The 995,623-nt window shown below is 46.5% G+C and overlaps 1 protein-coding gene across 2 annotated transcripts; it reads right to left on the bottom strand.

The window, feature by feature from the left end:
* Positions 1–243,701: 243,701 nt before the first annotated feature.
* Positions 243,702–789,167, bottom strand: BAP1 (BRCA1 associated deubiquitinase 1). Of its 2 annotated transcripts, XM_069644004.1 has the most exons (17): positions 789,010–789,167; positions 717,514–717,543; positions 595,707–595,761; positions 594,406–594,538; positions 553,664–553,783; positions 503,272–503,333; positions 470,847–470,989; positions 425,525–425,603; positions 402,208–402,331; positions 401,847–401,985; positions 401,486–401,670; positions 339,220–339,353; positions 337,186–337,661; positions 280,928–281,091; positions 280,364–280,456; positions 246,525–246,597; positions 243,702–246,075 (listed from the first exon to the last, which is right to left on the bottom strand). In XM_069644004.1, the coding sequence occupies exons 1-17, from the start codon at positions 789,044–789,046 to the stop codon at positions 245,942–245,944; spliced, it is 2,181 nt and encodes a 726-aa protein (XP_069500105.1). In that variant the 5' UTR covers positions 789,047–789,167; the 3' UTR covers positions 243,702–245,941. The 2 variants fall into 2 exon arrangements, with proteins under 2 accessions (XP_069500105.1, XP_069500106.1); XM_069644005.1 differs by lacking the exons at positions 594,406–594,538; positions 595,707–595,761 and having other exon boundaries at positions 789,010–789,113.
* Between the last annotated feature and the right edge of the window lie 206,456 nt (positions 789,168–995,623).

Genomic DNA, 995,623 nt, shown 5'->3' with positions numbered 1-995,623 from the left:
ACCGGTCGCCACATCTCTGCGCCTAGGGGAGAGAAGAAGAGACAAAAGGTGAGCAGAAGGAACATATGAGGAAAGCCTAATTTTCCGCCATACCACTTACCGGTCTTCTGTTGGTGGATGATTCATCATTTCGGGTCGGCGCTGCTTCATTGGCAAGTACCGCACCCCGGCCCCTATGGGGAAAGGACAAAAGACATTACTGGAGGAATATAAAGACATTAAGAGGGATCGCCCCCATCGCTAACTCACCTGAGTTTACCATCGGTAATTCAATCCCTCAACGCATCGCCTTCATTCTGCACCTGAAATAAAGGACAGATCACAGGTTAGGAAGGCAACAGAAAAGGAGGCTCAACACTTGAACTTTTGTAATCTTCATATTTACGGCGTTCCGCTTGGAAAAGTCAAGTGGATTTTGCCAGCGCCATTCTGAAAACCAGTGAAGTAACTGGACAAACACGCGCCCCTGCACCAGAAGCAGGATGGAGAGTTCATCTTTTCAAACCATAAGGTGAGCTTCAATCAGGGATTTCGGAGGAAGTTAGAGAAGAACGAAGGGGGGAAGGGGGGAGCAAGCACACTATTCTGCAGACTGTTAATCACCTTTCTCATCTGCAGAAGGATATTCCTACAGGCCAGACTAGCAAGATTTGAGGGTCCTGTTCAGTCGGTGTTCCGAGTTCTGCGCATCACGCTCGAAGAGGCCACAGCAACCCAGACTAGACCAGCGCCTCCGTGGGAGTCAGGTGAGCGTTACAGAACGCGAATCCTTCCTACAAATTCCCACCCAGGCGCTATGGAAACTTCTGAGACTGATCAGTTGGCCCAACTACTGGGGGAATTACGGGCCGAAGTACACGCCGCTCGTCAAGAGACTAATGCTCTCAGGAGGGAAGTGATTGTATCAAAGGAAAGAACTGATGACCTGGCTAGACAGTTTTTGCAAGGTCAAGCTGGACACACTCCTCTACCCGGTTCCGGGGGGGAACCCCGCTCCTGTGGTTCCCAGTAACCCTGTGCAGATTAATCTACCTGGAAACATGCCGCTGACCCCACCCGAACGCTTTGCTGGGGACCCCAAACGATTCCCCGTATTTATGAATCAGTGTCGTTTGCACTTCCTATGCAGACCTCGGGCCTTCCCTAATGACCAGACCAAGGTAGCCTTTGTATTGTCATATCTCAGCGGCTGTGCTGCCGATTGGTCAGTTCCACTGGTTACTCAAGATGACCCGATTCTCCATGATTTTCAAGGATTTCAAGCAAGCATGGAAAGGTTATTTGCTCGACACTCTCAGGGGAAGGCTCTGGATGACGAACTCCTATCCCTGCGAGACAGGGCAATCAGGACCTCCTATCCTACATTGCAACCTTTAATAGATTAATTGTGGAAACTGGGTGGCCAGAGGATAAAAGAATCACGTTATTTTATCGAGTTCTACGTGGAGAACTTAAAGATGTCCTGGCCCAAGTTGTAAATCCGCCCCAAGAATGCACAGAATATATAGACTTAGTGGTCCAATTGGATCACAGACTTCAAAACAGAAAAGCAGATCGGTCCAAGTTTGAGACCTGGGTGTTGGTCAAGACCCACGCTAACCCCAAGGGTGCTGATGTCTCTGAGCCTATGCAAATCGGAGGGGTTTAAGGACCTTTAACTCAAAAAGAACGTGAAAGAAGACGGCAGATGCAATTATATCTTTATTGTGGGTCCTCTGGACACTTTCTACGAGATTGCCTAGCAAAACCGCCCAAGAAGGTGGTAGGAGACGCTGATAAAAACCATGAAAACTCTGTTTCGGGAAACGACCACGCCCGACAAGCGTAGGGGTCCACTTGCCGAGCTTGAAAACGAACTCTCAGACCTCGCATTTCATTGTGCCAATGGTCCTCGTAGATCCGGAACAGCCTAAGCGGTTGCATGCAATAAAGGCATACATCGATAGTGGGGCTATAGGAAATTATGTGGATCGTGAATTGGTCTCTAGGATTAACCTCCCTCTGCGTCCTAAAACCAGCAAAGATGTCATCACCACAGTCGATGGAACCGAAATTGCCTCTGGACCGGTAACACATTCCACTGCTGAGGTGACACTTATAGGGCCAGACGGCCATCGGGAGGCAGTTGTGTTTGATGTAATCAAGGCTCCACAGTTTCAGGTTATTCTCGGAATCCTTTGGTTAGAGACACATCGTCCTCGAATTGATTGGCGAGTGAAGAGAATAACCTTCCCGGATTGTGCACAAACCTGCTACCCAGAAAATCTGAAGATTAGTCTAGCGTCTGTAACCTCTGTCTCCATGCAACTACCTCCGGAATACCAAGACTTTCAGGACGTCTTCCAAAAGGAACAGGCCAAAACGTTACCTCCCCACAGATCGTACGATTGCCAAATCGATCTGGTGCCCTGTGCACAACCCCCTTGTAGCAGGATTTATGCTCTTACTGAACCTGAGAATCTGCATTTGAGACAATATTTAGATCAATACCTAGCCAATGGTTTCATTCGCCCGTCAAAGTCTCCGGCATCCTCGGCTTTGTTCTTCGTGCCCAAAAAAGAAGGCAACCTTAGAACTTGTATCGACTACCGCGCATTGAACCAGATAACTGTTAAAAACCGTTACCCTCTGCCTCTGATCCCTGAACCCCTTGACCAGGTGAAGGACGCTTGCGTATACACCAAGTTAGATCTCCGGGGGGCTTATCATCTGGTGCGAGTAAAAGAAGGCGACGAATGGAAAATGGCCTTCCGTACAAAATATGGATTATTCGAATACCAGGTGATGCCTTTCGGGTTGTGCAACGCGCCTGCTGCCTTCCAATTCTTCATGAACGATGTCCTTCGGAAACTCATCGATGTTTGTGTTGTCATATATATCGAAGACATTCTTGTGTACTCCTCTTCAGAATCTGATCACAGAAAGCATGTCAGGGCCGTCCTTGAAAAATTGCGCCAGCACAAACTGTTTGCAAAGCTGGAAAAGTGCGTTTTCCATACCACCCGGGTTGAGTTTCTTGGATTCATCCTGATACCTAAAGGGGTCCGAATGGACTCACGAAAAGTGGATGCCATCCTCAAATGGCCATCACCTAGTTCGGTGAAAGGTGTCCAAAGCATGCTTGGTTTTGCCAATTTTTATCACAGATTTATCCCGGAATTTTCACGTGTGGTACAACCCATCACTGCACTCTTGCGGAAAAATAAACGCTTCGAATGGACCGAGGAAGCCGAACAGGCCTTTCAGGAATTGAAAGCTAAATTCACGTCCGCACCTATTTTGAAGCACCCGCGTCCCGATCTCCCATATATAGTCGAAGCCGACCCGTCCAGCTTAGCCATGGGAGCTGTCCTGTCTCAGAGAGACCCTGAAACCAACCAACTGCACCCCGTAGCATTTTGGTCCAGAAAGTTCTCGCCGCCTGAGGTAAATTATGCAATCACCGACAAGGAATTATTAGCCATTAAGTCCGCCTTTAAGGCTTGGCGGCATTATCTTCTTGGCGCCAGGCATACCATCACCGTGATCACTGATCACCAAAACTTACAATATTTAAAAACTGACAAGGCTCAATCGTCACATCAGCTCCGATGGGCTTTGTTCTTTGCTGTGTTCGATTTTGTAATCACTTACCGCCCCGGCTGTAAGAATGGCAAAGCGGACGCGCTATCTCGAATAGGAATGGGAGAAATAGACACAAACTTAGAACCTGTGCCGATAATTCCCAAACAAAGAATTTTGGGGAAAACCTCTTTACAAACCCTTGAAGACATTCACGCATGGGTAAACCAACTCCTGGACTCTACAGCCTTGCAGGATTGGATCCAAAGGGGGTCTTACTTTTCGGTCAACGATGGCCTACCTTACTTCCAAGGATGCTTATTTCTGCCAGAAAAGGAATTGCAAGAACTGGTTATTTCCCGTCATCATGATACCCTGTTGGAAGGACATCCTGGCATTGCCAAAACTGAGGAAAAAATTAAATGACAATTCTGGTGGCCTTCCTGGCGAAAGGATATTAAATCTTTCGTAATGTCCTGTGGAGTTTGCGCCCAAATCAAAGGCCAAAAGATAAAACCCGCCGGTCTTCTTCAGCCTTTAGACATTCCACCAGCACCTTGGCACACCTTGTCACTAGATTTTATCACGGACCTGCCCCCTTGTAATGGATACAATACTATTCTGGTTGTGGTGGATTTATTTTCCAAGATGGCCCATTTTATTCCGTTGAAGGGATTACCTTCAGCTTCTGTCCTAGACAAGGAATTCCTCGAAAATATCATCAGTTTGCATGGATTCCCGTCCATACTAGTCTCCGACCGGGGAAGCCAGTTTATTTCTCATTTTTGGAGAAAGTGTTGTCAACTTGCACAAATCGACGTAAGACTCTCAACCAGCCACCACCCACAGACCGATGGTCAGACAGAGAGAACGAACCAGACCCTTGAACAATACCTACGATGTATGTTGCACCAATCGGAGGGTAATTGGAAGGATATTTTATGGGTGGACGAATATGCATACAATAACTCGGTACACTCTGGAACTGGACAAAGCCCCTTTTATACCCCATATGGACATCACCCTCGTACTTCAGACCTGAACTCACCTCTGAGCCTTGAAATGCCCGCAGTGGACCATTTGCATTCCACGATAACTCAAGCCTTCAAGGATGCAACTGCACATTTGCAACAAGCGAAAGGGAAATACAAAAAGAATGCGGATCTGCATCGGAGTGAGGCACCTCCAGACCAAATAGGGGATCAAGTATGGTTGGCTACCAAACACTTATTGCTCAAGGGACCTCAAACTTTTAATCCAAGGTATTTGGGCCCTTACTCGATCAAAGCTATAATTAACCCAGTGGCAGTCAAGCTCGATCTACCAGCTAACATGCGGATTCACCCCGTTTTTCATGTGTCACTTTTGAAACCAGTGCAACCAGGAACCAGATTAATAAAGCCACCAGAACCAATCCAGAGAGATGGGGACCCTGAATTCGAGGTGAAGAATATTTTGGATTCTAAGATCTCAAAATCAAAACTTTTCTATCTAATTGATTGGAAAGGGTACGGGCCTCAAGAAAGGTCTTGGGGACCCAGCGACCACGTACATGCACCTCAGCTGGTAAAAAGGTTCCATCGGAATTTCCCAAACAAACCGAAACCTCCAGAGGGAACGACCTTGGGAGGGGCCTTGGGGCGGAGTGCTGTCATGATGCCTACCCCCGGAGCACCAGGCCAGGCCCAGCACCCCCGGGAGCAGGCATCATGCCCCCGGGTAAAAGCCCAGCGGCCCCTTATAGGGGCTCTTTTGACTCTGTCCTGGCGCCTTTGGCGCCAGGCGCATGTTGGACATCAGTCCTGGCGCCATAGGCGCCAGGCTCATAAAGGAAGGTGTTTTGTGCACTTACTTGATGCAGACCATGCTGCAAGATTCAGGCCTCCCTGAGACCTGAAAGGGACTATTTTTTCATTGGGACTATTTTGCCACTCGGGCGTGGCTAGGGAAGGATACTTACCTGGAACTATTTTGGGGGCTATCTAAGCCACGCCCAGACAGTAGCTCACGCTTCATGTTGTTCTGCATCCAAGCAGCTGAACGCTCACCGTGTCTGCTCCTGCATCTGGTCTCCATCCACGCCTGCCTCGATCCTGGAAAACCTGTAAGGAAAGAAGAGAAGAGAAAGGTGAAAACCAAGAATTTTATCAAACTTCTTACCTGCATCCGGAACCTTCACGCCAGCGTTCCTGAGAAAAGACTTTCATTTAAAAGCACCGCGTTGCTCGCTGCAGCACCGCGCTTCACTCACCTGTCCTCGGGAGTTCTTCTGGCTCCACCGCGACTGTCTGCACCGGTCGCCACATCTCTGCGCCTAGGGGAGAGAAGAAGAGACAAAAGGTGAGCAGAAGGAACATATGAGGAAAGCCTAATTTTCCGCCATAACACTTACCGGTCTTCTGTTGGTGGATCATTCCTCATTTCGGGTCGGCACCGCTTCGTTGGCAGGTACCGCACCCCGGCCACTATGGGGAAAGGACAAAAGACATTACTGGAGGAATATAAAGACATTAAGAGGGATCGCCCCCATCGCTAACTCACCTGAGTTTACCATCAGTAATTCAATCCCTCCACGCATCGCCTTCATTCTGCACCTGAAATAAAGGACAAATCACAGGTTAGGAATACAACAGAAAAGGAGGCTCAACACTTGAACTTTTGTAATCTTCATACTTACGGTGTTCCGCTCGGAAAGGTCAAGTGGATTTTGCCAGCGCCTTTCTGAAAACCAGTGAAGTAATGATATGATATGGCATTTGTAACTGGACAAACACGCGCCCCTGCACCAGAAGCAGGATGGAGAGTTCATCCGTTCAAACCATAAGGTGAGCTTCAATCGGGGATTTCGGAGGAAGTTAGAGAAGAACGAAGGGGGGAAGGGGAGAGCAAGCACACTATTCTGCAGACAGTTAATCCCCTTTCTCATCTGCAGAAGGATATTCCTACGGGCCAGACAAGCAAGATTTGAGGGTCCTGTTCAGTCGGTGTTCCGAGTTCTGCGCCTCACGCTCGAAGAGGCCACAGCAACCCACACTAGACCAGCGCCTCCGTGGGAGTCAGGTGAGCGTTACAATTACAGGGAAACCTCCCATTGAAGCAAACAAGCACATTGAATAGCGAACTCCAAAAATGCTTTAACCTTGAAACAGCATGAGTGAGTCTTAAAACTTGAATCTAATTAAGCAAGATAAGAACACTTTTGAACCCTGAACTGAAACTCAAATCAAGGAAAACCTATGTTGCACAACAAATTGCATCTAACCTTACAGTTGACTACATTAAAGGCTCAAGAAAGCATGAACAATGAACTTTGATGAGTGAATGCAGTGTGGCAAGGCAGCAGGTTGGTGAAGGGAGTGTGACACATGATGACAAGGCCACAAGTCAGTCAAGGAGAAGACAAAGAAATATAAGTTTTCACCCTAAAGCCAGGAGGTCAGTACAGAGGAGTCAAGTAAGGGTGACTTGACGCACATGAGCAAACACCAAGGAACTTGTGTTTGGGGCTGGGAAGTCCAGGGACCCTGGTTGTGTGACCTGTGGTGGGTTGTCCGTGTGGTCTGACACCTGTGCCTAGACCAGAGGACCCTAAATGGAGAAAGCTAAGGACACCCCGAAACAAGCCCCAGTGAGATTCCAGCTATTCTGGTTGCGCAACCTGCGATGGGTGGACAGTATGGTCTGCCAACTGTGCCTAGACCAGAGAATCCTAAATGGTGAAAGCTAAAGACATCTTTTTATTTTTGAATGTTTTTATTTGGTGCTTATGGCTATAAATAACAAACCAGTTTCAATTAAAACCTTATTAAAAGGAGAAATACAGTACTATTAAAATAGAATAAAATAAAGTGCATAGAAAAGTAAGCATTTAAAATATATAAATTACTATATACGAAAAGACGATGCCGATAAGACACAATCACATAAAAGGATCAAGTAATAAAGTTATCAGTTTGACAAATCTCTTTCCATATGTAATATGCGGCTGCATAAATCACAATTGATTGGGCTCCATATATTTTGCTCCAGAACTGGTCAGCAGTGATAAAATCCATATTAGTAACCAGGCACCGATAACTTTTCTCATAGAAGGTTGTTAATTTGGGACATTGGGTTAGAAGATGACGTGTAGTCTCAATGGATAAGGAACATGTACGACAGATGGGTTTTTCATAGGGCTTATTGATCCATCAGCCTGTATGTTCTAGTGTGGGCAAGATGTTCATGAGTAAATATATAATGAATCTGCGTATATGGAGTGAGAATAATTTAGTTAAACAAAAACATGGTGCATTTCTATGAAAGCTCTGAGTATAATACATTTTTTGCGAGATAGTCAATATTAGATATACTATCCAAGTTTCTCGATTTCCTTTTTAAAATGTCTATTGCATTTCTCCTTGTGAAAGATAGTGAGATAAAGACTCTGGGTAAGTCTCTCATAATCGGGACTAATGTCCGGCAGAGGGACTCCCATGACCCACCCCTTGTTTTTTTGCATATTTAAGTAACTTTGGGTCTCATCCTAAGTTACTAGAGGAATCCAGGCGTGGATCCCTTGCTCACAATTTTTAGAGAGGCACAGCTCCACCCTACTGATGAGGCCCAACCAGACCGAAATACATGTCTGGGGTTGCTATTGGCACTCTTGTTCAGAGGAGAATTGGTTAGCATTTCGGTGCTGGACTGCCCTAAGGCAGGACAAAGACTGATATGTTTTAGCTATTTCTCCTCTGTGAATTATAGTGAGCTAAAGACTCTGGGTAAGTCTATCATAACCGGGACTAATGTCCAGCAGAGGGACTCCCAGGACCCCCCTTGTTTTGTGGCTTATGAACAAAGCTTGAGCTGTTGACCCAGCTGCTGTGTCAGCGATATTAGAAACTCCAAGGGACTCAATGGAGATATGTTCCTTGCTGTTCACATACCTATCAGACCCAACCCAGCAGGGGTTTTTTAAATTGAAGCTCCTCGGCTGTGGCCAGCACCATGTGGCTCTTCATTTCTGGAGTGTCTGGCTTTCTTGTTCCAGACTCTTAAAAAAGACTGGGGGTTCCACAAGTGTAACATTTGGAGCAGGAATAACAAATATTTTGTCTTTCTGGAATTCTATACGATAATTGTTAGACTCATTAAAGGTTTATTTCAGGCACACTTCAGGGGGTGAGTTACCGATTTAGTCTGTTCTTAAACGACTCATATTCACAATGCAGACAAAAACGTTGAAAAAGCATTTATACTAGAATAAGCATCCATTTCAGACTCTGGGCCTCATCACGAGTTGGGCGGTATTACTGGCGGGCTATTAGCGTTACTGCCAAATCCCCTAGTGCTCTTAGTGCCGAATCACGGGTTTGGCGGAACAGTAAATCCCCAATTCCCCATTGGGCCCATTCAGGAATTCCCCATTCCCCATTGGGCCCAATGGTGAATTTTCGGTGCTAATACCGCTGGCGGTATTAACGTGGCAGTAATAGCACCAAAAAAGCGGCAAAATTGCAGCTGATTTGCCCCAGCGCAAAGCTGGGGGTAAATCCTGCCAAGCCTGTGATTTGGCAGACCCTTAAATGCAGCACTAATGGCATTACCACCGCATTTAAGGGTTATCGCCAAACTCGTGATGAGGCAGTATGGGCCTCATCACGAGTAGGGCGGTATCCCTGGCAATAAGTGTTACCGCCAAATCCCCCGTTGCTATTAGCGCCGGATCACGGGTTTGCCGGAACGGTATGTCCCCATTACCCATTGGGCCCATTCGGAAATTCCCCATTCCCCATTGGACCCAATGGGGAATTTTCGGCGCTATTACCACTGGCAGTATTAGCGCGGCTGTAATAGTGCCAAAAATCAGCTAAATCGCTGCACATTTGCCTCCAGCTCAGAGCTGGGGTAAATCCTGCCAAACCTGTGATTTGGCGGACCCTTAAATGTGGCTGTAATAGCGTTACCGCCGCACTTAAGGGTTAATGCCAAACTCGTGATGAGGCAGGATGTATTTTGCTTTTCGCAAGTTTCAGTTATAGCATGTTTTCTTCTGCCGTTGTCTCTGTTACGATCATCACAATACATTCCATCTCTGTGTCCTCGGTCACTTGACACAATCCTTGTGCATAAAAGCTTATGTACAGTCTAGAAATAGTTGCCCATAGCACGTAAAGTGGTCATTGATTTAATTGTGCCACAAGTAATGTGTTGTTGTAATGTGTCTATCTTTCCTATCTCAATGGCATGCTGTTCAGGATATTTGTTTGCATGTATGAGGTAACAAGTGCCCAGAGTACGGGATGCCGTGTGAGTGTGCTGCTTTCAACTGCGCTAATTCAAATTGATTAATTAACAGTTAGGAACCCTCTCAATGGTATGTATTTTGCCAAGCTCTGAAGGCTTTAAAGTAGATCCACGCAGGTATGACATATGGCCAACTTTGCACCAGACCTGCAGATAAACTGGCCTGCTGTTAAATCTGTTACCAGTTTAATTGAATCAACTACAGAGTTTAATTTGCTTTCTGACTTTGAGAACATTCAGACACGCAATTGCTCATTTTACTGTAGCCGGTAAGATAGCTATAGCCGGTAAGATAGCTCAGTGGGTTGAGCGCTCACTGCTGCAATGTGTGTGTGATCTGCAGGTTTCCGGTTTGAATCCAGCAAATCCAACTCAGTCTCTCATCCTTCTGAGGTTGCTAAATGAGTACCAACACAGGTTGGGTAATACTGTATGCATATTTGTTCTATATAAAGCGCTTAAGTGCTATATAATAACACATCATTATCATTTGGCCTTGGACGTCTGCTTGCATTCACAGTAATTTGGTAATATGGGCCTATACACACTGATATTAATGATAAATATGGTGAACCATTCATGTATGAAATGTATATCACATTACAGTGATATAGTAACCATATCTTTCGTAGTGTACTTAGGAACAATGCTATGAGATGCCATTTCCGGTTTGGTCAAGGGGTGAAAGGTTGTGTTCCATCACTTCCCTTGATGTCACTTTGGGGTAGAGTCAAATGACATCACTTCCGGAGATGTCATCAGAGTTCAAGAGTCGTGTGATGTCACTCCTCTACCCCTGAAATTTTGGTGAAATTACATCCCTGCTACTCAGATACTCATCGTAGCCGTGCCAACAACAGAATGAGCCTGATACAATGAAGGTTTGTCTTAGTTTGAACCTAGAAATTAATATAATGAATGATTAATCATATTAAAATGTTTGTTAAGACAGAAGGCACATTTGGGTTGGAAAGCTCTTCTGTGCATTAAATCGGGCGTAAGGGCTGCATTTTGTCATATGTTCCTGTGTACATATCTGCTTGCGATTTACCTGTAATAGAGGGTCTATGTACGGGGGGCGTGGCTTGGAGCCGATGAGAGTGGTCGCCTGAATTCACCGCTCTGCTCAGACTAGGGAATTCCTACTATAATTACAATTTAAATGCACCTTTTTCTGGATGGTGGGTAACCTCTGTGATGCCATTCTGTAACGCCATAAATCTGAGGAGGGCTGTGTGAAGATGACTACAGCTGCATACTGGTTCTAGGAACCTCCGGAGGGCCGCAGAGAGACCACATCATCCCGTAAGGCAGGCAGCCAACTTTTCCTGTCAGCTGGTCGTCTGCCGCGACGTGGAGAGTGCGCCCTGCAGGGGATCAACGTTTTCTGCATAACACAGGTCTTCTTTTCTTCTCTTTTAACCGTTTTAACCCTATATAATATAAACAAACTATTATTTCTCCTTTTTCTTTGCTTTTGTTGCTTTTTTCAATACTTATTTAGTATTTTGGACTGCCTCTTCTTCAAGTGAATATATTTCTTATATAACAAGGGGTATTTTCTATCTTTTTTCTTATATTCACTTCAGTTTAATGTAATATCTTAAGATAAATGACATTATAAGCTCTTAAAACAATTTTTGAATGGAGTTTGTTGATTTCGCTGGACTTTGGTGATTTTTAAAGCTAAAAATGCATCCTAGAGCAAAATCTTATCATTTACGTCCAGTGTTCATGCTTCACATCCCGACTCATATTGTTTGTGCTCCTGATTTAGGTTTTAACCCTTAAACTCAGTACCAGGTTTTGTTCAGGCTGCCCAAGGACTGCCTAGTAATAGTGTTATGAGGATAGAAAGGATAGGGGAGAACGAAAACAAAAGACCCAAGTTATTGAAGAGGAGAGATCTATTTTTCTGTTGAACTAATTTGTTCCCATATCCCCAAATATATATAACATGGCTACTAAAAAAGGACAAACTAAAGAGGCGTGTGTGGCGTCTCCCACCACCCTAAAGAGACAGAAAAGTGAGTCTCTGATACCCAAAGAAGACATAGCAGACCCAGTCATGCAAACCATCTTATCAGAGATTAGAGTTTTAAAGCCCTTCATGCAGAAACAAATACTAAGTTGCAACTACTTGACAACACATGGTCTGCTTTTGAATCTCGCATGAATGAAGTTTAAAAACGAGTTAGCAATGCAGAAGATATTTCTGATAAGGTGACTAACTTAGAAACACAAGTTGCCCTCCTACAACAACAGACTGAAAGCCTTGAAAACAGGAATAGAACAAATAACCTGCATATTGTTGGCCTTTCGTAGGGAATTGAAAGAGAATATCCTATTGACTTTCTATATTTGTTTCTTCCTCAAATTCCTAACCTACCACCCTCTGTGCAACTCAACAACCAGAGAGCTTATCGAATTGGCCCCAGTAACTCATCCTCCAATTCTCGCAATCCTTTTAGAACTCTGATTTTTGCCCTTCTTGACTTTACGCACATTACCCTCATCATGCAAAAAGTCAAACAACTTAAACAGCTGACATGGGATGGAAACAAAGTTTTTATCACACAAGATGTTTCCAAGATAACAGCTGCAAGAAGAAGAGATCTTCTAAACTTCCGACCAGCTCTGAGACAATTAAATGGCAGGTATGGCATTATCCATCCTGCTATCCTGAAATTTACCTTAAATGAGCATACCTCAACCTTCCAAAACACAACGGACCTAAGACATTATATTCAATCTCATAAAAGGTCTAATATGGATATGTCTAACCCCATTACATAAACAAAATTCTATGACTATGTGCGTTCTTCACTGTGAAACTCAATAACCTTCGTCGGAGTGGAGAATGTCGGACCGTCCTTTTTTCTCTTCCTCGGCTCTCCGTCCCCCACTTCTTCATTTTTGGACATGGATTGGTCTGGCTGGTTGCTGTTCGCCACTTTTTCTTTGATCTTCATTAATTATAATGTTTTTTGCCAATGTTCATGTCTTTTTTGTGTGTTTTACCCCCTGCCTTATGTTTCATCCCTTTTATGCTGTCCCTTGCCATGTCAGATACTTGTTTATTTTTATATGCTAGCAGGTTTTCATGCTTTAAAGTTACTGTTTTATTCCTATTACAGATTATTTCATTACATATTTACCCTTTTTCTTAAATAATGCCTATCAACATTATTTCTTGGCATGTTAAGGGATTACAAAATCCCATTAAGGAACAAAAAGTACTTTCACATTTCAATAGATTAAAGCCCTATATAGCTTGTATACAAGAATCACATCTTTCCGTGGAAGAAGCAGCAAAGCTCAAACGACATTGGGTGGGACAGGTCTTTTCAAGCGCAGCCAACGGGTAAAGAATGGTGTAATCAGACTTATCAACAAAACCCTTAAGTGTAAAGTTATATCTATGGAATCTGACCAGTTGGGAAGATGGGTTATTCTTAATATATCAGTAGATTCCACAACATATACAATTCTTAATGTGTATGGACCTACCTCTGCAGATTCTTCCTTTTGGAAACAACTTAGAAATCATATACTTCTCAGTAATCCCCTCAATTTGATTGTATGTGGAGATTGTAATCAAGTCGTAGACCCGTTTATGGACAGAAAGTCTGATGTGTGATACACTAATACTACATCCCATACACAATTTATTAACTTTATTTCTGAAACTGGCCTTAGTGATGCTTGATATATTCTGTAAGTGATTTCTATCCGGCACTTCACCTAAGTCAATGCCTAGCGTGTAATGCCCAACTGAAATCCTTATTTATTTATTTATTTGTGTCTAAAGTTCTTTTATTCTGAACGATGTACCACTTATATCACGCCCCTCTCTTGGAACCCCTTCCCACCGGTCACACTGAACCAGGAATCAGGCTGGTTTGCAAAGTTAAAATATTTATTTATATATTCACAATATAATCACACTATTTTCAATGGGGATACAATAATCACCAATGGGGTGATGTCACACTAAGCAATCTCTTTAATCACAAGGAGTAATAAGGAGCAAAAACAATGCAGCACAGCAATAATACTTTTGTGGGTATGTGTTCAAATCAAATAGCAATATTGTTACTATTTCCCCCTGCACACCCCTCAACCCCCAGATATGCAATGTAGAGAGATAGTTGGAGAGAGAACAGGTTTCAGTAATGTAGAATTCAAATACAATGTCAAACCCAATTTCCCCCAGCAAACAAAAGGGAGAAACAGAATTGATTGGCAAACTGTCAAAATGGTTTTAAAGTTGGCTTTGAATGGAATAGGTAAAACACTAACTATGGTTTAAATGACTGAAATTGTTTAAATTCTAATGGGAGCCACTTTATCTGGTTGCAGACAAACACTAGCAATGATTTGATAGCAAGAAGCAATGTTCAAACTGAAAATTGGGGTGGGGTGCAATTAAAAGCTGTTTTTGACCTGTGATATTTTGCCAAAACGAAAATTCATGGCAAACTTTTACATGCGCAATAATTGCGAATGCGGGAAAACTATAAGGATTTGAGATGGATCAGGTTTTTGCCTGCCGAGGAGCTTGCTTTCTTCAGATGAAATATATCAGCACAAAGATATGTTTAACAATACTATTACAGAAGGAAGATAGTAGGGATGAGATAGAGAGTTCAGGCAATTCAAAAAGATTTCTAACAATGCAGTTCTGGATATAAAATAGGATGGATCTAGATAGGTATGGACAATGGATAGTACATAGGCTAGTGACAGTCCTATAATATGGATACTCACTATATAGGTTTGAACAGAACCATCAGGAATTCTGGTCTGTCAAGATCAGGGATTCTGCTCAGAAATTCTGCTGGGCACACCGGACTGGACAGGCTGCTGGGCACACCGGACTGGACTGGGTCTGCAATGGCTCTGGTCACAGCTATCTGGTCACAGCGTGGCACAGCACAGCACAACTGGATTGGGTCTAATCTGCCCTTCTGGGTTCTGGAGATAATTATTTAGCAGGCAAGCAGTTACACGACAGCCTGGGTGTTTCTATGGTTTTGTGGGATTCTTTCTGGAAATTCAAGGCCTAGTTGAAAATGGTTCAACTAATAGAGTGGGCCTTTCTGCTTGCCAGGTTTCTGGAGTCTGGATCAAGGAAGGTGTCTGGTCCTCTCGCAGGGTGCTCTGCCAGAAATTGGTTAGTGGGTGAATCTGTGTGTCTTTCTAACTCCTCAGCTGTCTCTTTTTATGCATATGGTAAAGGGGTGTGTGTGCTGGCTTTTCCTAAGCACACCCCCTTGGCTGGCTATTGGCTAAAGTCTCCTCTCTCCCTTGATTGGAGGGGAAAACAGGGAGTCACCAAGATGATGTGTTTTTCTGAGTCAGATAATCCTCCCCTTGTCCCTTTGAACATGAAATCTACTTTTAGTATTATACATATTTACAATTGTGCAACCTTCATAACAATAACATATCTAGATCACATATTTTGTGTGGCAATTGCTCTTACAAGCCGCGTCGCTGTAGGATCTTGTGTCGGCGTTTGACAGAATTCTGCTCTTTTGGGCGGAACACAATATCTAGTTTGTCCAAAAATGTGTACAACTGTGCGCATTGCATATGGGCATAAGCGTGTGAAGTTTCATGCTTTGACATAAATACATTTGCCGCAAAGCCATAATTTTCACAGTTACTTCCCAGAACATAGCAGAGTTCTGGCTCTTCTTAAAATGTACAGCCAAAAACTAGGTTCAGAAGTCCAGGGTTTACATATTTTTTACAATTGTACACAGTAAATGATCAGTCTTTTTAGAAATGTGCTTTTTGTCCATTGTGAAACAACAAAAGGTTGTCTGTCCCCGCCTCCTTCTCCTTCTCCTGGTCTAGAGAGCAGAACCAACCAATTTGTTATTGAAAACAGACAAGTAGGATAGCATCAATACATACTGAAACAGAAGCAATACTTGTCTCCAATCTGACCAAAGTAGTCTGACTACAAAATGGTTGGTTTGATTAGGGGACAACCTTCTTTACCCCGCAGAAAATATTGATCATCCTGGTCTGCGTGGGCGGGTTGCCCTCTATATTTCTTTTGCCTTTTTTTCTCTTAAAAATCTTTTGTATACTTTTTCTATTTTCCCTTTTCCCTTTTTCTGCCTTAAATTTGGATATAAAAACTTTTTTGGAATATAAATTGGGCACCAATTTGGGATTTTAGCTGTCCTCGGATGCTATGTACTTTTGAACTATGTTATGCCCAGTGTACTCATTCTTACATCTTAGGATGGCTACTAAAATATTATGCACTTTAATCGGATATGTTCAGCATTGATTATATGTTTTTATGCTGTTTTTATCATGGGTATGGTAATTGAATATGTGTTTATTAAAGATTGATTGAACAACTTTTTATGCTCCCTGACCGGATCTATCCCCACATTTAGCTCCTTTACAGTAAGCAGTTCATTCCATTGATCTATTCTATGGTTTCATTCAGGTGAACCCTCTTCCCCCCTGTTTGGTGTGCTTTGCATCAATTCAAACAGTGACATTTTTGTTGCAGAAGAAGGGGTAGATCTGATGGCCATCAGGACAAGAGGTAATTGAATGTCCCAACTTGGCCCAGAATCTGCCACAAACTTTTTTAATATGCTCACAATTGTCTTGTTGTAACTCTCAACCCCACCACTACAGGCTGCCGGTAGGCAATGTGTAGTTTCCTTTTGACCCCAAGTATTTCCCACATCTTTGTCATCACTTCGCTAGTGAAGTGACTGCCTCGGTCTAACTCGATCCTTTGGGGTAGTCCTAAACGTGAGAAGATGTGGTTGATCATCAGGGCAGCTGCTGTTTCTGCCTTGCAATTTAGGGCCGGGAGACATTCCACCCATTTAGTGAACAAGCATGTCACGGTCAACATATACTTGTTCCCCCTAGAGGAGCGAATCACGGGCCCGATAAAATCGACTTGTAAATCTGACCAAGGCAGTGTCATCCCCCTCTTTTGGAGAGGCACACGGTGTGTGAGTGACATTGGCTAAAATTGTGCACACACAAGAGACCCCTTCAAGTATTGGTCGAGGTCCTGCCCCATGTGTGGCCAGTATGCAACCTCTCTCAAGATTTCTAGTGTCATATGAAACCCCTGATGACTGGCTGTGGCCGTATCATGGGCGTGACTTAGCATCAGGGTTCGGAATGAGGTGGGGACCACCCACTGGTCATGGCCTGCTATGGATCTCCTCACCAACAAACCATCTTGGATTCGGAACATTTTTGGACATTTCATCAACACTCTGAGGTCCTCTTTCCCTATGTAATCGGTATCCGTCAGGGGAAAGTTCTCAGGGTCCTCAATGTGTCGATAAAACTTACCAATTATTGGATCCCCTTTTTGAGCCATAACCAAATCAGCATCTGGGGTCTCCTTACTCCATTGTGCAGTTGAGAGTTCATTGTGAGCATTCGTCTAGGACCTAGTGATAGCAGTGACCTGGATTTCCCCCAACAGGGACTCAATCTCAAGTAGATCCCCTTGGATGGCTCTGGTTTTGGCCAGCTGGTCAGCTAGGTCATTTCCAGTTTTGTTTGGTCCCTCTACTTTAGAATGACCCTTGATCTTTTTCCAGTAGATGTTCGTCCCTTTTGAGGTGACCAGATCATCAATATTTTGGATTAATTTCCCATGTTTCAATGGTTTGTTATTAGCACATAGCATGCCTCTGGTTTTCCAGTTAACCAGGTGCTCCACGAACCCGTTCCATACATAATATGAATCTGTGATTATGACCAGTTTGATGTTGGACAGCAGTGAGGATGGCTTGATGCACAGCCATCAGCTCTGCCACTTGGCTACTTCGGGGACCGATTTTGTACCCAGCGGAGGGTTCTGGGGCATCATTCACCCATGCATTCCCTACGCCGGCCACAAGTTCTTTTTCCCGGTTGTTGTCAACATGGTAGGAGCACCCATCCACATAGACAGTGGGCATTCCCTCACACTGGTCTTCTTCATAGACTTGTGTGGGGAATTAAGGTATGCCTCCATGTTGTCCTTGATTTTAAGACTTTCATCCTCGAGACAGTTTTCTCTGGCACAATCATGCAAGTCAGCCAGACCTTGCGCAAGGGGACTCTTCTTGTTTTGGCCATATCTGACCTCCACAGGAAAGCCTTGCATTGACAGAATCCAGGAAGTAATTCGGGAATGTATGTATTCTGTCACTTTGGAGATATTGCAGAGGCTGGTGTGGAGTCTCCACTATGATGTATTCCCCCTGGATAAACGGGAAGTAATTCTTCAATGCCCACACCGTTGCCAGCAGTGCCTTCTCACAATCATTGAATTTTTCCTCCACAAGGATAAAGTCTTACTCACATAGGAGATTACTTTATTGACCTTTTCATGCTTTTAATATAATACTGCAGTTAAGCATGTATTTGAGAACCCTGTCTCCAAGAAGAACTCCTTGTTTTTGACAGGGTAAACTAGGCAAGGCTCTTGTGAGAGGCTTCTTTTGAGTTGTCTTACTGCCTCAGCTCGTTCTTGACCCCACCCTTCAAAAGATGGATCAGGGGTCTTGTGATCTCTGCGTAGTCCTCAATGAACTTTCTGCTGTAATTAGTTAGTCCAAGGAGGCTCCTTAGTTCCTGCAGAGTTGTGGGGTCTTTTAATTTCTGGAGTGCTTCCACTTTCTTTTCCAGGGGACAGTGGCCCTGAGGAGTAATCTCATGCCCCAAGAAATGTACACAGGTTCTGCACCACTGTGCCTTTTGAAAGGAGAGTTTTGCTCCGGCAGCCATCAACTGTGTCAGAACATAATGGATCTCCGCTATGTGTTCCTCCACAGTTGAGCTTTTGACTAAAACCACACCTACATAGGCCAGGTTACCCTTTTCACCCACATCGGGCATGGCCTTGTGTAAAAAAATGTTTAATTCATTGCCGGAGTTGATGTATCCGAAGGGAGTCCGGGTCCATGTGTACTGCTGCCCCCCGAAGGTGAAAGTCAGCTTGTATTGGTCCTCCCTACTGACAGGTACAGTCCAGTACCCATTGGTCAGGTCTATTGCAGTGAATATCTGTGACCCCTGGATCTGGGTCAGTGTTACGTTCACCTGGATTCCACAGGGGTGCCGAACGAAGCTGGACTGCAGCGGTCTCCACCAATGTGACTCGTAGTGTAGTGATGAGTGACTGCACCTGCCCACTCAGTTTCGTCTGTCTGGCACGTAGGAGGATTTTCCTAAAGTAATAAAATGGTAATTAGTTGACCGTGGTAAAAGGGGTTAACTTTGTCTTTTCCGAAACCACCTTATGTTCCCCTGATCATGTCTCACCTTATTTTTAGGAAGGATGGGCTCTCCATCCTGCGTCGGGGTGCGTAGAAACCAGTTAACTTCACTGGTCCGTATGGCAGAGTTTTCAGACAATGATGAGTCCGAGGTAAGTTTTATGCCAATCCAAAGTATAATGCAAGTTTTAGAGTTCGATTGTCTTATAGTTCACTCTTGCTCCTTTATATATTTCTTCCCTTGCAGAATGTCCCAACATGAACGTTCCGTCTCCGAAAGGATTGAGGTAGCGCCAAGGTAAGAGTCAGTTTTGCACCAAGCACTAATCTTAGCAAGCAATATTGTTCATTAAGAGATTAACCAATTGTCCTCTCTATATTTTGCAGGTGTGGCGCTTCTCTGGAATGAGGGATGTAGGATGATGACTAGCGACACCTCGAGCGGTAATGTAGCAAGTAAGTATCTTGCAGTATGAATTTGAATGTTTTTTGCAGAGCCCAGCTCACCTGTTGTTTTTCTTTCTTTTGCAGATGCAGATGCTCCGAGCGGCGATTTTAACAGAGCGCCTCGCGGGATTGTGTGGATGAAAGGAGCCTGTAGGATGTAGCTGTAGACTGGATGCTAAGCTGCAGGCACAGCGAGTGTTACGCTGCAGAGATGCAGAATAACGTGAAGCGTGTGCTGCTCTGCGGGCGTGGTTTAAATAGCCACCATAAAGTAGTTCCCAGGTAAAATAGTTCCAGTATCACACCCAAGAAAAATAGTCCCTGGAAGAAAGTAATCCCTTCAGGCCTTACGGTGGCCTGTACATGATTTCTCTACAGGATGCCCTGCTTAGTTTTAAAAAAGGCAATATGAGCCTGGTGCCAACGGCGCCAGGACTGAGTCCATAAAGCCCCTAGGCGGTCCCTTGAGCCTCCCTGAGTCCTCATGGGTGCCTGTACTCTGGGCAGATGGGTCTGCTCCTGATGTCTGGGGGCAGGCATCGTGACAGCACTTCCCCCCAAGGCCCCTCCCAAGGTGGTCTTTCTCGCTGGTCCCGGTTTGTCTGGGATGTCTGGGATGTCTGTGGAACCGTCTTACCAGTCGAGGTGCATGAATATAGTCACTTGGTTCCCATGATCTCTCTTGTGGACCATAGCCTTTCCAATCAACTAGATAAAAACGTTTTGATTTGACTAATTTTGAGTCCAAAATGTTTTTTACTTCAAATTCTGGTTCCCCATCTACTAGGATGGGACTTTGTGGTTTTGTTAGTCTTGTTCCTGGCTGTAGTGATTTTAAAAGTGAAACATGAAAAACCGGATGGACTCGCATATTCGGCGGTAACTCCAATTTCACAGCCACGGGTTGATAATGGCCTTAATGGCGTAAGGTCCCAAATACCTGGCGTTAAATGTGTGAGTCCTCTTTAATGGTATATATCTTGAAGGTAGCCAAACTTGGTCTCCAATCTGGTATTTTGGAGCCTTGCTCCGATGTTAATCAGCGGTTTTCTTGTACCTCTCTTTTGCTTGTTTTAAATGTTCAGTTGCCTTTTTGAAGGGCTGTGTTATAGCGGGGTGTAAGTTACTTACGGCGGGCATCTCCAAGTGTTGAGGTGGGTCGAGTTCAGAGGTTCGAGGATGCCGTCCATATATGGTGAAAAATTGACTTTGTCCTGTCCCAGAGTGCAACGAATTGTTGAAGGCATACTCGGTTATCCATAAAATATCTTTCCAGTTGCTTTCAGTTTGGTGTAACATGCACTGTAGGTATTGCTCTAACGTTTGGTTGGTCGTCTCGGTGTGACCATCGGTTTGTGGATGGTGGCTGGTTGAAAGTCTTACATCAATTTGGGCCAATTGACAGCATTTTTTCCAAAATTGGGAAATAAACTGACTACCCCGATCTGAAACTAGCACAGAGGGAAATCCATGTATTCGGATGATGTGTTCAAGAAACTCTTTGGCCAGGGTCGAGGCTGAAGGTAAGCCTTTTAATGGGATGAAGTGGGCCATTTTGGAAAAAAGATCCACTATTACTAAAATAGTGTTGTACCCATTACATGGGGGAAGATCTGTGATAAAGTCAAGAGATAAGGTATGCCAAGGTGTAGGTGGAATGTCCAAAGGTCGTAATAGCCCCCCTGGTTTTCTTTTCTGGGTCTTGTTTTGGACACAAATGCCAAAAGATAATACAAATAACTTAATGTCTTTTCGCCAAGTAGGCCACCAGAAATGTCTCTTTATTTTGGCTTCGGTTTTAGTGATTCCAGGATGCCCTTCTACCAAAGACTCATGATAATTGGAGATCACTTGTTCTTGTAGTTCTTTACTTGGTAGATAAAGACGTCCTTAGTAGTACGGTAGATGATCAATGACCGAATAATCTTTGCCTTTGTTTGACCCGTCTTGTAAGGCTGCTGGATCGAAAAGCTGCTGGATTTTCTCATGGACATCGTTTAGAGTTAACAGAGTAGTTATTCCTAGAATTCTTCTTTCTGGAATTATGGGTACTGGTTCTGGATTTGTATACGCTTCTCCCATTCCAATGCAGGATAGAGCATCAGCTTTGCTGTTTCGACACCAGGTCGGTAAGTGATCACGAAATCATATTCCGCAAAAAATAAAGCCCATCTAAGTTGACGTGATGATTGAGCCTTGGCTGTCTTCAAATATTGTAAGTTCCTATGATCCGTGATTACTGTGATGGTGTGTCGGGCTCCGAGAAGATAGTGCCGCCAGGCTTTGAATGCCGACTTGATAGCCAGGAGTTCTTTGTCGGTAACAGCATAGTTTAGCTCAGGTGCTGAAAACTTTCGTGACCAAAATGCCACTGGATGAAGTTGACCTGTTTCAGGATCTTTTTGGGAAAGAACTGCCCCCATAGCCAAACTGGATGCATCAGTTTCTACCACGTACAGGAGTTCTGGGCGTGGGTGCTTCAAAACAGGAGCTGAAGTGAATTTCTGCTTTAGATGTTGGAAGGCCTTTTCTTCTTCTTCTGACCACTGGAACCGTTTATTCTTCCGCAATAAAGATGTGATGGAGTGCACCAGATGTGAAAAATCGGGAATGAACCTGCAGTAGAAATCTGCAAATCAAAGCATGCTCTGTACCCTTTTTATTGAAGTAGGAGAGGGCCACTTGAGGATAGCATCTACCTTCCATGAATCCATTTGAACTCCATTCGGGGTCAGGACAAACCCAAGAAATTCGACCTCAGAAGTGTGAAAAAAGCATTTATCTAATTTTGCATATAATTTATGCTGGCGTAGTTTTTCTAATACTGCACGAACATGTTTCACATGGTCTAGTTCAGAAGAGGAGTATACCAGGATATCGTCAATATACACGACGACACAGACATCAATGAGTTCGCGAAGGACATCGTTCATAAAATACTGGAACGCTGCCAGGGCGTTGCAAAGCCCGAAGGGCATCACCTGGTATTCGAATAATCCGTATTTGGTACGAAAGGCGGTCTTTCACTCGTCACCTTTTTTCACACGTACCAGATGATACGCCCCTCGGAGGTCCAGTTTAGTGTAGATACAAGCATCTTTTACTTGGTCCAATAATTCTGGAATTAAGGGCAAAGGGTACCGGTTTTTTACAGTTACTTGATTTAATGCGCGATAGTCAATACAAGTTCTTAAGTCCCCTTCTTTTTTTGGGACGAAGAACAAAGGCGATGCCTCCGGAGACTTTGACAGGCAAATGAAGCCATTAGCCAGGTATTGATCTAAGTATTGCCGTAAATGAAGATTCTCGGGTTCAGTGAGGGCATAGATCCTACTGCATGGAATTTGTGCGCCAGGTATGAGGTCAATTTGGCAATCATATGATCTGTGGGGGGGGTAAAGTGTTGGCTTGATTATTCTGAAATACATCCTGAAAATCCTGGCATTCATGGGGTAACAGAGTTGTCGGGTTTGTGACTTTGGCTAGCTTCTTGGTCGAGGGTTCTTCTGGATAACAAGTGTGCACACACTCCGAGAAGGTCAGTCTTTTTTCACGCCAGTTTTGACAAGGATTATGCATTTGTAACCATGGCATTCCCAGAATTATTTGGAACTGTGGGGCCTTGATTAAATCAAACACAATGTTCTCTCGATGTCCATCTTGGCCCAACAGCGTCATCTCCATCGTTGAATGAGTCACTGGGCCGGAGGCTATTTCGATCCCATCCACGGTGGTGATTACACCAGTTGTGGTTTTTTCACAAAGAGATAGATTCATCCTTGTAGCCAATTCTTGATCCATATAATTACCTATGGCTCCACTATCGATGTATGCTCTAACTGCATGCATACGAGATGGCTGTCGGTGATCAATAAGGATCATTGGTATGGTTAAGTGTGAGGTCTGAGTGTCCTTCTTCTCGCTCGGCAAGCGGACCTCTACGCTTGTCGGGCGGGGTCGTTTCCCGGCTCTGATTCAGTATTGATCTTGTCGGCAGCTCCTACTGCCTTCTTAGGTGGTTTCACCGGACAATCCTGTAAAAAATGCCCTGAGGTTCAACAATATAAGCAGAATTGCAGCTTTCGTCTCTTGTCTCTTTCGGTTTTGGAGAAGGGTCCTCTAACCCCCCCCAATTTGCATGGGTTCATATACGTCTGTTCCTTTGGGGGTGTTGTCCTTGGGTCTTACCAGTACTCGATTCTCGACGCTAGCCCAATCAGCCTTTCCATTTTGAAGTTTGTGGTCTTGTTGGACCACCAGGTCTATATTTTCTGCACAGTCTTGAGGTGGGTTCACTACCTGTGCGAAAACGTCTTTTAGCTTGCCTCATAACCCACGATGGAATAACGTAGTTCGCTTGTCTTCAGGCCATCCGGTTTCTACCACCAACCTATTGAAAGTTGCGATGTAGGTTAACAGATCCTGGTTACCCTGACGTAAGGACAAAAGTTTGTTATCTAATGGTTTGCCATGAGAATGTCGGGCGAATAACTTATCCATGTTTTGTTATAAGCCCTGGAAATCCCGAAGGAGGGGGTCAACCTGGTTGACCAGTCGAATAGACCAATCGCCTGCACTGCCGCTGAGATATGACAGTACGAAGGCCACCTTCGATTGATCATTCGGAAATGCTCCGGGCCTACATAAGAAGTGCAGGCGGCACTGGTTCATAAACACTGCAAACCTTTTTGGGTACCCCGCAAAGCGTTCTGGTGGTGCTAAAGGGACAGCCCCGGTAATACCACTTGTACAGGATTGCTGTATTGTGTTTGGACTGAAGCTCCCCCCGTTCCAGGTAGTGGTGCATGCCCAGCTTGGGCTTGAAGAAATTGCCTGGCGAGATCATCTGTACGTTCCTTCGCCACAATCAGTTCTCTTCTGAGAGCATTGGTTTCTTGGCGGGCAGAATGCACTTCAGCCCTGAGCTCCCGCAGGAGCTGGGCTAATTGGTCAGTCTCTGAGGTTTCCATGACGCCCGGGTGGAAATTTGTGGTAAGGCTTCTCGTTCTGTTATGCTCACCTGGATTCCACAGGGGCGCGGAACGAAGATGGACTGCAGCGGTCTCCACCAATGTGACTCGTAGTGTAGTGATGAGTGACTGCACCTGACCACTCAGTTTCGTCTGTCTGGCACGTAGGAGGATTTTCCTAAAGTAGTAAAATGGTAATTAGCTGACCGTGGTAAAAGGGGTTAACTTTGTCTTTTCCAAAACCACCTTATGTTCCCCTGATCATGTCTCACCTTATTTTTAGGAAGGGTGGGCTCTCCATCCTGCGTCGATGTGCAGGGGTGCGTAGAAACCAGTTAACTTCATTGTTCCGTAAGCTTATGGCAGAGTTTTCAGACAACGATGACTCTGAGGTAAGTTTTATGCCAATCCAAAGTATAATGCAAGTTTTAGAGTTCGATTGTCTTATAGTTCACTCTTGCTCCTTTATATATTTCTTCCCTTGCAGAATGTCCCAAGGTGAACATTCCGTCTCCGAAAGGATTGAGGTAGCGCCAAGGTAAGAGTCAGTTTTGCACCAAGCACTAATCTTAGCAAGCGATATTGTTCATTAAGAGATTAACCAATTGTCCTCTCTATATTTTGTAGGTGTGGCGCTTCTCCGGAATGCGGGACGTAGGATGATGACTAGCGACTCCTCGAGCGGTAATGTACCAAGTAAGTATCTTGCGGCATGAATTTGAATGTTTTTTGCAGAGCGCAGCTCACCTGTGGTTTTTCTTTCTTTTGCAGATGCAGATGCTCCGAGCAGCGATTTTGACAGAACGCCTCGCGGGATCGTGTGGATGAAAGGAGCCTTGGTGAGTATGCGGCAGCGCTGCTGCTGATAGTGCAGCGCTGTAACAGATGTTTTCTTTTCCTCACAGTTGCGGCGACTCCCCGATAAAAGCGACGACTAATGGTGTGGCTCCTGTTTTAATCTGCTTTTCCTTTTCTCTTTTTTAGGTTCGGTTCACGGAGAACGAGACGGATGTAGCTGTAGACTGGATGCTGAGCTGCAGGCATAGCAAGCGTTACGCTGCAGAGATGCAGAATAACGCGAAGCGTGTGCTGCTCTGTGGGCGTGGTTTAAATAGCCACCATAAAATAGTTCCCAGGTAAAATAGTTCCAGTACCACACCCAAGAAAAATAGTCACTGGAAGAAAGTAATCCCTTCAAGGCCTTACAGTGGCCTATACATGATTTCTCTACAGGATGTCCTGCCTAGTTTTTAAAAAAAGGCAATATGAGCCTGGCGCCAACGGCGCCAGGACTGAGTCCATAAAGCCCCTAGGGCGGTCCCTTTAGCCTCCCTGAGTCCTCATGGGTGCCTGTACTCTGGGCAGATGGGTCTGCTCCTGATGTCTGGGGGCAGGCATCGTGACAGCCAGCCCTTGGTCAATGTAGGGAAGAGGCAATCGGTAAGTATGGACCCGTTTGTTGAGCTCCCTAAGGTCAGCACAGAGTCTCCACTAGCCGTTTGGTTTCAAAATCCCCAGCACCGGATTATTGAAGGTGCTCTGGACTGGACGAATTATCCCACGGAACTCAAGGTTTTTAATGATTTCAGTAAGGGACTCCATTGATGCGAGAGGCAAGCGATATTGCTTCACAAACACTGGAGTCATGCCACGGTCTGTGGGAATTGTTGTTGTGTGGATGTCAGTGCGACACAGTCATATGAGTCCACCGCAAAGAGATCTTGAAAATCTAAGAAAACTTGCTTCAATTTTTGCTTTTGCTCCAGAGTCTCACCGTCATCAGCTAGGTTGACTCTCTCTTCAACCATCTGCATGAAGCCTGGAAAGACTTCTGGTTTTGCTATCTCAGCGGCCTCCTCCAGCTGGGTGGAGAAGTCCCTGGCAGTGGCGTAACACAAGATGTGGGGGCCCCCCTGCGAGCCATGCTGAGGGGGCCCCCCAAATCAGCAACAAATCAAGGGTCGCGCCACACTCTGGGCCAGCCTAGATTATCACACTTGCGCAATACGCACAAACGTGCTGCTGAATGGATATGCCGCACACTGCACTAGGAGAAAGATATACATATGGGTTTTAATATAACATACAGCACACTGTCTGAGAGAAATTGGCTAAAAAGCCAGAGTGGTTGCAATTGTTTTTTATGGTAACACCAATCCAATAGATGCAAGTCACCAACAGAGCACAAGAACATTAAAGCTTTGATATTAAAAATGCCATGCCACAATGAAAACATGTCCAACTGGCTGCACAAGGTAGACCAGTGTCGACATGTAATAACAATATAGTAAAGCTTGCCAGGCCACATTTAGACATATCTAGACTGGTTGCACCAAAATGGCAGTCGAAGCAATAACACTCATCAAGAATAGAACACACATTTAAGCCTGTGTCTCTGTGGCCTCTAACAACACGGCCAAACTCTTTAAAATCTGAAAAGAACGGGTCAATCGTGTTGAGGTCTTTACATCTCCTGTTCCCTCCCAGGCCCTCTGTATGGCTCTGTCATCTCACTTCTCCGCTAAAACTCAGGACATCCTGTCCTCCCTCTCCTCTTCCTCTCCCTCTTCCTCTCTCGGCCCCCCTTTGGCCATCTCTACCTCTCTTCCTCCTTTCTCCTCTTTCTCTCTGACAACACCTGACGAGGTTTCTAGACAAGTCCGATCTATGAAAGTGTCATCCAAACAGGTGCTCTCCTGCTCCACCAGAACCATCAACAACCATATTGACACCCTCGCTCCACCCTCGCTCCAGCCTTGACCGATTTCTGTAATCACTCTTTCGCCTCTCCCGTTAAGCACTCCCTTATGCACCCACTCCTCAAGAAGCTTTCTGCTGATCCTGCCTGCCCGGCAAACTATCTCCCAATCTCCATCACCCCTTTCCTGGGCAAACTGTTGAAAAAGCTGGCCTTCTCCCAGCTTACTCTCCACACGGAATCTGTTGGTTGTCTCCATGACCATCAGTCTGGCTTCAGTGCCAGAGACACGGAAACTGCTGTCCTGAACACCTGTGAAGTTCTGTTCTCTAACCTTAATTCCAGCATTCCTTCTGTCCTCATCCTCCTTGATCTTTCCTGTGCTTTCGACACGGTCAACCATGCCATCCTGATCAATCCTGATCAATCGACTCCATGAGAACCTGGGCATCACGGATCAGGCCCTTGAGTGGCTGACCTTCTTCCTCTTGGACTGCCCCTCCCAGGTCCAACTTGGTCCCTTTCTCCCCACTCCATCCTCTCACTCTGGTTTTTCAACCTCTAAGTGGCCCGTTTGACCCACCTGATCTCTACATTGTCCTCTAACTTTCAGTGTTATGCGGATGACACTCCGCTTTCCTTCAGGCTCTCCTCTCACTCCTCTCATCTCTTGCTCATTCCCGACTGTCTATCCACGATTCAGGATTGGTGTGCCCACCAACTATCTCTGCCTTAATGTCAGTAAGATAGAGATCCTTCTCATTTGGACTCCTGCCCCTGCTTTCCCTCTCTCACTCTGGCCACCCGCCTTGGACCCTCTTCCTTCGCCTTCCTGTGAGGCAAACAACCTTGGTGTCATCTTTGGCTCCACTCTCTTTCTCTCCTCACATCTCAGACGTTGCCAACAAGTCCAACTACCAGCTGCTCCTCCTCAAAGGGACTCTTCCCTTTCTCACTTTCCCCCAGAATCTCACTGTCTGCAGAGCCCTGGATCTCTCTAGGCTGGACTACTGCAACAGCCTCTTTCTCAATCTGCCTTTCTCTACTATCCAGCCCCTGCACCTAATCCAGAAAAGGACTGCAAGACTTATCCTTGGCCTCAAGCACAGGGATCGTATCTCTCCAGCCCTGAAATCTCTCCAATGGCTCCCAGTTGCTGCAAGTATCAAGTTCAAGACCATTTGCATTGTCCACAAGGCTTTCTGGGCTCAGGGCCTGCACTACATCCAACGCTCTCTTCCAAAATATCTTCCTTCTCAAGCTCTTCGCTCAGCTACCTACAATTCTCTAAGGGTTAGACACTTCTCCAGGAAGAGAGTGGGGGGTCGATCTCTCTCCTCTACAGGTGCCTCCCTCTGTAATAGCCTCCCTGCCCCTCTCAAGCTTTATCAGACCACCTGAAGTCCTGGAAGCAGCTCAAAAGTTTCCTCTTCTGCTCTGCTTTCTCTCACTCCCTCCCCGACTGGCCTAACTGACCTACCTGTCTGCTGTACCGACTGGTTGCTTGGCTACCCTCAGAGTCTCACTGAGTCAAGACTCTTTCTTGATCAGTCACCCTTGCACTGCCTCTGGTCCTACCATGCACTTAGGGGCTGTAACTGTAACCCTACAGTCCCTTGTTCTCCTTGCACTACCCAGAGCTGTGCTGCCCTGACAGCACTTGCTCAGAGCATTGCTGCCCTGTTTTCCTCTCCCCTCTCCCTTGCACTTCCCCCGTCCCTTTCCCCTTGCGCTTCTCGTTATCGCACTTGCACGATCTGAATGACACAAGACCTAGTAAGATCCTTTGTCTTGTCCTCCCTCTATCTTCCATCCCTTGTCTTGTCGCGCCTAGAAACACTTGTGTGCAGGTGCGTTATAAATGACTTATATCATATCATTTGATCACAGATGCCCAGAAAAATATACAATGCTGCAGTAAGAAATGGCTGACTGGCAGCACCCAAATGGCAGTCTAGCCAGGTAATTCACTTAGCAGGACTGCTTTTTCATAAATGCCCCATTAAAAAAAAGTCATACTAAACTGAGGAATGACTAGACTGGCTGCACCAAAATGCCTCTCTAGCCACTAATACCACATATCATGCCTGCTTAGCCTGGACATGGACAGCCATTATAATTGTCGTATAATCCTGCCCCCCGACACATCCCCACTCCCTCCCACCCCAACCTCAAAAATCAGCTCCTTGGCCCAGAATTACCTCTACGTCCCTCTTCCTTGCCCCAGAGCTTACGGTTGAGGCTCCTTGCCTCATAGGTAAGTACTGGGATGAGGAAGAGTGGGACTAGGAGTAATGAAGATTGCAGGTACCTAAATCAAGCATTACTTCCATGTACCTCTTCCTCATCCCAGTACTTGTCTATGAGGCAGAGTGCCTTATACACAAGTACTGTCTCATAAACACTGGGACGAGGAAGAATAGGGCCAGGAATAATGAAGATTACCAATAAGTAATCCATGCATTAAACACAAGTATTGGTGCAACATCATTGAGTTGACTGGGATTCAGCACTCCCCCCCTGAAATGTTGAGCTATGTTGACCGGACCTGGCTGACCTTCAGAGTAGTTGCCATATAGAAAAGGACACAGATGTTAAACGGCACCTGGGTTTCTCTGTTAACAAGAACCCACCAATTACTAAAATAAAGCAATTCACTTAGTACCTGCATTCAAATGCCAATTTTTTTAGGCAATTGAAATCGTGATGTGGGTTTAATACTTGCATGCCAGGGGAGTGATTGGAAGGGTAGAGAGGGAACAGGAGACCACTCATTCTCACAGCAGTCCATAAGTGGGTGCTTTAAACCTTAAAGGAGAGAGTTAACTGCTTGTACCATTGAAGCTGCACTAGAATAGTCTCATAAAAATGCATAAAGAAATTAGATGACCCAAACAAATAAGTTTGCCCCTCCCCCATCGCCCATGAAGTTGGCACCCCTCCCAATATTTGAAGGGTTAGCCCCCGAAATGTAGGTTTTGTTGCGCCCCTGAACGCAAGCACACACACCATTCACCATATACACACACGCACACCCAGCCATCCATACATTTAAGTGTGCATTCTTTCACCATACTGGCACACACAGGCAGCCATCCATACTTTTAAGTGTGCACCCTTTCACCATCCCGGCACACCCAGGCAGCCACCCATAAAATTACGTGTGCACCCTTTCACCATACAGGCACACACACCCAAGCACCCACCCATACATTTAAGTGTGCACCCTTTCACCATACACTCGCACAGGCAGCCACCTTTACATTTAAGTGTGAACCCTTTCAACATACACTCACACACGCACACATCCTGGGGTTGAGGGGAACCCTAACACTTAAAAAAGAAATTGGGCCTCATTACAACTATGCCGGACTGTAAACAACGGTGCTGGCAAGCTCACCGGCACTGTTGTTTCCGGGCCGGCATATTACAGCTCTGCGGGCGGTTGCCGTCCTGCCCGGCAGGTCATACCTGCCGGGCAGAACAGCACCCACCCGCATAGTTTTCACAGAAGCACTGGCACCGTTATTAATGGTGCCGGTGCTTCTATGGTCCCCATTCCCATAGAGTCTGATAGGACTTTATGGAAATGGGAACTTACCATTTGCCGGCACCTGACTTCCCAGACCGCCGGGGTTGTAATCCCCCGCTGTTACTGGGAAGTCGGGCACCGGTAAATCGTTACGGTCTGGCGGCAACCTGCTGGTAGCAATGGCACGGTTGCCGCCAAACCCGTAATGAGGCCCATCGTTTCTTTTTGAAGTCACTCTGACTTCATAGAGAAATTATTTCTATTACAGAAATAATTTCTTTATAAATGCAGAGGCAATTCAAAAAAAAAAAAAAAGATTTTTTTTGTGCAAAAAATAAAATAAAAAATTGTTTTCAAGTGGGGGCCCCTCCCAGGACATGTGCTGGTGGGGCCCCCAGCCCCGCAGGGGCTGCGGGGGCCCCTGTTACGCCAGTGGTCCCTGGTCAAAGTGCTGATTTGGACTGGTGGCTTCAGGTGGGGAAGGCAGTCCTTGTGGACTTGGAAGATCACATCATCCCTCCTGAAGTCACAGGTCACATCTTATTGTAAATAAGGGCAGGAAGAGTACACCAGGAAATTCCCCCCATGCCAGGTGAAGATCCTGTCTGGTGTTGCGTCATCGTCACTATCACTGTCAAAACAGTCCTTGGGATTGGTCCTAACATACCTACTGCTCCTACTAGACCTCTCAGCTGCCTTTGACCTGGTGGATCACAGAGTCCTGTGCAATCACTTGGACTCTGCGGCCCATTTCTCAGGCAAGGCCGTAGTCTGGATACAGTCTTTCCTCAGTGACAGGACCATGAGGGTGTTCTCCGCCTCAGCGGCAGCAGACCCGATACCCATTACTTGTGGAGTGCCCCAGGGATCTTGTGTCTCGCCCACACTCTATAATATCTTCACCAAGCCACTCTTTGACGATCATGATAATCTGGGTATCACCTATACCAATTACGCAGACGATACCCAGATTCTCCTACCACTTACCGGGGATTATGGTGAAGATCTGGCTCTGGTGAACAGAGTCCATAGCATCGTTCAGGCATGGATGGCCAACCAGGGCCTATGCCTGAACGATGACAAAACGGAGCTCATCATCATGGGCACCGCTGCTTGCGTTTCTAAACTCAACCCAAATTACTCAGCATTCATCATCAATGAGAACACTATCAAGGTCGCCAGAGAAGTAAAAATGTTAGGTTTCTACCTCGACTCGACCCTATCTCTCACCAAACAGGTAAACTCACTGGCCTCATCCACGGCCTATACATGTAAATTAATACGAGCCTGGAAACAATTTCTGTCAGATGACAGCTGCCTAATCCTATCCAGAGCCCTTATCCTATCAAAATTAGATTATTGTAATTCCCTCTACAAATAGGGCAACTAAACAAACCATTAACAGAATACAAGTGCTCCAAAATAATGCACTTAGAGTGTCCCTAAGTATTCCCAGAAGAGCACATATTTCTGAAATAAGACGGAAACACAAATGGCTCTCTACCCAAGAAAATAATCAACCTCAAATCTACCTCCCTCATCCACAAATGTCTAAATAAGAAAGCCCCTTGTTACCTAACAGAACGCTTTACTAGAAAAAACCCCAGTAGATCAACAGGAACAGTCAGTCCCAACTGCCTGTTAGTGCCCAGATTTAAACTGACCACTAGAACGAACACAATAAAATGGCTCACCGAGAATGCTATGTAACCCTCCCCATTCTCCCCACGCTCCTACTGTATGCACTGTACCTGATATAGATCTGCTATTATGTAAACGTCAGCTATATGAAGACTTGCTGTGTACTCACCGCTTCTTATATGTACTCTACTGCCTTACCTTCACCCTGTGGAGCTGAGAAAATTGTTTTTACCATGCTCTGTATATTTGTAACCTCTGTAACCAAGCTGTAAGCCCTCTACCACATGCGCCCTGCTACCTCAGGGTCAGGTGCGCACAATAAATAAATAAACAAACAAACAAACAGTTCATTACCTAAATCTATGGAAAAATGTCGGTCATCAACCGCCATTCCAATAATGGTGCCTGCAGCTAGGTTGATACTCTTTAAGTCACTGTTATCCACCTCTATTGGAATGGTGTCATGTTCTATGTTGACTAGTGGTGTTGGGTTTACCCCCAACCCTTGCTGTTGGAAGTGAGCATTCAGATGAATATAGGCGTCAGGGTTTTTCAGTTTCTGTCCTCTTTTATTTTCACTTCCAGTGAGAATTGTCGGGTCCTTTCTGGGATGGTGACTTCCTCTCCAATCTGAATTTCAAGTGCATATGGCAGCAGTTGAGCTGACCTAAATGCTTTCTCTGGGTCATCAAAGTCCATGGGATTACCCGCTAATCAGGACCATGCTTTGCAGTTTATTAGGTCCGAACTAATGGCAAAGCGATTGAGAATGTCACTGCCTAAGCAAAATGCAGCAGGGACATCTCGCACGACCCAACAATTATGGACTATGCTCTTGTTGCCTATGGAAATTCTGAGCATACACCTGCTAGGCAGGGGATGTTTAGAATTGGGTGTTTCCAGGTCCATTTCCCATTTGTCTATCAGTTTAAATGTGGGAATGGCTGGATCTTTTAGGAGTTTGCGGAACATGGCTTCGCTGATGAAGCTCTTACCGTTGTTCACACACACTCGGGCGAGAACAGAGTCCTTCCCTTCATTTAACTGTATAGGGATGAACAACTGCTCTCCAATTTTCTGAATATCAGCCAAGCTTTGAGCTGATTTCTCATCTTTTTGGACTATAGGAATGGGATTTTCTGATTGTGAATTTGTAAAGAATTTCAGAGTGTTTCCCTCCAGTGTGGAATGCCACCTTAAACTGGAAGGAAGGTTGATTTTCAGAAATAGAGAGGACTCCCCATCACCAGTTTATTGTCCTACTGCAATTACTGTCACGTCTGGGATTTGATTATTCTGGAAGTGAAATTCTATTTGGCAGGTTTTTGTTCAACCATGTGGCATGTGCCATTTAAACTAACATGGTTGACACTATGTTTCAATTTTATTGGTCGGTTAGTCTGGGTCCAGAGGACCTTGTTTACACAATCTATGAGGGGAGACAACCTATGCAGGATGTCATTCCCTAGTAAATAAGGGGTGCCCTCTGGAGTCACAACTATAACCGGGTGCTTCACCTTGTGTCGCCCAATTTTAATGTCCAAATCCGCAGTGCCCTCGACGGGAATTTCCTTCCCATCGAAGTTCTGAAGTTGTCCAGGAAGAGGTGTGAGAGGAATTTGGTACTTCTCCCCCCTTCCTGAATTCAGTTGATCAAAGGCCCTTTTTGACAGAAGGGTAGCTTGGGATCCAGTGTCCATCAGTGCCAAAATTGTACATTGCCCCTGTATTTGGATCGGAGCATAGAATCTTCCCTCCTTCTCCTCAAGGGGGCAAAGATAATGCACATTTTTGGACAACTGGTGGGTTAGTTTCTTGGTTTTGGACACTGACAGGAAGGTGATTTGGGCAGGATTCTGTTTGTGTCTTTTTGAATCTGGAAGAAAAAGGTGACAGCTAGATATGGGGATGTTTTGGGTTCCCCTGGTTCTGATTCTGGGCTGCTCCCCCCCTTTTGGAGGCAGTCACCAGGATGGGTTTGAACCAGGGGATTTTCGTGCTGGTGATTCTGGGGTTTGATGATGGGCGGTGCTAACTCAGTCCCCACATCTACCCAGTCTGGATTTGGATCCTTTGGGACCCATTTTTCTTTGGGAGGAGTTTGCCCATCCCTGAAGGAGAAGATCCTTTTCCCAGAATCCTCTGAGGACGCCTCTCCTTCAAACTGGAAGATTTGTACCTCCTCTACAAAATGGCTCTTTTTGAGGTCTTTATTTCTCCTACCCCCTCTCTGCTCCTTGGGTTGCAGACTTTCGGGGGTAGGTGATTTTGGTTCCCGTTCCTGGGTTTCCAGGGGCTTTTTACAAGTGGGGAAGGAAGCTTCCTCCAAGGTTTTAGACCGCCCTTCCCCTTGTGCCTCCTCCCTGGGAACCGGTGGGTTGTCGGGGTTCTTCCCCCGTCATTGCTCTGGAGCACCAGGTCCTGGATTTGAGGCATTCTGAGCTGCCATGCTCATCTGAGGGTTCTGTTGAGCCCTCAGCATGCGACCCAGATCCTGTCCCATGTTCTGGACCTGGCGATCTAGTTGGGACACCCGCTCTGGCTGGTACGGTGTCCTCATGTCTCCCCTGGGTTGATCCCGGGAAGGGTAGCTATCCCTTCTCACAAAATACCCTGGGCATGGAAAGTTTGGAGACCCCTCCACCCGTGGCCTCCCATCTCCAGGATTGGGCTGTCTGGGCTCAGGAAAGTGGGGAAAGAAGAATGGATTGTTTTGGGGGTTGAAAGTTTGCGGGTACCTAGGAAAGTAATTCTGTCCGGTATTTGGGGGATTACTGCCCTCCTGGGGGAAGTGAGGAGGGAAGTTCCCTGGGTTTCCTGTTGTCTGGTTGAGTCCCCCCCTTGGGCTGGAGGAATCCACACATAACCCAGGATGGGTCTACTGCCCTTGTAGCGTGGGCTGACGTAGTCAGGGGAGTTAGGGGTCCCATTGGTGGGATTATCTCCCTGGCTCCCTGTTTGTGATTGGCCCAAGGGCCTTCTGGGTTTGTGGTTGTTTTGATTCTGTGCGGGCTAGTTTTTAGGCCCCCCCATCTCTAAGTCTAAAATGGGGGCAACCTTCACCTCCGCCACTTTAGCAGCAGCAGGGGTGTTGGTTGTTTTGGGGCTTTTGCTATTGTTTTTATTTTCCACTGGCTTTTGCACCTCGTAAATGCGCGTGGCTTGTTTAATGACCCAGTCTAGTGATCTTTTCTCGTGAAAGTCCCTCACTAGCTGGGTCATGATATACTTAGGGAGAGCATGAAAGAAAGTGTTTACAAATTCTTTGCTGTCAGTCCGCACCCTTCTAGTGGTCTGCGCAAAGGCATGTTTTAACTCTTGAACAAATTCTTGTGCGGCCTGATCTTCCCCACATTGTAAGTTATAGGCTGCCTTGCGAGCCGCTTGAGGATTCCTGTGAATGGAAAAATGTTTCAGGATGGCCGCCCTATAGGTGGACCATCTGGAATGATTCTGATCCTCCAGCCCCGCAAAGAAGCTGGAGTACTCGGGAGAAAATGTCCACTTTACATATTGAATACAGCTTTGGCTGTCCTTCAAATGGAAAGTTTCCATCATTTGTTCAAGTAGCTCAAGGTGCTCGCAAACCAAATATTTTGCATTCTTGTGATAGGGCGTGATGACGCTCCTAATGGCTTTTATTTGTTTCAGGGGATCCTTGAGCAAGGCCCTCTTGACCTTGTTGACTTTTTTAGTTCGGGTGACCCTGGTCCACTCATCCTCTGACTCAGAGGCACTGCTACCAGAAGTGCCTGTCTGGTCTTCTAGGCTCTGCTGGATTCTGCAAGCTTGGGAATGGCTGGCAGAAGGTGGGGGCCTAGTTTCTTGAGTCCTGTGGTGCTCAGAGGAGTCTTCTGATTCTTCCTTGCTCCCAGGATTGGCTCAGTACCCCCCCAACCCCACTGTCCTAGCTGGGAAGAGGTTTTCAGGATGCACCTACTCTCATGGAGTTCCCCACCAAATTTTACCATCTGATCTCTGAGTAAATTATATTTGTGAGGATCCATTTCTATGACCCTCCCCTCATTGGAGTCTCCCTGATCAGAGAAGATGGCCCTAGCACTTGGGAACCCATTCACAGAGGCCCGCATATCCATTCTTGGGAGGCGCTGATCTATGAGGCTCATATTCCTCATGGGGTTGAAGTCTGCCATCCCCATGGCCCTTGGCTCATGTGCGCCAGTGGACATTGGGGTGGCAGAGTCCATGGAGTTGAAGAGATGAAAGTCTCCGATACCAGGGCTCCTGAGGTTATGCTCAGGTGTTTCCCTCTCCCAGCAGACCTCATCTCTCTCAACCCCTGCTCCCTGTTGATATGCCAGAACCTGACCCTCTTGTTCTTCTATCAAGGCCTTACTAGCCTCTATTAGTTATTCCAGCATAGCTACCTGTCTGTGGAGCCTGTCATTTTTCTCACAGAGAGCCTCATTGTCTCTCTGTGCTTCCTGTGTAATTTTGGAGTACTGGGCCAATTTTTGCTGCAGGAGGGTTACCTCCTGAGTCCTGTCCTGACAGGCTTGGCCATTCTTTGCCAGAGCATCTTCCACCCTCCTGGCGTGCTGTAACAGTTTTTCGTAGTCTTTTTGGAGCTCACCCAGTCCCTGAAGGGCCAGGTTATTTTCTTCCATCTTGGTTTTTAAATAACTGACCTCCTGGCCTAAGGTGTCCCTTTCCTGAATTAGAGTACCCCTCTGTGCGGCCAAGTCGTCCCTTTGTTTTTTGAGTGCACCAGCTTTCTGGCGCTCTTCATCAAATTCTGATTGGATGTCAAGGTCCTTGAGGATTAATGTATTATTTTCTTCTTTTACTTGGTTTAGGCGGTTTTGCAGGGTGACCACCTGCTCTGCGCAGGCTCTATTAAAATTGTATTACTGTTCCAGCTTTTGTTGGCTCTGTAGTAGAGAGTCCAAACTTTCTTGCCACTCTTTTTGCAGCGCCAGTACTTTGGTATCCTGCTCTACCTTCTCCTGCTGCAGGATATCCAGAGCTCCTTTTACTTTTATTAGGCACTGTCTGGTTTCATTTTCTGATTCTTGGCTCTTTTGTAGCCTTTGCTCTGCAGAGTTCAGATCAGTTTGGGCTTTTTCTAGTGATTGTACTCGCCTATTTGCCAGATCTAGGTTTTCGGCATATTTTTCCTGTATTGCTCCAATGTGGAGGTGTTAGGCAGAATACTGTACAGTTCCCTTAGGGAGCACTACAGAAGATTAAGACTACAGGTATGAGCAATAAAATCCCCTTTGGTATCAGAACGTACCACAAAGATTTAGTTGGTAGCTGTGACTAAGCAGTCAGACTTATCTGAAGAGGGAGATGAGCAGTATTCAGGGTTTACACAATAGGGCCTCAGTATTATGGCACAAGGAAACACTGACCAAAGCTTTATATTAAAAAGAATATACATATTTATTTTACACACTTCTAGTTCAACACATAAATCACAGTTATAAAAGCAAGTTAAAATCAGTCAAGAAAAGTATACACAACTCCCTGGTTAAATTGTAGACAAGTTTGAGCAAGAGTGAAAACTGAGCAAAACGGCACAGTGAAAACCAAACACAAATGGCACTGTATCAATTTCTCACAAGGGAGGGAAAGAACAAGTTATGCAGGAATATACTCTTAGGCACCCTAGTAACACTTTCCAATAAGACTGTGAACAAGTTTTAGGCAAGGCTGTACTTTAGCATGTATAATACTGAGGTGAAAACCGAGCAAAGTGGCACTTCACAAGTTTAACAAGATGGAAGGGAAGGTGGTTATAAGAGTTAGGTGCACCAACACATTTCTAGGTGAGAAGCAATCTAGAGAAGGCAGTTGTAACAGATTTAGCCAGAGTCAATAGGCCTGTGCCAGAGTCTGTGGTACAGTGCGCAGAGCCCAGGAGCAAAATGTTCTTGTAGCTGCAGTCAAGTCTTTGTTAAACAATTCCAAAAGGTGGTTGCAGGAGGTGAAAGACAAAGTTAGAGGATAGGGGCGGCCAACCCAACAGGTAGGTAAAGAATTGAAAACACTTTTAGCGCTACCAAACGAAAAGGGAGGCCTGGCGGAACAAAGTACCTTAAAATGTAGAAGAGGCTCCTGCGGTGGCGGTTGTTCCTGGCAGTTCCTGCAGTTCGAGAGATGCAGCAGAGGAAGAGAGTCTCTCGTCATGGGGAAAGGTTCGAGTTACTGCACTGCCCAGGGATGAAACCAGCCGTGGTGCTGCCAAACGAAAGAAAAGGTACGCTCCTTTAAATCGTGATCCGGGTGGACGGGTGCCTGGCTATATGGTCTCCGAGTGCAGGGCACTGGTGATTCGAGCAGGGCAGGTCCGGGAAGGCGATTGGCAAACTGGTTGGCCCCACCAGCTCAAGGGAAGAAGGCTCTTGTAGATGAAGATCTTCTCTCGTTGTGTGGAGAAAAGTGGTGAGACGCTGCAGCAGGGCTTCACCGGTGGTTCAGTTGATGCAGATGTCTTTGGCTTCTCTCCTCTTTGGCTTCTTAGTTCCAGTGGCAACGTCTTGCTCTTCCAGTCCTCAGGACCCTGCTTTTATGCAAAAAGATCCCCATTCATACAGCCTAGCTGTCACACACACAGTGGAGTGGTCATCCTGGTGGGGGACCCTCCAGCCTATCAGGGCAGAGTACGACATGGGTTGCTGAGGCAACCCTGTCCAGGGGTCCTACTCCCCCTCCCACACAATGGGTCCACCCCAGACTCAGTGGCACTGAAAGGAGGGCTTCTTGGCAGAAGCCTGCCAATAGGACGAACAAAGGATCCCCAACCTGGGTTAGGATCTTAGAGAAAGACACGAGAAAGAATTTATATAAAGGTTCTGGCAAATAAAACCTACCGGAGTAAAGTTAATATAAAAATAAACCAGCGGTATGTTAGAGGCTGTCAGTAAATATGGCTGCCTCGAACGATGGGAAAAGCCCATAGGGAAATATTTGCGGTCGAATATTTTTGGTAGTAATCACTGCCACTAGCCAGAAACTTTTGAGAGAGGGACTGTACGGTACCCTCTCGAAAATGAACATAAGGGAAAAACTATTAACCCTTGCCAGTACCTCCATAGTAAGATGGATTGTACTGCTTTTGTTCATAAAGATTGACTAGTAAAGTCAATGGGGACTTTACATGCACTGGGAGACACTAGTGAGTCCAAGGGTATGGAGTCTATGTTTGGGGGTTGCTACGACACCCCTGTGTTACTGCACGGAGCGTGCTGTGTAACACATGTATATAAAGATGGTTCCTATGAGAGTGAGAAAAACCCCATAGAAACTAAACACAAAAAATAGCCTAGAACACACATAGCAAACATGTCTAAGAGTGGGAAAAAGAGTCTCACTCTTATCAGGAGAAAAAAACAAACCCTTCAAATCCAGCAAAGCTGCTGGGAGTCTCTATAGGTAAGGGAAATTAGCCATAGAATGAGAATTCTCCCTAACAGGAGGTACAGATATGCCGCTATTTTGGCAATGTTACTTTGCTCTTCTTTTACCCTAGGAGCCATGTACAGTTCACTAAGTGCCATGTGTAATGGACCCTGATCCTGCCATATATCCAATCCGGTGGCAGTGGCTTGTTCTTTGATTTCCTGCAACCAAACATTCTGATCCTGCTGGTCCATTTACCCCTGACAAATAAATTGTGCTGTAGATGTTCTTTTGCCATATTAATTTCTACTGGGGTCGCCATTCCGGAAATATTAATTTCCTTTCTGACTTACAGGAGTTATTTTATTTTTACAAAACAGGTCAACTCCTTAGAGCGTTCCCATTGAAGGGTGTTTTTACAGTGTAACACAGTGTGGTGCCCCAACAGGGTTTATGTACCCTGTCAGTTAGCACGCTGTATTAAGCTGTCACAAGTGGTATGTGTAATTCAGAAATCTCGTGACGATTCCCTAATCTGTAAGTGATTTCAATCCGGCACTTCACCTAAATCAATGCATAGCGTGTAATGCACAACTGAAATCCTTATTTATTTGTGTCCAAAGTTCTTTTATTCTAAACGATGTACCACTTATATCAGGCCCCTCTCTTGGAACCCCCCCGCCCAGTCACACTGAATCAGGCTGGTTTGCAAAGTTAAAATATTTATTTATATATTCACAATATAATCACACTATTTTCAATGGCGATACAATAATCACCAATGGGTGATGTCACACTAAGCAATCTATTTAATCACAAAGAGCAATATGGAGCAAAAACAATGCAGCACAGCAATAATACTTTTGTGGGTGTGTGTTCAAATCAAATAGCAATATGGTTACTATTTCCCCCTGCACACCCCTCAACCCCCCAATATGCAATGTAGAGAGATAGGAGGAGAGAGAACATGTTTCAGGAATGCAGAATTCAAATACAATGTCAATCCCAATTTACCCCAGCAAACACAAGAGAGAAACAGAATTGATTGGCACACTGTCAAAATGGTTTTAAAGTTGGCTTTGAATGGAATAGGTAAAACACTAACTATGGTTTAAATGACTGAAATTGTTTATATTCTAATGGGAGCCGCTTTATCAGGTTGCAGACAAACACTAGCAATGATTTGATAGCAGGAAGCAATGTTCAAACTGAAAATTGAGGTCGGGTGCAATTGAAAGCTTTTTTACACTTGTGATATTTTGCCAAAACGAACATTCGCAGCAAACTTTTCCATGTGGGGATATCGCGATTGCGGGAGAACTATAAGGATTTGAGATGCGTTTTTGGTTCTCTGGAAAGCTGACATTTAAAGTTTGTTCCTAGCATATAATTTGAGGAAGTTACGGACATTTTTGTGGAGGTCATTTTTTTCAAATGGGCGTAAAATGAGAAAAGAGGGATGCGCTTTCAAAAGACAAACAGGATTTCTTTACTCTTGGGGGTAACTATGAAGAAGCAAATACCACACGGGAGCACAGCCACTAGACCAGGGCACCTCTGGATCAGGTTTTTGCCTGCTAAGGAGCTTGCCTTCTTCAGATGAAATATATCAGCGCAAAGATATGTTTAACAATACTATTACAGAAGGAAGATAGTAGGGATGAGATAGAGAGTTCAGGCAATTCAAAAAGATTTCTAAAAATGCAGTTCTGGATATGAGATAGGATTGATCTAGATAGGGATAGACTATGGATAGTACATAGGCTAGTGACAGTCCTATACTATGGATACTCACTATATAGGTTTGAACAGAACCGTCAGGAATTCTGGTCTGTCAAGATCAGGGATTCTGCTCAGAAATTCGGCTGGGCACACCGGACTGGACAGGCTGCTGGGCACACAGGACTGGACTGGGTCTGCAATGGCTCTGGTCACAGCTGTCTGGTCACAGCGTGGCACAGCACGGCACAACTGGATTAGGTCTAATCTGCCCTTCTGGGTTCTGAAGAGAATTATTTAGCAGGCAAGCAGTTACAGCACAGCCCGGCTATTTCTTTGGTTTTGTGGGATTCTTTCTGGAAATTCAAGGCCTAGTTGAAAATGGTTCAACTAATAGAGTGGGCCTTTCTGCTTGTCAAGTTTCTGGAGTCTGGATCAAGGAAGATGTCTGGTCCTCTTGCAGGGTGCTCCGCCAGCAATAGGTTAGTGGGTGAATCTGTGTGTCTTTCTAAGTCCTCAGCTGTCTCTTTTTATGCATATAGTAAAGGGGTGTGTGTGTTGGCTTTTCCTAAGCGCACCCCTTGGCTGGCTATTGGCTAAAGTCTCCTCTCTCCCTTGATTGGAGGGGAAAATAGGGAGTCACCATGATGATGTGGTTTTATGAGTCAGAGAATCCTCCCCTTGTCCCTTTGAACATGAAATCTACTTTTAGTATAATACATATTTACAATTGTGCAACGTTCATAACAATAACATATCTAGATCACATATTTTGTGTGGCAATTGCTCTTCCAAGCCCCGTCGCTGTAGGATCTTGTGTCAGCTTTTGACAGAATTCTGCCCTTTTGGCCCGGAACACAATATCTAGTTTATCCAAAAATGTGTACAACTGTGCGCATTGCATATGGGCATAAGCATGTGAAGTTTCATGCTTTGACATAAATACATTTGCTGCAAAGCCATCATTTTCACAGTCACTTCCCAGAACATTGCACAGAGTTCTGGCTCCTCTCAAAATGTTCAGCAAAAATTAGTTTCAGAAGTCCGGGGTTTACATATTTTTTACAATTGTACACAGTAAATTATCAGTCTTTTTAGAAATGTGCTTTTTGTCCATTGTGAATCAACAAAAGGTTGTCTGTCCCGCCTTCTTCTCCTTCTTGCAACTCAGAAGAATTCTCTGCCTCCTTCCTTCTGGCAGAGGCCATTTACGATCCTTCCTGATTAGCATCTCTTTGCCTTGAAGGAAGTCCATTGAGCTCTTCCCACAGCAGCCCAAGTTCTCCTCCCCTCTTAATCATCACCTGGGTGTGAGTTCCTGGTCTGGAGAGCACAAGGGAGGTGCCTGGCCCCTTTGGGGGAAGTTGTTTGTGGTTTTGGCTTGGAGTCAGGATTAATTTAAATGTCATTTGTTACATTTTTTTCTTGGTTTAAATAAACTTGTAGTTTTAAAAACAAGCAGCTAGAACACTGATTCCAGACTCTAAACCATGAAGTTTAAATAGTTACAACCTAGGTTACTCTTAATAACAGGTCACTTAGATTTCATACATTACATTTCAATGGTACAAGTTTGCAGTTTTAATGCAGGCTTTTGAAACAGTTGTTCAGGGGGGCGCTGGTATTGCGCCCAGATTTTGACAGATCCCACAGGTAGGCAAACTTGTGCCGTGGGCGTTATGATGACCAATTCAGCTTTCCAGGATATTGCAATTTCACAATGATTTTTTGAAATCAGTAAAATGTGACACCCAGCAAGAATATTGGATGTTTGTGGTTGTTTTGTACCATTACTTTGCATTTTCAGCAACCAAGAAAAGATTTTAAAACATGATTCCGGATTTCTTTCAGCAGGCACTGCTTTTCATGCGGTCTCCAGTTTTACTTGTCGGGCAACCCAGTGACATGTTTCAGGAGTGCGATCTCCGTTCCACCACTGACCACATGCATTGTGGATTTGGCAGCCATCTTTTTGTGCTTTCTAGAGCGCAATTTCCATAGGTTTTGGCACGCATGGGGGTTTTGCGGCCATTTTGATGATTCTGGTACCACCAGGACAGAGGGATGCCGCAGGGCAGAGCATAAGTGGGTTAGTACATCCCACAATTCTACATCCCATTGACTCGGAATTCACCTTTAATTCTACACGCCATAACTCCCGGTTAGCCTTCTACTTGATGCCCAGATAGAAACCATCACAATTTCCGATCATGCTCCAGTGTACATTAAAATAGCTTCCCCAACAACCTCTTATTACTCCTGCAAATGGAGATTTAACACTAACCTATTAAATGATGCATCTTTTACACAATTTATCACAGAACAACATATACATTTTTTCTATGAAAATAAAGATCAAGACACTTCTATCCCCAATAATTAGGACTGCTATAAAGCAGTCCTTAGAGGTCATATTATATCTTACGTAGCGAACAAGAAGAAAAACCTTAAAGCTGAATCTGAGTCCATTCACAAATGGCTTAAACCTTTAGAAATTCAATTTGCCCATACTAACTCTCCCGTAGTCCGCAGGGATATTTTGAAACTAAGATTTCAGAGCAATAAACTTATTACACAATACTCTTGTTCTAATCTGCTTAAATATAAAGCCGAAATATACTGATTTCCCAATAAAACCAGTAAAACTTTGGCTTTGTACCTTAAACTTAAGAAGGAGAGATCCAAAATTGTTGTTATTAAAGATTATTTGGGAAACAGAAAATTGTCGGATAAAGAAATTGTGCATGTCTTTAAGGAATTTTATTCCAAATTATATACTTCTGAAGCTCCTCCTAATAACCCTGCTATTAATGATTTCGTATATAACACTCCTCACGACTCCTATCCTCAAATTGACCTTTCTTCTCTTAATGTTCCCATTACACCCCTAGAAATACTTTCATCAATCAAAATCTTTAAAAAAGGTAAAGCCCCAGAACCGGACAGCTTCCCTATTGATTTCTTTGCCCATTTTTCCAAACTTTTAGTCCCTAGGATAAGTAAACTTTTCTTGCATTTTATTTTAAATAATATGGCCCAAGGTTCTTTTTCAGAAGCTATGCTAATAGTATTCCCCAAACCAGATAAAGATTCCGAACTCCCCCAAAACTAGCATCCAATTTCCCTTATTAATACTGACTGTAAGATTTATGTGAAAATTCTCGCCAATAGAATCCTCCCTTTCCTACCCAATCTCCTTAAGCAAGACCAAGTAGGTTATGTAAAGGGCAGTGTCCTCATCCCATATCAGACTTTTTTTGGACATCATTGACATTCTAAACAAATCAAATGTCCCATTTACTGCGATAGCTCTTGATGCTGAAAAAGCTTTCGATAGAGTTGAATGAGACTATGTTCCAAGCACTCAAATGGCATGGTTTTGGTCCCCCTTTTCTATCTATGATTAAGGTCCTATATTCTAACCCCAAAACTGCAATCTTTGTTAATGGGCAATTATCCTCCTCCTTTCCCTTATCTAGAGGAACATGTCAAGGTTGCCCATTATCACCTATCCTGTTTATTCTCGCATTAGAACCCTTTCTTGAAACCATAAAACAAAGTGATTTCAGTTTGGGAATTCCATTTGACAACTCACATATTAAAATAGCAGCTTATGCCGATGATCTACTTGTATTCTTAAAAAACCATCAGCCGGGCGCCCAGCATTCACTTAATATTGTATCTAGATTTTCAGATGCGTCAAGTTACAAACTTAATACCGACAAATCAGAGATTCTTCCACTCAATGTACATTGCACCCCGTTTCACACTAGTACTCTAGGCATGAAATGGTGTCCCCTATTCAAATATTTAGGTATCCACATGTCTGCCTCCATCAATGGTATTCGCAAACTTAACTCAGATAGTACATTAGCCAGAGTCAAAGAGTTAGTATCTTCTTGGTCCTCCCCCGTATCTCTCCTGGTGGGGCAGACTGGAATCAATCAAGATGATAATCTCCCCTATATTACTCGATATTCTATATATGTTGCCTATTCCTCTTTCTCCTTCCTTTTTAAATCTATAGATTCATGTTTTATGAAATTTGTATGGGGGAGAAAAAAACATAAATTTCGCTGAGTAAGCTTAAAAGATACCATTCCCATGGAGGGGTAGGTTTCCCCGATTTCAAAAAATATTATTTAGCCTTTACTGTTATGCAAACAAAGTGGTGGTTTGTTGAAGATATATCATTTCAAGTGCCTAACTGGGTTCGCTTGGAGAGAGCTATGGCTTCCCCAATATCCCTTGCGGACATCTACCTAATTAAAAGGGAAAATACATTTACTAAATGCTCCTGTATTTTCCAATCTACTCTTTCCCTTAAGATGTTTATGTTCCCATCTATAGTTAAGCAATCCTCATTCATATCCCCTTTCATTTGGCATAACCCCTTGATTAAAATCAAAGGCAAATCCATTTTCTGGAGGCCATGGCTTTCTAATGGAATCCAATTCTGTCACCAGCTATTTAAATGTGGTATTCCCTTTACATTTGATGAATTTAGTGTCAAATTTCATATGACTGGCTCTTCCCTGAAGCAATTTCTTACAATTACTGCAGCAATAGTAGACATTTTGAGACACTGATGTATTGTTCCAACAATATTGATGCACCAAGACTGCTTCATATGCTCAACTCCAATACAACAACCTCTCTCTACTATAACATCTTATTAAATTCTTCACCTACCCCAAGGATTGAATGTCTTCATAATGACTGGAGAAGAGAGTGCGTACTATTGGATCATCAGTTTGTCCAGCCTCCTCTATGGCAAAATATTTCTAAAATTACCACCTCTACAAGTCTTATCCAAACCTTATACTTTTTCCACCATAGAGCCTTTATCACCCCTGTATCCCTTTTCAAATGTGGTTTGTCACTTAATGATAAATGCTGGAGTTGCTTACGAGTTCAAGGTTCTTTTAAACATATGTTTATAGACTGCCAATATGTTAAATCATTCTGGAGCTCGGTGTGGAATACCATCAAATGCATTTTTAACATTACTATGGATTTTTGTTTTGATACTCTTATCTTATGTAGCTCCAGACTTCATAACAACTTAGTCAATAAACATGCTAGATATTTGTTTGATTTATGCTTAATGGAGGCAATCCAAAATATCACGACCAATTGGAAAAACGTACATCAAATCCATTATATACTTTGGGGAATTCTATTTGTAATATTCCCAGATTGGAAGGATGTAATGCTTCTACCCCTGGATTACAAACTAAGTTTCAGTTGAAATGGCAACCATTTCAACATATCAAATGGCAACCATTTAATAACTTCTTATCTGTGTAAATCTGTATCAGTAACCTGTGAATCACTGTTCTGTAAAAATGCATGATATCTTTGTACCCTAACCTTCATCCGTATCCCCTTTTTCCTCCTCTTGTGTATTCTGTCCAGTCAGTGTTTTGTCTTGAAGTTTGTTAATGTTTGTTCTCCCCCATTATTCAAAATTCTCTAACACAGTTTGATACTATATGACATAAGGATACTTGGCTTACTTGTATTAATCCTCACTGTATCCTGCTTACCTGGTTTTACGTCCGCTACTATTTTTGACATTTGATGTTTGTATTATCTGCCTTGTACAGCTAATTCATCCAATAAAATCTTTAAACACAAAAAAAAGCCAAGAAAGGTCTATGTACAAAGCTTTGGTGGCCTTGACAAAATATAGAAATAGTGGATAGAAGCCCACCTCCTCAGGTGTCACTGACATATTTCAACCTCAGAAGATTGGCCAGGGCTGGAGTGGCAGAACTGAGAGGGTGGACAGACAAAGACACATCATTAGGGACACATCGGAAAAGGTGTAAGCTGCTCCTAAAGAGTGCGTTGCTCTAAAGGCTGGAAACATCAAGTTCTCTAATTCTCATGATCGGAAACATAGCTCAGTGGGTTAAGTATCTTTTGAAAAGAGCTCTGTATAGACTGCAAGAACAAGGTTTACATTCTGGCATGGGGATTCTGCTTTTCTTCCTTCCGGGTGCAAACAATGGGTATCATTCAGTTGAGCAATGCAACACACGTCATCTGCTATTTACAGCACTGCAAATTATCAATATCTGTGCTAGTAAGTGCTTCATAAATCCAACCACTGACAAAGGCAATGGGTTTTGGCTCTCTGACATTGTGTCAGTTGCAGCCTCAAATACCCTATATTGTCATCATAAGCCTGGTATATTCGCCACAGGCTAAGGCATGGTTTTGCAACCTGTGGTTTTCCAGGTATTTTGGACTACTATGGTTCCTGATGCACCAGAGGGCTCCTCTGGCCTTGGAATTATTCGGCATTGTGGATGATTTGGTTAGGGGCAAGAGAGGTGACTAGATTCAAATCCAATTGGGCTACATGCAAAATGTGGCCACCTTGCAGAATTTGCCTTAATGCAGAATATGGCTACTTTACACAAAAAATCGGCTAAATGTAAGATATGATTGACTAACACAAGCAGGATGAATGCAAGATAAGGCTACCTTACACTATTAGGCTAAATGCCAAGTATGGCTATGTCACACGAATACACTAAGCGCAAAAGTGGCTATCTTGCACAAATAGGCTAAATGCAAGATAAGGCTACCTTACACAAAATAGGCTAAATACAAGACAAGGCTACTTTAGACAAAAAGGCTAAATGCAAGATAAGACTACCTTACACAAATAGGCTATGAGTAAAATATTGCTGACTAACACAGATGAGCTAAAAGAAAGGTAAGGCTACTGTATAAAAGTAGGCTAAATGTAAGATGTGGCTACTTTACACAAAAGGGCTAAATGGAAAATATGGCTACCACAGATGGGCTAAATGCATGTGGCTATTTGAAATTAGGTAATAAGAGTGGAGGGGTTGTACTTGAGTACAGAAAGGGCTGTACCTCCGCCCACACCACACTTGCCTTATCCATAACTGCAGGTGAACACGGGCAAATACGGTGTGGAGCTGCTTGGTGAGTAGCTGCCCTTTGCCTTGTGGCCCTTAGCCAAGGGCTGCCCTGGGAAGTTGTTCTAAAATGAGCCTCAAGGACCAATCGGAGTGCGGTGGGTGGATGGGGAGATGGAAGGCAGCTGGAATCAGGAAACAGGCAGGGAGGCGAGTGGGTTGAAAGAGACAAGGTCCTGAAAAGCGCTAAACAAACTACTTATAGTGCCAAATTAACAAAAAGGGGGTTGCAGCCTCCGGGACTCAAGTCTTCTAGCACTCACCCTGCACAATGCTGCTGGAAAGTGGCGAGGAGTGACGGTTGAGGGACCTAGACCTTCGCTTTACTTCCTGTGGGTGCAAGCCAATGGTGAAAGGTGCTATACAAATGCCCATAACTTTACTTTACATGACACATCTTAACAAGATAACAAATTGCATGGTATATCAATAAAGGACAGGACTGCACAGAGCATGGTGATTATGTCCTCATAAAATAGGATTCCACAGAGCAACATGCTTGATATACCATCATAATATAGTACTCCACAGAGCATGGTTATTGGTATTTCCTCATTACATAGGCCTCCATAGAGCATGGTGCTTGGCATATCCTCAAAAGATAGGACTCCACGGAGATGGTGCTTGGTATATCCTCACAAGATAGCACTCGACAGAACATGGTGCTTGGTATTACCTCATAAGACAAGACTCCTCATACCACAGTGATTTGTATCCTCTCATAAGGTAGGGCGCCAGAGAGAACAGTGTTTGGAATACCCTCGTAAGGTAGGACTTTATGGAGCATGGTGCTTGATATAGCCCTATAGGATAAGACTTCACAGAGCATGGTGCTTGGTATAACCCCATGACACAATAGGACTCCACAGGCACAGTGCTTGGTATACCCTCATAAGATAGGACTCACATAGCAAGGTGGTTGGTATAACCTAGTAAAATAGGACCCCACAGAGCACAGTGCTTGGTATAGTCTCATAGGACTCTACAGAACACGGTGCTTGGTATAGCCACATATTTTATTTATTTATTGTGTCATGGTTCATAATAAACCTTTCACAATTCAATATACGTTAACAGTGCTTGGTATAGCCACATAGGAAAGGACTCCACAGAGCCCACTGGTTAGTATATCTTCACAAGATATGATCCACAGAGTATGGTGCTTGGTGTGCACTCATATGAAAGGACTCCACAGAGCACAGATATGCCAAGCACCTCATATAATAGGATCATGGCTAGGAATGAGGACAAGTGGTAATACCTTTTGAGTCCACCTCTTTTTCATCACTGCTCTGTTAATGAGATACTCAGCCTTCACGTCTTCTGGAGTGCTTGCTAGCTGTTCAAGGGGTCTGTTACTGGCGTTAGGGCTCTTTATGACTTATGTGGGAGGAGATCTTCATTGATTTAATCAGAGCGGTTTCCAATAGCTATGTGCTTTGAATATATGTCTCTGGACGCGAGGACTGCTCATATGTTAGAACTGTTACGAGAAAGAGCAGGACCCGGTGTAATTAATATTACTAGCAAGTAATCAGAACACTACATGGCCTTTTCCAGTGGCCAAAGGACCCAAAATAATGTACATATGTTTTGCTTAGCCCTGACTTCTACAGAGAACATTTGAACTCTAGCAGCTCAGGCAGAAGGGGTACTCATGGATCTAATGGGTGGGTGTCTGGCTGGCTCAGAATGTAACGGGGAGGGGAGTCGTGCAACTAGCAGACTTCTAGGCAGCACAGAACCTTTCATTTGTACATACATACACTTATATTTGGGCACCTGGATATAGATTCAGGGCCAGCGCAAGGTGTGTGGTGCATGTGCGGCTGTACTTGGCCCCGCGCCTGCTCGGGCCCCGTGCCGAGGGAGCCGTTGACTCCCTCTTGCAGGCTGCAGCGTGGGCCACGTGCTCAGAGTCCATAAGCTTGCTGCAGTCCACTCTGAGCACACAAGCGGCACATGCTGCAGCCTGCACGATGACAGGGAAGATTGCCAGAAAATATTTTTCAAAAGCTGCTGTCCCTCGAGGTTTCTTTTGTTTCTTCTGGTGAGGTAACTTGTCACCTATCAGCCTCCTGCTGTGATTCTGGGGAGACAAAGGTAACCCCCCCCCCCCTTCCCAGAAGGCCAATAGGAGCTGGGGGCCACATAAACACAGCTGATCACTTTCTTTCTTAACGCAGAGCGTTTAAAGTGGGTGCAATTTACTATTGATAGCCTATTTAAGAGACCACTGTGTTAAGAACTGCAAGGGGGAATTTTTATTTTTAAATCACATGCAAAGCAACGGTTAGCTGCCTACAATCTGTGCCTTCCTCCAGCACAATTAAACATATTGCAGAAAACCGTGTTACCTATTTGCCTTATTTCCACATGTTTATATTTACCAAGCAATACAGTGCTTAAGTAGAATGCAACATTTTCCTCGCATTATACAGGAAGTATGCAAGTGAGCCATGAATATTTACCAAGGATGTGACAAGAGAGGTTGTCATCCAGGAGACTGGATGGAATATTTTCTCTGGTTCTGGCCCTGTACTGATCTTCAGGGCACAAGCGATACATGTGGGTGAACAGCGTCCGCCCACTTTTTTCAATGGGTGGATGCAACCGCTGTTGTGTGTTTTTGAGGCTAGCATTAAAAAAAATATTTCATTATAAATTGTTGGGTTTAAAAGGTGGGCACCTTTTATACTTTGCTAATGTAGTTATTGGAAATTCTCCTCTCGGATTAACATGTTTTCGCTGCTGCCTACATACGTAGTGGTTATTATCTTGTGATGTCACATCCTGTGATGTCAGTTCCTGTTATATTATCAAATGCAAATTGAAAGCTCAGCACTTAATTTGCTGTACTTGACCCCGCAAATCCTAGGGCCGGCACTGGATAGATTATTTGTATTTGCCTAGAATCACACGACTTTAAGGAAGGTTCAAAGTCGGATCTAAGACCTAGGTCTCCAGGTTCCAAAATTACCAGTCTAGTCACTAGAAGACATCACGTCTCCATATAAGTGCATAACATAAATTAAACGAATTGGTATATATCCAGCACTCCTTCTTGTATGCTTTAGAGATCATGTGACTTAGGCTAAGACTTCAATTCACGTATCTGAACTACGACCGTGCTTTCATTAAAATTCTTTTTCCCCCTCGCGGGGCGTTTGTATACCATGTAAACATCATTTGTGAGCCCTCGTGCTTCAAACAAAAGCTTGTCCATCTTGGGGATGCTGGAATGCGTCGTCTGTGCCCGGCCGCTGGTCCGTGTGCATTGGCACGCATTGTTTGCCGCGGAGACAAGTCCGTGTGGCGGGAATGGCAACGTGATGACAGCGGAGCTCCATTCAATCATGTGTTAAGCCGGCAATATCCTGCCGCCCCCGCAACCCCCACCTCTCTTGTCACAGCTGTGTAAAGACACAATTGGCCTTGTGGTTGAAATCACAGAGGGCCCGCCCAGCATTGTGGCTTTGTTCGCGTCTTCCTGTTTTCTTTAATTACCTCCAAATCGTGTATCACGGGAAGTAAGTGTTTGTGTGGCAGCGACTGCATTCAGACTAAACACGGCACTGGTCTCGCTCTTCTCGCCCCGCCCCCTTTCTGGTAATATCTTTGTGCTAGCGTAGTTGTGGAGGGCCCGCTACCCTCCCTCCATTTCTTTCTGGATCTCTGTACTCACACGCAGCCAGAAACTCTTCGAAGTTGGGATCGTTTTGTCTATAGCTCTGCCAGCCGATTGATGAGAGCTATAGCCTTCTCTGCTCCCAAGTGTGATTGTAGTTATTTAAGAAGGGGGTGTCATTTTGAACAGAAATGACGTATAAAGTTGGCAAGAGAGAGCAGAGGAAATCCTGGGCTAAGGTGTCTGTACATGGGAGCATTGTTTTTGCGCCTAGAAACACTTGTGTACAGGTGCACTAATCATATCAGATCATTGTTGGATTAAAGGATGTATGCCAGTGGTGAAGGGTTAAGAATGGAATCATAAAGCAGGAGCAGGAAGTAGAGGACATTACATCACTTTTACCATTGAGAGCCTGGAACCGATATTAACATCGTTACAAATTACAGAGGTGGGGGAAGGGGGGGCAGAATTTTCGTCCAAATAGACCTAAACCCAAGGTATTAGCCATACCCAACATGTTGCATGATCTACTTTCCTGTACAGTAGGCTTTTAATGACGCATAGTGAGGTACTCTACCGAGCTTAAGCGCATGTTCTATTGTGCAGCTTTCAAGAGCATGGCAGTGGTAGCATAGAGGTTTGAAGACTCATGCAAAAGGGAGCGGCCATGAGAACTGGGGTTCTTCCCCTGTGTTAATGCTTGTTTTTTTTATTGTAAACGGCCCTGGTGCAAAATGGCTAATAATCTTTTTTTTCTTTTGCATCAAAATTGCACAAACAATGTTTTTTTTTTTTTAGCAAAACATGATTTAAAAAGAGAAAATTCCACATCACTTATGCACTGAAAAGAAAAATAAATAAATAAACAATACAGTCAGAATTTTCTAGACATGGCTAGTAATGACATACAATGAAAATAAATATGATCATTTGTACAAAGCATCATTTTACAGCTGAACCAAGCAATGCTCATCGTAGTGTCACACTCCGATGGTCTTCAAATAAACAGACTACTTGATAGACATGTGTGCTACTGTTGGTAGTGCAAATCTAGAGGGCAGTGCTTCAAGATAGCGACCAATGCAAGGCTTATCTCCAGCTCTCTTGCGTGAAGATCACTTCGGCTAACAAAGCCCCTTTTTATGCTGTTAAATACATGCCACCACTCCCACTCAGATCCGAAATGCACAGAGACCCTCCGAGGTGGCAAGCAGTGATTTTTATACAGGCCGCTGATGTTCAACAGCTACTCCTCCGCCAAGGCAACTGGAACACAATTGAAGCACATTTAGAAAAGGTTTATGGGTCAAGGGGAAGGCGGAGAACTGGAGGTGATGTTTTACGGCACTAGTGCAAATCACCTGCCAAGTAGTGGCATGGATTTGGGGTGATTTTTCCGATGTAGAAATGTTCAAGGGAGAAATGACCGAAGAAAATTTGTTCGAAATAATCTTTGGCCATTTCTTGCCTGAATATTCCTGATGTGCCCAAACCCTACCCCCAGACCCCCACTCACACTCCTAACCCCACCCTCACCCCTTTACTTACCTTGCCTTCCATCTTGCTGGTCCCTGCGACGTCAGTTCCCTTTCACTTCTGTGATTGGGAACTGGTGCCGCAGGGTTCTTTTCTTTTCTTTTTTTTTTCTCGAGCAGTCAACTCCGCTCACTATACTGTATAGTACGGTGAGCTTGGTGTTGCGGGGGACACCCCCGCAGCCTTTTTATTTCTTTTTTTTTGTCCGGAAGCTGGTGGGTTGTCCCCCGCAACCCCTGCTCACTATACTCTGTGCCTAGAGCCTTTTTTTCCTTTTTTTTACCTACCCCACCAAAAGACCTAATATACATACCCCAGTCGAAATTCTGTTAGTTTGAACTTTTTGTGGTATGTATGTTCGGTCTTTCAGTGGGGTACGTAAATTGGATTCGGTCATTTTGGCCGAATCAGTGGCATGTACGCTACAGGGAAGGGTCCATGTTTAAGATGTGGATTGATCCCTTTCAGGGCTGTCAGGGCACTAGAATGCAAGTGACTGGTGTATGGACAGAAATCAAACCAAGAGATTTGCAGAGTTACTGTGAAGAAATCAATAAAAGGACACATCTTGTTGGAACCTAGGGGAGTGTCATGGAACTCATTAATTGGCTTAACCCAAAGCTATATTTTGTAATATAATCTGAAGTTACAATCAATTCACAATCCTTCCCGGGGCGTTCCCTCCCTGTGCTGCTGCTCCCCATTCCAGCCACCATCTTGAGCTCCACTGTCAATATCCACATCTCCACACCAGGCTCCCTGCCCCAACCCCATTCAGGAACCATATGTGTGACACAAATCAACTTCCGGGGCATGAGTGGTCCAGGGATGAATATCGGTTTCTAAACCATCAATCAACCCCACACCTCTAGTACACCAGAAGGGATCCGAACAGATTGGAATATAAGTGAATTATAAGACCTCCTTGACCAATTTTGGTAACGTGCACGGAACAACAGGCTTATCTCAACAACGTCATGGATTGTTGGTTAGTTGCAACACAGCGAAAATACAATTATTACCCAATGATAAAGGGACTGTCCAGTCAAGGTTGTATAAAAATATCTGCTTTATTATTACTACAACAGACAGTTCTATCACACTACAAATACGACCCATGCTGTAAAGAAACACAGAGGACAGACAGTTTCATGAAGGAAAGGGATGCACTCTGGATACCGACAGGAGGGTAGTTGGTAAAGTGATCAGTCTTACTGTTCAAGATTATTTGGTTCCTGCACCAAAGGGGCAAAGGGTCGTAACTGTCTCTAGGGGCCTTCGGAGAAGGACCAGTGCGGCAGAACCACAATGTACGTGGTGCTGAAGAAGTTCTTGGTGCTCGACAGTGTTGAGGCAGTTCCAAAGCGCTTCGCAGCCCTTTTGACAGAGTTAGTGGCGGGAGACAGCTGCGGGTACCAGGTGGCAGGCAGTTCGGCAAGCAAGGCTGGATGGACATCTACAGATTGTCCGGCATGGCGGCTCAGGGCCAAGAATTGTTGTCTCTGTGCTGGTTAGCGGATCTGGAATGCTGGTCGAAGCGTCTTGGATGGATCTTGTGACTGCGGTGTGACAACAGGCAGTGGTGCAGCGGGATGCGGTTCGAGAACTCAACTGTCTCGAAGATGTCCTTAAAAGATGGCTACTGGATGATGCTTGTGTGGCACTCCTCCTAGCTTCTTTGCAGGGCTCATGTCCTTTCAAGGCAGATGGCCCAAAGCTCAGGTGAGTGATTGCAGGTGATGGCCTTGTCCTTTGTCCAGAGACTCTCTGGCACTTCCCACCTAGGAATCTTGCTAGTAGAACTTAGCAGGGATGGCTGGGCACCGTTTCTGGAGCTGCTGGATGGGTCCTCTGAGTCTAGTAACTCCCTCTGTTCCCTGGGAGATGTTTAGGGGAGGGATCTTGCTTCCCTCTTGGAACTCCTGGCCTTCCTTCAGTGGCAGAAGATGTAAGGTAGACTGTACCATCAGCTCGGGCCCAAATGAGTCCTTCTTCTTACTCCTTTCAAGGTCTTCAGATGATCTCTCAAGTGAGGGGTTCAGTCCTCTCTTAAAGCCAAATAGGCCCCAGTCATTGGTGCAGGCTAAGCCTGCCTTAAAGAATCAATCCTCGGTTCCCACCAACAATCTTCTGTTATGCATGAGGTCAGGACCAGAGTGCTCTGGGAAAGGTAAGGAGTGAAAACATATACCTAAGTCCCACCCATGTTCTTGGCCGTTGTAGACCAAAGTGTCTCTTTGGTTAACTGAGCCCTCTGTGATTGTTCATTAAAGCGCAGGCTTCCCTTGAAGTATGCGCTGGGAGCATACTTCCTGTCCCTCCCAAATCACATCCTTCGTCCCTCTGAAACGGGTCTGCTCTTCAGGAACAGCTACGGTAACTGCTGGACCCAGACAGGCCATTCACTGCCTTTCCTACAGAGCGGTGGGAACTAGCTTAAAGTTGACACATTGCATACCAAAGGATTGTTAGTCGCACCTTCCTGTTGTCTCTTCCAGCAATCAAGACTCTCCTCTAGGCTTGCTTCAATTATCTCAGTAGTATGCACTGCCAATAGCCGGAGTAGCCAAAAGGAATGGAGATCCATGGAACCTTTGATATTTAAATCAGGCTGCTAATGGATAGAGAAAGGTGTGCCTTCCCCCTTCTGGAGATGCTTTGATGTACCTGGGGCTGCCACATTCCAACTGAATATGACAGGGGAAGATGGTGCCTGTATGCTGTGTCTTCCCAAAGTACATGTGACTATGCGTTTTGTGCGGGAAGCAGATGGACTGTGTGTGGAAGGGCCTCACACAGTCCTCGGAGGTTGATTTACCATTATTCATTTTCATTTATCAGAAAATCAAAAAAGCCAAGGCGAGTGCACTCTCCCTGTGCGGATGGTCGAATTCCTCAAAATGTGACCCCTAGATATGGTACCCCAACAACCTCCTCTTCTTACATGTCAATAGCTCTTCTTGCCCCACCTTAGACTCACTGTTTAGCCTTGCCTCTGCTCCCATGCTCCATCAGCCAGCTCACCATTGGTAGCCCTACCCTGCTGAAGCACATGCAGCCTACCTCAGGGGTACTACTAGCTTCATGGCACTTCTCTGTGGGTTAAATTGGCTCAAACTGTCCCTGAGCAGACGTTAACATCCTTGCTTTACTTGGACATTAACGTTTCTAGGTCATTACAGGCCCGTCCAGCCCTGGAGAAGGATTAGAAAGCTTAATTAGAACATCCAACTGTTGGCAGTTTCATTGCAGATAATGCAGTGGGAGAGGGCTTTAATGATTGGTGTAAGTCTTCTGTCCCAACATTCCAATATTTCTCCTTTGCTTTTCCTTGTTTTAAACAGAGCATTTTATCCTCATTGGATGGTATTTTACAAGAGCCTTAAAGACCCCCCACAGCAAGGGCCTTAGTGGGTGTCGTGCTTCCTCATATTTCATTAAAAGGCACACACATACGTTTTTGTAGGCCCATAATGCCTGGAATGGCCCTCACTCTAGGTCCCAAAAGCTAATGCCTGAATTTCTAAATTTCAATTTCTTTATTATTTTATTTCTTGCATTGATGGTGTGCTAGGGAGATTTGTTTTGGAATTAATAACATAGCTTTGTAGCCCCACATTAAAGGACTTTAACTCTTGCAGGTCCTTAATTCGTACACAAATAAGTCAATGGCTGGAATGTAGCATGTTTATTGTTGATGATCTGACTTGTGGACAGAACAAGTAAACTGCCAAAATAAAATAAAAGGGGCGCAAATGAAAATAAACAACCCACACTATACCTACGGTCATGTTGATATTTGGTTAAAAGCTTCGGTGAGGAGGATAAAGTCTAGAGATCCTGGTAGTTGCCAGGCGCGGATCCTAATCTCTGGTGTACCAGAGCTCTGGCAATGATGAGTGCCTGCCTGCTGCTATGCCCTCATATCAGCACACGCACCATCTGCAGTAAAAGCCATGGAAGTCTCAATGCATTTGCCATTACGGGGGAGGCAGTGATGACACTGACATGAGGGCATAGCAGCAGGCAGGCACACATCATTGCCAGAGCTCTGCTACACCAAACCGACACTTGCAAGCGTGAGGGCTACGGCTAGCCACACATTCAGGAAGTGGATTTGTATTCGAGCAAGTTACTGCAGATGAATGAACCATGAAACAAAGTCACCATATGCTGGAGAAGCGGGAAAAAAAGTATTCAGTGTGTATAGACTCAACTGAAAATATCCGTTTTTTATTAGAAGTAAACTGTTCAGTGAAAGCATTCAAAGTGTTCTTTCCCAAGATCAACCTATACATCACTGACGCTCACCTATATTAATGTTTTAGTCCAGTCAATTAACTGATTCAGCCCGTGCAAAAGTGATGTCATTATCATTTAATGCAAGTTAAATTGCTGAAATAAAAGAAAAGCAGGCGCATTGGTGAAGAGGTAAGTGTTCTAACCATTTATCCACCAACTCTCTTGCTACTACACAGTTCAGAATCCTTATGGGCCTTAGAGCGGTGTGCCTGTGTGAGTGGTGGACTGAGCATGTATGTGGGCGCGTCAACCACTGTTGAATGGCAAAGAGACACCTAAAAGTGAAATGATAAGAGTGTCTGGCAGATGTATTAGCCACCTATCACAGATATTTGGCAGCTGAAACAGTAGCTTTATGTTATGTTATGTCTTATACCACACACCGTCACCACTGGGGTGGTCTCCTGGTGCTCACATGGTTCTGCAACAAAGAGGGTGGGATGCGTTACTGAACCAGGAGAAATTGGCATCTGGCTTGCGTGCAAGTTGCTTGTAAGCATTGGCGTACTGTATACGTAAGGGTAAGACTCAATGCCTTGGTTGTTTGTTATGTACTAACGTTATGTTGGGTGTGTGTTTTTGTGTATCATTTTGTGTATCATGTGCGATTTGGCTGGTAGTTTAATCATGCGCACTGGCTTGTTGTGTCCGTAAGGGAAGGTCCAGTGTCTGTGGTTGTTAGCTGTGTGCTGATGTTAGTTAAGTTTGGTTTGTTTTCGTGTAGTTTGGCTCGTTCATAGGCGTGTATAGTACTAATAAGGTATGTTGGAGAGGAGCAGGGTGGTTAGTACGTTGGTTACTCACAAAATTCTTCCAATTATGCCCTCGGAGTTAATCCAGCTGCATTTCAAATGTACCCTCCAAGTCTTCCAGCTGTGGTACACTGGCTGTCCCCTAACCCCTCTAAGCTCAGAGCATTAGTTGCTCCCACAAGTTCCTCCAAGTGCAACACATTGGGCCTCATTACACAGAATGCGGTGAGGGTTTACTGGTACCGGTAAGGGCACCGGTACCGGTAAACCCTTACCGCCTTACTACGAGGTCCCTTTGCGGGACCCGACCTCAACGGCTGGTTTTACCAGCCGTTAAGGAACGGGCCCGCAAAGGAACCTTGGTGCAAATTACAGTACCGCAATTTGCAGTACCGTAATTAGCTCCTTCCCCATTCCCATTGAGACCTATGGGGGCAAAAATGGGAATGGGGAAGTGCCTTGGTGAATGGGGAATTACCACCCCCGCTCACCTTGGAGTAGGGCGGTAATTCCGCCATCCACCAAGGCGGACCGGTAAAATACCGGCGGCAACCATGGCGCTAATAGCACCATGGTTACCGCATACCGTGTAATGAGGCCCATTGACTACTCCCATTAGCCCCTATATGTACAGCAATAGTTATTACATACAATTGTGCTTCTGGGTGTTGTAAGATTAACAGCTAAAGTGGTGCATGGCTAATCTTCATGAAACTTTCTAGAAGTTATGCGTCGCTAAGCTACCCAAATATATCTAAAGTGACGGATAGTTAGTCTTCATCATTCGATCTAATGTGGTGCATGACTAAATCTTCCCAGATCTATTTAAAAGTGGTGCATGGCCTGTCTTCACAGATCTGTCTAAATGTGTGGCATGGTTGGTCTTCACACGTCTAAGTGCGACACATTGGCTAGGAAACGAGGAGTGGGAAGAGGTGGGTTGGTGGATTTCCTTTTTTCCCCATTGGTATTGCTGGTATAGTCCTTTTGTGCTGGTGTGATGTGGTCTCTGTTTAATCTCAGGAGTATCCTTGCTGTAGAGTTCTAGATGCGTTGCCATTTTCTGGTGAGCATTTCAGGCATTCTGAGGTAAAGGCTATTTTCATAGTCCATTCTTGACAATATCAGGGAAATGATTGCAAGGGTTATATGTGGAAAAGAGAAGTAGGGGACATCCCCCTGAGAAGTCTCAGGAGGTAGAAGCTTTTCGTTGTGATAGCCTTGATATGTGGTTCCAGAGATAGTAGTCTGTTGTCCATGAGCATTCCTAGGTTGTTTATCACACTTGAAGTTTCCGTTTGGGTTCCCATGCCTGGCGGCCAGTCCAGTTGTGAGTTGGTTCCATTTCCCTTTGGGGGTGAGATCATTATTTCTGTTTTGGTCGGGTTCAGTTTGAAGTTGTTCATTGTCATCCAGTTGTATATATCTGTGAGACAATTGTTGAGGGTGTTGTTTGGGTCTTGGGTCGTGGCTAACTTGACAATGAATTGTGGGTCATCTGCGTAGTTGTAGGTGGTCAGTCCGTGAGTTCCGATGCATTTCATTAAGGGGGCCATGTAGATGTTGAACAAGAGGGGGAGATACTGGAGCCTTGTGGCACTCCGCAGGAGATATCTTTGGTGTTTGAGGTGAAAGGCTGTAGGTAGGTACTTCAGTTCGATCTGCGAGGAAGGATTTTAACTATTTTAAGGGGGAGTGTATTTATACTGCATTACACCAGGTTTTATATTAGTGTTGTGTGACTTATTATGTCGAATGCTGAAGATATGTCCAGTCATATGAGAGCAGATTTACATTTATTTTTGGGTCATCTGATATGGATAGGAATGCTGATTCCATCCTTCTCATCGGTCTGATGCCAACTTGCGAGTGGTCCAGTATTCCATTTGTTTCTACGTAGCTAAGTAGGATTATGTATGCATGGTTCTCCAGTATTTTCTCTGGGAAGGGCAGGTTGGATACATGTCTGTAGTTGCTGGGATCTTCCGCACTTTCCATTTAGTTCTTTATCAGTGGTTTGATGTGTGCCAATTTGAAAGACTTCTGTACCATTCCTGTGTGTAGGGATAGGTTCATTAGAGGCTGAAAGTGTGATGCTGGAGTGCTGCGGTTGAGGACTTCTTTGTAAATGTCGTGGGGGGGCAAGGGTCACTTGGAGATCATGCGAAGTTGGTGTCCTTTATTAGTGTGGAGAAAGTTTCTTCGTCTATTGGTTCAAAGTGTACCAGTCTTGCAGTGGTTGGTGTATTGCCAGTTATCCGTGGTTGTGTTTTAATTTGCGCAGTTTGTATCGATTGTCTGTTGGCTTGTTTACATTTTTGTTCTAAGGTATTTGGTGATGTTGTCACAAAGTGCTTGTGTTGGAATGCCACCTTTGTTGCAAGATATAGTTTTTTTTATCTCTTTGATGATTCTGAAGAGTTCTTTTTGTGGGTTGGTTTCCGATTGGATTCTTGTAGCATAGTATTTATTTTTTGCTTTGAGGACTGCCAATTTGTATAATCAGAGTTGTCTTTGGTATTTTATTTTGTCCGGTTGGTTGTAATATTTTCTCCATATTTTTTCCAATTTGCAATTTCTTTTTTTGAGTTGTCTCAGTTCTTCAGTTAACCACCTTGCTGCCAACATTTGCACTGTGGCTTTGAATGGTCTTGCTGGTGCTAGTGGGTTTAGGGCCTCAGATATCCAGGTGTTGAGTATTGTTGCGCGGCGTCTGGCATCATTCTGTTCAGCTCAGCACTGTTTGGTTGAGTCAATTCCAGCAGATCTGTTAAGTATTCCAAATCAAGACTCTTCTAGTTTCTTTTCTTAGTGGCGTATAATATTGCATTTTCGGACAGTATACAGTTTTGAAGTTTGATGTAGAATGGTATTAGGTAGTGGTCCCTCCATAGCATTGGTGTTGGTGTGGTGGATGCACAGAGTTCTTCTTTGCACAAGATTGCGTCCAAGGTGTGTCCAGCATTGTGGGTGGATCCGTTTTCTATTTGCTTGAAGTGGAGTGTTTCCAGGAGGGTGCAGAGTGTGTTCACTGTGGTTTCATTCTCTTTTTCAAACCAGACGTTGAAATCCCCCAGGACGATAAGGTCGTCATGGTCGATCAATAGGTTGCCAATAAAGTCTGAAGTCCCAAGTACGGGTTGTGGGATGGCAGTCTGTAGATCAGAAGCAAATATTGGCTTGGTCGTTGAGTTTGATCTTGATGAGGAGGGAATTGCAGTCTTCTAAGTCATTTGAGGGGAGTGGTGTGGCACAGATGTGCTCTTTGTGTCCCATTATGATTCAGCCTCCTCTTTGGTTTTCTTTGGTTTTCTCTGTTGACCTGTATTAGTTTGAAATTGTCTGGTATGGCTTTGTGCGCCATGTTTCATTGAGCAAAGGCACATCCATGCCTCCCTCATTCAAGAGTTTGTGTATTACTGTCTTGTGTTTAGCCATAAATCTTACATTGAGTAGGCTGCAGTGTAATTTGTCTATTTTCCCTTGTGTGTTGCTGTCTGTTCTTTCATGTGTCCCAATCAGTGTGGTGTTTGTTGGGTTTTCCTTACTGGGGATTCTCTCCTGGTTGCGCTTGCTAGGTGGGATTGTCCTTGGGTGTGCCATCTCTTCATTGAGTAGTCTAATTAGGTTGATGGCAGGGTTGCTTAGTTTGGTTTGTGCGGGTTGGTGGGTTGTTTGGTGTGGGCGCTTTATTCCAGTCTGTAAGGGATTTCAATCAGACACACACCCAAGTCCCGCCTAGCATGAGTGCGCAAATGAAACCCTTATTTATTTTTGTCTATAAGTTCAATATTCCGAATGATATACCACTCATATCACGCCCTTCTCAAAATACCCCCCATCACACTGAACCAGGAATCAGGCTAGTTGTGAATAAATTCCAGTCTGAAACAACTGTGGCGAGTTTCCTGTTCTGATAGTGATTTGATCAGATGATATAGTATGCAGCACCTGTCTCTGTTCCACTGCGACTGACCAGTGTGAGAGTTAAGTACATGAAAAAATAACAGAGACAGTGGTGCGCTCCAATATATTAATTTTGTATTTTATTTGATTATTTTGAGTTATTTTTTGAGACGTAAGTTTCAAAGGTCATCTGTATTATATTCATACATGAATAATGGTTTCCACACAATTTCTTCAATTTCAAATAAAAGTTTCAACATGTCATTTTTGAGTTAGTCATTGAAATCATAAATGCTGTCGCAAAAACAAAGAAGTCCCCTCAACACGTGTTTCTCCATCCAATTTGGATGGTTCATCAGGAGGGTTTAGAGATTTACAATTGTTGTTAGCACAAAACCTTATTTTTCAATTTTGAATTTAAGCCTATAAAAGAAAAGAAAAACGGAACAAGAAGCAAAATATTAATATTCTTGAGGTCCCAATAGCCTTTTTGAATGTAAAGAATTAATGTAAAGGATTGACTCACTTGTGTTAGTAAGCTGAATATAAATATTCTGATTTGTATATGGCCCTTGGGTCCATTAGTGTAAACCGTTAGGTTTGTCTCCCATTTCCTGTGTCTAAACCTGGTAGAGAATGTCCCACTGTTTAAAGAGAAAATATGAAGAGAAAAAAGAGATAAAAGGTTTGTAGACACAGGGGGAAGGATACACTGAATTACATTATAGATTGTTTAAGCCCATATGGGGTTTAAACATGACCTAATGTTGGCCCATTATGTCTGTTTACCTGGATATTCCGCTTTCGCCTGCTTTTGCTTGTGTTCTTTGGGCCCCATGGGAGATCCGATCGACATCCTCGATTCGGATCTCTCAAAATGGCCGCTATTTATATACGTCATCACGTAATAGCGTGATGACGTCATCGCGTGCTCAAACGTGTACGCGGGTTTGTGCGTAATTAGATCACAACTTGCTGTGCACTGTCTGTATTCTAATTGGCTGATATGGGCCATGGGACGATCAAACAGACTGGTAGGGCTGTATTTTTATTACGGGATGATTGTGTATGCAGAGAGTCTCTTCATGATATATGCTGAAAAGGCATGGATAGTTGGCAATTGCAGAAAAAGGCATGCTAACCTGTTCTTATTATCGATTTGTGTTACATGTGATTTCACCTCGTTTTATTCATAGTTTCATTTTCTCCTTGTTTGTTGACATACAAGTTGCAGGTATTAAAGATTACAAGTTCTTATGCATTATATATTAATGTACAAGTATTGCAAATTGCAGGTTCTAATACGTTAGGTCCCAATATTTTATAGGAAATGTCCAAGTTCATAGTCAAAATTCAAACCACTATAACAACAGTCCAGATTGCAGATCCAATACGCTTCTCTCTGGCGCAGTCTTTTCTCTCTATTTCCACCCCTGGGTGGTGATTTAACAATTTCCAATCCAAAAAACGATATGCCTTCCAAATTGTCCTGATTGTGTTCCATGACAATATGTTTGCCTAGTGGATATCTGATGTCACAATTTTTTATGGCTCTTAGATGTTCTGATATCCTGTTTTTGAGTGCTCTAATTGTGCTCCCCACAGAGTTTCCTACAGATGCATGTGATGACATAAATCACATATTTTGAATTGCAATTTATGAAATCATTAATTACATGTTTCTTGCCATTAGGTAAGGTTATGCTTTTTTTGGCATTTTCTGAGAATTTACAAACATTGCATGTACTGCATTTGTAGTTGCCCTTTATTGTTTCTTGTGACCAAATCTTCTGTCTTCCTGTCTGTGGTAGTTCACGTACAAAATGTGAAGGGCAAAGCACCTGTTTTAAATTTTTGGCTTTTCTGTAAGTGATGCTTGGTTTGTCTTCTATATGATTCCTGAGATCGTTGTCTAGTTTGAGTAGGTGTCAGTGTTTCCTTACGATTCTTTTCAATGTTATGTGGTCTGAGCTGTATGATGTGATGAACCTCGTTTTATTTTGTGTTGGTTGTTGATTTCTTTTAGGTCTATTTTGTAACAAATCGTTCCTTGAGGATTTCTGGATTTTAGAGTATGGAATCAGGCTAGTTTGGAATGGTAAATATTTGTTTATTTATTTAGAATTTAAATCACAATATATTTTTAAAATTTTTAAAAGGTAACAACAATCACCAATGGGGTGACAAGGACAATGAATAATCTCTTTAATGCACTGGGAATCAGGTAATGAACACAAAAAGAATGCAGCAGAGAAACAAATACTTTTGGGTTGGTTTGGAACAGATAGCACTATGGTTAGCGGTTCCCCCTGCAACACCCCTCAACCCACCAATAGGCAAATTAAATAGATGTGAGGAGAGAGCAGGTACTCAGGAATACTACAGATCAAACAGAATATCACTCCCACCTTCCCCCCTTAAACACAAGAAAAACGGATTTAACTTTTCAACTGTCAGGATGGCTTTGAAACTGGCTGAGCAAAAACACTAAGGGGCCGATTCATGGAAGTCCCTGCGCGTGTTTTCCTCTGGATGTGCGCCAAACCCGTGCATGGCGCACACATCACTGCAACATCCCGAACAGCGTGCGCGACGCGCACAGTGAAAGCGCACAACCTCGGCGCATACACCAGAAAGTGGGCGGAACACGGGGCGTAACGCGCGGAATGGGGAACAACGCGCGAAAATAAGGGCGTAACTGGGGATGTACTGCAGGGAAGCAGACGGAACGCCCACACGCACTCGAACCACACGTATTCATGGAATCGAATAGGGCAAAGCCGCACACAGCCAAAGACACGCACAAGCCGAAACACGTCCGCCACACAAAGGCAGGCGGTAGCGTCCCTGCGCATTACAAAAGTGGCAATATACAGCAATGATGAATGTCCCATACTGCGATTGGGCCTATGCGAGCGGGGTACGTGTATTTCGGGGGTGCGCAGGAAGTTTCACATGCGATTGAGCGGGGTACGTGTATTTCGTGGGTGCGCGGGAAGTTTCACACGCGATTGAGCAGGGTACGTGTATTTCGGGGGTGCACGGGAAGTTTCACACGCGACTGAGCGGGGTACGTGTATTTCGGGGGTGCGTAGGAAGTTTCACATGCGATAGGCCTTGGGCGAGCGGGGTACCACTCACTGTCTGCGTGTAGTAGAACGCGTAGCCAACACCCACCCGCTGTGAAGTAATAGCGTGTGAACCCCAACGCCTGGAAAACACACGCACCGCACCCCACGGAAAGCACGTACAGAGCAATGGAAATCCACGTGGGATCTTCAAGCTCTGCCAGGGCAACGCCCGTGCACGATACGTCACAGACGCGCTTACGCGCTAAGGGCCATTGGTCCAATGAAATTGCGTATGTGTGCAGACGCGCTTACGCGCTAAGGGCCTTTCCTCGAATTACACGCTGACATGCAATTTTTTCACGTGCCAAATCACTCCGTATCAAGCTGGCCATGCGAAAACACACGGAAGACCACGCTCCTGCCCAAAAGGCCAAATCACTGCCCCCCAGAGCCCCGAGCATGCTCCCACCTGCCATCTGCTGCTGCCTGACTGCCTGCTGCCCTCGTGCCCTACCATTTGGTGCCTTCACATCAGCCATCTGCAGGGGTCCAGTTGCGATGCCCACCCCTGCTGGAACAAAAGACTCCCGACTGGGATACCATCACTCCACAGCCCAGCCCCAGGACCCAGTTGCCCACCCACGCCTGCCTCGGGGGTCGCCATGTCGGGGAAAACACCATCTGAGACCACTGGCGACCCACAGCCAGAGGGGCAGAGGGCCACCAGCTTCAGTTAGAAGGAAGTTGGTGTCCTGGTGGAGCTTGTCCTGGGGCATTATGATGCCCTCTTTGGATCATCACGCGCCGACAAGGAAGGACGGGACAGGATCTGGGACGACTTTGTGGTTGCAATCAACGCGGAGGGGGTGGCAACCCGCAACATCAAGCAAGTCAAGAAGCGCTGGGAGGACTTGAGGTCCAGGACCCTCATAAAGGCCCGGCGCCTCGTGGAGGGGGGCCGGGGCAGCATGAGTACCATCCAGATGAGGGTCCTGGTACGCGTACGCCCAGCGCTCCATTCCCAGATCCTTGAGAGGCAGACCCGTCTGGAGTCGAGCGGTAAGTGGCCAAGCATTGCTGTGTGAGACAGGGCATGTTGCAGTGTGCTGGTTGTCTGATACTTGCCTGTATGTGTGACATAGGCCATGTACGCATGTGTGTGTGCAGGGACATCATGGTCATGCATGTGAGACCAGTAATGTGTGAACCACACGGTTGGTGCATGTGTTTAAATACAACATGGGGAGCCCTATGCGGAAAGGACACATGAGAGCATGCCAGTCTCTGTTCCTGGACATGGGTGGGGGTGGGGGATGGGTGCTGATGCCATGTACATGTATGGTGTCCATGTTTGTGTGTCTGACCTGCGTGTCTGTGACTTGTGAATGCCATGGATGCATGACACATGTCTGTGACAATGTTCAGATTCACTGATGCAGCCTAGTTATCCTTGCATCCACTGTGTCTGTGGTGTACGAGGCCAGATGGATGAAACTATGGTGAAGTGTGTGCATGTGATAGGCATGACCAATGATGCATGTGAGTTCCAAATCAACATTGTATGTTTCAAGAGTCCCTTGGACATGTATGCTAATGTCCATAGCATGCGCCATGCCTGTTACTGCATGTGTTTTGCCTGCACTGACCCATGTGTTGTGGAGGGACATGATGGAAGTGATCTTTGACAGTGCCACTCATCTGCTATTGCTTCCTGTCTAGGGGACTATTGTACAGTACCCTGATGCTTGTGTTCTATGTCTCCCTCTACACAGCGCCAAGTGAAGAAGAGGGCGGAGACGGCGCTGTGGAGCAAAGCGGCAGGATGCCCCCACGGCTGCAGCGGAAGGGGTGGGTGAGCCCCACAGGGGCTTGCAACGGCGGAAGACGGTGTGGAGCCATCCAGGTTGGTGGTTTCCACAGAGGAGGAGGAGGCCGCTACTGAGCCGCACATGGGGCCTGGTGGGGGCATCCCTGTTGGTGCAAGTGCTGCAGTCCAGGGGCATGGGCAGGAGGCAGCACAGGTCGCCGTGGAGGGGCCTGTGCATGTCACTGTCCCTGACACTGACTGCACCACCATGCACCAGCAGGGATGCCCCATCCCAGGCCCATCCGCAGGTAGGGGGGATGTCCATGTCATCTGACTCCCCTCCACCTGCGGACGAGGGGACCCCTGGCCGTATGGAGAAGGTCCTGATTGGTGTCGCGTTGCGCACGCGTGACATTCGTGATGACGTGCGTGCTTCCCGGGGGGAGCACGCACGTCATCACGAAGAGCACAGTGTCAACGTGGCCCAGTTGGGAGCGGCCATGGTCGGGGGTTTCGTACATGTGTCGGCCACTCTGGCGACCCTCTCCTCCTCTGTGGAGGCTATGCGCCAGTCGTTCTCCATGCCGTCTTCCAGCCCAGATGCCACCAGGGCCCCCTGTGGACCTGCCCCGACCAACGCAGCCAACTCGGTGGGGATCCCATCCCTGCCACAGTCGGGAGTCAGAGGTCCAGCAGGGGTGGACACACCAGCAACTGGACCCCAGCAGATGGAGGATGTGACGGCATCATCGGGCAGGGCACGTGCACGACGGCGTTGGTGGATTCCATCAGCCTGGATGCCGTCGTGCTGGCACAGGCAGTTGCATCAGAGGCAGCGGCAGGCTCGACGTGGGAGGCATCATGGCTCGGGGCCATCAACATCAGGGGGGTGTCATGATGCCCGCTCCCGGGGAGCCGGTTCAAGGCCTGCGTCCCCGAAAGCAGACATCCAGTACCCCAAGGAAGGACCCAGCAACCCCATATATGGGCCCTTTGGACAGTGTCCTGGCGCCTATGGCGCCAGGCTCCTAAAAGACATCAGTCCTGGCGCCATAGGCGCCAGGCTCATTATGGAAGTGCTTGGGTGCACTTACCTGATGCAGACCATGCTGCAGGATCCCAGCCTCCTTGAGGCCTGAAAGGAACTACTTTACCTGTGGGACTAATTTACCATCCGGGCGTGGTCGGGGAAGGATACATACCTGATTGGCGGAAGGATACATACCTGGAACTTCTTCCAAGGCTATTTAAACCCCGAAAAGCCACACGTGCTTTGCGTTGTTCTGCATCTAGCAGCTGGACGCTCACCGTGTCTGCTCCTGCATCCTGACTTCTGCCACGCCTGCCAGCATCCTGGATCACCTGCAAAGGAAGAGAAGAAGAGAACAGAAGAAGGAAAAGTCCTTACCTGCTAAATCCGCATCCCGGAGACATCTCGCCGACAATCCTGAAAAGGAAGACTTATTTAAAAGCTCATTGCGTCGATCGCCGCAGCGCCGCATTCCACTCACCTTTACAGGGCGCCTCCATGTTCAGCAGCGATCATCCGGATTCGCAGTCACACCCCAGCGCCTAGGGAGAAAAAGACCAGAACAAAAGGTGAGAGAGAGAAGGGAACAAGGAAAGCTAAATCTCCATGTTAAGACTTACCTGTTGATTCATTCCCTCTTCATTTCGGGTCCGCGCCGCATCCTGGCATTTCCGGACCCCGGCCCCTAAGGGGAAAAAAAGACATCAGCGTTAATGAGCGAATGAAAAGACATTACCAAAAAACGCTCATTAAAGACTTACCTGATTTCTACAAGGATTTCACCTCTCATCTCGGGTCGGTGCCTGTTCCCAGGCATTCCGTACCCCGGCCCCTATGGGGAAAAAGACACTAGCATTAGTACATTAATGCATGGACACAAGGGGAACCTCTTATCAAAAAACTTACCTGGAAGCCAAGCAAGTTTGGTTCTCACCAATCCGAAAATCCAGTGAAGTAACTGGATTCCAACGCGCCCCTTCATCAGAAGCAGGATGGAGAGCTTGTCCTTCCAGACCCTAAGATGAGACACTACGAGGAATCACAGAAGGGGTTACGAGGAGGGTGAGAGGGGAAAGTGGGAGGCTGATTGCATTACCCCGCAGACAGTTAATCGCCTATTTTCACCTACAGAAGGATACTTCTGCGAGCCAGATTTGGGGGCCCGGTCCAGTCCGTCTTCCGAACCCTGCGCATCACCTTAGAAGAGGTCACAGCAGCGCGAACCAGGCCAGCGCCTCCGTGGGAGTCAGGTGAGCGTTACAGGGGGCAGGCATCGGCCGGAGGGCAGGAGAACTCTGGAATGGGAGTGTCTTCCGTGTGGGAGTGGTTGGGCCAGCAGATACGTGCGAAGCGGCGGCGGGCGGAGGAGGAACGGCTCACAATGGTCAGGGCGGAGAACTCCATGCGGAGGGCGCTGAGGCGGGCTGAGTGCCTCGAGGGTCTTCGCAGGGAGTTGGAGCTGGACACCGCATTATCCCTGCGAGACCTCGGGGCCAGGAAACATGCCCGCCTCCAAGCCATTGAACAGGAGTTCGATGATGCCCTGGCCCATGACAACAACCAGTGAGCCGTCGGACTAGCCCGCTGCCCTTGTAAATAGTTATGTAGTTAGTGTTAGGTTTCCTTTGCTTTTTTTATTTATTTTGGACCTTTTGGACAATGGACCACATTTTTGTATATAGTTTTTTTATTAGGTAGTATTTTTAGATAGGTTTCATTTCTTCAGTTGGGATCATGGACCCTGGATTGTTTATCTGTATATAGTTGACTGTTGGATTATAGTTTTTTTTTTTGGATTTACCCATGGAGCAATGGTTTTCGGTTTTGTTTTTCCCTTGGATTTACTTTTTTGAACTGTGACTTTGGACACCTTTCCTTTGGATTATGATTTGTGTTTTTTCATTATTTTACGGACATGCTGCTTTTGGTTTTTAATTCCCATTGTCGTTTGTTTATTTTTAATTCCATTTATGTTGCTTTTAATACATTTTTTTCGGTTTATAGTCATAATTTCGAAAAAAAAATGTCGACAAACAAAAATGTCGAAAACAATAATGTCGACATCCTATACTTATAATGTAAAAAGTCATTTTTTAGAAAAAAAAATGTCAACAAAAAAAATTTCACTTAGAACTATCAACACCTCACCCAACACCCCCCTGCAACCCCCCCCCACACCCCCCACCACCACCCTCCCACCCCTCATACTCAACACATTATATTTATATATTTATTTATTTATTTTTTCAATAAATAAATAACCAAAAACAGTATCATTTACTATGGGGGGGTCCCCCCCAACCCCCCCTCACCCAATACATTATTGTTTGTCGACATTATTTTTTTCTACATTATTTTTCGAAATTTTGACTGTCGACATTTTTACTGTCGACATTATGACTGCCCACCATTTTTTTCATCAAACTTCAATGTGTAGTATCATCTCATTGGTTTCATGCATATCATGATATGGGTTTTGACATTCACTTACACCCAGGCTGGCAGGTGCCCCGCAATGCTGGGGGGTGGGGGTGCAGGGGGACATGAGTGGGGGCCTTCGGGCAGGTGCCCCGCAATGCTGGGGGGTGGGGGTGCAGGGGGACATGAGTTGGTGATCAGTAGTGCAAGGAGACATGTGCCTTTGCTGGGGGGCATGCCCATGTTGGGTGGGCTGCCTGCGGGACATGACCAGGGATGCAGGGTAGTCCCCTGTGGTGTGGGCTGACTGCAGGGGCCGTGGAGGGTGTACAGGGAACACCTGGGAGGACCAACACTGGCAAATCACGTGTAGGACTCCATGGCACCCCCGAAATACACATACCTTGCTGAAATCGCGTGTGAAACTTCCCGCGCACCCCAGTAATACACGTACCCTGCTGAAATTGCATGTGAAACTTCCCGCGCACCCCAGTAATACACGTACCCTGCTGAAATCGCGTGTGAAACTTCCCGCGCACCCCAGTAATACACGTACCGTGCTGAAATCGCGTGTGAAACTTCCCGTGCACCCCAGTAATACACGTACCCTGCTAAAATCGCGTGTGAAACTTCCCACGCACCCCAGTAATACACATACCCTGCTGAAATCGCGTGTGAAACTTCCCACGCACCCCAGTAATACACGTACCCCGCTCGCACAGGGAAAGTCGCGTGTGAAACTTCCCGCGATCCCCAGTGATACACGTTCCCCGCTTGCTGTGCTGGTACAGGGTTAGCACATCCCTTTGCGCTGGATTGGGGATTTTGATGGCTTTGCCCTGCGCAAGGGGCGTTATTGGGGGCGTAACTGGCACTGCTGCAGGGTCGCTGCGCCACTGTGCGCCACGGCTGGTTTTGGTAGCTGGAATCCATGAATACGCTGTGCGCGGAAATGGATTTTAACGCACGCGGCTGGCGCAGGGATTCGTACGCGCACACTGTGCGCCAGCCGCGTGCTCCACTTGTGCGCTACATTCTATGAATTACCCCCCAAATGTGTCCAAAAATGCTTAAATTAGTATACATTTCTACGGGAGCTGCTTTGAACAGATGCAAGCGAGCAAAATCAATTATTTAATCAAAACAAAACATTTGAAATCTCAAAGGCAAAGTGGGAAATAATTTAAAGACAATTCACACGTGTAAAACTTTTGCAATATGTAAATTTGCAGTAAACTTTTACTATGCGATTATGGATAAAAAACAGGTCAAATACACTGTTCCGCGATGCTGAGGGAATTATGGAGGTTTTAGTGAGGGGTGTTTTCAGAAAAAAAGACACGAGTTTGGACAAAAACCTCACTTCAAAATCAGAAAATATGGCTTATGCTTTTACTCAAGACTAGAGCATGCAGAGTAGACAACCAGGTCGGGTCGAAGTAAGCTCTGAGACTGATTCATGACTTCAAAAACAGTTCCCCAGCACCTTCCCCTGCGGAACCAGTCCAAACACTCGAAGTAGGTTTTATGGATAAGAGTTACACAAATAAAATGACTATGAAAATGATGCTTTAACCAATAGACAGAATGAGATAGCACTAAGGATTTGGACACTGTTACTGGTTATGAAAGTGAGGATAGTTCAGAGATTAGGGTGGAACAAGATAAAGCAAGGTATACAATAATTCTCTAGCATCCTATTAATACTCACAATCCACTGGGATTTAAGATTTTTGGCCGGTCAATGGATCAGTCTATCAGGGAAGGACAACACATCAGGCGCGGGACAGGATCAGCTAGGCCGGTCACAGGAACTGCACGGGATCTGCCCTTCTTGTTTCTGGATATTTCAGATCAGCGGGATTGCCAGTTCAGCAGGCAAGCATTATGGTAGCAAGCAAGATAGTTTTAGGATGCTTCCCCACACCACAGTGCTCCACTGGGTTGTAAGGATTAGTTAAGGATTAATTGATGAAAGGCCTAGCTGAAAATGGTTCAGCTACTGCTACGCCCACGTTTACTCCGGATGACTGCATAGGACGGAACGAGGAGCTACTTTCACAGTCCCGAACACGTGACAGACACAGTTGCCGCGTTCACTCGACCAGCAAGATCTGTTGCTGTTGTAAAAGTATGACTTTCCGCCGCCTAATGTTCTTCGCACAGCGACGCCCCGAGCAATACTACGGCAATGTCTAACTTCAGTTAGCACAATAGGTTACTGGGTACATGACTGAACCCAATTTTGCAGTACCTAACTGTGAAGACTCTATTCTCTACACAACTATTCTCAAGATAGTGTCCCGCAGTGAAGTGCAGGAAGTGTGTACTTAGACCATCAACTAGATGGTAACACGTGGACTGACAAATTGCTTTCTCTTAGATGCATTTCCAGTAAAGAATACCTCTAGCAATTCATTTTATGCTATTGTTTGTATTTTATTGTTGAGAGTATGGAACTCTAAGCACCCATTTGAGGGGCTTGGCTTTTTCCTAATTTTTCGTATGCTCTCAGCGTTTCAGGTGCTACACAGTGTGTAATTTGTTGAACTAGACTTGACTACTTTGGACAGTACCCTGACGAATTTCCCCACACTTGGTTTACACTCTTTTTGTTTGTTGGAAAGAAAAATGTTGGATGAGTTTGTGTTGAGAAGGGTGTGTATGTAGCATTTTGAGTGAGAGTATGAAATGTTGTATGTAAAACCTTGTTTGTATTTTTAAACAATTGCGTATTTGCACAAGCATACAACACTTTCAGTAGATACCACAGCCCCTAGAAGGTAGTGACATTGTTCTAGCCTCCTACACCTACAAGACTTACTGTCTACTCTATGTTTTGTACTGTTGTTTGTCTATTGTTGAAGCTATATAACAGGAGGGACTTAGTACAGTGGAAGTAAATCACACTGCCCTATTTCCAGATCTATTGCCTGACAGTACAACATGATCTGTGTATTGTGCTTTTTTTGATTACATGTGTTTGACTTTTGTGCATGAATAAAACTATATATTTTTTTAGACCGTTGATACTGCTTGTTAATTTAATGAAATAAGAGGCAGACCACCATATATTGACTTTGTCTGGTCCTTGTGTTACCTGTGAGAAATGGAATTTAGAGGCCCGTTTTGACCCTAATGTTGCGTACTTAAGGTTGTTGACCTTTCTGAGGGATGGTTACAATACGGGGTTGCATTTCCCTTTTGCTTCCTTTTTGTGTTATTGATCAGCTACTGCTTGGCCTGGTGATTGGTATCTGGATTTGGAAGGATGTTAAAGGCTGGATAATGAATGCTGGATCGCCTAGAATCTGAAGAGAGAGTCCTGTGTGTTGTCAACTGTCTCTATTTATCCTTTCCCATGACATTACAAAAATGGGTGTATGGGCCGGCTTAACTAAGCCTGCCCCTGTCAGCTGGGATTGGATCAGAGCCTCATCTCTGCATTGCATCCGAGTCATTGGATCAAGGACAGATGTCAAGTTTTATGGTTTGGTTTTTACAATCCTTAGAAACCTCCCCTAGCCACTAGTATCACAATCGAATTTTGTCCTAAATACATATTTACACATTTGTAACCTCTATGAAAATCACATACAAGGATTATATATATCATGGAGTATCTGTTCCTCAAAATCCCACAGCTGTGAGATTTTGTTTTGCCATTTTTCAGCATTTTGTCCATTTCTCCATGAAAAGATTTTCCGAATGTTCTCCAAATTTACACAAATATACGTGTTTACCATAGGAATGTGTGTGCAAAGTGTAACAATTCTAGCATAAATACAGTTCCCATAAAACCACATATATTGCCGTTCCTGTTCAGAACATGCTAATAGTTCCACCACATTTTGAAATGTAGGGCCAAAAATTATAGTAACAACTTTGCCCTTTTTATATTTTTCACCACTTCTGATAGCGAGTTATAAGTCTCTAAAAAATGTTAATTACATATTCTTAGCAGCAAATGGTCCGCCTTTTGTCTGTCACTGGAGGCAAGGAGCAGCCCCCACCTTTGGAATTTCCTTCTGCAAGCCTAGTTTACGACCTTTTCACACGTCCATTTCCTGGCCTGGAGAATCTGCCCTTGTTCAGTCCTTGGGAGCAGACACTAGTCTGTCCTACCCCACAATTATCATATGCCAGTGAGCATCTGCTGAGAGGAATGCCCTCCCCTTGGGTGGAAACCTGTTTTTCAACTTCTTGCAGGCCCAGCCAGCCTCAGTTAATCTTTAATTTAATTTCTTGCCTTGAAATCCAGCATAAAACCAACTTGTTGCATCAGATGACATAGATGAATTACATTTTTAGATTTAAATCTGTGGGATCAAAACAACTGAGATCCGTGTTACTTTCAGTAACAGTCCTTTTATATTTGTCATGGCTACTGGGCAAGGTCCCAGTACTTCACTTCCTGCAGGGTTCCAATGGGCCCAGTCTTGGCGCCTACGGCACCAAGCTCATTACAAAGTGTGCTTTGCACACAGAACACAGAAGTCACATGCAACAAGGCCGAGCGGTGCCCTATGAGTACAAGGCAAGGCACGTGCAGAAGACAGGAAGAGGAGGAGCAAGGTGGGGCCACAAGGCGGGGCTTAAGGGGAGTGGCTGGGGCCAGGATATATAAGCCGGCCGCACCCGCATACTGGTGCTTCGCGTTAGTCTGCTAAGAGCAGCGTAATGCTTACCGCTGTCCAGAAGACCCTTACCTGGTTCAGCATGTGCATCTTCAGTCTCCAGATCCCTCCAACATCTTACCTGGTCCAGCACGTGCATCTTCAGAAACCTCCAGTATATTACCTGGATTCAGCCACACCATTGCTGGAAGCACTGCCATCAGCTTGCTGCTCTGCAGTCGCTGCGCGCATCTTACCTGGATTCAGCCACGCCACAGCTCGAAGAAGCACCGCTATCGCTTCTGACTCTGCAGCAGATGCATTCATTTTACCTGTCTTCTTGAATCCTCTTTGGGCACCGCCCAACATCCTTACCTGTCCTGAACTCCCATCAATGTGGGGCCATCTTCGGGTGCATCATCCACGTAGATCTTCATCTCCGGCAGCCTGCAGGAGTTTGGAAACCGCTCATAAGGGAACACCTATCAGCCGCACCTGCAAAGGGAATAAGAAACACAAGGTGACCAATCACATAGACTTTAACACGTTAAAGCAGCGCAACTCACGAACTTGGCGCAATGTCTGGAACTGTCTACTTACCACCAGTGGGTCATCCAGAATAGACTTTTTCACCATTACACACTCCTGAGCCATCTTCATCACTAAGGGGGAGAGAGAACAATATATGGTTACGAACAATAATCATTGGGGAATAATTAACACAAAGAATATGGACAATAAGCATAGTTATAAACACTAACCTTCGAGACGGAATGGTCGCAGCCGGCCTGGACCTCCACAATCTGGACCAGTGACGCAACTAGGTCCATCCACAGCACCCCTGCTGAAGGAAAGCAGGACAGAAAGCTCATCCTTACATAAAAACAGGCGAGCTTGCATGGGCAAACTCCGGCATACTACATTTTGGCATGCAAGGGTCTGGAGGAACCGCGACACCACCACGCTACCCTCACTGCCTCTCATCTTCTCTCAGGAACATTTCCAGTATTCCGGGTCCACGAAAAAGCAGCTGTTGGGGGAGAGAAGCGATCCGAGGGAGTCAACTCCGGGGAGGGCTACAACCGTGCCCCAACGGCCCCGCAGAGACCAGGTGAGCGTAACAATATTCGCTAATCCGGCAGATCTTTAGTTTTAGACAACTTTAAAATTTCATCAGGAGAGCCCATTTGACAGGGGCTGTCACTCACAGGTAGCCCAGTGTGGCTGCACACAGATTTTTGACAGGAACTGTCATTCACAGGCAATCCGGTTTTGCTGAGAAAATGTTTTGCTTTTAACATTTCAGGACCTTGCACATTCACAGTGCTTCATTAGATTAAATGGATTTTTGCGCCAAGCAAGATTTTGAGTGTTGGACAGTGTTATTTACAGGTATTTTGAAGTTTCAGCAATAAAGTAAATGTCATTTACAGGCAAATTTTGGAGTTTCACTTGCAAAGCGTTGTTGCTCCCTCTGTACTCTAGGTTTACTTGTCATGGAGCCCACTGGTACTTTTTCTGCAGCATGTGCTCTGTTCCACCACACATGCACCCTGGGTGGCAGGTTGTGCAGCCTTCTTTTTGTGTGTTGAAAACGCGGTTTTGGAGGTTTTGGCACACACAAGGGTTTTGCCGCCATTTAGCTGTTCTCGCACCATAGATAGCAGAGTGAGGCCGCATATATTGACCCATAGCAGAGTGGGTCAATATATCCCACAAGTCTTTGGTAATGTACAGCATGTTAATGGTTATGGGCTTCAGTTTGCCCTTGATTCTTGTTGTTTTTTTCAAAGGTGTTATCCGGGTTATGATGTTTTGCTTGTTGGTGTGTTTGGTTTGGGTTCCTGGTGGGACCCACGTGTTGTTTGGGTTCTTGCATTTTGGTTGATTGCTGGTGTGTATTATCCATTGCGATGAAGTCACAGCTGGAGAGGTAGATCAAGAGGTATTACGTGTTTGCTCATCTCATGGTCTGTATCCTTTGTGCATTTAGCAGTGTTGCCATGAGGTTTCTAGGTGTTGTGAATTCTGGGGGTAAGATTCCATCTTGTTAGATTTTAGTTTTCCTCCTGTTTCTGTTTTCCTTTCTTGATTCTTTGTCTTTCTTGTGGCGAGGCATGGCAGGGTGTGTATTTCTTTTGTGTTGAGTTTGTGAGGTTTACCGGAACAGGTGTTCTCTGGGCTAGTTTTCTGGTCCCCAGTAATAATTCCTTGGCTTTTGTGGTTTCCTTTTTGTGTAGGTTTCATGTTAGTTGTATATAGTTTATTGTTTGTCAGGGGTGTGAGTCCTCCTGGCTAGGTTGTTTCCTGGTTTCCAGTTATATTTCGCAGTGGTACTGATTTACTTTAGGGTTGGTGATGTTCGAGTATGTAGTGCTGTGACGAGCTTTGCTTTGCGGATGATGCTGGTATCGCTATATTTTGGGTTTTGTGCTGAAGTCAGGTTCACAGTGGCAATGGCCTCCCTGTGGTGTCCCTGTATTGTTTCACATTGGTAAGGGCCTCCCTGTGCTCTCCCGGTATTGCTTAAGAGTGGCAGAACCTTGCATGCAGCGGGATCTACAGTAGTTATGGTGTGGTGTTAGAGTGTAGCTAGATTTGATCTGTGGTTTTGACCGACTGCAGCAAAACCTTTGCATGCAGCAAGTAATAACTAGTCTCAACGTGTTACTGAGTGCAGCAAGATTAATAGTGGGTGGAATCAGTGCCCTGTTAGATAAGGGCGCAGCAGCTTTTAGAGCAGGCACTGTGGGGGGTATGGGAGTGTATCAAGGTTCAAACAGTGGCTGGAGCTAATGGGGACCAACAGTCACAGATGTGTACTTCTGCGTGCAGTGTGTGACCTATACTACATGTAGTTCAATAACGCAGTTCCTATTGTACATGCAGTACCTACAATGGTTCTAGTTCTAGATCATATGCAGTAATTATAATACTGCTTGCTTCAAGATGTGTGTATTAGCCTACAATGCAGCTAGTTTCGAAACATTTCCCCAGCGCAATAGTTAAGTATGGAGCTCAGCACAATGGCCAACTATAGAGTGCAGCAAAGTTCAACCCAATGGCAACTGTGGAGTGCAGCACAGTTCAACCTAATAGCTAAGTATGGAGAACAGCACAATTCAGCATAATGGCTAACTATAGAGCACAGTACAGCTCAACATAAGCTACCTATTGAGTGCAGCACAGTTCAACACAATAGATAAGCATGGGGCACAGCACAGTTCAACACAAGCTAACTATGGAGAGCAGCACAATTCAATACAGTAGGTAAGTATGGAGCGCAGCACAATTGCTAACTATGGAGTGCAGTACAGGTCCACCCAAAAGCTAACTGTGGAGCGCAGCACAGTTCAACCTAATAGCTAAGTATGGAGAACAGCACAATTCAGCATAATGGCTAACTATAGAGCACAGTACAGCTCAACATAAGCTACCTATTGAGTGCAGCACAGTTCAACACAATAGATAAGCATGGGGCACAGCACAGTTCAACACAAGCTAACTATGGAGAGCAGCACAATTCAATACAGTAGGTAAGTATGGAGCGCAGCACAATTGCTAACTATGGAGTGCAGTACAGGTCCACCCAAAAGCTAACTGTGGAGCGCAGCACAGTTCCACACAATAGCTAAGTATCATGCACCACACAATGCAGCACAATGGCTAAATATAGGGTGCAGCACAATTGCTAACTATAGGGCGGAGCATAGCTCAACACAATAACTAACCATAGGGTGCAGCACAACAGCTAACTATTATGATGAATCAGAAATGATTCCCCAGAAAATGTGGTCTGGGCCCCTTCTCATGTGGCCAGGGAAAGAGAGACACTTTCTGATCCCGACCCTAGGTGTGGTGTTCTACGGAAGGATCACATGAGGGTGGATGCAGGTCAGTAGGAATGGGAAACCCACTTGTTCAACTTTTCCCGAAGACCTACTCTTTTAATGGCTTAGTGTAAAACAACAGAAATAAGAAAACCTAATTTTTTCATTAGGGGCTTCAATTCCCATAATTCCCTAGGTATTCGGATGAAGAAGAGGGATGAAATACTACAAGGTTGTAGGAGTAGTCAGCTCATTCATGAAGATGGCCCACACCTGAGGGTGACAGAGGCTTAAAAGGCCCCCTCAGGTTCAGGCCATAGAGTTGTCGCTGTGGGAGAAGAGCAGAGGAAGCAAGAAGCAGTGTAGCGCGTGCTGGCAGAGGAGGCAGAAGCTGGAGGAGAGAGAAGAATCCAGGACCGCTGAGTGGCAGATATCAGCTGCCATTCCTGAGAGGGTCTGTGTCTCCAGAAATCTGAAGTGTAGAGGTCACATGGCAGAAAGCGTGCAGGAGGAAATCTTACCCCCTGATGACCTGTTTTGCAGAAGGAGGAACAGCGGGAAGCGTGCAGGAGGCTGTCTCCAGTGGCTGGCGTGCACCATAGGCCCTCAGGAGAAAGAGGAGCTCCAATTGTAGTTGATGTGGACGCAGGCAGACTAACAAACAGTTCACTGTGTGGAGAGGAGCCACATCAGAAGAGAAGAGCTGCGAAGGGAATGGATGCGCACGTCTTACCCGGTGAGTTCACAAGCGAGTAGTGAACCCAGAGAGCTCCTTTACTGCTTGCATGTCAGAAGCAGGCGTTTGGCGAGTAAGCAACACTTGCATAGAAATAAAAGTAGTTCAGAAACTTATTTTTAACATCGAACTATTGAGAAGCAGCAGAAGCAGCGCTTGCGTATGACTGAAAGTGATTTCCAAGTTAATTCTGAATACCGAACTATTACAAAGCAGCAGAAGCAGCACTCACGTATGAGTGAAAGTGATACCCAAGCTAATTTTGAATACCAAACTACTGCAAAGCAGGAGAAGCAGCACTCATGTATGAGTGAAAGTGATTCCCATATTCATTGTGAATACCAAAACTAGGTAAAAGCAGGAAAAAAACCTATTATAGCAAATCCAAATGGTTATAACATTAGAGATCGAATGCTGTGGAAGGGCCAGCCACCCGAGGGGGGACTTTGTTGTGAGTTAACATCTGCAAGCATTGCCCAAGCCAAGAGAGATTAAGACCAAGGAAAATACAATATAGCAAATATTGCCACCAGCAGAAGGGCGCTAATTCAAGGTCTATAAGCTCTGAAACCTGTTGCCCATACCTTGTACAACATATGCCAAGCGCTGGCATAAACACACCTTGCCAAAACCCAAGGAGAAGCAGAAAGAGACCCTATCCCTGTCAGTATTTGGTTGCTGGTGTATTGGGGAAACAAGAGTGGCAAAAAGGCTACCCTTCTGGGAAGAGATATCCAGCAGCAGAGGAGCATCATTTTGCAGAAGAGTATTAAAGAGCACCATTGTGAATCTTGTTTTCCCTGAAGAGTTGTCAAAAGTTTTGAAGCTGCAATTTGTTGAAAACTGTGAAGCTGTTGTGAACCTTTTGCGAGTTGATCCTAATCACAAAGGCACTTGTTGTTGTGAAATGCTGTTCAGGCAGGTGAGTGTACCCAGATGGCAAACCTTTGAAGAGGTTGGCCAGGCATGGGAGTAAACCAGGTGGGAACTGAGGTTGTGGGCCTGGCATGGAAGTAGACCAGGTGGAGGTTGAAGAAGTGCTTCTTACCAGAGCTCATTTATGTTGTTTGTGATGCTAAATGAAGAGCTTTGTGAAGCAGTTTCAAAGAAGCTATATTTGTTTAGAAGTTATCAATGGTGGCAAATCATCCTGACCAAGACAAATATTGTTGCTATTGATGAACTGAGAACCTGTTCAAGGAAGAGGAAGGGCCTTATATCTTCTGTTTTGGAACTTTCTGTTGACAAATTGAAGTGGCATTAAACTGTGATGGAACTTAGTTACAAACTAGTATTTTCTTGTTTTCTTTTCTTGAACTGTGAAGCAGAACCATGTTTCAACCTGGGGAAGGGTAATTAGCACAAGTTATGAAGAGTGGCTGTGGTTACATTGTGAACTCAATCATTATTGTTTTGAATTGCATGCATTTCCTTGCTTATCTGTTGCATGTAACAGTGTGAGGTACAGATATTCTTTTGTTAGAGGGTTTCGTTTAGTTTATTTTAGGCAGAGAAATCCTTGTCAGGGTAGGCCTAGTGAGGTGTTCATCCAACCTTTGAATATAATAAAATGGCATTTGTTGAGCAAATCTCACTAAGTGGTCTGCCTCACATTTCTGACCCCCTCACATAATGGAGCACAGCAGAGTTCAACACAATGGCTAACTATAGGGTGCAACACAAAGGCTAACTATGGAGGGCATGTTAAGGTCGTCTCAACATCCCAAATAGGCTAAAAGTATCTGATGGCTCCATCTAGTACCACCCCTATATTGATAAAGGGTAAAATGCATCACTTCTACGACAAATGACCGGTTGGCATACTCCTTAATGGGCGGCAGGACAACAAGGATTATGATAGGTTGGCTCTCTGATAACCAACCTTGGACACTTGACAAGTCGTCAAGATATGAGCCATACACAGAGTATGGGCCGAGAGGCCCATGGACTTTTCATCTTCTAAGTAAAAAAGTTACCATCCCTCATTCTCAGGCCATGTGACCAGGCAACCCTGGTTGTACTTGGTTTGTGCATTTAGGGAGTACGGCAGGTATCCTATCTGTGTTTGCTTCTAATGAATTGCCCGAGTTCTCTGTGTAATGCGCACATGCTATGAGACAGTGTATGAAATTTAATTACTTCCTATTTATTGAAATGTTAGCTAATTTTAATGCATGTGTCATATTTCTGTTGCCACTGGATGCTTCATAAAGTTTTTTGGCTTTCTGCTCTACTGCACTTGACCTTCAAGGGTTGCTTGTGCCCTTCTGAAACTTTAATCTGGGAGTATACTGCTTACGTCTTGGGAATTGCTATCTCGTGCCTTCGTTACACCATTGCAATCCTCCCTTATTTCACTCTAACCTTGGCACTAGTTGCCAGCCACTGTCCGAGCTCTGCACGGATATGTATTTCTGTGGATCCAGCCTTTTGAGTTTTCCAAAGGCATTGAGGCCTGTGCTCATTCAGAGACATGCTGCGGCTTCCATTCTTAATACAATGTCTGCCCCACTATTCTCTTGCTTCTTTGTTAGCAAGCTATATTTGTGTGTCGTTCATGTTGCATTCACCTTATACATTGGTCATTTTAGTGTTATTCATGTCAGTGGATGCTACGTTCGTTTTCTTCATGTCTAAATGCATATATTACCTATTGTACGCCTTCTTCATGTGGAATGCATGTTCGCTTCATGTGTAAAGCATGCTTTTTTACTCTTGCAACGCTAGTTTGAATGCTTTTGCCATCTTCAGCTCACATTGTCCCCAAGCCCTGCTGTACCTCTGGGGGATAAGGGTGCAACAGTTGTCTCAGTGAGTAACATCTCTCACCTTTGCTATATTGGTGCAGGGAAGGGGCAGATGCTATGGATGGCGTATTCACCTGCGTCCCAACAGCAGCATAGTTCACAATGGTAGTAGTAAAAGAGTGGCAGGGTTTTATGGCAAACAGTTATGGCTGTGCTCCCTGCCCATAACTCCTTACCTGGTTTTCACCAATGTAATGTGTCAATGAAATTATGGCTTTGGGTGACAAAAAAGAGAACTATGTCTTAATGTCACTGTCAAATACAGCATCTGCCGACAGGATACATTTATGAAGCTAACTCATATTGGTGGATGCTTTCATTCAAGAGCACATAGGCTACGTGGCTATAAAACAACTCAAAACAAATCCTTCCCTTATAAAGAAGAATTCTTCCTATCCATATAAGAGGTGTAAAAGGCAAAGGAAGTGGCATAAATGCCCCTAAAAGCTAGAAACCCAAAAGAAATAATAATTGCCTCATGAAACTATCATGGCTTTGAAATAAAAGAGCACCCGTGGAAGGGTTTGCCTATTGCACCGCTCCTATATGTGTCTCACTCTGAGATCTGTAGTGCTGGGACCCCTTACTCAGCACTGTTTTACCTAAACTGACAGTCTTCTAAGGAGAAATCCATATTTAGTTAAACTGTTCCCACTTCTATATTTACCAGCCTGCATGACTGAATACGGGGCCATTATTGAGAAACTACTAGTAGAAGACATGATATATCATGGGCAGAACCTGGGCAATTGCACATTGGTCCTTCGAGAGCACTCTCAACACAAGAAAGCTTGCACCTCCCTGAATCGAACCAAGGCAATTCTGCTTATGCCAACCCAAGCAACCTCACCCTACCACATCAATATAGACTCCACATACTGTCCTACCAACTGAGTGCACCCAAGCAATGACACTATGCACCCGAACATCAAACACATGGCATCTAGTCTTACCAAACCGAGTGCAGAAATTTCAAGTCTTACTCACTGCCTGTGAGTTTTGCACTTTGGAGGCAGTCTCATTCCTGGCCTTGGGTGATGGTTGTACATGATTTGAGTGAGTCAGAGACCAGGACAACATACATTTCTATTAAAATATGTTTTACATTCAAAGTATGAAATCCCACAACTATGGGCCTTGCAACCTCACTGTGCACGCAAATAATAGCTTCTTGCTGCACGCAAAATTAAACTCATAGAAATAATGCACCTGGCGTGAAGAGCTTCACAAAGTGGACTCACTTTTATCCATCTGAGACTGATGACATGATCGGTTCAGTATAAGTGATAATGTTGTGTCTGAATTTCTTCTACTCAAATCTTTTTAGAACGTCCAACACCTAGAGGTTGAACTAGAAACTAGTTTCAACAGATGATGCTAAATTGAACAAAGTGTGCTGCGCATGCCCCCCCAGCCCCCCCCCCCCCCCCCTTAGGCAGAATTATATTATAAACAGTACCCTTTGGGAACACTACACACAATTAAGACTACAAGTGACAGTACAATTTCACCTTTGCTACAAGCCTGTATTACACAGTTATAGTGGTAGTGGTAGCAGTAGCGGAGCAGCCAGACTTATCTCAAGAGTAAGTCAGCAGTACAAATAGTTACACAAAGGACAGCAAATACTATGATTCAGGCAAACACTGACTCAAGGTTTCTAAGTAAAAGAATATATATTTATTTACTCAACAGTTGTATAACATTTCACTATTCTAAGCAAGTTAAAAATCACAATCATAAATACACCACACCACTTCCCTTAAATTGCAGACAAGTTAAGCTCACAAAATGAAGTGGGAGCAAAATGGCACTCCAGCAATTTAAAAGGGAGGGAAAGCCAAAGTTATTAGAAATTAGGCAAAGCCAACAGGTAAGTACTAAGGGCAATTGAACAAGAGAGACTACAGTGAAGAGATCAGATAGAAAAGGCTTAGGGCAAAAGTCAATGGGTAAAGTCTTTTGCTCAAGATCACACAGTTCAGGGTAGTTTGTGGTAAAGTTCATGGCACAGATTCCGGACGAGGTTGGTGGTAGAAAAGTTAGTTCAAAGAGAGGAGAAGGACAAGCCCCGGATTGGAGAAAGATTTCAAACACTTTCACCGCGATTGAACGAAACGGACAACTGGATTTGCATAGTACCTTAAAACATAGAGGGAGCTGTAGCTGGAGCAGACGTTCCTAGTGGTTCCTGGAGGCTCACGGTTCCTGAAGCGACTGTCGGACTGATCAGAAGTGGGAAGACTGGAGGGTCCTGCACCACCCAGGGAAGAAGCCAGCAACAGAGCAAAACAACGAATAAAAGGTGCGCTCCTTAAAACCCAAGCAGGGTCCGACCTTCCTGGCTATCCGGCCCACTGTAGCTCTGTACAGAAAATTCGATCAGGGGAGGGGTCCTGGCTTGTAGTTTGGGCGAACTGGTTGGTCCCACCAGCTCAAGGGAAGAAGTTTCCTGGAGGATCTTCTCTGTCGTCGGATTCGGAGATTCGGACCTGCAGCAGGTCTTCACCGGGCGGTTCAGTCGTGGTAGGGGTCCTCCTTCCCATTGTAAGTCATGCCGTGGCATGCTGGGTCACCCTAAGGCAGAATAGATGCATCACATGAATGCCGGAGAGGGGGCAATTCCCACATCTATCTGGTGGAATAGTTACCAGGCCCCTTGGCTATGGTTTTAAGTCCTTGGGTGGAAGGAAGGTTGTTATCTTCCCTAGGAGGGTTAGCTGGTATAAGGTGGTTTAGACCTTTTTCTTGATATGCTGATCAAAGGAGCATGTGGGGTCTATAGTGCACTCAAGTGATTTGGCAGTCATGGTCAGGTGAGGTGTGAAGCCATCGAGATGCATGTCGTTTAGTCACCCATGAATGGTATCCTGCTAAGATGGGTGACAGTGTAGAACTATTGGGTCTTTGTGAAATTTAGCTTCAGATATGTGGTTGTCATTGAGGCTTGAATGAAGGTGAGACCGCGTCTGCAGCCATAGATGTCCTGGGTACCACTGACGTTTAGGTATATTTGGGTATCATCTGCATATTGGTGTAGTGCGATGTCAGGGCCATTGAGACGTGATCTCAATGGTTCCATGTACAGATTAAAGATAATTTGAGATGGTGTTTAGCTGTATGGGGCTCCATAGGTGACTGGGCAGCAGTATGACCTGAAGCAGCCGATCTGGACTGCTTCGTCTCTCTCTGAGGGTTAAGATGAAAACCAGTTGAGAAATGTTCTCAAGGAGCCCTTTTTGTTCACCAGAAGGCTTGCCAGCGTGAGGTGGCCAAGGCTGTGCAAAGTGGCAGAGAAATCGAGGCGGACCAGAAGGCATGAGTTGCCTCTGTCCATGATTTGAAGAGCGTCTTCTATGACCTGGATGGTGGCTGTTTCAGTGCCACTCTTTGGTCTGAACCCAAATTGGTAATCGTGCAGTGGCAGCAGGCCGTATCGGTTAATCCAAACATGGAGTTGGTTGGAAGATAATAATCTGTCAGTAATTTGCCAAATCGTCTGGGTCCAAGCTGGTTTCCTGATGAGAGTGCAGATTAGTCCCGTTTTTAAGGTGCTTGGGAACATGCCTTCTTTAAGTGAAGCATTTTCCCGTTTTGGGGAGAGTGCGAGGACAGCCCCCTTGATCTGCTTTTGAATGGCATCATATTGTGAGCGGGACCACTGTATAGATCTTAGGCTGCCAGACACCCACCAGACATGGGTTAGAAGGACCCAGTACAGGGTACACTAGTGAAGTCTATAAAAGCTCTTGGTATGGGTTGCAGGATCTCCCCTAAACTCTAGAGGCCGTGTCCTGGTTGTAGAGGCTGTAATTCATGCATGTACCCATGAGTGAGGGTATTTCCTACCAGGTCAATGTCAACAATGCACTGAAAGCACTGACTGCTTGATCTACTGCAAAGGCTCAAGAGAATATAAGTTTTGCTACCAGTGACATCATTTGGAGGTTGCCAGGGGTTGCAGCCGCGACACCTGTGGTCTCCCTTGCTACCTCTGTATTCTATTTTTAAATGGAAGCTCCTGGGTAATGGAGTAGCGGAGGCCCCACCACACCAGGTCTGGGGGGGCCCCTGCCCAGTCCTCACCCATTAGGGTGAATGCTGGGCCGGGGCTTGCAGCGCGAGAAGGAAACGCTCAGCAGGGTGAGCTGACCATGACATGTGGCACGTGTCACATGCCATGTTCAGCTCCAACCCCTTCTCCTCCTGCTTCCTCATGGCTGATATACAGGAACCAGGAAGTTCATCCTAGTTCCTGTTTGTGAGCAGCACAAAGGAGCCGAGGGTGGCCTGTAGTGATGGACCGAAACTGGAAAAACAGGTAAGAAGGCTTTTTTTTAAAATGGGATGTGTATTTTGCATGTGAAGTGCGTGTCAGATGTATGTATGTGTTATGGGTCAGTGAGTGGTGGGTGAATGAGAAGAAATGTGATAGTGTGTGTGTTTGAATGTTTTGGGTGGGTGGGTGCCTGTGTGGAGAATGCAGTGAGAGTGGATGTAAGAGAAGGTGTATGAGTGACTGGTGAGTGAATGAGCAGGAATGTGATAGTGTGTCTTAGAATGTTCTGGGTGGATACAAGGGTCTTAGATGCATCTGAAGGTCGTGTGCCATCACTTCTTGTGATGTCACTTGGGGTGGGGTCAAATGCCATCACTTCCTGTGATGTCATCAGAAGTCAAGGGTCATGTGATGTCACTTCTGCTACCCCTGACATTTTGGTGAAATTACATCCCTGATAGCTACAGCAGCTGCCCCCCTCCACACCATTCACACTGCTGGTCAATAATGCTTTGGTTGCATAGGCAGTTCAAGTTCTCTAGTCTAGATCCAGACGTGCCGATGTTCTCTGCAATAGGCTTTATCTCTTCAGTCTCTATACCACCATTTTGATTTCCATGTCAGAGACTTGCATAGCCAGGTTGGAAAACTTACATTTTAGGATGGTTTACATGTTCTCTTTTGGTCATTCTAATTTCCTCCAATATGAGCTGTGCAGGAGCCTGTTCCACAATACTTGGGTTCGCACTAGCCGGAGCGGGAGTGGTCCCTTCATACCGGAGGTGGATTCAGTTTCCTTATAGTGGGGGTCTTCTAGGTCTGTGAAAGGCAAGGATTGTGCTATGTGTTAAAAGGTTCCTAAAGATAAACAAGAGTGATTTTATGATGCACTCATTTCAGGAGTGCTGTAAGAGCACAAGTAAGTCGCACCGGTTAGGGCCACAAGGCCAGAGTCTGAAAGAGTAACATGCAATACTATGGCAGTACATCTGACTGAGTGGCAGATCTGAATCGTATAATGGCTGATATTAGCTGATGAGAAGCATGAAATAATAGTTCAAAAGGGAAGGGAGGCAATAAGAAAGGAAAGAACTGCAGTTTCCAATCCTTCAAGAGGAATGTTGTGGGATCAATGCGCGGGAAAGCATTTGGGGCTTGCTGAGTAGGGAGCCACACGCACAAAGACCTTGCCAGGCAGCTGATCATTGAGTAGGCAGTCCATTCCAACCGCCCCAAAAAGGCAGCTGTGACGTTAGTCGGTGTAGAGATCATTCGTTATTCTGCTTCCCAAGTGGTTATCAGCAAGACATTGAAAGTGGGAGGGGGCATTTTGGAGTTGTTCCACTTCAGGGGGAGTAGCTCAAGCAGCACCTCACAAAGACTGTGTTATCAACTATCCCCGATAACTGACGCTACTTCACTGTTAGGTGTGATAGGGGCACCCCCTATCACAACATTACACCACCTTTCACAAGCCACTGCCTGCGTCTTCCAATCCAGGCAGAGATTAGGCGCCAATCATTGAACCGTTGCACCGCCCTAATGGTTCTCGCATGCTGGGTGTGTTCTGGACTTTTCTGTTGCTTCAAATTGTGAATCCGCTACAATCTTCAGCAGGACGTCAAAAGGGTGTTCTCGGTCGCAATCATCCAATGATCCGGATTCCAAATGGGCATCGTAACTGATGCCTTGGTGTAAGATAAGCAGAGCACCAAAGAAGAGATGGCAGCCATATTGTGTTGCACACACTCTGGAAGAGGAGATTTTTTTACAGTTAGACAAATCTTCAGAATCTGTTTCATTTCTTAGTTAAGGTGGGACGGCATTCCAGATGGTTTATCCCTCCATGTAGATGTAACCCCAGACCTACTCAGAGCCATCTTAGGAAGGGGTTACCGGATTCTGTGGATTTAGAACGGGGGAAACAAAGACAACACTTCTTTGGCTGTTCAAATGCTGTTTATTTAAGTATATATGTTTTTCTCAAGTATTATTGTTTCTCTTTCAGTGTTGATGGAATTGTTTGGGGCCTAACTGAACCAATGCCTCCACTAGTCGGTGGGCCTTTGGAATGTTGTCTCAGGGGGATAGCTCAGCAGCAACGTGCTTGCCTTGGAAGCAAGACGACACAGAGCAACACTGGTTCGATCCCCGGGTCCGCGCTTAGAAACCTCTGGGTATTAAGCGTGTTATAAATAACCTATCATGTCATATCATGTCAATGTTCAGCTGAGATATGATAGGCCAGTCACCCCCTGGTGGCCAGAGGAACGGATTCAGTCCAGAGCAAATGTGGGGAGAATTAAGGACAGAAAGAAGGAAAAGGGTTAAGGAAAAAAAGAAGACATGAAGAGAGTGGTCTCCTGTGGGGCTGCTGCCACCTCAGGTGGCCCTCAGGGTAAGATGCAGAGAGAGGCACCCGAACTCCTCCCGGTGACTTGCCTCCTCAGGACTCCTTTGGTGTCATGAGGCAGCTACTCAGGAGTGCGAAGATGGAAAGGCCCACAGCCACTGTGGCGCTAACAGGGACCTGAAGTGAGGGCCAGCTCAAGGAAAAGGATGTTGAAAGCACCAGGGTCCCCTGCGCGTGTCCGGCAGCTTGAGACTCACCCAGATGATGAGCAGGTGCAGACTATTATGCACAGGTGAGGCAAGCACGGTGCCCTGTGTAGGCGGGGTGTGGGCTCTGCACCGGAACTGCAGTGGAGTAAATGGCAGCGTAAATGGCAGCAGGCTGGGTCCACCCACCGGTAAGAATTAGATCATTCCTTGTGCCACAGAGGAGGCAGGGTGGGCTGGGCAATGGCTTAGAGCAGAGTTAGACGCTGTGTGGAGGCAGAGCTATGACACAGGCTGCAGTGCGCTCTAGAAGTAAAGGTGGGTAGGTCCTACACACGGCTCTCTGGATAAGAGCGTCGGGGGATTTGGGGAATCTCCCTGGTGCCAAGCCCACCAGGACCCACTAAGCCCCTGAGAACACAGGAAGGTTCTGAAAGCAGTAGGACCCCCCCTAGTAGGCTCCTGAGGGAGTGAACTCATTATAATTAGTCACTTAAAATAATGGTGAGCTGTCACTGCAGGAATTTGAACCCGCACATGGGATTATTATTCCTGGACTAGCGCAAAGATTGCTTTACCCTGTACACAACAGAGTCGTTGTGTGAACGGCACCAAGTCTGTTGGTAGTGGTAACCCGCCTAGAGTGATTCATGGGCGGAGTTGTCCACCCACCTGATCCCCAGTCCGCTCTCCGAATCCCAAGCATGAGATCTGTGCTTTGCTGTGAGGAGCTGACCTGAGTGTTTTCCCCCTTTATGATCTTTGAGTACATTCTATAACTGCAAGGGGGGGGTCCCTTAAGGACTTAACCGCTCAATTGGATGCCAACCCTAATTGCAGTCTGGGATCAAGTCCTAAGAAAAAGTGGGGGAACTCTGACATGCGCAATGGAACGTGATGTCACAGGAAGTGAATTATGCACATTTAATTCAATTTGTCTTTCCCAATTGAAGAAAGGACACACAACATTTGCCAAGAGAAGAGATGTTCCCATAACATTGTGCCGCTAAGTGTGAAAGTTGAGTACCATTTTATACCCAAGAATATCTATCAAACCATGTCCTGTATGTCAGAAGGTCAATATGAGATATTTGATAGTGATGAGAGTCGTCCGACTTTGTGGCTAATATTTGACCTCACAATCGCAGGACATGCGTTTGAATCCCTACCACAGCACTGGTTACTACAAGTGGGGGAAGAATTTAAATTTGTTTTTAAAATTCATTGAAAACACACAGGGGAGAAGGCGCTCATACTCTGAAAAAAGTGGGCGGATGCATGTAGAGAAACTCCTCAATGCTCACACCTGAAAAAATGCAGCCCACTTGCAAAAAAGGCCCAGCACACCTCTTGTAAAGAGAACAAGTTTTATTTCCACAAAAAGATAAAGATGCGCCAGCAAAGGACTCTGCTGCCACGGAGCGCTCCGACAGAATCAGGACAAGCGGCACGTTAAAAGGTCCCACAGCGTCATCAGTGATGTAAGTTACCTAGGTTACAAATCTGAACGGCTGTTTGGTGTGTCCCTATACATATGCTACCTGTGCCATAATAAATGCCAGGCCATTGGTCCAGTCCTCTTCTGTCCGTCTTCTTCCACTCAGGCTCCTCCTGGTGCGACATCGGGTGCAAAGCTACAGTTAATTGTTAATTATGAGCAGAAAAACAATGCATTCCCTATCTATACTATAATGAGCACCTGTTACTGCAGACATGGGCTCGGAGGATACTTTTGAGGTCACTGTGATTTGCAACCCCAGCTTGATCCCAGACATGTCCGCTCCCTTCCAAAGCTCCCCACCCTGGGTTTTAGATTTGTTGCTTTGCCTCTCCCGGCACCACGCAGCACAAATCACATGGCCTAGTGGTGGGGACAGCCGTCCTGCTTTCTGAATTTTTCTGATTGATTGGTAATCTAACAGTTTTATGTTCGGTGGTCTGGGACTGGCTAATACCCTGGAATGCTGGGGTTGTGGGGCAGAGACACCTGAGCACTATATTTTATCATTGGGACTGGAGAAAGGTATGAGGCTCCTGCCCTCCTTCTCATGGGATGATTTTTCGTGGGGAGCTATCAGTCGCCTCATGACCTTGCAGGGCACTTTCCTCCTGGGATAGGAATGCTGGCAGTATGAGGCAATGACAGGGTTAATGAATCTCTGTGCCTCTGGCCTTTCTCTCCGCTGCCCATGTTACAACCTATTCCCACATGCACACACATAATTCCACGTTTGTGGCCTGGGCCTACTGCCCTGGCTGCGGTGCACTGCTACGCCTCGATTTCAATATTTCTAAGAGGGCGTTTCACTCCCAACACACCCTATACCTCCACAGGCACTAACCCGTACATGGTGGAGCTTCTAATGACACCCCCCATCCCCTATGGCCTGACCCAGCATCTACAGCTCATTTCGAGACCCCTGCCTCACCCTGAACCTCTCGTGAGCCTGGGATGATCGCCTCCGCATCCCAACATGGAGTCCACCTGTGTGTTCCCTCGACTTGTGCACTGTCTGTCATTCCCTCTTCTGGTGAGGAGGGTGTTGCTATTCGAAGATTGAGCATACATCCTCTGGGATTTCATGTGCCTTAGTTTGCTCCAGCAAGCACAGTTTTATATTTCAGGGAATACTGGGCTGTTCTCAAGCTTCTCTTATAGGAACTCAGATGATATCCCATCTCCTGTTTACCTCATTCTTTCCACTGAAAGGTGTCTAATACTTAGCCATTAGTAGATTGATATCCTGGAACATAGCAGGTGTGGCCATGCACCTATCCAATGATGAATGGTGTGATTATATAAGGCAATTAAAAATAATCTGTCTCCAGGAATCCTGGGCGTTAACCGACCATCATCTCCAAGGGCACAAATCCATCCATGTGTTGGCAAAGAAGGTTCTGAGAGGTAGGCCTTACTGTATGGGTTGATTGCAATCTCCACTCGATACCATAATCATGGCGACATATTACGACGATTTACAGGAAATCCATTTCAACAATGGCTTGATCAAGCTATAGACAAGGTAATTATTCTATTGAACTTATATGACCGTCCAACTACCATCAAGGATAAGAATACAATTGTCATTTTGAAGTCTAGCGTCAGGTTGGCCAGAGCAAGTTACCAGACAGAGCATTGCATTATTCATGTGGCTGGCATTAACATGCTAATATAGCCCTAAGACCTTTAGACAACAGGTTGGAGGAGGAAGACATCACCTGGAACGTTCTGAAGCTGATAGCGGACAATCCCCAGAAAAATGCATAAACTAGCTCTTAGCACTATCTGCAAATTAATTAACCTTGTACTCAGGGCGTGTATTAGTGATCAGCCTGCCAAGTCGGCTGTTGCGAAAGGCATCAAAACATCCTGCATCAACCTCGCCCTACTGAATGTTAGGAATTGGGCGTTGCTTAAGGACATGGCGGTCATGGACAGGTCAGACAGCAACCGCCAACCGCTTTGACCATAATTAACTTTAAGGAATAGGCTTGCAAGTTCTCTGCTTTGAACCAAACTGTGCCCCACCATAGCACTCTCAGGTGATGCCAGACAGAAGATCAAATGGCAAGACACGGTCGACAAAAATCTTGAACCCTACATTTACGAGAATATTTTGCCCGAACTGGAAATAATATTGTTCAGTTGTCCCTCAAATTTCCAAGTCATAACCACTTTTCAAAATGTGGCAACAAAGATAGGCTCCCTTGTCACAAAACCCAATAAACAGGTTCTATCATCCTTGATCCGCTGCCATGCATGGTACGATACAGACTGCTGCCTAGCGAAACAAACTAATTACATCGGCAATCAAGGAGGGAGATTATCTTGATGTATTTGCTCTCCGTCTAGCATGGCCACACTATAAGGATCTCATTAAGACTAAGAGGCAAACCTATATAGAACACCTGCGGCAGGGGCTACTGGGAGCAGCAGCAATCAAAGACCGTTCATCATTTTGGTGAAGTGTGTCCCTTGCAAAGACCGATGAATAAAACCGGTTCGAGGGGAGCGTCATAGAGAAATCGTGGACTACCCATTTCTCCAATCTTTATTCAGCACCTGATGGCCCTAGAGAGTCAGGCAGTGTTGATCTATGGCCCAAGACCCCTGGTAATTTACCCGTGTTTAAGTTCTCCATGAAGGACATCCACAATGCGTGGAACAAAAATGGGTTTAAGCCACTGGCACTGACTCAATACCAGTTGACATTTTTAGGAATGCTATTACTATCTGTGTTCTGGGTTCCTACTGACTGTTTAATTGCATTTTGAAATCTGGCATTACTCTGGACTCCTGGATGAGGGTGATAATCACACCCCTATACAAGAAATGAGGCTGGATGGTATAATTAGCCATCTTCAGGTTGCCTTACAGGCTGGCCTAAGCGGAGTGGACCAATCCTTCAGATTTTATGTTAGCACAAAGATATGTCACCCTGAGACAGATTAGACTGTATACTGCTTTCATCGACCTGAAAGGCGCATTCGACGAGGTGAACAGGGCGAAGGTATGGAAAGCACTCAGCGACTTAGACATCCTACCCCAACTACTACCTGGGTTTATGGGCCTGTACAATCATAATACAGCAAGAGTTTGGTGGAATGCAGCCGGAGATGTAACTGCCCCATTAAATGTGAATGTGGGGGCGAGACAGGGCTGCTGCGTCCTTGCACCGACCCTTTTCTGTGTTTTTATCAATAAGATAATTTCTACTCTCATGAGTCTGCAAACGGACACCCCCAAATTGTAGAGAATTCTGCTACTCCTGCTTGCAGACAATGCAGTCCCCATTTCTCTGACTCTAAGTGGACTGCAAAGGCAGGCTGAGAACTGCATCAATAGCAGACTACTTATGAACTATGGAAAAACTAAAACTATGGTGCTATTAGCACCTTGGTCCATGCCGGTAAAATACCGGCACCGCCTTGGTGGAAAGGGGAATTACCGCCTATTCCAAGGTTGGTGGGGCGGTAATTCCCCCTCCCCCCCATTGCCCTTCCCCATTCCCATTTTTGCCCCATAGGGCATAATGGGAATGGGGAAGGTGCTAATTACGGCATCGCAAATTGCGGTACTGTAATTAGCTCCCTGGTCCCTTTGCGGGTTGGTTTTTAACGCCTGCAAAAAGCAGGCATTAAATTCTCCAACCCGCAAAGGGACCTCGTAGTAAGGCAGTAAGGTTTTACCGGTACCGGTAAACCCTTACCGCAATCCGTGTAATGAGGCCCAAAGGCACAGTCGATACTGTTTAGATGAACAAGAGCTTGAATCTTTGCAACATATTGTGGTAACATGCCCTGGCCTCTCCTCAACTCGGAAACAGTTTTTTCAGCATTTTTTTTAATTGAATACTCAGTTAAATCAACATGAAATATGGCAATTGATCTTTTCATGCCCTAGATTTGCGGTGAAAGTGGCAATTGTCCACTTTCTAGAATCAACAGAGCAGGATTGTAATTTGTTTAAACATTGAGAAACATTTAAATGGAGTAATGTGACATCTGTCTTTTGGCGATCTAAATCTATCTGAATGTGAAAATGTGACATTTGTTTTAGTGAATTTTAAGTTACGTTTTAAATTTGAATGAATTGTATTTTAATTTTGTATTGGTGTATAATATTTGAAAAGTTGTGTCTTACAACTAAAAAATAAAAAAATAAAAAATGTTTTCTTTTTTTCTGCACCTATTACAGAGGAGTAAGAGCTTGATTTCAGAAGCACTCTGCTCAACATCTCAGGATAGACCTTTATGTAAGTCCACCTCGAGGGACCTAGTTGTCCGCACTGTCTCCTCATACATACACAAGGCTAGGACGATTAGGAAAAAAAAACATTTCATCCTCGATTCGGTCCGTCTCCGTCGAGGTCATATAGCCATAGCCCATCCACATTATCGCAAATATGAATGTCATCGAAGGACATTCTCGGATCGGAAATGGCTCTCCCGCGTATATCTTATCAATGGTTTTACCAGTTTTGTGTGTGTTTTATTGAACATCATTACTAAAGTATTTTGCTCTTCCACATTGTCCATTTTAAATTGACCTCACCGTAGCGGGTGAACTCGGTTATTTATGGAAATTCATCAAGCATGATCAATGGCTGCTGTTGCCATCCTTGCACTTTAAGCACTTGCACTTTACAAGAACCATTTATGCATCATTGAAAATTGATTCAGTTTGCTATTGAGCGCCAGGGGACCACTCTGGTGGTGATAGTGCACCGTACAAATATCCTTTAACATAAACATTCCACACATCATTGCATTCTATTTTGCCATTGCTGTTATTTAAGGAGTCCCTTGATTGTTGCATGTGGGTGGGTTTTATAAGAAAGAGAGTGTCTTAATTGCCATGTTGGCTCAAGCAGTAGTCCTCGCAATAGAACATTTGAGTGATTCATGTTTTAACGATTATCTACTTCTATGACCGATGGCCCAATAAAGCTATTATTGACTAATAAATATTTATATTCCACAGCTGGACAAGGGTAGCAGGAAGCATAGTGGTCCCCCTCGGGCCCGGTGAGAAAGGGTACCCCCAGCCGGCCAACGTAAGAATACCCTGGGATAACTTTGGATGCATATGACCTCTTTATGTCAACATCTTTGAAATTAATGGGCTTCTTCAAATAACTTATTTTCATACACACTTTTCATGCAATGATCATCAAGTGAAACACTTTTCCTGGCAAAAGAGCAACCGCATAGTATGGAACAATGTTTTGCCAGGGCAAGTTTAAAAAGGTGCAAAGCGTGTTACACACTGGCAAGAAAATATAAGTTTATTTTTCTCATTCCAAAAGGGGGCTAGGAGGATGGAAGGAGAAATGGGAAAAGGCTAATTTACACAGAAAGCGCAAAACCTAGGCCAGTGCGAGCATTGCGGCATGTGCAAAGGTCTGTTGAGGAAGGGAGCAAGCCATAACAGAATGAGTATATAAATGAGGTCCTCCATACCAACCAATTCAGTAGCCTTGAAAAAGGCCATTCGTCTCGAAACACGTGTTGGCTAGGCTAGGAACAATTCTTGAAATATTCTATCAGGCGAAACCACAAACGAGTTCATACCAGAATTTATGTGTCAAAACAACTGGTCACATATTCTGAAATGGTCCGGTTACAAACTCTCTCTATATTAAATATCAAGAATGCTTTGGATTTTTCTGATTTCTTCGATTCTTTTGTTGAATTAATTCAACAAAAAGCTGCGCATGATTTTCAGGAAACACCACAATGTGTTTATTCACTTACATTTCGGCTAGTGCATAAACCCCAGTGTGCATGATTCTCACAGCAGCTACTTATTAGATGACACTGGGCCTCATTATGAGGTTGCTGGTCCGGAACTGGAAACAACGGTACCGGTAAGCTTTCCGGTACCGTTGTTTCCGGCCGGCAAACTACGAGTTCTGCGAGCAGGTGCCTTTCCGCCCGCCAGGTCTGACCTTGACGGATGCACCGGCACCATTCATGAATGGTGCCGGTGCATCCGTCCTCCCCATTCCCATTGAGTCCAATGAGACTCAAATGGGAATGGGGAGTAATATTTTTCCGGCACCCGGCAATGGGGAATTACCATGTCTCCGGCGGCAGCCGTGCTATTTTTACCGTATATGAACACCACTTACTTTTGGTGCAAATTACAGTAATAAATGGCCAAATTCTCTTGATTTAAAATCTGACCGATTAAACATTTTACAACTTGAATTTCACGTGTTTTCATTGTCCCATGAAATACATCAGAGTGCATATTTTCGGTGGGTTTTAGACCTTCACTCAGAATTCAGACCCGCACACGTGTCGCCACCTTCACAGGTGTATTGATCAGGCCCGAATCAAATGGTAGGTTTAAAAAAAATGGCACAGAAGAGACCAGTAGCAGGAGGCAGTAGGGCAGACACGTGTTTCATTCATTTTGAGATTGGGGGAGTTGTGCCCTGCATGTCGCACACAACCCCTTGGCGGGCACATTAACCCCTTGAGCTATTCTGCAGGGATTGGCGCCCCTCTTTTGCACCTTCATGTCTTCCCCTCCCCCCTCAACCTGGCTGCTCTGAGGGGTAAGGGGGCCAAGGAGCAGTATTCATCGCCTGCTTTTGTTTCACTTCTCTCACTGAACATGAAGCGCCAGACACATGCTCCGTTTTCCGAATTCTGCTTTATCAAGATAAAGTCACCCTCCGTTTCCCGCCTCCTTGACAGCAGCGCCGCGTGAGTAAAGGTTTGCTTTTAGAGGGTTTAAACATGCGCTCTCCCTTTGTTTATTGAGAGACGCTTGAACTGAATACATTCATTTCCCTAAATAACAGTGAATTACAGTAGTCACCAGTGGGGAAAAAATCGCATTTATCTAGATACACGCCTGTCTCACTCTCTGCCCGCTTTAGCTTCCCAACACGAAATGAAAGGGAGGGGTGGAAGATGCTTACAGTACCATCACAGGCTGTTGGCATACGGGAAACCGCAGCCTATTGCCGCATGGAGCGGGCACTCACAGTGCAGCTCCTTGTGCTGAGCGGCTACGGCAAGACATAAATAACTCATCTTCCAGGTCCCTGTGACCTTGTGGCCTCGGCCAACAGGGCCCGCCTAAAAGGGACCTGCGTCAAAAGCCTCCTCCCGAAAAAGTGGTGGCGACTGTGGAACTGGCCACAGGGGAAACGTGAAGATATGCCGCCACCTGGTGCCTAGATAACGGATGACATGCAAAAACACGGCATAGACACGATTCGGTACTCAAACCATAGCACAGTTAGCTCTTGATTAAGCAGCTGTGCCGGAATTGGTCTGGGTTCCACAGAACTGTGACCTAGGAAAAACAATTCCCTGGTTCCGTTTTCCTAGGAAACAAAACGTTCTTGCCGCTGGTGGACGGTGGGGAGGGGGCGAAGGTCTCATCAGGGGGCACCGAACTGGTCGTGTCAGAGAGGAGTCCGGTTGGGTCACTACCCTTTCCTTACTTTTTGCGGGTATATCTAGGAACTGTTGATTGGGAGGCATACATTTTCTTGCATTATGTCTGTATGGTGCAGCATTTATTTTGTGTTCAATTATAAATTAAAGCAATTACTATAATGTGTATGTCTCAGCATTATTTTTCTTCTTCACCGTCTGCAAACTGGGATGCTTAATATTCAAGGCAAAACTGGCAGGGTTTTCTACCCGATGTATACCCATAGAATACAGCTTAGTCCCATGAAACATTCGTCCAAGTTTTAAAAAGTAGCTGACCTAGCATGCATTACTGCACCTGAACACAAGGAGCTGCATGATTTTCAAAATGTTTTAAACTAGTCTCTGGCTCTGCTAGTAATTGAATAGTCACTGAATTCTAATGACTATTCACATGCAATCAATGTAAAGCTCTTTTTATTTTCATGGTTGCACAGACTACGGTCTTCCAAAGGGCCATCATTTACCAAAGCGCTTCTAAGCCATACCAATGGCAGCAGGCACCCTACAAATATCAAATAACATAACTATTATTTCCAGTGTGCCAAACCAATACTGCAGTCACATTTAATATCTTGGTTGAATAAGCTCAATGTAAGGATGTAAAATTGTAAGTGCCTGATGCACGAAGTTAAGGATTTACAAGCACAATTTACACAATTATTAACTTCAGCTAGTTGTAAATTAAAACTGGACAAACTCATGTCTAATATGCAGAAATGAAACATAGAATTGTTAAAAATTCCCACAACCTGTGCATATGCATGTGGAAAATGTATGACAATTTTTGCCAATATCCCTGTTAATTACAACTGGATGTTCAAAAACATTTGCAATGCCTGTACTCGTAGGTCTTTCATACCAGTCCTTTTATGCACCGATGTTAATATGCACGTGTAAGTTGAACTTACTCCTGAAGGGATTCACCTTTTGTCACTATTGCAGATCTCACGGTGCAATGTACTACCTCACTTGGTTTAACTCACACTCACACTCTCACACATAGAAGACACTTTCAAAATCTGACCCTTAAAGTAAAAGGCAGTCATTTTATCAACTACAGTCAAGTGCAGCGCCGCAGACTTGATTCTTTCTTAGTGACCCCATAGCAATCCAGCTTCTTACTTTAGCCTCTCTGAAGGCTGTGCAGTGTCTAATCTAAATGTGGGCCACCATAAGGAAAGTTGCTGCTGCTGCTCCTGGTGCCAAGCCAGCTATGCATTGCTGGTGCACATCATAACCTGCCTGCTGTTTGCTAAAATAGACATAGAATCATCCCTCCTTCTCTGAAAGCGGGTCTGTTGTCCTCAGAGATGGAAGTGTAATCTAAATCATTGGTACGCTGTACAACCAGTTCTTTTAATTGTTACAGAGTTTACCGTGAGCTCAAAGGCTCAAGAAATGCAGTTGGAAGCTTTTTCTTTCTCCGGAGACAGTTATAGAATTGGCTCAGGCCAGACATTCAAGCATTGCCAGTTTCCCAGGTCTCAGCTAAACAGACACACACACTGTGTCTGTGGCTCTGCAGGTCACTAAGGTGCACAGGTTACAAACAGTTTTATTTTAAATCAGTGGCAAAGCCTTTCATATGCACACTGGAACATTTGCAACTCAAGGATATCGCAAAGAACAGTTACCATGCAAATCTGTGATAGTTAAAGTGAGCAACACAAAGCACCCATTTAAAGATTTGTTTATATCCATGATGCCTACTATCTTGAAAGGCAAAAAAATTAAGGTTGCTTTAACTCACTAATCAAATGTTTTCAACATCATGAATAACAATGAGGTGGAAGTTTGTGACAAAGAATCTGCAGATCTATCTGTTTATTACATAACTTCTTTAATTGCATGTCATAAATCACTGAAAGTACAGTGGGTGTAACTAGAGTTTTCAGGTTGGCATTATCTTGCACTCTGGGACTTCTATTTTACCATTCAGGATGTGAAAATTAAACCGACAATGATATTCTTTTGGCTTGACATGTTGTTCTAGAGATTTACATTTTGTCATGTTCTTTAATGCAATTTCTGCTTTTTGTAAGTAAACTCTATAAGACATGTTTACTGTAGACCTTGAAATCCAACAATTTGAGCCAACGTTTGTTATCCTGGTCCTCCCCTCCCCTCACTCAACACCCGTACCGTGCCCTCCTCCTTGATCTCACCCCTGTCATCTCTCTGAGCATCCCACTCCCTGCTTTTTTGATGCAGCCACAGTACTACTAGTACCTTTATTCCACTTCTACCAGTGGTTGTCCTCCCCGGCTTTTGCCTGCTCGAGTGGAGTGATAAGCTGCCTGGGACACAGTGGGAGGAGGAAAGTTGTGGAGGCTGTACAAGCACCTTTACAGTGTAATGTACCTGTGTCAACACCAGCCAGTTCAGATTCTGGTGCCAACAGCCCGTCATGAAGGTAAAGAGACTCAGAGGGCAAAGTACAGTGAGCGCAGGAAAGTCGCTAACAGAGTTTATCTATCGTACTTTAGTACACACGCTGAGCCTGCCAGTGACATAACTCTTCTTCAAGTTTGGACATGAAGAATATTTTGGAAGATTATCAGCTGGCTGCGTGGTTCAACTTCACACATAGGCAATGTGAATGTAAAATTGTTTTAAATACTGTTGTGTCAGTGACTGGGCCTGGGCCACTTGGAACGCAATAGTCAATTAGACGGTGCAGTCCGTAACAGCCATGCTTCACCAACTGCCTAGTTGATGGACCATGCCTATATTCAGCGGCATTATAGTTACCAACTAAAGCACCCTTTCATTCACCTTCTACATTACAGGATCGCCGCATTTAATGTTATAGCAAATACAATATGACCCCAGTCAATTACCGGAGTCTTCAGGTGAGCTACAAGAGGACGTGTCCTCTACCATGTACAGAAGCGAATGGCAGGCGCTCAATCTCCTTTTCTTTCTCCTCTCCTGCGCAGCTACCCCGGAGTGCAAGCACTACTCAAGTGTCATATCAGTGAGCTACATAGGTAGCTACTGTGGTGATTAATCAAGGCCCCAAAATAAACAAAACTGAAGGGCCCACTGAAAAAAATTAACTGCCATCATTTATAATAAAAGCTTCTTACTGAAAATGGTCCTATTAAGGTTGACTGTGGGGTTTCTTCAAGTGATGCAAGGAAGGGCCATGTGAAAAAGGCCTACCTGTCATTACAAAAGGAAAAGCAGCATTTTAATTCACAAAGGTAGAAATTCAAAGGTCCCTTTCACACGAAAAACAGGATTTTTAAACACTGACACCAAAATGACTTTGCATGGATGTTTGCAAGTTAAAGCAAGACATGAGAAAAATGTTCCCATGCCAACACAAAGATGTCAGGGTAAAGACCTAGTGTTGACAAAAGGTAATGTGTATTAAGCTTCACATGTAAAATACAGGCAAACATTTGAATAGAAAAGCCCACTTTTTTGCCATTAAAAGTTCCTGTAGGACCAAGGCAGACTAGGTGGGTGTCTATCTGCAGTGGGAATCCAGAGAAAGCTATAACAAAGATGTAATCCAGGTGCAGATTGGGAACGCACATCACATTTCTGGCTGAGAAATAAATGCAGCATTTTCACTGAAACTGCCACCCATCAAAAGTGGTGCACTGTGCCAATTCAAACACACTTTTCAGCAGACAAATGAACAGCAGATAATTTAAAGTGGATTTTATTATTGACTGAAAGAAAAATCCCTGTATTTTCAGCCCAAAAGCAAATTGAGCCTGGATCAGTAAAACACACAGTATGTAAAAGACTCAAGGTTGATGTTAGAAAATGCAATATGTGAGTTCCTTACAGACAAGGACAAATGGTGGGTCTCCGGGAAAAATTCACAATGAACTCCACCACTGAAAGCCTGGCTTTTATCACAACTGCTTACAACTGCAATAAAATGTGTCCCGAAGGGTGTTGAAAACCAAGTTTCCCTAGACATGCTGTCTCTGAGAGCAGTTCTAAGCAAGCATGTGCTTTAATCTGTGCATGACAGGAATGTGAGGTGGGGATCTCTGTATTGCCAAGGCCCTAGGTTTTATGACTGGCAACTACCAACTTCAAAATAAAGAGGATAATATAAGAAAAGAAACCCTTGTCACAGGCTGGCCAAGGGTGGCAAATTCCCCGGAGGAATGGAAGCTCATTTTTTTCACATATGAAGATTCCCCTTAGTTTTAATGGACTGTCACAATTTTTGCTGTTTCTCAGAAACTACAAATCACAATTTATCCATGTATGCTTTATGTTTTAGATAATTTCAAGGTGATTTTTGTGATATAAAATTCCTCTACCTGCGACTTAGGGAAATGTAATGACCAGCTAAAAGGTGTTCCTGGCTGTTGTGAACATGTTGTGAATTTGAAGTTGGCTAACAGGTGGAGGGTAAAATTAGGAATATGGGGTAATAAATGGCATGTTCCTAACTATTATGCTTTTTTGAAAAAACAGCAGAAAATTGCCTAACGGCTGTGCAAAATAGTGTATTCCTGGCTGTCATTTTATTAAATTCCCCTTGATTAGCTCAAGCAGAATATATATAAATTATGGTAGTTACTAGTAAATCAGAGCGGTTTTGACACATAACTGGCAATTGCCTTATGTCTGCTCCAGACTCCTAAACCAATCCTTAGAGAAGGCCTGGATTTTGAGGAGAGAGAAGGGTAACTGTCCAATACTATTTGTGAGAACTCTTGCAGGGAACTGTCCAATGTTGTAAACTGGATGGTGTCATCACTAGTATATAAAGTGAATGCACTATGAGGAAGGGGAAGAGCTGCTAAAATTACAATCAAGAGAGCTGATAAAACCTATCATCTTGACAGTCACAAGGAAACACCAAAAAGGATATTTGGCTGAGATGTTTAAGCAGAATCGAACATTTGCAACCAAAAGATGGTGGCCTTAAGTCCTTTCCCTTTAGAGGGGTGGAGGGGGGGGGAGGACACTGTGTCAATCCTTAGCCTATTTAACAAAATAAATATTAAAGTTAATTCCCCTTGGCGGAACACTACAGGGTGAGTTTTGTTAAAATTCGAAATTAAAAAGCTCATTAACAGTGTGCGCTGAAAACTATAGCTTCTAATTTAATTGGGTTATCCTTCTGTTCAGCTTCCCAACACAGGCCTTTAAGTTGGGGGTGGGGGGGTCTGAAATGCAAATTTCTCAATCATCCCAATTTTTACCATCCAGCTTTCCTAACTCAGTCCGTTAAGCCGAGGGAGGGGTCTGAAATCCAAAATTCTTCTATAATCCCAATTTATCTGTCCTACTTCCCCAGCACAGCCGAAAGTAGGGGGGTGAGGCATCTGAAAAAGCCACTGCTAAATCACCCTGTGTTTTGTTTTAGTAAAGGTGTGGGTGAAATAGTATTTGCCATATGCATTTGTCCAAAATGTAAGCCAAACTGCTAGTCTTTTAAGCGCACAGTAAAATTGACATTTTACAGCACTACATCTGTAACTTGATTGTGTTCACTCACCAGCGCTAATTATTTCTTGAAGTGAAATCTGTAGAAAGAAAAGTATTGTAATTTGTATTTTTACCAACCCATTAGTTGGATTTATTTGTATAACAAGAAGTTAATTGTGAGCCACAAAGAATGTGGCGTGTGTAGTTTAGTGCGATTTATATTACCTATAGTACAAATAAATACAAACATATTTCCTGTTCACTGGCCTGGTTCTTGGCTCATTGCAAGCTCAGGGAGAGGGATCCAGGGGGCATGATATGCGGCTGGAATAGGGCGGAAAAAAGAACCAACATTAACCATTTATTGTAAGCCACTTAGCTTGGGGACGGAAGGAACTCTGTGTTGAGGGCGGCCTCTCAATGACCCGTTATAAATTGGGGGCTCCTGGCCAGGATTTTGCTGCTATTTTTGACTGACAGACTATTCATTTTGATGCAATTGCATTAAGGTGGAGGGAAAGTCATTGTTGCCTTGTTAAAATGCCATGAAGACTTGACCCCTGAGTTCTAAGGAGGTGTATAGGTATTAAAGTTAGAGTAAGAGCTGGAGACGACTACATGGACGGAATCGACTAAAAGCACCAAGAAGCCATGCCTCAGGCTGTTAGAGACATCACAACGACATAGCTACGTTAGAAAGGAAGCACACGTGCATTCCGCACATTTGGGACATTCACACACCCAATCTAGATGAAGAACACGTGCGTACAGCCCTATGAGTTAGAGGACAGTGACAAATACATACTGTCAGCACGTTTATTATTTTGCCATTAGGCTCGCTACAGCACCGCAGAAACGCAAGAAGCCAGAAGAGCTTGTGTACATGCTTGCAAATGCTTACATGCATTTAACCTTATGGAAGAACAGGAGCACTTGAGGGACCCGTTCAACCATGATACACACTAACCTATGGATACTATGAAGAACACATAATAAAATCCAGGGCAGGCCTTGGGAAAAGTACACTAGGCCATGATCATCTTGTAGAAGTCTCAAGCCATAAAATGCTGTGCAAGCAGAACAGCTTTGGCCAGGGTTAAGGCAGCCAAGGCCACGATGTTGCAAACAGCATTCCACACACAGAGCCAAGGTGACACCGGCTGCAGCAAAGAATATTCCCTACAAAATATAAACTAATTCGAAGCAATTAAGCCTGCAAGAGTGGTCTCCAACCACATAACTTGGCCGAGCTGATATTGGGCCAAGACTTGGAGGCTGGGAAAGAGCAGCTGTCCCACGACTAGACAACAGTTCGCAACATACTTGCTACACTCCTGTTACCTTGTACAATGGAAATGGAACACTTTCATGGCATTAGTCTTCTACACACTATTGTATAACGCAACTGAAAACAGGTGTCTCGTGGGCTAGGAACAGAGTTTGTCCCAGGCTTGGGGGCCTGCGGCCTGACCAATAAGGACACTGGGGCCTGGGGTTAGATGGCGGGGCTATCGACCAACCACAGAGCTTACCCAACGTAACAGTTTTAGAGTGTCAAGTTTCAGGGATGATCCAAGTACACCACCTGAGACAGCAGCATCCACTAATATTGGTTCTCTACAGGTTCCTATACTGGAACTACCACTCAGTGAACAATCCTGAGTACTGTTAGGTTTTCGGAGCGAGCCTGCTGAGTGACACATGCTATGACATCACACGTATACAAAACTGGCCTGCAAGCCAGAATGCGGCGAGATGTGCCTGGACTTCCCTCTATGCATATGAGCCCTGTGTGTTTTGTTGCCTGTAATAAAACTACAGTAACCTTTGCTCCTTGTGTCGACCTCGACTTCTTTGGCACAAGGGAAGGAGTTAGGGCCTTCAGTGAGCTGGGAGTCCGCGGACCCCTGGCATGGCTTTGCCTGCCTAGAAATTCCCCTAACACCACACTACAAGTATCTCATTAAGACTAAGAAACAAACCTATGTAGAACACCTGCGGCAGGAGCTACTGGGAGCGGCAGCAATCAAAAACAGTTCATAATTTTGGAGAAGGGTGTCCCTTGCAAAGACTGATGATAAATAACGGTGTGAAGGGAGCATCACAGAGAAATCATGGGCTACCCATTTCTCCAATCTTCATTCGGCACCTGATGGCCCTAGAGAGTCAGGCAGTGTTGATCTATGGCCCAAGACCCCTGGTCATTTACCTGTGTTTAAGTTCACCATGAAGGACATCCACAATGCGGTGGAACAACAAAAATGGGCTAAAGCCCCTGGCACTGACTCAATCCCAGTTGACATTTTTAGACTCAATCCCAGTTGACATTTTTAGGAATGATATTACTATCTGTGTTCTGGTTTCCTACTGACTGTTTAATTGCATTTTGAAATCTGGCATTATCCCCAACTCCTGGATGAGGGGGATAATCAAACACCTATACAAGAAAGGAGGCTGGGAGAACCCTGCGAATTACAGACCAATCTCGCTCCTCAAAGCTGTTAGTAAAGTGTATGCGAAAGCCCTGCTTACACACCCCTCAGGTGGGTGCGCAAGGATGGTATAATTAGTCATCTTCAGGTTGCCTCACAGCCTGGCCTAAGCAGAGTGGACCAATCCTTCATATTTTATATGTTAGCACAAAAATACGTCACCCTAAAACTGATTAGATTGTATACTGCTTTCATCGACCTGAAATGCGCATTCGACGAGGTGAACAGGGCGAAGCTATGGAAAGCACTCAGCGACTTAGACATCCTACCCCAACTACTACCTGGGATTATGGGCCTGTGCAATCATAATACAGCAAGAGTTTGGTGGAATGCAGCCGGAGATGTAACTGCCCCATTAAATGTGAATGTGGGGGAGAGACAGGGCTGCTGTGTCCTTGCACCGACCCTTTTCCGTGTTTTTATCAATAAGATCATTTCTACTCTCATGAGTCGGCAAACGGACACCCCCAAATTGGAAGGAATTCTGCTACTTCTGCTTGCAGATGATGCGGTCCAAATTTCTGTGACTCCAAGTGGACTGCAAAGGCAGGCTGAGAGCTGCATCGATAGCAGACTACTTATGAACTATGGAAAAACTAAAACTATGGTAGTCCACCCTCCACATACAAGAGGCTAGTCTAAACTTAATGTAGTGATGATCGAGTAAGTGTAGTGCTTTGACTACCTTGGCATCGGAATTGCAAGCAATGGCCGCTGGGCGAGCCTGGTGGACAAAGCCCTTCTAACTCTGAACGACACAGTAATGTAATATTGAAGCTCGCCCATGATCATGGAAAAGGTGCTTCCCTGTACTACAGCTCTACAATTTGGAGACTGGAAGGTCTGCAATGTTCAGCGCAGAGATATGGGCCAACTCAAACACCACAAGGATGGTCACCATTGAAAATACATTTTAGAAAGAAAACACTGTCCTTGCCCCAAAGCACACCTAATACCACCTTGCATCTTGAAATGAGCCAGAGGCAAATAACCCAGCTCGCTACTGGCTATGGCCATCCCCCATCTAAGTGAATCTAGAGAGGAGATGTCAGATCTTAGAACACAAACTGGAGGGCGCGATCTCAAACGGTGCAGACATGTACGGTCTCCATTGACTTTATTGGGCCTTGAAGATCTTTGGCAGAATCCTCATCTAATAAACAGGCAGTCGAAATCTATCCTCTCTCAGGCACTTGGCATCGCATTACGTAGGAAGGAAAGTATTGCCTGTGGTCAGTCTAACTTGGCATCTGTTTCTTGGAACACAAAACCGGTTTATGGGAATTAAAATTATTTACACCTCATTTCCGCAAGTTACCCTCCGTCCCTTTAAATACAATTCCGTTTAGGCACCCTGCCATTGTGTGCCTTACAGTTGGCTTGGCACCTCAGGCTTGTGCCCATTATGCTTGGAAGCCAAAGACGATAGAACGTATTTGCTTTTTTTCTGCACCTATTACAGAGGAGTAAGAGCTTGATTTCAGAAGCACTCTGCTCAACATCTCAGGATAGACCTTTATGTAAGTCCACCTCAAGGGACCTAGTTGTCCGCACTGTCTCCTCATACATACACAAGGCTTGGCAGATTAGGAGAAAAAACCCTTTCATCCTCGATTCAGTCTGTCGACGCCAAGGTCATATAGCCATAGCCCATCCACGTCACGAAAATATGAATGTCCTCTGAGGGCACTGTGGATAGTTCTTACTGACTAATAAATATTTATATTCCACATCTGGACAAGGGTAGCGGGAAGCATAGTGGTCACGCTTGGGCCCGGTGAGAAAGGATACCACCAGCAGGCCAGACTAAAAATACCCAGGGCTACCTATGGATCCATATGACCTCTTCATGTCAACATCGTTTTTCTTTTCTTTTCTTTTCTTTATTAGCACTTTGGTTTACACAAAAAAACGAAAAAGCTTTGGCTATACAGAATAAAACAAATATATATAAATTTCAAAATTAATATCCTCAGCTAACAGTCCTGTTATTTTCAAAACTGTATGACATAATGTTCTCATCAAAGTTTTTTCTCTGTTTCCAGATTGCCCCGTAATAGCTGTCTTTGCCCTTTCCCCAACACGGCCGAAGCCGATCATGTACTCGGACATTTTCGCTCTATTTTCCCAAAAATGATCAGTACAAATTTTATTGCCGCCAGATTGGTTGACATCTTTTCCCCTTCCAGTAAATGTCTCCACCAAAGATCAATTTCTTTCGACCGATAATCCTTCCAGATAGGGCCCAGTTAAATCTGTCTTTCATCTCTAAGGATCGGACATTCCAACAACAAGTGTTTCAAGGATTCGAACACCTTTGCACCTTTGTGTTTTGGCATAATATACAATACTTTGATTCGTCTTTAGTTCTCTTCCTGTAGTTGTTGTCTCTACATGGCCATAAATTAAGACAGTCTTAGAAAACCAGATCTCAGGTACCAATTTGGAAATACCAACAAATATTTTGGAAGTCTGTTCAGTTTTCGGGGGACTGCCCAAAAGTCTTCATATCCCTGGTATTTATAGAGGTCTTCGATTGTTTCAATCGAGTCGAGCCTGTACATTTTCTTTTTACCTGATCTGGGTTGTTTAACAGCGATTCTTCTGATTGATTCAAATTACGTAAGATTGCTGACATGTTTTAGCCCATTGCGATAGGATCGTCTCAGTGCAGTTGTCCATTGCTTTTTTCAGGTCTGAAAATCCACCTGTTAAGGTTGCTTCCAGACATTTCCGGAAAAAAGACATTATCTTCCACTCCGAAATAACTTTCAAAGAGGACAATGAATGCTAGTTCTCTTCATATTATTTGAATGGGGTATGATTTCGGTAGTCGCAAGGTTGTTCTCCAAAATATCCCTTCTAATATTGGCTATATCTTAACATCCAATAGAAGCGAGGTTTGTGCTCCGTACGTGAGGATAGCCACCACTTTCGCCCTGTAAATGTCCACCAAAGGTTTTAGGGAGAATCTGCAGAATCGTGTCATCAGGATCTTTGCTTGTCCTATCAGGTTTCTTACTTTGTTTCTCAAGTCCGTGCATCTGGGTAATTCCCTTTTGACGTTGTTAACACAGACCCCTAAATATGTAAAGGCAGAAACCTCTGTGATTTTTTTGCTATTTAGGAACCATTGTTCTCTTGTCGAGTTTTTTCCCCTCTTTGAATTATTTAACCTTAGAATGCTAGATTTTTCCGGGTTGATAATCATTTTGTTGTTGGCCACGTATCTCTCGAGGGCACTCAGTTGGTGTTGGAGGCCTATTGGAGTTTGATCAATTAGGACTATGTCGTCTGCGTAAAGTAATCTGCCAATTGTCACATTTGCTATTTTTGCCAGAAAAATTCTTAAATTAAGAAAGGCATCTTCCATATCTGAGCAATAGAGGTTGTATAGTTCTGGCACCAATGGGCAGCCTTGCATTAACCCGATGGTTGTGGGAATTGACTCAGACAATAGTCCTGCTTGGTTTAGCCTCACTCTTATTGAAGTATCTGAATGAAGATCTTTTACATTGTCAAGAATCACTTCCGGACAGTTCCACTTTTTTAGTTTTTTCCACAAGTCAGATCTGTCAACCATGTCAAAAGCCTTTGATAGGTCAATAAGGGCCACATAAAATTCCACATCCTTATTTCTTAGTGTTCTTGTTTTTAGAAGATTTAGGATGAATATATTGAGAGCGGTGCCTCGTCCCTTCACAAACCCTGATTGCCATTCGTCTCTGTGACCTGTTTGTACTACCCATTTGGACAGAGCTCTTAGCAGGATGGTGGCGAACATTTTCCCTGCTACATCCAATAAGGTGATTGGCCTATAGTTCTCTGGGTCAGTTCTTAGGCCCTTTTTAAATATGGGGACCACTACACTCGTCTTCCATGAGTTTGGAACTCTTCCAGATTCCAGGATGTATTTGTAAAGTTGATGTAAAATTTTTGCCCACTCCGCTGGGTCGCTTTTCAGATCCTCATTGGTCAGACCATCAGGGCCCGGTGCTCTTGAGCTCTTCAGTTTTCTGATGATCTCTACCAAAGTATATATATCAATATCGAGCAGATCTTCATCCACTCTCTCTGGAAGTGATCTAGTTAGGCAGGACTCTAATGGAAGCTGCCTTTGTCTGTAGTATTGTTGGCATTGGCTTTCTGGAATTGGATTGGCTGTTAGGGCATCTTGAAGTGTGTCCTTTCCATTTATCAGGGCCCACGTGTTTGCCGTATTTCTCTTACAAATGGTAGATATCATTTCCTGAGAGTCATGATTTAGCATAGTTTTCTTGTGCATAATTATCCAGTTATGATATTTTTGTTTTATTTTTCCGGGTTTCTATACCTTTGTCTGGCCCGTTAGATTCCTTTAGATGTTTTAGTTGTTTCCTTAGGGTTCTTTTCTTCATGACCACTGCTCTATCATATACGTGGCGCTTTGTCATTATTGGTTTAGTGCTGCCCTGTTTGTTAGTGACATGGAAGATGTTAAGTAGCGGGACATGGTCAATTGTCTGCAAAATTGTCTGTGACTGAAGCTCAGTAATCATCGCCGTCAAATTGCTGTTCAACTTCGGCAGCTTAGTTGGTTGCATTTTAATATATTTCTGCCAGAGTTAATTTCCAAGGTAAATGGATACATTTTCAATTGCCTTTCGGCAGATAAATTGGTACATGTCAGCTTAACCGGATTATAATCGGTTGATTGCGTGTTGCCTACTTCTAGTTTTTGGATATGTTTTGACAAGTTGGATGAAACTGTGAACTATCGAGCATCGCCTCTGATTTGTGGCCCCGCCAGGTCGGCTTACCAGGGATGTCTCCCGGCGTTAGTCCGTTTAGAATTGTGCAATCCTGCGATTGTAGAGCCATCCTCCAAATTGTTCCTCTTTTTTGTTTCATGGTGGCCGTTATTGGTTCATCTCTAATTGTGTTGTTACTTTCATCTAGACATGTGCAATTCAGATCTCCAACTATAATTATCCAGGGGTTTTGCCATTTCCCTTGTATGTCGTCAATTATGGTTAGAATGTCCTTTGGGAGGGATTTGTTTGTTTTTGCTCCCGGTGGCCAATATATGTTAAGTAGAATTAAACACTGGGGACATAAGTCACTAAGCTCTTTTAGTGCTTCCACCACTACAATTTGGATGTAAGGTGAAGGGTTTGCAGAGTGGATCACGTTCCAGTTTAGTTCATCATTTATTGCTATGAGAAGTCCCGCCATTGGTCTTCCTTTTTGCCCTTTCAGGGCTGGATTGATAAATACAGAGTATCCTTCCATCAGCAGGGTTTCTCTCAGCCACGTTTCTTGCAAACACAATACTTCAGGTGGATCTTTGACAAATTAATTTTTTGTTAATAAGTGGCTAAATCCCCTTGTATTCCAAGTTACTAGAGCCCATGTTTCAAGTTGGCATTGCTTTAGACATTATTGGGGTTTCATTTTTTCCGCTGCCAGTTTAGCCAACTATTCCCATCTCGCCTGATCTCCATCCACGGACTGGGGCACCTGGGATTGTTTCATGGCTTTTTTATGTGTGTCGTACGCCTCTTGGTATTGTGCTTTCTTTGTTAAAATTCCCTGATCTTTTTCAGGGTGGACCACTGGTTCATTGTTTTTTCCATTAGCTTAAAGCCCATTCCCAACAATGCCCTCTCTTCCGTTAGTAGTAGTTGATGAATTAATTGTGAGCAAGTAGAGACCCTCACTCGGTCCATGTATTTTTTGTCTGGAAATTCAATTAGGGCTAAATCGGTGGAGCTTATTAGTCTTAATGCTGGAACATGATGCAGCAATCGTAACACATTCGCCCGATTTAGGATTAGACCATCGTTTGTGTGTAGAGTTCTTTCCAAATGAAGTCCTCTACACTTTTGTTCCAGATATTGCTTCAGTTTTGGTAATCTCAATGGGCTTATCAACGCATTTTTGTCTCCAGTGTTTTGGTAGCGACTGCTTTATTGTGATCTTGGTATTTAAGCGTGTACAATGAGATCTTCCGTTTGTGAGCTCCCAACTCCAACACCGGGATCATCACAGGGATTCTCTGCCCTTCGTCCACATGTGTTTTACATTTTTTCGTTAGCTCCTCTTCAGGATGTTTGATGGTATTTTTGCTTTTAATGCCAGTTTCGGCTTTATTAGACATCTTTTTATTAGTTATTTGTTTATGAGTCGTATTTCCGTTGTTATTTGCTATTTCAGCCAGTTGATCCATTTCTATGACTTCTGACAACTCATCTTTTTCTAGGTCGGTGTCATCTTCTTCCGAGTTGGAGAGGGAGCTAACTGATGACGTTGATCTCTCTTTGTCCAAAATTGAATACGTAGATAGTTCCATCTGATCCGATTCCGGGATATCTTTTATTATTTCCTCTTCTCCCACTCCATTTGTTTTGGCCAGGTCATCATCTTTGTTTACTCTATGAATACTTTGGCTGTCCATTACATCCCTTATGACTTTTGGCATTGTCAGGCATTTCAAAAATGTTCTGCTTTGATTAGATTTACGTGGCCTCAGGTTGGGTTGATTTTTGGATTTTTTAGCTGTCTGTAGCAGATGGGCCGCTTTTGATTTCTATTCAGCTGTAGTGTTTTTACCTTTTGTCCACGTGGCAGATACCACCAGCGCCACGCTGACTTTTTTCTTGAAGATTTCACATATTTTGGTTCTATTTTGTTAAGTATAGGTGGAACAGTTTCTCTTCGAGGTTGCTGAGGTGTGGGCGTCATTTGCTTTAGGTTTTTACTTTTCCTGGTTACTTGTTTCACTTCAACTTGAGAGGCATTATTAGGCTGCTTTTTTAGTAGTGGCTCCTGAGTTTTGTTCTGTGAATCAAGTTCCTGTTGTTCCGGCGGACATTGGCCCGCAGATGTTTGTTGCAATTCCGGAATACCCTCTTCCTCTTTCTCCCTAACCGTCCCTGTTGGGGTTACCAACTCGGGGTTAGGGCCATCTGTGGGAAGGGTTATGGGGTCCAGATTAGAGTTTCCTAATTCCTCTGTAGTCTTTTCTTGTACTGGTGTTGGCATGGGCCCCTCTAGTGACCCTTCTTGAACTGTGTTCTCTTTGTTCGGTTGTTCCCGTCACCTGGAACCAGGGATTGTCACATCCTCCTACTGACTCTCTTCGAGCGCTCTTCCATCGGTCTCGCTTTTCTTTCATAAGAGGTTCCAGGATGGTATGTAAAATTTGTGAGATTCTATGTTCGACATTGCGGATGTTATTTTGTAGCGCTGTGATAAATCCTTCAATAAAGGTAGTCTTTGAATGGACCATAGCCAGGAGAGTAGTTTGATCCTTTAAGGTGTCCGTGGCTTCTTCGTGCAGTTTCATATAAGGAGGCAAAATTGCAGCCATTGTTGTAACCATCAGGAAGTTGCCTTTCTCTGGCTTTTTTACAGTTAAACGCTCACTTGAGCATGCACCTATAGGTCTTTTCTGGGGCTCTGTTGTTTTTGGCAGCTCAGTCAATTGGGGATCTTCTAAGAGATTTGTTTGTATTAGTTGTTTTTTCTTTCCCCACGTCGTTGTTTGTGTGGCTACCTCGGTGGTCAAAATATTTGTTTCCATAAGTGAGGATTTTTCTGACATTGTATCATCAGAAATTTCGTTTGTTTGTGAAGTTTTTTGAAGATCTTTTTTAAAGGATGAGTTTCCTTCGCCCCATCCTAAATTTTGTAGCGATTGTTTCCCAAAAAAGTAATTATTTCCATCCTGAGCATCCACTATAGATAATGGGCGGGTTGCCATGTCTTTTTTCAGAACCCGTGTATCTTATGTGATTCGTTTTGGAGTATTTAGAACTTGGTCTTCTTCCGTTTAACGGGGACGGTTTCCAAGTAGGTAATTGGTCAAACTGGGTGATATAGATTTCAAAAAAGGTAGCAGGCGCTCCTCTCCAGAAAGAACATGGCATGATAACCTGTTCTGAGATGAGAGTTTGCAGCACACGCTTTTTGCTCACTGTATTTTTCACAGATGGGAAATATCCATTTGCATATCAGTCTTTGTCCTGCCCACATGGGCAGTCCAGCACAGAAATGCTATGGCAATTCCTCTCTGAACAAGAGTACCTACAGCAACCCCATACACGTGTTTAAGCCTTGTTGGGCCTCATCAGTGAGGTGAAGCTGTGCCTCTCTCAGCGCTGTGAGCAGGGAGTCCACGTCTGGATGCCCCCAGGTAACTCAGGGTGACCAACCCCAAGTTCCTTGCATATAGTTAAAAAAAAGGTAGCAGGTGCTCCTCTCCAGAAAGAACATGGCCCAACAAGGCTGAAACACGTGTATGGGGTTGCTGTTGGTACTCTTGTTCAGAGAGGAATTGCCATAGCATTTCGGTGCTGGACTGCCCATTTGGGTGGGACAAAGACTGATATGCAAATGGATATTTCCCATCTGTGAAAGTTACAGTGAGCAAAAAGCGTGTGCTGCAAACTCTCTTCTCAGAACAGGTTATCATGTCATGTTCTTTCTGGAGAGGAGCGCCTGCTACCTTTTTTGAAATGGGTAATATAGATGTTTGATTGCCCCCCCATCTTTGTCAAGTGCGTTGCCTTCTGTATAGTTTCCCTATTCGTTGTTTCTGTTGGCGTGATTGGCACTATGTCCAGAATATGTGACCTGGGAGTGCCAGCTTCTTTCCCGCTCTCTCGCTACCAGATTTACTGGGTCGGGAAATTGATTATTGTTGGTCGTGGTTTCTTTGTCGTGTTCATCAAACATGTCACTTTTCCTTTCATCGTTAGGATGCTCACTATGATGTAGCTGTAAGTTGTTTCGATTGGGTTGCTCCATTAAAATAAGTTTGTTGTTCCACTCCAGTATATCTTTGTTATCTTGGATTCCAAGGGAATCCTCTGCGTAAGTCGTGTTACATGTGGAATTAGCTGTTTTGGCGGTCGAACTGGACTCTGACCCTTAAGCTTCTTCTCTAAGCTGTGAGGGAGTAACTTCCATATTCTGCTCCGTTTGTTTCCCGATGTGTACTTCAATCGTGAAAGGGCATGTTTTCCCAGTGTAATTTAAATCTTCATTCATAACGATGGAAGATGGTGGTTGGACGCTCTCACCACCGTGCGGCGCTTCCCCTGCCTTATTAGTCTCTGTGGTTTCAGTGAGGTCCCCTAGAATTATGGCTCCTATTATCTGCTGGGGGTCGGCGATTCCCTCGCTCCGCCCCCACCAGTGGGGCTTCAAACGGTACCTCCACCAATAGTGTGCCTGTGTGGTTTAAGCCCAGTTGCCACTACAGTCCCCCACGTTTGTCCTTGTGTATTCCCTCCCAAGGCTCCACGAGAGCAGCAAGTAGTCAATCAGCTCCCTAATAGTAGCACTTGAGCGAGGTCAATATGGGCCAGAGTAAGATGGTTGTTTTGGTGATAGGCGGCATCAAAGAGGACTAAGCCCCCACAGTCTCCGTCTTCCGACCTATTTAGTTTGAGAGTGGTGGAACCTTGCCACCCTGTGTTAACCGGCGCTTTTCACCTTTCGCCTCGCTCCGTCTTGCTAATATATCTAGTTTAGTTGTGTTGGAGCCTTCTATGTGCTATCAGTTGTGGTTCAATGTTGACTCTTTGGGTTCCAGATTCCACCGGGAAGATGTCTTATATGTTTTTGGTGTTTGTCATATTTAACTCAACAGTTAATACTGAGAGGCGTAAAAGAGTGCGTTACCATGCGATACTCACGTTTGTTCCTCGTCCTGGAGAGTGTGTTCCTGGCAGTGTTTTCCGCCTTATCGCCAGAGTCCAGACCAACAGAGAAACAGAAAGCAGCAGCCCTTTTCGTGGCATGGCTTAACCAACATCTTTGAAATTAATGGGCTTCTTCAAATAACCTTTTTTTCATACACACTTTTCATGCAATGATCATCAAGTGAAACACTTTGCCTGGCAAAAGAGCAACCGCATAGTATGGAACAATGATTTGCCATGTCAAGTTTCAAAAGGTGCAAAGAGTGTCTGTCACACACCGGCAAGAAAATGCAACATTATTTTTCTTATTCCAAAAGGGGGTTAGGAGGATGGACGGAGAAAAGGCTAATTTATACAGAAAGCGCAAAACCTAGGCCAGTGCGAGCATTGCGGCATGTGCAAAGGTCTGTTGAGGAAGGGAGCAAGCCATAACAGAATGATTATATAAATGAGGTCCTCCATACCAACCAATTCAGTAGCCTTGAAAAAGGCCATTCGGGTCGAAACGCGTGTTGGCTAGGCTAGGAACAATTCTTGAAATATTCTATCAGGCGAAACCACAAACGAGTTCAAACCAGCATGTATGTATCAATTCAACTGGTTATATTTTCTGAAATAGTCCAGTTACAAACTCTCTTTATTAAATATCAAGAACGCTTTTGGATTTTTCCGATTTCTTTGATTCTTTTGTTGAATTAATTCAACAACAAGCTGCGCATGATTTTCAGGAAACACCACAATGTGTTTATTCACTTACATTTCGGCTAGTGCATAAACCCCAGTGTGCATGACGCACACAGCAGCTACTTATTAGATGACACTGGCTTTTTTGGTGCAAATTACAGTAATAAATGGCCAAATACTCTTGATTTAAAAACGGACCGATTAAACGTTTTACAACTTGAATCCCACGTGTTTTCATTGTGCCACGCCATACACCAGACTGCATATTTTCGGTGGGTTTTACACCTTCCGCTCAGAATTCGGACCCGCACACGTGTCGCCACCTTCACAGGTGTATTGATCAGGGCCGAAACAAATGATAGGTTTAAAAAAATGGCGCAGAGAGAGGAGGCCAGTAGCAGGAGGCAGTAGGGCACACACGTGGTTCATTCAGTTTAAGGTTAGGGGAGCTGTGCCCTACATGTCACACACAGATAGCTGCAGCGGTCGGGCACATTAACCCCTTGAGCTATCCTACAGGGATTGGCGCCCCTCTATTGCACCTTCATGTCTTCCCCTCCCCCCAACCTTGCTGCTGGGTGGGGGGGAGGGGGGGGGCAAGGAGCAGTATTCATCGCCTGCTTTTGTGTCACTTCTCTCACTGAACATAAAGCGCCAGACACATGCTCCGTTTTCCGAATTCTGCTTTATCAAGATAAAGTCACCCTCCGTTTCCCGCCTCCTTGACAGCAGCGCCGCGTGAGTAAAGGTTTGCTTTTAGAGGGTTTAAACATGCGCTCTCCCTTTGTTTACTGAGAGACGCTTGAACTGAATACATTCATTTCCCTAAATAACAGTGAATTACAGTAGTCACCAGTGGGGAAAAAATCGCATTTATCTAGATACACGCCTGTCTCACTCTCTGCCCGCTTTAGCTTCCCAACACGAAATGAAAGGGAGGGGTGGAAGATGCTTACAGTACCATCACAGGCTGTTGGCATACGGGAAACCGCAGCCTATTGCCGCATGGAGCGGGCACTCACAGTGCAGCTCCTTGTGCTGAGCGGCTACGGCAAGACATAAATAACTCATCTTCCAGGTCCCTGTGACCTTGTGGCCTCGGCCAACAGGGCCCGCCTAAAAGGGACCTGCGTCAAAAGCCTCCTCCCGAAAAAGTGGTAGCGACTGTGGAACTGGCCACAGGGGAAATGTGAAGATATGCCGCCACCTGGTGCCTAGATAACGGATGACATGCAAAAACACGGCATAGACACGATTCGGTACTCAAACCATAGCACAGTTAGCTCTTGATTAAGCAGCTGTGCCGGAATTGGTCTGGGTTCCACAGAACTGTGACCTAGGAAAAACAATTCCCCAGTTCCGTTTTCCAGGGAACAAAAAGCTCCTGCCACTGGTGGAGGGTGGGAAGGGGGCGAAGGTCTCCTCCGTCCCCAGGCGTGAATGCGCCAGCGCGAACGGATCTAGCGGGTCTGTGCGGGTCCGTGCTGGGACGCGCAGACGTGCCACAAAATCTCCCCCCTGGTGATTCACACATATGGCATCCCCAGGTAAGGACTCATACCTTGCAGGACCATAACACTGATATTCATGCTCCCAGTGTTCCCCACAATCAGGGGTCCGAGTCTCTACTAGCTCTACTTAACACTCGCTCAGTACCCAAACACTTTTTGGACATACATGACTATATATTAGAACACAAATTAGATATTATGTGCCTTACTGAGACTTGGCTCACTGACTCCCATGGACCTAGTATTGAACAGATGACCCCCCCAGACTACGTTTTTTTCGGGAAACATAGAGAAGGGGCAGTGGGAGGTGGAGTGGCCATTATATGCAATAAGTCACTACGATTTTATGAAGCTCAAATCGAATGTTGTGGGACTGATATGATACATATCAAGATGACATCCAATCCCAATTACACCTTGAATCTGGTTCTTCTTTACACACCCCATGAGGATTCTGACAGATTTAACGAAGATTTTGTTAACCTTGTCTCTCCTATGCTGACCTCTAATACTGGGTTGGTCATCCTGGGGGATTTCAATTGTTGGAAAGGTGATAAGAGAGATAAGAAAGCTTTATCATTAGAAAAAATGCTGGCTACTCACCAGATCATAATTCATAATGTTGACCCAACACATAACAAGGGTCATATCTTAGACTGGGTTGGTAGTAGTAACATACCTGTTGAAGACATCCTGACCACTCCATGTATTTGGTCCGACCATTTCTTTGTCACTTGTGTTTTGCGACTTCCTGCTCTTGCACGTAGAGTACATGTTCCCACGCACCCTGTCAGAGTTCGAAATTTGAAGAACATTACTACACCTGTTTTGATCAACTATCTGTCGTCTCTGATGACCTTAACCAAGGACTCTGATGATCCAGAGTCACTTATAGATAATTATAACAATTTGACTACTGATATGCTGGATAAATTCGCCCCTTTGAAAGATAAATTGGTCAGAGACTTACCAAATCGTCATAGATGGTTCTCTCCTTCCTTGGTTGATCTCAGAGCTAGTAAAAGGCAGGCTGAACACATTTGGCGTAAAGACAGCTCTATGACCAATCTATTGGATTGGAAGCGTAAAGAAATGCAGTACAAATTAGAAATCCTCGAGGCTAAGAAAACTCATTACAACAATCAAATTAGTTCTGCAGGAGACCAGACTAAGGAACTTTTTCGTCTTTTTAGATCCTGGGAAAAACCCACTGCCTGTGGCTCCTCCATCAAACCCACAGTTGAGGACTGTGACCGAGTACAAAAAGCATTTGAAGACAAATTACGCAGGAGACCCTGATCTCCCCATCTGTCACAGTTAATTCCACACAGCTGTCAAGAAAAACTCTACTACTTGACGCCAAGCTAACTGATACTGAACAAGACTCCACGTTAATTACTGTCACTCAAACTGAACCCGCCATTGGTTTTAGCTTGAAGGAAACCACCGTAGTGGAAATGATAAACATTCTGATATCCATGCACCCTACAAATTGTCCTGGTGAACTTCTTCCATCAAAAATTATTTTGGAGCACAAAGAGCAGTTTGCGCCTTTCCTATGTAGATTCGCAAATGTTTCCTTTCGGTCAGGCAAAATTCCCCAACCATTAAAAAATGTTGCAGTTTCTCCATTATTAAAAAAGGTTGGATTAAACCCCTCCGACGCGGCTAATTTAAGGCCTATTATGAACACCTTGTTCCTACTTAAACTTGTAGACAAGGTAGCAACCATCCAACTGCAGAACCATGTGCAGACGGCTGATATACTTCATACAAAGCAGTCAGGCTTTAGAAGCCACCATGGCACTGAAAGTGCCCTTTTGGACCTACAGACGTTTATGCTTTCCAAGCTGGAAAAAAGTAGGTCGGGGCTGCTGATGCTGCTGGACTTATCAGCAGCCTTCGACCTGCTTGATCATGAAATCCTTCTCGATAGAATGCAATCAGTCGGGGGCCTTTCTGCAAATGCCGTAGATTGGTTGAGATCGTTTTTGGAGGGTCGACGATCCCAAGTACATTGGGGAGACTGCATTCCCGAACCACAATTACTGACTTATGGAGTCCCACAGGGGGCATGCCTTTCTCCGTTAATATTTACATCCTCCCTCTCTGTAACGAATTGGAACTCTTTCAGATCTTTTTTTGTAATTATGCCGATGAATTCCAATTGGTCCTTGACATTACCGGTAATCATGATACTGACCAAAATTTGGTGGACACAGTGTATCAATTGATAAAAAAGTGGATGTCTACCAACTGGCTCTGCCTAAATGCCTCAAAGACTGAGCTTATGCTCTTTGGACCCCGTCAGGTATTAACTAAACTGGACCAGGTGTACTCAAGCTTCAGGATTGATGGCAGCGACATAAAAGTTGTGCAAAAAGTCAAAACGTTAGGCACGTACATGCAGAGTAGTTTAGACTGTGAGGCCCATGTCACAGCTATTTCAAAGAGCACTAATTACCATCTTAAAGTGCCCAGACAGGTTGCCCCACTCGTTTCCATTGAAAATCGAACTAAATTGGTGAGAGCTGTCATTCTACCACGTGTGGATTACTGTAATGCACTCCTATGCGGGGCACGCCAAGCTGATATCTATGAACTCCCAAAAATTCAAAACCAAGCCATCCGTAATGCTCTGAACCAATTACTGCAGCACGACAAAAATTACACTGGCTCCCTGTTGAGGCCGGCATTCGGTTCAAGCTACTTACCATCTGTCATAAATGCGACTTCGGGACTGCACCTATCTATCTGAAAGATGTTATAAGCACTTACCAACCCACAAGAAGACTTAGATCAGCGGAAGATCTTTTACTAGCCCAGCACCGTGTGAAGCGTTCCCGCGGACTTGGCAGAGCTTTCCATTTCCAAGGCGCCAAAGCCTGCAATGCGTTAACAGCTGCTCTGCGCAAGACCGGGGATCTTTTCATGTTTCGGAAACAATTCAATTGAAGACTCATCTCTTCTATTAGCACCCTACCTTTCACTGGTAGCCTGCCGCCTCTGTCTCTCGGCGCCTGGATGCCTACGGGCTTTGGCGCGGTATAAGAAAAATAACATAACATAACAAAACACCGAACTGGTCGTGTCAAAGAGGAATCGGGTTGAGTCACTACCATTTCCTTACTTTTTGCGGGTATAACTAGGAACTGTTGATAGGGAGGCATACATTTTCTTGCATTATGTCTGCATGTTGCAGCATTTATTTTGTGTTCAATTATAAATTAAAGCAATTACTATAATGTGTATGTCTCAGCATTATTTTTCTTCTTCACTGTCTGCAAACTGCTAATTGGGGTGCTTAATATTCAAGGCAAAACTGGCAGTGTTTTCTACCCGATGTATACCCATAGAATACAGCTGAGTCCCATGAAAAATTCGGCCCAGCTTTAAAAAGTAGCGGACCTAGCATGCATTGCTGCACCTGAACACAATGAGCTGCATGATTTTCAAAATGTTTTAAAATAGTATCTGGCTCTGCTAGTAATTGAATAGTCACCGAATCCTAATGACTATTCACATGCAATCAATGTAATGCTCTTTTTATTTTCATGTTTGCACAGACTACGGTCTTCCAAAGGGCCTTCATTTACCAAAGCGCTTCTAAGTCATACCAATGACAGCAGGCGCTCTACAAATATCAAATAACATAACTATTATTTCCAGGGTGCTAAACCAATACTGCAGTCACGTTACAAGTTTATTGGTTGAATAAGCTCAACGTAAGGATGTAAAATTGTAAGTGCCTGATGCACGAAGTTAATGATTTACAAGCACAATTTACACAACTATTAACTTAAGCTAGTTGTAAATAAAAACTGGACAAACTCATGTCTAATATGCAGAAATGAAACATAGAATTGATAAAAATTCCCACAACCTGTGCATATGCATGTGGAAAATGTATTCGACAATTTTTGCCAATATCCCTGTTAATTACAACTGGATGTTCAAAAACATTTGTAATGCCTGTACTCGTAGGTCTTTCATACCAGTCCTTTTATGCACCGATGTTAATATGCACGTGTAAGTTGAACTTACTCCTGAAGGGATTCACCTTTTGTCACTATTGCAGATCTCACGGTGCAATGTACTACCTCACTTGGTTTAACTCACACTCACAGTCTCATACATAGAATACACTTTCAAAATCTGACCCTAAAAGTAAAAGGCAGTCATTTTATCAACTACAGTCAAGTGCAGCGCCGCAGACTTGATTCTTTCTTAGTGACCCCATAGCAATCCAGCTTCTTACTTTAGCCTCTCTGAAGGCTGTGCAGTGTCTAATCTAAATGTGGGCCACCATAAGGAAAGTTGCTGCTGCTGCTCCTGGTGCCAAGCCAGCTATGCATTGCTGGTGCACATCATAACCTGCCTGCTGGTTGCTAAAATAGACATAGAATCAGCCCTCCTTCTCTGAAAGCGGATCTGTTGTCCTCAGAGATGGAAGTGTAATCTAAATCATTGGTACGCAGTACAACCAGTTCTTTTAATTGTTACAGAGCTTACTGTTCGCTCAAAGGCTCAAGAAATGCAGTTGGAAGCTTTTTCTTTCTCCCCAGCCAGTTATAGAATTGGCTCAGGCCAGATATTCAAGCATTACCAGTTTCCCAGGTCTCAGCTAAACAGACACACACACCGCGTCTGTGGCTCTGCAGGTCGTTAAGGTGCACAGGTTGCAAACATTGTTTTTTAAATCAGTGGCAAAGCCTTTCATATGCACACTAGAACATTTTCATCTCAAAGAACTCGCAAATTACAGTTACCATGCAAATCTGTGATAGTTAAAGTGAGCAACACAAAGCACCCATTTAAAGATTTGTTTAAATCCATGATGCCTACTATCTTGACAGACAAAACAAAGTTGCTTTAAGTCAATAATCAAATGTTTTCAACATCATGAATAACAACGAGCTGGAAGTTTGTGACAAAGAATCTGCAAATCTATCTTTATTTATTACATAACTTCTTTAATTGCATGTCTTAAATCACTAAAAGTACAGTGGGTTTAACTAGATTTTTCAAGTTGGCATTATCTTGCATTCTGGGACTTATAGTTTACCATTCAGGATGTGAAAATTAAACCTACAATGATATTCTTGTGGCTTGGCATTTTGTTATAAGGATTTACATTTTGTCATGTGGCTTTATTATGCAATTTCTGTTTTTTGTAAGTAAACTCTATAAGACATTTTTAATGTAGACTTTGAAATCCAACAATTTGAGCCAAAGTTTGAGATCCTGGTCCTCCCCTCGCCTCACTGAACACCCGTTCCGGGCCCCCCTCCTCGCCCCACCCCCACCATCTGCCCGACCATCGCACTCCCTGCTTTTTCTATGCAGCCAGATTCCACTTCTACCAGTGGCTGTCCTCCCCGGCCTTTGCCTGCTGGAGTGGAGTGTTAAGCTGCCTGGGACACAGTGGGAGGAGGAAAGTTGTGGAGGCTGTACGAGCACCTGTACAGTGTAATGTACCTGTGTCAACACCAGCCAGTTCAAATTCTGGTGCCAACAGCCCGTCATGAAGGCAAAGAGACTCAGAGGGCAAAGTACAGTGAGCGCAGTAAAGTCTCCAACAGAGTTTATCGTACTTTAGTACACACGCTGAGCCTGACAGTGACATAACTCTCTGCAGTGCAAACAAGTTTGGGCATGAAGAATATTTTGGAAGATTATCATCTGGCTGTGTGGTTTTCACATAGGCGATGTGAATGTAAAATAGTTTTACATACTGTTGTGTCAGTGACTGGGCCTGGACGGTGCAATCTGCGACAGCCATGCTTCACCCACTGCCTAGTTGACGGGCCATGCCCAAATCCAGCGGCATTCCAGTTACAGACTAAAGCTCCCTTTCATTCACCTTCTACATTAGAGGATCGCCGGATTACATGTTATAGTAAATACAATATGACCCCAGTCGTCTTACCGAAGTCTTTAGGTGGGCTACAAGAGGACGTGTCCTCTACCATGTACAGAAGCGAAGGGCAGGCCCCCGTCTACTTTTCTTTCTCCTCTCCTGAGCAGCTACCCGGGAGTGCAAGCACTACTTAAGTGTCATATCAGTGAGCTCGATAGGTAGCCACTGTGGCGGTTAATCAAGGCCCCCCAAATAAACAAAACTGAAGGGCCCACTGAAAAATTGACCTGCCAGCATTTATAATAAAACCTTCTTACTGAAAACAGGCCTATTAAGGTTGACTGTGGGGTTTCTGCAAGTAGCACAAGGAAGGGCCCTGTAAAAAAGGCCTAAGTGAAGTGGCGGTCAAGTGTTACAACGCAGTCTGCAGTCACCGGGACTCTTATTGTGTCTGTTGCTGCTTTGAAAAAGCATCTGTTATACTGTTTTGAGCACCGTGCCCCGTGGTGGAGCTCTGTGCGTTGTACCTTTAATTTCGAGTGAACCCGAGGCTCCACCCCATTGCATCACCGTGACCACCACTTGCTTAAAAACCGGCAGTAGAGCGAAGTGGTGGCCAAATGTTACAACGCAGTCTGCAGACAAGCAGCAAGCCGCCTCAAATTCCTCAGTAACCTACGCATTGTGCTACGGAAAGCGAGCGGGAGCGTTACAACCAGGTAAGAAATGGTTAGTCTTATTGCGATTATACGACACACTTCACACTCAAGACCTGGGAGAGAGAAAGGTGGTAATGACGATGGTAATTGACCTCAGAGCACAAATGAAGATCCCAGAGATGAAGGGTCGACTAAAAATCAAGATAAATGTACACTAACAATCAATAATTCCAAATCATCCTGTGCCACCCGGGGGCCCCAGGCTAATAAGGATGGGGACAATTGGGATTGGATAGACAGTACACTGGCTCGAAAATCATAATGCCAGGGTTCGGGAAGTAACAATACCACGCCTCATGTTTTTCTGGGTTGCTGGACCATGCAGGGCTTTAAACCGTTGCTGGGAGAATGGAGCATCCGATTTGCAGATTTTGATGTTATTTGTCTTCAGGAGACGTGGTTGCGTGTTCAGCCCATCCTTGAAGGTTTTGTTGTCATCATTAATCCGGCAATAAAAAGGCCAAGGGGTAGACCGATGGCGGGCCTATTAACTGTAATTAAGGAAAGTTGTGGACTAAGAGTAATATGGACAAACAATATTTCACCTCTAATTCAGGTCCTTTTGTTAAAATACCAGACTGTTGAGGTTGATGTCATGAGGAAAATGTTATTATGCAATCTAAACTGGAACTGTAAGGATCCGGCAGCCAAGAGTTTCATGGAGCAGCTGTTGGAAGAGGTTGACGCCGCAATGATTGCTAATTCTAATATGAATGTGATTTTATGTGGTGATTTAAACATTCATTGCTTTAATAATTTTAGGAGCCTCATAAATCACCGCATGAGCAACCTGCAAGAATCTGAAACACAAGGCTTGTCATTTAGGAAAGAGTTTCAATTGAGGAACATCTCACTACTAAATGGCATAATAACAGGGGACATACTGCCAAACCCAACTTGGAAGAGAGGGAACGAATCCAATATATTGGACTATTTCTTTGCTTCCAAAAATGTCCATTCTAGTGTAGTCGCCATGACGGTTATGAAAACCCCACAAAGCGACCATACTATGCTGAAATAATGCCTCTTCTTGGGTGCTAAGTCAAATTCTGTTTTAAGATATTCTAGAATTACAGCCTGGAAGGAATAGATTGAGATTATTTTGTGATCATGTAATTAAATTATCAAGAGATTTAAGAGATAATGGAAGGCCGGATGACATAGATTATACGAAGTATTTGGCCATTTATAACGAGAAAAACATCCCATGGAGATCTAGAAGATTTTGCCATAAGTATAACTTCGACCATGAAGTTGATACACGGAAAAAGGATTTAAGGCGAAAACAAAGAGCACAGAAAAAAAATCCTTCTCTGGTATCATATGCAGCTGTCAAGAAGACCAAGACAGCGCATAATAATTGGTTGGAGCAATACAGATAATCACTAATGCAATCGAATGCAGAACATATGCTGCAACTTGTTCCATCTAAAAACTCAAGGGAAATTTGGCAAATCTTTAACATGCTGGATGGTCCTCAGCAGAGTCTCATCACTAATTCAATTTCAGCGAAGGATTGGATGGACCACTTTTCTTCGCTTTTCTCAAAGCCTAATGCACATGTTATAGAGGTTATAGAGAATTCTTGTCTGATGTGGGCGTTTGAGACTGAGAGGGAGGATATTCTTGCCTTAATTAGAACCTCCAGTAATTCCAGAGCTGCAGGCCCTGATGGCCTAACGAATTTGACACTAAAAAATAACCCTGAGGAATGGGACATTTTTTTACATCGCCTATTTTTACTGGTGAAAGCAAGACGTACTATTCCGGCCACATGGACAAAATCTATTATCGTACCAATTTTCAAGAAGGAAGATAGGTCTGTGGCAACAAACTACACACCTATCCCTCTCTTGGGGTTATGGGAAAGCTTTTCACAGCCTTAATCTTGAATCACCTTACTGACTGGAGCCGGAACTCTAAACATCGAGATAGCTGGCAAGCTGGGTTCGAAAAAGGAATTGGAACATCATTGAAGTTATTCCTAATTAACTATTTGAAATTAAGAACTGTAAAAAAGAATAGTAGAAATATATACCTGGCATCAGTGGACTTGTCACAAGCCTTTGATTCAGTCAATAGACAGAAGCTTTGGCTGAAGTTAAGGGACTGGGGTTGTCCTGCTGATTTATGTGAGGCAATTGAAGTTCTACACTCCAATACTAGCATTCAGATCAAGCTAAATCAAAGGGGGGACATGACAAACCCCATTAAAACAGGAGTGGGCCTCAAGCAAGGGTGTCGCCTAGCACCAGCTATCTTTAAATTGTACATTTCCGATATGGGCAATGCATTTAAGGACATTAGGTGCTTTCTACCGTCCATTTCTGGTACTCCAGTCAATAAATTGTTGTGTGCAGATGATGTTATCCTTCTGGATGAAACTCCGATTGGACTTCAGCACAAATTGGATGCTCTGGCATGTTTTCTATCCTCTAATAATCTGAGAGTTAATGCTGCCAAATCAGCGGTGCTTATCTTTGGGAATTTAAGACGTCAGACCTCTAAATTTAAGGGTTGGTATACAAATGGAGATCAATTTCGAGAGACAACGGAAATGCTCTATTTAGGAATACCAATCAATGCAAGCAATAGCGAGGCCCCGAGAGAAGTAAGGCTGAGACGCAAATTGAAGATGCTTACAGCTCAGGCAAGACTGATTAAATCTAGATACTGTAGATTTTCATTGCCCCCTTGATAAGTTTCTACAGCATGTAGGTCGTTCCCATCTTGACCTTTGGGGCTGAATGTTCCCTTCAGTTGAGTTGGAAGATATGGCAAATCCTTTGGAGATCTGTACTTGAGCTTCCACATTGCATCCCGATAGCAGTGATAAGGAAAGAGTTATGGTTGACCTCTCTCATTACTTATGTGAGTTGGAAAACACTATCCTCCTATCATAAATGGTGGTCGGTCATTTTTTTGAAAAAATAATGTCGAATGACAATTTTTTCGAAAAAATGTCGAAAAAAATGTCAAATTCTGTTTTTTTTAAATTATATATTTATTTTGGGGTTCGGGATTAAAAAAAAAATGGGTAAAACAAAAACAATTTAAAAAAGAGGGTTGGGGATCCCCCCCCCATTTAAAAATAAATGCATTAAAAAAAAAATTCGGCATTTTTTTTTCCACATTTATTTTTCGAAAAAATGACTTTCAACATTATTGGTTTCTACATTATGACTATAAACCATCGTAAATGTATAGTGCCTCCACCTGGACTCAATTGATACTACAGAGAAATGACTCATTGAAAATCCAGACTATGTGAAAAATAGTCTGTATGAATATGCCTGGATTGAATCTTCTGAGGCAGCTCAGTCATCCAAACTTTATGGAAAGTATTGTGTAGCTCTGAACAAGCACAGAACAATTCCACCGTATTTGAGTAGGTTCCCTTCGGCAGTACTGCAACAACAATTCCTAAGATTGTGATTCAATGTTTTTCCAACTAAAGAAATTCTTGAAGATAGAAAGCCAAAAAGTGTTAGAGACTATACATGCAGGCTTTGTGGTCATGAAATGGAATCACTTCTTCATCTTATTATGAGTTTCCAGGGTGTGATTGTCACTCGACGTAACCTCTTATGTAGATTCTTTGCGAACAATCGAACCTTAACCAAGAAAGACATTTGGTCATATTTGGTGCAGGGTTCTAGGTTATCTGGGACCTTTGCTTTATTAGAGCTGGTCTCAATTATTTTTATCAAGCTAGAAGGAAAGGAGTGAACTTACATTGCTGAATTACTTTATTTTATGTGTTTGTTTTATCTTGTTGCAAGGACGTAGTTTATTATGATTTTTGTTTTAGTAAGAGTTGTTATTCCTTTTTGTTTTCTTTGCTCTTTTCTTTTTCCTTTCATTTTTGCTAAAGTGTTTGTATCATGTATTTTATATTGTTATTGGATTCTAATTTAAACTATAAATGGTAAAAAGCTTCTATTGAAGTAGAAGTATTATGTTTTGTATAATTATTAAATAAAGTTGATTAAAAAAAAGAAAAAAAAAGGCCTACCTGTCATGACAAAAGGAAAAGCGGAATTTTAATTCACAAAGGTAGAAGAAATTCAAAGGTCCCTTTCACGTGAAAAACAGGATTTTTAAACACTGACACCAAAATTACTTTGCATGGACGTTTGCAAGTTAAAGCAAGACGTGAGAAAAATGTTCCCCTGCCAACACAAAGATGTCAGAGAAAAGACCGGGTGTTGACAAAAGGTAATGTATATTAAGCTTTACATGCAAAATACCGGCAAACATTTGAAAAGAAAAGGCCACTTTTTTGCCATGAAAAGTTCCTGTGGGCCCGAGGCAGACTAGGTGGGTGTCTTTCTGCAGTGGGAATCCAGATAAAGCAATAACAAAGATGTAATGCAGGTGCAGATTGAGAAAGCACATCACATTTCTGGCTAAGAAATAAATGCAGCATTTTCACTGAAACTGCCACCCATGTACAATGGTGCACTGTGACAATTCAGACACACTTTTCAGCAGAAAAACAAACAGCAGATAATTAAAAGTGGATTTTATTATTGACTGAAAGAAAAAGCCCTGTATTTTCAGTGCAAAAGCAAAGTGAACCTGGATCAGTAAAACACACATTATGTCAAATAATCAAGGCTGATGTTAGAAAATGCAATATGTGAGTTCCTTACAGCCAAGGACAAATGGTGGGTCTCTTAGAAATATTCACAATGAACTCCACCACTGAAAGCCTGGCTTGTATCACAACTGCTTACAACTGCAATACAATGTGTTCCAAAGGGTGTTGAAAACCAAGTTTCCCTAGACCTGCTGTCTCTGAGAGCAGTTCTAAGCAGGCATGTGTTTTAGCCTGTGCATGACAGGAATGTGGGGAGAGGGATCTCTGTGTTGCCAAGGCCGTAGGTTTTACGACCAGCAGCTACAAACTTCAAACAATAAAGAGGATAATAAAAGAAAAGAAACCCTTGTCACAGACTGGCCAAGGGTGGCAAATGGCACGGAGGAAGGGAAACTCATATTTGCACATATGAATATTCCCCTGAGTTTTAATAGGCTGTCACAATTTTTGCTGTTTCTCAGAAACTACAAATCACACTGTATCCATGTATGCTTTATGTTTTAGATAATTTTAAGGCGATTTAGGGAATTATAATAACCAGCTAAAAGGTGTTCCTGGCTGTTCTGAACATGTTCCCGAATTTGAGAGTTGGCGAACAGGTGGAGGGTAAAATTAGGACTATTGGGTAATAAATGACATGTTCCTAACTATTAGTGCTTTTTTGAAAAAACTGTAGAAAATTGCCAAACGGCCGTGCAAAATAGTGTAGACCTGGCTGTCATTTTATTAAATTCCCATATATATTAATTAGGGTAGTTACTAGTAAATCAGAGAGTTTTTGACGCATAACTATATTTTTGCCAGAATGTAATAACACAACAAAAGGGGATTGCAAATGGGAATTGCCATATGTCTGCACCAGACTGCCAAACCAATCCTTAGAGCAGGCCTGGACTTTAAGGAGAGAGAGAAGGGTAACTGTCCAATCGTATTTGCGAGAACTCTTGCTGGTAACTGCCCAATGTTGTAAACCTGATGGTGTCATCACTGGTATATAAAGTGAATGCACTATGAGGAAAGGGGATAGCTGCTAAAATTACCAGCAAGAGAGCTGCTAAAACTGATCATCTTGACAGTCACAAGGAAACACCAATAGGATTTTGGCTGAGATCTGAGTGGATCTGTTTTTTGTTTTGCGAAGGCCAAAAAGCTGGCTGGGCCTATGGTAGAGAGCTGGCGGCCATCCTTGAGAGTGGAGTGACCAGACCCCTGCCCTGTCCTTTCAGAGGGTCCTAAACAAAAAGTTAGCACCATGCACACCTAAATGCATCTTGCCCTTTATATGTGGTTTAGTGTTGTATTTTTGTGATTATTTATCTGAGGTCAAGGTGCGGGGGAGAAAAATAACAATAATAAAATAATATAAATAAACAAAACAGTGGAACCTCACATGATGACTATTGTTTCAAATTTTTCAAAAAATATATTTATTTTGTTCGAGGAACAAATGTTGGTCTAATCTAGAATATTGTTTAATTTTCTTTACCAGATTTAAAGTTTTGAATTGCATAAATACAGCCCCTGAAGAAGAGAACAATTCTCAAAACGCGTTGGCCAATCTTGTTTGGATCAATACATCCTGAACTAAAGATCAAGTCATTTGATCTTGTCTTTTGTACATAAGTGAAAAAATCAATCAATGATTGTTATTACAGTATATTGTCTAACTATGTTATGCAAAAAATCTTATTCAAGTAATGTATTGTTTAAAAGTCTAAGAATTATAATGAATATCTAAATGACACATTCTGAAAGCCTTGGCTTTATAGCCCCAGACAGTGTGCAGGGGACGGGAGTTCCCTAACAGGGAACTTACTTTGTTCTTTCAGAGGGTCCTGACATGCAGTTGTCTTGGCAGAACTTTAAACAGAGGTTTTCTGTGTAAGCAGAATTGAACCTTTGCAACCAAAAGGTGGGGGAATCTGCTGGCCTTAAAATCCTTTCCCTTTATAGGGGGCGGGGTGGGAGAGGGGCAAAACTGTGTAGATCCTTAGCCTATTTAACCAAAAAAATATTAAATGAATTCCCCTTGGCGGAACACCATATAGCTTTCCTAACACAGTCCATTTAGTGGAGGGAGGGGGATCTGAAATCCAAAATTCTATCATCCCAATTTTTCTGTCAGATTTCCCCAGCACAGACAAAAGTAGGGGGGGTGAGGCATCTGAAAACCCCACTCCTAAATCACCCCATGTTTATTTTGAGCAAACGTGTAGGTGGATTAGTATTCTCATATGCATATGTCCAAATATGTCAGCCAAACTGCTAGCCTTTTAAACGCGCAAGAAAATCAAAATTTTACAGCACTACATCTGTAAATTGATTGTGTTCACTGATCAGCGCTAATTATTTCTTGAAGTGAAATCTGTAGTAATAAAGGTATTGTAATTTGTGTTTTTCCCAACCCATTAGTGGGATTTATTTATATAACAAGAAGTTAATTGTGAGCCACAAAGAAGGTGGCGTGTGTAGTTTAGTATGATTTATATTACCTATAGTTCAAATAAATACAAATATATTTCCTGTACACTAGCCTGGTTCTTGGCTCATTGCAAGCTCAAGGAGAGGAATCCAAGGGGCATGAAATGCAGCTGAAATAGGGCGGAAAAAAGAACCAACATTAACCGTTTATTGTGCGACACTTAGCTTGGGGAGGGAAGGAACTCTGTGTTGAGGGTGCCCTCTCAATACACCGTTACAAATTGGAGGCTCCTGGCTTGGATTTTGCTGGCTATTTCTGACCGACAGACTATTCATTTTAATGCAATTTCATTAAGGTGGAGGGAAAGTCATTGTTGCCTTGTTAAAGTGCCATGAAGACTTGACCAGGGAGGTGTATAGGTTATAAAGTAAGATTGAGTAAGAATTGACCCTTGGTTTGGCATTGTGACCAGAAATTAAGTGGGAACAGATTGATTTTTGTGCCCATGCAAAGGAAATTCTACAAAAATTGCAAAAAGGCATTTTTTAAAAATGAAAACAATTGAATTAGATAATGCCAGGAGACACTTCCTTACCAAGAGTTCATTTGTGGTGGGTGGACAGAGGCAATTTAAGGGAGCTGGCAAAATAAAATGATGCAAGATGTTACTTCAGAAGGAATTGCCATCTGGTGTGCAGGTGGCAAATGGCACAAAGCATTAGAGGCATTTTATATGACCCGAAATGCTCAGGAAGAACTCAGTCAAATGGCTCAGCTCACTGCTTGTCTATACTTGCACTTGAAGATAGTGGAGAATGAGTGCAGAAGAGTGAGGTTTGTACGTGCAGTCAGACAGATTCTAAGTGAGGCGCAGAAAGAACTTAAACAGTTAGAGGATCAAGCACAATAGAGCCATTGAGTTTGAGTTAAAACAAGAAAGCTGCATGTAACAACTCAAAAATAAGTTAAAAACCCAGCAGCAAGAGAGTGCAGAACATTAAACACAGTTTTCTGAACTGCAAGATGCACATAAAGAGTGTGAGGAAAACATGACTACACTGCAACATGAGGTCAATGACAAGACTAGTTATAATAGAGGGCTGTTAGAGACCTTATGGCCTTTCAATTGTTGATTCCCAAATTACTTTAATGAGATATCAGAAGGTACATAGATTTAAACCACAGAAAATTCAACTGGCGAAGGAAAAAGACCTCAAACCAGGAGAATAGTGTCCTTTCAGAGGAGGTGCATCAGTTGAAAATGAATGTAGAAAAGAGCCAGTCAGGTTCTCAGAAACGGACTGGAAATAGGCAAGAAAATGTAGAACTCATGGAGCGTGTGAGGCAAGCGGAAGCTGACCTGTTACAGGTAGCGCAGTGTAGAAATGTGCTAGCAAAAGAGATTGGTATTTTGAAAGCAAACCGCTTTAATATGCGCCCACAATGCAGGCCGCACAAAATGAAAATGAGTCAAGTTGGAAATAAATCAGGGAATTGATAGATCGATCAATGGCCAAGAATAAAGTGCTCAAAGCCAATCAGGCCCTGGTCTCAGAATTAAAAAGCCAGCTCTCTGAACACCATAAGGAAATAAGAACAGAGAGAAGCAGGTGTGAGAGTTTGGCAAATGAAATTAAAAATTAAAAACAGGCAGTGAGGCACCCTGACCAATAAGGATATGGAAAAGGGCCGTCTTATCCAGGGGTGAGGCCCTTCCCATCAGGAACCTCATGCCAGTTAACCACAATGTCATATGGGCCACCTGGGACTGACCCCACGCTTTCCACCTACCAAGCCCAAGGAAAGATGAGGCCCCTAAACCTACCCAGGCCAAGCAAAAGTGATCCAGAAGGAAAGTCCTTACCTGAAATTGAGCGCTACTCACCTCTATCACACAAAAGGGAAGGTGGCCGGACCAGTGTGTCCTGTGAAGTATGGAATAATCCAGCAAGTACTTCAGACCATGAAAACTCCCTTACTCCCTTAATGAGAAAATGAGGGAGTTGGGCTTAAAAAAATGAGATTGCAGCGAGACCACCTAGCTCGCTTCCCTAGAGAAGAACATCCAAATCTTCAGCCCAAGAGTGGCAGCTTAAAGATCTCCTTACATTCAGGGGAAGGGGGGAATTTCCCCAGACTGGCTGGAAAGGGGAAGACTACACACTTGAGTCAGCACGAGGAAAAGACTGAGTATTATCCTGTTCCAAACGTTCCTACAGGGGAAATTACCCTGAGGATTCATGGCAACACAGGCAAGAGGAGTCCAGACCCAATGGTCCTGGGAGATATTCTCAGTCTCATAGAGATAGGAGTGGATAGAAGAGAGGGAATGGAGTACCAATAGCAGCTCTGAATCAGAAGGGGAATGGACTCGGGTACAGAGAAAAAGTAAGACAGGGAAACAAAGAAAGGGTTTTGTCAAACACCCAGTCAGACAGATCAAGGCCATAAAGAGCTTCATGACGAAATACCATAAAAACACAATGTATCTGGTGTGAGAACATCTAGAATTGTATGAAATGATGATATCATTTGGAATTAAAAATGACAAATTATAAGGAGTTTGTGAAATGAACGTTCTCTCCTGACTACTTCAGTTTCTTTTCGGGACTGGAGGACCAGCATTATTATAAATGGCCTACCTATAAGGTGGACATTTTGAAAAGATTTACCACATATAGGTACCCACAAGAGGCCCATAAGGCTACATATAATTTGCTATGTGAGAAGGATCTGGTGCCTAGGGAGTTTGTGCAGGAGTTGAAGCAGGCATTTGTTCAGACTTCCCGGCGGGTGAACACAAATGGTAGGGAGTTCATAACTACATATTTCCATGCTCTCCCCAAATACATAATGACTCAGTTGGGGCGTGAATGTCACAAGAACAGGAGCCTGGATTTTGTGATTGAACAGGCCAGCAGGATCTATAAGTTCCAGAAGCCCACTCAGACTAAAAACACCCACAAACCATCTAACATCAAAGCTGCTGGAAAGGTGGCAGCGGTAGAAACAACCCCTCCATTGGATCTGCAGGCAGGGGGCCTAAAAATGCTCCTTCTACCAACAAGCAGAATGAAAGGCAGAGGAGACCCTTGGACCCAGGAAACTCCCAAAAGATCAAGCCATTCCCACATTTAAATTGATTGATAAATGGGAAGTAGGTCCGGAAACCCCAAAATCCAAACATCTCCTGCCTTACAGGTGTATGGTAAAAATGTCCATTGGCGACAAAAGTATAGAACATAATTGTTGGGTCGTGAGAGATGTCCCTTCTGCTTTTTATTTAGACCGTGACATTCTCAATCGATTCACAATCAATTTGGAGCTAATTAATAATAAAACCTAGTAACGACTGGGGGTTAACGCCATGGGCTTTGACAACACAGAAAAAGCATTTTGGTCAGCTCAATTGCTGCCTTATGCCACTGAAGTTCAAGTGCGAGAAGAGGTTACCATCCCAGGACAGGTGCGAAAATTCACTATTCCCCTCAAAATTAAGCGAGGACAGAACCTCAAACATCAGGACGCCTAAATAAATTTAAATTCCCATCTCCACGACAAGGTTTGTATTTAAATCTGACACCTCTAGTAGACCTAGAATGCAACACCATTAAAATATTGGTGGTAAACAGCGACCCACGAAGTATCACTTTGGTAGCAGACACCTTTATTGGAATGGCGGTTGATGCCTAACATTATTCTTTTGATTTAGGTAATGAAGTCATGGGACCAATCCCAAATGACTGTTTTGACATCAGCAATGGTATTTCGTCAAGAAAATTTTTTTACTAGGCATGGGGAGAATTTCCCTATGGGTGTGGAAGAGGTGACCTGTGACATTAGGAGGGTGCAGGAAGTGTTCAGAGTCAAGGACCACTACACCTCAAATTCCTGGAAGGAACTGTCCAGGCCAACACCATCAAAATAGATGTCTCCACCCAACTGGAGAATACCGCTGAAATTGCCATGCCTGAGATCTTTCCAGGTTTCAAGCATATTGTCGAGGAAAGGATCAATATTACTAATGCCTGGGAGACCTAGGAGCAAAAACAAAAGCTAAATCAGGTCTTCCTGGAATTCCAAGATACCTTTTCAGTGGACTCATACGAATGTGGACGCACATCCATTCGTTCAACCACAATACCCACGGACCCCGAGATGGCTCTAGTATTTGTCAAACAATACTGGTTACCTCTCACGTCCATACAGTCACTCATGGACATTAAGAACTTCGATTCCTGTGGAATAATTAGTCCGATCCACTCTACCTTCAACAATCCGGTACTGGGGATACTCAAACCCAATGGCCAATGGAGACTATGTGCAGACATGAGGGAGTTGAGCACACGGTTCCACATGTCAAGATGGCCACTTCCCTACATTGATCAACGCCTGGTCCAGATCCAAGGGCCAAAGGTGCACACTGCCATTGACCTGACCAACAGCTACTGGATAGTGCCTGTGAGGAGGGAAGACCAGCACATGCATGCCTATACCTTCGGGGCAGCAGTACAAACGGACCCAAACCCCCTTTCGATACATAACTCTGGCAATGAGTTCAACATCTTTCTACATAAGGCCATGCCCGACTTGGGCAAAAGGGGAGCCTGGCCTACGTCTATGATGTTCAAATCAAGAGCTCAAATGTGGAGGAACATACAGCAGAAATCTGCTATGTTCCAACACAGTTGCAAAAAGCATGTGTGCGCTCTAGCACTTTGAAGCATCTGTTAGTGCTAGATGGAATTACAATGATGATCTCAGACCAAATAATCAGGCAGACACAAAGAATATGGCAAAATACTACTTTATTATCAATTGAATAAAGAAAGGTCAACCGGCAGACATGCATGCACACTCACAATCAAACTTGATTAGATGGAGGTCTTATATCCCAATATGCATCATCTGTGACGTCATTCTATGTTGCAAAATACTTAAGCTATCAAGGGAAGAGATTGGTGAAGGGAATAAATCTACCTATAGAAAATATAAGGATTAGTGCATCATTGACTACCCCTTATCTGTAGGGCACACCTTGACTACCTCCTTGAACTACCTCTAAATACTATAGTACTGATTATAGTGGACACAAGAGCAGATTGGCTTCTGCAACATTGTGTCTGAAGTTGTCCCCCAACCTCACTGATTGGTTGGCATACTATCCCAACCTTGGACTTTCAGCTCCTTAGCAGCACGTATGTGAAGAGAAACCTAGGTGTTTGAATCCTATTAGACTACTCCCCATTTTCCCAATTTGTCCATCATCTCTCATTGGTAGGCCACAAGCCAAAGTCTTCAGTTTGTAGTGGTCCTTGTGCCTGCTCACTGTTCTGGAACTTTCAAGGGAGTGTGAGCACACCACTAATCTTACCTTGAGGTTCTAATGAATAGCCTTTGTTTTCAACTTCTGAGTCACATGTGAAGAGACCATGAATATGTCCTTTTCAGCCTTTTATTTACTGCTATTTGATTTAATTATGCAGGGTGCTGTTGCTTCTCTTGACCTCTATAGACTTGCTCACTCTATCTCACATGAACTTTGTATGCTTTTAACTTACCAGAAGTTTGGCTCCCACAGAAGTTTTCATCTTCCTTCATCTACGAAGGATGTCCCATATTCAGAGCTTATCCATGTACTCCCTTTGTGCTCTGTGCTTATCCCTCAAAATAGCATCTTCGCTCAGGATCAACCATGACTCATCGTGGATGTGCACACTGAGCTGGTTTCATGTGTCTCCTGATTCCTACATCATCAGCTAATCTCTGAGGTAGCTTGGTTTAAGTTAAACGGAGCCAGCATCTATTTTCCTAATATGGCCGTCCTCTATAGCAAGCTTCTATATGTTTTCCTTCTACCTTGTGTTACTGCGTATTTACAGTTATTGGTCAGTAAGTTACTTTATCTTCTTTAGATCCATGATTACTTTAGCTTTAGGTACATATTACTCTTAGTGCTTCAGTTACACCGTTACTTAGTATTTTCATATCGTTTCGGCGTAGGTTCATATATTATCTTTATTACATCACTCTGTCCTCTTCAGATTTCACTTTAACGTCCGTTCATGAAATACATAAATGCATTCTGACATCTTGGCAGGTGACATCCTTCCATATAGCATTCTTTCATGTGACAGACTTCCACACTTTCAGTGCAAGGGTACATTCTGTATGGCTGTCTGAGTGCATAACTTGTCTCATACACTTGATACAGGGGGTCCAATTTATTGCTTTGCTCTGACTGTTCCAGTATGATGGGAGTGAGGGGGTGGGAAAAGGCATGATTGCGTCTACCTGCTTCACTAGAGGAGCAAAACTGTCCTTTCAGAAGGCACCGTGGTGTAAGACCCCAGGCGAAGAAGGTGGAAGCCTTATTGAAGTTAAAATACCCTACAACTCTGCGAGAATTAAGAAGCCTTCTTGGACTCACTAATTATAGTCAGAAGTTTATTGAAGACTATCCAGAGGTCACTCGACCGTGGGTCCTTTTATTAAAGGCCAGGGTCAAGTGGGAGTTTGGTCATCTGAACATGAAGCTCCAAGGGAACAAATTGGGGAAGCAGGGCACAGCATCCAGTAAGAGGCAGCACCGAGGGTACAACAGAAACAACTGTGCAGCCGGTGACCGACAACGGTAACAGCCAACTGGCAAATGAACTGGATAGCCGGGGGAGCCCAGAAACAAGATAGTAAGGGAGGCTGCCAGTAACACTATACCACCGGTACTGTCGGCTAGGAGAGAAGAGGTGGTGCAGCCGCACCGAGAGCCTGTGCAAGGGTTCACTAGAACTACCAGTCCCAGCATGCCCTACTCCACTAAGAGCGTATCGATCCAAAAACTGACAACCCGCAAAACCCTAAACATCAATGAAACTCAACACTTATCTTATATCAAGGTGGGGGCCATGCATGCGATACAGGGAGGATAAAAGGGGGGGTCAGCAAACGGGGATAGAAAGGGAAAGAACGGGGAACAAAGAGGAACGGGTGAAAAGGTAGGAGGGATTATGGCCAGCATGGAGAGAAGTGAGAACACCTGGGGATGAAAGGGGAGGTAAATGTTTAAAAACTTCACTAACCTCTTCCTGGGCGTTCTCTCTTTCCCGGCCTGACGGCAGACCGAGGAGTGGATCAACGACATTGTTGGAGGACAGTGGGCATATTAGTGCTGTGAAGACAAGCAGACAGAGGTGCCCGCATTCTCGACCCACACAGCGAAGTGCTTGAGATACGTCCTGAGAAGCAACGGGACGTGCAATCCAGCAGGGTTTGCCATTTGAAATTCTTTTTACGTTTTCTGAACTGGCATGCTACCGAACGCCAAGGGGCTTGAGACTCGCTCTGAGAAGCAATGGGATGTGCAATCCAGCAGAGGCTGCCGGTTGACTGCTTCTTCCCAACCCATTCCAAGAAGGTGAGCTCCTGAAGCTGGAGGGGGTTTACCTTGCATCCACAGAGGCAGTGGGACATTTAGCCTGGCGTGGTTGTTTTCTTTGTTTGTTTTGGACATTTGGCTGTGAGTTACAGCAAACAGCCTGCTACAGAAGGGCGGCATACTCAACCAGAAGAAGCGAGGTGAACTTTAACCAACGTTGTGTTCATGGTTTACTTTAATTGGAAGGAGGCGTAAAAATAAAGGTGCTTACTTTACTCTCGTGTCCGCCTGGTACTTAACAGGTCCGTAACAAGCCGAAGCAGTTAAACAACTGAAAAGAAGCCTTTCCCAGCCTCTTTGTTTGGCTTACACCATTTGTTGTGCTAGATGGAATTACCAAGAAAATACACCAGACTCAATAACTGGACAGACTCAAAGGAGATGGTAAAATACTGCTTTAATCTCAAGAAGTAAAGCAGGGCACATAAACGCTCATCAATTCGACTCATGCAAGATCACACTGTCTTTTCACTTATTTCTAGCTTTTATAATTCTAGTTGCGTCATCTATGACATCATCCTATGTGGAAAACATTACAAACCTATCGATGGGTGGGATTGGAAAAGGGGATCATCTCTACATATAATAAATGTGCATATAAGTCCCTCATTGGTGGTCTCTTTTCTGTGAGACACATCCTGAGCAACGTCTAATTACATGGTGTAAGGTAATCGTCACAGTAGAAAATGTGCCAGCAGACTAATATTTTGCAACATTGTATGAAAAAGTTCATGGCATGTTCTTCTAATTGTTTGGCAACCCAAATCCAACCTTGGACATTAGGTATGTTAGCAGCATGTACATAGAAACAAAACCGAGGTGGTTGGAGATACGTCAGCTCTTCCGTTGTTTCCCAATTAGGCCACCCTCTCTCATCGGTAGGCCTCATGCCAGTGTCTTCTGTTTGAAGGTTGGCCTTGCCAGTCTGCAGTGTCTCGGGGCATCCAATGGAGTGTAGGTACACAGCTATCTTAGCTCTGGGCCTAATGACTAGCCCTAGTTTGCGAGATCTTCATCACGTGTTGCAAGACCATGAATTTGTCCAGATCAACAGTGCTTTTAACCTTATTTCATTCAGCTTTTGCAGGTTGCAGTTCTCCTTTTGGCCTTTAGGGACTTGCTCACTCTATCCCAGATTGACTTTATGACTTTTAATCATCCAATATTTGGCATCAGTAAATGTCCATGTTCCTTCCAATCTTTGGAAAATATGCCTTGCGCATGGTCTGCTCGTAGACTCCCTTTGTGCTTTTTCTTCATCTCTCGAAATATCATCCTCGGTTCAAAGGCTACGCACTCCCCTTTTTTGCAAGGAAAACAGCTTCTTCATCGTCTTTCCATATTAAAACTCTGGGCTCGCATTTGGAGGTAACTGGGTTGATTGACATGAGCCGCCGTCCATTTTGCTCTGATGACAGTCCTAAACATTGAATATATAACTCTCATAAGCAAGCTTCCATGTATTCTTTCTACCTTGCACTTCAGCGTATTTACAGTTATTGACCAAGGGGTCACTTCACTCTTCTTTGTATTCGTAGATATTGCATCGAGCCTGTTTCAGGAAGGAGTCGAACAAAGATGCCAGGTGGGGGGCCAGGATGTGTTCGTATTTCTTATAGAATGGTGCGGGCAAGCTGTCCGAGCCCGGAGCTGTATTCTTCATGGAACGGATCACCTCGGCAACCTCCTCCGGGGATATGGGATCTTCCAGGGAGTCCATCCGTGGGTGGCGAGGCGGCTTCGGAGCCACTTGCTGATACTCAGCGTGTATTTCCGCCCATGCAGGCTCCCCTGACATCACTCCCCTGTGGGTCTCAGTCAGGATGGCCAGCTTTTCGGCATCCAGGCAGCGGGGTGTCCCATCTCGGTCCCGTAGGACTGTGATATTGTTCCTGGTGTGAAGTTTCTTCAGCTTAGGCACGAGCAGCCGGTTGGCCTTGTTGCTGTTCAGGTAGTAATACTGCTTCATGTATGTTAAGGCTCGGGCAGTCCTGTCTGCTAGGTGCATTTCGAGGACTACTTTAGCTTTACGTAATTTGTTCCATGACTTGGCTGCTAGGCGCTTTTTTGTGTATTGCTTCTTTCTCTGCCACCACTGCTTCTAGTTCCCCAAGCCTGAGCTGGTGTTTGTGCCTGTGTGCTGCCGAACAGTTCATGGCCACTCCACGGATAACTGGCTTCATAGCGTCCCATACCATCGCCTCTGTGGGACCTTTACCCACAAATCATGGTTTAAGGAATATTAACTAGGTATTTGTTAGATTTGCTGGTAATCTCTGTTTTTAGAGTAACGGAAGTGTTGCTGCATTCAAACCAACAACTTATTTTTTTAATATATGCAGTATAGTGACCTGCATTGGTTGTGGCACCAGTGTGGTAGATTATACCCACTGTTATGAAGGATTTCTTGCCAAGAGATTCTTGCCAGTGTGTGAAGCTAGTAAGCTTGCAGTTATTTTTGGTACAATCTCTGTTGTACCTTAAAATAATTAGTATATGATATTGGCTATGTGAGTTTATGTGCATGGTGGAAAGATTGTCTGAATTGCAAAAAGTGCATAATATGGCATGATTTGCATTTTTGCAACAGCTGATGAAATGGAATGGAATCATGATTTTCTATAGATACATATACACATCGTTCATTAGGGATGTGCTCTTGTGGAAAAATGGTTGCAGAGAGTGCATGTATGTTTCCACGTGTATGAAATCTGGAAGATTTTATTTATAGGTATGTTTTGGTTACTTGCAGTAGGCACATTAGAAATTCTTGTGGATCGTCCTGTGTGTTTATGGAGAATGTTATTGTTCCTGTACAATAGTCCAAATTCTTGCCTTATTCCTGAGACACTAAGTGTTTTCAGGACTATTTGTGGCATTTCTATGAAGGACGAGCATTTGCAAACACAACTGGTTTGAGCCGTACAAGTAAATGTTTTGAACAATTGGTGGCAATTGGAAGAGAATATGGATTGCTACATTTGCATAGCAATTCCACACCAGTTGTGTTGGAAACTTTAAATGGACCAAAGAGTTCTGTCTCCGATATTTGCTGGACCTCCACTTGCTTTTATAGAAGAAATATTTCTCTATCTTCTGATGGATGTGCAGTTCTGTTTGCACTAAACAGTTTTGTGGTTGAACTGCTTGATGGAGTAGCAGTTGTTTGTTGTTTCTTTGGTGGTATCTTTTACAAGTTCTGTTTGCATTAATTTTGTTTTTAAAACTTTAGCTTTATGAGGAACAGAGTACATATCTAGATGGGGTGTGTAGAGTGCATGTACTCTGTTGTACTCAAGGAAGGTCAGCCTTGAATTTGTTTACATCAAAATTGACTAGGAATTGTCTGAGTGCACGTAGACGTGAAAGTGCTACATAACTCATACCTTTGTTAAAGACTGTGCTGCCAATGTCAATCAATGCCTGATCTAGGGCTAGACCTTGTGATTTGTGCATAGTGACAGCATATGCAAGAGACAGAGAGAATTGTTCTCTGTGTACATACATGCCTTTGAAAAAAAGGAATCGTGCTTTTGAGTGCCCTATTCTTTTAATTTCTGCAAGTTTGTCAAAGTGGATGTTGACAAACTGAATGTTGTTGTCATGTAGCTATGTCTGGAAGCCAGTCATGTAGCTATGCCTGGAAGCCACAAATTGTACCAAAACCTTGTTCTACGCCAAGGATACGTTTAAGAATTACTCTGCAGTTTAGACACAACATTAACATTTTCTCTAATCCAGCTGTGTTGAGGATCGATTTTTCTAAGCTATGTAGTCATATCATGCTGTTGCATGTTCACACATAGGGAGTGTCATGCCGTGCACTTCCAGTTTGTCTGTGGAGTTAATATGCAGTATGGGTTGCATTTCCTTTTTTAACATTGTCTCATTGAATTGACTACAGCTTGCTAGGGTTGGCATTAAGACATGCATTTTAGATTTTGTTGAGTTAATTGTTCCATGACATCAGGAGAAGATGTGTTATGCCCATATAGCTCATGGATTAGTCTACTATTTCAGATGAATTTTGCATCTTTAGTAAGCAGACCAGTTGCTTTTATAAGCATAGGTGAGGTCTGCAGACTGACATGTTTTGAGTTAGTTCTCTGTTGCGGTTTATTAGGCGGCCACACTCAACTCGTAGATCTCCATTCCCCCAATGAATGTTGCGCACAATAAACCACTCTTCATTTTGTTAGGTTCAGGTTGGTAAGGCCTCCAACATTCTTGCACACAACCCCCAACAAATACCTGGTGCCACAATGGACTAGGAACCAGGCCGGTGTGTATTAAGAATATAGATTTATTAATTTATGTAAACCAAATTTGACAAACAAACTAACATCAGCCACCAATACTGTGGCAATGCAAGAACAAAAATGACTTCCGTAAAGGCACCAACACAGAAAGAGATAACACTGAGATATGCAGTCACAATTATTTCTTTTTAAATCACACACCAATACAGAAAAAGAACAATTCAAGACACACAATGATTTCTGATTTGGTTAAATAATTTTCTCCCAGCAACCCCCAACTCCAAACATCAATTAGACATGACCACTCTGAATTGAAGGCCAGTAGCAGAGAGTGGGAACACAATGGGAAAATCGTTTTAGGATTTTAATAAAATGCACTCTTTGGAAAAAGGGGATTCAAGGGGCAAAATCATTTTTCGTTTTCTACTTGTTACCACAGATGCAATATGAGGGACAGAAAAGCAGTGGGAATTTCGTTTTGCCACACCTAAAAAGAACATGCAGGCTGTGTGGTTTTGGTCAGAGCACAATGGGGACAATGAGGCAATTTTGTTTTGCACCCTGCACATGCAAACGCACGACCAGGCTTCACAGTTTGGTTTAAAATGAAGAGGATCAATGGGGAATTTCATTTTACACATTGCACACTCACGTGGAAAAAGGGTTTTGGGATTCATTCTTTTTGCAGATCTTTATGTCTATACTGGCTCACAACACACTGGGAAGAGCTTGTTGGTTTCAAATTCCAACAAACACATCCCATGAATTCAATAGGAGAATTCATTGATTTACTTTAATTAAAGATGCTAAGGATCTACACAGACAAACAGGATATTTTGCTATGGGGAAATAACTACAACAATGCTTGAAAAATGCAGGGTCTACACAAACTATGGCTTGGGGGATAGTTTAACTTACAGGAGAGGCCTGGAACTGAGCATCAGGGCACCTCTGGGACAGCAATTGTGTCCGCCAAGGAGTGTCTGCTTTGAATCCTGCAAGGGGTCCCAGTCAGCTTCTATGTCTCCTGGTTCCTGTCTCCAATGCTAAATTTAGTCCTCTTTGGTGGGATGTTTCTCGCAAGATTTCAGCAGCAGGTTACCTCCCGGAATAAGTGAGAAAAAGCCCAGTTCTAATGCAAACTGGTTTACTTGTAGGGAAAATTTGTCACAAATTTGTCATGAGTCCCGCAAAAGGATAGGTTGATTTTCTCTACCCACATGTGTGCTAATAGGACAAGGAGATGGGGGAGTGAGTCAAGAAAGCTGTGGGAAGAGAAAGCTTTGTCATCCCAATTTGACAGGCGGCTCGGAAGGGTTTAAAACTAAACAAAAATCTATCAACATGGCAAGTACCCTACATTTTCAAATCTTTACATCTATGAATATATTTTTTAGAACTACATTTTTAGCCAACATCAGATGACGGTAATATGAAGTTGGCACACCCTTTCTATGCAGAGACACAGTTTCTCTTCCTTTACTCAGAAGCCGTATCAGTGAAAAATATGCCACTTCATTATTTTCATGTTAATTATTTCCTTCACCCCCACACCAACTTTCAAATCTCTCAGAATCAAGGGAAGGCCCAGATCAAATTTTCATTAATAACTTTGACTGTCACCTTTAATAAAAGTCTGGAATGATCGTTGTGGTATCTACGCGGCCCCTTTTATGCAATTATATGTATTTTCCTATTAATTCAACTGCAGCCTTAACATGCCTCGTTTACTCTAGCCTCCACCCTTGTTCCTTTAAGTTTCATTTATCCTTAAACATGTGACTAGTCAGAGGCTGGCTCATGTTTATCTTAGCCTATCCCTCTTCAAGGCCTGTGAGGCCCTGATGGCAACTTTAATGGACTTTTTATGGGAATTTTGGCCTCAAGGTCACTTCTGCTGCAAGAACAGGCATGGCCTTATCAGTCCCCACCATGGTTTCAATCTGTACATCTTCTATATATTTAAGACCCCTGTCTTCAGGGCAGCAGAGAATATGTCTTGTAGGTTAAGAAATGACCGGCGCATGTACCCTGCAAGCAAATGGCTTTTAAACTCATACACAATTGCATTTTACATGTCATATTATAAGGCACCTGGGCCTTATCCATACGTAATATTTTAAGTTCACAGTTTCAAAATACACGAGTATCACTTCTAAATTGTCCATATGTATAGGGCAGTTTCATGAGGAAACTGATCAAACGTTGAAAGTCTAGTGAGCATTTCTCTTTGCATACTGTCATTTGGATGAGGGAAAAACGAAAAGGAATTTATTTTATTTCTTGTGAATCTAATGAGCTCCGTTTTACTTGAGATGACTGGAGCACAATCTGGTATTATATCGAAGATCATGTACGCACAGCTGTCTCTTTAAATAAAAGTGCAGCTCTCCGTGGATTGTCCGCCACATGTCTTTTTTTTCCTTGCTGAAATGCATTGCGGTTATCTTTGCACTTTTGAAATTCACCCACTTTCTTTCCTTAGGACTATTTTTGGTTCAATAGGCCTCATGTCTGACATCACCATTTCTGTGCTAGCCTTATACTTCAATGGGCATTTACAAATCACTCTGGCCTCTTTATTTCTGGCATCCAGGGGCTATATTTCACTCCACATCTCTGTACTGAAAATGTTTCCAGAGATGTACATTTCCTATGCTGCCAAGTATGTTGCGGCATTGTGTCCTAATGTTTTGAAAATAAGTTCACCTTCTACTGGTGTTAACTATAGGAGGTCTCCGAAAACAAAAATGTGTTTTCCTCTTTAGTAGTCTGTTTTTAGGACTTCTTGCACTCTGAGGTGAATTCAAGCCAACATGAGGTTGGAAAGGAAACCATGCTTACCTCATCTGTAAGGAGGACTTTAATTTGTTTCAGAATTCTGCGTACTTCAGTAGCAGCTTCTGCTGATAATTTGTGTTCTACTGGAAGGAGCAGTAGTCGGTGTAAAGTTACACCTCCTATGTTGTAGGAAGCTATACCTGTGGGGGCTGTTACAACAGCCGTAAGGTTGCTGTTAAGTTTTGCAGAAATGTGCTGATGATTTTAATTAAGAATGTTTTTTCCAGAACCAGCTTCACCACTAACAGAGGAGCAGAGGTTTATCATTTTTACAGCTACTCATATTAGTTTCATGTTTAAAATCATGTTCAATTTCTTCAGTGACTGGTAGATAATTGGCAAGTTGCTCAACATTTAGCTGTGATTTCAGCACTGACAAGTCTTCCGATTGTTTATATTGATACATGGAATTTTCTACTTCAATCATGGCCATTTCTGCTTCATTTAGAAAGAGTGATTCTCCAAGTGGTTCTTGGATTCCTGTAAGGGAAGGTTGACTGCCTTCAGAAGTGTCCTTATCCAGTTGAGCTTCAATGTCTTCCTCTTATTGGTGTTCATTGTCCAACATTTCTTTTTATTGTTTGAAATTGAAATTTGTTATACTGCTTTTATTTGCATTGAATGCAGTTTCAAATGGGTCATGGTCACCTAATAATTCTTTGTTTCTCCATGGTTTAAAAAGTTGTAGTAGGGCCATGTAATAAAGTTCACTATGTTGTGGAGTTTGAAATGATCATTTTATGTGAATAATTAGGCTCGGTTGGTAAGTTAGACTAGGCTTCCTTCACAAGTTGAGACTACATATTTGCCAGTTGTCTCATCTGGTTTGACATTTTGTAGGAGTAGTTTTGGCCTATGTGGTACAGGCACATGTTTTCCAAAGCAGTACTTCTGTTTGGATAGTATGTGTCGAGTAAATTGTTTTATTTAATGTACTGGCAGTTGGGATCATTTATGGCTATTGTTTCTAATCTCTTGGTAGGATTTGAGTACTCTTTTTCTGGATGAAGCTGGACCAAGGATTAGCCAGACAATGTGTTCAGATTTGCCATATGAGGATGTAACTGTTAAACGGTCTGCAGCTGCGTAGCACCCACATTCTTTATGGGAGAGCATTTTATACCGAAGCTGTTCAATTTTTGTGACAGTGTTCTATCAGATGATATGTCATCCCAGAGGTCTTTTAGCTTTGTTTTCTCAGCTTTGGTGAGGTAGGATGTGGCTTATCATGCAACAACAGTGGAATTGTCTGCAATGTATTGTATGTCTATATTTGCATTACACAAGAGGGCAATCATAGCATGGTAATCATTGATCTACTTGCATGCTGTGTCCTTTTTAAAGTTGTAAATGTTTTTAGGCGATTTGCCTTTTACACTGTGTCTAACAGAGGACATGAAGCTATTTACTTGTCCTTTTGCACAAACTGGTCTATGAAGCCATAGCAACATTTGATATAGTATTTCCCTTTGTTTTTATATCTGTGGAGGCAGTATTTGCCACACTTTTGTTTTTGAAGCATAAGATTTGTGTTCGTAGGTCACTATGTGTAGTTTCTGAAGGGACTTCAGGTTATGTATTTTTCAATAAACTGTAAAATGGTGGAATCACTGTAATGGGCACATTTTGGGGCATCTTTAATCCACAAAAGCATGTGGATGTGTGGTGCTCCTCTAGATTGATATTCTTTTCTCCAAAAGTATTGTTCTACTCCTCCGAGAAGAGGGGTACCTTTATTGCAGATGAAGTGCAGCATGGCAATAAAGCGATGGTGAAAGTACCTTCACACATTGACAGGGTCAAGAGAACAGAGTTCTCCTGGTGTTTTTATATCTATTCCTTCTTTATTTTGGTTTGCTATGCGTAAGAAGTCGTGCAAGTCATCCCATGCATATTCTGCACAACTTAATGTAACAAACCATGCAGCTCGGCCTAGGTTCCTTGGCAGACAACATACATCAGCGTGACGTCGGAACCAGTATTCTTTTGTACCATGCATGTTCGCCAAGAGATTTGCGATACTTGGCTGCAAAACCTCATCTTTGTCTTATCTTTTGAAGCAGTTGGGTAGCGGATATGTAAAAAAAATTGGAGCCTGTTTTTAACGTGTGTGCAACTCTCTAATATAGAGTTGCTAGTTCACTTTCAAACAGGAGGTGGAAAAATGTAGTTACTCACCATAGTGACTAAAATACTCTGAGTCCATAGTCCGCATTCCTCCATACTGCATGGGGGAATCCCGCGCTAGGGACGGGAGATGGAACCTTTTTCACCAGAAAAAACCACCTTCCCCATTAAATTTAGAGATGCGCGGGTGGCCGCGGCCCTGGGAGCATGCGCTCTTCTGACTTCGCCCACCGGCACCACTCCTCAGTCCCCATTGACACGTCAATAATATTTACCATTGCCTAATGACACCATTATTAGGGGGGATGATGGGACATATGGAGGAAAGGGGACTATGGACTAAGAGTATGCTAGTCACCACAGTGAGTAACAATTACTCTTACGTCCCGTCCCCTTTCCTCCGTACTGCCTGGGAGATTACAACTGAATGGAGCCCCAGGGTGGAGAGGAGATCCTCCTTAAGAAAATAGATTCCTTAGAACTGCCAGTCTGACAGCCGCCTGTGACTTAAAGCGGGCGTCAAAACGGTAATGCTTAAAGAAATGCTGACGGGGTAGCCCATGTGGCCGCCCTGCTGATGACCTGCCATGGTACGTGCCGTTGGAATGCAGTGGCCGTGGCCTTGACTCTGACAGTGTGGGCATGCATGTTGGCTGACAATGGCCTTTGTTTCCCCTCGTAGGCCTCCCTGATGGCGGAGACCATCCACCGTACAATAAATGCTTTGGATGCCCGATACCCACGCCTTGACACCCCCCGAAGGTAACAAACAGTGTGTCTGACTTGCGGAAGCCCTTGGTCCTGTCATTGCAGAGCCCATCTGACATCCAGACAGTACAAGACCCTGTGAGCCTCGTCCTAGGGTCAGCAAAAAAAAGTAGGTAAGACTATTTCCTACTTTAAATGGAAAGCGGAGGATACCCTATGTAGGACCGCGGGGTGAGTCCGCAGGACCACCTTATCTCTATGAAAAGTGGTAAAGGGTTCTGAGGCCACCAGAGCCTTGATCTCGCTGGTTCTGTGAGCAGAGGTGTGTCCCTCTAATAAAGCAGTCTTAATGGTGACCAGCCTGATGTCCGCAGACGCCATTGGCCCGGCGGGCTTGTGCGCCAAGGTGCCCAGCACTACATTGAGATCCCACATGGGGTGCGGTTTCTTGATGAGCGGGCAGATTCTGGAAAGGCCTGCCAAATGTCTTCTGACTATCAGGTTGGAGGAGGAAAATGTCTCCTCCTCAGAATTTCTGCAGGCCCCTATGGCTGCCAAATAGGTGCAACATGTGTCCACCTGCACACCCGAATGCGCAAGAGCGCAGAGAAGGAGAGCACATCATCCAGTGTGCACGTAAGGTCGTCAATCTCTTTAGAGTTCGCCCAAAGACAGAACCTAGTCCATTTACTTAGTACTGGCTCCTGGTAGCTTTGCTCCTGGCCCCCTGAATGAGCTCTAAATTAGCCTGCAAGAGGTTCAGGTGCTTGAGCGTGACCTGTTCAGGAACCACGCTGCAAGGGCTAACTTATGTGGAGTGGAGTGGATGACCCTGTCCCCTTGCTGCGCCACAAAAGGAGCCGACCCCCTCGGAATGTGAATGGGTGGTCTGTCCGTGAGGCTAAAGAGTTCGGAGAAGCCCAGTCTCGCCGGCCACCATGGAGCTATCAGAATGACGCTGAGGTGACAAGATTCCTTTATCTGGAGATCACCCTGTGGACCAGGCGTATGGGAGGGAAGGCATATGCTGTAATCCATCCCACTGTATCTTGAATGCATCGCCCTGGGAGCCGGGGCCCTGCCCCTGCCAGGACGCAAACTGCTGGCACCTACGGTTGCTGAAGATCTCCAGCAGTACCTGGTTATTCAATTGCCACACATAATTGTCCGATCCCAGTCTGCTGAGCCTGTCCACCTCCAGGTGGGACTAGCCCAGGAGGTGGATGGCCATAAGATAGCTATCGTTCTCAAGGGAAAGACTCTCTCTGCGCTCATGTCTCAGAAGAGGCCCAAGAAGGATAGCTTCTGCATAGGTTGCAGCTGAGACTTTCTGAGGCTGATCGTAAATCCCAGGTCATGGAGTGTGTTCATAGGTGCAGAGGAAGTGTGGTGTACCGCCTCTGGAGGTCTCACACTGACGAGCCAGTCATCCGGTACGGGTTGCTGTGGTGGCCCTGGGCCCTGAGGAGGGCTGCAAGGTGCATTTATGCACCTGGTAAATACCCTGGGGGCTGAGTTGAGGACAAAGGGTAGCACCTTGTATTGAAAATGGTAGCCCATCACCCTGAAGCGCAGGAAGGAGCGATGTTGTTGCCAAATCGGGACATGTAGATACGCGTCCTTCAGATCTGGGGAGCACATCCAGTCTCCCTTGACTAATGTCTCCTCAATGAGTGCTGGCATAACCATCTTGAATTATTGAAGAGGGAGGGAGACATTGAGGATGGATAGGTCCAACACAACTCTCATGCCAGTCCAGTTGTTCTTTTGGATGGTGGAAAACCTCTGGGACTTCTTCCACTGCCTGGCTCTCGACAAGGAACCGAATTTCCGCCAACAGATTTGCCATCCCAATCTGTGGCAGTAGAGGGGAGGAGGGAGCAGAGGGAGGGACCAGTAGGCGGTGCCCCAAGGATACAACAGAGGATCCACAGGTCAGAAAAGTTCTCACACCAAAATTGCACGTGAAAGGCAAACCTGCCCTGCACTGCACTGGAGACATGTGGAACGAAGGGATCGTCATGCTTTCTTTCCCTCTGCGGCTGCTGCAGAGGAGGGAGACTAGAAAAAGCTGTTGCCCCCCCTTTTGTTGTTTGCACCGGTGCTGACTTGGAACATGGTCAGGCTGCCTCAACCTCTGTTCCTGGAAGCCCCAGAACACATCCACACACCCGTCCCTTGTAGGAGCGTTGATGCGACTGGGTGTACGCCTTGAGCGTGACCTTCATCAAGATAAAGACTTTTCAGTTTGCAAGCTGTTCTTATTTTTATCTAATTCCTCATCGGTCGTAGAGTGAAAGAAGTCACTACCCTCGAATTGAAGGTCCAATATGCTTTCTTGGACATCAGGGTTAAACGTAGTAGCCCAAAAACCAGGCAGTCCTCATGTCCGTGGCGATGCACATGGCCCAGCCAGAGGTATTGATGTGGGCCATGGTGGACTCCATGATCTCCTGCGCTACCAGCTTGGCTTCTCCTAGCCTCACCTTGAAGCGTGCTTGGCTCTGCACTGGAGGTTCTGGAAGGAAGTCGGCTATTTCCCGCCTAAGCCTCAGGTTAACGGCTGCCAGCATGGCATCCGCGTTGGATTGACGCAGGTGTAGCAAGGCATTGGAGTACAGCTTCTTCCTGTACGCCTCCAAGATCTTCTCTTACTTGCCTAGCAGCACAGAGGACGAGGTGGCCGAGGATGACAGAAGCTTAGAATAGAGTGACGCTGAAGCGATCACTGAAGAGTGTGGTTGAGGGTGCGCCGACAGCAAGAGTGGATCCCTCTCCATCTGTCTATTCTTGGCGTCGAGGCGCTGATTGACAGGTTGGGCAGAGTGTGGCTTTGGTGACCCCTTCTTGGTCAAGGCAACAACCTCTTTCTGTATTAGGATACCCGTTCTGGTAGGGGGTCATAGGGTGAAGACTTCTGCCAATACCCCCTCCTCTGGCCGCTCAACCTCTGGTTGAGGAAGGCCCAAATATTCTGCCAAACCTGCAAGCTGTTCATGGAAGGCTTTTGCTGACAACGGCGTGTCAGGGTCCTCCTCCTCGTCTGTGTCCATCAGAGTGTCTGGCTGGTCCGGAGCAGGTGGAGGAGTGCTGGGCGCTGTGGGCTGCAGTGTGGAGACCGGAGCCGGAGGCTGCTGCAGAGGCTGGTGTGGGTCCGCCTGTAGTGTGGGAGGCAGGGGAGCCAGAATAGAAGGAGCTGGCAGGAGCTGCAGGGGCTGCTCTGGGGCCTGTGGTGCCAGAGCCATAGGAGGAAGGACTAAGGGTGCCGGAGCAGTGACAGGAGGGAGCAAGTCCCTGACTGCACTGTTTACATTTTGGGAGTTGTAATCCACGATGTGTAATGGCATTACAAGTCACTGAATGCAGAGAAAAAATACACGATTTCATAATCACCTATAGATTGGAATGAGTTATGTTGGTTGGTATGAATGTACTGCCAACATATCAAACTTGCACTTAGCAAGTGCCATTTTATAATGTTGTAGAAATCTTTTCAAGCTGATTTTCCTTTTTTTTTTTTTTAAAGTAGCACACAGTGCTGCTATAAACGCACACATGCATTTTGTACGTTTAATGGAAATGCTTTTAAAAAGAAAGATTTTTAAATGTACAGCATCGTAAGTGGGCTGAATGATGCAATACATGGCATTTGGTAGAGTGGTTGCAAAAGAGACTATGTTGATTGAGAAGCTTATTGCCTGGGTAAGTAGCAGGAACCCATTATAAATATATATATTTGTGAAAGAGTTGAGGAAAACATTTTTTTAAATATAAGCAAACCTGTACTATGTTTTGTTAGATGCACATCTTGTTGAATCTGGAAATACAAATCTTGGACAGTTGCACAGTGGTTTTGGTGCAGAGGTCTTTCATTAACAGGAGATATGTACCCTGAGAGTTCAAGTGTACATCTGAAGTATTGAAGTGAGATGACAGGGTTAGGTGTAGAGGTTTTGGATGTGATAGGCGGATGGATGTATGACTCTTTGAAAGCAGCCAATTGGGGAGCGGTGAGAACATGAAAGTGGAAAGGGTAGAAGAGCTGCCCCTGTGTTCCGGGGTCCGCTGACACAGCGGTAGTCTGCGGACAGAACATGCCACACCCAGGTCTTTTGAAGGTTGCCTAGCATGGAAAGCAGACTGCGGAGGCCGCGGACGGTCGAGGTGTCCGCGGACATCGGAGGATCAGCCAATCAGGTTTCCTGGGTGTGGTGTAAAGGAAGAGAGGGTAGCAGGAGTTTTGGTAGTAGGAGTTGAGTGGACTGAAAATGGCCATGTCTTTTAGAAGGCAGACCGTGTGGATTTGGGGGGACTCGTGAGTCCATTGGTCGAAGGTGTATGCTGAGCACTGTGGAATAGCCCAAAATCTTGGATTCTCTGAATTGGAAGTGTTGTGGTATGAAGTGCGAGCATGGAGTGGGTGGACTTGCTCCCATTTTGTGAAAATGTGGTCAAATGAAAACATCTGGACATTATCATTGTTCATTGTGGAGGGAACAGTTTAGGGTATGTGACTGGAATTTGAAGGAGACATTTGGAAAGTGAAATGTTGCCCAATTCAAGATTATTTTTTTCTTACATTGCCCAGAGACCGATGTGGAGTGCTCAAGTTCAATGGTCCGCAAATGGAAAATGTGAGGCACAACGTCAATAAGGCTGTGTGTTCATTTTTGGGAGATGTTGGCATGACGTCTTTCCATTAGGAGAATATTACATTTGACAGTGCCAACATTTTCCAGAGAGATGGAGTACATATTACTGATGTCGGTAATGAGATTTAGCATTCAGAATGCTTTGAATGAGTTTGTGTAAATATGCAAAGCTTTCTTCAGTAGGTGCAAAAAAAAGAAATTGAAATAACGGGAAAAAATGCCTACTTTTTGTGAAAGGTTAAATAGTTACGTTCAGTGAAATGTTTTTTAGTTTACTTAAAAAATTAAAAAAATACAAAAAAAGGTTATTTTAAGAGCCACAATTTTCCCATGCAAAAAGAATTGCAATGGTTTTGATGCCACCACCCCATGCCTGGAATCTTTCCGATGTCTGTGGACTACTGTGCTGTCCGTGGACTCTATAAGCTGTGTAGGGGGCCTGTAACTTTTTTTCAACTGTGAAATGTGGCCCCTAAAGGAACCATTTTTCAGTATGTTTTTGATTTTGTATTTTTTTGGGGTTTTTGGGCAAGGTAGGGGAGGGCAGTAAGCAAGGGGCACCAACACAGGGACAGAGGGGCAGGTGGAGATAGGAAGATGTTGGACAGGCTTTAATCAGGAAGGGGGCAGTGTTTCTCATGCTCCTTGACCACGGCCTCAAAAGCACTCGGAAACTGCTCCCCCCTACAGAGCGGGGTGTCACAGTACACACATAGTACTGCGAGCCTTGAAAGGCAAGGGTCAACAGTGTTTTGTATGGCCTGCAAGGTGCCCACTGGGATCCTTTGCCCGACAGGAGTACCTCTTGTGGTGACAGGAGTAGACAAAGCTAGGGTAGAGGGCGTCAGCCTACTCCTCCCTTTGAAATTTGTAATTTGTAATTAATTTTATTTGTAAAGCGCAACCAGGCCTTCGGGCAACCGGGCGCATCATCTTGAAGGCAAGTACATACATTCTATACAAAAATACAATGCAGAAGGTATTTACAATATATATACAACGGTACAGAGATATATACATGGTTACAATGTGTTCCTAGACAGGGCCCTGTCTAAGGTGCAGAGTTCAAGCAGTCTGCAGGAACATAAGATGGTACCACCTTTCTCAATGCCCCCTTGTGGTTAGACTTGGCATGGCGCTGCATGGAGGTGGTCCGGTAGGAGTACAAACCCAGTTTTCCGTGACTTAGTACAAGCTTGCACTCAGTGCATTGAACCCTCTTGCGCCTGAGCCTTTGGTACACCTCCTAGGGTGGTGAAAAGTTGCTACACCCAGGACTCTCGACGGGGGTGGGTGAGAGGGACTTCCTGTACCTCATCTTCATTTTCCTCTTGTGTCTCTTTCATATCTACACACCTACTCCCCACCACCACCATCTGGAAGGCCTGGAGAGGGGGTGGTTGGGAAGCACAGATGGCCATAGTGAATGCCATTAGGATGAAGTTTTTAAAGTTCTTCAGAGCAGGTGCTTCACAAATGCTCTCTCCTGGACAGCCAGATTGAGAATGAGGAAAAGTAATGGGTGGGTCCTTTCAGGGTTGCTGTCTGGGGACTATGCGACTGTCCGCAGACTATTGAGCCACAAATATGGCTTTAAAAGTTGCCAGATCAACTAAGACACAGTCTAGGAGCTCTGCAAGGGTAAAGTTTCAGCTTGAAACACCCTAGATTGGACAAAAATGCAGTTTCAAACTGTCCCGGGCTATGGACACTGTTCGCAAACATTTACGTCATGCCACATGGACACGGTCACATGGTGATGTACCCGGACGTCCGGGGGCGACGAAGTGCGCATGTGCGGCAGTGTTCGCCGGACAGGGGTGGTGTCCCTGGACTAATTAAAAGTGTGCCACATGAGAGCGAACATGTCCGAACAGGCGCAATGTCAGGGAGCACAGGGAGACAAGTTATGCATGCGTGCCAGTGTTCGCAGGACAGGAGTGGTGTCGCCGAACTAATTAAAAGTGGGCCACACAAGAGAAGACATACGGACATATCCAGACTGGCACAGTGTCCGGAGACTAACTAAAGGTGTGTCATGCAAAAACGGACATGTGCGGACATCGCTCGTGTCCGGGGGCACCTCCATTTTGAATGCGGACACTCTGGACCATCTCACTGTCCGCGAACCCATGACTGGGCTTTTAAAAAAGAAATGGTGACTGAACTATACCCACATTTATTTACAGTAAAAAACATACGTTCATTTAATAAAGTGATGGGGAATCGGAATGAGAATCATATCAGAGAATTGGGAATTTCTGTACAATGTTCATGAGGGTAGGAAGAGAGTGAGGTTTTTCATAGCGTTTTATTTAAATTGAGGGAATTTGATGGGATGATTAGTTGGGAGAAGGTGAACAGGTACAGGTAGGGCAGTAATCGCAAACATTTTCCTTGACATGATTTTTAAAAAAGGTTAGGAGGTGAATAAAATTATTATTCAGTTTTTCCATTTTTGCTGATAATTTAATTAGTTCATTATGTACATTTGGGGTTGGGGCTCTTCTTCAGATTCTCTGAAATGGAATTGGACCGTGGTTTCTTCATTACAAATATGTACTGTTAAAAAGAAAAGAATGTTATAGTGAGATTTCAACAAATTACATTAGGTATTGGTTTAAATTTTTTTACTGCATACCATTAGATATGTCTTCATCTGTCGTTTCTTCTTTAGGGAAATGTTCTTCTAACCATTCCAGTGTGCTGGCCATCTCTGTTAATGAAACAATTTTGGTTTGTCCTTATAAGGTATGTATATATAACAAATGGTAATAATAGACAAATGAATACAGTTTACTTACTATTTTATAAGGGCTTCTTTTGAAATAAGCGCCAGGTGTCTCTCAGTCAGTAAGAAGAGTTGTACTGAGATACTGTGAGGTGTACAGTTATGCTTTGTGGTTGGCGTATTACATTATATTGTGCACTAAATGAAAACTTAGTTGTACATTTTGAAGTGAAGATTTTCTATGCACACTTATTTTGGGTGTAGAACATATACCTATGGCTGTTTTATGTATATGTGTTTGTCGGTTGAAGGTTACAACAGTGCAAGATAGTGCATGGTCACGTGGCACTGTCCAGAAGGTCTGCGATGATGTCAGACGTCCGTAGATGTTGAGACACAAAAACAGTGGAAAAAGTTGCGAAAAGTGTAGTGTTAAAATTGATGCTAGAAAGTGGGAAGCAGAGTTTTAAGATGACACTTACAGATTTTAGACCTAGATACAAATGTTTTTGTAAAGTTTGGTGGGATTTTGTCAAGAGGGGGCTAAATTAGTGGGGGTCTCAACATTTTTAAATAGCTTATAACTTTGTTGCAGTTTGACGAATGTGGACAAATGTTTTCAGAAAGATTATAAACCTGAATGGATTTTGTCAAGTTGGGGCTAAGTTATATGACTATTGTATGCACATACATTTTGACACTTTTGATCAAATAAAACATGGGCACATTTCAAGCAAACTCGTGTAAGGAGCACCGGCAAGGACGTTAAAGCATGGTTTTGCAAATGTGCCCATGTTTTATTTTTTGACATGTCTCATAATGTAGGTACAACAAAGAGTGATGTACATTTGGTGACTGATGAATAGCCTTTGGCCATGGGCAGTGGCCAGATGGTCCGGGTCATGGTATAAGGTCATGACCCAGACAATCTGGCTACTGGCCATGACCGCGAGGGATGAAAAATGGGGTTAAAGTGGCCACGTCCACCTTGGACGGCTATGTGGTAAAGTTATTCAAAAAGTGGGATAGGATTGAAAGGGAATAAAAAAATGTGCTTGTTGTAATATGTTCATAGGGTTCTGCCTTCGCTTTCTGCAGGCTTCCATGGAAAAGGGAAAAGGGGCTCTGTACGGAGCCCTGCCTTCCCTTTCCATGGTCGCCATCTTGGAAAAGGATTTTCCTTCCTACAGCGGGACACCAGAGGCCAGAGGCCTCTGGTGTCCCGCTGTAGGAAAAACGTATTGAGTCTATGTATTTTACTGAGAAATGTAAAGTAGATGGAGTCTATAAGATTTATTTTTTTAGTTCTATTTTTTAACTGTGAAAGGTGGTTCCTAAAACTAACACCCAGGACATCAAAGATGACATCACAAAAGTCAGTGATGACATCACTGATGACATCACATATCTGGTCCACTTCTTTTTGTTCACTGACATGAAGAGAAACTTTAATGCTATTAACATTTTCTGATTATGCGGTTTCTTTCTTCCTTACTTTAGTTTCCACGTATGTGCCTCTGATTTGTATGCCTTGTGGGTCTTCATATGTATTGTTTGTACTAGCACAAGTGTGTAGTAAGTCTTGAAATGTTAGCTAGTTATTACATGTTTAACATAACTCAAAACTCTGATAAGGTAGCATTCATTATTGTACTATCCAAAATTACAAGATTATAAACATTGTACTTCTATGGTGCATGCTGCAGCCATTGCCTATGTTTATGTATGATTAGGTTTCTTGTATTAACAACAACACTCCAATACAATGTTGTTTAGATGAGTAGATTCTTTAATAGATTAAGTAGTTCATGATAGATCTCCCAATCACCTCTGATATCTTGTTACCAACATTATAAACACGTTATGTTATGTAAACACATTTATACCTCGCCAAAGCCCGAAGGCAAACAGGTGCTTTTGACAGAGGAAGGCAGGATGATTCTTATTACTTGAACAAGATGGTCTTCAGCTGTTTTCTGAACAGCAGATGGTTTTCCTCTCTACGCAGATGTTCAGGTAAGGCGTTCCAAGCCCGTGCTGCCTGCACATGGAAGGCACGACCGTTTTCCACAAGCACTCAATGCGGTCTACTACGAGAGGAAGGCCTCAGCAGATCGAAGATTTCTTTTAGGGCTGTAGATATTCAACGCCTTGTAGGGACTTCATCAAAATTAATTTCACATGTGATTTCATCAGTGATGTCATCAATGAAATGTGTGATATCATCTTTGATATCTTGGGTGTTAGTCTTGCCAGTGCACAGTGGTGGCGCGCATTATGGTTGCTTAGCTTACCATAACTGGCGAATTTCTGAGGTTTTTCGGTTTTACTTGTAACCATAACGTCACTTTAAAAAAGCTTTTTTAGTGAATTCCATGGGTTTTTACCAGTGCATGCTAATTACCTACAACTTACTAATATCATTTACCCCAATATAGCAAAATTTGCATCCAATTTACAAAGTTTCACCATAATGCTCTGTCATTTCCCACCTTCTACCATCATTTTTAACACTTCTATACACTTGTATCAACTTTTTTTGCATCCGTCGACATCATCGCAGACCTTCCGGACAGTGCCACATGACCATGCGCTCGCACGCAGCATGATGACGTGTCCGCGAATGTGTCCTCACTTCACAATCAGGTCCGTGCTTTGAGGACAGTCAGAACTGCATTTTCTACTCATCTAGGAACTTTCAAGCTCAAAATATGCCCTTGCACAGCTCCTACACCTTTTCTTACTCATTATCCATTAACATTCTAGTACAAAGAACATACTTGGAAGAATATTAACAAAACTGCTATTTATCTTAAAAATGGCATCCGCTATGGCCATCCCTCCTCCCCAAGAGTCACCACCACCAGCCGGAGGACCTACCCAACAAAAAAGCATAGTACTTCTAAAGACAATGAAGAGGAACAAGAAGATGAGGTAGAGCAAGTGCCTACCTCTAACACCCAGAGAAAATCATGGGTGGGGCAGTTATTTTCCACTGTTGGGAATGTACCAAAGGCTAAAGCTACCAAAGCGAAATGCACCGAGTGCAACTTTGTAATCAGTCGCAGACTACCTGGACAGTACTCCTATGGCACCACCTCCAGGCCCTGCCACACCAAATCCAACCACCACAATGCTCTCAGAAAGGATGTTCCTTTCTTAGCAAGTAGTAGGCTGTCGTCCTCCACCTCATCTTCCTCAGCCAATACTGTAACCACACAGCCTACTTCTGTGGGACACAAAATCCCACCAGCTACCTAGCAAGCAATAGAAGAGGCTGTTGATCCATATCTTTTGAAGACAACAGTCCTTTGTATATATTGCAACCCAGCACTCTGCAGAGGGAAGCAATTTCGAAGTGCTTTTGAAGCTGTAATCAAGGAGCATGAGAAACACTGCCCCCTACCTTAGAAGTAACACACATGCAACATCTTCCCCTGTCCACCTGCCCCTCCATATTAGTGCTCGGTGCCTCTTCCCTCATTTCCCTCCAAAACCTTATGTTCTAACCGCTCCTGCAAAAATAAAATACATCATAAAAAAACAAAAGAAAGGTGTGTAACGCTCACCTGACTCCCACGGAGGCGCTGGCCTGGTTCGCGCTGCTGTGACCTCTTCTAAGGTGATGCGCAGGGTTTGGAAGACGGACTGGACCGGGCCCCCAAATCTGGCTTGTCTGGCTCGCAGAAGTATCCTTCTGTAGGCGAAAATAGGGGATTAACTGTCTGCGGGGTAATGCAATCAGCCTCCCACTTTCCCCTCTCACCCTCCTCGAAACCCTTCTGTGATTCCTCATAGCGTCTCACCTTAGGGTCTGGAAGGACGAGCTCTCCATCCTGCTTCTGATGCAGGGGCGCGTTGGTTGGTATCCAGTTACTTCACTGGATTTTCGGATTGGTGAGAACCAAACTTGCTTGGCTTCCAGGTAAGTTTTTTGATAAGAGGTTCCCCTTGTGTCCATGCATTAATGTACTAATGCTAGTGTCTTTTTCCCCATAGGGGCCGGGGTACGGAATGCCGGGGAGCAGGCACCGACCCGAGATGAGAGGTGAAATCCTTGTAGAAATCAGGTAAGTCTTTAATAAGCGTTTTTTTGGTAATGTCTTTTCATTTGCTCATTAACGCTGATGTCTTTTTTTCCCCTTAGGGGCCGGGGTCCGGAAATGCCAGGATGCGGCGCGGACCCGAAATGAAGAGGGAATGAATCAACAGGTAAGTCTTAACATGGAGATTTAGCTATCCTTATTCCCTTCTCTCTCTCACCTTTTGTTCTGGTGTTTTTATCCCTAGGCGCTGGGGCGTGACTGCGAATCCGGATGATCGCTGCTGAACATGGAGGCGCCCTGTGAAGGTGAGTGGAATGCGGCACTGCAGCGATCGACGCAATGAGCTTTTAAATTAAAGTCTTCCTTTTCAGGATTGTCGGCGAGATGTCTCCAGGATGCGGATTTAGCAGGTAAGGACTTTTCCAACTTCTGTTCTCTTCTTCTCTTCCTTTGCAGGTGACCCAGGATGCTGGCAGGCGTGGCAGAAGTCAGGATGCATGAGCAGACATGGTGAGCGTCCAGCTGCTCGATGCAGAACAACGCAAAGCACGTGTGGCTGTTCGGGTGGGGTTTAAATAGCCTTGGAAGAAGTTCCAGGTATGTATCCTTCCTCCAATCAGGTATGTATCCTTCCCCGACCACGCCCGGATGGTAAATTAGTCCCACAGGTAAAGTAGTTCCTTTCAGGCCTCAAGGAGGCCGGGATCCTGCAGCATGGTCTGCATCAGGTAAGTGCACCCAAGCATTCCCATAATGAGCCTGGCGCCAGAGGCGCCAGGACACTGTCCAAAGGGCCCCTATATGGGGTTGCTGGGTCCTTCCTTGGGGACTGGATGTCCGCTTTCGGGGACGCCGGGCTTGAACCGGCTCCCCGGGAGCGGGCATCATGACAAAAGGTTCCTTTAGGAACCACCTTTCACAGTTAAAAAATAAAAATCTTATAGACGCCATCTACTTTACATTTCTTAGTAAAGTACATAGACTCAATAAGATTTTCCAACATTTACATTAGCATTTTGTTTTATGCTAATGATGTGGCGTTCATCCCCCATTCCAGGGACAGGGAGAAAAAAAAAAAAAGGTTTTTGTTCCTACACTGGGGCCCCTGCAGTGTACCACTGTAGGAAGAAAAATCCTTTTCCAAGATGGCCACCATGGAAAGGGAAGGCAGGGCTCCGTACAGAGCCCATCTTCCCTTTCCATGGCAGCCTGCAGAAGGCAAAGATAGCACCCTATGACCATATTACCAAAAGCACATTTTTTCCCCTTTCAATCCTATCCCACTTTCAAATACGTTTACCACATAGCCGGTCCCAGGTGGACATGGCCACTTTAACCCCATTTGCCATGCCTCGTCGTCATGGGCAGTAGCCACATTGTCCGGGTCATGATCTTATGCCATGACCCAGACAATCTGGCAACTGCCCATGGACGCAGGCTATACCTCAGTCACCAAAGGAATATAACTAATTTTTGTACCTACATTATGACACTTGTCAAAAAATAAAACACGTGCACATTTGCAAAAACATGCTTTAAGGTCCTTGCCAATGAACCTTACATGAGTTTGCTGCAAACCCGCCCATGTTTTTTTTTTTTTTAAAAGTGTCAAAATGTATGTACATACAATAGTCATATAACTTAGCCCCCCACTTGAAAAAATGCTTTCGGATATTACACAAACATTCAAGGTTGGGTCTATAATCTTTCTGAAAACATTTGTCCACATTCCTCAAACGGCAACAAAGTTATAAGCCATCTAAAAATGTTGAGACCCCCCTCTAATTTAGCCCCCTCTAGACAAAATCCCACCAAACTTTACAAATACATGTATATCTAGATCTAAAATCTTTTTGCAAAACTTTGTGTAGATTCGTCAAATGGCACCACATTTATAATCCTTTACAATATCTTCGGACCTCCTCTTATTTTCCCCCTCTTTAAAGAATCCGACCAAACTTTGCAAGAACATCAAATAGCGCTCTAGAATCGGCTCTAGAATAAAATTCCATACTTTCATGCAGTTTCATTGAGTGGCGCCAAAGTTATAAGCCATACAAAAACTGCTTTTCACCAACCCAGTAGTGCAGAAATAGGCACAAATGTCCCCTAACATCTGATGCATTCGCGAATATCAAAGGACTGTACCCGAACATCCGGACTGTTTGTGGACTTCGGGGATGAAAAACACCAATTTTTTGGCTTCTTACAGCCATATCCCATCCCATCCTCATCACCCCACACCTCCCCAGAGATTGTTTGATGAGTTTGACAAGTGCAATGTTGTGTTTTTCAATAGGTTTTTACCGAGATGTTCGTGGACACTGGTGGATATCTGCGAATCCAACTGGGCGGGTGTTTCCAAAAATCTGACACACTTGATGCTTTCACCATCCAATCAGTGGGCATGTCGTATGTCCGCTGACATCACACCACCACATTGGCCAATCAGAGGCCCGTCCATGGACTGAACGCAGATAGCAAACATTTTCTTTTAACTACTTTTTGGCTGTTTAAAAAAAAAAAAAATACTGGACGGATTTACACCAAAATTTACAAAAGCACACTTTTGGCAGCCGCCACTCCTGCTGCAAATTCGGTGAAAATCCATCCAGCAGTTTGGACTGTAGACTTAAGCAAAAAAAATAATTTGTGTATAGTTTATTACATACTTTTAAAAAATCAAGAAAGTGACTAATTACATTATGTTCACCATTTCATGCAATGGCAAATCCTTCCATCTCATAATACTAATTTTCTTAGCAACCCAATTACTTATACAACTGACTTATAGCATCATTCGTTATCAAAAGGTTAATTTGATCTAAGTAGGAAGTTGGTGCATAAGACAGTTTTTTTTGTTTGGTTCTGTTGCAAATTTGTTTTTCTCCATTGAGTCTATAAAAAAACAGACATTTTAACCCCCCCTAAACCCCCTACAACTGTGCTACCCCTTGACAAAACCTCAAGAAACTTCCCAGAAAAATTCTGATGGGACCATATACTTTTTTTGCAATGTTTGGCAAGGATTCGTCCAGGGTAGGCAAAGTTATAAGCTGCCCAAAAAGTGCTGTTCCCATGGGTTGAACAACTTAGCCATAACTACAGGGCCTGTAAAATATATGATACATTACTCATGTAAGCGTATTTCTGATGCTTGTATCTGCTTAGATTCACATGCCATGCATAGACCGACATCTAGCGGCAGTAACGAAGTATTACATTATTTGTTTTCGAAACTCGAAAAGGGACTGTAACGCTCACCTGGTTCCCACGGAGGCGCGGCGTCGAAGGCGCAGAACTCTGAAGATGGACAGGAAGGGCCCCTCTATTCTGGCTTCCCTGGCTCGTTGGATACCCTCCTGTGCGTGAAAAGGGAGTATTACCAACTGTGGAACAATGCTCAAGCCTCCCACTCCCTTCCAACCCTCCACGATACCTCCTCCACGATTCCCCGTGAAGCCTCACCTTACGGTTTAGAAGGATGAGCTCTCCATCCTGCTTCTGATGCAGGGGCGCGTTGAAACCCAGTTACTTCACTGGATTGAGGATTGATGGGAGTTCAGGTAAGCTTGACTGTTCAGGTAAGGCGCTGTAAAAGTTCTGTTCAAAAGTTCAAGCTTAATAATAATGTTCGTTGTCTAATTGCAGCAAGTGCTAATGCTCATGTCTTTTTCCCCTTAGGGGCCGGGGTTCGGAGTGCCGGAGATATGGCGCCGACCCGAAGTGAAACAGTTCTGGATGAGCGCTCAGGTAATGTCTTTGCATTCGCTCATTCAATGTCTTTGTCTTTTTTCCCCATAGGGGCCGGGGTCCAGAGATGCCAGGAAGCGGCAGGACCCGAAATGCAGTGGGAATAATCCAACAGGTACGACTTAAAAGGAAACTGAGCTTTCCTTATTCCTTTTCTCCCTCTCACCTTTGTTCTTGTCTTTTTTCCTCTAGGCGCCGGGGCGTAGCTGAATCCGGAAGATCGCTGCTGAAGATGGAAGCGCCTTGCAAAGGTGAGTAAAATGCAGCGCTGCAGCGATCGAAACGAAATGCCTTTAAAATGATGTCTTCCTTTTCAGGGCCGTTGGAGAAATGACTCCGGGATGCAGATTTAGCAGGTAAGGGCTTTTCTTCTCCTATTCTCTTCCTTTCTCCCCTTGCAGGTGTTCCAGGGTGCTGGCAGGCGTGGCTGAAGTCAGGATGCAGGAGCTGACACGGTGAGCATCCAGCTGCTAGGTGCAGAACAACGCGAAGCATGTGTGGCTGTTCGGGTGGGGTTTAAATAGCCTTGGAAGAAGTCCCTGGTATGTATCCTTCCACCAATCAGGTATGTATCCTTCCCCGACCACACCCGGGTGGTGAAGTAGTCCTACAGGTTAAGTAGTCCCATTCAGGCCTCAAGAGGGCCTGGATGAAGCAGCAAGGTCTGCATCAGGTAAGTGTGCACCCAAGCACTTAAACACATATCCTCTTCTATGAGCCTGGCGCCTAAGGCGCCAGGACTGGGGTCCGCTATGAGCCTGGCGCCTAAGGCGCCAGGACTGGGGTCCGCTATGAGCCTGGCGCCTAAGGCGCCTGGACTGAGTCCAAAGGGCCCCGACTTGGGCCCGCTGAGACTTCCCTGGGGAAAATGATGTCTGCCTCTGGGGTTGCTGGGCCCGGCCTGGCTCCTTAGAGGTAGGCATCATGACAGGGACGTTGACTGGGCATGTCAGTAATACTATCTCTAGTGCGACATCTACTGTACCCATGGTTCTTCACGCATAGAGGTCCCTCAGATTTTTTTGTTTCTGACATGAGGATGCATGAAGTATAGCTTAAGTACAGATGTAATAAAGCAGATGGAGCTAAAGCCAGAAAAGACATCTATGCACCTTTGACTCCAGGAGGGGACAAAGGGTGGGTGCATTTGAATCTAAAATATAAGCATCAGTAATACAAATAAGGGGAGTAATGTATCCCTCCTGATGCTGGTGGAATCTGCTTAGATCACATGCTATGCATAGACCAGCGAGCCGTTTCTGGAGAAGGTGGGTTTTGAGAAGGTATAGCAGCAAATAGATGTCTTAGCGCTGCTTGTTCCACCTGTGAATCTGCTTTAGAATGTGGGTCAATGCACTAATGCTGAGTAAAGATATATATGGAACTCCATGTAGCTGCCTTGCAAATAGCATCTAGATGGACGTTTGCAGTAAATGCTAAAGTAGCTTCTGTACCTCTGGTCGATTGAGCTCCTGGTGTAAAAGGCAGTGTCTTTTTTGATAGAGAACAGCAAAGTTGTATGCACTTAGCTATCCATTTGGATATGGTATTTTTAGAAACAGGTTTGCCCTCCCTGACAGGTGCTGTGGAGACAAAAAGCTGATCTGTTTTTCTTAGAGGCTTTGTTACATCTAGTGCATTAAGGCTTCTTTCAGCCGAGTTTAATGGATCTTTGAAAAAAGTGGGTACTTCGATGGACTGGTTAACATGGAACTTGGATATGAATTTAGGTGAAAACCTAGGATGTGTTTGGAGTACTACCTTGTCCTTGTGGATAACAATGATAGGGTCTTGTACTGACACTGCTTATAGCTCACTGACCCGTTTTATGGAGGTGATGGCTACTAAGAAAGCGGTTTTATAAGTTAGGTGTTTGAGGCTGGATCTATGCATGGGCTCAAAGGGTGGACCCATGAGCTTTGAGAGTACCACATAAAGATCCCAACCTGGTGAATGGTTGGAAATGGGAGTGTAAAAGTTCTTTACTCCCTCCATGAAAGCCTTGATAACAGAACATTTCCACCAAGACAACTTGTTTTGCGAAGTGGTGTACACAGACAAAGCTGCTAGGTTAACCTTGATTGAGTTAAATACTAGGCCCGAGTCTAGTAAGAAAAGCATGTAGTGAAGAATGTTTGCTGGAGAACATTCAATTGGATTTAATGCTTTTGATCGGCACCATATCACAATTCTCTTCCACTTAATGAAGTAGCATTGCCTGGTGTTGGGTTTGCGTGGCTCCTTTATGATTATTCATACACCTTTGAGGTAGTTTTAAAAGTGCAAACTCTATGACTTCAGGAGCCAGGCTGCCAAGTTCCTACACTGAGGATGTGGATGCAGTATCGCCCGCCTCGTGCTGGGAAAGCATGTTGTAGGAGCACAGAAGTTTGATAGGTTCACACATCGCCAGTTTGAGTAGATGTGGAAACCATGGTTGTCTTGCCCATATAGGGGCTATCAGGATAAGTGTGGCTTGTTCCTGGTGCATCTTGTGTACTATCCTGCTGAGGTGTGGTGTCAGAGGGGTTGGGGGTGGTTAGTGTAGGCACATTTCCCCTGACCAGCTCATCCACAGGGCATTCCTTGGATTGAGCTTTGAGAAACCTGGTTGCGAAGTCTGGGCATTGTGCGTTTTGGCTTGTGGCGAACAAGTCTACATGAGGATAACCCCATAGGGAGAAGATTTTGTTTGGAATCTCTTTGTCGAGTTGCCTCTCGTGGTCCTCAGGTAGAGGGCTTCTGCTTAGAGTGTCTGCTAGTGCATTGAGTTCCCCAGGAACATGTTGAGAGACTAGGAATATGTTCCACTTGAGTGCCCACTTACATATTTTTTGGGATAGCTTGGACAAACCTGGCGAGTGTGTGGCTCCCTGCTTGTTTATGTAAAACATGGCAGTGGTGCTGTCTGTGAGGACTTGTTCTGTCTGACCTACTAGATGCAGTTGAAAAGCTTGTAGGGCCTTGAGCACTGCTAGTAGTTCCAGGAGGTTGATGTGGTTTTGGGCTGTGGTGTGAGTCAACTGTCCGTGAGCTGTGTGGTGAAGGTAATGGGCTCCCCATCCGCAGAGTGAGGCGTCAGTATGGAATATAACTTGAACTGGTGGATTCTGAAAGGGTTTTCCTTTTAACAAATTATCCTTAGACCACCAGTGGAGAGCCTGCACTAGGGTTAGCGAAACAACCACTAGATCGTCTCACTGACCGCTTGTCTGAAACCATCGTTTCGCTAACCACTCTTGCATTGGGCGCATGCGCAGCTCGTTTTTTGGCAACCAGCTAACTAGAGAGGTATTTGCAGCATCATGTTCTGAACTCTTTCATTTGAGGGGGAAGACTAGCCCCTCCCTTGATTTTATGTAAGCTCCCAGAAATTTTGTTGGTTTGTCTAGGGACAACATTTTATTTTTTCTCGTTGATGGAAAACCCCTTTTGGAATAGAAGGTTTATAGTGCTTTGGGTGTTGTGCCTGCCAATTGAGGGGATTCCCCCATTACCAGCCAGTCATCCAGATATGGGTACACTGGGATTGATTTTCTACGTAGGTGTGCCACCACTACTGCTAGTACTTTGGTGAATACCCTCAGAGATTAGGCTATGCCAAAGGGGAGACCCTTGAACAAGTAGTGTTGTTCCACTATTTTGAAGTGCAGGTATTTTCTGTGTGCTGGGAACGTTGACATATGAAAGTATGCATCTATCATGTCCAATGTTGACATTTAGTCCCCTTGTTTTAGTAGGGGGATTTGCCTGCAGCGATGTCATGCAGAACTTTTGTGGCTTGACATAAGTGTTTGCTGGTCGAAGGTTTAGGACTGGGTATATTGTTAGATCTTTCTTTGACACAAGGGAGTACGTTGAATAGATAACCTTGTTTATCTAGTTTGCTGGACGATTTCTATGGCGTTCTTTTCCAGCAGTGCTTTGACCTCCTCTAGCAGTATGCATTGTTTTTCCTGCATTGTTGTTCTTTGCCTTGGTGGGTGGTTGGATGGTCCTTGAACCAGTTCCATACAATAACCACCCGCCACAGTGGATAATTCCCACTTGTTTGAGGGGATGCCCTCCCATGCGTGGGTAAATTGTGAAATACAACCTCTTACTGGAGTGGCATGCGAGGGAACCTGTAGCAGGGCGTCATTGCTTTGGAGGAATATAGCATCTGACTGAGGAGGCCCTACCTCTGCTTCTAGACCTTTGCAACCCCTTTGAAAGTTTTGAGAGGAGGACTGTCTCTGTGAGGAACTGCATGGCGACGATTGGCCACCTTGACTATAATTAGATGAGCATTTTGAGTTATGCCCGTGAAACCGACTTGTATTAAAAGCGCCTCTTTGCACAAAAGGCTTGTTAGTTGGCCGAGTGATTTAAGGGTATAGTACACCTCCTTTGCACTCTTAAGGGTGTCCTCGACCACTTTACCAAACAGGGCATTAGGTTTAATCGGCATGTTTAGCAAGGTGGCTTGAGTCTCAAGCTGGAAGCCTGATTGCCTTAACTAGCCATGGCATTTGATTAGAGTGCCTTCAGCTATAACTTGGCCTGCGTTATTGGCAGCATCCAAGTTGTTCTTTAGGATGCAGTTGACCAATTGCTTACCCTCAGACACTGTTTAGGAGCTGTGATTTATGCGGCTCTGGAACGGTTTTGATTAGTTGCATTATTTCGTCCCACTTATGGCAATTGTAACTAGCTAAAAGGGTAATATTTTTGGCAATCCTTGCCTGGTAGTTAGCTGAGGAAGCCACTTTCCTACCTAAGTGTAAATTATTTTCCTCTCCTTATCAGGAGGTGCCTCCACTGAGGCTACCGGTGTGACTGCCCTCTTTCTTGTGGTGCTAACCACAACAGAGTCAAGTTTTAACGGACGCCTGATGTATAGGGGATGCGAGGGGGCTGGCCTGAACATCATCTTGATGCAGAGGTTAACTGCTCGTGTAAGGTCACATAATCCTCTAATATTGTAAAAAGGGTAATTGTCCATGTGATGAATTCTAAATATTATAGACAAGTGCAAAATGCAGTGCAAAAACTAAAAAATATGTCTTAAAATCAATTCTGAGATTACTAGTAAAAGTTGAAATCTAAGCAGGAAATTCTTGAAACAGGATTAAAAGATAAGAATGTTGTACTAATAATCATGAAACCGCATAAATTGTCAAAACTGAGCTTTTGTCCTGAAGTTATTTCATGAGAAGCTTTGCAGGCTTTGAAACTCCCTTCAGTGACATTAGTCTCACATAAAGTTCTTCATCTTGGTTATGACTTCCAGGAAACTTTGCATTGAAATCTACTATGCATCTCGATTCTGTTTGTCTTCGAAGTCTGTCCCCTCCTCTTGGATCTGCTGGCACAGTGTCAATTACAAAGTAATGATGTTACCTTGATGTAGATATTCAAAATGTTTAGCAAGGGGATAGGACGTGTCCTGATTTTTTGTTGGCCGTAAGTGTTGACGTCACACTAGGGATCCTACTGCTGACACGCACAGTCGACGTCCCTTTTCGAGTTTCAAAAACAAATAATGTAATTCTCTGCGACTACCACTAGATGTCAGCCTATGCAGAGCATGTTATCTAAGCGGATTCACAAACCTCAGAAAATATATATATATATATATATATTACACGGCCCACGGTAGTGGGCGTGTAGTTATGGTTAAGTTGCTAAACTAATAGGAAGAGCACTTTTTCAGCGGCTTGTAACTTTGCTCCCCCTCGATGATTCCTCATCAAACTTTGCAAAATAAATATATGGCCGGCTCTGATTTTTTCGGCCAAAGTTATAGGGGGTTCCCACATTTTTCTTTGTTTTTTCCATAGACTGAATGGGGAAAATCTTTGCACACGGCTATAGGCCGAACGGCTGGACAGATTGTGACCAAATTTGTGACCGGAGTGGGGGCTTAGGTCAGAAAGCGTGCTTTTGTGTGTTTGGTGGAAATCCGACCAGTAGTTTTGTTGCAAAGAACTGAAATGTACGTCCCAAAAAATGAGTGATATCTGGGTCCGCTCCATGGACCCATTTCCCTGTTCGCTCCGCAGACAGAAGTGTCATTGGCTCGTGGTACGGCGTGCTGTCGGAGAAGTTTGGACACAGCCGGTGGTTGGCTGGAGGGAAGCGGGGTGTACGTCAACATTTTTGGGGAAAACCACCATGGTGTATCAGAGGATAGTGCGGCGGCAGAAGGGTCTGGAAAATGTAACATATGTAGGTGAGTACTGTGTGTGGTGATTGGATGCAGCTATCGTAATGGCCCCATAGCTTCTGCCGTGACCTGTTTGTGGCTACCTGTTTTTCGTGGCGAGTGGTGGCAGGTGAATTGCAGAAGGGGAGTGATTTGCACATGACATAGGGTGGGGGGGAGCGTGGGTGGCTGTGCACTGCAGATGGAATGTGGTAGTTGGCGACATTCATGGGTGAATGAAGGTGCGGTGGGACTGTGGAAGGATTGGACTATTGGGTGCATGGGCGACTCTGCATTCGGTACAGGGTGGTGCTTGTATATTGTGGTATGTGCGGATTAGTTGCAGCAGGGCTAGTGTTGCGACCAGATTGTGGGTAGGTTGGCAGCGACACAGTACTTTGTGAATGGAAGTGGGGACGCCCATAGTAAGTGAATGAAGGTGCACAGGGGTGCAGGAGAGAGTGTTTTCTTTGCGCATTATGTTCACTGTTGCAGTTTGTTGCTGCATAGCTGCAAGCGTTGCACAGGTTAGGTAGGAGTGCTAGTGGCAGTGGTGTGTATGTGGATGGTCATAGTAGGTGACATGGTGACATGCATGGTGGCATTACGCTGCTGTGGGTGTGTTCACGGCCTATGCAGTGTGCAGATTTCTTTACGTAGGCCCAATGTTGTGAACATTTGTGGTTACTGACCACAATACTTTGTGAATGGCTGTGGGTAACGGTGGCAGAGGCTGTGGTGTGTTTGTGGATTCTGGTAAGTGCAACCTGTTTCCATGCATGGGTGTTTTGTTTGTGCTTAATGTTAGCTGCCCACATGGGCATTATGTTAACTGGTGCAATTTGGTGTTGCATAGCACCATGGCGCTGTACAGGTTGGGTAGGAGTGGTGGTGGCAGTGGTGTGTATGTGGATTGTCGTACTTGCTGACAGGGTGACATGCATGGTCGCATTACATTGCTGTGGGTGTGTTCAAGGCCTAGACTATTGGGTGCATGGCCGAAGGCCGTAGGCCATGCACTCAAGAGCCCAGGCCTTGAGGACACCCATGGCAGCAATGCATTTTTGAATGTGCATCATCAGTTAGAGGGTGGTGACCTGTAAGGAATGGTTGTGGAGCACATTTCAGCTGTTATAGCCCAGTGTTGCAAACAGATTGTGGGTAGGTTGGAAGTGGCACAATACTTTGTGAATGGGGGTGGGTACGCCCATAGTATGTGATTGAAAATGCACTGGGATGCAGGGTGGGCTCTGGGTGCAGTGTTTGCATACTGTCAATATGGTAGAGGGTATGGGTGAAGGGCAGTTTATATGTGCTTGGATAGTGTGCTGAGTGCACAATGCCTGCAGTATGGGAAATGTTGTAAACATTTTGTGGTTATGTTGGCAGTGACAATACCTTCTGAGTGGAATTCAGTAAAACAATAGTATGTGAATGAAGGGCGTAGGGGGTGCCGAAAACAGTGTAATGTTTATAAATTATGTTAACTGGTGCATGTAACACTGTGCATGGCCATTGCAGTGTGGAGGTTGGTTAGGAGTGCTGGTGCCAGTGTTGTGTATGTGCATAGTGGTAGTTGGTGACATGCTGACATGCATGATTGCATTATGGTGCAGGGAATGTGTGCAAGGAGCACACCCACTGGAGCAATGCAGGTTTGATAGTGCATGAGGCAAAGGGTGGTGATCTTTGGAGAATGGGTGTGGAGCACATTGTTGATGTGCTATAAGTGAGTTGTGAAGCGTGTATTGTGCATTCCATGGTTGTGGTGATAGTTGCAACATGCTACTTTGTGAATGGCAGTGCGTAGGGGTGATGCAGGCTGTGGTATGTTTGTGGATTCTGCTGTGACAGGTTTTCGTGAATGGGCGTTTTATGGTGTTGGGGGAGTTGGGTAGAAGGGGTGCTACGTATGCACTTGGTTACATGTCGTGTGGACGATTAATCTGTCACCTGAAGAGGTTGCTGACTGCAGTGGTGCGTATTTTTCCTACTGCAAAAGTCTTTTACTCATGCATAACACCAAGAGGAGTTGGGGTCCATGACAGTGTAATTTGTCGCAGTCAGGGGTCGGAAGGTGTGCTATAAACAGAATTATGCATGAGTTTGCTGGCATGTTCTCCACCCACTATGAGATCATGAGGTCGCAAAATGCGCAGTTATTCCGTAGAAATGGCATTTATTTGAGCACCATTGGCAATGCCGTTTTCTTTTACACTGTGCAAGAAGCATTGACCAGAATGAGGTAAAAATGTGACAAGAGGCAAACAAACGCATATAAAAGAGAACATTTTAAAAAAAAGTTGCTGGCACGCACGTCACAAAATAAATAAATAAATCACCTTAATACATCTATGATGGAAGACTGAATCCCCTACCCAGTTTGATATTGTTTACCCCCACCCCACACTATCACAAAAAGGTAGTGCATTACACAGTACTTTCAGGATTACACGTGCCACATCCAGGGTGGCTATGTAGATGTATATGGATGGAGAAATTGTGCATACTTCCATTGAACTTTGTAGTGGACGTGCTTCGGAATGGCACAACATTTGTACTGTAAATGTGTAACAGTACATTTCAAGTGTTGTACAAGAGTGGCAGTGTTGGATGATGGAGGCTTCGATGCGACTGGTGGATGCGTGTGTGCCTATTTATGTGTAACCCAATAAAGTAGAACTGCAGAGAACATATTGCAAAGGGAAGAAGGACTGCTCCAGCATTACAGGGGTGTGGCCCACACGCTACTTTGGGAGGCGTACGTGCCAAAATGTGCCCTTTACACCACCTTGCCCAATTGCCATGGCAGTGTGGGGATTAACCAATCAGGTAGTGTGGTTGTGGTTAACAGGAAGGGGAGGTGTAACTGTTGCATATTATATTCTGCGTACTGAGGGTGGCTGACATGTCGAAACGCATTGTGTTGACTGTAGGGGATCCCTTTGTTATAGATCTGCACAACTATGCCCTGCAAAGACACTTTGAAGGAGTGGACGCATCGTGGAATGCGGTGTATGAGTGCAATTTCGCCGATATGCATGCACTTTGCAAAGACCTGGCCACTTTTTCAGTAGTAGATGTCATCGTCATCCATTACGGTGGTATGCATATGGGTTACCTGCCTTGGTTAGATTTGTTCCGTAGACTGAGGAGATTGCTGAATGACTGAGGACGCTTTTTCCCACCGCCAAGATGCTTTTCTCATCCATAATATCACGAAAAGTATGGCCTACTGCTCATGGATGTTTTTCCGAGCCAGACGCTAGAAGGTGTCTCATCAACAGAAGCATGTATACTTTTTTTGTCCACTCGTGGAATGTTCTTCTGCAACAATTGCCTCATTAGTTGTGGAAATGCGAAGTGTTTCCAAGAAACTGGCATTTGTTGTCACCAATTGGCAATGCAGTTTTGTTTGCTCGTCTACAGGCTGCGGTGAAGAGTTTACTATACTAATGTGAGCAGAACTAAACTAATAAAAACCGAAAAAGGAGTTTCTGTAAAAGCATGTAAACAAAATTTTTAAAAAACAACCGGCTGCTTGAAGCGTCGCCCCTTACCACAACTACCCCCACTGTGGTTGCAAGTTATTACCCCATGCCCGCACGGCGAAAGCTACATCCAGGGATTTTGCGAGTGGCAGCCACAAAAATGGAACTATGGGGATTGTCCAATCACATGCTTAGGGTGTGCGCCGATAGGAAGAGGGACTCCTGCTTCACTCGGGCCCGGCCCTCGACGTACTTGGGAACCCACGTGTGCCACATTCAGCGCTTCTCACCATGCTGGCCTAAGGAAATGAGACTGCAGCGAATGTCCCATCAGTGGTGCTCAGGGTGTGCGTCACAGGAAAGCGCACCAATACGAAGGACTCCTTATGCTGTTCTGGGCATTCACAGGCGCATTCAGTTTCCTATTACTTTGTATACTACGGCTGGCAAACATGGCTTGATGCACAGTTTTTGTCGTGGATGATGCCTTTGTGGAAGATCTGTGCGTGTATGCCCTCCAAGAAGACCTGTCTGGCAAGTTCGGTTTGGAGGGAGTGGGCTCTTTGTGGTTCAGTGTTGAATCATGCTGCTTCGGCGGACTGCTTGCAGAATGTCAACGCGTGGCCTTTTCGGCAACTGTACATTTTGTGATTGTGCACTTTGGAGCCTTCTTTCTGGGTTACATGCCTTGTTTCCGTGCGTTTAGTCAACTGAAGATTATAATGAAAGCAGTGCAGTGCATTTTTCCTACTGCCAAGGTGCTTTTCTCATGTATACCCCCGAGAATAGTGTGGACATATTCTAATGATTCCTGTCGCCAGCCAGAGGTCGGAAGATGTCTCATCAACTGAAGCATGTGTGACTTCTTGAGTGCTGCTGGGATGTTCTCTTGTGAGAATGAGAACATTGGTTCGCGATACATACACATTTTCAAGGCAAAGGGCATTTCTTTGTTGCACAGTGGCAATGAAATGTTTCACAATCTACACACTGCAATGAAGACCCTATTATAAAAATGTGAGCTGATGTTGAAAACACACATTTACGTATGAAGACCGCAAAAAACGTTTCGACGGAGGCAGCTTTACAAAAAAACACAACAAAAAAAAACACAAAAAGGTTATTTTAAGAGCCACTAACGACGTTCGCTCCCCTGGTTGAAAGTTATTTCCCCACTACCGCGCGCACCCAGCAGAAAAGGTCTTCGAATATCACGATAGTTGTAGGGTGCCACATGTTCCATATGCCCCTTTTTCAGATGACGGCCATACAAATGGACCTGCAGAAGCTACGGTATTGGGCAATAAAGTTTGTGGGTGTGGTGTGTAAGGACAGACTGTGGTACACAGTGTATTTTTCGACAGAAATGCAGAGGGTGCGGTTATGGCTGTGTGTAACACGAGGCACAGCGTGCAGGTTTTAGGGGATTCCGACATACATTGAGTGAAAGTGAATGGAAAACACTGGAGTGGCTACTCCTTTTGCAATATATCATGTGTATGTGCAGTGCTATGGAGTAGCTACAAGGAAGTGCTAGATTTTGGGTTCTCTTTGTGACACTTTGGTGACACGCAATCATGCCGATATTGATGTACAATGTGCAGGGAAAATGGCGCAGCATGTTACACAACCTTAAGTGTCGTTTGCGATAAAGGAGACACTTGTCCAGTTCATGCCTTTGTTTCAGATCTCTTGCATACGTTTCTATCGCGTTATGCAACCACCGATGTGGCGGCATAATTTTCTATTTGGTCCGTGAATGCAGACAGCACAGTACATTGCAAAGAAGAGTATTTGTGGCTTTGTTCGACATGTGCCAATGGCATCCTTCGCCCATGGGACTATGACGTCTCACAGCACGAATACTTTTCCCCAGCTATAACGTTTTTCTTACTGTGCCAGCCATCCGGATTTTTGCACACCCAAATTGGCTTGGTGCCCTTCTTGAAAGTAGTGACTTTTTTTTGTACTTAGTGTTGCGCTGTGGCTCTCTTGAAAAGCTCTGGAACACCTAAAAAAACCTCTTTGTACAGCGACCCCCTTTGTAACCATTTGAACTACACTGTTTACCACATTGCCACGCCACCCGCCCTGCATGCGTGCATTGGCAATTCTGTTGTTGATCTGTGAAAGGTGCTTTCTTTATTTACCTTTTTCCCTTCCACACTTCATTTTCATTTATTATGGTGTTCTCACACACGCCACAGAAGGAAAGACCGGAAAGGTCCGATACAGAAGGGGCAGCACCAGTCTGGATACTCTAGGGGACGTGCTGGGAGATGGAATTATTGGGTGGTCCTCACCTACATAGGTGCCAGTCATTGTAATGCTCCCGTAAGGACCGTTCCCAAGCCCTTTCAAGTACCTTCCCTCTGTACAGTAGCGGATTGCAGTACATGCACAATACAATGCCCTTTGCCAGTAAGGGTCTGTAGCGCGGCATATGGTTTGCAAAGGTTGTTTCACAGCTCCGCTGCCCTACAGGAGTGCCCCTCTTGTTGCACCCAGCAGATGTGCAAAATGCTGTACATGAAAGTACCCTATGTAATTGCTGGAAGGGCAGTAGCCTGCCCACTGGTTCCTTGTGCTTTATTTTCAGTTGTCCCATGCAGTAGAAACACTTTATGCTACGCCATTAGTGTTAGGGGTAGCATTCCCGGATATACATACATTGTGGTATACAAGAATGTTTACAAAGACAAGCAACACAGCTTCATTACGTGCAGCAGGAAGCCATTTATTCTGTGCGACCCATGCAGCTACAGTGCTTTTCTAACCGGCACAAAGGTTGTTTGCACTATGCATATTTAGCGGTTTCCTTACTTGCCTTTACATGCACTAGTATGTGCATGAGTAAGGTGCAGCAGCTATGCCATTTTGCAGACTAAGTACAAACGGTCCCACCTGCAGTTGCACGTTTTCTTCAAATGTATGTCCGGCAGGTGACCTCTTGATACTTTCCGTCACACCGTTGAGTGCAGACACAATGCATTTGTTTCACGGGTCATGGAAAGGCAAGCAGCAGATAAATGAAAGTAATGCAACATTTAACAGGGCCATGTGACAATGCAGGTTGCTGTTCCTTGTTTAACAGTGGCCGTTATACAGTTAGCAGTACTGTAGCCACACATTGGTAGGTTTGCAGAGCCACCCATGAAGTCGGCAGCAGTACTTTAAATGCGGTAGCCTACTGCATGCTTCCATAGGGCTGGCGACAGGGGCGGTGTTACCAGCATACAGTGGATGGCCTATGCATGGATATAGGTGTGGAACAGAAACCTGTGCGCTTCCACAACTATTAAAAGTGCATTCAAAGATGCAGCCATGCAGCCACTAATGGAGTCCTACGGATACTTGCACTGTGATTGCACATACGCCAACCAGGTGCAGTGTCCCTAGGAAACGTCCATATTGCTCTTTTGTAGTCATCTCAGCCAGTACTGTGCGGCAAAAATGTATCATGCCCTGTTAACACAAAAAGAGTGCCTACTGCCACACTACACAACATTTACTATGTACATCTATAATAGGTATGATACGCAACTTAATTCGGAAAAGTAAGGGGTAGCGCAAATGGATACATACACCAGACAATTTTCCCTTTCCACACGTTTATCATGAGGGCAGCCAAGGAATTAGTAACAAACCATTGCTAACCTCTTTACAGGAAACGCTATGCTAAAGCAACGTTCTGCTTACAGTGCCCTACTAAAAACCAAATAGACTAACAAAAACATTGTTAAATTTTGAATTTGTGTTTCAGTTTTACCTGTACCCATAACGTCCCTGTAACAACGTTTTTCAATAGAATTTCATAGGTTTTTGCTAGTGCAACTTAACCAGAACATCAATGTTTTTGTTAGTGAATATATATATATATATATATATATATATATATATATATATATATGATACATTGTTTACCGTAATCGTAATTCTGATGCTTGTATCTGCTTAGATTCACATGCTGTGCATAGGCCGTCGTCTAGTGGAAGCTGGTGAGTATTACATTTGCTGTTTTCGAAGCTTGAAAGGGGACGTCAACGGGATGTGCCAGAAATACTAACCCTAGTGTGACGTCCCCTGTACTCATGGTCCTTCATGCGTTGAGGTCCCTTAGATTGTTATTTTTCTGACATGAGGTAGCATGAAGTCTAGCGTGAGCACAGTGGTATCCAAGCAGATGCATATCAGGCAAGCTCATAAGCATCCATGCGCCTTCTCTCTGAGGAGAGGAAGGGTGGGCACATGTGAATCTAAGCAGATACAAGCATCAGATATACGATTATGGTAAGTAATGTTTCCCTTCTGAGGCTTGTGGAATCTGCTTAGATCACATGCTGTGCATAGATTAGCGATCAGTTTTAAGAGAAGGTGGTGTGTTATGAGAAGGTTCATGGGCAAAGAGGTGTCTTAGAATCGCTTGTCCCACCTGTGTATCTGTCTTGGAATGAGTGTCAATGCAGTAATGCTGAGTGAAAGTGTATACGGAGCTCCATGTAGCTGCTTTGCAAATGCAATCTAGAGAGACATTTGCAATGAAAGCCAGAGTGGCTCCTGTGCTCCTTGTGGAGTGAGCTCTGGGCGTGAAAGGCAGTGTCTTGTTTGATAGGGAATAACACAATTCTATACATCTGACTATCCACCTGGAGATGGCATTTTTTGAAATGTGGTCTCCTTCTCTGCCTAGTGCTATGGGGACAAACAGTTGGTCCATTTTCCTTAGCGGTCTGTTCTTGTTTACATAGTAAAGGACCGCCCTCCTTACAACTAGTGTGTGGAGTTTTAACTCAGCTGAGCTGGTGGGGTTCTGAAAGAAAGCAGGTAGTTCAATGAAATTTAGTGATGAACTTAGGGGAGAACCCACGGTGAGTACGTACAACCAGCTTGTCCTTTTGTATGATAAAGAAAGGATCCTGCACTGACAATGCTTGTATTTCACTAACTCTTCTTATGGAGGTAATAGCCATTAAGAAGGCAGTTTTGTAAGTCAGGTGTTTAAGATTAGACTTATGCATCGGCTCGAAAGGGGGTCACATGAGTTTAGCGAGTACAACATTGAGATCCCATCTTGGCGGGTTTGAAATTGGAGGGTGGAGTCTTTTAACTCCCTTCATGAATGCTTTGATGACAGGTACCTTCCACCATGAGGCTTTATTGTGAAAGGTGGTATAGGCTGACAAGACCTTAGACTTTTAAGGTGGACCTTTAAAGAGTTGAATACTAACCCTGAATCTAGCAAGTGGAGCATATACATTATAATGTGGGAAGAAGTACATTCTAAGGGGCTAATTTGTTTAGACTGGCACCAAATTACAAATCTCCACTTGTTGAAAATAATAGTGCCTAGTGTTAGGCTTTCTTGCTTCCTTCAAGATATCCATACACCTCTGTGGTAGGTTAAGATGTCCGAACTCTGACTTCAGGAGCCATGCTTCCAAGTTCATTAAGTGAGGTTGCAGGTGCACTGTTAGTCCCGCGTGCTGAGTGAGCACATTGTACGGACACAGGAGCTTGATAGGATCGTACATCGCCAGCTTGCACAGATGAGGATACCAAGGTTGTCTTGTACACATAGGAGCAACTAGGAGGAGCGTCATGAGATGTGTTAGGGGAAAAGCGTAAGCAAATTTCTCTGACCAGTTCATCAATAGGGCATTCCCTTTGGAGCCTGGCTGGGGGAACCTGGATGGGAAGTCTGGGCATTGACTGTTTGCGCTTGTAGCAAACAAGTTGATTGTGGGGAAACCCCATTGAGAGAAGAGGTGCTCTACGACCCCTGTGTGTAGTCGCCATTTGTGTTCCTCTGGTAGGGGATCTCTGCTCAGTGAGTCTGCCAGAGAATGGAGTTCCTCTGGTGTAGCCCAATTGATGAAGGTTGATAGTTCCTTGAATGTTTTACCTGCAAATTAGGGGAGACTGCCCTGTAATCAGCCAGTCCGGGTAAGTTTACACTGGGGTTGCCTCCCTGTGCAGGTGTGCTGCGACCACCGCCAGTACCTTTGTGAATACCCTTGGAGTAGAAGCTATTCTGAAGGGCAGCACCTTAGTAGTAGTGTTGGTTCGCTATCTTGAAACACAAGAATCTTCTGTGCGTGGAACATTTAAATATGAAAATAGGTATCTTTCATATCCAGTGTTGCCATTTAATCCCCCTTTTTTAGCAGAGGATTACCTCATGTAGCGTAATCATGCAGAACTTTTGTTGCTTGACATATTTGTCTGCAGGTCGTACATTTAATACTGGGAGCATTGTTAGATCTTTCTTTGGCACAAGGAAGTAAGTTGAATAAATACCCTTGTTAACCTAGTGGGCCGGGACGATTTCTATGGCATCCTTTTGGAGCAGCATGGTGATTTCCTCGAGGAGAATGCGCTGGTCTTCTGTGGAGGGTGGTTCCGAGGTGGCTCAAGGAGCTCCATACAATATCCGCCCACAACGGTGGACAGCACCCATCTGTCCGAGGTGATTCCTTCCCATGCTTGGGTGAAGTTGGAATTGCGCCCTCCTACTGGAGAGGCATGGGAGGGCACCTGAAGTGGGATGTCACTGTTTCTTAGGTGGGGTACCACCTCTGGAGGAGGGACCCCTTCCCCGACCGCAAGTTCTGCACGGTCCTCTTTGGTAATTCTGAGAGGCTTGGCCTTGAATGTTCCCCCATGCTGTGCCTTGACTTTGGTTATAGCTGGAACCCCTCTGGGAAAATTGTCAGTGTGAGTGATGAAAATTGCCATTTCCCCTCTGGCCAGGAGGTTTATTGGTCAATTGATCCAATGATTTCAGTGTATTATATTCTTCCATGGCCGTTTACAAGGCGTCCTTGACGGCCTTGCCAAAGAGTACAGTCAGTTCGATGGGCATGTTAATGAGAGTGGCCTGCGTCTCTGGCTTAAACCCGGATTGGCGTAACCAAGCGTGACGCTTAATAATGGTCCCCTCAGCTATGATTCTGCCAGCACTATCTGTGGCGTCAAGACTGCTTTTTAGCAAGCAGTTTATAACTCCCCTTCCTTCTGAAGCCACCAGTGCTAATTGAGTCTAGAGGGGTTCCGGGGCTGAGGCTAAAGCTGAGACCCCATCCCATTTATGGCAGTTGTAACTGACTAATAAACTAGAGTTATTAGCTATCCTGGTCTGGAATGCAGCGGAAGAGCCAACCTTCCTGCCCATTGTGTATGGCCTTTTACTTTCTTTGTCTGGAGGAGCCTCAGAAGAGGCTAGGGGAGTACCTGCTCTTTTTCTTGTCCCAGTAACAACTAGCAAGTCAGGCTTTAGCTGCCCCCTGATGTAGAGCAGGTCTGATGGAGCAGGTTTGAAATGTTTTTCTATGAGGGGGTTCACCGCTTGTGTCTGATTCAGTTTTTCTAGCAAAGGTTGTACCTTTCACTGGACAGACTTTAATAGGGGAATACATTCAGATACAGCCCTTTTTATCTCCCAAGATCTCATCAACGAAATCCTTGTCCTGTGGAACTTCCTGGGTAGATATTTGGAAGTGATGAGCCACTTTGATGAGTACTTCGTTTAGAAGGCGCTGATTATCTATGGGTGAGTCTACAACAGGGGGGTCCTTATCAACTGGGGAGTCGATGTTGTACATGTCTGTATCTGGATCACCCTCATCGTTCTCATTATCCCCATAATAAGGGACTGCAGCTTCTTGACTATAGAGGTCTTCATGATCAGTGTCCGGGTCAAATCGTTCAATGATAGTGGGATCTTGCACTGGTTCACCGGGGCAAACGCTTTTAGCAGGGGATTCAACAGGGTTTTGAGACCCAGAGGCCACTGTTGTGGGAGGGGTGGAGTGAAAACGTGTGAAGTAGCTAGGGTCTTTCTCATAAAAATTTGCTGTGAAAGTCATTCTTCTCATGACCCTATCTATATCTTCAGCTGACCATTGGGCAGAACTAGGAATGACCATAGGTTGAGGTGGGAGACCTAAATCTTCTGGAGCGGGTGGGACTACAGTAGAAGGTGTAGCCTTTTTCTTTAAGGCTACAGACAGGGAATCCTGTATCGGAGGATCCTTACTCTTGTGAGGGGACCTATCCTTCTGTGTTTTATCCCTATGAGGTGTCTTAGAAGAGCTCTTCTTAGACTCCTGTGACCTAACAAGGCCTTCTGGGACGTGCGTTTTAACTAAATGGGCTAGTCCGGCCTGTATTGGTTGTTTTACCGCTATCGACGCAGAATGTCAAATCTCGACTACGGTGCGATCCGGAGTGTAATCAGCTGAGTCACGACCTTCGGGAATGTTTTTATCCACAACGTCTGTTCCGTCTTTCGACAGTCGGGTTCTCTCATTGACGATGTCGATCTGGAGTGCCCAAAGGACGGCGATTCAGCAGACCTCTCCCTAGACGTCGTGCGTTGCCGTTTGCTCGACACGTGTGTTGAGTCCCGGCCGTGGGTTGTGCGTTTGGTGGAGGGGGTAGTAAGAGCACTTCCGCCACTAGGTGTTGTCCCCATAACAAGGCCACCGGCCTGTCTGTTGGGGTCAGGGGCATGCGCTTGGGAAACCAGAGTAAACCGGTCACCTTCGCCGTCGGATACCACAGCGTTGCTGCCGTCGCTGAAGGCACCCTCTACTTACATGGCCTCGAGCTGCCTGGCGTGGTGGGCCCAGCATTTAGCTAAGCAGTCCTTCAATGTCTTGGGTTTGAAGAGTCTATACGCTCGACAGGAACCCTTGACGTGTCTCGGGGGAGACACAGGTTACACACAAGGTGTTTAGCGACCCACAGGAAGTTTTTGTTGCACTTAGAGAACAGTTTAAAGGGGGTCCTATCCATAACAGAATGACACAGCAGCTAGGCGAACGTGGTGTACGAAAAGGGGTGTATACATTCTAAAATGTCCTCCCCCTCACTCCCTACTGTGTGGGCCAAAGCCCAGAGCAGCCCTCCAAGGCCGGAACAGATCAGTCGATGGGAGTCTTTGACGGTCGTTTCTTATTCTTCACCGCCGGCGGATGGTCTTGATAGTCGGTGAATATAAAGGATAGTAAGAAAAACTATCAGTAATTGGTAGTAATAATAAATGCTGATGAGCCGAAAGGAGAACTCTGCTTTAGCGTCCATCTATGATGGCAGAAAAAAACAATCTAAGGGACCTGGACGCGTGAAGGACATGGGTACAGTGGACGTCACACTAGGGGATAGTATTACTGGCATGCCCTGTCGACATCCTTTGAGTTTCAAAAACAACTGTAATACTCTGCAGTTTCCACTAGATGTCGGTCTATGCTCAGCATGTGATCTAAGTAGATTCCACAAGCCTCAAATATATATACATATACATACAAGGAAAAAAACATTTGTTGAGGTGCAGTTAGGGTGAGTAAACCTAACAGAACAAAACCCTCGGAACTAGGCACAGGCCAGTGGGAACAGCAACTATTTTAGAACACTACCAGACACCTAGCCATGGCCTTTGCCACAGTACAGGTTCCCCCGGTATGTCTCGTTTGCACCCACTTGCTGGCTGGCATTCATCCGTGACCACTATACATGTCTTTTGAGCCCACTAGCCAGGGCCTTCGGCTCTGGCCAGTGAGAACAGCCTTCAGCCATGCACACTGTACATTTAAAAATACTGCCAGGACACTAGTCTTCGGCCGTGTCCAATGTTCTTTTGGACCCAATAGGAGGCGATGACCTTTGGCAGTGACCACTATATACAGGTCTTTTGGGCCCACTAGCCAGCCTGCAAACAAAAATAGCACAAAAGGCGGTAGAACACGTCCACTGCCACCAGCCATAACTGTAGAGATGTTACTGTAACAGAGCTGTTACAGGAGCAGAGGGAAAGGGGATACTAGGTAACCCCTCAGCACTCCACATAGGGTGGCATGTGCCAATCTCTCAAATGGAAAAGCTAAGAAAGATAAAAAATATCCCTCAAACCTTGAGAACAGTCGTTCTTAAGGAAGCGTAAGAGAATACAAAAAGGAAAGCCCCAGGGGTCCCAGCGACACTGCACATAGGGTGCTGTGTGCTGCACAAGTTAAACACAGATGCCTTTAAAAAGGCACGGAGGAGAGCAGGACTCCATCAAATGAAGTAAAACCTAATTACTAGGGTTCCCCTGGTCAAAGCAAAAACAATGAATGAGGACAAGAAAAAGGTTCAGAAGTCCATCAAAAAGTGCTGGGAGTCTGACAAGGAGAGGGGATTAAGCATACAACTGTTAAATCTCCTCAACATGGAGCACCCTGTTCACAGTAAAATATTTAACTATTGGATGGATTTACCCCAAAACAGTCAAGGAAATTAAGTCAACACTTTGTGCCCAAATAGTTTCTTATTTGGACCATATCTGCCAAGCGGTACTCAAGCTGCAGCTGTTCAAAAACAGCACTTTTTCTCTATGGGAAAATGAATACGAGTAGGCGGAAAATGAGAAATTACCTACCGGAATGTTCTTCCTATCGATTCTTCTCCCACAGATTCCTCATCTGATAACTATCCCATCCCGCTTCGCTGCATCGGAAAAGTTTTCGACACGAGCGCAGTGGACGTCAACTCGGCCGTCAATCCGTCCCGCTCGGTGCTCGATCGTTGGCTCCAGACGTAAGATCAGGCGTTTTATATATATATATATATATATATATATATATTCACACTCCGTCACTACTCCCCACATCTCAGTTTCCCTCTCTCCCCCCCCCCCCCCGAGCTCACCACGCTGCATAGGAAAACGGAGATAACAGGCTAATAAGCCCATAAGGAGTTAGAACAATAAGCTTCCAACAGAAGGGAACACCTTGTGGAGACACCACAATAAGTAGTGTCAGAAAAGATTTTTTTGTTTTTAGAAAACATGCAGCATGAAAGACAAACATTGTCAGCCAGGGACCATCACCAAGTCTCAAGCCAGGAGAAGATGTGCACCAACCGTCAACTTTCTGTGCAGGGACGGACAGGAGGAGAGATGAGGAATCCGCGCGAGAAGAATCAGTAGAAAGAACATTACGGTAAGTAATTTCTCCTTCAATGGATTGCCTTTCTCCCGCAGATCTCATCTAATAGATGCCCAAAGCAGTATGTTCAAGGAGACGGGCAGAAAGTTATAGCAACAGATTTTGCTGCACCACCCTGCGAAAGCACGCATCAGCTACACGGGTAAATCTAAACTATAGTGTTTATTAAAGGTATGAAGTGAAGACCATGTTGCAGCTAGACAAATATCCCTAACGGAGACCCCCCCCCCCCTCCCTTTGAAGGGCAGTTGACGTAGGAACTCCTCTAGTCGAGTGCACCCTGATTCCTGCCAGCAGCTCCCTGCCTGCGAATTGGTAACACTCTGCTATGCAGAATAAGATCCAATGGGACAATGTTTGTTTTGTTATTGCCAAACCTTTACGAGCTAAAGAGAAGGCTACGAAGAGTTGGTCAGTTTTCCTGAATTAAGAAATGCTTGCAACATAGAAGCTTAGGGTCCTCTTGGGATCTAGCCGATGGAAACGCTCCTCTTCCTTACAAGGGTGGGGTGGCGGATAGAAGACTGGGAGGTCTATGGACGCAGACAGATAAAATTCGGACACTACCTTTGGGAGAAATCCTGGTCTTACTCTAAGAGAGACTGTCTCCCAAAAAAACGCAGATGTTATTTCGACTAAAAAAGCACTCTTTAAAGAAAGTAGTCGCAAATAGCACGTGTACATGGGCTCGAAAGGAGCCAACATCAAAAATGTCAAAACCAGATTAAGATCCCAATCTGGGACAACAAAGGGAGTTGGCGGAAACTTATTTACACGGCCCTTCAGGAATTGTGTCATTACTGGGATCGTAAAATAGGAACCTTGATCCGGGGACCTCTTGGACACACAGAAGGCCACCAAATATCCTTTGAATGTGGTGACCTGAAGGTCTGCTGTGGCCAGGGACGGCAAGAACTCCATCGTTGTAGTGGTGGGGCAAGAGATAGGGTCAATCTCGCACTCCTTCCACCACGCCTCAAATCTTCTTCACCTTCATGCATACAAAGCTCTTGTAGATGGTCTGCATGCAGCCAGCAACACCTTGAGCACCTCCTCAGAGAGGTCCAGTCATATCTCATCTCAAGAGCCACTCATGTAGGTTGAGGTACTGTAGCCATGCGTGAAGCACCCAGCCCTCTGACTGGGTTAGGAGATCCATCCGCCAAGGCAAACTTAGAGGTGGGCAGATGGTTAGATCCAGGAGAGAGTACCATGTCGTCCTCACCCAGTCCGGGCCGATCAGGATCCTCGAACCTCCTAAGAACCCAATGGATGACGGGAAGCGGAGGGAAGGCATAGTGGAGAGGAAAGTTCCAATCCACAAGAAACGCGTCCCCTAGCGCGCCCCTTAGAAGGGACTTCCCTCGAGCAAAACTGTATTTCCTGTTGGCCATTTTGGCAAACAGATTCCCTGTTGGGGTACCCCAGTGAGAGAAGACCTCCTCTAGGACTTCCTGGCACACTTCCTACTCAGGTGAGACCATGCTCGGCCTGCTCAGAGCAACTGTTCTCTGTCCCCACCAGATGAACTGCCGAGACTGAGATCCAGTTCTCCAATGACCAGAACCGCAACTGCATCACCTCTCTGCAGAGAGGGTGCAAGTGCACGCCGCCTTGCTTGTTCAAGTAGTGCATGGCCACCATGTTGTCCGTCAGAATCAGGACATGCTTCTCCTCCCGAAGACGGAGAAAACACCCTCAGGGCTAACCTGATGGCTCGCAACTCCAGCACGTTGTGTGTCAACTGGCTTCCATTGCATACCAAAGGCTGTTCACCTACAAGTCCTCGCAGTGAGCGCCCTAACCCTTCGAGATGCATCCATGAGCACTTTGGTGTGAAGCCAAAAGGTTACCCTGCCATGAGATTCCTGCAGTCTACCCACCAATCGAGGTTGTTGACCACTTGGCTGAAATCCTTTAGGGGATCCTAAAGGGCCCTGAGGTACTGTGACCAATGATCCATTAAGAGCCACTTAGGGATCTCATGCGCAGCATAGCCTCTGTCAGGAATAGGGTTCCTGACACCAAGCTGACATTCCAAAACACTAGGCTACTGCCAGGACGTACCTGGCAACCACAATGGACCAGGCGATATGATCTCTATTAGATGTAATGCATCCAGTGCTGGGTATAACAAACATTCCAAAATGGCCACTGCAGCGGTTGTCCTTTTTCCCTTTCTAGCAGACCCTGTGGGCGGTAACACCTAAATGTCTATTTAATTACACGTCGGACATCGCTGCGTGTCTTGCAAACCAAAAACTATAATTTATCTCTTCTAAAGAAGAGACACAGAACCGCCACAGCTATAATAGGCAATTAGCCCAATCCAGGAATCTTTACTCATAACGTATGCGTGGGTTTTGCATACAGAAACCGTCATCCGCACCTCCATGAACATAACTTCTGTTTCCCTGATTTCCAGCAAACACTGGTGTTGCTTTGTGAGTCCGACAGAAGGGTTCTCAATGCCATGCTTTGCATTCTATGACATTCACTCATTGTTTATGGGCTCCCCTTGACCGCCTGTTCCAAGATCCCCAAGCCGACAGAACATTGATGTCTATTTCTTTCCTCCACTCTTACCTGCTGCAGGGCCTAGTGCAAGCACACCCTCATTTCTGTAAACACGGTTGGAACTCCAGAACGCCTATTTAACGTCCAATCCAAACCACTAAACACAACAAATCCTCCAGCACCGGTTCGGTATTGCCAGGGATTGTGAATACAACAAACCTTGGGGTGTTCTCTTTGATTGGAATAACAATCCAAATCAGTTATGTTTATTTCTTGTGGGACCCTGTATTGAAAAGGAAGAAGCTTGCTCACATTATTAATACCTTTCCCTATCTTCTTCCCCCCCTGATTAGATCTTTTGCCACAAGAAGACTAGACCTTATCCTGAGGGGTGTCCAGGAAGTTTCGTTTACAGGCAGGCGGGGTCCTGGGAGAAGGGATTCTGGTTTGTCTTAAATATCAGAGCCTTGTTTTCCATAGATCCCCTTGCATGTGTAAGCTGCATGGTTCCTGAGAGTTTGGTGAGTCCTTGTTCCTGACACTCTGGCACTAGAAAAATATAGGAGGCCATGAGACCTAAGAGGCATAGGAAGTATGCCACTGGTAATGTGACATGGTATCGGAACAAGTTGACCATCTCTGCCAAGCGGTTGACTCTCTCCTAGGGAGGGAAGGCCTTCCCTACCTGGGTATATAGGACTGCTCCGATGAACTAGAGCATTTGGACTGGCGTCACATGGGACTTCAAGTTCAGGTAGAAGTCCAGCCTGTGCATTAGCAAGCAGGTGCCCTCCACTTGAGACAAAACCTGCCCCACCGACTTGCCTCGGAACAACCAGTCGTCCAGGTATGGGAATACGTGGACCCCAGATCTCCTGATGTGAGCAGCGACAATCGCCATGAGCTTGGTGAAGACCCTTGGAGTGGAGGCCAGCCCAAAGACAAGCACCTTGAACTGGTAGTGCTTGTCCCTTATAAGAAACCTCAGGAACTTCCTGGGCTTCTGATGAATCGGCACATGGAAATAAGCGTCCTGCAGATCTATTGACACCAGCCAATCCTGAAATTCCAGAAAGTGGACAATTTCTCCCAAAATCACTATCCTAAATTTGTCCTTCCTCAAGAACTTATTCAAGGCCTGAGGTCCTGAATGGGACATAGACCTCCTCCCTTCTTGGGCACCAGGAAGTACCTGGAATACCAACCACATCCCCTCTGTAGTACCTCTACCCTTCAATAGGTCTGTCAGTTCTTCCTGGAGCTCCTGTCCCGGTTGGATTGGTGGAGATGGGAGTCTGTCTAGTGGTTTTCTTAAGAAGGGCAGACAACCTCACCGAACTAGCTGTAGGGCCCAGGCATCGGAGGTGATCTCCTACAACTGGGGCCAATGCTCTGACAACCGTCCACCAACCGGTAAGTTGTGGGAGGGGAAATCAAAGCAGCTAAGGGAGCTGGGTTGCCCCTGCCGCTGATTGTTGGCCCTTATAAGCCCCGGGGTGCAAGAAACGCTTCTGCCCTTGCCTGGCCGGTGGGAGCTGCACTTTTCTGCAATAAGGTGCATATCGCCTATAGCCTCTGGCCCTGGAGGCAGAGCTGAAGGCAGGTTTGGCTGGCTACGCCAGGCCTAATGTTCTTGCAGCGATCTTTGATACCTTACATTTCTTGAAGGATTCATCGGCTTTCTGGCCGAATAGGAATTCTCCTTCGAAGGGCATGTCCAGTAACTTGTTTTGGACATTAGGCGAAAAGCCTGAAAACCTCAAATAGGCCTGCCTCCTTAGCGTTATAGCTGATGCCATTGAATGGCCAATGCAGTCGGCCATGTCCAGGCCTGTTAGCAGTGACTGCCTGGCCACCTCTTTCCCATCCTTCACCAGCTGTATGAAGCCCTTGCGCATCTCCCCCTCAGGGATGTACTGCGCAGCATTCGCCACTGCCGTCCAGAGTACATAGGTGTATTTGGCAAAACCACTAGCTACGTTTGTGACTTTGCCATGCTGCCTGATGTAAAAATCTTTTTGGCCATGGCATCAATTTTCTTAACTTGTTTGTCGGGCGGTACATTGGAAGTGGAAGAAGCTGATCTTAATGAGACTGTAGCAGCTTGAATGACAAGCCCTTCCGGCCTATATTTCCCCAGTCATGATGGCGCTGACTGGGGGAATAGAGCAGGGATGCTGCCACAGAGAGGTTACAGGATCAGCAATTGGCAGATTCAAAGTCATGCTGCTTTGAGTTACTGGACCTTTGTCCAATATATCTGTCAGGTCATATCCTGGTACTGCTGGAGATTTCAAACCCAAAGTGTTAATTATTCTTTCCACCAATTCCCTGAACTTGGCACGGTTATGTGTATAGTGCTGGCTTTGCTTGAACAACAGGTCTGAAGTGTCCACACTGCTGGCCTTGTGATTCCCCTGTGCTAGTTCCAGAAGTTGAGCCTGGTTGTGGAAATAGTCTACGCCACCTGTTCCCATGAAAACGTGGTCAACATCTCCCTGGTCAGCTACAGCAAAAAATTGTCGACATAATGCCGAGAAAATTAGGGCGTGAGAGAGGGGCGAAAGATTTGTCGCCGAGTGTTGGCGCAGAGGGTTTGTCCTTCGGGACCGATAGCGTGGCTGTCAAGTTCGACAGAGCCTGCAATGCTAACATCTTGAAATGCACGGGAAAGACCAGGCATCGAGGGTCTCTATGACATCTTCGGCATCTAGCCCAAAGGTTTTCCTGATGTCAATTGTGTCGCAACTGGGGCTTGTCTGCGCGCCACTCTTGGCTCCGAGGCCTGCTGCTTGGGCAGCGTCAGCCACGCATGCAGCAGCACGGTTTCTAAACATGTTTAGCTTGGGGGTTTTGTAATCCTCCCACTTCTGTCGAGTGGTAGGCCCAACCAATGGCTTAGCTCCTTCTGTCGACAAATCGGTCTCGATGATGGTGGTGGCGCATCTTCTTCTTGCAGGACGAGGAAGAGTAGCTCCTCAAATGGGACCGTTTCTTTTTTTGCCAATTTTTTTTGGGGAGAACCCCCTCTGTCTCAGCATCCGATGACAGGACTGTCGACCACGCCAAAGATTTAGAAGGAGGTTGGCCTGGAGAGAGCTTTGTAGCCCGATCGCGCAAAGATTTCCGTTGCATTTTGGCATATGACGCACACCCCTCCTTGTCATAACCTGTGCCAAGGCACCCGATGCATAACTCATGAAGGTAGGCAACAGACATTTTGTTGTGGCAGTCGGTACACCGCTTGAATTCCGAAACCCGGGTTACTAACATCTTGCATCGAGGAAAAAGATTTTCTGATGAAAACATTGATTAGACAGTCGAAGACTCAGCCGTGTTCCTAAAGCAGCATGTCAAGCGTGCAGAATAAAGGAACAGAGGTGTGGGGCGTAGTGACAGTGTGTATATATATGACGCCAGACAACACGTCCAGAGCAGACCATCAGGCACAGAGCAGGACTGACCGATTGACTGCCGAGTCGAGGTCCACTACGCCCCCGGTCGAAAATGTTTCCAAAGCAGCAAAGCTGGATGGTATATCTATCAGAGGAGGAATCTGCAGAAGAATGGCAAACCATTGAACAGCATTTTTATATTTTCATATTAACTTTTTCATTTTCTAACAAATTGTTCCAAAAATGTCCAGTTTAGTGAGGCTCTTGACAAACCCTTTGTATGGAAAATGTCATTCTAATACATCCAGCAAGACCTCACCGATATTAGGGTTTTAAGAAGTAGGCAGCACCCCATTCTCTGTCAAATATTCTACTGGATGGATTTAACCCAAACCAGTCAAGAAATGTAAGCCCACGCTTTATGCTCAAGTTGTTTCTTATTCGGTCCAAATCTGCCCAGCAGTTTTCATGCTACAGCTGTTAAAAAATTGTACTTCTCTATGGAAAAATGAGTGGGCTGAAAACTGTGGTGTTTTCAGTTGAAAACGGTTTGGGTGGGCCCTTGACAAACTCTTGGTTTACAGAATTTCATCCACATCCATCCAGCAAGTCAAATGTTATCAGCAATAGCATTTTGGGAGAAAATGGCTGCTTTTTTCATTTCTGAAATGCCTCTCAGCCTCTCTGCTGCAAAGCACCATGGGTGATATAGCTATATTTTTGGGAGAAGAGGGCACCCCGTTCTCCGTCAAATATTGTAAAAACTACTGGGAATAACAGCCCGATACTACAAAAGGATTGAGAGTTAATGCTTCATGCCCAAGTTGTTTAAAAAATCTGTCCAGTGGTTTTGGCTGGGAGGGCGAGCAGAAATTGAAATTTTTTGTATAGTGAAAAATGAATGGGGACTAGGATGAAAGAGTTTTCTTAATAAACTTTTGATTTTTTTTAAAGAATCTTTGCCAAACTTTCCATCCTGAAGGCAAAATTGCCTACAATATTTCAGCAAAATTCATTACACGAGTTAAAAGCTATTAACAATTATTTTTCTTCCATTTCCAATGTAAATCCGACTCACCTGAACTATAGGGCGGCAACTGTAATATATATGGGATACATTACTCACCGTAATTGTATTTCTGATGCTGTATTGGCTTAGATTGACATGCTATTAATAGGCCAACATCTAGTGGAAGCTGCAGAGTATTGCAATTGTTTTTCGAAACTCCAAAAGGGACGTCGACATGGCGTTCAAGTAATACTATCCCTAGTGTGACGTCCACTGTACCCATGGTCCTTCACGCATCGAGGTCCCTCTGTTGTCATGAACTTCAGATCACGCCACTTTTGGACCTCATGGTCCTTGTCTCAGCAGGGCTTGCATTCCGTGCTACTTCTAACATGGCCGTCCAGAGCTGAAGCCCTTGCTCGCTCCATGCGCTGAACGCGGCGTGGTCTATTTATAGACTGCGGCTCCGCGCGTCTCAATGCTATTGCAGAGTAGCCCAGACGTGTGTTCGTAGCTCGCGGTATTGTTTCCCTTGTCCCACTGCTATTACCCATTCCTTTTCCTTTCCCCCTTCCTGGTTCCGAGCTTTTCTAGCCTTTTCCAGTCTCCCGAATTCCTGGACTCTGTGATGCCGGAACTAAACGCAACCTGGAACCAGACGAATCTCGAGCAGCGCTGTGCAAGACCAGGAGCGTTCGCAAGAAGGCAGCGATCGAAGTCACCGGCAAACATTGGACCCAGGTGAGAAGGGGGGGGGACTCCTTGACATCTGTTGTGTTTCTGACATGAGGTAGCATGAAGTGTAGCGCAAGTACAGGTGTATCCAAGCAGATTTAAACATTCATGCAACTTCTCTCCAAGGGGAAGAAGGGTGGGCGCATGTGAATCTAATCGGATACAAGCATCAGAAATACAATTACGGTGAGTAGAACAAGTTACTCTTACCTGGTAACGTTCTTTCAATGGGATGGTCCGACGACGTATTCCATATCTATGACAGTAATCACCACAGCTGTGCTGCTTCGGAAAATCTTTCGGCGTCTGCGTCCTGCGTCGATCACGTTGATACGCCGTCCGAGGGCCTCCATCGAGCTGACGTCACCGGATGTTATAAGTAGGATGCACGACGCCCGTAGCCTCAGTTGTAGTTTTTTCCCCAGAACGTGTGGCACCAATCTACTGCCAGTATGACCACAGAAAGCCTTGTGGAAATGTAAGCTGCAATCGCATAAGAAATTCTGTAGTGGGGTAGGCAGGGAGGGAGCGATATGGAATAAGTCGTCGGACCATCCCATCGAAAGAACGATACCAGGTAAGAGAGTAACTTGCTCTTCAAGGGGATTGGGTCCTCCGACGTATTCCATATCTATGACAGACTCCCAAAGCAGTACCAACGTAAGGAGGTGGGAAAAGAATTAAGAATATACAAATTTAGAATGTCCAATTAAATTGCAGAGTAAAAGACCGCCTTGCCAAAGGCCAGATCCTGCCCATGGGAAGAATCTAGGGAGTAGTAACGTACAAAAGTATGAACCGAAGCCCAAGTGGCGGCATCACAGATGTTACGACTAGGAACACCCCTCTGCAGAGCAGTAGAGGCAGTCATACCCCTAGTCGAATGGGCCCGTAAGAGTACTGGAGGGTCCTTACCCGCCAGGCGGTAACACTCAGAAATTGCCAAGATAATCCAACTAGACAAAGTCTGCTTAGTCACAGCTTGTCCCAAACGCCTTCCAGCATAACCAATAAAGAGCTGATCGTCCACTCTGACCCGGGACATGCGTGAAATGTAGAAACTTAATGCTCTCCTAGGATCCAGCCTATGGAGCCTCTCCTCTTCCTTACCAGGATGCGAAGGAGGATAAAATGCCAGAAGAATAACCTTCTGGCTTAAATGAAATCCGACAACACCTTTGGAAGAAAGGAAGGACGAACTAAAAGGACAACCCTGTCCTTGTGAAACACAGTGAAGGGTGGATTAACTGAAAGTGCCTGTAACTCACTCACTCCGCGAGAGGGCGGAAGTGACCACAACTAAAAATACAGTTTTAAGGGTTACCAGTCTCAAAGGACAAGAATGTAAAGGCTCAAATGGAGCACCCATTAGAAACTTGAGGTTCAAATCCCAACCGGGCACCTGGAAAGGTGATGGAGGGAACACATTAGTGAGCCGTTTCAGAAACTGAGAAATTAAAGGAATTTTAAAATAAGAACACTCCTCAGACGAGCGCTTAAATATGGACAGCGCCATCAGGTAAACTTTAACGGTACCCACTTGCAAGCCCCTGCGGGCTAAAGAAAGCAAAAAAGACAGAACCATAGGAATGTCACATGAAAAAGGACCACATTCTGAACCCTGCACCAGTCGCAGAACTTTCTCCAATGGCAATGGTACAAGGACTGTTGCCGGCCGTCTGGCTGAAAGCAACACCTCCATCACGACTTCAGGGAGGTCCCAATCCTTATACCTCAACCTTTCAGAAGCCAAGCGTGAAGGTTGAGGTATCTGACCTCTGGATGGAGAACCTGGCCCCCCTCCTCCTGTGAGAGCAGATCGTCTTTGTAGGGAAGACAACGTGGCGAGCAGATGGACAAGTCGAGAAGGTCCGGGTACCACGTCCTCCGGGCCTATGCCGGAGCAATGAGGATCAACCGGGAACTGAACCTTCGTAACCTCCGCCCTTCGCAACACTTGCGGGAAGACGGGGACTGGAGGAAACGTGTACAGCAGTGGGAAGTACCACTCCACTACGAACGTGTCTCCTAAGGCTCCTCTTGGAGGAAATTCTCGCGAGCAGAACCCTTCACACTTCCAGTTGACACTGGAGGCGAAGAGATCCACTTGAGGGGTCCTCCAAAGGGCGAAGATCTCCAGCAGGAGAATCTCCTGAGCCAACTCCCACTCGTGAGAGATCACGCTTTGCCTGCTCAGAGTGTCCGCCGTCTCGTTTACGTCTCCGGCCAGATGAACTGCCGAGATCGAAATTTCCTGCTGGATGGTCCAGAACCCTCCCTGCACAGAGGAAGTGACCCTGCCCCCCCTTTTTGTTGAGGTAGTGCAGGGCCACTGTTGTCTGTCAGAATCAGGATATTCTTTCCTCGCACAGTCGGCAGAAAAGCCTTCAGGGCAAGCCTGACGGCCCTCAGCTCCAACAGATTGATATGGAGACCGGACTCCGACGGAGACCAAGGACCACTGACTGTCAGCTTTTTGGCATGAGCTCCCCATCCCGTGAGGGACGCGTCCGTCGCAATCGTCACCTACCCTTACCAGGGTAGCCAAACCGGAGCCCCCCTCATCAGATTCCCTTCGAAGGCCCACCACAGAAGGTCCTGGGTGACCAAGGTCGGCACCTGAACGGGGTCTGACATCCTGCCGGAGGACTGTGACCACTGGAGCTTGAGAGCCCATTGCAAAGATCTCATCCGCAACTTGGCCTCTGGCACCAGAAGAATGCAGGATGCCATGAGGCCGAGCAAACACAAGAACTCGAACGCTGGGAGACTCTGGGCATGCTGAAACTTGTGCATCTGCTGAATGTGTTGAGCCCTCACCTGGGGAGGAAAACACTGCCCCAGGGACGTGTCGAGCACTGCTCCGATGTACTGGAGCCGCTGTGTTGGTGTCAAGTGGGACTTCTTTAAGTTGAGGGAGAAGCCCAGCTTGTGAAGGGAGTGGCAGGTGACAGACAGATGATCCAGGACTTGCTCGGGAGAGCGCGCCCTGATCAACCAATCGTCCAGGTAGGGGTAGACGTGAATCCCGCCTTTCCCGAGATACGCTGCCACCACCACCATGAGTTTGGTGAAAACCCTTGGGGCGGAGGTCAATCCGAATGGCAGGAACCGAAACTGAACGTGCGAGTCGCCAACCGCGAACCTCAGGTACTTCTTGTGCTTGGGATGGATCGGCACGTGAAAATAAGCATCCTTGAGGTCCAGAGACACCAACCAGTCCTGAAGTTGAAGGGCTTGGAGGACTTGAGAAAGAGTAACCATCTTGAACTTGTCCTTCCTGAGGAGCTTGTTCAACCCGCGCAAGTCCATTATGGGTCTCAACCCCCGTCTTTCTTCGAAATCAAAAAATAAGAGGAATACCATCCCTTGTTCCTCTCCGCTACAGGCACCAGTTCTATGGTGCCATTCTCCAGCAGGGATTGAATTTCCTGCGCAAGGAGCGGATCCGGACTCTTCAAAGAGAGATTCCCTTGTGGATTGTCGTGAGGCCTCTGCCGGAAAGGAAGACAGTAGCCGTGGGCAATGATCTCCAGAACCCACACATCTGAAGTAATGGCACGTCATTCTACAAGATGCTGCGCCAGCCTTCCCCCCAACCGGAGAAGCATGGGCCTCATGACTGAGCTGAAGCAGCTGCGGCAGTGCCTGAGGGCAAAGAGGCAACTTCTCGCGCGGCCTTGGCACCTCGAGTACCTTGTTTTCCACCTCTGGCACTCCTACAGTTGCCCCTTTGACTTGCAGCTCCTCTCGATTTACTAAAGGACGAGTAATATCGAAAGGAACCTCCCCTCCATTGTTTTCCCTAGGGCGACAAGGCGGAGGTTGGCGAACTGCAGCACCCAACGACTTTGCTGCAGCTTTGGAGGTCTGCAACCTCTCAAGACTCTCGTCAGCCTTGCTGCCAAAAAGATGTTCACCATCAAAAGGCATGTTGAGGAGCCGGGCTTGCACATCAGGAGCAAAACCCGACTTCCGCAACCACGCAAACCTGCGTATTACGGTGCTCAACGACATGGACCGGCTGACGCAATCAACCATGTCCAGACCCGACTGAACGGATTCACACATGGCATCCTTGCCATCCTGCACAACAACAAGGAAACCATCCCGTTCCTCCCCTTCGGGAATATGATCAGCCGCTAAGGAAATACAGTTCCACAGAGTGTGCGTGAAACGAGACAAGGCACAAACGGAGTTGGCCACCTGAAGCGCCATACCCCCAGAAGAAAATACCTTCTTCGCCCAGCCGTCAAAATGTCCAAGCCGCAGCCACCCTTCTCTACAAGGCCATATGGAATGGCAGCACCGGGTCAGTTGGAGGACCTTGGTCCAGGATATCAGTCACGTCATCCTGCTGAAAATCCCCAGGGGGGGGCAGACCACCCCAGGTAATCCGTGACCCTTGTCATGAGAAGCCAGTATGAGGATTCGGCATGCGTGCCAGGCTCCGGCCTACCAAACTCCACCTCCGGAGAGGTGTCTAGACCACTGGCGTCATGCAGCGACTGACACAGGTCCACAAGTTGACTATGACCAGAAACAATGTCATCAGGCACCCCTGCAGGAACCTCACCTTCCTCAGACCCCTCATCCACCTCAGAAATATAATCCAGAGGCTGGAAAGAGGGAACTGAAAAAGGAACAAAGACATGTTTTGCCTTAGCCAGAGCCTTTCTTGGGGTTCCCTCATACCACGAGGCATCCCCGACAAAGCCACCTCGAAAGGCGTCGGGGGCATCGGCGTCAACGTTGAGCGTGGCGCCGTCAGCTTCGAAGGCGGAGCTCAGAGTGTGTCTCTCGACAGCCTTGGCGCCGATGGAGTGGACGACTTCCTCGGAGGCGGGGCCTCGAGAGAGTCCGTCGAAGACCTCGGCGCCGCCACGTCGAAGTCTTCCTCGAAGACTGCACAGGTTCCCGCGGTCTCGAGGGCGTCAAGGACCGGGTCCTGGAACGGGCATGCCTAGAGCGACCATCCTTGTCCGACTGGGACCCCGAAGGCGCCCGATGGTCGCGACGACTGCTAGAGCCCGAAGGCGGACGAGCGGTGTCTCTAGCACGGCCACGACCGGCGTCCTCAGATGGCGCAGACGACCAAAGCCCTGCGATTGAAAAATCGCCAACATCTCCTTTCGGAAGGAATCCCATTCCTCAGGAGTGGAGTGCTTGTTGGGACAAGCAACCCGCCGAAGGGCAGAGTCCTCGGAAGAGGACAAGGAAGGCGACCTGTGATAGCGCTTCCAGGAGTGCCTCGACGAGGCAGAGGAATGGCGGGACCGATTCCCAGGCCGAGAACCCCGGACTCACGACGACGATGCAGAGTCACCCCTCGAATTATCCGTCGAAAGACCAGTGGAACCTGACTTCCGGGTCTTGGCCACCTTACCGACCGACAGCTTCTTCTTACGCTTCCACAAGGCCTTCGATGTGAGCGATTGGCAGTCGACACAGTCGTCCGTATCATGGTCATCCCCGAGGCACCAGAGGCAAGCGTTGTGCCTATCCGTTAGCAACATCTTTGACCCGCACACCCGACACTTCTTAAACCCGGACCGCGGGGTGGAAGAAGCTGAAGACATTATACAAACTCAATGAAGAAACAGGTTCAAAGAACCGAAAGAACAGGATTCAGTAGAATCGAGGCGCGCCGAGATCTCCGAAGCGAACACGTTCGCGGAAAAAACGGAACTGAGGCTACGGGCGTCGTGCGTCCTACTTATAACATCGGCTCGACGGAGGCCCTCGAGGACGGCGTATCGACACAGGAAGATTTTCCAAAGCAGCACAGCTGTGGGGATTACTGTCATAGATATGGAATACGTCAGAGGACCCAATCCCTTCGAAATGCATCCCTTCTGAGGCTTGAGGAATCTGCTTACATCACATGCTATGCATGGATTAGCAAGCAGTATTAGGAGGAGGTGGGTTGTGAGAAGATCCAGCGGCAAAAATTTGTTTTAGAACCGCTTGTCCCACCTGTGTATCTGCTTTGGAACGAGTGTCAATGCAGTAGTGCTGAGTGAAAGTGTGTACTGAGCTCCATGTAGCTGCTTTGCAAATTATGTCTAAAGGGACATTTGCAATACATGCCAGAGTAGCTCCTGTGCCCTTTGTGGAGTGAGCTCTTGGTGGGAAAAGCAGTGTTTTGCTTGATAATTAATTGCATAGTTGTATGCATCTTGAGATGGCGTTTCTCCTTCCCTGTAGGGTGCAATGGTGACAAACATTTGGTCTGTATTCCTAAGTGGTCTGGTCTTGTTTACATAGTAAAGGACTACCCTCCATACATCTAGTGTATGGAGTTTTTTTCTTAGCTGAGCTTGTGGGGTTCTGGAAGATAGCCGGTAGTTCAATGGATTGGTTTACGTGTAATTTGTAAAACCTAGGGTGTGTACGTAAAACCAATTTGTCCTTGTGTATGATAAAGAAAAGATCTTGCACTGACAATGCTTGCAATTCACTAACTCTTCTTATGGAAGTAATAGCCACTAAGAAGGCAATTTTGTATGTCAGGTGTTTAAGAATGGACTTCCGCATAGGCTCAAATGGGGGCCCATGAGCTTTGCGAGTATTGCGTTGAGATCCCAGCCTGGCGGTGGGTTAGAAATTGGAGGGTGGAGTCTCTTTACTCCCTCCATGAATGCTTTAATGACTGGAACGTTCCACCGCAATACCTTACTTTGAGAGGTAGTGTACGCTGATAAAGCTGCCAGGTGGATCTTCATGGAGTTGAATACTAACCCAGACTTCAACAAGTCGAGCATAGAATTTAGAATGTGGGATGGAGTACATTCTATAGGGTTTATTTGTTTAGACAGGCACCAAATTACAAATCTCCTCCACTTGTCGAAATAACAGTGTCTGGTGTTTGGTTTACGTGCCTCCTTGAGGATATCCATACACCTTTGTGGTAGTTTAAGATGTCCAAACTATGACCTCAGGAGCAATGCTGCCAAGTTCATTGAGTGAGGCTGAGGGTGAACTGTTATTACCCTGTGTTGGGTTAGCAGATTGTTCGATTGTTCTGACATGGGAGTTTGATGGGATCGCACATCACCAGTTTGCACAGATGTGGATACCATGGTCGTCTTGCCCACATGGGAGCAACTAGGATGAGTGTCATCTGTTCTATGTGAATCTTTTTCACCAGTCTGCTCATTAGAGGAGTTGGTGGAAAAGCATAAGCACATTTCCCTGACCAGTTTATCCATAGTGTCTCCCCCTTGGAGTCTGGTTGGGGAAATGCAAAGTCTGGGCATTGCTTGTTTTCTCTTCTAGCGAACAAGTCTAGCATTGGGTAAACCCCATGCGAAAAGATGTGGTCTACGACATTTGAGTCTAGTTGCCACTCGTGTTCTTCTGGTAGGGGATCTCTGCTCAGAGAGTCTGCTAGAGTGTTGAGTAACCAGGGAACATGTTGAGAGGATAGGAACATCCTCCCACTGAGTGCCCATCTACATACTTTCTGTGGCAGCGTGGACAGATTTGGAGAGTGTGCCCCCCTGCTCCTTACCGACTGATTTGTTAGCTGCGCTTCGAATGCTTGGAGTGCTTTGAATACTGCTAGGAGTTCCAGCAGGTTGATGTGGTTCTTTGCTGTGATGCGAGTTCAAGGACCATGTGCTGTGTGGTGAGGGGTTTTCCCTTTAAGAGGCTTCCCTTTGTCCGCCAGCGTAGGTTTTCTACTAGTTTTCTACTAGTGTTGGTGAAACGATCACTAGATCATCCCACTGATCGCTTGCCCGAGACCATTGTTTCGCCAACCACTCCTGCATGGGACGCATGCGCCAATGGGTATGTGGGACCAGGTAAATGCACGATGCCTAGTAAACGCATTGCTTTGCGTACGATCTGGCGACCAACTTGATACAGAGGTATTTGCCATAGATGGAAAGACTAACAATGCTTCTGTGTTCAAGACAGCTCCTAGGGACGGTTTTGTTGTGCTTGGCACCAGGCTTGATTTTTTATCGTTTAGTGATAAGCCCAATTGGAAGAGAAGGTTTATGTTTCTTTGCGTGTGTAGTTTGCAAAGATGGGGTGATTCCCCTATAATCAGCCAGTCCAGGTAGAGGTACACTGGGATCGCTTCCCTGCGCAGGTGTGCTGCCACCACCGCCAGTACCTTGGTGAATACCCTTGGAGCAGACGAAATTCTGAAGGGCAGCACACTGAATTGGTAGTGCTGGTTTGCTATCTTGAAACACGAGTTTTCTGTGCGCTGGGAACATTAAAGTATGAAAATAGGCATCTTTCATATCCAGTGTTGCCATGTATTCCCCCCGCTTTAGCAGAGGGATTTCTTCCTGTAGCGTTGTCATACGGAATTTTTGTGGCTTTACATAAGTGTTTGCCGGGTGCAAGTCTAACACTGGGTGCATAGTTCGATCTTTCTTTGGCACAAGGAAGTTAAATAAATACCCTGGTTTACCATTCGTTCGCTGGTACGATCTCTATCGCGTCCTTGTGCAACAGCGCTGCAACTTCATCGAGAGTTCTTTCTTCATGGTTGAACTTTGTCGCGGGGGGATGGTTGGAGGGTCGCTGGATTAGCTCCACGCAATAACCTCCCGCCACGGTCGATAGCACCCACTTGTCTGTGGCGATTCCCTCCCTGTTTGGGTGAAGTGTGAAAAACGCCCTCCTACTGGAGAGGCATAGGAGGGGACCTGGTGCAGTTTGTCATTGTTTAGGAGGTATAGCCCAATCTCTGGATGTGGAGGACCACCCCCGGCCACAAGATCAACGGTGGCCTCTCTGGAATCCCTGTGAGGCTTGTACTTGGTTGTTATACCAGGAAGAGCTCTGACATTGTCCATAACCCAAACCCCTTTTGTGAGCTCTGACCACGAAATCGCCGAAAATTGCTTTCACCTCTTTGGCCTGGTGGCTTGTTCCTTAGCTGGCCTAGAGATTTTAAGGTATCATACTCCTCCTTAGCGGATTTTAATGCATCTTAAACGGCTTTCCCAAATAAGACGTTGGGTTCCACTGGCATGTTAAGGAGTGTTGCCTGTGTTTCATGTTTGAAGCCGGACAGGCGCAGCCATGCGTGGCGTTTGATGATGGTACCTTCGGCAATTATCCTGCCAGCATTGTCTGAGGCATCTAGGTTGCAGCTGGATACTGCCATGCCATCTGCTGCTACTAGGGCCAGTTGCAATTTGAGAGGTTCAGGAGCAGAAGCTATTAGTGTTGTCACCTTGTCCCAATTGTGGCAGTTGAAGCTTGCCAGTAGTGTCGAGTTATTCAGAATCCTTGTTTGGAAAACTGATGAAGTGGCCACCCTTCTCCCCATAGTGTAGAATTTTTTACTTTCCTTATATGGGGTGCCTCCGATGAGGCTAAAGATGTTCTGTCCCTTTTTCTAGATGTGGTTACCACAAGCAGTTTTAGCTGGCCCCTGTTGTAAAGTGGGTCCGATGGTTGCGGACTGAAGAGTTCTTCAACATGCGGTTGACTGTCCGTGTTTGGTTTGGGGTCTCCAGAGAAGGTTGAATCCTTCTTTGGATGGATTGAAGGATAGGAATGAATTGGGTGGCGGCTTTCCTGTCCCTCAATATATCGTCCACAAAATCTTTATCCAGCTGAGCCTCTAGGGTTTGAATTCCAAAGTGCTCAGCTGCCTTTATAAGCATATTGGCATAGAGTCGTCCATTGTCGACTGGTGAACAGGCCACTGGTGAGTCTTAGAGAATTGGTGAGGCTAGGTTGTACACCACCTCTTCCTCATCATAATAATGGTCTGTCTCTTGTAAGGTTCAATTGTCCTCAGTGCCTGTATTTACATCATACAGATCACTATGGACTGGGTCGACTTGAGGCAAAATAGGAAGGGTGTTAAAACGTGGCCTCTTAACTGGGGGCTGGGAGGTCGAAGCCTCAGTTGTTGGTGGAGTGGTCTGGAAATGTTGGTATGCCTGTGGATTCTTCTCAAAGAGGTTAGCCATAAAAGTCATCCTTGTCATAACCGTGTCAATGTCTTTAGCAGTCCGTGTGGCTGACTTGGAATGACTCTAGGGTACTAAGGAGGAATAGACTGCCCCTGAGGTGTAGACTGGGCCCTTGTTTTTTAAGGCTTCTGTTAAGGTCCCTTCCTCCTGGGAAACAGTGTTTCCCTGTGTGAGCTATGGTAGACTTGTCCTTGCTAGACTTCTCCTTGTGAGAGCGACTCTTGGGGGAGTGTTTATGTGAACCTTTTGTTTTCAGCAGGCGTTCAGGGTCATGCTTTTGCACCAAGTTATCTAATACTGAGCTCTTGGTGCTTACAGCTGTTTTCGATGTGGTGTATCAACTTTTGGCGGTGTGGTGGGCCGAAGCCTAGTCTTCCAACGTTCAGCAGAGGGTTTGGACACAGCGTCTGGTTTGTCTTTCGACTTACGTGGCTTGTCGTGAGGCGATTGGGACCTCGAGTGCTTAGAGGACAGGGATTCGGCGGGTTTCTCACTTGACGCTGTGTGTGGGCGTTTGGTCGGGATGGCGTCAATTCCCTGCCCTTGGCTATGTGCTTAGTGCTGGGAGTAGTGCGAGTGTTTCCGCCGCCGGGTGTCGTCCCCGTAAAAGAGCTGCCGGCCTATCTCTTGGGGTCGGGGGCTTGCATTTGGGAATCTAACGGTTCCCCTTCGCCTTCGCTGACTGTAAAGAGTGCAACGCTGGCATCACTGGAGGCTCCCTCTACGTCCAGGGCGGCCTTGGCCTAAATGGTGTGATGGGCCTAGCACTTTATTTTCCGGTCCCGAAGTGTCTTTGGCTTGAACAGCTTTCAGGCTCAACAATGCCTCTCGTCGTGATCCCGTGCTAGACACAGATTGAAAACCCGGTGCTTATCTAACCAGGGGAATTTTTTGTTACAACTGGGCAGAACTTAAATTGAGTGTTTTCCATATTTAAGCGAAATGGCAGCCAGGCCAGAAAAGAGTGTAAAGGGGAAAATGCATTCTCCAATGTCCACCCTCCACCCCCCCACTCTCCCTACTGTTAGGGCCGAGGCCCGGTGCAGTCTTTCCCGTTTGGGACTTTGTTCGACAGTCGTCCTTTCACCGCCAAAGATGTAGTCAAAGTCGGTTTTGAGAAAGGACAGAAAGAGTATCTAGCTTTAATTTTTCAATATTAAATGGCGTCATCAGAAATGAATTCCGTGTTTAAGAGTCTGTCACAATGGCGGAAAAAAACTATCTGAGGGACCTCGACGAATGAAGGACCATGGGTACAGTGAACGTCAGACTAGGGATAGTATTACTGGCACGCCCGGTCGACGTCCCTTTTTTGAAATCAACTAATACTCTGCAGCTTCCACTAGATGTCGGCCTATGCATAGCATGTTATCTAAGCATATTCAACAAGAGATATATATGGAATACATTACTCACCGTAATCGTATTTCTGATGCTTGTATCTGCTTAGATTCACATGCTGTGCATAGGCCGACATCTAGTGGAAGCTGCGGAGTATTACAGTTTGTTTTTCGAAACTCGAAAATGGGCATCGACACAGGGCGTGCCAGTAATACTATCCCTAGTGTGACGTCCACTGTACCCATGATCCCTCACGGGTCTAGGACCCTCAGATTGTATTTTTTCTGACATGGGTAGCATGAGGAGTAGCGCGAGTACAGATAATCCAAGCAGATAGATAGAAAAGTAAGACTACAAGCATCCATGCACCTTCTCTCAGAGGGGAGGAAGGGTGGGTCGCATGTGAATCTAAGCAGATACAAGCATCAGAAATACGATTACGGTGAGTAATGTATCCCTTCTGAGGCTTGTGGAATCTGCTTAGATCACATGCTGTGCATAGATTAGCGAGCAGTACCTGAAGAAGGAGGTGGGATGTGAGAAGGGTCATGAGCAAATAAATGTCTTAGAACCGCTTGTCCCACTTGTGTATCTGTCTTGGAATGGCTGTCAATGCAGTAGTGCTGAGTAAAAGTGTGAATAGAGCTCCAAGTAGCTGCTTTGCAATTGATGTCAAGTGTTACATTTGCAATGAAAGCCAGAGTGGCCCCCAATGCCTCTTGTAGAGTGGGCTCTCAGCGTGAAAGGCAGAGTTTTTTCAGAAAGGGAGTAACACAGCTGGATACAGTTAATAATCCCCTTAGAGATGGCACCTTTAGAGACGCGATCCCCCTCTCTGCCTGTAGCTACGGAGACAAACAGCTGATCTGTTTTCCTTAGCGGTCTGGTCTTGTTTACATAGTAGAGGACCGCCCTACGCACATCTAGGGTGTGTAGTTTCACCTCAGCCGAGCTTTGTGGATTTTGGAAGAAAGCCGGAAGCTCGATGGACTGGTTCACGTGGAATTTGGAAATAAACTTAGGTGAGAACCTAGGGTGTGTGCGTAAAACCAGTTTATCTTTATGGACAGTAAAGAAGGGATCTTGCACTGACAGACTGAATTTCACTGACCCTTCTTATAGATGTAATTGCTACTAAGAAGGCCGTCTTATAAGTCAGGTGTTTGAGACTGCTTTTATGCATGGGCTCGAATAGGGGGGCCCATGAGTTTAGCTAGCACCACGTTAAGGTCCCATCCTGGTGGTGGGTTTGAAATAGGAGGGTGAAGTCTCTTTACTCCTTCCATGAAGGCTTTAACTACTGGTACTTTCCACCACGACACCTTGTTATGGGAAGTGGTGTATGCCGACAGAGCTGCCAGGTGTACCTTCAGTGAGTTAAAAACCAGTCCTGCATCCAGCAGGTGGAACATGTATGTAACAATAGTGGAATGAGTGCAATCAACTTGGTTGATTTGTTTATTCTGGCATCAGATAACGAATCTCTTCCATTTGTCAAAGTAGCAGTGCCTCGTGTTTGGCTTCCTAGATTCTTTTAGGATGTCCATACACCTCTGTGGTAAATTGAGATGTCCGAACTCTATGACCTCAGGAGCCATGCTGCCAGGTTCATTGAGCTGGGTTGAGGATGCACTGTTTGACCTTGGTGCTGGGACAGTAGGTTGTACCAGGCTGGAAGTTTGATGGGTTCGCACACCGCTAATCTGCGTAAGTGTGGGAACCATGGTTGCACATGGGAGCAACCAGGACGAGCGTCATTAATTCTCTGTTCATCTTGTTGACCACCTTCCTGATGAGGAGTTGGTGGAAAAGCGTACGCAAACATTCCTGACCAGTTCATCCACAGGGCGTTCCCCTGGGAGTCTGGTTGGGGGAACCTGGATGCAAATCCTGGGCATTGTCTGTTTTCGCTTGTGGCAAATAGGTCTATAGTGGGGAAACCCCACTGAGAGAAGATATATTCTGCGACTTCTCTGTGTAGACACCATTCATTTTCCTCTGGGAGGGGGTCTCTGCTCAGAGCATCCGCTAGAGAATTGAGATCCCCTGAAACATGTTGCGATGACAGGAAGATGTGCCGCCTGAGTGCCCATATCCAAATTTTCTGGGCAAGCTTGGACAGATTTGGCGAACAAGTCCCTCCTTGCTTGTTCAGGTAAAACATGGCTGTAGTGCTGTCAGTCCGGATTTGCACTGACAGGTTTAGCAGGTAGGGCTCGAACGCTTGAAGCGCTCTGAATACTCCCAGAAGCTCTAGCAGGTTGATGTGATTATTTGCCACTGAGTGAGACCAGAGACCCTGAGCTGTGTGGTGGAGATGGGGAGCTCCCCACCCTGTCAGGCATGCATCGTTTGTGACTACCGCCTGTATCTCGGGATCGTAAAAGGGTTTCCCCTTGGACAGATTTTCTCTTGTCCACCAGTGAAGGCTTTGTACAAGTGTTGGCGAAACGACCACTAGATCGTCCCACTGACCACTTGCCTGAGACCACTGTTTCGCCAACCATTCCTGCATGGGACGCATGCGCAGGCGCGCGTGGGGGGACCAGGTAAATACATGACGCCATCATGCCCAGCAAACGCATCGCTTTGCGTACCGTTATCTGGCGACCGGACTGATTTTGCGGAATTTGCAGCAGTATATTCCGAATTCTTTCCTCAAAAGGAAAGGTCAACCCCTCTTGAGTGTCTAGGATAGCTTCTAGGAACTGTTTGGAGGTGCGTGGCACCAGACTTGACTTTTTCTAGTTTATTGAGAAGCCCAATTCGAAGAGGAGGTCGATTGTCCTTTGAATGTTTGTTCTGCAAATTACTGGGGTCTCCCCCGTGATGAGCCAGTCATCCAGGTAAGGGTACACCGGGATTGCCTCCCTGCGTAGGTGTTCTGCCGCCACCGCCAGTACCTTGGTGAATACCCTTGGAGCCGAAGCTATCCCGAAGGGCAGTACCTTGAACTGGTAGTGCCGACTGTCCACCTTGAAGTGCAAGTACTTTTTGTGCCCTGGTAACGTGGAAATATGAAAATAGGCATCTTTCATGTCCAATGTTGCCATGTAATCCCCCTTTTTTACGAGGGGGATTACCTCCTGGAGAGTAGTCATGCGAAACATTTGGGGCTTGACATACCTGTTTGCAGGCCGTAAATCCAATACTGGGTGCATTGTTAAATCTTTTTTTGGCACAAGGAAGTAAGTTGAATAAATACCCTTGTTTACCTGGTGTCGCAAGACGAGTTCGATCGCGTCCTTTGCCAGCAGATTGACGATCTCCTCGGAGGATCTTCTGGTGGTCCAAAGAATGTATTTTTTGTCATGGAGGATGGTTTCGGGGACGCTCTAACAGTTCTATGCAGTACCCTGCGGATACTGTGGACAGCACCCATCTGTCTGATGTGATCCCTTCCCAAGCTTGGGTGAAGTTGGAAATGAGTCCCCCTACTGGGGTTGCGTGAGAAGGGACCCTGAACGGAGCGTCACTGTTTTGGTGGAGGCGTGCCACCTCCTCTACTGGGGCTGCCTCTACCTTTACCACGTCTTCTTTTATTACCCCTGGCGTAACCCTGGGTAGACTGTTGGTTATTATTGTTCCACGGTGTACCGTGCCCCTGGGAATAGTTAGATCCTCTCTGGGAATTTTGGCCGCGTGGGTGACGAAAATTGCCATTCCCTCTCTGATTACGGGGTTTATTGGTTAGTTGGCCTAGGGATTTGAGTGTCTCATACTCGTCCTTGGCATTTTTCAGCACGTCCTCGACCGCCTTAAACAACAGATCCGGCTCCACCAGTTTATCTAACAATGATGCTTGGGCTTCAGTCTTGAATCCAGACCGCCGTAACCAAGCGTGTCTCTTGATAACAGTTCCTTCTGCTATCAATCTGCGGCATTATCCACGGCATCAAAGGTTGCTTTTAAAATGCAACCGGACACGGCTCTTCCCTGTGCCAAAACATGTGCCAACTGGCTCTTTAAGGGTTCTGGGGCGGAGTCTATGAGTGCCGCGACTTCTTCCCACTGATGGCAGTTGTAGCTGGCCAACAGGGGGGTGGAGTTGGCAATCCTTGCCTGGTAGGCTGAAGTGGAGGCTACTTTCCTGCCCAACCCATACAGTTTCTTGCTCTCCTTGTCGAGAGGGGCCTCGGACGATGACAAGGGTGTTCCAGCCCTCTTACGGGTGTTTGTTAACAACCAGGGAGTCCGGCTTCAGATGTCCCCTTATATACAGTGGGTCTGATTGGGCTGCCCTGAAAAGTTTCTCAATCCTGGGGTTCACTGCCCTGGTGAGGTTAGGATTTACAAGTGAAGGGTCCATTCTTCTCTGAATAGACTTAAGGATAGGGATGGCCTAAGCAACAGGCCTCCTTTCTCCCACTAACTCCTCGGCGAAGTCCCTCTCCTCTTGAGCACCCTGGGTATCAATGTGGAAATGTTCTGCTGCTCGAGACAGAACTTCATTCAGGAGAGGTTGGTTGTCGACAGGGGAGTCGGTAACCGGGGGTTCCTTCTCTACCAGGGAATCTACTCTGTAGGTTTCAGGGTCTTCCTCTTCTTGGTCCTTATCCCCATAGTAGCCGTACCAGTTTGCTCTTCCAACATGCCCAAATCTGGCTCCTCACAAAAGGATGTCTCTCCTTGATACTGAGAGTAGGGCTGTAAATAGAAGGGGCCCGAAGACCGTGTTGGTGTTTCAAACCGGGACTTTTTACTTGGAGGTATTGGATCCTTAGAGCCTGAGGGTGCTGACCCGTCGGGAGTATAGGAGAGAAAGTGTTACGGGTTTTTTGTGTAAAAATCTGCCAATGATGACATCCTTGACATAACCCTGTCTATGTCATCACTAGACCATTCTCTAGAACTGGGAATGACCCTTTCTGGGACTTTCTCCGCCTTATCCTGCTTACTGGTTTTAGCAGGGGTCCTTGGGATAACAGAAGACTGGGACTTGTCTGTCTGTTTATGTGGAGTGGACATTTTTTGAGGTGTGTAAGGAGGCTGAGACTGCTTCCTTTGTTGTTTTCCCCCCACCCCGTGGGCGGAAGAGTGCTTTCCCTGCCTTTTCGCCCCTACGGAGCCTTCCGACGCCTGGCGTCGAGGTTCGGGGGTAGTGTCCCTATCCTTAGAATGTGGAGGTAGGGACTCGGGAGCCGCCGTTACGCGGTCTGCGGGCGCCAACTCCTGGAGTGCGGTCTGGGGATGGAAGTCTGCTTCGTCTTCCGACGATCAAACTTCCGTTACCTTGGGGAGTGAGGCACTCTTGGCAACAGTGGATGATTGCCTGGAGTCATGCGGCGATCTAGATCGAGAACGCCCAGAGGACACCGATTCGGACCGTTCTCTATGTGCCTCTTTCCGAGAACTCGACGTGCGCGTCGAGTCTCGGTTGGACTTCATGTGCTTTGTGGAAGTGCTGTGGGTAGAGCTTGTGTCGCCGGGGGTCTTCCCCATAGCCGCCCTGCCGGACGACCTTCCGAGGTCGGGGACTTGTGCTCGGCTGTCTCTTGACGCCACGTTGCCCTCGCCGTCTGAAAGCACGGCATTGCTGCCATCGCTGAAGGCGCCCTCTGCTGCCATGGCCTCCTGACTCCTGGCGTGGTGGGCCCAACGCTTGATCGAACGGTCCTTAAGTGTTTTCGGTTTAAACCTACTACACGCTCTGCAGTTCGCCTCGGGGTGGTCCCTCGGCAAGCAGAGACTGCACGTGGCGTGTCTGTCAACCCAAGAGTACTTGCGGTTGCACTTGGGGCAGAATTGGAAAGGCGTACCCTCATTACGCACCTTGTGGCAGCGGGCTGATAAGTGTAGGAATATATAAGAATGTACCTATATACCAAAAGAGTGTAGAGTATGTCCACCCCCCACTCTCCCTACTTGCAGGGCCGAGGCCAGAGGCCTTCCGAGGCCCGGGCCGAGGCCAGAGGCCTTCCGAGGCCCAAATCCGTCGTGCAGCTCTCGACGGTGGATTTCTTCTCCGGGCCGGCGTTGAGTGTGGAAGTTCGGTGACTCGACGCTGGGGTGGAGAAAGGGGAAAATATAACTATATTTTGCAAAAGTATGACTAAGGCTAGGGATCTCTGCGGAATGCTTCCGACCAGTATGGCGGAAAAAAACAACAATCTGAGGGTCCGAAACGCGTGAGGGATCATAGGTACAGTGGACGTCACACTAGGGATAGTATTACTGGCATGCCCTGTGTCGACGCCCATTTTCGAGTTTAGAAAAACAAACTGTAATACTCTGCAGCTTCCACTAGATGTCGGCCTATGCACAGCATGTGATCTAAGCAGATTCCACAAGCCTCAGAAATAAATAAATTATATATATATATATATATATATATATATATATATATACTCTCTCACACTAGGGAGGGAGGCGAGGTTCCCAGCTTAAAGTACCTAAATATACATATTTTGCAAAATGTGTTAATGTACAAATATTTCTAACGCCACCAAAGCCTCTCAGGATGTTTTGGACTACATCTATCAGTCAAACAGCACACTTAATTGTGAGGGATAATGGGAGCCATATACCAAAACATCTGATAAGCCTTAGACTACAGATCCTCAATGGTAAAGATGCTATGCATATGAGGAACTAAGCAGCATTTTGTTTGCATAGACAGCAGCAACTGGGCACGAGGTTCCACATTACATGCAATGGCATTAATTGGTATTTGAGGTTGCACAACCCATGATAAAGATAACATGAATATATGGAACTATGTCTCAATTGATCATTTGAGGTTGAGCCTGGTACATGATGGAATCAATTACACATGAGGCTACACGTATGGTACCTTATACGTATGGAACATTGAATGGCATTACTGGGCACTTGAGGCTGCACTTAGCATATGATGGCAGCAATTAGACATATGATGACTGTACCAGGTGTATGACGCATTAACTGCCATGGGATGGCCTTACTGGACATTGAAGGATACACTTGGCATACAATAAGCAACTGGATATATAAAGCTGTTACCAGCATCGATTGTTTTAGCCTTGCAGCCTAGGTACAGACTTAAGATAGCCTCAAATAAAGGCTACATTTGGCTCAATTTATTATGGCAGCACCTGACATTCAGCTATAAATGGTATAAAATGGCGGTACATGGCCACATGAGGCTGTAGTTGTGTATGCAGGCAGTGCCCTGGGCTCATGTTGGTTCTACTGGGTCGCACCTGTTAGAACATGACCTCCTTCATGACATATCAAGGCAGCACCCTAGTTAAAATGTGGTGGGTAATGGGAAGGCATCATGAAGCAAGACTAAGACAACAGATTCAAAGTTCAAATAAAAAACTTGTATTAACTTAAATGGCAGGATGGTATAAGGCCTAACTTGCCCTATACTAAGATGGGAGTTCCCTACCTAAAGAAATTAAGGATTGACTGTGGGCTAGAGTTCAACTTAAATGTCTGTCTATATAAAATAACCTATTCTTGCCCTCACATCCGAAGATAAATAATGTGAAGGGATGTCAGTAACTACAGAAATAGTATTCAAAACAAAGTTCTGAACCTTTACTAGTTCCTTGGCTTGTAGTACAGCCTCTTCCTCAAGTTCAAAACAATTGCACAAAAAGGAACTTGGTGTTCCTTTCCCCAAGGATAACAGTCTCAACAAGAGCCTTGGGGCTCCATTCCCCAAGTTCAATACAGTTCCAAAACAAGGGTTGGGGTTCCCTTCCCAAAGTTCAAAACCTTAAGCTTCAAAATTAGTCAGTTCTCTTGACTTTCAGTAAGTTTTCCAAACCAACGTTGCACTCCAAGTAGGGTTACTCGGTCAAGGCACATTTGTCGGTCCAAACTGTCAACCCACTACAGGACACGCAACCGAAAACCCTTGGCACCTTGTTACAGCTACTTGTTCTGAGACTTCCTTGTAGACACAAGCTCCCCTCTTTGAACCTGCATCAATTGTCTACTTGCAGACATTTTTCCGCTTTGGCAGTTTCCTTGACTCTGCCAAAACTGCCACGTGACTCACCATTCACTTTGGGGAATGCTTTCCTTGTACCCAACATGCGTTCACACTTCACAATAGTGTTTTATCCCTTTTGCTTTTCACTTGCTTTCAAAAACCCTTATTGCTGGTTTTCCTTTGATTCATCTATTTCTTGACCTCTTGGATCGGCTTTCACAATTCTCAAAATTGCATTTCACTTTCATTTCATTCCTACTGTGTTTTTCATGCGTTTCAAATAACGTTTCTTTAGTTCGGTATTCAAGATTGCAGGCAATATTTGGCAGCTTGTTCAGGTTTCTTAAAACTTTCCTTTGGTCTCCTGACCCAATAAACATAAGCATGTCTCTGATCAGCACATCTGCATGCTCGAACCCAAGCCCCTGGAGTGCTTCTGCGTGACTTTACCTCACAGTCACTCACCGGTATCTCGCAACTCCTCTGGGTGCCTTTGGTTCTCTCCTCTGCGTTTGCGTGCTGCCTTTAACCTCATCGGGAGCCTCAGCGAGCCCTGCTCGCCTAGTTCCAACCTTCCTGCTTTGTGCTGCGCGCTCCCTAGAGTCTTCAGTGTCCACCAGGAATACGCGGCTATAGATTTTGCAGGACTTCTGCCCCTCTCGCAGCCCGGTCAGGCTGCAGCCTCGCTCTGATTTTCCTGCAAAGCAGAGCAACTTTTTCACAGAGCGGGCTCCTTTACCCACATGGGATGCCGTCTCCTGCAAGCTGGGGTGTCTCTCCCATTTGGACTCCAGAAACCTGGGCTCTCTCCGAGCTGGATTCCTAAAACCTGGGCTCTCTCTCCCAGCTGGATTCCCCCTCCTTCAGACTTCTTTCTTCTTAAATACACCTGTAGCCTGTCAACAGGCTGCAGGAATAAATCCTTTGCCGACTCCAATCAGTGCGACTTGCTTGACTAGTATAATTGTGTTTCAGTCCTCTTCCTCGTCTCAGTACCAGAGTGGTGTGACTGGGAGAAAATGATAGACTGGGATTGGCAATAGCCTATGAAAGCAGGAGGGTAAGGTTGGTGTCATGATGCATACCCCCGGGCATCCAGACAACGTCCATCAGCCCCAGGAGCAGGCATCATGTTGCCTTGAGAAAACCTAGCAACCCCTGTTAAGGGCTGTCTGGGTTTAGTCCTGGCGCCTATGGCGCCAGGCTCATATGGGACATCAGTTATGGCGCCATAGATGCCAGGCTCATAGGTGCACACTTACCTGATGCAGACCATGCTGCAAGAAGATCCAAACCCATGTGAGGCTTAGAAGGGACTACTTTACCTTAGGGACTATTTTGTTACTCGGGTGTGGTTGGGGAGGAATACCTACCTGGGACTACTTTGGAGGCTATTTAAACCACACCCGAAGAGCAGCACACGCTTCGTGTTATTCTGCATCCAGCAGCGTAACGTTCACTGTGCCAGCAGCAGCATCCAGCCTTCTGCCACGCCCGCCTCGAACCTGGAGCACCTAGAAAGAAGGAAAGAAGCAAAGGTTAGAACAAGAGTATTAACCGATTTCTTACCTGATTCCGGATTCATTGCATCTTCAAACAAGAGGAAAGACTTTTTTTTAAACGCGTCGCATCGCAGCAGCAGCGCCATACTCACCGTTCCACGCAGCATTTCTTCGATCCGGCGCTGTCTCCATCTTTACATCGCAAAATCCCGGCACCTAAGGGGGACAAGAAACAACAAGGTGAGCAGAGAGCACAGACAGAGAAAATCTCTTTAGCCGCCATATGCTTACTCGATTTTACCGCCAGAGGTATTACTCATCAGCACGCCACATCTTTTTATGCCGCACCTGTAAGAAAAGGAGAAAGCAGCAAGTTTAACCCTTGGCATTATTTACCGGACAGTGTTGGGTAACACAGACTTTTACCGGAGCGCTTTCAGCAGTCAATCTTCTTATTGGGTCAAAGTGGCAGGATAAACGAGGAACTGGGCAGGAGTGAATTCCAGACATTTTAAACTCTTCCGAACTATATACTTATGGCTCTTCGCCAGGACCTTTTGGAGTCAGGATTCGTCTACAACTCTTCCAATATCTTCAGGCCAGTGAAGTAACTGGTCATCAACGCGCCCCTGCGTGCTTCGCAGGATGGAGGGCTCATCCTTCAAGAATATAAGGTGAGATTGCTGAGAGGGCACATAGGTGATTAGTGGGGAGGAAGTGGGGGAGCCATCACTTGAATCCACAAGTGGCTAAATCCATCTCTCCACTTGTAGGAGAATATTTCTACGGGTCAAGCAGACAAGATTAGGAGGGCAGATCCAGTCAGACATCGCTGCACTACGCATCACGTGGGTGGAGGCCACAGCAGTTCGGGTCCGACCGACGCCCCTGTGGGAGCCAGGTGAGCATAACAGAATGCGAAGCCTACCAAAAAAAAAAACACCTGGGCGTTATGGAAACCTCTGAAACCGATCAACTAGCCCAACTGTTAGGGGAACTTAGGGCAGAGGTGCACTCTGCACGCCAAGAGACTAATGCCCTCAGGAGAGAACTTATTTTGTCAAAGGAACGCATTGATGATCTTGCTAGACAACTGCTGCAAAGCCAAGCTGGCCAAACACCACTACCTGGACTCGGAGGGAATCCAACTCCTGTCTCTTCGAGCAATCCTGTGCAAGTGGTTCTACCAGGGGGCATTCCTTAAGCTCCACCCGAACGTTTTGCTGGGGACCCGAAAAGGTTCGCCGTGTTCATGAACCAGTGCCGCTTGCACTTTCTATGCAGACCAGGAGCTTTCCCAAACGACCAAGCCAAAGTAGCCTTTGTACTATCGTACCTTAGTGGCAGCGCAGCAGATTGGTCAATCCCACTGGTCAACCAGGATGACCCTCTTCTTCGGGATTTTCAAGGTTTTCAATTGAGCATGGAAAAACTATTTGCCAGACATTCACAGGGTCAGGCCCTGGATAACGAACTTTTATCCCTACGACAAGGCACTCAGGATCTGCTAACCTATATCGCAACCTTCAATAGGTTAGTGGTGGAAACCGGCTGGCCAGAGGAGAAAAGAATTAATTTATTTCATCGTGGGCTTCGGGGTGAACTCAAAGATGTTTTGGCCCAAGTGGTGTACCCACCCCAGGATTGCACAGAATATATAGACTTAGTAGTCCAGTTAGACCACCGACTCCAGAATCGAAAGGCTGATCGAGCTAAATTTGAGAATAGAGTACTGGTCAAACCACATGTTACCTCCAAAGGAACTGACATCAGAACCCATGCAGATCAGGGGGGGTAAAGGGACCCTTAACTCAAAAAGAGAGAAAGAAGACGACAAATGCAATTGTTCCTTTATTGTGGAGCTTCAGGACATTTTCTAAGGGATTGCCCTATTAAACAATCCAAGAAAGTAGCCGGAGTAGCAGTTAGAAATCAAACAGAGCCTGAATCGGGAAACGACCACGCCCGACAAGCGAAGAGGTCCGCTTGCCGAGCTTGAAGGACACTCAGACCTCGCATCTAATCATACCAATGGTCTTCATTGATCCAAGACTCCCATCACGTATGCACGCAGCAAGGGCATATATCGATAGCGGGGCCGTAGGAAACTATATGGACCATAAATTGGCTTCTAGGATGAATCTATCTCTCTGCAAAAAGACTGCTCCGGATGTAGTCACCACAGTCGATGGAACTGAAATTGCCTCAGGGCCTGTAACTCATTCCATTACAGAGCTGACATTGCTGGGTCAGGACGGGCATCGAGAGACTGTGTTTGACTTAATCAAAGCCCCACAGTTCCAAATAATACTGGGGATACCTTGGTTAGAAACACATAATCCTTGTATTGATTGGCGAGAGAAGAGAATAACCTTCCCGGATTGTGCACACACCTGCTACCCGGAAAAACCCTTGAATAAAGGCCTGGCCACAGTCACTATTCCAGTAATGCAGTTAACTCGGGAAAACCAAGAATTCCAGGACGTTTTCCAAAAAGAACAGGCAAATACCTTACCGCCACACAGATCATACGATTGTCAAATCGACCTCATCCCCGGTGCACAACCCCCATGTAGCAGAATCTATGCCCTCACGGAACCCGAAAACCTGCACCTACGACAATATTTAGACCAATACCTTGCTAATGGTTTTATTCGTCCATCCAAGTCCCCTGTTTCCTCAGCTTTGTTCTTTGTGCCAAAAAAGGAAGGTGACCTTAGAACGTGCACAGACTACCATGCACTAAATCAGATTACGGTAAAAAACCGGTACCCATTGCCTCTGATCCCCGAATTACTAGACCAAGTAAAGGATGCTTGTATCTACACTAAGTTAGATCTCCGAGGGGCATATCATCTGGTACAAGTAAAGAAAGGCGACAAATGGAAGACGGCCTTTCGCACCAAGTATGGATTATTAGAGTATCAGGTGATGCCCTTCGGGTTGTGCAATGCACCTGCAGCCTTCCAGTATTTTATGAACGATGTCTTTCGTGAACTCATTGACGTCTGTGTTGTCATATACATAGACAATATCCTTGTGTACTCCTCCTCAGAATCAGATCATGTTAACCACGTACGTGCAGTCCTTGAGAAACTACGCCAGCACAAGTTATATGTAAAATTGGAAAAATGTGTTTTTCATGTTACAGAAGTTGAATTACTTGGATTTATCTGGACTCCAAAAGGAGTCTGAATGGACTCACGAAAGGTGGACACAATTCTCAAGTGGCCATCACCTAGTTCAGTTAAAGGTGTACAAAGCATGCTTGGGTTTGCCAATTTCTACCGCAGATTAATTCCGGACTTCTCACATGTTGTACATCCCATCACAGCACTTTTGCGAAAGAACAAACGTTTCTTGTGGACCGAAGAGGCTGAAAAGGCCCTTCCAAGAGCTGAAAGCGAAATTCACGTCTGCCCCTGTCTTAAAGCATCCACGCCCAGAGCTTCCATACATAGTGGAAACTGATGCATCCAGTTTAGCCATGGGAGCTGTCCTGTCCCAGAAGGATCCTGAAACTGGTCAACTTCACCCTGTGGCATTTTGGTCCAGAAAGTTCTCGGCAGCAGTTAAACTATGCGGTTACCGATAAAGAGTTATTACCATCAAATCTGCCTTTAAGGCTTGGCGACACTATCTTCTCGGTGCCAGGCATACCATTACTGTAATCACCAATCACCGGAACTTGCAGTATCTAAAAACAGCCAAAGCCCAGTCATCGCGCCAACTTCGATGGGCATTGTTCTTTGCCGAATTCGATTTTGTGATTACTTATCAACCAGGCTGCAAAAATGGCAAGGCAGATGCCTTATCCCGAATAGGAATGGAAGAAGCATATGCCAACCCGGAGCCAGTGCCTATAATTTCTGAACAAAGAATTCTTGGCATAACTACTTTACAGACACTAGAAGAAATTCATTTAAAAATCCAACAACTCTTCGATCCAGCAGCCCTGCAGGACTGGGTAAAGAAAGGCCCGGATTACTCAGTCATCAATGATCTACCCTACTATCAAGGACGACTATTTTTACGACACAAGGAATTACAGGAACTTGTCATCTCCAATTATCATGATACCCTGATGGAAGGTCACCCAGGTATCACAAAAACCGAAGCTAAAATTAAAAGACAATTCTGGTGGCCCACCTGGCGAAAAGATATAAAGTCATTTGTGATGTCTTGCGGCATTTGCACCCAAAACAAAAGTCAGAAGAAAAAAACAGCTGGCCTTTTACAACCTTTGGATATTCCACCTACACCATGGCACACCTTATCTTTAGACTTTATTACTGATCTGCCTCCATGTAATGGATTTAACACCATTCTAGTTATCGTGGATCTTTTTTCCAAGATGGCCCACTTTATTCCTTTGAAGGGATTACCTTCTGCTTCAATTCTGGCCAAGGAGTTCCTCGAAAACATTGTTCGAATACACGGGTTTCCTTCCGTATTGGTCTCTGACCGAGGTAGTCAATTCATTTCACATTTTTGGAAGAAATGTTGCCAATTGGCGCAAATCAACATAAGGTTATCAACCAGTCACCATCCCCAGACTGATGGTCAGACGGAAAGGACCAACCAGACCCTTGAACAGTACCTACGTTGCATGCTTCACCAGAACGAAAGTAATTGGAAAGATATTTTATGGATTTCCGAATATGCATACAATAACTCCATACATTCAGGAACCGGACAAAGCCCCTTTTACACCATATATGGACACCACCCTCAAACCTCAGAACTCGATTCGCCTCAGCACTTAGAAATGCCTGCAGTTAGTCATTTACATTCTACTAGTACACAAGCCTTCAAGAATGCAACAGAACATTTAAAGCAAGGAAAAGAGAAATACAAGAAAAATGCTGATCTACAGAGAAGTGAAACTCCACAGTACCAAATTGGAGATCAGGTTTGGCTAGCTACAAAACACATACCTCTGAAAGGAACTCGGACTTTTAATCCTAGATATTTGGGACCTTACACCATTAAGGCCATTATCAACCCGTTGGCAGTCGAACTGGAACTCCAATATGCGAATTCATCCTGTCTTTCATGTTTCACTTTTAAAACCAGTTCAACCAGGAACAAGACTAACCAAACCACCAGATCCTATCTTGATAGATGGAGAATCTGAATTCGAGGTGAAAACATCCTGGACTCCAAGGTGGTTAAATCAAAACTTTTTTACTTAATCGATTGGAAAGGTTACGGGCCACAGGAAAGGTCATGAGAGCCTAGTGACCACGTTCATGCAGCACGATTAGTGAAGAGATTCCACCGGGACTTCCCAGACAAACCAAGACCAAGGGAAGGAACGACTTTAGGAGGGGCCTTGAGGGGGAGTGCCGTCATGATGCATACCCCCGGGCATCCAGACCACGTCTATCAGCCCTGGGAGCAGGCATCATGTTGCCTTGAGAAAACCCAGCAACCCCTATTAGGGGCTGTCTGGGTTCAGTCCTGGCGCCTATGGCGCCAGGCTAATATGGGACATCAGTCCTGGCGCCACAGGCGCCAGGCTCATAGGTGCACACTTACCTGATGCAGACCATGCTGCAAGAAGATCCAAACCCATGTGAGGTCTAGAAGGGACTACTTTACCTTAGGGACTATTTTATTACTCGGGTGTGGTCGGGGAGGAATACCTACCTGGGACTACTGTGGATTGCTATTTAAACCACGCCCGAAGAGCAGCACACGCTTCGCGTTATTCTGCATCCAGCAGCGTAACGTTCACTGTGCCAGCAGCAGCATCCAGCCTTCTGCCACGCCCGCCTCGAACCTGGAGCACCTAAAGAAGCAAAGGTTAGAACAAGAGTATTACATGATTTCTTACCTGATTCCGGATTCATCACATCTTCAAACCAGAGGAAAGACTTTGTTTTAAACTCGTCGCATCCCAGCAGCAGCGCCACGCCATACTCACCGTTCCACGCAGCATTTCTTCGATCCGGCGCTGTCTCCATCTTTACATCGCTGAATCCCGGCACCCAAGGGGGACAAGAAACAACAAGGTGAGCAGAGAGAACAGACAGAGACAATCTCTTTAGCCGCCATATGCTTACCTGATTTTACCGCTGGAGGTATTACTCATCAGCACGCCACATCTTATGCCGCACCTGTAAGAAAAGGAGAAAGCAGCAAGTTTAACCCTTGGCATTATTTACCGGACAGTGTTGGGTAAAACAGACTTTTACCGGAGCGCTTTCAGCAGTCAATCTTCTTATTGGGTCAAAGTTGCAGGATAAAAGAGGAACTGGGCAGGAGTGAATTCCAGACATTTTAAACTCTTACGAACTATATACTTACGGCTCTTCCCCAGGACCTTTTGGAGTCAGGATTCGTCTACAACTCTTCCAATATCTTCAGGCCAGTGAAGTAACTGGTCATCAACGCGCCCCTGCGTGCTTCGCAGGATGGAGGGCTCATCCTTCAAGAATATAAGGTGAGATTGCTGAGAGGGCACAGAGGTGATTAGTGGGGAGGACAGTGGGGGAGCTATCACTTGAATCCACAAGTGGCTAAATCCATCTCTCCACTTGTAGGAGAATATTTCTACAGGTCAAGCAGATTAGGAGGGCAGATCCAGTCAGTCATCGCTGCATATGCATCACATGGGTGGAGGCCGCAGCAGTCCGGGTCCAACCGACACCCCTGTGGGAGCCAGGTGAGCACAACAGTTGGTTAGCACCAGGAAAAGGGGATACCATGTCTCACTTGCAGACATCCTCTCCCCAGTCCCCTAGGACCTTCCACCCATGTGATCCCTCCTCGCATCTCCGTCCTCAGGGTCAGGATCCAAAAACGATGGCCTTTCTCTGGCCACCTGAGACGAGTATCCACAGGGAGTAGGTGTGAGGAAGCCCTCAGATTTCTCAAATCCCCACCCTCTATGCAGGGTGGACTGGGCTACTTCACATGGAAACCAGGAGAGAAAGTCCACGTTGCCTTGCTCTTGGTCCTTCCAGTGTTCCACTGTGAAGCAATAGGGTTGAAGGTCCAGGAACCACCACCTAACTGTAGGATTGGAATCCACACCAAAGGGGAGTGGTGTGTATTTAATCAAAATCTATGGCCTACAAGGTTATATTTGAGATGTATTACCATCCATTTGATTGCCAGTGCCTCTAACTCGATGACCGAGTGGTAGTTCTCTCTGGGAAACAGCTTCCGACTTATGTACAATATCGGGTGCTCCAATCTATTGTGGTTTTGAGATAAGACAGCACCCAGTCCCATTAAGGAAGCATCAGTCTGGAGGATACATTCATTTGAGAAGTCTGCTACTTTCAAAACGAGGCTCTGGCATAAAGTTTGCTTTAACAGATTCAGTTTGTCAGTTAATCATGAGGTTCTACTTGCAATGAACCGGTGGTAATAACCGATCAACCCATAAAAGGCTTTCAGATCTTTCTTGGTTTTTGGTGTGGGGGTATCGCGAACAGGTCTAACTTTCTCCTTCTGGGGTTGGACAGTACCGTTACCTACAAAAAAACAGATATTTAACCTCAGAATCGGCCAGTTTGCATTTTCTGGGGTTAGCAGTTAGCTCAGCTGTTCTTAATCTCATGCCTGTGTAAGGGTGGTCCAAACGAGCATCCCATGTCCTGCTATGTATCACAATGTCATCTAGTTAGGCTACGCAAAAGTCCAAGTAAGGCTGTAGGATTTTTTCAATCAGTCTCTGAAATGTTGCAGGAGCGCCATGCAGAACAAATAGCAAGACTTTGAACGGAAACAGTTCGAGGGGAGTAGCAAAGGCAGTTTTCTCTTTGTATGACCCATATAGTGGAACCTGCCAATAACCTTTCTTGAGATCCATTGTTGAAAGGTAGACAGCATTACTCAGCCGGTCAATAAGGTCAACAATATGCAGCATTGGGTAGGCATCAAAGGCAGAGCTGGCATTCACCTTTCAGAAATCTATACAAAACCTCCAGCTTCCATTGGGTTTTGCCACTAACACGATAGGGGAGGACCAGGGGCTATTAGAAAGTTCAATGATGTTGGCCTCAAGCATTTGCTTTACTTCTTGGATGATGGTATCTTTTTCGGGACTCGGGTAATTGGTATGGTTTTAAATGTACTACTTGGCCTTCTGAAGTGCAGATATGATGATCAATATCCTTCACTCTTCAGGGCTCCTCTTTAAACATGTCAGTAAACTGTCTTATAAGATCAGGTCTTGCTTTTGGTTATTACTAAGATCAGGGGAGATTAAGGCATTATTATCCACATCCTCTGGTCACAGATAGGATAATATGACAGCATTGGACTCAAAAGAAGGAAGAGAAAACTCTTCTAACACATTTATATGGTAGACTTTGGTTTTTAGATGACGGTACAGTTGTGAGATTTTATAATTGCACAGACCCATTTGTTCCAGCACATCATATGGTCCATGCCACCAAGATATACGTTTATTTTCAGAAGTGGGTAATAGCACTAACACCTTTTAAACCAATTGAAAAGGACCTCAAAGATACCTTTTTGTCATAATAGGTGTAACGCTCACCTGATTCCCACGGAGGCGCTGGTCTAGTCTGGGTTGATGTGGCCTCTTCGAGCGAGATGCGCAGAACTCGGAACACCGACTGAACAGGACCCTCAAATCTTGCTTGTCTGGCCCGTAGGAATATCCTTCTGCAGATGAGAAAGGGGATTAACAGTCTGCAGAATAGTGTTTGCGCTCCCCCCTACACCCCTTCGTTCTTCTCTAACTTCCTCCGAAATCCCCGGTTGAAGCTCACCTTATGGTTTGAAAGGATGAACTCTCCATCCTGCTTCTGGTGCAGGGGCGCGTGTTAGTCCAGTTACTTCACTGGTTTTCAGAATGGCGCTGGCAAAATCCACTTGACTTTTCCGAGCGGAACGCCGTAAGTATGAAGATTACAAAAGTTCAAGTGTTGAGCCTCCTTTTCTGTTGCCTCCCTAACCTATGATCTGTCCTTTATTTCAGGTGCAGAATGAAGGCGATGCGTTGAGGGATTGAATTGCCGATGGTAAACTCAGGTGAGTTAGCGATGGGGGCGATCCCTCTTAATGTGTTTATATTCCTCCAGTAATGTCTTTTGTCCTTTCCCCATAGGGGTCGGGGTGCGGTACCTGCCAACGAAGCAGCGCCGACCCGAAATGAGGAATGGTCCACCAACAGAAGACTGGTAAGTGTTATGGCGGAAAATTAGGCTTTCCTCATATGTTCCTTCTGCTCACCTTTTGTCTCTTCTTCTCTCCCCTAGGCGCAGAGATGTGGCGACCGGTGCAGACAGTCGCGGTGGAGCCAGAACAACTCCCGAGGACAGGTGAGTGAAGCGCCGCGCTGCAGCGAGCAACGCGGTGCTTTTAAATGAAAGTCTTTTCTCTGGAACGCTGGCGTGGAGGTTCCGGATGCAGGTAAGAAGTTTGGTAAAATTCTTGGTTTTCACCTTTCTCTTCTCTTCTTTCCTTACAGATGTTCCAGGATCGAGGCGGGCGTGGCTGGAGACCAGATGCAGGAGCAGACACGGTGAGCGTTCAGCTGCTTGGATGCAGAACAACGCGAAGCGTGAGCTACTGTCTGGGCTTGGCTTAAATAGCCCCCAAAGTAGTTCCAGGTAAGTATCCTTCCCTGGCCACGCCCGAGTGGCAAAATAGTCCCAATGAAAAAATAGTCCCTTTCAGGTCTCAGGGAGGCCTGAATCTTGCAGCATGGTCTGCATCAGGTAAGTGCACAAAACACCTTCCTTTATGAGCCTGGCGCCTATTGTGCCAGGACTGATGTCCAACATGAGCCTGGCGCCAACGGCACCAGGACAGAGTCCAAAAAGCCCCTATAAGGGGCCGCTGGGCTTTTACCCGGGGGCATGATGCCTGCTCCCGGGGGTGCTGGGCCTGGCCTGGTGCTCCGGGGGTAGGCATCATGACAATAGGGTTTCTGCTGTTCCTCTGCTTTGACCATGGGAGTTTGGACCAAAGATCTAACAGCCGTCATATGTTTTGTTTGGGAGAGTGGTATTGTGGCATCTTCTCTCTCCTCCCAAGATTCCCTCAACATATCTAGGACATCCCGGGGTTCCCACCCATAAAGCAATTCAAACTGTGGAAGCCCGAGGGGTCTTCCTAACTGCAAACAAAGCCCATGGAATCATTTGACCCCAGTTTCTACCATCCTGTTCCACCAACTTCCATAAGATGGTCCTGAGGGTCTTATTAAATCTTTCTACAAGGCCATCTGTCTGGGGATGATATACTGATGTTCATAGTGTAGTGATATGTAATATTTGTTTAACCTCCTTCATGAGTTTACTCATGAAAGTCAAGGCTTCGTCAGTTAATATTTCCTTTTTGAAACCCAACTCGAGAAAAGAAAGGGAGCAGGTGCTTCAGAATTTGCTCTGTAGTATTGGCTCTCTGGGGAAAGGCTTCTTGGTACTGTGTCACAATCCATAATTACCAGAATATATTGGTTTCCCAATTTGGTAGTTTCTAGGGGTCCCACAATATTCATAACAATCCTCGAGAATGCAATGTCGATGATGGGTAATGGGTTTAACCCCTTAACTGAGGGATTTTGCTCCCAGTGTTGAACCCTTTTTTGGACATTTTGGTATGTCATATTCAATAACTTGTAATGTTTTTGTTACAAGTGATATCCTGGCCAAATTTGAACCCTTTTCTTCCCACATGTGGGTGGTCATAACACCACCAAGGATTCCTAGTTTGCTGTAAGGGGGTTTGAGAAAGTAATAAAAAAGTGACCACATTATGTGTTTTTTTCAGAAAATGCCATTAAAATGAGGTACAAAGAAGCCTGTGTTTTTTCCTTGTAAGAGCTAGGAACAAATGGTTTGCTGTTCTGGATTAACCATTTCCAAGCTTTCAAGAAACACATTTTTTTTATAAGGTTACCATCAGTTTTGAGAGAGGAAGGCGATTTTAAAATTTTCATTCAATAGGTCATGCTTGGATGAAATGGACGCGGAGGCTAAGATAGCTGAATGGGAAGACAGAAAGGCACACATTTCTGAAAAGCAGACAAAATTGTCACAGTACTTGCCCCCAGACATCAGGAACAGACCACCCTCCCCAGGGTACTGGCACACATGGGGACCTTCAAGGCCCCAAAGGATTCCATTAGGGCTTCCTGGACTCGGTCCTGGCGCCGTTGGCACCAGGCTCATGCTGCCATCACAAGTAAAGCAGGTTTCAAAGGAAGAGAACCACGTGCAGATCAGTCTGAGGCAGGCTGAAGGGACTACTTTACCTGAGGAACTACTTGCTAGGGTGTGTTGGAGGGACTACTTTACCTGGGAACTACTTCTTGAAAGCTATATTAACCATGCCCTCAGAACAGAACACACTTAGCGTTATTCTGCACTCCTGCAGCGTAACGCTCACCGTGTCTGTTAACCTCAGGCCTGTCTTCAGCCACGCCCGTCCAGTTCTTCACGAGCTACCTGCATAGGAAAAGATATCAGGTCAGCCGCGCAAACCATGTAAACCACATCGTTATCCTGCGCAAAGCTAATACTCACCAGAGGGCTGCTCATCCCAACGATCCATCGAAGCACCATCACTTGATCACCACCATCACTCGTTCGCCGCTCCGGAGCTGCCGCACCTGTTGAACACAAAGAAAACATCAGGTTAGCTGCGCATTGGGGAAAGGCCTCATTGGACATTTAACTCTTTCGCAACGCTACTGCTCTTCTGAAGGCTGCATTTCCTAGCGGTCCCGCAAGGCATCACCACGCGATCTCCATCCCGGAGATACAGCACCTGCAGAATACAAAAGAACAGCAGGTTAGTTGCGCAGAAGAACAATACCGCATGTAAAGACTATTGCATAACGCTGGTGTGAAACTTACCTTGGAATCCAGCTCAACATTCCTGGAAGAAGTCCCCTCATCTTTTCGCACCAAGGGGAAACCTGTAAGACAAACGCACAGGAGTGAACTTTTGGCAACTTGAAATCTAAAGCAATCCATACCATTGGTATAAAGACTTACCCCATTGAGTCACAGTTGTCAGGAACTCTACAGGATCAGTGAAGTAACTAGATCCTTGAACTACTACACACCCCGCCATACAGTCGCAGGATGGAGAGTCTGCCATTCATAATGCTAAGGTGAGCCATAGCAGAGGGGTGCACAAGAAGGCCACGGGAGGCGGCCCTCCTCCTTATGGTTGGGTAACATTTCATTTAACCTTTTAGGGAAACCTGTTTCCGTGACGGAAGAGGGAATCAGAGGGGGCACGAGAAGCCATTCAACATCGGACTGTCCAGTTCCGTTCGGCACCCCTGTGGAGACCAGGTGAGCGTAACAAAAATTCAAGTTCATGAAGGGGTCATTTGTGCAGGTCAGGCAACAACAATGTAGCTAAAATTCCCATAGTTCAGGGAAAAATTGGAAACATGACACAGAAAAAAGGTATGTATTGGACATGTTTGGACTTTTAAGGTAATGACTTCTGTGAATATTGAGAAAAGCAATGCACCGCTACATTCCCCCCAACTCTTCCAATTAGGAATTCACACATTTTTCGTAATGTTTGACAAAACAAGCAATTCCACAAGCTAAAAACCGAGCCATGGCACACAGGATTTTTATGCTGACGGCCTAAACAGACGAATTTAGCATTTGAAAATAAGGAAAACAAATGCGGTGCAGAATGGCAAGCATACATTTTTTGAAAGAGCAGAGGCAGACCTTTTGAAGGATAGGTGCTTTGTACAGGTTACAAGAGTGTACAGTGCCTAAAGAAGTGACTATATGTAGGTCCCGTTTGGGAAATGAAAGGGTTGTGTAACAAAGTGCAGTAGGAAATGTATGAAAATTATATCAAAACCAAGCAAAAACAACAAATGTGCTACCTTCCCACATGTGCCCCGATAAAATGGTACCTCATATGTGTCGGTGCACTGACCTGGGCGCGAAGGGAAAAGGCAAAACCACTGGCACATGAAACGGCAGGGGAAATACTGGATTTGGCTGTCTGGACAACCCACAGATTTGTGCCTGGCGTGTCGCAGCGACCAGGGAAAACAGGGAACTCCATGCATTTCTGAAAAGACATCTGTGGGAATCCAAAGAGGTCTGACTTCGCACATCGCCCTAGAATTATTACCCACAAGGCTGGGAAAAGTCAAAAATGTAGGGAAAAAACACAATTTTCAGGCATTTGCCAACAGGAAACCACCAAAACAGGCTGGCAACACCACATGTCCAACCTTCCCACATTCCACAGGTGTCCCGACGAAAACGTACCGCAGATGTGTGGGTACTCTTACCTTGGTGGAAAGGAAAAAGTGTTGACCGCCCCCAATTCCAGCAGCAGTCCTAGTGAGCCCCAGCAAGGTCCACATCCCTCCCCAGAGTGAAAAGCTCAAATGCAGCACAGCCAGAGCTCCACGACAGTCGGGGGTGATGTTCCTGGCCATTGGCACCTGTCTCCCAGGTGAGTCGATCGTCCCAAAGTCCAGCAGCAGTCCCAAGGAGTCCTGGCAGGGTCCCCATCCCTACCCAAAGGGGAACAGCTGAAACGTAGCCCAGCCAGAGGTCTAGGACGGGCGGGGGTGATGTCCCCGGCCTTGGGTGCCTGTCTCCCATTTGGGTGTATGGCCCCCAAGTCCAACGGATGTCCTGGGGAGCCCCGGCAAGGCGTCCGTCCCTCCCAAGAGGGAACAGCTGTTATGGGCCTGGGATAGGGATGCCGCCAGGGCTCCCTGGGACCACTGCTGGACCTGGCGACGGTCGGCCCACATGGGAGAAAGATGCCCAAGGCTGGGGACATCACCCCCTTCCGTCCTGGAGCTCTGGCTAGGCTCTGTTACAGCTCTTCCCTCCGAGTAGGAATGGGGACCTTGCCGGGGCTGCCTGGGACCACTGCTTAACTTGGGGACGGTCAGCCAACCTGGGAGACAGGCGCCCAAGGCCGGGGACATCACCGACGGCTGTCCTGGAGCCCTGTCTGTGCCGCGTTACATCTTTTCTCTCTGGGGAGGGATTGGCACACTGCCAGGGATCCCTGGGACCACCGCTGGATTTGGGGATGGTCAACCCACATGGGAAACAGGTGCCCAAGGCCAGAGGCAGCACCCCCGACCGTCCCGGAGCTCTGCCTGGCCTGCATTGCAGCTTTTTCCTCTGGGGAGGGATGGGCACTCTGCTGGGGCTCCTTAGGACCGTCGCTGGATTTGGGACAATCCACCCACATGGGAGACAGGCGCCCAAGGCTGGGTCCATCACCCCCGACCATGCTAGAGCTCTGGGTGGGCTGGCGTACAGCTTTTCCCACCGGGAAGGGATGCAGACCCTGCCGGGGATTCACTGGGACAGCTGCTGGACTTGCGGATGGTCGACCCACATGGGAGACAGGCGCCCCAGGCCGGGGCCATCACCCCGACAGTCCTGAAGCTCTGGCTAGGCTGCGTTACAGCTCTTCCCTTCGGAGAGGGATGTGGACCCTGCCGGGGCTCCCTGGGACTGCCACTGAACTTGGGGATGGTCGACCAACCAGGGAGACAGGCGCCCAAGACCGGGGCCATCACCCCCAACCATCCTAGAGATTTGTCTGGGTTGAATTACAGCTTTTCCCTGTGGGAAGGTAAAGGGACCCTGCCGGGAGTTCACTGGGACCCTTCTGGACTTTGGGAGGGTCGACCCACATGGGAGACGGGCACCAAAGGCCGAGGACATAACCCCCAACCTTCCTGGAGTTCAGGCTGGCCGCCGTTACAGGTTTTCCCTCCAGGGACGGATGGGGCCCCTGCTGGGGCTCCCTGAGACCGCCACTGAACTTGCGGACGGATAGGGTAGACAGGCAACCAAGCGCAGAGGCAGCCCCCCCAGAAGTCCCGGAGCTCTGGCTGGGCTGCATTACAGCTCTTCCCTCTGTGGTAGGGATGGGGACCTGCTGGGTCTTCTTGGGAACGCAGCTTGGCATGGGGATGGTTGCCCAACATGGGAGACAGGCGCCCAAGGCCAGGGACATCACCCCCGGCAGTCCTGGAGCATTGGCCGTGCCCCGCTACAGTTTCTCTCTTCAGGGAGGGATTGGCCCACTGCTGGGGTTCCGTGGAACAACTGCTGGACTTGTGGACGGTCGCCCCACATGGGAAACAGGCACCCAAGGCCGCGGACATCACCCCTGACTTGGCCGCCGTTACAGCTTTTCCCTCTGGGAAGGGATGGGCTCCATACCGGGGTCACTGGGACCGCCGCTGGACTTGGGGATCGTCGCCCAACATGGGAGACAGGCACAAAAGGCCAGAGGCAGCACCCCCCACCATCCCAGAGCTCTGGCTGGGGTGCCTTACACCAGGAAGTGATGGGTCTCCTGCTGGGGCTCCCTAGGACAGCTGCAGGACCTGGGGACCGTCGACCCACATGAGAGACAGGTGCCCAAGGTGGAGGCCATCACCCCAACCATCCTATAGCTCTGGCTGGGCTGAATTACAGCTTTTCCCACCAAGAAGGGATGGGGACACGGACGGGGGTTCACTGGGACAGCTGCTGTACTTGAGGACAGTCGACCCACATAGGAGACAGGCTATCACCCCCGACTGTCCTGAAGCTCTGGCCAAAATCCTTTCCCTGGTGGCCCAGTGCTCCTTTTGGCTTCCCAGGCATGGTAAAATGGGCCAGACCCTCAATTTTGCCACCCTAAGGGAAGCAGAAAGGATAGGCCCCCCTGGGGTGGGAATTCCTAAGAGGGCTGGCCCCCAGGGACTGGCCAGCCCCCTGATGCCCCCAAGTGTGCCACTAACAATGTAATGGAATGTTTTACCTTACTCAGGAGCAAATGGGTGCAAAGCAGCACCCATCTGCCCACAAAGAAGGCAAAAGAGTGAGCCCATTTTTTATTTATTTTTTATTTGGTGGGGGTGGGGGCCTATTTGGCTTGTGGATGCACCCCTAAAATCAATTCCCTGGTGGTCTAGTGGGGATTGCTGTTCAAGGATTGTGCGGGCTCGTGGAAAGGGGAGTCTGTCCCCTTTTAAACGAGTCCTCATATAGCCAAATAGGGCAATAAAAAATGCCCTTTGGCTTCTGCATGTACATTTATTTTGCTGATGCCGTCAACACATGTAGCATGCATCAACGTCATCATGGCATCCCCCATGGTCCCCAAGCACGGTAGGAGAAGTCCACCCCTTCACTGCCTGTGGGTCGGGGAGATCGAGGGAGCAGCAGGGGAGGGGGGCGATCCACCACCTTCCCACCCTCCAAGGGTAAGCAATGCCGAGGACAAGGTATCTAATCCCCCGCACGGGAAACAGTGAGGAGGATGAGATACCTCATCTTCTGCACTTAAGGGGTTAAAGGAACTGGCGATGGGATAGGAGTACTAGTCTTCTGGCAGATCTCACAAGCCTGAATAAAGGTTTTAATATCTGCATATATTCCGGGGCAGTAAAATGTATGAATTATTTGGGCCTTGGACTGTCCCAGATGGCCTTCCGTCAGTTGTGAATGGGCTATCTCTAGGACCTCCTTCTTGTTACTTTTAGGGACAACCAACTGTGTTTTTGCTAAGCCCTCTGAAGTGGTGTCTCCTATATATAAAAGTCCCTGTTTCAAAAAGAGAAAGAATTCCTCTGGCTCAGATGGGACTTGTAAAAATGCTTCAGCCAATAAGGGGTCATTCCTTTGCGTAAAGGTCTTCTGGGTTCAGGGGATATTCATTTTATTTTTTGCATTTATAGCAGCGCACCAATCCCTCAGGTTTTAGGGCACTAGTTACAGTAAGTCCAGAGAAGCATTCTTTCTTAAAAAAGGAGGATAACATATGCAGGTTGCATCAGGAGGTTCTTACTAGCATAATCTGATGAAGCCACGCCTTGTGGTGTGGTGGGGCTACATACAAGTACATGAGACAAAATTAGAGTAAATACACAAAATTGGCAAAACCCCGCCTCATGGTGTCGGGGGCTACATCCGGTATACAAATACAAGAGACAAAACTAGAGCAAATGCACAAACTGGCAAAGCTACGCCGCATGGTGTCGGGGGCTACATCAGGTATACAAATACATGCGAGACTAGATCATAAATGCTCAGTTAGAACAGTGTGAACAGACATAAGTTAGAACACGACCACAGGACTGCTGTGTGAGAATAGTGGGCTACATGTGGGGGCTACAAAACGTAGTGCACAAGCGTGCGACAAAATAGGTGCCGGTGCACAATGCTGGAGGTCCTTGCTACAAGGTAAAGGGCTTGCTGAAGAGTGCAGACTGACATAAGTGATAAGAGGCTAGAGTAAGTAGTAGATTAGGGGGCATAGCTTTGTCATAAGGGGGGGTGTGGTTGTTGAAACGAAAACGGGTAAGCAAGATTGTATAGATTGGAGGTTGAGGTGTGGGGAGCAGTAAGGAGACTAGCTAACTAGGATTGCAAATATATGGAGGGCGGTGGGTACAGTCTATTTGCAAGGTATCAGGAAGGGAAGGGGCTACATCAGACAATACTCTGTTACGTTCAAGAAACAGTAAAGGGGGTGCGCTAATGGTCTGGTGTCGGAGCAAGTTACAGCCGATATTAGAGCGAGCAGAGTAATAGCCGGACGTTAGGTAGGCCGCAGCGTTAGTAGGAGTGCTATTAACTTAGTAGTGAGCTTACACCAGCAGGGTTTGCAGCAGTACGGTAGCATTATCTGTTAGCATAGACAAAAATGTTTGCACATGAGATGTAAAAACAGGTAAATCATGCATCACAGCAGTATTTGCAGAGTCTAAAGCAGAGGCAGTGCATGCAGTACAAACCTAGCAATGAGATACACCATCAGGCAGTTCATGCGCATTAGAAGGAATATCACAACGGGGTTATAGGTGAAAGGATCGACTCAAAAGGATCGAATGACAAAAGGGTTGAATCAAAAGGACCGAAAACAAAAGGGTCGAAAACATTGTTTTTTTTAAAAAAAATGTTTAACTTTTATTGGGGTGGCGGGGGGGTTTGGGAGTCTCCCCCCCCCCCAAACTCCTGTTTTTGTGGCAAAAAAACTTTTTTTTACCTATACCAAAACCCAAAAGAAAATGTATAATTTAAAAAAAAATGTGATCCTTTTGTTTTTGGTCCTATTGCGTCTCGACCCTATTGCATTCGATCCTTTTGTAGTCGAAACTTTAACCGGACACCTCACAACAGTACATTTCAGCACATATTAATGTGGCGGTGTGAGTAGAAGTGCTTTGGCCGTGAGATGTAACAGCAGCAGAATAATGTATATTAGAGGGAACATCGCAACAGCACTTTACCGCACCTAATACAGAGGCGGTGCAAGAGGGTGAAATCGGCCCATGCGAGAGTACAGGAGGCATTGGATATACAGTGGGAGTAGCAACGGTATAGTGCGCCGTAGCACAAAGCATTATACTGCAGGCAAACCCTTAGGGGCTGTGAGTGGGCAATAGAGGCGTAGCGTGCCTTAGGCTGGGCAGTAGTCTGGAACAGAGTAATGTATGGACAGTCGTTATAGTTTGTAATGGTTTTGTGTGTGGGCTCACAAGAGACGGCAAAGGCAATGAAAGCATATTTTGCCCATTACAAGTGTTCAAACTAGCATACGTCGCAAGATCCGGCAGGTGATTTCCACACACGGGAGGAGTTGAATTAGAACAAGTTACCTGTGCCAACGTTCTTTCGATTGGATGTTCCTCCCACGTAGTCCTCATCTTATGTTCCAGCTTCAGTTTCTTTGGAAATGTGTTTTCTTCTCAGCAGAGGGTGTTGTGCGTCAACCCGATGTCATTTGAGGGCTTCCATCTCAGTTGACATCATTGTCGGGTATATATACCACGCACAGCGCCCGTTGGCTTTAGTTCTGTTTTTTACGCCACCCATATGAAGAATTACCGACATTAAGTGCCTTTAATTCATCAGACTTCAAAAGAGTGCAAAGTTTAATGACTGGAAATTCTACAGCGGGGTAGATTGGGAGGGTTGATGAGGAATACGTGGGAGGCACATCCAATCGAAAGAACGTTAGCACAGGTAACTTGTTATTCTAATTCAACTCCTCCCGTGTGTGGAAATCACCTGCCGGATCTTGCGACGTACGCATAGAATTGCCTTCCCAAATTTTCCCTCATTGTTAGAAGTACTGAAACAATGTTTTGTAAACGTGTAGATGGTAGACCACGCAGCTGCCTCGCAGAAATCCTTTACCGGAACTCCCCAATGAAGGGCAGAGTAAGTTGACATTCCCCTAGTAGAATGAGCCCTTATGCCTACTGGGGAATCTTTTCCAGCTAGCCTGTAACACTCCGAAATAGCTGGTATTACCCATCAGAATAGGGTTTGTTTGGTATCTGAAAGACCTAGTTTATGTCCTGTATACCCAATGAAGAGTTGGTCATGCTGGTGTAACTTAGCCATTCTTAAAACATAAATGCTTCGAGCTCTCCTTGGGTCGAGTCTATGAAATCTTTCCTCTCCCTTGCCAGGATGAGGTGGGTGGATAGAAGGTTGGAAGCACAAATGTCTGTGCTAAATGGTTATCTGATACAATTTTAGGTAGGAATGCGGGCTTGACTTTAAGGACAACCATATCCTTGTAAAATGTAATAATCTAAGATTTACAGGATAAGGCCTGCAACTCACTCACCCTGCATGCAGGCTGATGTTATTGCTACCAACAAAATAGTTTAAGAGCACATTAAGGTCCCAAGTTGGGACTTGGAAAGGTGTAGGAGGAAACACATTTGTGAGTCCCTTAAGTTATTAAAAGGTATGTTGACGTATGATGGCTCCTCCGAGGTGTGCTTGAATATGTAAAGCGCTGCCAGATAACCCTTAATTGTTCCAATTTGGAGCCCCAGATGTGCTAAATGTAACAAAAAAGATAACACTGTAGGTGTATCGCATTGAAAAGGGTCAACATCCTTTTCCCTACATCAGCTGCAGAACTTGTTCCAACGAAAGTGGTATAAAGATTTTGTTGCTGGCCTTCTGGCAGAAAACAAAATCTCCATTACATCATCCGGGAGGCTCCAATCCTTGTATGTGAACCTCTCAGAAACCATGCGTAAAGATTGAGAGGCTTGACCTCTGGATGGAGTACCTGACCCTCTCGTGAGAGAAGGTCCTCTCTTTGTGGAAGACGCATTGGATGGCAGATGGACATGTCCAGAAGGTCCCGGGACCACGCCGTCCTGGCCCAATCCGGGGCAATTAGGATCATGGATTTCCCAAACGTTCTCAACCTCCCGATCACGTGAGGAATGACAGGGACTGGAGGAAACGTGTACATTGGTGGGAAGTCCCAGTCCAGTATGAACGCATCCCCTAGAGCTCCTCTTGGGGGAAATTCCCCGGAACAAAACAGTTCACACTTTCCAGTTGACACTGGTTGTGAACAGATCTACCTGAGGGGTTCTCCAAAGGGGAAGATCTCGTCAAGTACTTCCTGAGCTAGTTCCCACTCGTGGGAGACTGTGCTCTGCCTGCTCAAAGCGTCAGCTGCTGTGTTCTCCTCGCCGGCTAGGTGAATATTCCTTCTTGAATGGCCCAGAACGAGAGCTGCATTGCCCCTCTGCACAGTGGTAGTGACCCTATACCTCCTCTTTTGTTGAGGTAGTATCAGGACATTCTTTCCCCATATAGAGGGTAGAAAGACAATCAGACTATTGCTAGTCTGATTGCCCTCAGCTCCAAAAGGTTGATGTGTAGTTTGGACTCCGATGGAGACCAACGAACGCTGACTGTCAGACTGTTGGCGTGGGCTACCCACCCCAGGAGTGAGGTGTTCTTAACTACTGTTATCTACGGTCATGGTTGCCAAAAAGATTCTCCCTCCAGGATGTTGTCCTCGCAGGCCCACCACAGAAGATCCTGTGCGACCTTGCTCGGAACCTGCAGTAATTCTGATATTCTGCCTGAAAATGAAGACAATTGTGTTCTGAGAGCCATCATTCTCAGGCGAGCCTCTGGCACCAGGAAAATGCAGGATGCCATGAAGCCAAGCAACCTCAAAAAGTCAAAGGTCAGAAGACGCTGGGGACTCTGGAATTTGGTGACCATCTGCAGAATGTGTTGAGCCCTTACCTCGGGTGCATCCAGGACCGCTTCGATGAACTGGAGCTTTTGAGATGTATCGCTGAATGCAGCCGAGTGCTTCTGCTGCCGTTTGTATGCAAGCAGGGTGTAGAGGCTCTGCGGCGGCCATCTTGTAAGTGGGTCTCGATGCACTTGCAGTCAATGCAGGTCTTCTTGCACAAGTGGGAGCCTGGATGTTTGGAGGCTCATCTTGCTGTGTCGATGTTGCAGAGGATTGGGAGGGGCATCAGGTGTTTCAACTGCCTCTCCGAAACATCAAGTACCTCTGTTTTTTCTTTCCCAGACTCCTCTTTAATTCAAGGGAACATTGCCCTCTCAAGCACCCCTTTAGCAACTTTAACCCCTTGATGAATTTGAAAGGGATACTTCCCGTGGTTTTGTAATAAAACTTTACTATCACGCTGAAAGTCTGGGTCTATTACTCCAGCTAATACATACATCCTAAACCTCATGATAGCCTGGATTTGTGCACTTGTCTAATTTAGGTATGTGTGAGTGCAATTAGAATCACATCTGTGCGTATCAGTCTTCTTTCATCTGGGGCAATAATCTCCTCCCTACTACTACAAATATCAAATCCAATAGAGCCTTCTGCGGTTACTGATGGATTGGATGCGCTGGCACTTCATTTCTCAAATATCAGTGTTTCCCAACTTGTATCGGTTGAGCCCCATCCCAATCCCTGACACCATTTGTGAATTCAAATAAAACACTTAATAACAAATGTCAGGATGGTGTAAGGCCTAACCTGCCCCATACGAAGGTGGGAATTACTAAGGATTATCTGTGTCCTCGAGTTCAACTTAAAAAAATCAGTGTGTCCAAAGCCTAAGCTTGCCCTCACATGTAAAGTTACATAATGTATAGGGATGTCATTAACTACAGAAATAGCGTTCAAAACAAAGTTCCGAGCCCTTTCCAACTCCTTGGCTTGTATTACAGCCTCCTTCTCAAGTTCAAAAGCAATTCCAGAAAAAGGACCTTGGGGTTCCTTTCCCCAAGGAGAACAGTCTCAACAAGGGTCTTCTAGTTTCCTTCGCCAAGTTCAACGCAGTTCCAAAGTGAGGCCTCAGCTTCAGAATTATAATCCCTTCTCTTCGTTTTCAGTACGTTTTCCAAACCAACTTTGCACTCCAATTAGGGTTACTCGGTCTAGGCGGAGTTGTGAGACCACACAGTCCCCCCAGTACAGGTCACGTAACCGATATCCCTTGGCACCTTGTTATAGTTACTTGTTCTCCAACGTCCTTGTAGACAAAGACTCCTCTCTTTAAACCTGCATCAATTGTCTACTTGCAGCCTTTTCCCTCTTTGGCAGTTTCCTCGACTCTGCCACAGCGTGACTTTCACCATTCACTTCGGAGAATGGTTTCCTTGTCCCCAACTTGCTTTCACACTTTACAATAGTGTTTTATACCTTTTGCATTTCACTTGCTTTCAAAAGCCCTTATTGCTGGCTTTCCATAGTTTATTATGCATTGACCTCTTGGATTGGCTTGCACAATTCTCAAAATTGCATTTCACTTTCATTTCATCCGTAGTGTTTTTCATCCACTTCACATAACTTTTCTTTAGTTCAGTATTCAAAATTGCAGGTAATATTTGGCAGCTTTTTCGGGTTTCATAAAACTCTCCTTTGGTCTCGTAACTCAAGAAGCATTAGCGTTTCTCCGATAGGCACCTCCGCATGCCCGAAACCAAGCCCCTGGAGTACCCCGGGATGACATTCCCTCACTGTCACTCACCGGTATCTGGCAACTCCTCCGGGTGCCTTTGGTTCTCTAATCTGCATTTGCTCGCTCCCTTTCACCTAGTCGGGAGCCTTGTTAGAATCTTCCTGCTATCACCCCCTGGAGTCTTCAGTATTCCCCCAGCTCCAGCGGGGGACACTTGCCCACAGACTTTGCTGGGCTCCTGCCTCTTTCACAGCCCATCAAGCTGTGGCATCTCTGATTTTCCTGCAATGCTCTGCGTCCTTTTCACTAAGCCGACTCCTTTCTACACACGGGATGCAGTCCCTGCAAGCTGGGTTCTCTCCCCAAGCTGGACTCCGGCAACCTGGGCTTTCCCTCCCAGCTGCAATCTCACAACCAAGGGCTCTCTCCCAGCTGGATTCCCCTTCCGACTTCTTTCTCCCAATATACACATGTAGCCTGTCAACTGGCTGCATGTCTAAGTCCTTTGCCTGACCCTAATTTGTGGGACTTGGCGGCCTAGTATACTGGTGTTTCACAGTCCTCTTCCTATGAGAGTGGTTAAATTACATTGTTAGTGTGCACTGCTCTTCATCGCCTCTTCCTCGTACCAGTACTATTGTGGTGTGACTGGGGGAAAATTATAGATTGACAATAGTCTATAATGGCAGGGGGAGGGTAAGGTTGGTTAGCACCAGGAAAAGGGGGATACCATGTCTCAACTGCAGACATCCTCTCCCCAATTGCCAAAGACCCTCCACCCAGGTGATCCTCCCTTGCATCGCCACCCCCAGGGTCAGGATCTAAAAGCAATGGCCTTTCCCTGGCCACCTAAGAGGATCCAAGGGGATTAGGTGAGGATTCCCTCGGGTTTCTCACAGTAGCCAAAAGTGTCTTATGTCTGCTTTAGTACCAGTTTGCTATTTTCTCAAATGTAAACTTATGTACCTTTTTTATACCCGTCAGTCACTTCAAGTGATGACATCAGGGTTCAACGTGATGTAATTCATTTAATCAGAATCAAAGGTCATATGACATATCTTGATATGATGTTATCGGGTGTGTGATGTCACTTCTGCTACCCCTGCCATTTTGGCGAACTGTCATGCCTGTGCTTAACGTGGCTCAGACTTGTGCTGTGGAACTAGTGGAACTATTTGAAGCATAGATCGATTTTCGGTGTTAGGGAGAATTCTCATAAATGTGCTAATTCACTCACCTTAGAGACCCCCAGCAACTTTGTTGGATTTTGAGGACTTGATTATTTTACCTGGAAAAGTCTGAGCCTTTTCTCCCCACGCTCATGTATTTTGATGTGTGTTTTACTCTTGTGTTCTTTGATTAAGGAGTTTTAAGATCACTCACTAGGCATCCTTTCATGTGTGTTACACAGCAGCCTCAGTGCAGTGACACAGGGATGTCTTTTTAGACTTCCCAAAGGTTTAAATACCTTCTCTGGGATAAACTACTGTTTCCCAGAGAATGTAAGGTTAAATTGACTTTAACTAGTCTTTTTAAATTCCTAGACCCAGCACACACCATCTTCCTATAGAGTGTTGGAGGGGTTACATAGTATCCCCCCGTGTCTAGAAACTCATGTAGCGGTCAAATGCTACCCTTTTCTATCAAAAAAGCTGGTGGCAGTGGTTTTACAACGAAGTACCATGATTTTTCCCGACCGCGAACAGCAGTAGCTAAAAATCGTGGAAGCCATGTTTTTCAAGATGGCGCCTTAAGCCCCTCTCTTTAAACAGGTCCCGGTCTTCTTTTCTGCCATTTCTTTTGGAAAGGCCCTTCTACAGTTTGTCTCTTGTGCCAAACTAGGTTTAGTCCCTTTGTTTCTATGCCTTTGGCGGGCTTGAGGACTGAAGACCGCCTCTGGCGTCGTGTCTGGGGTGGGCAGGAAGTGAGGGAGGAGCCCGAAACTCCCTGTGCTTAGACTCCTTGGAGACCCAAATGCACTCTGGCGTAATTTGCTGGCTGACTGTCCGGCAAGGACAGTCACCCTGCAGGTTGAGTGGCAGCTAGGCTGGAATGAAAGGGAGAAAACTGTTTAAAATGCGATTCTCTTTGTTTGGAAAGCAGAGTCAACAGCTGGAACGAAAGAACCGAAGACGAGCTGGAAGAGGACGGCTGCTGCAACTCTGAACCGTTGGTTTGCCCGGGGAAGCCCTGCTGCAGGTCCAAATTGCCAAGTTGACCTCGACAGAGAAGCCCCTTCAAGGACGACTTCTTCCTTTGAGTTGGTGGGACCAATCAACTCGTAAGCCACCTGCATACCATTCTCAAAGCTGGTTAGGATTAACCAGGGGGAAGGACACCAGCTTGTGTGCTTGATGACAGCTACTCGAACTGAAGAGACTCATTTTGTCTGCGTTTTTCGACGATCCCGTGCAGTGCAGGAGTCCCTCGACGTCCTCCCACTTGTCCCCACGACTGAGGCTCAGGAACAGCGAGATCTGCAGGAACCAACGTCTTCTGCTGCCTCTTGTTCTTCATATTAAGGTACTGTGTCAACCCGATTGAGAGAACTTACCTCTTGCGGTGAAAGTTCGTGGAACTTTCCCAACTTGCAGGCCTAATCAGCTTGTGACCAAACATATGATTCTTTTTCATACAAACTACTTCTGAGAACATTGGCAAAGACTTTACCGTTTACTACAAGAACTGCTCTTTACTATCCAAGACACCAGTCCATTGACTTTGGCCTAGCCGTATTGAACTGAATCGAGTCCTCTAGTGAACTGAAACTATTTGCACTGTCTAAGAAAGTATTTGTGATCTATTCTATTAACTTGTGCCTTTTTACTCCCAGTCAAAGTAACAAATGCCATTTTGCTCCCATTTCAGGGGAGCCTAATTTACTCAGAAACGCATTGGTTTGGTATTGAAGTATATTTGTGTATACTATTAAGTTGCCTCCTTCTAGTGAATGTGTTCTAAATGATTGTGCAATAAATGAATAAGTGTTTTACCAAGAAACCTTGAGTGTAAGTGTCTACTTGAACCACTGTGATTGTAAGACCTCTGTGTAATCTCTTGTACTGCTCACATTCCCTCTTTAAGTAAGCCTGGCTGCTCAGCTCTCTACCACAAACTGTGTAGTACAGACTTATACCAAAGGTTGGATTTTGCGTACACGTGTAGTCCTAATTGTATGTGGTGGTCCCAGAGGGTATTGCATGCAATTCTGCCTACCAAGCGTCAGCCCACCTCTCCCAACCTGTTGCTCAACATCTAATCTGTCTACAAATCAATCCAGTGTAAACAGCAATAATTGCTCAACCTGTGGGAAATGTATCCAAGATTTTAAAGCTGATATTGTAACTCCGAAAACGCAGGTACATAATATTGTTAGTTTGTTAACATGATGTGACTGGAAAGACTAATGAAAAAATGGGAATTAAGACTCCTCCCTTTTCCAATTCTAACTGTTCCTTAGGATACCATCCATTATGCTGCTCAGCCAGGATCCGAGCAACCAGCTCTATAGGCAGATTGGGGAACCTAAGGCAACTAACTCCTGTACTGCTTCCATACAGTGGCCTTGTTATGCTATTCAGAACCCTGGGTCTGCAAAGAAAATGGTAGAGCAACATAAGAATAAAACTACGAACAATCAACGACTGAGCTATTTAACCCGTTAGGTTTGCCACCCAATCAATCAAACACTCACAAATAAAGATAACAATGATGCTCCTTTGTTACCTCCCTCAGGAACAAGTCAGTCTTTATAATGGGATCCCTGAAACGCCCCCCCATGTACAAAATATAGGGACTCCAGAGTAAATAAATGCATGCATTTAGTTTCGTCATAAAATGCAATATTTGGCCATTCTAAGATCAGATATAGTACAAGCTAAACCCTATCCAGATAACACATTGTGCTTACCGATTCACATATAGTGGATGGTCTACTTTCCATCGAGTTTAGGGCATTACCATTTGAAGGTTCTTATATCCAATTGCGACAATTCTATCCATTTGACAGCCTTACCAGTAAAACCAAGAATGGACCATCATATCCTACACATACAAATTAATCATGCAACAACAGTTAGATGTCCAGAGTTCTATGGACCCCTCCCCCAACCCACATTTTAGAACTTTTGGACACTACCTGAAAAGGTTTTTCCCAATTTGAAAAGCCTACTATTTCACACTTGTTTTATTGAACACCTACTTCAGACAATCACATAGTGCACTTAAACCATTTGAAACCACAATTGATGATATCTATAGCCTTTTCAATCTGTCACATTCTGGCTTTGATGTTGTTCTGGTTGATCCAAACTGCCAGTTTCAGTGGAACTCAACTATCCTATGTGATCTTGCTTCATAATATCAAGTATGGGGAGATTCCCAACTTACAGACCAAGGAATATCTGCAACCAAACAGTTCAGGTGGACATATAGCGAGTACTGTATTCTCGCTTGGATTTAGGGCCTGTAATGGCCGTGTTCGGGAGATCCGTCAGAGGTGCCTAGTGAATTAATCGATCTACAAAGAACCACGTGTTAATCTTTGTCACACTATTATGCCTACAAATACCAATTTGTTTATGACTATTTTGCTTCAATTCGATGGGGCATGCTCAGTGAGGACACTGAACTAATTCTGATAAAGGGGTTGGACAGGGACATGTCTTGGTGCCCCTAATATTTTTATTTGACATCAATGACCTTGCAGAACAGTTTTAATCTATCAAACACACTGTGCTTTGGTTTGTAACAACTGAATACATTCACTGACAAATGCAAGGAACTAGATCTTATGATCAATATTACCAAAACTAAATAAATGGTAAGTTCTGCTATTCGAGTCCCCAGATCATCTTCCTTCTTGTATGCTTTTAATAATGTATTGATGCTAAAGGTTGATACCTTTAATTATTTTGTAACTCATTCGGAAAAACGATTGGCTTTATCATCTCAAATCAAGAAGAGCATCTTAATGTTGGCCGGAAGAGGAGGAGCTAATAATAACTTTGCATTGTGCAATGAAGGAAAGACACTCAACTATGCCTTCGAAGTTTACAAGGATCAGGACTTCCCAGTAACAACCTATAGGCTTGAGCCTTGCGGCTATTGTAACTTGTATATTGCAGAGAAAAGAAGATTTTAAAACTGTGTTTTTACCATAAAGTGCTTACTCTGCTCTGGTGGGGCTTAAACTGGGCATTATAGGAATTTCATATTCAATCAAAATGAAACATCTTTACTGGTGAAGGTTCTGGACTACTCCTGAAATGTACAAGTACCCAGAGGCTTTGTGTGATGTTTTAGTGGCACAAGGAGCTTTAAAATCATATGCCACAAACATATCAAGGAAATCTTTAGCATAAAATTGTGCTTATACATCTTTCGGATTAATGTAAATATGTTAATAAATACAAATCAGCATTGAGCGCAGCATTTAATGAGTGGGTTTTGAAAGATCAAATGGACATATGCTGTGGCAAGAGGCTATAGTTAAAGTAACTTTTGTGCAAACATTCATGGGGTCCAAACACATTTTCTGGAACACATTTCACAAACCTTTGCTTACAAAATCCTACCTAGGTAGTTTACCACTCATCAATTTGACTACATGTTTGGGAATGGAATTGTCATCCAATTGCCACTTATGCATTTGTAGGGATGAAGATTATTTTCAATGTATTTCCTTATACCCTCTATATCAACACCATAGAAGGCTGTGGCTAAAAACATTAGTTAATAGATCTGGGTTAAGATCTATGAGTGACGCAAATCTTTTCTGTAAAGCAATCGAGTCGCAAGTTACTTTAAATCTTGCGCCTTTTCTACTTGGAGCTTGTTTATATTGGAACATGTTCCTTACCAGTCTATATTGACTTAAAAATTATAGCAATCGCCACAACTGAAAGGGGAACAGGTGCAAAATATAACAACTTTCAATAATAACCCAAACCTACCACATATTACTTGTAAGAAATAAACGGTGCAGCAGGGGGAACAACTTAATATGTATACAAGCCTCCCTAGCCCTCTCCCCTCTTGCACTTCCAGAATGGGCTAGAAATCATTCATTTTTACAACTTCTGAGACTACTGGATGGGATGGCAAGAAAGAAGGTAGAGGGAATAGAGAAGTGAACAGGTCCTGTATTCTGAAAAAGAGCCCATCCATGGTGCTCACCTATCTCCAAGCACACAAGGGTGCTTGTAAACTAATAATTTACCGCTACATGACAACTCATGTAATCTACTGAGAGACCGCAGATGATCTCAATTTGGCTAACACAAGTTCTCACCCTGGGTCCTACCCCTAACTTTGTGTGACTGCTTTGCCTCACCTATCTTTACTCCATCTCTCTATGCTCAGAATAACATGCAGCCCATGATGAGAAAAGGAGGTAAAGGAAGTTTCTAACCCCCCCCCCCCCGAGCCCCAAGACCTAGTACCTTAAGTCACAACCCTCCTCTAAACTTCCCCCCGTCAGCTCCTGGCAAAACCGGCCAAGCACGATGATGTGATCGTTTTTAACCTCGCAGTCTGCCTTTCCTGCTCGCCACCCTATTGCCAAGAGCTAGCTCGAGACCAGAAATGAGGGCCAATTTTCCCCACCGCTCACTCAACACGTAAGCAACCCTGGCTTGCAGCACACAGACAAAGAACCCCATTGGCCGGTGCTCAGCAAATCCTATAAAAGCAGTTAGCCGTTCAAAGAACTGCACAGGTATGGTCACCCAACAAAGCAGCTTGGAATGTATGGTCCTGAGTTAGCTTTGTGAAATGGGATTCTGTATTATTAATAGCGCTTATTGTAGTGTGTCTTATTCCCTTTTCTCCCTAACCCTTGTCACTAACAATATTGTGTCTATCAATGGATATTGGGCTTTTATTTTGGTATAGGGGTGAGTAGTATTTGACATTTACTGTTTTTTATTCATACACTGAAACTTTACTTAGCGTTAGGTCTACCTGATTACTTATTTGAACAGATGTTTATGTGCAATTTAATAAAGGTGTATATGTTTCAATATATCAGTGTGGTGTGGTTTATTTGTTTGTGTGTGGACTAGTGCCTTCATGACCGCCACTCCTGAAGTTAAGCCTGATTGCTGTGCCATTGCTATTATCCCCTCAAGAGTTTGACTTCACTTTTTGTTGGATTTGTTGTTTTACCATTAGGTTAGACGACTGTATGACCTGCCCCATAAATCTGTAGAAATATCTCCATAACAAAAGGTTATCCTGAAGGCTACTAGCAGCATACATAGCGTACAATCAAAACAAAAGAGACATCAATAAAATACGATCACTGTGTCAGTTCTGAGCAAGGTTTATTCCTTTTAGCAATAAGACATTGCATGGATTTGCAATACTTGTACGCTAACATGATCTCGGAAGCTCAGATATTCAAGAAACATTACAGGTTTGTCTTTTTTCAGAGAATCCATGTCGACAAAGAATCTGAGCTCCTACTTCCACTCAGGAATAGGTTCTTTAGTATGAAGTATTGTATCCTCCATCCAATCCAGAATAGTGTCAACCACAGGAAATCGTCTTGAATCCTTCTCCATTTGCCTTGTTCCCAAGGAATGAAAGCACCATCAAGCCTGTTCATAGTTTCTCCTTGAAAAGTTCAGTCTTTTCCACCCAAACGGTTGGTGCCTTCATGCAACACAGGCATTTATCCTGCCATGGGGCCCAAAACTTTCTCTGTTTAAGTCGGGCAATACTCACCCTAATGTCATCACAGGGATGCAACGCATTGGGCCATTGATTGGGTCTTGACTAAATGATCCAAGCTCACTCTATCAGGTCTCAAAGTAATCGTTTTAAACCTATAGCCTTTTCCTGAGGGATTCAGCGCATTTACCACCTCACCTTCTTGAGGTGAACATTTATAATGAGTCCAATTTCAAGAGGAAAGTTTAGTACGGCTGGCATAACCATCACCAAATAGACCCTTTAATCACCTGGACATAGCATTCAGGTCATGCCAACTACTACCCAAAGAACGGCAGTACAAATTGAAAGTTCTGGAAAATAACCCTCATGCCATCCAACGTCAGCAAAGATAGACATAGCCCAAACAATCCCAACTGGAACATTGTGTTGACAGAATATCATAGCTGAAATATCAAGAGTATCAAACAATATCCCAGCGATGTGAACACTACCTGCCATTAGATGGAGCATTGCAACAGCAAAATCAACAAGGAAAGCATTAAACAGGAACACAATATCCTAACTGCTGAAAGAGACAGCAAAATGCAATCCCAGCAGAGATGGAACAGTACAATCCCAGCAGCGAAATCACTGTCACACCTGAAATATGAACAGACCTCTGTCGGTAAACATTATCATGCAGCAATGGCTTTACCTCAACAGTACCACAGGGGGTAGCACAGTGCTGGTATGTACCCAAAATCTAGAAGGGACTTCATGTGAATAAAACAGGACTCAAGAAACCCAAAACAAAACAGTTAAGGGTGAACATATTGTCCCAGAAACACAAAATAAAAAACTTGCATCACAGGGGAAAATTCCCTTCTAAACAAAGCTAACAGACAAGAATGGGGATAGAACAAACTTAACACCATCAACTTAAACTTTAAAGAACAATAGTTGACCACAGTGATGCTGCATAAAGAATGTAAATATCCATGGCATGGGGCACCATGAAGGAAATCTGTTGCCGCTAGAGTGTTGAATGCTCCCGTTACCTCGTTAGTAGAGCTTGCCACTCAATGTTAAGGAATGTGGGTATTGTTTGAGATCAGTGATGCAGTCAGGTGCCCCTAAACCACCTTGGACCAAACTCCTGTATATCCCTGAAAGCAAAATGACTGTAGTCATGACAATATCAAGCACGGTGACCTGCACCACTTAAATGATACTTAAGAAAGACAAGAGCAAGGTTATCACTGTAGTTGCACCATGACTATTTGTTCAGTTTATAGGCTTACACACCTTTACTTTTAGCGCAGGTTTTAATAACCGCAGATGGAAAGGTAACATGAAAGTTCTTTCTTCAAGACATCTTCAGCACAAGAACAGTGGGTGCTCAGAAGACTGAACAAAGATGCTAGAGGTGGAATCCCCATACTTTACAGAGCATACTGTTGCAGAAAGCGGCACAGTAATCAGTCGTACGTTGCTTCGCCACTAACCAATGGCCATCAACATTGCAAATACTAGGTATTGCAATCAACGCAGTAAGCCAATGACAACTTACTGCTAGGTGACCAACACTGCAATGATGAATCTGAAGGATGAAGTAACAACTTCTGTCAGAATTCAAAGAGCTCTAGCACTACATTAGATTTTGATTCAAAACCTCTGCTTGGAAGTGCCGTACACATGGAGAGAACAGAACTGCCCTTGCATAAATTGTCCAGGGAATCAAGCCATGACACACCTGCCTGTGACAAAATCCCTTACAAGGCCACCTTTTCGTCAGTCTAACGGGTGATCTCTGTTTGGGCAGAAGCATGGGAGCTTCTGTGCACACCTTGGTATCCTGACGCTGTACTGAAAGACTGTGGTGATCCTGCCGTTTACTGGCGCTTTGCTTTGTAAGGACGGGCACGCTTGCGACGGTCGGGTTTCCGCTGTTTATGAAGCCGGCCAATGCTGACTCCCTGACGCCTTCGCACAGAGATGTTCTGTTCCACAAGACTGGCCAACATTCCTGAAAAGGCAGACGGATGGATTTAAAAGACACAAAAGTCAAATCAAGATTAATGGGTAATCAGCAGAGAAACAAGTTGGGTAAGAAGAAAAGAAAGGAGGGAGACAAATGGCATGAAAAGAGAAATGAAAATAAAAATACATGAAATCAAAACGAAGGTTAAAAAATGAAGAGAAAGAGTTTAACATCTAAAGCATATTATAAAAACACATCTCTGCAAAATACCCATCCAACATTCGAGAGGTACAAAGCATCTGGTTAAGAATCCACAGCCAGTGTCAAAATTAAGAGCCTCAATGCTAACGTCAACAATGCTGTTTTAAGAATGTCTGAGTTCTGCTCACAAATAGACAAAACACTTTGGAAACTTTTTTTTCTTTTTAACAATCTCGTGGCCTTTACCCGTGCATTTTACTGCACTACCAAATCCCACAAACAAAAGCACTCACCTTCTTGAGCTAGCATGGAGATAAATGCACAGATGAATTCATCGTAGTTATGTGTTCTCCGCTGATCATCAATCTACGGTAGAGATGGGAACATGAAATTAGATTGTTTTTTTCAGCAGTATTCTTGCAAAGGTGCAGAAAAGTTTAACCTATTCTATCAAGTTTACAACATTTATCAAGAAAGACCAACAAAGTGCCAGTAAAAGATCAATTTAACCTGCATGCCACCTGAAATCAACAGAATACAGGATCAGATTGATAAAATCCCCTACAATTCTTCACCCGATACTTGTGTTGCAGTTGGTTCTCAATAGTTTCAATAGTCGTAATGATATGAGTGCAATCTAGATCAAATATAAAATTGATGCCACCAAAGTGGTGGATAAGGAACAAGTTACTTACCTGTAACTGTTGTTCTTCAGCATGGGTCTGGCATGGATTCACATGCTCATGAATATTCCCCGTCGTCGGGCTGGGAATCCTCGGTAAAGAAAAAACCAGTATCAGTTTCGTTTCTGATCTGTCTTTCGTAGTAATAACCAATCACGGGTCTCTGCGTCATACTGACCACAGCCAATGACTGCCCTCTACCTAAGCACCGCCTCTGGCAGCCATCTTCAGATTTGGAAGCATGTGAAGTGGCAGTATGACCAAGTGAAGAGCCGCAGAGGGGTAGGCGGGAGGGTTCGCATGTGAATCCATGCCAGACCCATGCTGGAGAACAACAGTTGTAAGTAACTTGTTCCTTCTCCAGCATGGGGTCTGGCATGGATTCACATGCTCATGAATAAAGAATACATAGCAGTACACACATGCACAACCACGGGAGGTGGCAAAGGCTCAACATTAAGCATTACATCAAACCCAACATTAAGCATCTTACCTCCTCACCAGGCTCACCTCAGGCGAACAGGTTGCGCAGCACTGCTTGGCCGACCCTGGACTCCTCCCTGGAATCCCGATCGACGCAGTAGAATTTCGTGAAGGTGTGCGTCGACCTCCACGTAGCAGCCCTGCATATGTCCAGCAGGGGCACACCAGAAAGGAACGCCGTGGTGGTTGCGATCGCTCTGGTGGAATGGGCTCTCGGACGGCCAGGCAGCGGTCGGTTTGCCAACCGATGACAGTACATGATACAGCCGGAGAGCCATCTGGAAATGGAAGCCTTCGAGAGAGCCTTCCCCTGATTGACAGGTCCAAAATTCACAAAGAGTTGTGACGTCTTCCGAAAACACTTTGTGCGGTCCACGTAGAACTTCAGCGCTCTAGCCACATCCAGCGAGTGCAAAGTCCTCTCAGCCGGCGACGAAGGCGACGGGAAGAACACAGGCAACACCAAGGGTTTGTTGAGATGGAAGTCCGACGGTACCTTGGGCATGAAGGAGGGGTGCATCCTGAGCACTACCCTCGTGTCGTGAAAAGTCAAGTACGGGGCCTTGCAGGAAAGGGCCTGGATCTCTCCCACCCGTCGTGCGGAGGTGATGGCCACAGAAACTTCAACGGGGCCGAGTGCAGAGGCTCGAACGGAGGTCCCATGAGCTTGGTCAGCACCACGTTGAGCTCCCACGCCGGGGCCGGAGCCTTCACCGGCGGGAACGATCTGAACAGTCCCTTCATGAACTCTTTCACCAGACGATGAGACCACAAGGACGTCCGGCCCGTGGTTCTGGTGTATCGGGAGATCGCAGCAAGATGAATCTTGATGGACGCGTGTGCCAATCCAGCTTTGGCCAGCGTCAGCAGGTACGGCAGTACCTGGGGAGCCGTAATCCGTAGAGGGTTAATCTTCTGTGCGTGGCACCAGACAGAGAACCTCTTCCATTTGTATCCATAGCATTTAAGAGTCGAGGACGCCCTGGCCTTTGCAAGAACCTCTCTGCAGTCGGCCGGTATGTCGTATCCTCCAAACTCTAGCGCTGCAGGAGCCAGGCCTGCAAGTTCAGCGATTTCGGGTCGTGGTGGCGGATGGCGCCTCCTTCCCTGGAGAGTAGATCCGCGTCCACCGGCAGCTTGATTGGCGGGGACGCTGATAAGTCCAGAAGGTCCGGGAACCATATCTGCCTCGGCCACGCCGGTGCAACGAGGATCATCCTGCACCGTGACCTCTTGAGTTGGTTGACGAGCCGGATTAGCAGTGGCAAAGGAGGGAACGCGTAGAGGAACAGGCCCTCCCAGGGGAACGAGAAAGCATCGCCCATGCTCCTCGCCTGGGGAAACCTGCTGGCGAACCTCCGGCACTTGGAGTTCGTCGCCGTCGCGAACAGGTCGATCTGGGGTGTGCCCCACCGTCGGAAGAGGCGATCCACTAGATCCTGCCGTAGTTCCCACTCGTGGCACGAGCGCAACTCCCTGCTGAGAGAGTCGGCGATGGTGTTTTTTATCCCTGCCAGATGAAACGGTACCAGAAACATCCTTTGGGCGACGGCCCAATGCCACAGGTCCTGTGCCTCCTTGGACAGTGCTGGCGACCTGGTTCCGCCGTGTTTCCTGATGTAAAACATGGTGGTGGTGTTGTCGGTGAAGATCCTCACCACCTTGCCCTTGAGGGACGGAAGGAAGGACCTGAGGGCCCAGAACACTGCACGGAGCTCCAGGACGTTGATATGGAGGGACTTCTCCGTCGGGAGCCAAAGGCCTCTCGCGTGCAGATTTTCGGTGTGCGCTCCCCACCCTTCCAGGGAGGCATCCGTGGTCACTGTCTCCTGGTGGTCTGGGGTCTGGAAGTCCATGCCCGCCGTCAGATGCGCGCGGGTGCCCCACCACCGGACCGCTCGGCGGAAACTCTCGTCGAGTGTGATCCTCTCCTCGAAGCCGCCCGTCGTTTGGATCCAGCGCACGTCCAGGAACTCCTGTAACGGGCGCATCCAGAGCCTGCACATGGGAATGAGGTAGATGCAAGAAGACATCATTCCGAGGAGGGACTTGATGGACCTCACCTTGGCCGCGTCGGAAACCAACATCCGCTGTACCTTGCCCAGGATGGACCTGGTCCTTTCCTCCGACGGGGAGGCCAGAAGGGACACTGTGTCGAGCTTCGCTCCCAGAAACAGTGCGTTTTGCGCGGGTACCAGGTGGGACTTGGCGTAGTTCACGGAGAATCCCAGGTCCGTGAGAAGTTGGACGGTCCTTGCCGTGTGCTCCATGGCGAGCTCCCTCGTCTTGGCTCGGATGAGCCCGTCGTCTAGGTAGGGGTAGACGTGGATCCCCTCGCGGCGCAGCTGCGCCGCCACCGGTGCAAGGCACTTGGTAAATACCCTGGGTGCCGACCGTAGTCCGAAGGGGAGGGCTTTGAACTGGTAGTGACGCCCTTGGACCACAAACCTGAGGAATTTTCGGTGCCCCTTTAGGATGGGAATATGGAAGTAGGCATCCTCCAAATCCAACGACGACAGGAAGTCTCCTTCCTCCAGCTGACCCAGGACGTGCTGGAGGGTGACCACCCGGAACTTCTGCGCCTTGATGAACTTGTTCAGACGTCGCAGGTCTAGGATGGGGCGCCATCCTCCCGTCTTCTTCTTCACGAGGAAGTATCTCGAGTAAACTCTGGAGCCCCGAAGCCTCTTTGGGACGAGTTCGATGGCGCCCTTCCTGAGCATTGCCTTTACCTCCAGGAGAAGCTGAGGGACGTGAAGCTCTTTCCTGGCCACGGGGGGGACGCGCGGGCACCTTCTTTGAAACTCGAGCGCGTGGCCCCGGGCTAAGGCGTCCAGCACCCAACGGTCGGTGGAGATGGACTCCCACACGCTGACGAAGCTCGCCAGCCGGCCTCCCACCGGGGTGCTTCGGTGGGGGCCCGACCCCACGGCCGGTTCAATCCTGTTTCGACGAGGCTTTGCCGCCTTGATCTCCTTGGCGACGACGGCGGGGTCCGCCAGACTTGCCTCGTCCTCTGTAGGCCTCCTGAGACGACGAGCGGGCCGCTTGACGGTAGGTGGAGAAACCGCCGCCGGAACCTTTGGAGGCGCCCTTGCCTCCGCTGCTCCGAAAGGGCGTCCGTCGTTGCTGTAGAACCCCAAGGGCCCGGGCCGTCTCAGTGTCCGCTTTAATGGCCTGAAGGGAATCGTCCACTGTTTTCCCAAACAGGTTGTTCCCATCGAACGGCATGTCCAGGACTCTGGTCTGTACGTCTTGACGGAAGTCCGTAGCCTTGAGCCATCCATGCCGCCTAAGGCACACGCCGTTGCCCAACTGGCGAAACCCAGTGTCGGCGATGTCCGTCGCAATAGTGATGGTGTGGTCCGACGCCACCTCACCTTCCTGTAGGATCTCCAGGGCATCCGCCCTCTTGTCGTCCGGTAGGAAGTCAAGCAGGGGAGCCAGTTTGTACCATAGCTCCCTGTCGTAGCGGGCCACGATAGCCAAGGCGTTGGCCGCTTTAATCGTCGTCGCTGCAGACGAGATGACCCTGCGTCCCATAGCGTCCAATTTCTTTCCCTCGCCGTCTGGTGGGGAAGTCGATGTGGAGGCCGCACCCCCCCCGCTTTCTTCCTGGCCGCCACGGAGACGACGGAGTCCGGGGTAGGCTGCGCCCGGAGGCACAGGGGGGCCGCGTCCGGGACCCGGTACTTCTTCTCGTACCGGTCTCTTCTAGCTGGCGTCGTGGAAGGGTTCTTGAGGAGGGCGAGGCCCTCATCCCAAATGTCGTCCAGTAGAGGCACCGCGAGGACCGTCTTCCTCTTGGCCTCGCGCCGTTGATAAAGGAATCCTTCCTTTTTCTTCTCCTCAGGGCAGAGTTGGAAAAGCTCGGATGCCCTGGCGATCATGGAGTGGAACGATCCAATCTCGTCGGGCGGAGAAGCCCTGGTGGGAGGTGACGACGGGAGATCCTCGTCGTATACCTCGTCGTCCGTACACGTCGCTGCCGTGTCAGTCCCCGTATCATCCCCTCGGGTGGACGGGGAAGAGGGCTGGACGGGTCGCGACGGCTGAAAAGGAGGTGGAGGGTGAATCCTTCTTTTCTTGGGTGGGGGAACACCAGAAGGTCCCGGTTCAGGATCCCCCGACGGGAGAGGTTCCTCCGTCGGCAACGGTAGTCTCGTCCTTATCTCCGAGCATAAGGACTGTATAGCCAACAAAATGGCCGCTGAGTTGTCTTGCAGCGCTGGCAGAGGGGAATCCGACGGGCGATCAGGGGCCCCGTCGGCACCCTCGACGATGTCGTCGTCACCTGCGTCGGGATCCATCCCGACGGGCCGGTCTTCATCCACGCCAAGGCCGTGGCTTAAGACCTCGATAAGCTCTTCCTCCGAGGTTGAAGCCGAATCTACGACGACGCCCTGCCCCCCCTTTTTCTTCCCCGCCGGGGATTTCACGGGGGTCCTATCGATAGGCACAAAAGAGGACTCCCTCCGAGGTGGCAGGGAGACTCTGAGCCCCGAGGTCGCCACCACTGGTGTAGCCTCCACAGGCTGAGCCAAGGCCGCCGTGACAGTATCGATAGAGGGCTTGGCCGGATGGATTAAGGCCTTCACCACCTTAGGTGCGCTCACCGCCTTATCCTTGAGGGGGGGGACACTGCCTCGCTCCCCCTCCGATGGGGCCTTCGAGCTCGACCGGGGCCTCTCCAGGAGCTTCGCCGGGTGCTCGCCCTTCCTCTTACCCGACCCAGAGCGTTGGCTCGTGGCTGAAGGTGCCGGGGAGGGTGCGCCCTGCCTGGCGCCCGTAGAGCCCGACCGTTCGGCGCTCCCGGTGCCAGCGGACTCGCGGTGCTTGGCCTTGTGTTGGACCCCCGTCGCAGGGGCGTCCTCAAAGGTCTTAGAAGACCGCTCGGATTTCTTCCTCTTCTTCTCGCCTGACGGGCTCTTCTCATGTAAGCAGTAGAGACAAAAGGAGTGTTCGTCCTCCTTAAAGACGTTCTGCAGCTGGCATCCAGGGCAGATCCTGAACAGCTTTCCGGGCGTCGAGCTTCCCTTCTCCTGGGCCATGTCCGGGCCTGAGAAGCTTCTGGAGTCCTCCAAAACGTAGCTCGACGAAATCTTCACCCTTGAGGGGCGCAGATGAATCGGACACGGGTCCCCGTTGATCGGATGGAGAGTCGGTGGAGCTTGAGGCTCTTTTGATCGGAAAAAACGAAGTTTTTGAGAAAAAAAAGTGAAAAAATAGCACTAACGCTCGAGAGCAATAGCACGAGGATCCCAACACATGAACGTGCGGTAAAAATCTGAAGAGGGCTGCCAGAGGCGGTGCTTAGGTAGAGGGCAGTCATTGGCTGTGGTCAGTATGACGCAGAGACCAGTGATTGGTTATTACTACGAAAGACAGATCAGAAACTAAACTGATACTGGTTTTTTCTTTACCGAGGATTCTCAGCCTGACGACGGGGAATATTCATGAGCATGTGAATCCATGCCAGACCCCATGCTGGAGAATGAAAACATAACCTTTGAAATAATCATAACCACTGGAAACTCCTCCAGGTAGCTTCCACTACATAGTTTTTAGCTTGTCTGAACCATAATTACAGAAGAGGACCAACCATATGAAAATTAGTCTTGCGGTTTCACTCGTTGGAACATGCGACGTCAAACTGCTAGACCACATCTGCTCAACCCAAGCAATCAGGCATGCTTTAAGGATTTGATGAGCCTGGTCAACGAGAGTTTGCCATTTTATATTAAAGGATAGTAGTTCATGACTAGCAGAAAAATAATATAGACACATGTAGGACTACAGATATAATTTTAAGGTGGGGGTATTTCACTCCCTATTTTTGAAGTTGAGAGTAACAAAAAGAACACCCCCTAATGGTCCGAGGGATTATTTTTGGGTGAGTAAAACAGACAACATTTAGTAATCTATACGTCCTTGCATCTTGTGATTCATGCATATTAGAAGGCACATTCTTCCTCTAAAGTTGCAAATCAGTTCAGACGATGATAACAGTTAATAGTAGAAGTCCTTCCTTTGGATCCGTGATACCAGCAGAGTGATACCAAATATATCCATAATGCTCTACTAACCTCTGGTAATTTCTTTCTGACGAGTTCTGCTGCAACAGATTTCTCATCTTTCGGTATTTAATCGGCAGCTGTCATAAGAAAATTGTCACAGCAGCAGGCATAGCATAGCTCAGCATCGACCTACTGCAAAAGCCCAACTCTGTGGCTCAGGAAATTGCACCTTAAGTGCATAATATAGAGCACACCACGCCCTGGAACCCTGGTCTCCCCTCCCCTCAGTGGCGCCACTAGGGTTGGTGACAACCGTTGCGGTAACTCGGTGTCACCCCCTCCCAGGGGTGGGGTGACACCATGAGTTACCACATCGGGTGTCACCCTTCCCCTAGTAACGCAACTGATTAAATGTAAAAACCATTTTTAGGCAATTGAACGGTTAGGTCTTCCTCCACACCTATAACAAGCCTTGCTGCTTCTTTGCCGTTACCCAAAATTAATCATTGCCCATTAAATAGGTGGCAGTAACAACTCTCCAACTACCTTCTCCCCAAAAGAAAGGGAACCGCTCTTACTCAAAAAGCATATTTGAACTCCAGCCGGGTCTTCCTGGCTTCTGCAAGCAGCAACATGTGCTGCTCTCGTACACACAACAGGTGTAACTCAAAGTCTTTTTTGTTTTGTTTTGTCAGCATCCATGTTGCACGGAATTGAGAAGCAATAACACTGGGCTGTGCAAGTGCCGCCGCTGCCAGAGCGGGCTTGGAAATGGTTGCTGCTGAGCTAAGTTGTCAGATGAGCTCACGAGCCGCACGTGCACACGAGACCTCAGAGAGTACTCTTTCCTTCACAGAGGCAGACTTGTGAAGCAGAGGGACCCACAACCACACAGAAATACAAAATACGAGCTTTAAGCACCAGGGCCGTGTGCAATGTGCACCCTAACTTCACTCATCTCTCTGGTAGTCTGCAGGAGCTGGGGTGCAACAAGCAGGCAGCGTTATCACCGCCTTCTCGTCCCTCGTCACTACAAGGATGGCACAACTTGCTACATTCACCCGGCAGGAAATAAATGTAGCAAATGTTAACTGCAAACCAGTAGCTTGCTGAGTGCCTACTAAGTCATGATAAATGCACTGATAGCTGAACAGCAATGCTTGTCCTTTTTAACTTTCTTTTTAACAGTTCCAGTGAGTCCAGAACCTTTCTCACAACTGCCGAGAAAAAGTCACTGTGGCTGTGAAATGTTCTCGACAGAGCTCGGCAGCTGTGTTAGAATCGATAATAGGCTGCATTATGAGTTGCTATTGCTGAAAGGTGAGAGGGACTGACAAGCCCCCTACATGTAAGGCAAGCTAGTAGGGTAAATAGCAACCTGGTTTGTGGAATGGCTTGCATCCTAGATATCGAAGATGAGGCATCCCAGAGATGCCTCATCTTTGATATCCTCCCACAGCAGCATGTTGTTTCTGGGGGAGCGAGGAAAACTATGCTATACCAAGACATTTTGAAGGACTACAATACTAAAGTGGCAATAGTGTTTTGCAAAGGTATGAAGCAAAGCCAAGAACTCTACCTGGCAAATGTCCAAGGCTGGCATGCCCTCTGCAACACTGTGATAGCCCTAAGATCCCACGGCATGAGAGCATTTCCAGACACAGCATAACATTATAGATGTGGGATTACTTGGTTGATGTTTCGATTATAAACAATACAGACTCTGTCTTCATTCCACACTTGGTTCAGAAATTCGTTATCAATTTATATCTGGTACCAACTCCTTGACAAGCTGCTTTTGCGCTCTCCAGCAGTTCCTAACCCACAATGTCCTTCCAGTGGCTTTGTCTAAGCTTTGTGTGTGCTCACAGATCATGGTACAAAGCATCAAATGTGATCCGTAATTTAAACTAGCGCACAGTTCAAACACTGTAATGCTTCCAAGGATGGGTCTCTAGAAAAATAGTGTTAGGTAGATTATTTCTATGCCAAAATCTATTCACCCGTGAGTCCCCCAGCACTTTTTGCTGGACTTCAGTATTTTTTGGTCAGTCTCCTGAGTGAGTAGGAATCTTTTTTCCCCCCCTCTCACTTATTCTTTCACTGTCTATGGGAACCTTTTGTACCCCTTTTTATAAGTTTCCATTGGGGTAATACTTTCTCTCCAAGTGTCTATGGCATCTGTAGTTTGCTTTTGCAGCACACAGCACTTTCTGTGCAGTGTTGCTGGGGAGCCCATTGGGCTTCCCTTTTTACTGCATTTTCCTTGTGTGAACAAGTTCCCAAGGGTAGAGGGATACTTTTTAACCTTCCTACATTTTATATTTTGAGATCAGCACACACCACCTTATGTGGAATGCTGAGGGGTTACATTGTATCGCCTTTCTCACTGCTCCTGTAACATTTCTGTTACAGTGACAAGCATACCTGAATGGCTGGTGGCAGTGAACGTGTTCTACTGACTTTTTTGTAATTTGTACTCGCGGGCTGCGCCCAAAGTCCCGGTAAGGCACAGAAGGGTTACCATTGACCCGAATTGGTTACTGTATTCTTATACGCTATTTCTTATGTGCTTGTCCTTTCTTGGTCTTTCTGCTGTGAAGAGTGGGGGAGGTCCTGGTTTGACTTGTCTTTGGCAGGAGTCTTTTGTGAAGCCCGCCAAAGCTCCAGAGTGTCTGTAAGGGCAGAGGAGGATCTCGAAACTCTGCTGCTCTTTGTCTCCTGGCATGCCTGCCTGGAACCAGCTCCAACTGGGAGGATGGCTGTCCTGGGAGGACTGCCACCGGCCAAAGTTTGAATGTGGCATGAGTGCCGATTGGCTGGGTTCGTGGATAAGAGGCTGGATTCCTGGTGCACAGACAAAGTCAACCACTGGAACTGAATCCGATGAGGAGGAAGAGAAGATGGTGCCTCTAGCTACTTCCAGCTACTGGGAGATGCCTGCTGAGTGACCGCTGATGTGCTGACCCGGTCTTCTACGTCTCCTTCCCTTGGACTGGTGGTACCAATCTGTCGTAAGGCATGGAAATGAGCATATCCCACTCTAAGTGCTTTCAGGTGAGGCGAATCCCCTACGAGATATTGTAGTATATAAGGGGGGAAGAGAAGCACACAATGAAACTCAGTGCGAAAGCAATATTGCGCGAACAGCAGGTGCAAGGCATCAGGAGACGCATAGAAAGAAACGCCATTTTGTAGTTATGGTGAATACACAGTCTTGTGCGACTGCGATACACCAGCCGAGCTCCATGGAAGGATTTCACTAGGCCCAAAACCCTCATGGCAGAATGAATGCAAAACGCCAGTTCCCATGGAAGACCACTTCCCCCATGTCCGATTACTGTTGCAATAATTTAGTATCTTTCAGAGGAATTCGCCCTGCAAGAGCGTGAGACAACACCAGGCTACCTACGCGCAGTGTCCATTCATCACCACTAAGCTGCCAGCAGGCCTCAAACCCCCAGCCAGCCCAGAGCCAGCCCCAAACTACTGACCCGACCCCCACACCTCTGCATTCCATGATTAGCACCTTCTGTCCCAACACAAAACAAGTGCCCATAAAAGCTCTAAGCATGTGCAACTGTATTTCTTCCAACATAAAATACATCCTTTGTAACACAAGGTACAGGGAGGGATAAATTAAAGATCAAACTCAGGGTGGAGACCTTGAGTGCGGTAGGTGCGGTATCAACAAAGCCATGAATGTGTGGTTCAGCGTGACTGTATTTTATCCTCCCATTCCCCTGGCACTAATTCCCAAAGCTGCATAGGTGCATGCCACAGTGATATAGTACGAAGGCTTAGCATACTAGTTTAGAAACAGCATTTTACTTTGCGAGTGCCCGGACCTTCACCAGCCTCAAAGATGAGCCCAGCTGACCCACGAGGAGCCTGACTGACGGCGAAGGCGAAGGACTTACCAATGATAGCCTGGCATCCCCTAAGGAGTAGGCCCATAAATATAGTATCGCCGATCAGTGATGCTGATTTTTACTGTATGTGATGATGCCACCAGGCTTTTTAAGCTCTTGTTTGTACCAGGACTAACCAAAACATTGTCTAGCAGCAGAGTCCTTTGCTGATATTTTGTGTTCTGTAATATTAAACCTTGTTATCCTTGCATAGCTATCCCCTGGCTCATCTCCCTGGGTTGTATTCACTCTGGAATGTGCGAAAAAGGGACTTGCCTTCATTTTGGTGACCCTTGCAACGCGATTCCATCGTCCCCATACCTGCAGAGGTATCCAGGCGGCCTCTCAGAAAGGGCCGTGCCCACCTACGGTGACCAGTCCCAAAACACGTACGCTGAGTGGCCTTGTGAGTGTCGTGTTTGCATTCTGCAGAATTTAGCTTGGATGTTGGGTGCAAACCATGCAGTCTTATGCCAGGAATTGTGTCTAGTAAATGCAGTCACACCCCTAGAACAGGCAACACAATCAACCTTGTCAATGCCAGACTATTTGTCAGGCCACCTGCATGCCATCAGGAACCACAGCTCTAAGCCTGCCCTGAACTTCCAGTGGAATGTTACATAGAAATATGGGAATATTTGGCTAGGGCACATTAAGTGCTTACGGTCTTAATGGCCACACTCCGGCCCCCAAAAATGTTCTTTCCCATGTTTTCCTTATCTGAAGAAAAAGTGGACAAAAGCGGTTGAAACATGGACCACCAATCTCTCTAGGTTGGGATGTTTAGAGAGACTTCACTCTATGGCACTGCATTGTATTTCTTTGTCAAATCTTTGTCCACCCATGCTGCCGAGCATGGGTGCTGCCAAATTAATTTCAAGCACCAGATCTGCAATGGTAACATTAAATGGGGGTAAAGTCTCACCCTTGTCGAAGATATTAGCAGATTTACATTGAGCTACTGCTCTTGAAGCAATGCCTACTCCTAATGCCTCCACCACAGTCCCACAAAACGCTGATTTAGTACCCATAATGGATGGACTGCATAATATCTAGGTCTGTCAAAGTGTCCTACGCTGGCATCCTCTGTAGCCAACTCTACCAGTAGTACATCATTGGAGATAATCTCCTCTGGATTATTTCCAAGGGTTGCCTTAGTGGCCTCTAACCCAAACTGGATTATATGCCCTTCATTATCATACATTTCCCTCATTGCTTCCAAATATTTTGCTCTCGACACCAGAGCATAATATTTGGTGTCCTTCGAAAGCACATGAAATTCCTCTTTCCGCAGTGATGAAGATTTTGGCAAGTCGATGCTCATGGCTTGGTGCTGCTGCCTTTTGGTACCAAGCAGTGTTAAAATGGGTTTCTAAAATGAACCCTGATGGTGAAGATTTTGGGATGCTACCCTAGTTATGGTGAACAGGGAGTATCTGAGAGTTTAACAAAAACACAGTCAAGGTATGTGGAAGAGAAGTCAAGGCTTAGTCTCAGGAGTGAGTGAAAGTGGTATAGTTCACAAACAAAACACTAATTCAGCTTAAACAGACAATGTGTAAAAATACAATTATTTATTAGGCCTTAAGAACACGCTAAGAAATGGAACCCACAGGTAAGTATTATCACTCAAAACCATGTATCACAAATATATACATGAATTAATCTTTTAATGTTTATAACAGGCTTAATACCGCAGACCAGTCTCAGAGCACAGGTCCGGGATTCGAACATGTGTTCTGCGTGGTCTTGACCCAAAACAAACGTGCTGCCCCTGAGCTATGATCCCAACCCAGGCCAGTAAACCTACATTCACCAGTAGGCTTACTTACAACGCATGAATACATAATTAAGCAATTAAGTAGTCCGATGCAGATAAAATAGAACCAATACAATCCCAATTCCTGTTTCCTTAAGAAGTCCATCCCTGAGATGTATTGGGCCTAGTGCCCATAAGTCACATGTTCCAGTACAGGCTTCTCCCGGAAAGGTATTATGCAATGGGCTTTACAGTGCCAAACGTTTGAAAAGTTAAATAAGTATTTGTACAAAGACAGGTAAGTTCTCTCTATCCTATTCCTAAGGCTAGATCGTTTACTTGTCCCAGGTTCGACAACTAGTGGTAAGCAGATAGGGGGGTTAGCTTTGCACACAACGTTACCCTATGGAGCACTAGTGAGGGAGGGCAGTAACAGTTATGTTTACTTACCCCTCTCCAGACTCTGACGAACACACCAAGAATTTAAACAAGTAGGTAGTATCACACAAAACCATATACATGATACATTACCGTACCGTAATCGTATTTCTGATGCTTGAATCTGCTTAGATTCACATGCTGTGCATAGGCCGACATCTAGTGGAAGCTGCAGAGTATTACAGTTTTCGAAAAGGGACGTTCCAGTAATATATGATATGACACGGCTCTTATAACACGCCTATACACGTGTTTCGATCCCTAGTGTGATGTCCATTGTACCCATGGTCCTTCACACGTCGAGGTCCCTCAGATTGTTATTTTTCTGACATGAGGCAGCATGAAGTGTAGCTTGAGTAAAGAAATATCCAAGCAGCTCTGTACAAGACAAGCTCATAAGCATCCATGCGCCTTCTCCCAGAGGGGAGGCAGGGTGGGGGCATGTGAATCTAAGCAGATACAAGCATCAGAAATACGATCACGGTGAGTAATGTATCCCTTTTTAGGCTTGGGGAATCTGCTTAGATCACATGCTGTGCATAGATTAGCGAACAGTGTTAGGAGAAGGTGGTGGGTTCGGAGTAGGTTCATGGGCGAACAGATGTCCTGGAACAGTTTGTCCCACCTGTGCATCTGTCTTGGAATGTGTGTCAATGCAGTAGTGCTGCGTGAAAATGTGTACTGAGCTCCATGTAGCTGCTTTGCAAATGCTGTCTAGGGGGACATTTCCAATAAATGCCAGAGTAGCTCCTCTGCTCCTTGTGGAGTGAGCCCTTGGCGTGAAAGGCAGTGTCTTGTCCGACAGCGAATCGCACAGTTGTAGGCACCTAACTATCCATCTGGAGATGGCATTCTTGGAAATGCGATCCCCCTTCTCTGCCTGGGGTTACAGAGACAAACAGTTGGTCTGTTTTCCTTAGCGGTCTGGTCTTGTTTACATAGTAAAGGACTGCCCTCCTTACATCTAGTGTATGGAGTTTTACCTCAGCTGAGCTTTTTGGGTTCTGGAAGAAAGCCGAAAGTCAATGGACTGGTTCACATGAAATTTTGAGATGAATTTAGGAGAGACCATAGGATGAGTACGTAAAACCAGTTTGTCTTTGTGTATGACAAAGAAAAGATCCTGCACTGACAATGCTTGTAATTCACTAACTCTTCTTATGGAAGTAATAGCCACTAAGAAGGCATTCTTGTAAGTCAGGTGTTAAAGACTTGACTTGTGCATCGGCTCGAAAGGGTGTCCCACGAGTTTAGCGAGTACTACATTGAGACCCCATCCTGGCGGCGGGTTTGAAATCGGAGGGTGGAGTCTCTTTACCCCCTCCATGAATGCCTTGATGACCAGCACCTTCCGCCATGATACCTTATTGTGGGAGGTGGTGTAGGCTGACATGGCCGCCAGGTGGACCTTTAAAGAGTTAAATATTAACCCTGAGTCTAACAAATGGAGCATATCATTTAGAATTTGGGATGGGGTACATTCTATGGGGTTAGTTTAGACTGGCACCAAATTGCAAATCTCCACTTGTCGAAATAATAGTGTCTAGTGTTAGGCTTTACATGTTATCCATACACCTTTGCGGTAGGTTAAGGTGTCCGAACTCTAGGACTTCAAGAGCCATGCTGCCAAGTTCAATGAGTGAGGTTGAGTGTGCACTGTTAATCCCCCTTGCTGAGTGAGTAGATTGGTCAGGCACGGGAGCTTGACATCGCCAGTTTGCAAAGACGTGGATACCAAGGTTGTCTTACCCACATAGGAGCAACTACAATGAGCGTCACTTGTTCCTTGTGGATCTTGTTCACCACCTTGTTCATGAGAGGAGTAGGGGGAAAACCATAAGCAAATTTCCCTGACCGGTTCATCCATAGGGTGTTCCCCTTAGAGCCTGGCTGGGGGGAACCTGGACACCAAAGTCTGGGCATTGACTGTTTCCTCTTGTAGCAAACAAGTCTATTGTGGGGAAACCCCATAAAGAGAAGAGGTGCTCTACGACCCCTGTGTCTAGTTGCCATTCGTGTTCCTCTGGTAGGGGAATCTCTGCTCATGGGTGCTGGACTCTTGGATGCATGTCTGCCTATGACATGTCAGGACTCGTGCAAATCGGGTCACTGAGGCGCTCCTCGCGGCAACGGAATCCATTGCCGCGAGGAGCGCATTCGCCTGCCACTGCAATCGCTCCTTGAAAACAAAGGCTATATTAAGTAGCCTCAGTGACCCGATTTGCACGAGTCCTGACATGTCATAGGCAGACATGCATCCAAGAGTCCAGCACCATAACAGGACTCCCAGCACAGCGTCCCCGCTGCACCACTGCAGACGATACCTGTACAGACAGCACCGCTATCAAGCAACCATCCTGATGAAGGCCACCACCACCTCTGGCTCTTACGCAGCCCAGTCTGGTCGAAACACTTCCGTGTCGATGTCTTGTGGCACAACCCCTGTATATATGTTCTTGTAGATAGTGTGGTGTACACTTTTTGTGTTTAGCACCCCCGGATCTACCACAGTCCTGGGTCGCACCTTGTTCAATCCTATGTCACTATTCACTTGTATTGCATACTTGTGCACCACTGTGGAAACGGCTCCTCAACAAACAATGAGGACGATACTCACCGGTATCTCCCTCTGAAAAGAAATGTATGTCCAAATAAACTTTCCTGCTTAGCGAAAGTCATGTAAATGTTTAAATATATTCACCTGTGCAAAATCGTTTTGAAGACAAAATAAAATGGCTTCAAAACCTGACAGCTGTCTGAGGATCTCTCACCCTGATTAAAAGTGTTTTACATACAGGTACCCTCCTGGTCATATCAGGACTCCGCCAGGCGCCTTTTATATTTTCTTGAATTTCTTGACAGCCACATCAGTTAGGCCAAGAGATATTTGTGTTTTGTAATAAATACACATTGTGATTTTCCAGTGGCATAAAACATATATTTTCTTCTGCACAGAAGTATGTTTGCAAGGTACTGTGGCAGATGTTGAAGTCTTGTACTGGTTGAATTTTCTCTATAATCACATATGACATTTTATTTTAGCCTATGTGTTTGGAAAAAGTGTAAGATTTGTAAAGAGTTACAGTGGCTTGTAAGAGTAAATTCCTTTCCAAACTCTCTTCTGCAATGGTAGCTCACAAAGTGGCTTACCTCATTTGTCTGCTGCGCACATGGAAAAAAATGTGCGCACAACAGCCAACCAGTTCCACACATAGAAAAAAATAATTAGAGGGACCATTGCTCCTCACCCCCCAGAATGGTAAAAGAAGGGTTAACAAAGGATAACCACAATATAGTGAAAAAAGAAAGGGGGTACCATGTTACACTACAGGTGACTCCTGACAGTCTGCGGTAGAAAATAGCACAAACGTTGGTAGGACACGTCCACCATCACCAGCCATAACTTTAGAGTTGTCACTGTGACCAAGTCACTGGAGCAGAGAGCAAGGGGGTACTAGGTAGCCGCTTAGCACTCCATATAAGGTGGGGTGTGCTAATCTCTCAAATTAAAGTTTTAGGAAGGATACAAAGTATCCCTCCTTCCTTAAGAGTAGTTCTTAGGGAAAATTAAAGCATATAAAATAAGAGCCCAAAGGGTTCCCAGCAAAACTACACATAGGGTGCTGTGTGCTGCAAACATGTAACACAGATGCCTTTAAAGGAAACAGAGGAAAGCAATACTCCATGAAATAAGGTAGAACAAAAAGAACAGTCTCCATGGTTAGTGCAAGTAAGGGCCAGAAGTCCAGCAAATTGTGCTGGGGGTCTCACTAGGAGAGGGGATTAAACATAAAACTGAAATCTCCCTAACACAATTAATAGAACCAACACAATCACATTTCCCTTTCAGTTAGGAGGTCCAGCCCTAAGATGAATGGGGCCTAGTGCCCAAATATCACAGGTTCCATAAAGGTTTCTCCAGTATTATCTAAAAGGATGCATTGGTCATCAGTTCAAAACTATTGAAAGTGAAATAAATATTTCTCCAAAGACAGGTAGGTTCTAATCGCTCTTCCAGTCCCAAAGATAGGCCAGGGGTAGGAGAGACTTGACGTAGGTTTGACGTTCAAAGATAAGTTCTTTACTTGCACCCAAAGTTATCCTATGGAGGACAGGAGGGGACAGGAACAGTTACGTTTACTTACCTCCATTGACTCAGATTTTCCCAGGTCACAATGTATAACGCCCAGGAATCGCAGGGGACATAGGCTTCCATCCTTTTTTTTCTGATGAGGAGTGCCCAGGGGTTACAGGTTTGGGTCCAACTTCAAGATGCAACACCAGTTGATGAACAATCCAGACAAATTGACAGGCGATCTTCCAGGCGCGGTCACAGAAGCATCTCCAGCTCGGCCATCTTTGATGCTAGGACACTGACATTTCGGGAGAAGGAGACTTCATGGCACAAGCTGGCGACCGCCAGAGTTTCGAACTTGAACGCGGAACGGCAAGATTTCTGGTGAGGTAGACCACGAGTGAGATGGTCAGTCCACCGGGCAGTCAAGAGACCCTTCCGAAGGTTCTTGGGGCATGCAACTCATGTAAGTGTTGATACTAGTTGGTGCCACTACTACAAGAGTCATAGCACCAACAAGGGCGTTAGGAACGATTTTCAATGTTCTTTTTGCAACTTCCCCTCCATTGTTTTCTATGGAACCCTATTATTTTAGCTCCATTTTTCATCCTGTCCTGACTTTTGGAAAGTAAGGAAAGCCTTCAGCTTCACTTCCCTTCCCTTCCCTTGCCTTTTGCTCACTTGTTATTGGGCAACAAATCAGTTCTTCAGACTACCGGTACTGGAAGTTTGTTTCCCTTTTTAATTTTTGTATTTTTACATTGCACACAGCACCTTACAGTGCAGTAGAATGCAAGGGATACTTTTTTTTTAATCACCCTAGCTTTTTACATATGGGATTTTTGGTTACTTTTATATCTGCCTAAAGACAAGCTGGTGGCAAAAGTTACATTTTGACTGTTTTGCCATTATTTCTAGTGTGCACATTCACGTTTACCGCATAGTTAATAAACGTGGCTAGTGCCCAAAAATGGGAGCGCCATGATATTTTTGTTTGCGTCTGGCCATATGGATGGAGGAAGGCAAGTTACAGCAATGATCACAGTTTGCAGGCGATGACGGGAGTCCTTACAGGCGCGGTCACAGATGCTGCTCCAGGACAGATTCCCTTGAAGATAGGAAGCTTGAATTCCGGGAGAAGGCATCATGTGGCAAAAAGCTGGCAACCACCAAGGTTCCAGGCTTGAATGTGGAACGGCGCTGGTAGTGGCAAGATATCCAATGAGGGAATTGGTCAGTCGACCGAGCAGTCTTGGTACATTTCTGAAGGCTCTCACGGGCAGGATCTTCGAGAAGGCGTTGAGAGTAGTTGGTTCCTCTAGTCCTAGGTCTGATGCACCGATGAGGGTCTTCGGAGATCAGGCAGAGGAGTAGCGCTTGTAAGGAACTCATGGTGGCAAAAGTAAAGACAGACAAGTGATCACAGTTCAAGGGTGTTTATTGAACAATGAATGCAGGATGGAAACATTCCTAATCTAATCCTAAATCTAAAATGGGAGCAAACGTGGACCATCAAATGAAAAATAAGGCAGTCCTTGTGGCGTCGTGTCAAATAAAAAGGGCCTATACTAAGAAACCTATTGCCAAACCTTACAACTAATACAATATGGGTGTGGGATAGTTTTCAGAAGAAAGAAGTGTTCTCAAATAATATGTCGGGATGTGGAAACATGGGTCTCCCTTCCCCACGTTTTGAGCATGGGGTAAGGTGGGATATTGGCGCACAGTACTCTCTCTCGAGCTTACCCCAGCACGAGGTGACAGTTCCGTTCCAGCTATCAGGGCCGTCGATGGCCAAGTCTTGTTTACTTTGAAAGTCTCTTACCTTAGAGGACCTGACTTATTCAAATAAAACAAAAAGTGCAGTTCCAAACATTCATTGGGTGATGGTCTCACCCGTGGGTCCTTGTTCGGGAGAATTCTCATTTTTCTGCTATTTCCCTTCAACCTTATAGACACCCAGCTCTTTTGCTAGACTTCAGTTAGGACATTTTAAATTCAACCCTGGAGAGCGAGAGAGCGAGAGAGAGCGAGAGAGAGCGAGAGAGAGCGAGAGAGAGCGAGAGACCTTTTCCTCACTCACTCATGTATTTTGATCAGATTTGGATTATGTCTCTCCTTTGTTTTTGGAATCTGACAAACTCTCCTTTTTGTATGGTAACACACAGCACCTTCAGTGCAGTTTCACAAATCATTTAGATTTCTTATAAGGTTTAAATACCTTTTCTTGGGTAAACTACAGTTCCCAGAATAGTAAAGTGAAATTGACTTTACTTCCCTTTTCTATATATAGATCCAGCACACCCCATCTTATGTGGAGTGGTGGGGGGTTACTTAGTAGCCACTTTTCCTACTTCCTCCTGTAACATTTTTTATGTTCTCCTCACTACTTTAAATGGCTGGTAGCAGTGGTTTAATGTTCCTACCATTGTGCCTTTTTACCGCAGGCTGAATCCTCAGCTGCAGTATAGCACCCACGGGGTGACCATTGTATCAAAATGGCCCCCGGTCTTCTTTTTTCGCCATTTCTTTTTTGTGAGGTCTTCCTTGGGTTTTACTCTGCGCTTCAAACCAGGTTTGAGCCTCTGGCTCCAGTGTGTCTGCAATGGCAGGAAGTGAGGGAGGTGCTCGAAACTCCCCTGTTCTTTGTCTCCAAGGAAACCAGAATGCGCCCAGTCCTGAATGGCTGACTGGCTGTCTTTGCAGGACAGCTACCTTGCTGTGTGAGTGACTGCTAGGCTGTGCATGAATGGGAGAAACCTGCTTAAAAGGCGCGGCTTCTTGGACTGAAGACCGAGTCGTCCACAAGCCGACTAAGGAAACATGAACAAAGCTTGCTGCATCCTCCTGGATCGTTGAACTGCCCGGTGATGCCCTGCTGCTGTGCTGAAACTCCTTTTTCTAATCGACAAGAGAAGCTCCGGAGAGGACGACTTCTTCCCTTGGGTTAGTGGGACCAACTAACCCCGAGACAAACCTTGCTGGAAGACCTTCCCTGACTGGCTGTAATGGCTGCTGCAGGAACCGAGTGCCAGGGGTCGAGAAATCCGTCGTCTAGTACAACCTCTGTAAGCCGGCCAAAAGCTCCAGGAGTCGGAGGACCCTCCTGAAGCAGGACGACCCAAGCTCGAGTCACCTCGCCAGAGTGCAGGACTCAAGGAGTGAAGGAAGCCCAAAAGGTGACCAAGATCTGCGGTGGTGCTGTTTACCAAGTGCTGAAAAGAGCCCTTAGCTGCCGCCAACCATCAAATTGCTGCCGCAGGAGTCCCCAGACATCCTCCCTCTTGTCCCCACGAAGGAGGCCCAGGAACACAGGATCTGCATCACTGCAACTAGACAGAAGCCAGCTGGACTCTTTTCTTCTAACCAAAAGGTACTGTTCTGACTTTGAGGTACTTACCTCATTGTCTGTAGCTTACTCTTCTCAGTTGAGATTTGCAGTAGCTGCTTTTCTAGAGTTGATCTCAGCTCTAACTATCACAAGTGTAAGAGCTTGTGACCCTTCAGTGATTTTTCTTCAACAAACCCTCTAACTTTGTGCAAGACATTTACTATCTAAGAAGTGCTTCAGCTCCATAGACTTTGCTCCAATTGACTTTGGCTGTCCTGGATCCCTGCAGACTTCTATTCCATTGACTGATTCTTACGGTCCCTCATAGTTGATCCATTGGTTTTAAACGAATACTGTTGGGAATTTTTTTTTATCTAGACTTCATTGGAAGATTTAAAGTGCTCACATGCTCTGAGAACCTATTTAAACTTTCTCCTTCCGCTAATCTTTCATTTCTACCAACCTCAGAATTTACAAAGTACAAAAGTGACATATAAATGCCATGACTGTCCTAGTTAGTGAAAATACCTCAGGGTGTAGAAAGTGTGTATGAAGTATCTCTAAAGAGCATCCAAGTGTTGTGTATTAATTCTGAGAAAGTATTTTGAAGTGTATTTTTATTGTTGCACATTGCCCTTTATAAAGACTGCTTATTTAAAAACAACCGTCAAAAAAATAAATAATTATGTACAAACCTTGAGTGTGAGTGTTCTTTGGATAGTTGTATTGGTGGATTTCATTGCTACAGCTCACATTTCCCCCTCTAGAGATAAGTCTGGCAGCTCAGTCACACTACCAACTTGTGTAGTACAGACCTATACCAATAAGTGCGCTACCTAATACGAAGGGTTAATACATCAATTCTTGCCTAACATTCTCCCTCTTCTGGGCGCAGACCCTTCCCGAATCTCAGCCTCTGTCCACTGGGTTCAATATGGATTTTTTACTGTTCAGAACGTCCATGTCTTTTTCAAACAGTTCACCGTGGACATCTCTCTTGCGGTTCATGTTTGTCAACACACTGTTTCTCAGGACCTTAGACTTTGCCCTTCCTTACTAGCATCCCAATTCGGGTTTTACTTTCTGCAGTCTTTGGGTGACAACTTTTCACTCTTGGAGCCCACTGGGGCGGGCTCCGACCCCTTCTTGACTGTTAGCCTCCCTCCACCAGGTTCACTGTGGCTCTCGATTAGGGCGGTAGTGGTTCACCCCGGGGTACCCCTCTTCTGGGCGCTGACCCCTCTTTACTTTCAATTGTGGTGGGATTCACTTCCCTTACTTCCCTTTACTGTTCGTAGATCAAAGTCTTTCGCTTGTACAGGGATTTTACTTGACCTGCTCTATGACCACTTTGACCGGTCTTGGCGACTCTCCTAAGTACTTCTGGTATTTGCTGTTTCAATTCAATATGGGGTTTGACCACAGTCTCTCGAGCTAGCACCCACATAGTGCTCGTTCCCTCTGCAGCTGATATTCCCCTTCACAATTTCACAGTTCACTTTAACGTCTTTCAACTTTACGACTTTCAAATCAATACAGCCCGGTTGTTATCGGTTCTCCCTTAAACTCACTGGCTGTGATGCACCGCTGGGATTTCCTTCCACCTGGAGTCAAGGCCGGTACCACAGTAGCAGGAATCTTCCTCGTTCCTGCTTATCGGCATAGGTTTGCCCTACGTACCGGTGACATCTGCTGCAAGAATTATTGTTCGCAGTCTTTTGCTATCTTCCACAAAGATTCCACGGGCATGGGATGAAAAGGGCAAGGGCAATTCTGTCCTCGCCAGCCTCTCGTTTCCTGCTGCCTTTCTCCTTCTCTTGACAGCCGTGCCGGTTTTGCTGTCTCGCTGTGCTGTCTGCCGTGCTCCTATTGTGCTCTCTTGCTTCACCTTTTATCCCTGTGGGTAAGGGAAAGAGGCATCAGGTGTGTGTGATTCTGGTTAATTGCCGGACGCTGGGGTTTGGGACATGTTAGGTAAACGGCTTTGGGATTAGTCTGTCTTTCATGGGGTAACAGTGTTAATGTCGGAAATGGGAGGGGCTGGAGTGTTGAATTGTCCTACGGGTAGGGAAGGGGGTCGGTTGGTAAATTCAGAAGGGTGAGATTGGTAAAGTTTGTAAAGTAAACTAGAATGACCGGGATTACTATCTTGAAATAAACCAGGGGGTTTGTAGGAACAGTATTGTTCTGTCCTATTGGGTGTTCGGAAAAGAATAACCAAAGGAACTTGGAAACGAAGGATGGCGAGTATTCGGGTGGAGACAGGGATTCTGGGAGTTGTGGTTTATTTAAGGTAAGAGGGTTCGGGCTCCTAGCTGTTATATCAGATTTGCAGGGGTGGTAGGATTTTGCTAAGGGAGCTTCTTCAAGTGGAAGGGAGGTAGATGTGGAATAGCCAAGGAAAATCTCAGGGACTTTGTCTCCCTGACCTTCCTCCTTGGTATAATACTGCATATTACCTGGGGCATTCCCCTGAGCGTAACCCCAGTTTTCCCTAGACAGGTGATCCTCCCTCGTTCGTTAACCTTTAGGGTTGGGATAGAAGAGGGTCAAGTCTTTTGTGGCCACCTGAATAAGGGGTTCCCGGGATCTACTTAGTAGAACACCCTCAGGTTTCACACAGGCTTCACCAGGCCGGTCACTGGACAGTTTGCTGGGCCACTGCAGAAGTCGTCAGTCACCGCATAATGGCTCGAGGTTCCAGGGTATTGCAGCAACGCAAGGTTGCAGCAACGCGTGGCATGGCTCTAAATGCAGGTCTTCTTGAGACTAGTGGGTCTCACCAGGCTCGGGGTCTGGGTCATCGTTTCAGAGTCCCCAGGTCGATTGGAAGGAAGGGCTACAGCAGGCTCTGGTTACCCAGCAGGCTCTCCGGTCGCTGGACATCGTTTCAGCCGCTTTTCCTTCATCATGCTCTTCGGGTTTCAGTTCCAGTGGTCAACTTGTCTTCAGCTTTCAGGCTTGCAGTATTTAACAGACACTACAGCACAACTTCTGCATTCTCTCCCTGCTTTTTACAACAAGGGGCGGTGGTTGTCCAATCCCGCCGAAGATAAAAATCACACAAAGGAATTTCCCGCCCTGGATGTCAGGGGAAGGAACAAGAAAGGACAAGCAACACTAGAATGGTGAAAAAAAGACAGGGGGGCATTTTGGTAAAATGAGCACCCTTGGGCGCCTTTACTGCAGCTGTGAACACAGCCAGCGGTAAAGGTGCACCAAATTAATACAAGGTATCACTGCCACCAGCCATTGAAGGTAAGCCTGCCCGTGTGAAAGGGAATACACTATCTCCCCAGCACTCCACATAAGTTGGGGTGCGCGGGTTTCACCTGATAAAATGTAAAAGGGATCCAAAGATCCTTTCTACCCTGGGAACTGTAGTTCTCTCAAGGGTAGCCAGAGAAAGATTAAAAGGAGAGCCCCCAGGGCAACCCAGAAACAGGCACGTATTGCCAAAAAGTTGTTAAAGAGGATAACTTTGAAAAGACACTATATAGAGTCTAAAAAATGACGCCCATAAAAAGAGTAACAGATTCCGTGGGTGGGGAAAAAGGTTCCCACTCACAGAGGTATTAAGGAGGTTTCCTCTCACAGAGGTATTAAGGAAAGATATTCCACTAGTAAAGCAAAAAGTTCTGGGGTTTACCCAGGTCAGGAAGTTTTACCATTTCTATGAAAATCTTACCTAACACATATAAAAGGGTTCTTATCCCTGCACCAGCTGCAGAACTTGTTCCAACAGCAGCAGTAGAGGGATTTCGTTGCTGGCCTTCGGGCCGAAAGCAAAATCTCTTACATTTTCTGGAAGGTCCCAATCCTTATATCTCAGCCTCTCAGAAACCATGCGTGAAGGTTGAGTGTCTTGACCTCTGGATGGAGAACCAAACCCTCAGCTCGCAAGAGACAGTCCTCTCTTTGTGGAAGACGTCTTGAAAGGCAGATTGAAATGTCCAGAAGGTCCGGATAGCCCATCCTCCTGACCCAATGCGGAGCAATTAGGATCATGGATTTAACTAACTTTCTCAACCTCCAGATCACTTTAGGAATGACGGGCACTGGAAAAAATGCGTACCGGAGCGGAAACTTCTAGTCCACTACGAATTCGTCACCTAGAACTCCTCTTGGGGGAAATTATATGGTTCAGTACAGTTTGCACTTCCAGTTGACACTGGTTGCGAACAGATCAACTTAAGGGGTTGCCCAAAAGGTGAAGATCTCTTGAAGGACTTCCTAAGCTAGTTCCCATTCGTGGGAGACTGCTCTGCCTACTCAGATTGTCCGCCGCCGTGTTCTCCTCTCCGGCTAGGTGAACTGCTGATAGGGAGATTCCTTCTTGCATTGCCCAGAACCAGAGCTGCATTGCCTCGCTGCACAGTGATAGTGACCCTACACTGTTAGGACAGTTTTTCCGAAGTCCAACTAAGGGCTTAGTTAAACCATTCAACTGAGGCCATACAAGACTCCACCCTTAGTACAGGGCTGTACTACCTGAGTTCATGGTAGCGTAGACCGAGCAGCCAGGCTCATCTTAGGAGGGAGAGAGGGCTGTAGAATCCGTACAGAGAAATTGTATTATACACATGGTACAAAGAAACAACAACACACTATGCATTGTAAAAATAAAGGGTTTATTGTATTACAAGCAGACCAAGCAATTAATGGGTAACTAAGTACTATCATAAAGCATATACACACATTATAAAAACAACACTATGCTTTAAATACACAGATCAAAGCACAGACCTTATTTTGAACACCAAGCAGTATTACTAGGGGGGGAAACACCATACATTACTTTCCGATTACTTTCAGTAATACAAGGGTAGTAGACCCTGTCAGTTATGCAGTGACACTCAACAAGGAAATCACACAGTCAACCAACTTGCAAATATACTTTTCTGAATAGTGGAACACAGATTCAAGGAACAGTATATACCTCTACTACCTTTGTGATAACACACAGTTATGCTAAATGAGTAAGACCTTTTTGGTGGAATAAACAATTACAGCTGCTTTTCAGATCAGTGGGACACAGGCTAAGATAAGCAAGACCTCTTTACAGTCATTTTGTATTCACCAGGCAGACCAAGGTCAGCTACACCTAAAGGAACACTCTTCAGGAATGGAACACAGCTATTCTAGGCAGGTAAGACCTAATGTGGTAATATTCAATTACAGTTGTTTTTTAAGATCAGTGGAACACAAATTGAGATAAGCATTAACTCTTTAACATGTTTTAGGATGGCACATAGCTAACACAAGGTAAGTAAAACCTATGTACTTTTTAAAGGAGCTATCAGCAACTTAAAAGGTAAGTATAACCTTTGCCAGACTTATTCTGGAGAGGTTTACAACAAGTCAGGGGAAGCCAGACCCAATTGGGGACACTCCTACATCTATCCTAACAGGAATAGCAAAGTGAAACCAACAGCATTACTTTTGGGGAAGAGGCACAACCAATCCACAGGTGTATAACCTAACCTTACTTATACATTTCAGAATAGTGCAACACACATTCAAGGTAAGTAAGAACATTTGTAACTGTTCACTCTCAGAGTTACAGTTACCAACCAACTTCTTTTACAATTAAGTACGTTTGGAACTGTTAGGCAGAAACCTGTGCAGTTCCCTTAGGGACCACTGCAAAAGATTTAAGACTACAGGTGTTTGGCAGTAAACCCACTTGGTAGAAGTCTGTACCACACAGATTCACTTGGTAGCTGTGGCTGAGCAGTCAGACTTCCCTCAAGAAGAGTTAGGCAGTATGCAGAGTATACACAATAGGGACAGAGACACAGTAGTACAAACACTGACCAGAGCTTTGGTGTAAAAGTATAATTATTTATTTAAAAACACACTTGTAATTTACACTAGCAAAAACGAGGTGAGTACATTCAGCACACAGTCACTATCCTATATATACAACCCTATTCACTTATTAGACAAGTCTTAGTGAGAAACACCACTTATTTTCAGACAAAGATGAGCGCTTAACATAAGATGACACTCTAATAAGTTGTAAAGAAAGGGAGGAAGAAGGCAGAGTTAAGGAAGCACACAGTTTCAATACTTTTACAAAGAACCACAGTCGGGCAGGATAGGCAGAGTTCTACTGGAGAGCAAGGAAGTCAATCGCAGGGCCCACTCTTGGAGAGAGCACACACTAGGGGTCCAGGTTCACACAGTGGGGTTATGCCCAAAGAGTCTTGCAGGTAGTTTGTGCAAAAAGGATGAAATTAAAGTCAGGCAAAGTTAGCTAGGTTGTCCCAGGCCAGCCCAGGTTAGAAAGTCGAGGCTTTACTGTCACCCCGAACGATCTGTCGTAAGGGAAGCCAGGCAGGACACAGTACCTTAAGTGTGAAGGAAGCTCCAGCGGGGGCAGTTCTTCCTGGCAGCAGGTGCAAGTCGGTGTTTCGTCCAGAGGAAGAAGAGGTCTCGCCGTGAAGGAAAGATCAAGGTCGTTGCACTGCCAGGAAATGTAAAAAAGGCAAAACTGGTTATCCCCACCAGTCAAAGGAAGAAGACTCTCCGGACTGGAGATCTCTGTCGTCGGGAAAAGTGGTGAGACGGTTCAGCAGGACTCCACCGGTGGTGTTGTCATTGCAGGTCGGCTCAGCTTCTCCCTCCTCGGATTCTTAGGTCCTGTGGCGACTTCTGAAGTTCCAGTCCCCATAGCCCTGCTTTTATGCAGCACACCCCCATTCACTCAGCCTAGCTGTCAATCAAACATGCTAAGTGGTGAGCCGGCCGGCTCACCACTTGGGCCAATCACACAAGAGTGCGACTTCAGTTACCAAGGTAACTCAGTCCAGGGTGCCTAAACCCCCTCCCACACACCCTGTGGTACCCAGACAGAGTGGCACCACTTTTGGAGGCTTCTGTGGAGAAGCCCGCCAAAAAGTGGAACAAAGGGCTCGACTTGGGTTGGAGTCACAGAAGAGAACACAAACGCCATTTTAGAATCGAGTTCTGGCAAAAAATACCAACCGGTGAATATTAAATAAATAAACCGGCGGTATGTTCGAGGCTATAAGAATTAAATAATTAAAGTTGGTAGCCACGAACAATGGGAAAATCCCATAGAGATATATTCGCGGTCGAATATAAAAAGTAGTATCCACTGCCACCAGCCAAAACTCGATCAGGGGGGACGGAGACGTGCCCCTCAAACAACAGACCCCGGGGCAATCGAATTGCCCCGACTAGTACATCCACAATATGTTGGTTTGTACTGGTTTCTGTTCATAATTTGGGACTAGCAAAGCCAATGGTGACTTTACATGCCCTGGGAGACAGTAGTCAGTCCCAGGGTATGGAGTCTATGTTGGGGGTCACTACGACACCCCTGGGTTACAGCACGGAGGGTGCTGTGTAAGCCACATAAAATAAAACCCATGAGACCCTATGGAGTAAAAGACCCCATAGCCCATAAAACACATGGAAAGTTAAAGGAACACCTCAAATTATGTCTAAGAGTGTGAGCAAAGGAATATCACTCTTAGCAGGAGAGAAAAAAATAAACCCCAAAAATCCAGCAAAGCTGCTGGGGGACTCGCTAGGTTCGGGAAATTAGCCTTACAGAGAATTCTCCCTAACAGGAACACTTGTTATTCTTTGCAAGGCAGAACCCTTTTCTTATCCAGTCCTTCCCTTATTCTATAGCATGAGTTCACTCAGAGGCAGTAGAGGGATCCTAGTGGTCTAGGTGCCAGCTGTAGGCATGGTGAGATAGCAGGACAGCCAATTGAATGCGTCTAAATGGGAGTAAGACAGTGTTAATGATCTTTGGATCACGACAGGCACGTGCCAAACTAGGCAAGGAACACGAGACCTTTCAGATCAGAAACTCTCCCATACGGGTTCTTGAAAAAGTGAAGACATCTGGAGGCATCACTGAACGCAGAATACCATGTAATTAACATAATCAGAAGCGGTCAATACTACTAAGGACTGCTAAACCATATTAGACAATCTTTTTATGAAAAGAACAGCGCAACTATAGCTAGGGCCACGATTCTATCTAGGCTGGATTACGGAAACCCTCTAATATTGGGAGCAAATAAGGGGTGCATTGCTAGATGTCAGACTTTTCAGAACAGTGCAGTAAGAATTGTCAAGAAGAAAACCCAAAAGGGATCATATATCCTCAGACAGAAAATTCTTGCACTGGTCGACACTCAATGAACGGATCACGTTCAAGGCCATGACCGTAGTCCATCAATGTCTCTATGGACAGTCCCCTGCCTATCTGAGGGAACAGATATCCCACTACACACCTGGGCGCTCGTTGAGATCTGAAGCTTTGGGGCAGATCGTCTGCCCATCTTTCAGGCACTCAAACGGGCTAGGAAGATCATTTCCAATAAAAGATGCCCAAATATGGAATGGACTACCAAAGACAATTGGACTAGAGAGCAACTATCTATTCTTTAGGAAAGCGCTGAAGACTGCTATCTTTAAATAGCTATTGTAGATCCTTAGGATAATAAATTGCACCAGTTGTCATGTATATTACTATGTTGTCCTTGTCTAAATCTATGCGCCCTGATGACTGCAGGCTTTGGCGCAATATACATTAATAAATCAATAAATCCAGCCCTAGAGCTCTTGTAGACAGCTTTCCAGCATTGTTTTCTTCCTGTGTGTCTTGTATTTTGTAGACTATTTGTGTGTTGTCAGCGTAGTTGTAGCATGTGAGGCCGTGTCTTTTAATGAGCTTAATTAGTGGAGCCAGGTATATGTTGAAAAGCAATGGAGAAAAAGATCTTTGTGGTACTCCACAGGTGGATTCCCTTGAGTGGATCCCATGTTCTGAAGGGTTTCTGTTCTGTTTGTTAGGAAGGATTTAATCCATAGTAAGGCTATGTTAGTGATTCCCAATTCTTCCAATCTCCCGCCGGGGATGTTGTGGTTGGCTGTCAAATGCTGCAGAGAGATCCAGAAGTATTAGAGCTGTGCTTTTGTCTGAGGCTGCATTCACCTTTTGATTGTCCCAGATTGAAAACAGTGAAGTTTCTGTTCCTCTCATCGGTCTGAAGTCTACTTGTGCCTGATCCAGCAGTTGGTGCTCTTCTATGAATTGTGTTATTCTATAGAGTTATATTTCAAGTAGTTTCACTGGGTACAGGATGTTGGGGATGGGTCTGTAGTTGGAGGTCCTCCACGTTGCCTGATGTGTCCTTGAGGAGCGGCTTGATGTATGTGGATTTGAAGGATCGTGGTACTTTCCCTGTTGAAATTGATTGGTTTAAAAGGTTTCTGTAGTATCACATAGGTGTTCCTTGTGTGAGGATTGATTTGTGTATTTCTGCGGGGCAGGGATCCATGGGGGAGCCTGCTTTGTTGCTATTCCTCACCAGCTTGACTAATGTCTCTGCTGATATTTGGGGGAAGCTTCAGAGTTTGTTCTGGCAAACCTCGAGTGGGTTGCATGTTGAGGTTGCTTGATCTACTTTGTATGATCTGCTGGATGTGCAGATTTTGTTTTTGAAGTGATCTGCCAACGGCAAACCTCAGGTACCTTCTGTGCTTGTGATGGATTGACACACGAAAGTAAGCATCCTGAAGGTCCAATGATACAATCCAGTCCTGAAGTTTGAGGGCCTGAAGGATCTGAGAAATGGTAACCATCTTGAACTTGTCCTTCCTGAGGAACTTGTTCAAGCATCATAAGTCCAAGATGGGTCTCAATCCTCCCTCCTTCTTGGGAATTAGAAAGAAAGGGGAGTACCAACCCTTGTTCCTTTCCGCTAAAGCTACTGGTTCCATAGCACCTTTCGCCAGCAGGGTCAAAATGTCCTGCACAAAGGGCGGATCTGGAACTTTGAAAGTTTCCAATGCGCATGCATCTGAAGTAATACACCGCCATTCTTGCATATGCTGTGAGAGTCTGCCTCCCACCGGGGTTTCGTGGACTAATGCCTCAGAGATTTTGAGTAAGCTGATGCAGTGGCTGAGGCTAAAGCAGCCATTGCCTGGGCGGTCTTGGCACCTCTTCCCCATCCACCACAGCGGAATCTTCTGACCTCTTTGATTCGGCAGTCTTCTCCCTCGTCCAACTGAGGAGTAACAGCAAAAGGACCTGCCCCTTCCAGCTGTTCCAGTGGAGCGAGTTTGTGGCTGTCTGATTGCAACACCAAGGGATTTGGCTGCCACTTTAGAGGTCTGCAGCTTCTCCAGGCTCTCGGCAGCCTTGCTGCCAAACAAATTGTGCCGTCAACGGGCATGTTAAGAAGTCTCTATTATATATCTGGAGCAAAACCAGACTTTAACAAGGAAAATCTATGCATTACAGTGCTAGCCGCCATATCTCTGCTGATACTGTCAGCAGAGTCGAGACCAGTCTGAAGAGATTTGCACATTGCGTCCTTCCCATCCTTAACAATATTTGGGAATCAGTCTCTTTCTTCCCCTTCGGGGATAGGTTCAGCCGCCATCGATATTCCCATATGGTAAATATGAATTTAGCCAGGTTAGCCAGTGCACACGTGGCATTTGCAGACATAAGGGCCATTCTTCCTGCAGAGAAAACCTTTTTTGCCATTGCATCACAGCGTTTGTTATCCCTGTCTGGGGTCGGAGGGGGCGGAATTGTTGGGTATGCAGTCTGTTTAGATGTGGAGGACTGCACCACCAGACATACTGGAGTAGGATTTTAACTTCGGTAAAAGGGGTCACTGCTTGAAGCTCTGTATTAGTTTGTAAATTTTTGAATTTACTGCTGGAATTAATTCCAGCGTCTCCCAGTTGGCATTGAGCCGCCTTTGTAAGTTACATGAAAGAGAAGAATAGGGTCCTCTTGGGGTCCCTTATCTAAAATATCTGTAAGATCACCCTGCTCAAAATTTGGGCAGGTCTACTCCCATCCCAGATATTCAATGACTCTAGACATTAGTTGTTTGCATGACCCATCAGCATGGTCTGAAGCATTTGGTCTTCCAAATTCAATTTCGGGAGAAGTATCTATCCCACTTGCAGTTTGTAGAGTCATGTAGATCTTTTATCCTTGACTCCTCTGATATCAGAGCCTCTGGAACACCTTGTGTCCCATATTGCAACCCAAAAGAAGGTCATTCATCAGAAGAGGGTTCATGTTCCTCATAAATGGAACAAAGTGACTTAAAAAAGTCTTTCCTTGGTAGTGGGAGAAAATAATAGTTTTTTTCATCCTCCTTCGTGGATTTTGTCACATGCGTCGATAATGGCGTCTAAGTCTTCGTCAAGGGTTTCGAAAACGGAGGTGTCGAAGATGTTTTCAACAATGATGTTGACTCTTTTCGGTGTCAAAGATTTTCCCTTCAAAGGAGTTTTTTCTCGACTCGATGGAACCGCCTAAGGTTCTCGAGTAGTTTTCTCCTGGACACCCGTGCCCAAGGGGTGCACAGGTTTTGTCTTTTGCCTTCTCCTTGGTGGGTTTCTCGACATGGGCATGACTCTTGCTCTTCAAGGGGTACGAGCCGTATTCTGCAAAACTTGAAGCATTTTCAGTCTGAATCTCTCCCATTCAGCCAGTGAGGGCGATTTGGTCGGGCAAGCAACACGTTCAGGGGAGGAACTAGACGACAAAGATGCCGATCTGTGGTGCCTTTTCTTCAAACGTCGTGAAGACTATGATGAGTGGTGAGACCCCACTCCTAGATCAAGATCTTTCAGCTTTCTTGCGACGAGGATCGCTTTTTTTTCAACTGAGTCATCGAAGGGGATTTATGTGACCTACCTGCAGCTAATTTCCCTCTAAGTTCTTTCAGGGCTTCACTGTCATCGTTAGGCAGGATCCACACTCCAATGTCTTATGATCGTATCCCAAGTACCACAAACACATCCGATGGGGGTCAGTGAGGCCATTTTCACCCCGCAATCATGGCATTTTTTAAACCTTGAGTCGATGATGCCGAACAAAGATGCTATTATTTCTCACAAAACTCAATAGGTTTCTTGTAGGAGCTGATCTTCCGAAGCGATAGCTCTCACGGAAAAACAGAACTGAAGCCAACGGTCACTGCGCACGCTATATACCAGTGATGCTGTTTACATCGAGACGGAGGCCCTCGAGGGACATCAAGTCAACAGGCATCCACGCGCAGCACACCCTGCTGGAAACTATTGCCAAAGCAGCTAAAACTGGATATGGATCTATCATAAGATGAGGAATATGTGGGAGGATACAATCCATTCAAATGGTATGGGACCCTAAAGAAAATCAAGAGGGCATCCGTGATATGATATGGCATTTATAACGCACCTATACACAGGTTTTTCAAGGAACGATGAGGCAAAGGAGGGGGAACAGAGGGACTACTAAGACAACGATCTTACCAGGCCAGGTGACATTGATATCGCGCAAGTGCAGGGGAGTGGGAAAAGGGAAAAGTGTGGGTGGGCAAGGGGCGAGGCGGCAGTGCAATACATAGGATCAACAGTAAAATACATTATAAAAGATAAGAACAGTAGTTAAAAAGTGCAGACAGCTTGTGGCAAGTGCAGGGGTAGGTGCAGACATCAGGTGTCAAGAGCTGGTAGGGGACTATAGGGATACAGAAACATTCCCCAAGTGCAGGTGTTTCCCAGGAAGCAGTGCAGGTGTGCAACTGGCAGGGGGAGGGGACCTGGGGCCGAGATCGGAGGGTAGCCAGGTGACCAGTGCAGTTTCAGTCGGGAACTCCCTGTCTCAGTTGGGAGACCACTGATCACCAGAGAAGGGTCTGGAACTCTAAATTCCCCCTGGCCTTGTAATGAACCGTATAAAGCAACACCTGAGGATGGGAGTCATTCCCCTGGGTCTTATTGGAAACTAAAACTGTGCAAACTCAGGAGAAGGTAGTCATTCTCCTGGACATTTGATAAACGACCAGATAAAACCTGTGAGCCAGGGCAGGGGAGTCATTCATTCCCCCTGGCCTTGTGTTGATTTGTATAGAATAACACCACAGTAAAGGAGTCACTCCCACTCGTCCTGGTGGAAACTGCAAAAAGTCTCCCCCAGGAGAAGAGAGTCATTCTCTTGGGTATTGAATAAAGGACTGGGTGAAACCCAGGAGCCAGGGGAAGGAAGTCATTGCCCCTGGTATTTTCTATTGAGAAACAACAATTGTTGGACAATATTGAAAAACCAGGAGAAGAGGACGCTCCCCTGAAGGAAGAATGTTTTGTTTGTTTATTCTTTAGTTCTAGTGTAAGGGTTAGAATAGGATTTTGACACAGGACAGTGGAACTTTGAACTGACAAACGTTCTGACAATTCCTTTAGTTTTAGTTTGAGGCATGGAAACCCCTCATAGAAATGGGGACAATGAGGTTTTCTACCCAAGAAATAAAAGTCTATAACCAAAACCATGCCACCTTTGTGTCAGTCTCAACATTAAGAGCAATTCTGCATTATAAACAAAAAAACAACTCAAAGCTCAAAATTGTAAAGTCAATTAGTAAAAACTCACCTTAAACTTCTTCCTCTTTTCCACCTCCTCCTTTAGACCGGCTTCGTAATTGACGATTTCAGCTTCCACACATTTTAGCAGTGCTAATAGCTCCTAAAAATGGGACGTTTAAAGAGTATAGTTTATTGTCCAATTAACATACTTTACTTACGACACAAATCACAAATTCCCTCATCTCTTTGCCATGTCCTTTCTGATTGACTTCTAGCTTACAACTTCTAACTTCCCTGATGGTAGACTTTACCCTTGATTCCTAAATACCAATGTTACATTTGCTCTCATAAACCATGCACAGCAATAATATGCTTGGCACGTTTTATAACTCTCCTGTCCACATGCAGATGCACATATCAACCCCATAGCAATCTAATTTCTCAAATCATTATCAGTTATTTCCAAGACACAATGGCATCCCCAGTCACTTGCTCCCATAACTCTTGGGTTTCTCAGTACAACACCCTCATTTTTCTATATGCTTCTTGCAAACAGCAGCACCATACCATTTCTTATTAACTGCTTACCAAGAACAGCTGAACTACTGTACCCACTTTCATGTAGACTCACCTTAGGGGAGTACTTCTCCCCCGCAGCCAGCTCGCAGATCCTGTTACCATGCCCACTCCTCTCACCCCTGGATGCTGGCACAGATGCACTTTTCTCTTCAATCTTAATGTTCGGGTGGAAGCCTTCACTCTGCTTCAGGGCAAAGGCGGTTGCTTTCCCCCCATCTGTATGCCATGGTTATCACATGAAAAGAGCAATTTAGGTAAAACTGTTCTGTGATAGCAGGTTAACTTAACTCAAAGTAGGCATTTTAACTTGAGAGCATAAAGTGACAACACGACAGAATAATTATAGGAAGGGTGCAATTAACGTTCACAATGTACATCATTTTGGATTCTTGCACTTCAAGCCATTACTGTCATTAAGGACATGTGCATAATGCCTTATGATACCAACAAAATGTTTGCCAGAGTGGGAACAGTACTCTGATTTTCCAGTACAGTTAGGATATCATGGAACAAGCCGTTTGGACATTCTGTCATTCATCTAAAGTAAAGGAGAATGGCTTGAAAGCCCCATGTCACAAGTCTTGACAATGCAATCTAATCACTTAACCAGGATTCCCAATCATGGGATACAAAATCTGTGTTGGAGATTGGCCACTAAACAAAAGGGTTAATCAATCAGTTCAGATTAAGGCATGCGTTAAATGATTTATGTTAGGGTTTTTTGCAAAAGTCACTGTCTGTGACAGGACTTAGGAAAGCCCACCTTGGACGAACAGGGTTTACAACTCTTAGGATCAGCTTGAACTACCCAAAGGATTGGTCGAGTGGCGAGCAGCCAGGCAAAGTTTAAGGAGGGAGGGAGGAAGGAGGGCTGTAGTTAGGAACAAAGACCTCAGAGCATACCCCGGTTCAAGAAAACACAAAATTAGAAGTTATATAAAAAAAAGATATTATATACGCTAAGGCACACTGTTGTAATTCAAAGATCAGGTAAGTACTTTAAAAACAAACAGTATAATAACACTTGTAATACTCTTAGAATAGTAACCCACAGGTTTAATCACATTAGAATAGCTTTTTCAGTAGCAAATCACTTAGTAAACCAACTGGAAACGTATATGCACACTAATACCCTTTTGTAACTTCGACGCGACCCATTCCCATCTTAACAGTCCAAACCTATGTAGTTTGAGTCTCTCAAAGTTCAGATGGGCCACCAGTAGCTGCAGGTTGAGTGGGAAATGGCTGGAAGGAGCAAAATACAGTGTTCTGAGGGCTAGGATGCCAATGGATTGCCTAATGTTACAGGTAATTAAAGTCACTGGTTACAATTTGGTTCAGGGAGGTTAGGATGAGCCCCGGAAAAGGTGCCCTAAGGACCAGTGTCCTAGGGCAGGCGGTTTTACCGCTAGAGTGCTATGGGGACCCGAGAGGAAGCAGGATACAAGCCATCTGCAGCCCCCAGAATCACAGGATTGTACAAGCACCCCCCGGAAGAGTACCTTAGATTGAAGGTGGTGTTGCTGTGCGATGTTTCCAGCAGCGAGGTGACAAAGATCTGGTCTCCTGGTCTTCGGCCCTGGAGATGGGGTGACCGTGACCTCTGTGGATCTGTCCAGCAACAGATCTTTTTGGTTCTGGCTCATTGGCGCCTTTGGCAGCCTGGGAAGGCAGACTGTTGGCAATGGTCGGTCAACTCTTCTCCGTTTCTCGGTTTTTCCCTCTGGTGAGGGGACTTTCTAGAGCCGACTCGAGTTGCTGCAAGCTTAGAAAGATGCCCAAACAGTTTCAGGTGAAAGTGCATTTCCAGAGACTATGCACAGCGTTTTGGCATAGGAACCAGGGTACTGGGAGATGTCAGGTCCTTGGGTTCGAAGTTCTTCAAGGGATAGTGCACATTGGAGATCATCTCAAGACTGGTTAGGCCCACCAGTCTATGGAAGGAAGTTCTCTTCTTCTGATCTTCCCTGTCGATTGGCCATGTGAGGTCAGGACAGTCGCAGTGACAACATGCTGTGGCAGTCCCTGGAAGGGCTGGCAATATTTTGATTCATTCTCCTGTTCCGATACTTCTGTCGACTCTTGCTTTCTGCTCTAGGAGAACACTGCTCAGTCCACCAATCATGCCCCATGCAGCATTCAAACTTGGAGATGGCTGTCCAATGGAGACCGGAAGCCTCCCAGTCTGAACTGGTTTCAGTCAAGCATACTGCAGAGTGAGGCAGGGTCCCACTTCCTGCCCTGCCTCGCTCTCAAAGGGAAGCCCAGCAAAGACAAGGGGACCCTCCCCCACCTAGCATGGTAGACAAAGGGATCAGAAAGAACAAGACCTCTTGTTCAAGGCTTAATAAAGTAGGGCCTCCATTTTGGGAAGGTGGCCCCTTAGGTACCTTCATTGGAGCAGTACTGCAGCCTCCAGTGAAAAGTCCAGAAAAAGTTGTGTAAAAGGTACACTACCACTAGCCCGAACAGATGGGTGTGACACAGTAACATAAGGTTACTGGACAGGTGAGAAAAGGAACACCCTGTATCCCCCTCAGGACCCCACATACGGTGGGGTGTGCTGATCTCGCCAAAAGAAAAACAGGTAGAATAAAAAGTATCCCCCTGCCCTGGTAACTGCAAGAGTTAGCCAGAAAAGAAAAAGAAAAAACAGGGCAGGAGAAGCTTTAGGGGCTTCTCACAATACTGCACAGACATGGGTGCTGTGTGTTGCTTCAGTAAAAGGTAGATGCCTACAAAGTTGGAGGAAAGTAGGACTCCAAAAAAAAGAAAATCTGTAGAAGGAGTTAAAAAGGCTCCCATAATCAGAGTAAAAAGAGAGGAGTGTGGAAAAAGGTTCACACTCAGCCAGCAGAATTAGCAAACAAATCCATGTGTCCAGCAAAAGGTGCAGAGGTGCTCACTGTGAGTGGGGATTTCACACAGAGGGAAATCTAACAAGTCCAATTTAGGGGAAAAAACTCAAATGAGGTCTCATAGAATGCTCTTCAGTACTGTGATGAAGAACAATTTACGCACCTCTGGGTAAGGTTTTTTCTGATGGATGTTCCTTCTACGGATTCCTCATCTATGATATCCCTATGCCAGAGCAGCTGTTATCCGGAAACATTACCGCCACCAGTAGGCACAGCGTGACTCTGTCGGCTCCGTCCGATGCCTCTACGCACCTTGCACCGGACAGGATGTCAGTATATATAACAGCACCACGCCGCGTGACCTCAGTTCTACCCTTTTATTCTAGCACTCTGAAGCTGAGGGACTGTAGAACCAGTGGTGTACTTGCTTCCTGCAAAGAGGGGCAGGTAGGGATGTACCTGTTTGGGCAAGTTGCTATACCACGGCCCCGAGTTTATATCTCTCAGGGGCTGGTTCCTCAGCAGCGAAGATTCCACAACCTCGCACTAGAATCAAAGTGCTGGGGCATACTCGGAGCAGCCAGGTCTCCGCCACGCGACGGATGAAAGACAAGAAGTGGAAGCGTTTCAAGGTGTGGTGCGCAGGTTTGAGCACAGATCCATTTTCAGCATCTATTGAGCAGGTCTTACCCTATCTCCTTCAATTGGCAAAGAGTGGATTAGCGCTTTCATCCACCAAGGTACACCTTTCAGCCATTTCCGCTTACACCACAAAGCCTCATCAAGAGTCTCAGGTCTCCGACCCGGCAGTTAAAGCTTGCCTGAAAGAGTTGGTGCGCACCTTCCCCAGGGAACGGAAAACTTTCCCTTCCTGGAGTCTTAACACTGTTCTGACATCGCTGATGTGAGCACTGTAGGAGCCTAGTCATAGGTGCCGTCTAAAATGTCTTTCTTGGAAGATAGCCTTTTTGGTGGCCACCATGTCAGCCAGACGCATTAGGGAACTACAAGCACTTTCCGTTGAACCACCCTTTACCATCTTCCAGAAGGATAAAGTAATTGTTCAACCTCACCCGTGGTTCATCCCTAAGGTTTTGTCTGAGACCACATTGTCACAGCGGATAGTGTTACCTACATACCTTCAGCAATCAAAAGACTGCAGCTGAACAGACACTGCATTCACTGGACGTTTCTAGAACACTAAAATTCCACTTAAAAAGGACTTCAGAACTTCCAATAGATTTTTCATCGCATTTGCATGTCTCGGCAAGGGACAATGTATCTCCAAACAGGAACTGGATCGCTGGGTCTCGAGCTGTATCACCCACTGCCACCAGATGATAGGCGATCCAGCATCATCTCTGACAGCACACTCCACCAGGGTAAGAGAAGCTTTGGCAGTCTTCCAAGCGGGAGTGACATTAAGAGATATGTCATGTGACCACACGGAGCACGCTCCACTTGTTCGCCGGCCATTACTGCCTGGAGGAAGATATCAGAAGTGAAACAGCAGTAAGACAGGCAGCGCTTCAACACCTATTTGCTGAAGGCAGGAGCAGCCTAAGTATGCTTGTGATATTTATCTGTATCCCTCCTTCCCGATACGATTTGTTCTACACTTGCGTGTTCTGTGCATTGCTCACTTCTACAGAGTGAGTCTCAGATATGTGTATCATATTGCTCAAAGACAAATGTCTTTGTTGTTTTTTCTTTTGAATGCTTGGTATTCCATTCAAGCATGTGAATCTTTGAAAGCTCCAATGGTGGAGAAGTCTTTGTTACTTACCTGTATTTCTCCAGCATTGGTATCTTTCATAGATTCATGTGCGCCCGTCCTCCTCCCTTGGGGAGTGGCTGCTCTGTATCCAGTCAGTCATCACCTTTCAGCCTATACGGTTCAAAATCTGAAGATGGTTGCCTGGGGTGAAGCTTAAGCTCTGCCACCTCATTGGCTAGGGTCAAAAAGGACCAACGGAGGTGGAGGGACTGCACAAGTGAAGGGCTGCACAGGCCCATTTGGCCTGCTGTGTAGAATTTTCCTCTGGAAAAAGTTTAATTACTGAGGATTCCATGTGAATCTATGAAATATCCAATTCTGGAGAAAAAACATTACAGAGAGGTAAGTAATTTGTTCTTCTAATGGATTTTTTGTCCTCGCACGGATTCCTCATCCATGAAAGACTTCCAAAGTAGTACGCAATGAGGGCGGAAGCAAAGACATCACCTAAACCAGAAAACTCTAGAGGCCTGCCCAACCAAAATGGGCATCCTGGCCTGCAAGGGAATCCAAGTACTAATGCTTAGCAAACGTGTGCATAGATGCCCACAGTGGGGCCTGACAAATGTCCAGAAGAGGAACTCTCGCTCTTCAGGGAACATGCGACAGCCACTCTTCTGGTGGAATGAGGTCCGAGACTCTCAGGTACATCCTTCCCAGCCATATCATAGCATTCTGTCATGCAGTGAATGATCCACCTGGACAGGGTCTATTTGGTCATAGCCCTGCCAGCACTCACACCAGCTTAGCCAATGAAAAGTTGGTCATACTTTGTAACCTCTCTAGTTAGTATGAGGGACTTAGAACTTAAGGGCCTGTATCGGGTCCAGTCAATGGAAGGGTGAGCAGAGGAAAAACACAGGAAGATGAATCTTCTGAGAGAGATGGAAAACCGAGACCACCTTCAGCAGAAATGGGGCAGCGGGGCTGGTCTCACTCAACATCTCCTTGGAAAAAGACAAAATGGGAGATAAAACAATGCCTTGAACTGACTCACCCGCCTCGTGGACGTGATGGCTGCCAGGAAATTACTTTAAAGGTGAGTAACCTAATAGAACAGGAATGACTCAAACGGAGCACCCATAAGAAACATTAAAACTAAAGTCAAATCCCATACCAGGCTCACAAATCGGCGGGGGGAGGAAACTGGTTTTAAAAACCCCTCAAGAACCGCATAACAGTGGGAATTGTGAAGAACGAGCCTTGGTCTGTGGACCTCTAGAAAACCGAAATATCAGCAAGGTTACCATTTGCATTACCAATCTGCAGGCCTGCTTGGGCCAAGGAAAGCAGAAAACCCAACACAGGGAATAGAGGACAGGATAAAGGATCCAAGTCCCTCTCCAACCGAAAATGTATGTCACTTGCAGGCATAAATTCAATTCGTAGCAGGCCTTCGAGCTAAAAAAGCACATTGAGAACGTCATCCGACAAGTCCCACTCCTTGTACCTCAGTCTCTCAGTAACCAAGCATGAAGGTTCTGGATGTTGAGGTTCACGGGTAGGACCCCGCCCTTACGATCGGTAGAGCAAGTCTATTCTCATCAGAAGGCACCACAGAGGGCAGATGGACACGTCCAGTAACTCCGGATACCATGTTCTCTGGGCCCAGTCCGGAGCAATCGGTTCATAATGGTTCAGAGCAGGTGCAACCTCCTGAGAAGCAGTGGATTGACCGGGATTGTCAAGAATGCATAAAGGAGGTCGAATGTCCACTTGACGGCCAGCATGTCCCCCAAGAGCGCCCTGAGGAAATGTCCCTGGAGCAGAACACCACATACTTCCTTGTTGATACTGGAAGCAGAGAGGTCCACTTGAGGAGTCCCCCAAAAGGAGAAGATGTTGGGGTAGACGTTTTAACAGGGGAAAAAGAGGTTCACACTATGTAAATTGTACTAGGCCATGGTGCGGCTGGGTTAGAGGCAATGCTGCAACGAAATAAGTGTTCGATGTAGTTAGAAGAATTGAAATAAGTTACTTTGTATTTTAGTTGGATACATTTTTAGAGTCACAGTAGGCACCAACAGGAGTAGCAGTGGCATGGATACAATGTATTGTGCAATGTACAATTTTTAGCGCTGAGAAGTATTCAAAAATAATGTGTATGCCCAAAAAAAAAAGATGTATTGCCACGACTCCTTCGTGAACTACATTGAATCTGTAATCAGAGGTGAAGCGGGAATAAAGAAAAACAGAGTAAAGAAAGGCATAAGCACGCATACTCGCAGAGGCGGAAGCTTGGGAATTTCACGCAATAAAAAACAAATGGAAAAATAAGCTAAGGTCCCTGCGTGTGAAGCTTTATCAGGGAGATGCAGAGGATATGTTAAGATCGTTGTGTGATGTAAATACTCGTAGATTTTGGGCTTTGGTTAATAATGGAGGGCAAGACCAAACTAAAGCCCAAACATATATAAACTCAGAGAGAAATGGGAAGGACACTTTAGTAGCCTCTATTGCCCCTCAAGTGTGGTGTGGATTCCGTCGTTAGATATCGAGAACGCCACATGGACTATCCCATTTTGTGTAAAAGAAATTGAAGACATTATTGTGAAAAGTTCTCCATCCAGGGCACTCGGGCCGAATCTGCTCTGCAACAGGGTTATGAAGGGGAACGCTAACTTATGGGCCAAAATACTATTTCTTCTCTTCAAAGACATAGTAAAGGTACATCTCTTTCCGAATAGTTGGAGAATGTCTTATATAGTACCAATCTATAAGAAAAGGGATATGGCTCTACCTACTAGCTACAGACTAATAGCCCTGTTGGACGATGATTCCAAAATATTCGCTAGTCTTGTTCTAGAGCATACTCGGAGCTGGATGGATCAATGTAATATACCGTCGCCTTTTCAGTTTGGTTTTAGAAAGAACGTGGGCAGGAGGATTATTAACATCATGCAAAAGCGGCATGGACCCCTGGAAATCTTCCCATCTACTTAGCGTCAATTGATCTTACATCTGCTTGCGATTTAGTGGATAGATCAATATTGTGGACCAAATTTGCAAACCTCGGGATGGCTGCTCCTCTGCTGTCAATTGTATATAACATGCACCAAGACTCTAGATTAAAGGTCCGACTCAGTGTGGAGGGAAAGAAATCAGGGTTAAAAATGGTCTCCGGTAAGGGTGCATATACGCCCGACAATATTTAATATATACTTTTCTGACATGGGAGAGTGCTTCAAAAAGTAGGTTATAAATTCACCTAAAGTTGAGGGCACCAAGATTCAGTGGACCGCTTATGCAGATGACGTGACTATTTACGACCATACTCCTATAGGTCTCCAACGCCTTTAAAGAATACATCCTCACAAATGCACCTAAAATCAAATATTCCAAAACAGTGATTGTATGTTTGTCGCATAAGAAAAAGCAAAAAACGAATGCACTGTTCCCAAATCATGAGAAATTACCAACAAGGACAGCAATAAGATATCTAGGCTACCCAGTGTTTGGAAATAAGAATAAGGCAAATTTCCGGGCACTATTGGAAGCGAAAATCAGCCCCATGATAGCCCAACTATGTAAAATTGACGCAAAATATGGTAAATTTACGTTAATACTGTGTATCCGCTTGTACAAAAATAGAATAGTGCCTCAACTATGCTATGGACTAGAATTAGCCCGGTAATGGTGTAGGAAGGAGGTTGCAGTGTATGAATCCAAAATTGTAAAGTGTATGGTAAGATGCTTGCCGAAATATGTGCCATTGGTGGCAATAAAATATGAGCTCGGTCTGCACTCGATCAGAAGCACCATAGAATGGCATAGAATGGCCCTATACAGGAAATTGATAACCAGTAAGGATACAACCTTATATGACATTATGGGTAGGGGCATCGGGAGTGGTGCTCCCACATCAAAGTATCTCAGGGACATGTTGGAGGAAGCAAATGAAGTTCTAGACAAACTGGGGGTCCCTAGAGATATGCTCATCACGAACCCTATGAAAGTAAAAAAAAAAAGTTTGCTTCACTCCGACTGGAATCTAACAGTTCAAGAGGCTAAGTTAACCAAGTTACATTATCATATTGTTTCTGACTGTAAAAAGATGGGGGAGCTGGCACCATACCCAATCAAATTTCCGGTTAGAGCCTGCAGGCAGGAATATATGAGATTCCGCTTCAACGTGTTGTGTACGGGACAAATAGTAGATTTTAGAAGTGGGCAGAGTAAGGGATTCTCCTTCTGTAGATTTTGTAAGCAAAAGGAGAACCGGGAGACTTTGGAGCATTTACTGACTGAGTGCAACGGACTAAGGAATGAATGCATTAGCCACTTCAGTAAATATGTACCAAATGCTGAATGCGTGGATCTGGATCTGCTGTAGCTGGACATGTTGCTTTGTAAACAAGTCAAAATACAGATTGCTGTTGTCAGGTTCTTGAAGAACTATTGTTGTCTCTAAATATAGGGGGAAATGGACCATCTATGAGGTAAAATGATTAAGTATTAAGTGCTATCTTCAGAAATTCGGAGCATCTAGATGCTTTGTGAGGGAGAATCAGAACCTGGGTAAATGAATTTTATATTCTCTTCTTTTAAAATGTATATTGATGTAATTGAAACTGAATTGAAAATGAACTGAAAATGTATGTGGTAAATGTGAATTCTGTATTGAGAAAGTATGTTTTATATATATTTAGTAGTACTCTGATGTTTTAAATCACAAAGAAATCTTTGTAAAAGTTACTATGTAACTATAAACAAATAAACAAAAGTATGTAGTGGGGAGAATTTTGCACGCGAGAGAGGAGTTCATTGAAGGGCAGACTAACATGTGGGAATTCAATAATGGTTTAAATTGCAGACACATTTAGGGCATTGGGAAATATGGGGTTTATTGTGGATACACGGAGGCATAGCAGAATGCAGACTTCACCTATTTGGGGTTTTAACAGGCTGCAGAGTTGCTGGATTGGCAGGAATGTATTTTTTGACCTGGTTTGGAGAGCTGAATGACCTAGGTCAATGAAGGGTGTAGAAAGTGAACCGCATATGGGCAGTTGTGATAACATTGCAAGGGGCTGAAGGCAGAAACTGAACGGAAAGTTATTTGTTAGGTTTTTATAGCTGGATTAGGTTCTTAGATGCAAAGTGTAATTTATCTGGGCGCACAAAAGCTTGTTTTTTTAATCAACAGACAGGTCTTGTTACATGAAGCGTTAAATTGAGCGCTGAGGGTTTATGGGGTTGCAGGGAAAAGGGTAGAATGTATGCCGAAGGCTATGACTTGAAATGGTAGTAGAAAATAGGATTACGTACAAGAATGCAGGAAAAATGGTATTAGACGCCTGGAGCATCTGGGAGGATAAGGATTTGTACTGCTGCTTCAAAGGAATGTTTATATATATTTTTCTACCTCCCCATGCCTAAAAGAGTTTATGGAAAGCCTTGTCCAATCACCATTTTGGGTTAAATGGTTTTCTGTCACATGGTCCGAATAATTAACAGAGTTAGTCATAAATGATAAATGTATTATGTGGAGTACGCCATAACTGACGAGGGAAGAAGATCACCAGCCAAAAGGGTTGTACTTTGTGAATGTATCCAATGGGATTTTAGAGGTTGGGGGATTAAATTACTTTGTAACAAGAGTTAGCCAATGGAGGGTTGGAAGATGACAAAATATTTGGGATTATGTAAATTGTATAACTGGGTATATAAACTGTAACTTTGTTGTCATTTGGGGAGAATCAGGTTAGTTTTCAGCTCTAAGTACGGACTAGCCGCTCCTGATGGTTAGCATGCAATGAACTTGTTTTTTTCTGACAAAATGCATTAGTTTCTTTGCGGAAACCAGTCTTTCGTATTTGAATGCTCAAGTTAATTCCTTTCAAAGATCTCCTCCAGAACATCCTGGCAGAGCTCCCACTCGTGGGTGGCCGAAGTCTGTCTGCTCAAGGCAGCTGTAACATTCTCTCATCCGGACAGATGAGCCACTCTGAGACACTGTTCTCCAGCGCCCAGAACCAGTCAAATTGCTTCCCTGCACAGAGGCAAGGATCCCACAACCACCTTGTTTGTTGAAGTAGTGCATGGCCACTGTGTTGTCGGTCAGGATCATTAGGATCAAATGCAGGATCTTGCATTTCACAGGAGGGGAGGAGAGGAAAACGCCAGGGCCAGCCTGACGGTCAAGTTGCTGTGTTCCCATGCCCACTCACCCCTAGGTCTGACAGGTGAGCGCCCCAACCAGTCAGATGCGTTAGTGACCACTGTCACCTGAGGCCAACGTTGGCAGAACAACGTGCCTCTCATCAAGTTGTCTCGAATACCACCACATGGGATTGCGAGCCAATTGGTGCGAGACCCATATAAAGTCTGGTATGTGGCTGTGAAACCGCGCCATTGGCAACGAAGAAACCACTAAAGTGATCTCATGCTCAGCCTTGCCCCCGGCCCAACAAGAATGCAGGTGGCCTTGAGGTGCAGCAAGCCGAGGCCAGTACTAGTTCCTGGGATTTGACCATCAGAAGGATGTTTGCCACTCGATCCTTGGGCGGTAAGCCCTGCCCAGACGAGTGTCCAATACTGCCCAGATGAACCAGACTGGGACAGTGAAACCTGAGACTTTTTAAAGTTCAGAGAAAAGCCTGGGCTGTGAAATAAATGGACTAACGTACTCTTACTTCATAGACCCCTTTCCTCCATACTGTATGGGCGTCCCTCGCGAGGGACGGCAGACAGAACCTTTTTCACCAGAAAAATCTTCTTCCCCTTTAAATTTAGAGACGCACAGGGCGCGGCCCAGGGAGCATACGCTTGCCTGACTCCACCCCCTGGCGTCACTCCTCAGTTCCCATTGACGCATCAACAATGGTAGGCATTGCCTAATGACATGTATTATTTGGGGGGGAATGGTAGGACGTATGGCGGAAAGGAGACTATGGACTAAGAGTATGTTAGTCACTACGGTGAGTAACTTAATTACTCTTACGTCCAGTCCCCCTTCCTCCATACTGTATGAGCGATTATAACTGAATGTAGCCCCAGGGTGGACAGGAGCCCCTCCTTAAGAACACAGGTTTCCTAGAACCGTCGCCCGAATGCCACGTCTGACCTAGAGGCGGTGTCCAAACAGTAGTGTTTGCGGAAAAAACCGAAGGGGTGACCAGGAAGCCGCCTTGCCACAGCACAGTCGTTGGAACGCGATGGCCGTGGCCTTGGCTCTCACCGCATGGGCATGTAAGTTAGCTGGCACTGGTTTGTGCTGCCCCTCATAGGCCTCCTTGATGGCCGCAATCATCCACTTGCTAATGAGGCCTGGGATAACCTGGCCTTGACCCACCGAAAGTGACAAAGCGTCCACTATTTCCTCGTTGAGATGGAAGCAAGATGTCACCTTGGGTAGGAAAGCAGGGTGCGTCCGCAGGAGGACAACCTTGTCCCTGTGAAAAGTGGTGTTGGGTTCTGATGCCACCAGAGCCTGGATCTCGCCGGCTGTCTTTATGGTGACCAGCCTGATGTCAGCGGGTGCTCTAGGCTCAAAAGGTTTGTGTGCCGAGGCGCCAAACACAACATTAAGGTCCCACACAGGGTGTGACTTCTTTATAGGCGTGTAAAGCCTGTGTAGGCCCAGCAGATGCAGCATTTACTCTTATATTGGCTCCTAGTAACCTTGCTTCTAGCGCCCTGGATGATCTCTAGGTTAGCCTGAGATAGGCTTAAGTGTTTCAGCGGGACATACTCCGTAGCGACGCTGCGAGGGCTAGCTTGTGAGGAGCAGTGTGGAGTACCCTGCCCCCCTGATGGGCCAGGAGAGGAGCTGGGCCCAGCAGTAGGTGAATGGGTGGTCTGTCCGAAAGGCTGAGGAGCTTGGAGAAACACGGTCTGGCCGGCCAACAGGGAGCTATCAAAATGATGCTGAGGTGCCGGGATTCACCCTGTGGACTAGAGGTGTGGGCTGGAAGGCATATGCCGTCATGTTGTTCCATCGGTCCTGAAATGCGTCCAGGGAGCCGGAGCCCCAGCCAGGAGGCGCACTGTTGCCATTTCCTGTTGTCCCAGGAGGCAAAAAGTGGGACACCTGTGGATGCCTCCAGCTGAGGAAGAACTCCTTTAGTACCAGATCGTTCAATAACTCGTAATTGTAAGCCCCAAGCCTGTTCAGCCTGTCCGCTTCCAGGTTGGATTTCCCCGGGAGGTGGACAGCCCTGAGGTAAATGTCATTCTCCAGAGCCCATTCCCTCATGCCGACTGCGAAGTTGCACAGCGGAGGGGTTCTGGTGCCCCCCTCCGCCCCGCTTGTTGACATAGTACATGCTGGTGGAGTTGTCTGTCTGGATAAGAACTGACTTGCCCTAGTTAAGAGGGAGAAAGGCCTTGAGAGCCAACCATATGGCCTTTAAGTCCGTAGTAACTGACCTGAGAGGACCGCTGCCAGAAGGGGTTGCCCTGCCTCAGGTGGAAGTCTGCAGACCCCCAGTGGAGGTCGGAGAGGGAAGAGGGCAGAATATTGACTGGCTCCTCTCAGGAGCCCTTCTCCCGATTCCATGAGGCTGCGAGGTGCAGCTGTAATCTCAGCCTCCTGTGTTCTGTGAAGGGCATGGCCAAAAGGGCTGCTGCCATAACCCCAGTAGGTGTTGGGCCTGGAGAGGAAGTGAGCTGTAGCTCTCTTGATGGCCGCAATCGTGTCCTCCGAGGGAAAGACTCTCACATAGCTTGTGTCCCAGATGAGGCCCAAGAAGGTAAGGATCTGCGTGGGCTGCAGCTGAGACCTCTTGAGATTGATAGTGAACCCCAGGTCGTGGAGTGTGTTCCTCAGTACGAACCGCTTCTGGCGAGGTGGCCAGGACGAGCCAGTCGTCCAGGTATGGGTAGACGTGGTGGCCCTGGGCCCTGAGGAGGGCTGCCACTGCATTCATCAACCTGGTAAATATCCCTGGGAGCAGAGTTGAGGCCGAAGGTTAGCACCTTGTATTGGAAATGGAAACCCCTGATCCTAAAGTGCAGTAAGGAACGATGTGGCTGCCAAAATCAGGACGTGTAAGTAAGCGTCCTTCAGATCCAGGGAGCAAATCCAGCCTCCCCTGTCCAGTGTTTCCACAATAAGTGATGGCGTAACCATCTTTAATTTTTGCAGAGGGAGGGAGAGATTGAGGGTGGAAAGGTCCAACCCAACTCTCCCGCCAGCCTGGTGGTTCTTCTGTGTGGCGAAAATCCCGGAATAAAAGCCCAAGCCTCGCTGGGAGGTTGGGACTTCTTCCACAGCCTGGCTCTCGCCGAGCGACCGAATCTCCACCAGCAGAGTTGTTGTCCCAATCTGTGAGAGAGGAGGGGACGAGGGAGGAGAGGAAGCTACCAGTAGACGGTACCCCATGGAGACTACAGAGGATCCAGGGGTCCAAACATTTCTGGCACCAAAATTACATGTAAAAGGGAAGCATGTCCCCCACCGGAGACACGTGGACCCGAAGGGACGTGTCATACCATTTTTCCCTCTGAGGCTGATGCGGAGGAAGGGGGGATTGGAAAAACAACTTGGTGCGCCCCCCCCACTCCCTTTGTTGTTTCCTCCGATGCTGACTCCGAGAACAGTCCGGTTGTCTGCACCTCCGTTCTTGGAGGCCTCGGAACCCGTCAAACGCCCACCCATTGTCAGAGCGTTGCTGCGACTGGGTGTAGGCCTTGGGCGTGGCCTTTGTAAGAATAGTTGAAGACTTTAAGGTTTGTGAGCTGTTCCTCTTTTTATCCAATTCCTCATCCATGGTGGAGTGGAAGAGGTCGCTGCCCTCGAAGGGAAGGTCCAATATGCATTCCTGGACATCAGGATTAAACTTAGTAGCCGAGAGCCAGGCCGTCGTCCTCATGTTAATGTTAAAGGTATTTATATAGCGCACCGTCACCAACGGCACTCAGGCGGACCTGTAAAGCAAGGTGGACGGGGTGGGTTAGTTGGTGAAGAGGGCATAGGAAAGTGAGAGATGGTGTACTGTTGGCAGCTTCAGTTCGGTTTTCACCGTGCGCTGAGCTTGGGTGTGCAAATAGGATGGAAGCAGGACCTTGTGTGCTGTTGCAATTTATGTGTTGGTAGTTTGTTGTTGCTGTGTGGTGAAGTCCATGCAGTTTGCTGTGAGAGAGGTGGTTGTGTTGGTTTTGTGTGAAGTAAGCAGAACAACAAGTTACTCTTACCTGGTAACATTCTTTCGATGGGATGGTCCGACGACGTATTCCACATCTATGACAGTAATCACCACAGCTGTGCTGCTTCGGAAAATCTTTCTGCGTCGATGACGTTGATACGCTGTCCTCGAGGGCCTCCGATGAGCCGACTTCACCGGATGGTATAAGTAGCACGCATGACGCCCGTAGCTTCAGTTGTAGTTTTTTCCCCCAGAACGTGCGGCACCAATCTTCTGCCAGTATGACCACATAAGGCCTTGCGGAAACGTAAGCTGCAATGCAATCGCATAAGAAATTCTACAGCGGGGCCGGCATCGGAGGGAGCGATATGGAATACGTCGTCGGACCATCCCATCGAAAGAACGTTACCATGTAAGAGAGTAACTTGTTCTTCGAGGGGATTGGGTCCTCCGACGTATTCCATATCTATGACAGACTCCCAAAGCAGTACCAACGTATGGAGGAGGGAAAAAATTTAGAATATAGAAATTTAGAATGCCCAATCAAATTGCAGAGTAAAGGAGCGCCTTGCCAAAGGCCAGATCCTGCCCATGGATAGAATCTATGGAGCAGTGTCGTACAACAGTATGGACCGAAGTCCAAGTGGCTGCTTCACAGATGTTACGAATAGGAACACCCCTCTGCAGGGCAGTAGAGGCAGCCATACACCAAGTAGAATGGGCTTGTAAGCCTCCCGGAGGGTCCTTACCCGCCAAGCGGTAACATTCAGAAATTGCCAAGATAATCCATCTAGACAAAGTCTGCTTAGTAACAGCTCGTCCCAAACGCCTTCCATCACAACCTATAAAGAGCTGATCATCCACTCTGACCCGGGACATGTGTGAAACGTAGAAACTTAAAGCTCTCCTAGGATCTAACCTATGGAGCCTCTCCTCTTCCTTACCAGGATGCGGAGGAAGATAAATGCCAGAAAAATGACCTTCTGGCTTAAATGAAATTCTGACACCACTTTCGGAAGAAAGGAAGAACGAACTCTAAGGACAACCCTGTCCTTATGAAACATAGTGAAGGGTGTTTTAACGGAAAGTACCTGTAACTCACTCACTCTACGAGCGGAAGTGACCGCAACTAAAAATACAGTTTTAAGGGTCAACAGTCTCAAAGGACTAGAAAGTAAAGGCTCAAATGGAGCACCCATTAGGAACTTTAGAACAAGGTTCAAATCCCAACCGAGCACCTGGAAAGGTGACGATGGGAACACATTAGTGAGCCCTTTCAGAAACTGAGAAATTGAAGGAATTTTGAAATAAGAACACTCCTTAGACGAGCGCTTAAATATGGACAGCGCTGCCAGGTAACCTTTAATGGTACCCACTTGCAGGCCCTTGTGGGCTAACGAAAGCAAAAAGGACTGAACCACAGGAATGCATGTGAAAAAGGAGCCACATTCTTAACCCTGCACCAGTCGCAGGACTTCCTCCAACTGCAACGGTACAGGGACTTTGTTGCCGGCCGTCTGGCCGAAAGCAACACCTCCATCAGGTCTTCAGGGAGGTCCCAATCCTTATACCTCAACTTTTCAGAAGCCAAGCGTTAAGGTTGAGGGATCTGACCTCTGGATGGAGAACCTGACCCCTCTCCCGTGAGAGCAGATCGTCTCGGTAGGGAAGACGACGTGGAGGGCAGATGGACAAGTCGAGAAGGTCCGGTTACCACGTCCTCCGGGCCCATGCCGGAGCAATGAGGATCATCCGGGAACCGAACCTCTGTAACCGCTGCAGCACTTGCGGGATGACAGGGACTGGAGGAAACGCGTACAGCAGTGGGAAGGACCACCTCCAAACTAACGTGTCCCCGAAGGCTCTTCGTTGAGGATATTCCCGCGAGCAGAACCTTCGCACTTCCGGTTGACACTGGAGACGAAGAGGCCCACTTGTGGGGTCCACCAAAGGGCGAAGATCTCCAGGAGAATCTCCTGAGCCAGCTCCCACTCGTGAGAGATCGCGCTCTGCCTGCTCAGAGCGTCCGCCGCCTCGTTTTAGTCTCCGGCCAGATGAACTGCAGAGATCGAAATTTCCTGCTGGATGGCCCAGAACCAGAGCAGCATCGCCTCCCTGCACAGAGGAAGTGACCCTGCCCCCCCCTTTTTGTTGAGGTAGTGCATGGCCGCTGTGTTGTCGGTCAGAATCAGGACAGACTTTCCTCGCACAGTCGGCAGAAAAACCTTCAGGGCTAGCCAGACGGCCCTCAGCTCCAACAGATCGATATGGAGTCTGGACTCTGACGGAGACCAACAACCGCTGACTGTCAACTCGTTGGCATGAGCTCCCCATCCCGTGAGGGATCCGTCCGTCACGATCGTCACCTCCGGCCAGGGTAGCCAAAATGGAGCCCCCTTCATCAGATTGCCTTCGACGGCCCACCAAAGAAGGTCCTGGACGACCGAGGGCAGCACCTGAACGGGGTCCGACATCCTGCCGGAGGACTGGGACCACTGCATCTTGAGAGCCCATTGCAGATATCTCATCTGCAACCTGGCCTCTGGCACCAAAAGAATGCAGGATGCCATGAGGCCGAGCAACCTCAAGAACTCGAACGCCGGGAGACTCTGGGCATGTTGAAACTTGTGCACCATCTGCTGGATGTGATGAGCCCTCACCTGGGGAGGAAAACACTGCCCCAGGGATGTGTCGAGCACTGCTCCAATTTACTGGAGCCGCTGAGGTGGCGTCAAGTGGGACTTCTTTAAGATGAGGGAGAAGCCCAGCTTGTGAAGGACAGATGATCCAGGACTTGCTCGGAAGAGCGCGCCCTGATCAACCAATCGTCCAGGTATGGGTAGATGTGAATGCCCCAATCCTGAGATACTCTGCCACCACCACATGAGCTTGGTGAAGACCTTCAGGGCGGAGGTCAATCCTAACGGCAGGACCCGAAACTGAAAGTGCGAGTCGCCAACCGCGAACCTCAGGTACTTCTTGTGCTTGGGATGGATCAGCACATGAAAGTAAGCGTCCTTGAGGTTGAGAGACACCAACCAGTCCTAAATTTGAAGGGCCTGGAAGACTTGAGAAAGAGTAACCATCTTTAACTTGTCCTTCCTGAGGAGCTTGTTCAAACCGCGCAAGTCCATGATGGGTCTCAATCCCCTGTCTTTCTTCGAAATCAAAAAATAAGGGGAATACCATCCCTTGTTCCTCTCCGCTGCAGGCACCAGTTCTATGGAGCCTTTCTCCAGCAGGGATTGTATTTCCTGCGCAAGGAGCGGATCCGCACTCTTCAAAGAGATTCCTTGGTGGATTGTCGTGAGGCCTCTGCCAGAAAGGAAGACAGTAGCCGTGGGCTATGATCTCCAGAACCCACACATCTAAAGTAATGGCACGCCACTCTACAAGATGCTGAGGCAGCCTTCCCCCAACCGGCGAACAATGGGAAATGGCCTCATGACTGAGCTGAAGCGGCTGCAGCAGTGCCTGAGGGCAAAGAGGCAACTGCCCGAGCGGCCTTGGCACCTCAAGTACCCCGTTTTCCACCTCTGCTACTCCTACGGTGGCCCCTTTGACTTGCAGCTCATCTCGATTTACCAAAGGATGAGTAATATTGAAAGGAACCTCCTCTCCATTGCTGTCCCCAGGACGAAAAGGCAGAGGTTGGAGAACTGCAGCGCTCAACGACTTTGCTGCAGCTTTGGAGGTCTGCAACCTCTCAAGGCTCTCATCAGCCTTACTGCCAAAAAGATGTTCACCATCAAAGGGCATGTTGAGGAGCCGGGCTTGCACATCAGGAGTAAACCCCGACTTCCGCAACCACGCAAACCTGCGTATTATGGTGCTCGCTGCCATGGACCGGCTGACCTAATCTGCCATGTCCAGACCCGACTGAACGGACTCACACATGGCATCCTTGCCATCCTGTACAATAGCAAGAAAACCATCCCGTTCCTCCCCTTCGGGAATATGAGCAGCCGCTAACGAAATACAGTTCCACAGAGTGTGTGTGAAACGTGACAAGGCACACACGGAGTTGGCTGCCTGTAAAGCCATACCCCCTGAAGAAAACACTTTCTTCGCCCAGCCATCAAAACGCTTGTCGTCCCTATCAGGATGGATTGTAGGGTATGACGCCTGCTTTGCTGCGGCCGTAGCCACCTGCACCACCAAACTCTCCGGAGTGGGGTGCGTGGTCAAGTATCAGGGGTCGCTACAGGCTGGGCGGTATTTTCGCGGCAAAGACTTGCTCACTGCCGGGAGATTCTCCAGAGCAGTCCAAGCCGCTGCCACCCTTCTTTGCAAGGCCATATGGAATGGCAGTACCGGGTTAGTTGGTGGACCTTGGTCGAGGATATCCGTCAGGTCATCCTGCACAAAAACCACTGGTGGCGCCGACCAGCCCAAGTATTCAGTTACCCTCGACATAAGCGCCGGTACGAGGACTCGGCATGGGTGACAGGCTCAGACCTACAGAACTCCACCTCTGGTGAGGTGTCCAGACCACTGGCGTCGTGCAACGACTGACGCAGGTCTTCAATCTGGCTATGACCAGACAAAATCTCGTCAGGTACCGCATCAGGAACCATCCCTTCCTCAGATCCTTCATCCACCTCAGAAATATAATCCAGAGGCTGGAATGAGGGCACAGAAAAAGGGACAAAGACATTTTTAGCCTTGGCCAGAGCCTTTCTAGGGGGTTCCACCATGCCACGGGGTACCTCCGACAAAACATCCTCGAAAGGCGTCAAGGGCGTCGATGGAATCTGTGTCAATGTCGAGCGTGGCGCCGACGGCTTCGACGCAGTCCTCGAGGGCGGAGCCCCGAGCGTGTCCTTCGACAGCCTGGGCGCCGATGGCGTCGACGGCTTCCTCGGAGGCGGAGTCTCGAGAGAGTCCCTCGACGACCTGAAGGCAAGCGTCCCCAACCAGCACGATCCTCCCTGCAATGAGAGACAATGAAGGACTCTCCCAGGATGGGAATAAGGCCAAGACAGAGTGCGGGTGAGCGTAAATGGGAGTTTATCAATCAGAATAGGGCATGCAAAGAACTCTGCAAACTCCGAGAGCGCTCTGTCTGACAATAGCAAAGACAGGCGTATATATTTACAAAACACGTCATCAGAACCTACATACTATAAGGGGCACAAGTTCAATGGGATTGGGTGGCGATGACTAGCTATAGGTGCTGCTGCGATGTGGTTGGCCTTGGCTGGAGGACGTCACTGGTCAGCCTCGTGGGTTGGGCTGGGCCTGGCATGGCAGCCGAGTTCATCCGGGCGGTGTTGTTGTGCCAGTGTGGCCCGCGTCAGAGATGAATGTCTTTTCCTGACTTATTTGCCCTATGCCATGCACACCGCAGTCATTCAGTCATTGTAATGTTATCTTCTTTAGTAAATCTATCAATAGGTTATTCTACAGGTTAATGCAACACAGGAGGAATGCACCTTGTGAGGGTTTTGATGGTGATTCATCAGTGCATGGTTACCAGTGTCCTGTTTGACCGGTACCATAGGTCGTGGGGCTAAGTCTCTAGGCATGGGACGGGCGGTACATGTCTTCCTGTCTCGTTAGAAGTGATTATGAATGGGCCGCTGTATGTTACTACAGTATTGGGTGTCTTCATTGCACAGGGTCATAAGTCTAAGGTGATCTGGTGGGTTATGGGGTTTACGAGGGGGCGCCTTTGGATCTGTGTATTCAAGCGGAGGTTTACTGCTGGGTTGTAAATAATGCAGGTGGCAGGCCGTGGCCTTGGGTGCTGCAGAGGGGACTACAAATCTTTGAAGCGGCTCCAGCCTAGTTGAGGGAGGTGGAGCAGCGCGGCGCAGGCCTCAGCTCTCTGGTTTGGCAGACTTTGCAGGGTGGGAGGGGAAATGGCCTTGCACATATTCACAAAGGTATTTTTATCGTGTGTTGCCGACTTTTAGGTGAGAATATTATACATATTTAAACATTCTTATAATAGTCATTTGGATCACTTGAAAGCATACATTTCAACTTTAACTACATATCTCTCGAATATAGCCAGTCGGAGCACCTTACTAGTACATTACATGTTAACAACTACAGCATTTAGTTATATACATATACATTTGCGTTAAGTGAGGTAGTAGTGTAGTTCGGGGAGCATAAAGATTGAGACCAGCCACCGTGCGTGGCGGTAATGACATATAAGGGCTTAGACATATACACATGATGGGCGCATTTGCACGCGTCTTTCACACGAGCCTTATGTATAGTTGCATTCATTCTCCCTTGCATTCTAGCAGCATTAGTTCAGTTATGGCGCGGGACCGCGGGGTGTGGGTCCTTATATTGCTGTTGTTATGTGAGCATGCGTTTCCACAATCATTACACAATTTTACAGGTTTCTTTAATAGCAGTAGTTTTGTGGAGAGGGGCCGCGTATTACCAGTAGTTTTTTGGCATTCATACTTGGGTATTTTTCTGCTTTCATTGGACGGCCGTTCTACAGTTCTCCCCATCGCCCAGGCCTCGCTGACCGGGTCATGCTGGGAGCAGTAATACATTGTGGAAGGCGAAATGTTACAGTGTTAGTATTTTATGCTAGCTCATGTCCGTCTTGTTCGTGGGAACGCGCTCACAGCGGATCTGCCAGGGTGCTGCGGCGACAGGGATAATTGAAACTCTCCGAGGGTGGGGGCCGCGCTACAGTGCGCTGAGCTCACACCATCTTTGATAGACAAAATGGTTTCTGGGCCTAGCTAAATTCAATACATGTGGGCAATCAATACGTGTGGGCAATCAATACGTGTGGGCAATCAATACGTGTGGGCAATGTCTTCAGCAGGTGAACCCTCCACCACCTGGGCCCAGGTGGCATGAGGGGACGCCCAATGAGCCATAGCCCTCACCTGGGGAGAAGATGTAGGCGAGGGGGGTCTCTTGGACCAGTCCTCCCCTACAGACCTCGGTGCCGAAGGCGTCGATGTCTTCTTCGAAGACCTCACAGGCTCTGACGGTCTTGGGGCGTAGAGGACCTCGAAGGCGCCCGGTGATCGCGACGACCGCTCTAGCCCGAAGGCGTGCGAGTGGCGTCTCTAGCATGGTCACGGCCGGCATCTTTCGACGGTGCGGACGGAACGGAGCCCTGCGACTGAAAAATCGCCATCTCCTGCCGAAATGAATCCCATTTGGCAGCAGTGGACTGCTTGTTGGGACAAGCAACCCGCCGACGGGCGGAGTCCTCGGACGAGGAAGGCGACCGGTGACGGCGCTTCCATGAGTGCCTCGAAGAGGCAGAGGAATGGTGGGATCTACTCCTGGACCAAGACCCCCCCCCCCGGTTTTACGCCGATGATGCAGAGAGTCGCCCCTCGAATCGTCAGTCGAAAGCCCAGGGGATCTCGACATCCAGGGCTTGGCCGACCTTACCTACAGAAAGCTTCTTCTTACGCTCCCGCAAGGCCTTCGATGTAAGCGACTGGCAATCTACACAGTCATCCATGTCGTGTCCTCACCGAGGCACCATAGACAGGTGTTGTGCGAGTCCGTCAACGACATCTTGGACCCGCAGTCCCGACACTTCTTAAAACACAGCCGCGGATTAGAAGACGATGAAGACGTCATGGATCTTCACAAACGAACAGGTTCGAGGAACCGAAAGAAGAGAACTCAGAAGAACCGAGGTGCACCGAGATCTCTGAAGCGAACACGTTCGCAGAAAAAACGGAACCGAGGATACGGGCGTCGTGCGTCCTACTTATAACATCCAGTGACATTGGCTCGACGGAGGCCCTCGAGGACAGTATCGATTGTCATCGACGCAGAAAGATTTTCCAAAGCAGCACAGCTGTGGTGATTACTGTCAGATATGGAATACGTCGGAGGACCTAATCCCCTCAAAATTAGAGGTTTTGGTTGGTGGGTTGTACGTCTCATAATCCTTGTAGTTTAGTTTGTGTATCAGGTAGCCAAAGTGGGTTGGCATATTTCTCTCTAGGTATAATGATTGTCTAGTTTCTGTGGTGTTACTGACTGTGGCTATTTCAGCAGATAAATTGGCATAGTACCCCAGGTTCGGTGAGCACTGTCCCTAAAACGACAGTGGGGTTTTCTTATCATTACCCACCTTCTTTCTATCTATTTACTGTTGGTAGCCCATGGGTGGTATAAACTTCATGTATGTGGCAATGCAGATGGCCCGGACAGAGGTATCGATGTGGATCACAGTGGACTCCATAATGTCCTGTGCTACCAGCCTGGATTCTCTTAGTCCCGCCTTGAAGCACGCTTGGCTCTGTGCTGGAAGTTCTGGGAGGAAGTCCGCCATTTCTCGCCATAGCCCTTGGTTAGTGGCTGCCAACATAGCATATGCGTTGGCTTGCCGCAGGTGCAAGGAGGCGTGGAGTACAGCTTCTTCCCATACGCCTCCAAGATCTTCTCCTCCTTGCCTAGCAGCGTCGAGGACGAGGTGGCCGAGGACAGCTGCGGCTTGGAATAGAGTGACGCCGCAGCTATCACATAAGAATGTGGTTGAGGATGCGCTGAAAGCAAGAGTGTGTCCCCCACCATCTGCCTGTACTTGGCATCGAGGCGCCGATTGACAGGCTGGGCTGAGTGTGGCTTGAGCCAGCCCTTCTTGGCCAGGGCAACTACGTCTTTCTGCATCAGAATCCCTGTTTTGGTAGGGCGTCTTAGGGTGAGGATCCCTCCTCGGGCTGTTCTACCTTGGGCTGAGGAAGGCCCAAATACTCTGCCAAACCTGCAAGGCGTTCCCGGAAGGCCCTGGCTGAAGATGGCGCGCCGGGGTCCTCCTCCTCGTCTGCCAGGCTCTGAGGGTCCAGAGCTGGTGGAGGAGTGCTGGGCGCCGTGGGCTCCGGAGTGGAGACCGGATCCGGTGACTGATGCGGAGGCTGGTGTGGAACCGCTGGTGAATTCAGCCCATTCCCGTTGATGCAAAAAAGGAGACTGAGGTGTGGCACCGGGGGGTTGGGGGTGGAGTCAGGTGAGCGCATGCTCCCAGGGCCGCGACCCTGCGCGCCTCTAAATTTAAAGGGGAAGAAGATTTGTTTCTGGTGAAAAAGGTTCCGTCTCCCGTCCCTCACGAGGGACGCCTATGTTAGGGAGAATTCTCTGTTTAGGCTGAATTTCCAAACCTAGCGAGTCCCCCAGCAGCTTTGCTGGATTTTTGGGGTTTATTTTTTTCTCCTGCCAAGAGTGAGACTCTTCTACCCTCACTCTTGGGCATGATTTGAGTGTGTTTCTTTGACTCTAGATGTGGTTAATGGGCTATGGGGTCTTTTACTCCATAGGCCTTCATGTGTTTTTGTGATGTGTTTTACACAGCACCCTCAGTGCAGTAACACAGGGGTGTCATAGTGACCCCCCATTATAGACTCCATACCCTCGGACGGACTACTGTCTCCCAGGGCATGTAAAGTCACCATTGACTTTACTAGTCTCAAATTCTGAACAGAACTAGTACAAGCCATCATACTGTGGACGTACTGGCTGGGGCAATTCAATTGCCCCGGGGTCTGTTAGTGGAGGGGGCACGTCTCCGTCCCCCCTGATCGAGTTTTGGCTGGTGGCAGTGGATACTACTTTTTATATTCAACCGCGAATAGATCTCTATGGGATTTCCCACTGTTCGAGGCTACCAACTTTAATTATTTAATTCCTATAGCCTCGAACATACCGCCGGTTTATTTATTTAATATTAATTCTCCGGTTGGTATTTTTTGCCAGAACTCGGTTCTAAAATGGCATTTGTGTTCGCTTCTGTGACTCCAACCCAAGTTGAGCCCTTTGTTCCACTTTTTGGCGGGCTTCTCCACAGAAGCCCTCCAAAGTGGTGCCACTCTGTCCTAGGTACTTAGGAGGGGTGGAGGGGATTTTGGCACCCTGGACTGAGTTGCCTAGGCAACTCAAGTCGCACTCCGACCTGATTGGCCCAAGTGCTGAGCCGGCCGGCTCACCACTTAGCATGTTTGAGTGATAGCTAGGCTGAGTGAATGGGGGTTTTCTGCATAAAAGCAGGGCTTTGGGGACTGGAACTTTAGAAGTCGCCACAGGACCTAAGAATCCGACGAGGGAGAAGCTGAGCCGACCTGCTACGATCACACCACCGGTGGAGCCCTGCTGAACCGTCTCACCACTTTTCCCAACGACAGAGGAGATCTCCAGCCCGGAGAGTCTTCTTCCTTCGACTGGTGGGGATAACCAGTCTGCTTCCTTTATTGCTTCCTGGAGCATCTCGTGGCCGCCTTGCCCCTGCCAAGCACCCCGGTAACCGGGATACCACGTTTTACCACTAACGCGAATCAAAGGGTAGTACCTTTAACCCGAAAACTCTGCGGCTGGTTTCTTCCCTGGCAGTGCAACGACCTTCATCTTACCTCCACGTTGAGATCTTCTCTTCCTCTGGACGATGCCGCGACTTGCACCCCCTGCCAGGAACAACTTCCCCCACTGGAGGATCCTTTCCACATAAGGTACTGTGTTCCGCCCGGCTTCCCTTGCAACCGACTGTACGGGGTAGATTTAGACCCCGTCTTTCGAACCTGGGTTAGCCTGGGACACCCTGGCTAAACTTTTCTGAGCTTAACTAAAACCTTTCTGAACTCCCTGCAAGACCTTTTAAGCCTGTTGTCATTGTGTGCATTTGTGCCCTGCTCTCTCCAAGCGTGGGCCCGGCCTATTGACTTTGGTTCACAAGTAACTTGACTTTCCTGCCTTGCTTAAGAGTTCCTAAGTATTAGTGTGGTGTATTTTCCTACATTCTGCCCCCCCCCTTTTTTCGTTAACTTATTGGAGTGCCATCTATAGTTAAGTGCTCACCTCTGTCTGGAAATAAGTGGTGTTAACTAAGACTTGTCTGATAAGGAATAAGGGATGTATATATAATAATAGTAACTGTGTTTAGAGTGATTTACAATAATAGTGCTTGAGTGTTTCAATAAGTGTGTTTTTAAATAAATAAATAATTATATACCTTGATACCAAAGCTATTGTGCTATTGTGTCTGGGTGCCTATTTTGTATACTTTACATACTGCCTAACTCTTCTTGAGGGAAGTCTGATTGCTCAACCACAGCTACCAGGTAAATCTGGTTGGTACAGACTGCTACCAAGTGGGTTTACTGCCAATACCTGTAGTCCTAAATCTTTTGCAGTGGTCCCCAAGGGATCTGCACAGGTTTCTGCCTAACAGCCTATACAGTATGGATGAGAGGGGATGGGACGTAAGAGTAAGTGCATGTTTGGAGTAGATGTTCCGACACACGATCTGGGGAGCGAGCTCGGATGAGACAGTCCAGGCATGGAAAGACATGAGGTAAGCCGCTACCACTGCTAGCAGCTTGGTGAAAACCCTGAGAGTCTGTAGTGCAGATACTGTGGGGGCAATTGGTGCCTCGGATACCTTGATTACTTGTTAGGGTCCCTGTAGTAGGCATCTAGTTCATCTCAAGTCCAAGCTTTCTCTGCTGCTTTGTTGCCCCCATGACTTTTGTTTCCTACCTCCTGTTCCCATCATCTATACACCTGTGTACATACTCCCCGTAGCCCTCTTTTCTCCTGTCCTAAGAATTTGCTAGCTTGGGTTTGGGTTGAGGTTTTTGGGGGAGGTGGGATACCAGGGGTGACTGAGTAATTGCTCTTGAGCCGCTCGTGCAACCATGTTTCCTGGCTCGTCCCCCCATCCCCTTGGAGTGGCAATGTCAGCCTTTTCGCCTACTTCTCTGGAGGTAGTCGACATCATTAGTGACCTGCAGTTCTTAGGATCTCAGCGAAAGTGTGCTCGTTACCCTCTGCTGTCTTAACCTGGACTTCTGCCTAGGGCGCCAGAACTACCCTCTTCTACTGCCTCCACGTTACCATCCTCTCTTTTGTGCCTTTCCTTGGACTGGTACTTGCGTTGTTCTCATGTGTCACCTGCTGCCAACATTGCGCCATTGTTCCTGGACCTCCAAACTGACTTCCTCATGGCCATTTCATCGCCACTGCAGCAGGCTTCACAATCTTATCCCGCCCCCCCATGATTGGTGACTGGCACCCTTGTACATCTGACCCCCAACCCCTTGAAAGGATTTCATTATTTCGGTTTGTGGCAGATCATGTGCAGACTAATAATTTGTCTAGTTTTTTCCTTCCCATTCTTCTTTGTTTTTATGCCTCGTCCTATCCCATCTAGAATAACTTATCACACTCCTTTGGTGCTACATTCTGCTTGTCCACGTAATGCATCTAATCTATCCTGTCCTTTCATTTCATTTCTTCCAAAGCTCTTCAGCAATTCCACTTTGGTCTCTTAAATGCTTGCTCTGTATGTAATAAATCACATTCTATTATTCACCTCTTCCTTCATTCTAATTTCCACTATCTTTTTTTAACTGAAACTTGGATCACTCCTGATAACTAACTCCTGCTTTTCTTCACACTGCCTCTACTTTTTCACACAACCCGTACCCAGTTGGGCGTGGGGTGGCACTGAAATCCTCTTCAATTCCTCTTGGACTCCTATGTCCTCGTTCGAATCTTCGAAACGTTCCTTCCTTTGAATACCACTTTTCCTCTTTTTCTATCCCTTTCCCGGTGTTGCTTCTTGTTGTTCATCGTTCCCCTGGCCCAGCCACTGATTCTCAAACATCTTCATCTTCCTTTTATGCCATCTTCTTCCGTCTTTCTCCCCTTTCTTTCTTCTTGGGGATTTTAATCTTCCCACCACTAAATCTTCACTCCCACTGCTGCTTTCACTTGCCGACGCTTATCACTTGCACTTCCTTCATTCTCAGCAGTCTGGCTCCTTCCTAGAGTGAATCTTCTCTTTCCCTCTTCCCCCTTTTCTGCTTCCGATCATTTACTTCTCCCAGTTTCTCTTTCTGTCCCCCCCCCTGTCCCTCCTTCGACTATCTATATGCGTCATAATCTTTCTTCTTTTGATTCTTCATCTTTCCTCTCGTCATTGAACTCTTCCCAATTTCGCTTTTCTCTTCCCCTTTTCCTGACTTAGCTGCCAGTACTCTACACTTCCTCTGAACTATCTGTCCTTGACTTAACTTTCTCTGTACATCCCTTCTACTCGTAAAACTTCACTGCCTTGGCTTACTCCAAGTCTTCTTTCGCTTTGCCGTAGCCTGCGCAAAGCCCAGCGGCTTTGGATAAACGTGCACTTCCCTTCCCGTCTTGCTCCGCTTTCAATGCTGCACTCTACTTTTGACTATGCTTTACTTATTGCTAATAAATCCAACTTCACTGAGCGCTGCCTCGCCCTATCTCACCAACCTCATCGTCTCTTCTACACATTATCCTCTCCCAAAGCCCCTGATCCGTCTGCTTTTTCATCCCTTTATTCCTCCGATTTTGATGCTACTTTACATCTAAAGTAGCTAATCGTCCAGCCTTCAATCCCCTCTCCTTCTCCTCCTCCATTACTTTACTCCTTTTCGTCACTCTCTCTGCTTACAGACCTGGACACTTCTGCCCTCAACTCATGCTCATCCTACTGCCTCTCCTTCTGACCCTCTCCCTTCTTCTCTCATCCCCCCCCCCCCCCCCCCCCCAAGTATATCCCATCTTCTTACACACCTTGCTTATTTCATTAACTCCTCCCTTGTACATTTGTGTTTCCCTGCGGCTTTCAAGCATGCGCTTATTCTCCCTATCCTGAAAAAACCTTCTCCTGATCTGTCTTCCCCAGCTAATGTTGCACACTATTTCCCTTCTACCCTTTCTCTCAAATTCTTGAACGGGCCGCCTATACCCAGGTAACTCGGTATCGGACTCTTCACTCTCTTCCTCCCTTGCAGTCTGGTTTTCGCCCGTCTCACTCCACTGAAACTGCCCTTCATGTTTCAAATCCTCTCCGCACAGCCAGCCACTCCAAGCTTTCTTCTATTCTTAGTCTTCTCGACTTGTCTGCAGCGTTCAACACAGTGGACCACTATCCTCATCTCCCGTCTTTCCACTTTGGGTATCTCTGGGTCTGCTCTCAAATGGTTTCGCTCTTACCTTTCAAAACTGACCTATTCCGTTCTGGACACTCTTCTCCGTCACTCCCTCCCTCTTCTCTATGGTGTCCCTCAAGGCTCGGTACTCGGCCCCCTTTTCTCTTTCTACACCACTCCTCTCTCTGCCCTCATTTCCTCCCTTCACCTTTCCACTGATGACACGCAGATCTTTCTCTTGCTTCGATTATGCTCTGCACTCCAGAGTTTCAAACTGTCTTTCAGCTGTCAAGAAATGGATGTCTTCCCACTTTCTACACATTAATGCCTCAAAAACTGAGTTTATGGTCTTTCCCCCCGCTATTATTTTTCCTTTTCACCTTTAGCCTGCAACCTGGTTGTTATCTTTGATCCTTCCTGTTAGGGAAGATTGTATGCAGTACCTTTAGGGGCCCTACAACAACCCTGACCTCCAGGCAAAAGGAACTCAACCTTTGGTATAAGTCTACTACACAGGTTGGTAGCGTGTTGAGCAGCAAGGCCTATCTCAAGAGGGGTCAATGTGAGCAGTAGGGGAGATACAGAGATTCACAGTGACAAGTATACAAATAAACACTTACACACAAGGTTTCTTGATTAAACAATTATTAATTTAACAGTCAGTTTGAGTAAGGCTTCTTCAGAAGGGGCAATATAATAGTAACACACATACACTCCAAAATACACACTCTTAAGTTTCTCTAAATCAGCAAGTACCCATTTGGGATGGCACACAAACACTTCCTACACCCTCAGGTGACAAATAGCTAGGACACTGTGGACATTAATATATCACTGTTGCATTTAGGGCAATACTTAGGAGTATGTCAAAGAAGAACAAGTTACTCTCTTACCTGGTAACCTTCTTTCGATGGGATGGTCCGACGACGTATTCCATATCTATGACAGTAATCACCACAGCTGTGCTGCTTTGGAAAATTTTCGGCGTCTGCGTCGATGAAGTCGATACGCCGTCCCAGAGGACCTCCTCCGACGGCTGACGTCACCCGATGTGATAAATAGGACGCACGACGCCCGTAGCCTCAGTTGTAGTTTTTTCCCCCAGAACGTGTGACACCAGTTTTCTGCCAGTCAGACACACAAGGCCTTGCAGAACGCAAGCAGCAATCGCATAAGAAATTCTGCAGCGGGGAAGGTAGGGAGGGAGCGATATGGAATACGTCGTCGGATCATCCCATCGAAAGAACGTTACCAGGTAAGAGAGTAACTTGTTCTTCGAAGGGATTGGGTCCTCCGACGTATTCCATATCTATGACAGACTCCCAAAGCAGTACCAAGCAAGGAGTTGGGAAAAGAATTTAGAACACAAATTTAGCATGCACAATCAAATTGCGGAATAAAGGACTGCCTTGCCAAAGGCCAGATCCTGCCCTCGGATGGAATCGAGGGAGTAGTGACGTACAAAAGTATGTACCGAAGCCCAGGTGGCTGCATCACAGATGTGACGAATAGGAACACCCCTCTGCAGGTCAGTAGATGCAGCCGCTCCCCTGGTGGAATGGGCCCGCAAGCCAGCCGGAGGGTCCTTACCGGCCAAGCGGTAACACTCGGAGATAGCTAAAATAATCCAACGAGACAAAGTCTGTTTCGTCACAGCTTGTCCCAAATGCTTTCCAGCGTAACCAATGAAAAGTTGATCGTCCACTCAGACCCGGGACATGCGCGAAATATAAAAGCTCAATGCTCTCCTAGGATCAAGCCTATGGAGCCTCTCCTCTTCCTTACCAGGATGTGGAGGAGGATAGAACGCCGGAAGAACCACCTTCTGGCTCAAAAGAATTCCGAAACCACCTTCGGAAGAAAGGAAGGACGAACTCGAAGGACAACCCTGAAACACAGTGAAGGGTGGCTTAACTGAAAGTGCCTGTAATACACTCACTCTGCGAGCGGAAGGAACCGCAACCAAAAGAACAAGTTACTTCTTACCTTGTAACGTTCTTTCGACGGGATGTTCCTCCGATGTATTCCTCATCTTAGATATCTCCTTCCAGCTCTGCTGGCCTCGGAAATTTTTTTCTCTAGAGGGCGCTGCGCGTCGACGTCCTCCGAGTCGATGTCCCTCGACAGCCGCCGTATCAACGTCGACATCATCCTGCCTATAAAGGCCGCGCGCAGCGTCCGTTGCTCAGTTCCGTTTTGTAGCCCACAATAATACTTTCTGGACTAGAGTAATCACCCTGAAGGAGCGTAAGCTGCAACAAGTGAAGTAGAACTGCGGGGATGGATGGGAGGGTCGATGAGGAATACGTCGGAGGAACATCCAGTCGAAAGAACGTTACAAGGTAAGAAGTAACTTGTTCTTCGAAGGGATTGTGCCCTCCGACGTATTCCTCATCTTAGATAGGCTCCCATAGCAGTATTCTATTATTGGAGGAGGGAGTACTGACTTCACACTGTCTTCTATTGATGAATAGAATGCAGTACAGCCCTTCCAAACCTAGTCTCTTGACTGGAGGAGGAATCCAAATTGTAAAATCATGTAAAGGTATGGACAGACGACCATGTAGCGGCCGCACAGATGTCTTTAACCGGCACGCCTCTTTTGAGGGCCGATTAAGCTGCAATACCTCTGGTCGAATGAGCCCTAAGGTTTTGAGGGGGCTCTTTCCCTGCCAGTTTATAACATTCCAGAATGGCTAGAATGATCCATCTGGAAATGGTCTGCTTAGTTATTGGTAACCCCAGCTTGTGACCTGTGTAACCTACAAGCAGCTGGTCTGCCTGTCTTATCCTGGCTAGTCTACTGATGTAAAAACTTAAAGCCCTTCTAGGGTCTAGCCTGTGTAACCTCTCTTCCTCTTTCCCCGGATGAGGAGGAGGATAGAAAGATGGTAGGGTAATCTTCTGAGTGATATGGAATTCAGAAACCACCTTTGGGAGGAAATTAAGCTTCACTTGCAGGACAACTTTGTCCTTGTGAAATATTGTGTGAGGGGGTTTACAAGAAAGAGCTTGTAATTCGCTCACCCTTCTAGCAGATGTAAGTGCTATTAATAAAACAGTTTTAAGGGTAAGGAATCTTAACGAACAAGAATGGAGTGGTTCGAAAGGTGTGCCCATCAGGAAAGTTAGTACTAAGTTTAAATCCCATAGGGGAACTTGGAATGGTCTTGGGGGATAAACATTGGTTAACCCCTTTAGAAACTATTACCAAGGGTAACTTGAAATAGGATGGTTCTTCCGCAGTGCGCTTAAAGATGGATAGCGCTGCGAGATAGTCCTTAATGGTGCCAACTTGAAGGCCAAATATAGAAGGAAGGACAAAACCATTGGTGTACCACATGAAAAAGGGTCGATATTCTGTTCTCTACACCAGCTGCAAAATCTGTTCCAACGGCAGCGGTATAAAGACTTTGTTGCTGGCCTCCTTGCCGAAAGCAACACCTCCATAACATCATCAGGGAGGTCCCAATTCTTGTACCTCAACCTTTCAGAAGCCAAGCGTGAAGGTTGAGGGTTTTGATGTCTGGATGGAGAACCTGACCTCCCTTCTGTGAGAGTAGGTTCTCTCTGAGTGGAAGTCGAATTGGAGGGCAGATGGACAAGTCTAGAAGGTCCGGGTACCACGTTCTCCTGGCCCAATCCGGGGCAATTAGGATCATGGTTCTCCGGAATCTTCTCAACCTCCTGATCATTTGAGGAATGACCGGGACCGGTGGGAACGCGTACAGAAGCGGAAACTCCCAGTCCACTACGAACGCGTCTCCCAGAGCTCCTCTCGGGGGAAATTCCCTTGAGCAGAACAGATCGCATTTCCTGTTGACGCTGGTGGCGAACAGATCCACCTGAGGGGTTCCCCAAAGGGGAAGATCTCTTGAAGGACTTCCTGAGCTAGTTCCCACTCGTGGGAGACTGTGCTCTGCCTGCTCAGAGCGTCCGCTGTCAAGTTCTTCTCTCCGGCTAGCTGAACTGCCGATAGAGAGATTCCTTCTTGGATTGCCCAGAACCAGAGCTGCATCACCTCTCCGCACAGGGGTAGTGATCCTACGCCTCCTCTTTTGTTGAGGTAATGCATGGCCACTGTGTTGTCCGTCATTATCAGGATGTTTTTCCCTTGTACAGCTGGCAGGAACGCCTTCAGCGCAAGTCTGATGGCTCTCAGCTCTAACAGGTTGATATGTAGTCTGGACTCCGATGGAGAACAACGACCGGTGATGGTCAAGTCGTTGGCGTGGGCTCCCCACCCCGTGAGTGAGGCATCCGTGACTACTGTTATCTCCGGCCAGGGTTGTCAAAAATGTTCTCCTTTCAGAATGTTCTCCTGACAGGCCCACCACTGAAGGTCTCGAGCCACCCTGTCGGGAACCTGAAGAAGATCTGTCATTCTCCCTGAGAATTGTGACCACTGAGTCCTCAGTGACCACTGGAGGGATCTCATTCTCAGGCTAGCCTCTGGCACTAGGAAAATGCAGGATGCCATGAGGCCTAGCAACCTCAAAAAGTTGAAGTCTGGGAGACGTTGGGCATCTTGGAACTTGGTAACCATCTGTAGAATATCTTGAGCCCTCACCTCTGGTGGCGAGGCTTTTCCCAGGGAAGTGTCCAGGATCGCTCCTATGAACTGGAGTCTCTGCAATGGCATCATTTGTGACTTCTTTAAATTGAGGGAGAAGCCCAGTCTGTGAAGGGAGTGGCACACGTGATTTAGCTGGATCTGAGCTTGTTCCGAAGAGACAGCCCTGATCAACCAATCGTCCAGGTAGGGGTAGACGTGAATCCCTTCCCTCCTTAGACTTGCCGCCACTACCGACATTAACTTGGTGAAGACCCTCGGGGCAGAAATTGATAGTGAGAGTTGCCAATTGCGAACCTCAGGTATTTCCTGTGTTTGAGATGGATAGGCACATGGAAATAAGCATCCTGAAGGTCCAGAGATACCAACCAGTCCTGGAACTGAAGGGCCTGGAGGATCTGAGAAAGAGTGACCATCTTGAATTTGTCTTTCCTGAGGAATTTGTTCAATTCTCGCAAGTCCAAGATGGGTCTCAGTCCTCTGTCTTTCTTTGGAATGAGAAAATAAGGGGAGTACCAGCCCTTGTTCCTCTCCGCTACAGGTACCGGTTCTATGGCACCTTTCTCTAGCAGGTCCAAAATTTTCTGCAAGAGGAGCGGATCTGGAGCTTTCTGAGAGCTGATCCCCGGTGGATGACTCAGAGGTATGCGTAGGAGAGGCAGGCAGTAACCTTGGGCAACTGTTTCCAATGCCCAAGCATCCGATGTGATAGCCTGCCATTCCGCCAGATGTTGAGTCAACCTGCCTCCTACAGGTGTCCTGTGAGGGAAGTCCTCAGAGTGGTTTTGGGGCGGCTGATGCGGATGCCGATGGTAAAGAGGCACCTGCAGTTGCTGCGGCTTTTGAATATCTACCCCCGTCCACCTCGGGTAGTTCTTCTTTGTCCCCTTTGAGCCGGTCGTCCTCTACCTCATCCGAATGCGGAGTAGAAGCGAAAGGACTTGCTCCTCGCAGAGGTTCCTGTGGGACGAAAAGGTGTCTGACGGATTGCAGCGCCTAGGGATTTTGCTGCTGCTTTTGAAGTTTGCATTTTCTCTAAACTGTCGTCCGCCTTTTTCCCGAACAAAGAAGAGCCAGGCTTGCACATCAGGGGCAAAACCAGACTTTCTCAACCAAGCGAATCTCCTGGTTGTTGTACTTGCCGCCATTGCTCTGCTGATACTGTCAGCCGAATCAATGCCCATCTGGAGGGATTCGCACATAGCGTCTTTACCGTCCTGTATGATATTCAGGAACGCCTCCCTTTCTTCTCCCTCCGGGATGCAGTCAGCCGCTGTAGAAGCACACTCCCAAAGTGTATGGCTGAATCTAGCAAGGGTGCAAGTAGCATTAACAGATTTTAACGCCATGCTACATGCCGAAAAAACTTTCTTTGCCATAGCATCATATTTTTTATCGTCCCTGTCCTGTGGGACGGTAGGATAAGCCATCTTGACATCGGTAGAAGATGCTGCCTGTACCACCAGACTTTCTGGGGATGGGTGTTTTGACAAAAACTCCGGGTCTGTAGAGGATACCCTGTATTTTGTAGACAGTTTTTTATTTACTGCCGGGACGACATCTGGGGTTTCCCAGTTAGTCATAATCTTCCTCTGAAGAGCTTTATGAAAAGGCACCACAGGATCCTCCTGTGGGCCTTTGTCAAGAATATCCGTGAGGTCATCTTGTTGGAAAGATTGTGAAGGTGCAGACCACCCCATAAACTCTGTGATTCTGGCCATTAAGGCTCTATAGGGGGTTTCAGCATGCTCCCCCGGGTCTGGCCTAGCAAACTCCACCTCAGGGGAAGTGTCTAACCCACTTGCCTCATGTAAGGAATCATGAAGATCCTTTAACCTGCGTTCTTCAGAGGAAAATTCCTCTCTAATTGGGGTTACAGGTCCCTGCAACTCAAATATGTCTTCCTGTTCAGACAATTCACCCTCTTCCATAATTGAGGACAGTTCTCAATTGTTCTGAACTCAAAGGGTGTAAATCCCATTTCCAAGGCAGAGGGTGCCGAACTTGTCAAAATCGGCCTCGAAAACGTCGATGTCGTCGACAGAATAGGGATTCTACTCGACAATCTCGAAGCCATCGTCATCGAGGACCTGGGGATAGTCACTGGGTGTGTCGTGACCGTGACTTTTCTTGGCGTCGATGCCAGTGCCGAAGCTAGCGTCGAGTCGACAGACCCATGTGTCGAAGGTCCCTTCGACAACGGCGTCGAAGACACCGACCTCAGCGTCGACGGAACCTTCGAGGAAGGTTTGGAGGTCATAGACCTACTCGAGGGTTCGAGACGCGCTCGAGAGGTTTCCTTCGCCGGGTACTGCGACTCGCAGCGTTTTTGACCTTCGGGTCCTTTGACCAGAGCATCGCTCTCGGCAGTCTTCGAGGGGGTCGATGTCGCTTTCTCGAAGACACATCATATTTTTGCGGAATTCCTCCCATTCAGCCCGGGAACTATGTTTCGTGGGGCAAGGGATTCTTTTCGGCAAAACAGAGGAAGAGGAAGACGGAGAAGGGGATCTCCGACGTCTCTTCTTCGAGTGCTTCGATCTCGAGGAGTGATGGGACCCACTCCGAGACCTGGAGCACGAATGGTGACGAGGAGACGAATGTCTCGACTTTGTCGACGAAGAAGCAGCTTTAAAAGTCTTACCTTTCTCCAGCTTCCCCCTACGCTCCTTCAGGGCCTTAGCTGTCATGGACATACAGTCCTCGCACTCCGAACAATGGTGTTCAGCTCCCAAACACCACAGACAAACTCTGTGAGGGTCAGTCAGCGACATCTTTTTCCCAAAATCTCGGCATTTTTTGAAGCCGGATCGAGGAGTTGTCGGTTCCGACGAAGAAGCCATCGAGTACGGATCGAATAACTCGAGGCAAATAGGTTTAACCTGACAAAACGGTATTCCGAGGCACTGAGTAAGCGCGGAAAAACAGAACTGAGCAACGGACGCTGCGTGCGGCCTTTATAGGCAGGATGACGTCGATATGGCGGCTGTCGAGGGACATCGACTCGGAGGACGTCAACGCGCAGCGCCCTCTAGAGAAAAATGTTTCCGAGGCCAGCAGAGCTGGAAGGAGATATCCAAGATGAGGAATACATCAGAGGACACAATCCCTTCGAAACACAGTTTTCAGAGTTAACAGTCTCAAAGGGCAAGAATGCAAAGGCACAAACGGAGCACCCATAAGAAACTTAAGAACAAGATTCAAATCCCAACCTGGCACCAGAAAAGGTGATGGAGGAAACACATTAGTGAGCCCTTTCAAAAACAGAAATTAAAGGAATCTTAAAATAGGAACATTCTTCGGACGAGCGCTTAAATATGGAGAGCACCGCCAGGTAACCTTTAATGATCCCCACTTGCAAGCACCTGTGGGCCAAAGAAAGCAAAAAAGACAGAACCATGGGAATGTCACATTCAAAAGGATCCACATTCTTAACTCTGCATCAGTCGCAGACGCCAACGGTACAGAGACTTTGTTGCCGGCCGTCTGGCCGAGAGCAACACCTCCAACACGTCTTCAGGGAGGTCCCAATCCTTACACCTCAACCTTTCAGAAGCCAAGCATGAAGGTTGAGGGATCTGACCTCAAGATGGAGAATCTGAACCCCTCCTGTGAGAGCAGATCGTCTCGGTAGGGAAGACGACGTGGAGGGCAGATGGACAAGTCGAGAAGGTCCGGGTACCACGTCCTCCGGGCCCACGCCGGAGAAATGAGGATCATCCGGGAACCGAACCTCGGTAACCTCTGCAGTACTTGCGGGATGACGGGGACTGAAGGAAACGCATACAGCAGTGAGAATGACCACTCCACCACGAACGCGTCTCCTAAGGCTCCTTTTTGGAGGAAATTCTCGCGAGCAGAACCTTTCGCACTTCCGGTTGACACTGGAGGCGAAGAGATCCACTTGAGGGGTCCCCCAAAGGGCGAAGATCTCCAAGAGAATCTCCTGAGCCAGCTCCCACTCGTGAGAGATCGTGCTCTGCCTGCTCAGAGCGTCTGCCGTCTCGTTGTCTCCAGCCAGATGAACAGCCGAGATCGAAACTTCCTGCTGGATGGCCCAGAACTCAAGCTGCATCACCTCCCTGCACAGAGGAAGTGACCCGCCCCCCCTTTTTGTTGAGGTAGTGCATGGCCACCGTGTTGTCCGTTATAATCAGGACACTCTTTCCTCGCACAGTCGGCAGAAAAGCATTCAGGGCTAGCCCGGCGGCCCTCAGCTCCAACAGATTGATATGGAGTCTGGACTCCGACGGAGACCAACGACCGCTGTCAACTCGTTGGCTTGAGCTCCCCATCCCGTGAGGGATGCGTCCGTCACGATCGTCAGCTTCAGCCAGGGCAGCCAAAATGGGGCCCCCTTCATCAGATTGCCTTCGACGGTCCACCACAGAAGGTCCTGGGCGACTGGGGGCGGCACCTGAACAGGGTCCGACTTCCTGCCGGAGGACAGACCACTGGAGCTTGAGTGCCCATTGCAAAGATCTCATCCGCAACCTGGCCTCTGGCACCAGAAGAATGCAGAATGCCATGAGGCTGAGCAGTCTCAAGAACTCGGACGCTGGCAGAGTCTGGCAAATTGAAACTTGTGCGCCATCTGCTGAATCTGAAGAGCCCTCACCTGAGGAGGAAAACACAGCCCCAGGGATGTGTCGAGCAATGCTCTGATGTACTGGAGCCGCTGTGTTGGCGTCAAATGGGACTTCTTTAAATTGAGGGAGAAGCCCAGCTTGTGAAGGGAGTGGCAGGTGACGGACAGGTGATCCCGGACTTGCTCGGGAGAGCTCCCTCTGATCAACCAATCGTCCAGGTAGGGGTAGAGGTGAATCCCCCTTTCTTGAGATGCGCTGCCACCACCACCATGCGATTGGTGAAAACCCTCGGGGCGGAGGTCAATCCGAACGGCAGGACCCGAAACTGAAAGTGCGAGTCGCCAACCGCGAACCTCAGGTACTTCTTGTGCTTGGGATGATCGGCACATGAAAGTAAGCATCCTTGAGGTCTAGAGACACCAAACAGTCCTGGAGTTGAAGGGCCTGGAGGACTTGAGAGAGAGTAACCATCTTGAACTTGTCCTTCCTGAGGAGTTTGTTCAAACCGTGCATGTCCATGATGGGTCTCAATCCCCCGGCTTTCTTCGAAATCAAAAAATAAGGGGAATGCCATCCCTTGTTGCTCTCCGCTACAGGCACCAGTTCTATGGTGCCTTTCTCCAGCAGGGCTTGAATTTCCTGCGCAAGGAGCGGATCCGGACTCTTCAAAGAGGTTCCCAGGTGGATTGGCGTGAGGCCTCTGCCGAAAGGGAAGACAGTAGCCGTGGGTTATGATCTCCAGAACCCACACATCTGAAGTAATGGCACGCCACTCTACAAGATGCTGCGCAAGCCTTCCCCCAACCGGCGAACCATGGGACCTGGCCTCATGACTGAGTGGTAGCAGCTGCGGCGTTGTCTGAGGGCAAAGAGACAAGTGCTTGAGCGGCCTTGGCACCTAGAGTACCCTTTTTTCCACCTCCGGCACTCTTACGGTGGCCTCTTTGACGGACAGCTCCTCTCGCTTTACTGAAGGGCGAGCAATAGCGAAAGGAACCTCCCCTCCATTGGTGTCCCCTAAGACGAAAAGACGGAGGTTGTTGAACTGCAGCACCCAACGACTTCGCTGCAGCTTTGGAGGTCTGCAACCTCTCAAGTCTCTCGTCAGCCTTTCTGCCAAAAAGATGTTCACCGTCAAAGGGCATGTTGAGGAGCCGGGACTGCACATCAGGAGTGAACCCCGACTTCCACAACCACGCAAACCTGCGCATTACGATGCTCACCGCCATGCACCGGCTGACACAATCTGCCATGTCCAAACCCGACTGAACGGCCTCAGACATGGCATCCGTGCCATCCTGAACCATAGCAAGGAAACCATCCCGTTCGTCCCCTTCGGGAATATGTTCAGCCGCTAATGCAACACAGTTCCACAGTGTGTGTGTGAAACGAGACAAGGCACATACGGAGTTGGCCGCCTGAAGCGCCATACCCCCTGAAGAAAACACTTTCTTTGCCCAGCCATCAAAATGTTTGTCGTCCCTATCCGGAGGGATGGTAGGATACGCCGCCTGCTTTGCCGGGGCCGTAGCCGCCTGCACCACCAAACTCTCCGCAGTGGGGTGCCTGGACAAGTAGCAGGGGTCGCTACTGGCTGGACGGTATTTTCGCGACAAAGACTTGCCCACTGGCGGGAGACTCTTCGGAGCAGTCCAAGCCTCTGCCACCCTTCTCTGCAGAGGCATATGAAACGGCAGTACCGGGTCAGTGGGGGGACCAAGATCGAGGATGTCCGCGAGATCATCCTGAACAAACTCCCCTGGGGGAGCCGACCATCCCAAGTACTCGATGACCCGAGACATAAGGCGCCGGTACGAAGAATCGGCATGAGTGCCAGGCTCCGGCCTACAAAACTCCACCTCCGGAGAGGTGTCCAGTCCACTGGCATCATGCAGTGACTGCCTCAGGTCATCAAATTGGCTATGGCTCGAGAGAAGCTCATCCGGCACCGTAACCGGGACCAAGCCCTCATCACCCTCTGAAATGTACTCCATGCGGTGAGAGGAAGACACCTGGGGACCAAAGCTATGCCCGACCTTAGCCAGAGCTTTTCTAGGGGCTACCCCCGTGCCACGGGGCCCCTCCGACACCACCTCCTCGAAAGGCGTCGAGGGTGCCGAACGAGTCGGCACCGGGAGAATCGGCGTCTAACAAATCGGCATCGACGTCAGCCGCAGCGCCGCCAGCATCGGCGGCGTCGACACAGGCCTCAAAGCCAGAGCTACGAGCGCTTCCTTCGACAACCTTGGCGCCAACAGCGTCAACGACCCCCTTGGAGGCGGAGCCTCGAGAGAGGTCCTTGATGACCTCAGCGCCACAGGCGTCGACGTCTTCCTCGAAGACTGCACAGGATCACGCGGTCTCGAGCGCGTCGAGGACCGGGACCTGGAACGGGCATGGCGAGAACGGTTACCCTTATCTGAGCGGGACATCTCCCGCAAACCGTGCCGACCACTCGAGCCAGAAGGCGTGCGAGCGGTGTCTCTCGACCGATCACGACTGACCCCACTCGGAGGCGCGGACGGACCGGTGCCCTGCGATTCAAAAATCGCCAACATCTTCTTCCCGAAGGAAGCCCATTCTCCGGTGTCGCATGCTTGGTGCGGTAAGCGACCCGCTGATGGGCGGAGTCCTCGAAAGAGGAAGGCGATCGATGCCAGCGCTTCCGGGAATGCCTCGAAGAGGCAGAAGAGTGGCGAGACCGACTCCTGGAAGGAGACCGATCGGACCTCCTACGATGACGCGGAGAGTCGCCTCTCGAATCATCCGTCGAAAGCCCCGCAGACCTCGACTTCCTGGGCTTAGACACCCTACCTACTGACAACAACTTCTTGCGCTCCCGCAAGGCCTGTCCGTGTCGTGGGCCTCCCTGAGGCACCAGATGCAGGCGTCGTGCGAGTCCGTTACCGACTTCTTGGACCCACAGTCCCCGCATTACTTGAAGCCCGGGCGCGGAGTTGAAGACGAGGTAGACATCGTCACAAACGGGTTTTCACAAAAATCGAACAGGTTCAAAGAACCGAGAAGAATACAACAAACTCCAAAGTGTCGAGGTGTACCGAGATTCACGACGCAAACAAGTTCGTGGAAAAAACGGAACCGAGGCTACGGGCATCGTGCGTCCTACTTATCACATCGGGTGACGTCAGCCGTCTGAGGAGGTCCTCAGGGACGGCGCATCGAAAAGGGTTATCAGAATAAAACAAGTGCTCTCACAAATATTCTGAAGCAGGCAAGTACTTTTGGTAACCCCCAATGCAGAGTAAATTAACCCTTTCCTGGAAGGAAGACAAAACATACAGTCGGAGGGAAGAAGAGTCATTCAGGGAGCCAGGCCAGGCCAAAGTCAATTGAACAAAAGTCTAGGTGAGCTGAAGCAAGGTAGGTAAAAGTTTGCACAATGTTTTAGAAGTGTTTGTAGAAAAGAAGAAATCAAAGTAGGGCCACAAGCTGATTAGGCTTGTGAGGTAACGAAGCTGTTAGCAACTCTACAGCAGCAACCAAGACAAGTCTCCACTGAGAACAAGTGTGGTTACACAACAAAAGGTAAGTTCTCTTAGACAGTACAGTACCTTTGGTTGGAAGAAATGGTTCCAGCTGGCTTATGTTCCTGTGCAGCTCTGCAGATCCTGTGTTCCCGGGCCTCAGTCGTGGGGACAAGAGGGAGGACGTCTGGAGGACTCCCGCACTGCAACAGGACGATAGGCGACAGAAAAGGACTAACTTCTATTCAGCAGCACTTCGCAGTTTCAGCTGCCCGCTTCTCAGCAAATAGCACCACTGCGCACTCTTGGCTGTTGAGATGAGCTTTCTTTGCATCTGTGGTCCAGCACTCTGTTGAGGTGGCTCAGGCTCGGTCAGTCCTGCTTCCCGGGAGTCCGGAGGATCTTCCTGGAGCTCTTGGCCCACTTAAAAGCAACGCACATGATCTGGTTTTCATCTCCCTTGCTCTTTGGTTCCAGCAACTGTGGAAATACACACAGCTTCGAGAGGATGTCCAGGTGGCTTACTTTGGAGTTGATTGGTCCCACCAACTCAAGGGGAGACATCGTCCTTGCAGTGCTTCTCTAGTCGAGATGAATTTGGAGCTTCAGCACAGCAGCAGGGCTTCACCGGGCAAACCAATGGTCTAGGAGTTGCAGCAGGCATCTCTTCCAAGTACTTCTTCGGATTCCTTTGTCCAGTGGCCGACTCTGCCTTCCAAGCAAAAAAGTCACCTTTTATGCAGGTTTCTGCCATTAATTCCAGCCTCGCTGCCAGTCAAACAGCAGGGTGGCTGTCCTTGATGGACAGCTAGCCGGCCAATCACCTTTGGGTGCATTCCTGTAACCAAGGGGATTTAGCACAGGGAGTTTCGGGCACCTCCCACACTTCCTGCCCCCCCAGACATACTGGCGCCAGAGGTGAGCTTCACTCGTGAATCCCACCAAAGACAAAATGAACAAAGGGAACAAACAAGGTTTGGTGCGCACAGTAAATCTCAAGAAGGACCTTTCCACAAAGAAAAGGCAAAAAAAGAAGACCGGCCATTTTGACAAAAATGGCACCCTTGGGTGCTTTACTGCAGCTGCGAATACAGCCTGCGGTAAAAACACACCATGGTAGTTAAAAGTAAACCACTGCCCCCAGCCATTCATCAAGGAAAGGGTAACATAAAAAGGTTACACGAGAAGCTAGACAAAGGGGATACTAAATAACCCCTCCAGCACCTATTGTAAGATAGTGTATATTGGGTCTATAAAGTTACAAAGTAAGTAAAGTCAATTTCCCTTTACTGCTCTTGGAAACAATTTATCCAAGAGAAGGTATTTAACCCTTTGGGGAAATCTGAAAGACTTCCCTGTGCCACTGCACTGAAGGTGCACTGAAGGTGCTGTGTGGTACAATGTAAAAGATGATGCCTATGGAGTTTGTCAGACTCCACAACCAAAAAACAGTGCTCAAGTCATAGCAAAAATACATGAGAGAGTGGGAAAAAGGGCCTCACTCTCTCCAGGTAAAAAAATTAGTAAAAAGTCCTCAAAATTCAGCAAATGTGCGGGGGGTCTCTAAGGTAGAGCTGAATTAGCAAATTTCTGAGAATTCTCCCTAACACTTCCCTTTCCTTCTCTCTTCATATTGAACATGTTACTTACCTGTCACTGTTGTTCTCCAGCATGGGTCTGGCATGGATTCACATGCTCATGAATATTCCCCATAAGGCTGGGAATCCTCGGTAAAAGAAAAACAATTTCAGTTTCGTTTCTAAACTGTCTTTCTCCTATAAACCAGTCACTGAGCTCTGGGTCTTACTGCCCCTAGGCCAATGACTGCCCTCTACCCAAGTCCATCCTCTGGCAGCCATCTTCACTTTTGGTAGCACGTAAAGTGGCAGTAGGACCAAGAAGAACTGGAGAGGTGCAGGAGGGAGGGCTTGCATGTGAATCCATGCCAGACATGCAGGAGAACAATAGTTACAGGTAAGTAATGTGTTCCTTCTCCAGCATGGGGTCTGGCAAGGATTCACATGCTCATGAATAAAGAATACATAGCACTACAACATTACCCAACCAGGGGAGGAGGCAAGGCTCAACAGAAGCAAATACTCTTACCAGGCTCACCATCAAGCGAACAGGATGCGCAGCATTGCTTGGCTGACCCTGAACTCCTCTCTGGAATCCCTGTTGACACAGGAGAATCTTGTGAAGGTGTGCGTGGGCAGGGGCACACCAGACAGGAACGCCGTTGTCGCATCGATCACTCTGGTGGAATGGACTCTCGGACGACCGGGCAGCGGTCGGTTTGCCAACAAGTGACAGTGTGTGATGCAGGCGGAGAGCCACCTGGAGATGGAAGCCTTGGGACAAGGCCTTCCCATGGTTCACAGGACCAAAGTTCACGAATAGTTGAGATGACTTACGGAAACTCTTCATGCAAGCCACATAGAAAGTCAGCGCAAAACCCACATCCAGCAAGTGCAAAGTCCTTTCAGCCGGCGACAAAGGCTTTGGACAAAACACAGGCAACACAGAGGCTTGTTGAGGTGGAATTCTGATGGAACCTTTGGCATGAAGGATGGGTGGGGCCACAACAGCACCCTGCACACAACATTGAAGTACAAAAGACTCGAGACTCTTTGCTTCCCCTTCCAGGAAGACGCACTTAAGAACTCACTAGATCACAGAGACCGGTCTTGGCCCCAGGTGAAGGCTTACAGACCCACCTGCCGAAACGTCACGGACAGAACATCTCTGGTGTTTGAGCACTCCCCACTTAGACCTACCTACAGTTGATTTATATCGAGACGTTGATCGTTGACTAGGTCACCCACAGGCTGGCTACATTGACCATTTAATGGCACCTTGAGAAAGAGACATATTAATACAAGCCTCAGATACATTTGCTTGACATTCTTTCTTCTTCTTGCTGAATTGACCATAAGAATGATGTATTGAAAATGGTCACACTTCTATATATGTATTATTGTATGTTTTTGTTACTGCACCAGTTCTGAATAACATGCATTACTTGCCGTAATAGCATTTCTGATGATTGTATCTGCTTAGATTCACGTGCTGTGACTATGGTCCGACATCCAGTGTTAACAGCGGAGTATTGAATCTTGTCTTTCGGGGACCAAAAGGGGACGTCGGCATAGGCGTGTCTGTAACATTATCCCTATAGTGACGTGTGTAGTACCTAAAATCCCTCACGCGCCGAGGTCCCTCTGATTGTATTTTTTCTGCCATGAGGGAGCCCAAGGCTATAGTGAGTGAGTACATAAAGAGAGAAAGTAGTAAGAAGTCTGTGTTCCTTCCACCCTGAGCGGGGCGATAGGGAGGGTGCATGTGAATCTAAGCAGATACAATCATCTGCAATGCTATTATGGTAAGTAATGCATGTCTTCTGATGCTTGTTAATCTGCTTAGAATCACACGCTGTGCATAGACTAGCGAGCAGTACCCGGAGTTGGAGGTGGGTTGCGAGCAGGAACAGTAGAGAAAAGATGTCTTAGTACTGCTTGTCCCACCTGAGAATCAGACCTAGAATGAGTGTCCAGGCAATAGTGTTTTGTAAAGGGGTGTACAGAACTTCAAGAGGAACATTTGCAATGAATGCTATGGATGCCCCAGTGCCTCGAGTAGAATGTGTTCTAAGCTTGAAGGGCAGTTCTCTCTTCGTAAGAGAGAAACATAGTGTGATGCATTTGACAATCCACCTTGAGATAGCTGATTTAGAGATAGGATCCCCTTCTCTACCAGCTGCCACTGAAACAAAGAACTGTTTAGTCTTTATCAGTGGTTTAGTTTTCTCCAGGTAAAACATGACTGCCCGGCGCACGTCTAGTGGGTGAAGGCTTCTTTCGGCCATGTTAGTAGGGTTCTGGAAGAAAGTGGGTAGTTCGACTGACTGTTCACATGGAACTTTGAAATAAATTTAGGCGCAAACCTGGGATGTGCGCGCAGAACTACCTTATCTTTGTGGACTGTAACAAAGGGGTCTAAAACGGAAAGAGTCTGTAGTTCGCCAACCCTTCTGATAGAAGTGATAGCCACTAGGAAGGCTTTATGCATAGGCTCGAAGGGAGCTCCCATGAGCCTGGTTAAAACCACATTCAGATCCCACCCAGGAGCAGGGTTAGAGATGGGAGGATAAATCCTCTTAACTCCTTCCATAAAGGCTTTAATCACCGGTATCTTCCACCACAATACCTTTTGCTGTAATGTGGTGTAGGCTGATAAAGCAGCCAGATGAACCTTTAGGGAACTAAAAACAAACCCAGAGTCCAACAGGTGGGTTAGATACAACACAATGTGTGAGGGTGAGCAATCGATAGGATCGACACCCTTGGAATTGCACCAGAGAACGAAACGTTTCCACTTGCTAGCATAGCAATAACGTGTATTAGGTTTCCTCGCTTCCCCGAGTATGTTCATGCACCTCTGAGGGAGTTGCAGGTGTCCAAACTCTATGATCTCAGGAGCCAGGCTGCTAAATTCAGGGTTTGGGGGCACGGGTGTAGGGTTTCCCTCCTGTCCTGAGACAACATGTTGTACAGGCAGGACAGCTTGACTGGTGGCGAGAGGGACATTTCCATCAGGTGAGCGAACCAGGGTTGGCGGGCCCACACGGGGGCCACTAGTATTATGGTAACTTTTTCCTGGTGCATCTTGTACACTATCTTGTTGAGAAGGGGAGTCGGGCGCTGGGGGGGAAGCATAGACAAAATTCCCCGACCAAGTTATCCAGAGACCGTTCCCCCTTGGACCGGTTCTGGGGGTACCTGGAGGCATAGTCTTGGCATTGGGCGTTCTCCCGAGTAGCGAACAGGTCGATCTCTGGGAACCCCCATTCTGCAAAGACGCTGGCTACAATGTCTTTGTGCAGTCGCCATTCGTATTCTTCTGGCAGAGGAACATCTCTGCTGAGTACATCTGCTAGAAGATTGAGTTCCCCTGGAACATGTTGGGACAACAAGAACATGCTGTGTTTGAGAGCCCATATCAAAATGTTTTGGGACAGCTTGGATAGCCCTGGAGAGTGAGTGCCCCCCTTGTTTGTTCAAGTAATGCATTGCTGTAGTGCTGTCGGTTAAGATCAGCACCGTCTTCCCTTGCAGTTGTACCTGAAAGGCTTTCAATACTTTGAACACTGCTAATCGCTCCAAAGTTTATATGATTAGACGCTACTTGAGGGGACCACACTCCGTGTGCTGTCTGCTGAAGCAGGTGAGCCCCCCACCCTGTGAGAGATGTGTCTGTCGTGAGAGTGGCTTCCACTGCAGGGGTGGTGAAGGTTTTCCCCTTCAGGAGGTTTTTCCCTCGACCACCACTGCAGAGAGAGAGAACGAGGGCTAGCGAGACAATTACCAGATCTTCCCATTGTCCGCTGGCCTGACACCACTGGCTGTTGAGCTATTCTTGCATGGGACGCATGCGCAGCCGCGCGTGGGGAACCAAGTATATACATGACGCCATCATCCCAAGCAACCGCATGGCTTTGCGTACCGTCACCTCTCGACTGGCTACATATTGAGGAATCAGAGAGCATGTTCTGAATCCTCTCGCTGGAGGGGAAGACGAGGCCGTCTTCCGTCCGAATTAGTGCCCCCAGTAATTGTTTCACTTGGCTGGGGACTAGGCTGGACTTCTTTTCGTTGATTGAAAAGCCCAGGCTGAAGAGGAGATCTATTGTTTTTTGGGTGTTCAAAAAACAAGCGTCGAACGAGTCCCCCGTAATGAGCCAGTCGTCGAGGTAAGGGTAAACTGGGACTGATAGTCTGTGCAGGTGTGCTGCTGCCACTGCTAGGACTTTGGTAAACACCCTTGGCGCCGAGGTAATGCCGAGGCGATGCCGAAGGGGAGTACTTTGAACTGGTAGTGTTTGTCCTGGATCATGAACCTTAGGTATTTTCTGTGCGCTGGCAACATTGAAATATGAAAGTATGCATCTTTCATATCCAATGTTGCCATGAAGTCCCCCCCGTTTCAGCAATGGGATCACTTCTTGTAGTGTTACCATGCGAAACTTCTGGGGTTTTATGACTTGTTCGCTGGGTGCAGATCTTGAACAGGACGCATGCTGAGATCCTTTTTGTGTACAAGGAAGTACACTGAATAAATACCCTCGATTACCTGAAGAATAGGGACGGCTTCTATGGCGTCCTTTCCCAGCATTGCTTCCACCTCTTGAATCAGGATCTTTAGATGGTCTGGTGAAAGGCGCCGTGAGCGTGGCGGTCTGAACTGTGGAGGTCGGGAGAATTCACGGAATAGCCGTGGGCGACCGTCTAAGACCCACTGGTCAAAGTTATCCCCTCCCATGCCTTGAGGAAAGATGTTAATTGCCCCCCGACTGGGGAGGCATGGGAGGGTTCCTGGACTTGGTTGTCATTTCTGACCCGAGGCCGTGGCTCCTCTGGGATTGGGGCCTCTGCCTCTACCCGTGCCGTGTTTCTGACCCCCTTGAGGGATAGTAAGCGGGGCTTCCAGGTGTTTGGTTATTGTTGAAGCTGCCCGTTGTTTTGCCCAGCACGAGTTTGTCCTCGAAAGGACCGCCGAGAGTAATTACCCCTCTGGGACGAGGGTTTTTGTGTAATTTGTTGCAGAAACTTTAAGGTCTCATGCTGCTTCATCCACTGCCTTCCCAAAGAGGTTAGACTCTTCGATGGGCATATTAATGAGGGAGGGCTGAGTTTCAGGTCTAAACCCCAATGTACGCAGCCATGCGTGTCTCTTCAGAAGAGTCCCTTGTGCAAGGGATCTGCCAGATGTTTCTGCAGTATCTAGGATGTTTTTGACCACATTCTGGTTAACCAGTTTTCCTTCTGCAACAATGGCAGGAAGCTTGGTCCTGGCCGGCTCTGGGACCACCTGAAGGCCTTCTTGGAGCAGGTTCCACTGGGCATCGGCATAGCTAATAGTGTAGTATTATTAGCAATCCGAATGGTATATGCCGCTGACAACGTGACCCGTTTGCCTAGGGCATACAATCTTTTAGACTCCTTGCCCGGAGGTGATTCTCCAGTGGCAAGGGGTACCCCTGCCCTCTTACGAGTAGTGGTCACCACCAGCGAGTCCGGGATGGCATGCGCCTTGATATATAGGGGGTTGGAAGGAGAAGGCCGAAATAATTTTGACTCTCGGGTTCACGGCCCTTGTCTGGGCAGGTGTGACTAAAGATGGAGCTATCTGCCTCTTAACAGAGTTAAGGAGGGGAATGGATTAACTTGCGGGAGGTTTTTACTTAATGTCTTCCACAAAATCCTGCTACGGCAAAGCCTCTTGAGTGATAATTTTGAAGAATTCTGCTGATTTTTTCAACATGGTGTTGAAAGCTACCTGGTCATCCACAGGGGAGGCCTGGCGAGCCTGAGTGGAAGGAGGAGAATAGACGCACAACATAGCAGAGTCCTGATCTTGATGTGACCAAGGATCCTGTCCTCCTTGCTGGGTTTCCTCCCAGTTCTCTGTAGTCTCTTGTTGATCTCCATAATTATCCAGAAAAGAGGATTCCTCTTCAGTATAAATGTCCCTGTATGTGTCCATGTGAGCCACGTCTTGGAAAGCCTGAGGCTGCACATCTTGTATTTGAAGGTTAGGGTCTACCCGAGCCTTTTTTCGGTGGACGCTGGTCAGCAGAACTGATAATCTGCTCCAGCCGGTCCATGCATCACTCGAATTATTCAGTAGTCCATTTTGAGGACCTAAAAGGGCCTAGGTGAGGAGAAACAATGTTCTCCGTCCTTTGTCGTCGAGAGGAGCTTCTCAGGGTGTCTTAGAGAGGCTCTCGACTATCCACGTATGAGTCATCAGAATCGCGGCCCAGGTCCCTCGAAAATCTTTCTGCCGCCTGGCCCATAACTTTCTGCTGGACCGGGTAAGGCCCACCGCCGCTGTGATCCTACCGATGCTCTTCCTGATAGTAACCGAATCGTTGTGGGACAAAGCCTCGAAGATGTAGCAGTAGCCTAAACGCAGTCCGCGGCGCCAGAAGGCCCAGGGATCGGATTTCCGGGTAGAGGCCTAGTCGTAACTTTTGGGCCTATAGAGGCCTTGTAAATGGTCGAAGTTTCAAAATCCAAAACTTCGGCATGTGTAGATTGGGGTGTAGCGTCCTTATTAATTTTTAGTTTGCCCAGTCGTCATGCGCTGTTGCGGATGCGGGGAAGGCTTTGGCTCTACATGATCCAAGGGAACCGTCGAATCTTTCCACGGACCCATTGGCGCTTTTGCCTTCTTCGACGAAGGCGTCAAAGATGGCGTAGGGGTTGTGTGTTTAGTGCAATGTTTATGTACGCCCTTGTCGCCGGGTGTAGTCCCTGCAAGACCAGAGTCGAGCCTGAAAGGGTCGTGGACGGGCCTGGCGGACCTAGAAGTGTCCACCTCAAGGTCTATAACATCCGCATTGGACGTTTGGTCATCCGAAGTACCCCCGTCACTTTCGGCTGGTGTTGCAGTAGGGGAGGCAGGCTCCACGCGTGACATGCCGTACGCGGCCCACCGCTTTACACAGCGATCCTTAAGTGTCTTAGGCTTAAGGAGCTTGCACGCCGAACACCGCTTTTCGTCGTGCTCTAGGGGGAGACAGGCGTTACATGTCCTGTGCTCGTCCTTCCAAGGATATCTGACCCTAGACTTAGGCCAGAATCTAAAAGGAGTCCTTTCCATAGCCAAAGGGAAGGATGACCAGACCGAAAGGGAAAGAAGTGGAAAGGAGGATAGACATAATAACATATGGCCACCCCGAACCCACTCTCCCTACTGTATAGGTCGGACAGAAGGCCCGACCATGTGGAAATCCGGCCGCCGCCGGGTCTTAGGCACCGAGACCACAGCCGTAGACGATTCCTCCGTAGTCTTCGTCGAAGATGTTCTTATTAGGCGAAGTGACTTAACAGAGGATAAACCAAAACTTCGGTAAAGATAAACAATGTCTCTAGTAAGAGCTCTGCTGTAGGGCGACCAGTTATCTGGGCGGAAAAAAACAATCTGAGGGACCTCAGCGCGTGAGGGATTTTGGGTACTACACACGTCACTATAAGGATAGTGTTACAGACACGCCTATGCCGACGTCCCCTTTCGGTCCCCGAAAGACAAGATGCAATACTCTGCGGTTGCCACCGGATGTCGGACCATATGCACAGCATGTGATTCTAAGCAGATTAACAAGCATCAGAAATGATATGCACTGAAGATGTTTTGTATACAATTGAAAAAGGCAAGAACTAATCTTAAAAATACAGATGCTCTGAATGAACATTGCACTGTTTCACAAGCTAAATGATTAAAGGTTATGTGAGATTAGTTTGGTTGCTCCTCTATCTTTTCACTCTTAATTGATAGTGGGAAAATTAAAAGCATGATAAAGGAAGGACCATTTACAATAAAAGGCTTGTAAATACCCAAAACTTGTGAGTGATGGGCAGCGTTTTGAAGGTTATCCTTTCTTGAATGGGGAGAAGGTGTGCAGCTATTCTGGGCGATGAGATGTGATCATGTCTCAGAATGTTAAGGGCTCAGAGGGCATTGTTTTAGATCAGTTGCATTTTGTGAATGTTTCTCTTGGAGGTGCCAGCGAATAGAACCTTGCAATAGTCTTGCCTGGAACCAATCAAGGCTCGAGCGATGGTGAGGCAGCTATCTGGGGTTAAGGTTTTCCTGCAGGCATTGATGATTTTAGACGTGTAGGCTGCAGAGGATGCAACGGCATGGACCTGCCGAGTTGAGGAGAGTGATGCGTCCAGATGCACTCCCGAGGTTTTTACCGACTTGAAGACTGGGATTCCATCGATATTGAAGGAGCTGTAGCGGTTTCCGAGGCCTTGGATGACTGGACAGGAGCCTTCAAGGAAGATATCCGTTTTGTCATTGTTCAGACACAGCAAGTGGGATGCCATCCATTACTGAAAGGTGTGGTAGACTGAGTAGCGTGACAGAGTCATTTGCTTAGTTGCCAGAAAGGGGGACGAGGATTTGAGCATCATCTGCATAGTTTGTGTAGGAGACGCCGCAAGAGTCAAGAATTTCGAACAGAGGGTTGGTGAAAATGTTGTATAGGTTGGCAGAGACAGGATCCTTGGGGAACTCTGCATGAGATGGAGGGGTGCTTGCCGTTTTCAGAGAATACCCTAACGGTTCTGTTATCCAGAAAAGAGGAGATCAAGCAAGTGGCATCTGCAGAAAAGTTTGCAGCTGAGATGAGATGCTGGCATAGGATCTTGTGGTCTACCAGGTCAAATGAGAGGCCCAGGAGGAGCAGGAGGGCAGCCTTTCCATTGCCTTTGATTTCGTCAAGCTGATTCTTTAAGTCTAACAAGGCTGATACAGTGCTGTAGCGAAAGCAGAAACCAGATTGGCGGATGGCCAGGATGATATGGGTCTCCAGGTAATGCTGGATTTGGATGTAGGTTTACCAGTCTAAGATATTAAGGAGGAAGGGAACTGAGGTGATCGGTCTGTAATTGTTATTGTGGGGCCCAGGGTGGGATTCATTGGGCGATGGAGGACCCAAGCTTCCTTCAGTCTGGCAGAAACTACACAGGATGCAAATGAGGCATTGACGAATGACCTGATAAAAGGAATTGGGGATTTTGCACAGTCTTTAATGATAAATGCGCGAGACGTGTCACCCTTTCACCTTGTGGGTTTCAAACCTTTCATGATGGAGGTAGCTTCCTCTTCAGAGATGGGCTTGAATAGGGAGTAAGGGTAGGCAAATGTGGTGGGAGGTGGTAATATGTGGGTTATGGATAAAGTTTTCTTGCTGATGGAGTTCTGCTTCAGTGTTATTTTATCTTGCTGGGAGGTTATTTTGCCTACGAGAGCTTTCTATATGTTTGAGCACCATACCTCATCTTTGATGAAGTTTGGAGGAGAGGGTGGGGGGATTTCCAACTCCCTGAAAATGTTGGACTTTGCATAAGTGATTCTGGTGTTATATGTGGTGGTTTCTGCTGACAGGATGGATAGTTTTTACTCCTTGGAGATGGTAGTGAACAGGGATTTGAGGTGCTCGGGAGGTGCTTTCCTCCATTTGGTTTCAGCTTCACGCTTCCTAGCTCTGAGTGCTTGTAGATCTGGTGTGAACCATGCATTACGGTGGGTTTCGTTTTGCATGGTGTGAATGGGGTAATAGTCTCGACTGCACTTGTAATCGTTTTGTGGTATAGGTTTGCCAAGTCTGTTGGGTTCATATTGTCAGGTGGGGGTCGATAGGATGTCGCCCAGCAGAGGTAGGATTTTATCTTTAGTTAAGTTCCTAGAGCTTCTTGCAGTGGTCGGGGGTAAGGGTAGGGGATGGTGAATGCTATGGTGTGGTGATTTGTCCAAGGGCATGGTAGGTTAGAGTTGAAAGATCTGACAATTCAGATCTGCTAGCCAGTCTAGGGTGCAGCCTTTGACATGTGTAGGTGTCTGTATTCTTTGAACAAAGCCAAGTGAATTCAGTGTTGGCAACTGATGCTGCTTTAGTGTCGTTATGAGCTACGAGACCTAGGTTAAAGTTTCCTAAAAAGATTATTTTGGATGTGGGTTTAAGGTTGCTGTTAAGTAGGTGAGAAAGGTCTCCTTCGAAAGATGGATGTGGGCCTGGCAGAAGGTAGAAGTGCATGGTGATGGTGGATGTGTGTGATAGAGGTAGTTTGAGTGAGAGAATATCACAGCTGGAAATCCTGGGTAGGTCCAGCTGCCTTAGGGTGATCCTGTCCTTAATAATCAGTGCTACACCGTCCCCTCTAGTTGGTTCTATCCCTCCTGTAGATGGTGAAGGCCAGTGGGATGGCAATTGAGAGTATTGGACCTGAGGCTTCTGGAAGCCAGTTTACGGTAATTGGCAATAGGTCCAGGCTATTGGAAACAATGAGCTTGTGGATTTCCAGTGACATGACATGAAGGAGTCCCATTGATTGGGATGTATTCCAGTGGAGCTGCAGTTTCTACAATGCCGGTTGACGCCGACAACGCTGGTGCCGCCGCTCCCGAACATTGTGCCTGTTGGCGCCGGGAGACCTCTGTCTCTGTCTGGTCCAGGCCCAAGCCCTTAGCCGGGTGGTAGTGGTCCCCAAAGGGTACTCTGCCGGTCACAACAGACGTAGTGGGACCTTGTGGTGTCACAGCTGAAGCGGACGACAGCGCTGCCTGCACCAAAGGTGCCAAGGCCAGAGCCACCTTGGCAAAGATGTCCAGCATCTTCAGGCAAAGGCTTCCCCATTCCTCTGGTGTGTAGGGTTGGGTCGGAAAAGGTACCTGTGGCGGCCGCTCCGGGGTCTCCGTGGAGCAGTGGTTCCTCTTCTTCCAATAGGAAGACAAATGTTGCTGTGAGGATTCACTCAGGGAGCAGGACTGCTTCCGATGCTGCTTCTTTTCCTTGCGCGGAGGCGCTTGTTCTTAAGAGTCGTTCTGCATCGTGTGACCTCAACCGCAGAGCCTCTTCGCCATTGTGGACAAATGTGAAGATCTTCGCCACCCTCTCCCCCGAGAGCCTTCACGTGCATGGACTGGCATGGCCCACAATGTTGGGTGTCTGGGTCCTCACCAAAGCAAGAGAGGAAAATACGGTGCAGATCCAAGACTGACATCTGCTGGCTTGTGTCTGAACACGGCTTGAAGCCTAAGGCCTTCGACAGCGTAGGCATATCGTTACATTAGAAAAATAGAAAGCTCGACAAGCGTGTTCCCAAGTGGTGAACAGAGTATTGTTAAGCAGAAACCTGTGCAGTTCTCTCTGGGACCACTGCAAAAGATTTAAGACTACAGGTGTTTGGCAGTAAACCCACTTGGTAGCAGTCTGTACCACACAGATTCACTTGGTAGCTGTGGCTGAGCAGTCAGACTTCCCTCAAGAAGAGTTAGGCAGTATACAGAGTATTCACAATAGGTCAAGAGCACACAATAGAACAAGTAAACACTGACCAGGGCTTGGTGTAAAAGAGATATTATTTATTTAAAACCACATCTAGAAAAACACACAGGCACTAATAGTAAGCAATTCAAAAACACGGTCACTAAAAGATATACACTCCCTTAAAAGAATATTAGACAAGTCTCAAGTAAAGCCCCACTTATTTTCAGACAGCGGTGAGCGCTTAACGTAGATGGCACTCTAATAGTTCGTTTTAAAAAGGGAAAGAAAAGCAGAGAACAAATTGGAACAGATCCCAACACTTTTACAAGAACATAACAAGAGAGGAAGGCAAAGTAAAACCGTGAATTCAGAGTCAGTAGGCTGGATCCGCTTTAAGAGGATCGAAACAAAATTTGTCCAAGGTCACACGGTTGCAGTGCACAAAAAGTCTTGTAATGGTTCAAAAAGGAGTTTGACCAAAGAAAGGGACCAGTTAGAGGGTCAAGGCGGCCAGCCCAGTCCAGAAAGTTAAGGGGTCATTATTACCTTGTAGCAATCTTTAGAAAGGGAGGCCTGGCGGACACAGTACTTTAAAGTGGTGCGAACACTCCAGCGGGGGCAGTTGTTCCTGGATGCGGATGCAAGTCGGTACTTCGTCCGGGGGAAGAGAGGATCTCGTCGTGGAGGAAGACAGGGGTCCGTTGCTGCACTGCCAGGGAAGAAACCAGCCGCGGTGTTCAGTGGTGAGTGGCTATCCGGCAGCCGGAATGTGCTTGGCACGGGCAGTTCGACTACAAACCGGTCTGGGGTGCGAAGAAGGAAGGTAAAACTGGTTGTTCCCACCAGTCAGGGGAAGAAGCCTCTCCAGCTGGGAGATCTTCTCTGTCGTCGGGAAGTGGTTAGTCGGTTCCGCAGGGCTCCACCGGTGGTGTCGTCGTGGTAGGTCGGCTCAGCTTCTCCCTCGTCGGATTCTCAGGTCCTGTGGCGACTTCTGAAGTTCCAGTCCCCAAAGCCCTGCTTTTATGCAGCATACCCTCATTCACTCAGCCTAGCTGTCAATCAAAAAGTGGAACAAAGGGCTCGACTTGGGTTGGAGTCACAGAAGAGAACACAGACGCCATTTTAGAATCGAGTCCTGGCAAAAAATACCAACCGGCGAATTAATATTAAATAAACCGGCGGTATGTTTGAGGCTATGAGAATTAAATAATTAAAGTTGGTAGCCTCGAACAATGGGAAAGTCCCATAGGAAAATATTCGCGGTCGAATATAACAATTAGTTTCCACTGCCACCAGCCAAAACTCGATCAGGGGGGACGGAGACGTGCCCCCTCGATTAACAGACCCCGGGGCAATCGAATTGCCCTGACCAGTATGTCCACAATATGATGGTTTGTACTGGTTTCTGTTAATCATTTGAGACTAGTAAAGCCAATGGTGACTTTACATGCCCTGGGAGACAGTAGTCAGTCCCAGGGTATGGAGTCTATGGTGGGGCATCACTATGACACCCCTGTGTTACTGCACGGAGGGTGTTGTGTAACACACACAGTAAAAACACATGAGACCCTATGTAGTAAAGGACCCCATAGCCCATAAAACACATTACCAGTCAAAGGAACACCATAAATCATGTCCAAGAGTGGGAGAAAAAGATTCTCACTCTTGGCAGGAGGAAAAAACAAAACTCCAGCAAAGCTGCTGGGGGACTCACTAGGTTAGGCAATTCAGCCTAAATTGAGAATTCTCCCTAACAAGTATACAGACAAAAAAGGAACCAAGCTCATGGGGCGCGGCGCCGCTCTATGTACTGACCCCAACGTTATGTCAGGGGGGTGGGGGCGCTGATGTGGAACCGCACCCCAGGCAGCAAAATATTTCCCCCCCAAGAATAGCTGCGCTGGGATCTCACATATGAGGAACCTGTGGGAGGAAAGAATTCCATTAGAAGTATATAAATTGATTTGTCCCAAATGCATCCTTCTAGATAAAGTGTTGGGAGTTTACACTGCTTTTGCCTGTGTATTTTCAAATACATGTTCAAATACACAATGTGCTTAGACAAACAAGAACAAGTAAAGGGGGTGATAGACTTTTATAATATTCTAGGTCATACCAAGTGGAAATTCAAAATTGTAAGACAAAGACTTATTAAAGCCTACCCCCCCGTCACTGTTCCCGTCTAAAAAGAGTGCACATACCTGCAGTCAATTGAGGGCAAAGTACCCCTTCTTCTGTTAAGTGCAGCATACCAAGACTGATGAGAGGCCCGAGGTCCCGGACAGCCCTGTTGTAACGCATACAGTCCACACGGAGTAGGCTCTCCTCCTCACCAAAAAGCACCTTAGAGATGTGTGAAGCTACTGGGCTGGATGGTCGGGTTGGATTAGCTGAACGAATGGGTGACCGCAAAGGAGAGTTAAAAGCACTGCCAATCTCAGAGGCTGTGTCCGTGCTCTCATTACTCGGTGTTGGGGAAGGCTGGGAGTGGGCTGGGGTCAATGCAGTGCTTGCCCCAGGTCCTGTCTTTATACAAAGAGGAATGGACATGTCCTTCTGGGTTTCCTTGAGTTTTTCTGCCAACATGTTAATGGTGTTTGGTAAAAGAACAGAGTGCTTGACACTGTCCGAAACTCCAGCCAATAGGTTCTGCTTCCCCAAGGTTCTCTTCTTATACCTGTTTAAGAAAATGCAAGCTTCAGTTAGTTCATGAATTAGCAAAGAACTCAGAACATAGAACTTCTGCTACTCTCCCACCTAGAAAGAAAAACTTGTGGGGTGCTTAGAACCCATTAAAGGAAGACGAGTCATTGTTTGCCCTACTATTTCCAGAGGCTGCTCCAAAATACAATTCATTACAATCAGCAGTGATATAAATAATGCAATGTTCATTTTGAACTAATTAGTACTGAGAGACTGACATGAGAGAGTATGGACATAACAGCAATGTTGGCGAACCATTGCAAGGTGATTTCTAACACATGAATGAAGATGCTCTCTTGTACAGGAATAGCAGGGAGCTGTGGATAGGATTGAGAGGTTTTTAAAAATGGATCGAGAGCACAGCTGATCAAGCCGGTTTATTGAACCACTGCTAAAACAGGAGTAAGTGTGGTCAGGGGGGACAGAAGAATGCAGGGGTACCTGTGTCAGAAAAGAAAAACTGAAAAGTGAAGGCCTGTGCAAACCTTTAGGCAATCAACACAGACAACACGTTTACCTCATCAAGGAAACTGTAGCATACCAACCTTTGCCAAGTATTTAGAAAGAAAACGGTATCCAAGAGTTTCAACAAAATGATACACAACTTTCACAGTTTCACAAATGCGGAGAGGAAGACGGCTTGTAAAGTTGTCAGCACAACAGAAAGGATAAGTAGAACAAAGAATACACAGGACAATATTGTATCATGGGAGAGTATGGAACTATGGTAATTGGAGGTGTGATTATAATTGTGATCTCGTTTGATGTCCACATTAAATGAGAAGAGAATATGGGCAGGAGGAGTTTGAATTCCCAGTGTTAGGGCGGGTATGTATGCAGTATCTATTATGTGAAATGACCAAATGATTTAGCGGGGGTTTGCTAGTAGTAAGTTGGGTACCAGACGTATTTGCCACTAGCCCTAGTCCAAAGGAGGTGCCCATTTCCTTGTCTATATATGATTTCTGCCCCGCCCACAATTGTGAGTTTGTACACTTTATAAAAGACAGTGATCCCAGAACCCCATGAGTGAACAATGATTGTATTAGCATTTTCTAATGTTTTGATACTAACGGAAAGCATCAGATTGAGTAGTTTACCTACCTACGCAAACTTACACCAAATAATAGACTATTTGCACACGATCAAGAGGATGGATATGTTACTTTGTAATGGAAGGATCCATCCCATGGCATTCCCAAATTCAAGACCAGAAGGAATTAATTTTAGAACTAAAACATTTGTTCTACATCTCCACCGGAGTCATAGCACTGCCAGCAATTGGAGGAAGAAAACGTTTGGTGGAAAAAGAAGAAACTGGTGTGCAACAGCCATGTCAAACAATTTCTGTGTGGTTGGCTTCCCACAGAGGCTCCAATTCTTTAACTTGGATGATATTCTTAATATGCTAAAACACCATAAAGGATTTTTTGCCAACTCATTTGAATTACTGTAGCTATTAAAAGAAACAAATTATGGTCAAGCAATCGCCCAATGATGGATTGAGGAGCTCATGCTGCTAGGGATTTTACCTCATGGCGGGGGTAGGGTTCTGCACATCCTCCTCATCTTCATCCTCATAATCTTCCTCATCGTCTGAGTACTGCTGGCATGTGGCTAGAGAAACCCTGGAACGTCCGACTCCTGCTGCAATGTCTTCATCCTCCTGTTAATTGCATAGTTGGTTTTAGTAAGTGAAGCCTGTGTCAGATGCAATGGCAAAAGACATCATTTGGGAGAATAGAACTAGTAAGGTTTAAAACGTCCTGGAAAAGAGTTACATGACATGAGGCAAATTGTTTTAAGAAGAAGATACTTACTCAATGGCAAAAAAGTTTCTCATTATCTTTATATTTTGTGTACATTCTCTACTTTTCTCAAAATTTTGATACTCCCTAGAAACGTTAACCAATTTTAGATTCAAGAAAACACCCCAGACATTCATAGTCACACTAGTGACAGAGATGGTAAAGGATACAACCCAATAATAAGTGGCATTCTGCAAGAGTAAGGCAGTCAGTGCACCAAATAAACTCCATCTGTCACACAATATTCAGGTAATAGCCCCAAAACAGAAGATGGGTAGTAGAAAATAATCCAAGCATACGAAATGATTTACAATAAACACTTAATCAAAACAGCAATCCCTCACAAATAATATTCCATTACAGATGATTCACTTCTTGAAAGATTCCCTTTATAATTACCTACCAATACTATACTCAAGAAACTGCACAAACAAAACTGAGCAGTGAAGACTATGGCGGGGTGAAAAATAAACAGCCTTATCTCAAAGTCTTGGGCATGGTGCTCGATATATGATATTCTATTTTATTTATATCGCGCTCATACACAGGTGTTTGAGCGCAACGAGGCAAAGGGAGGCGAACAGGGGAGAAACAAAAAAACAACGATCTTACTAGGCCCAGTGACATTGAGAATGCGCAAGTGCATGGGGAATGTAAAAGGGGGAAGTGCATGGAAGGGGGAGAAATTGGAAAGTGCGCAGCATAGGAGAGAACAAAATAAATAATGAATACAAATAAATAAAGTTGATAAACAGTGGTAGTGCTGCCGGTAAGTGGCAAAGTGCTAGGTTAGTCAGATACAGTGTATCTGATAAGTGCAGAAGGAGAGTGGGTGGGGGACTGTATGGTTACAGATACAGGCCCAAGTGCATGGGGTGGCCAGGTGGCAGTGCGCGAGGGTGGCAGGGTGAGCTGGTACCTGGGCCCGAAGGACAGAGGGTGGCCAGGTGCACAGTGCCGAGAGAGAAAGCAGATCAGTAGGGGAGCTGAGGGGCACAGGCAGAAGCAAAGAGGAAGGTCTTGAGGAGCTTCCAGAACCATAGATGGTTCTCCTCAAGTTTCAAGGTGGCATGGAGGCAGCTCCCAGCCGAAGAGAGGGATCTACCCCCTCTCCCCCTTGTTTCTTTGAAAAACGACTCACCTTGAGGGATTTAGGGGTAGAGGAGTGAAGGGATCTAGAGGGGAGGTATTTACGGAGGGATAGTTCAAGGTATTTTGGACCCAGGCCCCAGAAAGCCTTGTGGACAGTGCAGAGTGTTTTAAATGTAATCCTTGCATCCGCTGGGAGCAAATGAAGGGATTTCAGAGCTGAAGAGATACAATCCCAGGGCTTGAGGCTAAGGACAAGTCTCGCAGTCCTGTTCTGGATAAGTTGCAAAGGGCGGAGAGTGGAGGCAGGTAGATTTAGAAAGAGGCTGTTACAGTAGTCCAACCTAGAGAGAACCAGGGCTTGGGAGACAGTGAGCTTCTGAGGGAAGGAGAAGAAAGGAAGAGTGCCTATAAGGAGGTGCAGTAAGAAGTTTGATTTCTTTTTTTCAGAGATGTGTGCGGAGAAGGAAAGTGTGGAGTCAAAGATGACCCGGAGGTTCTTAGCCTCGCAAGTAGGGGCAGGAGGAGGGCCAAGGTAGGCCGGCCAGAATGAGAGGGAAGGATGGAGAAGGTGTGCCAAAGAGGAGGATCTCCATCTTGTTGGCATTTAAACAAAGATCATTGGCGGCACATCAGTTTTGAATGGCGATTAGGCAGTCAGAGATGAGGGGAAGAGAGGAGGTGGCTGAAGGAAGCCTGAAAATGAGTTGGGTGTCGTAAGCATAGCACTGGAAATTTGAGCAGAAAATGGAAATGCACTAGACAAGAGTTGCTAGGTATTGGTTGAAAAGCCAGGGCAAGAGGTTAGACCCCTGGGGAACGCCACAGGTAGAGAGTGAGATAAAGATAGGAAGGACCCAAGTTGTACCTGGCAGGGTCGATCAGAGAGCAAAGAGGTCAGCCAGGCCAGAGCCTGATCGGTGATACCCAGGTTGTCAGGTAGACGATTGAGCAGGGTGGTATGGCTGACCGTGTCAAAAGCAGAGGAGAGATCAAGTAGGATGAGGACAGAGGGAATGTTAGAGTCAAGGTTGGAGTTGGAGAGCAGATCTTCACAGATGTTCAGGAGAGTAGTTTCCGTGCTTCTGGCAGCTCTGAAGCCAGATTGGTGGTCATGGAGAGAGCCAACAGTCAGAATGAAGGTTAAGCTGAGAGATGGCAAGCTTTTCCAGGAACTTACCCAAAAAGGGAGTAATGGAAAGTGGGCGATAGTTGGCCGTACAGGAAGGATCAGCTGTGGGTTTCTTGAGGAGAGGATGCACAAGGGAGTGCTTCAGAGGGGAGGGGAAAGATCCAGAGGCAAAGGAGAGGTTGCAGAAATCGGCAAGGGCCAAAGCGAGGGTATCAATGTGGTCCTTAATGATTTTAGAGGAACAGGGATGGACCCGTTTTGATGAGGCTTTCATAGATCGCACTTATCTAGTGACCTCATCAGGGGAGAAAAGAGGAAAGGAGGAGAAAGAGGGAGGGGGGATAGCTGAAGGTGGGTCAGCAAGCAGAGAAGGAGAGGGCAAAAAAGGGGGAGTGGAGGAGAGTGTGGACAAGATGTCCCGGGTTTTAGAGATAAAGTGTGAGGCAAGGGCATTGCAAAGAGCCTGGGAGGCGAGAGGAGGGGTGGATACTGTGGCAGGGTTGGCCAGTTCCTTGCAGATTTTAAAGAATTTGGCAGAGTTTTTAGATGCCGCAGTGACACAGACTTGAATGTGGACTTGCTTCTTGGTGCGTACAGAGAGTAGGTATTGCCTTTGGAGCATGTGGCGGCCTGTTTGTCAGAGGATGAGCAAGAAGCACTCCATTTCCTCTCGGCCACCTTGCACTTACGTTTAAGTGTGGCGAGGTCAGAGTCATACCAAGAATTACACTGGATTTTGGACTGCAAACGGATCCTCATGACAGGGGATAGAGCATCAAGAGTAGCAGAAATAGCGGAGTAGAGCAGAGACAGGGCTGTGTCAGGGTGCGAGTCAGCCTGAAGTTGGGGGGGGGGGGAGAAGGTTGCAGTGAAAGCCTCAACTGACACACGCTTCATGGGACAGATGTCCGAGAAGGTGGGTGGCAATCTTGGGGTAGGCTTGGCTTGAGGGGAGGAGATGGAAAAGTGAGAGGAGAGGAGGCAGTGATCACTCCAGGATAGAGGAGTGGTTAGGGGAGTAGATAGGGGGAGGCCAGAGGAGATCAAGACATCAAGTGTGTGACTAGCAGAGTGAGTTGGGCCGGAATCGAGAATAGAGTAAATCACAGAGGTCACAAAAGAGCACAGATGAGGAACAGGGAGAATCAAGATGGATGTTGATGTCACCAAGGAGGAGGAGTTGAGTGGTAGAGGCCAGGAGGGAGGAGAGGTCTGCCCACTCAGAGAAAAAAGATGATTGGACCAGAGGGCTGGTAGAGAGTAGCAACAGTAAGAGTGGCTAGGAGAAAGAGAGCCTACAGACAAGGCATTTGAAAGAGGAGTAAGGGGCGGAGAGGATCTTGTAGCCATCAGGGAGGAGAGTGTCAAAGCTCGTGACAGAGCTGGCCGTGAACCATGTCTCCGTAAGACCAAGGTGGCAGATGTCAGAGGAGTGTTTGACAGCAGAGCGAGAGTTGAATGTGGCAAGATGAAGAAGGTTGCCAGTCTTTAAGAACTTCCAGGGAGGGGTACAAATCAGAGGTACGCCCTGCGGAGGTGTGGAGTGAGCATGAGAAGGGGCAGGGGAGGAAGGTGAAATGGGTAAAGTAGCTAAGGGAGGAGAGAAGAAGACAGCTGGAGACGAGAGGAAGTTGATGAGGCGAAGGAACCGCCTATCAAAGAGAAGGAGATTGGCCTGAGGGCCTTGCACCATAACAGTGCCATTTAGGTAGACATTAATGATGACTCTGGAGGAGTCAAAGGAATCCATACAGACTGCCCAGCGGGTGCCACCATTAATGCGAGAGGAGGAGATAGGACAGAGCACAGAGATCATATGCGTGGTCCAAATATCTGGTGAAGGAACGACAAAGAGGATGTCAGTGAGGGTTTGTCTGGCAGAAGCGCTGGAATAGGTATCAGCAATGGCGAGACCTGGGTTGGAGGCCAAGATAACCTTTTTACATTTCTTCTTGCCAGATTTAGTGAGAAGGGATGGATAGTTGATAGTGAAGCAGCTTAAGTAGATAGGAGAAACAGAAAAAACCATGGGCAGGGAGAGAGAGAGAGAGAGAGAGAGAGAGAGAGAGAGAGAGAGAGAGGCGGCAGTGGGAGAAATTAGCAAGTGCAGCGGTATGGAACAGTCACTGGGCTAGCATGTTACAATTGAGGACTGAAGTGAAATGAAAAAACACATCCAAATTTGCTTACAAAATACACACCCAAATTTGCTTACAAAAAAACCCAAATTTGACTTCGCTAAAACACACCCAAATTTGACTTCCCTAAAACACACGCAAATTTGACTTAGCTAAAACACACGCAAATTTGACTGAGCTAAAACACACGCAAATTTGCTCAAACACACCCAAATGTGCTTGCAAAAACACACCCAAATTTGACTTGGCTAACACACCTAAATTTGCTTACAGAAACACACCAAATGGCAAAATTTCAAATATTTGCTTCCAAGGAAGCGAGTTTATTCTCTCCCACCAGAAGTACTTATAAAGGTACTTCTGCATGTGGAAACAGAAGGGAATCAGATGTCCCACATGTTTACAACATCCATTAGAAGATCCCAAGTCAAAACAAAGAGGATTGCTAGGAGTGAATGGAGGGGTTCTCAGGGTGTCTTTTGTAAATCTTGGGAATGGTGCACAAGATTTACATTTCTCTTGTGTGTATGGGACGCTCAGTGCAGAAGAGAAAAGGTATTCCTGGCCTCAGTCTTCAAAGACTCTGATGAACAGCTTTCTTAAATTTAGAGCGACTTGGGATAATTCATAAAAGGGTGCAGGTCGAATGAGTGACTATAACTAGACCCAGGCTCAGCAGCAGGACACATGCCACGTGGCAGGAGAGTGACTGTGGGTGCCTCCAGGGAAGTTCAAAAATGGTCATGTGTTTGCCAGGTGTTTATATGTAGTTTGTTTGTATATGCAGCACATTGGTTACTTTAGGCCCCTTATTAAGTGACCTGCAGGCAGGTTTTCTAACCTGTAGAAAATAATATTATGTAGATATTGAAGTTAAAGGTCAATTGCCTACAATACCTACGAGGTAAATACATTGTTTGGGTAGAATTCCATTTTGGGGGATTCTACAGTCATTTTATGAGATTCAACTCTTTTATTCAAATTTACTTTAGCGGCCAGAGGGGCTTCTGCAGAAGCCCCTTCCTACGAAATCCCATTATGTGGCCCTTGGTCACGCATACAGCTCACAGGCCAAGAGGTGCTCCTTAAGCACGTCCTTTGTGCCCTAGGGTAATTATACCTCCCTACATTGGTTTTAAGTATAGGCTGTTGGCAGCTAATATTTAGTTTAGTCACCAGGGCGGCGTGGCTTTACGGTAGCCATTGGTGTACTAATGTTTTTCTTTTTAAGTATTACTCTAGTCTATTTTGTTTTTAACTTCCTGTGGGGGTGGGCTTTGGTGTTAGGCGATTCCTGGGGCCATCTGATAGGCTGAATGGCAAAACCTTTGTTTTAAAATCCCTACTAGGATTGGTGGACCAGAAGGGGAATCCTTAACCCTGAACTTAATTATCCCAGATATTTAGAAGTCAACCAGATTGGTCTACCCCCTGGATGATTCTGCCCACAAACACAGTTGTAGCTGATTCTCTGACCCAGCCTGGACATACTGGTGGGACTTTGGTCTCTTGTTTGTGCCTCAGGTTTGCAATTTTCACTGCTGGCCTTCCTTCCTCGGTCTTACTTTTCCTGCTGCTGGTGGGCTTAATCTGCTTGGACGAGGCTTTCCATACTGAGACAATTTTCCAGGCATCCTTTCAGTTTACCGCCAGGGTCTCCTGCTTTGGTTTTGAAAGCTGAAACTAAGTGGAAGGGACTTAGGACCCAAACAACCCACCAAATCGCGTTTTCTGTGCTGACCTTGTTTGCCACTCTTAAGATGGATTTTCAGAATCTGCCCTACGGACAGATTCTGAGAGACTACCCTATTCTGATGAACAGGTACAAACACTAATGTCTGGCCAAACTCCATCTGGGTAGTGTGACTGAACAGCAAGGCGCGAGAGTGGTTAAGCAACAGAGCCCTTTTAATAATACAAGTTAGGCTAAATGTATAAAAATACAGTTATTTATTTAGGCCTTATACAGCTCATATCAATGAAACACCACAGGCAAGTAACACAATAAAACATTGACTAATATATACACATTCACCTTGTACTCCATTAAGAACACCAACACTTCACTTTTAAATACAGTTGGAATCACATTTCAATATACTGCAAGCATAGTAATGCAAGTTAATTGTTAAGAAAGATTATTTTTTCCCTTTTCCCTCCATAGATTCGAATGGGACCCCAGGTCTTTTTGCTTATTTTGAACGCTGTCCTTATTTTCGGAGGTCAGTAAAACTTCTGCTTTACTTCCCTTGCCCGTTTTTCTCATTCTAATGGAGAAACAGACTAGTCCCTCAGACTGCCAGTACAGGCAGACTGTCTCTCTTTCAGAATTCTTGTATTTTTACAATGGCCCACATCACCTTACAGTGAAGTGCAGTTAGGATACTTTGTATCCTTCTAACTTTGTACCTAATAACTTTTGGTTACTCTTGACAACATGCCCAAGTCAAGCAAGAGGCAGCTGTGTGACTTTTACTGTTTGCAATATATTCCTTGTGCACTTTGGCACTTACCACGAATGACTACTAAAAGATGGGCAGCACCATATTCACAGACCCCCAGGTCTTCTCAACACCTTTACTGAGGATCTAACATCCATCCTTTTAGAGAAAACAAAGACCAACTCACAAATCATTGTACTAGGGGACCTTAACCTTGGACTCCTTGACCCTTGACCCTAATTACTAGCCTGCATTGGAAATCGCCAGCACTCTCTCCAACCTTGGCTTTACACACCGCATATGTGAACCTACTCACAAAGGCCGAACACTCGACACCCCTTGTGCATGGTCTGAAAACCGCCTTATCGCCTTCAACATCCAGGCCAATAACTCTCGTACCAAACAGAACATCGCGCCTGCCATATCTACAAAAACAAAAAGGACATTACACGGAATAAACTCCTCCCCATCATTCTGCCCACGCTTAACAAAATCGCACATGTACAGACCCCACCACCCTTGTGGATGCCTACAACTGTACCATTCTCAAGGTTATTAATACTATAGCCCCACCAAATTTAGGAAACCTAAACAGCATGCACACCTCAACTCCTGGTTTACCCCGCATCCGAGAGCGTTACGCAAAGAAAAACACACGGCTGAAAACCATTGGAAAAGTCTCCCCTGCCCCGCCAACAAAGACTACATCATAGTTGCTACTCTCAATTACAAGGAAGCTATCCTCCAAGCTAAAAAAATCCTACAACACACGCATAACTCACACTGAATCTAATACTAAGGAGCGCTTCAAAATCCTGAAGGAATGAGAATCAGCCTCCTCCCCCCTGACACTTGCAGTAAAGACAGCGCGTGGTGATCCAACATCCAAAAAGCTCCCCTAGACAAGATAGCTATGCTCCAGTCGAAAATGAATAATAAAAATAAAACTGCATTCACAACACTGCAAAACCCAATCCTGCAACAACCCCATTGGTTCACACGCTCAGGCTCCTTTTAACTTCACACCACTTACTATCGCAGAAATTGAAAGTATCATTTGCAAACTCAAAACTTCCAATTGTCAGGGTGACACATGCCCTGCCTCCATCATCAAGGAAGCTGCTCACGAGCTAGCCCCTTTCATGACAGCCTTCATTAGTGCCTCCTTCATTACTGGTACTGTCCCTGACAACCTCAAGAATGCCTGGGTCATTCCCCTTTTAAAGAAAACCCACACTGGACGCAAACATACCAACCAACTACAGGCCCATCACCACTGTCCCTTTCATACTCAAGATCCTAGATTGTGCGGCTTATCTGCAGATACAGGACTACCTTAACAATCTTCTTGGCCTAAGACAATCCGGTTTCCGCCGTAGGCATGGAACTGAGACTGCGCTTATCGACCTTAAGACACAAATTGAGGACTTTAAAAGATAACAGCAAATTAGCCTTGCTACTTGGCATTTGACCTTGTCAATCACCACATCCTTTGTCAACAACTTGTATCCGCTGCCCACTTCTCTGACAAAGCTACCAGTTGGATCAGATTATTCCTGAACAGATCCATGAGGGTCTTCTCCCCTTCCGCCGCGGCTGAACCATCACATGTCCTCTGTGAGGTTCCCCCAAGGATCCTGTGTGTCTCCCACACTCTATAATGTGTTCACCAAGCCTCTATTTGACATGCTTGACTATCTGGGTGTCACATACACCAACTATGCTGATGACACCCAGATAATCATTCCTATCACGGGTGACCACACTATAGACACTAAGGCACTGAATGAGGTCTATCAAGTCATACAGGCCTGGATGGCCCAACATTAGCTCTGTCTTAATGATGACAAGACAGAGCTCCTCATCCTCGGCTCACAGAATCGAATCAACAAATTGGACCTGGCCTTCAAAGCCTTTATCATCGATGGCAACACTATCCAAGTCTTTAATAATACCAAAACTCTCGGAATCTACCTCGATTGCACACTTTTGCTTAACAGGCAAACTAATGCCGTCTTCGCTGCCTCTGCATACACCTGCAAACTGATTTCAGCCTGTCGCCCTTTCCTTACCACCCCCAATTGCATTACTCTCACCAGGACATTGATTATGTCTAAATTAGATTACTGCAATGCACTATATCTAGGGACTAGTCAACGCAATTTAAACAAACTCCAGGTTACTCAAAACAATGCCATTAGGGCTGCCCTCATCTTTCCTAGATCCTTACACATTTCAGACACTAGACCAAGCCTTCTCCGGTTATCAGTCACCCAAAGAATATCACTTAAAACACTTGTCCTCACAGATAAATGTGTGTACAATCAGGTCCCTACCTATCCTGGCAAACCGTCTTGTTCACCACTCCTCAACAAGTCCACTGAGATCTGCCCAAACGCTAAGCCTCAATGTACCAAGAGACAAACTTCAAAAAGTGGGCTGGGTGAGCTTCCCTGTACTTGCTTCCAAACTATGGAATTCATTGCCTAACTCCATTAGGATCGAGCCCTCATTCCCTTGTTTTAACCACAAAGCCAAGACATGGCTGATGTCCCAAGATGTCTAAGCTGTCCTACTGTACATTGATTTCTTCTTGTACAATTGTGCAACTGTACGTTCTTGCAAAATTGTGTAACCGTACATTTGCTTTTCTTCAGTAATTGTAATATAAGATCCGTGCTCATGCTGTTTGTAAATATGTGTAACGGTCTATATGTAACTGTAACATAAGATATGCGCCCAGATGCCTTGTGGCCAGGCGCGCTCTACAAATATAACAAATAAAAATAAATAACATAAAATGTCTGTGCCACAAGATTATCACTTGTTCTGCATTGTTTCCTGCCTTCTCGGGTCAGGAAATGCCATCTATATTAACCCCTTTCACAGGGAAAGCTGCTGCTTTCGCAGGCAAGTGGGCTTAGTGTGTGTGAGCCAGAGAAGGGGGCTGGGTCTGTCTGTTCCCAGTCCACATCCCCTGGAGCAAGAAAGTCTGTTGCTGGACCGATGTGATGATCAGTGGTGGTCAAGCATTGGACAATCCTGGGTGGTTTTAATGTTGCAGATCATTACAATTGGTGGGCTTCGGCTTGCTCCCAGCCTGAATCTTGGATAAAAGGAGGGCTCCTACAGCTAATCGAGAGCTCAATGTTGGAAAAAAGACTTCTACGAAGAGCAGCCCGGACCAGAGGACGACCTCTGCAGCTTACGAGCATCGACTCCAGTGATTTGCCGGTGAAGCCCTGCTCCTCTGCTTGTTCACAGAAGACCCTTGTTGGTGCTTTGGCCATTGGACCAGTGGGAACAATAAGTCTCTACACCTGCTCGAGGATCTGTGCTATGGGAGCCTGCTTTCGGAAGTGTCCCTGGGCCGCCTTGTGGATTGACCAGCTCTCGCCAGGGCTGCCTTGCTGCAGCTGTCGTTCCGAGTTGTGCTTCAGAATTTGGGAGACCTTCAGTTTATGCCACAAGTTGCCTGTCTGCAAATTCAGCCGCCTCACTACAAGAGAAGCAGTGCTGGGGCTGCTTCTGTGTTTGCCGCTGTACGATCACCTGTCGTCGCCTGACCGTGATGATCTTCGTTGGAACAATTCTTCAATCCCGTGGGTTGTCCTGAAGAGTCTGCTCTGCAGATATCTGCATATTTTCTTCATTTGGGATTTTGTCAGGAAGAGGAGTGGAACCGTTTGCTGTAGAACGCCAATTCCTGATCCGAAAAGCGACCTTCTGCACCACGACCCCTGTGCCTTCCTCACGCGAACCAAGTGTTAGGCAGAAACCTGTGCAGTTCCCTCTGGGACCACTGCAAAAGATTTAAGACTACATGTGTTTGGCAGTAAACCCACTTGGTAGCAGTCTGTACCACCCAGATTTACCTGGTAGCTGTGGCTGAGCAGTCAGACTTCCCTCAAGAAGAGTTAGGCAGTATATAGAGCATACATAATAGGTACAGAGGCACAGTAGTACAAGCAAACACTGACCAGAGCTAGGTGTAAAAGTATATAATTATTTTATTTAAAAGACACACTAGCACAGAAAAGGTAAGTAAGTCAAAACACAGTCACTATTACTTATATGTACATCCCTAGTTATTTGTTGGACAAGTCTAAGTTAACACCACTTATTTCCAAACAGAGGTGAGCGCTTAACGTTAGATGGCACTCCAACAAGTTAGTTAAAAAGGGAGGGAAAAGGCAGAAGTAATGAAAACAGCAAGGTAAAACACTTTTCAGAGATTCACAGTAAGTTTAGAAAGGCAGTCTATTGCGGAGCAAGGAAGTTCGGTTGCCAGGGCCACTCTAGGGAAAGCCAGGCGAAAAGATGTCCAAGATCACACAATGTCACAAGTCTTTACAGGTGATTAGGAAAGGTTTTACTAAGTTTAGAAAAGTTTAGTTAGGGTGTCCCAGGCTTACCCAGGTTCGAGAGCCGAGGGCTAAATCTACCCCGTACAATCGGTGGCAAGGGAAGCCGGGCGGAACACGGTACCTTTAAAATGGAAAGGATCCTCCAGCGGTGGCAGTTGTTCCTGGTAGTGGGTGCAAGTCGCGTCGTCCAGAGGAAGAGAAGATCTCGACGTGGAGGAAAGCTGAAGGTCGTTGCACTACCAGGGAAGAAACCAGCCGTGGATTTTTCCGGTTAAAAGGATGTTACCCCTCTTTCGCGGTTGAGGTCAAAAGTGGTATCCCGGTTGCTGGGGTGCTTGGCACAGGCAAGGCGGCCACGAGATGCTTCAGGGAGGCGAAAAGAAGGCAGAAACTGGTTGTCCCCACCAGTCGAGGGAAGAAGACTCTCCCGGCTGGAGATCTCCTCTGTCGTTGGGAAAAGTGGTGAGACGGTTCCGCAGGGCTCCACCGGTGGCGTCGTCTTGGCAGGTCGGCTCGGCTTCTCCCTCTTCGGCTTCTTAGGTCCGGTGGCGACTTCTGAAGAACCAGTCCCAAAAACCCTGCTTTTATGCAGCAAACCCCCATTCATACAGCCTAGCTGTCACTCAAACATGCTAAGTGGTGAGCGGGGCGGCTCACCACTTGGGCCAATCACACCAGAGTGCGACATGAGTTGGCAAGGCAACTCAGTCCAGGGGGCCTAAACCCCCTCCCACACTCCCTGTGGTACCCAGACAGAATGGCACCACTTTGGAGGGCTTCGGTGCAGAAGCCCGCCAAAAGTGGAACAAAGGCTCGACTCGGGTTCAGGGTTACTGAAGTGAACCTAGACGCCATTTTGGCGGCGAGTTCTGGCAAAAAATCCCAACCGGTGAATTTATATTAAATAAATAAACCGGCGGTATCTTTAACATTGCACCAAAAAGTGGTGCATTAAAATCAATGGGAAATCCCATCGGGGAAATATTCCGGTGGAATATTTCTGTGGTATCCACTGCCACGAGCCAGAAACTCGGCGAGGGGGGACAGGACAGTACCCCCTCGACAACAGACCCAGGGGCAATCTAATTGCCCCTACCAGTACTTCCACAGTATGATGGTTTGTACTGGTTAAGTTCCTAAGTTAAGACTAGTAAAGTCAATGGTGACTTTACAGACCCAGGGAGACAGTAGTCAGTCCCAGGGTGTGGAGTCTATGTTTGGGGGTCACTATGACACCCCTGTGTTACTGCACTGAGGGTGCTGTGTAACACACATTCAAAAACCAATGATAGCCTATGGGGAAAAAATACCCCATAGCCCATAAGCACATAGCAAGTCACAGAAACACTCTCAACTCATGTCCAAGAGTGAGGGTAAAAGAGTCTCACTCTTGACAGGAGAACAAAATAAACCCCAAAAATCTAAACAGAGAATTCTCCCTAACACCAAGCACAAAAGTTTGTGTTCCCAATGGATTCAGGAACACCTGCAGTGCACTTTCTAGAATAATCTGCGTATGGGGGGGTAAGTTAATATACATGTTTCTAGATCATCATGACCCCCCGGTCCTCCATAGGGTAACATTGGGTGCAGAATCCTTGTCCCAAACTCCCTCTGGCCTGGCCTCTGGTCGTCGAACCTGGGCTAATGATCCTTTCCTAGGTCTCTCCTAGTGAATAGGACAGAGTCTAGTACTTACCTGATTTTGGGAAAATACGAATCCAACTTTTAAAAACTTTACTATGCACTACCACCAGCCCACTGCATCATTTTGACAGACTCCCCTAAAGAAGTTACAATCTGGAAATTGTGACTTTTGGGCATAAGGCCCCATATCAATTTAGGGTTGGATTTATTATAAGTGAGGGAAGCTGTTCTTGTGTTAGTTCCACCTATTTTCACTACAGTGAATAACTTATAACTACTCCTACGTCCCTTCCCCTTTCCTCCGTACTGTATGGGCAATTATAAATGAATGTAGCCCCAGGGTGGAGAAGTGACCCTCCTTAAAAAAAACAAGTTCCTTAATACTGCCTGCCCAAATGCTGCATTTGACCTGGAGCCGGCATCCAAACAGTAGTGCTTGCAGAAGGCCGAAGGAGTGGAACATGTGGACGCCCTGCTGAGGACCTGCCATGGATTGTGTCTCTTGAACGCGACTGCCGCAGCCTTGGCTCTAATAGCGTGGGCATGCAAGTTCGCCGGAAGTGGTTTGTGCTGCCCTTCATAAGCCTTCTTGATGGCCGAAACCTTCCACCTCAAAGCCTCAAATTTGCTGAAGCTCCTGTCCAGATAGAATTTCAGTGCACTCTTGACATCTAGACAGTGCAAGAACTGCTGAGCATCGTCCTTAGGGTCCGCGAAGAAAGTAGATAAGACCATCTCCTCATTTAGGTGAAACTAAGACTACCGGGATGCATTCTAAGGAGCACCTTGTCCCTATGAAAGGCAGGTTCTGAAGCCACTAGTGCTTGGATTTCTCTGACCCTGGTGCAGATGGAAGACCCACCAATAGGGCTGTTTTAATGGAGACTAGCCGGATGTCCGCAGACGCCATTGGTTCGAAAGATTTGTTCGCCAAGGTGCCCAACATTAAGTTGAGGTCCCACAATAGGTGTGGCTTCTTGATAGATGGGTAGAGCATGGTGAGGCCCGCCAGATGTAGCTTAACCACCAAGTTGGAGGATGAGAAAACGTACTGCTCCGAGTTCCTGTAGGCTCCGATGGCTGACAGATCGGTGCGGCATGCGTCTATATGCACCCCTGAGTGTGCGAGGCGTGCCGAGAAGGATAGCATTTCGTCCAACGTGTCAGTAAGAGGATCAACCTCCTTTGATTCCGCCCAGTGGCAAAACCTAGTCCATTTGCTCATGTACTGCCTCCTAGTAGCAGAGCTCCTAGCGCCCTGTATGATGTCTAGGTTAGACTGCCAAAGACACAGATGCTTTAGTGTGACCTGCTCAGAAACCACACTGCGATGGCTAACGTCTGCGGGGGCAGGGAGTTCGGGGGGTGGATGACCATGCCTCCCTGCTGTGATAGAAGTTGAGCTGGACCCAGCGGAAGGTGAATCGGCAGCTGGCCCGAAAGGCTGAGCAGTTCCGAGAATCATGGTCTCGCAGGCCATCACGGAGCTATCAGAATGATGCTGAGGTGTTGTGCAGATCACCTTGTGGACCAGGGGAGTGGGAGGAAAAGCATATGCTTTCATGCTGTTCCACTGTAACTGTAAGGCGCACCCAGGGAGCCTAGGCACTGTCCCTGCCAGGACGCAAACTGAGGGCACTTCCTGTTGTGCCAGGTGGCAAAAAGATCCACCTGGGGCTGCCCTCATCTCCTGAAGATCCCCTGAAGGACCCGATTGTTCAATTGCCATTTGTAATTGGCGGCACCCAACCTGCTGAGCCTGTCCGCCTCCAGATTGGACACCCCCGGGAGGTGGATCACCGTCAAGTGTATGTTGTTCACCAGAACCCATTCCCAAATGCTGACTGCCAGGGTGCATAGAGGACACCTGGTGCCACCATGCTTGTTGATGTAATACATGCTGGTGGAGCAGTCTGTTTGAATGAGGATCGTCTTACCGCTAATGCTCGGAAGGAAGGCTTTGAGCCTTCAACTCTAGCCAATTGATATGGGCCTCCTGTTCGTGAAGAGACAAAACTCAGTGGACCCTGTAGTTGTCCAGGGTCGCTCTCCAGCCTTCCAGGGAAGAGTCCGTGGTGATGGTAACCTGTGGTGCTGGTTGACGGACTGGTCTGCCTATCTGCAAATTGCAGCCCGTGCTCCACCAGACAAGGTCCTGGTGGAGAAAGGGAGGAATGCTGACGAGTTCTGCCTGGGAACCCCACTCCTGACTCCATGAGACTGCGAAGTGCAGCTGTAATCTTCTCATTTTGAGCCTTGTGTAAGGCACTGCAAATAGACATGCCGCCATGATACCCAGGAGGTGCTGGTACCACCATGCAGAGGACACCGCTCTGCTGAGAAAATAACCAGTGGCCCTCTTGATGGCTCCGATCTTGTCCTCCGAGGGAAAAACGCTCTCTGAGCTGGTGTCCCAGCTGAGGCCCAGGAACGCCAGATTCTGTGTCAGCTGCAGCGGTTACTTTTTGAGATTGATGGAAAAACCCAATTCGTGTAGAGTATTCATGAGGGCGGGGGATGTGCGACAGATCGTCTCCAGGATGCTCGCCCATTCGAGCCAGTCGTCTAGCTATGGGTAGACATGGTGGCCTTGAGACCTGAGGAGGGCTGCCACAGCATTCATCAGCCTGGTAAAGACCCTGGGGGCTGAATTGAGGGTAGAACCTTGTATTGGAAATGGAAGACCATGATCCTGAACCTCAGGAAAGACCGATGAGGCTGCCAAATTGGGACGTGTAGGTATGCATCCTTCAGATCCAGGGAGCACATCCAGTCTCCTCTGCACAGTGTCTCCGCAATAAGTGCTGGCGTAACCATCTTGAACTTTTGAAGAGGGAGGGAAAGGTTCAGGGTAGAAAGGTCCAACACAACTCTCAGGCCAGTCTGGTTCTTCTTGTGTATGGTGAAAATCCTGGAGTAGAAGCCATGGCCCGTTCGGAGGCTGGAACCTCTTCCACTGCCTGGCTCTCTACGAGTGATCGAATTTACGCCAACAGAGTTGTTGTCCCAATCTGTGGGAGTCGAGGGGAGGGGAGAGGAGAGGGAGGAACTGGTAGGCAAAAACCTGTGGACACTACAGATAGGATCCCAGGGTCTTCGAACCTCATGTGCCAATGATGTGCGTGAAGGGCAAGCCTGCCCCCACACCGGAGACACGTGGATCCAGAGGGGAATGTCATGCGTTCTTTCCCTCTGAGGCTGGGGCTGAGGAGGGCGACTGGAAGAAACCCATATATTCTCAGAGAGCAGTCAGGCTGCCTGGACCTGCGGTCCTGGAAGCCCAAGAACCCACCGAAAGCCCACCCTTTGTTGGAGGGCTGATGCGTCTGGCTGTACGTCTTGGGCATGGACTTCACGAGGATAGATAAGGACTTTGCAGTTTGGAAACTGTTTTTCTTCTTATCCGGCTCCTCATCGGTGGTGGAATGAACGAGGTCGCCACCCTCAAATGAAGGTCCAATATGCGTTCCTGGACGTCCGGGTTGAACTTGGTCGCCCGTAGCCAGGCCTTCCTTGTCATGTCTGTGGTGATGCAGATAGCACGGCCTGAGGTGTCTATATATTAATGTAAAAGGATATTTGTACAGCGCACTATCACCACCAGAGTGGTCCCCTGGCGCTTTGGCGCATCTGAAACAAACAGGGGGGTAGGTTAGGAGTGTTAGTAGGATAAAGTTTGGAGAAGAGCATGAGAGCTGTGAAGTACTGTTGGCAGCTTCAGTTCGGTAAACACCATTCGCCGTGCATATTGGTGTGGTGATTCAGTTCTGAGTCTGTTGTGTGGTGGTCTGTGTGGTGCGTTTGTTGTTGCGGTGTGGTGAAGTATGTGCTGGTTGCTGAAGTTTTAAGAGATGTGGTTGTGTTTGGTTAGAGTGTGAGAGGTGTGCGAGGAGTGGTGAGGTTTTTAGTAATTTATTTGGCCGTTGGTTAGTAGCCTTGTTAGGAAAAAAATTCACACTCCTATTGTCTCTCCTTCATGGTCTAGAGAAGGTTGTCTTCCGTTTAGTGATCAGTTTTAGCCTGAAAAAGTGGTCTCATTTCTCTGTCATTATGTTAGCTACTCTTTGTGTTTCCATTTTTTATATTTGGCCACCCCTTTTATCCTAGTTTTTCGTTGCTGCAACCTAGTGCTTTTGCAGTGATTTACTTGCGAACTACGCCTGTTCCCTACGCTCTTTCTGAGTGGGTAATCCTCTTTCTCCCACCTAGCCGCAAAAACCTGGAACAACCTCCCGAAAGAAATAAGAAACACCAAACACCACCTGAAATTTAGAGAACTTCACTCGAATAGTGTTTTTGAAAATGATAAAGGGTGTGCATGTTTTAAACTCCAAGAACCAATCCAAATGCTTTCCCTGGACTTGCAATAACGAAATGTGTTATTTCACCTTAAGTTGCTTGTTATTTTTCATCGGGTAATATAGTGCAGTGGTGAAGTGTCCGGCCTACAAACCTGATAACTGCGGTTTGATCCTCGAGGTCATCTTTAATTCATAAATTCAAAGAGGTCATTTAATGCTTCTCATTTTAGCTGAGGGAACTGAGTCCACACTCAGAATGATAAAGTGGGTGGACTCTGTCCACCCGCTTGTACCCTTGAATTGAGCCCTGGTGGGGGGGGGGTCAGAAATGTGAGGCTGACATCTTTGTAAAGGTTTTTCAAAAATAACCATTTTATTGAATTAAAAGGGTGTGACAAAGCTTCTCCATTCCTAACCTAAAGAGGTTTTCCCTACCTATCAAAAGAACTAAAGGGGTAATTCCAATATGGCTGCTGCCTAAATAAGACGTTCAAGAGCTTGCTCCGTCCTAAAAACATGACCAAGTCAAGCAGCAACGGGTGAAGAAGCCCCCCCTAACGCATATATTCCTGTGAATGCATCGACAGTATCCCCCCTTACCCCATCTTTAATATGCTCTAATATAAGAGTACAAAATCTTCCAGAATCAGTGTCGGAGGCAGAATTGAAAAAAACAATACTGGAATATTCACAGACCTTATAACTGAAAGCGATCATGCCAACAATTTCCTGGATAGGGTACACAGAACAGGCCCTAAGAGCACACAGCCAGGCACCCGCCCCAGGGACGTATTAGCTGCCTGCGCGCTATATCCTCAAAAGGAGCAAGTAAAGGAAGCGAACACTGCAGCCTCGATCACACATAACGGGTTAAAGATTGAATTTTAGCAAGATTTATCTAGGTTGACTCATCAAAAACGCAGAGCTATGTACCCCATAGTAAACATTTTGCAGACACAGGGCATAAAATACAAGTGGACTTTCCGCTTCGGACTTCGCTTCAATCTGGATGGCAGGCAACAAAGGATCACTTCTAGAGAATTAGGCATGGCGCTACTCACATTGAGGAAGATATTCAGGCAGGGCTCCAAGAAAGGGCACACATTTCTGTGGAACAACAGGTGGCGCTTTCGAAAAAAGAGGAATGTCTTCCAAGGATCGACAAAAGAGGATTCACAGGGGTCCATTAAAAGAAGACTGAAGAGTTCGACTAAGAGGCCCAATCTAGAAGTCTGGCACATCATAGGAAGACAAATCCATGGCATAATATGATTTCATAAGAAACAAAGAGTTGGACAAAAAACAGTACAACAGCGGCATCTTGGTTTCTGTGTGTTCAGGTAACAGATGGGGGAGTTAGGGGTCTCCGCACATAATCCTGGGACAGCGGATGAGTCACAATCGGGACCGAGGATCCGGGGATACCATAGGCACTGTGTCTCATAACAGAGAAAAGTTTTAGGGAAGGGTAATGGGATGCATTAGGCAAGACTGTATGTAGTAACCCTGTGGGTGACTACACTAGCCTTGTCTTCTGGGCAATAGGTAACCCAACCTTTGGTATAGGCCTGTACTACACATGTTGGTAGTGTGACTTAGCAGCCAAGCCTATCTCAAGAAGGATCAATGCGAGCTGTAGGGTAGCAAGACAGAGTTTCACAGTGACAAGTATTCAAATAACACTTATACTCAAGGTTTCCTGATTGACTAATTATTGATGAATTTAACAGTCTGTTTTAAAATTAGCCTTCTTTACAAGGGAGCAATCGGCGACAGCAAAAATACACTTCAAAATACACTCCTTCAGTTCAATAAAGTAAGTAGATATCCTTTTGGGATGGCACACAGATATTTTTACACCCAGAGGTAACTTCAATTGCTAGGACACTGTGGACATTCATATATCACTTTTCACACTTAAATGGAACTATACTGAAGTTGTTGCAAAAAGGAAAAGGTTAGGGACGGAAACAATGGTTAACAAGTTTCTGAAACAGGTAAGCACTTTTGAACTCCCTAATGCAATGTAGATTAACCCTTTCCCAGCTATACAAGTAAGGTATGTAGGACTTTTGGAGGGATAGTTGAACACAAAGTCAGAGGTTAAGAAGAGTCTTTCAGAGAGCCAGGACAGCCAATAGCTGAGGCACTTCTTGAAGGTAGGTAAAAGTCTTGCACAATGTTAAAGAGTTTTGTTGTAAAAGAAATCACTGTTGGGCCACAAGCTGGGAGGCTTGTGAAGGGCAAAGCTACAAGCAAATCTGCAAAGGGCAGCCAATGTAAATCTCAACTGAGAGCAAACAAGCTACACACACAAGAGTTAAGTACCCCTCAGTTCACAGTACCTTGGGTCTAAAGAAATGGTTCCAGCTGGCTTCTGTTCCTGTTGTAGTTCCTGCAGATCCTGTTCCTGGGCATCAGTCGTGAGGACAAGAGGAAAGCCATCTGGGGACTCCTGCACTACTATTCGAAGGTCAGCGGCAGCAATGGGTGCAATTCAGATCAGCGGCACTTCGCGGTCTCAGATACTCGCAAATAGCACCACTGCGGTTCTTGGACACCAAATGGACTTTCCTTGCTTCTGGGGTCCAGCACTCTGTTGAGGTGGCTCAGGCTTGGTCAGCCCTGCTTCGAGCGAGTGCAGAGGATCTTCCTGGAGCTCAGGTCCGGCTTAAAACGATGCACTCGATTCTGGTGTTCCTGTCCCCTGGAGCCCAGTTCCTGCAGCAGCAATGGAAGTACAGCCAGCAGAGAAGGGGTTTCAGTTGAGTTAATCTTGGGTTCGATTGGTCCCACCAACCCAAGGAGAGAAGTCATCCATTCCGGGTTTCTCTAGTCGATGTCGAAATAGGAGCTTCAGCACTGCAGCAGAGCCTCACAGGGGAAACCAACGGTCCAGGAGTTGCAGCAAGAGTCTCTTCCAGTTTCTTCCTTCGTCCAGTGGTCGACTCTGCCTTCCTTGAAAAAGACAACGCCTTTTTATGCAAGTCGTTCCCATTCATTCGCAGCCTAGCTGTCACTCACACAGCATGGTGGCTGACCTCCAAGAACAGCCAAGCAGCCAATCACCTCTGGGTGCATTCCTATAACCAAGGAGACTAAGCACAGGGAGTTTGGGGCACCACCCTTGCTTTCTGCCCTGCCAGATATGCTGGAGCCAGAGGCAGTCTTCACCAGTGAATCCTGCCAAAGACAAAACGAACAAAGGGACCAAACCTGGTTTGGCATGCAGAGTAAATCTCAAGAAGGACCTTTCCAACAAGAAATGGCTAAAAAAGAAGACCAGGCCATTTTGAAAAAATGGGCACAAATGGGTGCAATAATGCAGCTGCGAACGCAGCCTGTGGTAAAAACACACAATGGCAGGAAAAATTAAACCACTACCACCAGTTAGTGTGTGCTGGGTCTATAAAGATGTAAGTAAAGTCAATTTGACTTCACTACTCTTGGAAGCAGAAGTTTATCCAAGAGAAGGTATTCAACCTTAGCAGAGATCCAAAGGATCTGTATGTGACACTGCACTGAAGGTGTTGTATGTCACAATGTAAAAGGCTGATGCCCATGGTGTTTGTCAGACTCCAAAACCAAAAGAAACCGTGTTCAAATCAAATAAAAATGCCTGAGAGAGTGGGAAAAAGGTCTCGCTCTCTTCAGGATAAAAATGTAGAGTCCTAAAGTCCACCAGAAGAGCTAGGGGTGTGGGGGGGTCTATCGTAGAAGGGAATTAGCACATTTCTGAGATTTCTCCCTAACCGGATATGTGGGCAGAAGGGAAATGTAATAACAACCCTATTGCACGTTTACTAATAAATGGTCATACATCCTCCCCTATGTATCTACAACGGGGAACCAAACAAGGATGTCCCATGTCACCCCTGCTGCCAAAACCAAGATTTTTACTTCTCTCACACCATTCAAAATTCAGGACCTCCGGGAAAACACACAACTAGGTTGGGCACACACTGGAATAAAACTCCTTGGGGTAGTAATAACTCCCACACTGAAGGGGTTATATGCAGCAAACTACCCCACACTACTGTGAGAAATAGGAACACAACAAAAATGTGGATCCTCTTACTATCTATTGGCTGGGCAGAATACATTCAGTGAAGAAGGTAACCCTCCCCAAAGCTCTATATATTTTCCAAGCACTACCAAATTACAGTTACCCCAACATTATTTCACAAAATACACAAGGCTATTTCAGCATTTATATGGCAAAATAAAATCTAAACACGTTAATGATTGCAACAGAGCAAGGTGGGCTAGGTTCACCCCAATTTTGTGAAATATTATCGGGCAGCCCAATTGAGAGTAATTAAAGAGTGGTCTATGGGAGAATCGGGAAGAAGATCAATTGGCGAGTCAGGAAAAGATGGATACAAATTGAACAGGCGATGGGGGTAAAAATATATTTGTTTTAAAAATTAAAAAAAACGAGGCTCCATGGAGTACTGTGGCTACCAAGACAAGATCGCCCAGCAAACATACATGCAAGCAATATAATGGCGCTAGTTGAAGACACCTGGGACGCTACAGTTAAAAAGCACAACTGGACGGCATAATCCTCACCACTTACACCGTTGCTCTTTAATCACCAGTTCTCCCCAGATTAAGACCCCAATGCATTTAAAGAATGGAAACAGGCAAGATCTGAAAAGCTCATGGACATGTTCCAAGGGGAAGAGGTCAAAGCTTTTATACAATGTAAACAAGAGTTTGGTCTGTCCGAAAAATCCAGATGTCAATACTTTCAAGTGAGACAATGGTTCCTGGCCACACCAATAAAATCAGCCACGGTCAGAGAACTTGCACCCTTAGAAAATGTAACCCACGATCCGGCTGTTAGGCAGAATTGCAGGCAGTACCCTATGGGACCACTACACACAATTAGGACTACAGGTGTTAGCCAAACCAACCTTTGGTAGAAGTTTGTAGAATACAGTTTTCGGTAGCGATCTGGGCAGCAAGGCTTATCTCAAGATAGAATGTGAGCAATACAAGTAGCTACACAGAGGACTTTCAATCACAGTGGTTCAAGTAAACACTTCTACTCAAGGTTTCTTGGTAAAAACACAAATTTATTACACAATCATTTAGAAAACATTTCACTAGGAGAGGGCAAATTAATAATATAAACAAATGCACTCCAATACGAAACTAAGCTTTTGAGACAGTTTGAGCTCCCCTGAAATAGGAGCAAAATGGCAGTTCAATTACTTAGCAGTGAGCAAAAAGGACAAAAGTAAGTAGAATAGATCACATATACTTTCTAGGCAGTGCAAATAGCTTCAGTTCACCAGAAGAGTTTAATTCAAGTCAATAGGACAGGCCAAAGTCAAAGGGCTAGTGTGCTGGATAGGAAGAGCAATTTTGGTATCAAACGGTGAAGTCTTTGCAAAAGTTCTCAAAAATAGTTTAGGCGAAAAAGGATCATACAATGGGTCACAAACTGATGAGGCCTGTAAGTTGGGAAAGTTTCACAAACTTTCACCGCGAGAGTGGCGTTCTCTCAATCGGGTTGGCACAGTACCTTTGTATGAAGAAAACGCATGTTGCTGAAGTCATGGTTCCTGGCAGGTCCTGCAGATCTCGCTGTTCCTGAGCCACAGTCGTGGGGACAAGAGGGAGGACGTCGGGGGACTCCTGCACTGCTCGGCATCGTCGAAGAAAGCAAACAAAATGGAATCACTTCAGTTCCAGTAGCTTTAGAATCAAGAACACAAATTGGTGTCCCTCTTCCTGGTTAATCGTAACCAGCCTTGAGAATGGTATCCATGTGTCTTATGAGTTGATTGGTCCCACAAATTCAAAGGAAGAAGCCGTCCTTGAAGGAGCTTCTCTGTCGAATGGAGTTTGGCAATTCGGACCTGCAGCAGGGCTTCACCAGGCAAACCAACGGTCCAGGAGTTGCAGCAGCCATTCTCTTCCAGCTAGTCTTCGGTTCTTTCATTCCAGTGGTCGACTCTGCTTTCCAGTCCTAGAGACTCACCTTTTAAACAGTTTTCTCCCATTCATTCCAGCCTAGCTGTCACTCACCTAGCAGGATGGCTTGTCCTTGCCGGACAGTCAGCCAGCAATCACGCCAGAGTGCATTTGGGGATCCTAGCAGACCAAGGACAGGGAGTTTCAGGGCACCTTCCTAACTTCCAGCCCACCCCAGACACTTGGACGCTAGAGGCAGTCTTCAGTCCTGAAGCCCGTCAAAGGCACACAAACATAGGGACCAAACCTGGTTTGACACGCAGAGAAACACTAGAGGGACCTTTCCAAAAAAGAAACGTCATAAAAAGAAGACTGGGACCTGTTTAAACAAAAGGGCTTAAGGCACTAACTTGAAAAATATGGCTCCCGCGATTTCTAGCTACTGGTGTTCGCGGTCGGGAAAAATCATGGTAGTTCGTTGTAAAACCACTGCCACCAGCTTTTTCAATAGGAAAGGGTAGCATTTGACTGATACATGAGAATTTTAGACACAGGGGATACTATGTAACCCATCCAGCACTGCCCGAGGAAAAGACTTTTCTGGCCCATGTGTCAATTCTTTTGTCATCCCTATCAGGGGGAATGGAAGGGTAAGCAGAATGCCTAGTAGAAGTCGCTGCCTGCACCACTAAGCTTTCAGGTGAGGGATGATATGAAAGGTATTCTGGGTCAGATGAGGAAGGCCTGTATTTCCCCACAAATTTCTTGTTTGTAGCTGAGCCAGAATCTGGGGTTTCCCCATGTGGCTTATGTGAAGAATGGAGGGGGGGGGATGTCTGTACTTCTGCTCTCTATATGGTAGAGGAGAGGCACAGAGGACCCCAGCCAAGATTCTCTATGCGGTAGCTATGGTCGAGCAATCAAGGCCTAGCTTCTCAGGAGGTGATGCAGGCTGGTTCTTAAATACAGTGTAGTCCCCAAGCCCCCCCAAAGGAATGTCCACACACTGTATTACTGAAAACACAGTCTTTATATAAATATTCAAAGGTATGTACACTATCACAATAACGCACTTTGTACTCGGAAATCAACAATGGTAAATATATACAATTCTAAAGTGGTACCACCAATATTATCAGATCTCAAAGTGCATCAACTATACTGTTAGAATGTCACACAGATCAATAACAAAGAAGACAGCAATAGAGATAGGAGGGAAAGCAAGATGGTTGACAATTGGCAGAATACTGGCCCCTACCCCTGGACACAGTTCTGTGTGGAGATCCCCCCCACCTGGGCAACCTGTAAAATAAAGATATAGCACAAGCCCAGTCCATATATTGATCAATAGTCTTATTCTCTCCTATAATGTTTTACCCCCCCCACTCCAATGTACCTGGTGGAGTAGAGTTCTTCGAAGAAGCGTCGACGGATCCTTCTGGAGCGACTCCCTTTAAAGCAGAAGTCACGGATCGTCGAGAGGCGTCGAAGAAGGTGAACTTGGCGTCGATGAGCAGTTTGAGGGTGCTGAGACCATGGCGTCGATCCAGGCGGTGCTCGTCGGCGACGTCCTGCGAGGATGAGGTGTGCGGGGCACCTTGGCGATTGATTGTTCAGGACCGCAAAGAGTTTCTGAAGAACTGTGGCCCAGCTGAGTCGTCAAAGTCTTTGTGGCCTTCAGGTGGCGGGAAACCCACCGGTGGATTCTCCTCGGCACGTCGGCGGCCTTGACTCTCTCCGGCAGGATAAAGCGGTCGGCGGTGCGGACAAGAGAGTCCTTCGATTCAAATGTTATTAGGCAAAGGAGTGGGTGGCTCCGGTCGTCGGCGGCACGGCGTCAAGCAGTCCCCTCTTCTGGGGCAGCACGACTTCGACGGGCCTCCAGCGGTTACACAAACCTGCAAACCCTGGTTGACGGCAATGGACTTCGACAGCGGTGAAGTCCTGGTTCTTCACTTCGTTCTCCTCAGCGGTCCCCGTCTCCGGTCGGCAGCCTTTCGAGGGTCTGACTTCCAGGGAGCTTCGGCGAAGGTTAGCGGTGCTCGATGGTCCCTCGGAGCACGGGAAGAAGGCACCTTACCAGGTCCTCTTTCGGATCAGTCTTCGACGAATTCGGCAGCTTTCAGATCAGGTCGAAGCAAATGCAACAGCAAGTCGTCTTCTTCCAGCTGGGCGTCGAGGATCAGCAGTTCCAGTTACTCTTCAAGTGTAGACACAGCTTCTGAACAATTTCCAGTGGTGAGAGGTCCCCAGATATACTATCCTGTCTCTCATCCACACTGCTGGGTCACTCTCAGCAGCCAATCATACAGAAGGGCATTCATGCAGTCAATCAGCCAATCAGGCATACAGGGCATTCAGGCCATCCTCCTCCCTCTCAGACACTCACAACAAGGAATGTGGATTGGGACAAGTACCCAGCCATTCAACACTACACACTGCATTCAGGCCAGTTTCGGGCAGGGCCGTCTCAGTCTTTGTCTCTCATACCAGAAACCAGACAGCCACAACAAGAAGTGCATATTGGTCTCACACTCCATTCACCCAGGTCCCACCCACAGGGTGTACCCACAACATACAGTCACTGGGAAGGCTCCAGCCAGTCTGGACTGGACTTCACAACAACACCATACATGGAACTTCCACCTAACAGCCAGTCAGGGGGAAGGGACAGAGTCAGGGCTTCCCTGGACTTTGGGAAAACAAGGTAACGGGCAATATAAAGCAAGAGGCCACAGGGGCCATCTTGTTTCCTATCAGGAATCAACTGATTCCAGTGGCAGGGCCTGGGTATCCCAAAATGGAGGATACGCAGAGCATCTGTCAAATTCAGCATGGAGCGATCACCCGCCCATACCCTGCACTGTGGGCCAACCACAGGTGCCCAAAAACATACCATGGGTCTGTTCACCAAACCAAAAGAGAGCTGTACCGTCAGGAGTCCCACATGAACTCCTGCGCGGAAAAACACGAAAGAACACACGATAAAAAGGCAGTAAAGGACAAGGATACAGAGGCCCTGTCCCTCCGATGAATTTCCAGCATCACAGTGTAGACCCTTTTTTGTAATGCTTTGTGAAAAGGGAGGACAGAGTCCTTTTGAGGGCCTTCATTAAGGATATCCATCACATCATCTTGGTCAAAATTAGGGGGATTTGACTTCCATCCCGTAAATTCAATAACTTTGTTCATTAATCTTCTGTACCCTGGGTCTGCATGATCTGCAGGGACGGGTCTGTCAAAGTCTACCTCAGGGGAAGTATCCAGGCCACTGGCTGTCTGAAGACATTCATACAGATTACTTAATCTGGAGCTAGGATCTGCAAATTGCTCAGGGACATCTCTAGTCCCAAATTTTACTCCAGCAGGAGTAATTTCCTCTTCAGAAGATTGCACCTCGAAGACAGAGGACATAAACCTGAAAAAAACTTGTCTAGGTTGTGGTTGGTATGCCTTTCTGAGTGGAACAACCGGTTCTGATCTCGGCTTCGACAAAGGTGTCAATTTCGGCGCCATAATTAGAGATGGTCTCGACAATGGGGTTGAATGTGTCAATGTAATCGACGTTGGCTTCGAAAGCATCGAATGAGGCTTCAAAACTGTCAAGGAAGGCATCAACGTCATCTTCAAGAGTGGCATCGAGGACGCCTTCGATAGATGCATCAATGTGATCTTCGACATCGGCTTCGACGACGGGTGTATTCCAGACGCCATTTTGTCAGCCTTCACTTCCGATTTATGCACCGGCAGGTTTGATTTTAGGTGTCGGGGAATTTTCCTCCTCCGACACCCTCTGCAACTTGCTGCCGGATCTCGTGTGTCTGGTCTTTGACCTCCCTCTGTCACTTTTGGGGTGAGCTGGTGTATGGGCTTCACACGGCTTTTTCGAGGGGGTCTGGGCCGTGTTCTCGAAAATGTTTAACATTGAGGCTCTGAAGGCCTCCCATGTTTGGGGGGAATCATGTTTGGGGGGAATCATGTTTAGAAGGGTAAGAGATGACCCTTGTGTCAGCCGACAAGGAAGAGGAAGAAGGAGATCAATGACATCTTTTCCTCGGTTTCTTTGATGAGGAGGAGGAGGAGGAGGAGGAGGATTTCCTCGATCGACTTCTTGATCTCTATTTCCTTGACAAATGTCGAGATTTCCCACTCGATTCTCTCAAATTCTTCTGTTTTCTCGAAGATTGAAGATTCCTCCCCCACCGCTAGTTTACCTTTCCATTCCTTACGAGCCTTGTTAGTCATAGCCTGACAGGAACCGAATTCGTCGACCCGATGGTCAGGGCCTAAACACCAGAGGCAAACTCGATTGGGATCGGTGATCAACATCATCTTCCCGCACTTTTGACATTTTTTAAAACCGGTCTTGGGTGTGGAAGGAGTCGAAGGCGAGGATATTTTTGTCGAAAACTGAAGCGCCGCCTTTGTCACACGAAGCAAAGTTATCCGAAAAACGGATCAGAGGCTAATGGGTGCAGCTCAAGCCCTTTATACTGCAGATGACGTCAACACTCGACGGCACCCCTTGAGGGACATCGACGCCACAGCCTCGAGCATAGCGCCCTCTAGTGGAAAAAGAATTCCAAAGCAGCAGGCTTGAAGATAAGAATATCTAAGATGAGGAATACGTGGGAGGACATAAGCCATTCAAAATAACAGTTACATTCCATTTAAACCTAATAACTGTATATCCTTGTAACCTGGGTTGGACCACCTTTCCCAAGTTCCTTTTGTGACCAATTTTAATCAAAGTTAGTCTTACTCCAACAGTCTTCCACTTGGACGTCTTAACCAAAAGTTCAATCAGATGAAAAGTTCTTATCTCTTCAAACAGACAAGCTCTACAACTTCTTATTTAATAGAACACAAATAACTTCACAATTGTGCTGCATCAACAACAATGTTCTATCAGGATGATTCAAACACATTTTATGAAACACTTTAGTGGTCTCGCCACTTTTCTTCTCCACGGCCTTCAACCACAATGTAGTACTTCAATCATTTCTTCTTGATACACTAACCTGCCAGGAAATCCACTACAAGGTCCCTATCCTGGTTCACTCTTCTGCCCAGACAAAAGCTCCTAACACTACAAGTACTCTGTGGTGAGGTATACTTAAAATCTTTTTATAAAACTATTTCACCTTCAATCAACATCAAAATTCACAACAGCGTATGGGAAGACATGAGACAAACTGGTGCTGTTGATTGCATGGTTTTATTTGCCACATGCAATGCAGGTTAATCTCCTCTCCTCCTTGATAATTTGCTTTTCTCCTGCCATTCATTTTCCCACTTCTATATCAAACAACTGTTGACAATGTTCCTTTATTACAAGTGCCCCTCTTTAGCTTTCGCAATGCATGTTAATGTCCTGCTCAAATACTGCCTCTTCCTGCCTCTGGCAATAATGGTTATAATTATTTGTTTTCAGTATTGACCTTTGTTAGGCAAGATTGTATGCAATACCCTTTGGGTGCACTACAACAACCCTGACCTCCTGGCAATAGGAACCCAACCTTTGGTATAAGTCTGTGGTACACATTTTGGTAGTGTGTTGAGCAGCCAGGCTTATATCAAGAGGGGTGAATGTGAGCTGTAGGGGAGTTCCACAGAGATTCACAGTGATAAGTATTAAAATAAACTACAGATAAGGTTTCTTGATTAAACAATTATTAATGTAACAGTCAGTTTGAGTAAGCCTTCTTCAGAAGGGGCAATAATAGTAACACAAATACACTCCAAAATACACACTTAGTTTCATTAAATCAGTAAGTACCCATTTGGGATGTCACACAGATACTTCCTACACCCTCAGGTGACTTAAATAACTAGGACATTGTGGACATTAATATATCACTGTTGCATTTAGGGCAATACTTAGGAGTATGTTAAAGAAAAAGATTATTAGAATAAAACAAGAGATCTCACAAATATTCTGAAGCAGGCAAGTACTTTTGGTAACCCTCCAACCCCCTCCCCTGACCCCCTCCCCCCAAGGCAAAGTTAGTTAACACCGCCCTGGAAGGAAGACAAAACAATATCAGAGGGAAGAAGAGTCATTCAGGGAGCTAGACCAGGCCAAAGTCTATTGGGAAAAAGTCTAGCTGAGCTGAAGCAATTCTTGCAGGTAAGTAAAAGTCTTGCACAATGTTTTAAGTCTTTGTAGAAGAGAAGAAATCAAAGCAGGGCCACAAGCTGGTTTAGCTTGTGAGGTAAAGAAGCTGATAGCAACTCTACAAAAGCAACCAAGACAAAGTCTCAACTGAGAACATGTGATGTTACACAACAAGAGGTAAGTTCTCTTAGAGTTTACAGTACCTTTGGTTAGAATAAAAACGGTTCTAGCCGGCTTCTGTTCCTGTGCAGTTTCTGCAGATCCTGTGTTCCTGGGCCTCAGTCATGGGGACAAGAGGGAGGACGTCTGGAGGACTCCTGCACTGCAACGGGACGGTCAGTGACAGAAAAGGACCATCTTCTACCCAGTGGCACTTCGCGGTTTCAGCTCCCCCATCTCAGCAAATAGCAACACTGCGGACTATTGGCTGTCGAGATGGGCTTTCCTTGCATCTGGGGTCCAGCACTCTGTTGAGGTGGCTCAGGCTCATTCAGTCCTGCCTTCCTGGCAGTCCGGAGGATCTTCCTGGAGCTCTTGGCCTACTTAAAAGCAACGCACACAATCTGGTGTTTCTCTCCCTGGCTCTAAGGTTTCCAGCAGCGACGGCAGTGGAAATTCAACCAGCTTCCAGCGGATGTCCAGGTGACTTACTTTGGAGTTGATTGGTCCCACCAACTCAAGGGTAGAAGTCGTCCTTGCAGGGCTTCTCTTGGCGAGGCGAATTCGGAGCTTCAGCACAGCAGCAGGGCTTCACCGGGCAAACCAATGGTCCAGGAGTTGCAGCAGGCGTCTCTTCCAAGTTCTTCTTCGGATTCCTTCGTCCAGTGGTCGACTCTGCCTTCCAAGCCAGGAAACCTTGCCTTTTATACAGGTTTCTCCCAGTCATTGCAGCCTAGGTGTCAGTCACCCAGCAGGGTGGCTGTCCTTGTTGGACAGCCATCCGGCCAATCACCTAAGAGTGCATTCCTGTCTCAAAATTGTTACTTGTAGCCAGAGGTTGTTTAAGAGCGTACCGGGATAACCAAACAATGGTAAACTCACCGGTGTAAGCACACACATCTGATCGACACGCTGCCACAGCTCACTCAGCTTCCTCTGTTGCCTCCTACACAGCAATCTGCTTTGGTTGGTATTCCGTGTGGCCCGTGCCGGCCGGGAAAGGAGACGTCCTCACTGCTGATGTACTACGATGCTCGCCGGCTACCAGAGTTTAACACGCAATAAGGAGAGCCTTTCTCTCCAGGGGGAAAGCTTCTTACAACCTTGCTTCCCGCTGCGCAATCTCTGAAATTTAAGTCAGCATGATTGGGGACCCTCTCAGGACAGTTACCCGCACTGGATATAGCGGCAGCTCTGGCGTCTGTTTGCCATCTCCTCCTACTGCTGCGGCGAACGGCAGCCTATACACCTACTCAGCCTCCAGATTCTGCGTCCAATGGCCTGCCCCTGAGGGGGCCTTATCTATTCAAAAGACCTGATGAGAAGGGTTCCAGGCTAGGGTTTCTGGGATAATCACATCTGATTCATCACAATAGGCATATAACAGTTCTAGCACTGGGATGTAGAGCACAGGGGAACACAGTGTCCAACACGGCCAAGAGGGCTATCAAAGTTCAGGATACAGTTAAGAAAATCCCTGGGACTAGAAGGGCATACTACACTATAAGGAGAAAAACAGCAGCAACACAGAGTGATACAATGTATATTCTAGGCAGGAGTGTAATGTACAGGTTTAAAAGTCCCTAACAAATCAGAGGAAGTCTACAGGGTTAAATGGCTTGGTGTGGAACTCTTCGGACTCTAGTGGGACCCTAGAAAATGTCACAGTTCAGGCATTATCTTTGTCATTTGTAGTAGTTGGGTTGGGCACAGTGCCCCAATGAAAACAATAGAAAAACCTAGTTAACTCACATTCTTTCCAAAGGTATCACACCAGGAAGAAGGCAAGGGGACACCAGTGGGGAGACAGAAGAAGAGAGGGGTTTGAGACCCAGAAGCCCAAGGAGCAGAAAAGCAGCAGGATTCACCCTGTATGTTATCCAATGGAGAAATGCAGTAGAAGAACAAGTTACTCCTTACCTTGTAACGTTCTTTCGATGGGATGGTCCCCCGCGTATTCCTTATCTTAGATATCTCTTTCCAGCTTTGCTGACCTGGCCTCAGAAATTTTTTCTCTAGAGGGCGCTGCGCGTCGACGTCCACCGAGTCGATGTCCCTGGACAGCCGCCGTATCAACGTCGACGTCATCCTGCCTATAAAGGCTGCGCGCAGCGTCCGTTGCTCAGTTCCGTTTTGTAGCCCACAATAATTCTTTCTGGACTAGACTAATCACCCTGAAGGAGCGTAAGATGCAACAACAAGGGAAGTAGTACTGCGGGGATGGATGGGAGGGTCGATAAGGAATATGTCGGACGAACATCCCATCGAAAGAACGTTACAAGGTAAGAAGTAACTTGTTCTTCGAAGGGATTGTGTCCTCCAACGTATTCCTCATCTTAGATAGGCTCCCATAACAGTATTCTGTTATTGGAGGTGGGAGTACTGACTTCATGCTTCCTCTTATTGATGAATAGAGTGCAATACTGCCCTTCCAAACCTAGTCTCTTGACTGGAGGAGGCATCCAAGTTGTAAAACCATGTAAAGGTATGGACGGACGACCATGTGGCAGCCGCACATATGTCTCTAACCGGCACTCCTCTTTTGAGGGCCAATGAAGCTGCAATACCTCTGGTCCAATGAGCCCTAAGATTTTGAGGGGGCTCTTTTCCTGCCAGTTTAGAACATTCCAAAATGGCTAAAATGATCCATCTGGAAATGGTCTGCTTAGTTATCGGTAACCCCAGCTTGTGACCTGCGTAGCCTACAAACAGCTGGTCTGCTTGTCTTATCCTAGCCAGTCTACTAATGTAAAAACTTAAAGCCCTTCTTGGGTCCAGCCTGTGTAAACTCTCTTCCTCTTTTTCCGGATGAGGAGGAGGAGGATATAAAGATGGAAGGGTAATCTTCTGAGAAATATGAAATTCAGAAACCAACCTTTGGGAGGAAATTAGGCTTCACTTGCAGAACAACTTTGTCTTTGTGAAAGATTGTATGAGGGGGTTTACAAGAAAGAGCTTGTAACTCGCTCACCCTTCTAGCAGATGTAAGTGCTATTAATAAAACAGTCTTAAGGGTAAGGAATCTTAACAAACAAGAGTGGAGTGGTTCGAAAGGTGTGCCCATCAGGAAAGTTAGGGATAAGTTTAAATCCCATAGGGGAACCTGGAATGATCTTGGGGGATAAACATTAGTTAACCCCTTTAGAGACTGTATTACCAAGGGTAACTTGAAATAGGATGGTTCTTCCGCAGTGCACTTAAAGATGGATAGCGCTGCGAGATAGCCCTTGATGGTGCCAACTTGAAGGCCTGAATTCGCTAAATAAAGTAGTAAGGACAAAACCATTGGTGTACCACATGAAAAGGGATCCATATTCTTTTCTCTACACCAGCTGCAAAATCTGTTCCAACGGCAGCGGTATAAAGATTTTGTTGCTGGCCTTCTTACCGAAAGCAACACCTCCATAACATCATCAGGGAGGTCCCAATCCTTGTACCTCAGCCTTTCAGAAGCCAAGCATGAAGGTTGAGGATTTTGATGTCTGGATGGAGAACCGGACCTCCCTTCTGTGAGAGCAGATTCTCTCTGAGTGGAAGTCGAATTGGAGGGCAGATTGACAAGTCTAGAAGGTCCGGGTACCACGTTCTCCTGGCCCAATCCGGGGCAATTAGGATCATGGTTTTCCGGAATCTTCTCACCCTCCTGATCATTTGAGGAATGACAGGGACCGGTGGGAACGCGTACAGAAGTGGAAACTCCCAGTCCACTATGAACGCGTCTCACAGAGCTCCTCTCGGGGGAAATTCCCTTGAGCAGAACAGGTCGCACTTCCGTTTGACACTGGTGGCGAACAGATCCACCTGAGGGGTTCCCTAAAGGGCGAAGATCTCTTGAAGGACTTCCTGAGCTAGTTCCCACTCGTGGGAGACTGTGCTCTCCCTGATCAGAGCGTCCGCTGTCAAGTTCTTCTCTCCGGCTAGGTGAACTGCCGATAGAGAGATTCCTTCTTGGATTGCCCAAAACCAGAGCTGCATCGCCTCTCTGCACAGAGGTAGTGATCCTACGCCTCCTCTTTTGTTGAGGTAATGCATGGCCACTGTGTTGTCCGTCATTATCAGGACATTCTTTCCTTGTACAGATGGCAGAAAAGCCTTCAGCGCAAGTCTGATGGCCCTCAGCTCTAACAGGTTGATATGTAGTCTGGACTCCGATGGAGACCAACGACCGCTGATGGTCAAGTCGTTGCCGTGGGCTCCCCACCCCGTGAGTGAGGCATCCGTGACTACTGTTATCTCCGGCCAGGGTTGCCAAAACTGCTCTCCTTTCAGAATGTTCTCCTGACAGGCCCACCACTGAAGGTCTCGAGCCACCCTGTCGGGAACCTGAAGATGATCTGTCATTCTCCCTGAGAATTGTGACCACTGAGTTCTCAGTGCCCACTGGAGGGATCTCATTCTCAGGCGAGCCTCTGGCACTAGGAAAATGCAGGATGCCATGAGGCCTAGCAACCTCAAAAAGTCGAAGGCTGGGAGACGTTGGGCATTTTGAAACTTGGTAACCATCTGTAGAACATCTTGATCCCTCACCTCTGGTGGCGAGGCTTTTCCCAGGGAAGTGTCAAGGATCGCTCCGATGAACTGGAGTCTCTGCGATGGTATCATTTGTGACTTCTTTAAATTGAGGGAGAAGCCCAGTCTGTGAAGGGAGTGGCACACGTGATCTAGCTGGATCTGAGCTTGTTCCGAAGATACAGCTCTGATCAACCAATCGTCCAGGTAGGGGTAGACGTGAATCCCTTCCCTCCTTAGACTTGCAGCCACTACCAACATTAACTTGGTGAAGACCCTCGGGGCGGAGGTCAGCCCAAATGGCAGCACTCGAAATTGATAATGAGAGTTGCCAATTGCGAACCTCAGGTATTTCCTGTGTTTGAGATGGATTGGCACATGGAAATAAGCGTCCTGAAGGTCCAGAGATACCAACCAGCCCTGGAACTGAAGGGCCTGAAGGATCTGAGAAAGAGTTACCATCTTGAATTTGTCTTTCCTGAGGAATTTGTTTAATTCTCGCAAATCCAAGATGGGTTTCAGTCCTCCGTCTTTCTTTGGAATGAGAAAGTAAGGGGAGTACCAGCCCCTGTTCCTCTCCGCTACAGGTACCGGTTCTATGGCACCTTTCTCTAGCAGGTCTAAAATTTCCTGCAAGAGGAGCGGATCTGGAGCTTTTTGAGAGCTGGTCCCCGGTGGATGACTCTGAGGTATGCGTAGGAGAGGCAGGCAGTAACCTTGTGCAACTGTCTCCAATGCCCAAGCATCTGACGTGATAGCCTGCCATTCTGCCAGATGTTGAGTTAACCTGCCTCCTACAGGTGTCTTGTGAGGGAAGTCCTCAGAGTAGTTTTGGGGATGCAGATGCCGATGGTAAAGAGGCACCTGCTGTTGCTGCGGCTTTTGAATATCTACCCCGTTCACCTCGGGTAGTTCTTCTTTGTCCCCTTTGAGCCGGTCGTCCTCTACCTCTTCCGAATGCGGAGTACAAGTGAAAGGACTTGCCTCTCGCAGAGGTTCCTGTGGGACGAAAAGGTGTCCGACGGATTGCAGCGCCTAGGGATTTTGCCGCTGCCTTTGATGTTTGCAGTTTTTCTAAACTGTCATCCGCCTTTTTCCCAAACAAAGAAGAGCCATCAAATGGCATGTTCAAGAGCCTGGCTTGCACATCTGGGGCAAAACCAGACTTTCTCAACCAAGCAAATCTCCTGGTTGTTGTACTTGCCGCCATTGCTCTGCTGATACTGTCAGCCGAATCAATGCCCGTCTGGAGGGATTCGCACATAGCGTCTTTACCGTCCTGTATGATATTTAGGAACGCCTCCCTTTCTTCTCCCTCCGGGATGCAGTCAGCCGCTGTATAAGCACACTCCCAAAGTGTATGGCTAAATCTAGCAAGGGTGCAAGTAGCATTAATAGATTTTAACGCCATTCTACATGCCGAAAAGACTTTCTTAGCCATAGCATCATATTTTTTATCGTCCCTGTCCTGTGGGACGGTAGGGTAAGCAGTCTTGATGTCAGTAGAAGATGCTGCCTGTACCACCCGACTTTCTGGGGATGGGTGTTTGGACAAAAACTCCGGGTCTGCAGAAGATACCCTGTATTTAGTAGACAGTTTTTTATTTACTGCTGGGACGACATCTGGGGTTTCCCAGTTCGTCATGATTTTCCTTTCAAGAGCTTTATGAAAAGGTACTACAGGATCCTCCTGTGGACCTTTATCAAGAATATCCGTGAGGTCATCCTGTTGGAAAGCCTGTAACAGTGTTGACCACCCCATAAATTCTGTGATCCTGGCCATTAAGGCTCTATAAGGGGTTTCAGCATGCTCCCCCGGGTCTGGCCTAGCAAACACCACCTCAGGGGAAGTGTCTTAACCACTTGCCTCATGTAAGGAATCATGGAGTTCCTTTAATCTGCGTTCCTCTGAGGATAACTCCTCTTGAACTGGGGTTGCAGGTCCCTGCAACTCAAATGTCTCTTCTTGGTCAGATAGTTCTCCCTCTTCCATAATTGAGGACATTGTTCTCAATTGGTCTGAACTCACAAAGGGTGTGAAACCCATCTCCAAGGCAGAGGGTGCCAAACTTGTTGTAATCTGCCTCGAAAACGTCGATGTCGTCGACGTCGAAGGCTTCGAACATGGCGTCGAAAACAAAGGCAGAGGCCTCAAGATCCTCGATAGAATTGGAATTCTGCTTGAGGATGTCGACAATCTCGACGACATCGAAGACCTGGGAAAAGCCACTGGGTGCGCCGCAACCGTGACTTTCCTTGGCGTCGACGCCGGTGTTGAGGATGGCGTCGAGTCGACAGACCCGTGTGTCGAAGGTCCCTTCGACAACGGCGTCGAAGACACCGACCTCGGCGTCGACGGAACCTTTGAAGAAGGATTCGAGGTCTTAGCTTTACTCGAGGGTTCGTGACGCGCTCGAGAAGCTTCCTTCGCCGGGTACTGCGACTCGCGGCGTTTTGGACCTTCGGGTCTTTCGACCAGAGCATCGCTCTCGGCAGTCTTCGAGGGGGTCGAGGCCGCTTTCTCGAAGACGCTCATCATTTTTTTTCGGAATTCCTCCCATTCAGCCCAGGAACTACGTTTCGTGGGGCAAGGGATTCTCTTAGGTGAAACAGAGGAAGAGGAGGACGAAGAAGGGGATCTTCGACATCTCCTCTTCGAGTGCTTCGATCTCGAGGAGTGATGGGACCCGCTTCGAGACCTGGAGCGCGAATGGTGATGAGGAGACGAATGTCTCGACTTCGTCGAGGAAGAAGAAGCTTTAGAAGTCTTACCTTTTTCCAGCTTCCCCCTACGCTCCTTCAGGGCCTTAGCGGTCATGGACATACAGTCCTCGCACTCCGAACAATGGTGTTCAGCTCCCAAACACCACAGACAAACTCTGTGAGGGTCAGTCAGCGACATCTTTTTTCCACAGTCTCGGCATTTTTTAAAGCCGAACCGAGGGGTCGTCGGTTCCGACGAGGAAGCCATTGAGTATGGATCGAATATCTCGAGGAAATTGGATTAATTCTCTACGAAACTGAGCAACGATATTCCGAGGCACTGAGTAAGCGCGGAAAAACGGAACTGAGCAACGGACGCTGCGCGCGGCCTTTATAGGCAGGATGATGTCGATACGGTGGCTGCCGAGGAACATCGACTCGGCGGATGTCGACGCGCAGCGCCCTCTAGAGAAAAAATTTCCGAGGCCAGGCCAGCAAAGCTGGAAAGAGATATCTAAGATAAGGAATACGTCGGAGGACACAATCCCTTCGAAAGGGGCATGCACAACTCAATGACCACAGACGACGGGGACCCTGGATAGGTAGTAACTGGAATAATACACCAACCAGGGGCCCAGAGATAAGTACTATCAGTGGTAGCCTGAAGAAATGGGATCCCAGAAGGATAAACTATGCAGTAAGGATCAGCTTTTTCAAAGGGAGAATTGAAGGATTCAGTCACCAAGGGATTGGCACCCTGAGCCAACTAGGACCCTGATGACCAAAAGAAGAACAATCCTCCTTCAGTGGAGGGGGCCCCGCCATCCAGAATTGAAATTCACAGCCATGACGGTTCCTGGAGGACTGAGGAACCTGCACATGGCAGACCCCGGTGACTCTGTAGGCAAACAGGTTCAGCACACCAACAAAAACGGCCCATGCAGCAGGAAAACAGTGGGGATGACCCAGGAAAGTAGATTTGGAAGGGGGAGCAGGAGGGGCAGTCAGGGTGCATCCCAACACCTTTCTGGGGGGACACTTCCAAAATCAAAGTAGTATGCCTTAGAGAGAAACAGAAATGCAGTGAAACAGTCCAGAAAATGGCCCCAGGGTGGAAGGCCTGGTCACAGCAGGTGAGCAGGACCAAAATCTGGGCGATTAAATCTTGGCAAAGGTGCCCTGCAACCGAGAATCCAAACCAGTGCTATGCCCAGGTCACTGCATCCATCCAGTATGGCCAGAAAAGGGCCTAGAAATGAAGCAACTGCAGGAAAAAGCTGACAATCCTTCAGCAGGTAAGCAGACCTGCATGTCCGCTAAAAAAATTAACTGGGTTTCCCCAATATATTCCTTCACTCAAAAGGGTCTGGTTTCTGCCAGTCCACCAATCCCATTATGGGATTAAAAACAAAGGTTTTGTTTGCCAGCCAATCAGGTTGGCCTTAAAAATTGCCAAACATTCAGTCCCAAAGGTGCTCTTGCCAAATGAGTGGGACCAAATGGAGTGACAACACTGTGCCACAAAAGTTGGTGGAGTGGGGGGGCTGGGGGGGTGGATTAACACCCATGCACAAAGAGTCCAAAAGGGCAGAATGGTCATTTTAAGGCCAGTCTCGTGGTTTCCCATGCGAAACATAAGTAGTGATGGCTGGGAGGTTTAAAATTAATCTTAACCTATGGCATTGCTCTGGTCAACCCTCCAGACCATTGTTCTTTGCCTGCCAAGTCATTACAGAAGGGGAAAGACCATATGCAAATCACGCTTGGTCCAACCACAAAAGGGGTAGTCCAGCCCGAACCTTTAGATCACATCCTCATAAGTGAGGAGTAGCTTGTGTCTCTAGGCCCAGTAGGCACGGGATCCATGTCTGGGCATCCCTGAACCAAGAAAGCCCCTTAAACAAAATGGCCCATTAGTACCCCAATGGCTACCATAAAGGTACATAGGGGTACTAATGAAGTTGTTTGGCTTGCACCCCTGATGAAGTCAAAACCAAATATTAGCTGCCACCAGCCTACCCGCTAAAACCAATGTAGGGTTATAAAATCACTCTAGAGCAAAAATGGCGTGCCTGGGACTCTGCATCTTATGGGTCACCCAATACCATATACCTTAAGTATTAGAAAAAAGGTATGTAGGTAGTGGCAGGGGGACGTCTAAAAGAAGCCCATCTGACCAAAGTAAATTAAAAACCTAACAAAAAAAAAGAAGAGAAAAAGAAAAAGAGTAGGGGACCCATAAAATGAGAAAACAGAACCCCAATATGACATTTTGCCCTAACAATGGGCAGCTGTGGTGGCCAGTGACTATCCATGATTGGCTAGCCACTGCTTGTTTGAATGGTGCAGATCCTTGCCACTGGTGTGCTTGGGAATGCGCTCAGCCCAAATCTTGGATAAAGGGAAAGCACATTTAGCTATTTAACAGATCATCGTTGGAGCCAAGTCCTCTATGATGAAGAGCAGCCAGTTGCCAACCTGACGAAGACCCCTGCAGCCTACCAGCATAATCCATAGCTGTCCCAGTCAAGCCCTGCTCCTCTACTTGATCTCAAGAAGACCCTAGTCAGTGCTTCGACCTCCAGACTGGTGGGAACAACCAGCATCAACACTGCGCAAGGGTCCACGCCTTATGAAGTGTCCCTGGACCACCTGCTGGACTACCCAGCAGTCTACTGGGCTAACTCGCTGCAGCCATCACCGTTCCAAGTTTAACCATGGAAATTGGAGGATCTTCAACTTTTGTCACAAGGTGCTTGCTCCTGCATGTTCAGCCTTCTTCCAACGGAAGCTATGCTGGTCCTGCTCCTGTGTTCATCTCATGAAGATTGCATGTCGCCGCATGTCGGTGTAGACTTCCGTTGCAAGCCATCTTCTTCGCTCCCTGGAAGTCTGGGTGTTCTACTAAAATCTGTCTGGAACAAATTCTCAAGCACTGCAAACGACAAACTAAATCCTGCGTCAGTCCATGATAGGGTTAAAAAGGGCATAAAGTCCTGTCCCTAAATCACTCTTTCCAGACTCTAGTCAGTGGATGCCTAGTCAAGGATCCTTTCCTAGCACTATCCTAGTCACTGGGATTGAGTGAGCTTACTTACCTGAACTATAACTTCATGACTCATATTAATCATAACCACTGGCGTTGGCAATCTCTTAATAAACATACCTGTGAAGTATCTACTCTGGAACTGGTATCTTACGGTTCGACTTTCTAAGTGCTAGGGAAGCTGTTCTACGATTACCCCGAAGTGTCTTTTACAATTCCAACGCATCTGAGTACTTACCCGTGTTGCACACCTGTGTTGCACTGGTTTCTGAATCAAAGGCTTTCCTACATCCTTTAAAGGTGATGCATATATCCTTTTTATACGGGTTGGTTATTTGACAAGAGGTTATATTCAGTTAGTGTTAGTGTGCATTTTAAAGGCCTAATACATTATTGGATTTGTTATACTTGCCTGTCTAAATGGAATTATCTGTGTTGCTCTGTGTGGACTCATTGTAGCCCTGTACCACTCTCACACCTTCTGAGACTAAGCCTTTGCAGCTCTGCTGACTTAACTTAATTGGGTTCGGCTAAACTCTCAGTATCTCCCTGTTCTCCCACAATCACCCCCTCCACCCCTTGGCTCGTTTTGGAAATCCATCTTAATTAACATCTATCAATGGTAAGGATCTGCACCATTCAACCTGGCAGTGGCTATAAAATTATTGATAGCAACTGGCCACAACAGCTGCCCAGCAACAGGCATTAGGGCACCGGGATTTACAGTGGGACCAGATAATGCCAGCACATGCATCCAGGCTCTCACACAGTCTCTTTGCAACACAGTATATTCTTGTCCAAATTAATTTTGCCAAGTGTAACACAATAGACATGCCATATAAAAATGGGTGCATAATTCAACCATATGTCTTAATTGTTAAGTATCGCTAGGCCTCCTCTCAATGTTAAACAAAATAGAGCACTTCTTCAAAACCATAGAAAGTATTTTGCAGCCAAAATCAAGTGAAAGATCACGCCATGTTGAACTAACAATCCAATTACTGCAAACCATATCGGCTTTAGATGAACAAGTTACTCCCTTACCTGGTAACGTTCTTTCGATGGGATGGATCGATGACGTATTCCATATCTATGACAGTAATCACCACAGCTGTGCTGCTTCGGAAAACTTTCGGCGTCTGCGTCGATGACGTCGATGCGGCATCCTCGAGGACCTCCTCCGACGGCCGACGTCATCCGATGTGATAAGTAGGACGCACGACGCCCGTAGCCTCAGTTGTAGTTTTTTCTCAGAACGTGTGCCACTAGTCTTCTGCCAGTCTGAGATACAAAGCCTTGCGGAAACGTAAGCTGCAATCGCATAAGAAATTCTGTAGCGGGAAGGTAGGGAGGGAGCGATATGGAATACATCGTCAGACCATCCCATCGAAAGAAGGTTACCAGTTAAGAGAGTAACTTGTTCTTCGAGGGGATTGGGTCCTCCGACGTATTCAATATCTATGACAGACTCCCAAAGCAGTACCAATGCAAGGAGGTGGGAAAAGAATTTAGAAAACAGAAATTTAGAATGCCCAATCAAATTGCGGAGTAAAGGACCACCTTGCCAAAGGCCAGATCCTGCCCCCGGATAGAATCGAGGGAATAGTGACGTACAAAAGTAAGTACCGAAGCCCAGGTGGCTGCATCACAGATGTTGCGAATAGGAACACCCCTCTGCAGGGCAGTAGAGGCAGCCATACCCCTGGTAGAATGGGCCTGTAAGCCGACCGGTGGGTCCTTACCCGCCAAGCGGTAACACTCAGATAGCCAAAATAATCCAGCGAGACAAAGTCTGTTTCGTCACAGCCTGTCCCAAACGCTTTCCAGCGTAACCAATGAAGAGCTGATCGTCCACTCTGACCCAGGAGATGCGCGAACTATAAAAGCTTAACGCTCTCCTAGGATCAAGCCTATGGAGCCTCTCCTCTTCCTTACCAGGATGTGGAGGAGGATAAAATGCTGGAAGAACAACCTTCTGGCCTAAATGAAATTCTGACACCACCTTCGGAAGAAAAGAAGGACGAACTCTAAGAACAACCCTGTCCTATGAAACACAGTGAAGGGTGGCTTAACTGAAAGTGCCTGTAACTCACTCACTCTGCTAGCGGAAGTGACCGCAACCAAAAATACAGTTTTCAGAGTTAACAGTCTCAAAGGGCAGGAATGCAAAGGCTCAAACGGAGCACCCATCAGAAACTTGAGAACAAGGTTCAAATCCCAACCGGGCACCTGGAAAGGAGGGAACGCATTAGTGAACCCTTTCAAAAACTGAGAAATTAAAGGAATTTTAAGATAGAAACACTCTTCAGACGAGCGCTTAAATATAGACAGCGCCGCCAGGTAACCTTTAAAGGTACCCACTTGAAGGCCCCTGTGGGCCAAAGAAAGCAAAAAAGACAGAACCATGGGAATTTCACATGCAAAAGGATACACATTCTTAACACTGCACCAGTCGTGGAACTTCCTCCAACGGCAATGGTACAGGGACTTTGTTGCGAGCCTTCTGGCCGAAAGCAACACCTCCATCACGTCTTCAGGGAGGTCCCAATCCTTACACCTCAACCTTTCAGAAACCAAGCATGAAGGTTGAGGGACCTGAGCTCTGGATGGAGAACTTGACACCCCCACTCCCGTGAGAGCAGATCGTCTCGGTAGGGAAGACGACGTGGAGGGCAGATGGACAAGTCGAGAAGGTCCGGGTACCACGTCCTCCGGGCCCATGCCAGAGCAATGAGGATCATCCGGGAACCGACCCTCCGTAACCTCCGCAGTACTTACGGGATGACGGGGACTGGAGGAAACGTGTACAGCAATGGGAAGGACCACTCCGCCACAAACGTGTCTCCTAAGGCTCCATTTGGAGGAAATTCCCGCAAGCAGAACCTCTCGCACTTCCGATAGACACTGGAGGCAAAGAGATCCACTTGAGGGGTCCCCCAAAGGGCAAAGATCTCCAGGAGAATCTCCTGAGCTAACTCCCACTCGTGAGAGATCGCGCTCTTCCTGCTCAGAAAGTCCGCCGTCTCGTTTTCGTCTCCTGGCAGATGAACTGCCCAGATCGAAACTTTCTGCTGGATTGCCCAGAACCAGAGCTGCATCAACTCCCTCCTGCACAGAGGAAGTGACCCTGCCCCCCCCTTTTTGTTGAGGTACTGCATGGACACTGTGTTGTCCATCAGGATCAGGACATTCTTTCCTCGCACAGTCAGCAGAAAAGCCTTGAGGGCTAGCCTGGCGGCCCTCAGCTCCAACAGATTGATATGGAGTCTGGACTCCGACGGAGACCAACGACCGCTGACTGTCAACTCGTTGGCATGAGCTCCCCATCCCGTGAGGAATGCGTCCGTCACGTTCGTCACCTCCGGCCAGGGCAGCCAAAATGGAGCCCCCCCTCACCAGATTGCCTTTGTCGGCCCACCACAGAAGGTCCTGGGCGACCGAAGACGGCACCTGAACAGGGTCCGACATCCTGCCGGAGGACTGAGACCACTGGGGCTTGAGTGCCCATTGCAAAGATCTCATCCGCAACCTGGCCTCTGGCACCAGAAGAATGCAGGATCCCATGAGGCCGAGCAGTCTCAAGAACTCGAACTCTGGGAGAGTCTGGGCACGTTGAAACTTGTGCACCATCTGCTGAATGTGATAAGCCCTCACCTGGGGAGGAAAACACTGCCCCAGGGACGTGACGAGCACTGCTCCAATGTACTGGAGCCTCTGAGTTGGTGTCAAATGGGACTTCTTTAAGTTGAGGGAGAAGCCCAGCTTGTGGAGGGAGTGGCAGGTGACTGACAGATGATCCAGGACTTGCTCGGGAGAGCGCGCCCTGATCAACCAATCGTCCAGGTAGGGGTAGACGTGAATCCCCCCTTTCCTGAGGTGCGCTGCCACCACTACCATGAGCTTGGTGAAGACCCTCGGGCGGAGGACAAACCGAACGGCAGGACCCGAAACTGAAAGTGCGAGTCGCCAACCGCGAACCTCAGGTACTTCTTGTGCTTTGGATGGATAGGCACATGAAAATAAGCGTCCTTGAGGTCGAGAGACACCAACCAGTCCTGAAGTTGAAGGGCCTGGAGGACTTGAGAGAGGGTAACCATCTTGAACTTGTCCTTCCTGAGGAGTTTGTTCAAACCGCGGAAGTCCATGATGGATCTCAATCCCCAGTCTTTCTTGGAAATCAAAAAAGAAGGGGAATACCATCCCTTGTTCCTCTCCGCTACAGGCACCAGTTCTATGGCGCCTTTCTCCAGCAGGGATTGAATTTCCTGCGCAAGGAGCGGATCCGGACTCTTCAAAGAGAGATTCCCTGGTGGATTGTCTTGAGGCCTCTGCCGGAAAGGAAGACAGTGGCCGTGGGTTATGATCTCCAGAACCCACACATCTGAAGTAATGGCGCGCCACTCTGCAAGATGCTGCACCAGCCTTCCCCCAAACGGCGAACCATCGGACATGGCCTCATGACTGAGCTGAAGCGGCTGCGGCGGTGCCTGAGTGCAAAGAGGCAACAGCCCGAGCGGCCTTGGCACCTCGAGTACCTTGTTTTCCACCTCTGGCACTCCTACGGTGGCCCCTTTGACTGGCAGCTCCTCTCGCTTTACCAAAGGAGGAGTAATAACGAAAGGAACCTCCCCTCCATTGCTGTCCCCTCGGACGAAAAGGCGGTGGTTGTCGAACTGCAGCGCCCAACGACTTCGCTGCAGCTTTGGAGGTCTGCAACCTCTCAAGGCTCTCGTCAGCCTTGCTGCCAAAAAGATGGTCCCCGTCAAAGGGCATCTTGAGGAGTCGGGCCTGCACAACAGGAGCAAACCCCGACTTCCGCAACCACGCAAACCTGCGTATCATGGTGCTCGCCGCCATAGACCGGCAGACGCAATGTGCCATGTCCAAACCCGACTGAACGGCCTCACACATAGCATCCTTGCCATCCTGAACCATGGCAAGGAAACCATCCCGTTCATCCCCTTCGGGAATATGTTCAGCCGCCAAGGAAACACAGTTCCACAGAGTGTGCGTGAAACGAGACAAGGCACAAATGGAGTTGGCCGCCTGAAGCGCCATACCCCCTGCAGAAAACACTTTCTTCACCCAGCCGTCAAAACACTCGTCGTCCCCATCAGGAGGGATGGTAGGGTACGACGCCTGCTTTGCCGGGGCCGTAGCCGCCTGCACCACCAAACTCTCCGGAGTAGGGTGCTTGGACAAGTAGCAGGGGTCACTACTGGCTGGGCGGTATTTTCGCGGCAAAGACTTGCTCACTGCCGGGAGACTCTCCGGAGCAGTCCAAGCCGCTGCCACCCTTCTTTGCAGAGCCATATGGAATGGCAGTACAGGGTCAGTTGGTGGACCGATGTCGAGGATATCCGTAAGGTCATCCTGAACAAACTTCCCTGGGGGAGCAGACCAACCCAAGTACTCAGTGACCCATGACACAAGTCGCCGGTACGAAGAATCGGCATGAGTGCCAGGCTCAGGCCTACAAAACTCCACCTCCGGAGAGGTGTCCAGTCCACTAGCATCAAGCAGTGATTGCAGCAGGTCCTCAAACTGGCTATAGCCCGAGAGAATCTCGTCAGGCACCGTGTCAGGCACCATGCCATCATCAGAGCCCTCATCCACCTCTGAAATGAATTCCAGATGGCTGTAAGAAGGCACAGAACTGGAACCAAAGCCAAGCTTGACCTTGGCCAGAGCCTTCCTGGGTGGTTCCCCCGAGCCACGGGGTACCCCCGTCAACACAGCCCCGAAAGGCGTCGAGTGAATCGGCATCGACGACAGACGCGGCGCCGACAGCATCAACGGCGTCAACACAGGCCTCGAGGGCGGAGCCCCGAGCGTGTCCCTCGACATCCTGGGTCCCGACGACGTCGACGACTTCCTTGGATGCGGAGCCTCGAGCGAGTCCGTCGATGACCTCGGCGCCACAGGCATCGATGTCTCCCTCGAAGACTTCACAGGTTCATGCAGTCTCAAGCGCGTCGAGGACCGGGACCGGGCATGCCGAGAACGATTCCCCTTGTCTGAGCGGGACCTTTCCCGCGAATCGCGATGACCACCCGAGCCCGAAGGCGTGCGAGCGGCGTCTCTCGGCTGATCACGACCGACCCCACTCAGTGGCGTGGATGGACCAGTGCCCTGCGATTCGAGAATCGCCAACATTTTCTTCCCGAAGGACACCCATTCCTCCAGTGTCGCATGCTTGGTGGGGTAAGCGACCCGCCGACGGGCAGAGTCCTCGGATGAGGACGGGGAAGGCGACCGATGACTGCGCTTCCGGGAGTGCCTCGAAGAGGCAGAGGAGTGGCGAGGCCGACTCTGGGACCGAGACCCACTGGACTTCAGATGACGATGTGGAGCGTCGACCTTCGAGTCGTCTGTCGAAAGCCCCGCAGACCTCGACTTCCGGGGCTTGGACACCTTACCTACCGATAACTTCTTCTTGCGCTCCCGCAAGGCTTTCGACGTGAGCGACTGGCAGTCGACACAGTCATCCGTGTCATGGGCCTCCCCGAGGCACCAGAGGCAGGTGTCGTGCGAGTCCGTGACCGACATCTCGGACCAACAGTCCCCGCACTTTTTAAAGCCCGAACGCGGTGTGGAAGACGAGGTAGACATCTGCACGAAGAATAACTTGACAAACGAACAGGTTCGAAGAACCGAGATGAACAACAGAAACTCCAAAGAGTTGAGGCGTACCGAGATTCACGAAGCGAACACGTTTGCGGAAAAAACGGCTACGGGCGTCGTGCATCCTACTGATCACATCGGATGATGTCGGCCGTCGAAGGAGGTCCTCGAAGACGGTGCATCGACATCATCGACGCAGGATGCAGACACCGAAAATGTCCGAAGCAGCACAGCTGTGGTGATTACTGGTATAGATATGGAATACGTCGGAGGACCCAATCCCCTCGAAAAGTATATTTTTACTCCTGCACTGCTGCATGCCACATAATGCGAAGCCAAATACATTTTGAGGATGACATGACTTTGAATTCTGTCAGTGATCCGGAGCTGGATGCAGATTGTAGCCACCCGAACTCTAATGCCGCAGGAGCCAGGCCTCCAGGTTCAGAGATCCTGGGTCATGGTGCAGAATTGTGCCCCCTTCACTGGCTAGAAGATCCGCAAACACTGGCAGCTTGACTGGAGGGGATGCTGACAAGGCCGGGTACCAGATCTGCCTCGGCCACACTGGTGCGACGAGCATCATCCTGCACCGGTACCGTCTGAGTTGACGGATGACTCGAAGTAGAAGCGGCAACAAAGGAAACGCATACAGAAACAGGCCATCTCAAGGGAAAGAGAATCCGTCCCCCATGCACCCCGGCTGGGGGAACCTGCTGGCGAACCTCTGGTTTTTGGTGTTCGTCGCCTTCACAAACAGATCGATCTGGGCACTGGCCCATTTGAGGAAAAGGTTGTCCACTTGATCCTGCTGAAGCTCCCACTCGTGGCAAGAGCGCTGTGCCCTCAGAGAATCGGCGACGGTGTTCTTTACTCCTGCCAGGTTTAACGGTGGCAGGATGAGGAACACCCTCTGGGCAACAGCCCAGTGCCACAAGTCCTGTTCCTCTTTGGGATCGGGTGCCCCCCTGCTTCCGGATGTAAAACATTGTGGTGGTATTGTCCGTGAACACCCTCACCACTTTGCCCTTGAGGGACGGCAGAAATGACGTGAGGGCCCAAAACGCTGCCCGTAGTTCTAGGACATTGATGTGTAGCGTCTCCTTTTCAGGCAGCCATAGGCCTCTGCCGTGAAGACGTCTGATGTGGGCTCCCCATCCTTCCATGGAAGCGTCTGCTGTGACCGTCTCCTGGTACGGTGGGATCTGGAATTCCGTGCCTCTGCCGATTTTGGCACGTACGCTCCACCACCTTATTGCTCGACGGAACTCCTCGTCGAGTGAGATTTTGTCCTGGAATCCTCCAGACACCTGGAACCAACGGGCGTCGAGAAAGTCCTGTAGAGGGCCCATAGGCAATCTGCAGAGCCGAATCAGGTATACACATGATATCATTACGAGTAGCGACTTGATGGTCCTCACTGTGGCGACCCTCAGTGCCAACAGTCGTTGAACTTTGCCCAAGATGGCAGATATCCCCTCCTCAGACTGTGAGGCCAGGCAGGACACTGTCAAGCCTGGATCCCAGGAACAGAGCGTCCTGCGATGGAGTCGAGCAGAACTTTGCATAATTCACCAAGAACCCCAGTTCCGTCAACAGTCGGACGGTCTTAGCCATGTGGTCGGTGATGTCTCACGACTTGGCCTGCATGTGCAGTCGTCCAGGTAAGGATACACATGATTCCTTGCAGTCGTAGATGGACCGCCACCAGAGCCAGGCACTTGGTGAAAACTCTGGGCGCCGACTTCAGTTCAAAGGGGAGAGCCCTGAACTGGTAATGCTTCCCTTGAACGACAAAGTGCAGAAACTTGCGATATCCTGTGTGTATGGGGACGTGGAAGTACGCATCCTCTAGATCCAAAGATGACAGAAAGTCTCCCTCCTCCAGCTGGTCGATCACATGCTGTAGCATGACCATGCTGAACGTCTGGGACTTTATGTACTTGTTGAGTCGTCGTAGGTCGAGAATGGACCTACAGTCTTTTCTTACGAGAAAGTACCTTGGGTAAACTCCGGAGCCCGGAGTCACTGTGGAACCAGCTCCATCGCCCCTTGTTTTAACATGGCCCAAACTTCCAGCAGCAGCTGAGGGATGTTGTTCCTGTCAGGTCACCGGTGGTATTCGCAGACACTTCTGTTGAAACTAAACTAAAGTGTGTCAGTGGGAAAGAGCATCCAGCACCCATCGGTGGGTGAAGATTGTCTCCCACACGCTGATAAAATTTGCCAGCCAGCCTCCCACCGGGGTGCAGGGGTGGGGGCCCCGACATCTTGGCCGGTTCAGTCCTGCCCTGGGAGCCTTGACGATGACGGCCACCTCCGAATGCCTTGGAGCGACCTCTTAACTTCCTTGGTCGAGGAAAGGGAGGGTTGGCGGTAAGAGGCAGAGCCCCCGCCGAAACCCTTCGAATACCTGCTAGACTTCCCTCCTGAGGAACGAATGGACGGCCGTTGTTGCATGGTGCCCAAGGCAAGGCATGGGCAGTCTGTCGATCTTGATGGCCTGGAGGGATTCATCGACGGCCTTCCTGAACAGGTGGTCTCCGTCAAACGGCATGTCCAGAACCCTCGTCTGGACCTCTTGCCTAAAGTTGGTGGCCTTGAGCCAGCCATGGCAGCGAAAGCAAACTCTGTTACCCATCTGGCGGAACCCGTGTGTGCAATGTCCAGGGCCACCATGATAGCGTGGTCCGACGCCATCTCGCCTTCCTGCAGGATCTCCAAAGCCTCGACCCGTTTGTCATCAGGTAGGAAATCCAGAAGTGGAGCCATCTTGTACCAAAGCTCCCGGTCGTATCTTGTAACGATCGCTAAGGCATTGGCCGCCTGGACCGTCGTCGTCGCCGAGTAGATGACCTTTCGACCCATGGAATCCAATTTCTTCCCCTCATTGTCCGGATGTGCAGATGAACAAGATGACAAACTCGACAACTTATTCCTAGGGGCCGCCGAGACGACACAGTCCGCCGACAGCTGTGACCGTAGACACTTGGGTGCAGACTCCGGCACTGGGTACTTCTTTTTTTCAGGACTGTCTCTTCGCTGGGGCCGAGGCGGGGTTTCTCAGCAGAGCCAGCCCTTCATCTCCGACGTCGTCCAGGAGCGGGACAGACAGGGTGGTCTTCCTCTTCACCTCCCGGCGCTGGTACAGGAAGCCCTCCTCCTCCCTGGCGTGAGCTGGAAAAGCTCTGACGCGCGGGTGATCATGGAATTAAAGGATCCCACTTCGTCCCGTGGAGAAGCTCTCGGCGGCAGTGATGCAGGGTCTCCCATCCCTGCGTCGTCCGTGTCCGTAGTCGTCGTGTCCCCCTAGGGGGTAGGGCAGCGACAGTTGGAATGTAGGTGAAGGATGCCTCCTCTTCTTCACCGGTGGTTGCCCCAGTGTCAACGAGGTCATCACAGGTGGTCCCGCAAGTGGCGCCGTCAGCATCCTCCTCTGAATCTTCGACACCAGTGTGTGGAGGGTCGAGAGGATGTCCTGCGATAGGTCTCTCGGAAGCACCTGGGGGACACGGTCACTGGGCCCAGCGCCCATGTCGTCCCCGTCGACGTGGTCATCATCGCCGCCTCTGGGGGGTGGGGGGCTGCCCCTCCTCCCAATGTTTCCATCATCGTAGTCGTCGCCACCACCCTGGATGGTGTGGACGTAAAGTATCTCCTCCTCGTTTGACGAAGAAATGTCCGTGCCTTGGAGTTCTTCATACACCCCCCAGCCCCCCTTCTTCGCATCCTTAGGGGTTGGTACCGGGCAAAGCTCCGGTATCCTTCTTTTGAGTCTTCTACACTGGCTTAGCCGAAGCCTCCCCTCCTGAAAGGAAGGGCCACTCTCGATGGATGGCGTCTTGGTCAGGACCGCCTGGGCCTTAGTTGAAAGACCTGACACCTTGTCCTGCTTGGCCTCCTCTGGTTTCTCCCGCAGCTTCCCCGGGGTAGCTGACTGTTAGGGAGAATTCTCTGTTTAGGCTGAATTTCCTAACCTAGTGAGTCCCCCATCAGCTTTGCTGGATTTTTGGGGTTTATTTTTTTCTCCTGCCAAGAGTGAGACTCTTTTACCCTCACTCTTGGGCATGATTTGAGTGCGTTTCTTTGAATCTAGATGTGTTTAATGGGCTCTGGGGTCTTTTACTCCATAGGGCTTCATGTGTTTTTGTGATGTGTGTTACACAGCACCCTCAGTGCAGTGACGCAGGGGTGTCATAGTGACCCCCCAGTATAGACTCCATACCCTGGGACTGACTACTGTCTCCCAGGGCATGTAAAGTCACCATTGACTTTACTAGTCTTAAATTCTGAACAGAACCAGTACAAACCATCATATTGTGGACGTACTGGCTGGGGCAATTCAATTGCCCCAGGGTCTGTTAGTTGAGGGGGCACGTCTCCGTCCCCCCTGATCGAGTTTTGGCTGGTGGCAGTGGATACTACTTTTTATATTCAACCGCAAATAGTTTCCTATGGGATTTCCCATTGTTTTAGGCTACTATCTTTATTTAATTATTTATGGTAGCCTCGAACATACCGCCGGTTTATTTAATTAATATTAATTCTCCAGTTGGTATTTTTTGCCAAAACTTGATTCTAAAATGGCATTTGTGTTCTCTTCTGTGACTCCAACCCAAGTCGAGCCCTTTGTTCCATTTTTTGGCGGGCTTCTCCACAGAAGCCCTCCAAAGTGGTGCCTCTCTGTCTGGGGTACTTAGGAGGGGTGGAGGGGGATTTAGGCACCCTGGACTGAGTTGCCTAGGCAACTCAAGTCGCACTCCGTCCTGATTGGCCCAAGTGGTGAGCCGGCCGGCTAACCACCTAGCATGTTTGAGTGACAGCTAGGCTGAGTGAATGGGGGTTTTCTGCATAAAAGCAGGGCTTTGGGGACTGGAACTTCATAAGTCGCCACAGGACCTAAGAATCTGACGAGGGAGAAGCTGAGCCGACCTGCCACGACACCACCACCGGTGGAGCCCTGCTGGACCGTCTCACCACTTTTCCCAACGACAGAGGAGATCTCCCGCCAGAGAGTCTTCTTCCTTTGACTGGTGGGGATAACCAGTTTCACCATCTTTTCGCCTTCCCGACGTACCTCGTGGCCGCCTTGCCTGTGCCAAGCACCCCGGCAACCGGGATACCACGTTTTACCACGACCGCGAAACAAAGGTACCACCTTTAACCGGAAAACTCTGCGGCTGGTTTCTTCCCTGGTAGTGCAACGACCTTCATCTTTCCTCCAAGTCGAGATCTTCTCTTCCCCTGGACGACGACGCAACTTGCACCCACTACCAGGAACAACTGCCACCGCTGGAGGATCCTTCCCACTTAAGGTACCGTGTCCCGCCTGGCTTCCCTTGCTGCCGACTGTACAGGGTAGATTTAGCCCCCGGCTTTCGAACCTGGGTTAGCCTGGGACACCCGGGCTAAACTTTCCTAAGCCTCCACTCTTTTTGAACTCTCTGCAAGACTTTCTAAGCCTAGTGTAACTGTGTGATCTTGGGCGCATTTGTGCTCTGCTCTCTCTAAGAGTGGGCCCAGCCTTTGGACTTAGGCTCACCAGTGACTTTTGCTCTTCTGCCTTGCTAACAGTGTTCCTGAACCTTAGAGTGGTGTACCTTTCCATATTCTGTCTCTTTCCCTCCCTTTCTCACAACCTTATTGGAGTGCTATCTAGTTAAGCGCTCACCTCTGTATGAAAATAAGTGGTGTTTTACTGTGACTTATCTGATAAGAAAAAAAGGGGGGTACATATTACAATAGTAACTGTGTTTAGAATATTTTACAACAAGAGCGCTGGAGTGTTTCAAACCGTGTGTTTTTAAATAAATAATTATATACTTTGATACCAAAGCTCTGGTCAGTGTTTGCTTGTATTATTGTGTCTGAGTGCCTATTGTGTATACTTTGCATACTGCCTAACTCTTCTTGTGGGAAGTCTGACTGCTCAGCCACAGCTACCAGGTAAATCTGGGTGTTACAGACTGCTACCAAGTGGATTTACTGCCAACACCTGTAGTCTTAAATCTTTTGCAGTGTTCCCTAAGGGAACTGCACAGGTTTCTGCCTAACACTGACTTTCTCTTGGACGAAGAGCTGGAGCAGTGGCTGGAGATCGAGGCACACAGAAACTATGAATGTGCACTGACCGCCGCGGGACCCGGTGACATGGCGACCCCAACGGAAGCGGACTCGCAGTGCTTGGCCTTGTGTTGGGCCTCCACGGATGGAGCACCCTCAAAGGAGCACTGTGGGCTTATTTTGGTGTCTGAAGACCCTGGGCCTCTCCCTCTGATCCCTCCCTCTCCTCCTCCTGCAGAGCAAACAGCCAAATGATGCATGCACAGTGAGGGGCTGTATTTGAGCTTGAAGGGCTCATGGCAGTGCTCCAACAGGCCATTGTCACCAAGAGGGGCAAATTATGGCTGATTAAAAAGGGAAGGGGTGCATAAATCTACATGCCATGTGAAAAAAAGCTGGGGCTGTGATTGTTTCAGTCTCATTGTGCTTTAGATTTATTTCGGTTAGCATTACTTTGCATGCTGGTTAATGTAGGCTTTCAATTAGAATGAGGAACATAACGCCACAACTGTAACTGCTTTTTGTTCAGTGTGTGTGCGCTTGTGTAGAAAGTAGACAATCTGCGAGTCCCAGCTTGCAAGAAAAAAGTTAGCCAGCCAATCACCTTTGGGTGCATTCCTGTAACCAAGGAGACTAAGCACAGGGAGTTTCGGGAACCTCCCTAGCTTCCTGCCCTGCCAGACACGCTGGAGCCAGAGGCGGGCTTCACCCGTGAATCCCAGCAAAGAAAACGAACAAAGGGACCAAACCTGGTTTGGCGCACAGAGTAAATCTGCGGAAGGACCTTACAAACAAGAAATGGCGAAAAATGAAGACCGGGGCCTTTTTGACAAAATGGGCACCCATGGGTGCAATACTGCAGCTGAGGATTCAGTCTGCGGTAAAAATGCAGAATGGTAGGAAAATAAAACCACTGCCACCAGCCTTTAATTGTAGTACGGGTAACATAAAAAATGTTGCATGAGAAGGTAGACAAAGGGGACACTAAGTAATCCCCCAGCACGCCACAATGGTGTATGTTGGGTCTACATAGAGAAAAAGGGTATGTAAAGTCAATTTCACTTTACTACTATTGAAAACAGTAGTTTATCCAAGAGAAGGTATTTAAACCTTGCCAAAAATCCAAAGGACATCTCTGTGACACTGCATTGAAGGTGCTATGTGTCACAATAAAAAAAGATGATGCCTATGGAGTTTCTCAAATTCCAAAACCAAAAGTAACACAGGGTTCACATCAAAGAAAAATACACGAGAGAGTGGGGAAAAAGGTCTCGCTCTCTCCAGGATAAAAATGTAAAGTCCTAAAGTCCAGCAAAAGAGCTGGGGGTCTCCAAGGAAGAAGGGAATAAGCAAAAAAAAATTGAATTCTCCATAACAATTACCATGTGTAATTTGTATTAACCAAAGTATGAGAGTTGAAACATTTCAAAACCATAGTTAAAGACCTATAAGAATTGAAAATACATTTTAGAAACAGTTACCTTTGCAATATGTATCAGGGCAAAATATTTAGTCATGGAAATTAGCAACAGTGTTAAAATGCATTCACAAACAGAAGTGCAGAGTAGGACTTTAAAAATACATTTAAAACATCAGAGGCAAGTCTATAAAAATCGAGTTCTCTTGTGGGTACACAAAACTGTCCAGGAGTAACTTAAGCAGGGTTTCAGGGCAGGTAGACAGATCCTTTAATAGGAAAAAGCAGTCAAGTATGTTTTACACCACAGGTGTGGATTCCGCGGCGAACAACCCACAGTGGAGGACCCCAGGAGACTCCCAATGAAGAGATCTAGAAGTCAGAAGACGAAACAGAAGCCCCAGAGGAAGATGCAGTAGAGCAAATGGACCCCTCACTGTAAGTCAACAGCAAATGCTGTTGAGGCTCCTCCAGAGAATTTCGATCTCTCAGGGTGAGTACCAGTGGTCCAAGTGAGCGTGAGCGGTGCGCCTCTACTTTTTTTAAAAATTAAGCTTTACTGTTCCTATACTTTTATTTGAAAAAGAAACCATTCCCGAATGGGTTTGCATTAAAATAAAAGTGTAGTAAGAATTTCAAACTTGCACTTTTAGTGCACTGCACTGAGCATTCCCTTAAACAGCAGGTGCATGTGTTTGGGGTTTTGTTTTGTGTGTGATTGGGGACGTGGTTATGGGGTTTGTGGGTAGTGGGTGTAGGCCAGCAGGGAACATAGTTTCACTACTTTTTGTAGACTTCGACCACTGGTGAGTACCTTTAACAAACGCCCACCTCAGGACCGAGAGACAGGTACTTGCATCGGCGGTATAGGAGGCAACTGCTCCAGTTCCGCCAAACAACCTGGGTAAGTACAGACTTCTTCTATTAGGAGTGGTTTACAGGATCCGGTGCCCCGGGATTTGAACGCGGAGCCAACGATGAACCCCATGGCGAAGGAAAGGATCATTGAGCCTTCCCACAACATCGACCTTCAAGCTTGAAGTAATGAATCCGCTGAGGAAGACTTTGGGAAAACAGCAGAACCTGTGTAGATTGCTCCCCACAGCTTGGTGGACAGAGAAGAGGAAGCCACGCGCAAAATGATCCCTGAACGGGGTTAACTGGAGGCACTTTCAGATGGCTCAAGCAGCAGACCAGATTGGGTGGTGTCCCAAGCACCCTTATAGGTCACAGCAGCAACCCACAGCCAAGATGAATATCCTGGTGGTAAACAGCAGGAAGCAGCTGTAACCAGCCCAGTAAATTGCCCCAGCACAGAAAGCTCAAATCAACAGGGAGGGGAGGCAGTAGGAGGATTCAAAAAGCCTGGACTGGCCCTCCAGTGGCAGAAAAACCAAACCAGGAAATGCCAAAACCACAAAAAACTGTGGTATAAGTAGGAAAACAGCTTCAGCAAGTTGGCACTCCTGCTTCTTCCAATTAGCAAAACAGAACAGCAAGAGAGCGAAGCAGGTACCAGGCATGATGTTCAGTACCACTAGAAAAAGGGGCTGGTCAAAGGCCACCTATCAATCACTAGATGGGTTGGGGGCAAAGTGTCAGATGATTGATCAGTAGTGCTGTCACTCAGCCGAGACCACTCCTACAGGAAGTGAGAGGGACAACCCAGGGACTACACCAGTTTAAGCCTATATGTACGTTTCCATGTGAGCCCACATAGTCAGAATGGCCATTTTAAGGACATTTTGAGGTTGCCCTCAACAAAGGGAGCCCTAAAATACAAAATGGCCAAGAGCCAGAGAAAAAAAACATTACTCCCTGAATGGCCACCAAAAAGGTAGATTGGGCTACCACTAAGGCACAATTGCTTGCACACCTGGTGAAGTAAAATCTAAAATACAGCTACAACTAACCTACACCCTAAAACCATTGAAGGGAGATGCAATCAACTTAGTGCAAAAACTCAGGGCCAGAAAGGCACCCTTTGGACTGGGAACCTTGGGGTGACCCACTGCCCCATAATATAGTATAGTAAAAAGGTTTATAATGGCAGGAGGGCTCCAGAAGGCTCACTACTCACCAGAAAGTAGTAAGTGATCCAAAAAAGAAAGAGGAAAAAGCAAAAAGCAGATGGGCTGTAGAAGGTGGGCCTAGAACCCCCATAAATAGGAATTCTAACTCAGTCTGACTAGGCCCTTTAGTTCTTTATTAGATTACACTAGGCAATTACTAAGAAAGAATTACCTTGAGTCCCACAGTACCTTAAGGAAGGATGAAGATGATGAAGTTGAATGTATTTACGCTGTAGACGCGGTCTCCTGTTCCTTTGTCATAGTGACGAAAGGGGGGAACTCTGGATGGGATTTCACAGCAGCAGTCGAGAAAAGGGACTCCCAGCAATAGAATTATTCGTGCTCCAATGCAGATCTGCAGTTTTGGTGCCTTTTCAGAGACACCAGGGAAGAACGGTTCATGTCCGATCGATTTGCCTCGCTTGCTCGGTCCTGCACTCTGGTGCTGGGACTTTGAGGAGGGTAATCTTGCTTCTTAAGGTCCAGCTGGAGTCCACCAACGTTTCGGGAGAGTTTGTTCATGGGAAGACTATGCACTGCAGGATGGTTGCAGGTCCCAGGGTATTGGTAGTTTGCAGCCCAGGAAGGTCGCAGCATGTCGTGGGATGGCTCAGATTGCAGGTTGTCCTGGAACTGATTATGCCCACAAGTCCGTGGGAGGAAGTTGTCCACTTCAGGGCTTCCCTGTCGATTCAGAAACGGTGTCAGTACAGCAGCTATCACTTCAGGAGGCTACAATGGTTACGGGAAGGGGCTGCACGCGTCGTGGTCATCTTCTGTTCTTCTGTTCCAGTGGTTGACTTGTCTGCAGCTTCAGGATCTGAGCCATTTATCAAGGAACCCAGCCATTCGGCACTCATGCTACATTCAAATTGGGGGGAGGGGGGGAAGTAGGGCTGTCCTTTTAGGACAGCCAACCTCCCCAGCTGGGACAGGTACCACGCAGGCATGCCAGAAGACGAAGGACTGCAGAGTTTGACTCGTCCCTCGTTTCCGGTCTTCACAGACACTCTAGAGCCTTGGCAGGCTTGCCAAAGGATTCCTGCCCAAGACAAAAAAGTCAAACCAGGACCTCTCCCACCCAAAATGGCAGAAGAAGAACTAAGAAAGGACAAGCACACAGAAAATGGTGAAATAAATACAGCCATCATTTTGGGTCAATGGTAACCCTTCATGCATTACTGGGGCTGTGAACACAGCCTGCGGGTAAAAACAACACAAAAGTCAGTAGAACATGTTCACTCCCACCAGCCATTCAGGTATGTTTGTCACTGAAACAGAAATGTTGTTACAGAAGCAGTGAGAAAAGGGATACTATGTAACCTGGCAGCAGTCCACAAAGGGGGTTTTGGGGGAGTTTTCTTAATATCCACTTGAGGTAAGACTTCATAACACTATCCCTTGGCCTACAGGTCCCCAACTCTTAGTAAAAGTTGTACTACCCAAAGGATCTTGGTAGAATGACAGAGCAGTCAGGCTCATCTCAGAAGGAAGATGTGAGCTGTTTGCAAGTACACTGAACCCAGTAAATGCAGTAGTCCAAAGAAACACACTTTAAATGTTTTATTAAAAATATACATTGATTATTTACACACGAAAGGTAGATAAATACTTAATTCACTAACACACAGGAATTCTTAATATTTTGCAAATGCCATTGCTTCAATTGCAGTTGCTTGCGGTTACTATTGTTACAGATTTTGACACGAATGACAGTCCTACCGTATTATCAGTACTACCGCGCACTCGCGTTACTTCACAGATATATGGTAATTGTACTTAGCAAAACCACATCAGATAGTCTTTTTAGGAAGGATCAAGGTTGGTTACACAGCAGCGCTTGACATTCTACAGACACTTTTCCGGCTAACTAATGCTTTTAAAGACCAAGACACAACTACACGAAAAAGTCAGTGTAGGAGTGGTGCCAAAGTCTTAAGAACTAGCAGAACAGCAAAGGTTCTTCATGATGGACCAGTCTCTAGGATAAGTTACTTAGCAATTTAACACAACAAGGGGGACGCTGCAAAAGGACTCCCTAAAGGGACACAAGCTGGCAAGCTTGGGTCAGAGGTAGAGTGGATGCCCTGTACACCACCTCACACACTCAGTCACTCTGGAGGGACTTCTCGGATCAAGGTAAGTTGTACATTTCACCCCACAGTACCTTAGGTTAGAAGAAATGCGCATAGCTGGATTCTTCGCTGTGCAGTGGCAACAGACCCAATCTCCCGATTCCTCGGGCGGATGACAAAAGTACTCTATATTGGATGTCTCAGCAGCAGCCTTGAGAGAGAGGACCCTTGGCACGGATGTCTTCAGTCTCCTTTGTCTGTCTGCACTTTTGGCTCCTTTTTCTCAGCACCAGCAAAGGGCCGTATTCGCCCAGTCAATCTTCAAGTCCTGCACTCTGGTGATAGGACTTTGATGAATGGGATTGTGCCTCTGGCAGTCCAACTGGAGCTCTCCAAAGTTCTGGACAGATTCAGCCTCGCAAAGATGTTGGACTGCAAAAGGGTCAGAGGTCTCCTGGTATTCACGGTCTGCAGCTCTGGAAAAGCACAGCACCTTGGGAGATCGATCAATTTTTAGTTTGTCTCAGGACTGGTTGGTTCAACCAGCCAAATGGAAGGACACCTCTTTGTAACTCCTCTGTTATTAGAAAACAGGGTCAGAGCAGCAGTGGTTGCTTCAGTGATTGGAATGGTCTGCAGGCGTCTCGGGTTGACTTCAGCTTCGGTTCTTCTGTTACAGTGGTTGACTTCCCCTTCACCTCAGGAACCTCACCTTTTATTTGGTTTTCCCCACACACTCCTCTGCAAACTCTAAGCATTTTACAGAAAGGGGCGGTTGGCTGTCCAATCAGGATAGCCAGCCCCCCCAGTGGGAACAGATTCCATTCAGGCACTCTGGCAGACAAAGGGCAGGGGAGAGAATAACTCTTCCCCACTTCCTGCCAGCCCAGACAAAATGGAGCAAAGGCCGTGACACACAAGGGTTCCTGCCAAAAGCAACACACACAGACATCTCCCTCCCAGAATGGTAGAAGGGCTAACAAAGAACAACCACAATAGAAATGGTTAATAAAGAAAGGAGCCACCATGTTAGAACATAAGTGACCCTACTGCGCAAAACTGAGACTGTGAATAAAGTCTCTGGTATAAAATAGCCCAATAGTTGCTAGAACAAGTCCACTGCCACCAGCCATAACTATTGGGTTGACTATGTGACTAAAAAGTCACAGGAGCAGAGAGAAGGGGGATAATGGGTATCCCCCTACCACTTCACATAAGGTGGTGTGTGCTAATCTCTAATCGTATTAAGTTCTAGGAAGGATACAAAGTATCTGTTTATCCGTAAGAACTGTAGTAAGGATAAAGAATGTCAAAGGGGAACCCAACGCAACACTGCACATAAGGTGCTTTGTGCTACAAAAGTAAATTACAGATGACTTTAAAATATGGAGGAAAACATGAAATAAGTACAAAAATACTGAACAAGTGTTCCAATAGACAGAGCAAAAGATGAGTGGGGAAAAAGATTAATTTACTCAGGAGAACAGACCAGAAAATCCATGAGTCCAGCAAAAAGTGCTGGGGGGTCAAACAGGTGTAGGAGATGTGGCATTGAAATGAAAAATCTACCCAACACCCTATTACTATGAAAAATGACCTTCATGGTGATTCAGGTTCTCTTAGTCCAGGCTCTCCCACCTGAATCACCATGAAGGTCATTTGCATTTCTCTTTCGTCCTAGCTCCCCCCCTCCTTCCCAACTGGTTGGGACCAGACTAAAAAGCCTTAGAATAAGTAAGGGTTGAGGAGACAGCATGTACAGAAACAAGTTGAGGAGCACATCTTGGCCAACTTTTGCATAATGTCTATGCATCTATAGCATAGTGCTTGCAAAAGGCAAGAGGGGTAGCCCAGGTAGCAGCTCTACAGATTTCTACAATGGGGCCATGCCTGGTGAAGGCTACATATGCTACCTTGGCTCTTGTGGAATAAGCCGAAATACTCTGCAGAGTCACAAGCCCTTTCATATCATAAGCCTTGGAGATACAGGAGACAACCCATCTGGCGATGGAAGCCTTAGCTGCTTTATTGCAAGGATATGGACCAGCGTAAATAATGAAGAGATGGTCTGCTTTTTGGAACGGTTTGGTCCTTTCTAAATAACATTTTAAAGTTCATACGTCTAGGTTATGTAATGTATCCTCGGACACTGAAGCATGCAGCGTAGGAAGAAATACAGGAAGACATATTTCTTGATTTAAATGAAACTCAGAAACCACCTTTGGTAGAAAGGAGAGGGCCATACAGAGGAAAACTATATAAGGTTCATTTTAGAGAGCTTGGAGTTCTCCAATTTTTCCAGCTGAAATAATGTCTACTAAAAATGCTATTTTCCAGGTTAGGAGTTCTAATTCACCTGATGCCATAGGCTCGAATGGTTTTTGCATTAGAGCTGACAAAATTACGTTGAGATTCCATTGAGGTGGAGGTTAACGAACATGGGGAAGTAGAAGTAAAAGGCCATCAATGTGCATACGAATGGGTTTGTTTGAAAGAGAGAAAGATGTATGTTCTCCGTTTAGGTATGCTCCAATAGCCGATAAGTAGTGTTTGCAAATGTCTACTTTGACACCTGTGAAAACTAGATAAGACATGAAGGACATGACATTGTCAATAGAAGCCTCTAGAGTTTTGGTTGCGGTCTAAGGCACAGTGACAGAACCGTAACCATTTGCTACGATATTGCTTCTTAGTAGAAGTTTCTATGGAAGCTGACATGATGGTTGGAGTTTGCTCTGACAATTCTAAGTGGGAGAAGGCTAGTTTTTCAGGAACCAGGGCTTCAAGTTCAGCAATTGAGGGGAGGAATTAAGAACCTGTCCTTTCTGTTGAGTCAACAGATCTCTCGATGATGGGAGATCTAATTTGGAAGTCCCTGCTAACCCCAGGAGGTCTGGAAACCAAATCTGGCGAGGCCAGAACATAGCTTTAAGAATCATTGTTAGATTCTGTGACATTTTTTAATTTGAGCAATGTTTTGTGTATCAATGGGAGAGGTGGAAAAGCGTAAAGTGCTAGGTTCGCCCAATCCAGGTGTAGAGCATCTCCCAGGGACTGAAGATCATGACCTTGCCTTAACAAAAACTGAGGACAGAGTGTTTTGTTGCTGTCAAAGAGGTCTACTGATGGATGGCCCAATGTCTGAAATATCATCTTTGCTACCGACGGTTTCAGCTCCCACTTATGCTGAGCATACTGTAACCGACTCAGTTTGTCTTCTAGGATGTTCTTCTTTCCCTTCAGATGGGACGCCAACAAGAAAACGTGGTTTTGAATGGCCCAATACAGCTCTGCAAGGAGACACAGGGAGAGGAAGCGAGTACCCCACCACCCCCTGCTTGTTGAACATTGCAGTGGTATTGTCCGTGAGAACTTTCACCACCTTTCCTTCAAGTGAGGGAAGAAATTATTTTAGAGCGAGAAATATGGCTCTTAGTTCCAGGACATTTATGTGGTCCCTTTTTTCTTGAGAAGACCAAAGGCCATGTGCTGTTAGACTTAGTCAATGGGCTCCCCAACTGTACTCAAATGAGTCTTGTAATAACTATTTGGTGAAGGGGAGGCTGAAAAGAAGACCCAATTAATAGGTTCTCTGGTGAGTTCCACCAGATTTGGGAGTCCTGAATTTGCTTTGGAATTTGAATTTCCTAGAAATTGGATTGTTTGCGAAGGGAGAAATTTGGATTTCTGAGATGTCTAGAATTGTCTGGATCCCACCTGTTTTCTTTGGGATCAGAAAGTAACGGGAATAAAAATCCTGACCTAATTCCTCTTGAGGAACCAATTCTTTCGCTCTTAAGAAAGGAGTTTTTGGATCTCTTCCAGGAGCTCCGATGAAGATTTTTGGAGCTTCGGGGTAGAGGATGGGAGAAAAGTTCAGAGTAATAAGGAATTTTAGTAGGGGGTAAAATAAAGGTACCTCACATTTTCAGCTAAATCAAAAAAATACATTTGTCATTTTAAAACACATTTTTGTAATCCAAATGTTCCTTTAATTGATTTACAGAACTCCTCTTTCTGGGATGTTCTATGTGGCCTGAATACAACAATTGGGGCAACAGCAGTTACAAGGGGTCGTCCTCTTCGGAGCTCCTCTGTCAAAAACAAACACAAAACAAACATTTTAATTTGGCACTAACATATGGGTTGAACAGGCTCACTCACCTGCATTGGAGATTTGGCATAATTGTGGTTGTCCAGAAAGGCAGGCAGCCGTGGGACAACGGAACCTGGGGTACTTGGAGCTCCATTAACACCACTCAGTCCAGGCTTCCCAGATACCTTCGGCTTGTTAGGAGTACTAGCTGTGTTAATGGGGTGAGATGGGCCTGCATGCTCTTCACTGCCATCTGTGAAGCATAGACAACAATATGCAAAAGTGAGTAATCATTTAAAAAGCATTCTATGGCGTAAACGCTCACTAATCAGGTGCTACTTTAAATCAGGGAGGAGGAAGGCGGCTGCTTGTCACGAACACATGTCAGAAATCTAGTGGTCCCACATTAGAAATACCCATAGACTGTACCAGTGTGTGTAGTGCCTGGTCCTGCCTGGGTCTTGCTAATATCCAAGGCCAGCGACGACTTGTGACTTAAGGACTTTGAATCGTCTGGGATCTGGGAATCTTGTGCCTTGATCAGTTCAGGCTGTGTTAATCGAATCAGCTGCAAAGAAAATGACAAGAAATAATGAGCAGAGCTACAAATAAAGATACGTTCAGTATAGAATACATTGGGGGATGGTTGAAAGATTTTCTAGGAGGGTTTCACAGATTACACAAATATGCTCCCAAATACGTTGGGTTGAAAGGTAATTTATTAAAACAGGTATTCCTTGGTTGTTGAAGAGTTCCAATGGTAGTATACATGCATGACTACTCAAATTACCTGCTGCAGTGCCTCTAAAACAGTTTGACGATTCATTTTCAGAACATGCAGCTTGCATTCATACTTCAGCCTTCGGTCCGGCACCACCGCCATAAGGTTAAAGCGGATATCATGATACGGCTCTCTGAAATAAAACGTTATACTTTGACCTTTGCCTTAGTTCTGGGGAAATCACACTTCGACAAAGCTACACTAGTACGACATATTCAAACTGGTAACCATTTCACTGCTGTAGTGATTGCCTGATGCACTTCCACATCTGTGATTATAGCAGGTTTAGCAAGAATATTGCTGCCAATGTTCTGGGCAACACAGGGCAAGCAAATGGATGCCTACGACTAGAGCCATAGATTAAAGATGGCTTAATGAAATGACTGCTGCTCTTCTGTAGTGTAGGGATGAAGGGAGACTAAAGAGCCAAATCCTGTCCAACACTACCACTAAACCAGCTATGATCTGAATTGTTAAGATGGATTTCCAAAATCAATCCTGGGTGGATTTTGGGAGGCCAACCTATTATGGCGAACAGAAAGACACTAAAGTCTAGACAAACCCAATCAAGGTAGTTAGAGCAGTAAGGCTTAGACTTGGGAGGGTGTGTGAGAATGGTTTAGGGCTACAATGAGTACACACAGAACAACACTGATAATTCGAGTTAGACGGATAAAGTACAAAAATAGACACGTAAAGTACAAAAATATACAATTATTTCTTAGTCCTTTAAAAAAGCACACTATGCAAATAAAACCTTGAGGCAAATATTGTCACACACCGATTATAAAAACATATTTATTCACCATTTAAGATAAAAATCATTTGATTGAATAACCAATGTAAAAACAAGATAAGTACTCAAATGCATAAAGTTCAGTAGAAACACTTTAGAGCAACCACAAAATATTGAACACTTACTAAGTCCAGTCTTAAAATGAGTCGGCGCTTGTGAAGGCATCATGAAGTAGACACAGACAACTGAATAAAGTTTGGGCAATAAAGCTTTATTAAATCAAATGTAAGGTTGGAAAAAGGCCTAACGTGCCCTATGCTAGGGTTGGATTTTCCTACCAAAAAGAAACTAAGGATAGTCTGTGTCAGAAAGTCTGAAACAAATATCTGTCCGTGTTCAAAACATATACTTGCTCTCACCTCCAATTGTATACAACATGTAGGGATGTGAACAGCAAAATAAGAAGTGTTCAAATAAAAGTTCAAAGCTTCTTCAAGCTCTTGGTTTGTAAAGGAGTAGTTCGGTTAGAAATGGTATTGGCCCAATCGTTCGTGCATGTATTTTAGATCATACATCGATCGTTCTAAAAAAAAATCCAATGCAATTTACCAGAGTTTCTCTCACATTGACATGCATGTGTAAACGACAGGTCGGGTATCGCCATCCTGTGCTAATCTTATCCTTTGATCCATCGCCCTAAGTTCAAGTGCCCTCAAGGCACTAATTCAGATCATCCCGCCCATAACGCTGACGTACCTTTATGCTCACACCCCATTTCACAACACCAATGACCTTCTCATGTCAATGTGCTCTGTGCGCAATCTACCGACGGGATCTCCATTGACATCGATACTCAAGAAGTGTAAACAAACCCTTTCTGATCACACAGCGTGGAGTTTTTTCCTTCGCATCAGTGTATTTAATTTCGAGCTTCCCTGGCTTGTTTCTGCTCTGTTCAGCTATCTGCCAGGTACGACACACTGAAAACAGGTACTTTTACTGCCTCAAATGAATTAACTCAGTAGTCGCTTTTCATTTCTTATATTATGGACACATGTCTTTACCAAACCATATTTAAACATGTGATCTTGCAAACTTTTAAAGTTTGAGCCCATTAATCTCATCTATACACGTGTGTTTGTAACATGGCTGTTTCTTTGCTGGTCTTTCTTCAACATTCAATGTTAATGAGAAACCCCTTTTCTTTACTGTATACAAACAAAAAAGTTTATTTACCTCGCTGTTGATTCTGTGCTTCTTCACTATTCAGTAACTATGGCAACAAGTCGGCCCTACCTATACAAGCCCGAATATTCAGAAGAGGAAAACAGTGACAGAGAAAAAAGTTGAGATGATGTAGAATCAGATGAAAGTCATGAGGATCAATCACTGCAGCCCTGAACCCCGTTGCATGGAACACATTTCCAACTAGTGTACCTGCCATCGTTGTGAGCTTGTTAGAGGGAATTGGCACATTTCTGGGAATTCTCCCTACCGCAGAGACCCCCAGCAACTTTGCTGGATTTTGAGGACTTGATTTTTTTTAACCTGGAGAGAGCGAGACCCTTTTTCCCCACTCACTCATGTATTTTAATGTGATTTTATACTCTGTAATTCTTTTGGTGGTGGAGTCTGACAAACTCTATAGGCATCTTTTACATTGGGTCACACAGCACCTTCAGTGCAGTGACACAGGGAAGTCTTCCAGATTTCCCAAAGGTTTAAATACCTTCTGTGGGACAAACTACTGTTTCCCAGAGCAGTAAAGTGAAAATGACTTTACTTACATTTGTAACTTTCTGGACGCAGCACATGCTATCTTACAATACGGTGCTGGAGGGGTTACCTAGTATCCCCTTTGTCTAGTTTTTCATGCGACATTATTATGATACCCTTTCCTCACTGAATGGCTGGTGGCAGTGGTTTACGTTTTCCTACCATTATGGGATGTTACCGCTGGCTGCTTCACAGCCATGGTAAAGCACCCATGGGTGCCATTTTTGTCAAAATGGCCCGGCCTTCTTTTTTCCCCCATTTCTTTGTGGAAAGGTCCTTCTTGAGATTTACTCTGCGCGCCAAACCAGGTTTGGTCCCTTTGTTTGTTTGGGCTTTGGCGGGCTTCACGAGTGAAACCCGCTTCTGGCTCCAGGGTGTCTGACGGGGGCAGGAAGTGAGGCAGGTGCTCGAAACTCCCTGTGCTTAGTCTCCTAGGAGACCCAAAAGCGCTCTGTAGTGATTGGCCGGCTGACTGTCCGGCAAGGACAGCCACCCTGCTGGGTGACTGACAGCTAGGCTGGAATGAATGGGAGCAAGCTGTATTTTCGTATCGACAGAGAAGCCCCTACAAAGAGGACTTCTCCCTTTGAGTTGGTAGGACCAATCAACTCCAAAGTAAACCACCTGGACATATTCTCGGAGCAGGTTGAACTTCCACAGAGTTGTTGCTGGAAACCGAAACACCAGTTTGTGTGCGTTGCTTTTAAGCTTGCCAAGAGCTCCAGGAAGATCCCCGGGACTCCTAGGAAGCAGGACTGACCGAGCCTGTGCCCCCTCAACAGAGTGCGGGACCCCAGAAGCAAGGAAAGCCCATCTCGACATCCAGGAACCGCAGTGTTGCCATTTGTGGTAGATGCCGGGAGCTGAAACACCGAACAGCCACTTGTTCGTAAATTGCTGGTTGCGAGCGGTGACCGTCCCATTGCAGTGCAGTAGTCCCCAGAAGTCCTCCCTGTTGTCCCCATGACTTAAGCATAGGAACAGTGAGATCTGCACAGCTGCTCAGGAACAGAAGTCATTTGCTGCACTTTTTCTTCAATACAAAGGTACTGTAAAAGTCTGAGAGAACTTACCTCCTCTTGCTGTGGAATTGCTTGCATCTTCTACTACTCACAAGTCTAACGGCTTGTAGCCCTTCATTGATACTTCTTTTTCTTCAAAGACTTCTAAAACATTGTGCAAAGATCTTTCTTACTTACCTGCAAAGAAGTGCTTAAGCCCATATAGACTTTTGCCCATTGACTTTGGCTTAGCCTGTTACCCTGAATGACAGTGGTGGATCCAAAAGTATTTGCCTGCTTGAGAATATTTATGGTCTCTTGTATGTTCTAATAACCTTTTCCTTTGACACCCTAAGAATATTCTAAATGCAAGAGTGATATATTAATGTCCCCAGTACCTTAGCTATTGAAGTCAACTGAGAGTGTAGTTTGTGTGTGTGGCCCATCCCAAAAGGGTACTTACTGATTTAGAAATATTAGGAGTGTGTATTTTGTGGACTATATTTGAGTGTTACTCTTATTTTGCTCCCTTCCGAAGGTTTATTCTAACTGACAAATAAATTAATAATTGTTTATTCAAGAAACCCTGTGTGTAAGAGTTTATTTGAATACTTGTCACTGTGAATCTCTGTGCAACTCCCCTGCAGCTCACATTGACTGACACATAGCTGTTCATCACGCTACCAACCTGTGTAGTACAAACTTACACCAAAGGTTGGGTTCCTATTGCCAGGAGGCCAATGTTGTTGTAATACAACCAGAGGGTACTGCGTACAATCTTGCCTAACAGAGCTTATGCCTGCTCTGGTGGAGAACTGCTGTTGCAGAGAACTCTGGATGCTTGGCCTACATTTCCGAAGAAGACACCACTGCTTGGCGTTACCGAGCTGCATGACTTCAGGCACGCCTGCCTTACAAGATCCGTATTGCGAATAATGATGGCCCTTATGCATGAACGTTGAGCTAGAATTCGGCCATCGTAATCCAAGTAACAAGTAAGTCCTCTCTATTTATGATGTGCGTTTGACAACCGATACGGCTAATATAATATGTTGTTCCCCTACAACAATATAACTTTGATGGATCACCAACGAAAGATTTTTTCTGTACATTGGTTTCAGATTAGAATGAGAAATGTATTCAAAGTGTTCATCTTTAGATTTATCATCTGAACAATGACGTTTCTTTCACTGTTATTGCTGGAAAGTGCATTCTCATTTCTAATTGATCCCTACTTGAAATCACAAGTAGTGTAAGTACTTTGCACGAAAGGGTACTTTTTAAAGCATAACAATGCCTTACATTTTACAAAGTAGGGCAAACTAAAAAAAAGCAATAATTGGGTTCGTTCAAGTAAACAATGTCTGTATCTCTTACACAGATGGACCAGACTTTTGGCATATCTTGCCTTTAAATGGTGGATTCATGGAAGACTGGGATTTCACGCTCAATACCTGCATGTGTGGTTGGAGCCATTTGTGATGAATTCCCCAGTGACCACGGACAATACCGTGCATTTATACAGACAGTACCTCGAACGCAGCAGTATAATATGCAGTGTTATTGTCATCCACTTTACCAATCTAAACAAAAAAAATAGTTAATCGGAACAGTTGTTTGCCATTTTTTTGTAAGTCCACAACAAGTCCAACATCAAAGAGTATCGTAAAAGATTGGTGTGTTTTAACAAGTTAACTGGTCTATCATGCTCCCCTCATCCACATCCATGCCCTCTCAGCTATCAATGACAGTTTGCGCCTGTGAGTGCGCGCTCGCAAGGGGTCTGGGAGGATTGGAATGCTCAAGGTGCTGAATACCATGTACACCACAAAGGGTTCTTTGGCATGGGGACCCATATCCACATGGCGACCCCAGACCAGGTATCTCCAGACTCCCCTTTGAAGACCCCGTCGCTGCAATCAACATAGGTCTGTGTCCTTTGACTGTGTTCAGGCCCTATTACGCTCGCCTCATCCACATTCATGCCCCTCCGCTATTAATGACAGTTCGTACCTGTGGGGGCAAGGCGCTGATCTGGCAGGATTGAGGTGGTCAAACATTGTAATAGCGGCCTGGTGGGTGAGAGTGAACATGTCAGACATTCACATACACACCCACTTCTGTAATTCTTTATAAACACTGTGGGAATGAACAAGAAAACATCTGTGAGATCAACTACGGATATCGCCAGCTCTCCGCTTTTTACCTTGTTTGCTGAGTCGGCTCATCTGTTCTTCTAAATAATGGTTAGTCAACTTTTACTATTCTTTTCGGTAGTATCACCGTTCTCTGCTAAGCCACTTTCTATAGCTTTATACTCAATGTACACCCTATTCTCATTTTATTTTATTAAAAAAGTCTACACTATTATCCACCGTCCTAAGCATTTTTATCTCTGTAATTAGCTCAGGGTATTGTTTCCAAAATGTATCTTTCGTAGTGGATATTTTCAATGCATGTTTGCTTTAGGTGCCATTTTTTTTATGAAGTAGTTTTTTTATTATCAAAGGAATATGATGTTTGATTTACTCACTGGGATACTGTTTTAATTATGTATATTTCTTTAAAAGATCAAAGGGACAACCCAACAATGCCTTCTTGTGTCATTTTGGGTTGCACTAATCAACAGCCATGCTAAAACAGTCCTACATGTATATCTTGAGCTGTGGATTTCCAGTGTTCGCAATTGAAAGCAGAGCCAAGGATGTCTTGGATAACTTGAGGGTCAATCGCTTCTGTGTCATCACAATTCTCAGAAGAGGAGTACAAACAAACACAGTACACTAAAAGGCATTGCCCCAGACTCCTTTGAAAATTATGGCCCAATGCAATTCTAACTGAAATTCAGCACATGCTGACCCAGGTCAGTAGTGGACGCTGAATTTTTAAATGTATTTTACTATTTTCTAAATTTGCCTGTATAATTTGTCTTATAAATTACCACTAAATATAATGACATAGTCTGAACAGGTAACATAATGAATGGTTTTAAGTTTTTAAGGAATATTTCCATCGATATTTTATTACACAAGTTTCCTTCGCGAAACAATGTCCTGTGGTTTGTACATTTTGAAGTTAAGATTACTTTGTGTATACCTACTTTAGAGAAACTCAAATCGCTCAGTGCAATGGGAGCCTTTCCAAACACACACTTGCATAATGTCCTTTAAAAAATAGGTCATTTTTAAAAGGAATTGACACGTCTCTTTACGTAGACTGCACTGATGGAATTACAGACCGTTACCATGGAGGAAACCACAGACACGTCCAACTTCCTAATGGTGAGGCCAAGCAACTGGCACACAAACTTATTTAATCGTTTTTGATGTGGTCTTAATTATAATACTAATGTCGATATACTATTGAACAATGTTATGAATATATACATTGATTAAACGACTGTGATGCTACATCGACCACTATTCGGGAGTCAACAGCAACCACACTCACCTTTCAAGTTATTTTTTTTAGAATATTTCTTCAGATGCGACTATACAAAATATGTATTTGTTCAATTTCAACTTAAAATATATTGATTATTGCTATGCATAATAACTTTTGATACAAACTTGCTTGTGGGCTACTTTGTCAATATCGACCATCTTTTACGTGTAATTTTTATTTTGTTGAGTTTACATCTTTATTATTAAAATTCCTGTAATGTGGGTGGAGCTTAGAACTTCAACAACATACTAGGGTCCTTCCCTGGCTTTAGGATCCGATGTGGTGGATAGACCCATGCCCTGCTTTCCATGATTCTTTTTAAAAAGCTGCATCAGTAGCTGTATTAACTGGCCCCTGAAAGCTTTTTAGTAACCATTCTGAAACCATCTGGGCCTGGCGTTTTATTGGTCAGCAAGGAGCTCATGGCATTGCCTACCTCTTCCTCCGTGATGGGCTATCCTCGTCAGAAATATGTGGTTACTTCACCCCCTCAATGTATGCAATTTGGAGGGGCCGATCCATTTCCTTCCTTTTCAGTAATACCACGTGGAATGATTCCATTACTGCTAACTTGTCCTGCTGAGCGCGTTGCATCCCTTAACTGCGTGATCTAGTTGTGTGTCCTTTATTTTCTTAGTTTAGCCGCTAACAAGCGGTTGGCCTTACCCCCTTTTTACATAGCCTGCGCCGTATCTAGATAGGTTTGTGATTGTTAGCATCTGCCACACTTCGATGGAACTTGAATATTAGCATGTGCCACACTTAGAATTGAGAACATTAGCCTGCGCCGTATCTAGACAGGATTGTGAATGTTCGCATGTGCTACACTTAAACGGAACTATGTTCAGCATGTTAAATGTCATATAACCCACCAAACAATATAAGATCAAACTCTCTGCATACTTATATCACTGAAAAAACTCACCATCTCTAGCACACCAAGCTGCACACACTTCACCGCAACACATAAACCGCACCAAAAGCACATGCGGATTTGACACCGATCCAATACTTGCAAAGCTCAGCACCCAGTGTCCACCGAATTGAAGCTGCCAACAGTATACCACCCCTCCCATTATCCTACTCCCTCTTTACCTTACTAACCCTTCCCACCTTCTCGTTTACAGATCCGCCAGAGCGCCTGGGGACCAATTCCATTGGTGCCAGTGCGCTATATAAATACCATTAACATAAAATAACTATTCTTCTACTGCAACCGGTCTGGAGCATGAGGTATGAGAAGTGATGATTTATTGATTTATGCTAAAAGCTGTTAATATATTTTTTACTTTTAAGATAACTTATTCTTTTGATAATTTACGACACTGTCAGCAAATTGCAAAGCATTAGATCAACAACCTTTATGTATTTATCGCAGAAACACATACAATTAAAATAAACCTTGGGAGAATTGTACTTCGTGTGTCTGAATAACAGACTGTTTCACTATATGAATGGTATATGTTTTTGTTTATAAACTTTAGCTTCTTAGCGAAAAATGTAATTGGTGAAACAAAACACATTACAACGCATTAATGGGGCCAGAATGTAATCAATATGTTTTGCAGGATGATCTCGCACCAACTCCCTGCGACATCTCTGAAGGTTATCGGGTACAGTTTTCAAATATGTATTTTTAAAATGTTATATATACACACTGTTCGACTTTATGTCAATACTAATTCTACATAGTTTTAAATGATATTGTAAGGTTGACAATCATTAAATCAACTTTCTCAAGATGTGCTTTGTGAGTTCAAAGATTTTAATATTAAATTGTTTAACAATTTTATCAAAGTTCTTTGAATGGCTTAGGTACAAGGAATGTAGTACTGAAACGGTCCAAATTTAAGAAACACATGGATTAGAAGAGGTAGAAGAGATTATAAAATATCAGATTTTATCAATTTTAACTGATGTAATATTTAATATATTTCAATGGTTTCCATAGTAACATTTTGTTATATATGTATATATGATTAAGTGGAAGAGCACATTTCAATGTTTATACAATTTCAAAATGCTGTTTTTCATCTTGGGCTGGTGGTCGGAAAATCCAATTTGACTGTTCAAAGGAAAATTCGGAAAACAAGGGTGCATAAAGGTTGTTTTTTAAAATATATTTGCGCGCATTTGCAAGTGTGCCTTTGTCGACTGCAGTTGGCAGCAAGAAGGGCCTTTACCACTTAGTGGTACGTTGTAAGTATTACTACGTTTCTACAACCTTCATCACATTGGAAAAGGCGATACACAATCATCGCATTTCTTTTTCTTATTACAATGCTCTTACAGAACAATATCTGCTGAACATAACCCATCGTTTACTCACTTGCTCAGCCCCCAACTTCCTGCCGACTACTTAAGCACGGGCTGCGCGCATTTGCAAGAGTGCCTTTGTTCAGTGCAGTGGAGTTGTTGAGCTTTCTATCATACTATTTTTTTATAGTCGTTGTTGCTTTGTCTCATCTAGCACTGTTAACTTTGTCATAGCACTGTTAGCTTTAACACTATTCAGCTGCAAGCCCCGGGTGTGTGTGTATGAACGTTCCTCCTGAATGAGCTAGTACAGATTTGACCCGTGAATAACGGGGTGTTTAAATCATGATGTCAATTACCATCACGCTCTCAAACAGCCGAAACTACGGACTTCGGGTATACAAGAGTTTCGTAAAGTAAAAATGTATTTGGCCGCGACTGTGGCCGAGCTGACCCATGGTAGGGAAGAGCTAGCCGAGAGGCATCTGACCACAGACATCTCTGATAATGTATTCATCGAATTTGCAGACACTATGGGTGCAGAGACGGCACTGGGATTTCAGTCGTATGTATCGAATCCACTTTTGATCCCTGCACAGGCCTCTTCCGCCAACCTCTCTACTGCCGTCCAGATAGGGCCGTTGCTCAACTTGGAATGTGCGGCGCAACTTCTGATGTCTGGTTCAGAGTCTACTTTATCAGTTGTACGTTCTATGTGTTCATCTAATACAATGGGCCTTATGCAGGAGCACAACCATGGATTGTCTCGGACTATTGTTGCGCAGGTCGTTTACTATAACACTAAAGACATACACGGGAGCGACATATCTGGTACAACTGTTGTGCAGGTCTTGAATCCCAATAACAGAGAGGAGTGAGGGAACCTAAGCTGACTTAACAGGAGAGCGAATTAAGTTAAACAGGGCTGCCGTAATACAATCTGAGGCATCAGTCTGTGGTCATGTGTGAGAATATGCAGAATCAAGCTGCCCCCGTGCAATGCCTTCATCCTCGCCTATGGAATGTGAAATTCCAATGTATTCCCCTTGAGTGCCAAGACCACTTCCTGCCTTATCGCAGTCTCCAATCATGTGCTCAAACTATTCCTCACCATTGTGGATTTCTTTTGCCAATTCTACACCCCGCAGAGTACCGATTTTGGTTGGATCGAGCATTGTAGAGCAAATCAGGTATATTGGAATCATGATGGCAAATTGAATCCACATTTCTCCAACATTAAGATCAAATGTTGGAACTTATTATGCAAAATGCAATCATATTTGCGAAACTGTTGCTAAGAGATTTTGCTGTTTGGGTCAAAGAAGAAAAATACTTTGATGCATACCAAACAGGATTTGTTCAGGGCTTGGAAACTACAGTCAATTTGTTGCCAATATATACTCTCAAAAGTCATGGATTGCAAACCAGTCAACCTGTGTGCATGGCTTTTGTTGATTTCCGAGCTGCTTTTGATTCTGTATCGAGGAACATATTTCACAAATTGCGAAGAGTCCATCATACTTACGACCTTAGTCTCTCAACTCCATACAAATACATTGGTGCAAGTGCGACTGTCTGTAGATGGCAATCTATATAAGCCCATACCTACTCATCGAGGGCTTGAGCAAGGCTACATTCTTGCGTCCTCTTTGTTTAATTTTTTCATAGCGTATATTGGAGACTACAAGTCAGTCATCTCTCACCCTCTAAAACTCTGACAACATGCATTGCCGTGGCTACTGTATGCTGACAACTTGGTCTTATTCTCCAAAGCTCCCAAAGGTTTACAACATGTACTATCTGCATTGGCATCCTATGCCAAAGATAATGCCTTGACCATCAATTTGGAAAAAAACAAAATGCTGATCTGCGCCTCCAAACAGCAGATTAAAAAGACCAAACGCAACTGGCTGCTCTATGGCTCTAAAGAAGAGGTAATTAAGGAGTACTGTGATCTTGGCCCTAGCACAAATAACCACCCTACAGACCTTCCTTACATCGAAGAAAGAAAAAGAAAGCTCAGACAGTAGCTGCACAAGCCACAATTATTCACAAAAGATATGGTAAATTTACCTTGAAATCTGTAATTAAATTTTACAAACAAAAGGTGATACCGGTGCTCATGTATGGAGCAGAAGCTAGGGCTCATCAAGAGATGGCTTATTGGACAAAACTAGAGGGTTACTTCTGGAAGAGGGTTCTGGCCTTGCTTTCCAGTATATTATCGCTCAGCGGCGGGCTAATACCGCCCACGGTAATGCCCCAGGGGCTTCGTTAAGGCCCACGCTATGCTCGGGCCTGTAACTACGGCCCCGGGGGCATTACCTGGGGCGGTATTGGCCCGCCGCCTCGGGTCTTATTGCCACAATAATGTATTTTTAATTAATCACTGTTTGCGAAGTAATGTTACTAGATGGGCCTTAACATTTCTATTTTTCTTCGATTTGTGTATTTATTACCATTAACATAATTGATTTATATTAGAACAATACATATCAGTCTGATTATTTCAAGTATCAAATTAAATGTAGAAGAGACTGGTGAGCTTAAAACCAACAGTCAGAAGGAGCTACTTTTGGCTCCCCAGGCCAACTACTGTAACGCTATGAACTAGCGCCTTGTTCCATAGTGGTAGCTCCTGGTGACCGGTTACTGCTGGATACAAAAGCACCGCTTCTAATTCCAGTTTATCCAATCCTAATTTAGAGCCCCGTTTGTAATAAACTCACAATAGTTAAAGAATCCAAGTAGAAAATTGGAGCAGCAGACATACAGAAACTCAAAGTCTACAGAGCTCTGGTCCTCTCCAGGCTGAACTACTGCAACAGCCTCTTCCTCAACCTGCCTAAATCCTCCCTTCACCCGTTCAAGTAAACCAGAATAAGACAGATTTTTCTTTGGCCTCAAGCCCAGGGACCGTGTCTCTCAAGCCCAAATCAATCTCTACTGGCTCAAGGATCTAGTTCAAGACCCTCTGCATCACCCACAAGGTTTTCTATGGCCAGGAATTCCACTCTCTCCCTAAATACCTCCCTCTTAGAGACCTTGGTTATCTAGCTACAATTCTCTGCAGATCAGACGCTATTTCAAGCAGAGAGTGTGGGGTAGAGCCCTTTCCTCTGCAGCAGAATCCCTCTGTAATGGCCTCCCTGCCCCTCTCATGCTTCTGCCCGATCGCCTTAAGTTCCGGAAGATTCTCAAGACCCAACTTTTCTCTTCTTCATTCATCGCCCCTGCTAATGCCCCCCTCCGTCTCATTGACTGGCTGCCTGGTCCGTTCAGAGCTCCACATGGTACAAGGCCCTCCTCGCCCAGTATAACCCAGCACCCAGTCTTCCTGCCTCTCACTCCCCCACAACCTGCACTTGCCCTTCCAAGCCTCTTTCCCCTGACAAGCCTGGCGGGGTGTGCATCCCTACCAAGCCTGGTCCTCGTGCTTTGCATGTGGTCCTCACTCCCTGCTTCACCAGGCCTCCCCTTAGCACTCGCCTAGCCCCATGGGCCCTCTTCCCCCTTCTCCTCTTCTCCCAGCACTTGTATACCTCCTCTTGCCCCGCACTTCCCTCCCACCCTAGTATTTTCCCTTCTGCCCAGACCTACACCTCCTCCTCCTTCCGTCACCCCCCCCCCCCCCCCCGCAGTTCTTGTTACTGCTCTTGCATGATTCGAGTGTCAAGGCCTGGTACGACCGTTTTTGATTTGTCTTCCCTGCCCCCCGCCCCATTATCTTGTGGTGCCTTGAACACAATTTCTTGAATAGGCGCATTACAAATAACCAATAAATAAATAAAATAAATTAAGTCTAACCTTGCTGGAAAGTAGGAATCCAGATACGTGGCTGCAGATAGCAATAGACCAAAGGTTTATGTGACACAGTGTTAGCCAACATTGAAATAACGAGCGATGGAATATGGCTTGCCAATGTGCACTATGAACACATGTCTTTGGACATTTACATTGTACTGTCGAGGACCACAACCAGGCTCCTCTGATTTGTTGCATTGTTAGGCAAGAATTGGAGTAGTATCCCTGTGGGAGACACCCCCCGCCCCTTGTCCTCTTGGTATTAGGTAACCCACCTATTGGTATAGGTCTGTACTACACAAGTAGGTAGTGTGACTGAACAGCCAGACGTATCATAAGATGGATAAACGTGAACTGTAGCATCGAAATTCACGAATACATGTATCCAAACAACACTTGCACTCAAGGTTTTCTAATAAAATAATGATTTATTTCACGGTCAGTTTTAAATAAGCATCCTTTAAGAAGGGCAATGTGCAACAATAAAAATACACTTCAAATACTTTCTCGGAATCAAGGTCAAGCAAGTAGATAGATGCTTCATACACACTTCCTACACCCTGAGGGGACTTCACCAACTAGGACAGTAATCGCATTTATATATTACTTTTGCACTTGGTAAATTCTCAGGTTGGTAGAAAGGAGAGGTTAGAGGAAGGAAAAAGGTTAAACAGGTTCTCTGAGCATGTGAGCACTTTAAAACTTCATTTGAAGTATAGATAAAAACCTTTCCCAGCAATATTAGTTAATAAACAATGCATCACCTATGAGGGACAGTAAGAATCAAAGTCAATGGAATAGAACAGTCTGCAGAGAGCCAGGACAGCCAAAGTCAATTGGAGCAAAGTCTATGGAGCTGAGGCACTTATATAGCAAAAGGTATTGCACAAAGTTAGAGAGTTTGTTGTAGAGAATCACTGTTGGGCAACAAGCCGGTACACTTGTGAAGGTTAGAGCTGGAAGCAACCCTAGAAAAAAGCAGCTACTGCAAGTTTCGACTGAGAAAAGCAAGCTATTGATAGAGAGCTAAGTAGCCCTTTGTCAGAACAGTGCCTCAGGTTAGAAGAAGAGGATCCAGCCGGCTTCCGTCTTGGTTGCAGTGTTGCAGATCCTGAGTTCCTGGGCCTCAGTCGTGGCGACAAGACGGAAGACGTCTGGAGGACTCCTAGACAGCAGTTCGGAGGTCGGCGGCAGCTACGGGCTCTTTTCAATTCAGTGGCACTTTGCGGTTTCAGCACATGGTAAACAGCACCACTGCCAATCTTGGACACCGGTTGGGCTTCATTCACTCCTCGAGTCCAGCACTCCTGCTTCGGGATGGTCCTCAGGAGACTCCTGGATTTTTTGGCCGGCTTACAGACGTTGCACTCGACTACAGATTTCTGGACCCCTGGCACGGTTCCAGCAGCAGAAAATAAGTTCTGCCAGTTGGGGGAAGGTCTTCCAGCAAAGTTTGTCCCGGGGTTAGTTGGTCCCACTAACCCAAGGGAAGAAGTCATCCTTTCCGGAGCTTCTCTTGTCGATCAGAAGAACAAGTTACTTCTTACCTTGTAACGTTCTTTCGATGGGATGTTCCTCCGACGTATTCCTTATCTTAGATATCTCCTTCCAGCTCTGCTGGCCTCGGAAAATTTTTCTCTAGAGGGCGCTGCGCGTCGACGTCCGCCGAGTCGATGTCTCTCGACAGCCGCCGTATCGACGTCATCCTGCCTATAAAGGCCGCGCGCAGCGTCCGTTGCTCAGTTCCGTTTTGTAGCCCACAGTATTTCTGTCTGGACTAGACTAATCACCCTGAAGGAGCGTAAGCTGTAACAACAAGGGAAGTAGAACTGCAGGGATGGATGGGAGGGTCGATAAGGAATACGTCGGAGGAACATCCCATCGAAAGAACGTTACAAGGTAAGAAGTAACTTGTTCTTCGAAGGGATTGTGTCCTCCGACGTATTCCTTATCTTAGATAGGCGCCCATAGCAGTATTCTATTATTGGAGGTGGGAGTACTGACATCATGCTGCCTTCTATTGATAAATAGAGTGCAATACTGCCCTTCCAAACCTAGTCTCTTGACTGGAGGAGGAATCCAAGTTGTAAAATCGTGTAAAGGTATGGACGGACGGCCATGTGGCGGCCGCACAAATGTCTTTAACCGGCACTCCTCTTTTGAGGGCCGATGAAGCTGCAATACCTCTGGTCGAATGAGCCCTAAGGTTTTGAGGGGGCTCTTTTCCTGCCAGTTTATAACATTCCAAAATGGCCAGAATGATCCATCTGGAAATGGTCTGCTTAGTTATCGGTAACCCCAGCTTGTGACCTGTGTAGCCTACAAACAGCTGATCTGCTTGTCTTATCCTGGCCAGTCTACTGATGTAAAAACTTAAAGCCCTTCTACGGTCCAGCTTGTGTAACCTCTCTTCCTCTTTCCCCAGATGAGGAGGAGGATAGAAAGATGGCAGGGTAATCTTCTGAGTGATATGGAATTCAGAAACCACCTTTGGGAGGAAATTAGGCTTCACTTGCAGGACAACTTTGTCTTTGTGAAAGATTGTATGAGGGGGTTTACAAGAAAGAGCTTGTAACTCGCTCACCCTTCTAGCAGATGTAAGTGCTATTAATAAAACAGTTTTAAGGGTAAGAAATCTTAACGAACAAGAATGGAGTGGTTCGAAAGGTGTGCCCATCAGGAAAGTTAAGACTAAGTTTAAATCCCATAGGGGAACCTGGAATGGTCTTGGGGGATAAACGTTGGTTAACCCCTTTAGAAACTGTATTACCAAGGGTAACTTGAAATAGGATGGTTCTTCCGCAGTGCGCTTAAAGATGGATAGCGCTGCAAGATAGCCCTTAATGGTGCCAACTTGAAGCCCTGAAGTAGGAAGGACAAAACCATTGGTGTACCACATGAAAAAGGGTCGATATTCTTTTCTCTACACCAGCTGCAAAATCTGTTCCAACGGCAGTGGTATCAAGACTTTGTTGCTGGCCTCCTTGCCGAAAAGAACACCTCCATAACATCATCAGGGAGGTCCCAATCCTTGTACCTCAGCCTTTCAGAAGCCAAGCGTGAAGGTTGAGGGTTTTGATGTCTGGATGGAGAACCTGACCTCCCTTCTGTGAGAGTAGGTTCTCTCCGAGTGGAAGTCGAATTGGAGGGCAGATGGATATGTCTAGAAGGTCCGGGTACCACGTTCTCCTGGCCCAATCAGGGGCAATTAGGATCATGGTTTTCCGGAACCTTCTCAACCTCCTGATCATTTGAGGAATGACAGGGACCGGTGGGAACGCGTACAGAAGTGGAAACTCCCAGTCCACTATGAACGCGTCTCCCAGAGCTCCTCTCGGGGGAAATTCCCTTGAGCAGAACAGGTCGCACTTCCTGTTGACACTGGTGGCGAACAGATCCACCTGAGGGGTTCCCCAAAGGGCGAAGATCTCTTGAAGGACTTCCTGAGCTAGTTCCCACTCGTGGGAGACTGTACTCTGCCAACTCCGAGTTCTTCTCTCCGGCTAGGTGAACTGCCGATAGAGAGATTCCTTCTTGGATTGCCCAAAACCAGAGCTGCATCGCCTATCTGCACAGAGGTAGTGATCCTACGCCTCCTTTTTTGTTGAGGTAATGCATGGCCACTGTGTTATCCGTCATTATCAGGACATTCTTTCCTTGTACAGATGGCAGAAAAGCCTTCAGCGCAAGTCTGATGGCCCTCAGCTCTAACAGGTTGATGTGTAGTCTGGACTCCGATGGAGACCAATGACCGCTGATGGTCAAGTCGTTGGCATGGGCTCCCCACCCCGTGAGTGAGGCATCCGTGACCACTGTTATCTCCGGCCAAGGTTGCCAAAACTGCTCTCCTTTCAGAATGTTCTCCTGACAGGCCCACCACTGAAGGTCTTGAGCCACCCTGCCGGGAACCTGAAGAAGATCTGTCATTCTTCCTGAGAATTGTGCCCACTGGAGAGATCTCATTCTCAGGCGAGCCTCTGGTACTAGGAAAATGCAGGATGCCATGTGGCTAGCAACCTCAAAAAGTCGAAGGCTGGGAGACGTTGGGCATTTTGGAACTTGGTAACTATCTGTAAAATATCTTGAGCCCTCACCTCTGGTGACGAGGCTTTTCCCAGGGAAGAGTCCAGGATCACTCTGATGAACAGGAGTCTCTGTGATGGTATCATTTGTGACTTCTTTAAACTGAGGGAGAAGCCCAGTCTGTGAAGGGAGTGGCAAACGTGATTTAGCTGGATCTGAGCTTGTTCCGAAGATACAGCCCTGATCAACCAATAGTCCAGGTAGGGGTAGACGTGAATCCCTTCCCTCCTTAGACTTGCCGCCACTACTGACATTAACTTGGTGAAGACCCTCGGGCGGAGGTCATCCCAAATGGCAGTACCCAAAATTGATAATGAGAGTTGCCAATTGCGAACCTCAGGTATTTCCTGTGTTTGAGATGGATAGGCACATGGAAATAAGCGTCCTGGAGGTCCAGAGATACCAACCAGTCCTGGAACTGAAGGGCCTGAAGGATCTGAGAAAGAGTTACCATCTTGAATTTGTCTTTCCTGAGGAATTTGTTCAATTCTCGCAAGTCCAAGATGGGTCTCAGTCCTCCGTCTTTCTTTGGAATGAGAAAGTAAGGGGAGTACCAGCCCTTGTTCCTCTCCGCTACAGGTACCGGTTCTATGGCACCTTTCTCTAGCAGGTCTAAAATTTCCTGCAAGAGGAGCGGATCTGGAGCTTTCTGAGAGCTGATCCCCGGTGGATGACTGAGGTATGTGTAGGAGAGGCAGGCAGTAACCTTGGGCAACTGTTTCCAATGCCCAAGCATCTGACGTGATAGCCTGCTATTCTGCCAGATGTTGAGTTAACCTGCATCCTACAGGTGTCCTGTGAGGGAAGTCCTCAGAGTGGTTTTGGGGCGGCTGATGCAGATGCCGATGGTAAAGAGGCACCTGCTGTTGCTGCGGCTTTTGAATATCTACCCCGTTCACCTCGGGTAGTTCTTCTTTGTCCCCTTTGAGCCGGTCGTCCTCTACCTCTTCCGAATGCGGAGTAGAAGCGAAAGGACTTGCCCCTCGCAGAGGTTCCTGTGGGACGAAAAGGTGTCCGACGGATTGCAGCGCCTAGGGATTTTGCTGCTGCTTTTGATGTCTGCAGTTTTTCTAAACTGTCATCCGCCTTTTTCCCCAAACAAAGAAGAGCCATCGAATGGCATGTTCAAGAGCCTGGCTTGCACATCTGGGGCAAAACCAGACTTTCTCAACCAAGCGAATCTCCTGGTTGTTGTACTTGCCGCCATTGCTCTGCTGATACTGTCAGCCGAATCAATGCCCGTCTGGAGGGATTCGCACACAGCGTCTTTACCGTCCTGTATGATATTTAGGAACGCCTCCCTTTCTTCTCCTTCCGGGATGCAGTCAGCCGCTGTAGAAGCACACTCCCAAAGTGTATGGCTGAATCTAGCAAGGGTGCAAGTAGCATTTACAGATTTTAACGCCATGCTACATGCCGAAAAAACTTTCTTTGCCATAGCATCATATTTCTTATCGTCCCTGTCCTGTGGGACGGTAGGGTAAGCAGGCTTGACGTCAGTAGAAGATGCTGCCTGTACCACCAGACTTTCTGGGGATGGGTGTTTTGACAAAAACTCCGGGTCTGCAGAAGATACCCTGTATTTTGTAGACAGCTTTTTATTTACTGCCGGGACGACATCTGGGATTTCCCAGTTCGTCATAATCTTCCTCTGAAGAGCTTTATGAAAGGGCACTACAGGATCCTCCTGTGGACCTTTGTCAAGAATATCCGTGAGGTCATCTTGTTGGAAAGCCTGTGAAGGTGTTGCCCACCCCATAAATTTTGTGATCCTGGCCATTAAGGCTCTATAGGGGGTTTCAGCATGCTCCCCACCTCAGGGGAAGTGTCTAACCCACTTGCCTCATGTAAGGAATCATGAAGATCCTTCAACCTGCGTTCTTCTGAGGATAACTCCTCCCTAACTGGGGTTGCAGGTCCCTGCAACTCAAATGTGTCTTCCTGTTCAGATAGTTCTCCCTCTTCCAAAATTGAGGACATAGTTCTCAATTGTTCTGAACTCACAAAGGGTGTAAAACCCATCTCCAAGGCACAGGGTGCCAAACTTGTCATAATCGGCCTCGAAAACCTCGATGTCGTCGATGAAGGCTTCGGGCGTGGCGTCGAAAACAAAGGCGGAGGCCTCGAGGTCCTCGATAGAATAGGGATTCTGCTCGAGGAAGTCAACAATCTCGACGCCATCGTCATCGAGGACCTGGGGATAGTCACTGGGTGCGCCGTAACCGTGACCTTCCTTGGCGTCGACGCCGGTGTCGAAGATGGTGTCGAGTCGACAGACCCGTGTGTCGAAAGTCCCTTCGACAACGGCGTCGAAGACACCTACCTCGGCGTCGACGGAACCTTCGAAGAAGGTTGCGAGGTCATAGCTTTACTCGAGGGTTCGTGGCGCACTCGAGAAGCTTCCTTCGCCGGGTACTGCGACCAGAGCATCGCTCTCGGCAGTCTTCGAGGGGGTCGAGGCCGCTTTCTCGAAGACGCTCATCATATTTTTGCGGAATTCCTCCCATTCAGCCCGGGAACTATGTTTCGTGGGGCAAGGGATTCTCTTAGGAGAAACAGGGGAAGAGGAGGACGGAGAAAGGGATCTTCAACGTCTCCTCTTCGAGTGCTTCGATCTCGAGGAGTGATGGGACCCACTCCGAGACCTGGAGCGCGAATGGTGACAAGGAGACGAATGTCTCCACTTCGTCGAGGAAGAAGCTTTTGAAGTCTTACCTTTCTCCAGCTTCCCCCTACGCTCCTTCAGGGCCTTAGCTGTCATGGACATACAGTCCTCGCACTCCGAACAATGGTGTTCAGCTCCCAAACACCACAGACAAACTCTGTGAGGGTCAGTCAGCGACAACTTTTTCCCAGAATCTCAGCATTTTTTGAAGCCGGACCGGGGGGTCGTCGGTTCCGACGAGGAAGCCATCGAGTACGGATCGAATATCTCGAGGTAAATAGGATAAATTGTCTACGAAACTGAGCAACAGTATTCCGAGGCACTGAGTAAGCGCGGAAAAACGGAACTGAGCAACGGACGCTGCGCGCGGCCTTTATAGGCAGGATGACGACGTCGATACCGTGGCTGTCGAGGGACATCGACTCGGCGGACGTCGACGCGCAGCGCCCTCTAGAGAAATATTTTCCGAGGCCAGGCCAGCAAAGCTGGAAAGAGATATCTAAGATAAGGAATACGTCAGAGGACACAATCCCTTCGAAAGAGGAGTTTCAGCACAGCAGCAGGGCTTCACCGGGCAGTTCAACATTCCAGGAGGATGCAGCAAGCTTCGTTCACGGTTTCTTTGTCGGGGTGTCCATTCCAGTGGTCGAATGTCTACAGTCCAAGAAGCGTCGCCTTACATGCAGGTTTCTCCCATTCATGCACAGCCTAGCTGTCACTAACACAGCTAGGCTGTGTTGAAAGGACAGCCAGGCAGCCATTCCGGACTGGGTGCATTCAGGTAACCAAGGAGACAAAGGACAGGGGAGTTCCAGCACCTCCCTCAATTCCTACCCTGCCAGACACACTTGAGCCAGAGGCAGGTTTTCAGTACTGAAGCCCACCAAAGGCAAAACGAACAAAGGGTTCAAATCTGGTTTGGCGCATAGAGTAAAACCCAAGAAAGACCTCACAGACAAGAAATGGTGAAAAAAAGACCGGGGACGTTTTGACACAATGGTCACCCATCGGTACAATACTGCAGCTGAGGATTCAGCCTGCGGCAGAAAAGCAGAATGGTAGGAAAATTAAACCACTGCCACCAGCCATTTAAAGTTGTTAGAGTAACATAAAAAATGTTACATGTGTAAGTAGGAAAAGTGGCTGGCTACTAAGTAACCCCCCCAGCACTCCACATAAGATGGGGTGTGCTGGACCTACAAAGATAAAAGGCAAGTAAGGTCAATTTCACTTTACTATTCTTGGGAACAGTAGTTCAAACAAGAAAAGGTATTTAGACCTTATAAGAAATCTAAAGGATTTCTCTGCGACACTGCACTGAAGGTGCTGTGTGTCACCATACAAAAAGTAAATGCCTATGGATTTTGTCAGACCCAAAAAATAAAGGAAACACATAGGGTTAAAATTAAAAAGTCCTAAAGTCAGGAAAAAGAGCTGGGAGTCTCTAAGGTGGGAGGAATTAAGCACTAAAATGAAAATTCTGCCCAACATGCATCAATGCAGAAATCAATATGATTGCTGGGATAGATATACACAGAAGCCAGTAAGCCTTTCAAAACTGAACTCATTCGAGGCATGCTGGAATTTCAGTGATGTACACTTCTTTTCTTTTTATTGTTGCTCATTGCACATGTTTCCCTGGCTGCAACAGTTCACCCAGCCTGGTGCAAAATCGGCCCCCAACCCCCCCTTCCTGGTCCATTTGTACCATCTATATATTAACCCACTGCTTTTGTATTCAAATTCTGTTTAATTCGGAAAAGTGGCCTACTTTGGCCCATACAACTGCCCCACACAATTGTTTGGGGTGTGGGGAGGTTTGGGCACTGCCCTATTGAAGTATAGGGAAATCTGAGCCTGTCTGCATCTCGCCTAGGGTCATCTTTGAAAGAATACATACATCTTGTGGGACCAGGTGCATTAATACCATAATATTTCATATGTGTACCATAATATTTTCATACGTGGGACACTTGAAACATTTAGTTGTTTTTTTACTGCACAGCTTGCCATTCATTTTGTTCAATTTTGTGGCATGTGTTCCCAAAATTAAACTCCCTCCGACACCCTGTGAACGCTGGATCGCATTGTTATGCGTCCTTGAATCCACTGCATTAACAATTTGAAAGCCAAAATGTGTCGAATATCCACAAAGAAGTGATAAGATTCACTATATTGAAAGCTTAAGTAGGAATGTAACGTTTCTAATACTGAGAGCTGTTGGTCATCAGTCACATAGGGAGAATGGAACCACAGGACACAATGTTAAGCAAAGTTTTAAATAGTTCTTATGCATCGAGGATGGCAAGTGTGCTGTATGATACATGATTTAACTTGTGATGGATGAATGTTCAATTTGACGCAAAAATATATTGTATGTGTTAATTGTAACTTTAATTGATAAAATGTACTGTGTATATACCATTATAAATTGGGTACTGAAATATATTTTTGCATTCTTGATTTTACATAATTATATTATACCGATGTGCGCCTGTCATGGGTACAGTTTACTGGTTAACGGCTTCTTCAACCGTAATTGGACAATCATCAACAAGGCATCTGGCGCCTCTTAACACTTGTGTACAGGCGCGTTATAAATTCCATATCTTATCTGCGATAACCATTATCTGGGACAATCACCAGACACCAATCTGTCCTTTTGCGGTTGCAGTGATAAGGAGCAACTGAAAACTTGCGGATGTGTAAGTGTTGCATTTGAAATTGAAACCACAAATTTCTTCTCTGTAATAGAATGTCTTGTGCGTCGATCAGAAATCGACGATGGTAGATAACTTTCTTTGAAGAATGCAAAGACTGGGATTGATCGATCGATGAACGGAATCAGCATTCCAAGATCACCGTAGGTAGAACCATGTGATGTTCACTAGCTATAACCTCTATTGGAAAAAGTCACCCATGGTTTCGTGGAGTTAATTACCTCTTGTCAGCGTTATGTCAAAATTAAAAGTACTAGTTACGCTCCTGACTATCGCTGCTGTCTTCAAAATAAACCTTTAATCATTTCGGTGAAAAGAAACAAATGTTTTGCATCGGTTTGTGGATATGAGTGTTTATGTTCCTGGTTCTGCCTTACATGACGTTGGTGATGACAGGGTACTTTTGGCGATGCTGCCCACTAACATCTTTAAAATAGGTGGAGCTCATGGTGAGCGTGTAGCGATGTCAGCGGTAGGGGCGGGGGATCTGAATTAGTGCCACAAGGGCACTTGAACTTAGGTCGATGGATCAACGTATAAGATTAGCACAAGATGGCGATAACCGACCTGTTGCTTTTGCATGTGTTAAAGTAAGAACAATTTGCGTTAATTGCATTGGATTTTTTTTAAGAGCGATCAATGTATGCTCTAAAATACATACCCGATCGTTTGGGCCAATAACATTTCTGACCGAACTACCCCTTTAACTACAGCCTGAACACGCCAAACAAGAAACACTGTAAATGATCCAGTATAGCACCCAGTAGCAAACCCTTCAAGCTGTAATAACATTCTACCATCACTTCACTCACTCAAGCTCATCAATGGCTTTTTCACTTACCCTGCTGTGGCTAGTCCAATCCTCTCCATGATAACTCTACGAGCTTTGTCTGTCCACTCTTCATCTTCTGCCCATGGACCTTCAAAATAGACAACACAGTGCCCAGTGTCAGCTTAATAGGTAAAATATGTATATTTATTTCTCCCTCATTTAAGCAAGAGCAAAGTGCAACAAATCATTAGACCAAATCCCTGCTGCTTTCAAAGCATTGGTGTTACTACACACACAGTCTTATTTCTATAAATCTGACATTCACTCATTCTCAAGAACAAATGTACAAGTTTCTGAACTTACTTTTGCTAAAAGAAATCAACTACTCTCCACGTGTATATCAAATAATGAACCTAGTCTTATCAGGATCAGGGTACCTTGGGTACTGATTAAAGTAGCTAACAAATTAGGTCTCAAATTTGCCATACATAGTTAGAAAAATGTATGCCGAGTGACTTGCCAATTACTCTAGTTGGATACCTTCTGTGTAGCTATCATTTGAAATACATAGAACTAATATACAACATTAATATTTTAAAAGCTGTGGAGTATAATAACGGCTTTATTGTCAGAAAATTGCATCAGATTACATTAAGCAATTTATCAGACAAGCTAGTATTGGTTATAACTTCGAGGTCCTGGGAAACGGGTGTGAGCTATCTGTAATCTGACTATTGCAACGAGTAGTAAATATTTATATACTATTTCCATTCAGATGGGGCCGTCACATGCTTTCATGATATTTGTTGAACAGTGAGAACACAAAAACCTTATCTGGTACTAAGTACAACATTGCTCTCTAAATTGTAACTTGCCTGGCATGAGAAAATATTTACACCTTTGGGAAAACACACATGGAAAGTCAAAATGAAAGTATAGTTTTGAAGTGGCAGAAGGAACACCATTTAGAATTAAGCGTAGGCACAAGAGACTGCTGGACAAATATTCAGTACTATCCAAAACAATTGTTAAAGATCACAATAATGAAATATCAGTTCACCAACACAGGAAAGCATGAACAGTGGGGAAATGTTCATTTTCTTTAATTGTTAGAAGTGCAGACCTAGCTCGAGAGCAGCAAAGTGCTTTACAAAGTGTAGGTAGCCAGCATTTAGGCTGCCATCATTAACAGTAGGGCAGTACTGTGAGGTCTGTGCATCGGTATGTGTGTACATGGGAATTGGTCATTGGTCTGGTGTTGTTGAAAGAACCATGTTTTAAGAGATTTGCAAAATTGGAGAATTGTGGGGGCATTCCAAGCCGACAGCGGGATAGAGTTCCAGAGGGTGGGTGTATGACAAGCGAAGGATTGTTTGCAGATGAGATGTTGGTGGATTTGCTGTGCGAGGAGTATGTGCCACCAGATATGTGGGGTTTAGCGGCCAGGTACGCTAGTGTGCAACTCAGGACTGGCTTCCACTCCAAGCCAGGATATATTTCAAGACTGCATGCATCTACAAATCAACATAGTTCGAATAGGCTAATTCTGTCAAATTTCCATGCTCCTTTAATAAGACGTGCTGCAGGGTGGGGGACTGCTTTTAGGGGAGCCAAGTGAGCAGCTGGGAGCCCTGTCAGGAGAGCATTTCTCCCCTTGCTCCCCCCACCCAATGTGCGGGAACAGAAGGACCCGCAATATGGTCTGGAAGTCCTGCGGCAGCATGAAGGGTTTGATTTTTGATGTTTCTGGAAGGACAGGCTGCTGTCAATGGTGAAGTCTAAGGATTCTGCTGAGTCAGAGTTGTGGATCAAATTCTTCTAGGTGCATACCATTGAGCCATTGTTGGGCAAGCTGTTTTTTACCGGGTGGACCGATGAAGACGAATTCGGTCCTGGATGGGTTTAGACCGAGGTAGGCAGTCGACATCCAGGACTGGATGATGGCTAGGTAATCGTAGAGACGAATGATGTCCTGCACGCTATTTGCTCTCATGTACAACGGAGCATCATCTGCGTATTGGTGGAGGGCTAAGGCCAAAGGCTCCATGTAAATGTCAAAAAGGATTGGTGAGAGGATGTATCCTTCGGGGACTCTGCAGGAGACCTGGAGTCTGTTAGAATGCCACAAGTTCATTTGAACAGCCTGGTGTCTGCCTGAGAGGTAGGATGTAAACCAGTTTAGAAAAGTGACAGAGAATCCCATGCTGTCAGCAAGGAGGGAGAAGAACACGGTGGTCGACTGTGTCGAATGCGACAAGGAAGCATGAGATGCCCTTATCTATGATTTGGAGGGCATCATCCACCACCTGGATGATGGCTGCCTTGATGCTACACTTTGGGCGGAACCCTGTCTGATAGTCATTTAGGAGGTGGATTTGTTCAATTCTAGCGAGTAGTTGGGTAGAAACTACTGCTTCCAAGATGTTGCCAATAAACGGGAGGTTCGTAATGGGATGGTAGTTGGCTAGGGCATCTGGCTCTATGGTTGCTTTTTTCAAAAGAGGTTGTACCAGACCAGTTTATAGGCTGTCCGGAAATGTTCCTTCTGCAAGGGAGGCATTGATGATGCTGCAGAACACATTGAGCACTGGGTCCCTTAATTGTTTAATGATGGAGGCTGGAATTATATCGTCAGAGTAAGAGGTAGGTTTGAGGGAAGCAATCATTTTTAGGAGATCCGTGGGAAAGAGGAGAGAATTTGGTCCATAGGGGCAATGTGTGCGTCAGGGTGCAGGGGATGCTAATGCTGTGAGAGGTTGATTCGATGTTCTCTCAGACTTTGTCTATTCTTTCAATAAAAAATGTTTGATTCCATTGCATTTTTCCTGATTTGCTGTTACCTCGGGGTTGGGTGAGGGTTTCGTACAATGCTTTACTACTTTGAGGGCTTTGCTCCTGTTGGCGGCTGCCGCAATGGTGATGGAGTAGTAAGCAGCCTTGGCCTCAGTAATTAGAATCCTATGGTTTGCGCTGAGAGCTTTGAGGTTGGCTTGGTCTCCAGAGTTATGTTTTTTTGCGCCACTGTTTCTTTGGGCTCTAATTGAGCGTCTGTTGGAGGCTATCTCCTGGGTGTACCATGGGGCGGATGGTTTGATCTTTGGAAGTTTGGATTTTAAGGGGCATGAGTGTCCACCAGTTTCATAGCAGAGTTGCTGAATAATTCCAGGAGGCCCGAGGCCTTCCCTGTGGTGGGGAAGTCTGCAAAGTTTGCTTCCAGCTCATTGACAGGGAATATTTTGAATGAGCGGCGTTGAGTGAGGGGGGAGTTTAGAATGACCTTTGTGTGCTGTAGTCAAGAGGCTGACTGATTATGGGATGGCGGTGTGGTCAGACCAGTCAAGCGGTATAGGGTATGCACAGGTGAAGTCTAGGGTGTTGCCTATGTTGTGCTTGGGTGACAGCACAATTCACTTAAGGTCCATGGAAGCAGTCAGTGCGAAAAGCGTGCTTAGAGTGTGGTTGTCAGCCTGTGACTCGGGACATTAAAATCACCAAGAAAGACACTACAAGAATGTGCTAATATGGCAGAGGAGAGTGCGTTGGAGATGTCTGCAATGAAAGTCACTCTTGTGAGGTGGTCTGTAGATGAGGTGGAAGGTGATTTATTCCATGTGCAATAGAGGGAACCGGCAGGTGAGTAGCCGGTTGGATGCAATAGCCTTGCGGTAGGAGGACATTGAAAACATGTGGGAAGGATGGGAAACCCCATATTTCTGTGATGAACAGGGCATCAATATTGTTGTACGAGAGGAGATCAGCCTTTAGCAACTACTGAGCAAGCAGTGATCAACATGAGAGGGCGTGTGCATGTGGTCCGTGGGTGTTGGATGGGGGCAAGGGCAATATTGATGAGGTTCACTAGGGTAGCTTGCCGTGGCTGCCCAAGGCACTTGGCCATTCGAACCCTAGTGAGAGTGGGGGTTGACTGTGGAGGGAGGGGACCAACTGATGTCTTTTGTTGAGTAGCAGTAGTAACAATAATTTTGTAGGTGGAATGCAGTTTAGCGGGCCAGGCTCTTGGCCCCATCAGGCACAAACATGTGAAGTCCTGGTCTTTGCCCGGCCAGCGATGAAGAAGCCCAAGGAGGACTGAATAAATAGATGGTGGGCGGAGGCACTGAGTGTCAGGGCCTGGTCACATGACCAGCAGCCAATTCAATGCGGTCTGCATAACCTGACAAAGCAGAGTTGTAACAACTTAGGTAGGAGAGTATTCGGGTACATTTAAGTCAAAAGAGAACATCCAGTAGAGTCCAACAGCCAGGCATTGTTCCAAAATGTTAGTTGGAAAGAGATGGGAAATGGCTACTGTCATGTTGAAAACGGTAATATTTTTAAGAGTAACTACTGCAACAAACTGAGCACAGACTAAAGGAAGACGCGTCCAGATAAAATTGATAAGACATCAAACCTGCGCATCTGTCAATCTTGCAGGCCCCTGCACCCGATTTTGATAATGCCATTTTTGGATCCAACGACTCATCCTCCAGTTCATCCTCATAAATAATTGTTACGATAGGATTTCAGAATCGGCAATGTCAACAGATTCTGAGAGGCCACCTGTGAAGATGGATTTCCAAAATCAACCCTGGGGGTGTATTTTGAGAGGCCACCATATTATAGTGAACAGGGAGACACTGAGATTAACCAAACCCAATCAAGGTAAGGTGGCAGAGAGGTAAGGCTTAGTCTCACAAGGGCTCAGAGAGTGGTTGAAAGCTACAAGGAGCCATACAGAACACAGCCAATAATTGCAGTTAGGAAGGTAAGTACACAAAGATGCAATGATTTGTTAGGCTTTTAAAATACACACCAAGGAGATAAAACGTCTAGTCAAAATATCATCACACATTTACTATAAAACATATGTACATTTCCCTTTGGCAGAAGAAAAAGCATATGATTTAATAACCAGTAAAAATACAGGTAAGTACTTAGATGTTTGAAATTCAGTAAATGCATTTTAGAATAAGCACAGAACAGTTATCCCGACACCTAATGAGTCCAGCCCTAAAGTGGTCTGGGGCCTTGAGGTCTAAAGCCATTGAGTGCTAAAATTATACTTTTCAGGTAGGTCTTTCCTAACCACGCTTCATTCTAGGGTGATGTGCGCAATTATAACAATACAAGAAATTCGCTAAGAGACCTAGTTTCAGTCTTTACTTACTTCCAGGTCAGGCATCAAAACATAGCAAAGAGAAATGGTTTCCCCCAAAAGAAAAGGTGTCCCATAGAAGTCTATGGGTGGAAAGCAGCAAAAAGAAAATCTCTCAACATACCCCAGGAAAAGTGGAGTTTACGCCTACACATTCTAAATTATTCATAAAAAAGGAAACCATCGAGAAGATTTCTTTTCCTGCCAACACTTGAAAATTCAGACATTGACTGAGGGATAGATCAGCTTCAATTTTTGTAATGCAAAACACCACACAAACATCTTTGGAAGAGTTAGTAAAAATGTCTGAGGCCACTGTACTAGACCAATGGCCATGTCTTTTGTTCACACGCACACATGAAGACACAAAGTTGGGGGGTGTGGCCTGCGCGCATGCTGTGAAGACAGGCTCCTGCGGAGCCCCGTCCGTGATCCTTCCATATGACAAGAATATCGCTGTAATGGGTCGGTAATCCAGGAACGGACCGGACGAAACGGAAGGGGAACCACTTCCCGACACTCGTCCTGACTCCCGGTCCGAATCAGAGAAGCAAAGTCAGAAAACGTGAAGCCCAAATTCGAGCCCCTGGGGCCCGCAAGATGGCAGCACCCCTTTGCGCGCCAAGACTAGAGCTGCGACCAAGTGCGACGTACTGCAGGGCGAGACGTACGCCAGCACCGAGGCTGTTGGGGCTAACTGATCGTGCTCCGGTTCCGCCTCAACCCCCGGAAACGAGTGAGGGATGTTTGTGAAACTGCAACTGGGCCACCAGATACAGAGCTGCTAAGGGCTAGTTGATATCTAAAACACATTAGCCAATAAAAGGGGCCGCTAGGCCAACCTGCACACTGCGCAGAAACGAACCCGCAGCCCCAAAAACAAGAGATGTCTCCCCCCAAGGGCAAGCTGAAATTGGTCACGATGGATTCCTTCACGACAGTTAGACCCCAGAGACAGTCACAACAAGAACCAGAACCTGTCGACGAACTGCCCCAGCAAGGGGAGGATCTCAAACATGCGCAAGTCCTACAAGCAATAGCTGCCCTCCGTACATCACTCGAAGGAAGACTGGAAGAGGTGAAATCGGACATTCAGTTCATGCATCAGGATGCCCGCAACCTAACTCAAAGGGTCACGGTGGCAGAGACTACACTCCAGGAAAACATAGAGGACACCTGAGACCTGAAGAGGACGGTCCAGGATCTGGAACAGAAAGTGGTTAGGCTGGAGGCCCCCTCTGAGGAGACCGAAGGGCGAGCCCGCCGAAACAATATTCGCATACTAGGGGTCCCTGGGGACTTGGAGGGCCCAGACCCAACAGACTTCATCGAAACACTGTTGCTACAGGAAATTGGACCGGGTAACCTCTCCCAAGGGTTCTCCGTGGAAAGGGCCCATAGATCCCTTCAGAAACGTCCTCCGCCCGGATCCCATCCACGCCCAATTATAGCCAAGATCTTAAATTTCCGAGATCGAGAAACCATATTGAGATACTCCAGAGAAGGAGGGGAGATAAAAAGGAAAGATTCAACAATAGTTACATACCCCGACTATACCCCTGCAGTGCAACGAACTCCTTTATCCCAATAAAAGCCTGGCTAAGGAATCTCAACTTAAAATACATGCTGCTCTACCCATCACGCCTCAAGGTTCTCTATGACGGAAAAGCGATATTCCTAGAGACTCCAGCCACGGCCAACATGTGGCTTGAACATAACAACCTGGCACATGATGGAACAGGACTATCAAAGTCGGATCGGGGCTGAATAGGAACCTGCCAGAAAGAGAAGGAAACGGGTACTCCCCACATAATGACCGACCCCAGCCAAGCAAAATCCAATGCAAGTCTTCAGTAAAGTAAGCTATACCGGACGAGAGCTCAAAGGACCACATGAGCGAAGTTAGGCAAACCACCCCACTGAAAAAAGTGTGAGCAGTCTGCCCACACACAACCTGATCCGGAAGGCCAGGAGTGGCCTGGAAGGCTCGGAACCCCCTGAGCATTGCAAGTTGGGAGCAACTGCTAGGGACTGTGCAACTTGTTTTGTTTGTTTTTCCCCATTCAAGGCAATGGGAGTTACTCAAGTTACTGAATCTCCTACGAGTGAAACGAGAGACGCTGGAGAAGGTGGACGGGAGGGGAGATGGCAGGGACCAGGGGACCCTGCAGAAGACACTGGTAGGTGCCGGACTGATTCAGAGACAATTCGATTGATTTGACATGGCATCTAACACTAAAATAAAGATAATGACTTGGAATGTGAGGGGCCTGGGAACCTACTTACGCCGAAACAGAATCAAGTCCTACTTGAACAGAAAAAGAGTGCAAATAGCGCTGCTGCAGGAGACACACTGCACGGCGGACTACCTGGCTAGACTGGGAGAACATTGGGGGGACAGGGCGTGGGCACAACCTACTCCAAATACGCAAGAGGTGTGTACACTTGGATCCATCCCCAATTCTCATTCCACTTAATCAGGTATGAGACAGACCCTGAGGGCAGGTTTGTAATTCTCTGGGGCCGATTGGAACAGGAAGAAGTATGCATAGTAAACTCTTACCTCCCCAATACTAACATTCAAAACACACTTTAACTCCATGTATGCTAAAATCGCACCTTATAGACATGGTATTTTTTTCTGGGGGCGGGAGACTTTAATTGTGTCCATGATGTGAACCTTGACAGGTTCCTGCCCCACCCGAAAGGACCCTCGGCGGCAACCACAGCCTTGTCCTTATTATCAGATAGATTGAACCTAGCCGACATTTGGAGAGAGCGTCATCCTGACTCTCGGGGGTACTCGTACTTCTCCTCCCCTCATGATCTTCACACGAGGATAGACTACATCTTCATAGGCAAATAACACCTGTCACAAATAGAAGAAGTGCAATATTTGGGAAGAACCATTTCTGACCACTCGCCGCTCTTAATAGAATGGAATCAAACTGGCCCCCGACCCCCTATCCCTATGTGGAGAATGCCGATAGACGCCCTAAGTGACCCGGTGTTCAGGGAAGAACTGCATGAATTTATAGATAGTTTTTGTAACGCTCACCTGATTCCCGTAGAGGCGCCGGTCTTGACTGGGCGTATACCGTATCTTCAAAGGTGATGTGTAACACACGGCTGGCTCTTTGGGCTGGACCTCTGTGCACTGTATGTCTGACTTGAAGGGTAAGATGTCTGCAGATAGAAAATATGGGATTAAGGAACTGGGTTATTGAATGTCTCTTCTTCCCTTTCTCTTCTCCTGTAGAACCCCAAAGGTTAACGCTCTCACCTTAGGTAAGTGAACGCCGTGCTCTCCATCTGCCTCGGGGCAGGGTGCTGTAACCAGTTTCTTCACTGGATAAGGGGAGCAGGCCTCTTGACTTCAGAGGACTGCTGTCCGTCGTTTACTGCACGAACGGTAAGTTTCGAGTAATTCTAATGTCTTTAAAGTCTTTAGTAATGATGTTTCTTGTTTTGCAGGGTTCCGGCGATGGCGGATGACGGGCTGAAGTGAGTTGAAGATGGAGCTCGTGTGATGAATAGAAGCGCCTGGAAGCACGTAAGTAAGCGATTGTTGCCTGCTTCACGATGCGCTCTAACTGTCTTTTTATTTTGCAGGTACAAGTTCGGAGCGGCTGCAGGGTGCCGGAATACCCACTGGGTTAGATGTGGAAAGGAGTAATGGCACGTGAGTATTAAAGTTCCCCAATGTCTTTAAACACACCTTGTTTTGTCTTTCAGATGCGGGATGCAGCGCCGAAGGCCTCCGGAGCGTGCGAAGAGTTGGTAAGCTTTTGTCTTCCAGATGCCGGAATGCAGTGTGAAGACCTCCGGAGCGCACGAAGAGTAGGTAAGCCTTTGTCTTTCAGATGCCGGAATGCAGCGCGAGGCGTTGGTGACAGCCGATGGACCAGGTAAGTGAAGAGCTGTCACTGAAGACCGTAATGCTAACCTGTTCTTTCTTGTCTTTATAGGTGTTGCTGAAGACTGGATTCAGGATGGTAAGCCTTTTTCCTTAGGCCCAGGATCAGATGCAGAAGACACGATGAGCGTTCTGCTGCAGAGGATGCAGAATAACGCAAAGCAAGATTCATCCATCGGGTGTGGTTTAAATAGCCTCCTGTAGTGCTTAGGTGTCTCCTTCCACAGCCACGCCTAGGTAAGAAAAGAGTTCCTGCTTTCCAGAAGAGTTCCAGTGTTCTGAATCTAGGGAGTGGCTCCCAACAGAAAAGTAGTTCCAAACAGAAGAGGATCAGAGGCTCAACTGGCAGGCAAGTAAGCAGCATGGTCTGCTGCAGGTAAGTCCACCCAAGCATTATGAGCCCGGCGCTTCCAGCGCTGGGACTGGGCATATTTATGAGCCTGGTGCCACTGGCGCCAGGACTGGGTCCAAAAGGTCCCAATTGGGACTGGTTGGCACTCGGAACCTGGGTTATGGATCTGCTTCCAAGGGAGTTGGGAAAACCCTGACCTTTTGGAAGCAGAGATCATGACAGTTTTATTGAGAGGAACACGGGAAGCATTACCCACCTGAGCACGATATGGGACGCTCTTAAAGTAGTGGCGAGGGGAGAAATCATCGCGAAAGCATGGGGCATCAGGAAACAATTGAGGGGTGAATTGGATCTGTGGGAACGACAGGTTGAGCAACTTGAAGCTACCCCGGTGAACACTCACCAAAGAGAAGATAACCTTAAGGAACTTAGAGTTAAATGTGCCCTGGCATGGGAAAGACTAGCCAAATTTGATTATGCCACTAAAAAACAAACAGAACGCACAGAGAAGCCGATAGACCTAGCAGAATGCTGGCCTGGTTATGTAGGAAAGAACACCCCAAACACACGATCACCATGATACATACTGAAGAAGGTAAGGTCGTACAGACACAGCAAGATATAAACGAAACCTTCAAGGCCTTTTACGAACACCTTTACTCTCACAGGGATCAGGTTCCCCGAGAGCAAATCATAGACAACCTGGAGGAAATAGGGCTCCCCAAAATGACCCCTGAACAGGCTGAAGCTCTTGACGCAGATATCACAGCAGAGGATATAACGGAGGCAATCAAGTCACTGGCCACCGCTAAGACCCCCGGGAGTGACGGACTGCCCACTGAGTTTTATAAGGCATATGAGACCTCCCTAACACCCTTGTTACATGAGGTCTTTCAGGAGGCACATGAGAGAGGGATACTTCCTGATAGCATGAGGGAAACCTTGTTAATTCCAATCATCAATGCTAATAAGCCTGCCGACAAGTGTGACTCGTACCACCCAATTGCCATGCTTAACTATGATGTGAAAATATTGACCACGGTATTAGCAGATAGACTGGCCAAAATCATAGGGGATGTAGTGCACGAGGATCAGTGTGGCTTCATACCAGGCCGGAACACGACCATGAACCTACGTAGAGTACAACAGGTTATTGCTCAGACGGAGGCTAATACAGAGACATATGCACTGCTGTCCCTTGATGCCATTAAGGCGTTCGATTCTATATTTTGGGAGTGGCTAGTAGCGGTTCTTGTGGGTTTCGGCTTTGGCCCAGGGTTCATTAGATGGATCAAGATACTTTATACCAAACCTACGGCCAGAGTATAAACAGGAAAATACATATCAGAGGCCTGGGACATATGCAGGGGCACTAGGCAGGGATGCCCGCTCTCCCCCATGCTTTACGTACTAGGACTGGAACCCATTGCTATATACTTCCGAAGACAATTCTTTGACGCTGGGATACGGCTGGGGGGTTATTGACCATATTATCTCTCTTTACGCAGACGACGTACTACTGTACGTCAGAGACCCACAAAACAACGTGCCCACAATGTTAGACGTCTTGGACAACTTTGCAAGGTTTTCTGGTATACAATTTAGTAGGGCGAAATCCTGCCTGTCCCCCCTGGCAGGCCTCAAGGGGAAAGACATAACAGAACTTCCTGCAGTAGGAATACACTGGGAGCTGACCTCATTCAAGTATTTAGGGATACACATAATGCATACCCCTACATTAATGCATGAGCACAATACGAAGACTGCGATCCCAGCCCTGAGAAAATCCATGCAATTCTGGGCGAAACTCCCCCTATCCATGATGGGAAGAGCTGCCATAATTAAAATGATTGTCCTTCCCAGATTCTTGTACGGGTTCCAGAATATACATGTTTACATCAATGCGCCTTTTTTAGCCTGCTAGAAAGGATAACCCGGGATTTCTTGTGGGGGTCAGGGAGACGCAAAATAGCACTTTCTACCCTGATGCTACCGTACACCCAAGGGGGAATCCAATTCCCAAACTTTGAGAAGTACTACCTGGCAGCACAGCTTAGTTTTGTCACCAAATGGCTAGCAGATGAAGCCACATCTGAGACCCCCCTGCTCCAGACCCTAGTATCCCTGTTGCATATGAAAGAACTCATCTGGGCCCCCTCCCACCTGATGCGAAATGCCCCTTTCATGGCCATCCTGGGACAAAAAATCTGGCGCAGGACAGTAACCCTTAACTGCACTAAGCGCCACTTCTCCCCGGACATACCCTTACTCTCGGACCTATGCGGCTCCGTCGCAGATTTGCACCACCTCAGACACTGGAAAAGGAATGGGATATACTCATGGGGGGACCTGTTTGTGGATGGGGCTTTTAAAGACTTTGAAACACTTCAGGAAGTAGATGGAGTCCATACGGGGCAGTTCCTATGGTATCAGAAGATGAGAACCACAGCACGAACCAAGTGGACGTCATGGCCGGAAGAACCGGAATCAAACCCTCTGATTACACTACTTTATGCCCTGGGCGAAGGCTGGGAGCCAGTGTCCCAGATCTACGGCCACCTAGGTGACGCCCCCAACCCACACAGTGCCATTCTGAGAGCCAAATGGGAAGCGGACATGGGCCGGGAACTGTCAGATGGAGAATGGGAAAGGGCCTTGACATTTCCCAAGTCTGTCTCCAGGAACCACAGATTCAGACAAGTACAACTCAACCTGCTACACTGAACATACTTAACCCCATCCAGGCTGGCAAAAATCAATAATATGTCGCCCTCCAATTGCACCTGGTGTGGACAGAGCAATGCGGACTTGATCCACATGTTCTGGAAGTGCATTAAGACACAATCCCTGTGGACCGCCATACAGCAGACAAGCGATAGTCTGGGGGTGACTAGATACAAATGGACCCTGGAGGAATGCCTATTGGGCACATACACTAGACCGGCCAAACTCAAGCACCTCACCAGACTAATGGACATTATGTGTACACTGGCAAAGATGACTATGGCAATGTCTTGGAAGAAAACGACCAGGCCCCAACAGAAAAGCTGGCACTCTGAGCTGAAACGCTGGATACGAGCAGAAACAACGGCTTGGGAGGACAGTGTAGCCAGATCCACAGATGACGCTAGTATGACCCTGGAGGCCTGGAAAGAACTCACAGACTCCCTGTTTTACCCCCTCAGATGACAAGCCCCCATGAACTGGTATGAACCCATTGAAAACAGAACCATGAACTGAGTTGGCAAGACCTGTGACCATTTCACCGCTACCTCACTGGGCTCTCACAGACATGGGCTCCCCCCCTTTCCTCCCCTCCAGACCATCTGGAACCCCCCCTGCTCCACCAAGCGACATCAACTTTACAGGAAAACACTGGGAGATAGGTAATGTTAATTTGTTAAATGTTTTATTCTGAAATGCTCATTATCCTCGAAATACGGACATGCTTGGTGTCCTGTAAATGTACTAAATAATAAATGCCAATAAACAAATTTGAAAATAAAATGAAGACACAAAGTTGATTCAGGGAGCAGAAGCCTGGTTTCCGTCTTTAAGTGCTTTAAGTGTAGCAGCTCATTCAATCAGTTATCAAGGACCCAGGGCAGGCTCCTTCTGAACGGCAGTCACATAGTAGTGGCAGCCCAGTTTCTGCAGTCAATCTGGCATCTAAGGGTCATCAAGAGATTATCACCAAGAAACGCATGAAGAGACATACGTTGTTGTTTCTAACACTGGACAAACTGGTGCACAGGATCTGAGCACCTTTAAATGTTCACACTCCCTGAGGAAATAAGGGAGGCTGTTATGATTTAATCATGGTAACTGGCAACAGGGTCATACATTTCAGTGGCAAGTTATGAATGCTCCAGAAATCCGGACATTCAGGCCCAACCAGTCTATTTTTGCTGCCTCAGTCCTATCGGCAGTCAGCAAAATATTCTCAATCTATGGGGTGGACAGCACTGAAATCTAAAAATGTCCTTCCATTCAATGGATGTAAACGCAAGCTTTTTTCAGAGACTACCTTGGATTTTGTCGTCAGAAGTTCAGCCTTCTGTGGCCTCAGGCAAATGGCCTTGTGGAGAAATATATGGGAAACCTAAACATAATGACAAATTTGACATCTTACTCTCAAATCGCTTGCTCAAGGACTCATTTACTGAGAGGCTACAAAAGCATACCACGTGGCACAGTTATCTGTTGTCCTTCAGAGCTCATGTTTGAATTTATTGTGAGAACTTCCATCCCACACCTGCCACATCGCTCACAAATTCAAAGAAAGAATTAACAATTGCAGAGACATAATGTACATCAGAAAATGAAGATTAAAATATATTGTCATCATTGGTGACATGGCATTTGCTTTGCCATCATGGTTGTAGACCTTGTACCAGTGAAACAACACAGGCCACACAAAGCTGTGCCACAATTTGATCCTCGCCCCTCCAAAAACTGAAGGGATTGATGGTTTAAGCCAAAGCCAGAAAGACATACAAGGGAATTGTTAGGGAGAATTCTCATAAATGTGCTAATTCCCTTCACCTTAGAGACCCCCAGCAACTTTGCTTGATTTTCTTCCTGGAGAGAGTGTGAGCCTTTTTTTCTACTCTCTCGTGTATTTTGATGTGATTTTTACTCTTGTGTTCTTTGATTATGGAGTTTTAGACAACTCCATAGGCATCGTCTTTTCATGTGTGTCACACAGAACCCTCAGTGCAGTGACACAGGGAAGCTTTTCAGGCTGTACCAAGGTTCAAATACCTTATCTGGGATAAACTACTGTTTCGCAGAGAAAGTAAAGTGAAATTGACTTTACTAGTCTTTTCAAATTCCTAAACCCAGCACACACTATCTTCAGACCCTCCAGAAAATTGCAGCATGAAATGGAAAATTTTGCGGCACAAAAAAGAAAAAATTGCGGCACACAACTGCGTTTTTTGCGGCATTTTCTAACGTTGAAAAACATATCATTTAACATCTTTTTTAGCCTAAAACCAAGTAATTGCAAGGCTTTTGTTAGTGAGGAACAAAATGTTGTGTTCTGTCTGGCCTCTGTAGGGCAGCCAGGTCGAGTCACCACAGCCTAACATTTTGGATTGAGGTGGGGGAGGGGGGATATTGCCTGATCAGCTCCATGGAAATGGTGCTGCGCCACTACTTCCAGCAGACAAGTGGAAAGCAAATAAACAGATAGGCTTGAATTCAAAAGTGTAACCCTGGTTGAAGCCCATAGGTTTGCTTTTCGCTTGTCCTATGACCCCAGGAGAGAGGGGTGGGGGGAACAACTCTACACTTCTCCATGGAAGGAATCCATGAGGCCCAAGACACAGGGGCAATCCAGTGGCAATAACTGCAAGCCCATAATACCTAGCCAAACCATGAACTCTCTTGGGTGGTCATCATTCCTTGGTTATGCCACCCACACATGGTGACTTAATACACCCACAAACAGAAATGAAACATCACAACACCAGGGGTCAAGTCCTACAAATTAAAGTGGGGGGACTCTTCATGGCATGTGATGTCATCAGTACTAGCATATCAAGGTGAAATATGCATATATCATTAAATTGGCTTTGCATAACCGCCAGAAATTGCACAGGACGAATGGCATTTGCCTTTCATAAATTTAAACGCCCAATTCTGTGCGTAATTGGTGTCATACAGCCCAGCCTTGATTGAAGGCTGGGCTGCATGATACAAACGCTCGTAGCTGTATTCATTTCAAATTGCTTTACAATAATTGTAAAGCAATTTGAAATACAGCTACGAGAGTCCTTGAGGCTGGGCTGCATGATACCAATTGTAGACAAGCGTCAGAAAGCATTAGGTTTATGCTTTCTTTTCCGGCACTCGCAGTCCAGTGGCCTCTTTGGGTGCTCTGAGTTGGGGGCAGATGAGCGGACAGGCCAGTGCTTACCTGGCTACGCTTCACCAACTCTGTCAGCTCGGCAGGGCGGGCACTCAAAGAGCCTTGGAGGTGCCTGGGGTCACAGCCAAATGCTGTGCATCTCCCAGGCCTGCGCGACCCTCCCCCAATCCTGGGCCTGCAACGCAGAGCCAGAGGTGTTAACCCTCAAGCTGCTGCAATCAGCAGTCAGCTGTGTTCGCTATCATTAAATGAGCGCGAAAAAAGACACACTAAGCTAACGTGTCTTTCACGCTCATTTAATGATTTATAGCGGCAATTGCGGGAAGTGGCAAATTTTGCGATTTTTTTGCAAATCGCCAAATCGCGATATGGTGGATGGTCTGTATCTTACAATAGAGTGCTGGAGGGGTTACTTAGTATCCCCTTCGTCTAGAAACTCATGTAGCAGTCACATGCTGCCCTTTCCTCACAAAATGGCTGGTGGCAGTGGTTTTACAACGAACTACAATGATTTTTCGCGACTGCGAACACCAGGAGCGTTAAATTGCGGGAGCCATGTTTTTCAAGATGGCATCTGAGCCTCCTTTGTTTAAACAGGTCCTGGTCTTTTTTTGCCATTTCTTTTTGGAAAGGTCCTTCTAGAGTTTGTCTCTGCGCGCCAAACCAGGTTTGGTACCTTTGTTCCTACGCCTTTGGCGGGCTTCAGGACTGAAGACCGCCTCTGGCGCCCAAGTGTCTGGGGTGGGCAGAAAGTGAGGGAGGTGCCCGAAACTCCCTGTGCTTAGTCTCCTAGGAGACCCGAATGCACTCTGGCGTGATGGGCTGGCTGACTGTCCAGCAAGGACAGCCACCCTGCTGGGTGAGTGGCAGCTTGGCTGGAATGAATGGGAGAAAACTGTTTAAAAAGGAGAGTCTCTTGGCTTGGAAGGCAGAGTTAACCACTGGAACAAAAGAACCGAAGACGAGCTGGAAGATGACGGCTGCTGCAACTCCTGGACCGTTGGTTTGCCTGGTGAAGCCCTGCTGCAGGTCCGAATCGCCAAGTTCATCTCAACAGAGAAGCCCTTCAAAGACAACATCTCCCTTTGAGTTGGTGGGACCAATCAACTCGTAAGCCACCTGGATACCATTCTCAGAGCTGGTTGCATTTTCCTCAGAGTGCTGCACGAAACCGAATAGCCAGGGAGAAGGACACCATTTGCTTTTGGCAGCTTTTTGACCAGTCTCCATGCAGTGCAAGAGTCCCCAGATGTCCTACCTCTTATCCCCATGACTGAGGCTCGGGAACAGCGAGGTCTGCAGGAACTGCCAGGAACAGAAGTCTTCAGCTGCATCTTTTTCTTCAGCATAAGATACTGTGAAAACCTGACCAAGAGAACTTACCTCTCACTGTGAAAGTGCGTGAAACTTTGCCAACTTGCAGGCCTAGTCAGCTTGTGACCCGACATATGAATCTTTCTTCTATGAACTACTTCTGAGAACCGTGGCAAAGACTTTTCCGTTTTACCACCAGAACCGTTTTTACCTATACAAGACTCTAGCCCATTGACTTTGGCTTACCTATTGCATTGAATCAACTCCTCTGGTGAACTCAAACTATTTGCACTGTTTAAGAGTAACAGTAATATTCGGTTTATTAACTTATGCCTTTTTGCTCCTACTTCAAATGCTCTGAATGCCATTTTGATACTCCTTCAAAGCAGTTTAAATGTCACAGAACCGGATAGTGTGAAGTACTGTAGTATATTTTTGTGCGATATTGATTGCCTCCTTTTAGTGAATGTTTTCTAACTGACTGTGTAATAAATTAATAAGTGTTTTACCAAGAACCTTGAGTATAAGTGTCTATCTGAATACTTGTGATTTTAGACCTCTGTGTAACACCCTTACAGCTCACATTCCCTCTTGAGATAAGCCTGGCTGCTCAGCTCGCTACCAATGTGTGGTACAGACTTATACCAAAGGTTGGTTTTGCTTACACCTGTAGTCATATGTCATGATCTCATCCCCACCGAGGGCTCACGGGGCCCTGAGGACCTTATTCGGCCCTCCTTGGATTCCTTGGAGTCAGTCCTGGCGCTGTTGGCATCGGAGACACATGCTGGGACGGGGTTTCAATGGGCAAGTATGGCCTCCCCCATGTGGAATACTGGGGAACTGCATTCAGCGGTCTAGCATCCAGGGCGGGGCCCGCCCCAAAGGCACCTGGGATACCACCTGGCTATTTAAACGACGCCCAATCAGAAGCACGCGCTTCGCGTTATTCTGCTTTTGCAGCGTGACATTCACCGGGTCCTGCTCTGCATCCAAACCTCAAGTGCCATCGCCATCCTTACCAGCTCTGCAGCATCTCTGGCACTCGAAATCGCCCGAGGCAAGAACCATAGCCATCCTTACCTGCTCTGCAGCATCTTTCGGCGATTGAGTCGCCCAACGCTCGTTGTCCTTTTCCACCATCTTCAAGACATCTTTCATCTCAGGATTCCTGGGAACCATTCACCTTCGGATCTTCTCGACCTGTAGGACGAACAATAGCAGAGGTTAGCCATTTGCAAGGACGCTATCAGCGCCACTTGGAATTCCATCTTACCTTCTCAAACTCGGCACCGGCTTCCATCGCATCTCTTAGCACCTGCAAGAAGAAGCGAGAAGGTTACTAGTGCAAAGCCAAACTAAGACCTTGTTTTCCCCAAATAAAACTTACCTGAAAAGGAGTCGTAGCTGGTCTGGACTCCGGCCCTCCCCAGTGAAGAAACTCGGCGGTACGGAGCCATTAATGACGCGCCCCTGCCCAGCGCGGCAGGACGGAGAGCGCACCCTTATAGAACGCAAGGTGAGAAACATCTCCTGGGGAAACTGCAAGGGAACTCGGGAGGTGGGTTGTCACAGAGAGGACAGCCTGAACTCCAAGAAGGGTGGAGAGGTCCCGAAAAGCTCACCGGCTTGTCGTGAGGCGTCCCCGTGGAAACAAGGTGAGCGTTACATCATAGTTGTGTGTAGTGGTCCCAGAGGGTACTGGATGCAAACTTTGCCTAAGAGTAATCACCAGAAATTCATCAGATTTCAAGTTATTGATGGAAGATCAAGGCTCTCAGGTCATGACCACAATTGCAGTAATGGAGTCTTTACCCAACAGCAAGCACTGTGGTTTCAGGCTCAATCAACTATAGTTGTGGATTCTGTGTCACAAAGATCTCAACAGTGCATGTGGCTTTTACGACGACTCAGAAAGATGCACTTACAAAGGGTGTTCTGTTTTAAGTTTCATGTTGACGTCACCTCATAAGCGGTTGTCACTCATGTTGTAGTTCGAGGCACCATAAAGGAGAAGGGCAGAAAAAGGAGGGGCAGAAAGGCCAAGCAGACTGAGCTGCAGCATGGACCAGCGAAAGAACAAATTACTAACCCCTGCTAAATGTTCTTTAGATTGGACGATTCCTCATCTTTGAAATCTTCCAACCAGCGTCAGCTGCTTCGGAAACCTTTTCCTCAGCAGAGGGGGCCGAGGAGAGATGCCCCTCAATGGCCTCTGTCCGCTCTTTACTGTCGTTGATGATGCCCAAGAATCCATCAGTTTCCTCCCCTTCAGGGATCCGGTCCGCAGCCATAGCTTTGACATCCCATAGCCTGAACGAAGATTTAGCGATGCACAAGTAGCTTTAATGAATTTTAAAGTCATGCTACTGGCAGTGACAACTCAGCCAAAGTAGCAAACCTTTTATCATCCCTCTCAGGGGAAATATTCGGGTAGTCAGCGGCCCTGGTTGATTAGGTGGCTGCCACCACCAAACTTTCAGGAGATGGGTGTCTGGACAAAATGTCTGGATCCATGCTTGAAGGTTTATACTTTCTAGTGAGATCTTTACTAACTGCAGGATTGGTATCAGGGGTTTCCCAAATGACCATTGCTCTACTCTTTAGAGCATTATGGAAGGGCAAGATGAACGATGGGATGTTCCTCCGACGTATTCCACATCTCTGACAGGTAATGACCACAGCTGTGCTGCTTTGGAAACACTTTCAGCAGAGGACGTCCTACGTCGATGCGTTGTCCCTCGAGGGCCTCCGTCACGTCGACGTCACCAGATGTTATATATAGGACGCATGGCGCCCATAGCCTCAGTTGTAGTTTTTTACCCAGAACGTGTGGCACCAATCTCCTGCCAGTATGACTGCAGAAAGCCTTGCGGAAATGTAAGCTGCAATCGCATAAGAAATTCTGAAGAGGGGCAGGCTGGGAGGGTTTGATGTGGAATACGTCGGAACAACATCCCATCGAAAGAACGTTACCAGATAAAGTAACTTGTTCTTCGAGGGGATTGTTTCCCCCGATGTATTCCACATCTCTGACAGACTCCCAAAGCAGTACCAACGTATGGAGGTGGGACAAGAATTTGCAATTTATAATTTTAGAATGCCCAAACAAATGGCTGAATAGAGGACTGCCTTACCAAAGGCAAAATCCTGCCCATGGATGGAGTCCAAGAAATAGTGTCTCACAAAAGTATGGACATAGGCCCATGTAGCTACTTTGCAAATATTGTGAATAGGAACGCCCTTCTGTAGAGCAGTGAAGGCAGCCACACCCCTAGTAGAGTGAGCTTGTAAGCCTACTGGAGGGTCCTTTCCCACCAAACAGTAACACTCAGATCGTCAAAATGATCCATCTGGACAAGGTCTGCTTGGAAAACAGCCTGACCCAATCGCCTTCCAGCATAACCAACAAAGAGCTGATCGTCCACTCTGACCCGGGACATCCGTGAGAGATAGAAACTCAAAGCACTCCTAGGATCCAACCTATGGAGCCTCTCATCTTTCTTACCAGGATGTGGAGGAGGAAAAAACGCCCGAAGAATCACCTTCTGGCTCAAATGGAATTCCGACAACCTTCAGAAGAAAAGTACCCAACCCTGTCCTTATGGAACACAGTAAAGGGTGGCTTGGCAGAAAGTGCCTGCAACTCACTCTGTGTGCAGAAGTAACTGCAACTAAAATTTTTAAAGGACAACAGTCGCAACGGACAAGAATGTAAGGGCTCAAACGGAATTCCCATTAGGAACTTTAAAACCAAATTCAAATCCCATCCCGGCACCTGGAAAGGCGACAGTGGAAACACATTAGTTAGCCCTTTTAGAAACTGAGAAATCAAAGGCATCTTAAAATAAGAACATTCCTCAGACGAGTGCTTAAATATGGACAGCGCTGCCAGGTAACCCTTAATGGTACCCACTTGCAGGCCCTTGTGGGCTAAACAAAGCAAAAAAGACAAAACCAAAAGGAATGGAACATTGGAAAGGATCCACATTCTGTCACCTGCACTAGTCACAGAACTTTCTCCAACAGCAATGGTACAGGGATTTCGTTGCGGGCCTTCTGGCCGAAAGCAACACCTCCATCATGTCTTCCGGAAGGTCCCAATCCTTATACCTCAACCTTTCAGATACCAAGCATGAAGGCTGAGAGACTTGACCTTTGGATGGAGAAACAGACCCCCATCCCGTGAGAGCAGATCGTCTCGATAGGGAAGACGGCGTGGAAGGCAGATGGACATGTCGAGAAGGTTCATCATTCGGGAACCGAACCTCCGCAACACTTGAGGAATGACGGGGACTGGAGGAAATGCAAACACCAGTGGGAAGGACCACTCCACTACGAACACATACCCTAAGGCTCCTCTTAGAGGAAATTCCAGCGAGCAGAATCTCTCGCACTTCCGGTTGACCCTGGTGGCGAAGAGATCCACTTGTCGGGTTCCCCAAAGGACGAAGATCTCCAAAAAGAACTTCCTGAGCCAGCTCCCACTCGTGAGAGACTGTGCTCTGCCTGCTCAGAGCGTCCACCGCCGCGTTTTTGTCTCCGGCCAGATGAACTGCTGAGATCGAAATTTCCTGCTGGATGGCCCAGAACAAGAGCTGCATCGCCTCCCTGCACAACAGGAGTGACCCCTGCGCCCCCCTTTTTTGTTGAGGTAGTGCATGGCCACTGTATTGTCCGTCATAATCAGGACATTCTTCCCCCGCACAGACAGCAGAAAAGCCGTCAGGGCTAGCCTGATGGCCCGCAGCTCTAACAGATTGATGTGGAGTCTGGACTCCAACAGAGACCTTTGTCCGCTGGCTGTCAACTCGTTGGCATGAGCTCCCCAACCCGTGAGGGATGCGTCCGTCACAATCGTCACCTCTGGCCACAGTTGTCAAAATGGAGCACCCTTCATCCGATTGCCTTCGATGGCCCACCACAGAAGATCCTGGGCGAAAAAGGGCGGAATCTGAACGGGATCCGACATCCTGCCGGAGAACTGCGACCACTGCATATGAGAGCCCACTGCAGAGATCTCATCCGCAGCCTGGCCTCTGGCACCAGGAAAATACAGGATGCCATGAGTCTGAGCAACCTCAAGAACTCGAACGCCGGGAGACTCTGTGCATGTTGAAACTTGACCACCATCTGCAGAATGTGATGAGCCCTCACCTGAGGAGGCGAACAATGCCCCAGTGATGTGTCGAACACTGCTCCGATGTATTGGAGCCGCTGGGTAGGTGTCAAAAGTGACTTCTTTAAATTAAGGGAGAAGCCCAACTTGTGGAGGGAGTGGAAGGTGACGGACAGATGATCCAGGCTTGCTCGAGAGAGCGCGCACGGATCAACCAATCGTCCAGGTAGGGGTAGACATGAAGCCCCCCTTTCCTGAGTTACGCTGCCACCACCATCAGCTTGGTGAAGACCCTCGGGGAGGAGGTCAATCTGAACGGCAGAACCCAAAACTGAAAATGCGAGTCGCCAACCGTGAACCTCAGGTACTTCCTGTGCTTGGGATGAATCGGCACATGAAAGTAAGCATCCTTGAGGTCGAGACACACCAACCAATCCTGAAGTTGAAGGGCCTGGAGGACTTGACAAAGCGTTACCATCTTGAACTTGTCCTTCCTGAGGAGCTTGTTCAACCAACCCAAGTCCATGATGGGTCTCAATCCCCCGTCCATTTTCGGGATAAAAAAATAAGGGGAATACCATCCCTTGTTCCTCTCCACTATAGGCACTAATTCTATGGCACCTTTCTCCAGCAGGGACAGGATTTCCTGAGCAAGGAGCGGATCCGGACGCTTCAAAGAGAGCTTCCCCGGTGGATTGCCATGAGGCCTCTGCCGGAAGGGGAGACAGTAGCCGTGGGCTATGATCTCCAGAACCCACAAATCTGAAGTAATGGCTCGCCATTCTCCAAGATGCTGTGCAAGTCAGCCCCCAACTGGCGAACCATGGGACATGGCCTCATGACTGAGCGGACGCGGCTGTGGCAGTGCCTGAAGGCAAAGAGGCAACTGCCCGAGCGGCTTTGGCACCTCGAGTACATTGCTTTCCACCTCTGGTACTCCTATGGTGTCCCCTTTGACTGGCCGCTCCTCTCAATCTACCAAAGGTAGAGAGTAGTACCGAAAGGAACCTCCCCTCCATTGCTGTCCCATAGGACGAAAAAGGCAGAGGTTGACATAATGCAGCGCTCAAAGACTTCGCTGCAGCTTTGGAGGTCTGCAACCTCTCGAGGGTCTTGTCAGCCTTGCTGCCAAACAGATGAAGACCATCAAAGGGCATGTTGAGAAGCCGGGATTGCACATTAGGAGCAAACCCCGACTTCTGCAACCACGCAAACCTGAGTATCACGGTGCTCGCAGCCATGGACCGGCTGACACAGTCTGCGGTGTCCAAACCCCGACTGAACGGACTCACACATGGCATCCTTGCCTTCTTGCACGAGGGCTAGAAAACTATCCAGTTCTTCCCCTTCAGGAATATGCTCAGTCGCCAAAGATGCACAGTTCCACAGGGTGTGAGTGAATCTCACCAAGTCACAAATGGAGTTGGCTGCCTTCAAAGCCATACCCCCAGATGAAAATACCTTCTTCGCCCAACCATCAAAGCGCTTGTCGTCCCTATCAGGAGGGATGGTAGGGTACGCACCCTGCTTTGCGGGGGTCGTAGCTGCCCGCACCACCAAACTCTCCGGAGTAGGGTGTTACGACAAGTAGCAGGGATCACTACTGGCTGGGCGGTATTTTTTAGGAAGCGACTTATTAACTGCCGGGAGACTCTCTGGAGCAGTCCAAACCGCTGCCGCCCTTCTTTGCAAAGCCATGTGAAATGGCAACACCGGTTCAGTGGGTGGACCTTGGTCCATGATGTCCGTCAGATCATCCTGATCAAAATCAACAGGTGGAACAGACCACCCCAAGTATTCAGTCACCCTTGACATGAGACACCTATAGGAGGATTTGGCATGCATCCCAGGCACAGGCCTTCCAAACTCCACCTCCGGAGAGGTGTCAAGACCACTGGCGTCATGAGGACTGACGGAGTTCCACCATCTGACTGTGCTCGGACAAAAGGGCATCAGGGACATCAGGAGGCACACCCATCTCCTCATTAGACCCTTCTTCCACCTCCGAAATATAATCCAAAGGTTGGAACAAATCCAATCTGGGAGGAGGAACAGAGTAGGGCTAATATACAGGCCTCACAGATGTACTGAGATCCTTCCTCAGAGGTTCCACAGCCCTCCGGCAAATCCTCCACAAACGGCGTCGAGGGCGCAGAGGGAATCGACGACCGAGGCGTCGACATCTTCTTCGAGGGCGGAGCCCCGAGAGCGTCCCTCGACGGACACGGCGCTGATGGCGTCGACGCCTTCCTCGAAGGCTTCACAGGTTCCGCCGGTCTCGATGGCATCGAGGACCGGGACCTGGATCTGGCACGGCTACCTCCCTTGTCCGACCGGGACCTCGACAGCTCCCGATGATCGCACTGACCACCCGAGCCCGAAGGCGTGCTAGTGGTGGACTGAGCCCGTTCCTTGCCGGTTTCTTTCGAAGTCGCGGACGGAACTGTGCCTTGTGATTCAAAAATAGCCATCATCTGCTGGCAGAATGCATCCCATTCGGCTGGCGACTAAGACTTGGTGGGACAAGTCAACCGTCTGGCAAAGTCTTCCTCAGACGAGGAAGGCAACCGGTGACAGCACTTGCTAGAATGCCTCGAAGAGGCAGATGAATGGCGGGAACCACTCTGAGACCCCCTGGTCTTTCCCCGACACGGAGAGTAGCCCCTCGAGTCATCGGGCAAATGCCTAGCGGACTTCGATTTATGGGGCTTAGACACCCTACCTACCTTTAATTTCTTCTTACGCTCCCGCAAGGCCTTAGACGTCAGGGACTGGCAATCATTACATTCGTCGGTGGCGTGGCTTTCGCTGAGGCCCCAGAGGCAGATGTCATACGGGTCTGTGTTGGACATTTTCGACCCGCAGTCCCGACATTTTTTAAAGCCCGACTTCAGGGTAGAAGACGTTGAAGACATAGCTTTTGAAGAGAAGAATCGAGCGCGCTGAGATTACAAAGCAAACACGTTTGCGGAAAAAACAGAACTGAGGCTACGGGTGCCATGCATCCTATATATAACATCCGGTGAAGTCGACCCTCGACGGAGGTCCTCGAGGGACAACTTATCGACGTCATTGACGCAGGACGCCCTCTGCCAAAAAGAAAAATCAGAAGCAGCACAGCTATGGTAATTACCTGTCAGAGATGTGGAATACTTCGAGGGCACAATCGCCTCGAAAGGATCTTTTTGAATACCCTTATCCAAAATATCAGTAAGGTCATCCTGCTGGTAAACCCTGGCAGGACTTCCCCATCCCAGATACTCTGTAACCCTACTCATAAGTGCCCTCTAAGTGGCCTCAGCATGAGCAGAAGGTTCTGAGGTGGCCAACTCCACCTCAGGAGAGGTATCAAGGCCATTTACATCTCTCAAAGATTCTATCAACTTCTGACACTTCAGAAATCAGAGCCTCGAGCCCATTTGGTGTCCCAAATTCAAGCCCAAAAGTAGGGGTGTCTGGATCAGTGTTAGGCAGAGTTTGCATGCAGTACCCTCTGGGACCACTACACAACTATGACTACATATGTAAGGAAAACCAACCTTTGGTATTAGTCTGCACCACACAGTTTTTGGTAGCGAGCTGAGCAGCCAGGCTTATCTCAAGAGGGAATGTGAGCTTGCAATGATGTTACAAAGAGGTCTACAGTCACAAGTATTCGAATAGACACTTACACTCAAGGTTTCTTGGTAAAACACTTAATTTATTACACGGTCCGTTAGAAAACATTCACTAAAAGGATGCACTCAATATCACAAAAATATACTACAGTACTTCACACTATCAGGTTCTGAGCCATTTAAACTACTTTGAAGGAGGAGCAAAATGGCATTCAGAGCATTTGAAGTAGGAGCAAAAAGGCATAAGTTAATAAAACGAATAGTAGAGTTACTCTTAAACAGTGCAAATAGTTTGAGTTCACCAGAGGAGTTGTCCCAATGCAATAGGTAGGCCAAAGTCAATGGGCTAGAGTCTTGTATAAGTAAAAACGGTTCTGGTGTTTAAACAGAAAAGTCTTTGCCACGGTTCTCAGAAGTAGTTCATAGAAGAAAGATTCATGTTTCGGGTCACAAGATGACTAGGCCTGCAAGTTGCCAAAGTTTCACACACGTTCGCAGTGAGAGGCAAGTTCTCTCAGTTGGTTTTTCACAGTAGCTTAGATTGAAGAAAAAGACGCAGCTGAAGACTTCTGTTCATGGCAGTTCCTGCAGATCTCGCTGTTTCTGAGCCTCAGTCGTGGGAACAAGGTGCCGGTGCATCCATGCTCCCTATCCCCATTCAGCCATATGAGGCACAATGGGGATGGAGAGTGTGGCAATTACCGGGCTGCAACACTCGTAATGGCCAAGTAATTGCCCATTCGTGGGTGCCGGTCCCCGAGGAGAGTTTGGCGGTAGCCGTGCTGTTGATACAGGCACGGCTACCGCCAAACTCCTAATGAGACCCATTGGCTTAAAGAAGTCTTTCTTCAGAAGAGGTATAAAAACCATCACAGGCTCAGTCAATGACATTGACGGTTTCAACATCGTAGAACCCGACCCGAGACTCGATGGAGTAAGAGAGGAATGAGGCGTAGAACTCTTAGTCTTGAGGCTTCGAGCATTCTAACGGGGTCGAAGGCTTTGAGACTGGGCTTGAGGTCACATGAGCCGACACCTTGACAGATACTATCTCGGCCTTACGAGGTGTGATGGGGCCCTGGGCCTTCTTCGGTTCTTTAGAAGGGCAGGAGAAGCCACCTTCTCCAATATTTTTAACATGGAGGCGACAATCGTCCCCACTCGGCCTTAAAGGCGACTTACTTGGGCAAATTACTTTGTATTCGGGAGAAGAGTCGGAAGACGAAGAGCTGGACCTATGATGCCTCTTCATTGCTTTCTTTTGAGAAGCCTGGGATGACAAATGGTGCTATCACCTATAGACCATGAGCGCTTCATGAAGCGCTTCTGCAGCAGCAAACTGGCCCTTGAGCTCCTTTCATCGGAAGATCTCCTCGAAGGAGTCTTCAATGGGGATTTGGCTAAGGGCCGACCCACAGCGAGTTTCCCCTTCCTCTCTTTTAGTGCCTTTCCAGTCATGGACTTACAGGAACCACAGTCTTCCGTCTTGTGCTAGACTCCCAGACACAAATGCTGTGTTAGTCCATGATGGACATTTTGGCACCACAATCTGCAAATCTCTTAAAGCGGGTCTTAGGAATCGACATTTCAAAAAACCAACCATTGACACGACGTCAGTGGAATGTTCCGAAGCAAACTACAGTGGAAAAACAAAACTGAAGTAATGGGTGCATTGCATGCAATATATAATCGATGACGTCATGCTCGAGAGCGGACAGAGGCCGTTGATGGGCATCGAGTCGACGATGCACAGCGCCCTCTAATGAGAAGAAAGTTTCCGAAGCAGCCGACGCTGGATGGAAATATGAATAAAGTTATATGTAAAGCATATAAAGGAATATCTGGCTAGTCAATGGAAACACTACAGCTAATGCCGAAATCAGAACAAAGGCTACAGCTGCAAGGACCAGATTTGGCCAGCTCAGTGAATGGTAATTATGTTGAGAAGGATTTCTAAAAATCAACCCTGGTGGGAAGATTTTAGGAGTCCACCCTAGTAAACAGGGCGACTCAAGAGTTTAGCCAAAACCCAATCACAATTGTGTGGCGAGCACTGAAGGCTTAGTCTCAGGGGGGTGCGAGAGTAGTCTAGACCTCAACGAGTGACAAAGAAGAAAACAATAATTGAGCTTAGGATTCAGCTTAGACAGTCAATGTATAAAAATACTATTAAAAAAACAATCTATTAAACTTTAAGAATATACTAAGAAATGAAAACAGCAGGTAACATTACTCAAAACCATATATCACAAATAAATACATTGCCCAGTATATGGTCAGCATTATTTATTTAAACATTTGTACATAATGAGATGAACAATGTTCCTTTGATGACAAAAGAAAGTACAACAGATAAGAAATCACATGTGACGGGAAACATGTAGCTTTTTACAATGGGGTGAGTTTGAATGACATTCTGACCAGTTGTTGCAGGGGGTTTGGGGAAGTAAATGGCACAGTTGCCGGGGACAATACATGGGTGGACATACACAGATTAAGGACAAGCAACATTAGACATTTAAGTTCAGGTAGGAGGTACGGCCGGGTGCGTTAGGGATGAGACCATGATGGATGAAGAGCTAGAGTGGAGACAGTAGAAAGTGAGGAACAGGGTAGAGACAAGAGAAACTTTTTAGCTAGAAGGCAAACGAGCGGTAGGTTAAAAGGGTAACGCTGAGAAGAGTATGTAGGCTCTTAGCTTGGTTTTAAACAAATTGTTGTGGACGGTTTCTCGGATGTCTAGGGGTAGATAATTCTATGCAAGTGGAGCAAGAAGAGAGGAAGCGCAGGTGCCACAAGGGGTTACTAGACATTTGGTCGAAAAAAATTGGTCGACTGGACAAATGGTCGAACCAATTTGGTCGAAAACCAAATGGTCGATTTTTTTTATTTTTTAATTTCACCCCCTTTTTTTGGGGGGGTGGTGGGTGACCCCCAACCCCCTTTTTTTCTAAAAAAAAAAAAAAAAACCTTTTTTCCCTAAACGAAAACAAAAAAATAAAAGATATAAATAAAAAAAAAATTCGACCATTTGGTTTTCGACCAAATTACGTCGACCAATTGTCTTTCGACCAATTTACAGTCGACCACTTGTCTGGACACCGCCACAAGGGTAGTGAAGGAGGCAGAGCAGAGATTACGCTAAGGTTTGTAGACTTGGACAGATGCAGACAGATACAGTGGTGTCTTTCCGCACCTCTGTTTTGGTAGATTTGAACATCAGAGAGTGCAAAGCCTCCAATATTTAATAACAGAAATTTTGATCGAGAGATCAGAGGAGAGTTCAGGAAAGGAGATGATCTGGGTGTCGTTAGCGAAGAGTTAGTACGAGAATCCAAAGAAGGAGATTAGTGACCCAAGAGCAAAATGTAAAGAGGGGAGGACCCAAGACAGAGACTTGAGGAACACGAATAGTTAGAGGAGTGAGTTGAGAGGGGTTGTTGCTCCAGGAGACAGAAATGGAGAGGTGCCAGGTAGGATTCAATTCCGGCAAGAGCTTGATCATGAATCCCAAGAAGAAAGGGAATGAGGGGTCTTCTTATTGTTTTCTTTAGGGCTTCCTGTCTCTTCACTCTGCAGTACTTCTGCCTCCAGTTGTTTCTTCGTGTTGCGCAAATTATATTTGCTTTGTGCCAGTTTTTTCCCTGGGGGAATTTTGAGTTGATAGCTAGACCAGTGTACAGGAAAGAGTTTGTTTATACAAACTATCTGGCTAAAGGCCACCAACTATTCTAGGCACTCGGGAGAATAGGGAGAGAATGGCTCCAACAGACCCCAGTCTGTGCCTAAAAAATACCCTTGCACTTGATATTAAATCACTGTGGCCTTAATGACAGACCTGATCCAGTCTCCAACATATGCCGATAGTCCCCATACAGTACAAAAGTGTATACCGTGGGTTCAGGCCGTGGGTCCATTAAACAGGACCACAAAGTAGCCCACTACCACCATAGACAAAGCAACAGGGGACTATAGAGCAGTACAGCGGAGGGCGGAAGGATGCTGCTGCAAGTAGAGTTCCAGGCGAGTTCTTCCCTCTATCAGACTCGCCACACTCCACACGCTGCGCAATAGCAACTAAACTCCAAGCCGGCGGCAGTGTCACTGGGCAGGAGCAGGACTGCAGTCAGAGCCGCGTCACACCAGTGTACAAACACCGGGTGACATACGTCCGGAGCAGCTCACTACCAACAGTGGTCCGAGCTAAGCCACACACCACCACAACTCACCGTGCCAATGTCTCCAATGTTTTGCAGCGCTACACGGGTCCGCAGGCCCACAAAACAGGGAGACAATGCTGCCGGAGGGATCCTGCGTTCCCGAACTTCTCTGTGCCGGCAGGGTCCCCTCAGTGCTCCAAGCCTTGTCTCTTTCGAGGAAAGGACCTTACAGCCAACAAGACTACGAGACTAGGCGTACAGTCAAGCCGCACTGCAGAAAAGTAGAGTATTGCTAGCAGCAGCTTCCGACTGAACAAGCCCAGTATTATCATTGGCTATCGACGAAAAGAAATCCTCCCAAAACTACAAAGAATATAAAGGTGATCAGAGTGATGGGCAATGTCAAAGGCAGCAGACAGGACAAGGAGAATTAGGATAAAGGATAGGTTGGAGAGTATTAGGTAGATTTTCCTTTTTATGTGACATCCCCTTCACATGTGAGACCCCAGCACTTTTTGTTGGTGTCGGGCAAGACTGTACATAGTAACCCTGTGGGAGACTACACCAGCCTTATCCTATTGGCAATAGGGAACCCAACCTTTGGTATAGGTCTGTATTACACAAGTTGGTAGAGTAACTGAGCAGCCAGAGTTATCTCAAGAGGGGTCAATGTGAGCTGTAGAGGTGCAACAGAGATTCCCAGTGACAAGTATTCAAATGACACTTATACTCAAGGTTTCTTATTAAAATCATTATTTATTAATTTAAACAGTCAGTTTTGGAAAGGGAAAAAGGCAAAAATACACTTCTTCAGTTTCAGTTAAGTAAGAAGATAGGACACAAAGGTTAACAAGTTCACTGAACAGGTAAGTACTTTACAATACCCCAATAAAATATAGGTTAACCCTTTCCCAGCTATACAAGTAACTTATGTATGACTTTTTGAGTGACAGATAAACACAAAATCAGAGGGTAAGAAGAGTCTGCAGGGAGCCAGGACAGCCAATATCAATTGAACAAAGTCTAGGGGAGCTGAGGCACTTCTTGAAGATAGCACAAGTCTTGCACAATGTTATAGAGAATTTGTTGAAAAAGAATCACTGATGGGCCACAAGCTGGGAGGCTTGTGGAAAGCAAAGATGCAAGCAACTCTGCAAAGGGCAGCAAATGCAAGTCTCCAGTGAGAGCAGGAAAGCTACGCACAACAGGCAAGTACCCCTAGTTAGACAGTCCCTTATTTCTGAAGAAAAGGGTCCAGCTGCAGTGCTGCAGATCCTGTGTTCCTGGGCCTCAGTCGTGGGGACAAGAGGGAGGACATCTGGGGACTCCTGCACTACGGTTTGAAGGTCAGTGGCAGCAATGCCTTACTGCAGATCAGCGGTTTCAGCTGTTGGGCTCCCCTCACTTCTGGGGTCCAGCACTCTGTTGAGGTGGCTCAGGCTTGGGTCACCTTGCTTCGGGAGGGTCCTCAGGATCTTCCTCATGCTCGGTCCGGCTTAAAGACGATACACTCGTTTCTGGTGTTCCTGTCCCCTGGCACTCGATTCCAGCAGCAGCAAAGTAAAGCCAGCAGGGAGAGGGGTTCCAGTTAAGTTAGTCTTAGGGTCAGTTGGTCCCACCAACCCAAGGAAAGAAGTAGTCCGCTCCAGCATTCTCTAGTCGATACAATATTTGGAGCTTCAGCACTGCAGCAGGGCTTCACCGGGCAAACCAACGGTCCAGACGGGTGCAGAAAGCTTCTCTTCCAGTTTCTTCCTGTCCTCTTCCAACACAGGAGTAGTATCGAAAAGGACGACCCCGCCAGGAAAATGAGCACAAATAGGGTTTTTGAGGCTGTCGCATGGAGTCACTAAGAGATTTCGCTGCCGCTTTCGAGGACTGTAGTTTTTCTAGGCTCTCATCAGCCTTACTACCAAACAGCCTCAAGCCATCAAAGGGCATGTTGAGAAGTCTGGTCTGTACATCTGGTGCAAACCCCGCTTTCTCAACCACGGAAATCTGCGTAGCACTGTGCTTGATGCCATGGACCTGCTAATACTACCAGAAGTATCCAGTCCAGACTGGAGACATTCCCCCATTGCCTCCTTCCTGTCATTGACTATATTCAGGAAGCCTTCCCTTTCTTCGCCTTCCGGAATATGTTCAGCCACCGCCGAAATGCATTCCCACAGGGTATATGTGAACCTGGCCAGGGTACAGGTGACATTGGTTGATTTCAAGGCCATGCTACCCGAAGTAAACACTTTACGAGCCCAGACATCAACCTTTTTGTCCTCCCTGTCCGGAGGTATGGTTGGGTATGCTGTCTGCCTGGAAGTAGTAGCGGCCTGAATAACCAGACTTTCTGGTGTAGGGTGTCTACTCGGGTATTCTGGATCAGAAGTAGAAGTTCTGTACTTCTTTGGGAGATTGCCGTCTACTACAGCAATGCTATCAGGTTTTTCCCAGTTCTTTTCAACTGTCCTTTGGAGCGCCCTATGGAAAGGGAGAACTTGGTCTTTCCGGGGTCCCCGGAATATAATGTCCGTCACATTGTCTTGTTCAAACGTAGGCGAGGCACTTCCCCAACCCATATTCAATCGCCCTACTCATCAATTTCCTATACCCTGAGTCTGCATTTTCTGCAGGATCAGGTGCAGCAAACTCCAATTCGGGTGATGTGTCCACACCACTAGCAGAATGCAGAGTTTCAGATGGGTCCCTCATTTTTGTCTCAGGATTTATCAGTTCCTCTGGAACTTGTCTAGTGCCATATTTTACTCCAAAAGGAGTAACCTCCTCATCTGAGCCAGATTCTTCAAAAATTGAAGACATGGACCTAAAGATGTCCGATTTTGGTAAAGGTGTAAACCTTCTCTCTTCCTCCTGATTTGTTGTCAAAGGAATCAGTGTTTTCTTCGAGGGGGTCGAAGGAACCTTCAACGCACTCGACGAAGCCTTCGACAAAGGCATCGAGGATAATATAGGCTTCGTTGCCGGAGCGGTCGGCGCCGATGGCGTCGACGAAGTTGAGCTCGACTTTCGACAACTTGTTTTTGATGAGGGAATCGGAGAAACACTCGATCCTCGAGGATCTCTCGACGATTTGTCGACTCGAGATTTATGGGTGCTAGTAGGCTTTACTGTCGTAGTTCCCGACTTCCCTGCGTCGTCCAATGGAGCAACCGGGGTCTGGCTTTTCTGAGGTTTCTTTGAGGGGATCGAGACCACATTCTCAAAGACCTGCATCATTTTTCTCCTAAAGCTTTCCCATTTTGAAGGGGAATCCGATCTAGTCGGACATTGAACCAATTCCGTCGATGAATCGGACAACGACGATGGAGATCTATGTCTCCTTTTGAGCTTTTTAGAAGAAGACGAAGAAGATCATCTCGACCTGCTACAAGATCGGGATCTCTTCGAATGTTTTTTATAACGTTTCGATTCCTTTGAATCGGACGATTTCTTATGTTTTTTAGACAAGGCTTTCGAAGAGCCCTTTGACGCCTTCCGCGCCACCGCTAACTTACTTTTCCTCTCACAGAGGTCCTTCTACTTCATTGACTGATAAGAGCCACAGTCGCCGGTTCGATGGTCTGAGCCCAGACACCAAAGACAGATACGGTGAGGATCGGTGATAGACATCTTCGACCCGCAGTCGTTACACTTCTTAAACCCAGTTTTGGGAGTTGAAGCGGTCGATGAAGAAGACATTTTCTTGACAGAAAATCTCGAAGCGTGCCGTTCACGAGAGCGAAGCAATCGGAAAAACGGAACTGAATGCAACAGGCGCGGCTCGAGCTATTGATGGCATCAGTGACGTCGACACGGTACCGAGCCCGTCGAGGGACATTCGACGCCACAACCACGAGCACAGCGCCCTCTGCCAAAAAAAAATTCAGAAGCAGCAAAGCGGGCAAAACAAATTATCACAAGATGAGGAATACGTGGGAGGACACAATCCATTCGAAATGAGAATTCTCCCTAACAGCTGGACTACTGGATTTCTAGTTAGTTTTCCTGAGTGAAAAGGAATCTTTTTCCACACATTAATTCTTTTACCCTATTTTTGGGATCGTTTTATATTTCCCATGGGAGCGGGGGGAAGAGATAGTTATGGTTTGACCGAAGATAACTTCTGAGTAATCACTGCTGTTCAACCCCTTATCCAAGCGTCAGGAGAGCCCGGAAAAGAACAATTCTCTCCCTTAGATTGGTGTGCCCAATCAGTCTCAAGACGACCTGCATTTGAAGCCATCCCACGACGAGCTGTGGCCTTCATTGGCTGCAAACCACCACAACCCTGGGACCTGTGGCCATTGTGCAGTTCATCGCCTTCCGAAGATTGAATCCTCCCAAAACTTTGGTGGACGCCTTCCAGACCTCCAGAGGCAATAGTCCACTCCTTGAAGTCCCCTCACCAGAGTGCTGGCCCGAAAAAGCAAGGCAAATTGCCTGGGTGATAAACGCTCTTCACTGGTGCTTTGAAAAGGGTGCCAAAAACCACAGAACCACAAAGAATCCTTTGCCTGGAGCCTCTTCACTCGATTGATGCTGCAAGATCCATTCCAGTGTCCCTTCTTTCATCTGCCTGACCAAGAATCCGGTGATCCGATCTACTGCTGCTGCAATGCAGGCGCATTGTTCTGCAACCTCTTCTTCACATTCAAGGTACTTTGAGACTCTTGGTAGAACTTGCCTAGAGTTGCTTTGCTGCTCCTGTGATGCTAGAGTGCTGATTTGTGTGTGGGAGTTCACCCATCCACATTCACATTCACCCAGGCCAAACACTTGTGTGTCTATCCCAAGAGCCCTGAACCTTTTCCCCCAACAAAAAGTGTTATTCACTGGCTACTGAAGACTTCCTCTGGAACTTTTGGACTTTCTACAGTTTGTGCCTTGCCCAATTCGCCATCCAATATGACCCTGACACACTCATAACTAGATAGGGATGGACTACTAAAGCCTAAGGCCTCTGTGAAATTATTACAACCATTTACCTGCTTTATGTTGGACTTGTTTCATTCCTTTTTACCCGAAACATATATTCTGAATGTTATTACAAAAGTGTTTAACTTACCTTTGACTTGCTTACTGTCATTCTACAAGATTCTGTTCAGTGCCTTTGTTTTTTTAGGAGAGGGATGACACAGCCCGTTTTGAAAATAGAAGGAAAACAAGTGGAGTCGAAGGACAGGCTGAAGAGTTCAGCGCGTTGAGAGGCCATTAAAAGGGAAATAAGCTTGACTAGCTGCAGAGCAAGGGGGTCTGATGGGGCATGAGAGGGGTTAGCCTTCATCAGTAGAGAATGCTTCTTCAGTATTAGTGTGACTAAAGTGGGAGACTGAGGCAGAGTATGATAGTCGAGTAGGCGGAGTGTAGCATGGAGGAGGAGGCAGTGTGAGGAATGTCAGGAGAGAGTTTCTCATTTTGGAAATGTTTGCAGCAAAGTATTCGGCTAGGTCATTAGCTGTGAGAGCGGAGTTGATCGTCATAGGTTTAGGTGGAGTGAGTATAAGGTGCTCTGTAGCTTTACCTACAATGCATCAACAGCAATTAACCAGGTAAGTCGGGCAATCAGACGCTGGGAAAATTAATGGAACCAATACAATCCCAATTCCCTTTTACTTAATAAATCCATCACTGAGATGTATGGGGTGATGTATGAGGCATAGAGCCCAAACATCACAGGTTCCAGTACAGGTTTCTCCAGGTAAGGTATTCTCATAAGCATGCAAGAGGTTTGTGGTGGCGATATAAAACATTTAACTTTGAAATAGTTGAACTAAGTATTCATGCAAAGACAGGCAAGTACTCCCCTCTGTCCCAGTCACAAGGCTAGCCAAGGGGTAAGGTACTTGACCCAGGTTTGATGGCCAAATATAAGCACAGAGGGAGTCAATCAGCATGGGGCTTGGCAGTCAATGATACCGTATGGAGAACAGGGGGTCGGGGACAGAAACAGTTCAGTCTACTTACTCCCTGACTCAGATCTCACACTGTGGATCATCCAGGAATCACTTGGGACACTATTATATGTCCTTTGTTTGGGTGAGGGTTGCCCAGGGGTTACAACCTCAAAATGCAAGCCTCAAACAATGAGGTATGCAGATTTTCACAGTGCAGACCGCTTCAGGACCTTTCACAGGAGGAAGGCCATTTCCAATGACTGACCACTTGCAGTCGGTGACAGATGATCGTCCAGGCGCCGTCACAGAAGCAGTTTCCTTTGATTGTAGGAACCTTTAATTTTGGAAGGAGACTTCTGTCACAAGCTGGCAACCACCAAAGTTCCAAGGCTTAACACAGAACAGCAGCAATTTCAGCAAGGTAACTGGTCAGTCCACCAGGCAGTCCGGGGACCTTTCCAAATGCTCTCGGGCATGCAACTTTAAGCGGGAGTTGAGCCTAGTTGGACCCACTAATTCATGGGTTAAAGCACCGACAAAGGTCTTCTAAGATCAAGCAGAGGTGCAGGGGTTCGCCGGGCCATTCACGGGAGAGGATGCTGGTCAGCTGCAGATGTCCTCTGGCTCCTCTTCTGCACAGGAATCTTACATTCAAGGTAGATCTGAAGAATGGTTGCAAAAGGAGTCCTCTTATCCAAAACTGGAGCGGGAAATAGGTTCTAGCCAACCAATGGTAAGAAAATGCACCATTCAAAGAGCCAGTAGTGGTCCAATGAGGGACAATTATTTGTTTTCAGTTTCTGACACCAAAAGATGTTCCATGGGACCAGACAGTCCCAGCTCCCTCGCTTTGACAGACAGCAGTTTTCCTGGGCAAGTGCATGATCTTATATGGGATTTCCTGACCTGAGAGTGTAGGAAGAAGGCCAAACTACAATATGGGCAAAGAACAAGCAAAAAACCTTGTGGCACAGCCATCTTTGGGTGCTAGCCACCTATAGTAGCCATTCGCAGTAAACGTGAAATTGCACGAATAAAATATTGGAACTATAAAGACTTTACTGCTGCCACCAGTTTGTTTTAGGCACATATACAAGTAACCAAAAACCCAAAAGATGGAAAGTATGGAGCAGTGTGCAATGGACAAAACACAGGAATTCCAAAAGAGAGACAGTCTCTCAACACTGACAGTCTTAGGGACTACAAGAATGATTGTTGGTAAGTGGGCACATCTGTAGTTTTTTTATTCTTCTTATGAGTTCAATTTTCTGATATTCAAGTTCTCCTTTTTATTCAAGTGTGGTGCAAACCCAATATTGATAGTCTCTGTGTCGGGTGCGAAATTAATTAGCAGAGAGAGAACATAGGCCTGTCAGCCTTCAGTGCGGGCTGCACACTCTTAAATCCACTTAGTGGTTATTAGTTATTGTCACGTAAATAGGTGATTCCATTCGAGGTAAATTCAAAACAATTGAATACATTTAGTTCACTAGTTGTAATTATCCTCAACTGAGGTATTTATTTATTTGAATTTTTAAAGCGCCCACACAGCCTGGGGGCATCGAGGCAGTGTTACCGGAATATGTCTTAGTTGCGTATTTATAACACGCTTAATACCCAGAGGTTTCAAAGCGCGGACCCGGGGATCGAACCTGTGTTGCTTCGTGTCATCTTGTTTCCAAGGCGAGCACATTGTGCTGAGCTATCCTCCCGGGAAATGAGGTATGTGATGCTTCATCAATTATGCACAGATGCATCAATGGCCAATGCGTTTCGGACTACATATGTCCTTCATCAGGGCGTGCATTATTATCTGCCAGCATTCGTATCTCTTAAGATCGTGGCCGAAGGCTTTTCACAGTCGCCGACTCAGGCCACTTGAAGACTTGATAGTGCCCTCCTGACACACCAACTTCATTCTCAATTTGTAATGACATGAATCTACTCCACATGTCCGCTGCAGTGGTGTACTCCTCCCGACACCAGCAGCTGTAACTCACATTCACCATACTACTCCGACATGACCACCACCCATCTCACACTCGGGCTACATGTCTCTCCAACGGCCCTGGGCAGTACTCAATAACAAACCATAACATTCTGGGCTCCTGAATCAGCACCTGCAGGACATTCCATGATTACACAATTCCACAAACACAGACGTGCAACAGGGAAGGAAAGAAAGATACAACACACCTCCTTTCCTTAGGGAAATGAAAGATGCACACCTAACACAAAGGCAAACAGGAAAGCACAATACAACAAAGAGAGACAAAGTTTGCAGACCCCTACCCCCTCCGTGGTGCCTGGACTCACGAAAAGTTCAGCTCTTGAGATGGTTAAAGTCACAATTATTAAAAGAATATATGAGATCCTACGAGGGTTCCAGAACCAGGTGCCATAACAGGGCTGAAATATCAATGATATAATTGGCTATTGTAAGGGGTCAGAAATGCGAGACGGACAAGAAGATGAGTTTTCTCACAAGTAGCCATTTTATTAAACAATATGGGTGAGATGAACGCTTCGCTTTCCCTAAACTAGCAAGTATTTCCCCATCTGTCAAACTAATACTTAAAAAACACTAATATCAAAAAGGTATCTGTTCCTCACGCTTGTACATACAGCAAAATCATATATATGATATGGCCATTCAAACTCAAAAAAATAACAGCTATTTTCAAACATACTTTGTGATCATGTATCCTTGTAAGAACGGTGAATTCCGGATTTTACAAACCAAAGTGCAAATCAAGAAAATTCTTTTCAATATCCAAGTTCTGCTCCAAATACAACATACAGTTCTTTTCACTACATAAGCCCTACACTTGGCACTTGGATTATTTTATGGCTAAACAGGATGTATCACTGTTCAAAATGATTGTCAAAGAACCACAAGTTCATGCTTGATAAACCAAAAAAACTGTGTTCCAGTCAGTATTCAATGTAACTCCTCATCTTTGAACAACTACTTTCACATTTCTTTTTCACAAACAAAGTTATCTCAGGATGGCTTTAACACAGATCATCATAACATATTAGCGGACTTGCCAAGCTTTTCTTCCTGGTCCACTAACCTGCAAGGACTAACCACTAATAGTCCCATTGCTGGTAAACTCGCCTGCCAGGATAAAACTCCTAACACTACTACAAGTACTCTGGGTGAGGTGTGCGTCAAACCTTAGAAAAGTCTTTGACTTTCAACAACATTGGGGTTCACAACTTCTTCCATAATGGTACAATACACATTGATACTGATTATTACACTAATTTGTTTTCCACATGCAATGCAGGTTGCATTCATTTCCCCTTGATGATTTCAACAAGGGGGGCTTCTCTCCAGCCACCTTTGGTTTCCCTCTACACCACCAGTTAGTTGTTGGTAATGTTTCTTTTCCAAATGTCCCTTATTAGGAAAGCTGCATCTCCTTTTATTTATAATTGCCTTTCTTTGGCTTAAGCAAGGTTGGGCATCATTTTCTCTTTAAAAAAATGACCCTTTGTGTAGATTATATTCGTTTTGTTCAAATATCGTTCTCTCTTTACTTTGGCAATGGTGGTTACAATGTTTCACCACCCGGTCTCTCTCAATATAAGTGTTATGCCAACAATCCTTTAATTCTTTAGTTCGGTATTCAAACAGATTGCTTTTAGTCAGCTGTCTATTACGGAGCACCCCGGAGGTTACCTAACGAAGGGCACCTCACCGGTCTTTCCTTGCGCATCCATTCGACTCGCTGCCGCTTCTAATTCTTCTCTTGTTGGGACTTGGGTGCCTGACAGCTCCGGTCACACTGCCGTTGCTCACGCCTTCTGCAGAGCTTCGCTCCTCGCATACTCCGGTGAACGCCAACCACCGGAGTAGGGCACAGTTAGGAGAGCTCCTCTCTCCCACGGGCCAGCCAGTCTCAGCACTGCTTACCCTTGCACAATCTCTGCATTTAGAATTACCAACTCTAATAACTCTCTTTGCACTGCGTTTCACAGGAAACACAGCTGCAATTCCGGCATCCCACTGCTGCTGTCTAATGGCCTGCACCTGAAAGAGCTCTAAATATTTAAAAGTCCCATCCAGGTGTGGGTTAGTAGAACCACTAGACTGCACAGTACAGTTCTGCACCTCTGAGACCCTCTTCCTCGTCTAAGTATCTAGAGCATTATGGGACTTGAATTCCCCCAATGTTCTGATTCATTTGAACCTTATCTAATTCACTCTGTTTAAATGATTTATAGAATAGATTTTTAAAGGAGATTTTCAAAGAAATTAATGGTTGGTTCTTTGTTTTATAATTCCAACCTAAAGGTGGAATTATAACTATCAGAAGTAGTGGTATTGACTCTCTAATCCTTGCATAGATCATTCCCATGGTGACCAGAAGGGTTTTTACCACCGACAAAGTGGGTAATTCTGGGAAGGGAAGTATTACTATGACAAGCCATTATGTATTGCGGTATCATGTAATCTCATCCTCAGAAGATGCATACTGCATCTCTTCTAATAGTCATTATACTCCCTTGGTGTACGTCTCCTCCCAGGTGATCCACCCGGCTAATACCATCCCCACTGTTAGGATCTGGTAGCGGTGGCCACATGGGAGAAGACTTTAGGCTGGGATTTTGTGAGGATTAATCACACTATGCAGGAATAACATACTATTCTGTGATGCACATGAGTATCTTGACAAATACAAAGGGTGAGAGAAAGGTGAGACTCACTAAGAAGCACTTGTGCAGGCAAGAATATTTTAAAGGGACTTTATGGCAAGATCATAACTCTGCGTAAGGGTTTTATAAGAGACAATAGTGAACTGCAGTACTTTGTGATATTTTGAGGTATGGTCCCCAAATATTTTGAGCAAAGAATGCTAGAAATATCAAATGTCGCACCAAGGTTGGTTCTTTAACATTGGTGCTTTTTGGAGAAAGACTGCAATGTTAGTAACTCAGCCACTAAAACTGCACTAGGAAATGCACAGATTAAAGAACCAACCATAAAGCAACCTCTGATCATCATGATATTCTAGGCTCAAAATATATCTGCAGGCATTACAGCTCAATATCAAAGTATTATAGATCACACTTGTGGCTGGGACCATGGCGTGTTACGAAAACACTAACCCAGTTATGTAGATTGATAATACTTCATTTTGGTTTACACCAATTACAAACAAAATTATAATATAAAGTACTCCGATATAAAATAGTACTTAAAATATGGAATATTCACTTATAGCCATACTTTTTAATAGAAAAGCGGAATTAAAAGTTTCTTTCCAGACGCTTAAAAGGAGGCAATAATATACTCACATAGATCATTCACAAAACTTCCCTCAACACTAGACAAAAGAAAATTTGGTGCCTCTGAGACAGAAAAAATACTATTGCAGATAAAATGTCTTCTCAACCACTGTCATCTAGTACTCTTGTGAAAATGAGCAAAAAATGCGACAAATCCTCTATAGCACCACCCGCAGGTACAGTACTTAGTGTTAATGGTAATGGTAATGTTAAAGGACATTTGTACCACGCACTATCACCACCGAAGTGGTGCTCTGGCGGCTCTGAAAAAGGGGAAGAGAGGGGGTGTGTTAGTGGGAATAAGCTGGAAAAGTGCAAGAGCAGTGATGTGCTGTTGGCAGCCTCAGCCCGGTGGGTCCGTTTGCTGGGCTTGGGGTATTTTACGGTCCGTAGTCGTCGTGTGCTGTTGTGCAAGTCTATGTGTGGTTTGTTTTGTTGTTGCATTGTTGTGAAGTTTGTGCGGATTGCTGCTTTTTAGGCTTGTGGTTGTGTTTGGTTAGAGTTTGAGAGGTGTATGCAGAGGGATGGAATTGTTAGTTGGTTGGTTAGTTGGCATTGCTGTCCATTGCAATTATCAGAATCTATCTAGGTGCGGTACATGCTGACATTTACATTTCTATCCAAATGCAACACGAGCTAAAGTTTAAAATTCTAAGTGTGGTGCATGTTAAGAATAACATTTCTATCTAGGTGCGGCGCAAGCTAAAGTTCAGAATTCCATACGAGTGTGGCACATGCTAACAGTCACACTTCCATCTGGATGCGACGCAGTATTAAATTGCCATGACATCCGGCCCCTTGATGGTAGAATATTTAATCTCACCATAGCCAAAATAAGTCTTTGATAGGAGAGAATCGGGCAACAACAAAAAAATGATTAAGATTTATGGCTTGATCAGATCATATTTTCCTCACCTTTGTTTTGAGCTGCCCCCCACCCCCCCTCGCCCCTAGCTGCTCAATATCAATGCTCAACTTTCTACATAGTAAAGAGCATTTCTTATGCAAGGGATAAATATCATGAATGGCAGCTTTGTTAACTCTTCCATCACAATCATAATGTTTGGATTGTCCCAAGGGCTTGAATGTAACTTCCGAAAATAATCATGAAATCTAAATTCGGCCCATACACAGCTATTTAGAGCCCCAATTTCGAGGGCAAGACCTAAGCCTGGGTTACTTGGACCCATGTCTAGCATCTTCTTTAAATAAGTACATAAAATGCAATCCAGGGGCAGACAACACATACTGCCCCAGATTTCACTACAATATAACAGATGAATATACCTTTGCTTCAAGCCCCTGAATACATTTATCCAGATGAAAGCCACCATATCTGATACAATACTTGAGACCAAACAGACCTGCCCGTAGACTATTTTCCAGCAGCTCTAAATGTGCACACCATGAGCAGTTACTCTAAAATAGAACACCTAGATAGGCGTATGAATCGCTAACATTAATACTAAATTTGTTTATACACAGATATTGCCTTTTGTTGGTGCCAAAAATCACTATTTTAGTTTGATTTAAATTCAGGCTTAAACCGTTTGCTTCGAAATAGCCAGCTGCATATCTCAAGCTGCTCCTCAGACCCTTGATAGTTAAATCTAATAAAATAGCATAGTCTGCATATAAAAGAGTTGAGTACATAAACTGGTTTAAGAGTGACACGGTTAGACCTAACCTGGCATACAATCCAAGAGAAAAATAATAAAGAGGCCATTGGACAGCCATGACATACACCTTTAGTCAAAAACTCCCTAGCTACCCCAGATCTATGGTGCCCAATAACAGAAGCCCTGGTGTTCGAATACAAGCAGATGATTAATTGCAAAAGGGGAATCGTCAAGCCCATTTTGTTGAGTTTATTCCACAAAGGAGAGCCATCTTGAGAATCAAAGGCATTTGCTCAGTCTAGGAAGCCTGCATATATTATAACCCCGCTTAGTTTTACGTATTAGTCTAGGATAGTTGAGAGGACAAATACATGATCGAATGGCATAAAACCTTTTCTAAACCCATCTTGCTGAATGGGTAATCTGATTTTCCACCGCCCACAGTTCAAGCCTAGCCGATAAACAGCTAGAAAAGGTCTTAGATGCACTGCCCAATAGCAGTATGGGGCAGTAGCAATCATGATCGGAACATGAGCCCTTTTTAACAACTGAATTAATTAGGCTCTTAGTCCATATGACAGAAGAATCAGAGAGTAAGTAATTTGAGTGAACACTTTCAACAAAATCGGAGCCCACCATTCTGGGAACCACTTATACATTTCTGGCCTGACACCATCAGGGCCTGGTGCCGGTGGGTGGTGGAAAATAACATATTAACCATTCAGCAAGCAGGGTTTAGAAAATGGACGCATATAGTGCCTTTAATGACAACCAACACTTCCTCTATTGAAAAAGTAATGCTAGTGCTATCACTAGAATTTTGAAATACAAAAGCAGGAGATGAGTCCGCTTTAAACAGGATAGTCCTAAAATGAAATACCCATTCAGATGGTGATATTAAGCTAACTGCATCATGTACATCTTTGAGAAATCCGCTTGCAACAAGGTTCCACAAACCTGTAACATTGCTCTCCCTTATAGTCCCCTCCAGCTGCTCCCAGTGGAGCTCAATAAAGGATCTTTTCTTAGCCTTTAAAAGTTGTTTATACTCCCGCTTGAGGTTATACATAAACTCTACTGTCTTCAGTTTATTCCTGTTCGGTTTATTCCTGGCAGCAAGCCACAAATTACATTTAGCTCTCGCTAACCAAGAAGCATAATTTTCTGCTCCAGTTTGGTGACCAAAAATAAAGAATGGAGGGGGTACACACACAATTTGGCAATAGAGACAGTTAGTATCTAATATGCCATAAGAGTGGCCCCTGAATCTTCTATGAGGTCCTGAGCAAAGAAATTCTCGCTTATAGTCTATGTCTGCTAGAATGGTTACTAATTTATCTTTAGGCAGCTTCATTGATACCAGTGCTAAAAGTAGTTAATCAGAATTAGCAGAAGGCATAAAGCCAAAATTTGGCAGGGCCGTATTCCATGAGACAATAAATGGATTATGATCACTCTCGGAAAGCTCAAAGACCACAACGTCTAGCACTCTCCTAAAGGAATAGCAGTCCACCAAGCAGTAATCAACCAAAGAGTTTCTAGCACGAAAACTATAAGTATATTTTGGGGGGGGTCATCACCAGGGCATCTCCCATTCACTTCAACTAGGGAAGTATAATGCAAAAAGGAATCGAGTAGAGTCCCACGCAAATAGCCACTTGTCATATTTTGATTTCTCATAGAAATGCCAGAGGACACTTTTAGAAGAATCCTATCCGGCTCAAGCTCTGTGGAACCACGCAGCTCAGCATTAAAATTGCCCATTAAAATTGTGCTGGAAACACTCAATTATAAGAAGGTCCGCTAACCTACCATTAGATGTTAATATATTTATTTAATCCTCCTTTGGATCCAAGTAGATATTACCTATAAGAAGCTTGTTATCAGCATTATCACCCTGGGAAGTAGAAATTATTTTATCAGAGGGGCTAGAGATGTAGACTGGGTTGCAACCAAGGGCCCTGCGCACTAAGGTCGCAAGGCCTTTACATGGCCTACCAACCCTCAATCCCTAATGGCCACACAGATAGGTACCCAATATTCAGAAAACAAATCTATCAATTGGTAATCATCTGTCAGCCAGGTCTCCTGTAAACACAGTATGTCATCATTTCTGAACCAATTTCGCCAATCAGGATCATCTAGTCTGTTACGAACACCAGCCGCATTCCAACTGAGCAATTTTAGTCCAATAGTAGAAGAGCTAGACAAATCATGCGCTTTACCCAATTCTTGGCACCGTTGGACATTGTCAATAAGACCGGTATCTTCAATTATTTAAGTACCTGCTCCTCGGTGAGTGTCATCATTCCCTGCTCACTTTTGTAGTACATTGTGGTACGTTTATCACTCATGCATGCTCTGAGAAACAGGCTAACTTTACTTTCATTAAAGACTGAAAGGAGGCAGTTTTCCAATGTCACCCGAGCTCGCTGTTTAACAAATACCAAAGGGTTTTATTCAGGCTAATATTAAAAACCTAGTACAATAGTGATGAATCATATACTGAACTTTTAAAGATAGGCCATGGGGAAAAGCATCCTTCAAATGAACTGCAAATGGCTGATTGCAACGCCAGGTTATGATGTGGGATCTGATAGACTTCTTGAAAATAAATGTTTTTAGCTGTTAAAGTTTAGGGGGTAAGGCCCAAAATAGAATCCAAGCTCTCAACTCCACAAGGACATTCTCATGGCATCTCATGACTGACCCCCCCCACTGCTTTTTCACGGATGCTAGCCAGGTTGCAGGAAACTATTCAAGAAATCTACCTAAAACATCTTAGATTTTTCACCAGAGTTGTACAATTTCGGTATTTTTACAACCATTGTAGCCCACCGTGGATTTTTGCATTCAATGGAGTGAAACTGCACAGATGGTGTTACCTGCAGTATTACTGAAGGGAGGGGATATCGAGCTATTGGGTGGTTACACCTGCAGCATTAGGGATGTGGGAATTTCTAGTTGGTTCAGATTACCCAATATGTTGAGGCACTTAACTTAGTTAATAGGATATATTTCAACGTGCATTACATTGATGGTGCGTGTTATTCATGTGTACTTGGGAAAAGCGCTTACCGTGATCTGTAGGGTACACCTTTAGCCCATCCAGCTCAAACAATCGCCCTTTTATTGGCACATAACTGACAAAATGAAATGCCTCCATCGTTCGCACTGCACTGATGCCATTCTGCTTCTCCGGTAGGTGACGAGGCTCCGGCCTGCAAAGAACAACAACTATATAAACACAATTCCAGACTTTCATCAAAACACAACACATTAAACGGGCGAGTTAATAAAAGGGGACACACACACACACATGATAGAAAGGCCAGTTGATGGAGAAAGTCCAGGAGAAGAGCAGGTTTTCAGTTCCTGGAAAATATTAATTTACATTCTCTGGTCAAGTACCACTTTTGTAATGTGTATCAACCTTACTATACTGAAGAATACATGGATAGCAGGTTGCGCTCTATAAATGTAAGACAGGTCAAATCTGTAATGTAACATAGAATCACATATCCCTAAAAAGAAGCTGTACCCTACCGATAGGAAAACAAAATAATAATCATGACAGCATCTGTAGCAAAGGACACAAAACGAGGTGCTCTGTGTGCTTGATATTACCCAACGTAATGGTACTCACTTGACCACCCTGTGAAGGATGAATGATTGGGTTGAACCACTAGGATTTAAATCTGATGTTCATATTGCAGGTAGATTTTACCACTTATATACTGGCCTTAAATTAAGACAAACTATCTGTATGTACATGGTCTCCGTCTCCCAAACAAAACATGATATTGGCTAAATGATTTCATTTTCCTTTGCTGGATTTTGGTGAACTGCAAATTCAAAACATTCAGAATAAGGCAACTACCAGGAAATATTTGTTTAAATATTTTATTTATTGTGCCCATTGTTTAAATTAAAGTTTACACGAATAACAAAACAGTTAAAAGTACGAGAAATTTAAGTTTAAGAAAAGGATGACTATTATAAACCATCTTTGAGATTTCAAACAGAACAAAATGCAAAAAACGAATAAAACACCTGAGATGCATAATCAACCCACCCTCCATAGAATGGTAATATCCCCCCTTCCACTTTCCCCCATGCTGATCCTGCCCATCCCATGTCCCCCACAAAATGCTGCCCACTCCTGCTGTCCGCTACCCCCCCTCCCCCTGCCTGCCTGCGACTGGATCCCTCCCCAACGTCCTGCCTCAGTTCGCCTCCTGCATTTCCAGGTCACAACAATGGTTCATCCCCTCTTTCCAAGAGGAGAGCCCCTGTTTCGACGGGCTCCCCACCCAGCTGCTATATCCCGCTTGGCCACCATCACCCTGTCTTGATCAAACTTAACTCTTTGGAGGAAGACTGCTTACCCCCATACGTGCAGTAGGCAGAGCTTCGGGCAGTCCAGCACTCGTTTCCCCAGGACTCTTGTTAAAGCTGCTTGGACTGCCCCCAGAAGTGCCGAATTCTTGGGCAGGCCAAATAGTGTGTAAAACAATTACCACCACTGCGCCACAGGTGAGGCAGTTAGGGTCCAGGGCCCTCCCCATTTTGTGCAGCCGAGCCCTCGTGTAGTATACCCTGTGTAACACTTTGAACTGCACCAGACGTTGTCTGCTAGACACTCTGGTTTCCCTTGCTGACCCCCAAAAACCCCACCCAATCCTCTTCCTCAACATTCCCTAGGTCCCTCTCACAGTGCTCCTTCTGCTTGAGCAGTGGGGCTGTTGAGAAGTTGTTGATCACTTGGTAGAGTGTCATGATTACCTTTCCTGGTATTCCCTCACCTAGCAAGTTGGCTTCAGCAGTGAGTGCTCCGGAAGGTCTCAATCCTCCCTACCCTCACGACGCATTGCATGCTGCAGTCATAAGTAGGTAAAGTGGTCATTATTGTGCAATCCATGAGCCACCTGCAAGTATCTGAAGGGGGCCAAACGCTTCTGTTCTATTCTGTGCTTCAGTTGTTGCACCCCCGTTGCGATCCATTTGGGCTGGTACCCCAACTTCCCCACCTCCGGAAGGTCTCTAGTGCCCCAAATATATGCCTCGATTGTCACCACTCGACCCCAGACTATTCTGTTGAGGGCCGCTGACCACAACTCTGTGTTTACCCAGAGGCAGCAAGAAGATTACAACATTTTGAGCATCTTCATTATGTGCAAATTTCCTAAAGTAAATGATTCTAAGGCGAAATATATGAAACCTGATACAAATATGCTCAAGGGTCCCGATAATTCTGTTCCTTTTACCAAATTGACACAATCTAGACTCTAGCAATTGGAGCTCCTAGTATGTTGTTTGTGGGAAGCAAACAAAACCAAAAGTACATATACAATACTGCTACTTCCTAGCTCAGTAGATGCCTTGGATATGGTTGCATAGCATGAATCCCTCAAATATGTACTGAAAATCTAAAAAACAGAAGTGGGATTCCAAAATGGCGGCCGGCGAGGAGAACGTACTTCGAGTCTCTCCCCGCCGGGCCGCACATTAAAGCAATACAAAAAAGCTTTCTGGGTGCTCCACAGCCCCAAATCAGCACAAGAAACAACATGCTCCAAAGGCAGGAAAGAGACTGACAGCCTGTTCGGCCCCCGCAAGATATAGGCTGCACAATCGGAACACCCAGGCCACAGCGGATTGTGCGCTATCCCCCCCATGCGGAAACACAGACAAGAAAAAAAGAAAAAGAAAAACGAAGGCAGGACCCCAGCGGAAGCCACGGACTGACACAGGGACAGCCGAGGAGCTCTGCACCAAACCGCAAAGCAGAGACGCACTATGCCAGCTGAAGGGAAGAGACCGCAGGTGGCGCCACATCGGGCCAGTATACGGCCCATACATTGGTCAAGCAGACGCCCATTCAGAAAAACGAGGGTGTGGGCGACACCGTTCCACCCTCTGGCTTCCAGTAAGGTGGTCTGGAAATCAGGAGCAGCGGAGGAGACTAGTAGGTTCGAGAGACGGAGGAGCCGTGACCCGGGCACATCACGCCATCTGCAGCAGCACAGGGTGAACAGCAGCAGTAACAAATCAGCAGCGCGTGGTCAAGGGACTCAACGAGGGATGCAGACAAGTATTTGTATTTTGTATTTTATTGAATTTATATAGCCTTTTACTCCAAAGTGCTTTACATGAGAACAGATAAACATACAGCAAGCATAAGATGACAATCCACAACCTGATAACAGCATAAAGAACTTACAATATTACAGCGGAGAGGAGGGTGTAGTAGGGGGGAGGTGAACAAGGGAGTGGTAGGTGATAGAGGAGTTACAGACGGGGGAAAGAGCAGGAATGTGAGGGAAGAAGGGCGGAGAAAGTGAGACAAGAGTCAAGCGGGGGAAGGGAGGAAGGGGATAGGAGGGATGGAGAGGGTAAGGAAGAGGAGGAGTATGAGGTAAGGGTAAAGGGGGAAGGGAGGAGGTAGAGAAGGTGGGGTGCACAGAGTAATCCTCTGCAAGCCCACCGCAGAACACAGCAATCCAGCGGAGCAGGAGACAAGCCTCTATCACGAGCATAGTGCTGAGACTGCTAACGAGAGGGGGCATCCGCATTTCAAATCGACCATCCTTCGGGTGCATAGGCACCATCAATAAACACGTGCAGCCTCCCCCTGTTATCAAAGCGGCTCAACAACGGCCCCCACACCCGAGGCGCATAACCATTGGCCCAGCTGGTAAGCACCAGAGAGAGAGGGAGGGATAAATTATAAGGGGCACCGCTATCAATGAAGAGAGAACGCTGCAAATAGCCACCAGCACTGCCCCAGGGGATAGAAATAACCAGCTACAAGAGGACCACACCCAGCGGGTCAAGAAGTCAAGCAGGGAAGACGGCCGGACACAAAAATAGCCTCGAAAATAGAGTGGTGAGCCGGGCAATCTAGCCCAGACACAAGGAGCAAACCCCAGCAGCAGGAGCATTGACCTACAGAGTGGTCGGCGAGGACTGCACAGGCCCAATCGGGGGGGCAGAATTAGAGGAGCAACCCACGAGTACAAGGACCAGGTTGGCTTTATCCCGATCCAGAAGGGAAGCCACCCTCCAGGGCTACAACGAACGACCCCCCAAGCACCGACACAATTCGCAATACAAGAAGGCAAAGACAACAACCTTGGAGTAAACAGGATAAGGAGAGGCCATAGGGACACAAAGATCATTCATAAGTGGCCAATCAGGAAGGGCCCAAAAAAAGGAGGGGTGAGTCAAGGGGTATCCAGAAACTGTAGCATTGATGTCAAAATCCAGGGCAAAGACCACGACACATGCTCACCCCCCCACCAGCCTCCACCCAGAGAAAACAAAGGCTTAAAGCAACTCTGGAGCACTGACGAGACAACCACAGGTAAAAGCGGGTAAACACCAGAAGACTCACTTCACACAGACAGGCCAGAAATGGGAGACAACGCAATGACCAAGGCCGACATGCAGAGCTGATTTAAGGACCTGCAGAGGCAACTTCATGCAAGAACAATTTCAGAATCTAAAAGAAGATATGAAGCAGTCCCTCCAAGAAGTAAAGATGGATGCTGCAAAACTAGAAGAGAGGACCGACATATTGGAAAAAGCTGGCCAGCAAGTCGAAGAGGACACTCAGAAATCGGATGAAGAGCTGCATCAACTGGCACGCGCCACTACCAACCTGGAGATCCAGTGTGAGAATAGGAAAACAGATGAAGGAGATCCAATATAAGAATTAAGAATCTGCTAGAGTCGATTGAGGACAGATCTACAAGTGATGGTCACCTGACTTCGCAGAAGTGATGGCAGAGGAGACAGAGCCACAAATATCGATCATCGGACTGCATAGGGTGGGACCAAGAAGAGGGACCGAACCAGTGACTAGACCTAGATATGTGCTAGCGGCCATGTCATCATTTGCCCAAAAAGAACAGATTCTGCGAAAGGCAAGACAAGCAACGCCAATGAGAATTAATGGCCAGGAGGTGAAGCTTTATCAAGACTTAGCGCCATCAACACTTCAAAAGAGAAGACAAATGGGCCCAGTGGTCCACCACCTGTCGGCAGAACAAGTGAAATACAAATGGACCTTCCCATTTGGTCTTCTGTTCACCTGGGAAGGGAGTCAACATCGGATAACGACATGCGAGGAAGGGGAACAGATCTTGGGAATGCAACAAGAAGAATCAAAAAGCCCATTCCCGGACGCAAGACAGACTGCACGGCCCCAGCAGACTAGGAGGGAGGAAAACAGAGAGGGACAAAAAGGGGCGAAGGAGAATATGGCAGAGAATCACGCTCTGGCACGACCCGAGGAAGGAAAATGAACATACAGAAACGAGAGACTAAGAAAGGGGGCAAGGAGACACCTGGAAACCAACTAAACAGGCCCTGGGGAGATGGAGGAAGGGCTAAAAACGGAATCCGAAGTGGGGTTTAGGAATCCTCACAATATTGACTTGAGGCGGATGGGGGCAAGGAGCGAGGGACGCATCGTCCGGATGCACATAGAAACCTAGCCCCCAACTCAGGAGGGAGGGGAAGTTGGGGAAGGGAGGGGGGAGGTAACAATACAAGGGGAAAGGAGGGACTGAGGGGGGCAGGATGGGTGGGGGAGATACTACCCAAGGACACGCAACAGTCAAGCGAGATGTGGGAAGGCAAGAAGGCAGGAGTGGACAGATTATCGATAAGACCTCAAGACCGATCAAGATCCTGACGCATAACGTTAGGGGGATGAACACTCCGGTCAAACGGAACCAATTAGAAAGACAGGACTGGAAGATGGGAGCAGATATAATCATGTATCAAGAAACCCAAGTACGGAAAAGGGATAAAACGCATTTTAGGATAAGGGGAGGCTACACAGACCTACCAGGCAAACACGGAGGGGAAAAGAGCAGGAGTACTCGTAGCCATACAGGATAGGCTACAGGCATGTGTCCATTTTCTTGAACGTGAAAATAGACGGAAGAGCATACACACTGGCATCGATATACGCACCCAACTCATGGCAGGACAGGGCAGGATAGGGACTCTCACGGCCCTAGAAGGATTCGCCACGGGAGACGTTATAATGGGGCGACCTCAATGTAGCATGGGCTCCCACATTAGACAGAAGCTCAGGCAGGCGCTCACATACAAGGCTTTGAAAACAGCCGTCGAAGCACTAGCGCTTCCTGATATATGGCGAGCAAAGAAAGGGGACACACAAGGCTACACCCACTTTTCACACGTTCATAATTCACAATCCAGGATAGATTATGTCTGGGATTCCTCAGGATTAGTGGGGAAGGTTGCGGACATTGAAATAGGCCTGATTACACTCTTGGACCCTGCTCCAAAAGTAACGTCACTCAACATTGGAAAACCAGGGGGCGAGTATGGGAATGGAAGTTCCCATTCAACATTTTCCAAGATAACCTGATGAGGGAAACAATCAAAGAAAAGATAGAACTGTATTTTGCAGAGAACGGCACAGTGGGTAGTATGGGATGCATTCAAGGCAGTGTTGAGGGGAGAACTGATAGCATTAAAGGCGCAGAGGGAGAGACTGCACCAAGTGGGAAGAAGACCTGGAGGAGAAGCTAAAGGAAGCACAAAAAGAAATGGTGAATCACCCAAGCAGGAAGACGAAAGTGGCTCTGAAACACATACAGGGGCAACTCACGATCCTACACAATACAAAGGCGGAGCTAGCACTACTGAGAACAAAACAGAGATATTATATCAGCGCCAACATAGAGGATAAACTTCGGGCAAGACAACTTCGGGACAAGGTCCGCAAGATGACTATAATGCAACTAAGGGCAGTTTAGAACGACCAATGAAGAAATGGGAGACATAATGGCAACCTACTATCAAGCTCTAAACTCGTCGGAACAACCAAGGGAGGAAGCCCAAAAGGCATACATGGACAACATTACAAGCGATTCTTGGATAGTGGTTGGGGAAGTTATCCAGGCAATCAGAAAACTGCCAAGAAATAAAGCACCAGGCCCAGACGGGTATACAGACACCTTCTACAAAAAATGTCAAGGCATGTTGGCCCCAAAACTGACAGAACTATTTAATAGGATTAAAGCGCAAGGAAACATAACCAACACAATAAATGAGGAGAAACTGGTTATTTTCCCCAAACCAGGAAAAGACCCTGCTCAATCAAGCTCATATCGCCCGATTGCACTAATAAACCTAGACGCGGAGCTATACACAAAGATCCGGCAGAAAGACTGTCCCTGTTGTTACCAACGATAGCAGGATCGGATCAATCAGGATTCATCCCCAGGAGGCAAACAGCAGACAACACACTTAGGGTGAGACATATAATCCAAAAAGTGGAACATTCCATAATCCTGGCGATCCTCATGTTGCTAGATGTGGACAAATCGTTCGACAGGGTCGAATGGACACAACTATTTCACACAATGGAACGCATGGGATTCGGACAACAATATCTCCAGATGATAAAAGCTAACTACAAATCCCCCTCGATGAGAATCTCACTGAATGGCAACCTCTCGACATGCATACCCCCAACCAAAGGGACAAAACAGGGATTCCCACTCTCACCGCTCCTGTATGCAATATTTCTAGAGCTATTACTGATTGGAATGTGTGAGAGCCCCCCCCCCAATAGGAATAACAATGGGAGGACAGGAACATGAAATCATGGCATTTGCAGAGGACATGCTTTTGGCAGTGTCAGAACCAGAGCACTCGCTTCCACCACTTCTACAGGAACTACATCAATTTGGGGCGATCTCAGGCCTGAAAATCAATAGCCACAAGTCAGAAATCTTGAACATGTCAGCAGACCAGGCAATCGTGGACAATCTGGACCAAACGACCCGACTCAACATAGCCCAGGACAATATCACATACCTAGGGATAAAACTTTCACCATCAATTAAGCACCTATATAGCGCCAATTACCCACACCTTCTTACACGACTGAAAGCAGACCTTGCAAAGTGGAATCCTCAACTTATCATGGTGGGGCAGACTGACATTTGTATGGCAACACAAGACGCAGAGGATGGCGATGTCGACTCTAACGGTCCAAAGGAGCGAAGGTGGGCTCACGCTTCCCCACTTCAGGAGATATTACGAGGCAGTGCAACTGAGAGTTATCAAAGAATGGGTAGAACAATCCCCCAACATATCTGGGTAAAACAAGACTTGGCAGTGGCCGGCGCCCCCCTGTCAAACCTATGATAGTTGCACAGAACCCACAGACATCCGAACACGGAAATAAGTGAGGTGTGGGTGCAGGGATAGAAGCATGGGACACGGCGCTCAAAAGGGGAACACTCACAACACACCAGTCCCCTTTTACGCCAATGTTCGGAAAGCCAAAATTTCAACCGGGCAGGGAACAGAAAGCGTAGCTCAGTTGGACACAAGCTGGCTGTACGAAAATAAGGGATATGTATATAGACCAGAACTTAAGGACATTCCAGGAATGCATACAAGAGATAGGGATAAAAGCCACAGAGGAATACCAATAAACAATTGAGACATTGGTTACAGCACCCCCGCAACAGAGAACCGGCCACGAGACAACTAACCAAATTCGGAGTCTATATGACCACAATCACGACATCCCGAAAGTTGGTCAAGCTTACATAATTTTCTAAACGCACAAGGGGAGGAGATAACATGGAAGTACATGAAGAAATAGGAAACATTGGGGGATCCGATGATAAAAATCCAATGGCGTGCTGTATGGAATAAGATCCCCAAACTGATGCACTCCATCCAACTGCAGGAAATATGGGAAAAGATAGGCCTGCAGTGGCACTACACCCCAGAGAAACTTCATACCATGTTTCCCACCAGGAGTGACGCCTGCTGGCAATGATGCGCAGTAAAAGGGGACTGGCACAGCATATGGTGGGGTTGCCAGGCCATAGACTTTTGGAAAGAGGTAAAGAAGCAAGTGGAAGAAATGGTGCAAGGAACTAGTGGATTGGAAGTAAGATATGGTTGGCAGGAAGGTGGGACCCAAAGCAGAGGACATACACGAAAACCCAACAGATGGATGATGACTGATAATAGCAGCATGGCTAGCAATAGCCCAACACTGGAAGCAGAAGCGCCCACCAACCATATAGGATTGGCTCGCAGAGGTATGGAAATTCGTAGACATGGAGTTGATGACGTACAAGATACAAGGGAACTCGGAAGCCTTCCGATCGAACTGGGGCAGCATCCTAAATTCCTGGTGACCCCACAATATTTCTCCCCCACAATATTAGAAACTTTGACATTATTCAAGAAATGTAAATCAAACTAGACAACGACAAACTGCCACCTGAGGAGGGGGGTGGGGGGAGAGAAGAACAAGTTACTTACAACTGGTAACATTCTTTCAACTTGATGTTCCTCCAACGTATTCCACATCTTTGACATGTAATGTCCACAGCTGTGCACTTCAGAAACTTTTTCAGCAGAGGGTGTCATGCGTCAAAGGCCTCTGTCGAGGGCGACGTCACCGGATGTTATATATAGGATGCACGGCGGCCGCAGCCTCAGTTGAAGTTTTTTCCCTCAGAATGTGCGACACCAGTCTCATGCCTGCTTGACTGCACATAGCAGTGCGGAAACTTAAGATGCAATCGCATAGTAAATTCTCCAGAGTGGCAGACTGGGAGGGCGATGTGGAATACATTATGAAAGACTCCCAAAGCAGTAGCAGTAAATGAAGGAGGGAAAAGAATTTAGAGTTCCCAATCAGATTGCGGAATAAAGAACTGCCTTTAACAAAGGTGTGGATTGAAGCCCATGTGGCTGCATCACAGATATTCCTAATAGGCACCCCCCCGCTGGAGGGCTGTGGAAGTAGCCACGCCCGTAGTGGAATGAGCTTGCAACCCTCCAGGAGGGTCCTTACCCGCCAATCGGTAACAATCCGTAATGGTGAGGATAATCCACCTGGACAAGGTCTGTTGGTAACAGCCTGGCCCAATCGGTGTCCAGCATATCCTACAAAGAGCTGAACATCCACTCGGACCATGGACATCCTAGAAATGTAAAAGCTCAGATCTCCTAGGATCCAACCGATGGGAGTCGCTCCTCTTCCTTACCAGAGGAGGAGGGTAGAAAGATGGAAGAAGCACCTTTTGACTCAAATGATATTCAGATACTACCTAAGGTAGAAAAGAGGGACGTACCCGCAGTACAACCCTGACCTTGTGAAACACAGTAAAGGGTGGCTTAGATGAAAGTGCCTGCAATTCACTCATTCTGCGAGGGGCAGTAACCGCAACCAAGAACAGTCTTGAAGGACAGTAATCTCAAAGGATAGGAGTGCAAAGGTTCAAACGGAACACCCATGAGAAATTTCAAAACCAAATTCAGATCCAAAACCGGCACCTGGAAAAGGGACAGCGGGAATATATTAGTCAGTCCTTTAAGAAACTGAGAAATCAAAAGGACTCTTCAAGTAAGAACATTCTTCAGATGAGCGCTTAAAGATAGATAGCGTGCCATTAAGGTAACCCTTAATGGCACCAACTCGAAGGCCCCTGTGGGCCAAAGAAAGTAAGAAAGACAAAACCATAGGAATGGAGCACTGAAAAGGATCAACATTGTGACCTCTGCACCAGACACAGAACTTACGCCAACGGTACAGGAATTTTGTTGCAGGCCGCCTGGCTGAAAGCAACACCTCCATCACATCATCCGGGAGGTCCCAATCCTTATACCTCAACCTTTCAGATACCAAGCGTGAAGGTTGAGAGTCTTGACCTCTGGATGGATTACCCGACCCCCAGCCAATGCCCCCCACACCCACCCCGCCCACACCCCCGCGCGAGACCAGTTCCTCAGTAGGAAAGACGGCGTGGAGGGCAGATTGACTTTTCTAGAAGGTCCAGGTACCCACGCTCTACTAGCCCAATCCGGAGCAATGAGCATCATGTGGGAACCGAACCGCTGCAAAACTTGAGGAATGACGGGGACTGTAGGAAACTCGTATAGCTGCGGGAATGACCAATCTATCACGAACACGTCTCCCAAGGCTCCTCTTGGAGGCAATTCCCTTGAGCAGAATATCTCACACTTCCGGTTGACACTGGTGGCGAAGAGATCCACTTGCGGGGTTCCCCAAAGGGCGAAGCTCTTCTGAAGGACTTCCATAGCCAACTACCACTCGTGAGAGATCGTGCTCTGCCTGCTCAGAGTGTCCACCGCCGCCGCATTTTCGTCTCCGGCCAGATGAACTGCCGAGATCGAAATTCCCTGCTGGATAGCCCTGAGCCAGAGCTGAATTGCCACTGTGTTGTCCGTCATGATCAGGACACTCTTCACCCGTATAGAGGGCAGAAAAGCCTTCAAGGCTAGCCTGATGGCACTCCGCTCTAACAGACTGATGTGGAGTCTGACTCCGACGGAGACCAACGACCGCTGGCGGCCAAGTTGTTGACATGAGCGCCCCATCCTGTGAGGGAAGCATCCATCACTACAGTCACCTCCGGCCACGGTTGCCAAAACGGTTCCCCCCTCATCAGGTTCCCTTCGTTGGCCCACCACAGAAGATCCTGCGATACCGAGATCCTGTCTCGCCATTCTTCGAGATGCTGAGAGTCTGCCCCCAACCGGCGAACCATGGGACATGGCCTCATAACTGTTTGGAAGCGGCTGCGGCAGTGCCTGAAGACAAAGAGGCAGCTGCTTGAGCGGCTCAGGCAGCACAATTTCCCCGACCACCACTGGAACTTTTTTCGCTGGCCCCTTTGACTGGCGGCCCCTCTCATTCTACCAAAGGAGGAGTAGTAACGAAAATAACCTCCCCTCCATTGCTATCCCCTAGGACAAAAAGGCGGAGGTTGACGCACAGCTGCGCTTAAAGATTCAGCCGCAGCTTTCGAGGTCTACAACCTCTCAAGGCTCTCGTCAGCATTTCTGCCAAACAAATGGGCGCCATCAAAGGGATGTTGAGAAGACGGGCCTGCACATCCGGAGCAAAACCCGACTTCCGCAACCATGCAAATCTGCGTATAACGGTGCTCGCAGCCATGGATTGGCTAACACTGTCTGCCGTATACAAACACGACTGAAGGGATTCACACATGGCATCCTTGCTGTCCTGCACGAGAGCAAGGAACCCATCCCTTTCTTCCCCTTCGGGAATATGCTCAGCCGCTAAAGTAACAGTTCCACCAAGTGTGTGAGAACCTTGCCATGGCACAAGTGGAGTTGGCTGATTTCAAGGCCATGCTTCCAGCATAAAATACCTTCTGGGCCCAACCATTGAAGCGCTTGTCCCTATCCACGGGACAGTAGGGTACGCTGCCTACCTCGATGTGGCCGTAGCCGCCTATACCACCAAACTCTCGCGAGTGGGGTGAGTAGATAAATAGCTGTTTTCACAAAACGTAGGGAGTTATTTCTTTGTCAAAGATTTATTAACAGCTGGAAGATATTCTGGGGACTGCCAAGCAGCTGCCACCCTTTTGTGTAAGGTAAGATTAAATGGTAAAACCGGGTCAGAGGACGGACCTTGATCTAAGATGCCCGTTAGATCATCCTGCACAAAGTCTTCAGGAGGACTGGACCAGCCCAGATACTCTGAGACCCTAGCCATGAGCCTCCTATATGAAGACTCTGCATGAGCCCCAGGCTCAGGCCTACCAAATTCCACTTCCGGGGAAGTGTCCAGCCCACTGGCGTCATGGAGGGTCTGCCTCAACTCCTCCAACTGACTGTCTCCAGAAAAAAGTGGAGCTTCATCAAGTTCACCAGGGTCCTCAAACTCAGACCTTTCTTCCTCTTCATAAATGTCAGCCAGAGGGAGTTCAAACCTAGGTCTGGTGACAGAGGGCCTGGAGTCCAAAACAGGCCTCACAGACTTCACCATAGCCTTCCTAGGAGGATCCACCACATCAGGGTACTCCAAAAGGTAGATTGCAGGCAAAAATACCAGAAGGCGTCGAGAGCGCCGAAGGCTTCGACGTCGAAAGCGTGAACAACCTCGACGTCATGAATGTCGAAGGCTTCGGCGTCGACAGCACCGTGGGCTGATACAATGGCAAAGTGTCTATGTCCGAGTCGGACAGACACGGCGCTGAACGAGTCGATGCCGGCATCGAGCCCTCAGTAGTTTTCTGCCGTCTCGCTGGGGACAAGAACTAAGACCTATAAGCTCGTCTCTAGCGACTTTTCGAATCCTTGTCCGTACGGGACCTCGAAGGCTCCCGATGCGAGTCGCGTCATGGACCCAAGCCCGAAGGCGTGCTAGCCACGGTACGAGACCGATCCTGGCCTGGCCGGCTTCGTTAGAAGGCACGACCAGACCCGTGCCCTGCGATTGAAAAATCTTTAACATTTGTTCTTTAAACGCAGCCCATTCCCCCGGAGTCGAGGACTTCGTCGGGCATGCGACCCTCGAGGGACCATCCTCCAATGAGGGTGGGGAAGGCGACCGGTGACGGCTCTTCCTAGGGTGCCGGAACAAGGAAGAATGGCGGTAACCACTCCAGGACCGAGATCCACGGGACTCCTTCCGACACAGAGAGTCGCCCCTCGAGTCGTCAGTGGAAACACCCTTGGACGATTTGGATTTTCGGGACTTAACAGATTTAGAGCCCCTACCGACCTGGAGCTTCCTCTTCCGCAAGGCCTTGGCAGTCAGTGACTGGCATTTCGAGCAGTCATCTGTGTCGTGCGACTTGCCAGGAACCACAAACAAATGCGATACGGGTCAGTGATCAACATTTTTGACTTGCAGTCCTGGCAGGTCTTGAAGCCAGACCGCAGAGTTGGAGGGTTCAAAGAAAAAAGACATCTCAACGATGTTAACACACGAGGCGCGCAGAGTTTCACGAAGCAACACGTTTGCGGAAAAAACAGAACTGAGGCTGCGGGCGCCGTGCGTTCTATATATAACATCCGATGGCGTCGCCCTCGACGGAGGCCTTCGACGGACATTGACCCGATGTCATTGACGCAGAACACCCTCTGCTGAAAAAGTTTCCCAAGTGCACAGCTGTGGACATTGCATGTCAAAGATGTGGAATACGTTGGAGGACACAATCCATTCGAAATATTTGTTAATGTTTTACTCAGTTTGATTTGAAAACAATATATGTTTTAAAAAAATTAGAAGTGGTTAGAATACCAATCCCACTGAAAGCATTCTTAATTGCAGAGAAGATTAGGCCTTTAAATGTACTAAAAGTTTAATCCATATTACTAATAAATGCACTACAGCCATCATCGAACGCTATACGATACCGATTTCTGGCATCGTCTAATTGTTAATTTTAAATAATTTAAAAAAAAAACGGTTCGGATCAGCGGTCTGCATCTTATACACAATGCAACTTTCTCAACAAACCTAGTATGTAAAGATACCAACCCCAGCTACGATCTCACAGCTTGGATGGAAGAGTTCTCGGCAGGTTTAATAAGGATTTCCAAGCTTTGCCATCCACAATAGCTAGTTGCTTCTTTGTGATGTTAAGATCAAGTTCCGATCCATACATCAAAACAGGTATTCATTTTTGCATTAAGCGTTTGCCCAAAAAGGTACATTTCTACGTAAAAGTTAACATGGGGATAATTGTTTTACATTTGCCAGTGAAGGTAGACCTCTTTGTGTAACCAGTACTTATCAGATATCTCAAACGCCTAAAATCATTAATTTCAGAAAGTCGATAGTCATCCAAGTACCAGGTGAATGATTTAACAATGGACCATTTATTTAAAAATAATTGCATAACACATGACCGATAGTAATTGGATGTTTGTTCAAAGAAAAATCCTACATTTTACTTAGTGAACGTTGGAGAACAATCGTAGTTTGATCAATTGCAATTAGCATAAGCCAATTATAAGTAGACATAAGATCCCACGTTAGGGGATCATTCCAAGCACCTAGAAGGCACTGAAGTCTAAAATGTACAGATTGAAAAGGGCTGGAGCTAGCACAAAGCCCAGTTTTAGCCCTTAGAGGTTGAAACTGGGAAAGATAAACCAGCAGAATCAACTGTCACCTGAATTGGTTGTCTTTGTGTAAAACAAGGAGCTTTAAAAAGAGCCATAAGAATGCCCCAAGTAGTTAATTTGTCCAAAGGTTTTCCCCCGATCGACTTTATGGAACATGTCATAAAATTCAAGGAAAGCTATAAAAAGAGAATAGTCGTGACCAACAACGACCTGGATCCAAGGACAGATTTTCTTTTTTCTGCTGTCAATCCATAGAAATGTGTGGAACCCCAACCCCCCCCCCCCCCAATGTTTTGCTACTGTTTGTGTCCAGACCTGACTTTTGACGAGAAGTAAAGCATTTTTGCTTTACTTACTTTGCCATCTATTTTGGGGATTATGATCAGTCCCTAAAGCTATCTATGCAGGTGCACAGTGCCCCCTCATTATGCAATTCCTTGTTTTTAAGCTGCCCACATCATCTTACTATGAAGTGTGGCAGAGGTACCTTTTATCCCTTTTTTTGCTTTAAGTAACATTTCTGTTACTGGCATGATGTGTCAAAGATGGGCTGGAGGCAGCGGATATTTTTCTATTGTGTTTTATTCTTCTCACGTTCACATTTTTAGGGTCATGCCACGTGTTTTTCGCTTGTCGTTTGGTAGTCTTGTCCTTTGGCCGCCCTCCTCTCCTCACGGGTAAGGAAATTCCTGTGAAGATGGATTTCCTAAATCAGCCATGGGGGAGGATTTTGGCAGGCCATGCAATTATGGTGAACACGGAAGACGCGGAGGTTAGCCAAACCCAATCAAGTTAAGGTAGCAGAGCGGCAAAGGCTTAGTCTCAGGAAGGGTGTGCGAGTGGTCTAGGGTTACAATGAGCCCACACAACAGCACCCATAATTCCAGTTAGACAGGCAAGTATAAACATATACCATTGTTTATTAAGGCCCTTTAAATACACCCTAAGTAAGTAAAACCTCTAGTCAAATATTGTCAAACACTACAAAGCAGATATATACATTCTGCCTTTGGAGAAATAGAAAGGCATTTGATTTAACGACCAGTGAAACACATGTTAGTACTCCGATGCATAAGACGTAGAAGGAACACTTCAGGATAATCAGAGAATAGCTTGCATTAAAGGCCAACCCCAAGATGATTTGGGGCCTTGTGCCCAATCATCAAAATTTCCAAAGTAGGGGCTACACAGGTAGATTTATGAAGAGACCAGTTCGGGACAGTATCATCTGCGCTTGGTCCGGTCGAGGAAGGCCCAGGAGTCATTTTTATTTATTTTTACATTTATATAGCACACATGCAGCCCAAGGGCATCACAGCACTGTTACTTGTGGCAGACCTTAGTTAAGAAAAAGGTTACATACATGTGGTGGAAAACATATCATGAGTACAGTTCCTTTCTGAGCTTGTGGTACATTCTCTTTGCATTTTACACACATTCAAATACAGATATTAGCTACAACATGAGAATCGGTAGGGTTTCTGTCTTTGGTAGGTTTAGTTGAAGAGCATAGTTTTCAGCGACTTACGGAATGCTAGGTGGGAGACTTCAGCTCTTAGTGGTGGTGGTAAGGCATTCCAATGCAGTGGTGCTAGGTACGGGAAGCTGATCCCGTCTGCTCTGGCTCTTTTGACTCTGGGGATCATGAGCATGTTTGTATATGGTGTTCTGGTCGGTCTGGAGGATGTGGTGGGGTGGATTCTCTCACAAAGGTATGGTGGAGCAGTGAGGTGGATGCACTTATGGGTGAGGGCAAGTGCTTTAAAGAGCCAGTGTGCCTCTTTCCTAGCTGATGTGATATGCTCTTTCTTGGGTATTCCCATGGCTGCTCTTAGAGTGCTGTTTTGTATTGTCTGGAGTCTGGTCATGTTTTTGGTCGAGGTGCCCAAGAATAGTGCATTACAGTAGTCAAGTCTTGATCCTGTGATGGCTCTGGCAATTGTGATGCAGTTATCCTTAGATAGGAAAGGTCTGGCCACTGTCAGCAGTTTGGCATGGTATGCTGCTGTGGAGGCGATGGTGTTCACTTGCCTAGTCATCGTTAGATTTGAGTCTAGGTAGTCGCCTAGTGTTTTTACTGCGTTAGCCACTGGGAATTTAATATTATCAATCGTAAAATGACTGAATTTGGAATCAAGGTTCTTGAGTGTTACCTTGGAGCCTACTATGAGTAGCTCGGTTTTGTCCGAGTTGAGGCATAGGCCAATGGCTACAATCCATGCTTGTATCTTGTTGTATATGAGCTTGAGTGTCTTTGAGTCAGTGTCATAGTCTCCTGTGTGGGTGAGGAAGATCTGGGTATCGTCGGCGTAGTTAGTATACAAGATGCATGATCCTTGCGGGTCGCCGCATAGGATGGAGGGTGAGGCTGCGGCAAGGTCCGAGAAAACCTGCATAGTCCTCCCTTGCAAGAAGGAGGCGATCCATGCAGTGGCATTGGGAGAGAAGTTGGCTGTGGTGGAGAGGTGGTGGCATAGGACTTGGTGGTCTATGAGGTTGAATGCTGCCGATAGGTCAAGGAGGAGGAGCGCGGGTTTCCCTTCGTCTCTTGTCTCGTCCATTTGGTTTTTTAAGTCAAGTAGGGCTGTCTCATTTCCGTGACCTGGGCAGAAGCCTGATTGTCGTAGTCCAAGGAGTTTATTGTCCTCAATAAATTGTTGTACCTGCGGGTAAACTGCTTTGTCCAATATTTTGAGAAGAAAGGGGACTGTCGTGATGGGTCGGTAGTTGTGGGGTGAACAAGGGTCTAGGGACGTTTTGTTTTTTTTAAAGAGGGGGCGGACCAAGGCTTCCTTAAGGCATGCAGGTACTTTACTAGCTGCAAAGGAAGCATTCACAAATGCTGTGAGGAAGGGGGCAAGGTGGCTGGCACAGTCCTTAATAAGTGTGGCAGGGCATATGTCCCTTTTACAGATTGATGTCTTGATGGTTTTCATGATGTTAATCATGTCAGATTCTTTAATTTCCCTGAATGAGAAGGAATTTGGTGCTGCTGGGGTGGGGGGTAGTGAGGAGGGCTGTGAGGGGGTTTTGAGTGCTTGTCTGGTTATCTGGATTTTGGTTTGGCGGGTGTTGAGCTTGGCATTCATAGCAGACTGGATATTGTCGCACCAAGTTTTGTCCTTGGTGAAATTCTGTGGTGTAGGTGTGGGGTTTCTAGGTCTCTGAAGATCGAGAAACTCTCTTTGGTGTTAGATTGGGCTTCTTGGATTCTGGCCTTGAACGAGATGGCTTTAGCATTGATTATAGCTTTTTTGTACTCTTTAGCTTTAGATTTAAAATTGAGTTTAGAATTGTCTGTGTGGTTTGCCACAGCGTGAGCGCAGCACCCTTCTCAGATTGGAGTATGAGGAGGTCTGGGGTGAACCAGGTGTTGGTGTGGCTTGTTGGTTTAGCCTTACGTGGTTTAAGGGGCGCAATGGCTTCGACTGCTGCTTTGTGTCAGGTTCTCACATTCTGTACCTCACATTGGCAAAATTCCTAGGAGAATAGAGTGTTGCAAATACTATTTCAGGAAAGTTGGAAGCGGAAGGTGGTTTTAATAGTAAATAGATTCTATTTAGAGAGTAGAACAATTCCTGTAATTAGTTGCTCTATTTCATTGTTATTTATTGTTTCCCTTAACTAACTTTCATTTAGAAAGATGAAAATGCCCCAAGCCAAGATGGTGGAACACTTTCAACACTTTCCCAGCAGTGATTGGTGTAGTTCAGGGGTGCACAACTGATTTTGACAGAGGGCCGAAAGTACCTTACATGAGGGCTATAGTGGGCCGAAAAGTAAATGTGGGCGGGGCGGTAGGCGGGGCGTGGCAGGAGGCTTTTTAAACCCCCAATTTGTACTAAACACATGGAAAAAGAATGTTTTTGAGGGGTAACGATTTTTATTTGCATTTCAAACTTACATTTTGTAATACACATTTTCCATTGTTATAATTTATTTCTATTTAGTTATTGTATCTCGCCTGTTTAACTAGATTAACCCTAGATACACTATGCCCCATGGCCTCCTCACCCCCAACCAAACACTATGCCCCATGGCCCCCTCACCCCCAACCAAACACTATGCCCCATGGCCCCCTCAACCCCAACCAAACATTATGCCCCATGTCCCCCTCACCCCCAACCAAACACCATGCCCCATGTCCCTCACCCCACACCAAACACTATGCCCCATGTCCCTCACCCCCAACCAAACACTATGCCCCATGGCCCCCTCACCCCCAACCAAACACTATGATCCATGTCCCTCACCCCCAACCAAACACTATGCCCCATGTCCCTCACCCCCAACCAAACACTATGCCCCATGGCCCCCTCACCCCCAACCAAACACTAAGCCCCATGGCCCCCTCACCCCCAACCAAACACTATGCCCCATGTCCCTCACCCCCAACCAAACACTATCCCCCATGTCCCTCACCCCCAACCAAACACTATCTCCCATGGCCCCCTCACCCCCAACCAAACACTATGTCCCATGTCCCTCACCCCCAACCAAACACTATGCCCCATGTCCCTCACCCCCAACCAAACACTATGCCCCATGGCCCCCTCACCCCCAACCAAACACTATGCCCCATGGCCCCCTCACCCCCAATCAAACACTATGCCCCATGTCCCTCACCCCCAACCAAACACTATGCCCCATGTCCCTCACCCCCCAACCAAACACTATGCCCCATGGCCCCCTCACCCCCAACCAAACCCCCCAACTCAGCACACACAAACATGCACCAATACAGACCCGAACCCCCACCCCCCAACTCAGCACACACACAAACATGCACCCATACAGACCCGAAAACCCCCCACCCCCCAACTCCAAACCCCCACCCCCAACGCAGCACACACACTCAAGCATGCACCCATACAGACCCGAACGCCCCACCTCCCCAACTCAGCACACACACAAACATGCACCCATACAGGCCCGAACCCCCCACCCCCCCAAATCAGCACACAAAAAACATTCAAATCAAAGCATTCATACACATCCGACACCCCCCCCACCCCCGCATCTCAACATACACACAAAATACATTCAAATACAAACATTCACACCCCCCCCACATCTCAACATACACATAAAATACATTCAAATACATTCATACACATCCATCACACCCTCCCACCCCCGCCTCTCAACATACACACAAAATACATTCAAACACAAACATTCATACACATCCGACACCCCCCCCACCCCCACATCTCAACATACACACAAAATACATTCAAATACAAACATTCATACACATCCGACACACTCCCCCACCCCCGCATCTCAACATACACACAAAATACATTCAAATACAAACATTCATACACATCCGACACACCCCCCCCCCGCAACATACACACACAAACAAAGCAAAACAAAACAAACCCGACACACAAACACAAACAGACCACTTACCGGAGACGTGCTGGAAGGCAGGCAGGTAAGCGGCAGGTAAGCTGGAACGCTGGAATCGCACTACGACTGGCGTGGTCCAAGGCTGAAATGCCTTCCGGCATCAAGCCTTATGGACCACGCCAGCCGTAGTGCTGGCCCTCCATTGGTGCAGCACACACGCATTACGTGGCTCGTAGGAGCGACGTGATGCGTGTGTGTACTGAGCCAATGAGGGCCAGTGTTTTCACCGGCCCGGAAGACAACAAAGACTTTCCTAATGGAGGGCGGCCGTGGGCCGCCCTCCATTAGGAAAGTGTTTGTGCCTCGCGGGCCGGTCAAAAGGGCATGGCGGGCCGCAACTGGCCCGCGGGCCGTATGTTGTGCACCCATTGTGTAGTTAATAACAGGCAGCATTGTGATTTCATTTAGAATGTTTCCAATAACTATCAACTGCCTTTCATTAAAGTTTTCACCAGGATAGGTCATGTTTTAGTTCTCTCCAGTGATTAAAGTTATAGTTTCCACTAAACTATAGTAGAGTACTATCTTTTAGTATAAATATATATATCAGGATTTAAGTAGTAGTTCCAGTTATTGTGAGGGAAGATCTACAGAAGAAAGAAGATTCCAAGAAGCTTTGGTTGGCTGAGCGGCAGATTTTTCAAGTGAAGACGAAGCTAAGTTTTTCAGTGTTGTGTCTTAAAAATTCAAAGAACTCTTTATTTTGTCATGAGAACTATTTTTGGACATTTGGTTCAGTTTATTGTATATATATATTTTATTTTTTAAATTCTAGCTTAACTCTTTCTCGTGAAAATGTGGATTGTTCAATTAATGTGAGCGTTTTCGCTTGTTTTTTACTAAACATATATATTTTAACAATACTAACCTTTTTCTTACGAGCGTGACTAATTATTGCGCGCGTATTGTTTGTTTTTTAACCGCGCGCTTTGTGAAAAGGACCCTATTGCGTCGCTCGAGCGTCGCGGTCATTTTGGAAGTGCGTCGAGCGTCGTGGCCATTTTGGAAGTGCGTAGTACGTCGCGGCCATTTTGAGATTTTCTTCGTGCTTGCGTTGCGGCTATCTTTTGGATTGCTGAATCTTGTGACTCTTCGTTTTGCTTCACACATGTGAATTGAAAACGTTACAGAATTTCTATGACTGAAAGAATTTTCCACTAATTCAATTCCTGAAGACTTCATGGTGAAATTAATCTTCTGCAAAACCCACACCAGGTATTTAATATTAAACATTTTCTATATGAGGAAATTGTTAACCGAAAAAGATAAGTTAGTAATAATTATGGGAATTATTTCCAGGTCACTATAGTAAGCAAGGAATAAGAATTCAGTGAAGAAACGAAGTTATTAAGTTCTTCCTTGAAAATACATTTAAAGTTTGGTCAAGAAAAGACAATTGCAGAAGTCTCCTGGTTATGAGAAAAAGACAGAAGAAAATAGCCTATTAGCTATATAGGCATCGGCTTCAGGTATGATAACAGAGTTATAAATTGTTTAGAATAGAAATTGAGATTAGCATAATATTTAAAAAGATTGCCTTTTATTTTTAGGTTCTCTAAAGCTTAATACCAGAGACATTCCTGTGAAGACAAACAGAAGTGCCAGAAGCAAGAGTTCCTGTGTTTGTTCGTTTATCCATTCCCCTTTCCCCTTGGGTTTGCCTGGCCAATAGTTTTACGTTATTGGATTGTTGAGCAGGCAGGCTTTGGGGGCTAGGTGGGCCAGCTTCACTCCTGCAGGATTCAACTCACCAGTTCTTTGACACTTTGATGGCTGAGTTGTATGACCTAGCTAGAGTGTCTGGGTCAGCTGAGAATGGGGCCCTGAATGCTGGTCCGTCTAGGAATGGGAGGAGGTTCTCTTTAGTGAGCTGCCTGGAGCTTCTGGTAAGTGCTTTGGGCAGTGGTGGCTCAGGTGTTTGTTTATTTCTGGCTGTGGGGATTGTGAAGTGAATGGCATGATGGTCTGACCAGGGGATGGGCGTATTGGCTGTGACAGTGACGAGGCAGTTGTGCTGGGCTATCCAGTCCAGGGAGCAGCCTTGTATGTGGGTGGGTGTGGAGATGTTGTTCGAGACCCCGAGGGTTTCGAGTGCTGTATTGGGAGCTTTGGCGGCGGGGTCTCTGGTGTCATGAAGGCCAAGGTTGAGGTCACCTTGTAGAATGGCTTTGGTGGAATGTTTAAGGTTGTCAGAGAAGGTCAGTGAGGGCCGTTTGGAAGTCCCCAATGGGGCTAGCTGGTCGGTATACGATGTGTAGTGTAATGGTGCAGTGGTCTGACAGTTTGATTTTGGTAAGTAGTCACTGGTGTCTATATGACCTTTGTCTATTTTCCTGATTGCCAAGGAGTCTTTCGCTATGATGGCTACTCCTCCCCCAAGGGTGGTACGATCCTGCCTGATGATATTGTATTCTGGTGGAAGGGCTAGTGATAGTGCCGGGCTCGAGGCCTCACAAAGCCACGATTCGGTTATCATAAATATGTCGAGGTCGATGAAGTCATGAATATCAAGGGCATGGGCGTTGATAGATTGTACATTGATCTAAGAGCATTTTAGGTGCATACTGCTGGGAGGGCTTATGGCATTAGTGGTGGACGGGGCGACATTGGCGTTTTTTGGTGCTGCTGCTACGGCAAAGGAGATCACATTAGGATCATGGGTATTGCTTGCAGTAGTGCAGGAATCATTCATGATAGTACTAGGTAAGGATATTTGGGACATGGGTCGGTCATTGCAGGTGACATTGGCAGTAGTAGGTGGTAGTACATTATCAGTGATAGCAATATGTTCATGCAATTTACTTTCAGGAGTACAGGCATCATTCAAGATGGCAGGCATAGTGTTCTGGGGCAATGGTGAGACCCTGGTGGCAGCATAGTTGTTATCATGTACAATGGTGTGGTGGACATTGCTATAGGTTGAGCGTGCATAATAAGTGGCACAGGTTTTCATTTCACCCATTGGCTGGTAGGTTGTGCTAAGTCTTTTGTTCAAGGGGTAGGCTGGTGGGGGCAATCTTGTGCCAATGAGATTGTTACGGTGTGCAATAGGAGCAGGGTTGCTTGGAAGCAGTGCCTTGTGGAGCCATGATAGTAGGCATGAGCTTCTACTGGAGTGAGAAGGATGATATGTGAGATACTGATAAGTGGGGGATGGTTCCCCGGGTGTAGATTGACTCTCACCTTGGTGTAGACCATAGCTGACTGCCTCGATTGGACTGCCGGTGTTTCGCATGGCCTTGGGTTGGATGTGACAATATGACAGGGCAGACAGGGGCAGACAGGGGCAGACAGGGGCAAACAGGGGCAAACAGGGGCAAACAGGGGCAAACAGGGGCAAGGCCTTAGTCCTGGCCTTGTTCCGCCGCCGGCTTCCGCCTGCCGGTGGGCGGTTCTGCTTATGTTGATGTGCGTTGCCTAGCAACACAGAGCCTCGCTCTCATCTCGCATTGCGCTGGCCATTTTGGAAGGTCAGGCAGCAGCGCGGATGATAGCAATCAGGGGTTCAGGGGGCACAAATCTGGATCTCCGTTGCAGGAGAACACGTTGAGGGTCGTGGCCACTTGCAGTTAGGGCCGGAGGATCAGCAGACCTTGCATCTGGTCTGGTGCTGGCTGCAGTAGCGTTGTGGCTGCAGGATTCGTCTGGAGGCACACGAGGGAGATTGCTCCAGCCCTCCTCTCCTCCGTGGGTGCCTGGGGATGAAGATGTCACTTTCAGATGCAGGATTTAGTTTAGTTTTGGTTGGTTGCAGTGCTTAAGAATCAATTTCAAACAGTTGCCAGTAGAACACCCAAACACGGAAAGATTAAGACTTCTGCAGTGCAGATAACCTCAGGACACCTCCAGTGATGGAAGGATTGTTGCAATGGGAGTCATGGCAACAGGCGATCATCAATGAATGAACAAAGGAGCAGGCATAGCACAGCTTCCGTTCATGCAAGAAGGCTGAAAAATGCAGGCGCAAGCATCTTGTTACACAAGTTGAAGATCCCTCAAGTTCCAAGGATGCGCTCAGAACAGCGACGGACATTTCACTTGTTGGTCAAGGCACACTTCAGACGGTGCGGATCATCAAGCAGGGGGTGGGACTGGTTGTTCCCACTGGTCATGCGTTTGAAGCACCAACACAGGTCTTCGAGATCAGAACAGAGGAGCACGGGTTCACCAGAACAGCAATGGAGTCTAGGTCGGTCAGCTTCAGCGATCGTCCTCGGGTCGTCAATCGACTGCTCTTCTTCCTAGAGGTCTTGGCTCCAAAGATGAATAGCTGCAGGAAGCCTCCTTTTAGCCAAGATTAGGCTGGGAGCATGCCCAAGGATCCGTCTGCACCATTCAAACAGGTAGTGGCAATTCCATCAATGAAAGCCACTGACCACATCTGCCCAGCAACAGACATTCAGGCACCAGGGATGTGGTTGGGCCTAAACAGTCCTGCTCTCTCCTTTGGCCACATATACAAACCGCCCCTTACCCCACGAAAGTCACAGCTTTCCCAGAGCAGGGCCATTCCATACAAGGCATTTCCTGACCTGAGAAAGCAAGAAGGCGGCCAAAGAACAATATGGCCAATGAACAAGCAAAATATCTTGTGGCAGGGCCATTTTAGGCCAAAGGAGGGAGCAGGACTGTGGCAGTAGCCATTTGTGGCAAATGCAAAGGTGCACCAGTAAAATGGTCCAAACAGTATAAATATCACTGCTGCGACCAACTTATCATTAGGTATATTGTAAAAGTAGCCAAGAAGCCATTCTTTGAAAACATAGAAGGATACAAAGTATCCTAAGTGCACTTCACTTCAAGGTGATATGAGCAATTGTAACAATACAAGACATTCACTAAAGAAGACGAAGTCTCTCAGTACGGATAGCCTTAAGGTAGTAATCTTCAAACTGTGGGGTTGCCCACTGTTAGGCAAGATTGTATGAAGTAACCCTGTGGGAGACTACATCAGCCTTGTCCTCTTGGCAATAAGTAACCCAGTCCATGTTATACACAAGTTGGTAGAGTGACTGAGCAGCCAGGCTCATCTCAAGAGGGGCCAATGCGAGTTGTAGGGCTGCAACAGAGATTTCCAGTGACATGTATTCAAATGAAAATGTAACAGTCAGTTTTTAAATAAGCCTTCTTTAGAAGAGGCAATTGGCAACAATCAAATACAGTCCTTCAGTTTCAGTTAAGTAGATACCCTTAGGGAGGAAAAAACACACACACTTCGCCCTCCCCCCCCCCCTCCCGAGGGGACTTCAATGGTATCCAGTCATTGCATCGAATACAAAGCATTGAATACATTTGTTTCAAAGGTAAAGGTGTTATTTTAATTATAAAGGGTAAAAAAAATGTAAAAAACAGGGGTTGGGGGGGACCCCCGAATTTTTAAAAAAAATGGAAAAAATGCATTTGTTGCTTTTTTTAGATGCTAAGGCATTCGATGCAAGCACTATAAACCGACTTCAAGGGCTAGGACACTGTGGACATTGATATATCACTTAAATGCAATACTGGAGTTGTGGGAAAAGGGAAAGGTTATGGAAGGAAACAATGGTTAACAAGTTTCTCCAAACAAGACAGTACTTTACAATCTCCAAATGAAATGTAGGTTAACCCTTTCCCAGCTATACAAGTAAGGTATGTATGACTTATTGAGGGACAGATCAATACAAAGTCAGAGGGTAAGAAGAGTCTACAGGGAGCCAGGACAGCCAATGTCAGTTGAGCAAAATCTAGGAAAGCTGAGGTACTTCTTGACGATAGCACAAAAGTCTTGCACAATGTTAAAGAGGTTTGTAGCAAGAGGAATCACTGTTGGGCAACGAGCCCAACAGTGATTCCTCTTGCTACAAACCTTGCGAGAGGCTTGCGAGAAGCAAAGATGCAAGTAACTCTGCAAAAGGCAGCAAATGCACGTCTCCAGTGAGAACAAGCAAGCTACACACAACCAGAGGTAAGCAACCCTAGTTACACAGTACCTTGAGTCTGAAGAAAGGGATACAGCTGGTTTCTGTTCCTGTTGTAGTACAGTAGATCCTGCTGTTCCTGGGCCTCAGTCATGGGGACAAGAGGGAGGACGTCTGGGGTCAGCGCCAGCAATGGGCTCAATTCAGATCAGCGGCACTTTACGGTTTCAGCTACTCGCAAATAGCACCACCGTGGTTCGTGGACACCTCATCGGCTCCCCTTGCTTCTGGGGTCCAGCACCCTGTTGAGGTGGCTCAGGCTTGGGCAGTCCTGCTTCGAGGGAGTCCGGAGGATATTCCTCGAGCTTGGGTCTGGCTTAAAAACGATGCATTCGATTCTGGTGTTCCTGTCCCCTGGCACTCGGTTCCAGCCGCAGCGAAGAAGTACAGCCAGTAGGGAGAGGGGTTCCAGTCAAGTTCGTCTTGGGGTCAGTTGGTTCCACCAACCCAAGGGAAGTCGTCGTCCATTCTGGGCTTCGCTAGTCGATTCGAAATATGGAGCTTCAGCACTGCAGCAGGGCTTCACTGGGCAAACCAACGGTCCAGGAGGGTGCAGGAAGCTTTTCTTCCAGTTTCTTCTTCGGTTCCTTCGTCCAGTAGTCGACTCTGCCTTCCTTGCAAAAGACCTCTCCTTTTATGCAAGTTTCTCCCATTCATTCACAGCCTAGCTGTCACTCACACAGCAGGATGGCTGTTCTCCAAGGACAGCTAGCCAGCCAATTACCTTTGGGTGCATTCCTGTAACCAAGGAGACTAAGCACAGGGAGTTTCGGGAACCTCCCTCACTTCCTGCCCTGCCAGACACGCTGGAGCCAGAGGCAGACTTCACCTGTGATTCCCGCCAAAGACCAAACGAACAAAGGGACCAAACCTGGTTTAACACACAGAGTAAATCTCAAGAAGGACCTTACAAACAAGAAATGGTGAAAAAACGACTGGGCCATTTTGACAAAATAGGCACCCATGGGTGCAATACTGTAGCTGAGGATTCAGCCTGCGGTAAAAACACACAATGGTAGGAAAATCAAACCACTGTCACCAGCCATTAAATGTTGTAAGGGAAACATACATTTTTTTTACATGAGGAGGTAGACAAAGGGGATGATAGGAAGTAACCCCCAGCACTCCACATAAAATGGTGTGAGTGCTGGGTCTACAAAGAGAAAAATTTAAGTAAAGTCAATTTCACTTTACTACTCTTGGAAACAGTAGTTTATCCAAGAGAATGTATTTAAACCTTAGAAGAAATCCAAAGGACTTCTCTGTGCCACTGCACTGAAAGTGCTGTGTGTCACAATACAAAAAGATGAATGCCTATGGAGTTTGTCAGACTCCAAAACCAAAAGAAACAGTCCAAATCAGAAAAAGGTCTCACTCACTCAAGGATAAGAGTTAAAAGTCCTAAAGTCCAGCAAAAGAGCTGGTGGTCTCTAAAGTAGAAAGGAATTAGCACAGAAATGAGTATTCGCCCAGCACCCCCACCCCTCCCCAGAGGGGCCCGAAGGATGTCCAAGGGGGGCCTAAAGATCATCAAAAAGGGAGTGCAGTGTCTGCTTTTAATCGAAAATAGAATGGGGGGGGGCTTAGCACAAAAAACTTTGAATATCACTGGCTTTAGGGACTGATTAGTTTCCCCGTTAGAATGAACAAAAGGTAAAGGGAAGTAAAGCAGAAGGCTTTACTTGCCTCCAAAAAGTCAGGACAGGGTTCAAAACAAGCAAAAAGAAAGGGTGTCCCCTACTAGTCTATGGGAGGAAAGCAAAAAAAAGAAAATCTCTCCTAACAATATACAAGGAAAGCAGTTTCCTGGGCATAGCCTTGGCTTTTTCGGGCAAAATCGGCAGTATGGGTTTGTGTCTGTATGTGGGGGTCGGGACCGTCTAGTTCTGCTTGTTGTCCTTGGAGTTGGACCTATTGTATTGTAAACCTGCCTACAACCAGAACAGTCCACCATACATTTCAGATTTAAATCCATGGCGTTTGATTTTGTCTCCCTTGGATTGGAACCGCCATCTGAATCTTGTTTATCCATGATTGTGGAAAATGCCTCTGACATACCATAGTTACACTGTAAAAGTGCAGACTGTGCCTTCAATACCAGATTGAACACCAGGCTGGAATGGAAATGCAGAAAAACCTTATTCAACTGTCCTTACTCATGGAGTGTAACCATTTTAAAGTCTGCTGAGGTTTAGGTTGATAAGGAATGGACCTTTCTAAATGCAACTAGTACTCTAGATGGATTCAGTAGAGCGTCATGACAGCTTTCATAAGCTCATTAAATAACCCTCATAAGCCATCAGCACTTCAGGGTTTCAATTTTTACTCACAAGAGACTGTCAGTGTATGGAAGACACTGGTTATGATAACTGATTAACGTGATATAATTGTCTCGTGTGTACATGAGCATGGGAATAGGTATAATGATTAAAAAGGGGAAGTCGTTGAAATTTCTCATGGCACTGATCACCGTTTTATGATACCATGAAGATGTCTGCTCGCACGTTGATTCCTATTATTTTTCCTTTAAATTGCAGCAGACATTCAAAATCAGGGCATTCCATCAATTCCATTTGCTAATGGCTGTTAGGGAGAATTCTCAGAAATGTGCTAATTCCCTCCCCCTTAGACACCCCCAACAACTTTTCTGGATTTTGAGGACTTGATTTTTTTAACCTGACGAGAGTGAGACCCTTTTTCCCCACTCATGTAATTTAAATGTGATTTCTGAGCTTTTGTGTTTCTTTTGGTTATGGAGCCTGACAACTCCATAGGCATCATATTTTACATTGTGTCACAAAGCACCTTCAGTGCTGTGGCACAGGGAAGTCTTTGAGATTTCCCAAAGGTGTAAATACCTTCTCTGGGATAAACTACTGTTTCCCACAGTAGTAAAGTGAAATTACAATAGGGTACTGGAGGGGTTACTTAGTATCCCCTTTGTCTAGCTTCTCATGTAGCAATTTTATGTTACCCTTTCTTCATTGAATGGCTGGTGGCAGTGGTTTCGTTTTAACTACCATGGTGTGCCTTTACCGCGGGTTGCGTTTGCAGCTACAGTACAGCACCCAATGGTGCTATTTTTGTCAAAATGGCACAGTGTTCTTTTATTACCATTTCTTTGTGGAAAGGTCCTTCTTGAGATTTACTCTGCACGCCAAAGCAGGTTTGGTCCCATTGTTCGTTTGGCGGGATTCACGAGTGAAGCCCGCCTCTGGCTCCAGGGTGTCTGGGGTAGGCAGGAATTGATGAGGTGCCCGAAACTCCCTGTGCTTAGTCTCCTAGGTGATTGGCCGGTTGACTGTCTGGCAAAAACAGCCACCCTGCTGGGTAATTGACAGCTAGGCTGGAATGAATGGGAAAGAACTGAATAAAAGGCTAGGCATTTGGCTTGGAAGGCAGAGTCGATGACTGGACAAAGGAACTGAAGAAGAACTTAAAGAGGATGCCTGCTGCAACTCCTGGACCGTTGGTTTGCCAGGTGAAGCCCTGGTGCTGTGCTGAAACTCCACATTTGTATCAACAGAGAAGCCCATGCAAGGACGTCTTCTCCCTTTGAGATGGTGGGACCAATCAACTCCAAAGTAAGCCACCTTGACATCCATCTCAGAGCTGGTTGAATTTCCACAGAGTTGCTGCTGGAAACCGTATAGCCAGGGAAAGGAACACCAGATTGTGTGCGTTGCTTTTAATCTGGCCCAGAGCTCCAGGAAGATCCTCCGGACTATAAGGAAGCAGGACTGACCTAGCCTGTGTCCCCTCGACAGAGTGAGGGACACCAGAAGCAACGAAAGTCCATCTCGACAGCCAGGAACCACAGTATTGCTATTTGCGGTAGACGCAAGGAGCTGAAACACTGAACAGCCACTGATTTGAAGATTACCGGTTGCGAGCGGTGACTGTCCGATTGCAGTGCAGGAGTCCCCAGAAGTCCTCCCTCTTGTCGCCAAGTCTGAGGCCCAAGAACAGTGAGATCTGCAGAGCTGCACAGGGACAGAAGTCATCTGCAGCATTTTTTCTTCAATTCAAAGGTACTGTAACAAAGTCTGAGAACTTACTTCTTGCTGTAGAGTTGCTTGCATCTTCTACTACTCACAAGTCTAATGGCTTGCGGCCCTACATTTGATTCTTCTTTTCTTCAAAGACTTAAATACTTTTCTACTTACCCATCAGAAGTGCTTCATCCTATATAAGACTTTTGCCCATTGACTTTGGCCTAGCCGGTTATACTGAATGACTCTGCTGTAGAGATCCAAAAGTATTTGCCTGCTTACGAATATTTGTGGTCTCTTGTTGTCCTAATAATCTTTTCCTTTTACCAACTTAGAACAACATTCTAAATGCCAACAGTACGATAGTAATGTCCCCAGCACCCTAGCTATTGAAGGCACCTGAGGGTGTAATCTGTGGGCCATCCCAAAAGGTTCTCTACTGATTTAGAAACTAAGAGTGCACAGTATTGAAGTGTATTTGTGTGTTACTATTATATTGCTCCCTTCTGAAGAAGGCTTATTCTAACTGACTGATACATTAATAATTGTTTATTCAAGAAACCTTGAGTGTAAGAGTTTATCTCTGTAACAGCTCACATTGGCCCCTCTTGAGATAAGCCTGGCTGCTCAACACGCTACCAAAACTGTGTAGTACAAGCTTGTACCAAAGGTTGGGTTTCCTATACCTGCAGTCGGAGTTATTTGTAGTGTTCCCAGAGGGTACTGCATACAAACATTGCCTAACAATGGCCAATGCTTGTTTATGGACACTTGCAGTATAGTATGGGACAGAATGCCACATTTGAAACGTTCAGGGGCACTGGTTGAAGGACACTCCGCCACCATCTTTGGATTGTACTGGTTATAACCAGACCTAACAATGAGGTCTTCAGCACCCGTGACAATACACAAAGGCACGGCAGACAAACATCCTTCACTTGAGAAGGTTGGGACTGTATGTTGTTGGTTGTGTTAAGATGAACTGGAAACAAATGAACACCTTATAATAAGAACTGATGAATGACAAATACTGAATATGAAAGGGTTGATTGTTCTGGTGGAGGCATGAGAAAGCAAAAAAGTTAAGCAAAGTAGCGAGAGGTCGACCCTTTAGGGGGTTTAAAGGTGAGGTCAGCTGGACAGTGTGGTGGGGTTGGCCTGGGTAGCGGGGTGGGATGTTATGCTGTCTGAAACTTTCGAGTCTTGGAACAATGTTTCTCTTGTGCATCCCAGTGATGACTAATTGGGTGATAATTTCTCAGTTTGTTAACAAGACCTTGTCTGACAAGAACACCAAATAAATCCTACATCTACTACTTTGCATCCCACTGTTAACAGAAGCATCTTCACAAATATGGCGTTGAGATGCTTTTGAATTCTGTCCGCCCTCCCCTTTTTCCTTTATTTGATGCATACCAAAATTATTATTTCAGGGTCTTAATGATGCGTGTACAGAGAAGGTTTATACTTTCGGTGGGGTATGGGGAGAATAATATCTTCTAAGTGAACATGGTTGGATTACTATGTGCAAAGACTATCCCAAATATGGAACCCCCACAAGTAGGTTTCCTCTGAAACCAGAGGCAGGCAGAAAAAATGCCCCTTTCCCTCATCTGACCATAGATGTCAGACTTCAGCCGGGCACAGGAGACCTACTATCAACGTCTCCCCTTTGTATTTTTATTCTGCGTTTTCTACATCCAACGACAATGGACATTCCACTGACAAACAAGTTGCCTGTCAAATGTATGAGTGGATGATCCACATCTCTTTGTCAATTGTATTTACGTTTTAGTGAATTTCTAACATAACTATGTGTTTGTTTACCACAACATACAACATGTATTGCCATGTATATACAAAAACTTAAATTCCTTGTAAAAAAGAAAACATTTAAAAACCTAAACTCTTGCAAAAAAATTGAAAAAAAGCATCAGCTAATTAATTAATAAAAGCTGAAATCCTTTATTAGTTTGAGATATGTGTTTGTTAGCAGCAAGTATGTTGTTTCCAATAATGGTTGCCCAAATTGTACGGGCACCCTTAAGGGTCTAAAAACTAGTGTGCACCAGATTGACTTTGCGCACCCGTTAGATTCATAGAGGGTAGGACAACCCCCTTGTTATAGCCTTTCCCTCATCTGAGCACAGCAGTGGCTTTACAATGTAACATATTTCACTAAAACATGAGCTGCACACTCACCTGGCATGGCTGTTATGGGCTTTCGCCAGCTCTGGAGCATTTCCAATGGCATACCCTTTGCTCTAAAAGAGAAAAGCAAATCTCAAATATGGCCTATTGTTTAAGCAGAGGAAATCTAAGCAGGCACAGGGAAGTCTGTCGAGGATCAGAAAATCTTGGCATCCCCTTTTTTCCAGATATACAATGAAATTAACAATTAATTTGAACAAAAAAAACATTTGCATGTCTGCAGAAATTCAGACTAATTCAGCACCTATTAGAACCATCCATGTGTAGAAGAAAAAAAAAGTCATTGGAAAATGAGAAACATTAATTACAATTGCTAAACTGAGACCAAAAGCTTAATAATGTGCTCACACGAAAATTCTGCCATTGTTCATATAGGAACATTTTCATTAAGATGGGATAATAAACTGCATTACACATCAGTGATAGGAGCTTCTAAAAGACTTAGTAGGATACTCCTGAAAATGTAATAATAGGGACAAGAAAGACTGACCCAAACCAATGTTCTAGAGCTGCTTCCTTAATGCTGCACTCTCCCAGAGCAGAACAATCAAGGCAGCACTCTTAAAAATCCAAAGATTGTAAGGCTAGAGAACTATAGTGAAACAACTTTTCATCCCAAAGCTGTGGGGATTACCAGAAGGGAAGGCCATTAGCTCTGTGGGAATTGTGCACCTTGCAAATTCACAAAAAAAAATATGATAATTCTGTATGTCATTTAAATCAATTTATATACTAATTGTAAAACGAAAATGTTTATTTAGGTTATAAAATGCCAATGTAATAAACTGTACATTGGAAAAACAACACGATCAATGAACACACTTCTAAGAGAACATCAACCAAGAATCAGGTTAAATAAAATCAATCAAGTTCCAATGGTGGCACATTTTGTAACTGCAGGTTATAATGATAAGGATTAAGAATGAACTATCATAGCATCCCGTAACACAGAACATATATTGAGCAAAGGGAAATATTTACGATTTTGAAACTTAAAACAGATCTTTTACTGGGATGAATGAAATTTTGGAATTGTCATCTATGTTAAATGTTACCTTTAAATTAAGAAAAGCACACTAATATAAAAATAATTTTAAACAAGCAATAGGCCTCGAGCGGCAGGGGCATTACCGAGTCAGGCAATGCCCTGGGTCGCGAGGGCCTTAATGAAGGCCCTGGGGCATTACCGGACTCAGTAATACTCCCACCACAAGGGGCATATTGCTATTAGTACCCTGGCCCAAGACTGGAAAGACGACAGAAAAGAAGGGGTAAGTAGGGTTGGGGGGAGTGAGGAATAAAAAAAATATATTTTTTTTTTAAAGGAAAAAAAAAAAAAAGTACCTGAATTCCCATCAGGGGACGATGGCAGCCGTGTTGAGGCTTGCAGCGGGGACAGCCCCGATTCGAGCCTCCTCATTGGCTGAGGGGCTGCCACTCCCCCCGTCGTGGACAAAGCGGCTGGAATCCCGGCCGAGAATCGAGGGATTATCGGCCGGGTAACGACCCGGCGAGAGCCAATCATAATGTGTGTTACATTCTGCTTGACTCTCAGTGGGTACTAATTATGAATAATGTTCTCAAATATTGCCCTTTCTTCATTTCAAGATGGCGCTGAGCATTCCCACGCAGAAGATTGGTAACTGGTGGCTCAAAATTGGCATTCTATTCGAAAGAGTAATACGAGGACAGCATCTCTTGTAAGAATAGAGTAAAACAGTAAAAGTACGTGATATACTGTTAGGGAGTTTTACTACAGGCCACCTGTGGTAGGACTGTAAACGACATACTCTTCGGAGTACAGGGCTCCAACTCTTACGTTTGGCCAGAACCACCCAAACGTTTTGGTAGAGAGAGGTCGAGCAGCCAGTCTTACTTTAGGAGGGAGGAGGGCTGTAGGTAAGTAGAAAGACCTTAGAGAACACATAGTCCAGAATACACTTAAACACTGTAGTTTTATAAACATATGGTTATTATAAACACTAAGACAAACCAACAATACTAGAATTTCAGGATATGGGATACATTACTCACCGTAATCGTATTTCTGATGCTTGTATCTGCTTAGATTCACATACTGTGCATAGCCCGACATCTAGTAGAAGCTGTGGAGTATTACAGTTGTTTTCAAAACTCGAAAAGGGACGTCAATAGGGCGTGCAGTAATACTATCCCTAGTGTGACGTCCACTGTACCCATGGTCCCTCACGCATTGAGGTCCCTCAGTTTTTTCTGCCATGGTAGATGGACGCGTATAGCGGAGTTCCTTTTAGCAAATTAGCCATTGACTTTGTTAATTAAGATAGTTTCTCTTTCTATCTTTTCTTCGACTTCGTAATACCACGCCAAAGAATCAGAAAGATGACTACTGTCGTAGACCATTGCGACGGACAATACGGCCTTGGAAGGCCGCCCTGGGCCTTGGCGCCCAAACAGTAGGGAGATAGGGGGGAGGCCATTATTAGGAGGCAGTTTGTAGAATGCATATTCTTCCCTTCCTACACTTTGTTCGCCCAGCTGCCATCCCCTTTACCCAGTATTCTGGAGAACACCCCATTTAATTTTTGCCCTAAGTGCAATCGTAAGTTCCCCTGGGTAGACACCCATCTCGTTTGCAACTTGTGTCTCCCGAGAGATCACGTCGAGACATCTTGTCAAGCCAGTAGGCTCTTGTATTTGTATTTTATTTATAAATTGCACCGGGCCCTGGGGTAACTGGGCGGATAATCTTAGAGAAAACATTTAAGTTACATACAGTAGTGACGGAAGGCATAACTCACCTAGTTTACAGACATATACCGGTGTGAGCCAGCTAAAAGCATGACAGCATAAATTGGGTACAGGCGATAAATACAATATACAAACAGTCATAGTGAACGCATGCTCAGTGATAGGGAGTACGAGTGAAGGACAGCAAGGCCGTATCAGAGATAGCAAAGCAGATACACCAGTTTTGTGCAAAGAGCCAAGATTTGGTTTTGTTCTTGAATGATTGGAATGAGAGCTCAGTTCTAATGGCGTTGGGGAGAGCATTCCGGAGCTTCGTGGCCAGAACAGGGAAGCTCACACCCCCTGCTTTTTGTAGTTTGAATCTAGTAGTGGTTAGGCTGTGAGTTTGGGCCGCTCTCATGGGTCGAGTGGAAGTGTGGAGTGAGAGGCTGTTGGATAGGTAAGGAGGGGCCTTGTTGGCCAGGCACTTGTGCGTCAGGGCAAGGGTTTTCAATTAAATTCTGTGCTTGACAGGAAGCCAATGTAGATTCCTTCTGTGGTCGGAGATATGGTGATTTCTCAGGATATTTAATGCCGCTCTAATGGCATTGTTCTGGGTAATTTGCTGTTTGTTTAGGTTGGACAGGCTGGTCCCTAGATAGAGGGCACTACACTAGTCGATCTTGGACGTAATAAGGGTTCTAGCCAATATGATGCAGTTGGAGGTAGTCAGAAAAGGTCTACATGCTGTGAACAGTTTGCAAGTGTAAGCTGAGGCTGACCTAACTGCATTAGTTTGTCTAGTCAGTGATAGTGTGGAGTCTAGATAGATTCCTAATGTTTTAGTGTCCTTATAAACCTTGATGACGTTGCCTTCAATGATGAAGGACTTGAAGGAGTGGTCCAGTTTATTGAGACGATTAAAACCCAGAATGAGGAGTTCCGTCTTATCGTTGAGGCAAAGTTCATGTTGCGCCATCCAAGCCTGAATGACCAAATAAACATTGTTTAAGGATTTGGAGTCCACTGTGTAATCGCCCGTGATGGGGATGAGTATCTGGGTGTCATCAGCATAGTTAATGTATGAGACACCCAGATAATTAAGAACATCAGAGTGGTTTAGTAAACACATTATACAGTGTAGGTGACACACATGAACCCTGGGTGACAGCACAGTATAGGAGCGGGACGAAGAAATTGAAGGACCGTTCCACTAAGCGCTGGGCCCACCACACCAGGCAACTCGAGGCCATGGAAGTGGAGGGAGCCTTCAGCGATGGCAGCGACGCCGCACTTTCGGACTGCGAGGGCACCGGAGTACCTGTAGCTACCCAAGCGCAAGCCCCCGACCGCGTAGGACAGGCCGGTGGCCGTGTTGTGGGGACTTCACCCGGCGGTGGTATCGCTCAAAGTACACACCACAAAACACACAACCCCCAGTCGACACTCGACAGATGAGTCGAGTACTCGACAACTCTCGGCACCCTGTGAACGGTCCACTGAATCCCGGTCCTCTGAGCAATCTCGTTCCAGATCGCCGCATGACAAGGCGAAGATGTCGAAAGACAGTAAAACGTCGAAAGACGGTAAGACATCGAAAGACGACAAGGGTACCTCATGAAAAACAACATCCGAGGGTCATTCGTCCGCAGACGAGACCTCGGCACCCACACCCGAAATTCGACGTTCTTCAGCAAGCAAGACGTAGGGCCCCAACAAGTCAGTTTCACACTCCTCTGGGACCCAGAGTGGGGAGAAACACAATAAGACACTCTAAAACCTCCCATAGAGAAGACATCCTATCCAAGGGGAGACCTAAGGACTCTAGACCTAAGCCTATCCCACCCACTAATGAAGACATGGGTCTTCCCGACTCTGAGCCCAAAGTTGTAATTCCACGCTCGAAAGATTGGTCCACAGAGGACATCGATAGGGTTATGCGCAGGATGCCCTTTTTGGCAAATTTCTTTGAAAATAATCCTGCCCAGCTTCTATGCCTTCAGACCACCCCATCAAGCTCCCGTCCCCCTGTCTCTCAACCCCCTTCTAAGAGGGTTTGTACTGATGTCCCAACTAAGGGCAGTTTTAAATCTGTAAGACCCTGAAGTCCATCCAGACGAACAGGAGGATCTTTTGTTTATTGATATGATATGGCATTTGTAACGCGCCTATACACAAGTGTTTCAAGGCACGACGAGGCAGGGAGGGGGGAACAGAGGGGAAGACAGACAACAATCCTACTAGGCCAGGTGTCATTCAGATCGCGCAAGTGCAGGGGTAGGGGGAAGGGAAAAGTGCAAGGGGAAGGGGAGAGGGGGAAGTGCTGAACAGGGTAAGTAGAATAAAAAATAAATAATGAATAGGGCCAGCTGGTGGCAAGTGCAAGGTAAGTGCAGACAAGTGCTGGGGGGGGGGGGGGGGCTGTAAGGGATGCAGAGACAGTCCTGCAGTGCTGGGGTTGCCAGGGAGGCAGTGCAAGTGGAGAGTGGCTGGGCCAAGGACCGAGGTCGGTGAGAGTGGCCCAGGTGCAGTTTCAGTGAAGAATTAGCAGGGGAGAGGGAGAGAGAAAGCAGAAGCAAAGAGGAAGGTTTTGAGGTGCTTACGGAACCGAAGATGGTTCTCCTCAAGTTTCAGGGAGGCAGGAAGGCTGTTCCAGAGGGAGGCCCCTGCCGCAGAGAGAGATCTACACCCAGCTCGTTGCTTCGAGAAGCGGCTGACCCTGAGGGAGTTGGAGACAGATGAGCGAAGGGCTCGGGAAGGAAGATATTTAGGAAGAGAGAGTTGAAGGCATTTAGGCCCCAGGCCCCAGAAGGCCTTGTGGACAATGCAGAGGGTTTTGAACTTAATCCTCACAGCCACAGGGAGCCAGTGTAGAGATTTCAGTCCTGGAGAGATACGGTCCCTGGGCTTGAGGCCAAGGACAAGTCTTGCAGTCCTGTTCTGGATGAGTTGCACAGGGCGGAGAGTAGAGGCAGGCAGATTAAGATAGAGGCTGTTACAGTAGTCCAGCTTCGAGAGAACCAGGGCTCTGGAGACCGTGAGCTTCTGGGGGAAGGAGAGGAAGGGAAGAATACCTCTGAGGAGGTGCAGCTGGTAGTGAGACTTCTTAGAGACGTCAGTAATATGAGGAGAGAAGGAGAGTGTGGAGTCGAAGATGACCCCGAGGTTTTTGCCTTGCAAGTAGGAGCAGGAAGCGGGCCAAGAGAGGCTGGCCAGAGCGCTGCAGGGAAAGAGGAAGTGGGTGTGCCGATGAGTAGAATCTCAGTCTTACTGGCATTAAGGCAGAGGTCATTGGCGGCACACCATTCCTGGATAGCAGACAGGAGTGGAGGAGGCCGAGGGTAGCCTGAAAATGAGCTGGGTATCATCCGCATAGCACTGAAAGTTGGGGCAGAGAGTGGCGATGCGGTGGGCAAGGAGTGCCAGATACTGGTTGAACAGCCAGGGAGAGAGATTAGATCCCTGGGGGACACCACAGGTGGAGAAGAAGATGTCAGAGAGGAAGGACCCCAGTTGGACCTGGGAGGGTCGGTTGGAAAGGAAAGAGGTCCGCCACGCCAGAGCCTGACCAGTGATACCCAGGTTATCATGGAGACGGTTGAGCAGGATGGCATGGTTGACAGTGTCAAAGGCAGAAGAGAGATCGAGAAGAATGAGAACACACAGAGTGTTGGAGTCGAGGTTTGAGAGCAGGTCCTCACGGATGTTCAGGAGAGCAGTTTCCGTGCTTCTGGCAGCTCTGAAGCCAGATTGATGGTCATGAAGACTACCAACAGATTCAGCATGGAGGTTGAGCTGGGAGATGGCCAGTTTCTCCAGGAGCTTGCCCAGGAAGGGAGTGATGGAGATTGGGCGGGCGGGGTCGGAAGAGGGTTTCTTAAGAAGAGGATGCACAAGGGAGTGCTTAAGGGGGGATGGGAAGACTCCAGAGGCGAAGGAGTGGTTGCAAAAATCAGCCAGAGCAGGAGCCAGGGAGTCGATGTGGTCCTTGATAGTTTTGGAGGAGCAGGGGTAAACCTGTTTAGACGAGACTTTCATAGATCGGACTTGTCTGGAAACCTCGTCAGCAGAAAAAAGGGGAAAGGCAGAGAAGGAGGGAGGAGGGGTGGCTGCAGAAGGGCCAGAGGGAGAGCCAGGAAGAGAAGGAGGGAGGTGAAAGGAGGAGAGTGTGGACAGGATGTCCTGAGTTTTAGAGACGAAGTGAGAGGCCAGTGCAGTGCAGAGGGCCTGGGAGGGGACAGGAGAGGTAGAGACTGCAGCATGGTTGGCAAGCTCCTTGCAGATTTTGAAGAGTTCGGCCGAGTTGTTTGATGCAGCAGAGATGCGGGATTGGATAAGGGCTCTCTTCTTGGTGAGAACGGAGAGACGGTATTGCCTGTGGAGCAGGCGGCAGGCCAGTTTGTCAGAGGATGTACATGAAGCACGCCATTTCCTCTCTGCCACCCTGCACTTGCGTTTTAGGGTGACGAGATCCGAGTCATACCAGGAGTTGCATTTGGCTTTAGGCGGATTCTCATGACAGGGGCAAGGATATCAAGACTATCAGATATAGCAGAGTGGAGTGTGGAGAGGGCTGTGTCAGGGTGGGAGTCAGCCGAAGGGGGGAACGGGGGCAAGAAGGTGGCAGCGAAAGCCTCAATTGACACGCGCTTCATGGGTCGGATGACCGAGAAGGCGGTTGGCAGAGATGAGGGTGGCTTTGCCTGTGGGGTAGGGAGGGTGAGGTGGGAGGATAGGAGAAAGTGATCACTCCAGGAGAGAGGAGTGGAGAGAGGGACGGAGAGGGGAAGGTCAGAAGAGATCAGAGCATCAAGAGTGTGCCCTGCAGAATGGGTAGGCCCAGACGGGAGAATAGAGAGTGAGAGAGAGTCGCAGACGTCACGAAAGAGTCCGGAGGGGGGACAGGAGGCATCCAGGTGGATGTTGAAGTCACCAAGGAAGAGGAGTTCAGTGGTTGAGGCCAGGAGTGAGGAGGAGAGGTCAGCCCACTCAGAGAGGAAGGAGGAAATATGACCAGGTGGCCGATACATAGTAGCCACTGTAAGGGAATGGCTAGGAGAGGGAGAGAGTCGGCAAACAAGACACTCAAAAGAGAAGTAGGTCTGTGTAGGAGTGACAGTGGCAGGAATCCACTCAGGGAAGATAAGATAGATCTCTGATAGATCTGATCCTCAACTTATGGATGAGGACTTAGACGAATTCTATGATGGGGATGATGAAGACCCAGACCATGAGGCAAACATTTACTCCTTGGATTCACCCATTAATCAGGATCCTCCAGTAGTAGACTCACTCCCCTATAGACAACCGACCCCGACTCAACGAAGTTCTAACTAAAGCGGCAGAACACTTCCGCATAGATACCCAAGAGGTGGTAGAAGACAGAGACTTTGCTGAGCAATTGTTGGGAGATAAAATAACAGTATGCCAATTTATTCCAATACTAAAGTCTGTGCAACGCAGAATCCAACCTTCCTTGTTCCTTCTGAACAGTAAAGAAAGGATCCTGCACTGAGAGCCTGAATTTCACTGACCCTTCTTATGGATGTAATGGCTACTAAGAAGGCAGTCCTAGAAGTCAGATGTTTGAGACTAGCTTTATGCATGGGTTCGAAGGGGGGACCCATGAGTTTAGCAAGCACCACATTAAGGTCCCATCCTGGTGGTGGGTTAGAAATTGGAGGGTGGGTCTCTTCACCCATTCCATGAAGACTTTGACAACTGGCACCTTCCACCATGACACCTTGTTATGGGAGGTGGTGTCGGCTGACAGCGCCGCCAGGTGTACCTTGAGTGAATTAAATACCAATCCTGCGTCCAGTAAGTGGAGCATGTAGGTGACAATATTGGAAGGAGTGCAATCAACTGAGTTGATTTGTTTATTCTGGCACCAAATAATGAATCTTTTCCGCTTATCCAAGTAACAGTGCCTTGTACTAGGTTTCCTTGATTCTTTTAAGATAGCCATACACCTCTGTGGTAAATTTAGATGGCCAAACTATGACTTCAGGAGCCATGCTGCAAGTTCATTGAGTTGCGTTGAGGATGCACTGTTTGTCCTACGTGCTGGGAGAGTAGGTTGTACCAGCACGGGAGTCTGATGGGTTCCCACACCGCCAGTTTGCGCAGGTGTGGGAACCACGGTTGTCTCGCCCACATGGGAGCAACTAGGATGAGCGTCATTGATTCCCTGTGTATCTTGTTGACAACCTTCCTCATCAGAGGGGTTGGTGGAAAAGTGTAGGCAAACATCCCTGACCAGTTCATCCATAGAGCATTCCCCTTGGAGCCTTGCTGGGGGAACCTGGATGCGAATCCTGGGCATTGTCTGTTTTCGCTTGTGGCGAATAGGTCTACAGTGGGGAAACCCCACTGTGAGAAGAGGTCTCCTACGACTTCTTCGTGTAGACACCATTCGTGTTCTTCTGGGAGGGGATCTCTGATCAAAGCGTCCGCTAGCGAATTGAGTCCCCTGGAACATGTTGAGACGACAGCTAAATGTTCAGTCCGAGTGCCCATATCCAAATTTTCTGGGCAAGCCTGGACAGATTTGGCGAACGAGTGCCCCCCTGTTTATGCATTAGAAATACAATTATGGTGAGTAATGTATCCCTTCTGAGGCTTGTGGAATCTGCTTAGATCACATGCTGTGCATAGATTAGCGAGCAATGGAAGAAGGAGGTGGGATGTGAGATGGTTCATAAGCAAATAAATGTCTTAGAACCACTTGTTACACTTGTGTATCTGTCTTGGAATGAGTGTCAATGCAGTAGTGCTGAGTGAAAGTATGTATTGAGCTCCATGTAGTTGCATTGCAAATACTGTCTAAGGGACATTTGCAATGAAAGTCAGAGTGGCTCCAGTACCTCTTGTGGAGTGGGCCCTTGGCGTAAAAGGCAGGGTCTTATTTGATGGGGAATAGCACAGTTGGATACATCTGACTATCCACCTAGAGATGGCATTTTTAGAGATGCAATCTCCCTCACTGCCTGGCGCTATGGAGACAAACAGTTGATCTGTTTTTCTTAGCGGTCTGGTCTTGTCTACGTAGTAGAGGACCGCTCTCCTCACATCTAGTGTGTGGAGTTTTACCTCAGCAGAGCTTTTGGGTTCCTGGAAGAAAGCCGGCAACTCAATTTACTGGTTTACATGGAACTTTGAGATGAATTTAGGTTAAAACCTAAGGTGAGTCCATGAAACCAGTTTGTCCTTCTGTATAGTAAAGAAAGGATCCTGCACTGACAGAGCTTGGATTTGACTGACCCCCATTATGGAAGTGATGGCTACTAAGAAGGCAGTTTTATAAGTCAGGTGTTTGAGACTAGACTTGTGCATAGGCTCGAATGGGGGTCCCATTAGCTTAGTGAGTACCACGTTTTAGGTCCCAACCTGGCGGTAGGTTAGAGATTGGAGGGTGGAATATCTTTACCCCTTGCATAAATGCTTTAATGACATGTACCTTCCACCATGAGACATTATGGGAAGTGGTCTAGGCTGACGAGGCCGCCAGGTGGACTTTTAGGGAGTTGAACACTAACCCTGCATCTAGAAGATGGAGCATATAGGTAAGAATGTTAGATGGAGTACAATCAATGGTATTGATTTGCTTAATCTGGCACCAAATTACGAAACGTTTCCATTTATCATAGTAACAGTGCCTATGGTTGGTTTTCTTTATTCTTACAAGATATTCATGCATCCCTGTGGTAGATTGAGATGCCCGAACTCTGACTTCAGGAGCCATGCTGCCAAGTTCATATAGTGTGGCTGTGGGTGCACTGTTAGTCCCTCGTGCTGGGTAGGTAGGTTGTACTGGCACAGGAGTTTGATGGGATTGTACATCGCCAGTCTTCGCAGATGTGGATACCACGGTTGTCTCGCTCACATAGGAGCAACTAGGATGAGCGTCATCAGTTCCTTGTGTAACTTGTTCACCACCTTCCTCATGAGAAGAGTCGGGGGGGAAAATCATAGGCAAACTTCCCTGACCAGTTCATCCATAGGTCGTTCCCCTTGGAGCCTGGCTGGGGGAACCTGGACGCAAAGTCTGGGCATTGCCGATTTTCGCTTGTGGCGAATAGGTCTATAGTTGGAAAACCCCATTGAGAGGAGAGGAGTTGAACAATCTCTTTGTGTAGATGCCACTCGTGTTCCTCTGGCAGGGGATCTCTGCTTAATGAGTCTGCTAAAGTGTTGAGTTCCCCTGGAACATGTTGAGATGACAAACATTTTCCGTCTGAGTGCCCACTTCCAGATTTTCTGTGCCAGTCTGGATAGATTTGGAGAACGTGCCCCCCCCCCCTCTTTGTTGATATAAAACATTGCTGTGGTGCTGTCTGTTAGGATCTGCACCGACAGGTTTGTTTAATGGGGTTTGAATGCTTGAAAGGCTTTCAATACTGCCAGAAGTTCCAGCACATTGATGTGGTATTGAGCTGCAGTGCGAGACCACAGACCCTGAGCTGTGTGGTGAAGGAAGTGAGCCCCCCAGCCTGCCAGTGAGGCGTCCGTTGTGACCACTGGCTAAATCTGTGGATTGTAGAAGGGTTTCCCTCTCAACAGGTTTTCCCTCGTCCAACAGCGAAGATTTAGTACCACTGTTGGCGAAACGACCACTGGATCATCCCACTAACCGCTTGCGTGAGACCATTGTTCACCAACCACTCATGTATGGGACGCATGAGCAGGCGCACGTGAGGAACCAGGTATATGCAAGATGCCATCATGTCTATTAAACGCATTGCTTTGAGTTACCTCATCTGGCGGCCTGATAATGTGGTATTTGCAGTAACAAATTTCTTATTCTCTCCTCTAAGGGAAAGACCAATCCTTCCTCTGTGTTTAGGATAGCTCCTAGGGAATTGGAAGTGCTTGGCTCTAGGCTTGATTTTTTTTCTCGTTGATTGAGAAGCCCAATTGAAAGAGGAGGTTGATAGTAGTTTGGATGTTTTGTCTACAACTCAGAGGCGATTCCCCTGTTATGAGCAAGCCGTCCAAGTAAGGGTACACTGGGATTGCTGCCCTGGAACCAAGGCTATTCCAAAGGGCAGCACCATGAATTGGTAGTGCTGGTTCGACATCTTGAAACGCAAGAATCTTCTGTGCACTGGGAACATTGAAATATGAAAATAGGCATCTTTCATATCCAGTGTTGTCATGTAATACCCCTGTTTTAGAAGCGGGATTACCTCTTGTAGCATAGTCATGCAGAACATTTGTGGCTTTACATACTTGTTTGCAGGCCGCAAATCTAATACAGGGCGCATTGTTAGATTTTTTTTGGCACAAGAAAGTTAGTTGAATAAATACCCCTGTTTACCTGGTTGGCTGGGACCACTTCTATGGCGTCCTTTAATAGAAGCGCTGTTATTTCTTCTAGAAGGATCTGCTAATGTTCCTCTGAGTGGACCTTTGGTCTCGGGGGAGGGGGGGTGGAGGATATTTGCGAGGACATTGAAGTAGTTCATTGCAGTACCCCTCTGCTACCGTGGACAGCACCAATCTGTCCGAGGTGATACCCCCCCCATGCGTGGGTGAAGTTGGAAATGCATCCTCCTACTGGCGATGCATGGGAGGGTACCTGGAGCTGAATGTCACTTGCTCTGAGGTGGGGTGCCACCTCAAGCTGGGAACCTGCCCCGATTACCACAACCTCTACGTTGTCCTCGTGGATAGCCTTGAAAGGCTAGTCCTTGGTTGTTGCCATAGGACCCTTGGTCTTGGTTGTATCCTGATCCCCTATGAGAATTTTGGCCACGAAAATGGTGAAAATTACTGCTGCCCCATGGGCTTGTTTGTGAGCGGACGTAAGGATTTTAGAGTGTCATACTCATCCTTTGCTGTCTTAAGTGCGTCTTCTACAGCTTTGCCGAAGAGCACATTGGGTTCCACTGGCATATTTATTAGGGTGGTCTGTGTTTCTGGCCTGAAACCTGACTGGCGAAGCCATGCGTGCCTCTTTATAATAGCCCCCTCAGCAATGACTCTCCCTGCATGGTCAGCAGCGTCGAAATTTGTCTTGAGGAGACGAGTAGATGCAGCTCTTCTGTCTGCTGCAAACTGAGCTAGTTGAGATTTAAGTGGTTCAGGTGCGGACAAAAGTAATGCAGAAACTTCCTCCCACTTATGGCAGTTGTAACTTGCCAAAAGTGTAGCATGGTTAGCAATTCTCATTTGGTAGGCTGCAGAAGAGGCGACCTTTCTGCCCATTGCATAAATCTTCTTGCTCTACTTATCCGGTGGAGCCTCGGAGGAAGCAAGGGGTGTGCCTGCTCTCTTTCTTGTGGTGGTAACAACCAAAGAGTCTGGTTTTAACTGGTCTCTGATATATAAGGGGTCTGAAGATGCAGGCCTGAACAGTTTTTCCACACGCGGGTTAACGGCCCGTGTGAGATTAGGTGCCTCCAAGGAAGGTTGAATTCTACGTTGCACCGATTTTAGCAGTGGGATAAACTGCCCTACTGTCCTTTGTACCCCAATAATTGCTCAGCGAAGTCTGTCTTCCTGTACCGCCTGTGTGTCAATATAGAAGTGTTCCGCTGCCTTGGCTAAGACTGTTGAGGAGGGGTTGTCTACCGGGGAATCTACCACTGGAGGGTCCTGATTAATAGGAGAATGTATGGAATGACATGAATTACTTATCCTAATAGCATGTCTGATGATTGTATCTGCTTAGATTCACATGCTTTGCATATAGTCTGACATCCAGTGGTAACCGCAGAGTATTGCATCTCGTCTTTCAGGGACCGAAAGGAGATGTCGGCATAGGCATGTCTAACACGATCCCTATCGTGGCGTGTAGTGTACCCAAAATCCCTCACGCGCCGAGGTCCCTCCGATTGTATTTTTTCCTGCCATGAGGGAGCCCAAGGCTATAGTGAGTAAATAAAGAGAAAGTAGTGAGACATCTATGTTCCTTCCACCCCGAGCGGGGAGGTAGGGAGGGCGCATGTGAATCTAAGCAGATACAATTATCGTACTGCATGTCTTCTGATGCTTGTTAATCTGCTTAGAATCACATGCTGTGCATAGACTAGCGAGCAGTACCTGAGTTGGAGGTGGATTGTGAGAAGGAACAGTAGAGAAAAGATGTCTTAGTACTGCTTGTCCCACCTGTGAATCAGACCTAGAATGAGTGTCTAAGCAATAGTGTTTTGTAAAGGTGTGTACAGAACTCCAGGTTGCCGCTTTGCAAATGGAATTACCTGTAACTGTTGTTCTCCAGCATGGGTCTGGCATGGATTCACATGCTCATGAATATTCCCCGTCGTCAGGCTGGGAATCCTCAGTAAAGAAAAAAATCAGTATCAATTTCGTTTCTGATCTGTCTTTCTCAGTAGTAACCAATCACTGGTCTGTGGGTCTTACTGCCCCCAGCCAATGACTGCCCTCTCCCTAAGCCCCGCCTCTGCCAGACATCTTCAGATTTGGTAGCACACTAAGTGGCAGTATGACCAAGTGAAGAGCCGTAGAGGGGCAGGAGGGAGGGTTCGCATGTGAATCCATGCAGACCCATGCTGGAGAACAACGGTTACAGGTAAGTAACTTGTTCCTTCTCCAGCATGGGGTCTGGCATGGATTCACATGCTCATGAATATAAAAATACATATCAGTACACATGCACAACCACGGGAGGTGGCAAGGCTCAACATTAAGCATTACATAAAACTCAAAATTAAGCATCTCTTACCTCCCCACCAGACTCACCTTAAGCGAACAGGTTGCGCAGCACTGCCTGGCCGACTCTGGACTCCTCCCTGGAATCGCAGTCGACGCAGTAGAATCTCGTGAAGGTGTGCTTCGACCTCCACGTAGCAGCCCTGCAGATGTCCAGCAGGGGCACACCAGACAAGAACGCCGTGGTAGCAGCGATCGCTCTGGTCGAATGGGCTCTCGGACGGCCGGGCAAAGGTTGGTTTGCCAACCGATGACAATGCATGATGCAGCCGGAGAGCCATCTGGAAATGGAAGCCTTCGAGAGAGCCTTCCCTTGGTTCACAGGTCCAAAGGTCACAAACAGCTGTGATGTCTTCCGAAAACTCTTTCGGCCCACGTAGAACTTCAGCGCTCTAGCCACATCCAGCGAGTGCAAAGTCCTCTCGGCCGGAGACGAAGGCGACAGGAAGAAAACAGGTAGCACCAAGGGCTCATTGAGGTGGAAGTCCGACGGCACCTTGGGCATAAACGAGGGGTGCGTCCTCAGCACCACCCTCGTGTCGTGAAAAGTCAAGTATGGAGGCTTGCAGGATAGGGCCTGGATCCCTCCCACTCGCCGTGCAGAGGTGATGGACACAAGAAACGCAGTCCTCCACGACAGGAATTTCAGCGGCGCCGAATGCAGGGGCTCGAATGGCGCCCCCATGAGCCTGGTCAGCACCATGTTGAGTTCCCACACCGGGGCAGGGGCCTTCACCGGCGGGAACGATCGGAACAGTCCCTTCATAAATTCCTTCACCAGGCGATGGGACCACAAGGATGCCCGTCCTGTGGTTCTGCTGTATCGGGAGATAGCAGCCAGATGTATCTTGATGGAGGCGTGAGCCAGTCCAGCCTTGGCCAGCGACAGTAGGTACGGAAGCACTTGAGGGGCCGTAATCCTTAGAGGGTTAATCTTCTGTGCAGGCACCAGAAAGAGAACCTCTTCCACTTATGTCCATAGCACTTGAGAGTTGAGGATGCCCTGGCTTTTGCAAGGACCTCTCTGCCGTCAGCCGGGATATCGTACCCTCCAAACTCTAGCGCTGCAGGAGCCAGGCCTGCAAGTTCAGCGACTCCGGGTCGTGATGAAGTATGGCGCCTCCTTCTCTGGAGAGAAGATCCGCGTCCGCCGGCAGCTTGACTGGTGGGGACGCTGACAAGTCCAGAAGGTCCGGGAACCAGATCTGCCTCGGCCACGCCGGCGCGACCAGGATCATCCTGCACCGGGACCTCTTGAGCTGGTTGACGAGTTGGAGCAGCAACGCCAACGGAGGGAACGCATAAAGGAACAGGCCTTCCCAGGGGAACGAGAAAGCATCGTCCATGCTCCTCGGCTGGGGGAACCTGCTGGTGAACCTCTGGCACTTGGAGTTCATCGCTGTCGCGAACAGGTCGATCTGGGGTTTTCCCCATCGTCGGAAGAGTCGATCCACTTGATCCTGATGTAGTTCCCCACTCGTGGCACGAGCACAGCTCCCTGCTGAGTGAGTCGGCGATTGTGTTTTTTATCCCTGCCAGATGAAAGGGCACCAGAAACATCTCTTGGGCGACGGCCCAATGCCACAGATCCTGGCCTTCCTTGGAGAGGGCTGAGGATCTGGTTCCTCCCTGCTTCCGGATGTAGAACATCGTGGTGGTGTTGTCAGTGAAGATTCTCACCACCTTGCCCTTAAGGGACGGGAGAAAGGACCTGAGGGCCCAGAACACTGCACGGAGCTTCAGGATGTTCATGTGGAGCGTCTTCTCCTCCAGGAGCCAGAGGCCTCTCGCGTGAAATTTTCCGGTGTGCGCTCCCCACCCTTCCAGGGAGGCATCCGTCGTCACCGTTATCTGGTGGGATGGGGTCTGAAAGTCTGTGCCCGCCGTCAGATGAGCGCGGGTGCCCCACCACCGGATCGCTCGTCAGAAGGTCTCGTTGAGCGGGATCCTGTCCTCGAAACTGCCCGTCGCTTGGATCCAGCGGGAGTCGAGGAACTCTTGCAGAGGGCGCATCTGAAGCCTGCACAGGCGCACAAGATATATGCAGGAGGACATCATCCCGAAGAGGGACTTGATGGACCTAACCCTGGCCACGTTCGTGGCCAGCAGGCGCTGCACCTTGCCCAGGATGGTCTTCGTCCTTTCTTCCGACGGTGAGGCCAAGCGCGCCACTGTGTCGAGCTTTGCTCCCAGAAACAGTGCGACTTGCGACGGGACCAGGTGGGATTTGGGAAAGTTGATGGAGAATCCCAGGTCCGAGAGCAGCTGGACGGTCTTTGCTGTGTGATCCACGGCGAGCTCCCTTGTCCCTGCTCGGATGAGCCAGTCGTCCAGGTAGGGGTAGACGTGGATCCCCTGCAGGCGCAGCCGCGCCGTCACCGGTGCGAGGCACTTGGTGAACACCCTGGGTGCCTACTTCAATCCGAACGGGAGGGCCTTGAACTGGTAGTGCCGTCCTTGGACCACGAACCTGAGGAACTTTCGGTGACCTTTCAGAATGGGGATGTGGAAGTACGCACCCTCCAAATCCAACGACAGGAAATCGCCCTCCTCCAGCTTTCCCAGCACGTGCTGGAGGGTGACCATCCGGAATTTCTGTGCCTTGATGTATTTGTTCAGCCGTCGCAGTTCCAGGATGGGGCGCCATCCTCCCGTCTTCTTTTTTTACTAGGAAGTACCTTGAGTATACCCCGGAGCCCCATCGGGACGAGATCGATGGCACCTTTTCTGAGCAACGCCCTCACCTCCAAGAGTAGTTGAGGGACGTGATTTTCCTTCCTGACCACGGGGAGAATGCAGGGGCACTTTTTTAGAAATTCGAGGGCGTTCCCCTGGGCCAGGGCGTCCAGCACCCAATGGTTGGTGGAGATGGACTCCCACACGCTGATGAACTTCGCCAGCCGGCCTCCCACCGGGTGCTTCGGTGGGGGCCCGACCCCGCCTTGGCCTCCCTGGCGATGACGGGGTCCCCCCCAACTTGCCTCGTCCTCTATAGACTTCCTGCGACGAGGAGCGGGCCGCTTGGTGGTACGTAGAGGAGCCACCGCCGAATCCCTTGGAGGCACTCTGCTTGCCTCTGGCGCTCAGAAAGAACGGCCTCTGTTGCCGGAGGACGCCTAGGGCCCTAGCAGTCTCTGTGTCCAACTTGATGGCTTGGAGGGACTCATCCACCGTTTTCCCAAACAGGTTGTTCCTGTCGAACGGCATGTCCAGCACCTTGGCTTGCACATCCTGGCGGAAATCCGTCACCTTGAGCCAACCTCGTCGTCTAAGGCAAACGCCGCTGCCTAGCTGGCGTAAACCGGTGTCGGCAATGTCCGTTACCACCGTAATGGCGTGGTCCGACGCCACTTCGCCTTCTTGCAAGATCTCCAGGGCCTGGGTCCTCTTGTCATCCGGTAGGAAGTCCAACAGGGGGGCGATCTTGAACCATAACTCCCTGTCGTAGCAGGCCACGATCGCGTGGGCGTTGGCCGCCTTAATCGTTGTTGCCGCCGACAAGATAACTCGTCGTCCCATTGCGTCCAGCTTCTTCCCTTCGCCGTCCTGCGGGAAAGTTGACGTTGAGACAGACGCCCACCCCCCTCTTTATTCTTGGCCGCCGCTGAGATGACCGAGTCGAGGGTAGGTTGTGCCCTAAGGCACAGAGGGGCCACGTCGGGGACCCGGTACTTCTTCTCGTACCGATCCTTCTTGGCAGGCGTCATAGAAGGGTTCTTGAGAAGGGGGAGACCCTCGTCCCAGATGTCATCCAGCAGAGGCACGGCGAGGACTGACTTCCTCCTGGCCTCGCGCCGTTGGTAAAGGAAACCTTCCTTCTTCTCCTCGGGGCAGAGCTGAAAAAGCTTGGATGCCCTGGCGATCATTGCGTGGAAAGATCCGATCTCATCGGACAGGGGGGCCCGTGCTGGTGATGGGAGCTCCGTCCCGTTGTCACCGCCGTCGTCGTCGGTACCCGTCGTGGCCGTGTCTGTTCCCGTGTCATCCCGGGGGACGTGGGTAAAGGCCGAGCAGGCCGCGAGGGCTGAGAAGGCGGGGTTGGGTGGATCCGTCTTCTCTTGTTTGGGGGGCTTCCCGCCGGGACCGGCTCTGGTTCCTCCGCCGGACCTGGTACCGGGTCCTCTGTCAGTGGTAAGGGCAATCTCGTCCTTATCTCTGAACATAAGGATTGTATCGCCAACATAATGGCCGCCGAGTTATCCTGCGGCTCCGGAAGCGACGGCTGACTAGGACCCTCGCCAACGCCGCCGTCACTTTCATCGTCACCCTCGTCGGGATCCCTCCCATGGGGACGGGCCTCCTCGATGCCCTCGTCGAGGCCCTCTAGGACTTCTGCCAACTCCTCCTCAGATGTTGTGTCCGTGTCCACAATGGCCACCGGCCCCCCCCTCTTTTTCCGCCGGGGTCTTCACGGTGGTCTTTTCGATAGGTCTGAAAGAGGCTTCCCTCCGCGAAGGCAGGGACACTCTGGGCCTGAATTCGCATCCACTGGTGTAGCCTCCACAGGCTGTGCCAATAGAGGCCTTGGCCAGGTGAATCAATGCCTTTACCGCCTTAGGCGCGTTTGAGGCCTTCATCTTGGGGGGGGGGGGGGTCACCGCCTCGCTCCCCCTCGGCCGAATCCTTCGAGATCGACCGGGGCCTCTCCAGAGGCTTACCTGGTTTCTCGGATTTCCTCTTCCCCGAACCAGAGCGTTGGCTCGTGGTTGATGGTGCTGGGGAAGGCGCGCCCTGCCTGGCAGCCGAAGAGCCAGACCTTTCAGCGCTCCCGGTGCCCGCGGACACACAGTGCTTTGCCTTCTGTTTGGCCCCTGTCGCCGGGGCGCCCTCACAGGACTTAGAAGACCGCTCGGACTTCTTCTCACCTGACGGACTCCTTCCTTCCAGCCAGTTGGAGAGACGAAGGTGTCGGTCCATGATGGTCCGTTCCGACATGTTCCTGCAAAACGCACAGTCCTTCTCCACATGCGTTTTGTCCTCATGAAGGGAGTAGAGACATTTTGAATGCTCGTCCTCCTTGAACACATTCTGTAGCTGGCATCCAGGGCAGACCCTGAACAGCTATCCGGACGTCAAGCGTCCTTTCTCCTGGGCCATGTTTGGGTAGGCCGCAGAAACTTCTGGAATCCTCCAAGAAGCGTAACTCGACAAAATCTTCACCCTTGAGGGGCGTAGAAAAATCTGACACGGATTCCTGTTAATCGGATGTAGAGACGGTGGAGGTTGAGGCTTTATTTGACCGTAAAATGAGAAATGCTCTTTGAAAAAGCGCGAAAACGCAGCAAAAGCTCGTTACACTTGAGCATGCGGTAAAAATCTGAAGATGGCTGCCAGAGGTGGGGCTTAGGGAGAGGGCAGACATTGGCTGGGGGCAGTATGACCCAGAGACCAGTGATTGGTTACTACTGAGAAAGACAGATCAGAAACGGATACTGATTTTTTCTTTACCGAGGATTCCCAGCCTGACCATGGGGAATTTTCATGAGCATGTGAATCCATGCCAGACCCCATGCTGGAGAACATTTGCAATGAATGCTATGGTCGCCCCAGTGCCTCGAGTAGAATGTGCTCTAGGCTTGAAGGGCAGTTCTCTCTTAGCAAGAGTGTAACATAGTGTGATGCATTTGACAATCCATCTTGAGATAGCCGATTTAGGAGACAGGATCCCCTTCTCGACCAGCTGCCACTGAAAAGAAAAATTGGGTTGTTTCCTCAGTGGTTTATTTCTTTCCAGGTAGAACATGACTGCCCTGCACACATCTAGTGTGTGTAGGCTTCTTTCGGCCAGGCTAGTGGGATTCTGGAAAAAGGTAGGTAGTTCATTCGACTGGTTCACATGGAACTTCGATATGAATTTAGGCGCAAATCTGGGGTGCGTGCGCAGAACTACCCTATCCCTGTGGACTGTAACAAGGGGATCTAGAACAGAAAGTGCCTGTAGTTAGCTAACCATTCTGATAGAAGTGTTAGCCACTAGGAAGACCGTTTTATAAGTCAGATCTTTTAGAATTGCTTTAAGCATAGGCTCAAAGGGAGCTCCCATGAGCCTGGTCAAACCACATTTTAGGTCCCACCCAGGAGCTGGGTGAGAAATGGGAGGATAAATCCTCTTAACCCCTTCCATAAAGGCCTTGATCACTGGTATCTTCCACCCCAACACTTTTTGTTGTGATGTGGTGTAGGCTGACAGTGCAGCCAGATGAACCTTTTAGGTAATTGAAGGCTAACCCAGTGTCCAACAGATGGGTTAGGTACAGCACAATGTGTGTGGGTGAGCAATCGATGGGATTGACACCCTTGTAATTACACCAGATGACAAACCGTTTCCATTTCCTGGCATAGCAGTAACGTGTGTTCGGTTTCCTGGCTTCCCTGAGCATGTCCATGCACCTCTGAGGAAGCTGTAGGTGTCCAAACTATGACCTCAGGAGCAAAGCTGCCAAATTCAGGGTTTGTGGGCATGGGTGTAGAGTCTCCCCTCTGTCCTGAGACATGTTGTACGGGCAGGGTAGTTTCACTGGTGGGGAGAGGGACATTTCCATCAGGTGAGCGAACCAGGGTTCGCGGGCCCACATGGGGGCCACCAGTATCATGGTAACTGTTTCCTGGTGCATCTTGTGCACACTCTCTTGTTGAGAAGGGGAGTCAGAGCAAAAGCGTAGACAAATTTCCCTGACCATGTAATCCAGAGACCGTTCCCCCTTGGAGTGGTTCTGGGGGTATCTGGAGGTGTAGTATTGGCTTTGGGCGTTCTCCTGAGTTGCGAACAGGTCGATCTGTGAACAGGCCCCATTCTGCGAAGACGTTGGACACAATGTCTTCGTGCAGACGCCATTCGTATTCTTCGGGCAGAGGAAAATCTCTGCTCAGCACGTCTGCCAAAAGATGGAGTTCCCCTGGAACATGTTGGGACAACAGAAACATCTTGTGTCCGAGAGCCCATATCCAAATGTTTTGGGACAGCTTGGATAGCCCTGGAGAGCGAGTGCCCCACTGTTTGCTCAGGTAATACATGGCTGTAGTGCTATCCGTTTGAATCAGCACTGTCTTCCCTTGCAGCTGCATCTGAAAGGCCTTTAGTGCTTTGAACACCGCTAATAGCTCCAGTAAATTTATATGGTTGGATGCTACTTGAGGGGACCACACTCCATGTGCTGTCTGCTGAAGCAGATGAGCCCTCCACCCCGTGAGAGAGGAGTCTGTCGTGAGAGTGGCTTCCACTGCAGGGGTGGTGAAGGTTTTCCCCTCCAAGAGGTTTTCTCTTGACCACCACTGCAGAGAGAGAACGAGGGCTGGCAAGACAACTACCAGATCTTCCCATTGTCTGCTGGCCTGACACCACTGGCTGTTGAGCCACTCTTGCATGGGACGCATGCGCAGCCGCGCGTGGCGAACCAAGTATATGCAAGACACCATCATTCCTAGCAAGCGCATTGCCTTGCGCACTGTCACCTCCCGGACTGGCTACATATTGAGGAATCTGAAAAAGCATGTCCTGAACCCTCTCATGGAGGGGAAGACGAGACCGTCTTCCGTCCGAATTAAAGCTCCCAGAAATTGTTTGGTTTGGCTGGGGACTAGACTGGATTTCTTCTCGTTGATTGAGAAATCCAGCCTGAAGAGAAGATCTACTGTTTTTTGGGTGTTTAAAAAACATGTGTTGTATGAGTCCCCTCTGATGAGCCCGTCATCGAGTTAAGGGTAAACTAGGTTGGACAGTTTGCGCAGGTGTGCTGCCGCCACTGCCAGGACCTTGGTAAACACGCTTGGCGCTGAGGCGATGCCGAAGGGGAGTACCTTGAATTGGTAATGCCTGTCCTCTATTGTGAACCTTAGATATTTCCTGTGCGCTGGCAACATTGAAATATGAAAGTATGCATCTTTCATGTCAAATGTTGCCATGTAATCCCCCTGTTTCAACAGTGGGATCACCTCCTGTAGTGTTCCCATGAGAAACGTCTGAGGATTTATGAACTTGTTCGCTGGCCGCAGATCTAGAACAGGGCGCATGGTGAGGTCCTTTTTGGGTACAAGGAAGTACACTGAATAAATACCCTTGTTTACCTGAATAGGGAGGGCTTCTATCGCGTCCTTTCCCAGCAGCGCTTCCACCTCTTGATTCAGGATCTCCAGATGGTCCGGTGAAAGGCGCTGTGAGCGTGGCGGTCTGAATTGTGGAGGTCGGGTGAATTCCACGCAGTACCAGTGGGTGACCGTCTTTATGACCCACAGGTCTGAAGTTACCCCTCCCATGCCGTGAGGAAAGATGTAAATCACCCCCCGACCGGGGTGACATGGGAGGGGACCTGGATCTGGTGGTCATTTCTGACCAGAGGCTGTGGCTCCTCTAGGATTGGGGCTTCTACCTCTGCCTTTGACGCGTCGCTGACCCCTTGAAGGGTAGTATCCGGGGCTTGCTGACGTTTGTCCTGTGTTGAAATTCCCTGTGCCATAGTTCTTTTGACCTGCATGGGACTGCCCTCGAAAGGACCGCCGAGAGTTATTACCACTCTGGGGGGAAGGTCTTTGTGTGATCTGTAGTTGGGACTTAAGAGTCTCATGGTCTTTCTTGGTTGTTTCCAAGGCTTCATCAACCGCTTTCCCAAATAGGTTAGTTTCCTCAATAGGCTTATGGATGAGAGAGGCCTGGTTTCGGGTTTGAACCCTGAGGTACGCAGCCAAGCGTGTCTTTGGAGTAGAGACCCTTGGGCCAGAGACCTGCCTGCTGTTTCAGCCGTGTCCAGGGTGTTTTTAATCACATTCTGGTTCACTTTTCTTGCCTCGACCACAATAGAGAAGCTTGGACTTGACTGGTTCTGGAACCTCTTGGAGGCCTTCTTGGAGTAGGTCCCACTGAGCGTCAGCATAACCTGCCAATAGCGTGGTATTAGCTATCCGCGTAGTGTATGCAGCAGCCGAAGTGACTCATTTGCCTAGAGCATACAGCCTTTTGGATTCCTTGTCCGGAGGTGCCTCCCCAGTGGCAAGGGGTACCCGTGCCCTCTTTGGGGTGGTAGTCACTACCAGAGAGTCTGGGATGGTGTGCCCCCTAATGTATAGAGGGTCGGAAGGAGACGGCCGAAACAATTTTTCCACTCTTGGGTTCAATGCTCGGGTTTGAGCTGGTGACACCAAGGTGTGAGCCAACCTTCTCTTGATGGAATTATGTAGGGGAATGGCTTGGCTAGATGGAGGCTTTTCCTTAAGAATATCCTCTACAAAATCCTGTTCGGCACAGCCTCTTGAGTAGAGATTTTAAAGTGTTCAGCTGCCTTTTTCAACATAGAGTTGAAGGCCATATGGTCATCTACAGGTGAGGCCTGGCGAGCCGGGGTGGACGGAAGGGAATCCAGACACAAAACAATAGTGTCCTGATCTTGATGTGGCAGTATCCATGGGTCTGTACCCTCCTGCTGGGCTTCTTCCCAATTGTCTGTGGCACCCTGCTGTTCCTCTTCATAATTCTATAGAAAAGAAGTTTCTTCCTCTTCATTGTAAATGTCCCTATAGGTGTCCATGTGGGCAATGTCTTCCTGCTGGATGGGGACAGAAGGTTGATCTTCTTGAAAATGAAAAGATTGAGGGTTAGGTTCTCCACGAGACCTTTTCGGGGATGGATGATCAGAAAAAAACATCAAGTCCATACACCCTTCAAATTTCTCTCTAGTCCATTTAGAGGACACAGGTAGGCCCACGAGTGGAAAAACGTCATCCTCTGCCTTAGGGCGCCGAAAAGAGTCTCTTAGGGTGTCGGAAAGAGGCTTTTGACTATCGTGAGAATCAGGGCCCCAAATCGCATCTGAAGATTCGCGGCTTGCCCCAACTTTAGGCGGAACCAGGAAAGTCCCACCGCTGCCGTAATCGGTAGGTGTATTACCTTCCACAGCGTTAGAGGGTCTAGCGGTTGGTTTTTCGACTAGAGGCCTCGTCGTAACTTTTGGGCCTACCGCGGCCTTAGAGACCGTCGCAGCGTCACATTTCCGTGCTTCGACGTTTGAAATTTTTGGAGTAGCGCCCATACTTGTTTTTGATTGCCCAGTCGCAAGACGCTGCTGCGGATGCGGCGAAGGCTTTGGATCTGCGCGATCCGAGGAACTTGGCGCTTTCACTTTTTTGACGAGGACGTCAAAGCCGGTGTAGGGGTCGTATGCTTAGTGTGATGCGTTTGTACGCCCATGTCGCCGGTGTTGTCCCTGAAGTGAGACCAGAGTCAGGTCTTAAAGGGTCGGGGACGGGCATGGCGGACCTAGAAGCGTCTGCCTCGAGGTCTATTACATCCGCAACAGATGTATGGTCATCTGAGGTGCCCCTCTCACTCTCAGCAGGTGTGGCGGTGGGGGAAGGGGGTTCCACCCGCGACATACCGTACACGGCCCACCGCTTTACACGGCGCTCCTTCTTAAGGGAAAGATGACCAGACCAAAAGGAAAAAGGGTAAAGAGGGGAAAGGAGGAAAGACATACTGAAAATATGGCCACCCCGACCCCACTCTCCCTACTGTAAAGGGCAGAGGGCCCGACCACGTGGAAAGTCCAGCCGCCGGATCTTAGGCGCCGAAATCCCCTGCAGTCTTCGTTGAAGATGTTCTTGTGACCGAAGTGACTAAACAGGGCATAACCGACAAGTCAGTATAAGATAAGCAATGTCTCTTTCTGTAAGAGCTCTGCTATAGGGCGACCAGGTATCTGGGCGGAAAAAAACAATCTGAGGGACCTCGGTTCGTGAGGGATTTTGGGTACACTACACGTCATGATAGGGATAGTGTTACAGACACGCCTATGCCGACGTCCCCTTTCGGTCCCCGTAAGACAAGATGCAATACTCTGTGGTTACCACTGGATGTCGGACTATATGCACAGCATGTGATTCTAAGCAGATTAACAATCATCAGAAACATGTTCGCCTCCTGGTCTGCGTTTGGGTCCTCATCATCCCCATATAAAGTTAGTCTGTGTCCTCATCAATAACTTGAGGGTCAGATGTATTTACGAATGAAAAATCCTCCTGGTCTTCTGGATCCATTTCAGGATCATATAGGTCTATGATTCCACCTTGTACGGGTACATCAGAGAGAGTTCTTTTAGCAGGGGGTTGAGAGGCATAGGCTTGAGAGCCAGAAGGGGCTGAGATTAGAGGAGTGGATTGAAAACTTTGGAGGTAATCTGGGTTTTTCTCAAAGAAATTCACCATAAAGGTCATTCTTTGCATAACCCTATCGATATTTTGCGAAGACTATTCCTTTGAATTTGGGATTACAATGGGTTGAGAGGGAATACCCATATCTTCATTACTGGGAGGTACATTCTTAGGCCTAGAGTCCTTAGGTTTCAGTATGGGTTTTGATAATATTCCCTTCTGTGAAGATCTGTCCGTAGTAGAACTCTTGTCCCTAATGAGGGGTCTTAGATTACTTTTTATGATGTTCCCCCCAACCCCTGGGGCCCAGAAGAGTTTGAAACTGACTTTTTGGGGCCCGACCTTCTATCAGATGATGAACGTCGAACTTAGAGTGCGGGAGCCGAAGCTTCGTCTGCGGACGAACGACATTCAGAGGTTTTTTTTCGTGCGACACCCTTGCCATCTTTCGGAATCTTAGCCCGGTTGTGAGGCGATCTCGAACAAGATTACCCAGAGGACCGGGACTCAGTGGACCGTTCACGGGGTGTCGAACGTTGTCGAGTATTCGACTCATCTGTCGAATGGCGACTGGGGCTTATGTGTTTTGTGGTGTGTGCTTTTGTCGCACTGCAGCCGCCGGGTATAGTCCCCACAACCTGGCCGCCCGCCTTCCCCACGGGGTTGGGGGCCTGCGTTTGAGTGGCTGAAGCTACTCCAATGCCCTCGCCGTCCGAATGTACAGCGTCACTGCCATCGCTGAAGGCTCCCTCTACCTCCATGCGCTTAGTGGAACGGTCCTTCAACATCTTAGGCTTGAAGAGCCTGCACGCTCGACAAGACGTTTCGACGTGGTCTCTCGGGAGACACAAGTTGCAAACTAAGTGTTTGTATACCCAGGGGAATTTACGGTTACACTTAGGGCAAAACTTAAATGGAGTATTTTCCATAATTCTGGGAAACGGAAATGGCAGCAAGGAGAACAAAGTGTAGGAAGGGGAGAATATGCATTCTAAAATGGCCTCCTAAAAATGGCCTCTCCCCCTCTCTCCGTACTGTCTGGGCCGAGGCCCGGGGCGGCCTTTCAAGGCCGTACGGTCTGTTGCGATGATCTCCGAAGGGCAGTTCTCGCTCTCTTTCGTCTTCGTGGTGTTACGGCAGTCGAAAGGATAGAACAGCTGGTCAAGTGGCACAGCGAGTAGAGCGCTCGCTTTGACATCCGTGCAGAGCCTGCTAACGCAGGTTCTAATCCCGGCGGGGCCAAACTCAGCCTTTCATCCTTCCGAGGTCGATAAATAAGCACCATACACAGTGGGTAATAAGCAGCGCTCAGATACCTGAGGGTTCGTAGCGCTATATAAATGCCAAATTAAATTAAGAAAGAAAAACTATAGTAATTTTATGAAGTCAATGGCTTATCGCTGAATGGAACGCAGCTATACGCGTCCATCTAGCATGGCGGAAAAAAAATATCTGAGGGACCTCAAGGCGTGAGGGATCATGGGTACAGTGGACGTCACACTAGGGATAGTATTACTGGCACGCCCTGTCGACGTCCCTTTTCGAGTTTCGAAAACAACAACTGTAATACTCCGCAGCTTCCACTAGATGTCGGCCTATGCACAGCATGTGATCTAAGCAGATTCCACAAGTCTCAGAAATATATATATATATATATATAGTAAGATATGATATACAGTCAAGTAGCATTCAAGTTAGCAAATCGATTCTTCAACCAACATTCAATGCAAGGAGTTAACATCTAGGCAGCCAACAGCAAGTCCAGCCCTATCTGGGGATGAGAGTATCAAAGTCAGTTGGGACACACTGATCAGGGCATGTGGGCGGAAGACCCAAGGAAGGCAGACGCCTTCAAAGTTAAAAGCAGGATTCTTCAATATTCCAAGTAAATAAAATGTTTGTTTTAAAGAGGGTTCAGGGAGGTCTGATAGACCCCCTGGAGGATTGTAGCTCAAAAGGACCGATTTCCGTAGGTCTGGGAGAACACTATTGGGTTCTTTGGCGCCATGATGCCTGTGGGTGTACAGCATGGTACAAATAAATAAAAGTGTCTTAAGAAGTTAAGTAGGTGTACAGATCTACACAGCAATCACCCAGGTGAGCACCTAGAAGCGGGACAGTACCTTTTCTGATGAAGAACGAATCACTGGCGGGTCCCCATGGTGAGGCAACAGCAGCTCTTGGCCTGGAGGCTGAAGAAAAAACTGTTGGCGGAAGCACCGGGTTAGCTTCTTTGGATGGGACACCCAGCAGAATATCTTCATGATACTGGATTGTTGGGATTGCAGCCAAGAGCAGTCGCAGCTCTTCGAGGGACAGCTCAAAGTACATTATGTCGGGGTGGGGGGGCGGTGCTGTGGAGCAGCCAAGGAAAATGGCTGTTTCGCCTAGAGGGTCTGCTGTATGGTGCAAAACTCTTCCGGACAGTTGCAGCTATAATTGCTGTGGCTGATTCAGACTATAGATTGTGTCGCTCCACGAGAAGCTCCATTGTCTGTCTGCAGCTGTAGGGTAAGAATTTGTAGAGTCCAAATGGTGTGGGGCTTTACAAGACTTCTCTTGGTATTAGGTAACCCGCCTTTTAATATAGGCCTGTACTACACAAGTTGGTAGAGTGACTGAGGAGCCAGGCTTATCGTAAGAGGGGTAATGTGAGCTGTATAGCTGTACAATGAAATTAGTAAATACAGGTATCCAGGTAAACACTTACAAACTTAAAGTTAGAGTATAAATACATATTTATATATACACAAGGGTAAATAGACAATCTTTAAAAAGCAGCAACTTATAGTAACAATCCCAAAGTTCAGATTCAGTTCAACAAGAGCAATAAAGTAGGTGAGCAAACTTTTCTTATGTTATACATATCCCAGCACATTGATTGACGATTGAGGTCAGTAATAACATTTATGATCACTGTTATTACAATATTGAGTTTTAAGAAGGGAAAATTTGAAGTCAGCACATTCTTTGTAAGTAGTAAAACAGATTCCCCCAAAGGGATGTAGACAGTCTTTTATCCAAGCAAGAATAGTGTTCAACAATTAACCTGTGAGGGAACAAGCACTGCCAAAGCCAATATGTTCAGAAGGGGGCATTTAGGGAGCCAGGACAGCCAAAGTCAATGGGCCAGTTCAAAGTTATGATGCACTCTTCTAAGAACAATGTTGTTAAAAAGTCAGTAGTTCAGTGGAAAAATCACAGAAGCTTAAGAGGAGCCACCTTGAAGAAGCACAAGCTGGGAGGCCAGAGCAGGTGAGTTGAGGTCAACTCAAAAATGTTTAAAATAACACCCCAAGCTAGGAAGCACCACAATTGGCAAAAGGTAGATGTACCCCAAGCCCCACAGTACCTGTAAATTGAAGAATTGGTTCCAGCTGCAGTGAGGACGTCTGGGGAGCGAGAGAGAGAGAGAGAGAGAGAGAGAGAGAGAGAGAGAGAGAGAGAGAGAGAGAGAGAGAGAGAGAGAGAGAGAGAGAGAAAGAGAAAGAGAGAGAGAAAGAGAAAGAGAAAGAGAAAGAGAAAGAGAAAGAGAAAGAGAAAGAGAAAGAGAAAGAGAAAGAGAAAGAGAAAGAGAAAGAGAAAGAGAAAGAGAGAGAGACTCTGCAGCAATGGATGCTCTGTGATTCAGCAGCCCTTTGTGGTTTTGGCATCTTTTTCTCAGCACCAAAGATGAACGAAAAGCTCCGGTTGGAAGTTACTTGATCCCTCGCTCCTGGACTCTGGATGAAGATTTACTGCTTATGTAGGGTTCTCTGGATGCCCACAAAGTGTTATCCGGGTTTGCACTTCCGAAGACAATGCACTCGATGATGGTCTGGGGTACCTGGGCATTGGGATTCTGCAGCATTGGGATTCACAGCAGTATTCCCAGTCGAAATGAAAACCGGGTCAGCACAGCTGCAGGGCTTCACTGGGCACTTTTCAGCCCATGAGGATAATGCTGGCGTCTCTTCACGTCTTCTTCATCAGATGTTGTCCTCCGTTGGTCGTACCTCGCCTTTTAAGTAAGTTCCCATTCATTCACAGCCCTAGGCTGTCAATCACCCAGCAGGGTGGCTCCTCGTGGACAGCCAGCCAGCCGATCAGAACTGGTTTCACTCAGGCACACCTAGAGACAAAGGACATGGAAGTTTCGTGACCATCCCTCACTTCCTGCCTTACCAGACACACTGGAGCCTGGGCGGGCTTCAGGGCTGATGCCCGCCAAAGGCAAAATGCACATAGAACTGAAACCCAACTCAAACAGAGTAAAAGCTCAGAAGGAACTAACTGACAAGAAATGGTGAAAAAAGAAGACGGGCCATTTTGTAAAATGGCACCCTTGGGTGTTGTACTGCAGCTGAGAAGTTAGCCTGCAGATACATGGCACAAGGTAGTAAAAAAGGAATCCACTGGCACCAGCCATTCAAGTTAGTTACTGTAACAGAATGTAACATGAGAAGTGGGATAAAGGAGTTACGAAGCAAACCCCCAGCACTCCACATAGGGTGGTGTGTGCTGGACCCACAAAGGAAAAGGCAAGACAAAAGTCTTCTTACTATTATTGGGAACAGTAATTCAAAAACATTTGTAAGTTCAATATTTATTTTTTATTGGGTGGTCCCCCCCCAATACACCCCTCTACTCCCAGCAGTCCTCCCTCTCTAACCCCCCCCCACACCAACCCCCAAATGGAACCCTTGTCCAGTGCTGAAATCTTCAATTTTCAGCACTGGACAGCTCCCTGTAACTTGTAATATTGTTTGTTTATTGAGGGGGGTCCCCCCCCCACCCAAACCCCCAGGGTTCCTCCCTCTCTAACCCACCCCACCCCCCACACCAACACCCATTTTCTAAATTTAAATCTTTAATGTATTTCAGCACTGGACAGCTCCCTGGAACTTGTATTTATTGTTTATTGGGGAGGGGGCTCCCCCCAACCCCAACGGCACTAACCCTAACCCTTAACCTTGCCCTAACCCAAAAATCCATCGAACTTCATTCAATGAATACGCTTTTCGATGGAAAAGCATTTCAATGAATAAACTTCGATGGATTTATATTCGATGGATACATTTTCGATCGAAAGACCAGGTACCCCATAGCGGGTAGGCGGACCGTATGGCTACGCTAGACCCCGGAGCTGCCATGGTGAGGCGGAGCAGCAACGGGCTCCTGAGTCAGGGGTCTGAGAAGCCGGCAACTCACATACACTTTTCTACCAGCCTGGTGCGGTTGAATCGAATGCTGATTTGGTCTGTAGAGCCATAAAACTAGCTGCATATTGAGATCCCTAGTCCCGGATACGGTAAAGTAGGCACCACTGGTGCAGATATAAAAGTGCAGCAAAAACTAGATGACATCACATACATCACATTGAATGTCTCCACTATCCAAGCGCAGCTCGCAAAAGTCCACGGATCAACGATGCTGAGGAACGGATTGGGGTGACAGAAGACATGGTGCAGTACTTACAATCAGCAGTTAACGCACTGTACAAAGACATGAGATGTGTGACGACCTCAAACCCCGCTCTCGGAAGAATTACGTAAGAATAATAGGGGTCCCGGAGGACGCCCTCATGGGGTGCATGGAACAGGCAGTAGAGCGGCTGCTTAGAGAACTACTGGGGGGAGCCACAACTATCGCCCTGCTTCACAGTGGAGAGGGCACAGAGCACCGACCCAGAAACAAGAACTTGGTGACTTCCCTAGACCCATTATCACCAAAATCCTGAGCTACCGCGACAGACCTACTCCTGAAATTGGCAAGGGACAAGAAAGAACTCTGACTGGGCTCCCAAGTTATCCAGATCTTGCCTGACATTTCTGTGGCAGATCAGCATGGGCGCCGGCAGTTGTGGGGGGGGGTCAAGAAGATGCTGGAGTGCAGCATGCCATATGCAATGCTATTCCCAGCCATACCGAATTTCCAATTTCAGGGTAAGGTGTATTTCTGTAATTTATTGAGGCCAAAATACTGGTTCTGCAACTGCCCACTGTGCCCCCGTGAAACTTGTTAACATGAGTATCTTACATCCCGATACTCTCATGAGGCTAGTCAGTATGTATGAGTCGATGGCATTTGATTTAACTAGTATTTCAACTGAGTAAAATGTATCCTACTAGTGATTCAAAGGGATGCACCTAGAGCGGCGACAGTACTCCCCCACGGCAACTGCTTCATGCTCCTTACAGTTAGGAACCGGCTAGTATGTTGAGGTGATACAGTATTGGGTTAGGGAGCATCGGGACGGCATAGTTTACATTGCTAGTTAGGGGAGGCAATGAGGGTGGGTTGGGTAAGATTGGAGGACATCTGGGGTGAGATTGGTAGCAGACGAGGTGGGAAGATGGATGGGGTGAAAAAGTTTCAATAATGTCTTGGCTGACAGGGGGATGTAATGCTATGGAACGGATTACGCGATCACAGCTGTATGGGCTCACAGGGCTGTTACAGATGGTGATTAATGTGATGAGCTGTAATGTCCGGGGCGTGGAGAACAACTCTAAGACAAGAGGTATCATGGCATACGTTAATAGGCATAATATTACGTTAATAGGCATAATATTAATGTCCTATTCTTCCAGGAAGCAGACGCCAAAGCTGGGGTCTATGGGAACATAGCAGCATCATGGGGGAAAAATATGTACTTTCACCACATACTCTACCAAATCCCGGGGGGAAAGGGAGGAGGAGGTAATGATCCTCTATCATAAGTCATTTAAATTTACTGTGAGCGGTTATATCGATCCTGAAGGTCGTTGTGTGATTGTACATTGCGTATTTGAAGGCATTAGTAAACACATATGGGCCGAATATAGATTCCCGTAGAGTGTGAGAGAGTGAGTTTCAGAGAGTGAGTGTGAGAGAGTGAGTGTGAGAGAGTGAGTGTGAGAGAGTGAGTGTGAGAGAGTGAGTGTGAGTGCCGGTCGGGTGCCTAGCGTAAAGGGAGGTCCCTACACGGTTCCATTGTGGCGGCAGTCGGTGGGAAAAGCTCAGATTTAGTATAGTTGACTATAAAGCCAGAGTACTCGCAAAAGTGAGTAATATCATGCATAATCGGGTCTAAGTTCACTTGTGGGTCTCTGACATACAGTAAAACGTTGTCTGCGTTTAGTGAAATTATTTCAGTATCCCCCATTTCCCATGGCATTCTCGAAGTCCGCCACTAGCTCAGTAGCTAGGGCAAACAATAACTGGGACAGGGGAGAACCTCGACAGGTGCCCCTAACAAGGAAAAATTGTTCAGAGATTTGAGAGTTCACCAACACTCTGGCAGCTGGTTGAGTATATAAAAGTTTGATATCGCGAATCATCTTGGAGCTGTGAGAAACCTGAAGGTGTCTCCCTGAATAGTCCATGGGGCTCTGTCCTCCAGGTCGCCAGGACACGGCCATCGCTATTGGATCCAGTTCCTGGGGATGGACCGGTGAGGGAGGATCACCTGGATGGGGTGTCCTCAGGGAGGAGAAGTGGGACACCGACGGGTGAGACTCGGTATCTAGCTTGTTCCAACACCTTTTCCCGATCCTACCACATAGGATACTCGAACACTACCCCCCATACACTTTTCCGACGCGAACACTTTTGCATACCACGAAAGACAACCGACTAACACCAGAGCCGTTTACTTGCCATCTCCAATAACAGCCTGCGTTTAAATTTCACAAAAAGTCGGTAGCAATCATCCACTGGCACCAGCATCTCAGATGAACTAGTCACTGTAACTAGAAAGTTACAAAAAAGCAGAAAAAGGGGTACATTGTGTCCCCGCAGCACGCCACACAAGGTGGGGTGTACGGATTCCACAATACAAAAGCCAGGTAGGATAAAAAGTCCTTGGTAGTGTTCGTTATCACAAGGAAATTAAAAAGGGCAGCTCAAGTAGTGCCCAGCAACACTACACAGAAAGTGCTGAATGCTGCAATAACAAATTGCAGATGTCTTAAAACTTGGAGGAAAGCATGACTCCAAAAGATACAACAAAAAGGCTTGAAAAAGGTTTCCAAGGGTAGAGTAAAAGACGAATGAGTGGGGAAAAAGGTTCCCACTCACTCAGAACTGGTAAAGGTCCAAGAATCCAGAAAAAAGTACTTGGGGGCTCACAAGTGGGGAGAATCACACCCAAAAATGAAATTCTACCCAACATGCAATTATCAAAAAAGCAGCCTTTGTCGGTTTGTAAATTGACCATTCTTTACTTTAAAATGGCACCGAAGATTGTTGCACGGAAGACCAGAAAGAGGTGATCTAGCAGCAGTGATGAGGTAATGCTGTTCTGTGCCAGTCTGCCAACAAACAATGGTTCAGACAGAAAACACCTGTACTACGAACGCCGTTGAAAAGATGTGGGTAAGCTACTATGGCCCACTCGCCTCCCAGAGTAAAGTGCATGTAATTTATAATGAGAGAGTGAAATTACATGAACAGAGAACATTAGCATATTTACATTTCAGATATATACTTAACACATATGAAGAGGTCAGAGATGTCAATTTAAGATTGCATAACTATACATTGGCCTTTATATTTTTTAGATTCATAAATGATGGCTCAGTAAAGCTCAATCTTACTTTAAAAGTGTGGATGCCTTTTTTTCAAATTCAATTTTTATTGGTGTATGTGCAATTACAACTCAATGCAGACTTCCTGCAGGCATTATCACATTATCGAACACCAAACGAGTTTTCAGAGTTTTCACCCCTTCGCCAACAAACTGAGCAAACCCCCCTCTTCCCCAACTGTTCTCTGGAGGCTCCAGGGCAATCACATCTTAGATCACTCCGGGTCATGAGGTCTTGTCCTTATGATTTCATTCTGTGATTTCCGGGTCTCTAATGGTGACACGTTAGTTATATTTGGTATTATAACCCCCGTGGCCCCCCAGTCCACTATTCATCTCTTTTATGGTGGCAAATTCCTGTCGTCTGTGGGGGAGGTAGGCCAGTTGCTCTCTCCTCCCTTCAGCCCACTCACTCACATGATTCTTCCCCCACCTCAAACTCGTACAGGTTTTCCGGGTCATATTTTGCCAGGAAAGTTGCCCATTCCATAGCTCTTGTCGGGACTAGATTATGTATTTGCCTGCTCAGTTCCTCCATCCTGTAGAGGTCCAGAACCTTAGCTGCCCATTCTGTCTCACTTGGAAGTCTCACAATTTCCCATCCCCCTGCCAGGCATGCGCTTGCTGCTAGTAGAAGATAGTGTGGCATATGTGGCAGCCTTACCCATTCATCCTCGGACGTTTTCATCCCAAATAGGACCAGAAGGGGATCCACACTTCTTTCTACTATCCACCCTAGCACCTCCTTCCAGAATTGCTGCACCTTCTCACAACCCCACCACATGTGCCAATAGTCGGCTATCTCGCCACATTTCCACCAGCAGTTGGGGTCTGCCCACAGGAAAAATGTTTCCAGTCTTTCCAGGTCCCACTGCCCTCTATGCAGTAGCTTCAGTCCATGCAGTTTACACTGACAAGCCACCAACGTGCGATGGGCGTTTAGGTACAACTTCAGTGTTCTGCGTCCATTCCCTCCCCAGATCCCTGTCCCATCTTCTTTTAAGAGCGGTCACGTCCTCTCCTTTAGCTTCCAGCAGCTCTCGGTACATTCTTGAAATGAGACCCCTAGTGCCACTTGCTGTATCCAACACCCTTTCTGCATGTGTCAATTCCCACTGGAGTTCCCTCTTCCATCCCTCTGCCATTAATACTCCCTTTAGTTGCAGATACTTAAAGACTGCAATGTTCCCTATGGTGATGGCCACTTCAAGGTCCGCTGCGTCTATGAATTTATCCTTCTTTAATACCTGTCCACTCTCTCCAACCCCGCCTCAAACCAATCTTGGACCCTCTCATGTTCTGGTATGTTATCCCATATAGGGGGGGGCCCATATATGGCGCAGTGGTGACGGCTAATTCGTAACCCCTTCTATTTCCTTTCTAAACTTCCACAACCTCCATAGTGGACCCAAAATCCTGTGCGTATGGACTGCTTGGTATTGCTCTGAACAGGGCCCAGAGCCATTCCCCCAGGGTGACCGGACGAAAGAGAACGTTTTCCATCTCCACCCATTGCTTATCCTTGTCCATGTGCAGATGCGAGACCAGAGCTCTAAATTGAGCCACCCTACATTAAATGTGTATCTCTGGAAGCCCCACCCCTCCTTTTTCCTTGGGTTGGACCAGGAGCTTGTAGGCAACCCTTTGCTTTTTCCCCTGCCACAGGAATTTTAGCATTTTCTTTTTCAAGTCTTCAAAGTGTATCTCTGCGATTTCTATTGGGAGCGCCTGATATAAATATAGCATTCTGGGGAGGAGTACCATTTTTAATGCATTTAGCCGGCCCAGCCATGAGATTGTCAGTTTCTACCATTTCTCTAGATCCTCAGAGAGCTTGCGTATGAGTGGTGGGAAGTTGCATTCGTACAATTTACCTAGTTCCCTTGATGGTCTCACCCCTAGGTACTGTATGCTATCTCTTTCCACCGGTATCCCCATGTCGGACCATCTCCTCAGCTGTTCTTCCGTGCCTTCTCCTAGGAGGTAGGAGGGTTGACTTGCCAATATTTACATTGAAGCCGGACACTTTCCCATATTCCCTTATGACTTTGAGCGCCCTCTGTACCGACTCTCCTGTGTCCTATAAGTACAGGAGAATATTGTCAGCGTACATGCTTACTTTATGTTTCTGGCCGCCCACCTCAATCTCCTTTATCAGGTTGTCCTTCCTTATCCTTTCAACCAAGGGCTCTATTGCCATGGCAAACAGGGACGAGAGGGGACACCCTTGTCTAGTCCCCCTTTTCAGATAGAACTCCCTCGATCTAGTCCAGTCTACCACCACTCTGGCTGTTGGCTCCGAGTAAATTGCCCTAATCGCCCTACACATTCTGTCCCCTACTCCTATTTTGCGCAATATTGCAAAGAGGAAGCCCCACTGCACCCTATCAAAGGCCTTCTCAGCATCTAAGCTCAACAGCGCTTGCTCCCTGGGCTGCCCCCCAATATGTTCCATTAGGTCCAGTGTCTTACTAATTGCGTCTGGGCCTTGTCTGCCCGCTAGGAAGCCAATTTGATACAGGTTTATGATATGGGCTTGCTTCTCCTCAAATCTCATCGCCAGGATTCACGTAAATATTTTCCCATCTATGTTTAGGAGTGAGAATGCACGGTATGAGGAACAGTGGGTCGGGTCCCTCCCTTCTTTAGGAATGACAGATATCAAGGCCCTACTAAATGTTGCGGGGGCTTTCCCAGTGTCTAGGATGTGGTTGAATAATGTAACCATGTGTTGGGTCAGGACTCCCGTGTGTTTCTTGTAAAACCCTATAGTGTAGCCATCTTCCCCCGGGGCCTTCCCGTTCAGGAGGCGTGATATCGCATCTTGGACCTCTTCAGCTGTGATCGGGATGTCTAAATGCTCCATCTCTGGGCATGTGAATTTTGTCATGTGTATCCGCTTAAGTATTCCCCCATTTTTCTCCCCTGTGCCTTGTGCTTCGGTAGTGTATAGTGTTTTGTAATATTGGGCAAATCTCTCAGCAATATCTGTTGGTTCATGCTGGCCTTCCTCTCCCCTCCCCCGAATCGTCCAGTTTTGTCACCCACCTTTCAGCTCTCTGGGACCCCCTCCACCCTTACGTCCTCCTTTGCAGCATACATCCACTCTTCCCCTTCCACTATTTCTTTACGGAGTCTTTCTTCCACCAGGCCCCTCTCCAACAGCCCTCTCCAAGTGGCTTTCCCAAACCGTTTCCACATTCACTTCTCCGGTATTGTTAAACTCTAAATATTCAGTTATCTCTTTGACCAGGCGGTCAGAGAAAATGGGATCATTCCCGAGCGAGTTGTTACATCGACAAGCCTCTAACCCTTTGGAGCCCCTCAACATCCAGGGTTGCAGTAACCATATCAAGGTCGGACCACCCCACAGGCCTAATGCTGCTATCCACAACCCTCGGGCCCTGGTCCTTATTTATTAGGAGGTAGTCAATCCTCGTGTATGTTTTATGTGGTGTTGAAAAGAATGTGAATCCCTCCTCCCTCAGGTGCTTTAAATCTCCATACATCCAATAGACCTCGCTGATCCATCGCCAACCCTAGGTAACCCCATTTTTCCACCCACTTGTCTATACTCCCCCCCCTCCTTTGCCTTCCTTTCCCAGGTTTCTTTTGCCCAAGAGTTAAGGTCACCTCCGATGATATACAAATCTGCCTCTCGTTCCTGTATTTTGTCCAGCGCTTACCCTGGGAATCTTTCTTGTCCCTGGTTCGGAGCGTATACTGCCGCCAATAACTGCTTGGCTACCTCCAGTGTACCCTCAAGTATTAGCAATCTTCCCTCTTCTAGATTTGTGACTTCACAGGCGCTGTCGGTTCCAGAACTGCTGAGTATTATGCCCACTTCTGTTTCTACCTCCTCCACCGATGTCCGCCTGTACTCCATTCCTTCAGTTTCAAATTCCAGGGAGAAAGGGTAGCCACGTCTGTATCGGATCCCCCTCTCCGGCAGCCATGTTGTGAATGGCCTGCAGCCTCTTTCCACGCCAATGCGAGATTCGAGAGATCTTGATATATGAAAACGTTGGATCTTCAAATTTCTATCTCTTGTTGCTGCTTTGCCCTATTTGGGACCTCTAGTCAGTCCTTATAGCTTAAGAATCTGGCCACTATTGAGCGAGGACCGTTCCCGTATGGTCTTCCTCCCGTGTGCGCCCTCTCCAGCTGTACTGTCTTGCCTCCTTCCGTTTCAAAGAGTTGGTGTATTAGCACAAGTACTTTTTCTTCAACCTGACGTGGGGTCCCCCTGTCTGATTCCTTCAGGTCCAAAATCCTTATGTTACGTCTCTCCCTATTTTCTAGGTAATCAATTTTGTCCTCTTCTCTGAGATCCAATTCCGTTATCCTCGCGTCCAACCGCATTTCTACCACATCAGCATTAAGTTGGTTGTGTTCATGTACTTCAATTTTGCCTTCCACTGCAGTTACTCTGGCCGTCAAGTCCGCCAATGTATGTCCCCTCTAAGGGCCTTTATCTCTGCTAGGATGTGCCCAATGTCCTCTTTGGTGGAGAACTTGGAGATGTTGATTCCCATAGCCATTTGCGCTTTTGGGTCCTTCTTCCGTTTACCTATGTCCGCCGGGAGACGTCCCCAGTTCCTGTCAAGGAGTTTGCCAAGCCTTTCTAGTTTAGTGTTGCACAGGTTCTGATCATTCCCACGTTGCCTCGGATTTCTATTCTCCATCTCCACCTTCTGTAGTCAGCTCCAGCAGGGCGCTGAGCCAGTTCTATTGTTCACCCTCTGCTGTGTGCAATGAACCGTGACGTGGTCCTGTGGGTTCTAGTTTGCCACTCAGAGGCCCTCCTGCAGTGGGTTCTCTATAACTGAGCCCCAGGCGCTACCTGGTCACCCGCACTGGGTCAGTCTCCTCATCCCACAAATGTTGCAGGGGGCTGCTGTTCCAATATTCTCCCTGATACACCCACCACCGTGGCGCTTGGAGCCTCCCTTGCTTTTTCCCCCACTAGCCCCGCTGATTTGTAGGCAATGTTTCCCGGTTCTCCTTAAGCCGTCCCACTTGTGTGGCCTCCTTCCGCAGGATGGCGGGGGGCTGGGGTGGGTGGCCGGCTTCACCCTGTTGTCTCCAGCTTCACTGTCCCCCCCCCCAGTAGACTTCTTTGCCCCAACAGTGGGTTCCTTCTCTAGGTGCCCCAGCAATGGTGTAAATCCCCCGTCCCTTTCCAGGCCCCAAACATGTTGCACTGTTCACTCACTCGGGGTGGCAGCACCCTGCCTGCACTTTTCATCAGGCCCTGGTGGAGTATTAGCATTTGTGCTTGGGTCGAGTGGCTACCCTTTGGTATCATCTTGTTTTCCGGTCCCTGGTTCGCTGTGATTCTTCCATGTGGGGGATGCACAGCCTATACTAGCAGATTCAGAGTACTGGAGGAGGCGGTTCGGTCTGCGCTCCACTCTCCCACACTGTACACACCTCCTCCCGGCTCCTGTCCGCCATCGCGGGGCAGCCCTCATTCACTATAGGCTTGCTGACTCGTTGGGCCCCTTCTTCCCTCCATCCGGCCTCTTCCTAGCAGGGGCTTGTGCGATTTATGAGCGCAATGTCGTCCGGGGCTCTGGCGTACCTGGCTTTCCGGGTGGTTCACCGTACTGCTCCTCGGCCCGCCCGCCTTCTCCACTGGCACATCTCTCTGTGGATGCCTTTTTGATTACAAAGATGAAAAGGTATTGGTTAATTTCCTTTCACCCCCCCCCCATTCTCAAGATAAAGGGCCTGATCAAGACTTTGGCGGTAGCCCTAGCGCCAAACTCCCCGGCGCTAATAGCGCCGGATCACGAGTTCGGCGGTAATGTAATTCCTCATTCCCCACTGAGCCCATTCGGGAATGCCCCATTCCCCATTAGGCTCAATGGGGAAAATTTGCGCTCTTACCGCCGGCGGATCTCCCACCGACGATAATAGCGCAAATCTTCGGCTGATTTCCCCCCAGCCAAGAGCTGGGGCGAAATACGCCGATTTGGCAGACCCTTAAATCCAGCGGTAAGAGCACGACCGTTGGATTTAAGGGTTACCGCCAAAGTCATGATGAGGCCCAAAGTCAGTTAAGTTGAAGGAATCTTAAATAAATTGTATGCCTTTTCTGAAATGAGTTTACCTTTCTCTTCCAACAGATTAAGAGCCTCACTATTAACAAAGTTACTCACTGTAGTGACTACGTTACTTCTAGTCCACAGTCCCCGTTCCTCCATACTTTTGGGACATTCCGTCCTTTGGGATGGGACTGGTGCACTTTGAAGCATCCCAAAACTTTTTTTTGTCCTTTTTATTTTACGTGTGCCACCGCACGTGGCCATAACCCTGCCTTCCTGAGCTCTGCCCCACGCATCGCCCTTCAGTCCTTTTCTATCGTCGAAAGATCATTAGCAAAATCGAGGACACTTTTTAGAGGGGACAGCAGGCGTATGAAGGAAAGAGGACTATGGACTAGGAGTAAGGTAGTCACTACGGTGAGTAACTTCGTTATACTCCTACGTCCCGTTTCTCCATACCTTTTAGAGATTCCCAAGCACTGATCAAAGAAACATGAGGATGGACATGTCCCTTGCTGGAAAAGGTTTAAGAACTGCCTGTCAAACTGGACATCAGTCCAGGAGCTCAGGTCAAGACAACAGTGTCTACAAAAATCTGAGGGAGATGCCCACGTAGCAGCCTTGGCTATGGACTCCAAAGGGACATATTTCTGGAAGGCAACAGCAGCCGCCTTGCCACAGACCAAAGCAATCCCACCTGAAATAGATGCTTTTGAAGCTGGTTTTCCTTTTGGGTCCCCGAAAGTAACAGTTGTGCGGAGCTTCTGAAATTGCTTGTTCTTTCAAGGTAAAATTTCAGAGCTCTTCTGACATCCAGGCTATGTAGAACCCTTTCCGCATTTGAGACCGAGTTTGGAGAAAAAATAACGGGAGGGATATGGACTGGTTTATGTGGAACTCCAAAACAATTTTTGGAAGGAAAGGATGAATGCGAAGCACAACCTTATCCTTGTGAAAGGTCAAGAAAGGGTGTTCGACAGACAGCTTGCTTATTCTTCTCGCAGATGTTACTGCAGTCAAGAATGCCGCTTTCCAGGAAAGTACCTTGAGCTCTGTAGTGGCCATTGGTTCAAATGGCTCGTGACACAAAGTGGTAAGGACCACATTTAGATCCCATTTTGGGTGAGGAGGCCTGACTGGCAGAAAAAGGTGAAGGAGACCTGCGAAATGCCTCTTGATTACTGGATTTGTCAGAGAAAAAGAGCAATTATCTGTAGAAAGATAAGCTACAATGGCTGACAGATAAATTCTGCACGATAAGATGTGGATGCCAGAGCCTGCAAGGTCTGATTTAAAAGACAATACACAGTCAACAGAAGCATATCGAGGATCGAGCTGTTTAGCAAGACACCAATGACAAAAACAAAGCCGTTTACTTTTGTACTGCGCTCTTGTAGAGGGCTTACGTGCTGCCTGGATTATGCGCATATTATCCTCTAAAAGGATAAATTGCGCTAAGGTCCTGGCACCAGGCCGCCAAGTTGAAGGATTGTGGGGAGGGGTGCCACACCTGGTGATTGCTCTGGTGCAGTAGACTGGGGATCTGCGGTAACTTGATTGGGTCACATATTGATATGTTCTGGTGCTTGGAGAAACAGAACCTAGCTGGCCACCAAGGAGCTACGAACAGAAGAGTGCAGTTGGAGGCACTCCTGAGCTTTGGCAGAGGAGTAAAGGCATACGTTTTCATGTTGTCCCACAGGATCTCGAGCGCCTCCACCCAAGGAAGATGCTCCACGACAGTCCCTGGAAGCATAGAGTGGTAGTTTCCTGTTGGTTGCAGTCGCAAAGTAGTCCACTGTTGGAGAGCCCCATCGCTGGAAAAACTTAGCAAGAACATCGCTGTTCATTTCCTACTCGCAATTCGCCACAGACTCGCAGCTCAGAGAACTGCTGCAACAGTGATCTGTCCCGGAATGTGCACGGCCTGTAGCCAGACACTGTGTTGGGCAATTCCAAATTTGGATAGCTAGATTCACCGGAGGAGGCGCCCTGTTGACACCATAGCCCCCCCCCCCGTTTGTTGATGTAGGACATAGCTTCAGAATTGTATGTGCAAATTCGCACTACCCTGTTGATGATAGAAGGCTGGAGAGCTTTCAATGCCAGGAAAACCACCAAGAGTTCTAGGTAGTTCATATGAGATATCCTGTCTTGGAGTGTCCACAGATCGTATACCTTGAGATGACCCAACGTCGCTCCCCACCCTAGAAGGGAGGAGTCTGTTGTAAACGTGACCTGTGGTAAAAGCTGTTGGAAAGAGGTTCCACACTGAGACGTTGTTGGAGGTGGTCCACCATTGAAGAGAAGGGATCGGTATCATTTTGGAGTCTGATCCAAAGCAATGCTAGCTGTGTGCGCTTCATTTTCAGTTTTGCAAGAGGCAGAGCTAGGACACACAAAACCATCAGTCCAAGGAGTCTCTGCAACCACCAAGCTGAGTTCAGGAAAAGATGGCACATGGTTGATAAATCTGCAATTCTGTCCTCTGTTAAGGATTCTAATCAGGCGTCACACACCAGCCCAGGACTCTTGCCACTGGCCTAGGTTGCAGCCCACAATTAAAACACTTACTTTATTTCCTAAGAATTTAGATTGAGATATAACCCAACCCGTCTCACACCCCCTTTTACAAATACCTTGGGTCACAATGGTCCATGAACCAGGCCGGTGGGTGTTAATACAATATTTATTTTAAATTCAAATAAAAATCACACAAATTTAATATTGGGTAGCAATCACCAATGGGGTGATAATTACAAGGTTAATTGATGAAATACACTTAGTTTGTCCTTCTAATATAACATACACAAAGCACAAATGAATGAGAGCAATATTACTTTTCGGGTAGATAGCACCCGGGTAAGATTTCCCCCTGCAATGCTCCCTCAAACCCCTATTTAACCGAATTTTTTGTGGGTAGCAAGGAGTCCGGTATTCTAGACAACAAACCGAATTAAAATCCGACCTTCCTGCACAAAAGGAGAGGATTTAAAACCCTTTGCAATAGAACAAAATAGCACTCTGAATTAGTAAAGATTTGATTTACATGCGCGCTTGAATGAGTGAGGTAAATATGAATTATAGCAGTATCAGGGATGTAAGAACACTAGCAAACTACAAGCAATGTCCTAACAATGGGCATACAGTTCAGAAAATCAACTTGAATGTGAAAAACACAGTACAGCCAAATCACAAGTGTAGAAATTGCATTTTCTTATTTTCACAGGTTTAAATGTAAAAAAAATAAAAAGCTTTAAAAACAGGTGAAACAGACAAAATCGGAATGCGGTTTTTATGCCGAGTGACAGGTACAAATCACAGGGATAATATGAAAGTGAAATGGTAACTCTAAATTAATGTCAGGATCAGATTCTAAATGGGAAAGGAAATTCAGTTTTAAAAATGAAAGCAGTGGACAGCGAAAATCGGTTTGGAAAGAAAATGACAAGTTTCACTTAAACTATATTTTAGTGGATAGAAAAGAGAAAAGCCACCCATGAATAGAAAGGTTAAGCTGCAGTTTTAACCCCTTCATGCTGTGTGCCTCTTTTAGGGAGAATTAATTTATTTAATCAAAATAGTACTAAGGACTTACACCAGGACAGAAATGAGTGGAAGAATGGCACTAACACTTGGAAATCAAGGACAGGATGGACAAAAGGATTCTGACAATTTTAAGGATTTCTGCTGGGGCAGTTAGGGGATTTCTATGGGATTGGACCTAATACAAGGTAACAGAGCAAAGGATGCAGTGTGTGGTTGTTGGGGAATGGAAATACTCTCAACAAGCACTTGAATGGGGCATTTTGGACAGCGGACCGAGTTTCTGGACAGCGAGGCAATATCTGGTCATTGGTCACATCAGAGTGCTCTCCTAGAAGAAAAGAGCTGGCAAAGGTCTGGTCACGGCACAGCAGCGCCTTGGTTGGATAAAGCGGGTAGCAGGGCAAGCAGGTAGTACTGGATAATTCCAATGGGGATTCAGCCACCTTTCCCCTTTCTCCCAGAGTTATTGGGATTTTTTTAGTGGTGTTTTTCAGGATCAATGGTCCTGCATGGATAGGGTCAGCTATGCTCTGGCCTGGCAGTGTAATCTGGAATCTTGCAGGATGAATATGAAATATCTGGATACGCAGGAGCTGGAAAATTCAGAAGAGTGTCCTTTGTCTCTGTGAGCTTCCACCTTTTATAAGGCAGGTGACATCACAGGATTTACTATGGGGGCAGAGGTTTGGCTTGACATGCCTCTAACAACTGGCTTGGTCAGGGGTTACTGTTACCACCATCCTGTCAGCCGGTTGGACTTCAGGGACGTGACATCCGTTTTTAAGGGGTGTGCTTACAAGGCCCATGGTCCTCCCACAGTTCTTTTAGCCAAAATCAGCTATGACATAAAATGCACATTTTTACAGTTATAGCACTCTTGAAAATCACATAGGCAGATTCCAGATTTTACACTGAACATGTCATTCCAATTCCCACATTTGTACGATATTGTTTTGCCGTTCTAATAATCTTTCGCCATTTCTAGTGGGAACCACTTCATCTAAAATTCTACAATTATAGATGTGTACCTATATATCACAAAGCATGTTTGCATTAAATTTCAAAGTTATACCATGTATACGTTTCCCATGATTTACATTTCTCTGCCGTTTGCGTCCTCCACAGGCTAGGGAAAGCTACAATGTCTTGTTTTAATGCCACCAAAATTACATTTAAACTGTTAAACTGTCGTATGACTGCGTTTTCTGGTTGCAGACATAAAAGTCTTAAAGTTAATTAATTCAGAGCAGTCTTTTGCCCCAAATGGCCAGAATTGTCTTCCAAATAAGGGCATACTTCCCAATGTTGCTCTGGAGTGGCCTTTGAAGCTCCCCATGGGAGTTCAGGGGAGGTGCTGCTAAACATTCACAACCATGTGTCCCAGAAATCCATTGTACCAGGCTGGAGCACTGCCACAGAGTCTGACGAAGGTGCAAGATCCACCATCCTCGACTATTCATATGCTCTGGGGATTGGTCCCAGGAAACAAAGTCCTTTGAAGCCAGGCCAGGAAAAAACCTGTTCTGTGGCTTCAGCAAATGTATTTATTTATTTTTCCTTTCCTGAACCAGAAACCAAAACTGTTGGAATTAAAACAAACCCCCCTCACCTTTCTATACAAGGTCAGGGCCTTAATTCAACAATTTACTTTTAAACAGACATTTCCTTGTTAGTAAAAAAGCACCATTTTACACGTGGTTAATTTTCCTTTGCTGTCACTTCACAATGCGGTTTTCTCTTACCTCTAGATTGTAAACATTATTTGTAGCCCTAGTCAATTTCTCATACACAAACCTGTTCAAGGCAAAGGTCCACTGAAACTGACATAAGCACAGAGAGATGGGGCTTCTTGTGAAGAGTTTGGCTGTGATATTTTGTTGCAAAAAGTCAAGCGTTTTTCTGTATGGCTTGGAGTGAAGTTTTGTTATTTCACAGATCTTGCCTGACACAGCCTGTCATTCAGGGAGAAATGCCCTCTTTTGTTGGAGCACACCTGAATATGGATGGACATGGCTGGGTCTCACTGGAACAGAACTGTGTACTGTTGAAACGGTGGAAAAGAGCATCAGGGTGCAGTCATTTTAAATGCAAGTGATCAGCGTGACTTCTGTTCTCACGGAAACGCAGCCACTCATTGTTGCCATTTAGCAAGTATCAAGTACAAAATGCACTCATCCTAGAACGTGAGACCAAGGCCTGCTGCAGCCCCAGCGCCCCATCCATCTCTGCTGACCGACTCATGCCCTATCCACCCTCTCCCCTGCCAAGCCACGGTCCACTGACCCCACGTCCCCCATTCCCTTTGAACGCGTCCGGTGACCAGACCCTTCCCCATGACCACCTTCAAATCACCCACCATATATATCTAATCCAGAGTGGTCATATATTCTGGTAACACAAACATCTATCCCCCATGTGGTTTGAAAACGAGAGGCCCCAGAGACCACAAATCAGAGACAGCCCCTTCTGATAAGGCACTTGCAGAAACGACCCCTAGCCCATGCTCCCATAAAAACACAGGATAGAATGTACCTAGTTCAAATGAACAGCCTCTTTTCATGTGAATAGTTTATACCAGTCATTATTTCTTGTATGCCAAGCTCTTAGCTTAGTCAGACAGCTCTACATCATCTCTGAAGAATTCTGCCCGACCTTCACCCTGCAAGGATGAGCCCAGCTGACCACGTGTATTGTGACTGATGGAGACAACAACCAATGGAACCCAGGTAACCCCTATGGAGCTGGGAGTAGTATATGTGCCTAGCCAATCATGTCTGTTGGACTGTCTTATGTATGATGTCATCTATGACGATTTGTGCCCTTTTAATGCGCTGCCCATGTATCTGTTGGCAGAGCACTCTTGGGCAGTAGAGTTCTCTGCTTGCATTTATTTACTTATATACATTTTTGGTTACCTCGCAACTAGTCTCTTGGTCTCATTTCCTAGTGGGGTGTGTACCTTATTCTGTCTATTGGGACACGTGCATGCTAAGGTGCCAGACTTCATCACCTTCACTTAGTTCCTCTTTGTTGGCCTCTTGGCTTTCATGTGCAGATTTACACTCCTTTGGCTTTTCCTTGTCAGCCTCTTGTCTCTGCCATCACATGTGACACACCTCTTGCCAGTCTTTGGCCTTGCCACACTGTATTCACTCATAAAAGTTCACTTTAAGGGTGTTTTTTTCACCACACTTGCGACCTTTTCTGTAATTTGTTTGCACATGGCCACCTTGGCTGTTCTCTATTTTCTTGGCCCATCACATTTTATTCCATTCAGTATTTAATATGCCTAGCTTCAGGATTACATTCAATTTGGTGTTCAATGTGCATTCATGCTGCTTAATTTTAAGTTTCCATTCAGTTCGGTATTCAATATGCATTTGTTTTGCTTAATTTTGAGGACCAATACGAGTTTGCGGTCCCCTGCGTGCGCCATGACGTTCAAGCACCCTCCCAACATTCAATGGCTCTCTGCATCCCCTTCCTGTGGTTTCCACTGCTACTTCTATCCTTCCGAAGCAAGGAAGTCTACTTTCTTGTGCTTCGCTCGCTTGCCGCATGTTTCCCTCTGCATGCCGGCAATTGGAATGCTGGTTTCAGGACACAGGCAGTGTCCTCCCCTCTTTGGGCTCTCTCGCAGCTCCTGCTGCTAGTTCTCTGTCACAGAGGAACCCCGACCTGCAACACATACACGGCCCACTGGCTCTGCAGGTCCTCTGGGGTATTTGCTGGCGTCCTGGCTCCTTCTATGGTCCAACCACGGCTACCTCCTCTCAAGCAAGGTCCCCTGCTGGTCACACCCACACAGGCCTCCCTGTTACTCGGCTCTCTGCTCCACTGGTCTCCTGTTATACACCTGCAGCTACCCTTCACAGGCTGCAGGTGTGGATGCCTAATTAGACTTGCCTGACCAGAATTTAAGGGACATGCCTGATTCTCATAGCCCTTTGCAGGCATCTTCCTAGTCCCAGTACTAAAGTGGTGAAATGGCGTAGTGTTCATTACTCTTAGTACTGGGGCGAGGAAGAGGCGACTGTCAAGAGTCATGTGGGGAAATGAGGTGCACAGCTTTATAGTAACCCATAAATGTCAGGGGAAGGTTAGGTTTGTCCTCAACAAGAAAAGGGGGATACCATGTCACTCCTGTGGGCAACCCCACTCCCAATCCACATGGACCTTCCACCCAGGAGATCTTTCTGCACTTCTCCACCTCCCCCCCCCAGGGTCGGGATCTAAGAGCAATGGCCTTTCCCTGGCCACCTGAGAAGAGGATCCAGGGGGTTTATGAGTGAGAATACCCTCTGGTTTCTTGTCCAGTTCTGGGTTGCAGATCCAACCCAGTGCCAGTATTTCCAGGCAGCCTGTGCTCCAGCAATGAGATGGGACATGTATGGTCAAACAAGTAAACTTTCAGGTGAGCAAGGAGTCATGGAGGCAAGTTACCGAGCTGAACCCACTGAGCCAGGGGAAGAGTGCCCATTCAGTTCCCTCTGGTCATGCAAAGAAGTCTGGAATGAGCAGAGGCCAGCAGTACTTCGCCATTGGTTACAGGTGCAGCACACATGCCACAGCATCCTTTGTCTTGACCAGTTAATTTACTCTTTCGCTACTTCCAGACTAGCCATAGGGATTGACAAAGGTATGAATGGCCTGAAGGAGGAGGCGGGTCTCAGATAAAAGAACAATTGTTTGAATCTCGTCTCATCTGTAGCTTTTCTCAAATTAGTGGACTTATTTGAATTCTTCCCCCTTCCTGCTAGAATGTGGAGTACACATGTGTCCCGTTTTTCCAGTTTTATGTAACATATATGCATGAAATCTCTGGATAGATAATTTACTTGCCAAAACTATGCAGACAATCGCAGATGTATCAATATGCACACAGCAGCAGCTGGCAAAGTTATTAAAAGATATCCTTGATTCAACCATGGCTGCTCATGCAAAAGCTATACTAAGCTCTGCCAATAATCTGATGCTGCTCCGCTAGCTTAGCCATTTCCTATCTGAAGCTAATTGCTCTACTACAGCTCGAACTATGATTGGAGCTAAATGGGAGTATTGCAATGTATTATTGCTAGAGTCATATTAGGTAATCGTACAACATAACCAGGTTCTAAAGAACATAGCAGTGAGAATGATGATGTATCGCATCACCCCTGCGCTAAGGAAACTGCAGTGGCTTCTGGTGAGATCCCAAACCTCCTTAATGCCCTCATGTTAGTTCAATGCTCGGTATAGCCCAGCCTCCAAATACCTTCAAGACAGAATCAGCTGGAATCGTCCAGACAGTAATCTTTGATCCAAACAAAAATCTATACTGCGTTTCAAATATTCTAGGGCTTCAGGAAGTCCTACTCTCTCCGAGAGGATTAATCTACCACCATCTGAGATTTAGGAAAAGGACTTTTTTTTAAAGTAATTTTCTAAGATGCACTTTATTTGCCGTTTCCTAGCACTAGCACTGAGATCATTTGGTCCATGTATAAAAATATACATGCTAACATATAAAGATCCTCAAACCCACATCATTATAGACCTCTTAAGAGATGGATGCACAACCAGCTTCCAATGACATTCACTGGGCCAGTCAAACATGTGGTGGCCACACTATTAGAGACAGTCACCACATTTTGTTTATTATACTTCTAAAATCACAAAAAATCCAGAAAACCACTTTACAGTGCTTGTTAACATAAAATAAGAAATAATACAAACAATTAATGATTAATAAATAGCACAAAAATGTGTGACATGTCATTCTAGATAATCCACAACCTCCTCCCCTACATTCACATAAACCCAAGATCTCACTCCAGGACTGTAAGCATTTATGAACAAACTTCTTGGGTTTGCCTGGAATGAAATAATTGTTCATAACCTCTTGTTGCTTTGCAATGAATAGTGGCTACTTTCAGCCAGATTTATTGATGAATGGGTAGCCACCCAATTTAACCTCCTGAAGGAATAATGAGGTCACTTCATTTAAAGGCCCAAATAAATTGAACAACGCAGTTCTGGGCCAGTTTCCCCAGACATGTTCTAGGTAGACATTATAATAGTGTGTCCCAGAGATTCAAATCTCCCCTGGCAAACATGCTGGATGGAGATTCAGCAGTGAACCATAAACACCCATTCATGCAGCCGAACAGTTATAGTTACTCCAGGTTTGCAACCTGGAGTCTCAGGAAGGCCAAGAACTCATACGACCATACACTGGTTTTTATTCTTACAAAGTGCAAACAGCTTTGCTGCTGTGGAGTCTCTCGGGACTTCACAAACCATTTTGTAATTTAAGGGGCTAGCTAGGCACATGCCTTCAAGCCCTGAAAAAGCTAAACTGGCGAGCAGCTGTCAAAAATACAAAAAGTCCTGGCACCAGCCAGTGAGCTATACAACAAACGGAGCAGGGAGATATGCTTGGGGGAAAGAATGCGGGGCATGCTTGCCTGGATGTCCCAAGCAAGAAAGGTACACAGTTGTATCCCCAGTAAGATTGTGGATAGGGACTCACTGAACTTCGGCAGATCACCTGTTGCTCTGCCAACTGCTCAACATTAGCATTCTACATTGTTATTTTTCCTTCTCGACAGCCCTCCTGTATCCTGTGACTCTCTGTAGTTATGTTGCTAGTCCTCTGAGTAAACCATGTACTCCAATTGTAACTTATTCACAATGTTCCTCTTTGAAGTATTCTTACCCGTTGTTTTATACATACCTCTGGACTGAATCCCTTTGTGAATTCCTTCATTCGAGCCAACGTGTACCCAAGGTCGACACCACCACAGTTCAGGAGCACGCTCAGAAGTGCATGAGTTGCACAAGAGTTTGGGATTAGCTGAAATGAGAAAGTTCATTACTGTGGCTCTTAAACCTTGATTAATCGCAATTTAGTTAAATATCTATTTTTTTAGAGATTTGTCTAGCTGGCAGCAATAAAGCAAAAAGTATACTGTGAGGAAAACCTCCACCGCCTTCAAGCACGGTATTCTTATCTTACTGAACAAATGTGGATATTCAAGAATCTTTCAACAGCAAGCACATGGGATAAAGCAGAATTTGTTCACCGAAATATAACTTGCCAAACCCTCCACAAGGTGAAAAATGACACTTAGCTAAACCAGTGTGCCTGAAAAACAATGCCTTCTCATGCTCAGCCCAAGGTGAAAATAAATCCAGACTGGGCACTACCAGACAGCAAAATGCAATCTTCACATTATTCTCCAATTGGGATCGAACACATGCACAAACTCAGAAATAAAGATACAATGTGCATACAGCATGCTTGAACCAACTAGCAATCTGAGACAACAAAGATAATTTGCACACGCTTAGTGTCCAGAATAGAGATGAGGATGAAGCACACACAAACATGGTGGCTAAAATATCGCCATCCAGATGATTTGTTTACAACTTTCAAAATCCCTCATTGCTGACAATGCTTGCTGAGCTTGATGGGACTTGTAAGCCAAACCATATGGGATATGACAGGCTGGCTTCCCCTGCTTTAAAAACCATCAGCACCTCTACTACACTAGGACACAAACACCCTCTGCATAACAGGAACATCTTGAGATGAAAACCCTCTTGATGTCTACCACAAAATCCATTATTTGTTCAAAAAGTCTGGGAAATAGTCTAACATAGTGTGCTTCTGCATTTTGTTGTTGGCCTTGCTATTGCTGTGCATGGCTCTGTATTTATAGGTGCAGTTCAGAAGTATCCATGAACAGTGTCCCAGAATATTTTATGGGTTTGGAAGAGACCTTGGCACTATGTTCTCAAGAGGGCAGAGCCCAAGATCTGAGAGGCAAAAGGTGCTTTGGTTGACGTTACCTGCTGATGTGGGGGACTAACGTAGTACTAAAGAGGGGAGCTTAGTCGGAGCTCTAAATGTTCCAATGCCAAGGGGGGGGGGGGGGTCTTTGGGGGATGTGTATTATAAGGTGGAAAGAGATTTTAGAGGGGAGTCTTATAATTGAAACCTATGCGGGGTCTGGGTAGTGGGCAAGAATTCAACATTGGGTGCCCTCCAGGAGCGAGGTAGTAGACTACTGGTGGAGTGAATGGGCAGTTTGTGGGATGTTTGCAGCAATAACTGTTCAATTAGTTTTTCTGAGTGCTCGAATGGGAATGTCGGTGGAATGTATGTGGTTTACTAGTGGTATGTATAGTTAAAGTACGCCTTCTCTCTGTGTGTGATTGATGAGAGTAAGCAGGCCTTGCAAATTCTTAAAAATCCCACTAGACCAGCAGGGTGAGTTCCTTAGTTTACATACTCTACCTAAGAGAAATGCACTTGCCCCAAGGTCACTGGTGACAAAATATTTACCAGTGCTTTTTGTAAAATGGTGCATGTCACCATAAACACTTCATATTTGGTGCAATGCTGTCAAGTATGCATTGTGAAACTTCCATTTGCCATTTACTGCAAACAAAGCGTGTTTGCAGTAAATGAAAAAGAAGTCTAACATCCACATGCTTGCCAGCAAGGTCGAGTATCATGCAAATGGTACTCGCCCTTCTTAAACACTACTCGCCAATGCTAGTGGGCTAGTAGATTTTGCAAGCCCTGGTAAGTATATCATTGGATGGGTTCTGGTACTGGTCTAGTGATGCAGTTAATTGAAAAGCAAGGTTTTAGCCGTTTTCTGAAGGTTAGGTGGTTGTCAGCTGTAAGCTGCCATTTGGGTAGGGGGTTCCATATTTTGGTTGATAGGAAGGAGAACAAGACCAAATATGCCGATTACATTTGAAGTTTGTTATCATTACTAGCGTGCTGTTGCTCGATCAGAGTGCTCTTGATGGTGCGTAGTGTCATTATTTGCATAGTGTGATTATTTCATTGTCAAAAGAAATGCACGAGTTAAACAATGTAATACTGTGCCCGAATTAGTATTTGTATTTTAAAAGCAAAGACTTTAAGACGAAGTTGGTTATATAAGAAATCTTGTATTGTTGTATGATGAATTTTCAAATAGTTACATTTCACAAGTTGTTCAATCCATAAAAAAACATTATAGCACAAAAACTAGATTGCCTGATTTTGATCCGTTTGCGTATGTTGAGATGAATTTTCAGAACTTGCCCGAGAGGCAGCTCCATCATAGTGAATCGGGAAAAGAGACTTAGGTCTAACTAAACTCAATCAAGGTAGGTGGTAGAGCAGGAGGACAAACACACACTGGAAAGTATACAAATACAGTATTAGTGAATACACTCTAAGCAATGGAAATAATAGGTAAGTATTACTACCAAACTACTACTAGTCACACAAGCACACATACATTCACAATTGTGTGCTCTCACTAGAGAACATCAACACTTTACTTTTAAAACAGAAATGATTCCATTAAGAAACATAGAAAGCAGATAAGTAATTCAGAAAGTTTTAAGTTAAGTATTAAAAAACAGGGGGCCCTCAAGGGCTGCGCCAAGATGGTTGCTCCACGATGAGCTCCCGACTCACCTGCCGACAATCCGGTACGTTTCTTGCACCATCGCTAAAGTAGTTTCGGTTGCCACTACATATCATTCACAGTAAGGACTTGTGCGGTGACTGTTCACAGTAAGGACTCGTGCGGTGACTGGAGGGGCACCAGTGGCCTGCAAACACTGGTACACAACTGAAGGCCGGAGGAACTGCAGAGAGGCCTGGAGTGTGAGGCTATTGAGCGGACGCAGTCTACGGCTGGGCTGGGGGTGAGCACTGGGCTCAATACTGCATGTGGGGCAAAATCGACGACCTGCTCTACAGCCAGGTGGCATCACAGGAGTCCCCCTGCTGCCGAGAGCGGAGACTCCGAAACACAGGGAGCGAGCCGTGGCATGAGTGCTGATCCACTGGAGACAGACTGAGGCTGCCTAAAGACAAGCGGCCGGGAACAACAAACTGCGCTGGGGCATCGGTCCCCGGGACATCATTGGCCTTGAGCTGCACCCGAGACGCTGCCCGAGCGCGGCGAGGGCTGTGTGGGGTCCCTGCAGTTATTGGGTGTACGCTGACGGAGCACTCGGGTGCCTGACTGCAGGTGTGCGCATTTCCAGGCGTGGAAGCCCTTGAAGAGAATGGCCAGGAGTTTGGGCAGTAAGTGGGTGCCCGGGGCTGGATTATGCAACCTCTGTGTTGCGGGTGGCGGCACTGAAAAGCACTGGGAGTGGCACCCTGGGCCTATAACCCAAACAGTGATTGCGGAAGCCACCCTGTACAATCTTGACACCCAGTGCGCGCAGGGGGGCCAGAGGCCTGAAAGGCCACCATAGAATTGAATACTGATCTGGGTTGATGCTGCAGCAGCGGGGAGGCGGTGGGCCCCCCATTGAGTTTGGGCTCTCTGGGGGAGGCCAGTTGCTGTCTGGTTCCCCCCCCACCGCCCTGCCCCACACTTGATTTGAAGCCTCAGTGGCAGGGGGGAATCCAACACCACAGAGGCCTGGGGGATCTGCAACCACCGGAGTGAGGCTAGAAGATAGCAACATCCTGCCGGGTTGTATAAACCCACTGAGGGGAGTGTCCGGTTATCCTGAGGTCCCTGCGGGACAGAACAGTGAGAACTGGTGCGCAGGCACGGCTTGGTGTGCTCGCTGGACATTGAGGCTGGAAACCCTTGCAGAGTTAAGTGGGGCCGGCGCAGCGCAGCGCACACCCTTTGGCTCGGTGAAGCCTGCATAGCCTGGAACAAAATGGTCAAAACAGATAAGAACCAGTCCAGGCTCCCATATACTGCCCCCCTCCCAAGCACGCTACGCAGAGGACTCCAGACATGGAGGCCTCTGGGGACCCCAAATTAGGGGCCTCTGCTGATGCCCTGCAGGACAGAAAAGGCATCTTACACAATTACAGGCAGGCATCCACTCTCTGGATAGTAAATTGGATACACTTACCTGTAAAGTAGATCACATGCAGGCCAGGCTTAATAAGCACGTCGACAAGCTCGATGAGGCAGAGTCCGCAAAGTGGCCAAGTTAAAAAATCCAGTCAAGGACCTAACTGACAACCAGGATGATTAAGAATCAAGATCTCGCCGTAATAACCTTTGCATAGTGGGGGACCCATGGAGTGGCTGGTCAAGTCGATTCTACAAGAGATGCTAGCCCCATTCGGTGGAGTTTGTCGTGGAGTGGGCCCATCGCATACCTGGAGGTGAGGGGAGGGTTGGTTTGTTTGTTTATTAATTTGTAGGGCGCACCAAACCCGTAGGTAACTGGTCGCAACAAATACAAGGATGCTTGCATGGAGATCGAAGGGAAGACAAGATTGTTCCGGAGGGGTACATCAGAATTATGCAGTAGGAGGCATTAATCAGGTGAGAGATAAACAAGTATAAATACAGTATCAGGTGAGTAAGATAAATACAAGTGTGAGTACAGTAAGGATCAAATGTCATTGGATCGCAGCCAAATCAAATGTCAATAGATCGCAGCCAATTCAAGGAATTGCGTCTAAAGCTGAGGAAGGATTGGTCGGCTCTGAGAGAGAGGTAATGCATTCCAGGACTGAGCGGTTTTCACTGGGAAACTGTTCCCTCATGATTTGTTTTTGCTTGAATCTGGGTATGTTCAGACAGAAGGCGTTAGCTGCTCTTCTTTCCGTTAGTTAGGGGGGTGCTGCATTGTTTAGGCACTTGAAAACTGTTTTAAGCAAAATTCTGTCATTTATCTTCAGCCGGTGGCATTCTCTTCTGATTTCTGAAACATGTTCTCTATTAGGTATGTTCAGAGCAGTTCTTCCCCCATTGTTATGTAAGATTTGTATTTTGTCTAGGATATACTTGTTGGCACCTAGGTATAGGGCGTTACAATAATCCACTTTTGAAAGTATGAGTGTGTTGGCAAGGATGATGCAGCTAGCCTTGGATAAAAATCACCTACAAGCCCTGATTAGCTTGCACATGTAGGCAGATGATTATGCCAAGGAATTTACCTGTTTACTAAGGGTTAGAGTGGAGTCATTGTAAAAGCCTAAAGTTTTCACTTCTTTAGCTACCTTGATTGTATTTCCGTCTTTGTTGAAGGCCGAGTAGTTGGAGTTCAATTTTTTTAAATTGGCAGCTGATCCACGAATCGGGAGCTCCGTTCTGCGTCATTCAGGCAGAGACCAGGGGTTGCCATCCATGCCTGAATGAGGAGGTAGATTTTATTTACCAAAGCCGTGTCCTTACCATAATTGCCTGAAAGGGGAATGAGCATCTGGGTGTCATCTGCATACTTAATGTAGGTGACACCCAGCCTGTCCAACTTGTCAAAGGCTTTGTAAAAATATTGTACATGGTCGGCGATAAACAAGATCCTTGTCGAACGCTGCATGTCGTATGCATAGGTTCTGCAGATGCTGACGGGGAGAAAACTCATCATTCTGTTATTTAAGAAGGATTGGACCCGCATCTTATCAGGGCACCAACGATAAGATGCGGGTCCAAACATTTGTGGGATAAGAAGCCTCCAAAATTAAAGTTGTGGAAATTACAACTGCCATTAAATGAGGGTGGTTTAGGGGTTCCTAATTTCAGGGCCTACCACTTGGCCTTCATGTCTGATTTTTTGGTTCCGTTCGTGGATGAATTGCAGGATGTGTGGGTGGAGGCTGAGACTCGCTTTGTTGGACCGTTGACTCCGCGGGCGGTCTTGACTTCGGTTTCAAAAAAGAAGTGTGGGAAAGATCCGCTGATTGAAAATTTGAGGATCGCATGGAAAGGTATTTGTGAATGTTTGGGAGTGGACGCATTTAGAGAACCTGGTGCATCGTTGTGGTTTAATCCTGCTATTCGGATCAATGGTAATATGGTTTTTTTGGGGGGATTGGTTTTTGGGTGGAGTGCGGTGGGTGGCTGATCTGTTTGAGAATGGTATTTGGATGTCTGCAAGGGAATTGCAGCGGCACTTTGACATAGAGAATTTTAAGATCTCAGATTATATGAAGCTGAAACAGGCAATTGGGGTTGTGGACTTTGACAGTAAAATTGATCTGTGTTTGTTTACTAGGAAACCGACTGGGAGGGAAGGTGGCCTGGCCAGTCAAGTCTATAAAGAGATTGTGTTGCACTACAATGGTAATGACTTGCTGAGAGGAGTGGGGTAGGAGAATTGGTTTGGATATTTCTGAGGATTCGTGGCACAAGATGTGTGAAAATGTTAAATTATGTTCTTTGGGGCTCACGGAGAGGTTGAGACAGATAAAGATTCTTAACTGCGTTTTTTAGACACCGGAGAGAATGGTGAATAGGGGGATGTCAGAGAGCTTGGATTGTTGGAGGTGTATTCATGTGGCAGGTACGTTGGAGCACATGCTGTGGGACTGCAGGTTGGTGAGGTTGTTCTCGGGTGAGGTTGGTCGGGTGTGCGATGTGGTGATTGAGGGTTTACCTGCTTTGGATTTCAAAATGGTGATATTGGGGGGTGATGAGTCTCTGGAGGATCTTACTCAGAATCAGAAGAAGTGGTTGTTCCGAGGGGCAATGATCGGTAAGAAAATTGTTTTTGCGGAACTGGAAGTCGGTATTGAGACATGGTTGACTGAAATGCATGACTTGGCGGCTATGGAGAGGACACTTTACAGAGGGTAAGGGAAATTGGTTTTATTTGAGAAAATTTGGGGTACATTTCTTCAGCTATACTAGACTTGGTGTTGTCATATGTAAATAGGGGCTGGGGGGAGGTGACTGGGGGGGATGTGGTGAATTAGGCTGGGGCTATGTGTGGTTATATGCTGCAATGTAATTAGGTGTTTAAAAAAAATATATGTGTTGATGGTTTCGGGTACTTTAAATGTCTTATGGAGTGTATTTTAATGTATGTGATTTTATAGTTTTGTAAATAAAGTTTCAAAAAAAGAAGGATTGGACCCATGCTATTGCATCCCTCGAGAAGTGGGCAGCCGAGGTCAGGTGTTTGCACAGAACTTCGTGGTCCACCAAGTTAAAGGCGGCGACAAGTCGAGGGGGAGTAGCATGGCGGTTTTCCCTTTATCTTTAAGCTCATTTATTTGGGTTTTTAGGTCGATTAATGCCGTTTCTGTGCCATGTTGTGGCCTGAAACCGGATTGGCGGGAACCTAGGAGATGATTGGCTTCAAGGTCATTCTGTATTTGCAGGTACGCTACTTTATTATTTTGAGAAGTAAGGGCACCATGGTAATAGGCCTGCAATTAGTTGGGATGCAGGGGTCCAGAGTCTGGTTTTTTTTTGTTGCAATGGTAGAACCCAAGACTCAGATTACTTTGGACAGTATTGGTTGCGAAGGAGGCATTCATTTCGAGATAAATGGTGCTAGGTCTCTCGCTGCCTCTGATTATTTGGGCAGGGCAGTTGTCACCCTGGCAGTTGGAAGGTTTCAATGATGAGATCATTTTTTTTCCGTTTCATGGATGAATACTTTAGAGAATCTGAATTGTTCTATTGTTCTAGGGTGCTGGGGGTTTCGATGGGGATGGTCGATGGCGACTCAAGGTTGGGAAGGGTGGCTTTTTATTCGCGATCTTGTTTTGGAGTAATGTTATTTTGTTAGCTAAAGCATTCTGTATGCTTGTGCACCATGGTTTATCCTTGGGCACATTGTAAGCGGAATTGGGGATTCCATTTCTCGTAAGATGACAAATAATTCCTTGGTATTGGAGCTAGCATTGGTGATTCTTTCATTATAAAAGTCTTTTTTAGTACAAATTATTTCCTTTTTGTAGTGATTTGCAAAGTCGGTGAAGTGCCGCTTATTTTCTTCTGATGGAGTGTGGCGCCATAAGGTTTCTAGTTTTCTTTTTTGTAGTCTAAAGGTTTTTGAGTTGTGGTGTGAACTAGGCATTGAGATGTGCGTGCTGTTTGCTTCTACACATTTTGACAGGTGCAATAATGTCTAAAGAATTAGACATAGTATTATTGTATGCTTCGACAAGGAGGTTGGGGTCACAGCCACTTGGGAGTGAGTTGAGCAATGGTAGGATATGAGGTAATAATCTATCCAATGTGATGTTATTTTGCTCCTGGGTAGGAAGGGGTGGTGCCATGACTATCTCTGGCCAGTTGTTTGGATGCTTAGAGGGTGAAGGCAATCAGGTGGTGGTCGGTCCACAGTTGTGGGGTTACCATGGGGATGACGGGTTCGTGATTCTGGTCGGCCACCCAGTCGAAGGTCCTACCGTTGACATGGGTCGGCGATGATACTATATGGGTTAGTCCTTGTTCTAAGAGGATATTGGCTACTGCCTGGGCGTTTTTGTCTACCGGATCATTAAATCCGAGGTTGAAGTCGCCCAGTAATATTTGGGAGGAATCTTTGGTGTTAGTAGCCAGAGTACTAGATATATCTTCCTCAAAGGTGCCGAAAGGGCCCGCAGGTCTGTATAATAGGTAGATGGTTAGGGTATGTCAATTGGAGATTGGGAGTTTGGCAATTAGCATTTCACAGGATTTGATTGGAGGTGATGGTGTGTGTCTTAAGGCAAGGTCAGCTTAGCCATGAGGGCTAATCCGCCTCCTTTGGCATTAGTTCTATCTACTCTGAGTATTTGGTCATTATCGGGTACTGCTATCGTAAGGGCTGGGCCAGCTATTCATGCAGCCATGATTGTGACAGCTAAGATGTTAAGGTCTTCCGTGGAGATCAGGTCTGCTATTTCGGTGGCATGTGCCACTAGCGATATAGCATTAATCAGAGCTCCAGAAATCGTGGTCATGTTTTTAGGATCCTGAAATCTAGTGAGGATAGGTTTAGGTGGAGTGGTTTTAGTTTTAGTCTTGTGGGGAGGGTGGGACGCAGATTTCAGAGTTCTAGCCGAGGTTTCAATATCTGGGCTGAAGGCGGATTCAAGCCTGGGGGTATTTTTGTTGTAGTTAATGCGGGGCGTCATATTCTTGCTACACCGAGGCTCATAGAGGCGAGGTAGTCTAGCCCGGAGTCTGTTGTTTCTGGCATATAGGAGGCACGGTGAGCACCTATTGTAGGTCATAGTAGAGGCTATGAACTGCAGGATGGTTATTGCTAGAATAAGAGATGGTAGCGACAGTTACTGAGTTACTCGAGTTGCTCGTTTACAGTTGATAGGTAATCAACACAGATTAAGGCCCAGCGCTGATAACTGAGCGAGAATTAGGCAATCAATACAGTGGGCTGGTAATCAGGCCTCGGCTAATAAAGTTCAAGCAAATGGCTAGTAATCAGGCTAGGCATAAACTAGGTGTGATCAACAGGCATGGGCTAATATAATTCAGAACAGAAGGTTAAGCATCAGGCAGGGGCTAGTGCAGAGCAAAACAATAGGATGATCATCATGCAAAGGCTGGAGCAGTACTGCACAGTGGGCTAGTGAACAGGTATGGGCTGATGCAGTTCAAAACAGTAGGTGGTAATCCGGCACAGGCTAATGTAGTACAGAGCAGTAGGCTGGTTGACAGGCATAAGCTAATGCAGTTCAAACAGAAGGGTAATCATCAGTAATGCTAATGCAGTTCAGACAGTAGGGTGATCATCATGTGTAGGCTAGTGCAATTCTAAGCAGTAGGTAAAAGACATCGCTAGCATTTACTAATGCAGTAAGTCAAAACTGACCCACAGTTGGGTCGAGTGAGATCCTGTCAATTTACTCATTTAGTGATGCATAAACAATGTAATACAATAGCATTCGATCTGTACGTTGTGCATTTGGTCACGTAAGCTTAAATAAGGCAGGCAGATACACGGCACCAGAGTTAGATGCAGACAGGTGTGAGAGATCTATTCGGTTTCGATTTGGCACCCAGAGGTGTCTGAGTAGAGTAGATGTGATATGCGGTTTACCAAAGTCCAGGCCAAGTAGTTCAAAGAGGGAGAATGCCCTGAGTATCTTAGGTAAATTGGTCGAAATAGCGCAGCGGTCTTTGGCAGTTCGGTGGATCGTATGCTCTGGTTCAAACGAACAGGGTGATGCGAGGAACGGGCACAGCAATGGCACGCTGCTGGAGGCTACACGTGTCACTGGGCATACGGTGGGGGGTGGAGTATGGTGCGCCGAGTTGTACGGGGATCGCACTATATACAGAGTGCTATAGGTAGACCTATGATGCCTCCATTACAAATCGTGCGTAAAGCGCAGGCATTTTTAAAACAATACGTATAGAATACATGTTTCATTGATATGTCGAGCATTGCTGACCTTTGCTGAAAGAGTTTGGCGTCTGGGTTCGGCACAGTGTGGCAAACGGGGGGCAAAACAGGGCCTTTACCTCAGCCTTCACCGCAGGACGGCTGCCACCTTACGGTTACGCTGATAGGCTAATATGGAGAGCGTATCCTATCAATCAAGGTACCCAGCCTCGGTTTCATGCCGCGTTGCGCCAGCCATTTTGGGAAGGACTAAGGCTCGGCAACATGGCGGGCTGTTACAAGATTAAATCACAAATCGTGGGCATCAGGTAGGGTCCTCCGGTGCCTGGTTCCCGACCTAGATCCATTATCACCAGGGTCCTAAACTAGCGGAACAGAGACTTTGCTTGAGACGACCTAGGGAGCTGGGCACCCTCACGTACAAAGGGGACCAATTCTGTCTCTTCCCCAGATTTCTCCAAAAGAGTGCAAGCATCCAGAAGGGGTTTTATTGAGGTCTAGAAAAGGCTCAGGTCGAAAGGCGTTAAGTACTCTATGTTATTCCCTGCACGTCTGCACATTAAGCACGGGGGTAAAGCCCTATTTTTCCAGCAGCCCGAGGTGGCGAGTATTTCCTCGATACCGTGGGCCGTGGCGAAGGATCGTCGAAAACCAGAAACACCCCGGCCCAGCCACGGAAACAGGGATCTTAGATAACTATCTTGAAGCCGCAGGGCTAATTTATCTATTGGTTCTTACTGCATGATGGGGTGTCTCAGGGCAGTGATGGGAGTTATCCTGTGGGGCGGGTGGGGATGGCTAAACCACGTACAGTTCCCATGCCTTGGCACAGGTTTATAATTTGGGGAGGGGGTTCTACCGGTAGGTTGGGGTCGCTGGTGGGGGAGGGGCCGGGGAGGTGTGGAGGTTTGTGTTGCTGTAATTGGTTGTTGTCTGACAGCAGTGTTCTCTCATGGGGCAGAGGTCATGACATTTGGTAGGGGCTTAATCATCACTGGGGGTGGGGTGGCCCTGTGATGCTGGAAATGCATTGGAGGGACAGGGCCTCCCTGTCCTTGTCCCAAAGTCCTTTTTCATTTGTTTTCTGCCCAGGAGTCCATGTGGGACTCCTGGCAGTGCAGTTCTTCCTGTTTTTGGTTTGGTGTACAGACCCATAGGATACCCTTATGGCACCCATGGGTGGGGGTTGCAATCCTGTGCCCCTAGTGTATGATGTTTTTGGGCACCTGAGTGTGGCCCACAGTGCAGGGTATAAGCTGGTGGCTGCTCCATGCTGAATTTGACAGGTGCTCCGAGTATCCTCCATTTTGGGATTGCCAAGCCCGGTCATTGGAATCAGTTGATTCCCGATAGGAAACCAGATGGCCCCTGTGGCTTCTTGCTTCTATTGCCTGTTACCTTGTTTTCCCAAAGTCCTGGGAAGCCCCGACTCTGTCCCTTCCCCCTGACCTGCTGTTGGGTGGAAGTTCCATATAAGTCCAGGCCAGACTGGCTGGAGCCTTCCCAGTGAGTGGATGTTGTGGGTACACCCTGTGGGTGGGACCTGGGTGAATGGAGTGTGTGACCAATATGCACTTCTTGTTGTGGATGTCTGGTTTCTGGTATGAGAGACAAAGACTGAGACAGCCCTGCCCGAAACTGGCATGAATGCAGTGTGTTGTGTTGAATGGCTGGGTACTTGTCCCAATCCACATTCCTTGTTGCGAGTGTCTGAGAGGTAGGATTATGTCCTGAATGCCCTGTATGCCCGATTGGCTGACTGACTGAATGAATGAATGCCCTTCTGTATGATTGGCTGTTGAGTGTGACCCAGCAGTGTGGATGAGAGGCAGAATTGTATATCTGGGGACCTCTCACCACTAGAAATTGTTCAGAAGCTGAGTTGACACTTGAAGAGTAACTGGAACTGCTTATTCTTGATGGCCAGCTGGAAGAAGAACTGCTGCTGCATTTGCTTTGACCCGATCCGAAAGCTGTCGAGTTCATCAAGGACTGATCCGAGAGAGGACCTGGTTAAGTGCCCTCTTCCCGTGCTCCGAGGGACCATAGAGCACTGCTAACCTTCGCCGAAGCTCCCTGGAAGTCAGACCCTCGAAAGACTGCCGACCGGAGACGGGGACCGCCGAGGAGAATGAAGTGAACCCCCTGGACATCGACGCTGTCTAAGTCCATTGCCGTCGACCAGGGTTCAGAGTATCGCCGTAACCGCTGGAGGCCCGTCGAAGCCGTGTTGCCCAGAAGAGGGAACTGCTTGACGCCGTGCCACAGACGACCGGAGCTGCAAGCTCCTTTGCCTAAGACTTTTTGATTCATGGACACGCTCGTCCGCACCGCCACCCGCCTTATCCTGCCGGAGGCGGCCAGGCCGTCGACGCGCTGAGGAGCATCCGCCGGTGGGTTTCCTGCCACCCAAAGAACACTCTACGCCCTTGTCGGGCCACAGTTCTTCAGAAACTCTTTGCAGTCCTGAACTATCAAACGCTGAGGTGCCCGCACACCTCATCCGCGCAGGACGTCACCGACGAGCACCGCCTGGATCGACGCCATCGTCTCGGCACCCTCAAAATTTTCATCGACGCCAAGTTCACCTTCTTCGATGCCTCTCAACGATCAGTGGCTCCTGCTTTAAAGGGAGTCACTCAAGAAGGATCCATCGATGCCTCTTCGAAGAACTCTGCTCTACCAGGTACATTGGGGGTAGAAACCTTTTAGAAGGAAATAAGACTCTTAGAACAATATATGGACTGGGCTTGTGATCTATCTTTGCTTTACATGTTGCCCAGGTGGGGGTGGGGGGGATCTCCACATAGAACCATGTCTAGTGGTAGGGGCCAGTATTCTGCCAATTGTTCCAACCAACTGCTTTCCTCCTATGTGTATTGCTGGTTACCTTTATTAAGTGATGCGTGACATTTAACCAGAGTACAGTTGATGCACTTTAATGGAATCTAATAATAATTGTGGTACCACTTAGAACTGTATATATTTGCCATTGTAGATTTACTGAGCACAAAGTGAGTTATTGTGATGGTGTACATAACCTTGAACTTAATTATATAAAGACTGCGTTTTAACTAATACAGTATGTGTACATTCCTTTGTGGGGGCTTGGGGACTACACTGTACTTAAGAACCAGCCTGCATCACCTCCCGAGAAGCTAGGCCTTGATTGCTTGATTATGTTACCAATAATAGAGAATCTTGGCTGGGGTCCTCTGTGCCTCTCCTCTGCCATATGGAGAGCAGAAGTACAGACCCCCCCCCCTCCAATCTTTACAGACTCCCAGCCTGGAGGGGAGGAGGGATCATGTGAATCATATGAGAATCGTGTTCGAGGGCAGATTAACTTGGGCTGTGGGAGGAACACGGCGCCTGTACAAGATGGAAAACAGTGAAACCCCTGGTTCTATGATTTCCTTCCTGTACACTAAAGTCCAATATTGGAGTCAAACTTATGACTTGGAATGTGCAAGGTTTAAATTGTTCCAAGGCCAGAAAAATACTGTTGTACATGCAACGGCATCATGTGGACATGGCTTTTCTACAGGAAACTCATCTCTCGCCCTCCGACGAAGCTGCTTTTGCTAAGTGCTGGGAATGCCACATATATTTCTCCCCTTACTCATGCTACTCTCAGGGGGTCTGTATAGCTATAAGGGGTACATTGGGGTTCCAGTTTCAGGAGTTGGTTAAAGACTCCTAGGGAAGGGCTTTGATTCTCACCAGGGTGATTCTAGGACAGGGGTTCACATTTGTCAATTACTATGGCCCTAACACGGATTTGCTAGAAACACTGGGGTTCATTGAGGTACAGCTGAGACAATGCCCAGAAAACATTGTGCTGTGGGGGCGGGGGACTTGAACGCTGTCAAGTGCCCCAAAGTGGGCAGGTCCGGGGCAAGAAGCAGGGTGGCCGCAAAGGTGGCGCACACATTTCAGCTGCTCTGTGTTAGTGGGCAACTGGTGGATTTGTGGAGGGACTGCCATAGGGAGGACAGGGATTACACATTTAGGTCCTCTGTGCACGACAGCATCAAGGCTGGAATACTTCTTGGTTTCGGTTAAGAGGGGGTGGTTGGATCACACATTGCAGTATCCAAGCACACACAACTCTCTCATCATGCACCAGTGGTTGTGTATTACTATTCTGGGGAGATGACCCGGCGACAAGAGTTGGTATTTAAAAAATGTGGGTCTTCATGACTTGGTTTTCAGGGTGGAGGTAGAAGAGGGGATACGTTGCTTTTTCCAGCAAAACAAAGGGTCTGTGGCTTTCTATTCAGTCTTATGGGAAGCATGTAAGTGTGGGGGTATGTATTGCAAAAGAGGCATATAGAAAGTACCCACTACTTGGGAGTAGTGATAGCCCTGCCCCCGGAGGTGCTATTCCGGGAGAATTATGGGTTAAATTTAAACCAAGCTGTGGAGACCCTGGGGTGATAGAAACATTTACCACTGAACCAACATGGGTGAATATCCCTGATAGAATTGGTCATTCTGCCCAGGTTTCTGTACACATTCTTAAACATAACCATGGCGATTCACTCTTCCTTTTTTAAGTCTTTGCAGACTCTGATTTCGGGATTCTTGTGGCAGGGAGGGCAGGCTCGGGTACGCTGGAGCAAGCTGGTTGCTCCACTAGAGGGGCAGGCTGCCGCTCCCAGAATTCGCGGCCTACTGGGTCACGGCACAGGCTTCGTATCTCACACTCTGGTATGACCCGGTGCCGGACAGATCGCATTTCCAAATTGAACAGGCACTGGCTGAACCTGCCTTTCTTAGGGCTGTAATTCTCACCTCTCTGCGGTGTATGTATAGAGCCAGAAACATGGTTGAGCTTACCTGTGGAGCTTGGCGGCGTATTGGGAGTGGGGAGGCTCACAACATAGGGTGTTTGATTCCCTACTTCTTCCTACCGCACACATTCTGGGGATTCCCCCTAACTAGTGAGAAGGTATACACCCAATGTATGGTCAGACTAGGAATCACTGGCTGGCGTGAAATGTTCCCTGTGGAACAGTTTTTGATGCTGGGAAGATTCAAGGCAAGGGGGGGGGGTGTGGAGGGTGCATCCACATTGGAGGTCTTCCTGTACTTTAGGCTTCGCATTGGACTGAAGGAGAGTGTCCCCTCTTTTCCCAGGGAACCCCCGTAGCCCCAGTTTTGCAAGGGGTGATAGTGACAGATAACAGGGCACACCTGGTGTCCAGACTATATGCCAGCATCATCGACAAGGCAGCAGGGTGGGCGGATGATTCCCGCAGTAGATGGGAGACTGCCCATGGGGTCCCCATCTCGGATGAGATGAACAAGTTACTTACCCCTGGTAACGTTCTTTTGATTGGATGTGCCTCCCAGGTATTCCTCATCTCATGATAATCATCTCTCCAACTTTGCTGTTTCTGAATTTATTTTCGACAGAGGGCACTGTGTGCAGTGTCGTTGAGTCGATGTCCCTCGAAGGCCTCAGTTCAACAGTCGACGTCAGCATCAGTATAAATAGCGCATGCAGCACCTGTTGGTTTCAGTTCTGTTTTTTTCCCTTTCTAAAGAGGAATCACCAGGCGTACCCTAGACTGTAGGGTTCCAAAAAGCCTAAAGTGTAAGAACACGTAAACTGTACGGCGGGGTAGGCTGGGAGGGGCGATGAGGAATATGTGGAAGGAACATCCAATCGAAAGAACGTTACCAGGGGTAAATAACTTGTTCTTCGAATGGGTTGTGTCCTTCCACGTATTCCTCATCTTTTGATAGACTCCCAAAGCAGTAGTAATTTGGAGGCCGGAGTACCAATTAAATTTAGATCTAATCATGGACCAATTGGAGGATGGCTTTTGCAAAAAGTCCTCCCTGACTGGCAGATGAATCCAGAGAGTAATGCCTTATAAATGTATGGATAGACGACCAAGTGGCCGCTGAACAAAAGTCATTGATTAGACAGCTCTTTGAAGAACAGCAGAGGTTGACATGCCCAGGGCAAAATATTTGTCGGGTCCTTGCCCGCTAATCTGTAGCAATCGCCAATAACCAGGATGATCCATCTGGATATTGTTTACTTAGTAACTAAAGACCCAATTTGGAACCAGTATAGCCAATAACTAGTTGGTCATCTAGGCAAAATTTAGCCATTCAGGAAATATAGAAACAGAGCCCTTTTTGGGTCAAGTTTATGTAGCCTCTCCTACCCCTTTCCTGGGTGAGTAAGGTAAGGTAAGGTAATATTTTGTAAAAAAGGTTTAAGTCGAAGACTACTTTTGTAAAAAAAAAATAAAAGAAGGCTTTACCACGAGGATAACTTTGTCTTTATGAACACCATATGAGGAGGTTTGCAAGAAAGAGCCTGCAACACGCCTACCCTGCGGGCTGGCCTTATTGCAATAAGCAAAACAGTTTTCAATGTCAAGAGTCTTAAATGACACGAGTGTAAGGGCTCAAAGGGAATACATCTTAAAATCTTTAACACAAAATTGAGGTCCCATTTAGGCACACTGATCTTAAAATATGAATCCTCCTCCGAGGAGCGCTTGAATATGGAAAGCGCTGCTAGGTAAACCTTAATAGTTCCAATCTGGAGCCCCACATTTGCTAAATGTAAAAGAAAAGAAAGCAATGTAGGTGTGTCACATAGAAATGGATCCACATTCTTATCCCTGCACCAGTCGCTGAACTTGTTCCAACGGCAATGGTACAAAGATTTAGTTGCTGGCCTTCTGGATGAAAGAAAAATCTACATTACGCCATCTGGGAGGTCCCAATCCTTATATCTCAGTCTTTCAGAAGCCATGAGTGAAGACCGAGTGTCTTGACCTCTGGACGGAGAACCCGACCTTTCTCTTGCGAGAGAAGCTCCTCTCTTTGTGGAAGACGTATTGGATGGCAGATGGACAAGTCCAGAATGTCCAGGTACCATGTCCTCCTGGCCCAATCCGGAGCAATTAGGATCATGGATTTCACGAACATACTCAACCTCCTGATCACATGAGGAATCACAGGGGACTGGAGGAAACGCATACAGGAATGGAAAATGCCAGTCCACCACAAACATCTCCTAGAGCTCCTCTTGGGGGACATTCCCTGGAGCAATAATGTTCACACTTCCGGTTAACCCCGGTCGCGAACAGATCCACTTGAGGGGTTCCCCAAAGGGTGAAGATCTCTTGAACATCCTGAGCTAGTTCCCACTCCTGAGAGACTGTTATCTGCTTGCTCAGAGCATCCACCGTCATGTTCTGCTCTCCGGCTACGTGAACTGCTGACAGAGAGATTCCATCTTGTATCACCCAGAACCATAGCTGCATTGCCTCTCTGCACAGTGGTAGTGACCATACACCTCCTCCCTTGTTGAGGTAGTACATGGCCACTGTGCTGTCCGTCATTATCAGGGCATTCTTTCCCCGTACAGAGGGCAGGAAGGCTTTCAGCGCTAGTCTGATCACCCTCAGCTCCAAAAGGTTGATGTGTAGTTTTGACTCCGATGAGACCAACGTCTGCTGATTGTCAGATCGTTGGTGTGGGCTCCCCACCCCGTGAGCGAGGCATCCGTCACTACCTTAATCTCCGGCCATGATTGCCAAAGAGATTCTCCCTTGAGAATATTGCCTTTGCAAGTCCACCACAGAAGGTCCTGCGCAACTCTGGCCAAAGCTTTCAGGTGGTCTGACATCTTGCCTGAGAAATGGGACCACTGAGTCCTGAGAGCCCATTGGAGGGATCTCATTCTCAGGCGAGCCTCTGGCACCAGGAAAATGCAGGTTGCCATGAGACTGAGCAACCTCAGAAAATCGAAGGCCGGAAGATACTGGGCACTCTGGAATTTGGTAACCATCTGCATAATGTGTTGGGCTTTCACCTCGGGTGGCGAGGCTTTCCCCGAGTAAGTATTCAGAGTGCTCCAATAAACTGCAGTCTTTGGGATGTTATCATATGGGACTTCTTGAAATTGAGGGGGAAGCCCAGTCTGTGGAGCGAGTGGGTGGTTACGCCAAGATGTTCCCAGGCTTGTTCCGGTGAACGAGCCCTGATCAGCCAATCGTCCACATAGAGGTAAACGTGAATCCCCCCCCCTCTCTCCTGAGACTCGCTGCCACCAGTGCCATCAACTTGGTAAAGACCCTCAGGCCAAGGTCAGCACGAATGGCAGAACTCGAAACTGAAATTAGAACCGGGAACCTCAGGTACTCTGTGCTTGAGCTGGACTGGAAAATGAAAGTAAGCCTCCTGAAGGTCCAATGATACCAACCAGTCTTGGAGTTGGAGAACCTGAAGGATCTGAGAAAGGGTAACCCTATTGAACTTGTCCTTCCTGAGGAACTTGTTCAAGTTTCTTATGTTACAGGTGGGTCTCAATCCTCTGTCCTTTTTGGGGATTAGAAAATATGGGGAGTACCAAACCTCTTTCCTCTCTGCTACAGGTACATGTTCTATTGCACCTTTCTCTAGCATGGTCAAGATTTCCTGCACAAGGAGCGGATCTGGAATTTGTTTACCAGTGGATGATCCTGAGGCCTTTTTTGAAAAGGAAGGCAGTAACCTTGAGCCATTGTTTCCAATGCCTAAGCATCTGTAGTAATGCCCGGCCAGTCGTTCAGATACTGAGAAAGTCTGCCTCCCACCGGGGTCTTGTGGGTCAAGGCCTCAGAGTGGTTTAGAGGTGGCTGAAGCAGCGGCTGAGGGTAAAGTTGCCGCTGCTTGGGCTGACTTAGCAACTCTCCCTCATCCACTACGAGGGAATCTTCTCCCGACCCCTTTGATCGGCTTGTCCTCTTCCTCTTCCAATTGAGGAGTAGAATCGAAAGGACTTACCCCTCCATGAAGATGAGCCTGAATAGGGTTGTTGAGGTTGTCTAATGCCAGCACTAAGGGATTCAGCTACCGCCTTTGAGGTCTGCAGCTTCTCCAAACGCTGATCCGCCTTGCTGCCAAACAACCTTGAGCGGTCAAAGGGCATGTTTAGTAGTCTTGCCTGCGCATCTGGTGCAAACTCCTGACTTTCCCAACGCAAATCTGCATAATGCCGTGCTAGCAGCCATGGATCTGCTGATACTGTCTCCAGTATCCAAACCTGACTGGAGACCTTCACTCATTGCCTCCTTACGATCCTTAATGATCGCCAGGAAGCCGTCTCTTTCTTTGCCTTCCGGGATGTGCTCAGCCGTCATAGCAACACAGTCTCACAGGGTAAAAGTAAATCTAGGCAATGTACAAGTCACATTAGTGGATTTCAAAGCCATACTACCTGCAGTGAAAACCTTTGCGCCCAGGCATCCACTCTTCAGGAGTCCTAACACAGATGACAGTCAGAGGACGAACTCGTACAAAAAGATTCACAACCAGAGGCAAGCGCTACCTATCCAAATAGATAAGTTTTAAGTTTCTTCTTAAAAACGTCAATGGATTCACAGTTTGCGTTCCAGCCTCAAGGCATTCAATTTTCTGGGTGCTGCTGCCCAGAAGGCACATTTATTGTCGAAGACAAGATTGGTGGTAGGTACTTCTATAAACTGGTGCCGTTTTAATGGGCATCAACCTCAATTTTGGTGTCGACAGCTCCGACGGGGTCATCGAAAATGAAGATTGATGCCGTGTGCTTCTTCGACGGAACCTTAGATGGGCTAGTTTCTCAACTTGTCAAAGCTCTCAATGATTTTTGGTTGCATCGAGAACGTTTTCGATGTAACGCCAGCTTTCAGCTCGGCTTTGAAGATTTAGTCTTCGACTTCCACTTGTCATCCTTATGCGGAGTGACTGGGGCATGGCTCTTTTGTTTTTCATTCGAGGGGGTCGAGGCCGCATTCTCCAAGGTTCACATCTTCTCACTACAAAATGCGTCCCACTTAGCAGGGTAATCAGATTTCGTAAGACACCTGATTACCTCCGTTGAGGAATTGCTGGAGGTCAAAGGTAACATGCAACGCCTCTTGGCCTTCTTAGAGGAAGAAGTGCGATGGACTCCTCCATCGGGACCTTTTTGATTTTTTGTCAGGAAGCATTCCTCTACTCAGTCATTTTCTCTCTCGACTCTAACCTCCCGACTGCCAGTTTACCTCTATGCTCCGTGAGAGCCTTCTCGGTCATCGCCTGACAGGAACCAGTCGGCGGTACGGTGCACGAAGGCCAGACACCACAGATACACGCGGTGGGGATGAGCAATCGACATTGGCGACCCTCAGTCCTGGCAATTCTTGAAACCTTACTTGGGCATCGATGGAGTCGAAGACGACATTTTCTAACGAAAATCTTTCACTGAAGCACGTAATTCACTTGAAGCATTAACTCGGAAAAACTGAACTGAAGCCAACAGACGCTGCGTGCGCCATTTATACTGATGTTGACGTCCACTGTAGAACAGAGGCCTTCAAGGGACATTGACTCGATGACACTGCACACAGCGTCCTCTGTCGAAAACGTTTCCTGAAGCAGCAAAGCTGGAGTAGATAATTATCGTAAGATGAGGAATACGTGGGAGGACACAATCCATTCGAAGTGGCATTTCTATTGTGCGCAGACAAAAAGGGTGCCAATTAACAGTCAGTTTAAACTAATTCACTTCAAGTTCCATCACCAGTTTTACCGAACTCCTGCTGACCTTCACAGATTCTTTCCGGAGACGCATGATACATGTCGCCTCGTCTGCCACATTTATCCATCTGGACTGGTATTGTCCCCCTGTTGGTGCTTATTGGTCTTTGACACCATTAGCAATGCCCTGCCAACTCTTGAGATGCTGTTACAGCGGGCCCCCCACCACAGTCTTGTGTACAAAGGAATCAAAGGGGTTTTGAAGGTGTTGAAACTGAGGGCAAGGTAGCGGAGGCGGAGAGGGACGTTATTCCTCCCCTACCTCTGGACCTATGTGGAGTCATTCCATGTCCCTTTCCCCTTGAAACAGATGAATAAAATTGAAAGGGACGCCCTCTCCATGCATGTGAAGAACCATGTGATTGGGTAGGAAGATGAATTTCCACACCGAGGGACTTTGCTGCTGTTTTAGAAGCTTGCAGCTTCTCCAAGCTGCCATCAGCTTTTTCTCCAAATAGCTGGAAACCATGAAGGCGTGTCTGGACATCAGGCACAAAACCAGACTTTGAGCCATACAAATCGTCTTGCCACTGTACTGGCTGCCATTGCTCTGCCAACTAAATACGCAGAGTCTAAACCGAATTGTTGCGACTGGTATATTTTGCCTCTTTACCATCTAGAATCAAGTTTAGGAATCCACCCCTCTCCTCACCTTCCGGGATGTGTTCCATCGTCAAGGCAGCGGCATCCCATAAGGTAGGGGTGTACTTGGTCAGGGCACAAGTTGCATTGATGGATTTTAGGGCCATACTTCCAGCACTAAAAAAACCTTTTCCCCCAGGACAAAAAACTTTTAATCATCTTTATTTGGTGGAATGGAAGGGCATGCAGAAGCAATCAAAGAAGATGGTCTCGCTTTGTACCACTCGACTTTCTGGAGTAGGGTGTCTGGATATAAATTGAGGGTCAATAGAGGCAGCTCTATATTGTATTGTTACATTTTTATTCACTCCTGGCGTGGAGTCGGGCTTAAGACAGTTCTCCAAGATCCTGGTCCTTAATGCAGTGTGAAAAGGTAGTACTGCTTCCTTTGCATTTATGAACAAATGGGCATGCTGAAGGGAAGGTAGCTCGCATGCTGAAGGGAAGGTAGCTCACATGCTCTTCCAAGTGGGACTGAAAACTGCATCATCGATATGCCATGCAGCGCTCAAAGACATTGTTGCCCAACATTTGGAACATAGCGGGTGTGTTTTAACCCTAAGGACATTACTCTGCACTGGTACAGACCCTCAAGTGGCAACAAATGCTGTCTTCTCTTTGGCAATTTCAGTCAGGAATATTTGCCAATACCCTGAAGAAACAGACTTAGGTACTTGCAGCACCAAGGTTGTCCACTAACTCATCGGTTCATGGTAAGGAGTAGGCATCTGTCTTGGTGAGAGAATTTAGATCTCCGTAAACCACACAGAACCTCTAATCAGAGGTACCAGATTGTTGGCCCCAAAACCAGTGAGGTAGGGGACTCTTTCACCCAAAGTTCCAACATCTTGCAGACTTCAGACTTGATGTGGGAACTCGCTGTCGGACATCCTAACTCCTAGGCTTGGTAGGAACACTGTCCCCAGTATAAATGTAACTGGGATCAGTGAAAACAAGGAGGCAAACTGGCTACCTAACGTTTGGGCGACCTCTTGTTTCAGGGTCGGATGAAGGGACAATTTGATACCCTCAATGAAGCCAAAGTAGCACTCAATGAAGCAATCAGAAGGGGTACTTTGTAACAGTTCAGGAAGAGGCTCATACTTCACTTCTCCATCTGATGCCAAATGTTGAGCTCCCATTTCCTCCCAACACCTTCAGACAATTCATGTGCAACTCTTTAGGAGGTCTAATAAATAGTTGACCTCACCTAGTCAATCTACAAAGCTAAGACCCTGACTAGTTGTCCTGCAAAGCTCTAGGCCTTATAGGGTCCATGATCCGCACTTCTTGCCCATGGGAAAAATATGTCTTTTGGTCATACCAATGTTTCACCAATGCTTGACCAGCCAGTAGCTTGTTTTTAGTCTAAGTCATCAGGGGAGCCATTCTCTTCAGACCAAAAACATAGTACATCAGATTTAAGAAGGGCAAAGAATAGAGGCACAGCAGGGTTCCCTATCCTTCCTTTACCAGGGCCACTGACAGGGTGTCCGAAAAGAGGTTCAAAGGGACAAAAGCATACCCCTCTTTTTGTGGCACTTCTCTATAGGCAAATAAAAGATATGGTAAAAGAAAGTACCTTGTATGTGGCTTTTAAATAGCACTAATCGAGCTTTTCAATGTCCTGTTGAATCTCTCCACCAGTCCATTGGTTTGGGATGGTATGCAGAGAAAAACTTGTAGGACATCTCACATTCCTTCCACATAGCCTACACATAGCTAGGCATAATGTGTGTGCCTCTGTCTGACAAGCTCTTTAGGAAAATCACTGCTAGTAAAAAATACCAAGCAGGGCTCTACCAACTGACTTGTCAGTTACTGCCCCGAGTGGGATGGAGTCCGAATATTTGGTGGCATATTCAACCAACACCAAGATATAAAGGGACCAGCAACGCAAAATCTATCCCATCCCTCTCAAAAATGGTATACACACAATGGTACAAAAGGAGCTTGGATTTTTACTTCACCTTTGCCGGATAATCAATAAGTGGGGCAGTTCTTGCAGTGATCATCTACCTGAACCCCCATTTAGGCCAGGAGAAAAATGTACTTAAACTCTTCTTGGTTCTCTTTGTTCCAAGCTGTGCCAATTTCAAGAGAAAGGGCCTCCAGACTAGCAGCCAAATATGGCCTCCAAATCACTACAGGGTAACCATCTTCCCAAATAATCCTATGTTTCTTCAGGGGAACCCATCCTCAACTAGGAACAGGCCGTCTCCTGAGGATTTCCCAATGATGGACATTTTCACTGACCCTTGCCGAGTTCTTCCCTGGATGGACCCCCTTCTGAAAGCAAACTGTTCAATTCAGGGTCATCACTGTGGTTCAGAATCTCAGCCAGCACTTTATTTTTTATTTATTTTATTGTTTAAAGCGCTGACCTAGTTCGGGAGCAGCAGAGCGCTGTAGAGGGTATAGGTTGCCAGCATCTGGGCTGACATCTTTTAACAGTAGCGAAGTACTGTGAAGTCTGTACGTTCAATTGAATTAGTCCTTATGTACTTTAGGTGTAGTGGGTTTCCTTCCATTTCTTTGGAACCTTGAGACTTCTTGGCCTTCCCCTTTGGCTTAGCAGAGGCAGCCTTTCTTATCTGAAACCTGGTACTGGGTTATTCTGCTGTGTTACCTACAGGACCCAACTCTTTCAGGTCATTTCCCAGAAGAGCTCTACCCGAGACTTGCCTCTGGACACGAACAAGAACCCTGAGTACTCCTCCATTTTCAGCAAAAGTAACAGTAACTTGTTGAGCCTAATAAGAGCTCTAGCAAGCTCCTCTTCGTTTAAAAATGTGGAATCCACCACAGTTCGTTTTGCCCTAGTGTCCCCGATAGCAGTATGACGTGCATATAGTCAGACATCTAGTGGTAATCGCGGAGTATAGCATCTTTTTTTCAAAGATCGAAAGGGACATCATGACTGTAACACTATCCCTAACGTGACTGTTAGGGAGAATTCTCTGAAATTTGCAAATTTCCCTTACCTTTTGAGACCCCCAGCAACTTTGCTGGATTTCTAGGACTTTAATTTTCACCTGGAAAGAGTGTGAGCCTTTTTTTCCCACTCATGTATTTTGATGTGCATTTTACTTTTATGTTCTTTGGATATGGAGTTTTAGACAACTCCATAGGCATCATCTTTTTCTTGTGTGTCACACAGCACCCTCAGTGCAGTGGCATAGGGATGTATTTTAGACTTCCCAAGGTTTAAATACCTTCTCTGGGACGGACTAGGTCTCCCAGTGAATGTAAAGTTACATTGACTTTACTAGTCTTTTTAAATAACTAGACCCAGCACACACTGCCTTACAGCAGATTGCTGGAGGGAATACCTATTGTTCCCTTTGCCTAGAAAGCTTATGTAGCCCTCAAAAGCTTCCCTTTCCACCAGAATAGCTGGTGGCGTGTATTACCATGATTTCCCCAACCGAAACCTGTTTAAACGCTCCGGTAGCTGAAATCCACCGGAGCCACGTTTTTCAAGATGGCGTCTGAGCCCCCTCTGTAAAAACAGTTTCCGATCGACTTTTTTCACCATTTATTTTTGGAAAGGTCCTTCTAGTGCTTGTCTCTGCGCGCCAAACCAGGTTTGGTCCCTTTGTCCATTGTCCTTTGGCATGCTTCAGTGCTGAAGCCCTCCTCTGGCACCCAGAGTGTCTGGTGGGGGGCGGGGGGACAGGATGTGAGGGAGGTGCCCGAAACTCCCTGTGCTTAGTCTCCTAGGAGACCTGAATGCACTCTGGCGCGCTTGGCTGGCAAGGAAAGCCACCCTGCTGGGTGAGTGGCAGCTAGGCTGGAATGAATGGGAGAAAACTGTTTAAAAGCAGGTCTCTGGGTGGCCACCAGAGGGCGCGCAGATGAAGACCTCCTCTGTGTGAGCTCCCGTGCCGTGGTCCCCAAAAACTAATTGAGCCCCCGTTTTTGGGCCCCCCCTGGACTTGAAAGTTGATACGGATGCGTGGAAAGGTCGCCCCCACTTGCAGCTGAAAACCTGACAGAAAACGGCATTGGCTTCGCAGAAATATAGACACGGGAGTCTGGAGCCGAAACCGAAACCAAGGCCGGCCTCGTTTTGCCTCAGAGCGCGCCGAAGACTGCAGCGGCACCTACGCTCGGTGAAGCGCGGACTGGATGCTGCTCTTGCGCACCCACACCCCCCCATCCACAGTTGTAAGGCCCTGACGTGCGGCGCGGTGGGCCGGCCCCAGCGGAAACACTGCGAGAACATTTGCAGAGCTGCCACACCGAGGCCCCTGGAGGGAGCGCGGCGCCTGAGATCCCGGTGCCCCCCTTCCGCTGCACTGCAGCCCTGAGGCCTCATCAATCGCACTGGCGGTTGGATGACGACGAGCTGCGCTCCACCGAGCACGGAAGTAAGTGCTTTCCCCCGCCTCTCCTGTCCCTGCGTTCTCGTGGCGGCCTCGCCTCAGCATTACGGCGGGCCTGATCCGACCTGTGCCCATCCTCCGCAGCGGAGAGCGTCCCCCTGCAGGCCAGTCAGCTGAGTCTCCTGCACGGCGCTCAGGAGTGAACGCGTAGCCCGCACGAGAAATTACCCCATGGAATAAGTGAATTTAAGCCCTGCGGGACATCCTTCATTCGCGCTCCCATCCGCGCCCTGAAAGCATGCCTGAACAACGAGGCAGTTACAAAACTCCAGATACATTCCCCCGCACCATTACAGGCCCCTGTTGTGTCGGCCTCATGAGAGAGGCTGGCTGCCCACCTGCGGGGGATGAACACGTGTGGACTGGTGCTTCCCTTGTTCCATGAATCCTAGAGAGCTGACCCCAGGGAGCGAGTGACTCTCACATCACACTGAGTCCCCTGCTGGTGAGGAGACACCGCACGAATCACCCGAGGTGACCTGTCTTGGTTCCCGGGATTACAGGGGAGACCTGACCCCCCTGGGACCGCTTCAGAGACTCGACCCAGAGATACAGAGGTTTTTGCACATATACCGTGTGTGGTTGCGAGGCGGTGACCGTGGGGGGGAGCGGAGCCCCTCCTGATTTAACTCACGACTGCTCTCAAGAGCGATTCACTCTACCCGGGTCGCAAAGATAAGCTTACCTACACCACTGAGGGAAAGGCCCCCTGAGGCAGTATTGCCCCCCCCCCTTCCTTTTTGGAATTCATACTAACGGCGATACGGAGATGAAGGGCGTGTGCCTCCTCTGTGGTCCCGACCATCTCAACAACTAAATCAATCCAAATTCTAGCACAAGCACTCCCAGGCGCATGAACCCCCACCAGAAATTGGCCATCTAGGCTTACAGTTCATTTGCCCCAACCCGCCGATGATTCTAAAATGGCCACTCCGCCGGCCCCAATCGCCGATGCGGACACAGCAGCCACTAAAGGAGACATTGCAGGTTTGCTCGCGGAAATAAGGAACATGGTTGCCAACATTGGTGGAAAGATTGATAAACTTACACAACGTCTCGACAGTATTGAGGACAGGGTTGAGGGGATTGAGAACAATCAGGCCTCAATCAACACCCTCGAATCGCAATTGTCCCTCAGGATAACTGAACTGGAACGAAGAGAATAGGAGTTCAAACTTAAGATGGACGATTTAGAGAATCGGGAAAGGAGGAATAATCTACGGTTTTTTGGAATTCCAGAGAAAGAAGGTGAAACGGAAGAGGACCTGAAAACGACCCTACATGACATTATCAAACTCCTTGTCGCCGATGATAATATCGATGAACCCAAAACAGAGCGCATTCATAGAGCAGGGGGACGGCCTGGAGGACCCCGTTCGGTCCTGGCGTGATTTCATCGCTATCAAGATAGAATGAGAGTGCTCGAAAAAGCAAGGAGCGGAGGCACCATCACCCTGAGTGGCGTCCAAATAACTATTTATCAAGACCTCTCCTCTCTGACCTTAGCCCTGAGGAAAATGTGCAAACCACTTACTACATGGATCAAAACCCGCGACACTCACTACAGATGGGGATACCCTTTCTCTCTCTCCTTTGAACATGAGGGCACGAGAATCAGGCTGAACTCTGAGCAGGCAATTAAAGCGTGCATCTCTGACCTACTGGGCCCAAAAGCTCAGGAGGAACCACGTGATCATGCACCCGGAGATGAGAGAGAGTGGCGGATACAGGGCCTGAAGAGGAGGAAGGTGAAAGGCTCAAGAAAATACCGCAGAGGAAATGGCTCCCCGGAAGGGGGCAGTTGACACTAGACGGTTACGGTATAATTTGGTTGACTTACATTCTGAGATGGATAAGTTAAGGGGATATGTTAAAAGAATGTGTTTAGGAATCCCACCTGGATGCCATCAATATGCTCACTCTGGGGGGAGGTTTCAGCGGGCTCTTTAGTTAGTTTCGATGTCTACTATGCAAGGGGACCGTGAGGTAACGGTCTCCACTTGTGGTTCGGTTATGGGCCAGTGCTTCCAACTCGGCTCAATCAGACGCCACCGAACTCAGGGAGGGAGGAGAGGGGGTGGGAGAGGAAAGGGAATGAAGACAAGTTTCACTTCAGGAGGTACAGTTGAGTTTTCTACAAGGTAGGTAGAGCTAACATGGACAGGAAAACCACTGTTGTGATGATCACCGAGTCATGTTCCAGGGGTACCATGAGGGTGGGTACGTTGAATGTTAAGGGCCTCAATTCGCCCACTAAGAGATCGCTTGTCTATAGAGAATTTCGAAGGTCGGGAATAGACATCCTTTTTTTACAGGAGACCAAGTATGTGAGAGGTGAAGAAAGGGTAATCCTGGGAAGGCGATCTGGGTCAGAGTTCTGGGGTTCGGGCCCATTGAGGAAGGGAGGGGTGGGAATACTCATCAGGAAAGGAATAGACTTCAAGGTTACAAAGGTCTGGTCAGATGTGGAAGGTCAAGCTTTGCTTGTCTCAGGGACCATTGGGAAAGTGTCCGTCACAGTAGCCACGGTTTACTCCCCCAACGTGGGTCAGATCAGATTCCTTTCCAAGACGATCCCCAAAATTATGCTGGAGGCGACAGGTCATGTAATCCTAGGTGGGGATTTCAACGTCTGGGTGGAGCCCGGCCTGGACTGGCACCCTGGTAACCCAGAAACCAAAGATAAAGTTACTGGGGACCATGGTCAATTTAAAACAATGATGGAATTGTATGGTTTGGTTGATGTATGGCGTTGTATGAATCCCACAGACAGACAGTACACCTTTTTCTCAGCTCTTCACAATACACATATCCGCATTGATTATCTCTACTCTTCAAGAGATCTATACGACACGGCTTCCCACTCAGAAATAATTACAATCTCATGGTCGGCTCATGATCTGGTGCGTGCTAAGGATGGGGGTCCCTCCCAGTTAGAGGCGGAAAATGGAGATGTAATGAGTCATTGTGGAAAGATCCCGTCTTACCGCAATTGAAGAATATTTTCGACTGAATGACACTGGTGAGGTCTCCAAACAAAGGGTCTGGGAGGCGGGTAAGGCCACGTGGAGAGGAATTCTAATGAGGGAGGGGGCTAACAAAAAAAGAGAGGCTCCTGATTGAGAACAGACTCTGCAGGGAAATCACCCAGCTAGAGATCGACGCAAGGAAAGGGGATGTTATTGATTCTGATAAAATCATAGAAGCAAGGAAAAAAAGGGAAGAACTCCGCCTCCTAGAACATGAACAAATAGCTTGCAAACTTCTTCTCCTGAAACAAAATTTCTATGAGCAGGGGGATAAAGCGGACGCGTTATTGGCGGCCAGACTACGTGCACAGCAGGCAGACCGCAGGGTGCACGAAATATCTGATCGAGAATCTGCCTCGGAAATCGGACGATCCACCATCCCGGAATTATTTGCAGACTTTTATGAATCTCTGAATACTCCAGAGGAGGATCCTAATAAACCAAGCATTCAATCCTATTTAGATGATGTTGACATGCCCAAATTAACAAACACTGAATCAGAAACCCTAGACGCCCCTATAACGGGAAGAGATTAAGGAAGCTAAAAAGAGACTCACGTTAGGAAAATCCCCAGGGGAAGATGGGTATACAGCGGGTTTCTACAAAACATTCGCGTCACAACTCACTCCCTTCCTTATTGACCTATTTAATCGGATCCTAGAGACGGGGCACCCCCCAGATTCATTTGTTAAGGAACTCATAACGGTTATTCCGAAAGAGGGGAGACATCCCAAAAAATGTGGTTCGTACCGCCCCATTTCTTTACTCAATATAGACGCCAAAATATACTCCAGGGTCTTGGCGGCTAGGATTGAATCATTCATCCCCCGCCTTATCCACCCCGATCAAGTAGGTTTTATACTCGGTCGCCAAGGTGCAGATACCATGCGCAAGACACTACACTTGGTGCATGCCTCCCACAATCTGCACACTAACCCCGCACTACTTTCCATTGATGCAGAAAAAGCGTTCGATAGGGTAGAATGGGACTTCTTAATGGATGTTCTTCAGAGAATCAGATTGGGCCCAAATCTTAGAAAAGGAATCCAGGCAATTTATTTGTCGCCCACAGCATCAGTATTTGTGAACTGGGAATATTCTAGATGGTTCTGATTGACACGAGGCACCAGATAGGGATGCCCCCTGTCGGCCATTCTGTTTGCCCTATCACTTGAACCAGTGGCACGCAATAGTAGGAAGGACCCTGGCATAGAAGGCATACATCTAGGACGCACAGAGTATAAATCAGCTCTATATACTGACGACATACTCCTACATGTAGTTAACCCAGAGAGTTCCATCCCTCGAGCCATGCTCCTCCTTGAGGAATATGGTCGCCTATCGGGGTTTAAGATCAATCGTGCCAAATCTGTACTCTTTCCCCTTCAGGGAGACCCAGAGGTAAACACTATTAAATATTCCTCCCTGGCATTGACGATTGAACATGATACAATGCAATATTTAGGGATACAAATTACAAAACAATTAGACTGCCTATACGAAGCGAATTAGCCACAGCTCCTAACTAAACTCCGTACGGATCTGGCCAGGTGGGATAAATTGTCGATTTCATGGCTAGGTCGGCTCAATGCCATAAAAATGACTCGTCTCCCAAGGTTTCTCTATCCCTTTTGGATGCTCCCAATCAAAATACCGGAACGATATTTTACATAAGTTAAGAGAAATTCTAAAATTCTTGTGGCAGGGGAAGAAGGCCCGGATAGCCTATTCTATCTTGACGTTACCCAAAGATAAGGGAGGAGTGGGCCTACCTGACCTCAGGAAATATTACACCGCCATTCAGCTGCGTGTATTTGTCCCTCACTTACGTAGCCATGGAGAACCACAATGGGTGGCAATGGATAATCACTATCTAGACCCGGCGACACTTGGAGAGTGGATATGGGCGCAGCAGAAGTGGGTGCTAAGGAAAACGAGGGATCATTCGCTCTTTGCCGCGATATGGGAAATATGGAGAGAGGGCCCAGAGATAAAAGGGATCCTAAGCCATCTATGGTCTCCGGGAATCAATATCCACATCCCTAACGTGGAGCGATTTCAGGCGTGGTACGAAGCGGGACTAGAAAGGGTGGGTCAACTCCTCCATCACTCTCCCAGAATTAACAGAAGCCCTAAACATAGGGGTTCTCTCCACTTTTCACTACCTACAAATCAAAGGGGTCTTGATGAAGGCGGCATGGAAGGAAAAACTGAGTAGGGATCTCACACCCTTTGAGAAAATGCTAGACTAAGACCGACAGGAAGGGACCGATTTCCCTAATATATAAGTTACTACTAGAGGGAGGCAGTGGATCCTCGCTCACTCTCCGAACGCGATGGGAGAATGATATGGGAGTGGAAATTGAAGATGATGTGTGGGACAAAATGTGTACCATGGCCACACGTACCTTGATATCATGCCAATATAAGCTCCACTCCATGAAACTTTTGCACCGCTGGCAATATGACCCGTATAGGCTGTCCAAGATGTACCAATCCTCTTACCCCTTCTGCTGGCGTGAATGTGGACAGGTCGCAGACTATTGGCACATGTGGTGGGGCTGCCCCAAGGTTAAGGTTTTTTGGGATGAAGTTTTGGGATGGATAAGGCACACGGATGGAATCCAGAGAACTGCGAGTCCGCACTTGGTCCTGTTTAATCTCGAGAAGATAGAGGATGAGTGGACGAGGGTCCAAGGCCTAATCACCCCCACCTACTACTAGCCGCAAGGGCGTTATTAGCCACTAAATGGAAATCACCCATGACCCAGTCTAGGAAGGAGTGGATCAATGTGGTACTAAACATATGCACTATGGAGAAAATCACTGCATCACTCCACGGTAGAGCAACACAATGTGAGCTCTTACGGTCTGACTTCCTAAGTTCATATATGTCTAAGCCATACCTGACCCCAATTGATGATGAGTCCTCACCCTTAGGGGGTTGGATCTGGTCGCCTTCCGCTAGCGTGTTGATTTCCCCCTATCTGGCCCATTCCTCCTCTCACGTTGCTAACCACACACTACTCTACTGATGTAGGTACACCCCCCTCATGATGAACCACTGAACAAACCACACCGAACTAGTCTCAGCCCTTGCAGCCCTTGCAGATGATCGCATGACCACGACTCCTTAATTCCCAAGCGACACGTCTTCCGTTCCCGGAGGGGGAGGGGGAGGGTGTGAATTTGTTTAAGGAATGAGAAAAGCATTGTATTATCCCCACCAAAAATATCGCCTATGGCCGTTCCCGACAACCATATGTACGGCGATATTTTTGGTGGGGATAATATTACCCGATACCGTGATATTGAGCTGCTTCTTACTAATGGAATTTTTTTTAACTAAATGTGTAAATAAATGTATATCATTTTACCAAGAAACTTTGTTAATCTTTGTTTGAACTACTGTGATTGCAAGTCCTTTGTGTAACATCTTGTACTGCTCACCTGCCTCTTGAGATAAGTCTGGCTGCTCAGCCACTGCTACCACATAACTGTAGTACAGGCTTGTACCAAAGGTGCGATTGTTCTTACACCTGTAGTCTTAATTGTGTGTAGTGTTCCCAAAGGGTACTGCATCTAATTCTGTCCAACAGTGACGTGTAGTGTACCCAAAATGCCTCACTCGTTGAGTTCCCATCGGTTGTTTCTTTCTGTCGTGAGGGAGCCTTATAGTCTGCGTAAGCAAGTACAGAAGAGAGAAGGTGTAAGAAGTTTATGTTCCTTCTACTCCAATAGGAGAGGAAGGGTGGGGGCATGTGAATCTAAGCAGAGACAATCATCAGAAATAAGATTACGGTGAGTAATGTATGATAGGGCATTTATAACGCGCCTATTCACAAGTGTATCAAGGCGCCACGAGGCAAGGGAGGGGAGGACAGACAGCAGTATGACGTGCATATAGTCCGACATCTAGTGGTAATTGCGGAGTATAGCATTTTTTTTCGAAGCTCGAAAGGGACGTCATGACTAACACTATCCCTAACGTGATGTGATGTGTAGTGTACCCAAAATGCCTCACACGTCGAGTTCCCACTGGTGGTTTCTCGTGAGGGAGCCTTATAGTCTGCGTGAGCGAGTACAGAAGAGAGAAGGTGTAAGAAGCCTGTTTCTTCTACTCCAAAAGAGTTGGAAGGGTGGACGCATGTCAATCTAAGCAGAGACAATCATCAGAAATACGATTACGGTGAGTAATGTATATGAGATGATATGGCATTTATAACGCGCTTATACACAAGTGTTTCAAGGTGCCACCAGGCAAGGGAGGGGGAACAGAGGGAAGACAGACGACACTAGTACTAGGCCAGGTGACATTGAGATCACGTAAGTGCACTGGGGGAGGGAAAAGTGCGAGGGCAAAGGGGGATGGGGCAGTACATTGGATCGACAGTAAAATAAAATAAAATAAAAATAAAATTAAATAAATAAAAGTGCGCCCAGCAGGTGGCAAGTGCAAGCGTAAGTGCAGACCATCAGTGTCAAGTGGGACTGTAGGGATACAGAAATAGCCCCTGAGAGCAGGGGGTCAATGCAGGTGTGAAACTGGCAGGGAGGGAACCTGGGCCTGAGATCAGAGGGTACCCAGGTAACCAGTGCAGTTTCAGTTTAGCCAGGAGTTCAGCAGGGGAGAGGAAGAGAGAATGCAGAAGCAAAGAGGAAGGTCTTGAGGTAGGTCTTCTGATGCTTGTGGATATGCTTAGAATCACATGCTGTGCATAGACTAGCAAGCAGTACCCAGAGATGGTGGTCGGATGTGTGAAGGAACAGTAACAAAGAGATGTCTTAGCACACTTGGCCCACTTGAAAATCAGACCTAGAGTGTGTATCTAGGCAGTAGTGTTGTGTAAAGGTGTGTACAGAACTCCAGGTTGCTGCTTTGCAAATGGAATCTAGAGGAACATTTGCAATGAATGGTATGGTAGCCCCTGTGCCCCAAGTCAAGCGAGCTCTAGGCGCGAAGGGTAGATCTCTCTTGGCAAGAGAGAAACACGGTGTGATGCAGTTTTCGATCCAGTTGGAAATAGCTGACTTCGAGACAGGGTCACCTTCTCTACCAGCTGCCACCGATATGAAGAATTGGTTTGTCTTTCTTAGTGGCTTTGTTTTTTCCAGATTAAATAACTGCTCTCCTCACATCTAGTGTGGAGGCTCCCTTCTGCCATGTTAGTGGTGTTCTGGAAAAGGGTAGGTAGTTCTATGGACTGGTTTACATGGACATTTGAGATAGGTTTGGGCAAAAAGCATGTGTGTGTGCGCAAAAGCACCTTGTCTTTGCGAATCGTGATAAAGGGGTCTTGAACTGAAAGGGCCTGCAGTTCACCAACTCTCCTTATAGAGGTGATTGCCACTAGGAAGGCGGTCTTGTAGGCGAGTGCCTTAAAGCTTGCCTTGTGCAATGGTTGAAAGGGAGGTCCCATTAGTCTGGTAAGAACATCATTCAGGGCCCATCCGGGAGCTGGGTTGGAGATAGGGGGATGAAGTCTCTTTACCCCCTCCATAAAGGCTGTAATCACAGGAATCTTCCACCACAAAACTCTGTTCTTGGACGTTGTGTATGCCGAAAGAGCAGTTAAGTGGTTTAGAGAATTGAAAATCAGTCCTGAATCTAACAGGCGAGTTGGGTACAAGACTATATCTTTAGGGGAGCAACCAATAGTATTGATGCCCTTGGTATTACACCAGGCAACAAAGCGCTTCCACTTACTGGAGTAGCAATGTCTGGTGGTAGGTTTCCGTGTCTCTCCGAGTATGTCCATGCATCTCAGAGTTTAAGGTGCCTGAACTCTATGAGCCAGGCTGCTATGTTGAGCGTTTGAGGGCCTGGATCTAGTGTCCCTCCTTCATCTTGAGCATGTTGTATGGGCATGGCATCTTCCTTGGCAGGGAGACTGACATTGCCATGAGATGGGAGAACCCACGCACTTGGGGACTGTTTCTGTATCCCTACAGTCCCACTTACCAGCACTTGACACCTGATGTCTGCACTTACCTTTGCACTTGCCACCTGTTGTCCGTTACTTTACTTATTGTTATTATTCTATGCCCATGTACTGCACTGTCCCTCCCCCCTCACCCTGCACTTTCCCCCTCCCCCCCCATCCCATTCACTTGCGCGATCTGAATGACACCTGGCCTAGTAGGATCGTTGTATATCGTCCCTTTGTTCCCCCTCCCTTGCCTGGTCACGCCTTGAAACACTTGTGTATAGGCGCGTTATAAATGCCATATCATATCATACCCAAGGCTGGCGGTCCCACATAGGGGCCACCAGGATCATCGTGACTGGTTCCTGGTGCATCTTGGGGACTATTCTGTTGAGAAGGGGAACCGGGGGGGGAGGAGGGGAGTTTGGGTATGTCAGGGGGGGGGGGGGGGCAGCGTAGGCAAATCTCCCGGACCATGTTATCCAGAGACCATTGCCCTTGGAGCGGTTCTGTGGGTATCTTGAGGCATAATCTGGGCATTAGGCGTTTTCCAGGGTGGCCACTAAGTCGATCTCTGGGAAGCCTTATTCTGCAAAGACTGAGTAAAATGTCCTCTTGTAGCCGCCACTCGTGCTCTACGGGTAAGGGGAAGTCTCTGCTGAGTACGTCTGTCAGAAGATTGAGTTCCCCTGGAACATGTTGTGAGTAGAGGCACATGTGTTTGAGTGCCCACTTCCAGATGTTATGGGACTGTCTGGATAACCCTAGAGAGTAAGTGCCCCCTTGTTTGTTCAAGTGGTACATGGCTGTGGTACTGTCAGCGAGGACTAAAACTGTCTTCCCCCGGAGGTGTGTCTGGAAAGCCTTCAGGGCATTGAACACTGCTAGTAGTTCCAACAGGTTGATGTGATTGGACGCTACTGCTGGAAACTACACGCTGTGATATGTCTGTTGAAGGAGGTGACCCCAACAGAGATGTGTCTGTGGTGAGGGTGGCTTCTACTGCGGGCTGGTTAAGGTTTTCCCCCTTAACCACCACTGCAGAGACTGAACAAGGGCTGCAGAGACAACCACTAGATCGTTCCACTGGCTGCTGGCCTGACAACATTAGCTGAGAGCCACTCTTGCTTGCGGTGCATGCGCAGATGAGCATGAGGAACTAGGAAGACACAGGAAGCCATCATCCTCATCAGTCACATGGCTTTGCGTATTGTCACCTGGTGACTAACTACATAGTGAGGGATCTGGAGCAGCATGTTTTGGACCCTCTCGTTGGAGGGGACGACGAGCCGGTCTTCTGTCTGAATTAGAGCTCCCAGAAACTGTTTGACCTGGCTGCGGGTTAGACTGGATTTCTTTTCGTTGATAGAGAATCCTAGGTTGAAGAGAAGCTCTACCGTCTTATTTGTCTGGCATGTTCTGTACAAATCCCCTGTTATAAGCCAGTCAAGAAGGTAGGGATAGACTAGGATGTACTGCCTGAGCAAGTGAGCTGCCACTACCGCCAGAACCTATGTGAACACTCATGGGGCTGAGGCAATGCCGAAGAGGAGAACCTTGAACGGATAGTGGGTGTCCTCTATCATGAACCCGAGGTACTTTTTGTGAGCTGGCAACATTGAAATATGAAAGTATGCATCTTTCATTTCTAATATGGCCATGTAATTCCCCTGGTGCAGCAGTCTGATTACCTCCTGAAGTGTCATCCTGAACTTTTGAGGTTTGACATACTTGTTTGCAGGGTGCAGGTCTAAAACAGGGAGCATGGTGAGATCCTTTTTGGGTACGAGGAAGTACACTGAATAAATACCCTTTTATACCTGGAGAAGCGGGACGACTTCAATGGCGCCATTTCCCAGCAGGACCTGAACTTCTTCCAGCAGGATGTGCAGGTGTTCTGGCAACAGGCGTCTGCTTCTTGGTGGGTGGTAGCAAGGTGGTTGGAGAAACTCGATACAATACCCATGGGCAATGGTTTTTAGTACCCACTGATCTGAAGTGATCCCATCCCAGGTATGGATAAATGAAGAAAGGCGACCCCTGACAGGGGAAGTGTGGGAGGGGACCCATAGCGGAGAGTCATTTGGAGGTGGAGGCCAGGAAGCCTCTGGGAGCAGAGTTTCTACCCCTGCCCTTGCCCCTACGAGAGCTGCTTTGCTGGTACTGGAAGTTGCCAGGGGAGTCCTGACTGGAACACCAGGAGGTACCGCTCCTCCCTCCCACAAGGATTGGCCACGAAAGGACCAGCGGGCGTTAGGGCCGCCACGCTCGTGAAATGGTTTAGCCGTAATTTGGATAAGTGACTTTAAGGTCCCATGCTTCTTTTTTGCCGTTATCAATTAAGGAGGCTTGTGTCTCGGGCTTAAACCCAGAGTTCTTTAACCACTCATACCTCTTGAGTAGGGTTACCTGGGCAAGCGTGCCTCCAGCAGTTTCAGCTGAGTTCAGAGCGTTTTTCAGGATATTGTGGGTCACTTGTCTGCCATCTACCATGACCGCCAGCAGGCGTGATCGGGTAGGCTCTGGAACTTCCTGAAGACCATCCCCTACTAGGCACCACTGAACATCATGGTAGCTCGCAAGGAGCATGGTGTTAGCAATTCTCTAGGAGTAGGCTGCAGAGACGGTGACCCACTTACAAAGGGTGTCAAGTTTTTTGCAACACTTACATGGAGGGGATTCTGCTAAGGACAGTGGTATCTGTGCCCTTTTGCGAGTGGTTGTTATGACCAAGGAGTCCGGTGTGGCGTGAGCCCTAACGAAGAAGGAGTTAGAGGGGGCTGGATGAAACCATTTTTCCACACTGGGATTAACTGCCCATGTAAGGGAGAGGGACAGTAAATAAGGAGTCTGGCATCTTTTAATATAATTTAATAAGAGGATAGCTTGGCTAACTGCAGTCTTTTCCTTGAGGATGTCCCCCACTAAGTCAGAGTCTGGGGCAGCTTCGTGCGTAGCGATTTTAAAATGGTCGGCTGCTCTTTTTAAGCATTTGGTCGTCAACTGGCGACAAATCTCTCTGCGGAGTAGTAGGGTGATCCAGACAGATGGCATCTGGGTCAGTGGTATGTGGTGGTGTATGCCACGAGCCCTGATCCTCCGCCTGATTCCAGCCTGGGTCTTGATACACTGGGTCGTGTCAAAAGTTAAACCCTTCATAAGAGACATCCTGGGCCGGGTCCTCAGGATCGTCCCTAAATATATTATTATGGTATCCCTGTGGTTCCTCCAAAGAGAAACTGGAGACCAGGGAAGGGAAGTTTCCGAAATTTTGAGGGGATGGGGTACAAGTCCACTTCCCTAGATCTCTTCAAGGCTCAGTCATACTTGTATGAAAATTCGATGAACTCAGCCATCTTGCCATACACTGTTCAAACCTCTCCCTAGTCCATTCTGATGAAGCTGAAGGGTCAGGAGGTGGGAAGGGCTGTGTAGAAGGGGATGCACCCTTATGTAAGGCCTCAGAATAGTCCTCTTGGGGAGAGTGGGTCTCTTTGGAGTCCCTGGCCACCGAAATAGTAACCGAAAGCTTTGCGCAAAGCTTCGGAAGCTATTTTCACGCCTCAGTGGGTTTCGGCACATCTGTGGGCCCTGCCGCGGTCGGCGACACCACCGAGTCCTTTGTCGTTCGAGCGCCTTTCGGCGGCAGGTCGACGAAAGTGGACGTTTTATGAGAACCACCCGTTCCAGAAGGAGTCTTATGCCCATTTGCATGTTGCGGGGAGGGTGCCGAACCACGAGGTTCGGAAGGTGCCGTAGAAATGTTATGCGGCCCTACGGGTATTGAGGACTTCAACAACCCAGTTGAAGAGGCCTTAGGGGTTGTGTGCTTAAGTACACATGGTGCGGAGGTGCCCTTGTCGCAGGGGTGTGACTTCCCCATAACAGTGCCAATGTCCTATCTATCGGGCCTGGGGACAGGCACAATGGGAGTGTGAAGGCTCGGCAAAAAGGTCGACTGCTTCCGAATCGGAGCCATGGCTGCCGACGGATTCCTTGTCTGAGGCGCCAACGGGGGAAACGCTTCAGCCTGCATAGTGTAGGCAGCCCACAGCTTAGACTGCCTGTCTTTCAGTGTCTAGGCCAAAATAGTTTAAAGGCCTTACACAAGCACTCATCGTGGTCACGAAGAAGACACTTATTGCATCAGCGATCGGTGCCTTTCCAGGGAAATTTGCTGTTACAAGGCGGGCAGATTTTAAAAGGAGTCCCCTCCATAACAGAGGTTAGCGACAGCCAGACTGAGAAGAGAAAGAGGGGGTGAAGGAAATGCATTCTCATAGAGAAGAAAGAAACAGAGCCCCCCTCTCCCTACTGTAAAGGCCAGGCCTGAGGACTGAGGCCACGCGGTCAACAGTCGCCGAGCAGTTATAGATGTAGCCGTCGGCAGCAGAAAACCCACAATACAGCCATCGAGATGAGAAGGATGTCGAAGTTGACTAAACGACTGTAGGCCGAGGGACTAGATATAGCAATATAAACTCTTACAAGCTCTGCATAAGCGACCAACTAGGTTGGCGGTAATAAAACCAAATATATGGTGGGAACTGGACGCGTGAGGGATTTTGTGTACACTACACGTCATGTGCGATTACCAGTAGATGTCGGACTATATGCACAGCATGTGATTCCAAGCAGATCCACAAGCATCAGAAAATGTCTCATCTATCAGTACACTATTCTTAAACTAGCAGTTAGTATTCACTGGTACGGCAGCATAGTCTTCAGCAACATGCTGCTCCAGAATCAAAGGGGCACTGAAGCCAGATTTACAGAGTGGACCCCAGGATCTTACTCTTAAATCTGGGATCATCTTTCACATGATTACTTCTACAGATCCATCCTGTGAATCTGTCAAGGTAGGGAAACTAATAGTGGCCTCTCTCTTGTTTGGAATGAGGAGTCCCACTACTCTTAGCAGCTCAGCGTGGCTTTTCCACACACATGCTATGTTGGTCTTGTGGGATTCAGTTATATCAGAACCACCTTGTTTCTCTGCAGGATTTCTCCCCTCTTCAGACAGTACGCTTGGGGGGAGGGAGGGGGTTTGTGGGGTTCTTTGAAAATAAATTATTTATACTATTTGTTATGTCTACCCAAGTATCTATTTGAACTAAAAGAAATATTTAAGTTTAACTTAATAAGAAATTGTGTTTATGTTTCTATATATCTGTGTGGTGTGGTTTCTTTGGTTAATTGTGTGGACTAATTGGGCATCAGGTCAGAATACTTACCCTCCTTTGAGTTAAGCCTGAATGTTCTGCCACAATAACTGCTGCCGCATGGTAATTATTTCCATTCATTTTTTGCACATGTCGGCTGGATGGCGCATATATTTTAATCTCTTGCCAAGGAGAAAAGCCATTTTTACTCTTGAAATCACATTTACTCTCAAAGTGTAAAAATAGGGAGTCCAATACTCCCACCTCAAAATATTATCTGGAGCACGGTTTGCCTCTTATGAGAGTTAAAGTGGCTGGTAAGTCATCCATCTATAGGGCTGGCCAAGCCCACAAGTAAAAACTGGAGACTAAAGAACGTCTCCAACCAACCAGCACACATTGACAACTGGGTTTCCTTCAATTAAACACAACAAAAAAACATTGTAAAGCCTTTATACAAAGTAAAACTAAAAAGCGGCCATGTGCCCACACCCAGCACAAATAAAAGTAAAATACTTCTCACACTTCACAAATGCAAATCAATAAGTGTCATCTTTCTGGGACACTTCGAGACCAAAGATCTTTTCTCAGTCACATCACACTTGGAGATCTATGATCTCCCCCTCCGCCACCAAACCAAAGGCCCATTTACCACACAGCATACCTGATGAGCGAAGAACATATTATTGACAATCTCATCATCCATTACAGATGTCTCGTCCACAAGCGTGGACACTTTCCGTCGGGAACGTCGCTCCTCGATCCATTTGAAGAGGAAGATGAAACCATACACAGGGCTGAGCAAGAAAAAGAAAGAAATCTGCAATCACTAATGAACTACGAGGGAACACACATATGAACAGAGACTAGATTAAGGACCAACACAAGAATCTGAATGGGCCGGCAGTATCACAAGCAATTGATCCCCATAAGAATGCTCTACTCCGCCGCAACAGAGAACCTTTGCACAGATGCACAAATTGACCTTGCTGCCAATCAATTCCTTTGTAGGAAAACAAAGTAAACAATGTATGAAAATGAATACAATCTACAGTTTGATAACGCTGTACTACAACAACAATCAAGAAATGGGTAATGCATTAATTTGGCAACTTCAGGGTTATTGTTAGACTCCGACAGAATTAAACATTAAGAAAAGGTGGTTATGCTAAAAATGTGGCTATTTAGTAAAAGAGTTACATTTCAAACTGAAATGCAACAGACAATGTTGCTGTCGGTCACAATGTCATTTTGACAAGGGGTCCTACAGCGATTACGTTTATTTACATAATTTATAGATTTATAGCAAAGAAGCAATGCTCGGGCCTATTAACTTGAGCCCCGGGCCGTTACCACCCGTGGAACAGGTGTTTATTGCTATTAGCACCCCAGGTTTCCAATCCAGAAATCCGGGGTGCTCACAGCAATGTATTTTGTAAGAATGAACGGGACACAAAATACTTAACTAAGAATGCTGCCATGGAGCTGGAAGACGGGGCTCCAAGCAGCGTCCCTCTTACATTTCCATGGCAGCCCGGAAGGATACAGCAGTGGCTGAGCCGCCGCCAAAAGCATAAGGTGAGTGGGGTAGGGTGGTCGGGAGGGGAGGGAACAGTGACTGAGGGAAGGGGAGGGTGAAGGGAAAGGCAGAGTGAGGGGAATATGGCAGGGTGGGGAGCAGCCATCAGGTTGCTTGACACGGGCTTCGATTGTGAAATCCAGCCTGCGATCCAAGCAACAAGATTGGTTGGCTGCCCCGCCCAGGTGCCAACTGACGTTTTCTGCAACGTCAGGAGGTATACTGCTTCAATTTCCTGGATGCAAGAAATACTCGTCCAACTTACCTAGCAATGAAATGTCCACTTATCTAGCAATGATATTTAACAAGGTCATCTAACCCCCCACATCCTCAGACCCACCTTCCCCCCAACCCAGCAAAATTTAGGAATTTCTTAAAGATCATACCCTTGGCATTTGCTCTGTAGATCATAAATCTCTTCAACTTGAACCCCCTTTACTCCTGTAAATGAAAGAACAGCATCAAACAATGATCCAAGGTGCAACAGGAATCAAATGTGTAAACAATCTGACACAAGGAGCCCATTTGGGAGAGAATTGGAGGTAGCAGCATCACAGATATAACATCTGTGTGCTTGAATCTCACAGGTGGGAAGAGGAATAGAAATAAGGTCAAACACTGGACAAACACATCTTTAATAAAGAGTTTGAAAATTAAAAGGACCCACTTGCCCTGGAGTTAAGAGCCAGTGTTAGTGTCCCAAACATAGGCTAACAAACTATACCTTATCTTCCTTGAATAATCACCTTGGGATAGTCATGGTTGTGTGTCGGGGGTCGACTCGGAACTCACAAATTAAAAATGACAAAAGTAGTCAAAAAAGGAGTGTACGTAGGCAAGAAGTAACGCAGGTTTATTCAGGGCCCAGACACAGCTGGGACAGCTATATTCCAACAGATCGCAGAACAGAACTGCATGAAAACTCACCGTCAAAGAAACGCACCCTAATTCTTAGACTTTTATAATAATTGAGCCAACATTAGTAACTTTGCAACATGAAAAAATCTGCCCACACCGAGCAGATTGGTGCGCGCACATTATACATACAATATGTTCTGTAATTGGAGCCACAAACCTTCCCACACCGCCCACAATAAATATGTGACATCAAACTCCAACCCCTACTTCCCACACTATAATGACAATTCACTGAAGCATTTGAGATGACCAGCAGAACGTATCATCTTCTTATGAGAAGCGCTCCCTACCATGACGCCGTCAGAGCCTTGAACCACAGGCATACTGCTATACAAATGTTGCATATTAAGAACTCGTTTACCTTCTTCCCAGGCGAAACGTTCCAAGGGTCAATTTGAAACCACTGTGGTTCCTCTGACTCCATCTAAAAATCATGTTTTGCAAATCATTTCGAATTTTATATCATTATGCTCTCCATGTAAGTCAGAGGGACCCGTAGGTTCTGATCTGTGCCATCAAAAAAATAACCATTGTTTTGCTTCTAACCATACTAGCCTGGGATCGTGGGACCGCAATGTGTTACCAGCCACTGCGGCTTTAGTTGCAGATTAATAAAAAGGTAACACACATTTGCTGCAAAGGTATACTATAAGGCCCATTTACTGCGTTTTAGCCTGCCTCTAAATTCGGTTGTACTTACCTGTGCCCCTGCATTTCTTTTATATGCAAGTTAGTTTTATTTTGGAATTGAGTGGTGTAACTATCAAAAGCAGCCCCTGCCCTTTTACAGTGCTACTCTCTCAATTAATACGTGCGCACCTTTCACTGCGCAGAACTTGCATTTTTTTACAGTTGAGTGCTCACTGATAATTCTCAGGAGATGCACTCGGTAGTTAAGAATATAGTGCAACATAGAATTATTTTAAACAAAGGAATGTCCAAACAGAGGTATCTGAAAATATACATTCCAACTCGCAAAGTGGACAAACATGTACAGTGCACGTTAGAGGTAATTAGGTTTCAGCAAGTCTTCAATCTGGGGGGAGAATTCAATCGTTTTTACCTTGTCAAAAATCAACCCAATGTCAGGCAGGTCTTGGAATAAAAAATGTATTATATTGGGCATCTGGGGTATTGCAGGACTTGTATTGTCCCAACTGCAGATATCCGAGAGCTGGACAGACAGACATACCTTTGGTAGGCTGATCATGATACTGGTCCTGATGTTGCACACTGCACCAATGTTATATTATGGGATGTGGGATTTATAAAGCTAATCTCAGCCAATTATATAACCTTGTGGTAAGTGTGGGGCCAATGTTTGTTTAGCGATTCGAAAAAAGATGGGTGCCAATGTAAGTGCTGAAAAGAGGGCTACGTAAACCGTGAGGATGACAATCTGTCCCAGACTCGCAATTACAGGCAACAGATAAAGCGTCCTCACACGCAGTGAAACTTGTGGAAGCCCTCAGATGTAAAGATTCCAGAGTTGGAGGACCAGTATGCATCTGAATGGTTGGTTACAGAAATGAGATAGTAGCTGAAGAGATAAAAACCCATATGCAGAGCATAATTGAGTGTTAGCCCTTTCTGTAATTTGACAAAGTCTGCCTCAGCTCGTAGATTCAGATGGAGATGCTGAGTGCAGTGATATTAAAGATGGGTTCTTGCTTTAGGCTCACTCAGGTGTACAAGCAAAGATTTCTCATTTCCCAAATTCTAGGCATATTTTCAACATTCCATCCTGGGCTAAGCTCCTTGGGAGGAAATGTACCCAACAACTCCCTGCAGCTGTTTAAAGAAGAAAATCATGGACTTGGCCCATGGCACACACACTTTGACACCACAAAACCTATTCAGCAATTACAATCTGCAAGGATGGTTCAAGATAGGACGAGAATAGGGGTTGGGTGATATGGGGTCTAGTGCCGCTTGATTTATCGCATGCATTTGATACCTAAAGTCAAATCAACCTTCTCATCTGCCTACATAATTTTGGTTTACAGGATTAGTCACTACTGGATAAGCAACACTCTGTTGAACAGACATGGAGACTTAAACCCCCTTTTAGTCATAAAACCACTAAAGCTATGGACATCAGGTTCGAAAAGTGCTCGTCCTATCAAACTTTCAATTTAACAATTATCCGTCGCGATTGATTTGTGCGATACAGATCCAGGGTACACAATGATGCCTCCCATAGCATATTATTTATTAATTTTCAAACTCACCTCAAACCTGAAACACCCTATTCATAATTGTACATGTTGGTTGAAGTTTAATCTTACTACCAAGACAGAATGTTTGTCTGCACCTCCCCGGAGGCCAGGTCCACAAGCATCTTGCCGAAACACTGGGGTGCCCATCTGCTACCCACAACTAAGGTTACGAACCTCAGACTAAAAGTGGGTACATAACTCATAACTGCTCAGTCTAGCAGTCGCTCAAAAAAGCTTTATTGGCATCAAAACACAAATACATATTCCAGTTCTTTGTAAATGGGTTAGGAGGATAGCTCAGGGGCAGCGTGTTTGTCTTGGAAGCAACACTACACTGAGCAACACAGGTTTGACTCCTGTGCCTACACTTAAAGACAAGTCTCAGGTATTAAGCGCGTTATAAAAGATGAATTATGTTGCAGTCTCTAGAAGCTTCTGAACATGGTGTCTTGATTGCCTATGATTAGGCGTGACCACGAGCCTCTAAGTTCCACCTCGTTTGAGGCTGTGAAGACAGACCCCTGGTCATCAGTCACTCATGTCAAAACTCACCCTAGGCTGTGTCTCAGCGCTAAAAGACAGGTATGCCTAGGTTCATGTGCTCATCAACATGATTAAACATATACAGTCAGGAATTGTAAAGTTCTTATACTCAAAGAGATACCACTCTGACGCGTTGCTCAAAAGCAGATATAACATCACACCTATGAACAAGATTGCCATGTGAGCATAGAGCATGTTTGAATGTGTAAGTAATAGAACAAGTGGTGGTTTAGGTTAAACGCATGGGTAACCTTTATCTCATATTAAGCTATGCTACTCTATACGCCATCAGTCTCCATGCACCCAGCAACCATCCACCTGTCACTCACGTTTAGAGCAGAGTGTACATCAAATGAAACCGCTCCTTCTGCGGTTCACGAGTTCTGCTTAGCTGGGACTGGCTGTCTCGCTCGTATGCTGCTGATGCTCTGCACTCCTCCCAAGCCCCTCTGTCTTGAACCTGGACTGGCAAGTCTGCTGGCCTACCTTCTTTCCCTTTTTCCCTCCTCATGCTGGGGTATATATCTAACATGGTGGCCCTGCACATGTGGGTTCATCATATCCGCTGTTTGGAACAGTGAGCAAGCTAGTGTGTCACTGTTCGCACGAGGTAGAAATCCTATGTGAAACTAAGTTACATGGTTTTTTGCATCTCGAAGTGAGATCTCTGTACCCATTAGTAAGTGCCTTCACTGAAATCTATGGTATTTTGTGAAGTTCTGCAACATCACAGCATCAGATACTTCTGCAGGCTATCTTAGCGGGCTATCCGTTATCAAGGGATATCTTTCTCACTTGTTACCCAGTGCTTCCCATGGTACGCTGTAGGCCTTGACTTTGCGAATGTGAAAGATGCTTCTGTTCACATCCATTTCCTGTTCTTGGATCCTTATGAGAGAATACTTAACTGTGTGAGGTTGAAAGGCTGCTACCAGATAACACTTAATGGTGTGAAGTCAAACAGGCTGCTAGCTGACAGTGGTTGGCCAACCTGACAGAGCAGGAAACGTGCCATTTCCTGGTCGTTGGCTGATCTGCAGGACTTACGAGCACTTGTCCCTCAAGTGTCGCACACTTTGTATGCATCATTACATTTTAAGTTAAAGTGTTTTTATCTGTGTAAAGAACACCATTTATAGCTGCAGGTCCTATGAGATATGAAAAGCTGTCTTAAATTACTCTGAGTTCATGTCACCCCTGCCCAGGACCCCCCCCCCCCCCCAAGAAAATTGTCAGATTGGAGATTTGTTGCACTGTGAAGCCATCATTCAAAACTTCTATGAGCTTTATTTGCAAAACAGACCGCCTATGTTGGGGGCAAAAATAAACCATGCACATCCTTGCAATGGTGAGGAATGATTACTGCATGCACAAGTAAATGAGTTGCTTGGTGAATACATGAGCGCCTAGAAACATTCTAGGTGCTAAGAAAAATAAAATGAATAAATGCATCACACTTTGAACCAGTTAGCGGTTATGGCTAACACAAGCCTAAATGAATACATGTATTTAACAATGAGGTATTCAGGTTAAGTCCAATATTCTGTTACTGGAAATAGCTGAGAACACATGAACGAATGCATGTATTTAATGTGAGGTATTTAGGTAAATTCAAACTCACTGGCAATAGTTTCTCAAGGTAAGACGAGGGATTCTTTGAGAACCCATTAGAAATGAACCACTAGCATAACTTGGCTCCTTGTTTTCCGACCCCAATATGCTTTAGAATGTGTGATCTTGAGCTTATGACCACATTTTTAAACTGTCCCCAGTTTAAATTGGTGCTCCTTGAGGTAGACCAATATGTGACTGCCTCTGTTACCCACAGTGATTTGCAGATGGAGGTCATCCAATATCTACATGTGATGTGTGTGCAAACTTGTACCTTGAAGTATAATGCGGTATATTTTCATTTCTGTGGACCCCGATTGTGATGCCAGTTGTGGCAGATTCCACACAATGTCAGGCTTTTTGAACTCAGGGTTTGCTTCTAATCTTCTTTTGATTTGCGTTAGTAAGCAAAGTGTGAAGGAAACAAAATGTGCATGATAGATTTTTGCAAGGACATGGGCATTGTCTTATGCCATGAACTCCTGGAACCAGAGGTATCCATCACTTGTCTCAAATGTTGTGGCTCCCTGGGGCCCATGGTTTGAGAGTAGGCACGCGTCTTCTTGTGTCTGGCTTGAATCAGGCTTTGCGACTGGAGGCTCAGTTGTTTCACTTGCTGGTGTGTTGGTCTCACGGGAGACATTTGAACATACTTGTTTTCATCGTTCTGGGAGTGATTTCTTTTTCCTTGACATGTTCCCATGGCGAGCTGTGTCTTCTGGAGGGGTTTCAAGGAAATCACAGTAGAACACTTGAGGGAAGAATCTCTGAATGCCACACACGTCTCTGTGCACGAACAAAGTTTTGGCAAGTCGAGTATGCCACAGTGCAAGTATAGATGAGACTCTGACCCCACGTTCTTGGCTAGAAGCGCATCCTTTGCGCACACCAAGCATCTGGCAATAGCTGATACCGTTGATTTCTTCCTCAGCATTGAGAAAATGAAATGTTTTTTTAAATAGAGCACATTGCTGGATCGATTAGTGCATAGCTGTAAAGATCGGAGGGGGATTGGGGGGGTGGGGGGGTGGAGTCTGCACTTCCGCTCTCTATATGGTAGAGGGGAGGCACAGAGACCCCTGCCAAGATTCTCTATTATGGTAACGTAGTCGAGCAATCAAGGCCTAGCTTCTCAGGGGGTGATGCAAGCTGGTTCTTAAGTACAGTGCAGCCCCCGAGCACCCACGAAGGAATGTCCACACACTGTATCGGTTAAAACAAAGTCTTTATATAATTAATATTCAAAGTCATATACACGATCACGATAACTCACTTTGTGCTCCGACAATGGTAAATATGTACAATTCTAAAGTGGTACCACTAACGTTACTCGATCTTATTAAAGTGCATTCGGTCAGCATGACACACAGATCAAACAAAGAGGAAACCAGCCGTAGAGCGGGGAAGGAAAGCAGGATGGTTGAGCAATAGGCAGAATACTGGTAACTACCGTCAAAACACAGCTCTGTGTGGAGACCCCCCCCACCACCCTGGGCAACCTGTAGAAGAAAGATACAAGCCCAGTCCATATAATGTTCACCCTTAGACTTCCCAATGGTTCTGCAACCCCAAGGTACCTTGGTGTTGTAGTGTTCTGCGTCGGGGAAATCGGCAACCCTTCTTGAGTGTCCTCCCTTTCAGGCAGGAGTCACGGGTCGAACGTCCGACAGAGAACAGGTCGAGCTACGACGAAGTGGCTGCGTCGTTCCTAGCGGTGCTCGTTGACGGGGAAGCGTAAACGTCCCGCAAGGAAGAGGCGTGCCGGGCTCCTCGGTGTCGATAGTTCTGGACCGCAAAGAGTTGAAGAACTGTGGCCCAGCAAGGGTGTCGAGTCGTGGGCGTCTCTGGGTGGCGGGAAACCCACCGGTGGCTGCTCCTCAGCGCGTCGATGGTCAGGCCTTCTCCAGCAGGATACAGCGGCGACGATGCGGACGAGCGCGTCCTTGGATCAATTAAGTTCTTAGGCAACGGGAGCACGGCGACGGCGGTCGGCGACAGTGATGGACAACAGTCCGGGCGCTTCTCCTTGGAGTTCCGCAGCAGTCCCCGTATCAGGTCGGCAGCCTGTCGAAGGTCTGTCTACCAGGGAGCTTAGGCAAAGATCAGCTGTGCACGATGGTCCCTCGTAGCTCGTGAAGAGGGCGCCTTACCAAGTCCTCTCTGGGTCAGTCCTTGAAGCACAGCCGCTTTCCGATTGCGAAGGAGAGCAACAGCAATTCTTCTCGTCCATCAGGGCTCAAGGTTAAGCTTCACTGCAGTTACTCGTCGTAGTGGACTTCAGCTTCTGAACACGATTCCTAGCAGTGAGAGGTCCCCAGATCTACTGTTGATCTCCCATTCATTCTGCTGGGTCATACTCAAGCATCCAATCACGACTAAAGGCATTCATGCAGGCAGGCAGCCAATCAGGCACACAAGGTATTCAGGCCATTCACTTCTCTCCAGACACTCACAAGTTATGTGTATTGGGACAAGTACCGAGCCATTCAACACTCCAAGCTGCATTCATACCGGTTTCGGGCAGGGCTGTCTCAACCATTGTGTCAAACACCAGATACTAGACAGCCACAACACAGAATGTATATTTGTCACACACTCCATTCACCCAGGTCCCGCCCACAACATACGGTCGTTGAGAAGGCTCCAGTCAGTCTGGTCGGCACTGCCCCACACTAGCATATACGGAACTTCCACCCAACAGCCAGTCAGGGGGAAGGGACAGAGGCAGGGCTTCCCGGGACTTCAGGAAGATCAGGGTAACAGGTGATGGAAGGCAAGAGGCCATGGGGGCCATTTGTCTCCATCAGGAATCTACCGATTCCAATGATAGGGCCTGGGTATCCCAAAATGGAGGACGCTCAGGGCACCAGTCATTTCAGCACGGAGCTGCCACCAGCCCGTACCCTGTGGGTCACACACAGGTGCCTAAATACATACACTAGGGGCACACGGTTGTACCCCTACCCATGGGTGCCATAAGGGTATCCCACGGGTCCGTTCACCAAACCAAAAGAGAGCTGCACCGCCAGGAGTCCCACATGAACTCCTGCGCGGAAAACATGACAGAACACACAATAAAAAGCAGTAAACGACAAGGATACGGAGGCCCTGTTTCTCCGATGCATTTCCAGCATCACAATAGCCTCTTCCATTGCATATTTGGAGGCTAGTAGAGATGCAATCTGTTTGACCACTGCAGAGAATTCTTCTTTTCTGCACACTCTTAGACACATGTTTTGAAGGCGTGATATATGAAAGCCCAATTTTGGAAATTGTAAGGGTCTTAACTTAAGACCAGGCCAGTGTAGGAATTTAAATTGTGATGGCTTGGGTGAATTCAGAATAAACCCACAGCACTTAACCTGTGTGCTCACAGTGACCAGGGTTGGAGCCCCAATTGCAACTTGACAACAGGACACATTGAATTGCACAAGATATGAGCCATTAGATATGCTGTGTACTTGACTTTGAAAAAAATGCAATGGGTGTAACATGAATTGTGCATTTAGTGTTACTGTCACAGGAATTCACTGGCTCGGCAAGCACGCAAACCATGCAAGCGGACCCTTTGCATTCACATAATGAGTGCAGTGTGATTTCAGGACTTGAAGACGACACATGCATGTGAATAATGCACTACATAGCCCTCCCTGATCCAAGTGTCATTAGCCAGTCATTACCCAGTGCCCATAACCACAGGAATGCAGTTCCTGACATACCGAAGGTGTCGTCTGAAGGGGAATATATAACACACCATGCAAAATCCAATTTGTCAAGCCTGGTACCCAGGCAGATGATGCTGCAAACCATTTTAGTACACTAAGCAACAAGAACGTAAAGCCTGACATTGCCTTGGCATATTGCAAACTTGGACATGTTAAGTGCATTTATTTATTCTGGCCATGAAATTACATTCCAATCTGTGGCTCCTCTGCTAAGTGTCCAGAAAATCTGTTACCACAGTGAGACTTACTACGACTTCTTGGCCGCTTCTAATCATAGACAGGTCATTCTGAACAAATCCCACTACATCTGTAATGACATCCCTTAGCGCATAGAAGCCCTGCTCTAGTGCTTGATCATTAGAATCTGATGCAAGAAATCCTAGATGCACTGCCTCACTTTCAATCTGCAGGATTTGCATGACTTCTTGTGACCAAGTGTACGTTTTACCTGTTATTGACACGTGTCCCACCTCACAAGGTACTCTAGGGTCAGAGGTGGTGTAGGTAGCTGATCTCCTGGTACGGCCACTCTGTGTGCGCCTCAGAACAGCAGCTGACTGCATGATAACTGTCCAATTCTCTTATTTTATGAAGTTATATAAAGATTGTATCACCTCACTCAGGTGATACAGCGAAAGCATTCCTTGGCACAGCTTACCTATAGATATTGCTTGTGTCAGGGAAGTGTTATGGGAATTCCAAGCCCTATATGGGCACACACTGGTTCCTGCTCTTTTTTTATTGCGTTCATTTGCTAGAATTGCCCATAATACAGGACTCCCTGATGCATAGGTTATATGCTTGGTGCCATTACGTTCTTTTTCTTCCCTAATGGACGTACTCCAGAATTCTCCTCCAGTCAGGGCAGAAGCTCAAGTTCCTATTACTGCAAGTGGTCTGGAACTGCGTATAATTTTTAAAATACATCAAATGTGGGAATCTACGTGTCATGTCTAACATGTGAACACCTTTGATTTGCCATATCTGCTGACCTCAAGTAGACCACAGAGTGACAGTTTCCCGCCAGGTTTGAAAAGTATTCTCTGTGAAAAACGATTGAATCTGCAACATACATGTGTGCTGTGCACCATTTGGCTCTGGAGGGAACTTATACTGATTTTCAAACATGTAAATCCCCTGCTCGGTATGGTCTCAGTGAAACATATCGGAACTGTGCTTGGAATTCAGGACTATTGGTTTGTAAAGGTACTGCACAGTGTTCCCAGAAAGTGTATTTGGGCCCCAGAATGAGCTCACGTTTGACAAGTAAAAAAGGGATTGTAATATCACACATAACACACATGGAATCCCATCTCATGAGGAACCTCAGTATCGTCAAAAGCATCAAACAACACATTTTGCACAAATGTCTGCAGCCTAGTTCTTTATCACTGGGAACAAACAGTCTGGATTCATCAATCATAGAAAAAGTGTGAACTTGCAGCTGCTTGGCTGGGCCATTAAACGTCTTAAATGATGGCATCCACACATGACCCATGGTTAGCGGAAACATTTGTATTGCGGCTGTAGTTCCTGGCTCTTGGAGCTCTATTTTTTCTAACATTTGTGAAGAACGTAAAGGCTTTAGAACCACTTCTTTGCTTGCAGGTGGAGTGTAAACCTTGCTAAATAAATGCCTCAAAGCCAGCGAGATGAGAAACAAGTGAGGCTCAGCCACAGTAGAAGGGAGTACACTGCCAGCATTATATACACCATGGTTTCAAAAAGTCTGTCCAAAAGTATTCTTTCATTGCGTTAGCAACCAGAAAGGCTGTTTCCAAATTGGCATACCTACAGTACTTTCCTGAATTGTGGAGTTGTAGTCAAGAGTGTCATGTTCTTCCTCATCTTGCACGCCAATCATCATCATTTGTCGCATCTTCCTCTCTTCGTCTGCGGGCTCCTCAACTGGAAGAGGATGATTGCATGGAAACATTGCAGTAACAATCTGGAGCGGGTTTCATGTGATCCACAGAAACATCCCTGGTACCTCTCTTGGGTGAAATTGCAGACAGGACAGCAGTTCTGGAACCTTTCAATCGATTACTTGTACTGCTGGTCTGTAGGACGGGCCAAACAGAGCCTTATCATGGATCTTCTCCAGGACCTAATCTCCCGCTTTGAGAGTGGTCTCAGGACTGGCCTCAGCAGCTTCCACCTGGAGGGATTCCCTCAGCAGCGTTGTCGGCAGCAGTTGCTCTTGCCTAGAGAGGGGTCTGGGGAATGTGCGCAGATCAGACCTAAAAATCTTTTTCCCCAAACAAGAGTTCAAATGGAGTCCTACCATTGCATAGAGACTGGTGTGGTAAATTATTTATACTTCTGATCACTAGAGGCAGGTGGTCGACCCAGTTACTCCCCCACTCCCCCATCCAAAGGATGCATTTAGTCAGGCACAACATTATTGAGCGATTTGCCCTTCCTATAAGCCCATTTCAGCTCTGAATGAGGATACGGGTTTAGAAAAGTGCAGCTCTGATCCCCAAGCCTCTAATGCCTTTCTCAGGGCCCGCCCTGCAAAAGCTGGACCATTATCGCCATGGTACATTTGAGTTGCTGCCATGGCTACCAAACCGCAGAATGCCTGCATGACTGATTTGCAGTGTGCTGGAATCATTCAGGTGAACCTAGTGCAAGAATCCATTACTAGAATATATTTGTACTTATTTATTGCTGGGAGTGGGCCTATATGATCCAGATATTTAATGTCAAAAGGCGAGGTTGACTTTCTTAAAAAGGAGCCTCTTTAGGTTTTTTGAGGTGGTCCACAGTTGTCTTCAGACATTTGTCCCAGTTTGCCATGTACACTTTAACCTGTTGCCTTAATCCTGGCCACTAATACCTGTCAAGAGGCAGTTTTGCAATTGCAGTAACCCCAAAATGGATAGATGCAAGTCCAGCATGTAGCTGCCATTAGCTTTACCCGTCTGCTCTATTAGGGATTCATTTTTTAATAGGATCCCCTTGTTTCATAGAATTTGTGACTATGGCTTTATTATTATCAATGTCAAATAGAATTACTGGGAAACCGGTCGGCCTGTTTAGAATACCCAAACAAGCTCATTTTATTTCCTCATCCGTTGCAGTTGCTGAGCAAGTTATGGCTGCTATAGTTTTTGTCACTGTGTGCTCTTTGGCATATTTATCTGCTAATGCATTATCAATGCTATGAATGTGCCCAGAGTTGCTTGGAAGCAATAGTGTTATGCCTAGTGTCTAAAGCCATTTTGAATCCGCCAAGTGTTAGCTCTGACAAAGTAATCTGAAACTGACAGACTAATAGTGTGGGCTTCTGTGGATCTGCTTCACGCAATGCAAGTTACAATCCATGCAATTCAGCAGTCTGGGCAGACATGTCTCCCAGATGCTTTGTTGCAATACCAGTATGTACAAATGCTTTTTTGTGTGTAAAATGTCCTGCCAATGCTGCTCATGCAGCTGCATATTTGGAACATGTTCCAACAGCTGGTATGGCAGAGCCATCACAGTAAATTATTTGGAAAAAAATCAAACAATGGCATGTCAGGCAGTGAGGGGTCTGGTTCTGTAGCCATTGTCCAAGTCAATCCACTCATTCTCTGCAATTCTGCTTTATAAATGATACTTTACACCTGGAGCATGTTGAGCTACTGACCATTGAATCCATCTATGTAATCCCTTTGCATTGGGCACGCTAGCGTTTGTGGTAGCCTCAAGTTGAGTTAAAGAACAAGTTACTTACCAACTGGTAACGTTCTTTCGACTGGACGTTCCTCCAACGTATTCCACATCTTTGACATGTAATGTCCACAGCTGTGCACTTTGGAAGCTTTTTCAGCAGAGGGCGTCCTGCGTCGATGTTGGGTCGATGTCCCTCGAAGGCCTCCGCCGAGGGCGAAGTCACCGGATGTTACAAATAGGACGCACGGCGCCGGTAGCCTCAGTTTAAGTTTTTTCCCTCAGAACGTGTGGCACCAGTCTCATGCCTACTTGACTGCACCTAGCCTTGCAGAAACGGAAGCGGCAATCACATAGGAAATTCGCCAGAGGGGCAGGCTGGGAGGGCGATGTGGAATACGTGGAGGAACATCCAGTCAAAAGAATCAATTGTGTCCTCCAACGTATTCCACATCTTCGACAGACTCCCAAAGCAGTACCAGTAAATGGAGAAGGCAAAAGTATTTAGAGTACCCAATTATATTGCAGAATAAAGAACTGTCTTCCCAAAAGCCATATCCTGACCATGGATTGTATCCAGGGAGTAATGTTTAACAAAGGTGTGGATTGAAGCCCATGTGGCTGCATCACAAATATTCCTAATAAGAACCCCCCCGCTGGAGGGCTGTGGAAGTAGCCACGCCCCTAGTGGAATGAGCTCGCAACCCTTAAGGAGGGTCCTTACCCACCAATCGGTAACACCCTGTAATGGTGAGGATAATCCACCTGGACATGGTCTGTTTAGTAACAGCCAGGCCCAATCGGTGTCCAGCATTTCCTACAAAGAGTTGAACGTCCACTCTGACCCTGGACATCCTAGAAATGTAAAAGCTCAAAACTCTCCTAGGATCCAACCAAGGGAGTCACTCATCTTCCTTGCCAGGATGAGGAGGAGGAGGAGGGTAGAAAGATGGACGAACCACCTTTTGACTCAAATGATATTCAGATACTACCTTAGGTAGAAAAGAGAGACGTACCCGCAGTACAACCCTGTCCTTATGAAACACAGTAAAGGGTGGCTTAGATCAAAGTGCCTGCAATTCACTCACTCTGCGAGCGGAAGTAACCGCAACCAAAAACACAGTCTTGAAGGACAGTAATCTCAAAGTACAAGAGAGCAAATGTTCAAACGGAGCACCCATGAGAAATTTCAAAACCAAAACCAGCACCTGGAAAGGAGACGGCGGAAATACATTAGTCAGTCCTTTAAGAAACTGAGAAATCAAAGGAATCTTAAAGTAAGAACATTCTTCAGACGAGCGCTTAAAGATAGACAGTGCCACCAGGTAACCCTTAATGGTACCTACTCGAAGGCCCCTGTGGGCCAAACAAAGTAAGAAAGACAAAACCATAGGAATGGAGCACTGAAAAGGATCAACATTGTGACCTCTGCACCAGTCGCAGAACTTACGCCAACGGTACAGGGATTTTGTTGCAGGCCGCCTGGCTGAAAGCAACACCTCCATCACGTCATCCAGGAGGTCCCAATCCTTATACATCAACCTTTCAGATACCAACGGTGAAGGTTGAGAGTCTTGACCTCTGGATGGAGAACCGAGCCCCCCCTGCTCGCTCCCACCCTGGAAGGGGGCAAGGGGGGAAAAAAGGGAAAGAGAAAGGGAGAGGGAGAAGGAGAGGGAGAGAGCACGCGCGCAGATCCTCTCGGTAGGGAAGACGGCGTGGAGGGCAGATGGGCATTTCTAGAAGGTCCGGGTACCACGCTCTCCTGGCCCAATCCGGAGCAATGATCATGTGGGAACCGAACCACCGTAAAACTCTGCAACACTTAAGTAACGACGGGGACTGAAGGAAACGCGTACAGCAGTGGAAATGACCGATCCACCACGAACGCGTCTGCTAAGGTTCCTCTTGGAGGAAATTCCCTCGAGTAGAATCTCTCGCACTTCCGGTTGACGCTGGGGGCGAAGAGATCCACTTGTGGAGCTCCTCAAAGGGCGAAGTTCTCCTGAACGACTTCCTGAGCCAACTCCCACTCATGAAAGATCGCGCTCTTCCTGCTCAGAGCGTCCGCCGCCACATTTTTGTCTCCAGCCAAATGAACTGCTGAGATCGAAATTTCCTGCTGGATGGCCCAGAACCAGAGCTGCATTGCCTCTCTGCACAATGGGAGTGACCCCTACCACCCCCCCTTTTTGTTGAGGTAATGCATGGCCACTGTGTTGTTCGTCATGATCAAGACACTCTTCCCCCGTACAGAGGGCAGAAAATCCTTCAGAGCTAGCCTGACGGCCCTCAGCTCTAACAGACTGAGGTGGAGTCTGGACTCCGACGGAGACCAATGACCGCTGGCGGTCAAGTCGTTGGCATGAGCGCCCCATCCTGTGAGGGAAGCGTCTGTCGCTACAGTCACCTCCGGCCACGGTTGCCGAAACAGTCCCCCCCCCCCCCCCTCATCAGGTTCCCTTCGTTGGCCCACCACAAACGTTCCGGGGAGACCGAGAGTGGAATCTGAACGGGATCCGTCATCTTGCCGGAGAACTGCTACCACTGCATCTTGAGGACCCATTGCAGGGATCTCATTCGCAGCCTGGCCTCTGGCACCAGAAAAATGCAGGATGCCAAAAGGCCGAACAACCTTAAGAATTTGAAAGCCGGGAGACTCTGGGCATGTTGAAACTTGTCCACCATCTGCACAATGTGATGAGCCCTCACCTTGGGAGGCAAGCACTTACCCAAGGACGTGTTTAACACAGCCCCGGCGTACTGGAGCTGTTGGGAAGGTGTCAGATGCGACTTCTTGAATTTCAGAGAAGGCCAGCCTGTGGAGGGTGCGGCAGGTGAGACCGAGGTGATCCAACGACTGCTCCGGAGAGCACGCCCGGATCAACCAGTCGTCCAGGTAGGGGTAGACGTGAATCCTCCCTCGCCTGAGATATGCTGTCACCACCACCATGTGCTTGGTGAAGACACTCGGGCGGAGGTCAATCCAAATGGCAGGACCCGAAACTGAAAGTGTGAGTTGCCAGCCGCAAACCTCAGGTACTTTCTGTGCTTGGGATGAATCGGCACATAAAAGTAAGCATCTTGTATGTCCAGAGACAACCACCAATCCTGAGGTTGAAGGGCATGTAGGACTTGAGAAAGAGTAACCATCTTGATCTTGTCCTTCCTGAGAAGTTTGTTCAACCAACGCAAGTCCATGATGGGTATCACTCCATCTTTTTTCGGGATCAAAAAATAAGGGGAATACCATCCCTTGTTCCTCTCTGCTAGAGGCACCAGTTCTATAGTGCCTTGCTCCAGCAGGGTTAGGATTTCCTGCACAAGGAGCAGATCCGGAAGCTTCAAAGAGAGTTTCCCCGGTGGATTGTCATGAGGCCGCTGAAGGAAGGGAAGGCAGTAGCCGTGGGCAATGGTATCCAGCGCCACGCATCTGAAGTAATGGCTCTACTGAGACAGTCTGCCCCCAACCGGCGAACCATGGGACATGGGACATGGCCTCATGACTGTTTGGAAGCGGCTGCGGCATTGATGAAGGCAAAGAGGCAGCTGCCTGAGCGGCTCTGGCACCACGATTTCCCCGACCACCACGGGTACTTTTCGCTGGCCCCTTTGATTGGAGGCCCCTCTCGTTCTACCAAAGGAGGTTTAGTAACAAAAAGAACCTCCCCTCCATTGCTGTCCCCTAGGACGAAAAGGCGGAGGTTGACGCACAGCTGCGCATAAAGATTTAGCCGCAGCTTTCAAGGTCTGCAAACTCTCAAGGCTCTCGTCAGCCATGCTGCCAAACAAATGTGCGCCATCAAAGGGCATGTTGAGAAGACGGGCCTGCACATCCGGAGCAAAACCCGAATTCCGCAACCACGCAAATCTGCATACAACAGTGCTCGCAGCCATGGATCGGATAACACGGTCGGCCGCATCCAAACCCGACTGAAGGGATTCGCACATGGCATTCTTCCCGTCCTGCACGAGAGCAAGGAGCCCATCTCCTTCTTCCCCCCTCAGGAATATGCTCAGCCGCTAAAGAAACAGTTCCACGGAGTGTGTGAGAACCTTGCCAAGGCACAAGTGGAATTGGCAGATTTCAATGACATGCTCCCAGCAGAAAATACTTTCCGGGCCCAACGGTCGAACCGCTTGTCGTCCCTATCTGGAGGGATGGTAGGGTACGCCGCCTGCCTCGAGGTGGCCCTAGCGCCTGAACCACCAAACGTTCGGGAGTTGGGTGTGTAGATAAATAGCTGGGGTCGCTAACGGAAGGGCAGTATTTCTTAGTCAAAGATTTATTAACAGCCGGAAGAGATTCAGGGGACTGCCAAGCAGCTGCCACCCTTTTCTGAGTCGACGCCAGCATCAAGCCCTCAGTAGGTTGCTGCGGTCTCGCTGGGGACGAGGACCGAGACCTAGAAGCTCGTCTCTTGCGACGTTTCGAATCCTTGTCTGTACGGGACCTCGAAGGCTCCCGATGCGAGTCGTGTCGTGGACCCGAGCCCGAAGGCGTGCGAGCCACGGTACGAGACCGATCCTGGTCGGCTTCATTAGAAGGCGCGACCGGACCCATGCCCTGCGATTGAAAAATCACTAACATTTCTTTAAACGCAGCCCATTCCTCCGGAGTCGAGGACTTAGTCGGGCATGCAACCTTCCTCGAGGCATGATCCTCCGAGGATGACAAGGAAGGCGACTGGTGACGGCGCTTCCTAGAGTGCCGGGACGAAGAAGAAGAATGGCGGGAGCCACTCCGGGACCGAGATCCCCGGTACTCCTTCCGACGCGGAGAGTCGTCCCTCGAGTCGTCGGTGGAAAACCCCTAGGATGATTTGGATTTTCGGGACTTAAGAGGCTAAGAGCCCCTACTTACCTGGAGCTTCCCATTCCGCAAGGCCTTGGCAGTCAGCGACTGGCATTTCGAGCAGTCATCAGTGTCGTGCGACTCGCCCAGGCACCACAAACAAATGCAATGCGGGTCGGTGAGCGACATTTTTGACTTGCAGTCCCGGCAGGTCTTGAAGCCAGACCGTGGAGTCGGAGGGATCGAAGAGAAAGACATTGCAATGATGATAACACACGAGGCGCTGAGTTTCACGAAGCAACACGTTCGGGGAAAAAACAGTACTGAGGCTACGGGCGCCGGGCGTCCCATTTGTAACATCCAGTGACGTCGCGCTCCACGGAGGCCTTCGAGGGACATCGACCCGACATCATCGACGCAGGACGCCCTCTGCTGAAAAAGTATCCGAAGTGCACAACCGTGGAGATTATATGTCAAAGATGTGGAACACGTTGAAGAACACCATCCATTTGAAGGTGTATTTATGTGTATAATTCTATTCGCCACCAACAGCCCTTCTTTCTGAATGATCTGAACTGAAGAGAGAATCTTTTCCTCAGGTGTAAAACTTAATTCAGGTGTGGAAGATACATGTGACCTATATGCAATTGGTTTAGTCTTCCCTAGATCACACATTGTATGTGAAAGCATCATCTCCCACCAACAGGTTTATTTCTAAATCTTTTTCTGTATTTCTGTCCTGCAAAAGGACTGGTTTGAGTCATTAACGAGTGCACATGGTGCAGAATATGAGTGTGCTCTGGCAACCAATGAGCTGCTTTGAAATTTGGTTTCATCAAAGCATACAATGTTTTCACTAGCTTGGCAAAATTAGACAAATAAGATCTGCCAAAAATCAAAAGCCCTAAAATGGCTTGCAATTGTCAGAGTTTGTTAGGTAGTACCCAGGCACATTTCTTGAGAAAATCGGCTGACAATCCTCTGCCCTCATCTGTAAGAGTGAACCCTAAGAAGGTAACCTCACGATGAGCTATTCTTGATTTCTTGAATTAATCAAGTAACTTTTTGCAGCCAATGTGTGAATGGCTACGTCTACTTATTGCTAGTTCTCTTGTTTCTCATGGGTGATGTAAATGTCATCTACATATTGACAACAGGTAGGAATGTCTGCCAGCAAACTCTGTATTCTATTTGAGAATGTGCTGAGCGAATTCTTATACCCCTGCATTATTCTAGTGAATCGGAAATACGTTCCCTTAACAATAAATGCAGTATATTTCTGGCTTTCTGTGCTCCAACAGTGCCTTTGTTTCTGCATTCGACTATGGAAATATCAGATCCAGAGATTAACAGGACCTCTATGTAGTCAGTTTATCACTTAGTCTTGGGAACGATTTGGTAAGTGAGCAGACTATGCATTCTGTTAAACTTTCAGGGCTGCAGTGTATTTTTCTCAACTTTCACGTCCTTCCCCCTCAGTTTTAGAACAGTCCGGTGTCTTTGCATGTGAGCAATGAGATGAACTCTCATCCGTGCCATACTTTTGGGGACTCTTCATTTGTATTTTGTCTCAGAAATCAGTCTGTTGGCCTAAACTGGAACTGCCCCCTAGGTTTACCCCAATATAGTCTACCCCTGTGAGTGCCTTGGCACTGTGGGCATCCCTATCTCCTGCCGTTTTCTCATTCTTTGGTTCACGTTCTGGGTATTTTTCTTCCTCCATAGGTGGAAGCTGTTGTCTGTGTGTTCTACCACCCCTTTTACCTTGAAACGATCACCATCCTTTTGAGGGTCTCCCTTCCTCGTGTGTACAGTGTGATAACCTAAGCCAATCGACGTTCTGCAATGGATGGGAATATGGATTTCATGATGGGCCATCTTCTGTACTCATCTAACTTCTTGATTAAAAAGCTTTTTAGAAAAAATATTTTTGCCAGGTCTGTTTATCGGGACTGGGGCATGCGGTTATTAGCAATACTACGGTCATCTCTAAGAAGTCACATGTATCTGGGGGTCCACCCGTCTTGATTCAAGAGTCTCCAATATCCAACTCCGTTGAGGCTGTGTAAACAGACCCCTGGTCATCAGTCACTCATGTGAAAACTCCCGCTAGGCTGTGTCTGAGCGCTAAAAGACAGGTATGCCTAGGTTCATGTGCTCATCAACATGATTAAACATATGCAGTCAGGAATTGTAAAGTTCTTAGACTCAAAAAGATACCGCTCTGACGCATTGCTCTGAATTATACGCTTGGCACAGGAATTATCATGTTAATGCATTTAATATGACACCCTATCTTTTGAGGGTTTTTATTCTCACTAAAAAAGCTAAACCAAAAGCAGATATAACATCACATCTATGAACAAGATTGCCATGTGGGCAAAGATCATGTTTGTGTAAGTAATAGAACAAGAAATGTTGTAGTTTAAAACGCATGGTAACCTTTATCTCTTATTAAGCTACGCCACAATATACGCCATCAGTCTCCATGCACACGTCAAAAACTTTCAGAGCGGAGTGTGCTTCAAATGAAACAGCTCCTTCTGGGGTTGACGAGTTCTGCTTAGCTGGGACTGGCTGTCTCACTCATATGCTGCTGCTCTGCACTCCTCTCCAGCCCCTCCGGCTTGAACCTGGACTGGCAAGTCTGCTGGCCTCCCTTCTTCCCCTTTTTCTCCGTCCTTGTGCTGGGATATATATCCATCAAGTAACATGGCGGCCCTGCATGTGTGGGTTCATCATATCCGCTGTTTGGAACAGTGACCGAGCTAGGGTTCAAGGTAGAAGGTTTTTTTGCATCTCAAAGTGAGATCTCTGTACCCGTTAGTAAGTGCCTTCACTGTAATCAATGGCATTTTGTGAAGTTCTGCAAACATCACAGCATCATATACTTCTACAGGCTATCTTAGCTGGCTGGCTGGCTGGCTGGCTGTTACAAAGGGATATCGTTTCACTTGTTACCCAGTGCTTCCCATGGTACCATATGGGCCTTGACTTTGCGAATGTGAAAGATGCTTCTGTTCATGTCTGTCAATTTCCTGTTCTTGAATCCTTATCAGATAAACTTAATGGTATGAGGTTGAAAGGCTGCTATCAGATAACACAGAATGGTGTGAAGTCAAACAGGGTGCTAGCTGACAGTTTGGTGGTCGGGCTGACCTGCCAGAGCAGCAAAAACTCACAATTTCCTGGTCGTTAGCTGATTTGCAGGACTTACGAGCACTTTTCCTTCAAGTGTCGGACACTTTATATGCATCATTACATTTTATGTTAAAGTGTTGTGTCTGTGTAAAGACACCTTTTATGGCTACAGGTCCTATGAGATATGAAAAGATGTCTTAAATTAGTCTGTGTTCATGTCAATGGCAGCACAAAATCGATAACTTTAAGAAATCAGATACCCTCTCATCAGCATGCAGGTCCCTACTCTGGAACTTGTCACTGTGGATGGAACACCAGGAGTTTAACCAGGATGGACCAGAATTTTTGATTGATAGATTTAGACCATACCAACCAACATCACTCACTCGCTTATGGTACTTACCCTCCTTGTCCGCCCATAATTCTGCAAGTCCAGAGCAGGTAGTAGTACAATCTACTATGCAGTAGCAAAATGATGGAACTCATTACCAATACATCCTAGAACTAATCACAAGGCATTCAGGAAAATATGGAAAACATACCTGTCTGGGACACTGCAATTTACTCTTGCAACACTAACCCGATGTTTATGCCAAAGTATCTCTGTTCTGTAAGAACTCCAGTGCCTCGAGGCTAACTCAGTGACAACAACAAGCATTTTAATTTCCCTTAACTCAACAGTGTTCAAGGTCGCGCTGTTGGACGCCGACAAATATGGCCGCCTGAGTACGTCGCTGCGCTAAATACAAAATCCTTTCATAAAATCCTGCGGATTGAGTAACCTTCGAGAGAAATCTACCCAGATTCTGGTGGCTGAGGGGACAGAGCATCGGAAGGAATCCAGGGGTGGCAAGATCAGCACTGAATTCCTGCCGAAAAACCGCGTGGAAGCGAGCCGCGGAAGACCATTGAGGCGCGAGGACGAGACAAGCCGCCATTCCCCCCCCGAATCCAACGCGATCCTGAGCGGGAAGCCCAGTGAAGATTACACGGCCACTGCGTAACCAACTGCTGAGCCCCCGTTGCCCGAGAAGTTTAACGAGCCGTGAGCTAACATCGCTGCTGGGCAAGACCAGATCAGCAGCACACGAGTCGGACTGCAGTGGTGCCCCCGCCCTTCGACAAAGCAGAGATCCAGGAAAGAAGGATACACAAAAGGCTAAGCAGGCTCCCCCTCCCCAGCGCCCCGCTGTGTGCGCTGCATGCGAGCGGTGTGCAGCGCTGGGTTGAGGGAGGCACCACACAAAACTCTGCAAATCCGGCAGAGGTACGTGGAGAAACAGCAGGCCCCGGCAGCCCACATACGAAACACGCAGCTTCAGAAGCCTTAGTGGACCCCCCCCCCCACCGCAGCACCCTGCTGTATGCGCTGTGTGCGAGCGCTGCGTGGCACTGGGTCGAGGGAGGCCCCAACACGAAGGTGTGCAACACAGAGGTACGCGGGGGAACGGCGGGCCCTGGTGAGGCTAACATATTTTTGACACGCAGCTCGGCCTGGCTGAGAAACCTCTTCACAATGGAAATCTTTTTAGAGGAAGTGATCCGCACAATACTCCCAGAGGCACAATTCTCCCAACAATTCTTGATTGAGAGGGCCCACGGGTCGCTTGCCCAACCGCCGAAACCAGGCGTGCCTCCGAGGACAGTAATTGGCCGTCTCCTTAACTATCGTGATAGAGACCTAATTCTCTGCTTATCCAGGGAAAATGAACATTAACATATGACTCCACAAGGAGTCATATATACCCGGATTTTTCTAATGGGGTTCAGTCTGCCCGACGCACCTTTGATCAGGTAAAACGTGCACTCCGAGCTAGAGCGATACCTTACGCCATGCTGTGTTAGGCAGAAACCTGTGCAGTTCCCTTAGGGACCACTGTAAAAGTTTAAGACTACAGGAGTAAGCAGTACACCCAATTGGTAGCAGTCCGCACAACCCAGATTTACCTGGTAGCTGTGGCTGAGCAGTCAGACTTGTGTCAAGAAGAGTTAGGCAGTATATACAGTATAGACAATAGGGCTAAAAATACAGTAGAACAAGCAAACATTGACCGGAGCTTTGGTATAAAAGTATATAATTATTTATATAAAAACACAATTATGAAAATACACTGGCACTAATATATCAAGCAAGTTCAAACACAGTCACTATAAGTATACACACCTCCCTAGTTAATTATTCGACAAGTCTAGGTTAAGACACCACTTATTTAGCAAAACAGAGGTGAGCGCGTAACCGTAGATGGCACTCCAATAATTCGTTTAAAAGGGGAGAGAAAAGGCAGAGTAGGAAAATAACACAGTACCAACACTTAAGAAACCACAGCAAATCAAGAAAGGCAGGGTCTACTGTAGAGCAAAAAGTTCATAGGCCAGACACACTCTTGGAGAGAGCAAGGCGGAATGTGCCCAAGATCACACAGTGGAAATGCACTCAAAGTCTTTGCAGAAAAGTCAAAAAGAGGTTGGATCAGTTCAGAAAGGCAAAGTTAGCAGGTCTGAGGTAAACCCAGTTAGAAAGCCAAAGATTTACGGGACACCTTGGACAATCTGTTGCAAGGGAGACCAGGTGGGACACACTACCTGAAATGGTGAGAAAGCTCCAGCGGTGGCAGTTGTTCCTGGCAGCGGGTGCAAGGGTGGCTTCGACCAGAGGAAGAGATGATCTCAACAAGGAAGAAAGCTGGAGGTCATTGCACTGCCAGGGAAGAAACCAGCCGCGGAGTTCCCGATTAAAAGGTATGACCCTTTTATTCGCGGTAGTGGTGAAGCGTGGCTATCCGGCCGCCGGGGTGCCTGGCACGGGCGATTCGACCACGAGATGTCCAGGAAGGCGAAAAAGGCAATCTGGTTGGTCCCACCAGTTCAAAGGGAAGATGACTCTCCTGGAAGAAGATCTCCTCCGTCGTCGGGGAAGTGGTGAGTTCGTACAGCAGGGCTCCACCGGTGGTGTCATCGTTGTAGATGGCTCAGCTTCTCCCCTCTTCGGATTCTTAGGTCCTGTGGCGACTTCTGAAGTTCCAGTCCCCAAAGCCCTGCTTTTATGCAGAAAAACCCCCATTCAACAGCCTAGCTATCACTCAAACATGCTAAGTGGTGAGCCGGGCCGCTCACCGCTGGGCCAGTCACACAAGAGTGCGACTTGAGTTGCCAAGGCAACTCAGTCCAGGGTGCCTAATCCCTCTCCCACACATCTTGTTGACCCCAGACAGAGTGGCACCATTTGGAGGGTTTCTGTGGAGAAGCCCGCCAAAAAGTGGAACAAAGGGCTCGACTTGGGTTAGAGTTTCAGAGGCGAACACAAACGCCATTTTAAAACCGAGGCCTGGCAAAAAGATCCAACCGAAGAATAAATATTAAATAACCCGGCGGTATCTTTAACATTGCACCAAAAAGTGGTGCGTTTAAAATCAATGGGAAAATCCCATAGGAAATATTCTGGTGGAATATTTCGCGTGGTATCCACTACCACCAGCCAGAAACTCGACAAGGGGGGACTGGACAATGCCCCCTTGGAAAACAGACCCTGGGGCAATCGAATTACCCCTAACAGTACTTCCACAATATGATGGTTTGTACTGGTTCTGTTCACAATTTTGAACTGGTAAAGCCAATGGTGACTTTACATGCCCTGGGAGACAGTAGTCAGTCCCAGGGTATGGAGTCTATGTTTGGGGGGTCACTATGACACCCCTGTGTCACTGCACTGAGGGTGCTGTGTAACATATACCAAAAACACATGAAGCCCTATGGAGTAAAATACCCCATAGCCCATAAAACACATTCACAGTCAAAGGACATTCGCAAATCATGCCTAAGAGTGGAAGAAAAAGAGTCTCTCTTAGCAGGAGAAAAAAATAGACCCCAAAAATCCAGCAAAGCTGCTGGGGGACTCACTAGGTTTGGGAAATTAGCCTTAACAGAGAATTCTCCCTAACATGCTTTTCCCAGCAAAGCTTTGCCTGCAACATGCCGGAAAGACACACATTTTTGAAAACGCCAGAAGCAGCCTCGGGATACATCGAACCGAATATCCCGCTACCCCCAAACAGCAAGGATCCACCAACCCGTAGCCAACACCTGACAGAGGCAGGGTGCTTGAGGAAACAACTCTCCTTAAACAGATCCCGATCCGAAAATAAGAAAGCGCAACGACCCTAATGGGCGGAAGGGTTACACAAACAAAGAAGCGACCAAACAGAACCGCCCACAGTTGCAGAAGTTGCAATTAGCAGTTGGAGCTACACTGTCCAGTTGGGGGGATGGTGAGGGAGGGGATTAAGGGGGTAGACAGGCCTGTTGCCTTTTTGGAAATGGGAAGATGATACGATACGGAATCCGGAATGAACACGAATATATCAACAGAAGCAGTTGGTTTAGTTGGGAAGTTCATAGTTTGTTTAAAAAACTGACAGGTGCAGTACCAAATCAAGCCTCAATCAAAAATGTTACCATTAAGAACTTACATGAAAGAATGGCCACACCCGGGAAAGCACAAGGAGTTAGGTTTCTGACCTGGAATTTCAGAGGCATGTGTTAGGCAGAAACCTGTGCAGTTCCCTCTGGGACCACTGCAAAAGATTTAAGACTACAGGTGTTTGGCAGTAAACCCACTTGGTAGCAGTCTGTACCACCCAGATTTACCTGGTAGCTGTGGCTGAGCAGTCAGACTTCCCTCAAGAAGAGTTAGGCAGTATATAGAGCATACATAATAGGTACAGAGGCACAGTAGTACAAGCAAACACTGACCAGAGCTAGGTGTAAAAGTATATAATTATTTATTTAAAAGACACACTCATAAATTACACTAGCACAGAAAAGGTAAGTAAGTCAAAACACAGTCACTATTACTTATATGTACATCCCTAGTTATTTGTTGGACAAGTCTAAGTTAACACCACTTATTTCCAAACAGAGGTGAGCGCTTAACGTTAGATGGCACTCCAACAAGTTAGTTAAAAAGGGAGGGAAAAGGCAGAAGTAATGAAAACAGCAAGGTAAAACACTTTTCAGAGATTCACAGTAAGTTTAGAAAGGCAGTCTATTGCGGAGCAAGGAAGTTCGGTTGCCAGGCCCACTCTAGGGAAAGCCAGGCGAAAAGATGTCCAAGATCACACAATGTCACAAGTCTTTACAGGTGAGCAGGAAAGGTTTTACTAAGTTTAGAAAAGTTTAGTTAGGGTGTCCCAGGCTTACCCAGGTTCGAGAGCCGAGGGCTAAATCTACCCCGTACAATCGGTGGCAAGGGAAGCCGGACGGAACACGGTACCTTTAAAATGGAAAGGATCCTCCAGCGGTGGCAGTTGTTCCTGGTAGTGGGTGCAAGTCGCGGCGTCGTCCAGAGGAAGAGAAGATCTCATCGTGGAGGAAAGCTGAAGGTCGTTGCACTACCAGGGAAGAAACCAGCCGTGGATTTTTCCGGTTAAAAGGATGTTACCCCTCTTTTGCGGTTGAGGTAAAAAGTGGTATCCCGGTTGCCGGGGTGCTTGGCACAGGCAAGGCGGCCACGAGATGCTTCAGGGAGGCGAAAAGAAGGCAGAAACTGGTTGTCCCCACCAGTCAAGGGAAGAAGACTCTCCCGGCTGGAGATCTCCTCTGTCGTAGGGAAAAGTGGTGAGACGGTTCCGCAGGGCTCCACCGGTGGTGTCGTCTTGGCAGGTCGGCTCGGCTTCTCCCTCTTCGGCTTCTTAGGTCCTGTGGCGACTTCTGGAGAACCAGTCCCAAAAACCCTGCTTTTATGCAGCAAACCCCCATTCATACAGCCTAGCTGTCACTCAAACATGCTAAGTGGTGAGCGGGGCGGCTCACCACTTGGGCCAATCACACCAGAGTGCGACATGAGTTGGCAAGGCAACTCAGTCCAGGGGGCCTAAACCCCCTCCCACACCCCCTGTGGTACCCAGACAGAATGGCACCACTTTGGAGGGCTGCTGTGCAGAAGCCCGCCAAAAGTGGAACAAAGGCTCGACTCGGGTTCAGGGTTACTGAAGTGAACCTAGACGTCATTTTGGCGGCGAGTTCTGGCAAAAAATCCCAACCGGTGAATTTATATTAAATAAATAAACCGGCGGTATCTTTAACCTTGCACCAAAAAGTGGTGCATTAAAATCAATGGGAAATCCCATTGGGAAATACTCTGGTGGAATATTTCCGTGGTATCCACTACCACCAGCCAGAAACTCGGCGAGGGGGGTGGGACAGTACCCCCTCGACAACAGACCCAGGGGCAATCTAATTGCCCCTACCAGTACTTCCACAGTATGATGGTTTGTACTGGTTAAGTTCCTAAATTAAGACTAGTAAAGTCAATGGTGACTTTACAGACCCAGGGAGACAGTAGTCAGTCCCAGGGTGTGGAGTCTATGTTTGGGGGTCACTATGACACCCCGGTGTTACTGCACTGAGGGTGCTGTGTAACACACATTCAAAAACCAATGATAGCCTATGGGGAAAAAATACCCCAGAGCCCATAAGCACATAGCAAGTCACAGAAACACTCAAGTCATGTCCAAGAGTGAGAGTAAAAGAGTCTCACTCTTGGCAGGAGAAAAAAATAAACCCCAAAAATCCAGCAAAGATGCTGGGGGACTCACTAGGTTAGGAAATTCAGCCTAAACAGAGAATGCTCCCTAACAGCATGGCACACCCAATAAAAGCAAGGAAAATAATAGCATATGCAAACAGACACAAAACTGATGTAATTCTGTTGCAGGAGACGCACACCATTATTAAAAAGATTACGGACACATTTGCCCGGAGTTGGGGGCCGATAAAAATATCCACTGACTATTCCTCACATGCCAGAGGGGTGTTTACACTAGTCCATAAACGAGTACATTTTCAGCTGACTAAGTCAAGAGTGGACGAGGACGGCCGATATGTGATTATTTGGGGGAAGATGAATAATCAGGAGGTAACATTGATCAACACATATGGAACCAATGTGGATACCCCAGACTTCTACCTGAAGATTATAGCATTAATAACTCTGGTGGGGCAGGCTGACATTATATGGGGGGGCAATCTAAATACAATCCTAGACCCAACATCATATCTTTCATCTGAAGGTCGTAGACACCAGACCAAGTCGGCTATGACGATACTGCAGTCTATGGCCACATTGCCCCTAGCGGACGCATGGAGGGAGTTACATCCGCAAGAACGCGAATACACATTTTATTCAGGGGTACATGGCTCTAGCTACCGTATAGACTATTGGCTCTGCTCCATGGACCTCATTACAAGGACAAAGGAGTGTATGATACTCCCATGCATGCTCTCCGATCACTCCCCAGTCCTCCTTGAGATAACGCCTCCAGACACTAAACATACCACGCGGAACTGGCGAATGCCACCCGCATTACTGAAAGATGACTCGCTAATAGAACCATTAAGGACTGAAATAATAGACTTTTTTGATCGCAATACTGGATCAGTAGAATCAACTAAGACGGTCTGGGAAACTTTCAAAGTATGGCTACAGGGATTCCCGATTGCACAAACACATGGGGCATTGAGAGAAAAAAGAAGAGAACTGGACCAAACGGAACACACGCTGAAGGATTTGGAAATCAGACAGACCCAAACACAGAGGACCGACCAACTGCAGCAATTACAAGAAAACCTGGCGAAGTTTAGGTCATTGGCTGACCGCAAACTTTTTTACGTAAATCAACCAATAAAGGCCAGAAGATACGGAGAGGAAAAAAAAGGCGAGCAAATCCATGGCTAATCTTATTAGTTCTGAATTAGGGTTGAGGCAAATTACGAGCATCATGGACCCGGAGGGTGGGGTGCACACCAATGCACAGGAGATTAACGAGGTGTTTAAGAATTTCTATACCAATTTAAATGTGAATGCGGACCAAGTGTCCCCAGGTGAACTTCAGGAATACCTGGATTCATTTCCACTACCCTCACTAGACAAGGCAGACAGGGAGAAACTGGACCTCCCTTTATCGACAGAAGAAACAGAACAGGCCATAGCAGACCTAAAGGCCGGTAAAGCCCCCGGATCTGACGGCATTCCAGGAGATCTATATAAAACCTTCAAAGCTGAACTGACCCCCAAACTACTAAAGGTCTGGGAAGAAGCCTTAGTAAATGGGACACTACCAAACAAAACGATAGAAGTGATAATAACGGTGCTTCTGAAACCGCATAAACCCCATTAAGATCCCACATCCTATCGCCCACTATCCCTGATTAATGTAAACACTAAGATATATGCTAAAGCAATAGCCAATCGCCTACTGCCCTTCATGAATAAATTAGTACACCCAGACCAGTCTGTATTTGTTCCCACCCGCTCCACTGCTTTGAATCCCCGCAGATTCTTTGCCATCACCTCTCAATTAAATCCAGACGCCAAGACAATCGCAGTCGCCTTAGATGCTGAAAAAGCATTTCATTCTGTATTGTGGAACTACATGTACGCCATGGGGTTTGGTCCAGTCTTTATGACCAATATAAGATCATATAATAACCCTAGTGCCACAGTTAGAACGAATAAGACACTATCACCAAGCTTTACGCTGGGTAGGGGCACCAGGCAAGGCTGCCCTCTATCCCCTCTCATATTTGCGCTCACAATAGAGGGAATGGCGGCTAAACTGAGACAAAAACATTCTTGGAGAGTTAGCCGTACCAGGGCCCCCCCGTCCCAGTTTATCTCTTTATACGCAGACAATACCATGCTTTACATAAGAGATCCCGAGAAGAATCTACCATCAGTGATGCAAGAGATAGTGGAATTTGCAAAATACCCAGGCTATAAAATCAACCAGACGAAATCTGAAATCATCCCCCTAACCCCAACTACATTACAATCACAAGCTACCACACACTTCTGCTGGTCACCCAGCTCTGCGCGCTATTTGGGTATTATCCTGGCAACAGACAGACATACAGACCCTATATTCCAACAACTATAGCCCATACTTATTGCTCCTCGAACACAAGCTCCAAATCTGGGACAAACTCCCGATATCCCTATATGGGCGAGTAACTCTACTTAAAATGTTGGTTGTACCGAAGTTACTATACCTCTTCAGCAACATTCCAATATGGCCGGGAAGGCAATTTTTCAATACACTGCAAAAACTAACGACACGTTTTCTGGGGGGAGGGGGGGTTGGTTCGGCTCCAGTGGCCCAAAGTGTGCGAGAGGTATGAAACAGGTGGCATAAGAGCCCCCGATTTCCTATTATACTATTACACAGCCCAAGCTCATTTTGCAAAATACTGGTCAAATACTACGGAACAATACGCGCACATACAAGCAGAAAAGTTTGCTGCCTCCCCGATTAGCCTAGGGGCTATAACATTCGCCAAAGCCAACAAAGACACACGTGAGGTCGACCCAATGCAATCTACAGTGCGGGCCTGAGCTACACTATTCCACAGAGTGGGGTGCGAGGACCCATATTGACCTTTAACCCCCTTATGGCACTAACCTGACTTAGACCCCACCATGGATACGACGTTGCAATGCAAATGGGAACCAAATAAGGAGATGCGCTTGGGAGACCTCTACCCAGACGGAAAATGTGCAACACTGCAAGTAGTCCAGGAAAAGGTGGGGACAGGCCTCGTCACCGCTTTGCAGTATTACCGAATGAAGGCAGCTTGTAGGAAGAAATGGCCATCCTTCCCAGACGCACCAGCCACACATCAGTTTTTAACAATAGTCAAGTCACAAGATAGATTCACCGGCAATATTTCTGGGCTCTACAAGGCGGTGCAATCACACTCCCCATCAAAAAACAGAATGAAGAAGAAATGGGAGCGAGATTTAAACGTAACAATAGAAGAAAACCGATGGGAGAAATATTGTCTATATACTAAAAACATCTCAATAAGTGCTAACTTTCGGTTGATCCAATTTAAAATGTTGAACCACTTACACATTACACCAAACAAAATCGCCACATTTGATCCCTCCAAAACAGTGAACTGCCCCAAATGCTCCGCCCTAGGGGCCGACTCAATACATATGTACTGGAACTTCCCCCCGATCAAACGATTCTGGGAGGAAGTGGCCACAGTAACTAGCGTGATACTAGACCTGCAGATACCTGCCACTCCACTGAAATATTTACTCGGAGACATAGGAAAGACATCAACCAAAACACGCCGATTATTCGCTGTAGCAGGGGCAATCGCCAAAAGAAACATACTCAGAACCTGGAAAGCAAAATCTGCTCCCACTCTGCAAGCATGGTTGAAAGACCTGATCTATGTACAGGAGACAGAAGAGATCTATGTCAAGGGGGTTTTGGATGCCTGTAGACTAAAAGATATTTGGGAACCCCTGAGAAGATATCCGAGAGTCGATCAAGAAACTTCAGACTCGGACTCAGTAGACCCCATATGCTAATCTGATGATTTTTAGAAGTTATGTTAAAACATATATAAATGTTGGAGATTCCATGATGGTGGCGGGTATGGAGTAGCTGTGCCAGCCGAGCTCTCCCGGGCAACGAGTGGAAGTACGGCAGTCCACCACCCTGCGGTACTCCATTGGCCTGTGGGTCGGGGCTGAACTCTGCACACCCGTCGGGGGGCCAGGGGAGCGCGAAGAAAAAGGGGAACGCCGCCTCTGGACTCATTTGTGCAGGCGGGTGTTGTGCGGCGGGAGAGCGAGGAGGTCGTCTCCTGCGGCTCGCGCCCCGGCAGCAGGAAGAGGAGCCGGGCTGCCCCCTTGGAGTCGGAGCTGGGGAGCGTGAGGAGCGGGCCCCGGGCTGCGTGAGGAGCGGGCTGCGGGAACGAAGTCCCGGCGTTGGAAGAGCCGCGTGGAGAGAGACGGGCGGGGAAGTGCCCATCGGCGAAGCGCACAGCCGCTTACAAGGAGCGCTGCATCGAGGCTCCAGGCCGGGGAGAGAGGTGTCCCTCGGGGCGCGGCCACGCGGCTGGGGGCCGTGCTTGAGGCTGGGAGGTGGAGGAATCCGGCGCAGGAGAAGAGGCCCCTAAGGACACGGGGGTCCCGGAAAGAGCAGCCGCTTGGATTGTGGGCCGTGCTCGGGTCCCTGTGGAGGAGATACTCCGCGTGGAAGGCGAGGCCCCTAAGGACACGGGGGTGAAGGGCCAACTTGGGAGCTGCTGCGGGCTGCCTCCTGGAGTCACGGCGTCGCAGAGCACTATACCGCAGTGAGTATGTCTGAAAGGGGAGAAGTGCAGGGGCTGCAAGGTCTTTGATGCTCACCCAAGCAATTGCACAGCTCTGAGGGGGCAGGCCTGGCGAGGGCCCGGATCAAGAGGGACTCTAAAGGGAGAACCGGGAAGGTGTTTGCTGACCTCCCTCCCCCCTTGGCTTGCGGTGGATAACATCTGGAGAATAGTGCTGGCAGGAGGGCTGACCGCGGCCAGCAGGCTGGGGGCTGGCTGGAGGTTCTGAGGGGCCAGATAGTCCGGAGTTGGCAACGGGACACCCTATTGAACACCCTACCATTTACCAACCCCCCTTCCCCTACATCTTGAGGACATTTTGCTGTAAGCCCTATTGAAACGTTGTTGGGCGAAAGAGGGGGCAGAAAGGGGAGGGCAGTCCAAGACCCGATATTGGTCCGCAGCAGGTATTGAGGCAGTAGATTGGCCCATTTGGAGGGGTTTGGGCGGAGGTCAACCCTTGGCTGGACCGCCCGCAGCCGACTCAGGTCCCTGTTGATGGCCACTCGCTCTAAGGGAAAGAGTGGAAGGGCGCAGCAACCTCCAAGGGACTCTCAGAGTACACTCCACTCTCTGTGGCCTCCGCAGGACATGGGGGAAAGCGCTAGGAACGGCAATGAGGGTTTGGAGAGGAGTATTGCGACAGAGAACGCAGGAGCGTTCCCAGATGCATGGCCAAGACCTCATGGGGGAAATCCAGACGCTCCACGCCAACTTAGCCAAGATCTTTCAAGACCAGTTTCAGCTAATGCGCGCTGATCTAAATCAAGCGCTGGGGGAGATCAAGCGGGAAATGAAGCAGTTAGGAGACAGGACGGGCCTCTTGGAGAGGGGTCTGCAGGAGGTCGAGAAGGAGACTACAGCTAATAGTGAGGAGTTGGAGCGCCTGGACATAGCGACTCAGAACCTGGAGATACAGATGAAGGACGTTGAAAACAGATCTCGGAGGATTAACATAAGAGTGAGGCAGCTGCCGGAATCCGTCTTGGACAAGGACTTGAAACAGGAATTGCAGGGGGTGTTTGCGGACATCCTGGGTGAGGTCGCCCCAGGTGATATCGAGTTGGACCGGGTCCATAGAGTTGGGCGACTTGCTAAAGGACCTACATCAAGGCCGCGGGACGTGCTCGCCGCCTTTTCCAGGTACGCTCAGAAGGAGGCAGTGCTCCTAGCTGCAAGGAAGAAAGAACCGATCTTGTTTAAAGGCCAGAAGATAGCTCTTTATCAGGACTTGGCTAATACCACCCTAATAAAAAGAAGGAAGATGGCGCCAGTGTTGAAGGCCCTACTTGAACGGGGGATACGGTACAGGTGGACATTTCCTTTTGTTTGGTTTTTGATTGGGAAGGTTGTTTGAAACGCATAATGTCAGTTCAGGAGGGAGCCGACTTGTTGCGGTTGGATCTGGAGGAGGGCTCTACGAGTAGAGAGGGGGGAGCCTTGGGGAGCAGGCAGCGGGAGAGGCCCTGGGAGTGGTCCACAGTGGCGGATAAAAAACAGAGGGGGCAGAGGGAGAATGGCGGTATGCAGGGGGAGGGTAGGGGGATCTGCGTGGAGGGAGGCGGTAGCGGAAGGGCTCATAAGGGGTGGTGGATCTTTAAGGTTGACACAGGAGCTCGGAGTCAGGGAGGGCAACATATTGGGGTCAATAAGGGCTAGGTGGCCCGGGGGGAGGAGATAAAAGGAGGAGGTGAAAATAACGGTTTGGGGGAGTTATGATAAGTTGGGTGGGAAGGGGAGGTGTTGGTTCCACTCTAAGTTGGGGTTGCAGAGTGGAAGAGGGGTGGGCGGGGGGGGCTTGGGAGGGTGTTGTAGTACCAACTGGGAGAGCTTCAGTCCTAGGCTTGGTGGGGAAAGAGGCTGGAAATAAAAGAGGGCAGGGACCCTCCCCACATCTCGCTGGTGAGGAGGGGAGTTAAGAGGTTGGACCCGGAGAGGTGCGGGAGGGGAGGTCCCCGAGGAGCAATCTGGTTACCAGAGTGGGGTTCAAATAGATGACACATAATGTACGGGGTCTAAACTCCCCGCTTAAGCGGTCCAAAATGGAGCAATTCATCGGTTCTCACAAACCAGATGTTCTGGCTCTGCAAGAGACCCATTCGCTGCGGAAGGATCAACGAAGGCTGAGGTTGAAGGGATTCACGCTAATACTTTTCGCATCAGGTCCTTCCAAGAAAGGAGGGGTGGCGCTGGCATTTGGAAGGGGATTAGACGTTCGGGTTGCCGACACCATCCAGGATAAGAATGGGAGATATATCATGGTTCGGGGAGAGTACATGGGTTCGCACTTCACAATAGCTTTGGTGTATTGCCCAAATGTGGGGCAAGACCAGTTTCTGCGTGAGATTGTGGGAAATCTACAAGACTTTGCAAGAGGACAGGTAATATTGATGGGGGACTTGAATCTGGCATGGGACAGAAGGAGGGATCGTTCGCAGCTGAGGGGAGGCGGAGGGGGTGTGGTAGCCTCGCCAAAATTGAAGGAACGGTGGGAGGAAGCGGGCTTGCGAGACGTGTGGAGAGCGCTAAGAGGTGAGGAGGAGGGGTTTACATTTCTTTCGGATGTTTACAGATCGCAGTCTAGAATTGATTATATCTGGGTATCTGCGAGCTTGATTGGGGGGGTTGACTCCATAGAGGTAGGCCCTGTGGGGATAGCGGACCATAAGGTATTTCAAATGCGGCTACAGTTGGGGGGTAGAAGGTCTGGGCTGCGGAGGTGGAAGTTCCCAGAGGCGCTCCTGAGAGACCAGGTGACGAGTGGGGAGATAGAGGGGAAGATCCGAGAATATTTTGACCAGAACAGTGATCTGGACACGAGTCTGGAGGTTAGATGGGACGCCTTCAAAGCTACGTTGAGGGGAGATTTAATCGCCCTGCAGGCAGAGAGACACAGACAGATGCGGAAGCTAGAGGAACAGTTGGAAAAAGAGGTGGAGGCCGCTAGGGTGCGGGTTGGGGAAAACCCTTCTAAAAAATTGTATAAGGAGTATAGGGCGGTCGAAGGTCAATTGGGGATCCTCAGGAATAAAAAGGCAGAGGCGGCCATGCTAAGGGTTAGGCAGAAGTATTATGCAAAAGCTAACCAGGCCGACTCGCTCCTGGCGCACTTACTGAGGGGTGAGAGGGAACGCAATGTAATAGGGGCGATGAGGAGCAGGGAGGGGGTGAGACTTACCAAGACAGAGGAGATTAAAGGGAGGCTAGCAGAGTTTTACGAGGATCTATGCTCCTCACAGAGCCGGTCAGGTGACGCACAGAGGAAGTTTTTGGAGGGCCTTGCGCTCCCACGGCTCTCTGACGAAGAGGGGGTAGAATTAGGCCGAGCTATATCAGAGGATGAGTTGCAGGCAATCATATCAGCCCTCCCCCGGGGTAAGGCCCCGGGCCCGGACGGCTACCCAGCAGCCTTTTATAAGCACTTCTATCACCTCCTCGTTCTGGAACTGACGCAATTATTTAACTCATTCAGGGCTAGGGGATGTATCACCCCCTCGATGGAGGAGGCTAAAATAACACTTATACACAAGGCGGGTAAAGACCCCGAGGAATGTACATCATATCGTTCCATTGCCCTCAAACACTGAGGCAAAAATGTATACTAAAATTCTGGCAAAGAGGCTGGAGAGGTACCTTCCTACGCCGATTCACCAGGACCAGTCGGGCTTTGTGCTAGGGAGGCAGACGGCTGATAATATTCGGTGGGTGCCCCACATTGTTGAGAAGGCACGGAAGACGACCACTCCGGCGATTCTTTTAGCGCTGGACGCCGAAAAAGCGTTTGATTGGGTGGAGTGGTCGTTCTTATTCCAGGTGATGGAGCGGATGGGGCTAGGGCCAGGTTTCATTAGCATGGTCGAGGCAAATTACAGGAACCCTAGGTCGCGGATTCTGGTCAATGGTGAAACCTCTAACCCAATTGGGCTTAGAAGAGGTACGAAACAGGGCTGTCCCTGTCACCCTTGCTTTATGCAATTTACCTGGAGCCCCTATTATTGGCCATAAGAGAATACAATCATATCCGGGGCGTACCTTTTGGGGGTGGCCAACATAAAGTGGCAGCTTTTGCAGACGATATGCTGCTTATGTTGACGCGGCCGGTGGAGTCTATTAAGGCATGTGTTGAATTGTTGACCGAATTTGGGGAGGCATCGGGATTGCGCCTCAATCTGCAAAAATCTGAGTTGATGAATCTATCTTTAGAAGAGAGGGAGGTACGGATACTTAGGGAGGTCTCCCCATTTAGGTGGAGCCCAGGCGGGATTAGGTATTTGGGGATCTGGATTACCCCCTCATTGGCCGGGTGGTATAGCGTGAACTATCACCCTTTGCTTAAAGAGATCAAGAGAGAATTAGAGCGCTGGAGTGCCCTTAGGATCTCTTACCTAGGGAGGAGAGAAGCGGTCAAAATGGCGATTCTGCCTCGTATATTGTATCTTTTTCAAGTGATCCCTTTGGCGATCCCGCCGCGCTTTTTTAGGGAACTTGACCAGGTGGTTAGGGAATTCATATGGGAGGGTAAGAAACCGCGCCTGTCTCGGCGCCTCCTCACTGCGTCTATGGAACGTGGGGGCCTTAGGCTGCCGGATTTCTGGCGGTATCATGACGCTGCACTCCTCCGGGTAATTAGGGAATGGTTCGCAGACAACCATGAAAAACATTGGGTACAAATGGACAGGGCAGTCGCTCGACATCATTTGGGGGAAGTACTATGGCTTCCGCGGAAATTGCGGCCGTCGCACATTTACTTGAGCGGCATTACAAAGGGAGTGGTGGCCACTTGGGACAGGGTGGTGGAGAGCCGAGGGGTTTCGTCTTTCCCGTCTCCTTTTACCCCTGTTTTTAATAATGGAGACTTAACTCCGGGATTGGAGAGAGGGGCGTTTCAAGCGTGGGATGATGGGGGCTGTAAGACCCCGAGGGACATGTTTAGCAATAGCACGGTAAAAACATTCAGTGAATGCAAGCAGGCGTATGGAGTTGGTGAGGGAGAGCGACAGATATTTTCAACTAAGGCATTGGGTAATGTCGATTGAAATGAGGAAAGGGGCCACGCGGGAGCTAACACAGTTTGAACGATTCCTCCTAACCCATGATGGTGCCAGGGGCTCGATATCAGATCTATATAAACTTCTGGAGGGGGTGGGTCCGACGGTCAGGTGGCCGTATGTATGGAGGTTTGGGAGCAGCAGAGGGGGGTGGGGATGGAGAGAAGAGATTGGGAGAGACTATGGAGGTTGGTCCCTAAATTGATCAGAGCACCCCGATTACAGGAAGCCTGGTATAAATACATCTTTGATTGGCACTACACTCCAGCCAAACTTCACGAGATGTACCCCACAAACTCAAGTGATTGCTGGAGGGGCTGCGGGGAGGTGGGCACGGCGACGCATATCTGGTGGGATTGCCCACTTATTAGACCCTTTTGGCGTGAAATTGCAGGTGCTCAAACTCAGACCCTAGAGCCCCGGAGCCCCAGAGAGATTCTATTGGGAATGGGGGGGGTTGATGAGGGGGGAGGAGGGGCTAGAACCCCCAAGGCGCACATCGTTTATATATTGGCAGCAATGGGGCTAATTGCACAGAACTGGAAGAGCCCGAGGATCCCCACGGAGAGTGATTGGCTCAGGAAGATGTGGGACATTGTTTCCTTGGAGTGGGCCACCTATGCGGTTGAGGGGAAGCTGGAGAACTTTGCAGCGGAATGGCGTGAGACTTTGGACTATTTGAAAGGCGAATTCAGGGAGCAATGGTGCCCGCAGAGATTAAAACTGTTAATCTGTAGCTGCGAGGCCGGAATGGCTGATCCGAGTTTGAAGGTCGTTCTTATCTGGGTGCTGCAACCGGGAATAGGGGGTGAGGGTTGGAGGGGTGTTAATGTTGTTATTTTCTTGTTTTATTGATCTGCTGGATTTGTGAAAATTAATAAACAGAAATTTAAAAAAATAAAAATAAAAAATAAACATATATAAAGGTTGATTGAATTGTATGCTTAAGGAATGAGCGCTGTATGCAATGTACCTGTCAGATATTAAATAAAAAATGTATAAACAAATTAACAGTGTTCCATGTGAGAGCAACATAGGCTAAGAAGAAACTTCGCTTACCTGTCACTGTTCCTTTAAAGCATTGTATGTAAAGTTTGCTTAAGTGGCTTGACCTATGCAGTTTAATGAACCAACTGCTAGAGTTTTTCCTGCATTATGCCTGGAACTTGAATCAAAAGACTGCACAATAAACAAGCCAAAGTGCTTAGAAATTCATTTTCTGAAACAATGCATGCAAGAGTAAAATCATGGCAGATACGACAAACCTCAACGGGAGTCCCTACATTTTGAGTCGGCAGAGTTTTTTTTTTTTTAAACTCCATGACAGAGAGCCAGGTGTTCTTATTAAGACAAGCAAACCTGCAGAAACTGCAGTCATTATTGACAACCTTAAGGAACCATTGTCCATAGAGCACAAAGCGCTTACCTCGTTGCAACAGTGTACTACTGTTTGAAACTCTAACGGTGCAATATTTGCACTCGCCATTGACTGGTGATAGTTGACTCTTGAGGCGTAAGAAATGGTGTGCTGTGTGTATGTATAGAATTGAAGTGGCGAGTGACTTATGCCTAGCTAGTAGCTTGCAACCTACATTTTTGACCCTTGCTCTATATTGTTTCCCATTAAAGGTGTTTGTGCTGCCACTTTTAGACACCCGAGATACACGTATATATCGAAGATAAACCATTAAAAGGGACGTTTTGGTTAGGTTTCTTTACGTTTGAAATTCAGAAGAAAAAAATCTTTGTTAAAGGGACATTATGGTTGCAGCTCAAAATCAAAAAACCAAAGAAACTTGACAGTTATGGTAAGCTATACAACCATAACTTGCACCCCCACCATGCACTACTGAGACGAACACCCATGACAAAGACGCCATCACACTTCGATGAAATCGTGAACGTTAGCTTGAGTCACATCTAGATAGAAATGTGATTGTTAGCATGTCCCACATCTACATGGAATTGTGAATGTTAGCATGTCCCACACCTAGATGGAATTGTGAATGGTAGCGGGTGGCACACTTAGATGGAATCATGAACATTAGCCTGCATCGCTTCTAGATAGAAATGTGAATGTTACCATGTCCCACACTTAGATTGATTTGTGAACAATTGCCTGAATAACATATAGATGGAATTGTGAATGTTAGCGTGTCCTCATGAACATAGCCTGCGTTCTATCTAGATGGGATTGTGAATGACGGCGGGTGCCACACTTGGATAGAATTGTGAATAATAGCAAGTGCCACACTTCGATAGAATTGTGGATGTTAGCATGTCCCTAACTTAGATTGAATCATGAACATAGCCTGCAATGCTCTAGATAGAATTGTAAATGTTACTTACCTATGCCCTAGATCTTAACTCAACCCAAACTGTCACCCCATATCGCTATGCTTACTTTCTACTTTACACCACTGCTTATTTAGAGTACAGCTATACCCCTCGATCTAATTCGGTCTAGCTGCTCACATACGAACCTTACCCCATAAACACCTCATCATTATAATAACACACAGCTATATCCTATGACAAACAGGCCTAGCTGCACTGCCTAGCATTCTACAGACCTAACGCAGTCAAATCCCAGTCTTGATGTTCACCCGCCAGACTGCACACATTCAACTGATATCAATAACACCACACCTAATGCTAGGATGCAGCTACCATTCGGCAATTACTCCAGCTGAAAACATAACTGGTGCACCCAAGCACCCTACAACACCTTATTCTCTCAATTGACTTGCACTACGGTCCCGAGAGCGTTCAACCGTAGCAGCGCTTTGAGGTCACACCAATGATATATAGAGCACTATATAAATGCAAAATAACATGAGCAATGCCACACTTGGTTAGAATTGTGAACATTAGCCTGCGTTGCATCCGAGTGGGAATGTGATTGTTAGCATTGCCACACTTAGTTAGAATTGTGAACATTAGCCTATGCCAGACCCAGACAGGATTGTGAATTTTAGCAATGCTGCACATAATTGGAATTGTGAACATTGGCCTACATCACATCTAGACAGGATGGTAAATGTCAGCAAGTGCCACACTTAGTCAGAAGAACAAATATCAATAACTTCCACCTAGAAACTGCTCCTGCTGCATTGGTTCATAAACCCATGCAAACACTCCCATCCCATAGCATTATGCTTACTCTCAACTCTACGCCATCACACAATTAGAATGCAGCTATACCCCTGATCAATTTGGCCAAGCTGTTGACATACGAACATTACCCCATGAAATACCTCATCACTCTAATAAAACGCAGCTATCCCATGACAATCCGGCCTAGCTGCTCACATAAGCATCCTACAAGCCTAACACAGCCAGAACCCAGCCTGGGTGTCCACCCACCAGACTGCACACATTCAACCGATATCTTCACCACCACACTTAATGCTAGGATGCAGCTAACATCTGGTGCACCCACGCACCCTACGACACCTCCTGTTTCCACTGACCTGGACGGCAGTCCCCGAGGGCGTTCAACCTACCAGTGCTTTCAGATCATACCAGTGATATATAGAGCGCTATGTAAATGCCAAATAACACTGATAAGTAGACCTCTCATGAACTAGTCCATGCAGTCCTCCAGATAAGGTGCATATGAGGCCTTTTTATGCACAGAAATCTTGTCAATACAGCCCTTTTAATTCTTCCTTGCGTACTACTTACACAGGCTATTTATGGCAGCACCCCCATAAATCATGGAGCTCACTGGCGACAGCCTGGCTAGCAGCAGCTTGCAAATCCACTCTTTACTTTAGTAATTGACATAGTTCTTTGAAAGAAGCAACTGGGTTGAGTCCTGGTCTGTTTATTTTTTTAACAATCTTCTCTGTTAACGATTCTATCAAGATAATACTTTTAGTAACATAAAAGGGAATTTGTGTTTTGTTCACTTTGTTCAACTGCACAAAGCATTTTGTAGCTTGCAGTGGTATTAAAAGCATCTTGAATCATGAACATGCTTTTCACTTTGCTTTAGGACACAGGTAGTATTGTGTAAAATGAAAATTGTCTTAAACAAGGGCTGCATTTCCGCTTAATTGGCTTTAATAGAGGCAGCACATGGGCATTTCATACTTTGTTTTCTTTTCATCACGGAAGCACACCAATTACATAGCTAGGCATGTGGTCTGAACTTTAACTCCATTTCTGACCAACCACTGCAAGCAGGTATAATGGATACAGGTAGAAGCAGTGCTGTATATATTTTCTGTGGCACAGATTGTACCTGCACCTCTCAACACGACTGCTATATATTCGGGCAAAATGCTGTTAGAGAGTTTTCCAGACCCCCCCCGTGTTTTGCATACCAAGTAACTTTGGGTCTCACCCTAAGTTACCAGGGCCTCCAGACGTGGACCCCTTGCTCACTGCTCTTAGAGAGACACAGCTTCACCTCGCTGATGATGCCCAACTAGGCTGAAACACGTGTATGGGGTTGCTGCGGTACTCTTGTTCAGAGGAGAATTGCCTAGTATTTCGGAGGTGGACTGCCCCTGGGCAGGACAAAGACTGGTATGTGGGGATATTTCTTCTCTGTGAAAAGAACAGTGAGCTAAAGACTTGGTTGAGACTCTCCCAGGGGCCATCCACCGAAGAACAAGTCAATGGGCTTTGTTTGTGCTGGTAGAGAGTTTCCGAGACCCCCCCCACCCTGTTTTGTATTCAGGCAAAGTAGCCCAATTTATCAACGGAGCCGCTATACCGTACGCATGTCATGGCACAATGCCAACTATTCACAGTAGGGCTGAATGCATCATGCCCACATTTCTTAGCAGGACTGCTATGTTTTGGGACAGTACCTGCATGTTTTAACAGAGCTGTTAAGAAAGCATGAACATGTGTTCGCATTTTCTGCAGCGCGCTAAAGTACAGAGCAAGAACAGTGTGTGAGCTGTTCCCACCAACGTTCGAAAGTTTGAGAAGTTGGAATTGCTGTCATATGCTTCAATCTCTTCTACTCAATCTTGCGCTTTTCAAAACTTCTGCTTCTCCCATGTCCGATTACGGAGTCCCACTGCCATAATTCTAGCACATTTCAAAGCCTCATTATGAAATTGCCCGACTAATGTAGGATAGTCCAAACAGTCTTCCAACTTTTCACAAGCCATTTATGTCAGACAAGCCTCACATGGAACTGCCAGTGCCCTAACCCTATGTGCATTTCAGTGACAACAGCCTGTTGGGAAAGGCAGCTCAGTGGGTCAATAACCCTGATGCAGAGATTATAGTGTAACCTGTTAGTTCAAATCCTGTGAATAGGTGAGTTAATGAGTCTACGTCTCAGATATGCATTAAAATGCAGGTTAACATTCAATTGTAACACAGTTGACTTAACCATCGAATTATCAAAAGGACTACTAAATGTTCAGTGATTCAGAACACATTTCATCTGGGATGCTTTACTTGTAATGGCTCATAACACACAACACATCAGGGCTGCTATACATGTGATGGCTCAGAACAACTCTTCAGGGCTGCTGTGCTTCTAATGGCTCAGAACATACAGCTCATCAGGGCTGCTATACCGGAGCTGGCTCAAAACAGACATTTCATTTGGGCTGCTATACCTGTAATGGCTCAGAAGAAGCACATCCCATGAGGACTGCTATTTGTGTAATGGTTCAGAACACACACCTCATCAGAGCTGCTATAACTGATGGCTCAGAAGTAGAGCATGCACATCCCACGAGGACATCTAGACTTGTAATGGCTCAGAACAAACACGCATTTCAATAAATGGTAAAACAAGTAACTTTAAGAGAGGTTGTTAGCGAGAGACACGTGAGGAAAGGGAGAGAATTGGTCAGCGATCCTAGATAGGATAGGTCAACTAAGAAGGGCTAGGACTAAAAGAGCGGTAAAAAAAACAGACATCTCCTACACCTGGAAAAAAGCTGTCCTGAATTCCAGAACATTTCTGGATGATCCATAGGGAAGAGCCTTCTTACCGCTGATTGCAGCAGGGAATCTACAAGCAGAGAGATGTGGAAGTGGACATTGTGCATATCATCCAAGAGGACTTTAAAACTTTACAAGATGAACAAGCAGCAATGGTTGAACTTCTGAAACTAATAGACTTTGTGGACACACTGTCTTACAGGCGTTGCAGGCTGGATTACCATCATGTGGTTAGAGCAACTGACTGAACTGAACCTATCAAAACAGGCTCAGAGACCGGCCATTTCAGAGTCCACCTACACTCTGCTTAGTGTTCTAGACACGGAATATCGGTGTGAGCCAAAGACTAAGTTGTGGGCACTGCATGGGATCCTGACCATTCCTGTGCCAGAAAGTACACCACTGTTGTGTGAACAATTGCAGTCTTGGGGCACCATAAACCAAGTAGAACATGAATGGATACAAACTTTCTATTAGGTGCCCTATACCCATGCCTGTGTTTGTTTTGTTTGTTTATTTTATTTAGTATAGCGCTCCAGACCCAGGGGTAAATGGGCGGTTAAGGTTACAGTATATATAGAAAATGATTGCAATTATACAATTGTGGCGGTAATATTCCATATGCAGTATGTACAAGCAGGTAGTTAGATTTTACGGTTAAACATTTCAGGGTATGCACAATATATACAGTTAGTAATAGGCTTAGTCTATCTGAGGGTTGCCTTCTCCAGAAGCCAACTAATGACTAATTTTCTGAACAATTGGAAGGTTTTGGCCAATTTAATATTCAGCGGCAAGGTGTTCCAAATTTGAGGGGCAAGGACAGTGAAACTCGAGCCCCCAGCTCTTTTGGTGGTGAATCTGGGCATCTGAGGCAGAGAGTATTAGAGGATCTAGTGATTCTTGTGTTTGGTTTTAAGGTGAGTTTGTTGGTGAGGTACGGGGGGGGATAGGTGGTTTAGGGATTTATAGGTAAGGCAGAGGGTTTTTAAGTCGATTTTTTGTTGAATGGATAGCCATTTGCAGGATAGTCTTATGTGGGAGATGTTCTCTCTCCTGGGAATATTTAATGCTGCTCTCAGCGCATTATTTTGAAGGATCTGAAGTTTCTTGATTAAAGCTTGGCTGGCACCAAGGTAGAGGCTATTGCAATAGTCAAGCTTCGATTGTATGAGAGCCCTAGCCAGAATGAGGCAGCTGTTCATGGATAGAAAAGGTCTGCAGGCCCCAATTAGTTTTCCAGTGTAGGCGGTGGCTGAGGCGGTCATATTAACTTGTTTGGAGAGGTTGGTATTGGCGTCGAGGTAGAAGCCTAGGGTTTTCACATTTTTCACGAGTGGGATGATGTTGCCATCTATGATAAAGTTGGAGTAATCGGGACTAAGTTTCTTTAAGTTATTAGGGGATGCGACTAGGAGGAGCTCGGTCTTCTCATCATTCAGGCAGAGGCCGTGTGTGGCCTTCCATGCCTGAATGATGGCAAAGATTTCGTTAATCCTGGTGGCGTCTGTATTGTAGTTGCCAGTGATGGTGCGGAGTATCTGGGTGTCATCTGCGTAGTTGGTGTAGGTGACACCCAGATGGTCCAGCTTATCAAAGAGAGATTTTGTAAAGATGTTAGAGGGTGGGGGAGACGCAGGACCCTTGTGGGACACCGCAGGTGATGGGGATGGGGTCTGCTGCAGCCACAGATGAGAAGACTCATGGTTCTGTTGGCTAGGAAGGATTGTATCCGCATGACAGCAGAGGGGGAGAAGTGGGCAGCAGATGAGAGGTGGTTGCAAAGTATTTTGTGGTCAACCAAGTCGAAGGCTACTGAGAGGTCTAGGAGGAGTAGGATAGCTGCTTTGTTTTTGTCCTTGATGTCATCAATCTGACTTTTGAGGTCAACAAAGGCAGTTTCTGTTCCGTGTTGAGGACGAAAGCCAGATTGACGCAGGCCTAGCAGTTGATTGGACTCTAAATAATATTGAATTTGCAGGTAGGCAACTCTGTCGAGGATTTTTAGCAGGAAGGGGACCGTGGTGATGAGCCTGTAGATGGTGGGAATGGCAGGGTCGAGAGATTGTTTTTTTTAGAAGGGGGAGAACCCATGATTATTTCACGTTGTTAGGTACAGAGTTGGTCGAGAAGGATAGGTTTACTAGTTAGGAGATGAAGGGGGCTAGGTCTCGCGCAGCATCTTTGATGATCTGGGCGGGGCAACTGTCCCCTTTGCAATTAGATGGTTTGAGGGATGCTATGATTTTTGGTATTTCAGGTATAGTGACCATTTTGAAAGTGAAGCCAGAAGTGTTGCTGGTCGGGGTGGGTGTGCTAGGTATGAAGGCGTTACTGTTTGAGAGTTGTAGTCTTTTGGACTCAATTTAGTTTTGAAGACCAGTGATTTTGTTAGCCAGGCCATTTTGGATGCTGGTGCACCATGGCTTTTCCTTCACACAAGTATTGATCGGAGGGTTGGGATTTTCTAATTCCTTCAGGATGGTGAATAGCTCTTTAGCAGACGATTGGCCATTATTTATTATAACATTGTAGGCTTCCTTTTTGGTGCGGATTATCTCTTTCTTGTAGTGGGAAGAAATGGTCATGAGGTTGGATTTGTTTTCTGCTGAGGGGTTAGTTTTCTATAGGGTTTCCATTGTGGCTTTCTTTTTTCTAAGAGTTTTGAGTTCCGGTGTGTACCAAGGGTTCAAATGGGCTCTAGGTTTACCTTTGCGTAGCTTTAGTGGGGCAACGGCATCAATGGCGCTAGTTAGGGCATCATTGTAAGTGTTGACTAGAAGGTTAAGGTCAGCTGTGGCTGGGAGTTATTGTTATTTTGCATTTATATAGCGCCTTATATACCATTCGTATGGTCTGAAGGCGCTGGTAGGTTGAACGCCCTTGGGAACCGAAGTTCATATTAGTAGAGAGAGTCAAAAAGGGTGCGTGTGGGCTCCGGGTATGTGTGCAGCTCGTGCGGTATCCGTGCAATAGCTGCATTCTAGCGGTAGGTGTGCTGGTTGAGAGGTCAGGAGTATGTGTTCGTTCTGGCAGAATTTATCCAGACCGGATGTGGCTGCGTTAGGCCTGAGGAGAACGCCTGGCTGGGGGGTGTGTTAACAGCAGTGATTACTTAGAATGATGTGGAGTGAGCGGCGAGTGTTGGTACGAGAACAGTTATACCGAATGGTGTCATAGTATCACTGTGTTCTAGTTGAGTGGTGATGTAAGGAGGGAGTAAGCGTGGTGGTGGTATAAGATGGGTTATATACCCTTTCAGATATTCTCTACATTCCAAATCATACTATATACGTCGCGTGCTCTAGTCCGTTCCATGCGCTCCTATCCACTCCATGCATCCCAGTCTGCTCCATATATTTCGGTCACGCATGCATGCATTCCGGCTTGCCGCCTGCGCTCCAGTTCGCCATGCGTACTCCAGTCATTGTGGGTTAAATGCTCTTTAAGCGTTCTCTGCGTTCCAAACCATACTTTATACGTTACGCAATTCTATGCGCTTCAGTCCGTTCCATGCCCTCCTATCCACTGTTGTCTGCCCCACGCGTGCACTCTTGTCTGCCTCAAGCATGTACGCACTCACCCCTTCTACGCACATATCTGATCCCTGTACTAACTTGCTCCTGGCACTCATCTGCTCCCCGTACTCATTTGCTTTAAGTACTCATGCCTTTCACGCATTCAACAGCGATATTCTGTCTTATATATTCATCTCTACACTCATCTGTTCTATACCTTCATCCGTTCTATACACTTATCCACTCATGCGTTCTAACACTCCTCCGCCCTATCCGCCCTACACACTCCTCCGCTTTGTACATTTGCTAGGTCTACACTCTTCACACTTCCATATTCATGCGTTGTCCATATGGATGTGCACTACATACTCATCCGGTTCACATACTCGTCTTTTCTACACACTTATCCCGTATACGCTCATCCATTCTGGACATTCATCTGTTTTACGCACTTCTGCGTTCTACTCGCTTCCCTGTATTACGCGCTCATCCGCTCTACACGCTTGTCCATTCTACACATCCAGCCGCTCTACACACTCATCCACTCAACATGTTCATCCATTCCATACACTCGTCCGGTCTACATATTCATTCGATTCCCACATTCATTCAAACTATATAGTTATCTGTTCCAAGTAATTCATCTTCGCCATTCACTTTGTTCACTCCACATGCATTCTATCCATTTCGGGAGTTTAAATCCCTTTCCTGTTCCCGTATGATTTACTTCTTATTAACCATTTCATTGCTTTGATCTACTTTATTAATTTAATTCCGTTTGTCCTTCTAGATTACATTGGGGGTCGTTAGCTGTCAGTTTCTTGCATCAGGTGGTTTGATGGATTGGTGTCATTGAGTGGCTGTTGGTCTGTTTGGGTTAGTTTGGTACGGGTTGGTTTTAGGGGAAGAGCCAGGTTTTCAGCAGTTTGCGGAAAGCCATTAAATCCTCAGTCTGGCGGATGTGGGGTGGGAGAGAGTTCCATAGCGTGGGGGCCAAGGCTGAGAATGGTGATCCGCCTAACCTAATTGAGTTTGTCTTCGGAATGTAGGGATTTAGCTTGTCTTGAAGATATTGAGGTCTGGTTTTATGCAGTGCTCGATGGGAGCTGCACAAGGTTTTGAAAGTCACCCTGCGGGCTACTGGAAGCCAGTGCAGCGTCTTTAGGGCTGGGGAGATGGTCTCTTGGGCCAAGCGCAAGAAGCAATTTGGCTTCTGCGTTTTGTGCCCTTTGGAGTTTATTCAGTTGGGACGCGTGGACTCCGAGGTATAGGGGGTTTTGTGAGTCCAGTCTTGATATAACGATTGATTGGACCGCGGAGAGTCTGTTGGGAAAGGAGAGATATGGAAAGATGCGCCTAAGTGTTTTAAGGTGGTAGTGGCAGGACTTTGAGACGTTGACTTGGCGCGAGAGTGTTGGGTCAGAGTCAAGGGTGCATCCAAGATTTTTCACTGAGTTGGAGGGGGTCGGAGACTTGCCCGTGGTGGATGGCCACGGTAGGGGTTGTGAGAGAAGTTCCAGGGTGCCACATACCATGATTTCTGTTTTGGAGGGGTTTAACAGGAGGTGGCTTTGGGTCATCCAGAGTTCTATGTCAAGGAGGCAGGAGGCCAGGTCAGGTCTGCAGTTGGGTTTTGAGTTCAGGAGTTTTGAAATGAGTTGAGTGTCTTCGGCATAGTTGTAGCACAGGATGTTGTGCGAACGAATTATTGGTGGGAGGGTGATGAAGTAGAGATTGAACAGGAGGGCGGATAGGCACGCTCCTTGTGGGACTCCCGTGTCGACTAGTGGGGCTTGGGAGGTATAGTTGGAGAGTATCGTTATTTGGTACCGATCCGTGAGGAATGAAGCTATCCATTTAAGAGCGGTTCCATGAATTCCTAGGGAGTGGAGGCGGTCTAGGAGGATTGAGTGATTGATTGTGTCGAAGGCGGCGGATAGGACAAGAAGAATTAGTGCCACGCATCCCACGGAGTCTTCAGTCATTTTAAAGGTCATCCCAAATTGAGGTTAGGGTGGTTTCAGTTCCGTGACGGGCTCTGAAACCTGATTGAGCGGGGTCTAGGAGATTGTTGGCTTCGACAAAGGCATTTAGTTGGGAGTAGGCAGTTCAGTCAATGAGTTTGGCAAGGAATCTGGTGTTTGAGATGGGGCGGTAGTTTTTTGGCTCGAAAGGGTCGAGCAAAGGTTTTTTAATTAGAGGTTTGACATAAGCCATTTTGAATGCGTCGGGAAAGATACCAGAGGTGTGTTGAGGAGGGGGAGGATCAGAGGAGTGAGGGTCTCTGCAGTGATGTTGTGTTTGTTTCTAGTCAGGCAGGCTGGTGCAAGGGGGCGCTGCTTGGGGTTAGGATTGTTTAGGTTGATGTTGAATATTATGAGGGCGTGGTCAGTCCATACAAGAGGTTGTGGGGTTTTGCAGGTGATATTGCAGTTATGGGCTGCGACCTAGTCAATGGTTCTACCTTTCTGGTGGGTAAGTAGTGTAATGATTTGAGTGAAGTTGTGCTCAAATAGGGTGTTAGCCAAAGAGGCGGCTGGAGTGTCGTTAGGGTCATTATACCCTAGATTAAAGTCACCTAGAATAATATTTTGGGAGTGGGACTTGGAATTCTCTGCTATGAGAGTGGTAATGTCTTCCTCGAAGGAGCCTGTGAGGCCTGGGGGCCTGCATATTAGTTGCAGAGTAATTGTACTCTTAGGGGTAGTTTGTACGTTGATGGTGAGGTGCTCACAAGAATTTAGCGATGGGGAAGTGATCGTCTGAGATCGAGAGAGGATTTGAATATAATTGCTACACCTCCTCTGCGAGCATTAGGTCTGTCCCCTCTGAGAATGGAATAATTGTCGGGAATAGCAAGAGTGAGGGAAGGTCCTGATGCTTCATGTAACCATGTTTCTGTAGTAGCAAGGAAGTCGAGGTCTTCTGATAGGATAATGTCGGCGATTTCGGTGGGGTGGGCTTCTAGGGATCTAACATTGAGTAGTGCACCTTTCAGAGGCTTCGTGTTAGTGGCATTAGCGCTGTCCTTAGTTGTAGTCTTGGTCATAGGTGTGGCAGGCAGCTTGCTGGAAGTGGTGGGGAGTCTAGCGCCGAGTCTGTTATTGCGGTAAGGTTGGTGGTGTTGGGTGTATTAACTGGTGAGGTATTAACTTTAGCAGTGATGTGTTGGTGAGCAATGTGTGGGAATTTAGTTTAGTTTATTATTTGTATAGCGCCGCCTGGCCCTGGGCCATCCAGGCGCTTGAATTGATTACAACGTAACAATATAATACAGCATGGTCCGTAGGTGGACACCACAGAAAGTTTAGAGCATTATCAAACAGTTACAGGTAATGTACAAGGTATTGCAAAAAAGGCAGAATTTACACGGGTTGCAGGGAGTAGGTGCGATAATAGGGTAGAGATGGGCGTTCTAGGCTTCTTTGGTCAGCCACCAGGTTTTGGCACTGTGTCTGAATCGATGAAAGGACGGTTCAGATCTAAGATCAAGTGGTATTGCGTTCCAGAGTTTAGTGGCAAGCACAGGGAAGCTAGAGCCTCCTGCTTTTTGGAGTTTGTATCTGGGGATATTTGAGCAGTGTGTTTGAGCTGATCTGGTTGGACGAGATGGGGTGTGGTGAGTGAAGTTGTCGGATAGGTATCTGGGCGTTTGGTTAGATAGGCATTTGTGAGTGAGTGAGAGGGTTTTATATTCAATTCTCTGCGGTATAGATAGCCATTGGCATGAGCGTCTGACGTCAGAGATGTGATTATGTTTGGGTATGTTCAGGGCTGCTCGAAGGGCGTTATTTTGGATAACTTGCAGCTTATTAATGTTTTTCTGGCTGGTGCCAAGGTATAGAGCGTTACAATAATCGACTTTAGAAAGGACTAGCACTCTAAGGTGGTGCAGTTGGAGGGTGAGAGGTAAGGTCTGCTGGCATCAATGAGCTTACAAGTGTAAGTAGTGGCGGATGAGATGGCGTTGATCTGTCTTGTCAGTGTGAGGGAGGAGTCGAAGTAAATCCCTAGGGTTTTGACGCTGTTGGAGACGGAGATGTTATTGCCGTCGATAGTGAATGACTGGTAGAGTTTGTCAAGTTTGTTGAGTCTGGGTTGGGAGCCTAGGAGAAGAAGCTCAGTCTTGTCATCGTTGAGGCACAGGCCGTGCTTGGCCATCCATTCTTGGATAATGGAGTAAATGTTGTTCAGTGCTGTGTTGGCTGTGGAGTAGTCGCCTGTTAATGGGATCAGTATTTGAGTGTCATCTGCATAATTCGTGTAGATAACACCCAAGCGGTGCAGTATGTCGAAGAGGGGTTTTGTAAACACATTGTATAGTGTACGCGAGACGCAGTAGCCCTAAGGGACGCCACATGTGACTGGGGCTGGTTTGGCAGAGGCTGTAGGTGCAAAGACCCTCATGGATCTGTTGTTCAGGAAGGACTGGATCCACGCGTTGGCATTGTCCGAAAATTTGGCTAAAGAGGATAGATGTTTGCGGAGGATGTCGTGGTTGACCAGGTCGAAGGCGGCCGATAAGTCGTGGAGGAGAAGGAGTGCAAGTTTGCCATTGTCTTTGATGTTGTCCATTTGTGTCTTGAGGTCAATCAGTGCAGTCTCGGTGCCGTGTTTAGGGCGGAAGCCTGATTGTCTAAGTCCTAGTAAGTTGTTTTTCTCAAGGTGGTTCTGTATCTGAAGGTAGGCAGCTCTGTCAAGGATTTTTAGGCGGAAGGGTACAGTCGTGATAGGTCTATAATTGGTTGGGATACTTGGGTCTAGGGTGGGCTTCTTGCGTAAGGGAAGAACCCAAGAGCCCTTAAGGTTGTTAGGCACTATGTTGGATGTGAAAGATGAGTTAATGAGGGATGTGATAAAAAGGGCAAGATGTTTGGGTGCGTCTTTGATGACTGGGGCCGGGTAGATGTCGCCTTGGCATTTGGAGGGTTTCAGCGAGTTGATTATTTCTTCAACCTCTTTGGTAGTTATGGTGGAAAATTCGAATAGGTTATTGTCATCCCTTTGTGGGGTGTGGGTGTGATTGGAGGGGGTGGTGTTATCAGCGAAGGTGAGACTTTCTTTCATTGACTCGATTTTGGCTTGTAACATGGCAATTTTGCCTAGGAGAGCTTCTTGTATGTTTGTACACCAAGAGATGTCTTTGTTACATGTATCTGGAATGGGTGAGGGGGATTCGAGGTCTCTGTTAGGCAGAAACCTGTGCAGTTCCCTCTGGGACCACTGCAAAAGATTTAGGACTACAGGTGTTTGGCAGTAAACCCACTTGGTAGCAGTCTGTACCACACAGATTCACTTGGCAGCTGTGGCTGAGCAGTCAAGACTTCCCTCAAGAAGAGTTAGGCAGTATACAGAGTATTCACAATAGGTCAAGAGAACACAATAGAACAAGTAAACACTGACCAGGGCTTGGTGTAAAAGAGATATCATTATTTATTTAAAAACCACATCTAGAAAAACACACAGGCACTAATAGTAAACAATTCAAAAACACGGTCACTAAAAGATATACACTCCCTTAAAAGAATATTAGACAAGTCTTAAGTAAAGCCCCACTTATTTTCAGACAGCGGTGAGCGCTTAACGTAGATGGCACTCTAATAGTTCGTTTTTTAAAAGGGAGAGAAAAGCAGAGAACAAGTTGAAACAGATCCCAACACTTTTACAAGAACATAACAAGAGAGGAAGGCAAAGTAAAACCGTGAAGTTAAGAGTTCAATAGGCCGGATCCACTTTAAGAGGATCAAACAAAATGTGTCCAAGTTCAGACGGTTGCAGTGCACAAAAGTCTTGTAACGGTTCAAAAAGGAGTTGGACCAAAGAAAGGGACGAGTTAGAGGGTCAAGGCGGCCAGCCCAGTCCAGAAGGTTAAGGAGTTATTACATTGTACCAATCTTTAGAAAGGGAGGCCTGGTGGAAGCGGTACCTTAAAGTGGTGAGAACACTCCAGCGGGGGCAGTTGTTCCTGGCAGTGGATGCAAGTCGGTGCTTCGTCCGGGGGAAGAGAGGATCTCGTCGTGGAGGAAGACAGGAGTCTGTTGCACTGCCAGGGAAGAAACCAGCCACGGAGTTTCTCAGGTACAAGGAGCGGTCCGTGATTCACGGTTCAGTGGTGAGTGGCTATCCGACCGCCGGGGTGCTTGGCACGGGCAGTTCGACCACAAACCGGTCTGGGGTGCGAAGAAGGAAGGTAAAACTGGTTGTGCCCACCAGTCAGGGGAAGAAGCCTCTCCAGCCAGGAGATCTTCTCTGTCGTCGGGAAGTGGTGAGTCGGTTCCGCAGGGCTCCACCGGTGGTGTCGTCGTGGTAGGTCGGCTCAGCTTCTCCCTCGTCAGATTCTCAGGTCCTGTGGCAACTTCTGAAGTTCCAGTCCCCAAAGCCCTGCTTTTATGCAGCATACCCCCATTCACTCAGCCTAGCTGTCAATCAAACATGCTAAGTGGTGAGCCGGCTCACCACTTGGGCCAATCACACAAGAGTGCGACTTGAATTACCAAGGTTACTCAGTCCAGGGTGCCTAAACCCCCTCCCACACACCCTGTGGTACCCAGACAGAGTGGCACCACTTTTGGAGGCTTCTGCGGAGAAGCCCGCCAAAAAGTGGAACAAAGGGCTCGACTTGGGTTGGAGTCACAGAAGAGAATACAAACGCCATTTTAGAATCGAGTCCTGGCAAAAAATACCAACCGGCGAATTAATATTAAATAAATAAACCGGTGGTATGTTCGAGGCTATGAGAAATAAATAATTAAAAGTTGGTAGCCTCGAACAATGGGAAAATCCCATAGGAAAATATTTGCGGTCGAATATAAAAAGTAGTTTCCACTGCCACCAGCCAAAACTCGATCAGGGGGGACGGAGACGTGCCCCCTCGACTAACAGACCACGGGGCAATCGAATTGCCCCGAACAGTACGTCCACAATATGATCGTTTGTACTGGTTTCTGTTAATAATTTGGGACTAGTAAAGACAATGGTGACTTTACATGCCCTGGGAGACAGTAGTCAGTCCCAGGGTATGGAGTCTATGTTGGGGGTCACTATGACACCCCTGTGTTACTGCACGGAGGGTGCTGTGTAACACACATAATAAAAACACATGAGACCCTATGGAGTAAAGGACCCCATAGCCCACAAAACACATTAACAGTCAAAGGAACACCATAAACATGTCCAAGAGCGGGAGAAAAAGAGTCTCACTCTTGGCAGGAGGAAAAAAACAAACTCCAGAAATCCAGCAAAGCTGCTGGGGGACTCACTAGGTTAGGAAATTCAGCTTAAAGAGAGAATTCTCCCCAACAGTCTCTCAGGATGTTGAAGAGCTCTTTGGTATTGGATTTGGCGTTGCAGATTCATTATACATGTTTTTTAGTCTGGATGATTGCTGACTTCTAGATATTGGAGGCCAGTGCGTAGGATGTCTTATTATTGGTGGATGCGACTGTTTCTATGCTAATTCAGCTCGTCTTTTGGTTTTGCGGAGCGTTTTTAGTTCAGGGGTGAACCAAGAATTGAGATGTGTGTTTGGCTTTCCGTAGCTTAAGTGGTGCTAGTGTTTATGGCCTTAAGGATAGTTGTATTGTAGAGCTCTATTAGTTCAGTGGGCTTAGTAGTGGTGGGTGAAAAGTCGATGATAGGTTGGAGTAGAGGGAGGAGTTTCTCTGCTGTGATGTTTTTGTTATTTCTTGTGAGTGTGCTTGGAGCATTAGGTGGAGGCACAGGTGTTTGAGTGCCTTTGTTGATGGTGAAAGTGATGAGGTGGTGGTCGGTCCAGGCGCATGGTGTGTTGGAGAGGATGGTGGTATTGCAATTAAGATCAGCTATCCAATCAAGGATGCAATTTTGTTGTGTGTAGGTTGCGATATGTGGTGGGTGAATCCTAATTCTGAGATGGCGTTGGCGATGGTGTTTGCTTTGTCATCTTTCTCGTCGTTGAGACCTAGATTAAAGTCGCCTAGGATGAGTAGACGTGAGTTGGGTTTGGTGTTGTTAGAGAGTAAGAGAGCTATGTCTTCATTGAAGGATAGTATGGGGCCTGGAAGTCTGTAAATGAGGTGGGTGGTGATTGTGCTTGTATGGGTTGTGGATAGTTTGATGGTGAGTAATTCTGCGGATGGGAGGGATTGGTTTTGTATGTGCCTTATGTTGAGGGAGCTTTTTGCGATAATGGCTACTCCTCCGCCTTTGGCCGTTTGTCTGTCTACGCAGTAGATAGTATAGTCATTGGGTATAGCTAGCGCTAGTGCAGGGCCGGAGGCTGGGTGGAGCCAGGTCTCGGTAATAGCTATGAAATTAAGTTCATTGAGGGAGATGATGTCGGCTATATCTAAGGCATGGGCGACTAAGGATCTCGCGTTAATGAGTGCACCTTTGATTGTTTCGGTGGTATGGCATGGTTTTTTGATGAGGGTGCGAGGGGAGGAGGCGTTCGGGCAGGGAGTGATCAGGTCAGTAGGTGCTATAGTGTGTGTGAGATGGATGGCAGGTTTGGGTTTGGTGCTGTTTTGTTTATTGCCTGAATTGGGAAGGGTTGAAGAGGTGTGTGTTCTAGATCTGAGTCGGGCGTGTCTTGATGTGCCTATGCTGGGGTAAGAGTTGCTAGTAGTAAAGGTCATGAGGGTAGGAATGCCAGGGGGGGGTGGTCTGTATTGCTTTTTGGAGGCTGGAGGTATCTGCTATACGGTGAGATTCAGTGGTAGGGGCAGGCTGGAAAGGGTTTATGTTAGGTAGGAAAGGGGTAGGATAGGGGATGGGATGATGTCTTGGGCATGCTGGTCTGCTAAGGCCATTGGGGTTGGAGCGGAAGTGTAGCCCTGTGCAAGGGATGTCATGAGGGACCAAACATGATGAGGAAGGTCCAGGTTAACATAGCTGATGTTGGATTGGCCATGGGGGTTTCAGTGATCCTGTGTCAATGTGCTGGGGCGCGATCCGGCACAACGGTAGATAGCATGCTCAAATGGTGATGCACAAGTAGGTAAAAATTCTAATGCACACTTATGTAAAATCTAGGTTCAAAAGCTAATGCAATCACAATCCAGTACACAATATGCTGCTCAGGGCAAGCACGTAGGCCAGTACAGAATATGCAGCTCAGGGCAGGCAGGTAGGTAGGCCAGTACACAATATGCAGCTCAGGGCAGGCAGGTAGGCTAGTACACAATATGCAGCTCAGGGATGGTGGGAGGGAGGGGAGGAAGGGTGTGGGACAGGGGATAGGATGGTGTCTAGAGCAGCCGAGTTTAGCTAGTCCCTTGTTGAATGGTGTGTAGCTGTTGCTGCTACATGGAGTGCTGTTGTTCATAATGCAAAAAGGGAATATGGTGAGAATGAGCCAAGGGAGCATAGTTAATATTATGCAGAGAGTGGGCAATTCAGTTGTTGGTACAGCAAGGTGGGCAAGTACTCGGGTCGAGATTGCTAATATGGTGCAGAGGAAGAGCAACTTCAATTAGATTACAGCCGCAATTTCAGTTATACAACATCAGGGCAGGCCTAGGCTAAAGTTGAAATTACTGACAAGTTGCAAAAAAGGCAGTTTCAGTTATGCAATACTAGGCTGGCATAGGCTGCATGCATATGCATGCAATGTGATGCATAAGGACTCTATAGGTAATCGGAAATGCTTCAAGCAAGATGCCAGACATTGTTAAGATCCACCGATGTGTGCAGAATTCGAACTCAACCAAATTTACGTTGGGTGCAATTCGAATGGAAACTTATTAGCAGACGCTACCGAATGGATCCTATCCTACATCGTGCAATTCAATGCTTCGTGCTGTGATGTGTCTATGGGGGCTACCAGCCTGATCAATGTCTCGAAGGTGGTGAAATGTTGTGACATCCTTCATCCCCCAGTGCAGACTGAACTGGTTCTATTCAACTGGCTGAAATGAAGCGCTCACCTCTGAAGTTCCTGAGGTTATCATTGAAACTGGTATATGTCCTGGATATGAAGGTACATATCACTAGCACCACAGAAACCTTTGTGGGAGCATCAAACAGAGCACTGCAAGTGGCCAGAACCCTGAGGGAAGCCCCATCACAAACTGGCTGATGAAAAAAGTATTTTCTTTCAAACCATTGAAAAGCATATTGGACTTCTTTGGAACCATAGGCTTGGGGATCACACCTGTGTTCTACATCCTCGCAGCTAGTTTCATCCGGATCCTGATCTTTTCATTTCATTGTGACAAGTAACAAAGAACTTGTTCAAGGCACCAAAGCTGTACCCTGATTGATAGATTAGAACTGCTTGGAACATTTTTGTGTGATGAACTACCCATTTCTGATTCCGACAGGAAGTTGTCTATTGACCGGCTCCCGCTGCAGCCAGCTCTTCTCAAGAAGATGTTTGAATATTTAGTAGCCAGTGAAGATCCTGAGTGAACAAAGTGTAGTATCTTCTTTCCTTCTTCTCACTTAATTCCATGACCCCTAAAATGCCTCCATGGCTTCTTTTATGACTCATGGGGAGTCGGGAGGTCCAGGGGGAGGGGGTTGGTGGCGGGTGTTTTGTAGGACTCACAATTAAATACAGAGAATAACGTTGGATTTGATTTCCTGGTTCCACGCCAGACCATTGTCTTTGTTATGGTTCTTGCAGGTACAGCACGTAAACCAAGTCACTGACAGTTTGTTTCATGCAAAGCGCTTTGGCTTAAAGCGGTATATAAAATTCAATAAATACTAATACTAACTGTATTCACTTCTTTCTGGGAAGTATTCCAAGTGCTTTGGTAATAGGAAATAAAACTGACATAGCATTAATTGAAAGAACTACAGAATCTAATGTACTTCCAGTCCGCAACTACAAGCTTTGCAGGCTTGCATAATTAGGTGAAAGGTATCAGCAGACTGCATCAGCCTCACAGCCTTGCTTTCATCAGAAAAGCTTTTTCCTTCTCTGAAAAGATGTTGAACAGAGATACTGGGCCAACGATCAGAACAGCTTTTTGCTTCTGTTAGATATTATGCCAATAGGGGGAGCTCAAAGCGTATTCTCATATACTATTAAAAAAAGGGTTGACTTCGAAAAGCAGAGAAGGAGATTAGCTCTGTGCAGACCAGACAGGAGTCGGCAGACGGAAAGCTGGAAGAGAGAAGCACTGGGGCCAAATAGAATTAAATGCATCCTCTATGTAGAAGAGGGAGGGGGGTCAAAGTCCCTCCTTTTTCCTTCCTGTATTTTAAAGCCACTAAATTGGATTTTTGGCTGTTGTGAGGCATCTGAATCCTCAAAAGACTCAGGATATTGGCTTTTGAGAAAGCACTATTGATTATGACTGAGCTGTATGGGAAATATTTTAATATTTCCATGCAAGGCAAATGAACTCAACACAAGTTAACATATCGTATTGTTAATTGACTAATGCCGGCACCATGGTTGATTCCAATTGACATTTGACTCTTTTTGAAGCACTGTTTCCTATTTTCTTGCTTTTTGATAAAAAGACCATTGTTTTTTTGACATTCTTCTTGGAATGTGTCAAACGCTCCAGTCTTCTCCAGCTCTCATCTCCCTACCTTTTACAGATAGTTAGTATGAGAGGTTTGTTTACCCATCATCGATATCACATTCAAGGCATAAATTAGTTTTAAAAATTGATTAGCAGAGTCCAATTAAAATGTTCTTGTATTTGCAAACACCTATTTGATTCACAATGCTGTACTAAGATTTTTAATGTCACCAGACGTTATTTGGATCCAAAACATAAAATGAGCATCAAAGCAGTGTTTTCGTGTACCACTGAAGATATTAGTGAGATGAATCGGGCCTTGCAAATTCTTTAAAATTCCACTAGACCTACAGGTTAAGTAATTTAGTTGACCTACTCGGCTTAAAAGAAATGCACTCATCCCATAGCAACGGGTGACAAAAAATAAAGTTACTCACCGTAGTGACTACCTTACTCCTAGTCCTTAGTTACGTTTCCTCCATACTTGTGGGACATTCCGTCCTTTGGCACAGGACCGGGGCACTTTTGTCAAAAAGCATCAAAAATTACATTTTTGTACTTTTATTTTTACGCTGGGTACCGCAGGTGGCCGTAATCCCACCCTCCTGAGCTCCGCCCCACGCATCGCCCTTCAGTCCTTTTGTCGCCAGGTCAGAGACGATTCAAGCAATAATAGAGGAACCTTATTAGAGGGGACAGCGGGCGGGCGTATGGAGGAAAGGGGACTATGGACTAGGAGTAAGGTAGTCACTACGGTGAGTAACTTTGTTATACTCCTACGTCCCGTCACCTTTCCTCCATACTTGTGGGAGATTCCCAAGCACACTCCATAGGTAGTACGGGTAGATGGAAAACCCCTTCACAGGAATAAGTTCTTAAGGACAACCTAGCCAAATTGGGCAGCAGCCTTGGAGCTCAGGTAAAGCCGATGGGGAGGCCCACGGAGCTGCCTTGGCAATGGACTCCCAAGGGACATACTTTGTAAGGCAACAGCAGTCGCTTGCCATAGAGTAGATGAGCATGGATACTCTTCGTTGATGAACGCCTTAGCTACTGAAAAACAAGAGGCAATCCAGCGGGGAATAGTTGCTTTGGAAGCTGGTTTCCCCTTCAGGTCTCGGAATGTGAGAAAAAGTTGGAGCTTCAGAGCTTACTCGTTCTATCGAGGTAAAACTTCAGGGCCCGCCTGACATGCAAATTGTGTAAAACTCTCTCCGCATCAGATGCCAGTTCAGGAAATAAGACAGGCTTGTTCAATTGAAAATCGGCAACCACCTTACGCAGGAAGGAAGGATGAGAGCGAAGCTCAACCATATCCCTGTGGAAAGTGAGGAACGGATGTTCCACAGAATGAGCTTGAAGCTCACTTACTCGCCTTGCCGATGTTATTGTGATCAGAAGCCAAACTTCCAAGAAAGGTACTTAAAATCGATAGTGGCCATGTATTCAAATGGCTTGTAGCACAAAAAATGCCTTTTGATGACTGGATTAGTCAATGAAATGTAACAGCTGTCCGTGGACAGATAGGCTGCAATAGTGGATAAATAAGTTCTGCATAACAGAACATGGATGCCATAAACGGCCAGATGAGACAAAAGATAGAACGGTGTCAACCGAAGCTTGCCTGGGACCGAACGGTTTAGCTAAACACCAATGGCAAAACCAGAGTCATTTGCTCCTGTACTGACCCCTCGTAAAGGGCTTCCTGGCTGCATGCATATTCGCACACCGTCCTCGTATATATCAAACTCTGTTAACGATCTGAAGTCAGGCCCCAGGCCACCAAGCTGAACGATTGTGGGGAGAGGTGGCACATCTGGTGAATGCTCTGGTGAAGCAGGACAGGAATCTGCAGCAATCTGACCGGGGGAGTACCGAAAACCAGAATCCGATAGGCCACCGAGGAGTCTTGAACAGAAGAGTGTAGTTCGATGTGTTCCTGGGCTCACAGAGCGACCTATGGGCAGTTTCTTGTTCGAAGAAGTTGCAAAGAGGTCCATCTCTGGAGTGTCCCATTGATGGAAAATGTTGGAGAGGACAATACTGTTCATGTCCCACTCGTAACAGATGCTGACTGAATCTGCGGTCATATTGAGGTGACCCGGGATGTCTACAGCCTGGAGCCAAACAATATGGTGGTTGGCCCAGCCCAAATTTGTATGAAAAGATCCACAAGGAGAGGAGGCTCGGTGCCGCCCTGCTTGTTGAAGTAAAACATCGCCACCTAATTGCGAACATGAACTACCCTGTTGCTGTAAGGGAGTTATTCAAAATGGCCGCCATGGCCCGCAGAGGTTGGGCTGCCATTTTCACACACCTGGGGCGAACTGCGTCACAGGAGCAAGTGAGGCAATAGTCTCCTCGGGGGAGTAAGGGGCCTTGCGTGCCATCTTAGCCTTGAAACAAGGAACCTCTGGAGAGCCAGTATTGGCAGATCTAGGGTGTTTACTCAACACCTTCAGGGCTGCCGCAGAATTAGCCTCTATTGGAGGATCCTCGTCAGAGCTGGTACTGGAAGGCCTGTGGTGCGCGACCGCCTTCTTTTGCCCCCTCAACAGAACTGGTATCATCACGGCCGTGCACGTGGGAAGGCTGAGGGATATACCTTACAGCCAAGACTCCCGATGAGGGACCCTCAATTCTGTTGGTGTCCGATTGAGCCCTAAGAAGGGGAACCTCTGGTTTAACCCTGGTCCATATAGCCACCTCAAACGTGATCAACCTGAATTTCTCTTGGAAAGATCGAAGATAGTGCGCAGGCCAGCCTGGATGGGTTTGAGCACTGTGAATGGCGTAATAACCCGCTCTGTGAGGGGAACAGGTTCAACCGCTCTGAGGTATAGAATTTTCTGTACCTCTGCTCTGAGGGTGGGGTAGGAGGAAAAGGCAAGGCGAAAAACCTGCCTGAGCGATGGACAAACCGCACCAGTCTTCGGTGATGGTCTGCCACCCTTCCAGATGGGACAAGATCTGTCCTTCCACCGGAGTCTCACGAGACCCACAAAAAATTACTTTTGGGTGATTTGTCAGAAGGGAGACTACCTGTCCCTGTAGAGGAAGCTGATGGCTGAGAAAAAACCAACCACCTTACCACCGCCGCTTTAGGCAGGCCACCAACTGAAGCTTCAGATTGGCGCGCATGGTGACCCTGAAACCCCCTGACTCCAGAGAAGGACAGTGTCTTGGACTCTGACCTCTGTGTATAAGGAGCCTTAGCTGAAGCTTTCGCCAGGACCGATAAATGGGTTTCCTTTGTCCATATAGCGTGGAAAAGCTGCTCAGCCCCAAAGGAATGCTCCCAGCACCAGATGTCATGAAAGATGGTGTAAGGGAGGTATCCAAAATAGCCGCCCAGGACCAAAGAGGTTGGGTCGCCATTTTGTCAACACCTGAGAAGAACTGCATCAAGGAGAAAATGAGGCAACTGTTTCCTCAGGGGAGTCAGGGGACTAAAGTAACACTTTAGCCTTGAAACAACTCGGCCGAGCCGGTGCTGGCAGATCTAGGGTGTTTAGTGGACATCCTAGGAACTGTTCAAGGATTAGCCTCCAGTGGAGGAACCTCAGCAGAGCCAGTACTGGAAGGCATGTTGCTTGACCGTCTTCTTTGCCCCCTCGACAGACTCGTACCACCACGACCCAGAGCGTGGGACGGTTGTGGAATGTATCCTACCGACAGAATCCTTAGAGGAACCCTCGACTCTATCGATACTGTATTTAGAGGATCCTTGGGTTTTAACCCGGGACATATAGCTTCCTCAAGAGGGGCCTCGAACCGTGGCTCGGTGCGACAAGCACCAGAAACTGAGACCTCAGGGCTTACCCCGGTATTTGTGTGGAAAGCTCCAGAAATTGAGACCTCAGGGTGAACCCCGGTATCCAAAGCCACAGATTAATTGGGCTGAAGCGTAGCACCCAAATGGTGAACCTCGGAATCACGTCCGGTTTTGGCAGGTGTTCTGTAGGACACTGAGAACACTGCGGTGCGCCTATTAGGCCCTTGAGGCACCTCAGGGGAATCCCTGGTAGCCGAGCTACACAAGCCCCTCCTGGACATGGAATGCTCTCACCGAGTGGGGCTGCTCATAACTGTCCTCATCCGCTTGAGGTTCATCCAACGAGGCGGGAACAGAAAACCGGTCCCCCACGCCTACCAACTCAGGTTTTAAAATATTGCCCCAGTCCTCCGGTGACTTCTCTATAGGAGACAACGGGGCAGAGGAGAAAGGGATGGAGGAGGTACAGAAGGAAGCAGTGGAGGGAATGGCACCACCAGAACCTGAATCGGAACAGCCGGGGTGGGGTGGAACAGTAGTGAATAGATGCTTGAAATACGTCCTCATAGGGTCAGAGTGCATGAGCATCTGAAACTTCCAGAAAAACTCATCCGATGGCTTAAGTGTTGGGAGAGGAAGAAGCCACTCTTAAGGGGCCTACGGTCACGAACGCAAGGAGGATGGTTGCCAGGAGGGTCCACCACCGGCCGGGTCCACATAGATAAGTGGAGTGGAGCATGACAGCATGACACAGCGGAGTCCGCGCACGCCAATCGAAAGAAGGGCGGAACAGATTTTGTTGTCCACGTGAGGAGGAAAAGGCTACTCAGCCCTGAAAGGAGTGCCCCCAGCACCAGACGTTGTAAAATGTAGGTGTAAGAGAGGTATCCAAAATGGCTGCCGTAGGCCATGCAGGTTGGGTCGCCATTTTGTCGCCACCTAAAGAGATCTGCGTCACATGCGTAGCTGAGGCAATTGTCTCCTCAGGAGAGTCAGGGGACTGAAATAACACTTTAGCCTTACAAGGATCCTCGGCAGAGCCGTTACTGGGTGGTCTCGGATGTTTAGTGGCCATCTTCGAACCAGTCTCAAAATTAGCCTCCACAGAGGAACCTCGGACAAGTTGGTCCCAGAGGGAATGCGGTCAGTGACCCCCCCTCTCTTTGCCCCCTCGACAGAACCGGTTCCACCATGACCCTGAGCATGGGACGGTTAAGGGAAATACCTCACCGACAAGACCTTCTCAGAAGGCCTCTCGGATCTGTCGGTACAGACTTTAGCCTCCACAAGCAGAACCTCAAGTTTCAACCGGATACATAAAGCTCCCTTAAGAGGAGCCTCGAGTTGGGACTCGGTACAGAAAACTCCAGAAGAGGAGACCTCAGGGTGTGCCCTGGTATCATCGGGGAGAGGTCCAGAAATGGAAACCTCAGGGTGAACCTTGGTATCCCAACACCCAGCCGAACTGAGTTTAACCTTAGCACCGTGAAAATGAACCTCGGAACGATGTCCAGTACTGGCAGGTCCATCAGAGCCCTCGGAGGAATATCTGGTATGCCTGTTAGGCCCCTGGGGAACCTCAGGGGAAATCCCTGGTGATAGAGCTACTAGAGCCCCTTCCCACCGTAGAGGACCCCGTTAGGCAGAAACCTGTGCCGTTCCCTTAGGGAACACTGCAAAAGATTTAAGACTATAGGTGTTGGCAGTAAACCCACTTGGTAGCAGTCTGTACCACCCAGAGTTACCTGGTAGCTGTGGCTGAGCAGTCAGACTTCTCTCAAGAAGAGTAAGGCAGTATGCAAAGTATACACAATAGGCACTCAGACACACCAATATAAGCAAACACTGACCAGAGCTTTGGTATCCAAGTATATAATTATTTATTTTAAAACACACTGTTTGAAACACTCCAGCACTCGTATTGTAAAATATTCTAAACACAGTTACTATTGTAATATATACACCCCTTTTTCCTTATCAGATAAGTCACAGTAAAACACCACTTATTTTCATACAGAGGTGAGCGCTTAACTAGATGGCCCTCCAATAAGTTTGAGAGAAAGGGAGGGAAAAAGACAGAATATGGGAAGGTGGACCACTCTAAGGTTCAGGAACACTGTTAGCAAGGCAGAAGAGCAAAAGTCACTGGTGAGCCAAAGTCCAAAGGCTGGGCCCACTCTTAGAGAGAGCAGAGCACAAATGCGCCCAAGATCACACAGTTACACTAGGCTTAGAAAGTCTTGCAGATAGTTCTAAAAAGAGTTTAGAGAGGCTTAGGAAAGTTTAGCCAGGGTGTCCCAGGCTAACCCAGGTTCGAAAGCCGGGGGCTAAATCTACCCCGTACAGTCGGTAGCAAGGGAAGCCAGGCGGGACGCGGTACCTTAAGTGGGAAGGATCCTCCAGCGGTGGCAGTTGTTCCTGGCAGTGGGTACAAGTCGCGTCATCGTCCAGGGGAAGAGAAGATCTCGACTTGGAGGAAAGATGAAGGTCGTTGCACTACCAGGGAAGAAACAAGCCGCAGAGTTTTCCGGTTAAAGGTGGTACCTTTGTTTTGCGGTTGTGGTAAAACGTGGTATCACGGTTGCCGGGGTGCTTGGCACAGGCAAGGCGGCCACGAGGTACGTCGGGAAGGCGAAAAGACGGTGAAACTGGTTATCCCCACCAGTCAACGGAAGAAGACTCTCCGGCGGGAGATCTCCTCTGTCGTTGGGAAAAGTGGTGAGACGGTCCAGCAGGGCTCCACCGGTGGTGGTGTCGTGGCAGGTCGGCTCAGCTTCTCCCTCGTCGGATTCTTAGGTCCTGTGGCGACTTCTGAAGTTCCAGTCCCCAAAGCCCTGCTTTTATGCAGAAAACCCCCATTCACTCAGCCTAGCTGTCACTCAAACATGCTAGGTGGTGAGCCGGCCGGCTCACCACTTGGGCCAATCAGGAAGGAGTGCGACTTGAGTTGCCTAGGCAACTCAGTCCAGGGTGCCTAAATCCCCCTCCACCCCTCCTAAGTACCCCAGAGGGGCACCACTTTGGAGGGCTTCTGTGGAGAAGCCCGCCAAAAAGTGGAACAAAGGGCTCGACTTGGGTTGGAGTCACAGAAGAGAACACAAACGCCATTTTAGAATCAAGTTTTGGCAAAAAATACCAACTGGAGAATTAATATTAATTAAATAAACCGGCGGTATGTTCGAGGCTACCGTAAATAATTAAATAAAGGTCGTAGCCTAAAACAATGGGAAATCCCATAGAAAAATATTTGCGGTTGAATATAAAAAGTAGTATCCACTGCCACCAGCCAAAACTCGATCAGGGGGGACGGAGACGTGCCCCCTCGACTAACAGACCCCGGGGCAATTGAATTGCCCCAGCCAGTACGTCCACAATATGATGGTTTGTACTGGTTCTGTTCAGAATTTAAGACTAGTAAAGTCAATGGTGACTTTACATGCCCTGGGAGACAGTCAGTCCCAGGGTATGGAGTCTATACTGGGGGGGTCACTATGACACCCCTGTGTCACTGCACTGAGGGTGCTGTGTAACACACATCACAAAAACACATGAAGCCCTATGGAGTAAAAGAACGCATAGCCCCTTAAACACCTCTAGATTCAAAGAAACACACTCAAATCATGCCCAAGAGTGAGGGTAAAAGAGTCCCACTTTTGGCAGGAGACAAAAGTAAACCCCAATAATCCAGCAAAGCTGCTGGGGGACTCACTAGGTTAGGAAATTCATCCTAAACAGAGAATTCTCCCTAACACTCCCCGGGAAGGAGTCCGCCAGCTAGGGTGCCCAGAAATGTAAACAACTCACCGGGCGCTTCTTCTCGTCGATGAAAAGATGCAATGCATGGAGGAAAGCACTGAACACTGCCTCCCACCGAAGACAACGCTGGAGTGCCGAACGGAGAGGGAGTCGGAGTAAAGGCACGAGTCCCAACGATGTTCCGGGCCTAGACACTCCAAACAAAAAGGATGAGGATCCCCCCCCTGCGAAGCGACGCTCGCACGAAGAACAGGAATCAAATCCCAGACACTCCGGCATAGACGAAGGACTGGCAACCGAGAAACCGGAGCAAGGACGGACGGACAATGGGAGCCAAAAAGAAAAACTCCAGCCCCAACCGTGCGGAGAAAAGGACTGCAGGGTGATGCGGAGCTCAGGAGGGCGGGGTTACGGCCACGTGCGGTAACCCGCATAAAAGTAAAGGCCTACAATAGTGCTCCGGTCCTGTCCCGCAGGACGGAATGTCCCACCAGTATGGAGGCAAGGGGACGGGACGTAGGAGTATGTAAATGCGCTTTCTGAAAAATGGTACATGTCACCACAAACCCACTTTGTTTGCCACACTGATGCCACTCAAAAGCCAGCTATGCACAGTGAAGCTTATTTGACATTTGCTGCAAAAAAAGTAAATGTTAAATAAAAGTTTCAAATATCCCCGCAAATGGTACTCGCCCTTTATAAAATCTACTGGACTTTGCAAGTGGGTCAGTGGACTTAGCAAGTTCTGGCTGAGTGTCTGTAAAATGTAAAATGTTAGCTGCATGAATGGACACAAATAAATAGATATGGTAAAAAGGCTCCGAGAACAGTTTGGCCAGCTCTCCTGCAGGTGCTAATATATAATGCAATCATAATCATAGAGCAAAGTGAGCTCTGGAGGCTAACTACATTGTGTGGTATTGCAGTAGATGCGTCTATGGTACTATTGATCATTCTTTTGCGTAAACCTCTAGTTAGTCTTGTGTATTCATTATGTAAGAAGAAACAAAGTCATAGACTTAGCAGAGTAGATGGCATAGCAGGCAGAGAACTGGTCAAACTAGGTGGAATATTTGCTGCCATCTCACTTTCTGGTTAACTGGTATAAAAAACAAAAGAAAAGTTCCTTGTGAAGGAACACCCGTCCCCTGCGCTCTTTCAATGGCTTAGGCAAATAAGCCAACAGTTCATAAAGGTTCTTCAATGTTTATGTCCAGCAGTTTTTTTTGTAAAAATCACATTTGATTAATCTTAGTCAAAAAGGTCAGTCATACAAGTTATACAATTAATATTCATTTTCAAGATTACATTTATTTTTCATATGTGGCAACGCGTTTCGAGAGGATCTCTTCAGGGGCAAATGTGTACATTCACAAAACATTCTAGGAAAACATTTGATATGTATCATTATAAAGTTGTCAAAAAAAGTCAGACTGATCGTTATTCAAAAACTCTTAACTTTTCTAAATTTTACAATATTTACATCAACCAACTGTATTTTGGATTTAATTTTATCTATATATGATTTCTAATCTATGTTAGATTATGGTATAACTCAATGATTTGCATCTATCATAATTAATTTCTAAGCCAATTGACCTTCTATATACATATTCAAATTGGCTGAAAGACTCAGTATCTGTAGTGATAAATGGTTTTTAAGAAGAGAAAAGAAAGTATAAGCACAAGTATTAGAAAAAGGGCTCAAGAATAGGTACTAACCTTTGTAGTTTCTATACATTATAAATCCACAGACTTCTGTCTCTGATGACGTCTAAAAACACTTGGTTTGATTCCCCTATTCAAGCAGGTTGTAAACCATCCTACCTAAGGAACAAGAACCTTTTTCAGTGTAAAGGTTAAGTTGCTTTCTAGGGACTCCACGTTGTATCCTGCTTCAAGTGAGTATGTTTAGGACATACAAAATGGCTGCTTTATATAGCGGCGTTAAGTGATGACATCATCGCGCACTATGTGCAATGACGTGACATTGTAAACAACGCGTCATTGGGGTAGTGACGGTGTGTATATTGCGATAATTCAAATGAAGAAATCTGTCTAAAAATATTAAGATGATATGTTAACCACTCTATCATGAACCGATGTTAAAGAAATGCAAGATATTTCAAAACGAAAATAAATATTTTGGATGCTTTTTGTCCCTGTAATTGGGAAGGAGCCATTTAGTCCTTCAAAAATTGTTGAATAAATCGTCTAGATCGGAAGTCTATTAGAACCAAGTAATGGTAGATTAGAAGCGCTAATTTACATAGTTAAGTAGGTCTTGGGAGTAAATCGAGGTAGGGAATTACCTATGTTGGTATATAATCAAGAAGGACTTAGAAGAAGTACAGCGTTTAGTTTCTGTAGTCCATAGCATCCTTACAGTGGCTAAGGCTGCCACTCGATTATGCTGTGATGTAGTAAGGAACTAGGTGCGGTAGAAAAAGGCCTGGAGATACTAGAACTGGCAGTTGCAGCAATGGCAATTTGAGAGCTTTGCTCCTGCCCAGCCAACCTTGCTGATATAGAATATATACACAAGGCATACATTCGTTTTCAAAGATTAGCAGAGTTTGCTAATTAAATGTTTTTTGATTAGCAAACAGACCCATTTGATTAGCAATTTGGTACTAATATTGTTAATGTCACAAGATGTTATTTGTACCCATGACATGAAATGAGCAACAATACAGCAGTTCTGCGTACCGCTGAAATAAGACATTAGTGAGAGGAGTCAGGCTTTGCCAATTCTTTAAATTTCAGCTGGACCTGCAGGTCGGGTAACTTAGTTTACCTATTCAGCCTAAGAGAAATGCACTCGACCCATAGGAACGGAGGACAACAAATTTAAAATGAGATTTCTGTCATATGGTGCATCTTACTACAAACCCACTTTATGTTTGGCACACTGCTTCCCCCGAGAGGCGCCAGCCATGCACAGTGCAACTTGTATTTTATATTTACTGCAAACAAAGTAAATGTTAAATAAAAGTTTCAACCTTCTTTTGTAAATGCTACTCGCCCTTCATAAGATCTACTCGACTGTGCGAGTGGGCGAAAAGACTTTGCGAGCCATAGATGAGAATCTGTAAAATGTAAAAAGTTAGCTGTATTAATGGACACAAATAAATAGATATGATTAAAAAAAGGTTCTGAAAACAGTTGGTCCAGTTGTCTCCCACAGGTGGTAATATATAATACAATCATAAAGCAAAGCATGCTCTGGAGGCCAACTACAGTGTTTGGCATTGCAGTAGATCAGTAGATGTACAGACTGGTTGGAACTACTGATCACTACTTTGCATAAGCATCTAGTTTGCTTTGTGTATCACTATATAAGAGGCAAGAAAGACTAAGCAGAGTGGATTGCGTAGCAGGCAGAAACTGGACAAACTAGGTGAAATTAACCAGGTTACTCACCGTAGTGACCACCTTACTCCTAGTCCACAGTCCCCTTTCCTACATACTTATGGGACATCTCTCTGTCCTGTGGGACGGGACCGGAGAACTTTGTAAAAAGCATCCAAAAAATGTTTTAAAAAATGTGTCCTTCCTCTGTTTCTTGCGCGGGGCCCGGCACGCGGCTGTAACCCCACCCACCTCGGCTCCGCCACACACATCGCCCATCAGTCCTTTTCTCTGCTAGTTCGGGACTGGACGCACTTGCATCCGCAGAAGATTTTCTTCCCTTTGTTCCTCTCTGGCTCTCACTAGCGATTGTGTACTAGTCTGTCTATGTCGTTCAAACTAGACTTTCCAGATTGTTCATTGGGTCACCGACGCTTCGCGAGGGCGGATCCCCATCCTCTTTGTTTAGAGTGTTTGGGTCCAGAGCACCGTTGGGACTCCTGTTTTTACTGCGATTCCCTTTCGGTCTGTGCACTTCAACGTCGGTTGGAGCGGTGGGAGGAGGTGTTTCGACGAACTCCTCCTTCGCATTTTCAGGCGTTCATCGAGGAAAAGAAGAAACGCCCGGTAAGTTCTTTATTTTTCAGAGCACCCCAGCCGGGGGACACCTTTCCGGGTTCCTCCCGGGCCTGGAGGGGCATTGATCGCTCTGTCACCGGGGATTGCCCGGAGGTGCCCGTTGGGCTTAATAATTGTACCAGTTTTCTCCGATGGTCTCCGTAAGGGGCCAGTGGATACCGGAGCACGCTCCGAGGCCCCTCCTGTGGGGGCTGCTTGTAGGCCCAGTTCTACTGAGTCATGGGGTACCGGAGCTAGCTCTGAGGCCTCTCTATCGGCTTCCCTCAAAAATAAGACTGGGGTGCGCCCCGAAGCCTTGGTGGGGCTTGGTGTCAGCGGACGGATGTTCGAGGCCCGCGCAAATAAGGTTGTTACCGGACCTGGGTCCGAGGTCCCTCGTACAGGGGCTAAAGCTGCCAACATTTCTGAGAGGCCTGACAAGGCCTCATCGGTGAAGGTTTTTTCTCACCGCTCCCCACTCTTGCGGCGACACCAGATCTGTTGAGGGGGCAAAGAAGGAAAATTCTTCTTTTACCGGCAGTGCAGAGGTCCTTCCTGGGAAGGCTATTTTGGCAGTTGGTATGTCGCAGAAACATTCCAGGCCTCATAGTACCGGCTCTGCCGAGGTTCTGTGTCAAGGCTAAAGTTAAGACCCCTGATCCATCGACGGGGACCCCTGCCTCACTTCAAGTGCCGCAGATCCCTTCAAGCGATGACAAAATGGCATCCGTTCCCGCCACGAACGCGGCGGCCATTTTGGGTGCTACCCCTACAACTAGGCCATCGGCCTCAGGTGTAGGGCTTGGTTCTGTGGGTGAATATAGAGTTCCTTGTGCGCATCCTTATCGGCCAGTTTATGATTGGAATGCCTGGATGCCCCTTCCGCACAATGTTTCGTTGCCTGCTGGGTCGGCACCCTTGGTTTACGTGGATACGTCGGGGGAGGGGCCGGTGTGGCACCCTTCGCCGTTACGTCCCTGGAATTATTCCCCTCATAAGAGGCCTCCTCTGGTTCCAAAACAGTCCCCTGAGGATGCCTTTTTCGGCAAATTTCAAACGCTCATGCCTACCGACCCCATGAGGGAACATTTGAAAGAGCTTTTTATGAAGATATGTCCGCCTGCGCCTCCGGCTCCACCAGTGCCTCCGGTGGTTCCGCCGGCGCCTCCCTTGCCTTCGGTGCCTTCCCCGACTCTTCCGCCTTTGCCCCCTTTGTCCACCGTGGACAAGGCAGCGCCCGACATGGTTCAGCAGAATCCTGACCTGTCGGATGACACGCAAGGCGATCAGGACAACGAGGACCTGCCCCGCTCTATCAGGGCTTTTCATGACCGGGTACGGGACATGATGTGCTTCTTGGTTGTTCCAGTGGCCGAGGCACCCGCTCCGCAGGAGGGCTGTCACTGTTTGCTTAGTTTGTGAATAAATACTCTGAGCCAATAAGTAGATGTATGGATTTCAAGGAGAATCCACTTCTTTTATTAATATCTCTCTTTCTTTTCTTTTCAGGCTTAACACAAAGGATACGTCTTCTTTAGTTCCCGGCAACCTCTGGATTCATGCTGGTAAGTATTGTCTCTGATGGATTTGTATGTCTTTTCTTTTCTTTGACAATCTTTCTAATGTGCGAGAAGTTAATTTCTACTTTTCTGCTTCCTCACTCTTGTCACTGAGTTCTCAATTCTGGGAATGGTAATGTCTCTTTCTCCCTTCTTCTTTCTTGTTTCCTTATAGGGTCTCTCAGAGAGCTTGTCTCCCCTCCCGGAAGGAGTGACCTATAATAGTCAATCAGCTCTTCTATTATCAGACGTTCTGTTACTCTTTTATATCTTCCCCAGTCTATTTTTCAGTATACAGTAGCTCTCGACCTCTCAGAGCACATCCTTGGTTAAATGATTAGTTCGTAAGTAAACCTCTTTCTTTCATTCCCTTTGGTTCGTTCGGGTAAGTCACTCTAGAAACTTGCCTTCTTAAAATCCTTCTTTAATTAGCACCCGCCCTCTCATAGACTCATTAGTAGGGTAACAGTTATCCCTTACTGTAACAGCAATCCCCGACTCACTCTGCCGCACGTTGTTTCTAATCAATTAGCAGGTGTCGCCTTCACTTTGGTACACGGAGGTCCCAATGCTGCCCCGAACTCACGGTGAGATGTCTACAGCCAGTAACTTCCCGTCTTCCATCTCGTCGGCAAGTTCGCTGTCACTATCCCGTTGCGGCTCCACTCCTGCGTCGCGGCTTATTCAACTCCTCCGGGTTCTCTTGGGACAACGATCCCTTCGTCAACTTCAAGCCTCCTGATACGCTACGGCCGTCGGCCACAGCGCCCGCTCCTCAGCGCTGACTTTTGATGAGCGATATCGTTCGCTTGTACAACACTCAACTGGAAACTCTTAATAAGGCGCAACGGCACCAACACACAACTAATTTAACTGCGGATTTCCCTTTTTTCACTTCGTAGCGTCTCGCTTCAGTACGCCCAGCTGTAACCGTCGTTTTTTTCCTCCCCTTCAAAGACGCTTGTCTCCTAGGTAACCAAGCAGAGTCACCATTAGAGGAAAGGCCATACATCAACACTTCCCTATGTTTACTTCCTGTATTTGGGATCAAGATCTAGTCTCCACAGTGTCACACTGTCACACCCCCTCTACTAAGCCCTTACGCTTGGGAAGGGTTTCAGCCCTGGATAAGAAATCAGCTTGTATCAGTAGTTTCCCAGGTTTATGAACAGTTTTAAAAGAGAAGGGCTGAAGGGAAAGGAACCATCTGAGTACCCTCTGGTTTGAGTCTTTATTACGAGCAAGCCAGACTAAGGGGGCATGGTCTGTTATTAAAGTAAATTCTCTTCCCAATAGGTAATACCGAAGGGCATCAATGGCCCACTTGACTGCCAAGCACTCTTTTTCTATTGTGGGGTAACTCAACTCATGCGGTAAGAGTTTCCGACTAATGAACAGTATTGGCCTTTCTTCCTCTCCTTGATTTTGGAACAACACTGCCCCAATGCCTGTACCTGACGCATCCGTCTGAAGGAAGAACGGGGCCTCAAAATCTGGACAGTGTAAAACAGGCTTAGTGGTCAGGGACTCTTTTAGTTCATTGAAAGCTTGCAGAGTCTCCTTGGTTTGCCAATTCTTTTTCGTGAGAGAGGTTTTCTTTACAAATTTGTTAGAGGAGCGGCTAATGTGGAAAAATGTGGGATAAACCTCCTATAATAACCCACAAATCCCAAGAAGGCTCTAACTTGCTTTGGAGTTCCCGGGAATTTTAACTGCTCAATAGCGCTTATTTTCTCCTCCTGGGGCTTGATTATACCTTGACCCACATAATATCCTAGGTATTTAGTGTGATATGTAGCCATATGGGTTTTCTTGGGATTTATGTGTAGACCAGCTTGTTTTAGGGTTTTAAACATACTTTCTAAATGTCGTAGATGATCTGACCAGGTGTTACTATAAATTATAATGTCATCTAGATAAGCTCCGACATATTGTTCATGACCTCTGGTGAGGTAGTTCATTAATCGTTGAAACGTTGCTGGTGCTCCATGTAAACCGAAGGGTAACACAGTGAATTGGTACAACCCCGTAGGAGTGGCAAATGCTGTCTTTTCCTTATCTGAAGGTGATAATGGGATCTGCCAATAACATTTGGTTAAGTCAATGGTAGTCAGGAACTTGGCTTTTCCTAGATTGTTTAATAAATCTTCGATCCTTGGCATGGGGTAAGCGTCGAATTTAGATATTTCATTCAGTTTTCTAAAGTCCATGCAAAATCTTACACTGCCATCTGGTTTCGGAACTAGTACTACAGGAGAGCTCCATTCACTATAGGATGGCTCAATGATTCCTAACTCTAGCATTTCCTGTACCTCTTGGTTGAAGGCCTTTATTTTTGTTTCCGGAATTCGATATGGTCTGAGTCTTATTATGGTCTCCGGTTTGGTAACGATCTGGTGGTGAGTTAACATAGTCTTTTCGGGTAGTGAGGAGAATATCTCCGAAAAGCCTTGTAATAAATGGGATAATTCCTTTTTCTGGGTATTTGTTAGCTCCGGATTAACATTCAGGCCTTCTAGCCCTATTTTCTCTTTGAATTTTGGGAAATGTTCTTCTGGGGCCACATCTAGCGTTATCATGGCGACGGTTTGGGTGGGAGGTATCCATCTTTTAAGTAAGTTCACATGATATGTCTGACAGGGTATCCTTCTCCCTGGTTGTCTCACTTTGTACGTCAAAGGGCCTAGGACCTCTTGTATTTCATACGGCCCTTTCCAAGCCGCTAACATCTTGTTCTCCGACGTAGGCAATAGCACCAATACGTGCTCCCCCACGTTGAAGGTTCTTAATTGTGATTTCTGATTATAATGTCTTTCCTGATTTAATTGAGCTTGAAGTAGATTGTCTCTAGCTATCGCCTGTAATTTCTCAACCCTTTCCTGTAGCTGAGACGCATATTCTGTTAGGGTTATCTCCTGTTCTGATTGTTCCTCCCAATTCTCTTTTAGAATGTCCAGCAGAGTCCGGACCGGTCTTCCGAATAACAGCTCAAATGGTGAAAACCCTGTTGAGGATTGAGGAGTGTTCCTTAAAGTCATCAGTATCCATGGTAAGATTCTATCCCAATCTTTATTCCCAGGAACAGTTGTCTTTTTTAACATTTGTTTGATGGTCTGGTTATAGCGTTCAACTAAACCATCTGTTTGTGGGTGGTAAACCGCTGTTTTTAGGTGTTCAATTTTTAGCGTCGCACAAACTTGTTCAAGGACATTGGACATGAAATTGGAACCACGATCGGTGATGATCTCTCAGGGAATTCCAACTCGTCCGATAAAGGGAATAAGCACATCACATATCTGTTGTGTATTCGTGGCTTTTAATGGAAACGCCTCTGGATATCTGGTTGCATAGTCTACTACTACCAGAATATACTTATGGCCCCTTTTTGTTGGTTCTAAAGGCCCCATAATATCGACTCCTATCCGGCTAAAGGGCTCTACAACGAGAGGCATCGGTTGTAGTGGTGCTTTTTTTACATTGGCCCTATTCTTCTTTTGGCACTCCTCACAGGATTGACAAAATGTAACCACTTGATTGTACACTCCTGGCCAATAAAACCGTCTAGAATCTTCTTAGTAGTTTTTTCCGTTCCTAGATGACCTTCTCCAACTTGTATGTGGGCGACTTCTAGGACAGTCTTGTAGAATTTCTTGGGTATCACCAGTTGCTTTAGATCCTCGCCGTTCCGGGATTTGGTTACTCTGTACAACAACCAATTTTCTTTCATAAAGTGTGGACCTTGCCCCGGTGGGTCCTCTAATGCCCTCTCTCTGGCGTATTGCAACAATGGATCTAAGCTCTGGGCTGACCTAAAGCTATCTCCATCCTCATCTAGCCTCCAGTCAACTGCGATCGGACAACTACATTTTTCCTTCCATTCCTGTTTTAACGCCCTTTTTATTTTCCTACTTTTCTGGGTCTTAACCATTGGCGTAAGTATTTCTTCTTTATGGAAAGGGGCCGTTTCCAACCAGCTCTTCTCTATTTCGTGGACTAATTTAGAAAATCTTGGTATATCCGTTCCAATTAATAAAGGTTTGGGTAAAACAGGTAACACCGCAGCTCTCACATTCATAGTTTCCCCGGCCATCTTTATCTGAACCTTCTTTGAAGGATAGGCCTTTATGTCCCTGTGGACACATCGAATAGGTATCTCCCCAGATGAACAATAATTTTCACCTACCAGATCTGTCGTTATGGCGGTCTGTAGACTTCCTGAATCGACCAAGGCTGTGGTGTGTTTCCCTTCCACCTCTGCATCACAAGTATACAGATATTGTGACTGCCTTCCCGGTGTTTGTTCATAGGTGACAGACTCCTTAATGGACTCAAGAACACCTACATCCATTGGTTCCGTCTTTGGTTTCTTCGGACAGAACCTGGCAAGGTGGCCCCACTCCCCACAATCGAAACACTGTGGTCCTCGGACAGCTGTTGGTGACTGACGATAGCTGCTAGGACCTTCACTGTTGGGTCTGGAGCGTATAATTTCCCCTTTGGGTTTCCTCAGCATCGAATGTGGCCACTTTGGTTGTGTCATAACTTTATTCGCAAACGTCTGAGGTCTAGTATTTGTTGTATAGGACCATGCTTTACCCTGTCCAGCCTTCTGATAAGCGGAGGCTACCTCCACAGCTTCAGATAGTGTTAGACAATGGTGTTGTCTAACCCACCTTTGTACTGGACCAGGAAGTGCTTCAATGAACTGTTCCAAAATCACTTTTTCAGTTATTTCTGTCGGGGAAGACATTTTAGGTTGTAACCACTTTTCGGCTAATTCTTTTACTCTGTAAAACATTTGCCTCGGCGTTTCTTCTCCAAGTAATTTAACATCTCGGAATTTTATTCGATATGTCTCCTCATCATGACCCATTCGTTCCAACACCACTTTCTTCATGTCTCCATAACCGGTATCACCCGTGGGATTCGCCGCTTGGTAGGCACACTGCATTTCGCCGGTCATTAATGGTGCAATGTAATGGCACCATCTCTCGGCGGGCCACTGTGCATTACGAGCTACTCTTTCAAAGTTCACAAAAAAATGAGCCGGGTCTTCACCAGTCGAGTATTTCTGTAACACTGAGGTGGGAACTTGAGTGTGGTTTCTGGCATTAGTGACTTCCAAAGGTTGGGCCTGCTGCATTTGTAACGCTTGTTGGAATGCGAGTCTGTCAGCTTGAGCTTGTTGGGTTTGCATTTGTAGGGCCTGTTGTAATAGTTGCTGGCCCTCAGTTAGGGTTTTAATAAGGTCCTCCATGGCGCTCTCTCTATCCCACCGCTGCCACCAAATGTCACTGTTTGCTTAGTTTGTGAATAAATACTCTGAGCCAATAAGTAGATGTATGGATTTCAAGGAGAATCCACTTCTTTTATTAATATCTCTCTTTCTTTTCTTTTCAGGCTTAACACAAAGGATACGTCTTCTTTAGTTCCCGGCAACCTCTGGATTCATGCTGGTAAGTATTGTCTCTGATGGATTTGTATGTCTTTTCTTTTCTTTGACAATCTTTCTAATGTGCGAGAAGTTAATTTCTACTTTTCTGCTTCCTCACTCTTGTCACTGAGTTCTCAATTCTGGGAATGGTAATGTCTCCTTCTCCCTTCTTCTTTCTTGTTTCCTTGTAGGGTCTCTCAGAGAGCTTGTCTCCCCTCCCGGAAGGAGTGACCTATAATAGTCAATCAGCTCTTCTATTATCAGACGTTCTGTTACTCTTTTATATCTTCCCCAGTCTATTTTTCAGTATACAGTAGCTCTCGACCTCTCAGAGCACATCCTTGGTTAATTGATTAGTTTGTAAGTAAACCTCTTTCTTTCATTCCCTTTGGTTCGTTCGGGTAAGTCACTCTAGAAACTTGCCTTCTTAAAATCCTTCTTTAATTGGCACCCACCCTCTCATAGACTCATTAGTAGGGTAACAGTTATCCCTTACTGTAACAGCAATCCCCGACTCACTCTGCCGCACGTTGCTTCTAATCAATTAGCAGGTGTCGCCTTCACTTTGGTACACGGAGGTCCCAATGCTGCCCCGAACTCACGGTGAGATGTCTACAGCCAGTAACTTCCCGTCTTCCATCTCGTCAGCAAGTTTGGGCAGGTTCGCTGTCACTATCCCGTTGCGGCTCCACTCCTGCGTCGCGGCTCGTTCAGCTCCTCCGGGCTCTCTTGGGACAACGATCCCTTCGTCAACTTCAAGCCTCCTGATACGCTACGGCCGTCGGCCACAGCGCCCGCTCCTCAGCGCTGACTTTTGATGAGCGATATCGTTCGCTTGTACAACACTCAACTGGAAACTCTTAATAAGGCGCAACGGCACCAACACACAACTAATTTAACTGCGGATTTCCCTTTTTTCACTTCGTAGCGTCTCGCTTCAGTACGCCCAGCTGTAACCGTCGTTTTTTTCCTCCCCTTCAAGGACGCTTGTCTCCTAGGTAACCAAGCAGAGAGTCACCATTAGAGGAAAGGCCATACATCAACACTTCCCTATGTTTACTTCCTGTATTTGGGATCAAGATCTAGTCTCCACAGTGTCACACTGTCACAAGGGCGTGCTTTCTGGGGCGTTCACCCCGTATCCTTTGGAGCATACCGGCCTGTTCTTGCAGAAGGACGTTCTGGCCGAGGTCCGCAGGGTCTGGGAAAAGCCACACTGTGGACTTTTCGTCAATAAGAAAATTGACGCACGATACAGGCTGCATTCTTCGGAAGAGGTGGCCATGTCGTCTTGTCCGCCCCCCTCCTCCACAATGGTGGCTGCGGCCACCTTGCAGTCCAGGCCTGCAGCATCCTCTTCCACGATAGCTACTCAGGTTCTGGGAAATGAGGATAAGCTCCTTCACTCCCTTGGGAGAAAGATTTGTCAACTCGGCCTTGCAGCTCAGGCAGGCCAATGCCGAACTGGTGTTAGCGGGGCTAATATGCATATGTGGAAAGGTCTGTCGGAGTTTGAGGAGTTCATTCCGGTCGAGAAGCTGGAAGACTTCAAAGCGGGATTATCTGACACAAGGGTCTTGGTCCAGGATCTCCTGGAGGCTGCGGCTCATCACATAGACACCTCGGCTCGGGGCCTTATGCTGGGGGTCGATACCTCACGGCAGGCATGGCTGCAGGCTACCAAATTCTCAAAGGAAGTGCATCTACAAGAGATGTAGAGCTGACCAAGACGAAGGATTGCACACAGACAGCTAAATCCTTGTGGGTCCTTGTTAAAGCCCCTTTCAAAACCCAGAGACCATTGTTGCAAAGCCAGCCCTCCTCTGGCTTTAGGAGTTTCCTAGACCGGAAGACCAGAGAACTTCGAGGAATAACCGCCGGAGGCAACAACGGACTTGGTTTTTCTCCCACTCCTCGGCCTCCTCCTCAGGTTCAGGTGACAACACCACCGAGAAACCTACAAAAGGAGGGTTCTCTGCGCTCGCACAAGACCCCGGTGGGAGGACGCATCGCGTCTCATTGGGAGGCGTGGCAGACCATCACCGAAGACGGATGGTTCTTGTCAGTCGCTCGGGCGGGCTTCTGGACCTCAGAGCTGTAGAACCCGTTCCCCTTGGGGGAGCGAGGGGAGGGCTTCTACTCTCGGCTGTTTATGGTGCCCAAACCCAACCAGGCTGGCCTGCGCACCATCCTAGACCTTTCCCAGTTCAATCTTTTCCTACCCCAAGAGAAATTCAAGATGATCACGCCCGGCCCGATAGGGTCCTCCTTGCAGATGGGCGATTGGCTCAGCGTGGTGGATCTTCAGGATGCGTATATGCATATTCTGATTTGGAATCCACACAGGAGATACCTCCGTTTCTCTTTGGGAGAGGAGCACTTCCAGTTTTGAGCGTTTCCTTTCGGCCTCAGCTATGCTCCGCGTGTTTTCACAAAGATGATGTCGGTGATTGCGGCCTCTCTTCGTCTGCAGGGTATCCATGTCTATCCGTATTTGGACGACTGGCTCTTACGCAGTCCTTGCCCGCTGAAAGCAGCGGGCATTCTTCAGTCTCTCCTTCAGCTCCTGTTCCATCTTGGGCTGTCGGTGAACTGGCGGAAATCTTCCATGACGGTCTCTTTCCTGGGTTTTCGCTAGAACACGATCGACTGCAGAGTGTACCTGACTGAGGACAGCATGGCGGATCTGTTAGCCACGTGTCAGAGGTTTGCGCAGTCTTGAGAGCATGTCGGCCTGGTGGTTCCAGAGGCTTCTGGGCCTCATGGCCTCATGCGTGTTGGCTCTTCCTCTTGCTCGTCTCAAGATGAGGCGGACTCAGATGGCTCTTCAGAGTTCTTGGCGTCAGGCTATGGATGCGGATTCCGAGCCGATAATGATTCCGGCTTCCATGAGAGTGGACCTGGAATGGTGATCATCTCTCAGCAACCTGTCGGTGGGTGCAGGGTTTCAGGACCCAGCCCCTATGGTGACGATCACAATGGACTCCTCCCTCCTGGGGTGGGGTGCAACGTTAGATCTCCTTCAGGTCTCGGATCTCTGGTCGCCTCAGGACAAGCTCCTCCACATCAATCATTTAGAGCTTCTGGCGATCTTCCTAGCGTTCAGGGCGTTCAGACCGGTCATAGCCAACAAGGTGGTCCGCATACGCACGGACAATGCGGTGTCGATGTATTACATCAACAAGCAAGGGGGAACCAAGTCTCCCCCTCTCGAGGACCTGTCCATCCAGATTTGGGAGTGGGCTGTGCTTCATGGTGTTTGGCTGCTTGCAGTGCACATCCCGGGCCAGCTGAATGTCACAACGGATGCCCTCAGCCGGCGGACAGTGGTCAGCTAAGAGTGGGAGTTGAAGGCGGAGGTCTTCTCATGGATTTTCTTGCGTTGGGGCAGACCGGAGGTGGACCTCTTCGCTATGGCGGTAAACAAGAAGCTTCCTCAGTATGCCTCCAAAGGGGGGCTGGGAGCCTCCTCTCTGGGGGATGCTCTCGAGATTCCATGGCACAACATGAGAACTTGCGCCTTCCCGCCTCTGCCTCTAGTCCATCGAGCAATTTGGAAGCTGAGGAACTCTGTGAACTGTTCCCTTCTACTCATAGCCCCGTGGTGGCTGGCCAGGTTTTGGTTCTCGGAACTTCAACACCTGTCGGTTTATCCGCTGATCAGGTTACCAGTGACCCCCGATCTTCATCAGGGGGAACAGCAGATGTGGCACCCCTCCCCACAATCATTCAGCTTGGCGGCATGGTGCCCGAGTTCAAGCCTTTAGACCATCTTAACTTGTCTGCGGATAACATGCGTATTATCCAGGCAGCCAAAAAACCCTCGACTAAGTCCCAGTACAGAAGCAAATGGCTCAGGTTCTGTCATTGGTGTTTAAACAGGCAGTTGGACCCAAGGGGGGCTACAGTTGACACAGTTTTGTCCTTTGTATCCTTTTTAGCAGAGTCGGGTGTCCATGTTCTGTCATGCAGAATTTACCTTTCAGCGGTTTCCGCTTACCTTTCTACGGACCAATGCTCTTACTCTCTGAGTAACCCAGTGGTTAAGAGGCATTTTGCAGTCTTGACATGCCTCTATCTTCCAATTCGTAGTCCGCACCTGTCGTGGGATCTAAATGTAGTCCTGACGGTGTTGCGTCATAAGCCCTTCCAGCCAATGGCCACGGTGGACCTCAAGTACCTGTCCTGGAAAGTGTCCTTTTTGGTCGCCGTTAAGTCAGCAAGGTGGGTGAGTGAGCTCCATGCCTTGTCGGTGGAGCATCAGTTTTTGGTCTTTCACAAGGACGAATCTTGCTTTCCTGCCGAAGGTGGTAACTGAATTCCATCTGAATCAGTCGATCTCCCTGCCGGTCTTTTTTCCAAACTCTACCTCAGAGGCAGAAAGGGTCTGCATTGTCTCGATGTCAGAAGGGCTCTTAAGTTCTAGCTGGACAGAACTTCCGAGCTTAGGAGTTCTTCTCAACTGTTTGTGACTTTTGGTAACCCTCAGGGTAAGCAGGCGTCTAAGGCAATTATTTCTCGGTGGATCGCCGCCTGCATTACGGAGTCTTTCACCGTCCAAGGGCTGAACCCTCCTAAGGGTATTCATGCACGCCTGGTGCGGGGCAAGGCAGCCGCGGTTGCTATTCAGAAATATGTCCCCTGGGAGTCCATCGCTTGGGCAGCTACTTGGGCCTCCCCATCTGCTTTTTGAAATAATTATTGTCTTGACATGAGCTCAGGAGCTGATGCTCAGTTTGGTCAGGCTGTGCTGAAAAACCTTTTTCAGTAAGGGGTATTTCCATCCACCCGTAGTTCCTGTTAGGAGTGCTTGGGAAGCTCCCATAAGTATGGAGGAAAGGGAACAGGACGTAGGAGTATAACCAGGTTACTCACCGTAGTGACCACCTTACTCCTAGTCCATAGTCCCCTTTCCTCCATACGCCCGCCCGTCGTCCCCTCTAATAAGGTTCCTCTGTTATTGCTAATAGGTCTCTGACCTGGCGATAGAAAAGGACTGATGGGCGGTGCGCGGGGCAGAGCCAAGGTGGGCGGGGTTACGGCCGCGTGCCGGGCCCCGCGCAAGAAAGAGAAAAAGGGCACATTTTTGAAAAAAATGTTTGGATGCTTTTTACAAAGTGATCCGGTCCCGTCCCACAGGACGGAGAGATCTCCCATAAGTATGGAGGAAAGGGGACGGGACGTAGGATTAACTGAATTTTGTGGTCATCTCACTTTCAGGTTACCTGGTATAAAGCAACAGGGTGATAATATAGAATGTCAAGGAGTATGGGCTCGCTCATGGGTTGAGCAAAAGTTGAGATGTATGCAACCTCCAAGTTACAGAACAAGGTTTGTCATCAAAAGCATTTGATCATGTGCATTTTCAAAAGTGTTCACTCATCATTATGATGCATCTTTCCCAACAAAATGAAATCTAGTTGACAACGACATTTAGATACCCTAACCTAAACATTACTGTAAAGCATGGAGATGGTGCAGTGTTTTACAGTATCAATACTGTAATTATGCATAATGTAAGCACTTACATTTTAGGAATGGTATTGCATGACTAGCTTAAAAAATATAAAGTTGACACAACCATCTTTTTGCCAGACAGAATATAGAAAACATCATCCCGATTACTTCTGGATTGCAATTATCTGAAAAAGAAATTCCTGCCCAGCACTCCCACACATGCCCTTGGCACTGAAGAGTAGAGAAGACTATTACTGCTGCGCTTTTTCTCCATTAGCACTTGAAGTGAACATAGAAAAGAGGGTGAAGAGAGCACTGAGGGCAAGAGAAAAATGCAGGGCGAGCTGTGCCTTCATTGAAGAGGACAACTTAAACAGCTAACTTTGCTACACAAGTGTCCATTTGATTAGCAAACCTATAGAATTGCATAGCAAATTGCTATGCGACACTGCTCATTTTATGCCTTGTATACATAATATGGCAGATCCGGTTGAAATGGTAGATGCTCCCTCTTTCAGGAGGACAAGAATTGGGAGTGAAGATGAAGGAGGAACCTGCTGATACTCTAAATGGAGACTCACAGCCATCAAAGAGAGTTGGAGATGGAAATGAAAAGAGTTTGCTATGGAACCAGACCTGAAGGCCAGTCTGCTGAAGACTAACTAAAATCATGGATGGAGTTGTACTCAAACCGTATTGGAAATGAAACAATATCAATCCATGGTTAAAAAGAGCACTGAAGAGCTGGAAACTACAGTTTCAGGATCTGATGGAAATTGTTGGTGCTAAACTTGGTATTGCAAGAAATGTAAGATTATGTAGACTATGTGGGACTGCAAATATTGAAACCGCTAAACACCTTCTATGCTATTGTGAAAGCCTTAATAAGTTGCGATATTGATACCTGAAATAAAATAACACTCTAGCTTGCTAGATGAGATTGAAATGACACGGCACTGTTTGTTAGAAGATAATAATATTAATCTCATTTTTCATATGATGAAATTTTATGAGCAAATTTGAACCATTTAAAAAAACTTGTCTTCAGGTATTTGAATTGTTTAAGTGAGATTTTTGAATTGTTTTTAGTGATTGATGTATGAAACCTAATATGATGTATATGTTTGTAATATGTAATGCCAGGTTTGGCTAAATGCATATTTAAATAAATAAAGAAAGAAAGAAATCATGCATGGAGTTGTACTCTCTATTGGGAAGATTAAGCAAACCGTACTGGAAATGAAACAAGAAGATCAATCCATGGTTAAAAAGCGCACTGAAGAGCTGGAAACTAGGGTTTCAGGATCTGAAGACAGATTGCTGGCTGAACAAAAGGATCTCTGAACAAGAAAATTACTGTAGAAGATCTAATTTGAGGATAACTGGTTTTCCGGAGGGAGTGGAAAATGGTCGTTCTATGGACTTCTTGCAGAAAGTACTGTGAAAGCTGTTGGATCTACCCAAGGAAGAGTTTTGGAAATGGAGCGAGCACATCATATACTTGCTCCAAAGCCTGGTTCCGGTCAACCCCCTTGTGCCTTTCTCGTGAGGTTTTTAAGGTATCCTGTGAAGAAAATGATACTAAAAAGATCAAGGGAACTAGGTGTGCTTAAATGGGGTAATAAGTGCACAATTATGTTGTTTAATGACTTCAGCAAAGAAATAGTGGCACAAAGAAAATTGTTTACAGAGGCCAAAAGACTTGCAAGAGATATAAAACTAGCCTATTATAAGGTTTATCCAGCTGTTCTCAGAGTTAATGTGGATGGTGTGGTACATTAATTTTCAGATCACCTAAAAGCAATGTCCTTTCCAAGAGACGTGAACCCTATTCAGGAGAAGTTGGCAAGCACCAACAAGGAGAAATATTGAGAAAAGAATATGTTGGCCTTTGTTTAAAGTAATTTTCAGTTTGACATTTTTAATTAATATTAAAAAGATTAGGTTTAATGTAAGTGTTTATTTTTTAACTGCAGTTTACCATTGGAAAACGACATGTGTGAATATGTCCATGGAGTCCGGGACATTTTTTAGGGTCCTTTCCTTTAGTACACACAACAGGCAGAGAGGATTGCTCAATTCCTTTCATTTGGGTGCCCGAATGAAGACGTTGTTGAAGTTCAGATTGATTGGTGAAGAGTGTGCTGCATATAAATTTCATAATGGACATTGAGTTCTGCTGGAGATGTCAACGTTCCATTTAAAAAAAAAATGTAAAAACGTAGGCATGCACAGAGTGTTGTTGTACTTCTTCGTTGATTCGCTGTGCTGCCTCCTTTTATGAGCGAAGTTTCAACACGTTAGCAATGAAAGCTGTGGGCGTAAGCAGAGTGCAGTGCTGGGCGGACAAGTAATGATTTCTTCGTGCGGAACATGAAAGACCTGGTACAGCTGGTATGCGTATCCTGAGGGCAGAGGGCAGTGTGGGACTTCTTTGTATTGCAGAATGGGGTGTCTGCCGTTCGGGAAACGCGTAGGTAGAAAGACATGTTCTAGGTTGCTCCGTTTATAGTGGCGGCAAGACTAGTAGATCCCCAAAAGTGTGCTCGTTTGACAGCAAAAAAAGTAATGTGCCTGCAAAAGAGCACAAACTTCTGAGCATCCACTAGAGTGCCCCCTGAATCCATATTTCTCAACACAAACTAGCGGAGATGGTAAAGGTTAGCACAACGGCTGTGCCATTCATCTTCGGATGGACAGCTCAGAGGCGGGTGGCAAAGTACCTTTGTGGTCTGGTAAGAGTGTGCAGGCTCATTAATCCCACGTTCTGGACGGTGGAAAGCAAAGGTGTAAAGAAGCTTTGGCTCGATGAACCCCCTCCTCATGTACGAGCCAGTAAAGTCACAAGGGTTCTGCAAGCTCAGCTGGCAGGAGTGTCCATAGGTCATGCCAAGCAAGGCTCTCTACAAGGAGAATGTTATGATAAATTGTTGAATGTCCACACATCTGATCAGGTTAACTTGGAGATTTATTTATGAAAAGAGTCCCCCTTAACTAATCCATCCAACGCTGTCTTCTTCCCGTGTGCTTCTGCCTCTAAGTTCCAGAACCACACGGGTAGAACACTCCAGCTGGAACTGTGCAAAAGAGATAATGTTCTAACTATACATCTACATCATAACAGAGAACTTGCTAACTTACCTTTTATGCCCTTTTTCCTCGACGGCAATGTCAGGGAAATAGATCGTGGAGGTGAAGTGCTGCATAGGCCGGGGAGCGGCTCAGGAGTTCACTGAAGTTGTGCCCTTATTGATTTTTGGAAGACACGCATGATATGCATTCTCCGCCCCGGTTTAACTGTGTGTGCCTGCCGCAGACAGGGAAGTTGAAGGAGCCAGGAGTGGAGATATGATACTTGAAGGGATGAGCGCACAACAGGATGAAAGCACAAGGGCCAATTGTTGTACGATTATACAAGTGTCCAGTATTCCGATGTCGGCTATTACCCAAAACTGAAAATCACAGACATATTAAAAGATATTAATGGGACTGGAAAGTTCTTTAAATGCCAGGCTGAGTGTCAGGAAACCAGGTTTTTTATTTTTTGATGGAAGCACTGTATACATGGTCAGTTATTAGTGACATACTTTTGAAGTGGATGGGAGTATACAGCAATGCATTCTGTCCGATCAGACAGATATTTACAGAAAAAGTAAAAGTTTCAATCATCATATGTCCGGATTTTGACGCTTCCTTATTTATTCTCCAGTTACTTCCTAGTATGAGCGGTATTATTTTTAAGTGTTACTAATAGGAGTACATATTCCTTAAAGAGGATGCAGGGGTGGATAAATCAAGGAGATGAGCTGAGGTACATGAGAAGGATTATAGCTAGCCTATGTTGTTTGGAAGCTTTTATTTTAAGTGGCATGGATACGCACCAGGCGCTATATGCATACAGTACTGCACAATAAGTGGCATGCGACATGATAACGTTCAGCTCTTCAATCTGCAACAATTATAATAGTTATTGTGGTAGTAAAGTATTGCAGTGCTGTTGTGAAAATACTTCTCTTTGTAGGAAGAAGAGTCATGTGGAACTCCACGACACCTTAACGTTTGAATCTCATCTATGCTTTGGCTCTAAAGATGCACTTTAGTAACAAAAGTGTATGAAGGGATATGATATTTATGCGCAGAATGTTAGATTGCATGGTATAATGTTATGGTAGATTGTGCAGGATGAATATTATTTGAAGCTTGGTGAAACTTATGGGAGAAATGACTATTACTCTTTCTTCAAGTTAAGTCTGTTTATATGCTGTGGTTGTTAAAGATGATTTATATAACATACAGTGGGTTTATAGGGCTGTGGGGGTGTTGTAATGTCAGTCTCTCCTTTCAACTTCAATATGTGGTTGTATGCCCTTTTGTTTTATTATACTATACAGCCATTAGATGTGATGCTTGCCCTGGTTTGATGTTGTTAGAAGGCCCTTAAATGCATTATGATTCATTGGCCTAATTGTGGCAGTGGATTGTTGAGGGGCCTTTACATTATAGTGGGTATTTTAGACAGATGCATATATACTATGTCTGTGGTTTTATATTGCTGAGGCAGTTCCTTTGAAGCGTTGTTTCAAGGCGCACTTGTGGGATAGGATACACATTATTTCCACATTACTAATGTTAAAACGGTATTATCTCTGTGTCAAAGGCTTTTTGCTTTATGTCATATAATATGACTGAGATGTTGATTGGTGAGGGATGTTGCTATTAGGTTATGTGGGCTGAGAAATGCTAGCCAAGAGAATGAATGGTGTGTGTTTCTCGGGAATTAAATATTAATTGTATGGTTATGGTGGCTTCCAGTTCTGTGTAAGGAGAGTAGTTCAAAGAGTTTAGAAATCAAGATATTCATGCAATTCGAGACTGATTTTACTTGAAGGGTAAAATTAGTAATCTAATGTAGGGATTGGATTTGGACGGGGGAATCAGATAGTTCAAATGAGTATGCGGGTATGTACATGTCACATGTAGTATGGGAAGGTTAGTGAATATGATTACTTACATTGCTTTGTACTATGATCTTTAAATGGATGTAATGTTGATTGTATATAGAGTGCGTCAGTTTGCTTTCATTGGAAATTATATAAATATAAGGGATAGGCGTATTAGGTCTTAGTATTTTACTATTTGGGACTGCTATTCATGTTTGGTTGTGGTATGGTTGCTGGCTTTTGCTGCACAGGTTATGTTATTTCTATTTAGGTTTCATACTGAGTGAATAAATGAGTCCAGTTCGTTTAATACTGTTCAATATTTAGTTTTATATGCTCTTTCCTGTAACCTTTATGCCTTGTTTTGTTTATTTTTAGTTGTCATTTTATTTGCTTTTGGTTTCTTTTTAGAATGGGTCCTTTTTCATGTAATTTCCTAGTATGTTACTTATATATATATATAGAGAGATCTCTGAGTACAACACCTTGGTTGGTGGAGTCTATCAAAATGGGGAGAGAGGAGGAAAGGGATAGGAGAAGGATGGGAGCGCAGAGTATAAAAGGGAATATATGCTCCGTGTTGAAGGGGATTATCGAAAGAAGCATCTTATCTGACCCTACAAATCCAATTCATCTGAGATTATGGTAGTACATTTAACTTTTAGGAGTGGATTGTCACGGGTGTCAATAATCCTATTAAGCGACGGGAAGTATCATCAATAAGTAGGCGCAAACCGGATATTGTATTTCTGCAAGAGACCCATTTAAGAGGAGATCAAGTGATCAAGTGGGGTATATTTTGAATGGTTTGTATGTAAAGGAGTTTAAGCTATTTTGCAAGTAACTCTCGTGATGTGTCCATTCTCTTCAAGAAGGGTATAAGATATAGAACTGATACTGGATGTGTTGATCAGGAAGGGAGGTATGTGGCTCTAAAGTTACATATTGAGAATAGATGCATGGTAATATTGAACATCAATGTGCCCAATGAGAATCAGGATATGTTCTTTGAGAAATTGGATGGAGTTTTAGCTAACTTAGATTGTACCGATATTGTAGTTGGAAGGGACTTCAATACCACAATTGATATGGTTAAAGATAAGATTACTCAGGCTAACTCCTATGCTGAGACAAAAGCAAGGAAAGGACTTAGAAGACTGCTAGACAAGTGTGATTTGCATGATATTTGGCGGGATTATAATGAAGAAAGTAGAAAATATACTTTTCGTTCATTGGCTCATGGTACGTCTTTGCGTATTGATTTTTTCCTTGTTAGTAGGAGTTTGTGTGGGGACATTGGTAATGCTTCAATTGGGGAGGTTGTAATTTCGGATCATGCGCCAGTAATGACGACATTGGAAGAGGAGGTTTGTAGTTTGAGGCCTAGAAGGCAATGGCGTTTGAATTCACAGTTGCTTTTGGACTGCGAGTTTGTGAAACACTTGGAAACAGAAATATCGTTGTTTTTGCAGGATAATTTGCGATCAGTGAACTCTTTACAATGGTCTGGGATGCATTGAATGCAACATTGCGAAGTAAAATTATAAGCTTTGTGTCTCATCATAAAAGTCAATGGGAAAAGGTTATGGTTGAACTAAAGGATGTTTATAAAGAATGTGTGGTGCATTATTGTGGCTGTCCTAGTGATGAGAACATGTTAGCCATGACTCGAGCAAAACGTGCCTTAGAGTGTGAGCTCCATCATAAGGCAGAAACGCAAAGAGTTACTTATCTTACCTTGTAACGTTCTTTCGATGGGATGTTCCTCTGACGTATTCCACATCTTTGACAGTAATGACCACAGCTTTGCTGCTTCGGAAAACTTTTCGGCGTAGGCGCCCTGCGTCGATGCTGTCGATACGCTGTCCCTCGAGTGCCTCCATCGATGGTCGACGTCACCAGATGTTATATCTAGGACGCACGACGCCCGTATCCTCAGTCGTAGTTTTTTTCCCCAGAACGTGTGGCACCAATCTCCTGCCAGTATGACTGCAGAAAGCGTTGCAATCGCATAAGAAATTCTGTAGCGGGGCAGGCTGGAAGACATCGGAGGAACATCCCATCGAAAGAACGTTACCAGGTAAGATAAGTAACATGTTCTTCGAGGGGATTGTGTCCTCAGACGTATTACACATCTTTGACAGACTCCCAAAGCAGTACCAACTTATGGAGGTGGGAAAAGAATTTATGTTCATCAATTTAGAAAGCCCAATCAAATTGCTGAATATAGGTCTTGCCCATGGATAGAGTCCAGGGAATAGTGTCTCACAAAGAAGCCCACGTGGCTGCTTTGCAAATTCTGTGAATCGGGATGCCCCTCTGTAGAGCCGTGGAAGCAGCCACACCCCTAGTAGAGTGAGTCTGAAAGCCTACTGGAGGGTCCTTACCCGCCAACCGGTAACATTCAGAGATCGTCAAAATTATCCATCTGGACAAGGTCTGCTTGGAAACAGCCTGACCTAAAAGCCTTCCAGCATAACCAACAAAGAGCTGATCGTCCACTCTGACCTGGGACATCTGTGAGAGATAGAAACTCAAAGCTCTCCTAGGATCCAACCTATGGAGCCTCTCCTCTCCCTTACCAGGATGCGGAGGAGGATAAAACGCCGGAAGAATCACCTTCTGGCTTAAATGAAATTCCGACAAAACCTTCGGAAGAAAAGAAGGACAAACCTTAAGGACAACCCTATCCTTATGGAAGACCATGAAAGGTGGCTAGGCGGAAAGTGCCTGCAACTCACTCACTCTGCATGCGGAAGTAACCGCAACTAAAAATACCGTCTTAAAGGACAACAGTCTCAACGGGCAAGAATGTAAGGGCTCAAACGTAGCTCCCATTAGGAAACTTAAAACCAAATTCAAATCCCATCCTGGCACCTGGAAAGGCAATGGTGGAAACACATTAGTAAGCCCTTTCAGAAACTGTGAAATCAATCTTAAAAATAAGAACATTCCTCAGACGAGCGCTTAAATATGGACAGCGCCGCCAGGTAACCCTTAATGGTACCTATTTGCAGGCCCTTGTGGGCTAAAGAAAGCAGAAAAGCTCTCCTGGCGCATGCCGGAGCAATGAGGATCATCCGGGAACCGAACCTCCGTAACCTCTGCAACACTCCACTATGAACGCGTACCCTAAGGCTCCTCTTGGAGGAAATTCCCGCGAGCAGAATCTTTGCACTTCCGGTTGACACTGGTGGCCAAGAGATCCACTTGCGGGGTTCCCCAAATTGCGAAGATCTCCAACAGAACTTCCTGAGCCAGCTCCCACTCGTGAGAGACAGTGCTCTGCCTGCTCCGAGCGTCCGCCGCCGCGTTTTCGTCTCCGGCCAGATGAACTGCTGAGATCGAAATTTCCTCCTGGATGGCCAAGAACCAGAGCTGCATCGCCTCCCTGCACAATGGGAGTGACCCTGCCCCCACCTTTTTGTTGAGGTAGTGCATGGCCACTGTATTGTCTGTCATAATCAGGACATTCTTCCCCCCCAACAGATGGCACAAAAGCCTTCAGGCCTAATCTGACAGCCCGCAGCTCTAACAGATTGATGTGGAGTCTGGACTCCGACGGAGACCAACGGCCGCTGGCTGTCAACTTGTTGGCATGAGCTCCCCACCCCGTGAGGGATGTGTCCGTCACGATCGTCACCTCCGGCCACGGTTGCCAAATAGGAGCACCCTTCAACAGATTTCCTTCGACGGCCCACCACAGAAGGTCCTGGGCGACCAAGGGCGGAATCTGAACAGGATCCGACATCCTGCCAGAGAACTACGACTACTGCATCTTGAGCGCCCACTGCAGATCTCATCCACAGCCTGGCCTCAGGCACCAGGAAAATGCAGGATGCCCTCTGGCACCAGGAAAATGCAGGATGCCATGAGGCCGAGCAACCTCAAGAACTCGAACACCGGGAGACTCTGGGCACGTTGAAATGTGTTCACCATCTGCAGAATGTGATGAGCCCTCACCTGGGGAGGCGAACACAGCCCCAGGGATGTGTCGAGTACAGCTCCGATGTATTGGAGCCGCTGGGTAGGTGTCAAATGGGCCTTCTTTAAATTGAGGGAGAAGCCCAACTTGTGAAGGGAGTGGTAGGTGACGGACAGATGATCCAGGGCTTGCTCGGGAGAGCGCGCCCTGATCAACCAATCGTCCAGGTAGGGGTAGACGGGAATCCCCCCTTTCCTGAGATACACTGCCACCACCACCATCAGCTTGGTGAAAACCCTCAGGGCGGAGGTCAATACGAACGGCAGGACCCGAAACTAAAAATGTGAGTCGCCAACCATGAACCTCAGGTACTTCCTGCACATGAAAGTAAGCATCCTTAAGGTCGAGAGGCACCAACCAATCCTGAAGTTGAAGGGCCTGGAGGACTTGAGAAAGTGTAATCATCTTGAACTTGTCCTTCCCGAGGAGCTTGTTCAACCAATGCAAGTCCATGATGGGTCTCAATCCCCCCCCCCCCCGTCTTTTTTCGGGATCAAAAAATAAGGGGAATACCATCCCCTGTTCCTGTCAGCTACAGGCACCACTTCTATGGCGCCTTTCTCCAGCAGGGATAGAATTTCCTGTGCAAGGAGTGGATCCGGACTCTTCAAAGAGAGCTTCCCCGGTGGACTGTCGCGAGGCCTCTGCCGAAAGGGGAAGACAGTAGCCGTGGGTTATGATCTCCAGAACCCACAAATCTGAAGTAATGGCACGCCATTCTCCAAGATGCTGCGCAAGTCTGCCCCCAACCAGCGAACCATGCGACATGGCCTCATGACTGAGCGGACACGGCTGCAGCAGTGTCGGAGGGCAAAGAGGCAACTGCCCGAGCGGCTTTGGCACCTCGAGTACCTTGCTTTCCACCTCTGGTACTCCTACGCTGGCCTCTTTGACTTGCAGTTCCTCTCGATCTACCAAAGGAAGATTAATACCGAAAGGAACCTCCCATCCATTGCTGTCCCATACGACGAAAAGGCAGAGGTTGGCGTAATGCAGCGCCTAAAGACTTTGCTGCAGCTTTGGAGGTCTGCAACCTCTCAAGGCTCTCGTCAGCCTTGGGCCAAACAGATGAAGACCATCAAAGGGCATGTTGAGAAGCCGGGATTGCACATCAGGAGCAAACCCCGACTTTCGCAGATTTGCGTGGATGTGGATCACGCTGCTCGCAGCCATGGACCGACTGACACAGTCTGCCATGTCCAAACCCGACTGAACGTGCGAGTGAATCTTGCCAAGGCACAAACGGAGTTGGCTGCCTTCAAAGCCATACCCCCAGAAGCAAATACTTTCTTCGCCCAACCATCAAAGCGCTTGTCGTCCCTATCCGGAGGGATGGTAGGGTATGCAGCCTGCTTTACGGGGGGCCGTAGCCGCCTGCACCACCAAACTCTCCGGAGTAGTGTGCGTTGACAAGTAGCAGGGGTCACCACTGACTGGACGGTATCTTTTCGGAAGCGACTTATTCACTGACGGGAGACTCTCCGGAGCAGTCCAAGCCACCGCCACCCTTCTTTGCAAAGCCATATGAAATATGAAATGGCAACACCGGGTCAGTGGGTGGACCTTGGTCCAGGATATCCGTCAGGTCATCCTGCAGAAAATCAACAGGTGGAGCAGACCACCCCAAGTACTCAGTCACCCTCGACATGAGACGCCTATACGAGGATTCGGCATGTGTACCAGGCTCAGGCCTGCCAAACTCAACCTCCGGAGAGGTGTCAAGACCATTGGCGTCATGTAAGGACTGACGTAGGTCTTCCAGTTAAATGACCAGACAACAGGTCATCAGGAACCTCAGGAGGCACAACCCCTCCACATCCGACCCTTCTTCCACCTCTGAAATGTAATCCAAAGGCTGGAATAAATCCATCCTGGAGAGGAGTGGGGGGGGGGCGGGATGACCAGAGAAGGGCTCAAAAACAGGCCTCACTGACTTACAGAGAGCCTTCCTCAGAGTTTCCACTGCCCTCCGGGAATTATCCTCAAAAGGAATAGAGGGCACCGATGGAATTGGCGTCGACCGAGGCACCAATGACTGACAACTGCCTCGAGGCCGGAGCCCCGAGAGTGTTCTTCGACGACCTCGACGACTTCTTAGAAGGCCTCACAAGTTCCGACGGTCTCGAGGGTGTCGAGGACCATGACCTGGACCTGGCACGGCTATGGCGATCCACCTTGTCCGATCGGGACCTCGACGGCTCAAGGCGTGCGAGCGGTGGCTCTAGCTCGTTCCTTGCCGGCTTCTCTCGAAGGCGCGGACGGAACGGTGCCCTGCGATTCAAAAATCGCCATCATCTGCTGGCGGAATGCATCCCATTCGGCCAGCGATGAAGACTTGGTGGGACAAGTCATCCGCCGTCTGGCGGAGTCCTCCGACGATGACGGGGAAGGCGACCAGTGACGGCGCTTCTGAGAATGCCTAGAAGAGGCAGAGGAATGGCGGGACCCACTCCAAGACCGAGACCCCAGGGACTTACGCCGTCGCGAAGAGTTGCCCCTCTGCTGGCGTTTTCGCCCAGCATATTTCGACTTATGGGTTTTAGATACCCTACCTACCGATAATTTCTTCTTCCGCTCCCGCAAGGCCTACGATGTTAAGGGCTGGCAGTCATTGCAGTCGTCGGTGGCGTGGCTTTCGGCGAGGCACCAGAGGCAGATGTCATGCGGGTCCGTGATGGACATTTTGGAACCGCAGTGCCGACACTTTTTGAAGCCCGACTTCGGGGTAGAAGAAGACAAAGACATTTTCTCAATTCAAGGTACAATAACTGAGCGCGCCGAGATTACGAAGTGAACACGTTCGCGGAAAAAACAGAACTGAGGCTACGGGTGTCGTGCATCCTAGATATAACATCCGGTGACGTTGACCATCGACAGAGGCCCTCGAGGGACAGAGTATTGCAGGACGCCTACGTTGAAAAGTTTTCTGAAGCGGCACACTCCCCTCGAATATTCTATCCTAGGCAAGCTTTCTGGGAGAGGGGAGACAAATCTGGGGCTTTGTTAGCAAGCCGTATACGGCAGAGAGAGAATGATAAACCGGTGCTTTTTTATTATGGATGAAAGAGGAATGAAGAAGAGAAAGGATGTGGAAATGTGTGAGGTGTTTAAGCAATATTATGCCTTGTTGTATAAGGATGATGTAACAGTCTCTGAAACGGAAATTGATGATTTCTTGAGCAGAGTGAATATGCATGGGCTTACCGCGCAAGAAAGATTAGGCCTGGATGCGCCTTTAACAATAGAGGAAGTTCAAGATTGCATCAATACTTTGGCAAAGGGTAAATGTCCTGGCCTAGATGGTTTTCCCATAGAGTTTTATAAGGCCTTTAGTCTGATTTGATGACCCTTTCTTGTAAAGTTGTATACAAAAATGCTGGATAATGAAGCAATTGCTGATTCAATGCAGACAGCATGAATAACGGTCATACCAAAGCCTGGGAAAAACCCATCGCTATGTGAGAATTATCGGCCTACATCACTTTTGAATGTGGATGTTAAAATTTTGGCAAGAAGATTAAATGGCTTGTTCATGGGAACCAAACAGGTTTTGTGAGTGGAAAGAATAGTCGTGATAACTTACGCAAGCTGCTTGATGTTATTTATCTCAAGAGACATTCAGCTGATGCATATGCAGCAATTAGTGTAGATGCAGAGAAAGCGTTTGATCTGGTGAGTTGTTTTTTTAATGTCAAGTTCTGTTTAAAATCAATTGTGGTCCACTTTTCATTAGGCTGTTCAGAACCCTATATGGAGGTGCTAAAGCGATAGTAACTGTTAATGGTAGTCGGTCTGATTGTTTCCAAATTCTGAAAGGTACTAGGCAGGGATCCCCGCTATTGTTTGATTTGTTTATTGAACCCCCTCGCCATTATGCTTAGAAATAACACTAATATAATAGGTATTCCTTTGGAGAATATGTATCAAAAGTCCTTTTATATGCAGATGATCTCCTAGTCCTGATCTCAAACCCTGACCGATCTTACCCTGAGCTCCTACTGACATTGCAGGAATTTGGTTAATGTTCCCAAAACTTTGATTTATCCAATTTCCACAGCTTGTCATAGGGGGTGGTTTGATGTTGGTCGGGAGATGTGGGCTGTTTCAGGTCTTAAATATTTGGAAATTCAAGTAAATAGGGATATTGAGACTTTACTTGCGCACAATATTTCGCTTGAAGATTACAGAAATAGATAGTTGAAACTGATGGGGTAAAGTTAGTGTAGTTAAAATGTCACTTCTTCCGAAATTCTTGTGTGTTTTTTAGCATGCCCCCCCCTGCCACTTTCAAATAGTGTGTTAATGGGCATTAATAAGTCTATGAGCAGGTTTCTGCGAAGTCACGGAAACGGGACGCGAATTCCGAAAGATATTCTTCATAAACCAGTTAATCTGGGTGGGTTTGGCTTTCCTGATATAAGGCGTCATATTTCAGCTTTTACTTTGCATGCACTGCATCATTGTTTGGCGAATGTAGAGATTAATGGCACGGGTTGGATTATAATTGAAAAGGAATCCGTCTCTCATACACCACTTGAAATGCTTTTGTTCATGGATCAAAGATTACTGATTAATACCACTCCACTTTTAATAAAACATGTCGTGAAGGAAGGGCATAAAGCTAATGAGATCCGGGGTGATAAGTTTTTATTATGTGAAGATTCAGGTCTATGGAAAAACCATGCTGTGAAGCAGAATAATAAGTATTTATCGTGGGTCTCATGGCAAAATGCAGGTATTTGGAGAATTGGGCAGGTCTTTGATGGTCAGAATATGGTTGCGGAGTTTCTCCGCTTTAAATATAAGCTCAAAGCAACTGAGATTTGTCTTTATAATGCTTTGCAGGAGCTTTTTGGTGTATTGTTTTCAGCGTTGAATGCTGCAGTGCATGCACCGCCAGCAATATTCCTTCTTTCTAAGTCTGTACCTTTACCTGCTTCTACCTTGTATAAACTGATAACTTCTGCGTCCCGGGTGGCTCCACAATGTGGTAGGGCAAATTGGGACTCTGATTTTAATAATTCATTGTCAGATATTGATATTGAATGGATTCGTGAATGTGCGGGTCCTGTTAAATATAAAGTGGATTTGAGGTATACACAACAAAGAATTAATCACCATCTATACTGGTCACCATGGAGAATGAAATCTTGCAAGTTGAGTGCTGTAGACACCTGTTGGAACTGTAACAAAGAGGTGGGTAGCACGCTCCACATGTTGTGGTTATGTAGAAAAATACAGATATTCTGGGATAGTGTTTTCCAGAGGATGGAACTAGTTTGGGATTACCTATACCTAGAGACCCTCTCCTTGGTGTGCTAGGTTTGATTCCATTGGGTATTGGGTTGTCTAACAGCAAAATGTTCTGGTTATATAGAGCCCTACTCCTAGCAAAAAAGCTAATTTAAAAATGTTGGGAAAGTGATGCTTCTCCGAATACAGAGGATTGGTTGCAAGGTTCGTCCCTGCTATCCAGGAGAGAGAGGGTGTCCTTTAAAGCAAAGGAGCAACTCGACAAATCTGAGAGGATTTGGGGGCATTTAATGACCTCTTATGCTTAGTTGTTTATTGTAGTCTAGGAGAGGTTTAACACATTTCTTTTTTTTCCTCTTTCTTCTCCCATTTATATTCCATCCTTGATTGTTCTTTATGGATAAAGTTACTGATGCAATTGCATAAGTATTCCTTGAACATTGTGTTATTGTATTATATTTTGCTGTCAATGTGAAATATTAAAAGTTTATAAAAAGGGGGAAAAAAAAGGCCCCGACAGAAAAATTGAAGAACTGTTATGAACGGTTTGGCTTATTTGTCTAAGCCATTGAAAGAGTGCAGGGGACGGGAGTTCCTTCGCAAGGAACTTTTTTGTTTCACAGACTCGCAACCCATATGCCAGGGTTGATCGTTTTCTCCCCCACACCTCAAGTCTACTTTAATTACTAATAATCTAAAAAATAATAACATCAAAACATCTGTTTTATTAAACTTAGGTGTGCATAGTGAATCAACTGGTTTACTAACTGGTATAAAACCACTCATGCGCTGCGCACCAGTTGCACAGATAAATGCAACCAGAAGGTCACATTAAAAGCAGTTAGCCACGTGATCATGTATATTTTCTAAACAGTTCACTCTTCAATGATGCATCTTCCAGTTTATTGTAAACCAGAGACAATGCAGTGTTTTACAGAAGCAATACTGCAGTTCTGCATTATGCAACAACTTAAATTGTTAGGAGTAGCAGAAATGATTACTATTGTACTCTCTCCATTAGCCCCTTCGAACTTGCAATGAACAGAGAAGAGGGCAGCAAAGTCTTGAGAGCCAGAGAGAGGAATTCAGGGCGGGTGGTGCTTTTATTGAACACGCTAACTTGTAAAGTGTCAATTTAATTAGCAAAACTACAGAATTGCATAGCAAATTGCTATGCGGCACTGCTTATTTTATGTCTTGGATACATATGTTCTGGACCTGTCTGGTGATCAAGGGTTTTTGGCATGTTACTGCAGACAAGGTGGCTAAGGGAGGGATTAATTATGCAGAAATGGCTGCCTGAGTTGTGTCTGTTGAGGATGTTCCTAAGTAGGCGCTCAGTGACACCTCACCAAAATAAAAGATCTCATATGCGTATTAGCCTAGCGCAGGATTGCGTTACCATGGAAGTCGGCAGGAAGTCTCCAGATAGAGGTGTGGTGGGGGGACCTGAAACGATGGGCCATGGTGGAAACTACTGTATGGCACCAAGCAGTGTATAGGGGGCAGAGGGAAGTCAGTGATGATGTTCGAGCCTGGAATGCATTAACACAGGCCATGTTCGCTCCCTCGGATGATATGCCCCCTTGAAGTAAGTCACCACAATAGTGGGGGGAAATTTGTGTTTTATGTAGGAAGGCAGGGTCTCAACAGTAAGACCGACACAAATGACCACAGTTCAAAGGTGTTCACTGAACCTAAATAAGGGTTGGAAAAACACCCATCTAATCCTAAATCTACAGATGGGAGAAAGCTACAACCATCAAAAGATAATGCAGTCCTAGTAGTGTCTTGTCAAAATAAAAGGGCCTATACTAATAAACATAATGCCAATCCTTACCTCTAAATACAAATGGTGCGGGAAACAATGTAGGAAAAAGAAACAAGTGTTGACAAAATAATATATGTCGGGATGTTCAGGCCGTTGACCTCCCTTCCACATGTTTTCAGCACAGAACAAGGCGGTACGCTCAAGCTTAGCACAGTCTCTGGCTTCTATAGCAAGAGGATACAATCATTAGCATCAGGGCCTTCTGTGCCCAAGTCTCTTTGACTTTCATTCAGATGTGACAAACTATGTTCTTTTCCTCTTTCAGATTTTAACAAGTACTTAATTTCTTAGGCGATTCACCATTCACCTCGGATCCCCTTCAGCCGGGCTCAGATCCTCTCAACACAAAGTTCGTAAATTAATTTATGCATCCGATTTCTCTTAGGATATTGTTTCTTGGGTGACTCACGATTCACCCTGAATCCCCTCAGCCGTGGATCAGATCAAGGATCCCACTCAGTCGGGCTCAGATCCCTTTTAGCACAATGTTCAATTAGTCTCCCTCCACCGGGTTCGAACTAATTCCAATTTCCAATATAACTTTACACAAACTTGCTTTAAGCAAAAGCTTTTAGCTGATCTCCCTCTGCCATGCTTTCACCAACTTCATATGCATTTTCATCAACTATCGAAAACTTTCAAATGTGTACAGGGTTTGCTTGACCCGTTGCAGGACCACTTTGATTTCACAATTCTTTTTCACTTGACATTTGCCACCTTTCAGCTGGATACCTAGCAGAGACTTTCGAATGAGCACCCACATTGTGCTGGACCACTGTCTTCGGTATCCTAACTTGGCTTCAAAGTTCAATCACTCAACTGCTGTTTCATTGTGTTCACGTTGTTTGCCATATACGCTTCATACACTGTTCTCTTACGTTTTCACTATACGATGTTGCCGCCTGCAACCTTGCCTTCAACACAGACCGGTCTGGTATCAGTCTCCCCAACTCACCAGCTGTGCTGACTTTACTGGCGCTGCTTTGTTGTAGGAGCCAAGGACAGTACCACAGCGGCAAACTGTTCTCCCCGCCTTGACCATCGACGCGGGAGAACCCCGGATACCTCCAACACACAATGCAGGATTTTTCAGCCTTGATTCCTTGTCTTACCTTTCCTATTCTCGAAGGCTCATGAAAGGTACTGTCTTTCGTTGAAAAGGTTAAGGGCACTTCCTTCCTTGCAATCCTTTGGTTTTGCCATCTTTCGCCTTGTATTAAACTGCCATTTTGGAACTGCTGCTTCCTCGTGTGCTTTGCCTTGCTCAGATTGTGCTTTCGTGCCCTGCCTTTTATCCGTGTGTGGAAGTGTAATGGAAGTCAGGTGTGTGTAATGGTCAGCAGTAATTGCCTGACCCTTGTATTGGGTCATTATCAGGTTTACGGCTCGTGTGTTAGTCCGTTTTCTCTTGTCGTGAGCCATGTGTGAGGAAATGTCTGTGTTGGGAAAGGGTGGGGTTGAGTTCCTAAGTATCCTACTTGGTAGGATGGGGGAAAGGGTTTACAGGGAAGGGGATACTACGTCTCGCCATCCAGTGTCCCCTTCCACTCCCCGAAGAGCCCTCACCAAGGTGATCCTCCCACACTGGTCCACGCCCAGAAACTGGATCCAAAAGCAATGGCCATGTCCTGGCCACCTGGATGACAGATCCCCGGGGACTAGCAGATGACACCTTCAGGTTTCTCACAGTTAGGAGACAAGACACAGCATATTGTTTTTTGGGAAGAGGGGTCTACTGACCGGACGGATGCTTTTGGGTGGGGCGCAGAAGGCAAGCATAGTTAATAGTTATGGCTGTGTTTGTTAAAAGTTAGGGTTATGACTGTTACATTTTATTATGCACATGCGGGATTATACAAATGCTGGGTGGCCATTGCCGATTATATATTTCCACAACTGGTGGAAGATATCTGTATGTAACGAAACATTGTTATTGAATGTGGGAATGGTGTAAATTCTAATGTACCATTAATAGGGACAATAAGCTGTATTTATCAATTTGTAAAACTAAACGGAAATAAAGAAATGTAACAAAAGGTTGGAATACTTTAGGGATGCCAATTTGTATTTTTAATTTCACAGGCTTAATCATTTTTATATATATTATTTAAAGCTTGGGTGTTTCCGTATGTTCTCACCTGCTGCAATATATCAGTGGTAGGTTGCCCTCTGCTGTCCAAATGGCAAAGTGCACCCACTTCAACAACAGCTACCATTTCAACAAACAGAATGAGCATGGTTCTACGCGTTCACCTTCTACTATTGCAAACAATTTGGAAGTTACTTTTTTCCACCCCCACTTCTCTTCACACAGGGCACAGCAGATCCAATGTCAATGAACAGTTAATTACCGGCTCAAAGTTTCAGTCTCTAAAGAGCAAAACACTGTGGGACGAATGCCTCCTCACAAGCTAAAACTGAAAGTAGGTGCAGTAATTATGCTACTACGCAGTTTTATGCCATCACAGGGACTCTGCAATGAAACAAGGTTGACAATTACGTGTCTACAAAGACACATCATAAATGCATGTGTGATCGATGGTACTTCGATACGGTTCTTATACCCTCTCCAAACGTCTCATTCCATCTGATACATTTAGCCTTTTCAATAGCCATTAATAGGTCACAGGGACATACGCCCCCTTCCTGGAAACGATTGGTGAGAATTGCAAAATTTAAGAAGGGGGTCAGAAGTGGCCCTATGAATTACCGACCGATATTGCCCTTTACGATATACACTGTTGTATGGCAAATTACGCCGGGAACCGCTAGTTATTTATAATTGTTCCAGCTATAGCCTAGGTCAGCTCAGTTTGTATGCATTATATATTACGGTGTCCTTTTCCTATCCAGAATTAGTTTACATTTTGGCACCATGCATACCCCCCAACCCAATGCCTTCTGAAGATCATAGTGATATGCTGTGCCTGTAGTATACTGAAAAGGGAATGTTTTGCTTGTTAAGGTGTACGTCATGAAAATGACTTGACCTTTATTTCTTGCGAGCTTGCAATTTCTGAATACCAATTGGCGATTCAGATTTCAGTAAAATGAAAAATACAGGGTGTTATTTAGTTGACTACATTTAGTCATTGCTACAACTTTCTTTTTATTACGATCTTCGATTTTACACCAATATAAACAGCGGGTAACTAACTTTTTTGTTCTGGTGTTATTTTTAGTCAGATAAATAGAACTTAACAAGTGTTACCATACACAATACATTTTGTTGCTGCAGTTTCATTATGTAACATTTTCAAAGGTTCGTGCTAGTAGCTTACATATACATTTCATTATAATACAAAAGCTATCTCCTTCTGATTTAGGTTTACCAGTTTCTGTATCTTTATTCCCAAGTGGCTTCTACCTGATGATCGATAGGTGATGGAAGTCAGTGATCTTGTTTCCCTTTTAGGAATATCACGTCTAGTGAAAACCCATTTCGTGAGCCTGAAATCGATGTCATGGAGGGCCATCATTTAAACGATTATTAGCTTCTCCTGAGTAGTAGTGTTTCAAACCTCCTATTTTATATGTGAAGGTATAGACAATTAATCCCTCTGGTGTCATGTGTAGCTAAAGGGAGAGATGGGGGGGGGGAGGTTCAGAGGGGGGTGGTGCTAACCTTTACTTGTAGAGTGGCTGATGTGATTTTTTGACCTGGAGGTATAGATCAACTATTTTCTACTATAAAACACCTTGTATGGCATGAAATGAGTAGCTTGTAAATTGTTTTTACTGGCAACATATGAATGGTGTACTTGTAGAATATTCTTTTATTTATAGAAAATAATATTATTTACTTTTTATATAGCGTCACATGCCCGTAGGCCTGACAATTGGTTACTAAACAGCTTTAAAATTTACTCCGGTTTAAATTATTAAATCAATTCAATGACTATCACGATTTCGGAAACTTTCTAGAACACACTTTATACGGAATTGCAACAAACGGGTTAGCTGCGATAGTATATATCCTCCTCCTGTAAATCAGTATATAACATTTTTTTAAAAAAATCTGTGCCAATATAGGCAGCACATGCGAGCAATGCTTACAAAATTCACTCTTAAGATTTATATGCTATTAATGGTCAATGGGCTTGCTATATAAAAGCATCATGCTCAGCTGAAAAATACTGAAGTCTGTAAAACACCCTCATCTATTATAGAGCATATATGTGTAAAAACGGATAGCAATTGTGCAATGAAAAATTCGGAAAACGTGCAAAATACAAGCTTTGGGTAATTATCAAGCAACTTATTTGAGTCACCTTCAGCTGGAAAAATTAAAAGGAAGGTTTTTTTTTACCCCTTTACAACACTGTGGATTGGTACATATATGATTTAAAATCAAAGGGTATGGTGCAATTATAAAAGAAAAGTATAACCAGGGCTGTGTATATCCATACCTAAAGACCTAAAAGGAACAAGAGTTGCGTCGGACAGTCATAGTGGTCTCTAGTAAAACTTACAAAAGTGGTCAGGACAACTACCAAGTGACTACAAAGAGGCCTTCTGCTGGACTACTGCAGTTTTGACTCCAACCCAGTCTGCCTGACTCAGATATCAGAGTCGATCTCATGATGCTTTCTTTTATAGCAAAATAAACTTCTTGGATATTTACATAAGGGGTAAAAAATCATGTTGCAAGCTACTAGCCATGCATAAAGAGTCACTCGTCCCTAGCCATGCATAAAGAGTCACTCGCCCCCTTAATTCTCCAAATGCACACAGCACACCATTTCTTACACACCAAGGGTCAGCCAATGACGATTTCCCATGCTAGCTGCACTGGTCAGTTTTGATTCTAGTAAAGACAAGGAGGCGAGCATAATGCTATAACTTTCTTTATTGCCACCAATGCAGCTATTAAAAACTCACATTTAAACTAAAATACATTTTTTTTGCAACAAAATAACTTTTTGTTCAGTTTAAATGATTTAACTTTTCTTCTTAAAGGCTCTCCCTTGCGAAAACTGCAAGTCCCATGAGCCTCTTCTGTCTATGTAGTCCTGAGGCAGAACCTCTCCACCAATCCGGCGTCTGCCTCTCCTATAATAGTCATGCCCCAAAGGTCCCCTTCCGCTTTCTTTTTGCTGCCAGTCAGTTAAGAGAAAGATATAGTTTGTTCTATCATTATGCTGATAGTATTTCTCAATAGATATGTTGTAGTTTGAATAATTTAAGAAGCGCGTTATGATTTAAGCCGCGCGCACATACCATCAGGTGCAAGTTTCAGTATTGTTGTTTTTAGCGTGGGGGCGTTGCTTCGCCGTTGAGCCCCTCTCATATCCTTGAAGCGACGAACATCGCTTCACGAGAGAATTCCGTGTGTCCGCGGCCCAGCGCGGCTCCACACAGTGATTGTTTGCAATAGAACGGGGAGGAGGAGCCAGAGCCGCGAGCATATCAGCAGGCCCCACTCCATGAAGCATGGCTCACAGTGCGGGGGCGCACTAGGACCTGGGGGAGCAGATGATTCGTATCCTTCCCGTCATCCCCCGGGCCTCTGCTTCACTACGCGCTCCTTTTGTGAGGAGAGACAGTGATTAACCTAAAGCATTTAGACACAGAACGTGTCCCAGTGAAGGCCTTATATACACTGGCAAATTGTGAGCCTCAGCAGCCGACCCAGATTGTTAGCACTGCTAACACAAGCAATATGGCTCAATATAGAGAAGACCACTCCAGAATATAGCGAGGAGGAGTGGATGGAGGACCCCTCCCAGCAAGAAGGTGATCGTTCATTTCCAAGAAAAAGAGAGCACTCAGTCCAGGGAAGGGCACAACGGCTGGACACCCCCTAAGGGGGGTTGAAAAGGGGTGTACGGCTCGGAAGAGCAGACGCTCACTGACCCCCCCCCGAGCAAGGAAAGGAAGGTCCACTCTGACCCAAAAGAAACAGATGACCCTGTCACGAGACTCAAGAAGGCCTTCCTAGCGAAAGCGGATGATCGCCAGCCCAGACCCCCCCTACCCCAGGGGTGAATAAAACAGGGGACATAGATGAGGGCTACTCACCAGACGATGACGGAAGGGAAGAAGAAGAAGACCCCCTCAGAGCACCCTGCAGTAGACACTCCTATCCCTGATGGGGAAGACGATATTTATGACATGTTTGACCCAGAAGCCATCCATCATTCCAAATCGGCAGAGTGGTTCCCTTCTCCCAGGGTAGCAATCTATATGGCGCAACACATACGGAAGCCTTTGGACAAGGAGGTACGCTCGCGTATGAGAGAAGAATGCCCCCGTCCAGAAGTGCCCGATAAACAAATGGAGACCCCTGACCTTGACCCGAAGATGGTCACCTTTGTTACTAAAGCCTCCAAAGACGTCTGGAAGGGCGGAGACAGAGCATGGAGGGGCTGCCAGGACAAGGTGCTCGATCTCGCCGGTCCTTTGGCAAAGATTATGGACCTTGCAGAGAAAGCCAAGGATACCGAAACTCCTATAGATCCTACTACTCTGGCCAATTGGGCTCAGCGCGCGGTCTGTCTGTTGGGAGACGCCAACTGCACCCACTCATCGGAGAGAAGAGGACTTCTATTAAAAGCTGACTCAAAGTTGAGTGACCTCTCATCCTAAAAAGCAGGGCAAGGACCTAAAGGTCTCCTTTTCGGAGAAGCGTTTGCCAAGGAGATGGTCTAGTTCGTAGGGACCTACTCAGCCCTTGAGAAGGCCCAAAGTTCCGTTAGAAGGATCTTTCCTGGGTGGGTTTTTGCAGGGACCGGACGCAAGCAGGGTCGGGTGTTCGGTCGTGCAGCCTTCCATCGCAGGCCCCAAGGACATCGGTCGCAGTACTGGGAAGGGAGGCAGCAGGACGCTTTCTTCCCCTCCAGAGTGATATATCCAAGAGGGCGCAGACAGAGAGGAGCCTACAGGCAACCCAGAGCCTCCTGCGGAGAGTACTCTAGCATGCAAGTGGGGGGCAGTACCCTGCAATTTTTAAGAGCATGGTATTCCTTATCCAACGATGCATGGGTGCGACACACAGTAGAGGGAATGCATATAGACTTCCTAGGAGACCCCGTTCAATAGCTAGAACCACATCTGATTTGGATGTCAGCGCTAGAAACAACCCTTCTCCAAGGCGAGTTAGAGAAGCTGCGGCAAAAGAACTCAATAGAGCACGAGATGCAAGCAGAGTCAGGGTTTATCAGCAATATGTTCCTGGTGCACAGGAAAGAAAAGGTCTGCCCCGTTATCAATTTGAAAAGCCTGAACGAATGGTTGAGGTACAACCATTTCAAGATGGAAGGGATACACCTTCTCTGGGACCTGCTGCGCTCAGGGGACTGGCTAGCATGCCTGGACCTCAAAGATGCATACTTGACGATACCAATAGCGGAAGATAACCGCAGATTTCTGCGTTTTCGATGGAAGAGAGAAGTGTGGCGGTTCAAAGGTCTACCTTTCGGCCTTGCTTCAGCTCCCTGGGCTTTCACAAAGCTCATGTGTCCAGTGGCCGCAGCCATAAGGGAGATAGGTATACGAATAATAATTTATCTAGACAACATCTTGGTGCTAGGAGCAGACAAGCTATCCCTAGCCACCGACGTCCGCTGGATCTTCTCTCCCTTATCCTCCCTGGGATTTCTAGTGAATCTAGTCAAATCGCAGTTGCAGCCAGTCCAGAAGATCGAGTTTCTAGGATTCACGATAGATACCATAAAAGCCTCACTAGAGTTACCGAATCACAAAGTGAAAGCAATCAAGTGTTAGCAAAGAAAGCCATTTCGCTTCAGAATCTAGCCAGGATAGTGGGGCTGCTTGCAGCTTCCATCCAAGCCATCTTCCCAGACCCACTCCACTACAAAGCGCTGCAGTATCTCAAGATCAGGCACCTGCAAGGAGGTCTCTCTTCTCACCAGTAGAACTAGACGACAAAGCCATAGCAGAAATTCACTGGTGGCTTCAGAACATGGAAGCCTGGAATGGTCGAGCCGTATTCAGCGACATCCCAAATTTAGTCCGAGTCCAGCGCGAGCAGAGCGGGCTCGGGAGCCCGATGTGAACATTTATAGACAGGAGGAAAGTGGTCCAGAGAAGAACTACAGCTCCACATAAACTGTCTCGAGTTGCTGGCAGGTTCCTTTGCAGTGCGAGCATTTACCAAAGACAGAGTCAAATGTTGCGTATTGTTGAAAATGGACAACATCTCAGCAGTTCGCTATAACAACAAACTCGGAGGCACCAGATCAAGAATGCTAGCAGAATTGGAGCAAGATTTCTGGCATTACTGCCTCCGAAATCAGATAGCAGTTGCAGCAGAATACCTTCCAGGAGCTCAGAATGACGTAGCAGACTGGGACTTGCGTTACCGAACAGATGCCAGCAACTGGAAGCTTCTTACCAGAGTATTCCAGAGTCTACAAGAGCTGTGGGGTCCCCTAGATACAGATCTATTTGCATCCAGACGGAACGCTCAGAGGTGCAGGTATTTCAGCTGGAGGATGGAGCCGGATGCAGCGGGCACGGATGCTTTCCTCCAGCCCTGGCCCGGAGCGGTACATTACGCATTACCTCCATTCATCATGATAACGAGAGATCTAGTGAAAGTTCGCAGAGAGCAAGCAGAGCTAGTATTAGTGGCTCCCTTCTGGAAATCTCAGCCGTGGTTTCCAGTAGCGATGGAACTTTCCACAGATTTCCCTAGGACAATCCAATATCACTCAGATCTCCTCATCAGCCCGACGGGACAGAGACACCCGCTGATGGAAGCAGGCTCCCTGAAACTGATAGCCTGCAGAATTTCAGGAAGAGATGGGAGCTGGCAGGCATTTCGGAGCTCGCTGCTGACTGTATCAGGAACTCCTGGGCGCCTTCCACCATTAGGAGCTACAGTTCAGCATGGGACACATGGGCACGATGGTGCTTACTGCAGCAGTTGGATCCCGTTTCAGCACCTATAGTGCACGTCCTTAACTTCCTAGCTACTAAGTTCCAAGAGGGTAATGCCTATAGGATCCTGGGAGTTTTTTGATCCGCCTCATCGGCAGGGCACGACAGAGTAGAGGGTTGCCCGGTGGGCGAACATCCTGCAGTGCATAGACGGTTGAAAGGGATCAGACTAAAGAGGCCCCCGGAACCTAAATACACAAATTTATGGGACCTACGGGACCTCTTGCAGTTATTTATGGGATGGCTGGAAAACAGGAGCTTGTCCCGATCGCAGTTATCAGGGAAATTGGCAATCCTGCTCCGTTTCACAGCACGCCAAAGAGCTTCAGATGTGAAGGCCCTGGAGATAGATAGGAAGATATTCTATCCAGAAGGATTATCCTTCACCATAACACAAAGAACTAAAACAGACACTAAAGTTATTTCATACCCATACTTCCCTGAAATTAAGAAATTGTGCGTTGCGCAGTGTATTATGGATTATGAAGCAGAGACTGAGTCTATTAGACCGCCAGGTGTCACTCAGCTGTTAATTGCGCATGTAAAGCCTTATCATGCGTTTGCTACAGCTACTATAGTCAGGGAGGTGAGGGAGGTGATGCAATGGGCAGGCATAGACCTAACTGTTTTTTCAGCAGGGGTGTCCTTACAGGATATAATGAAAGCAGACGTGGTCCTCAGAATCCACGTTTAAAACATTTTATTTTAAACCTGTGTCAGACTTGACTAATAGGGTGGTGGCAAGCTTTGAACAAGCATAATGCTCGCCTCCGTCTTGCCATTGAATGAAAATTGCCCATGCTATGTACACTGGTCAGTCTTCATTCTATTAAAGACAAGGAGGCGAGCATTATTTCCCACTCAGCAGAATGCGAGCATGATGCTACAGTAGTACTGTTATCTACCTTTTTTTAGTCTAGGCTCTGCATTCCCACCCTCATGACATTTACTTATCTTTTCTCATAGGAGATGAGCAGAAGCTCGCTTGAGAGCCTGTTTTCAGAGTGTGTTATGGTTTATGGTGGTCACGTTGGACCTTAAGAACAGCAAGTCGAGAGATCAAAGTGGCTTTGCTCTGGATTTAAGAGACAGTTTTATTTCATGTTGACGTTAAATGATGTTCAGCCAAAGAAAGAGGAAGGGACCTTTGGGGGGCATGACTCTTATAGGAGAGGCAGACGCCAGATTGGTGGAGAGGTTCTGCCTCAGGACTACATAGACAGAAGAGGCTCAAGGGACTTGCAGTTTTCGCAGGGGAGCGCCTTTAAGAAGAAAAGTTACAATCATTTAAACTGAACAAAAAATGTTTTGTTATTGCAAATAAAAAAATTGAGTTTAAATGTGTGAGTTTTGAATAGCTGCATTGGTGGCAATAAAGAAAGTTATAGCAGATCCGAGACTGGCACCATAGCTCAGCACCCGGTGTATACCGAGTTGAAGCTGCCAACAGAACACCACTCCTCTTACTATCCTACTCCCACTTCACCTACTAACCCATCCCACCTTCTCTTTTGCAGATCCGCCAGAGCGCCTGGGGACCAACTCCGTTGGTGACGGTGCGCAGTACAAATACCATTAACATTTAACATAATGCTTGCCTCCGTCTTGCCATAGAATTGTTACTCGACAATGTCTAGTGGAGAGTGCACACTTTGAGGCCTCTGTTATATATTCCGTATGTAGGCTGGTGTCAAAATACAGAACTATTAATGACTGGACATTTTTGGCAATTAACATGCTAGCTTTTCAACCGATAAACACAGACGTCAGTAATGGCACTCTTCCCACTAACGGTGATGCCTGAAATCGTGTCACTTAAAACAGAAAAGCAGGTTTATTAATAACATTTTGTCTGTGTTGTTCCATTAGGTCTTTGTGGAGTAAAACATGACATCAATTTGTCACCGAGTTGTCAAAGTTAGGCAGAATTTTCCAATGCATCTTAAATGCTAGCCTACCTGCCTATTGAGCCGATTTCATTAAGTCAATCTGGCTTTTAATCAATGCCGTGTACCGGCTCAACTTTCCAAGCTTCCTCTTCACATGAAATAACAACATTGCTTTGTTCTGTAGATTTCTCATTAAATATACAAACGGGGGCCAAAGGGAACCGCACCTAGTAATGATACAATATTGAGAAGTTCATTGTTTTGGATGTTATTGATCCTATACCATTCAATGTCACATGTAAATGTTTGGAAACGCAGTGGAAACGTGTTCAAGTTGATCTTCAATCACAGTATGTAGTGCTTTGTCGGTTTTCAATCTGCTAAGCGTAATTAATATATACTACAAGAATGAGGTCACTTGGGAAAGCACTAAAGTGACGTAAGTGCTCATATCACAGGTAGGAGGTCAAAATGAGAACAGGTTCAGTCAGGTGCTCAAATATCACTTCATATTTTCATATTTATTCAAAACATTATAAAAACACAATACATTCACAAAAATATCAATGTTAAAAATCATTAAATTATGATAATGCAAAATATTTGTATCAAACCCATTGATAAAAAGGAGTTTTAAGATAGTAAATTCCTAGACAAGTATTAGTGAGAAATGGTGCAAATCCATTTTGTGATTAATTCCATTGGAAAAGATGGAAATGCTATAGCAACCAGTACTAAAGGCAAGTAAAGCGTCAAGTGCCAAAGTGCTAAGTGCCTACTGTAATTACAGCCTATACATGCAAATAGTTATATTTCATACATATTACAGTTTCAGCGACAAAATTTTATCATCCGATTTGAACTGGTAGTCGACTTCATAAGGGCACACTGAGAAAGGTACAAATGGCATTAAAGGTGCTAATACAAAAATGTATACATAGATAATAATATGCTGCAATAACTTTCATAGATGAAAAGCTGTGTAGTTCCAAGCTTGATTGTAGGTATCAGACCTAATAAAAGTATCACCTCATAAGAACTAAAACAACAATATAAGTAGAATAAGAAAAAAAAAAGAAAAAAAACAAAGTTAATAAAAAAAACTTACTGACTGTACCTCTAACAAGTTAACACATCCAAACCATAAACAGCAGACTATCGTTGTAAAACAAGTTCACCTAAATTAGTCTGCATGTGGCACAAAGAATCATTGTTTCATAAATGCAGCCCAACAATCGACAAGATGCAAACGACAATTGACATCTGAGGAGACAAAAAGAAAAAGTGGAGTTGGAGATATCACTAGATTATCTCAAACTTCAACACTAAAGCACAGCAACTCCAAACCCAAGGAAGACACTCCCCTACTTTATAGCAGTTACACTGACCTGGTTCTAAAAAGAATCCCAGCATGAAAGGTTGGTGGCCAGTTGAAAAGATGTGGCACTAGGTGAAATCCAAAGTGCGCAGACCTTTCAATGAATGTAGAGGATGGCAAACTAATCTTCATGTGGATAGCCTAAAGAATCTTTAGATATTAGCACCTATAGGTCAATTTTTGGACTATTTTCTCAAACCCCTGGCGGCATCAACAGAAACATATCTCAGATACCACTGATGCCATTAAGCACCTTGAGGGGTTCCCTTTTGACTCCAATACAGACATAATAATGACTCGATGTAGAATCATTGTATTCTAATATCCCACAAATGGAATCTTTACAGGTTATGAAAGAATTTTTGGCTTCACAAACAGGGGTCCAAATAGTGCACAGCGAAATTTTAGTAGACCTGTTGGAAATAGCTCTTTCTCGAAACTATTTCCGTTTTAAGTCTGCTTACTATCTGCAAGTAAAAGGCACGGCGATGAGGGCAGGTTTTGCCCCCAATTATGCCACTTTGTTCATGTGGAATTTATGAGAGAAAATGCATTCTGTCTGATGCTAACCCCTTTAAATCTGCGATTAAAATCTGTAAGCGGTATATTGATAACATTGTCATCATATGGGATAAAACTATAACTGATCACCAGCTGTTCCTTCCTTGGATCAATACTATGGACGCTAACCTTAAATTTACAATGTCAGCTAATAGGTCTTCCCTGCCATTTCTAGACCTTCTAGTCAAGGATGGTAGTGGACAAATTATAGTTGACCTATATCGTAAGGAAACCGATCGCAATACCATCTTGAGATTCGATAGCTTCCATCCGGAATCACTACGTAAGAGTATACCTTACAGCCAGTTCCTTAGGGCTAGGCAGAATTGTTCCAAGGTTGAGGACTATAAAATCCAGGCTAAAATCATCCGAGACAGACTCCAGCAAAGAGGCTATCCTTCTCATTTACTCAGATAGTCCTGTAAAAGGGCCAGAGTCCAACAGCGCGAGATCCTATTGGATAAGCCCGTCCGCGAAAACATCAGAAAGGAACGGCTAGTTTGTGCCATGACATTCAACACATATCATAAGATCAAACAAAGTATTGCAAAACATTGGCACTTACTACAATTGAATAATCCATCCCTTGCTAGTCCTATTTATGCATTCAAGAGAGGAAAAAAATTGAAAAGTTGGTTGACTAAAGCTGACAGGTCGAGTATAGAACCTAAACAGAATACCTTTTTGAATATGTGGGGTGGTAAACCCATCTGTGGCTATTTCCCTTGCGGTTTTTGCAACCAGTGTGCATCCTCAATGACAGGCACTACAGTTATGATTAATGGGAAAATTGGTTCCTTAATCACCACACTACATTCAACACTAAAAATGCCAACTACGTAATATTCTGTCCAAACATACATTGGCAAAACATCTAGGCCCATTAAAATAAGAATCAGTGAACATAAATCCAAAATACATAATAAAACTATTACGGTGGCCACCAGGGGGCGCACGGACGATGCCAGCCTTCGTGTGAGCTCCTAACCCACGGGCCCCCATAAGTGAATTGAGCCCCCACTTTGGCCCCCCCCGTGCCCAACGACGACAGCCTGAGCCACTAGAAACGCCCCCCCACCCCTTGAGCGAAAACCCGGCTGAAATCGGACCTTTGGTCCGCGAGAAAAACACCAGAGGAATCGACCTCCCCCCGCCGGCGGAGATGCAGACACGGGAGAAGGCCGCGGCCCGCGGCGCTGGACTCCGCCCCCGGCCCTCATCGAGACACCAGCGCGGAGCCGGAGCCCCGGAGGGAGAGGCAGCGGACCGCCGCCCGCTCCGAGGCGCGTGGAGGGTCGCCCTCCCCCTGCGCTTCCGAGGAGCAGACTCCTCGAGCGGCCGGTCCCACGCCACAAGGGATCGGCCCAGCGGAGGTGAGTGCCCGTCCGGGTGTGGGGGCTTTGGACTGCGCCGCCCCGGTGGGGGCCCGCTCCGCCCCCCCAGACTAGAATAACCGCGCTGCCAGGACCCCCCCCCGCACCAGCAGGAGACCTGAATCTCCCGCAACCAAGGGAGACCTGCCACGAGCCTGCCCCCCGTGGCGCCCCCCTCTCATTGGAGCACGGAGACCAACCGGAGGGGGCCCTGGGTTGGTGAGGGTGCCGCGGCCCCAGCATCGCAACCACCGGCCGCAACGCGGGTTCCCACGAGGCCGCGCTCCCCGCCTAGCTGCAGGGGGCCCGCACTCCAGCAGGGGAGAAAGGAACCATCTGGTGCTCTAGGTGGACCATAACCACACATCTACGGAGGACCCCGTTGCTGGGGGTTTCCCACCACGCAGCGAATTTGCCAACACACGAAAGGGGGGGCGGAAGGTTGGGCCACCACTCCTGGGGCGTGTGCCCTCTTCTGAAAAGGCCCCAAGCCACAAGCAGAACGGAATAAGGACAAGAGGCCCTACAATTGGAAGACAGTGCAATACACGGTGGCGCGCGGCCCCCCTCCAAGCATCTGCGCCTACACACACCTCCACCAGGGCCCGGCTACAGGTCGATACCGACACCTAACACCCCCCGAAAAGACGTTGAATCCGACGAAGGACATAGATCAGTGCGGAGGGTAGAGCCCCTGGAGACAGGGCGTGTGCCTCCTCCCACTCCCGCCAAAGGAACCCCTGCCACGAGGACAACCACCCGGGTACTCTCCGACACCCCTCATGTGCCTTCCAACACACTGGTTCCGAGGGTAAGGCCCCCGATCCAGGGGCGTGTGCCTCCTCGTTGGATACCCCTCCATGAACATACCGAACACGCTTGCCAAATACGCCTACAGACCAGCAGCTCAGGCTCCCGACCCTGGATCAACAATGTCGGTAGAAGCCATCGAAACGGGTGCAGCTGACACAAAGGGGGATATCGCCGCCCTCTTAGCCGAAATCCGAAACATGGGCGCCAACCTCAGCGGCAAAATGGATATGATGACCCAAAGGATAGACAACATCGAGGAGAGACTAGAAGGGGTCGAGAATAACCAAGCCTCTATTGACACTCTAGAAGCCCAAATGGAGCTCAGAATACGACACATAGAAAGGAAGGAGGATGAGATTCGCCTGAAGATAGACGATTTGGAAAATAGAGAGAAGAAATAACCTACGTTTTTTCGGAATCCCGGACAGAGAAGGGGAGACAGAAGAAGACCTCAAGCAGACTATACACGACATCGTCAAAATCCTGACTGCAGACGAGGACATTGATGAACTCAAGACAGAGAATCCACAGAGCCGGCGGCCCCCCAGGAGGCCCGAGATCGGTCCTTGCCAGATTCCATAGATATCAGGACAGAACGAAGATACTCGCTAAGGCCAGGTCTGGAGGCACTCTTACCCTCGGGGGAGCCCAGATTACTATTTTCCAGGACCTTTCATCACTGACGCTGGCATTGCGTCGTTTATGCGGTCCCCTCACGAGATGGCTAAAAGAGCAGGGCACGAGATACAGGTGGGGATACCCCTTCTCTCTCGCGTTTGAACATGGATCCAGAAAGTTCCTACTTCGCTCTGAAGAAGAAATTCGAGAATGCATTACCGACCTCCTCGGACAGGCCCCGGAGGAGGGCACTCAGGGAACACTAACGCAGGACAGACCACGCTGGGAACTTCAGGGCCCGAGAAGGAAACGAGTGAAAGGCTCCAGAAAGTACAGGCGGCCCAACGACACACCTGAACACAACCAATGACATAGTCGCTTCAAGCTCTAAATCCTGGCGACTCAGGCCTCCAAGGTCCTGGCAGGGAACCCACTTACATAACGGATCATGGCACCCCTTAGTCCGCGGTTCCACCACACGAGGAGTGAACTGACAGTCCAGCAAAAAGGAGATGCCGAGGAAGGATGACTCCAGAAACCGCATGTATCATAGAATATGTTAGCTTGAAGTGGGAATCCTTGTTGTTTCACACACTGTTGTTTGATACGTGATTTCATGAGAAGGGGGGTGGGCGCTCAAAAATGTTACTTTGATACTATTAGTTAACGGGGTCGTACGGTTACGACCCTCACTGGTCCGACAGAAGACCGGTTGTTCACATCCAGTCCAACTCGGACGCCACCACGGACAGTCACAAACCCTCATCGTAGAATTAAAGATCGACGCGATAGTCCAGAGGGTGATGGGTATGAAGTCCAATACCCTACGGGGACGGGGGGGGGAGGGAAACGGGGAATGACACAGCCTCAGACAAAGCCTCCGTTAGATAGAGGCACATACAATGCTACTTCCAATATGGCAATTTCGTACAATGGGCTCCACGACGATGCGAAGAAACTCCACGGACGCACTGATGTCATACAGACATGATAACCCAAATGACACGCAGGGTAAGCTCAAAATTGGCACGCTGAATGTTAAGGGCCTTAATTCCCCCACCAAAAGGTCACTGGTGTTGAGAGAATTCAAGAGGGCTGAACTAGACATTCTTTTCTTACAAGAAACTCGATATAGCAGAGGGGAGGAGAGGAAGGTTCTCTATGCCAAGCTGGGATCGGAATACTGGGGCTCTGGCCCGCTGAAGAAGGCAGGAGTTGGCGTATTAATCAACAGAAAGATCCAATTTGAACTCTTAAAGTAATGGATGGACGTCAGTGGTAGAGCACTAGCCCTGGTGGGCAGCATACAGGGCACGGTTGTTACCCTTGCGGCAATATACGCCCCCAATACAGGCCAAGACAGATTCCTGCAGAAGATAATACCTAAAATCATGTGCGAAGCAGAAGGCGAAGTAATTATCGGAGGTGATCTGAACATGTGGATGGACCCGGAACCTCTACGCCCCCACTCGCTGGTGCCAGACGCCCACTAGCCGCAGACATGATGACCGCCTACAACCTCACCGACGCATGGAGGCATGCCAACCCCAACCGAACTGGCTTTACCTTTTTCTCGGCGCCACATGCAACCTTCTCCAGAATAGATTATGTATACCTAACCGCAGACCTCATCACGGCGATGACTGAAGCCGTCATAAACCCGGTCTCCTGGTCGGACCATGATATGGTCACGGTCACCCTCGACCAAATGGCCCTGCCTCGAAGATGCTCCAAATGGCGCTGTAATGAAACCCTCTTTAAAGGACCCCACTTTTCGAGAAGAACTAGAACAGGACATTACCCGATACTTTGAGATCAACAACACAGGGGAAACCTCTATGAACACAGTTTGGGAGGCAGGCAAGGCGACCTGGAGAGGACTACTTATCCGAGAAGGAGCAGCCAAAAAAAGAGAAAGACAACTAATAGAGAACAGGATCCGGAATGAAATCACACAACTGGACCACATGGCACAAACGGCTGATCAGGATAGACCACGAAAGATTAAAGAGGCCAACGATAAGAGAGAGGAATTAAGACAACTAGAGGCGGGAAGCATAGCGCGTAAGCTACAGCATCTGAAGCAGAAGCACTATGAACATGGGGACAAAGCGGGCGCCCTGCTTGCCGCAAGACTACGAGGCCAACGCCAAGAGAGGTGGGTGCCCACGATTCAAACAGAAGAGAACTCTGACGAACCAATTTCTCCCAGTGTCCCTGAAGCTTTTGCCGACTTTTACGAAAAATTATACTCAGCACGCGCCCCCGTGCACACGGAAGCTATAAATGAATATCTAGAGCGAGCACCCTTGCCCACCCTCCCAACGGATATTGCACTCACATTAGAAGCCCCCATAACAGGAGAGGAAATTGAAGAAGCTATCAAAAGACTCCCAACAGGGAAAGCCCCCGGAAACGATGGATACACGGCAGGGTTCTATAAAACTTTTAAAGATGCCCTTTTCCCATTCATGGTTCCCCTATTCAACAACATCCTATACTCCGGCGTGGCACCCGACTCCTTCTCCGAGGCGCTGATAACAGTCATCCCCAAGGAGGGTAGGGACCCAAAGTTGTGCGCCTCCTACCGCCCAATATCTCTATTAAACATTGACGCCAAAATCTATACGAGAATCCTGGCTGCAAGACTGGAGTCACATATGCCGACAATAATCCACAATGACCAAGTAGGCTTCATTTTAGGCAGACAAGGAGCAGACTCCACTCGGAAAACCCTACACTTAATCCATGAGGCCCAAACTTCACAGAACAATCCAGCGCTACTCTCAATTGATGCCGAGAAGGCATTCGATAGAGTCGACTGGCACTTCCTCGAGGCCACATTGCAAAAGATAGGCCTAGGCCCCACACTCCGACGAGGAATCAAAGCAATCTATAAGTCTCCAAGAGCATCGTCTCGGCGAACGCTCAACTCTCCCGATGGTTCCCCCTCAACAGGGGTACAAGACAAGGTTGCCCCCTGTCAGCGATACTGTTCGCACTGTCCTTAGAACCCCTCGCCGTGATGCTACGAGCTGATCCTGCAGTGGAGGGAATCCAGGTGAATGGTAAAGAATATAAACTAGCCTCGTATGCGGACGACATTCTGCTCCACCTGTCAAACCCAACGTCTTCCGTTCCGAGAGCGATCCAGCTAATAGAGGAGTACGGCGCACTGTCGGGATTTAAAATCAACAAATCCAAATCTACTCTTTTTCCACTCCATGAACCATCGTCAGAACACCAGAGCGCCCTTGCGCAACTCGGGCTGATCGTCGGAGGCCCGACATTGAGATATTTGGGAATTAACATAACGCGACACCTCGACGGCCTCTACGAAGCCAACTTTCCCCACCTCCTCGAGGCTCTCAAGACCGATCTCAAGAAATGGAAACCGCTAACGATATCCTGGATGGGACGCTTGAATGCGATCAAAATGGTGTCCCTCCCACGGTTTCTCTACCCCTTTCAGGTCCTGCCTATCACAATTCCGGATCACTTCTTCAAGCAAGTCAGAAAGGCCATCCTACACTTTTTGTGGAACGGAAAGAAACCCAGAATCCCCTACGATGTCTTAATACTACCAAAAGAGTTAGGAGGGGTTGGCCTGTCGGACATAGAACGCTATTATCAGGCCACACAGCTCAGGATCTTAATCCCACATCTGCGAGAAAAGAAAGACCTCCAATGGGTCCACCTAGACAACAACGTTCTATACAACGTGACTCTGGCAGAGTGGTTATGGGTCCCCAGATCGAAGCTATCGAGGAAGCTGCGCAACCACCCGATACTAGGCACGTTGTGGAACATATGGAGGAAGGGAAGAGCAATGTCAGGAGTCACCACGTGGCCATCGCCACTGAGCCATCTTTGGTCCCCTGGAATCAGAGAGGAAATCCCGGAACATGCCAGATACCAATCTTGGTTTGATGCCGGCCTTGAGAGGGTCGGCCAGCTATGGAGAAAGGGGAAATTCATTTTGATAACGGAACTCGAGGAGGCCCTCCAAATCCGCCCGATACCAGTTTTCCTGTACTTACGTCTGAAAGGCGTCATATCCAGAAAGGAATGGAAGGATACCACGCAGAGAGAACTAACGCCCTTTGAGACGATCCTAGACACAACTACTACCTCCAAATGCCTCATAGCGAGAATGTACAGAGCCCTAATCACCAAAGACAACGCACCTAACCATCGTCTAAAAGCAAGATGGGAACGCGACTCTGCCAGAGAGTTCGACCAGCAAGCCTGGAATAAAATATGTGCAACACCATCCAAAATATCAATCGCGGCCCAATATAAATTGCACGCTATAAAATTACTACATAGATGGCAATACGACCCACAAAGATTGTCCAAAATGTTCCAGACCTCCAGCCCGAGATGTTGGCGACATTGTGGGATGAACGCCGATTACTGGCACATGTGGTGGGCCTGCCCCAAAGTCCGCATCTACTGGCAGGAGGTCCTGGGATGGATCAAACAGCTGGAAGGCATAAATAGGGAACTGTCACCCCTCCTGATCCTGTTTGGCCTCGAAGAAGAAGAGGACGAAATGACAAGAGTGAAAGGTCTGATATCCCCCCTCTTACTTGCGGCGAGAGCTGCCCTTGTGATAAAATGGAAAGCTCCTTGCCTACCTAATAAGAGGGACTGGATACAGATCGCTACGAATATTTACACTATGGAGAAAGTAACAGCAATATTACATGACAAAGCTGCGCAACAGGAGGAAGTCTGGTTCGATTTCACAACAAAATACATCTCGCGCTCGACCATGGAAGGCTCGACTCAGCAGGGAAACTGCTCCTGATCCATGCTACCAATCACTGAAAACTGAAAGACCCCTTGCTAGCAACCCTTGCGTGTCTCAGACCACACAGGAGAACAATGATCGTAGGATGTCCCAAGATGCGCGTCACGTAGCTCACTACGATTCAGAATGCCAATGCCCCGAAGGAAGCGCACATGAGAAATGGGGATAGGAAGGGGGGTGGAAGGGGGGGTTTTCTTTTCCCTTCTTTATTCTCTTTTTTCTTTCTTCTTTCTGCTTTCTCCTGGAATAAGGAGCGTTAATGTTGATAACTGTTGTTAAGGTGGACTTGGAGATCCTAATGAAGTAGCTCGCTATGCACAATGTATAACCACCTGTATGTTCACATTCCTTGTTAAAAACAATAAAAGTCAAATTTAAAAAAAAAAAAAAAAAAAAAAAACTATTACGGCCCCTTTGGTCACACATTTCTTGGAAAAAAAAAACATACTTGTAATGACCTAAAATGGTGTATTCTAGAAAGGGTTTTGGGCACCGACTCAAATAATACAGCGGCTCGCCTGGCACAAAGAACAATGGCAGATGTACAACACCACTAGCTATGAGACAGGTCTTGACCATCAAGAGGAATGGCTTCACTGTGTACTTTAAATCAATTTAATTTGATCCTGTTCCCTTGATTATATATATTTAGACACCTTCTCTTCCCCCATTGTTTATTCGGGCTCATCTGTCAGGCTACTAGCTCCTCCTTGAGTATTTTGGCCCACGGGTATCTTGTTACATATTTGTATCATGTCCATTCTGTTTTTCACTCTCTTCATTCCCACGTATATTGGTTCCATTCAAGAACATTGGACCACACTCAATGGGGTAGGTTTAGTCCCTTTTTAGTGTCCGCGGGCGTAGATGACTCGCGCGCAGACATGCTTTCAATTTCTGGGCATCTTGATTGTTCGCGTCGGCCTGTGGGCGTTGCTACAGCTTGCGTATTCTTTCATGCTGGTGACTTTTTGCTACTCCACTGTTTTTTGGGCGTTTTCTTGCATGGTGACGGGCTTTCGGCGGGCCCTTTGTCTATCTCTTGTGGGCTGCGACGCACAGTCGCATTTCCATTTCTTCTTTTTCCACCTCCATGTCGACGGCGCATAGTCCTACTTCCTTTTTTTCCAATTTCGTACGGGTCATAAATGACCGATGGGCCAGTCCTGCTTCAGTTCGTATCTGCAACGACTGAATGCGGACGCTTCGAAACCGCTCGCAATCGGAAGCAATACATACGCGGTAAGTCCTACGGGTGTACTTCTGACCTTTGCGATTGTTTTTACTAGCATCTAAACTGCCTAATGCTTAATGGCAGAGATAGTATTCTGAGACTTTTTGTTCCATTAGCGAGGCGGACTCAGGGCCGCATACCTTTTTCTGCTTATCCAGTCTTTCTAATTCAAATTTAATTACTGGGAGAACATGTAAGCATTTCCCTCTGAGCAGGCCGCTATCTTGGGCCATCCATTTCGATTGGGCACCCTTATGATGGCTTTCATCCGATATCAATGTGCCTTCTTGTTCAAACCGTTCTGTAGTCATGGCGCATCCGAAAATGCAGGGGAAATAGCATCTTTATCATATATTTTTCTGCATTGATCAGGGTTTTATGGCCCATGTTTTATGTCGCGGTAACCCGCATCTATCTGCTGCATATTTTTTGCATTCCTTTTCTTTAGGCTATCCACATGTAGGATTAGTTTGGCATCCTCTACCTTCATTGAAAGACCTGCGCACTTTGGATTTCACCTACTGCCACATCTTTTCAAGGGACCACCAACCTTTCATGCTCGGATTCTTTTTAGAACCAGGTCAGTGTAACTGCTATAAAGTAGGGGAGTGTCTTCCTTGGGTTTGGAGTTGCTGTGCTTTAGTGTTGAAGTTTGAGATAATCTAGTGATATCTCCAACTCCACTTTTTCTTCTTTTTGTCTCCTCAGTCAATCGTCGTTTGCATCTTGTCGATTGTTGGGCTGCATTTATGAAACAATGATTCTTTGCGCCACATGCGGACTAATTTAGGTGAACTTGTTTTACAATGATAGTCTGCTGTTTATGGTTTGGATGTGTTAACTTGTTAGAGGTTCAGTCAGTACGTTTTTTAAATTAACTCTTGTTTTTTCTCTTTCTTTTTTTCTTATTCTACTTATATTATTGTTTAAGTTCTTATGGGGTGATACTTTCATTAGGTCTGATACCTACAATCAAGCTTGGAACTACACAGCGTTTCATCTATGAAAGTTATTGCAGCATATTATTATCTATGTATACATTTTTGTATAAGCACCTTTAATGCCATTTGTACCTTTCTCAGTGCGCCCTGATGAAGGCGACTACCAGTTCAAATCGGATGATAGATAGAATTTTGATGCCGAAACTGTAATATGTATGAAATATAACAATTTGCATTTATAGGTTGTAATTACAGTAGGCACTTTGGCACTTGACACTTTACTTGCCTTTAGTACTGGTTGGTATTGCATTTCCATCTTTTCCAATGGAATTAATCACAAAATGGATTTGCACCATTTCTCACTAGTACTGGTCTTGGAATTTACTATCTTAAAACTCCCTTTTATCAATGGCTTTGATACAAATATTTTGCATTATTATCATGATTTAATGATTTTTAACGTTGATATTTTTGTGAATGTATAATGTGTGTTTTTGTAATGTTTTGAATAAATATTAGAATATGAAGTGATATCTGAGCACCTGACTGAACCTGTTCTCATTTTGACCTCCTACCTGTGATATGAGCACTTAAATCACTTTAGTGCTTTCCCATGTGACCTTCTTGTAGTTTTCATTTATTAGCTCCCCCGGTCCATGGCATAGGGGATACCCTTCCTTTTTGTCCACAGTAATTAATATATACAGCATCATATATAAATGCAGGTTCAGAAAGGTGCATGTACTTGGTGCGTTGTGAAGAGCAATGCAGGGGCACTACGGTTCTGGTCAGACCCGATTGCTTCAGCACGACATTCAGAATATATGCAAGTCAGGGCCCCGTATTTCTGATATCACTTTACCCTACTAGCCAAGCTGCAAAGTCACTCGCCAAAAAAACAGAACTGCATGCAGCCTCTTCATGTATGTATATATAATCTGGCTAGTAAATTCAAGATTGAATTAACATGATGTTCACCTACATTCATATAGCTAGCCAGTGGTCCTCCTTCCAGCCAAGGAATACATTAACATAGTGACAACGGAGTAAGCCAATGACGCCCGACTCATTGGCTGGAGCGCTGCATATATCCCCATCACAGGGGCAGCTTGCCTGAAGAACTCACAACTGCCACAATTTCTCCACCTGAACACAGACTGCGCTCTGATATCATTTGTACTTTTAGTCATACATTTCTTTGTTCGGGGTCAAACAAAGATTTGTTTACCTACTGCTTGCAGACCATGACGCATCACTGATTGCCCGTGCCTTTTACTAAAACGAAGAGTATGTGTTGGCCATATCATGTTGTTCATGAAGAATATGCAATAATGGCATGCTTTGCAAATGTGCATTCAAGACTGGAAACACATTCAAAACAATGCATGTGATTTCTGTAAAGGACGTTACTTTTAATACACTGGCCATATCCACAGGATAAGCGTCCACAATATGAATGTTCTACAATTAGTTCATATTGGTCATTTTCTGGCCTGTGAAAAGGGCATGGGGCAGCACAGATCTTCCTCGTTCAGCTTTATTCTCACATCATATAATAGAAGTATGAAAGAGGCCCGTAGACCGCCAGAACACGGAGAGAAAAGCTTTAGTATTCAAGGTGATCATAAAGAACACGAAGAGAAAAGCTTTAGTATTCAAGGTGATCATAAAGTCCTACTGATCGTATTAGAGCTGTAAAACAGACTCAGAGAGCTCTAAAATGTACAAGTGCAACGTTGAACTCCGATCACAAATGAACTCCATCCTGACAAAAACAACTGGCACCACCAAGTCTTCTTTAGCATCAATCCCCAAATTCAGATTGCATTTTCCCACCAGCCCCCAACCTTAATGAGAGCCCACTCAATATAAGGCCTACAGAAGCTCTAGGGACTCGCAGCCCTGCTTACAAACTGCACCTCAATTGCGCCCAAAAAATTGGAGGGCCCTGCTCAAAAGTGTGCAAATAGAAAGATCATACTCACCAAAGTCTTCAACTAAAAGCGTGAAGAGACCTAAAAGAAGAATTTAAAACAAGAATCAGAACATGTGATGTAACATTAGCCAATGGTCCAACTAGTAATATTTGTTTGTTCATTACGAGCACTAGCCCCTAAATAGGTGGGGACAGTGGTGGTTAGCAAGAACAGAGGATTAAAAAAAAAACAAAAAACAACAAATAGGATTAAAAGTATTACAGAAAACATGGACGTTTTAGAGGTAAACTCTCAAATTGCAAGCGTTATATGGGATATAATCACTGGATGAAAAACAGAGGGCGACATAAACTAAACACCCTCCACAACACATTTTAGGACTGGTGCAATTATATAAACAAATTCCAGTACTAGAATATCGGGGGAAAGTGTTGTATAGAGCATTTAAAAAAATATCGAGTCGCCCGCAATGTTATTTGCAGCAGTTATATCACTGGATACCGTTGAAAAGCTACTAGCAGGACATAAAAAGTCAGTCACCGACTCAGTTCTCAGGATGCACACATTTTTCCTTGCCAAGAGTTAATCAGCACAAGTAAATTCACATTTTGCAGCCTGGAAAGTTTCATTTCGAAATTGCACAGCATAAAAAAAATAAAAAAAAATGTTTGGCATTTTTTCTGTATTACAAGGTCCCTTTTTTGCAAAGGATGAAACGGAATGTCTCCCCAATTCTATGCCCATTAACATCCATCAACCTCCATACTCTGCCAGCCTCTAATCAGTCATGTACACCAAAGGTTCCTTTCCTCTTGTATTTTTGTGCTTTTGTTACTACTACTCTTCCTGGGCAGAGAAGAGCAACAACACTGTTATTTTCTCATCAATTTACAACAATGTTACGGGAGATGGCAAGCCTGACCAAAGAGCGCGCCAAGATACAAGAGGATAAAATAAATGCCATAAGGATTCGTTAAGGGTATAAGCACAAACACGGTAACGCTTGAGTGAGCGGCGTAAGGTGCTATGGCAACAAAGGAGCACACAGGATTTTCCTAAAGAGAGAAAAAAAGGGTACACTGGAAACAAACACATAATAAGCAAATGGAATAACTAGGGGGATGGAGAGAAGGCACAACAAATCAAGAGGTGGACAGAAAACAAGACTAATTGAATGGTTAAGATAGAACGAGGTGATCGAAATCGGCAGAGGGACAGAAAGAAGCCATGGAACGGTAACGGGGGGCACAAGGAATGGCACAGGGGGCCATGCAAAGGGTTCAGGTAGATACGAATTTTGGCCCCACAGAGTAAACGAGCAGTGGCAAAGGGCTGATTAGTAGACAAGTGAGATGGTGAGTATGCCGAGGGAGAGCTGCCTCGATGGAAGATGATGAATGGCAATGATGGACAAAAAAGTCATACACGGTTAAGGATAAACAGGACAGTATGAACTGTATAAAGAGATGGCACGGGAGAGCAGAGGGTGCAAAGTCTTCCAGACAGGACTCCAGATACAATTTTGAGGTTCTATTTCTATTCACTCTTGAAGTTGGGAAGAAAATTATTTCTCCTTGGCAAATGGAGCGTTTGTTTATGTTACTAGAAAGATTGACACAAACAGATAATTTTAAATCCAGGCTTCTTTTCATCAACTTAACTGAATAGCATGCACGAGAGGAGAGTTCTATGTGATTTTACCAAATATTTTTTATTCGAGGCATTTTTTTACTGAAAAAAATACAGATTTGTTTTATTTGGGGTGCTCATTCCCCATATCCCCCCCCCCCCCAACCCCACCCGTTTTAACCCCTTAACCACTATATAAATTTAAATGGAAATTCAGTCTTTTTTCAGTAAAACATCGGTAAAAAATGCCCAAGCGCCATCAGCCGGGTCAGTGCCGTTATTGACAAGATGGCAAGCCCGACAGAAGAGCCATCATAATGTTACACTTCAAGCGGTAATAATAGCAAAGCTCCTTCCTGTGGCATAGTTCTGCTGGTACAACTGATCCGAACACATACATGGAGCTGTGCGAGTGGAAGCTGGGAGCAAGGCTCTTATGCCAGTTGATTCCAATTTTTTGTTGAGAGTATTGTTCTTCCAGTATAAAGGCGTAGACATTGTGCTAGAAAACTTTGCCAGGGATGCTGATCCACTACCACTAAATGGAAGTCACCATTGGGCACGAGGAACGGGGGAAATGAGGCATTCAGATATGTTTCTTTCCCTCCAGCTAAGGCTATAGTTTTGGATGAAGAGCGGATAGCTATGCATGCTCCTATAAAATCAGTCGGAATCCATAGTGGATAATGACATTTTTAGCCGCAGAATCACCAAAAGAAAACTCTGCAAGAGAATCAGAAGAAAGAATAAAGAAAACAAACTAAGTGACAAAACTGCACTAAAAAGGGCTTCAGCTACCATTGTAACACTCCGATTTATGTGTCTTCCTTAGAGAACATTGCGATAGCAAATATGGACTGTGTACATACCTCATCTGGGTATGAGCTGGTAAAATGTGATGACAGCAAAAAGAAGGCTAGAATGAGTGCTAAAGTTGCGACTGAACGTCCAGAAAGCAACAGCTGATGGTATTGGCAAGGAGATTGTGCACGGGAGCTCCTCCTCAGACTCTTTCCTGAATGTGAGGATAGTATGGTTATAACCAATGGACAGATTAAATACAGTTTGATTACTATTACTCGTATAGAAATCCATTCAGGAAGATCTTATGACTATTGAATGGATTGTTGGGTTATAGCCGAGATGTCAGTGGTAGGAATTATAAGGATAAAGATGGTGCATTGCCTAATGGCCCCAATTTGAGGGTGAATACTTCGCCGTTGCCACATGTATAAATCTAATAATTGTAACAGTGTTTTTTCACAGAAATATGTGCTACTAAGTGCAGTCCATTCCTTAATAAAACTATATTCTTCAAATAATTCATTTTATCACGCAGCTTACAACTATTTCTACTAAGGACATTGAGCTAGTTGAAGTGGCAGGAGGAGGAGGAAATGGCCAACTGGTACCTGGTACACTTTCTCACCGATAATCGCAGAGATTGTGCCAAATTACTCTCAGGAATGACTGAAACCGGGATTCGAACGTTTACTAATAGGGTTAACTGTGAATCGGATGATACAGGAGCCATAGACCGGATGATAAACAAGGGCAAAAAAAAGTTTAGATAAAACTGTGAAGCCCAGGGTGGATAGAAATTAAATCCCTGTTCTTAGTGATATATCTAGGGTGTAACCCCCTCTTCACTTATCTTATCATTGTGGAATACCAGGGGCTTTGCTTCTTTCCCGAGAAATATAAAGGGGTTTAATTTATTAAGGAATTCAACCTATTTGCTTTTCAGGAGACTGGAGTGCGATTGTGTGGTTCTGGAGGGTTAGGCCCCGTTACACAGATATGCTACAAAGAAAGGTAGAGGTAGACCTAGTGGTGGTCTTGTTAGTGGAGTGAAGAACAAATATATCTCGGAATATCAGGATTACCGCCATTCCTCCCATCCTTGCTGCCATGATCTCTGCCCCCCTTAGGGAGAAGTCCTTACAAATTATGCTCGTTAATATTTACGTTCCTCCAGAAAGTAAATCGGTTCTGGATTTAATTAATCATGGTGAGATGATTTTGGGTCGACCGGATAAACATATGGTGGCGCGAGACTTCAATGCGGTATGTACCGACGGTAACTTCATTAAGGGTGCTTATGCAAGAGAAAAGAGCTATGGTATGAAGTTCCTCAGTTCCAGCAATAAGGTTGATGGTGAGGGGGATTATACTTGGTCTAATGGCATCGTGTCATGATGCCTACCCCTGGAGCACCAGGCCAGGCCCAGCACCCCCGGAAGCAGGCATCATGCCCTCGGGTAAAAGCCCAGCAGCCCCTTATAGGGGCTCTTTGGACTCAGTCCTGGTGCCTTTGGCGCCAGGCTCATGTTGGACATCTTACCTGATGCAGACCATGCTGCACGCTTCAGGCCTCCCTGAGACCTGAAAGGGACTATTTTTTCATAGGGACTATTTTTTCAATCGGGTGTGGCCAGGGAAGGATACATACCTGGGACTTCTTTGGAGGCTATTTAAGCCACGCCCAGACAGCAGCTCATGCTTCGCGTTGTTCTGCTTCCTGCAGCTTAACGCTCACCGTGTCTGCTCCTGCTCCTGGACTCCAGCCACGCCCGCCTCGAACCTGGAAGACCTGCAAGGAAGGAAGAGAAGAGAAAGGTGAAAACCAAGGACTATTTCAAACTTCTTACCTGCATCCGGAATCTTCTCGCCAGCATCCCTGAAGAAAGACTTCCATTTAAAAGCATTGAGTTGCTCCCTGCAGCGCCACGCTTCACTCACCTGTCCTCGAGACATCTCCCGGCTCCATCGCGGCTGTCAGCATCGGACGCCACATCTCTGCACCTAGGGGAGAGAGGAAGAAACAAAAGGTGAGCAGAAGGAACACAGAAGGAAAGCCTGATTAACAGCCATAATACTTACCGGCTTTTCTTCCACATTTCGGGTCGGCGCCGCCCCGTTGGCAGGTACCGTACCCCGGCCCCTATGGGGAAAGGACAAGAGACATTTCTGGGGAATGATAAGGACATTTAGAGGGATCGCCCTCATCACTACTCACCTCGGCAGTTTAACCCCTTGACGCATCGCCTTCATTCTGCACCTGAAATAAAGGACAGATCACAGGTTAGAAAGACAACATAAAGGGGGCCTCACTTGAACTTTGAACTTTCATACTTACGGCACATCGCTCAGGAAAGTCAAGTGGATTTTGCCAGCGCCATTCTGAAAACCAGTGAAGTAACTGGACGAACACGCGCCCCTGCACCAGAAGCAGGATGGAGAGTTCATCCTTCCAAACCATAAGAAGGATATTCCTACGGGCCAGGCAAGCACGATTTGGAGGTCCTGTCCAATCGGTGTTCCGGGTCCTGCGCATCACGCTAGAAGAGGCCACAGCAATCCAGACTAGACCAGCGCCCCCGTGGGAACCAGGTGAGCGTTACACATCAACAGATCTACAATAGATGTGTTGGTTTCTAGACAGCTCCTGTGTAGCTTTGATGCTTTTACTCTTATCCATAATTATTTTAGTGACCATGCAGTCTTGCGCTTTAAAATAAATCTCTGTATGAGCCACTATAGGAAAAGTATAGGATATGATGGGATATGTACAAGTCAATGCAATAGAGGATTATAGAATTCCGTGAAGGTGGATACATTTAATAGAAATCTTATTTCTACCCTATTGTATGGACTAAATGGTGCTAGTTATTTCTTAGGGGGTCAGTACGATTATTTATGAAATATGGGACAACCTATTGTGATCTACTGGGTCTAAAAAAACTTCCAGTGGAATTTAGGGGGTAAGGCCATGCAGATGTAGGATATAGCCATTGTACAAAAAAAATGATCAGCAGAAAGAATTTAAGAGATTCGTACTAGCAGACTATTGCAGATTGACAAAATTAATATTATAACAAAAGTCAAGACTAAAAATATAAGAACTGGATAGAAATGCAAACAATTTTCTCAAGGAGTGCTCATTGGCACATTGTATATCATGCATTGTTGGAGAAGGATGGCTGGAAATTCTGGTATTACTTCCGAAAACAGATGTTGATCATTAATGAGAAATTATTCCAACCCCTCAAGAGGATTGAACAAAATATGCTGGTGTCTTAAATTATAATAAAGACAGTGATTTACATAGGAACATGTGTGGTGAAGAGTGCGATAATCCATATTTGGAGGCCCGCTTCTCTTGGTTTGCCTTCTGGGTTTAATGATATTGTGGATATCATTATAAAGTTAAGCTTCTCGGGCCCCTGGCCCGACGAGCTTGCTAATCAAAAGTAACACGTTGTTGAAGGCTATGGTACTGAAAATAATTTTTCATATCATCAACAGTGGAAATATCTCCCAGAGCTAGCGCAAGGCTATTCTAGTCCAGTGTTCAAAAAAGGAGTTGGATCTAATCCTGGGAATTATCGGCTTTTGGCCAGGACTGAGTCCATATTGAAAATCTTTGCAACATGCATACTGGTGAAAATAAATTCTTGGGTTAGTAGTAATAATATCCTAAACCCCAACAGACCGGATTTAAAAAAATAAAGGCCTCAGTACTGTCCATAATATAATACTTTGACGTATAAGAATAATCAAAAGCTGTATATTTTCTTTGTGGACTAATCTAAAACCTTTGATCAGTGCTCCAAATAAGCTTTTTAAGTGGGAGTATTTTACTCCCCATTTCTTAAAGTTGGAAGTAAAATGATTTTTAGGGAGTACAAAATGTAATTCCATTCCCAACGGAAGTATTTTATAAGCGTGTAAAAATGTTTTAACTGGAAAATGGAACTGTTTAGTAATAATATTTATTTGCACTTATTTATTCAAGCACATTTAAAAGTTATAAGTTCAAATAATAATGTGTTTCCTTCTGTGTTACTACGTGCACTACTAGTCCAAACAAATACATGGAGGGGTGCAGATGAAAACTGGGGCACACGGTCCTACATGCCGGTTTCCTATCATTTGTTTGGACTATTTTTACTCCCCATTTATATTTTTAGGAGCATTTGTCTATTTTTAGGATAGGATATGACATATGATAGTTTATTTGTATAGCGCCTATACATGTGTTTCAAAGCACTTCAAGGCAGGGGAGGGAGCAAGGGAAAATACAATAACATTCTTACAAGGCCTTGAGACATTAAGAATGGGTAATATACTATCGCACTAGGCCTGACAACATTTCTGATATTGCAAGAGCATCGACAATGATTGGAGGGAAGGAGGAGAGGGGAGCAAGGAGAGGAACATACAATGACTATCATACTAGGCCGGACGACATTTTTGATGGTGCAAGGACATTGACAATAGGTGGGGGAAAGGACGGAGGGGGTAAAAGTGGCAGATACACCCCTTATCTGTAGGGCTGCCTTTGACTATGTGATAAAACACAAATTATAGGATAAATTAGAACACTGGGGTATAGACGCTGGATTGTTGTATTTTATAAAAACTATTTTAATCCAATATCTTCGTTCAGATAAGACTTAATCAAGAAGGGCTACTGTCTGCTGAAATTCCAACTAACCAGGGGGTCAAAGAAGGTTGTGTGCAATTTATACAGGTTATATGTGATTTTAACGCATGCTAAACATTTACATGCGTTAGAAAATAATGTCATATATCTGTTAAAAGAATAGAGATTCCTTTTTCACAGAGCCCAATATCTACATTCAAACACCATCTATTGTCCCAGAGTGCCATCTAGTAGATCTTTCTATAATCAGAATACAGTTTGAAAAAAAGGGTTTTATGCTTGCTAAACGTAATTTCCCTAACTCAACATATATAGTCTCCCTATATATACTGGAGTAACAAATACCTTTGAATGGGGTATAGCCTCCGAACTCCCTTGCCTCTTCTAACCCTGAAGCCCCCCCACCTAGTCCTTCCCATTTGAACCAAATTCTAACTTAACTCTAATTAGCCCCATTTTTAACAAATGCTATTTAAACCTGTAATTCAATATTCTAACTAGTAATTCGACATTCTCACTCGCAAATCGACATTTTGAACAATGTCGATTCACCAAAATAGACACTATCACTGGTCCCTCTGTGTAGTGGATTTATGTGCGACGATGGAGAAAACTCACAATCCCCCCCCACAGCACACCCATCCCCCCCCCACCGGTTCGGGACAACTACTCTTTCGTGGATGTCCTATGCAGATAACGTTTTACTTGACAGAACTGCTGTGGGACTCCAACGTAGCCTAGATTATTTACTAATATACTCCAATGAGACTGGCCTGGTTATGAATATTGATAAAACCAAAATCATGAATATTGGTGATAAAGGGGTGTTGTGCATCAAGCTAAATGGAAGTTAAATGATATAACCATGGAGGTTGTTAATAAAACCATGTATTTAGGTGTAATGATCGGTCCTAACCTGGGGTATGAAATATTATTGTAACACAATGGGTATTATTATTTTGACCTATACAAGGTCAGACTTGCATTCCTACCGTGGGTTTTGAAAACATGTTAACACACTATCACGGTCTGTGGAGAAGTAATTCTGCTAAACATATTATATATGTGTGTTCAATACATCATACACTCATAGCAGCACTTTTTAGCGGGCCATCCCTAGCATGGGGTATACCACCGCTTGTGACGAACAGTAGAAAAGAAATAAATTATTCCCTTTCCTACAGATGAAAACTGTTTAAAAGAATTTCAGTGCCAAGTGTTTTAGTAACAACTGAAAAAGTGGGCATTTTACATTAGACAATGCCCAGTTCTAGATTTTTCTAGAGCTATCTGTGCACAATGTTGTATACTACTTTATTGACCAACACGGTGCCAGCTACTAGAAGAATCTATCACCTTGTACTGATGTAACAACACACATAAGGTTCCCTAAATCTAAGGTCTTTTTTACACATATAGGTTTCACAAACAAAATCTTTAAAAGACCCAATACATCACTCAGGTCAAATTAAATTCATTCAGTCTATGCCTGGTTGCTTTTGACATAGATCATAAAAGGGCATGAGACCAGCTCATGCTGTATCGGGGGTCGACCGGTTTCATAACCATAGTTTGTTCAGGTCATCTTCTTCAGGACGTAATTCACATCAGAGGGGCCCTTGTGGGAAATGCATTTCTCCCATGGGTGTGTAAACAACCTAGGGCATTAGGAAAATTCTCCCGATTAGATCCTCTATCACTGCTAATAGGGGATATTCAGTAGAGGCCATGTTAAAGCTATTTAGCCTCAGTATTGTACCAGCTATTATACTATATGGGCCGAGTGCATTTGTGGAAAAGAAAATCTCTTCGATTAAAAACCCAGAGGCAAAAATATGGCACAAAACATTAGGGCTGCCTAACTGTGTTCCGGTAGAAGCCCTGTGCTCTGAACTAGGGCTGACGTAGATATTGACCCTATGGAAGATCTCTAGGAGCTTTCTTTATTTATAAATATGAAGCGTAGAGGGTAATGACATTATGTTAATGGGTCTTTTTGATATCTGTGGATTTAGCAGATCTAAAGTGTTACAATTTTTTGAAAAAGTCAGAATTCCATTGTTTGATTGGTTTTAGTATTGAACTTCAAATTACCTGGGGGTAGCTAGTAAGGAAATTAAACAGAATGCAATTCATTGGGATAAAGTATGGCAATTATATAAAGCTAAAATTCGTCTTCCCTAAACCTTTTGTAGGTTTATTGAAATGTGTCAATCAATTATGTTCATAATGAGACTTCGCTTTGATGTACTGCACACTATGGACAACCTTGGAGCGTATATCCCCTCGTACCAGAGATATTGCCGTTTATGTAGTAAGGAAATTGAAACTCCTTAACGCTGTGTGAGATTTTGGTAAAGAACTATGAGAAGGGTTATAATACATTGGTGTCCAACATAGAAAGTATTACTAGAGATCAATTCTGGGCACAGATAATCTCAGAGTCTACCGCTATCTTTCATATATTGCAAGAATTTGAAAAACTGATCGATTAAATATAATATGTGGTACCGTTCTATTTTAGATGGGAATTTTGAGGCTTGGTATTTTGTTTATGAATTATATTGCAATTTATATTTTGTATATTAATATGGGATTATTACAGTAGTTTGTATTACTGTCATGGTTTTAGATTGTATATGCGCTAGGTGTTGTATGTGTGTAAATATGTATGTTAAGGTTTGTAAACCGATCTACAAAACATTAAGAAGAAAAAAAAAGGATTGTTGTCTGATTTTTGTGAGAAAAAGCGGATCTATGGGATTACTGCGCCCAAATGACTGCAACCCCCTAAAATATAGACTTTATTTTCACCCCATATATATGTTGGGGGAGACCCTCTGCAGCCTCCCTACATATATTAAATACTATACCCCACCCCCCCATATATATGCGGTGCAAAGGGTTGGGGGTGGACATTTTATAAAAAGGTCGACATTTTGGGGGGGGGGGGTCACAGTAATTGTGGTCGCAGTAATTGTATAATCCTGAAAACTCAGCTGGTACGTCGCATATCTGTAGTGCTACTTTCAGGTATGCAGAGAAGGATGGCATCAAAGTGTGCAGACCAGTTTGCCACGTTTTGTTTAAGGGAGCACAGGGAAGGTTTCGTGCATGTAGCTATTTTCAAGGTTACTGAGGTCTCTGGTTGCAGGGTGCACTCTACGCTCATAGTCGCACTAAGCTGCGTTACTGAATTACAACAGTGTTAAATACACCTAAATATTAATATGTGGCAGTAGAGACATCTCAAAATCTTAATGACAGAGGGTCTATGCCATTGCTCTTCAAACAAGGCACAGCATTTAAAAGTGCTCTTGTGCTGCAACTAGAAATGAAGAAACACATGCTTTTCGCTAGTTGCCAGGAAGATTTCCACCTGGAACTTGGAACATACACTGCCTCCACGATATCACGACAAACTACTTCACAGTACATACAAAGGGAGGTGAAATGTCCTGGTTCTCCTAGATCTGCCTGCAACATTTGTTACTGAAAAACATCCAGTCGTGTTAAACCAAGCCGATGGTTACAGTGGAAGGAATGCCAGGAGCTTCCATTTGCTTCCTTCAAGATTTTCTCACTGGCTAGCCAATTTACTTAATCTAAAGTTGAATTGGTCACGTAGAGAGACTTGTATTTGTATTTTATTTATTTGTATAGTGTTCCAGACACGAAGGCAAACAGGTGCATATCCTAAAGCAACAGGTACATATGGCAATGGTTAGTTACAATCTCATATAACAATCGTACAGTTGCAGTCTTACATAACAATCATACAAAAGAACAAGTTAAGTAAAGTACATAGCAGTGCAGAAAGGCAAAGAGGTTGTTGTCAAGCATTAAGGCGACAAGGTCAAGTGGCATGTAAAGGCAAGCGTGTAGGATAGCCAGAGCTTGGCTTTTTTGTTTGAATAGAGTTGGAGAAGGTAAGGATCTGATGGTGAGTGGCAGTGAGTTCCAGAGTTTAGCAGCTAGAACTGGGAAGCTTACACCTCCGGCTTTCTGAAGTTTGTATCTGGGGATGGTCAGGCAGTGTGCTTGGGTGGATCTAAGTGACCGCGAGGGTATGTTCTGAGAAAACTGAGGGGCTAAGTAGATGGGGGCCTGATTGTTTACACATTTGTGTATGAGGGCCAGGGATTTCAGTGATATCCTTTGGGCCACTGAAAGCCAATGTAAACTCTTCCTAGTTTCAGAGATGTGTGCAGTTCTGAGAATATTAAGGGCCCCTCTAATAGCAATATTTTGAATGTCCTGGAGTTTGTTGAGGTTGCGTTGGTTGGTTCCTTGATAAAGTGCATTGCAGTAATCGAGTTTGGACATAACCAGTGTCCTGGCTAGAGTAATGCAATTCTGCGTGGAAAGGAATGGGCGGCAGGCTGTGATAAGCTTACATTTGTAAGCAGAGGCAGCGACAACCGCATTAGTTTGTCTATTAAGTGAAAGTGTAGAATCGAGATAGATTCCCATAGTTTTGGTATCTTTGGACACTTTGATGAAATTGCCATCAATATTGAAGGTGCTGAAAGATAGGTCAAGCTTGTTGAGTCTCTTTTGGGTGCCCAGGATGAGAAGCTCTGTCTTGCCATCGTTGAGACAGAGCTCGTGTTGGGCCATCCAGGCTTGGATGACTTGGTAGATGTCATTCAGAGCTTTGGAATCGGCCATGTAGTCACCGGTGATGGGGATGAGTATCTGGGTGTCATCAGCGTAGTTGGTCTAGGTAACACGCAGATAATCTAGCACATCAAACAAAGGTTTGGTAAATACATTGTAGAGTGTAGGTGATACACAAGACCCGTGTGGCACTCGCAGGGGGCCAGAGTTGGATCTGCAGATAAGGTAGGTGAAAATACTCTAATGTGTCTGTTGTCCAGGAAAGAGCTGATCCAATTAGTGGCTTTTTCAGAGAAGTGGGCAGCTGATTTCAAGTGACGGCAGAGGATTTGGTGATTGACCAAATCGAAAGCTGCTGAGAGGTCAAGTAGTAGTAGGAGGGCCAGTTTGCCACTGTCTTTTAAGTCCTCAATTTGAGTTTTGAGATCTAATAGGGCTGTTTCTGTCCCGTGCTTCGGTCTTAAGCCAGATTGTCTCGTACCAAGTAAATTGTTACTTTCCAGGTACTTCTGGATCTGTAAATAAGCTGCTCTGTCTAGTATTTTTAGAAGGAACGGGACCGTAGTGATGGGTCTGTAGTTGGAAGGTATCGAAGGGTCCAGAGTAGGTTTTCTCAGCAGGGGGAAGACCCAGGAGTCCTTGAGATTGTCAGGGACGATGCACAAATGAAAAGACGAGTTGATAAAGGAGGTGATGAAAGGGGGAAGTTTGTGTGCCGATTCCTTAATGATGGGTGCAGGGCATGAGTCACCTTGGCAGTTAGAGGGTTTTAGCTTGCTAATGATTTTTTCAACCTCTGGGATGGTGAAAGGTACAAGGCTGAACGGGGTACGAGTAAAGGAGGGGGAGGCCGTCTTAGATGATGGAAGTTTGGTTTGGGAAGAGGTAAAGAGGCAGTTTTGTTTGGTGTTTATTTTAGATTGTAAGGTGGTTATGTTAGTGAGGAGGGCATTTTCAATATTGTTACACCATGTACTGTCTTTGCTACATGTGTCTAGGATGAGCGAGGGGGATTCTAGTTCTTTAAGAATTTTGACTAGCTCCTTCATGTTGGATTCTGCTTGCGAGATGCGTAGGTTATAAGTCTCTTTTTTTGCTTGAACAATCGCTTCCTTGTAATTAAGGGATGCGATGAAGAAGTTGTCTTTATTAGTCACGCATGAGAGACTTTTCCATAGAGCTTCAGCCTTGCGTTTTTCTTTGCGTAATGCTCTGTTGTGGTGTAAACCATGAATTCAAGTGAGCTCGTTGTTTAGCTTTCCGTAGTTTGAGGGGGGTTGTGATATTGATGGCTTTGAGCAAGGTTTGATTGAAGGTGTCCACTAGGACTGTACGGTTGTTGTATTGTGAGGCACATTTGTTGAGAATTGGTAAGATGAGGGGGAGTAATTTGTCCATAGTGATGTCCTTTTTGTTTCTTGTGGGAATGGGGGGTGCTATGTTGCGTTGAGGGCATTGGTTGTTAGCCGGTATGTGAAAGATGATGATGTAGTGGTCGGACCAGGCGCATGCGGAATTGGAACTTCTCAACGTGTTGCAATTTAAATCTGCAATCCAATCAAGCGTTCTGCCGTTGTTGTGAGTTGGTTGGAGAATGCGATGCGAAAAACCTAAGTTTGAGATGTTACTAGCAACATCAGTGGCCTGGAGATCCTTGGGATCTGATAGGCCAAGATTAAGATCGTCCAGTAGCAGCACTTGGGAATTAGGTCTGGTGTTGTCAGGGAGGATGGATAGAACGTCCTCCGAAAAGGACGTAAGGGGTCCTGGTGGTCTGTAGATAAGGTGCAGTGATGCATGTTGGTCGGTGATAGAGAAAGAAAGTTTAAGTGATAGAGATTCGGCCGAGCTAAATTGGGTGTTGGGAATGAGTCTCATATTAATATTATCCCTGTGTATAAACGCGACGCCGCCACCTTTGGAGAGGTTTTATTGTCGGTCATTTCTGAGGATGGAGTATCCGTCTGGAATGGCGAGGGCCAAGAGCGGACCTGAGGCAGCATGTAGCCAGGTTTCCGTGATGGCAATGAAGTCAAGGTTTTGGGCAGTGATAAGGTCTGCAATGTCAAGAGCGTGGGCCGAGAGGGATCTAGCATTGATGAGGGCTCCCTTTAATTCTTTGTTAGAGGGGGCAACAAGGTGGTCGGGTTGAGCCTGCGTAGTTAGGAGCGGGCTAATAGTGTGGTGATGATGCGTGTTACGCTGGGCACACGGTATGTGAGGCAATCTGGATCTGAGTCTAGAATTCCTAAATTGGATTGAGCATGGTTGATTGGGTATAGGTTTGGTGGCGAAGTGTTGAAGCCACAAGGTGGGTGCATTGAGAGAAGGATTGGTGGAATAGTCAGTGAGAGAGCTAGTCCTGATGATATGAGTAGGTGTGAAGGGTGAGGAAAGGTGGTGAGTCAGTGGTATGGTGCTGTGGGTCATTGTGGGGGAATGCGTGCAGGAGTGGTGAGAGAGAGTCTCAAAAATAGAGATATTTGGTAAACAGTGAGCGCCGACAAATGGCAAGATAGTGACAAGGTGTGCGAGGAGGAGTCCGTCAGGGGCACACAGCGGCATATCGCCACACAGGAACACTATTATACAGTAGAGGCTGAAAGGTCCTCAAACGTAAATGCGGTGCTCAGGTAAAAATGTTTAAGGCAATCAGTGTCGCACGAATATAGTTGTTCTCAAGCAATAGGCAATTAGAGCAATTAGAGTAGATAAACACAATATCGGGAAAGAGCAACAGAGCAAGTCAGAGGTGTACATAATGGGTGAAATTAGGCAGAGGGTCAGGCCATATGTCAATAGGAACCAGCAGAGGTGTAAAATGGTATCGACCAAAGTGCAATGTACCAAAATAAAACAAAGCCAGGTCATCAATTAGGAGGGGGTGACCGAAGGACCCCAGTCACTGCTATTAAGCATGAGACAAAATGTAGATTGAAGTACATTGCAGACACTAGTCAAATCAGTCTATACAGGCAACATGCGGCAGACGGCAGAAACTGAGACATATCATGTCTATTAATAATGTAAATAGGTCTCTGATTTGGTCATGTGGAGTTGAGAAAATGGCATCAAGCGAGGAACGGTGTGCAGAGATACATAACACAGAGATACATAACACAAAGTGCTGGCAATGGTAGGACAGCATGAATCGCACGTAGCCCGTAATGCACATATCAAACAACGCTCATAAGTGGACATGGATATTAGAGGCTTCAAGCAAGGCTCGTAAGTGGAACGCATTAGACGATATACATTATAGGGTAGGACTAGGACAGTAAATCATTACAATCAGACAATCACGATAAACGGAACATTTAGTACAGGTGTTTGGCAATGTGATTATTTGATTGTATAAATAATAGCTGGCGATTACCTGCAAGCCGCACATAAAGTGTCCATAGTGTGTAGGTTAAATGTTCAGATTGCAGAAGGTGGTAGACCGGCGATGCAGGGTCAGGGTCTAGGGGGGTGCCGCATCAGCTGTATCTGTTAGGTTAGATACGAAGCAGGCGGCAATTATGTGGAGCAGGGAGAGTAGGCCACAGCCTGTCGGCACTGACAGGCTTGTGCCTTCAGAGAAAGGCGGCTCGCGCCTTCCGGCGGAGCTGGGCTGATGATGAAAGGTTTAAGGCCCAATCGGAGCGCGGGGCTCCTCTAGCACTGTTGCCTAGCAACAGTAAACAAAGCGGGCAGCTGCCATTTTAAGGCTGTTTCACGTGGAATCCGACAGCGATTTAGCAGTAGTAAATACTATAGGCTGTGAACTGCGGCTGATGGTCGGTAGGGAGAGGCTCTGCTGGGGCTATTTGCTGCTTGGGATTATTTTCAGCAAAGGTACACGACGTCAGCAGCCTTACCCTCGCGTCGTGGCATCAACACGGCGGATGCACGCTTCTCCAGAAGCTGCCTCAAGGAATAAGGGGGAAGGGCTCCTGCCCTCCCTCGATCGAGATGTTGCGCTTGTGCTGGACTACTAATGCTCAAAATCTACATGCACCCCCACCAATCAAAGTGCCTAATAAGCCCCATTACAAGTGCCTACTAAGGTACCACCAGAATGTTCAGGTCTCAAATACTTTGACCCAATTCATATGGCCTTTTGCTAATAAACCAACTGATGGAAGAGTCGATTAAACACTCAATAACAGGAAATGTAATATGATTTGCCTTCCACCACTTTAAAGAGTGTTGCTCCAATTCTTGCCCACTCCTCAATGTTAACCTGAGACCTATCTTAGCTGGGGACCCGACACTATCGGTATAATACTTCAGAATTAAATACTTTCTTCTAGTACCTTAAATAGCTCTTTATTCTTTAAACTTGGAACAAGTCCACCAGGTAGTCCAATGTATTTCGAGGTGGGCTAGGAGCCTTGCAATGCCCTCTATGTTGGGTTACCAGTTCAATACATTCAGCATCCTCAACTACTGCATAATGCACGTGTTCACATCATCAGGGGTCAATTTAAATGGCACCAATGGTGTGGAGTCGTTGGCTGAGTCATTGGTCTTTGGCAGCGTGGTGTGGCTAAGAGCTGCAGTCTTTCAACAGTAGCACAGAAGGGGGAGCAACTCCATAAAGACTCGCACAGAACGTGGAGCGTTCGCAGAGTCATTGGTCTTGGGCGGGCGGTGGCAGAGGACCTCTGCCTTGGATCTTCGTACAAATGTTAGGCAATGCTAATTCTTTTACATCTTTAGGACTACAAAGTGAGACCCGGCAGCCACCTGGCAAAAGGTTTTTTCTCCCCCCAGTGGCAATTTACATGACCGTGACTGGGTGACTGCACGGTTGAATTTACTTCCCTTTGAACCCAGATTACGGTGCTGGATGAAAGCCAGCATCTAACGTAAAAATATTTGATCAGAAAAACTGCGCACATCGACCCCTGACGAACCGGTCTGCAAAGTTCAGCCACTAATATGAGGAAGAAATTGCCCAACAGTTTCAAAAATAAGAGAAAAATGACTGATCTGCATGCCAGTGAGGAATCAGATATCCTGTGTCGAGAATCAGCAAGCATTAACATCATCCACTGCAATAGATTTGTCTCCATCGAAATACTTACCTTAGAGTAATTATGCTGCTACCAACAAATAATTAGGCATCTTTTGTATCACCGACAATTGACAATAATAATTTGCTCTTGAAGATGTGCATTGGCTTTCAGACAGCCCCAGTGGAATGCGAGAATAAAATCACTTAAGAGCGCTGGCATCATCATCAGTCTCTTCGACTTCCTCTGACTCGAGTCAGACGAGACTGAAGCTGCTAACCATATCAACTCTAAATTCAAAAGAAAGCCGTCAGGACAATAACGTGCACAATTTGGCGTGGATGGTGACAACTATGGTAAAGTTATTTGAGGGACAAGCGGTCCTGAAAGATATGGTTGCCGCAATAAATTTACTAGTGCTAAAGCTTGCAACTCCTAGTAAAGTGCAAGACTCATCATTGACCGCTTTAAAAGGAGAGTTGAAACCTAATTTAACTCGGGAAGATCAAACTGAAATGGAGAGAGCCTGTAAACCCGTGGAAACATGGATTGTTGATCCCCAGATTCCTTCCATTAGTAACCAGGCAAAGCTAGTATTATCAGTGGACTTGTCGAACTGGTAATATGAGGAAATATATATTCCATCTAAGGAGGCCGCATCACGTAGAGAGGAGCCCATCTCCATCCCTACCCCCCTTTGAAACATCTGATCCAGATTGAAGAGGAAATTCAAGGGTGGAACGTACCAAAAGAAAAGAAGCCGGAGGAAAAGCCACCTAATTAAAAACTGGGTGCCCGACAGCACTGCTAGGAGGACTCAACATAATGGACCCATAGTTAACTGGAGACAAGATCTGAGGAAAACTCCTAACCTGCCGAATCCTCCAATGATACTGAACACTATTCAGATGACATTGAAGGGATTCAACACTCAATTGGCAGAAGTAAAAAAAGGAAATGTGGTTCCTAAGGATTTCGTCGATTCTACACGCTAGCAAAGTGGGATGACAATACCTAGGTCTGTGCCTGGCACATTCAAGAATGCCCTGGCTGGGGATGAAGATATAATACCCTTGGGTAGATGCGTATTGATCCAGGAGAAACACTCTTCAATTTATAGCCCATTCTTGAAATCGATCAGGTTTGTTAGCACTTGCTTGTTAGCACTACTTGCAAAACAAAAATAATCAGCTAAGGGTAATTACATCACGTGATAGTACCAAGGTAGAGCTGGCTAGGACGGGTAGCGACTCCAATTAGTTTTGGTTGAATTTTCCTCAACGATAACAATCACACTGATAAGAACTAACATTGGGGGAGCTGTTGAGCAGTGGTAGGAATGGCTGCCTAGCTGTAAGGCGGCTGCCTAGCTGTAAGGCTCCGTCCCGGGAGAAATCCTGAACCGAATATATCCTGCTTTGTGCCGTCTACATAAGACTATACCAGAGGTGGGCATGGGAGAAGGCATTGAGCTGCAGCTGATGAGACCTGGAGCCCTGAGATGAGATAATATCTTGGGATTTTATTGAAAAGAGCAGACCGAGGTGGGGCGCAGTCTAGGCCCGTTACTGAATTCCATTCCGCGGGAGACGACATCTGACGCGAGTGCGTGGCTCGCACGGCCAACTGAGGGGTGCGGGGAGAGAAGCCAGATGCCTTGCGGCCCGATATGTAGCCCATGGACCCCCGCACATACATGTCGGCGTGAATAGCCCAAACCAACGACATCAGACACGACTGTTGGTGGAACCGGCGTGTCATTCACCCTGGTGTCCTGCTCACCCTCAGTATCACTACGGGCAGCGAAATACTGACCATCTGCACGATATCCTGGGCGAAAACAGCAGAGCGCTGACTGGCAGTGAGGCGCCACATTGCACAGCGAGATCCGTCTGCGCCCGCTCACACGCTGTGAACACAGATTGTTGCTGTGGGTCGGCATGGAAAGGATACTAGGACCCAGTGGCGGTCCCGGCAGTCATAAGACACTAACAGTTATGGCCCAGCGCATAGCTTGATTGATCCCCGTGCTCCCTTGGATCGCATCAACTCCCACCGCCCCCCCCTCACTGCGCTGAAACACCTGGGGGTGGGCGGTATTCAAGTGAATGTCCAAGGCATAATAACTTGGGAACAGCCTGAGGTGGAGCACTGGTGAATGCATGACGTGCAGTGGGTGTAAAGGACACATCGCGCCCTTGCTCAGCAATGTCTGTGACGGCCTGCAGGCCTATCACTGCTAGAACTTTACTGTGCTCACCACCTCTCGTGGCACGTGGAATCATAAATCCTACACGGGTGAAGACAGTGAGCCTGAACACCCCGTCTGGCAGTAGGCTCTGTATACAAGCAGCTATTACAACGGTGCTGGAAGTGAGCGGGGATTCAAGAAGCACAGTCTGAGATCCGGTGGCTGGCATCCTCATTGAGTGTGTCCCTTGGCCCAATATATCCACCAAGGGAATAGAGTGAAGCACCTCCCGAATAACGCCACTACATAAAATTCACTGATGATACACATGGTGGGAAACAATATGTCAACATTTTCTGTGGCGAGGAGCACATTGGCACTATAACGTGCACCGAATGCAGGCAACACCAGCTTGGGTGGGGATGCTACGTTAATGGTACAACACAGGTTCCCCTTTCTGTGGTCTTCCCCGCTGGACAACCAGGAGCTGAGCAGTGCTGGCCCTGCGGCCCTTGTTACATAAATTGATCCCACAGGGACACGGAAGTGGATAAAAAGGAGAGCCCATATAGTGCTGAGGTGGAGCAATCACGCCTTGCAAAGAGACACTGCTCAAAAGATTGGAAGATAACACAAAAGGGGAACATCCCTCCTTCTTGGCCACTGGCTGGTGGCCTGGGACGGGGCAGGGACCTGGGTGAAGCCAGGCTGCAGCAAGATATGCCATCACACACCCGGGCTTAAGAACTAATTTTGGTTTTGTATTTCTCATGCCCGAGTCTGCTACTTGTCACCAAGGGCATACCGAAACTCTTAGTATATATTAAGAACTAAATTGGGCAGTGCCCGTAACACAGCCAACACATTAACTTAGAGGAGAGTCGACGTGGAGTCTACACGACCGGAGATAGTGCCCTAATGGAACAGTCAACTCCTAAGACACATTTGTTTCGACTTGTGGGCGACGCAGTCTATTCCCAGCTGATCGGTGTAGAGCGTTTCTTTGGCAAGGATCTAGGGAAGATGAGGAACGGCGCAGGGGGGAAAAGAAAGGCCCGATGGATTCTTTCACTAGCTCGTAAACTCCAGCGGCGAGTGCATTGCCACACCCCAACGCAGACGCACCTCCAGCACCAGCACCAGTTGATAATGCTAGTGAAGACCAACTACTGACAACAGTACAGGTTGGCTTTATGTCTATAAACGTTAAATTGGACGATATAGTTGCAACAATGGGGGTCTCTCAAATCGAAACTGGAGAAGGAGAGTGGACTGATAACTGAGGCCGAAGCCCAAATTAATGTAACTGAGGACGAAGTTGATAAACATGATCGTGATATAACACAGTTGAAACTAGAACTGTCCAAGATGAGGGGCAAATGCAACAACTTGGAGTCCAGATCCAGGAGAAACAATGTGCGTATCGTTGGAATCCCGGAATCCGCCTGTAAAGGCCAAATGGAAACGTGTGGAGTCGCTTCTCAAATCTCTGTTTGCTACAGCCTCATTCTCCGAACAGTTTTTGGTTGAAAGAGCTCATTGCACCCTGGCCCCGACTCCTAAACCTGGGGCTCCTCCCTGCACCATTATCACAAGACTCAAACTACAGGGACAGGGATCTTATTCTGAGGCTTTCGAGAGAACAAGGAAGGCTCAGATATGAAGCAAGCAACATACACATCTATCAAGACTTTGCAGCGGGGATACAGGCTCAGAGAAGGACATACGACCCAGTGAAGAGACCGAATGTGGCGGGTTCCGTATGCATTGAAATTTCCGACAAAACTCTGTATGCAACATGGAGGCAGAGCGCACTTTTTTGAGAATCCCACCGAAGCAATGAACTATGTGGAGTCTTCTATTCCGCTCCTACCTCAATGCCGAGACGTGGATCAGAACAGACATCTGAGACCCGAGGACGAGAGAGAGGAACCCAGTGAATGAAACACAGGAAAACAATGTATCCTTAACGTTCTTGTCTGCGAAGAGAAGAAATAGAGAGGCACAAACAAGTTAACTTATAAGCACCCCAGGAAGTGGCCTGCGGCTGACAGCCTACTAAAAATAGCTGCAGCCAACGTGCCCTGGGAGATTTCCACGATTCAGTATGGGCTGCATCATCTAGTTGGGGCAGAAAGTGTGGGTGGCAGGAGGGCGAGGGAGGGTATGAGTTACAGTTGAAGGATGGGGATAAACTTGGTAAGCCATGTCGGATGGCTGTAGCAATACAAGATGCAAATGCTTTCAATAATGGTATTGAAACGTTGGGGAGGGTGGGGTGGTGTGGTGTCTGGGGGAAGAGTTAGTTGGGGAAGTTAAAAGTTGGAAAACAATGGTCATGTTGATAGCAATAATATTGATGCTAGGTGCCAATGCAACGCATCGTGTTAGAGTTTACTGGGTATGGCAACAGTTGAATCTAAGGGTAAGGGGTTACAAATTAAATTGTTGAGTTGGAATGTGCGTGCAAACAATCATTACCATAGATCCAATAAAGCGAAGGGCAAGGCAAGGCGAGGTTAGGAAAGCAAAACTTAGTCGGTACACAAGCAAGAGTTTCTCAGGATACGAAGCAAAGCCACTGATTCAAATTCAGAAGCGCCAGTGGGCTAACAGGGAAGCAGTTGATGTCACGTGACTCCAAACGACATCCCTCTGCACAGTAGGCGGGTTTCTCCGAAAGTGCAGAGGTGGCCAGCGTTGCCATGACAACTTCCAGGCCTCACATAACGGAGCTGTAGGTACTCCTGGTGATCTCCTGTTTCCGCGATGATGAAACCCTTGAAGAGTTGGACGAAGCCCTGAATGGAGCCCCAGTTGACGCAGTGAATGAAGCCCCTTCCAGCGGCATATAAATGGTCTGTAAAAACCAGTTTTGGTATCATTGACATGCCCGTAACGGGGTGGAATCCTGACACCGAAGCCATAGAGGACTTAGTGACTATCCCCTCTTCTCTCGCCCCGTTCAAGTATTTGTTTGGTGACATTGGGAAGGCTACAGAGACCACGAGAAGATTGTTTAATGTTGCTAGTGCAATTGTGAATAATTGTATATTAAAGTATTGGAAGTCTAAAAATGCACCAAGCCTCGAGGTATGGCTGCGCAAATTAACATATGTAAATAAATGCGACAAGAAGATGGTTTTGTCTATATCTTCGAAATGCCGCCCTAGGGACATTTGGGCACCTTTCCGACTGTATTTGAGTGGGACGAATCTGGAAACTGATGGTACGGGATGACCCCACACTGCCCTTTTGTAAAATAGTTGATGTTTTTATTGTGAATGTACTATGCACCACATATCTGTAATTGTGTAAGAATGTGCTTAATACTTGACCATTTTATGAAGAAAACAAAGAAGGAAAAAAAGAAAACATTGACCCTCTGGAAACACTGGGCTTATCACTTACGGTGTATAAAAAAAAGTAGGTACAGCCCAGCCACTGGTGTACCGACAGGATCTAAGCAAATGTGATTAAAGAAAAAAAACAATGAAAAAGGAAAAAAAAGAGAAATCAGTACTCATAACCTTTGGCTTTCCAATGGTTGAAGAGCAGAATACTTACCATTGGATGCCAGTATCAGTAGCAGGATGTGCCAATTGACAAATTGCTGTGGTGAATAGAATGTCTGTCCTGGAATGCATGGGACTACAATTCCTTCCTGAGAAAAACAGGGGGATTCGCTCTTATCGCTGGTGCTGACCTCTTTTTTTCTACAAGAAACTTGGGCCCAAAGACCATTCTATATAGATGGCTTAGCCATATTATAGAATTATGCGATCACCTCTAAAAGGCAGAGAAAGTGGAGGATCAGCACAGATTTATGTGTGTCCATACAGATATCAATAGGTCCTTTCAGCAGTAATTCAGACTTCTGCCCCTTTCTTGAAGAAGATTTTGATTGTCAGTGTGTATGATCCACCTATGGGCCTTTTTACAGATGAAATCTAAAAATAATCAGGCAGCGGTTATTACAATGGGACGAGCAAAACCCAACAGGAGGTGTTATGATTGCAGGTGACCTGAATATTTGAAATGAGTAAATACAGAATAATGTTCCTGAGCACGAAAATGGCAGCAGTTAATGAGGGCATTTGATTTAGAATGCCTAACTTATCAAAGAAATGATTTGGCCATAGGAACGAGCACCTGATCGAATGGGATTTGCTACTCCTATATAGATGATGTCATTGTTAATTCAGACAAGATTGACAGCTACCATCCCATTAAACTGAAGAAAAATGAGTTAAGCGACCACAAAGCCCTATCCTAGCAGATCAGCATAGCCACGCTAGCCAGGCCCAACCCTCTTGAAGGAACCTATAGAGTCAATAACCAGGGTAACCGAATGAGATGGACAGCGGCAAAAATTAAACAAATAGTCAGCTGTCGAGTGATTGTAAAAATGTTCCGCCTCAATGTGAAAGAGAGGAATGGCAATTCGACATGCTGTTGCAAAAAATAAAAACTTGCACAGGATTTGAGAAGACCAAATCCTTGGGAAATCATTAATTTACACTATAATCCCTTTGCATATTAATCCATAATGAGAAGGTTGCCCTTAGAAGAGTGAGGGCTGGTGTGCGTGGAGATGCTTCTTTGACAGATTCAAAAAAGTGCAGGGTTGACGAATTTGAGAACAGGTTTTAAAAATTGGTTACGACAACACAAACACTCAAAACGTTAAATGGCTACTATTCCTTGGCTTAGTCAAAACTAAAAATAAGAGGACATTTTGTCATTACTTTAACAAGAGCAAAACCTCTACTAATTCAATGGAGCTAAACCCGATTAGTGCTACAACTTGGGCCAGTTATATTAGGGAAATGTATAACAACGATATAGTGACATCGTTGGATATGCCTTGGAAGATACAATGCAGTAGTATATTATTGGACTAGGACGTGGTAGCTTTAAGAATCATCACAACTAAACTGAAATCTACGTGTGCCCCAGGTCCTCATGGGGTATATAATATCCTAAATAAGTGCGATCCTAAGCTCTGGTCAGAGTTTCTCTGGCATGGATCTATCCTTATCCCCATTTTCAAAAAGGGATTTAAACTGAACCCTGCTAGCTATTATTAGCGATGCAGGACTCATGTTGAGAGACATATACACATATATATATATATATATATATATATATATATATATATATATATATATATATATATATATATATATATATATATATATATATATATATATATATATATATATATATATATATATATATATATATATATATATATATATATATATATATATATATATATATATATATATATATAAAAATATATATTTTTTTTTTTTTTTTTTTAAATAATTAAAATGGGCCAATGAGAAAGGTCTCTTGAAGCCATTCCAAACTGTTTTTTGAAAAAATTAATGGCACCATGAATAATATCTTAGTGATCCAATATCGTATGGCTGAGTCAAAATTGGTTTCCAAGGAAGAGGAATCTTTATTGCAGCTATACAGATTGCAGCCAGGCCTTTGATAGTGTGTTGGGCCCTTTATTGTGGGAAAAACTTGTAAAGTGGGGCATAGATTCTCACCTACTGTATTACATCAAAGGACTAAGGACTTTACTCCCGAACATCGGTCTCAATTCGCTTAGACCAGAGTGGAGTAATAGCAAATCCTGGTGAAACAAATCGTAGCCTAAAACAGGGTTGCGGACTGGCCCCCATTTTATATAATTTGTATGTGGCGGACCTTCCTGGAGCCTTAAGCACAATCCGAAATGTTCCCCAAAAAATACATAGTATACCCATAAATTGCCTTGCTTATGCAGATGACACCTTCCTATTTGATTTAACACATATAGGATGACAAACATCGATCAAGGCGTCGTCATTGTACGTAAAAAGAAATCATGAACACCGACAAGACCAAGATAATGATTTTGATCGGCACTAATCCAGGAAAATACATATTTATTTGGAAACTCAATAACATTCTTGAGGTGGTTAAGCACAATTGCCATCTGGGTTTCCATATTAATAAGAATCCCAGCTTAGGTTATTATGCAGAGATAAGGATACCATGCATTTGGAGGAAATGGTCCGCAGCTAAACAATATTTAGAAAAAAATGAGAACATAATATCATTGCCTTATTGGAGATTTATAAGGTGAGCATAGTGCCTAGTGTGCTGTATGGGCTAGCAACTTTGCCTCGTACCCATGTTAGGTGGCTTAATCAAATTGAAGGAAGGATTTTGAGAATCATAATAAATCTTCCTTCTTCCACCCCAGTAGAGGCCCTTAGGCTGGAGTACGGTATTACATAACCTTAATACAAGCGGGGCCATTTGAAGTACTCTACTATGCTTGAAAATGTTACCCAGCAAACTAGACACTAATGAATTAGTTTGAGATCAAGCAATTACTCAATGAGTAATAACGTGCATCCGACAGAACACTGAGCGTTCACCATTGAATAATATAGATATAATACTGAAAGAAATGTGAGAATAGTAGACGGGATCCTAAATATAAAAAAAAATGATCCACGTTAGCAAGATATGCGGAATATTCCGGACAAAAGTTTTGAGGCAGATTCCCCTTTTTCTTATCCGACGAAGCTTTGCTCGATGGCTGTGAAGAGCTCTATATTAAACCTTGGCATGAACCTATTGCAATCAAGGGATTTTGTGGGAGTTTGGCAAGGCCTACCTCGTGAGGCACGCCTGTGTCGCTGTGTGGTCAAACTATGGAAACAAGTAGACATGCATGAACAGCTTGCCAGAAAATGAAATGTTTTTATGAAAAAGGTTATAGAAATATTTGTATGGATTTTAGATTAATCAATTCTGACCAGTTCTAGAATTCTTTGTTTAGAGCTGACTCTGTGGTCATATCCTCTGCTACCTTTTACATATGGGAGAAATTCCTGAAACTCGTAGAACGTTTATGAAAGGTTGTTTGTATTACTGATTTTTTGTGTTCCATGTATAAATTTGAATTGTTGTATTTTAATATTGTATTTATTAATGATATAGTTGATGTACTGAATAGCCAGATAAAGAAAAGAAAAAAAATTGCACCATGTGTTTTAGATTGAGGAAAGAAATACATTATGTGAGCCTCACCGATATTGTCATTATGTAGAGGCACAGACCATTATTTAACACCCGCGTTGTGAACTACATGGAGGCACCAAGAATGTGTATAATGCCGGGACCCCGATTGTAAGAAGCCGCTCGTAGCGGTCCCAATGCCATACCGGCCATATCAGTGAGGCTTACTGAGACAACGATGCATCAGTGTTATTTGATATTCGGTTTTTCACTTTGGCTACGAGCCACTCTAAATGTAGTTTGTGCCCTAATTCAATTGTGTCACCTGGTATGATGCATCATAAGTGTTACTGATGCATGTTCCCGATTCATTTACAGGGCTGTTTTTGTGTTAGTGATAGCACCTTTCATTCATCCCTAGGTTCAGATTATAACCAATGACGTGGGCCTGGATGGTTAGGACTCCGTTTATTACTTGGTAATTGATACCGGCAGAGTTCTGAGACACCACGCTTCCTCAAGGTAGGATTCATTAGCCATTCTCAGACGATTTTAGACTCTGTATACTCAGTTACAGGGCTTGCTGTAAGCGCTGCTTTTCCTTGTAGATCGGCGGTGCTACAGAGAACCTTTGCCGGATCATTCCCAATAGATAGGGGCTCTTCTCCCTCTATGAAGATTGGATTGGGCTACTACTGAATCAGGTAGGAAGCCTTTCTATTGTTGGCTTTTAGTTTGTACAGACGTAGTCCCACGTCCTCCTAGAAGAAATATGTCCCCTCCCTTTGTTTTGTCCCTTTCGTTTGTAGACACTTGACAGATATGCTTGTGTGCTGCAAAAATCAAATGTTCGTCCTGATGAAGGCTGCTTACTTATGACACCGTATTTAGTGACGAGACGGCCGAAACACGCTGTCTCGACCCTGCTAGACAACGGCCATCAGCACTGCTTAAATTAGGGCAGGCCCCATAGAACAAAGCAAAGGAATTGGAAACAAGGCACTGTAAAATATCAGTGTTTCGATTATGTGTCTAAAAAAAGCTATATGATGTTACTAATGTACCACATTTTTTTGGGAAGGCCCTATGTGCGGCCAATGAATCTGCATAAATGTATTGTATGTAAATGTATAGTGTCAAAAGAAAGATTTATACTAGATTGGTTGGTATAAAATAATAAAACAGATTTGAACAGTTTTATTGTACCAGCTGCAAAAGAACATTTTAAGAGGGGAGTGTGACACAAATAGCCATGACCATTTGTGTTTTTTGCATACCTGTAACCAGTAGGTCATAGATAGATTGCCATCAAATGTATTTGGCTGTATAATCATGTACATTTTCAAAAGTGTCCACTCGTCTATATGATGCATCTTCCCCAATAAAATTAAATCTAGTTGGCACTGCAGGGTTCGAAATTGAGATTCAATGAGCATGAACTAAAACCAGCTCCCAGGAGCTACCAGAGATGCTCCTTTAACTTTTTGTCAATTTTGAATGAACCATTGTGGTTAAATGTGCATGAGAGGTGTTCTAATTCTTCTTTAACATTCTCAAATACTCAAAGTTAATGTCACATTTACATGTTTAAAGGCACCAGTTGGCCCTAAGAGCCAAATGTAGCTCCTGGAAGCAGTCGGTTTCAAGCTAAACAGGCTCTACTATGCTAGAAGGAAGAGCTAAATAGCTCCCAACTCCCCTCATTTTCAAAAACTGCACTGAGGTTTAGATATACTAACCTAAAGTTTACACTACAGTGTACAGTAGCAATACTGCAATCATGCAAGGAATGGAATTGCAGGACTGTCTTAAAAAATATATATAATGACACATACTTGTCTTTGCCATAAAAGTGTTCATCCGATTACTTCTGGCTTGCAATTATCTGAAGAAAATAAATTGACTAGCACTCCTACACAGGACTTAGGCACTTAAGAGTGGGGGAGATGATTACTGAAGTGAACAGAGGAAAAAAAGGTGGAGAGAGGCCTGAAGGCAAGAGAGGAGTGCAGGGTGAGCTGTGCTTTCAGAGTGCAGGGTGAGCTGTGCTTTCATTGAACAGGGCAACTTAAATAGCTATTTTTGTTACACAGGTGTCAATTTAATTAGCAAACCTACATAATTGCATAGCAAATTGCTATACTACACTGCTTATTGTATGCCTTGCAGGGTGCAAACGTTGCACTTGCCATTAGCTAGTGATACTTGAAGCTTGGACAGTGATATATGGTGTACTGTGTGAAGTATAGAATAGAGATAGCAAATGACTTTTTTATGGCTTGTAGCTGGCAACTTGAATTTTTGCACCCTCCCTCCATGATAAATAGGCCATCACATTACTAGGCTACATAAAATGTAACATTGAGTTTAAAGATAGATAAAATGGAGGAAATGTGCACATCTATAAAGATATGGTCGACCAGTCCTACGCTGGCTACAGCAGGCGTTCTACCGCAAGATCAAACTAGAACCAAATGACAAAAATGGCACATCAATGTAAACGGGTAGCCACCGGGATATATTACAGAGACTTGTAGCAGTGTTACTAATTGGCACGCTGTAAAAGTATGTTAGGCGATCCTCTGCACACCGGGCCACGACACATCAGAACACTGCCCACATTCCCCCAACACCTCCTCCCAAGCTTCGAGGCTCAAGTGATTCGGTGAACCCACAGAACCGAAAACTCCGTACCAGTGTACGGGCTCGATTGCAACCCTTTCTGCATTGGCAACTGCCTTGGAGAACGTATAGCAGAAAGGGCGGCCTCACGTCCTCACACCAGTCACGTGATACACTACGGCGTTCCCCATGTGATCTTGGTGGACGTCACATGATCCAGAGAAGTCACGTGACCCAGGGGTGATCAGTATAAAGGACTGAGAGACAGAACGCTCATTGCTTCTCAGCTGGCTTCGGACACTGTTTGGCGTTACAACTTGCTCCTTGTTTACCTTGACCACGGAAATCTATCTCGGACTCCCTCGGACACCCCTTGGTACTTTTGCTTGGAACTCTTTACCTGTTGCCGGATATTTGGACTGCACCTCGACTTGTCTTTGGATCATCCCTTGGTACCTTGCTGATCTTCTACGCCTTTTCCCTACTGGGGATTCAAGTCCAGCCCTGACTCCCACAGGTGGCTACTCTTCATCCACGCTGAACCTGCGGTTCTACCATTCCAGGGACCGCCGCATCTAATGAGCCTCGAACCTCCCTACTAGGTCACCTGGGTCTCCATTACACCAGATAGGTAAGACACTTTAGTTACTTGTTTTCCTTATTGTATTGTGCTTGCCTGGTGCTTAACCTCATTCCCTCTTGACAGCAGCATCGGTGTTCCTAGAGGCTCCGTGGATCCGAGAAGACATCTCTCACCTGTGGCCTCAAAGGTCGTACAGCGGGTTTCTATTTAGTTCCCCTGTGCGTCACTTGGGGACGGAGGTCTCATCGGTCTACACGACACTCAAGTCAGAACAGACTGAGAAGCCGTATAGTCGTGTCAGACGATGCAGGGATCCACGGATGAACCCATAGCTGCTTTGGTTCAGGCAATTACAATATTAAGGGCAGATATGGCCGCCGCAAACGCTGTGATCCATCAAAGGTTAGATTCCATACAAAGTGTTCAACATTCCCTTCCTGCAGACCCTGAGTTTGGCGATGCCAGCTCCTCCACTACGCCCTCTCCCGTTATTGCTCCTGTAGTCCCAACTCTGATGATACTTCCAACCCCTTCCCCCCTAGCTGCTCCTGAACGCTATCAAGGGGATCCCAAGAAGTTCAGAACCTTTATTAATCAGTGCAAGTTACATTTCCTATGCAGACCTTTGGCTTTTTCCACCACCACTGCTAAAGCTGCCTTCACCCTTTCCCATTTGGCCGGAACAGCAGCCGCTTGGGCTAATCCCCTGTTAGAGAACAATAGCCCAGTTCTTTATGACTTTGATTTGCTGCTCCTAGAAATGGCCCGAGTATTCGATACCCGACACAAGGTACAGTCTAGGGATTTGGAGTTGTTGGAATTGACTCAGGGTAAAAGGTCGCTGATAGATTACATCACCCGATTCAATCAGCTAGTTGCGGAAACATCATGGCCAGAAAACAAGAGGGCGGTGGTTTTCTATAGGGGGTTGAGTAACACCATGAAAGATGCACTAGCAGTGATCCCTTCTATGCCTACTCAGTATCAGGAATTGGTTGATCTGGTCTTGCAGGTAGATGCACGACGATCGGAGCGTAGAGCTGAATTGGGGGCCACTTCCTCTCCCACTCTTGTTGGCACTCCTGCTTCCAGTACCGAAGAACCTATGCAAGTGGGAGGGTTACGTAGTCCTATTACAACATCTGAGAGAGAACGTAGAAGGGTGGATAATGCATGCTTTTATTGTGGTACCACTGGACATTTCGTGAAAGAGTGTCCTCGACGGCCCAGGAAGAGTCAGGTTTTTCGGACGGCTCGACCTTAGAACCGGAGAACAGGTCGAGTGTTCCGTCATCTTCTCCGGGTACCTCCCTTGCCTTTCCTCGTGTTCAACCCATTTCTGTAAGGGCTACCCTATGTCCCTCTACAGGCCTTCTTCATGCAGTCAATATCATTATTGATTCAGGTGCCACTGGTAATTACATAGATATTGATTTGGCCCATTCCCTCAACCTACCTTTAGTGGTGAAAACACGACCGGAACATGTCCAAGCCGTGGACGGCTCTGCACTGGTTTCTGGTCCTGTCAAACAGCAAACCGCACCCCTCTTGTTAACCATACAAGAAGTACACACCGAAACCCTGAGTTTTGATTTGATCACCACACCCCAATTCGGCATCATCCTAGGGATTCCATGGTTACATGAACATAATCCGTTGATCAATTGGCAGTCAGGTACTGTAGTCTTTGAGTCTGATATCTGTCAGAATTATTGTCTTCCGGTCCATCAAGCCCCTGACACACCTTCCCGGGCCTTGGGGGCCTTAGCCCAACTCGCACTGACTGTCGACGATCCGGAGCTTGTGCATACACATACTGTTGGGGGGTTGGTATCTGGGATTCCGCCAGAATACAGAGAATTCGAGTCAGTGTTCGACCGGGGCTCGTCTGAGGTACTCCCTCCACACAGACCATATGACTGCCCAATCGAACTGCTTCCCGATTCCAATATTCCTTCGGGCAGGATCTATTCTTTGTCCCCTTCGGAGGAACTGGCGTTGAAAGACTATGTACAGAACGCCCTGCGACTAGGACACATCCGCCCCTCCACTTCACCCGCGGCAAGTCCTATCTTCTTTGTACCTAAGAAGGAGGGGGATTTACGCCCTTGTGTAGATTATCGGCGTCTTAACGCTATCACTAAAAAGGATAGGTATCCCATCCCGTTAATCACTCCACTTCTAGACCATTTAACACACGCTTCCGTTTTCACTAAGCTCGACCTACGCGGCGCATACAACTTAATACGCGTCCGCGAGGGAGACGAGTGGAAGACCGCTTTCTGCACTCGGTATGGCTTGTACGAATATCTGGTCATGCCCTTTGGCCTATGTAACGCCCCGGCCACTTTCCAACGATTCATGAACGACATATTCAGGGATATATTGGATGTATATATGGTTGTGTACTTGGACGATATCCTAATCTTTTCTCGTGACCTTGATGAACACGTGAATCATGTCCGAGAAATATTGACCCGTTTGAGAGAACATTCCTTGTTTGCCAAACCTGAGAAATGTCAGTTCCATAAGACAACTGTCGAGTTTTTGGGTTTTCACATCACCCCTGGGGCGTTATCCATGAATGAATCTAAGGTCAAAGCAGTCTTAGATTGGCCAGTACCTCGTACACTCAAATCCTTGCAGGCTTTTCTAGGGTTCGCCAACTTTTACAGACGTTTCATTTCTTCCTTTTCCACAATTGTAGCCCCGCTTACGGCCCTGACTAGTCCTCAGGTATCTTATCAATGGCAGAGAGAACAGCAGGAGGCTTTTGAGGCTTTGAAAACCGCCTTTACTACCGCACCGGTACTCCAACATCCTAATCCTGATCTTCCGTTCATAGTTGAGGCGGATGCCTCTTCCTTTGCCCTCGGTGCGGTATTATCACAAACATGTCCAAATACAGGCAAATTACATCCAGTTGCATATCATTCCCGTAAGTTTTCCAGTACTGAGTCTCATTATACCGTCACGGAGAAAGAACTCTTGGCTGTCATGGATGCTTTCCGTGTCTGGCGTCATCATCTTCTGGGGGCTAGACATCCCGTCACGGTATACTCCGATCATCGGAACCTACAGGATCTGGCTTCTTTGAAATGCATCAATAGCAGACAGGTCCGATGGCATCTTTTCTTTTCCGCCTTTGATTTCCATATCATGCACCGTCCTGGCATTTCACATGGGAAGGCGGATGCCTTGTCACGTTCTCCGGGAGGGGTCCAGTTGCCTACATTCCCCGACACTGTTCTCGGTAAAAGCCATGTGATTTGTCTCTGTACACCCTCATTGTCACTATTAGATTCGGTCCGGTCCTGGACTAGCAATCATTCTGACCAGTTGCGAGAATGGGATCCTGTATATTCTGATGGTCTACCTTTCGTACATGAACGCCTGTTTCTTCCTACACCTGATACACGTAACCTAGCCCTTGAGTGGTCTCATGACGCTCCCTTTAATGCCCATCCCGGACAAGAGCGCACTTTAGATCTTCTCAAGCGTTGGTGTTGGTGGCCTTCTATGAAGCGCGATGTAGAGTGTTATGTCAGATCTTGTGCGGTATGTGCTCAGGCTAAACATCAAAGGGGTCGACCGGTTGGATTGTTGCTTCCACTTCCGGTACCTCCCAGGCCCTGGCATACGTTAACAATGGATTTCGTTACCGATCTCCCCAAGTCCAAAGGCTTTGACACCGTCTGGGTAGTGGTGGACACGTTCACTAAAATGGCCCGTTTTGTTCCTTGTAGGGGTATCCCTTCGGCCCCTGTCTTGGCGGACTTGTTTTTTGAACATGTGTTTATGTTATTCGGCCTCCCTTCGGTCATTGTTTCCGATCGAGGTTCACAGTTCACCTCTCGGTTTTGGAGGTCCTTGACGAAACTGTTGGGCATCGATACGAGGTATTCTTCGGCCTATCATCCGGAGACCGATGGCCAGACCGAAAGGACGAATCAATCGATGGAACAATACCTCCGTTCCCTCATATTGCAACACCAGTCCTCTTGGTTGGCCGTTTTGCGGCTTGCGGAGTTCGCGTATAACAACGCGGCTCATTCAGCTACTGGTTATTCTCCTTTTTACGCCCTCTATGGTCAACATCCCAAGGTTTTGCCGGTCCCTGTTGCCTCTGGTTCTTTGAATCCTGCGGCCACGACATGTCTTAGGGATCTTTCGGCTATTCATGCAAGTACAGTGGTTCATCTCACTGAAGCAAAGGCCTCCATGAAGGCCCGTGTGGATGGCAAGCGTCGTGCTGCTCCCCCTCTGGTGGTGGGTTCTAGGGTCTGGTTATCTTCCCGGCATCTTCGACTAGTGGGTTGCCGGAAGTTGCTGCCTCGCTTTGTCGGGCCGTATGTGGTCTCACAGGTTGTTAATCCGGTGGCTTTCCGTTTAGTACTCCCCAGCTCTTGGCGTATCCATCCTGTGTTTCATGTCTCCCTCCTCAAACCCTGTCCCGACTCAGTCCGTCTTCGTACCCCTGTTGCGCCGGTGTCCTTGACCTCTCCTGATGTTTTTGAGGTGTCGGCCATTTTGGGTTCTAGGTGGTTTAGGGGTAGACTCCAGTATCTGGTGGATTGGACGGGTTACGGCCCGGAGGAGCGTTCGTGGGTTTCCGCGTCTGATTTGAACGCCCCGCGGTTGGTTGCCCGCTTCCATAGGGATCATCCGTCCTGCCCACGAGGTCGTGGGCCGTTGGGGGGGGGCTATGTTAGGCGATCCTCTGCACACCGGGCCACGACACATCAGAACACTGCCCACATTCCCCCAACACCTCCTCCCAAGCTTCGAGGCTCAAGTGATTCGGTGAACCCACAGAACCGAAAACTCCGTACCAGTGTACGGGCTCGATTGCAACCCTTTCTGCATTGGCAACTGCCTTGGAGAACGTATAGCAGAAAGGGCGGCCTCACGTCCTCACACCAGTCACGTGATACACTACGGCGTTCCCCATGTGATCTTGGTGGACGTCACATGATCCAGAGAAGTCACGTGACCCAGGGGCGATCAGTATAAAGGACTGAGAGACAGAACGCTCATTGCTTCTCAGCTGGCTTCGGACACTGTTTGGCGTTACAACTTGCTCCTTGTTTACCTTGACCACGGAAATCTATCTCGGACTCCCTCGGACACCCCTTGGTACTTTTGCTTGGAACTCTTTACCTGTTGCCGGATATTTGGACTGCACCTCGACTTGTCTTTGGATCATCCCTTGGTACCTTGCTGATCTTCTACGCCTTTTCCCTACTGGGGATTCAAGTCCAGCCCTGACTCCCACAGGTGGCTACTCTTCATCCACGCTGAACCTGCGGTTCTACCATTCCAGGGACCGCCGCATCTAATGAGCCTCGAACCTCCCTACTAGGTCACCTGGGTCTCCATTACACCAGATAGGTAAGACACTTTAGTTACTTGTTTTCCTTATTGTATTGTGCTTGCCTGGTGCTTAACCTCATTCCCTCTTGACAGCAGCATCGGTGTTCCTAGAGGCTCCGTGGATCCGAGAAGACATCTCTCACCTGTGGCCTCAAAGGTCGTACAGCGGGTTTCTATTTAGTTCCCCTGTGCGTCACTTGGGGACGGAGGTCTCATCGGTCTACACGACACTCAAGTCAGAACAAAGTACATTCAAGAAACGTGCCTTCAAAAAAAGGAACCATCCCATGAAAGCACAAATTAAGAACAGTGTCAGAAACTGCAGGAGAGGAATAGGAAGTAGTACAGAATTTGCTAAAGGACAGGGCTATCAAGCCGAGTTGAGGAAACAGAATGGTCGAGTCTGACTTTTCTGAAAGTGGCACCAAAATAACAGCTGTTTTGTTGACATGAGAAGCCTGAAAACAGGTCATACACAACAAGTTCCTGCTTCCAAACATCTCAGTGGTGGTGCTATCATATAATTGAGTAGGAGTAAAGCATTCAAGGAAGCAGACACGAAAACGGCCTAACCTACAACCAGGTAAAAATTAATCCTAAAATCAAGAAACAGCATTCCTGGTCTACATCGGGATCTTCGAATACACAAGACTGTCTTTCGGACTACATTCAGTAGCATCCTTCTTCCAGAGATTGACACCATCACCCTGAAGCGAATCAAAAGTCAAATACTTTCAGAAGTGGACGAAGTGTCAAGATACCAGCGAGGCATATACAGTCAATCACTCGCTCAGTTCGCCACACCATTTGTCAAGAGTCAATTATTACTTGGTAATTGCAAGTTTAAATTGAGGCCACCTGTCAAGAGAACATCCTTTGACAAGGGTGCATGACAGAGGAACATAACTACAGACCCGACTAGATGAATACAGAATACGACTCAACAAGAACAAATGCCAATTCATGCAAACCCAGCTCGACTGTGAGCTATTCCATGCTCTAAGAGGTTTTTTTTATTCTTTGATTTTAACAGCAAAAAGAATAACAGAAAATCAATTGCATGTCAGTCATATGAGAACACAACAAATATAAACTATTAACAAATCAACTGTTATACAAGAAAAGAGGAAGATGGAAAGAAAAGGAGGGGTGGGGGCGAGGGGGTTAATTATATAATTCATTAAAAGTACCCCAAATATCATCATACCAATTCTGCTGCCAAATTGAAAAAGAAATGTTCTCCCTGCTTGAAAGAAGCAACAAACTATGCAGCCAATCATCAACAGTAGGTCGGACATCACTCGTGCAAAATCTCAATACGTGCTTCTTGGCCATTGAAAGGGCGATATATACCCAGAAGATCTTCCAAGCAGACAGACAAATACTAGCTGGGAACAGACCCAACATGCAGGTCAGTGTTGCATGAGGGAGTGAAAGACCCAACAAGATCCACACGCTGAAAATACCTCATCCCAAAACAATCAAACCTTCTGACATTGCTGAAACATGTGTAGGGTGGTACCTACAGTTCGCTTGCAGTTCCAACAGATATTTCTGGCTTAATTCACAGGACCACATTTTCCACAGGGGACCAACATTTCTTTTTTATTCTGTCGTAGTTTACAAAAAAAACTTTAACACCTACCAAAACATATATAAAACAAATCTACAAATATATCCATATACTATTCCATCAAAATATCATTTAGAAAAATGACCGAGCGTGATAATCTATGACACATTCTCATGCAACATCAATCTAGCATATAAAAGATTTTTAGAAAATTCATTATTAAAACTTTCCACTTCTTTCGAAAAAGCCTTTTTCCTTCAATTATCAAGAACCTGGCAGTCCAAAATCCAATGTTTAGAGTTTCAAACCTTCCTATGGCTTGACAAAAACTAAAATCAATAGCTGTCAGAAACCTGAAGGTGTCTCACCAGCTAGTCCCCGGGGATCTGCCATCCAGGTGGTCAGGGCACGGCCATTGCCGTGTCCTGACATTGGGGTATATGAACGGAATAAATACGGCTTTCGCTATATATCATCAATAGTAGGTCGGACATCACTCTTGCAAAATCTCAATATGTGCTTCTTGGCCATTGAAAGGGCGCTATATACCCAGAAGATCTTCCAAGCAGACAGACAAATACTAGCTAGGAACAGACCCAACATGCAAGTCAGTGTTGCACGAGGGAGGGAAAGACCCAACACAAGATCCACACGCTGAAAATACCTCATCCCAAAACAATCAAACATTCAGACATTGCTGAAACATGTGTACGGTGGTACCTACAGTTCTCTTGCAGTTCCAACAGATATTACTGGCTTAATATATATTGCCTGCCCGACCATGTTTCACATTCTGCAACAAACGAGCCAAGATTGTTGCACTGAGAGGAGGTCCCATATTTTTCCTGAAGCCTGGGTAAAAGGATGGAAAGCCGATTCAAGATGGTATTGAGTGCTCTTATTAAAAGAAGTGTGAAGATCTTGCTTATTGCATCAGTCAAGAAAATCGGCCTGTAATTAATGGGATCAGAAGAAACACCTTTTTTTGTGAAAAGATGGTAATATCGAGTAAGACCAAAAAGGACAATATGATATGGGTCCTGTACATTTTCTCAAAATAGAAAACGATTGGGCCCATACAAAAGGAGCTTTTTTTTTAAAATCACAAACGAGGGCAGTCGTCAGGTCTTGGTGCTCTGGAGGATTTCAATTTACCTAGGACCCACATAATATCCTCCAGATCTCATGGGCGGGATCCTTCCACTACGGGACCCTCTGTTGGATCTTTACACTCCATAAAGTCCCCCCGATCGATTACATTTCTTGCTGAAGAAGCCTACCCAAGTTGTTCCGGAGGTACTATCACACATGGCAGGGCTCAGAGATCCTGTCCCATTATTAATGTAACCCCAAAATTGCCTAGTATCTGACTAACGCATTTTCCGATTGTCCCTCATGTAAATATCCTGCTTTAAGGATTTCACCAAAATTTCTGTGTCGCTGCAAAACACCTTTTTTCCCCCCCCATCAAAACGTTCTTTTGTGAAGACCTATCTTACACAGAACCTTTAATTTCTGTCTTTTTACACTTTTGGAGGCTCTTATCCGAGAATCAAAGCAGTGAGCAAAGGGTTTTATTAGAGAAGGTATCGGCATCCAATAAAGCAACATCAATACACTCAGCAATGAGACCATCCAAAGTTACCATACTGGACAATATGGCTTGATTGTCACTGTAAGCATGGAACCAGCGATAAAGCTGATTGTGCAAAACATGCAACAGCTTTTTCTATCTGCCATTGTCCCATCTGCAAGAGATACCCTTTCTAACCGGAGCCACAGGATAAAGCATTGGACATATCTCGTGGCCATAGATGTTGAGCTGCAAAGTAAAATATATAACCAAATTAAGATCCAAGAGCACAGACCTCTTCACATAGATTTTTAAGGGCATCAGCAACAAAGAAATAGTCCAGCCAAGATGATTAAGGCCCTCTATGCCATGTATAGAACTTGCCTGAGCTAGTTATATGTGGATCCAATTGAACCATTTCGCACTCTGACATAAAGCAATCCCATTTAACCCCTCTTACAATATTAACCTGAGGGGGGGAGGGGTGTGGGGAAGGGATGAACATGCATTGTTGAACTTGTAACCTTATGCACAATTTGCATTGAAATCCCCCGCCCCCAACTATTTGCGAATGATCTCACCCCTCCAAAAACCAGGTCTCAAAATATTTTTTTGATAGATAGGACTATCGAGTGTTTAGCCGGATTCCAATAGACATTAATAAGAAGAAATGTTTGGCTGGAGTCCGGCACCTTAATGGTTACAGGCAAAACACCCTGTGATGTGAACCAGATATCGGTTTCCCAATTTACTGAGATGTCAAATGGCAATTTAGCAATTGCCAAACCACCACTCGATCTCCCCGCCTCTCCTCAAGTGGCCGGGAGAGTATATACACAAAATGCATTCAAATAAATCTTTTCGACTGACGTGGTTTCCAGGACAAAAAAGAATGTTAGAAGTTTGCATCAACAGGGAGTCATTCCATGACCTAGACAAATTATTTAAGCCACATGCATTCCATGACACAAGCCTTAATTGTCGTTGGTTAGGGTTGATTAAGGCTGTGTCTTAAAGCTGTAAAGGTTTTCAGGGCCGATTCAAGCCAAGACCAGTCATGGGCATCATTAGGTAGGCCAAGTAAGTGACCTCTCCCACCCCCACCGCCAGAGAACCAGAAAAATAATATTCATTCAGTACCAATGTAGTAGGTAACGTCTGACCAGGAATAGATGCCAACAAATAAGATTTGCTACATCTGAAGAATTCAATTCTAACAAACCATATCCTGAGGACTTTTAAGGTAACTCTGTAGTTCCCAGACCATATTGGCCACAAATTCTGACTGGAAATGGGAGACCATCCAATTGTTATTAATCAACAGCAATGAAATCAGATCTATACCCTCCAAGATCAAAGCTCTCAGACGTGGGATTTTTTTAAAAAATATCTCCAATATCTTTCGACTGTTTAGTCCTGTCTGCCCATGCATGGCCATATTGGTCTCCTAGTTTAGAATAATGGAAGCCACCTTTGACATTTGTTCGATTGCTTGCTTCAGTATGGACTCAGTCCTCCGAGTCTCTAAAGGGACCTCCAACAGGAATAGAAACAGGCAATGTTAAAGGCAGGGGTATAGTCAAATCTACTGTTGATCGCATCGGGGGCACTGTGCCACGAGAGCCATAATCTGTGCATTACCAATCAGAACTGCAATAGGTAGTATCGTGGGGACAGCACTTCTCATGTGGCCCACTATGTTCCCTTCCAGTAGATACGTTTTGCTTCCTTACTGAAGCTTTACCTTTAGCAGATATTAGAAAAGTATTAATTTTAGACCGATTACCCTTTAACAATTTAGAGATGGATATCTCTGGAAGGGTAGACAGCATCCTATTACTTGCACTGCCCTTACTCATCCGATCCTGTTGAATATCATTGACGCTAGTATGGGGATCCATTCCAATATCCCTCATTTTAGAAGGTGGCATAATAGGGTTCTCACCAGGGTCAGACATGTAGATACTAGCTGTATTACCTCACCCGCCCTCCACAATTGCTACTAAAAAGTAGTCTTTTGGGATTTTTTTCGTTTTAGCCTTACCGTGTTTGGCCACTTACTGCGACTACTGGTCAAACATGGCCGTGCCACAACTTTTTTGCTTGTCCTTTTGCCATCTTGTTCTTTAACCTTGTGCTCGACCCGAGAGGGCAGGAAAAAAATCCTTATAAGGACTTACCGTGCTTGGGAAAGCACGGTAAGTCCTTATAAGGATAAGCTTTTGGTAGGCTACTGGAGGGCTGTGTGCGCTTGCTGGCAGGATGTGGGCTGGGACTGTCTGGTCCCAATCCACAGTGCGTCAGTGGTATTCATGAGTGTTCCTGCTAGTGGTGCTGACTGGACCACTGCTGGAGTGTGTGTGTGGGCTAATCCTGCTATTGGCTTGTGGGAGTTTCAGCTCTTACCTGGCTTTTAGGATATAAAAAGGACCCCTGCACCCATTCTTCAGAGATCCTGGAGAAACCTATCCAGCTGCAAGACCTGCGAAGAAACCAGAGACCTGACTGAAGGAGGCCTGTCAACCAACTTCTGCTGCTGTCCTGGAGGAGCCATGTCTTGCTTGTGATCGTTAGCAGTCCTGCAAAGGAGCTGCGACCCTTGGAGTGAAGAGACCATCCATTCCTGACATTTGCTCGGTGCCCTGCCAAAGGAAGCCTTCGGAAGTGCCACGAACTGTCCTGCTGCTGACCAGCTTCGATTGTGGGCTACCGTGCTGCCAGCGTCACCTTTCCGAGTTTTGGCCTGAAACTTGGGGTATCCTCAGCAGGCTCCATGATGCGAACCTCTGCAACATTTCGGCATCCTAGCATCAAGGGGACCCAAGATAGGAGGGAATGTCCAACCACGGCTGCTGAGTCCCTTTGTGTCACTGTGCTGCGGTAACCACTATCTTAAACCCCTTACCTGAACAGAGTCCGGCCCCAAGAGGGGTCCTGCATCGTGTTCCACTGCATTCTTCCATCAAGAGTTCTTGCAACAGTGAAAGACACCAACCGGAGATCAGCTCGAACCAGCAACCCCTGTGAATCGAGGACTGCGACTTCGGCTGGAAAAGCAACTTCGGACCCTCTTCCTTTGTCCTGCCATAACTGGGGAAGAAGCAGAGTACGGGGGATAACCCAACCCTATACTACCATTTTAAGTCAACCCCAACCAGAAGACGTGCCAGTAGCCACAACTGACCCCACAACCGATTCCTCACCCACCCAACCACTGCGGCCAGGAGATCCTGCCTACGTGCTGTCCTTTGTCCGCAGGTGAATAGCCTCAGATTAAATGAACCTTTCAAAGTGATCTTCTCAACTCCCCTTGCAGTCACAGTTAAGGGCCTCCATTATTGGATTCACCCCTTCGACCCTCAGAAAGCGCCTTCGGATGCTGCACCAGCACTTTAAAACACTGGTAGTCTGCCTACCTCATTTCCCTTCTCACTGCCAGCATTCCAGGTTGACATACCCCTTGACCCCCACACAAAAGCAGTACACATGCACAGCTAAGAAACGTTACGTTTACACAAGGAAGCTCTCTCTCTTCTCCTCTCCTCTCCCTCCCCGCCCCCACCCCCCAGTTCCCCAAGACTAGCGCTCTCAAAGTATGTTAGAAAGAAATTGTAATTATAGTATTATGCCTAGGTTTTTGAACTCATAACGTGCAATGCATTTTATAGTGGGTATATTTGCTTTGTCAATGTTTGGTCTAGGGATTTATTTAGGGGTGTTTTATATTAAAGAGCCATATAAAACGGAGGGCTGGGGGTAGAGAACAACATTTTTATTTCACTGTAAATAACAGGTCACATGTCCACTTAAACAAAACTGAATGCCACTTAAATGGAACTGGATATGTATTGTCCACAAGGCCCAACCTTAGGCATCAACAAGTCAACCATTCTGAACACAATAAGAACCCACCCCCTCACACTGAATTGTTAGAATATATTACTAGGTCCCTTGTTGTTTCCCAAGGTTCACACTGCCTTTCATAACACAACTCCTACTAATGTACATAATAATACTGAGGTTATTAATGGATATACAGATGCACCCAAATGCACAAAGAGACAAGCACAAAGGGCAAAGTACAATGCTTATTAAGGACTTGGTCTTGACGACATAGAAGATGAGACAGTTTGTATATGGACATGAGCTTAGTGGGGAGAAAATGGAATAAAGTGAATGGTAGTTGTTATGCATGTTCATTGATACCGCACGGGCACCCAAGGTCCTAGTGTCACAGGAAGTACCAATTCTAGAGGCACTATGCCATGCCTAGTACATCGTCCGCTATGTAGGCTCAATGGCACTTTCCAGGCACACAATGTAAGGCTCGGACTTGTAAGGCTCAAACTGCAATGCGGCAAAAATCCAAAAGGTGGCAAATGCATGAAGAGACCCTACCTGGTGATACAAAGACCCAAATACACAAATGGCAAGAAACTACAGTAAGCTGCATGGCAAAGGGTCTTATGGGATACGAAGAAGGGGTTATTGCACGGGTGGGAGCAGAATGTGCACCATTCTGGATGAACATATCACAAAACTAACATGAATGGAGGCAATGGAGAAACCAGTGAAGGCGCACAGAGAAGAGTCATATGAACTATGCTTTTACAGAGCTGGAACAGTAACTGTAGGGGCCAATGAGCATTACAAGAAAACAAAGGCACAGCGGCAGTGATGGATTACTACTGGGTGTGCAGCCAAAAAGCATACTTGCACCTCCCACCATCATGGAGGGGCCATTGTTCGCTGGCCACGCTGTACTCGGCCCTGCTTGTAAACCCCAAAGAACAGGGTTCAAAATTGAGGGTAAATGGGAGCAATTTAGGTCAGGCTTCCAGCATGATAGTGCCTGGTTAGCTTGAAACCAACAGCTACCAGAGCTACCTTTTGCACCTTCGGCCAACTGATGTCTTCCAAACATGTAAATGTGACATTAACTTTGACTATTTGAGAATGTTAATAAAGAATACTTAGAACACAACTAATACACATTAAACACAATGGTTCATACAACATGGCCAAAGTTAAAGGAGCATCTCTGGTAGCTCCTGGTTCCTCTGAGTTAGCTCCTGTCTACAGGGTGATGGCGACACCCAGGAACTGGTTTTAGCTCCTGCTCATTACATCTCAAATTCAAACCATGAAGTACATTTGCAAGGGGGGGGGGGGCAACAGACTCTAGCCCCTACCACCCTCCCAACTTATGAAGAAGAAACAAGAAACCTGTTGCCAACACCAGAGTTCCACACCCTTCCCGGGAAAGACAAGGGTGTAGTACTGGGAAGGAACAAAAGTGAGCAAGGTCATGGGTTACCTAGCTACTGAACGAAGGGTGATCACACTCCTGTGTGGGTTCACAAAACTACGAATGGATTCCGACAGAAATGCAACAGGACAATTCTACGTACTGCAGTAGGTTTTTTAATGAAACTGCAGTTTTTGTGTTGGAGATACATTTGACTTCAGGGGTCACAGAAGATACAACAGTATTTACACATTTTGAAGGTGTAGTAACCAATTCATAGGTGACAAATGTCAAATATTTGTAGCGTCTTTAAGATGCTTCCACGTCCACTGAGGGGTCCTTGGGAAGGATACCAGTGGACTTAGTGAGGTGATAACATATTTAACAGCGTAAATGCGTAGAAAAAATGTAAGGTTGAACAATGACAACACACACAATACAACGAGTCAACACAACAGTGTTTTGGCCAAAAAGTGAGCTTGGATGGGCTCTGATGGTGTGGCCTTCATCAGGACGAGATATTCAGTGGGCGGAAGTATCTTGTGGGGTCTGTTGGAGTAAATAGACGAGAATGTTTTAGGAGTGGACACATTCGTATATATCTAGCAGTGGTAAAGTACTAAGTACAGGAAAGGACCGGTGCTTACCGGAACTTGGGAGCTCGGTGGCTCGAGGAGTAGCAGTGTCAAAAGTACACTGAAGGATATTCAAGGTCCTGGTTGTGGCCGTTCCTGTGGAAGTAGGAATGATACACGGGCTGTGATGAAGCCATCAAGGATTGAGGAGCAACTGCGTGCTGAAAATAAGGTATAGGTGTCTTACCTCAGGGAGATCTGTTGCCAGTGAATTACTAATATGTCCAACTTCGGGCAGGCGGGCAGAAGGCACCTAAGTGCCAGTGCTGATGTCATGACCATGGAGGAAGGGTTCAGGACTAGCAGCACTGCTAGATATATACAAATGTGTCCACTCCTAAAACATTCTTGTCTGTTTACTCCAACTGAGCCCACAAGATACTTCCACCCACGGAATATCTCGTCCTGATGAAGTCCACACCATCAGAGCCCATCCAAGCTCACTTTGTGGCCGAAACACTGTCGTGTTGACTCATATTGTGTGTGGTCATTGTTCAACCTTACATTGTTTCTACGCATTTACGCTGTTAAATATGTTATCACCTCACTAAGTGCACTGGTATCCTTCCCAAGGACCCCTCAGTGGACGTAGAAGCATCTTAAAGACGCTACAAATATTTGACATTTGTCACCTATGAATTGGTTACTACACCTTCAAAATGTGTACATACTGTTGCATCTTGTGTGACCCCTGAAGTCAAGTGTATCTCCAACACAATAACTGCAGTTTCATTAAAAAACCTACTGCAGTACGTAGAATTGTCCTGTTACATTTCTGTCAGAATCCATTTGTAGTTTTGTGAACCCACACAGGAGTGTGATCACCCTTCGTTCAGTAGGTAGGTAACCCATGACCTTGCTCACTTTTTCTCTTTGACACGTTGCGACCCACTTGGGTAGAGCAAGGCATTAACCAGGTCCCCTTCTTGATAAACAGTACTGGGAAGGAAGAAAAGAGAGAACCATCTATTCAAAGACTCCTCTACCCTGCTCAAGGAAATACCAGATGAATACTGCCTCTTCACCAAAGCATAGACTTTCTTTGCCTCACTGCTATTGCTAGCATGCAAGCTGCAGCCAACACTAATTGGCTGCAGATTATCTGCTGGGTACTGCTACAGCTGCTAACACCACCGAGCAGGGCTTCAACATCACAAAGGTGGAACGCTGTGCATTGAGGCTGATAGCATATTGAGGACATATTGGTTCTGCATTGCCAACTGCCATGGAGTGAGGCATGTGCAAATAAATTGGGGACTCATGCTGCACATTCGTGCTTCACAAAGATGCAGAGAATGGTTCCCTGTCACACAATTGAAGCTGTGCACAGCCTGGGAGTGCCCATGAAGAAAGAAGATGGAATACAAGATGAAAACTGGTTCAATTTGACTTTTTCTTGGGCTTCATCCTGGCTAGGGGCAATTGTGAAGATGCCGATACCAGTCAACGGCTTTATTTTGCTAATTTTCTGCACGTGGTAAATGGGACTCCGATGTTGTGCCAAAGCAGTGCCCGGTAGCGCAGTGATGATGTCTCAACTGGGGGTCACCCAAAGCACTTCGTGGTACCACAGAGAACGGGACCCAAACAAACCCTGGATGGTAGAAATCGGTGTGCAGTTATAATGTCGAAAACATTTGGTCGAATTACAAAAATGTCGAAAACATAATGTAAAAAAAAAAAAAATTTGAATGCTTTCTTTTTTTTTTATTTACATGTTTTTTTTGGGTTCCGCAAGTAAAAAAAAAAAAAAAAAGGTTAAAACAGAAAAAAAAAATGTTTTAAAAAGGCGGGGTTGGGGGGAACCGCCTCCCCATTTCGAACTAAAAAAAAAAAGAAAGACATTCCAAAAAATGTTTCTCGACATTATGTTTGACATTTTGACTTTTGACTAAATGTTTTTCGACATTATCACTATAAACGGTAGAAATCTACCACCCCTTACAAATCCAATGTCACAGTTACCACGCCCCCACCTGACCCTGAGAATTACACAGAGCACTGGGCAGATTTAGCAGGGGATGGGGTTGTATTTTTATGACATGTACCCCAGAAGATTATGCCCAATGGAGCAAGTTTACAAGGTGTTTGCAGAGCATGGGTTACAAAAGACGGGTTGCCACCATACCTGGAAGCTGAAAGGTTAGATATGGTGCCGAGTGGAGAGGGGGAGCAGGCGATCGTAGAAACATATTTTGGAATTTAGTTGCCAGGGACACTGTGGGGCAGTTGGTTAATTTAGGATTTACGAAAGGTGGGAATGTTGAGAAGGAGAGATGGTCTTCCCATCCCCCTAGGCCAGCAGTATTCAAACTGTGGGGCGTGCCCCTCTGGTGGGCCGCAGCCTTATGCCCAGGTGGTGTGCATCCACAGCCTGAAAAGCTCAGCTAAATAGCTCGGGAGGTGGACGCAGTAAGGGACCCACACAAATCTGCTGGACAACAGATTAAGCTGCCTGCTGTGCCGGTAAGCACTGCTCTGCGATGTACGGCTGGTTGATCTCTGTTGACTTGTAGACGACTGGTTTGCGTTTGGAAAATGCTAACGAAAGAATGCATATTCCAAACGCAGCATGCAAGATGCTCTGGAGTCACACAACCTGCTCCCATCATTCTTTGTGTTGACAGCCTTTCAAGCAGGGCAATTTATAAGTGATGGCTCATTTAGCAAGCCACTGTTTTTATAAAGTGTATGCTTAACATTTCAGTGTTAAATACAGAACACAGGTCATTTTATTCACCAGGCCAGCACAAGTATCAGTTAGCTGATCAAATCTATGCAAAAGAAAATTTACGTACCACACAGAAAAGTTTAAAACTTTTTTCGTGCCTCTATTTGACACACCAAAATTCTTTTAAAATATTACTTTTTAGTTACATATGGTGCATCCCTGGAAAGGTTAACTCTAGTTTTCTTGTTTAGGTATGCTAGTGGCTGCTTTGGGACATGATGTAAATGCATCCTCTCACCATCAAAGGTCTTTTAATTGTCTAAACAAGGCAGCCACTGCCCAGAGAGCACACCAGATGGCAACTCAAGGTCACTTACCAAGATGCTGAAACGCACTTGCACACTAAATTGTTAATGACAATTAAAGACAGATCTTTTATAATGCTTAATGATAAATAACTTCAGAGAAGAATTTGAGGTGCAGGGGAAAAAGACTCAGCCTTGTTATCTAGGCTGGAATATGCTAGAGAACAGAAGAAATCCAAATCTTGGAAAGCAGCTGCGTCCCCTGCACACTGTCAATGAGGCAATAAGCCTAAGGAGATGTAAAAACAGGTCTGACTGGTTTCAAGAAGACTTTTTGTATATTTTACACACATACAGTCTATACAATTTTTAGAATGACATGCTTTGGATGTATTGAACTACATATAACTGACATACAATGATTGTTAGTTTTTGGAGGAAAAGAGGTCTTCTCTTTTTTTATTATTTTCAGGTTGGCCCAACACGTTTCGAGATTCATATTCTCTTCATCAGGGGCATAAATCTTCAATCATTCTTTCACTTTATTCTACAAATAATTAATCAATCAAGCATTAATTAATTTTTACAGAAGGTCAAAAGAAGAATAATTAACCAAGTTAAATCACTTTTTTATAAAAAACAGACAATTCTTAAAGAGGGGCATCCCCTTACAAGTTCCTCAATGAACCTGACCTTGCTAGGGTACAATTGTTAAGAGTGCAATGATTTGATACCGAAATATTATGTCATGTGAGACCAAGATTGAGAATAATGTAGTTTTAACAAGATTTCTACACATTAAGAACCTTTAATTTACATGGATATGCTATCTTGAGACATAATAATGCCTAGAAAAAATTCAAATAAATAAATAGAGCCTGAATATAAAGTAGGGAAGACATGGGGAGAAGGAGAACTCGCCCTTCTTCCGGTAAGATAGTGGATAGAAGTCCACGGAGAGAGCAGTGGTTGCTGAAGGTAGTCTAGTCAGGAAGCTCCGTTCTCCTATGGGAGAATAAGAGCACAAGTGCGTGAATTGCGTCTAGGCTTAAGTAATAGCCCTATGATGTGAAAGAGAACTTACTTTCAATTAGATGATAGAAGAAGCAACAGTCTACGGCAGGATTGCGGTCAGGAAGCCCAGCTCTCAGACCGCATCTGCCACGGACTGTTTATTTATACTCAATGATGGAGCCGTGACACCACTCGCGCATGCGCGAGCGGCGTCACAACAACCATGACGTCACTCGCGCGAGCGGCGTAATGTCAGGAATACGTGTGCGCGGGCGGCGTCAATGACATGTCACCCGACACCCTGTAATCAATATGAAGGTAGTAGACGAGACGTGATAACATAACTGTTGTCACGCGCTATTCAGGTCCGTGAAAGTAGAATGTTATAAAGGCTCACTATTTACTGTGTGTCTATGAAAAAAATGGAGAAGTAATCTAAAAGGTATTATGTTGCATGTCAAACTTCAACAGCCTACTGCCACAAAATAATGGTGTAAACGGCTAAAGTTGCATTAATGAAAAAGATAAGAACAATGGTTTGATCATTGCAATAAAAACAATCCAAGTACACTGGAGAGCATTGTTGTGATTCAATGTTGACTATCCAGAATATCCAACTTTTACATATCAACATTTCAAAGAAAAGGAAGAACAGACACCTGTACAAATTGTCTAACCCAAAAACGGAAGGGTGTACAATCTATTGTCAATACCATCCTAAAACCGCTAATCCAAACTGCTGACTTCTGCTCAAATTCAGACACTCAACCTAGGAATATCCTTCATTCCAACAAATTCTACCTCGTTCTTCGAAGAAGAAGTGAACTTGTTTAAACTCATACGGAAAATGGAATTGAAGGTATTCTTTAACAACATAGAGGAGAATATACGATCTAAAGACACGCCAAGACATCTGGAGTTAAAGAACAAGAGTACATTCCATCCCCAAGTCAATCACCCTCTCATTAACCTGTTTAAACAAAGAACTATGAAAGATTTGAAACGTCTGAAATATGCCCGCACTAGGAAATGCAATATCAGGAAACACCAACTGAAATTAATAAAACAACTAGCAGAAGATACCACGTTGACACTAAAACAGGCAGACAAAGGTGGAGCACTCGTCCTGATGGATACCTCACTCTATGACAAAGGATGTCGGAAACTGGAAGATTTGCGGACTTATAAACCACTAGACAACGACCCAGTCATGGGAATTATCTCAATTATACAGACAACTGTGGACAAGGCTTGAAATATGAATTGGATCTCCGAAAAAACAGCAGAATACCTTCTTCAAAAACATCCCGTCACGCCGGTGTTCTATGGACTCCCCAAAATCCATACAAATTTGAATGATCCACCATTCCGTCCTATTGTCGCTGGGACAGACAGCATTTTCCAACCGCTTGCCATCTACTTAGATACTGCTCTTCAACCGGCAGTTCAATCGATCAGCACATATCTTAAAGACACCACTCACTTCCTGAGGAGCTTACAATCACTACAGTTGGAGGATGAGACTGTACTTCTGTTTACAATGGATGTAAATAGTTTATACACTTCCATCCCTCATTCGGAAGGTATAAAAGCCATGGAGTGGTTCCTACTGACTCACGGAGATGTGAACATCAACAAAGTCTTCGCACTAGAACTGCTACATATCATACTTTATAACAATTATTTCAGGTACAACGGACAATACTATTTTCAAATCTCAGGTACTTCTATGGGGTCGTCAGTAGCCCCATCCTATGCCAACATTTTTATGTACCACTTTGAAAAAACACACGTACTGGACAACCTCAGATGGCAGTGTAAGATACAAACCTAGCTACGATACATCGCCGACATATTTGGAAAGCTACAGAAGCGGAACTACTTGAATTCTGGAACTACCTTAACACCTGTAACCAAAGAATTGGCTTTACAATGGATATCGGTAAACCTGCGGTTAATTTCCTAGATGTCACAGTGGAATATACTGGCACGCATATGAAAACTAAGATCTTCCGTAAACCCACAGATGTGAACAGTTGTCTGCATCATGCAAGCCATCACCCTAAACATCTCAAAGACAATTTACCACACAGTCAGTTGTTAAGACTCAAAAGAATTACCTCTGAAACGGACACACTACAAGAAGAATACAATACCATGAAGAAAAGATTCTTAGACAGAGGATTTCCTCCAGAGATTATCGACAAAGCCATCATACGCACTAAGACACATGACAGAAATGTACTCTTACAGGCCAATCTAAAGAAAGAAGAAAAAATCTGATACATATGCTCAAATATTCAAGCCAAACTTTCCAAATTAAGCGAATCATCCATAAAAACTGGAACTTGATTAAATCAGATGAAACCTTATCCAATTTATTTCCAGATCCCCCAATGATGGGCTATAAATGTGGAAAGAACTTCAGAGACCAATTGATAAGAGCGGAAAGGAGCAAATCAACAACACAGAAGACCCTAAGTAAACCAAAATTTGGCACTTTTGCTTGCCTACATTGCCTGCATTGTAATAACCTAATTAAAGGAGACCACATCCGTCACCCGCATACTGGTAAAAAAATCATGTTGAAGCACTTCGCAACATGTGACACCAAAAATGTCATCTACGCAATTCGCTGCCCTTGCGGGAAATACTATGTCGGCAAGACAAACAGAAGGGCAAAGGATAGATGGACGGAACACAAATCGTGCATCAGGACACAGAACATAAAATCACCAGTGTTCAGACATTTCCGTGACTCAAGACACAATGTCTGTCAAATGAGATTAGTGATTCTGGAGGTTCTACATCCCCTCAGCCTGGGAGGTAATCTACCTAAACTATTGGCCCAGAGAGAACTGTTCTGGATAAATAAACTTGATGCAATGACCCCACTGAGCCTTAATGAGGACTATTATGTAGGTCCATTTCTGTAAACATGGCTATTTTTCACAATCACACAATGCTTGCCTTAGTAACTGATAATTTGTTTCTAGGATTCCCTGATTAGAACACCTTTTAGGATGGTATTGACAATAGATTGTACACCCTTCCGTTTTTGGGTTAGACAATTTGTACAGGTGTCTGTTCTTCCTTTTCTTTGAAATGTTGATATGTAAAAGTTGGATAGTCAACAATGAATCACAACAATGCTCTCCAGTGTACTTGGATTATTTTTATTGCAATGATCAAACCATTGTTCTTATCTTTTTCATTAATGCAACTTTAGCCGTTTTGAAGTTTGACATGCAACATAATACCTTTTAGATTACTTCTCTTCATTTTTTTCATAGAGACACAGTAAATAGTGAGCCTTTATAACATTCTACTTTCACAGACCTGAATAGCGCGTGACAACAGTTATGTTATCACGTCTTGTCTACTACCTTCATATTGATTACAGGGTGTCGGGTGACATGTCATTGACGCCGCCCGCGCACACGTATTCCTGACATTACGCCGCTCGCGCGAGTGACGTCATGGTTGTTGTGACGCCGCTCGCGCATGCGCGAGTGGCGTCACGGCTCCATCATTGAGTATAAATAAACAGTCCGTGGCAGATGTGGTCTGAGAGCTGGGCTTCCTGACCGCAATCCTGCCGTAGACTGTTGCTTCTTCTATCATCTAATTGAAAGTAAGTTCTCTTTCACATCATAGGGCTATTACTTAAGCCTAGATGGACTGCAGGCACTTATGCTCTTATTCTCCCATAGGAGAACGGAGCTTCCTGACTAGACTACCTTCAGCAACCACTGCTCTCTCCGTGGACTTCTATCCACTATCTTACCGGAAGAAGGACGAGTTCTCCTTCTCCCCATCTCTTCCCTACTTTATATTCAGGCACGATTTATTGATTTGAATTTTTTCTAGGCATTATTATGTCTCAAGATAGCATATCCATGTAAATTAAAGGTTCTTAATGTGTAGAAATCTTGTTAAAACTACATTATTCTCAAACTTGGTCTCACATGACATAATATTTCGGTACCAAATTTACAACATGAATCAAATCATTGCACTCTTAACAATTGTACCCTAGCAACGTCAGGTTCATTGAGGAACTTGTAAGGGGATGCCCCTCTTTAAGAATTGTCTGTTTTTTATAAAAAGTGATTTAACTTGGTTAATTATTCTTCTTTTGACCTTCTGTAAAAAGTAATTAATGTTTGATTAATTATTTGTAGATTAAAGTGAAAGAATGATTGAAGGTTTATGCCCGATGAAGAGAGTATGAATCTCGAAACGAGTTGGGCCAACCTGAAAATAATAAAAAAGGAGAAGACATCTTTTCCTCCAAAAACTAACAGAATCATTGTATGTCATTCTTTGGATGTATAGAACTACATATCACGGTCATTCTAAAAATTGTACACACTGTATGTGTGTAAAATATACAAAGAGTCTTCTTGAAACCAGTCAGACCTGTTTTTACATCTCCTTAGGCTTATTGCCTCATTGACAGTGTGCAGGGGACGCAGCTTTCCAAGATTTGGATTTCTTCTGTTCTCAACTAAAGGTCACTTGGCACCTTGATTAGGAAAGTGGAGTTCATTGTGCATCACCATGCAGACAGAAGTCCATGGCAAATCAATGCAGTGATCTGTGCAGCAATGATTTGTGTGGTGCTCCCTTACGTAACAGCACATATACATGTTTTTGTTTGATGTGCCCAATGTCCATTCAAGAGCACACTGGACTGTTTTAATTTATGTGACCGACGAGCATGCCATACTGGGCCCACACTTAAACACATAAAGCAATCAAAGAGGTTGCCTCAAATTGTAATTCCACGAGGCCAAACGCCCTTTCTACACTGCAACACCATGATTTGCACTAGCTGCAGGCCTGCACTAATAAGAGATGCTAATGCCAGCTCTGTTAAAGCATGGGCCTGCTCTTTTTTGCTGAAATAATCCCCGAGGCCTGCGCAATGGTGAGGAGGTAGTGGCTGATGAACTGTGGGCCCTATACCACGCATCAGAAGCCAGGTTTGTTTAAAACGCTTCATCAGCTTGTTACTGGCCAGGCTAAAGTTTGAAAGGGGTAGAACTTTTTCTGTGTAGCCTTTTCTTGCATTGTTTATTGGGTCTCTCTTGTGCGGTATCCTCTCCCGTCTTTACATATAATTCCCTAAATAAGTTTCTGTATTGGGGTTGGGCATGCCCACACTGAGACCCAGCCCTTCCTCTTCTAAAATTCTTCAGAAACAAGAAGCAAAAGAGCCGTTGTACCCCATTTGAGTTGCTGATGTTGCAGCCATTTTAAACATGCATCCAAAAACATAAGCTGTCCAAATGAGCATGTATGGTTACAAACATTTTAATGTTCGGGTGAGTATTGTGAACCGGAATGTGAACACCAAGCCATGCATCAGTTATGCATTTAGAGATACACACATACAATCCTTTCATCACAGACTTTTTAAAATCAATGTACAGATCGCCGATAACTGTTATAGTCCTGAAATGCTCTGTGATTTAATGCAAAGTATACAGGAATCCTCATTAGTGCCATTTGTCCCGGCAATTCCTTTTGGATGTGGACACTGGCAAAGCAAACATTCTGTGTGATCCCCGCTGGCTTGTGCTTTTTTCATACCTTGGGGATATTTTCGATAAGCTAAATACCCTCAATATGGCTTCGCAAGGAGCCAATTCCAATTCATTTACAATTAATTAAAAAAAGTATTTGCCTTCAAGAGGAAGCTAGACCTCAGGAAAAGAACAATTGGAGCTGGGGTAGCAATTCAGTTCCCATTGCTTGCAGAAACAATTGAGGAAACAGAGTACAACTTGCTGCATGTCCTAGAACCAATCACAAGTCACCTAACAACATTAAGGTCCAACTTTGATAAATACTTCCCTGAAGAAAATGCTGGAATTAATGACTGGGTGATGCAGCCTTTTCTGGCAGAGGAGGTGGTGCATCTTCCATTTGATGCTGAGGAGGAGCTGATTGAGGTTCAGTCAGACACTACTCTGTAATCTAAATTTAGGAACATTGCAGTGGGTGACTTTTGGCTGAAGGTAATCCTGGAGTATCCTACGTTGGCATGGTCTGCTATACAGTCCCTTACCCTTTGGGTCTTCCTACTTGTGCGAAATAGGCTTTTCTGCATTGGCTGTACTGACAACAAAATACCACACAAGCCTGGAAGTGGAGGACAATCTCAGGATGGCAGTCTCAAAAATAAAGCCACACATTGACTCACTTTCTGCAGAGAGACAGGCCCACCCTTCCCATTAGTACTTGCTCTGTACAATCAAAGTGCCTTATGCTGAATATACTAATAGGAATGTATTTTGAGAAAATAAAAGCCCTACTGGACAATTTTCTGTTACTTGCACGGTTTCTATGTTTGGATTGAAGTGAATGTCCTACTGTCTTGGAATGTCTCCCCAACAACATATCCCTTCAGAATTATGGCACCACGCATTCTGCAGCTATCTCTATAAAAAAATAAAATCAACACAGAGCGGCGGGGCAAGGGGGTCCCGAACAATTTAGCTCAGGGGAGCCTTGGCATAAAAAGTTTGAAGACCACTGCCCTAGGCGATACCGAACAAGAACTAGACGCTAATAGAGCACAACCAGGGAGCAGTGGGGTGCACATAAAGAGGGGTGCGCCATCACCTTAGTGCATGCAAGACAAGCTATATGGTAGATGCGGGTGTGAAGTCAGGTCCAAGCGCGGCGAACAGTATTTTGCATGTTAGCATTAAGCCCGTTGCGTGAGCGCGAAAACCACAACCACCCTGGCCAGGTCGGAGAGATCCACAACCCCTTCTATTGTTCAAAAAGTTACAAGGCCTCGCACCAGGATGGCATCAGAGTTATAGCTCAAAACTAAGGTAGAGGACCTTGGGGGTTGCCGATCTGTCTGAGAATGAGTGTGGTGCGTTTGCCCGTTGTGGTGACCTGCCCCACCTCCCCCCCCAGTGCATCCATGTATCTGTCAGGTGCATTGGTACAATCGTATGATTAAGGATTGTGTGTCCGCGTAGCCAATTCATTGTTAGGTATGCTCACAATGGATGATGAGCCCAGCGGCACCCACTTGAAAAAAGATGAAGATGGACAAATGGCCTGGCATTCCATATGGAGCAGGCCCTACATCTATAGGCCTCTGCCAATCCGTACTGTAGAATTGCACTATATATGATGACGTAATTAGTGACGCCGTTTGTGCTTATAATGTACAGCACATGCCAACGGACCTGAGAACGTTTCGTGGCAGCAGAGTTCTTTGCTGATGCATTCCTATTTTTGTGGAAATAAATACTTGTTACCCTTCCAAGAGTGTCTTGGGCCTTTTTCCCCTCGTGGGCTTTATTTCTTCTGGTTTGAGCATGCAGGGGTGTGTCGCCAATGCTAACAAATAAAGATTTGTCTACATCGGTAGAATTCAATTCTACCAAACCATATCCTAGGCACTTAAGTTAACTCTGTTGTTCCCAGATAAAATATTGGCCACAAATTCTGACTGGAAATGGGAGACAATCCTATCGTTATTAATCAACGGCAATTAAATCAGATCTATATCCTATGAGATCAAAGCTCTAAGAGGAGGGATTTATTTTAAATATCTCCAATATCTTCAGTTGGTTTAGTCTGGTCTGCCAATGCATGGCCATATTGGTATCCTAGGCTAGAATTTGGGAAGCCACCTTTTGACATTTGTTCTATTGCCTGCTTTGGTATTGACTCAGTCCTCTGAGTCTCTAAAGTGATCTCCGAAGGATGCAACAGAATACAAACAAGCAATGTTAAAGGTGCGAGTATAGTCAAATCTACCGCTGATCGTATAGTTGGCACTATGATATTGGCACCCATGAGAGCCATACTCTGTTCATTCCCAATCGGATCTGCAATAGGTAGTATTGTTGGGACAGCACTTATTGATCCCGTATGAGGTCCACTATGTTCCCTTCCAGTAGATACGTTTTGCTTCCTTGCTGAAGCTATATCTTAAGCCAATATTAGGAAAGTGGTAATTTTAGACTGATTACCTTTGACCAATTTAGAGATAGATATCTCTGGAAGGGAAAACAGGGTCCTATTATTACTCCCACTGCCCTCACTCATCCGATCGTGCTGAATATTCTCCATGCTAGTATGGGGATCCGCTCCATGTAGATCCTAGCTGTATTACCTCCCCCTCCTCCACAATTGGCTACTAAATGTACTTTGGTTGGCATGGCATCCATCACAATAGGATCTTACGTCTTAAGATCTACTATAGCGTAACCGAAAGGAAGTTGCCTTAAGAATTTTAAAGAGGAGCTACGAGATGTCGGCTTCAGAGCAGGCTGATTTTTTGCTTTCTTTTTCCTAGCATTATGCATTATTCTTTGTTTTTTTAGGTGTCATTATTACGGGGTATTAGTGTGATCCAATGAGTGTGTAATAGCACCCTTACAAGTGTTAAATAGATTATAGTCAAACAGGACTGGAGATGCACTTAGTCGCGTAATACACGTGACCAAAGCAGACAATGTATTAGGGCTCGGCCCAGAATTGGGCTGTTCACATACCAATTACTGCTCACTTCCACATCAAGGATGGACTCTACATTAATCACAGATGATAACAGACAGGTGCCAACCCCAATGTTATGCCCCTCCCCCTCATGAGACCCCCAGCTTGTCTGCATTGGTGGCTACAATCTCCTCAATATTATCATATAATCTGAACATAGATTCCAAGAACAAATGTAAAGCTGAGATTGAGCCTGCCCCCATCAAATCGTTGTTAGCTCAAATTGCTGTATGGCTTTGGCGATTAGTACTCTTGGGCATTAAAAAAAATCTGCATTTAGTTGCCTCCTGTTGGGGAATATTGAATCCCAAAGAGGCTAAATTGGTCCTCTGATTCGTCACAGGAGATTCCGCCTGCTGACACATCAATATGGATCTAGCCATCTGCAAGAGTTACATATCTTTGTACAGTTTTAGAAAGGATACTTCGAGAATCACTGAATTCTCCAGACTCTGGGATGGAGGATGTTGAATGGCGTTTATGGCACAATTGATGTGTAATTTAACAGACCTTTTACCCCTACCCATCATATTTTTCATTGCACATGTAGGAGTTTTCAAACAGTCCCCCACGGCCTCTTCCGAACTAAGTACTTGAGCAGAAGTGGTAGCAGAATTCATCAAAATTGGCACCTTGACTGGAGAACTATTACTTTCCTTATGTGTCAAAGGTGCACAAAGAATCATTACATGCAATGGAGTAGACATCAGGTCGTATGATTGGATGTGCACGTTTAGTATCTGCGTATCAGTTCACTAAAGGATGACGAGACATATTTCCGATTTCCAAGTCCAACACATGTGACTTCCGCCATGTCACTTTTGCAGCACCTCCGACACTCAGCTCAAAGGGTAAAGAGATAACACAGTTACTGACCCCGCAGTCACTGTGTGTTAGAGAAATGCAAATCAATCCAATAGTTAATACAAACGGTCAACTCAAAAGGCTTTAAGCCCATATGCGCCATAGAATTGTAAACCTCGGGGAGGCACTTCAATCCCAGGCCGAATGTATATAATAGTCACGTAAATGTAAACACTGATGTCGCCAATGCCAGGAGTCAAAACAAGCCATACATTGGCACACTCCTCTGTTGTAAATGTACGTGGAGACTATGCCGTCGCAAAAATATAATTTTAGAAGCCGCCAATAACAGGAGTCAAGAGACAGTTAGTCAAGGGAGGGGCCTTGAGTGTGCCTGTGTCCTTGATAGCTAACTTGGGGAGTAGCAACCTTGTCCCCAGTTCCCCTCAGGCGAAACAGTCTTTCCTTATGATTTATTGGGAGTTTATGTGCACATAGACAATACACAAAACCAGGAGGGGCGCTAACTGTTCTTAGAATAAGTGGATTGCTCAGAGCCTATCACCTTGTAGATTCGGGAATCTGGAGGAAACTTTCCATCCACTCTTGTGCCGAAACAACAAGCAAACAGCGACACAGCCTGCACACGTTCCATGCTTAACTTTTTTTTATTTTTTTAGTGTCCTGTGCTCCTACTCCAGAACCGAAAATATAGTAGAGTCTCCTGAGCATAACGTCCTCCGCCAGCAACACCAAACACACAGCGACACACCGCGCCACAGGGAGTAATAAATAATCCTCTGTGTTAACCGCAGCTCCAAGTCAACATTAAACCTGCTGTGAACCGCGCATATCCAATTACATTCAAGATCAGACATTTTATAACCTAGGTCTGAATCCCTACCAATTGACCCTACCATGTGGAGACGCCTAGTTGAATCCAGAAGGTGTATGAAGTTTATAGAGCAGGGAGGTAGAAAGAGACATTCTCTTAGACAAATGAAAAACCGTAGGTGAACCATGCACACTAGTATTTGGGGGCGAAAATAACACCAAGAAGATTCTTCAAAGCATGATAATGTCAGCCCTCTGGCAACTTCAGCTTCCATTTGAAAAGCAAGAACTCAAGCATACGTTGGACATCATAGACTTGGCACAGTCACCAAATGCCAACTCTTTGCCAAGTAATACAGGAAAGATTGCAATTATCATTCTACACAGCTGGGTTCTTCCACAGACATGAATCCACACAGAGCAAATCATTTTCCCTCCGGATCTCATTACTCCTTTTGAATTCTTTTGAAGCAGGTTTAATAGACTGTGGAGTCAAGCTAACCGGAAGCCGTATTTCGATGTAAAGGAAACAATCTAGCGGAGTCAGAGAGACGCAGACAGACAATCAACATGATGCCACGAGCTAGTGTCGTATTGTATGCAGCGTGAAAGCAGTATATCATCATCTTATACTAGTATATCCAAAGCATCCCAGGTGTTTTTCAGCATACCACCTTCTCCCCATATAAATCTATTGAACAATTTATTTCCTGAACTAATTTACCCAACAGTAGAAGGGGGGGGGGCATGCTAAAAACATACAACAACTTGGGGAGCAGCGTCATTTTAACTGTGCCAACTTCATCCCAAAATGTTAAATTCAAAGTACCCTCCCCTTACGACACAGCACACAGATCTCCGCAAGTTTAAGTCCGATAGTATGAACAAGGAGCATGTCAACATCCCAAGCAACCCGAATACCCAAATACCTGAATCCATCATCAGCCCATAACTTCCGCTCTTGTGGGGACAGGCCCCTAATTACGTAACCCAAAGCAGGCCCACCACTTAAGAAGTGCACGTACGTACATAAAGCAAGTTTGTTGTACAATCATCTGGGGAGGAGCTAGATGACACTGCAGAGACAAACTAACCCAAGTCTCGCCGAATCACATAGGTTGACACATTATATACATTTTTGCCACTCCATTCTCATTGGTAGCCGTTATCTTAACTACCATCTTTAGCTCATGTGCAGAACACACCTCCTTTTAGGATTGGTCTGTGCTAGGTCATGACATCAGCACACAGACAATTTGTTGTACAAATATAATTCATTACAAGTAACAACTGGCCCAAGCCCTTTAACCTTAATCGTAATTGCAAATGGATACTCCAACAACATGAGGAAAGCAGAAACAAACAAGTTCCCTTTGAACTGGCGATAACCATCTTCTCCGACTCAACTTTTACTGGCATCCCTGAACAATCTAATTTATAATGACTACCATTTCAACACGCATGGCACATCTGAGAATACAATTGAAACTCCTGGGTATCTATCACTTCAGCCTCAAGCGTTATTTCACCCCATATTTATTGCTGGTCAAAACAAATGGCCGGGTCCCTATGCGAAACTTCAATGCACTTAAAGACATTACATCTGCCTCCCTACCAAGCCATAAATAGTGTGTCCTGTTCAACGGCTGACCATCTGCTTGGTTTACCATTGTTATTTCGCAAGCCCTCAATCCTGCAGAACTAGATTTTCCCAGCCACCTGAAATTCACTGCACGAACTGCTGGCTGAAAAGTCTCAATAAATTCATAAAAGCTCACTACACCAATGTATAAATTCCCTCTGCATGTTCCTCAGTATGCATACATGTTTATTAAATATTATCTCTTCCTTTGCAGAGAGTTCATCAGGACAGGCCTCCCCGTCCTTGCCTGTTTCTGGGCATTCCATGGCACACCATGTCTCAATCGCATTTATATTTCATTTGGCGGGTTTTAGCATTTTACCTTTCTATGCACGTGCCAATCTTGATATGTATCAATTCAAACAAAAAGTAACACTAAAGTGACATGTCCCATTCATATTTAACTCAATTGATACATATGGAAATTCAACATCGCGGCCAGTTCGCTGCACACCCGCCGTCACAAATATGGTATGTGAAACACGAACCGCTGTTCATCATGAGGACCTTTCCTGACCACCCCAACACTCTACATCGAACAAGATTATATGACATGAAAATGAGCTCTTAAGAGACATTAACCTTATAATCCGAGACTCTGCCAAATAAATGCAACACCACCATCAACTCCCGAAAAGAGAATTCTGGGTCTCAAATCAACACCAATAAGTTAATCAGCATATAGAAACACTTCCGAAGTGCAATCTCCAACCGAAATACCCTTTATGTCTGGGTGCGTTCTACGCACAACAGCTAGCGGTTCTATAAACAAATCAAACAGTAAAGGTGATGACGGGCAACCCTGACGTTTACCCCTCTGAATGTTGAAGAATTCTGACGTGCAGCCATTCACAGATACTACGGCCCTTGCACCATTACCCAAAGCTTTAAAAAGCAGAAAAAATCGTGGGCACACAATTTACCTTAAGCAGAACTTGTCATAGATACATGCAATTTACCCTGTCAAAAGCCTTTCGGCATCAGCCGCACAAGCATCTACAGAAGGTTTCTTATGGTCCACGACGTTCAACAGCACTCAGATTATCATAACTACTCCTACCAATAACAAACCCAATTTAATTCCTGTGGACCAGTTTTGACAGCAGACAATTGAGTCTCCTACCATACATTTTTGACTGCGCTCAGTAGCTATATCGGACAAACGTTACCACAATCAGAATGATCCTTCTCCGGTTTAGGAATAACTAATCAACGCAGAACGCATAGAATCAGTAACAGATTAATTCCTAACAATCTTTGCATAAAATTGCGCTAGAAAAGGTGCAAGAATGTGGGTGAAGGTTTTATAGAAATCAACCGGGAACTCATCTGGCCCTGGTGACATCCTCTCCATAGAGTCCACAACTTCCTGAGTGGATATTTCTGTATCAAGACAAAATTCATCTTTTTCATCTAGACGAAGTTAGTCAATACGATTAAAATAGTCATGCACAGGCAATTCAGTTGTATGCCTGTCATCACTATACAAGAAGACATAAAACCGCCTTAAGGCATCACAAATATCTTCTCTCCTTCTCAAAATCGACCCTTCATCATCCACAACAAAAAGCACTGGTCTACCCTTCTCCTTAATTTTCAGTTGGTTTGCCAATAGTGTACCGATTTCTTAGCCTGTTCCCAAAAAGCCTATCTAGTATAAAACGAATCTCTCCCAGCCCTAGAATTCAGCACACAATCAAGGAAGCGCTTAGCAATTTTCATAAAAGACATGGTAACAGAAGGAGAACAAATATATTGTTCTTCAGCCAGTCTGGATGCATTTTCAAGACTAACTAGTTCCGCTTCCCTCTGCTTCCTCTTGTAAGACGCAAAGCCAATGACCCTGCATTGTATAGTTTTCTAAAGAATGTGTCAGATGCCACTAAACACAGTGAGAAAACAACGTAAATCCTTCAAGAGCATGGCAGAATTCCATTTGAAATGCTTTGCTATATCTGAATGCCTCAATGCTCCCATCTGAAAGGAGCCTGCTACAGGTAGTCCAAGGAACATGACGCTGTATTCAGAGCGCCACCCATTTGATTGAATGCTAGAAAACAGGGTGATTGGTTTGACTTTTTGTAATGCATTGGAGAAGCACACCAAACCAAACTGTTTTTAGGCGCAAAGAATGCACTGGGTCGCCAAAGTAGTAGACCTAGAAAAGAAGTCACAAAACAAGTAGGCACTAAAATGAAGTCACAAAAGGCATCTTACAAAAAGGGACAGGTCTTGACAGATTTCCTAAACGTAAAGACTCGCAAGACCACCTACACCACACAATGAAATAAAGGGAAGCATACACAGGCAAAGAAGATGGAATGCCAGAAACACGACAGCCTCGCACATTTGCAGTAAGGGACAGTTGGGTTAGGGGCTACACCCGTTTTCCTATTCACTGGGCTCATCCTCTGCCTGCACCACTACCAGTATGGCACCATACAACACCAGCCAACAGGAGCACACTCTTGTGAAGCAATGTGAGTGTTTACCAACTAGAGCTACTAGGCTGGTTCCCTCCCACTCATCCCCAGCTTTCTTCACACGTTTACTGTCCTTTTACCCAACTATCCACTGTCTCTTTACTCTCAGTGTTGCCCTATGCTTTCTCTCTCTGTGCTCCGATTGTTGCCTTATGCTTTCTCTCTGTGCTTTTCCACAGTCTTTCAGGAGCCCAGCCTCTGAAGCCCCTCTATTTTCACATTGTTGATCCTGCATATGGTAATAATTGTTTAACTTCCCTGCACACAGCCAGGCCCTTAACCTGCACAATTTACTCGTCTTGGTTGGAATAGTCCATACTCACAAGTCACATTCTCTCAGCAATGCTCCGAACAACACTGTTACCCCCACTGCTTCCATCCTGTAGACTCGTTGATGCAGCCCAGCCTGGAAGATCTGCCACCAATCACACCAGTAAGAAGAAGAAAAAAAAAATAATACACCTTTTGCTGTTTTTTAGCCTGTTCTTTATAAGACCCTCAACAACTTTGCTGGCTCTTTATTTTCCCTGACCCTTTTTTGCCAAGGGAGGCGTTTTGTCCACCCAATTTGTTTCAGCAACTCATTGCCAGGGACAAGTGCTAGTCATTCACCACAGCTGCCAGTACAGGGGGACCCTGTCCCCCATTTCTACCTTTTGGCTAGTACTACAACATCCCTTAAGGATCCATGTGCACAGTGACCCTATGGCCCACGTCTTGTCCACTAAAAAGTTTATTGCACAGTCTTTTTACAGTGTGTTCAATACAGGCTAGTAGAAGTGTATCTAATTTTATAAATTCTGTGCACCTTTAATTTGAACGGAAAATTTGACTTTTGGCTACTACCGTGGCCAAAATGGCTACCTTGTATTTCAAGTCTGGTCTATGCGAAACATTGCCTTCGTCTGGCAGTCTTCCTCCACTTCAGAGGTAGGAATGGCCACACTACTTCCCAGGCTCTGTAGGGCAGCTGTGTGCATGGAACTGTTGAGGATGTGCTCAGGGACTCCAGACACCCTAATCCACATCCTCACCTTAAAGGACATAAAAAAAGTGTCCTTTAGCTGGTTATTCGGGTTTGAATAACCTCAGTTTGAACAGTGCATGTTCCTTGATAAGTGGGCTGGAGTCACCGCAAAACAGCATTGTATGGATCTGGTAAATATTTGGAGGTGTTCTACATTCGACCACTGCAAATCAAATCTGAGAGGACTAGGATGAATCCAGGGAATTGGTCCCTTCTCCTCAAGGGGGAGCCAGTCCCTTTGGGACTAGGGAGGTGAGCCTGCTAAGCTTAACACTGTCTAGTGGACAGGATAAGCAGAATCCCACTTGGTGTGAGCCCCTCTTAGAGGATAGGCAATCCCTATATAAGGATATGCGTTATCCTCCCTTGTCTAAAAAAATACATTAACATATGTGGTTATATGGAAAATGACACATAATGAGTTACTGCACTATAAATCCATGACTGGTACGGTTTCTGGCCCTATTCCGGCACCGTCCTTAACGCACCCCAGAGAGGAGGACATAAGACCACCCCATAGCTATCACAAAGGAGGGAGTGCCATTTTATTTACATTGTTGGAGCGGAGGAGGGAAATCTGCTCCACCAAAGTGGATGGGAAGAGAAAGACCAGAGGAGCCACACGGAGAGCCCTACTCCTCGGAGGTGTGGCCTGGAGAGAAGAGACCACACTCAGCTGGTGCTTTGGCCCACGTTGAAGGCCACAGAACGCACAGCAAGCTGGCTGCAGCACAGAACCGAGGGATCTGGCAACAGAGGCCAAAGTGGAGGGTGCCGGGGCCACCGAACGGCGGTGAGATGGCAGCAAGACAAAGTCACACCTACTCCACAAAACTCACACACAAATGTGTCACAGGTGATGCCCCCCCCCATCTACCTCAATAAATGCTTAAACTGCAAAGCTATAACCAGAACCCTTAGATCCAATACTAACGTAAATCTACAGATCCCTCACTTCAAAAATGTAAGAACAGGTAGCTCTAGCTTCACTGTAGCAGCCCCTAGAATTTGGAACTCACTCTCAGCCAACATCATCAATGAGCCGTGCCTGGACAAATTCAAGAAACTCCTCAAAACCTGGCTCTTTAACAAATATTAACTACCCCTGTCTCCGACTCTCTGTAAATACACTGTACCTTTGTAAATTATTGTACATACAACAAAGTCTAAGTATACGTGTAATTTGTACATGCAACCTCTAAGTTCAAGCATACATGTAAATACGCTGTGATACCCCTGGGTTTGGGCGTACAACAAATGTAATAAATAAACAAAGAACCTGCAGGAAGATTAGCACCCACTCCTGAAGAGGTGAAGGAAGCAGACTGAACAAGACCATGCCACCTTCCCAACACGCCTGATCGGAGGAGTATCACCTAGAAGAAAAGCACATGTGGGACAATAGGTTTTTCATCCTGCTTGTCTTTTTATAGTGCACTTCCATCTCCCAACAGGACCCGCAGATCTTTTCCAGACCGGAAAGTCTGCACATCCTGAGAGTGGACCCAATCTTGAACCTGGGCCTCAAACTGCTATACCAGCTTCTACCTGTGCTGTGCCAAACCATGGATTTGGTGTACATCCATCCAGCAGTTTCACCACTCTAGCCCCCAAACACTGGAACACTCTACCCATTAATATCAAAAAAGAATCCTCCTTCACGGTTTATAAGAAACTGCTAAAAACCTGGTTATTCAACCAATATTAGCACCTAAAGATAGGATTCCGTTCCACTGCATATTGCTGTGAATATTTGTAAATTGCATCTTTGCACCAACTGTTCAATAATGATGTAATATAACCAAGTTAATGTTTTTTTATTAATCTCTAAGCTTTCTTATAACCACGCCGTGACAACCGAGGGTCTGGCCGTGTAACAAATAAAATAAAAAATAATATAAATAAATGGGAGCACCTTCGCTGTGGCTCTGCTGTTGCTCGTGGAGCCCATGCAGAGTTAGCCCCCCATAGAATAAGTCCTCTGTCTTCTGCTTATTGTCAGCATCCTGACAAAGGAAAGCCTCTGCCTGAAGTCCTGCTAAAGCCATCGTCCATGACGAGGAGGACTGAGACCAGAACAGATGCTGCCAGACTAAATCCAGGCCTTGAAAACACACAGCTGCACCCACGACCCATGAACTTCTTCACTATAATCACTGGTGCGAGTAGAATTCCCAAAACCTTCTGACTAATCTGCAATCACTGGATACCTTCTGGGAATGCTTGCATACACTTCATCTTGCCCTAAGACTAAATCTCCATAGGGTGCAAAGCCCTTACCTGCACCAATCCCTAGTCTTGTCTTTGGGGGTGGAATGTGGAGGCAGGAACCTAGTGTGGAATTATTCTGACTCTCAAGACTAGTGACGTCACCCCTTTTCCTCTGAACCAAGTATCTCCTTAACACTGCACAGCACAATAAACACACTTACCTCTATACTTTATCCTGTGCTAGCCTATGGGATAACTTTTTGTACTGAATAAAACCACTTCCTAGTAAGTGAAACTGCTTACTTACCTATGACTTTTTTTTGGGCGGGTGGGTGGACTTGCTCGGGGTGTAGGGCTGCACTGCACAAGTATCTTTCAGTGGTTTTGCTAGTGTGCCTCATCATTTTGAAGCAGTCTAGAATGTATGCTTTTACTGCCGATTTCAACAGCAATTTCCATTGCTACAGTTTAACATCTAATAAAAACTGTGTAGCTTTTCTATTCAAGGTGTGGGTGGTGTACACCTTACTATTTTATATATACATTTCAGTTGTACTTACCTTATAATGGAACATGACTTAATGAGCATTATCCTCGATAAATGAAGTGTATACTGTGTGGAAAATATGTTTTGGGGGTCTCCCTTGTAAGTACTCACCATCAGTGTAAGTACTTACCATCAGTGTACCCACAAAGGGCTCAACATTTGTACTTGTTACTGGCTACTGATAATTGACTCTTGGCGAGTAAGAACTGGTGTGATGCGTTTATGTGTAGAATTGAGGTACGAGTGACCTTCTATGGCTGGTTACTAGCTTGCAAGATGGAATATTTACTCCTGCTGCAATTATGTGCTTGTTTTTTTTATGCATTTGTTTTGAATAAACAAAAAAACTTCCAACACCTCATGTTCAAAACTTACCATAGCTTGAGATGCCACGAAAACTGAAGAGGTTCAAGCCCAGATTCTTTCTAGTCTGGCTTATTGCAACTACTATGATATGGGTCTAATCAAGGACCTGACCCATCACTTGCAGTTACTAAAAAACGAAAAGGAAACTCAAACCTTGAGGATTCCGTCACATGTCCTATGAAATGCTTCAAGTGGTTCTCTCAGAACTAACAAATCATGTGCAAGACATTTTGTATTGCCCACAAAAATCGACCCGACAGAAGCCCCTGCTAGTCCCATTATAGCTTCCTGTTGCATACTGTTAGGAGATCATGTTTATGCTTCATCCCCTCTCCTAGTGAGAACCCCAGGACTTTTTACTGGACTTCTGGACCCTTTTCTTTAAATCCTGAATGAGTGGAGCTTTTTTCCACTCCTTTGTCCTTATGGGCTCTGTCTTTTGGAACACTGTTCTCCGTGTTTTACCTGTGCTATAAAGTCCACTTTCCTCCATATCTCTTTTAAGGCACCTGTGTTTTGCAACCCACAGTTCCTTATGGGCTGTGGGCTGGCAAACCTTAGGGTTTTCCTTTATTTAGTCTTAATTGCTATTGTTCTTAAGGCTAAAGAGATACTTTGTATCTCTCCTAAAACATTATATTCTGAGAGATGGCACACACCACCTTATATGGAGTGCCCTCTGCTCCTGTGACTTTTTAGTCGCATAGACAACCTTCTAGTTACGGCTGGTGGCAGTGGATGTAACGCTCACCTGGTTCCCACGGGGGCGGTGGTCTAGTCTGGATTGCTGTGGCCTCTTCTAGCGTGATGTGCAGGACCCGGAACACCGATTGGACAGGACCTCCAAATCGTGCTTGCCTGGCCCATAGGAATATCCTTCTGCAGATGAGAAAGGGGATTAACAGTCTGCAGAATAGTGTGCTAGCTCCGCCCTTTCCCCCTTCGTTCCTCTCTAACTTCCTCCAAACCCCGGTTTAAGCTCACCTTATGGTTTGGAAGGATGAACTCTCCATCCTGCTTCTGGTGCAGGGGCGCGCGTTCGCCCAGTTACTTCACTGGTTTTCAGAATGGCGCTGGCAAAATCCACTTGACTTTCCTGAGCGATGTGCCATAAGTATGAAAGTTCAAAGTTCAAGTGAGGCCCCCTTTATGTTGTCTTTCTAACCTGTGATCTGTCCTTTATTTCAGGTGCAGAATGAAGGCGATGCGTCGAGGGGTTAAACTGCTGAGGTGAGTAGTGATGAGGGCGATCCCTCTAAATGTCCTTATCATTCCCCAGAAATGTCTCTTGTTTTTTCCCCATAGGGGCCGGGGTACGGTACCTGCCAACGGGGCGGCGCCGACCTGAAATGTGGAAGAAAAGCCAGTAAGTATTATGGCTGTTAATCAGGCTTTCCTTATGTGTTCCTTCTGCTCACCTTTTGTTTCTTCCTCTCTCCCCTAGGTGCAGAGATGTGGCGTCCGATGCTGACAGCCGCGATAATAATAATAAATAATAATAATAATAATTAGGCTTTTATATAGCGCTACAAACCCTCAGGTATCTGAGCGCTGCTTATTATTACCCACGGTGTGTGGTGCTCATTTATCGACCTCGGAAGGATGAAAGGCTGAGTTTGGCCCCGCCGGGATTCGAACCTGCGTTAACAGGCTCTGCACGGGTGTCAAAGCGGGCGCTCTACTCGCTGTGCCACTTGACCGGCGATGGAGCCGGGAGATGTCTCGAGGACAGGTGAGTGAAGCGTGGCGCTGCAGCGAGCAACGCAATGCTTTTAAATGGAAGTCTTTCTTCAGGGATGCTGGCGAGAAGATTCCGGATGCAGGTAAGAAGTTTGAAATAGTCCTTGGTTTTCACGTTTCTCTTCTCTTCCTCCCTTGCAGGTCTTCCAGGTTCGAGGCGGGCGTGGCTGGAGTCCAGGAGCAGACACGGTGAGCGTTAAGCTGCAGGAAGCAGAACAACGCGAAGCATGAGCTGCTGTCTGGGCGTGGTTTAAATAGCCTCCAAAGTCCCAGGTATGTATCCTTCCCCAACTAGGTATGTATCCTTCCCCGGCCACGCCCGAGTGAAAAAATAGTCCCTATGAAAAAATAGTCCCTTTCAGGTCTCAGGGAGGCCTGAAGCGTGCAGCATGGTCTGCATCAGGTAAGTGCACAAAACACCTCCCTTTATGAGCCTGGCGCCTATGGCGCCAGGACTGATGTCCAACATGAGCCTGGCGCCAAAGGCGCCATGATTGAGTCCAAAGAGCCCCTATAAGGGGCCGCTGGGCTTTTACCCGAGGGCATGATGCCTGCTTCCAGGGGTGCTGGGCCTGGCCTGGTGCTCCGGGGGTAGGCATCATGACAGTGGACATGATCTACCGACTATTGTGCTATTTCTTACTGCAGACTGTATTCACAGTCCCGGTTGTGCACAATAGGGTCACCTCAGTACCAACTTGGTGTGACTTCTTTCTTTTTCATACCATTTCTAGCATGGTTGTTCTTTGTTAGCCCTTCTACCATTCTGGTGGGTGGGGGGGGGTGGAACATCTGTGTGTGTGTTTTACCTTTAGCGGGAACCCTTGGGTGACCCGCCCTTGGCTCCAGTGTGTCTTGGCAGGCAGGAATTGGGGGGGCTGAAGGGGGGAGTTTTTTGCTCTGCTCTGCCCGAGTGCCTGAATGGAACCAGCTTCCACTGGGGGTCTGACTGTCCTGAATGGACAGCCATCTGCTCTTTTCTGTGAGCTGCTAAGAGAGACTGCAGAATAGTGTGTGCTGAAACTGAATAAAATGTGAAGGTCCTGAGGTGAAAGGCAAGTCGACCAATGGAAACTTAAGTAACCGAAGACGACGACCAGAGACGCCTGCAGACCCTTTGCAACACTTAAGCGACCACTGATGTCCTGACCCCGTTTTCTATGTGACAGAAGAAAGAACTCCTAAGAGGATGTATCCTTCCCTTTGACTGGTGGAACCAACCAGCCCTGAGACGAACTACAAACTGAGCCATCTCCCGAGGTGCTGTGGCATTCCAGAGCTGCAAAAAAACAAATATCAGGAGACCTCTGCCCCAAATCGTAGTGCATCGTCTTGCCAAGGCCGAATCCGTCCAAGTCTTTGCTGAGCGCCCGTTGAACCCCCACGGACACAATCCGACTCAACCAGGTCCCCTCACCAGAGTGCAGGACTCCAGGAATCGAAGAATATTGACCGGGTGAATTGTTGGTGCTGCAGAAAAGGCGCCAAAACTGCAGACTGACCAGAGAAGCTGATGAAATTCATGCCAGAGGTCCTCCCTCGAGACTGTTGCTGAGAAATCCCGTCCATTGTCCTGCCTTTCGCTACCAGATCAGGGAATCCGGAGGTCTGGTCCAGTGCTGCCACAACGAGTAGAATCCAGTCACAAACATTTCTTCTAACCAAAAGGTATGTGGGGAGAAAAGGTATGGTTTACCTTGATCCCAGAAGTCACTCCAGAGCATTGGAGTGCATGTAGGGATGTCCAGGGTGTCCACTCTTACCGAAGCTGCTACTTGTGTCCCTTTTGAGAGTCATTTTGTTGAGTTATTCTTCTGGTATCCTTACCTAGAGACTGAAAGTATCCACAGGAACTTTTGCAATTCTGCTGCTTTGTAAGACTTTGAGCCCTCTCTGAACTGCCTTTTAGCTAGGGTTGCGAACTACCCTTTAAAAGCCTTAGTGTGCGAAGAAACTGCCTCTAGAACCTTAAGCTCTGCTACTGTTTGACTAACCAACTGTTTTCCTTCCAAAATGCGGTTTTGCAAACTAAACACAATTACTGTATATCTTTGGATGTGCGCGTCATTACCGATAATACAGTAGAACCGTCATTAGTGTCAAAAGCTGAAACAATTGTAACCACAAGACACTAACAAACTAAGCAGTGACCTTTAAAAAAGGATCTACAAGTAATCTTATGTGTTTTGGTTTAATGTGCCAAGTATTTTAAAACATCCATTGTGTAAATATACATTTTATATAAATGTATTAAGTGTTTCTTTGAATTGCATTACTAACTAGGTTCAGTGTACTTACCTACCGGTCACAACTTCCTCTTACGATAAGCCTGACTGCTCCACCACTCTACCAAGGTTCCATGAGTGGTACAGACTGATACCAAGAGTTGGAGACCTATATTGCATTGGGAAGGTTTTAAGTCTTACCTCAAGATGACTTTAAGAAAACTCCCCTAACAGAAACATTTCTATATTGCCAACACTTACATTTCTGTCCACCTCCATTTTCAATAGAAACATACATGGTGGCCGAATACCGGCGGCCTTAGGATCAAAACAATGTAACAACTATCAGCGCATATCAGAAATCTCATTTTTACAATTCTGTAAAATTGAAGACTTTGCTTTTACAAAAACTGAATGGGCATATGCTCCTAACTGAAGTCTCCAGTCCAATACCTTCATCCAATAATTCAAATTCAAATCCACAGAGTCTCAAGACGAGCAAAAGTACGAGTGGCCTGCGCACCCTGCTTTATTCAGAGGGAGATCCCAGAGCCCCACCAGGTTAAGTAATTTTAAAAAAATGGTTTGCTCCCTTCGTTTGCTCTAGTATGTTCAGTTAGCTACAAACGGTGCCAATGTCTGAATTCGACCAAAGATCGTGGGGATTATCGGTCAGTCACTGATCCACATGACAGTCTGCTTGCTATAAATTGAAATCTCTCTTTGGGATTTTACACTGCAGGAGATATTTAAATACAGTAGTTAGGTCTAAAAGCTGTACTCCTACTATACTTGCCAGCAACATTATAGGAAACGTGCCTTTTAAGGTATTTTTCAGTTGTTCAGGATTAATCTCGTGAGAGGCAAATGGATATTTGTCCGGTGCACTTTCTTCGAGTGGAAAAGACAAATGAAACAAATGTGTATAGTTAACTTACATCTTTTTTTCTGACATCCCGTGGCATTGCGCATGTTAACGAGTCCTCCCCAACTATTTATTTTAAGGACTTGTGCCCTGGAATCCTCATTGTAGCCATCATGCAATAATTGCCTGCCCACTTGTAAAAAATAATAATAATAATTAAAAAAAACACTAGCCCCAGTATTCCTTGCTGTTTTGCGGTTTCTTCTACATCCCCAACCTCTTCTCTCCAATCAAGGAATATACATCCGGTGCTGTCCTTTGTACCCTTTTCCCTTTCCAAAGAAACAAGATGGGTTTCTTAATTTGCTGTGGAACTTTGATGTTTGTACCCCACCCTCTCCTCACCCGTATTACCTACTACTAAAATACGAAGCTGATTTACGGGAATTTGGCACGTTATAAAACAACAAAGCAGTAGGTTGGCAAGGGCGAAAATAAACTATACAGGCTGGGGATTTGGTACAGAGAATGAAACTGTAAAAGAAACGGGTGAGAGATATGGGATCAGCAAGCGTAATCTAAAATTATGGGGTGAACTTTCTCATACAGACCTAAAACATTCAAAAAGGGACAAGTAGATGCTACATAGAGCACCAAAATAAAACACAGCAGCTGTCAGGTGGTGGTGTAGCACAATGACAGTTACCTTCCCCCACCCATTTCACTCTGGTTTCTCCCACTACTCACCAGGATCGCTCTCTAGCTCCAGCCAGCCTTTATTCATCTTCCCGTAGTGGGTCCAGCGCCATCTCCGGCCCGCGTTCCTCCCTCGCCACCCCGGCTGAGTTCACCGCCAAGCTGCGGTCCCCCACAACAGAATCAGTAACCAGTCCACTGAAACCAAGAGCAGGGCACAACGGGTACGTCATCGAGGTGGGACTGCTGCAGGGACGACGAAGCGGGGACTGGACCGCCATCTTGAAAGGGCCCACTAACTCTATCGTTCCAGCATTAGTATAAGTTAAACTTTAGGAAAAGTAACATTATCCACTAATATTTACTAATTTTTATACCTCTATATGGATGATATCATACTAAAGACTGTTTAGTACATGTAGTTTAAATATGTAACGTTACTAATATATCTTTCATTTACGATACAGATTTGCAAACATTGTTTACGTCAGTCAAATATTTTAAAAAACATGTTCGATAGATCTGTCATGGACAATCTTGTAAGTACATATGAACTATTCTTGCTTTGATGGAGGACAGCCGGCCAATGGCGTTGTGTGGTTTTATCTATTTACGCTCCTGTCCTCTTTCCGTGTCCATTGGTCCGCCCCTTCCTTCCAGTTTACGGTCCACGATTTGCAACTAAAGTGTTTCAATCAAGTAAAAAACAATAAAATCCTTTGTGACCAGACTTGTATATTTAGTCTGAGAAAGGCCGTGATTCTGGAAGTGCCTTATTCACGCTGATCCGTTTCAAGTCGATATAAATTCGAGTTCGACTACCATTCCTTTGCCACAGAATCCCACGCCCCACACCGTTTTGACAGGTTGAGAGCGAACCAACTAACACTGAGTGTCATACAGTCCTGAACAGCTTTGTAATCCGGACTCCTTATAGTTGCTTCTGGAGGCTGCCTTACCGTTAGTAACACATTCTGGAAAGGGGTTTTTTGAGGTAAGTGTTGTATCCATACTTGCCAACCCTACAGATTTAGGCAGCAGGCTTGAAGCAGTCCTACATATTTCAGTGACAGATCCTACTGCTTTTTTACAGTGGCAAGTAATTTATGTGACTCTAAGGCAGGCTTCAGCAACACATTAATTAGTCTGTCTATACAGCGGACTGGTAGGTGATTACTTTGGTTGGATTCAGACCAATCCACTGACCTGAAAGCGACTTGTCTCGGTCCTGCACTCTTGACAACCCTTAGGTGAACCACCAGTGAAAGCAAGTGGCAGAGTGTAACAGCATCTGCCGACAATAAGGTATTCAATTAACATTCAGAATTATACATTTTTTACATTTCAACATCTTTCCATGATGTGTGCTGTTTTTATGTTTTGTATTTTCCTGTGATGTCATTGTAATGGTAATTATTATTTTTGAAACTTGAAAAATCCTACATCTTTTTGGTCACAGAATATTGGCAAGTATGTTGTATCTGGTAACAAATCAAGATACGATGGTGAGTGTAACATCACTTCATAGCTGCCAACCTTTTTTGTCACCTAGGCTGGTGAAAACACCCGATTTTCTTTTTGGCGGGAGAGAGGCCCATTGAAGTGAATGGGCGTATGAGGGACTTGGCGGGTGTTTCGTCTGCTTTGAAGGCGGGTGACACCCGCCGAAAGCGGGTGAGTTGAGGGCTAGGTCACTTTAATCCACTTTTGATTCACAGCATTACAAAACGGTGACTTGCTTACCTTCGCCCTCCAACCACCTCTCTGCCCAACGTTCTCTCGAATCTCAATTCTGTGGCAAGACCGAAGTCTTGTATTAAATATCTAGACAACATGATCTTACTGCCCCTAGACAGGGAGTTCCTAACTGTTCAGGTGCTAGCAACAGTATACCTCCTACAGGAGACATGCTTCCTGATAAACTGGGAGACGTCATAACTAGTACCAGCACACACAATGGAATTCTTGGGGTTCCGAGTGGACACTGTAGCAGCAATGCTCAGTCTACCAGTTATGTTATGGTGATATATGACTTTTATAACGCGCCTATCCACTAGTGTTTCAAGGCGCAACGACGCAAGGGAGGGGAAACAAAGGGATGACAAGACACCGAAGATGCGCAAGTGCAGGGGAGAGGGAAGGGGGGGAAAAATGGAAGGGGAGGAAGCGCAAGTGCACAGACACAGGATCAAAAAACAAGTGCAGCCAGCAGGTGGCAGTACAAGGGTTAAGTGCAGACAAGTGTCTGATAAATGCAGTTAAGGGGACTGTAGGATTGCAGATACAGTCCCAAGTGTGAGGGTTGCCAGGAGGCAGTGCAGGTGTGCAACTGGGCAGGCAGGGACCTGGGCCCGAGGTTCAGAAGGTAGCCAGGTGACCAGTGCAGTATCAGACAGGAGATCAGCAGGGAAGAGGAAGACTGAAGGCAGAAGCAAAGATGAAAGTCTTGAGATGCTTCCTGAACCGGAGATGGTTCTGCTCAAGTTTCAGAGAGGCAAGGAGGCTGTTCCAGAGGGAGGCGCCAGCCGAAGAGAGAGATCTGCCCCCAACTCATTGCTTGGAGAAGCGCCTGACTCTCAAGGATTTGGAGGGGTCGGCTGAGATTTCTTGAGAAGAGGGTGCACAAGAGAGTGCTTCAGGGGGGAAAGGGAAGGTTCCAGTGGCAAAAGAGTGGTTGCAGAAGTCGGCCAAGGCTGGACAGAGGGTGTCAATGTGGTCCTTGATGGTTTTGGAAGAACCTGTTTTGACGCTTTCATAGATCGGACTTGTCTAGAAACCTTGTCTGGGGTGAAGAGAGGAAAGGCATAGAAGGGAGGGGGTGGCTGCAGATGGGCTGGAGGTAGAGGGGAGAGTGGATGGAGAAGCAGGAGAGGACGAGAGGGCAGACAGGATGTCCTGGGTTTTAGAGATGAAATGAGAAGCCACGGCCTTACAGAGGGCCTGGGAGGGGACAGGAGAGGTAGAGACTGCGGCAGGATTGGCCAGCTCCTTGCAGATTTTAAAACGTTCGGCAAAGTTGTTAGATGCTGCAGAGACGCGGGCTTGGATGTGAGCTATCTTCTTAGTGAGGACAGACTCAGTATTGCCTTTGAAGCAGGTGGCAGGCCAGTTTGTCAGAGGATGTACAAGATGCCAAACATTTCCTCTCAGCCACCCTACACTTGCGTTTAAGGGTGACGAGGCCTGAGTCATACCAGGAGTTGCACTTGGCTTTAGGCTTTATGCGGATCCTCATGACAGGGGCAAGTACATCAAGCGTGTCAGAGATAGCAGAGTGGAGCATGGAAAGGGCTGTGTCGGAGTGTGAGTCAGCCAGATGTGCAGGAGGGGGAGAGAAAGAGGCGACAAAAGCCTCACCTGACACGCTTCATGGGTCGAATGGCCGAGAAGGTGGGCGGCAGTGTGGGTGTTGGTTTGGCCTGAGGGGTGGAGAAACAGGGAGGAGAGGAAAGGAAAAAGTGGTCACTGCAGGAGAGAGGAGTGGGGAGAGGCTGGTGTATAGCGCGCTATGTACCATTGGTATGATCTCAAAGCGCTGTGGGTTGAACACCCTGGGGGCCCATGCTCTGTATCAGTGGAGAGAGTAGTGTAGCATAAAGTGCTTGAGTGTACTTGGTATGTGTGCAGCCAGAGTGGTTTGCACGGGCTGGCTGCATTCTAGTGCTATGTGTGGTGCAGTGGATTTGAGAGATCAGTGTAATGTGCGCAGCAAGGAGGGTGTTCTCCGAGACTGCATTCTGGCTGCCGTCAGGCCTGTGTAGGAGATTGTGCGCAGCTAAGCCGATTTCTTTTTTAAAATTTATTTTTCGTGGGGTATAGCTGCGTTCTACATGGCTGTTGAGGTGCTCTATGAGCGATGTTGGTATGTGTGCAGCTATGCCGAATTGATCGAGGGGTGTACCGGCGTTCTATTATTTGTTGATGTAGAGTGGAGAGTGAGCATTATGGTAGGAATGAGTGTCTGTGGTTATCGGTGGGTGGCCCCCACTTTCTTGGGATGCTTTCGGAGCTCAGTGCGCCGACTATGTCTGTCCCGGTGGTCTGCGGTAGTGGATTTCATAGAGGTAAACTGGCGGGTGAGGGTATGCTGTGTTATCTCGGCCAAGCAGTCTTTTTCCAGATGCTTTGTAGTGGGACTTGGGCCCATTTTCCCGGTCCCTGGTGGAATTAAAGATTGGTTGCCAGGTGCTTCTTGGGTTACTGCATGATTCTCCAGAGAGACTAGCCAAGCATAGTTGCTTCTATGCCGCTAGTGCAGGGTTCTAGGTTCTGCCTATAAGGCACGGGTTGCCTCTATTTATCATAGAACAACAGTTATGCTTTGGTGGTCAAGCTGGGTGTGTGCAACCCGCAGCTGCCTAGGCCGGAAGTTGTTTGTTCTATAGTCCGTCTTCCGTGCCCTGACTGTTCCTGCTTTCCGGGCTGAAGTAATTCATTAATTGGTTAGCTGTCTTTTGTGGGCCTTGTGTTTTGTTTCGGGTTAATGTTGATTCTCTCTGAACTTTGGCTATTGGGTGATGGATTTATGGCCTTAGGCGGACCCTTTTTACAGATTTCGTAAAAGCCATGTTTTTATCGCTTAATGGAAGCCCATGTAGTCATGGTTGTGTCGAAAATGGGGAGGTAGTGAGTTCCACAGAGTTGGTGCCAAAGTAGAGTATGCTGACCCTCCAAGTCAGGCTGAATTGGAGGCTGGGATCTTTAGTAGGAGAGCTGTGCTTGACCTTAGGTTGCGAGTTGGGCGGTAGGGCATAGTCTTCTCTTGGAGGTATTTCGGGCCGGACTTATGCACTGCTTGGTGGTTGATGCACAAGATTTTGAAAGTGGTCCTTCAACTAATAGGTAGCCAGTGGATAGTGCAGAGAGCAGGCGAGATGTGGTCCCTTCGTCCCATTGCAAGGAGGAGTTTAGCAGATGCGTTTTGGACTCTTTGGAGTTTAAGTTGGTAGGCCGGAGCACCCAGGTACAGGTCTGGACATGACAATGGGCATAATAGAAGTCAGTCTGTTGGGGAAGGTGAGATAAGGGAAGATGTGTCTCAGGAGCCTGAGGTGGCAGTGACAGGATTTAAATACATTATTGATCTGGTGGGAAAGTGTTAGGCCCGGGTCCAATGTGCAGCCAAGGCTTTTGACTGTTGGAGGTGGGGGGAATGCAGAGGGAGGGAGGCTATGGGAGTGGTGGTGGCAGAAGAGCAGTGTTGCCTCACACCTTGATCTGTTTTCCCTGTGTTGAGAAGGAAGTGGTTTCTAGTAATCCATTGGTCTATATCACTAAGGCAAGCTGCCAGGTTGGGGCGTTCATCAGAGCTTGTTTTGCAAATTCTCAGGATAATTTGGGTGTTAGCATAATTGTAGCAGGTGAGGTTGTGCGAGCGGATGATCCCTGGCAGGGGGGTCATGTAGAGGTTGAAAAGGAGCGAGAAGAGGCAGGCACCCTGGGGTACTACGGTATTCATTGGCAAGCTCAGGAGGTAAAGGGGGGAGGATAGTGATTTGTTTTCTGTTAAGGAAGGAGGCAATCCAGCTGAGTGCCAAGTCTCGGATTCCAAGGTAGTGGAGCCTTTGAGGAGGATTGAGTGGTCAATGGTGTGAAAGGCAGCTGAGAGATCAAGTAGAACCAGAGCGGTGCATCCTTTAGTCTGCTGTGACTTTGAGGTCGTCCCAGATTGAGATCATTCTGGTGTCAGTTCCATGGCGGGGCCCGGAAGCCAGACTGAGCGGGGTCTAGTAGGTTGTTGAATTCAGCAAAAAGGTTGAGTTTAGAGTAGGCAGAGCGATCAATGATTTTCGCCAGGAATCTTCTGTTGGAGATGGGCCTGTAATTTGATGGTTGGAGGGGGTTGAGACCTGCTTTTATTTATTTATTTTTTAATGTAACTTTTTATTTGCATTTTTAAACCTAACATTTCAACAATGGTTGAGCTATCCCCTACATCTCCCCCCCCCCCCCTGCTTATCAGATGATAGTCCCTGGGCGTGAACTGTCTTGCTGAGCCACCCAGTTTCTCGGTGTTAGGGGATATTTGCTGTGTCTTCCCCCCTGGCTGGTCTGAACCCAATGGAAAGCTAAGAGACCTGCTTTTTTTTAGATGGGGCTGACGTGCGCTACTTTGAAGGGGTCTGGGAAGGAACCAGAGGTGAAGGACTTCTTGAGTATGGACCTAACCCGTTCTCCTGCACAGGTGGAGAAGATGAGATGCAGGTCAGGGGGGGGGGCTCCTTGAGTATGGACCTAACCCGTTCTCCTGCTCAGGTGGAGAAGATGAGATGCAGGTCAAGGGGGGGACCCGGAGGGTCTGCTGCAGGACAGCAGTATGAGGAATTCCTCACTTGCAATCGTCTTGAAGGAGATTAAGGACAGCACTGCAGGGGCGTGGGATCTTGAGGGGTGGGTGTGGTGGCCATCCAGTACTGTACTGTGGAAGTGATGGGAGAGGGAGTTGCAGAGCGCTTATGTGGGTGTCGTTGGGGCAGTGGTGCAAGAGGGCTTCACGAATTCCGGGATGATCCTGAGGAGCTCTTTACTACTGTTGCAGCAGTTCAGGATTCTTTTATTATAGAAGGCTTTTTCAGATTGCGGATTTGTAGTTACGGTGATGGGCGACAGGGATTTGCTAAGGTGTTTTTGTTGATACTCGCCATTTGCGCTCGAGGGAACGATTATGGGTTCGACAGTCTTCAGGTGGGGCGTGAACCATTTGGGGCTAGGTCCTTGGTGGGTGTGGGTGGGGTTGAGAGGGAGGAGTGAGTCGTTGAGCCAAGAATCAAAGGATTCGATAGGTAGAGGTGTGTCTGTGTTTGGGAGGGAGTGTAGCAAGGCTTCAGCCAGGTCAGGCAGAACCGTGACCGTGTTCCAGCATTTGTGATGGTGTGTTGAGACCGGGGGGACCTTGGGTGTTGTGGTCGGTGTGTGGATAGAGAAAGTTAGGGTGAAACACTTGTGTATAGGCGCGTTATAAATGCCATATCATATCATATCATTAAGTGGTCTGTCCAGATGAGGTGTTTGGGGTTGGACACCGAGAAAAGGTCAGAGGAGCTGAATATTGCATTGATGTTGTGGCCTCCAGTGTGGGTGGGACCTGTGGTATGCCCAGAGAGGTTGAGTGCCTCTAGGCTGTCGACCAGGGGTTGGGTCTTGGAGTTGCTGGGTACATCAAACCAGATATTGAAATCCCCCAGCAGAGTGAGTGAGGGATGGCTAACCAGAATGGTAGCTAGTGAGTCACAGAGATTGTTGGCAAAATGTCTGTCGTACCCCAATGGCCTGTAGATGAGTAGGAAACTGTGAGAAAGTGGGCACCAGGAAGAGTCTGACAAGCAGGGATTTCTCAGTTAGCTGTGCATGGCTGGGTTTCGGTGAGTGAGATGGATATGTGGGGTTTGTGGAGGATGACTATTCCGCCACCTCTGGTGGCTCTGTTGTGGGGTATGAGTGCATAGTGTGCAACTGGTTTAAAGTTGTCAGTGAACCATGTTTCGGTGATGAAAAGGAGATTGGGGTTGTCGAAGGATAGTAGGTCAAAGATGCTGTATGTTTCTGCCTACGGAGTGGACATTGAATAAGAGGCAGGTGACTTCATGGAAGGAAGCAGTTCCACTGGCGCTAGTGGCTGGATGGACATGGCGGGTCTGGGTGGCTGGTGGGGAGGGGTCGGTAGCAATGGGAGGCTGAGTAGTGGGAAATGTTGGGATAGTCAGGGATAATGTTTGAGGGGGAGAGGGAGTGGGGTCAGGTGGGAGCAGGAAGAGAGCGTTCCGTGGCTGGTTTGCATCAGATGGAGGTAGGTGAAAGGGGGCAGGGGGTCGGTGTGGTTTGTGGGTACGGCTGGTTGATGGATGGCTGCTAGTCTGGAGGGAAGTGGAGGTGTAGAGGTGGTAGGCGATGGGTAGTGTGAAAAGTGGGACAATCTGGGGGTGGCGAGCAGGGAGTTCCAGAAAGCCAGGCTATTGTAATGCTCACCTGGTATCCACAGGGACGTCACTCAGCCTGTTCTGGCCTCTTACGACCTCGAACCCTTCCCTGGAGTCTACTCGACTGGAGACTTGTTTTCTTGGAAAGTGCGCTCTCTGTCCTGTTTTCAGCGCAGGGGCGCGTTGTTTGATGCGGGCTCATTGCTGCCTAGTTACTTCACTGGCAAGAGTCCGATAGGTAAGTATAATGAGTCTTTTGAACAGTTCTCTAACTTCGTTCCTTTCCTTCCTTAGATGATGCTGCTGAGATGAGTAGCGCTGAAGGTGAGTGAGAGCGCGATGCGCAATGCGACCCTTTCGTATTTGTATTGAACTGAGTTCTTTTTCTGTGTCTTTTAGGTGCTGCAACGTTTTCAGCATGAATGGCGGTTATGAAGAAGAAATGCGGTGAGTATGCGCTGTATGCGGCGCCTCTAGATGTTTTCACGCTAACCTGGAGTGTCTTTTCCTTCTTGCAGATAGATGAGAAGTTCCGGAGACAGAGTTCCCCCAGAGCGCCTGGATTCAGGTAAGCGTTTGAAGCTCGTACAGTCTTTAAAAATAAGCAAAGATTTGCTGAATGCTTACTAATGCCTTTTTTCTGTTCTTTTCCCTTTTTCTTAGGAAGCGGCGTGTCGGGATGGAAATGACACTGCTGAAGATGCCCGCAGAACAGAAGGAGCGATGAATGATGGGCAGAAGCGCTGCAAGGTAAGGCTTTTCCTAACGGTGTTCTTGTTCTTGCAGGAGTTGAGCACAGAAGAAAGATGCAGGCCTACTGGAGACCGATCCGAACACTGTGAGTGTCACGCTGCAGGTGCAGAAAACACAAAGCATGTTTCTCATCCTGGGCGTGGCTTAAATAGTCTCTGGGTATCCCAGGTGTCTCTGGGCTGAACCACACCCAAAAGACTAGACTGCACATGCAGTTCTGGGAACCGAAATATGTGGGGGCATCCATCTTGTCCCCATCAATGCACTACAAGTCCAATTCCCCAATGTTATCCTATGCGAGTGAGTTAGTCTGGTGCCACAAGCGCCAAGTCTGACTCCAAGTGGGTCTTTGGAGTGATGGAGAGGCCCTTGAGGGCCATGTAGGTGATCGTGGCCTGGATCCAGCCTGACATCTTGGAGGGGCAGGAATCATGGCAGCTATGGATGGTTGGGACGGATGACTGATGCATGCGAGTGAAGAGCCGAGGGTGCGGGTATCACGCTCACCTTGTCTCTGCAGGGGCGTTGGGCGCTTCTTGGTCCGCTCTGGGGCTGTGCTCGATCTCCCATCTCTGGTAGGCCGGTAGCAGTTTGAGGTCTGATCCTATGATGACAGGATGTCCTGGGTTTTAGAGATGAAATGAGAAGCCACGGCCTTACAGAGGGCCTGGGAGGGGACAGGAGAGGTAGAGACTGCGGCAGGATTGGCCAGCTCCTTGCAGATTTTAAAACGTTCGGCAAAGTTGTTAGATGCTGCAGAGACGCGGGCTTGGATGTGAGCTATCTTCTTAGTGAGGACAGACTCAGTATTGCCTTTGAAGCAGGTGGCAGGCCAGTTTGTCAGAGGATGTACAAGATGCCAAACATTTCCTCTCAGCCACCCTACACTTGCGTTTAAGGGTGACGAGGCCTGAGTCATACCAGGAGTTGCACTTGGCTTTAGGCTTTATGCGGATCCTCATGACAGGGGCAAGTACATCAAGCGTGTCAGAGATAGCAGAGTGGAGCATGGAAAGGGCTGTGTCGGAGTGTGAGTCAGCCAGATGTGCAGGAGGGGGAGAGAAAGAGGCGACAAAAGCCTCACCTGACACGCTTCATGGGTCGAATGGCCGAGAAGGTGGGCGGCAGTGTGGGTGTTGGTTTGGCCTGAGGGGTGGAGAAACAGGGAGGAGAGGAAAGGAAAAAGTGGTCACTGCAGGAGAGAGGAGTGGGGAGAGGCTGGTGTATAGCGCGCTATGTACCATTGGTATGATCTCAAAGCGCTGTGGGTTGAACACCCTGGGGGCCCATGCTCTGTATCAGTGGAGAGAGTAGTGTAGCATAACGTGCTTGAGTGTACTTGGTATGTGTGCAGCCAGAGTGGTTTGCACGGGCTGGCTGCATTCTAGTGCTATGTGTGGTGCAGTGGATTTGAGAGATCAGTGTAATGTGCGCAGCAAGGAGGGTGTTCTCCGAGACTGCATTCTGGCTGCCGTCAGGCCTGTGTAGGAGATTGTGCGCAGCTAAGCCGATTTCTTTTTTAAAATTTATTATTCGTGGGGTATAGCTGCGTTCTACATGGCTGTTGAGGTGCTCTATGAGCGATGTTGGTATGTGTGCAGCTATGCCGAATTGATCGAGGGGTGTACCGGCGTTCTATTATTTGTTGATGTAGAGTGGAGAGTGAGCATTATGGTAGGAATGAGTGTCTGTGGTTATCGGTGGGTGGCCCCCACTTTCTTGGGATGCTTTCGGAGCTCAGTGCGCCGACTATGTCTGTCCCGGTGGTCTGCGGTAGTGGATTTCATAGAGGTAAACTGGCGGGTGAGGGTATGCTGTGTTATCTCGGCCAAGCAGTCTTTTTCCAGATGCTTTGTAGTGGGACTTGGGCCCATTTTCCCGGTCCCTGGTGGAATTAAAGATTGGTTGCCAGGTGCTTCTTGGGTTACTGCATGATTCTCCAGAGAGACTAGCCAAGCATAGTTGCTTCTATGCCGCCAGTGCAGGGTTCTAGGTTCTGCCTATAAGGCACGGGTTGCCTCTATTTATCATAGAACAACAGTTATGCTTTGGTGGTCAAGCTGGGTGTGTGCAACCCGCAGCTGCCTAGGCCGGAAGTTGTTTGTTCTATAGTCCGTCTTCCGTGCCCTGACTGTTCCTGCTTTCCGGGCTGAAGTAATTCATTAATTGGTTAGCTGTCTTTTGTGGGCCTTGTGTTTTGTTTCGGGTTAATGTTGATTCTCTCTGAACTTTGGCTATTGGGTGATGGATTTATGGCCTTAGGCGGACCCTTTTTACAGATTTCGTAAAAGCCATGTTTTTATCGCTTAATGGAAGCCCATGTAGTCATGGTTGTGTCGAAAATGGGGAGGTAGTGAGTTCCACAGAGTTGGTGCCAAAGTAGAGTATGCTGACCCTCCAAGTCAGGCTGAATTGGAGGCTGGGATCTTTAGTAGGAGAGCTGTGCTTGACCTTAGGTTGCGAGTTGGGCGGTAGGGCATAGTCTTCTCTTGGAGGTATTTCGGGCCGGACTTATGCACTGCTTGGTGGTTGATGCACAAGATTTTGAAAGTGGTCCTTCAACTAATAGGTAGCCAGTGGATAGTGCAGAGAGCAGGCGAGATGTGGTCCCTTCGTCCCATTGCAAGGAGGAGTTTAGCAGATGCGTTTTGGACTCTTTGGAGTTTAAGTTGGTAGGCCGGAGCACCCAGGTACAGGTCTGGACATGACAATGGGCATAATAGAAGTCAGTCTGTTGGGGAAGGTGAGATAAGGGAAGATGTGTCTCAGGAGCCTGAGGTGGCAGTGACAGGATTTAAATACATTATTGATCTGGTGGGAAAGTGTTAGGCCCGGGTCCAATGTGCAGCCAAGGCTTTTGACTGTTGGAGGTGGGGGGAATGCAGAGGGAGGGAGGCTATGGGAGTGGTGGTGGCAGAAGAGCAGTGTTGCCTCACACCTTGATCTGTTTTCCCTGTGTTGAGAAGGAAGTGGTTTCTAGTAATCCATTGGTCTATATCACTAAGGCAAGCTGCCAGGTTGGGGCGTTCATCAGAGCTTGTTTTGCAAATTCTCAGGATAATTTGGGTGTTAGCATAATTGTAGCAGGTGAGGTTGTGCGAGCGGATGATCCCTGGCAGGGGGGTCATGTAGAGGTTGAAAAGGAGCGAGAAGAGGCAGGCACCCTGGGGTACTACGGTATTCATTGGCAAGCTCAGGAGGTAAAGGGGGGAGGATAGTGATTTGTTTTCTGTTAAGGAAGGAGGCAATCCAGCTGAGTGCCAAGTCTCGGATTCCAAGGTAGTAGAGCCTTTGAGGAGGATTGAGTGGTCAATGGTGTGAAAGGCAGCTGAGAGATCAAGTAGAACCAGAGCGGTGCATCCTTTAGTCTGCTGTGACTTTGAGGTCGTCCCAGATTGAGATCATTCTGGTGTCAGTTCCATGGCGGGGCCCGGAAGCCAGACTGAGCGGGGTCTAGTAGGTTGTTGAATTCAGCAAAAAGGTTGAGTTTAGAGTAGGCAGAGCGATCAATGATTTTCGCCAGGAATCTTCTGTTGGAGATGGGCCTGTAATTTGATGGTTGGAGGGGGTTGAGACCTGCTTTTATTTATTTATTTTTTAATGTAACTTTTTATTTGCATTTTTAAACCTAACATTTCAACAATGGTTGAGCTATCCCCTACATCTCCCCCCCCCCCCCTGCTTGTCAGATGATAGTCCCTGGGCGTGAACTGTCTTGCTGAGCCACCCAGTTTCTCGGTGTTAGGGGATATTTGCTGTGTCTTCCCCCCTGGCTGGTCTGAACCCAATGGAAAGCTAAGAGACCTGCTTTTTTTTAGATGGGGCTGACGTGCGCTACTTTGAAGGGGTCTGGGAAGGAACCAGAGGTGAAGGACTTCTTGAGTATGGACCTAACCCGTTCTCCTGCACAGGTGGAGAAGATGAGATGCAGGTCAGGGGGGGGGGGGCTCCTTGAGTATGGACCTAACCCGTTCTCCTGCTCAGGTGGAGAAGATGAGATGCAGGTCAAGGGGGGGACCCGGAGGGTCTGCTGCAGGACAGCAGTATGAGGAATTCCTCACTTGCAATCGTCTTGAAGGAGATTAAGGACAGCACTGCAGGGGCGTGGGATCTTGAGGGGTGGGTGTGGTGGCCATCCAGTACTGTACTGTGGAAGTGATGGGAGAGGGAGTTGCAGAGCGCTTATGTGGGTGTCGTTGGGGCAGTGGTGCAAGAGGGCTTCACGAATTCCGGGATGATCCTGAGGAGCTCTTTACTACTGTTGCAGCAGTTCAGGATTCTTTTATTATAGAAGGCTTTTTCAGATTGCGGATTTGTAGTTACGGTGATGGGCGACAGGGATTTGCTAAGGTGTTTTTGTTGATACTCGCCATTTGCGCTCGAGGGAACGATTATGGGTTCGACAGTCTTCAGGTGGGGCGTGAACCATTTGGGGCTAGGTCCTTGGTGGGTGTGGGTGGGGTTGAGAGGGAGGAGTGAGTCGTTGAGCCAAGAATCAAAGGATTCGATAGGTAGAGGTGTGTCTGTGTTTGGGAGGGAGTGTAGCAAGGCTTCAGCCAGGTCAGGCAGAACCGTGACCGTGTTCCAGCATTTGTGATGGTGTGTTGAGACCGGGGGGGACCTTGGGTGTTGTGGTCGGTGTGTGGATAGAGAAAGTTAGGGTGAAACACTTGTGTATAGGCGCGTTATAAATGCCATATCATATCATTAAGTGGTCTGTCCAGATGAGGTGTTTGGGGTTGGACACCGAGAAAAGGTCAGAGGAGCTGAATATTGCATTGATGTTGTGGCCTCCAGTGTGGGTGGGACCTGTGGTATGCCCAGAGAGGTTGAGTGCCTCTAGGCTGTCGACCAGGGGTTGGGTCTTGGAGTTGCTGGGTACATCAAACCAGATATTGAAATCCCCCAGCAGAGTGAGTGAGGGATGGCTAACCAGAATGGTAGCTAGTGAGTCACAGAGATTGTTGGCAAAATGTCTGTCGTACCCCAATGGCCTGTAGATGAGTAGGAAACTGTGAGAAAGTGGGCACCAGGAAGAGTCTGACAAGCAGGGATTTCTCAGTTAGCTGTGCATGGCTGGGTTTCGGTGAGTGAGATGGATATGTGGGGTTTGTGGAGGATGACTATTCTGCCACCTCTGGTGGCTCTGTTGTGGGGTATGAGTGCATAGTGTGCGACTGGTTTAAAGTTGTCAGTGAACCATGTTTCGGTGATGAAAAGGAGATTGGGGTTGTCGAAGGATAGTAGGTCAAAGATGCTGTATGTTTCTGCCTACGGAGTGGACATTGAATAAGAGGCAGGTGACTTCATGGAAGGAAGCAGTTCCACTGGCGCTAGTGGCTGGATGGACATGGCGGGTCTGGGTGGCTGGTGGGGAGGGGTCGGTAGCAATGGGAGGCTGAGTAGTGGGAAATGTTGGGATAGTCAGGGATAATGTTTGAGGGGGAGAGGGAGTGGGGTCAGGTGGGAGCAGGAAGAGAGCGTTCCGTGGCTGGTTTGCATCAGATGGAGGTAGGTGAAAGGGGCAGGGGGTCGGTGTGGTTTGTGGGTACGGCTGGTTGATGGATGGCTGCTAGTCTGGAGGGAAGTGGAGGTGTAGAGGTGGTAGGCGATGGGTAGTGTGAAAAGTGGGACAATCTGGGGGTGGCGAGCAGGGAGTTCCAGAAAGCCAGGCTATTGTAATGCTCACCTGGTATCCACAGGGACGTCACTCAGCCTGTTCTGGCCTCTTACGACCTCGAACCCTTCCCTGGAGTCTACTCGACTGGAGACTTGTTTTCTTGGAAAGTGCGCTCTCTGTCCTGTTTTCAGCGCAGGGGCGCGTTGTTTGATGCGGGCTCATTGCTGCCTAGTTACTTCACTGGCAAGAGTCCGATAGGTAAGTATAATGAGTCTTTTGAACAGTTCTCTAACTTCGTTCCTTTCCTTCCTTAGATGATGCTGCTGAGATGAGTAGCGCTGAAGGTGAGTGAGAGCGCGATGCGCAATGCGACCCTTTCGTATTTGTATTGAACTGAGTTCTTTTTCTGTGTCTTTTAGGTGCTGCAACGTTTTCAGCATGAATGGCGGTTATGAAGAAGAAATGCGGTGAGTATGCGCTGTATGCGGCGCCTCTAGATGTTTTCACGCTAACCTGGAGTGTCTTTTCCTTCTTGCAGATAGATGAGAAGTTCCGGAGACAGAGTTCCCCCAGAGCGCCTGGATTCAGGTAAGCGTTTGAAGCTCGTACAGTCTTTAAAAATAAGCAAAGATTTGCTGAATGCTTACTAATGCCTTTTTTCTGTTCTTTTCCCTTTTTCTTAGGAAGCGGCGTGTCGGGATGGAAATGACACTGCTGAAGATGCCCGCAGAACAGAAGGAGCGATGAATGATGGGCAGAAGCGCTGCAAGGTAAGGCTTTTCCTAACGGTGTTCTTGTTCTTGCAGGAGTTGAGCACAGAAGAAAGATGCAGGCCTACTGGAGACCGATCCGAACACTGTGAGTGTCACGCTGCAGGTGCAGAAAACACAAAGCATGTTTCTCATCCTAGGCGTGGCTTAAATAGTCTCTGGGTATCCCAGGTGTCTCTGGGCTGAACCACACCCAAAAGACTAGACTGCACATGCAGTTCTGGGAACCGAAATATGTGGGGGCATCCATCTTGTCCCCATCAATGCACTACAAGTCCAATTCCCCAATGTTATCCTATGCGAGTGAGTTAGTCTGGTGCCACAAGCGCCAAGTCTGACTCCAAGTGGGTCTTTGGAGTGATGGAGAGGCCCTTGAGGGCCATGTAGGTGATCGTGGCCTGGATCCAGCCTGACATCTTGGAGGGGCAGGAATCATGGCAGCTATGGATGGTTGGGACGGATGACTGATGCATGCGAGTGAAGAGCCGAGGGTGCGGGTATCACGCTCACCTTGTCTCTGCAGGGGCGTTGGGCGCTTCTTGGTCCGCTCTGGGGCTGTGCTCGATCTCCCATCTCTGGTAGGCCGGTAGCAGTTCGAGGTCTGATCCTATGATGACGAGGAAAAGGGTGGTGAATGAGGGTCTCCGTAACTCTATACCTTCCCCGTTCCACTAACCCCTTACTAGATCTTTTGCTGGAAGGCTCACCTGATGCTTTTGGTTTATGAGCTCTCCGTCCTGCTGGTTCTCTACAGGGGCGCTATTCTTCCTAATAGGACCTAGTTGCTTCACTGTCCCGTGTGGGGACTAGCCCAGACCAGATGTGGCGTAGTCCAGTCCTTGCCAGTTTTTTGTCTTGCCGGCTATAGTCTCTTTCTTGACTGGCAACTCCTTCTTAGTTGCTTGCTTGTTCCCCTTCTTTATGTTTTCCTTCTAACAATATCCGTGCTGTGTTGTGTTGTCCTTTAGATTGTCCTTTCCGTGTGTTCTTTACTGTTGCCAATTCCGTGTCATCCGTTCTGTGTTGTACTTAGATTGTTCCTTCTGTGTTGTCTTGTTCTGTTGGCCGATCCGTGTTCACCTGTTCTGTGTTTTTCTCTTGCAGGTGTTGGAGTGCGTGCGCCAGTCCTGTCCGGTGCAGGTGAATTGTGCAGGCAGAACGCTGGGACCGTGATGACAGGTAGACGAGGGTGACTGGTGTATGCGGGGATGACACGCGAGCAGCGCGTGCTTCTTCTGTTTTCAACTTCTAACCTGTCCTTTTTCTTCTTTTAGTGGTGGAACACCGTGAAGGCAGCAGAAGCGTGATGAGGAGTCTGGAGCTGGAGTCCCGAGTCGGGTCTGCAGGTAAGTATAAAACAGCCTTCAATGGTGTCAATGCTGCATTTCTTGTCTTCTTATTACTGGCGGCAATCGCAGTGAACGTCACGCTGCTGAAAGCAAAGTAACTCGAAGCACGGGCCAATGTAAGGGTGGGGCTTATATAGCCAGGCATACTTGGCCACACCCAACAGCTCAGTTCATGTGGCCACACCCAGCCACACCCAAACAGATCAGTTCACGTGCACAAGAGGCCTGAAGACAAAGGCTGGATCAATGCTTCCCCAACGTTTCCTTTTCTTCATGAGCCTGGCGCCAAGACCAGGTCCAGATGGCTCTCCTTTGTGTCCCATGGGGATGAAACTGGTTGGTTCCTCAGGATTTCCCTAAGGATCCCACCAACTCATGGGGATGGCTAAGCATGTGTGCTCCTGGGCGGCTAACCATGACCGTACACCCTCCCCCCAAGGCCCCTCTCAAGGACGGTCTCCTCCCGGGTCCAGGTTTGGTTGGATGGTCATGATGAAAACGTTTGACTAGCCGTGGGGCATGGATATGGTCGCTGGGTTCCCAGGTTCGGTCTTGAGGCCCATAACCCTTCCAGTCCACGAGGTAATACAGCTTGGACTTGACTACCCTAGAGTCTTGGATACCCTTGACCTCAAACTCCAGTTCACCATCCACGATCACAGAAGCTGGGGGTGTTTTGATTCAAGTACCGGGCCGAACTGGCTTTAAGAGAGAAACATGGAACACCGGGTGGATCCGCATGTTGGATGGTAGAGTTAGTTTCATGGCAACAGGATTGATCACGGCCTTGATAGTATACAGGCCTAAATATCTTGAGCGGAATGTTCAAGGCCCCTTTATGGGGACGTGTTTGGACGCTAACCATACTTCATCCCCAACCTTGTAAGCGGTAGCCACCTTCCGGTGTTGATCTGAAAACTTATTCTGTCTTTCTTTGGCCTTGGCTAAGTGTTCAACGGCCTCCTTGAGAACCCGGGTGATGGTAGTGTGTAGGGTTGTCACAGCCGGCATTTCCAGTGTCTCGGTGGATCAAAAATGGATGTTCGTGGGTGCCGTCCATACACGGTGTAGAAAGGGCTTTGTCCTGTACTGTTATGGGTGGAGTTGTTGTATGCATACTCAGCTAACCATAACACATCCTTCCAGGTGTCCTCTGTTTGGTGTAGCATACACCGCAGGTATTGCTCCACTTTTTGGTTAGTCCGTTCGGTCTGACCACCAGTTTGGGGATGATGGCTTGTGGATAACCGAAGGTCCATTTTTGCGAGTTCACAATTTCTTCTCCAGAAGGTGGAGATAAACTGGCTCAGGGCTGATGGGAACCCATGTAGCCGAATGACTTGCTCTAGGAATACTTTAGCCAGAATGGAGGTGGTCAGCATGCCTTTCAGTGGGATGAAGTGGGCCATCTTTGAGAATAAGTCTTCTACAACTAAGATGGTGTTGTAGCCATTGCAGGGAGGTAGATCTGTGGTAAAGTCAAGTGACATCGTGTGCCAGGGTGTGGGTGACACCGCTGATGGGCGTAGGAGGCCTGCAGGGTTTTGTTTCTGTGATTTGTTCTGGGCGCAGATTCCACATGTCAGCACAAACTGGATCACGTCCTTCCGCCAGGTAGGCCACCAGTAATATCTTTTGACCATGGCCGGGGTCTTGATTACTCCCGGGTTCCCCTCTACTAGAGAGTCGTGGTAGCTAGTGATAATCTGGTTCTGCAGTTCCCTGTCTGGGACATAAAGACGCCCAAGACGTAGTATGGTACCCGTCGACTATCGTGTGTAGCACCCCCTTTGCTATCCATGTCTGCTGTTCCTTAGTGTCTGTAAGACGCTGGAGTTCGGTCGTTAGGGCCCCCAGGGCTGAAGTTGCAGTGAGAGCGCCTAGGATCTTGTCCTCCCGGATGATGGCCACCGGATCAGGCGTTGCATACGCATCCTCTCCTTCACCCATGCGGGACAGGGCATCGGCTTTGCCATTGCGCACCCCTGGTCTGTATGTGATTACGTAGTCGTATTCGGCGAAGAAGAGAGCCCACCGGAGCTGGACGATTTCAGATATTGCTTGTTGCGATGGTCTGTGATCACAATAACCGTAGGCCTGGCCTCCAGAGGTAATGCCTCCAAGCCTTGAATGCTGCCTTGATCGCCAGGAGCTCTTTATCTGTGATCGCATAATTCAACTCGGGTGCCAAGAATGTGTGTGACCAGTACGCCACTGGGTGTAATTGTCTGGTGTCCGGGTTTCTCTGCTAGAGGACCGCTCGCATGGCTATATTGGAGGCATCAGTTTCGACAATGTATGAGTGCTCAGGCCAGAGGTGCTGTAGAACCGGCACCGAGGTAAACTATTGCTTCAGTGTATGGAAGGCTTCTTCCGCCTCTGCGGTCCAGGTGAACTGCTTGTTTTTTTGCAGCAGAGAGGTGATCGGATGGACAATCTGGGAGAACCCTGGGATGAAACGGCAGTAGGAATTTTCAAATCCAAGCACGCTCTGGAATTCTTTTACGGATGACGGTGAAGGCTAGTTGAGAATGGCATACACCTTGCGTGTATCCATTCGGATGCCTTGTGAGGTGAGGATGAAACCCAGGAACTCGGTCACGTGGAAGAAACACTTTTCCAGCTTGGCATATAGCTGGTTTTGTCAGAGTGTTTCCAGGACAGCTCGGACGTGGATGACATGGTCTTCTTCTGTGGCAGAATATATCAGGATGTCATCGATGTACACTAGCGCACAAACATCTAGCAGCTCCCAGGGTACACCGTTCATAAAAAACTGGAACGCCCGAAAGGCATGACCTAGTACTCGTAAAGGATATATTTCGTGCGGAAGGCAGTCTTCCATTCGTCTCCCTTTTTCCCTCTTACCAGGTGATATGCCCCTCTGAGGTCCAGCTTTTTGTAGATCCGAGCATCCTTGACTTGGTCGAAGAGTTCTGGGATGAGTGGTAAGGGGTAACGGTTATTAACCGTTATCTGGTTTAGCGACCTGTAGTCAAAGCAGGTCCTCAGATCCCCCCTCCTTCTTAGGCACGAAGAAGAGGGGCGAGGCTGCAGGCGACTTGGATGGGCGGATAAAGCTTTTTGCCATGTACTGATCGAGGTATGTTCTTAGGTGGAGGTTTTCCTGCTGTTAACGCGTATATCCGGCTGTAAGGGACCTGGGTTCCTGGTACGAGATCTATTTGGCAGTTGTACGGCCTGTGTGGGGGCAACGTATTTGCCTGTTCTTTTTGGAACACGTCACTATAGTCCATGTATTCTGGTGGTAGTGTGCCTGTTAGGCCCAATATTGTTCCTCCTTTCGGTATCGTTTTCACCTGTCCTCCCGGCTGAGATCCCGCGCCGTAGCAGGAACCGGCGCAGTCCTTGTAGAAGAACAGAACTCTTGCACACGTCAATTTGAGGATTGTGGGTCTCCAACCAGGGCATCCCTAGAATCAACTGGAATTGAGGGGCGCTGATTAGGTCGAAGGTGATGTCTTCCCGATGGCCGTCCAGACAAAAGCGAGTAACTTCATCTGTGCTATGTGTCACGGGACCCGAGGACAGTTGGGAACAGTCGACTGCTGTGACGTTTTCCGATGTCAGCTTTTGGCAAAGGGGCATACCCATCCTACTTGCCAGATCCTGGTCTATGTAATTGCCAACCACTCCACTGTCTATGTACGCCTTCAGTGCGTGTAGCTTAGATGGTTGTTTGTGGTTGATCAAGATCACTGATATGACTAGGTGCGTGGTCTGTGGTGGTTCCTTCTCACGGCTCGACAAGTGGATCCCTATGCTTGCCGGGTGTTGAAGTGATACGCTCACCTGGCTCCCACAGGGGCGTCGATCTGAACTGGACAGCTGCGGTCTCCACCAATGTGACGTGTAGTGCCGAGATGACGGACTGGACTGGCCCACCCATCTCCGTTTGCTTGGCCCGTAGGAATATTCTTCTGCAAATGAAGAAAGGGAATTAACCACCCGTGGAGTTGAGCGTTAACCCCCCCCCCCCACTCCTGCTGTTCTTCCCACTGATCACCTTTGGTGTCCCCTCTTATAGTCTCACCTGATGGTTTGGAAAGATGAGCTCTCCATCCTGCATTGAGCGCAGGGGCGCGTAGATAACCAGTTGCTTCACTGGCTCGAAGGAATTGGTGAGTTCCAGAACAATATTGACTCTGAGATTCCCAGCAAGACGCCGTAAGTATGTAGTTTGTAAGAGTCAAATGTCTGACTTTCACTCTTGTCCGATTCCTTGCAGGTTGCAGCTTGACCCTAGCGAAGAGTTCCTCGTGGCACCCGGTAATATTCAGGTAAGGATTTGTATTATCCAACACAGTTCGATAAAATAATGTCAATATGTAACCTGTTGCTTTCTCCCTTATTCAGGTGCTGAGAGAAAGTATGAAGTCGCGGGGAATAATGCCTCCGGCGGTAAAATCAGGTAAGTCTATTGTGATGAGGAGGTTTCCCCTTATTTGTCCCTTTGTTTCACCTTGCTGTGCTTTTGTTTCCCCTTAGGTGCCAGGGTTCGGCGAGGATGCAATGGAAGCTGCGCCGACCCGTGAAGAGGAATAGTACCCCCGGTGGTAAAATCAGGTAAGTGTATGGGGGGTAACTAATATTGCCTCTGTGTATTCCCTTGGCTCACCTTGCTGTTCTTGTCTTCTCCTTAGTGCCGGAGTGCGGCGGGAGCATGCAGAAGGATGCGATGGAATGTAAAGATGCTGCGAAGGCCGGTGAGTTCAGCGCGGCGCTGCTGCAGGCGCGGCCACAAGCATAAAATAACTTCTTTCTTCCAGCTCGAAGGCACGATGGTTCGGGAATTCAGGTAAGGATCAAAGGTATTGCTCTTGTTCTAACCTTTTCTCCTTCTCTCCCCTTTTTCTGGGAGCTCCAGACTCGAGGCGGCCGTGGCAGAAGACTGGATGCAGACTTGCAGGCACGGTGAGCGTTACGCTGCTGTATGCAGAATAACGCGAAGCGTGTGCTGCCCTTCGGGCGTGGTTTAAATAGCCTCCAAAGTAGTCCCAGGTAAGTATTCTTCCCCAGCCCCACCCGAGTAAAAAATAGTCCCCAGGTAAAGTAGTCCCTTCCAAGCCTCTTTTGGCTTGGAGCTCTTGCAGCATGGTCTGCATCAGGTAAGTTTGCAGCATGGTCTGCATCAGGTAAGTTTTAATCTATGAGCCTGGCGCCTATGGCGCCAGGACTGACTCTCCATATGAGCCTGGCGCCATAGACGCCAGGACTGCATCCAAATAGCCCCTAGCAGTGGTTGTTGGGTTTGCTTAGTATAACTTGATGCCTGCTTCCGGGGTTGCTGGACTTGGTCTGGGTCCCCGGGGGTAGGCATCATGACAGAAGTTTTCTGAGTCGGTGTGATGCTGGAAATCCATCAGAGGGACAGGGCCTCCGTATCCTTGTCCTTTACTGCTTTTTATCATGTGTTCTGTCGTGTTTTCTGCGCAGGAATTCATGTGGGACTCCTGGCGGTGCAGCTCTTTTGGTTTGGTGTACAGACCTATGGGATACCCCTATGGCACCCATGGGTGGGGGTACAACCCTGTGCCCCTAGTGTAAGTTTTTGGGCACCTGTGTGTGTGGCCCACAGAGCAGGGTATGGGCTGGTGGCAGCTCTACGCTGAATTGACAGGTGCCCTGAGCTTCCTCCATTTTGGGATGCCCAGGCCCTGTCATTGGAATCAGTTGATTCCTGATGGAAACAAGATGGTACCCGTGGCCTCTTGCCTTCCATCACCTGTTACCTTGGTTTTCCCGAAGTCCCAGAAGCCCTGACTCTGTCCCTTCCCCCTGACTGGCTAGTGGGTGGAAGGTCCCTATATGGTAGTGTGGGGAAGTGTTGACCAGGCTGGCTGGAGCCTTCCCAACGACTGTATGTTGTGGGTACGCCTGTGGGTAGGACCTGGGTGAATGGAGCATGTGACGAATATGCATTCTGTGTTGTGGATGTCTAGTATCTGGTGTTTGACACAATGCCTGAGACAGCCTTGCCCAAAACTGGTATGAATGCAGTGTGTAGTGTTGCATGGCGTGGTACTTGTCTGAATCCACATTCTGTGTTGTGAGTGTCTGGATGGAGAAGAATGGCCTGAATGCACTGTGCGCCTGATTGGCTGGCTGACTGACTGCCTGAATGCCCTTCTGAGTGATTGGTTGCCTGAGTGTGACCCAGCGGAATGAATGTGAGATCAACAGTATTTCTGGGCGCCTCTCACTGATAGAATTCGTTCAGAAGCTGGAGTTGAAACTGACATTAAAACTGAAGCTTAACCTTGAAGCCCAGCTTGAAAAGAATTATTGCTGTAGCTTTACTTCGTCGATCTGAAAGCTGCTGTGTCTTCAAAAACGGATCCAGAGAGGACCTGGTTAGGCGCCCTCTTCCAGAGCTATGAGGGACCATCGTGCACTGCTAACCTTTGCCGAAGCACCCTGGAAGTCAGCCTACGAAAGACTGTCAGCCGGAGACGGGGACCGCCGACGAGAAATGAAGAGAAGCACCAGACATTCCGTCCACCGTCGTCGACCAGGGTTTGCAGGTTTGCTATAACCGCTGAAGGCCCGTCGAAGTTAGTTCCCCAGAAATGGGGACTGCTTGACGCCATGACGTCGAGGACTGGAGCCACAACGCTCCATTGATTAAGACATTTGATTCCAGATGCGCTCGTCCACCGCCAACCGCCTTATCCCGCCGGAGAAGGCCAAGCCAGCGACACGCCGAGGAGCATCCGCCGGTGGGTTTCCCGCCACCCAAAGACCTTAGAGACGCCGGACGACTCGACGCCCTTGCTGGGCCACAGTTCTTCACAAACTCTTTGTGGTCCTGAACTATCGTCACCAAGGTGCCCCGCACGACTCTTCCTCTAAGGACGTCCACAACCGACCATCGACGAGCACCGCCAGGACCAGAGCTGCTGCCTCACCGCCGTTGTTCACCCTTTTCTTCGTAGGATCTCGACGATCTGTGGCTCCTGCTTTAAAGGGAGCTGCTCAAGAAAGATCCGTCGTCGAACTCTGCCTATTCCAGGTACATTGGGGTGGTAGAAACACTTTAGAAGGAAATAAGACTCATTGAACAATATATGGACTGGACTTGTAGTATATCCTTTTTTTACAGGTTGCCCAGGTGGGGGGATCTCCACACAGAGCTGTGTCTAGGTAACAGGGCCAGTATTCTGCCAATTGTTCTAACCAACTGTTTTCCTCCTATGTCTATTGTTCGTTACCTTTATTAATTGATTTGTGTGACATTTGACCACAGTACAGTCGATGCACTTTAATGAAATCTGATGATAATTGTGCTACCACTTAGAACTGTATATATTTGCCATTGTAGATTAACTGAGCACAAAGTGAGTTATTGTGATTTTATATAACCTTGAAACTTAATTATATAAAGACTGTGTTTTCACTAATAACGTGTGCGGACATTTCTTTGTGGGTGCTTGGGGCCTACACTGTTCTTAAGAGCCAGCCCGCATCACCTCCAGAGAAGCTAGGCCTGATTGCTCGTCCATTGCTACCGTAATAGAGAATCTTGGTTGGGGTTCTCTGTGCCTCTCCTCTTACATATAGAGAGCAGAAGTACAGACACCCCAGTCTTTACAGTCGGGTCCTGCATCTTCCCTGTCAGTGGCTCCTACTGTCTTCCTAGGCGGCTTCACCAGACACTTGCAGAGGAAGTGACCGGACTTGCCACAATACAAGCAGAGCTGTTGCTGCCTCCTCTTTTCCCTCTCTGCTTTGGTGAGTGGGCCCCGCAGCCCTTCCGATTTGCATGGGCTCGGAGTGATCAGGCTTTCAAGTTTGTGTCTCTTGGGGTCGTACACAAACCATTCGCCCCTCTGACCGGGCTTGATTGGGCTTCCAATCCTGTAGCCTATGGTCGAGCTGTACGGCCAAGTCGATGTACTGCGCACATCCTTTGGGAGGGTTCACCACCTGGGCTAACACGTCCTTTAACTCCCCTCGCACGCCTCGGTAGAACAACGTGGTCCTCTTCCCTTCGGGCCAATTGGTTTCGGCCACCAACCTGTTAAAGGTGGCTATGTACGTCAGTAGGTCTTAGTTGCCCTGTCGGAGTGACAACAGCTCGTTATCCAGGGCCTGGCCTCGGGTGTGTCGAGCAGACAATTTCTCAAGCTCGTGTTGGAATCCCCCAAAATCACGGAGCAATGGAACATCCCGATTCACCAAGGGTATCAACCAGTCTGCAGCACTACCTCCCAGGTAAGAGAGCACGAACGCAACCCTCGACTGGTTGTTGGGGAATGCACCTGGTCTGCACAGGAAGTGCAAACGGCACTGGTTCATGAATATGGCGTATTTGTTGGGGTCGCCCGTGAAACGTTCGGGTGGGGCCAAAGGAACCGCCCCTGGTAGGACTTCCTGTACTGGTGTGGTCTGCAAGGTTGTGATAGGTGGAGCAGCTGCGGGCAGGGGGGCCTGGCCGGCTTGTGTCTGGAGCAATTGTCTTGCTAGGTCGTCAGTGCGCCCCCGGTTCACAATCAGTTCCCTTCTCACGGCATTGGTCTCTTCTCGGGCAGCGTGTACCTCAACCCGTAACTCCCCCAGTAGCTGGGCTAACTGGTCAGTGTCCGAGGTTTCCAGAACGCCCAGGCAGAGGTTCGTAGGGGGCTTTGCATTCTATCACGCTCACTTTGTCTCTGTGGGGGCATTGGACGCTGCTTGGTCCGCTCCGGGGCCGTGATTTATCTCCCCGCTCTGGTAGGCTGGTAACGGTTTGAGGTCTGCTTTTCCGGGGTCTGCTCCTATGATGACGAGGAAAAGGGCGGTGAATGAGGGTTCTCTGTGACTTTACCTTCCCCCGTTCCTCCCCGTGCCACTAACCCCTTACTAGATCTTTTGCTGGAAGGCTCACCTGATGCTTTTGGTTGATGAGCTCTCCGTCCTGCTGGTTCTCTGCAGGGGCGCTATTCTTCCTAATAGGACCTAGTTGCTTCACTGGTCCCGTGTGGGGACTAGCCCAGACCAGCTGTGGCGTAGTCCAGTCTTTGCCGGTTATTTGTCTTGCCGGCTATAGTCTCTTTCTTGACTGGCAACTCCTTCCTAGTTGCTTGCTTGTTCCCCTTCTTTATGTTATCCGTGCTGTGTTTTCCTTTAGATCGTCCTTTCTGTGTGTTCTGTACTGTTGCCAGTTCCGTGTCATCCGTTCTGTGTTGTCCTTAGATTGTTCCTTCCGTGTTGTCTTGTTCTTTTGGCCGTTCCGTGTTCACCTGTTCTGTGTTTTTTTCTCTTGCAGGTGTTGGAGTGTGTGCGCCAGTCCTGTCCGGCGCAGGTGAATTGTGCAGGCAGAATGCTGGGACCGTGATGACAGGTATACAAGGGTGACTGGCGTATGCGGGGATGACACGCGAGTAGCGTGTGCTTCTTCTGTTTTCAGCTTCTAACCTGTCCTTTTTCTTCTTTCAGTGGCGGAACTACGTGAAGGCAGCAGAAGCGTGACGAGGAGCCTGGAACTGGAGTCCCGAGTCGGGTCTGCGGGTAAGTATAAAGCAATCTTCAATGGTGTCAATGCTGCATTTCTTGTCTTCTTGTTGCTGGCGGCAGTTGCAGTGAGCTTCACATTGCTGAAAGCAAAGTAACTCGAAGCACGGCCCAATGTAATGGTGGGGCTTATATAGCCAGGCATACTTGGCCACACCCAAACAGCTCAGTTCACATGCACAAGAGGCCTGAAGACAACGTTTCATTTTATTCATGTGCCTGGCGCCAGAGGCGCCAGGACAAGGTCCAGATGGCTCTCCTTTGTGTCCCATGGGGATGACACTGGTTGGTCCCTCGGGTTGCCCTAAGGCTCCCACCACCACACGGGGATAGCTGAGCATGTGTGCTCCTGGGCAGCTAACCGTGACAGCGGGCCGGTCGTTTTTCCTGGGTTTATTGCATTTTGAGCAGGTGGTGTGTGAGAGGGTAGGAGGAACGAAGGGGAAAGGAGATGAGGCGATGGTTTTGGAGAGAACAATTCGTGCCGTGCTGAGAGAAGGGAAAGGGGTGGAAGGGGGTGGTCTTGAGATGGAGGGTGAGTGGATGCTGGGGGTGTGTGTGGGGTGGGGGGAATAGACATAACCGGTAGAGAGGAAAAGGGGTTTGACTAAGGGGAGGTTGAGGGGGGAGGCGGTGGGAGCGAGTTGGGCCTGTTGAGGGTGAGAAGGGGGGAATGGCGAGGTGCTGTAGGTCAGAGTTGGAAAGGTGGGAGGGTGGGTGTGTCGGCAGGTTGAGGGGGTTAGTGGAGGGACATGGACCTTTCTGGATGAGCGATTGGTGTGGTTTGAAGGGGTGGGGGGTCTGTAGGGTTCTGGATAAGGTGTGGAGGGATGTGGGCAGTGGGGATGACCTTCAGGTGAATTTATGTGGGGAGGAGCAGAAGAAATGGTTGTGGCAAGGTGGTTGTATATGGAGCGCCAGCGTGCCCCCTGGCTTGGGAGTTGGATGTAGTACTGTGTGGTGTTCTGGCTGATGTGGGCAGGGATGAACGCAGCGGATCTGGGAGTGTTGAGGAATTGGGTGTGGTGTTTATGGGGGAGCTGCAGATGTTGTTGTGGTGGCTTCGAGGTTGTGTTTGGTGTGCCAGAGTGCTCCTCTGGCTTGGGAGTTGGAGGTAGCGCAGTGTGTTGAGAAGTGGGTGTGGTATTATTGAAAAGTGCTATTGATGGGAATACATTTCACTCAAAACAATGTAACATCAATTTGTTGTATATACATATATGTTTTTGGTATGGGACAATAGGCTTTTGTATAACCACCCCCTTCTGCAACTGGTTTGTGCTGTTGCTTATGTCAATACATTGTATTTGGTAAATTAATTTTTTGTGACGTAACAACTCAGCCTCAGAAAAAGAGCAGTGGCTCGAAACGCGTGTTATGCTGATCTTCACTTCAATAAATCACCTGCAATCACGCCTGGAACATTTTGATATGTGCGCAGCGTGAATGTATCTGTCTCTACAAAGTTTTAATATTGTGGAGTACTAAGCAGTATACTCAGGCCATACACTCTTCCTGTTGCAATTTTCCAAACAAGCTTGTGTACAAGCACTTGGGTCTCTAGTCTTCTCTGCCACAAGTTTGAAAACAACGTTTCATCAGATGTGGGCTTGTGACTATTCTAGTGGCTTTGGAACCTGCAGATCTGGGTTCTAATAGCGTTTTTCATTTCTTAACCCTATCACTGTCAACTTCCGGTTACTCTCTGCTGTCTCAGATGTCAGCAAGGAGGGTCTCTAAAGACAGCTGACAACACCAAACCTTGTGCATGCAGGGGGAGTGTCAAGGACCGTGCCAGGGCAAGGCACTCTTCAGCACGCAGCCAGGTACTGTGGGGTGTAACGAGGCACATGATGTTGCCCAAAGGCATTTCAAAGTTGGTACCCAAAACACACTTTATGATGGAGACTGAGTGGCGGAACCTGGGAGTACAGCAGAGTCAGGGCTAGGTCCACTATATGATTCATGAACCACAGCCTCATATTTTGCTCTTCCGGCGACCGCTGCCCAAGAAGCCAGAACAATTATCTGCGCTCCTTGCACTGATACATAATGTATCTATATATTTTTCATGTTTTGGCTCTGACCTTTTTTGGAAGCATTGCAACCATTCGCCTTTCTGAGCTGTTCCATTTTGTCTTGGGGGGGGGGGGATCTTTTGAGTTACATCTCTTGTCTCGCTTCACACAGTGGTAGAAGTCTAGCGAAAAATTAGTGGAATTGTGGTTTCGGCATAGGAGAAGTTAGGTGGAAGCATATTGTAACATGTGACAATTTTTGCCGGGAGGGCATTCCAGTAGACTAAGTGAATAGTAACTTTGGTTCCTATTACAACTTTACACTTGCACAGGGGGGCGAATGGACAAATCCTCTATGTAGACTGGTGACTATGGTTGTAAAAAGCAGAGGGATGTAAACAGAAAGTGGAACACTGCTCCTAGCCATTCCCGCTCACTTTGATCACTGGCTTCATGGGTAAACAAGATGAACACTACAATGCTTCAAGGAATGGAACAAGCTGACTTGGCCCAAACTGGGATCTGAATGGCCCAGAAACGTCCTGGTGGGCCCGATTAATTCCCTTGCAGCCTATTGGGCTTCATGTCAATGCCCATGAAAAATGGAAGAAATGGTTTAAGTGATTGACACGGGCACCATATCTGTACCGGCATGTATGTACAGTACCGAAGCTTAGCAACTGCTGTTATTCTACCATTTCCGTTTGCGTTTCCTTTGCTTTATTTCATATTGTACAGGCTTCTGTTGAATAAAGTGATTTTTTTATTTCTGACCCTAAAACGTGTGCTCCTGGGCAAATAAATGTACCCCTCGTCCCCATATCTGAAATAGTTTGTATGTTTTCGGATAAATATGTACAATGGCAACTGTTCAAATTGCATGATTTCTCTGCCCGCCTATCCTGGCTTCTGTTATCCAGTCTCCAGAGGACCCCATACACATTCCCTTTCTATAGACCATGACGCACCATACACTCCTGTGTAGTGACAATGTGTAGGTGTAGTGACTGGGTGAAGTTCTGTGTGATGTTCTCTTAACGTCAAGGGACGATAGCTGACACCATCAATAAGGCCCTGCACATGAATAAGAGGATGCCACTCAAATGTAAACTTATCACAAACTCCTTTATTCTCTTACCGTGGACTTCCGCCCTCCCACGTCACTTCCCTTCATATCCACCCACCCCGAACTCCTGGCTCTAACATAATATGGCTGAATACCAACATGACATCTCCCCTTTTTTAAACATTGAGTTACAAATCAACCCATCTCTTCAATTAGTCTTACAGGTTTTATTTTGGCCCTGACAGACCGCCCCTCTCTCTGACGACCCAGATTTCTACTCAGCGTGTTGTGTTCTGACACCTTCCACTCTTCATCCAATGCCTCACTGTCTCGTTGATATGAGTCCCACGCACTCTTGTCTCTTTTGGGCGTTCTCTGTGTCGTTCTCCTCCCGGCACTCTTTGAAGTGAGATGTTTTCTTGTGATTGCCATTCCTTCCTTGTCTCCCGCCATGATCATGGGGCCTTTCTTCTGAGTGATTGTCAGGATGTCCGGTGCAAATGTGGAGTATTCCTTTTGGTGTTTCAATTGCTTCAACAACAACCTGCCCCCGGTGGTAAAGGACTCTTCCCGGGCACCCCTTCTGGAGTCAGCAATCACTTTCATCTGCTTTGTCCTTCTCACGAACCCGCCGGTGTCAGTCCGTCTTCCCACCTGGCCCTTGACATTGTGGGATTCGAGACCCAATCCTCCTGCCAAACGTTCTGCTGGGCACACAGTGGTGGTGCTGTGGGGGCGTGTGTTGGTAGTCCCTCAGGAGCTGGTAGAGCACCTGCTCAAGTGATTTGCCTGCGACCTGGGTCACTTTTTGACATTTTTCATGAATCTTTCAACCATGCCGCTTGCCTGGTGCCATAAAGGCATTATCTTTCGGTGTTTGAACCCGATGTACTAGGCAAAATTGGCAACGTTTTTATTCATGAAAGGTGGGGCGTTGTCTTATTTAATGATCTTCGGGATGCCATAAGAAGTTAGAATGTGGTCTAGTGCCAGTTAGAAAGACGTGGCTGCGGTGGAGGATATATGTTGCACTTCTGGGAACCTCGAATATTCTTCTAGTACCACCAGGACATAGGAACCATCAATGAGTGGGCCAAAAAAAGTAAATAGCCAGCTTTTTCCCATATACCCTCAGCTAATGGCGACATTGGTAGAGGGTTTAGCCTGGGGGGCCGGGGATACTACAAAATATGTGGTACAATTCTTCAGTGCCTCTTCTACTCAGCTGTCTAATTTCAGGATCCATATCTTTTGTCTAAGAAGTTTCTTGGTGGAGACAACACCTTGATGGCCATCGTGTGCCAAGTCAATGACTTGCTGGCGCAATGACATGGGTAACACAATCTTGCAACCGTGGTTCCATGTAATAATGTCGCCACAAAAATATCGCCATACAAAAATATCGCCAAAAAATGGTTGATTTTTGTGGCGACATTATTGCATGGAACATGCGGGGGACACCCCCGCAACCCCCCAATTATTTTTTTTTTTTGGTTTTCTTTTGGTAATTTTTTTTTTTGCCACTTTCGCCACATATATGGTCACCCAAATAATATCGCCACAACATTTTCCCGGCGATATTATTTACGGCGACCATATATGTGGCGATATTAATGCCTGATACCGCAACCGATGTGGTCACCCGTGACCGTGAGTTCCTCCTGTATTAGGGTCATACACCTGACCCCGTCCTGGGTGACTTGGTCGAGTTGTTTTGCCATGTCCTTGGCAAGTCTTATCTTTCAAGTAGTAATGCATTGTGCAATGATGGCCAACACTGAATCTGCTTCCGATTCTTGTTGGAGCATTGCCCAAGCAATAGGTAAAGGCTTCATCTGATGGATAACTTAGTTCAGTAATCAAATGTTCTGATCGTGCTAGTCCTGTGGGGTGGCGGGACAGGTAATCCGCTGGATTCTTGTCTTTTCCTGGTCTGTGGCAAATCGTGAATTTATAGTCTGGAAGTCAGAGCCCCTTTCCTGCTATTCTCGGAGGAATCCTGGCCTTTGTGTTGCCATATATAGTGAGGAGTGCCTGGTGGTCCGTGATGATTGTGAAAGCTTTACCGTAGAGAAAGAGATGAAAATACTGGCATTCCCAGACTACTGCCAGTCTCTCCTTCTCTGCCTGCGAGTAATTCTGTTTGGTGGGCAATAAACTGTGACTTGTGTATGACACAATCAGCTTGGGGTGTGTGTGGTGTCTTTGTCATATTCGGTCCAAATGTCACCCAGATCCACTGGACTGGCATCTGTTAGGAAAGTTTTCCATTTGCATTTATGGGTAATTTTCCCTCCAGTTGTGTACCCCCCAACTTTTTGCTATTGTCTGACCATCCTAGCCTGACATTTCCCAGTGGAGCCCAGCCTTCTGCTGTACTCCGCTGGGCTTTTGCTCATTTTGTTATGGGGAAACGGACATGTCCTTAAGACAGTCAGTCCTGGGAGACTTTGTTTCCCTTAGTCTTTCACTTTGTTGCTATTCTTTAGTAACATTTTATTAGTGCACAAGGTACCTTGCAGTACAGTGCGCTGGGGCCCCTTTTTAATTTTAGAGGCCCTAGGCACCCTTGAAGATTTTTGGTGAATGTACAGGTGTGCCTTGGACAGAGCTGGTGGCAGCTATTACTTTTTACGTGTTTCAACTCTTTTCAATCGTCCAAACCGCATTTACTGCATTTGGCCCAGGACAGTGGCCAGTGCCTAAAATAGCCATGCCACAAGGGCCTTGGTTCTGTCCTTTAGCCATCTTGTCCCTTTGCCTTCCCCAGGTCAAGCAGACCCGGGAAATTCCTTATTTGGTCATGCAAAGCCCCGCGCAAACCAAAGCTTTTGTGGGCTTCTGCTTGCCGTGTGTGTGTGCCTCTAGGATGTTGGCTGGAACCGTCTAGTTCCAATACACATCCTGGGTGCCAGGATATGTGGTGTGCCAGGATGACTGGGACCAGCGTGGTCCATGATTAGTCCACGTCTGGGATGGCTGTATGCGCGCAGATCTCCTACAGGTTTCTCTTTGCTTTGGCGCGAAGGAGATTTGGGATAAGAGAAGGCATTTTACAACCATTCTAGGTCGATCTTCTGAGTTCACACCAAACTTAGTAAAGGAGCCAAGTATCCTGAATCAACGAAGCAGATCTGTGGAACCGCCGGTGACCAGCTGGAAAGTTTGGCACCCTCAGCCTGCTGTTGTCCCGTCGGACTACCTGTTTCTGATTGAACCTAAAAGGCCTGCAAGGGAGCTTCGACCCATTGGAATAGTCGGACCAACTATTCTCGGCACCTCCAACTTAACCTGTAAGCAAGCCTTTTCAGAAGTGTTCCTGGACCTCCCAGTGAACTGACCAGCTCATACGGGATCTTTGCAGTGGAACCACTGCCGTCTCGATTTGACACTTGAGACGTTAGAGACTGTAAACTCTGGGTATAAGGCACTCTCCTGCCAAGTTTCGTATGCCTAGCACTCCTAGGTCTGGAATGAGGAGAGTACGCCTGAACCAGAGCATACACGGTCACATGTCGCCCAGCTGTGGTGACGAACTTCGTGGGTGCCTTGCTATTGTGCCCCCCTATGCTCTAATACTCACTGCAGCAGAACTGGCCTGATCCCTTCATCAGGAGCGGAGATATTTCCACAGTCCCACCACAGAATCTTTCCTGGAACGCAGCCCCTGAAAGCCACAGAGCCACGCAACTGCAGGATTTGAACCAAAGTTTGTTCCAAAGTGCGCTGAAGGTCAGTGAATACTTGCAACCCTTACTGGTGGCCATGGCTCATCCCTTCATTTTTACACATGAATGTCCCCTGAGGGCCACTCTTCTTTATCGAGGTAGCCTGTGCTACCAAGTTATTCCCAAATCTTGGATCCTGTTCTGCCCTCTTGGGGAGACCCTCCTCGAACTAGTGGGAACTTATTCTTCACTGCTTCACCCACCTTCCTGAGTCAGTACAGCCCCTGAAAGAGACCCTGTTTTGACTTAACCGCACGATCGCGTGCGCCAGCACCGAAAGTATTTTGCGCTGAAGGCTCCAATCCTCTTAGGGACTGGACTGCCTCTCAAGTTAGAGTTTGAATTGTGAAGGACTGCCACAGAGATATTTGCACTGTATAACCCCTTTCTTTACAGGTTGTGGAACTGTACTAAGTAATATCCCTGTTGGCCATTAGTTGATGTATATATGTTTACTATATTAATGTTGTGTTGGTTTTGTTATTACTGCTGAATATTTCCTTTGTGTTTTACTTAAAAGGCCTTTAATAAATGTATATATATTTTTGATACACACCTGACTGAGAGTAATTTGTGGTATTGTTTACTGTGTGTGCTCATTGTGGGCTTTCGATCACTGTCACCCCTCCTGAGACCTAGTCTTGACCGCCGCCAATGCTACCATGATTGGTCTGTCTTCTCCAGAAGGTTACCCTGTTCCAAGAGAACTAGGCTGGCCTTTTGAACCTCTGCCCACCAGGTCAGAGTTCAGAATCCGTCTTAACAGCATCAACTGTCACTTCGAGCTGAAATATGCCATGTCTGCAGCTAACGCAATGTTTGCTTGTATGGTTTCGAAACTAGTTTGGCACTCTGGAGTCCACTTAAATTCTTGCTTATCCTTTGTGAGTTCCCGCAGCGGGGCACTCACCGTGGCATAGTTCTCCAGATATCATGAACAGTAGCTGGCTCTCCAGATATCATGAACAGTAGCTGGCTAAGCCTAAGAATGATCTCAGATCGGATATGTTTTTTGCCGTTGGAGCGTCAATCAATACGGCACTTTGTCCTGGTTTGGCCGTATTACTTGCTCTGAAAAGATGGGGCCATAGAATTTCAGTTTCCGGAACTCACATTTCTCTTTGTTCAATGTCATTCTGGCTGCTTCTAGTGTCAGGCTGCCTTGATGTAACATGTCGTCATGGTCACTCATTGATTTTCCAAATATCAAAATGTAAATGCTATAATTTAGACAATTTGGTATGTGCTTAATGACCTCATGAATTTCTTCTTGGAATCTCTCTGCCACGGATATCCAAACGTTTAGCCTTTTATATCTGTATAAACCCATGTGGGTTGCCAATGTAGTAATATAGCGGGACTCAGGGGCATGTTCAAGCTGATGGTAACCTTTGTTGAGGTCTAACTTTGAGAATACTGTCACACCATTGAGGAGATGGATCATGCCTATATCTCTGGGAGCCTGGTGTCTTTCCATTTGGATGGCTTCATTTGACCGGTACATGTCTACACATAGTCTGATGGACCCTTCCGCCATTTTCTTTGGAACTGGCACTATCTGGGGAAACCCAAAGAGTGGGCGTGGTCGCCGATTCAATTATGTTTTGATCCAGCAGATGGTAGACTTCTTCCTCCACTTGTTTCTGGATGTTAATCCATATGCCTCTGTAATGCTGGGCTACAAGTCTGAACAATGGATCAATGTGCAGCAGTACTTTGCAACTGCATAGCTAGCTTGCCCAGATCTTTGAATAAGTTGGGGAATGCTTTCACCACATCGCAGTTTTAAGCTATGTATTTGTGCACCATGATGCTGTATAGGATGTGCACCAGCCCCATGTCTATGGCAGTCTAAAGCTCAATATGCATCCGCTGTTTGTTTTGGTGGTGAGTGCATGCAACTGTATGCGTGCTAAGTGAGATTTGTGTGAGCATAGTGTAGTGAACATGCCCTGGCTAGGCAATAGGGTTTTCGATCCGTGAGGATACAATTCCACAGACAATGGTATTAGTTTTGGTGGGTATTAAAGATTTATATAGGCCTCTTCACTCATTACATTCACTGTTGCACCAGTGTCCATCAGGAATTCCATTGGTGTGTTGTTCACCTGTAGTATGAGCATGGGACTGTGTTCCTTGGCAACTTCAGTGCCCACATGTACTCTTTTCAGCTGGTCATCCGGGGAGGAGGATGAATCACTCCCTGACTGTGACTGAACTTCTATGTATCTTAAATGACTTCTTGTCCAGTGCAAACCCCTTCTTTTTTGGGGGATCTATAAGGTTGTCTCCACTGGTACTTGTCACTTTCTTCCTCTGGCTATCGGTTTTTCCTGTATTCACAGCTCGGTTTTTGGTCATCTGCGCAATATTTCGGGTGTCTTCTTCCACTTCTCAGTGACAAAACTTGTGGTGTTGTTGCAGGGGCAAACCAACATACTGCTCTAAAATGATCATCCTGTCTGAGTGCTGCGCATTTTTGTCCTCATGCCGGGCATGTGCCTTCATGGGGGAATTCATACCCGCTGTAACCAAAAATATGATGGGGAAGAGCGTGGTCTGGCAGGCGGCTGATGGAGTCCTAGAACCTGTGAGCTCCTCAGCACTGGCACTGAATGTGCTGCTTCATTGTGTCCTAAAGCCACTGTGGGCTCTAAAGACAGCGGTCCACGATCCAGTAGACTCTGGTGAGGGTTCGGTAGAACTTTGGTGACAGAGGAGCGGCCGCAGCCAGGGTTTGACAGTGCTTACCCCTGGGAGTGCAGGAAGGATGCCCACGAAGGCGGCATCCCCTTGATCGCCGGCGAATAAGGTGAACTTGCCCTGGGCGGCATTCAGCCGAGATATATGCTGTGGGGGAGCCGGAGCATATTGTGGGAGTCAGCGGGCCAGATTGTGCTCCCTCTCTGAGGACCAGACACAGTGAGGATCCACCTCTTGGGAACAGAGGTGACATACGCTGCAGCAGCTGCCACAGGCGGTGGGTGACAGCGGAGCTGGGGAGGCACTGTCAGCGCACAGCTCCCCAAGAGATCTGCTTGGCAGAGGACGTCACTCCACGGTCCCTGCGTTGAGGCGTGGCTAGGGTTGGGCTCTGGCTGCCCTCACTGGGCCTGCATGAAGTCGCGGTGCAGCAGGCCCACATAAATGGCATACATGGACTCACTTGTTTGGTGACAGAGCTCCAAGCACCGCTCTGTCAAAGTGGGTATACTGAAGGTTCAGACACATTGGGAGGTCTGCTCTTCCTCCAGCTCCGCTGTGAAACTGATTTTATTGCAAGGCAGGCTCTGCACATTTTATATGTGTGGGAAAACCCCTGTGACAGTCTAATATGTAAATCCGGGCTGGCGCTTCTCCCCTTTTATCTCTGGCTTGGGGAACAACTGCTCCATTCGCCTATGGATTGTGATGCTATCTGATACTATCTTCTATAACCAGTTAGGGGGTTGTGCACTGTTAAGCCCCGGCACTTTGCAATCTTAGGTGCCTATCTACCCGGACTTAAACTACGCTTGAGGGGCACAGGCTGGATTTCAGAGTGCCATCTGGTCGACACTGGTCTCGCTGCCTTTCCCTTCCCTGGTTTAGTGCTTGTATTTGTGGCGTGGTGAGCAGGCTCCACGGGGTGGGCCTCGGAGGTGCTTAACAAGGCTCATTTGATCATGAAATCCGGTAAACCAAAGAGAAGTCTGCTGCCTCTGTTAAGGACTTGTTGCAGTCGTCCAGGCCGCCACATCTGGGTCGGTAGGTATGGATCTGCCTTCTGCGTTGGACCATGACTCGCAGCCACCTACCAAGGGAGATATTTTGCACAGCTTTTGCAGTCCATTCAAAAGGAGATGGTGTCCACCCTGCAGGAAAAAAAAGGATCATTCCAGGAATTATCCCATAATGTTCAACAGGCAGAGCATCAAGTGAGTGACTTTGAGACTGCCTTCTGTGATCATGCTAACTTCCAGGACCAACTTGAACTGCGAGTGGCGGTGCTGGAGAGGCATAAAGCAGTCACAGATGAGCGGCTAAAAGATGCCGAGATACGGGAAGTCTTAGACCGGGATGTGGAGATGTATGTGATTGACCTCTTTCGCCATAGCCTGGGAGTAACGGAACAAGCAGACTTGACTCTAGACCTCAACCATAGAGTTTATGCAGCAGCACCAAAACCTCCTTCCGGATGTGCTATCTAGAATCAATTTTTTCCGTACCAAGGAGCTCATTTTCCAAAAAGCCAGGGCACATTCAGGGATGTCAAACTGCAAATATTCCAGGACTTGGCCCAGGGAATGATCCAGAGGCGCTGAGACAGAAGAAGCTGCTTACTCAATGGCTGCTGCAGAAAGGCGTTCAGTATGGATGAAGGTATCCCTTTCCTATTACGTTTAGCAGTGAGGGAATCCAGCACTAATTTACTTCACTGGACACTGCGTTGGAGGTGTTAAAAATCCCTCGTGCAGCGCTGCAACTCCCAGAAGGGTCTGAACATAATGTCCCCCGAACCAAAAGGTCCAGGGCGCGTTCTAGAAAGAGCAGATGGGAATTGTGGACAGTCCTCAATGGACAGACAAGAAATAAGTGGGGACTCTGAGGGCCCACACTCACTGTGTATGATGGCCTTATTTACTTCTAGTCTTCCCTCCATTGGTTAGAGGTGACTGGTTGGAGGCTGTTCTACTGTTGATACTACTTTGTTGGTTTCACTTGAAGACGTTCATGAAGCGGTTTCATATTTTTGCGTTCATGTTTATATGGGCAGGGCAAAGGAAGTACCCATCTCCTTGAGTTCATTGGTGACACGATGTACGTACCATGCAAGATAGTATTTTCCTGTTTTTATGCTTTTTGGTTTTTTGATTATTACAGCACTGTGGTCTACTCTTTGTGGCTCACTTATGTTCAGGTGGTTCATATTGCGCAGGAGCGCCGGTAGGAGGTGGGATTGGTTTCTTGGTCTGGAACTATGTTGGAACTCAGAAAAATGACAAGTTCTGGAGCAACGGAGTAAATCGGTGATCCTAAAGTGATTTCACTAAATGTATAGGGGCTTATTTCCCCCAGGAAAAGCACGTTTGCTAAACTGTAGAGCTGAAAGCCGACGTCGTCCTATTAGAACAAATGCATCTACTGAGGGCGGATTGGCCAAGGCTTCATTCTAAATGGTTCCCTCGCCAGTGTTTTGCCTCTCCCCCTACTAAACGGGCAGGTGTGCTATTCTATTTGCTCACTCTCTAAATTTTACAGTGGTGAAGTCACTTAAAGGTCCGCAGGGGGGATATTTGGGCCTGCATGTTTGGGTTGGGGTGTATGCCTTACGTTTTTCTCGGTTTATGGTCCTATCAATCACAAGATACATTTTTATGCTCAAACGCTCCCACACATTGCACAATTCCAGAAGGGCAAGCTTTTTAGGGGAGGGGTTTAATGTAGTACATGGCGGCGGGTTGGACAGGTCTGGCTTGGCAGGGGGGCTGATGCAACCAGGTCTGAATCACATAGGCAAGCCATTGATGACTTACTATTGGTGGACGTCTGGAGACTGCAACACCCGAGAGAGAAACTATACCCATTTTCCCACATACACCACAGTCACTCGCGTGTTGATTTCTTTTTGGTGTCTGCCTGATCCCGAAAGTGGTTGATACTTCTATTGGTTTGGCGGTGGTTTCTGACCATGCCCCGGTTATGCTCGAGATGGATATATTGGTGCCAGGGGCCAGGAGGGCTTCCCTATGGCCGATAAATGGCTTGTTGCTTGCCGGTGTAGCCTATTGCACTGCTATCTCTGAACGAATAGTTGTACTTTCAGGAAACCATTACTGGGGAATTACCAATTGGAACCATCTGGGACACACCGAAGCCCACACTGCACGGAGAGCTTATTAGTATGCCTCCCGGCTAGGAAACTGCTCCTGGTGGCCCAGCATGAGCAAATGGAGAGGCGTGTGATGGAGCTAGAGAAATCTTATAAAAGGGGAGTGGCTCGTAGGATCTACAGACAGCTCCAGGTAGGTAGGGCTGAGCTCAACGTTCTATGGCCGTTAAATATCTCCCACAAATTACTCCAGACCAAACAATTTTATTTTAGCACCTCTAGCAAAGCCTTGCGTCTCCTTGCATACAAATTGAAGGCCCAGAGGGATGAAATTGCTATAGTTAAGCTGCGGGACAATACAAGGCAGTTGAAAGACAATGCATATTCTGGTGGAGTGTTGGGAGATTTATCACGTGTTCTGCTTCATCCCCTTTCCTAGTGAGACCCCGAGCACTTCTTGCTGGACTTCTGGGCCTTTTTCTGAAATCCTGAAGGAGTGCAGCCTTTTTCCACTCATTCTTTCTTATTGTCAGGGTCCGTCTTGTCGAAATCCACAGGAGCTGATGCTGGACCCAGAGATCCTCACCAGGAGTTCCCTCCTCAACCTATATGTAACAGCTGAGTCAAGAACCCCAAGAAAGGGAAAGGGGTAATGGAGAAAATAATAAACGAGATACCACAAACTTGCAACCTCTGGGTGTCTCTTAATATCTGTAGTAAGACAAATGCAATTGATTACATATGCATAATGAAGAAATTACTACTCTAACTTATTCAACAATAAGATAATTTCCTTTACCTGCTCTACCTCTGCAATGGCTTAGAGGATTTTAATATCACTTTTGAAAGCTTCCAATGATTGCTTTTTAAACACACTGTGGAACTTGACAATTTCTTTGAAGTAGCCCGTTGAAGTTTAGTTAGATATTTTGCTCTTCGAACTAGCTAGGAGAAATGTACTGTGACTTCACCCTAAGCAGGTAGTGAGTAATAATCAGAAAACCCTTGGAATATATGCATCAATTAAATGTCTTAAAGTCTTTTGCTTTTTCTTTCTTCAGTAAAGACACTCCCACCAAACCTGCAAGACGCTGAGTAACTGGTGTAGTAGCAACCAATACAACAATCAATGGGCTAAGAATTCCTCTTCCTTATTGCCTCTTGTATGGTAGTCCTAGAGTGGAGTGAATGCGCCGGTGCATAAGTTGAGCGACAGAGCTTGGGAACGCAGTTTGCAGCAGATGCATCGACCGAACGGCTCTCAAGAGGAGCACAGGCTGTACATGTAAATGGGAACCAGAAGAATGACTGGTGGCCGAGTAGCAGTTTAACTTTGCTTTTGCTGGTGTGCTGCGCTATTTTGGAAACGTGCAGCCTCGAGGTTCATTCAGCATTGCTGTTTGTTTTTTGGAAAGGCTGCACTGCGAGCATCTGCTCTTGCTGCCACACCCACAGCCCCTTACAAAGTGTTGTGAGTGGGGAGGAGCTACACACTGTCACGTGACGGAGCACGTGACTTGAAAGGAAGCATTTCTTCCGGCCACGAACGCTAGAGTGGCGTTTAACTTTGCTTTTGCTGGTGTGCTGTGCTAGTTTGGAAACGTGCAGCCTCGAGGTTCATTCAACATTGCTGTTCGTTTTTTGGAAAGGCTGAACTGCGAGCATCTGCTCTTGCTGCCACACCCACAGCCCCTTACAAAGCGTCGTGAGTGGGGAGGAGCTACACACTATCATGGGATGGAGCACCTGACTTGAAAGGAAGCATTTCTTCCGGCCACGAACACCCTTGCGGCGTAAGCCCTGGTGGCAGAAGATATGATATGATATGATATGGTATTTGTAACGCGCCTATACACAGGTGTTTCAAGGCGCGAAAAGGGCTTGTGCTGTTTGGCTGTGACTTGTGACTGTGCTACAGCCTTGTGAGTAACCCAGACTAAGGTTCTACCCTCCTTCATCAGCCAAATACCAAATAGCACATAGGGTAAGGGGGGGAGAGTCGGACTCTGGCCGCTCCTCTAGCTGTTGGGCGTTCCTTACCCTATTACCAGGAGCTCCTCAAGATCTACGCTCCCTAATGGTTCTATTAATTAAAGGCATGGTCCAGTAAAAATGTTTATTGTCCCTCCGTGTTGGCCATGTTTTTTTAAGCCTAAGTGGCTCGATTTTAGAAAACTTTCCTATGGACCTTACCCGAGTTTTCGTCCATTAGACACACACGAAAACAGGCACCAGGGAGCCGCCATTTTGTGATAATCCTATCACTTGCCACATCGCCCTGGCTGACATGCTTCTGCGGCACTAAATCAAATCCCCCGCCCCTGAGCCTCATCAGCAGACTCGTACCGCCCATTTCCCAACGCCAAAGCACGTCTCGTGTCAACAATCGCTGCGCCTCAGCTAATGACGTGTCGCCATGGAAATGGCAGGACGCCTCTTTCCTCAATAAGTATAAACAGACCGTTTCCCAACACACAGCAGCAGATTTTCGATTCCATTCCTCTCTCTGTGTTACTTTGAGTATTCTGTGACTCGTTTCTGTGCTCTGGTCAGCTACATTCGCCGCTTGTAGCCCGTGTGAACACCTGTACCATCTCTGTAAATTATTTTACTTTGTTTACCACACAATGGCTACAATAATGCCCTACATGTACGAGCCTGAGTATACCCAGGAGGAACTACTGGAAAGGGAACCACGCGAAAACGATGGGGATTCGGACGGCAGTTGGGAGGACGATTCAACAGATGAAGAGTCTGGGCCTAGTCGCCTGGACGGCGTCTCCACCTGGTGCACATGCAATCGGTGCAAGCTAATGCCAACCGAGGACGAGAACTGCTGCTGCCGAGAAAACTCGGGATGCCTGGCCTACATTTCGGAAGGCGAGCCACGACCGCAATGCATCACCGAGCTGCCAGACTTCAGGGCAGCCTGCCTCACACGGGCTGTGTTGAGAATAATGATGGTGCTTATGCACGAACTTCGCGCAACTGTTCGTCCTCGTAATCCGAGTAACGAGTAAGTATACTCTGCTTGTCATGCCACTCCTATTTCATGTTCTTCTACTATATCCAAAATTATATATTCATATCATAGTAACGCATGAACGTCGTTCAATAGTGTGCATTGTCTAGATAGCATTTGTCCGTGCAGAATGCCATTAGTTACAAGAATTTTCATTGACAACAAACGTTTATTAAACTTATCTTGGTCATTTAAAAACAGTTTGTTTCATTCCTTTTCACAGGTGGTAAAGTCGGGTGGCCTATCGTTCCGTTACATGGTGGCTCCACGGGAGGCTTGGACACCGCGTTCGAAGAGTGATACCCGCCTGTGCCGTTCGTGCCATAAGAGAAACGTTCCCGAGTGACAGCGGTCAGTACAGGGGATTTTCTCTCGCTGTGCTGCAACCTGACCTGTATAATCTTTAAAGTCTTGTATTTTTGTGTCATGAAAATAAGATACAAAATAAAACACCACATATATTTTAACAACGGTTGTTTCGATTTTTTAAAATGAATCAAGTGTGTCTCCATTCAAGGATGGACGTCAGACATCTGTGGTCCGAATGGGTGAAGGTCTGGTCGCTGTGAAGCAGGGTGGTCACTATCTATCTAAGCTAACATAACATATTCTCGATAATGCATGCACTAAATAACACTTGTTCAAGGTCTTTCAGTAGGTTATGTCTCTATAAAAGTCACACATATATCTATACTAACAATTACCATTGGATTATACAGGCCTTAGGGTCTTGACCACTATAATACACCGGTCGAAGTGTGGGTCTGTGCTCACAAGAATCTCCGATATGTGGCATTTGTTATTGATAAGCAACAATATACTATCAGAGGCAGTTCGCACCCTTGGATGAGCGCTGGCATGTGGGGCTGGCTGGGACGTGAACGACCAAGGTGCCAAACAACATGTACACTTCCATCCCACGCCAAGGGGCCATCGGTCACATGGCCTCCTCAGACCCCGTGTCTCCAGCCAGGCCTCCCCTTGAAGCAGGCCACCCCCCTGCAATCCACATAAGTGTGTCTCCATTCAGCAGTCTTCCTGTGCCTTATCTGCACGCCCCAGGCCCCTCCATCCCACCCACCCTCTTATCAAAGGCGGTTCGCGCCAGTGGATGCGCGCTGTCAGGGGCGCGAAAGGCCAAGGTGCCAAACTACATGTACACTTCAAAAGGTATCCCACGCCAAGGGGCCATCGGTCACATGGCCTCCTCAGACCCCGTGTCTCCAGCCAGGCCTCCCCTTCAAGCAGGCCACCCCCCTAAGACCACGACATACATACGTCATTCATTCACAAACACACCCCTGTTTCTAATACTTTATAAACCACTTGATATGTCTCATGAGAACATCTTTGTGCTTTGCAAGTCAACTCCTGAACGTGCTACCTGGCAACCACTGAGATCTACGCTAATCTGCTCGTCGTCATGCTATCCATGAACTTCTGTGACCGCTTAGAGCAAACCCATCAGTGTGCTACCTGTGGCCACCCACCTATTCTCCTGCAACATACTGCTCTGCTTGCTGAATCCAACTGTTTGTTGGTCAAGGTAAGGCCATGTATCCTAGTCATATTTCACAGATTTTTTTATTTCTATCTATTTGCGAGTAGAGTACACAATAGTGCTATGTTCATTGGTTTCATTGCTATTGACTTGAGTTTCCATTGCTATGCTATCAATAGATCTATTTATTTTCATCTTTGTCTATTGTCATCGAATTGCATCCTTCGGGGGTCCAGTCTATAATGTAAGCATGTTTCCTTCTCGTGCAAGGCAGAACTGTAACGCTCACCTGATTCCCACGGAGGCGCAGGTCTGGCTTCGAGTGCTGATGCTTCTTCAATGGTGAAGCGCAGGACTCTGAAGATGGACAGGAAGGGCCCCTCTACTCTGGCTTCTCCCCCTTAGGGTCAGGAAGGATGAGCTCTCCATCCTGCTTCTGATGCAGGGGCGCGTTGAAACCCAGTTACTTCACTGGATTGAGGATTGATGGGAGTTCAGGTAAGCTTGACTATTCAGGTAAGGCTCTGTAAAAGTTATGTTGCAAGTTCAAAAGTCCAAGCTTAATAATAATGTTCATTGTCTTTTTCCCCTTAGGGGCCGGGGTTCGGAATGCCGGAGATATGGCGCCGACCCGAAGTGAAACGTGCAGTTCCAGTAAATGACAGGTAAGTTCTGGATGAGCGCTCGGGTAATGTCTTTGCATTCGCTCATTCAATGTCTTTGTCTTTTTTCCCCATAGGGGCCGGGGTCCGGAAAATGCCTGGAAGCGGCAAGACCCGAAATGAAATGGGAATGACCCAACAGGTAAGTCTTAGAAGGAAACTGAGCTTTTCCTATTCCCTTCCTTCTCTCACCTTGTTCTTGTCTTTTTCTCTCTAGGCTTTGGGAAGTGGCTGTGGATCCGGATGATCGCTGCTGAAGATGGTGGCGTAAAGGATAGGTGAGTGAAATGCAGCGCTGCAGCGATCGTAGCGAAATGCTTTTAAAATGTCTTCCTTTTCAGGATCGTCGGTGTGATGTCTCCGTGGTGCTGATTTAGCAGGTAAGGTCTTTTGTCTCCCTTTGCAGGTGACCCAGGATACTGACAGGCGTGGCTGAGGTCCAGATGCAGGAGCTGACACGGTGAGCGTCCAGCTGCGAGGAGCAGAACAACGCGAAGCGTGAGTTGCTGATCGGGTGTGGTTTAAATAGCTTTGGAAGAAGTTCCAAGTGTGTATCCTTCCACCGATCAGGTATGTATCCTTCCCCGACCACACCCGGGTGGAAAGTAGTCCCACAGGTAAAGTAGTTCCATTCAGGCCTCAAGAGGGCCTGGACGTGGCAGCATGGTCTGCATCAGGTAAGTGCACATTAAAACACTTAACACATGTCTAGCTTTATGAGCCTGGCTCCTAAGGCGCCAGGACAGGGGTCCAACATGAGCCTGGCGCGTAAGGCGCCAGGACTGCGTCCAAAGGGGCCCAGCTTGGGCCCGCTGGCACTCCCCTGGGGGAAATGATGTCTGCCTCTGGGGTTGCTGGGTCGGACCTGGCTCCTTGGAGGTAGGCATCATGACAAGAACATCCAAGGGACGAGTCACATGTTCAGATTTTAGTCACATCATTTATACATTTCTGCAAATACTAAGCCGCACATAATGAACTGGTATAGTTCCGGCGACCAAAACAAACCTTGAATTGATCATTGTATGATTCATTTACATTTGTATCAAATCTTTATTCATGAAGATTGTATAATAATGTCGATATTTACTTTTCAGATTTATCAACAATGCCTGCCTGTTCGATTAGCGGTTGCCCTACGAAGACCCATGCGAAATCTGAAGGCACTACAATGCATGTATTCCCGAAAACTGTTGATCGAATAAGAGAATGGGTCAGACATTGCGGATATCCACTGGATGAGCTGGAAAGTAGAGTCCAACAAGTCTTACAGGACAAGAGGGGTGATCGATACCGCATCTGCAGCCGGCACTTTTCCTTGGACATGTACACAACATCTTGGGTAACAAAGAAGAATAAACGGTGAACGACGCGGAAATTGCTCAAACGCTATTCCCACTCTATTCGTCCACATTCCGCCACCGGTGAGTCAAGTGTCCGGATTTAGCTTTAGGCCTTGCGGTAGTGTGTAGCTAGGCGAATGGATTCATTGATATTGTAGGTGTTCTATCCCTTGTAATAATTTTGATATTGATATGAGTGTATAGCTTTTTGAATAATGACATTTATCAATATATTCTTTTTCGATTTCATAACCCACAAACGAAATGTATATATATGGGAACAGGGAACTGTGCTGTATTGAGCATTTTTCAAGTATTCTGTCGTCTTACATGGCTATTTTTAATATTGGCATTTCATTATCAATCATTAATTTACCTTTACAACTTCTTGACTATCCCTTGAATCTGAAGCAAGAACATTCTACATCCTTGACGTGTTAGCAGTTATCAACCACTTCTAGCGCGTATCAGGTAATCTTACTAGGCTAATCCGCTACAGACTTGTTTTATGCATGTGAAGTAATAGTTTTATTCTATCGTTTTATTATTTTACCAAATGTTTGGTTAGTGCTTTCCAATTGATATACACCTTAGTTATCGTCCACTGTTGTTTGTTTTCAGTTATAATTAGTGTTATCCATACTAATGCAAGTACTGTCTTTCAGGGAGATGCTGAAGCGTCCGCCACATCTACAACATTTCTAGATGTTCTTCACCAGCAGGAGGTATGGATACTGACAGCTCCATCGTTTGATTGTTCTACACAATGTTTCATTCGTGGTTAGCCGTTGATATGTACCTGTGCTGTCGACCCCAGGTGTGTGTTATGTTTTCACTATTGTAATCCTCACTAATGCAAGTACTATGTTTCAGGCAGTTGATGGAGCGTCAACCCGTGCACTTGATGCGGAGCCTGACATTCAAGTAATTCCAGGGGAAGTGGAAGCGGGACCATGCGTATACGAATCGGCGCAATAGCTTTCGGAAGTGCGCACTACATTTGCAACACCCATAGATATTCTTCAGCAGCTATACTTTCTTCCCTATTAACGCAAGTGCTGTGTTTCAGGGAGACGACAGAGCTTCCACTACAATCACAGCTTCCCATTTAGATGATGCAGAAGTAAATAAATCGGAGAAATAACTCGATGAAATGTGATCATATTTAGATTTTCCTTGATTCTTTTAGACAATGCATCATTTGTGGTTATCTCTTTATATGTACCTGTGCGTTCGACCCCAAGTGTGTGTTATGTTTCCAATATTGAAAACCATACTAATGCAAGTACTGTGTTTCAGGGAGACGACGGAGCTTCCACTACAATCACAACATCCCATTTTGATGATGCAGATGTAAAGGAATCGAAGAAAATAAGTCGATGAAATCTGCATATTTATATTTTCCTTGATTGTTTTAGACAATGCATCATTTGTGGTTATCTCTTTATATGTACCTGTGCCGTCGACCCCAAGTGTGTGTTATGTTTCCAATATTGAAAACCATACTAATGCAAGTACTGTGTTTCAGGGAGATGCTGATGCCTCCTCTCCAATACAACCATTCATGGCAGTCCATGCAGAGCCAGAGGTACGGATACTGACAGCTCCATCGAAATAGATCATCACTGGTTGAATACTTGTCGTTTGATTGTTGCACACAATGTTTAAATCATGTTTGGCTATTGAGATGTACCTGTGTGTTCGTCCTCACGTGTGTTTTATGCTAACAATATTTTGATACATAGTAATGAAAGTACTATGTTTCAGGGAGACGATGGAGCCTCATTCCGTGCTGTCTATGCGGATACAGAAAATATAGTTGTTGCAGCGCAAGAGGAAGGGGGACATGCGGAAACTAATCGGAGCTACAGCGTGCAGATGTTGAAGGTCGAGTCAAAAAAGTTGCAAAGAAAAAAACACAAAAAAGGTTAGTTACTAACAGTTAATGACTTTAAAAAAATGTTTGTGCTGGGGACTATTGTATGTTTTTTTCCAGTCAATTGGACTACACTGTATCTTGTGTTTAAACTGAACATCCCTTTTCCAATCTCTCCTCTAGTTACCCGTGGGTGTCAGAACTATACATACACAGACAGTGAAGCGAATGAGAGATGTTGCTTGCCAGACCATGTACACTATGGAGGAACTATTAATTGAGCCAAGGTGTGTTCAGGCTCGAGATGCTCATGTCCAATGGCCAGAACATGAATTAACTGTGTTTGGAGAATACAGCAAAGTTGCATTGGACCATTGCTACAGTGCGACCGCACCACCACAAGAAGATGATATTGAATGTATTGAAGATAGCTCTGAAGTAGTTGCAGATCAATTCACACAATCTACACCCGCCAAAAAATTGCCACCCAAAAACATGTCGACATTGTTATGTTCTCCCATCAATGTTGAAGTAGCAGATGTCGAAATGACAGAGAATGAACTAGACGCATCAGAACTTGATAGCAGCGATATTACTTTCCAATGTGTTGAAATCTCTGCAACGTCACAGGCCGAAACAACGTTGACGCAGGATGACAGTCTAATGAAAGAGAGCAAATACATTGTATTCGACAGTTGTTTGATGGAAATTATAAGTATGCTGAAATGTGGGCATTCAGTTAGAGGGAAAGTATGTGGGAAGCCATTGATTAATGTAACTCGTCAAATAAAAGGCAGTAACGTCAAAATAAATGCCGCCTGTCGATTAAATCATAGGTTCTCATGGATAGTAAGAAAATTGTGAGTTCGGTGGTCGTGCAGGTAACACAATGTACATCCTCAGTGGCCATGGAGAAACTAGGATTTATAAAATCAGTGGAATATCTACAATCAAGGGGAATGCACATCGACCTCATAGCCACGGACAGACACGTTTCAATTGCCAAGACAATGAGAGAGCAGTTCCCGCTTATTAATCATCAATTTGACGTATGGCATCTTGCTAAATCAATCAGTAAGAAAATCTCGGCTGCAGGAAAAAAAAAGGTTTTGAAAGTATTTTGCAGTGGTCCCAGTCTATCACCAACCATCTTTGGTGGAGCGCAAAAACTTGTGAAGAGTCAGTGGAAATACTACTTGAAAAATGGCGGTCACTGATGCACCACTCTACCAACGTTCACCGCTGGTCAGAAAACCTACATTTCCACCAATGTCAACATGACCCTTTGTCCCCAGAGGAGACAAGGAAGAAGAAGTGGTTGATTCCATCTTCACCGACACACAAAGCCATTGAGAAGATTGTTTTCGACAAAACTCTATCAAGAGATTTGAGAGGACTGACAGAATTCTGTCACACAGGAGATTTGGAGGTGTTCCACAATATGTGCCTAAAGTACAGGCCAAAGCGCTTGCATTTTAGCTTTCGGGGCATGAAACATCCCACTCTACTAGCGGTCTTGGCCCATAACAGCAATGTCGGACGTGAACAATCTAGGACAAGGGGTAAAGTAAGGATTCCTCGCTACACTAAGGTGTTTTCAAAACGAAGTAAGCAATGGGTGATCAAACCAGTCTATGATGAAATACAGTTAGACTTTGTAAAAGGCCTTATTGTTGCTGTGTTAGAGAAGCACAGATATGGATTATTGGACATTTCTGTGCAGAGCAGTGATCCATTGCCACCGAACATTGCAACTGTGCCATGTCCACCAGAAGCACAGCTGGTTGTGAAGTACAAATCCCGGTTTAAATAATTGCAATACGATTGCCTTTTTGTAAATAAATGTTATTGTACATTGTACATGTAACCCTAACCCCTACCTTCACCATCATGGGTGGCGAACAAGCTGGGTGTCATCTTTGAATTCTCTCTATTCACCTCATGTATGTATATATTTTTCTCATGTCTCATCTCATGTAAATGCTGCGCACTGTTGCGCACTGTTAACGGAGGGGAGGCTTGCATATTGCAAATAATAAAACAAACACACAATAAATCTCACTTTTAACTCAACTCCTGTGGTACTTTATACTTTCCCTGACCTTCCGCCAAAAATTAAATGTCTCCATTTGGGCTGCAAATCTCGCAGACAACGGGGACAAAATTGGGGGCCTTAGAACGCGCCAAGCGGGCCGTGGCATTTGGGAGAAAAGCCAGTTCGCATTTGCACATTGTGGCACACTACATAGAGGGATTCTAAACTTCAAGTTCTCACAGATGCCTTTACTACGGGATGTTGCAAATAAAGAATGCGAAGGACAGCGGCTTTGATTTTCAGCTCGCGCCCAGAAGAGGCCCACAAGTCGCACTGGAAGTATAAGGGTCTATTGTTTTTTGACCTTGAGACAGGGACCAATGCCGAAAAAACTTCATTTGAAGGGGGTGTGCAATAACGTAAGAGACGATAAGGCAGAAAATTCAGAAACTAGACAGAGTTTCATTTTAGTTCAGTATACGAAAAATCGTTGTCAAGAGCACGGTCCGATTTACAGACTGCATTACGCAGAGACACAATGAAAATTTCAAATATAATGTGAGTAAATCTTTAGACGCTTTTATACCGCAATGAAGAATTAATGAATGGATGCATGAATGAATGAAGAGCTAGGAAAAGCAAGGAAAACGTGTTCGTAGTGGGCACATGGGCATGCAGGTCCACTGGTCTCACTGATCCCGGTTCTTGGCCCAGCCACTTTTCCCTGCACTGCCTACCTGCACTACGGGACTGTCTCTGTATCCTTCAGCCCCTTCTCCCGGCATTTACCTTGCACTTGCCACCAGCTGGCCCTATTATTTATCTTGTATTCTACTAACCATGTACAGCACTTTTACCCCCCTCTCCCCTTCCCCATGCGCGATCTGAAAGACACCTGGCCTAGTAGGATCGTTGTCTGTCTGCCCTTGTTCCCCCCCTGCCTCGTCGCGCTTTGAAACACTTGAGTATAGGCGCGTTACAAATGCCATATGATATATCATATCATTCCACACGCATGTAGACTAACTGTCCTTTCTCATTGTGTGTTGGCCTCGATTTATTTCGTTACTTTTCGCATTGATTTTAGAGCCGAACATACTCCATTGAACTATCCTTGCAAGCAAATAGTTTCTGATCGGCCGTAATAAATAAAATGAGTAATATTAATGAAGATCGGCTGGCGAGACTAATTATAATTTTTTTGTTTTCATTACAGGTATTTGCTCCCCTTCTGCTACTGTCATCAGTTTGAGACACCGGCAGACGGATTCTTCAATAGACACCTGCAGCTTCATGTGAACAACTGGAGCAGTTAACCATATTATGGGACGATCGCCAAGGGCCCACATGCCCTTACGCTGTACTAGTGGCTAGAAGCAACATATCAACCTTTACGGTGGACTGGTGCCTAGTTGATGGAACAGCCTTGCGGTTCACTGTGCTTCCAAAGTGCTTCTTTTAACGAAAAGCAACACCCTATGTACCATAAAGGATCAGCGCGTGACTCATTATCAACTTAGACGGATTTGCGGATACAGATAAAAGAAAATAAATGGCTTTCGGAGTTCATATGGCAATTGCTGAATATTCTCTAAACATTTAATGTCAAATAAATGTACTTTACCAAATGTACCGTGTTGCTGTTTGATTTTAAAGTACAGTTTCATATTCCGAATTGTGGCGCGCTGTGTTGTGAGATGGTCTGTGTTGGTTTCCGGGTTCTGTGTGGAGTCGCGTAGAAGACGACTGGGCGCGTTTGCCTACGCAGCACAGAAACATCACGGAGAGAGGCGGGGAATATGAATGTTTTGATAATGTCAGGCTCAGGGGTGGGGGATTTGATTTAGTGCCGCAGAAGCAGGTCAGCCAGGGCGATGCGGCAAGTGATAGGATTATCACAAAATGGCGGCTCCCTGGTGCCTGTTTTCTCGTGCGTTTAATGGACGAAAACTCGGTTAAGGTCCATAGGAAAGTTTTCTAAAATCGAGCCACTTAGGCTTAAAAAAACATGGCCGACCCGTAGAGACAATAACATTTTTTACTGGACCATGCCTTTAATCTTTGACCCTTGTATCGGAACAATCAATTGACATACCGGCTGTTATGCTTATTATCAGTTTTTACCCATCTTTTTGAAGGAGATCCATATATAAGTTTATTTTATTCTAGTGTCTTAAATGGGGCTTGGGCCACTTTGGTCTTGAATTATTTGGTGTCTCCAGGTGTATTCGAGGCATTATTGCACCCTGAGTCAGCCAAGTGATCTGTTGAGACATACTGACACTCTCTTTCAAATACCAGGTGCTATTCACTTGGTCCACCATAAGTGCCTTGTTGTTTTTATGACAGCATGGTCGTGCTTTTACTTTACTATATCACGAGCTAAGAGCTTTCTTCTGTTGTCCTCTAACTGTGTTTATTTGTTTATTCTGGTTGTGTTGAGGCTTAAAGACATCGGATGTTGAAATGTCATGTGTTGAATACACTTTAAAATCTGGTATGCCTAATCCAACTAATCAAACAGTGAATGAAAATAACATGAGTGAGTCTTTGGTCACCAATTCTCTGGCTAAATCGTGTGATAAACCCAAACGGGCTACTCGCACATCTAAAAAAATCATTACTCTCACTCCTGTGACTCAAACCCCTCTGCAAAATCGAGATATCTGTAAAATGTATGAAAGAAAAAATCAATTGTCACCTTCTGTACAGTCCAATCTGGCATCAAAGTCTGTTGTCCCCACCCTACCCCCTGTATTACCATCTGAAAGTTTGAATGTAGATGTCCCTAATTCTAGAGTGGGTAATTCCAGCACTCTTACCCCACCCCCTGTACTACCATCTCGACGCATGAATGCAGATGTCCCTGATTCCAGAGTGGGTAATCCTAGCGCTGTCATCTCTGATCAAACTATTCTAACGATTGCACAGACCCACCTGAAAATCACACATCCCAAGAGAACCTTTTCTATAGTTCAAGAAGAAACTATGAGTGAAAATGAAGTTTGTGTTAGTTGTGAGGATGTTGTGGACGTTTCCGATGAAAGCGTGAGTGGTTCCCCCGCAGGTGCTATATCCCTACATGCAAGCATTAGGGATCTTGAAAGTTCTAGGTGTTCAAATGTTACTGATTACAACCTCCCGTGTTCTATGGACTTAACTAGACATGCCACAGACGAATCTTATATACAGCCAACTCCCAGACAGTGTTTGTCATCTGCTCGATCAGTCGGCCAAAGCATTGAGGCGGTTGATAATCGAGCACTTATTGAAATTATCCTAGGGGCTGTAAACACCACCATTGCCAGCCTGTTTAAGCTATTCGAAGCAATGGACTCTAAGATCTCGCTTCAATCTGCAAAAATAGATCAACTTGGGGAATGGATGAAAGGTGTTCCATGTGAGAAAGATGTTCGAAATGACCCTTTGAATGCAGAAATACTTGCAAACATGGCCAAGCGTTTGACAATCTTAGAGTCTAATTATATGACCACCAAGAATCTGTCTCACGAGCCTTTGACATCGGTTCTGCCCATGATTTCCAGGATTATTCTTCCTGTGGAATGTGTGGAGGAAGACGTTGCCAAAAAAAATGGCTCATGGATAAGTGTTGACTCTCCGTTGCAAACAGATTCCAATGAGGATGTTCAATATATTCAAACCATTTCTGGTGAAACATCCGGTCAACAGCTTCACAAAAAAAAACGGAATATACTGGTAGGAAAAAAAACTAAAGACATTGTACCATAAAACATTGCCTGTAGTAAAAGCAAGCCTGAAAAAGAAAACAAGTTCACAACCTCAAGTGAATATTTTGTCAAAAACAACCCAAGTAGACGATGTAATCTACGTTCCAACAGAATCAGAGGGAGGGACTGCTTCAGCTGTGCCGAATAAGGCTGTGTCTGTGGCTACGAATTTAACTCTGTTGCCATCATCAACTAATTCTGGATTGACACAAGATCCTTCTGCTCTTGGTCCCTCAGTGGGGTATGAACCACTGAATGATCTTGTAGCATTACTTGAAAATAAAACAACTAATCCTCATCTATTAAAACAATTTGTTCCTACCAATGCCAATCCAATCATCCAGGTGCGTGAAGACTCATCTGGTCGAGATAATCACTGTATCCCTAACAGTTGATTGTGAGTCGGGCTTTGAAGATCGTATGGCCGTACTCAAATCCACATTGGATTCTTACATACAGAGGAGAATAAACGAGGCATTACCAAGGACAAATCCTATGAACACCAATTCACGGCCCTTACACAAAAAGGATGCATAACCGACTGAGGCATGTCATGCAGGCCATGAAATACAGCCCAAATGCTTGCAGAATTACTGCGAACCATAGTACAGAAATCCTGATCATGGCAGTATTCATAATGCGGCTCCATTATCAAGAGTCGATAATATTTTAAATTCCAAACATGGTCAAAATGAGCAGAGAAACTCTAAAAAAAATAGATTTGATTCCTTCCATACACTGATACTTAAGTGTCGTGATGGACCATTTGAAAAATATGATCTTTGCCGTTCGATTGTCCTAAATATTGTTGGAGACATTCAGGCGCTAGAAGATCTCTCCTCAAGTGATTTTGACTAAATTGAGTTTCTATGTGACAGAAATCTGTCCATAGTGCGTTTGTGGATCAAATCAGGGCTGGTAAGAAACGCACTTTGGAAAGCTAAAATTGAACTTTTTAATATGGGATTCCTGTTGGCCCTTGACCCTGCTCGACAACCGCACAATCTGGATGAAAATAGCTTGCCCAAAACTAAGTCACCACAGGAGCCAGATTGTTTGTGTCCATTTTGCACGAGAGATAACAACTTGAAGCAGGGTTCATCCTCTAAATCCCAATTATTACCATCAGTCAGCGAGAAAAAAGATGAATTTTCACTAGCAAGCTGGAACACGAGGGGGTTCCAACATCTTAAATGGGCTACAAATGATCAACTGAACTGCTTTGACATTGTGGCATTACAAGAAACCTGGATGGCACAAAGTCCAGTCTGGGATGATCATGATCTTGTCTTGTTACCAGCGATGACAGCAGGCAAAGGTAGACCCACTTCAGGCTTGCTGGTTGCAGTAAAATCGAGTAGAGGTTTCAAAATCAGTGCCTGGTTGTCTCCGAATAATTTTATGCAACTAGTAAAGATCTCTCACACAACACACATCTATGCATTAATCATCTTATATCGTAATCCAGTTGGGATCACAGATGATGCTTTCTATCGTGATTTATCAATGCTTTTTGAAGAAATTGCTAAAAATACTAACATCTCAGGTACATTGGTGGTGGGGGATTTAAACCTCATGTGTATTCAGGTAGAAGGCAAGAAAACCAGCAAAGAAGGCCAGCGATGGGCTAGGTTTATGAATGATTTAAATCTCAGAATTGCCAATGGAGCCATTCAGGGAGACATTCCCGCAAACCATACATGGGAGAGAGGTGAATCTAGATCCATAATTGATTACGTCTTCTTGAGCAATAGCATTTTCGTGACTACCAATAAATTCACAATCATCAAACAAAATAAAAGTGACCATCATTTACTATCACTAAATTGCACTGCTTTAGTCCAAAAAATTGACAAATCACAGAAGTGGCACAAACAAATGCTAGTGGTCAATAATGCCAAAAACCCTTTTAGGTGGTCAGAAGATAAATTAATATCACTAAATTACTCGATTACAAATAGCCAGAAAATAAATGGGTTTGAATCGTATGTAGATGTTCTGGATACATTCAGAAACATTCTTCCAAACATCAACAGACCATCTAACATGCACATACATGGATTTGACATGATTCTCCAACAAAGGAAAACGGATCATAGAAGAAATCTGCGAACTTTGCATAAACTACCGCTGGCAGAACGAGAGAATGCAATTAAAGCGGCTAAGTGTACATATCGAAATTGGGTACGTTCTAGAAAGGCTTATCTCTTCCAGAACGATGGTGAGCTTTTTCTGACAGCATGTTACAACAAATCATCGGCACAGGTTTGGGCACTACTAAACAAATGCAACTCCACTTCCCAAGTAGACCATCAAATTAATGGAGTAACTGAAGCACAATGGCTTAAACATTTCTCCGAACTTTATGCTGATGATAGCATGGGTGACTATTAATATACAAATAGATCCATCTCACGTTGGCATTTAACCTGCTCTGAAGACATTGTTAGGAATTTCATCAATAAATCATCATCCTCTAGGGCAGCAGGCCCGGATGGCCTGTCGAACTATATGTTTAAACAAAATTTGCAACATTGGGCCACTATCCTCAATAATACTTTTAATTATATTTTGTCATCTCGAAAAATACCGAAGTCCTGGCGTTCCTCCTTGATTGTTCCAATATACAAAAAAGGAGATTGCAAGGACCCCAAATGTTACCGCCCGATTGCTTTGTTAGATGCACCTGGAAAAATATTTTCACGCTTGGTTCTAAGAAATTTTAACATATGGACCGCCAAGATGCATCAGCGTGATCCAAAGCAAACGGGGTTCGTAGCAGGTTTAGGGACTGCCGTTAATTTAGTTACCTTAAGTGCTATTAAAATACAGGCACAAATAACAAAGCAACCAATTTATTTTGTGTTTGTTGATTAACATTCCGCCTTTGATTCAGTTTCTCGATCCAAATTAATGAATAAACTCATCAAGGCGGAATGCCCACCCACGTTAAGTGATATTATTTTTGCTCTCCACTCAGACACTACAGTACAGATAAGATTGAATTCCGAAGGCCTGTTATCAGCGGCAATAAACACAAAATGTGGGCTGAAGCAGGGATGTATTCTTGCTTCCGCTCTTTAATTTCTTCATTAATGATGTAAGATGGATCTTTGACAATGTAATCGCAGATGCACCGAAATTGAACGGTGTCGAAGTGAAAGCAATGTGGTATGCCGATGACCGTGTACTGATTTCAAAAACCCCTGTTGGATTACAGAATTTGCTAACTACTTTATGCAACTACTTTAGTATTAACGAATTGGTGGTTAATAGTAAAAAAACTCAAATTGTTATTTATGCACCAACTGGTTCACGGAGAAACAAGCTACAGTGGAAAATCAAGAACACAATTGAGGTCGTACCAACTTATGTTTACCTGGGTCTCATTTCTGATGGATCCCCTTCTGCTCGCTCTCAAATGTCTAAAATTTAACAAAAACTAACATCAGCGTTTTCACAGTCAAAAATAAATCTGTTTAAGTACAGTAAATTTTTCATTAAGTCGGCTGTTATATACTGGGCGCAAAATATGGTAGCTACTATACTGTATGGTCTAGAGACCCAAAAAATAATTCCACCAACAGTCTTGAATCAATTGGAGGCAAAATTCTGGCGGGCAGTGCTTCATTTACCTCAGTGTATCCCAGGTTCCTGGATGCGTTATGAGCTAGGGTTATCATCCCTAGCGGCCATGTACAACTGGCGACTGTGCAGTCTCTTCCGGAAATGTCTGCTTTCTGCTATAAATGAATCCACACTGGGAATTGTATCGAGCTACCTGTTGTCATCCACACATGAATTTCCGAAACAGTGGACTAAGCAGATCATGATGGTGATGAATAATGCAGACATTACAATTGAAACTCTTGTTCTCAATCCAGACCGAGCAAAACAAAAACTTTACATGATGGACTGGATTGACACAAGAGCTAACTGTTTAAAGTATAAAGATTTCAATCCCCATTTATTTGGCCCAAAAAAATGTAGAGAGATGGAACTATATCTTTGTAAGGTCCCATCCCCTTCAATAAGAAACGCTATTCTACGTTACCGGTTCAACCTATGGCCAACTCGTGACGTACAAGCACGTAGAAAACTGATCAGTAATGAGAACAATTGGTGTCGATTCTGTAACAACCATAGTATCAAGGAAACCCTGGAGCATGTAATTGTTGATTGCCCAGAACACAAGTACCTGCGACAAATACATTTTTGCAACCACTTGCCCTATTTTGCTGAAATGGAGCTTGAGAATAGATGGGTTGCAATAATAGCCACTAACATCATGAGCATCAGAATAGCCACAGTTAATTTTTTGGAAGCTTTAAAACTAGAGTCATAGTTGTAAACTTGCTCTAATAAATCTTGATTATTTTCTTTCTCTTTTTAAAAATATTATAACATGTATATTAATTGTAAAGATCTCACACAAAGAGAAATGTTGAGAGAAATTTTATCGCAACTTATATGGAAAAATTGTCGATTGTACTTCAAGAGAACACCACTATAAGAGTGCTTTAGAAATAGTTTACTGTTTTTATTGCTTTCTCTTTTTGACATTTATTTGTGTGTTATTGTGTGTTATTGTTTTAAGATCATTTTAAGTGTTGTTCTTTCTTCTTTAGATGGACTTCGAGATTTCACTACATTTTGTCTCGAATTAGTGCAATGTTTCTTGTTGTTTTGCTGTTGAATATGTTAATTCTTTTCCTTCTATTTTGTAATGAATTGAAAAAGTTGATTAAATTTCAGCAAAATGCAATAAAAAAAGGTAGTCCTATTTCTACCTTTATGAATTCACTTTCAAGCTCCTTGCTAGAATTTCTGAAAGTGAACGTGAGACTATTGTGGCTTACTCCTTTGAAAACATGCTGCCTGAAATCTCCATGAAATGGTAAGTACGGAACATGCTTTTCACTACTTCTAGAACACAAGTATCTCACACGCTAATGTTAGTAACCCGAGCTACTTGGAAATCACGCGAACACCTTGCTTGTTGTGTAATGCTTTATTGATCATACACGCGTAAATTCCTCCTCAACCACGCGCACCTGTATTTTATTAGGATATTACAAGTCACTGCGCTTCCACTCGCGCGCATCTGAAAATAACATGGATATTATTTACACGACACTGCGCTTTAACTCGCGCGCATCAGGAGATTGATTTAGACTTTTTGTCACTGCGCTTCAACACAACGCACTTCCTTTCTTGGAACGAACACGCGCACCGACATGTGCTGTCACCTGCGCCGCCTTCCTTAACGACGCTGAAGGTGATATGGCGCTCGCACACTTCAACTCGTGACTTCGCAACACGCCGCTCCCTTAATCCGGCTGGTCTTAACCTTTAGAAATACACCGCAACTTTTGCAATACACGCGCAGCTTTACTTAAACACTGAAGCAGTTTAAATGAATTACTGTGAATCAACACGCTGCGTAGCCAAACTTTCTGTTTCTTTACAATTCTCAGGGCTGTTAATCAATCGGCATTACGCTAATACGAATTCCACAGTTTTTAAATATCTTCAGTACAATATACTGTCTTAATTAGCTTTTCACGCTGTCATTCAACAAATAACTTCTTCTTAACTTACTTTTATCAGGATATTTCTTTGCCCTTACTGTTTATTAGGTTTGTAGCTTCCTTAAAATCTTTAAACTGTAAAATAAAATGCTCCCACCTGTAGTCTTTAAAGTCCCACTGCCACTGTAGTCTTCTTACTTCTTGGTTGGGATTGCTGAACTCTGTTTAGAATCTTGATCACCTGCCAAGTACCCAAACCATTAACCTCCCACCAATCAGATAAGGCAAACATATCATTGTTCTCTCAACCAATCAGATAAGGTTTACCTTCATCTTGACTTGAGCAACCTACAATGTTAATACTTAAGAAAGCACCTTCCTATCCTGTGAATCACTACTGGCCTTCTCCAGCTGCCAGCCCACCTACTCTGGCCACCCCTGACAGTAACCTCTCCACAAAGCCCTGTCTCAGGGCCTCAATTAGCAAGGAACCTCCTATGGAACCTTCTTATCAACCGAGGTGCATGCACATCTGCCTGATCCTCCCAAGATCTTTCTTCCGGCCCATAACCCTTCCAATCAATAAGATACTGCAGATTTCCTCTAATCAATCTAGATTCTCCTTGACCTCAAATTTCTCCCCATTCTCCTCTGTAATAACTGCTGGTGGTGGTTTTCCCAATCGCTTTCCCAATACACAAGGTTTCACCAAACTAACATGAAGAAAGTTAATCTGTGCTCAACCTCTGGATTTGACTATTCTAATGGTAAAACTTCCTTCAAAAAACGAGGATGGAAACCATAATTACTGAAGAAAGGAGAATAACTAGTAGAGTCTTTAACTCCGCCAACCATAGAAGATCTACCCAGCTTCTTTTCTCTTGCCAGTAAGCTCTAATATATTTTTCTAGCTCCTGATTTACCCTCTCTGTCAGACCATTAGTCTGTGGGTGATAGCCTGAGGAAAGCTGTACTTCTATTCCCAACTCCTTACAAAAAGCCTGCCAAAACCTGGAGATAAACTGGGGCCCCGATCGGATACAATTTGCGTAGGCAGCCCATGCAGTTGCACCACCTCCTGCAGAAAACTCCTTGCAAGATTCCTTGCTGAGGCCTTTCCATTCATTGGAATGAAATGCCCAGCCTTGGTCAGCAAATCTACCACCACCAGTACCGTGGTACAACCTTAGTCCTTGGGAAGATCTACTATATAGTCCATAGAAGTTGTAAACCAAAGGCTGGGGGCACAGGTAACGGATTGAGTAGCCCAGATGATTTCCCTCCAACAGACCTAGACCGAGCACAGACTTCACAGGTCTTCACATAGTTTTCTATATCCTGTCTCATACCGTCCCACCAGAACTTCCTTTCCACTAATTCCACTGTCTTACGAATTCCGGGATGACCAACCAACTCTGCTTCATGATACTCTTGCATAATCTCCATCTGCAATTTCTTACTAGGAAGATATATCTTAGAGTTAAAACATGGAAATCCATCCATAAATGTCTTCCAGGTTTTTCTGCTAGCCAAGACTGAATTTCTTCCTCTGGCAACTCCTTTAGAAACCTTTTAAGAAACAAATCATCTTCCTTTGTGGCACACAGAATAAATCGATTCTCAGCAAACACAGGCTCGGGAGGTAACTTACTCTCGACTTCTTCTGAAGAACCTCATCGAGATAAAGCGTCCGCTTTACCATTCAACCGTCCTGGTTTGAAGGTTATAAAGAAATCATAGTCAGAGAAGAATAACTACCATCTAAGCTGTCGAGGCGATAAAGTTCGAGCTGATCTCAAAAACAGGAGATTCCTATGGTCGGTTAAAACTGTTACTGTGAATCTTGCTCCCAGTACAAAATGCCTCCATTCCTGAAAAGCTTTCTTAATCGCCAGGAGTTCTGTATTAGTGATTGAGTAGTTCATCTCTGCGGGAAGTAACTTCTTGGATAAATAGGCCACCTGATGTAGTTGACTTGTCTCTGGATGTCTTTGAGAAAGTACAGCTCCTATTGCTGAGTTGGAAGCATCTGCTTCCACAATAAATGGTTGAAGAGGATCTGGATGTAACAGGATTGGTCCCGAAGTAAAACTCTTCTTCAATTTTTTAAAAGCTTGATCCGCTTCTTCCGTCCACTCAAATCTTATCCCCTTCTTTCATAGTTTGGTAATGGGGAAAACAGTCTGAGAGCATTGTGTATTTTTGTAGAATTAGATAATTGGGGACGGGCCAGCCACCTCACATGCGAGAGCCAGTGAACTAACATGTATAGGGTCCACTATAGGTGGACTGCCACTCAATGCCCAATCCTAGGCGATGATAGGTTTGCTGGAGAAGGACCCAGGTTGTGGCATCAGTGTGACGAAATGTGCCCTCAAACCTGGCCTGCAAGCCAGGGAACACTGAGACGTCCACGGATGGTCCTTCTTTCTTTGTACGGATCCCTGTTGCTTTTGGCTATAATAAACCACAGTTCAACTGGCTGTCTTTCAGGGCCTGCGTTCCGTTTGGGGAGGGAAGGTGTCGGGCCTTCCATGAGTTCTGAGTCCGTCAACTCCTAGTAGCCCTCGAACATGCCTGGGAGTTTGTCCCAACAACAGTTTTCAATTTGGTAGCAAATTTCCTCTCCTAATCGGCCAGCATTTGAAAATGTGAAAGTTGAATGCTACCAATCACAGTATCCATGTGGCGGTTAATATGAGTGAGGTGCCATTCTATAGCCACCATGACACATCTAACACATTATACTGTAAAGCGATGGCGAATGCACAAGGCAAATTTGTGGGAACCAGAACCTTTGCAACACCACATATACATTATCAACATTCTCTGTTAATTTTTTTATCCACTTAATCATGGTTACATTAAGGCACTTTTCAATGCGGCCCTTGGAATATGTCACAATATAAATAGTAATGTTCTCCCATCGGGCTTGGTGATGGGAATAAATGATGCAGTCCATTCCCGAATATGGGGGTTTCCGCAAAGATTGTGGTCATGTTTTCTCGATCTGCAGCCCCTTTAAGGGACTGTTCAAATAAACGGATATCAGTCAAAGGTAATTCAGAGGGCACTTAAAAAAAAAAATAATGAATTGAAACAAATAGCTTTCAGATGCTGCTAAATTTCAAGCAAGTGTGAATTTGTAATGTCTAAAGATCCTCACACACCCGCTCAGCCACCCTCATACGCACAAGGATACGCCGGCACGGGAGCTGGGGTGCAACACTTCTTTATTCAACAGATAACTATCTTGAACTGCTCGGTGGGCGGTAACCCCGCCCTCATGCACACGTGGGTCGCAGCCCACTGATTGTTAAACACAGACAGAGGACTCATCCTCTAAACATGTAAATAGTGACGACACCATACCCTCCCGTTACTAAACATTTAGTGGTGCCCTCAATTCATTTCTTCGATGAGGTGGTGAGGCTTCTTCCTTGTTCTCTGGGGTCGACAATCCGCTCTTGCCGCCATGTCAGTCCATGTTTCTACTGCCATGTCATTTTCAGAGTCTTCTCGATCTCCTTCATAAGGTGCGTCCCATTGAGAGAAAGTGTCATTCATGTTGGTGACACCAGAGGATGGGTGGTCAGGCATCCGCCTAAAATGAGACGAATTTCTGGTGACAGACCGGCGATCCCCCACAGCGGTGATGAGTGATCCCTTCTTCTTGACAATGATGAGTTTCTCTTCACTGAATGAGGCTACGTTTTTCCGCTGTTGATGTTGTCTGACCACTACCAGGTCTCCTGGTGCTAGGCCATTTCCCTTGGCCCGGCGAGTGGCATCAGCACTTCGCTTCATGTTCTCTTTCATGAGCGTGTCTTTCTTCCTCATTTCGGTGTCATTCTCGTATTGATCCTCGTTGGCTATTACGTGGGGTAGTTGCGTTCTGATCGCTCGCCCAAACATTACCTCCGATGGTGACTTTCCTGTGGTGCTGTGTGGGGTGTTTCTGTAGTCTCGCATCAGTTGGAAAAGTAATTTTTCAACAGGTTCTCCTGTGAGACGTGCAATTTGTGTCGTGCGTTTGATGTTACTCATGAACCTTTCAACAGTCCTGTTTGCCTGTGGCCACAAAGGTGTTACTTTTCTGTGGCGGAACACCATGTATTCTGCGAATCTTTGGAAGTCTCGTCCAGTGAATGGAGGTCCGTTGTCGGACTTGACTACCTTGGGTATTCCGTATATTGCGAACATCCGATCCAGTGCTGGTATGGTGTGATGGGCTGAGGTGGACGGGACTATCAGCAGGTCAGGATATATTGAGTATTCGTCCACAGCTACTAATATATATTCACCCCCTTCCATGGGCCCAAAATGGTTGATGGCTATTTCTTCCCATGTTCCTTCGGGTAGTGCGGTCATGCTTAGCGGTTCAGGGACTGTATGTGGCTTCACCATGGCACAGGTGGGGCAATTTTGCAGTAGTTCTTCCACGGATGTGTCTAGTTGGGGAAACCAAAGTTTTTGTCTTAGCATCCTTTTAGTGGATACGATGCCCCTGTGTCCTTCGTGTGCTAGTTCTAGCACCTTCTGTCGTAAGCTTCTCAGTATTACAAGTTTTGTCCCTTTCAGTAGTAGTCCTTCCTCTGATTTTGCGAGTTCTTCCTTCACAGCTAAGAGGCATGTGATGTCTTGTTTGGTGTCATCATTCATGGTTTCGCGGAGCTGCTTTGCATGCTTCCATCGCCCTGTTTCTAGGCATCTTAGGATGGTTTGTATCCCCTGGTCTGTATTGGATTCCCGTGTTATTTGCTCCATATCAAGTCCTTGCTGTGTGCTGCTGTGGATAACATATCTTATATATTGATCCGCGATGGATGTTTCTGGTCCACTCTTTTCTCTCGGGTGGCGGGAGAGAAAATCTGCAGGGTTTTGTTCCTTCCCTGGCCTGTGTATGATCGTGAATTGGTAGTCATGCAGCCGAAGAGCCCACCTGGCTATTCTAGGTGGCATTTTTGCTTGAGGATTGCCATAAATGAATGTGAGTGCCTGGTGGTCTGTTACGACTATGAAAGGTTTTCCGTATAATTTTTAGTTTTGTATAAGTGTCTATGGTGTTTTCTGGTATTTCGTCGAGGATGTCTCGCACATTTGATCCTACCGCATGGTTTAGGAGGTTTAATTTTTGTTCATCCTCTAGTGGTCCAGCTGCTTTTAAGCATACTTCGAAATCTCTCAGCCATCTTTTCCATCTTGATCCGAGGGTGCCGGTGTCAGTGAGGTCAAAGTTAGCTGGTAATTGAGCTAGTAGGCTGCCTGTCATTTTCCTGTGCTCTCTTCTGGCCGGAGTCACTGGGACCGTTAGTGACTCTTCTTCCTAGTCACTCTCTCTGGCTGGGATCCCTGGGGCCGTTGAAGATACTCATCCTGACCCGCTCATGGGCTGAATTCGGTAGCCCCTCTTGCGGCTTTGTCGTGCTGCAGTGACTCTTGTGTCCTAGGCGTGGTGAGGCCCTCGTGACTGGCGGGGTACTGGGCAAGATGTGCGTGGCTGGTTCGTGGGGCCTTGCTTTGTGGTGCAGATTTGGGGCTTATGAGGCCTGGGGCCTAGGAGGCGCGTGTTGTAGCTTGTTGGCGCCTTTTCATGCGTCGCATTAAAGACACGCGACCTTAGCCTTGTTGGGGAAAGGTGGGAGGGTCGTGCCCTTACCGTTGCTCCAGAAGTTTCTTTCGGACCGTTGCCATCGGCGGGAGGCCAGTGCTCCTCGACCGCCCGGAATTCTGTGCAGGGAGCCGCTGCTCCACCTGCGGATGATAGGATGCCTGCTGGCGTTGCCGTTGGCGGGAGCGAGTTTCTTCCTCTGCGCCCGAGGAAAGATACGCGGGGAGCTGCTGCGGTTGCTCCACCCGCGTGGTTCGTGCATCGGAGCCCATCCGGATCACACGCGCAGGGCTCTTTTAGACGGTGGGGAGCCTTCCCGCTCTGACCCACTGTCTCCGGGAGTCCGAACCGGGAGATGTTCCGCCGCTCCAGTGGTGCTTGATCGCACGCCACGAGCACTTGGAACTCGAGATGGCGGGCACTGTGAGGCAGGTGTCCGCCTCGTCGCCAGTGTAATGTCTAAAGAGTGGACCTCCTCACGCACCCGCTCAGCCACCCTCATACGCACAAGGATAGGCCGACACGGGAGCTGGGGTGCAACACTTCTTTATTCAACAGATAACTATCTCGAACTGCTCGGTGGTCGGTAACCCCGCCCTCATGCACACGTGGGTCGCAGCCCACTGATTGTTAAACACAGACAGAGGACTCATCCTCTAAACATGTAAATAGTGACGACACCACACCATTTGTGGACATTGAAGCGGAGCATGACACAACTGTGACCACTCAGACATGCACATTCATAGTACATGCATTAAGAGGATATATTGATTGGTGCTCTTGGGCTCATGAAACATGCAACAAGCACTGCTTGTGCTTTTAATAATCCTTACTGTGTGCTCCATTTAAATTGTACTGTAGACAGTTTGGCTGCAATAATTATTTTTTTTGGGTAATTCAACATTAAGGTAGCTTTTGTGTTTATTTAGAATGTAAAAGCATCAAGTTGCATATGTGAAAACATTGTGTTTAAAGGCAAATGGGGTAGAGCAGAAATTCCCTGTTGGTGTGGGTGCTTGAGTGCTGAGAAATCATAATACACACATCACATCACTTGCAGGGCCCTGAGTTCATTGAAAAGCGCGCCTTTTCTGATGGAATATGGCTCCTATAACTAGGCTTGAAATAAAATGCATCATGTCAGTTCAATTAAAAGTCTGCTAAACAGGTGCTCACGGGGTTGAGCAATAATGACCCTCGGAATCACAATGCCAGCCATCGTCATTCAAATGCATGGTCTTCCCATTTAGACGCAAGCTTGGGTACCCTTTCCACCATAATATCACTCTAGATCTCAGCTCATTGTACAGCAGTGGAAAATGAGTTGATGCGGAAAGTCACCTCCTCCTGGGCAGCTCCTTTGGATATTCCTTCAATAATGTCTGTGTGTGTGATTTTCCACCAAATTGCTAGTACCCTCACGCCCATGCGGTGAACTGCAAGCCAGGACCATTAACCTGGCCTCATCCCTGCACTGACAGCCTCCTCGGCGCCCCTTTGATTCCCCCAACCCAGTCCGCCCGGATCAGATTTACTGACCAATACACTTGCAGGGCCTATCCTTATCTTAAGTTAGATGGAGGTCTCTTCGGTTTTCATTGTCCAGCATTCCGGATGGAAATGGCAGTCACAGAAGAGGAGGCACGGTTGCTAAGCAGCTTTCTGGTGACATTAGATTGCGGTTGCTGACGTGAAAGAAGCGTGTGACATCACCGAACCTTTTGACCTCATAGACGCTTCAGTGGAACAGAAGGTTCTAGACCAGCCGCGAATCGTCTCAGGATCCCAGAGCAGGATGTGCGCCTGGACCCGGTCACTGTTGCTCTTGATCGGTGTGCTGAACATGAGCGGACGCGACGACTTCACCTACAAGCAATGGGAGCCTAGTACACTCCACGTCTTCATGCGAGACACTTTTAGGGGGGACGGACCCGAAGTCCTTCTCGGTGAAGGAGGAGGGATGACAAGCATTGCTGAACAGGAAGTAGATGATCCCGGCTACCGCGAGGAGGAAGCTGGTGATCACCTGAGAATGGCAGATGGCTTCCTGCTAGAGGCGATACGGTCCCTTCTCTCCTACATCGATTTATTTGTCCTCCACCTATTCCTTATTGTCTACCATTGGATTCGAGCTTGGCACAAGGTGAGCTATTCACTATCACTGACAGAAAGACTACTTAACTAAGATGGCTTACAAACGAAATAGATTCGTTCTCAATTTCACAATTACCTAAAGAGCGAATCATTAAAATAGTATTACAGTTCTAACGGGTTCTTGTAGTGGACGTTTCCCTGCACTGGACGTGAAGATGCCGCACCCAGCTATGAGACGGTGCCAATTAGCTAACCTTCGTTACTGTTTTTTCATGGAAAGTCGGTATTTTTATTGAGTGGTTTAGTAAAATGCAAGAGAAAGCAGTAGAAACCATCATTGGCAAAGCCAACATTTTGGCCTTTTTTGGTTTAGGTATATGATCGGCATTTGCTAGGGACTGATACAATGTTACTACCTGCTCATACGATTGCAACAGCTGGGAAATGATGAGATTACCTGGACATATGACAGAAGTGGCTCGCAAAGGCATATCTAATGCCTTATACAATAGCCCCAACTGCTGGCTTTGTCGATGCGTTTTTTTTTAACACGACTACAGTGCAAAGAACAGATAAAAATACATTAAAACAGATATAAATCACGTGACTGAAGGACCACCTGGTTAAGGAATTTTTATTACACAAGTAGCTATTTACAGCAGTAATTAAGCCCTTAAATCTTAGCAGACTGCATAGAAAAAGCGCTGGCAGGCTAAAGATTGATGTTTCTGCTGGATAGAGCAAGCTCAAACATGTTTTGGGCGGTGAGGGATAAGATGAAAGGAGGGAACATAAAGAATCAGAGAGGTAGTTAAGGAGGTTGGTTGTATGGCATGTTGGTTGCTGATAGGTTGTTTCTGCTGCCCTTAGAACACTTCAAAGTGGTTTGGCATTGGGAAAGACGAATGGGAGTGAGGGAAAGAAGGGATTTGATCTCATGTCATATTGGGTGTTTTTATGGCCCTTGCGCCTCAGTAAAATCCCTTAACGTTCAACACCACAGCCATAGATGCCAATATGCCCCATGTCACTCTGGAATGCCCATCCATTCTGCCCTTTTTTTGGCTATCTGGGACTTGTAGTTAAACTAATCCCCATATAAATCCAGGACTACAAGTCCCAAAAGGCACACAAAAACAGGGCTAGATGAGCATCTCAAGAAAGCCATGTCAACTAATACAATGCAAGAAATGATTACTAACCACTCGAAAGCAGGGCTGATGCTCCAATGGCTGAGCATGTTGGGGACACCTGCAGTGCGCCTGTAGGCACTGCTTCTATGGATACATCAATACACCTTGATTCTACTGTTATCAATGAGTCTCTTGTGCCTTGCCGTCAGTTTCCTGGATTAAAGAGGCGTCTCAGCTCTGGTGCTGTCATGCAGCATTGTGTGATCTTGTTCCTCGGTGCCCTTTCAGCAGGGTCCCAGGAGGGGAGCATGAACAGGTCTGTCCCTGGATGCCCACTGTTACGGACTCTGCGGGGGGTCTCTGGATCTCTCCTGTGCATCTGTAAGTCACATGAGGCACTGCGCATGAACTGGGGAGATGTTGGGCAATAGGCAGGTCGTGGTTACATCAAACCTCGGGTACAAAAGGCCCTGTGAGGAGCAGGGGCCTGCCATAGGGGTTCCCAGCTGCCCCTCAGGGATGGGTGGTCTCCCACGTATGTGGGGGGAACAGACGTGCACTCCCAAGCCCTGGGACACAATTTCGGCCCGTGGGTGCCACTAGGCTTTCTGGAATAATATAACCTGACCTGCGGTACGAGGACTAGAGCAGGGGCCGGAACCCCAGATTGGAGCCAAGCCATTGGAAGGAGCCTCCTAGATGGATCACTTCAAGGAGGTGAGCATGTGTACACCATTCATATAGCGCGTTCTATGCTTCTAGGTGCTGGAACCACACTAGCAGAGCTCACTGTTCACCTCTACACTGTAGGCACCCTGTTCTAACAGTGCTGTCTCTGCCCCCAAAGCAGTGACAGGGCTACCCACCCTCCCCAATCCCATACAGACATGTACCCCCTATACTGCTGGGATTACACTTCATATTGTTGACCGCACACAGCCACATGAATGGCAGCGCGTCCCTTGCAAATGTAATGCTGACTTTACTTTAATAATTTATACAGTGCATCCACTGACCCAGAGACTTAAAGGCGCTATTACACATGACATGGACAAAACAAACAACCTAACGCCATGTAGCGATATGTCAGAGGGATTATATTAGTTGAACAGGAGGGTCTTCAGTCCCTTTTTGAAAACCATGACGGAGGACTCTTCTCTTAGATTAATGGGAAGTCCATTCCAAGAGGCTGGTGCCGACGAGTAAAATGCTCAATTTTTTACTTGTGGCAGCCTGCATGTGGGGATCTTTAGTAGAGAGCAGTCGTTAGAGCTGAAGTTATATTTACTGGCTTTTAGAATTAGTTCATCATTGAAATATGTAGGCCCATAATTTTTCATGCAATTAAACACGATCACCATCAGCTGAAAGTGAATTCTCTCCTTGATTGGCAACCAATGTAGGTCCCTTCTTGCATCCGAGATGTGGTCCCTTTAATTTCGGTCCACAATGACTCTGACTGCATTATTCTGCATCACTTGAAGTCTATTGATCTCACAGTTAGGTAGCCCAATCAAGAGACTACTACAGTAGTCTATTGAAGATCCCTTTAAAGCAAGCGCTAGGGTGTCCCTACTTGCCCTAGAAAGGAACGGTCCGGCATGGGACAGAAGTTTGATATAATATGCTGAGGAGGCAACCAGACTGCTAACCTGTGCTTTCATGTTCAGGTTGCTGTCCAGGTAGACCCCCAGCATTTTCACCCTTTTAACTTCAATAGTGCAACCACCAATCTGAAGTTGGGCGTACCGTTGTTCCAGCTTGAGTGTTTTGGTTTCTGTTCCTACAAGCATCAGCTCCGTCTTGCTCGTATTAAGTGATAGGCCATTAGCACACATCCAATTTTTGATAAGGCCGTGAATCCTATTGATGTTGGCTTCATCTTCTGCAAAGGCACCAGTAGAGGGGATGACACATTGAGTGTCATCGGCGTAATTAGTAAACTCAATGCCATTATTATCCAAAAAATCCCAAAACGGCACTTTGAAAATATTATAAAAAATAGGGGAGAGACAAGCTCCCTGAGGCACGCCTTGGCAATACTCACTCTCCATTGCCGACCCCCAAGGAATAACTTGACCCACTGAGCTGCCAAGGTGGTGAAACCCGCAACCTCCTCCAACCTGGTGACCAAAGCTGTATGGTCCACCAGGTCGAAAAGCATAAGCAAGCTTGTATTTCCCTGGTCCATATGACGCAGAAGTCTGGATTTTAAGTCCAGCAATGCTGTCTCCGTCTTGTGCGTTTCTATGAATCCTGTCAGTATATCATATGATCTCAGATGGGCGAGCACTTGCATATACGCCACCCTGTCTAAGATTTTTAATAGAAAATGCGAGTTTGAAATAGGTCGGTAATTCAGAGGATCACAAAGTGATAGGCCAGGTTTTTTCAAGAGAGGTGTAACCCAAGATTTCTTAATGCATACTGGCACATAACAGTCTCTAAAAGACACGTTCACAAACCTGCAGTGTGGTAATCACAGCGGGGGAGCATGCTTTAATAGATAACGTGGGACTAGGGATGTAACGGTATAACGGTATACCGTTAAAGATACCGTGAACCACTTAATTGAACAATAATAACCGTCACATTGTTTATACCGTTATACCGTTCATACCGTAAAGTGTGCTTTTCAATCTGATTTGGAAAGGCTGCAGTAAGCAAGTGCTGCGCAGTCTTGGTCTTGCACTGTTGGATGTGCCGTCTGCCAAGTAGTTTCAGTTGGAGCAGTTTTTAATGCCATTCCATAAACCACACGTGCCTGACACAAAATCAATATGTTAGCAATAGGAAGAATAGATACAGTGCCAAGAAGGAAAGGGGTTTACTTTGGGTTGGCGGCTTTGGGGTTTATATATTTATAATGGATAATGTTCTCTAAACATATGGCAATGGGGGATTTCCCTGGTTCCATCATTGAATTTACATATAATAAGTCACACTGCGAAATTCACTCATCTCTGTGGGTATTCCCTGCTGCCATACCAAAGGGTAACATGTCCGTGATTACTGAACACCTTTTGGCCCGCAAGTAAACTAAAGGCTGTAACGTAAAGAGAGTGCGTCTGTGTGTGTGTGTGTGTGTTTCTGTGTGTGTATATGCGCACAAGCTTATACTACCATCAGCCTCCATTGATCGGTGGCATGCAGGTTATCAAGATGGCAACATGTTCATCTTCACCAGTAGCCAGTGGGGGAGCATAAAGCCTAAATGACCACTTAAGAAAAGCTATTCAGTTTGCTTTGCCAGTTGCAGCAGGGCTCCCCCGCCCCCTCCTCCTCTCCACATGTGTGTTTGTGTTTGGTGGAAGCAATTAATTTCAGTGGAAAGTATGTTGAAAAGCCCAATTCTGGCCCTGGGTGCCTGCTTTTGTTTGTGATGCTAAATCTGTCAATTTATGACCTTTTAGAAAATATTTGTTAAGATTAGTTAACTCCACCTGCTATACCGCGATAACCATGATATACCGTCATTTGGCAAGAAGGTTATCATACCGTCATATAATACCGTGACACCCCTACGTGGGACATAAGTCCCCTTTGCAGTTTGTGGGTTCAAGTTTCTCTGTAATCATTGTAAGTTCAGCTTCACATATGGGTTTAAAGGAGAATAACTCTTCTGGTTTCCATTTCTTAGGTAATGGACTGGTAGTATTGGAATCTTTTAGTGTTAAAGTTTTGTTTGATAACATGATTCCATCTTTAATTTTGTTAAGTTTGGCTTCCATGGCCTCTTGAACTAAATTACACCAGTTGGCATCTCCGACAATTGAATCCGTATTATTATTTTTTGTTGTTTCCAACTCCTTGAAGACTTTGAAGAGCTCTTTGGGTTGGGACTGTGCCTTAGCTATGCGATCATCTAGGAAGGCTTTCTTAGCCCTAATGAGCGCCTTTTTGTAGCTATCCACATGTGTTTTGTATATTTCTTTATCAAGATCTGCTAGATAATTGTTCCACTTGTATAAGGCTTTAATTGTATTACTTTATAATTTTTGCAGGTCAGGAGCGAACCAATAATTGGTCTCCTTGTAATACCTTTTTATTTCACCAGGGTGCTAAAATGTCCACTGTTTTCTGCAGAGTGTCTTGATAATTGTCTGTAATTACATCTACTGAGCACTCATCATTCAGATTTTCCTGCATTGTATGGATCCATGGCTTCTAGCGTCAGCTTTTTTAGATTTCTGCAATGAATTATGGTGGTAGTTGGTTTCTTATTTATTACTATCTTTTCAGAAGTGATTTCAAAATGGATAAAAAATGATTGGACCAGGGACACGGACTAACATTCCTACAGGTAGGGATGATGTTATGTCTTACTAACCAGTCAAGAATGTTCCCTTTCACATGTGTGGGTATCCTGACAAACTGGGAGAAGCCCAGGTTAGAAAAGGTCCTATCAAGTGACTTAGCTTGCACATCCTTATTGTCACCTATCCAATAATTTAAATCCCCAAGAAGTAAGACTTTAGAGGAAGGTTTTAAGAAGGTTAAGAGAAGATCAGCTATTTGGTTAGTAAAATCCTTCGTTACAATGGGCGGTCGGTATACGAGGATGATATTCATAGTGCTTTCAGCGTGAACTCTTATTTTGATATGGAGAGTATCACAGTTGTCTATAGTCGTGGTATCAATTCTCCATACATCCAGGGAGTCTTTAAAAATTATCGCCACTCCTCCCTCTTTACCTTTGTGTCTGTCCTGACAGAATATGTTATAGCCTTGAGGTATGGTCAGGGCAAGCGTGGGCACACTGCTATATAATTCCAGGTTTCTGTTAAAAAACCTATATCAATGTTAGACAGATTTTGAAGGAACCTTTGGGTTGATATCACTTTGCACCCCCGCGACCTGATTCAATGCAAAAATTTGCACTGTCGCATTGTTGTGCCATAGAACGGAGACTTTGAGTTCCTCAACTCTGTTTGTTTAATTAGGAAACCAGGCTGCTGTGGTCACACCTTATTACTGCGCCAGAAAAAAATTATGCTTGAGACTAAGTCCAATTGCTGTTGTGTGATAAGAAAGTTTGATTGATCTGCCCTATGGATTACACGTGTTTCGGCAAGGTGCCTTTCTCAAATCAGGGCTTATCCAACTTTATTTCTCTTGATCATTACTGGAAGTGTAATAACTGGGATCAATCCCAACTGCAAATATCATAGTTATGTGTAGAAATATAGGAGGAAACCTCTAGTGCAGGTTTCAGGAGAGACCCTGTGTTGAGTAATAAACATTTTAGATTACATACGGGATTAGCATTCCTCTCAGCAGGGGTCGTAGTCACTATGTGATTTGCATTAACAGTATTGTTTTTAAAGTTGATTTGCTCTTTGTTAATTAATGCATGATAATCAGCAGGACCTGTCTGAATATTTATGTCCTCTGTTGTAGCTAAAGAATTAACATCAATAGAGTTTCCCTGTAATCCCTCACTCACATAGGTTCTACTTTTAAACGAGTTTCCTTCACACGTGACATCTGTCTGTTAAAGTTTCCCATGGATAGGTCTCCCATGCAGGTCTCTCAAGAGTGAGCTTGATTCCGCAGCCATTTCTAGAAAGCGGGCCATTCTCCGTTCTGACTCTGCTCTTTCTTTAGCAATCAAGGCAAAAATACCAGCAACAGCAGAGTTGCCCAGCAGTCCCCGGAGCGCCATGGACTGCCACAGACCGGTTTGCCCCCTTCGTGCCGGCACATTCGTGCCGGGTTCCAATGGAAATGGAGACGAAAACGACAATACTTATGGGTATTGTAGTTTCTCTCTCTCTCTGAGTGCGTGCTGAAACGCTGATGGTTTCTGATTCAAATCGCACTGAGGAGGGACAGCAACCAAAGTGTTAGAGCAACGAAGGGCACAAGAGATATTACAATAACAGGAGAAGAGCACAAATATTAGAAAACCAAGGGCTTACTAAAAACAGGTAATGTAAAATATGCAATTAAAATGAGAAGAAAGCTAGCAACAAGGACACTGAGTAGGTCAGCGACTCCTTCCTCAATGCTGACTCTGCCTGTGCCGTGACCGTGTACATTCTGCCTGTAGTGCAGGGGCTGTGCCTATTCCTCTTGGGATGCATAACCAGGTTTCCCTTTCCTCTGATGGAGTGAGGCTGTACGATGGGTGACACTGCTTTCTCTGCCCTCTGATGCAGTGATGACAGTGCTGTGTCCAACACTACCTTACTGGCAGGCTGATAGAACGGTAACAGCAGCCATGTTTGCCCTCTGTGTGTGATGCAGTGGGTGTGAGGGGAGGTGAGGAGGGAGCCTGGCAGCTCAGCAGTCCCACAACAGTGACCTGCGGCACATCCACTATCCATTGCCTGATCAACCAAAGAGAGTGCAACATGATGTTTTCATGCGGCTCACAGTGAACGCAGCTGTCATCTTAAAAAGGAATGTTTGTGACCCACTGCTACGGGTCAATTACTAAAGTAACTGAAATGTTGATAATTAATACTAAAATCTTTGGAGCTGTTAACACATTACAATTTGGAAACATGTTTTAACAGATACATATTCTCTGTGGAAAAGTAAAATATTTTAAAAATATGAGCAAATATTTTCATAACACGTAATGAAAAATGACCAATTTTATTTTTAAGCCCTACATTTCAAAACAAATGACTTGGTTTTGGTAAATCAAGGATTTTCCTCGGGAGCTAACAATTAAGTGCATCTCCAATATGGCCGCCAGCAGAGAAGAGCTCAGACCTCAAAGAGTTCCCATGCAGAGAACTTGCCGCCGGGTAAAGGCAGGAACGGGTGGGATTGGCCATAGGGATTAGCAAAGCAATGGGCAAGGAATGGATGGGCTTATAACCAAACAGCGTATCCCTCCTCAATGTAATTTCTATATGCCCCCCTTCAAAAGCCCTTCTCCCTATGTATACATGAATCAGTATTTGAATGCAATAGTTTGGGCTATTAGGTGTCGCAAGTGTTCCAAGATGGAACACTTCAAGGAGGTGAGCAAGCGACACTTGATAGCTGGAGTGGCGAGTATTGTTAAGATTTTTCAGCTAGCTTTGTGTATGAGCCTGATACCCACTATAATCGTATTTTTGAATCCTAGCAGGAGTAACGTAGCCTTTCACTTTGTTACAAAGTTAACAATTGATGGTTCTAGTGACCTTTAGCACAGCGCTTAGTTAGAGGGGCCGAAATACGGATTTGATGAGCAGGGAATAAAAGTAGCTCCTGGGTATTGCGCATCACCCAGCAAGCAGGAGCTACCTCTAGGGCACCAGGTGCTAGCCCACAGCCAGTTACAAATCGAACTTCCACACTATAATCGTTTGTCAATTTTTCATGACAAAATATGCTTTAAATGTCTTCTACATGCTCCTTTATGCATATTCCCAACACACAGAATTGATGTCAGAAAGATGTGTTTGAATGGCACTGGCTAGCCTGGAGTCGAAAGTAGCTCCTGGCAGCTCTTTTTCTGAAGCTATCCAGGCTCTTCTAGGCTAAAGGCAGTAGCAAAATAGCCCCCAGCTCCTGGCAATTTTGAACCCTGTGTAATGAAACGCACACACTGCCGAGTATGATTGGGGCCATTCTTTCACCTTGGCGATGACCAACAATGGTTGGGCAATTGTCGGGCATGCTGGGGGATAGTTGGCCATGGTCATAATGGCTGTTCATGATCAACCATGTTTGCCAGTCGTTGATCATGGTTGCTAATCGTCAGCCAGTCTAGCAATGGCAAACTATTGTTGGTGATGGCAAACCATGGTAGGTCATGGCTAGCAATGGTTCCCAATGTTCAGGGATGGCCCACTGTGGTTTATTAATGGTCGCCAATGGTTGACTCCTTGCACTCTTGCATTACATCCCACCCTCATGGACGGAACATCCCATGCCTCATATTGTAAGCTCCTGCCTTATCACATATATTAACCCCAATGACATATACAGTACTCTGTCCTGCCCGAGCTAGGTTTACGCTATTAAAAATTGAGCCGGTCAGAGTGTGCTCTGACTTGCTGACCCTGAAAAACCGTTGCCAATCAGATTAATAGTAAATGCCGGATCCTAAAATTGCTATTAACTAGCGGTGTACCATACTTTGGCTTCCAGTTAGTATTCGGCGGAATTCCAGCTGAAAAAAAATATTCGGCTTTGGCCGAATAGTTTCTTGCTATTCGGCTCTTGCTGAATACTTTGTTACCAGAAAGGCAAATACAGACTTTAGGTTGCAAAGCTGAATAGAATTAGATCAGACACTTTGCCACAAGACCAGACAAATTGCTATCACACAGCTGTAAAGTATCTTATTTTGTAATGTGCTCTTTAGGGCATGTTTTGTTACAGATTCTTAGACATTAAAGGTGCTCACCTTTTATACTTAGCCAGCAACAATACAGGAACATCTTTTCTTTTGGCAAATGTTTATATGCAATGTGCACTTTCTTCAGTTGGAAAAGAAACGGAAAGAAATGTGCATGTTTCGCTTAAGGATACATTCAGTTCCTGTCATGTCACTTCCCTTTGCGTATGCCATAGTCCCCCCTTTTCTTTTTTATGGACTTGAGCGGTGAGTTTAGCATTATGTGATATTTTATCAGGAATGATAAGGTGCATATGTTTGTGTATGGGCGAAGAGTGGCAAGGATAAGTGAAAAGGGAGCAGCATTTGTTCCTATGGACCATGCCCATGCTGAAACATTAAGAATTCACAATAGGTAGTGGAGACTAGCAGGGTTCGGTTATGTCAGGCAGAGTAATATGCCCCCACCTAACAGGCCTCTCAGAGGAATTTATGTTGGGTACTCTCTTCAGTTTCAAAGTGGGCCAGTGTGTGACAGCAGGTAAAAATAGGTGTGAGGACTCTGTATGAGACAGTCAGAGAGCTATGCACTGTTGGTGGAATTTGTAGGATGTAGAGTTAGGAGAGCCAGATCATTCCTGGGATGGGCCAAGTCAGGGCCGAGCCTTAGAGTCTGGCTTGGCTCCAAGTGGCAAAAGCGGGCTGAACCAGCAAAATTAGAATGTAAGTCTTGGAACCAAAGACACCATTGCTGACACTCTGCCGGCATACAGTGTACGCCCCCATTACTGGCATCCTGCCTCCCCAACACCCCCACAAACCTCCTACTTGGGGCCTGCCGCCCCCTAACACAAATACCATACATGGCATTCCACCTCCCATCACAACACAAATCCCCTACCTGGAATTCTGCTTGCCCATGCCTACTAAACATAAATCCCCTGCATGGCCTCACACCTCCCCATACCATGCAGAGAGACAACGCCCTACACTTGGAGCAATCAGACAGTGAAGGAAAGCAGGGCCGGAAAATGATTCTGCTTTAACGAGGAATAAACAAAAAAAGATCATGAAGTAGTGATTAAATTGCCTTTTTGTTCTGCAAAACATAGGACCTTTCCTCTGAAATGTTTCCTTTAAAGCATTTTTAATTTGGTTTGGCTAGTGGCAGTGGGTTCAACTCTGACATAAAGCATTTCTCTAATGAGAATGTGTGTTTAGGCCCTTTCTGTCTAGTTAATATATGAAAGTGATTTGGATATGTGCTTTGGCTCTCTTAAATGTTAAGCCCCTTCACACGCTTGTTTCTCAAAATGAGCATTGTGCTCTTTTGACAAACTTATAACCAGCTGGTCTAGGTACTGCCAGGGTGACAAAGGAACAGACCAGGCTGATACACAACACCTTTCCATCAGCACGAGTTATTGCGCAGCATTGTTTTTTTTTTTTTTTTTTTTTTTTAAACGTTTTTTATTAAGGTTCAACCAACAAAACAATACAGACCAAATATACAGTACAAGACGCCATAATATAGTTTCGAGAGTATATACCATACAATTTGATCTCTACTCCCCAAAACCCACCCCCCTACGAGCCCATCCGGTCTGTTCACTTTGTGTTCACACCGCGCGGTGGGGTCTGTTCTCCATTAGAATCTGCCAGATCTGGCATCGTTCCAAACAATTCCGCTATCAGTGATTTCCAAGCCAGCAGGGTTCCCACCTCTTCTTCCCCTCCCATCATACTGGACTCCTGCCATACCATGGTCTCTGCTTCCGCCCACTTCTGCAATTCCTTCCACCATATCTCCCCCTGTGGTTTATGACAAGCCTTCCACCCCATGGCAATCCTCCTCTTAGCCAGCACATACGCCAAGTCCCTCAATTTGTTCACATGCTTCAGTTTCTGCGATCTAGGGAACCCCCCCAATAGGCAGGCCCAAGCTGACTCTACGACCAGCGTGACTCCTCTATCCGCCAGTTTCGCCGCTATCTCGCTCCAGAATCCCCCAACCACCGGGCAGGACCAAAACATGTGTAACATGTCAGCCCGTTCTTCATCGCACTTGGGACATGCTTGTCTACCTGCGTTTTTAAACTTTGATATCCTCAGGGGAGTCATGTACGCCCTATGCGTAATATATAATTGTATCTGTTTCAGCCTACCATTTCTCGACACCTTCTGATGATACCACAGAGCCCTCTCCCACATCCCATCCTCCATCGGGCCTCCCACCTCAGTTTCCCACTCTAATCTGAGTTGCGTTGGTTCTTTACCAATCCTAAGCATCAGCATGTCATACAATCTTGAAATCTCGTGCCCTCCCTCTGTTACGTCATATATAGTGTCTATAATACCATCCGGCTCTGCTTCTAGAATAGTTTCGGGCCAAGTCTTCTTGATTTCCCGCGCCAGTCTATGATATGTAATATATTGACCTACGTGCAGCCCTGTGTCCTCGCCCAACTCCTCAAAACTTATGATGGCTCCCTCCCGCCAAACATCTCCCACCGTTGCCACCCCCACTGATTCCCAGTGGTTTCTAATCCTCCTCCGCAGTTGCACATCTCCTTTAGCCAGTGCAACCAGTGGCACTGGCGGGGAGCACGGAGCCGGGATTTCCATCATCCTGCACGCGCGGCGCCAAATCCTCCACCCAAGCAACATCATTTTGGGGCGCCCCTGCATTTCTGTTTCGGATAGCCAGATCATCTCTTTTAGGTAAAATGGGGCACAGTCTGCACTAAACAATCTGGATTCGGGGGTACTTTCATCCGAGAGCCATTTAGCAACGTATTGCAGTTGGCCTGCTACATAGTAGGCCTCATAATTGGGGAGCCGTATCCCCCCTTTTTCGTAAGGGTTTTGCAGTTTCCACAATGCCATCCTGCATCTAGTTCCCTGCCACAAAAAGTCCCTGCATATACTATTAAGCTTGACAAAAAACTTCCCAGGTATGAGGTATGGGATGTTCCCGAAATAATGCAGGAGTCTGGGCAAAACCATCATCTTAAGCATTGCACTACGTCCCATCATAGCTAGCGGCAGCTTCCACCAGAATTGCATACTTTTCTCTATTTTCCCCACGGCTACCTCTGTGTTGTGCTTATGTTCTTGTTCAACCGTATGATACACGTCTATCCCAAGGTACCGGAAGGTATCAACGGCCCAAGGGGCTTGCAACACCGGCAGCTGTTCCACAGGGAGACCCCTATATTTACCCAGCGGGAAAATCACAGACTTCTGTGGATTCACAGCTATTCCAGACAGCCCCGCATACCGATCCATAACCTCCAAAATATACTGGAGATTCTCCTCCGGATACTTCAGATACAATAACATATCGTCTGCATATAAAGAGATCAAATGTCGCTCCCCACCCACTTCGATGCCTATGGTGTCATACTGCTGTCTGAGGTATATAGCCAAAGGCTCCAATGCCAATATGTATAACATAGGGGACCACGGGCATCCCTGTCTAGTACCTCTGCCTAACTGCCATCTCTCTGAAATAACAGCTCCCGTCTTAACTCTAGCGAGCGGCGCACTGTATAACATCCTTGCCCATCGTACATATCCGGGCCCCATCCCATATTCCGCCAGAGTAGACAGCAGCCATGGCCACTTAACAGAGTCAAAAGCCTTTACCACATCCAAGGACACTACTGCCAAGTCGCCCTCATTTCCCCCCGCCCATTCGATGACTCGGTGGAGTCGCCTGTGATTGTGAGTTATGTTCCTGTTTGGAACATACCCTGTCTGATCCGGGTGTATAAGTTTGTCTATGACTCTTCGCAGTCTGCTCGCCAAAACAGCTGTTAAAATCTTGCTGTCTTGATTCAGCATTGATAGTGGCCTGTAGGAGCCACAACTGTCCCCAGGCTTATTCGGTTTAGGGAGCGGGATTATAATTGCTTCCCTTAGCGACTCCGGCAGCTGTCCCGTCTCAAACGCTTCATTCAACATATTCAGCATCGGAGGGAGCACCTCTGCCATGTATGCTTTATAAAACTCGCTCGGAAACCCATCCGCCCCCGGGGTTTTACTAGTAGGCAATTGTCTCACCACTGCTTCCAGCTCTTCTAAAATGATTGGTGCATCCAGCTCTTCCCTCTCTTCAGCACTTATCCTGGGCAGACCTATGTCTTCAAGTGTTTCTTTTATCCTCCCTAGATTATCCTCCTCAACGTCCCCATACAGTTCTCTGTAATACATGGCAAATTCCTGATTAACTCCCTCCTGGGTGTCCGCTACACTGCCATCATCTCTTGTTATTGCTCTGATGGTGGATCTGGGGGTTTCGCTCTTGTATAACCACGCCAGAAGCCGTCCTGTTTTATCACCTCCCGCGTGCTGTCTCTCTATGTATTTCTTATAATTCAATTTGCACAACCTATCCCAATGCTCCCCACATTTCTGTTGAAGTTGAAGTATCCGCTCCGCATTTGAACCAATATCGCCATCCTCTCTTTGTGCTTTTTCCAAATCCCCCTCCGCCTCCTGCAGATCAGCCAGGATACCGCCTTGCAGACTTTTGGACTTTGCTATGGCCACGCCTCTCAACACTACTTTAAAGGCCTCCCATAACGTGCATGCCGAATCTACACTACCCGTATTCTCCTCAAAGTAATTTATGATCTCCTCCCTTACCTCTTCTTTAAACACAGGATCCTTAAGCGCCTCCGCTCGGAGACGCCACGTCGGGATCCTTGCTCTTGGAGGGCAGTATTGCCAGCTAACAATCAAGGGCGAGTGGTCCGACAGGACTCTCGCTTTATATTCCGCCCGCCCCATTTCCATTATTATGTCCGACGTAGCAAAGACATAGTCTAGTCTGGTGGACAGCTGTTGTGGGGCCGAGTAGTGAGAGTACTGTCTTTCTTGGGGGTGCTTCACTTTCCATACATCAGTCAAGTCAAAATCATTGAGTAACGCTCGCAACACCCGTGCCGCCGGGGCTGGTTTTTCCAACTTCTGGTCCGATCTATCCACCCTTGGGTCTAGTACACAGTTGAAATCCCCACCCCAGATTACCGCACTTCCCATGCACATACCAAGGTTAGCACTCAGGGTTCTAAAGTACATCGCTGTATTCTGATTGGGAGCGTATGTATTGATTATGCTTATTTCTCTGTTCTCTACCAGGCCCCTGAGTATGACCATCCTCCCGTCCCCTTCAGCAGTTTCCTTTAACCCATGAAAGGGGACATGCGGGGCCACCCAGATAAGGACCCCTCTAGCATAGGCTGAGTATGTTGAGCCCACCACCACTCCTTTCCATTTCTTCTTGATCATTCCCAGTCTCTCTTTTGTCAAGTGGGTCTCTTGTAATAGCGCGATGTCTATCTTTTGTCTTCGCAAGTATAACATAACCTTATTTCTCTTCAGATAACTGTTTAGACCCCTAACATTCCACGTGATTATTTTAAGGTCCCCCATGGCTTGTTACATTTTCCACCCCCACCCCAGCCGCGCAATCCACTGTTCGTATCTGTTCTCGTCTACGTAGGCTCGTATCCCAGTTCAAACTTCCCTTAACTGCACACACCCCAAACACCCCTCCCTTCCCCTCATCCCACCCAACCACACCCAACTCCCCACGCCTCCCACCCCCCATTTTCCCTCCCCAACTGTTGCCCAGCTCCATCCCTGGATCTCAGGCTCCCCCGCATCTAGCACTTTCCTGGCTCCCGCCTGTACTCACTGCTCCGCGGGGTAAGGCCGCCCTACTGGCTAGCCTGCTAGGACTGTTATGGGGGGATAGGGTGCTCACATCCTGCCGCTCCTATTTGCTATAAACTCAACACACTGAACTGTACAAATACCCCATATATTTACGTTTTGCTATATTCAAGTCCTTGTGTCCGCTCCAGTCCATGAGATCTACTTCAAGTGCCACCCATTCCCAGTGATGTCCCTTAACCAGAGCCACCACCCACATTTCAAATGGATACCCACTGCACATCATGCCCGCTACATGTAATGTCTCAGCCACTTATCGTATTACTCTTGCGCTTGATCCGCTTCTTGTTCCGAACAGCCCTGAAGGTCTAGCCAGGTCGTCGCTTCTTCGGGCGTGTGGAAAAAAAACATCTTGCTCTTATGTATCACTTTTAGCTTCGCGGGATACAGCAGCATATATTTAATCCCTGTCGCACGTAGCCTTCTTTTGATCTCCACGTAGCTGTACCGCTGCCTTTGGACCAACACTGTGTAATCTGGATACGCCGTGACAGTGCATGACGCCCTCTTAATGGTTCCTCCTTTACGGAAGTATTCTAAAATCTTCTCGCGATCCTTATAGTTCAGTATTTTCGCTATTATTGGCCGGGGAGGAGCCCCCGGTTGTGGCCTCCTCATGAGGGCTCTATGCGCTCGCTCCACAGCAAAACCTTGCGAGAGATTTTCGGCCCCTATTTCCTGCAAGAGTAAATTCTCGACGTAGTCAGTGGGGTCTCGGCCTTCCTCCCCCTCTGGAAGGCCGACCACGCGAATGTTGTTTCTCCTCGCTCATCCTTCTGCCTCCTCTGCCCGATTCTCCAGGTTAGCTACCTGTTGCTTTAGCACGTGAACCTCCTTCGCATTGCTGCTACTAATGTCCGTGTTGATTTTCACCGCACTTTCCAAGCTACTCGTCCTCTCAGCCAACGCTCTAACATCCTGTCTCAGCAAGGCGACATCGATGCCCACTGCATCTATCTTGGCTTCCAGGGAAGTGCGCAAGTCCGCCATCGCCAACCCCCATGAATCTTTTAGTTCCGTGATAGCCGCCAAAATTTGGTGGTTTTCGATCGTTGTATTGCTCTCCGTTGGTGCTGACGCGCCCCTTGGTGCTGCGGTCCCCGGGGACAACTGCGTCTTGGCAAATGCTTCCATTGTGGACTGTCTACCCTTACTCTTAGTTGCAGTCCCTCTTCCTGTCATCTTGCCTGCGGTAGCTTGGTTTCTGACGTGTCGGCTCCGCACTACTATATCACTGCAGACCCAGGTCCCAGAGAGCTGCCCAGGAGAGCTTCCGTACAGGCCTGCGTTCGCCAGACTATTCCTGGAATGGGTTGTGCTCTCCCACGTATTGGTTCATTGGATTGACCGCAGGGATAAGTTCTCCTCGCGTCGCAGGCATCCAACTTTAGGGCCCTCCGCCCAATGTGCACTGTTAGGTATGTCTTACCCTGTGCAGTGCTTCGCTGTGATGCTGGTTGCACTTAGGCTCTGTTTTAACACGCTTCAATATACCATTTGGCAGCGCCTACCAGCACAACAGTACCATGCACCATGCTCCCACGGCCCCACTTATGTATCCTCGCTGGCTCACCTTCCCAGTAGTGTCGTGGCTGGGCTCATTGCATCATGGGACGGGCTAGGCGTTAGTTCGCTTGCATGGTGGCTTTTTGCGGGGCAACCTGTGTTGTAGCGCCCATTTAGGCAGTCCAGCATTCCACCCGTACTTCGCCGATGGTGCCCTTCTCACTTCTCCATGCCCTTTCAGCGCATCTTCCAGTGGCAGCCTCCTAGTGCCTCAAGGCCTGCCATCTCCTTTGTGAGGGGCTGCTTCCTTGCGACACCCACTCAGTATTCCTTTATTTATCGTGCTGCGCCCTAATCCACGTTCTGGGCGCGATGCGTGGTGCACCTTGACCTGCTGGGGGGTTAGCGCAGTAGTGCAACTCGGCACCTCGTAGTCTTTTGCGACACCCACCCAGTATTCCTTTCTTTATCGTACTGCACCCTGATCCACGTTCTGGGCGCGCTGTGTGGTGCACCTTGACCTGCAGGGGGATTGGCACCTCGTAGTAAAGCTGCATCTGCCGCTTCTTCGTTTTACCGGCAGGTCATAATGGTTGGCAGTGTCGGTATCCTTGTTCCGTTAGGTCCGTTTGGCTGGAGTTCCCTTTGTTTCTTATGGGGCACGTCTCCTGTGTATCCATTATGCGTGCGCCCGCTACGATCCCTCGTCTTTCACAGCCGCTCTTCGTTTCGGCTGCAGAGGTGGCCACCGGACGCGCCCGGTACCGCCGAATATATCCCAGTTCACGGGCGTTCCATGCCCTCACTGCGGGCCCCCAGGCACCGCGGCACGTCGTGCTCGCTCCTCCTCCAGGGGAGCCTGCTTTGCAGTCTCAGACTCCTCCGGGGCAGCCCCCCGCCACCACGTTCTCGCGGGTGCTCCGGTGCGAGCAGGCTTACTCTGTTGGGCTTCCCAGTGCCCTGTTGGGTGTGTGCTTCACGGTGCCTGGCTATTATCCGCACCTCCCTGGGAAGCGCCGGCTCCTCTGACCACTTCAGCCCGAGCAACGGGCACGGTCTTCACTCCCGTGGGTTCCTTTGTCCGCGTCTCGCCGCCATTTTGATATCGGCTCCGCAGCGCTCACCAGCAGCATCAAAGTTCTGTAACTTTTGATGTATCAGTCTAGGCAGCACACAGCAACGTTCTTTGGAGTCCACCTGTATTCATAACGGTGCGATCTTAATTTCTTGTCGGAATTTTCGGTTCACATGCGTGCGCTTGTACGGATCAATGTCCGGATCCAGGAGCTCACAGGAAAAGCCGCCTAGTCCATGGCTGCCAAGCCACGCCCCCATTGCGCAGCATTGTTTACTCAGAAATGGGTGAAGGTCACAATTGCTGTTTAATCACTTCTAGCAGCATTTGAATGCAGGGGCAAGAGGGATACCTGCAGCGCTTGGGAAAAGGGGCCAGGTCAGACTAGCCTTTTTTAAAGAAATGGGTGTGAACGCTCTGTATGACGGAGTGGATCAGGAGGATCTTGCAAAGCGCACTCTCAAAGCAACCAGCGAGCTGCAGTTCAATATATGGGGCAGATTTCCTTGTACATTTGCACACATGTCTATGTTTTAAATATATTGCTTTGTAGTAAAAATGTGATGCTTGTGAAATTACTCATTGAAGAATGAAAGGCTGAATCGTGCGAGACCTGCAAGCCACTCAGATTAATTCAGTGTCACCGCTGCTTTAACACAACAGACTATCCAAGCAGCTTTCTGTATTGCCCAAAGAAATCAAAACAAAACAAAAACAGCACTACACAGGCCAAAAGACGAAATTGACAAAAGCAACAGAAAATTTCAGTGGAAAACTGCAGCAAATATGTTGGCTAGACTAGGACTATATTTCGATCAAGGATGAAGTAAATGTTAAAGTATATTTTAGTACTGGTATACTTTGTTTAATTGTTTTGGTGGCCATCAGAGTTACATAAACACACTTCCCCTATGTATGATCCAGAATTGTTGTAATTTATGTATATTTCTTTATGGCAATGAATAGTTAGACCTGATGTGAAAATCATTTGTAATAAATGAACGGATGCTTACCCATTCACCAAACACCATCGGGCTTCTCTGGGAGTGTCCTCTCCTTTGTTTGGCCTATGAGGGGGTGGGGTGAATAGTTGTGAGATGGAGTTCATGCATTTCAGATTTCCTTTTGACTTGTGTCCTGCATGAGCCGACATGAACCATTTTTATACATTTCTATGTGAGCTGCAAATAAGTTTCGAAACTCCACCGCAGCGACTTTGCAACTGGATAGAGAATGCAATGTGTCTGATTCACAATGGCAGTTGCAAATTGCATATCCATTGTGTTTATTGCAACTAGTCATTTTGCATTTGTGAAGCCTCATACTTTGACTGGCACTGGTTTTGAATATGCAACAACCTTCTGTACATTTGTTCCTTTCATTCTGGTTAAATCTGCTTTTTTTCTGGCTTTTATACTTTAAATGAAGATGCTGCATTGGTTACAATGAAGAGAAATAAAAGTATAGAATGCATTCAAAATAGTGCTTTTTTTTCTTCAAATAAGTGTGTTTTTTCAAGTTTGGAACATGATTTATTAAATAAAGCAACTATTCAGTATTCGGCCGAATGCTAAATATGCTATTCAGCACAGTCCTGCTATTAACTGAGACACAAGGAAGTGCAACCAAACTCCCAGTGACCCTCCTTTCTTTTCTCAAAGTGACCCTCTACACACCTCCCTCAACCAAATATCCTTAGCAGAAAGTCCTTGAAATTGCTCGGTAAGCGTTGCAATCTCGCTCCACGCTAAAGGGTTGACTCCCGAGAAGACGTTCACCAACCACTCACTATTCCCTAGCACCCACAGCATGATGCCTACCATCCACATGTAATTCACTTTCATGTTACTGCCCACAACTCCTTGCAGGGCCCCTACCGGGCCACTTGTCCCTCCACCATCAGGGCCCTCACGCACTTCCGTTCTCACACTATTGCTTTCATCCACTACTGTCAGGGCTGGCTGGAATAGTAATCAGAAAGAGTATGTACATAGAATTGGCTGTGTAGTAGTCAGAAAGAGTTTGTACATAGAATTAACATTGTGCTTGCCCAAGTCAAGATAGAGAGAAAGAAACTTAATGTGATTGGTTAAAGGAACAATGATATGTTTGGTTTGCCTGATTGGTGGAAAGGACAATGGGTTTGATTCTTGTGAGGTGAGCAAGATTCTAAACTGCCTTTCATCCATAGAAATTCAGTGGCTGGTTGTACATTAGTTAAGCTCCTTAAATAAGGCCTTTCAGAGTTCAGAAGATTTACCAAAGAAGTAAGAAAATCGTTTGCTCAGCCAGAGTGAACAAGAAGACATCAGGTGGGATCGTTCTTTTTAAAGGCTTTAAGATTTTCACAGTGAACTTTAATTTTTCATAAGAAAGCTTAAAGAGTTGGCAAGTTTTAAAGTTTACTGAGAAAAAAGACATTTTACAGTTAAGTTACTATAAGGAAACAAGTTTGAAGACTGCGCTCAAGTTTAAAGTTGTTAACTACGTGTAATGTATTTCAAGACTGTTTAACGCGTGTGTGAGTTTGCGTGACGTCGTTGGCGTTTTTATGGGAGCGCGCGGGTATTCAGAGCGATAGAGCGCGTGTCCAAATGAAATGCGCGAGTATTTTTTTAGCGTGTGCACAACTTTAACGTGAGAGACGTTGCTTGATAAAGCACGTGTTGGGTTGCGATAGAGCGCGAGTCCATTTTTAACTAAGAGCGAGTTGTTTTGAATGCGTGTACTATTTTTACGTGATTTATGTTTCGTATAACCGCGTGCGTTCGGTAGCGATAGAGCACGAGTCCATTTTAACTAGCATGAGTTGTCTTTTAGCGCGTACACGTATTTTCACGCGCACGTGTTTGGTTAAGATGCGCGTGTGTATTTCAAACACGAGGACAATTCTTCACGTCTGGTGATTTCACGTGTTTATCGCACACGCTTGTCGAGAAAGAATCTATACGTTTTTATGTGTAAAAAAGAAAATGATTCACACGCAGAAGGAAAGCAGCATTCAAGAAAGTTAATGAGTTTCTTTTTAATGTAACTATGCAAATAGAATTCAATACTTCAGAGAAAGACTGCATTTTACAAAAGCATTTAAAACACAAACTTCATAGAGTTAAATGAACTTAAAAAGCAAGAAGAATATCTAAGTCTGTAAGGTGCTTGCAAGGGTCATTACTTTAGGATTCTAAAGAGACTTGAATGGCTTGAAACTATATGCACAAAGCAAGATAATAATTTACAAGATATTCCACACAGATAATTAGCCTCTAAGTCTTTTACTGAGGTTTAAGAGGTAAAGAAGTTAGAGTTTGTTTTAGAATAATATTAGAAAAGAAGTTTATATTAACATATAAGTAACCAAGTGTATTTGTTTACTACAGATACCAGAGCCTACCAGAAGGTTGCAGGGCTGCAGTGTCTCCGTTGTTGTTTTCTCCAAATTCCCTTTCTTGGGGTTATCAGCTCAGCTTATACTTAAGGGTTGAGAGGTGAACTCCTGGTGAGGGTCTGTGGGGCCAGCATCAGCTCCTGTGGAATTCAGTCAAGCCGGACCCTGACAGGATGAAAGGCACACGATAATTTTTTCCACCTGAGCTGATATGGATCCCACAGAAGCATTAGCAAGTTCCATTAGGGACATGTTTTCAGAGTTAAAGGAGGAAATGAGGGCTGTGCGAAAAGAAAACCAGGAATTACAAGTCAAGTTTGAAGAGTTAAACTCTAAGGTTACCCGTAGGGATGAGGACATTTCTTTAGAGTCAAGAGATTCAAAGAATCCTAGTAGAGAATTACCAGTGTTAGAGAGGATTTGGGTGAAGGAACAAGTTCTCAGGGGAGAAGTAGGGGAAGTTTGAATCTACCTATAGGTCCAGTCCCTTTAGCACCTCCAGAACGTTTTGGTGGAGATGCCAAGAAATGCCAAATTTTCCTTACACAGTGTGAACTTCATTTCCTTTGTAGACCTGAAGCTTTTAATACAGATGCTTCTAAAATAGCTTTTATGCTGTCTTACCTTACTGGTGAGGCGGCAACTTGGTCAGTATTATTAGTTGGTCAGGAGAATCCTATACTAAAGAACTTGTTAGCCTTCAAGTTAGAATTTAAAAAGATGTTTGACAGACAACAATTATCTCAAGAAGTTGATGGAGAATTATAAGAGTTAAAACAGGGAACCAAAGATTTAGTGTCTTACATCACACAGTTTAGATCTTTAGTATTAGAGAGCAATTGGCCAGAAGAGAAGCCATCATCTTTGTTCTATAGATGCTTGAGGGAGTAGTTAAAAGATGCTTTATCTACAATTGTTAATAGACCCACTTCATGTGAAGATTTAATTAAACTAGTCATACAAATTGATTATAGATTGGGGAACGCAAGGCTGAGCGTAGAAGAGGAGGAGTTGAGCAACCCAGAGTTTTCCCTAGAGTTGATAAAGGAAGATTAGAATGTGTAAATAAAGAATTGAGAACTGGGAATGCAGAGAGAGTAAATAAAGTGAGAGGTCCTTTAACTAAGGATGAGAAGGGTCTGTGGAGCCAGCATCAGCTCCTGTGGAATTCAGTCAAGTCGGACCCTGACAAGTACAGGTTCTTCATGCCTCTCCAAAGTGTGAAACGGAACATAATCAAGGGGCAATTCTTCGAGTGTCACCCCACCTCTATCCTTTCCCTTGCTGTCGACATCATGGCACTTCACAAGCTGTTTCATACTCCATTTGGAGCCATCGTCCAACAACACCACTGTGCCCATGACTTTCACCACTTTCTTCAGAGATTACAAATATGGATCTCCTGCATCTCTCACTCTCGGGTTCTTTACCCTGACCCAACTGTCCACACAAATCAATTTCCTATCTATGCACTTCCTACTGTGAAACCACTTCTTGTATCTCTTTTGGCACTTCTCTGCTCTGCTAATCAACTCTTCTCTATTCACTTTGACCGGACTGAACGTTCCGAGCCATTCCGGAGTCAGCTCGTCAATTGGCTTAGGCCCCTTGAGCGTCACAAAAGGTGTAACTCCCTTACGCACGCAAAGCATGTCTCCAATCAACCCTTCAATGCTCAGATTGGCCATTTTTTCTAGTTGCAGCATTCCCTTCACCACTCTATTAAACCTTTCCACCATGCCGTTCTGGCGTGAACCATCCAAAGCTGTCGTCTCATGGCGCACAGCTGCTCCGTTGAGATAGTCGGCCACCATGTTAGATCTGAAATGTACTCCATTGTCAGTGAACAGTACAGCAGGAAATACTTCTATCCTAAAAATTCCGTCAAGACATGGAAGTTGTCTCCAACCAACCAATAACCTGCCATTTAGTGTAGTAGTCCATCAGGACAATTTCCTTGATAACATTTTGGTAAGGGGCCAATAACGTCCAAAGCATCTTTCTCCCAAGGTCTTGTGGGAAACCTTTCTGGGCATAGTGGGGCCCGGTCGACACATGGGACTTATGTGTAAGCACACAGTAAGCAATTTCACACTAAGTGCTCCACTTCAGTATCCATTCCTGGCCACCAATACGCGTCCCCCCTCACTCTCCTTTTAGTGGCGTTTCTCCCTAAATGTCTCCTATGAGCAATTTCCAAAATGCAAGCCTTCATCCCCCTTGGGGGTACAATTTTCTCTCCCCTGCACAGGATATTCCCATCCATCCACAATTCTGTGCTGACTTGTTCAAATTGGGCTCTGACACCAGCGGCCCCTTTGGGCCATGCATGCTCCAATAGATGGCGGACCGTAGCCAACTCGGCATCTGCCACACACTCTTCAGACTATTTTTCGCTCTGTGGCGCGGGCGCCCGCAACACAGCGTCCACTAAACTTGTTTTAGACCTAATCCCTCTCTGGTCTATGACCTGTCCCAAATATGACACTTCTGTCAACCCAAATGTGTACTTTTTACAGTTAATCCTGCCCAATGCAAAATGCACAGCACTTAGCGCACCTATCTCTCATGACACTCAGGATCTGGCGCAAACATCAGGATATCATCTTGAAAGCATTTGACAAATTCTCATCCCCTAAAATGTTTCTCTATTACATGCTGAAACACAGAGGCAGCTGAGGCAAGCCCAAAGGACATCCTCTTAAATGAGTACACCCCAAAAGGCATGGCAAAAGAAGTTTGTGCCCTCAAATCCGGATGCAAAACAATTTGCTGGTATGCACTGGAAAGATCTTATATTTGACACCATGCAACAATGAGATAATTTCTTGCACCTTAGGGATGGGGTGTCTGTCTACCCAGATGTTGTTGAGGGAACCGGAGGTCTACACACATTCTTATGTTGCCATCCCCCTTTCCGAGCAATGACTACAGGGGACAACCACTCTGCCGTTTCTATGGGCTCAATTGCATCACTCTTAGAGAGTTTGTCAAGTACAACTTTGACTTTCTCAAAGGCAAGTGTACAGTGCGAACCTTGTGCACTACAGGCTTAGCTCCCCTCTTCGGAATAATTCTGTGAATCATTTGGGAACTGTTGGCACACCTCCCGCCCTATGAACATCACTGGTTGTGGAGCATTTGGGTTCAATATTATTTGCAGCTCTTTCAGGTGCCTCCAGCTAAGCAGTGATACTCCCTTATCTGCCACATAAAATACACCTCTGATTGCCCTCTCTTTGACTGCGATCTCAAAATGCTTTCAACCAACAGTTTTGATCAGTGTGCCTGCATATCCCCTAGGGCAAATGTCAGGGTCATCTATGTCATCCACTGCAATGCCCAAGGTTTCCAGGGCATCCATACCTACCACAGTGTATTTGGAACCAGAATCTGCCATCATCCTCAGTACGTGACCATCAACTCACACTTCACACCATCGGGCATCTACGTCACCCCCATCAATACTAGCAATAAGTAAGTCACTCCCTCCTGAAACAAATTCTCTTTCTCCACATATCTCACATCACCGCCAGCCCTGCATACTTTGCCACGGTGCCCTCTCTTCTTACAATTTCTGCACACAGTATTTTTTAGCAGGACAGCAGGGATGGTAGAAAAGTGGTTGCCTTCTCCGCAAGCATTGCATGCAATGTTCACCCTCGCCCCCTGCATGCAAAGTCCCTGCGGGGCAACAGACCTGTTTGTAGCCCTTGATGCAGGAAGGGAAGGCTGCGCCCTTTTGTTCCTTGATGGTTTGCTGCTCACAGATTTCACCACGCCCTTGAAAGTGTGCAGGGCTGCTGAGTAGTGCGAGGATTGCTCTGTCAGCCTGGCCATGTTAATGGCCTAGTCCAGGGAGAGGCCCCTAATCATCAATAAACGTTCCTGTAGCTTTTTGTCCGTGGTGCATCTGACAATTTGGTCATGCAGAAGACTGTCAGCGAGGGTACCAAATCCACAATTTGTCATCAACCTGCGAAGGGCCGTAGCAAATACTCCTACTTTCTCACCAGGTTGTTGCATGAGGGAAAAAACAAGTGTCTCTCCATAACAATTTTGACCCAGGGACCAAATTGGGCGATTAGCGCCTGCTCAGTGGCCTGATAAACATCTGCAGCATCCATTTTGACCATTGCCAACAGGAACTACAGGCAAGGTCTCGAAATCCTGCATCCTTCCACACCCAGCCAGTTAAGCAGGATGGCCCGTTTCCTTTCCACATTGAACTGCTACCTCCTATTGCAGAGGAAAGGAGCGAGCCACCTTAAACGAGGGGCCACCTTAAGAGGAGGAGGAGGGACTCGACACCAGGGACAGGGGAGGAAGAGGAGGGCTACTAGAGCCCGGGAAGGCAGAACAATGTAAAGGGCAATAAGGGATGTTGTAGAGTCCACTGTCTCTGTGTGTCTGTGTGTTGGGAGTACTGGGCAGAGGCCTCGGGTCCCAGGGAGGCGGGACACAGACAGTGGTAAAAGCTGGTGATGAGGCAAAATGCTCCACGTAGTGCGCAAGGTTGTGCCTGCCTGCCAGAGCTGAATCGTGAAGGCAGCATGGACCTGTGAAAGGATCACAGCCCCATACGCAAGTGCACCTGTCCACCGAGAAAGCACCATGGAGGTCCCACGAATGCCTTCGGTGTGCGGCCACACGAACTGAGCCCAGCAGGGTGTCGAGTACGGTGTGCCCTGTAGTGGAGACAGCGGCAGAGGTGCAGCATGCGGACAGACGAACGGCGAGAGCCAAGGAGGGTGTGACCCAGCTGCACAGGTCGCTGAGGAGGAGCAGCACGTAGAAGGAGGCGTTGCAGGACGTGAGCCCAACAGTGAGGTGCCCAGCAGCCCGCACCGCGGAGGAGGAGCAGCCGGTAGGCAGAACCCAGCAGGGGATACCTCGGCCGAGCGGACCGCGTGGTGGGCATTTAGAGCCTGGCTACACGCACCGCAGGAGAAGAGTGGCCGGTGAGCGGAGCCCAGCAACAGAGACGTTGTGTGGAGGAGGTGCAGCAGGCAAGCCCAGCCCAGCTGCAAGACAGCCTCAGAATGCATAGCAGACGCCTGTCACAGCCCATAGAATGCCAACCTTAAAACCCTGCACCAGTAGCATCCAAAGGGGAAAGGGCCTGGATGAAAACAGTTACGGTAAAGAGAAGCACCACAGTGAACCAGATCACGTGGTACCGGCACGTGCCCCAGCCCAGAACAAAGGGCTCCAAGGGAGAGAACGCGCACGGACAAAACAGGCAGCCTGTAAGCGTGGCACCGACACAGGCCACAGTCCAAGGAACCACAGACACACATGCTAGTGACAGCTCATCTAAGTGCTGCCAGTAACGCAGTTATGATTTGGGAGCTGACAATGTGAAAGGCGGTCTAGGGACGACACAGTGAATATTGTAGCACAGCGTTGTTGCAGAGGAGTAGTGGAGTAACTTGGATGAAAATGTTGGGGGGACATGACATCTGCAAAAAAGGTGCCCCAGCTAAATGAATGGGGACAAAATGGTGTGCCATGAAAGTTGGGGGGGACAAAGACCCCCGCCCCCCCCCCTAAAATTACACCCATGCAGAGGAGCTCACACAAGAGCGACGCAGGGACGATTGCCATAGCAGATTCATGATACACACAGCATGCAGCAGACCACTGACGACATACAAATCGGGACATAAAATGGCCTGCTGCAAACCAGGAGCACGACGCCAGGGGACCACTAAGGGAGATAAGAAGCCAGGCACAGAGTGACATGACAGGAGGCGAACGAATCGACAGCGATGTGCATGTGATGGGAGGGATGTTGATGACCCCGAGGCAACCGGAAAGCTGGAGCCGGCAAACAAGACGGCCACAAGAGAATATTACTCAAAGTAGGGGCCAAGCAAAGGTGGAAGGAGGAAGAGCAGTCCTCCCGCAGTGACAAGGGGGCAGTCCTACCGCAGTGACAAGGGGGCAGTCTGCCCTCAGTACAAAGGGGGTAGTCTTCCCGCAGTGAAGAGGGGGCAGTCCGCCCGCATTGAAGAGGAGGGACACAGGAAAGGAAACCCAGAAAGGAGGGACACAAAAAAAAAGAACAGGGGGAGGGGTCAGGAGACCCACAATTGGAGGACGTCCAGAAAGGTGGGCCACGGGATAGTACAGGACCCACAAAGTCAGAAGATCCACATGGTGAGGAACAGCAAGGACCAAGAAGCCACAGAGGGTGGGGAATGTGATGTCGTCACATGACTCCCTAGTTACGTGGGAAGGAACACGGGGCAGCAGGAAGGGGAGGGACGGGATATGACGTAGGGTAAGCACTTCTGGGTATCGTGTGGAGAATAAAGGATGTGTTGAATGAAGGCTCCGCGTCTGTGTCTTATTTCAGAGTGTGACGCCTTGCACATCTCGACACTGGCGACGAGGGAACTCACGCAGAAAACACACGGCAGCGTACGGCGCACGGCGGGTGGGAGTGAATATACTCGCCGCCGGCTGAGACTCTCCCCAGAAGTCCGAGCAAGGTCTCGCAAGCATCCGTCAACGGCGACGGGTAGATCAGCGGGTGGAGCGCGGCGGCTCGCTGCAATTGTCACGTGTGTTGCGCAAGTGGAGCGCATCGGCTCCTTGCGACCGCTCCTGAGTGGCAAATTTCATCCGTGAGTGAAGCGCGTCGGCTCCTCACACAGAAGCGCGTGAGTGGAGCGGGTCGGCTCCTCACAGCGTTTCCCTCACCGACGGCGTGCAGGAATTTCGCGGGTGGAGCGCATCGGCTCCCTGCGACGTCTCCCTTCCGTGAAAGGGATTTGGCCCATGAGTGGAGCGCATCGGCTCCTCGCGCTGAAGCATGTGAGTGGAGCGTGTCGGCTCCTCACAGCGTTTTCCCGCCAAAAGGCAGTGACATCAGTGGGTGGAGCGCATCGGCTCCCCACGCTCACACAGGTACGATCGAATCAAGCACATCGGCTCCCTGTACAAACACCTTCACGTCACACGGAACATCCACCATCTTCAGGTCTTCAAGTGTAACGTAGTAATCTGTCATCCACTACACTTAGTGAGTGCGCAGTTATACATCGTCTGTCATGCTTGATGACTCGTCTGAGGAATCACTTACAGTTCAAGTAACTCCCGCCAAAACAACACGCACAAGCATGACGGACGGCCTGATATCACAACTGCCCCCCAATTTTGACCTGAGCGACACCAGCACACTGGGACCAAGGTGGAAAAAGTGGGTGAGGGATTTCGAAGTGTGTCTCAAGGCGGTAGGGCCTTTGGGGGATGAAAGGAAGCACAGTTTGCTCACCCATGCCATAGGATCAAATGTGAGAGACATTCTAGATGAAATTCCTGAAGATGACATAGACACTTACACCAAATTAAAGACAACCCTAACCAATTACTTCACGCCACACACAAACGTGGACTATGAGCGTCACATTTTTCACACCACTAAACAACTAAAAGGTGAAACAATGGATGCATTTGTGATGAGATTAAGAATAAAGATGAAACACTGCGATTTTAACAACTACTCTAATGAGGAAGCCCTTCGCTCACAGATAATTGTAGGGTGTGAAAGCAGTGATTTCAGAAAACGACTTCTACAAAAGCCTTGAAATCTGGAAGAGATTCTACGCCTGGCTCGATCCGAGGCGGCGCTAACAGCACAGGTGGAAGGTCTTGATGGCATCACCATCATTCACGGGAAGCATGAAAATCTACACAAACTTGAAAGCACCACCAGAGGAAACACAGATCCATTTTGTTATCGCTGTGGACATGAATATCCTCATGAAGGCACCTGCCCTGCCACGGGTCAAATTTGTTCTGCCTGCGGGGGAGAAAATCATTACAAGGCTGTGTGTTTCATCTATCGCAGCAAAGTGCGAGGAAGTGGAAGAAATAGACGCTCCACACCAGAAAGAGAATTGAGGCGGATGAGTCCCAATCGTGAGTCACACTACCATAATGACGCAACACGCCGCCGACAACGAGAAGAACCGTCAGATAGAAGACAATCAAAGACCACACATGAATGGCGTGACAACAAATCTTCATCCTCCGGACGGAGAAGACGTCCCCGGAGATATGTCAGGTGCCTAGTAGAACAATCACATTCTGACAGCATCTCTAGCACCTCCTCAGAGGACAAACCCAAGAAGGAATCAAATCCACATAGAGGAGAACCACGGACAAAAGGCTACCTATATGCACTTGGAAACCCCAGGGCAAAAGAAAATAGCCCTACTCTCATCATCAATGTCAACCAAGTGGCTGCCGAATTTCTGGTGGACACAGGAGCCACAGTAAACGTGGTGAGTGAGGAAGTGTACAACAACATGCCAAATGCCCCACGTTTGCAACCAGCTAGAGCACTCATTTTTCCATATGGCTCCAAGACGCCGCTACCATGTAAAGGCTTCTTCACGGCATCATGTCGATACAAAGATCACGTGAAGGAAATACCCATGCATGTTCTTGAAGCTGCCACTGACAGTGGATGCATTCTCAGCTACAAATCTGCGGTCGACATGGGTCTAATTCATGTTCTATATAGACTCATGATGCACAAACACCTGGACCCCACCGCCAACATTGACAAGATTTTCCCTGCACTGTTCAGAGGACTCGGAAAATTGAAGGACAGACAAATTGAACTACATATAGACAACAACATTCCTCCGGTAGCGCAACACTACCGCGGCATTCCCATCAATATACAAAAACAAGTGGAAACCGAATTAATGAAACTCTTAGAAGCGGACATAATTGAACCTGCTGAAGGCCCCACTCCTTGGGTATCCCCCATTGTACCAGTCCCGAAAAGAGACTCCGCTGACATTCGCATTTGCGTGGACATGCGAAGACCTAATGAAGCAATTTTGAGAGAACGTCACCAATCTCCTAGGATAACGGACATGGTGCATCTACTCAATGGAGCCACAGTGTTTTCAAAACTGGACCTCAATAAGGGGTACCATCAACTAGAACTTCACAAAAGGTCCAGATACATCACCACTTTTGCTACTCACCTGGGCCTCTACAGATACAAGCGGCTCAGTTTTGGAGTTTCTTCAGCGGCAGAAATATTTCAGTCGGAAATTCATAACATAATAAAACACGTACCAAATTGCTTAAACTATAGTGATGACATCCTAGTATTTGGACAAAATCAAGAACAGCACGATGACACCTTTATGCGTGTTTGCATGGCACTGGAGGAAGCACACCTCACCTTGAACAAGGACAAATGTGAATTTAGAAAACCAACCCTGCGATTCTTCGGCCACATCTTCTCCAAAAATGGAATGACACCGGATCCTGAGAAGGTCAGAGCACTCACAAACACAACACCACCAACCTCCGCCACCGATCTGCGATCGTTTCTAGGTCTGGCAAGCTATTGCACGAGATACATTAAGGACTTTGCATCCGTCAGTGCACCCTTGAGAGCCCTCACCAAACTTAACGCCGATTTCCGTTGGACGGATGAATGCCAACAGGCGTTCCAAATCATCAAGGATCGCATCGCTGATGCCAAAAATATGGCATACTTTGACCCACAGAAGCACACAGAATTAATAGTGGATGCTAGTCCAGTTGGCCTAGGAGCCATTCTGACTCAACTAGATCACAAAGATGGCCAGGCCATACACATAGTATCCTATGCCAGTCGCAGCCTCTCAAAAACTGAACAAGCATATTCACAAGCGGAGAGGGAAGGTTTGGCGGTCGTGTGGGCATGCAAGCACTTTCATCTTTTCCTATATGGGAAACCTTTCACTATAGTCACCGACCACCAGGCACTATTATTCATCTATGGAAATGCTCAGGCCAAGATGCCTCCCAGAATAGCTCGATGGGCTTTAAGGCTACAAGACTATCAATTCAACATCATTCATCGACCAGGAAAAGAACAAAATCCTGCAGACTTCCTTTCGCGTCATCCCAGTCAAGATTGCAACTCCGATCCATCCATTGCAGATCAATACATCATGTATGTGGTCCAAGAAAGTACACCACAAGGTTTGGACATGGAACAAATAGCCAGAGAAACCAACTCGGACCCTGCAATGCAGGTCATTATGAGATGTCTTGAGACAGGGCACTGGAAACAGGCAAAGCAACTCAAAGAAGGTGCAGAAGAAGAAACCAAGCAAGACATCACCTGTCTGCTCACAGTAAAGGAAGAGCTTGCGGAAACAGAAGGACTCTTACTGAAAGGAACAAAACTAGTGATTCCTCGGTCATTAAGAAAAAGGGTCCTTGAGCTTGCACATGAAGGACACCGGGGAATAATGTCCACAAAAAGGATGTTGCGACAAAGGGTATGGTTTCCCCAAATGGACACACAAGTGGAAGAACTGCTCAAAAACTGTCCCACGTGTGTGGTTCTTAACCCTCAAACTAGACCTGAACCACTCAGAATGACTGAATTGCCAAACGGAACCTGGGAAGAAATTGTCATCGATCACTATGGTCCTCTGGAAGGGGGTGAATATGTCTTTGTGGCCATCGATGAATATTCGAGATTCCCAGATGCACAAATTGTACCGTCAACAGCAGCATATCACACCATCCCTGCATTGGACAGAATGTTTGCCATATACGGAATTCCAAAAGTAGTGAAATCAGATAATGGACCCCCATTCACCGGACAAGATTTCAAAACCTTCGCAGAATACATGGGTTTCCACCACAGAACAGTAACACCGTTGTGGCCTCAAGCGAACGGCACAGTTGAACGATTCATGGGAAGTATCAAACGCACCACGCAGATAGCTCGCCTGACTGGAGAACCACTGGAAAAATTACTGTGCAAGTTAATGAGAGACTACCGCAATACCCCACACAGTACCACTGGCAAGTCACCGTCAGAAGTCATGTTTGGTAGAAATGTGCGAACTAGACTACCGCACATAGAACTGGAGGAAGAACGGTACAAAGGAGACGCTGAAATGAGACAACAAGATGCGTCCCAGAAAATGAATAGGAAAACCACGGCGGATAAGAAAAGGAGGGCCGAGGAGAATAGTTTGGAGCCAGGAGACATCGTCGTTGCGAGACAGCCACAACATCGCAAAAACATGGCATCGTTCAATGAAGAGCCCCTCACCATCACACAGAGGAAAGGCTCTCTCATCACGGCTGAGGGAACAACGCACACGGTGACAAGAAACAGCTCTCACTTCAAGAAAATGCCAGGGATCATACCCCTAGTCGAACATTACATGCCAAGAGACACTCTGGTGCGGGATGCACCCTATGAAGGAGACCAAGAAGATTCCGACACTGATGAGCCCCGTTGGCTACCTCAGGAATCGAGCGAAAGAAATAACTGGAGACCTCAGAGATCTCGACGTCGACCACCGCGTCTCATTGAGGAGATGCCCTGATAACGAACTTAATGTTTAGTATCGGGGGGGTGTGATGTCGTCACATGACTCCCTAGTCACGTGGGAAGGAACACGGGGCAGCAGGAAGGGGAGGGACGGGATATGACGTAGGGTAAGCACTTCTGGGTATCGTGTGGAGAATAAAGGATGTGTTGAATGAAGGCTCTGCGTCTGTGTCTTATTTCAGAGTGTGACGCCTTGCACATCTCGACAGGGAAGTGACTCGGAGTCGACACTTAGCACCAACGCCAACAGCCGGAGCAGTGCGCAGACAAATCAGACAGGCAATGAGCACAACTCGGCACAACAGTGCACCTTACAGGAACAGAGCAGAGAAGTGCCAATGGAAAAACAAACCCCAACAAACTACGGAAAGCACTATGTAATAAGGCTCTCCAGGCAGGAGGTCACAAAAGGGTGCATGACCACGTCACAAACATACCCTGCACACATCAGCAGCAGACAAGTGAGCATCCTGAGGGGGGAGAACGCCATCCGCAAAGAATGCCGTAGGACATCGACGGATATGGAACGATCTACGAGTACGGAGAAAGTAAAGGAGGAGGGCACAGGAGCAACAGCTAAGAAGACCAAGACGCAGACAAGGGCGACCACCAGAAAGCAGCACAAGTCGCTGACCCCACAAAGATGTTCAGCAGGGGGGAGGTTTGTAGAGGAATAGAGCAAGCCACCTTAAACAAGGGGCCACCTTAAGAGGAGGAGGAGGGACTTGACACCAGGGACAGGGGAGGAAGAGGAGAGACGCCTATAGTCCGGGAAGGCAGAACGATGTAGAGGGCAATAAAGGATGTTGTAGAATCCACTGTCTGTGTGTCCATGTGTTGCGAGTACTGGGCCGAGGCCTCGGGCCCCAGGGAGGCAGAACACAGACAGTGGTAACACCTTCACCCCCCTATTGCAATGATGTAAGTGTAAACAATTATTTCCCATTCTATCCATGGAATCGCTGGTTCAGCAGTTATGTTCCTCGTGCGGCTCCCCAATGTCCCAGAAGACAATCCTGGCCTTTAAGAGTCCAGTATTGGTAATTCCGACGTTAAATACCAGCGAGGCACCTACAAGAGCCCTTTAAGAATCCTGCATTGGTAATTCCAATGTTCAATACCAGCGTCCTACATGTGATGGCGGCAGACGGTCAGGAATCGTCGCCCTGCCGGAACGAATTCCTTGGGAGCACGGCGTGGGTTTTCCAGCTCACACCAATGTGTTGAGACGAGACCCTCCCCCCGGGGGGGGGCGACAGACGGCAACATGGGCTGGAGGTGAAAGAAGATGCTCCTTACAAGGGAGCCGTACCATCTGCATCCCGAGTCCCTAGGCAACTGCTGGCTGCCGTCCCGTACGCAGCGCGTCCCTCAGGTGCATTCAAAGAATGCTCCAAAGGATGCTCCTGCGCGACACGTGCAGCGTAGTACACTCCAGAGACAATGCACACGTGCAGGCACAGCCACACAAAGTGCCCCTCTACACAGTCTCCTCTTAAGACCTTTGGTGAGAGGAAAGCTTGCTCTGAAGGATTTACAGCAGGTGATTATTCTGTCATAGGTAATATTTATTACAGGTTCCTTTGGAGCTGCTGCGGTGAACTAGTGTGTGGATTCGCTTTTACCCAGAGATGAGGAATACAGAGCACATATATATCTCTTCATTTGCGAGTATGAAAGCGTTAGTACATTTATTTTATTTGCATCTGATTTTTACAAAATCTTTGCAAAATATCTTTAAAACATTTAGTATATTAAGTCATACAATTAAATGAAAAGAATGACCATAAAGCAAGAGAGAGGATAGTCTAATAAAACATATCTTAAAAGTCAGCACTCTCAGCACATTTTCTCATAACATCATGGCAAAATCAATACGTGTCCGATAGCTCTGGGCTGCTTACATGTTACAGTGATCGCGGCATTAAAAAATGCCATCGAGCGATTTTAGGTTTTCAGTTGCACTTTGCCCAGACAATGTACACAATAGATCATCTTAAGTCACAATTGGCAACAGTTCCATGTTAATGACAGTCACAAAGACGGTGAGGGCAATAACTATCAGATTGCTTTCTCCCCACATTTCATCCAAAGAAAATGTCTAGTTTTCGGTGTTGCCAATATTCTCTGTGCCAAGCATTTTTAACTTATCGGATTCAAAATAGGGACAATTCGATGAGATGTTTGAGAGTTTCACTTTGGTTTTCGCTAGGGCAGAAACGGCGCCTAGTATTATCGATCCCTGTCACCAGGGGATTCCAGTATTTCATCCGCTCTCTGGTTCGAAAATGATTGAACCCGCATTTATAACTCTCATGCTTTATTGCAAGGACATAGTTGTACGCATATCCAATATACAACGTTCCGTACTTTTCTGCGCAAAGCGAGCATATTCCTGATACAAGCTATAATTACCTAAAGTATCGATTGTGCATGACCAGTCATAAGTGTAACTTTTTTCCTACACACTCTGAACGTGTGATTAATTCCTCTTCATCTGCACCAAACTTAGCTAAAAGTGCTTGCATTAGTTCGGAAAATATATTTACAAATGTAGGTGGTAGTACATTTAAACGTATTATATATTTATTAAGGTCTTCTTTTGCTGGGGAGTTTGTTTCTCTAATATATTTATTCATAATATTTCCTAACGGCTTGTAAAATCTCTTCTTGTTCTTCAGTTTTTAGTTCATACATTTGTTTTACTTTGTTATCCTTTATTAACTTCTTTATTAGCCGTGGCAATAATTGCCACTTTTTTCTCCCTCTTCAGTTTTTTCCGTCAGTTGCAACATACTCTTGATATCAATGACACACTTTGTCAACGCTCGCTGTAAGGTATTCTATTGATTCAGTACTATTTCCTACTTTTCTGTTATCTCCATGCAGTTTCTGCCTGCAGGATGACACCTGATTACCTAAACGTTTATCAGGTTTAAGCTGATGTCTGACATTAAATGCATACATTATTTCCTTTTAGGATACATATTTGCATCAGTTTTGCTATTAGTGGTAATTGTGGAGAATGTCCCTTCTCACTTTCCATGGGCAGGGTTTATTTTGTTTTGTTTCATTTTATTTATTAAATATATAGGCTATGTGTTTTACTGGAATGTGGATTAGGCTGATCCTTTAGCAAAGAGTAAGGAGATCCTCTTTTGTACTTGGTGAACCATAGAAGTACACAAACACTACAGTTGTTCATACATTTATAATATAATGTTATTGTTCGAACTTGAAATTACAAAAATAATCAAAAAGTGACTGTCACAATCTTTAAAACAACAGAATCCTTGTCTTGGACAATGCAGATGATATTGCCCAATGCAATACGGACCAGTTAGGTCCTTCGCCAGGGCGTGTCTAAAAATAACTTAAAGAATATATAGAAGTGATCTCTTTCATACGAACTAACCCAACGTGACAGCTCATACGCCAATAGTTGCTGATGTAGCAGGGTAAAAAAAACGAGCTGTTTTACAGATGTGTATAAAAACAAGTAGTCTGGAAAATCAAACATAGCTAGAGAATAAACTAAGCAAATATATAAGATATTGAATACATCATACAAAATAACAATTCTAGGAATGCGTATTACCTTGCAGTACACAACAATATAACTAAAGGCACACATGGGGCACACTTGGCGCACCGTGAAGTACACTGAAGTACTGTTGGCTGCGGGCTGCGTGCGGGCGCTCTCCCCATTTGAAAAGTTGCCAGGATCTTGTGAGCCGGAAACCTTACGGACGTCTTTTCCTGCTACACTGTGCTGCCTGACCTCCAAAAGAGGTGTGTCCTAATTTGCCAATCCGCCCTTCTGGTGGTCACCGCCTCCTTTTTGCAATTAAATACCAGATCCCTCGCGCACCCGCGCTGCGCACCGTTAAGTCCACTGAAGTACTGTTGGCTGCGGGTTGCGTGAGGGCGCTCTCCCCATTTGAAAAGTTGCCAAGATCTTGTGAGCCGGAAACCTTACGGACGTCTTTTCCTGCTACACTGTGCTGCCTGACTTCCAAAAGAGGTGTGTCCTAATTTGCCAATCCGCCCTTCTGGTGGTCACCGCCTCCTTTTTGGACTTAAATACCAGATCCCTCGCGCACCCGCGCCGCACACCGTGAAGTACACTGAAGTACTGTTGGCTGCGGGCTGCGTGCAGGCGCTCTCCCCATTTGAAAAGTTGCCAGGATCTTGTGAGCCGGAAACCTTACTGACGTCTTTTCCTGCTACACTGTGCTGCCTGACCTCCAAAAGGTGACTGGACTATTGTTAATATACACAACACTACTTTCATAGTGTTTACGTACTTAGCCTGATAGTTCGTGTCCTCTTCACATTGTGTTGTTCAAGTGCCACAAGTCACGCGATATTTTCACATTGTGCCCCTGTGTTATTTTTTCGCGTTGTGACCCCGTGCTGCTCTAAAATTCTATGACACGTGTCTTTCACACATGTACATACGTAAGTCACGTTGACAATTGTTATTTTTGTCTTTTCTTTCCCTGATTGTTTCTTCTCTTTTCTTTTGCCTAGAGGTGTGTCCTAATTTGCCAATCCGCCCTCCTGGTGGTCACCGCCTCCTTTTTGGAATTAAATACCAGATCCCTCGCGCACCCGTGCCACGCACCGTGAAGTACACTGAAGTACTGTTGGCTGCGGGCTGCGTGCGGGCGCTCTCCCCATTTGAAAAGTTGCCAGGATCTTGTGAGCCGGAAACCTTGCGGACGTCTTTTCCTGCTACACTGTGCTGCCTGACCTCCAAAAGTTGACTGGACTATTGTTAATATACACAACACTACTTTCATAGTGTTTACGTACTTAGCCTGATAGTTCGTGTCCTCTTCACATTGTGTTGTTCAAGTGCCACAAGTCACGCAATATTTTCACGTTGTGCCCCCGTGTTATTTTTTCACGTTGTGACCCCGTGCTGCTCTAAAATTCTATGGCACGTGTCTTTCACACATGTACATACGTAAGTCACGTTGACAATTGTTATTTTTGTCTTTTCTTTCCCTGATTGTTTCTTCTCTTTTCTTTTGCCTAGAGGTGTGTCCTAATTTGCCAATCCGCCCTCCTGGTGGTCACCGCCTCCTTTTTGGAATTAAATACCAGATCCCTCGCGCACCCGCGCCGCACACCGTGAAGTACACTGAAGTACTGTTGGCTGTTCGCTGTGCGCGGTGCGGCTCGCGGGGACTGGCTCTCTGCTTTATCTAGTATTAAACTTGGGGTAGGAAATTGATTTTTCTACCTGTTTAAACCACGTGGTTAATTATTCTTGTTCTGTGTTATTTATAGTTCAAGAACTTCTAGAGCTCGTTGTGCCAATTACTGTTGTATTATGGATTTGGCTTTAAGAAATGGGGAAAAAGAGGAGGGAGTGTTCCTCTAAAACCCTTCCCTCCGCTGACTCTCCAAAAAACGTAAACAAAAAGAAAAAATGTAGCCCTGTAACCTCACTTAATGGTAAACAATCGTTTCTATCTATGTCAAATCATGACGATGCGTTGAAACCATTTGTTGAAGTTGACACTATGTCTGAAAAACAAATCGTGCCCGTTGGGTCTGATGAAGTTTGTTTGTTAAAAAAAGCAAACAATAATATAACCAATGATCCTTTTGATACAGAGGAACACACTCGCAACATTCAAAACATAATCGCTGACATCGATGACAATAGATATTTACCGATTTCTGACATTTCTATGCTTGCACCTGTAATTATGTCAGACTTAGATAAAAGAGTGCGTTTATCACTTGGCCCCTCCACTCCAGTTTCTACTCAAGGCATGCGGATGGAGCACGTACACTTTCACAAATCCAACATCAAAGAGTTCAATTATCAGTGTACAGACTCAGGAAATATCACAGAGAAAATTGTTGTGCAATTTCCGTCTACCAGTTCGCCTTCAAAGAGATCCGTGTCTAATCCACTCACACAAAGCCCACTCTTTAAGCAGAAGAATACTTCGGTTCCTGTGTTTAACCTGTTTCCAATGTGCCCGTCATGCCACAGACTCAAAGAACTATTGAAGAGGACTGCTTTGAACAAAAAATCAATGATCTACCTATCTTCATGAAAATTTTAAACTTGTCGGATCGTGGTCATGAATACTCACATCTTCTATTGCAAGAGTTACAAAGGGAAATGATAAAAAAACACTTCCCACATCACCAAAATTGAAGGTTACATCTTGGCACAAGAAGCATGGCAGGGTTATCACATGAACTGCAAAGTGAAGGATGCTGCAGAAACCTACATCCCGCAGGTTGAAAAAAAACAAATGGGTATGCAAACCTCTGATGAACCAATGCTACTAAACGGTGTACCAGTGTCTTTTGCACAAATATTGCAGTGTAAGGTTGAAAAAGAAGAGGATAAGGCGTCATCGTCGGTTTGCTAAAATTGATTATCTGGAAGTTGCTAAACTGCAACACGAAAGATTGATACAAGTCGAGAACATCTTGGTCCAGATGAACTCCAAAAATAATATTCTAGACATGCTAAAAGAGGATCAAACCCCCAATGAAAGTAAAGACTTGGTAGAATTTGCATCGGACAGTCCTACAATTTTGATTGAATTAATGGATAAAGCCACAGCCAAAGAAGAGCTTCAAGAAAGCGCTGCATCTCAAGCAAAGTTCTATTATACGTCACGAAGATCCAAGAAAAATCACTTAAAAGCTTTAAAAAGACGTCACAAAAATAAAGGAATTTCCCTCAAAGACGAGAAACAAATGCATGATCTGTCTAAAAGAACTCTCTTGTGGAAATAAAGAATCCATAAGCACTAATTTAGGTGCTATTTTGGTGAGTTCTCCGGAACAAAAAATAAACTTAAATGAGTTAAATGAGGGGAGCAAAAATGCTCTGCAATTGAAACCATCTCCTACTCATGAAATTGCTCTGAATCAACTGGTTACTCAAAAAAAAAACCCACAGAAGCAGCTCGTGAAACGTTCTAATGTGGAAGTCGTTGACATGAAAGGAAAAACTCATACGGAAATCAAATCCAAGGTGCAGTCTGAGTTGATGGTTCAACCCCATTTAACTTCGTTTTTTACCGACATTTCCTCAAAAAAATCAGATGGGTTCACTAGAAACATAACTCTCAAAAGTAAAGAGGACAGTTATGGAGAGACTGCGTCTACTACGATTGAAGAAGAAAAACACTCAAAAACCATGCATAGCAAAGAAGTGTTAGAAAAAATCGCCATATTACTAGAATCAATCCCCAAAGAAGAAGGCTCTTGCATAGATATTCACATAATGCAAGGTCAATTGATTGAAAAGGTTCTGCAGACGAAGGATCCTAGTCAATCTATATCTGATTCCACAGTATCTACCCTCGCTAAAAACATCCTTCGAGAAGCAATCATAAAACAAGACCAGGATGGTCAAACAAGGGCTGAACTTATAACAACAAATTACCATGCTGGGGGTGATTTGCCCGAAGAATTGAAAGAGAGCGCTGATGAGGCTTTTCAACAAGAGTGCCCTAATGAAGTAGAAGAGAATCAAACCATCCAGCAATTCCAGAATATCCGCTCGGAAATGAAAAATACCATTGGATGGATCAGTGACGTCAAAATCAATGGGACAACTCGCATTAACAGATCGTTCCTTATGAACGCCTTATATAAAATTCCTCCACTCAGAAATTTGGTTACAAATGACAGAGTGGATTAGATTGCCGAATATGAACAACAGCAGGATGCTGTCTAAAATGTCTTCTCCCATAATTGCTAAACTGATGTGGGATCACCAAAGTGATCTTTTGATCCTTGGTTTGGCTATGGTTGGTTTTCCACAAATAAAAATTGCTATGGACTTTCTGGAGTACCAACCACCTCCTCCGAAACTAAACAGTGACTACACAGATTCCCTATCTGTGGATAATGCATCGAACAAAAACATGTCGGAACAACTTTCTGCCTCGACTAATGCCCTAAATGGGCTCAAATGGCTGGAACCTCTCATGAAGTCTGCTGTTAATATAAGTACATCTACAGCCTCTTCATAAAGTCATGACCTTACCAGTGTGTCGTGGGACTGTTGTGGGCTACTTAATTTACTGAAATGGAGAAGAGCGGCAGAACATAAAATCTTACCTAACATCTTACTTATTCAGGAGTCTATGGCCACGAAAGACATCCAATTTGATGGCTATAAAACCTATTCCCACCATGCTAAAAAAGGGGTGAAAGGGAGACCTACTGGTAGCATTGCAATCTTGATTGACACCCGTTTAAATTTTACCATCAATAATATATTTGAATCAGATATGTTCATCATGTTGGACATTTCCTTTATGGTTAAAACAAATGAAAATCCATTGTTGGTCTCCCTTTATTGGAATCCCGTTCAACTCCAAATTGAAAAAGCGGTTGAGATCTTAGGTGATGCCCTGAACCTTGCACTCTGCAAAGCTCCATATGCAGAAATCCTTATCGGAGGAGATTTTAATTCCCATATGGGATACCATGGCATCTCTAAGAGTTCCTACTCACACCATCATCATGCCTCTAGTCTAAAAGGAAAGATTTGGTGTAAATTCCTTAAAACCTGGAATATACACTTAATTGCCCACACAGACACTCATTGTAATGTCACTTGGAAAAGGGGAAATGCAAGTTCATGGATCGATCACATATTTGCCTCAAATGGACTTTCTCGTTCTATGACTAAAACAAATACCGTTAGGACTGATATGGGAGATCATGTGATGATCACCACCTCAATTCGGAACTATTTTACTTTGTGTCCTCCAGTAGCTCAGTTAGCATTAATTCAAAGTCACAGACCAGGTGCCTCAATTAACTGGTCTTCTGCTCTATGCAGAGATTTCACATTTATTGTCAATAGAGACCTCTGTAAAGATAAAGCACAAAATGGCATGTTTAATTCTGCAATCCTAAAATGGAATTGTGAAATGATTGCCACACATTTGGCTAAAGGTGTTTTTCGTAAGTCTGAGCAACTCTCCTGTGAATATAACAGAGAGGACTTTTGTGCTAAGATAGCATTTCTAAAAAGTAAGAAAAACGCTCATATACGGATGTTAAAGAAGTCTACGTGGTGCTCCAATGCCGAGTATTTTGCGCAAAAAAAAGGTTCTATTTTCATATAAAAAAAGCAGTAAGGGAGATTCATGATGCTAACAAACTGCTTCAAACCCAAAAAATAGTAACTCTTCTTTGCAATCGCAAGACTAAAGACATATGGAATACGTTAAGATCTCTAGACAAAGAACCAGCGCGTGAGTTTGTCTCTGGCATTGATAGTGCAACCTGGACTTCTTTTTTTCTCACCAAATATGCTCTCCCAGAAAATGTTTGCGTGCTTGATACTCCACCTGATTGCCATCTACTTCCTAATGTTTGTCCTTGGGGAACGAATGACATACTTGAGGCTATTCAGAAATGAAAAAGCTCTAAATGTGCAGGTCCTGATGGACTCCCTCCCTGTTTAATAAAGGATGATCCTTTATTCTGGGCCCCTATTTTTCTTTTGATTTTCCAAGAGATATTCAAATCTAAAAGGATGCCGGAGTCTTGGCATACTTCAATTATTATCCCCTTACACAAAAAAGGCTCAATTGAAGACCCAAATAATTATCGTCCTATAGCGATCATTGATGTCGCTGCGAAAATATTTGCTTCTCTAATTCTACAAGAGCTTGAAATACTTGCACGCAACCACAATTCATTGTGTCCTTCGCAAGTGGGATTTCGCAAAGGGATGGGAACTCCCCTTAATGCGTGTTTGATGGCTCATATTATATCTCATTCTACTTGCCCGTCTCATGGCCCCGTTTTTGTTGCCTCTCTAGATCTGAAAGCTGCGTTTGACGGGGTTATTAGGAGCAAATTATGGGAAAAATTGCAGAAAGCAAAATTCCCCCAATACCTCATTACTCTTATTCAAATGTTGCACTTTAGAACTAACTTCAAAGTTAGAATCAACAGGGAGGGCTCACTAACCCAAGCTATTCCATCTTTTACAGGTGTTAAACAAGGCTGTAATTTAGCAGCGATACTATTCAATCTCTACCTACTAGATATAGAAGATCTATGGAATGCTAAGAAGTCGTTTGCAATTCGTATCAGAGCCGTTACCTTGTCTTGGTTAGCGTACGCTGACGACATCTTATTTTTTGATCGGACTCAGTTAGGTCTTCAAGCTAAACTTGATTGTTTCATGCAATATTGTAATAATTTGGTAGTCAATCCTCAAAAATCTAACATTATTATTTTTTCAAATAAGAAAAAAGTAAGTAAGTTTGTATGGAAAATTGGTGTCTCTCCAATTACAATTAGTCCCACTTTACTGTACTTAGGATTGATTCTCTCTAAAAATACCTCCTATAAATTCATGAAAGAACAATTGATTGCGAAAATTGCTCCATTAAAATGCCAAATGAAAATCCTACTAAAGAAAATGTGCAAAGTTTCTCTATTGCCACTTTTGGAATTTTATTCAAAAAAGGTGAAGCCATTTTATTATACGGAGTTGAACTTACCTTACATGACCTAGGGCCATTATTGGACCAACTTCAAGGGCTTATTTGGAAAGATGTATTAGGCTTACCTTTATCTATGCCTAATGTTGTGATAAGACACGAGTTGGGGATTAATTCCCTCTCCTCCAGATACAATTGGCGCATGTTAAATAATTTTGCTAAAATATTATTTCCTATTAGAAACTCGCTCTACATAGGGCTAAACAGAATGTTAACAGATAACAACCCTCCCTCTATGGTGCAATTTAAAGAACTCATGCTAACCTTACTGGATAAGATCAATCGCCCAATGGAAGATTTGGAACTTTTTCAAGAGAAAATCAAGAAAAAGCTATTGCTACAGGATTGAGGCGATACGTGTATGAAAATGGAAATCTACCCTTCTTGTGCGGAATATCGTGAATTCATACATAAGCAGAAACCATGCATGTCTCATCTAACACTTTGCCCCTGTTCTAAGGACCGTCGCACTTTTATGCGCTTTAGGCTAGATTTAATTCACACTCGATCTAGAACGAAACACTGGTCTAAAGATACATTGGCTGACACCAAAGAGGTTTGTCGTTTTTGTAATCAAGCTCTGGAGACTTTAAAACATCTGTTCTTATATTGCTGTTATTTTGAAAATGTACGATGCATTCTTATAAAGTCCTTTGTGTAAGCTAATACCATTCTAGCTAGAGAGTGGATTTGGACTAAATGTATGTGGGGATTAACGGACACTCTGTAGTAAAAACAACGAACTTTGTAAATACCATTGAGAAAGAATTGGAAAATGCATCTCAATTTTAGAGAGCTAATGAATTTTGAGAATTGATGGTGCTTAAATCTAGTGTACTCTTGTACAAATTTTAATTTACGAATTTGACATTTTATGTTCAACATGTTACATTGATTCTGTTCATATTACAATATCTTATGTTGTCTGATTTTAATAATTTTGTATTGTCTGAAAGAATCACTAATTATTTGTAAGGTCTATATTTTTGACTAAAAACAAATAAAGTTTTATAAAAAAAAAAAAGGCACACATGGAATTGGATATGTGAGGATCACAGAAAGTATGTCAAATAACAGTGCCAATGTTCAAGGGAAAAGTGTACATTTGGTGCTTTCCTTTTATGTAAGTTTAAATGATGGGTCCAAAAATACAAAAACTGACTACCTCCCTCTAGGTCCAAAAACTTGCAAAAAAAGGGTGCTATGTGAAGGAAAAAGAGAGAAGAAGGATTTCTTCCCTTTGGTTTGTTTAATTAATTAATAAACCATCGCCATGGAGACATCAACCGCCATTTCTAAATAATTGCAATTTATTGAAAAAACACATAAAATGTGTTTCTCCCAGGACTAGAGAAACAACAGGAGCTTAAAATCCTACAAAAACATCAAATTTAGACATAATTTATAAAACACTAGAAAACAGTACAATAAAGATTGCCCACGCTTACAGCTCAGGAAGTCTTCATTCTATTAAAGACAAGGAGGCAAGCATTATGCTATACTTTCTTTATTACTGCCACAACAGTTTTTCAATGTATAACTTTTAAAACTACAACATTTATAACTTTTTTCTGTACATTTTAGAAAAAAAAATGTAAATTTGGATTTAAAAGTTCTCAAAATCAGGGGGGCGTTGTTGCGCACTGGTAAAATGGCTGCCTGATACCGGAGCACCTGCCTGTATGAAAATCCTGTGTTAAATAAACCCTCAAGGAGCTGCTCGTACACTTCGAGACTTGGTGATCTAACAACTGGAACACCCAGGCACACTGGACAGAAATCCTAGAGTGCCACGACAAAGGAATGCCGAAATAGAACCTGGAACAGATCCCAGCAGCATGAGGCAAGAGCACTGACCGCAGACAGGCTGGGGATGCAGCTGGGCGAAGGGCCGCAGATGGGCGGAGCTTGGAACAGCAAAGCGCGCCACAAAGCAACTCACGATAAATGAGCGACTTAAACTAACTCCCCGTGCAGTGCCCTGGCATAGCCTGACTCCTGACTGGGGTGCGAAAAGGAGGAAGCCCGCTGGAAGGCTGATGCTGCAGGCCGCATTGAAACACAGACCGAACGGCGGCCCCTGAGAGACGGCGCTGGGTGCGCGGAGCCCTGCACGGCACTACACGGCCGACAGAGACGTAGCTAGAAGAAATTTGCTCGAGAGGCAGCCTCGCGCTTCGACATAGAATCCGCGATAGCGCCGGACCCCTGGGACTCAGTCAGCGGACCAGATACTGGTTTCGAGGACGAGTGCGCGCACCAACTCACGGAGGTGCCGCCGGTTCGGTACGCTTGCGTAATGCGGCTGAACGCAGATTAGTGCAGCGGAGGAACGGTGACACGAAAGAGAGGCAAACATGTTTGAATCCACTGCAGTCCCGTCGGACCCCGGTGGCGGTACAGGCTGGAAGACAAGCAGGTGAGAGGTGGCGAGGCATAGAATAGAGGGACACTGTGAACAACTGAAACACAACGCTCTAGCCTTGGAGAGGGGGCAGCTGCATATTTGTGGCGAGGGGAAGAGGCACGCATAAGATAGACTGTCCGCTGAGAAACAGGGCTACGGAGGGGCTGCGGCCAAGTTGTTACGAGGCGAATCCCCCCTGAGAGGCCGAACAAATCTGAGCCACAACAGCCGGCCCTGGGTCGGGGTTATGGTAGGCAGAGGAGCCTCAGACACATCTCTCTATTGAGGATACTGGTGGATGTGCATGGTGCGCATGCTGTCGGGGGAGAATGGAATGAGGCTAAGGCATATGATCTGCTAGACTGTAGCGGAGCTGATCGGAGCGAAGGGATTAACACAAAAAGAGCAGGACACAGGCTATTAAACGTTCCACACTCCCAACACCATCGTATGTGGGAGGATACAATCCACTCGTGGTCTTGGTAAACGGGTTGGATTCGCCCAAATTGCCCTGCAAACAAAACTAGTACCCCTGACCACACAGCACTGGAACTAATCCCACAAGAGATACAGAGAGGAGAAACTGTGAGTTGTGGCGATTGCAGCAATAGTGGAACACAACCCCACACAGCACGAGTCCTTCGCCGCTGGGAACTGCAATACACAAATGGGGGAAGCAACGAAATCCGGAAAAAACACAAAAGCCACTGACCCCAAGAAAAAGGGCCCCATGGACACATATACATATGCGAATAGCCAGATCCAAACCGCAGTGGCTGAGATACACACAGGTCCCAACATGGCGACGGAGGCTGAACCAGACAGCCGAGAGGACCGGCTAACATCAATAGTCCAGAATGGATTCCTCGCCGTCATTGTGAAGCTAGACGACATTGTAGCCACCATGGGGTCGTTGAAAGCTAGAGTGGATAAGGAAAGTGCACGAATCACCGAAGCAGAAAGCAGGATCGGCTCCAACGAGGACGCCATTGCACACCACAGCCGAGACATGACCCAACTGAAGGAGAATATGACCAGATTACAGAACCAATGCGAGGATCTTGAATTTCGATCAAGAAGAAACAACGTTCGCATAGTAGGTGTTTCCGAAACATTTGGGAAAGGACAGATGGAGAAACAAGTGGAAGGCCTGCTAAAGTCCCTGTTTGGAATGGAATCCTTTTTGGAACATTTCTTGATAGAAAGAGCGCATCGCACTCTGGCACCGGTACCCAAACCCGGAGCACCACCACGCACGATTATTGACTGACTTTTAAATTACAGAGACAGGGACACAATCCTACGACTGGCAAGGGAGCATGGCACACTGCAACACGAAGGAAGTCGTATACACACATATCTGGAATTTGCGGCTGGTGTGCAAGCCAGCAGAAGATCGTATGAACCGGTCAAGAAACTCCTGAGAGCACACCATATACAGTATGCCCTGATATTTACGGCCAAAATGAGAATCCAACATGCAGGAAGGGCACATTTTTTCGAGACTCCGGCTGAGGCCATGACATACGTTGAGGCATCCATACCTCTACCCCCAAAAGATCACAGACCTGACTGGAACGCTGGGTCCCGACCTGTGGACCAGGGATAAGACAAGGTGGCAGTCGAATGACGCATGTTATATCCTTTTTTGCTCGAGTGTGTCTGGAGCTGTTGTAAACAAGTGGCCCCTCATGTCACTCTTGACTGGGGCAGTGAGCCCGGGGCAGATGACCATGTGACGCATCGTGTCTACCCCTGGAGATCTCCACAAGTTTGTGAGGAGACATCATCAGGTTGGGGCAGATGATGCGGGTGGGAGGGGGAATTGTGGAAATGTTTTTGGGTTGGGCCCCTGGAGGGGAAGTTGGGGAAATACATATTTGAAGTTTAAAAGTTGTGGGGTCACATGGGTACTGATGCAACGCCTGACAAATTTGTACAAGACTTATTGGGAGTTTTGGTTTCCTATAATACGTACGTGCGCAGCACAGGTGAAGGGCTAAGGTTAAACTTGATGTCTTGGAATGTGCGAGGGCTAAACAATCCGATGAAGGCCAGGAAGGTTGGGAAGTATGTCACAAGGCATAGCCCTCAGATTTTGATGCTACATGAAACCCATGCCCTAGGAAATGTAAACATGAACATGCTGCCCAAATGGTACAAATTACGATATCACACTGACTACTCGTCTCAGTCTAGAGAAGTGATCACAATGATACACCCCTCACTGGGGTTCCATACCAACGGGCATAAAATAGACCCCCTTGGAAGTTATGTTTTTTGTGTGGGGGGAAATAGCAGGTAAATTAATAACACTGGTGAATATGTATGGCCCCAACATAGATGAACCAGACTTTTACTTAAACATATATGAGGCCCTCAATGCGATAGACCCGTCAAATATAATATGGGGAGGAGACTTTAATGTGGCACTTGATCCCGCACTAGACAGATCCACCACCACAACAAGGGTCCCCATTAAAACGATGCTAACACTGGGCCAACTCCTCACACAACTGTCGCTGATAGATACGTGGCGTACTCTGCACCCCGGCGACAGGCGATATACATATTATTCCTCTGTGCATGGCAGTGAGTCACGTATAGACTATTGTTTCATGTCATCGAGCATGGCAGAAGCACTAAAGAAATGTGATATCCTACCCCGTACATTGTCTGATTATTCCCCTTTGCTACTGGAACTTAGGCTACGAAACACCCCTAGTCCTGCCCGGAGATGGAGAATGCCCACTGGGATATTGGGAGACCCAAATGTGGTGGAGTCCTTGCATGCTGAGATAGCTGACTTTTTTATGGATAATGTTGAGTCGGTAGAACTGGCGGCTACAGTCTGGGAAACCTTCAAGGTCTGGGTCAGAGGGGTCCTGATTTCGAAATCCACTGGCCTCCTAAAAGAAGTAAGGAGGGAACTCGAAGGGGTAGAAAAAGCATTAAACAACTTAGAGGAAACCTACAGCCGCACCCATGACAAGGATACCCTCGCTGAGATTCATAAGCTCATTAGGGATTTCGATGACCTGACCGTCAGAGAAATACGATATATTACGGCCCCGATCAAGGCACGCAGATATGGTGAGGGAAATAAGGCAGGCAGGACATTGACCAATCTAGTTAAACAGGAAAGGCAATCACACCCGATCACGGGTATCCAAACGGCACAAAATGGGGTGGTGACGAGCGAGGAAGACATAAATAGTGAATTTGTTAAATTTTACCAAACACTCTATGCAAAACAGAGACAGAAAAACAACCACTGAAATAAAGACACATTTGGCCACACTTAATCTACTGGAGCTCCCGATTGAAAATAAACTGGCACTTGACGAACCGATTACCGCAAAAGAAATTGGGGAAGCAATTAAAGAATTTGCGTCAGGTAAGGCGCCGGGCTCTGACGTCTGGGTGCCGATTTCTATAAAGAATTCCGAGCAGAATTGGTTCCCATAATGCTGAAAACCTGGGAGGAAGCACTATAGAAAAATATACTGCCCCAGACGATGAGAGAAGCCATAATAACAGTACTTCCCAAGCCCCAATGCCCACCAAATGACACGTCATCTTACAGACCCCTTTCGCTCATAAACGTGGATGCCAAAATGTTTGCGAAGGTGTCGGCGAACCGGATCTTACCCATCATATCTACGCTGGTACATCCGGACCAAAATGGATTAATTCCTCAAAGGTCCACCGTGTTAAACCTCTGCAGACTGTTCGGTATAATGGCACAGATAGACCCGGACAGAAGTGCAGTAGCAGTGGCCTTTGACGCCGAAAAGGCATTTGACTCGGTGTCATGGGTCTACCTCATCACGGTTCTAGAAACATTTGGTGTGGGGCCCAGTTTCATTAGGTTTGTTCGACTGTTGTATAGCGCCCCTTGGGTCAGAGTGTGCACCAACAGGACAGTCTCCGAGTTGTTCCAATTGGGTAGGGGCACAAGGCAGGGCTGCCAGTTTTCACCTATACTTTTTTGCCTTGACTATAGAGCCGATGGCAGCAGCCGTCAGACTGAGGCACACGGATAAGGGTATAAAAATGAAGGGATCCACCCAACTAATCTCACTGTACGCTGATGACACATTATTATATATTCGGGAACCAGATAAAAACATTGCACCCATAATGGCTGACATACACGAATTTGCTGAATACTAGGGGTACACTATAAATGAAGCTAAGTCCGAAATATTCCCGCTTACCCCCTCCACTAAATGCCCAGCCGATACCTGTGGACTCAAGTGGTCGGAGCACAATATCAGATATCTGGGAGTCCTGTCTCCAGGGACAGACACACCCTGTATACCGACAATCATGACCAAGCACTACAAACACTCAATACTAAGCTACAGATAAGGAGGCATCTCCCCATATCGCTCCATGGCAGGATCGCAATCCTTAAAATGATTGTCATCCCTAAGCTCCTATACTTTTTTCTAAATGTCCCTATATGGCCTGGCAGGGAGTTCTTCTCCAAACTGCGTTCAATGGTGGTGACATTCCTCTGGAATGGAAAAACGGCCAGAATTGGGTGGGAATAAATGACGGAGCCTTATGACATTATGGCATTGCTGCCCCTGACTTCGAACTCTACTATCTGGTTTCTCAGGCACAGTTTGCGAACATTGGTATGATGAGGCCGACAGTTCACCCCATAGGTGGATAGAAGCGCACACCACATCCCCAACAGATATAAAATCTTTTCTCTTTAATCCCCGGCACAGAGATACATGTGAATACGACCCGGTGAGCTGTACGGTCCGGGCCTGGAGCGCTACATTTAAAAGGCTGAAAATAGAGATACCCTATAATTCGGAGGTCCCTCTGTGGAACTTTCCTGATATCCCCCCAACGTTCGATATTCGTATTCAAGAATCCTGGGACCCTAACAACGAGATGAGGGTGGGGGACCTGTACATAAATGGTACATTTGCGACACTGGAAAAATGTAAAAGATCGATGGGTGGAGGGCAACTTAAAACACTGCAATACTACCGGATGAGATATGAGTTTCAGGAGCGGTGGCAGCTCTTCTCTGATGAGCCCCCCCCCCCACATCCCAGTATACAACTCATCACCACAAAAGGGGGGTTGGGAATCTCCAAACTCTACACATCAGTACAGCCTCGTTCCCTAACGATAAACAGGGTCAGGGAGAAATGGGAAACAGACCTGCAGATGGCCATACCTGATGATAAATGGAACAGATATTGGGCACTTACGAAAAAAGTTTCACTAAATGCCGGGCTACGCCTGCTCCAATTTAAAATCTTAAATAAACTACATTATACACCGGTTAAGGTGGACAAATTTGCAACAGAATGTACTGCCGAGTGCCCCAAATGTAGCTCTCCACAGGCGGGCCCCCTTCATATGTACTGGGGGTATCTGGCACTGGTGGGATTCTGGGGAAGGGTGGCCGACATGCTGGCAGAAATCACGCAGATACCCCCCCACAGTTGACTCCTCAAAAATATCTATTTGGTGACATTGGTAAGTGCTCTGAAAAAAACAGAAGACTATTTAATGTATCATGTGCGGTGGCAAAAAAGTATCCTACTGGCATGGAAAAGAGCTACACTGCCAAGCATGAACACTTTCCTTCATGAACTGACCTATGTCAACTAGTGTGAGGAGCAATATGTTATGAACCGGCCCGGCTCAAGCCAACCGAAAGACATTTGGGGTCCTTTCCGAGCTTACCTGCGCGAAATGCAGTCAGATGATGAAACCACCATGTAACTCATTGTATATAATATTGTGTTAATGTGATGTACCGGTATATGATGCTTGAAACTTGATATGGGAGTGGAGTGGCGATGTTGTATCTGTTGTGACCACCTTCAATAAAAAGAAGTTTCTAAAAAAAAGTTCTCAAAATCAGGAAAGTTCTTAAAATCATGCTTCAAAACCACGGTTCCCATGATCCTCTGGGTTTAGGTAGTCCTGACCTCTACTCCTGCACCTATCAGCTTGCAGGTCAGTCCATAAGAACCCCTCACTCCAGGTCCTTTCCTCTTTCTTTTTCCATTTCAAACTTCGTAAAGAAATCTAACAGTCTTAAGGTCCATCAACAACGACCCTTCAACAGAACTGTAACTGTGCTTCCGAATGCCATGGCTCAGAGTCTCACGGGCGACTGTTACGTGTACACGCCTCAATCCCTTGTCTCCGATCAGGTCGATTTCTGGTCGTCTGCTATGAGAAAACGGAGAATAATACATCAGGGAGGGTATCAGACAAAGTTGAACATCTAATACATGACACACAAGTTCAGGTTTCGTCCATTATCTCGGTGGAATATTATCCTCGCCTCCTTGTCTTTAATAGAATGAAGACTTCCTGAGCTGTAAGCGTGGGCAATCTTTATTCTATGACAAGACAGGAGGCTCGCATTATGCTTGTTCAAAGCTCGCCACCACTCTATTAGTTATGTCAGACACAGGCTTGAAGTAAAATGTTTTAAAAGTCGACTCAGAGGACCAATCGGCTGATTTCATGATATACTGAAGGGACACCTCTGCTGAAAAAGCTCTAGATGCCATCGTCCCCCTAGCAGAATGCGTGCCAAACTGGGCTAGGTCTATCCCTGCCCAATGCATAACCTCTCGCACCCAACTGGCAATTGACGCTGTTGCTACTGCATGGTAAAGGCTTTCTACGCGCTATTAGCAGCTGAGTTACTCCTCTAGGTCTTAAGTGCGCTGTTGCGGTTTCATAATATTTAATACGTTGTGCTACACACAGCTTCTTATTCTCAACAAAGTAGGGGTAGGAGATAATTCTAGAATCTGTTTTTGTTCGTTTAGCGATGGTAAAGGCTGCTCCACCTGGGTAGAATATTTTTCTATCAATCTCTAGTACCTTCACGTCAGATACTCTACGGCACGCCGTGAGACATAATAGCATTGCTAATTTCCCGATAGCTGGGAGCGAGAAAGATGTTCATTCTCTGGCCATGTGAGGAACAGTGTGAAAACTTCTCTGACATCCCACAATACTGTGTATTTCGGTTTGGGAGGCCTTTTCAGCTTCATCCTTCTCAGTAGTCGTAGGACTGTGGGGTGTTCGACAACAGTGGCATTCTCTATTCTGTTATGTCCTGCTGAAATAGCTGATCTAAACACACCTATAGTCCTAAAGCCGCTTCTTGACATTTTTCTGCTAAGAAATTGAGTATCTGTACTACAAGGGAAGAAACCACTTGTCCACCACTGTGCTCTGTGCACCACTTGGTCCAACTGTTCCATGCAGCGTTGTAGCTCCTCATGGTGGAAGGCGTCCTGGAATCTCTGATGCAATCTGCAGCGAGTTGCGAAATGCCTGGCAAATCCCACTTTCTCCTGAAACTTTGCAGGCCATCAACTACAATGTGCTCGCCATTATCAGCGGGTGTGTCTGTCCAGCAGGACCGAGCAGGAGGTCCGGTTGATGAGCAACTGTCCGTGGAGAATCCATAGAAAGTTCCATCGCTACTGGAAACCAGGGCTGCGATTTCCAGATGGGGAGTATTATCACTAGCTCCGCCTGCTCTCTGCAAAGTTTCGCTAATGCTCTTGAGAAACGGAGGGAAGGCATAGTGGATCGCTCCGCTCCATGGTTGGAGGAATGCATCCGTGCCAGCTGCACCCGGGTCTATTCTCCAGCTGAAGTATATCTGGGGCTGGGCGTTCAGTCTGGACGCAAATAGATCTATATGTAAGGGACCCCAGAGTTTCTGCAACTCCTTGAAGATTTGCGGGTGTAGCTTCCAGTCGCTGGAATCCACAAGATATCGCGTGTTCCAGTCTGCTACCTCATTGAGAGTGCCTGGTAGGTATTCTGCTGTTACTGTTATCTGATTCTGGAGGCAATAATGCCAGAAGTCTTTTGCCAGTTTGTTAGGGAGGATTTTCTGTTAAGGCTAATTTCCCAAACCTAGTGAGTCCCCCAGCAGCCTTGCTGGATTTTTGGGGTTTCATTTTTTCTCCTGCTAAGAGGGAGACTCTTTTTCTCCCACTCTTCGGCATGATTTGAGAATGTCCTTGACTTTGTAATGTGTTTTATGGGCTATGGGGTCTTTTACTCCATTGGGCTTCATGTGTTTTTGGTAAGTGTGTTACCCAGCGCCCTCAGTGCAGTAACACAGGGGTGCCATAGTGGCCCCCAAACATAGACTCCATACCCTGGGACTGACTACTGTCTCCCCGGGCATGTAAAGTCACCATTGACTTTACTAGTATTAAATTATGAACAGAACCAGTACAAACCATCATATTGTGGAAGTACTGGTAGGGGTAATTCGATTGCCCCTGGGTCTGTTTTTCAAGGGGGCACTGTCCAGTCCCCCCTTGTCGAGTTTCTGGCTGGTGGCAGTGGTTACCACACGAAATATTCCACCGGAATATTTCCTATGGGATTTTCCCATTCATTTTAAACGCACCACTTTTTTGGTGCAATGTTAAAGATACCGCTGGGTTATTTATTTAATATTTATTCCCCGGTTGGGTCTTTTTGCCAGGATTCGGTTATAAAAATGGCGTTTGTGTTCGCCTCTGTAACTCCAACCCAAGTCGAGCCCTTTGTTCCACTTTTGGCGGGCTTCTGCACAGAAGCCTCCAAAAGTGGTGCCACTCTGTCTGGGTCTACAGGATGTGTGGGAGGGGGGAATAGGCACCCTGGACTGAGTTGCCTCGGCAACTCAAGTCGCACTCTTGTGTGATTGGCCCAGTGGTGAGCCCCCCGGCTCACCACTTAGCATGTTTGAGTGACAGCTGGGACTGATGAATGGGGGTTTTCTGAATAAAAGCAGGGCTTTGGGGACTGGAACTTCAGAAGTCGCCACAGGACCTAAAGAATCCAAAGAGGGAGCAGCTGAGCCGACCTGCAACGACGACACCACCGGTGGAGCAATGCTGAACCGAACTCAACACTTCCCAACGACAGAGAAGATCTTCTTCCAGGAGAGTCTTCTTCCTTTGAGCTGTTGGGGTTAACCATTTCGCCTTTTTCGCCTTCCTGGATCGTCTCGTGGTCGAATCAACCGTGCCAAGCACCCCGGCGGCCGGATAGCCATGCTTCACCACTACCGCGAATAAAAGGGTAGTAAATTTTAACCGGGAAACTCCACGGCTGGTTTCTTCCCTGGCAGTGCAACGACCTCCAGCTTTCCTCCACGTCGAGATCTTGTCTTCCCCTGGACGAAGCACCGACTTGCACCCGCTGCCAGGAACAACTGCCTCCGCTGGAGCTTTCTCACCATTTCAGGTACTGTGTCCCGCCTGGTCTCCCTTGCAACAGACTGTTCAAGGTGTTGCGTAAATCCTTGACTCTCTCTATCCTGGGGTGACCTCGGACCTGTTAACTAACTTTTCTGAACTGATCCAACTCCTTTTTGAACTATCTGCAAAGACTTTTAAAATGTACTTCAACTGTGTGATCTTGGGCACATTCCTCCTTGCTCGCTCCAAGAGTGGGCCTGGTCTATGAACATTTTGCTCTACAGTAGACCCTGTCTTTCTTGACTTGCTGTGGCTCTTTAAAAGTGTTGGTATTGTCTGTTTTCCTATTTCTGCCTTTTCTCTCCCTTTTTAAATCATTATTGGAGTGCCATCTATGGTTACGCGCTCACCTCTGTTTTGCTAAATAAGTGGTGTACTAACCTAGACTTGTCAAATAATTCATTAGGGAGGTGTATATACTTCTAGTGACTGTGTTTGAACTTGCTTGACATATTAGTGCCAGTGTATTTTTACAAGTGTGTTTTTAAATAAATAATTATATATATTTATACCAAAGCTCTGGTCAGTGTTTGCTTGTGCTACTGTCTCTTAGTACCTAATGTGTATACTCTATACACATTAGGCACTGCATAACTCTTCTTGAGAGAAGTATGACTGCTCAGCCACAGCTACCAGGTAAATCTGGGTGGTACAGACTGCTACCAATTGGGTTTACTGCTAACACCTGTAGTCTGAAACATTTTTGCACAGGTTTCTGCCTAACACAGTTCTGCTAGCAGTTTGGACTGCGTTCCTCCTAATTTGTTGATATACCGCACTGCGGAGTTGTTGTCCATCTTGAGCAGCACGCAACATTTGACTCCGTCCTTCGTGAATGCGAGGACCGCAAATGAGCCTGCTAATAACTCGAGACAATTTATGTAGAGGCACAATTCTTGCTCTGACCATTTCCCTCCTGTCTCTATGTGTTCGCATCGGGCCCCCCAGCCTGATCTGCTCCCATCTGACTCTATGATGAGGTCTGGGGAGTCCATGAAAATTGCTCGGCCATTCCTGGCTTCCATATTCTGGAGCCACCAGTGTAGCTCTGTAATGGCGTCGGCATCTAGTGTCACCAATTGATGATAACCGAGTCCTCCTTGCAGGTGTCTTATTTTTAATCTCTGAAGGGCTCGATAGTGGAGGGGACTGGGAAAAATCGCTTGAATAGAGGCTGCAAGCAGACCCACTACTCTGGCTTAGTGAAATCACTCTCTTTGCTATCACTAGCTTGAGTTCTTTCTTTATTGCTCTTACTTTGCGCTGTGGAAGTGCAAGCGTTGCTTTGAGGGTATCTATGCTGAAATCTAGGAATTCTAGGTTCTGGACGAGTGCTAATTGGGATTTGTCTAAGTTCACTACAAATCCGAGTGATGACAGGACCGAGAAGATCCACTGGACGCTCTTGGTGACAGACACCTTGTCCGGGCCTAGCACGAGAATATCATCTAGGTAAATAATAATGTGAATCCCTCTCTCTCTCTTATGGCCGCTGCAACAGGTCTCATCAATTTCGTAAACGCCCAAGGAGCTCATGCTAGGCCGAACGGTAGACATGTGAAGCGCCATGTTTCTCCGTTCCATCGGAATCAGAGATACCTCCGGAATTCCTGAGCTATCGGAATCGTCAGGTAAGCGTCCTTGGGATCGAGGCGAACCAACCAATCTCCTGCACAAAGGAGGTCTCGGAGCAGATGGATACCTTCCACCTTGAAGTTGTTGTATACTAGCCACTCGTTCAAACTTTTTAAATTTATGACTGGCCGTATCTTGTCCCCTCTGTGTACTAGGAACATATTGCTGAGGAACCCCGGTCCTCCATGAATCTCTCGCTCATTGGTGTCTTTGTTTTTCAATTTGAGCAGTTCGCTGTGCAACAGTTCTGCTTCCTCGCTTGACATGTGAATGGGACGTGGTTCTGAACTCTGAAAAGTATTTCCCACAAAATCTAGACGTAGACCTGCTACAGCTTGCAACACCCATGCATCGTGCAACAAAGCTTGCCATGCGTTCAGAAACTGAAGGGTTCTCCCTCCTACTCTCATGCTCACTGCACTCACCTCCTGATGCATTAGGTTGACGATAGGACCCGCTCCCTCTGCGGCCTCTGGGAAACCTGGATCTGGTCGGGAAGAAGGTGTCTTGTTTCCCTTCCCAGTATTGGGCGTGCGGCCCCTGGGGTCTACGGTTATAATTGAAGCGACCGGAACGCACGACCCCTCTGTCGTCCGGTCCCATTAAAAACTCGACTCGGGAAAATCTTCTTTATCGAACTCTGGGCTCTCTCCAGTGCTGAATATGTGCCCACAATCTGAGACATTTCCTTAGCGAATGCTTCGCCAAATAACAGGCCTTTGGCGCTTTCGCCTGCCTCGTAAGAGGCTAGGTCGCTTAGTTTGCTTTCAATTTTCAGCAAAATACCTCTTCTCCTTTCTGACGAGAGCGCACAGTTCGCGTTCCCTAGGAGACAAACCACCCTTTGGGCCCAGTTTGCCAGAGCGGGAACATCCACTGGGGACCCAGTATCTTTTGCCTTTTAGGCTAGATCCATTATTTTGGCTAATGGACCTGCAATATCGAGGAGCTTGTCCTGGCACCCTCGCCATGCACAGTCAACTCCTTTCCTTATGTCTCGTGCGGTTTTAGTTACAAATGTGACCATCTTAGGATCTAGGTCTGGTGTATCTGCTAACTTCCCCGGCAAGTCTGTCCTGGGGCACTCTGATCGCAAACGTGATCGCACTTCTCGTTCTAGTGGTTTACTTATGTGTTGTGCCATGTAAGCTGCCACTCTAGGCAATGGCACCCACTCAGAAGATTTCGGGTGCCTGATGGCCTCCGGTTCAAACATGTCAGCAGTGGTATCTCCATCTTGAGGGTCGACATCCTCTTCGACATGTTGAAAGGTGTCATTCTCATCTCCCTCATCGTCAGGCATATAACCTTCATCATTGGCCCCTGAATTGTTCACCCCTGGGGCAGGGGGTCTGTCCTGGCATTCTTTTTCCTTTTCCAGGAAGGCTCTTTTTAGCCTCGCGACAGGGTCGCTCATTCCTTGGGGAGCAGTATTCTCCCTTTCCACGTTGCTCGGGGGGGGGTCAAAGAGTTCTTGCTCTTCCGAGCTGCTTTACGCCCCTCAAAATCAACCCCAGCGGGGTGTCTGGCTGATGGGCCGTCTCCGGGGCTATCTGCTCTTCTTTTTCTGGCAAGGCGAGCTTGCTGTTCTGCCATTATAGCCTACAAGACTTCCAATCTTTGTGTGATAGGCTGTACTCCTTGTGAGACTGCTTTGGTGAGTGAGTCTCCCAGCACTTGCTTAAAACTTTGGGAGAGGTCAGTATCTTGCTGGTAAGGACCTTCTTCCCATTCCTCTTCAGACCACTCTAGTGAAGTGGATTGAGTTTGACCAGGGCTGTTGCATTGAGCCATATCTGTAGTTGGCAGTGCCAAATCTGTGTTGTCAGCCAAGGGGATTGAACAATTTCTTGCCTTGTCTCTGGCTCTGTCAGCCTGACAGGCTATGTTCTACTGAGAAGTGTCTTGGAAGGAATCTGTCCTTTGATTTATAATTCCCCCTTTGTTTTTTTTTTATATACGAATTGCTTGTGAGGCTGTGGAATTCCGTCTGCTTCGTGATCGCACTGACAAATTGTGCGTGCAAGCGTTATACTCGCAGGGGATGCCGGGAGAATAATCCTCTCCTGCTCCCCTGGGTCCTAATGCCAGCCGGGTTCGCCGGTGCGGCTACGTAATATGGAAAGGAGCAGGGCCGAACGCCTGAGGCGAGCGCATTCGCTCGCGGCAACGGCCCCGCCTCCCACTTCACAAACGGCGGGTTTACTCACCTGCACTCCTTCGAATACGCGGAAAGATATGCGGTTCTCTGGCAATCACGCGATATTAAAACTAATGCCAGTATATGATATCAGCATTCTAGCACCAAGTACGCCTCCCGCGCGTGCTATATAATGAATTCTGAGAAAATATGAAACCAATTAAGCCCAATATAGAAGCTTGTCAAACATGAGGTACTTATCTTTCCTTGCGCAGCAAAAAGAAAGAGGAAAGGACCTGGAGTGAGGGATTCTTATGGACTGACCTGCAAGCTGATAGGTGCAGGAGTAGAGGTCAGGACTACCTAAACCTAGAGGATCATGGGAACCGTGGTTTTGAAGCATGATTTTAAGAACTTTCCTGATTTTGAGAACTTTTAAATCCAAATTTACATTTTTTTTCTAAAATGGACAGAAAAAAGTTATAAATGTTGTAGTTTTAAAAGTTATAAGTTGAAAAGCTGTTGTGGCAGTAATAAAGAAAGTATTGCATAATGCGAGCCTCCTGTCTTGTCATAGAATAGTGGGGTATACATACACAACATAGGTATACATTGCAATCCTTTCGTCTGACCAATAATTTCAGAGGAGATGGTTAGACAGCGCCTTACCACATATAAGCTGTTTTACACACCTAATGTCCATTCATGTTCTATTTGCACTTCAATGGGCAAAAGAAGGAGAAAGAATTTTTGATATTGCAGTTGGATACCATGTCACACCTATGTTTGCGAAAAGACAACTATGCAACTGCGTGTCCTATTTAAACATAGATGAAACAAGAACCTTTTCTACATTCTACAAGATCTTTTAAGATAGTCGACATGTTTCGGGCCACTCGGCCAAATGAACACTATCTCTAATATCCTTTAGTGTTATTCTGCTGGCCTTCTTCAGGAGAAGAATATTGCTTTCAAAATGTATTACTCTTTCATACCCCGATGGTATAAAACGGCAAAACAATCTCTAAAACCAAAGCGAAAGGCAGACTTGATGAATCATGGCGAGATTTGAATTCAAATTTCACGAGTGTTCAAAAAGAAACTTACATGACTTTACATAACATGATTTAATCAACCTCAACTAAGCACCGAGTATGGTACATTTTCTTTTTTTTTTATATTGCATTTTATTGCATTTAAACAACAACACAATCAACGAGAACCAAAAGAAAAACAAAATCAAAACATACGCATTCAAGGAACGAATCAGTAAGTGAAGGCATGGTAAGAGTCAATTGGTCTCCATTTGTCGCCCGTTCCATCTACAATTTAGTCTTGTGTCTTAGGGCATCATGAAGTTACTGGGATTGCCTCTCCACCCATTTGTCCCAGATCGTAGAAGCTTTGGTAGGGCAGCCTCTTGCTTTATAAACTCTGTGCTATAACATTGCAAGTGGGTCCATATCGTCTGTCCATTGTTCCAATGTTGGGCACTCTGAGGCTCCCCATTTTTGTGCAATGTTCCGCTTCATCAGTCCTGCGGTCATGGATAGGAGCAGTCCTTCCCATTTATTAGTAGTGTTCTCGTCGGGAGAACCCAACAACACCACCTTCGGGTCCAGTGTTCTATTGCGGCCTAGCACCCTGGATAGTTCATTGCAGCATTTCCCCCAGATAGTTTGGATCCGCGGACATTCCCAGAGGATGTGTATGAATGTACCAACCTCTCCCCCACATCGGAGGCAGTTCGGGTTTGGGGCTCATTTCCAGCCGTGCATCATAATTCTTGGGTAGTATATTCTGTGGAGGATTTTTAGTTGGGCCAAGCGGAGTCTGTAGGAGATAGCAATCTCCCTAGGATGCATTAGGATCTGGATCCAGTCTTCCGGGTCTATGGCTCCCACATCCTCCTCCCATTTGGATTTAAGACGAGGAAGTTCCGGAGTAGCAAAGGAGGACATGGCATTATACAATATAGAAGTGACTCTAGTAGGGATATGTGTTGGAAGTATATTGCGTTCTACTCGGGAATAGCGGGGTCCAACTGGATGTGTGTCCGTAGGGCGTGAGTCAGTTGAGTATGGTGATAGCGTTAAGTTGCTGGCAGCTGGAATTTCTGCTGCAGTGCTGCAAAGGAGGCGATTTCCCCATCTATCTGTGTGATTCCAGCCTCCTCCCGATCTGTGTGATTCCAGCCTCCTCCCATTTGGGCCATGGACTGAGTTGCCCCAATTCGGCCAGGTTACTATTGTGCCACAGGGGTTGTGCCGTGGTGATCTTGTCTTTCCATCCCACATAGGCGTGGGCCCGTCTCCAGACCCTTGAGACATGTGCTGCCATTGTTTGGGGTGGGGGTCTTTGGAGGGGCTGGTAGAGTAGGTGTAATGGGTCAGCGTCGTGGATGGCTGCAATTTCTGCCTTTATGTGCGGGAGTTCCCTGTACCCGTGTAGTAGGTCGTTAACCACCGCCAGCTGGGAGGCCTAGTAGTAAGCTCGGAGACAGGGCACTGCCGATACCCCCCTCTCAAACCGATCTCTGGAGTGTAGCCTGTACAATACGAGGCTGTCCCCCTCCCCATATGAGTTCTCTAAGGAGGGAGTCAAAGCGATCAAATTCTGTGTCCTGTATCTCCAGTGGTGCGTTTTGTAGTACATAGAGGAATCTGGGCAGGGTAATCATCTTAAAGAGGGCGGATCTACCCATTAGTGTTGGGGGAGAAGCCTCCAGTAGCGGACATCGTCTTTAAAATGGTCCATGAACGGCTGGAGGTTATGGGCTGCGTAGCGCATCAGGTCCTCCGATATCCAAATCCCAAGATACCGGAAGCCGCTTGGTTCCACCTTGTATCGGCATTCCTGGGGGATGGCCTGTGTACCGCCCTTTACGGGGAAAAGGATAGATTTGTCCCAGTTGATTCTCAGCCCACTGAATTCACTGTATCGGATGAGCATTTGCGTTACTATGGGGCAGGTTCGTATCGGGTCACCCAAGTATACCAAGAGATCATCCGTGTACAAAGACGCCCTGTCTTCGTGCCCCTCCGGCCACCTGAATCCCAACCAGTCCTGGCTCTGGCAGAGCCACAGGGCGAGTGTCTCTATCGCGAGGGCGAAGAGAAGGGGGAACAAGGGGCATCCCTGCCGTGTGCCCTTGCCCAGGGGGAAAAGCTCAGAGGGCCACCCATTTACCTTCACCTCTGCTTGTGGATCTGTGTAGAGAAGTTGTACCCATCCCAGGAAGTTGTCCCCGAATCCCATTCTTCACATAGTTTCCCAGAGGCTGTCCCAACGAACCAAGTCGAACGCCTTCTCAAAATCTATGGCAAGTAGTGCAAGCGGTTTGTCTATGATAGGGGCCCTTTCCAGCAGTAGGTGGAGGCGCCACAAATTCATACGTGTTGATTTATGTGGCATGAACCCACATTGGTCCGGGTGGACCAGGGAGGTAATTACCGCTTGCAACCGGTTGGCCAGGATCTTGGCAAGGATTTTAGTTTCGCTATTGAGTAATGAGATAGGCCTATAGGAGGCACATTGCTCGGGTGGTTTACCTGGTTTGGGAATAACGACTATCATGGCTTTGCGCAGGTCTGGCGGGAGAGCGCCCTGGTCGCGGGCCCCGAGGAACATTTTGTGAAGGTATGGTGCCAGTTTCTCCCCACCCAGTTTCTTCCAGGTCTCGACCGGGAACCCGTTGGGGCCCTACGTTTTCCCCGACTGCAATTGGGCTACAGCCTCAGCAATCTCCACTTCGGTGAGAGCCGAGTCCAGTTGTGCCCTCTGTTGTTCCGATAGGAATAATAGGGTGATGTTGTCTAGTAGGGAGGGATCCAGAGGGGACACTGGGGGGGGCATACAGAGTAGCATAGAAGTCAGCGAAAGCCTGTGCTATATCCCTGTCTGAGTGGCATTTCCTATTCTGCGGGGTAATAATCTCTCTAATGTGGCGTTGACCCTCATCTCTTCTCTCGAGCCAGGCCAGCATTTTTCCAGCTTTGTCCCCGTGTTCATAGACCCTTGCCCTGGAGTCTTGATGGGCTTGCCTGGCGTTGTCTAATTCGATATGTCGAAGGCGTTCTCTAGCACCCTTAAGGGATCTGAGAGTCTCCAGGCTTGGGTCACGAACATATTTGGCTTCCCAATCGCCCACATCAGTTTCTGCCTCCAGCAACTTCCGAAGTCGCTCCCTCTTCTTATTCGCTACCCAGGAGATCGCCTCCCCCCTCAGCACCGTTTTGTATGCTTCCCATATTGTGACTGGGTCATCGACCGTAGAGGTATTCATTTCAAAATATTCAGTAGTTACTTCTGTGAGGTGGTCGACAAGATCAGGGGAGCCCAGATAGTAGCTATTCAGCCTCCATGATCTGGGTGGGGTTTCACTTTGTATGCGCAGTACCGCCATGAGGGGTAAGTGGTCTGAGATGCCTCAGGAGAGTAGGTCTGCAGCGGTCGCCCTATGTATATCAGTGCCTGGGAGGAAGAGGTAGTCCAGTCTGGACATGGACCCGTGTGCTCCCGAGTGGAACGAGTAGGCCTCGTCTACAGGGTGGAGATGCCGCCACACATCCCGAAGGCCCAGGGCCGATGCAAATTTTGCTAGTTTGGTGGGAGTGTTCAGGTTGCGGTCCCTGATGTGAGTGCGATCCTTTACATTGCACATGACATAATTAAAATCGCCCCCCAAAAACCATGTATCAGGTTGGTGTTTTGCCATAAGGATGACCAACTCATCTAGGAGTTCCTCTCCCAGTCCTGACGGGGAGTACGCTGACACAATAGCCAGTGTTTCTTGGCCCAGTGTTCCTATGACCACCACATAGCGACCCCGGGGGTCTTGTTCAACCGTTAGCGATGTGAATGGGACGCGTTTATGTATCAGCATAAGAGTCCCTCTGGATCCCATTGTGTATCCCGCATGTAGGGCAATCGGTAGTTGGTTCTGCGAAAGAAACTGCAGCTGTTCCCGGCTAAGTGTGTCTCATTTATCAGGGCGACGTCGGGAGAATGTCTGTTCAAAATCGCAGAACAAGGCGTCGCTTAATTCCGGACCCCAACCCGTTCACGTTCCATGTAATTATTTTGAGAGATCTGGGGCGCTCAGGGGTTGGTGCGTGGGTGAGTGTGGTCGCCATTTATTGTGTACAGTACCAGGTTTGTAGACATTATGGGTTGTTTCAGGAAGTTGTTTATGTGTCGGGTGTGTTGGGGTATTAATACTAAAACAAGAACAACATAAACTCGCCCATCCCCCCTCCCTATACTCCACCCCAACACGAACTACCTGTCGCCCGAACATCGTTGACACTCGGAACTAGAGTGTCAGCTTAAACTTGGGGTCCTGGCTGGCAGGCGAGCAGAGGGGGTCCCCCTGGGTCCGCAGCTCCTACCGCCTTTGAACATTCCGTGGTTCTTAGGGTTCACGTGTGACGTTGGCCTCTCCTCGGCTCGGTATTCCATCGCTTCTTAGTGTTAGTTGGTTGTCCTCGCCTTAGTTGGCGGGGTTTGCCGCCTGCTCCAGGATCGCTAGTTCCTGGGCATCCGGGTGCCCCCCGGGAGGGGGGCGACCAGCCCCAGGCCGGGGTCTCTTTCCCCGATCCGTCGGTCTTGCCGTACAGTCCCCTTCAATGTGCGCTTCCGCCCATCTCCAGGCCTCCTTCGGATTCGTGAAATGAACTGTGGTTCCCTTGTGGTGGATCTTGAGTTGAGCCGGAAACAGCAGTCCGTATCTTACTTTCATGTGGAATAGTTGCCTCTTCAGCGGTTCAAACGACTGTCTCACCCTCTGCACCTCCCGGGTGTAATCAGGGAAAAAGGCAATTCGGGAGCTGTTATGGGTGATTGTGCCCTTGGAGCGGGCCAGGAAGGAGTGCATCTCTGTCCCGATAGTTAAGGAATCTGGCTATGATCGTTCTGGGAGGTGCGCCTGGTATAGGCCTGCCCGATGGCATTCTGTGAGCTCTCTCCACCGAGAAGAAATTAGAGAAGGGGTGAAGCGCATAGATGTCCACCAACCATTGTTCCAAGAAGAGCTCCATGCTGGGCCCTTCCTCCCCCCTCCGGGAGGCCGAGGATGCGTATATTGTTGCGGCGTGATCTTCCTTCCCCCTCATCCACACGGGCCTCTAACATTTTCAGACGATTTAGTGTCTGTGAGAGTTGTTGATTGATGCCTCTAATGTTATCTTCAGTCCCCGAGATGCGTTGTTCCGCCTCCCCCGTACGAGCAGAGAGTTTCTGTAAGTCATGGCGTAGAAAGGAGACATCCAGCGCTATACTGTCAATTTTTATCTCCATCGAGGAGCGGGAGTTGGCAATGGCGGCCATCACATCTCTCAGGGAGAGGGCAGTCTCGTCCTCGGAGGGGGGGTGTCTGTGGCATGTGGGTCTGCGAGGCCTGGGCCTGTGCCACCGCAAATTGGTCCATCTTGCTTTGCATAGAGGCTTTTTTCAATTTGTCTTTGCCCATCCTTGGAGAGAGGTAGTTTCGCCGGTTTCGTGGTGGTATTTAGTCCCAGTGGCCGCGGGTTTCGCGGGATTGTGTGAACCCGGGAGGACTCGAGGCACGCTGTGGATCGGGTAGTTCAGCGTGTGCCGCAGCAGTCCCGGTCAGACGAGTTCTTCATCCGAAGTCTCCCGCAGGTGTGGCTCGGAGAGGGGCTTCCACCTCGGGTTTACCGGTGTGTGGGTTCGGGCTGGTGCCTGGGGGCACTCAGCAGGCTCGCTGGATGTTGCGGTAAGGGAGTCTTCCCGGCTAGGCAGTCGAGTCGCAGGGCCTCCGAGTGGCGGGGCCACGATCCCACACGGGGTTGACTCCGAGTGGGCCAGCTCTCTACCCCGTCCCTGCTGTTACCACGGGGGCAGAGATGGTCTGGCGTTTTCCGTCAAGTCTGCTTGCAGTACCGTCGCTCCCCGCAGCCCGACAGGCGCCGAACTGCACTATGCGCCGGCCATCTTGGGAGCGCGGTAGCCCTCTCTGCTTCGCTCTTCACTCTCCTCGGGTTCGCGCCGGGGGCTCCGGTTTTTCCTGAATTTTGCATCCGATGGTGCCCCAGTGTGTCAGCTATCGATGCAGGTATCAGAAGTGTTTAAAACTCTCAGGAATCAGGCTATAAAAGACAGGATATTTGCAGCGGCCACGGAGCCGATCGAACTTGCGTCTGCTCCATTGCGCTGCTGGCCATGCCCCCAAGTATGGCACATTTTCACATACAGCAGGTTTTAGGACCGTAGGACTTCATGCTTAAGATTTCTTAGCAATAGAACAATGTTGCAAACCAATGCACAAATGCAAACAAATGCTCAAAGAAGGCAATGGAGTATAGTTGGGTTTCTCCATTGTCTTAGGAAAAAATCCTCTCTTTCTATTAATTTAATTAACATATCCTTGCAACAAGAGGCACTCTGAAAAATCTTTCCTTGTTTCTGTACCTCATTAGTTTCTTGAACTCGTACTTAACTGGATAGTTCAGGCACTCGCAACGTTGTTCTTCTTTATTAATGTTGCAACCCTTAGATGGGTGCGTCTTTCATATAAGGGTCTTGATGATGGCCCCATAGTTATATCTGTGTAATCATACAAAGTGTATATTAATACCGACACGTAATTGTCCGTATTAATATAGTCCGTGAAGTAATCATGTCCTCATGCATAAACAGGAAAACACATGAAGGGATACAGATTTGCACAAAAACCAACGATATTGAAACTGGCCATCCTAAATGTTTTTGATTGGTTACATTTTCTGGCTACAGGCATTTACGGCAAGAACGGGAACCAAATTCCTACTTTTAGATTTTTGCTTTGGGGAAGACCGAATCCGAAAACCTTTATGTTCTTATTACGTAGCATAACATAACATAACAAATGTTACTTCAAACTCACCCTTCCAGGCCTCAAAATCCTGATAAACAGGAAGCAAAACCAAAATAATTTCCAAGAGGTTAAGTCTCGTCTTACAAACAAAACGAGTCTATCGCAAAGCTCCCACAATTTAAAAAGGTGCCCATCTATCAGCATCCAAATAATCTAACAGCATCCAAACACGTAATGACTTCTCCACGCAACGTAACGAGTGAAACTGTCAGGTGAGTAAGTCCTTGCTACCAAGAGCACAGAATGCTTGCAAAGCCCAAAGAAAATATGAAGAGAACAAAAAACAATGAAAAATTAAGAACAAAACTAAGTGAAAATAAAACAATCCATAACAATAATAACTGGCAAAAAAGCGGAAATGAAAATCTAGACGGGCAGACTGGAAGACCAATTATACAATGTATACAAACTAACATCAAATATGCATTAGTAGTCACAATGAAATAGCAGAGAAAACCTAAAACTATCAGTCGGTTGTCTTTCATACATTAAAAACAATATTGGAAATACAATTATTGTTGCACGAAACCTTACTGAGAAGAGTGTATGTAAGTAGCTTCGTTGTAAATGTGAGTCCGATATATTCAGCAAGCAATGTGTTTGTTTGAAATAGCAGGCCTCTACATCAAAATTCTAAATACACCATGTATTCATTGCAAAATATCAATTGAAATTTGTAGATGCATCACAAATGCATGTGCTGGTTCAATTGGCACAGATTTAAGATCTGTGACCTGCAGCGCCCCCACAGATTTGAAGTGTGTGCCAATTTAACCTATAAGATACGTCACTAAAATCCACATATTTAATTGTATTGTATTGTATTGTATTTTATTTTATATAGCGCCGGTAGCCTGTGGGCATCAGGGCGCTTGCACTTACAAAACAGCAACAACAAGACAGACATAAAGTGACAAACACTGCGGTCTATTAAGGACCCCGAAACATTGCTTTCCCCAGGCTCTTCATCTGAAGAGGTATGTCTTCAGGTGCTTCCTGAAGGTAAGGTGGTTTGCCTCTGATCTCAGCACTTCTGGCAGGCTGTTCCATAATTTGGGGGCCATCACCACGAAAGATCTGCCCAAGCCAGATTTCAACTTAAAGTTGGGGACTGACAGCAGACATTTACCCTCCGAGCGTAGACTTCTCCTCGGTATGTAGGGCACTAGACTCTTTTTCAAATATACCGGCGCTGAGCCGTAGAAGCACTTGTGCACCAAGCAGAGGGCCTTAAACTTGATACGCTCTTCAACCCTGAGCCAGTGTAATGATAGTCTATCTGCTGTGGTGTGATCTTTCTTCTTTAAGTTCTTGACAAGCCTGACCGCATTATTCTGGATCACTTGGCAGCTAGATAAGTCCTTAATGGCACGTGTGCTGTCCACAGTATAACGCTGATCAACCAAATATGTGAGCATATTGCTGGGACTGTTTCCCTACCATCTGTGTTCAACCCCATCTAGATCTCTACTGATTAAGAACACAACCAAGTAGATTAGGTTTCTGCAGACCTGGTTTGGATCATTTAAGTACACAGCCCGAACAAGCCATATTCCTTAGCTGTTTTCGGAGACATAGAGGTCTAGTGGACATGGGAAGCGTAGCTGGTTACAAATAATCCTTGTGGCCTTTAAAATTGTTGTTTCCACCATTTGTTCCCAAAAGAAGCAAAGAGCCAGATAGCCTGATTGGATCAAACCTCTGACCCTGGGAATTACAGAACAATTGAGAAGGCCTAAACTGTTGAGTCACTTACTCCCCCTGTTCTCAGATTAGCTAAACTAGAACAGTTTTTTTCTTTTTGCACCGTCACCAGCAACTTCATTGGGACCCTAGCATATCAAGGGGACTCTTTTTAGACCCATATCTGTTTTTCTGGAGTGAGGACATTTTTACTGTCACACACTTCTCTTCAAATGCAGGTGCACTGCCCCCTACGGGAGCGGAGATACCGCCTGAGGAGGAACATCTAACAGTGCATCTGGGCCCCGGAAGTGACGTAATGACCATGTGCCACGAGAACAGTAGCTGTCAGAGGCGTTGCTAGAGGGGCGTGGGGGCTATAGCGCCAGGTCTTTTGGTTATAGCCCCGGATAGAAACTCAGAGGCTGCAACCAAAAGGCCAGTGAGCCCCGAGTCCCGACAGTCCCAACATTAGCGTAGCCCCAGATCCTTTCAATACCTAGCAACACCCCTGGTAGCAGGGCTTATGAGGGTAGGTTGAAACTGAGAAGCAACAATATAGCACATAGTGGAATATTTTAGTTTTGTGCTTTTCATTTTTACATAACAAAGGAAGTGATTGCATTAGGAGACTGCTTTTGCCAGCAGTGTGGCACATAACATTGTATTGCTTGCATACACTGCAGTCCATATATATAGCACATTACCCCCCTGCATGACACTATATTTTTCACCCCTTGCTTGTATGACAAGGTTGCAGGAAATAACTAGTGTAGGGTGCCCGTTCCCACATACATCATACTCTATACAGAGCACACAGCATATTGGGTATCACCCCTGTCCTTAGCCTAGTGCATGACACCACATTTTTCTGGGTTGGATGGCAGCTGGACAAAAGCTGCACAGCACATATACATACATACTCAACACGTTTTTACTTGTTGCACAGAAGCACAGCTCACCATGTTTTTTTTCCTCACACATGTCATGTGCAACTCTTATTTCTCTACACAGTACTGTTAGGTCCTGTGTCTGTAGGAATATTAGGGGTAAAAGCAGGAGCTCTGCATTTTTTGGAATGGGGCTCAAGCTGCTATGGTAGTGTATTAGGCCATAGTTGTTAGCTGGAAGCATTTGATTGAATTTCGTTTCACCCTGCAAACAGGCTGAGCATCTAGGGCAGGTGGGAGGGGTGTAAGGTAATTGCAAGCTCTTTAGTGCAATGGAAGCTGTTCTCATGGGATGAATGCCTGGTCCCAGGCAACACGTACTGTCATCAGATTTGGAAGGAATACATAATGTTTGTGAAGGCCACAACAAGCACGCCCAAGCAGTCACAATAAGAAATATACTGAATAATGGTGAAATTAGCAGAAATGATGGTCCCGGAACAGTGATCAGCAGTGGACCAGTCACGTTTTTGTCTAGAAGGCTTTTCATCGCAGAGAGTGCTCGAAGGCAGTGTACCAGGGTTGGCAACATATAACAAGATAGGGGGCAACATTGTGAGCAGAAGCAGACGGTGGGAACGGAATGAATGGAGGTGTGTGCCATGTTGCTTCATTGCCTACTGCCCCATTTCGGTGGGACGTTGCAGCCCCAATTTACTGAGGTAATATGGCCCAGTTGAAACCCTTTATCAAACTGTTTTTGTGAAAATGGGTTTGGTGCATTATTCAAGGGGGTGTGACTATGTGGGGTGGGTGGTGATCTTTGTATGATGAGATGGAAACTGCCAGTAATTATTTTAACAATTTATATAGAGGTTTTAGGTGGCTGGTGACAACCAGCCAATCACCTTGTTAGGATATTTTTGTTACACTTATATTAACATATGCACTTTATCTCATTGTGGCTTGTTCTGTTCATCTTAACGGCCGCCATTTATCAATACATTTTGTGTTTTTCTTGCATGAGGTGCAATCCTTTTTGTGGATTGCTTTTTCCCCTGTTTTCTTGGACCCGAGTTAGGAGCACCATAGCTCTACATTTTGGAGGCCCAGTGAGATCCACCAGAACCTGAGGAGCTGAGCGCTCTCTACTGCATACTCGGCGAGGTGGGGTCAGGCCACAGAGATCAGTTTGAGTGCTCACAACCGAGGAGGCTTAGCAGATCACGAGTTACCGAAATGTCTGCCTGATCCCTTGGGCGTGGCCGCCTGCGGGTCATGAAGGCAATTAGGAGAGAATCAGTATTGAGGGAGGTGGAGGATGACACACAGGTGAGTGCACCCTCACACGAAAGCACAGGGTGCAGTGTGGTATTGGTTTTTGTAAATCTGTCTTCTTTCTCTTTTTATTATGGAGTAGTGCAATTAGTGTGGAGCTTCCCCATAAAAGGGAAGGGCAGTATTGTGTAGTAGTGCATGCAGATTGGAAAGGGGTCTCTCCTGAGGCGTAGGGAGACGGCGTGGCGTAATGGTGTAGAAGAAAAACGGTTGACAATTTATATTGTGAAATTGGGAAAGGTAAAATTGGCTTTTGGAATAGAAAATGTATATTTTAATGTTATTGTATGAATATTGACAAGGGGTAGGGGGGGCGCACAAGTGGAGGGGGTATTGGGCACTGCTGATACAGTGTTAAAAGGGGTTAGTAAGAGAGAGAGATGCATCAGCACCATGGTGACTACATTGAAGCACATGTGTGAGATACTCCCGCAGCACAGGGAAAATGTAGTGAAATATCACTTTGAGGGGGTAAGGGACACAACAGGGTAACTGTTTACAACCTGGCCTGGAAAGAGCACCCACGAGCTAGACATCATAGGACACATGCATGCCTATCTCACAGGGAAGTGCAAGGGGAAAAAGCTGAAGGAAAAACAGGATGTTCTGGAATTGTGTGAGTTATATGAAGAAGAGGGGGCACCCACAAACAAAGGTGTGAGTGAGCACCATGGACAAGGGTACCCCTGTTGCTGAAGTGAGCACAGCAGCTGCTGCAGCATCATCAGCTCTGCCTGTAGCAGGGTCCTTTCCTCTAACGACTGCTTCCGGGTATACCATCCCCCTATATTCCCCAGACAGACAAAATAGATACAGTAATAAATACTACCACACATGGCAGAAGTACATCAAGAGGCTCAGCTAGTGTCATGACATTTGCCCCTGGCCCTCACTGGCAAGTCAGCCTTCCAGTTAAGGCCAGGTCAAAGGCCTTAAAACCTTATCCAAGACTCTCTTGGAGTCAGTCCTGGCTCCTTTGGCGCCAGGCTTATAACCATCATGAAGACCAACATTAGAATGGGACTAGTTACTTGGGACTATTTAACTTGGGGGGATCAGCCAACATGGAGGCACACACATAGCTCAGTTACTAGGAACTGAGCTACGCGGTCTAGTCTTTTGGGTGTGGCAGGCCTGGGACAACGTTACCTGGACTACTTTGGGTGTGGCAGGCCTGGGACTATTTTACCTGGACTACTTTACCTGAGACTGTTTAAACCGCACCCAAACAGCTGAACATGCTTTGTGTTATTCTGCCGTGGGCAGCGTAACGCTCACTGTGTCCAGTTCTTTGATGCCAGCTTACCTGAAACCAAGGACCTGCCGAGAGAGAAAGAACACTACGAAACTTACCTGGAACAGTATCCTGTCTTCAATCCATCGCTGACTTCAGTTCCACTCTCACCTGAAGGTACGAACTCCATCATCTGGCACAGCATGCACCCTGGAATACCATAACCTGGAAGGAGGAGATTGAAAGACAGCATTAGTAAGCGTTTACTCACGTTTCCTCCCGAATGAAGAAAGCCCCACAATTCTTACCTGGGTAGTCATCTCCTGGTCAGTATCATTGCTGGAACATCACGGCACCCGGCAAGAAATATCGCACCCTGCAAGGAGAGAAAAGACACAGGTTAGCAATATAAAAAGCAAAACGGCGCCGTGCATCATGCATTACTCACCGGACAGCATCACACACACTGCGCTTTCGCCTACCGGCCCATGCTCATCTTCAAACTGCATGACAACACCAAAATACCTTTCCATACCTAAAAGGAAAGATGCAAGACATTACTATTCGAACTAAGAGGAACATAAGAACTGCATATAAAGACTGTAAAGCAGCAAACCTATGGAGTCGCAGCAGGCCTGGATTCCCACAGAGGGGCTTACACCAGTGAAGTAACTTGGTCGCCGCTCGCCCCCCACATCTACGCACCCCTGCCACGAGGAGCAGGACGGAGAATCCACCTTTTACAATATTAAGGCGAGGAGAAGGCCCAAGGGGGAGGAAGGAGTTGAGGCCAAGGGAGGTGGGAAAACATAAAGACAATCTGGTATTGAATCCAGCTCTCCTATATTGCAGACCCATCTTTAACCAGAAGCCTTACCAAGGGACCGGGAGAGGGTTCAAGAGTGCAAATCATCCAACCAGGGCTGGGTGGTGTCCCCGTGGATACCAGGTGAGCGTAACAGCTAGTGCTACCCTTGTTACAGAAATAGGGAGGAGCACGCAGAGACAGATAGATGAGGTGCTGAAAGAGGCAGAGGAGGTGCTTGTGCACACAGCAAAGGACCAAAAAGAGGAGCGGCAATGTATGACCACACCCCACCGACCAATGGAGATATGAACAGATAATGTTTAAATAGGACGGTGAGCCTGTTGCCGATAAAAATGTGCCGCCACATGGGCAATTTGAAAAAGATTTAGATGCGGGGACTGGGAGGAGGAGGAAATGGGGAGTTATGGTTGCATGAAGAAGGGGGAGCAATGGGACGATAGGCCCTGGGCAGCGAGACTCAGGAGAAGACTGACCCGTACAGCGGTGGCATCGTGCAAAGGGAGCAGAGAGCAGGGGAAGATCAGAGAGTTGCAGATGCAGTTCCCCCTATTACAGAAAGGCTGTGGGGGTACTCAGTATGTACCTTGGCCAAATATGGACAAAGAAAATTTGATGAAAAACCTGCCATCCCTCACCGCTGAGGCAAGGAAAAGGATTTTCGCCCTAGCAAAGGAGACAAGAGGGATAACTTTGGCAGTGGGCAACATGAAGAGCTTGCTCGCCAGCCTTTTGGGGGAACAAGCTAATGACTTATGGCGAAAGGTGGGGTATGAGTGGGTGACAACAAATACGATGCTCACAATGGCATGCCAAACAATAATTGCAGGCCATATATGTATGGAAGACACTAAGGGAAATGTACCCAGATTTGACCGACCTGCAATCTATCCTTGGTCGCACAATGGGTTCAGATGAAGACCCAGTAGACACCATTCAAGAGATTAAAGAGAAATGCTGATTGGATACATGACAAACAGGGGGCACTAACATACCTGTTTTTTACCACATTTTGTTGAGAGGCCGCCTAGCACAGGTGCAGACCCAACTAGGGAAGGCAGTGGGAATAGAAAATAAGGGATGGTCAGAGATACAGGCCAACATCGTAAACCACTGCAAGGCAAAACAGGGCTGGGATAGAAAGAAGATAGAGGAGTCTCAAAAGGCAGAGGCAAAATTAGTGTAGAAGAAACTGGCTAAAATAAGCATAGAAGGAGCCATCGTAACTGCCTTCCCACAAGGTGGCCCCATGCCCCATAGGGGCCTTACACCACAAGGGTTTACACCACAAGCAGGATTCACACCCCAGGGAGGGTTCACACACCAGGGAGGGTTTACACTGTAGTATGCCAGAGGGATGGGGGTTTGCATCAATAATATTACAGATCAGCAGAGTAACTTGGGCCCATCAAACTCCCCCATGCAAAAACAGAAGACTCAGCCATGGGGCAAAGTTTACTGTCTTTTATTCTCCAATAGACAGGGATCATACAAGAAAACACAAATCTCAAGCAATCACAGCTCCTCAGCCTGTGTCACCCGGTTTTGTACCTAGATGACATCACTCACATCAGGCCCTCCCTAAAAACGTGCACGGTATCCCCATTGGTTAGCTCGGGTCTACTACCTATAGAGCCACCATACATTAAGGTCTTTATTGGTCTTCCCATGTCATGTGGCTTTGCCTTTTTTTTACTTCCCCAAAAGACTCTATTACATTGCTGCAGGATTGCAAGAAGACCATTGACCCATGCAACATCTTATACCACCCCATAACTGGAGCTTCTGGATTGGCTAGAGTGGGTCATCTCAGGCTTGGGACCCTGTTCTGTTCACAGAGCTCTGTGTACCCTTTCAAGGTAATGGGAAGGTCTGTGTGTTCCCCATTGTTGCTACTGGTCTGATCACTGTAAAGACTGGTAGAGGTGTCTGTACTTCCGCTCTCTATATGGTAGAGGAGAGGCACAGCGGACCCCAGCCAAGATTCTCTATAAGGTAGCAATGGACGAGCAATCAAGGCCTAGCTTCTCAGGAGGTGATGCAGGCTGGTTCTTAAGTACAGTGTAGTCCCTGAACCCCCACAAAGGAATGTCCACACACTGTATTACTGAAAACACAGTCTTTATATAATTAATATTCAAAGGTATGTACACGATCACAATAACGCACTTTGTGCTTGGAAGTCAATAATGATAAATATATACATTTCTAAAGTGGTACCACCAAGGTTATCAAATCTCATTAAAGTGCATCAACTGTACGGTTAAAATGTCACACAGATTAATAACGAGGAAACCAGCAAAAGAGATAGGCAGGAACGTAAGATGGTTGAAACAATAGGCAGAATGCTGATCCCTACCACTAGGCACAGTTCTGTGTGGAGATCCCCCCCACCTGGGCAACCTGTAAATAAAGATATATCGCACAAGCCCAGTCCATATGTTCAATAGTCTCACTTCGTCCTATTAAGGTTTTACCCCCCTAATGTACCTGGTGGAGTAGAGTTCTCTGACGATGCGTCGACCGATCCTTCGAGTGCCTCCCTTTCAGGCGGGAGCCACGGATCGTGAGAGGTGTCGGGGAACTTGGCGTTCGGTGTCGGGGAATCGACGGCCCTTCTTGAGTGCCCTCCCTTTAAGGCAGGAGTCACGGGTCGTCGAACGTTCGGCGGTGAACAGGGTGAACTATGGCAGGGAAGTGGCAGCTTCATTCCTAGCGGTGCTCGTCGACGACAGAGCTTTGGTGTAGTGCAAGGAAGAGGCTTGTGGGGCACCTCGGTGATGATAGTTCTGGACCGCAAAGAGATGATGTAGAACTGTGGCCCAGCAAGGGCGTTGAGTCGTCGGTGTCTCTGCGATCTTTAGGTGGCGGGAAACCCACCGGTGGATGCTCCTCAGCGCGTCGACGGTCAGGCCTTCTCCAGCGGGAGACAAGCGGGTGACGATGCAGACGAGAGCGTCCGATGATCAATTGAAGTTCTTAGGCAAATGGGAGCACGACGGCTCCGGTCGGCGACGGCGGTCATCGACAGTGGCGGACAACAGTCCGAGTGCTTCTCCTTGGAGTTCCGCAGCAGTCCCCGTATCGGGTCGGCAGCCTGTCGAAGGTCTGTCTACCAGGGAGTGTTGGCAAAGATCAGCTGTGCACGATGGTCCCTCATAGCTCGGGAAGAGGGCGCCTTACCAGGCCCTCTCTGGGTCAGTCCTTGGAAGCACAGCAGCTTTCAGATTGCGAAGGAGAGCAACAGCAATTCTTCTCGTCCAGCAGGGCTTCAAGGTCAAGCGTCAGTTATTCCAATTACTCGTCGTAGTGGACTTCAGCTTCTGAACACGATTCCTAGCAGTGAGAGGTCCCCAGATATACTGTTGATCTCCCATTCATTCCACTGGGTCATACTCAAGCATCCAATCACGACTACGGGCATTCAGGCAGGCAGGCAGCCAATCAGGCACACGAGGTATTCAGGCCATTCACTTCTCTCCAGGCACTCACAACAAGTTATGTGTATTGGGACAAGTACCGAGCCATTCAACACTCCAAGCTGCATTTATACCGGTTTCGGGCAGGGTTGTCTCAGTCATTGTGTCAACCACCAGATACTAGACACCCACAACACAGAATGCATATTCGTCACACACTCTATTCACCCAGGTCCCACCCACAGGAGGTACCCACAACATACATCACCGGGAAGGCTCCAGCTAGTCTGGCAGGGCCTTCACAACAACACCATATATGGCATTTCCACCCAACAGCCAGTCAGGGGGAAGGGACAGAGTCAGGGCTTCCCAGGACTTTGGGAAAACAAGGTAATGGGTAATAGAAAGCCAGAGGCCACCGGGGCCATCTTGTTTTCCATCAGGAATCAACTGATCCCAATGGCAGGGCCGGGGTATCCCAAAATGGAGGATACTCCGCGCACCTGTCAAATTCAGCACCAGCCCATACCCTGCTCTGCGGGCCACCCACAGGTGCCCAAAAACATACACTAGGGGCACAGGGCTGTACCCCCACCCCTGGGTGCCATCAGGGTATCCCACGGGTCCGTTCACCAAACCAAAAGAAAGAGAGATGCGCCGCCAGGAGTCCCACATGAACTCCTGCGCGGAAAACACGACAGAACACACGATAAAAAGCAGTAAAGGACAAGGATACGGAGGCCCTGTCCCTCCGATGCATTTCCAGCATCACAATCACCTAGCCTGAGAGAGTGCCATCAGGTTGCAGTTTTGGTGGGCAACATGTGCATAATTTCACTCTGCTTTACTGAGTACAGCTTTTCTTCTCACCACGAGTAAATGGGCATTGTTCTGCTCTTCTGGGTCACGTGTGAAAGGACCGCAAAACAAAGCTCTTCTGTCTGTAATTATGATCTTTATTTTATTCTGAATTCTTGCAGGTGGCTTGCTGTCTCGGGAACCAGGACATTTCCATCCGCCCTTGTCCTTGGCTGCGAACACCAGGTCTGCGCTTCATGCTGCAGGACCTGTGTCTCCCCTTCCATGGATCTGAGGCCTGTGTTTCCAGCCTCATTTACTTCAGTCACCCTACTGGTTCCCTATATGTTTTTATAGCTTTTTAGGGTTAGTTACCATAGGGCCCTATAGGTTTCCTATGTCTTCCCATGGTTTCTTTCTGATTTGTTGCAATAAAGCATTTGTAAGCTTGGTCCCTGTTTACTTTGCTATCTTGCGTTTCTGCTCTGGCTAAAGAAAGGAAAGTTTCTTAGCATATGTAAATGTATCTGTTCCCTATCTATGGCAGTCATAAGTATGTTCTTCATGTCTACAAGTAAAAGAAACTTGTGTATGTCTGTGTTACTTCATGCATGAGTGCAGATTTGCTTCAAAACTAACACTGCTATGTTGTGTTGTCACTACTGACGCCGTTAAAGTTTGATTTTGCTGTCAGTCGACCTGGTCCATTGATAAGACCCCTGTCTCCTCAAACCTATAAACCGGATACGGTTTGAATGACTGTCTTTGAGAATATCTCTTGTCATATCTTTGATGTACTGGCGCACCTGGTGGCTAGCCAAACAACGAGTTACATCTTTCATTCTTCATTCTGCGCATTGACATGCGCATAGGGGACATGAGGGCCATTCCATGGACCATCTCTTCAACACCTCCAGGAAGATCCGCACCCCAGGGAGGGTTTGCACCACAGGGAATATTTATACCACAAGGAGGGTTTGCCCCGTCGGGGAGGATATTTGCCAAGTATGAGAGGGGGTTCCAGAGAGGGAGGGGTTTTGGATATGGGGGAATGAGGCCACCATACACAGGACAGTGTTGAGCTTGTGGAGGAGTAGGCCACTTTGCAAGAGAATGTAGGAGCAGAAATCAACCACAGTATGGCCGCGAGGGCACCCCAGTCTACCACAATATGCCTTATTACACACCCACACCAACAGGCACAGCCCATACAATATACGTTTCCACAGAACATTCAGGGTTCTGTGCAGCAGCAAGCACCACCCATGCAGCACACATTTCCCCAGACCATTCAGAATATGTTACCACAGCAACCTCCAACTGACAAAGGTGCCCAGAGTATATCGGTGATGCCCCAGGAACAGCACGCACCAGTGCCAGCAACACAAGCAGTCCTGCAGGAATATCAGCAGCAGAATCCCTCCATGCACAAGCACAGACACAGGCACAAATTCAGGCACAGACACAAGCACAGACAACCAATGTGCATTGTGACACCAATTTGTTACCACAGGGCACAGTATCCACTGCATGGGAACAGCAGTGATGTGGGGGCAATCCCTTCCTACCGCCTAGCACAAACATAAACACACAATAGGACAGCCCACAGAGGGCTCTGGCATGCCCAATCCTATCAGTAATTGCAAACCCTGAAGAGGAACCACAGGTGGCAGTGAGCATAGCCGCCAAGACATTTTCATTTTTGGCTGACACAGGGGCTGCCAAATCTTGCATTAAGGAAGGAAGATTCCCTTTATCACACAGACTAATGGACATGCAGGTATTATCATTGGCAATCAAGAAATAGTTGCACCCCTATTGTATACTAAACAAACTCTGATTAACATATTAAGGAGAGATATGAGTAAATTAAACATGACTATTTCCTTCACTGACAAGGACATAGTGTGTTCCACCCCTGGAGTGTATTACAGCAGAGCACAATGTGAGGGGTCAGTAAGGCGAGGAAGACAACTCAACTGCTTGTGTTTTTCTCAACATTAGACATTATATTGATACCAAAAGTTGCAAAGAAAACCTAACTAAACCTACTCTACCAGGGAGTTCCCTACCTAGTCTATGTTCTAAAGGAAATTCTTCTAGCATACACACAACTGGCCCTCACACTAAACAACAAAACATACAAAGCAAATAATAAACAACATACATACATGACTATTAAACAACCAATGACTTGAATAACCCTTCCCCCATGTTTCTCCAAAACAAAGTCTTGAATCAGTTCCTGAAAGTTCCAAAAGAAACAAAAGTTTACCCAAATAAAAATCCACTGCCAGCAGTTCTTTGTCTGTTGCAAAGTTGCCCTTCCAATTCCAATAAAGAAAACAGCGCCAATGATAATCCTGGATATCCTCTTTCCAGGATGGACTAGATCAGACATTCCAATTATTGACTGGATGATATTGAATGGCACACTGTCTTGTTTATTGACCCCCCCCCCCATTGAATAACTGGTCATTAACAGCGAAGAGACCACCTCCACGGCAAACAGGTTTTGTTAAGCGAGTCGGGACTAACATCAACCTGTTAATCTTAAACCTGCTTAAATACGAAACAATCAGAACAAAACCCAGACATACACCACATTCATCGACTTGCACTTAGCCTTCGACAAAATCAAGAGAAATATCATATGGCAATAAAACTCTTATACTCAAATACTGAAGTCCGGGTACAGTTGAGCAAGAGCGGCCTGGTCACCCAATCCATAAAGACATGGCATGGGTTGAGACAAGGAAGCCCTCTGGCTGCAGCCCTGTATAACGTATTCACTTCGGATTTCGAAGAAACAGTGGCTTCTCCCCTCATAAATCCACCGGAATTAAATGCTACAGCCATTACATCTATACTCTACGCTGATAACATTGTTATCTTTGCCAAAACCCCAAGAGGTCTCCAAATAGGCCTGAATACCATCCAGGAGTATATGGACACAAACGAATTAGAAATAAATGTAAAGAAGATCAAAGTTATGACCCTATCTCGCTCCCTGGGTTCACAGTGTAAAATACTGTCTTTTTTTTCTTGAACAAAGAAAAAATCACTAAGTACAGACCATCAAGTACGTGGGATTCTGGATTAATAAATCCCAAGTTGAGCAACCTTGGGTTGATCATTTAAAAACCAAAACACGTACCTTAGCATGCCAAGGCCTGATATTACAAAAAAAATTTGGAAAATATTTGCTGAAACCTCTCATCCTGTTTTATAAACAAAAGGTGACACCTATATTGACCTATGGCGGTGAGACCATGATTAACCTACAGGCAAAGATATGGGATAAACTACAGAGAATCTGTTGAACAAAGACCTTATCCCTTCCAAATTCCATTCCATCTTCACGTATCAGATTCGAACTTGGTTTACAATCCCTCCATTCAGTTATAAGATGGAAACAATTTGCCCTTTTTATGAAATTGACCAATAACAACCAGATCCCAGCCTTGGACATCTTCCGGCCAAATACAAATAACATCAATGTCATGGCACTGTACAAATGGAAATAATTTATTAACGTCCAGCTACTAGATGTGTAATTTCCACGGAAAGTCTGATCAAAAGACCACAACGAGCAAAACTCCAACTTGCAAGATGGGATTGGATAATGACACAGAAGGACAAAAACCAATATAAATTAACACTGAACTGTACAGGCGAAACCAGAGCATTGAATGAATTGCCTCATTACTTGAATCTTTTTCCAGATCGCAAGATCCGCAACATCTTCATGCGACTCAGATTCAATGTCCTTCCGACCCAGGAAATACTTGGGATACGAAACCAATCCTCTAATCAAAGCCAACGACCTAATCGTGAACAGACATGTAGATTCTGTAAGCAGACGAAAACTATTCAGACCCCTTATCACCTTTTGATGTAATGTCCAGCACTTGCAGAAAAGTGCATCACAATTGGTCAACTACACTGAAAACCACCAAACCATTGGACCCCGAAGACCACTGGCCATTCATATTATCTGGCAATAACAAATCGATGACAACAGCGGTTATCCCTTTTTTGTTGGCCATTCAGACAGAAGTAATGAATTGATAAGTCATGTTTTCTGTTTTTGCTAATAACGAATGTACAAGCTTTAATATCAACGTTTTGAATTTGAGAAATGTATAAATGTAAGGTTTAAAGATATAAACCAGATGCATTTTTTAATACAAAAATAATAATTGACCCCACCAAACGCTTGACTGACTTGACCGATGAACAACCTTTTGATGACAAGGAAATAGGGGAGTTGGTGTTTGAGATTAACATACCCTGTCACTTGTGCGTACAGCATAGTGAGGTCCCAGAACTGGCTCTCCTTGCGAGGGAAATGTCGGCACATCTGCAGGAAGATTTGCAGGAAGTATCCACAGAGATATGGACCAGCGGGCCCCATGAAGGAATAGGGGCAGTGTGCATCAAACTGAAGGAGGGCTGTGTTGCCTCAAGTCAGGCAGTACCCCTTGTCCAAGGAGGCAGCCGAGGGGATATATGACACTATTGCAGCACTCTTGCAACAGGTCATAATGCAGTATTCAGATTCCCTGTGTAACACGGCTGTGTACCCTATCAAAAAAGCAAAAGGGGGTGGTCTTGGAGGATGGTGCAGGATCTCGGACCACTGAACAACATTGTGAAGGCTGAGTTTCCGGTTACCCAACCCAGCCACCAGTGATTGACCTTAAGAATGCATTCTTTTCCATCCTATTTCTCCCAGATTGTTAGTAGTACCTCACTGTGTTTACTTACTGCGATCATCGATTCCAACACACTAGACTCCCCAAGCATATTTAACACAGTATTACAGGCCGACTTGGGAACTTTACAGGCACAGAGCACAGTAATACAATATGTGGACAATCTCCTTGTGTGCAGCACCACAAAGGAACAGTGCAGGGAGGATTCCTTAACACTGTTGAAATTATTGGCCAAAGAAAAACTGCAGTATTGTCAGAAAGTGGTGTTTTACCTAGGGCAGATATTATCATCTGAAGGGAGGAGATGACCGCCCGAATATACCCAAGCCAAACACAGTGAAATAGATGCAGCAGTGCCTGAGCCTGTGCAATTACTGCTGGTGCTGGATTATTGATTTCTCCAGTTACACCAAATCATTACTGCAGGGGCTCCTGGCCGCCCAGAAGATGAAAGGGCTCATCACCTGGATGGCAGAAATGATAGATTCCTTTAAGGAACTGAAATATGCATCAGCACATGCACCAGTATTAGTAACCCTAGATTGCAACAAGGAATTGTATCTATTATCTCATTTGAATGGGAAAGTGATGACGGCTGTCCCCACTAAGAAAAAGCCCCAATGGCACTAACCACTGCTTTACTATAGTGGTATTTTAGACACAGTAATGCAGGCAATTTTCCATGTGAGCAAGCGCTCACAGCAGCAGAGTTTGCCATTGAAAAGTCAGCTGCCATCACAATGGGATGTCCAGTAACGCTGTATGTAGAGCATGCAAAATTCGCAATACTGGAAAAATCGAAATATATGCTCACCACCCAATGAGCGTCAGGGTATGAAGTTCTACTTACAACCCAGCAATGCGCATTGTAAGGTGTCATGTTGTCAAACCTGCAACTTTCCTCATCCAGCCAGTACAGCAGGGTGATGAAGTACATGATTACACCACGTACGAAGAAGGATTCGAGGGACAGCCCACAGTGAGAGAAGAGGGACATGAAGAGGGGGAAATATACACAGGATGTCGCCAATTCTAGGTCAGCAGTGGTACAATTTGAGGGGGAGGATTTTGGGGTGGCAGCACAAATGTGACTACCATTACATTATTCAGCACTAGCAGCTGATTTGGTGGCATTGATATCGGCAATAGAGATGTGTAAGGGATGCTGCACCACCATTTATAGTGACTCAGTTTATGGTACTTCCACAGTACATTCAGGATTGTCTAGATGGAACAGAAGAGGATTCACAAAAAGTGACGGGGCACCAATGTAAGGGAGGAAGGGTCTTTTTGCCCCCCGTACATTCTGCATGAAAGAAGTCTATTGCTCATCCCATTGCGGGGAGACGTCCCCCTTGTCTTTCCTCTGACGACAGTGGAAGGAAGCCGTTGGATGATACACTCAGGCTCCATTTTGTGTCACCTGAGACTCCATTTTTGTACAAGGCCGCACAATGATCTCTAAAAGGCCTTCTATTCTCTCCCATTGTCCAGCACTGCGCATTGCCCGCTCTGACAACCCCCACCACCTCCTCCCCTGTCTGCGCCACACAAGCCCTTTTTCTCACAGAAGCTCAGGCGCGAATTGTTGCAGACAGATACAGTATTCCTCTCTTCCTCTGAGCTCACTGCCCTATGTGTGACCGGGGTGAATCTTGATTTGTGTATTCATCTCTACAAACCTGCTCCTGCGACCCCCACTTTTAGAAATGACTGCCTGCACAACCTTTTGCCCCTCTTCTCTCCTTTCTTGTAACTGTTTGTGAGACCCTTCCCCACAGGCCACCCTAGATTGCCCCCCATATACCTTATCCTGGGTGATCATATATTCTCTGTAGACTAACACCCATCAATCCATTCGTTTGAACCTTGAAGGCACCAAGGTGAATGATTCAGAGTACAAAACCTCACATAGGGACACCCAGGTTAAGAATGTGTAAAGACCACCACACCCCTGCCCCCACCAAGGTCTAGATTAAGAATGTGTGTGTGTTTGCCCACGATTTATAGGCAACCCCTGATTCTGATATAAGTTACATGCTCCACATTACTTTTCGCATGTCAATAACTATTGTGTAGTTTAGATTAGCTAGAACAATTACATCTTGTGGACCCAGCCTGACCTTCATCTCGCGGAGATGAACCCAGCTGACCCACATGCCTGAAAGCCACCACAGCAACCAATCAGAGCCTGATGCTGTATATTTCTACATACTGGGCCATAGGTGCTCACCAATTAATGATGTTACTTTTCACTGTATGTCACGGCATGTTATTGCTTTATAATGTACTTAACATGTATATTTTGGCAGAGCGATCTCAGAGCAGCAGAGTCCTCTGCGTGCATCTTCTATCAGATATAAAACTTTGTTCAACTTGCAATCTTTCTCCTGGTCTCATTCCCTACTGGGGTGTGTCCATTTATTCTGAGTTTGGGATTTGTATTTGGGGAATGAACACCTTCACTATCCCGCTTGATAGAAGTGTTACAGGTACCATCAGTTCTAGCACTGGTTAAGTGCACCACCCACATGGGTGGTACAGACTTCATGTCACATGATATAATATGACATGATAGGTTATTTACAACGCCCTTAATACCCAGAGGTTTCTAAGTGCCGACCCGGGGATCGAACCTGTGGTGCTCTTTGTCGTCTTGCTTCTAAGACGAGCACGTTGCCCCTATGCTATCCTCCCGAGACATGGCAATGAATCAGCAGACATAGCAGCCAAACAAGAAGCTTACCTGACACATGTTACTGATCAACCGCCCATATTCACATGCATAACACAGCAGCAGGGTCAATTGGCAGACTGTTATAACGCCCTGCCAATAACGCAAATAACAGAGTTGAAGGGCAGAGCTCCCACACAGGAACAGGAGTTATGGAAGATGAGAGGATGTTCTTTGTCGTCCCACCGATTTCCTATGGCTTCAAAACGTTTCTGGGGAACCAGGGATGCCTGTTGAGTTGCTTAAGATTGCACTCGATCAGCTGCACCATCCAGCATACTCATCAATAAAAAGCATTGCAGCCGATCTCCAAGCAGAATGGTTCATCCCTAACTTGAATGAGCAAGTGGCTGAATGTGTTGCTAATTCTATGACATGTCAGCAGTTTACTGCAGGACACACACTAAAAACTCTCAAAGCCACATTACCTCACCCCTCGGGTCTTTTTGCCAATTGCACATTGATTATATTGATATGCAAAACAGGTGTGCAAACTATCGCTATATAATTGTTGTGGCATGTCCATTCTTACGTTGGCTTGAGGCAGGCCCATGCATCAATTGTAGTGCAAAATCAGCAGCTAAATTCCTCACACACAAGGTTTTCCCATGGTGGGGAGCGTGCAAGGTTCTAAGGTCTGACAATGGCCCGCACTTCTCCAATGAACTGATCAGGGCGATAAGTAGCACGATCCATGCCTCTGACCCCCCCAGGTATAACAGCCCCTTGGCAGCAGTGGGGCTAAAGCCCTTCACACTGGCCCCAAGGGCCTTAAAACTCCATCAGAAACATACTTGGAGTCAGTCCTGGCGCCTTTGGCGCCAGGCTCATTATCAGGAATAAAGCAATACCAGTTTTGGACCTTAGTCCAACATGGAGGCCTATTACACAGCTCAGTTCTTTAGAACCAAGCCATGTGGTCTAGTGTTTGGGTGTGGCTCGGCCTGGAACTACTTGGCCTGGAACTACTTTACCTGGGCTATTTAAACCACACCCAAACAGCAGAACATGCTTCCTGCAGCGTAACGCTCACCGTGTCCAGCTCCTAGATCCAGATTCCATTAAGAACCTGGAAGAACAAGAACAGCATTAGCGAGCAAGAACACTTACCTGTGAAGTAACCGGTCTTGAATCCATCCTGCACTTCGCTTACCTCGCCTATCTCTGGAGTTCGCTGCAACCTGCAAAGGTAAAGAAACAAGGACAGCATTAATAACAATTCTTACCTGGCAGCACCCTGCGCTTCTCTTACCTTGCCCATCTCTGGGTTTCACTGCAACCTGCAAGGGAAAAGGAACAAGGTAGGTCAGCATTAACAAAGCACTTACCTGGGCAAGCAGCGCTTCGATCGCTCATCACTCCAGGACATCACCACAACCTGTACAAAGAGAAGAGAACACAGGTTAGCAATTAACACCAATAAACAGCGCAGCGCTCCACGCATCAATAACTCACCGTGGTCTTCACCATCGGCGCAGCAACTCCAAGATCGCAACCATCCCTGTGAAAACAAAAAGAGACATTGTTAGGGAACAGCGTAGTGGAGCAAGACTCCGAGAAGACATAGAAAACTGAGGGAAAGAAAGAGACAGATTAAAGACGGAGTAGACATTATAACTCACCTGGAAGACAGCAAGCAGAGTCGGAGTCACAGCCGGTGTGGACCCGACATAAGGGCACACGGACCAGTGAAGCAACTAGTTCCACGGAACGCCCGCACCAACCACGCGCCCCTGCACAGAGAAGCAGGACGGAGAGTTCAACACACAAAAACCTAAGGTGAGCAATAACCCCAAGGGAGGGATTTGGACCAGAGGGAGTTGGGAGTCCACCCATAACAGAACCAGTATCTTAACCCTCCATTCTCCTGTTATAGGTACTACCCAACGTCTGGCACATAACCAAGCAGAGAGGGGTCCAGGATAGCGCTTAGACCTCCATCCAGTTTCGTATGGCGCCCCCGTGGATACCAGTTGAGCGCAACAAATGTTCCCTATTAGGTATAACACACAAACTCTGCTCCATGTATCACGCTCAAGCCAGCAGTTTAGTGGAATGCCTGAATGGCCTATTGAAGGCTTACAAAGCTGTGTGATACATTTTGCAAGAGGTGGCTCCACTGCTTACCACTGGCTCTCTTTGCACTGCACAGTCAGCTGGGATTGGATCACCATCTCACCACTCATGAGATTGTGACCGGCAGGCAAATGTTAACTCCTTATGATTCTGCTCACAATGTTCGGCCTATTTCAGATGACCAGTGTCCCACTGAAATTCTGGGGGAGGAGTTTAGGGGCTACCTTAGGGAGCTTATCCAATCTCTCAGATTTATCTCCCTACAGACTGGGCCCGACAACACCAGCAGACACCGTCATCATCTGATGCATCACCAGAAAAAGAAGAACAGGACACCTTGCCCCCACTGCAGCTGAATACTGGGGATTGAGTGCGTGTAAGGAACTTTACAAGGAAGAAGTGGAGGGAGACATGATTTTTGGGGTCCTATGTAGTAACTCTCGCCACAGCCACCACCATCAGAGTGGAGGGAAGAAACAAATGGATCCACATCTCTGATGTCAAAAGCAACACCCGCCTGCAGAAGAATGAGAGGGCCACGCAAGGAACGTTTCTGCCAAATAAGTATTTCTTTGTGGTCTTCCTTCTGCAGCTTCAGCAAGTGGGCCTGTGTTAAGTGGTGGGAACAACAGAAAGGAGGGAAAATGTTAACAAATATGATGTATTGTCTTGCTCTTTTTGTCTATTCTTATTCCATTCTTTTCAAAGGACGTGTTTGGGTTTTTTGTACATAATGGGGGGTAATAAGGGGCAATAGCTAATGCAGTTACAGACCACACCATGGCTAGAGCAAAGAGGGAAGTGTTGCACTCTGAATTGTTTTTGGACCATGCAGGGGGCCAACCTCACACCGACTCTGGTAATATGTGGTACGAGCACATGGCAATATTAGGGAGAGAGAGAGTTAATAGAACATGTTATGTGTGTTCCCTTATACCCCAAGCAGCAGCAACACCCAGAACATTCATTTTAAGAGAAATGCAGCCACAGAAGACAGTGTTATATGGCCCTGTGTGAAGTTATAGGTCTTTTCCAGGGTCAAGCAATCACTCTACAATGGGTGGACGAGTGGGAGGTAGTGCATGATGACAACTACATCAAAATGAGAAAGATGTCAGAGAACCCTGACACAAACGACATGGTATTACACTTCGAGAGGGAGGAGCCACATAGGGGGGAGGTCACGTTCACAACGCACGACACGCACAAGTGTCTTAACGAGACATGGTATTCCATTTCCTGGTGCAGGACTCGTCTATTGATTCACATAGAAGGGGGCAGTTTTATACAAAGGCGAGTGGGCGGCAGGGATAATGAGATGTAAGGCAAAGGGTCTTGTGGGGTTTAGGTTAGAGGTGGCAACAGCCATAACTGCATCCTGTTTGAAAACATGGAAAATGAATGTGCATGCTCTTACCTGGATAACAAACAAAAAACACCTGTCACAATAGAATCACTCACACATCCTTCTTTGTGTTTCAGAGCACGGGGCACTGTCAGCATGGGAGAAAATGTTGACCATGCCAAAATGATGGAGCTACCTGGTATATGAGATGGTGTAAAACTGTAATGCAATTGTACAGCCGGAATGGTATGAATAGTATGTTAGCCAGAAGCAAATCGCATCATGTAACAAACATTGCGAACCATGAAACCTGAATGTGACCATTGGGAGTCCATTTTGTACTTGCCTGCCATTTTCTTTTCTAAACGCTTTTTGCAAATATATTCCATGCTTCAGGTCTACACATGGTGCAAGGCCACAGCTTGAACTTTGAATGTTAACGTAGGCAGGAATGTGAAACCCTGCAGAAATAGATTGCTTTCTTATTCTGTGAAGCCTTGAAGCTGTACATACGCATCGACTAATCAGCAACCGAGGTGCCAGCCTGTCTTGCAAACGCTGTTGTAGAAGGCAGTTAAATAAGAATTATATGCAACTAACGGTGCTCCTCCATGAAAGATGGTATTTTTTTCTGCTTCAGAACAGTCTGACCCTTAGCCGATGAGCGCAGCGAATATATAACATTAGTTGGAATGTCTTCCTGCTAGAACATGATATCCTTCCCTGTGTTCCCCAAAACAGTATGCTGTCTCTGCAGCCTGGGCTAGAAATAACAAATGTTGAGACTGAATGAAGTTACGTGCATAACTGTCAATTACTGAACCCTAGCTTGTATGTCATGTATATGGGCGGAACGAATAATGCTGTACAATGATGATGTGTTATGTATATATATTACTGTTTTACCAATGCTCGCTCTCTCTCCTCTCACGGTTTCTGTGAACATACATCGTGAGGTGTTGAGACCCGGTCGGCTGACTGAGATACTCTGAAAATAAACCAGACTTGTTTGGGAAACTAACCTCACGACTGGCGTGTCATTAGTATATGGTTATTGTACCTTTATTCAATATATGGTCTTACAAAAATGGCGCCCGAATAGGGACCCACCGTGTGATGCTCCATCACATATCTTGAAGGCAAGGACGAGTCGAGGACAAAGCTGTCGGAGCAGGATCGGAAGGTGTTCGGGGGCCCCCCCTGCAGAAGTGATTAGAGACTCCTCCGCAGATCTGTACACGGTCGATCCCAGCGCCCAGAGAACATCAAGGCAAAGGTCCTGAAAGCGAGGCAAATTGTGCCAGACACGTTGGTCGTGGCGATGCTTGATTGCGCCTGTATACGGGCGAATTGCGTCCTGAGTTATGTTATGTTATATTACTTTGCATTTATATAGCGCCTTATGTACCATTGGTATGATCTCAAGGCGCTGGTAGGTTGAACGCCCTCGGGAACCGTAGTTCAAGTCAGTAGAGAGAGAGAGAGAGAGAGAGAGAGACAAAGGGTGCATGTGTGCACTGGATATGTGTGCAGCAGGTGTGGCGCTCGTATGATAGCTGCTTCATAGCGGTAGGTGTGGTTGTTGAGAGATCAGGAGTATGTGTTCGGTTTCGCAAGGTGATACCAGACTGATTCTGGCTGTGTTAGGCCTGATGGAAACGCCTAGGCTGGCGAGTGTGCAGCCAGTTGTGTTTAGATAGGATGATGGGGAGTATGTGTCAGGTGTTGGTATGAGAACAGCTATACCAAATGTTTCATAGTATCGCTATGTTCTAGTTGAGTGGTGCAGTATAGAAGAGAGTAAGCATGGTGGTGTGATATGATGGTTTTCTGTAGGTGCTTGAGATCGAGCGCCTTCATGTTCCATGCACTCCAAACCGTTCCGTGTTCTCCAAACCGTTCCGTGCTTTCCAAACCATTCCGTGCTCTCCAAACCATTTTGTGCACTCCAAACCATTCTGTGCACTCCAAACCATTCCGCGCACTTCAAACCATTCCGTGCGACTCTCCCTTTCATCCACTTTACTACTTTCATCCACTTCATTCCTTCGATTCAGTTTATCTGTTTTAAATTTACATTGGTGGTTATTAGTTTTCGATTTCTCGCTCGGATCATGATGCTGGATTGTTATTTAAGAATGCTTTGGGCTAAGGTCGTTGAGTGCTGTTATCCAGTTTGCGTTAAGAGTTGATTTTATTGAGTGACGAATTGATTGATCAGGTGAGTCGTGCCCCGATTCGTAAATGTCCTGATATTGGTTGAGTGTTGCACTTGCAAATACAAACGCCCAGGTGAAAAAGGTAAGCATTAACCATGCCTGGGGAAATTGTCTTCCTGCCTAGTGAGATTTTTTCACTGCGGTAGACAGTTTTGGAAACTGGCCACGCTGCGCCACCCGAGGGGTCTCCAGTGTATGAAATGTACATTAAGTATGGTATTAATTGTGTTTAATGCGATTTGGCATAGGCAGACCAGACGTGTATCAGACCTGCATTGGCTGAATAATAGGAGCTTCGAGCTAGCATGCATAGAACATTTGGAATCAGTACTGCTATGGAAAAAGGTGAGGCCTGCAGCGTTCGCCGCTGTTAGGGACTGAGGAAGGAAGCGAATCAACACTTGAAAAGTAGAGAGAAACATACACATAGACACATGTCAAATTCAGAGAAAGCGTTAGTGCATGATCAATAGAAGCAGACAGAAGCCATTAGGAACATGGATAGGGCCTTCCAATTAGACAAACAGTAAATATATCCTTCACAGGATTTGCATACATCAGACAAATTGATAAACAAGATACTGAATGAGTGAAGAAATGATCATCCAAGTACTGACCCAGTTGCACCACCTCCCTATGTATCTCCCCCTGGCGCTATTCCCATGCTTGCATCTGCACTTGCACTAGCCGACCCATCTGCGCCATTGAGATCATTTCCTCCAACTCCTACAGAGCATTAGTTATACGCTTTAGCTGGCAGTTCTGCATCAGTGGGCCCTGAAAGAGGAAGTATTAGACAGACTCTTAGTACGATTAGTAAGTGTTACGCTCACCTGGCTCCCACAGAGGCATCGATCTGAACTGGACAGCTGCGGTCTCCACCAATGTGACGCATAGGGCCGAGATGACGGACTGGACTGGCCCACCTAGCTTCGTTTGCTTGGCCCGTAGGAATATTCTTCTGTAAATGGAGAAAGGGAATTAACCACCCGTGGGGTTGAGCGTAAATCCTCCCACCCCCGCTGTTCTCCCCACAGATCACCTTTGATGTCCCCTCTTATAGTCTCACCTGATGGTTTGAAAAGATGAGCTCTCCATCCTACATTGAGCGCCGGGGCGCGTTGATAACCAGTTGCTTCACTGGCTCGAAGGAATTGGTGAGTTCCAGAACAATATTGACTCCAAAAAGTATGTAGTTCGTAAGAGTTCACATGTCTGACTTTCACTCTTGTCCGATTAATTGCAGTTTTCAGCTTGACCCCCAGCAAAGAGTTCCTCGTGGTAGTTGACGAAGTTCAGGTAAGGATTTGGCTTATCCTACACAGTTCAATAAAATAAGGCCAGAATGTAACCTGTGGCTTGCTCCCTTATTCAGGTGTGGCGAGAAAATATAAAGTTCGGGGAATAATGCCTCCGGCGGTAAAATTAGGTAAGTCTATTGTGGTGAGAAGAGTTCCCCTTGTTTGTCCCTTCATCTCACCTTGTTGTCCTTTTGTTCGCCTTAGGGGCCGGGGTATGGCGAGGATGCAATGGAGACTGCGCCGACCCGTGAAGAGGAAGAGTACCCCCGGCGGTAATCAGGTAAGTCTATGGGGGTAGTTACTATTGCCTCTGTTTATTCCCTTGGCTCACCTTTGCTGTTCTTGTGTTCCCCTTAGGTGCCAGAGTGTGACGGGAACGTGCAGAAGGATGCGGTGGATCGTGAGGATGCATCGAAGGCCGGTGAGTTCAGCACGGCGCTGCAGCAGGCCAGGTGGCGTGCGTAAAATGCTTCTTTCTTCCAGCTCGAAGGCGCGGTGGATCCGGAATTCAGGTAAGTATCGAAGGTTTTGCTCTTATTCTAACCTCTTCTCCTTCTGTTCCTCCCTTTTTCTAGGAGCTGCAGACTCACGGTGGCCGTGGCAGAAGACCGGATGCAGGCTTGCAGACACGGTGAGCGTTACGCTGCTGGCTGCAGAATAATGCAAAGCGTGTGCTGCTCTTCGGGCGTGGTTTAAATAGCCTCCAAAGTAGTTCCAGGTAAGTATTCCTCCCCAGCCCCACCCGAGTAAAAAGTAGTCCCTAGGTAAAATAGTCCCTTCCAAGCCTCATTTGGCTTGGAGCTCTGCATCAGGTAAGCTTGCAGCATGGTCTGCATCAGGTAAGTTCTACTCTATGAGCCATATGAGCCCCTAGCAGGGGTTTTTGGGTTTGCTCAAAATAACTTGATGCCTGCTTCTGGGGTTGCTGGACCTGGTCTGGTTCCCCGGGGGTAGGCATCATGACAGTAAGGAACGGAAAGACAAACTGAAACGGTGAGCTGAGACGTATATTGATGATGGCGATGAAGTGGCTCTGCAAAGTTCCATATCTGATCATAGAGGCTTTGGCGAAGAACAGGTATTGTTAGAATATATTGGAAATTATCTTGTTAATGTATGGAGTGACTTAACTGATACTGTGATACCGCAAGAATTGCGAAATTTGATTGTCCTTTCCTATTCCCGAGATAGTGCAGCGAAAATACGAGAACATGTAGGGCAAATATTTGTGTTTAAGTGAGAACTTGACCGATTGCATAAAGATATAATGAGTAAGCGTGAACCACATATGTCATATGTCCAGAAACTATTTCTTCTGCCGTTGAAACATGTTAGTGAAGAGATGCGTATTTGTACGCGAGATGCGCTTAGATGGATTATGGATGTTGCCATTTCCCTGTTTAAAGTGCATGATACGTTTAGTCAATATACACCGGAAATGCAGAGAAAAGTGTTACAGGTTATGGTGGAATATTTACAGGATGAATGCATGAAGAAGGTTTGTTGTCCTGCTGATTTGATGACAATTTATAAAAGAGCATTTTTGTCTGACACAGGAACTGCTGCTTTTTCCCTTGATTTGGCTTTGTTGCTAAATAGACGCTCAGATCCAGAATCCTCTACTTTGCGATTAGCCACGAGGGAGGTGCCTCCCACGTTCGTCCCAAAGTAGAAATTCCTGCCGAAGGACAAACTCCAGCACGTACGATAGAAGCTCATTATATTGTAAAGTTTGTACATGTCCCCTTTTCTAGGCAAGAAGTGAACACTAAAACAGTCAGTCCCTGATATTAGGAACATTCCTGCTGGTTTTTGTAAGGAAATTGAATCCGTTTTGAATTCATCTGTTTTTACACTGAGTGACATTGATCTATTGTTCCCTGTGATTCTTCCTGCTGACATATGGAAACAAATTATGGGTGATAAATGGGAAACTTTGTTTAGAGTCGATAGTGAGAGAAAGGCTGGAGAGAAACCTCTGCAAGTGATTTTAAGTTTGCCCTCACGGATAGTATCGAAATTGAAAACTTTAGTGCCTGAGAAGAGAATAGTTTGGGATAAATGGACTGCTTGTTTACAAGGTAAATCGGAAGGAGCAACGGAATTTTTTAACTGATTTGAAGAAGTATTTGCAGTATTTAGTGGTTAAGATCTAAGTACAGAACCTGGAAAGAGATTATTTGTTGATAAATTTGTGCGAGGATTGTTACCGGAAATTCAGACATTGATAATGACATCTGAAAGTGCATGGCAAGCAAAGTCACAAAGTGAGGTATTACACATGGCCCAAAATTATGAAAACCGAATAAATTAAGAAAAGGACAAGGTAGAAAGGAAGAAAGGAGATCTGAAAACAAGAATGTTACTACAACAGGTAGCCAAAGGTAATAGAGGTGGTGGAAACGCACCATCTAGAGTCCAATTTGCATTATCGTCCAACATACATGAGGGTCCGATAGGTATAAATCAGTGTGCCTATTGCAGACAGGAAGGCCATTGGCAAGCAGAGTGCCCGCAATTACAGAGGATAAATGGGACTATTTCGAGAAGACCATTTAGAGGTCGTCCAGGAATAGGGGGCCAGAACAGAAGTCAGTTTCAGTCACAATTTCAGTATAATCAAGTTTCTCCAGCATGGGGTCTGGAATGGATTCACATGCTCATGAATATTCCCCGTCATCAGGCTGGGAATCCTTGGTAAAGAAAAAAATCAGTATCAGTTTCGTTTCTGATCTGTCTTTCTTAGTAGTAACCAATCACTGGTCTCTAGGTTATACTGCCCCCAGCCAATGACTGCCCTCTCCCTAAGCCCCTCCCCTGGCATCCATCCTCAGATTTTTACCGCACGTTCAAGTTTTGGGAGTCCTCGTGCTATAGCTCTCGAGCTTTTACTGCGTTCTGTGATTTTTCAAAGAGTTTAATCTCATTTTTTCAGTCAATTGAGCCTCAAGCTCCACCGTTTCTACTTCCGATCAACGGGGACCTGTTTTGGAATTTTCTACGCCCATCAAGGGTGAAGTTTTCATCGAGTACGCTTCTTGGAGCCCAGAAGACCTTGAGGCCTACCCCGTGGACATGGCCCAGGACAAGGGAAGCTCGACGCCCGGATCCAAGCTGTTCAGGAACTGCCCTGGATGCGGATTGCAGAATGGAGGACAAGCATTCTAGATGCCTCTACTGCCTTCACGAAGACAAAACGCACGTGGAGAAGGAATGTGCGTTTTGCAAGAACATGTCAGAGCGGACCATGAGGGATCGACGGATCCGCCTCACCACTGGCTGGAAGGAAAGACCCAGCTGTAGGCGAGAAGAAGAAGAGTTCAGAGCGGTTTTCTAAGTCCTTTGAGGGCGCTCCGGCGACGGGGGCCCAACAGAAGGCTAAGCACCGCGAGTCCGCGGGCACCGGGAGCGCCAAACGTTCAGGCTCCTCGGCTGCCAGGCAGGGTGCACTTTCACCGACGCCCTCAAGCACGAGCCAACGCTCTGGCTCGGGGAAGAGGAAGTCGGAGATCCCGGGTAAGCTTCTGGAGAAGCCCCAGTCGATCCCAACGGAAACAGCCGAGGGGGTGTGAGGCAGTGTCCCTCCCTCCAAGGTGAAGGCCTCAAGCACACCAAAAGTTGTGAAGGCCCTGATTCACCCCGCTATGGCCTCTATCGAGGGAGTCGTGATGGCCCTGGCGAAGCCTGTGGAGGCTACCCCAGTGGAGACGACCTTGGGGCCCAGAGTTTCCCTGCCACTGCGGAGGGAATCTTCTTTTCAGCCCATCGATAAGACTCCCATGAAGACCCCGGTGGAAAAAGAGGGGGGGGCGGTTGCCATCATGAACACGGATACAGCCTCTGAGGAGGAGCTGGTCGAAGTCGTGCAAGGCCTCAACAAGTGGTTTGAGGAGGTCCGGTCCCACGGGAGGAATCCCGAGGAGGCGGACGAATAAAGCGACAGCGGCACTGATGAGGTTCCCGAGGAGGAGGAGCAAACATCGTGCCCGTCACAGCCATTGCTGGACAACTCGCCAGCCATTTTGATGGCAATCCAAACCTTATGCACGGAGATAAGGACAGATTGCCCCTACCCCCAACAGATGACCCAGCAGAGCCGGGCCCGTCGGGAAGCCCTCTAAACAAGCAGAGGAGAGTTCATCCCCCCCGCATTTCCAGCCCTCATGGCCCGCTTAGCCTTCATCTCCTTCCCCTGATCCTAGGGATGACACGGGAACAGATACGGCCACGACAGGGACGGATGATGATGGTGGTGACGACAGGATGGGCCTTCCATCACTACCTCCTCAGGCCTGCCCCGAGGAACAGAAGAAGGAAGGCTTCCTCTATCAACGGCGCGAGGCCAAGAGGAAAACTGTCCTCGCTGTGCCATTGCTTGACGACATCTGGGACGAGGGACTTGCTCTTCTGAAGAACCCGTCCACCACGCCTGCCAAGAGGGATCGGTACGAGAAGAAGTACCAGGTCCCCGATTCCGCCCCTTGGTGCCTCAGGGCGCTGCCGACCCCGGATTCGGTCGTCTCGGCGGCAGCCAAGCAGAAGTCGGCGGGGGCGACTGCTTCGACTTCAACCTCTCCACCTGACGGCGAGGGAAAGAAACTGGACGCTATGGGACGACGAGCCATCTCATCCGCGGCGACGACAATTAAGGCGGCCAACGCTCTAGCGATTGTGGTCCGCTACGACAAGGAGTTGTGGTACAAGATCGCCCCCCTGCTGGACTTCCTACCGGACGAAAAAAGGGCGGAGGCCCTGAGGATCCTACTGGAAGGTGAGGTGGCGTCAGACCACGCCATAACGGTTGCCACGGACATCGCGGACACAGGGTTCCGCCAGTTGGGCAACAGTGTTTGCCTTCGACGGCGGGGATGGCTCAAGACAACAGATTTCCACCAGGACGTGCAGACCAGAGTTCTGGACATGCCCTTCAACGGGAGCAACCTGTTTGGAAAAACAGTAGATGAGTCACTTCAGGCCATCAAGACTGACATGGAGACGGCTCGGGCCTTGGGAATTTTGCAGCAACGACAGCCGCCCTTTCGGAACTCCGGAGGCAAGCAAGGTGCCTCCAAAGAATTCGGCGGCAGCTCCTCAACGTACCGCCAGGCCGCCCGTTCCTCGTCACAAGAGGCCTACAGAGGGCGCGGCAAGTAAGGAGGACCCCGTCGCCGTCGCCAAGGAGGCCAGCGCGGCAAGGCCGCCTCCAAGCAGGACTGAACCGGCCGGGGCGTCGGGCCCCCACCTGAGCACCCTAGAGGGAGACCGGCTGGCGAAGTTCGTCAGCGTGTGGGACTCCATCTCCACCGACCGTTGGGTGCTGGATACCCTGGCCCACGTGCACAATCTCGAATTTCTAAAGACGTGCCCCCGAATTCCTCCCGTGGCCAGGAAGGAAAATCACATCCTACAACTGCTGTTAGAAGTAAGGACGATGCTCAAGAAAGGGGCCATTGAGCCCGTCCCGAAGAGGCTCCGGGGCTCCGGAGTATACTCAAGATACTTCCGATTCAGAAAGAAGACAGGCGGTTGGCACCCCATCCTGGACCTGTGTCGGTTAAACAAATACATCAAGGCCCAGAAGTTCCGGATGGTCACCCTCCAGCACTGGGACAGCTGGAGGCAGGCGACTTCCTGTCGTCGCTGGACTTGTAGGATGCGTACTTCCACATCCCCATTCTAAAAGGCCGAAAGTTTCTCAGATTCGTAGTACAAGGACGGCACTACCAATTCAATTGGCTCATCCAAGCAAGGACAAGGGAGCTCGCCGTCGAGCACACAGCGAAGACATCCAACTGCTCACATACCCGGGATTCTCCATCAACTTCCCCAAATCCCACCTGGTTCCGTCGCAGGTTGCACTGTTTCTGGGAGCCAAGCTCGATACAGTGGCACGATTGGCTTCCCCGTCGGAGGCCATCCTGGGCAAGGTGCAGTGCCTGCTGGCCACGGACGTGGCCAGGGTGAGGTCCATCAAGTCACTCTTCGGCATGATGTCCTCTTGCATCTACCTGGTGGCCTATGCAGGCTGTGGATGTGTCCCCTGCAGGAGTTCCTTGACGCCCGTTGGATGCAAGCGGTGGGCAGCTTCAAAGACAAGATCCCGCTCATCGAGATCTTCTGCCAAGCGATTCGGTGGTGGGGCACCCGCGCGCACCTCGCGGCGGGCACGGACTTTCAGACCCCAGCACACCAGGAGACGGTGACGACGGATGTCTACCTGGAGGGTTGGGGAGCGCACACCGGAGATCTTCACGCGATAGGCCTTTGGCTTCCGGAGGAGAGGTCACTCCACATCAACATCCTGGAGCTCGAGCAGTGTTCTGAGCTCTCAGGTCATTCATCCCATCCCTCAAGGTCAAGGTGGTGAGGATCTTCACCGACAACACCACCACAATGTTCTACATCCGGAAGCTGGGAGGAACCAGGTCCCCGGCCCTATCCAAGGAGGCCCAGGACCTGTGGCATTGGGCCGTTGACCAGGGGATGTTTCTGGTGCCCTTCCACCTAGCAGGGATAAAGAACACCATCGCCGACTCGCTGAGCAGGGAGCTCCGCTCATGCCATGAGTGGGAACTGTGCCAGGACCAAGTGGGTCAGCTTTTTCAACTGATCGATCTGTGTGCGACGGTGGTGAACTCCAAGTGCCAGAGGTTCGCCAACAGGTTTCCCCAGCCAAGGAGCATGGGCGATGCTTTCTCGTTCCCCTGGGACGGCCTGTTCCTGTATTCCCTCCGTTGCCGTTGCTACTGCGACTCGTCAACCAAATCAAGAGGTCCCAGTGCAGGATGATCCTCGTCGCACCGGCATGGCCGAGACAGATCTGGTTCCCGGACCTTCTGGACATGTCAGCATCCCCCCCAGTCAAACTATCGACGGATGCAGATCTTCTCTCCAGAGAAGGAGCCACCATCCTCCATCGCGACCCGGGGTCGCTGAACTTGCAGGCCTGGCTCCTGCGGCACTAGAGTTTGGAGGGTACGATATCCTGGCGGACTGCAAGGAGGTGCTTGCAAAGGCCAGGGCGTCCTCAACTCTCAAGTGCTATGGACACAAATGGAAGAGGTTCTCTGTCTGGTGCCGTGCACAGAAGATTAACCCTCTGCGAATTACGGCCCCTCAAGTGCTGCCGTACCTGCTGTCGCTGGCCAAGGTGGGGCTGGCTCATGCCTCCATCAAAATACATCTGGCAGCGATCTCCCGCTACACCAGAACTACGGGACGATCATCTCTGTGGTCTCATCGCCTGGTGAAGGAGTTTATGAAGGGACTGTCCTGTTCATTCCCGCCGGTGAAGGCTCCGGCCCCGGCGTGGGAGCTCAACGTGGTGCTGACCAGGCTCATGGTGGCGCGTTTCGAGCCTCTGCATTTGGCTCCGTTGAAGTTCCTGTTGTGGAAAACTGCATTTCTTGTGGCCATCACCTCTGCATGACGAGTGGGAGAGATCCAGGCCCTTCCTGCATGCCTCCATACTTGACTTTTCACGAGACGAGGGTGGTGCTGAGGATGCACCCCTCCTTCATGCCCAAGGTGCCGTCGGACTTCCATCTCAACGAGCCCTTGGTGTTACCAGTTTTCTTCCCGTCGCCTTTGTCGCTGGCCGAGAGGACTTTGCACTCGCTGGATGTAGCTAGAGCGCTGAAGTTCTACATGGACCGCACAAAGAGTTTTCGGAAGACATCACAACTGTTTGTGAACTTTGGACCTGTGAACCAAGGGAAGGCCCTCTCGAAGACCTCCATTTCCAGATGGCTCTCCGGCTGCATCATGCACTGTCACCGGTTGGCAAACCGACCGTTGCCCGGCCGTCCGAGAGCCCATCCAACCAGAGCGATCGCTGCTACCATGGCGTTCTTGTCTGGTGTACCCCTGCTGGACATCTGCAGGGCTGCTACGTGGAGGTCGACGCACACCTGTGAACCAAGGGAAGGCCCTCTCGAAGGCTTCCATTTCCAGATGGCTCTCTGGCTGCATCATGCACTGTCACCGGTTGGCAAACCGACTGTTGCCCGCTCGTCCGAGAGCCCATTCAACCAGAGCGATCGCTGCTACCATGGCGTTCTTGTCTGGTGTACCCCTGCTGGACATCTGCAGGGCTGCTACGTGGAGGTCGACGCACACCTTCACGGGATTCTACTGCGTCGACCGGGATTCCAGGGAGGAGTACAGGGTCGGCCAGGCCGTGCTGCGCAACCTGTTTGCCTAAAGGTGGGCTTGGTGAGGAGGTAAGAGTTGCTTAATGTTGAGCCTTGCCACCTCCTGTGGCTGTGCATGTGTGTACTGCTATGTATTCTTATATTCATGAACTTGTGAATCCATGCCAGACCCCATGCTGGAAAAGGAACAAGTTACTTACCTGTAACTGTTGTTCTCCAACATGGGTCTGGCATGGATTCACATGCGAACCCTCCCTCCTACCCCTCTGCGGCTCTTCACTTGGTCATACTGCCACTTTACGTGCTACCAAATCTGAGGATGTCTGCCAGGGGAGGGGCTTAGGGAGTGGGCAGTCATTGGCTGGGGGCAGTATGATCCAGAGACCAGTGATTGGTTACTACTAAGAAAGACGGATCAGAAACGAAACTGATACTGATTTTTTCTTTACCGAGGATTCCCAGCCTGACAACGGGAATATTCATGAGCATGTGAATCCATGCCAGACCCATGCTGGAGAACAACAGTTACAGGTAAGTAACTTGTTCCTAATCAGAATCAGCAACAGAACACCAGGAATGGTGCAAATGTTTTTGGATAATCCCTCCAATGCATATTTCTCCGGAGACTTTACGTCTGATGATGTACTGTTCCCCTAGGACAGTCCAAAGCAGGGTTTGGAACCAGTGCCTATTCCCGTTAATTAGAAAGGGCTCTACGTAGAAATGAAGCTTGGGAATATGGAGCATATTTTTCTAGTGGACACAGGTGGACAGAAATGTTTGATCGACCATCAGCGGGTTCCAAATATACCACTGTCAGGGCATAGCAATGTTTCAGTAGGGTTCTCAGGTACACCAGTAATTAGTCCAGTTTCACAGCCAGTGGCAATCACATTAGGTCCTTTCACTGAATCTTATCCATTTCTTTTGATGACAAATTGCGGCGAGAATTTGTTGGGGTTGAACCTATTGAAGAAATTGAATGCAGTAATTTATTGTTCTCCTGATGGAGTGTATTTGACGATTTTGCCACCACAAACAATTCATGTCTTTACCATTACCGGCTGAATTAAGTAAAGCACTGACTAGTATATGGGCAGTAAATCATAACGATGTAGGTATTTTAAAAATGGAACCAGTAAAAATTGTTTTGAAAGAAGGAATTACACTACCACCCATTCCGCAATACAACATTTTGATTGAAGTTAAGCAAGCTTTGAAATGCATTGTATCCGATTTAATATCCAGAAATGTAATTGAAGGCATTTCTGGAAGTATATAGTCCGATTCTTCCAGTTTACAAGAAATGAGGTAATGAAATCCCTTACCGTTTTATGATTGACTTACGCGCAGTGAACAAAATTGTTGCTGCGCAATTCCTGCTAGTCCCCGATGTCACCACAATTCTGACTATGATTCCAGCCTCTGCATCACATTTTAGCATAATTGACTTGAAAAATTAATTTCTTAGTATTCAAGTTCATTCAGACAGTAGATATCTATTTGTGTTCACGTTAGGAGGACGCTCGTTCACATTCACACGTATTCCTCAAGGTTACACTGAAAGTCCAAGTATTTACAGTAGGGCATTGAAGGAACAGATAGATATGTCTGAGTTACCAGCAGGCTGTATATTATTACAATACATTGACGATCTGCTTATAGCAGCAGATTCAGAGGAGATTTGTAAAAAAAAGTACTGTCTTATGGTTAAGGCATTTAGCGGCACACGGACACAAGGCTTAGTTGAAGAAATTTCAGTATTGTCGAGAGGAGGTGGCCTCTTTGGGCTACCTCCTATCGAAGGAGGGAAGGAGATTAACACCAGAACGCATAAAAAGCATCTCTGATATGCCTATTCCAAATACGCAAAAGGAAGCCAGGGCTTTAATTGACATGGCTTCATATTGTAGGCAGTGGATTCTGAACTTTTCTATGATTGTAAAACCCATAGTGGCACTGACAAGGAAGGATATTACTTTAACTTTGCCATGGAACATGGAGTGTTAAAATGCCTTTGACCTGCTCAGAGCTGCGCTATGTTCAGCTCCGGATTTGGTCACGCCAAATTATGAGAAGTGTTTTATGTTGTTTGTACAGGTAAATGATGGGTGTGCTTTGGCTGTTTTGACTCAGGAACACGGGCGCAAAAATAGAACATGCAGTTATTTTTCTTCCACGTTGGATCCTGTTGCATGTGCTTTACCACGTCAGTGAAACAAACCGAGGGGATGGTTTTAGGTCACTCTGTAACCGTGATGGTACCCCATTCAGTAGACATTCTTTTAAATAGAACACAGACCCAACATTTCACATCCGCCTGACTAACAAGGTATGAATTGATCCTATTTGCACCGCATATCCAAATTAAGAGATGTTGCTCTTTGAATCCGACCAAGTTATTGCCTCCTCCAAGTAGAGGAGGGAGTGAGGAGAAATTAAGACATGATTGCTTAATTATAACTGAGCAAGAGACAAAAGGAAGAATTGATTTAACCGATATACCCCTGAAAGGGCCAGATGGAGAACTGTTTTATGTTGGCTCTTGTTTTAAATTACCAAATGGCATATCAACTGCTGCTTATGCCATTACCACACTGAAAACTAATGTAGAGAGCAAACAAATCCCACATAACTCAGCACAAGCTGCAGTAATAATAGCTTTGACCAGAGCATGTGAAATTTCTGAAAATCTTAGTGTAAACAAATACACTGATAGTCAATACGCCTTTGGGATGGTCCACAGCTTTGGCTGATTATGGGCTGAAAGGGGTTTTCTAACGTCCCTTGGAACTAAGATCCAACATGGCACTTTAATAGTGAGACTGGCGTCAGCACTTGCGCTTCCTAAGCGATTAGCAATAATGAAATGTAACGCTCATAAAAAGGTAACGTGTAATGTAGGAAAAGGAAATGCATTTGCAGACAGAATCGCGAAACACACTGCCACTGATTTGCACACCAAAATGTATATTGAAAACAACAGAGAGGGTGTGCTGCATTATAGAGGATGGACATTGGAATGTAAAAGAAATACAAGCATAGGCTACTCCGGAGGAAATAAATCAATGGTCCGAGGGTCCAGCAGAATTAGATACAGAGGGTTGTTGGGTAGAAAAAGAGAACTGTAGATGGATGCTGCCGAATGCGTATGTTATGGCAATGGTTATTATGGCCGATGGTCAAACACATATTTGTGCGAAAAAGATTTGTCAGCACCTTGATTTTGTATGGTACAATGAAAATATATCAAAAACTGCCAAGAGGTTGATTCAAAACTGCATGATTTTTTTTACAACATAACATTGGAAAGGGAACAGTGACACCAGTAGGACGTTTTGGTCCTCCCTCAATGCCCTTTGAAGTAATCAATTTCGACTTTATAGAAATGGAGAGATGCCACAATTTTAAGTATGTCCTTGTAGTAGTCTGTGCATTTAGCAAATGGGTAGAGGCCTATCCCCTGAAAGACTGTTCAGCCATGTCAACAACGAAATCCATGTTAAAGGAATACTTTCCGAGGTTTGGGCTACCACATGTTATATGGTGAGATAACGTCCCGCATTTTATAATTGCCGTGATACTACAGATCTGTGCAGGCCTCCAAATTGATAAACGATTCCATTCAGCCAGACATCCGATGAGTGCCGGTCTTGTGGAACGGCAAAACAGTATTTTGAAAAATAAACTGGTGAAAATATGCGCCGAAAGTAATTTGAAATGGCCCGATGCTTTACCGCTAGCCTTGTTATCAATGCGTACGTCTGTGCAATCAAAGACTGGTCTCTCCCCCATGAGATTATAATGGGGAGACCAGCCAATGTATGGAATGTGCTACGTCCGAGAAGGTTAAAGGATATAGAGTACCCATTACTTACTGAATACTGTAAACAGTTGACTCAAAACTTGCGTTTGATTCATCAGCAGGTGCAGGAGGCTCTTCCTGTCAGATACAGGGGCCCAGGCCATCGTCTGCAACCGGGGGACAGGGTTCTGATCAAGAATTTTGAGAGAAAGTCTTTGCTCGCACCGCGGTGGAAAGGACCATACCAGATACTCCTGGCCACGCAGACTGCGGTTCGAGTAAACAATCGGAAGCATTGGATACATGCAACGCACATGAAAAGGATCCCGTTTCCTTTGCCACATGAGAAAGAAACTGATGATTCTGATTTCCAGAGTGAACCAGCTTTGATTGATCACAAGGACATTGCTGAAATTCAGTCGAAACCGCTTCCTGACCCCAAGAAGGGGCCTGGGGAGACTGCAACAAAATCTGAACCATCAGTGTTACCTCAACCTTGTTTGTCTGCTGCCTCATCATCACCAATTGGCATTGTTTCTGCATCTGCTGCAAACAACGATAGTGCATTGCTCATCGATCACACCCTACCTGGAGCTTTGAGGTACAATCTACGTCCACGGATTCAGAAGTAATTGCAACAGCCTTTGTTTCTGGCCCACGGATGGGGCTGGAAATAGAGGCCTAGGGAAAGGGAGCGTATGAGCTGTATCTGATGAGAGCTCTGATACATGATTTCCCAGTGCTACTATTGAAAGTGAAGGGCTTTGCAACCCAGCGCGGACAAGCGGGGGCAAAGGTACCGACACTATGGAAAACTGATGTTGATACTTGTTCCTATATTTTGGAGCCTCTGAGGTAAACACCAGCTTGCTGCCATCTTAAGCAGGCTGAATTGAACTTGCTTACATTCTACTGACTAAACTTGTGTTGCCGTGTAAGACTTTTTCCGACGGACGCAGAGAAACATTTGAAATAATGCCTGTATTCGCTCCTGCTGCCTCTTGCGCTGATGAAGACATTAATAGAACTATAGACATTGACATTGAATCTAATCTGAGAAGGACTTGGTCTATTAAAACTAAACTGCTCCTGGCCATCATACTTATCTGCATCGTATTTACACTAATTCCAATGTCCTGGTATTTAGAAGATATACATCCCATGAATACCCTATTGCCCACTGTCAATGCTCCCACTATGACTCCGGCTCATGTGCTTTCTTACACTCTCTCTCCACGAGATGTTAAACATAGAAAAGGTTATGATAACAATACTCTGTTATTGATTATGAATATGACACATGCAATCTTGAACCAATCCAATTGCTGGGTATGCTCGCATTTACCCCAGCATGGGGAAAGAGGAATGGGTTGGTGTATACATCCTCTGCCCTGAGTACTGCCTGTTATGCATCACTAAGAGCTCTATTTCTTGGGAGATGGAATGACAGTACCACTGGGAACTTTGATGCAACTAACATAAATGAATTTCAGAGATTGGTATTGACACCTTTGGGTTGTTCTGTGTTTTCAAATAGAAGCAAAATGAACACTGCATCAACCAGCCCCATTGATAGACTCTCTAGACACTACCAGTCGCTGATTACTTTTAAAATGGCTCTTGTAGGTAACAAAGATGCCATGCCTCCTTCCTACACTATAAACCATAGTCCACATTCGGTTCCATTCTGTTTGCGGAATAAAGGTTCTCACCCAATGGGTACATTTACCAAATGTATGAATACTTCTGTGCTTGAGCACAAAGAGAAACCACTATATATAGGAGGTCCTGTCTATTTTGTATGTGGGGATCAAGCCTATCCATGGTTACCTAGAAACTTGGAAGGTACCTGTTATTTACACAATCAGACTAGTTGCATTTCAGAATAGAATGGTTCTTGACATTATTTTGGTTGACCGTGGAGGTGTATGCAAATTAGTGGGATCAGCGTGCTGTGTTTATGTAAGCAACTCCTCCCCTACAATATTTGAAGCAATTAAAAAATTAGACCTTCCGAGTTCTGAAATCCACATTCCCACAGGTGGCTGGCATCTAAATTTGAGTACATGGTTCTGGGAACTGTTACGATCCTGGGGATGGAAATTGATAGCAACTTTGGTCATGATATTCAGTATCCTCATACTCTGCTGTTGTTGCATACAATGTTTGCCAGCCATTTGCTCCATAATTAGAAATTAATGTGTACAGATAATTAGTACAAAGATCCTGAAGCCCGAACCCAATATGATAAATGGTGGTCTCAAACATGAGAATGAAATAATCAAGGCATTTATGGCAGTCAATATTTCTGATAATTATTATGATAGCGACTTGGGTAGTTCGGGGTGTGATACTTGGTCCGATGATGATGCAATGTTTGGATGATGCTATTGGCTTAAAGCCAAAAGGAGGGTTTGTACAACTGTAATGCAATCGTACAGCCCGAATGGTATGAATAGTATGTCGGCCAGAAGCAAATCACATCATGTAACAAACATTGCGAACCATGAAACCTGAATGTGGCCATTGGGAGTCCATTTTGTAATTGCCTGCCATTTTCTTTTCTAAACGCTTTTTGCAAATATATTCCGTGCTTCAGGTCTACACTACACAGGGTGCGAGGTCACAGCTTGAACTTTGAATGCTAACGTAGGCAGGAATGTGAAAACCTTCAGAAATACATTGTTTTCTTATTCTGTGAAGCCTTGAAGCTGTACATACGCATCGACTAATCAGCACCCGAGGTGCCAGCCTGTCTTGCAAACGCTGTTGTAGAAGGCAGTTAAATAAGAATGATATGCGACTAACGGTGCTCCTCCATGAAATATGGTATTTTTTCTGCTTCAGAACTGTCTGACCCTTAGCCCATGAGCACAGCGAATAGATAACATTAGTTGGAATGTATCCCTGCTAGAACATGATATCCTTCCCTGTGTTCCCCAAAACAGTAAGCTGTCTCTGCAGCCTCGGCTAGAAATACCAAATGTTTAGACTGAATGAAGTTGCTTGCATAACTGTCAATTACTGAACCCTAGCTTGTATGTCATGTATATGGGCGGACCGAATAATGCTGCACAATCATGATGTGTTATGTATATATATTACTGTTTTACCAATGCCCGCTCTCTCTCCTCTCACAGTGTCTGTGAACACATGTCGTGAGGTGTTGAGACCTGGTCAGCCGACTGAGGTACTCTGAAAATAAACCAGACTTGTTTGGGAAAGGAACCTCACGGCTGGCGTGCCATTAGTATATGGTTATTGTGCCTTTATTCCATATATGGTCTTGCAATGGAACCTCTATAATTATGGACCTTTGGTGAGCTTGTGGGCCCAATGCTTACCTTCAGCTGCCACCATGATGGGCTGGCTCATGCTGCCTCATAGCACTACATACACTTGCGTTGGTAGTGCCTAATTCAGACATTGCCCCTCTCAATGTCCATGGTATTGCCAAACTGTCTGCCGAAGAGCATTCTTTTATAGAATATTCTGGAATTAGCAACAGGTTTCCTGAAAAGGATAACAGACACAGGGACCCTAGGCAAACAATTGAAGGACTGTCAAAGACTAGGTACAGACAAACGTTTCACTAATATTCAAAATGAGGGTGCTGGCATAATACCTGTAGAAGTTTAATTCTTTTCATTTGTATCTGGTATACAACAAAACCTTTATAATTCAAATATCAAAATAGTTCACACAAATAAAAAAGAATAAGAGATTTAAATGAAAAAAAAAACAACTTTTCACAGTTTTACAGATACTTGGTACTACTCAACATCTATCTAACAATTTTGATTAAAATATTTAAATTAATTCATCGATGGTAGTATAAATTCATGAAACCACGTTATTATTTTAGAAAAAAAACAAATTCATACATAGTATACATTAGCTGTGTTAGTATACATTTTAGTCCAGATTACCTAAAATCACATAATAATCAAAAAAGGCTAATTTTACCAAAATACACACATATTTTCGACTACCCATTAAGAATTAAAATACCTCTGAGTTCTAACCTTCCGATTTGTAGTTTCCAGAGTTCAGGTGTGACTATGATCACAGCATTTGATCCCTTCACTCCAATAACTTTTTAAAATCTACATATGGGCCGGTTACTCTCCTGTTAATACTGGTTAGATACAGGCTTCCTGCTCTCGATCATGATCAATATATAGATTCAAGGATTTAATAAAGGATGCTACGGCCAAACCCTCTGAAATGTTTTGGATGGAAATACATCGGGACCAAATACAATCATCATCCCCTCCTCAGTTCCCACTTTGCAAACTTCTCAAGGTAGATCATTCTTTTTGCCCGTAATGCCGGGTATAGTAGTAATAAATGCTTCACAGTTTCTATTTCCCTTGTCTTCTTACAAAATCAACAGGATGGATTTACAATGCCTACCATCTTCCTTCTTAACAGTTCCTCCTGGGTTGGCAGGATGTTCCATCGTAAATTTGAGAAGGAGGGTACGGTAATATCAATTGGGAAATTGGGTAAATATAAAGGAAATAGTCCCTCGTCTTCTATGTTCCACTTTAGGTCATTAAGAGAGGGGTATGAATGCAATTTATCTGTTGTGGTATTCCAATCCCTTTCATATTGCAACCTTTTTACTCTCTCAGGATTTGTTACCAAGGTCAGTCTGTCTATATCAAAATCAGCGAAAAATTGATCACATGTATCCCAGATTGAAACCATATACTTACTGTGAGCATTCCCTACTTCCAACCAATGGTAATTTAATTTAATTGTTTTTTATAACGTGCCTAATACGGTACCTGAGTTTGGTTTCAAAGCGCGGATCCGGGATTCGATCCTCTGTTGCTCTGTGTGGTCTTGCTTCCAAGACCAGCACCTTGCCCCTGTGCTATCCTCTGTTTGCTGCAGAATGGAAATAGAAGAAGGAGGAGGGAGAACAAATATATATCCCAGAAATTGTCAGAATTGTTGCATGAAATACCAACAGCGTTCAGGTTGTTTTCTTCGACTGCTACCTTTTTTGCATCTCTTTTAGCACCGGGTTTTCAGGCTACTGCTAATGCAAAATGGCTCCAGATAACAAGATGGGAGCTTTTGCAGCTATCAAATGCCACTGAGGGGTTAAGGGCAATACGAGAGGAGCTTAGAGCCGTAAGGTTCATGACTCTGCAAAACAGGTATGTTTTATAACTGTTGACAGCTATGGAGGGGGGGTGTTTGCACAAAGATTGGGGCAAGCTGCTGCACCCTAAAGCCTGCTAACGATGAAAGAAATTGTAGTTTAACAGCAGCATAAGTGCCCTACATAACCTGCACATGAAGATGGAAGAAGATTCTAGCAGGGTCGTAAAGCAGTATTGGTAAAATGCTTTTTTTCATGGCTACCCACATGGTTGGCTCAGGTCCTGAAGGTATTGGTTCCTATCCTTGTAGTGGTGCTCATCGGTTTTTGTGCGATCCAAGTGGTATTGGGTTGTTGGACACAGGAAGTGAAGAAGTTGGGGGGGGGAAACTGAGGAAACGGTGGGGGACAAGAAGAGGAAGGATGTTTAATGTGGGGACAAAAAAGGAAGGGAGTAGGTACAGAAACGCGATAGGAGCTGGTAATAGTGAGGAAAATGGTTGACAGTGTGGATCTGGTATTTACTGAACCACCGGACCCTGTTCACTATGAAACATAATGGGTTTGTTGCATCAGTGGGAACTACTGTGTTATCCTCCCCGGGTCTCTGGAGGGATGTGTGGAAGAGGGCTACAGCTTGGATTGCCTCAGTAAGATGTGGGTGAAGATGAAGGGGGAAAAATAAGGGGTGGGGAGGAATTGTTTGTTACTGATGTAATAAAAGGGTGGAGTGTTCAGTTGCAGGGAGCGCAGGTACTGCCTAAAAGTAGTGACGTAATGACCATGTGCCACGAGAACAGTATCAGGGCTTATGAGTGTAGGTTGAAACTGAGAAGCGACAATATAGTACATAGTGGAATATTTTTTTTTTTTGCTTTTCATTTTTTTCATAACACAGGTAGTGATTGCATTAGGAGACTGCTTTTTCCAGCAGTGTCAGTGTGGCACATAACATTGGGCCTCATTACGGGTCAGGCGGTAGCCGTGCCGGTAAAATCGGCAGGTAGCCACCGGACCCATAATGAATTACCGGCGCCTGACTTCCAGGTAACACCAAGTAGTACAAAACCGGCGGCCGGGAAGTCAGGCGCCAGTAATTTTTTAAGTCCCTTATAGGACTCCATGGGAATGGGGACACTGGAGCACTGGCATTGTTAACAATGGTGCCAGTGCTCCCATGAGAACTCTGCGAACGGGTACTGTTCTGCCCCCATGTCTGACCCTGGTGGGTGGGACGGCACCCGCCCGCAGAATTGTAGTGTGCTGGTCCGGTATCAACAGTGCCAGTAGGCTTACCGGCACTGTTGTTACCAGACCGGCAGAGTTATAATGAGGCCCAGCGTATTGCTTGCATACACTGCACTACATAGAGAGGGTGCAGCATATTATATTTTATGTAGCACATAGCACCACGTTTGAGCATGACCCACAGCACACTGCATGACACTATATTTCTCAACCCTTGCTTGTACGACAAGGTTGCAGGAAATACTCGGTGTAGGGTGCCACATTCCTGCATACATCATACTCTGTAGGGAACACATAGCATATTGGGTGTCACCCCTGCCCTTATCCCAGTGCATGACACCACAAAGTTGCATGGCAGCTGGATAAAAGCTGCAAAATACATACACACAACTCGGCAGGTTTTTACTTTTTGCACCTATGTACAGCTCACTATGGTTTTATTTTTCGCACATGATGGCATTTGCAACTCTTATTTTTCCACACAGTACTGTTGGGGCCCTTGTTTAGGGATGTTAGTGGTTAGGAGTACAGCTCCACCATTTTCTGGAATAGGCCTCAAGTAGAGGCACTAAGCTGCTATTGTAGCGTATTAGGCCATGATTTTTAGCTGGTAGCATTTGACTGAATTTTGTCGTGCCCTGCAATTAGGCTGAGCATCCAAGGGAAGGTGGGGAAGGGTGTTGATTGATTGTTTATTTCTTATGCACATATACACAAGTGTTTCAAAGTGCAACCATGCATGGAGGGGTAGGACATAGGGAAGACAAGACAAAAAATCTTACTATGCAAGGTACATTCAGATCATGCAGGCGAACAGAACAGGAAGTGCGTAGGGGGGGAATAGGGACTATGTGCGCCCAGTGCTGCCAGAACATGTGTTTAGTACAGAGAGATACCAATCTCATGGGTCGTAACCGAAGTGCAGTAGTGCTGTGGCAAGTGCAAGGCCCAGGGGCAAGTGCAGAAGACTGGTGAGGAAGCTTGGGACCTGTGAGGCTCTGAAGGTAAACCAGGCAGCCAGTCAGCGAAACTGAGCGGAAGTAGAGGTGAGAGAGCGAGAGCACAGAAAGAGGTGGTTAGCAGGGGAGAGGGAGAGAGAAGGAGGAGGTGAAGAGGAAAGTCTTGAGGAGTTTCTGGAACTTAAGGAGATCCGGCTCAAGACAGAGAGAAGCAGGGAGGCTGTTCCAGAGGGAGGCATCTGCAGTGGATAATGATCTCCCCCCAAGTCTCTGCTTGGAGAAGCGTCTCACCCGCAGAGAGTTGGAGGAAGACGAGTGGAGGGCTCAGGAAGGAGAGTATTTAGGAAGAGAGCATTGCAGATAGAGTGGGCACAGGCCCCAGAAAGCCTTGTGGACAATGCAAAGGGTCTTGAACATTATCCTTGCAGCCACGGGAAGCCAGGAAAGGGATTTCAATGCCAGAGAGATGCGGTCCCTGGGATTGAGGCTAAGGATAAGTCTTGCGGTTCTGTTCTGGATGAGTTGAAAAGGATGGAACGTAGAAGGGGCAGGTTGAAAAAGAGGCTGTTGCAGTATTCCAGCCTAGAGAAGACCAGGGCTCTGGAGACAGTGAGCCTCCGGGGGAAAGTGAGAAAAGGTGGGATACCTCTGAGAAGGTGCAGCTCGTAGTGGGACTTTTTGGAGATGTTCGCGATGTGAGACGAGAAGGAGATAGTGGAGTCGAGGGCCAAGGGAGGGCGGCCAGAGGGAAGGTGGGAGTAGGGGACCCGTTGAGGACAATCTATGTCTTACTGGCATTGAGGCAAAGGTCGTTGGCAGCACACCATGACTGAATTGCGGACAGTCAGGTATAAGTGAGGTTGAAGAAGAGGCCGAAGGTAGCCTGAAGGAGAGCTGCGTGTCATCCGCGTAACATTGAAAGTTGGCGGTGAAGGTGGCCATCATACGGGCCAAGGGGGCTATGTAGCCATTGAAAAACCAGGGGAATTGTTAAGGGGAGGGGTGGGGGTGTCCAAAGGTGGTACAAGAGATGTTGGTGCATGGGTAGTGAGGGAGAGTGAGAGGATAGGATATCCTGTGTTTTTGAGGTTAAGTTTGCAGCCATGGGCAAAGGGCCTGGGTGGGTGCAATGGTGGAGAGGGCTGCGGCAGGATTGGCTAGTTCCTTGCAGACTTTGAAAGGTTCAGCCGTGTTATCAGATGCCGCAGAGATGCAGGTTTGAATAAAGACTTTTTTGGAGCGGATGCAGAGTCTATACTGCCTTTGAAGGAGGCGGCAGGCCAGTTTGTCAGAGGGTGCGCCCGAGGAATCCCATTTCCATTCAGCTGCCCTGCACCTGCGTTTTAGGGCAGCCAGATTGGAAACGTACCAAGAGTTGCACTTTTTGGTAAGCTTCAGTCGTACCCTCATTACAAGGGCAAGAATATCAAAAGTGTTTGAAACAGAGAGGTTAAAGTTAGAGAGACTTTGTCAGGGTGGGAGTCAGCTGCAGGAGTAGAAGGAGCATAGTGAGTAGTGGCAAAGGCAGCTACTGACACTCTTTTCATGGGTCGGATGATCTTGTAGACAGTAGGCAGTGGCGGGAGTACCGATATTAGGGGAGAAGAGAGCTTCAAGTGAGAAGAGAAGAGGGAGTGATCAGTCCAGGAGAGAGAAGTAGTGAGAGGGATAGAGACATGTCAGTTGAGATGAGAGCATCCAAGGCATCGCCAGCAGTGTGCGTTGGGTTAGAGGGTAAGATGGAAAGAGAGAGAGAGAGTCGCAAACATTGCGGAAGGGTCCTGAGGAGTCGGGTGAGTCGAGATGGATGTTGAGATCACCCTGTAAAGGATTTGAGAAGAAGAGGAAAGGAGAGAGGAGGCCAGGACAGCCCATTACGAACAGAAGAAGGAGGGCTGACCAGGTGGCCGATAGAGGGTGGCCAGCAGGAGTGAAGAGCTAGGAGAGAGAGAGCCTGAAGACCAGGCACTCAAAGGATGAGTAGGCCTGCATGGAAATGACAGGCACAGGGATCCACTCAGAGACGAACAGTGCTACTCCCCAGCTCTGTCTGGTCTAGGCAGAGAGAGTATCTTGTAGCCTTCTGGGAGAAGTGTGTCAAAACGCGTGACAGAGCTATCCTTGAACCAAGTTTCAGTGAGGGCAAGAACATCAAGATCTAGGAGTTCAAGAAGTTTGCAGATATATATATATAGTGTTTGACAGCTGAGTGAGTGTTAAGCGTGGCAATGTGGAGCAGATTGCCATCTGTGAAAGACTTACCGTGGGAGCAGGCCACAGTGGTCCCCCCATAAGTGGGGAGAATGCCTGAGGGATAGAGGTTGAAGTGGGCAGAAGAGCCAAGGCCGGCAAGGGAGCCAGGACAACAGTTGTTGAGAAGGGAGCCAGTGCGGGAGGGGCCGCTGGGGGCAAGGAAGCCCCAGATACAGTGTTAGTGGGCGGCAGGTTCACCAAGGAGGAGGCTGATGGGGGTGTCACTGTGGAGGGTTGCAGCAAGGAGGCCATTGCGAGGGTCGAAGGGTGGTTAGGAGGCAGCAAGGGAGTTAAGGTGGGCACAGCTGGCAAGGGATCCAGGGATACCGAAGGAGCTGGTGCAGAAGAAGAAGGAAGGTTGATAAGGCAAGGGAGGAGCCTATCAAAGAGTAGCAGGTTGGGTTGAGGATCTTGTACCATGAAGGTACCATTGCGGTAGACATTGATGATGACCTTGGAGGTGGAGAAGTGGGCAAGAAGGACTTCCCAGCGGGTGCCACCATTGATGGGTGAGGAAGCAAAAGAAGTGAGAAAAGCGATCATATGGAAAGTCCATAGGTCGGGTGAGGGAACGACAAAGAGGATGTCGGTGAGAGTCTCTCTGGCAGAGGAAGTAACGTAGGTGTCTGCAATAGGAAAGCATGGGTGAGAGCCCAGTATGTCCTTCTTGAGTTTGTTCCTGCCAGACTTAGTAAGGGGTGAATGATAAGTGATAGAGAAGCAGTTTGAGAAGATAGAAGAGATAGAGAGCACCACGGCAAACTGCAGAGAGTGAGGTACACTTAACCAGACTGAGGCTACAAGGCGCAGGGAGAGCAGTAGGTGGGAGGGGACAGGGCACAAGACTGGGAGAAAAAACACTGGGCGCAGAAGGGTAATGTGCGCAGAAAACAGTGACATGCAGAAGAAGGGGGTAGCTGGTGTAGGGAAAGGAATAACAGCACAGAGACACAGTATGAACTGAGGGGGATGAGGGAGCAGGTAACAAACCAGGGCAGAGGGGGTAACCAATCACCGTAATCCCACAGTGAACAATGTAAACACAATGTAAGATTTCAAGGGAGAGGGAACAGATAGCAGATTCGACAGAAAGTGAGGCGGGTGGATTTGTCAATAGATTTTCATGAAAAGCAAGGATGTGCACACACGTAAATTCAGTTTTAAACAGCAGCAGGACAATCCGGATTTGCGCACAGCTAAAAACGACCTAAGCAGCAGCAAGACTATCAGGATGTGCACACACTTAAATTCAGTTTTTAAACTGCAGTGGGAAAATTCAGATGTGCACGCAGTTAAATTCGATTTACTTTCAAGGTTAGACAGGTATGGGGTAATTGCCAGCTCTTTAGTGCAAGGGAAGTGGTTATAATGGGATGAATGCCTGGTCTCAGGCAACAAGTACTTCCTCATCAGATTGGGAAGGAATACATCAGGTTTTTGACGACCACAGCGAGCGTTCTCGAGCAGCCACAATAAGAAATATAAGAAATATATTGAATAACATGGTGTGCATTTGTCCCTCCACAATCAACAACAATAATATCGTTGGGATCGAGTGTCACCAAAGTCTCACACAGACAAACCAAAAGCAATCACTTCATTTTAGGTGCTCCATACGTGTACAAACCTACATGATACACTCCACACATAACTCCCACGGACTCTGTTTTCCATTCACTGTCAAGTAATGTATGTACACCCACAAAGCAAATGCTGTGCTCGTACAACACACAGCCATAAGCGCACCCTCTGCATTAAGGTTGACAAATATATTGTATACCACGGTCTGTGTGTGCTCTCTACACCCAGAAAGCTTATTGCGCAATCCCTTGTCCTCCACAGTCCCGAATGTAAGATGGCCATGTGCAAAAGGGGCGTATGGTACACGTACAACCCTGCAACTGTCGCAATTTCCGCAGACTTTTCCAGGTGTGCGTGCGTGGGAGTAGGGGTATAAATGTCAACCAGGGTAGGGCATGTCCTTTGTAGTGGTGGCTCTTAAAAAAGCCTTTTTTTTAAATCAGCTTCCACAGTAACAACTATTTTTTCGGGCTTTTTAAATTATTTTTTTTTGTTGCACTGCGCCTCACATTCTTACAATAGCGTCTTCAGTGCAGCCTGTAGATTGGAAAACCAAATGTCATTGCCACTGGACTACAATGAAATGCCATTTCCATTGAGAAGCTGCACATATCGATAACCAATGTTGTCATTCTCACAGGAGTACATCCCAGCAGCACGCAAAATGTTACACATGCTTCTGTTGATAAGGCGCCTTCCCAACTCTAGCTGCCGACAACATTCATTGGAATAGATATATACTGGACTTGGTGGTATACATGAGAAAAGCACCTTCGCTGTGGCAACAATGTGCTGCACTTCTTTCATCATCTATTTGAGTTGACGGTACACATTTTTACAAGCTATGCAACCCAAAAGCAATGCTCCATAGTGCAGTACCACAGCGTGTACAGTACCTAAAGTGGCCACTCGTTGACATTCTGCAAGCAAATGGACGAAAGTACGAACAGGGACACCGCACCGCAAAGCCGCCACTTCGTCCAAATTCAAAATGCCATTAAGGCCTCTTTCCACGGCATACTGGAGCAGATCTACCACAAAACGATCACCCACTATGAAAACTGTGCATCTCGCAATCTCTGCCAGCCTCACTACAGAGAGTAATGAAACAAAATATGGCCACCCTTTCCTGTGACACACACTCTAACGACCTGATTGGATATTTGCAACAATCGCATTTCCATTCGCCAGCATGTTGAAAAAACAGAATGTAGCATGTGCGCCTCACAAAGTATCATGAGAGCCGCTCCCCAGTAAATCATGAACAGTCCTTCCCTTTCCACTATCCTCTTCCAACCACGCCCTTATTGGGTATTGCTAAGTACTCACACACACATCCACCAATGCCCTCCAAAACATCAGCATCTTACAATGTCAGTTCTCCACAATACTTCATAGGTACCGTTACAAAATCAGCCTGCACGTCTGCTGTTATTGGAAAGCACGTCCAGTGGAAAGTTCAGTGAAACATTCCAGGAGTTATACATGCATATTCATCCACATAAACACCCATCACGACAAAAGAAAGGTATGAGAATGTTTTTGGCAGTATGTTCATCTGCGCACGATATCTGCCTCTAAGCGTCCACTACATGTTTAAAAAGCATACTGATGTTCCTCCCATCTCCAACCATGAAGTGGAAATTTGTTGGTATGTGCTTGCCACTTTTTCGTTTACCCATATTATACACTATATTAGCGAAACAGGAACTCTGTTCTTTCCTTCCCGCAATGCTATGAAAACTGTTCCCCACTAACCCACCTACTACATAACTCATATAAATAAGGCACTAAAGTCACCACTGAATGTATCTTAGCAACCTACAGTCACTTTCCAAAAGGTCAGTGTCTGCATGGCTGTGGTGCTTTGTGAGCTGCACTGTTGCCACAGGGTCTTTTTAAATCTGCCAGCTTCCACTCTGCGCCCTGAGCAACTCATCCATAAGAGGAGTGTGCAACTTGTCCTTGGCCTGAATGGCAGGGATCATATCTCTGCTGGACTAAAATGTCTGCAATAGCTCCCAGTGGCTGCGAACAATAAAATAAAAGCCTTGTGCATTATGCAGCAAGCCTTCTGGTCCCTGGGACCTCAATATCTTGCACTCTAACTTCCTAAATATCTGCTTGCTCCAGCTTTTCCCTCATCTGCCTCCTACTCCCTCTGGGTCAGTTGCTTCTACATGCAACCAGATGGTGGTAGATGTGTTTCTTCTGCTGGGGCCTCTCTGTGGAACACGCTCTCTGTCTCCCTGGACTTTTAGGAGAAGCATCGTAGGTTCTAAAAGCACATGAAAACCTTTCTGTGTGCTTCTTCTTTTTCCCCTCCTCTCCCTTGCACACTTCCTGGCTAAAAACTATTGTGCACTGGTTTCCTTCCCACCCTATAATCTGTTCCCCAGGCCACCTCCCTCCCTACAGTTCCACCCCTGCACTGGCTTTCTGCCAACCCCCACACTTGGGGACTGTTTTCTAGAACCCTAACAGTCCAGCCACCACTTGATGTCTACACTTATCCTTGCAATTGCCAGCACCGGCCATATTGCATGTATTTCTATTTTTTATTGTTCCCATATACTGTACTTTGCCCTCCCCTTCCCATAAACTTGCACACTCTCAATGTCAGCTGGCCTAGATGAATCAATGTCTCTTTGTGGCCTCTGTTTCGCCTCCCTTTCCTCGGCACGCCTTCACACACTTGGGTGTAGGCGAGATACAAATGGCACAACATACCATAGCACATCATATCATATGATCCACACACTGCATTCATAGCAACATGATGCCTGCCACGTACCTTGTACACTTCACAATATGGTCTTCCCATTTTAATGCATGTACTACAAATGTCGGAAAAGTGATCCCACAAAAGCAGCAGGGAATGTATATTAGCAACGTTAAGCAAGTGTGTGCAGTGCAGGTATAAAAACAGGATGCATGCCCCTTACCTTGCACACTTTCACCATAGCCTCCTACGTTTATCTGTACAAACGGACCTTCTGTCACAGCGTTTGTGTACACACCACAACCGGCAACCACATTGCCCAATGGCTTAGCCTCCACAGTGCCAATGCTAAAGCTGGCATCCTAAAAACAGCCGGATGTGCCATGTCTAATCCTCAAAGTCCTGCGGAATCCGCGGCATTCCCGTGCTAGAAACTGGAGGGGGAGGGCGTTCATAGGGTGTTGGGGGGGTGGAGGATATAAAACAGGGGTGTGGATTGTGTTTTTCGGATTGTCTCTAAAAACACTGATATATATTTTTTTCATTTTGGTCGTGTTTTTGTTATGTACTTGCATTCATACATTTATTTTTATTGTTTTTCTCTCTTTTGCTCACTGTCTGTTTGCTTCTCCTCCTGATATTTTTCTTGACTAAAGATGAACGCTTATCTTACATTTCTACAGGATTCTATGCAATGCTTTGTGCAGAGTAGCAAACACAACAGCATTGCCAACGGAAGTAAAAAAAAATGCCATTTCCTTGGAACCACTGGAAATCTTGCTGGATATTAATGCTTTCATAGTCGGCGCAAAACACCCCAGCAATGCACATAAAGTCGTACTGTTTATCCAACCTCTGGCTGTGGACAAATTACACTGCATGCTCCCATTGTCCTCTTGGTGTCATCGATGAGAAAATCACCTTTGCAGTAGGAAATATCTGCATCACAGCTGTCATCAACTTCTTTAAGTAAGCGAGCAAACGTGAGCACGACATGTGCCTCAAATGTAGTCCCCCAAAATGCACAACCACCACATCTACAGTACCAACAGAGGCCACACATTTGCACAGGAGATCCAACTGAAAGTCAGTATCAAAACCTCTTTCCACAGCATACCTGGGCAGATCGTGCACAAAGGTATCACCAACTATAAGCACTCGCCGTCTGTTCATCTCTTCCAACCTCAATGCATCGAACTTTGGGTAAATATGTCACCGCCCTTCCAGTGAACTACACCCTCGAATCCTCATTGGAGAATCCCCACAGTTCCATTTGCAAAGGCTCCATACTCAGAAGGCCATGATGTGGCACGTGTGCTTTCCCAGCTACAGCTAGGGCCACGCCCCAGTAAAGCAGACACAATACTTCTTCCCTTTGCACTCGAATTTTCCAACACTCCCTTAGTGGCGCCTATTGGCGACTATGAAAGTTTCAAAAACACCTACACCAATCACATACTGAACCTCGGCATTGCACACAGTATCATTTCTGTTCACAACTCCATATTTCCCGTTAAACACTCTTAGAACACGTTCCATTTGCTTCCAAAACCCCTTCACCAGAAAACTTTCCTACAGGATGCCCTATTTTAGCATCCGCAATGATCCTGCGACGCACCCAGCACAACTTTCCCCATGCACACAACAGTCCACCCTTGACCACACCCAGCACAACACTATGAATTCCTTCAATGCTACTATGTGGGCAGCTAACATTGTGCACAAACATAACATGCGTAGCGGCACTTCAACCCAACTCTTTCACACCATAAAGCACCCATTCATGAAAACAGGTCGCAATTAGCAGCATCCACAAACATACCACAGCCTCCATCACCCCTACCCACTGCCATTCACAAAGTATTGTGTCACTACCAACCTAACCACAACATTTTCACAACATTGGCCCAACTTCAACAGATCTGCACACAGCATAGTAAAGAACCCATAGAAGCTGCACTTCAACCATACCCTCTGCCATACTGCCAGTATGCATACAGTGCACTCAGTGCCCACACTCTGTCACTTTTCATTGCACCATCTCCAATCACACATCCAAAACGTTACCATGTTCTGCCAGCGACCTCACCTGCGGAACCAAACATACACACCTGCCAGCTCACTTCTACTGCTGTATGGTTTCTGAAATGTACTCCACAACCATTCTTTACAGGTCACCACCCTCTACCGGATGCACAGTCAAAATTGCATTAGTGGTGTGGGTTTCCTCAAGTCCTAGGCTCTTCAATGCATCGCCTACGGCCTACGACCTTTGGCCATGCACCCAATAGGATAGGCCGTTAACACTGGCACTGCCACGTAATGCCACCATGCATGTGACCATATCACCAACTACACCACTCCACATGCACACCACTGCCACCAGAACTCCTACCCAACCTGCACACGCATCCACCAAGTACATACTAAACCTCTGCATTGCACCCATTCATGAAAACAGGTCGCTATCAGCAGAATCCGCAAACATACCAGAGCCTCCACCACCCCTCCCCACACCCATTCACAAAGTATTGTGTCACTACCAACCTACCCACAACCTTTTCACAACATTGGCCCTATTTTAACAAATCAGCACACAGCATAGTAACCAAGCACATTCAAGGTGCACTTCTGCCATATCCTCTTCCATACTGACAGTATGCAAACCCAGCACCCAATGACCACACTGCATGACTTTTCACATCACCATCGCCAAGTACACATCAAAAACGCTACCATCTTGTAACAGTGTCCTCACCTGTGAATCCAAGCATGCACGCATGGCAGCTCACTTCTGCTGCTCTATTGCACCCAATCGGCTAGGCCTTCAACACACGCACTGCAACGTAATGGCACCATGCATTTCACCATATCACCAACTATGCCAATCCACATACATACCACTGCCACCAGCACTCCTAACCAACCTGCACACGCATCCACCAATCACATACTGAACATCTGCATTGCACCCGTTCACGAAAACAGGTTGCTATCAGAAGAATCCACAAACATACCACAGCCTCTGCCACACCCATTCACAAAGTATTGTGTCACTACCAACCTAACCACAACTTTGTCACAACATTGGTCATACTTCAACAATTCCACACACACTGTAGTAACCAAGCACAATGAAGGTGCACTTCTACCATATCTTCTTCCATACTAACAGTATGCAAACCCAGCAACCAGTGCCCACATTGCATGACTTTTCACAGCACCATCGCCAAGTACACATCAAAAACTTTACCACGTTGTATCAATATCCTAGCCTGCAAAACCAAATATGCACGCATGGCAGCTCACTGCTCCTGCTCTATTGCGTCTGAAATGTGCTCCACACCCATTCTTTACAGGTCAGCACCCTCTCACTGCTACAAAATCCAAAGGGCATTACTGCTGTGTGTGTCCTAAAGTCCTAGCCTGTTGAGTGCATGGCCTACGGCCTTTGGCTATGCATCCAACAGTCTAGGCCTTCAACACTCTCACTGCCACATAATGGCACCATCCATTTCACCATGTCACCAACTTCGACTATCCACATACACAGCACTACCACCAGCACTACTACCAAACCTGCGCACCGCCATGGAACTATGCAGCAACAAATTGCACCAGTTACCATAATGTAGAAAGAAAACACTCTCTCCGGCACCCCTGTGCACTTTCATTCACATACTATGGCCGTCCCCACTTCCATTCCCAAACTATTGTGCCACTGCCAAACTACCCATATTCGGTTCGCAACAATGGCCTACTGCACCCAATGTGCACACACTGCACTATGTAAGCACCACCCTGTATCGGATGCACACCCACACTTGCATTATTGCGGTGGGTATGCTAAAGCCCTACGCTCTTCAGTGCATGCTCTACGGTCTACAGCCTTTGCCCATGCACCCAATAGTCTAATCCTTCTACAGACCCAACACAACTTCCTTCACCCATGCATGCCAACATGTGCCCAACTACCGCATTCCATACGCATAGCACAGCCACCCGTGCTCCCAGGCAACGTATGTCATGCGCAATTGATTTCCCTTCTAAAATTGACCTGCCACCACTAACCACGGAAAGAGGTCACTGCAAACAGGTTGCGGCAGAAGCTATCGGGAGTTACGGCACCTGCCTCTAATCACCACACCAAGTACTCGCCTATCTAGGTACCCGCGACTTGACGCTGTATGAGCGAAAACTGCAGGCCCTCCTCAGTCTTCTTCCACCTACCTACATATCTTAGATGTAGCACTTCTCACTCCCTCACCCGTTCCCTCCCTTCTTGCCACCAACACATGCCGTACGGTACATTTTCCAGACCCTTCCACCGCCGCACTGTCCTCTGATACACAATGACAGCGTTTCCCGAACACTTTGACGCACAGCATGCTTCCCTCCAGCCAACCACCAGGCGCGTCCAACGTTCGCTGACATCACGGCGTACCGCAGGCCAATGACACTTCGGTCCGCGGAGTGAACAGGGAAATGGGTCCGCGCAGCGGACCCAGATATCACACATTTTTGGGGACGTACATTTCAGTAATTTACAACAAAAGTACTGGTCGAATTTCCACCAAGCACGCTTTCTGACCCAAGCCCCAACTTCTGCTGCAAATTTGGTGAAAATACTCCCAACCGTTCGGGCTGTAGCTCTGCACAAAGTTTTTCCCCATTCAGATTATGTGGAAAAATAAATGCTGTGACCGCCCCCCTAATACTTTGCCCCCCTACACTAAACCTCACCCAACTTGGCGAAAAAATTCAAAGCCGCCCATATACTTTCCTTGCAAAGTTTGGTGTGGATTCCTCCAGGGGGAGCGTAGTTACAAGCAGTTGAAAAAGTGCTCTTCCTATGAGTTTAGCAACTTAACCATAACTACACGGCCGCTACAGTGGGCCGTGTAATATGAGGAAATTAGCAGACATGATGGTCCTAGAATGGTGATCAGCAGTGGACCAGTCACGTTTCTTTTAGAAGGCCATTCATTGCAGGAAGAGTGGTAGAATGCAGTCTATCAGGGTTGGCAACATGTAACAAGATAGGGAGCTACATGGTGAGCAGAAGCAGTGGGGGAAACAGGGAATGAATAGAGGAGGTGTGTGGTGCCACATTGCTTAGTTGCCTATTGGCCCATTTCAATGGGGCGTTGCAGCCCCAATTGTGTCACGTAATATGGCCCACTTGAAATGAAGGACTTTATCGAACTGCTTTCCTGAAATGGGATTGGTCCATTTTTGGGGCTATTCAAGTGGAGTGTGACCATATGGGGTTGGTGGTGATCTTTCCATCATGGGATAGATACTGCCAGTAATTTTTCAACAATGTATAGAGATGTTTAGGTAGCTGGATGATATTTTTATTTTAACATGTGTTAATGTTAATGGATATTTGTACCGCGCAATATCACCACCGGATTGATCCCCTGACGCTCTTTATGCAAATGTTCTTATTGTGGCTATAAAATGTTGGGCCCACAATGGGCAGGTCGAAGTTGGCTTGTTCTGTTCATCTTCCCGGCTGCCATGTATCAATATATTTTGTGTTTTTCTTGCATGCAGTGCACACCTTTTTGAGTTGTAGATTGCTTTTTCCCCTGTTTTTTGGACCTGAGTTGGGAGCGCCCTAGCTCTGCATTTTTTTTTTTTTTTTTTAATTTTATTGGTTTAAAACAAACCTTTAACATATTGCACAAACATCTACACAAAACAAGAGTTTTACCGACTCCGTCATCATTTATCAATGCCCCCGACTGGATCGATTTCGTTCTCCCCATACCTTCGGACAGAGATAGTCACCCAGATTTCCCCTTAAAGATGGTTTTTAAGAGTTCTCAACCCTTTTCTCCGGCTCCTTATTGACCTGCATTCTCTTTTAATTTCGCTACGATAATAGCCAGAAAGGAAGTCAAGGGCAAGATTAGTTTCATGTCCAGTCCATTCCACATTTTCCGCCACCACTCTTCTGCACACGCAGAACGATTTGCATCTGACCATTGGCCCAGATGTATTGATCTAGCGTCTCTTAGAGCTGAGCAGAAGAGGACTAAGTGTTTTAAGGACTCTAGCTCCTTATTACAAAAGCGACAAGTAGAGGTTTGTCCCGCAATACACGCCCAATAACTGGTTCGCTCTTTAGTTCTTAATGCATTCAACCGGAACAGTAAAAATAATCTTCTTGCATTTGCGTTTGGAAAGCGGGACAAATATTTTTGCAAGATGTTGTACCCTCTTGCTTCCATAGGAGAGTCTGTCATCGCATTAGCCATCAATCGCTCACGACATGTATTTATCCAGTCAGCACGCCATAGTCGCACTTTTGCGGCCGCAGGATTACTATGGAGCATTTGCAAGCTGATGTTGTTGATCACCAGAAGATCTTCACAGCGTTTTATCCATTGAGAAAGGATATCTGGACTTCCTGGTGCCGCCTTGTGAAATATCTGGAATTGAAATATTCCCGCTTCTACACACGTTTTTCGAAATAGTGCAAGTTGATTCCAGCATATTCTCGCATGCAAAGAGATTAATGCTAATTCATACTGTATACAGGCAGTTGCGATTCCAGGTGGTAGATTTAGGGTCTTTGACCAGAACATATGTTCTAGTGAACTCCAATGTGTTGATGGACAACCAAAGGCATTTTCTGCACCATATACCAGAATTGGTACTACTTTTTGTTCATAGAAGTTGCCTAATGGTATCATTGAAAATTGCCCGTATTTTTTGTGAATTACCAGACCTTGACAGGCCAACTGGCCACATTTCCTTTTTGAATCGGCCACCCAAGGCTCCTCACAGATACTGGAATTAAGTGTCATGCCAAGGTATTTTACACTTTTTGATATCTGTAATTTCTCTTGATTTAGAGACCATGCATACTTTGAGCCTTTTGAATTGTGACTCGTTTTCAAGTTCTCGAGCACCAATATTTCTGTTTTAGATGTATTGATCTTCAAATTATTCTGGTAAACGTAGTTCTGTACAGCATCAAGTTTGCGTTGGAGCCCGATAGGTGTTAAATCCAGGATTACTAAATCATCTGCGTACAGCAGCCAGTTTATCTTCGATCCCTTGAGATTAGGTGGAGAGGATCTCACTGTTTGAATCGCTTCACCGATATCGGAGATGAATAGACTGAAAAGCGCGGCTGCTAGTGGGCAACCCTGCTTCACTCCTTTCAGTGTCTTGATTTGGGTGGACAACGTTCCTGAAGGATCCAACCGAATGGCAATTGAGGTGTTTGTGTGGAGCTCTTTAATTGCCGCTAGTAGGCCAACCGGGCAACCCCACAACTCTAGTTTTTCCCACAACAGTTCACGATCGATCATATCGAAGGCCGTAGAAAAGTCGACGAAGGCAAGATACACTCTCGTGTTCGTTCTTAGGGCTTCCATTTTAAGCAGATTTAGAATCAGCAGGTTTAGCGAGCATCCAACAAATTTCACAAAGCCCGCTTGTCGTTCATCTATTTTTTTCGCTGTTTTGGCCCAGTTAGTCAGTTGCACTTGCAAGAGAGATGCAAAAATCTTACCCAACACATCAAGCAAGGCCACCGGGCGATAGTTTTTTGGTGATGCTCTATTCCCCTTCTTGAAGATCGGCACAATAATGCCAGTCTTCCAAGAGGTTGGGACTTGCTTTTGTTGGTTGATTCTCGTAAATAGATCATAACATATATCAGTCCATAGGTCCGGAAATTGTTTGATCATACAATTAGATAACCCGTCAGGACCGGGCGCACGAGAGTTTTTAGCTCTCACAATTATCTCTCGGATTTCATCCTTGGTAAAGTGTAGGTTCCATGATGTTATGTTGGAGATTGGCACAATTGGAACAACGTCTTTGGAGTATAGGTCTGTAAAGTGCTTGACCCACTCCTTTTCTAATACTGGGCACGCTTTCAGAGCCATTTGTGAGGTTTCCATGCAGTTGATGGTACGCCAGAACTCGCCACTGTTCTTATTCCTGAGCATCTTCATCATTGCTTCGGCGTCGTTTTGCTGTAGTACGACTCGATGACTTTTAAGCCAGTTTTTATAGGCTTGTTTAACCGCTTTGTTTTTTGCAGTTCTTTCAGACTTGTGGCCCTGATTGTTTTTTCGAATCTCTGCTCTCATGGATCTTTTCCGTTGCATTATCGTAAGGTCAAAGCTATGTTTTTTCGCAAATGACTGGTTTTTGAGACCAAGATTCTTGCTTTTGAACTGAGACAGAATTGGCGTATATTCAACCTCTTTCGTCGTTGCCTTAAACTGGCGGCTTATCTTCACCACGCCCTGTTCTTTCAGTTTTAAGCGAAGGCGATTGGATTCCACCAATACTTTGGAGTTCCACTTATTGCATTGCAGGCCTTTCGTGTCAAGGAATCTAAGTTCCAGCATATCGTGATCACTGTTGGGCATTGAGCGGATTTTCATAGTTTTTATTTTTCTATGCAACGTATCGGATACAAACAAGTAATCGATAGTGGAACTTTGCCCATCGCGCTGCCATGTGGACTTAGCTGGAATGTCACCATGCGTGTGATCGTTTAACATCGCGAGCCCTCTCACTTCCATCTCTTCTCTCCATATCTCTGCCAAGCGGTTTTTAGAGGAATTCTGAGGTTTGAAGAAATCGATATTTAGATCACCACAAACTATCACTGCGCTTCCACTGCTTGATTCCAGCAACTTATCAAGGATTGCAGTAATTTGGTCGACGAATGGCAGTGAACCAGTCCGTTGATGGTTCCAGTATACATTAATGATATAGATCGCGTCACAAGCATTGGCAGCAGCAGCAGTTTTGCGTATCTCGCAGACTTGAATGAATGCAGTGTAATTGACTGAGTTGTGCAGTCGGTAGCCCGATGATCTTTTGATCATTGTTAACAGGCCTGCAACTGGACGACCCTTCTCGGCTTTAATTGCTGGATTTAGTGCACACTCGTACTCTGGAGCTATTGGTAGTTTGCACATCCAGGTTTCCTGTAAACAAATAAATTGAAGATCTTGTACCCAATTGTTGTTTAGAAGATGTAAAAAACCGTGTGTGTTCCATGAGGCAAAGTAACATTCCTGCTCGGTAATAATATTTGGGCGTTAGCTGATCGAATGAGCATTCAAGGCCACAGCCATCCATTTCCAGTCTTCCGCCCGTTCGGGTTCCCTTTGGTTATTTGTTTGTGGTGGCACGTAATTTCCTGGGCATCTCCCATTTTCAATGGTAATTTTAATTCTCTCCATTGGGACAATTCGACTATGCGGGTTCTTTTCTGCCGCCGTAAAGCCTTGGGACGGAAGAGATGGAAACTGGGCCGTGCACGAGCGATCGATCTGTTCAGGATGGACCTGCCGATTTGATTCTCCTTGAGCTAGTTTACTCACCTCTTCGTGAGCTTTAGACGTGCATTTCATGGGAAACTGGATATCGCCAAGCTCAGTTATCGTCGCATCTTTATCATTTTCTCGCTGTTCCGGGTTTCTCGCTTTATACGTGTCGAAGCCCATTGATAGTAGTTCTTCATTCGCCTCCAAGATTGCATTTGCGATTAAGTTGGAATTTACATGTATAATCACCTTATCGGTGCGACGTTCCTCAGGAAATTCGATTATTTTCAAGTCTTTCGACTCCAAAGAGCGAAGTCGAGGTACATAGTGAAGCAGTTTTAACACATTTGATCTGTTCAAAATTAGTTTATCCTCGCCCTCCAGACGCTCAAGCACTAATTTGATCAGCAATGAGGGTTCTGTTTGTCTAAGAGCATGTGGCGCTGTCTTATTTTTCAGATTTAGTGTCGCCGGGGAGGCCTTATGAAAGACCAGTTTCTGGGATTTCTCTGTAATGGCGTCAAAAACAGGGGACACCTCTGAACAGGATTCTTTTTTTTTGGCAAATGGCCCAGTTAGATCAGATTTTTGAGACATAAGTAGGCCTTGAAGCCTTTGTCTTTCCCTTTTCGCATGCAAGGTCAGGAAAACTGGACTCCTCTGCTCTCTGATTATGTCAGGCTCGTCATTAACCTGTGGCATAATCTCGCAAATTCTATTTTTGGTTTCACGATTGGGGCAAGTTGAAGGAGTTTCACGTTGCTGTGCTTCCAACTTAGGACAACTTTGATTTTCTGGGGCTGGATTCTGAGGGTTATTACTCAAGTTTTTACCAGCTAAAGAAGTACCCACTTCTTGAACGGCGCATATGTCATCAGCAGTTTTATTCGCCTCATCATCAGGATTGCTGTTATCTTCATACACTGACATGTTCAAGAGTTCTGTTTGTATGACTAAGTCATCATCATTCGACGGACTCTGCGACACCTTGGACTTTAAGTCATCCAATTCATGATGAGCATTTTGAGTCTCCTTAATAGTATCCGCTAATTTCAAGCTGGTAGTAATGGCCTTGTCAACTATTTGGAACATGTTTAAGTTCCGCAGAAATTTGCGAGCTCCTTTTAGTTGCGATTTTTTTCTGGCAGGCATGTTTTTTTGCTTTTTCAATTGTACGTTACCAGACTTTCTGCCAGCATGCACAGGCGAATGCACTTCGTTGTCTAAGCTTCCGAAGATGGAAAACAAGCCTACAGGCTTTGGAGTTGCCACTTTTGCGAGTTGCAGCTCGGGGGCCAACTCTGTAGTTTTCTGTACTATAGAAGCGCCAGAGGCCATTTGCACGTCCCCTAAAGCTGGATTGAATGCATTTTTTGTTTGCAGAAATGCTGTGTTAAAGGAAATATCAAGAGAAGATGTTTGGCCAACGTTTTTATCCCGAGGTTCACTCACAATCATTTGTTTATGCGCCTCCATTTCCAGCGTATATGATCTGTCTTTCAGTGATTCATGTGAGATGTTAATCACCTCACTTGATACAGCATCAACTGCCTTATCATCCTGGAGGACTTGCTTCAATTGGTGGATTGGTTCTGAACATAGAGGCGACATCTTAGCCGACGGTGAGGAACTTGCAAATGTATCCACATTAGGGGGCAGGGCTTTACTTCCCGGCTCTTCTGGATTTTCGTCGCCCAGCCGGTCTTCGCTTTTTTTGATAACATGTGATCTATGAAACAAGGACAAGGCTTCCTTTGCAACCTCAGCGAATAATTTTTTATCAATCATGTCATTCTTTTTTGCCTCTTTTACTGCTGTGATGCCAGCCAAAATTTGATGCGATACATCTTCTTGTTTATGTCTCTCTATCTCTTGCATTGATTCAAGATGGATCAGTTTTGAATTCAACAAGGCTAGTAACGTAGTGACGTCCTTGACATTGTCGCTCAAGGATTCGTATAACTTAGTAAAGGGTGCCATCGAGATTGCCATTGCCGATGTAAGCGTCATCATGAGATCGCTAGAGGGTACATGAACACAAGGCGCAGTTCGATCTTCTGCTATCTTCCTCTCTGTCTCAGGAGCAGAACGCCTCCCTCCGGCCCATTTCCTCCTTATCTTTGGGAAGGGACGGTCTCCCATCGAGGAATCTGACGTTTCCGAATCATCAGACGTCACTTCACAAGTTGAACTTTCCCTTACACCGAACTGGGATTTCTTGTTATTAGAGTGACCGCTCGTGTGTGGGATCGGTATTCTTTTCTGGGAATCGACAACGTTACCATCTTGAGATTGAAAAAGGCTCTCAGGCGATTCTGCAGTGCATGCTTTGCTTCTTTTGTAGTTGCTCGATCCCCATATATCACGATTTAATTCGGTGACATTCGTACATGTTCTTTTCTGAGGGGCTTTTGGAGATATTTCGGCTGTTTTGGTAGATACAGATGGCCGTTTACACGATCTGGATTTATTTAAGTTAATCAGATTCTGTAACACGGCCGAGACGACCTCTAGTGAGTTTCTTTTGTCATTGCTCAACGGGGCAGCTTCTATAACGTGGGGTGTAAGCGGGCTCGAATTCTGATGCCAAACGGTCGTCTCACTGGGCTCTCCACAAGGGCTGTCGTTCAAAGCGTTATTACTGGCAGACCTAGCACTGTCTGTTCCACTGGACAGCCCCGTATGGAACTCGGGGCGAGCAGACGCTGCTGCGTCAGTCACCGCGGCAGCCAGATCTCCCAGGCGCAACACCAGCCCCGGGACGCCCACATTACCATCCCCACACGTGACCTTGGCTGCCGCTGAAGGCCGCGCCCCCCCGGCCGGCCCACCTGCGTCATCAACGAGCTCCGCGTCACCAGGCCGCTGCGGCCCCCTCTGTAACCGGGACGCCTCCAGCCACACCAGCAGCAGCCGCCGCGCACAACGCTGGCGGCATGGCGCCACTGCTAGTCGTCTCATCCAGGTTAGATGTGCTCGTATTACTCGCCAAATCAAGGTTATTCTTTGCCCTCTTCGATTCGTTCGAGGATGTTATAACTATGCACCCCTCTTCCTCTGCCTGATGTACATGGAGAAATGGGGCGGCTAGGGGGGGTGAATTGAGTTCAGCCAACACTGGAGGAGCCAGGGACGATGGCGAGTTCTGCTTAATGGGTGCAACCTCGTCCGTGGATTGCACGGGTTCAAACACCTCTTCCAACTGTGTGGCAGCGTTGTCATCAGTTAAGTCAGTATTATCAGATTGCGACCCGCAAGAAAAATATTCACTCACTTTTTTGTTGCTTCTGATGATGTTTGCTTGGGTCATGGTAGTCGTCGCTGTTTGTCTTACTTGTGCTCTAGTCCTTCGTGGCACCTTAGACGTATGTAGATTTGATGGATCCATTTCTCGGGTAGCAGTTAACCTGTGCGATATCGCCGTACGCCGCTCGCCAAACAGCAAACAGTAAGATCTACAGCCCTTCGGTCCTCAGGGCTTAGCGCCACAAGGGTGAAAGAGGCGGCCTTATATACCTTGTGACCAGAGTCAGGTGACCAGGTCAGCTGCTGCTGTTAAAGGTATAGGCACACGCACCTCAACACCCTCTTCTCCTTCTCCTTCTCCTTCCACTCGCCACAGCAAACAGTAAGATACACAGCCCTTCGGTCCTCAGGGCTTAGCTCTGCATTTGCTTGACTTAACTAAGTTTTTCTGAACCACTACTGGTGTAGGATTCTGTGAATCCAACCTTAGTATAACTGCAGAGGTTTACAAAATCTGGCCAAGCTCTCACTTGGTAATGAGGCTAAACAGTAAGACTTGGACTAAGACAATCAGGAGCTTGGTTTAAAGTAAAATTAACACAAAAATTGTTTTTTAAGCAATACATTGTCTACACATTTAAGGATACACTTTTCTTTTATCAAAACAGACTCATTAAGGTAGTGTTCATGGGAGGGATAGCTGGTTACAAATAATCTGTGTGGCCTTTAAATTATACTTTTCACACTGCTCAAACCATTTGTTCCCAGAAGAAACAAAGAGCCACATAACCTGACGGTTTCAAACTTCTCACACTGGGAGTTACTCTGGTAGAGTCGAGGATGAACATTTCACAAGGTGAAAAGCCTTTGAGTCACTGACACCCCCGTTCTCAGAATAGCTAGGTTAGAAACTTTTTTATTTTTGCAGCTTTCCCAGCTACTTCATTGGGGACCATAGGATGTCAACTAACTCTTTTTAGATCCTGATTAGATTTTCAGGAGTGAGGTAATTTTTAACCTGAAACTTTAGCTTAATTTAACTTGGTTATTCAGAACCACACCTGATGTAGGATCCTGTATGCATCAAAACAGATGCATTGAGCTACAAAAGAAGTAGAAACCATATGCACATATATTCAATCACAGTTAGGGGTCCGATTGGTGCACACATGTAACACTTTAGAATTAATATACTGTTACCAAGACCTAAAGTGGGGGTGGGGAGGGTTGTGATATTAAATAAGTTTTCAAAGCCCCTATAACATTATAAGACAACACCAGTCTACAGTGACTACATTTAATGAATCCAACCCTAACCTTAGAACAAATCTTCCAACATGTTCAAGGTATGTAACCAGATTTTGGCTACCTTGGGAGTGGGGGGGTCGTTTTATTAGTTATTTAAAGTTCTCCCTTAGGAACAAACGGGTCACATGGACGTTCCTGGGGCCTGCTGGCAGCTTTATGCAATTGTAATTGTGGTGTGGGAGGTTAGATTCCTCTTTGGCTGAGGTGGGGCTTTTCTAGGAGTTAATCTGCATAATCCATCCTTGTCTACCCATCGCAGCCTGGGCTGCAGTAAGTCGTGGGTAGCAGGTAAATCGTAGATTCAGAAGGGCTGTAGAGTCTGCTTACCAGCTTAGATTTGCAGGTCAGATCCCAACAGATGAAGTTCCATAGAAACTGCTGCCCCCACAGACCACCGTGCCTCCGCCACCCGAGCATTCCAGTGTGCAACAGCGCTGGCTACATGCTGAACTCTCTACACCCCTAGAGCAAGGGGAATTGGATTAAATATCACACCAGATGCTCTTCCTGCAGCAGAGATCTGTAAAGACAGGAAATACCTACTTGCATAATTACCATCTGAAAGTCCTCCGCAAACAGCCTTAGGCAGTGTAGAAATAGGCCCTTTATTGTATTTGAAAGGTTCATGGACTCTTGGTTAATTTGAAAATAATAGAGTTCCCATATAACATCTTTTTAACAGACTCACTTGATGGTAGAAGCAATCCTAACTAAAGACTAAAGCTACTTTACAGTTGCAGCTGTTTTTTCAGCACTTGCAAGAACCTGGAAAGGAAAATGTGTTCTTTTTTACTATTTCTTAGTGACTGCAGTCTTTAAATCATAGACATGTAATTGAATGTCTCTCAACACTAATCCTTCCCTTCAGGGTTGTGCTCGTGTAGTTGTTGAATCTGGATAAACTGGAAAGAATTAATCTCAGACCAGTTGCAATGAGGAGACATTACTCAATAAGAGAGCAGTGTCTCTCCAGCAGGCATGTGCCCCAAAGGGATAACTCCTTGAAAGCACGGGAGTGTCTCAGTGTTAGGCTTCAGTGAACAAGCTCTAGAGGCGCAAAATGATGATGTGCCATCCAGCCATCATGTTGGGGAATCACAGGCTAATGTCCCGATGTTAGGACTTTTGGAGGAATGTTCAATTATGCATCAAGCTACAGTCTTAGTAATGAAGCAGGAAGGTGGTGCTCAACTCTAGAGTATCTCCACTCCCAAGATACAGGCATTTCACAATCTCTTGAGCGCAGAGCCTCTTTAGTTACGCGGCACCCCACCAGTTCTATTCTGGAACATGTCCCATGAAGGTTGCTGATGTTTGCTGATTTAAAGGTAGGTTTTGATTTGCTTTTTTGAGTTTGGATTATTTATAAAGTGCACTGGATGCAACTTATTTAGGTGCAGATGGAAATGAAAGTACAATAAGAAGGAGGATTACTCAGATTGCAAATAGGTAACACACAGAATCAAACAATGGAATACCAGGAATAAAAAAATAATTAATTTAAACAAATTAGTTTGTAATGCTTTGCGGAACTGAAGAAGGGATTTTGATGCCAAATCTCCACAAGGAGTCTGCTCCTCAATTTGGGCCCATAGACTTCAAATCTTCAGTCGCCCCTAAAGACACAAGAGGATAGTGGAATTCTCAAAAACAGTTTATCCTCAGAACTGAGCTTGCGGGTAGGAAAATATCTCTGAATGGTATCTGAGAAGCTGGAGACAAATTATTTAGGCACTTAAATACAAGACAGAGAACTTTAAAATCTGCTCTATCACTCACAGATAGCCAGTGAAGAGAACGATATAGGCCAGAAATGGGGAAATACTTCCTCACCCTAAACACCAGTCTCACTGCAGCGTTTTGAGCCCTTTGTAATTGTTGGTATTGCTTAGATGGCATACCAACAAGCAGGCTATTGCAGTAGTCCAGTGGGGCGTTAACCCGAGCTCCATCTACTACTGCATGGTTTTCTCAATGGCACAAAATGGAGTACCTGCCTTAGGAGACAAAGAGTGTAGAACATAGATTGTACTTTAGCACTAACCTGTCCTTCACTGCTCAGGTTCTCCTGCCAAAAGCAACCTAATTATTTTTACCTTGGTAGCAAAAGATAATCGGCACTCAAAAAATGAGGTGACTGAGGATGTCTGTCAGGTTCAAGAAGGTGTTCGTCCCCAAACAGCGCAACTTCAATTTTATTGGCATTAAGTTTCAGCCAATTTAATGACATCCAACTACTAACTTCACCAAACATTGTTTGACTCTAGCAAAAGTTCTGATGGGCCGCATCCCCTGCACACCTGCGCCACAAAACACTGCAATCTTGTCCTGCAAGGGCTTTGCCACAGAGGTCCTCGGTTTTTAAAGGTTTAGATGCGTGGACGAAGGTTCGACATATTACGTACCGACAGGCAGTGTCTCCTGCGCACCTGCATCGCAAAACACCACAGGCTTGTCCTGCGGGGGCTTTGCCACAGAGGGTACGATCCTCGGTGTGTAAAGGTTTAGATGCGTTGACGAAGGTGCAACTTGTTACATACCGATGGGCAACATCGCCTGCGCACTTGCATCACACAACACTGCAGCCTTATCCTGCGAGGGCGTGCAAAGAAATCAATAATAGAGAGTAAACTAAGGGCAAAAGAAAAGGTGGCTAGAAACAAGGCCAATGATGTGAGCGAAGAATATCGCAGAGAAATAGACGAAACAATAGGGCAGAGAGGAAAGGAATAAACTCTGGGAGACAGACAATGTGGAGAGAGGGGCAACGCAGACTGGGAAAAAACAATAGAAGAGAGGAAGAGGGTAAAATAAATTCCAGTGGGATGTACCATCTCCGCTACCCGATATCCCAGGATTACATGGATATTACGGGCGACGGAGGTGTCGGTAACTACCCATTCCATGGAGTGCCACAGGACTTCATGGGATGGGGTTGTCCAAATCACCGGCATTAGCTTGAGGGTACTAACCTCACAGACTGCGCTATAAAAACCTTTGTGAGACATATGTTTTACCATACTCGTGGTAAGTGATTTAAGTCAGTCATTTGACTACCCCAAAAAGATAAATGAGAATCTTAAGGCAAAATAAGTGTATAGATTTTTGTATTGGCATACAATCATCTGTCTGTTGAGTCACACGTTTAGGTTGAGTAACACATTTGAGGGAATTTTGGTACCTTGTATAGGTCTGACATATGGCTTCAGAGTATTTCTGGTCTCAGTGGTATTCAATTCATACACATTTGATCACAAATGAAAAAATAGGTGACCAGCGTCATATCCGGATTTGGTACCATACATTAAATAAGGCATAAAGCAAAAAAGGAAATACTGATCACAACATATTTTAGAGAATATACTGCAACACACCAACACGTGTTTCAACCTGAAAAGGTCGTCCTCAGGGCATAAGAGCTAACTATATATATTCATCAAGTGAATTTGACTTTTTTACATGTATATTTGACTTTAAAGCAGCTCCTGTAACGGAAACTGGGGAGAGGAGAAAAAAGCCAGAGAAAGGAGAGAAAAACAAAACAAAGAAAACAACGTCAAATGGGTGAGGACTTGAACAACGTGGTTTTAGTAAATGCATACCATATAATACACATTATGTGCTAAATCACTGGCCTGGTCAGAAAAGATTGCGCCATGGCGTATATGCTATTTATATTCCTTGAACCAATTTAGTTACTGCTGAAGACAAAGGCAAGCTAAAACACATTTGATTAAACAGATTTTGCTGCACTGTATATGTCAAGAACTCAGAGTCCGGACTTCAAGATGGCCGCTGTGGAGGGAGGACGTGCGTGGGCTGAGCTCCGTCTCCCCTCCCAGCCCGGCAACAGACGCTAATGACCAAAGCGGACTCATTGTGCCCCGCGACCAGCATATGCAGCTTAGATGCGGCTCTTCCATAACGTAACAAAGGAATCCACTGCAGACTGACCGACCCGCGGTGCCTCCACATAGGAACAGGAACCGCACGGGAAATGGCGGCGGCACCTGCGCCTCGCGTACCGCAAGCTCCAGGAGAATAGACGGAGATCTGGGGAGATTTGCCCATCAGAGAGCACCACCGACACCAGGAACCCCAGCGGCCCCGGCGTCCCCAGTCAGCGGGAACCCTCGCCATCGAGGCAGCGGCAGAGAACTAAGAAGTGCGCTCCGGCGGGGAGAAGGAACGGCGAGGAGAGCCCCCTGGCGATGCCTAGCCGGGGAGGCCGAGGGGCGGATTAACCCTCAGCCCAACAAGACTCCACAGCCCCCGGGAGAAGCAGCAGTAGGCGTACGTCCCAGCATACAATGTGACCCCCCCCCCTGGGCCAAAAAAAGGGAAAAGACTACCCGCCACAGGACCACAGAAGCAGGGATATGGCCCCGGGAGGTGGCAGTGATATAAGTGCAGACGCCGGTGGCCTGGGCCACGGTAGGGAGGCAGAACCAAACGCAACTCCGAAATCGGAGATATAACAACACAGAGGGGGGACTGCTGGGAGAAGGCCCTTGCATAGGAATACAGGTGCACAAACTGGCAAGATACCACTAGGTCTTGCCTGCATCCCAGAAATCAGCCCCACTCTGGAGCCCCCGGCCAGCAGGGGACACTGACGAGGGTTTCTCGCGACCGGTCCCCCCCCAACAGAAACTCTTCCTCCCGTTGGGGCATATAGGCAACTCAACACAGGGTGGGGAGACCCATTTCACGCCAGAGAGGTGAAATATCACTGCGAAGAGACGCCGCAGCAGAGGGGGCCATGAGTGATTTAACCCCCTTAGAGGGGAACAGCAGGGGATCCGCAATCCCGAGGCGGCAGAGAAGATAAACGGGACTGATGCGGATGTCCCTGTCAGGGTCCGACTTGACTGAATTCCACAGGAGCTGATGTTGGCCCCACAGACCCTCACCAGGAGTTCACCTCTCAATCCTAAAGTAAAAGCTGAGCTGAGAACCCCAAGAAAGGGAAAGGGGAATTTGGAGGAAATAACAACGGAGACACTGCAGCCCTGCAACCTTCTGGTAGGCTCTGGTATCTGTAGTAAACAAATACACTTGGTTACTTATACATTAGTGTAAACTTCCTTTCTTAAATTATTTTTAAACATACTCTAATTTCTTTACCTCTTAAACCTCTGTTTAAGACTTAGAGGTTAATTATCTGTATGGAATATCTTGTAAACTATTGTGATGCTTTAGTGCAAATTGCCACTACCCATTCAAGTCTCTTTGTGTCATGATGCCTACCTCCAAGGAGCCAGGTCCGACCCAACAACCCCAGAGGCAGGCATCATTCCCCCACGGAAGTGCCAGCCGGCCCAAGCTGGGCCCCTTTGGACACAGTCCTGGCGCCTTAGGCGCCAGGCTCATGTTGGACCCCTGTCCTGGCGCCTTAGGTGCCAGGCTCATAAAGCTAGACATGTGTTCAAGTGTTTTAATGTGCACTTACCTGATGCAGACCATGCTGCTACATCCAGGCCCTCTTGAGGCCTGAATGGAACTACTTTACCTGTGGGACTACTTTCCACCTGGGTGTGGTCGGGGAAGGATACATACCTGATCGGTGGAAGGATACATACCTGGAACTTCTTCCAAAGCTATTTAAACCACACCCGATCAGCAACTCACGCTTCGCGTTGTTCTGCTCCTCGCAGCTGGACGCTCACCGTGTCAGCTCCTGCATCTGGACTTCAGCCACGCCTATCAGCATCCTGGGTCGCCTGCAAAGGGAGATAAGAGAGAATTGCCCAGAAAGAAGACCTTACCAGCTAAAGCCTCATCACGGAGACATCACACCGACGATCCTGAAAGGGAAGACATCATTTTAAAAGCATTTCGCTTCGATCGCTGCAGCGCTGCATTTCACTCACCTTTCCTGGGCGCCTCCATCTTCAGCAGCGATCATCCGGATCCGCACCCACTTCTCAGAGCCTAGAGAGAAAAAGACAAGAAAACAAGGTGAGAGAAGGAAGGGAATAGGAAAGGCTCAGTTTCCTTCTAAGACTTACCTGTTGGGTTATTCCCATTTCATTTCGGGTCCTGCCGCTTCCTGGCATTCCGGACCCCGGCCCCTATGGGGAAAAAAGACAAGGACATTGAATGAGCGAATGCAAAGACATTACCTGAACGCTCATCCAGAACTTACCTGTCATTTACTGGAACTGCACGTTTCACTTCGGGTCGGCGCCATATCTCTGGCATTCCGAACCCCAGCCCCTAAGGGGAAAAAAGACATAAGCATTAGCGCTTTCTGCAATAAGACAATGAACATTATTATTAAGCTTGAACTTTTGAACTTGCAACAGAACTCTTACAGCGCCTCACCTGAATAGTCAAGCTTATTTTGAACTCCCATCAAACCTCAATCCAGTGAAGTAACTGGGTTTCAACGCGCCCCTGCATCAGAAGCAGGATGGAGAACTCATCCTTCCAGACCCTAAGGTGAGACTTCACAGGGAATCGTGGAAGGGTATCGTGGAGGGCTGGAAGGGAGTGGGAGGCTTGAGCATTATTCCATCAGTAGGTAATACTCCCTTTTCATGCACAGGGGAATATTCCTGCGAGCCAGAAAATACCAGAGTAGAGGGGCCCTTCCAGTCCATCTTCAGAGTCCTGCGCTTCACCACTGAAGAAGCATCAGCACTCGAAGCCAGACCTGCGCCTCCGTGGGAATCAGGTGAGCGTGACACTTTGGTATCCTAAGGTAAATGACTCTTGCAAGCACCTTACAAACTTAGATATTCTTCTTTGCTTTTAAAGTTCATTTAACTCTAAAGTTTGAGTTTTAAATGCTTTTGAGTAATGCAGTCTTTCTTTGAAGTATAGAATTCCATTTGCGTGAAATTTACATTAAATAGAAACTCATAAACTCTCTTGAATGCTGCTGTTCCTTCTGCGTGTGAATTTTTCCTTTTTTACACGTACGAACGTATAGTTACTTTCTTCACGCGCGTTTTGAAATCACGTACTCACTACCTGCACTCATGCGATTAACACGCAAAATCACACGTGCACCTTAACAAAATACACGCACACGATTTGTACGTAGCGCTACCAAAAATGAAAACCCGTGCACGCGCTGAAAAATAACTTGCGCTAAGTTAATATGGACTTGCGCTCTATCGCAAACCGAACACACGCTGTTATACGCAGCGTCACTCACGTGAAAATTGTGCATGCGCTAAAAACTCGCGCTCAGTTAATATGGACTTGCGCTCTATCGCAACCCAACACGCGCTATTATACGCAAGGTCACTCACGTGAAAATTGTGCATGCGCTAAAAACAACTTGCGCTATTCATTAGGACACGCGCTCTATCGCTCTGCATACCCGCGCGCTCCCATAATGATGTTGCTGAAGACACGAGGACCTGTGCGCGCATTAAACAGTATTGAAACACTTTTCACGCAGTTAACAACTTTTAAACTTGCGCGCACAGTCTTTACACTTGTTTCCTTATAGTATTTAAACTGTAAAACGCTTTCTCTCAGTAAACTTCAAAACTTCTTAACACTTGTTCCTTATAACAAAAATGGAAGTTCACTGTGAAAGTCTTTAAGCTTTTAAAAGGAACGATCCCACCTGATGTCTTCTTGTTCACTCTGGCACAGCAAACGATTTTCTTACTTCTTTAGTAAAGCTTCTGAACTCTGAAAGGCCTTACTTAAGGAGCTTAACTAATGTACAACCAGCCACTGAATTATTATGGATGGCAGTTTAGAATCTTGCTCACTTCCCAAGAATCCAACCCATTATCCTTTCCACCAATCAGACAAACCAAACATATAATTGTTCCTTAAACCAATCAGATTAAGTTTCTTTCTCTCCATCTTGACTTGGGCAACCACAATGTTAATTCTATGTACATACTCTTTCTGGTTACTAACCATCTACTCCAGCCAGGCCTGACAGTCCCTCAACCGCCCACCTGAGACAAAATAAGCGGCAGATGTCCAGGGGGAAAATCAAGCAGTAGAATAACAGGACTAACCAGAGAGGGTCCAGAGCACAGGCCCAAATGTCAAAGTCTAGAGGGAAGCAAGTTCAGACAAGTATACTGGCCCAGCAACAGAAAGAAGATCAGAACCTGGTACACCTTTGGGGAGGCGACACAGGGATCACATCAAAGCAAAACCACATAAAGGCCAAAAAAGCGATCGGCATACGGACTCCCCCTCTGACGAGATGGTCACAAAAGAAGACTTGAGGTCGTGGTTTGGGGAGTTCCAGACGCAATTTATGGACACAATGAATACGCACATGGAATCCATGAAAGGAGAGTTCAAATCGACCTTGCAGGAACTGAAGAAGGACATGGCTGAGCTAGGCGATGGAACAGATACCCTGGAGAGGGTCGTCCAGAACATGGAAGAGGAGACCCAACAAGTGGCCGAAACCCAAGAGCATCTGGTCTGTCTAACGCACAACTTGGAACTCCAATATGAGGATCTAGAAAACAGATCGCAAAGATCTAATATAAGAATCACAAATATGTCGGAGACAGTCGAGGACAAAGATCTCAGATCGGCGGTACAGCAGGTATTCAAGGAGATTCTAAACCAGGAGGAGGAGGAGGAGGATATCCCGATTGACAGAATCCACAGGGTGGGTCCAAAGAGAACAACAGCGCAAAGCGCCCGCCCGAGAGACGTTCTGGTGGCCCTCTCCAGGTATACCCAAAAGGAACTGATCCTCAGTCAGCAAGGGCATTAGACCACATAAGGATGAATGGGGAGGACATCCATCTGTTTCAGGACTTGGCTCAGTCTACACTCCATAAAAGAAGAGACATGTCTCAGGTTACGAAGGAACTGACCACTCGCCAAATCAGATATAAGTGGACATTTCCCTTCGGCCTGCTGTTTACATGGGAAGGGATGCCAAAAAAGGATAACGTCCAAGGACGAAGGTCTGAGCCTCCTGAACATTACAGAGCAGGAAGGTGAGCTCCCACAGGCTAGTGGAATGGCCCCCACTTCCGGAAGAAACAAGTGGGAATGGCAATCGACCAACAGAAGAGTGAGACGCCCTAGCAGGAAAAAATGATAAACAGGGCGCCTACAGAAAGCAGAAGCAGACACCCGCCATCGTGACGAGAGCAATGCACATTGACAGAAATAGAAGAGAAGCAGAGAGTCCAACTAACAGTTGCCGGGAGTGGAAAGGGGGGGAAGGACCCGGTAGCCATGGAAGTCATGGGGAAAGGATTAGAATTCCCTTCAAAGTTATCCCTGAGAGTTTCAGAGGACGTGACGCACAAGGCAATACGCTTGAACGACCGTAGGGAATCATGCCATCCGCAGGGCAGTTGGGAGAGGGGGAAGGGACCGCGCCAGTTGGGGGTTGTGCGATTTCAGGTTGGGGGAGGGGGAATAGGGGACAGGGGATGACCGGGGGAAAGTCCGACTTCACTAAAGGGGGGAAAAACCTAAATGCGAAAATCCTTGTTCAGACAAAGGGATGGGGATGAAAATACTCACATACAATGTTAGGGGCCTAAATTATCCAGTCAAACGGAAAAAGGTGGAGCAGCTCCTCAGACAGGGAGCCTATGATATTGTAGTGCTTCAAGAGACTCACATAAGAGCACAAGACAAACATAATATACACTTCAAAGGGTTCAATCTAATCCAACAGGCGAATGCACAAGAGAAAAAAGCAGGGGTACTAATAGCGATTCGAGACTCCCTGCATGCGCAAATAAAGCACACCTGGGGAGATAAATAAGGAAGATTCTTGATAGTGACTATAACGATAGACGCCAGGCCCCTGACAATAGCCACCGTCTATGCCCCCAACTCAGAGCAGGAAGGCTTCTTAAGGGACGCACTAGCCAAACTAGAACTCCAAGCAACAGGGGACATTGTGCTGGGAGGGGATTTTAATTTGGCCTGGGATTCTTCACTGGACAGATCAGGATATAATCAGCACGCCCAGGACACCCCTTCTAAAACACTCAAGCAGAAAATGACAGATTTGGGGCTGGTAGACGTGTGGCGCAATCTGAATGGGACTCTGAAGAGCTATAATTACTTCTCGCATG

Source organism: Ambystoma mexicanum, chromosome 2p, assembly GCF_040938575.1.
Source record: "Ambystoma mexicanum isolate Mex_15411 chromosome 2p, UKY_AmexF1_1, whole genome shotgun sequence".
Lineage (NCBI taxonomy): Eukaryota > Metazoa > Chordata > Amphibia > Caudata > Ambystomatidae > Ambystoma > Ambystoma mexicanum.
The sequence above is the reverse complement of the archived record's forward strand: the minus strand, read 5'-3'. Positions and strand labels throughout refer to the sequence as shown.

Excerpts from the sequence above, each read along its gene's own strand:
- BAP1 (XM_069644004.1), bottom strand. The coding sequence starts at position 789,046 with ATGAATAAAGGCTGGCTGGAGCTAGAGAGCGATCCTG. Across the intron at positions 717,544-789,009 it reads GGAGCTAGAGAGCGATCCTG|GTCTCTTCACGCTTTTAGTT; the intron begins GTGAGTAGTGGG and ends TTCTTCTTTTAG. Across the intron at positions 503,334-553,663 it reads CAAAGGGATTCAGTCCAGAG|AGCAAAGGGTATGCCATTGG; the intron begins GTATGTATAAAA and ends TTTCTCTTTTAG.